At 48.8% G+C, this 1,031,860-nt stretch overlaps 2 protein-coding genes and 1 pseudogene across 6 annotated transcripts; all 3 read right to left on the bottom strand.

The window, feature by feature from the left end:
* Positions 1-63,678: 63,678 nt before the first annotated feature.
* Positions 63,679-692,086, bottom strand: LOC140426504 (CAP-Gly domain-containing linker protein 4). 2 transcript variants are annotated; one of them, XM_072511376.1, is made up of 16 exons: positions 691,958-692,086; positions 682,310-682,459; positions 662,410-662,549; positions 657,698-657,791; positions 645,629-645,790; positions 583,365-583,483; positions 531,573-531,809; positions 418,841-418,976; positions 416,076-416,213; positions 362,706-362,783; positions 342,186-342,344; positions 319,020-319,163; positions 268,735-268,858; positions 220,027-220,091; positions 169,164-169,239; positions 63,679-68,297 (listed from the first exon to the last, which is right to left on the bottom strand). In XM_072511376.1, the coding sequence occupies exons 1-16, from the start codon at positions 691,968-691,970 to the stop codon at positions 67,979-67,981; spliced, it is 2,154 nt and encodes a 717-aa protein (XP_072367477.1). In that variant the 5' UTR covers positions 691,971-692,086; the 3' UTR covers positions 63,679-67,978. The 2 variants fall into 2 exon arrangements, with proteins under 2 accessions (XP_072367477.1, XP_072367468.1); XM_072511367.1 differs by lacking the exon at positions 362,706-362,783 and having other exon boundaries at positions 691,958-692,085.
* LOC140429199 (uncharacterized) lies at positions 588,515-590,020 on the bottom strand (annotated as a pseudogene).
* A 123,388-nt stretch (positions 692,087-815,474) lies between the features above and the next one.
* On the bottom strand, positions 815,475-1,029,572 carry xpo5 (exportin 5). 4 transcript variants are annotated; one of them, XM_072511332.1, is made up of 32 exons: positions 1,029,252-1,029,572; positions 969,874-969,995; positions 967,677-967,749; positions 963,183-963,320; positions 960,459-960,641; positions 959,536-959,562; positions 958,937-959,122; positions 957,698-957,774; positions 953,715-953,814; positions 952,936-953,019; positions 939,810-939,935; positions 938,726-938,816; positions 938,281-938,430; positions 931,000-931,115; positions 929,572-929,727; positions 924,087-924,128; positions 923,903-923,992; positions 916,960-917,159; positions 903,894-903,993; positions 902,486-902,667; positions 895,361-895,461; positions 894,713-894,809; positions 889,158-889,290; positions 888,122-888,223; positions 886,141-886,187; positions 884,597-884,694; positions 879,653-879,706; positions 878,489-878,574; positions 878,162-878,269; positions 829,824-829,961; positions 826,151-826,315; positions 815,475-817,420 (listed from the first exon to the last, which is right to left on the bottom strand). In XM_072511332.1, the coding sequence occupies exons 1-32, from the start codon at positions 1,029,354-1,029,356 to the stop codon at positions 817,265-817,267; spliced, it is 3,633 nt and encodes a 1,210-aa protein (XP_072367433.1). In that variant the 5' UTR covers positions 1,029,357-1,029,572; the 3' UTR covers positions 815,475-817,264. The 4 variants fall into 4 exon arrangements, with proteins under 4 accessions (XP_072367433.1, XP_072367425.1, XP_072367454.1 ...); XM_072511324.1 differs by having other exon boundaries at positions 923,903-924,002; positions 924,088-924,128; XM_072511353.1 differs by having other exon boundaries at positions 938,302-938,430.
* Between the last annotated feature and the right edge of the window lie 2,288 nt (positions 1,029,573-1,031,860).

Below are 1,031,860 nucleotides of genomic sequence, written 5' to 3'. Positions count from 1 at the left end.
TAAATAAAGAGACCCCCTAAATAAAGAGACCCTGAGACTCCCTGAATAAAGAGAACCCCCAGAGATCGCCTCAATAAAGAAAGCCCCACAGAAACGCCCCAGAAGAGAGACCCCAGCCTGGAAGCTAGAGAGCAGTCCAGACGGAGGCAGTGAAAAAAATAATTGCTTTAAAACTCACCTGTGCGATACACCTGTCTCAGGCATAGGAAGCAGCACGGTCAATTCCTGGAAAGAGAAAAAACAGTCAGCTGGGTTTAAACCCCCTCAGACCTTTGATCTGCAAACCATTCATTAATTTCTCTGTGATATTGATTTTACTAGGTTGTGATGGACAGCTTCCACACACAGCTGTCAGCATGGTTCTATTTATCTCCCTTCATGCTTGAGTGACTTTGAAGTAGTCAGCTGTGAAACTAACCCAATGTTTCTAAACATCAAGCTATGACTGACAGCTCCTGGACCACATCATAGATAGTTTAAGTGTTTTCTGTCAGTTTCACAGCTGACTGCTCCCATGTCACTCAAGCATGAAGGAAGATGAATGGAACAATGCAGACAGCTGTGAGTGTGTGGAAGCTGTTAATCACAGCCTCCTAAAGTCAATATTACAGAGAAATGAATGAATGACTTTCAGCTCAAAGATATGAGGGGGTTTAAACCCAGCTGACTGTTTTTCTTTCCAGGAATTGACAGGTGCTGCTTTGTGTGCCTGAGGCAGCAGGTGTATTGCACAGGTGAGTTTTAAAGTGGTGATGTGTTTCACTGCCTCTGTCTGGACTGCTCTCTAGCTTCCAGACCGGGGACTCTCTTCTGGGGAGGTCTCTTTATTTAGGGGATCTCTGGGGGGATGTCTCTTTAATAAGGGGGTCCTGGAGGTCTCCTTAATTAGGGATCTTAGGTGGGGGTCAGGTCACCCCCATACTGAGGGGGAAGAAGGGCAGGATGTGATCCAGAAAATCCCAGGAGGGTGTGCTGAATTGCATTGCAGAGACGGCCCAGCCGTGGAACCTCGCTATCGGGCAGCCCAATAGCGTGATTCCCTCACAATCTTTGCCATTCAAAAATCTATATGGCTGAGGATTGAAAATCGCTTCCTGATTGTGCTCCCAGCATGTGCGTAAATCAGGTGCAATTCAGCTCTGGCGGGAGAACATAGTCTCCCAAACGGTGACCGCTGCCCATTGTGAAGTGTGAGCCTTGATTTTAACTTGCAGATGGCAAGGATATCCCACCCCCTTTCCATATGTTGAGCAGGGCCTAGATTTGCTGTTTTAACCTGAGACCTCAGTGGGGCTATAATAGTGTCTTCCCCCGATAAACAAGCAGAGCCAGTGTCAAGTTTTTAAAAAAAGTTTCTTTGTGGACCAGGAGGAGCAGCATGAGTAGCAGAGATTCCACTCCTGAGAACCTCCACTTACCTTGTGGCCAGGGCCACTCCGGCCCGTTCACTGGGACCACCTCAATCGGCCCAATTTTGATTCCTGCTAGGTTCGGGTGTGTGAGTATGTCGCCCGCCATTCCTGGAGGTGGGGAAGAGAGGGATCTTCCACACCCTGTGTTCAGAAAGGGGCACGAGGAAATTAATACTGTGGGGAAACATAAATTTTAGCAACTAGGAATGAATCCGAGGTCCCACATGCAATATATTTCCCATAGATCAATTTCACCGTTTATTATACCCCTCAATAACTTTTCTCAAGAAATGCATCAGTGTGTTGACCTTATTGTGATATCTGCTTCAGTGTCCTGATACTATTTCATAACTCTGCTGAAAAAAGTTCAATTTTAGCTCACCTATTTGTGTTTATGTCCTCATTTTTAACTTGTAATGGAAACGAGACTAGGAGATTATAAATTTGCATCCAAGCATGAACTGCCATTTGGATTTGGGGGGGTGGTGACTGCACTGAATAAGAGTGTATGTACACTGGTCATAGCTTCTTTCAGCAACTGTTCTGATTTGATGAAAATGTTTGTCTACATATCTTTGCATTCTAATCGTAGGTAATTGTGTGCAGCACTGTGAGGTATTTTGATGCTCTGTAAATGCAAATTCTCCTTTGCGAAATCAAAGGAGGATCCTGTGTAAAATCCTGTGAGACAGTACTCAGATTATTCAAAAAAATGTGGATGTTGTTCAAGGGTCTGAACTTTCAATTGCCTCAGAGAGATCCATTCGATCTGTTAATAACCCGGAAGCCAGCTTTTGACTTGCCATAAGAAAAAGAATTACAACTGACCAAGCGAGACCAACAGGCTTACAAAATTAATGTTCCACATTGGGTACAAGAACCTCAAGCTGTAGGGAGCTATCGTTCTCAAAGGAGGTACTGACATCTCTAAATAAGTATAAATGTTCATTATGTCTGTTTTCATACTGTTCAGAAGTTTTGTGCGATGGGAAACTGGCTCCTTATTGGTTGATACTGACTGCATGGTCACCAAGCCAGAATACTCAATAACCTAGAACACGGTGGTGTCAATGTGTGACCTTTCTGCATAGGGGTTACAAGCTGCAACTCCTCCCTGGTATCAGTTGGCATTGTAAAGTTACTTATTAGATGCATGGCCCTATGATTGTTTTACACCAAGCATAGTTATCAGTTACAATGAATAGGTTTTGAAGTCATGTATTTTAAAAGAGCTGGATGTTCAACATTAAAAATCAATAAAACCTAGAAATTGCAATATTATTGTAAGAATGCTCAATACATTTTGTATGACATTTATTTATCAACTATTTTAACAGAGGCATTAGCCTATTTATTGTGCATAGGATGACATCTCCGTTAAAATAGGAGATGGAAGTATCTCACAGGATGCTAACATTTCAAACAACAATTTCTCAGCTTAAAGCACTAATAATTTGCTCTTCGTATTATGACTGATGAAAACAAACATATGAATTTTTGACCAAATGTTTGGGACCGACAACTTTAAGCAGCAGTTGCATTACCTCACATTTGTCCGGATTAAACTCCATCTGCCATCTCTCCGCCCAAGTCTCCAAACAATCTAAATCCTGCTGTATCCTCTGACAGTCCTCATCGCTATCCGCAATTCCACCAACCTTTGTGTCGTCTGCAAACTTACTAATCAGACCAGTTACATTTTCCTCCAAATCATTTATATATACTACAAACAGCAAAGGTCCCAGCACTGATCCCTGTGGAACACCACTGGTCACAGCCCTCCAATTAGAAAAGCATCCTTCCATTGCTACTCTCTGCCTTCTATGACCTAGCCAGTTCTGTATCCACCTTGCCAGCTCACCCCTGATCCCGTGTGACTTCACCTTTTGTACTAGTCTACCATGAGGGACCTTGTCAAGGGCCTTACTGAAGTCCATATAGACAACATCCACTGCCCTACCTGCATCAATCATCTTAGTGACCTCCTCGAAAAACTCTATCAAGTTAGTGAGACACGACCTCCCCTTCACAAAACCATGCTGCCTCTCACTAATACATCCATTTGCTTCCAAATGGGAGTAGATCCTGTCTCGAAGAATTCTCTCCAGTCATTTCCCTACCACTGAAGTAAGGCTCACCGGCCTGTAGTTCCCTGGATTATCCTTGCTACCCTTCTTAAACAGAGGAACAACATTGGCTATTCGCCAGTCCTCCGGGACATCACCTGAAGACAGGGAGGATCCAAAGATTTCTGTCAAGGCCTCAGCAATTTCCTCTCCAGCCTCCTTCAGTATTCTGGGGTAGATCCCATCAGGCCCTGGGGACTTATCTACCTTAATATTTTTTAAGACACCCAACACCTCGTCTTTTTGGATCTCAATGTGACCCAGGCTATCTACACACCCTTCTCCAGACTCAACATCTACCAATTTCTTCTCTTTGGTGAATACTGATGCAAAGTATTCATTTAGTACCTCGCCCATTTCCTCTGGCTCCACACATAGATTCCCTTGCCTATCCTTCAGTGGGCCAACCCTTTCTCTGGCTACCCTCTTGCTTTTTATGTACGTGTAAAAAGCCTTGGGATTTTCCTTAACTCTATTTGCCAATGACTTTTCGTGACCCCTTCTAGCCCTCCTGACTCCTTGCTTAAGTTCCTTCCTACTTTCCTTATATTCCACACAGGCTTTGTCTGTTCCCAGCCTTTTAGCCCTGACAAATGCCTCCTTTTTCTTTTTGACGAGGCCTACAATATCTCTCGTTATCCAAGGTTCCCGAAAATTGCCGTATTTATCCTTCTTCCTCACAGGAACATGCCGGTCCTGAATTCCTTTCAACTGACACTTGAAAGCCTCCCACATGTCAGATGTTGATTTGCCCTCAAATATCCGCCCCCAATCTATGTTCTTCAGTTCCCGCCTAATATTGTTATAATTAGCCTTCCCCCAATTTAGCACATTCATCCTAGGACCACTCTTATCCTTGTCCACCAGCACTTTAAAACTTACTGAATTGTGGTCACTGTTCCCGAAATGCTCCCCTACTGAAACATCTACCACCTGGCCGGTCTCATTCCCCAATACCAGGTCCAGTACCGCCCCTTCCCTAGTTGGACTGTCCACATATTGTTTTAAGAAGCCCTCCTGGATGCTCCTTACAAACTAAGCACCTGGCACTAAGTGAGCCCCAGTCAATATTGGGGAAGTTGAAGTCTCCCATCACCACAACCCTGTTGTTTTTACTCTTTTCCAAAATCTGTCTACCTATCTGCTCCTCTATCTCCAGCTGGCTGTTGGGAGGCCTGTAGTAAAACCCCAACATTATGACTGCACCATTCTTATTCCTGATCTCTACCCATATAGCCTCACTGCCCTCTGAGGTGACCTCCCGCAGTACAGCTGTGATATTCTCCCTAACCAGTAGCGCAACTCCGCCACCCCTTTTACATCCCCCTCTATCCCGCCTGAAACATCTAAATCCTGGAACGTTTAGCTGCCAATCCTGCTCTTCCCTCAACCAGGTCTCTGTAATGGCAACAACATCATAGTTCCAAGTACTAATCCAAGCTCTAAGTTCATCTTCCTTACCCGTAATACTTCTTGCATTAAAACATATGCACTTCAGGCCACCAGACCCGCTGTGTTCAGCAACTTCTCCCTGTCTGCTCTGCCTCAGAGCCCCACTGTCCCTATTCCCTAGTTCTCCCTCAATGCTCTCACCTTCTGACCTATTGCTCCTGTGCCCACCCCCCTGCCATACTAGTTTAAACCCTCCCGTGTGACACTAGCAAACCTCGCGGCCAGGATATTTATGCCTCTCCAGTTTAGATGCAACCCGTCCTTATATAGGTCACACCTGCCCCGGAAGAGCTCCCAGTGGTCCAGTTAACGGAAACCCTCCCTCCTACACCAGCTGTTTAGCCACATGTTTAGCTGCTCTATCTTCCGATTTCTAGCCTCACTGGCACGTGGCACAGGGAGTAATCCTGAGATTACAACCCTAGAGGTCCTGTCTTTTAACTTTCTGCCTAGCTCCCTGAACTCCTGCTGCAGGACCTCATGCCCCTTCCTGCCTATGTCGTTAGTACCAATATGTACAACGACCTCTGCCTGTTTGCCCTCCCCCTTCAGGATGCCCTCTACCCGTTCGGAGACATCCTGGACCCTGGCACCAGGGAGGCAACATACCATCCTGGAGTCTCTTTCACGTCCACAGCAGCGCCTATCTATGCCCCTGACTATAGAGTCCCCTATTACTATTGCTCTTCTGCGCTTTGACCCTCCCTTCTGAACACCAGAGCCAGCCGTGGTGCCACTGCTCTGGCTGCTGCTGTTTTCCCCTAATAGGTTATCCCCCCCGACAGTATCCAAAGGGGTATACCTGTTCGAGAGGGGGACAACCACAGGGGATTCCTGCACTGACTGCCTACCCTTTCTGGTGGTCACCCATTTCTCTGCCTGCACCTTGGGTGTAACCACATTTATATAACTGCGATCTATGACACTTTCCACCACCTGCATGCTCCTAAGTGCATCTATTGCTGCTCCAACCGAACCATGCGGTCTGTGAGGAGCTCCAGTTGGGTGCACTTTCTGCAGATGAAGCCATCCGGGACGCTGGGAGCCTCCTGGACCTGCCACATCTCACAGTCAGAGCACTGCACCCCTCTAACTGACATTGCGTCAATTAATTAAAATTAAATGTTTTTTAAAAATTTCATTACCACTTCCTGTGGCAATGAATTCCATAGGGTTACCACTCTTTGTGTGAAGAAATGTCTCCTCATCTCTGTCCAAAATGGTTTAACCTGAATCCTCAGACTGTGACCCCTGGTTCTGGACCCACCCACCATCGGGAGCATCTTCCCTGCATCCACCCTGTCTAGTCCTGTTAGAATTTTATAAGTCTCTATGAGACCCCCCCTCATTCTTCTGAACTCCAGCAAGAACAATCCTAACCTAGTCAACCTCTCCTCATTTGACAGTCCCGCCATCCCTGGAAGTTGAATGTGTTTTAACTGATGAAAAGAGAGACATGTTGCCGATGCTTTTCATTTTGCACTCATCGGCACAAACACAAGAATGCCACCTTTCAAACGATCAGATCAATTAATACTACAGGAGAAAAGGGTGCTGATTGGTTGGCAAGTTGACTCTGATTGGCTGAGGCGTTGCCATGGAGAAAATAACAGGGAATTAATGATAGGCTCCACAAGCTCCTTGGTAATTTAAAAAATGTGCAATGCTTGAACATATTCCTTTTGCTTCCAGAGAAAGAGACCCTGCATATGAATATAGGCAGCTTCTAGGATGTGTTAATGTGTCACATTATGAGTTAGTTGTTCGTGCAGATATATAGAATATATTCAAGCAGTGTGCATTTTTGAATTTCGGCCAATTGGCGCTGGCTTGCCAATTAATGAGCACTCTTTTCTTCTGCAGTCTCAAATTTTCTGATCATTTGAAATTTGGCATTCTTATATTTTTCCTGATGAGTGCAAGATGAAAAGCTTCGGCAACGTGTCTCTCTTTTCAGCAATATTTTAACTGTATTTGAAAAAATGGGGTGCAATATTATTTCATTGTTATTAGGAGATCTTTGGTTTTGCATCAGGGTTTAATAATCACTAGTGTATGCATGCTATTTATTACTGGTTACACTTCAATGCTTTCAATTATAAAAACACATTTGTCACCATAATTTTATTTAGCATTTTCTGCAAGATACTATGGAACAATAGAGCAAACAAACAAGGTTTTCCACTTTATCCAGTGTGGTGTTTCTATTGTTTACTCTGCATTATATGTGTGCATGAAACATGTATGCCACATCAATTTACAGCAGGTTATTAAACATTCTGAACACAATTGTTGCCCAGTGACTTCTGGTGGAAAGTGCAAATGTGAACATCAGCTGAGGATTAGGATTCGGAGTCTGAGGGTACGATCTACCAAATGGGGACAGAGTGATTAGCTGGTTGTTCCCAGTAAAACATTTTTTAAAAAATATAGATATTTTATTAAAGTTTTTCGATCAACCAAGAATTTTCCATTTTTACAACTATGTAACAATATATACATTGATCGTTTTTAATATAATATATTAACTAACGGCAAGTGCCAACACAAATAAAAAAAACAAAAAACAAAAAGAAATAGTAACATTGAGAAGATAACTATGAACAACAAATATGTAACAACACATAAAAAAAACCCAAAGACCCGAATGCACCCTCCCCCCTCCCCCCCCCCTCCCCCCTGGGTTGCTGCTGTTGTCTTTCCTTTTTTCCCTTATCGCTCTGCGAGATAGTCGAGGAACGGTTGCCACCGCCTGGTGAACCCCTGAGCCGAACCTCTTAGTGCGTACTTTATCCGCTCCAATTTTATAAACCCTGCCATATCGTTTATCCAGGACTCCACGCCCGGGGGTTTAGCTTCTTTCCACATAAGTAGAATCCTTCGCCGGGCTACTAGGGACGCAAAGGCCAGAACATCGGCCTCTCTCGCCTCCTGCACTCCCGGCTCATCTGCAACCCCGAATATAGCCAACCCCCAGTTTGGTTCGACCCGAACCCCACCACCTTTGAAATCACTTTTGCCACACCCACCCAGAACCCGTGCAATACCGGACATGACCAAAACATGTGGGTGTGGTTCGCAGGGCTTCCCGCGCACCTCCCGCACCTATCCTCCACCCCAAAAAACCTGTTCAATCTTGCTCCCGTCATATGCGCCCTGTGTAGTACCTTAAATTGGATCAGGCTGAGCCTGGCACACGAGGACGAGGAATTTACCCTACTTAGGGCATCTGCCCACAGCTCTTCCTCAATCTCTTCCCCCAGCTCCTCCTCCCATTTTCCTTTCAGTTCCTCTATCATCGTCTCCCCCTCGTCTCTCATTTCCCTGTATATATCGGACACCTTACCATCACCCACCCATGCCCCCGAAATCACTCTGTCCTGGATCCCTTGCACCGGGAGTTGCGGAAATTCCCTCATCTGTTGCCTCACAAATGCCCTCACTTGCATATAACGAGATGCATTCCCAGGTGGCAACCCGTATTTTTCTGTCAGTGCCCCCAGACTCGCGAACGTCCCGTCCAAGAACAAGTCCTTCAGTTGTGCAATTCCTGCTCGCTGCCAAGATTGAAATCCCCCGTCTATCCTTCCCGGGACGAACCTGTGGTTGTTCCTTATCGGGGACCACACTGAGGCCCCCGTCACTCCCCTATGTCGTCTCCACTGCCCCCAAATCTTCAGAGTCACCACCACCACTGGGTTTGTGGTGTACCTTTTCGGGGAGAACGGCAGCGGCGCCGTTGCCAGTGCTTTTAAGCTAGTTCCCCTACAGGACGCCATCTCCAGCCTTTTCCACGCCGCTCCTTCTTCTTCCCTCATCCACTTACATATCATAGACACGTTAGCGGCCCAATAATAATCACTCAGACTCAGACAGTGCCAATCCCCCTCTATCTCTACTGCGCTGCAGGAACCCCCTCTTTACCCTTGGGGTCTTTCCGGCCCACACAAAGCTCATGATGCTCCTGTCCACCTTCTTAAAAAAGGTCTTTGTAATCAGTATGGGGAGGCACTGAAACACAAAAAGAAACCTCGGGAGGACCACCATTTTAACCTCCTGCACCCTGCCCGCCAATGACAGGGGCACCATATCCCACCTCTTAAAGTCCTCCTCCATCTGCACTACCAGTCGTGTCAAGTTAAGCTTATGCAAGGTTCCCCAGTCCCTGGCCACCTGGATCCCTAAATACCGGAAATCTCTTGTTACCCTCCTCAGCGGCAGCTCGTCTATTCCCCTGCCCTGTTCCCCAGGGTGCATCACAAACAGTTCACTCTTCCCCATATTCAGTTTGTATCCCGAAAACTCTCCAAACTCCCTGAGTGTCTGCATTATCTCAGGCATCCCTTCCACTGGGTCCGCGACATATAACAGCAGATCATCCGCGTATAATGACACCCGATGTTCTTCTCCTCCTCTAAGTACCCCTCTCCACTTCCTAGAGCCCCTCAGCGCTATGGCCAATGGCTCAATTGCCAACGCAAACAGTAACGGGGACAGGGGATACCCCTGTCTTGTGCCCCTATATAGTCAGATGTAGTCGGATCGTTGCCTGTTCGTAATCACACTTGCCACCGGGGCCCCGTATAGGAGCCAAACCCATCTAATGAATCCCTCTCCAAATCCAAATCTCTTCAATACCTCCCACAAGTAGTCCCACTCCACTCTATCAAATGCCTTCTCTGCATCCATAGCCACCACTATCTCCGCCTCCCCCTCCGGTGGGGGCATCATCATCACCCCCAACAACCTCCGTATGTTGATATTCAATTGCCTCCCTTTCACAAATCCTGTTTGATCATCATGCACCACCTCAGGGACACAGTCCTCTATCCTTGTCGCCATCACTTTGGCCAATAACTTGGCATCTACATTCAGGAGGGAGATGGGCCTGTATGACCCGCACTGCAGCGGGTCTTTGTCTCTTTTCAGGATCGGCGATATCGTCGCCTCCGACATCGTCGGGGGTAGTGTCCCCCTTTCCTTAGCCTCATTGAAGGTTCTCGTCAAGAGTGGGGCCAGCAGGTCCACATATTTCCTATAGAATTCCACCGGGAACCCATCTGGTCCTGGGGCTTTCCCTGCCTGCATGTTCCCGATTCCTTTTACCACCTCCTCTACCTCAATCTGCGCTCCCAGTCCTGTCCTCTCCTGCTTCTCAACCTTCGGGAACTCCAACTGGTCTAGGAAATGCATCATTCCCTCTTTCCCTTCCGGGGGTTGGGCCTTATACATCCTCTCGTAGAATACCTTAAATACCCCGTTCACCCTCTCCGCTCTCTGTTCCATCCTTCCCTCCTCGTCTCTAACTCCTCCGATCTCTCTCGCTGCCCCCCTCTTCCTAAGTTGTTGGGCCAGCAGCCGGCTCGCCTTCTCTCCGTATTCATACTGTACTCCCTGTGCCTTCCTCCACTGCGTCTCCGCCTGACCCGTGGTCAACAAGTCAAAGTCCGTGTGTAGTCTCCGTCTTTCCCTGTGTAGCCCTTCGTCCGGTGCCTCCGCATATTGCCTATCCACCCTCAGAATCTCCCCAATCAGTCTCTCCCTTTCTTTACCCTCTTGTTTCCCCTTATGGGCCCTTATGGAAATCAGCTCCCCTCTCACCACCGCCTTCAGCGCCTCCCAGACTACTCCCACTTGGACCTCTCCATCATCATTGACCTCTAGGTATCTTTCAATACATCCCCTCACCCTTCCACATACCCCCTCGTCCGCCAACAGTCCCATGTCCAATCTCCAAAGTGGGCGTTGCTCCTTTTCCTCCCCTAGTTCCAGATCTACCCAATGTGGGGCATGATCTGAAATGGCTATAGCCGAGTACTCCGCTCCTGCCACCTTCGGGATCAGCGCCCTTCCCAGGACAAAGAACTCTATCCGGGAGTACACTCTATGGACGTGGGAGAAGAAGGAAAACTCTTTACTCCTCGGTCTAGTAAATCTCCAGGGATCCACTCCTCCCATCTGCTCCATAAAGCCCTTAAGCACCTTGGCCGCTGCCGGCCTCCTCCCGGTCCTAAATCTGGACCGGTCCAGCCCTGGGTCCAGCACCGTGTTGAAGTCCCCCCCCCATTACCAACTTTCCCATCTCCAGTTCCGGGATGCGCCCCAACATACGCTTCATAAAGTTCGCATCATCCCAGTTCGGGGCATATACGTTCACCAGCACCACCGCTTCACCTTGCAAACTGCCACTCACCATCACGTACCTACCCCCACTGTCCGCCACTATGGTCTTCGCCTCAAACGATACCCGTTTCCCCACCAGTATTGCCACCCCTCTATTTTTCGCATCCAAGCCCGAGTGTCCCACCCATCCTTTTCTTAATCTGACCTGATCCGCCAGTTTCAGGTGCGTCTCCTGAAGCATAACCACGTCTGCCTTTAGCTTCTTTAGGTGCGCAAATACCCTTGCCCTCTTAATCGGCCCATTCAACCCTCTCACGTTCCACGTGATCAACCGGATTGGGGGGCTCTTTACCCCCCCCCCCCTGCCGACTAGCCATCCTCTTTTTTAAACCAGCTCCTCACCTGGTTCCCACGCAACCGCATGTTCCCCAGACAGCACCCGACCATCCCGACCATCCCATCCCGTAACAGCTCCCCGTTCCCCTTATCAGCAGCAACCCAGTTAATCCCCCCCCCCCCCCGCGCTAGATCCCGCTCTAGCTTGATTGCACCCCCCATATTGCTTCCCGGAGTCAGCAAACTCTGGCTGACCTCGGCTTCCCCCGTTTATCCTTAGCCTCCCTGCGTGTAAGGCCCCCTCGTTCCTACGCCCCCTTTTCCCGCCACAATTTCCATATCGCGGGAACAGAGCCCGCGCTTCCCTCTGGGCCCCGCCCCTAATGGCGCAGCTCCCTCTCTCCTTCCCCATCCCCTTCCCCACCGGCGCCCACATTTCTTCGTGTCCCCCTCCTTCGAGGGGAAAAAATTCCCCCATCTGATTTACAATTTCTTGCCACCACTGCGCAAATACCCTTGCCCTCTTAATCGGCCCATTCAACCCTCTCACGTTCCACGTGATCAACCGGGTTGGGGGGCTCTTTACCCCCCCCCCCTCGTCGACTAGCCATCCCCTTTTTTAGACCAGCTCCTCACCCGGTTCCCACGCACCCGCTTATCCCCCGGACGGTGCCCTCCCGTCCCGACCATCCCATCCCGTAACAGCTCCCCCTTCCCCTTAGCAGCAGCAACCCAGTTAACCCCCCCGCTAGATCCCTCTCTAGCTTAGTTGCTCCCCCCATATTGCTTCCGGAAGTCAGCAAACTCTGGCTGACCTCGGCTTCCCCTGTTTATCCTTAGCCTCCCATTAAGTGAGGTCCCCTCCTTCCTTCCATTGCGCGGGAACATAGCCCGCGCTTCCCTCTCGGCCCCACCCCTGATGGCGCAGCTCCCTCTCTCCTTCCCCCTCCCCTTCCCCACCGGCGCCCACATTTCTTTGTGTCCCCCCCCTTCGAGGGGAAAGAAAAGTTTCCCCCATCAGATTCACAGTCCCTTGCCACCACCTCGCTACTTCATTTCAAACACTCTTTCTCAAATCTAGTCCAACTTCTCCTCTTCAATAAATGTCCACGCCTCCTCTGCCATCTCGAAGTAGTGGTGTTTACCCTGGTGTGTAACCCACAGTCTTGCCGGCTGCAGCATTCCGAGTTTCACTTTCCTCTTGTGGAGCACCGCCTTGGCCCGATTGAAACTCGCCCTCCTTCTCGCCAGCTCCGCACTCCAACCTTGGTAGGCGCGGATCACCGCGTTCTCCCATCTGCTGCTCCGTGTTGTCTTAGCCCATCTCAGGACCATCTCCCTGTCCTTGTAGCGGTGGAATCTCACCACTATTGCTCGTGGTGTTTCCCCTGTCTTTGGTCTTCTCACGACGACCCGGTACGCTCCCTCCACTTCCAGGGGGCCCGTCGGGGCCTCAGCTCCCATTAAGGTATGGAGCACCACGCTCACGTACGCCCCAACGTCCGCTCCCTCTGCCCCTTCGGGAAGACCCAAAATCCTTAAGTTCTTCCTCCTCGAGCTATTTTCCAGGGCTTCCAATCTCTCCATACACCTCTTGTGTAGCGCCTCGTGCGTCTCCGTCTTCACCACCAAGCCCTGTATCTCGTCCTCATTTTCGGCAGCTTTTGCCTTCACTCCACGGAGCTCCATCTCTTGGGTCTTTTGCATCTCCTTCAGCCCCTCAATCGCCTGCAGCATCGGCGCCAGCACCTCCTTCTTGAGCTCCTCCACACATCGCCGGAGGAACTCCTGCTGTTCCAGGCCCCATACCAACTGGGCTCCCTCAGCCGCCATCTTGCTTCTCCCTTCCCTTCTCTGCCACTGCTCCAGAGGATCCTCCACAATCTGGCCACTACTATCACTTCTTTTCATCCACACCCGGGGGGACTCCTTCCAATGTAGCCTCACACTGGGTTTAGCCTTTGAAAATTTCCGTTGGGGCTCCCGATAAGAGCCCAAAAGTCCGTTGAAACGGGAGGTGCCGAAACATGCGACTTAGCTAGTCATCGCCGCACCCAGAAGTCCCAGTTAATTTTTAAATGGCATCCCGATCTCTGAAGCCGCTGACATGACCCCAACACCCCTCCCCCCAAAGCCCCATCTCACATATCAGGGGTCCTCGCCCATCCTTCCCCCTCGCAGGGAACTTACGCCATGTGAAAAATGGCAGCCTGGCACCTTGGCAATGCCACCTGGGCACCTTGGCAGTCTGGGTAGGTAATCCGGAGTGAATCTGTAAGCTGCTACTTGCTGCGAAGGGCTAGGTGCAAGGACTGCCTTAGGGGGCTGTGTTCAAGTCAATAAAAACTAATAGTAAAAGAATAACCCTCCAACCCTCACGTACGTAATGCCCTATCCATGCCAACCTATGCAATCTATGCCCCCACTTATCCCTATGCCAACTTAGTTACCCTCCTCCCACCCCCATGGCCCATATGGCTCCATGCCAACTTTGTGGCAACTCATGCCACCACATTCCCCACCCTTTTTCCTTTTTCCCTTCCTGCCACCTTCACCTTATATTATGGAACAGTTCCTTGACAGCTGAATGAAATGAAAATGAAAAAATGAAAATCGCTTATTGTCACAAGTAGGCTTCAAATGAAGTTACTATGAAAAGCCACTAGTCGCCACATTCCGGCGCCTGTTTGGGGAGGCTGTTACGGGAATTGAACCGTGCTGCTGGCCTGCTTTGGTCTGCTTTCAAAGCCAGCGATTTAGCCCAGTGTGCTAAACAGCCCCGACACTTTGACACTTACTGGATAGCTTTGACCGATTTAGCAGCTGGACAGCTCCTTGAAATTTCCTTAACAGCTCCTTGACAGCGGGACAACACCGCAACATTTTCTTGACAGCTGGACATTCCATGGACAACTGGATAGTTCCTGGACAGCTGTTTGACAGCTGAACAGATCATGGAGAGCTCCATGACAATCGGACTGCTCCTTAACATTTCTTTGACTGCTAGCTATTTCCTTGACTGCTTGACAGTTCCAATGGGTTTGTGCGTAAAAAGTGCATAATCATGTTCCCTTTCACTAATCCCAAATAGATGCTTTACCTCTCCCAAAAGGTACCTTACCTTTCCTAAACGGTGCCTTACCTCTCCCAAAGGGGTCCCAGGACCCTATCTATGTGGGATACTTTCGGCAGGATTCTCCGAGCCTCCGCGCTGAAATCGCGATTGGCGCGGGGGCGGAAAATGGGTGTCGTCGCCGAAATCCGGTGCAACGCCACTCCCACGATTCTCCGGCCCCTGGAGAATCGCTGCGAACCGCGCGCGCGTGGTCTACGCGGTGCGGGTAGGGGACCATTGACTGAGGCCCCTGCGGCGTTTCTCCAAGTGTAACTGACCGTGGTTCTCTCATGGTCCCACCCGTCCAGAACTCAGCGTGGTGGCTGCGGACCCAGTCCGCGGCCGCCCTGGTGGGGGGCGGGGGATCCTTCACCAGGGGGGGGGGGGGGGGGGGGGGGGGCTTCACAGACGGCCAGACTATCGATCGGGGGCCACGGATCCACAGGCGAGCGTGATCTCAGGGGGGCCTATCTTTTTGGTGCCGGTCCGTGGTGTGGGTCCGCCATGTTGCGCATGGAAGTGCATGACCCGGTATCAGCAGCCGGAGCTGCGAGGACTACTCCGGTGCCCTGCTAGCCCCCTCCAGGTATGAGAATCACTCTGGACTTTCTTCAGGAAAGTCCAGAATGGTTCACCTGCGTTCTCATGCTGGAGTGGGAACATAGCCCCATTTCGGGCGGGCAAGACTTAAACTTTTCAGCCATTTCTGGGATTTTCATAATGACGGAGGGGCTCTCTGTCAGGGAAACAATCCTGGCCTCAGTGTCCATATACTGCTCCACCATTCGCTTCACAAAAAACACATCTTGCAGACTCACTCAGCATTGAATATCGTGATGTTATAATATTTACACAGTCAATATGAACTAAACTCACCACACAAAGTTATGTCTTGTTCATTGTATAATAAATGTTGTTTACTGTCATACAGTTTTTCTGGTGCTAACGCGCAGTCTCATTCCTTCAGGATTTAATTGTTGTTGGCGATATTAAAAATGTTATACTTTAAATTTTATTTGGCTTTCAACTTTTCCTTGCTGCTTTCTTTCTTTTGCTTAATCTAATCCTTCTTTTCCACCATTTGGGCTACATTCTCACCTGGGAATTGGGATAACTCAGGGACCCTTTAAAAATGGTGGACTGGTCCCGATTCTAGGATTCCCAGGCTGTCTGATTTTCAGCCGTTCTTTTAAAGCGTGCACTTACCACTTGCAGCCTGGTTGGATCCATTGCAGCGATAGGCATGGCTTACTCCCCGCAGTTTTCATTGAATCGAGCCAGGTTTTTAAAGAGTCCTGGTCCAGGGCCTTTAGAGGAGTCGTGAACCCTAGTCTGCATGAGGAGTCATTCTAAAAGGTGAGTTCTAAACTCCATCTCATGCCCACTTTGCCAAGGTAAGGCCATGCCCCTTCACTCACTTCCTTATGGCCCCTCATACACCCATGCCAAGCTATGGCACTCCACCAACCTCTCATGACCTCTCATGCCCTATATACCAAAGTTAGGCCTCCACTCTTCATGTCCCTAATGCCAAGTTATGCCCCTCCACCCAATCCACGTGGCCCCTCATTCCCCCTATGGCACTTCCATGTCCGTTGAGTCGCAATAAACTGGACAGAACCAATGAAACCTATACTGACAGAAGAATCGTAAAAATAAACTTCTAAAAAAGTAATTGATTACTTTCCACTATCTTAAATAAAAGTAATTTTCCTACAAGGCAATAAAAGGGTCAATCATCTAAACCCTTCAAAGCATCAACAACAGAAAACACAAACCCTTGAGACCACTTAACATTGTGTAAATAAACATTGTGAAATTGACTGCAGAGAGCCAGAACTGTCAATCAAACAATGGTTTCTCTGAGGCACAGCTGTTTGAACTAGATTAAAACTGACAGCACTGTGGGAGTATCTACATCTCAGGGACTGTAGAAGTTCAAGAAGACAGCTCACCACCACCTTTCCAACGGCAACTAGGGATGGCCAATAAATGTTGGCCAGCCAGCAATGACAACATCCCATAAATGAATAAAAAAGCCCAGACATCCATTACTCCTGTTGAAACAGCTGCGTTCCAGATAGCTTCAGGATTTCCTCTTACTGTGCCTGCGGCAATATAACTTCATGCAAAAAGTATTTTAGCTATGTTATCATGGTGAGGTTTTTTCTCCTGTCCAAACAAAGTAAATAATTTGCTTATTATTTTTCCTTAAAGACATTTTCCAGTGAGCAACAAACTATCATCCCGAATATGACCCTTCTTCAAAAGAAATCAAGGGTTCCACCCAAAAAAATACTTTGCTTTTCTATTTTCATTGCTGGCTGATGGTGCTGTAGATTTCTAGGATTTGTAGCCTCATTTTATCTTAAAGTCATTCTGTAACTCTTCATTAGATTATTTATGATAACCAAGAGAGGGAGCAAAGATTCAGATATTTGCCATGTGGTCACTTATTTTTTTAAATATTAAAAGACAAAGGCCATATGAAAATTTGGAAGGCAATGGCAGATAAAGGAAAGCATTGAGAATGCAGTGTGAAGTGGAGGCAAAGCATTAGCACATTGTGGCTGTGGTGTTGGGTGTTCTGACACACAGATGAGCCAACACAGTTGCATATGGTACAACGCTTCTTTATTTGAACTCACTATTTACAGTTTGGTCTTTGCACTCTGCACGTGGGGGGCTCCCTGCTTGTGGTGTTTCAACAGCTCTTTCTTGTTCCCTTCTCCCCAGACCTACTGACCTCTAGGTGTCGTGCTCGTGCTTTTTATGTGGTTGGTGTTCTTGTCTGTGATTGGTTGTGGTGTTGTGTACTCTGATTTGCCTGTTAGTGTGTCCATCATGATGTGTGTGTGTGAATATCATGACATCCCCCCTTTTTACAAAGATATGTGCCTACGTGGTAATAAATATGATTGTGACGTGAGTGCATCTAAGAGTGTGTGTGTGTCGTGTGCAGCATGTGTCTATGACGGAACTATGTACATGGGGCGATGTCGAGTGCGTCACATGAATCCAGTTGTACCATAACATAACAGAAATGCGAATGAGAGAAGAAGAAAAAAAAAAACTTGAACAGTTGTCTAGTCAGACGACATCTGGAACGATAAACAACAACAGGTTATCATGTAAAATTGTGCAACTTGTTAAACATATGAACTGTATCATAAGTCCAGTCTAATGGGTTTGCGACGAATTCGGGTTGACCGCCTCAAGGGTGGATCAAGAACCACCGGCTGCTGTGCAGGCATGGCCATGGGTGGCGATGGAAAGGGCGTGATGTGCGGCAGCTCCACAAAGTCATCCTCGGAAGCCTGTTGAGGATCTGGCGTGCTGTGTGGCTGTGAGCGTGGAAGTCGGCGAAGGGCGCGCCGATTGCGGCGACGCACGGAACCATCCGGCATGCGAACCAGGAACGAGCGGGGAGCCACTTGTCGGAGGACTTCGGCCGGTGCTGACCAGCCACCATACGGTTGATGGACGCGTACTTTGTCTCCGGCGGACAGGGGGGGCAGGTCCGTCGCTCGTGTGTCGTACCGACCTTTCTGGCGATCACGCTGCAGTTGCATGTTCCGAAGAACCGCCTCATGGTCTGTTGTCGGTGCCAGGACGGAAGGTACCGTCGTCCTGAGGGAGCGACCCATTAGTAGCTGCGCTGGCGAGAGGCCCGTGGATAACGGGGCCGATCGATAGGCCAGCAAGGCAAGGTTAAAGTCCGATCCGGCATCAGCCGCCTTGCACAGGAGCCGCTTTGCGATGTGGACACCCTTTTCAGCCTTCCCGTTCGATTGTGGATGCAGAGGGCTGGATGTCACATGAGTGAAACCATATGCTGCGGCAAAGGACGACCATTCACGGCTGGCAAAACAAGGTCCATTGTCTGACATGACAGTCCTTGGAATGCCATGGCGAGCAAACGTTTCCTTGCAGGCCCCAATGACTGCGGACGACGTCAGATCATGGAGAGGCATGACTTCCGGGTAGTTTGAGAAGTAGTCTATAATAACAATGTAATCTCTGCCGAGCGCGTGAAATAGGTCAACACCCACCTTCGCCCAGGGGGACGTCACCATCTCGTGTGGTAGAAGTGTTTCCGGAGGTTGCGCCGGCTGAAACCTCTGACAGGTTGTGCAGTTGAGCACCATGTTGGCTATGTCTTCATTAATACCCGGCCAATATACCGCCTCCCGGGCCCTTCGTCTGCATTTTTCGACGCCCAAGTGGCCTTCGTGTAGTTGATGAAGAATCATCTGGCGCACACTGTGTGGAATAACGATCCTATGCGATTTCATAAGGACCCCGTCTATATTGGTGAGATCATCTCGCACATTATAAAACTGGGGGCACTGCCCTTTTAGCCACCCTTCCGTCATGTGGCGCATCACTCGCTGCAGCAGAGGGTCAGTCGCCGTCTCTGCGCGTATGTGGGCCAGACTAGGATCATCAGCTGGCAGATTTGCTGCTGTCAGAGTCACGTGTGCCTCAATTTGACGCACGAACCCCTCTGCATCTGGTGGTGTGCTCACTGCTCGGGAAAGAGTGTCCGCCACGATGAGTTCCTTCCCCGGAGTGTAGATCAGTTCAAAATCGTACCTCCTGAGTTTAAGTAAGATGCGCTGGAGGCGAGGAGTCATGTCGTTCAGGTCTTTGTTAATGATGTTGACCAGGGGGCGGTGGTCAGTTTCGACCGTGAATCGTGGCAGGCCATACACATAGTCGTGGAACTTGTCCAGTCCAGTTAACAAGCCCAGGCATTCTTTTTCGATTTGCGCGTAGCGCTGTTCGGTAGGGGTCATGGCTCGTGAGGCATACGCAACCGGGGCCCATGATGACGTGCTGTCTTTTTGCAGGAGTACCGCTCCAATACCAGATTGGCTGGCGTCTGTTGAGATCTTTGTAGGGCGAGTCGTGTCAAAGAAGGCCAGCACTGGTGCCGTGACCAGTTTGTGCTTGAGCTCCTCCCATTCCCGCTGATGCGATTGGTGCCAGTTGAATTCCGTCGATTTTTTTACGAGATGGCGCATATTTGTTGTATGAGAAGCCAGGTTGGGAATGAACTTCCCAAGGAAGTTGACCATGCCCAGGAATCTTAAGACAGCCTTCTTGTCAGCCGGTCGTGGCATGGCTGTGATGGCGCTAACCTTGTCTGCATCGGGACGGACCCCGGACCTTGAGATGTGGTCCCCGAGGAATTTCAGCTCCGTCTGGCCGAAGGCACACTTCACACGGTTGAGACGCAGGCCATTTTGTCGTATGCGGGTAAAGACACGTCGAAGACGATGCATGTGTTCCTGCGGAGTGGTGGACCAAATGATGATATCGTCCACATATACACGTACCCCTTCGATGCCTTCCATCATCTGCTCCATAATGCGGTGGAATACTTCAGATGCCGAAATGATGCCGAATGGCATCCGGTTGTAGCAGAATCTGCCAAAAGGGGTGTTGAATGTGCATAGTCGTCGGCTGGCCGGGTCCAGTTGGATCTGCCAGAATCCTTTGGACGCATCCAATTTAGTGAATATCTTGGCTCGCGCCATCTCGCTGGTGAGGTCTTCTCGTTTCGGGATGGGATAGTGTTCCCGCATGATGTTGTTGTTCAGATCTTTTGGATCTATACATATACGGAGCTCGCCAGAGGGCTTCTTTACACAGACCATGGAGCTGACCCATGGCGTGGGCTCCGTGACCTTGGATAGGACCCCTTGGTCCTGAAGAATCTGCAGTTGTGCCTTGAGGCGGTCTTTGAGAGGCGCAGGAACCCTGCGAGGTGCGTGAACGACAGGGATGGCGTCCGGTCTGAGTCGAATCTTGTACGTGTGTGGCAATGTCCCCATGCCTTCAAAAACCTCCTGGTTGTGAGCGAGGAGGGAATGGAGATTCGCGTGGAACTCAGCATCCGGGAAGTCGGATATCTCATCTGGAGAGAGAGACATAATGCGCTGTACCAGGTGAAGGACCTTACACGCTTGTGCGCCCAGTAACGAGTCCTTTGATGAGCCCACAACTTCGAAGGGGAGTGTGGCCGTGTACCTCTTGTGAGTCACCTGTAGCTGGCAAGATCCTATGGACGGGATAACGTTCCCGTTATAGTAAACCATCTTAAGCCGGGATGGTGTGATGGGTGGTTTGACCTTCATGGCCTGGACTGCAGAGTAAGCAATCAGGTTGGCGGATGCGCCAGTGTCCAGACGGAAGGCGACGCGCGATCGGTTGACCGTCAGGGTGGCACACCACTCATCGGCTGGATTGATGGCATTGACCTTGTTGACATCAATGACGGCAACTCGGAAGGCATCCTGGTCATCTGCATCACTTAACTGGAAGTCTTGATGCGTGGGCTGGACGGTCCTGACTCGTGTGCGAGGTTGTCGAGGATGCGCCGGATCCATGGGTTGAGCCGCACGACAGCGGGCTGCGTAGTGGCCCATCATGGCACATCTGCGGCACTGTCGGTTTTTTGCAGGACATTGCCCTTTTAAGTGTAGACCTCCACAATTGCTGCACGTCATGACGTCACGGCGTTCGTTGCGCCACTGCGCATGCGCAGTGCGATCTTGCGGTGGGCGCGCCTGCGCAGTGCGTCCCTCGTTGTGGCCGTTATTTTTGGCGCGCACCTGCGCGGGAGACCGCGAAAAGCGCGGGAAGCGGCCGCTGTCGTCCGGGCCGTGGGGCGGGAAGAAATCGACGGCCTGGATGCGTTCGACGTCGTGGGCGGCCTGGCTTGCCGATTCGACGGCTGGGGACCCCCTCCGTGCCAACTCGGACGCCTGAAATCGGGCAAAACGGCAGGTAGCATTTTCATGGAGGACACAGGCTTCCACAGCAGACGCTAAGGTGAGGCTTTTCATTTTAAGAAGCTGCTGGCGTAGGCCACTAGAGGCAACGCCAAAAACAATCTGGTCCCTGATCATGGACTTTGTAGTGGTGCCGTAACCGCAGGACTGCGCTAGAATCCGGAGGTGCGTCAAAAAGGGTTGAAAAAGCTCCTCCTTACCTTGCAGGCGTTGCTGAAAGATGTATCTTTCAAAACTTTCGTTTACTTCAACTTGAAAGTGCTGGTCCAGTTTGAGGATGACCGTGTCATATTTGGCCTGGTTTTCGCCTTCTTCGAACACCAGTGAGTTAAAGACATCGGTTGGGTGCGGGTCTGCGTAGAAGAGGAGCATTGCAATCTTCGAATCATCCGAGACATTCTGTTTTTCGGTGGCACGGATGTACAGGTCAAATCGCTGCCTGTAGAGCTTCCAGTTGGTGCCTAGGTTCCCCGTGACTTGCATCGGCTGCGGTTTGCCGGTGTGGTCCATGTCCAGAATGGCAGGTTAGTAGGCAGGTATCGATCCACTCCTGTACCATGTGGTGTTGGGTGTTCTGACACACAGATGAGCCAACACAGTTGCATATGGTACAACGCTTCTTTATTTGAACTCACTATTTACAGTTTGGTCTTTGCACTCTGCACGTGGGGGGCTCCCTGCTTGTGGTGTTTCAACAGCTCTTTCTTGTTCCCTTCTCCCCAGACCTACTGACCTCTATGTGTCGTGCTCGTGCTTTTTATGTGGTTGGTGTTCTTGTCTGTGATTGGTTGTGGTGTTGTGTACTCTGATTTGCCTGTTAGTGTGTCCATCCTGATGTGTGTGTTTGAATATCATGACAGTGGCAACATTAGGGTTTCTGTCTTGTCACAGATCCAGTCCTGCAATGCAGGAATCAGTTCTTCAAGCTGGTGTGAGAACTGTCTTGTGCTATTGATTTGTTAGAATTGAACTGTGACGGACCCTTCGATCGTTTAAGTCATGGAATAGAAGCTTTCATGCAACAACTGCAAAGTCAGTTAAATGCACTAAACTGCCCAATAATCAACATTTCATCTGGTTAAAATACATCACATTTTCCACATTATGCAATTGGAAACTAACTTCAATGGTGGACCTATGTTGGAGACAGTGAACGCCTAACTGACATTTTCTCATGTCTACCTACCAAATTATAATTCTGTTCATGAGTAAAATCTTCAAATACTTGCAGACACATTAGCTGTTACTTGATCAATAACAGTTAGAGAGAGACAGGTGCCAGTTTGTTGTTTAAAGGTCACTCTCCATTATGATATATTTGTCAGCAAAGCAATTTATAATGGGAAATGACTGCTTTAGTTGTGATAGAATGATCTCAAATGAATCTTATTCATTCAAATGCAATATGATCTTGTAGAGCAAATAGGCACCATCCTCAAAATTCAGTAATTTTTTTTTGGAACAGGTTAAATGGATTTAATCATTTGGCAAATAGTCGAGTCACACAGTTTCTGCGAATTTATATAGTGGGTGTAATTCTCACTATATATGGGTGTAATATATAGTGGGTGTAATTCTCCGGCCTCATAGCGCTCTCGCTCGAGCAAAACGAGGCCGGTGAATAGTGGGAGAGGCAGAAAATGAGAACTGTGCCAGGCGCCAAACTGTTTGCGATGCAACCGGCCCTCTCCCGTAGGCAAAATCGGGATCTCGCTGTAGCGTGGTGAGAAACCAATTATCACCACTGAAGCCCTACTTCCATACAATTAGCGAGAGCCACCCCATATCCAGCAGCCTCCCGTCATTCAGTGGCCTCTCCAGCAAGTGGTCACGCTGGTGCCAATTAGTATTCCTTTTTAAAAGCGTGAACCTGGCAGAATGACTTCTGTGGGGAGCCGAGGAGGTGAGTAGTCACCTTTGCTCACAGGCAAAGAGCCCGGCTTGCTGCCCCTGTGCTCAGCAGAGGTGAGGGTGACCCTCGGCTGGGGGTGGGGTACCTTCCGTAGGGCTGGGCCGCCATGGAAGGGTGGGGGAAAGGTGCTGGAGGGGCAACTGGGGACAACCCCTGGAAGTGCACACCCATTCTGGGGACAACTCCTGTCCCTGCCCGTCTGCCCACCGACCACCCATAACCCCCATTGACTGCCGAGGCCTCAGGCCATGCAGCTGAAAGCTATTGCTGATAGGGAATTGGCAATCATGATTAAGTGTGCACTTCCCACAACCCAAGTGGATTCCCATGGGTGGGCGGGCTATGTAATATGTGGGATTCTTTGCCTAGCATCACAATCACATTGATGCCTAGACACTGTGCCTGAGCACTGCAGGAGCCAACACCACACGTACAGCAACCAACATCCAAACACCTAGGGGATGGGACACAGCTCCGGGGACATGTCCACAGCTGGAGGGTGGGTGAATGCCACAGGGAGCGGGGTATGCCTGGAGAGATGGGCCAAGGATTTGAGGTTGGCGCACATTGTGGAAGAAAGTGACGGAGGCGTCATACTGGTTGTGCACAAATGTATTTATTGTGTTTAACAATTCCCCACTCTCCCGATGGTGCTGACCCCACCCCCCCGCCCCGGTGCCCTCAGTGATCCTCGATGTGCTTGGCCCTCCCAGCTCTATCGCTAGGTCTGTCCCCAGAATGCACACCAGAGGTGGAGGCAGCCAGCTGCTTACCTCGCCCTGTGGCCTTCATAGCCCCTGGCACGTGTCATCTGGGGGCTTCGAGGCCGGAGGGCCCCGGCTCACATGTCGGTGGCTCATGCACAGCCGTGCCGCCCCCTCCCATGTGCTGGCTGTGAGAAGCAACTTCATCAGAGGGGTGGAACCCGGGGGAGCAGGTGGCCACCATCGCCACTCCATGGGATGGGTCCGGGTTGGCACCCAGTGCCCCTCCTCCCGCTCAGTGCCTATAGGGCTCTGTGGTTCATCTTGAGCTGGAGGGGAAGCTGGTTCGAGCCCCGACTTCCACTGCATCATCTGGCTCTGCCAACCCTGGCTGTTCCCCATGGTTCACACCATCGTGTCGACGTCCTCGGTGATGCTCCTCAGTAACTGGGATATGATCTGCAGTGCCTCAGCGTTGCCCATCTGTGACTGGGACAAGCTCTGCAGTGCCTTGGCCATTCCCATCTGAGAGCAGGACATGTGCCACAGACCCTCATCAAGGTCAGCTTGGAACTGGGTAACATCCCCCAGCGAGTTGAACATTCTGCTGAGGCCCTTGCAGTGTTGGCCTTGGCACCACTCATTGCCGGCGCCATCTCCTGTGCCCATAGCCTCTGGGGCTTTTCCAAGCGGCTATGGAGCTGCTGGAGTGATGCTGATATCTCCCTCTGAATGTCCCAGCCGCACCCTAACATCTCCATCAACTCCGGGATGACATCTTCCACAGGCTCAGCATCAGGCTGGGACCCAGCAGGGTACTGGGATCCAGCAGACCTCCAACTCCTGTCTTGCCTGGGGGTTCCTGCCTCCACCTGATATGCATCATTAGCTGTGTGGTGCTCACCAGATTGTGTCTCAGATGCCTGACCACTAACATTTCCCACCGAGGTGTGTGTATCTGCGCTGGTGGAGGGTGGGGATGACAGCTGTGATGCGACTACTATGGTGGCATCCTTAGAGCTCTCCTCCGAGGTGATCTCCTGGGAGGCTGGAGAGGAGGCCACCCGGAATGGGCTGGCGCCGTCAGCTGGAGGATCTGCGGGAGAATGGACATGTGGCCAGTGGGATGGATGGATTATCAGTAAGACAATAACAATGCCCTGTGGTTGACCCTGCGGGAGTCTGGGGGGAACAGGATATCTCTCTTGGCCTCTGTCATGTTAGGTACACTGGTCTAACACTGGCTGCAACTGGATGCAGCTTAGATCAGAAAGATACTCCAGACCTTGAAGTTAGTTCAATCAGGTTTATTGAACTGATAGCACAGTTAGCACAGTTCTCCGTGAGTTCGTCTCTCTGCTAACTTAAGTGTGGTTACTCTGTCTGACTGAACCAGACTAGCTCTTAGCCACGTGGTGGAGGTGTGAGATTGTAACAACACCCTTTACTGACTCTCTAGATGTTCATCAGTGGAAAGAGGCGGAGTGTGAGTGCCTTGTGTCTTTTATAGTCAGATCCCACCCCTGAGTGTCCTGCCTGCTTATTGGTCATGTCTGTTCTCTGTGTCCATTAGCTGCTTGTCTGTATATCATTATGTGTGTGTCCGCATATCATGACATCTCTCCTTTTTTTATGTTTGGATGACATATGTGAACGTATTTACAAGAATAGGCCAATATTAACATATATACATGCAGTGGATGTGAACATATGTACATGTGAAAACAGCTGTCTAATGCGAGAACACAGAACATAGCAAACAGAACAAATGTTCATGAGTCCAGTCTCTGTGGCTTGCGTCTGATCCTGGTCGACAGCCGGAGAGGTGGTGGTGGGGACGACAGCGCCTTGATGGGCGGGATTGAAGCCTGACTGGTGGCCTTGTGAGTCGCGGTATCAGGAGGTGGCAAAACAACAGAAGGAAACGGAGAAAAATGTGGTTGCGGGCAGGCAACTTTGCGCAGTGCCCGTCTGTTTCGTCGTACAACAGAACCATCAGCCAGACGCACAACTTGCGAGCGGGGTGCAGCCTGTCGAACAACGACAGCTGGAGCTGACCAGCCTCCATCAGGGATCTTAACCCGAACAGTGTCTGACGGGGATAACACAGGCAAATCGGTGGCATGAGCATCATAGCCCTGTTTTTGCCGGTCTAGGAGTTGCTGCACCTTCTGCAGCACTGGAAGGTGATCCAGGTTGGGCACGTGTATGGCTGGAAGTGTCGTTTGCAAGTCCCTGTTCATCAGGAGTTGAGCCGGTGACATGCCAGTCGACAGTGTGATCGCCCTGTACGCAAGCAGCGCAAGGTGAATGTCAGACGCAGTATTGCGGCCTTGCAGATGAGCTGCTTCACTATGTGCACCCCTTTCTCAACTTTTCCGTTTGACTGCGGATCGTGTGGGCTGGAAGTGACGTGTTTGAACTGATACGACTGGGCAAACAGAGACCATTCATGGCCATTGTCACTCATGACAGTGAGTGGGATACCATGTCTGGAGAACGTCTCCTTACAGGCCTTGATGACGGTCCGAGATGTGAGATCTGAGAGCTTCACGACTTCAGGGTAATTGGAAAAGTAATCAATGATTAACACGTAATCACGACCATTTGCATGAAAGAGGTCGATGCCAACCTTGGACCACGGAGAGGTTTCGATTTCATGCTGCTGAAGTGTCTCCTTACTCTGCGCTGGCTGGAAGCGTAAACAGGTCGCACAGTTAAGGACCATGTTCACGATGTCCTGGCTGATCCCGGGCCAGTAGATAGCCTGCCTGACTCTGCGTCTGCACTTTTCCACATCCAGGTGGCCCTCATGGATTTGACGGAGCACCAAGCTCTGGAGACGGTGCGGAATTACAAACCGGTCCAGTTTGAGGAGGATACCATCAACCACCGTCAGGTCGTTCTGTACATTGAAAAATTGAGGGCACTGCCCTTTTTGCCAGCCATTGGCTAGGTGTTGCATAACACGCTGCAAGAGGGGGTCTTTGGCTGTCTCCTCACGGATACGAATCACCTTCTCATCAGATGCCGGGAGGGTGCTAGCACACAGCTGCACCTGTGACTCAACCTGTGACTCAATTACCCGGATGACGTTCAGTGGTTCACTAAGCAGGGTGATGGAGCAGGACAGTGTAGCGGCAATGATGTGCTCCTTGCCAGGCGTGTAGACCAGGTCAAAGTTGTACCTTCTGAGTTTGAGGAGGATGCGCTGCAACCGAGGCGTCATGTCATTAAGGTCTCTGTGGATAATGTGGACAGGAGCTTGTGATCCGTCTCAACTGTGAATGTCGGCAGGCCACATAGTCGTGAAACTTGAGAATGCCAGTGAGAAGGCCCAGGCATTCCTTCTCGATTTGTGCATACCTTTGTTCGGTGGGCGTCATTGCCCTTGATGCGTAGGCAACCGGTGCCCAGGATGAAGTGTCATCGCGTTGCAGCAGGACCGCACCGGTGCCATCCTGGCTCGCATCTATCGAGATTTTTGTGTCCCTGTCCGGGTCAAAAAATGCCAATACGGATGCAGTGGTGATCTTGGCTTTCAGCTCCAACCACTCTGCCTGATGGGCCGCCTTCCACTCGAAGGCAGTGGACTTCTTCACTCGGTTTCGTAGGGCCGTGGTGTGTGAGGCCATATTTGGGATGAACTTGCCCAGAAAATTGACCATGCCCAGGAAGCACAATACCGCCTTCTTGTCTTCCGGGACCTTCATGGCTGCGATGGCCTTGACCTTGTCTGTGTCGGGGCGCACGCCCTACTGAGAGATCTGATCTCCTCAGAACTTGAGTGTCGACATGCCAAAGCAACATTTGGCCCTGTTCAGCTTCAGGCCATTGGCGTGGACACGACGGAATACCTGCTGGAGATGATAAACATGCTCCTCAGGGGTCGTGGACCATATGATGACGTCGCCCACGTACACGAACCCCTTTGATGCCCTCCATCATCTGCTCCATGATGCGATGAAATATCTCCAATGACGGGACGATGCCGAACGGCATGCGGTTATCCTGCCAAACGGTGTGTTGAAGGTGCAGAACCTTCTGCTGGACTCATCCAGCTGGATTTTCCATAATCCATGTGACGCATCTAACTTCGTGAAAAACCGTGCATGTGCCATCTCACTGGTGAGTTCCTCCCGCTTCGGGATGGGGTAGTGTTCACGCATTATATTCTGGTTGAGATCCTTGGGATCAATGCAGATGCGCAGGTCTCCAGAGGGTTTTTTAACCACCACCATCGAGCTGACCCAGTCAGTCGGTTCGGTTACCCTGAAAATGATCCGCTGCTGTTGCAGCTCCTTGAGCTGTTCCTTCAGGTGCTCCTTCAGCGGAGCCAGGACCCGACGTGGTGCATGGACCACTGACTTGGCATCAGGTCGCAGTAGGATCTTGTACCGATATGGCAAAGGGCCCATCCCGTCAAACACATCTGGATACTGGGCGAGGATGTCGTCAATGCCAGCTTGAAGATCCACGTTGGAGGATGTTGTTGAATAAACCTGCTGCACCAGGTTTAGCTTTTTGCAGGCATGCGCACCCAGTAGGGATGCTCTGTCCGGCTTGACAATTTCAAACCTTAGCCGTGCATGGGTACTCCGGTTGGAGACGAGTAGAGGCAGGACCCCAGTGCCGTGATGGCGTTACCGTTATAGTCCAGGAGTTGGCAGGCTTCTTGATGCGTTTGAAGTCTGCCTGTGAGAGGAGGTTGGCAGAAGCACCTGTGTCCAGCTTAAACTGGATGGAGCAGCGGTTGACCTGCATCACCGCACGTCATTCGTCCTCCGAATCCACAGCGAGGACGGACTGAATTTGAGATGAGTTAGGTGTGGCATGTTCACTTGGTGGTAATGATGCCCACTCGGTAGGCGGTCTCCAGGCACCCGTCCTCTGGATCCGTTGTACTGCCAGGAACAGAATCCTTTCATCGTCGTTGCACATTCTGGACCCGCCGTCATCGGAATTGGGAGCGCTGGCCTCTGACTGGTGGTGCAGACCTGCACAAGTCTGCATAGTGTCCAGGCTTCCCGCAATTTAAACATCGCCTGCCTCTTGCAGGGCAGTGTCCCTTTAAGTGGGCGTTGCCACAGTTCGGGCACGTCATGCCGTCGGCGTCGTGACGCGTTGTACATCGTCGCACATGCGCAGTGCGGTCGGCAGACGTCTGCACCTGCGCAGTGTGGGTGTCGGCAGCTTCGTTATCCTGTTCGCATCGCGCATGCGTGGGGCGCCAGGAAAAGCGCGCGAGATGGCCGCTGTCTTCAATGCTGAGGCGCTGCATCTGGGCGATAGCCTGCACATTCACTGCCTCGTGGGAGGCAAGTTTCTCATTTTCAAACAAACAAAGAACAAAGAACAAAGAAATGTACAGCACAGGAACAGGCCCTTCGGCCCTCCAAGCCCGTGCCGACCATACTGCCCGACTAAACTACAATCTTCTACACTTCCTGGGTCCGTATCCTTCTATTCCCATCCTATTCATATATTTGTCAAGATGCCCCTTAAATGTCCCTATCGTCCCTGCTTCCACTACCTCCTCCGGTAGTGAGTTCCAGGCACCCACTACCCTCTGCGTAAAAAACTTGCCTCGTACATCTACTCTAAACTTTGCCCCTCTCACCTTAAACCTATGCCCCCTAGTAATTGACCCCTCTACCCTGGGGAAAAGCCGATTTGTATTGGGAATATCGATTTTTTTGTGTGCTCATGCACTGTACATGTTTCAGTCGCGACTGGCAGGGTCATATGCTTGATTTTTAAGAGCTGCTCTCTCAAGAGGATCAGAGTGAACTCCGAACATGATTTGGTCTCTGATCATGGAGCGGGATTCTCCGATAACCGGCGGGGCGAGCAACTCCTGCGCGAAGGAGTGGCATAAACCACTGCGGCGTCGGGCCGCCCCGAAGGTGTGGAATCCTCTGCACCTTCAGTGGCTCGGCCGGCGCCGGAGTGGTTTGCCCCGCGCCGACCGGGCTTGGTGCCACGCTAACCGGCGCCGAAGGCAGACGGCGCGAGTTGGCGCATGCGCGGGAGAGCCAGCGTCTGCTGGCGTCATCCCAGCGCAGGGCGGTTCTTCTCTGTGCCGGCCATCGTGGACCGTTACACCGGCTGGCGCGGAGGAATCGAGTGCCCCCACGGCACAGGCCCGCCCATGGATCGGTGGGCTCCGATCGCGGGCCAGGCCACTGTGAGGGCACCTCCCGGGCCAGATCCCCCCGCGCTCCCCCCGAGGTCCCCGGAGGCCGCCCGCGGAGCCAGGTCCCGCCGGTAAGTACCTGTTGTAATTTACGCCGGCGGGACCTGCCGAAAAAGGGCAGCCACTCGGCCCATCGCGGGCCAGGGAATCGCCGGGGGGGGGGTGGGGGGGCGCTAGCAGGCGGAGGCTAGTTAAGAAGGCATTGAAAGATTCATCTTTACCTTGAAGACATTGTTTGAATATGTAGCGCTCGAAGATTTCATTGGTGTCCACTTCACAGTGACTATTGAACTTGTCCAGGATGGTTTGAAACTTTGTCTTGTCCTGGCCTTCGGTGAAGTTAAACGAGTTGAAGAGTTTGATGGCTTGATCACCCGCTGTCGAGAGGAGAAGCGTGATCTTTCTTGCATCAGACGCACCCTCGAGGTCTGAGGCTTCGATGTACAGCAGAACTGTTGCTTGAATGTCCGTCAGTTGGCACTGAGATCGCCGGAGGTCCTGAGCTAGTGAGGAGCCTGAATCTTCTCCATGGTGCCGGGATACATTTTCTGGTCGTCACGGAACAGACTGAGGTAAGCCACCTTAAATTAGTAGTCTCCTGGTATCATGTCGTGTTAGGTACACTGGTCTAACACTGGCTGCATCTGGATGCAGCTTAGATCAGGAAGATACTCCAGTCCTTGAAGTTAGTTCAATCAGGTTCATTGAACTAATAGCACAGTTTTCTGTGAGTTCGACTCTCTGCTAACTTAAGTGTGGTTACTCTGTCTGACTGAACCAGACTAGCTCTTTGCCACGTGGTGGAGGTGTGAGATTGTAACAACACCCTTGATTGATTCTCTAGATGTTTAACAGTGGAAAGAGGTGGAATGTGAGTGCCTCGTGTCTTTTATAGTCAGATCCCACCCCTGAGTGTCCTGCCTGCTCATTGGTCGTGTCCTGTTCTCTGTCCAATAGCTGCTTGTCTGTGTATCATTATGTATGTGTCCGCATAGCATGACAGCCTCTACAGCGCCTGGGAGCCTCCCCAGATCAGCATCCCCAAATCTTGGGGCCAGTCTCCTGGGTGCCATTGTTGTGAGCTGGCTGTGGTTGGCTGAGCAAGTGCAGCTTAAGTGCTGCTCAATCTTCTTAGCGAGGGGCTAGCGAGAGCGGTGTCGGCGAATCGGCTGGCGAGCCTTCATTTGGGGCGTGAAGCCCTCGGGGCCTTCGTTGACTGGACCAATATGTTGAATAGCATTGCCAGCCTCGGTGCCGGGAAGTTCACGGTAGTTCCCGCTCGCTACCACACTTCGAAATGTTTCCAGAGAATTGCGCCCAGTGTCTCTTGCACCCAATGATTGTTTTTGAAATAAAGTCACCGTTGGTTCGTAGCAGTGAATTTGCACAAGACAAGGTTACACAAGCAAATTCCTATTTTGGATGGTGTTGGTTGAGGATAATGTTTTGACTAGGATACCTGTAAAACTCCCTCTTCTCGGTGTTAAGTAATGGGTTGTTTACACCCACATGAGCTACCAGATGGAGTTTTATGCCCAGTGACAGATTTACCATGAAACACAAACCTGCGGGGCCCAAAATGCTGGAGATCTGGGAGGTGTGCAGTGGGCAAGAAAATAGTGGAAAGCCCATCGGGTCGGCTCCACAGTGCATTCTCGCCTTAAGGGAACTTTTCCTTCAGTGCAGTCTGGAAATTAGATCAGGCAGCTAATTATGTTGATGAAGGCCTCAAGCGAGCATAATTTTCTAGCCTCGCAGACCTTCAATTGCTCTGTCAATGTGTTTGTTTCGAGGGCTCTGAACACCTCAAAAGCAAAGGGCTGGATTTACTCACTGAAGGTGAAGCCCAGTCACCAGGGCTGAAACTCGGAGCTGACCTAGTTTGACCAATAGTAGGATATTGTTCATTTGTGGCTGTTGGAGGCCCTGACAGAACGAATCTGAGCCTCAGTAAGCAGGTTATTGCCACTTGATGTCAAGTGCCGCTTGATAGATGTCGACAACACCTTCCATTAATTTGCTGATGATTCCAAATAGGTGATTAATGTGCCATATACAAGCAAACTCTTTATTTTTCCTGAGCCTCTGCAGGCCTATGCCTAAGGGCAGCACGTTGGCAGAGAGGATAGCACAATTGCTTCACAGCTCCAGGGTCCCATGTTCGATTCCGGCTTGGGTCACTGTCTGTGCGGAGTCTGCACATCCTCCCCGTGTGTGCGTGGGTTTCCTCCGGGTGCTCCGGTTTCCTCCCACAGTCCAAAGATGTGCAGGTTAGGTGGATTGGCCATGATAAATTGCCCTTCGTGTCCAAAATTGCCCTTAGTGTTGGGTGGGGTTACTGGGTTATGGGGATAGGGTGGAGGTGTTGACCTTGGGTAGGGTGCTCTTTCCAAGAGCCGGTGCAGACTTGATGGGCCGAATGGCCTCCTTCTGCACTGTAAATTCTGTCATAATCTATGATACACTTTAACTTTACAAAATCTATTCAGTCATCTGCATTTTGCAATTCCTTCGCTATCCGATTTCAATTTTTCAATACAACTTGAGATTGAATATTAAATATTTTAGGCTGGAATCAAACCCGATCCCTGGTGCTGTGAGACAGCAGTGCTAACCAATGTGCCACTTTGTCACCCATATTGCAAGTCTAGTTGCGTAGGCCTGTGTCTCTTGTTGAAACTGTGATTAAATTTAGTTTAATCCAAATTTAATTACAGAAATTAACATCAGAAAGAGTAGCCAGGGACAAGAATTGTTCACCCAATTCTTGCACCATCGCATAGTGGTAACTCCTAATGTAGAAGATTTGACAATTTTGGCAGGACAGCATGTGTCTGCATGTGTTGTGGACGTTATCCAATTGAACAAATGCTACCCTGAACTGAGATCTGTAGGTGGAAGTCATTGTTTAAAGTTCAAGCATGGAAACCCTGGCTAATTATCTACCCTCAATAGATGTAAGTGTAGGTGTATATCATAGTTACACATGGCTGAGCTGTCAGAAATTAACATTTCGTACACCATGAAATATGGTGAAACAATGAGATGTTCAATCTTTTAGATGTGGTCCATCATTTCCTGAGATCGTGCCTGAACGCCTTCCGAGAGTGTGGAAAAAAGCCATGACTCACTTGAAGCATAGAATTCAAGACAGGAATTCTCTACCATTTTCTGAAATGCTACACCGATCTCCAGAATGCTGTCTCGATCGCTCTCAGTTCCCAAAGCATGCAAAATCTAAGACTATCATCCTGTGTGTTTGTATCAAGATTTACATTATGCCTAACAAAAACACAAACGACTGGATTCGGTGGCCAATCACTGGACTGACGTGGGTAAGCCCTCTGAATTTTCTTGCAGGGTTTCAAATTGGCTTTCCAAATGTCATAGGAAGGTCAACACATGGGAGGGTGGGCAGGGGATATTGCTGGTGTGGGACTGTATCTAACTTAAGCCAGACTACCAATCTCAAGAAAAAAGGATATTATGAATAAAAAATGGAAAACCAAACGGTGGGATTTTAGTTTAGGGTTCTTTTGCCGTATCTTTGATCCAGGGAAATGATCGGAGCTTGAGAGCTTTGACAGCAGAAATGCTATGTGATGAATATGGCAGACCTAATTCTCTTTTACATGCCGCTAAAATCTAGGGCTGCAGTTGCAGCAGTGCAGCCTAGTCCTGGATATTGTCAGCACGGTAGCATAGTGGTTAGCACAGTTGCTTCACAACTCCAGGGTCACAGGTTCGATTCCTGGCTTGGGTCACTGTCTGTGAGGAGTCTGCACGTTCTCCCCGTGTCTGCGTGGGTTTCCTCCGGGTGCTCCGGTTTCTTCCCACTCGTCCAAAGATGTACGGGTTAGGTGGATTGGCCATGATAAATTGCCCTTAGTGTCCAAAAAGGTTAAGTGGGGTTACTGGGTTCAGGGGATAGGGTAGAGGTGTGGGCTTGGGTAGGGTGCTCTTTCCAAGGGCCGGTGCAGACTTGATGGGCCGAATGGCCTACTTCAGCACTGTAAATTCTATGATTCTATGATTAGGTGGGAAAGGGAACTTTTTACTCTTAAGAAATATTCTGTGTTTAGATCCAGGGATACCATAAGAAAGTGGAGTCTGGCGTATGCTGGCACCCATTTCTCTCCTCAGACGAGAAGAGCGGAAAAGGTCTTGCATCAAAACAAACAGAACCTAAAAGTTAGGTTGGATGCTTATTCCAAGATGTCAAACCATTCTTCCCGAGAGGCTGACTGAAGGCTGCATTCTCAGAGTCCTGCGTCCTTATGAGGGAGCTACACATTTTGTTGACTTTGTTGGATCCAGAGGGTGGGGTCACAAAAATGAAGCTGTGCACAGGGCTGCACTAATTCTAAATCCGCCACTGTTACTGTGCCTTTCAAAAGGTGTACCTTCCACCAACAATGCAGCAAACAGCTGAATAGCAGTGAAGTAGAATGTATGCTCAAGTCTGATGAGGCATAAATGTGCTTGAGTGAAAAACTGCAAATATAGCAAACAGTACATATGAACATACAAACAAGAAGCAGGAGAAGGCCATTCAACCCCTCGAGCCTGCTCCACCATTAAATTAAATCATGGCTGGTTTGATAGTAACCTCAAATCTGAATCCTGCCTATGCCGGATAACCCTGCTTATCAAGTCTATCCTCCTTTGCCTTAAAAATATTCAAAGACTCTGCTTCCACCACCTTTTCAGGAAGAGAGTTCCAAAGACTCATGGCCATCTGAGAGAAAAATAATTTGCCTCATCTCCATTTTAAATGGGCGACCCTTTATTTTTAAACAGTGACCCCTAGTTCTACATTTTTCCACGAGAGGAAACATCCTCTCCCCATCAATCCTGCCAAGACCCCTTAAGATCTTAGATGTTTCAATCACATTGTCTCTTATTCTTTTAAACTCCAGCGGATACAAATCTAGCCTCAAAAGGCAACCCATCCAATTCAGGTTTTCGTCTGGTAGACCTTCTCTGAACTGCTTCCAAAGCCAATACATCCTTCCTTAAATAGGGTGACTAATACAATAGACAGGACTCCAAATGTGAGCTCACATATGCCCTGTACATCTGAAGCATAACATCCGTGCTTTTAGAGTCAACTTCCCTCACAATAAATTATAACCTCTGTTAGCTTTCCTAATTACTTGCTGTATCTGCATACTAGCAGTTTGTGATTCGTGTACTAGAACACCTAGATCCCTCTGTACCTCAGAGCTCGGCAATCTCTCACCATTTAGACAATGGGCTTATTTTTTATTCTTCCTGCCAAAATGGACAATTTCACATTTTCCTACTTGTACCCCATTTGGCAGTTTTTTTCCCCAATCACTTAACCTATCAAAATCTTTCTGTAGCCTCCTTATGTCCTCTTCATAACTTACTTTCCTACCTATCTTTGTGTATCAGCAAACCATCCATTCAATCTCTTCATCAAGGAAATTCATATAAATTGTGAATAGTTGTGGTCCCAGCACTAATCACTGTAGTACACCACTCGTTACATCTTGCCAACCTGAAAAAGACCCATTTATGCCTTCTCTCTGCTTCCTCTTAACCTGACAATCTTTTATCCACATGGGTTAATTTGGGCCAATTTTTCAGATCCAAAGGCTCCAAAACGGCAGGTAAGAAGTGCATGCATATGACCGACTAAAGTGAGCCATCTACCATATTGGATCAAATCAAATAAGATACATCCTTTACCCATGTCTGAAGCAAGAGCTGCTTGAGTGAAAAACTACAAATATAGCAAATAGTGAAAAAAAGATTTAGCATTGGCATCATCCTAATTGCACCCAGTCCCAATCCCGAGATTCCTGTCTTTCAGGTCTGGCCACCACCTCAAATGTCCCTCCTCATAACCTATTCCTACAGAAACCCCATCTCTCTCCCCTTCCCTAGCATTCAGGTTCCATTTCAATTATAATCCCCTGATTTCTTCCTCCTTGAGGCACAAACTTGCTCCCCAAATCTTGTGACCCAACTCCTAACCCTCACGATTAAACTCCCAAATACCCGATTATTTATAGCAATCCGAGCTTGCAGCACCTACCATTCGTTGCCTGTTCGTTCAGTGCCTTCTTTACTGTAATGAGGTTAATAGAGTCAATACAACACAGGAGGAAGCCATTCATCCCAGTGAATCTATGCTGGTTCAAAACACAATATCCGGGGCCCCTCAGTCCTCAGTATCTGCGATGAGAGTAATAACCATGTCCACTCGAAATTTAACCGCCATCATCTTTTCACACAGATGAAATTCCTGCAGCTGAGCCAAGCTGATAAAATAGGAAAGGGAGATTTTCTTTTTATACGGTAAGTTTAGGATTATTCTCAAAAGTTATTGGACATACTACATCCTTATTTTTCTTAAATTGGGGCAGCTCGGTAGCACAGTGGGCAGCACCGTTGTGTCACAGCTCCAGGGTTCCAGGTTTGATTCCTGGTTGATGCGCAATCAATTACACTCTAGACGAAGTGATCTCATAACTGAAGGCTTTAATCTACTAGAACTTGTTCCCCAGTAGCTTCGGTACAGAAAGTGAAGGCTGCTGGGACAGCACCGTTTCTTATACTCCACCTGTCAGGGCGGAGCTACGCAACAACAGCCAATGGTAAACTCCTGGGTTTAACCAATGGTCATCAGCCTCTTAGGTACCGCAATACCTGGTACTACCACATTCACCCCCTGTTAAGAAAGAGTCCGGTGGGGGTGGTAGCCAGTGGTAACAGTCGCTTTGAGCATGGTATGATCAGGTATGGAGGTACCGTGCTGTCGAAGGATATTTACAAAGTGTTCGTTCACAGTTAAAGTCACAGCGAAGCAATCAGTCGATCGGGTGGCCTGGTCGTCCTTCTGGAGCATCTGGGCTTCGGTGGTGATTCTGGTGGGGGTCCCGGTGGTTGTGACTCCGGGAGCGTGGTTTCGGCCTCCCTGGCAGCTTCGTCACCCCTAGGCAGCGCTGTTGGGGCAAAAGGTTGACATGGGGGGGGCGCCTGTAGGGGGCGTCGGTGGGTGGGCGGGCCTAGGCAGGAGCGGCGGGAGTACTGACCCTCCAGTGAGGTGCTGTGCGGGGGGGGGGTTAATGTTTCGGGTGCACTTGGGGTTCCGGCGGGCGCCAGGTCCCGAAGGGAGACTGTATCTTGCCGGCCGTCAGGGAACGCCACGTTGGCGTACTGGGGGTTAGCGTGCAGCAGGTGGACCCTCTCAACCAACGGGTCCGACTTGTGCGCCCGCATGTGCTTCCGAAGAAGGATGGGTCCGGGTGTCGCTAGCCAGGTTGGGAGCAGGTCCCGGAGGAGGACTTCCTGGGGAAAACAAGGAGACGTTCATGAGGTGTCTGATTTGTGGTTGTACAGAGCAGCGACCGGATGGCGTAGAGGGCCATCGGGACGACTTCTTGCCAGCGGGAGACTGGGAGATTCCTGGACTGTAGGGCCAGTAGAACAGTCTTCCAGACCGTTCCGGTCTCCCTCTCCACCTGTCCATTTCCCCGGGGGTTGTAACTGGTCGCCCTGCTCGAGGCGATGCCCTTGCTGAGCAGGAATTGACGCAGTTCGTCGCTCATAAAGGAGGACCCCCTATCACTGTGTATGTACGCGGGGAAACCGAACAGTGTAAAGATACCCTGGAGGGCTTTGATGACGGTGGTTATGGTCCTGTCTGGGCAGGGGATGGCAAATGGGAACCGGGAGTACTCGTCAATCACGTTCAGGAAATACGTGTTGCGGTCGGTGGAGGGGAGGGGGCCTTTGAAATCCATGCTGAGGCGTTCAAAGGGACGGGAAGCCTTTATCAGGTGCGCCCTCTCTGGCCGGTAGAAGTGCGGTTTGCACTCCGCACAGATTTGGCAGTCCCTGGTGACTGTCCTGACCTCCTCGATGGAGTAGGGCAGGTTGCGGGTCTTGATGAAGTGGAAGAAACGAGTGACCCCCGGGTGGCAGAGGTCCTCGTGGAGGGCTCAGAGGCGGTCCACTTGTGCAGTGGCACAAGTGCCGCGGGACAGGGCATCAGAAGGCTCGTTTAGCTTCCCCGGACGGTACAAGATCTCGTAGTTGAAGGTGGAGAGTTCTATCCTCCACCGCAAGATCTTGTCATTTTTAATCTTGCCCCGCTGTGCATTATCGAACATGAAGGCAACCGACCGTTGGTCCGTGAGGAGAGTGAATCTCCTGCCGGCCAGGTAATGCCTCCAATGTCTCACAGCTTCTACTATGGCTTGTGCCTCTTTTTCGACCGAGGAATGATGAATTTCGGAAGCATGTAGGGTACGGGAGAAGAAAGCCACGGGCCTGCCCGCTTGGTTGAGGGTGGCCGCCAGAGCTACGTCGGACGCATCGCTCTCGATCTGGAAGGGGAGGGACTCGTCGATGGCGCGCATCGTGGCCTTTGCAATGTCTGCTTTGATGCGGCTGAAGGCCTGGCGGGCCTCCGTCGACAGGGGAAAGGTGGTGGACTGGATTAGGGGTCAGGCTTTGTCTGCGTAGTTGGGGACCCACTGTGCGTAATAGCTGAAAAACCCGAGGCAGCGCTTCAGGGCCTTGGGTCAGTGAGGAAGGGGGAACTCCATAAGGGGGCGCATGCGCTCAGGGTCGGGGCCTATAACTCCATTTCGCACTACGTAGCCTAGAATGGCTAGACGGTCGGTGCTAAACATGCATTTATCCTTATTGTATGTCAGGTTAAGGATATTCGCGGTCTGGAGAAATTTGCGGAGGTTGGTGTCGTGGTCCTGCTGGTCATGGCCGCAGATGGTGACGTTATCCAGATACGGGAACGTTGCGCGTAAGCCGTACCGGTCAACCATTCGGTCCATCTCATGCTGGAAGACCGAGACCCCATTAGTGACACCAAAGGGAAGTCTTAAAAATTGATAGAGCCACCCATCTGCTTCGAAGGCAGTGTACTTGCGGTCACTATTACGGAGGGGTAGCTGGTGGTAGGCGGACTTGAGATCCACAGTGGAGAAGACCTTGTATTGTGCGATCCTGTTTACCAGATCGGCTATACGGGGGAGAGGGTACCCGTCCAGCTGCGTAAACCTGTTGATGGTCTGGCTGTAGTCAATGACCATCCTATGTATCTCCCCGGTCTTTACCACCACTACTTGAGCTCTCCAGGGACTGTTGCTCGCTTCCATGACCCCTTCCCTCAGCAGCCTTTGGACCTCTGACCTGATGAAGGTCCGGTCCTGGGCACTGTACCGCCTGCTCCTGGTGGCGATGGGTTTGCAATCCGGGGTGAGGTTCGCAAACAGGGAAGGCGAATCGACCTTAAGGGTCGCGAGGCCGCAGACGGTAAGGGGAGGGGGGGTATAGGGCCTCCGAATTTAAAGGTCAGGCTTTGCAAATTGCATTGGAAGTCCAGTCCCAGGAGGGTAGCCGCGCAGAGGTGCGGCAGGACATACAGGCGGAAATTGTCGAATTTCCTGCCTTGGACAGTGAGGTTCGCTAGGCAGAACCCCTTTATCTCCACCGAGTGTGACCCGGAGGCCAGGGAGATCCTTTGGTTTACAGGGTGGGGTACAAGTGAACAGCGCCTTACCGTGTCGGGGTGAACAAAGCTTTCCGTGCTCCCAGAGTCAATCAGGCAAGATGTCGCGTGGCTGTTGATGAAGACCATCGTTGTAGCTGTTGCGAGTGTCCGGGGTCGACTTTGGTCCAGTGTCACCTAGGCCAGATGAAGCAGTCGCGAGTTCAGATCGGGCAGCGTGTAATCAGCCGTGCTGGGGGCCTGGGGACCCATCCAAGATGGTGTCAACCGTGGGTCGCACATGGTGTCCGGGGATGAACAAGATGGCGGCGGGGATGGACAAAATGGCGGCGCCCACCCATCCAGCTTGGTGTCCGGGGGGCAAGATGGCCACGCCCGTGGGTTGCATGTGGCCCGAGGATAGGGGGGTGGCGGTGAGCGCTGGCCGGTCAGGGCCTGAAGGGGGGGTTGCCGCGGCGGTCCGGAGTCGCTGGAGACCGCGGCCACGGCGCGGGCCTGGCAGACCCCCACAAAGTGGCCCTTCTTGCCGCACCCATTGCAGGCGGCGGTATGGGCCGGGCAGCGCGGGCGGGGATGATTCGCCTGCCCGCAGAAGAAACAGCGGGGCCCGGCGGCGTTAGCGGGCCGTCTCGTAGCACAGGCCTGCGGGGTCAGGGGGAAGGTCTATGGGGCTGCTGCTGTGGGGTGCCACGCAGCCCAGGGGGCCGCCGCGCGGTCGGGCGCATAGGACTGCGTGTTTTTGTAGGCTACGTCCATGGACCCTGCCAGGGCCCGTGCCTCTCTAAGTCCCAGGGTGTCCTTTTCTAGGAGTCTTCGGCGGATATCTGAGCAACTCATACCTGCTATGAAGGCATCCCTGATTAAAAGTTCCGTGTGCTCGCTCCCCGAAACTTGTGGGTAGCCACAGTATCGGCCCAGCTCCAGTAGCGCCCGGTAGAAATCCTCCAACGATTCCCCGGGGCTTTGCCGTCTAGTTGCAAGCAGGTGACGTGCGTAGACCTGATTTACAGGGCGGATATAATGTCCTTTTAGCAGTTCGATCGCGGCATCATAGTCCTCCGCCTCCTCGATAAGGGGGTAGATCCCAGGGCTGACCCTCGAGCGCAGGAGGTGCATTTTCTGTCCTGAGGGGGTGCCTCCGGCCGTCTCGAGGTAGCCCTTAAAGCACGCCAGCCAGTGTTTAAATATTGCAGCCGAGTTCTCCGTGTGGGGGCTGAGTTGAAGGCACTCCGGTTTGATTCAGAGATCCATCCTTCCAGCTTAAGTCTAGTCGCGCGATCAATTACACTCAAGACGAAGTGATCTCATAACTGAAGGCTTTAATCGACTAGAACTTGTTCCCCAGCAGCTTCGGTACAGAAACTGAAGGCTGCTGGGATGGCACCGTTTCTTATACTCCGCCTGTCAGGGCGGAGCTACGTAACAACAGCCAATGGTAAACTCCTGGGTTTAACCAATGGTCATCAGCCTCTTAGGTACCGCAATATCTGGTACTACCACACTGGCTTGGGTCACTGTCTGTGCGGAGTCTGCATGTTCTCCCCGTGTCTGCGTGGGTTTCCTCCGAGTGCTCCGGTTTCCTCCCACTAGTCCCGAAAGACGTGCTGTTAGGTGAATTGGACATTCTTAGTTCTCCCTCTGTGTACCGAGCAGGCGCCGGAGTGTGACTACTAGGGGCTTTTCACAGTAACTTAATTGCAGTGTTAATGTAAGCCTACTTGTGACAATAAAGATTATTATTAAAGATTATCATTATTATTAAATTACACCCTTTCCCTAGCTCTCAATATTTTGATACCGTTCTGCTATGTACCATTTATATGCTTCATCAGGCAGCCAACTGTTCGCAAGCCTCCATGAAAGTTGCTCTGCAACTGCTGCCAGTGTTAGCATGGGCAGTTTTCAACATATTTGTCTTCCTCATCAGAGGATCGCCGTCTCGCCCCATACTTAGCACCTCACTCAAAATACCAGCACCAAAATCAATAACATTCTCACCACTATAGGAAACAAGCCATCAAGTTGTATTGTACTCAGAGAGTATTCTAAAATGTTGCATACATCTTGATCAATTTTCTTCTTTTTATCATATTAGTAGTTGAAGTTCTGAAGAAAACAACATTTCTGAATCCTTGTGCTTTAAAACTGCAATAGGGCAAAGGCTTCACATCTAAAATGTCTACAAGAAAATACATTAAATTGTCTAATCAATATTGAACAATATACCAGATCTATATTGGTTATTTGAGTTCTTTAATAAGTTATAGTTATGGGCACGAACTACCGGCCGCGTCCCGCTGGAATCGGAATGCCAGGATCGCAGTGCCAGTGTGGCACAGTCAAGGGTCAGGGCCTGAAGGGGAGGCCCATAAAGAGTAGTGGGATGGCCTGAAAAGGGGGCCCTCAGGGTGTCATCACTTGGGGGATGTGCGGTAGTGCCCTTGTGTGTGGGGGGTGACATTGCCCATGGGTAGGGGGTCGGGGGGGGGGAACCCTCAAGCCCACTTAGAGATCAGGTCATGCTTTCAAAATGCTGGCCCGATCTCTGAGGAGCTGGTTTGGCCAGTGAGCTCAGCTCCCCAGTGATGAAAATAATTCTAAGTGTGGTCTAGCCCGGTGTGAAACGCCCCAGGGCCCAAAAAAGTGACCAAGGGCAGCACTGTAGCACAAGTGCATAGCACTGTGGCTTCACAGCGCCATGGTCCCAGGTTCGATTCCCCGCTGGGTCACTGTCTCTGCGGAGCCTGCACGTTCTCCCCGTGACTGCGTGGGTTTCCTCCCACAGTCCAAAGACGTGCAAGTTAGATGGATTGGTCATGCTAAATTGCCCCTTAGTGTCCAAAAAGGTTAGGAGGGGTTATTGGTTTATGGGAATAGGGTGGAAGTGAGGGCTTAAGTCGGTGCAGACTCGATGGGCTGAATGGCTTCCTTCTGCACTGTATGTTCTATGTTCTAAGTGTGGTTAGAGAGCGGTGGGGAACTCGCTGACGGAGCCGATGGGGAACTCCCAGCAACACACGTCACAAATGACACTCAGAAACATTTCCGTTCGATCATGCCCTATATTTACGGCGCATTTCAGAAATTGCTTCAATTTAAAATAGTTCTGAAGTTGATGGCAACTTTCCACTAGTTGATTCATGAATTCAAAGGGCTGAAAATTGTCCGTTAAGATGCATGCGTATGTAGACTTCCATGGAGATTCTTCTGATCGTCGGCCATAACAATGGAAGAAGAGTTTTGGAAACCCTAAACAGATAAACGTTATGCGCCCCTTTGCTCTTTAATACTGAATTCAGTTTTGAATAAAAGGATATACTGGGCTAGGTGAGAGGGAGGAACAACACAAATTTACCAGTCAGATACCAAAGCCTATATGGTTAAATCATGAAGAATGGTTGCATAAACCTGTTGTGTATTTCTCGAGTTTAGCAGGTTGATGAGTGATCAAATGATAATTGGGATTCAATAGGGATGAAAGAATAAATAAGTCGAAATCCAGAAAGAGAGGGTTTTAAAATTTAATCTTGGCCGTTTTACAATGAAATTAGTGAGCACCTATACCCACAAAACAGTGGAAATCTGGAAGTTGCTCACTCAAAATGGTGGACAAGTCGATATTTTCGAAACTGAGATCAAAGGATTTTTATTCGATGAAAGTACCACAGGAAATGGAATTGAGGTACAGATCGACCATGATCTAATTGAACGGCATAGCAGGCTCAAAGGGCTCAATGGCCTCTTCCAATGTTCCTTCTGTCAAATCCATTACTACAATCACAACAGCCTAAAATGTTTTGCAATAGTTTCTTATGGAATGATCTATGAGTGAGATGGATTGAAAACCCATTTTAACTTACAAAAGAATGTACATTTTAAGTGTGAAATAGGTCACATTTGTTATGAATGAAATGAGTAAGACTCACCACATATGGGAAGAATTGAAATCCATTATGTTGGCAATGATTTCTGCGGACATAATGAAGTGCAGTTTGCTTGCAGCCTCAACAAACATTTGTGTCAATCAAGCTTCAAGGGACATCAACAAAAACAAAGAATTCAAATGTATTTATTCTGCAGTAACGAACAAAGCAATTTATTTGAAGTTATTATTTCAATCATTGTTGAAGGAATTATACAACACAAAGCAAAATTAATAATGCATGATTCTAAACAGACTGTACTGAACAGATGATTTTTAAGTGGGTGTGCCCACTGCTGTATTGTAAATGTATTGTCCATCATCTGCAGTTGCACATTTTTTTAAATGAGGTTGAAGCCGATCTTAGCACAATATCTACCATCATTTTAAGACAAAGACATGTAACATTAAAATAGTTTTGCATCACTCATTGACATTTCTTACAATTCCATCAGTAAAATATTGCAACATCTTTTAGTTTAGCAAGTAGAAAGCAATAGCTCTCTAGAAGTGCCACAAATAGATCAAAATAACTATAGCAGTATTCAAAAATAGCACAAACTCTATTAATCCAAAGAATTTATTTAAATACTTTAGTGCAGTTATGACAATTTACTTATCTAATGTTTTGAACAGAGTGGTCTTTTAGTTATCTTACATTCAGGGTAAATATTTCTCTTGGCTTTAGTTGTCTTGGAAATATATCGCCATATATTTCCAAGAGAGGAGTTGAACACGTGGCTACAGGTCTGGTGCAGGAGGGAGGGTTTCAGATTTCTGGATAATTGGGGCTCATTCTGGGGTCAGTGGGAAATCTACAAACGGGATGGTCTACACCTGGACCAGAGGGGTACCAATATCCTGGGGGGGAAATTTGCTAATGCTCTTTGGGAGGGTTTAAACTAGTTCAGCAGGGGCTTGGGAACCTGAATTGTAGCTCCAGTATACAGGAGGTTGAGAGTAGTGAGGTCATGAGTAAGGTTTCAAAGTTGCAGGAGTGTACCGGCAGGCAGGAAGGTGGTTTAAAGTGTGTCTTCTTCAATGCCAGGAGCATCTGGAATAAGGTGGGTGAACTTGCGGCATGGGTTGGTACCTGGGACTTCGATGTTGTGGCCATTTCGGAGACATGGATAGAGCAGGGACAGGAATGGTTGTTGCAGGTGCCGGGGTTTAGATATTTCAGTAAGCTCAGGGAAGGTGGTAAAAGAGGGGGAGGGGTGGCATTGTTAGTCAAGGACAGTATTACGGTGGCAGAAAGGACGTTTGATGAGGACTCGTCTACTGAGGTGGTATGGGCTGAGGTTAGAAACAGGAAGGGAGAGGTCACCCTGTTAGGGGTTTTCTATAGGCCTCCGAAAAGTTCCAGAGATGTAGAGGAAAGGATTGCAAAGATGATTCTGGATAGGAGCGAAAGCAACAGGTAGTTGTTGTGGGGGACTTTAACTTTCCAAATATTGACTGGAAACGCCATAGTTCGAGTACTTTAGATGGGTCCGTTTTTCTCCAATGTGTGCAGGAGGGTTTCCTGACACAGTATGTAGATAGGCCAACGAGAGGCGAGGCCATATTGGATTTGGTACTGGGTAATGAACCAGGACGGGTGTTAGATTTGGAGGTAGGTGAGCACTTTGGTGATAGTGACCACAATTCGATTACGTTTACTTTAGTGATGGAAAGGGATAGGTATATATCGCAGGGCAAGAGTTATATCTGGGGGAAAGGCAATTATGATGCGATGAGGCAAGACTTAGGATGCATCGGATGGAGAGGAAAACTGCAGGGGATGGGCACAATGGAAATGTGGAGCTTGTTCAAGGAACAGCTACTGCGTGTCCTTGATAAGTATGTACCTGTCAGGCAGGGAGGAAGTGGTCAAGCAAGGGAACCGTGGTTTACTAAGGCAGTCGAAACACTTGTCAAGAGGAAGAAGGAGGCTTATGTAAAGATGAGACATGAAGGTTCAGTTAGGGGGCTCGAGAGTTACAAGTTAGCTAGGAAGGACCTAAAGAGAGAGCTATGAAGAGCCAGGAGGGGACATGAGAAGTCTTTGGCAGGTAGGATCAGGAATAAAAGAATGACTAGGGTAAGAGTAGGGCCAGTCAAGGACAGTAGTGGGAAGTTGTGCTTGGAGTCCGAGGAGATAGGAGAGGTGCTAAATGAATATTTTTCGTCAGTATTCACACAGGAAAAAGACAATATTGTCGAGGAGAATACTGAGATTCAGGCTACTAGACTAGAAGGGCTTGAGGTTCATAAGGAGGAGGTGTTAACAATTCTGGAAAGTGTGAAAATAGATAAGTCCCCTGGGCCGGATGGGATTTATCCTAGGATTCTCTGGGAAGCTAGTGGGGAGATTGTTGAGCCTTTGGCTTTGATCTTTAAGTCATCATTGTCTACAGGAATAGTGCCAGAAGACTGGAGGATAGCAAATGTTGTCCCCTTGTTCAAGAAGGGGAGTAGAGACAACCCCGGTAACTATAGACCAGTGAGCCTTACTTCTGTTGTGGGCAAAATCTTGGAAAGGTTTATAAGAGATAGGATGTATAATCATCTGGAAAGGAATAATTTGATTAGAGATAGTCAACACGGTTTTGTGAAGGGTAGGTCGTGCCTCACAAACCTTATTGAGTTCCTTGAGAAGGTGACCAAACAGGTGGATGAGGGTAAAGCAGTTGGTGTGGTGTATATGGATTTCAGTAAAGCTTTTGATAAGGTTCCCCACGGAAGGCTACTGCGGAAAATACGGAAGCATGGGATTCAGGGAGATTTAGCAGTTTGGATCAGAAATTGGCTAGCTGGAAGAAGACAAAGGGTGGTGGTTGATGGGAAGTGTTCAGACTGGAGTCCAGTTACTAGTGGTGTGCCACAAGGATCTGTTTTGGGGCCGCTGCTGTTTGTCATTTTTATAAATGACCTGGAGGAGGGCGTAGAAGGATGGGTGAGTAAATTTGCAGATGACACTAAAGTCGGTGGCGTTGTGGACAGTGCGGAAGGATGTTACAAGTTACAGAGGGACATAGATAAGATGCAGCGCTGGGCTGAGAGGTGGCAAATGGAGTTTAATGCAGAAAAGTGTGAGGTGATTCATTTTGGAAGGAATAACAGGAAGACAGAGTACTGGGATAATGGTAAGATTCTTGGCAGTGTGGATGAGCAGAGAGATCTCGGTGTCCATGTACATAGATCCCTGAAAGTTGCCACTCAGGTTGAGAGGGTTGTTAAGAAGGCGTACGGTGTGTTAGCTTTTATTGGTAGAGGGATTGAGTTTCAGAGGCATGAGGCCATGTTGCAGCTGTACAAAACTCTGGTGCGGCCGCATTTGGAGTATTGCGTGCAATTCTGGTCGCCGCATTATAGGAAGGATGTGGAAGCATTGGAAAGGGTGCAGAGGAGATTTACCAGAATGTTGCCTGGTATGGAGGGAAGATCTTATGAGGAAAGGCTGAGGGACTTGAGGCTGTTTTCATTAGAGAGAAGGTTAAGAGGTGACTTAATTGAGGCATACAAGATGATTAGAGGATTGGATAGGGTGGACAGTGAGAGCCTTTTTCCTCGGATGATGATGTCTCGCACGAGGGGACATAGCTTTAAATTGAGGGGAGATAGATATAAGACAGATGTCAGAGGTATGTTCTTTACTCAGAGAGTAGTAAGGGCGTGGAATGCCCTGCCTTGGACTCACCAACACTAAGGGCATTCAAATGGTCATTGGATAGACATATGGACGATAAGGGAATAGTGTAGATGGGCTTTAGAGTGGTTTCACAGGTCGGCGCAACATCGAGGGCCGAAGGGCCTGTACTGCGCTGTAATGTTCTATGTTCTATTCCTTCAGTGTAAATGGGTCAAAATGATTGAACTCTCTCCCTAACAGCACTGTTGGTATACCTACACCACATGGGCTGCAGCAGTTCAAGAAAGCAGCTCACCATCACCTTCTTCAGGGCAATTAGGAATGGGCAATAAACAATGGCCTTGCCAGCAATGCCCACATCCCTTCAATGGATAATAAAAAGATGCTTCTCAAGCAATAATCTAAGGGAAAAATTGACCTTCACATTTCTACCCTATCAAGAAATGTGGAAGTACACAGAGATAGCTGTTATATAGATGTTTTACCCCTTCCCGTAGGGATACATTGACTCACGGTTTATTAATAATGCTGTATACAATACAAATTAATGAAAATCTTGCCCAGTGAAATGGTCTAACTGGAAAGTGAAAGTTCGGCGCCCTCTAAATTCAAAGATAGATTTCAGCCATGATCTTATTGAATGGTGGGGCAGGCTCAAGGAGACGGTTGGCCTACTCCTGCTTCTAACTTTTATGTTTGTATGTAAATCCTACAGGTTCCTAATAAGCTGAAGTTACTCGGCCATCCTAATTCTAATATAATTATAGAAAAGTCTTGCACTTAGTTCATCAGTCGCAGCTGTTGCTTCTGCAAAGTCTTTGCTATACTGACATCAGATTTGTTCACATATATTCATAAAAGAGCAACAAATCACAACTGAACAGATAGCACTTATCCACTGGTAGTTTTTTCTCAAAAACATTTTCTTTTGAAAAACCAGGGGGCGAGATTCTCCGACCCCCCCGCCGGGTCGGAGAATCGCTGGGGGCTGGCGTGAATCCCGCCCCCGCCGGTTGCCGAAGTCTCCGGCACCGGATATTCGGCGGGGGCGGGAATCGCGCCGCGCCGGTCGTCGGGCCCCCCCGCGCGATTCTCCGGCCCGGATGGGCCGAAGTCCCGCCACTAAAATGCCTGTCCCGCCGACGTAGATGAAACCACCTACCTTACCGGCGGGACAAGGCGGCGCGGGCGGGCTCCGGGGTCCTGGGGGGGGCGGGGGGCGATCTGGCCCCGGAGGGTGCCCCCACGGTGGCCTGGCCCGCGATCGGGGCCCACCGATCCGCGGGCGGGCCTGTGCCGTGGGGGCACTCTTTCCCTTCCGCCTCCGCCACGGTCTCCGCCATGGCGGAGGCAGAAGAGACTCCCTCCAAATCGCATGCGCGGGAATGCCGTCAGCGCCCCCTAACGCTCCCGCGCATACGCCGCCCGGAGATGTCATTTCCGCGCCAGCTGGCGGGGCACCAAAGGCCTTTTCCGCCAGCTGGCGGGGCGGAAATTCGTCTGCCGCCGACCTAGCCACTTAAGGTTGGGGCCCGGCCCCCAAAGATGGGGAGCATACCACACCTTTAGGGCGGCGCGATGCCCGACTGATTTGCGCCGTTTTGGGTGCCAGTCGGCGGACATCGCGCCGCTTCCGGAGAATTTCGCCCCTGATTTTTTTCTGACCATTAATTGGAATTGGCAAGCTGCTACCAATCCATAACCCCCGCACCAAGAATAATTAGTTTCTAGTTGATTACAAGGTGTGGTAACAGTAAAAATACTTTGGGCTGGATTCTCCATGGACCATTCTCCATCCCCCATTTCGCCAGCAGCGCAGTCATGTCTGCGAATTTTCTGACGGCGTGGGGGTGCCAACAATGGAAAACCCCATTGGCCGGCTGCCGGGACGGAGAGTCCCGCTGCCGGCGGGGATGCGCCGCATCTGAAAACGATGGGCTCGGTTCTTCCAAAAAATGACTAAGGGGTGACTTCTCCACTTCCCCAGCCACGTGATTCTCAGTGGCACGCCATAGCTGGCACTCGGATTCTCCATTCCTGCGGCTGGCCAATGGGATTTCCCAATGTAGCCGCCCCAGGCCACCAGGAAACCCATGGGCACGGGTGCTCTGCCGGCGGAATGGAGAATCCCACCAGTGCAGTCTGCACCTCTACGTTTTGGGAGAGTTTGGCGGGGTGTTTCCCGCCAGCCTTTTCAGTAGTCATTTTTGGGGCTTTGGGGAGTTTCTCCCTAGTCTAGCCCACACTTAGAAATGTTTTCAGCACTGGGGAGCTGAACCCGCCGGCTCCTCAGAAATTGGATGCCCCAATCTCTAAGTGAGTTTGAGGGTCCCCACATCCCCCATGCATGGACAATGCCAGGCCCCACAGACATTGGTATCACCCCCTCTACCACCAAGTGAGCACACCCTACTATGGAGTCGCTGAAGGCCCCCCCCCCACTTTCAACCTCCCCCCAACCTTTATGGTGCTCCTTCATGCCCCCCTTCACCCGCACACCCTTTATAACCCCCCCCCCCCTTCAGCCCTTTCATGGACATGGCAACCCTCAGGCCCTGACCCTTGGCAGTACCAACCTGGCACAGCCAGCCTGGCACCTAGGCGGTGCCAACCTGGCACCTAGGCGGTGCCAACCTGGCACCTCAGCACTGCCAGGGTGCCAGGGGAGTGCCAGAGCACTGCCATGCTCTGTCCCCAACCACCAGGGGGCTCCAATGGACTCTGAGGCTCCCGGTGGTCGGGGATGCTTGGCTCCCGCTTGTGAAGACACTGGGTGGGATTCTCCATCCTGACAGCCCTGTTTTCCAGCACGATGAGCCCCCACTGGCAGCGGGATTCTCTGTTCCTGCAGCCTGCCAATTGGTTTCCCATTATGTGCCATCCCACACTGTAGGGAAACGCGCAGGCGTGGATGAGCTGCCGGCGAGGTGGAGGATCCCGCCAATGGAGAATCCCGCTGCAGTACAACCCAAGGCCCAGGCAATGCAGTCGACGCCCACAGCCAAGACTCATTGTGATTGGATCTAGCTCTGGAGCGCCACTGCAATGTTAGGTGGCCCTGGTACTTGCCTGTAACTAGGCAGCCCAGTCCTGTGCCTCAGACACCACCACACATAGTGCCCCGCGCCAGGGACATCTTAACCGCTACCTTCGCACCCAAGGCCTCCACCACGGATGCCACCCATGCGGTGTAAGCCTGGGTAGCATGCATGGTCGGCACCGCCTCCTGCCCCTGCAGGCGGTTGGACTCCTCCAACAGCACCTGCAGACGCTGGATGGTTGCTGACAACCCCTCACGTAGTCCCCGGCTATGTGTCCTGTATCTCCAGCATCGATGGGACCGCTGTTTCCAGGAATCCAAGACCATTCCGGACGGTAGCTAGTCTCTGGGGTTGGGCCTCCCTCCGACCGTCCACCCCCTTGGGGGTTCATACCTCCAACTGATGTACCGTGCATGTGTATGGTGCGCACCAGAAAGCCCCAGGAATCTCTTCACTAAAGTGCCCAACCGAGATAAGTGTCTCTGGGATGGTGGAGGGTGTTGGAGACAGCTGTGATGGAAAGTCGGTGTTGTCCTCGTCGCTGGACATGTCCTGGGTTTGTGGCCAGGGTGGGGCACACCATAACGGCCCGTCTCGCTGCCAGGTGATCCTGAAAGACACAAGACATGACGCATGGTTGGCTTGCAGGTTGGAGTAGTGGTGTGGAGGTGGTGGGGAGTTGGGGTTGGGGTGATGTGGGGGAGGTTGGGTAGTGGGGTTGTGGTGATGTGGGGGAGGTGGCAAGGTGTGCGGGTGGTAGAGTTGCGATGGTGTGGGATTTGCGGTACGCGTGCCATAGGTTCAGCACAGGCTCACTTGGTTGCCCGATGCCTACCTCCGCCTCGGCGACTGTCCTCTCCTTGGACCCACTGACTAGGTCCAGTGCCCACCGCTCCATGACAATGAGGGGCTGCAGGTTCAGTGGGCCCCCTCCAGTCTTCTCTCCCTCCCTGCGGTTGTGCGCCGTCTTCTCCTGGGAAGGGGTTACGAGTGTGTGGGATAGAGGTTGGTGCAGGGGCATGAAGCTGGATACACACCCTGGCCGCCCTGAGGAGGCTGTGCAGCTTTTTCTGGCACTTCTGGCCGGTCCTATGGGTGGGGCCCACTGCATTCACAGCCTCTGCCACCTGCGCCCAGGCCGGATATATGGTGGCGGTTGGTAGTCTCCTTTCCATCTCGGGGTGCTCCTCTCCTTCCAGCTTCCAGGAGGGTTTCGAGCTCTGCATCTGGAAACCAGGGTGCTGGTCTTCAGGATGCCATCTTGTTGGTTGGAATGCCTGTGTGTGGGGAGTGGAGTGCTTATACGTGGCTGCAGCTTGTCAGCCTTTCGAGTGCTAATCCCGACGCCTGCGAATTGGGCACCGTTTTTTAATGGAATTTCTCTAGTTCCGCGTGGCGCCAGTGCTCGCCCATTAATGAATCTGAAATTACTCTGGGACTGGTGCCGCTTCTGTGGTTGTAGTACACCACCGATTCATTCCTGGCGTTAGCAATAGTCTCTGAAATGGAGAATCCAGCCCCAGGCTTTAGACAATTCCATCTTATACACAACAGAATAATATATTTTGGCTAAATGATGACATTTCTGCCTTCTGACTTCATCTAGGTGTGGTAAATGATAAATTTAGCACTGGGAATACCCACACTGATTTGTAGATGCACCCATGCAACGTTGCATTTAAACAGCCATTTTTGGATGGTAATGGTAGCCATCAGAAATGAGCACAGGCCTCATTTCAATATCAGGATGAGGCTCCTGTACCCATTTCCAGGCCAGATCACAAAATTGGTTAATTTGGGGCTTTAATAGCTCCCAGCTTGGACTGCTTTTGCAAGCTCTGCAGCAGCTAACAAATGGACCACTGCGGCCCACGGAAGAAGTCTTCTGTTAAGTTGTTTTGCAAAAACTTTGGAGCCAGGTGGATCAGGATCATCTATGAGACTTGGCCAACATCTGATCTAGCCAAAATTAGTCAGCTTCCAACCGATGAGATCAGCCCAAATAGAGCTACTGTTTGATGGAATTATGATAAAGATGCTGAGAACCTATTTCAGACAATTTTCAGGCTGTTCTGTTCTTGCACGCCTTGACGGCACACCACGTGAAATCGCCCTGTTTCGGACAATTAACTCCAACTTGCCACCTGCAACATCATGCAAGATTCACCACTGTTCAAGATATTTTTCAAAATATATATGCCAAAATTATTAGTATGTTTGATGTACTGTAAATCAAATTGAAGGACAGGACAATGGTAGCCCTAAAGTCAACTATAAATGAAAGTATCCTGACTTTGCTAGTTGGATTATAGAAAACAGAATTTTCAGAACAATTTGAAAACTGTATGTTGAGGATAAAACATATTTGGAGAAACTGTTGTGGTGATAATGCCACTGAATGTGTAATCCAGAGGCCCAGGCTAATAGTCTGGGGACATGGATTCAAATCCCACCATGGCAGCTGGTGACATTTAAAATTAATTCAATAGGTCTGGCATTGCAAAACTAGTCTCTGCAATGCTAATCACGAAACTAATACCAATTGCCGTGATAACTAATGTCCTTTAGGGAATGAAATCAGCCATCATAACCTGGTCTGGCCTACATGTGACTCCAGATCCACACCAATATAGTTGACTCCTAGCTGTTCTCTGAAACCTAGCAAGCCTCTCAATTAAAGGAGAGTTCGGGGTGGGCAACAAATTCTGACCTTGCCGGCGATGCCAACACCCCATGAGAGGCTAAATTTTAAAAATTAACCAGTCTGAATTTAGGGATTAACGCCCTAGATCAGGTTATGATGTGATGCTATAAAATGGCAATGAGTTCTTAAAGAGGGTAGCAACTTTAGGACATCAAGAAGGTATGCATTATTTTGACAAAATCAACCCTATTTACCAACTTTGAGATCAGGCTCGTAAACTAACGCAAAATCACACATCACCACACCGTTATTCATTCTATTTATGCCGTAAGATTTAAGTGATTGTGGTAGTCACCACTGTTGTATTATATTGTATATACTGCACTGCATACGAGGGTATTACGGTAAGGCCCCTGTACTATAGGTACGGGGGTAGATCCCTGCCTGCTGGCTCCGCCCAGTGGGCGGAGTACAAATGTGATTGCTCTCCAAACTGCAGCCATTTCGGCAGCAGCTGTAGGAGGCCACACATCTCTGTGTAATAAAGCCTCGATTACTCTCTAGTCTCGTCTCGTCGTAATTGATAGTGCATCAGTGATGCAGTCAGTAATTATTGCTTAAACTAGAACAAATTTGAACAACTTATTCATCACAGCAATGGATTCCAACTCAAATAGCAGCTTCAAGGTGATTTTCAAGTCTAAAATCATGCCAGGTAACAGGCACAATTGAGGGTATAACATGCAGGAACAGGAGTAGAAATCTGTTTGTACTTGGCTTTCACTCAAAGCACATAAGTGCATTTATATTGGCTATTTTGCACAATGCAAGTAGCTCCCTTCTTAAACAGGCGTGTTTCAATATATTAACAAGAAGGAAGAGGCTACAATATTTTCCAGGCTTCCAGAAAGATCTGATAGAAGATGTGAAAACACCACTTAACAGCAGGTGGCCAGGATCGATAGGCATTGTAGGTGGTATGATTTGCTCTAAAGGTACAAGGTAAGATGGAACCCAGGTTTGAAAGGGTACTTTGCACATATTTCTATACATTTTTGTAAAAATAAAATTGATAAAAATCAATTAGATTGATAATAAAGGTTCTGCGTTCCACCAGTGTCATATTTTGATTTGGTCCTAAAACGTTATGACAATGGGTATTTCTGTGGGAATCCATTGTTTTGTTTCTGTCTTTCTTTTGTACATTATACAAAAAGAACTTTAAAAGGTTCCCTGTTTTAAAGCATATTGTGTCACTGTCAGCGGAATAAAGGCATCTGCAACAAATACTAGCGAGTTAGCCTTGACATTATTTCCTGATAGACTACAAGTAAACAATTTTGTAGCTTGTTCTATAATTGATAAAAAGCTTAAACTCATGTTGAAAGTTATTTGATCCGTTTTTTATTGTGTGCATTTGGAAACAAAATGGAATGTTTGATATCTGAATGGCTTCTGGCTTTGGAAACAGAAGCAGTTAGGCAGCAAGGATTGCAGAAGACAGGGATGCACAGGGCTAGGTGTTTTTGCCCTGGGTTGTTAGGGCAGGATGCAGAGAAGTTTGTTTAAGTTAAGCAAGAGTAGGCTAGTAGAATGTGCCCTTCATTTTCATGTTATTTCACAGGGATAAATTGTATCAATTAGGCCAGGCAAATCTAATCATCAGCATTGCAGACATTCACCTTACTGTGGAATTAGGTAGCTTAACCAAACAAGCTAATTTTCTTCATTTGCAAAATGATTGAAGAAATGCATACTCATTTTTATTTTTTTACAATGAAGGGACAATTTAGTGTTGCCAATCCACCTATCCTGCACATCTTTGTGTTGTGGGGGTGAGACCCACGCAGATACAGGGAGAATGTACAAACTCCACACAGACAGTGACCTGGGGTCAGGATTGAACCCAGGTCTTCAATGCCGTGAGGCAACAGTGCTAACCACTGCACCACCGTGCCATCTGGAAATGCATACTCATAAGACACATGTATCCCTTTCAAATCACAGTGGGATTTTGCTGTTACGCCCATGAGTCCTGCTAACATATAAGCAGATTGAAGGCAGTGTCATGAAAATAAGATGTTCAGACTGCATTTGGGAATATCTGAAAACACTGAATCAAAGATGTATTTATAGCAGACCCAAATTTATAACAATGTCTTATTTATGGTTTCTGCAACATGCGCAGGAATTGAGGGATTTCAGGAAAGGGAAACTCCAACGCAGGAAAACTGTATTCACACACATTACTCTCAAATGCCTACAAGAGACAGAAATGGACTTAGTTGATTGATTGATGGAATTGTATTTATGTTAGCTAAGATTATACAGGGATGCTGTGCTAGTGTTGTGTTACATGTTACACAAGGATACTTTCATCTGATCTGTACAATACAGTTGAAATTACACAATGTCACCAGCTCACTCAACATTTTGTTTTAATTCCTGAGATGTGAGTGGCACTGGTAAGGCCAGTATTTGTTGCCCATCCCTAAATGCCCTTCAGAAGGTGATGTTGATCTACGATGCTGTTAAAAAGGGATTTTCAGGTTTTTGGCCCAGCAATATGAGGCAACGGCAATAAATCAGGGTGGTGTGTGATTTGGAAGGGAACTTGCAGATGGTGGTGTTCCATGTGTCTGCCACCCTTGCCCTTCTAGGTGTAGAGCTCATGAGTTTGGAAAATGCTGTCAAAGGAGGCTTGGCAAATTGCTGCAGTGCATTTTGTAAATGGTACATTCTGTTGCCACTGTGTGCCGGTGAATGAAGGAATGAATATCGAAGGTGCTAATCAAGTGGGCTGCTTGTTCCTGCATGGTGAGGTGATGCTGCCTCATTTGAGACTGATATGATGATCATCAGCACTATCAGCTGGCATTATATCCACAGGTGTATTCACCGAATTAGCTCAGCAGCGAGGACAGCCAGCTATTTTATCTCTTTTCCTGCTGAGTAGCAACAGAAACGTGACACAGTTAACTAGACTGCTGCATTTCCCAAAGTACACTGAAACAGTGATTACACTTCAAAAGTACTTAATTGATTGTAAAGCACTTTGGTACATCCTGAGATTGTGAAAGGCACCATATAAATTCAAGTTTTTCCTTTCAGGGAATCCTTGATGACAACCACCAGGGTCCACTTCTCTTCTGAAACCAACATTTGCTCCTGCTCATCATTTCCCTCTTGCATAATCAGAGCCTCCTTGGGATAAATGCTTAGCTCTATTTCCGCTTGCAAAATTTGGTGAGAAGGAGATGACATTTTGTGAGGGAGTACCCTATCCTTCTCCACTGTCAGTTCTGCTGATTTACGCTTAACAATATTACAATGATACTTCCACGACACATCTCCCAAAACAATTCATATCACAAAAAAATTATATGCAAATCAGTTACAAGCAACAAGATATAAGACCTAGATGTTACTAACTAATAGCTTGCCTTCATTCTCACACCCCATCAATGTTCTGATTAAGAACCAAACCAAGGGCAGCCTGATGTGTTGGGTGTTCTGGATCCGTGGAACACATACAGGTCACCAACACTTGAAATAGTGCAACACTATTTTATTGAATCATTAACTGTTTAACATACTCAGATTGTGGGTTTACACGATACTAGCTTCTAAAGACCTTTGCCTTGTCCTAACCAGTCGATGCACTCAGCACATGGTGAATGTCTGTGTTGCAGGCTGTGAGCTCTGTCCTCCTAGCTTGCTGCAACTCGAATGAGCGGGAACTCTGATTCCCCCTGTCTTTATAGTGCGTGTGCTCTAACTGGTGATTGGCTGCGGTGTTGTGTGTGTTGATTGGTCCCACTGTGTGTCCATCAGTGTGTGTCTGCACTATGATATACTGGTGTATATTATGACATCCCCCCTTTTATAAAAAATGTACCTGCGTGGCAATAAATAGTGGATGGTGTATGTCCCTGACTGCGTGTGTGCGAAATATTGACAGGACTATGTACATGAGAACTAAGCTATTTACATGGGAAGGTGCCTGGTGCAGAAAAACAGTATGTCACAAGAATAATTAGATGAACACTATATACAAACCACGTAAACGATTAAACGGAAGAACAGAACAAATCAGAAAGTCCATAAGTCCACAAAGTTCACAAATTAAGTCTCTGAGGTGGGTGACGAATTCTGGTTGACCGCCTCAAGGGTGGGTTGGGAGCCACCGGCTGAGGAGCAGGCAGGACTGCGTCAGAGTGAGGAGGATGCAGAGTGACCGGAATCTCTGCATAGTCCAGATCAGGGTCAGCTGGAGGGCGAGGCAACAGTGGAGGATCACGTAGCGAGCACGGAACGAGATGAAGGGCACGTCGATTGCGGCACAGAATGGAGCCATCCGGTAGACGAACCAGGAACGAGCGGGGGGGGCCACCTGCTGAAGGACCACAGCGGTTGTGGACCAGCCACCGTCCGGAAGATGGATGCGGACGTTGTCATCTGGAGCCAGAGCAGGGAGATCAGCTGCACGGGAGTCATGAACCGCCTTGTGCTGTGCACGAGACAGCTCCATCCGTTGAAGGACTGGAACATGGTCGAGGTTGGGACATGAATGGACGGCACCGTCGTCCTCAGGGTGCGACCCATGAGCAGCTGGGCTAGCGACAGGCCAGTGGACAGTGGGGCGGCGCGATAGGCCAGCAAGGCGAGGTAGAAATCGGACCCAGCATCGGCAGCCTTGCAGAGGAGCCGTTTGACTATGCGGTCGCCCTTCTCCGCTTTGCCGTTGGATTGGGGGTACAGGGGACTGGATGTCACATGTGCAAAGTTGTACTGCTTGGCAAAGTTGTACCATTCCTGGCTTGCGAAGCAGGGGCCATTGTCTGACATCACCGTGAGTGGGATGCCGTGTCAAGCAAAGGTGTCCTTCCAGGCACGGATGACTGTAGACGATGTGATGTCGTGCAACCGTATCAACTCCGGGTAATTTGAAAAGTAGTCCACAATCAGGACATAATCCCTGCCCAGCGCGTGGAACAGGTCGATGCCCACCTTGGTCCAAGGGGACGTGCCCAACTCATGGGGCTGTAGGGTCTCACGTGGTTGGGCCGGCTGGAAGCGCTGACAAGTGGGCAGTTGAGCACTGTGTTGGCTATGTCGTCTTTGATGCCGGGCCAATACACTGCCTCTCGGGCCCGTCGGCGGCACTTTTCCACGCTCAGATGGCCCTTGTGTAGCTGTTCCAGGACGAGCTGGCGCATGCTATGCGGGATGACAATGCGGTCCAGTTTCAGGAGAACCCCGTCTACTACCACCAGATCATCTCTGACGTTATAGAACTGAGGGCATTGGCCCTTGAGTCACCCGTCTGTTAGGTAGCGCATGACACGCTGTAGCAAAGGGTCAGCCGCCGTCTCGGGCGAATTTGGACGAGGCGTTCATCTGTCCCAGGTAGATTGGAGGCCACGAAGGCCACATGGGCGTCAACATGGCAGACGAAACCCGCTGGGTCACACGGAGTGTTGACTGCCCTGGAGAGAGCGTCGGCAATGATGAGGTCTTTGCCTGGGCTGTATACCAGCTGGAAGTCGTATCGCCGGAGCTTGAGAAGAATACGCTGGAGGCGAGGCGTCATGTCGTTCAAGTCTTTCTGTATTATATTGACCAACGGGCAATGGTCGGTCTCGACGGTGAATTGAGGAAGTCCGTACACATAATCGTGAAACTTAACCACACCGGTCAGAAGGCCCAGGCGCTCCTTTTCTATCTGCGCGTAGCGCTGCTCCGTGGGGGTCATGGCGCGTGACACATATGCAAATGGTGCCCATGATGAAGCTTCATCACGTTGCAGGAGCAATGCCGGATTGGCTGGCATCGGTCGAAATTTTGGTCTCTTTTGCTGGATCAAAGAAAGCTAAGACCGGGGCCATGGTGAGTTTGGTTTTGAGTTCTCTCCATTCGCGCTCGTGGGCAGGGAGCCATTGGAAGTCTGTTGTCTTCCTGACCAGGTTCATGAGAGCCGTGGCATGAGAGGCGAGGTTAGGGATGAACTTCCCTAAAAAGTTGACCATGCCCAGAAATCGGAGGACCGCCTTCTTGTCGTCTGGCGTTTTCATGGCTGTGATAGCAGCCACCTTGTCCGCATCTGGCCGCACACCCAGCTGGCAGATGTGGTCCCCTAGGAACTTGAGTTCCGTCTGACCAAAAGAGTATTTGGCCCTGTTGAGGCGTAGGTCCTGCTCATGTATGCGTTTGAACACGCGCTGGAGGCAACTGACATGCTCCTGCGGGGTGGTGGACCAAATGATTATGTCATCAACATAGACGAGAACACCTTCAATGCCTTCCATCATTTGTTCCATGATCCTATGGAACACTTCGGAAGCAGATATAATCCCAAACGGCATCCTGTTGTAACAATAGCTGCCAAAGTGGGTATTGAATGTACACAGTTTCCTGCTGGATTTGTCGAACTGGATTTGTCAGAATCCTTTCGAGGCGTCGAGTTTGGTGAAGGGCTTGGGGCGAGCCATCTCGCATGTGATCTCTTCGCGCTTGGGAATTGGATAATGCTCCCTCATGATATTGCGATTCAGATCCTTGGGATCAATGCAAATTCTCAGCTCGCCGGAAGGCATTTTTACACATACCATGGAACTGACCCAGTCGGTTGGTTCCGTAACTCTGGAGATCACTCCTTGGTCCTGGAGGTCCTGCAGCTGCTGCTTGAGGCGGTCCTTAAGGGGTGCTGGGACCCTGCGAGGTGCGTGCACCACAGGCGTGGCGTTCTGTTTTAGTAGGATCTTGTAGGTATATGGGAGCGTGCCCATGCCTTCGAAGACGTCGTGGTGCTGGTCGATGATGGCGTCGAGTTGCGCCCTGAAGTCAGCGTCCTGAAAAGCAGACGTGTCATTAGGAGAGAGAGAGTGAATTCTCTGAACTTGGTTCAACAGCTTGCATGCCTGCGCGCCAAGCAGGGAGTCTTTCGAGGGGCCCACAATCTCAAAAGGAAGGATGGCCTTGCGTGACCTGTGCGTCACTTCAAGTTGGCACGAGCCGCTAGCAGGAATGACATTGCCATTATAATCCAATAGCTGGCAGGCTGATGGAAGGATGGCTGGTTTGACACGAAGGCTTTGGAAGTCAGGCCGCGCCATAAGATTGGCAGAGGCACCAGTGTCCAGGCGGAATCGTATTTGGAACCGGTTGACCGTCAGGGTGGCACACCACTCATCGTCTGGAACGATGCTGCATACCGACAGCGGTTGGTGTCTTTGCTTCGGGGACAGCCTGTTTTTTATCACGACATCGACTCAAAAAGGCGCCTTCGGGTCCTCGGTATCACTGCTGTGTGGGAGGTCCGCATCGGACTTGGTGACCGTGGGTTGAATTGCCCGGACATTCATGCGAGGCTTGCTGAAGCGATATGAATTGGCAGGCTGAGCTGCTCGGCAGAAGGCAGCATAGTGGCCAAGTCTGCCACATCGTAGGCATTGTCGAGATTTGGCAAGGCATTGCCGTTTTAAATGGGCAGAGCCACAGTTGCCGCACGTCGTAGCGTCAGCACGTTCGCTGCGCCACCGCGCATGCGCGGTGCGATCGTGCGTGGTGTGCACCTGCGCATTGCGTTCTTCGACGTCGCCGTCCCCTCGTTTGGTGCGCCCAAGCGCAGGAGTCCGCGAAAAGTGCGCGAAATTGCCGCCTTCATCCAGGTTGAGGTCGTGGAGATGCTCAATCACTTGGACCCTTTCCGCCTCGTGGGGACCTTGCCGCGCCGTTTCAGCCGCTTGGACGTGGGAATACCGACTCGTGGCGTTTTCGTGTAAGACACAGGTCTCAATTGCGGTCGCTAGGGTGAGCTGCTTTACTTTGAGGAGCTGCTGTCATAGGGGGTCCGACTGAATGCTGAAAACGATCTGGTCGAGTATCATGGAGTCGGAGGTGGGCCCGTAGCTGCAAGACTGCGCAAGGATGCGGAGGTGCATGAGAAAGGATTGGAAAGGTTCATCCTTACCATGCAAACGCTGTTGGAACACATAGCGCTCGAAACTTTCATTCACCTCTGCGCTGCAGTGAGTGTCAAACTTGAGGAGGACCGTCTTGAACTTTGTTTTATCTTCATCATCTGCAAATGTGAGAGAATTGAAAATGTGGATGGCATGGTCTCCGGCCGTGGAGAGGAGGAGAGCAGTCTTTCTGGTATCCGAGGCGCCCTCCCTGTCTGTGGCTTCGAGGAAAAGCTGGAAGCGCTGTTTGAAAATCTTCCAGTTGGCCCCGAGGTTGCCGGCGATGCGGAGCGGTGGTGGGGGGCTGATGTTGTCCATGTTGCAGAATGACGGAATGCTGGCGGAAGGCAGATCACTTGCAGGTAGGTCTAAGAAGTGCTAATATCCCTCAACTCCTGGTATCATGATGTGTTGGGTGTTCTGGATCCGTGGAACACATACAGGTCACCAACACTTGAAATAGTGCAACACTATTTTATTGAATCATTAACTGTTTAACATACTCAGATTGTGGGTTTACACGATACTAGCTTTAACTGAAGACCTTTGTCTTGTCCTAACCAGTCGATGCACTCAGCACATGGTGAATGTCTGTGTTGCAGGCTGTGAGCTCTGTCCTCTAGCTTGCTGCAACTCGAATGAGCGGGAACACTGATTCCCCCTGTCGTTTATAGTGCGTGTGCTCTAACTGGTGATTGGCTGCGGTGTTGTGTGTGTTGATTGGTCCCACTGTGTGTCCATCAGGGTGTGTCTGCACCATGATATACTGGTGTATATTATGACACAGCCTGCTTGCTATAAGGCAGCTAAAGACTTGTAATTTCTAAATCCTCCTCCAGTTCAGGTCTGTTTGTATTAGGTGTGGTTTTGTTGTGCAAGCAGCAAATTAGTCAGGACATGTTATACGTTGAAGTAACAAATGCAAATTGACAGATCTGTCAAATCTGTAACTCATCATTAAATTGTAAGTTACAGCTGCAATATGTCCCCTGTGGGTACCCATAGTCAGAAATGAATGAGGTATAATGCTGCGTACAGCCTTGCCATAGTTTGCATATCTAGCCGTGGCAGCTTATTCCATGGTCCAAGGTCTTGTCTGTAGTGCCTTCAGGATTGAGTGTGATCACCTCGTCCTCCAAAGCATGCAGGCTTACATCCTCAGGGGATGATGGTCTGGAGTGATAACCATCTACCTTATTCAATATTGTCTACATTTTGCCAGCAGCAGGGGCTAAATGACGCACTGCTCTCCTGATCTAGAGGCCACTTTTCAGCTTCCACATTTGTACGCCAGCCAATGATGACCGGCAGACTCTTTCTTCACTGAGGCTTTTAGAAAAGCATTAATATACATTAAAACAAACTCCATCTTAATTACTGGATAACGCAATCTTTTATCCACACATGTAATCACACTCCTTTAAATGTTTCTCATCATTCCTTGTCAGTAGCCCTTAAAAAAACTACTGACACAATTTCCTGCCATCTCTGCGGCTAGCTCCTAACACTAGGACCGAACAATGTTGAGAGTTTGCCAGTTTAAAAAAAAATTGGTGACCCTGCAAGTCTGGCCATGCCTGCACTCATCTAAAGGAGCAGATAATTTTCCTGCCATGATTGTCTCCTGTGGGTTTGCTCATGGTCCTTAAAATATGTCCTGCAGCCTCATGAAATTAACTAATTTGAGACTAATTTTCCCAATAATCACCCATGTCACCTGGAATGGTATATTGTTCTTATATTCTCAGCTCACCAAACCACTGTATTTACTGTTTTGTTGTGAAGTATCCTGCTGTCTTACAGCACCATATGTGTTAATCATTTATGCTTTCTGATGGTCTTTGAGGGAGGGAAATTGTTTATATTTTAATTTTACAGTACCCAATTATTTTTTTTCAATTAATGGACAATTTAACATGGCCAATCCACCTACCCTGCACATCTTTTTGGGTTGTGGGGGTGGAACACACGCAGACAAGGGGAGAATGTGCAATCTCCGCACTGACAGCGACCCGGGTAGGGATTGAATCCATGTCCTCGGCGCCGTGAGGCAGCAGTGCTAACCACTGTGCCACCGTGATGCCCTTGGCAAAGGTCTTTTAATATTAAATTTAAGAAAGGCTTGGTTTATAAGTGAATTTTCGTCCTCCTTGTAGAGCTAAAGACTTCTGTTCTTGATTTACAGAGGTCATCAGTTAATGGGAACATTTGTTCAGCATTTGGGTTTCGTCCCTATAAATTACAATGAAGGAAATGCTGGCTTATGGAGACTGTTGAGACTGTGAGTGTATGCATTACAGGCATATTTCACAGCTGATTCCATAACAACTAAATTACTGCATTAACAAGTATAGGTATTCAGAATTGAAGCATAGTCAGATTTAATTTGAATATTATTGGACCAAATTAATATTTTCATATTTATTGCTACTGATATATCCCCTTCTGATGAATGCTGTTTTTTTTTTTAGTATGCTGTGCAGATTTACACCTGTTCTATATTATCAGTGCAGCCATAGTACTATTTCTGGTTGCAATATAAACTCAAATAGTACTAAGAGCCAAAGTAGAGGAGACAAATAATAATTGCCATTTGTCAGGCTAAATTATTGAGTCCTTGGTTCATGTGTGAAGTGTTTTCACCACCACTCATCTGTACAATGTTGGAAAAAAACATAAAGTAAGATTCAGTAAAGCTTTACAGACACAAACTTCTCCTAAAAAGAAAATACTGCGGATGCTGGAAATCTGAAATTTTAAAAAGTGCTGGAAACACTCAGCAAGTCTGGCAGCATCCATGGCAAGAGAAACCGAATTAACGTTTCCAGTCCAATATGACTCCTCTTCGGAAGAAATCTTATTCTACTTGAAACACTAACAAACTTGTTCATGTTTCAGTTATTGTAAAATCTTTCCTGAAAACTAATTCAAACCTGTTCACAGTGAAAAAAGATAGCCAGCAACCGCAGTATTTATATGGCTATCACAGCATTGCTCCATATAAAAGGAAAATGATCTCTTCAGAGAATCGTATTGTTGACTTACGTACCTTGTAAAACTGTCATTAGGGCTGCTGCTAATGACAGGTAAAGTAAATGCATCACTAATGCACCTGTTTTACAATCTTTTTTCACCCAATATAGCTGGGGTAATGATGTTAGCTCTTTAGCAATTACAGAAAGTGATGCTGCTAATTTAGATCAGGTTGCAACCTCACCACAGATGCTGCCGAGCCTACTGAGTGTATCCAGCATTTTCTGTTCTAATGTTGCTTAATAAGAATAAATAGACAAAATTACCATTTTACTTATCAAAGGTACATTTCCATTAAGAAACATACTTTGTATTGTGAACTAAAGAAGCACAATGAAACAAAACATACTTTAATATCGATATTCAAAAATAATAACCATTCTCTCTGAAAAGAATTCTAAATATATTTGCATTATATATTAAAAACTTCAAAGTGCATCATATTTTGTTTTGCCATACATTGAGCTTAACCACTTCTCTTTACAATAACTTTTATAATGGTGGGTTTTGGGTGGTGGATTGTGAAAACGAATGCGGTTAGATCAGCACTGTATATAACTGCATTGTTTAGAAAGCACACTGTAACTGTGAGTCAGCAGTTAGTGTGGAAGTGTGTACCCACACGTGTCTGGACACCCACCAGATGATTCAAAGTGTTTCGGGAACAAAGTAATACCTTGTCAGAATTCACAAGGAAGTGACATTTTGTTTGTCCTTACACTCACAGTATACAGTAGATATTCTGTGGTACTTTCATATAATGATACATTATATGCTAAAAATTACTAACCTGTAATATAAATGCTTTCTATATATAAATCTGATACTGATGTCTCTTAACAGTCAGGTAAAAGCAAGAGCATTGGCTTCATTGCAGTGCAACAAACTGGATTATTTGTACATTTGTAGATAATTACTACTGTCACATTTACGCATATAATCAGCATTGTAAAACTTTTCCCTATGTTTTTATTCTGACCTTTCTCATTTTCATGCTAGATGCACAGACATGGAATTTCCTTGTGGGTGCAATCTGGAGTTTGTAACTGAAATTGGACCTGACGATGCAACTATTTTGCCAATATAAAATTACATCCAAGTAACCTCCAAATCTCATTAGAATATGGTGTAAAATGGGCATAAATCAGCATAAATTAATAAGTAATTAGGGTTCAGACAAATGTGTTTGTCTCTTAAAATTTAAGTTTCTACTCATTTAACCATTATTCATGCATATTCGGTACAGCATGTTTAAGAACTTGCAATCTCGGAGGCTTTTCACTTTTAATTTATGCCACAAAACAGCACAGGTTCACCATTCTAATACTAGGCCTTAAAGAGGGAATCCAGGGTTATGGGGATAAGGTGGGTAAGTGGAATTAAGAATTATCACATTAGATCAGTCATGATCTCAATGAATGGCAGAACAGACTTGATGTGCCGAATGGCAGACCGTTGCTTCTATGTCTTATTGTCTTACGTACTGTTCTGAGTTTAGAAGGTTCATGGATTATCTAACTGGAGCTTTACACTGTTAAAAGAAGTCAAAAGTGTAGATATATAAAAACTGAGCAAAGTTTTACAAGGCACAGTGGTCCCTGCACTCATCCCAAATAAAAAGTTGGAGTAAGTTCACCCAGAACAGCTTCCCTGCAGCCATATAGCAGCCAATTAGCTGTTAATAGGCTGGAGGTGGGATTTCTACCTTCAGGAATGAAGTACCACCTCTGCAGAGAGTGGCTGGAACATCAGAGGCCAGCAGCTCTCAAGTACTGGCAACACCACCGTGGCCATTGCCAGTACTGCACTCAGGGGTTCGAAGGGTGTTTTGTGTGTGTGTGTGTGTGTGTATGTGTGTGTGTAACGATAGACCAGAATTTCTTTAACCTTTGAGATCATGGAGACGATTCGACAATGTGGGTAGAGACTGGGATTTAAGAAGCCATTGGGGAAGGATAACATTGGTGGGAGAAGGGGGAGGTTCCTTCAGTAAACCAGGATGTCAGTTAAAGAGGGGCCCCCACCAACCTACATAGGGAGACCTGCTGGCCTGGCCGCTTGGCACCGGCCTATCCTGCTGCCGGTTTAATCCCAGAAATGGTAGAATGAGGTCCTTAAGTCTTTTTTATTTGTTCATGGGATGTGGCGTCGCAGGTTGTGCCAGCATTTATTACCCATCCCTAATTGCCCTTGAGGAGCAGTTAAGTGTCAACCACATTGCTGCAGTTCTGGAGTCACATATAGGCCAGACCAGGTAAGGATGGCAGAATTCCTTCCCGAAAGGACATTAGTGAACCAGATGGGTTTTTACAACAATTGACACTGGTTTCATGGTCATCACTTTTAATACCAGATCTTTTTTTATTGAATTCAAATTTCACCATCTGCAGTGGCGGGATTTGAACTTGAGATCCCGGAGTACTCTGGGTCCAGTGACAATACCACTTTGCCACTGCGTCCCCAAATATTAACTGCCCACTTAATGGCCTCAATCACCCCACGGGTGGGTAGGCCACCCACCCCGCCACTGGTAAAATTGTAGTGGGGGAAGGATTTGCCAGGACATGGCAGGTAAATTGCCACTGGATTTAACCTGCACATCTGCCTTCAATCTTGCCTGCGGGGAGTGTTAAATCCAGCCCACTATGTCATCTGGTGGGGAAATTCAGAACAGGATAATATAATCTTATAGTAAGGACTAGGCCCTTTTAGAAGTGAAATCAGGAAGTACTTTCTCACATCTAGGGATTGTGGAACTCAGGAACTCATATCCTAAAATAGTGGGTCACTTGAAAATGTCAATCGATTTTTATTAATTAAGGGAATCAAGGGATTTGGAATAAATGTAGTTGAGGTACACATCAGCCATGACCTCATTTAATGACAGAACAATCGTGAAAGGCTGAATGGTCAATTCTGTTTCTAGTAACAGTTTCTAGTTCCCGTAACAGCCTCCCCGAACAGGCGCCGGAATGTGGCGACTAGGGGCTTTTCACAGTAACTTCATTTGAAGCCTACTTGTGACAATAAGCGATTTTCATTTCATTTCATTTTTTCAGTGTCAAACCTCATAACTACAATTTCTAGATTGACATAGAACTTACAGGACAGAAACAGGCAATTTGGCACAACCAGCTTAGACCATGGCCATCTCCTCACGAGCCTTCTCCCACTCTGCTTCATTTAACCCCATCAACATATCCTTCTATTCCTTTCTCCCTCAACAACTCCATGTGGTAACATGTTCCACGTTCTAACCCCTCTCTGGGTAAAGAATTCCATATTGGATTTATTACGGATTATCTTATACTTATGGCCCATAGTTTTGGACTCCCCCATGGATGGAAATATTTTCTATATGTCTACCCTATAAAAACCTTTCATAATTTTAAAGACTTCTATTAGGTCACTCCTCAGCCTTCCCTTTTCTACAGAAAAGATCCCCAGCTTGTTTAGTCTTTCCTGATAGTTACAACCTCTCAGTTCTAATATAATACTTGTAAATGTATTTCCACATAGCAGTCACCTTCAAGGAAATGTAAGTGAGATTTATGGCCAAATGAGTGAGATAGATTGAAAACCCATTTCAACTTATGAAATTATATATACTTTTAGAAGTGAGATATTTGAAATAGGTAACATTTTTAGAACAAATTGAGTGAGATTTACATCAAATGGTGATGAGATGACACCCTTATGTATGTTGCCACTATATAACGAAGTGCAGCTTTTCGGAGACTTCAACACACGCATTAAAGGAAGCAGAAAATACAGAGTAGGTCTCAGCGAAAGTAAACGTTAAAAAAAAACTAAAAAGTTTGTATTTAAAAGTCAAACAAATTGACTTCTGATGGAAAGACATAAAATTTCAAGGAGATTTGTGCATATTGTAGTTACAAATGTAACTCACTCCCAAAATTACGCAACCATTTAAGTTAAGTAATTCGTTCCCAGAATATGGGTGCATTGGGTGCAAATGTGGAGGAAATTCCTGGCATGAAGTGCATGTGTTCAATTCTGTATGCCTACATTTGCCTTAATCTCAGCCAAACAAATCTTTTACCCATAAATATCATCCACTAGTTTGGTGCCATTAATCCCTCGATACGTGACCCGGCTTGGTCGTACCAGAACCCCGTAATTAGGTTTACAAGTAAAATAACGTTTCTCTCCCACAGAACCATCATTTTTTCCTTTTGGTGAGCGCAACTCCAGCCCAAGCCATATGCCAGGAGCAAAGTCAGTAGGTCCAATGTATTTAATGGTCGCCATCTCACTGGAGCTGGTCAGAAGTACCTGGGACCCTTCCTGTAACTTCACGTTTCTCTCAATGGTGCTTGTGCTGCTCCAGCTTCGTCTCATGACTGCATTCTTTGATCTGGAAGCAAGAATAGTGTTGTGAGAAATAAATCACATGATTCTGATGAAACGCTAATAACCAAAATATTCCTCTCTTGAATTTTATCAGCTGCTAATTAACCTGCTGTGCATTTCTGCGGCTGTTTTTATTTGTATAAAATCATAGGGCGTCATCTACCGGCCCAACTCGGGAGACCACAGTGGGGGTGTTGAGAGATCGGGCACCATTAGAAACGTGTCCAAGTGCAGCCCTCAGCAGGGCGTTCCTCGCCGACTCCCGAAAAAGAAGCAGAGTTTAATAGTTGTTCTTGGTGCTGCAAACGCTGGGAAACACCCACTAAATGAGCCCAAAATGGAACTCTATTTTTCATTAAATTGCACCCATACTATTTTAAGATAGGTGTTCTAAGACTTGAAGATTGGGGGAAGCTCCTGTCTCTAATGATACTAGAGGGCGGCATGGAGGCACAGTGGTTAGCACTGCTGCCTCACAGCTCAAGGGACCTGGGTGAAATTCTGCCCTTGGGTTACTGTCTGTATGGAGTTTGCACTTTCTCCCCATGTCTGCATGGGTTTCCTCCGGGTGGTCCGGTTTCCTCCCACAGTCCAAAGATGTGCAGGTTGGATGGATTGGCCATGCTGAATTGCTCCTTTGTGTCCAAGAATATGTATCTTAGGTTAAAGGATTATTGGGATAGGGGGGGAAGAGGGCAAAGGTAAGGTGCTCTTTCAGAGGGTCGTTGCACTATTGATGGACTGAATGGCCTCCTTCAGCTCTGTAGGGATTCTGTGATTCTGTTTTGTTAAAGTTCAATCAAGTCCATGCAAAACTAAAAAAACACTTTAAAAACCATTTCCAATGTTTATCGCTCAATATTTCACTTTGGAGACTTCCGGTGGTGGTGATGTGCTGAACAGTCACATATCAGGTGGCTCTCCTCCAGAATACTACCAAACAGGTACTTTTAGTCAAATTTAGCCCGAAAATTCGGACTCATTTCACCCATCAATAAGAAAGTGAGAGAAGAGGAACAACAATATGCCAGCAAATGGGAGCTTGAGAAGCCACAGAGATGGCAGGAGTGGAAGGAAAGGCCAAGAGCAGCGGGTGGATGAGATGGCGGACTCACGAGGTGAGAGCTCCCGCCCACCTCAGAGAGGGGGAGACCGACGACTCGAACAATGGCCTGACCACCCCCCCCCCCCCCCTGCCATCTGGAGATGGGTGGGAGATGGATGGAAGATGTTCCTGACCAAGGAACTATTGAGGGAGGCGGTGTGGTGAACCACTGTAATAGGAGATGTAAGGTAGGACCTGAACCACAGGTTCGCCGGTAGCGCCTGCCGGCTGGCTCCGCCCATGGAGAACTGTATAAATATGTATGACCTCCAGTGCCCTGCCAGGCTGAAGCCTTGACAGAAATCTTTGGATCCTCACTGTCTTCAGGTGATGTACCGGAGGACTGGAGAATAGCCAATGTTGTTCCTCTGTTTAAGAAGGGTAGCAAGGATAATCCAGGGAACTACAGGCCGGTGAGCTTTACTTCAGTGGTAGGGAAATTACTGGAGAGAATTCTTCGAGACAGGATCTACTCCCATTTGGAAGCAAATGGACGTATTAGTGAGAGGCAGCATGGTTTTGTGAAGGGGAGGTCGTGTCTCGCTAACTTGATAGAGTTTTTCGAGGAGGTCACTAAGATGATTGATGCAGGTAGGGCAGTGGATGTTGTCTATATGGACTTCAGTAAGGCCTTTGACAAGGTCCCTCATGGTAGACGAGTACAAAAGGTGAAGTCACACGGGATCAGGGGTGAGCTGGCAAGGTGGATACAGAACTGGCTAGGTCATAGAAGGCAGAGTAGCAATGGAAGGATGCTTTTCTAATTGGAGGGCTGTGACCAGTGGTGTTCCACAGGGATCAGTGCTGGGACCTTTGCTGTTTGTAGTATATATAAATGATTTGGAGGAAAATGTAACTGGTCTGATTAGTAAGTTTGCAGACGACACAAAGGTTGGTGGAATTGCGGATAGCGATGAGGACTGTCAGAGGATACAGCAGGATTTAGATTGTTTGGAGACTTGGAGGGAGAGATGGCAGATGGAGTTTAATCCGGACAAATGTGAGGTAATGCATTTTGGAAGGTCTAATGCAGGTAGGGAATATACAGTGAATGGTAGAACCCTCAAGAGTATTGAAAGTCAAAGAGATCTAGGAGTACAGGTGCACAGGTCACTGAAAGGGGCAACACAGGTGAAGGTAGTCAAGAAGGCATACGACATGCTTGCCTTCATTGGCCGGGGCATTGAGTATAAGAATTGGCAAGTCATGTTGCAGCTGTATAGAACCTTAGTTAGGCCACACTTGGAGTAGTGTTCAATTCTGGTCGCCACACTACCAGAAGGATGTGGAGGCTTTAGAGAGGGTGCAGAAGAGATTTACCAGAATGTTGCCTGGTATGGAGGGCATTAGCTAGGAGGAGCGGTTGAATAAACTCGGTTTGTTCTCACTGGAACGAAGGAGGTTGAGGGGCGACCTGATAGAGGTCTACAAAATTATGAGGGGTATAGACAGAGTGGATAGTCAGAGGCTTTTCCCCGGGGTAGAGGGGTCAATTACTAGGGGGCATAGGTTTAAGGTGAGAAGGGCAAGGTTTAGAGTCGATGTACGAGGCAAGTTTTTTACGCAGAGGGTAATGGGTGCCTGGAACTCGCTACCGGAGGAGGTGGTGGAAGCAGGGACGATAGTGACATTCAAGGGGCATCTTGACAAATACATGAATAGGATGGGAATAGAGGGATACGGACCCAGGAAGTGTAGAAGATTGTAGTTTAGTCGGGCAGCATGGTCGGCACGGGCTTGGAGGGCCAAAGGGCCTGTTCCTGTGCTGTACGTTTCTTTGTTCTTTGTTCTTGTTCTTTGTATTTCGCCAGCTGCAGCAGGAAGCCACACATCTGACTGTAATCAAGCCACAGTTGAAGACTTCCGGGTGCGGCTACGCAGAGCTAGGTCGCATGTTCGGTAGCTCCCGCTTGAAACGGACTTTTGGGCTCTTTACAGGGCCCCCACGGCATTCTTCCGACATTTCCCAGTGTGGGAAGAAGACTGCAATATTCCCCCGACAGTGTCCCCCAGGAATGGTATGTCTCTTGGTTACCAGAACCGGCAGAAACAGTAAAAGATTTGGCTGTAACTGCAGGATAAACAAAGCCTCTGCCAGCATGCAGGTGGGGGAAGGGCAAGCTTAAAGGCTGCAAGCTGACTTGAGGGCAGAGGGAACAACTGTGAAAAGATATTCCAAGGCCATTGAAGAAGTGGGTCGAGGCTTCCAGTGGCGGCCATGGAGGAGTAGGTCGCGCATTCGGCAGCTCCCGTCTGGAACGGACTCTCAGACGTTTTTCAGGAGTTTCCAGACTTTTGGGGGCAGATTGGTGAAGCGAACACTGCCAAAAGGATTCCCTCTCGAGACTTCCGGTTGCGGCTATGCGGAGCTAAATCGCACATTTGGCGGCTCCTGCAAAAACGGACTTTTGGGCTCTTTTCAGGGCCCCCAAGGGCACCTTTTCGACGTTTCCCGGTGTGGGAAGGAGTTAATAATAGCTCCCCGTCGGTATATGGCTTTAACTAGGAGCGGGGCGACAAAAAAGGTGGTGATAGACCCGAAGAAGGGAGGGAAGAAGGACAAAATGGCGGCGGGCGGAGACCAGGCAGCGTGGAGGCAGTGGGCGGAGGAGAAACAGGAGGGTATCCAGTGCTGCCTAAGAGAGATTAAAACGGACCTGCTAGAGCCGATGAAGGCTTCTATTGATAAGCTGCTGGAGACACAGATGGCCCAGGGGGTGGCGATCCGAGGGGCTCGACAAAAGATTTCTGACAATGAGGACGAGATCTTAGGCTTGGCGGTAAAGGTGGAGGCGCACGAGGCGCTCCACAAGAAATGGCAGGAGCGGTTCGAGGAGATGGAGAATCGGTCGAGGAGGAAGAATCTGCGGATTTTGGGCCTCCCGGAGTGGCTGGAGGGGCCGGACGTGCGGGCCTATGCGGTCACCATGTTGAACTCGCTGATGGGAGCGGGGTCCTTCCAGGGGCCCCTGGAGCTGGAAGGGGCCCATAGAGTGTTGGCGAGGAGGCCCAAGGCTAACGAGCCTCCGCGGGCGGTGCTGGTGCGGTTCCATCGGTTCGTCGATTGGGAGTGTGAGCCAAAAAGGAGAGGAGCAGCAGGTGGGAGAACGCTGAGGTTCGGATATACTAGGACTGGAGTGCGGAGATGGCGAAGGGGAGGGCCGGGTACAGTTGAGCGAAGGCAGTGCTGCACAGGAAGGGGGTGAAGTTTGGCATGTTGCAGCCGGCGCAACTGTGGGTTACCTACAAGGACCGGCACCATTACTTTGAGTCTCCGGATGAGACGTGGGCCTTTGTTCAGGCTGAGAAGCTGGACACAGACTGAGGGTCGGGATGGGCGATTGGGGACTGCGGTGGATATGTTATGCCTATTTTTGGTTTGGGGGGGGCCTTTGCATTGTTTTGGGTTTCTTTTTCTCTGTGTTTTTCTCTTTCGGGTTGGGGAGGGTGGATGGGGCGGGTTGGGCTCTGTTTTGGTTGGTGGCGGGGCCTGGTAGGTGGATAGTTCGGGCTTTTTTCCCGCGCCGAAGACTGAGGGGGGGGGCGGGGAAGCGAGGATTGTTTACTGCGCTTAGAACGGAGGGGGGAGGGGGGGTGCCTGTGGATGGGGTGCGGTAGAGGAGGGTGTGCCACACAATGGAAGGAGTCGAAGGGGAGGCGGGAGTGGCCGGGGTCAGCTGACTTGCGGAAGTGCAATGGGGGGAGTAAACCAGCTAGTATGGGTCCTAGCGGTGGGTTTGGGGGGGGTGGGAATCGAGTTGCTGCTGCTGCTCAGGTCAAGAAGGAGCTGGGGCGAGTTGGGGGGGGGGGGGGGGGGGTCGAGACGGACATATGCCGCTGTGGGGAACGGGCCGGGTGTGGGGTGTGGGCGCGTGGCTGGCCGAGGAGGGGTCACGGCTAGTCGGCGGGGAGGAGGTGGGTAGCCCCCTGATCCAGCTGATAACCTGGAATGTAAGGGGACTGAATGGGCCGGTTAAGCGGGCCCGTGTGTTCGCGCACCTGAAGGGGCTCAAGGCGGATGTGGTTATGCTCCAGGAGACACACCTGAAGGTGGCAGACCAGGTAAGACAGAGGAAAGGGTGGGTAGGTCAGGTGTTTCACTCGGGGCTAGATGCCAAAAATCGAGGGGTGACGATCTTGGTGGGAAAGAAGGTGTCATTCGAGGTGTCGAGCATTGTGGCAGATAATGGCGGCAGGTACATAATGGTAAGTGGTAAGTTGCAGGGAGAGAGGGTGGTACTGGTCAATGTGTATGCTCCGAACTGGGACAATGCGGGTTTTATGCGGCGTATGTTGGGTCGGATCCCAGACTTGGAAGTGGGGGGCCTGATAATGGGGGGAGACTTTAACACGGTGTTGGATCCGGCACTGGATCGCTCCAGGTCTAGGACGGGTAGGAAGCCAGCGGCGGCTAGACTGTTGAGGGGATTTGTGGACCAAATGGGAGGGGTGGACCCTTGGAGATTTGCAAGGCTGGGGGCTAGGGAATTTTCATTCTTCTCACATGTCCATAAGGCTTATTCTCGAATCGACTTTTTCATTTTGTGTAGGGCGCTGATAGCGAGAGTAGAGGATACCGAGTATTCGGCAATAGCCATTTTGGACCACGCCCCGCATTGGGTGGACTTGGAGATGGGGGAGGAGAGGGACCAGCGTTCGCTGTGGCACTTGGAGGTGGGGCTGTTGGCTGTCGAGGAGGTGAGCGAGCGGGTCCGAGGAAGTATAGAGAGGTACTTGGAGACCAACGACAACGGGGAGGTCCGAGTGGGGATGGTATGGGAGGCACTGAAGGCGGTGGTGAGGGGAGAGCTGATCTCCATTAGGGCCCACAAGGAGCGGAGGGAGCGGGGCGAGAGGGAGAGGTTGGTGGGGGAGATGGTGAGCTATGCGGAAGAGCCTGAGGAAGGATTGTTGAGGAAGAGGCGCAGCCTCCAGGCCGAATTCGACCTGGTGACCACCAGGAAGGCGGAGGTACAGTGGAGGAAGGCCCAGAGGGCGGTCTACGAGTATGGGGAAAAGGCAAGCCGGATGCTGGCGCATCAGCTTCGGAAGCGGGACGCAGCTAGGGAGATCGGGGGAGTTAAGGACAGGGGAGGGAGCATGGTGCGGAGTGGGGTTGGCATCAATGGGGTCTTCAGAGACTTCTACAAGGAATTGTCCCGATCCGAGCCCCCACGGGAGGAGGGAGGGATGGGCCGTTTCCTGGACCAATTGAGGTTTCCAAAGGTGGAAGAGGGACTGGTGGCGGGACTGGGGGCCCCGATTGGGCTGGAGGAGCTGATCAAAGGGATAGGAAGCATGCAGGCGGGAAAGGCACCGGGGCCGGACGCTTTCCCGGTCGAATTCTATCAAAAATATATGGACCTGTTGGGCCCACTGTTAGTTAGGACCTTTAATGAGGCAAGGGAGGGGGGGGCCTTTACCCCCGACGATGTCCCGGGCACTGATCTCCTTGATCCTGAAGCGGGACAAGGATCCCCTGCAATGTGGGTCTTACAGACCGATTTCCTTGCTAAATGTAGATGCCAGGGTGCTGGTGAAGGTCCTAGCCACGAGGATTGAGTATTGTGTACCGCACATCATCCATGAAGACCAGACGGGGTTTGTGAAGGGGAGACAGTTGAACGCGAATGTGCAGAGGCTTTTGAACGTTATCATGATGCCGGCGAGGGAGGGGGAGGCGGAGATAGTGGTGGTGATGGACGCTGAGAAAGCCTTCGATAGGGTAGAGTGGGGGTACCTGTGGGAGGTGCTGAAGAGGTTCAGGTTTGGGGAGGGGTTTGTCAGGTGGATTAGGCTGTTGTATGAGGTCCCGATGGCGAGTGTGGCCACAAACAGGAGGAGGTCCGAGTACTTTCGGTTGCACCGAGAGACGAGACAGGGGTGTCTCCTGTCCCCCCTGCTCTTCGCACTGGCGATTGAACCCCTGGCTATGGCACTGAGAGAGTCGAGGAACTGGAGGGGATTGGTGCGGGGTGGGGAGGAGCATAGGGTGTCGCTTTACGCGGACGACCTGCTGCTGTATGTGGCGGACCCGGTGGGAGGAATACCAGAGGTAATGAGGATCCTTAGGGAATTTGGGGACTTTTTGGGGTACAAGCTCAATATGGGGAAGAGCAAGCTGTTCGTAGTTCAGCTAGGGGACCAGGAGAGGGGGATTGGCGAGCTCCCACTAAAAAGGGTGGAGAGGAGCTTCAGGTATTTGGGGGTCCAGGTGGCCAGGAGCTGGGGGGCCCTGCATAGGCTTAATTTCACAAGGCTGGTGGAGCAAATGGAGGAGGAGTTCAAGAGGTGGGACGCTTTGCCGCTGTCCTTGGCGGGTAGGGTGCAGTCAATCAAAATGACACTGCTCCCAAGGTTTTTGTTCCTGTTCCAGTGCCTCCCCGTGTTTATCCCGAAGGCTTTTTTCAGGCGGGTTAACAGGAGTATAATGGGGTTTGTGTGGGCGCGAGGGACTCCGAGGGTGAGAAGGGTGATCCTGGAGCGGAGTAGAGATGGAGGGGGCTGGCGTTGCCCAACCTCTGTGGGTACTACTGGGCCGCCAATGAGGCGATGGTGCGCAAGTGGGTGATGGAGGGGGAGGGGGCTGCATGGAAGAGGCTGGAGACGGCGTCCTGTGTGGGTACGAGTCTGGGAGCACTGGCAAAGGCGCCGCTGCCGCTCCCTCCAAGGAGGTATACCACGAGCCCGGTGGTGGTGGCGGCCCTCAAATTTGGGGGCAGTGGAGGCGGCATAGGGGGGAAGTTGGGGCCTCGGCGTGGACCCCATTACGGGGGAAACCACCGGTTCGCCCCAGGAAGAACAAGTGGAGGGTTTTCGGGGTTGCACAGGGCAGGGATACGAAAGTTGGGGGACCTGTTTGTGGACGGAAAGTTCGCGAGCTTGGGTGAGCTGGAGGAGAAGTACGGGCTCCCCCCGGGGAACACCTTCAGGTACTTACAGGTAAGGGCGTTTGCCAGACGGCAGGTGGTGGAATTCCCGCGGCTACTGCCACACACAGTACAGGACAGGGTGCTCTCGGGGGGGTGGGTGGGAGTGGGGAAGATCTCGGAAACGTACCAGGTGATGCAGGAGGAGGAGGAGGCCTCGGTGGTGGAGTTGAAAGGTAAGTGGGAGGAGGAGTTGGGAGAGGAGATTGAAGAGGGAACGTGGGCCGATGCCCTAGGGAGGGTGAATTATTCCTCTTCGTGCGCGAGGCTCAGTCTCATACATTTTAAGGTGCTGCACAGGGCACACATGACCGGGACAAGGATGAGCCGGTTCTATGGGGGTGAGGACAGGTGTGTTAGGTGCCTCAGGGAGCCCAGCAAATCACACCCATATGTTCTGGGCATGCCCAGCGCTGGAGGAATTTTGGAAGGGCGTAGCGAGGACGGTGTCGAGGGTGGTAGGATCCAGGGTCAGACCGGGCTGGGGGCTCACAATATTTGGGGTGGCAGAGGAGCCGGGAGTGCAGGAGGCGAAAGAGGCCGGAATTCTGGCCTTTGCGTCCCTGGTAGCCCGGCGAAGGATTCTCCTTCAGTGGAAAGATGCGAGACCCCCAAGCGTGGGACCCTGGATATGGCAGGGTTCATTAAATTGGAGAGGGTGAAATTCGCCTTGAGAGGGTCGGTACAAGGGTTCTTTAGGCGGTGGCAACCGTTCTTAGACTTTCTGGCAGAACGATAGACATTGGTCGATAGCAGCAGCAGCTCGGGGGAAGGGGGGGGGGGGGGTTTACTTTATTTTTGTTTATGTTATTTACACTGGAGGGTCTGAGGGGGTGTATACACCTGTTGTGTTAAGACGGGGTGTTAATGTTAATTTATTATTTATGTACGGGGGGGGAGGGGTTTGGGGGGTTGCTTTTTTAGATTGTGTTTTGTACTTAGCCGTGTTGGGTTCTTTATTCTTTCTCATTTTGTTATTGATATTTTATGAAAACCTCTAATAAAAATTATATATAAAAAAAAAATAAAGCCACAGTTGTGCAATTGATCGTGCATCAGGCGGTAAAGATGAAGATCCAGGGGACGGTCAAGGTGGCTGTGACGGAGGTGTTGGTCGCCTTGCAGATGGTGATCGACGGTCTGGGGAGGAAGCTGGAATCTCAAGGGAAGACGACCCAGGAGCTTGAGAAGGCATCGACGGACCAGAGCGGCAGGATTGTTGCTTTGGAGGCCGAAATTAAAAGGTTGGTGACAACCCAGGGGAGCCAAAAGGGGAAGGTTGAGGACAAGGAGAACCGGTCCCATTGCCAAAATATATGGATCATGGGCCTGCCAGAGGAGATCGAGGGCAGGGACCCAACAGACTATGTGGCCTAGATGCTGGGGAACCCAGTCGGGAGGGACATCTCCCCCAAACCGCCGGTGATTGACAGGGCACACAGATCGCTCAGACCAAAGCCCAAAGCGGAAGAAACAGCCAAGGGCAATAATTGCCAAACTGCATCAGTATCAGGACCGGGAGAGGATCCTGTCGTGGGCAAGACAGACAAAGGTGAGCAACTGAGAAGGACACAGAATCCAGATCTACCAGGACATTGGGGCAACATGGCAAAGCGCAGGACCAAATTCAACCAGGCGAGTTAAGTTTGGGATGTGATTCCCAGTTATGCTCTGGGTCACGTTGGACGCACTGGTCACGCTGGTTTCCAAAATAAAGAACATTATTTCAACACCCCGGTGGAGGCAGACGAGTTCATGCGGAATAACGGCCTGGACAAGGAGGCAAGAAAGGCAGCGCTCAGGGCAAAACAGAGGAAGGAAAAAGGGATAAAGAAGAAGAACTATGATGGACTTTTACCATGTTTGCGCAGGACAGTACTGTCTTGCTCTGATCACTTTTTGTCAAATCGCTTTAATGTGCAGATTCCTGAGGTACCGAAGGCTTTGGGATTAATCCCTTTGTTTCGGAGACCTCGGGCGAATGCTGTTTGGTACTGTTCTCCACAAATGGGGACAAGGTGGAGTGGCACTTGTGAGGGTCTCCCAGGGAATCGGCCCCCATTGGGCAGGGGGGGTGCCCATTGGGCAGGGTGGTGCCCTGGCACTGCTGGTGCCACATGGACACCCTGGCAGTGCCAGCCTTGCTCCTTGGCAGTGCCAGCCTGGCACACTGGCAGTGCCCCTGCCAGCTGGTAGTACCACCTGGGCATCTCAGCAGTGCCAGGCTGGCACCCAGGTGACATTTTTTGCACGTGTGTGATCGGGCCAGGGGTGCCTTGTGCGGGCGTTGGGAGGGGAGGGGGCGTGCGGGGGACCTCCCATTGTGTGTTTAGCCTGGGGGGTTGCTTTAGGAGCATCGGAGATTGGGAAAGCATTTAAATGGCATCCTGATCTCTCGCTACAAAATGGGGCTATGTGCGGCATCGGATGCGCGTTCCCCACTGAGGCCTCATATACAATGCGAGTCGTTTTGTATTGTCATGAATTTCTCAGCTGCAGCTAAACGCACTTGCTGTGGGACTTTGTTCCCTATTAGTTGAATCGCTCCCATTGCCTTTTTCTCCAGGTTTCCCCAAGTTTAGCTGGCAGAGTGGGCTGAAGATTTGTTTCCGCACTGCCATAAATGCTGCAACATAGCCTACAATTCTACAGTATGTTAAGTCTAATGATGCGTGTCTCTCCCTCCTCATGGAAATTACTTGGGGTCCACCAGACCCTCTCTTAGAACATGATTAGGATTAGGAAATCGCTGTTGGATTGGATTTGTCTTATTGTCATGTGTACAGAAGTACAGTGAAAAGTATTGTTCTGCATACAGTCCAGACAGATCATTCCATACATGAAAAAAAACATTGGGCTAACATAAATATACAAAAAAACCGCAGAGCATACATAAATACACAATGTAAATACATAGACACCGGCATTAGGTAAAGCACCCTACTCAGTAGAGAAGATGTGTGAAGAGATCAGATCAGTCCATAAGAGGGCGATTCAGGAGTCTGGTAACAGCGGGAAAGAAGCTGCTTTTGAATCTGTTAGTGCGTGTTTTCAGACTTTTGTATCTCCTGCCTGATGGAAAAACTTGGAAGAGAGAATAACCCAAGTGGGAGGGGTCTTTGATTATGCTGTCTGCTTTCCCAAGGCAGCGGGAGGAGACCAGTGAGCATAAGCCTGTATTATACCAATGCAGAGCATAAACTACTGTCAGACTTAATTACAAAATGTCATTAACATTGGCATTCCGATCTTCAAAACTTTTACCAAAAATGTATATTTTTCTAATAATTTAACGAGAGGCCAGTTCAAAATAAGGAGGCGTAAATTGGATCAAGCTTCAAAACTGGTATGGGGATCACCAGGTGTGATTAACCTGCATTTGTTCATAGCAATCTAGTTAACACTGAAAATTTGTGCTGCTTGCTCATTTAAATGATACAGCAGCCAGTGTTAAGCACAGTGCTGAGTGGCTGCATGCCTAAGCAGCGGATGGGGGTTTACACAAGACCAGCACCATTTAAAAATAGTCTGCATTATGTAAAGATGAGGTGCATTCTGGCTGCATCAGGTGCTGGAGTTGGTTACAGGAGATCAGAAAGAGGAGTGTGTTGTGTTTGGTCTTCTATACCTTGCAAAGGGATCCACCAAACACCTAGACTTGTCCCAACCAGTATCTTTATTGAATCACACGTGGTAAGATAGGGATCTGTTATAGAGCAAGTTAGCATGGAGTTTCTTTGTACTCCTCTGGAACTGCACCCAGCATGACTGGAGGGAGTGGTGTAAGAGGTATTGTCGCTGGACTAGTAATCCAGAGACACAGAGTCATGCTCTGGGGAGCCAGGTTTGAATCCCATCATGGCAGATGGTGAAATTTGAATTCAATAAAAAAAAATCTTGAATTAAAAGACAAATGATGATCATGAAACCATTGTTGATTGTTGTTTCTTTTCCTCTTTGCCCCATGCCTTTGGAAGGCCTGTGTCCATGACTGCCATCCTTGTGTCAGCAGCATCTTTCTTTAGTGCTGGTTTGTTAGTGGGATTAGCTGGTTTCTTAAGCCTCTTGCTTTTTTGTTTTGGCTTAGCAGCCTCTGGTGTGGAGTTGTTTTTTACCGTGTGCTCAGAGGTCTGCAGAGCTTCAGGTGGATCCTGAGGGGCCGTCGTGCCATCTTTGGGTAGTGTGATACTGCCCACTTCTGCGGCCACACCGGCATGTTGGAGCGCCTTGATGTCTGGTGCCTGAATGAAGGTTGGAACTGAGGCTACAGGTGCCACCTGTTCTTGGTTCGCTGGAGCATTGCTCACTTGCTCTTCATCACTCAAGATTACAATGCTCTCTGGTCATGATGATTCAGGCGTTGAGTGATTTGTGGAGCTGCATATTGAGATTTTCATGAGCTCTTACTCTGGGTCAGTCTCGGAGGTGCCTACAACTGCAACATCCAAGTCGCTGTTATCAAAGTCATCATTAATGTCTTCCCATTCATCGTCAGTGTCGTCAATGGTTTGGGAATGAATTACAGGAACTGTTTCGAAGACCTGGAACGAGTCATCAGGTACCTCTAAGGCCAGTTTCTCCAATATTGGGATGATTTCTTCCATTTCTGGCTCGGTCAATGGCTGATCCTCCGCGGTATCAGCAGCTTAAATTTTTAAGTGCACCATCTCCAAGCTCCTGCTCTTCTCAGTGTCCAGTGCGGTCTGGGAGGCCCCCCATGACCACCTCGTCATTCCATCCAAATCACCCGAGTAGTGCTTCTTGAGCCTTTGTATTGAGCCCATCTTTGCTCCTGCGAAAAAGATCGACAAGCAGTTCATACTGGTCTTCGTCTGTCTCACCTTCCACACCATTGCTGTCTGCATTTTCTTCGAAATCTTCAAACATATTCATAGTATTCATCATCGGATTCAGCATTGTCTGCAATGATTTCTCCTGTAAAATATAACATTGCACGTGGAATTATGCGTTCACGCAGTAGGCTGCCAAGTTTAAAATCAGCCCCAAGTATGGCCGCCAAACTTTGGCTTAACATTCCACACTGTGGAACTTCAGGAGGACTGAAGAAATTAAAGAACGATTCATTTGGTACAGTTTTCAGAACAGTTCTGCGAGTCCTTCGACCATTGTGCTTTGGTTTTGTTTGAATTGTTTTCACCGTTACATTTTTAAAAATAAATTTAGAGAGTGTCCAAATCATTTTTTCCAATTAAGGGGCAATTTAGCGTGGCCAATCCACCTACCCTGCACATCTTTGGGTTGTGGGGGCGAAACCCACGGGAACACGAGGAGAATGTGCTACCTCCACACAGACAGTGTCCCCAGAGCCGGGATCGAACCTGGGACCTTGGCGCCGTGAGGCAGCAGGGCTAACCCACTGCGCCACCGTGCTGCTCTCACCGTTACATTTTTGCCCTCCCTCCAGGCAATCTTACAGCCTGTGCACCCCATGACTTCTGGTTCATCAAAGAATGATTTGAACAGCTGCGAATCCAACTGATATACTTTCGTGGTCACCTCATTTGTGAAATACCCATTTGGCTCGAACTTAAATGCCAGAGGGAAGCTCCACGGCTTCTCATACTCTGTCCATTTAACATTCACATTTTGCAGATGCTTTAATACGGGCTCGTCATGCTCCTGTATCATGCCACTGAGCACATGTACGTTCTTAAAGACTGTTAAGACTGTTCCGTCTCGTCATCTGATCTGTAGTCCTCCACCTGGATTTCTTCTGAATCCTGATAAACCGTGCACACTGTAATATCTTGTAGGGATCTGGAGTATTCAGGTGACCAGCCATCTTCTGACATGCATAGTTGCTTAACTAAATTCAGGGATTTACATGAATCTGCGCCTATAATAGAATCAACATTCATGTCTACAATATGGACCAGTAATGTGTACCTCATGTCATGGGGCAGCACGGTAGCATTGCGGATAGCACAATTGCTTCACAGCTCCAGGGTCCCAGGGCCGATTCCGGCTTGGGTCACTGTCTGTGCGGAGTCTGCACATTCTCCCCGTGTGTGCGTGGTTTCCTCCGGGTGCTCCGGTTTCCTCCCACAGTCCAAAGATGTGCAGGTTAGGTGGATTGGCCATGCTAAATTGCCCTTAGTGTCCAAAATTGCCCTTAGTGTTGGGTGGGGTTACTGGGCTATGGGGATAGGGTGGAGGTGTGGACCTTGGGTATGGTGCTCTTTCCAAGAGCTGGTGCCGACTCGATGGGCCGAATGGCCTCCTTCTGCACTGTAAATTCTGTAATTCTATTCTATGAGGTCTGCCACGGAGGGCTCCAGTTTGCAGACGCCGAAGGTCTCCATTGTTCTTGTTCCGAAGTCTATCAGCAGCCCTGGCCAGCGAATTTCCGCTGCATGTTCAGCTTTTGCAAAGCAGACCGACTCACGAGGTTGGCTGTTGTTTGAGGGTCAAAGTCACATCGTAACAGAGAATTGTTCAGTACCACCATTGATTTCAATAAAGTATTAAAGGTTTCCGTGGAGTTCTTACTAGCTTCAATCTTTCTTACTATTTTGTTTTCATCATTCTTGTTCGGACTCTACTGATCCCTCGCCGCGATAAGGTCGATGAAAAACTGTTCTTCGGTATTTATCTCATCGACGCATGCACTGATCGTGCATGGTCCATTGTAGGACGCGCAAAACATTGTTTTGCAAAATGCCCAATACGGCCGCACCTGGAACAGACTTTTCTAAAGGTCGGACATTGCCGGGGGTCATGTCGAGTGCCACATTTTTGGCACAAGACGTCGGCGGCAGCTCCTGCTGGCTGCTTTAAATGGCCGTCCGCACTGAGACCACATTTCTTCATTATGTGCATCACAGTACGAATGGCACTGGCTTCTTCTTCGAGTTGGCGCCAAAGTCTTTCGAGTAGTGTGCCTATTCTCTGATCAGCTATCTTGCTCGCCTGGCAAATCTTAACTGCCTGTTCCAGCATCAAATCTTCCTCCCGCAACAACCTCTCCCGGAGCTTATCATTAGCTACACCAAAGACAATTTGGTCACGGATAAGCGAAGATTTCAGGCTGCTGAAGTTGCATGACTGGGCCTTCAGCCTCAAGTCTGTGATAAAACTGTTAAATGATTCGCCAGGTTTTTGGGTATGCGTAAGGAACATGTATCGCTCAAACGCGTCATTCTTTTTAGGGGAACAATGCGAATCTAAGTGCCTCACAACTTCATCAGAATTCTTGCGATCCTCCTCATTCTCAAACAGAAATGAGTTCTACAGTTCAATCGCTTGTGGACCTGCCACCGTTAGCAGCAACGCAATTCCCCTCTCATCAGGCTGGACCGATAGGCCTATGGTCGAAACATAGAGTTTGACCTGCTGCTCAAATAGCTGTTTTTATCTACATTACCAGATATCTGGAGCTGGTGAGGGGCTCTCAGTCCGTCCATCTTGAACTTCAGCATTTTGTAGTGCATTGAGACGCCTCAGATTGGAGTTCATCAGATCGGTCTGTCTGCCGAATTCCAAACTTTGTCACTGCCGTCGTTATCTTTAAATCTTCAGCACTCTTTGCACCATGTTGTGTTTGGTCTTCTATACCTTGCAAAGAAATCCACCAAACATCTAGACTTGTCCAAACCAGGATCTTTATTGAATCACACATGGTAAGATAGCGATGTTACAGAGCAATTTTATCATGGAGTTTCTTAGCACTCCTCTGGAACTGCACCGAGCATGACTGTTCACCTGGATATCTTACTTCCATCTCCTATATTTATCTTCTGGTGATGGACGGATGTGTCTCCACTTATATGGGAGTCCCTGGTCACATGACCACGGTCTGGGGACCGCATGGTGCGTCTGTACCGCCACCTACTGATTGGAGGTCACATACCATCCATCTATGATATTGCTTACAGGCATATCACCACAGAGTGCAAATGGCGCCACAGGCCAGACATGTGCTCCAAGGTTTTCTGAGGGAGCACTGGCAACCAAGTGGTGGATTGGAGGCGAGGGGTCTCTTTTCTTCGGGGGTCAAGAGCACTAACAAGCAGACACCAAGGGAGCAATGAGAACAAGTGGCCATTACTGTCAATGTCTGCAGAGCAGGAAGAAGTTTACATGAGTGGGCAAGGTCGGTGCATGTACCTTCAAAAGACTTAGGGGTGCAATCTCCATTGCCCGACGCCGGTGGCAGAGAATGGAGCCTCGGCCGAAAAATGGGATCGATATCAGTTCCCCACCGCCAGCGGCTGCAAGTTACACGCCGGCGTCACTATGCAAAACAGCGATTTGCATGCATTTTTAAAAAATATATATTTTACTACAGTTTTTCGATCAAACAAAAATTTCCCATTTTACAACTTTGTAATAATATATACATTGATCGTTTTTTAAAATAAATAATATGCTAACTAACGGCAACTGCCAACAACAAAATAAGAAACAACAGAAATAATAACTAAAATAGTAACTTTGTGAAATCAAATATAAATAACTAATATATAAACACACACACAAAACCCCTGAAGACCCAAATGGGCCCCCCCCCCCCCCCCCCGCCCGGGTTGCTGCTGCTGCCTTTCCTATTTTCCCTTATCGCTCTGCGAGATAGTCGAGGAACGGTTGCCACCGCCCGGTGAACCCCTGAGCCGAACCTCTTAATGCATATTTTATCCGCTCCAGTTTTATAAACCCTGCCATGTCATTGATCCAGGACTCCACGCCCGGGGGTTTAGCTTCTTTCCACATAAGTAGAATCCTTCACCGGGCTACTAGGGACGCAAAGGCCAACACGTCGGCCTCTCTCGCCTCCTGCACTCCCGGCTCATCTGCAACCCCAAATATAGCCAACCCCCAGCTTGGTTTGACCCGGACCCCCACCACCTTCGAGATCACTTTTGCCACACCCACCCAGAACCCATGCAATACTGGACATGACCAAAACATGGGGGTGTGGTTCGCTGGGCTTCCCGCGCATCTCCCGCACCTATCCTCCACTCCAAAAAATCTACTCAGGTAGAACCTTGAATTGTATCAGGCTGAGTCTGGCACACGAGGACAAAGAGTTTACCCTACTTAGGGCATCTGCCCACAGCCCTGCCTCAATCTCTTCCCCCAGCTCCTCCTCCCATTTTCCCTTCAGCTCCTCTACCATCGTCTCCCCCTCGTCTCTCATTTCCCTATATATATCTGACACCCGACCATCACCCACCCATGCCCCCAAATTCACTCTGTCCTGGATCTCTTGCGCCGGGAGCTGTGGAAACTCCCTCATCTGTTGCCTCACAAATGCCCTCACTTGCATATAGCGAAATGCATTCCCAGGTGGCAACCCATATTTTTCTGTCAGTGCTCCCAGACTCACGAACGTCCCATCTAAGAACAAGTCCTTCAATTTCGCAATTCCTGCTCGCTGCCAAGATTTAAATCCCCCATCTATCCTTCCCGGGACGAACCTATGGCTGTTCCTTATCGGGGACCACACTGAGGCACCCGTCACTCCCTTATGTCGTCTCCACTGCCCCCAGATTTTCAGAGTGGCCACCACCACTGGGTCTGTGGTGTATTTTTTCAGGGAGAACGGTAACGGCGCCGTTGCCAGTGCTTTTAAGCTAGTTCCCCTACAGGACGCCATCTCCAGTCTTTTCCACGCCGCTCCTTCCCCTTCCCTCATCCATTTACATATCATTGACACGTTGGCGGCCCAATAATAATCACTTAAACTCGGCAGTGCCAGTCCCCCTCTGTCCCTACTGCGCTGCAGGAACTCCCTCTTTACTCTTGGGGTCTTTCCAGCCCACACAAAGCTCATAATACTCTTGTCCACCTTCTTAAAAAAGGCTTTTGTAATCAGTACAGGGAGGCACTGGAACACAAAAAGAAACCTCAGAAGGACCACCATTTTAACCGCCTGCACCCTGCCCGCCAATGACAGGGGCGCCATGTCCCACCTCCTAAAGTCCTCTTCCATCTGCTCTACCAGTCGTGCCAAGTTAAGCTTATGCAAGGTTCCCCAGTTCCTGTCCACCTGGATCCCTAAATACCGGAAATCTCTTCTTACCCTCCTCAGCGGTAAATCGTCTATTCCCCTGCCCTGTTCCCCGGGGTGCATCACAAACAGTTCACTCTTCCCCATATTCAATTTATATCCTGAAAATTCTCCAAACTCCCTGAGTGTCTGCATTATCTCAGGCATCCCCTCCACTGGGACCACGACATACAACAACAAATCATCCGCGTATAATGACACCCGATGCTCTTCTCCTCCTCTAAGTACCCCCCTCCACTTCCTAGAGCCCCTCAGCGCTATGGCCAATGGCTCAATTGCCAAAGCAAACAGTAACGGGGACAGGGGACATCCCTGTCCTGTACCCCTACATAGTCGGAAGTGGTCAGATCGTTGCCTGTTTGTAATCACACTTGCCACCGGGGCCCTGTACAGGAGCTGAACCCATCAAATAACCCCTCTCCAAATCCAAATCTCCTCAGTACTTCCCACAGGTAATCCCACTCCACTCTATCAAATGCTTTCTCTGCATCCATCTCCACCACTATCTCCGCCTCCCCCTCCGGTGGGGGCATCATCATCACCCCCAACAGCCTTCGTATATTAGCATTCAATTGCCTCCCTTTAACAAACCCCGTTTGATCATCATGCACCACCCCAGAGACACAGTCCTCTATCCTCGTCGCCATCACCTTGGCCAAAAGCTTGGCATCTACGTTCAAGAGGGAAATAGGACTGTATGACCCGCACTGCAGCGGGTCTTTGTCTCTTTTCAGGATCAGCGATATCGTCGCCTCCGACATCGTCGGGGGTAGTGTCCCCCTTTCCCTAGCCTCATTAAAGGTTCTCGTCAGAAGTGGGGCCAGCAGGTCCACGTATTTCCTATAGAACTCCACCGGGAACCCATCCGGTCCCAGGGCCTTCCCTGCCTGCATATTCCCAATTCCTTTTACCACCTCCTCCACCTCAATCTGCGCTCCCAGTCCTGTCATCTCCTGTTCCTCAACCTTCGGCAACTCCAGCTGTTCTAGGAAACGCATCATTCCCTCTTTCCCTTCCAGGGGTTGAGCCTTATATAGCCTCTCGTAAAATACCTTAAACACCCCGTTCATCCTCTCCGCTCCCCGTTCCATCTTTCCCTCCTCGTCTCTAACCCCTCCGATCTCTCTCGCCGCCCCCCTCTTCCTAAGTTGTTGGGCCAGCAGCCGGCTCGCCTTCTCTCCATATTCATACTGCACTCCCTGTGCCTCCCTCCATTGTGCCTCCGCCTTACCCGTGGTCAACAAGTCAAAGTCCGTGTGCAATCTCCGTCTTTCCCTGTATAGCCCTTCATCTGGAGCCTCCGCATATTGCCTATCCACTCTCACAATCTCCCCCAACAATCTCTCCCTTTCTTTACCCTCTTGTTTCCCCTTATGGGCCCTTATGGAGATCAGCTCCCCTCTAACCACCGCCTTCAGCGCCTCCCAGACCACTCCCACCTGGACCTCTCCGTCATCATTGATCTCTAGGTACCTTTCAATACATCCCCTCACCCTTACACATACCCCCTCGTCCGCCAACAGTCCCATATCTAATCTCCAGACTGGCCGCTGCTCCTTTTCCTCTCCTACTTCCAGATCTACCCAATGTGGGGCATGATCTGAAATGGCTATAGCCGAATACTCCGTTCCTGCCACCTTCGGGATCAGCGCCCTTCCCAGGACAAAGAAGTCTATCCGGGAGTACACTTTGTGGACATGGGAGAAGAAGGAAAACTCTTTACTCCTTGGTCTAGTAAATCTCCAGGGATCCACTCCTCCCATCTGCTCCATAAAGCCCTTAAGCACCTTGGCCGCTGCCGGCCTCCTCCCGGTCCTAGATCTGGACCGGTCCAGCCCTGGGTCCAGCACCGTGTTGAAGTCCCCCCCCATTACCAACTTTCCCATCTCCAGGTCCGGGATGCGCCCCAACATACGCTTCATAAAGTTTGCATCATCCCAGTTTGGGGCATATACGTTCACCAGCACCACCACCTCACATTGCAATCTGCCACTCACCATCACGTATCTACCCCCACTGTCCACCAGTGGTCTTCGCCTCAAACAATACCCGTTTCCCCACCAGTATTGCCACCCCTCTATTTTTCGCATCCAAGCCCGAGTGGAATACCTGTCCCACCCATCCTTTTCTTAATCTGACCTGATCGGCCAGTTTCAGGTGCGTCTCCTGAAGCATGACCACATCTGCCTTTAGCTTCTTTAGGTGCGCAAATACCCTTGCCCACTTAATCGGCCCATTCAACCCTCTCACGTTCCACGTGATCAACCGGGTTAGGGGGCTCTTTACCCCCCCCCACCCCCTCGTCGACTAGCCATCCCCTTTTTTAGACCAGCTCCTCACCTGGTTCCCACGCACCCGCTTATCCCCCGGACGGTGCCCTCCCGTCCCGACCATCCCATCCCGTAACAGCTCCCCCTTCCCCTTAGCAGCAGCAACCCAGTTAACCCCCCCGCTAGATCCCTCTCTAGCTTAGTTGCTCCCCCCATATTGCTTCCGGAAGTCAGCAAACTCTGGCTGACCTCGGCTTCCCCTGTTTATCCTTAGCCTCCCATTAAGTGAGGCCCCCTCCTTCCTGCGCCCCCTTTTCCCGCCACAATTTCCATTGCGCGGGAACATAGCCCGCGCTTCCCTCTCGGCCCCACCCCTGATGGCGCAGCTCCCTCTCTCCTTCCCCCTCCCCTTCCCCACCGGCGCCCACATTTCTTTGTGTCCCCCCCCCCTTCGAGGGGAAAGAAAAGTTTCCCCCATCTGATTCACAGTCCCTTGCCACCACCTCGCTACTTCATTTCAAACACTCTTTCTCAAATCTAGTCCAACTTCTCCTCTTCAATAAATGTCCACGCCTCCTCTGCCGTCTCGAAGTAGTGGTGTTTACCCTGGTGTGTAACCCACAGTCTTGTCGGCTGCAGCATTCCGAATTTCACTTTCCTCTTGTGGAGCACCGCCTTGGCCCGATTGAAACTCGCCCTCCTTCTCGCCACCTCCGCACTCCAATCCTGATACACGCGGATCACCGCGTTCTCCCACCTGCTGCTCCGTGTCTTTTTCGCCCATCTCAGGACCATCTCCCTGTCCTTGTAGCGGTGGAACCTCACCACTATTGCTCGAGGTATTTCTCCTGCCTTTGGTCTTCTCACAAGGACTCGGTACGCTCCCTCCACTTCCAGGGGGCCCGTCGGGGCCTCAGCTCCCATTAAGGTATGGAGCATCGTGCTCACATACGCCCCAACGTCCGCTCCCTCTGCCCCTTCGGGAAGACCCAAGATTCTTAAGTTCTTCCTCCTCGAGCTATTTTCCAGGGCTTTCAGTCTCTCCATACACCTCTTATGCAGTGCCTCGTGCGTCTCCGTGTTCACCACCAAGCCCTGCATCTCGTCCTCATTTTCGGCAGCTTTTGCCTTCACTCCACGGAGCTCCATCTCTTGGGTCTTCTGCGCCTCCTTTAACCCCTCAATCGCCTGCAGCATCGGCGCCAGCACCTCCTTCTTGAGCTCCTCCACACATCGCCGGAGGAACTCCTGCTGTTCCAGGCCCCATACCAACTGGCCTCCCTCCGCCGCCATCTTGCTTCTCACTTCCCTTCTTTGCCGCTGCTCCAGAGGATCCTCCGCAATCTGGCCACTATTATCTCTTCTATCCATTCACATCCGGGGGGTCTCCCTTCTATGTTGCCTCACAGTGGGTTTAGCCTTCAAAAATTGCTGTTGGGGCTCCCGATGAGAGCCCAAAAGTCCGGTAAAACAGGAGGTGCCGAAATGTGCGACTTAGCTGGTCATCGCCACACCCAGAAGTCGATTTGCATGCATTTTAATGATTAACGGGCTGGAAGCCCAAATCTACACACCCCTGTGAAGCTCCAGCTGGGAGTCACAGGCATGTGATTTGGTGCAAGTATTGACAACCGGGGTATACGGACCATGGCCATTGAGGGGGAGCAAGGAGGTAAGCAAACCTTTCGGGCTTGCTGGGGGGTGTATGCCTAGACCTCGGAGGAGGAGGAGGATACAGCAGGATTTAGATTGTTTGGAGACTTGGGCGAGAGATGGCAGATGGAGTTTAATCCGGACAAATATGAGGTAATGCATTTTGGAAGGTCAAATGCAGGTAGGGAATATACAGTGAATGGTAGAACCCTCAAGAGTATTGAAAGTCAAAGAGATCTAGGAGTACAGGTGCACAGGTCACTGAAAGGGGCAACACAGGTGGAGAAGGTAGTCAAGAAGGCATATGGTATGCTTGCCTTTATTGGCTGGGGCATTGAGTATAAAAATTGGCAAGTCATGTTGCAGCTGTATAGAACCATAGTTAGGCCACATTTGCAGTGTGGTGTTCAATTCTGGTCGCCACACTACCAGAAGGATGTGGAGGCTTTAGAGAGGGTGCAGAAGCGATTTACTAGGATGTTGCCTGGTATGGAGGGCATTAGCTATGAGGAGAGGTTGAATAAACTTGGTTTGTTCTCACTGGAACAAAGGAGGTTGAGGGGCGACCTGATAGAGGTCTACAAAATTATGAGGGGCATAGACAGAGTGGATAGTCAGATACTTTTTCCCAGGGTAGAGGGGTCAATTACTAGGAGGCATAGGTGAAAGGTGCGAGGGGCAAGGTTTAGAGGAGATGTACAAGGTAAGTTTTTTACACAGAGGGTAGTGGGTGCCTGGAACACGCTGCCAGAGGAGGTGGTGAAAGCAGGGACGATAGTGACGTTTAAGGGGCATCTTGACAAATGCATCAATAGGATGGGAATAGAGGGACATGAACCCCAGAAATGTAGAAGATTTTAGTTTCGACGGGCAGCATGGTCGGCGCAGGCTTGGAGGGCCGAAGGGCCTGTTCTTGTGCTGTACTTTTCTTTGTTCTTTTAGTGGGAACGACTTGGTAGCAAGTGCATGGACCCGGGGTGTCCCCCTCGGAATTACGGTGCCTTGGCTGAGACCCCCATTGCTGAATAAATTCATTTAAATCCACCCCTAGCTGCAATTTACAGGGTCCTGGCTGTTAAGACTGCTGACTGCTCACAGTGTCCTGCATTTGTTCTGAGCGCTTCTGGTCATGTGGAAACCCACCCAGCTCGCCCATCTGGAAACCCTCATTCCCCAAAAGTACCAGCGAGGGGATGGATGTGGCCATGTTCAATCACCAACTCACCATGTGTTAACACTCCTCAGTGCACTGCTCAGAATCGCAGCCCCACAGCAGAGGAAGCAAAGGAGTAGCAGAGCTCAACCCAAACAAAGGACACATGCACCATTGCTGCTGGAACCCTTCCTGCCACACAGTCCCTCTCAGAATAAAAGCTTCACCAGTGACTCTATCAGCCAGCCCACCCTTGAGGATCACAAGATGTCTCTAACTCTGCTTGTCCATTGTAGCCCATCCACCCACCTCCCTGGCCAGGAAAGCTGACCAGTTCCCTGTCACAACCAGTGTATAAAACCCAGACGCCACATAACATTGCAGCTAAGATGCCAACAAATGCACACATCCTTTGCTCACGCCTATCTGTACGACCTCCTACCACACCAGGCTCTTAGCATGGAGACGTATGGCTGCACAGTATGAACGTCTCCACCACACAACTAGTTGCTATCTTGGTGGGATAGCACAAGACACACCCAGTGAAGAGACCCACACTAGACCACACTGGCAGAAACAGAATAGAGGCTACAGAGCCTATCGCTAACACTGGTGGCAGAGGGAAGCACGGTGGCGCAGTGGGTTAGCCCTGCGGCCTCACGGCGCCGAGGTCCCAGGATCGATCCCAGCTCTGGGTCACTGTCCGTGTGGAGTTTGCACATTCTCCCCGTGTTTGCGTGGGTTTCGCCCCCACAACACAAAGATGTGCAGAGTAGGTGGATTGGCCATGCTAAATTGCCCCTTAATTGGAAAAAATTAATTGGGCACTCTAAATTTAAAAAACAAACACTGGTGGCAGGGATGAGTGGTTCCGTATATCACAGGCCAGGTGTCAGTCACTAATGGGGACTGGGGGAGAGTATATTGAGGGTGGCACAAAAGTACAACACAGGGTGGCCATGTAACCTGGTTGCATTGGATGGTCAAGGAATTCCTCATCGTCCTGACATTCTCTGTCTTTTTGCACTCTCCCCACAGAGACATAAATTTCTAACTACAGCCAGCTATGCTCACTTCTTCTCTTCTTCTTGGGCAGTCCCTCAGCATCGAGAATGACTTGCTTCCACTCCGGGGAGGTGGGTTCTGGGGTGGCTGCATTGTCCAATCCTAGATCCGCAGACTTTACCACAAGGTAATGTTCAAAACATTTTGGCAAGGGGAGGACCCCATTGGCGTTTGTTTTCCCCATGTCTTCCTTGCCTAACACGTTCTTCCAAAGATTTGCGTCCTTCCTGACTCCAGCATTGAAGTTGCTGAGGAGAATCAGCTTACCTCCCTTCGGGATGCGGGCCAGCGATTGGTTGAAGCTGGAGTAGAATGCCTCTTTAGTCCCGTTCATTGCATCTAGCTCGGGGTGCAGGAACTGACGGCTGTGATGTGATGTTTCTGGGCCAAGGTGAGCCATCGGGTCATGAGTCATTCGCTCACCCCGCAGGGGGGTTCATTGAGACATCTGACCAATTCATTTTTTACATTGAAGCCAATCCCCTGGAGACGATGTTCTTCTAGTTTGCTTTTCCAGAAGAAGGTGTATCCACCACCTTGTTCTTTAAGCTGGCCTTCTCCCGTCAGTCATGTCTTGCTTAGGGCAGTGATGTCAATGTTGTGGTGTTGGAGTTCCCAGGCTATGTTGGCGGTGTGACATTCAGGTCTGTCGCTGTTGGGGTTGTCCATAAAGGCCCTGATGTTCCAGGTCCCAAAGTTCACTTGGGTGGGTGGGGTGGAAGATGCGTGTGCATGGATTCTTTCAACAGGGTAGTCGTTGTACACCAATCATTACACGGTCCCAGCAGTAGCGAGGTCTTGGCCCAGTGGGAAGGAAATCGAGACGACTGGAGATCAGGCTTTGCTGTAGGACGGGGACTAACAAACACACATCATCCACCGATCATCTGCCTTCCTGTCAGTGATGTCACTTTTAAAGGATGACGTAAATTTTATTTTCCCTCCCCTCGTGCCATGCACTCTCGTCCCTCCTCTCACCCCAGTGTGGCTCCTCGCGCGCCTACTTGAACTGCTCCTCTCGCACCACTGCGGCTCCTCTCGCCCCTACTTGCACTGCTCCTCTCGTCCCACTGCGGTTTCTCTCGCCCCATTTGCACTGTTCCTCTCGCTCCACTGCGGCTCCTCTCGTCCAACTGCGGCTCCTCTCGCCCGCTGCTGCTCTTCTCACCCCTGCTAGTGCTGCTCCTCTTGCCTTGCTGGTGCTTCTCACGCTTCTGCTAACATTGCTCCTCTTGTCCCCCTGCCGCTCCTCTCACCTCTGCTTACATAAGAACTAGGAGCAGGAGTAGGCCATCTAGCCCATCGAGCCTGCTCCGCCAATCAATGAGATCATGACTGATCCTTTGTGGACTCAGCTCCACTTTCCGGCCCGAACACCATAACCCTTAATCCCTTTATTCTTCAAAAAACCATCTATCTTTATCTTTAAAACATTTAATGAAGGAGCCTCAACTGCTTCACTGGGCAAGGAATCCCATATGTTCACAACCCTTTGGGTGAAGAAGTTCCTCCTAAACTCAGTCCCAAATCTACTTCCCCTTATTTTGAGGCTATGCCCCCTAGTTCTGCTTTCACCCGCCAGTCGAAACAACCTGCATCTATCCTATCTATTCCCTTCATAATTTTATATGTTTCTATAAGATCCCCCCTCATCCTTCTAAATTCCAACGAGTACAGTCCCAGTCTACTCAACCTCTCCTCGTAATCCAACCCCTTCAGCTCTGGGATTAACCTAGTGAATCTCCTCTGCACACCCTCTAGCGCCAGTACGTCCTTTCTCAGGTAAGGAGACCAAAACTGAACACAATACTCCAGGTGTGGCCTCACTAACACCTGAAACAATTGCAGCATAACCTCCCTAGTCTTAAACTCCATCCCTCAGGCAATGAAGGACAAAATTCCATTCGCCTTCTTAATCACCTGTTGCACCTGTAAACCAACTTTTTGCGACTCATGCACTAGCACACCCAGGTCTCTCTGCACAGCAGCATGTTTTAATATTTTATCATTCAAATAATAATCCATTTTGCTGTTATTCCTACCAAAATGGATAACCTCACATTTGTCAACACTATTCCATCTGCCAGACCCTAGCCCATTCACTGAACCTATCCAAATCCCTCTGCAGACTTCCGATATCCTCTGCACTTTTTGCTTTACCACTCATCTTCGTGTCGTCTGCAAACTTGGACACATTGCCCTTGGTCCCCAACTCCAAATCATCTATGTAAATTGTGAACAATTGTGGGCCCAACACTGATCCCTGAGGGACACCACTAGCTACTGCTTGCTAACTAGAGAAACACCCAATAATCCCCACTCTTTGCTTTCTATTAATTAACCAATCCTCTATCCATGCTACTACTTTCCCCTTAATGCCATGCATCTTTATCTTATGCAGCAACCTTTTGTGTGGCACCTTGTCAAAGGCTCTCTGGAAATCCAGATATACCACATCCATTGGTTCCCCATTATCTACCGCTCTGGTAATGTCCTCAGAAAATTCCACTAAATTAGTTAGGCACGACCTGCCCTTTATGAACCCATGCTGCGATTGCCCAATGGGACAATTTCCATCCAGATGCCTCGCTATTTCTTCCTTAATGATAGATTCCAGCATCTTCCCTACTACCGAAGTTAAGCTCACTGGCCTATAATTACCCGCTTTCTGCCTACCTCCTTTTTAAAACAGTGGTGTCACGTTTGCTGATTTCCAATCCGCCGGGACCACCCGAGAGTCCAGTGAATTTTGGTAAATTATCACTAGTGCATTTGCAATTTCCCTAGTCATCTCTTTTAGCACTCTGGGATGCATTCCATCAGGGCCAGGAGACTTGTCTACCTTTAGCCCCATTAGTTTGCCCATCACTACCTCCTTAGTGATAACAATCATCTCAAGGTCCTCACCTCATTTCTATCAGTCACTGGCATGTTATTTGTGTCTTCCAATGTGAAGACCGACCCAAAAAACTTGTTCAGTTCCTCAGCCATTTCCTCATCTCCCATTATTAAATCTCTTTTCTCATCCTCTAAAGGTCCAATATTTACCTTAGCAACTTTTTTTTGTTTTATATATTTGTAGAAACTATTACTATCTGTTTTTATATTCTGTGCAAGTTTACTCTCATAATCTATCTTACTCTTCTTTATAGCTTTTTTAGCCTCTTTATAGCTTTCTGTTGCCCCCTAAAGATTTCCCAGTCCTCTAGTCTCCCACTAATCTTTGCCACTTTGTATGCTTTTTTTTCAATTTGATACTCTCCCTTATTTCCTTAGATATCCACGGTCGATTTTCCCTCTTTCTACCGTCCTTCCTTTTTGTTGGTATAAACCTTTGCTGAGCACTGTGAAAAATCGCTTGGAAGGTTCTCTGCTGTTTCTCAACTGTTTCAGCATAAAGTCTTTGCTCCCAGTCTACCTTAGCTAGTTCTTCTCTCATCCCATTGTAATCTTTATTTAAGCACAAAACCGTAGTGTTTGATTTTACCTTCTCACCCTCCATCTGTATTTTAAATTCCACCATATTGTGATCGCTCCTTCCGAGAGGATCCCTAACTATGAGACCATTAATCAATCCTGTCTCATTACACAGGGCCAGATCTAGGACCGCTTGTTCCCTCGTAGGTTCCATGACATACTTGCATTGCTCCTCTCGCCCTGTTGCTGCTCCTCTCGCCTCTGTGTTGCTCCTCTCGCCCCGCTGCTGCTCTTCTCACCCCTGCTGGTGCTGCTCCTCTTGCCTTGCTGGCACTTCTCTCGCTTCTGCTTACATTGCTCCTCTTGCCCCCTGCTGCTCCTCTCGCCTCTCCTTACATTGCTCCTCCCGCCCCATTGCTCCTCCTCTCGCCTCTGTGTTGCTCCTCTCGTCTCGCTGCTGCTCTTCTCACCCCAGCTTGTGCCACTCCTCTGCTTACGTTGCTCCTCCCACCTCGGTGCTGCTACTCCCGCCTCTGCTTACGTTGCTCCTCCCGCCTCGATGCTCCTCCTCTCGCCTCTGCTTACGTTGCTCCTCTCGCCCCGATGCTCCTCCTCTCGCCTCTGCTTACGTTGCTCCTTCTGCCCCAATGCCGATCCTCTCGCCTCTGCTTACGTTGCTCCTCCCGCCCCGATGTTCCTCCTCTCGCCTCTGCTTACGTTGCTCCCCTTGTGCTGCTCCTTTCACCTCGCTGCTGCACCTCTCGCTCCTGCTTGCAGACATCCGGCGGTGGATGTGAGGGGAGAGAATGCACCGGGAGACGCTTTGACCCGAACCCGACCGGTGTAGCGCAACAATGCTAACTATTAAAGTTTTGAAAATTGCTGGGGGAACAGTACAGCAACGGAAAATGCCAAAAAAAATAACTAAAAGGAGAGTGGGGAGCCAAGTGTGTTCCTCAGATTCGGAAGCTTCATTGGAATCGTCAGGGGACAAAATGGCGGCGGTGAGCGTCCCCTCCCCACAGTCGACCATGTGGCCATCAGCCAAGGATATCAGACTCATCAAAAATATCAATGGGAAGGGCAGCACGGTGGCGTAGTGAGTAGTACTGCTGTCCCAAGGCGCCGAGATCCCAGGTTCGATCCCGGCTCTGGGTCAGTGTTCGTGTGGAGTTTGCACATTCTCCCCGCGTTTGCGTGGGTTCCACCCCCACAACCCAAAGATGTGCAGGTTAGGTGGATTGGCCACGCTAAATTGCCCCTTAATTGGAAAAAATGAATTGGGCACTCCAAATTTTTTTTTTAATATCAATGGGATCTGGCCAGAGAAGTGAAAAGGTAAGTAGATGAATCCCTAATCCAAATATCAAATCAATTGGAAGTGAGGAACAAAAATATGGAGGCATGGGTCGACATGGTCAGAAATATGGAAGAGGCCCTCTCCGACCACAGCGAGCGGATCACAGCACTGCCTCTCTTGCCACCCAGCTGTTCCTCTCATAAGAGCAGCAGCGTCCCCTCACCAGATCCAGAGGCGAAGTTCCTGAGATGACGTCAGGATTCAGAACGTTACGCGGGCAAAAGGAAGCAGCTGATTGATCATGCCAAACTCAATTGAAGTCACTGTCTTCTCCTCAATCCCCCCCGTGAGTTAGAGGGCCCTTTTCCCAGAGGGTGTGTGGATCCGAATAATAGGGGATGGCCCTCCCTGTCCTCTGGCACTCCTGATGATTATGGGCCAATGTCGCACAGCTTCCACAATGGCTTGGGCCTCCTTTTTGACAGAGGAGTGCCGAATTTCAGAGACATGAAGGGTGCGGTAAAAGAAAGCCACGGGACTGCCCGCCTGGTTTAGGGTGGCGGCCAGGGCCACGTCCGATGCATCGCTCTCCACCTGAAAGGGGAGGGACTCGTCGGCCGCATGCATCGTGGCCTTGACGATGTCCGCCTTGATGTGGTTGAAGGCCCGGTGGGCCTCAGCCGTCAGGGGAAAAACTGAGAACTTGATGAGTGGGCGGTCCTTGTCCGCCTAATTAGGGACCCACTGGGCGTAATATGAGAAAAACCGCAGGCATCGTTTCAGGGCTTTGGGGCAGTGGGGGAGGGGGCGTTCCAGGAGGTGGCACATGCGGTCGGGGTCGGGCCCAGGACTCCATTTTCCCACAACGTAGCCAAGGATGGCTAAGCGGTTGGTGCAGAATACACATTTCTCCTTATTGTAGGTGAGGTTAAGGAGTTTGGCGGTATAGAGGAATTTTTGGAGGTTTGCGTCGTGGTCCTGCTGATCGTGGCCGCAGATGGTGACATTATCAAGGTACGGGAACGTGGCCCGCAGCCCGTACTGGTCAACCATTCGGTCCATCTCTCGCTGGAAGACCGAGACCCCATTGATGACGCCGAAGGGGACTCTAAGGAAATGATAGAGGTGGCCATCTGCTTAGAATACAGCATATTGGCGGTCCTCCGGGCGGATGGAGAGCTGGTGGTAGGCGGACTTCAAGTCAACCGTAAAGAGGACTCGATACTGCGCAACCTGATTCACCATGTCAGATATGCGTGGGAGGGGGTACGCATCGAGCTGCGTATACCGGTTGATGGTCTGACTGTGCCAACTGCCTGAAGTCAAGGTTGTACATGAGCTGCTGCAAAGGACCATATGAGGACTTTGATGAAATGCGATACAGAAAAAGACTGATAGGTGTACACGTGGAAATGATTGGTGCATTAGCAGACTTGCCAAAAAGCCTAATCTAACTGTCAAGGGGCATGGAGGAGTCCAGCTGCAACTTTGCACATGGCTTTGCATAGAGGTTGGAGCACATCCTTTCCTGCAAAGAAGTGGTCGCCAACATCATGGGAACACCTCTGGACCCAGTAATGATACAGAATCTGGTGGCCGATGTGTCAGCTTCCATTGGAGCACAAGAAGAAGCAACCCAATATCTGGGTGCTGCAGTGAAAGCTCAGACCAGGTTATGAATTATCAGCTTGATTCAATGCAAGTCCAACATGGTGCCATGCAGGCTTTGAGTGTTGACATTGTTACTGTAGATACCACTTCTCAGAGAGACACAGCAAATTGTGCTCCAGCAGATTAGTAGGCTTGCTAAGGCACTACCCCAGAACAATGGCAGGTTTTCCATCGAGCACAAATCTTTCTCAGCATCACTCACTACTATGACTCCACCAATTAGCCGCTGTTGTCTGGCAGCCATCCTGTCCAGGTGTTGCAGAGTGTTTTCTTTTGTAACTTTTGAATTCTTTATTTCCACCGCTCGACTTAAAGATATATGTCCATTAAACATCCATGGATCAAAGTGATAACAGCAAAAATAAAGAAGTGGGGGGGAAGGAATCAACAGGGGGGTCCTTACAGTTGTGGTGGTGCAGTCCAAAGGCTGCCCAAGGGCTGAAGCAAGCCCGTCGGTAATCTCCCCCACTGAAATTCAGCACCTTCCACCAGCCATGTTGCAGTCACTGAGATGGCACTGCATCGGAAAACTAAGTCAGACAAAAGCTTTTTATTGGATAAAGTTGTGGTTTGGAATGGTTGTTTTGTGATGGCTTTTATTTCAGTATTTTGGTTCTTTCTCTCCCTCTTCTTGCTCCTGAGCTGCTTGATGAACCTCTGGTGGCAAGTGTCATATACCCTTATGATGATGAGGTCATGCAGAGCAAAGCAAATCGCCACAAATTGGTACATATGCTTGGGCAAGTACTGCAGGCAGAGTATTGCTGAGTACCCCAGTGGCCTGCTCTATGATGTTTGGTGTGATAACTTGGCTCATACTGTATTGGTTGTGAAGCAGAATTTGCTAGGTGTTAAGTGGATTAGTCCTGGTCATCCAGCAGCCATCCTCTATTTTGATGTGGTAGTTCAAATACTGAAAGAAAAACAACCTGGTTCAGATTAAAAGCATTGCGGTTGCTGTCAGGATAGCAGACATGCAATAGCATGACGAGCAAGCATGGTTGCACATCAACTGTACAGTCAGCATCTGATAACCTTTGCAAGTGCAAAACATCTCAGCAGTTAGCCACTTCTGTGCAGTTGATTTCACCCTGCACCATGGGGATATAGGCTATCTAGCAAAGCCATGTGCATATTCCAACTGCTTCTCTAGTCAGAGAGAGCACAATGAACTCCCACAGCTTCTAGCAGTAAGGCAGCTGCGGAGGGCCAGGGGGGCAGTACGAGTACGGGGAGATAGCTAGTGGGATGCTGGCCCACTAAATCAGGAGGCACGAGGCGGCGAGGGAGATTGGAAGGGTGAAGGACAGGAGGGGAAGAGTGGTACTGGACCCGGTGGGGGTGAATGGGGTATTTAAGGAGTTCTACAGGAGGCTTTATGATTCGGAGCCCCCGCCGGGGGCGAGGGAATGCGACGGTTCCTGGATAGGTTGGAGTTCCTCAAGGTGAAGAAGGAACAGGTGGAAGGGCTGGGAGTCCCATTGGGCTGGTGGAGTTGATGGAGGGTATGGGGGCAAAGCAGGCAGGGAGGGCCCCAGGCCCGGATAGGTTCACTGTGAAATTTTATAAGAAGTTTGGAGGAGACCTGGGATCCCTGCTGGTGAGAGCATATAATGAGGTGAGGTAAAAGGGGTAAAATACTGAAGAAGGATAAAGATCCGGAGCAGTGTGGGTCCTACCGTCCGATATCGCTATTAAATGTGGACGCTAAGTTGCTGGCAAAGATCCTGGCCTTGACTGTTTGCTGGGGGTAATAGGGGATGATCAGACAGTGTTTGTAAAGGGGAGGCAATTGTTCGCAAATGTTAGGCAATTTCTAAACATGATAATGATGCCCCCGGAGAGACAGGACGTAGAAGTGGCAATGGCAATGGACGCAGAGAAGGCTTTTGATCGGGTGGAAGGGGAATATCTGTGTGATGGTTTGGGTTCTGGCAGGGGTTTGTGGATTGGGCACGACTGTTGTTTACGAAGGCAGTAGCGAGTGTGCGGATGAATCGGGTGAGCTTGGGGTACTTCGGGCTACACCGTGGACAAGGCAGAGGTGCCCACTCTCCCCATTGCTTTTCTTCCTTGGCAACAGAACCACTGGCAATGGAGCTTAGAGCGTCGAGATGTTGGACAGGGATTGTGCGACGGTGGGGGGGGAGACAAGTTAGCACAGGACTTTGTTGCATGCAGACGACCTGCTGTTGTATATTTCGGACCCACTGCAAGGTATTGGGGGAATAATGAGTATTCTGGACGAGTTTGGCCGGTTTTCTGGATATAAGCTGTAGCCATCTGGGATGGTCACTTACAACAAGAAACATGGACGTTCGCAAAGCCTAAAGGGAAATATGGACAATGTAAGATTCAGGCAGGCACAGAGCCTGCATGTATATTCGAGAGCAGAGAATCCAGACAGCGTCGAAACTCCCAACCGATTAGCATTTAATGGCCCATCTCCGTAAGACAAAGGATTGATACTCGGGTAACCGATACAAACCCAGACATTTCGGCGCCACTCACTTTACTCAGGAAGCATAAACAGCAAGGTCAATGACCGCTTAGGACATGCCCAGCCATCAGGGCACCCGCCCCTTTATTGGCTCAGATCGAAGGCAGTGATCGAGGACTGCCCAATTAATTGGGTCCAAACCTAAGGACCGCCCAAAAGAGCACGAAACCCCCAAGGATAAAGAGAGACACTGCCATGTGTTCGATCTCTTTTGGACCTGGCGCTCCGGCAACGTCCATCTCCAACTGCAGCACCACAACCGGAAGCAAGTTCAAGTTCAACGCTCGCTACCAGACTGATGATCCGAGCCGAACCGCAGTTACTTCTACAGATCCAGCCGATCCAGATTCGAACAAAGGCCACTGATTCCTCTGATCTAAGCCGGGTGCCAGAAGTTAAGTACAGGTTGTCATAGTTGTTAGGTGTAATTTAGCTCGTAGTGTTTATGTTGCATGTGTAAGTTAATCTTGTGTGTAAATAAAGTACCATTGATCTTGAACTAACTAACTGATTGTATGGCTCTTTGATCGATACCCGGTTGAACCTTGTGGCGGTGTCATTTGATACCTGGCGACTCTGAGAGCATATCATATCAATATCTAGATAAAAGAAGGGCAACCTTATTGATTGCCATATTTATAGCAAGCACAAAGGCAAAAAAGCTAAACATGGGTAAGAGTGAGGGGTTCCCGATCAAGGCCAAGGGGCAAGAGAGGAGGCTGGTAGAGCTGCCATTCAAGGTGGTGGAGGCGAGCTTCAGATACATGGGAATCCAGATGGCGTGGGGATGGGAGCAGTTGCATAAGTTGAATCTGGCTCGGTTGGTGGCACAAATGAAGGGGGATTTTAAGAGGTGGGATGTGCTGCCACTGCCACTGGCGGGGCAGGTGCAGACAGTGAAAATGATGGTGCTGCCAAGGCTCTTATTGTCTTTCAGAACTTCCCGATCTTCATCATAAAGTCATTCTTTAGGAAAGTCAGTACGTTGATCTCGGGTTTGTGTGGGCGGGAAAAGCCCCACAGGTTAAAAAGGTGCTGTTGGAATGGGGGCAAGGGGGCGGGCGGCGGGTTTGCCTTGCCAAATATCATGAATTATTACTGGGCAACAAACATCGCTATGGTGAGGAAGTAAGTAGTGGGGGAGGGGTCAGTGTGGGGGCAGATGGAGGCGGCTTTTTGCAGGGGTCCACGTTTAGGGGCATTGTTGATGGCACCGTACTGTTCTTGCGAGCCAGGTACTCCACGAGCCCAGTGGTGGTGGCAGCCCTGAGGGTATGGGGCAGTGGTGGCAGCGTCTGAGGTTGGAAGGTGCCTCGGTGTGGGCACCGATTTGCGACAACCACAGGTTTGCCTGGAGGGGGGGGGTGTTGTACGCGAGGTTTCGGGGGTGGCGACAGGCAGGGATCAAGCGGTTTGGGGACCTGTTTGTGGGGGGCAGCTTTGCGAGTTTAATGGACTTGGAGGAGGAATATGAGTTGCCCAGTGGGAACGTGTTTAGATACTTACAGGTTCGAGATTTTGTGAGAAAGCAGGTTCCGTCTTTTCCCAGTTTGCCGCCCTTGGGATTGCAGGATAAGGTGCTATCGAGGGAAGGAGTGGGTGAGGGTAGGGTGTCCGAGATCTATAAGGAACTAATAGACTGAGAGGAAGCCCCGATAGGGGAAGTGACATGGAAATGGGAGGAGGAACTGGGGATGGAATAGAGGCCGGGTTGTGGGAGGAGGTCCTGAGGAAGGTGAATGCGTCCTCACCCTGTGTGAGGCTCAGCCTTATCCAGTTTAAGGTAGTTCGTAGGGGGCACATGACGGTGGCTAGGATGAGCAGGTTTTTTGAAGGGGTAGAGGCAGGAAGGCGGTGTGCGTGGAGGCCCGCGAACCACATTCACATGTTCTGGAAATGTCCGAAACTGAAAGGGTTCTGCCAGGTGTTCGCGGACGTAATGTCTGAGATGTTGAGGGTGAAGGTGGTCCCGAGTACAGAAGTGGTGATATTTGGAGTGTCAGAAGACCTAGGAGTCCAGGGGGCGAGAGCGGCAGATGTCCTGGCCTTTGCCTCCCTGGTAGCCCGGAGACGGATTTTGCTGGAGTGGATGGATCTGCATCCACCAAAACTGGGGGTGTGGGTGAGCGACCTGCTGAAGTTCGTAAGGTTGGAGAAAATCAAGTTTGTTTTAAACGGGTCAGTTGATGGTTAAAGTGTGTGGAAAGCAGGACGGGAGGAGGGGAATGGCAAGGGGGTTGGGGTGTTGGGTTAGCTAGTTATTTAGATGTTCCTGTTTATTCTTGCTCTTGTTTCTATTTGTATTTACTGTTTATACAAATGCTTAATAAAATCATTTTAAAAAAAGGATAGATGATGTACACAACACTGAGGTTGAAGAGAAAGGTTCTTGGAAGATCCTAGGTGGATAAGACCTCCTGCTGAGAGCCCTTCTCCCCATTCTCCACCTCTGCTCTCTATGAGCAGCTTGTCCTCTTATTTGCAGCCTCTGCTCCATCTCCCTCTCATGTTGCAGCATTGCAACTGTAGCGTCCAGGAATGGGAGCAAGTGGTATGACCAAAACCCTTGAAGTCAGAGAATGGTTTTCAAAAGGAAATTGAACAAGCACCTAAAGGGAAAGAGTTTGCTGGGTTATGGGGGGAGGATGGGAGAGTGGGACCAGCTAAATATCATGTTCCAAGGGTTGGCACGAGCTTGGAAGGCTAAATGGCCTTCTCTGCTGCAAAACTACAACCCAGCAAGCACTTCTACAAACTCATACAGAGCCAGCAGAAATTAATCAACAACTAATCTGAGAGTGGTTGATGATCTCTTTAAGTAGTGCTGGTAGAGGGTTACATCGTACTGCTGTCCACATGTACTGTACACATCAACTGTACACATTTTGCAGAGGATATTGGATGGTGAAGCAAAGACAAAAATGACAAAGCTGGCATCAAAGCAGTGATTTATGCTGACTGATATCTCAATGTGCCAACTCTGCAGACTTCTGATGTACATTCCTAATTTTCATGCAAATACAAAAATTACCAAGATGGCATTCGCACTAGCCAGACTTTAAGGGTGTGCCTGGTGAGGATGCCATTTTCATACCAAAACAGCAGCTGTATGAAGCATACAAACCAAGGGTGCAATGGAGTCCAATTTTGCAGCCCAGGTTTTCATATATTGAGTCCATTTATCAAATGTCATTCTTTCCACCAACATAAACTTGTAAAGGATTTGCAGGAAATAGCTTCAGTAAAATATATTATTAAATGTACCCTATAACTAGATTCCTGTTGCTTCCTGTCTTTTTTTGTTTCATGGGCACACCAAAAAAAGTAAAATGTCAGGACATTAAGGCACTATTAACTGTTGTACTTTTTAATTATACTTATTAAAGTATCTTGAACACTGTTAAAATAGTGCAGGTTGAGATGACAATTTAATAGTCACTTTGTAGAGCAATTGCTGACGGAAGTTCTAAACTTTACTGGCAGTGCTATAAAGTAAATGAGTGGCTTTGATAGCATGGTCCACATGTATATGTTTCATAATGACTCAAGTGAATGCGTCCTCACCCTGTGTGAGGCTCAGCCTTATCCAGTTTAAGGTAGTTCGTAGGGCGCACATGACGGTGGCTAGGATGAGCAGGTTTTTTGAAGGGGTAGAGGCAGGAAGGCGGTGTGCGTGGAGGCCCGCGAATGGTTATGGTTAAAAAATTATGTTTTTGCGAACAGCTTTTTGTATTTCTTCATGTGGGAGCCGTTGGCTGGCTCAGCATTTGTTGCCCATCCCTAATTGCCCTTCAACTTGGCATAGTAACAACTGTGGCCTATGCAGTTCCACATGTGTGATCTTGTCACCAGCTTTGATAGACTTGGGGGGTGATTCTCCGAGCCCCGCGCTGTGCCGGAGAATCGGCAAAACCGTGCCACGACGCCCCGACGCCGGCGTGCAATTCTCCGAGGTGCGGAGAATCGGCGCTGGCCGCGGGACGCTGCAATCGGCGGGGCCACTGATTCTCTGGCCCGGATGGACCAAGCGGCCGCGCGGATACGACGGAGTCCCGCCAGCGCCGTTCACGCCTGGTCGCTGCCGGCGGGAACACTGTGCGAAGGGTCGGGGGGCGGCCTGTGGGGCGGGGAAAAGCGCTCCTTCACCGGGGGGGGGGGGGCTCCGATGGGGTCTGGCCCGCGATCGGGGCCCACCGATCGGCGGGCCGGCCTCTCCCCCCCCCCCGGGCCTACTTTGTTGCGCGGCCAGCCCCTGAATCCCCACGCCATGTTGCGTCGGGGCCGCCGTGCTGAAGAAGTCCCCCGCGCATGTGCAGGTTGGCGCGGCCCAACTGCGCATGCGCGGGTTGGCACGGCACCCATTTAGCGCCGGGAAGGGAGGCTGGAGCGGCTCCAGCGCCGTGGTGGCCCCCTGTGTGGGACAGAATCGGTCGTCCCCGTGCCCGTTTCGCGCCATCGTGAAACGCGACGGCGTTCATGACGGCGCGAACACTTCAGCTCCATTTTGGAGAATCGCCCCCATGATGTTTTCTAAAGTAGTGCTGAGTAATGAGATCGACATTTGTTCCTGAGCAACTATAATTTATAGAAATAAAGCCACTGCTTGCTTCACCATCAAAAATGTGATGCCATTTCTACAACACAGTCCTGCATGTTATTAAAAACTACTAAAACAAATCACACCCAGCTGGAAGAATTGCACCATCTAAAGGTCCTCTCTTTTTCTCCAATATTATAATCTAATAGTTTCATTATCATGTGGCTTCTTCAAAGAAATTAAATGCACACAGAATACCCCATGGTATCGATAGCATTCATCTGTTAGATGGCAGCATTACTCTCTTACCAAAAACATGCAATTACATATTTTTCATAAAAATATCAGACAGTGTAAGCCTCATTACAGACACTGCATGGAGTCCAGATTGCCAACTATTTGTCCACCATAAGGCATTCATCACTTACAATATACACTGAAGCTTCAAAGCCCTATCCCACCATTTAAACAACTTGTATTTTTAACATAGTAAAATATCCCAAAGCACTCCACAGGAGCATTATCAGACAAAATGAGACACTGAGCATAACAAAATATTACAGCAGATGACCAAAAGCTTGGTCAAGGAATTAGATTTTAAAGAGCATCTTAAAAGATCTATCTCTCGGCCCCTACTATTACTTGCCAACATTCCACATTCAATGCAACATTTTCACAAATGTTAGAGAGAGGGTGTTCGGATAGTGATAATGTTATTGGACTAGTAATACAGATGCCCAGACTAATGCTCCAAAGACATGACTAGAATCCCCCCATGGTATTTGGGGGAATTTAAATTAAATTAATTAATAAATAAAATGGAATAAAACGTGAGTCTCAGTAACCATGATCTTGGCTTGTTATAAAAATTCACCTGGTTCATGTATGGTTCAGGGAAGGAAATCTGCTATCCTTCTGTTGTCTGGCCTATGTGTGACTTCAGACCTACAACAATGTGGTTGACTCTTAACTGCCCTCTCAAATGGTCAAGCAAGTCACTCAGTTGTGTGAAAAGGCTATAGGCAAGTTAAATAAGAAATGAAACTGATCGACCACATGGCATCAACATAGGCACTGAAAATGACAAAGGCACACCCTACCCTGTTGATCCTGCAAAGTCCTCCCCAGTAATATCTGGGTATATGCCAAAATTGAGAGAACTGCCATAGGCTGCTACAGGCACGCTCACTGAATCACACCTTATAAACAATGATACAGACCCCCCCATCACCAACCTGGGCATGACCTGCCCCCCCCTACGCCCGAGGGAAAAACTACCAAGGATGGCGACACAATGGTAATAGAGTTGGGAGTAAGTGGCCCAGGGAGTCCTCCAGCATCCGAACAAACATGGGCAAGGAAACCTCTTACTGAACAACATCCAGTGCCACTAGCTCCCCCGAGTTCCACCCCTCTGATGAAGCTGCGCCTCGTGGTCAGCACCCAGAGCAGGTCAGGCACGGTGGTGTTTGTGCTGCCGACAAGTGAGCCGAGGCCCTCCGGCCCCAGAGCCCCCAGAGAACGTCGTCAGGGGCATCGAAGGCCATGGATGTGGTAAGCAGCTGGCTGCCTCCATCTCTGATGTGCATCCTGTGGTAGTATGTATTGGGGGTCATGTGGGACTGGAAGCCCTAATGTCATTGGCTGACAGATCCCGGGTCCTGGTTGGCCGTTGACCTCTAGCTCTACCCTGAAGGCGGAGTATAAGAAGCCGGAGTCTTCCCCCGCAGGCCAGTTTACTATCGGGCTGCTGGGGAACAGACACGCTTAATAAAGCCTCATCGACTTCACTCTATTCGTCTCACAGAGTCTTTGTGCGCTACAATTTATTAAGCGTGCCTAAAAAGGACTATGGAGCTCAGGATCATTCCGGAATGCCTGAGGATCAGCCCCCACGCAGTGAACGCGGCAGCAGCCTTCAAGCACTGGCAGGCTTGCTTCGAGGCCTACCTCAGAACGACCACCGGCCGGGTCACAGAAGACCAAAAACTGCAGGTCCTGCACTCGAGGGTGAGCACGGAGATTTTCTCCCTCATCGAAGACTCGGAGGATTTCCAGACGGCGTTCGCAGCACTGAAAAGTCTCTATGTCCGCCCAGTTAACCAAATCTACGCTCGCTACCAGACGGCAAGCTCCCGGAGAATCGATGGATGAATTCTACGCCGCGCTGCTGATTTTGGGACGAGCACGCAGCTGCCCGTCGGTGAACGCAAACGAACACACGGACATGTTAATGCGCGATGCTTTTGTGGCAGGTATGCAATCCTCCCAAATCCGCCAAAGACTTCTAGAAAAAGAGTCGCTAGGACTCTCAGAGGCACGGGCCCTAGCGGCCTCCCTAGACGTGGCCGCGCGTAATACCCGCGCCTACGGCCCCAACCGTGCGGCAACCCATTGGGCCCCGTACGTACCCGTCGCGGCAAACCCCCTACCTCCCCCCCGGACACCCCACAGGCTTGCGCGGTCCAAACGCCGAGTCGCACCGGGGGCGCCCGCTGTTATTTCTGCGGCCAGGCGAAATACCCCCGACAGCGCTGCCCGGCCCGCGCAGCTATCTGCAAAAGCTGCGGGAAAAAGGGCCATTATGCAGTTGTGTGCCGGTCCCGCGAGGTCCCCGCTGTCCCGGGAGCACAGGGAGCCCTGCAAGCAGTTTACGCGCCCCAACCCTCCCAGCACGCCATGTACGACCCGCAGGCGCAGCCGCTCTGGGTCCCGACCACCGCGGTCCCGGGAGAACTGGGAGCTCTGCACGCCGCTTACGCTCCCCAACCCCCCTCCCCGCAGCCCATGTATGACCCGCCGCCGGCGCTACCGCTTTGGGTCCCGGCCAACACTCTCCACGGAGAGGAGGGAGTTTTGCGCGTCCCTAACGCCACCCTAACCCCCACCCCGCGCCCCACGCCTGACCCGCAGGCGCCACCTACTTGGGCCCCGACCACCGCTGTCCCCGGTGAGGGAGCTCCGCGCGGTCCTAGCGCTCGCGGTCCTAGCGCTCGTGGTCCTAGCGCTCGCGGTCCTAGCGCTCCCCAGCCCCCCCAGCACACCATGTGCGACCCGCAGACGCCGCCATTTTGGGTCCCGGCCACCACGAGGGGAGGAGGGGCGCCGATGTGCGACCCGCAGACGCCGCCATTTTGGGTCTCGGCCACCACGAGGGGAGGAGGGGCGCCGCCATCTTGGACTGCCCCAGACCTGTACGACGCGTGGGGGCGGCCATTTTGTCCACCCCCGCCGCCATCTTGTGACCCCCCAGCCACGTGCGATGTATGGGGGCGGCCATTTTGTCCATCCCCGACGCCATCTTGGACGGCAACAACGGACCCCACTCCACTACTACAACCACGTCTCGCTTCAATTACGCTCGATCAAGCTCGGCCCCGGACACACCAGACGACGACAACGGTGCTAATAAACGGCCACGAGACGCCATGCCTAGTCGACTCCGGGAGCACGGAGAGCTTTATACACCCCGACACGGTAAGACGCTGTTCCTTGACCACCTATCCCAGCGCACAAAAGATTTCCCTAGCTGCAGGATCCCACTCCGTACAGATCCAGGGATTCTGCATAGTTACCCTAACGGTGCAGGGGAGGGAGTTCAAAAACTACAAACTAAACGTCCTTCCCCAACTCTGTGCCCCCACCTTGCTGGGATTAGATTTCCAATGCAATCTACAGAGCCTTACGTTCAAATTCGGCGGCCCAATACCCCCACTCACTATCTGCGGCCTCGCAACCCTCAAGGTGCAACCCCCGTCCTTGTTTGCGAACCTCACCCTGGATTGCAAACCCGTCGCCACTAGGAGCAGACGGTACAGCGCCCAGGACCGGACCTTCATTCGGTCCGAAGTCCAGCGGCTACTAAAGGAGGGCATAATCCAGGCCAGCAATAGTCCCTGGAGAGCGCAGGTGGTAGTAGTGAAGACGGGGGAGAAACAAAGGATGGTCATTGACTATAGCCAGACCATCAACAGGTACACACAACTAGACGCGTACCCTCTCCCCCGCATATCCGACATGGTCAACCGGATTGCCCAATATAAAGTCTTCTCCACCGTGGACCTCAAGTCCGCCTACCATCAGCTCCCCATCCGCCCAAGTGACCGCAAGTACACAGCCTTCGAGGCAGACGGGCGATTATACCATTTCCTACGGGTCCCTTTTGGCGTCACAAATGGGGTCTCGGTCTTCCAACCGGAGATGGACCGAATGGTTGATCAACATGGGTTGCGGGCCACGTTCCCGTATCTCGACAATGTAACCATCTGCGGCCACGATCAGCAGGACCACGACGCCAACCTCCAAAAATTCCTCCAGATTGCCAAAGCCTTGAACCTCACGTACAACGAGGACAAGTGCGTTTTTAGCACCGATCGGCTAGCCATTCTGGGCTACGTAGTGCGCAATGGGATAATAGGCCCCGACCCCGAACGTATGCGCGCACTCATGGAATTTCCCCTCCCGCACTGCCCAAAAGCCCTGAAACGCTGCTTGGGGTTCTTTTCATACTACGCCCAGTGGGTCCCCCAGTACGCAGACAAGGCCCGCCCCCTAATACAGACCACGACCTTCCCTCTGTCGACAGAGGCTTGCCAGGCCTTCAGCCGCATCAAAGCGGATATCGCAAAGGCCACGATGCGCGCCATCGACGAGTCCCTCCCCTTCCAGGTCGAGAGCGACGTCTCCGACGTAGCTCTAGCGGCCACCCTTAACCAAGCGGGCAGACCCGTGGCCTTTTTCTCCCGGACCCTCCACGCCTCAGAAATCCGCCACCCTTCAGTAGAAAAGGAAGCCCAAGCCATAGTGGAAGCTGTGCGACATTGGAGGCATTACCTGGCCGGCAGGAGATTCACTCTCCTCACGGACCAACGGTCGGTAGCCTTCATGTTCGATAATGCACAGCGGGGCAAAATCAAAAACGACAAGATCTTAAGTTGGAGGATCGAGCTCTCCACCTTCAACTATGAGATCTTGTATCGTCCCGGAAAGCTGAACGAGCCGTCCGATGCCCTATCCCGCGGCACATGTGCCAACGCACAAATTAACCGCCTCCAAACCCTCCACGAGGACCTCTGCCACCCGGGGGTCACTCAGTTTTACCACTTCGTCAAGTCCCGCAATCTCCCATACTCTTTAGAGGAGGTCCGTACAGTCACAAGGGACTGCCACATCTGCGCGGAATGCAAGCCGCATTTTTTCAGGCCAGATGGAGCGCACCTGATTAAGGCTTCCCGCCCCTTTGTACGCCTCAGTCTCGATTTCAAAGGGCCCCTCCCCTCCACCGACCGCAACGCATATTTTCTTAATGTGGTGGACGAATACTCCCGCTTCCCTTTTGCCATTCCCTGTTCTGACATGACCGCAGTCATTAAAGCCCTGAACAGCATCTTCACACTGTTCGGTTACCCCGCTTACGTCCACAGCGACAGGGGGTCCTCTTTCATGAGTGACGAGCTGCGCCAGTTCCTGCTCAGCAAGGGCATAGCCTCAATCAGGACGACCAGCTACAACCCCCGGGGGAACGGGCAAGTAGAGAGGGAGAACGGCACGGTCTGGAAGGCCGTCCTACTGGCCCTACGGTCCAGGGACCTCCCAGTTTCACGGTGGCAGGAGGTCCTCCCGGATGCTCTCCACTCCATCCGGTCGTTATTATGTACGAGCACTAATCAAACGCCTCATGAGCGTCTCCTTGTTTTCCCTAGGCGGTCCTCCTCTGGAACGTCGCTGCCGACCTGGCTGGCGGCCCCAGGACCCATCCTGCTCCGAAAGCATGTGCGGGCACATAAGGCGGACCCGTTGGTCGAAAGGGTTCACCTCCTCCACGCGAACCCCCAGTACGCCTACGTGGAGTACCCCGACGGCCGACAGGACACGGTCTCCCTGCGGGATCTGGCGCCCGCCGGCAACACGCACCCCCCCCCGACACCATCAACCCAACCCCCCCCCTTCCTGCCACCACCGCACCCCGCGACCGCCCCCTTCGCAGGAGGATCGGTTCCCCTCCCCTCAGCACCGACCAAGAATAAAGCCCAAGCTGAAACCGTAAGGCTCCTGGAGGCGACAACACCGGTACAAGCAACACCACCACGGGGGCCGAGGCGATCGACACGGACGACCAGACCGACTCGTGGCGTCGATCTAAAACTAAATATGGACTTTTCACAAGAACATTTTGCTTTTCTTCCCATACCCTCTGTAAATAGTTGCAACAGGACAAAATTGTACAATACTGTATTGCCTTGTGAATGTTTTTTTTCCTCCCAGGACCAGCCCTGTAAACCCTTACCACCATACGAAGCGTCACCCCGCCGGGTTCATTTTTGACAAGGGGTGAATGTGGTAGTATGTATTGGGGGTCATGTGGGACTGGAAGCCCTAATGTCATTGGCTGACAGATCCCGGGTCCTGGTTGGCCGTTGACCTCTAGCTCCGCCCTGAAGGCGGAGTATAAGAAGCCGGAGTCTTCCCCCGCAGGCCAGTTTACTATCGAGCTGCGGGGGAACAGACACGCTTAATAAAGCCTCATCGACTTCACTCTATTCGTCTCACGGAGTCTTTGTGCGCTACACATCCTGAGGACACACTCAGACATAGAGGTAGAGCTATGAAGGCAAAGCAAATCGAGGATTACTGAGGGCACTGGGGAAGGGGGGAGAGGTGGGGGGGGGGGGGGGTTAGGTGGGGGAATGGCTGCTCCATTGGGCGAGTGGGGAATTGTTAAACTGTCACTTTCCCACGCAATTCGAGCCGACCTCCGAACCTTGGCCCAGCTCTCCAGGCATTCCCCCCCATTGCAGGTGATGGGTGTGAGCAAAGACTCAGCAGACAGGCAGGGGTCAGACTGTGGCAATAGATTGAGGAGCACAGGCGCTCAGCTATCTGCAGGTTATCATCACCCTCCTGCCCTCGACAGTGACCCGCTGACGGTGCCAAAACAGTTCCAGCACCCTGGAGTGAGGTAACACAGACCCTGGGAGAGTGGGAAATGGTAGTGGGGGGGGTGACGGACCAGGCCACGTCCTAAGTGAATCGTGCGAATATGAGGGCCTCCCTGGCCCCCTGGGCTTGCCGCATCCTCGCCGCTGCCGCCTGACCTGCAGCCCGTCCGGCTGGTCCTCCGGTTCCTCCCTGACCTCCTCCAGCCCCTGCTAGTCCTCCTCCTCCTTGGAGGTGGCCACATGTCCCTCATCACCAACCACCAGCTCGTCGCCTGCTGCTGTGCGAGGTTGTGGAGGGCACAGCAGACCACCACAAAGAGGGCGAACCGCCGGGCGGTGAACTGCAAGGCACCACCGAAGCGGTCGATGCATCGGGACCACACTTGAGGAGTCCAATGCACCACTCAATGGTAGCCCGGGTGGCCACTTGGGCCTCGTTGTACCGGGTATCCACTTCGCTCTCCGGCCTCCGTATTGGCGTCATTAGCCAGGTCCCCTTATCTCCCAAGAGCCAGCTGGCCATCCTAGTCTTCGAAGAGGCCGGTGATGACCTACTGCCCCAGGATGCAGCAATCATGGACACGCCCCGGGAATCGTGCCCAGACGTGCATGATCCTCATGTGGTAGTCACACACAAGCTATATGTTCAGGGAGTAAAACCCCTTCCTGTTAATGGAGGGCACTCCCAGGTGGCCTGGTGAGTGCAGGGCAACATGCGTGCCACCTATTCCCCCTGGATCTGGGGCATCCCAGTGATGGCGGAGAAACCTGCTGCCCAGGTATCTTTCTGGACTTGGTCCATGTTAAAGTTGTAGTTTTCGGCCCATGCAAACAGGACATAGCACACTGGGCTAAATCGCTGGCTTTTAAAGCAGACCAAGGCAGGCCAGCAGCACAGTTCAATTCCCGTACCAGCCTCCCCGAACAGGTGCCAGAATGTGGCGACTAGGGGCTTTTCACAGTAACTTAATTTGAAGCCTACTTGTGACAATAAGCGATTTTCATTTCACCTGTCGGATGCACCTGTGGGCTGTGGCGTGCAAGGTGCCACACAGGTCCCCGCTGGAGCTCTGGAATGATCCCAAGGCACAAAAGTTCAGAGCTGCAGTGACTTTGACGGCAAATGGGAGCGGGTGTCCTCCTCCTCCTCCATGTATGCCAAGTCCGTGCGAACATTGCACAGGTGTCACATTTTCTTGTTGAGGCGGAGCCTCCTGCAGCATGCGCTGTCCGTCATCTAGTCAAACAACCAGCGACACCCTGGGCCGGCGGGGGACTCTCCCTATGGGTCCCTCCCTGGCCTGATGAGCAGCCGGGTCCTCAGGATGTAGCACCACTCGGGCAAGTTCTGGGTCCAACATCTCTGCCATAGCTTTCAATATCTGTAAGGCATTGGGAGACAGTCTTAGACTGACAAACAGCGGTGGTTCACACCCCGGGACCATCCATTCCCCCATTGATTCCCCCCTAGCCCCACCCGGAACGCCCTGCCCACGCACACCCGGCCGCATTGCACCCCCCCTCACCGTACCCCAGGCCCTGTACCCCGGACGCCCGGTCAAAATGTCACCTGGACCAGGCGCTGGGCCCCTGACCCACCCTCTGACCACGGACATGTCCCCGGAGCTGCGTCCATCCACTGGATGTTCGGATGTTGGCTGCTGCGTCCGTGGTGTTGCCTCCCGCAGTGTTCAGGCACAGTGTCCAGACGGTCTGATTGGGAGGCTCGGCAATGACTCCCTCATGCTACATGGCCCGCCCGCCCATAGGAATCCACTTGGGTTTTGTGAAGTGATCACTTAACCACGATTGCCAATTCCCTATTAGCAACAACCTTCAGCGGCGCTGAGGACCCGGGTTCAAATCCTGGCCCTGGGTCACTGGCCGTGTGGAGTTTGCACATTCTCCCCATGTCTGCGTGGGTTTCACACCGACAACCCAAAGATGTGCGGGTAAGGTGGATTGGCCATGCTAAATTGCCCCTTTATTGAGAAAAAATAATTGGATACTCTAAATTTACAAAAGCAATAACCTTCAGCCGCACAGCCAGAGGTTCAGCAGTCGGTGGGGGTTATGGATGGTCGGCGGTGCAGATGGACAAGGGTTGCCCCTTGAATGGGTACACATGATCCAGGGGTTGGCATGCTGGAGCCACATGCGGTTGCCTCTTGTCGCCCCCCCCCCCCCATCATCCCTCCCATGGCAGCCCACCCCTGCGGAGATCCTCCCCCACCCCGAGCATTGGGGTGGCAAGTACAGCGCTCCCGGGCCCTTTGCCTATAAGCAAAGATGGCTACTCACCTACTCGGCTCCCCACGGAAGCCCTTCGCCAGGTTCACGTTTTTAAAAAGGAATACTAATCGGTGGGAGCGTTATCACTTGCTGGGAGGCCGCTGAATGACAGGAGATTGTTGGATATGGGGTGGCTCCCATTAATTGTATGGAAATAGGGCTTAAGTGGTGATAATTGGTTTCTCGCCACATTATGGCGAGATCCCAATTTCGCCTATGGCAGGGCTGGTTGCATCGCAAACTATTGGCGCCTGGCGCGGTTCTCGTTTTTGGCCTCACTCGCTATACACCGGCCACGTTTCGCCCGAGTGAGAGCGCGACGAGGCCGGAGAATCGCGCATTTCTGATCTCTGAATTTGATGAACAGGCGTGCTGCTTCCAGAAAAAATGGGCTGGATTCTCCGGTTGCCGAAATCGCGTTCGGCGACCAGCCGGATAATCCAAGTTTCGGAGAAATCAGGGGCAGCCCGCCTTCGCGATGCTCCCTCCCCTCCAAAGCACCGTACTCTGCGAGTATGCCGCGCCACATATCGACGGCCTCAGGACATTGCCTGAAGCCCGCCCCCGATGCTCCGCCCCCAACCGGCTAAATTTCCGATGGCGTGAGTCTCTCATGGTCTCGCCCGTCAGGAACTCAGCGTGGCTGCTGTGGACTAGTCCAGCGCCGCCACAGACGAAGGAGGGGCGATCCACAGGCAGGGGGGGCCATTATTCGGGGCTGGGGGCACAATGGGGGACAGTCTAGGGCGCCCGAGCCGGCCGAAGTGGGGGACCAATTCGCGGGCCAGGTCTGCGAGTAGCTGCCGCCATGTGACACGGCGCAGCCGCTACAGGCTGCCGCCATGCGCATGCGCGGCCAAGGACCCGGCAATTCTCCGGGGCGTATCGGCAGCTAGAGCCGGGTGCTCCACGCTGCCGTCCTGCTAGCCCCAAGCAAGACGGGGAATCGTTTTTTCTGGCGTAAAACGCCACCGTTCCCACGCCGGTGTGGGGACATAGCCCCAGAATCGGAGAATCCAGCCCAATATTTATCAATCTCTTAATTGAACAATTAAGGGGGGATTTTCCATGCGTCCCTGCAGCATGTTTCTCAGTGGTGGGAGGTGGCCCGCTGTTGGCTGGCGATAAGATCTTCTGTTCCCAACACTGTCAATGGGATTTCCCATTGAATCCACCAACAAGCCCGCCATCAGGAAACCGCCAGGGGTCCACCATCGGTGGGTCCGGATGATCCTGCTGTTGAGAATGGCTGGATGATTCTCCCATCATCTAAATTAAAATGTAGCACCTCAAAGGTAATAATCTCTGGATCGTTACCTGAGCCTCACATCAGTTGGCATATAATCAAGCAGATTAGATAATTAAAAGTGTGACTCACAGAATGTTATGTGAAGAAGGTCTTTCAGATGATACGTCTGCCTGCTCCAGTTGATGTAAAAGATCCCTGGCACTATTTTGAAGAGGAGTTATCAGGTGTCCTGTTCAATATTTATTCCACAATCAACATGACAAAAACAGATTATCTGGTCACTGTTTTATGTGGGAGCTTGCTGTACGCAAATTGGTGCTGTATTTCCTACTTTCCAACAATGACTAAGACATATAACAGCCAAATGATGCACAGCAAGATCCCACAAACAGCAACGTAATGATCAGATAATCTATTTTTACTGAGGGATAAATATTGATTCTAGAAATAGCTCTCCTGCTCCACTTTGAAATACTGTCAGGGAATCCTCTCCATAGACCTGTCAGAGCAAATGAGGCCCTGGTTTAGCATCACATTCGAAAGATACCACAGAGTACTACACTGGAATATCAGCCTAGGTTTTTGTGCTCAAGTCACTGGAGATTTTCGTCATATTAGGCGATAATATAAGTGCACTTAAATGATGCAGTAGTCAAATGATTATGAGGGAGACATGCTCTGGAGAATACTGCAATGCTCCCCTGATAGGTCCAGGCATCTGAGTGCATGATAAGCAACCTAACAGTCCTCTCCACCATTGCCCTTGTGGAAGCATGATTCCTGTTGTATACATCCTCTGCTGCTGTTCTTGGGTACCGGAGTGGAGTCATGAGCCACCTTTTCAAAAACTAACCCTTGTCACCCCAGAGGCATCCATCAAATTGGGCAGAGCAACGAGCAACTTTGGTACCTGTGAGTGCTGCAAGATTTAAGCATCATGTGAGTGCTAGCATAATGGGCACAAAATCGGAGAATCTGTGTCCTGTGGTCGCAAGCAATATGCATGTTCATTGAATGGAAGCCCTTGGTTCACAAAGGTCCTGACTCACCTGCTGGCACCTTGATGGCCATGAGTTAAATATATTACATCCTGGATGCAGGGGATCCCAGCAATTGCCGCAAAGCCTCTGGCTCTCTCTGCCTGGTTGGCCTCAACTGTCCAGTACTGGATAAATGTGTGGCCATGTTTGAAGATAGTATCAATCATGAGCTTGCCACAATTGATTGCGTGCTGCTGATTGAGATACAACATACAAATCTGTCACTGAGCCCTGAAAAGAATCCGGTGAGTAGAGGTTGAGGGTCACTGTGATCTTCAAAGCCACTGGCATGGTGTCCCCCCACAAGCAGTTGGAGGCTATTTCCTGACCAATCATGCGGCTATTGCTGTCCGTTTGTCCCTAGAGAGGTGGAGCCGCCTGCAGCACTGGGTCTTTGATATCTGGACATATTTGGAGCGCTGCCTGTACACTCCGAACACTGGCTAATGGCTTCTTCGGTGGACCCTCCCACCTTCACCTCCCTGCTGGTCCTCCAACAAATAAGCCTGTGCCTCTCGTTTCAAAAGGTCTCTCCCTGGGATGCTGTCCTCACTCACCCGGCCCCCTCTCCCTCCTGCTCCTTTCTTCCTCTTCAGAGGAGGTCCCACCAGCTGAGTACACTATCTCTGGTAGATGAAATGCAGAGCACATTGCCTTGACAATCAGGGAGCACTATGCTGGAATTCTTTGGAAAATCTTTCAGGGCAGATGAGCTCCTGAAATCTAGAAATGCAAGATTGAAATGCTGCCGAAACTCTGTAGTCATAACGCAATGAGGGTTCAAGTGCTTGTGCTCCAGGGGCCTTTTGTCCGCCCTTGGATGAAGATTTTACAAAAACATGTGTTCTGCCCACCCGTTTTGCCTGTGTGTCCTGCTGAAAATTGCAGGGACAGCAGAAAATTGCTTACAATTACATCGTTAATGACTTTAGTTGGCCCTTTAATTGTTGGCAGGAATGCATCTGACTCGCGCATGCACCCACTAACCTCGAATTTGCACGCATGCGCAATAACATCGGGAATAATACCCAAAGTTATTTGACGCTATTTTATGTTTGGTAGGGTCGGCCAACCTCCAAATGTAAAATTTTGGCCATGCTTACATTGGAAAACGTATATAGAAAGGCAACAAGACTGGTTCCCAAGCATAAAGAGGTTGAGTGATGATAAAAGGTTAAAACCTGAGCCTCATAGTACTGAAAAGTGATGATTGGGGGGCTGTTGTGTTATGCGGCTTTGGATAACACAGGCTGCTGCTTGATGCAGTCTTTAGGATGCTCCAGACTTTGAAATGAGTTCAACGTGTTTATTGAACTATTAACACAGTTCTCAAATGAGTTCGACTCTCTGCTAATCTAACTGTAGTAACTCAGTCTAACTGTACCAGCTTGCTCTAAGCCACGTGCTGGGGTGTAATGCTGCTGATCAACCCTGTCTAACTCTCTAGATGTCTGTCTGTGGAAAGAGGCAGGATGTGAGTGCCTCATCCCTTTTGTAGTGTTTATGTCATGCCCCCTTGTGGTGATGCCACCTCTGAGTGTCCTGACTGGCCATTGGTTGTGCCCTATTCTGAGTGTTCATTGATTGCATGTTTGCATATCATGACATCTCCCCCCCCCTTTTGTTTTTAGATGTATATACATGTGAATGTGTCTGTCTAATGTGACTGACTGAGGAATACAGAACAGAACAAAATGCTCATAAGTCCAGTCTCTGAGGCTTGCGTCTGATCCTTGTCGACCGCCGGAGAGGTGGTGGAGGGGATGACGGTGTCTTGACAGGCGGGTGGGAGGCACGACTGGTGGCCTCGTGGTTCGAGGTGTCTGGAGGTGGCAATTCGACATGTGGAAATGGAGGGGAAAGTTGTTGTGGGCAAGCAACTTTCGCAGTGCCCTTCGATTCCTTCACACAATGGAGCCATCAGACATACGTATGACATGGGATCTGGGCGCGGCCTGTCAAACAACGACAGGCGGAGCAGACCACCCACCATCCAGTATCTTGATCCTGACCGTGTCTGCTGGGGATAGCACGTCCAGATCGGTGGCATATGCGTCATAGCCCTGCTTCTGGCTGTTGCGAAGCTGCTGCATCTTCTGCAGCACCGGGAGGTGATCAAGGTTGGGCAGGCGTATGGCTGGAAGCGGCGTCCGCAGGTCTCTGTTCATCAGGAGTTGAGCTGGCGACATGCCAGTGGACAAGGGTGTCACCCGTTAGGCAGGTAGTGCAAGGTGTATGTCGGAAGTGGAGTCCGAGGCCTTGCAGATGAGCTGCTTAACGATGTGCACTCCTTTTTCAACTTTGCCATTGGACTGCGGATAGTGCGGACTGGAGGTGACATGCCTGAAATTGTAGCTCTTGGCAAACGTGGACCATTCTCGACTGTGGAAGCACGGGCCATTGTTGCTCATGACGGTGTTCGGGATGCCATGCCGTGAGAATGTCTCTTTACCGCTTTGATGACAGTCCGTGAGGTGAGGTCTGGCAGCTTCAGCACCTCAGGATAGTTTGAAAAGTAATTGATGATTAAGATATAGTCGCGACCATTCGCGTGGACTAGGTCAATGCCAACCTTGGACCATGGAAAGGTCTCTAGGTCATGTGTTTGGAGCCTCTCCTTGTTCTGCGCTAGTTGGAACCTCTGACAGGTTTCGCAGTTTAGGACCATGTCCATGATGTTCGGGCCAGTAGACAGCTTGCCGGGCCCTGCATCTGCACTTTTCTACACCCAGGTATCCCTCGTGAATCTGCCGCAGCACCATGCTCTGGAGACGTAGCGGGATGACTATCCTGTACAGCTTGAGCAGGTTGCCATCATCAGCGTCAGGTCGTCCTTGACGTTGTAGAATTGAGGACATTGCCCTTTCTGCCAGCCATTGCTGAGGTTGTGGATGACTCGCTGCAACAGGGGGTCTTTGGCCGTCTCTTCTCGGATGAGAACGATCTTCTCATCTGTTGCCGGGAGAGTGCTTGCACACAGTTGTACCTGCAATTCAATGTGCTGGATGATCTCCAGTGGTTCACTGGGTGGGTTGACGGAGCGGGGCAATGCATCGGCGATGATGAGCTCTTTGCCAGGTGTGTACACCAAGTTGAAATCATACCTCCGGAGTTTGAGCAGAATTCTCTGCAAACGAGGCGTCATGATGTTCAGGTCCTTTTGGATGACGTGGACCAGGGGCCTATGATCCGTCGCAACAGTAAATGTTGGCAAGCCGTAGACATAATCATGAAATTTGAGGATGCCGGTGAGAAGACCTAAACACTCCTTCTCGATCTGCGCATATCTGGTCTCAGTGGGTGTCATTGCCCATGACCCGTATGCTACTGGTACCCAGGATGACGTGTCGTCTCTTTGAAGCAACACCGCCCCAATGCCATCCTGACTCGCATCTGTGGATATCTTGGTCTCTCGGTCTGGGTCAAAGAATGCAAGGGCGGGTGCAGTGGTGAGCTTGGCTTTCAGCTCCAGCCACTCTGTTCGGTGCTCCGCCTTCCACTCAAACGCGGTTGATTCTTTCACCAGGTTGCGTAGGGCCGTGGCGTGTGTGGCCAAATTCGGGATGAACTTGCCAAGGAAATTGACCATTCCCAGGAAGCGCAGTACTGCCTTCTTGTCCTCGGGGGCTTTCATTGCCTCGATGGCTTTAATTTTGTCTGTGTCCGGGCGCACACCATGTCGCGAAATCTGATCGCCCAGGAACTTCAGCGTGGATGTCCCAAAACAGCACTTGGACCTGTTTAGCTTGAGGCCATGTTCATGCATGCGTCGGAATACTTTCTTGAGTCTGTTCCTCTGGGGTTGTGGACCAGATTATGATATCGCCAACGTAGACACGAACCCCTTCTATTCCCTCCATCATCTGTTCCATGATGCGATGGGAAATCTCTGATGTCGAGATGATGCCAAATGGCATTCGGTTGTAGCAGAACCTGCCGAAAGGCGTGTTAAAAATGCAGAGCCTTCTGCTGGATTCTTCAAGTTGGATTTGCCAAAACCCTTGGGATGCGTCCATCTCACTCATGATTCCTTCCCTCTTCGGGATGGGGTAATGTTCCCGCATAATGTTTTTGTTTAGATCCTTGGGGTCAATGCAGATGCGTAGGTCCCCCGAAGGCTTCTTTACGCACACCATCGAGCTGACCCAGTCGGTTGGTTCAGTGACCTTGGAGATGATCCCTTTTTGTTGTAGAGTTGTGAGCTCTGCCTTCAGGCGCTCTCTCAGTGGAGCAGGGACTCGTCGTGGTGCGTGGACCACTGGCTTGGCATCAGGTCGCAGTAGAATCTTGTACTCATACGACAGCATGCCCATCCCACTAAATACATCTGGGTACTGGTTAGGATGTCGTCGATGCTGGCCTGAAGATCCGAATGGGACGGCGTCGTGGTGTAGACCCTTTGAATGAGGTTCAGTTGCTTGCAGGCGTGCGCACCTAGCAGGGACACCCTGTCTGGTTTAACAATCTGAAGCGTAAGCTTGCTTGTGTGTCTCTGCTGGACACCTGCAGATGGCAGGACCCCAGTGCCTTTATTGCGTTTCCATTGTAGTTCAGGAGTCTGCAGGCAGCTGGAAGGATTGTGGGGGGATGCTTGATTCTCTTGAAGTCCACCTGCGAAATCATGTTAGCGGAGGCACCTGTGTCCAGTTTGAACTGGATGCCATTCGTCCTCAGAATCCACGGGCAGGATTGATTGGACTTGCAATGTGTCCGGTGTGGCGTATTCACACATCGTAATAATGCCCACTCGATAAGTGTTGTCCAGGTATTCATCATCTAGATCCGTCGCACTGCCTGGATTAGAGTCATGCATTCGGTGTTGCACACTTCTGATGCGCCGCTGTCGGAATTGGGTTCGCTGGCTCCTAACTGGTGGTGCAGATCTGCACAGGGCTGCATAGTGGTTTGGTTTCCCACAGTTTGAACAGTGTTTGCCTCTTGCAGGGCAGTTTTTTTTTAAATGGGCAGTGCCGCAGTTCGCGCACGTCTGACGTCAGTGTCATGACACTCAGTGCGTCGTTGTGCATGCGCGGTGCAGGACGTCTGCATCTGCACAGTGCAGTTTTCGGCCGTTTTGTGTTCCCGATCGCATTGCGCTTGCGTCGGGCCCCGGGAAGAGCGTGCAAAATGGCCACTTTCATCAATGTGGAGGCGCTGCATCTGGGAGATGGCCTGAACACTCTCCACCTTGTGGGAGGCTTGTTTTTTGCTTTCTGCCATTTTGTACTGTGACTAGCGATTTTTAGAGTGCTCATGCACAGTACACGTTTCAATCGCGACTGGCAGGGTCATGTGCTTGATTTTCAACAATTGCTCTCGCAGAGGATCAGAGTGGACTCCAAAAACGATTTGGTCTCTGATCATGGAGTCAGTGATATCACCGAAGTTGCAGGATTGTGCTAGCAGTCTAAGGTTAGTTAGATAGGAGGTGAAGGATTTGTCTTTACCTTGCATCCTCGGCTTGAAGATGTAGCGCTCGAAGATTTCATTGGTGTCCACCTCGCAGTGGCTGTCGAATTTGTCCAGGATGGTTTGGTACTTCGTTTTGTCCTGCCCTTCGGAAAAGTGAAAGGAGTTGAAGATCTCTATCGCATGGTCACCCGCAGTGGTGAGTAGAAGAGCTATCTTCCACGCATCGGTCGCGCCATTGAAGTCGGATGCTTCCACGTATAGTTGAAATTTCTGCTAGAATGATCGCCAGTTGGCACTAAGATTGCCGGTGGTCCTGAGCAGATGAGGAGCCTGAATCTTGTCCATTGTGCCTGTATTCAGTAGCTGGTTGTCACGGATCTTGCTGAGTTGAAGTAAATAGATTGAGCAGTCACACCTGGTATCATGTGTTATGCGGCTTCGGATAACACAGGCTGCTACTTGATGCAGTCTTAACTAAAGAATGCTCCAGACTCTGAAATGAGTTCAACGTGTTTAGCGAACTATTAACACAGTTCTCAAATGAGTTTAACTCTCTGCTAATCTAACTGTAGTAACTCAGTCTAACTGTACCAGCTTGCTCTAAGCCACATGCTGGGGTGTGATGCTGCTGATCAACCCTGTCTAACTCTCTAGATGTCTGTCTGTGGAAAGAGGCAGGGTGTGAGTGCCTCATCCCATTTATAGTGTTTATGTCATGCCCCCTTGTGGTGATGCCACCTCCGAGTGTCCTGACTGCCCATTGGTTGTGTCCTATTCTGAGTGCTCATAGGTTGCATGTTTGCATATCATGACAGGGGCCTCATTAAAATAGAAAAAAACACTAAGTGCTCTTGAGAACTTGCTATGATCTTTACAAGTCTATTTATCTTAAAAATGTCACTCCTATCCTTACAGAGGAAGCTCAATTCAGACCGGGACATTTAGTACTGCAAAAAATTATCTGCCCAGTGGTATAGAGGTGGTTGGTTGACTGTTCTGTTCATGCTCTGTTGCTAAGTTTACCAAGGCCTTCATCTGAACACCTACCTGAATCAAGCAAGAACCTCGTTAATGTATGAAAATTGGGGACCCGTAATGTGCATAGGTCTCCAATAACATTTTAATGGCCTACTGGGAAGAACATGCGCTATTGCCACTCCACTCAGTTGAATATGGTGAAAAGCGGAAGAGGCCTGAAAAGGTTCAAATAATTTTTGTGAAGTGACTATTTTTGTTGACTCAGGTTTCCCCCTTCTGCTTTGTAGGATACAGACCAATGTGGCTTTTGAACAGCATCAATGCTCCCCCATGCCCACCAACTTAACTTATGACGAGCCAAGTCGGTCTGATAAGTTACTGTTCTCAAATAGTAGCAGAACGCCCAATTGTGGTATGCAGTTTGCTCAAGGAATCTTTCGAAGGGACAGTGCAATAATTAAAACGTACCTTTATATGGCAGCATTAGCTGATATATTGTTCCCTGCAGTTTGCTATGTAGCTATATTTTTTCTCCTTCTCATGTTGCAAATAACATTCTTAACAAGCAACCTGAAACTTAAACATGTATGAATAAAATGTCTGTCGGAATCTCCACTAGATTTATGGAGGTATTGGAAGAACCCTGAAAGAAATTTAATGACATAGTGTTTTAAACAACACAGGCATCCATTGAGGATGATTGTTTCTGAGTAAAAGACCTGAATTATCTCCATATTTTTAGTAGTTTTAACACTTTATTCAAGGATAATATTCTTTCAAAATCGGTTTTGATTTGTAAGAAACAGCCTGTGCTCAACACATGCGTGAACAGTTAAAATCCTCATCAAAGGACCAAGAACAACACTTTTTTTTCTTGGGGAACTCAGTAATACTGAGCTCTTATATACTAGACAATGAATCAAGCCCAATACCTTCCCAAATGTAGTCTGTACACTCATTATTCTAGAACTATCTTGACTGAAGAATCATTTTCCGCTAACAATATTGCATAATTACTTCATCTGTGGAACTCTTTGCCACAGAAGGCTGTGGAAGCCAAATCACTGAGTGTCTTTAAACATAGAACATACATACAGTTCAGAAGGAGGCCATTCGACCCATCGCGTCTGCACCGACCTACTTAACCCCTCACTTCCACCCTATCCCTGTAACCCAATAACCACTCCTAATCTTTTTGGTCACTAAGGGCAATTTATCATGGCCAATCCACCTAACCTGCACGTCTTTGGACTGTGGGAGGAAACCGGAGCAGACACAGGGAGAACGTGCAGAATCCGCACAGACAGTGACCCAGCGGGGAGTCGAACCTGGGACCCTGCCGCTGTGAAGCCACAGTGCTACCGTGCTTTCTTTGAGACAGAGATAGATAGATTTTTGAAAAATAAGGGGATCGGGGGGATGAGGAGAAGGCAGGAGGATGAGGATGAGAAACGTATCAGCCGTGATTGAATGGCAGAGCGGACTCAATGCACCAAATGGCCAAATTCTGCGCCTCTGTCTTATGTACGATTAATGAAAGTCATCAAATTATAAATGTTTTGGTGCTGAGAGTGGAAAACCAACCAGTTTGCATTCATATAAACAACACCATAATGAATTAACTTTACTGAAGATGAGGCAAATAACGGCCAGAATTTTCAACATTAAAAGAAGGAACAGCATCGGACATTTTCTGGGCATGTGCTTGAGCCCTGCAGATGGCATTTTTTGTTGTTATTCAAATTTGCTCTCGGTATACATTTTTGACTTCACAAGTTGAATGACTCTCATTGTACTTTCTATGTTGGTAACTAAAACCCAGCATGACAAAGATGCATCAATATGTTTCCCCTTAAAAGAAGACAATATTATTTTAAGTTTTTCTTAAATGTTGTGTGCCTCTTAATAGAGAAGAAGGTCATCACTCGTATTCTTTAGCGGATTGAAGATGGCCTCATCTCGTATGTAAACCGTTCATAGAAACGTCTCTTCAGAAGGGTCTTGCTAACAACCCCTAGAGAGATTGTTCTGCACATGTTGATATTTTTATTCAAAACAAGTTAAGATCAAAATTTGTATTAAAACCATAGTATTGTGAAATACAAAATGTACCCTATAATGCTCATATGTTGGAGATGTTCAGTAAACTACTCTCTAAACTTTCAGATGTTGATACTTGAATACAAGATTTGGAAAATGTATGGATGTGATCAAAGTGAAAATCTTCGCATGTATTAGGATGCCTACGTCAATATCAAACCATGAATTTTGACCATGGATTACACTACTAACTTTGATATCACAATCTAGGGTATTGTATTTGAAGAAACTTTTTGACTTTTGTTGTACTGAATGAAACAATACATTGGGTGTCTAATAGTTATTCTGAAAATTGTGTTGCCACAGAGCTGAAACTCTTTGTGGGTACAAAATGTTACTTTTAGTTGAACGAACCATGAGAATGAAATAATTGTTTCACAACCCCTTATTTAGCTTTATTTAGTGCTCTTCCAGGCTCCATGCCCTCATTTACTATTTTCAATTTAACGCCTCAAAGAAATGACTCTTTTATTCATTTTCCACACAAACATAAGTGCAATCTCCTGAAAAAAAATCAAATCTTTTTTTAAGGATGAGGTATTTTCACATATTAGAAAATTTATGGATGTAATATGTCCAGAACTTTGTCAAGGAGGCAACATGAAACTTTGCTTGAATGGATTATCAACCAAGAAATCCTACAAAGACTGAGAGATAATCTTTCAGGTTGGCTGATGGATTTTAGAAATTCAGCAATATGGACTTATTTGAGGAATTGATCATTTATTTACAGAAAGTTTTTCTTTTGATGATGAGGTATTTCTCAAAGTGATTTAGTTGACTGTAACAATGATACAGCAGAGCTCACATAAATCCATTATTTCTGCTGTTAATTGGACAATAAATTCAAGAACTTCATATCTTTTGACATATCCTGCACAAATCCAATTGAATTCAAAGAATAAGAACCAATGTGATTGATTTTTCTTAGTGACAAACTGCAATGTAATAAAATATTTTAAAAAGTTGTTTAAAGACATTGCAACTTGTTATTGTACTTCTGAAGCAGGGCAAGGTCATCCATCAGTTTCATTAGAATCACAATTAGTGCACAGAAGGAGTCCATTCGGCCCAACATGGCTGTATTGGCTCTTCAGATCCACTTTATCTCTTTTTCCTCAATTCCATTTATCCAATTCCCTTTTTAATATTACTATTGTATCTGCTTACAATGGCTTTTCAGGCAGTGCATTCCAGATCACAATAACTCATGTGTCCACTGGTTACCGATACCTCTGCCAATGGAAACAGCTTCTCCTTCCTTACGACGCGGAGGTGAGAATCCACTGGGCCCCACCTGGAGGATCTGTCAAACGTGAGCTATTATTGCCTTACTGACTGACCCATCCCTCCCACTGACCACATGTCCATTCTCCCACAGAACCTTCAGCTGTCGGCACCGACCCATCCGGGTGGCCCCCTCCCCTGTCTCCTGAGACCACCTTGAAGGAGAGCGCTGAGAATGCCACGATCGATGCATCACAGCTATCATCCCACCCTCCGCCAGCACAGAGACACGCACCTCTGTGGGCAATGTTCGTGGTCAGGCTTCTGGGGCACATTCTGGTGGGCACCACACTGTTGCTGATGCACATCAGGTGGAGGCAGTAATGCCCAGGCAAGACAGCAGTCAGAGGTCTGCTGGATCCCAGGACCCAGCTGCGTCCCTATCAGATGCTAAGCTTCTGCAACTCCAGGTATACCCAGAGCTGATACAGACGTTAGGGTGGAACATTAAGTGGGAGATGTTAGCGACACTCCAGCAGGTCCATAGCTGATTGGAGGAGTCCCAGAGGCTACGGGCGCAGGAGATGTCGCCGGCAATGCATGGCACTGAAGCCAACACTGCTAGGATGGCGTCCGCAGTGGAGAGCCAGGTGCAGAACGTCAGCAGCATTAGTGGATATCCAAGATGTGGCCCAGTCAGTGACGGCCATGGTTGAAGACCTCGATAGACTGTCCGACTCGCTAAGGGACCCACTACCAGGCAGACCTTGATGAGGTGCTGCGGGACATGTTCCGGTCTCAGATGGGAATGGCCGAGACGCTGCGGAGCTTGTCCTAGTCGCAGGTGGCCATTGCTGAGGCACTACAGAGCATGGCCCAATCACTGAGGAGCATCACCGAGGGCATCAACACCATGGTGCAGAAACTGGGGAGCCACCAGGGTTGGCATAAGCACAGTGGGCTGAACAGTTGACTTGTAAAGCAGAACAAGTCCAGCAGCGCGAGTTCAATTCCCATACCAGCCTCCCCGAACAGGGGCCGGAATGTGGCAACTAGGGGCTTTTCACAGTAACTTCATTTGAAGCCTACTTGTGACAATAAGCGATTTTCTTTTTTTTTTCATTTTTGCAAGACACAGGAGTAGAATTAGGCCACTCGGCCCATCGAGTCTGCTCCGCCATTCAATCATGGCTGATATTTTTCTCAGCCCCATTATCCTGCCTTCTCCCCACAACCTCTGATCCCCTTATTTATCAAGAACCTACCTATCTCTGTCTTAAAGACACTCAGTGATTTGGCCTCCATAGCCTTCTGCGGCAAAGACTTCCACAGATTCACCACCCTCTGGCTGAAGAAATTCCTCATCATCTCGGTTTTAAAGGATCGTCCCTTTAGTCTGAGATTGTGTCCTCTGCTTCTAGTTTTTCCAACAAGTGGAAACATCCTCTCCACGTCCACTCTATCCAGGCCTCGCAGTATCCTGTAAGTTTCAATAAGATCCCCCCTCATCCTTCTAAACTCCGAGTACAGACCCAGAGTCCTCAACCGTTCCTCATACGACAAGCTTTTCATTCCAGGGATCATTCTTGTGAACCTCCTCTGGACCCTTTCCAAGGCCAGCACAGATGTTTAGATGCGGGGCCCAAAACTGCTCACAATACTCCAAATGGGGTCTGACCAGAGCCTTATATAGCCTCAGGAGTATCCCTGATCTTGTATTCTAGCCCTCTCGACATAATGCTAACATTGTATTTGCCTTCCTAACTGCCGACTGAACCTGCACATTAACCTTAAGAGAATCATGACCAAAGACTCCCAAGTCCCTTTGTGCTTCTGATATCCCAAACATTTCCCCATTTAGAAAATAGTCTATGCCTCCATTTCTCCTTCCAAAATGCATAACCTCACACTTTCCCACATTGTACTCCATCTGCCACTTCTTTGCCCACTTTACTAGCCTGTCCAAGTCCTTCTGCAGCCCGCCTGCTTCCTCAATTCTACCTGTCCCTCTACAGATCTTTGTATCATCTGCAAACCTAGCAACAGTGCCTTCAGTTCCTTCTTCCAGGTCATTAATGTATACTGTGAAGAATCAGTTGATGTAGCTGGCAGAGCCACTTGACGCAGGGGCAGGTGAACCCCAGGGCCTATGGGCACCGACCTGGAGGAGGCGGCGCAGGGTGGCAACCCGGATCCATCCTATGGACTGGCAATGGTAGCCACCAGCTCTCCTGAGTTACACCTCTCTGATGAGCTTGCATTTTGCGGTCAGCACCTGGAACAGAGTGGCATGGCTGGCATGTTCCGCCAAGTGTGCCTAGGCCCTCCGGTACTTGAGCCCCCAGAGGATGCCTGCCAGAGACATCGAAGGCCACGGGACATAGTAAGCAACTAGCTGTCTCCACCTCTGATGTGCACCCTGGGGATACACCTAGGCGTAGCGGTAGAGCAAGGAAGGCCAAGCACATTGAGGATCACTTGAGAGGGTGCTGGGGGCAGGGTAGGTAGGGGGTAAGGAGGGGAGTGTGCTGGGGGGAGGGGGAGGGATATTGCGGGGTTGGGGGGACGGAGGGGATAGTGGGACGGCACAATCAGGAGAGTGCATGATAAACATTAAAATACCCTCACCACAACCAATATGAAGCCTCTGGTTCTTTATTCCGCGATGTGGCCGAACACCAATCCCATGCCCCATCCCCCCATGTATCGGGTCTTGGACTCCCCCACCCGGCATGCCCTGCCCATACACACCAGCCATTGCGGAGGGTTGGAGGGGGGGGCCTGCTCAATGGACTGCACATCCTGCACCCCAGACACCTGAAGAGAACGTCGCCAAACCCCAGCCGCGGACATGTGCCCGGGACTGGGACCCATCCCCTGGATGTTCGGAGGTTAGCTGCTGAGTCTGTGGTGTTTCCTCCTGCAGTGTTCAAGTATTGTGTCCATGCATCATAGTGTAATTGGAATGCTAGGCAATAAACCCTGGATGCTACATTGCTCGCCCATCCACAGGGATCCACTTGGGATGTGTAAAGTACCACGATTGCCTACTCCCTATTAGCAATAGCCTTCAGCTGCATGGCCAGAGGCCTCCGCGATCAGTGGGAGTTATGGGTGAGGGGGCCACTCCAACAGGCCCCCCGCCCCCAACCCCCCCCCCCCCCCCCAACCCCCCCCCCCCCCCCAAGCATAGGGACATCATGTCCAGTGCCCCTGGCTCATTAACTGTGACAAAGGTGGCCACTCACCTGCAGGAGCCCTTCCACCAGGTTCACATTTTTCAAAAGGAGTACTAATCAGTGCCAGCATGAGCACATGCTGGAAGGCGGCTGGATCATGGCAGGCCATTGGACATGGGGTGGCTCCAGTTAATTGTATGGAAATAGGGCTTAAGTGGTGATAATTGGTTTTTCGCCACGCTACGGCGGGATCCCGATTTCGCCTACGGAAGCAGGCCGGTTGCATCGCATACAGTTTGGCGCCCATCACAGTTCTCATTTTTGGCCTCTCCCGCTATTCATCGGCCTCGTCATGCTCTCACTAGAGAGCAATGAGGCCACTGAATCGCGCCCCTTATCTTTCAGATTGGACAGACCTGTTCTATACTATCCTCCTCACTGTGCAATTCTTCCAGATTGTGTATCCTCCACAAATTTTGAAATTGTGCCCTGTAGGTCTAGGCCATTAATATCCATCAGAAGAGCAGGGGTCCTAACACCAACTCTGAGGAACTTCACAATAATCCTTCCTCCAGTCCAAAACGTAACCATTGATCACTACTTTATTTCTGTCATTCAGCCAATTTTGAACGCTTATTGGTACTCTCCCATTTATTCCATGAGCTATGCACGGAATGAAGGACTTGTCATATGAGGAGCGGTGAGGATCCTTGGTCGGTACTCGATGGACTTTAGAAGAATGAGGAGGAATCTCATTGAAAGTTACAGAATACAGAGAGGCCTAGATAGAGTGAACGTGGAGAGGATGTTTCCACTAGTAGGAGAAACTGATACCCGAGGGCACAGACTCAGACTGAAGGGGTGATCTTTTAAAACAGAGATGAGAAGGAATTTCTTCAGCCAGAGGGTGGTGAATCTTTGGAACTCATTGACGCAGAGGGCTGTGGAGACCAAGTCATTGAGTGTCTTTAAGACAAAGATAGATAGGTTCTTGATTAATAGTGGGCTCAGGGGTTATATGGAGAAGGCAGAAGAATGGGGATGAGAAACATATCAGCCATAATTGAATGGCGGAGCAGATTCGATGAGCTGAATGACCTAATTCTGCTTCTATGTCTTATGGTCATATGGACTTTCGCAAGTCTGTTGTGTGGCACTTTATCAAAAGCCTTTTGAAAGTCCACGTACACCACAGCAACAGCATTACCCTCATAAACTCTATCTGGTACCTCATCAAAAACTCAAACAAGTTAGTTAAACATTATTTGCCCTTAAAAAATCTGTGCTTGCTTTCCTTTATGAACCTGCAATTGTCCAAGTGAATAATTATTCTGTTCCCAAGTTATCATTTCTAGGCCTTTAGGACTTCCCTGGTGTTTGGCACCAGTGGCGCTACAAACCCAAATTTCATAGCTACTGTCTGTACCTGTAAACAAAAATGTTTTTGTCTTAGGTCAGAATGTTATGCTCCCCTACTGGCTGGAGCGGCAAGACCTCGGCCAGGAAGCCCACCCTTACCCCAATTGAGGCTCTTAAGTGGCCAATACTTAAAGACCATTCCCCCCCCCCGCCTCAATTTTTAGGCTGGTGGGAAGATTCAACTTCTGTGGGGGAAGCCCGAAAAAGAACAGTTACATCGCAGGTGGGAAGGGAGGGACGGCACCTCCATCAGGAGCTCCCTTCTGAAGTCAGGATCCTTAAGGTCTGATGGCCTCCGGACCTTCCTCCCCACTGCCAGACCTCAATCGCTCCCGAGGGGAGCACTCTCCCAGGCCTTTCCTATCCTTCCTGATGTTTTCCCCACCAACTCTTTGGATGGCAGGAAGTGAGACCCTACCACCTGAAAAATTCAAGCTTTAGATGTTGAGAGAAGGGTACAATTCCAAAATAAAGCAGAATAACACCAGCACTGTATGTTGTAAAGAATGATGGAAAGACATCAAAGCAATTTCAGATCAACTGATAGGAAAATAATCAGCGGTCAATTGTTAACGCTGTAAGCACCTAGGTACTGTGTGTGACATATCTGTTAAAAAGCTCTCCATCTGCTACTGCCTCATACAAGGAATATTTAAGACCAGGTTCCCTTATAGTTGACCAATCTGCATTTTTAAGTACTGATTGGAATAAAAGCATACTGTAAGATTTTGATAATTCTATTATTTTTTAGAATCTGTAATACCTATGGATTTTATTCTATAATCATAGTTTAAAATTCTATAGTCGGGTGGAACTTTTGTTGGACAATTAACAGTCAAGGTAGTTGGGGAACAGGAAAGCAGTTGTTTGTGAAGAAACAAAATTGTTTCATTGTTTTTTGACGAAGCTCCTTTGAGTCTTAAGCTGAAGCTATCTTAATGGCCACAATTCAACCAGGTGTTTGCTTTTAAATCAGTTTGAAGGAATAGCTAAAATCAGCCTTAAGATGACACTATGTTTATACAAACAATGCAGTGCTTTAATTGATCTATACCAGAGAGGTGAACCTTTATTCCTGATATTATGATAGGAAGTGGTCCTAATGGTTGATTTTAATAGCTTTAGTGTGGGGCTTGGGTAATGAAATGTTGATGAGAGAATGTGACATTATGGTTTCTCTGTATCTGGAAGGAAATGTGCATTTGTTTGTGATGGAACGTAAACTTCTGGAGTTTATGACCCATAAATCAAGGGTTTCAGCAGTGGAGTGGCATGAGATGATTTGCATCCTATAGCCAATATGTTGAGGGAATTCGAACCATCTCTAAAAATGGAAGAGGGAATGGGGGGAGTCTGAAGGATAAAAGTTGGGTAATTGTAATCCTCGTTGGCACAGTGATACCATGGCTTTTGCAGTATGACTCTTCTACACACAGTTCGACTTCAAAGACAAAGGAGACATTGCCTGTGCAGAAAACACCAAGATTGCCTGGTATCATGAAAGATGAGAAACGTCTATGTTGTCTTCACTGCTTCATGTTAAGTGTAAAGATGCAGTTTCACATACTTTGTTAATGAACACAGAAGGTATTTATTAATAAGAAAACAGCAGCCTCATATCTGTAGCTAGCTCCCAAAATGTCTCCTTGCCCAAGGGCCTCTCTCATTATCGGGTGATTCCACACTGTGGGCGGGATTGTCCGACCCTCCGTGCCGGAATTGCGCCCGGCGCAGGGGCGGAGAATAGCCGGTCACAGCGTGATGGCGCTTCCGCGATTCTCCACGCTCCTGCTAGTCGAGCGCGCGGTTGACGTGCAGCCGGTCGGGGGCCGCTGAAAGAGGCCCCTGCGGCGATTCTCCACGATCGACCGGCCAAACTCCTGCCTGCATGGTTTACATCTGGTACCACCCAGCGGGAGCTCGGACCCGCTGCCGTGGTGGCGGTCCTGGTGGGGGGCAGGGGGAATCTGACTCCAGGGGGGTCCTCAGCGGTGGCCAGGCCTGCGATCGGGGGCCACCAATCGGTGGGCCATCGCGATCTGGGGGGTGGCCTACCTTCCTCCACGCGGGCCCGTTGTGTGGGTCCGCCATGTCGGCAGCGCCTGCGCCGAAGTCGGCCGCTGCGCGCATGCGCGGACCCGCTTTCAGCCGCCATGCGTATGCGCGGCTGCGTGGTCTAGACAGCAGGGCCCCGCCGGCAGCCGGAGCCCTGCTAGCCCCCTGGAAAATGGAGAATAACCCTAGACCTTCGAGGAAAAAGTCCGGAGTGATTCTCACCTGTTTTGAGGTGGGCGTGGGGACTGAGTCCCCGAAAGGGAGAATCCCGCCCATATGAGTCCCGATTGGACACACTGACCATGTGACCCTTATTCTGCCATGTTGCCCTTAAAGGGATAATCACCACATTCAGTATATGTAAAATCTTGCTTAATAAATTCTAGCTGATTCATAAATACTAGTTATTTGCACCTTGTAGGTCAAGTACAACTGAGGACCCTAGTTTTAGAAATTAAAAATTCAGACCTGAGAGTTCTTTTTAATAAAAAGGGTTTTATGCCTCGAAACCCTAAACATTAAAATACACAATAACTAGGCTTATACTGAAATGAAAAACTTTACATGATTTTAAGAGTGAAATAGGAAAGCCAATTCATCCACTTTGGATTTCTATAAAATGGTACGGGGAATTTAAAGGTATTTATCAAATAAATCCATAGGTTCTCTTTCAATTGCTGTTTGAGCAACTGAAAATTTTTGATGGTGGAATACAGTACAAAACTGTTCAACCTACACCATCTTTTCCGTATCTTGTGAGCCTCCTGTCGACAAAGATAGAACTAGCTAAAATTCATCATTGTCTCCAAGGTGGCAGCTCAGCCTACTGAGAAAAAGAGTATCCGAGGACCAGGATCTCAAACCTTAAACTGCGTCCTCTCCCAAGCTAACTTGCAGAACATCCAGGAGCTAATCAGTCAAAATGATCTCTGTTGAGCAGGTTATGTCATTCGTGTGCCTGACATACTTCTGAAGCAAGTACTCTACTCAGGAATCAGCCACAACAGGAGGTTCCCAGGGGGACAGAGGAAACAGTTTAGGGATGTTGTCAGAGCATCCCTGAACACCCCTGCCGCTTATGAGAGACTCCAGCTTATGACCAACCAAAATGACAAAGGTTCATTCGGGAAGACTTTAAATGGGAACGTGCAGAGTCGGAAAGACTTCATCGGGAACGTGCAGAGGCGAAGTCAAGGCATCAAAGGGAGCGCACAACCCTCCAAACAACCCATCTACCCAACCCCTCAAGCACCACCTGCCCCACATGTGGCAGGGTCTGCAGACCAATCAGCTCAGAATCTATCAAACCAGAGTGGACGCAAGTCATCCTCAATTACAAGGAGCTGTCTAAGAATAAGTCAAATCATTAGTTCTAAGCTACCTTACATTTGAGAGAAAATCTAAATTCAATCAAAGAAGTGGCCGGAAAGGAATCGGACAAATGATAAAACATTTTCAGAAATTTTACAATCGAAAGTTAGCAAAGGAATCAAAAGATATTAAGAATATTATGGTGGGTATGTTGACTGTTTAATAAATTGCTCAGACATAGAATTTACAGTAGAGAGATAGGCAATTTGGTCTGTGCCAGTTGTTGTGCTTATCAACATAATCAACATATCCTTCTATTCATTCTTCTCTAGATACAGAAACCTTCATGTTACAGGGAGAATAAACAAAATATTAAACATTATGATTGCCATCACAAATAAAAGGCAAGATATAAATACAACAGTCTCCAAAGAGTCCTTCAAAACAATAACTATTCTTTAGTGTATTCAAAGCAATTGTAATTGGCATTTAGGGTATGAAAATTGTTCTGAATAATTAACCTGAATAGATTTTTGTCTGTGAAGTAGATCTTGTACCATCATGATTTGTGACGTCTGATAGCCTTTTATATTCTTGCAGCCAGTAAGTCAATTATTTTTGATGAATTCCCTCTATTTCTTTACTCTTTTTGAGTCTTAATTATACTTTTGTTCCTTTTCTTGTCTTAGCTTTCTTTCCTCCTTACTGTTTCTCTTATCTATAAAATAGATCCGTTTCCTATTTTATCTCCCTTCTTTTTCACCACAATGTAGTCAATCATCATGCCTAATTTCCATAGTTACCAATATTAATGGCAACATACCTGGCATATACTAGTGGAAGGAAAGAAGAATTAACTGCCTTTTAAAACAAAGCACATATTCTTTCTGCTTAAATGTCTTCACCGAGAACACTAACCTGACTTTCCCTTCCTCAGATGCGAGCTAGCAGGCTGTATGTTGTCAGCATTTTCTACATTTTATTCATCCATTATAAAGAAAGGTCTTAGAGTGATGGCTAATTTTGGAATGCAAAATTCCTCCCGACCAAAGTCACCAACGAGTGAATCTTAATTTTTACTGTAGTGGATCAGCTGTTCGTTTTACACAGCCTGATTTCAATACTGTGGCGATGTGCATCAATGTAAATACATGTAGGCTAGCTAGACACTAGAGGGAGCACAAGAGACATCACACACACACGCACTCAACCAATAGATCAAGTAGATAGGACACGACCAATAGACATTGACGATACACAAGGAGGTGACACGACCACAGGGGGGCATTACACCAACCCATATATAAAGGACACCACACACATGATCTGCCTCTTTCCAGTGGAGACAGTCAGTGAGTAGAGACACAGGGTTGATTCAATATTACACCCACCATGTGGATTGCAGCAACTGGTTAGTCAGTTTGGGTAGCTATAGTAGGATTAGCAGTAGTGTTGAACCCGAGTAATAGAAGTATAAATAGTTTAATAAACGTGCTGAAGTTATCTCCACGTCTGTACCGTCCTTTGTCAAGTGCACCACAAGGAAGCCGCTTATGTTACACCTACAACATAACAAATCATGGTACCAGGCGTGAACTGTTTCAATCCATATAGCCATACCTCAGAGTACAGTGACAACCAGCAATATCCAGGCAAGATGTTCAAGATCCGGGTTCCGCAGCAGCTCCAGTGCCACGGCGATCTCCGCGAAAACTGGCGGGTATTCCGGCAAATGTTTGAAATCTTCCTGGTGGCAGCCGAACTAGAAGACCTGGCCGATGCTGGAAAGACAGAGCTTCTCCTCACCATCGCCGGTGCCAGAGCAGACAAAATCTTTAAAAAATTCAAGTTCTCCAAGGGGCAAAACAGGAGCGACTTACAGGCAGTCCTGGACAAATTCGGCAAATACTATGAGGAAAACACACTCCAACCAGCAAGAAACGGTAAGAGAAGCGCCAGTACTCACCACGAGGCCGAGATCCCGGAACAGAGAACAGTTTTGATCGGTGGCCATCTTTCTAAAGGTACTGCACTTGAGTAGTTGCGTGAAGCCGCGCATGCGCAAATGAGAATAAGGCCCAAAGTAAAGAAACAGCGATCTGCGCATGAGCAATCGTTTCCTACGCGCTACGTCACGCACGTCATGACGTCAGAGGCCCCCGGACCATGCCCATTTAAAGGGGAAACATCCCAAATCAAATAAAAAAATATTTTAAAGCCGTAAAACAACCTTCCTTCACCTGGAATGACAGCACAATGCCTCAAATTGTACCAGGAAATGAAATTAACCGCCGAAGAACCCTGCAACAAGCAGTTACCTACGCCCAAACCGATGATTCCAACCTTGAATACTTCGATACCGACCTTTACATTTTCTCTGCACCTCGCGAGCCCAATGCCAGCTCCGATGCAAACAGTGATGATATGGTCCGAGAAGACAGCGACTCAGACAAACCTTTCACCTTGGGAGGCTACCCCTGTACCAAATCTGAACCGCAACTAGATGTGTTGCACATTGACAGCCCCCATATTGAATCCGACGCAGACGTGGATTCGTTCTTCGGATTTGAGGATCTTCAGCCCAGCAGATATGACATCCCAATTCGTGAGTGCAGGATGATGCTGCAGCCTGAAATTAAGAGACAGAGAGCGGTACACGCCCACAGAGAGCGGCCTGCTGCCACACAGAGCATGGTCCACGCACCGCTCAGGGTTCCCGACTCTAAGAAAGAAGACACGCAAGACTCCACACCGCAGTCCTTGCACACACAAGACGTGACTCCAGTGACACAAGCCTCCACAGCGAGCTCGTGGACAGCCTCCACGATAGAAGCAACGCAAGACTCCGATGCGCAGTCCTTGCAGGAACAAGACCGTGAGGGTCTAGCAACCTCCTCTGACCAACTAGCGGCAGACAATGCGATTCAGCCATGCTCGAGTAAACAGCAAGAAGACGATGACAGTCTACCACGCTCCAGTGCACAGCAGGACGACCATGACGGTCTATCATGCTACAGTGAAGAACAAAGCGACGATGACAGTCCAAGCCCAAATGAAGGACAACAGCAAGACAATGACAGTCCACCCACATTGTTTGCACCATCAGATGAAGTCTCTGACAATTTACCCAACCCAAGTGAACAACAAGAGATCTACCCACGGTATGTGAGACGAGTGACGACAGCATCCCACTTCCCATGCAAAATCTGCAAAGTGACAGACCTCAGCTAGTGTGTACAGAGGCACTCAACGATCACTATGAGACCACTGGTGACTCCGGTAACACTATGATAATTCCACTCTCATTCGCTCGAACCTCTCCACAAGTCAATGCACGGTAGCATTGTGGATAGCACAATTGCTTCACAGCTCCAGGGTCCCAGGTTCGATTCTGGCTTGGGTCACTGTCTGTGCGGAGTCTGCACACCCTCCCCGTGTGTGCGTGGGTTTCCTCCGGGTACTCCGGTTTCCTCCCACAGTCCAAAGATGTGCAGGTTAGGTGGATTGGCCATGATAAAAATTGCCCTGAGTGTCCAAAATTGCCCTTAGTGTTGGGTGGGGTTACTGGGTTATGGGGATAGGGTGAAGGTGTTTACTTTGGGTAGGGTGCTCTTTCCAAGAGCCGGTGCAGACTCGATGGCCGAATGGCCGACTGCACTGTAAATTCTATGATTCTATGATGTTCCGACTCCAGACATGCAGCTTCAAGAAATCTCAGCTGACTCCAGTTAACCTGTTAAGACTCCGGACGGGGAGCATCAACAAACCAACACTGACTCAGTTAAAACAGACCAGACTCCAGATGGGGAGCAACCAAACGCCGACTCTGATTCATGTAAGCCGGACTTTACTCCAGACAGGGGGCAGGATTCTCCACTCCCGCGCCGAAGTGCCCACGCCGTCGTGAACGCCGTCGAGGTTCATGATGGCGCGAAACGGCCCCTATCCCGACCGATTCAGGGCCCGATAATGGGCTAGGAGCGGGGCCGCGTCATCTACATGCGCCAGGCCTTGTCGCCGCGTAAAGGCGGCGCCGCATACATGACGCGGCCGGCACCGCATAAGGAGCGTCACCCGCACATGCGCGGGTTGGCCGGTGCCAACCCGCGCATGCGTGGTTGCCGTCCTCTCCGAGTCCGCCCCGCAAGAAGATGGCAGACATATCTTGTGGTGCTGCGGAAGGAAGGAGGTCCTCCTTCAGGGAGGAGGGCCCGACGATCGGTGGGCACCGATCGCGGGCCACCCCACATTTGAGGTACCCCCCCCCCCCCCGCAGGCCGCCCCCCCAGCGTTCCTGCGCTGTTCCCGACGGCAGCAACCAGGTGTGGACGGCGCCGGGGGGAACCCGCCGTTTTGGGCTGGCCACTCGGCCAATCCGGGACTGAGAATAGCAGGGGTGCCGGAGAATCGCCATTTTGGGTGTCTCGGGCGATTCTCCGGCCTGCGGAACTCGACGGGGCCATTCCCGCCGTTTGGAAGAATTGCGGGAGGGCGTCGGACCGGCGTCGTGGGAAATTGTGGCGCCCCAGGCGATTCTCCCATCCGGCGCGGGATTGGAGAATCGCGCCCAGGGAGTGCCGCAACCTCAGTGATGGAATGCTCAGGTTAACAGCAGATGCCACAATGACAGGAGATGGATCACTTAATAATTACACTGGGTCAGTAATAACAAGCAGAGGCTACTATCCAAGAGGAATACACCAATAGTCACCACAGGTATATCCACTCATTTTTTCCACACCAGCAGTGCAGCCAATGGCAGGTCATGCTGGACAAACCCAGTATTCAGGCATGCAGCAGCCAGCAGTCTATTTCCGCATATTCTCAAACAGGCCAGCACTACGGATTGCCCACTAATGAAATCAAGACCAAAGGAGGATTACCGCAAGCGCAATCTGCACTGCAGACTGGATGCCTTAGTTACAGCCCAGGATTTGCTGCACCCCAGCCTGGCCAGACGGCATATTCCTATCAGATGCAAGGTTCTAGTTTCACACCATCACCAAGTATATATGCGAGCAGCAATTCTGTTTCCAATTCGACAAGCTTCAACGGTTCTCAGCAGGATCACGCTTCCAGCACAGCATGTGGCCAGAACTAGTATGCACAGTCTTATCCAACTTCACCATATGGCACATCCATGACCTCGAATGATACTGTTGATGGTACCTCTTCAACGTCAACGACTTATCAGCTACAAGATGCCATCCAACATCACCATCACAAACATCGAAAAAAGAAGGGGACTCCAAATCAGACAGCGAAGTGAATTGACCACTTCTTGGTTCCTGTGTTCATAACCAAGAGAGACATTTGACCATGATGATTGATGGTTTTTGGACTCACACGAATGATTTGGACTTATTGTTTAATCACTGTTCCCATGACTTGTATATACCTTAACCTATCTACCTGTTTGTTGTTCAATTTTCTCAAAGTGTGCAGAAAATATGTAACATATAAAAAAGGGGGGATGTGGTGATGTGCATCAATGTAAATACATGTAGGCTAGCTAGACACTAGAGGGAGCACAAGAGACATCACACACACACACTCAACCAATAGATCAAGTAGATAGGACACTACCAATAGACATTGACGATACACAAGGAGGTGACACGACCACAGGGGGGCATTACACCAACCCATATATAAAGGACACCACACACATGATCTGCCTCTTTCCAGTGGAGACAGTCAGTGAGTAGAGACACAGAGTTGATTCAATATTACACCCACCACGTGGACTGCAGCAACTGGTTAGTCAGTCTGGGTAGCTATAGAAGGATTAGCAGTAGTGTCGAACCCAAGTAATAGAAGTGTAAATAGTTTAATAAACGTGTTGAAGTTATCTCCACGTCTGAACCTTCCTTTGTCAAGTGCACCACAAGGAAGCCGCTCATGTTACACCTACAACATAACAAATCAAATACTTGTGCCAGGATTTTGGCGCAACATACTTTAGCCCCCAAATTTCTCCCATGTCATATAATCAAACAGTTCAACATTTGTTACGCAGACATTCATTTGTAAACAAAATGAATAGTGAAAGAAACAAGCAGATGGGAATAGACAAGTTCCGTTTAAGATATTGTGAAACATAAAAAGAGTATGAAGACACACAGAAAAGCAACAAAAAAAAAGAAAATTAGACAGTAGAAGAAACAAGACAGAGGGTGGAATTCTCCATTCCTGAGACTAGGGCAGGGCAGGATTCACAGACTTCGAGGATAGCAAAACTGGCACCGCACCTGGACTGATTCAGGTGCGTTAAGGGGCTAGCACTGCTGCCACATGGAACACAATCGATTAAATGTGAAATGGTGCCGGATTCATCGCGATTGACACTCAAGCCGCATATACACAATTAACTCCCCACACACACCATCCAAGCCAACAAGATGGCAGTGAGGAGAGTGGCACCAAGGTTCACAGGCACCGAGCTTGAGACCCTGCTGGAAGCCGTAGAGGAGAGGCAGGCGACCCTCTACCGCGGCTGGGAAGGAGGCTGTCAGCCGCCTCCATTCACCCTGCCTGGGGTCAGGTGGCAGAGGCCGAAAGTGCTACGAGCACCATCGTCCGGACCGGTCAGCAGTGCCGTAAGAAACTGCACAACCTCCTCAGGGTGGCCAGGGTGAGTAGGCAGTACTGTGCCCCTGGGCACCATTCCCCGTCGCATACACCTGTAACCACCAAACCCTCCCCACCTGGAGGGCAGCCAAACCACGGCCTGCGACCTCCTCCTCAGCACCCTGTGTGTCTGATTCAGCTCGAGGGGCTATCAAAGGACACCCTCCCCAATCAGCTTCTCCAGACGCTCGCTACATACTTCATGGCCTCCGCTCCCTCAATGCTCTCCGACATCCCGGCAATCCTTAAATACTGCCTCCTGGAGCGGTTCTCGAGGTCCTCCAATTTCTCTCTCAACTTTTTCTGGATGCTCAACAGCACCCCATCTCAGTCTCCAGCGAGGTCAGCCGCTCCTCGTGCTCCACCACCGACTCCTCCATCTTCTGGATCGGCAGGCCCTGACCCTCCTGCCTTACTCTACTCGCTCAATCGCTGCCCTAAGCGGCTCCAACACCGTGGCCAAATCATCCAAGGCCTCTTTCCTCTGCTGCTGGAATTTGTTATTTAAAAACTCCACCAGCTGCACTGTTGACCACTGGGCGGGCAGTGCTGCCCCTTGCCCTCTGCCATTTTCACCTGTGTCGCACCATGAAAACTTTACTGCTCCAACTGCTCTCTCTTTCTCGTGGCACTTCTCCTCTACTGATCCATACACCAACCTCACCAGAGGAGTATTACCTTGCCTGGGCACTCATACACCTTTTGCCCTCAAATACCACACCATTCGGCTGGGGAAAGGACGAGAAAATCCACCTTGAGCAGGAGCCACCAAATGTGTGAGCACTCACTCCATGGCCACCACTGGAAGTCCCCTTCAAGGACGAAGTTGACTGCAAATTGCAGTCTTCACATGCATCAGGTGTGTCTCGCCTGCCACAAGGGAAAGCCAGTTATCTAATCAACTCCCTGACCCTTCCTTGAAAAGTCAATTATGCCAGTTTAGTCAGCATTGCAATGCATGAGTGTGCCACTGATTGTCGCCCAATTGTTAAGTTGATCAAAATAGTTGCGATCAAGCGTCAGATCAAGCTCATGATGAGGTGCAATGCCTTTTCTTGACAGTTTGGATCTGGTCTCTCTTGTGGAGATCATGAATTGAATTCAATTTGAATTGGTTTTTAGAGCAAGCAATGAGAAGGATTACGGGCTTGTCCTGACCACCCTATGCATTGGCTTTGTAACATTAAGAATGGAAGCCTAGCCCTCAAGCATTTAACTCCAAGGCCATACTCACTAAGGATTGTGGAGGCCCTCAATTCCATTATTGAAAGACTACTGCAGGCATTTGTAGACATGAGAGAGAGAGGGGCAGAATATTCCACTGGTAAGGCCTGGCCTGGGGTTCAGCCTGAGGCTGGATTTAACAATTGCCTGCCTCCCTTTCTGCTTGCTTGATGGACTACTGCTACTGACTCTTGGAGGAAGGAGGAGTGAAGGGTGGTGGCTGGTTCAATTGAATGCCTTGGAGAGGGAGGAAGTCCGGTGCTCTGCTGCTGGTGAGGAAGGCCGGCAGCCTGGGACAGCTTCAACATGCTGGAGGTTTGGAGGATTGATTTACCATCTGATGTTGCTTTTGTTTGGACTGCTGACTGTTTATCATAGATTATCATAGAATTTACAGTGCAGGAGGAGGCCATTCGGCCCATCGAGTCCGCACCGGCTCTTGGAAAGAGCACCCTACCCAAGGTCAACACCTCCACCCTATCCCCATAACCCAGCAACCCCACCCAACACTAAGGGCAATTTTGGACACTAAGGGCAATTTATCATGGCCAATCCACCTAACCTGCACATCTTTGAACTGTGGGAGGAAATCGGAGCACCCGGAGGAAACCCACGCACACACGGGGAAGATGTGCAGACTCCGCACAGACAGTGACCCAAGCCGGAATCGAACCTGGGACCCTGGAGCTGTGAAGCAATTGTGCTAACCACAATGCTACCGTGCTGACCCTAAGTTTACACTTAGTAAGTTTACACTTACTATGTTTGGAAGCCATGTGTTGTTCCTACCGCTCCTACTTTTGTGGCCAGGACTGGAGGCTGGCTGGAGCAGGTGACCGGGCATTGGGTCTCCAGGAGGAGGGTGGTGGTGGCTCACCTCAATTGGACACCTTGGAGACCGTAATGACATGCCTTTGAAGGCTGTTGGCCGCTTCTGTGAAATAATGACTGTTTTAGTTCAAGTTTGAAAGGCCATGTTAATGCCAGGTGATTTTGTATTGTTGCATCTTGTTGTTTAATGTTTTCTCATATGCGACTTCCGGTTGCGGCGATGCGGAGCTAAGCCGCACGTTTCGGCAGCTCCCGCGAAAACGGACTTTCGGGCTCTCCAGAGGAGCCCCAACGGAGCTTTTCTTTGACTGATCCCGTGTGGGAAGGAGCAGTGAGGTCCGTCCCCCCCACAATATTTGGCAGGGAGCAGCGGTGGAGCAACGAGGAAAGAGGCCATGGAGCAGAGAACAAAACGAGGAGAAGAAGGCAAGGTGGCGGAGGGCGGAGTGCAAGCAGCGTGGGGGCCAGACCAGCAGGAGTTCTTCATGAGATGTGTGGAGGTGCTGAAAAAGGAGGTGCTGGTGCCGATGCTGTTGGCGATCGAGGGGCTGAAGGTGACCCAGACAACCCAGGCGGTGGAGCTTCGTGAGGTGAACGATAAGGTGAACACCAACGAGGACCATATCCAGGGCCTGGCGGTAAAAATGAGGCGCACGAGGCGGTGCACAGGAGGTGGGCCGAGAGAATTGAGGTCCTGCAGAACAGGTCGAGGAAGAAGAACCTCCGGATTCTGGGTCTTCCCGAAGGAGTGGAGGCAGCTGATGCTGGGGCGTACGTGAGCACGATGCTACATTCGCTGATGGGTGCGGAGGCCTCTCCGACCCCCCTGGAGCTGGAAGGGGCTCACCGGGGCCTGGCGAGGAGACCCAAGGCAGATGAGCCGCCGAGGGCAATAGTGGCAAGGTTCCATCGCTTCGTGGATAAAGAAAGTGTGCTGAGATGGGCCAAGAAGGTGCGGAGCAGCAGATGGGAGAACGCGGTGATCCGAGTATACCAGGATTGGAGCGCGGAGGTGGCAAAGAGGAGAGCTGGCTTCAACCGGGCCAAGGCGGTGCTGCATAGAAAAATAGTCAGGTTCGGCATGCTGCAGCCTGCGCGACTGTGGGTCACTTATCAGGACAGACACCATTATTTTGAAACGCCAGAAGAGGCTTGGACCTTTATACAGACGGAAAAACTGGACTCGAACTGAGGGGATGTGGTTATATGTGGGGTTGTAAATATGGGTAAAGAATATTTTGTGGGTGGGATGATGGATGGGGATGTGGCTAGAGTTCTGGTTAAAATTCCTAAAATTTCCTTTATTCCTTTCTGTAGACAATATGATGATGATGGGGAATGTGGGCGTCGGTCCTGGAGGGAGGTGAGACTCGGGAATGAGGGAACTGGGATGATGGCCCAACAGGTGCTGCGCCACAGGGGGCGGGGCTGGTTCAGGAAAGCGCGGGCTTTTTTCCCGCGCCAAAAGGGGGGGGATGGAGGAAGGTAATGAGGAGAGACTCCCACACAGGGGAGATCAACGGGAAGGCGAGGGAAGCCGGGGTCAGCAGAGGTCAGCTGACTCACAGAAGTAATATGGGGGGAGCAAAAGTGCTAGATGTGGATCTAGCGGGGGGGGGGGGGGGGGAGAGGGGGGGATTCTAGGGTTGCTGCTGCACTGTCCGAGGGGGAACTGAAAATGGAAGAGGTGGTCGGGGTGGGGGTTCCCCACCTGGGGGACTGGAGGGAGTGGGAGGCGCGAGCACGGGACTGGCCTAAGATAGGAGATGGCTAGTCGGCGGTGGCGGGGGGACCCCCCAATCCGGCTGATCACGTGGAAGTCCGGCGAACCATGTCCATATGTTTTGGTCATGCCCGGCACTGGAGGGGTTCTGGAGGGGAGTTGCGGGAACAGTATCCAAGGTGGTGAAAGTCCGGGTCAAGCCAAGCTGGGGGCTAGCACTATTTGGAGTAGTGGACGAGCCGGGAGTGCAGGAGGCGAAAGAGGCCGGCATTCTGGCCTTTGCGTCCCTAGTAGACCGGCGAAGGATCTTGCTAATGTGGAAGGAGGCGAAGCCCCCCAGCGTGGAGGCCTGGATAAATGATATGGCTGGGTTTATCTAGTTGGAAAGGATAAAGTTTGCCTTGAGAGGGTCTGCGCAGCGGTTCTACAGGCGGTGGCAACCGTTCCTAGACTATCTCGCGGTGCGTTAGATGAAGGTCGGACAGCAGCAGCAGCAGCAACCCAGGGGGGGCGGGGGGGGACATCGTTCGGGGGGGGGGGAGGGGGAGGGTAAGGGGGGTTCCTATGGGGGGCATGTGAGCAAGAAAGCACATGAATGATCCGGAAACTGACATGTACGGGAAGAATCCAATGTACAAAGCTCTGTATTTTATTGACTTGCCATGTTCATGTCTTGCCACGCGAGTTCTTTTTCTTTTCTTTGTTACGGGGGAGGGGGGGGGTTGTTTGTAAGGTGGAAAATATTGTTATTGAAAAATTCTTAATAAAAATATATATATATATTTAAAAAATGTTTTCTCATATGCTTGTTAGTGTATTTGCGCCGTTTTTTGTCTACTGTCTGGGCTGATGTCTTTGCTATGTTTCTGCTGGTTTTTTTTGTGTTTTCTTTTGGTGCACTCTACAGCTACTGATGCTGGCGGGGATATTCCCTCTCCTTCTTCCATTACCCCGTGTCAGCGAGACCTTTTCTGGTGAGTTGGGCTGCTCGGAGCACCCTTCCACCGATGTGGGTCTCTGCGGCCGGGGGGTGGGGGAGGCACTGCCTCTGCAGCTGGTGACATTGTTCCTTGTCTTTTGATATGCTCTGTACGGTTTGGTGAAAGACTCCCTCTCTCTTCTGCCATGTCCTGTATCGATGTGTCCTTTCCCCGCGGTCTGCGCTACTCGTTTGGGTGCCTTTCCACCTATGTGGGGCTGCCGTTAGGGCAGGGCGTTGGTGTGTCCTTTTCTGGTGATCTGTGCCGCTCGTTTGGGCACCTCTCTCTCTCTCTCTCTCTCTCTCTCTGTCTCTCTCTCTGTCTCACACTCTCACTCTCACTCTCTCACTGTGCCCTGTATCGGTCCTTCTACGGTGGTCTGTGCTGCTCGTTGAGCACCTTTCCGCTGATGTGGGGCTGCCATTGGGGACAGGGGGTGGTTGTGTGTGTGTGCTGATGGTTTTTGTATCTTGTAATTGCTTTTGACATGTCATGAGTTTTGTTGACTATGTTGCATGTTGCTGTATTGTTGAGTTGTCAATAAACTAAAAATATATACTCACATCTCCAGAACAGTGTGGTAACACAGATGTGGCCCCCAATGCAAGGTGTTGATGGGTGGGAGCATCACGATCCCCCGTGAGGTTAAAACGCAGGTCCAGTGAATCCACTCAACTGCCCTCACATGTCACCCTGAGAGGGGCATGTGGACTGCTGAGGCTCTCAAGAATCGGGGCGCTTTATTCAGATGGACTGGGGAGGATAAACTTTGGGGAAGTGGCTATTGTGTGGCAGAGGAGGGAGTGGAGCTCCTTAGAAAGGCGCTCCCATATGGGATGCGCATGGATGGATGTCCCAGATCTGAGAGGGTTGAGGGTCAGGGCATTGTCTGGACTCCTCATTGTTCACTTTGATGGTCTCTTCCTTTCAGTTTTTGATTTGTGGAGCCAGTCGCGCTGGCAAATCTGATTGCTATCGAGCAGTGGAAGCGACATCAACCAGATGTCAACCAGTTGCACATAGCCAGAATCAGCACCCTGCAGAGGAAGGGAAGGCAAGGCCCATTGATCTTCCCGAAGCAGGGCCACAAATGGTGGCACCTCAGAGAAGACATGACCGGCCACAGGTATACTGCCATAGAAATTCCAATCTCCAGATGTCAAAGGTCCAGTGCGGGAGAAGACTATCTATCCCGGGAGACAGCGGACCACTTTTGCCAGGTGATGCAAGAGCTGGCACCAACATGGACTGGAAGCAGACCATTGTCTATGGCCCTGAAAGTCACTGCCGCTCTGAACCTATGCCAACGGCTCATTTCAGGGCTGCACAGGTGACCTGTGCAGCATCTCACAGTAAGCCGTGCATAAGGGAGGTCACAGAAGCACTATTTGTGAGGGCCCACATGAACATCAACTTGGACCTGCACGAGGTAAGCCAGGACGTCAGGTAAGCAATGGGCTTCACCTGCAGAACAGGCATACCCAGCTGCAGGGTGTCATCAACTGCACCCACATGGTTCTGCATGGTGGCATGGGGTGCCATTTATGAACCACAACATCCAGATAGTCTGTGACCACGCGATGCGCATCATGCAAGTGTATGCCGATTCCCGGGGAGTGTCTGTGATTGTTACATCGTGCAGAGCTCGCAGATCGCAGACATTTTTGAGGGAGAGCTGGAGGGATGGCTCCTCGGGGACCAAGAGTACCCACTCAGGTGGCTGATGACACCTGTGCAAGGCCCCAAACACCCACTGAGAGTCACGACAACAAGGCTCATTAGTTAATGGGTGTGTTGGTTGAGCAGGTAACTGGACTGCTAAGGATGAGGATCTGGTGCCTGGACCGGTCAGGGGAAGCTCTCCAATATGGTACCCAGAGGGCGTCATGTATCATAGTGGTCTGCTGCATTGTGCACAACCTGGCATTGCAGAGAGGCGAGCAGCTGGACCAGGAGAAGATGGAGGAGTGCCACATCTTCTTGGATGAGGAGGATGTCGAGGAAGGCGGCGAGGGGCTACCTGCAGAGCAAGCGGAAGAAGGACCTCGGGCAATGCTCAGAGCCCGCATGGGGTGCAGGACTAGAGATGCCCTCAGTTTGGGGATGACCAGGGCTAGGGTGTGAAGACCTCTCCCGCTATGGCGTCTGACATCCTCTTGGAATTGTGGTGCCTGCGGGAGGTCATCATAATGGTGGCTATATTCAGGGCAGGCTGCTAAAGCGATTGGCTGAAAGCTGCAGGATAATGATGATCACTTATCCTCTGCGAAATGTCTGATTCCTGCCTGACCGAGACCTGCCACTGAACAGAATGATCTAGGGGCCCAGGGAGACTGAATGATGCATATCAGCTGGAACTGCTTCCTCTGAGGTCAGGGGTCCCCGGTGTGTTTACCCACATACTGACAAGATGGACAGATTTGTTATATATTTTCAGGCCTTGGCATCCTCATAACTAGAGAATGCTGGCAGACATGAGAGGCTTGAGAGTTGACGGGGGAGAGGGGGAACCTTCTGTGGATGGGGGGGTTGAGGCTGAATACTTGCTCCAGGAGTGGCGCTTATTTACAGGGTCTTCATTGTGGGCGAGACATAGTTCTGCCATTCTCTCACTGCACCAGGAGGAAGCGCCGAGTTAGCGTGGGGGTTTGTGGAATACGACATGACATTGTAGAGGAACTGTATGCATGAACAAAGTGGTGTTTAATATAAGAGCTATATTACAAGAGATATGGTGACCTATCTCTACTAGTGCCTAGGTTCACCCGTGCCCACTAGGTGCCTTTCATTTCTTACTCTTCCTCACCCTCCTACTACATATGTCTCCAGGATCCACAACTGAGGTTGAGGTGACCTGCTGACTTCCACACACTGTTGCCTGAGGTGAACTTGGCAGGCATCCCTGGGGGCCTGGACCTTGAGGGTCTGGGCCTACTTTCAAATTGTACGGGTGGTGCAATGCTGCCCTCCTCAGTGTGCGGGGCTGGAAGTGTGTCACTCACAGGGAGGAGGGTATCAGATGAGATGGACACTCTCAGAGTCTCCTGGGTGGAAGGCCGCAGGCTGCACTCCTGTTGATCCTCTTTCCTTCGGATGGCAGAGACCCTGTGCTCCTCCATGGGATAGAAAGACAGCTGGAATGAGATCCAGAAGTCCTGCTGTCCTGTGGCACTGTCACTCATGGGTTTCTACTAGTGCCTACACCATGGAGCCCATGCCATCAGCCATGGAGGTCATGAGCTGAACCATGGAGCGGACTCTCCTGCTGTGAAGTGCATGTCCTGCGTTAAGGTCTCCACTACGGACCCTCGCAGTGTTGGCCTTGTTGCGTAAGAGTGACGGCACCATCTCCTTGGACAGAAGACGATGGGACTCATCCAGTCGGCATTGCAGTCCGGGAAGGGATGTTGTCAACCCTTCCTGATGCTCATCAGTCTCCCTTTGTAGCTGCATCAGCTCTGGATAATTGGACCCACGAGCATGTCATCAGCCTGGGGCTCAGCAAAGCCCTGGGCTCCGGCATCCTTCCTGAGTGCTGTATCCCTGGGACGTTCCTTCCTCTGCCTGTTGTGGATTTTCAGTTGTGAGATGCTCACAGTGAGTGACACAGAAGCCTGCCTACTAGATAATCCCATTAAGGTTTGAGTATCTGCACTGGTGGAGGATGTGGGTGATAGTTGCGACACATCCTTGATGCATGTCTCTGAGATGTCTCCCTCGGAGCTGGAGGATGGTCCAGGCTGGTCGACTGATTGACCTACAAGGGAAGCGAGATAGCATTAGTGCACCACAGGGGCAGAGTGATGTGTGAATGTTAACTCACATGAGGCTTGCACTATAGCTACATGTGTTGAGGGTCCTCACCGTTGTCTCTTGCCTCCATTTTGCCCTCTGCACGGATGTAGTCCTGCTCTTTGCCAGCCACCTCAAGGGCTCTCTCCTCAAAGGACATTAGGGTTCTCATCTCAGGCATGCCTCCAACAAGTTATGCCCCCTCACGACAGTTGTACTTGAGTTTGTCCTACAATGAGGCAGATGGGGAGAGTGTAGGCAGGCGTCCTATTAGGTTCGATGATGATGAAGTCGAGCACGCGTGGGAGGCAAGTGGAAGCGGGGATGTGACGAGCAGATCATTCACTGGGGGGACCATGTGGAGTGGGGGGGTGGCCAGATGGGCGGAGCGGTGTGAGGAGTGCACCATGGGATCCCATGATAAAAGCAAATTATTGCAGATGCTGGAATCTGAAACAAAAGAGAAAATGCTGGAAAATCTCAGCAGGTCTGGCAGCATCTGTAACAGCTTTAACAAAGAGTCATCGGACTCGAAACGTTAGCTCTTTTCTCTCCCTACAGATGCTGCCAGACCTGCTGAGATTTTCCAGCATTTTCTCTTTCGTGTGGGATCCCATGATGTGGCTGGGAGCGAGATTACCATGGATGTGTGATGGGTGTGTTAAGAGATGCAATGGGAGACATGAGGAGGCAGACTTACCCTGGCTACACGAAGAAGGTAATTCATCTTCTTTAAGCACAGTAGCCCTTCCCCTTATGGAGTGAGCTGGCACTCACTATCATGGCCACAGCTTCCCAGGCAGGGTTAGTGGCCTTGCTTGCTGGATGACTGGCCAATCACAGGTAGAGGATATCACGCCTCTGCTGTACACCACCTCGAGGTTTGGTGAGGGCTCCCTCCATGAAAAGTAGTGCTGTCTTCCTGGCAGCCATCCCCCCACCAGACTTGGAAAGTGCTGGGAGCTGTTGAAAAGGAGTGCCTCATTGATAACAGAGATCGTGGCAAGCGAATCAGAGGCAAGTCGCCACAAGTGTGGAATGTGTCACATGGAAAAAAATTGTTAAAAAGGTGGAATATACAGAGAGTTTTCCTGCTGAGATTATCCCTGGATTTCTTGCCAGGACCGAGATTTTGAAAAAATATTGGAAAATTCACCCTACCATCACCAGCAAGCCAGGAGATCTACTCTGATTCAACGAAAAGTCCAGGAGGCAAGTCAGGCGAAGCACCAGGCATACCTAAAAATTATGTGTCAACCTGGTGAAGTTACAAAATAGGATTACTTGCATGTGAAGCAGGAGGAGGAGGAGGAGTAGTCTCTGTCAGGGAGAGAACCTGAGAACATCTAAGACACTCAGAAGGTAAGAAGGTAAGTAAGTGATTTTTACTCATTTTTACTTTTATACCTTTTTCAAATTGTGTGTGTCGGGGGGAAACTGAAGTGACATCACAGAAAAGCTTTGACCTGAGTGGCTGGTTGGGAATCTACACTAAATTAAAAAAATTAAGCATTGGTAACTAATTAAACATAATTACTTAATTATAATTTAGAGGGGTATCTAAGCCAGAGATCGGAGAGTTCTATATTTAGCTTTCGCATTTATATTAGAAATCTAGTGCTAGGAAACAGATAGTTAACAGTAGCTTAAAAAAAAAATATATATATATATATATATATTTTAAAAAAAATTTAACTTTTAATTTTAATTAATTGACGCAATGTCAGTTAGAGGGGTGCAGTGCTCTGACTGTGAGATGTGGCAGGTCCGGGAGGCTGGGGAGGCTTCATCTGCAGAAAGTGCACCCAACTGGAGCTCCTCACAGACCGCATGGTTCGGTTGGAGCAGCAATTGGATGCACTTAGGAGCATGCAGGTGGCGGAAAGCGTCATAGATCGCAGTTATATAAATGTGGTCACACCCAAGGTGCAGGCAGAGAAATGGGTGACCACAAGAAAGGGCAGGCAGTTAGTGCAGGAATCCCCTGTGATTGTCCCCCTCTCGAATAGGTATACCCCTTTGGATACTGTCAGGGGGGATAGCCTATCAGGGGAAAACAGCAGCAGCCAGAGCAGTGGCACCACGGCTGGCTCTGATGTTCAGAAGGGAGGGTCAAAGCGCAGAAGAGCAATAGTAATAGGGGACTCTATAGTCAGGGGCACAGATTGGCGCTTCTGTGGACGTGAAAGAGACTCCAGGATGGTATGTTGCCTCCCTGGTGCCAGGGTCCAGGATGTCTCCGAATGGGTAGAGGGCATCCTGAAGGGGGAGGGCAAACAGGCAGAGGTCGTTGTACATATTGGTACTAACGACATAGGCAGGAAGGGGCATGAGGTCCTGCAGCAGGAGTTCAGGGAGCTAGGCAGAAAGTTAAAAGACAGGACCTCTAGGCTTGTAATCTCGGGATTACTCCCTGTGCCACGTGCCAGTGGGGCTAGAAATAGGAAGATAGAGCAGCTAAACACATGGCTAAACAGCTGGTGTAGGAGGGAGGGTTTCCGTTATCTGGACCACTGGGAGCTCTTCCGGGGCAGGTGTGACCTATATAAGAAGGACGGGTTGCATTTAAACTGGAGAGGCATAACTATCCTGGCCGCGAGGTTTGCTAGTGTCACACGGGATGGTTTAAACTAGTATGGCAGGGGGGTGGGCACGGGAGCAATAGGTCAGAAGGTGAGAGCATTGAGGGAGAACTAGGGAATAGGGACAGTGGGGCTCTGAGGCAGAGCAGACAGGGAGAAGTTGCTGAACACAGCGGGTCTGGTGGCCTGAAGTGCATATGTTTTAATGCAAGAAGTATTACGGGTAAGGCAGATGAACTTAGAGCTTGGATTAGTACTTGGAACTATGATGTTGTTGCCATTACAGAGACCTAGTTGAGGGAAGGGCAGGATTGGCAGCTAAACGTTCCAGGATTTAGATGTTTCAGGTGGGATAGAGGGGGATGTAAAAGGGGTGGCGGAGTTGCGCTACTGGTTAGGGAGAATATCACAGCTGTACTGCGGGAGGACACCTCAGAGGGCAGTGAGGCTATATGGGTAGAGATCAGGAATAAGAAGGGTGCAGTCACAATGTTGGGGGTTTACTACAGGCCTCCCAACAGCCAGCGGGATATAGAGGAGCAGATAGGTAGACAGATTTTGGAAAAGAGTAAAAACAACAGGGTTGTGGTGATGGGAGACTTCAACTTCCCCAATATTGACTGGGACTCACTTAGTGCCAGGGGCTTAGACGGGGCGGAGTTTGTAAGGAGCATCCAGGAGGGCTTCTTAAAACAATATGTGGACAGTCCAACTAGGGAAGGGGCGGTACTGGACCTGGTATTGGGGAATGAGACCGGCCAGGTGGTAGATGTTTCAGTAGGGGAGCATTTCGGGAACAGCGACCACAATTCAGTAAGTTTTAAAGTGCTGGTGGACAAGGATAAGAGTGGTCCTAGGATGAATGTGCTTAATTGGGGGAAGGCTAATTATAACAATATTAGGCAGGAACTGAAGAACATAGATTGGGGGCGGATGTTTGAGGGCAAATCAACATCTGACATGTGGGAGGCTTTCAAGTGTCAGTTGAAAGGAATTCAGGACCGGCATGTTCCTGTCAGGAAGAAGGATAAATATGCCAATTTTCGGGAACCTTGGGTAACGAGAGATATTGTAGGCCTCGTCAAAAAGAAAAAGGAGGCATTTGTCAGGGCTAAAAGGCTGGGAACAGACAAAGCCTGTGTGGAATATAAGGAAAGTAGGAAGGAACTTAAGCAAGGAGTCAGGAGGGCTAGAAGGGGGTCACGAAAAGTCATTGGCAAATAGGGTTAAGGAAAATCCCAAGGCTTTTTACACGTACATAAAAAGCAAGAGGGTAGCCAGGGAAAGGGTTGGCCCACTGAAGGATAGGCAAGGGAATCTATGTGTGGAGCCAGAGGAAATGGGCGAGGTACTAAATGAATACTTTGCATCAGTATTCACCAAAGAGAAGAAATTGGTAGATGTTGAGTCTGGAGAAGGGTGTGTAGATAGCCTGGGTCACATTGAGATCCAAAAAGACGAGGTGTTGGGTGTCTTAAAAAATATTAAGGTAGATAAGTCCCCAGGGCCTGATGGGATCTACCCCAGAATACTGAAGGAGGCTGGAGAGGAAATTGCTGAGGCCTTGACAGAAATCTTTGGATCCTCACTGTCTTCAGGTGATGTCCCGGAGGACTGGAGAATAGCCAATGTTGTTCCTCTGTTTAAGAAGAGTAGCAAGGATAATCCAGGGAACTACAGAACGGTGAGCCTTACTTCAGGTGGTAGGGAAATTACTGGAGAGAATTCTTCGAGACAGGATCTACTCCCATTTGGAAGCAAATGGATGTATTAGTGAGAGGCAGCATGGTTTTGTGAAGGGGAGGTCGTGTCTCACTAACTTGATAGAGTTTTTCAAGGAGGTCACTAAGATGATTGATGCAGGTAGGGCAGTGGATGTTGTCTATATGGACTTCAGTAAGGCCTTTGACAAGGTCCCTCATGGTAGACTAGTACAAAAGGTGAAGTCACACGGGATCAGGGGTGAGCTGGCAAGGTGGATACAGAACTGGCTAGGTCATAGAAGGCAGAGAGTAGCAATGGAAGGATGCTTTTCTAATTGGAGGGCTGTGACCAGTGGTGTTCCACAGGGATCAGTGCTGGGACCTTTGCTGTTTGTAGTATATATAAATGATTTGGAGGAAAATGTAACTGATCTGATTAGTAAGTTTGCAGACGACACAAAGGTTGGTGGAATTGCGGATAGCGATGAGGACTGTCGGAGGATACAGCAGGATTTAGATTATTTGGAGACTTGGGCGGAGAGATGACAGATGGAGTTTAATCCGGACAAATGTGAGGTAATGCATTTTGGAAGGTCTAATGCAGGTAGGGAATATACAGTGAATGGTAGAACCCTCAAGAGTATTGAAAGTCAAAGAGATCTAGGAGTACAGGTCCACAGGTCACTGAAAGGGGCAACACAGGTGGAGAAGGTAGTCAAGAAGGCATACGGCATGCTTGCCTTCATTGGCCGGGGCATTGAGTATAAGAATTGGCCAGTCATGTTGCAGCTGTATAGAACCTTAGTTAGGCCACACTTGGAGTATAGTGTTCAATTCTGGTCGCCACACTACCAGAAGGATGTGGAGGCTTTAGAGAGGGTGCAGAAGAGATTTACCAGAATGTTGCCTGGTATGGAGGGCATTAGCTATGAGGAGCGGTTGAATAAACTCGGTTTGTTCTCACTGGAACGAAGGAGGTTGAGGGGAGACCTGATAGAGGTATACAAAATTATGAGGGGCATAGACAGAGTGGATAGTCAGAGGCTTTTCCCCAGGGTAGAGGGGTGAATTACTAGGGGGCATAGGTTTAAGGTGAGAGGGGCAAGGTTTAGAGTAGATGTACGAGGCAAGTTTTTTACGCAGAGGGCAGTGGGTGCCTGGAACTCGCTACCGGAGGAGGTGGTGGAAGCAGGGACGATAGTGACATTTAAGGGGCATCTTGACAAATACATGAATAGGATGGGAATAGAGGGATACGGACCCAGGAAGTGTAGAAGATTGTAGTTTAGTCGGGCAGCATGGTCGGCACGGGCTTGGAGGGCCGAAGGGCCTGTTCCTGTGCTGTACATTTCTTTGTTCTTTGTTCTTTGTTCTATGCAGCAAGTGATAGGAATTAGGAGCAGAAGTCATCAATTCAGCCCTTCGAGCCTGATAGTGCTAAGCAATCCCACACCAACGGATCAGATCTAAGCTCTGCAGTACAGTCACATCCAACTGTGAATGAGTGCATACTTAAGTAACTCACTCGAGGGGGAGGCTCCAGAAATATCCCATCCTCCATGATGAAGGAGCCCAGCACTTCGGTGCAAAAGGAAAGGCTGAAACGTTCACAATCTTCAACCAGTAGTGCCGGGTGGATGATCCACCACAGCCTCTTCTGGAGTTCCCCATCATCACAGGTATCAGTCTTCATCCAATTTGATTCATTCCACGTGATATCAAGAAATGGCTGAAAGCATGGATGCTGCAAAAGCTATGGGCCCTGACAATATTTCGGCAATAGTACTGAAGACTTGTGCTCCAGAACTTGATGCGCCACTAGCCTGGTTATTCCAATACAACTACAACACTGGCATCTACCCAACAGTGTGTAAAATTGCCCAGGTATGTCCTGTACACAAGAAATATGATAAATACAACCTGACCAATTGCCACCCCATCGGCCTATTCTCAATTATCAGTGAAGTGATTAAAAGAGTCATTAATCACTTCAAGTGCATCAAGCTGCACTTGCTTAGCTATAACCGGCTTACTGCTTAGGTCACTCGGCTCCAGACCTCATTACAGCCTTGGTTAAAACGTGGATAGAGGGCTGAACTCCAGAGGTGAGGTGAGAGTGGCTGTCCTTGATATTAAGGCTGCATTTGAGCAAGTGTGGCATCAAGGAGCCAGGGCAAACCTGGGATCAATGGGAATCGGGGGGGGGGGGGGAAACTCTCTGCTGGTTGGAGTCATACATAGCATAAGAAGATGGTTGTGATTGTTGGAGGTCAATTTTCTCACTCCAGGAAATCATGAGTTCCTCAGTGTAGTGTCCTAAGCCCAACATTCTTCAGCTTCTTCAGCTGCTTCATCAATGACCTCCCTTTCATTATAAGGACAGAAGTGGGGATGTTCAATGATGACCTCACAATGTTCAGCACCATTTATGACTCCTCAGATACTGAAGCAATCCACATCCAAATGCAACAAGACCTGGGCAATATCTGGTCTTGGGCTGACGAGCGGCAAGGAACATACTTACCACACAAGTGCCAGACAATGATCATCTCCAACAAGAGAGGATCTAACCATTGTCCCTTAATATTCAATGGCATTATCATCATTGAATCTGCCACTATCAACATCCTAGGAGCTACCATTGATTAGAAACTGAACTGAACTAGCCATATAAATACTGTGGCTACAAGAGCAAGTCAAAGGCTCGAGAGTAATTCACATTCTCAATCCCCAAAGCCTGTCCACAATCTACAAAGCACAAGTCACTGGACGAGCTGCGGCAGAGGTTTGAATTACAAAAGGGAAGTGAGTTTAAATATATGCAGGTGTGGAACTTTGCACGAAAGGAGTTGCTGATGTTCCCCCAACTACCAGAGTAAATGTTATTGGAGCAACTGCTGCTCCCTGACCCTGATGACTTGGGAGAGGGCAGGATTGGGGACATATAGAGGTGGTTGGGAGATCAGGACAAGACACTGGTGGTAAGGATAAAGTGTAAGTGGGGGGAGGAGTTCAGGAGGGGAAAAAATACAAATCACAAGTCAAGAGTATGATGGAATACTCTCCACTTGCCTCGATGAGTGCAGCTCCAACAACACTCAAGAAGCTTGACACTATTCAGGACAAAGCTTGATTGCTATACCCTTCCTCCGACATTAACTCTCTCCAATTCGATGCACAGTAGCAGCTGGGTGTATCATCTACAAGATGCACTGCAGGAATTCTCAAAGGATCCTCAGATAGCACCTTCCAAACCCATAACTACTAACCATGGGAATACTACTGCCTGAAAATTACCCTCCAAGTCACTCACTGTCCTGACTTGGCCATTTCTTCATTATCACTTGGTCAACATCCTGGAACTCCTTCCCTAATAGCACCGTAGGTGTACCTATGCCACATGGACTGCAGCAGTTCAAGAAGGCAGCTCGCCACCAACTTCTCAAGGTCACTTAGGCATGGACAATGAATGCTCACCGAGCCATTGAAGCCCACATACCGTTAATGATTTTTAAAAAATGACACTACCTATTTTTATGGAAGCAAGATGTGCTTCACACATCTGCGGTTTACGGAGGCAGGTGTCCATTTAAATCACCAGCTCCCTACACTGAAGTAGGATTTTGTTAGCCTTGGACTATGAAACTGGAAGTGTGCGGTTTAGGCATGGTAGCATTGCTTTCTATTTCACTCTTTTATTGACATAAACCTGAAGCTTTCCATTACTGGATTGGTGCTGCATGACTGATTTCACAATCATCCCTTATTGCAGTAGGGTGTTGTCCACTTCACTGATTGACAGCCAAAAGAGGTTAACGACTAGCATGTGGGACAATGAGTCCCAAAGATTGTTGTGATAAGGGGTTGTGATAAGGATAAATGTTTGTTGTTACGTGGCTTTATGGGTGGCATGGTAGCACAGTGGTTAGCAGTGTTGCTTCACAGCGTCAGGGTCCCAGGTTCAATTCCCGGCTTGGGTCATTCTCTGTGCAGAGTCTGCATGTTCTCCCCGTGTATGCATGGGTTTCCTCCAGGTGCTCCAGTTTTCTCCCACAAGTCCCGAAAGACGTGCTGTTAGGTAATTTGGACATTCTGAATTCTCCCTCGGTGTGCCCGAACAGGTGCCGGAATGTGGTGACTAGAGGCTTTTCACAGTAACTTTGTTGCAGTGTTAATGTAAGCCTACTTGTGACAATAAAAGATTATTTATTTATTTTATTTAGTTGGAGGAATGTAAATATAATAAATGGGTTTTGTGAATGAGAATGTTTACTTCAATAGTGAAGTTTTCAATATGCAATAGAAACTTAAAATAATAGAGTTTTATTTTATCTAATTTCTGCATGAGCCCTGAGGCCTCCCAATGGTGGATAGCGGGTGAGTTTTCAGTGTAGGTATAAGGGCAAAGGGTGGTGGATGGGGGTCATGGGTTGACATGAACTGGCACTAAGTTAGCTAACAGGCGCTATTAAGGGCCATAGGGGTTCTTTGGGGTGCATAACTTGGAATTTAGGTAATAACAGACCATGGGGCTGGTGGGGGGTGGTGACGTTGGTGGGCGACATGAAGTGGCATGGGAAATGTGATATATATATATATTGGACACCGTGCTGGATCCCAAAGGCAGTTTTGAACCCAGCCCACCTCTATACCTGGCAGCTCAGCTCTTCCCAGCTCGCTCACCTGACTAATAATCCGCCTGTTTGAAAATCTGCCAATTTTAAAGGTCACGTTGGTGAAGCCAGGAATTCTATAATCTCTGTGCACTCCACCCGGAGCGAAAATTTGGACTTATTTTTCTAAAAGGCCTTAGATTTTAAACTTCAATATCTCAACAGACCACTTCCCATTTTGCATGTATTGCCACTTGAGAGAGTTCCCCTGCACTTTACAGGATCTTGAGGGTTCCTTCGCTTTTCCTGGGACCAAACCCAAGTGTGCCACAGCTCTCAGGAATTTACTTTTATTCATCTCGGTGTTTTTTCTATCATCCGAGTATGGCGTTTTTGGGGGTCCTTACACTAGGATCTGGTTAGGTGAACCTTCTAATTCTCTTTTAAAACCTCATGTTTGTGGACAGTCCAGCTCAAGCATGGGCTTCTCTGCTTTTCTCACTCCAGAACTACAAAATCAGAAAATACACTTGGGGCAGGATTCTCCGCGATCGACGCGATGGCCCGACGCCGGCGTCAAAAACGGTGCGAACCACTCCGACGTCGGGCCGACCGGAAGTAGCGGAATTCTCCGCACTTCCGGGGCCTAGGCCGGCGTCGAAGGGGTTGGCGGTGAGCCAGCTGGCGCAGAAGGGACTGCGCGAGTTAGCACATGCACAGAATCGCCGCCACGGTTCCGCGCATACGCAAACCAGCCGGCATATTCTGGCGCATGCGCAGGGGTGTGTCCTCAGCTCCGGCCATGGCAGAGCCCTACAGGGGCCGGTGCGGAAGGAAGAAGTGCCCCCACGGCACAGGCCCGCCCGCAGATCGGTGGGCCCCGATCGCGGGCCAGGCCAACATGGGGGGCACGCCCAGAGTTGGATCTCCCCGAGGACCACACCAGCCAACTTACCTGCCAGGTCCCGCCATGTGGGACCATGTCCAATCCACGCCGGCGGGACTGGCCAAAAACGGGCGGCCACACGGCCCATCGGGGCCCGGAGAATTGCGGGGGAGGCCGCTGCCAACGGCCCCTGACCGGCGTGGCGTGAATCCCTCCCCCGCCCGAAAACCGACGGCGGAGAATACGGCAGCCGGCGTCGGGGCGGGATTCACACCACCCCCCGGGGATTCTCCGACCCGGCTGGGGGTCGGAGAATCCCACCCCTGGTGTCTGATCGACCTTTGATACTGGTCACCAGCTCCTTGTAGAATTCTCCATCTTCTTGTCTCAAAGATGTATCAAGGTGCCGGTTGCGGCGATGCCTTGCTAGCCGCACGTTTCGGCGGCTCCAGCTCCAACGGACCTTCGGGCTCTTTTAAGAGCCCCAACGGGAAATTTTTGGGTGACGCAACCCGGTGTGGGGTGAGTGAGTAGGGAGTCCCCCCCCCCCCCCAACGAAGGAGGAAAATATCGGCGGCGGCGGCTGCAGCGCGAGGAATCGTCGACGAAAGGGACAGAAAGGGAGAAGACACAAGATGGTGGCGGAGAAAGCTCAGGCGACATGGGGGCCCGAGCAAGACAAATTTTTGAGACGGTGTGTGGAGCTACTAAAGAGGGAAGTGCTGACCCCGATGCTACAGGCAATTGAGGGGCTCAAGGAGGCACAAAGGACCCAGGAGACAGAGCTCCGCGTGGTGGAGCAGAAGGTGACGGATAATGAGGACGAGATCCTGGGCCTGGCGGTCAAAACACAGACGCACGAGGCACTCCATAAAAAGTGTATTGAAAGGATCGAGGCCCTAGAAAACAGAGCGCGAAGGAAGAACCTTCGGATACTGGGTCTCCCTGAGGGAGTGGAAGGAGCGGACTGTGGAGCTTATGTAAGTACGATGCTAAGTTCATTGATGGGTGCTGAGGCCCCTGCAGGCCCCTTGGAGGTGGAGTGGGCACATCGGATCCTGGCGAGAAGACCAAAAGCGGGAGAACCACCCAGGGCGACAATCGTGCGATTTCACCGCCTTAAAGATAGAGAAGAGGTCCTGAGATGGGCTAAAAAGGTGCGGAGTAGCAGATGGAAGAATGCAGTGGTACGGGTGTACCAGGATTGGAGTGCGGAGGTGGCGAGAAGGAGGGCGAGTTTTAACCGAGCCAAGGAGGTGTTACACAAAAAGAAGGTGAAGTTCGGGATGCTGCAGCCGGCACGACTATGGGTCACGTACCAGGAGAGACACCATTATTTCGATACGGCGGAAGAAGCATGGTAATTAAAGAGGAGAAATTGGATCGGAACTGAGGGACTGATACTGCAGGGAATGTTATTGTTATTGTTATGGTTGATGTAAATAGAGAAGTAAATTGGGATGGGGGGAGGCACTAGGAAATGTGGGCGCCGGTGAGGGGGGAAAGAAGGGACATAGGCGGAGAATGAGGAATGGGAGGGGGAGAGGAAAGGGAGCTGCGCCACAAGAGGCGGGTCAGATAAAGGGATGTTCCCGCGCCAGAAAGATTATGGCGGGAAGACAGGCGCAAGGCGGATGGGAGTTCCCCACACGGGGGGGTCAAGGAGTGAGCAGGAGTAGCCGGGGTCAGTTGAAGTCAGCTGACTTGCGGAAGTAATATGGGGGGAGCAATCACGCTAGAAAGGGATCTAGCGGGGGGGGAGGGAGGGGGGGGGGGGGAACAACTGGGTTGCTGCTGCGGAAATCAAAAAGGAAATGGCTAACGAGTGGCTGGACGGGGATGGAATGCGACGCCTGGGGAGCGAGTGGGAGCGCGGAGGCGGGATATGGGACTGGCCTAGAGAAGGTGATGGCTAGTCGACACAGGAGGGGGGCAGGTAGCCCCCTAGTGAGGCTGATCACGTGGAACGTGAGAGGCCTGAACGGACCGATTAAAAGGGCCCGAGTGCTCGCGCATTTGAAAGGACTAAGGGCAGACGTGGCTATGCTCCAAGAGACGCACCTGAAGGTGGCGGACCAAGTTAGGTTAAGGAAAGGATGGGTTGGACAGGTGTTCCACTCAGGACTAGATGCAAAGAATAGAGGGGAGGGCATATTGGTGGGGAAACGGGTAGCATTTGAAGCAAAGAACATCGTAACAGATAGCGGAGGTAGATATGTAATGGTGAGTGGCAGGCTGGAGGGAATGGAGGTCGTGTTGGTTAATGTATATCGAATTGGGACGATGCGGGATTTATGAGACGGATGCTGGGTCGTATACCGGACCTGGAGGTAGGAAACTTGATATTGGGAGGGGACTTCAATACCGTGCTGGACCCAGGGCTAGATAGATCCAGCTCAAAGACCGGAAGAAGGCCGGCAGCGGCCAAGGTGCTCAAGGGGTTTATGGACCAAATGGGGGGAGTGGATCCATGGTGATTTCTTAGACCGAGGGCCAGGGAGATCTCCTTCTTCTCCCATGTCCATAAAGTGTACTCCCGGACAGATTTTTTTGTTTTGGGAAGGTCGTTGATCTCAAGGGTGGAAGAAGCTGAGTATTCAGCCATAGCGGTTTCGGACCATGCCCCACACTGGGTGGACCTGGAACTAGGAGAGGAAAGGGAGCAGAGAGCACTCTGGCGATTAGATGTGGGATTGATGGAGGATGAGGGAGTGTGTGGAAGAGTGCGGGGGTGTATTGAGAGATACCTGGAGGTCAATGGCGACGGGGAGGTCCGTGTGGGAGTGGTATGGGAAGCACTAAAAGCGGTGGTCAGAGGAGAGCTGATCTCCATTGGGGCCCACAAAGGGAAAACAGAGGCCAAGGAAAGGGAAAGATTACTGGGGGAGATTTTAAGGGTGGATAGGGAATTTGCAGCGACCCCGGAGGAGGGACAGTACAGGGAGAGGAGACGACTCCAGACGGAGTTTGACCTCCTGACCACCAGAAAGGCGGAGGTGCTGTGGAGGAAGGCACAGGGGAGGAGGTATGAATATGGGGAAAAGGCTAGTCGCCTGCTGGCTCATCAGTTGCGAAAGAGGACAGCGGCGAGGGAGATGGGGGGAATTGGAGACAAAAAGGGAGCCACGGTGCGAAGAGCAGGGAAGATAAATGAGGTGTTCAAGACCTTTTATGAGGGACTGTATAGGTCCCAACCCCCAGAGGGAGAGGAGGGGATGCGGCAGTTCCTGGATCAATTGAGGTTCCCGAGGGTGGAGGAGCAGGAGGTGGAAGGCCTGGGGGCACCGATTGGGGTGGACGAGGTTATTAAGGGGCTGGGGAACATGCAAGCAGGGAAGGCTCCGGGACCAGACGGGTTCCCGGTGGAATTTTATGGAAAATATGTGGACTTGTTGGCCCCGTTGTTGGTGAGGACGTTCAATGAGGCCAGGGAAGGAGGGACTTTACCCCCGACAATGTCGGAGGCGACGATATCGCTAATTTTGAAGAGGGATAAAGATCCGTGGCAGTGCGGGTCCTATAGACCTATTTCATTATTGAATGTGGACGCCAAATTGCTGGCAAAGGTACTGGCATCGAGGATAGAGGACTGTGTCCCGGGGTGGTGCACGAAGACCAGACAGGGTTCGTAAAAGGGAGACAACTGAATGTTAATGTGCAACGACTATTAGGGGTGATAATGATGCCCCCAGTGGAGGGGGAGGCAGAGATAGTGGCGGCAATGGATGCAGAGAAGGCATTTGATAGGGTGGAGTGGGAGTATTTATGGGAGGTGTTAAGGAGGTTTGGGTTCGGGAACGGGTTTATTAGCTGGGTCAAACTTCTTTATGGGGCCCCAACGGCAAGTGTAGTCACGGGTCGGCAAAGATCGGAGTATTTCCGATTATATAGGGGAACAAGACAGGGATGCCCGCTGTCTCCACTGTTGTTCGCGTTGGCAATTGAACCTTTGGCCATGGCGTTGAGAGACTCCAGGAAATGGAGAGGGGTGATTAGAGGAGGAGAAGAACACCGAGTCTCGCTATACGCGGATGACCTACTGTTATATGTGTCGGACCCAGCGGGGGGGATGATAGAGGTTATGCGGATGTTGAGGGAGTTCGGAGATTTCTCGGGATATAGGCTTAACATGGGGAAGAGTGAACTATTTGTGATATACCCAGGGGACCAGAGTAGAGAGATAGAAGGCTTGCCTCTAAGGAAAGTGGAAAGAAACTGGGTATTCAGATTGCTAGGAGCTGGGGAACCTTGCACAGACTTAATCTGACACGATTGGTAGAACAAATGGAGGAGGACTTCAAGAGGTGGGACATGCAGCCTCTGTCGTTGGCGGGCAGAGTGCAGGCAATTAAGATGATGGTCCTCCCGAGGTTCTTATTTGTATTTCAATGTCTCCCTATACTAATCACTAAGACCTTTTTCAAAAAAGTAGACAGGAGCATCACGAGCTTCGTGTGGGCAGGGAAAGTCCCGAGGGTAAGGAGGGGGTTTCTACAACGTAGCAGGGACAGAGAAGGATTGGCGCTACCGAATTTGGGCGACTACTATTGGGCCGCCAATGTGGCGATGATTCGTAAATGGATGATGGAGGGAGAGGGAGCGGCGTGGAAAAGACTGGAGAGAAAGTCCTGTAAAGGGACGAGCTTAGAGGCACTGGTGACGGCGCCGCTACCGTTCTCACCAAAAAAGTTTACCATGAACCCGGTGGTGGCGGCAACATTGAATATCTGGGGACAATGGAGGCGACAGAGAGTTGTGCGGGGAGCCCTGGTGGGGTCCCCAATCAGGAACAACCATAGGTTTGCCCCAGGAAGAATGGATGGAGGATTTCAGAGCTGGCACCAGTTGGGAATTAGGAGGGTGGGAGATTTATTTATAGATGGGACGTTTGCGAGCTTCGGAGCATTGGAGGAAAAGTATAAGTTGCCCCGGGGAAACTTCCTTAGATATATGCAGGTGAGGGCGTTCACGAGACAACAGGTGAGGGAATTTCCGCTGCTCCCGGTACAGGGGATTCAGGACAGAGTGTTTTCGGGGGTGTGGGTCGGAGAGGGCAAGGTGTCAGAGATATACCGAGAGATGAGGGAAGAGGGGGAGGAGTTGGTGGGCGAACTAAAAGGAAAGTGGGAAGAAGAGCTAGGGGAGGAGATAGAGGAGGGTATGTGGGCTGATGCCCTAAGCAGGGTAAACTCCTCTTCCTCATGCGCCAGGCTTAGCCTGATTCAATTCAAAGTGCTACATAGAGCACACATAACGGGAGCAAGACTGAGCAGGTTCTTTGGAGTGGAGGACAAGTGTGGGAGGTGCGGCGGAAGCCCAGCAAACCACGCACATATGTTTTGGTCGTGCCCGGCACAGGAGGGGTATTGGAAGGGAGTGACGGGAGTGATTTCTAAGGTGGTGAAGGCCCAGGTCAAACCAGGCTGGGGGCTAGCTCTATTTGGAATTGCGGATGAGCCGGGAGTGCAGGAGGCGAAAGAGGCCGACGTTGTGGCCTTTGCGTTCCTAGTAGCCCGGCGTAGGATTCTACTCATGTGGAAGGAGGCGAAACCCCCTGGACTGGAGGCCTGGGTAAACGATATGGCGGGGTTCATAAAACTGGAGCGGATAAAGTTTGCCCTGAGAGGATCGGCTCAAGGGTTCACCAGGCGGTGGCAGCCATTCCTCGACTACCTAGAGGAACGTTAGAGGGAAGACAGATGACCAGCAGCAGCACCCAGGGGGGAGGGGGGGGTGGAAGCTTTAGTCTATGTTAAATGATTAGATTACTATGTTGATTAGCCATTTGTTTATTGTTAAACTTTCTTTACTGTTATGTTTGTTCTGTAAGGGGAAAACATTTTGTTCAAAAAAATTTCAATAAAACATATTTTTTTTTTAAAAAAGATTTATCAAGGTTCCCACTAACAGCTTGCAGCTTTCTCTTTTTCTGTTTCAAAGCTGCTTTTGGGCTCCAACTGCAATAGCCTGATTCTGAGAGAAATCACAGATATAAACCCAAACCAAACTACTTCCCTACAATCCCCAACTACTGTCACCATGGCAATATGGCACACCTGAGAGGTCACAAAAAAGATCTAAACTAATTAACTTTACCATCCAAAACTTCACTTTGATTCTGGGACCCAAACGAATAACTTACAATCACAATCTCACCAGACTCACTGGCTCCATTAACCAGCTAAGAAAGTACCAACTATTGTTAATCATCTTCCCACCTTTCAATTCTGACTTTATTAAATAAACACAGGCTATTGAGTGCAATTACTTTAGATCTATTTACCAGACTCCCAAACCAAGTGCTTCTATTATTATCTTACATTTAAAGTTGAATCCCCAAACTAGAAGTTCTACTCATAAAACATATGGGGCGAAATTCTCTGCAAACGGCGCGATGTCCGCCGACTGGCGCCCAAAACGGCGCAAATCAGACGGGCATCGCGCCGCCCCAAAGGTGCGGAATGCTCCGCATCTTTGGGGGCTGAGCCCCAACCTTTAGGGGCTAGGTCGGCGCCGGACGAATTTCCGCCCCGCCAGCTGGCGGAAAAGGCCTTTGGTGCCCCGCCAGCTGGCGCGGAAATGACATCTCCGGGCAGCGCATGCGCGGGAGCGTCAGCGGCCGCTGACAGCTTCCCACGCATGCGCAGTGGAGGGAGTCTCTTCTGCCTCCGCCATGGTGGAGACCGTGGCGAAGGCGGAAGGGAAAGAGTGCCCCCACGGCACAGGCCCGCCCGCGGATCGGTGAGCCCCGATCGCGGGCCAGGCCACCGTGGGGGCACCCCCCGGGGCCAGATCGCCCCGCGCCCGCCCCAGGACCCCGGAGCCCGCCCGCGCCACCTTGTCCCGCCGGTAAGGTAGGTGATTTAATTTACGCCGGCGGGACAGGCATTTTAGCGGCTGGACTTCGGCCCATCCGGGCCGGAGAATCGAGCGGGGGGGCCCGCCAACCGGCGCGGCGCGATTCCCGCCCCCGCCGAATCTCCCGTGCCAGAGACTTCGGCAACCGGCGGGGGCGGGATTCACGCCAGCCCCCGGCGATTCTCCAACCCGGCGGGGGGTCGGAGAATTTCGCCCAAGAATCATGAAATCAGACATTTTCATAAACTACTTTAAAGACAAATATATCTCTAATATAGTTATGAAAATGGCAACAGTAAACTCACAGTTTAGCAGTAATCTACAAACTGTACTTGCAAGCCACAGGACAACACATTGTGGGCGAAATTCCCCATTTGGGAGACTGTGGGCTAGATTCTCCGATTCTGGGGCTATGTCCCCACGCCGGCGTGGGAATGGAGTTTTATACCAGAAGAAATGGCATAAAACGGCCACCGATACCCATTTTGGCTGGGGGCTAGCAGCCAAGCATGGTGGAGCACCCGGCTCTAGCTGCTGATACGCCCCAGAGAATAGCTGGGTCCGTGGCCGCTCATGCGCACAGCAGGCCGTGCTACATGACAGAGGCTGCTTGCGGACCCGGCCCTCGCGCCCCTAATAAAGTCCCCCTTCTGCCCACGGATCGGCCCGCCCCCGACTGTGGCGGAGCTGGACTGAGTCCGCAGCCGTCACGTCGAGTTCCCAACAGGATGGGACCACATGCGACCCATACCGTCGGGAACTCGGTCGGTCGGGGGCGGAGCATCGGGAGGGGGGCGGGCAGCGAGTACGCCGCTTTGGAGTGGATGGTGCACCATGAAAGCAGCGGCGCCCCCGATTTGGTCGGGAACTCTGGTTCTCTGGCCGATCGCTGAACGCGATTTCGGCGTCGCTGACTGGAGAATCCAGCCCGATGTTCTCCTGCTGGAGGAGAACTGCTACCAATTTATGTTCCCCCTGGGAGTGCAAATCAGGAAGCAATTCAATATCCCTCCTCATACAATTTATTTGAAACATTAAGCGCATTCCAGTCACTCAAGCGTGTGATTGCAATGCACTTGCCGCTCTGTGATGTGGTTAATATTTGTAAAAACTGGGGTTTCATAACTTAGAAGGGAGATGAATGAATCAAGGCTGCAGCTGTTTGTGGACGCTGTCAATCACACCCACTATTAGAAACAAATGAATGGCTTGCAGCTACAGGATCTGAGAGGTTTAAACACACGTCACAGCTGTTCTCTGTCCAGCAATGGACACGTGGTGCTTCCAGGTGAAAGTTAAAACAGTAATCTTTTCACTGTCCCTGACTGGACTGCTCTCTAGCTTCCAGACAGGGAGCGAAATTCTCCATCCCGCCGCGCCACATTTCTGCCCCGACCCGCCGGCGGGATGCTCCGTTACACCGGACAGTCAATGGGGTTTCCCATTGTGGGGCAGCCCCACGCCGTCGGGAAACCCCCGGGTGCCGGCAAAACGGAGACTCCCGCCGGTGGAGAATGACGCCCAGGGTCTTTTTTCTGGGGGTCCCTCTATTTAGGAAGTCCCCGTGGGGGGTGTCCCTCTAATTAGGGGGTCTCTGTTCGGGGGGTCCCTCTAGTTAGGAGGTCCCTGGAGGGGTCTCCCTATTAAGGGATATTCTAGGCGGTCTCTTGAGGGGGGCTCTGGGGGTATGTTAGAGGAGGGGTGAATTGGTCATGCATTGTGGGGGGGGGGGCCTCGGATGGACTTTTGGGGCAAATTCCTTAAGGAGTTACCCCCTTGGCCCACCACGAGGACCACCACGTCAGACTCATGTTTGGTGAAACCTGTAATAATCATCGCCCACGTGATTCCCGGCCCAGGGGACCAGAGAATCACAGAGGGCCGGCCTGCTAAATGGTTGCAAATGGATCATTAAGCCCCATGGGGAGGAGTGGGGAGCGTGGAGAGTGGCTGGATAGATGGGTGGAGACACGGCTACATATCATTGGTTCTTTCTCCAGCCCTCCTGCTCCATGCCCCCTTCCCACAACAGTATTAGTCTCCTCCTATTTCCAGTTCTCTCTAGTTTTGCCAAAGTCATCCAAACACAAAATGTTAGGTCTGTTCTCTCTCCACAGATGCAATCAACAATAACTCTTCAGTTGAAAAGAATGGAAATGAAAGTTTTCCTAATTGATGATGAATGTTATGTTGAGAAATTTCTAGCATTGAACGTTACCTGCTTGAAACATTCTTTCTTTTAATCTCCCTTGGTGATGGAAGAGCAGATGGTGTGCTATAACTTCGATGGAAGCCTAAACACCAGGAGAAATGAGTACAAGATTTTAAAGAGCATACCAGCATTTCTTGTTTTTTTTTTTTAAAGTTCATAAATGTAGGATGAGCAGATTTATAATTTAGTCCAATATAGAATGGAAATAAAATTTGCATAACATTGACAAATTAAACAAAGTCCTCAGAAACATGCATTTACCAGTACAAAATTATAGAATGGTTAAGTACAGGAGGTGGACATTTGATCTGTGGTGTCCATGTCAGTCTCCGAAAGAGCAATTCAGCTAGTCTCTTCCCAATGCCCTTTTCTCATACCCCTGTAAATTTCTTTTCGCACCATCCTAAAACCCCTTCCTGCACTTTAATAGCCATATTTAAAAGCAGGCTCAGATAGGTTCCTACCTAACATGGCAATCGGATGGTGCATGTAAGTAATTGCTGTGAGGTAAGCTGGATAGCCATAATGCAAGATCCCAAGTTCGAGATGGCCTTAACCGGAGCTCAGTATGGAAGCCTAATTATCAATTTGTTGCTTTAAGGGGGTGAAATGTGCTGAGGACCATGATGAGAAAGGAAGCAAGAGAGAGATTGCCTAGTGTATTACGTTGTGAGCCCTGATGATAGGTCCCGCAAGATGTGCTTGTTAGATGAACTGGACATTTTAAATTCTCCCTTCGTGTACCTGAACAGGCGCCAGTGTGGTGACAAGGGGATTTTCACAATGGCTTCATTGCAGTGTTAACATAAGCATACTTGTGACACTAATAAAGATTATTATTATTATGTCTTTGAACATTTCCCAGCACTATTCTGCAATATAATATTCTTTAGATATTTTTAAGGCAGAGATAGATAGAGTTTTGATTTTAACAAAGGGGTGAAAGGTTATTGGGGGGTAAGCAGAAATGTGAAGTTGAGGTTACAGTCAGATCAGCTATGATTTTACTGAATGGTGGGGCAGGGCTGAGTGGCCTACTCCTGCTCCAGTACATATGTTTGTATGTATGTAGTCATAGTTCTAGTGCAGCCTCTTTCCAGGTGGCACAGGTTTTCTGTCTGGTTATCTATTTGTGCCATAATTTAAAACTCTGACACTTCAATCTTTACTATCACAAATGCTAAACATCCAGGATCCAAACTTCTTCCTTCTGCAATATGCTTTTTAAAAATCTCTCTTCCACTACAATTTCCTGTCCTTGCTCTGACGTCCTTCTTCCAATTAAATGCTTTTGAGATGTTATTTTACGTGAGCAGAACCACATAAATTCAAATTGTTCTGGCACTCATTATAGATGTAAACAAAGGAAGACACTATAATTAAAGTTCAGAGCGTCCACCAAATATTGCTGAACAAATTAAAGAAAAATATCAAGTTTAATTTAAACTAAACTTTTTCAGCACAGCACATTAGGTCTAATTTAATTCAAAGAAACTCGAGGCATTTTTATCAACATTCTTCCATTATTTGGCTATGCAGTCCAGTGTTAAGAATACCTAATGCACTCTAACAGCGCAATAAATCATTGTCAATTTGGCTCAGTCACAAAACGTGCATCAAATAGAAAAATAGGCTATCCTTTCAGACATCATCCTGTGCAATGAATGTTGATAAGGAAGGCTGCGCATTTCACCCTACTGGAAAATGGCCTAAATATGGGAAGAAATCAAAGAATACATAGAAATGTCATTGATAGCCAAAAAGATAGGTCGTATTTTGCAAAGAAAATTACTTAATTGCTACTTAGTTAAATGTGCATTATTACCCATGTTAAAGATTGATTCAAAGAATGTCTCATTTAAGCTGCTGAGTCACTTATTCACCAAAGTGCACAAATTTGTCTTTTCACAGTGCGTTGTCCAATGCAGACAAAATATTTCAGACTTGTTAATGCAGGTAATCAGTGTTAATCGCTACAGACATGTCCACCCAAGGTGTAATAAGCCTGAACGACTATGCGCAGTTAGATCAATCAACCATGTTCTGGATAATTGCTTAAGAAGTGAGCACTAACATGTTACATTGTCAAACTCTTTTAGATGTAGACCATTTTAAATTCAAGAGCGAACAGGTCAACAAAAAGATTACTGTTTTTAAACTCCAATCTCTCAAGCTGTACTCTAAGCACTATTACCCTTATATTTGAGATGCACTCTCTTGTGAATGTTTTTCTATCATGTTATGCTAAATTGTAAAGCTGTTAAGCATATCCCTTCTACCGGGTGCACAGTTGTTAGCACTGTTGCCTCACAGCGCCAGGGACCCGGGTTCAATTCCAACCTTGGATGACTATCTGTGTGGAGTTTACACATTCTCTCTGTGTCTGTGTGAGTTTCCTCTGGGTTCTCTGGTTTCCTCCAACAGTCCAAAGACGTGCAGGATAGATGGCTTGGCCATCCTAAATTGCCCCTTTGTGGAGTTATGGAGATAGGGCAAGGATGTGGGCCTAGGTAGGATGCTCTTTCAGAGGGTCCTTGCAGACTCAATGGGTCAAATGGCTGTCTTCTACACTTAGGGATTGTATGAATCTATGTTTATTAAAACCAGTGCTTGTGATCTGGCTTTTTCAGCAATGAATTGGCTTATGCTGTTCAGATCGTGCGATGTACACTGGAACAAACCAACTACAAACCAATTGTGCTGGCATTTTGACCTCTAGATATAGGTCTTCAAATAGTTGTTGATACTATTCCCCAGACCATCCTTGGGCAATTTCAGGTTTAGAATTGCATTGGGTGCCAGTGTTCAAAATGCACAGGGTGGCAGGCAGATTTGCTCAGGTCCTGAGTCTGCAGGATTCAAAAGCTGGTATGGACTGGTAGCTAGGAGCGCCTATCTCGTAGCGAGCGTTGACTGGAGACTTACTTGGTTGATGCGGCAGCATAGACAGGTCACTCTCATGAGTTGATTCAAGTTGCTGAGTGTCCCTGCCATAGAAGGACGATTTGAACTTGGGGGCTTTACTTTATAGTCCCCAGGGGCTTCCCGCCCTTCGGGGCGGACCCCGTACCTGGTTCCAGGTGATTGGGCTACTTTTCGATCACTTGGATCGATTTCTCCAATGCTGGAGCGGTCCCCTGATCGCTGGGCGGTCCCTAAATATCCGTTGGCCTTCCTTTGTCTTGGCTCCTGCTGGCGCCAAGGAGTCTGGCTTGGCTTTACTCACCTTAACTGTTGCAATTGTGTCTTGGAATTGCTCATTACTATGCAGATGGCTACTGGTTTCAGTGCTGTCTGGTTTTTGCAGGTTTCAATACACATGATTTCTGTACTTGCTAGTCTTTGCCTGTGTTGGCTGAATTTCCCTTCAGCCTTTGCGGTTCTCCATTTTAAGTCGGGAAGTGGCCAACCCAGGTGGCTACACTCCCTCCTTGTGATCCCTAACGCGAAGCGTAAAGGATCACATAACTGTGTTATCTTCATTCCCTGACCCGGCGACCACTCTTCTATGCCCTCTACACTGACAATAACTATGCAAGAAAAATTTTAACTAACAATTTCTAAGTGGTGCTATGACAAAACAGGGACATGCATTACAAAATTTAAAAAACGGTACCTCTAACTGTCCTCAATACACTACACTCATTAAAACATTCAGTCATATTAACTTCCTAAACAATACAAAATAATAGCAGTATTTACATTTTTCCTGGCTTGGCAGTCAAGCACAGGGGTGTACAATATTTCCATTTCTTTATTTACAGAAGAACGCAAACAAATGTCCTTTATTATAGATCGAGAGGTTCGGGGTCCTGGGGATAACTGAACATAGGGGATCTTATTCTGTAGACCGGGGTGCGAGCACGGTAGGCTCTCCTTCTCCATTTCCTCATGCGGATAGTCTGCACGATGCTGCAGAGTATCGCCAACACTAATAGGGATTCGACTACGTAGGAAAGGGAGTACCATGTTATGAGCTTATCACACCATGATCGTGTGGTGTTGCCTGTTACTGGGCTCTGGGTGCAATGGGGAAGTGAATCATTAACGGCCGGGGGGGAGGGGCGGTTGGGGTCAGGGGGTTCGCGGTCGCACGCAACTGGGTACAAATTGCAATAACGACGAAATACACATCTGACGTCTTCATTGTTGTCTTCTTTCCTTTTTGTCTCTTCCTTTCCGTTTTGTCTCTTTTCCTGGAGCTTCTGGGGTTCTAGGGATCAAGCATAGTGTCTGTTACTATCTTGGTTAATATCTCGTGCGTTAGTATGTCTGTCCTTTTGTGCCGATTCTCCCTTTACAATTTGTCACCATGTGTGACTCCCTCATTTTTTTTAAAAACCGAATATTCAGGACAAGACACACTTAAAAATACTGGAACAGTGCGAGCCGTCTCGCAGGCTGTGCGATGTACCATCCAAATGTTTGAGGATGTAAATAGCATCGGGGTGGCAACCTAAAGATTGCCGAAAACAAAACAAAACTTTTTGAACCATGAGTGCCGAAATGAGGTGCGCATGGGCCACGACGGGTAAGAAGTGGATGGAATCCCCGGGTAGGACGGCGACCAATGCCGTGTGTGCTCTACCCGAGCGTAGCTGACCAGAGGGGGGGTCCTCAGGCAGGGCGGAGACCAATGCCGGTTCTCCACTGCCTGAGCCACCAACAAGAACGGGCAAAAATGTAGTCATCGTGGGAGGTTGCCATATTGGTTCTACCTTCGAACCAGAAGGGCAGTTATGAACGAGGGTCTGGCAGGCTCTCAGCGGTTTCTGCCGATGAGCGTGCTGGCAAGTTCTCATAGGTTTCGGCAGACAAATAAGGCGTGGGGCCGTGGAAAAAATATCCGATCTTACAAACAACACATAACAATAACAGTAACAAACAACATTAAACAACATGCTGCAGGTTCCATCAGAAAGGACACCGTTTCTCTCAAGCGGTTCCTTTTTAAAACATCATCTGGACACCTCAGTTATCAGTTGCGAACAGGGTCGCAAAGGGGTTCTCGCTATGGGAGTCAGACTCAAAGTCGTCATCTTCTCCCAGATGCCATACTCTCGAATGTATAAGGGCTGATAGGGCTGCATGGTGCGATTTGGGGTCCATCTCGTCGTTCCGGACGAGCCTGTATGAGTTATCGTGGTGCCAAAAGGTGGTGTCTAGTTCGTGTGGGGACGGAATCGTCATCGTAGGGTGGTGGTGTTTGGTGGGGTTTGTTGAGGAATGTGATGAGGAAGGGATCACTCGAATCGTGGTCAGATTTGCTGGGTGTGGGTCCTGTTGCATGGGGATAGTAGGGAGGCGTGCTGTGGCTATTGTCTGAGTCACAGTCGCTGTCGCTGCTGCTGCTGTATGTGGGCGTTCCGGGGCGGAGTCTAGGAACGCCCACAGGCCGGGGTGGAGTTGAGGGTGAGTCCGTGGATGTGGTGGGCATGTTGGGGGAGGGTAGGGATACGTTGGCTGTGGGTGGGGTGTGGTCTGCTGCGTCGAGCATGGCGTGGTGTGCGTGGTTGGACTGTGGGTCATATGCCTTAAGCTGGTTAATATGGAACCACGCAGTCTTTCCGTTGGGGTAATTAATTTTATAGACGGAGGGGCTTACTTTGTCCGCAATGGAGTACGGACCCGAATATTTCGGTGACAGGAATGTGCTGGGGTTGTAAATTGAGAGCATGACCTGCTGTCCTACCTCAAACTCAATCGCATGCACTGTCTTGTCGAAACAGGCCTTGTTCTGTTTCTTCCTTGTGCCTAATCTTACTGCGGCCGCTAGCTGAGCCGTTTTCTCATTTTCCACTATCTGTTTGACTGCATTCTCGTGTGTGAGGGCCGTCACTTCGGGGCTGGTCAAGTCCAATCCTTATACAAATTCTGTTCCTTTCATGGGGCGTCCGGTCATGAGAGTGTGTGGGGTGTAACCTGTGGAAGTTGAGACAGTATTTCTCAAAAACATCAGCGCAAAAGGGAGGACTGAATCCCAAGTGGTGTTGTTCTGTTGGACCATTTTTCTGAGGGTTGATTTTAGAGTCCGATTCATGCGCTCCACGATACCACTTGACTGGGAGTGGTATGCGATGTGGAATTTTTGGGTAATGCCAAAAATCGTGAGGACGTTCTTCATGAAACGTTCCGTAAAATGGGAACCTTGGTCGGATTCAATGCTGAGGGGGAGTCCCCATCTCGTAAAGATGTGGTGGGTTAAGATCTTTGCGGTGGTCTTTGCCGTGTTCGTTCTGGATGGGAATGCCTCTACCCATTTCATAAAAATGTCTATGACAACTAATACGTACTTGTAATCATTCCTGCAAGGAGGCAATGGTCCTATAAAATCGATCTGGAGGTTAGTCCAGGGGACGTTAACGGGATGGGTGTGACTAAGTTGAGCTTTCTTTGCGTATCTGTCCGGATTGTTCTGGGCACAGATAAGGCAATTCTCAACGTAGTGCATTACATCTTCTTTTAAACTTGGCCACCAACAGAGCTGCCTGAGGTGGGCTGTAGTGGGATCAATTCCCTGATGTCCATGACTGTCATGGAACAAACAAATAAGTTGATTCCTGTCCTGTTCAGGAACCACATAAAGTATGTCTTTTAACACCACACCGTCATGTGTGGTCAATGCATTTTTAAATCTACCGTAAGGTGCTGGAAATTGTCCTTTCAAAATCTCCCTGAGATTGCTATCCTGCTTCTGAGCCTGCACTAAATCCTCGATATTAGTCTGCGAGACCTGAACTGCATTCACTGGTGCGCTTTCGAGGGGTGTCCAAAAATATCCATGCCTGGAACCTCCTTTGGCCAGTGCGTCGGCCTTTACATTTCTGGGGGGGGAGAAGCGGTGGTGATTGCGAACTTTAACAATTCCGAATGTCCTGTTCTGTGCTTTCTCTAAAATGTGGCGGAGCAATGGTGCTGAAGGGAGGGGTTTTCCGTCTGCGGAAACAAATCCTCTTGCTTTCCACAGGGGTAGGAATTCTGTAAGGCTATTGCAGACATAGAGGCTGTCCGAGTATATGTCTGCTGGGCTGGGGAAGGAATCTGGGTGATCCACAATGTACGCAACGGCTGCTAGTTCTGCCGCCTGCGCGCCTAAGTGGCCTGGTAGCTTTAGTGATATTTCTTCTAGGGCGCGTCCCTGCATGTCCTCAACATAAATGCCGCATCCTGTAATGCGCTTCCCTTCTGATACTGTGGAAGAACCATCCACATATATCCTTAAAGGTGCGCACGTGTCTCTGTGCTGGGGGCTCTGGGGTGAACTACCTATCTTTTTGGGGGGTGTTTTCGCAATAAAGGGGCCTGTGTTGTGGTGCGGTGAGATGATTTCACATTCATGGGGGGTGCCTGGGTACTGAAGGTTATCGGCTAAGAAAGTGTGGGTCTTGCTCCTTTTAACAGTGATGTCCCGTCCCTGCAAAAGAAGGGTCCATCTAGCTGCTCTAATTTCGCTAACTGTACCGTCCTTAAGTCGTCCGTCCAGTAATAGTTGGGTGGGGGGGTGTTCTGTGAGGATTGTGATGGGGTTTAGTCCAGTAAAGTAAGAAAAATATTGAACTGCCCAGAAAACTGCGAGCAGGTGCCTTTCACAGGCCGAAAATCCCTGCTCCACAGGATCTAAAAGTCTGGAGGCATAAGCCACTGGTCTTAATTGTTTGTGCCGTTCCTGGAGGAGCACGGCCGAAAGGGTGCGGTCTGTGCTAGCTATCTCTATAGCGTAGGGGGAAAGCGGGTCTGGAACCTGTAGTGCCATGAGGGCTCTTTTCAAAGCATCCACAGCATCCGTATGCTGCGGAAGCCATTCCAAAGGGGCTCCTTTCTTTAGGAGTTCTGAGAAGGGTGCGGCCTTGCTGGCGAAACCGTCAATATGGTTTCGGCAGTAGCCAACCAGTCCTAAAAACGACCGGAGGGCTGAAACATTCTGGGGAAGGGGCAATTTGGCAATCGAGTCAATTCTTTTGTGCTCGATCTCGTGTTTACCGTGCGTGATAATTGTACCCAAATATATCACTTTGTTTTCCAAAATCTGGGCCTCTTTGGGGTTTACTTTGCAACCAATTTTCTGTAGGAGTTCCAGGAGTTCGGCCAGAAGCTCGATGTGCTCTGCCTTGGTGTCTGTCTGCTGTAATAGGTCGTCCACATACTGGACCAGACATTCGGGGCAAGAAAATTTTGACAAACCATTTGCCAGCTGTCGGTGGAAAATGGAGGGGGAGTTGTGGAATCCTTGTGGAAGGCATGTCCACGTGTACTGCTGATTTTTAAAAGGCAAATTTGTATTGGCACGCTTTTGCCAATGGAATGGACCAGAATCCACTACAGGGGCGAAATTCTCCCGAAACGGCGCGATGTCCGCCGACTGCCGCCCAAAACGGCGCCAATCAGACGGGCATCGCGCCACCCCAAAGGTGCGGAATGCTCCGCATCTTTGGGGGCCGAGCCCCAACATTGAGGGGCTAGGCCGACGCCGGAGGAACTTCCGCCCCGCCAGCTGGCGGAAACGGCCTTTGTTGCCCTGCCAGCTGGCGCGGAAATGACATCCCCGGGCGGCGCATGCGCGGGAGCGTCAGCTGACAGTTTCCCACGCATGCGCAGTGGAGGGAGTCTCTTCCGCCTCCGCCATGGTGGAGACCGTGGCGGAGGCGGAAGGGAAAGAGTGCCCCCACGGCACAGACCTGTCCACGGATCGGTGGGCCCCGATCGCGGGCCAGGCCACCGTGGGGGCACCCCCCAGGGCCAGATCGCCCCGCGCCCCCCCCCCAGGACCTCGGAGCCCGCCCACGCTGCCTTGTCCCGCCGTTCAAAAGGTGGTTTAATCCACGCCGGCGGGACAGGCAATTTATCGGCGGGACTTCGGCCCATCCGGGCCGGAGAATCGAGCGGGGGGGGGGCCCGCCAACCGGCGCAGCCCGATTCCCGCCCGCACCGAATATCCGGTACCGGAGACTTCGGCAACCTGCGGGGTCGGGATTCACGGCAGCCCCCGGCGATTCTCCAACCCGGCGGGGGGTCGGAGAATGACACCCCCGATGTCCAAAACCGTAAAATATTGTGAGTTGAGTCCCTGTTTGAGCATGGTCTCGGGACTTGTGGCTACTGTGGGGGCTGCTGCAGGGGTGACTTTGTTGAGTTCCCGGTAATCGATGGTCAATCGCCATGATCCATCGGGCTTCCTCACTGGCCAAATTGGGGCATTATCTGTGGAGGCTACTGACCTGAGTACGCCCTGCTCTAATAAGCTGTCGATCACTTTTGAGATTTCTTCCTCTGCCTCTTGGGGAAATCGTATTGCTTTTGGGGTCTAGGGTCAGGTCCTGTGATTTGAACGGAACCAGTCATCCGGCCACAGTCGTGTTTATGGGTCGCGAATGCTGTCCTGTGCTTCTGCAGAATTGCCCTAACCTGCTTGTCTGTCCTAATCGTGGTCGGATCAAACCAGAATTCGCCGACTGCGCTAATCTTGTTTGCGTATTCACCTATTGTGAACATTGCGGGGGCTCTTGCGGATTTTGCCATTCTCCAAACACATTGGTTGACTGGATCAAAGGACAGGTTGTGGGAATTCATAAAATCGATTCCCAAAATGTGTTCTGCTGTGTGGGGCAGGTCGACTAAGACTATGGGGTGCTTGGTGGTGATGTTGCCGATTTGAATGGGTACAGGGGTGGTGATGTGTCCCTGTTGTGAGTGGCCTGTGAAACCGCTGAAGGTGATGGTGGCTGTAGTGGGCCATGTGTCTTTCTGGAATATGGTGGAGGAATTGTTTGTGGTGCGGGACCCTCCTGTGTCCCAGAGATATTCGATGGGCTGTCCCCGTATCTTTGCTGCAACTACTGGTCGGCCGGACTTATCCCAAAGGGTGTCGCAGACCCAACTGGGGGAGCCCGAACACTGTCAGTCAGTTCCGTCCAGGTCCGTCTGGTCTGAACGGGTGCTCACACTATGTATGGGCTCTGTCCTATTCTTATTCAGAGTGCCTGCCTGCTGGGCTCTCTGTGGCTTTCATGGGGCATTGAATTCTCGTGCAAAGTGTCCTAACTGTCCACAGTTGTAACACTCCTGTGGCTTTTGTGGGGGGCTGTTCCTGCCTTCGTTCACCCATGTGGGGTTCTGGTGCGTTTTCATCGCTTGGATGTGTGCTTCTGCCTGCTGTTCCCCGGGTTTCCTAACTGTGGGTTTGCTTTGTACAGACTGCTCCCAGGCGCCGGACAATCTTTTTAAAACCCATTTCTCATTGTGGGCTTCCTCTGAGGGGTCATAATTTGTACAGGCTTTTTGTCCTGCCTCTGTGGCATGGGAGATAAGGGTGTGGGTCCATTTGGCCATACCGTCTTGGGACAAATGGGCATGTTCTAAATTACCAAAAACTGCTGTGAAATGAATCCACAGGCGTCCAGCAAACGCTGTGGGGTGTTCCGTCTTTTTCTGCCTGCACTTATTCAGGCCTTCTACGGGGTCACCTTTGTTGTAGCCGATCGCGTCTAGGATCGCTGCGTGCATTTCTGCAAGGGTGCCTCCTCCTACATTCTGTGGGTCGGGAAGGGCTGCTACGACCGAAGGGTCTAAACTGTGAGCTTCACGTGCTCACGCTCGTCCAGGCCGTACATGGTCGTGTGCTGCTTTACTCGAGCAAAGAAGTGGGGGGGTCTGAGGTGGGGAGGAACGGTGTGATTTTCTCGCACGCGTCCCGTAATTGGGTCACGGTTAAGGGGGTGGTATAAAGAAATTCTGTATCTCCGTCCGATGTGACTTTGCGGTGGGTGGTTACTGGATTCATTGGTGCCTGAACTATCTGCGATGTGGGGGGGTTGGGGCGCTTTTCTCTTCTGGGGCTTTCCTTGCGCACATGTTCCCTGAACATATCTATGCGCGGTCTCATTTAATTCTTCCCAATCCAGGCCGCCTTCTGTATCTAACTGGGATCCAAAGGTGCTCTGGAATCCATTCTGAACTGAAAGCAAAGACTGTAGTAATGCAATCAGCTTCCTGCACTTCGCATGATTTAGTGAACTCTGTCTGTGCTCCGTGGTGGTAGTATGGAGTGCTCTTAATGCTGCTTTCAGGTCGCTACACTGCCTTTGCAATGCCTCTACCTGTTTCTCTGTTTCATCTCTTACCAGGACTACACAGTGTGTGTCCTGATAGGCCTTTTCGTACTGTGTCTGGAAGCTGCTTAAATGCGCCAGACAAGACTGGTGTGCCCACTTGGCATCATCCACCTCTCCGTCCTTTGCTGCTAATTTCCTTCTCAAATCTGCGTTCTCTTTCTCTATCTCGCTCACATCGACCCTACTTATTCGATGTGCCTCCTCTATCTCTCTGCGGAGTGTCCGAACGACCTCCTCTGTGCCTCGCAATTGTGCCAACCAGGACACGATTGCCATCGGCTTGCGAGCTTTTCCAAGCTTTTCTTATGAATTTCTGCCAGGTTCTCCCACCAAGTATGTCCTATACTCCCGGGTCCTGTTTCCTCATTGTCACAGAATTCGCTCCAAAGGGGCCATCCTTTCCCTTTGAGGTACTTTCTGATTTCCTCTTCCCAAACGGGACACTGTCCTACTCTGCTGCTGGTCGCTGCGACTACGAATTCCTCAGGGTTCGTGACGCGTTGCATTGCCTGCATTGCCATCTTTCCTCTCTAAATACTTCTCCTAAAATTTGGAATGAGGGGTGTTAAGGCGGTGCTGTAATTACGGGTATGGCTTTCGCTATTCTCCGGAATACAAACTCCAAACAGTTTGTCGCAACAAAAATCTATCAGTGTTACCTTATAGCCCTGTTTGTTACGCATGCATTAACACACTTCTGAATTATGAGGATTGACCAGAACTGCTTGAACACTTGTGGTTTTTCTGTTCCCAATTGGATTTCTAATTCAAATTTTGGGTTCTCCCGGAGTGGTTAAGCCACTTCTAAGTCGGGTCCCGTCAGGATGTCGCCAGTAACATGTTGCTAACTTTTGGTTGGCTCTTAATTCGTAATTTGCTCTGTTCGTTTAACCTTCGCTCTAGAGTCGCCAGGTATCTTTATGATACCGCCACGAGGTTCAAGTTCAAGTATTGATCAATAACTCAACACACCAATTAGTAAGATTCAAATCAAAATACATTTATTATACACAGTAAATCACTACTCATGCATAAACTCTACTTTCTAGGCTATTTCTATCACTAAAAGGCCTATACTTAGCTTCGGAATTGGCCCACCAGATCAGGGGAACAAATGGCCTTTCTTTCAGGTCCTGAGTCTGCAGGATTCAAAAGCTGGTATGGACTGGTAGCTAGGAGCGCCTATCTCGTAGCGAGCGTTGACTGGAGACTTACTTGGTTGATGCAGCAGCTTAGACAGGTCACTCTCACGGGTTGCTTCAAGTTGCTGAGTGACCCTGCCAAAGAAGGATGATTTGAACTTGGGGGCTTTACTTTATAGTTCCCCGGGGCTTCCCGCCCTTTGGGGCGGACCCCGTACCTGGTTCCAAGTGATTGGGCTACTTTCCCGATCACTTGGGTCGATTTCTCCAATACTGAGTTGTTCCCTGATTGCTGGGCGGTCCCTAAATGTCCGTTGGCCTTCCTTTATCTTGGCTCCTGCAGGCGCCGAGGAATCTGGCTTGGCTTTATTCACCTTAACTGTTGCAATTGTGTCTTGGAATTGCTCATTACTATGCAGATGGCTGCTGGTTTCAGTGCTGTCTGGTTTTTTGCAGGTTTCAATACACATGATTTCTGTACTTGCTAGTCTTTGCCTGTGTTGGCTGAATTTCCCTTCAGCCTTTGCGGTTCTCCATTTTAAGTCGGGAAGTGGCCAACCCAGGTGGCTACAATAGCAGGAGAGTAATCCAGAATTAATTTGAGGAACAGCGAGTATGGGAGAGAGAGAGGGATGGATTTTCTGTTTCAGACACTTAGTGTTGACGCCTGGACTGAAGTGCGTGGGTGCTATGGGTGCCCCGAAAGTTACGCCTGTCCCGGAATGATTCAGGACATCCTAAAGGCACCACATGGAACTAGTGCAAATCCAATGAACACTGGCATGTGATTTGCTGGCGTAGGGATCTGCACTGGAGAGCCTGGGAAGCAGGAGATGCCTATAGATGCCGACATACAACTCCCCACACATCCTCATCCCAGCCAGGAATATGGCACTGGTTGCACTGGAGCATGCCCATCCCATTGATGGGTCGGCTGGGGCCCTGGGGGTGGCCTGAGAAGGCACCCATACGACCCGCGGTGCTATGTTCACAGTGGGAAATCAGTAGCTTGCGCAGCCACATGGCTGCCTTACAGGCTGCAGAAATGTTGGTCAGTGCCCATCCAACCCAACGCCACTGCCCACCTTTTGATTGCCCTCCCATTACTCTCCCCCCACCGCCCCCCCCCGGCCGTAGGTGGAACCCCCGGCCAGCAGTACAACTGTCGGCACACCATAGCGATTTTGGACATTTTTCGTAATTCCTCCTGGCAGAGGCGGATATGCCAATGGCGTTTACTGTATAATTTGCATGCCCAAGCTTGCATGTGGCACAGAATGCATTCATGCTGCTGTTGAGCCAACGGAGCATGGCATTCCGTCGAGTGCCCTCAATTTCTGGCTAACGCGCAATTCTCCGTCTGATCGTATTTCCTGATTCTGGCTTCGTTGGACAGAAAATCCCATCCAAAATCTGGGACGAGCTACTTCTGCTGTAATAGGCCTTTAAGGGAGAGCTACATGCCATCACTTTAAGGAAGTGCGTCACATGATCCAGCCTCGGTTTCACTTCGGCCTGGAACGTAACACAGCACACACACAGCCCTGCTCCTGATGTTCCTAAGCTTTCTATACATGTTCACATGTGCCTGTTCTTAATAAACGGACCCACAATGTGTTTCCACAATCCTTATGAGCAACTGCTACCTTTATATCATTATAACACACACATGGTATTCAGCAGTGATTCCTTCTAAACTACATCGTGCTCAGCGTGGTGAACAATCTGAGATCATGCTACATATGAACATAGAAAATAGGAGCAGAAGTAGGTTCAACCCATCAATCCTGCTCTGCCATTCAATGTGACCATGGCTGACCCTCTATCTCAACACCATACTCCTGCTGCCTCCCCATACTCCCTGGCGTCTTTAGTGTCTAGAAATTTATATATATTTTCCTATACACATTCCGTGACTTGGCCTCAACAGCCTTATGTGATAGAGAATTACATAGATTCACCACACTCTGAGTGAAGAAATTGCCGCGTTATGTACGCTGGGATAACACAGACTGCAACAGGATGCAGCTTTAACCAAAAGATATTCCAGACCTTGAAGTTAGTTCAATCTGATTTATTGAACCAGTAGCACAGTTCTCTATGAGTTCGACTCTCTGCTAACCTAAGTGTGGTTACTCTGTCTAACTGAACCAGACTAGCTCTTAGCCACGTGCTGGAGGTCTGATACTGTACATACACCCTGACTCACTCTGTAGATGTTCGTCAGTGGAAAGAGGCGGAGTGTGAGTGCCTCGTGCCTTTTATAGTGAGATACCACCCCGAGTGTCCTGCCTGCTCATTGGTCATGTCCTGTTCTCTGTGTCCATTAGCTGCATGTCTGTGCCTGTCTGTAAATCATTATCTGCATGTCTGCATATCATGACATTTCCCCTTTTTTAAAATGTTTTGTTGGCACATGGGAACGTACTTACATGTGGTGGCATATATTAACATATTTACAAGCGGTGCCATATGTGAACGTATTTACATGTGAAGACAGCTGTCTAATGTGAGAAAACAGAACATAGCAAACAAAACAAATGTTCATAAGTCCAGTCTCTGGGGCTTGCGTCTGATCCTTGTCGACCGCCGGAGAGGTGGTGGTGGGGACGACGGTGCCTTGACAGGCGGGATGGTAGCCTGATTGGTGGCCTCGTAGTTCGAGGTATCAGGAGGTGGCGAAACAACGGACGGAAACTGAGAAGAAAGCGGTTGCAGGCAGGCAACTTTGCGCAGTGCCCGTCTGTTTCGTCGCACAACAGAACCATCAGCCATACGTACAACATACGAGCGGGGCGCAGCCTGTCGAATAACGACAGCTGAAGCAGACCAGCCACCATCCGGTATCTTGATCCTGACAGTGTCTGCCGGGGATAACACGGGCAAATCGGTGGCATGAGCATCATAGCCCTGCTTTTGCTGGTTTCGGAGCTGCTACACCTTCTGCAGCACCAGGAGGTGATCCAGGTTGGGCAAGTGTATGGATGGAAGTGTCGTCCGCAGGTCCCTGCTCATCAGGAGTTGCGCCGGCGACATGCCAGTGGACAGTGGGGTCGCCCTGTACACAAGCAGCGCGAGGTAGATGTCAGAAGCAGAATCCGTGGCCTTGCAGATGAGCTGTGTCACAATATGCACCCCTTTTACAACCTTCCCATTGGACTGCGGATAGTGTGGGCTGGAAGTGACATGTTTGAAATGGTATGACTTGGCAAACATAGACCACTCGTGTCTGTTGAAGCACGGGCCATTGTCACTCATGACAGTGAGTGGGATACCATGCCTGGAGAACATCTCCTTACAGGCCTTGATGACGGTCCGAGATGCGAGGTCTGAGAGCTTCACGACTTCAGGGTAATTGGAGAAAAAGTCAATAATCAACACGTAGTCACGACCATTTGCACAAAAGAGGTTGACGGCTTGATCACCCGCTGTTGAGAGGAGAAGCGCGATCTTCCTTGCATCAGACGCACCCTTGAGGTCTGAAGCGTCGATGTACAGCAGAAACTTTTGCTTGAATGTCCGCCAGTTGGCATTGAGATTGCCGGAGGTCCTGAGCTGGTGAGGAGCCTGAATCTTCTCCATGGTGCCGGGATACATTCGCGGGTCGTCAAGGAACGGACTGAGGTAAACCACCTAGATTAAGCAGCCTCCTGGTAGCATGTCATGTTATGTACTCTGGGATAACACAGGCTGCAACTGGATGCAGCTTTAACCAAAAGATACTCCAGACCTTGAAGTTAGTTCAATCTGATTTATTGAACCAGTAGCACAGCTCTCTGAGTTCGACTCTCTGTTAACCTAAGTGTGGTTACTCTGTCTGACGGAACCAGACTAGCTCTTAGCCACGTGCTGGAGGTGTGATACTGTACATACACCCTGACTCACTCTGGAGATGTTCATAAGTGGAAAGAGCCGGAGTGTAAGTGCCTCGTGCCTTTTATAGTGAGGTACCACCCCAGAGTCTCCTGCCTGCTCATTGGTCATGCCCTGTTCTCTCTGTTCATTAGCTGCCTGTCTGTGCCTGTCTGTATATCATTATCTGCATGTCTGCATATCATGACAGAAATATCTTCTCATCTCAGTCCTAAATGGACTCCTCTACATTCTGAGACCATGACCTCTTGTTCTAGACCTCCCCAGGCAGGGGCAAACATCATCCCTTCTCATTCTTTTAAACTCCAGAGAATACAGGCCTAGTCAACTTAATTTCTCCTCATACAACAATCCTGGAATCCCAGGATTCAGTCCGGTGAAAATTCACTGCACATTCTCCATGGCAAGTATAGCTTTTCTTAGGTAAGGAAACCAAAATTACTTCAGGTGTGGTCTCACCCAGGCCCTGTACAGCTGCAGCAAGACATCCTTGCTCCGGTATTCAAATGCTCTTACAATGAAGGTCATCACACCATTTGTAGGTAACTCCCACTAATATTTTCTACCCTTGTTGCTTCTTAGCTTTCACATGGCATGAGAGACCCCTCAATATTTTGGTCAGAACACACACAGTTGAAGCATCGGAGAGAGTTGAAATTACAGCATGGTGACTGCACAGAAAAGCTTTGAAGACACTGTGCTCAAATAAAAACTAGTAAGCAGACGGATACCTCATGGTGCAGGTTACAGTGCATAGTCTGTCAGTTCAGTGAGTGTCACAGTGGATCGACAGGAACAGTATCAGGTTAGCTCAGTCAGGAAAGGTGAATGAGAAGGATGTGGGCTGGATCGATGGTGAGCGAGGGAGAGTCAACCCAAGAAAAATAGAAATAAACCATCACAAAAATCAGGCCAGAGAAGGTTGTGATTATAACAGGTGGAGCTTTGGAAAATTTGCAAAAGCAGCTACAACGACACTCATCCCAGGTACCATTGGAGAAGGAAGATCAAAGGGATAGTAAAAATGTACACAAGATTCTCCACTTTGAATCGGGTGCAGTCACCTCACATCCAAATTCAGAATGTTTAAACAGTGTACAGTGCTCTTGATTCAAGTCTGTCTGAACCAGAAAAGCCATAGAAATTTCATTAGCAATTGGGAATGAAAGTTTACACATTAGTATTAACAGAAAAAGAGCTAAAGGATCCCCAAAAGATATGGGGTGCGACCGAACAGCCACGTTGCACCCGAAAAGCAGCGTGCTGCGGCACAATGTGGCCGATAGAAGCCGTGACACCCTGCTGCCGCAATCTACCTGGCTTGCAATGTCTCCCGAGATTTAACGCAATCTCGCGACACGGTTTTGGCAGATTTGCATATTAGAACGAGACAGCTAGTCTCACTCTAATATGCAATTCCCCGAGGCATCCCAGACGTTATGAGATCTACCCCCTTCACCTCAGCGACCTCAGGTGAGTGCCATTCAGTACTGATCTCCACAAACAGGGAACAGGCGGAACGGCTCTTGTGGGGGTCTCCCAGGGGATTGGAGGCCCCCAGGTGCATACCCTTTGGGCAGGGTGGTACTTTGGCATTACTAGTGCCACCTGGGAACCTGGGTACTGCCAGCCTAGCACCCTGGTAATGCCACCTGGATGACATCCTGGTGCTGGCAGGGGCATTGCAAAGGTACCAGGTTGGCACTACCAAGGTGCCAAGCTGGCATTTTTCATGTGGCGGTGATTGAGCCATGGGTGACCTGTGCAGGTGTTTGGGGATGCGGGACTCATGGACCCCTTCATATCGAGTTGGGGGAATCGGGGGTAATGTCAAGGGCTCCAGAGATCAAGATGCCATCTCGCAACACTGAGGAGTTCCAGCAAGCAGAGCTCCTCAGTGCAGAAAATGGGGCTACCTGCGGCTTCGGTGTGTGTTCCCCACTGAGGCCCTGTATCTAATCCAAGTGATGTTTGAAAGCGTTGTGTTTCCCGGCGCTGCGAGTGTCATGTCAGTTCAACAACAGCCTACAGAATCCAGAGACTACTTTGTCAGTAGATGCAGAGAAGAGGGAATGTGTTGTGGTTTTTCAAATGCAGAGCTAGCAGACAGAATTGTTGAGTTGGTGATCACATCCACTCCGATGAAAGCACTCCAGCTAGATCTGCTGGACAAGTCCAAAATGTACAGCATCTAAGAATTACTCCACAAAGTGATCCTTGCAGGTTGATGAAGCTGGCAGGTCTTAAGCACAACTCCAATTGTTGACGCACTTACTAGAATATCCAAGCTTATCAAGACATGTGGAAGTTGTGGCAAGCTTTCCATCAATACTGCAAGGCATGTGGCAGAAAATATTATTGGCAGCAGCAGTTCACTTGAGCAAAGACTGATGGAGCTACAAAGAGCTGTGCTCCTCTCCAAACAGAACGTACACAATGACTACCATCCAGCATTATAAATTACCAACTGGTATACAATCAAAAACATATACATCAGGTGATTGACAAATGAGAAAATCGCAAAGATTTGGATGAAGAGCTGGGAACACATTTCACACTATCAATCTTGTGGAAGACATAGATTCCGTCACACCATTTGAAGTGTTTGCCAAGATTCAAATTAACTGCCCTACGAAAATTGATAAATACTCGTTATTGACTTGGGGTAAGTGCCAACATACCACTGCTGTGAATTCTTGAAAGCATGCATCCACAGATGTGGAAGGCCATGGCAAAACATACTGCTCTGAAACTCTCAATCCATGTGCACGTTCCTTGGTCCTTGAATACAAGTACAATCAATCCTCCTGGATAAAACAGATGTTTACAACATGGAGACTGAATGAAAATGAAATGAAAATCACTTATTGTCACAAGTAGGCTTCAAATGAAGTTACTGTGAAAAGCCCCTAGTCGCCACATTCTGGCACCTGTTCGGGGAGGCTGGTACAGGAATTGAACCGTGCTGCTGGCCTGCCTTGGTCTGCTTTCAAAGCCAGCGATTTAGCCCTGTGCTAAACAGCCCCTAGCAATCACAGGTCTACTGGCATGCCATGACATCACACTAGTGACAATGCATGGAATTAGTCAGGCTTCACAAGACAGATCAACCTCCCACGTACTCCCATCACCTTAGTTCATGACCTAATATCAAAATAACCAGAATGTTTTGACAAAATTGGCAGTTTCAAAGCAGCTGCAAAATTAGACTTGTACAAGAATACAAGTCTAGAAATTGATCCTCCAAGTAATTGCAGGATCCACGTTCAAGACAAACATTAGGTCAAACGAGACAAAATGGAGAAAGACAGAATCATCAGAAGAGTACAGGAGCACACAGACTGCTGCAGCTCAGTCACATGTGTCATAAAGAAGGACAGGTCATTGAGAGTATGCCTCAATCCACAATGTTTAAACACACCTTTAAACGACAACCTTACAAAATACCCACATTAGAAGAGTTATATCTGAGATTTGCAGGTGCAAAATTATTCTCAAAGCTTGATGACAAACATTGCTACTGGTCAGCACATCCCACATAAGAGCTTACAACATTTTGCACCCCATTTGGACGATATTGTTTTCAACATTATTTTGCGCTGTTAGCCAGGATCACTTTCAAGCTCACGAGGGCAGGACTATATCCATAGAATCCCTACAGTACAAAATGAGGCCATTCGGTCCATCGGGTATTCACCCACCCTCCGAAAGAGTACCCCACCTAGGCCCACTCCCCTGCCCCATCCCTGTGATCCACCTAACCTGCACATCTTTGGACTGTGGGACAAAACCGGAGCACCCAGAGTCACCCATGCACTGTGTTAAGATACATCTGTATAACCAATGACATTGCCGTTGTGGGAAGAACAAAGCAAGAACATGATTATAATCTACACTTATTGATGAGAGCAGCACATATCCGATTGGTGTTCAAGGTTCTGAAGTGTGCCATCAATATGCAGAATGAATCAAACTCATTCCAGATCCACAAATATGCAGTTCTATTGCATCTAGAACAAGATTGATAATGCAACCTGGAACAACATCCAAGAATTACAATCACGCAGATCACTGTAAGCAATCAAAGAAACTTGTAGACAAGATTTCCATTATAAGGACTGAGATAACCAGTAGATTACCTCTACGTTTTAGAGACTCACAGATTCATCAGTTCTGTACACTTATGTATGGTAACTAAACGTGAACATGTATTGTAAATAGTTAAGACTTTGTTGGAAGAGGGGGGGCAAGTATCTTTAAAAAGAAAAGGGGGTGTTGTAATATGTCTTTAAAGTATAGCCATGCAAGGGACTTCTAGCTGTGTCATTATCAATTGCATTGCAAAGAGATTCAGGAAAAGAAGCCAAAAATGAAAAAAAGAGCGAAGGAGGAAGTGGCTTGATAGCCCAGTAACGAGATCAGGAGCAGGGCTCAGGGGAGCCACGATTCAGCTTCGAACTGGCCTGGACCCAGCAGTGGTCCAGGGTTCCTGGCTGACCTTTCACTTTTTCACAGGAACAGAGCCCGGATGAGTTTGCAGGATATTTTTTTGAAAGTAGGTGAGTATCAGGTAAAGGGAGGGCAGGGACCAGATCTGGATCTGGTGCTCATAAAGGAGCACCAGTTAATAGAAGGAGATCCGCGTCCCCATGGCAGGAGCTGCCATTCGGTAAACACAAATCTAAGCTTGCTTATGCATCATGAAACTAATCACAAAAATTTTCTTTGAATATGATCAATAAAACTTTTGTAAAAAGGGAACCATTTGGTATTGGTATCTTAATATACAAATGGTAGCTTAATGATCGCTTGGAGCTATGTTCTATTTGAATTTCTCTAGTTTTTTGGGTTTTATTCAAGATGAATAAAAATCAACCAGCTCCATTTGAGAATAAAATATACATCCTTTACTTTTAATATGTGTACAAAGAACCACATTTAATGTTCCAGTGATCCATTCAATCCATGTCTCACTAAGGTCCGGATGATCATGCGAAGGAGGTGCATAAACTTGGCAATATGACTGAAATTGAAGTGTATGTGAATTAAACCATTTGTTATCTGGTGCTGCATTCATTTCTGTGTTTTCTCTTTGTCGCACATTTGGACCCTTGCAAGTCAGTATCCTTCAACACTCACTTTAAATAGAAGCATTGAGTGGAAAAAAATTTGAAATTGGCAGGACAAAATCAAAGAACGCGGAAGAATGCTAACAGCTTGCAATCAATTTTTAAAAGAGGTGAAAGACATAAACCTCATTACCAATAAATTACCTTCTGGCAAGTGGTTTGAATTTTCATTTCGGAAACAGAAGCCTGGATTCTCCACTGCCTGCCGCCAGTAGTGGGGTCCCGATGTGGTGGAGAATCGAGGCAGTATCGGCAGCGGGCGTCAGTGGGTGCTGATCTGAATGCGATGCTCCAACACCTCGCTGGAGGCAAGATCGGGTTTCGCGCCTGCATGCCAGCGGGAGAATATAAATGAATGCAAATGACCTATTTGAATCCATTTAGCGGGCCCGACATTCTATTCTCCGGCCTTCCGTGATTCTCCGGTTCCCTGGGTCAGGAATCACGGGCGTCATTCTCCGACCCCCCAGAGGGTCGGAGAATGGCCGTTGGCCGCCGTGAATCCCGCCCCCGCCGGTTGCCGAAGTCTCCGAAGGGAGAAAAGTCGGCGGGGCGTTAATGTCGCCGCTGCCGTCGGAGAATGTCACGGGTCTGCGCAAGGCAGCCGATTTTCGGCCTGCCGATATGCTCCCTTCCGGATGGGCCGAAGTCCCGTCGACGTGATGACCGTTCACGTTGACGTAAATTAAACCTCCTTTTCATCGGCGTCACCCTGTGCTCCAGGTTCACGCCGACCAGCGTGGAGGTGAGTGACGGCCTGGGGGGGTTGGCTCTGGGCAGGCGATGGCGTGGCCGCAGTCTGAATGCGTGAGGAGAGGTGTGTCTCGGGTTGTGTGTGTGTGTGTGCGGCGGGCGGGGGGGGGGGGGGGGTTAGAGTAGGCTGGGCTCCGGGGGAGTGCCGGGAGGGTGTCCGTGCCGGGGAGGGGATGGGGGGGGTCCGTGCCGGGGAGGGTGATGGGGGGGTCCGTACCGGGGAGGGGGATGGGGGGGGTCCGTGCCGGGGTGGAGGTTGGGGGGGGGTCCGTGCCGGGGTGGAGGTTGGGCGGGGGGGTCCGTGCCGGGGAGGGGGATGGGGGGTCCGTGCTGGGGTGGAGGTTGGGGGGGGGGGGGGGGTCCGTGCCGGGGAGGGGGATGGGGGGTCCGTGCCGGGGTGGAGGTTGGTGGGGGGGTCCGTGCCGGGGAGGGGGACCGTGCCGGGGTGGAGGTTGGGGGGGGGGGTCCGTGCCGGGGTGGAGGTTGCGGGGGTCCGTGCCGGGGTGGAGGTTGGGGGGCGGGTTCCGTGCCGGGGAGGGGGATGGGGGGTCCGTGCCGGGGTGGGTGGTTGGGGGGGGGTCCGTGCCGGGGTGGGGGGGGTCCGTGCCGGGGTGGAGGTTGGGGGGGGTCCGTACCGGGGTGGAGGTTGGGGGGGGGTCCGTGCCGGGGAGGGGGATGGGGGGTCCATGCCGGGGTGGAGGTTGGGGGGGGTCCATGCTGGGGTGGAGGTTGGGGGGGGTCCGTGCCGGGGTGGAGGTTGGGGGGGGGCTCCGTGCCGGGGAGGGGGATGGGAGGTCCGTGCCGGGGTGGAGGTTGGGGGGGGGTCCGTGCCGGGGAGGGGGATGGGGGGTCCGTGCCGGGGTGGAGGTTGGGGGGGTCCGTGCCGGGGAGGGGGATGGGGGGTCCGTGCCGGGGTGGAGGTTGGTGGGGGGTCCGTGCCGGGGTGGAGGTAGGGGGGGGGTCCGTGCCGGGGTGGAGGTTGGGGGGGGGTCCGTGCCGGGGTGGAGGTTGGGGGGGGTCCGTGCCGGGGAGGGGGATGGGGGGTCCGTGCCGGGGTGGAGGTTGGGGGGTGGGCCGTGCCGGGGAGGGGGATGGGGGGTCCGTGCCGGGGTGGAGTTTGGGGGGGGGGTCCGTGCCGGGGTGGAGGTTGGGGGGGGGTCCGTGCCAGGGTGGAGGTTGGGGGGGGTCCGTGCCGGGGAGTGGGATGGGGGGTCCGTGCCGGGGTGGAGGTTGGGGGGGGGGGTCCGTGCCGGGGTGGAGGTTGGGGGGGGTCCGTGCCGGGGTGGAGGTTGGGGGGGGGTCCGTGCCGGGGTGGAGGTGGGGGGGGGGTCCGTGCCGGGGAGAGGGATGGGGGGTCCGTGCCGGGGTGGAGGTTGGGGGGGGGGTCCGTGCCGGGGTGGAGGTTGGGGGGGGGTCTGTGCCGGGGTGGAGGTTGGGGGGGTGTCCGTGCCGGGGAGGGGGATGGGGGGTCCGTGCCGGGGTGGAGGTTGGGGGGGGTCCGTGCCGGGGAGGGGGATGGGGGTACCGTGCCGGGGTAGAGTTTGGGGGGGGGTCCGTGCCGGGGTGGAGGTTGGGGGGGGGGTCCGTGCCGGGGTTGAGGTTGGGGGGGTGTCCGTGCCGGGGTGGCGGTTGGGGGGGGGGTCCGTGCCGGGGAGTGGGATGCGAGGGCAAGTGAGTTGGTCCACCTGGCCAGGTGCCAGCCTCCAACAGTTGGACCCATGCGGTCCATGCCACCTGGCTATGGGGAGGAGGGGATATGGGCAATGATGACATGTCGTCGTTCCCCTCCCCCCCCCCCACCAGGCCGTCATGTTTTCCGATCATCCAGCGATGTTGGCCGCCGTGGCGGCAGCCGCTCATGTCTATGTTGCCCTGGATGAGGAGGAGGAGGAGCGTGCCAGAGCGGCGCGCAGGCAGCCGCAGAGGGACAGGCGGCAGCCGCCCAGGCTGGAGGGACACCTGACCGACAGGACAAGGAGGGGGCGGAGGACGTCACGGCCCCACGGCAACGGAGGCACCCGAGAGCGCCCCGTGTGTACCGGCCCCGGCAGTCATACCAGGACCTCACGGACCGGGAATGCCGGAGGAGACTCCGGATGAGGCGGGAAACCGTGGCACACATCTGCCACCTGCTGGCACACTTGTCACCGCGTGGCACTGGCGGGGGACACCCTCTCCCCGTGTCCGTCAAGGTTACGGTGGCCCTGAACTTTTATGCAACGGGGTCATTCCAGGCACCGAGTGGGGACCTGTCCGGCATATCGCAGACATCGGTGCATCGGTGCATCCGGGCAGTGACAGATGCCCTATATGCCATGGCGCACCGCTACATCCGCTTCCCCGTGGACCGGGCCAGCCAAGATGCCCGGGCCGTGGGCTTCTCTGCCGTGGCCGGGTTCCCCATGGTCCAGGGCGCGATCGATGGGATGCACGTCGCCGTGCGGCCACCTGCAGATAACAGGGCCGTGTTCACCAATAGGAAGGGGACCTATTCGATGAACATACAGGTGGTCTGCGACCACCGCATGATGATCCTGCACGTCTGCGCCCGTTACAGAGGCAGTGTACACGACTCACACGTGTTGTCGCGGTCATCCATCCCCGGCATGTACGAGGGACGCCATCCCCGGCTGAGGGGCTGGTTGCTGGGCAACAGGGGCTATCCATTGCGATCGTGGCTGATGATGCCTATACGGAGACCACGCAATGAGGCGGAGAACCGCTACAATGATGCCCATGTAGCGACAAGGGGAGTGATAGAGAGGTGCTTTGGCGTGCTGAAGATGCGTTTCAGGTGCCTGGACCTCTCTGGGGGCGCCCTCCAGTATCGGTCAGATAGGGTCGGCCGCATCATTGTGGTGTGCTGCGTCCTGCACAACATAGCCCAGCAGAGGGGCGATGTGCCGCAGGCAGAGGAGGGCGGACTGGAGGAGCAGCAGGAAGAGGCGCAGTCCTCCCCATATGAGGGGGATGGGGGTAATGGTCAGGGCAGACGGGGTAGACACAGGCGGGTGGCTGTCCACCGTTACCGGCTGGCCCAGCGGGCACGGGACAGACTGATAGCCGCCCGCTTCACTGACTAGATGGGCGTGGGAATCGGGTAGTATGGCCACAGACCGCACACCATGGCAACAGCCGACCACCCACACCCCCCACCCATCCACCCACCCAGCACCCTCACCCCCCTCCCCAACCCCACCCACCCCACCCGCATGCACACCACCCCCCCCCATTGCCGATCCACCTGCGGCACAACGGGCCGGGCTCACACAGTTGCGGGTGGACGCGTGTCTATTGCAGGCCATGGAGGATGATGACAACCCGTCCTGCGGTGAGCTCCTGGCTCTACATCGTTGGACTATGTCTGACCCATGGCCACAGTACCACCATCCACCCGGACCATCCCTGCATGCGGCTGTGACACTGCAGCGCACGGTCCCGTCCTCTGCCCGGGGGATGTTGATGGCGGCCCAGGGGGAAGGGGGCAGACTCACCTGGGGCTGAGGTAAGACCACCCCTCACACACACACTTGCGCTCAACGTACATGACACCCCCGCACACTTTGGACAGAGCACAAAGGCAGCTTCGGTAGGTGTAACATTGACTTTAATAACCAAAGGAGTTCATGCACGTGCCCTAGCCCCTAAAACTCATCTGTGCCCTGCACCCGTGCCAACTTACTCAGTGTCTAATTGTTTGGCATTACGGGCCCTTTGACTACGTCTACGTGGTTCCCCAGACGGTACAGCAGAACTGGAGGTGGACTCCTGTGATTCCTGCCCTCTGACACTGGATCCCTTTGGCGGCCGTTTCCTGGGGCGTCCTGGCCTAGATGGGCCAGGCTGCGGCCCGGGCGACTGGGATGGCGAGCTGCCAGCCTGTCCTGCCCGTTGCCCACCCGATGCACCTGGGACGGAAGGGGGGGAGCCCGAGGTGTCGCGGTGTACCGGGACCTCCCCTACAGGGGGAGCCGGGACAGACCACACCACCTCCTCCTCCCTTGGGGTGCCCGATGGCCCCAGGCCTCTACATGGGTGGGGGATGCAAACGGACTGGCCATCCGACGCCCCCCCGACATCTGGCGCTGCCAGTCCTGGAGGCCCGTGCTGGTATCGACAGGGATCTGCAGGTTTGCAGCCATGGAGCCCAGGGGGTTGGCAAACCCTGTCTGTGACAGTGCAACGCCGGCTCGCACATGGCCACTGGCGCCGATGCCCTCAGCGATGGCCTGCAGAGACTGGGCCATGGCCTGCTGAGACTGGGCCATGGCCTGCTGAGACTGGGCCATGGCCTGCAGAGACTGGGCTATGGCGTTGAGCGCCTCTGCCATCTGGCGCTGGCACTGGCTCATGGCCTCCTGTGAGAGGGCAGCCATTTCCTGGGCTACAGACGCCGCCTGCACGGAAAGCCCCAGGCCTCGCAAACCGTTCCCCATGTCTGACACCGTCGCACCCATTGCCTCCACCGCGGACGCCACCCGTGCGGTGTCAGCTTGGGTGGCACGCATGACCGGCACCACTCCCAGCTCCTGGACGCGGGTGGACTCCTCCACCTGCGACTGCAGCCGCCGCAAGCCGCCCGTCACCCTCTTCGCTCATCTCCGGGTCGGTGGTTGCATCGAATCTATGTGTGGGTGTGGTAACTCCAGGAACCCGGGATCCATCTGGGCGGCAGATGTTCGCTTGGGCTGGGCTGCCCTCCGACCGCCCGGCCCCTCTGCTGCTCCTACCTCCACCTGCTGTACCGGGACGGCTGTGTTGTGCGCACCAGTGAGTGTACCAGACGCCTCATCACTAAAGTGCCCAACCGAGGTGAGTGTTTCTGCGATGGTGGAGGGTGTTGGTGACAGCAGTGGCGTTGTGTCGTGCTCTTCGTCCCACTGAGTCCATGGCACTTTGGGATGGGGGTTCGTCTCCACCCATCCACTCTGAGTCACTGTCCGGTATTTCGTCTTCCTGGGTAGTGCTGTCCCGGGTAGGGGTGTCCTGGGCAGTGCTGTCACGGGTAGTGGTGGCCCGGGTAGTGGTGTCCCGGGTAGTGGTGTCCTGGGTAGTGGTGTCCTGGGTAGTGGTTCCTGGGTAGTGGTGTCCTGGTCTCTCCGTCTCCCGTGGCCTCCGAGGGGCATCCTGCGGGCGTCGCATGCTGGAGGGTGCGGGTCTCTCCGTCTCCCGTGGTGTGCGAGGGGCATCCTGCGGGCGTCGCATGCTGGAGGGTGCGGGTCTCTCCGTCTCCTGTGGTGTGCGAGGGGCATCCTGCGGGCGCCGCATGCTCGAGGGTCCGGGTCTCTCCGTCTCCCGTGGCCTCCGAGGGGCATCCTGCGGGCGTCGCATGCTGGAGGGTCCGGGTCTCTCCGTCTCCCGTGGCCTCCGAGGGGCATCCTGCGGGCGTCGCATGCTGGAGGGTTTGTGTCTCTCCGTCTCCCGTGGCCTCCGAGGGGCATCCTGCAGGCGGTCTGCATCTGCGGGGATGGGTGCCTGGACGTTTGGTCCTGCGATACACAATGAAGCATGCATGGTTAGACATCAGGCAGTGATCAGGTGATATGGGGGAGGGGGATATAGGGGAGGGGGGATATGGGGACGGGCTGTTGGTGGCTCACTTGCTACTACGCCCCCAACCTCTGCATCAGCAACCTCCCGGTCGTCAGGTCCGTCAGCCAGTTCCAGGGCCCTTGCCTCATGTTCGGTCAGTGGCCTCTCATCAGCGGGGCCTCCTCCAGTCCTCACATGCTCCCTATTGTTGTGTGCGCGCTTATCCTGTAGGGGAGGGGGGGTGGCAGGGGTAAAAGGCAACACTGTTAGGCAGGTATATGAATGCACGCCATCGGTTGCGCGTGCATTGCAGAGGTTAAGGTTAGGGCTGGATTCACTTGGGGATATGGGGGAGGGGATGATATGGGGGAGGGGAGATATGGGGGATATGGGGGAGGGGGATATGGGGGAGGGGGGGATATGGGGGAGGGGGGATATGGTGGAGGGGGGATATGGGGAGGGGGGATATGGGGGAGGGGGGGATTATGGGGGAGGGGGGATATGGGGAGGGGGATATGGGGGAGGGGGATATGGGGGAGGGGGGATATGGGGGAGGGGGATATGGGGGAGGGGGGGATTATGGGGGATATGGGGATTATGGGGGATATGGGGGAGGGGGGATATGGGGGAGGGGGGATATGGGGGAGGGGGGGATATGGGGGAGGGGGGATATGGGGAGGCTCACCCTGCCTGCTCTGACGAGGTCGTTCACCTTCTTGTGGCACTGGGTGCCTGTCCGTGGTGTCATGGCCGCAGCGGTGACGGCCTCTGCCACTTCCCTCCACAGTCGCCGGCTGTGGCGTGGGGCAACTCTGCGGCCGTGCCCGGGATACAGGGCGTCCCTCCTCTGCTCCACCGCGTCCAGGAGCGCCTCCACATCCCGTGACTCGAACCTCGGGGCTGAGCGGCGGCCAGCCATCCAGTCGGGTGTTGCGGTCGGGTGGGGGGGAGCAGCGCGGCCTTATGAGCCGTCACGTCGTGCGGCGCGTATGACGCTGCACGGCGTGAACCACTGCGCAACCGCGGATCCCGTTACGTCGCTGCTAGCCCATTTCGGGCCGGAGACTTTCGACCCATTTTTCCGACGTGACACAAGTCGGATTTACGCCGTTTTTTGCGCCGATCGGCGGACTTTCCGCCGATAACGGAGAATTTCGCCCCACGTGAGTGGGGATTACTACAGGTCTCACCAAACATGAGCCTGATGTGCTGTACCCCACGGTGGGCCAAGGGGGTAACTCCTTAATGGAGTGTAGCGCAACAATGACTTACACAAGGCGAGAAGAGATGAAGTCTATCGAGGCGTTATTAAGCAAAACTTGTTCCCCAGCAGCTCAGTTACAGAATGCGGCTGCTGGGAGAACTCGAGCTCTTATACTCTGCCTTCTGGGCGGAGCCAGCAAGCGGCAGATCCAACCAGGACCCGGGACCTGTCAGCCAATAGCCTCTCGGCTTCACAGGCACCGTATTACCCCTAATACATATCACCACATTCACCCCTTGTTAAAAAAAAACCCGGCGGGGTGGTGGTTCGCATGGTGGTAGGGGTTTACAAGGCTGGTCCTGGAACAAATTTCGTACAGTGGCTATGCATTCAGCCCAACAGTTAACTATGTACAGGTTTTGTCAGAATTATTATGTACAGGTTTTGTCAGAATTATTATGTACAGGTGTTGTCAGAATTATTTACAAGTTTTTCTGGTGTCACGTGGATTCCACGAGTCGAGCGGGTGCCCTGGTCATCCTTGTCGATCGCCTCAGCCCCGGTGGTGGTGCAGGTGCTGGCTCGGGCACTGTCGTCTCTGGGAGCGTTGCGCTGTTCGTTCCTGTTTCTTTACTCCTGGGCGGGCACGGGAGGAGGACCGATCCACCCGGTAAGGGGGCGGTCGTGCGGTGCGCCGGTGGCAGGGAGGGGGTGATCGGTGTTGGGAGTGTGTGTGTGTTTCTGGCGGGCGGCAGGTCCCGTATGGAGACCGTGTCCTGTCGGCTGTCTGGATACGCCACGTAGGCGTACTGAGGGTTTGCGTGGAGAAGGTGAACCCTCTCGACCAACGGGTCCGATTTGTGCGCCCGCACATGCTTCCGGAGCAAGATGGGTCCTGGGGCTGCCAACCAGGTCGGCAGCGACGTTCCGGAGGAGGACTTCCTAGGGAAGACAAGGAGGCGCTCGTGAGGCGTTTGGTTAGTGGTGGTACATAGCAACGACCGGATGGAGTGGAGGGCATCCGGGAGGACTTCCTGCCACCGGGAAACTGGGAGATTTCTGGACCGTAGGGCCAGTAGGACGGTCTTCCAGACCGTACCGTTCTCCCTCTTTACCTGACCGTTCCCCCGGGGGTTGTAGCTGGTCGTCCTGCTCGAGGCAATGCCCCTGCTGAGCAAGAACTGACGCAGCTCGTCGCTCAAGAAGGAGGACCCCCTGTCGCTATGGATGTACGCGGGGAAACCGAACAGTGTAAAGATGGTGCCGAGGGCTTTAATGACTGTGGCCGCTGTCATGTCGGGGCAGGGAATTGCGAAGGGGAAACGGGAGTACTCGGCCACCACGTTCAGGAAGTATGCGTTGCGGTTGGTGGAGGGGAGGGGGCCTTTGAAATCCAAACTGAGGCGTTCAAAGGGACGGGAAGCCTTTATCAGGTGCGCTCTATCTGGCCTGAAAAAGTGCGGTTTGCACTCTGCGCAGATTTGGCAGTTCCTGGTGACTGTACGGACCTCCTCCACAGAGTAGGGGAGGTTGCGGGACTTCACAAAATGGTAAAATCGAGTGACCCCCGGGTGGCAGAGGTCCTCGTGGAGGGCTTGGAGGCGGTCTACTTGTGCGTTGGCACATGCGAGGATAGGGCATTGGACGGCTTGTTCAGCTTTCCGGGACGATCCTCCACCTCAAGATCTTGTCATTCTTGATTTTGCCCCGCTGTGCATTATCGAACATAAAGGCTACCGACCGTTGGTCAGTGAGGAGAGTGAATCTCCTGCCAGCCAGGTAATGCCTCCAATGTTGCACAGCTTCCACTATGGCTTGGGCTTCCTTTTCCATTGAGGAGTGGCGGATTTCTGAGGCGTGGAGGGCCCGGGAGAAAAAGGCCACGGGTCTGCCCGCTTGGTTGAGAGTGGCCGCCAGAGCTACATCGGATGCGTCGCTCTCGACTTGGAAGGGGAGGGACTCGTCGATTGCGTGCATCGTGGCCTTTGCGACATCCGCTTTGATGCGGCTGAAGGCCTGGCGGGCCTCTGTCGACAGGGGGAAGGTAGTGGACTGGATTAACGGGCGGGCCTTGTCTGCGTACTGGGGAACCCACTGGGCGTAATACGAAAAGAAGCCCAGGCAGCGTTTCAGGGCTTTGGAGCAGTGGGGGAGGGGAAATTCCATAAGGGGGCGCATGCGTTCGGGGTCGGGACCTATCACTCCATTGCGCACTACGTATCCCAGGATGGCCAGACGGTTGGTGCTAAAAACGCATTTTTCCTCGTTATAGGTGCGGTTCAGGGCGTTAGTGGTCTGGAGGAATTTGCGGAGGTTGGCGCCATGGTCCTGCTGGTCATGGCCGCAGATGGTTACACTGTCGAGGTATGGGAACGTGGCCCGCAAACCGTGCTGGTCAACCATTCGGTCCATCTCCCGTTGGAAGACCGAGACTCCGTTCGTGACGCCAAATGGGACCCTTAAAAAATGGTAGAGCCGCCCGTCTGCCTCGAAGGCCGTGTACTTGCGGTCACTTGGGCGGATGGGGAGCTGGCGGTATGCGGACTTGAGGTCCACGGTGGAAAAGACCTTGTACTGTGCAATCCGATTGACCATGTCGGATATGCGGCGGAGAGGGTACGCATCTAGCTGCGTGTACCTATTGATGGTCTGACCATCCTCTGCTTCTCCCCGGTCTTCACACCTACCACCTGGGCTCTCCAGGGACTATTGCTGGCCTGGATTATGCCTTCCTTCAGCAGCCGCTGGACTTCGGACCGGATAAACGTTCGATCCTGGGCGCTGTACGTCTGCTCCTAGTGGCGACGGGTTTGCAATCCGGGTTGAGGTTCGCAAACAAGGAAGGCGGTTCAACCTTGAGGGTTGCGAGGCCGCAGATAGTGAGTGGGGGTATTGGGCTGCCGAATTGGAACGTTAGGCTCTGGAGGTTACACTAGAAATCTAACCCCAATAGAGTGGGAGCGCAGAGTTGGGGAAGGACGTAAAGCCTATAATTCTTAAACTCCCTCCCTTGCACAGTTAGATTCGCGATGCAGAACCCTTTGATCTCTACTGAATGGGATCCCGCTGCCAGGAAAATCTTTTGGGTGCTCGGACGAATGGAAAGAAAACAGCGTCTTACCGTATCCGGGTGGATAAAACTTTCCGTGCTCCCAGAGTCGATCAAGCATGGCGTCTCGTAACCGTTGACCAGCACCATTGTTGTTGCCGTTTGGAGCGTCCGGGGCCGCGATTGGTCCAGGGTCACCGAAGCTAGTCGTGGTTGTTGCATCGCGGCGTTTTCGTCAGACACCGTGGAGCCGTCTATGCTGGGGTCCTTGGCTATCAGCAAAGATGGTGGCGTCCATGGATCGCACGCGGTCGAGGGTGGACAAAATGGCTGCCCCCATGAATCGCACGTGGCCGGGGGGGGTCAAAAGATGGCGGCGCCCATCCTCCCTGCGTGGTGTCCGGGACCAAAATGGCGGCGCCCGCGGGTCGCACATGGATCGTTGGGGGGTGTTGAGTCTGTTGTCCCCGTTCTCCCCCGGGGATTACGGCGACCCCCCGGGACCGGCACACCGCTGCGTAATGCCCCCTTTTGCCGCAGCTTTTACAAATAGCTGAGCGGGCCGGGCAGCGCCGCCGGGGGTGTTTCGCCTGCCACCAAAAATAGCAGCGGGCCCCACCGGGATGGTCTGGTGCTCTAGCTGCGCAGGCTTGCGAGGGGTGGGGGGTGCCGGGGAGTCGGTCCCAACGGGGGTCCAGGAGACCAAGGGGCTGCCGCGCGGTCGGGGCCGCAGGCGCGGGCATTTTGTGAGGCCACATCGAGGGAGGCCGCAAGGGCCCGTGCCTCTGTGAGTCCTAGCGAGTCTCTCTCTAACAGTCTTTGGCGAATTTGAGAAGAAGTCATACCTGCCACAAACGCATCTCTGATTAGCAGCTCCGTGTGCTCGATCGCGCTCACCGACGGGCAGTTGCAGTTCCGTCCCAAAATCAGCAGTGCGCTGTAGAACTCGTTGAGCGATTCTCCGGGAATTTGCCGTCTCGTCGCGAGTTGGTGGCGTGCGTAGACCTGGTTTATGGGCCGAATGTAGACTCCTTTCAGCATGGCGATCGCCGTTGGGAAATCCTCCGCGTCTTCGATGAGCATGTAGATCTCCGGGCTCATCCTGGAATGCAGGACCTGCATTTTCTGATCTTCCGTGGTCCGGCCGGGGGCCATTCGAAGGTAACCTTCGAAGCATGCTAGCCAGTGTTTAAACACGGCCGCCGAGTTTGCTGCATGGGGGTTGATTCGCAGACACTCCGGGGCGATCCGGAGCTCCATAGTCTTTTAAGCTTGCTTAATAAATTGTAGCGCAACAATGACTTACACAAGGCGAGAAGAGATGAAGTCTATCGAGGCTTTATTAAGCAAGACTTGTTCCCCAGCAGCTCAGTTACAGAATGTGACTGCTGGGAGAACACGAGTTCTTATACTCCGCCTTCTGGGCGGAGCCAGCAGGCGGCAGATCCAACCAGGACCTGGGACCTGTCAGCCAATAGCCTCTCGGCTTCACAGGTACCGTATTACCCCTAATACATACCACCACATGGAGTTGCTCCCAAAGTCCATCCAAGGGCCACCCTCCACCTCCACAATGCACTACCTGCCCAGCACTCCTCTGCCAGATCCCTTCATGCCCCTTCCCCCAGAGACCGCTAAAGAGACCCCTTAATAGAGAGAGCCACCGTATGGCCTCTAATGAAAGGAACCCCCCACAGAGACTCCTTAGAGGGACCCCCACCGACCTCTGCCGCCCCCCCCCCCCCGCCCCGCCCCCCCCAGAAAAGAGACCCCTGTCTGGAAGCTAGAAAGCAGTCCAGACAGGGGCAGTGAAAACAATTACAGCTTTAACTCTACGTGTCCATTCCTGTAAGAACAGCTGTGATCTGTGTTTAAACCCCTGGGATCCATTCGCTGCAAGCCATTCATTCATTTCTTTTTTTTAAATTCTTCCAATTAAGGGGCAATTTAGTGTGGCCAATCCACCTACATTACACATTTTTTGAGTTGTGGGGCTGACACAAAGGGGAGAATGTGCAAATTCCCCATGGACAGTGACCCGAGGCCAGGGTCGAATCTGTGTCCTTGGCGCTGTGAGACAGCAGTGCTACCATTGTGCCATCATGCCGCCCTCATTCATTAATTTCTAGTGGGCTGTGATTGACATCTTCTACAAAACAACTGCAGCCTTGATTCATTCATCTCTCTTCATGGGTGAGTGACTCGAAGTGCTGAAACCCCAATGTTTACAAACATACGGAATTTCACAGTAACTTAATTGCAGTGTTAATGTAAGCCTACTTGTGACACTAATAAAGATTATTATTAAAGAGCGGTAAACCAGGAGTTGAAGCCATATGTTATGTATATGTTGAACTATCTGTACAGGTTGGTTGTCCCCTCTGGGGAATGAGGATGATCATTCCGCCATTGTTGAAACATGTCCTAAACCAACTTCAAGAAAGTCACTGTAGGATAGAAAGGGTGAAGGAAATAGCCAGAAGCTAATTTTGGTGGAAAGGGATCGAATGTGAAATCGAGGAGAAGGCAGGTATGTGATTGGCTTGTGCAAAAGTTCAAAACCTCAACTGCGTAGGGCAAGAGGAGTGCAATACGAGTATGGGGAGAAGGCGAGCCGCATGCTGGCGCACCAGCTGCGGAGGCAGGCTGCGTCCAGGGAAATAATGAAGATCCGGACTGGGGAAGTGGTGTCAGAGCCAGGGAAGATAAATGAGGCATTCAGAGAGTGTTACCAGGGACTTTAATGAGGCAGACTCAGGAGGAGTGGAGGGGAACATGGGGCGGTTTCTGGACGAGCTGGAATTTCCCCAGGTGGTGAAAGCAAAGAGGCAGGCATTGGAGGAGCCCCTGGGGCTGAGGGAGGTGCTCGATAGTATCAGGGGTATGAAGTCGGGGAAGGCCCCTGGGCCGGATGGGTACCCGGCAGAATTTTATAAGGAATTTGCGGCGGACCTGGCACCACATCTGTTGGGGGCGTTTAATGAAGCACTGGAGAAGGGGGAGTTGCCAGAGACGATGAAGCAGGCAGTAATTGCACTAATCCCAAAAAAGGGAAGGGTCCGGTGGAATGTGGGTAGTATAGACCCATATCACTATTGAACACGGATGTGAAAGTATTGGCTAAGTTGTTGGCGGGGAGGATGGAGGTTTGTGTCCCGGGGGTGGTTGCAGAAGATCAAACAGGCTTCGTGAAGGGCAGGCAGCTCGCGAGTAATATAAGACGGCTGTTGAATGTGGTGATGAATCCATCGAGAGCTCTGGTACCGGAGGTGGTGGTGTCCATGGACACGGAGAAAGCATTTGATCGAGTGGAGTGGCGGTACTTGTTCGAAGTTTTGGGAAGGTTTGGGTTTTTGCCGAGATTTGTGGCATGGGTGCGGTTGCTGTATGTGGCGCCAAGAGCGAGGGTGAGGACGAATGATATGAGCTCACAAAGCTTTGACTTACAAAGGGGTACGAGGCAGGGGTGCCTGCAGTCGCCACTGCTGTTTGCGCTGGCCATAGATCCATTGGCGATGGCTCTCGGGGTCGGCAGAGTGGCAGGGGATAATGAGGAGACAGAGGGAGCATCGGGTGTCGCTCTATGCCGATGATCTCTTGCTGTATGTTTTGGATCCGTTGGAAAGTATGGGAAGGATTATGGGCCTGTTGGGGAGGTTTGAAGGGTTCTCAGGATACAAGCTGAATGTAGGGAAAAGTGAGGTATTCCAGGTGAATGAGCTAGCACAGCGGGCTAATTTAGGGGGGATGCCATTTACGGTAGCGAGGGATAGGTTTAGGTACTTGGGGATTCAGGTAGCGAGGGAATGGACGGGGCTCCATAAGTGGAACTTAACGAAGCTGGTGGAGGAGGCCAGGGAGGATCTTAAGAGGTGGGATACACTGGATTTAACTTTGGCGAGAGGGTCCAAGTGGTGAAAATTAATATTCTGCCGAGGTTCTTGTTTATCTTTCAGGCTCTCCCGATCTTTATACCAAAGGCCTTTTTTCGGAAAGTGGACACAATCATCTCTGACTTTGTATGGGCGGGGAAGGTGCCGAAGGTGGGGAGGACCCTGCTAGAGGCAGAAGCAACAGGAGGGGTTGGCGTTGCCAAACTTGTTTCATTATTATTGGACGGCGAATGTGGACAAGGTGCGGCAGTGATGGGAAGGAGAAGGGGTAGAGTGGGTTACGATGGAGGAGGAATCTTGTAAGGGGTCTAGTTTGAGGGCTATGGTGACGGCAGCATTGCCAATGGCTCCTAGTAGGTATTCAGGGAGCCCAGTGGTGCAATCCACGGTGAAGATATGGAATCAGCTGAGGAGACATTTTAGGGTGGAAGGGATGACGGTGCTAACGCCGCTGTGCGGGAATCATGGGTTTGAGCAGGAGGGATGGATAGTGTATACAGGAGGTGGCGGGAAGTGGGGCTGGTCAAGGTGAGGGATTTGTATTTTGAGGAAGGGTTCGCCAGTCTGGAGGAGCTAAGGGAGAGGGTAGAGCTGCCAAGGGGTAGTGAGTTCAGGTATCTACAGGTTAGGGACTTTGCACAAAAGGTCTGGAAGGGGTTCCCTAGATTGCTGGGATACACCCTGCTGGAGCGACTGCTGCTTCCGGATGTGGAAGGGGAGGGAAGAATTTGGGATATATATAAGTGGCTGGGGAGCAGGGAGGCGAGCGGGTGGTGAAGATCAAGGAGAAATGGGAAGCGGAGTTGGGAATGGAGATCAATTGGGGAGTATGGAGTGAGGCACTGAGAAGGGTAAACGGGACCTCCTCTTGTGCAAGGATGAGCCTGATACAGTTTAAGGTGGTGCATAGGGTGCATATGACTCTGGCGAGAATGAGTGGGTTCTTTCAGGGGGTAGCAGATGAGTGTGAGAGGTGTGGACGGGGGCCAGCGAATCATGCGCACATTTTTGAGGGTTGTGAAAATGGAGAGGAGGAAGGCCGATGTCATAGCCTTCGCATCTCTGATTGCACAGCGACGAATTTTGCTGGAGTGGCGATCGGCATCGCCACCGGGGGTAGCAGCATGGTTGGGTGACCTGTATGACCTCCTCAAGAGTATTGAAAGTCAAAGAGATCTAGGAGTACAGGTCCACAGGTCATTGAAAGGGGCAACACAGGTGGAGAAGGTAGTCAAGAAGGCATACGGCATGCTTGCCTTCATTGGACGGGGCATTGAGTATAAGAATTGGCAAGTCATGTTGCAGCTGTATAGAACCTTAGTTAGGCCACACTTGGAGTATAGTGTTCAATTCTGGTCGCCACACTACCAGAAGGATGTGGAGGCTTTAGAGAGGGTGCAGAAGAGATTTACCAGAATGTTGCCTGGTATGGAGGGCATAAGCTATGAGGAGCGATTGAATAAACTCGGTTTGTTCTCTCTGGAACGAAGGAGGTTGAGGGGCGACCTGATAGAGGTCTACAAAATTATGAGGGGCATAGACAGAGTGGATAGTCAGAGGCTTTTCCCCAGGGTAGAGGGGTCAATTACTAGGGGGCATAGGTTTAAGGTGAGAGGGGCAAGGTTTAGAGTAGATGTACGAGGCAAGTTTTTTACGCAGAGGGTAGTGGGTGCCTGGAACTCGCTACCGGAGGAGGTAGTGGAAGCAGGGACGATAGGGACATTTAAGGGGCATCTTGACAAATATATGAATAGGATGGGAATAGAAGGATACGGACCCAGGAAGTGTAGAAGATTGTAGTTTAGTCGGGCAGTATGGTCGGCGCGGGCTTGGAGGGCCGAAGGGCCTGTTCCTGTGCTGTACATTTCTTTGTTCTTTGTTCTTTGTCCTGCGGTTAGAGAAGATAAAGTATGAGTTAAGGGGCTCAGCAGGGGAGTTTGAGAAAAGGTGGGGGATGTTTGTGACCGTGTATGAGGAGCTGTTCGTCGCGAGGGGGGGGGGGGGGGGGGTGGTGATGGGGAGGGGGGGTCAAAAAGGAGAAAAATCTGTACAAACCGTATAGTTGATTGTTGGGAAGAATGTTTCCCGCGGTGTTTTTTTGCTGTAACCTACTTTGATACAAATTTGAATAAAATGCGTTTATAAAAAAAAAAGTTCAAAACCTGCTGCCAGCAGTGCCGTTTCTCCCATGGGAATGACTGGAGGGCCATCGCAAAGAGTGCATGTAGATTATGCTGGACCATTTGAAGAATGAATGTTTTTCATTGTGATCGATGCATACTCAAAATGGCCTGAAACCGCCATTATAAAGACTACGTCCTCGGAAAGACCAATAGAAAGACTGGGTGAGATCTTTGCAAGATTCGGTTACCCTGAATAACCTGTTGGCGACAATGAGCCACAGGTCATTTCGCAAGAATTCACAAATTATCTGAAGGAAAACGGAATCCAACAAATCCGATCTGCTCCTTATTATCCTACCACAAATGGCCTGGCTGAAAGGTTTATTCATGAAAGGTAAGTCATGAGTAAGGATCATTGTCTAAACGACTAAGCCAATTCCTGATGACATACAGGAGTACAACACATTTAACAACTCAAAGTTCCCCGGCATTACTCATTAGGTAAAATGTCAGCATGTGATTTTCTGAAGCTGCCTAAGATAAGAGAAATTATTAAGAGAAAAAAATAATGACAGGATGTGAGAACAGGACTAAAGGTCGTGGGCGGGATTCTCTTTGCCCAGGCCGGGCCGGAGAATTGCCGGGACGGGCGCGAATCACGTGACGCCGCCGGTCCGCCAATTCTCTAGAGAGTGGAGAATCTGCGCCATTGGCACCGGCGCGGTCGGCGCGGCGCCGGTTGGGGGCCACTCTACGCGGGCCCCCGGCGATTCTCGGCCCGGGATGGGTCAAGCGGCCACGCAAAAAAACCCGAGTCCTGCCGGCGCCGTTCACACCTGGTCTTACCCGGCGGGACCTCTGCGTGGATGCATCCGGGGGCGGCCTGGTGGGGGAGGGAGGGTGGTCCGGCCGCTGAGAAACGTGACGGCGTTTATGATGGCGTCAACACTTATTCTCAGGATCAGACAGTCCCGCCCCGTGTTTTGCAGAAAGGTCAGGAAGTATTGGCAAGGAGCTCTACCACCAGTGTGACGTGGATACTTGCCATCATCTTAGCACTGACAGGACAGGTCTCCTACACCGTTCAAACTCGGGATGAGGTAGCGGGGAGGAGACACACTGATCAACCTTTAGTAACTGGAACTAGTTTGTCAGTGACAGAGTCAATCAAGCCAAGTGGAGAATTAGATATTCCTGAGAACCTAATAATACCAGAAATAACTGTGGATGACAGAACCCTAGTTTAGGACATTTCAACCCGGGTCAACCTCAGAACACTACGTCGACTCTGGTTGAGACAACTATGGATGATGTCCAACTTAATGAAAAACATCAGAGTTGCAGTTAACATGCAAAAGCAGACGCTTGAGAGGCCAATAAGCCTGTCACAGGAGGCCTGACCGAAAATACAACACATCATTTTGTAGCATTAACTACAACTATGAAATGAGTGTGAACACTGCTGTGACTGAGAGTTGTAACAAATGTTTATTGAGAGGAAATGTAATCCCTTGGGCTCAATTCAAAGGACTTAACGTCAAGTCTGGTTTGTGGGCAGGTTCCCGGGGTGTATCGCGGCGGCTGCAGCACCAAGATTCACTCAGCTATTCATCGGTACTTTGTCGGTATTTATGACCTCGGGCAGTTTCTCCCCGCTGAGGCTACATTTTAGTCGATTTCCTAAATGACTCCTCGCAGATTGGAGCGCCATTTTGACTGGCAGCCGCAATCTCTGTAACCCCCCCCCCCCTTCACCCCCCCAACTTTACAGTGGCCCCTGGAAACCTCCCACCCCTGTAATTGGAAAGACCCCTGGGGCTCAACCGCTTGCAGAGGCAACCTGGCACCTTGGCACTGCCAGTCTGCCATCATGGCACTTCCAGGTGTCGGGTGGCACAGCCATGGTTCCCAGGTGGCACTGCCAGGGTGCTCGGTGGCACTGCCAGGGAGAGTGCCAGAGTACTACCTTGCCCTGTCCTCGACCACTCGGGGATCTCTAATGGCCTGCGAGGCCCCCTGATGTGCCACCACGTCTGGTCCATATTTGTGGAAACCAGTGCTAAATGGCACCCAGCCGAGGCCTCGCACTGGGTGAATGTGGCACCTAAGTATGTAAATAAGCCATTAGATATAATTATCGGGATCAGGCCCAGAGAGGGCGAGATGCAGTTCATGCCAGTGTGACTCGCGATCAGTCCGGCGCCTGAGGCGGAGCACGATGCTGGGCTCTCGCGGGTTTCGCCCGTTGCATCCGGATCTGCGCTGGGCACAACACGGTTGCTACATCGTGCCCCTTATCCCTTAAATGAGACAATTAAACCTAAAATTATATTAAGACATATGACAGCCATTCAGACATTTTGCTAGGGAAAGGCATAACCTTTCTTCCAGAAAGCACACTAAAAACCAAAGTTTTAATAAATAGCATTGCAACGGAGAATATAACTGTAACTTTGCACCCGATGCACTTGACTGTGTCCTAATATCTGCGACAATGACGGTAGGGATTGTTCAAAAGTCAGCCGTAGATGGAGTTGACTTAATCCTCGGAAATCATTTAGCCAGTACGAAGGTTGTAGCTTCTCCCATATTATGGAAAGCTCAAGTGAAGTTAAAGAGACGTAGCAGTTATGGGAAAAGGTTCCAGAAGTGTTTCCTTTACGTGTGATGACCCGTACTATGGCTAAGCCAAGTTCATCATCAGAAGTCAAAGTGATACCACAGATATTCGGCTAGCTGAAACTTTCTTGAAAGACTCAGATAATCCAAAAGAGATATCTAATGAATCCTCTTCAGGTGAGGCTCAACAGGCCGATCCAGAGTTAAGTAAGATAACAGTATCAGCCCAAACTGAAGCCAAAGCTGAGGAAGTTCTTGAATGTTATTATATTCAAAATAGAATTCTAATGAGGAATTGGAGACTTCCTTCAGACTGGCTGATGAGGAGTGGATGATTGGACATCAGGGAGTGGTACCGTCCAAATATCATAAGTAGATATTATGGACAGCGCATTAAATTCCTCTGGCAGCACGTGTATGAATATGGCAAACTCAGGTTTGCATATACCAACATTTTTACTGGCCGGAAGTTCACAAAGATGTAGTACAGTTTTGTAAAACATGCCAAACGTGCCAGATAGTGGGAAAACCACCATCTTACTATCAAACCTGCACCCTTAATTCCCATACCAGTTTTTGAAGAGCCATTTAGTAGGGTGTTAGTAGACAGTGGGACCATTACCAAAATCGAAAGCAGGATACCAATATATCCTTACTATTAAGGATATGACAACTCGGTTTTCAGAGGCCATCACTTTAAGAACAATTACAGCTAAGGTAGTGGTAGAGAAGTTAACCAAATTTTTCACTTGTTATGGATTACCAATATAGACCCAGTCAGATCAAGGTTTTATGTCTAAGATTTTTCAAACCAAAATGAGTAGTTGGGTATAAAACAGTTTAAATCTACAGCAAACATTGCCAAATACAGGGAGCTTTACAGAGGTACCATCAAAACCTGAAAACAATGATGAAAGTGTATTGTTATGAATATCCCCAAGATTGTGACAAAGGATAATTGGACATTCTCTTGTTTTTTACCTGAGATTCACCAAATGAGTCTACTAGTTTCAGTTCCTTTGAATTAATTTATGGGCACGAGGTAAGAGGTCCACTGAAATGAGTCAAAGTAAAGGATGAATCCGCGCTATGTTAAATTGTTCATGTTCTGGAGCTACTCTTGGGAATCTGAAAAGTGGCTGAAAAACATCTTAAAGTTTCTCAAACAAAGATGAAAAAAGGGGCAGATAGCCAAGCTGTAACCCAAATATCATAACCAGGGGGTGAAGTGTTAGTGTTGTTACTTTTATTGGGGGAACCTCTGAAAGTGCATTTAGTGGCTTATACAAAGTAGTTAAAAGGGTAGGTAAAGTAAATTATTTGATAGACTCCCCAGACTTTTGAAAAAAGAATCAGCTATATTATAGAAATATGTTTAAATAATACCATTGTAGAGAGGAGGATAAGAAGAAGCAGGTATGTCAGGTAGTAAGCACTGGGGAGGACGAGAGAGACAATAAAAGTGAGCCAGAGGAGATTTGGACAGTTCACAAATTGAACCTCCTACTGTCCAGTTGGATAACACTGTAACGTTAGGATAGTTAGACAACATACTTTCATACATAGATGTAGGGCCACAAGAGGATCTAGTGAGGCTACTTACAAAATTTAAAGGAATCTGTAAGGGTAAACCAAGGGTGTACAACTTTAGCCGTGCATGATGTCAATACATCTTTGCCTATAAAGCAACATCCTCGTTGGTTAAGTCCAGAGAAACAAGTTCTAATGGTAGCAGACATTCAATATGTGTTTGAAAAGCACCTAATTGAGTCTCGTCAAAACAGTTAAGAGTTCTCCAGTTGTGTTTGTACCAAAACCTGATGGGTCAACAGGATTCTGCAGATTATCGAAAGGTAATCCATAACAAATAACAAAAACAGAATCCTACTCAATCCCTCGTTTAGAAGATTGCATTGACACGGTTGGCATCGCCACATTCCTTACGATGATAGATTTGTTGAAAGGATACTGGCAAGTGCCTTTAACTTTGTAAGCTAAGAAGGTATTGGCTTTGGGTATGCAGAGGTTGCCATGCCAGGTTGGCATGCAGATGGCACTGGCAGTGCCAGGATGTCAGGCTGGCACTGCCAGGGTACCCAGGTGGCACCTGCAGTGCCAGGACACCAGCCTGCCCAAAGGTCACGCAGCTGGGGGCTGCCAATTCCCTGGGAGACCCCCACGAATGACGCTTGGTCTGGTCCCCATTTGTGGAGGCCAATACTCAAACGGCACGCCCTTTGTTTCTGAGGCAAACGGATTAAATCCCAAAGCCTCAGGAATCTGCACATTAGAGTAAGGCTCTAATATGCAGATTTGCCAATTTGTCCAACAAAAATCTCAGTTCTGCAGTTTCCAATTAAATTAGGCGCAACAGAGGCAGCACGGTGGCACAGTCGTTAGCACTGCTGCCTCACGACGCGAGGTCCCAGATTCAATCCTGGCTCTGGGTCACTGTCCGTGTCGAGTTTGCACATTCTCCCCGTGTCTGCATGGGTTTCGCCCCCACATCCCAAAGATGTGCAGGTTAGGTGGATTGGCCACCCTAATTTGCTGCGTAATTGGAAAAGATTAATTGGGTACACTAAATTTAAAAAGAAAATTAGGCTCAACAGTTTTTTGGAGGAGAGAGTTCTCTAATTTCACATCCCTCTATATAAAAAACTGTTTTCTAACATTACCTCAAATAGCTTAGTTCTTATTTTAAAGTTATGCCTCTGACTTCCGGGTGCGGCGATGACCAGCTAAGTCGCACGTTTCGGCACCTCCCGTTGAAACGGACTTTTGGGCTCTTATTAAGAGCCCCAACGGCAATTTTTAACAGACAAAATCATTGTGCGGTGAATTAGGAGGGAATCCCCCCGGATGAATATGGATAAAGGAGAGGTTAGCGGCCGGATTGCAGTGGGTCCACTGGAGCAGCGGCAAGGAAGGGAAGCTCGAAGCAAGATGGCGTTGGAAGGTGGCTGTTCGGTATGGGGCCCGGAGCAACAGGAGTTCCTGCGGCGCTGTGTGGAAGAGCTGAAGAAGGAGGTGTTGGCCCCGATGCTACAGGCAATTGAAGGGCTAAAGGAGGCGCAGAGGAGTTGGAGCTTCGGGTCGTGAAGGCAAAGGCTGTGGAGAATGAGGATGAAATACAGGGCCTGGTGGTAAAGACAGAGACGCACGAGGCACAGCACAAAAGGTGTGTGGAGAGGTTGGAAGCCCTGGAGAATAACTCGAGGAGGAAGAATTTAAGAGTCTTGGGTCTTCCCGAAGGCACAGAGGGGGCGGACGTCGGGGCATATGTGAGCACGATGCTTCACTCGCTAATGGGATCGGAGGCCCCGATGGGCCCTTTGGAGGTGGAGGGAGCTTACCGAGCTCTGGCGCGAAGACCAAAGGGAGGAGAAATACCTCGAGCCATAGTGGTGAGGTTTCACCGCTACAATGACAGAGAGATGGTTCTAAGATGGGCGAAGAAAACTCGGAGCTGCAGGTGGGAGAACACGGTGATCCGCGTGTACCAGGATTGGAGTGCGGAGGTGGCGAGGAGGAGGGCAAGTTTCAACCGGGCCAAGGCGGTGCTCCATAAAAAGAAGGTTAAATTTGGAATGTTGCAGCCGGCGAGACTGTGGGTCACACACCAAGGGAAGCACCACTACTTTGAGACGGCAGAAGAGGCGTGGACATTCATTGTGGACGAGAAGCTGGAATAGTCTGGCGAGAGAAAAAGCTTCTGTAATAAAGTGGTGGGGTGATTATGTGGGACGAGGAAGGGGGGGGGAGAATTTTTTTCAATTTTGTAACTTTTCTCTTTTCCCCTCGTGGGGGGGGGGGGGGTGGGGGGGGGGGGGAGTATGGGAAACTGTGGGCGCCGGTGGGAAGGAAAGGGGAAGGAGAAGGGAACTGCGCCATCAGGGGCGGGGCCAAGTGGGAAACGCGGGCTTTGCTCCCGCGCTATGGTAATTGTGGCGGGAACGGGGACGCAGGAAGGAGGGGCCTCGCACAATGAGGGGCCGAGGACAAACGGGGGAAGCCGAGGTCAGCCAGAGTTTGCTGACTTCTGGGAGCAACATGGGGGGTGCAACTACGCTAGAAAGGGATCTAGCGGAGTGGGGGGGGGGAGTTAACTGGGTTGCTGCTGCTAAGGGGAAGGGGGAACTGTTATGGGGCGGGGTGGTCGGGACGGGAGAGCACCGTCGGTGGGATATACGGGTACGTGGGAACCGGGTGAGGAGCTGGGTTAGAAAAGGGGATGGCTAGTCGACATGGGGGCGGGGGGGGTGGGGGGGGGGGCGGGGTTAAGAGCCCCCCAACCCGGCTGATCACGTGGAATGTGAGAGGGCTGAATCGGCCGATTAAAAGGGCACGGGTACTCGCACACCTAAAGAACTTAAAGGCAGATGTGGTCATGTTGCAGGAGACGCACTTGAAACTGGCAGATCAGGTCAGACTACGTAAAGGATGGGTGGGGCAGGTGTTCCATTCGGGCTTAGATGCGAAGAATAGGGGGGTGGCTATCTTAGTGGGGAAACGGGTACAGTTTGAGGCAAAGACCATAGTGGCGGACAGTGGGGGTAGATACGTGATGGTGAGTGGCAGATTGCAAGGGGAGGCGGTGGTTCTGGTGAACGTATACGCCCCGAACTGGGATGATGCAAACTTCATGAAGCGCATGCTGGGGTGTATCCCGGACCTGGAGGCGGGAAAGCTGGTAATGGGGGGAGACTTCAATACGGTGCTTGATCCAGGGCTGGACCGGTCTAGGTCTAAGACCGGGAGGAGGCCGGCAGCGGCCAAGGTGCTTAAGGACTTCATGGAGCAGATGGGAGGGGTAGACCCCTGGAGATTTATTAGGCCTAGGAGTAAGGAGTTTTCATTTTTCTCCCATGTTCACAAGGTGTATTCACGGATAGACTTTTTTGTCCTGGGAAGGGCACTGATTCCGAAGGTGACAGGGACGGAGTACATGGCCATAGCCATTTCGGACCACGCTCCACATTGGGTAGATCTGGAGATAGGAGAGGAAAAGGAGCAGCACCCACTCTGGAGATTGGATATGGGGTTGCTGGCGGATGAGGGGGTATGTCTAAGGGTGAGGGGGTGTATCAAAAGGTACCTGGAGCTTAATGATAACAGAGAGGTCCAGGTGGGAGTGGTCTGGGAGGCGCTGAAGGCGGTGGTCAGAGGGGAACTGATATCCATAAGGGCCCATAAAGGGAAGCAAGAGAGCAAAGAAAGGGAGCGACTGTTGAGAGAACTTCTAAGGGTAGACAAGCAATATGCAGAGGCTCCGGAGGAGGGACTGTACAGGGAAAGACAAAGGCTACATATGGAATTTGACCTGCTGACCACGGGCAAGGCAGAAGCACAGTGGAGGAGGGCACAGGGAGTACAATATGAGTATGGAGAGAAGGCGAGCCGGTTACTGGCCCAACAACTGAGGAAGAGGGGAGCGGCGAGGGAGATAGGTGGGGTGAGGGATGAGGAAGGTGAGATGGAACGGGGAGCGGAGAGGGTGAACGGGGTGTTTAAGGCATTCTACGAGAGGCTGTATAAGGCTCAGCCCCCGGAAGGGAAGGAGGGAATGATGCATTTCCTAGATCAGCTGGAATTCCTGAAGGTGGAGGAGCAGGAGAGGGCGGGACTGGGAGCACGGATTGAGGTGGAGGAGGTGGTAAAGGGGATTGGGAGCATGCAGGCGGGGAAGGCCCCGGGACCGGATGGGTTCCCGGTGGAATTTTATAGGAAATACATGGACCTACTGGCCCCGCTTTTGACGAGAACCTTTAATGAGGCCAGGGAAAGGGGGAAGTTGCCCCCGACTATGTCGGAGGCGACGATATCGTTACTCTTAAAGAAGGAGAAAGACCCGTTGCAGTGCGGGTCTTACAGGCCTATTTCCCTCCTGAACGTGGATGCTAAGCTCCTGGTCAAGGTGATGGCGACAAGGATAGAGGATTGTGTCCCGGGGGTGGTCCATGAGGACCAAACTGGGTTCGTTAAGGGGAGACAGCTGAACACGAATATACGGAGGCTGCTAGGGGTGATGATGATGCCCCCGCTGGAGGGGGAGGCGGAGATAGTGGTGGCGATGGACGCTGAGAAAGCATTTGACAGAGTGGAGTGGGACTACCTATGGGAAGCGTTGAGGAGATTTGGTTTTGGAGAGGGGTTTATTGGATGGGTACAGCTGCTATATTGGGCCCCGGTGGCAAGTGTGATCACGAACAGGCAGAGGTCCGACTACTTCCGTCTTTATAGAGGGACAAGACAGGGGTGTCCCCTGTCCCCTTTACTGTTTGCATTGGCAATTGAGCCGCTGGCCATAGCACTGAAGGGCTCTAGGAAGTGGAGGGGAGTACTCAGGGGAGTAGAAGAACACCGGGTATCATTGTATGCAGATGATCTATTGCTGTATGTTGCGGACCCAGTGGAGGGGATGCCTGAGATAATGCGGACACTCAGGGAGTTTGGGGAATTTTCGGGGTACAAATTGAATATGGGGAAGAGTGAGTTGTTCGTGGTGCATCCGGGGGAGCAGAGCAGGGGAATAGATGATTTACCGCTGAGGAGGGTAATAAGAGATTTCCGGTACTTAGGGATCCAGATAGCCAGGAACTGGGGAACCCTACATAGGCTTAATTTAACACGATTGGTGGAACAGATGGAGAAGGATTTTAAGAGATGGGACATGGTGTCTCTGTCACTGGTGGGTAGGGTGCAGGCGGTCAAAATGGTAGTCCTCCCGAGATTTCTTTTTGTGTTCCAGTGCCTCCTGGTGATGGTTACGAGGGCTTTTTTCAAAAAAATTGAGATGAGTGTTATGAGCTTTGTGTGGGCTGGGAAGACCCCGAGAGTGAGGAGGGGTTTTTTGCAGCGTAGCAGGGATAGGGGGGGACTGGCACTGCCGAGCTTAAGTGATTATTATTGGGCCGCCAATATCTCAATGGTGTGTAAGTGGATGGGAGAAGGGGAGGGAGCGGCGTGGAAGAGACTGGAAATGGCATCCTGTAAAGGAACCAGCCTACAAGCATTGGCGACGGCGCCGTTGCCGTTCTCCCCGAAGAAATACACCACAAGTCCAGTGGTGGTGGCAACGCTGAAAATTTGGGGGCAGTGGAGACGGCATAAGTGAATGACGGGTGCCTCGGTGCGGTCCCCGATAAGGAATAATCATAGGTTTGTCCCGGGGAGAATAGATGGGGGATTTAGAACATGGCAGAGAGCAGGGATTGTGCAACTGAGGGATCTGTTCCTAGACGGGACGTTTGCGAGTCTGGGAGCGCTGACGGAAAAATACGGGTTGCCCCAGGAGAATGCATTTCGGTATATGCAATTGAGGGCTTTTGTGAGACAACAGGTGAGGGAATTTCCGCAGCTCCCGACGCAGGAGATTCAGGATAGAGTGATTTCGGGGACATGGGTGGGGGATGGTAGGGTGTCAGATATATACAGGGAAATGAGAGACGAGGGGGAGATCATGGTGGATGAGCTGAAGGGAAAATGGGAAGAAGAGCTGGGGGAAGAGATCGAAGAGGGGCTGTGGGCAGAGGCCCTACGCAGGGTAAACTCTTCGTCCTCGTGTGCCAGGCTTAGCCTGATACAATTCAAGGTCTTGCACAGGGCGCACATGACCGGAGCAAGGCTCAGTAAATTTTTCGGGGTAGAGGATAGGTGCGGGAGATGCACGAGAAACCCAGCGAACCACACCCACATGTTTTGGTCATGCTCGGCACTGCATGGGTTCTGAGTGGGGGTGGCAAATGTGCTTTCGAAGGTGGTGGGGGTCTGGGTCGAGCCAAGCTGGGGGTTGGCTATATTCGGGGAGTGCAAGAGGCGAGAGAGGCTGATGTTTTGGCCTTTGCGTCCCTAGTAGCCCGGCGAAGGATATTGGTAATGTGGAAGGAAGCTAAACCCCCGGGCGGGGAGGCCTGGATAAACGACATGGCAGGGTTTATAAAACTGGAACGGATAAAGTTCGCGCTAAGAGGTTCGGCTCAAGGGTTCACCAGGCGGTGGCAACCGTTCATTGACTATCTCGCAGAATGATAAAGGAACTGGGAAAGTAGCAGCAGCAACCCAGGGGGGGAGGGGGGAGAGGGGGAGGGGGGTCCTCAGGGGTGTTTTTGTATGGATATTTTTACTTGGATATGTATATTGGCTTGTTTGACTTTATTATTTGGGAGAGTTAATATTTTGTTATGGCAGTTGCCATTTAGTTTATATATTATTTATTTATTTGTTAAAAAACGGTCACTATTATTTATATTGTTTTATTGTTGTAAAAAGGGAAAAATCTTTGTACTGTTTTGTTTGGCCGAAAAAAATTTGAATAAAATATATATTTTTTAAAAGTTATGCCTCTCTTTCGGGACTCCTCCATCAAAGGGAATGGTTTCTCTTTATTTACCCAATCAACTCCATCTTAAATACCTCAATTAAATCATCACTTATTCAGAATTCAAGCCTACGTTATGCAGCTCTCGTCAGATTTTAATCCTTTGAGCCATGGTATCATTCTGGTGAATCTGCACTGCAGTATATTCTTTGAGATGCGCTGCCTAGAACTGAACACATACTGAGTCTTAATGAAGTCTAAAAAGAGCTTTAAGTAACTGTTATGTAACTTGCACCATTTTGTATTCCTGTCTCCTTGAGAAAAAAGTCAACATCACATTAGCCTTTTTAATTACATTTTGTAGCTTTCCACTAGCCTTTAATGATTTCTGTACTTGGATCCCTAAATCCCTGCTTCTCCACATTCCTAACTTCTCATTTAGAAAATATGATGATTTATCTTCCTTTGATTCCAAACGGATAACTCGCATTTGTCCACATTTGACTCCATCCGCATAATTTTGCCACTCAGTTAATTTCTCAATGTCCCATTGTAACATTCTGTTCTTACCTACATTATTTACTGTGCCATTTAACTTATCGTCAGCAAACTTGGATAGTTGACACTCTAGTCCTTAATTAATAATACTCAAAATGAAAGCGGCCACTTTAGCCATATGCGGTCTTTTTCCAAGAACATGTGATGCCAGGAGCCTTTGACTGTCCAGAAGGCTGGTTCAGTACTATGACTACCACTATAGCCTTTACAGACATTTTCAAATGCAGCGAAATGAATTGAAAAATAATTTGTTTAACACTTGCAATATTCTATCATACTAACCCCTTTAAGCATCTGTAGGAAGGAACTGGACTAGTTGTCTATGGGGTCAATTTTCAACTGGCAATTCAGGAAGCTTGAGTGTAGGGATCAAAATGAGGCAAAGGATTATCACCCTATTTTCTTACGCGTGACACCCAGGTTAGAAGAAAATGTACGGTATTTTCAAAAATATTGCACTTGAAATGGGAGCAAAGCCCCGAGAAGCTGGTGGTGAGCAATTTACTTGGATCATTGCAGTTCTTATGGATTATGACTCTAATGAATTAGCTAGAAAATGTTGGATTTTGAGAGTGACATGCAGATGATGCTGTTTCCATGACAATGCTGTTTGTGCTTCCCAAAGTAGAGATTCTGGAACTGGAGAGGGTGTTGAAGTAAGTTTGGAAAATTGCTGCAATGCCAGAGATGGTCATTACCAGGTGTTTACATGGCACAAACATTGCAAGATATGTGTCTGCCCCAGCCTGGATGTTCTTCAGGTCCTGGTGTACACTGGAATAGGTTGCTGCATTATTAGAGGAGTGTGAATAAGGCTGAACACTATAGAACTCCTATGTGTCAGTTATGATCATATACTGAAATATTTCTCCACTGATCCGCAATGTCCTCAGTTTTGCTATCATCGACTGGTGCTCAGCATGGAGGAGTGCTGATTTGTCAGTTAATAGGTCAGAGTTACGTGGGAACAAGTAAATGTCATGTGAAGGCATGAAACTTCATGTCATGTGTAGTCTTTGTTGAAGATTCTCAAGGCCAAGCCCACCGAACTTCGTGCCCCACCTTTGACGGGTCTTTGCTACCAGTAGACAAGAACATTTCCAGAGTTGGTGACCAGGGTCGATGGTATTGGAGGAGCCGAGGATGTTGACCTCAAGATATGACTGTCTGGCTGTTATGACTAGCCAGTGAGACTCCTAATTTGCACACCAGTCCTCAGATGTTGAACTTTGCAGGATTGACTTGTGTGCAAATCTTGTATGCAGAGATACTTGAGCCTTGGCCAGAGTCACAATTGCGTTCATTGCTTTTAATTGTCATGGTTGAATTGTTCAGTATGAACAGATCAAGAAATTATAATTATTCCCACGGTTAGATTAATATTTTAATATTTTAAAATGTTATTAACTGGTTGTGTTTTTATTACATTCCTTAAAAATCACAATGTGACGGATTAGGTCAGATGATACACCTCACTAATGTAAAATATAGCATTGTGGCAAAATTGATATACTATTCTAGAGATCGCAGTAATAATCTAATAAACAATAGAAATGAATTACCTACCTATAAATGATCGATTAAGTTTACTGGTTGGGATATCTGAGAAGGAATCCAGTGCTTCTGTCATCCTACAGATAGAAACAGATAGTTTAGATGCAAGGAGTAGAACATAAGGTTAATTGAAATGTACATTTTGTTTTAAGGTGCATCTACTGAAAGAGAAATTTAACATAAAAATGTTGACTTTCATCTTCTCACCACTCCAATTTGGATGCTAACGGAGCAGTAAAGATGAAATCACACATAATTCAGCTCTGTCAGGCTCCGACTGGTTTTAAACCCTGTAGTACCTCCATGTCAAACCTAGAGTGGATGATTGCTTCATCACAGAATTCCCAGCCTCCGACCTGCTCTTGTAGCCATGTTATTTATATGGCAGGTCCAGTTATTTATATGGCAGGTCCAGTTTAGTTTCTGGTCAATGGTAACCTGAAGGATATTAGATAGTGGGAGATTCAGTGATGGTAATGCCATTGTATGTCAAGGGGAGATGGTTTGATTCTTTCCTGCTGGATATGATCATTACCTGGCATTTGTGTGCTATAAATTGCAGTTCAAGTACCAAAGTCCTGCTGAGGGGCAGTCATTGACTGGGTTAGATTTGTCCTGCATTTTGGGTACAGCACATTTATGAGTAATTTTCCACATTGTCAGGCAGATGCCAGGGTTGTAGCTGTACTGAAACTGCTTGGTGAGGGACACAGGTAGTTCTGGAGCACAAGTCTTCAGTATTATTGTCAGAATGTTGCTGTGTCCAGTGTATTCAGCTGTTTCCTGATATAGAATCATTGAATTTACAGTGCAGAAGGAGACCATTCGGCCCATCGAGTCTGCACCGGCCCTTGGAAAGCCCACGCCTCCACCCTACCCCGTAACCCAGCAACCCCACTTAACCTTTTTGGGCAATTTAGCATGGCCAATCCATCTAACCCGCACATCTTTGGACTGTGGGAGGAAACCGGAGCACCCGGAGGAAACCCACGCAGACTCTACACAGACACTGACCCAAGCTGGGAATCGAACTTGGGAGCTGTGAAGCAACTGTGCTAACCATTGTTCTACTGTGCTGCCCATATCACGTGGAGTGAATCAAACCGTCTGATGACTGTCACCTCTGATGCTGGGGACCTCAGGAAGAGGTAAAGGTGGGTCATACATTTGCCGCTTCCGGATGAAGATTGTAGCAGCTTCCCTTTTGCATTGTTGTGCTGGGCTCCCCCATTGAGGATGGGGATATTTGTGAAGCCTCATCCTCCCATTAGTTGTTTAATTATCCACTACCATTCACAACTGGATGTCGCAGGACTGCAGAGCTTAAACCTCATCCATTGGTTGTGGGATCTCTTTGTTGTCTATTGCATGCTGCTTATGCTGTTTGGCATGCAACAAGTCCTGTTTTGTAGCTTTATCAGTCTGACACCTCATTCTTATGTATGCCTGGTGCTGCTCCTCGCATGCTTTCCTGCACTCTTCATCGATCCACAGTGAGCCTCTCGTTTGATGGTAATGGTAGAGTGGAGAATATACTGGACCCTGAAGTTACAGATTGTGACCTGCAGTTGGAAGGGCCTTCAAAAGAACTTTTAAAAAATGGCCCAAAAATTAATTGCCATTTTGTCCTACGTAGTGGGCCCTCTACCGCTTGTCATATTTGTAAAGGCTCCTGTGTACTTAGGTGTTCAGACATTGAGTTTTTTGCAGATCCTATGACCAAAGTGATGTGTTATGTACTCTGGGATAACACAGGCTGCAACTGGATGCAGCTTTAACCAAAAGATACTCCAGACCTTGAAGTTAGTTCAATCTGATTTATTGAACCAGTAGCACAGTTCTCTATGAGTTCGACTCTCTGCTAACCTAAGTGTGGTTACTCTGTCTGACTGAACCAGACTAGCTCTTAGCCACGTGCTGGAGGTGTGATACTGTACATACACCCTGACTCACTCTGTAGATATTCATCAGTGGAAAGAGGCGGAGTGTGAGTGCTTTGTGCCTTTTATAGTGAGATACCACCCCGAGTGTCCTGCCTGCTCATTGGTCATGCCCTGTTCTCTCTGTTCATTAGCTGCCTGTCTGTGCCTGTCTGTATGTCATGATTTGCATATCATGACATCTCCCTTTTTAAAAAATGTTTTGTTGGCACATGGGAACGTACTTACATGTGATGGCACATATTAACATATTTACAAGCGGTGGCATATGTGAATGTATTTACATGTGAAGACAGCTGTCTGATGTGAGAAAACAGAAAATAGCAAACTAAACAAATGTTCATAATTCCAGTCTCTGGTGCTTGCGTTTGATCCTTGTCGACCGCCGGAGAGGTGGTGGTGGGGACGACGGCGCTTTGACAGGCGGGATGGAAGCCTGACTGGTGGCCTCGTAGTTCAAGGTATCAGGAGGTGGCAAAACAACTGACGGAAACGGAGAAGAAAGCGGTTGCGGGCAGGCAACTTTGCGCAGTGCCCGCCTGTTTCGTCGCACAACCGAACCATCAGCCATACGTATCCACCTGTCGAACACGACAGCTGGAGAAGACCAGCCACCCTCCAGTATCTTGATCCTGACAGTGTCTGCCGGGGATAACACGGGCAAATCGGTGGCATGAGCATCATAGCCCTGCTTTTGCTGGTTTCGGAGCTGCTGCACCTTCTGCAGCACTGGGAGGTGATACAGGTTGGGCAAGTGTATGGCTGGAAGTGTCGTCTGCAGGTCCCTGTTCATCAGGAGTTGAGCCGGCGACATGCCAGTGGACAGTGGGGTCACCCTGTACGTAAGCAGCGCGAGGTAGATGTCAGAAGCAGAATCTGAGGCCTTGCAGATGAGCTGTTTCACAATGTGCACCCCTTTTACAACCTTCCCATTGGACTGCGGATAGTGTGAGCTGGAAGTGACCTGTTTGAAATGGTATGACTTGGCAAACATAGACCACTCGTGGCTCTTGAAGCATGGGCTATTGTCACTCAAGACAGTGAGTGGGATACCATGCCTGGAGAGCGTCTCCTTACAGGCCTTGATGACGGTCCGAGATGTGAGGTCTGAGAGCTTTAAGACTTAAGGGTAATTGGAGAAATAGTCAATAATCAACACGTAGTCACGACCATTCGCACGAAAGTGGTCGATGCCAACCTTGGACCACGGGGAGGTCTCGATTTCATACTGCTGGAGCGTCTCCTTGCTCCGCGCTGGCTGGAAACGTTGACAGGTCGCACAGTTGAGGACCATGTTTGAGATGTCCTGGCTAATTCCGGGCCAGTAGACAGCCTGCCTGGCTCTGCGTCTGCACTTCTCGACGCCCAGGTGTCCCTCATGGATTTTGCGGAGCACCAAGCTCTGGAGATTGAGTGGAATGAAAATCCGGTCCAGCTTGAGGAGGATACCATCAATCACCGTCAGGTCGCCCTTTGTAAAATTGAGGGCACTGCCCTTTCTGCCAGCCATTGGTGAGGTGGTGCATGACACGCTGCAAGAGGGGGTCTTTGGCTGTCTCCTCGCGGATATGAACCACCTTCTTCTCATCAGACGCCAGGAGGGTGCTAGCACACAGCTGCACCTGTGATTCAATCTGCCGGATGATTTCCAGCGGTTCACTACGCAATGTGATGGAGTGGGACAATGCATCAGCGATGATGAGCTCCTTGCCAGGCGTGTACACTAAGTCAAAGTTGTACCTTCTGAGTTTGAGGAGGATGCGCTGCAACCGAGGCATCATGTCGTTCAGGTCCTTGTGGATAATGTGGACCAGAGGCCTATGATCCGTCTCGACAGTGAATATCGGCAGGCCGTAGACATAGTCGTGAAACTTGAGAATGCCAGTGAGAAGACCCAGGCATTCCTGCTCTATTTGCGCATACCTTGTTTCGGTGGGCGTCATGGCTCTCGATGCGTAGGCTACCGGTGCCCAGGATGAAGTGGCATCGCATTGAAGCAGCACCGCACCGATGCCATCCTGGTTCGCATCTGTCGAGATCTTCGTCTCCCTGTCTGGGTCGAAAAATGCCAAGACGGGTGCAGTGGTGTGCTTGGCTTTTAGCTCCAACCACTCTGCCTGATGTGCTGCCTTCCACTCAAAGGCAGTGGACATTTTCACCAGGTTTCGTAGGGCCGTGGTGTGTGAGGCCAGGTTTGAGATGAACTTGCCTAGAAAGTTGACCATGCCCAGGAAGCGTAGCACCGCCTTCTTGTCTTCAGGGACCTTCATGGCTTCGATGGCCTTGACCTTGTCTGTGTCCGGGCACACGCCCTGCTGAGAGATCTGGTCACCTAGGAACTTGAGTGTCGACATGCCAAAACAACATTTGGACCTGTTCAGCTTCAGGCCATTGGCATGGACACGGCGGAATACCTGCTGGAGACGGGAAACATGTTTTTCAGGGGTCGTGGACCATATGATGACGTTGTCCATGTACACAACAAACCCCTTCAATGCCCTCCATCATCTGCTCCATGATGCGATGGAAGATCTCCGATGCCGAGACAATGCCAAACGGCATGCGATTATATCAGAATCTGCCAAACGGTGTGTTGAAGGTGCAGAGCCTTCTGCTGGACTCATCCAGTTGGATTTGCCAAAATCCATGTGACGCATCTAACTTGGTGAAAAAACATGTGTGTGCCATCTCACTGGTGAGTTCCTCCCGCTTCGGGATGGGGTAGTGTTCACGCATTATATTCTTATTGAGATCCTTCGGATCAATGAAGACGCGCAGGTCTCCCGAAGGCTTTCTAACACATACCATCGAGCTGACCCAGTCAGTCGGTTTGGTTACCTTGGAAATGATGCCCTGTTGCTGAAGACCCTTGAGCTGTGCCTTCAGGCACTCCCTCAGCGGAGCCAGGACCCGGCGTGGTGCGTGGACCAATGGCTTGGCATCAGGTCGTAGCAGAATCTTGTATCGATATGGCAGCATGTCCATCCCGTCGAACACATCCAGATACTGAGCGAGGATGTCGTCAATGCCGGCCTGAAGATCCACATTGGAGGATGCCGTTGTGTAAACCTGCTGCATGAAGTTCAGCTGCTTGCAGGCCTGCACGCCAAGTAGGGATGCCCTGTCTGGCTTTACGATTTCACGTAAATCGTGCATGGGTGCTCCGGTTGGAGACGAGTAGATGGCAGGATCCCAGTGCCGTGATGGCATTTCCGTTGTAGTCCAGGAGCCTGCATGCTGCTGGAAGGACCTTGGGGGGCATCTTGATGCGTTTGAAATCTGCCTGTGAGAGGAGGTTGGCAGAAGCACTTGTGTCCAGCTTAAACTGGATGGAGCAGTGGTTGACCTGCATCACCGCACGCCATTCATCCGCAGGATCCACAGCGAGGGTGGATTGACTTTGTGATGAGTTGGATGTGGCATACTCACATTTGGTAATGATGCCCACACAGTAGGCAGAGTCCAGGCATTCTTCCTCTGGATCCGTTGTGCTGTCAGGATGAGAATCCTGTCATCGTTGTTTCACACTCTGAATGCGCCGTCGTCGGAATTGGGAGCGCTGGCCCCTGACTGGTGGTGCAGACGTGCACAAGGCTGCATAGTGGCCAGGCTTCCCGCAGTTTAAACACTGCCTGCCTCTTGCAGGGCAGTGTTTCTTTTAAGTGGGCTTTGCCGCAGTTCGAGCACGTCATGACGTCGACGTCCTGACGCTCCGCGCGTCGTCGCAGATGCGCAGTGCGGGTGTCCGCCACTTCGTTATCCCGTTCGCATCGCGCATGCTTGGGGCCCAGGGAAAAGCGTGCAAAATGGCCGCTTTCATCAATGCTGAGGCGTTGCATCCGGGAGATGGCCTGCACACTCACTGTGCATGTTTCAATCGCGACTGGCAGGGTCATATGCTTGATTTTCAGTAGCTGCTCGCTCAGAGGATCAGAGTGAACTCCAAAAACGATTTGGTCTCTGATCATGGAGTCAGCAATATCACCAAAGTTGCAGGACAGCGCTAGCAGGCGGAGGTTAGTTAAGGAGTTGAAAGATTCATCTGTACCTTGTAGATGCTGTTTGAATATGTAGCGCTCGAAGATTTCATTGGTGTCCACTTCACAGTGACTGTCAAACTTGTCCAGGATGGTCTGAAACTTTGTCTTGTCCTGGCCTTCGGTGAAGTGAAAAGAGTTGAAGAGTTTGATGGCTTATTCACCCGCTGTTGAGAGGAGAAGCGCGATCTTCCTTGCATCAGACGCACCCACGAAGTCTGAAGCTTTGATGTACAGCAGAAACTTTTGCTTGAATGTCCGCAAGTTGGCACTGAGATTGCCGGCGGTCCAGAGCTGGTGAGGAGCCTGAATCTTCTCCATGGTGCCGGGATACATTCGCTGGTCGTCACGGAACGGACTGAGGTAAACCACCTAGATTAAGCAGTCTCCTGGTAGCATGTCGTGTTATGTACTCTGGGATAACACAGGCTGCAACTGGATGCAGCTTTAACCAAAAGATACTCCAGACCTTGAAGTTAGTTCAATCTGATTTATTGAACCAGTAGCACAGTTCTCTATGAGTTCGACTCTCTGCTAACCTAAGTGTGGTTACTCTGTCTGACTGAACCAGACTAGCTCTTAGCCACGTGCTGGAGGTGTGATACTGTACAGACACCCTGACTCACTCTGTAGATGTTCATCAGTGGAAATAGGCGGAGTGTGAGTGCCTCGTGCCTGCTCATTGGTCATGTCCTGTTCTCTGTGTTCATTAGCTGCCTGTCTGTATATCATTATCTGCATGTCTGCATATCATGACAGCCACCTAATATGCAATATGAATATATCATGCATCTGAGATGTCCTTTCCAAATTGTGTTGACCCAGAATATGGCATTCATGCTGTTGTCATTATGTTCCGGGAAATCAGCAGTTCTGGTGATGTAAGTGCAGCCTTAATGTTGGCCTAGAAGTCTATTTTTCAACTGTTGTGCAGGAGGAAAGAGTTCATACACTTTTGAGCAATAGGAAATCATCCATGACTCTTCACTTCTTATAAAAGGATTAAAAGATAATGTAAATGATTCATAATAGTCCAGCAGAATGTATAAATGCCAATTAATTAAAAAAGTATTCTTTCAGTGTTGCTGTAATTATAATCATTGCCTTAAGACAAATTTACCTTCTTAGCAATTTCCTATAACAGCGATTTGTATAAAATGGTCCCCAACATCCTGTAATGTTTAAAATGCCTAAATTTCACTCCCAGATTTTGGTGATCGAGGTGCCAATTTCTCTTGCGGCAAGATTTTTATTGTGTGCTTATCTACTCATATTCTCAAACAGCATTGCACAGCAACAAGAACAGTCCGATTCACCAACAAATCAATGTTGTCAGACCCACCATGATTAGCACCAATTTGCTGATATTAATCCAGTAATTGCAATCTACTCTGTTAATTATTTCAGAGATTTTCACAGCTTTTATAGGTTTATGAGTAGGGAACAAGGGGACATTGTACGTCATAATGTCAGACTGATGCATCAATAAAGAGCTTAATGAGAGCTCTCTGGTGGACTGATCAACGATAAATTAGCTCACAGCACTTTGGTGTGTGATGACCTGAACAGCTGAGATAAACATTCAAAGTACAAACTACACATTAACTAGTGAGATACCAGACTGGCCCTGCAGGGTAATATAGAGAATGAGGAACTACACACTTACAGAAAATGTCACCAAACAGGTACAGCATATTTATTACCTGTGAGGATGGGATAAAGACCGTTGAAAGGACAAGCAGAATGCAGACTTTGTGGCACAGGAGGCTATCGAAAGGGAAGAGGAGATGGAATGCCTAATATGGTAGATCCAGGTGCTTCAATAATTGGGGGGTCAGCTGGCATCTTTTGTAAGCAGAGTCAAGAGTCCCACATGGTTTATTGCCAATGTGTGACAGAGTGAGGGACATCTTGAACTGCCTGGAAAGGATATTGGAGAAGAAGGGCAGGAATCCAGTTGCTATGGTCAATGTTGGGACTAGGAACAGAGGGCACTGTAGGCAAGGGATCCTGCTTTGAGAGTACCAGGAACGAGGAGCTAATTAAAGGGAAAGGGCCTCAAGATTTATAATCTCTAGATTATTACCTGAGGCACATATTAAGTGACAAAGGATATGCCGATAGGGAGATGGGCACATGGCAGAAGGAGTAGTATGGAAAATAAGGGTTCCATTTTATGAATCACTGGCATCAGTACTAGGGCAGCACGGTAGCATTGTGGATAGCACAATTGCTTCACAGCTCCAGGGTCCCGGGTTCGATTCCGGCTGGGTCGCTGTCTGTGCGGAGTCTGCACGTTCTCCCCGTGTGTGCGTGGGTTTTCTCCGGGTGCTCCGGTTTCCTCCCACAGTCCAAAGATGTGCAGGTTAGGTGGATTGGCCGTGATAAATTGCCCTTAGTGTCCAAAATTGCCCTTAGTGTTGGGTGGGGTTACAGGGTTATGGGGATAGGGTGGAGGTGTTGACCTTGGGTAGGGTGCTCTTTCCAAGAGCCGGTGCAGACTCGATGGGCCGAATGGCCTCCTTCTGCACTGTAAATTCTATGAACTGTACTATTTGGACTGAATCCAACTGAATTGGGCTGAGATCAGAGGCTTAGTACATTGTGTGCAGGAAGTGTCTCCAGCTGCAGCTCCTGGAAGCCCGGGATTCGGAGCTGGAGCGGTGGCTGGGGACACTATGGAGCATCCGGAAAGCTGAGAGTGTTGTGGATAGCACGTATAGAGAGATGATCACACTGCAGACTCAGACTCCACAGGCAGGAAGGGAATGGGTGACCACCAGGCAGAACAAGAGAGCTAGGCAGGCAGTGCAGGAATCTCCTGCGGCAATTCCCTTGCAAAACAGATATACCGCTTTGGATACTGTTAGGGGGAATGACCTCTCAGGCGAAAGCAGCGGCAGCCAAATTCGTTGCACCACGGTTGGTTCTGCTGCAGAGGGGAGGAATACAAAGTGTGAGAATGTTGTAGGGGATTCAATTGTAAGGAGAATAGATAGGCGTTTCTGTGGTCGCAAACGAGACTCCAGGATGGTATATTACCTCCCTGGTGCTAGGGTCAAGGATGTTTCAGAGCGGTTGCAGGAAATTCTGGAGGGGGACGGTGAACACCCAGTGGTCGTGGTACGCATCGGTACCAACGACATAGGTAAAAAAATGGATGAGGTTCTAAAGGCAGATTATAGGGAGTTAGGAAGAAGTCGGAGCTCTAAGGTAGTGATCTCAGGATTACTAACAGTGCTACATGCTAGTTAGGGTAGAAATAGCAGGATATATTGGATAAATACATGGCTGAAGAGATGGCGTGAGGGGCAGGGTTTCAGGTTCCTGGGGCATTGGGGCTGGTTCTGGGGGAGGTGGGACCAGTACAAACTGGACGTGTTACACTTGGGCAGGACCGGTACTGATGTCCTCGGGGGAGTATTTGCTAGAGTGGTTGGGGTTTAAACTAATATGGCAGGAGGATGGGAACCTAAGCAAGGAGTCAGAGGAGGAGGAAATAAGGATAAAAACAAAAGACAGAAAGGGGAATAAGAAAAGTCATAGGCATATAAACCAAGGGCCAGATTCAAACAGGGCCACAGTGGAAAAGTATTGGGAGCGGGACTAGTAATGTTAAAAAGACCAGCTTCAAGGCTTTGTGCCTTAACGCACAGAGCATTCGCAATAAAGCGGAGGAACTAATCGCACAAATAGACGTGAACGGGTATGATATAGTCGGGATTACGGCGATATGGCTGCAGGGTGACCAGGGATGGGGACTGAATGTCCAGGGGTACTCAGTATTTGGGGAAGAGCATTTAGGAAGAATGCACGGATAAAGTGGATGAACTAATCATGCAGATAGATATAAATGGGCGGCACAGTAGCACAGTGGGTAGCACTGTTGCTTCACAGCGCCAGGGTCCCAGGTTTGATTCCCAGCATGGTAACTGTCTGTGCGGAATTTGCACATTCTCCCCGTATCTGCATGAGTTTCCTCCGAGTGCTCCGGTTTCCTCCCACAAGTCCCAAAAGACGTACTGTTAGGTCATTTCGCCTGAATGTGGCGATTAGGGGCTTTTCACAGTAACTTCATTGCAGTGTTAATGTAAGCCTACTTGTGGCAATAAAGATTATTATTATTATTTATTATCAAATGGGTACAATATAATTGGGATTAGGGAGACATGGCTGCAGAGTGACCAGGGATGGCAATTGAATGTCCCAGGGAATTCAGTATTTAGGAAGGACAGGCATAAAAGAAAAGCGTGGAACTGCTGGTTAAAGAGGAAATTAACATAATAGTGAGAAAGGATATTAGCTCTGACAATGTGGAGTCTGTATGGGTAGAGTTGAGAAATAGCAAGGGACAAAAAACATTAGTGGGTGTCATATACAGACCCCCAAATTGCAGTGGTGATGTTAGGAATGGCAGGAAACACAAAATTAGAGATGCATGCAATAAGGTGATCATGAGCAATTTTAATCTGCACATTGATTGGGCAAATGAAATTAGCCACAATACTATAGAGGAGGAATTCCTGGAATGTATACGGGATGGTTTTCTTAACCAATATGTGGAGGAACCAACTCGAGAGCAGGCCATCTTAGACTGGGTGCTGTGTAATGAGAAGGGAATCATTGCCAATCTGGGATGAGCAACCATAACATGATAGAATTTTTTATTAAGATAGAGAGTGAAGTAGTTGATTCAGAGACGAGGGTGCTGAATCTTAATAAAGGAAACTATGAAGATATGAGGCGTGAGTTGGCCTTCATAGATTGGGGAGAGTTACTTCAAGGGATGACAGTGGATAGACAATGGCAAACATTCAAGGAACGAATGGGGGAACTGCAGCAACTGTTCATTCCTGTCTGGCACAAAAGCAAAGAGGGTAAGAGGGCTAATCCATGGCTGACAAAGGAAATGAGAAATAGCATCCGATCCAAGGAAGATGCATACATATTGGCCAAGAAAATTAATAGATCTGAGGATTGGGAGCAGTTTCAAATTCAGCAAAGAAGGACGAAGGGATTAAGAAGGGGAAAATACAGTACGGAAGAAAGCTGGCAGGGAACATAAAGACTGACACTTGAGAGTTTCTACAGATATGTGAAGAGAAAGAGATTGGTAAAAACAAATGTAGGCCCACTACAGACAGAAACAGGGGAATGTACAATAAGGGACAAAGAAATGGCTGAGCAATTGAATATATACTTTGGTTCTGTCTTCACAAAGGAGGACACAAATCAGATACGAGAAATGTTGGAGGTTTAGTGAGAGGGAAGAACTGAGGGAGATCAATATTAATAGAGAAATGGTGCTGGGAAAATTGATGGGTTTGAAGGCAGACAAATCCCCAGGGACTGATGATCTGCATCCCTGCGTGCTTAAGGAGGTGGCTCTGGAAATAGTGGATGCATTGGTGGTCATCTTCCGGGATTCTAGACTCTGGAACTGTCCCTGCAGATTGGAGGGTAGTTCACGTTACTCCGATATTCAAAAAGGGAGGTAGAGAGAAAACAGGAAATTATAGACCAGTTAACCTAACGTTGGTAGTGGGAAAATTCTTGAATCCATTATCAAGGACTTTATAGCGGAACATTTAGAAAGCAGTGGCAGGATCAGTCAGAGTCAGCATGGATTTCTGAAGGGGAAATCATGCTTGACAAATCTGTTGGAATTCTTTGAAGACGTAACCAGTAAAGTTGACAAGGGGGAGCCAGTCGATGTGGTATATTTGGACTTTCAGAAGGCGTTTGACAAAGTCCCTCACAAGAGATTATTGTGCAAGATTAAAGCGCATGAGATTGGGGAAAGTATATTGAGGTGGATAGAAAACTGGTTGGCAAAGAGGAAACAAAGATTAGGAATTAATGGGTCCTTTTCAAATTGTCAGGCATTAACTAGTGGGGTGCCACAGGGACCCCAACTATTCACAATATATATTAATGATTTGGGTGAGGGAACAAAATGTAACATCTCAAAGTTTGCAGATGATACCAAATTGGGTGGGAGGGTGAACTGTGATGAGGATGCAGAGATCCTACAGCATGATCTGGACAGGTTGGGCGAGTGGGCAAATCAATGGGAGATGCAGTATAATTTGGATAAGCGTGAGGTTATTCACTTTGGAAGCAAAAACAGGAAGGCAGATTACTACCTGAATAGTTGTAAATTGGGAAAGGGGAGTGTGCAGTGGGACCTGGGTGTCCTTGTCCACCAGTCACTGAAGGTAAGCATGTAGGTGCAGCAGGCGGTAAAGAAGGGTAATGATATGTTGGCCTTCATTGCGAGAGGTTTTGAGTACAGGAGCAGGGATGTGTTGTTGCAATTATACAGGGCCTTGGTGAGGACACACCTAGAATATTGTGTGCAGTTTTGGTCTCCTTTTCTGAGGAAAGATATTCTTGCTCTCGAGGGAGGGCAGCGAAGGTTTATCAGACTGACTCCAGGGATGGCGTGACTGTTATATGAGGAGAGATTGACTAGGTAAGGATTATTCTTGCTGGAGTTCAGGTGAGAAGGGATTTCGTAGTGATTTATAAAATACTAACAGGTCTAGACAGGGCAGATGCAGGGAAGATGCTCTGATGGTGGGTGTGTCCAGAACCAGGGGTCACAGTCTGAGGATTCAGGTTAAACCATTTCGGACAGAGATCAGGAGACATTTTGTCACACAAAGAGTGGTGAGCCTGTGGAATTCATTACCACAGGAAGTTGTTGATGCTAAAACATTGAATATATTCAAGAGGCGGCTAGATATAGCACTTGAGGCGAATGGAATCAAAGGTTATGGGAGAAAGCAGGATTAGGCTATTGAGTTGGATGATCAGCTATGATCGTGATAAATGGTGGAGCAGGCTCGAAGGGCTAAAAGGTCTCCTCCTGCTCCTATCTTCTATGTATCTATGTATATCATTCCCCGACAATGCGGAATCTGTATGGGTAGAGCATAGAAACAGCAAGGGGCAAAAAACATTTGTGGGCGTCATATATAGATCCCCAAACTGCAGTGATATTGTTGGGAATGGCATTAAACAGGAAATAGAGACGCATGTGATAAAGGAACGACTGTAATTATGGCCGATTTTAATTTGCATATAGATTGGGAAAATCAAATTAGCCGCAATACCATCGAGGAGGAATTCCAGGAGTGTATGCGGGATGGTTCTTTTGGGTCAATATGCTGAGGAGTCAACTGGAGAACAGGCCATCCTAGATTGGGTACTGTGTAATGAGAACAGAATAATTGGCAATCTAGTTGTGTGCAACCCCTTGGGGATGAGCGACCGTAATATGATAGACGTTTTCATCACAATGGAGAATGAAGTAGTTAATTCTGAGACTAGGGTCCTGAATCTTAACAAAGGAAAATATGATAAAATGAGTCGGAGTTAGCTATGATCGATTGGGGAATGTTGCTTAAAGGGATGACAGTGGATAGGAAATGGCAAACATTCAAAGAGCGCATGGAGGAACTGCAACAATTGTTCATTCCTGTCTGGCACAAAAGTAAAACAGGAAAGACGGCCAATCCATGGCTTAGAAGGGAAATTAGGGATAGTATTCGATCCAAGGAAGTAGCATATAAATTGGCCAAGAAAAACAACAGGTCTGAGGATTGGGAGCTGTTTAGAATTCAGAAAAGAAGGACCAAGGGATTGAATAAGAAAGGGAAAATAGAGTACGAAAGTAAGCTTGCAGGTAACATAAAAACTGACTGTAAAAGCTTCTATAGGTAGGTGAAGAGAAAAAGATTGGTGAAGACAAATGTAGGTCCCTTACAGTCAGAAACAGGGGAATGTATTATAGGGGACAAAGAAATGGCTGGGCAACTAAATAATTCTGTCTTCACAAATGAGGATACAAATAAGATACCAGAAATGTTGGGGAATGCAGGGTTTAATGAGAAGGAGGAACTGAAGGTGATCAATATTAGTCGAGAAATGGTGTTGGGGACCTCCCCATGTCCAGATCCCGGCCCCAAACTGGGATGTCTAGGGCATTGATCTCTTTCATGGATAGAATTGGAGGGGTTGACCCATGGTATTTTCTGCATCGAAGCAGTAAAGAATTTTCTTTTTATTGCATGAGTTGATGTGCCCTACTCCCGAATTGATTGTTTTGTTGTTGACAAGTCCCTCCACCCCTCAGTGAGGACAGCTGAATACTCGGACCATGCCATTTATCTTGTTGAATTTTGCAATTTTGGCCCTCCTGAGCGCCCACCCTGGAGACTAGACACCACCTTATTGTTTGATGACAAATTTTGTGAGCGATCGTCTGCTGCTATAACAGACTTTAGCAAACTCAACAAAAGAGTCAATTTCTCCGTCGATACTATGGGAAACCCTAAAGGCCGTCATAAGAGGGGAAATTGTCTCATATTTGGGGATAGGGTGGAGGCATGGGTTTAAGTATGATGTTCTTTCAAAGGGCCGATGCAGACTCAATGTGACAAATGGCCTCCATCTGCATTGTAAGAGCCCCAGAGTCCGCAGCACTCTGCCTCAGAGAGACAGAGGATCGGGAGGCTTGACCCTTCTGAATTTCCTGTTTTATTACTGGGCTGCCAACATGCAGAAAATCCTACAATGGTTGACTGATCCAAAATCAAAACGGAGTTGATTAGAGGCACGGTGTTGTGCCACAGCCTCCTCCCTACCAGCCATGATTACCGCTCCGCTAGCCTTCTCCCCGGTAGGTCTTTCCTTGAACCTTGTGGTGATTTCATCCCTCAGGATTTGGAAGCAGTTTTGGCAGCACTTCAATCTCCTCTCACTGTCCTCACTTGCCCAGATATGTGACAACCACCTTTTTGTGCCTTTAGGTTTGGATCCATCATTCGGGTCCTGGAGAATGGGAGGTCTGGTGCACTTTTGGGATTTATTCCTAGATGGAAGCTTTGCCAGCCTTGAAAAACTCCCAGGCAGATACAATCTGTCTGGTCCCAACCTTTTTCGTTTCTTTCAAATTCAGGATTTTTCACGTAAGTTTTTTTCGTCCTTCTCACGGGGCCCTCCTTCTTCCCTGCTAGAAAAGGTACTGGCATTAGCACACCAGGGGAGAGGGTCAATTTCAAATCTGGTCAGCCTCATTCTATCTTCAGATCCTGCTCCTTTGAATAGAGTATATGAAAAATGGGTGGAGGAACCAGTCTCTGTGCTTACTGGGGGGTTTGGAGAGAAGCCCCCTACAGGGTGAATTCCACTTCATCCTGTGCCAGACTGAGTTTGATTCAGTTCAACATAGAACACTTTGGACGAAGTTAAGGATGAGTGGATTCTTTCAAGACATGGAGAACAAGTGTAACCGCTTCTCACTTACACCAGCTAACCATACACATGTGTTTTGGTCTTGACCTAAGCTTAATGGATACTGGGCCTCTTTTTTTGACACAATCACCAAGATTTTGCAGACAACCTTAGAACCGTTCCCGCTGGTTGCAATATTGGGGTTTCAGACTCCCCGGGTGGGATTCTCTAATAATGGGGCTATGTCCCCACGCCGGCGTAAAACCAACGCCAACCACTCCGTCGTCAATGGCCCCCGAAAGCGAGGAATTCTCCTCTTCCTAGGGGGCTAGGTTGGCACCGGAGTGGTCCCCGCAGCTCCATCCGGTGCGAGTTCGCACATGCGTAGAACGGCCAGCGTATTTCCACGCATGCACAGAACGGCCGGCGTATTTCAGCGCATTCGCGGAATGGCCGGCGCATTTCCGTGCATGCGCGGGGTTCCCTTCTCTGCGCCGGCCCCCGGGCAATATGGCGGAGCCCTACAGGGGCCCAGAGTAAAGTAGGCCACTACGGAACCAGCCCGCCCGCCGATCGGTAAGACCCAATCCCGGGCCGCCAGGCCACAGTGGGCCCCCCCCGGGGTCGAATCCCCCCCGCCCCCCTCTCCAGGATAGCTCTCGCACACTCACCTTCCAGGTCCCGCCGTGTGGGACCTGAGTAACCCACGCCGGCGGGACTCGGCCAAACTCGTCGACCACTCGGCCTATCGGGGCCCGGAGAATCGCCAGGGGGGGCCGCTGTCAACAGCCCCCGACCGGCGTGGCGGTGATCCCACGGGCACCCGAAAATCGGCGCCGGAGAATGGGAAAGCCGGCGGCGGGGCGTGATTCTCGCGCCCCACCGGGGATTCTCCGACCTGGCGCCGGGTTGGAGGATCCCGGCCCTCGTCTTTCTACTCTGGAGTGAGGGCTGACGTTCTTGCCTTCACCTCCTTAAATGCTAGGAGGTGTATATTGCTCAACTGGTGATCCCCCTCCCCACCCGTCTGGATGGAAAACTTGATATCTGGAAAAAGTCAAGAATACCATCAGAGGCTCTATGGGAGGTTATAAGACCATAAGACATAGGAGCAGAATTAGGCCACTTGGCCCATCGAGTCTGCTCCGCCATTCAATCATGGCTGATATTTTCTCATCCCCATTTTCCTGCCTTCTTCCCATAACCCCTGATCCTCTTATTAATCAAGAGGTTCTACCAGAGATGGCGACCATTCATTTCTTTCTTTAAGGACCTGGATTGGTTAGAGTGAGGTGTGGGTGGGTGGGGGTGGGGGTGGGGGGCGCAAGCACGAGTAGAGGGAGGTAGGTTTGAATTTGGTTGTTTATGAAAGTCATATTGTATGTAGATTTTGGGCTATATGTATATTAATTTATATTTGATAATTCAATAAAATGTTTATTATAAAAATAGAAATAACAGGGGCTCTGACACTAATTTGCAAACCCTCTCTAGCCACAGGAGAGGTGCTGGAGGCTTGGGGGACAGCAAATGTGGTACCATTACTCAAGAAGGGAAGTTGGGGTAAACCAAGTAATTAGAAGTCAGTGAATCTAACGTCAGTGGTAGGGAAATTATTTTTGAAAAAATTCTGAGGGATAGAATTAATGAGAGCCAAGGATTAATCAAGGATAGTCAGCATGGCTTTGTCAAGGGTAGATCATGTTTAACAAATTAGACTGCATTTTTGAGGAGGTAACTAGGTGTGGACTTCAACAAGGCTTTTGACAAGGTCCCGCATGGGAGACTGATCAAGAAGGTAAGAGCCCATGGGATCCAGGACAATTTGGCAAATTGGATCCAAATTGGCTTAGTGCAGGAAGCAGAGGGTGATGGTTGAAGGTTATTTTTGTAACTGGAAGCCTGTGTCCAATGATATACCGCAGGGATTGGTGCTGGACCCCCTGCTGTTGTAATTGTACAGTAATGATCTAGACGTGAATGTAGGAGGTATATATAATCAGTAACTTCGCAGATGTCATGAAAATTGGTGGTGTGGTAAATAGCGAGGAGGAAAGTCTTAGATTACAGGACAGTACAGATGGGCTAGTCAGATGGACAGAACAGTAGCAAATGGAATTTAACCCTGAAAAGTGTGTTGATGCATTTTAGGAGGACTAACAATGCAAGGACATACACAATGAATGGTAGGACACTAGGAAGTACAGGGTACCTGTCCAAAGTTCCACAAAGGCAGGAGGACAGGTAAATAAGGTGGTTAAGAAGGCATATGGGATACTTATCTTTATAAGCTGAGGCACAGAATATAAGTGCAGGGAGGTTATGATGTTATATAAAACGTTTGTTAGGCCACAACTAGAGTACTGTGTGTATTCCTGGTCACCAGGATGTGATTGCATTCAAGGGTGCAGAGGAGATTCACCAGGATGTTGGAGCATTTCAGCTATGAGGAGAGATTGGCTAGGCTGGAGTTGTTTTCCCTAAGAGCAGAATAGGTTGAAGGGGACCTGATGGAGGTTTTCAAAGTTATGAGGGACATAGATAGGGTAGATAGGAAGAAACCTTTCCCCTTAGTGTAGGGATCAATAACCAGTGGGCATAAATTTAAGGTAAAGGGCCGGAGACTTAAAGGGGATTTGAGGAAAAACATTTTCACCCAGAGGTTGGTGGGAATCTGGAACTCTACTGCCTGAAAGGCTGGCAGAAGCTGGAAACCTCCACAAAATTTAAGAAGCATTTAGTTGAGTACTTGAAATGCCATAACATACAAGGCTACGGACCAAGTGCTAGAAAATGAAATTACAATAGACCGATGCTTGATGGCTGGCATAGACACAATGGGCTGAATGGCCTCTTTCGTGTGCTGTAAAACACAGGAAAGTATAGATAATACAGGAAAATTTCATGTTATATGGAATGTTCCTAGGTTGGAAGCGGTTAGTTAATCAGATATGCCACTTAACTAAGATGTAAGTAAGTTCTTGTGTTTTCATTCAATCAGAAAGTTCCAGGGTGACCATATGGGTGTTGAGGTCACAGAGGTGCAGAAGTGCACAAATCTAATGTGTTACGCCAAGAGAACATGGTGCTGTAGAACAGTGGGCGGCTGAGCCCAGAGTGAGGACAGGCTGCCGAAAACAATTACTGATGAGTTTGACATCTCCAGTCAAAAAACAGACTCCGGAATTCCAGTTACAAGAGAATTCCAGTGGTAGAGTGCTGGCTAACAAGAATTTTACAGTAGTTTGAAAATAACAAAGAAAGAGTAGAATAACAGACGGAACTGCAGGTAAAGGAAAAACTGAGTAAACGTTAGAGCAGAAGGACAGGTTAGGATATGTGGCGCAGACAAGGGTTCTTTATATAAATGCAAGGAGTACAAGGCACAAATTGAATTAGTTCAATCTGCAAGGCATGGTGCACCAGTCATTTTGAAGATATGGCTGCAAGACGATCAAAGTTATAACATCTAGAGGAAAGTTAGGGAAAATAGTAGAAGTTATTTTGTTCTTTCTATAAAGAAAAGCCTCCATCAATAAAGCATTTTTTACATGGCACAGTTGTTAACACTGCTGGCTCACAGATCCAGGGACGCAAGTTCGATTCCGGCCTTGGGTGGACTGACTGTGGAGTTTGCACATTCTCCGCTTATCTGCTTGGGTTTCCTCCGGGTGCTCCGGTTTCCTCCCACAGTACAAAGATGTGCAGGTTAGGTGATTGGCCATGTTAAATTGTGCCTTGGTGTCCAAAGGTTAGGTGAGATTATGGGATTACTGGGATAGGGCGGGGGATTGGACCTGGGTGGGCTGGTCTTCCTGAGGGTCAGTGCAGGCTTGATGGGCCGAATAGCCTCCTTCTGCACTGCAGAGATTCTATAGGCGCAATCTACCAGCCTCACTGCGCTCAAAGGCAGTGTGGTGGGTAGATGCCGGGAGATCCCAGAGATCTAATGTGATCCAGCGAGACATCGAGGTCTGACTCCCACCTATTGTGGGCGAGATCATTATTTTGCAAATCTGCACATTAGAGTGAGACAGCTAGTCTCACTCTAATATGCTCTCCCAAAATCTACCCGAGGCTTGGGATCTAACCCTTTCACCGCGGAGACCTCGGGCAAGCACCATTCAGTGCTGGTCTCCACAAATGGGAACCAGACGGAATGGCACTTGTGGGGTTTTCCAGGGGATCGGAGGATGCTTGCCCTCTGGGTATAGTGGCATGCTGGAAACATTGGTGCCACCCAGGCAATGCCAGCCTGGCACTGCCAATGTGCCCAGGTGGCACTGTCATCTGGCAGGGGCACTGCCAGGGTGACAGATTGGCAGTGTCAAAGTGCCAGGCTGGTAGTTTTCCCGCACTGGGGATCGGCTCCAGGTGCTTGCCCTTTGGGCACGATAGCACCCTGGCACTGCTGGTGCCATGCGGACACCTTGGCACTATTGGTCTGGCACTGCCACCTGGGTGTCAGGCTGGCATTGCCCAGGTGCCACTGCTATCTGGCAGGAGCACTGCAAGGGTGACTGGCTGGCAGTACCAAAGTGCCAGGTTGGCATTTTGACTGTACCGGGGATCGGGCCCAGGGCCTTGCACGGTTGTGGTGGGGCCCGAGGACCCTTTTAGGTGAGTTGGTGGCCTGATCTTCTCCTCCACTGAGGAGTTCTGGCAAGCGGAGTTCTTCAGTGCAAGAAACGGGACTAAGTGTAGTCTTGTCGGGAGTTTCCTGCTGAGAGCCCGAATATAACTAAGTCCCAATAGATAGCCTGGTGTTTCTCAGCGCTGCGAATGCTGGGAAGCCCCTGGCTAACCATGCTCGTTATGGGACTCTGTTCCCATTTAGTTAGATCGTGCTCTATGATTCTATGATCACGAACACTTTAGTATGAAATACTTTTGATGTGCAGTCACTGTTGTAATGTAGGAAATGCAGCAGCTCATTTGCACACAGCAAACTCCTACTAGGGGCAGCACGGTAGCACAAGTGGACAGCGCCAGGGTCCCAGGTTCGATTCCCAGCTGGGTCACTGTCTGTGCGGAGTCTGCACGTTCTCCCCGTATCTGCGTGGGTTTCCTCCGGGTGCTCTGGTTTCCTCCCACAGTTCAAAGACGTGCAGGTTAGGTGGATTGACCATGATAAATTGCCCTTAGTGACCAAAAAGGTTAGGAGGGGTTATTGGGTTACGGGGATAGGGTGGAAGTGAGGGCTTAAGTGGGTCGGTGCAGACTCGATGGGCCAAATGGCCTCCTTCTGCACTGTATGTCCTATGTTAAAAGTGATGTGATAATGACCTGATAATCTATTTCTGTGTTGTTGAGGGATAAATATCAGCTAGGACACTATGGGTAACTTCTGTGCTCTACTTCAAAAATAGTGCCATGAGATCCTTTACCCTTGTTTTAACATCCAATCCAAAAAACAGCACCTCTGATGAAGCAGCACTCCCTCAGAACGCATTGGAGTGTTAACCTTGACTCTGGAGAAGGTCTTGAACTCACAACTTTGTACCTCAAAGGTGAGATATCTACCTATTGAACGGTAGAAGCTCTTCAGAAGCACCTCAATTATAGAATGTCATGCTTTGTATGGTACTGGATAACAGGTGGAATATAAGGGTGATCCCAATATACAATAATGGCTAATTGGTTGGACTTGCTAAGATAACTCTAATAATTTCTAATGTCTCTGGCCCACTTAACTTGAGTCTTTCTACGGGAATTAATGATCAACCTCTGGCAATCTGTTTACCTCTGTAAAAAAATGCTTCATGGTAATTATTAGCATTTATTCATAGGGTGCAATTTAACAGGGGGGAAAAAGTCTAGTTTTGGATGCGTTTGGCAGGTTTGACCCAGCTATTAAACAGGACTCTTTTTTTTGCAGGGTGACACTGCCAAGGTGCCCGGGTGGCAGAAGTGCCAGACTATCACCCTGCCCAGAGCCTGACCACCGAGGAGCCTCTGATGGCCTGGGAGGCCCCTCCAGGGGTATCATTACGCCTGGTCGATGTTTGTGTGGACCAGTGCTACATGACGAGTGGCCTCTCGGGAGATTTAACGGCCTTGTGTTGTCACTGAGTCGGATGCAACAAGACCCAGAATCGTAACCATTAACGATTGAAAGTTGTGAAAGAACACAATTATCTGGAGCAGTTTACCTCAGCAAAATTCAAAAGCATTAATGTTACACTTTGATATTTGCGTATCAAGTATTCGTGATAATACAAAATTACTTTATGTACATTTTAGCGAGAGTAACATGTCAAAATTAATAGGTTTATTATAACTAATAATAATTAGGCTAACAGTGCTTAAAATAACATACAAAGGAATTTAATGTGAACATGTTAACTATTTGTCCAATAATATTTCAAAAGCATAATGATGGGTGTTTGCTGTGATGTGGCAGCTTGTAATTGGGACAAGTGGTATTAGGTATGCTATTCTAGTGGGCTATTATTGGTTAATCAAATTCATTTTTTCCTAGCTATATAATTACAAAACGTAATGGATGCATCTTTGCACTTAGAAGTGGCATCTGCTAGCCTGCCTGAAAGCACAATTTGATTTGATTTGATTTTGATTTGATTTATTATTGTCACATGTATTAGTATACAGTGAAAAGTATTGTTTCTTGCATGCTGTCCAAACAATGCATACCGTACATAGGGAAGGAACGAGAGACTGCAGAATATAATGTTACAGTTATAGCAAGGTGTAGAGAAAAGGTCAACTTAATACGAGGTAGGTCCATTCAAAAGTCTGATGGTAGTAGGGAAGAAGCTGTCCTTGAATCGGTTGGTACGTGACCTCAAACTTTGGTATCTTTTTCCTGATGGAAGAAGATGGAAGAGAGTATGTCCGGGGTGCGTGGGGTCCTTAATTATGCTGGCTGCCTTTCTGAGGCAGCGGGAATTATAGATAGAGTCAATGGATGGGAGGCTGGTTTGCGTTATGGACTGGGCTACGTTCACGACCTTTTGTAGTTTCTTGCGGTCTTGGGCAGAGCAGGCTCCTTACCAAGCTGTGATACAACCAGAAATAATGCTTTCTATGGTGCATCTGTAGAGGTTGGTGAGGGTCATAGCTGACATGCCAAATTTCCTTAGTCTTCTGAGAAAGTAGAGTCTTTGGTGAGCTTTCTTAACTATAGTGTCGGCATGAGGGGACCAGGACAGACTGTTGGTGATCTGTACACCTAAAAACTTGAAGCTCTCGACCCTTTCTCCTTCATTCCCATGGATGTAGACAGGGGCATGTTCTCCACTACGCTTCCTGAAGTCGATGACAATCTCCTTCGTTTTGTTGACATTGAGGGAGAGATTATTGGCGTCACACCAGTTGACCAGATTCTCTATCTCATTCCTGTACTCTGAATCGTCATTGTTTGAAATCCGACCCACTACGGTGGTGTCATCAGCAACTTTGAAAATCGAGTTGGAGGGGAATTTGGCCACACAGTCATAGGGACACAGTCTTGTGGGGCACCGGTGTTGAGGATGATCGTGGAGGAGGTGTTGTTGCCTATCTTTACTGATTGTGGCCTGTGGGTTAGAAAGTTCAGGATCCAGTCGCAGAGGGAGGAGCCGAGGCCAAGGCTACAGAGTTTGGAGGTGAGTTTCGTAGGAATGATGGTGTTGAAAGCTGAGCTATAGTCGATAAATAGGAGTCTGACATAGGTGCAGCATGTTGAGATCAGCAGGGCAACCTACATGTTGATTGATGGATAGATCACTGCTTAATGAGGTCACAGTCAACTCTCACTGTTCATCCACACTGCTGCGGTAGCATACAAGAGTTCACAAAACAACTCAATGCCAAGCATTTGAAAAAACTCATGCATGGTTCTGAAAACATTCAGCAATATCAATAAAACAACAATTGCTGCACTCTAAATTTGAATGAAAGACTTTTAAAAATATATGACAAATAAAATTAAGTATGAATAGCACAAGGTATATACAATGTGCTACAACATTAAATGCATTCCAAATATTTTACTATGGTTGATTTAGTTGAGGATCACGCTGGAAAAGTAGTTTCTGAATTTCTTTTAAATTTAACTATTAACTTTTCTGGCTCTCCCTCTTTTTATGGCATCACTATTTACTTGACACCAAAGTTAATCAAGATTAGGTTTCATGGCCTAAGCAGATGATGGATTGAAGATGTTTCACATCATCTCAGCTGACCTCACTTTCTTTCACCTTCATCCAGAATAGGAACTCCACGATACAGGTATGTGTAGCCTAACACTTAAATCATTTATCCAGAAATGAACCACTGAAATGCTTTGCGGTTCCATTTTTCATCATTTAACTTTAATTGAAAACCCTGAATAAAAGAAAATAACTTTTTTAACCATCTCTCACTGCAGGAACTGACTGTTCACAAGCTGCTTGAACCTAAAACAGTCAAAACCCTGAGGAAAAAAATGTTGGAAGCATTTCTATCGTAAAATGGAAACAACAAAATCACGTTAACATTTGCATCTTAAAACTCATTAAAACCACTCAAATCATACTTTAATTAAGTAGCTGCTTACACTATGACATATAGGTAGAATCAATGGTTTGTAAAAGTCTTTCTTTTAGGAAGTGTAATTATGTGTACATGTTCTCTCCCTTTCTTGGGTGGGACACAAAACTAAAATTACTTTAATCCCATGAAGAGTAATGAATATGTGAAGTTAAACAAAAGCAGTTATTACTCCATCAAACATTCACCTTGAAAAAGAACAAGATAATAATCTCTTTACAAGTAGGGTTCATATTTATATGGATGAGTGGAGATGAGGATTGGATTGTCAACTCTGGTTCTGAGAGGTTTAATCATATGATACTCTGGCCACATGACATTGGATCAGGTGACATCACATCGCATGAAATCAGATCATGGAAGATCATAAGTGATTGCAACTTAAATTGCTTCAAAGCACTCATTAAGGAGGATGAATGGCATTTTGGGAGCTAGTGCTTGACCTAATGCCTCTCTTAATGCCAGCTGATTAGGAGTAAGTTAGGCATTGCAGAGGAGTGCTACTTAAAGGTATATCAACTTTATGGGAGGTGCTGAAGAGGTTCGGGTTTGGGGAGGGGTTCATCAGGTGGGTTAGGCTGTTGTACGAGGTCCCGATGGCGAGTGTAGCCACGAACAAGAGGAGGTCCGAGTACTTTCGGTTGCACCGAGGGATGAGGCAGGGGTGTCCCCTGTCCCCCCTGCTCTTCGCACTGGCGATTGAACCCCTGGCTATGGCACTGAGGGAGTCGAGGAACTGGAGGGGGCTGGTGAGGGGTGGGGAGGAGCATAGGGTGTCGCTCTATGCGGACGACTTGCTGCTATATGTGCCGGGCCCGGTGGGGGGAATGCCGGAGGTAATGAGGATCCTCAGGGAGTTCGGGGATTTCTCAGGGTACAAGCTCAACATGGGGAAGAGCGAGTTGTTCGTGGTTCACCCAGGGGACCAGGAGAGGGGGATTGGCAAGCTTCCACTAAAAAGGGCGGAGAGGAGCTTCAGGTATTTGGGGGTCCAGGTGGCCAGGAGCTGGGGGGCCCTGCATAAGCTTAACTTTACAAGGCTGGTGGAGCAAATGGAGGAGGACACGTTTAAGAGGTGGGACACGTTGCCGCTGTCCCTAGCGGGTAGGGTGCAGTCAGTCAAGATGACGCTGCTCCCAAGGCTTTTGTTCCTGTTCCAGTGCCTCCCCATTCTTATCCCGAAGGCCTTCTTTAGGTGGGTCAACAGGAGCATAACGGGGTTTGTGTGGGCGCGAGGGACTCTCAGGGTGAGAAGGGTGTTCCTGGAGCAGCGTATGGATGGGGGGGTCTGGCGTTGCCCAACCTCTGCGGGTACTACTGGGTCGCCAATGCGGCGATGGTGCGCAAGTGGGTGATGGAGGGGGAGGGACGGCATGAAAGAGGCTAGAGACGGCATCTTGTGAGGGTACGAGTCTGGAGGCGCTGACAACGGCGCCGCTGCCGCTCCCTCCAATGAGGTATACCAGGAGCCCGGTGGTGGCGGCTACCCTCAAAATTTGGTGGCAATGGAGGCGGCACAGGGGGGAAGTGGGGGCCTCGGTGTGGACCCCGATACGGGGGAACCACCGGTTTGTCCCAAGGAGAATAGATGGAGGGTTTTCGGGGTGGCACAGGGCAGGGATAAGAAGGTTGGGGGACCTGTTTGTGGATGGGATGTTCGCGAGCCTGGGTGAGCTGGAGGAGAAGTATGGGCTCCCCCCGGGAAACACCTTTAGGTATTTACAGGTAAGGGCGTTTGCCAGACGGCAAGTGGTGGAATTCCCGCTGCTGCCGCCACGCACGATACAGGACAGGGTGCTTTCGGGGGTGTGGATTGGAGAGGGGAAGATCTCAGCAACATACCAGGTGAAGCAGGAGGAGGCCTCGGTGTAGGAGCTGAAAGGTAAGTGGGAGGAGGAGTTGGGGGAGGAGAGAGAGGAGGGTACGTGGGCCGATGCCCTAGGCAGGGTGAACTCTTCCTCTTTGTGCGCGAGGCTCAGCCTCATACAGTTTAAGGTGCTGCACAGGGCACACATGACCGAGACAATGATGAGCCAGTTTTTTGGGGGTGAGGACAGGTGTGTTAGGTGCTCAGAGAGCCCAGCAAACTACACCCATATGTTCAGGACATGCCCAGCGCTGGAGGAATTTTGGAAGGGCGTAGCGAGGATGGTGTCGAGGGTGGTAGAATCCAGGGTCAAACCGGGCTGGGGGCTCGCAATATTTAGGGTTGCAGAGGAGCCGGGAGTGCAGGAGGCGAAAGAGGCCGGTATTCTGGTCTTTGCATCCCTGGTAACCCGGTGAAGGATTCTTCTTCAGTGGAAAGATGCGAGGCCCCCAAGCGTGGAATCCTGGATCAACGATATGGTGGGGTTTATTAAATTGGAGAGGGTGAAATTTGCCTTAAGGGGATCAGTGCAAGGGTTTTTCAGGCGGTGGCAACCGTTCTTAGACTTCCTGGCAGAATATGGTCAGCAGCAGCAGCAACGTGGGTGGGTGGGGGGGGGGGGGGGGTCTATTTTATTTTTGTTTGTCTATACTGGGGGATCAGATGGGGTGTATATATTTGCTATGTTTGCTGTGTGTTTTGGCGGGTGTTAATTTATTATTTATGTATAGGGGGGAGGGAGGCATTGGGTTGTTTTGTTTTGTTTGGTATTTAATTCTATTGGGTTCCTTTAACATTTTGTTGTTGATATTTTGTGAAAACCTTAATAAAAATTTTTTTTTTTAAAAAAGGTATATCAACTTTTAAGAAAATAAGAAAGGCGAGTAGTAGGCCTGTTTCGTGTTCAAGGCCAGCAGTGCACCTGAGTGTCTTTTTCAGTGTGAGGTCTTCATTGAACTAACGTAAAATTTCTGCTTACAGAGTGTGAATAATGCAGAGATCACATGACTACAGAAAGTCAGATAGGACATTCAATTCTGTTGCAATTCAAAACCCAAACATCCCTCTTAAGGGCACAAATAACCCCTTTTCCTAATGACCAAAAGACAAATTTGCATGCACAACAATGTGTAACTGTGAGTAGGGAGGCCTGAAGAGGGGGTAGGGCCCAGGGACCCCACAGTGGTGTACCATCACTTTGGGGGGGGGGGGGGGATCTACCGTCCACGCTATACCGCAAAGCAGTGCATCGCAGCTCAACGTGGCCAGTAAATGATGGGAGCCCCACTCATGGGTTCTGCCCGGCTTAACATGCCTCATGAGATTTTTAAAAAAATATATATATTTATTAAAGTTTTTTAACACAATTTTTCTCCCTTACAAACAATAACCCCCACCCCCCCCCCCCCCCCCCGTAACAAAAAAACGAGAAATCGCGCAGAGCAAGATATATACATGGCAAAATGATATATTTACGCAGCTTTGTACACTGGCCCTCCCCCGTACGTGCCAGTTGCCCCAGCCCTTCATGTTATCTCTTGCTCATCCACCCTCCCAGGCAGTCCCTCCTTCCCCCCTCAGCCCCCCCCAGGACAATCCCCCCCGCCCCCAAGGTTGCTGCTGCTGCTGACCGACCTTCCTCTAGCTCTCCGCGAGATAGTCTAGGAACGGTTGCCACCGCCTGTAGAACCCCTGCGCAGACCCTCTCAGGGCGGGCGAACTTAATCCTCTCCAACTTTATGTACCCAGCCATATCATTTATCCAGGCCTCCAGGCTGGGGGGCTTCGCCTCCTTCCACATTAGCAAGATCCTTCGCCGGGCTACTAGGGACGCAAAGGCCAGAATGCCTGCCTCTTTCGCCTCCTGCACTCCCGGTTCGTCCACTACTCCAAATATTGCTAGCCCCCAGCCTGGCTTGACCCGGACTTTCACCACCTGAGATATTGCTCCTGCCACTCCTCTCCAGAACCCCTCCAGTGCCGGGCATGACCAAAACATATGGACATGGTTCGCCGGGCTCCCTGAGCACCTTCCACATCTGTCCTCTACCCCAAAGAACCTCCTCAACCTCGCCCCCGTCAAGTGTGCTCTGTGAACCACCTTAAATTGTATCAGGCTGAGCCTGGCACACGAGGAGGAGGAATTAACCCTACCCAGGGCATCAGCCCACAGCCCTTCCTCGATCTCCTCCCCCAGCTCCTCCTCCTATTTACCCTTCAACTCTTCTACTAGCGCTTCCCCCTCTTCTTTCATCTCTTGGTGTATTTCCGACACCTTGCCCTCCCCGACCCATACCCCGAGATCACCCTATCTTGAACTTCTTGTGCCGGGAGCAACGGGAATTCCCTCACCTGTCGCCTCACAAAAGCCCTCACCTGCATACATCTAAAGGCATTTCCCGGGGGTAACTCAAACTTCTCCTCCAGTGCCCCTAGGCGCGCAAACGTCCCGTCGATGAACAGGTCCTCCATTCTTCCAATCCCCGCCCGATGCCAGCTCTGGAACCCCCCGTCCATCTTCCCCGGGACAAACCGGTGGTTACCCCTGATTGGGGACCACACCGATGCTCCCATTGCACCCCGGTGCCGTCTCCACTGGCCCCAGATCCTTAGCGTTGCCGCCACCACCGGGCTCGTGGTATACTTTGTCGGCGAGAGCAGCAGCAGTGCCGTCACCAACGCCCCCAGGCTCGTTCCTTTACAGGACGCCATCTCCATCCTCTTCCATGCCCCCTCTCCCTCCATAACCCACTTGCGGATCATCGCCACATTTGCTGCCCAGTAGCAGCTCCCCAGGTTTGGCAGCGCCAACCCTCCTCGGTCCCTACTGCGTTCCAGGAACCCTCTCCTTACTCTCAGGGTCTTATTCGCCCACACAAACCCCATAATACTCCTACCTACTCTCTTAAAAAAGGCCTTAGTGATCACGATGGGAAGGCACTGAAACACAAACAGAAACCTCGGAAGGACCACCATTTTGACCGACTGCACTCTACCCGCCAGCGAGAGCGGTAACATGTCCCATCTTTTGAAATCCTCCTCCATTTGCTCCACCAACCTCGTCAGATTCAGTTTATGTAGGGTCCCCCAACTCCTGGCTATCTGGATCCCCAGATACCGAAAGCTCCCCTCCGTCCTCCTCAGCGGTAGGTCCCTTATCCCTCTTTCTTGGTCCCCCGCCTGTAATACAAAGAGCTCACTCTTCTCTACATTGAGCTTATAGCCCGAAAACTCCCCAAACTCCCTTAGAGTCTGCATGACCTCCACCATCCCCTCCATTGGATCCGCCACGTACAGCAACAGGTCACCCGCATATAGCGACACCCGATGCTCTTCTCCCCCTCGGACCACCCCCCTCCATTTATTAGACTCCCTCAATGACATGGCCAATGGTTCGATCGCCAATGCGAACAACAGGGGGGACAGGGGGCACCCCTGCCTCGTCCCTCGGTACAGTCGAAAGTACTCCGACCTCCGCCGGTTCGTCACTACACTCGCCATCGGGGCTCTGTAAAGGAGCTTAACCCAACTGATAAACCCTCCCCCCAACCCAAACCTATGCAGCACCTCCCAGAGGTACTCCCACTCTACTCGGTCAAAGGCCTTCTCCACGTCCATAGCTGCCACTATCTCCGCCTCTCCCTCCTCCGATGGCATCATCATCACGTTTAAGAGCCGCCACACGTTCGTGTTTAATTGCCTGCCCTTTACGAATCCCGTCTGGTCTTCATGGATCACCCCCGGGACACAGTCCTCGATCCTCGTGGCCAGCACTTTTGCCAGCAACTTTGCATCCACATTGAGGAGCGAGATCGGCCTGTACGATCCACATTGCAGTGGGTCCTTGTCCCGCTTTAGGATCAAAGAAATTGTCGCTTCCGACATTGTCGGGGGCAGGGTCCCCTCCTCTCTTGCCTCATTAAAGGTCCTCACCAGTAGCGGGGCCAACAGGTCTACGTACTTCCTGTAGAACTCCACCGGGAATCCGTCCGGTCCCGGGTCCTTCCCCGCCTGCATACTCCCCAAACCCTTGCTCATCTCCTCCAACCCAATTGGTGCCCCCAAACCAGCCACCTCTTGCTCCTCCACCTTCGGGAGTCTCAGTTGATCTAGGAATCGTCTCATCCCCTCTTCCCCCGCTGGGGGCTGGGATCTGTACAGCTCTTCATAAAAGGCCTTAAATACCTTGTTTATTTTCGTCGCACTTCGAACCGTGGCTCCCATTCCATCTTTGACTCCCCCTATTTCCCTCACTGCCAACCACTTACGGAGCTGGTGTGCCAGCATCCGACTAACCTTTTCCCCATACTCGTAGGTCGCCCCCTGCCCTTTCCTCCACTGTGCCTCTGCCTTCCCTGTGGTCAACAGGTCATACTCCGTCTGGAGCCGTCGTCTTTCCCCAAGTAATCTTTCCTCCGGGGCCTCTGCGTATCTCCTGTCCACTCTCAAAATCTCTCCCACTAACCACTCCCTTTCCATACCCTCTGTCTTCTCCCTATGAGCCCTAATGGAGATTAGCTCTCCCCTGATCACCGCCTTCAACGCCTCCCATACCACCTCCACCCGCACCTCCCCGTTGTCGTTGGCCTCCAAGTACCTTTCGATACACCCCCTCACCTTCCCACACACCACCTCGTCCGCCAGCAGTCCCACATCCAGCCGCCACAACGGGCGTTGGTCCCTCTCCTTTCCCAACTCCAGTTCCACCCAGTGCGGGGCATGGTCCGAAACGGCTATGGCCGAATACTCCGTCCCCTCCACCCTCGGGATGAGCGCCCTACCCAGAACAAAGAAATCTATCCAGGAGTAGGCTTTGTGTACATGGGAGAAGAAAGAAAATTCCCTGGCCTGCGGCCTTGCAAACCGCCATGGGTCCACTCCCCCCATCTGATCCATAAACCCCCTAAGTATCTTGGCCGCCGCCGGCCTCTTTCCAGTCCTTGATTTGGAGCGGTCCAGTGCTGGATCCAACACTGTATTGAAGTCCCCTCCCATTATCAGGCCTCCTATCTCCAGGTCCGGATTGCGCCCCAACATGCGCTTCATGAATCCTGCATCATCCCAGTTCGGGGCGTATACGTTTACCAACACCACCCATGTCCCTTGCAGCCTACCGCTCACCATTACATATCGCCCTCCATTGTCCACTACAATAGTCTTGGCCTCAAATGACACCCGCTTTCCCACCAATATTGCCACCCCTATATTCTTCGCGTCCAGTCCCGAGTGGAATACCTGTCCTACCCATCCCTTTCTTAACCTGACCTGGTCCGCCACCTTCAGGTGTGTCTCTTGGAGCATGACCACGTCCGCCTTCAGTCCCTTTAAGTGCGCGAACACTCGAGCCCTCTTCACCGGCCCATTCAGGCCCCTCACGTTCCACGTTATCAGCCGGATTGCCGATTATCTCCTTTTCTGGGCCAGTCCCGTATCCACGCCTCCCTCACCCTCCAGTTCCCCCAGACGGGGGACCCCCGTCCCGACCACCTCTTCTGTGTCCCATTCCCTTTCGGACAGTGCAGCAGCAACCCTTCCCCCCCTCCCCTCCCCCCCGCTAGACCCCTGTCTAGCTTTTTTGCTCCCCCATGTCACTCCCATAAGTCAGCTGACGCCTGCTGACCCCGGCTTCCCCCGCCGTCCCATTGACCTCCCCGTGTGGGAGTCTCCCAACAATATGCATTCCTTCGTTCCCCTTCCCGCCTTTCTTCCCGCGCGCGGGAAAAAAACCCGTGCTTTCCAAAGCCCGCTCCACCCCCTCTGGCGCAGCTCCTGTCGCGGCCTTGTCTCTCTCCCCCAGCCCATGTAACATTTCCTGCGTGTGATTGACCCCCTATATACAACAACCATCACACATCAAACCTCAAACATCCCCCCCACCCTCACAAACCCTCAGTTAGAGTCCAACTTTTCGGCTTGTACAAAGGTCCACGCCTCTTCAGGCGTTTCGAAGTAATAGTGTTGGCCCTTGTATGTGACCCACAGTCGCGCTGGCTGCAGCATTCCAAATTTCACTTCTTTCCGGTACAGCGCCGCTTTGGCCTGGTTGAAACCCGCTCTCCGCTTTGCAACCTCCGTGCTCCAGTCCGGGTATAATCGGATCTCTGCATTGTCCCACTTACTGCTCCGCTCCTTCTTGGCCCATCTCAGGACCCACTCTCTGTCCGTGAACCGGTGAAACCTCACCACCATTGCCCTTGGCGGCTCATTTGCCTGGGGCTTCCTCGCCAGCACCCAATGTGCCCCGTCCAACTCCAGCGGCCTCGAAGGGGCCTTTGTGCCCATCATCGCCTCGAGCATCGTGCTCGCGTATGCCCCGGCATCGGCCCCCTCCACTCCCTCAGGGAGACCCAGGATCCGCAGATTCTTTCTCCTCGACCTGTTCTCCAGGTCTTCGAGTCTTCCCGCCCACCTCTTGTGTAGCGCCTCGTTCTGCTCCACTCTCACCGCCAGGCCCACGAGCTCGTCCTTGTTCTGACTGACTCTTTTCTGTACCTCCTGGATCTTAACTTCGTGGGCCTTCTGGGTGATCCCGAGTCCTTCAATTGCCGAAAACATAGGAGCCAACATCTCCTTGCGCATCTCCTCGCGCTGCTCCTCGAAGCAGCGCTTGATGAACTCCTGCAGCTCATCTTTGTCCCTGGCCGCCGCCATTTTGTTTTCTTTCCCTCGCTTCTCCCATTGCTCCAGTGTCGCTCCTTTGGCCTTTGCACTTCTGGTCCGTTTCACAGACGTTGGATGGGGACCTCTCTCTTCCCTTCCCCACGGGTTGCGTCAAAAAAAAGTTCCGTTGGGGCTCCTCTAGCGAGCCCGAAAGTCCGTGGTAGCGGGAGCTGCCGAATCGTGCGGCTTAGCTCCGCATAGCCGCAACCGGAAGTCATGCCTCATGAGATCTGACGCGATCTCGCGCGACGTCGCGAAGTGAAGCCCGCCCGTTCTGGGCTGGGTCACTTTTTGGCAAATCTGCATATTCGAGTGAGACAGCTAGTCTGAGGTAACCAAGATGTTGAGATCTATCCTCTTCGCCTTGGGTATCTCGGGTGAACGCTGTTCAGTACTGGTCCCCACAAACGGGGACCAGATGGAACAACACTTGTGGGGGGTCTCCCAAGAGATCAGAAGCTCCCAGGTGCTTTCCCTCTGTGCAGGGTGGTACCCTGGCGACTGGTGCCTGCCTGGCATCCTAGCAGTGACATCTTGGTGCCAGCCTGGCACTGCCAAGGTGCCCAGGTGGCACTGGCAGGTGCACTGCGATTGGGTGGGGTCCCAAAGACCCCTTTATACGTGGGCGGAACTTGGGGGGTGTTTGGGGGTCGCATCAGCTGCTCGAGAGAATGGACGGCATTTTAAAATAGTGTCCCATCTCTCCCTGCACTGAGGAGTTTCAGTGAGCAGACTCCTCAGTGCAGGAAATGGGACTAAGTGCGGCCTCGGCCGTGCATTCCCCGCTGAGGCTCCGTATCTAACCGAGTCGCGTTAGAGAGCGTTGCGTTTATCGCCGCTGCGACAGGATTAAGGAGAATCCCAAGGCATTTTATACGTATATTAGGAACAAAGAGTAGCTAGAGAAAGAGTTGATCCACTCGAGGACAAAGGAGGGAAATTATGCCTAGAACCGAAGGAAGTAGGTGAGATCCTTCATGAGTATTTTGCATTGGTGTTCACAAAGGAGAGGGACACATTGTTTGGTGGTGTCTCAGAGGGATATGTAAATACTTTAGAACGGGTTGTTATTACGAGGGAGGAAGTGTTAGGTATGTTAAAAAGCATTCCGGTAGACAAATCCCCAGATTACTGAGGGAGACAAGAGATAAAATTGCTGGGTCTCTAACAGAAATCTTTGTTTCCTTGATGGCCACAAGTGAGATCTCAGAGGTTTGGAGGATAGCCAATGTTGTCCCATTATTTAAGAAGGGTTGCAAGGAAAACCCGGGTAATTATAGGCCAGTGAGCTTGACGTCAGTGATAGTGAAATTGTTGGGAAAGATTCTCAGAGATAGGGCGCGCGATTCTTCACTCCAGTACTCTTTGAGGGAGGAATTTTCTGACATCTGGGCGTCATTCTCCGACCCACCGCCGGGTTGGAGAATCGCCGGGGGCTGCCGTGAATCCCGCCCCCGCCGGTTGCCGAAGTCTCCGGCACCGGATATTCGGCGGGGGCGGGAATCGGGCAGCGCCGGTTGGCGGGCCCCACCGGTTGGCGGGCCCCACCGCTGGATTCTCCGGCCCGGATGGGCCGATGTCCCGCCGATAAATTGCCTGTCCCACCGGCGTGGATTAAACCACCTTTTCAACGGCGGGACAAGGCGGCGTGGGCAGGCTCCGGGGTCCTGGGGGGGGCGCGGGGCGATCTGGCCCCGGGGGGTGCCCCCACGGTGGCTTGGCCTGCGATCGGGGCCCATCGATCCGCGGGCGGGCCTGTGCCGTGGGGGCACTCTTTCCCTTCCGCCTCCGCCACGGTCTCCACCATGGCGGAGGCGGAAGAGACTCCCTCCACTGTGCATGCGCAGGAAACTGTCAGTGGCCGCTGACGCTCCCGCGCATGCGCCGCCCCGAGATGTCATTTCCGCGCCAGCTGGCGGGGCAACAAAGGCCGTTTCCGCTAGCTGGCGGGGCGGAAATTCCTCCGGCGTCGGCCTAGCCCCTCAATGTTGGGGCTCGGCCCCCAAAGATGCGGAGCATTCCGCACCTTTGGGGCGGCGCGATGCCCGTCTGATTGGCACCGTTTTGGGCGCCAGTCGGCGGACATCGCGCCATTTTGAGAGAATTTCGCCCCATATCTATTATTATTTTGGTATTCAACCACAAATATTTAATTTAGCAAATTAAAATTGTGTACATCAATCTGCCAATACAAAACATTAGATATCTTTGTCCTTATTCCAACATTCTGTTGGAAGGAAATCTCCAGATCTTAAATATATTTGTTATGGGCCAGGGTTTAACAACTCCAAAGTATATTATGGAGTCCACCTGACCTACAACCTTTATTGAATTTGGCTAGGATGAGCAGAAGAACCTGGGCGCGATTCTCCACTCCCACGCCGGTTGGGAGAATCGCCTGGGCCGCCAAAATTTCCGGGGATGCCGGTCCGACGCCCTCCCACGATTCTCCCAAGCGGCGGGAACGGCCCGGTCGAGTTTCGCGGGCCGTAGGCCCGATAATCGGCGGAGACACCGAAAATGGCGATTCTCCGGCACCCCCGCTATTCTGAGGCCCGGATGGGCCGAGCGGCCAGGCCAAAACGGCGGGTTCCCCCCGGTGCCGTCCACACCTGGTCGCTGCAGTCGTGGGCGGTGCGTGAACGCTGGGGGGGGCGGCCTGTGGGGGGGGCAAGGGGGGATCCTGCACCGGGCTTCACCTGGAATGTGGGGTGGCCCGCGATCGGTGCCCACCGATCGTCGGGCCGTCCTCTCTGAAGGAGGACCTCCTTCCTTCCGCGGCCCCGCAAGATCCGTCCCCATCTTCTTGCGGGGCGGACTTAGAGAGGACGGCAACCACGCGTGCACGGGTTGGCGCTGGCCAACCCGCCCATGCGCGGATGACGCCCGTTATGCGGCGCCGGCCGCGTCATCTATGCGGCGCCGCTTTTACGCGGGCGACAAGGCCTGGCGCGTGTAGATGACGCGGCCCCGATACTGGCCCATTGTCAGGGCCTGAATCGGTCGGGACCGGGGCCGTTCCGTGCCGTCGTGAAACTCAACGGCGTTCACGGCGGCGCGGCCACTTCGGCGTGGGAGTGGAAAATCCCGCCCAGGATCTATGCACATTTGGAAGTGCATGGTCTTATCAGCGACAGACAGCATGGTTTGGTACGAGGGTGGTCATGTCTCACTGATTTAATTGAGTTTTTTGAGGAGATGACAAAAATGATTGACGAGAGAAGGGCTGTGGATGTTGTCTACATGGACTTTAGTAAAGTATTTGACAAAGTCCCTCATGGCAGGCATGGCATGGCAAAAGATTAAATCACACTGGGTCAGGGGTGAACTAGCTAGATGGATTCAGAACTGCTTGGCCATAGAAGACAGAGGGTAGCAGTGAAAGGGTGTTTTTCCAAATGGAGGTCTGTAACTAGTGGTGTTCTGCAGGGATCGGTACTGGGACCTCTGCTGTTTGTAATATATATATAAATTGACTTGGAAGAAAACGTAGCTGATCTGATTAGCAAGTTTGCGGATGATACTAAGATTGCAGGAATTGTGGATAGTGATGAAGATTGTCAGAGAATATAGCAGGATATAGGTAGACTTCAAAATTGGGCGAGAAATGGAAGATGGACAAATACGAGGTGATGCATTTTGGTAGATCCAATTCAGGTGGGAGTATAAAATAAATGACAGAACCATCGGAGCATAGACACACAGAGAGATCTGGGCGTGCAGGTCCACAGATTCTTAAAAGTCCCAGGGCCTCCTTCGACACAGTAGGGATTCTATGATTCTATGAATTTGTGTATTTTTGTGGTTTGTGCCTTTGCGTTCTATGGGCGAGGGTGGGTGGGGTTGGGACGGACGTGACGTCATGGGGTGGGGGGGGGGCAATAAATTAAGTTGAGTGCGGGGCCCACAAAGTGTAAATCTGCCTCTGCTGGTAGGTCATACATCATCAATGGCTCTCCAGCTTGTTCAGCTCGGTACTCATTATAAACATCACACTGGCAACGTGGTCTTTATTTAATTGCTCATGTTTGGCCAGCAGAGCCCTTTTCTTGCCTTTCTTTGACTCAATTCAATCCCTTGAGGGCTTGCATGAATGCGCTTCAGCATCTTGTCTTTTATCTCCTTGGGGATGATGACTTTTTCTTTATAAGATGCCATCTTGGGCTGCCAATTCAAATTCTGAATATGCTATTGTGACCGCAGGTGTGTCATTGTTGCTTTCAGGCCATCCTTTCATCACTGTTTCTTGTAGCATTTGAAGAATTGTATTTTGTTGGGTAGTTTGCTTGATTTGAGCAAGCCGCTTGTCTGCCAGATTCATGTTTCTTCTGGATTGATGAATTCTAGATTATGTTGAGGTGCTGCTTCAGGCTTCAGGCTGATTCACCTGAGGAAGGAGCAGCGCTCCGAAAGCTAGTGACATTGAAACAAACCTGTTGGACTTTAACCTGGTGTTGTAAGACTTCGTACTGTGCTCACCCCAGTCCAACGCCGGCATCTCCACATCATGGCTTCAGGCTGAAAGAGGAAGATTTCACATTCTGCTACAGCATCCTCAACTTGCTTGATGGACAGCATATCTGCCATGTACATCTGTACAATGTATATCTTGCTTGTAATGTACAGATGATATCTCTGTAAACAAAGTAACATTCTTTGCAGGCGCTTTGGACAGGTAGTAGCAGTTTGAGAAAAATGCTTTGAAGTGACTTGTGGTTAGATTCCCCTGTTACATTGTCTCTGCCAAGCAGGTATTGATGAAAATGCTCACAAGCAAAAACAACAGCCAGGCACTCTTTCTTGATCTGAGTAGAGTTGTTCCATTTGTGTTAGTGGCCTGGATGCAAATGCGACTAGATGCCTTGTTCCATTAGGATTGCCCCAAGACCAATCTCGCTAATCCCAGGTTCGATTCCCGGTTGGGTCACTGTCTGTGCGAACTCTGCATGTTCTCCCTGTGTCTGCGTGGGTTCCGGGTGCTCCGGTTTCCTCCCACAAGTCCCAAAAGACGTGCTGTTAGGTAATTTGGACATTCTGAATTCTCCCTCTGTGTACCCGAACAGGAGCCGGAATGTGGCGACTAGGGGATTTTCACAGTAACTTCATCGCAGTGTTAATGTAAGCCTACTTGTGACAATAAGGATTATTAATATTTAAGGTGACTTTATCGTTAACATTCTCAATACTTCAGCACTGGTGTTGTTGTCACTAGTTATTTGATTTTAGTGAACGCTGCTTCTCGTTTTGTTCCCCAATACCACTTTGCAGTGAGCTTATGTAATGATTCACACACTGATAACAAATTGGGCAAAAATGTTGCTCAAACCCAACAAATCATGGCACTTCTTTCACATCTTTTGGTCGCTGCATCGCTGCTACAACTCTAACCTTGTCAGGATTCAGGAAAAGGCTTTTGTTTTCAGTGCATGATCTATGTATTTGACTTCAGGCATGTTCAGTTCAGCTTCAGGTTCATCTGACAAGCTCTCTCCAGCAGTCGTATTAAATTCTGATCATGGTCAGCTATGGCTTCTTCCATTCAGTCTCCACATCCACAGACTAGCAGATTGCCCACTATGGCTTCCACTCCAGGAAGATCACTGGCTACCTCATGCTGTCTGCATTGATACTCTTCTGGAATTCTGGAAAAGCCAAATGACATGAGCAACCATCTGTATCTCCTGGGCGCACCCAGAATGTAGATAGAAAGCTGCTGTTTTGGTACAGCTTCACTTGACAACAACCATCCTTAACATCTAGGGTAGTAAAGATATTTACTGTAGCAAGTTGTGGCATGGGGTAGTGACTTTATTTAGATCCTTTGGATGTAAGCATTTTTGGAGCTTTTCAGGCTGTTTCGCTGTTGCCATGCTACAAATCTATTTTATAGGAGTTGTCACTTTCTTGATTACTCCCTTTTATTCCAGCTCTTCTATTTTGTATTTTAGCCTTGACTTGAGGGTAGACAGAACTCTTCTTGGCAGTTGCTGAATTGGTCTTATACTCTCATCTACTTCTAGCTTATATTCTCCTGGTAGGCATCCTAAACCAGTAAACACATCTAGAATCTGTTTGGCAGTCAATCGTTTTGTGCGCTGCGTAGCTTTGTTGGCATGTTCAGGGTTACCAGTCCAAGCTTTAGACTTGCTGCAGCTGAGACAAGTGGCTGTTGCATCCCATCAATGATCCAGAACTCTAGAAGTTCCTTCTTTGCCGTTGCATTGGGCTCTTAGATTTATTTGTTCTCTTGGTATGAGTAACATGCCATCTCATAGCCTTAACCTTACTCTCAAGGCCTTCACTTTTGGATTGCCTTGTTGAGCCATTTCGTACAGGTTTATGAAGGTCATGATGTTACATGCCGCACCATTGTCTGTCTGACACTTCTTGTTCACTTAATAACCTCCTTCTGTGGTCATCATTGTAACAGTCACAAACCAATTTTTTTAAGGTATTTTTATTCAAATTTTTAGCATTTTAACATTTTACAATACAAAAAAAAGGCACCTCCAAATACAATAAACCCTTCACCAACACCCCTCCAACCTCGCCCCCCCCCCCCAACAGTTGATGGTAACGAGCTCTCCGAAATGCAAAATAACCAAACCCCATCTCTTGTGAAACACCTTATTTGCCCCACTTAGGGAAAATTTCAGCTTCTCAAGATGTAAGAACTCCATTAGATCTCCCAGCCATGCTGAGGCACAAGGTGGAGAAGCTGACACCACCCTAATAGAACATGCCTGCGAGCGATCAACGAGGCAAAGGCTAAAACATTTGCCCCCCGCTCCTGTCAGCAACTCCAGTAGGTACAACCCCCCGAATATCGCCCCCAGGGGACAAGGCACCAAATCCACATGCAGGATCGGCAACATGGTGCTGTAAAACGATACCCACAATTTATCCAATTGCGGGCAGTACCAGAACATGTGCATATGATTAGCCAGGCCACTCCCACACCGTTTGCAAGTATCCTCTACCCCTTCAAACAGCCAGCTCATCCTTGACTTTGTCCTGTGCACCACCTTCAACTGTATCAACCCCAGCCTTGCACACGAGGCTGAGGCATTCACCCTCCGCAGCACCTCACACCACAGTCCCATCTCCAGCACCATCCCTAACTCCTCCTCCCACTTGGCCTTAAACCCCTCCAGAGACACCTTAACCTCCTCCAAAATCCTCCCATAGATCACCGAGATGACCCCACCTGCCAACCCCATTATCAACAGCACCTCCTCCAACCATGAGGAGGCCGATACTATCAGAAAAGTCCGAAAAATCTTTCTAGCAAAGTCCCGCATCTGCATAAACCAAAATCCTTCCTCACACGGAAACCCAAATCTTCCCCTCAGCTCCTTCAAGCTTGCGAACCGCCCTCCAAAAACAAATCCTTCATCTCCTTCACCCCTCTCTCTTCCTATCCCCGAAACCTCGCATCCATCCTCCCTGGCTCAAATCCATGATTTGCCCGGATTGGTATCAGGCTCGGCCCTGCCCCCAACCTAAGGGGCTGCCGAAATTGCCTCCAAATCTTCAACGTGGCAACCACCAAAGGACTTCCCAAATACTTCCTTGGGGCAAACGGAAGCGGTGCCATCGCCAGCGCCCGCAAACTTGACCCTCTACACCAACCCTCCTCCATCCTCACCCATAAAGCCTCCGCTTCTCTACTCTAGTCCCGCGCCTTCTCCGCGTTTGTTGCCCAATAATAATACAACAAGTTCAGAAGGCCCAACCCCCCCAACTGCTGACCCCTCTGAAGTGCCACCTTCCATATCCTGGCCACCTTCCCTGCCCAAACAAACAACAAAATCAACCTGTCCATCTCCTTAACAAACAACTTTGGCAAAAAGACCAGCAGGCACTGAAATGCAAATCAAAACTGCAGCAAAATATTCATTTTGACTGCCTGTACCCGACCTGTCAGCGACAAGGGAAGACTGCCCCACCTCAATAAACCTGCTTTCACCCTCCCAACCAGGCTCGTATAGTTCTTTACGAAGCTGCACCCAATCCCAGGCCACTTGCACGCCCAAATACCTTGAATGGGTTGATGCCTCCCCAAACGGCAATCCCCCCACCCACTCCAACCTCCACCCCTGAAGAAGACATCACAAAATACTCACTTTTTCCCAAATTCGACTTGTATCCCAAAATTCAACAGAGATGAGCCTATATGACCCATACTCCATCGGATCCTTATCCTTTTTAAGCAATAAAAAAGTGGATGCCTGACCCATTAGTTCCAGCAGGGCCCCCCTAACCATCAGGTCCTCCAACATTTCTACCAACAGCGGCGCCAACTTATCCTTAAACTTTTTATAGAATTCCACAGGAAAAACATCCGGCTCTGGTGCCTTACCCATCTGCATCTTCCCTATCGCTACCTGCACTTCTTCCTCCCCCACTAGTTCCTCCAATCCTGCCCCCTCCTCCTTTCCTACCTTCGGGCACTCTAACCACCCCCAAACCTCCCTCATATCCGACGCAACGTCCGGCAGCTCTAATCTGTACAGGTCCCTATAAAACACTTCAAAAACCTTGTTCATCTGCTCCAGGGCCACCAGCAGCTCACCTGTCCCATCTCTGACCCGAACTATCTTCTTCACCACTGCCCACCAACATGCGGCAGTCTTCTCCCCATGTTCATAAAAGACCCTCCTCGTCCTTGTCAGCTGCCGAATCACTTTCCCCATAGACAGAAGATGAAACCCGGATCCGCTGTCAAAACCATTTATAACCTATAGGCTTGATGGAACCAACCTGTTGCATCTTGTATAGTGCTTCTTCAGAATCTTCTGCTGATACCTCTCTAGTGGTAATCTCTATAAGCTTCATTTGCTTTTTTCTAGCCGAACACTTGTGTGCAAAATGATTCAGCTTCTTGCAGTAAAAACATTGCTTTCCCCACACTGGGTAATCCTCCTTTTCCTTTGTTTGATGTGTATGATGTCCTCCGCAGCATATGCATCCTGGCCTTTGTGCTTGGTCTGCTCTTTTGGTCTGTATTGTCTCTCAGCATAATGTATTTCCTGGTCTGCTCTGCCATTCTTGCGCTCCACCTAACATTGTACAACCTGTGCATTTCTACACACTTCTATCGCTTTCTTGAGTGTACGTTTCTCCTCGTTCAGTAAACCTGGCTCTCACTGAGCGGTCTCGTACGCCTAAAACAATTTTTATCTTTAATTAGATCATCTTTTAATTTTCCAAATTCATATGGTTCTGCAAGATGTTTTAGTACAGATGCATACTGATCAATGGGTTCTTTTTAATTTTGACCTCTAGTGTTGAATACATAGTGTTCATAAGTAAAGTTCACTCAGGGTTTAAAGATTTCAAGGCTCTCAAAATCTCTGCCATTTGTTTTCTTTACTTGTATAAAAATAAACTTTATTATTGTTACAAGTAGGCTTACATTAACACTGAAATGAAGTTACTGTGAAAATCCCCTAGTTGCCACACTCCGGCACAGAAGGAGAATTCAGAATGTCCAATTCACCGAACAAGCACGTCTTTCGGGACTTGTGGGAGGAAACCGGAGCACCCGGAGGAAACCCACGCAGACACAGGAAGAACGTGCAGACTCCGCACAGACAGTGACCCAAGCCCGGGATCGAACTCGGGTCCCTGCCGCTGTGAAGCAACAGTGCTAACCACTGTGCTACCGTGCCGCCTGTTGGGTAGATGTAAAGTGGTACACAATTCATCACAGTCCCTCCCCAGCAGTGTAAGAAGTGGGGCTTTGTGTATCGGTTCCGCCATGTTAATTACATCTGTTGCAAGCTCATTGTTTTAGTTTTGCAATTGGAGGTGGATATCGGCAAGCCAGGTAGAATATGCAGTACTGTCGAATTTCAAAATCAAAACAAGACCATTCAATGCTTTCAGCTTGCTCTGCAATTCAAATATGACCATGGCAAATCCACATTTGTGAATTAACCCGACTTAAACTTGTAGCTTTTTGAAAACCTGGGACATTTGACACCACAAAGAAGTGTAGCCTGGACAATAAAGGACTCTATCTGGATGAGGCTTTGAACAGAAGGTAGGCAGGAAGCAGACTACTTCCACCATCAGCAATCCATGGCAACAATAATGTTGCAGGATCATGTCAGGCCCCTGAGCTACCCTGAAACATGCTGCTGTTGTCAGCCAATCCTTTCAGTGGTTGTGTGGACACCTCAAAGACGGCTCCAAGAAAGTTGTGCCTGATTAGTGCTTGAGTACCAAATCTCAGGTGCCTGTTTTAGTATCTCTCAACAAATTCCATATATGGTAATCAGCAATTAGGACTAAAATTGCAAGTTTTCAGTCTTACAAACTATGTCTTTTAAGCACAGCACCCATTAGTACCAATTGTCACTTCTTCACCCCCAAAGAGTTCAACTGTCTAATCCCTTGCCCTCATCCCCAGTCCCAATTCTATATAATATAATAAACAGCAGGTGAAACCCATGTCCTGTTATGGCTTTGGGTCATTACATCAATGAGAATGGCAACATGGGTGCAAAATCTGGAGAGAATCAGAAAATGCGAATCTTTCTGACAAGATGACAATTTCTGATTTTCTACCCCCCCCCCCCCCCCCCCCCCCCCCCCCCCCCCCCCCTGCCAGTAGAATAATGTGAAACACACACGAGAGCCCGGGAACCTCATTTCAATACATTAGCATGTTAGTGCGCACTCACTCCAGGACTTCTCCCCTCACTTAATATTCAGCAGGTGCCGGTGTGACGTCATGCTGGCACCATTTACAATAGGTTTGCATAAATGTGAAACTGTCGGCCTCACCTCTGAGGGATATTTCGGAGGTGAGCTCTCAGTCAGCCATCACCTTTCAAGGTGATAAATGTTCAGGGTGCACCAGAGAGGATGCAGGGGACACTGCTAAATTAAACTTTGGGATGGGGTGGGGTTCAGTCTCTAAATCGTGGGGGTGAAGGGTCGCTCTCAATACTTACCTTCCCTTCATGCCCCTTGCTTTAAGGGGTCCTGGAGCCTGGCATGCAGGCATCATTTCCGCTGTCCTCCTTGATAGGCCTGTGCCCAATGCTCTGCTGAGAGAGTGCGCTTCCTTAGTGGGAGCTGGAAAGTGCATAGGTGGAGGTGAATACAGTGAGTCAGCACTAGTGAGGTACCTGGGTGGCATTCCATCAGAGGTCAGGCTGTAAGAGCAGAGTGAGGGACACAGGAATGGGTGATATTCCTGCCTCATGAAGCCTGAGGACCCTGTCACTGGGGAGAGGACAACTGCAGTGTGTTTAGAACCTCACGCTCAGGCAGCAGTGTGAGGGTAAAGGTGAAAAGCTGTCTGGAAGTTCAAATCCACTTGTCAGGGAGGTTTGAGTGTCAGGAATTAGTGTAAGGTTGGATGGCTGTGGTTGATGGAAGGCTTGCCAACTCTGCAGCCCTTGTTACCTGGGAAAATGAGGGTGCCCTCTAGGGATGTTCTTGCCACGCTAATTGCAGGCTGTGCCTCATCTACCACAAGAGATGGTCATTTTCCTGAAATGCTACCTCACCCTTCCTTGACTACTTTATTTTGCCAATGAAATCTGCAGAGCTTAACATCAATGTCACTGATTGGAGCCAAGTTCCTAACCCTTTGGAAGCATTGGCCCAGGCATTGAACTCCAATGTTCATACAAGCCTTAACATTACACAGATAACATTGACGTGTACCGATGTGCAAGGTGTGATGGTGATGTCTCACCCTGTTCAAAGTCATGAAGGGAGGCTGTCATTGAGGTCTCCCGTAAGGATACAGATACTAATCCCATGCATCCAATTCAAGTGCCCTTTCATTTAACGCCATGTGTGTGGAGGGTTGGGGTGAGGAAATGGTCAGGGGTATGGTGCCACTGAGATTCTCAAGGGTCCATGTGCCTCATCTAGGTGGAGTTGAGAAGGACAACTGTAGGGAAGTGGCTATAATGTGAGTGGGGAGGGTGTGAGACTTAGTGGCGAGGCACTCACTAAGGGGGAAGCGCATGGGTGCATGTCCCAAAGGTGTGGAGTGCTGAGGGTGAGGGCTCTGTTAGGAATCCTCAATGCTCACTTTGGTGTTCTCTTCTTTTCCATGCATGATTCTGGAGAATCATGAAGCCAGTTGAGATGGCTACTCTACTCGTAGCAATCGAACAGCAGCAGAGACATCGACGTACCATTGCATGTGGCCAGGACCAGAGCCCGAGAGAGGAGGGGGAGGCGGGCCTGCTGTTCCGGGAGCAGCACTACAGATGGTGGAGCCTCGTAGGAGACACAACCGGCAAAGGGTCTTCTGATGTCAGACATCCAACCTGCAGACGTCGGAGCTTCAGAGCCGGAGAAGATTGTGTCTGTACTGGGGGAAGGTAGGCCACCTTTGCCAAGACCTGCAAGAGCTGGCACCACATGGAATGGGAGGTTATCCACTGCCCATGGCCCTTAACGTTATCGATGCTCTGAACATCTACGCAAGCGGCTCATTTCAGGAAGTCACCGGTGACCTGTGTGGCATTACCCAGTCAGCTTCACACAAATGCATAAGGCAGGTAAAGATGCCCTTTATGCGAGGGCCCACCTGTATATAAACTTGGTCTGGGACCAGGTGAGTCAGGATGCCAGTGCTATGGGCTTCCTTTGCTTAGCAGGCATGCCCCAGGTGCAGGGTGTGATCGACTGCACCCATGTGGCTCTGTGGTCTCCATGGTATCATGCATGAACTGCAAAGGATACCATTCCCTTAATGTCCAGCTTGTCTGTGACCATGTGATGCGCACAATGCAGCTGTGTGCCGGATTCCCGGGGAGCGTTCTGGGCATTTACATCTTGAGTCGCTCCGCAGATCCCAGACACTTTTGAGGGAGAACAGCGTCTGGAGAGATGGCTCCTCAGGGACAGGGGGTACCCACTCAGGAGATGGCTGATGACGCCAGTGCGCAGACCACAAACACCTGTGGAGACTTACTACCAAGAGGTTCATGCATCAACGTGCATACTGGTCGAGCAGGCAATAGGACTGCTGAAGATGCAGTTCCGGTGCCTGGACCAGTCGTGGGGTGTCCTCCAGTACAGCCCCCAGAGGGTATCCCACATAATTGGGGTCTTCTGTGCTCACCACGACTTGGCACTGCAGAGGGGAGACCAGCTGGACCATGAGGAGATGGACAACGACACATCTCCTTGGATGAAGTTGAGGGGGGCAGCGAGGGACAACTTGCGGAGGAGAAGGAGAAGGCCATGGCCCGCATGGGCTGAAGAACTAGGGACACTCTCATTGCATCTTGGTTTGGGGATGACCAGGACTAGGGAGTGAAGAGCTATCCCACAGTGGGGTGTGACATCTCATCAGCACGGTAGCACAGTGGTTAGCACAGTTGCTTCACAGCTCCAGGGTCCTAGGTTCGATTTCTGGCTTGGGTCACTGTCTGTGTGGAGTCTGCGCGTTCTTCCTGTGTGTGCGTGGGTTTCCTCCGGGTGCTCCGGTTTCCTCCCACCGTCCAAAGATGTGCAGGTTAGGTGGATTGGCCATTCTAAATTGCCCTTCGTGTCCAAAACGGTTAGGTGGGGTTACTGGGTTACAGGGATAAAGGGGATAGGGTAGAGGCGTGCGGCTTAAGTAGGGTGCTATTTCCAATGGCCGGTGCAGACTCGATGGGCTGAATGGCCTCCTTCTGCACTGTAAATTCTATGATTCTATGAGTAATATGGTGCCAGTGGTAGGTTCTCGTGATGGTGCCCAAGTTCATGGGCAGGGTGTTAAAGCCATTGGCCGGATTCTGTGGGATAATGATGGTGATTGAGGATGGCATTGAGGACTGAGCGATGCTCCTCTCATCCTCAGAGGTATGTCTGAATCCTACTTGATAGAGAGTTGAACGTGTCCTGCCAATGAACAAGCTTACCATGGGGTTGGGAGACGCTGGATGACCTCACATCTGCTACAGCCCCTTCCAAGGTCATGAGTTCTGGTGTTTGCTTCCAACTAACATCCGAGATGGACAGCCTCTCTACATTTTCCCAGCCCTTAATCTCCTCATCACTGAAGGAGAGTTTTTAAAAATTAGAGGCTTGAGCATTGATGCTACGGGGGTGGTGGTATGTGTTTGCGTGGCCTGTGCCAGCAGAATCACATCTTTATTGAATCATTAGTGTATGAGGTGGGAGAGAGGGATAGCGCTGCCATTCTCTCACGCCACAGGGATGAAGCGGCAAGTGTGCGTGGAAATTTGCAGAGTATGACGCCATCAAATGACACGTTGGAGGAGGATTTACTGATGAACAAAGTGTTTTTGTGTACCAGAGCTATATTATAATGGTGACCTATCTCTACTATTGCCTAGGTTCACGCATGCCCACTAGGTGCCTATAGTTTCTTACTCTTCCTCACCCTTCTGCTACATTTAGGTGTATCTCCAAGATCCACAGCTGAAGTTGAGGTGCGCTGCTTCCTTCCATGACCTGTTTCCTGAGATTACCTCGGCGGATGTTCCTGGGGGGCCTGGACCCTGAGGGTTTATGCCTACTTTTGGGCAGCATGGGTATTGCAGTGCTACCCTCCTCGGTGTGCAGGGCTTGAAGTATGTCCCTCACGGGGAAGGGGGTGTGAGATGGGTTGGACACCCCTATGATCTCCTGGGTGGAAGGCTCTGAGTTGTGCTTCTGCCGATCCTCTTCTCCTCGGGTATGCACAGGCCCCTGTGCTCCTCCATAGGATAGAGGAGCAGCTGGAGTGAGATCCAGAAGCCCTGCTGTCCTCTGGTGCAGATGCTCATCGATTCCCACTAATGCCTACATTATGAGGTTGAAGCCCTGCACCATTGGATTCATGTCCTCAGCCATGGAGGTCATGAGCTGAACCATGAGCCATGGACCCAGGTGCATGTCCTCTGGGCAGCGTGGTACCCTGGCAGTGTCACCTGGGTGCTAGCCTGGTGGTGCCGGTTGGCACTGCCAGCTGGCATAAGCACATCTAAGGTGCCAAGCTGGCATTTTTTGTCAGCTGGTGATTGTCCTATGCAGGTGTTGGGGGGGCCTGGAGTCCCTCCCATTGTATATACGATGGGGCTTGCGGGGGGGGGGGGGTGCTGTCAAGGGCCTTGCCTGCATGTTCCCCGCTGAGCCCCTTTATCTAACGCGGGTGGCATTTCATAGCGAGCACTGGGAAACACATGGCTAAACGTGCTCGCTATGGGACTTTGGTCCCTTTAGTAAAATCATGCACCACATATTCAATTTTACAAACAATAGTAAATGGGCGGATTCTACTGATGTTCAAGCCACGGGAAATTCCAGTCCCATGCTGGCAAACAGATTTCCCGGCGACAAGGGGTGCTGTCACCGGGCAATCCTGTTGAAAATGACGGGGTCAGTAGATCCCGCTGGTGGGCCTCCTCCACTGCCAGAAAACACGCAGCGGGATGGTCGGTAAATCTCACTCCCAATATGTCAACGTTTTCTAAAATTGCAGTGGTACGAGTAATAATATTGTGCTGACATCTAAATACCATTATATTGGCGTGAATTTTGTAAGCAATCCCTATAATACTGAAATAAATGTATTGTATTAAATCTGGTGGCTATCTGTCAATGTGCACACCCATTATTGAGCTGAAAAATAATAAAACAGAAACGTAATGTAGGGAACAAACTGGTTCTCAAAAGAAACTTACATACTGCTTTCACATACCTCGTTGCAGCCAGTTTTAAAGTGAAATTGTGAGGGGCCTTTTTGTGCGATACAATCAGCTGTGTCATGGAGTGACTAGGTTTGCTCCCTTGCTTTCCTATTTGTTCAGTTATCAATTTTAGTTGCACTATTTGAGGGAGGTGCTGGATGGATGTCAAAGGGAAGAATAGCACATGCACAAAAAGTTGGCCCAGATTGCTGACATCGGTCAAAAGGCAATGTAACACTGATAGAGGGTTGGGAACACACCACCATTTTTCCCTCTTGATCAAGCATGGTGTGCAAGGATATCACAAAAAAGGCAAAGGGGAGAAATATAAATATGTTCAACAAAGACTTGGCTAGAAAACAATAATCAAAATACAAAACATTCTAAACGTCATGACAATGTATTAAATTTGGTGGTATAAATTCATCAATAAATAGTTGTTATCTTAAAGACAGTATATTATTTATTCCAACTTAATTTATACGGATTAATTGCCTATAAAAAATATATTAGTTATTTATTTATATGCTAAATTCAGAGAAAGCCTACTACAGATTTTGTAGCAAGACCAGGAAATATAGCACAGTATAAGAAGTTACTTGGACTTTCCCAAAAGCAATATATTCGATAAAACAATTCATAAACTTGATGATGTGAGTCAAATTCCCTAATCATCATATTTTATACAATTTTTTAACCCAGGACCAAACTTTAATTTATTATTTCACTCAAATAATATTATACTCAAAAAAAGTCCAATGCCAAGAATTAACATCTCTTACCTCTGAACTCTTGATGGGGGTGCAAACACTCCATGTCTTGGCTGACAGATGAAATACTGTACTCCCCCTACAGAGCCATCATTCTTTCCATTGGGTTTATCCAACTCAATCCCGTACCAATAACCTACAAAATGACATGTGAGTAAAACTTACAAAGTACAAAAAAAAGTTTGATTTTCATCTTCACATCTCCGGAATTACAGTGTAGATGGAGGCCATTCGGCTCACCGAGTCTGCACCGGCCCCCGGAAAGAGCACCCCACTTAAGCCCACACCTCCACCGAAACCCAGTAACCCCACTTAATCTTTTTGGGCACAAAGGGCAATTTAGCATGGCCAATCCACCTAACCTGCACATCTTTGGACTGTGGGAGGAAACCGGAGCACCGGAGGAAACCCACGCAGACACTGGGAGAACGTGCAGACTCCGCCCAGACAGTGACCCAAGCCGGGAATCGAACTTGGGACCTTGGAGCTGTGAAGCAACTGTGCTAACCACTTTGCTCCCTTGCTGCCCAGTCTAACCAGTATTTAAAGGCTTTGAACAGAGCAGCAGCCAGGCCAGCTCTGCTCAGGACTTTTCAGCTGCTTCATCCTTAGTGAACCAAAAAGTAAAAGATAGGCATGTATTTTTATAAGCGCTTTTCACAACATTGGCTGTTTCAACAGGCTTTGCAGGCAATGAAATACTTTTTAAGTGTAATAATGTTCGTAGTGCAGGAGAGGATCATGTGGACATAAAACATTTTCACTACCCACGGGATCGGCGGTAAGGGTGGAAAATCTCGCGAGAATCAGGAAACGGGATTCCCACCAAAGTGATTGCGTTTCCCGATTTTCCCCATCCCTTGCTGGTGACGTCGCATTTACACCCCAAAGGATATGAACCTTATTTTAATAAGTTTGAATTCATTTCAATATACTTAGCACCCCCCCCCCAAATAATCCCCCTCATGGAATATTGGAACCTCGCCGACTGTTTACAACAAGTTGGGCCTTGCGGGTGACGGTCGAGGGAATCGAAGGTGCAGGGGAGAGCTATCTCTGAGGTGGAGGCCGACATGCGACAACCAAGTATGCTCCTAATGCAAAATTATGTCTCTATAGCAAGTGAGTTCCTCGCCCCTCTCCCTCAGAACGCTCCTTCCCAAGATCTCAGCATGTGTCTTGTACTTGTCTTGCAGGATCACCATTAGACCAGGACGGCCTGTCTGGGGTACCTTGCCCCCAGCCATAACCCCAGCAGACCCCGGAGGACCAGTTTGGGGATGACACAAACCTCCCGGCACTGCTTTCACCTGCATCCTCCACCATCGCAGAAACTATCACCTCAATGGGGCATTTTAGTAAAGAGGCTCCTGGGTCACTGTCTGTGAGCACGTCACACATGATGCAGGAAATCAGGTAGAAGTAGGGACTCCCGAGGGAGTGTATAGTCGGAAGGCTGCCCGATCCCAGGAACCATCTGTAGTCTGGATAGGTATCACGCTTCTGGAAAGTATGAACCCGTCACTGATGGAGGTGCAGAATACAGAGCCAGGATCTACAGGAGGGCATGTCAGCAACTTTCCAGTGCCTGCAGGCGCAGTTGGAGGAGTCCAACCACCTTCAGGTGCAGGAGATCATGCCAACAATGCGTGGTACCAGACCAACACTGAACAGGTGCCATCCGCGGTGGAAGCCTTGAATCAAAAAATTGCAGCCATGGGTCAAGACATCCAAGTCTTGGGGCACAATGTGTGGTCGATGGCTGAGGCTCAGGACAAGGGAGCCGAGTCACAGGCAGTCATGTACCATGCACACATGGACATTGCTGCAGTGCACCAGAGCTTGGCCCAGTCACAAAGGGTCATGGGTGAGGGCGGCAAGAGCAATGGCCGGGTGCTGACTGACCTGCAGTGGGGCTGCATTTCTGATGGGTGCACTGAGGAGTGCCAGCACCTGGTGGGCTGCTGATTGAGCTTGGATATACACATGGCGTTGATGGGTCAGGTGGGATCTGAGGGTTTCCATATGGGTGGCCAGATGGGCTCCCAAATGCCCAGAGGCTTTGTCAGCAGAGTGAGCAGCCTGGGGCCTGTAACTTGTAGCAAATGGATATGTTTAAAACAAATGCGGCAGCAATGGCCATCTGAGCCAGGCCACAATTTTTAACATTTTTTCAAACTTTGCTTACCGTCTCTCTCACTCTCAGCAGCCATGGCATTCAGTCCCCGCTTGTAAATACCTGTAAAAACTGACTTTCACTAGAGTGGCGGAGCATCGCAGAGGGTCGGAGCATAGTGGGGCAAAGGCATAAACAAATTTAAATGAAACCAAATGCCGGTTTTGCATGCCACCGTGGGGCACGAACCTCGTGATCGCCACCAGCAAGGGACCAAAAGCATGGAGTCTGATTCTGCATTGGGTGCAGACCTTGATTTTGCCGGAAACCCAATTGCTGTTTCTGATTGCATGAGGCGGAGAATTTCACCCAGTGTGAAAACTGTGGGGTGGGATTCTCCATTCGGCTGGCAGGGCCCACATGCCCGCAGGTTTCCCAGCAACGTAGGGTGATCACAATGGGAAATCCCATTGGTAGGTGGTGGAAATGGAGATTCCCGCTGCTGGCGAGGGCACGCGACCAAGGAACAGGCGGCTGGCGGACCCATGGGGCGTGATTCTCTGGTCTCTGATGCCAAAACCGCATTCGGTGATCGGACGAGAATCCACGTTGGCGTCGAAAACGGGGCAGCGCTGCTTTTGCGATGCTCCACCCTCCAAAACCCCATTACCTGAGGCCCTCCTCCCGATGCTCCTCCCCCAAAAGGCCGAGTTCCCGACGGTGCCGGTCATGTGTGGTAATTATTTTCGGGAACTCGGCGTGGTGGCTGCGGACTAAGTCCAGCACCGCCACAGTCGGGTGGGCAGGGGGGCTTTGGCGGGGGGGCACTGGTGGGGGGTGGTCCGGGGGTGGCGAACCTGGCCAAAGGGGGACACTATTTGGCAGGCCGGGTCTGCGCGGGGCCGGCGCCATGTGGCATGGAGCGGCCGCTGCAAGCCACCGGCGTGCGCATGCACGGCCACAGACCCGGCAATTCTCTGGCCATATCCGTAGCTAGAGCTGGGGGCTCTACGCTGTGTGCCTGCTAGCCCCCCACCAGACGGGGATCAGTGGTTGCTTACCGTCATGGAGCAGAGGGTGGTGGACCTGCTCGGTGGGGTGGGAGAGCGGGCAGTCACCGAAGCAGGGCTTGGAATGGGACAACAAAGTGAACCCCCAATGCGTTGCGGTGTCCCTTTGGCACATGAGTCACCCCCCTCCCCCCAAACCACACCCACTCGTAATCTAACTGTGCATCTTGTATTTTGTTTTGCAGGGTCACCTCCAGATAAGGTGGTACTGGCTACTGCCCCACGCCCCCTGCCGCAACCCCACGACTCACCGGGTGACGAGGCCGGACAGTCCTGAATCCACCCCCCCCCCCAGCCGCAACCAGGCAACACCCTGGAGCACATGCCCAGGGAAGACACTGATCTCTTGTCACTGCTGTCACTGGCACCCTCCATCATCCCAGAGACACTCACCTCAATCAGGCATCAGATGGAGTTAGGAACCCCTGAGGGAGTGGACAGTCGGAGGGCAGACTAACCGCAGGGATCAGCTGTGGTCTAGACTGGTTCCGCGCTTCTGGAAAGGGCAGTTGCATCAATATTGCAGTTGCAGGTGCAGAGCCAGTGACCACATGAAGGGATGTCAGTAACCATCCAGCGCCTGCAGGTGCCCCTCTTGATGACGCCCCTGATTGCTGCATGGGTGTCATTGTAGTAGTTCTCCGCGCCAGTCTGAGGCCTCCGGGTTTGCGTCATCAGCCACAATGCAGTGGATAACGGATAACCCCAAGAGCCATCTCCACACCCGTGGATTCACTTTGTAGGTGTCGGGCACCGTCGAGTTCACCAGGACAAAAGCCACTTGGTTGCAGGGGGGTGGGGGCACATGTCACCGTCCGGAACCGTGCATAGTGGCATACATGCGGGCAGGGACCGTGGGCTGGGTGGTGTATTGTTCACCTCGGGGACCTTAGCTGTAGTGTGCCTTGGGTCCTCTGTGTGATGCATGGGTTGTCCCGTGCACATGACGACCCCCCCCCCCCCCCGCAGCGGGGCAGCGCCATTGTGCACTGAAGAGTGCCAATACCTTGTGGCCATGGGCTGCTTTGGGCCACGCACATCCCATTGATGGGGCAGCTGGTGTCAAGGGTTTCATGGGTGGTAGCCTGGGGGGTTAGGAGGCACCCATACAACCAGTGGTGCTCCGCATATTCACGGGACACGGTGGGCAGTCAGTTGGGTGCGCAGCCAGATGGATGCCTTTCAGGTCACGGCAATGGCGTTCCACGCCCAGCCAACCCGGTCCCGGGGAGACACCATGGGCCCACGGCCCATTTCCTGATCATTCCCCGCTACTCCCCCAGGCCCCCCCTAGTCAGTGGCACAACTGGCAGCCCACCAATGCGCCTTTGGAAACTTTTCTTGCCACCTTTCACTTCCATGGCAGCCACAGCACCTGGAGCCCATTTTTAAAAACCACAAGTGAACCTCGTTGTCGTCACTTCCGCCTGGTGGAGGCAGAGCATCGCAGGAGGCTGGGGACAACTGAATCTGGCACATTAATGAGGTGCTAACGGCTGTTACTGTACAATTTGTTGGCGCGGGGTGTGGAATGCACTCACGCCTCAACATTCTGTTGGAAGGGGCTGTTTAGCACCGGGCTAAATCGCTGGCTTTGAAAGCAGATCAAGGCAGGCCAGCAGCACGGTTCAATTCCCGTAACAGCCTCCTCGAACAGGCGCCGGAATGTGGCGACTAGAGGCTTTTCACAGTAACTTCATTTGTAGCCTGCTTGTGACAATAAGCGATTTTCATTTCATTTCATTTCATTTTCAGCTAACGCCGTATTCTCCGCCCGATTGTGGTTCGCTATTCTGGCGTCCGCCGACGGGGAATCCAGTCAAATTCGTGTAAGATTCCCCCCGTTAACTATGTATCTCTCTCTACAGATGCTGCCAGACTTGCTGGGTTTATCCAGATTTACTGTTTTTATTTTCAAAATCACTGTTGTGGAACAAGGAGACGCAGGAGTGCTTCCCTAACTCCACAGTTCTTTCCATTGCCTCCCACAGCGATTCCCTCACCTCCTCTAGGATTTAACATCAGGCTATATCAAGACAAACAACCCAGTGTCCATTGTTTATAAAATGGGCTCGCTGCCTGTGGCGGTATGACAGGTGATAATAGCTCACCCAAATAATATTAATGAAGCTTGTAACCCAATTTGGGCCAGCTTCAGGCCTCCACATTTGTAGCACTGCACATGCTACATATCAGGTCCAAAAATGGGCTTTAGGAAATTTCCACCCCAAAGTGTCATGTGGTGTGTTCAATCTGTTAGAACATACGTTCTCAATTTAACGTGGACAATTTCTTCTGTTGGCTACACCCACATATTCAACCAACCAATTATCTATCAGTTGAACATTTCAAGAACATTTAGCATTCCAAATCCATTTAACACACAAAAGTAATAAATCAAATCTCCAGAATATGTCACAGCTCTGACTAATTGTATTTAATACATGACTAACCTATGGTTTCAGTACAAATGAAGAACCTTCTGTGAAGTATTTAATCACTTAATTTATCCTCATATTGCAGTCTTCAGCAGCTATTTATACAGCTATCTTAATTGACACAACATTAACTAATTATGCTGGGACTTATTCCACATTTCGAGTACTCTTTGAGGGAGGAATTTTCTGACTTCTGGGGCGTCATTCTCCGCCGGCGGGAGTCTCCGTTTTGCCGGCGCTCGGAGGTTTCCCGACGGCGTGGGGGTGCCCCACAATGGGAAACCCCATTGACCGGTCGGTGTTACGGAGACTCCCGCCGGCCGGTCGGCGCAGAAATGTGGCGGGGCGGGTAGGAGAATTTCGCCCCTGATCTATTATTATTTTGGTATTCAACCACAAATATTTAATTTCGCAAATTAAAATTGTGTACATCAATCTGCCAGTACAAAACCGTTAGATATCTTTGTCCTTATTCCAACATTCTGTTGGAAGGAAATCTCCAGATCTTAAATATAATTGTCATGGGCCAGGGTTTAACAACTCCAAAGTATATTATGGAGTCCACCTGACCTACAACCTTTATTGAATTTGGCTAGGATGAGCAGAAGAACCTGGGCGCGATTCTCCACTCCCACACCGGTTGGGAGAATCGCCTGGGCCGCCAAAATTTCCGCGGACGCCGGTCCAACGCCCTCCCACGATTCTCCCAAGCGGTGGGAATGGCCCGGTCGAGTTTCGCGGGCCGTAGGCCGGAGAATCGCCGGAGACACCGAAAATGGCGACTCTCCGGCACCCCTGCTATTCTGAGGCCCGGATGGGCCGAGCGGCCAGGCCAAAACGGCGGGTTTCCCCGGCGCCGTCCACACCTGGTCGCTGCAGTCGTGGGCGGTGCGTGAACGCTGGGGGGGCGGCCTGTGGGGGGGCGAGGGGGGATCCTGCACCGGGCTTCACCTGGAATGTGGGGTGGCCCACGATTGGTGCCCACCGATCGTCGGGCAGATCTTTCTGAAGGAGGACCTCCTTCCTTCCACGGCCCCGCAAGATCCGTCCCCCATCTTCTTGCGCGGCGGACTTAGAGAGGACGGCAACCACGCATGCGCGGTTTGGCACCGGCCAACCCGCGCATGCGCAGATGAAGTCCGTTATGCGGCGCCGGCCGCGTCATCTATGCGGCGCCGCTTTTACGCAGGCGACGAGGCCTGGCGCGTGTAGATGACGCGACCCCGATACTGGCCCATTGTCAGGGCCTGAATCGGTCGGGACCGGGGCCGTTCCGCGCCGTCGTGAACCTCGACGCCGTTCACGACGGCGCGGCCACTTCGCCGTGGGAGTGGAGAATCCCGCCCCCTGCCTTTCAGGTGTTATTGAACAGACTTCTTAGGCGCTTTTAATCAAAAATACAAGCTTTATTCTAAGAATTTAGTTAACATTTGTATAAATTCACACAGTAAGAATTTTTACCAACTACAAACATAAGGACCCCACAAAGCTGCAGTAATCTATGTATAACCCTTAATGAATTCCCCCTTAACTGTTCCAATTCAGTAACACAATCCAAGTAAAACGAGAAACACCTTTTCAAAGGCGTGGCCCAGCACACGGCATTCTTACTGGGATAAAACTTGTTATTGATACTCTGTTCCCCTTTTCAAACAGCAGATTTGAATTCTTTCCAGAAAGCAAGTATCTCTTTTAAGTTACCAAGTAGTCTGGAAACATTAAAATGAAGATAGAGAAACAGGCCAAACACTTCTGTTCTCTGTCTGAGTCCACTGCAGCTAAAATGTGAAAGTGAAACCCAGCGCCACAGCCCAGCTCCACAGCTCAGCTCCACCCACACAATGACGTCACTGAAGCCATGTGATAAGACAAAAACCTTTCTTAAAGGGACACTCACATGACATAATGGCAATTTAAAAAGATGAAATATATTCTGTCAAACGCAAATATATTTCCTGTTGTATTTCTCTGATTATTGTAACACTGAACTAAATAAATCGTGATCAATAAACACATGGTAATTTAGAAATTAACTATAAGAATTGAATGGCACAGATCTTTTAAAACTTGTTCATGATTTTAAAAGTGTTATTTTACTTCTAAAGGCCTATAGAAATTTATTTTTACTCTAGGACTGACATGGAGGTAAATGTGATACCTCCATTGTCTTGTCTGATGCTGGCCACACATTTTTTTGTCAGAGGAAATAAGATCAGGTTGGAGGAATTCATGGAATACCAGGGCACAGATGCTAAAAGAAGGGACGTTCATTTATATAGAGCCTCAGGTTATCCCAAACCACCTATGATCTCTCTTATAGTGTAGCGAAATGTGGCAGCCAATTTGAACACACGGTCCCACAGAGAGCAATGAGATAAATGGTACATAATTTGTTTTCATGATGTTGGTTGAGTGATAAATATTGGCCAGGATATGGGAGAACTCCCCTGAACTCATTGCAATAGTGCCATTATGTTCTTTTTTATGTCAACCTGACAGGGCAGACACAGTTTCCATTTAGTATTTTATCCAAAAGACAGAACATTCATTGTTGTGCCAGCCTAAATATGTGTTCAAGGCTCTGGAGTGCAGCTTAAATCATTGTCCTTCCAACTCAGAGGCATGAGTGCCACAACTGACATTTCATAAAGGAGAACGCATTATTAATTATTTTTAGTTTAGAGAATTTTTTAATTTAAATATTTTAAGTACCAATTGGTATTGTCATTGGACTAGCAATCCAGACATCCAGGGTAATGCTCTGGGGACGTTGGTTTGAATCCCACCACAGTAGATGGTAGAATTTGAATTCAATTAATAAACCTGGTATTATAAATCTAATGATGACCATAAAACCATTGTCAATTGTTGTAAAAATCTAACAGTGCACTAATGTCCTTTAGAAACATAGAGAAAATAGGAAGGAAGACGCCATTCGGCCCTTCAAGTCCGCTCCGCCAGTCATTATGATCATGGCTGATCATCCAACTCAACAGCCTAATCCTGCTTTCCCCATGTCCTTTGATCTCCTTTGTCCTAAGTGTTATATCTAACTGCTTCTTGACACCAGACAATGTTTTGGACTCAACTACTTCCTGTGGTGACGAATTCCACAGGCTCACCACTCTCTGGGTGAAGATATTTCTCCTCATCTCTGACCTAAATGGTCTATCCCATATCCTCAGACTGTGACCCCTGGTTCTGGACAAACCCGCCATCTGGAACATCCTTCCTGCTCCTATTGTGTCAAGTCCGGTTAGACTTTTACAGGTTTCTATGAGATCTCCCCTCATTCTTCTAAACTTCAACGAATACAATCCTAACCGATTCAATCTCGTCTCGTACATCAGTCCTGCCATCCCAGGAATCAGTCTGGTAAACCTTTGCTGCACTCCCTCTATAGCTAGAACATCTTTCATCAGATTAGGAGACCAAAACTGGACACAATATACCAGGTGTGGCCTCACCAAGGCCCTATATAATTGCAGCAAGACATCCCTGTTCTTGTATTCAAATCCTCCCGCAATGAAGGCCAGCATGCCATTTGCCTTCTTTACCACCTGCTGCACCTGCATGCTTATCTTCAGTGACAGGTGTACGAGGACACCCAGGTCTCGTCGCACGTTCCCCTCTCCTAATTTATGGTCATTCAGATAATGATCTGCCTTCTTGTTTTTGCTACCAAAGTGGATGACCTCACATTTATCCAAATTATACTCCATCTGTCATTCATTTGCCCATTCACTCAACTTGTCCAAATCACACTGAAGGATCTCTGCATCCTCCTCACAGCTCACCCTCCCACCCAACTTGGAGTCTTCTGCAAATTTGGAGATAAGACACTTTGTTCCCACAGCTAAATCATTAATATATATTGTGAATAGCTGGGGTCACAGCACCGATCCCTGCGGTACCCCAATGTCATTACCTGCCAATTTGAAAAAGACTTGTTCATTCCTACTCTTTGTTTCCTGTCTGCCAACCAGTTTTCTATCCATCTCAATACAATACCCCCAATCCCATTTGCTTTAATTTTACACGCTAATCTTTTATACGGGACTTTTTCAAAACCTTCTGAAAGTCCAAATACACCACATCCACTGGCTCTCCTTCATCAATTCTACGAGTTACATCCTTGAAGAATTCCAGTAGATTTGTCAAGTATGATTTCCCCTTTATAAATCCATGCTGACTCTGTCCGCTCTGCCACTGTTTTCTAAGTGCTCTGCTACAAAATCTTTTGATAATGGATTCTAGAATTTTCCCCAATACTGACATCAGGCTTACTGGTCCATAATTCCCTCCTTTCTCTCGACCTCCCTTTTTAAATAGTGGAGTTACATTATCCACCCTCCAATCTGCAACAACAGTTCCAGATTTCTGGAAGGTGACCACCAATACATCCACTATTTCTAGAGCCACCTCCTTCAGCACCCTCAGTTGTAGATTATCAGGCCCTGGGGATTTATCAGCCTTCAATCCCATCAATTTCCCCAACACCATTTCTCTACTAATATTGATCACCTTCAGTTCCTCCTTCTCACTAAACCCTACATCCTCCAACATTTCTGATATCATTTTTGTGTCCTCATTTGTGAAGACAGAACCAAAGTATGTCCTTAGTTGCTTTTGTGAGGGCCACAAAGAATCCAGCACGAGTTTTAAGGATACAAAGTAATAACATTTATTTACAATAACATATATATATATATAACAGCAGCAGCAACTTCCCTTGCTGCACACTCCTTCCTGCTGGTTCCTAAACTGGCCAGCTTTATTTATACTAGGAGTTTACGAATGGTTTCTCCGCCCCGCTCATTGGGGAAGCTCATACTCCCACAGGATTGTGGGATTGTCATTAGTCCCCAGCCAATGGTAAGTAGGCAGGTTATAACATCCCTCCCCCCCAAAGTCCAAGGAATCCACTGAAGTCCCTGGCGAAGGAGGGTGTCGGACTCGTTTTGCCGCAGGCCGGACACCATTTGCACCCGACGCTGGATCAGGCGGCATGTAACGAGACGGAGACCGGCGCTTCCGTGATGAACGGCGCAACGGTTATACATCCACAGCCCGTGGACCCGAGGATTTCCCCCTCTGATGCATCCTGTGTCTCCATCTCGGGGTCAGAGTCTGCTGCCTCCGTCATGTCAGCGTCTCTATCTCCATTCGGTTCTGTAACAACCTGCGCAGGCTTCGAGTGAGGCACCAGTGGAAGATTGTGAGGACTACCTTCCCTTGTCTCTGGTCTCTGCGGCTGTAGAAATGAGCTCCGGGGGCGGGGAATCTTTTGAGGGGATAGTCTTCTGGACCGAACGTGGTCTACATGTTTGCGCTGGAGACGACCCTGGGCTTGCACCTGGTAAGATATAGGGCCCGTTCGGCGAAAGATTACACCAGGAACCCACTGGGCACCACCAGCAAAATTCCGAACGAACACTTGGTCACCGGGCGCAAACTGCCGAATCGGCCGATGCCGCGAAAATCCCTGTCCCTGCCGTCCTTGTGTGCGGCGTACTTTTGCGCCAATGTCCGGGAAAACCATACTAAGGCGGGTGCGAAGTCTCCAGCCCATTAGGAGTTCTGCGGGAGCTACCCCAGTCACCGCATGGGAGGGTGGTCCTATATGTAAACAAAAAGCAAGCCAGTCTCGTGTCCATTGATCCGGAAGACTGCTTCTTTAGGCCTCTTTTGAATGTCTGCACTGCGCGCTCTGCCAACCCATTTGAAGCCGGGTGGTAAGGGGCAGTGAGGATATGGCGTATGCCGTTCATCTTCGTGAACCTCGCAAACTCCTCACTCGTGAATGGAGTGCCGTTATCCGTAACCAGCACCTCGGGGAGGCCATGCGTACTAAACGACAAACGCATCTTTTCAATTGTTGCGCAGGACGTTGTCCCCTGCATTTTATGCACCTCTAGCCATTTAGACTGGCGTCAATTAATAGAAGTAACATGGATCCTTGAAAAGGGCCTGCGAAATCTGCATGCAAGCATGCCCAAGGCCGCCCTGGCCATTCCCAGTGATGTAGGGGCGCGGCCGGCGGAAGCTTCTGATGCTCCTGGCAAATGGAGCAGTTTGGACCACCTTCTCAATGTCGGTGTCGAGGCCTGGCCACCAGACATAACTCCGGGCCAACATTTTCATTTTGGTCACACCTGGATGCCCATTGTGCAAGTCTGTTAGTATCAGCTCCTGGCCTTTTTCCGGAACAATTGGAGGAAAATGCCCACAACTCGCCTGGGAGCTGTCTATGCTGCCCACCATACAGGACTATGTGCCGAACCTTTGACAGGACTGGCTCCGTCTGGGTCCACTCACGGATCTGTGATGCCGTGACAGGCAAAGTGTCCATAACATTTAGGGTTGCAACCACCTCACTGGTCGTGGGGGTCGACATGGGGCCGGTCGATAAAGGCAATCGGCTCAGTGCGTCGGCATTTGCTATCTGCGTACCTGGTTTGTGCTCCAGAGAATACTCGTATGCAGCAAGCAACAAAGCCCAGCGCTGGATCCGTGCGGAAGCAATGGGCAGTATTGGCTTATCCTCTCTGAAAAGTCCCAGCAGAGGCTTATGATCAGTCACGATAGTGAAATGGCGGCCATACACGTACTGGTGGAAGCGTTTCACCGCAAAAACCACTGCCAGGCCCTTCTTCTCGATCTGCGCGTACTTTTTCTCCGCTGCAGTCAATGTGCGGGAGGCGAAAGCTATCGGTCGCTCGGCCCCGTTCTCCATCTTGTGGGGCAGGACGGCCCCAATACCATACGGGGACGCATCACATGTGACGAGCAAAGGCTTTCCAGGATCATAGTGGGTTAGTAACCCAGACGACGACAATTGTTGCTTTACTCGCCGGAAAGTGGTTTCTTGCGGCTGACCCCAAACCCAGGTGTGATTTTTCTTTAGCAGAAGGTGCAAAGGGGCCAGCGTAGTTGCCAGATTGGGGAGGAACTTCCCGTAATAGTTTACGAGACCGAGAAAAGAACGAAGATGCGAAGTGTCAGTCGGGGCGGAGGCCTGTTGAATTGCACGCACCTTCTCTGCGACGGGGTGCAAACGTTCGCGGTCCACCCGATAACCTAGGTAGACTACTTCCTTTGCCTGAAATACGCACTTTGTGCGACGTAAACGGACTCCAGCCTCCGAAAGGCGTCTAAGGACAGCCTCCAGATTTTCCAAAGGTTCCTGCTCCGACGTCCCTGTAATCAAAACGTCATCTAAGTAGACAGCAACACGTGGTAAACCTCTCAAAATGCCCTCCATAACACGTTGAAAAATTGCGCAGGCAGAGGATACTCCAAAGGGCAACCGTGTATATTCATACAGGCCCCTGTGTGTATTAATCGTTACATATTGTCAGGAGGCAGGGTCCAGCTCCAACTGCAGGTAGGCGTGACTCATATCTAATTTTGTGAACGAGAGTCCACCTGCAAGCTTCACGTAGAGATCCTCTATGCGAGGCATTGGATATCGGTCGAGTCGGGAAGCTGTATTCACTGTAAGTTTATAGTCGCCACACAAGCGAACTGTGGCATCTGGCTTCATTACAGGTACAATTGGTGCTGCCCAGTCAGCAAAACGGACGGGCCTGATAATACCCAAACTCTCCAAACGAGTGAGCTCCCCTTCTACCTTCTCAAGCAAGACGTAAGGCATAGGGCGCGCCCGGAAATAGCGCGGCGTGGCTCCTGGTTCGACTTGGATACGGGCTACGGCCCCTTTTATTTTCCCCAAACCAGGCTGGAATACATCTGGGTATCGTCCTAGCACCTCAGTCAACCCTTCAGAAACTGTTTGGAGGATGTACTGCCATTGCAACCGCAAATGGCGCAACCAGTCCCGACCCAACAGGCTGGGCCCATGGCCGCGCACCACGATAAGTGGGAAACGCCCCTCCTGGCGTCCATAAACAACAGGGGTCATTGTAGTTCCTGCAATGTCCAGTGGTTCCCCCGTGTAGGTGGCCAACCTGGCCTGTGAGTCGGTTAATGTAAGGGTCTGTATACCCTGCTTGATGCGGTCGAATGTCCTCTGGGCGATCACGGAGACCGCTGCGCCAGTGTCCAACTCCATCTCAAGCGGGTGGCCATTGACCCGAACTGTCACCTTAATGGGGGCCACACGGGGAGCTGCCACACAATGCAACTGCAGGCAGTCGTCCTCCGTCTCCACGTCCTCGGGAGTAGTTGCCGCAGGTTCATCCACATGGAAGGTACGGCCTCTGGGCTGGTCCCAGTTACGGTCCCTGGGCTGGTCCCAGTTTCGGTCGGAACGACGGCGCCTCTGGCGCCCCCAGGACCGCCGTCCGCGACGGGGTCGGCGCCTACAAGTCTGACACGGACATGGCTCCTCATCCATTGGTTCTGGAGAAGGCTCCCTTTGGGGAGGAATGTCCGGCGTCCACTGGCGTCGGTCCGGACGTTGCCTCGCCCAAGGTACCGCAGGAGTGCGGGGGGACGTTTTCGGACGGAAGGGGTTGCGCCCCAAGGCATGCACTTCCATTCCCTGTCGCTCCTGCACTCCTCGTTCTGCGCTCTCTCGGGACAATACTATTTGAATGGCCTGTTGAAAAGTCAATGTTGGCTCAGCTAACAACTTTCTTTGGGTGGCTGCATTGTTAATACCGCAAACTAAACGGTCGCGTAACATTTCTGACAAGGTCTCACCATAGTCACAGTACTCCGCAATCCTGCGTAGCCTGGATAGAAAATCGGCAAGGGATTCTCCAGGGGTCCTCTCAGCGGTATTAAACTGGTAATGCTGGACTATCGTGGACGGGGTTGGGTTAAAATGTTGCCCCACTATATTCACAAGTTCATCAAGCGTTTTGGTGTCCGGCGCAGCTGGGTACGTAAGGCTCCTAATCACCCCAAACGTATGCGGGCTGCAGGCGGTGAGCAATATGACCACCTGGCGCTCGTTTTCGCTGATATTGTTTGCCCGGAAATAGTAACGCATCCGTTGTGTGTACTGGTTCCAGCTTTCCAGCGCAGTATCAAAAACATCCAAACATCCGTACAGAGGCATGGTATAATAGAAAACAACTTCCAACCTGTATCCAACAAAAATCCAGGGAGGTGGCTTCAGCAGTGTCGACAGCTATTCACTTTAACCTTCGTCGCCAGTTTTGTGAGGGCCACGAAGAATCCAGCACGAGTTTTAAGGATACAAAGTAATAACATTTATTTGCAATAACATATATATATAACAGCAGCAGCAACTTCCCTTGCTGCACACTACTTCCTGCTGGTTCCTAAACTGACCAGCTTTATTTATACTAGGAGTTTACTAATGGTTTCTCCGCCCCCCTCATTGGGGAAGCTCATACTCCCACAGGATTGTGGGGTTGTCATTAGTCCCCAGCCAATGGTAAGTAGGCAGGTTATAACAGTTGCTCAGCCATTTTTTGTCCCCCATGATACATCCCCCTGTTTCTGACTGTAAGGACCTACATCTGTCTTCATCAATCTTTTTTTCTTCACGTACCTACAGAAACCTTTACAGTCAGTTTTTATTTTCCCTGCGATCTTACTTTTGTACTCCTTCTTAATCAATACCTTGGACCTTTAGGAAAGGAAATCTTAGGGCAACACGGTGGCGCAGTGGTTAGCATTGCTGCCCCACGGCGCCGAGGTCCCAAGTTCGATCCCGGCTCTGGGTCGCTGGCCGTGTGGAGGTTTGCACATTCTTCCCGCGTTTGCGTGGGTTTCGTCCCCACAACCCAAAGATGTGCAAGGTAGGTGGATTGACCACGCTAAATTGCCCCTTAATTGGAAAAATGAATTGGGCACTCTTAAACCTATTTTTAAAAAAAGGAAAGGAAATCTGCTGTCCATAAGGTTTGGCTACATGTGACTCCAGGTCTGCAGCAATGCGGTTGACTTATATATGCCCTCTGAAATGACCTAGAAAGCCACACAGACGTATCAAACTGCTAAAACATCTGAAAGGAATGAAGCTGAACAGACCATCCAGCATCAACCAAGGCATTGGAAATGACAATGTCAAACTCAGCCCTGTCAGCCTAGATCTTGGGGTCTATGTTCATACATCTTTGAAAGTTGCCACTCAAGTGGATAGAGCTGTGAAGAAGGCCTATGGTGTGCTCGCATTCATTAACAGAGGGATTGAATTTAAGAGCCGTGAGGTGATGATGCAGCTGTACAAAACTTTGGTAAGGGCACATTTGGAGTATTGTGTGCAGTTTTGGTCGCCTCATTTTAGGAAGGATGTGGAAGCTTTGGAAAAGGTGCAAAGAAGATTTACCAGGATGTTGCCTGGAATGGAGAGTAGGTCTTACGAGGAAAGGTTGAGGGTGCTAGGCCTTTTCTCATTAGAACGGAGAAGGATGAGGGGCGACTTGATAGAGGTTTATAAGATGATCAGGGGAATAGATAGAGTAGACAGTCAGAGACTTTTTCCCAGGGTGGAACAAACCATTACAAGGGGACATAAATTTAAGGTGAAAGGTGGAAGATATAGGAGGGATATCCGAGGTAGGTTCTTTACCCAGAGAGTAGTGGGGGCATGGAATGCACTGCCTGTGGAAGTAGTTGAGTCGGAAACATTAGGGACCTTCAAGCAGCTATTGGATAGGTACATGGATTACGGTAAAATGATATAGTGTAGATTTATTTGTTCTCAAGGGCAGCACGGTAGCATTGTGGATAGCACAATTGCTTCACAGCTCCAGGGTCCCAGGTTCGATTCCGGCTTGGGTCACTGTCTGTGCGGAGTCCGCACGTCCTCCCCGTGTCTGCGTGGGTTTCCTCCGGGTGCTCCGGTTTCCTCCCACAGTCCAAAGATGTGCGGGTTAGGCGAATTGGCCAATGATAAATTGCCCTTAATGTCCAAATTGCCCTTGGTGTTGGGTGGAGGTGTTGAGTTTGGGTAGGGTGCTCTTTCCAAGAGCCGGTGCAGACTCAAAGGGCCGAATGGCCTCCTTCTGCACTGTAAATTCAATGATAATCTATGATTAATCTAGGACAAAGGTTCGGCACAACATCGTGGGCCGAAGGGCCTGTTCTGTGCTGTATGTTCTATGTTCAGCCTTGAAAAGACCTCCTTAATAACATCAGGGCACCTGTGCCAAAATTGGGAGAGCTGTCTCACAAACTGTGTCAGGCTGTTGCTTGACTAGTCATACTCACAGAACCATACCTTACAGATAATGTCTCAGACATCACCATCCCTGTGTATGTCCTGTCTCACCGGCTGGACAGACCCAGCAGAGGTGGAAGCACAGTAGTATATAGTCGGAATGAATTGCTTTTGGAGTCCTCAACATCAACTCTGGACCCCATGATGTCTCATGGCATCAAGTCAAACGGGGGCAAGGGGACTTCCTGCTGATTACCATGTACCACTCCACCTCAGCTGATGAAACACTACTCAGCCATGTTGAACATCGCATGGAGGAAGCACTGACTGGCAAGGTGGCAGAATGTACTCTGGGTGGGGGTCTTCACTGTCCAAGATTGGCTAGGTAATACCACTACCAACCGAGCTGGCCAAGTTCTAAAAGACATAGCTGCTAGACTGGGTGTGCGGCAGATGGTGAGGGAACCAACAAGAGTTACTTGGCCTCATCCTCACTAAATTGCTTGCCACAGATGTCCATGACAGCATCAGTGGGAGTGACAACTGCACAGTCCTTCTGGAGATAAAGACCTGTCATCACTTCAGCATACACTCCATTGTGTTGTGTGGCACTATCACCACGCTAAAAGGGATAGATTTCAAACATATCCAGCAACTCAAGACTGGGCAAGCATGAGGCACTGTGGACCTTCAGCACCAACAGAATTGTACCACAATCTGTAACCTCATGGCCTGACATATTCCCCCAATCTACTATTATCATGAAGTCTGGGGATCAACTGTGGTTCAATCCAGAGTGCAGGAGAGCATTCCAGGAGCATCACCGGGCATACCTAAAAGTCTGGTGAAGACCAGTGCTCCAGGACTTGCCACGCCCCTAGTCAAGTTGTTCCAGTACAGCTACAACACTGACATCTACCCAGCAAAGTGGAAATTGCCCATGTATGTCATATGTACAAAAAGCAGAACAAATTCAACACAGCCAATTACCACCCTATCAGTCTACTCTCATCATCAGTGAAATCATGCAAGGGGTCATCAAAAGTGCTAACAAGTCAGTGCTTGCTTAGCAATAACCTGCTCACTGATGCTTAGTTTGTATTCCGTCAGGGTCATTCAGCTCCTGACCACATTACAAACAGGTACAAAAGAACTAAACGCCAGAGGTGAAGATGACTGCACTTGACATCTTGGCAGCATTTGACCAAGTGTGGCATCAAGGAGCCCTGGCAAAACTGGAGTCAATAGGAATCAGGGGAAAACTCTCTACTGGTTGAAGTCATATTTGCCCAAAAGACGATGGTCGTGGTTGTAGAAGGTGGGTCATCTCAGTCCCTGGACATCACTGCAGGAGTTCCTCAGGGTAATATCCTGGACCCAACCATCTTCAGCTGTTTCATCAATTACCTTCCTTCCATCTTAAGATCAGAAGTGTGGATGTTCACAGATGATTGCACAATGTTCAGCACCATTTGCGACTCTTCAGATGCTAAAACAATCCATGTCCAAATGCAGCAAAACCTGGACAATATCCAGGCTTGGGCTGACAAAAAGCAAGTAACATTCGCACCACGCAAGTGCCAAGCATGACCATCTCCAACAAGAGAGAATTTAATCATCACCCATTCACAATTAATGGCATTACCAGCACTGAATCCCTCATTATGAACACCTGGGGCGTTACCTTTGGCCAGAAACTGAACTAAATTAGCCATATAAATATTATGACTACAAGGGCAGGTCAGAGGCTAGGAATCCAGTGTCGGATAACTCACCTCCTGACTCTCCAAAGCCTGTCCACCATCTATAAGGCACAAGTCAAGTGCATGATGGAATACTCTCCACTTGCTTGAATGAGTGTGGCCCCAACAACACTCAAGAGGCTTGAAACTGTCCAGGACAAAGCAACCCGCTTGATTGGCAACCCATGCACACAGATTCACTTCTTTCATCACAGATGCACAGGGGCAGAAGAATGTACCAAGATTCACTACAGGAACTCACCAAGGCTTCTTAGACAGCACCTTTCAAACCTATGACCGCGACCATGGACAAAGGCAGCAAATGCATAGGAACACCACCAGCCAGAAGTTTATCTCCAAGCCATCATCCTGACCTAGAAATATATTACCCACCCCCCACTGTTGTTCGATCACAGTCTTGGGACTCCATCCCTGTTAGGACTGTTAGGCTGTTAGCACTGTGGATGTACCTGGACCACATCGACTGCAGCAGTTCAAGGCAGCTCACCACTACATTTTCAAGGGAAATTAGAGGTGGGCAATAAATGCTGGCCGAGCCAGCGATGCCCACATCCCATGAATGAATTTTTAACATTATGTTGTTTTACTTTCTTTGCTATTGGGGGCAGAAGCCGATTAGCAAATTCTAATATTAATAACTGACCTGTGAACAAACCCCCTGTAACCTGAACCCAAGTCATGTTTCTGACTTGTAAAAGGTTCTTTACATTTGATTTGTAATAGTTAACGGTTTTGACTGATACACTACAGATATGGTTGGCAGTGTATAATTGCTCAGTAACAAATATGTAATGTTTAACATTTTCAGATAAGCAATTTGTATCTCATATTATCTGCCAAGATGTTTACTATTGGAATTGTGGACTAGAAATAAGCCAATTATATTTTTTGTGCAATTTCTAAGTAGATTTTGGCATCTGAATAACCCTTATAGTCAAGCAATAATTTTTTTATGTTCCTGGTCTTCTGCTTCTGTAGTGTAATTATTAGGCTTGCTGGCCTCCATGTTCAGTCCTTTCTGGAGATCCAGGTCATGAAGTCACATTACTGTATGTCTAATGCTATCTGGGTACTGGAAATTTCCTTTCAGTATTATTTTTAATATCGCCTTTAAGATCCTGACTTCCTGCTCAAATCTAATAGTATTTTGTGGTAGTTCTACTAACAGGCAGCAAGAGCTATAAGTGAGAGGGAGAGAGTCAGCAAGCGAGAGAAAGTCATCCAATGAGCAAGAGGCAAATGGAAAAAGTTAGCATACTGTATTACTTCTATATTTTCAAATTTCTTATATTTTGGAAATTATTTCATCTGTGAATATGGGAACTTAGGAATGTACAGTATTTCAACTTACAGGGATAATTTTGTAATGATTTTCTCTGACAGGAAAGGTTCTGCAGAATATAACTACAACTTTTACATTGATTGTAATGGGAAACTCTAATTTGCATAATGTTGTTTCGCTTAAAGTTGCACTTTTCAGGTATGCAACCCCAACTTTAAGCAAGAACTTATTGTAATTAATTGAAATCTCTTTTTGGGGCATCCCAAGTATACCATGGATATAGGTTGCTGAGAACTCTTTTGATTTGGATTGATCCATCTGCTTTCTCACAGGAACGCTGAGTCCGCTTGGAAGACTGTGAGAAAGCAGCCAGCAGCCAGAACAAGTAGAGGTCATTATAAACTGGGGTGTTTAAGATCTGAGGCGAAATTCTCCGTTATCGGCGGAAAGTCTGCCGATCGGCGCAAAAAACGGCGCAAATCCGACTTGCGTCACGTCGGAAAAATGGGTCGATAGTCTCCGGCCCAAAATGGGCCAGCAGCGACGTAACGGGATCCGCGCTTGCGCAGTGGTTCACGCCGTGCAGCGTCATACGCGCTGCACGGCGTGACGGCTCATAAGGCCGCGCTGCTCCTCCCCACCCGACCGGAACACCCGACCGCAACACCCGAATGGATGGCTGGCCGTCGCTCAGCCCCGAGGTTTGAGTCACGCGATGTGGAGGCGCTCCTGGACGCGGTGGAGCAGAGGAGGGACGCCCTGTATCCCGGGCACGGCCGCAGAGTTGCCCCACGCCACAGCCGGCGTCTGTGGAGGGAAGTGGCAGAGGCCGTCACCGCTGTGGCCCTGACACCACGGACAGGCACCCAGTGCCACAAGAAGGTGAACGACCTCGTCAGAGCAGGCAGGGTGAGCCTCCCCATATGCCCCATATCCCCCCTCCCCCATATCCCCCCCTCCCCCATATCCCCCATATACCCCCTCCCCCATATCCCCCCTCCCCATATCCCCCCTCCCCCATATCCCCCCCTCCCCCATATCCCCCCTCCCCCATATCCCCCCCTCCCCCATATCCCCCCTCCCCCATATCCCCCCTCCCCCATATCCACCCCTCCCCCATATCACCCATATCCCCCCCTCCCCCATATCCCCCCTCCCCCATATCCCCCGCTCCCCCATATCCCCCCTCCCCCATAACCCCCCTCCCCCATATCCCCCCTCCCCATATCCCCCATATCCCCCCCTCCCCCATATCCCCCCTCCCCCATATCCCCCATATCCCCCCTCCCCCATATCCCCCCTCCCCCATATCCCCCCTCCCCCATATCCCCCATATCCCCAAGTGAATCCAGCCCTAACCTTAACCTCTGCAATGCACGCGCAACCGATGGCGTGCATTCATATACCTACCTAACACTGTTGCCTTTTACCCCTGCCCCCCGCCCCCCCCCACAGGAGAAGCGCGCACACAACAATAGGGAGCATGTGAGGACTGGAGGAGGGCCCGCTGATGAGAGGCCACAGACCGTACACGAGGAAAGGGCCCTGGAACTGGCTGGCGGACATGACGACCGGGAGGTTGCTGATGCAGAGGTCGGGGGCGTACTAGCGAGTAAGCCTCCGACAGCCCGTCCCCATATCCCCCCTCCCCTATATCCCCCTCCCCCGTATCACCTGATCACTGCTTGATGTCTAACCAGTGGATAGAGCTGTGAAGAAGGCCTATGGTGTGCTCGCGTTCATTAACAGAGGGATTGAATTTAAGAGCCGTGAGGTGATGATGCAGCTGTACAAAACTTTGGTAAGGCCACATTTGGAGTACTGTGTACAGTTCTGGTCGCCTCATTTTAGGAAGGATGTGGAAGCTTTGGAAAAGGTGCAAAGAAGATTTACCAGGATGTTGCCTGGAATGGAGAGTAGGTCTTACGAGGAAAGGTTGAGGGTGCTAGGCCTTTTCTCATTAGAACGGAGAAGGATGAGGGGCGACTTGATAGAGGTTTATAAGATGATCAGGGGAATAGATAGAGTAGACAGTCAGAGACTTTTTCCCCGGGTGGAACAAACCATTACAAGGGGACATAAATTTAAGGTGAAAGGTGGAAGATATAGGAGGGATATCAGAGGTAGGTTCTTTACCCAGAGAGTAGTGGGGGCATGGAATGCACTGCCTGTGGAAGTAGTTGAGTCGGAAACATTAGGGACCTTCAAGCAGCTATTGGATAGGTACATGGATTATGGTTAAATGATATAGTGTAGATTTATTTGTTCTCAAGGGCAGCACGGTAGCATTGTGGATAGCACAATTGCTTCACAGCTCCAGGGTCCCAGGTTCGATTCCGGCTTGGGTCACTGACTGTGCGGAGTCCGCACGTCCTCCCCGTGTCTGCGTGGGTTTCCTCCGGGTGCTCCGGTTTCCTCCCACAATCCAAAGATGTGCAGGTTAGGTGAATTGGCCAATGATAAATTGCCCTTAATGTCCAAATTGACCTTGGTGTTGGGTGAAGGTGTTGAGTTTGGGTGGGGTGCTCTTTCCGGGAGCCGGTGCGGACTCGGGGGGCCGAATGGCCTCCTTCTGCACTGTAAATTCAATGATAATCTATGATTAATCTAGGACAAAGGTTCGGCACAACATCGTGGGCCGAAGGGCCTGTTCTGTGCTGTATTTTCTATGTTCTATGTTCTAACCATGCATGCTTCATTGTGTATCGCAGGACCAAACATCCAGGCACCCATCCCCACAGATGCAGACCGCCCGCAGGATGCCCCTCGGAGACCACAGGAGACGGAGAGACCCGCACCCGCCAGCATGCGACGCCCGCAGGATGCCCCTCGGAGACCACAGGAGACGGAGAGACCCGCACCCTCCAGCATGCGACGCCCGCAGGATGCCCCTCGGAGACCACAGGAGACGGAGAGACCCGCACCCTCCAGCATGCGACGCCCGCAGGATGCCCCTCGGAGACCACAGGAGACGGAGAGACCCGCACCCTCCAGCATACGACGCCCGCAGGATGCCCCTCGGAGACCACGGGAGACGGAGAGACCCGGACGCTCCAGCATGCGACGCCCGCAGGATGCCCCTCGGAGACCACGGGAGACGGAGAGACCCGGACCCTCCAGCATGCGACGCCCGCAGGATGACCCTCGCACACCACGGGAGACGGAGAGACCTGGAGCAACAGGGAGACGACACCCCCGTCACGTGCGGGAGCGACCACCCAGCGACGAGGGGGGCAGCCACAGGCCCCCGTCACATCCGAGCCAGGACACCACTACCCAGGACACCACTACCCAGGACACCACTACCCAGGACACCACTACCCAGGACACCCCTACCCGGGACAGCACTACCCAGGACACCCCTACCCGGGACAGCACTACCCAGGAAGACGAAATACCGGACAGTGACTCAGAGTGGATGGGTGGAGACGAACTCCCACCCCAAAGTGCCATGGACTCAGAGTGGGACGAAGAGCACGACACAACGCCACTGCTGTCACCAACACCCTCCACCATCGCAGAAACACTCACCACGGTTGGGCACTTTAGTGATGAGGCGTCTGGTACACTCACTGGTGCGCACAACACAGCCGTCCCGGTACAGCAGGTGGAGGTAGGAGCAGCAGAGGGACCGGGCGGTCGGAGGGCAGCCCAGGCCAAGCGAACATCAGCCGCCCAGATGGATCCCGGGTTCCTGCAGTTACCACACCCACACATAGATCCGATGCAAACACCGACCCGGAGACGAACGAAGAGGGTGACGGGCGGCTTGCGGCGGCTTCGGTCGCAGGTGGAGGAGTCCACCCGTGTCCAGGAGCTGGGAGTGGTGCCGGTCATGCGTGCCACCCAGGCTGACACCGCACGGGTGGCGTCCGCGGTGGAAGCAATGGGTGCGACGATGTCAGACATGGGGAACGGTTTGCGAGGCCTGGGGCCTTCCGTGCAGGCGGCGTCTGTGGCCCAGGAAATGGCTGCCCTCTCACAGGAGGCCATGAGCCAGTGCCAGCGCCAGATGGCAGAGGCGCTCAACGCCATAGCCCAGTCTCAGCAGGCCATGGCCCAGTCTCTGCAGGCCATCGCTGAGGGCATCGGCGCCAGTGGCCATGTGCGAGCCGGCGTCGCACTGTCACAGACAGGGTTTGCCAACCCCCTGGGCTCCATGGCTGCAAACCTGCAGACTCCTGTCGATACCAGCACGGGCCTCCAGGACTGGCAGCGCCAGATGTCGGGGGGGCGTCGGATGGCCAGTCTGTTCGCATCCCCCACCCATGTAGAGGCCTGGGGGCCATCGGGCACCCCGAGGTAGGAGGAGGTGGTGTGGTCCGTCCCGGCTCCCTCTGTAGGGGAGGTCCCGGTACACCGCGACACCTCGGACTCCCCCCCTTCCGTCCCAGGTGCATCGGGTGGGCAACGGGCAGGACAGGCTGGCAGCTCGCCATCCCAGTCGCCCGGGCCGCAGCCTGGCCCATCTAGGCCAGGACGCCCCAGGAAACGGCCGCCAAAGGGATCCAGTGTCAGAGGGCAGGAATCACAGGAGTCCACCTCCAGTTCTGCTGAACCGTCTGGGGAACCACGTAGACGTAGTCAAAGGGCCCGTAAGGCCAAACAATTAGACACTGAGTAAGTTGGCACGGTTGCAGGGCACAGATGAGTTTTAGGGGCTAGGGCACGTGCATGAACTCCTTTGGTTATTAAAGTCAATGTTACACCTACCGAAGCTGCCTTTGTGCTCTGTCCAAAGTGTGCGGGGGTGTCATGTACGTTGAGCGCAAGTGTGTGTGTGAGGGGTGGTCTTACCTCAGCCCCAGGTGAGTCTGCCCCCTTCCCCCTGGGCCGCCATCAACATCCCCCGGGCAGAGGACGGGACCGTGCGCTGCAGTGTCACAGCCGCATGCAGGGATGTTCCGGGTGGATGGTGGTACTGTGGCCATGGGTCAGACATAGTCCAACGATGTAGAGCCAGGAGCTCATCGCAGGGCGGGTTGTCATCATCCTCCATGGCCTGCGATAGACACGCGTCCACCCGCAACTGTGTGAGCCCGGCCCGTTGTGCCGCAAGTGGATCGGCAATGGGGGGGGGGGGCGTGGTGGTGTGCATGCGGGTGGGGTGGGTGGGGTTGGGGAGGGGGGTGAGGGTGCTGGGTGGGTGGATAGGTGGGGGGTGTGGGTGGTCGGCTGTTGCCATGGTGTGCGGTCTGTGGCCATACTACCCGATTCCCACGCCCATCTAGTCAGTGAAGCGGGCGTCTATCAGTCTGTCCCGTGCCCACTGGGCCAGCCGGTAACGGTGGACAGCCACCCGCCTGTGTCTACACCGTCTGCCCTGACCATTGCCCCCATCCCCCTCATCTGGGGAGGACTGGGCCTCTTCCTGCTGCTCCTCCACTCCGCCCTCCTCTGCCTGCGGCACATCGCCCCTCTGCTGGGCTATGTTGTGCAGGACGCAGCACACCACAATGATGCGGCCGACCCTATCTGACCGATACTGGAGGGCGCCCCCAGAGAGGTCCAGGCACCTGAAATGCATCTTCAGCACACCAAAGCACCTCTCGATCACTCCCCTTGTCGCTACGTGGGCATCATTGTAGCGGTTCTCCGCCTCATTGCGTGGCCTCCGTATAGGCGTCATCAGCCACGATCGCAATGGGTAGCCCCTGTCGCCCAGCAACCAGCCCCTCAGCCGGGGATGGCGTCCCTCGTACATGCCGGGGATGGATGACCGCGACAACACGAATGAGTCGTGTACACTGCCTGGGTGACGGGCGCAGACGTGCAGGATCATCATGCGGTGGTCGCAGGCCACCTGTACGTTCATCGAATAGGTCCCCTTCCTATTAGTGAACACGGCCCTGTTATCTGCAGGTGGCCGCATGGCGACGTGCATCCCATCGATCGCGCCCTGGACCATGGGGAACCCGGCAACGGCAGAGAAGCCCACGGCCCGGGCATCTTGGCTGGCCCGGTCCACGGGGAAGCGGATGTAGCGGTGCGCCATAGCATATAGGGCATCTGTCACTGCCCGGATGCACCGGTGCACCGATGTCTGCGATATGCCGGACAGGTCCCCACTCGGTGCCTGGAATGACCCCGTTGCATAAAAGTTCAGGGCCACCGTAACCTTGACGGACAGGGGGAGAGGGTGTCCCCCGCCAGTGCCACGCGGTGACAGGTGTGCCAGCAGGTGGCAGATGTGTGCCACGGTTTCCCGGCTCATCCGGAGTATCCTCCTGCATTCCCAGTCCGTGAGGTCCTGGTATGACTGCCGGGACCGGTACACACGGGGCGCCCTCGGGTGCCTCCGTTGCCGTGGGGCCGCGACGTCCTCCTCCCCCTCCTCGTCCTGTCGGTCAGGTGTCCCTCCAGCCTGGGTGGCTGCCGCCTGCCCCTCTGCGGCAGCCTGCGCCGCCTCTCTGGCACGCTCCTCCTCCTCCTCCTCCTCATCCAGGGCAACAGAGACATGAGCGGCTGCCACCACGGCGGCCAACATCGCTGGATGATCTGAAAACATGACGGCCTGGTGGGGGGGAGGGGAACGACGACATGTCATCATTGCCCATATCCCCTCCTCCCCCCAGCCAGGTGGCATGGACCGCACGGGTCCAACTGTTGGAGGCTGGCACCTGGCCAGGTGGACCAACTCACTTGCCCTCCCATCCCCCTCCTCGGCACGGACCCCCCCCCAACCTCCACCCCAGCACGGACCCCCCCCCCAACCTCCACCCCAGCACGGACCCCCCCCAACCCCCAGCCTCCACCCGGCACGGCACGGACCCCCCACCAACCTCCACCCCGGCACGGCACGGACCCCCCCCAACCTCCACCCCAGAACGGACCCCCCCCCCCAACCTCCACCCCGGCACGGCACGGAACCCCCCCCCCCAACCTCCACCCCAGCACGGACCCCCCCCCCCAACCTCTAACCTCCACCCCGGCACGGCACGGACCCCCCCCAACCTCCACCCCGGCACGGACCCCCCCCCAACCTCCACCCCGGCACGGCATGGACCCCCCCCAACCTCCACCCCGGCACGGACCCCCCAACCTCCACCCCAGCACGGACCCCCCCCCAACCTCCACCCCGGCACGGCATGGACCCCCCCCAACCTCCACCCCGGCACGGACCCCCCCCCAACCTCCACCCCGGCACGGACCCCTCCCAACCTCCACCCCAGCACGGACCCCCCCAACCTCCACCCCGGCACGGCACGGACCCCCCCCAACCTCCACCCCGGCACGGACCCCCCCCAACCTCCACCCCGGCACGGACCCCCCCCAACCTCCGCCCCAGCACGGACCCCCCCCCAACCTCCACCCCGGCACGGCACGGACCCCCCACCCAACCTCCACCCCGGCACGGCACGGACCCCCCCCAACCTCCACCCCAGCACGGACCCCCCCCAACCTCCACCCCGGCACGGCACGGACCCCCCCCCAACCTCCACCCCAGCACGGACCCCCCCCCCCCAACCTCCACCCCAGCACGGGCCCCCCCCCAACCTCCACCCCAGCATGGACCCCCCCCCCCCCAACCTCCACCCCGGCACGGTCCCCCCCAAACCTCCACCCAGCACGGACCCCCCCCCAACCTCCACCCCGGCACGGCACGGACCCCCCCCAACCTCCACCCCGGCACGGCACGGACCCCCCCCAACCTCCACCCCAGCACGGACCCCCCCACCCAACCTCCACCCCGGCACGGCACGGACCCCCCCCCAACCTCCACCCCAGCACGGACCCCCCCCAACCTCCACCCCAGCACGGACCCCCCTCCCAACCCCCAACCTCCACCCCGGCACGGACCCCCCCCCCAACCTCCACTCCGGCATGGACCCCCTCCCGGCACTCCCCCGGAGCCCAGCCTACTCTAACCACCCCCCCCCCCCCCCCGCCGCACACACACACACAACCCGAGACACACCTCTCCTCACGCAATCAGACTGCGGCCACGCCATTGCCTGCCCAGAGCCAACCCCCCAGGCCGTCACTCACCTCCACGCTGGTCGGCGTGAGCCTGGAGCACCGGGTCACGCCGATGAAAATGAGGTTTGATTCACGTCGACGTGAACGGTCATCACGTCGACGGGACTTCGGCCCATCCGGAAGGGAGAATATCGGCAGGCCGAAAGTCGACTGCCTTGCGCAGACCCGTGACATTCTCCGCGGTAGCGGCGCCATTAACGCCCCGCCGACTTTTCTCCCTTCGGAGACTTCGGCAACCGGCGGGGGCGGGATTCACGGCGGCCAACGGCCATTCTCCGACCCTCTGGGGGGGCGGAGAATGACGCCCCTGGAGTCACTAAGCAAGAATTGCAAATGGGACCTATGCTTGGAATGAAAAGTACAAATTCATGAAGTATTGGGTGGAATTAAAAACTGAATGGCAGTGGCCTGTTAAGATTTTTATGTTTAAAATATAAGCGATGAAGAAATATAGTGTTAAATTAGTAGTTGTTAAAAAAATATTGTACACATCAATCCTTGTGGCGTGATTCTTTCAATTAAAAACTGGGAGTTCAAATTTCTTTTTTAAAGTTAATGGTGTCCCTCGAGATCATAACAACACTTTATTGGTAGTGTGATGATAAGTAGATATTTTAATATTTCTGTGTTTATATAAATATTCTGGGTAGGTAACAGAAGCTGGGTCTTTCTCTGTCTAGGATTCATGAATAAAAAGGATGTTGGAGTCAGATTGTCTGTGGAATCTAAGGGATGAAAAATTAATAATTGTAATGAGGCCTTATAGTGGGTCTTAACTGTCAAGTAAACAGAGTAAATCTGAAATTTGCATTTGGGGATAAATGTTGAAATTGATGTGTAGCTGTTTCATTTGAAGGAGTCTGAAATGTGCAAAAGAAGATTTACGACTAAACAGGGGCAGGTGTTTTAATATCTGATTGATCCAAAATAGAGGTAAAATAGGAACATGAAACATTTTAATATTTGGGAATCTGAGTTTGTTTTCAAAGAGTTAAGATGAAATGGATAAATAAATATGTATGAAAACATGTTTTCAGCTGTAGTGAGTGGCTATGGGGAGGGTTGGGGGGGTGTACCACTGAAAGCCACCTCCTGTGTTTTAGAATGTGCTGAAGAGATATGAAAGCCTTTTAACTCAATGAAAACAACTGAGTGTTGGGCCAGGAGAATATTTGTCCTGAGAAACAGCACACTTTGAATCTCTCTTTGGAAAAACCACATCAGCATGGATTAGTTCTGGGAAATCGTGGATTGTACTTCTGTTTGAAGTGAAAGTAATTTCTAAATTTGAATAATGTTTCCTGGAATTTATGGTTAAGAATCTATAAGGGCTGTTGCCACAAACATAGTTTTATTGTGTATCTTTAAGAAAGAATTTTGGGGGGTTTTTGTAAGTTTTTTTCTAATTCTATATCTTGGGTTTTTTCTGTGATAAATGTAAGAAATTGTCATATTTTATATTTTTTGCAATAATGTTATTAAAACCTGGGTTAAATTGCAAAGAGACAGAATGACTGCTGGAGTAGTGATTAAGGTATCATAAAAGTGAGGTAATCATTGATTTGCAGGTGAAATGTTCTGCTAATGGATCTTGAGAACCATTTAATTGGTTAAAGATAGCTAATGGAATATTGTTTAGGTTTGAAGGACCCCAGGGGCATAGATGATTTCTAAGGGGTACTGTGTTTTGTCCTGGCTAAACAAGCCAAAGGGCATATTGTAAGAAGAGACAAAATAATGCCTTATGATTTGGGTACAGATGATGTAGTTAATGGGAGAAGCCAGGTCTGTCTGAAGAGTCAGTAGGTCCTTGAATCTGAACTAGTGTTTCTGTTTAGTCCTGACAGGTTCTCTCTCCAAATATTCTGCACAGAGAAAAGGAAGTAAAACCCTGGTTGTTAACTTTATTCATGAGTGGTATTTAATATATATTGGTTTGCTTAATTGGAATTTCGTGGCAGGTTTAAGAAGTAAGTTAAGGTTTCTTCTTTCACTTAAGAACTGTTGTAACTGTTAACTGTAATGGTATTTATGTGTTGCTAATATGATTAATTCTGTGGTTAAATTATTATTTTAACATTGGTCAGTGTTATTACTTCTATTGTGCAGTAACGTTTCCTCACAGTATTATAAATTGAAAATAGTTGGGTTCTCATTTGGGATTCTAAAACTTATAATGAACATTTTAATTCTTGACATTTTAAAAGTTATCACTGGAGTCCTGTGCTTTTGTGTTCAGTAGCTGTCCTTCATTTCGACAATACTGAAAAAAAAAGGACAATGGTAAGACGAGACAGATTTCAACTTGAGATCTGGCTTGTTGAGCAGCACGGTGGCACAGTGGTTAGCATTGCTGCCTCACAGCGCCAGGGACCCGAGTTCGATTCTGACCTCGGGTGACTGTCTGTGTGGAGTTTCTCCCCATGTTTGCGTGGGTCTCCTCTGGGTGTTCTGGTTTCCTCCCACAGTGCAAAGAGCAGGTTAGGTGGATTGGCCATGCTAAATTGCCCCTTAGGTTGGGGTTGCAGGAATAGGGAGGAGGATTGGGCCTGGGTAGGGTGGTCTTTCGAAGGGTCAGTGCAGACTCGATGGGCCGAATGGCCTCCTTCTGCACTGTAGGGATTTTATGATTCTATGGTCATCAGCTGTGGTCATAACAGTTGATTTGACAAAAGTCCTCAGTGGCTCCCGTAATGAGTCTGTACCTTAAAAGTACAGAGCTGAGGTCACTTTGTCTGCTACAGTTAAACCTCGCTGTGCTGTGAACTTTGAATCTATAGCTGTCGCACCTAACAGATTTTTCTGAAGCTCATAATTTAAGCATTGCCTCCTGAAAAACAGCTCATGAGAAGATCATGAAATGTTCATCTCAGTTCGCACATCCTACTGTAGCCACCTGGGTTGGCCAATTCACGACGTAAAATGGAGAACAGCAAAGGCTGAAGGGAAATTCAGCCAACACAGGCAAAAACTAGCAGGTGCAAGTTACTGTGTATTAGACTCTGCAAAAGCCCAGACAGCATCGATACAAGCAGCCATCTGCATAATAATATAGCGGACATCTACATACTAATGAGCGATCCCCAGGAACAATCGAAACTTTTGAGATAAACAAGGCCAAGCCAGACTCCTCGGCGCCAGCAGGAGCCAACACAAAAGAGGTTAGCGGACACCTACAGACCGCCCATCGATCAGGGAACCGCTCTAGTATTGGACAAATTGAACCAAGCGATTGGAACAAAGTCCAATCACTTGAAACCAGGTACGGGGTCCGCCCCGAAAGGCGGGAAGCCCCTGGGGACTATACAGTAAAGCCCTGAAGTTCAAATCGTCCTTCTTGACAGGGTCACTCAGCAACGCGAACCAACCCTTGACAGTGACCTGTCCAGCTGCCGCCAAACAACGTAAGTCTCATAAAGATACCTGTCGACTCTAGAGCAAAGGTTATAAAACAGAGCCAATTGAACCAACCAAAAGTTAGCAACATATTACTGGCGACATCCTGACGGGACCCGATATAGAAGTGGCTTAACCACTCCGGGAGAACCCAAAATTTGAATTAGAAATCCAACTGGGAACAGAAAAACCACAAGTGTTCAAGCTGTTCTGATCAATTCTCATAATTCGGAAGTGTGTTAAATGCATGCGTAACTAACAGGCCTATAAGGTAATACTGATAGATTTTTGTTGCGACAAAACTGTCGGGAGTTTGTATTCCGGAAAATAGCGAAAGCCGTACCCGTAATTACAGCACCGCCTTAATACCCTTTGTTCCAAATTTTACGAGAAGTATTTAGAGAGGAAAGATGGCAATGCAGGCAATGCAACGCCTCGTGAACCCCGAAGAATTTGTGGTCGCAGCGACCAGCAGCAGTAGAGTAGGACAGTGTCCCGTTTGGGAAGAGGAAATCAGAAAGTACCTCAAAGGGAAAGGATGGCCCCTTTGGGGCGAATTCTGTGACAATGAGGAAACAGGTCCAGGGAGTATAGGACATACTTGGTGGGAGAACCTGAGCGAGATTCACCAGACTCCTAAATGACCCTCTTATGGACTGACCTCATTAACACTACACCCTGTATGCTTCATCCGATGTCAGTGCTTATGTAGTTACATTGTATATGTTGTGTTGCCCTATTATGGATTTTCTTTTATTCTCTTGTCTTCTCATGTACTTAATGATCAGTTGGGCTGCTCGCAGAAAAATATTTTTCACTGTACCTCGGTAAATGTGACAATAAACAAATCCAATCCAATCCAATCCAAGATTCACAAGAAGAGCTTAGGAAAAGCTCGCAGCCGATGGCAATCGTGTCCTGTTTGGCACAATTGCAAGGCACAGAGGAGGTTGTTAGGGCGCTCCGGAAAGAGATAGAAGGCATACATCAAATGAGCAAGGTCGATGTCAGTGAGGTAGAGAAAGAGAACGTAGAGTTAAGGAGGAAGTTGGCAGCAAAGGACGGAGAGGTGGATGATGCCAAGTGGGCACACCAGTCTTGTCTGGCGCACTTAAGCAGCTTCCAATCTCAGTACGAAAAGGCCTATCAGGACACGCAACGTGCAGTCCTGGTACGAGAGGAAACCAAGAAGCAGGAAGAGGCATTGCAAAGGCAGCGTAGTGACTTGAAGGCAGCATTAAGAGCACTCCATGCTGCCACCACGGAGCAAAGACAAAGCTCATTAGACCACGCAAAGTGCCGGAAGCAGATTGCAGAACTGCAATCTCTGCTTTCAGTTCAAAAAGGATTCCAGGAAACCTTTGGATCACAGTTAGACGAGGAAGATGGCCTTGATTGGGAAGAATTGAGTGAGACAGCGCAGAGATATGTTCAGGGAACATGTGCGCAGGGAAAGCCCCAGAAGAGAAAAGCGCCCCAACCCCACACAGAGCAGATAGTTCAGGCTCCGATGAACCCAGTCACCTCCCACTGCACAGCCACATCGGACGACACAGAATTTCTGTACACCACCCCCTTAACAGTGATCCAATTACGGGACGCGTGCAATAAAATCAAACCGTTCATCCCCACCTCAGACCCCCACCACTTCTTTGCCAGAGTAAAATAGCAGGCGACCATGTACGGCCTGGACGAGTAAGAGCACGTCAAGCTCACAGTTTTGAGTGTAGAACCTTCGGTCGTAGCAGCCCTTCCCGACCCACAGAATGTAGGAGGAGGCACCCTTGCAGAAATGCATACCGCGATCCTAGGCGCGTTCGGGTATAACGGGGTGACCCCGTAGATGGCCTCAATAAATGCAGGCAAAAGAAAACCGAGCACCCCACAGCGTTTGCTGGACGCCTGTGGATCCATTTCGCAGCAGTTTTCGGAGACTTAGACCGCGCCCATTTGTCCCCAGACAACATGGCCAAATGGACCCGCACCCTTATCTCCCATGCCACAGAAACAGGACAAAAAGCTTGTGCCAATTATGATCCCTCAGAGGAGGCTCATAATGAGAAATGGGTTGTAAAAAGATTGTCCCGCACCTGGGAGCAATCTGTTCAAAACAAACCCACGAATAAAAATCCCGAGGAAGAGCAGGCAGAAGCAGACATACACGCAGTTAAGGCACACCAGAACCCCGCATGGGTAAATGAAGGCAAGAACAGCCCCCCACAAAAGTCACAGGAGTGTTACAACTGTGGACAGTTGGGACACTTTGCAAGAGAATGCAATGCCCCACAAAAGCAACAGAGAGGCCAGCAGACAGGCACTCTAAATAAGAACAGGACACAGCCGATACATAGCGTTAGCACCTGTTCAGATCAGACAGACCTGACCGGAATGGACTGACGGTGTTCGGGCTCCCCCAGTTGGGTCTGCGACACCCTTTGGGATAGGTCCGGCCGACCGGTAGTTGCACCACAATCAATTCCTCCACCATGTTTCAAAAGGACACGTGGCCCACTACAGCCACTATCACCCTCAGCGGCTTTACAGGCCACTCACAGCAGGGACACATCACAGCCCCTGTACCCATTCAAATCGGCAACATCACCACCAAGCACCCCATAGTTTTAGTCGATCTACCCCACACAGCAGAACACATTTTAGGCATAGACTTTATGAATTCCCACAACCTATCCTTTGATTCCGTCAACCAATGTGTCTGGAGAATGGCAAAATCCTCAAGAGCCTCCGCAACGCTCACCATAGGAGAATATGCAAACAAGATTAGCGCAGTAGGCGAATTTTGGTTTGACCCAACTACGATTAGCATGGACAAGCAGGTTAGGGCAGTTTTACAATAGAACAGGACAGCATTCGCGACCCACAAACACAACTGTGGCTGGATGACTGGTTCAGTTCAAATCACAGGACCTGACCCTAGATCCCAAAAGCAATATGGATTGCCCCAAGAGGCAGAGGGAGAAATCGCAAAAGTTTTCGACAGCTTATTAGAGCAGGGCGTACTCAGATCAGTAGCCTCTACTAATAATGCCCCAATTTGGCCAGTGAGAAAGCCCGATGGATCATGGTGACTGACCATCGATTACCGGGAATTCAACAAAGTCACCCCCGCAGCAGCCCCCACGGTAGCCACATGTCCCGAGACCATGCTCAAGCAGGGACTCAATTCCCGATACTTTACAGTTTTGGATATCAGTAATGGATTCTGGTCCATTCCATTGGCAAAAGTGTGCCAATACAAATTTGCCTTCAGGTTTAAAAACCAGCAGTACACGTGGACATGCCTTCCACAAGGATTCCACAACTCCCCCTCCATTTTCCACCGACAGCTGGCAAATGGTTTAGCCAAATTTTCTCGCCCCGAATGTCTGGTCCAGTACGTAGACGACCTACTACTGCAGACAGACACCAAGGAAGAGCGCATCGAGCTTCTGTCCGACCTCCTGGAATTCTTACACTCAATCGGTTGTAAAGTCAACCCCAAAAAGGCCCAGATTTTGGAAAACAAAGTGATATATTTGGGTACAATTATCACGCACGGTAAACGCGAGATCGAGCACAAAAGGATTGACTCGATTGCCAAATTGCCCCTTCCCCAGAACGTTTCAGCCCTCCGGTTGTTTTTAGGACTGGTTGGCTACTGCCGAAACCACATTGACGGTATCGCCAGCAAGGCAGCACCCCTCTCAGAACTCCTAAAGAAAGGAGCCCCTTGGGAATGGCTTCCGCAGCATACGGATGCTGTGGACTCATTGAAAAGAGCACGCATTGCAGCCCCCGCACTACAAGTTCCAGACCCGCTTTCCCCCTATGCGATAGAGGTAGCAAGCACAGACCACACCCTTTCGGCCGTGCTCCTCCAGGAACGGCTCGAACAGTTAAGGCCAGTGGCTTACGCCTCCAGAGTTTTAGATACTGTGGAGCAGGGGTTTTCAGCCTGTGAAAGGCACCTGCTAGCAGTTTTTTGGGCAGTACAGTATTTTTCTTACATAACCGGACTAAACCCCATCACAATCCTCACAGAACACATCCCCACCCAACTTTTACTGGACGGACGACTCAAGGACGGTACAGTTAGTCAGATTAGAGCAGCCAGATGGACCCTTCTTTTGCAGGGACGGGACATCACTGTTAAAAGGACCAAGACCCACACTTTTTTAGCCGATAATCTACAGTACCGCGGAACCCCCCATGAATGTGAAATTATCTCACCACACCACAACACAGGCCCCTTTATTGCGAAAACACGCCCCAGAACGATAGGTAGTTCAACCCAGAGCCCCAGGCACACAGACACATGCAAACCCATTAGATATATATGGATGGTTCTTCCACAGTATTAGAAGGGAAGCGCATAACAGGATGTGGCATTTACGTCAAGGACGCGCAGGGACGCGCCTTAGAAGAAATAGCAATAAAACTTCCAGGACACTGAGGCGCGCAGACAGCAGAACTTGCGGCCATCGCATACATAGTAGAACACCCAGACTTCTTCCCCAGCCCAGCAGACATATATTCGGACAGCCTCTATGTTTGCAAAAGCCTTACGGAATTCCTACCCCTGTGGAAAGCAAGAGGATTTGTTTCCGCAGACGGAAAACCCCTCCCTTCAGCCCCATTGCTCCGTCACATTCTAGAACAAGCACAGGGCAGGACCTTTGGAATAGTTAAAGTTCGTAGTCACCATCGTTCCTCCCCCCCTGGAAATGTAAAAGCCAACGCACTGGCAAAAGCAGGTTCCAGGCACGGATATTTTTGGACACCCCCGAAAGAGCACCAGTGAATGCAGTTCAGGTCTCGCAGACTCATATCGAGGATTTAGTACAGGCCCAGAAGCAGGATAGCAATCTCAGGGAGATTTTAAAAGGAAAATTTACGGCACCTGACTGTCATGGACTTCAGGGAATTGATCCCACTACAGCCCACCTCAGGCAGCTCTGTTGGTGGCCGAGTTTAAAAGATGATGTAACTCACTACGTTGAGAATTGCCTTATTTGTGCCCAGAACAATCCTGACAGATATGCCAAGAAAGCTCAACTTAGTCACACCCGCCCCGTTAATGGCCCCTGGACTAACCTCCAGATTGATTATATTGGACCATTGCCCCCTTGCAGGAATGGTTATAAATATGTACTCGTGGTGATAGACACGTTTGCAAAATGGGTGGAAGCATTCCCATCCAGAACGAACACGGCAAAGACCACAGCCAAGGTTTTAACCCATCACATCTTTACGAGATGGGGACTCGCCCGCAGCATTGAATCCGACCAAGGTTCCCATTTTACGTGACGTGTCATGAAGAACGTCCTGACGATATTTGGCATTACCCAAAAATTCCACATTGCATACCACCCCAAGTCGAGTGGTATCGTGAAGCGCATGAATAAACCCTAAAATCAACCCTCAGAAAAATGGTCCAGCAAAACAACACCACTTGGGATTCAGTCCTCCCTTTTGCACTGATGTTTTTGCGAAATACAGTTTCAACCTCCACAGGTTACACCACACACACCCTCATGACCGGACGCCCCATGAAAGGCACAGAATTTTTATTGGGATTAGATTTGACCAGCCCCGAAGTGATGGCTCTCACACACGAGAACGCCGTCAAACAATTAGTGGAAAATGTAAAAAGGGCTCAGCGAGCAGCCGCAGTGAGATTGGGCACAAGAAAGAAACAGAGCAAGGCCTGTTTCGATAAGACAGTGCATGCGACTGAGTTCAGTGTAGGTCAGCAAGTCATGCTCTCCGTATACAACCCCAGCACATTCCTGTCACCTAAGTATTCGGGTCCGTACTCCATTGCGGACAAAGTCAGCCCTTCCATCTACAAAATAAAGTATCCCAACGGAAAGACTGCGTGGTTCCATATCAACCAGCTTAAGGCATATGGAACACAGTCGAACCACACACACATCGTGCTCGACGCAGCATATCATGCCCCGCCCACAGCCAATGTAACCCTACCCTCCCCAACACATCCAGCCCAGCCACGGACTCAACCCCGACTCCACCCCCGAACTCGGGACTCCGCCCCGGAACGCCCACAGACTGCAGCAGCAGCGACAGCGACTGTGACTCGGACAATAGCCACAGCATGCCTCCCTACTATCCCCATGCAACAGGACCCACGCCCAGCGAATCTGACCACGATTCGAGTGATCCCTTCATGATCACTTTCCTACACAGATACACAGACCCCCGTTCGTAACTGCCCTTCTGGTTCGAAGGAAGAACTAATACGGCAACCCCCCACAATGACTACATCTCTTGCCCATTCTTGTCGGTTGCTCAGGCAGTCGAGAAACGGCATTGGGACCCGCCCTGCCTGGTAACCCCCCCTCTGGTCAGCTACGCTCGGGTAGAGCACACACGGCATTGGTCGCTGTCCTACCCAGGGATTCCATCCAAATCTTACCCGTCGCGGCCCACACGCACCTCATTTCGGCAATTTTTGTTCAAAAAGTTTTGTTTTGGTTTCAGGTAACCCTTAGGTTGCCAACCCTATGCTATTTACATCCTCAAACATTTGGATGGTAAATCGCAAAGTCTGAGAGACGGCTTGCACTGTTTCAGTATTTTTAAGTGTGTCTTGTCCTGAATATTCGTTTTTTGTTTTTTTTAAATGAGGGAGTCACACATAGTGACCAATTATAAAGGGAGTAATTGGCACTAAAGGTCAGACAGGCTATCATACGAGATATTAAACCAAGATAGTAACAGACACTATGCTTGATCCCACAGAACTTCAGAAGCTCCAGAGAAGAGAAGAGAAAAGAGAGAAGAAGAACCATGAGGACATCCTCCGTGTTGCTCATCACCATAATGGACATTTGGTTGCGCGCGAACGCAAACCCCCTGACCCCAACCCCCCCCTCAGCCGTTAATGATTCACTTCCCCATAGTACCCAGAGCCCAGTCACAAACGACACCACACCATCTTGGTGTGACAGGTTTATAACCTGGTACTCCCTGTCCTACTGGATAGAATCCCTATTAGTATTGGCGATACTCTGCTGCATCGTGCAGACTATTCGTCTGAGGAAATGGCGAAGGAGAGCCTACCGCGCTCGCACCCCGGTATATAGGGTAAGATCCCCTATTTTCGGATATGACCAGACCCCTGACCCCCGCAATCTATAATAAAGAATTTTTGTGAATAAAGAAATGTTTCATGAGCGATTGTACAATCCTGAGCTTGACTGCCAAACCAGGAAAAATGTGAATAATGCTTCTATGATTTTGTTTGTATTGTTTAGGAAGTTAGTATGATTGAATGTTTGAGTGAGTGTAGTTTATTAAGGGCAGTTAGAGGTACCGTTTTTCTTATTTTGTAATGCATGTCCCTGTTTTGACATAGCGCCACTTAGAATTGTCAGTTAAACATTTCTTGCATAGTTATGGTCAATGTAGAGGCCATAGAAGAGTGCTCGCCGGGTCAGGGAATGAAGAACAACGCAGTTATGTGATCCTTCACGCTTCGCGTTAGGATCACAAGGAGGGCGTGTAGCCACCTGGGTTGGCCAATTCCCGACGTAAAATGGAGAACGGCAATGTTCGTAAAGAGGCAGGCGCTCCTAGCTACCAGTCCATACCCGCTTTTGAATCCCGCAGACTCAGAACACGAACGAAAGGCCATTTGTTCCCCTAACCTGGTGGGCCAGTCCGAAGCTAAGTATTGGCCTGTTAGTGATAGAAATAGCTTAGAAAGTAGAGTTTATGCATGAGTAGCGATTTACTGTGTATAATAAATGTGCTTTGATTTGAATCTTACTAATTGGTGTATTGAGTTATTGATCATTACTTGAACTTGAACCTCGTGGTGGTATCATAAAGATACCTGGCGACTCTAGAGCAAAGGTTATAAAACAGAGCCAATTGAACCAACCAAAAGTTAGCAACACTACCAAATGGGTGCTGCCCGAATTATCTTTTTATGCCTCTTTCTTTAATGGGATTCCTGTTTTGCAAACTTTAAATACTCCAGTATGGATGGCATTTTCCAAGCTTACTTCCTGATTTACAAATATCTGGCACTGAGAGAGTGAGCACTTTTCAGCTTGGCATGATAGCAGACAGAATTTCTGACATAGCACATTTGAGGTGAAATCTGGGTATACCTTAAATTCCTACACAGGCAAAACTACGGACTTTGTACCTGTTAGAAACAAAAATGCTGGGTGTAATTTAACTAAATGGGAACTGAAGGGGGGGGGGGTCCAGCGGTGAGACCTCTTAAAATTGAATAGCTAGGATGCCACTAGAGTAGTTTTACATAAGTTAGTTTATTAAGGATTGAGATTAATCATAGAAAGTATGCCCAGTAATCATTATTAACCATTAAACATGTATTTTTAGGACATAGCAGTAATAAGTAATCAAACTCTGGCACAAGCAGTGGCCACAATGCATTATGGGATTTAGGCTAGCTAACTTGCCCATGTTTTTGAGACACACGAGATGTGTGATCAGCAAATTACATAGTAAGCAAGTTTTTATCTTGCCCCCAATATCCTCTGGAAGCGAAAAGGAAGTCACTTCTGATATTCAGTCATTCTGAAACAATCCATGGAATAAAGAGGATGCCAGTTCTGCCATCCTGTGTCCCACGTGAACAATGGGTGTGCAGGATGCTAAGCTGGGGAAAAACAATTTAGGTTTATTAGGACTGACGTCAAGCCTTGTGAACACAGCTAACAGAATGAGGTTCAATCATGGGTTGATCGCAATTTTGGGGGATAAAGTTTAAACATGACAGCTTCAGGGATTGGATCGAATCCAACTGGGGTGGGCTATTGATTTTTGGAAATTGTATAATTGATGTGTTTTTAATCAGTGTTTAGTAGATAGATCTTGGCAAGCATCCAGGTCTCATCTCTCATGTACATGAATTCAAGCTTGGGAAAATAAACCGTCTTATCCAGATTGTTGATGTGTTTGTTGCTCTCTGTACTGAGTTGAGCCACAGGGAAGGACCCCACGTGGAAGCTGATTCAATACACAGGTCTTGAAACCTCTCCTACAATTTTTGGCGCAGTGTGCATTGTCGTCCACGGGATTCTGACAGAATGATCCGCCTCCTATACGGGTAAGTACATTTTAATTTACCACCCAGGAGATAGAGGAGTTGCGTATCAGACGGTCGGATCTATAAGTTGTGCGACCCGAACAAGGGGTGAAAGTTGCGAGTAGGTGGTGGCAGACACAAGCAACACTGAGAACGCGCTAATATTGGGTGGGCAAAGACGGACATTTGCACCACGCCATGGAGCAGTGCAGGATAAACTGCCGTGCGTTGAAAAAGACAGGAAAGGGTAGGGCCCCAGGACGATTCGATGGAGCCCAAAACAGGGAGCCCTCAGTGGGGACCTGATGGCAGCATGATACAAAGCAGTTATTGAACATAGGAAGTTGATCAAAAAGATGGTTGAAAAAGGATATGATTCAGAAGTGCCCAAAGCTGAGCAAAAGGTTTGGTGGTTAGGGCAGACTAAAAATAAGTCAGAGATGGCAGCTGTTATACTCGCTGCTCTGATAAAAAATCACCTCAAAACTGAGGTGGAGCAGAAAAAAGGAGCCTCTATAACAAAAGCGCAGGAGGAGGGACTAAACAACCAAAGGGAAGGATGAAGGCTGAGCCACTATATCCCTCCCTCCTTGAGGAGGAAGGAGAACAGGGGAAAATAGAAAGGGGAAGTTTAGCTGACGAAGTAGCCCAGTATAATGACTATCCATCCCCGTATAATTCAAAAATCCCATCCGCTCCCATGGCACCAATTCGAACTACATTAAAAATCGCCACGGGTGGGAGAAGGGTCACACGGATCAAGCAATGCCGCTGACTGCAGCGGAGAAACAAATGTTCATGGACAAACTTGGCCCATTGCGCCGAAACCATACTAATTCGGCCTTTTGGGAAACCATGGACGAATTAAGGGAAACCCGCGATCTAACCCTGGATGATGTGAGGCTTTTACTAAAGGGGAAATTACCTGGTTCTGGCTGGCAGATGTTACCCAACAATGTACAGAGCAGGGGCTGGATAACAGCACCGGGCAGAACAGACCAGCAGAAATATGACAATTTTAAACGGGACCTGGGGCGAGCTTTAGGACATGATAGTGCTAATTGGACAAAGGTGACACAAGGTCCCAAAGAAACAGCAGACGAATATGGGGAATGGAAGTTCTGAAGTTATGCAGATGAGGGGGGTATAGTCAACCCCTAAAAAGATGATGAAATATTTTTTAATATATTAAAGGACGGGTTCAGAATGTCCAAATTAACTATCAGCATGTCTTTCGGCACTTGTGGGAGGAAACCGGAGCACCCGGAGAAACCCACGCAGAGACAGGGAGAAAGTGCAGACTCCGCACAGACAGTGATCCAAACCGGGAATCGAACCTGGGACCCTGGTGCTGTGAAGCTACAGTGCTAACCACTGTACTATCGTGCCGCCATATTCACGATATGCTCAAAGATACCCTGAATCGTCACTAAAATTTTGCAAAGAGATGCCAACAAAGTAAAGCGTTGGAGCTAAGTAAATATTCCATATCATTCCCAAATAGTATTTTTAAATAGAATAAAACCCACACAAAAAACATTAATTATCTAATTAATAAATGGCTTCAAAGGAGCTTAGGATTTACCCTCAAGATTTATAACATTATCTAAACTAATCTATTTGATTACTACCTTGATATTTCTTCCAGGTCTCCTCAATTTTAATAACCTCTAGTTCTAAATCTGAAATCGGATATAAAATACCTGATTTAAAGACAGCCTTTATTGGCTGGGTGATTATAGACATTTTTAATGTTCAGAATATCCTGATTATTTTCGGGCCTACCATTGTCTTTTTTAATTTTTCTCTTTATTAAATGAGGTTAATGTTTCATTCTCATCTGAATTATGTAAATCAGGCCACATAAAATGTATTTACATAGTTTCTTTAACCAAGTAAAAGTCCCAACGCTCTTCACAGGAGAAGTATCAAATAAAATTTACACTGAGCCACTTAAGGAGTTATTAGGGAAACTGACAAAAAGCTTGAACAAAAAAACGGTTTAAAAAGCATGTTAAAAGAGGAAAATGAGGTAGAGAGATTTAGGGAAAATATTCCAGAGCTTGCGCCTTGGCAGCTGGAGGCACAGCTGGCAGCATTGGTGCAATTCAAATCAGGGATGCTCAGGAGGCCAGAATTGGATAAGTGAAATATCCAATACAGAGGGTTGTAAGGTTGGAGGAGATTACAGACATAGGAAGGGAAAAATGATTTTGAACTTTGAAAACAAGGATGAGAATTTAAAGATTGAGGCATGACTCAACCAGGAGCCAATGTAGAGATTAGGATACGGATAGCAAAGCTTTGGATGAATTTATGTTTGTGGAAGATGGAACATAGGAGTTTGATCAGAAATGCACAGGAATAGTCAAGTTTGTCATAGAGTCATAGAGACAGAGAGGTCTACAGCACAGAAAAGCTCTTCGGGCCATCGCGTCTGCACCAGTCAAAAACAACCACTTAAGTAGTCTAATCCCATTTTTCAGCACTTGGCCCATAGCCTTGGCATCACTAGTGCACATCTAACTACTTCTTAAATGCTATGAGGGTCTCTGCCTCCCTCCACATTCCCACCACCTTCTGGGTGAAAAAGTGTTTCTTCACATCCTCTCCCAACCTCCTATACCCTCTGGTCATTGATCCCTCCACACAGGGGAAAAGTTTATTCTTGTCTACTGTATCTATGCCCCTCAGTCTATCCAATCTCTCTTCATAGCTAAAACTCTCCAGCCTAGGCAACATCCTGGCAAATCTCCTCTGCACTCTTTCCAGTGCTATCACATCCTTCCTATAATGTGGATTCCAGAACTGCACACAATACTCCAGCTGTGGCCTAACTAATGTTTTATACAGTTCCCTACTCTTAAACTGTATGCCTCGGCTAATAAAGGCACGCAATAAAGGGTGGAGATGTGGGCTTAAGTGGGGTGTTCTTTCCAAGGGCCGGTGTAGACTTGATGGGCCAAATGGCCTCCTTCTGCACTGTAAATTCTATGATACCATATGTCTTATTAATCATTGTATCCACCTGCCCTGCTACCTTAAGGGTCCAGTGTACATGCACATCAAGGTCCCTCTGATCCTCGGTGCATCCCAGAGCCCTACTGTTTATCATGTACTCCCTTGCCTTGTTTGTCCTACACAAGTGCATCGTCTCACACTTATCCGGATTGAATTCCATTTGCCATTGATCAGCCCATCTATATCCTCTTGTAATCTAAGAATATCCTCCTCACTTTTTACCATCTCACCAATGTTTGTATCATCCGCAAACTTATTGATCAATGCTCCTCCATTCATGTCTAAATCATTTATATAAGCAGCAAGAGCCCCAATACTGATCCCTGTGGGACCCCACTGGACACAAGCTTCCAGTCAGATAAACACCCCTCGACATTCACCCTCTGCTTCCTGCCACTCAGCCAATTGTGATGAATGGAGGATATTAGAATATTGTCTTCTAACTATTTGGACAGTTTACAGGTTAAGAGCCAAGCGATATAGTGTGTTTAACTGCAGTTGATATATTTTTTAAGGATTTTGTTTTGTAAAGGCCTGGGTGCTTCTAGGAGCCAGAAGGTGAAATTGATCAAAGGAATGCAGTTTTCAGTCTGAGCTATTGTACTGTGGTTTGACTGGGAAAAGTCTCTGGGGAATTAATGTGCTTTCAGCCTGGAGAGTTAATTTGTTTTTCAACTTGGGGAGATGATGTCATTGTTGGGTGGAGCCAGTGAACGCAGAGTCAGTTTTGGAGAAGGCTTTGGAGAGAGAAGAGGTGAAGTCTGATCTGTCTGACACTGAGTCCACAATTCAATCACAGTAGGATAGTTATAAAAGAGTAATAATATTTAAAGCAGAGCAGTCTCATCAGGGGACAAGAAAGAGGCTGAAACTCATCAGGTGAACCAGTGTTTTGAAGACATTCAGTCTGAAGGGTTTCTAACAGGGGCCAAATCTGTTTTATAAAGCAAGTATTAAACTATGCCATGCTGATTTTAAGATAGATTAAGAGTTGTATGTTTATTTTCTTGTTATTTAATGGGAAATTGAGTAGTATTTTTTACGGGGTAATTGTAAGCTGTTCTTTTCAGGTTTGAAGTTAAAGAGTTCAAGATTGTATTCATAATAAAGTTTTTTTTAAAATACCAAATCCCTATTCCCTATTTCTTCATATAATCACTCTGGAGTGAATCATTCCCTCTGCACAGTCTTACAAATGAACTAAAATATTGAGGTTTCAGACCAGTGTCCAATTTAATGGAAAATTGAGTAGTTTTAAAAGTTTTGTTTTAAAAAAACACATATCCTTATTTCTTCATGCAATCACTCTGGAGTGAATCATTCCTTCCGCAGTCTTACAAATAATCTAAAATATTGGGGTTTCGGTCCAGTATCCTATCCACTGTTGGGGTCTGATTTGGACGTAACGCGTTTCCCAATGTTCAATGTCAGCAACCTCAATTCCATACATCAACATATCGTTATCAGGCCTTTATGCCTGAATTATTTCTCCCCCCCCCCATAAAAATGGCCATTCAGGTCAGAGGGAGTGCAGGCCAGCAGGAAACCCGATTGTTCTCCCAAGATGTCCACCTGGCGAGCAGATTGTCCGAAGGAGTTCAGGTGAGTGCATCGCTAAGGAGGGAGAGAGTCATGCCCGGGCACTGCCAGGGGCAGTGCTGGGGGGATTTGCATGGTGGGGTGGGGTGTGGGAGAAGGAGTTCCAAGAGAATTTTTGTGCACTGTGGCGGCCTTTAAAAATGATAACATGATCTTGAAAAGACTCAATCAGAGCCCATTCCACCACCAGCGCGATGTCGTGGAATCCACCCCTTGCCTTTTCTTTCTTCATGTCCCGCATAATACGACAGAGAAAGCCACCATTGGTGATGGCTGCTTAAACACTGCTTTTCCCACCCACTACTCCGCCAATGACTTTGGTCTTCCCCATATTCTGCTTCTGCTCATTCACTACAGGATCAGTCTGACAATTTAGAAACAATGGAGGAGTAGCGAGAGGTGGTAAAGGGAGTTCACACTTAAAGTGGTGATTACGTCCTGGAAATTGTCTATTTAGATGAAACTTCTTTAAATGAAGCATGGTTACTCATAGGGATAAATGTTAAAGCCAGAGTTAGTTCCTGAGGACAATGTTTGCCTGGAAAAATCAATGTAAAAATTAAATAGCTGGCCAATCAGAGGCCAGCAGCTATTTCAAATGACTGCTGGAATGGTACCCACCCGAGGCCCAGGCCCAGTTGGGTGATGGCAGGAATCATGAGGTGGGAGTCACTGGGGAAGGAAGGCGAAGGGGAGCTGGCAGCACGGGCAGGGAGAGTGGCTATCAGCAGGCTGAATTCCCCATTCTTCTGGATGCTCCATCAGGCACTAGGTGCCAATTTTAAAGAGGCCCCTTCACTGTGAGCTGGCAAGCAAACTTGCCAGGATTTGCTTGCCAAGCACATCACATGGTGAGTACCACTCACACACTGCTGGGTTAAGGACCAAGGGCGGGATTCTCCTCTACCCGGCGGGACGGAGTGATGTGAACCACTCCGGCGTCAGGCCGCCCCAAAGGTGTGGAATCATCCGCACCTTTAGGGGCTAGGCCCACACCTTTAGGGGCCAGGCCCGACCCGGAGTGGTTGGCGCCACACCGGCTGGCGTGAAAGGCCTTTGGCGCCACGCCAGCCGGGGCCAAAGGGACTCCGCCGGCCGGCGTGAGTCCGCGCATGAGCAGGAGTGTCAGCCACTGCAGACGTCATCCCCGTGCATGCGCAGGGGGAGGGGTTCACCTACGCGACGGCCATGGCGGAGGCTGATGGTCGGTGCGTAGGAAAAGAGTGCCCCCACGGCACAGGCCCGCCCACGGATCGGTGGGCCCCGATCGCGGGCCAGGCCACTGTGGGGGCACCCCCCGGGGCCAGATCGTCCCGCGCCCCCCCCAGGACCCCGGAGCCCACCCGCGCCGGCAGGTCCTGCCGGTAAGGGACCTGGTTCAATATATGCCGGCAGGAGTGGCATAGAAGCAGCGGGACTTTGGCCCATCACGGGCCGGAGAATCGCCGGGGGGGGCCCGCCGACCGGCGCAGCGCGATTCCCGTCCTCGCCTAATCTCCTGTGCCGAAGAATTTGGCGGCCGGCGGGATTCACGCCGCCCCCCCCGACGATTCTCCGAACCGACGGGGGGTCGGAGAATCCTGTCCCAAGTCCCTAAGTGGGTATTAATTGACACTTAATGGCCTCTATTGGCAGCAGAGTGGGAAGGCCGTCCATGGGCCTTCATACTGATGCGACCATCAATTCACACGAAATCAGGAGTAGAAGTAAACTGTGGCTTTAATCAACTAGAACAGTGCCTGCCTGCGACTGATCTGTTAGTGGGAGCCGCCTACAGGGCGACTGGTCTTTATACCTCCCCTCAAGGGGTGGAGCCAGGGGCGGAGCCCATCCAGGCCCGAACATGCTACATCATAGGTAATACCTTACAATGGTCCATAGGTGGAGCCCACATGGGCAACAGCGTAATACAGATATGCACATGGTGAATTGTTACAGCAATACATTCTCCACATTCACCCTCTGTTAAAAAAATGAAGTCCGGCGGGGGCGAAGGGTTCATAAGTTCAGCCTGTCCAGCGCACGGATTGTGCGCTGTGATCGCTGAAGCTCTGGTATCGCAGCTGGCCCAGGCGTCGAACTCAGCCGTGCTGGCATCGGTAGTGAGGTCGCCGGTGCGGGCACAGACATGGACTCCGGGAGCGTGTCTTCTGGGTGGTGAAGGAGGAATGGCGGGCGGGCTTTATTCCCTTTATTAACAGCCTTACATCATCCAGGGTTAGATCGTGCGTTTCCCTTCATTCGTCCATGGTTTCCCAAAAGGCCGAATTAGTATGGTTTTGGCGCAATGGGCCAAGTTTGTCCATGAACATTTGTTTCTCCGCTGCAGTCGATACTGAGGCGCTCAAAGGGCCGGGATGCCTTTACCAGGTGGGCCTTATCCGGTCAATAGAAGTGCGGCTTACACTCCGCACAGATTTGGCAGTCCCTGGTCATGTCTCTGACTTCCTCAGTGGAGTGGGGCAGGTTGCGGGCCTTGATGTAGTGGAGAAGCCGGGTGATCCCATGGTGGCAGAGGTCACCGTGGATAACATGTATTCGGTCATCATGCGCGCTGGCGCATGTGCCGCGGACAGGACATCTGGGGGCTATATCGTAATTATAGGTGGAGAGTTCGATCCTCCACTTCAAGATCTTATCATTCTTGATCTTGTCCCGCAGGGTATTATCGAACATGAAGGCTACCAATCATTGGTCGGTGACAAGGGTAAACCTCCTACCAGCGAGGTAGTGCCTCCAGTGTCGCACGGCTTCCACGATGGCTTGGGATTCCTTTTCGACTGAGGAGTGTTGAATTTTGGAGGTGGTGAGGGTTCGTGAAAAAACACTACTGGCCTGCCTGCCTGATTGAGGGTAGATGCGTCGCTCTCCACCTGGAAGGGGACGAACTCGTCCACCGCGCACATCGCGGCTTTGGCGATATCCGCCTTGATACAGCTCAAGGCCTGGGGGGTGTCAGCCGCCAGTGTGAAGTTGGTGGCCTTGATTAGTGGGCGGGCTTTGTCTGCAAAGTTGGGGACCCACTGGGCGTAATATGAAAAGAACCCGAGGCACTTTTCAGGGCCTTGGGGCAGTGCGGAAGGGGGAGTTGCAGGAGGGGGCGCATACGGTCGGGGTCGGGTCCTAGAACCCCGTTTTCCACGACGTAGCCAAGGATGGCTAGTCTGGTTGTGCGGAAAATGCATTTCTCCTTGTTGTGAGTGAGGTTAAGGATTCGGGTGGTTTGGAGAAATCTCTGGAGGTTGGCATTGTGGTCCTGCTGATCATGGCCACAGATGGTGACCTTGTCCAAGTACAGAAATGTGGCCCGCAGCCCGTACTGGTCCACCATTCGGTCCATCGTTCTTTGGAAGACCGAGACCCCGTTCGTGATGCCAAAGGGGATCCGGAGGAAGTGGAAGAGGCGGCCGTCTGCCTCAAAAGCCGTGTAGTGGCGGTCCCCCGGGCGGATTGGCAGCTGGTGGTATGCAGGCTTCAGATCCACTGTGGAGAAACCCGGTAGTGCGCGATCTGATTAACCATGTCTGCGATCCGGGGAAGCGGGTACGCATCGAGGTGCGTGTACCGGTTTATGGTTTGGCTGTAATCTACAACCATCTGGTTCTTTTCCCCGGTCCTGCGACCACCACCTGGGCTCTCCAGGGGCTATTACTGGCCTCGATGATTCCCTCTCGCAAAAGTCGCTGGACTTGGGACCTGAAAGAAGTCCTATCCTGGATGCTGTACTGCCTGCTTGTGGTTTGCAGTCGGCGTTGAGATTTGCGAAGAGCGTGGGAGGGTCGACCTTTAGGGTCGCGAGGCTACATACCGTGAGTGGGGGTAGGGGCCCGCCGAACTTCAGGGTTAGGCTCCTGAGGTTACAACGGAAATCCAGTCCCAATAGAAGAGGAGCGCAGACGTCGGGGAGCACATATAATTTAAAATTGGCGTACTCGGCGCTCTGTATTGCGAGGATTGCGGTAGTGCACCCCCAGACCTGCACCGAGTGCGACCCGGAGGCGAGGGAGATGGTTTGATGCGCCGGGAAGATTGGGAGCGAGCAGCGTCTTACAATGTCTAGATGAATGAAGCTCTCTGTGCTCCCGGAGTCGAAGATCGCGGGCCAGGCCAATGTGGAGGCACCCCCCGGGGCCAGATTGCCCCGCACCCCACCCCCCACCAGGACCCTGGAGCCCGCCCGCGCCGCGAGGTCCCGCCGGTAAGGGACCTGGTTCAATTTACGCCGGTGGGACTGGCATCGAAGCAGCGGGACTTCAGCCCATCGCGGGCTGGAGAATCACCGGGGGGGGGGGGGGGGGGGCCGACGACCAGCGCGGCGCGATTCCCGCCCCCTGCCGAATCTCTGGTGCCGGAGAATTCGACGGCCGGCGGGGGCGGGATTCACTTCGCCGCCGGCGATTCTCCGACCCGGCGGGGGGTCGGAGAATCCCGCCCCAGGTCCCTAAGTGGGTATTAATTGCCACTTAATGGCCTCTATTGGCAGCAGAGTGGGAAGGCTGTCCATGGGCCTTCTTACCATGAACATAATTGGGGTGGAAGAGGAAAGGTGGTGGGGTCTCTACCTTTTGTTCTAAAACCTTCGTAAATGTCCCTTCCCGCCATCATTCTGTCCATAACTTTGTCTCACTTAAGGAGGAGCTAGGTAGTTTAATGACCATCCGCTGAGGCAAGTTTTTCACTGGATGTGGAAATTCTGTGATGGAATTTGAACTTGTGTTCCTGGAGCCTGATGCATTACTCTGGGCTCGGCTCAGTTCAGTAATGTAACCACCACAGTACTGCCTTCCACGACCACCCCCATCGTTTTGTGATTTGGTGTCAAACTTTGTTTAATATTCTCCTGTGAAATGCCTTGAGACCTTTTGCTAAGTTCAAGTTTTATACAAATGCAGTTATTATTATTTTGGAAATGGTGAGGTAGGAGGAAAAGCAACAGGAGAGCAGAGAGATATTTGCAGAATGGCAGAGCTGGCAAAGATCAGAGACAAGGCTAGGAGAAGCATGGAAAGTGAGCAAGAAAGAGGTTAGGCAACATATCCTTAAAGATCTCCAAATGCTTTAAAGAAAGCAGATGCACACTTTCACTTCTTGTAACAAGTATAGATGTATTTATGGGAAGCACAGTAGCACAGTGAGTAGCACTTTTGCTTCACAGCTCCAGGGTCCCAGGTTCAATTCCCGGCTTGGCTCACTGTCTGTGTGGAGTCTGCATGTTCTCCGTGTCTGCGTGGGTTTCCTCCGGGCGCTCCGATTTCCTCCCATAAGTCCTGAAAGATGTGCTGTTAGGTAATTTGGACATTCTGAATTCTCCCTCTGTGTACCCGACCAGGCACCAGAATGTGGCAACTAGGGACTTTTCACAGTAACTTCATTGCAGTGTTAATGTAAGCCTACTTGTGCCAATAAAGATTATTATTATTATTTTGCTTATTAAATCCAATTAACCTACCTGGTGCAAAGCTCGTCTTCCCATAGAATTGTATTATTCCACTCCTCTGTCCAACCACAACCACACGATCTCCAATTTGCATTTCAGTCTTATCGGTCTCTACACAGCCTAGGCTGCCAACAGATGGAGCTCGCTTCCGCAAACCTACTTTAAAAAATCAAAATGTGAAAAGTTAAATTAAACTGCGTTTTAACATGATTACTCTGTATTAGTTCTTCTCCTACTCTTTCCTCTTAGCAATATTCTCTCCCTCCATGCTGTGCACAGCATATATTTTTGTTGAGATTCATTCAGTTTGTTGGAGGCTATTCCCACAAAATGGATGACGTTAAATAGCGAGCTAGATTTAACAGGGTGCGGCCCCGTCCCACTTGGTGAAAATGTCAGGGAAAAGCCCTGCAGACATTTAATGCTCAGAGGTCTGTTGATTATTTTAAAGTGGGACTTTCATTCCTATTTGGGCAAGCAGTCCAGCCTATGAGATTTGCTAGACAAACAAATGACTTGCAGTTCTGTTTCCAGCAGCGCCACTGGGAGCAATGGCCACTGCTGCGACTATAACATGAGCTTCTCCTCATCTGCAAACAAATGCCGAGGAGCCAGAACTGGAGTGAAAGGGAAATTTTAGGGGGATTGGTATTGCTGGAGACAGGCTAGAATGGCGCTGTGATAGGGGTCGGAGGGCCAGAATAGACAGGCTGGAGGTGTGGAGCAGAGACAACCTGAGGGGGGACCTCAGATGACCCCAAGGAGCCCATTGAGGAGGTATGGAGGTACTCACCCCACTCCCCAAACCCCACTTTATCGTGCACCTATCCGCAGAGTGAGAATTGCCATGTGGTTGGTGTGGGCTTTTCCTTCCACTGGATAAATCATCAATGGCAGCACGGTAAGGCAAATATGTGGGCATTAATTGGCCACTTAAGGGCTTCAGTTGGTTCACAGATAGTTGGAGTGCCCGACACTCCCCTACCATTGGTAAAATTGCAGTCAGAGCAGGGCACCAATGGCATTTCATGTGTCTTCCATGAAATCAACTTGGTGCTTACTGATTATTTTCTTTTTTTTTATTAAATATTTTATTGAAAATTTTTGGTCAACCAACACAGTACATTGTGCATCCTTTACACAATATTATAACAACACAAATAACAATGACCTATTTTATAAACAAAAAATGAATAAATAATAAATAACAAAAATGAAAACTAGCCCTAATTGGCAACTGCCTTGTCACAAGTAACATTCTCCAAAAATATAATTTAACAGTCCAATATATAATTATCTGTAGCAACGACCTATACATACTATACAGTATATATTAACAACCCTGAGAGTCCTTCTGGTTCCTCCTCCCCCCCCCTCCCCCCCCCCCCCCCCCCCCCCCGCCGATCCTGGGCTGCTGCTGCTGCCTTCTTTTTCCCATTCCGTCTATCTTTCTGCGAGGTATTCGACGAACGGTTGCCACCGCCTGGTGAACCCTTGAGCCGACCTCCTTAGGATGAACTTAATCCGCTCTAGCTTTATAAACCCCGCCATGTCATTTATCCAGGTCTCCACCCCTGGGGGCTTGGCTTCTTTCCACATTAGCAATATCCTGCGCCGGGCTACTAGGGACGCAAAGGCCAAAACATCGGCCTCTCTCGCCTCCTGCACTCCCGGCTCTTGTGCAACCCCAAATATAGCCAACCCCCAGCTTGGTTCGACCCGGACTCCTACTACTTTTGAAAGCACCTTTGTCACCCCCATCCAAAACCCCTGTAGTGCCGAGCATGACCAAAACATATGGGTATGATTCGCTGGGCTTCTCGAGCACCTCGCACACCTATCCTCCACCCCAAAAAATTTACTGAGCCGTGCTCCAGTCATATGTGCCCTGTGTAATACCTTAAACTGAATCAGGTTTAGCCTGGCACACGAGGACGACGAGTTTACCCTGCTTAGGGCATCTGCCCACAGCCCCTCCTCGATCTCCTCCCCCAGCTCTTCTTCCCATTTCCCTTTTAGTTCATCTACCATAGTCTCCCCGTCGTCCCTCATTTCCCTATATATATCTGACACCTTACCATCCCCCACCCATGTCTTTGAGATCACTCTGTCCTGCACCTCTTGTGTCGGGAGCTGCGGGAATTCCCTCACCTGTTGCCTCGCAAAAGCCCTCAGTTGCATATACCTGAATGCATTCCCTTGGGGCAACCCATATTTCTCGGTCAGCGCTCCCAGACTCGCGAACTTCCCATCCACAAACAGATCTTTCAGTTGCGTTATTCCTGCTCTTTGCCACATTCCATATCCCCCATCCATTCCCCCCGGGGCAAACCTATGATTGTTTCTTATCGGGGACCCCCCCAAGGCTCCAGTCTTTCCCCTATGCCGTCTCCACTGTCCCCAAATCTTCAGTGTAGCCACCACCACCGGGCTTGTGGTGTAGTTCCTCGGTGAGAACGGCAATGGGGCTGTCACCATAGCCTGTAGGCTAGTCCCCCTACAGGACGCCCTCTCTAATCTCTTCCACGCCGCTCCTTCCTCCTCTCCCATCCACTTACTCACCATTGAAATATTAGCGGCCCAATAATACTCACTTAGGCTCGGTAGTGCCAGCCCCCCCCTATCCCTGCTACGCTGTAAGAATCCCTTCCTCACTCTCGGGGTCTTCCCGGCCCACACAAAACCCATGATGTTCTTTTCAATCCTTTTAAAAAAAGCCTTCGTGATCACCACCGGGAGGCACTGAAACACAAAGAGGAATCTCGGGAGGACCACCATCTTAACCGCCTGCACCCTCCCTGCTAGTGACAGGGATACCATATCCCATCTCTTGAAATCCTCCTCCATCTGTTCCACCAACCGCGTTAAATTTAACCTATGCAATGTGCCCCAATTCTTAGCTATCTGGATCCCCAGGTAACAAAAGTCCCTTGTTACCTTCCTCAACGGTAGGTCCTCTATTTCTCTACTCTGCTCCCCTGGATGCACCACAAACAACTCACTTTTCCCCATGTTCAATTTATACCCTGAAAACTCCCCAAACTTCCCAAGTATCCGCATTATTTCTGGCATCCCCTCCGCCGGGTCCGCCACGTATAGTAGCAAATCGTCCGCATACAAAGATACCCGGTGTTCTTCTCCTCCCCTAAGTACTCCCCTCCACTTCTTGGAACCCCTCAACGCTATCGCCAGGGGCTCAATCGCCAGTGCAAACAATAATGGGGACAGAGGGCATCCCTGCCTTGTCCCTCTATGGAGCCGAAAATATGCAGATCCCCGTCCATTCGTGACCACGCTCGCCACTGGGGCCCTATACAACAGCTGCACCCATCTAACATACCCCTCTCCAAAACCAAATCTCCTCAACACCTCCCACAAATAATCCCACTCCATTCTATCAAATGCTTTCTCGGCATCCATCGCCACTACTATCTCCGTTTCTCCCTCTGGTGGGGCCATCATCATTACCCCTAACAATCTCCATATATTCGTGTTCAGCTGTCTCCCCTTCACAAACCCAGTTTGGTCCTCGTGGACCACCCCCGGGACACATTCCTCTATTCTCATTGCCATTACCTTGGCCAGGACCTTGGCATCTACATTTAGGAGGGAAATAGGTCTATAGGACCCGCATTGTAGCGGGTCCTTTTCCTTCTTTAAGAGAAGCGATATCGTTACTTCAGACATAGTCGGGGGCAGTTGTCCCCTTTCCTTTGCCTCATTAAAGGTCCTCGTCAGTACCGGGGCGAGCAAGTCCACATATTTTCTATAGAATTCGACTGGGAATCCATCCGGTCCCGGGGCCTTTCCCGCCTGCATGCTCCTAATTCCTTTCACCACTTCTTCTACCTCGATCTGTGCTCCCAGTCCCACCCTTTCCTGCTCTTCCACCTTGGGAAATTCCAGCCGATCCAAGAAGCCCATCATTCTCTCCCTCCCATCCGGGGGTTGAGCTTCATATAATTTTTTATAAAATGTCTTGAACACTCCATTCACTCTCTCCGCTCCCCGCTCCATCTCTCCTTCCTCATCCCTCACTCCCCCTATTTCCCTCGCTGCTCCCCTTTTCCTCAATTGGTGTGCCAGCAACCTGCTCGCCTTCTCCCCATATTCGTACTGTACACCCTGTGCCTTCCTCCATTGTGCCTCTGCAGTGCCCGTAGTCAGCAAGTCAAATTCTACATGTAGCCTTTGCCTTTCCCTGTACAGTCCCTCCTCCGGTGCTTCCACATATTGTCTGTCCACCCTCAAAAGTTCTTGCAGCAACCGCTCCCGTTCCTTACTCTCCTGCTTCCCTTTATGTGCCCTTATTGATATCAGCTCCCCTCTAACCACCGCCTTCAACGCCTCCCAGACCACTCCCATCTGGACCTCCCCATTATCATTGAGTTCCAAGTACTTTTCAATGCACCCCCTCACCCTTAGACACACACCCTCATCTGCCATTAGTCCCATGTCCATTCTCCAGGGTGGGCGCCCTCCTGTTTCCTCCCCTATCTCCAAGTCCACCCAGTGTGGAGCGTGATCCGAAATGGCTATAGCCGTATACTCCGTTCCCCTCACCTTCGGGATCAATGCCTTACCCAGCACAAAAAAGTCTATTCGCGAGTAGACTTTATGGACATAGGAGAAAAACGAGAACTCCTTACACCTAGGTCTGCTAAATCTCCACGGGTCTACACCTCCCATCTGCTCCATAAAATCTTTAAGTACCTTGGCTGCTGCCGGCCTCCTTCCAGTCCTTGACTTCGCCCTATCCAGCCCTGGTTCCAACACCGTATTAAAATCTCCCCCCATTATCAGCTTTCTCATCTCTAGGTCCGGAATGCGTCCTAGCATCCGCCTCATAAAATTGGCATCATCCCAGTTCGGGGCATATACGTTTACCAAAACCACCGTCTCCCCCTGTAGTTTGCCACTCACCATCACGTATCTGCCCCCGTTATCCGCCACTATAGTCTTTGCCTCGAACATTACCCGCTTCCCCACTAATATAGCCACCCCCCTGTTTTTCGCATCTAGCCCCGAATGGAACACCTGCCCCACCTATCCTTTGCGTAGCCTAACCTGGTCTATCAGTTTCAGGTGCGTTTCCTGTAACATAACCACATCTGCCTTAAGTTTCTTAAGGTGTGCGAGTACCCGTGCCCTCTTTATCGGCCCGTTCAGCCCTCTCACGTTCCACGTGATCAGCCGAGTTGGGGGGCTTCCTACCCCCCCCCCTTGTCGATTAGCCATCACCTTTTTCCAGCTCCTCACCTGGTTCCCACGCAGCTGTATCTCCCCCAGGCGGTGCCCCCACGCCCATCCTCTCCCATACCAGCTCCCCCCTCTCCCCAGCAGCAGCAACCCAGTAATTCCCCCCTCCCACCCCCCCCCCCCCCGCTAGATCCCCCGCTAGCGTAATTACTCCCCCCATGTTGCTCCCAGAAGTCAGCAAACTCTGGCTGACCTCGGCTTCCCCCCGTGACCTCGGCTCGCACCGTGCGACGCCCCCTCCTTCCTGCTTCTCTATTCCCGCCATGATTATCATAGCGCGGGAACCAAGCCCGCGCTTCTCCCTTGGCCCCGCCCCCAATGGCGAACGCCCCATCTCCTCCACCTCCCCTCCTCCCCCCATCACCACCTGTGGGAGAGAGAAAAGTTACCACATCGCAGGATTAGTACATAAAACCCCTCTTTGCCCCCCACATTCGCTCCACCACTTTGTTCGAATGTTCTTTTTAACAACCCGCTCATTCCAGTTTTTATTCCACAATAAAAGTCCACGCTTCATCCGCCGTCTCAAAGTAGTGGTGCCTCCCTCGATATGTGACCCACAGTCTTGCCGGTTGCAGAATTCCAAATTTTATCTTCTTTTTATGAAGCACCGCCTTGGCCCGATTAAAGCTCGCCCTCCTTCTTGCCACCTCCGCACTCCAGTCTTGATAAACACGGATCACCGCGTTCTCCCATTTACTGCTCCGAGTTTTCTTCGCCCATCTAAGGACCATTTCTCTATCCTTAAAACGGAGGAATCTCACCACTATGGCTCTGGGAATTTCTCCTGCTCTCGGTCCTCGCGCCATCACTCGGTATGCTCCCTCCACCTCCAACGGACCCGCCGGGGCCTCCGCTCCCATTAACGAGTGCAACATCGTGCTCACATATGCCCCGACGTCCGCTCCCTCCACACCTTCAGGAAGACCAAGAATCCTCAGGTTGTTCCTCCTTGCGTTGTTTTCCAGTGCCTCCAACCTTTCCACACATCGTTTCTGATGTGCCTCCTGCGTCTCCGTCTTCACCACCAGGCCCTGTATGTCGTCCTCATTCTCGGCTGCCTTTGCCTTCACGACCCGAAGCTCCCGCTCCTGGGTCTTTTGTTCCTCCTTTAGCCCTTCGATCGCCTGTAGTATCGGGGTCAACAGCTCTTTCTTCATTTCCTTTTTGATCTCTTCCACACAGCATTTCAAGAACTCTTGTTGTTCAGGGCCCCATGTTAAACTGCCACCTTCCGACGCCATCTTGGTTTTTGCTTGCCTTCCTTGCCGCTGTTCTAAAGGATCCACTGCAATCTGGCCACTTTCTCCTCCTTTTTCCATCCGTATCCAGGGGGGATTCCCTTCTGGTTTACCGCACAGTGTTTTTAGCCGTCACAATTGCCGTTGGGGCTCCTATCAAGAGCCCAAAAGTCCGTTTCACAGGGAGCTGCCGAAACGTGCGACTCAGCTGGTCATCGCCGCACCCGGAAGTCCCCTTACTGATTATTTTCATCGGGCAACCTTCTTTGAAGCTCTAGCATCAAAGACATTTCTAGCCAATTTAATTTGATCTTATGGAGCCAGTCATGCCCCAATTAGCTTTGTTTCTGAACAGCCACCATGACTAAAGGCAGCTGAGTGGATTGCTGTCAATAGCTCACGAGGATCATTGTTGTGCCTATTATCGTTATGGCTTCCCCCCTATGTATCATCACCCTGGCCCCAGTGTTGTTCAACCGCAGGGATGGACTTTCTTGAAGGTGCCGGTTTGCTTCCCCACCACAGTGGCTGAATCCCCAATGTCCACTTCCATCGGTAACACCAAGTGTACTCGCACACCTTAAGAAACTTAAGGCAGATGTGGTTCTGTTACAGGAAACGCACCTGAAACTGATAGACCAGGTTAGATATAACTTTGCGCTTCGCCTCTGGACCATCTTCCATACGGAATACAAGTGCTTTACTGTTCAATCTACTCGTGCTCGGCAGGCTCTGCTTATACTTGCACTCAAGTATCAAATGGCCTTTTCTCCCACACCTGAAGCATTCAGCCTCCCTAAATCTGCACATGTCTGGAGTTGGCTTCCCGCACATCTGTAACACTCTGCGCACTCTTGAGTCCATCCTAAGCGGTGGATTTAATCTTCTATACCTGCTGACTCTTCCAGTTCCCATTTTCATTTCCTTGCTTGGACCAGCGCCTTCACCCCTGGCACAAATGCTGCTTGAGATTTCCCACCCTAACTGGTGGACTGTGCTGCTCAGAGCACTTTGTAACTCCTGGGCGTCCTTCTCCATGTTCTCCATGGCTGAAGCAATCTCTGTGATAGTGGCCACTTTGCCCGCTTTTACATTGACAGATATAACTTTCTGCTCCGCTTCAGGACCATCTTCCATACAGAATATACTTCCGATTCTGCCAAAAGGTTTTTTTGTATTGCTTCATCATTAATGCCACATATTAAATGATCTCTTAGTGGTTAGCACTGCTGCCTACGGCGCTGAAGACCTGGGTTCAATCCGGCGCCGGGTCACTGTCTGTGTGGAATGTGCACATTCTCCCCATGTCTGCATGGGTTTCACTCCCACAATCCAAAGATGTGCAGGTTAGCCATGATCGTGAAAAATGGCGGAGCAGACTCGAAGGGCAAAAGGCCTCCTTCTGCTCCTATAGAACATACAGTGCTGAAGGAGGCTATTTGGCCCATCGAGTCTGCACCGACCCACTTAAGCCCTCACTTCCACCCTATCCCCGTAATCCAATAACCCTTCTATGTATGTAACTATTTACAGAATGCTTTAAAACAATCTCTCCATCCTCCTCCCTAGGGTCCAACTGCTGGGACAAATCCCAACACATCCCAGTGAATTCCCAATTCCTGTCCCCGATTGGACTAGGGGATAGTACGTTAAAGGCGTTAGCTGCTGCACACTGCATTGAGGAGGCAGCGACGACCGAGGAATACCCAGCCATGATACGGAACACGCCCTCTCTGAAGGAGCCTGCTCAGGCTCCACCAACCAGAGGACAACTGTTATTGGGGCCAACATGACAGCGCAGTTAGCACGCTGCCTCTAATGCCACTACGACTGGGTAGCACAGTGGTTAGCACTGTTGCTTCACAGCGCCAGGGTCCCAAGTTCGATTCCTGGCTTGGTTCACTGTCTGTGCGGAGTCTGCACGTTCCCCCTGTCTGTGTGGGTTTCCTCCGGGTGCTCCGGTTTCCTCCCATAAGTCCCGAAAGACATGCTGTTAGATGAATTGGACATTCTGAATTCTCCCTCCGTGTCCTGAAGAGGCGCCGGAGTGTGGCGACTAGGGGACTTTCACAGTAACTTCACTGCAGTGTTAATGTAAGCCTACTTGTGACAATAATAAAGATTATTATTATTAAATTGGGGGTGTGGCACCAAGGCACAGCACTCACATATGTCTAAGGCACCATGAACACAAAGAGGATTTTCATGGTTGTTATTATGTATTTTCGCCGTTGTAATGTTTGATTCCTGTGTGACATTTAACACATTATGTTATGTTCATTTGTGTTACTGTGTGCAATGTGATGATAGATTTTTACTATATTTTTGGGATTGTGGTGTTGTTTTGTGAAGAAAGCTGTGTGCGGTGTTGAGAATTACTTAAACTGGGGATGGTTACTACAGCCAGCTTGTCTATGAGGACTGAGAGATAAAAACGTAAAGGTAAGGTTCATGCATTTGTAATGAGAGATTATGGTAATGTTGGATTTACAAGTAAATAGGTTGGATTTAAAATTTGCATTATGAGATAAGTAGGAAATTGGCTTATCAGCTGTTGAATTTCAAAGGGAAGTTTAGAGGTAAGAAGGAACTTTTTACAACTTACAAAGGTTTTATATATAAACAGGAGAAGGTCTATTAAATTTTACGCACTGAAAGTAGAGACAGAAAAGGGAAACATGAAAGATTTTCATTTTGGAAAAGTTGAGTTCAAAGAGGTGTTTGGGAACAATGGAAGCTGAGGTGAAAGGGGGAAAAGATATTCAAGGAACGATGATTAGCTGAGTTGTGCTGGCTGTGTGGTGGAGATGTCCTGGAAACAAGATCTGTTTGAGAGGCGTGAAAGTTGTGAATTTAAAGCAGCCATCCAGGAAAGTCTTTGGGCGGAATTCTCTAATCCAGAACTATGTCCCGTGGCAGGGGCGGGGACGGGAAATGTTACCCACTGCAGAGGCCAACGGGAAACCCCGCCATAACTTCTGGCTGTGGAACATTCCTAGGCTTATGCACTATTTTTCAAGGCGGGGTGGGTTTGATGGCATTCCCATCACTATATCTAGGTGCCATAGTTTTTTAACAAACAATTTTATTGAGGTATTTTTTGGCATTGTAAACAGTTACAGATACCAGAAATGTGCAAACATCAATATAAAACCAATACTTCAATCAAACCATACTGCACATGCCCGCTCCTCTCCCCTAGCTAGGTGCCATAGTTAAAAGACGTGTGATGGCTCTGATCCACTGTTGAAGAAAGAGGATGGACTTCCAGAAGAAAAATGATAAAATGATGGACCTCCAGGAACACTCTGAAGCTGGAAGATGGGCCTCCTGAAAGACACTAAAGTTGGAAGATCCACTTGATAGATGTTCTTCCTCCCCCCCCCCCCCCCCGTCCCGTCCCGCCCTTTCCACCCACTGCTGTGTTGCTCCAGGGTCGAGGGTCACTGGCGGCCTCCACCCCAAACCTCAGAGGCACTCCCAGGCCTTCTTCAGGTAAGTCCTGACTTTTGCACACCATGTTGGTCCAGACTGGAATCACAGGAAATCGGGGGAAAATTCCAATTAGGCCTTCATCTGAATCCCATTACAGGGATGCAAATCAATTCCCCGATAGCCTCCTGTGGAATTTCTGGTCCACCGTGGCGGGCAGCACTGGAAGAACCCGCTATTATTTCACGTCAGCATGAAACTGATTTTTGGGCCTTCTGCCAAATTCTACCACCCCCTCACCCACCAGCAGTTTGTTTTTGAACCTTCATCTTGGATTTTCACATCAAAATGGAAATGTTTGTCGAGTAGTGGCATACGTTTTTGACAGTAACAGTAATTCTTTGCCTTAAGTATTATTACTGCATTTTTATAGTTAAAACTTTATAAGGGACTTGTTGCCAAGAATGTAGTTCAGTTGTGTGTTTTGACCAAGTGGGATTTTGGGGGTTCGTTCTATAAGACTGTTTTAAAGGTGTAACTTTAATCTTTTGTGCTTAAGTTTGTCTTTCTTGTTAATAAATCTTTAAATTTTCAAAAACCTAAAGGTGTTATTGGAGTTCTGTGCTCTTGGGTTGGTAGCTCTTCTTCATCGTTTTCAAAATACACAATAAAGGTTTATGAGTAGTATGATAAGTTTCTCTCTGGAATCTAGCTTGCTCAGTAAATAACGTCTGCTGTGGTCATAATAATTGATTTTCCTTTAGTAGCCCCTGTATCATTCATGTTTTCCAGAGGTGCATAGCACAGTTATGAGAGATAGCAGGGACTGCAACTTTCAGTACAGAGGTTGTGATTTGACTTTGGGGTGATAGGATTTCCTCCTCAGATACATTTTGTTAAAGAGGTGGCACCCTGGCATGAGGTTAAAGCCATGCCATGGCACCTAGCTGAAGATGCATTGAATTAAGCCATCCCTGGTGTCCCTGCCTCCCTGAAGGTTCCTGACATTTACCGCAAAGTCCACACCCGGTGCCTCCCCAGCCTCCTCACCAGATCCATCTTTAGATTCATCCTCTGCAGCTGGTGGTGCTACCTTGCAATCATCACTGTCTAATGGCTAACCTCTTGCCAGAGCTAGATTATGCAGAGCACAGCAAACCACGAATATAAGCAACAGTTCTTCCCCTGATCGGTTCAGGCATCTGAACCTCTTGTTCAGCAGCCAATGGTAGTCCCTTCTGCACAGTAAATTCTGTGTTATCTGTGTAACTAACGCCCTTTTGGAGGCATGACTCCTATTGTACCGCCCTTTTTCAGTGCCTCCAAGGCAATATGGGCAGCACGGTAGCACAAGTGGCTAGCACTGTGGCTTCACAATAGGAATCATGGCTTCACAGCGCCAGGGTCCAGGTTCAATTCCCCGCTGGGACACTGTATGTGCGGAGTCTGCGCCTTCTCCCCGTGTCTGCGTTGATTTCCTCCGGGTGCTCCGGTTTCCTCCCACAGTCCTAAGACGTGCAGGTTAGGTGGATTGGCCATTCTAAATTGCCCTTAGTGTCCAAAATGGTTAGGAGGCGTTATTGGGTTACGGGGGTAGCATGGAAGTGAGGGCTTAAGTGGGTCAGCGCAGACACGATGGGCCGAATGGCCTCCTTCTGCACTGTATGTTCTATGTTCTAATATATGGGCCCAATACTCTAGGCCTCAAATTGGTGCGCAGAAAGGACAAAACACTCTTGAGAGACAAGAAATGCCCCAGCTCCCCATGAAAGATGATCTTGGACTCCCACCAAGCATGGAAAAAGTTGAAGTTGCCATAAAACACATGAAGAATGGAAAAGACGCAGGAATGGATGGGATATCAACATAGATTTTCAAACTTGGAGAAGAGATCGGTGTTACTGAAAATCTGGGAGCGAGAAGAATTTCCCGCTGATCTCAAGGATGCCACCATCTTCAAGAATCATAGAATCCCTAGTGCAGAGGGAGGGCATTCAGCCCATCGAGTATGCACTGACCCTTCAAATGAGCACTCTGCCCATACCCACTTCCCCCCAATTTCCGTAACCTCATAACCCAAGCTACACATCCCTGGACACTAAGGGACAAATTATCATGGCCAATCCACCTAACCTGCACATCTTTGTGGGAGGAAACTGGAGCACCTGGAGGCAACCCACGCAGACATGAGGAGAATGTATGAGCTACACACGGACAGTAATACATGTTGGATTGAACCTGGGTTCCTGGCGCTGTGAGGCAGCAGTTCTAACCACTGTGCCACCGTGCCGCTCAAGAAGGGAAACAAAGCGGACTGTAGGAAGTACCGAGGAATCTCAGTACTCTCCATCCCTCGGACGATTATCACTAGGAAGATCATCGTCCAAATTCTTGCTAGCCGCCTTCTCCCAGTCCTCTGAACAAATCCTTCCACAAAGCCAATGTGGTTTTTGCCCAAACCATGGAACAGCATATATGATTTTCACTACTTGGCAATTTCAGGAGAAGTGCCAGAAGCAACATCAACCACCCTACATGGCCTTCATCGATCTGATCAAGGCTTTTGACAGTCAATCAGGAAGTGCTTTGAAGACCCTGTCAAAGGACGGCTGTCCGGAGAAATTCATCAGCATTTCCCAATTCCTCCATGACAAGATGTCGGCTACAGTCCTCATTGACCTTCGAGGTCAATACTGGAGTCAAGCAGGGATGTGTCATCGCTCCCACCCTTTTCCCCATCTTCATCACTACCATCCTTCACCTTTCAAGAGCAGCTTCCCAATAGGGTGGACATCGTCAGCAAGATGGAGAGAAAACCTCTCAACCGGTTCAAATCCAAGAAGAAAGCAACACTGACATTGCTCATGGAGCTTCAGTATATGGATGAAATCACCATTTGAACTCAATGGATTCTACGCTCGGTTCGAGCAGGTAAACAACAATCCGCTGTTGAGTGGCCCAGCAGCCCATAATTCACCCATACCCACCATCACAGCTTCCGAAGTCAGATTGGCCTTCCTGAAAGTGAACCCTCGGAAGGCGACGGGCCCGGACGGGATCCCTGGTCATGCACTCAGAGCCTGCGCGGACCAGCTGGCAGAGGTATTCGCGGACATCTTTAACCTGTCCCTACTCCACTCCGAGGTACCCACCTGCTTTAAGAAGACCACCATCATACTGGTACCAAAGAAGAACCAGGCAACGTGCCTCAATGACTACCGACCAGTGGCCCTGATTTCAGTCATAATGAAGTGCTTCGAGAGGTTGATCATGAAGCGCATCACCTCCATACTCCCAGAACGCCTTGATCCACTGCAATTCGCATACCGCTGCAACCGGTCCACATCAGACACCATTTCCCTGGCCCTACACTCATCCCTAGAGCATCTCAAAAACAAGGACTCCTACATTAGACTCCTATTTATTGACTACAGCTCCGCCTTCAACACCATAATCCCAGCCAAGCTCATATCAAATCTCCAAACCTAGGACTTGGCTCCCCACTCTGCAACTGGATCCTCGATTTTCTGACCAACAGACTACAATCAGTAAGAATGAACAACAACACCTCCTCCACAATAGTCCTCAACACCGGCGCCCCGCAAGGTACTTAGGCCCCTACTCTACTCCCTGTACACATATGACTGCGTGGCAAAATTTGGTTCCAACTCCATCTACAAGTTTGCTGACGATACAGCCATAGTGGGCCGGATCTCGAATAACGACGAGTCCGAATACAGGAGGGAGATAGAGAATCTAGTGGAGTGGTGTAGCGACAACAATCTCTCCCTCAATACCAGCAAAACTAAAGAGCTGGTAATTGACTTCAGGAAGCAAAGTACTGTACACATCCCTGTCAGCATCAACGGGGCCGAGGTGGAGATGGTTAGCAGTTTCAAATTTCTAGGGGTGCACATCTCCAAAAATCTGTCCTGGTCCAGCCACGTCGACGCTACCACCAAGAAAGCACAACAGTGCCTATACTTCCTCAGGAAACTAAGGCTATTCGGCATGTCCACATTAACCCTTACCAACTTTTACAGATGCACTATAGAAAGCATCCTTTCGGGCTGCATCACAGCCTGGTATGGCAACTGCTCGGCCCAGGACCGCAAGAAACTTCAGAGAGTCGTGAACGCCGCCCAGTCCATCACACGAACCTGCCTCCCATCCATTGACTCCATCTACACCTCCCGCTCCCTGGGGAAAGCGGGCAGCATAATCAAAGATCCCTCCCACCCGGCTTACTCACTCTTCCAACTTCTTCCATCGGGCAGGAGATACAGAAGTCTGAGAACACGCACGAACAGACTCAAAAACAGCTTCTTCCCCACTGTCACCAGACTCCTAAATGACCCTCTTATGGACTGACCTAATTAACACAACACCCTGGATGCTTCATCCGATGCCAGTGCTTATGTAGTTACATTGTATATGTTGTGTTGCCCTATTATGTATTTTCTTTTATTCCCTTTTCTTCTCATGTACTTAATGATCTGTTGAGCTGCTCGCAGAAAAATACTTTTCACTGTACCTGGGTACACGTGACAATAAACAAATCCAATCCAATCCATTTCCACTGCCTCAGAAGACAATCTCCAAAGTGTTTTTCTGAGGGCTGGATCGGTTTATAACAGGTTTATATGGGCGGGGTAAATGCCTCAGATTCAGAGGTCTTGGGGAGAGGCAGGCAGGGGGGGGTGGCGCTCTGTACCTGTTAAACCATAAGACATAGGAACAGAATTAGGCCACTCGGCCCATCGGGTCTGCTCCGCGATTCAATCATGGCTGATACTTTTCTCATCCCCATTTTCCTGCCTTCACCCCATAACCCTTGATCCCCTTCTTAATCAAGAACCTATCTATCTCTGTCTTAAAGACGCTCAGCGGTTTGGCCTCCATAGCCTTCTGCGGCAAAGTGTTCCACAGATTCACCACCCTCTGGCTGAAGAAATTCCTCCTCATCTCTGTTTTAAAGGATCGTCCGTTTAGTCTGAGATGGTGTCCTCAGGTTCTAGTTTTCCCTACAAGTGGAAACATCCTCTCCACGTCCACTCTATCCAGGCCTCGCAGTATCCTGTAAGTTTCAATAAGGTCCCCCCTCATCCTTCTAAACTCCAACGAGTACAGACCCAGAGTCCTGAAACGTTCCTCATACGACAAGCTGTTCATTACAGGGATCATTCTTGTGAACCTCCTCTGGACCCTCTCCAAGCCCGGCACATCCTTCCTTTGATACGGGGCCCAAAACTGCTCACAATACTCCAAATGGGGTCTGTCCAGAGCCTTATACAGTCTCAGAAGTACATCCCTGGTCTTCTTTTCTAGCCCTCTTGACATGAATGCTAACATTGCATTTGCTTTCTTAACTACCGACTGAACCTGTACGTTAACCTTAAATGAATCGTGAGCAAGGACTCCCAAGTCCCTTTGTGCTTCTGATTTCCTAAGCATTTCCTCATTTAGAAAATAGTCTATGTTTAAATTCCTCCTTCCAACGTGCATAACCTCACGCTTTTCCACATGATATTTCATTTGCCACTTCATTGCCCACTCTCCTAATCTGTCTAAATCCTTCTGCAGCCCCCTTGCTTCCTCAATACTACCTGTCCCTCTACAGATCTTTGTATCATCTGCAAACTTAGCAACAGTGCCTTCAGTTCCTTCCTCCAGAGCATTAATGTATATCGTGAAAAGTTATGGTCCCAGCACAGACCCCTGAGGCAAACCACTAGTCACCGGCTGCCATCCTGAAAAAAAAACTTTATCCCCACTCTCTGCCTTTTGCCAGTCAGCCAATCCTCTATCCATGCCAGGATCTTACCCTTAACACCATGGACTCTTAACTTATTTAACAATCTCCTATGCGGCATTTAATGGGCCAGGGTTTAGAGAACACCAAAGTATATCATGGAGTTCACCTAACCTACAACGTTTAATAGATTTTGGTTATGGGGAGCACAAGGGTCCACTCTCCAGGTGTTATGCAACAGAGACCTTAAGTATTTTTAGAACAAAACAATGTTTATCCTATGAATTCAGTGAACACTTTATAAACACACAGTAAACAGTTTATTAACTACCATCATTGATAATCCCCACAGATGCAATACTCTATAGGTAACCCTTAATAACTTTCCTAACAACATCCATAAGTCAAAACACCTTTTTTTCCACAAAACAGTAGGTTTGAATTCCTTACAGAAAACAGTTATTACTTTGAAGTCATCAAGTGATCTGGAGACACCTTTTTAACCTGCATAGAGCGACACACACACACAAGACTTCTCTGTCTTTATCCAGCTTCCAAAGGTCTAAACCGAAAGTAAAACACAGAGCCAAAAACAGCTCCCAGCTCAAAACAAAAGTAAAAGACAGAATCACATTCCAGCTCCACCCACACAATGACATCACTGCAGCCATTTGATAAAATACACTTTTCTTAAAGGGACTCTCACATGACAGGCACCTTGTTAAAGGCCTTCTGGAAATCTAAATAAATCACGTCCACTGGTCTCCTTTGTCTAACTTCCTTGTTATCTCCTCAAAGAACTCCAACAGATGTGTCAGTCATGACCTCCCTTTGACAAAGCCTGCTGACTCAGTCCTTTTTTAACCATGCACTTCCAAGTACTCTGCGATCTCATCTTTAATAACGAACTCTAAAATCTTACCTATGACCGAAGTCAGGCTACAATTTTCCGTCTTCTGCCTCCCTCCCTTCTTAAACAGTGGTGTTACATGAGCCACTTTCCTGTCCTCTGGGACCCTTCCTGCCTCCAATGATTTCTGAAAGATCATCACCAATGCCTCCACAAACTCCTCAGCTATCTCTTTTAGGATCCTGGGGTGTAGTCCATCCAGTCCAGGTGACTTATCCACTTTTAGACCTTTCAGTTTCCCGTCTCGTGTTGGCATACTTCTGAGGGACTGACCGGTCGTGGTCAAGTCTGCACCTTCAGTAGCTGGCTATAGAATCTTGCACTCTGGTGTCTGGGTAGGAGCCACATCTCCAACATTGGGTTCTGTTCCTGCAACCTGTGCTTGAACCCAAAGTGATGGCTCCTCATCAACCAAAATGATAATGCATAGGTCATCTTCTCCTGAAGAACCAAGTATTGGCTCATCTCATCTGGTAGTATGATGTAAGTATCATCTGTGGTTGTGGAGCTGCATACAGATACAGCCATCTGCTCCTCTAACTCATCTTTCGGTGGAATGGCCTTGAGTATCGGGGAGTCCACTGCCGGAACCATTTCGTAGGCCTGAGATGACTCACCATTTGCCTCTGGATCCAGTTTCTCCAGAATGGGTATTATATCTTCCGTTATTAGTTTGTTTGCAGCTGAGTTGTTCTCCTCCAAAGTCGGCTACTGCAATATCGCTTTCAGTCTCTGTGTGCGCCATCTTAAAGCTTTCACACTTCTTGGTGTCCTGAGCGGACTGGGCATCTCTCGTAATCACCTCTTCACTCCCGCTAAACCACTGCAATGGCGTTTCCTGTCGTCCCCTTCTGACTCATCATCCGAGTAGTCACTTTCCTCATTGTAATCATGGTTGGCGTAGTTTCCATCGTCATAATAGTCGTCATCATAGTCAGCATCATCATCGTCATCCATGAAGTACAACACTGCTCGTGGAATTATGTGTTCATGCAGGAACTGACATATTTTCAAGTCAACAGCTCGTCTTGCTGCAGAGCTTCCATCTAGCATTCCATACCCTGGAACCGCAGGATGAGTGAAGAAATTGAAGAAGGAGTCATTTAGTACAGTTTTCGTTTATGTGTACCCCGCCACTTATGTGACTGCTTCATTTTAATGGTTTCCAGTGTGTCATTTTTGCCTTTCTTTCAGTCGATGTTGAACCCTGTGATGGCAAATATAAAGAAGCCTGACCCTCAGGCCACGACTCCACCACCTGGCATGTTTTTACGAGTACCTCATTTGTGAAGTACTCATTCAGTTCAAACCTAAACTCCAAAGTGAAGCCCATTGGCTGTCCCGAATCTGAGAACTTTACGGCAACATCTTGTAGGTGCTGCAGTGTAGGTTCATTCTGTTCCTGTACCATGTGATTGCGCAAATCCTCATTTTTGAAGACCGCTAACCAGAACTCTGAAGTCCCGTTGAATCCCCCATCTCTGTATCTGGTTGATCTTCCTCCACTTTCACTAAAACTTGCATGTATTTGGATAATTTTGCCATTGTACCCGCATTGCGAGTGGCAGTAATCTTCTGTCGGCTCGCTGTCTGGGACGTATAGCCGCTCAACTAGGTTCAGGGCCTCACATGCATCCGCATGCATGGTGGACTTGCGTTTCATGTCCACAATGGAAAATGGCACAATGTGATGTCTGTTGTGTACCCATGCTTCGAGTTCACATACCCCCAGTGTCTCAATATCATTCCCACTGTAATCTATCAGCAGGCTCGGTTGATTGATGACTTTCGATTATACTCGCAGTGCGTGCAAATTGGACAGGCTGAGGAGGTTTGCCCTCATACCCATATCAAGCTTGCACTTTATCAATGTGTCATTCATCATCACTAGAATTGTCCATCTGTTTTTGATTGTATCAGGCGGAACATCACTCGTATAACTGGCGAATAAGACTTTTTCATTGTGTATATTCGTACTCATCATGTCCTTGGTTGAAATCAGATCAATGAAAAATAATTCTTCAAGGGCCATCTCATCAACTGCGTTGACTGATCTTAACTGGTCCATTGTAGGACGCGAAAAGCATTGTTTCGTAAAATGATTTGTGCGGCCACACCTGGAACACACTTTTCCATATGCTGGACATTGCTGTGGACAATGTTGATTGCCACATTTCAGGCATAAAATGGCGGACCCGGTCTGCCGCTTAAAATGGCCATCTGCATTGAGACCATGTTTTTTATTGAACTACGTCACACTGCTGATGGCGCTGGTGTCTTCTTCCATATTGGCGACAAAATGTTTCAAACTGAGTGTACTGATTAGCTGTGCAGCCAGCTCACTCGCATGACAGATTTTTCCAATTTCTCACGAAGCTTGTCATTCGATACCCCAAACACTATTTGGTCACGAATCATCGATGACTTCAGATTACTGAAATTGCAGGACTGGGCCTTCAGCCTCAAGTCCATTACAAAGCTATCAAAAAATTCTCTTGGTTTCTGGGTACGCGTACAAAATATGTATCTTTCAAATGTCTCATTTTTTTCTTGGAGAGCAATTCCGATCGAAGTACTTTATCACCTCATCATAGCTCTTGCTTTCTTCTTTGCTATCAAAAGCTAAGGTATTGTAGATTTTGATTGCTTGAGGACCTGCTACCGTGAGCAGCAACGCAGTGCGCCTCTCATCAGGCTGTGCCTGCAGGGCAAGGGCAGAAACATAGAGTTTAAACTGATGTTTGAAAACGCGCCAGTTTTCATTTATGTCAAGTGAGACTTGAAGCTGGTGGGATGCCTTTAAACCTTCCATCTCAAACTTCACCGTCATTTGTTGCGTTGAGTTGCAAATAGCCATGGTTCACCAGATCAACAGAAGAATCTTCTCTTTTTCGTTCTTCGGCCTGTTTTGCCCCATCTTTTCTGTGGCTATCTATAGATGTTCCTCACCCCTGGTACCATGTTGTGTTCTGTGGTCTTGCCGTTACAATGATGCACACAGAACATCTAGTTGTTTAACTAGAACTATGAATTATTGATGAAGACGTGGAAAGATAACAAACAGATTACTATACAGATAAAGTTACTAAATGAGTTCAGTGAACTCTCCTGGAGCTACTCTATGTGCAACTATCCTGTTGTACGCCTTACTACTAACTGGCGAGTCTTTTGCATCACGTGATCGATGTCTGATGCCACCAGCTGGTTGGAGGTCGCATTACTAACTATGTACAAAACTATTCACAGGCATATCATCACAGGCGAGTTACTGCAGTGCATTGTGGAGATGTACAATGGCTGCCAATGTTGGTTGGTGGTGGACACAATTGAAGGGACACAGTTCTTTGAGGTCACCCAAAGGCAAGAAAAGGCCCGAAAAGGAGCCTGAAAAAGGGATAGCAGCGATCCAGAGTCCAAGGGCCAGTCCCACCTCCCGGAAACACCTGCCAAGTATGCGGTCGAAGATGTGGCTGTAGGATCAGGTTTATCGGCCACTAAAGAACCCACAGAACATGTCTTAGGTGGACAAGTGTACTTGTTAGCAAGCAGTCGCGGAAGAAGACTGAATGAATGTGAAAACCCATCTGAACAGAGCGGCAGTGAAGAGCTTGACGCAACTGTGGACACTGATTGGGACACTCCACAAATCCCCCACTGACCACTAGAAAGATTGGATGCAAAAAAAGTGAGGACCACATCGACCTTCAGAGCCACTGGCATTGGGTGTCCACCTACACAGTTGGAGGGATGGCCGAACCAATCATCTAGCATATTGATGTCACGGTGGCCTAGAGAGGCGGAGCCTCCTCTAACATGTTTAGATATTTGCATTATTGCCTGTACACTCTGGCATAGGATATTGGTACCTTCTGTGCTCCCTTAGCTTTGCTCTCCCTGCTTACCCTGCATCCCCTGTGTTCATGCCTCACCTCCAACTGGTTTCTGTGATACTATCTGGCCGCCTCTCCCTTCTGCCCCTCTTTTTCTCCTCAAAACAGGTTGCCCCCCTTAGTACAGTACACAAACTCCATCCGTTGAAATGTAGGTGGCAATGTACTGTGCACAGGGGCTGGTTTAGCACAGGGTTAAATAGCTGGCTTTTAAAGCAGACCAAGGCAGGCCAACAGCGTGGGTTCAATTCCCGTACCAGCCTCCCCGAACAGGTGCCGGAATTTGGCGACTAGGGGCTTTTCACAGTAACTTCATTTGAAGCCTACTTGTGACAATAAACAATTTTAATTTCATTTCATTTCATTTCACTGAAGGCTGCACTCGGCAGAAATGGTCCAAGAGAGTTAACAAAACAAAAGAGTCCTCAAAACAAAGCCAACAAAGCAAAACCCACAAGGAAAGGTGTGAAATCTCAATAATGAAGAAAACTTTCATTTGAATTCCTAACAACTCATAGGCCAATGCACCTGTCCCCTTTCTTTATCCTGCCCTTGGATGAGTAATGTGAAAAAATGGATTAGCCGCCTGCCCGTGTTGCCCATGTAATGAGTGCTGAAATGCACAGGCAACCTTAGGTTGTTCGTGATCTTAATTGCCCTCCAGTAGCACAGTGGTTAGCACTGTGCTTCACAGCGCGGCAGGGACCTGTGTTCGATTCCCAGCTTGGGTCACTGTCTGTGCAGAGTCTGCAAGTTCGCCCCATGTCTGCGTGGGTTTGCTCCGCGCGCTCCGGTTTACCCCCACAAGTCCCAAAAGACATGCATTAGATAAATGGGACATTCAGTGCACCCGAACAGTAACTTCATTGCAGTGTTAATGTAAGCGTACTTTTGACACTAATAAAAATTATTATTATTATTATATAAAAGCAAATGACTGCGGATGCTGGAATCTGAAACGAAAGAGAAAATGCTGGAAAATCTTAGCAGGTCTGGCAGCAACTGTAGGGAGAGAAAAGAGCTAACGTTTCGATTCCGACGACTTGGTCAAAGCTAACAGACAGAGAAAGTGGGAAATATTTCTACTGTGGAGTGAGAATGAAAGATGAGTCATAGCCACAGAAACCCAGGGAAATCGAGTGCTAATGGCCACAGAAACCAAGGGGAAAGAATGCTAATGCCAGTCCCCAGAGAGAACAAAAGATGTGAAAGGCCAAACAGCAGAGAAACTAACATCAGAGGGTGAACAAGGGGGAGCGGAAGGGGGAAGCAAAAAGGAGAAAGGGTAAGGAAAGGTGGATAAGATGGGGGGGGGGTTAAGATATATTAAGAAAAACAAGAAAGAAAGAAATGGTAAAAGACAGTTAAAATGAAATGGGATGAAAACAAATGGGTTGAGGTTGGGTAGAGCTAATCATCTGAAGTTGTTGAATTTCATATTGAGAGTCAGTACGTGTGCCCGTGTCTTCTCACATGATTTTTAAAAATAAATTTAAAGTCCCCAATTCTTTTTTTCCAAATTAAGGGGCAATTTAGCGTAGCCAATCCATCTGCCTTGCATATCTTTGGGTTGTGGGGGTGAGACCCACGCAGACACAGGGAGAATGTGCGAACTCCACACGGGTGGTGACCCGGGGCCAGGATCATACCTTGGCGCCGTGAGGCAGCAGTGCTAACCACTGTGCCACCTTGCAGTCTTTCTCACTTGATTTTGAGTTTGGCTCGTGCCCACTTGAACAATGTATAATTCTGACCAATAATTCAATTATTTCCCTGCATGCACTCTCTTAATCTTTTGCAATTAAGAATTAATATCTTCAATTTATCAAAATGAAATGTGCTTTAAATACTGTATTACAGGTTTAATTTACAAAATTGTATAGCTGGATGTTAGCCACATTATTCCATTATAATATGAAATTACACAATGTCACAATTGAAGATTGAAAAGATTGTCGTAACCACCGAAATGCATAAGTATTTAGATGCAGAGTTGATTTTGTGATTGAAGACAGAGGGGTGAATTTTTGCTCCCTCGTGCTTGGAGAATATCGAATGGGAGGGCAATTAAAATTGAGTGGAGAGCCAAGATCAGGGTTAGAATAAGGTTTTGAAAAAATAATTTTGTTTCCTTGTGTGCCACAAGAGTTTCTCTAACCATGGCACCCCAACCCTCAAAAGGGATTCCCCACCAGGAGCATGTATCTTTTGCTGGGGCCATTCCACTGGATTCCAGGTACACTGCTATTTTGGTCGGGAAGCAAATATTATGCAAATGAGATATTCCATGAAAATCGGTTGGACCTCTCAGCTATTGCTTCTGGAAAGGCCAGTTGTTTGCTTGGTCATATTTCTGCCCAGGAATTGATTTGAAGTTCATAAATTCTGCCTCACTTATTTACATAATGACCAGTATCATTGTGCATTGACTAGGCAGTATCATTCCCACAGCTGCTCTTCCCACACCAATTAAACAATACAAAGGTGCACAAAGAAAGTACCAAGGTGATGCACATAATCACCTATTAATTCACTTTGCATGCATCACACTTCCATATCAGACATCCATTGAACTTGACATATTATGGTCCTGGTTTAGTCGGCTTTAACAATTTAATTGACTGTAAAATGTTATTTTAATAGTCTAATGATTAAATGGTTACATGGTTTACTTTAATGAATATGAACAAATACCCATGGTGGTCCTCATGATGGCAGGTACTGGTTTCGTTGCCATCTTCTTTGAGTTGGCCAAATTCCATTGCCGTGTGGGTGGCTGCCTTTGTCTGGATTGTCTGCCCTCTATTGAAGAGGTAGAGGAGGATGAGGAGCTGAATGATCCAGGCAGAGAAGCTGGATAGACAGCATATGTTGAATAGAGAGAAAGGAAGAATGTGAGACAAGAGAACAAGGTAAATTAAAGTCACAGAAATACTGAAATCAAAGTTAAGCACAATAGGTGTGAAATCATTCTTCAGCATACAAATTACATAAAATCCAATAATTAATTTTCATTAATTGAAGAGCATTTTTCTGTAGAGAAGGAATGTGCAAATAGAATTTTGTTCTTGAGCTTTTCCATCTTTTATTTTTCTGTTTTGGGCATTTTTTTCCTCTGTGGTACCTTGGCATTTTTGCTTCCCTCATTTTGATTTCATTTTTCAATGAATTTTCATTTAGAAATGTTTTATGACAGAGGAATTACTTTTTTTTTTCTTTTTTTAATTATAAACAAAACAATGTTTATTCTATGACCTTTTTAAAACAAACAGTGAATACCTTAGCAACCAGTAAATCAAATACACCCCCCAAAGAATACAACACTAAATAATCTGTATGCTGTTCTTTTAACATCCAAAAACCTAACAAACCTCTAAATAAAAGCACATTAGGGTTCACATTCAATACTGAAATCATTTATAATTCTGAATTCACCAAATGATTAAGATAGTCTTTGGATGGCAGACTTCAGCTGCAGCTCCCTGAAAAACTAAGACACACCCAAGCTCTTTCTCAAACTGAAACTAAAAAGCAGAAGTGGAGCTCAGCTCCACCCACACTCTGACATCACTCCAGTAACATGAGCAGCTCCATTTCTTAAAGTTACATATCTTTTTTTTTTAAATATATTTTATTCAACTTTTTCGGCCATACAAAACAGTACAAAGGTTTTTCCCCTTTATACAACAGCAAAACAATATAAATAACCGTGACCGTATTTTAACAAATAAATAAATAGTATATAAACTAAATGGCAACTGCCATAACAAAAATAATAGCTCTCCCAAATAATAAAATCAGCAATTCAATATACATAACCAAGTACCAATATCTTTACAAAAACACCCCTGAGGACCCACCTGAGCCCTCCCCCCCCCCCTTCTCCCCCTCCCCCCTGGGTTGCTGCTGTTACCTTCCCATTTCCTTTATCATTCTGCGAGGTAGTTAATGAACGGTTGCCACCGCCTGGTGAACCCCTGAGCCGAACCCCTTAGTGCAAACTTTATCTGTTCCAGTTTTATAAACCATGCCATGTTGTTTATCCCGGTCTCCACGCCCGGTGGCTTGGCTTCCTTCCACATAAGCAGTATCCTTCGCCGGGCTACTAGGGACGCAAAGGCCAAAACATCAGCCTCTCTCGCCTCCTGCACTCCCGGCTCTTCTGCAACCCCGAATATAGCCAGCCCCCAGCCTGGCTCGACCCGGACCCCCACCACCTTTGAAAGCACCTTCGCCACCCCCACCCAGAACCCCTGCAGTGCCAGGCATGACCAAAACATGTGGGTGTGGTTTGCTGGTCTTCTCGAGCATCTCCCACACCTATCCTCTACCCCGAAAAATTTACTGAGCCTTGCTCCGGTCATATGTGCCCTGTGCAAAACCTTAAATTGTATCAGGCTAAGCCTGGCGCACGAGGACGAAGAGTTTACCCTACGTAGGGCATCTGCCCACAGCCCCTCTTCAATCTCTTCCCCCAGCTCTTCCTCCCATTTTCCCTTCAGCTCATCCACCATGTTCTCCCCCTCGTCTCTCATTTCCCTGTATATATCTGACACCCTACCAACCCCCACCCATGTCCCTGAGATCACTCTATCTTGAATCTCCTGCGTCGGGAGCTGCGGGAATTCCCTCACCTGTTGCCTCGCCAAACCCCTCAGTTGCATGTATCGAAATTCATTCCCTTGGGGCAACCCATATTTTTCTGTCAGCGCTCCCAGACTCGCAAACGTCCCGTCCAAGAACAGATCCCTCAGTTGCACAATCCCAGTTCTCTGCCATGCTCCAAATCCCCCATCTATCCTCCCCGGGACAAACCTATGATTATTTCTTATCGGGGACCGCACCGAGGCTCCCGTCATTCCCCTATGCCGTCTCCACTGCCCCCAAATTTTCAGTGTTGCCACCACCACTGGACTTGTGGTGTATTTCTTCGGGGAGAACGGCAGCGGTGCCGTCACCAGTGCTTGTAGGCTGATTCCTTTGCAGGACGCCATCTCCAATCTCTTCCACGCCGCTCCCTCCCCTTCGCCCATCCACTTACACACCATTGAAATATTGGCGGCCCAATAGTACTCACTTAAGCTCGGTAGTGCCAGTCCCCCCCTCTCCCTGCTACGCTGCAAGAACCCCCTCCTCACTCTCGGGGTCTTCCCAGCCCACACAAAACTCATAACGCTTTTCTCGATCTTCTTGAAAAAAGCCTTCGTGACCACCACCGGGAGGCACTGAAACACAAAAAGGAATCTCGGTAGGACTACCATTTTGACCGCCTGCACCCTCCCCACCAGTGACAGGGGCACCATGTCCCATCTCTTAAAATCCTCCTCCATCTGTTCCACCAATCGTGTTAAATTAAGCCTATGTAAGGTTCCCCAACTCCTGGCTATCTGGATCCCCAAGTACCGGAAATCCCTTGTTACCCTCCTCAGCGGTATATCCTCTATTCCCCTGCTATGCTCCCCCGGATGTACCACAAATAACTCACTCTTCCCCATGTTCAATTTGTACCCCGAGAATTCCCCAAACTCCCCAAGCGTCTGCATTATCTCAGGCATCCCCTCCACCGGGTCCGCAACATACAGCAGTAAATCATCTGCATACAATGATACCCGGTGTTCTTCTCCTCCCCTGAGTACTCCCCTCCACTTCCTGGAGCCCCTCAGTGCTATGGCCAGGGGCTCAATTACAAATGCAAACAGTAACGGAGACAGGGGACACCCCTGCCTCGTCCCTCTATAAAGACAGAAGTAGTCAGACCTCTGCCTGTTCGTGATCACACTTGCCACCGGGGCCCTATATAGCAGCTGTACCCATCCAATGAACCCTTCACCGAAACCAAATCTCCTCAACACTTCCCACAGGTAGTCCCACTCGACCCTGTCAAATGCTTTCTCGGCATCCATCGCCACCACTATCTCCGCCTCCCCCTCTGGTGGGGGCATCATCATCACCCCTAGCAGCCTCCGTATGTTCGTGTTCAGCTGTCTCCCCTTAACGAACCCAGTTTGATCCTCATGGACCACCCCCGGGACACAATCCTCTATCCTCGTCGCCATTACCTTGGCCAGGAGCTTAGCATCTACATTCAAAAGGGAAATGGGCCTGTAGGACCCACACTGCAGCGGGTCTTTATCCTTCTTCAAAAGTAACAATATTGACGCCTCCAACATAGTCGGGGGCAACTTCCCCCTTTCCCTGGCCTCATTAAAGGTTCTCGTCAAAAGCGGGGCCAGTAGGTCTATATATTTCCTATAGAATTCCACCGGGAAACCATCCGGTCCCGGGGCCTTTCCCGCCTGCATGCTCCCAATCCCCTTTACCACCTCCTCTACATCAATCTGTGCTCCCAGTCCCGCCCTCTCCTGCCCCTCCACCTTCGGGAATTCCAGCTGGTCCAGGAAATGCATCATTCCCTCCTTCCCTTCCGGGTGCTGAGCCTTATACAACCTCTCTTAAACACCCCATTCACTCTCTCCGCTCCCCGTTCCATCTCTCCCTCCTCATCCCTCACCCCACCTATCTCCCTCGCCGCTCCCCTCTTCCTCAATTGTTGGGCCAGTAACCGACTCGCCTTCTCTCCATACTCATACTGCACTCCCTGTGCCCTCCTCCACTGTGCCTCTGCCTTACCCGTGGTCAGCAGGTCAAATTCCACATGTAACCTTTGTCTTTCCCTGTACAGTCCCTCCTCCGGTGCCTCTGCATACTTCTGTCCACCCTCAGAAGTTCTCTCAGCAATCGCTCCCTTTCTTTACTCTCTTGCTTCCCTTTATGTGCCCTTATGGATATCAGTTCCCCTCTGACCACCGCCTTCAACGCCTCCCAGACCACTCCCACCTGAACCTCTCCATTGTCATTAAGCTCCAAGTACCTTTCGATACACCACTTGACCCTTAGACATATCCCCTCATCCGCCAACAGGCCCATATCCATTCTCCAGAGTGGGTGCTGTTCCTTTTCCTCTCCTACCTCCAGATCTACCAAGTGTGGAGCGTGGTCCGAGATGGCTATGGCCGTGTACTCAGTCCCTGTCACCTTCGGAATCAGTGCCCTTCCCAGGACAAAAAAGTCTATCCGTGAATATACCTTGTGAACATGGGAGAAGAATGAGAATTCCTTACTCCTAGGTCTGATAAATCTCCAAGGGTCTACTCCTCCCATCTGCTCCATGAAGTCCTTAAGCACCTTGGCCGCTGCCGGCCTCCTCCCGGTCCTGGACCTCGACCGGTCCAGCCCTGGATCAAGCACTGTATTGAAATCTCCCCCCATTACCAACTTTCCCGCCTCCAGGTCCGGGATACGCCCCAACATACGCCTCATGAAGTTTGCATCATCCCAGTTCGGGGCGTACACGTTCACTAGAACCACCGCCTCCCCTTGCAGTCTGCCACTCACCATCACGTATCTACCCCCACTGTCCGCCACTATGGTCTTTGCCTCAAACAGTACCCGTTTCCCCACTAAAATAGCCACCCCCCTATTCTTCGCATCCAAACCCGAATGAAACACCTGTCCCACCCATCCTTTACGTAGTCTGACCTGATCTGTCAATTTCAGGTGCGTCTCCTGCAACATAACCACATCTGCCTTTAATTTTTTTAGGTGTGCGAGTACCCGCGTCCTTTTAATCGGCCATTTCAGCCCTCGCACGTTCCACGTGATCAACCGGGTTGGGGGGCTCTTTACCCCCCACCTTGTCGACTAGCCATCCCCTTTTTTACCCCAGCTCCTCACCCGGTTCCCACGTACCAGTATATCCCACCGACGGTGCCCTCCCGCCTCGACCACCCCGCCCCATAACAGCTCCCCCTTCCCCTTAGCAGCAGCAAACCAGTTAGCTCCCTCCCCCCCCCCCTCCGCTAGATCCCCCTCTAGCGTAATTACACCCCCCATGTTGCTCCCAGAAGTCAGCGAACTCTGGCTGACCTCGGCTTCCCCGTTTGCCCTCGGCCTCTCACTGTACGAGGCCCCCACCTTCCTGCGTCCCTGTTCCCGCCATAATCATCATAGCGCGGGAACGAGGCCCGTGTTTCCCACTCAGCCCCGCTTTCCTACCCACCGGCGCCCACAGTTCCTCATACTCCCCCCCCCACCCCAAACGAGGGGAAGAGAGAAAATTTACAGGATTAAAGAGTTAACAATTGAAAAATCATCCCCCCCCCTTCCTCGTCCCACATAGTCACCCCACCACTTTGTCCCAGAAGCTCTTTCTCTTGCCAGACTATTCCAGCTTCTCGTCCACTATGAATGTCCACGCCTCTTCTGCCGTCTCAAAGTAGTGGTGCTTCCCTTGGTATGTGACCCACAGTCTCGCCGGTTGCAGCATTCCAAATTTCACCTTCTTTTTGTGAAGCACCGCCTTAGCCCGATTGAAAGTATTGCCCTCCTTCTCGCCACCTCCACACTCCAATCCTGGTATACGCGGATCACCGCGTTCTCCCACCTGCAGCTCCGGGTTTTCTTCGCCCATCTTAGGACCATCTCTCTGTCATTATAGCGGTGAAACCTCACCACTATGGCTCGAGGTATTTCTCCTGCCCTTGGTCTTCGCGCCATAACTCGATAAGCTCCCTCCACCTCGAAAGGGCCCGTCGGGGCCTCCGATCCCATTAGCGAGTGAAGCATCGTGCTCACATATGCCCCGACGTCCGCCCCCTCTGCGCCCTTGGGAAAACCCAAGACTCTTAGATTCTTCCTCCTCAAATTATTCACCAGGGCTTCCAACCTCTCCATACACCTCTTGTGCTGCGCCTCGTGCGTCTCTGTTTTCACCACCAGGCCCTGAATTTCATCTTCATTTTCAGCAGCCTTTGCCTTCACGACCCGAAGCTCCAGCTCCTAGGTCCTCTGCGCCTCCTTTAGCCCTTCAATCGCCTGTAGCATCGGGGCCAACACGTCCTTCTTCAGCTCTTCCACACAGCGCCGCAGGAACTCTTGTTGCTCCGGGCCCCATATCGAACGGCCACCTTCCGACGCCATCTTGCTTCGAGCTTCCCTTCCTTGCCGCTGCTCCGAAGGATCCACTGCAATCCTGCCGCTATCCTCTCCTTTTTCCATCAATATCTGGGGGGATTCCCATCTATTTCACCGCACAGTGATTTTGGCCATTTAAAAATGCCGTTGGGGCTCTTATCAAGAGCCCAAAAGTCCGTTCCAACGGGAGCTGCCGAAACGTGCGACTTAGCTGGTCATCGCCGCACCCGGAAGTCCTTCGACATAGGAATTACTGAGTGCAAAAGACCAAGATCACCCTAGTTCACCTTTGACCTTCCTGGAAGTCAAGTTGAAGAACGATAATAGAGAAATTGACTAATCAAAACTAGCAATCTCTGTCAGTGTACAATAAGCCAAGGCATTTAAACATAGAAAATAGGTGCAGGAGCAGGCCATTTGGCCCTTTGAGCTTGCACCACCATTCAACATGATCATGGCTGATCATGCAAATTTAGTGTCCCACTCTCACTCCCACTTTCTCTCCATACCCCTTGATCCCTTTAGCCGCAAGGGCCACGTCCAGTTCCCATTTGATTATATCCAATGAACTGGCTCCAACAGCTTTCTGTGGTATAGAATTCCACAAGTTCACAACTCAGTTCTTCCTCATCTCAGTCCTGAATGGCTTACCCCTTATTCTTAGACTGTGACCCCTAGTTCTAGATATTCTTCCCACATCTAACCTGTCCAGTCCCATCAGGATTTTATATGTTTCTGTGAGATCCCCTCTCATTCTACTAAACTCCAGTGAGTACAAGCCCAGTCTATCCAGTCTTTCGTCATATGTCAGTCCTGCCATCCCGGGAATTAGGCTGGTGAACCTTTGCTGGACACCCTCAATAGCAAGAATGTACTTCCTCAAACTAGGAGACCAAAAATGCACATAATACTCAAGGTGTGGCCTCACCAAGGACCTGTATAACTGTAGCAAGCCGTCTCTACATCTATACTCAAATCCTCTCTCTATGAAGGCCAGCATGCCATTAGCTTTCCTCACTGCCTGCTATACCTGCATGCCAACCTTCAGCGACTGTTCCACCATGACACTCAGGTCTCATAGTACTTCCCCTTTTCCTAAACTGCCACCATTCAGATAATAATCTGCCTTCCTGTTTTTGCCCACATTTACCCACGTTATATTACATTTGCCCAGTATTTGCCAACTCAGCCAGCCTGTCCAAGCCAACCTGCAGCCTCTTTGCATCCTCCTCACAGCACACACAGTCAGCCCGCTTCGTGTCGTCTGAAAATTTGGAGATACTGCATGCAATTCCTTCATGCAAATCATTAATGTATATTGTGAACAGCTGAGGTTCCAACACTGAACCGTGCAGTACCCCACTAGTCAGTGCCTGCCACTCTGAAAAGGACCTATTTATTCACGCTCTCTGCTTCCTGTCTGGCAACTGGTTCTCTATCCACATCAATGAATTACTCCCAATACTATGAGCTTTAATTTTGCTCACTAATCTCTTGTGTGGAATCTTGTCAAAAGCCTTTTGAAAGACCAGGGGTGAAATTCTCCAGTATCGGCACGATGTCCGCTGACCGATGCCAAAAACGGCACAAATCAGTAGGGCATCGCGCCGCCCCAAAGGTGCGGAATCCTCCGCATCTTGGGGGGCCGAGCCACAACCTTGAGGGGCTAGGCCCGCGCCAGACTAATTTCCGCCCTGCCAGCTGGCGGAAAGGCCTTTGGTGCCCCGCCAGCTGGCGAGGAAATGACATCTCCGGGCGGCACATGCGCGGGAGCGTTAGCGGCCGCTCACGGCATCCACGCACATACGCTGTGGAGGGAGTCTCTTCCGCCTCCGCCATGGTGGAGACTGTGGCAAAGGCATAAGGAAAAGAGTGCCCCCACGGCACAGGCCCGCCCGCGGATCGGTGCGCCCCGATCGCGGGCCAGGCCACCGTGGGGCACCCCCCCGGCGCCAGATCGCCCCGCGCTCCCCCCCAGCACCCCGGAGCCCGCCGCCTTGTCCCGCCGGTAAGGTAGGTGTTTCAATCCACGCCGGCGGGACAGGCATTCTAGCAGCGGGACTTCGGCCCATCCGGGCCGGAGAATCGCGGGGGGGTGGCCCGCCAACCGGCGCGGCGGGATTCCCGCCCCCACCGAATCTCCGGTGCCAGATTCACGCCAGCCCCCGGCGATTCTCGCCCCAGATACACAACATCCACTGGTTCACCCCTGTCCACTCTACTGGTCACATCCTCAAAAAATTCCAGAAGGTTTGTCAAGCATGATTTTCCTTAAGTAAATCCATGCTGACTTGGGCCGATTCTGTCCCGCTTTCCAAATGCTCAGATATTTCATCCTTAATAATTGATTCCAGCATTTTTCCCACCACCTATATCAGGCTAACTGATCTATAATTCTCTGTTTTCTCTCTCCCTTCTGTTTTAATAAGTGGGGTTACATTGGCTATCCTCCAATGCATGACATGAGGAAAACCACAATGGTGGGGCGCTTTGGGAACCATAGGTCTAAAGTTACCTGGTATTTCCAAGTCAGTAACACTTTCCGTGTCAGCTGCAAAATTTGGTTCTGGGGCCCTGCTAGTCAGAAAATGGCACACGCAGAGCTTCAAGCCACTTTTAGCCATGTGTTAGCATTGGCATGTCCAGTATGCACCAGGGGCTGTTCTAGCTAATTTGACACATGTTTTTGAAATTTGAATTGCATAAGTCCAGTGTACCCTTGTGCTAATCACTTATAGCTGAACAAACACATGAGATCCTTGCTTCTATGTACATAGATACATAGAAGATAGGAGCAGGAGGAGGACTTTTGGCCCTTCGAGCCTGCTCCGCCATTTATCACGATCATGGCTGATCATCCAACTCAATAGTCTAATCCTGCTTTCTCCACATAACCAGACAATGCTTGGAATGCGAGCATTAGCAGGTGATTAAATCTTTACAGATCCAGAGATGGGATAACCACAGGTTAAAGAGGTGTGAATTGTGTCAAGCCAGGACAGTTGGTAGGATTTCGCAGGCCAGATGGTGGGGGATGAATGTAATGCGACATGAATCCCAGGTCCCGGTTGAGTCCCTTCCAGTCAGGGAACACTTCAGCAGTCAAGGGCATTCAGCCTCTGATCTCCGGGTAAGCATTCTCCAAGGCGGCCTTCAGGACTCTTCAGGACGCACGACAACGCAGAATCGCCGAGCAGAAGCTTATAGCCAAGTTCCGCACACATGAGTGCGGACTCAACCGGGACCTGGGATTCATGTCGCATCACATTCATCCCCCACCATCTGGCCTGCGAAATCCTACCAACTGTCCTGGCTTGACACAATTCACACCTCTTTAACCTGGGGTTATCCCATCTCTGGATTTGTAAAGATTTAATCACCTGCTAATGCTCGCATTCCAAGCATTGTCTGGCATCTTTGAATCTGTCTATATATATGTTTCTGGAACATACCTCTTCATTCACCTGAGGGAGGAGCAGCGCTCCGAAAGCTAGTGACATCAAAACAAACCTGTTGCACTTTAGCCTGGTGTTGTAAGACTTCCTACTGTGCGCACCCTTTCACTGCTAGCAGTCCACAGGGTTATCCTGTCAAGAAACATGTTGGTCGTAGACCTCTCCTGTCACCTGTAAAATCTGAGTGGCAATAGGATTTTGGCAGTATGAGCGGCATGGTGGCATAGTTGGTTAGCACTGCTGCTTCACAGCGCCTCGGGTTTGATTCCAACATCGGGTGACTGTGTGAAGTTTGCACATTCTCGTCGTGTCTACGTGGGCTTCGTCCGTGTGCTCCAGTTTCCTCCCACAGTCCAAATATGTGCGCAGGTTAGGTTGATTGGCCATGCTAAATTGGCCCTTAGTGTCCAAAGATTGGGTAGGGTTACAGGGATAGGGCACCTTTCAGTACATCTACAGGCATCATTTTATTGTAATCACTAACCATAAGCCCCTGTTCGGCCTAGTCAAGGAGGATAAATTGATACCGTTGATAGTCTCGGACAGGATTCAACAGTGGGCTTTTGATGTTGGTGGCATACGAATACACATTTAACTATCATCCAGGCACGCAAATTGCACACGCAGATGCCCTTAGCCTACTCCCACTGCCTGTAAGTCCCCCGTCCCCACCAGTAGCGGATGAGGTTGTGCTAGCATTAGATGTTATGCACACATTACCCATCAAAGGCACTCAAATCCGCGCATGGACCCAAAAGGAGCCTATTACATGCTCCTCCTGTAGGATGTGGGTGGTGAGTGATACCACCGGTGTCCCCGCTGACTATACCTGCGGGAAGTGCACCCAACGCCAGCTCCTCAGAGACCATGTTAGGGAACTGGAGCTGGAGCTGGATGAATCATCCGGGAGGCAGAGGGGGTTATAGAGGAGAGTTACAGGGAGGTAACCAAGAGTAGCTGGGTTACAGTCAGGGGAAAGAAAACAAACAGGCCGACAGTGCAGGGATCCCTCATGGCCGTTCCCTTTCAAAACAAGTATACCATTTTGGATGCTGTTGGGGGGGATGACCTACCAGGGGAAGGCCCTAGCGGCCAGGTCTCTGGCACTGAGTCTGGCTCTGGGGCTCAGAAGGGAAGAGGGGAGAATAGAAAAGCAATAGTAATAGGAGATTCAATGGTTAGGGGAATAGATAGGAGATTCTGTGGTCGCGAGCGAGACTCTCGGAAGGTATGTTGTCTCCCGGGTGCCAGGGCCAGGGATGTCTCGGATCGTGTCTTTAGGAACCTTAAGGGAGAGGGGGAGCAGCCAGAAGTCGTGGTGCACATTGGTACCAACGACGTAGGTAGGAAAAGGGGTGTTGGGGTAATAAACGAGTTTAGGGAGTTAGGCTGGAGGTTAAAAGCCAGGACAGACAGAGTTGTCATTTCGGGTTTGTTGCCGGTGCCACGTGATAGCGAGGCTAGGAATAGGGAGAGAGTGCAGTTGAACTCGTGGCTGCAGGAATGGTGTAGGAGGGAGGGTTTCAGGTATTTGGATAGTTGGAGCGCAAACTGGGGAAGGTGGGACCTGTACAAGCAGGACGGGTTGCATCTGAACCAGAGGGGCACCAATATCCTGTGAGGGAGGTTTTCTAGTACTCTTTGGGAGGGTTTAAACTAATTTGGCAGCGGAATGGGAACCGGATTTGTAGTCCAGCAATTAAGGTAGCCGATATTCAGGACGCCAAAGCGTGTAGTGAGGCAGTGGGGAAGGGAACACTGACAAAGGAGAGTACTTGCTTGCATGGAGATGGGTTGAAGTATGTATACTTCAACGCAAGAAGCATCAGGAATAAGGTGGGTGAACTTAAGGCATGGTCAGTACTTGGCACTACGATGTGATGGCCATCACAGAAACTTGGACAGAAGAAGGGCAGAAATGGTTGTTAGAGGTCCCTGGTTATAGATGTTTCAATAAGATTAGGGAGGGTGGTAAAAGAGGTGGGGAGGTGGCATTGTTAATTAGACATAGTATAACAGCTGCAGAAAGGCAGTTCGAGGAGGATCTGCATACTGAGGTAGTATGGGTTGAAGTCAGAAATAGGAAAGGAGCAGTTACCGTGTTGGGAGTTTTCTATAAGCCCCCCAATAGTAGCAGAGATGTGGAGGAACAGATTGGGAAACAGATTTTGGAAAGGTGCAGAAATCACAGGGTAGTAGTCATGGGTGACTTCAACTTCCCAAACATTGAGTGGAAACTCTTTAGATCAAATAGTTTGGATGGGGTGGTGTTTGTGCAGTGTCCAGGAAGCTTTTCTAACACAGTATGTAGATTGCCCGACCAGAGGGGAGGCCATATTGGATTTGGTACTTGGTAATGAACCAGGGCAAGTGATAGATTTGTTAGTGGGGGAGCATTTTGGAGATAGTGACCACAATTCCGTGACTTTCACTTTAGTAATGGAGAGGGATAGGTGTGTGCAACAGGGCAAGGTTTACAATTGGGGGAAGGACAAATACGATGTTGTCAAACAAGAATTGAAGTGCATAAGTTGGCAACATAAGCTGTCAGGGACGGACACAAGTGAAATGTGGAACTTGTTCAAGGAACAGGTACTACGTGTCCTTGATATGTATGTCCCTGTCAGGCAGGGAAGAGATGGTTGAGTGAGGGAACCATGGTTGACAAGAGAGATTGAATGTCTTGTTAAGAGGAAGAAGGAGACTTATGTAAGGCTGAGGAAACAAGGTTCAGATAGGGCGCTGGAGGGATACAAGATAGCCAGGAGGGAACTGAAGGGATTAGGAGAGCTAAGAGAGGGCATGAAAAATCTTTGGCGGGTAGGATCAAGGAAAACCCCAAGGCCTTTTACACATATGTGAGAAATATGAGAATGACTAGAGCGAGGGTAGGTCCGATCAAGGACAGTAGAAGGAGATTGTGTATTGAGTCTGAATTGATAGGAGAGGTCTTGAACGAGTATTTTTCTTCAGGATTTACAAATGAGAGGGGCCGTATTGTTGGAGAGGACAGTGTGAAACAGACTGGTAAGCTCGAGGAAATACTTGTTAAGAAGGAAGATGTGTTGGGCATTTTGAAAAACTTGAGGATAGACAAGTCCCCCAGGCCTGACGGGAAATATCCAAGGATTCTATGGGAAGCAAGAGATGAAATTGCAGAGCCGTTGGCAATGATCTTTTCGTCCTCACTGTCAACAGGAGATTGGAGAGTGGCAAATGTCATGCCCCTGTTCAAAAAAGGGAACAGGGATAACCCTGGGAATTACAGGCCAGTTAGTCTTACGTCGGTGGTAGGCAAAGTAATGGAAAGGGTACTGAGGGATAGGATTTCTCAGCATCTGGAAAGACACTGCTTGATTAGGGATAGTCAGCACGGATTTGTGAGGGGTAGGTCTTGCCTTACAAGTCTTATTGAATTCTTTGAGGAGGTGACCAAGCATGTGGATGAAGGTAAAGCAGTGGATGTAGTGCACATGGATTTTAGTAAGGCATTTGATAAGGTTCCCCATGGTAGGCTTATGCAGAAAGTAAGGAGGCATGGGATAGTGAGAAATCTGGCCAGTTGGATAACGAACTGGCTAACCGATAGAAGTCAGAGAGTGGTGGTGGACGGCAAATATTCAGCCTGGATCCCAGTTACCAGTGGCGTACCGCAGGGATCAGTTCTGGGTCCTCTGCTGTTTGTGATTTTCATTAATGACTTGGATGAGCGAGTTGAAGGGTGGGTCAGTAAATTTGCAGACGATACGAAGATTGGTGGAATTGTGGATAGTGAGGAGGGTTGTTGTCGGCTGCAAAAAGACATAGATAGGATGCAGAGCTGGGCTGAGAAGTGGCAGATGGAATTTAACCCTGAAAAGTGTGAGGTTGTCCATTTTGGAAGGACAAATATGAATGCGGAATACAGGGTTAACGGTAGGGTTCTTGGCAATGTGGAGGGGCAGAGAGATTTTGGGGTCTATGTTCATAGATCTTTGAAAGTTGCCACTCAAGTGGATAGAGCTGTGAAGAAGGCCTATGTTGTGCTAGCGTTCATTAACAGAGGGATTGAATTTAAGAGCCGTGAGGTGATGATGCAACTGTACAAAACCTTGGTAAGGCCACATTTGGAGTACTGTGTGCAGTTCTGGTCGCCTCATTTTAGGAAGGATGTGGAAGTTTTGGAAAAGGTGCAAAGGAGATTTACCAGGATGTTGCCTGGAATGGAGAGTAGGACTTACGAGGAAATGTTGAGGGTGCTAGGCCTTTTCTCATTAGAAAGGAGAAGGATGAGGGGCGATTTGATAGAAGTTTATAAGATGATCAGGGGAATAGATAGAGTAGACAGTCAGAGACTTTTCCCCAGGGTGGAACAAACCATTACAAGGGGCCATAAATTTAAGGTGAATGGTGGAAGATATAGGGGGGATGTCAGAGGTAGGTTCTTTACCCAGAGAGCAGTGGGGGCATGGAATACACTGCCTGTGGAAGTAGTTGAGTCGGAAACATTAGGGACCTTCAAGCGGCTATTGGATAGGCACATGGATTACGGTAGAATGATATAGTGTAGATTAATTTGTTCTTAAGGGCAGCACGGTAGCATTGTGGATAGCACAATTGCTTCACAGCTCCAGGGTCCCAGGTTTGATTCTTGCTTGGGTCACTGACTGTGCGGAGTCTGCACATCCTCCCCATGTGTGCGTGGGTTTCCTCCGGTAGCTCCGGTTTTCTCCCACAGTCCAAAGATGTGCAGGTTAGGTGGATTGGCCATGATAAATTGCCCTTAGTGTTGGGTGGGGTTACTGGGTTATGGGGATAGGGTGGCGGTGTTGACCTTGGGTAGGGTGCTCTTTCCAGGAGCCGGTGCAGACTCAATGGGCCGAATGGCCTCCTTCTGCACTGTAAATTCTATGATAATCTATGATTAATCTAGGACAAAGGTTCGGCACACCATCGTGGGCTGAAGGGCCTGTTCTGTGCTGTATTTTTCTATGTTCTATGTTGGCCAAACTGCGACATATCATCCTACATTGTGGATTGCAGGGGAGGCTTCCGGTGGAATAGTGGAGTAATACGACAAAGCAGCAGGAGCTTTGCATGGAGGGGACGGCATCATCCTGTGGGGAGCCCGAGTGGTTGCCCCGCAGCCAGGTCAGCGAACCATCTTGCAGGACTTGCATAGTGGACATCCGGGGATTTCTAAAATGAAGATGTTCGCTAGCGGCATGTGATGGTCAGAACTTGATGGCGACATTGAGCGACTAATGCAGCAATCCGCAGCTTCCCAAGAGCACCAGTAAGTCCCTTTATCAGCATCGCTCTACCTGTGGGAGTGGCCGGGACTCCCCTGGGTGCAGTTGCATCCCATCTTCGCTGGGCTTGGGATCCCATCTACTTGGGATCAATATTTCTGCTGCTAACTGACGTCTGCTCAAAGTGCACAAAATGCTTTCCACCACTTCTCATGCCATCATAGAGAAGTTGTATCAGTCTTTCAGCACCTACGGGATTCTAGAGGTGCTTGTCACTGATAATGGATCCTCCTTTACCAGTGAGGAATTTCAAGGATTTAAGCGCATTAATGGGATGAAGCATATCCGAACTGCCCCATATCACCATCTTCCAACGGTCTGGCAGAACGGGAAGTCCAGACATTTAAATGGGGCATGAAAACAGACAATAGACCCCGTTGATGCAAAGCTGGCATGAGTCCTGATTACCTACCAGACCACACCACACGCTACAACCGGGTTAGCACCGGCAGTTACTGATGGGATGATGCCTCAGGACCTGCCTAAGTTTGACGTTAGCGGGAAGGTAGAAAAGGAGCAGGCCTTCAGAAGAAGTAAACCTGGCGACGCGGCCCACGTTCGGAATTTCGGGGACGGTGCCCAGCGGATCCCAGGGACCATAGTGAGGAATACAGAACCAGACTCATACTCGGTCAGGACTGGAGATTGAACAATGCAAATGCATTTAGACAATCTCAAGGCAGGGAGCCTGCCCCGGAGCAAACATCGGATGAATCTGTCCCTCAGCACAGCCCCCCACCCCATCTGCCATCTGCAAACCAAGGTGCATTCCCCACTAGGTACCTGTGCCCAGGTCGGCAGGATACAGATGACTCGGCGTCTGATATGGACATGGTACCCTCAGTACTTTCAGATGACATTATCACTCCGCTGGACCCTGTCGACGTTAGATGTGAAAAAGGCACTCCCTGACACAATACACCCCCCCCCCCCCCCGAACCCAGCCCCAGAGTTGCAGGAAGCACAGCCATGGGCAAACCGGCGAAGGAGACCCCCTCTACAACTGGCTACCAAGGGATCTTCGAACTTTTGGGGGGGGGGGGGGGTGAGGATATAATAATTCTCATGAGATCTGCGGGGACACCCCAATTCATCTCCCCGTGGGCCTCATGGAATGCAAGTTCCCCCCGCTAGTGGGCGGAAGCCCATTAGCTGGGGCCGGTGGCAATCAACCTGTAAAAGCCGGTCCAAACTGGATCAGACTTGGACCGACTAGAACGGTAGCCCTGTTTGGGACCTTGGCCTTTTGCTGTCTGTGGTAGTCTGTGGAGCGGTATTACGGTCCCTAGTAATGCTGGAACACCATTGGTAGATATTGTATGTTTCCCATTGGTCAAGCTGTATGGTAGCTCTGCCCTGCAAGGTGGGGTATAAGAGCCCGTGCCACCCCAGCAGCCTTCTTTCTGTACCTGAGCTGCTGGGGGAAACATCTAGCTTTAGTAGTCATTGATCGTGCATCACTGTCGAATTAAACTTCTTTTGGTTTTACCTTTGCAGGCCTCCTGAGCTTTTATAGCCCTGAGGCGGATTTTAATGCAAGAATTTCAAATTTGTTTGTGGTGGGTTTGGCAGGGAGTTTCTACCCACTCTGCTGGCGAGTTTCCCACCGCTATCAAACGACACTTAGTAGGTGGGATTCTCCATCCTGCCGCAACAGTTTTCTGGCGTGGCGCTCCTCCGCCGGCAGCAGGATTCTCTGTCCTGCCAGCTGGCCAATGGGATTTCTTATTTTGGGCAGCCCCACGCTATTGGGAAATCACTGGGCGTGGGTGCGTTGCCAGCACAACGGAGAATCCTGACAGCAGAGAATCCAGTTTAGCACACACATAGAATTATTTTCAGCACTGGAGAGCTGAACTCTGAGATCGGACCACCATTTTGTAAGGGGCCCCTATTCTCTAAGTGAGCTTGTGGGTCTCTCACACAACCACCCAGGGGCAATGTCACCCCCCACTGACATGGGCATTACTCCATACCTCCACAAGGACTCTCCGCTATGGGGTCCCTCCTCTTCAGGCCCCCCTACACTCCCTTACAGACCCACGCTCCAGGACCCCCCCCCCCACCCCGTCACACCCCCCCCCCCCCAACCTCCCAGAGGCCCCTACTTACCTGCCCTGCAACCCCCAACCCTTCATAGCCACCCTCCACCCTCCTTTCATGGGCATGGTCCTCTTCAGGCCCTGTCCCTTGGCAGTGCCACACTGGCAGCCTTGCACTACCCCCTAGAAGTGGTCCTGCCAGCTTGGCAATGCCATCTGAGAACCTTGGTAGTGCCAGGCGGCAATGTCAAGGTGCCAGCTGGGCAGTGCCAGGGTGCTCACGTTACAAGGGAAGGGCCAGGGAACCAGCCTGCACTACCCCTGGCCACACAGGGGCCTCAAATGGACTGGGAGACCCTCCGGGTGCCGTTCCATCTGCTCCATATTTGTGTGGAACAGTACTGAACAGCACCAGGCTGCATCCTCGTTGGGGTGGCTGGTAGATCCCAGGTAAGCCTGCCTACATAGGTTTAAAACATACGTAGGCGTGTGCTGTTTCGTCATGCCCCTTTTGGGCGGGATTCTGATTCCGACGCCTCGTAGGACTTGGGTATATCCCGCGAGGCTGAAAAGGCTGCTGTGAAGCCCGCGGGAGGCCTCTCCCAGGACATACCGGCCAGGTTGCACTCTCACTAGAGCGTAAGGCGGCCAGTAGACCGAGTCCCTGGAGTTTATCTGTAGGTTTTCTGCCCACAGCCAGACTGATTGATGGGCTAGAGGCCTGATAAATGAGAATTTCTGTAGTTCACGGCTGTAGCCAAACAGGCCCAAGAGCAGGTAGGTCCAATGGGGGAATTGGGGGAGATCTTATTTCTGGCAAGGGTATAATCCATTCCCTGGGGGAAAAGTCAGCTGCTGATTGGGGAGCTGGTGGTGGATGGGGTGAGGTCCGATTGCGACGGGGACAGTAGAGAGATCATCGATTATCATAGAATTTACAGTGCAGGAGGAGGCCATTCGGCCCATCGAGTCTGCACCGGCTCTTGGAAAGAGCACCCTACCCAAGGTCCACACCTCCACCCTATCCCCATAACCCAGTAACCCCACCCTACACTAAGGGCAATTTTGGACACTATGGGCAATTTAGCATGGCCAATCCACCTAACCCGCACATCTTTGGACTGTGGGAGGAAACCGGAGCAACCGGAGGAAACCCACGCACACACGGGGAGGATGTGCAGACTCCGCACAGACAGTGACCCAAGCCGGAATCGAACCTGGGACCCTGGAGCTGTGAAGCATTTGTGCTATCCACAATGCTACCGTGCTGCCCTATCATGGGGAGTGGTTGGGCCTGGAGGAAACACTACTGCTCAGACCGACTCACAGGCAGCACTGTAAGGGTACTTGAGGCATGCATTCAACCCTTCTCACATCTTCTCACTTGTCAGGTTTCCCAACGCTTGGGAAATCTAAATGACAAAAGTTGAAAATAGAATCACTGTTGTGATGAGACTGTGTATCTTCACTGTAATATTTAAATGACAAGCCCACCTCTTGTGAACGCATTGGTCACCCATCATTCATCCTTCCTCCTTTGAAACAGAGGAGGGCGGATTGGAGACGGATTGGAGACGGGTTGGGATCATGTTTCAATTTCTTTTAATATCTGACCCACCCTTTTTTGTGAGTTAGGATTCAGCCCCTGTCTTTGATAACTTTGGCACTTCTATCTACTGATGGCTAATGTTGCTTTTTCTTCTCTTCCTCTTCTTTATGCTACTTCTACTCATTGGGACAGACCAGTATCAGAAAAACATGCCAGACCCTAAGTCAAATATTTTATCCATCATTTTAAATAATTCTGGTCTGCTATAGACACCAAAGGGGTAGTCTGTAAATGTGGTAGGTGCAGCACATCAAGCCATATTAGATACTTAGATGTTCATTTTGTGCCTGAAAGTGTGTGCAGTGCCATAGCATTTCTATGTCGATGTTTCTTGTAGCAGCTGGTTGCGAACTAATATTGCTGGAGAAGTGCCCATTTTTGCTCTGCTCAATAATCATTGACTGTGCCTCCTTGCACTGGTCCTTATCAGCTTTCCAACAGCACAATTTCCATTTATGCCAACTAGCAGGTGGCCAAGCTGTGTTGCTACTTATGTAGATACCCATTCAATCCATTTAAATTGACAGAATCCAAAATCGCAGTTTTGGAAATAGGCAGGAGAGAAAATGTCTGCAGCTGTTGGAGGGAAGGTGGTGGTGTAGGGGTATTGTCACTGGACTAGTAATCCAGAGACCCAAGGGTAATGCTGTGGAGGCCTGGATTCAAATCCCACCAGGGCAGATGGTAAAATTTGAGTTCAATAAAAGTCTAATGATGATCATGTTGCGATTGTCATAAATACTCATCTGGTTCACTAATGTCCTTTAAGGAAGGAAACCGACCATCCTTACCTGGTCTGGCCTACAGATGACTTTAGACCTATAGCGATGCCCTCTGAAATGGTCTATCAGGCAACTCAATTCAAGGGCAGTTAGGGGTCACCAATAAATGCTGGCACAAGCAGTGACACCCATATCCCATGAAAGAATATTTAAAATTATTACAGGAGCTGTGAGATGGATTCACTGATTAAACCATTGTCCCAGACAGTCAGGTCAGTTCAAAGCAACATGTGGCCAGAGCTATTTCCTCTTTTCTGCCTCTGCTTATTTGAAAGACTCCGTCTCACTTTTTTTTGTATTGTGTTTCTTGGTAAATGTCTTGAAGCACCACTCCATAGCTGACTGACAGCCCTGGCCAACAACCTCATCTTAGCAGTGCTGCTCTTCTGTGACAGGCTGTAGAAAATGATATTGTTGAAGAGAAAAATAGAAATGTAGGAAAAGGGGGATGGAGAGAAAAAAGTGAAGAAAGAGAATAAAGTAAGGGAGAGAAATTAAAATGAATTCAGAGAGAATAAGCAAAATGAATTGTGAAACACACAATAAAGAGAGAGATGAAAGTGAGGAGTGAAAAACTTAAGTATAGAAAATAGACACTAAAAAGTGGAGAAAAAGGTGGAGAAATTAAAGTGAATGAAAGAGTTTCACAAGGAAAAGTGACCAGCCAGTTCAGCTCCAGCAGAGTGCAGAATATGTTAAATGAAAATTTAAGATTATTTCACATTAAAGCATATGAAACATTTCTTATACTTTATCCTAATAACAATAAATAGGCCCAGTGACAATATTGGTAGGACAAGTAATCTAGGATGTAAGCAGTTAAAAATGTTAAGCAATTTTAATATATTACCTTAATCTTAATATTGGCAAACTGATTAAGAAGCACAACAAGGCAAAGGAACAGCAGAAAACATGCCATTGCTGTCACAATCTTTGCAAAAAGGCAAGAATGTCAGAGTTAGCACCACACATGCAACAATTGATTTTAACGACTTTTTTAAAAAGTTAGCAGGTTATTTTGACATTAAAAATCTAATTCCAATTGCACTTTACACTGTATACCTTCTGTTCCAGCCTGTGGTTTGGTAATGTCCTGAACTGGTATGGGGTGTTTGGGATACTTTTTGGAAGGAGGTAGACCTTTTGATGTAAAAATTATTTCATGGTCAGATAGAAAAGTGAAAAAAACAAGTACATGTTTAAATGGATTAACATGCCAAATGTTTAAATCCGAACTATTTAATTCATGCTGCCGACAACCAATACACTGCCAGGAAGTCAGCCTTTAATAAAATATAAAAATATATAGTTTGGACACCAACTATCTCTTCCCCCACTCTAGCTGCAGCCTACCTGTGTCTGGTGACTCACCACATGCTGATCTCAACTCTATTTTACCCTTTAATGTACACAGTGCACAGTACTGTTCCTGGTCGCCAAGAAAGTGAGACCCATTGCAATGGCCCCCACCCCGCGAGACACCACTGAGCTTCACTCTTTTCTTGGACTAGTAAATTATTAAGAACAATTTATTCTGAATCTAGCAATCATCCTGGCCCCCCTTCACTTGCTCCTCAAGAAGTACCAGTCTTGGGAATGCAGCAAGGCCTAGGATGAGGCGTTTAAGAAGGTGAAACAGCGGTTGACCTCGTGGGGGTGTTGGCGCATTTCGATGCTTCTAAACCATTATATGTCACATGTGATGCTTTGCCGATTGGGATTGAGGCAGTCCTATATCATCGGATGAGCGATGGCCGTGAACATCTGTTCGCCTTTGCCTCTGGATGCTGACTACAGCTGAGATAATATATGCCCAAATAGAAAAAGGTCTGGCAGTCATATTCGTTGTAAAACAGTTCCATCAGTACGTCTATGGCTGCCATTTCTTTAGCGTTGCAGACCACAAGCCATTGCCGGGTCTCTTCTGTGAAGACAAGATGATCCCGCCAATTTTGTCTGTGAGGATTCAGCGTTGGGCCTTGTTATTTGATGCTTACGAATACTCTTTCGAGCATCCAGCTGTAGATAAGCATAACTCATGTCCAGTTTCATAAATGTCCAGTCACTGGCTAATGTTCATCCTCGATGCACAGTAAAGGATAACGGTCCAACCTCAAAGTCGTGTTCACTGTCACTCAGGGATCCAGATTGTGCATGCCGTCTTCCCCTGCAGGCTGATAGCTTTAAGTTCCTGGGGGTCACCATCACTAACAGTCTGTCCTGGTCCACTCACGTTGATGCAACAGTCAAGAAAGCCCAACAACAACTCTACTTCCTATGGAAGCTAAAGAAATTTGGCATGTCTGCATCGACTCTCACAAACTTCTACTGATGTGCGATAGAGAACATCCTAACCGGCTGCATCACAGCCTGGTTTGGCAACTGCTCGGTCCAAGATCGCAAGAAACTGCAGAGTGTGGTGAACTCAGCCTGACGCATCACACAAGCTTGCCACCCCCACATTGATTCTGTATACACCTCCCGCTGCCTCAGGAAGGCAGATAGCATTATCAGAGACCGCTCCCACCCAGGCATTGCCTTCTTCCAGACCCTTCCATCAGGCAGAAGATACAGAAGTTTGAAGACCCGCACATCCAGACATAGGAACAGCTTCTTCCCCACAGCTATAAGACTCCTCAACCACTCCCCCTTGGACTGATTTGTTCCCTGGAAGAACACTATTCACGACGCCCTATGCTTCTCTTGCTCATGTATTTGCTTTGTTTTGGCCCCTTGTTCCGCACTGTAACAAATCACTGTTTGTCGATGTACCATTTGTCAATGTTTTCTATTGATTATTCTTTTGTCTACTATGTACGTACTGTGTACGTTCCTTCGGCCGCAGAAAAATACTTTTCACTGTACTTCAGTACATGTGACAATAAATCAAATCAATCAATCGATCAATCAGACCGAATCCGCAAACTCAGCAATGGAGTCGCTGTCCTGAATTTTGTGGACTTCTTGCCCGTCACTGCATTGAGTATTCATGATTGGATGCAAACTGACACCGTACTTGCCAAGGTGAGGCACCCGGTGCTATACGGTAGCCAGCATCGACAGCTACCAGGGGAGTTGAAGGCTTTCTCCTCCAGGTTGTCGGAGCTAACCGTGGAAGATGGTAGCCTCCTGTGGATCACAAAGGTTGTTGTTGCAGTAAAGGGCCAGGCAATTGTGTTGAAGGACCCTCATAAAGATACCCCGGATGTCCCAAGTGAAGGTGCTGGCGAGAAGCTACGTCTGGTGGCCAAGTTTGGACACGTATATTGAGATTTTAGCCCAACAGTTCTCCATCTATCATCTATCTTTCTATCTCAAAGAGCATCAGAAGCTCTCCGCAGCGGCACACCTGTGGTAGTGGCATGAACGCCCCAGGGCTCGCGTACATGCCGATTCCGCAGGTCCATTCCTGGGTTCAATGTTTCTCGTCCTTTTGGATGACTGCTCAAAATGGCTGGAGGTCCACAAAATGGTAATGATCACTTCCCGGGCGATCTTTGAGCGATTGCGCATTTCCTTAACCAATCACCGAATCCCAGAAATGCTCGTAGCAGATAACGGGGCCTCTTTCACATGTGAAGAGTTTGCCACTTTTGTGAAAAGTAACGGGATTCGCCATGTCCGCACTCCCCATACCATCCGGCACCGAATGGCTTGGCAGAGAGGGCCGTGTAGACGGTTAAAAGAGGGCTAACAAAACAGACTTCGGGCTCAATGGACACAAGACTGGCAAGACTTTTAATCTCGTACAGGACCGCGCCACATGCATTAACTGGGGCAGCCCCCGCTGAGATGGTAAAGGGTCGTAGGCTTTGTACACGACAGAGTTTGATTATCACGGACATCGTCGTGAAGGTGCGCCATATCCAGGATATGCAATTGCCTGGTTCTACATCGACCTCTTCGACACTTCGCACCTGACGACACGGGTGTTGATTCGTAACTTCAACGACGGTGCTTGCTGGCTCTCTGAGATTGTCATCCGCCAAACAGGACCAGTCTCTTACCAAGTTTGGGTCCGGGGGCAACTGATGAGATGGCATTTGGATCACATTCGCTCACGGAGATTGATCCCTCGTGAGGTCCCTCAAAAGAAACCTGTCCTGGATCTCCATTGCCGAAACAACCTGCTGTGATGCCTCCAATTCCTCTCAATGCCGAAATGACCGACATTGTATCTTCCAACTCTGAAATGGGGACGCAGATTTTTCCCTCCCCCTCCCACCCCCAACACAGAAAACCCAACCAACCTAAACTCATTACCTCACCCAACAAACAAAACAGAAACCACTCCCACCCCAAGTATCTAGCCACAGCCCAACCCCCACTTTGCTTCCGTTAGCTAGCAAAACCACTAGCCAGGGGCCCTAGCCAGCAAGTCAGTGAGAGAGAAAAAAAAGGAATATCCCAACCAGAAAGGGCCAGATACCCACTTACCCCAGTCCCTCACCCAAACCAAAAATACATATTAGGCAAAACAATAAATAGTCGACTTCCGGGTGCGGCGATGACCAGCTAAGTCGCACGTTTCGGCAGCTCCCGGTGGAACGGACTTTTGGGCACTTTTTAAAAAAATATATTTTATTGAAAATTTTTGGTCAACCATCACAGTACATTGTGTATCCTTTACACAATAATATAACAGTATAAATAACAATGACCTGTTTTATAAACAAAGAATAAATAATATATAACAAAAACGAAAACTAAAACTAAATGGCAACTGCCTTGTCTCAGATAAACACTCTCCAAAAATATGATTTAACAGTCCAATATACAATTATTTATAGCAACGACCTATACATATTATACATGTATATTAACAACCCTGAGAGTCCTTCTGGTTCCCCCCCCCCCCCCCCCCCCCCACCCGCCCCCCCCCCCACCCCTCCCGGGCTGCTGCTGCTGCCTTCTTCTTTTCCATTCCCTCTATCTTTCTGTGAGGTATTCGACGAACGGTTGCCACCACCTGGTGAACCCTTGAGTCGATCCCCTTAGGACGAACTTAATCCGTTCCAGCTTTATAAACCCTGCCATGTCATTTATCCAGGTCTCCACCCCCGGGGGCTTGGCTTCCTTCCACATCAACAGTATCCTGCGCCGGGCTACTAGGGACGCAAAGGCCAAAACATCGGCCTCTCTCGCCTCCTGCACTCCCGGCTCTTGCGCAACCCCAAATATAGCCAACCCCCAGCTTGGTTCGACCTGGACCCCCACTACTTTCGAAAGCACCTTTGTCACCCCCACCCAGAACCCCTGTAGTGCCGGACAGGACCAAAACATGTGGGTGTGATTCGCTGGGCTTCTCGAGCATCTCGCACACCTATCCTCTACCCCAAAAAATTTACTGAGCCGTGCTCCAGTCATATGCGCCCTGTGTAACACCTTAAATTGAATCAGGCTTAGCCTGGCACACGAGGACGATGAGTTTCCCCTACTCAGGGCATCCACCCACAGCCCCTCCTCAATCTCCTCCCCCAGCTCTTCTTCCCATTTCTCTTTCAGCTCATCTACCATAATCTCCCCCTCGTCCCTCATTTCCCTATATATATCTGACACCTTACCGTCCCCCACCCATGTCTTTGAGATCACTCTGTCCTGCACCTCATGCGTCGGGAGCTGCGGGAATTCCCTCACCTGTTGCCTCGCAAAAGCCCTCAGTTGCATATACCGGAATGCATTCCCTTGGGGCAACCCATATTTCTCGGTCAGCGCTCCCAGACTTGCGAACTTCCCATCCACAAACAGATCTTTCAGTTGCGTTACTCCTGCTCTTTGCCATATTCCAAATCCCCCATCCATTCTCCCCGGGGCAAACCTATGGTTATTTCTTATCAGGGACCCCACCAAGGCTCCCGTCTTTCCCCTATGCCTTCACCACTGTCCCCAAATTTTCAAAGTCGCCACCACCACCGGGCTTGTGGTGTATTTCTTCGGTGAGAACGGCAATGGGGCCGTCACCATAGCTTGTAGGCTAGTCCCCCTACAGGACGCCCTCTCCAATCTCTTCCACGCCGCTCCCTCCTCTTCTCCCATCCACTTACTCGCCATTGAGATATTGGCGGCCCAGTAGTACTCACTTAGGCTCGGTAGTGCCAGCCCCCCCCTATCCCTACTACGCTGTAAGAATCCCTTCCTCACTCTCGGGGTCTTCCCGGCCCACACAAAACTCATGATACTCTTTTCAATCCTTTTGAAAAAAGCCTTCGTGATCACCACCGGGAGGCACTGAAACACAAAGAGGAATCTCGGGAGGACTACCATTTTAACCGCCTGCACCCTCCCTGCCAGTGACAGGGATACCATGTCCCATCTCTTGAAGTCATCCTCCATTTGTTCCACCAATCGCGTTAAATTTAACCTATGCAATGTACCCCAATTCTTGACTATCTGGATCCCCAAGTAACGAAAGTCCCTTGTTACCTTGCTCAGCGGAAAGTCCTCTATTTCTCTGCTCTGCTCCCCTGGATGCACCACAAACAACTCACTTTTCCCCATGTTCAGTTTATATCCTGAGAATTCTCCAAACTCCCGAAGTGTCCGCATTATCTCTGGCATCCCCTCCGCCGGGTCTGCTACATATAACCACAAATCATCCGCATACAGAGATACCCGGTGTTCTTCTCCTCCTCTAAGTACTCCCCTCCACTTCTTGGAACCCCTCAATGCTATTGCCAGGGGCTCAATCGCCAGTGCAAACAATAATGGGGACAGAGGGCATCCCTGCCTTGTCCCTCTATGGAGCCGAAAGTATGCAGATCCCCGTGCATTCGTGACCACACTCGCCACTGGGGCCCTATACAACAGCTGCACCCATCCAACATACTCATCTCCAAAACCAAATCTCCTCAGCACCTCCCACAGATAATCCCACTCCACTCTATCAAATGCTTTCTCGGCATCCATCGCCACCACTATCTCCGATTCCCCCTCTGGTGAGGGCATCATCATTACCCCTAGCAGCCTCCGTATATTCGTATTCAGCTGTCTTCCCTTCACAAACCCAGTTTGGTCCTCATGGACCACCCTCGGGACACAATCCTTTATCCTCATTGCCATTACCTTGGCCAGAATCTTAGCGTCTACATTTAGGAGGGAAATAGGTCTATAGGACCCGCATTGCAGCGGGTCCTTTTCCTTCTTTAGGAGAAGCGATATCGTTGCCTCAGACATAGTCGGGGGCAGCTGTCCCCTTTCCTTTGCCTCATTAAAGGTCCTCATCAGTAGCGGGGCGAGCAAGTCCACATATTTCCTGTAAAATTCAACTGGGAATCCATCCGGTCCCGGAGCCTTCCCCGCCTGCATGCTCCTAATTCCTTTCACGACTTCCTCTATTTCAATCTCCCAGTCTCACCCTTTCCTGCTCCTCCACCTTGGGAAATTACAGCCGGTCCAGAAAGCCCATCATTCTCTCCCTCCCATCCGGGGGTTGAGCTTCGTATAATTTTTTATAAAATGACTTGAACACTCCATTCAATCTCTCCGCTCCCCGCTCCATCTCTCCTTCCTCATCCCTCACTCCCCCTATTTCCCTCGCTGCTCCCCTTTTCCTCAATTGGTGGGCCAGCAACCTGCTCGCCTTCTCCCCATATTCGTACTGTACACCCTGTGCCTTCCTCCACTGTGCCTCTGCAGTACCCGTTGTCAGCAAGTCAACTTCTACGTATATCCTTTGCCTTTCCCTGTACAGTCCCTCCTCCGGTGCCTCCGCATATTGCCTGTCCACCCTCAGAAGTTCTTGCAGCAACCGCTCCCGTTCCCTACTCTCCTGCTTTCCTTTATGTGCCCTTATTGATATCAGCTCCCCTCTAACCACTGCCTTCAGTGCCTCCCAGACCACTCCCACCTGGACCTCCCCATTTTCATTGAGTTCCAAGTACTTTTCAATGCACCATCTCACCCTTAGACACACCCCCTCATCTGCCATTAGTCCCATGTCCATTCTCCAGGGTGGGCGCCCTTCTGTTTCCTCCCCTATCTCCAAGTCCACCCAATGTGGAGTGTGATCCGAAATGGCTATAGCCGTATACTCCGTTCCCCTCACCTTCGGGATCAACGCCCTTCCCAAAACAAAAAAGTCTATTCGCGAATAGACTTTGTGGACATAGGAGAAAAACGAAAACTCCTTACTCCGAGGTCTGCTAAATCTCCACGGGTCTACTCCTCCCATCTGCTCCATAAAATCTTTAAGCACCTTGGCTGCTGCCGGCCTCCTTCCAGTCCTGGACCTCGACCTGTCCAGCCCTGGTTCCAACACCGTATTGAAATCTCCCCCCATTACCAACTTTCCCACCTCTAGGTCCGGGATGCGTCCTAGCATACGCCTCATAAAATTGGCATCATCCCAGTTCGGGGCATATACGTTTACCAAAACCACCGTCTCCCCCTGTAGTTTGCCACTCACCATCACGTATCTGCCCCCGCTATCCGCCACTATAGTCTTTGCCTCAAACATTACCCGCTTCCCCACTAATATAGCCACCCCCCTGTTTTTCGCATCTAGCCCCGAATGGAACACCTGCCCCACCCAACCTTTGCGTAGTCTCACCTGGTCTATCAGTTTCAAGTGCGTTTCCTGTAACATAACCACGTCTGCCTTAAGTTTCTTAAGGTGTGCGAGTACCCGTGCCCTCTTTATCAGCCCGTTCAGCCCTCTCACGTTCCACGTGATCAGCCGGGTTGGGGGGCTTTTTACCCCTCACCCCTTGTCGATTAGCCATCCCCTTTTTCCAGCTCCTCACCCGGTTCCCATCCAGCTGTGTCCCCCCCAGGCGGTGCTCCCCCGCCCATCCCACCCCATGCCAGCTCCCCCCTCTCCCCAGCAGCAGCAGCCCAATAATTACCCCCCCCCCGCTAGTTCCCCCACTAGCGTAGTTACACCCCCCATGTTGCTCCCAGAAGTCAGCAAACTCTGGCCGACCTCGGCTTCCCCCCGTGACCTCGGCTCGCACCGTGCGACGCCCCCTCCTTCCTACTTCCCTATTCCGCCATGATTATCATAGCGCGGGAACCGAGCCCGCGCTTCCTCCTTGGCCCCGCCCCCAATGGCCAACGCCCCATCTCCTCCAGCTCCTTTCCTCCCCCCACCACCTCCTGTGGAAGAGAGAAAAGTTACCACATCGCAGGATTAATAACATAAAACTCCTCTTTCCCCCCTTTTTACCCCCCTCTTCGTCCCCCATACTCGCCCCACCACTTTGTTTCAAACGTTCTTTTTTTTTTAAAATAACCCGCTCATTCCAATTTTTCTTCCACGATAAAAGCCCACGCCTCATCCGCCGTCTCAAAGTGCCTCCCTTGATATGTGACCCACAGTCTTGCCGGTTGCAGCATTCCGAATTTTATCTTCTTTCTGTGAAGCACCGCCTTGGCCCGATTAAAGCTCGCCCTCCTTCTCGCCACCTCCGCACTCCAATCTTGGTATACGCGGATCACCACGTTCTCCCACTTACTGCTCCGAGTTTTCTTTGCCCATCTAAGGACCGTCTCTTTGTCCTTAAAAAGGAGGAATCTCACCACTATGGCTCTTGGAATTTCTCCTGCTCTCGGTCCTCGCGCCATCACTCGGTGTGCTCCCTCCACCTCCAGCGGACCCGCCGGGGCCTCCGCTCCCATTAACGAGTGCAGCATCGTGCTCACATATGCCCCGACGTCCGCTCCCTCCGCACCTTCAGGCAGACCAAGAATCCTTAGGTTGTTCCTCCTCGCGTTGTTCTCCAGCACCTCCAGCCTTTCCACACATCGTTTATGGTGTGCCTCGTGCATCTCCGTCTTCACCACCAGGCCCTGTATGTCGTCCTCATTCTCGGCAGCCTTTGCCTTCACGACCCGAAGCTCCCGCTCCTGGGTCTTTTGCTCCTCCTTTAGCCCTTCGATCGCCTGTAATATCGGGGCCATCAGCTCCTTCTTCATTTCCTTTTTGAGTTCTTCCACGCAGCGTTTCAAAAACTCGTGTTGTTCAGGGCCCCATATTAAACTGCCACCTTCCAACGCCATCTTGGTTTTTGCTTGCCTTCCTTGCCGCTGCTCTAAAGGATCCACCGCAATCCGGCCACCTTCCTCTCCTTTTTTCATCCGTATCCAGGGGGGATTCCCTTCTGGTTCACCGCACAGTACTTTTAGCCGTTAAAATTGCCGTTGGGGCTTTTATTAAGAGCCCAAAAGTCCGTTCCACCGGGAGCTGCCGAAATTGCGACTCAGCTGGTCATCGCCGCACCCGGAAGTCGACTTTTGGGCTCTTAATGAGAGCCCCAACGGCAATTTTAACAGCTAAAAGCACTGTGCGGTAAACCAGAAGGGAATCCCCCCTGGACATGGATGGAAAAAGGAGAGGAAAGTGGCCGGATTGCGGTGGATCCTTTAGAGCAGCGGCAAGGAAGGCAAGCAAAAACCAAGATGGCGTCGGAAGGTGGCAGTTTAATATGGGGCCCTGAACAACACGAGTTCTTGAAGCGCTGCGTGGAAGAACTTAAAAAGGAGATGAAGAAGGAGCTGTTGGCCCCGATATTACAGGCGATTGAAGGGCTAAAGGATGAGCAAAAGACCCAGGAGCAGGAGCTTAGGGTCGTGAAGGCAAAGGCTGCCGAGAACGAGGACGATATACAGGGCCTGGTGGTGAAGACGGAGATGCACGAGGCACACCATAAAAGGTGTGTGGAAAGGCTGGAGGTGCTGGAGAATAATGCGAGGAGGAAGAATTTAAGGATTCTTGGTCTTCCCGAGGGTGCAGAGGGGGCGGACGTCGGGGCATATGTGAGCACGATGCTGCACTCGTTAATGGGATCGGAGGCCACGACGGGTCCGTTGGAGGTGGAGGGAGCCTATCGAGTTATGGCGCGAAGACCGAGGGCTGGAGAAATTCCCCGAGCCATAGTGGTGAGATTTCTCCGATATAAGGACAGAGAGATGGTCCTCAGATGGGCAAAGAAAACTCGGAGCAGTAGGTGGGAGAACGCGGTGATCCGCGTATATCAGGATTGGAGTGCGGAGGTGGCGAGAAGGAGGGCGAGCTTTAATCGGGCCAAGGCGGTGCTTCATAAAAGGAAGGTCAAATTTGGAATGCTGCAGCCGGCAAGACTGTGGGTCACACATCAAGGGAAACACCACTACTTTGAAACGGCGGATGAGGCATGGACATTTATTGTCGAAGAGAAATTGGAATAAGTGGGTTATATAAAAAAAAGAACGTTTGAGACAAAGTGGTGGGGCGAATATGGGGGGCGAAGAGGGGGGAAAAAGGGGGGAGAGGAGAGATGATTTTTAAGTTGTTAATCCTGCGACCCGGTAACTTTTCTCTCTTCCACTTGTTGTGGGGGAGGGAGGGAGGGAGGTGGAGGAGCTGGGGGCGTCGGCCATTGGGGGCGGGGCCAAAAGGGAAGCGCGGGCTTTGTTCCCGCGCTATGATAATTATGGCGGGAACAGGGAAGCAGGAAGGAGGGGGCGTCGCACAGTGCGTGCCGAGGTCACGGGGGAAGCCGAGGTCGGCCAGAGTTTTCTGACTTCTGGGAGCAACATGGGGGGTGCAATTACGCTAGTGGGGGATCTAGCGGGTGGGGTGGGGGGGGGGGTAAATGGGTTGCTGCTGCTGGGGAGAAGGGGGAGCTGGTATGGGGTGGGGTGGGCGGGGCGGGGTGGCGCCACCTGGGGGGGGGGACAGCTACGTGGGAACCGGGTGAGGAGCTGGTTAAAAAAAGGGGATGGCTAGTCGACAAGGGGGGGGGGGTAAAGAGCCCCCCAACCCGGCTGATCACGTGGAATGTGAGAGGGCTGAACGGGCCGATAAAGAGGGCACGGGTACTCGCACACCTAAAGAAACTTAAGGCAGATGTGGTTATGCTACAGGAGACGCATTTGAAACTGATTGACCAGGTCAGACTACGCAAAGGATGGGTGGGGCAGGTGTTTCATTCGGGGCTAGATGCGAAAAACAGGGGGGTGGCTATACTAGTGGGGAAGCGGGTAATGTTTGAGGCAAAGACCATAGTGGCGGATAGTGGGGGCAGATACGTGATGGTGAGTGGCAAATTACAGGGGGAGGCGGTGGTCTTAGTGAACGTATATGCCCCGAACTGGGATGGTGCCAACTTTATGAGGCGCATGCTAGGACGTATCCCGGACCTAGAGGCGGGGAAGCTGGTAATGGGTGGAGATTTTAACACGGTGCTGGAACCAGAGCTGGACAGATCGAGGTCCAGGAATGGAAGGAGGCCGGCAGCAGCTAGGGTGCGTAAGGACTTTATGGAGCAGATGGGAGGAGTAGACCCCTGGAGATTTAGTAGACCTAGGAGTAAGGAGTTTTCATTTTTCTCCTATGTCCACAAAGTTTATTCACGGATAGACTTTTTTGTTTTGGGAAGGGCGCTGATCCCGAAGGTGACGGGGACGGAGTATACGGCTATAGCTGTTTCGGATCACGCTCCACATTGGGTGGACTTGGAGATAGGGGAGGAAAAAGAACAGCGTCCACACTGGAGAATGAACATGGGACTATTGGCGGACGAGGGAGTGTGCTTAAGGATGAAGGGGTGTATTGAAAGGTACTTGGAACTCAATGATAATGGGGAGGTCCAGATGGGAGTGGTCTGGGAGGCGCTGAAGGCAGTGGTTAGAGGGGAGCTGATATCAATCAGGGCACATAAAGGAAAGCAGGAGAGTAGGGAACGGGAGCGGTTGCTGAAAGAACTTCTGAGGGTGGACAGGCAATATGCGGAGGCACCGGAGGAGGGACTATACAGGGAAAGGCAAGGGCTACATGTAGAATTTGATTTGCTGACTACGGGTAATGCAGAAGCACAGTGGAGGAAGGCACAGGGTGTACAGTACGAATATGGGGAGAAGGCGAGCAGGTTGCTGGCCCACCAACTGAGGAAAAGGGGAGCAGCGAGGGAGATAGGGGGAGTGAGAGATGAGGAGGGAGAGATGGAGCGGGGAGCGGAGAGAGTGAATGGAGTGTTCAAGGAATTCTATGAAAGATTATATGAAGCTCAGCCCCCAGATGGGAAGGAGAGAATGATGTGTTTTCTGGACCAGCTGGAATTTCCTAAGGTGGAGGAGCAGGAGAGGGTGGGACTGGGAGCACAGATTGAAACGGAGGAAGTAGTGAAAGGAATTAGGAGCATGCAGGCGGGGAAGGCCCCGGGACCAGGCAGATTCCCAGTTGAACTTTATAGGAAATATTTGGACTTGCTGGCCCCGCCACTGATGAGAACCTTTAATGAGGCAAGGGAAAGGGGGCAGCTGCCCCCGACTATGTCAGAGGCAACGATATCGCTCCTCCTAAAGAAGGAAAAAGACCCGCTGCAATGCGGGTCCTATAGGCCTATTTCCCTCCTGAACATGGACGCTAAGATTCTGGCCAAAGTAATGGCAATGAGGATAGAGGATTGTGTCCCGGGTGTGGTCCATGACGACCAAACTGGGTTTGTGAAGGGGAGACAGCTGAATACGAATATACGGAGGCTGCTAGGGGTAATGATGATGCCCCCACCAGAGGGGGAAGCGGAGATAGTGGTGGCGATGGATGCCGAGAAAGCATTTGATAGAGTGGAGTGGGATTATTTGTGGGAGGTGCTGAGGAGATTCGGCTTTGGAGATGGGTATATTAGATGGGTACAGCTGCTGTATAGGGCCCCGATGGCGAGCGTAGTCACGAATGGACGGGGGTCTGAATATTTTCGGCTCCATAGAGGGACGAGGCAGGGATGTCCTCTGTCCCCATTATTGTTTGCACTGGCGATTGAGCCCCTGGCAATAGCATTGAGGGGTTCCAGGAAGTGGAGGGGGGTACTCAGGGGAGGAGAAGAACACCGGGTAACTCTGTATGCGGACGATTTGTTGTTATATGTGGCGGACCCGGCGGAGGGGATGCCAGAGATAATGCGGATACTTGGGGAGTTTGGAGTTTTTTCAGGGTATAAATTGAACATGGGGAAAAGTGAGTTGTTCGTGGTGCATCCAGGGGAGCAGAGCAGAGAAATAGAGGACTTACCGTTGAGGAAGGTAACAAGGGACTTTCGGTACTTGGGGATCCAGATAGCCAAGAATTGGGGTACATTGCATCGGCTAAATTTAACGCGGTTGGTGGAGCAGATGGAGGAGGACTTTAAGAGATGGGACATGGTGTCCCTGTCACTGGCAGGGAGGGTGCAGGCGGTTAAAATGGTGGTCCTCCCGAGATTCCTTTTTGTGTTTCAGTGCCTCCCAGTGGTGGTCACGAAGGCTTTTTTAAAAAGAATTGAGAAGAGTATTATGAGTTTTGTGTGGGCCGGGAAGACCCCGAGAGTGAGGAGGGGATTTTTGCAGCGTAGTAGGGATAGGGGGGGGCTGGCACTACCGAGCCTAAGTGAGTACTACTGGGCCGCCAATATCTCAATGGTGTGTAAGTGGATGGGAGAAGAGGAGGGAGCGGCGTGGAAGAGATTGGAGAGGGCGTCCTGCAGGGGGACTAGCCTACAAGCTATGGTGACGGCGCCGTTGCCGTTCTCACCGAAGAAATACACCACAAGCCCGGTGGTGGTGGCTACACTGAAAATTTGGGGGCAGTGGAGACGGCATAGGGGAAAGACGGGAGCCTCGGTGCGGTCCCCGATAAGAAATAACCATAGGTTTGTTCCGGGGAGAATGGATGGGGGATTTGGAGCATGGCAAAGAGTAGGGGTAACACAATTGAGAGATCTGTTCGTAGATGGGACGTCTGCGAGTCTGGGAGCACTGACGGAAAAATATGGGTTTCCCCAAGGGAATGCATTTCGGTATATGCAACTGAGGGCTTTTGCGAGGTAACAGGTGAGGGAATTCCCGCAGCTCCCGATGCAGGAGGTGCAGGATAGAGTGATCTCAGAGTACGGTAAACTCATCGTCCTCGTGTGCCAGGCTAAGCCTGATACAATTTAAGGTGTTACACAGGGCGCATATGACTGGAGCACGGCTCAGTAAATTTTTTGGAGTAGAGGATAGGTGTGCGAGATGCTCGAGAAGCCCAGCGAATCATACCCACATGTTCTGGTCATGCCCGGCACTACAGGGGTTTTGGGTTGGGGTGGCAAAGGTGCTTTCGAAGGTGGTGGGGGTCCAGGTCGAACCAAGCTGGGGGCTGGCTATATTTGGGGTTGCAGAAGAGCCGGGAGTGCAGGAGGCGAAAGAGGCTGATGTTTTGGCCTTTGCGTCCCTAGTAGCCCGGCACAGGATATTGTTCATGTGGAAGGAAGCCAAGCCCCCGGGTGTGGAGACCTGGATAAATGACATGGCAGGGTTTATAAAGTTGGAACGGATTAAGTTCGTTCTAAGGGGGTCGGCTCAAGGGTTCACCAGGCGGTGGCAACCGTTCGTCGAATACCTCACAGAAAGATAGAGGGAATGGAAAAGAAGAAGACAGCAGCAGCAACCCAGGGGGGGGGGGAGGAATCAGGAGGACTCTCAGGGATGTTATTGTATATGCATAGGTATTTGGTATATGTAATTGTATATTGGATTGTTGGATTGTATTTTTGGAGAGTATTTATCGTGGACAAGGCAGTTGCCATTTAGTTTTGTTTTTGATTTTGTTCATATATTATTTATTGATTTGTTTAAAACTGACCATTGTTATTTATATTGTTTTAATGATGTATAAAGGAAACACTATGTACTGTTATGTTTGGCCAAAAAATCTTGAATAAAATATATCTTAAAAAAAAAATAGTCCACACCTCTAATTGACCAATCAAACTACTCCATGCTATCACGTGCGAGAAGAAGTGGAACACAGGACCCCAAATAGCAAAAGCACGAACAGTGACAGGAACTATATACATGAACGTGCAAAATTCGAAAAACTCCAAAAAACATCCTATAACCACAATCAAATCTCTCCTCGTCCGATCCTCCTCACAAAGTCATTCGCCTCCTCCAGCATATTAAAGTAATGGTCCTTGTTTTTAAGCGTGACCCACAGTCAAGCTGCGTACACCATTCCAAATCGCTCCACTTTTTTGTAAAGAACTGCCTTGGCCTTGTTGAACCCAGTTCGTCACTTTGCCAGTTCAGCCTCAATGTCCTGGTAAATTTGAACACTGTCTTTCCCAATAGCTTTCCTTCGTGACCTTCGCCCATTTCAAGATCCGCTCATAATCGAGAAATCTATGAAGGGAGACTATGACTGCCCGTGGTGGATCGCCGGATTTCGGTTTCTGTCGTAGTGATCGGTGGGACAGGTCCACCTCGTGAGGGTTAGCAAAGACCCCCTCCCCCACCAATTTCACAAGCACCTTCGCACAGCGGTTCTTTATTTTACTCAGTGTGGACCTCCTATGCCCTTATTAAATGGCGTGGCCTTAATTGGAAAAAAGTGACCCCGGTTCTAGATTCTTCCATAAGACTAAATATCCTTTCCACAACCAACCCGTCAAGACCTTTCAAGATCTTGGGCGGGATTCTGCCATAATCGGCGGGGCGAGCAACTCCGGCAGGAAGGAGTGGCGTGAACCACTCCGGCGTCGGGCCGCCTCAAAGGTGCAGAATCCTCCGCATCTTCAGGGGCTAGGCTGGCCCCGGAGTGGTTTGCGCCGCACCGGCCGGCAGGGAAGGGGCTTGGCGCCACGCCAACTGGCGCCGAAGGGCCTCCGCCGGCTGGCGCGAGTTGGTGCATGCGCGGGAGCGCCAGCGTGTGCTGGTGTCATCCCAGTGCATGCGCAGAGGGCTTCATCTCCGCACCGGCCATGGCGGACCGCTACAGGTGCCAGTGCTGAAGAATAGAGTGCCCCCACGGCACAGGCCCGCCGACGGATCAATGGGCCCCGATCGCGGGCCAGGCCACAATGGGGGCAACTCCCGGGGCCAGATCCCCCCGCGCCACCCCGGAGGCCGCCTGTGCCGCCAGGTCCCGCCGGTAAGGACCTACTCTAATTTACATCGGCGGGACCGGCAAAAAACGTGCAGCCACTCGGCCCATCGTGGGCCGGATAATCGCCGGGGGGGGGCCAGCGGCCACCGACCCCGCCCTCGCCAAATCTCCGGAGCCAGAGAATTCGGCAGCCGGCGAGGGCGGGATTCACGCCGCCCCCCGGCGATTCTCCGACCTGGCGGGGGGTCGGAGAAACCCGCCCATGATGTCTCAATCAAGTTTCCTCTTACTCTTCTAAACTCCAGTGGGTACAAGCTACATTCTACATCCAAAGAGATGTTGCAACTCCCATGAGTGAAGCAGGTTTTCTCCTGATAAATCTTCCAACTCCTCTGACCTCCCTCATAAGGTCCAGCACCATTTCCTTGTAAAAACAAAAGGTTTGTAAAACTTCCAATGATACTGAACACAGTACTTCATATAACTGCACGAACAAAAGAAAGTCAAAATAACTCACCTGCAAGTTGAATGGTTATCCCCTTTAAATAGCACTGTGGGAGGTGGTATAGCGGCTTTAGGGTGGTGGGGGAGTTGGCCTTATGCAGCTGACTCCATATTCAGCTGGGAGTGATTAAGAGAGGGTGGTCCAAAATGGCAGATCATGCATCCAGTCAGCAATAGAGGTTATCTCACAATGAGATCCAATCACTTTAATGTTTCCAGTGCAAACACAGCACTCCGATCTGGCACATCCGCCGTTTTCGCCAATGCTAGAGTGATGCCACCACCAAACACATTGTGGTAAACCACGTTATTGTGTTCATTGTATTATATTCACTGTGCTGTGTTGTACATGCCTGAGGTTGTCCAGGCTGGCTCCGCCTGTGGCTCCTCCCCTCGTGGCTTCTGTATAAAAGTGGCAAGTCTCCGCCTCAAGACCCAGTTCGGGTCCAGAGGCAGGAGGCTTTCTGTTTAGTGTATTAAAGACTCAGTTACGTTTATCACTCATCGTCTATTATTGATGGTGTATCAATTTAATACACTAAACTTCTAAAGGTGGACTCTTCACTCAAGATGAACTCCTCACTCAAGCCTGATCGCTTGCACCTGGACCCACAAGCAGCTGACGCTACAGAGACTTTTGAACACTGGCTAAGCTGCTTCGAGGCCTACCTCGCATCTTTCAACGAAGACTTCACGGACCTCCAGAAGAAGCAGGTCTTCCACGCACAGATGAGCCCAAGAGTCTTTAACCTCATCAGGGACGCCCCCTCGTACGCGGAGGCGATAACGCTGCTAAAAGGACATTATGGGAAATCCGTTAACCAGGTATATGCTAGGCACCTCCTCACCATGAGATGCCAACGCCCTGGGGAATCACTTGCGGAATTCCTGTGCATCTTGCGCATCCTCTGTCGAAACTGTGACTGCCGGGCGATATCGGCTACCCAGCACACGGAGCTGCTGATCAGGGGCGCCTATGACGCGGGCATGCACTCGAACTATATCCGCCAGCGTTTATTAAAAGGGGGGACACTCGGCCTCCCAGAGACAGTCCAGCTCTCCAACTCACTGGAGGTGGCCTCCCAGAACATGGGGGCCTACACCTCCGACCGCGCGGCACCCTCGTGGGCCTCGAGGGTGCAGCCATCAACCGACCCGGGCGCGACGCAAGCCTGCGCCACGCAGCGGCCCACCAACGCCGGAGGCCTGAAGTGCTACTTCTGCTGCCAGAGTACTCACCCCCACAACACTGCCCAGCACGGAACATTACTTGTAATGGCTGTGGGAAGAAGGGCCACTTCGCAAAACCCTGCCAGGCCCGACCCCCCCCCTAAATCTTCTAGGCCCAGCAGTGCTGCCTGCTGCCGGTTGGGGCCACCCCCAGCTGCCGCGCCACCCACCATGTGCGCCGCCATCTTTAATCTCAGCCGACACGTACGACCCACAGGGGCTGCCGTCTTGGACGCCATCTTGCACCTCGCCCGCCACGTGCGACCCACGGGGGCCGGCATCTTGCACCTCGCCTGCCACATGCGACTCAAGGGTGCCGCCACCTTGGGACCCCTCCGCTGCCTCCCGGGAACCCAGCTCGCCCGACCGTACGCTGGCCGCCACTACCGCCGACCGGTCCACCGACCGTCTTCCAACACTCGCCTCCATCACACTGGACCAGTCCCGGCCGCACCACCTCACGAAGTCTACAATGACCGTCCGGATCAACGGGCTCGAGACGGCCTGCCTTTTCGACTCGGGGAGCACGGACAGCTTCATACACCCAGATACGGTAAGGCACTGCTCCCTCCCCATCCTACCCGCGACCCAGAAAATCTCCCTGGCTTCCGGATGCAACGCGGTGGAGATCCGGGAATACTGTGTCGTGACCCTCACTGTGCAAGGCGTAGAGTACACCAACTTTAGGCTCTACGTCCTCCCCCATCTCTGTGCTGCCCTATCACTGGGGCTCAACTTCTAGTGCCACTTCCAGAGCCTTACCCTAAAGTTCAACTCAACCTGCCCCCCCTCACCGTCTGTAGCCTCGCGACCCTTAAGGTCGCCACACCCTCCCTCTTCGCAAACCTCAGCCCGGACTGTAATCCCGTCGCTACCAGAAGCAGATGCTACAATGCCCAGGATAGGGCCTTCATCAGGTCAGAGGTCCAGCGACTCCTGTGAGAGGGGAACATTGAGGCTAGTAACAGCCCCTGGAGAGCCCAAGTGGTGGTCGTCAAGACTGGGGAGAGGCACCGGATGGCCATTGATTATAGCCAGACCATCAACCGGTACACGCAGCTCGATGCGTACACCCTCCCCAACATATCTGACATGGTCAATCAGATTGCGCAGTATCGAGTCTTCTCTACAGTCGACTTGAAGTCTGAGTACCACCAGCTCCCTATCTGCCCGGAGGACCGCCAATACACTGCCTTCGAGGCAGACGGCCGCCTCTATCACTTCCTCAGGGTTCCCTTCGGCATCACCAACGAGGTCTCGGTCTTCCAAAGGGAAATGGACCGAATGGTTGACATGTACGGGCTGCGGGCCATATGTCTCTCGCACAACCCGCCTGGCCATCCTCGGCTACGTCGTGGAACACGGAGTCCTAGGGCCCGACCCCGACCGCATGCGCCCCCTCCTGGAACTCCCCCTTCCCCACTGCCCCAAGGCCCTGAAGAGATGCCTGGGGTTCTTCTCTTACTATGCCCAGTGGGTCCCCAACTACGCGGACAAGGCCCGTCCACTGATCAAGTCCAATTCCCCCTGGTGACTGAGGCCCGACTGGCCTTCGATTGCATCAAAGCAGACATCGCCAAAGCCGCGATGCACGCTGTGGACGAGTCCATCCCTTTCCAAGTGGAGAGCGATGCGTCGGACTTTGCTCTGGCCGCTACACTCAACCAGGCGGGCAGGCCCGTGGCTTTCTTCTCCCGTACCCTCCATGCCTCCGAAATTCCACACTCCTCCATCAAAACAGAGTCCCAAACCATAGTAGAAGCTGTGAGACATTGGAGGCATTACCTGGCCGGCAGGCGATTCACTCTCCTCACTGACCAACAGTCGGTTGCCTTCATGTTTAAAAATACACAGCGGGGCAAAATCAAGAACGACAAGATCCTGAGGTGGAGGATCGAGCTCTCCACCTACAGCTATGACATCTTGGGCGGGATTCTCCGCAATCGGCGCGATGTCCGCCGACCGGCACCAAAAACGGCGCGAATCACTCCGGCATCGCGCCGCCCCAAAGGTGCGGTATTCTACGCATCTTGAGGGGCCGAGCCCTCACCTTGAGAGGCTAGGCCCGCGCCGGATTGATTTCAGCCCCGCCAGCTGGCGGGAAAGGCCTTTGGTGCCCCGCCAGCTGGCGCGGAAATGACTTTGCCGTGCGGCGCATGCGCAGGAGCGTCAGCGGCTGCTCACGGCATCCCTGCGCATGCGCAGTGGAGGGGGTCTCTTCCGCCTCCGCCATAGTGGAGACCATGGCGAAGGCGGAAGGAAAAGAGTGCTCCCACGGCACAGGCCCGCCCGCGGATCGGTGGGCCCCGATCGCGGGCCAGGCCACCGTGGGGGCACCCCCCGGGGCCAGATCGCCCCGTGCCCCCCCCCAGGATCCCGGAGCCTGCCCGCGCCACCTTGTCCCGCCATTCGAAAGGTAGTTCAATCCACGCCTGCTGGCGTGGGTTGACAGCGGCGGGACTTCGGCCCATCACGGACCGGAGAATCGCTGGGGGATTTCCGCCGATCGGCGCTGCGCGATTCCCGCCCCCTCCGAATCTCTGGTGGCGGAGAATTCGGGACACGGCGGGGGCGGGATTCACGCCGCCCCCCGGCGATTCTCCGACCCGGTGGGGGGTCGGAGAATCACGCCCCTGGTATCGGCCCGGGAAGCTCAATGAGCCCCCAGATGCCCTCTCCCACGGTACATGTGCCAGTGCACAAGTAGACCGACTCAGGGCCCTCCACAACGACCTCTGTCACCCGGGGGTCACCCGCTTTTTCTACTCTATCAAAGCTCGCAACCTGCCTTACTCCATCGAGGAGGTCCGGTCCGTGACCAGAGACTACCAAGTCTGCGCGGAGTGCAAACCGCACTTCTATCGACCAGACAGAGCACATCTGGTAAAGGCCTCCCGCCCTTTGGAGCACCTCAGCATGGACTTCAAAGGGCCCCTCCCCTCCACTGACCGTAATGTGTACTTCCTCAACATCGTTGATGAGTACTCCAGATTCCCCTTGCCATCCCCTGCTCTGACATGACCTCTGCCTCCATTATCAAGGCCCTCCACAGCCTTTTCACCCTGTTCGGGATCCCCGCCGATATCTACAGTGATCGGGGCTCCTCCTTTATGAGCGACGAGTTGCGCTAGTTCCTGCTCAGCAAAGGCATCGCCTCCAGCAGGACGACCAGCTATAACCCCCGGGGAGACGGACAGGTGGAGAGGGAGAACGCAATGGTCTGGAAGGCCGTCCTGCTGGCACTAAGGTCGAAAAGTCTCAATATCTGGGTGAAGAAGATGACAGCGCGCACCCTGACGCGCAGGCCCCCGATAGACTTGACCTTTAAAACCACTTCACCCCCGCCGGACTTTTTTTAAACAGGGGGTGAATGTGGTAAACCACGTTATTGTCTTCATTGTATTATATTCACTGTGCTGTGTTGTACATGCCTGGGCTTGGCCAGGCTGGCTCCGCCTGTGGCTCCTCCCCTCGGGGCTTCTGTATAAAAGTGCCAAGTCTCCGCCTCCGGACCCAGTTCGGGTCCAGAGGCAGGAGGCTTGCTGTTTAATGTATTAAAGCCTCAGTTACGTTCATCACTCGTTGTCTATTATTGATGGTGTATCACACATCTTCCCTTCCCTCCCTCTGTCAGCATTCCGCAGAGACCATTCCCTCCGAAATAATCTAGTCCACTCCTCCACTATACCCAACGCCTCTCCCATCACCCATGGCACCTTCCCATGCAATCGCAGAAGGTGTAAAACCTGCCCCTTTACCTCTTCCATGCTTAACATCCCAGGCCCAAAACACTCATTCCAGGTTACACAGCGTTTCACTTGCACCTCTTTCAATTTGGTCTATTGCATTCGCTAATCCCAATGTGGTCTCCTCTATATCGGAGAGACCAAACGCAGACTGGGCGATCGCTTTGCTGAGCACCTTCAGTCTGTGCGCATTCAGGACCCTGACCTTCCCCTTGCTTGCCATTTTAATACAAGACCCTCCTCCCATGCCCACATGTCTGTCCTTGGCCTGCCGCATTGTTCCAGTGAAGCTCAATGCAAACTGGAGGAACAACATCTCATCTTCCGGTTAGGCATGCTTCACCTTCTGGTCTCAACATCGAATTCAACAAGTTCAGATGATTAGCTCTACCCCACCTCCACCCCTTTGTTTTCATCCCATTTCATTTTAACTGTCTTTTACCATTTCTTTCTTTCTAGTCTTTTTTTATATATATTCCCCCCCTTTCTTATTCCCCCTTTCCTTACCTTTTCTCCCCTTTGCTTCCCCCTTCCCCTCCCCCCACATCTATATCTGGCACTGTTTACCCTCTGATGTTAGTTTCTCTGCTGTTTGGCCTTTCACACCTTTTGTTCTCTCTGGGAACTGTCATTAGCACTCTTTCCCTTGGTTTCTGTGGCTATTAGCATTCTGTTCCCTTGGTTTCTGTGACTATGACTCATCTTTCATTCTCTCACCCCACAGTGTAAATATTTCCAACTTTCTATGTCTTTTAGCTTTGACAAAGGATCATCTGGACTCAAAACGTTAGCTCTTTTCTCTCCCTACAGATGCTGCCAGACCTGCTGAGATTTTCCAACATTTTCTCTTTGGCACATCTTTACAGTTAGGGCATGCAACCTGAGCCATGTTAAGTGGCTAAAAACATTCTATAGTTACCATTTTTGCGTTTCAGACTTTCATATTGCCAGGAACACTACAATATTGAATTTTGCAACCTCTATTTTTAATCCAGATTTTCAAAATTTGCAGATCAAAACATGTTTCAACATCTTGATATTCATGGAAAAGAAAATCAAGCGTAGTAAAATGGTCTACCAATGCACATTCCCCATTTTTTAACCCAGAGATAAAAGTTAAAGGTATCCTCAATATTTCATGATATAAACTAAGCAAAAAATGTTGCAATACAATAGGTCTGTCAGCACTTCAAAGAGCAAGATAGATTAATGCTTCAGATTGGATTCAATTTCAGGGCCAAGATATTCCGGCAATTCACGCCGGTGAGATCTTCCTGGCCGCCGACGGCACACCCCTGCCACAGATTTGACCGGAGGCATGGGATGGATGCAATGGGAAATCCCAATGACAGCAGTGGGGCCAGAATATCCCGCCGTCAGCCAACGGCAGGCCGCCTCCCACCGCTGAGAAACACGCTGCGTGCAGGGAGGCCCCAGAATAGTGATGAGGTCATTTTTAGAACTGAGTGAAACACTTTTGGAGAGGAGGACAAATGGTGGACGTCAAAAATCTATTATATTAACTGTTGTAAGTTGTTCAGCTGGATTCTCTGAAAATGGGGCTAAGTGTTAACGCAGTCGTGTAAACCGTGGAGTTTCACGACAGCGTCATCGGGCCCCCACATGCAGCTATTCAGCGGCCCACAAGGGACTAGCACAGGCACAACTTGAAGCGCCCGAGGGAGCGGGCACCGATCGGCCGCCAATTAGCTGGTTGCGTCTTTGACACGATGCCGCGGCTGCTGAAAATAATTCTCCCCCCACACACAGCCGTCGTGGGCAAGATGGCCACCAGACGAGCAGCCCCACGATTCAGGGATGGCGAGTTGGACACCCTCCTGGACGCCGTGGAGATGAGGCTGGTGTTGTACACCGGCCCAGGCAGCAGGACAGCAGGCGTTCACCGTGCCTGGGCGGAGGTGGCCGAGTCCAGCAGCGCCGTCGGGCCGGTGGCCAGGACCGCGGACCAGTGCCAGAGGAAGATGCACGACCTCCTCAGGGCAGCCAGAGTGAGTACCCAGCATTGTGACCCTGGCACCAATCACCCTACTCCCCACACACGTGTGACCCGCACCCACCCTCCCCGGGGGACGGTCACACCCCCACCCTGATCCACATGGCTGCCCCCCACCCATGCCAGCCGCAATGGCTGGGTGCCCTGTGCACTGATGCCATCAGAGACCCAACCCCTGGGCTGCATGCGTCGGACCGTCTAACAATGTTGCTGTTTGTGTTGGGCCCCCCCCCCCCAGGTGAAGTACGTGCATAACCGCCGGGAGCGGGAGAAGACCGGAGGGGGACCACCCGAACTGCGTCCCTTCCCCGTGCCCGAGCAGAGGGCACTGGACATCGTTGGCGGACCGGAGGAGCAGGAGGTTGCCGATGAGGAGGTTGGAGGAGAGCCACGAAGTGAGAACACCCTTCTTGTATGCGACCCCTCACAACACATGTGTGCACACCCCCACCCCCTCACCCCGCCCCTCACGCCACGCCATCACCTCTCCTCACCCCATCCCCCCCCCCCCCCATCCCCTCACCCCTCAGCAAATCACACCTCACCCCCAGGACACCGCGACCCAGGGGATGGAAACACAGGGGACAGAAACACAGGAAACCAACACATTGGGGACAGAAACACATGAAACCAACACACAAGGGACAGACACACAGCGCAACACGACACAGGGGACCAACACACAGGGGACAGACACACAGCACACCATGACACAGGGGACCAACACACAGGGGACAGACACACAGCGCAACATGACACAGGGGACCAACACACAGGGGACAGACACACAGCACACCATGACACAGGCGACCAACACACAGGGGACAGACACACAGCACATCACGACACAGGGGACCAACACACAGGGGACAGACACACAGCACCCCATGACACAGGGGACCAATACACAGGGGACAGACACACAGCACGCCACGACAGAGGGGACCAACACACAGGGGTCAGACACGCAGGAAACCAACACACAGGGGACAGACACACAGCACAACACGACACAGGAGAACCCGGACTTTGGGTCCGATGATGACATAAACCTTCCGTCACTGCTGTCTCCTACACCCTCCACCAACTCTAAGACTATCACCTCGGCTGGGCTCTTTAGTGAGGAGACTTCTGGGACACTTACTGGTATACACTGTGGTAGTCGGTATTAGAGGTATTACGGTACCCTGTAAAGCTGTAAAACCATTGGTGTAGGAGGTACTGTTTTCATTGGTTCAGCCTGCCTGCTGGTAAGGCGGAGTATAAGAGCCCGTGTCTCCCCAGCAGCTGCCTTCTGAACCTGCGCTGCTGGGGGAAACATCTAGTGTAATAAAGCCTTCAATTGTCTCCAATCTCGCTTCTGGAGTTATTGATCGAGCATCAATTTATTACACTAGATTTTAAAGAATGGAGCACCGAATCTGCAACTCACCCTCCACGCGGCAAACTCAGTGGCAACCTTCAAGCACTGGCTGGCGTGTTTCAATGGATATCTCAGGACGGCCACAATTACACCCACAGAGGACCAGAAAATGCAAATTCTGCACTCGAGGGTGAGCCCAGAGATCTACACTCTTATCGAGGGCGCGGACGATTTAGAGGCCGTAATGAATCTGCTGAAAGGACACTATATTCGCCCTGTAAACCAGCTCTACGCCCGACATCTACTAGCGACGAGGCGACAAATCCCTGGGGAAATCGCTGGAGGAGTTCTACCATGCGCTCCTGGTGTTGGGGAGGAACTGTAACTGCCCGTAAGTTTCGGCCAGCGACCACACAGAACTTTTGATCCGGGACACATTTGTTGCAGGTATGCTGTCCTCCAAAATCTGCCAGCGATTGCTGGAGGAAGAGACACTAGACCTAAAGGAGGCACGGGCCCTTGCTAGCTCCCTGGATGTGGCCTCCCGAAACGCCCGCGCTTACGTCCCCGACCGCGCGGCAGCCCCTTGGGCAGCGTGGAACCCCCTCGCGACCGACTCCGATGCATCCCCCATCCCCCCACAAGCTTGTGCTGCGCGACTGCCAGGCAACCCCGGGGGACCCCGCTGCTATTTTTGCAGGCAAGCCAAGCACCCCCGACAGCGCTGTCCAGCCCGCTCGTCCCTCTGCAAAGGATGCGGCAAAAAGGGCCATTTCATGGCGGTATGCCAGGCCCGGGCGGTCGCTGCTGTCTCCGGAGGCGAATCGGAACCGCCACCACAACCCGCTCCATGGGCCACTTGCGCCCAGCAGGCGCCGCCATCTTCCTCCTTCAGGGCCACGTGTGGCCTCCATCTTGTCTCTCGGACACCACGTGTGATGGATGGGCGCCACCATCTTGTGCACTCCCAGCCATGTGCGACCAGTGGGCGCCGTCTTCTTGGCTGGACTCTCAGGACCCCGACTCGGATGACCATACACCGCCCGAGGAGAACATCCAACTTCTGCCACGACTAGCCTCGGTGACCCTGGACCAGTCTCGGCCCCGAACACTCTCGACTGCAACGACAACCGTGCTCATCAATGGGCATGAAACATCCTGTCTGATCGACTCTGGGAGCACGGAGAGCTTCATATACTCCATCACGGTAAGGCGCTGTTCTCTCCCCGTTCACCCAGTTAACAAAAAATCCCCCTGGCCTCCGGGTCTCATTCAGTGGAGATCAAGGGGTTCTGCACAGCGAACCTCATGGTTCAGGGAAGGGAGTTTAAAAGTTACCGGCTCTACGTCCTTCCCCACCTCTGCGCTGCCACACTCCGAGGGTTAGATTTTGAATGCAGCTTCCAAAGCTTAACATTTAAATTCGGCCTCCCTTTTCCCCCCCCCTCACTGTCTGCAGCCTCGCGACCCTCAAGGTCGATCCGCCTTCCCTGTTTGCGAACCTCACCTCGGATTGCAAACCCGTCGCCACCAGGAGCAGATGGTACAGTGCCCAGGACCGGACCTTTATTAGGTCGGAGGTCCAGCGATTACTGAGGGAAGGTGTCATTGAGGCTGTTGTGTTGGGCGCTCTGGATCCGTGGAACACATACAGGTCACCAACACTTGAAATAGTGCAACACTATTTTATTGAGTCATTAACAGTTTAACATACTCTCACTGTGGGTTAACACGATACTAGCTTTAACTAAAGACCTTTGCCTTGTCCTAACCAGTCTATGCACTCAGCACATGGTGAATGTCTGTGCTGCAGGCTGTGAGCTCTGTCCTACTAGGAAGCTGCAGCTCGAATGAGCGGGAACTCTGATGCCCCCTGTCTTTATAGTGCGTGTGCTCTAACTGGTGAGTGGCTGCGGTGATGTGTGTGTTGATTGGTCCCACTGTGTGTCAATCAGAGTGTGTGTCTGCACCATGATATAATGGTGTATATTATGACAGAGGCTAGCAACAGTCCCTGGAGAGCTCAAGTGGTGGTTGTAAAGACCGGGGAGAAGCATAGGATGGTCATCGATTATAGCCAGACCATCAACAGGTATACGCAGTTTGACGCGTACCCTCTCCCCCGAATATCCGATCTGGTCAACAGGATCGCACAATACAAGGTCTTTTCCACAGTGGATCTAAAGTCCACCTACCACCAGCTCCCCATCCGCCCTAGCGACCGCAATACACTGCTTTCGAAGCAGATGGGTGGCTCTACCACTTCCTAAGGGTTCCCTTCAGTGTCACTAATGGAGTCTCGGTCTTCCAACAAGAGATGGACCGAATGGTTGACCGGTACGGTTTGCGGGCCACGTTTCCGTACCTCGATAATGTCACCATCTGCGGCCACGACCAGCAGGACCACGACATCAACCTCCGAAAATTCCTCCATACCACAAAAATCCTTAATCTCACATAGAACAAGGATAAATGCATGTTCAGCACCAATCGTCTAGCCATCCTCGGCTACGTAGTGCATGATGGAGTTATAGGCCCAGACCCTGAACGCATGCGCCCCCTTATGGAGTTCCCCCTTCCTCACTGCTCCAAGGCCCTGAAATGCTGCCGAGGGTTTTTCTATTATTATGCCCAGTGGGTCCCCAACTATGCGGACAGGGCCCGCCCGCTAATCCAATACACGGTTTTTCCCGTCGACAGAGGCCCACCAGGCCTTCAGCCACATCAAAGCGGACATCGCAAAGGCCACGATGCACGCCATCGATGAATCCCTCCCCTTCCAAGTCGAGAGCAACGCGTCCGACATCGCCCTGGCGGCCACCCTCAACCAAGCGGGCAGACCCATGGCCTTCTTCTCACACACCCTCCACGTTTCAGAAATCCGCCATTCCTCAGTTGAAAAGGAGGCCCAGGTAATAGTAGAAGCTGGGCGGCATTGGAGGCATTACCTGGCCGGCAGGAGATTCACTCTCCTCACTGACCAACGGTCGGTGGCCTTCATGTTCGATAATGCACAGCGGGGCAAGATAAAGAACGACAAGATCTTACGGTGGAGGATCGAACTCTCCACCTACAACTATGAGATCTTATATCGTCCCAGGAAGCTAAACGAGCCTCCTGATACCCTATCCCGCGGTACATGTGCCAACGCACAAGTGGACCGCCTCCGCGACCTCCACGAGGACCTCTGCCACCTGGGGATCACTCGATTCTTCCATTTCACTAAAAACCTGCAACATGCCCTACTCCATCGAGGAGGTCAGGACAGCCACCAGGAACTGCCAAATCTGCGCGGAGTGCAAGCCGCACTTCTACAGGCCAGAGAAAGCGCACCTGATAAAGGCTTCCCATCCCTTTGAACGCCTCAGTATGGACTTCAAAGGGCCCCTCCCCTCCACCGACCGCAACACGTACTTCCTGAACGTGATTAACGAGTACTCCCGGTTCCCATTCGCCATTCCTTGCCTGGACATGGCCGTAGCCACCGTCATAAAAGCCCTCCACAGTATCTTTACGCCGTTCGGTTTCCCCGCCTACATCACAGCAATAGGGGGTCCCCCTTTATGAGCGACGAACTGCGTCAATTCCTGCTCAGCAAGGGCATTACCTCGAGCAGGATGACCAGTTACAACCCCCGGGGAAACGGACAGGTAGAGAGGGAGAACGGAACGGTCTGGAAGACTGTCCTACTGGCCCTACGGTACAGGAATCTCCCAGTCTCCCGCTGGCAGGAGGTCCTCCCGGATGCCCTCCACTCCATCCGGTCACTGCTGTGTACCAAGACCCAGGAAGTCCTCCTCCGGGACCTCGCTCCCAACCTGGCTGGCAGCTCCTGGACCCATCCTGCTCCGCAAACACGTGCGGGCGCACAAGTCGGACCCATTGGTCGAGAGGGTCCATCTCCTCCACGCTAACCCTCAGTACGCCTACGTGGCGTACCCCGACGGCCGACAGGATACGGTCTCCCTACGGGACCTGGCGCCCGCTGGATCCCCACACACACCCCCACCACCAATCCCACCCTCCCTCCCACCGGCACACCCCACAGCCGCCCCCTTCCCAGGTGGATCGGTCATCCCACCGGTCCCATCTAGGGGTGATGAAGCTGCCGAAGAAGCCAAAGCCATACTCCCGGAGCCACATATACCCGAGCCGGCGCCTGCATCACCACCGAAGCAACGACGATTGCAGAGGACGACCAGGGCCCCCGATCGACTAATTACTTCATTCTGAACTGTAAATAAATTTTGTAAATAGTTGCGCTGTAACAAGGCAAAACCACTGTACTGATGTATACCGGGTATCTCCATAACCTTAACCTCTACCACTGTGTAATGCGAGGCCACCACCCCCGCCAAATTCTTTTTTTAACAGGGGATGAATGTGGTAGTCGGTATTAGAGGTATTACGGTACCCTGTAATGCTGTAAGACCATTGGTGTAGGAGGTACTGTTTTCATTGGTTAAGCCTGCCTGCTGGTTCCGCCCAGTAAGGCGGAGTATAAGAGCCCGTGTCTCCCCAGCAGCTGCCTTTTATACCTGCGCTATTGGGGGAAACATCTAGTGTAATAAAGCCTTCAATTGTCTCCAATCTCGCTTCTGGAGTTATTGATCGAGCATCATGCACCACACAGTCGTTCTGGTATAGTAGGTGGAGGTAGGAGCAGCCGAGGGGCTGGACGGTCGGAGGGAAGATCGGCCCCAGCAAACAGCTGCTGCCCAGATGGGTCCCGGATTCCTGGAATATCCACTCCCACCCATAGATCAGGTGCAGTCAGCGACTCAGGGACCAGAGAAGGGGATGACGTCCGGCATCCAGCACCTGCAGACGCAGGTGGAGGAGTCCAATCCCCTGCAGGAGCAGGGAGTGGTGCCGTCATGCGTGCCACCCAGTCCGAAAACGCACGCGTGGCATCCGCGGTGGAGGCAATGGGGGCAAAGGTGTCGGATATGGGTCAGGTTATGCAAGACCTGAGGCATTCTGTGCAGGCAGGGGCTGTGGCCCAGGACATGGCTGCCCGCTCACAGGCAACCATGTGCCAGAGCCAGCTGCAGATTGCAGTGGCGCTCCTCAGCGTCGCCCAATCACAGCAGGCCATGGCTGAGAGCATCGGCACCACTGCCCAGGTGAAGGCCCAGTCCCAGCGGTCCATGGCTGTGAGCATCAACATCATTGCCCAGGTGCTGGCCGGCGTCGCACAGACAAGACAGGGTTGGCCCACTCCCTGAGCTCCATGGCCGCTAACGTCCAGACCCTGGTCGATACCAGAGCAGGCCTCCAGGACTGGCGGCGGTGGCCTCGGGTGGGGGGGGGGGGGGGGGCTCCGCTCGCACCCCCATCCCACGGAGAAGCCCGGGGGCGATCGGACACCCTGAGGGAGGAGGAGGTGCTGGAGCCTGTGCCGGTGACTCCTACAGGGAGGTCCCAGAACACCGCACCACCTCGGACTCCCCCCCCCCAACCATCCCTGGTGCATTTGGTGGGCAGAGCAGGATGGCACCACGCCAGCCGGGATGCCCAAGGAGCAGCCTGGCCCATCCAGGCCGAGCCGCCCCACGAAACGTGCGCCAATGGGGATCCTAGCCACAGGGCCGGGGTCACACCTGCGTCCTGCACAATATAGTTCAGAAGAGGGGCGATGTGCTGGAGGAGGATGAGGAGCAATGGCAGGCCTCGTCGGAGGAGGGGGAGAGGGACAATGGGTGGGACATGGGGCTGGACATGAACGGGAGTCCACCTCCACTCCTGCTGTACCATCTGCGGAACCACTTAGGCGTAGTGATAGGGCCCGTAAGGCCAGAAAGATAGACAGCAATTAAATTGGCACGGGCCCCTCCCCTCCCCCGACCCTGGCAGGACCCCCCCCCCACCCATTGTCCCTCTCCCCCTCCTCCGACGAGGCCTGCCATTGCTCCTCATCCTCCTCCAGCACAACGCCCCTCTTCTGAACTATATTGTGGAGGACACAGCAGACCACAGCGATGCGGCCGACCCTCCTTGACTCGTACTGGAGGGCCCCTCCAGAGCGGTCCAGGCACCTGAAGCGCATCTTCAGCAGCCCGAAGCACCTCTCCACCACACCCCTGCTCGCACAATGGGCATAATTGTAGCGGTTCTCCACGTCGCTCTGTGGCCTCCATCTAGGTGATCAGCCACGACTGCAACGGGTAACCCCTGTCGCCCAGCAACCAGCACAGCAGCCGGGGGCAGGGGTCCCTCGAACATGCCAGGGATGAATGATAGTGCCAAGATAAACAACTCATGTACACTGCCGGGGTACCTGCCGCAGACGTGCAGGATCTTCATCTGGTCACACACCACCTGAAGGTTCATAGAGTGGTACTCCTTCCTGCTCATGGAGATCAGTCTGTTGTCCGCCGGTCCCGGCACCCCATCGATCGCACCCTGGACCATGGGCATCCCGGTGACGGCAGCAAACCCCGCTGCCCGGGCTTCCTTGTGGGCGCGGTCCACAGGGAACTGAATGTACCGGTCCACCAGGGATTACAGGGCATCAGTGACGGCACAGAAGCACCTGTGCACGGATGCCTGCGAGATGCCGGACAGGTGCCCACTCGGCGACTGGAACGACCCCGTGGCATAAAGGTTCAGGGTGACCGTCACCTTGATGGCCACCGATAGCGGGTGTCCCCCTGCAGTCCCACGCGGTGCCAGGTGTGCCATCATGTGGCAGATGTGAGCGACGGCTTCCCGGCTCATCCGCAGTCTCCTCCTGCATGCCCGGTCCGTGAGGTCATTGAGGGACATGCGGCACCGGTACACGCAGGATCGCATCAGGAACCTCCTTGGCACCACCACCATCTCCTCCCCCTCCTCCTAGTCCTGTTCCTCTTCCTCCTTCCCCTCGTCCCGCTCCTCCTCCACCTCCTCCTCAGCCTGTTGGGCGGGCGGCCCTCCAGCCTGAGCAGCTGCCACCTGCCCCTCTGCGGCCCGCTCCTCTGCTGTGGCCTCCGCCACCTCTTTGAGCCGCATATGCTCACGCTGCCACAGGGCTGCATGCGGGGCAGCGGCCCCTGCCACGGCAGCCAGCATCGCTGGGTGGTTACCAAACATTATGCTCTGCAGGGGGTGAGAGCGGACATGTTAACATGGCGCGCACACCCCTGCACAACCGGGTGCCATCGGCTACATGGTGGCCCCGGTTGTCACCGCACCCTAGCCACACATGCCCCCCACCCTGTCCCGTCGGTGCCTCCTCTCCTGGCACCCGTCCCCGCTGCCATGGCCACTGTTTGATGGCACTGCCCTCACTGGGGTCTGCAGTGGGTGTGGGCCTGGGTGATCCCCCGGTGGGTGTTGCCGGTTGGGTGGCATGGCTCTGGAGGGGGGGTGGCATCCACCCATACGGCCATTATCCCGACGTTCACCCAGCGCACGGGGTGGGTGGCCAACAAGATGGCCACCATAATGGCCCCCATTGCGTGAGCACCGCCCTGTCATGTTGGAGGCTCCCCGGCTGCTCGGCATGTTCCCCCCCACTTCCCCTCCCCTCCCCCGACCCTGGCAGGACCCCCCCCCCCCCCTCCAGCAGAAGGCATGGCTGGTGTCCGTTACGGGAGCCCGCAGTCCCCCCACACCAACCCCTACTTCCTCCCGCCGCCGCATCAGCCAGCACACCGGCTTCACGATTTTGAGTAGGTGGTTAAAACCACACCATCAGGACTTCGGCCCATCCGGGCCGCAGAATCGCTGAAGCCCTGGAGAATCGTTTGTCGAGGCACCTAATGCGATTCTCCGGGCCACGCGGCGGGAGCCACGATTCCATCGTGGAGTGGGTCCGGAGAATCGGAAATCGGTGTGAGACCGGCGTCAAAGCCGATTTCGGTGCTGGAGCCGATTCTCCGGCCGATCCGTTTTGCGATTTCGGTGGGGAGCTGTGGAGAATCCAGCCCGTTGTGTGTAGTTCAATAGGTCTCACAAAGAGGTTCTGAGTCTTGTATAGTTTAACAATAAGTGTTTATTACGTACTTTTAACTCTAAACATACATACAGTATGTGCTCTAAGCATGGAGCTGTCTCCATGCTTGCCACTACACACAACCTTGGTCCAGCACCAGACTTCCCTCTAGACCCAGGTTGTGTGTTCAATTACAGCACAGTATGCTCAGTACTGTACTCAGACACAGAATCACAGAATTTCTATAGCACAGAAGGAGGCTATTTGGCCCATCGTGTTTGCCCTCATACATTAGCTCTTTCTATGCCAGACCATTATCATAGTATACTACATTAACCACTTTGGCACAACACAAATCTATTTTGCTTAACCTGCTAAATATATATAATTCTTTTATAAAAACAAAACTTCAAAAATAACATCTATCTTATTTATGCATCATCTTAGAAGCTGAAAAAAAACGTTTCAAATTTAGAAGGAATAGTTTATAACCTAATCCAGGAAATATATAAGAAGTGCAAAAGCTTTATCTAAAGTGGATGCTTAGCAGGTGAAGAGAGGAGAATAAAGGTTGAGGAGTTCCAGAGAGTAGGGCAAAGGTGGCTTAAGACTCTGCCATCAGAAATGAACCAAGAGAGGGGAGCACATCCAGAAGACCAGAGCTGCTTAACCAAAAGGAAGAGGAAGGGAAAGAAGGTAAGAGGATGTCCTAAAGATAACATGCAGCCAAGTCTTGGAAGGACTGGAACTTTGGATGAGCATTTCAACGTCAGCCCAATGAGGGCAGACAGCTGATGCAGTCAGTCAAGATATGAATGATTTGATGAAAGATAGAATGTGAATGCCTCGGATTTTAATGGGTTGAAGTTGCAGAAGTGAGGACAATGGGAGGCCAGCAAGGAATACAAAGAACAAAGAAAAGTACAGCACAGGAACAGGCCCTTCGGCTCTCCAAGCCCGTGCCGACCATGCTGCCCGTCTAAACTAAAATCTTCTGCACTTCCTGGGTCCGTATCTCTCTATTCCCATCCTATTCATGTATTTGTCAAGATGCTCCTTAAATATCACTATTGTCCCTGCTTCCACCACCTCCTCCGGCAGCGAGTTCCAGGTACCCACTACCCTCTGTGTAAAAAACTTGCCTCATACATCTCCTCTAAACTTTGCCCCTCACACCTTAAACCTATGCCCCCTAGTAATTGACCCCTCTATCCTGGGGAAAAGCCTCTGACTATTCACTCTGTCTATACCCCTCATAATTTTGTAGACCTCTATCAGGTCGCCCCTCAACCTCCGTCGTTCCAGTGAGAACAAACCGAGTTTATTCAACCGCTCCTCATAGCTAATGCCCTCCATACCAGGCAACATCCTGGTAAATCTCTTCTGCACCCTCTCTAAAGCCTCCACATCCTTCTGGTAGTGTGGCGACTAGGATTGAACACTATACTCCAAGTGTGGCCTAACTAAGGTTCTATACAGCTGCAACATGACTTGCCAATTCTTATACTCAATGCCCCGGCCAATGAAGGCACGCATGCCGTATGCCTTCTTGACTACCTTATGATACAATATTTGAGTCCGTTTGTGACAAAACCGAGTATGTGGATTTTAGCAGCAGTTGGGGTAAGGGTCTGGTAATTGGGGATTTTGCATAGATAACAATAAGCAGAATTACATGAATAGGATGAGAGGGTTGAACTTACCTTTAAGTTAAACAGTTTGTCAAGGAATTGCATGAACCAATTTGTCTTGAGAGTATGGACAGAACAGGAAATTGAATTGTTGGCAATGGAACAGGGAGGGGGAATGAGGATTTTAGTTTTCTTTTATATTTTTTAAAACTCATTTACAAACTACCTCATTCAGGCAGTAGAGAAGTGGATGCTGCGGTTGAGAGAGGTAATGGAGAGATAGAGCAAAATGGAAGCTCAGGAATGTTCTATAGCTTTCAGTAATATAAAAACACATGTAAAAACAGAATGCTGTTTCACTTATATATATGATGCTACAATTTTACATTCTATTCACTCCCATTATAACAATTGTACACGAGCTTTACCTACGGACATTGGAAGAGAGCTGTGGAATTTGTTTGCTTTGTCCAATTCTGGCATAAAAATCTTTTGCCTCTTTCAGATATGAAAATGATGCTATCTTCTTGGAGATATTATGGCAATATGTTCCAATTTACAGTATTTTATTATATGAATACAATTCCTTTTAAGTGACACTGTAGTCACTAGGCCATCATTAATATCAGTAATACTAGAATTATGTCTGTCACATGTAATGCATATTGTCTGTCAAAAGCTGTTTGGGTAACTGTAAAACTACTCTACTTACATTACCTGCAGTTTCAACTAGACACACTCAAGATCCTCGGCTACTGGAATAATAAAGACAGGAGAGTTTTAATATAGACAGATGCTGTAAATGAGAATAATTTCTTTTGAGGGTTACGGGAATAACAAATTCATTGGGAACAGAACAAAACTCTGATAAACCCCCCAAAAAGTGCCTGTGTCGCCACACTTGCCTCTTTTTTAAGTTTCTTAAAGATTTGCGTGAATTTCCTGTGGCCTTGCTCAAGGAGAATGTGGTGCTTTGTGGCATAAACTCCCTAACGTCCAACACCAATTATCCTCCCCTGTCTCAAAAGAGCCAGATATTCTTCACACTCTCTTCTTGCATTCTGCTCCCCCTGCTTAACAACATATAGTTCTCTCCCTACAGCAGTTCATCGCTACACTTTTGTTCACAATTCCTAGTAAAACTAGTAGATTTGCAATGAACATATTGTGAGAAATACCTGAAACGTTATCCTCAGCTACTCACCCTCATGAATCCAGCAGGCTTACCTTGGTGTTTCTACCAATCACAGGTAACTCATCTGTCAAGAGCCAGTGGCACTATTATAGATGTTTATTCAATATAAAAGCAGATGTTCTCTCCTCTATGTGAATAGGGTCTCTCTTTCCCTCTCCAACTGTTTGTTTCTCTCTGGTCATTCTTCAGCCAGATCTTCTTCATCTTGTTTCATCCTTTGTTGCGTTTATCTATTTCTCCTCTCATACATTTCTTGGGCGGGAGGGGGTCGGAGAATCGCCGGCGGGCGGCGCGAATCGCGCCACGCCACCCCGATACCGGGACGCGATTCTCCACACAGTGGAGAATCGCCGCCATTGGGGCCGGCGTGGTCGGCACGGCGCCGGTCGGGGTATGCGACGACTCTCCGGCCCGGGCCGGCGCACCGATTCTCCGGCCCTGTTGAAAAAAGCCAAGTCCCACCGACGCCGTTCTAACATCCTCTGAGCCGGCGGGACCTCGGCAATGAAGGGTCCGGAGGCGGCCTGTGGGGGGGGAGGGAGGCCGACCCCGGGGGGGGCCGACCCCAGGGGGGGTCCTCCGTAGTGGCCTGGCCCCCGATCGGGGCCAACCGATCAGCGTGCCGGCCTCTCTATTCCCCGGCCTCCTTTCATCTGCGCCGGCTCTTGTAGCCCTGCGCCATTTGGAGTCGGGGCCGGCACGGGGAAGAAGGCCACTGCGCATGTGCTAGTTGGCGCCGGACCAACTGCGCATGCATGGACCCCGCGGCGCCGGGTTCGGGCCGTGATCGGCAGCACAGCGCCGTGCTAGCCCCCTGTGGGCTGCAGAATGGGGTCCCGGAATGGGCGCCGACGCCGTAGTAAAACACTCACGTTTTTATGCCGGCGTCGGCACTTAGCCGCCCAATGGGAGAATCCCGCTTTTCTCTCACGTTTCTCTTGGCGCAGTATTGCTGAATAAAGTGAGGAGTCTGTTCATTAATGGTGCACTCCGATGCATACATATGTTGTATTCCCTTTTCCTTTCATTCTTCAACTCTTCTCTCTCTAATTTCCTTTTATTTCCTGGTTCTTTTTGCGCTTCTTTGTACAAGTTGTATATTAAATTGAAACAATACACAATTACCAATATATTAGTAAGCTTGCTTGCACATTAAAGTGAATGGTTTGGGTGGTGGTTCTTTTCAGAAATTGTTAAAACATTAAACATGTTGAAACTATTTTTAATGCTGTGTTCTTGACTTGATATAATTCTTTCTTTAATTATGCAGCTGTTGCAAAAGGCCAAGTGGGAAATGAGTCAATTTGTTTGCAAGTTCATTATCAAAATATCAGTTTCAGTCAAAATGTCAGCAATAATTATATACCTTACACGGTAAGACCCACAGCCAGAATTTGTGTCACTGTTCGTTCACCTGTCAGCTTTATTGAACCAAATGTGAATGCGGTGTTTGTAAATACTATTTTGAGTTAAAAGGGTAGAATTTCCAAGGAATTTTCAAAAACATCCTCTTTAGCAATGACAGAAAATCCATGGTGACGCTGAATAAACATTTTTGTGGGTGGTCCATCAATGTTACGGTGGACAAATACAAGAATTCCCCCAGAAATTCAACACAAAAGACATTTGAAGATGCCTCATGGCACTGCAGCAGAGATGATCGGAGAAGAAACACACATGGAAGACAAGTTAATAAGAAAGGTCTCATAAACTATTTATAGTACTCAGTAGCTCACCAAAATTTATCAACTATCTATATCCACTTTATACCAATGAAGTCCAAAATAATCAATCAGATAGCTGATTGTGAAGAGTGACTTTTCCTATTAGCTGATGTATGTAACAAACCCCAAACCTTTGCAACATTAAACAGAAACAACAACCTGCATTTAAATAAAATAATTAATTTAGAAAAACATCCCAAGGTGCTTCGCAGAAACCTAATGAGAGAGTGTTCAACATCAAACCAAAGATGGCAAAAAATCTAGGTCAAAGAGGTAGGTTTTAAGGAAGGAGGAGAGATGGGGTTGCAGATAAATTTAGGAAAGAAATTCCAGGGTTTAAGGCTTAATGACCCAGGTCCAGATTTTCAATCCCGGGTTGGGTTTGCTAAATTGGGTAATATTCTGACTCAGTGAACAAGACTTTTAAAAACATCCATTCACAGGCCGGATATTTATTTTTTGGTTGGGGTGGAGAGAAGTGGATGCTGAAGCAGAAGCTGAGGCAGACAACCTCAGAACAAGTATACAGGCTGTTAGGTGCAGAGGCAGGGTGGGTGCAAGGCCTGCCACTGTGCTCTGGCCCTGTGTCCAAATAACACAGGACCTCCAGCCCTCACCCCCACAGAATCCCTATTCCCCAGCCATGCTAACTTATGCCAACCCAAGTCCTCCACTCACCATCTTTTGCCCTTACCCCTTCCGTGCTAACTCACCTAGAATACTTGGACATTTGAAAAATGAAAAAATGAAAATCGCTTATTGTCACAAGTAGGCTTCAATGAAGTTACTGTGAAAAGCCTCTAGTCGCCACATTCTGGCACCTATTCGGGGAGGCTGGTACGGGAATTGAACCGTGCTGCTGGCCTGCCTTGGTCTGCTTTAAAAGCCAGCGATTTAGCCCAGTGTGCTAAACCATTTCCTCACAGGTTTGAAACTTCCTGGATAGCTTTGACAGGTTTGACATTTTCCAGATAGCATTGATAGGTTTGACAGCTTTAACATTTTCTGGATGGTTTTAACAGTTCTGACGGTTCCAGGATAGCTTTGACACCTCTTTAACAGTTCCTTGAGCGCTGGACAGTTCCTTGACAGCTGGACAACTCTTTAAAAGTTCCACAATAAATTATGTAATTTTCTGTGTAAGTATTGCCTATTATTGATTTCTTTACAATTCATATTTATGGACTACAGTATCATACATATTTGCTTATTTAGAAATGCCATGATTTTTGAATAGATAGTGCTTGTTGTTTGGATATTATGGATGTCATTGGTGTATCCTCAATCTTAATTCTCCATTCACCGACAGTCCTATACCTTCCGTACCTCTATCACTGGTGAACATAGAAAATGCTTCTCCATGTTGTGAACAGAAAACCCACTAGAAAATAAGAATTCCAAACAAAATTTATAAATCAAATCATTCCAGAGAACATAGAACACAGAACATTACAGCGCAGTACAGGCCCTTCGGCCCTCGATGTTGCGCCGACCTATTAAGCAACTCTGAAGCCCATCTACACTATTCCCTTATCGTCCATATGTCTATCCAATGACCATTTGAATGCCCTTAGTGTTGGCGAGTCCACTACTGTTGCAGGCAGGGCATTCCACGCCCTTACTACTCTCTGAGTAAAGAACCTACCTCTGACATCTGTCCTATATCTATCTCCCCTCAATTTAAAGTTATGTCCCCTCGTGCTAGACATCACCATCTGAGGAAAAAGGCTCTCACTGTCCACCCTATCTAATCCTCTGATCATCTTGTATGCCTCAATTAAGTCACCTCTTAACCTTCTTCTCTCTAACGAAAACAGCCTCAGTCCCTCAGCCTTCCCTCATAAGATCTTCCCTCCATACCAGGCAACATTCTGGTAAATCTCTTCTGCACCCTTTCCAATGCTTCCCTATCCTTCCTATAATGCGGCGACCAGAATTGCACGCAATACTCCAAATGCGGCTGCACCAGAGTTTTGTACAGCTGCAACATGACCTCATGGCTCCGAAACTCAATCCCTCTACCAATAAAAGCTAACACACCGTACGCCTTCTTAACAACACTCTCAACCTGGGTGGCAACTTTCAAGGATATATGTACATGGACACCGAGATCTCTCTGCTCATCCACACTACCAAGAATCTTACCATTAGCCCAGTACTCTGTCTTCCTGTTATTCCTTCCAAAATGAATCACCTCACACTTTTCTGCATAAAACTCCATTTGTCACCTCTCAGCCCAGCGCTGCAGATTATCTATGTCCCTCTGTAACTTGTAACATCCTTCCGCACTGTCCACAACTCCACCGACTTTAGTGCCATCTGCAAATTTACTCACCCATCCTTCTACGCCCTCCTCCAGGTCATTTATAAAAATGACAAACAGCAGTGGCCCCAAAACAGATCCTTGTGGTACACCACTAGTAACTGGACTCCAGTCTGAACATTTCCCATCAACCACTACCCTTTGTCTTCTTCCAGCTAGCCAATTTCTGATCCAAACTGCTAAATCACCCTGAATCCCATGCCTCTGTATTTTCTGCAGTAGCCTACCGTGGGGAACCTTATAAAACGCTTTACTGAAATTCATACACACCACATCAACTGCTTTACCCTCATCCACCTGTTTGGTCACCTTCTCAAAGAACTCAATAAGGTTTGTGAGGCACAACCTACCCTTCACAAAACCGTGTTGACTATCTCTAATCAAATTATTCCTTTCCAGATGATTATACATCCTATCTCTTACAAACCTTTCCAAGACTTTGCCCACAACAGAAGTAAGGGTCACTGGTCTATCGTTACCAGGGTTGTCTATACTCCCCTTCTTGAACAAGGGGACAACATTTGCTATCCTCCAGTCTTCTGGCACTATTCCTGTAGACAAAGATGACTTAAAGATCAAATGCAAACAAAATTCAATTCATCAACTTTTTCCATGCTATCTTTCTGCCACATAGAACATACCGTGCAGAAGGAGGCCATTTGGCCCATCGAGTCTGCACCGACCCACTTCCACCCTATCTCCATAACCCAATAACCCCTCCTAACCTTTTTGGACACTAAGGGCAATTTGTCATGGCCAAACCACCTAACCTGCAAGTCGTTGGACTGTGGGAGGAAACCGGAGCACCCGGAGGACACCCATGCAGACGTGGGGAGAACGTGCTGGCTACACACAGATAGTGACCCAGCAGGGAATCAAACCTGGGATCCTGGCGCTGTGAAGCCACAGTGCTAGCCATGTGTGCTACCGTGCATGCCTTTGTCTTTTCTCGTGATCCAACAGTGTTACTCGAGTGGCTGCAGTATGGCTGGTAGAAGGCTGCTGATGTTCAATGCACGTAATCTTGGAGGACAAAGCAACAGCTCTGGTTCTAGGAGGCCTGGTTGTGGGTGGCACTATCTTAGCTTTCGTAGTAACAATTTGGACTTCCAGTGGTGGCCATGGAGTGAGCGGTCGCATATTTGGCAGCGGTCTTTTTGTGGCCTTTACGCCGGTTTGTCGCAGGAATTTTGTAAGAAAAAGGTGCAGACGTAACAGCAGAAGAGAGTGATCTCTAATTTATGAGCTGCGGTCCAGAAGTGCCTGGGGAAAAAAAGCGAACCTATTGGTTGAGGCGAGAAGCTGACAGCGCATGCGGAGATGGTGGATGTGCAGGGTCTGGGCCCGTCGGCTTAATGGTCGATGGACCTGTTGGTGAGCTTCCTGAATGAGAAGTTCACCCAACTGCGGAAAGAAAGTGCAGAGGACCTGGCCCGGTCAGTGGACTCGATCAAGGCGGTGGTTGACCGTGTGGAGACGAAACTGGAGATCCAGGGACAGGCAATCCAGAGGCTGGAGGAGCAGGCGGGAGAGCAGGAGGACCAGTCCACCTTGATGGCAGCAGAGATTGGGCTGATGCATGACCAGCAGAAGCGACTGATGGAGAAGGTGGAGGACCTGGAGAATCGTTTACGAAGGCAGAACATTCGGGTTGTGGGTCTGCCGGAGGGAATTGAAGGAAGATGCTGGAGAAGCTGCTTGGGGAAGGTGCGTTTGACCGCCCTTTGGAAATGGATCGGGCCCACACCACGCTGAGGCACAAACCCCAGGGGGGCGAGCCACCGGGGCGATGGTGGTGCGATTGTATCAGTTTCTGGACAAGGAACGCATCATGAGGTGGGCTCGGCAAACGAGGCAATGCACTTGGAAGACATCGAGATTAGGGTGTACCAGGACCTGGGGGCAGAATTGGTGAAGAGGAGGGCGAGCTTTAATAAGGTCAAGTCGGCCCTGTACAAGAAGGGCGTAAAGTTCAGACGACTTTAGGGGCGGGAGTTCCATTTTGGCTCGGCGGAGGAGGCAGTGAACTTTATGAAGGAGAATGGTCTGGCAGGAGAAGGATGATCTTGAATTTTGATTGAGGAGTTCTGAGCTTTATTGTGAAAAACTTTGGGTTTATATTGTTTGGATTTTTTTGTTTGTTTTTTTTCTCCGTTTTTCGGTTCTGTTTGGGGTGCGGCCGGTATACTGTGCTTTGTTAAGGGATGACGGGTAGGCCTTTGTGTTCGGACCGTGGGGGATTTTTTGTTTTGTTTCTACTTCTTGCCTTTGTTTTGACTGTTTGCACTAAGAGCAGGGGGAGGGGAATCAGTGGGGGGTAGGATGGCAGGCGCCATAGGCTAGCTGGGCGGGCTAGTTCATGGAAGCAAAGTGGGGGGTGAGTTGAAGGTCGATGTGGGGGGGAGGGGGAGTGGGAGTGGGGGGGTTGGGCGGGGGGGGGGATTATACTGCTGACGGGGAGGGGACTTTCAAAGTGGGGGAAGGGACTTTCAAAGTGGAGGAGGAGGAGGGTTGATGACGGTAGTTGCCCGAGGGCGGGCCAGGGGAGCGCGGGACATGGGCCGCAAACTGGCCTAGGAGAGGTTATGGTTGATCAACAGGGGACGGGGTGGGGTGTCCCCCGCCAGGCTGGTCATGTGGCACGTTCGGGGACTGAATGGATCAGTCAAAAGGGCCCATGAGTTTGTGCACTTGAGGCAACTGAAGGCGGACGTGGCCATGTTGCCATCTGAAGGTGGGGGACCAGGGGCGTCATTCTCCGCCGGCGGGAGTCTCCGTTCTGCCGGCGCCCGGGGGTTTCCCGACGGCGTGGGGGTGCCCCACAATGGGAAACCCCATTGACCGGCCGGTGTTACGGAGACTCCCGCCGGCCGGTCGGCGCAGAAATGTGGCGGGGCGGGTAGGAGAATTTCGCCCCAGGTTAGGTTAAGCAAGGGATGGATTGGACAGGTGTTTCATTCGGGATTAGACTTTAAAATGAGGAGGGTGGCGATCTTGGTTAATAAGCTGGTGGCATTCACGGTGGGGAATATAGAAGCGAACCCAGGGAGTAGATATGTTATGGTTAGTGGGAAACTGGAGGGAATGGCCATGGTATTGGTAAATATATATGCCCCGAACTGGGATGACGTTGAGTTTATTAGATGAGTACTGGGGAAGATCCCAGACCTAGATTCACATCGACTGATTATGGGGGGGAATTTCAATACGGTCCTGGATCCAAGGTTGGACCGGTCGAGTTCTAGGTCTGGGAAGGTATCAGCTATGGTAAGGAAGCTTTGGGGGTTCATGGAGCGCATTGGGGGGGGTGGGGGGCTGAATGTGGGGCTGCTAGCGGAGGAGGAAGTATGTGAGCGGGTGAGGGAGGCCATTCGGGGATCTATAGGGATCAATGACACGGGTGAGGTTTCAGCAGGGGTGGTTTGGGAGGCACTGAAAGCGGTTATTAGGGGGGGAATTCATCTCAATTCGGGCCCATAAGAAGAAGGCTGAGCGGGCGGAGTTGGACATGCTGGAAGGCAACATTTTAAAGGTGGACAGCAGGTATGCGGAGCGTCCGGATGACGGGCTTTTGAAGGAACATCAGAGACTGCAGCTGGAATTTGGGCTCCTGTTCACAGGTTAAGGCGGAGGGGGCAGCTGAGGTGGGTAAAGGGGGTGGTGTATGAGTATGGGGGAGAAAGGCACCAGGATGCTGGCGCACCAGCTGAGGAAACAGGAGGCGGCGAGAGAAATTGGGAAAGTGAGAGATACCGGGGGAGGGGGGAGGTGGTTTTGGATCCGACATGGGGTAAATGATGTGTTTAGGCAGTTTTATAGTAAATTGTATAAATCGGAACCTCCAGCCGGGGAGGAGGGCATGAAGTGATTTCTGGGAGGGCTGGAGTTCCCGAGGATAGATGAGGAGTTGGTGGAGGGTTTGGGAGACCCAATTGGGCTTGGGTAGGTTTATTACGGGCCAGGGTTTAGAGAACCCCAAAGTGTATCATGGAGTTCACCTGACCCATAACTTTAAATAGACTTTGGTTATGGGGAGCACAAGGGCCCACTTTACAGGTGTGGTGCAACAGAGAGCTAAAGTGTGTTTAAACAAAAACAATGTTTATTCTATGAATCCAGTTAACATTTTTAAACACACACAGCAAACAACTTAGCAACTATCAACTCAAATACTGCCCCAAAGAATACAGTACTCTATAAGTAACCCTTAATCTTTCCTTACAACATTCATAAGACAAAAGACCTTTTTTACAGAAAGACAACAGGTTTAAATTCTCTACTGAGAGCAGTTATCACTGTTAAATTAGCAAGTGATCTGAAGGCATTCTTTTCATACAGAGAGAGATCAGAATTACACCTTGTTTCTCTGGATGCAGCTCCCAATCTGCAAAACGAAACCAAACACACCCTGCAGCTGACAACCCAAAGCAAAAGTAAAACAGACAGACAGCCCAGCTCCACCCACACTCTGACATCGCTGCAGGTATTTGACAAACACCCATTTCTTAAAGGTACACCCACTACAGCTATTTGATAAATACCCATTTTTTAAAGGTACTCTCACACGACAGGTTATAGACGGATTGGGGCGATGCAATCAGATAAAGCCCCGGGACCTAACGGACACCCGGTGGAAAGCTTTATAAAAAGTTTTCCGGGCTGTTGGGGCCACTCTTGGTAAAGGCTTTTAATGATCAAAGGAGCTGGGAGTGCTCTCCCCAACGTTATTGCAGGCATCGATTTCCCTTATTTTGAAGCGGGATAAGGGTCGGGAGAAGCAGTGGCTCGTATAGGCCTATCTCCCTGTTAAATGTAGATGCAAAATTACAGGCAAAGATCTTGGCCACACGCATAAAGGATTGTGTTCCGAGGGTAATAGGGGAGGACCTGATGGGATTTGTGAAGGGATGACACCTGACCTCCAACATTAGGCGACTTCTAAATGTAATAATGATGCCTGCGGAGGGGCGCGAGATCAAGGTGGTGGTGGCCATGGATGCAGAAAAGGCCTTTGATCAGGTGGAGTGGAGGTACTTGTGGGATGTTCTGAGAAGGTGTGGGTTTGGGCAGGGATTTGTGGAGTAGGTCCGGTTGCAAGATCAGGCACAGGTGGCGAATGTAAGGACAAACCGGGTTCGGTCAGAATATTTTAGTCTGTGTCGGGGCTGTCAACTCTCCCCACTACTATTTGTCCTGGCCATAGAGCCTTTAGCAATGGCACTGAGAGAATCAGACATTTGGCGGGGGATAGTGAAGGGGGGGTAGAACATAGGGTCTCGCTCGATGCGGACGATTTGCTCCTTTATATAACAGACCCGTTGGGGGGAATTGCAGGAGTTATGGGGATACTGGAGGAATTTGGTCGGTTCTCAGCTTAAAAACTGAATATGGGCAAGAGTGAGGTTTTTGCGATCCAGGCAAGGGGGCAGGAGAGGAGACTGAGGGAGATGCCGTTAAAAGTGGTGGGTGGGAGTTTTAGGTACCTGGGGATTCAAGTGGCAAGGGACTGGTACATAAGTCCAAGGGTCAGCTACATAAAATAAATTTGGGCAGGTGATTGAGCAAATGAAAGGGGACTTTCATTTGAATGGGCCGGGAGAGCCACGAAGGTGAAGAAGGTCCTTGAATGTGGACGCGGGGAGGGGGGCTTGGCCCTTCTGAACTTTATTAATTACTACTGGTCGGCTAATATATCGATGGTTAGGAAATGGGTAGTGGGAGAGGGGTCGGTGTGGGAGCGCGTGGAGGCGGCATCCTGCAAGGGCACGAGTCTGAAGGCTTTGTTAACGCCACCTCTGACATTCTCGCCGGCGCGGTACTCCACAAGCCCAGTGGTAGTTGAGGAGAGTTTCCCAAGCTTGGAGGAGCTAGAGGAGGAGTTTGAGTTGCCGGGAAGGAACGGCTTCCAGTACCTGCAGGTACGGGATTTTGTTCGGAGGCAGGTCCCGAGCTTCCCTCGCCTCCCACTAAGGGTGGAATTGGGTGTGCTATCGTGGGCTTTTTGCGTGTGTTGGATCTCTCTGTTTAGAATGTTAAAAATGTTAAAACTATAAATGCCTCAATAAAATATTTTCTAAAAAAAACGTAGTAACAATTTGAATAGCAGGGACGCTCGATGGTCTGGCGGGAGCAGGAGGATGAATGCTGTTTTCCTGAGAGGGTAATAGATATCACTCCCCACTTGAGATGGTGTCATAATCCTAGTAATCTATTGGAGGACATATTGGGGTGGATTGCCCAATCCTTTATTAAGTTTCCCAATCAGGCAGAAAATATAGTGTCAGCCAAAAAATAGGATTGGTGCAGAGCACCAACCCCGTTCTGATGCTCCAGACCCACTGAAGGAAACAGCAAGCTACACGCCCCGTACCCCTTCAGAAGAGATGCTCATCAGAGATTCCTATCAGAGACTCCCACAGGTCACACCTGCTTGAAAGCTGAAGTGCAGTCCAGGTGGTAGAGTGAAAAATCACTGCATTTTCACTTACCCTTTCCCAACATCTGCTGCCTCAGACAAAAGTGTTTAAAGCAGTAGCTGTTCCAAGTGTCAGAGCTACATACACTTCAAAGGGTTTCAAATCCCTTGACAGCCTTTGAAATGCACATCTTCCATTCAATTTCACACAGCAATAAATTGCATTAGCCAGTGATTGGCAGTTTTGTTACTCTGGAGACAGGTGCTTGCTGGATTGTTGATCTATATCTTTCCCTTCATGCTTTACTGCATCTCAAGTACCCTGCTTTGATGCGAGCCACAATGTTTATAAACACTCTTGCTATGATTGACAGCTCATCACTGCAACAAAAGCAGCTAAGTGCTTTCACTTCCAATTTTTCACAGCAGAAAGCTGTGGCTTTCAATATGACAGCCCGATACCAGGATTCCGATGGAATCCGGTGAATTCTCTTCCATACATAAATTAGCATGGTAAAGGAGAGGGAATCGCACCTGGGTGCCGCTCCTAACACCAGCACTTAATCTCCAGGTTAGAGAATCCAGCCGCTTATTGCACTGCTGTGACATCTTGCAAGCTCCTTTTCACTCTAAACCAAAATCATGATGGCAACAGATATGGAAGAAAGCTGACTTTGCATGGCAGCAGATGATGTTGCATGGGATGGATTGGGGGAGTGGACCTGGGTAGGATGCTCTTTCAGAGGGGCGGCACAGACTCGATGGGCCAAATGGCCTTCTTCTGCACTGTAGGAATTTTATGATTTCTGATTTTATGATATAAGGCTGAGTTCTCACTGCAGCATCCAGGCTTCTGGTAAAAGCTACTTGTACTGCAATGGAAGCTGGCACATTGGGCATTGGATTCTGCATCATGGTTTAGTCTGCAAGTGTGCTGATGGCTTTCACTTGCACCCTGGAAACAATTATCTCCATGTTTGCAAAGCCCTGTTACAAGTTGACACTGGACTCGCTCATGTTCCTTGACATTGACTGCAGGCTTTCTGGCAGGCTTCCCTAAGCATCAGGTTGAAGCAGATACAGAGACCAGACCATATTGCTTTGCTTTTTGAAAATTTGCTTGATAATATTTGGAATCAAAAATTTACATAATATTATGCAGTAGGAACAAGTGAAACATGCAAAGGATATTCAAGTATTCAACTGGATTAACCAGGCAGAAATTTGCTTTTGACAAGTATGATGAGACTATCAAGCTACCTTATACTCATGTAAATACTTTCTTTCATAATGCATGTAAATACATGCAACATTTGAAGGTCAGAAAGTTGCTCAAGGACGTTTTAACATGCATAGCAATTTACTTAATTGTCCATGTAGCATAACAACCACCAATTATTCATTACAGTCATATTTTCTTCTCTCTGATGTTGTGATGCTTTATATTACATCAAATTTTGTCACCAATTAAAAATAACATGTAAGCTGCGGTAACAGAACTTTACTCCTTTACTATTTTCTTAGAGAAATTATAAAAATCGAACATCTAAGTGAAATTACTTTTGTATCACTTTTCTTCTTTTGTACTTAAGTTTGAATTACGTTCCAACAGAAGAAAAATGACTGATACATCTTTTCAAAAAATGTGATAACCAAGTGGTGGTGTATAAGTTTGTTGGTCCGTTTTCAAAAAGCAAACTATAACTGAAACTAAAGTAGTAAGCAAATTTAAAATAACAAATATGGAATTTATAATATACTTTTGGAATAACCAATGACAGGGAGCAAAGTAAATACGTTGCACATTATTTGCCCCTCCACTGTATTTGAGACAAACGTTTTGAAATGGAAGGGACAATTAAACATAGATCAGCTGATTCAAAAATGGGTAGTCAATAAATTTTCCACATTATTCATGCTCAATAATCTAGTGCTTCAATCTGAGTCTGAGGCTGGGATTTTCCAACTGGTCGAAGTCAATGGATTTTTGGCTAGTCTGTCAAATTTTCCATCCCGGCAATGCTGATTCCCGCCACAGACAGGATTGGAAAATCCCGACCTGCTGGGACATACTGCCAATGAAATTAAATTTTGCAATTTTTACTGCTAGTCAACTTTGTGATCAAGAACAGGTACCCTCCATAAACATGAGCCTACCAACTCCTTAACTCACACATAGTCCAGTTCACGCATTGCCCTTGTGCTCGCTGGCCTAAATTGGCTCCTAGTCCAGAATCACTTCACTTGCAAATGTCCATGGCTTTGTCCCTCCTATCTCTGAAATCTCATCCAGTCTTGCAACCCCACCTAGATATCTAGGTTTGGGCTTATGTGGCTGACTGTTAGAGTTTGTTTGAAATGCTCCTGTGATGCAATGGAACATTTTACTATGGTAATGGTATTTTATAAATGCATGTTGTACTGTTGGAGCACTTATTTGCATACACAAAGGGCCTAATGCTTGCTTCAAGCATATGCAGCATGTGCCAATATGTTGGCCTTTACAAATGCAATTGCTGCCTCATAATAAATTTTTTTTTAAAATAAATTCAAGGAATTGGGACGTCGTTGTTTGGCCAGCATTAATTGCCCATCCCAACTTGCCCTTAAGAAGGGGTGGTGAGTGTTGAATATAAAATTGGATAGGAGATTGGCTAGCTAACAGGAAACAGAGGGGAGCTATAAATGGGTCATTTTTTGGTTAGCAAGATGTAAGAGTCGTGTGCCATAAGGATCAATATTGGGGCAAAAACAGAAAATACTGGACAATCTCAGCAGGTCTGACAGCATCTGTGGGGAGAGAGGGGAGCTAATGTTTCGAGTCACTGGTGGTGGCCACGTTGAAGATCTTCAGGCAGTTTAGGCAGCGTCTTAGGTTGGGAGCTGGGTCAGGGTAGATGCTGATTAGGGGGAATTATGGGTTCGAGCCAGGGAGGATGGACGCAAGGTTCCGGTGATGGGAAGAGAGGGGGATCAAAGAAATGAAGGATCTGATTTTGGGAGGGCTATTTGTGAGTTTGGAGGAGCTGGGCGAGAAGTTTGGGCTGGCGCAGGACGAAGTTTCAGGTCTACGCAGGTGCAGGACTTTGCCAGTCTTGACAATGATGCCCACACTCAATGACAAAAGTTTTTTTAAAAGAGTGAGGCAATACAGGCTAGCCAGTTGCTCATCTCAAACCACTATTACCAGATGGAAAAATTAACAATCAAAATCTAGATTTAAGTACAGCATTCCGAAATGAGAAGCATCCAGTGCAAGATTGAAATATTTCAAAGTGGCTTACATTCTTATCAATTTTCCTTAATTTTTGCATGATAGCAAATTTTTAAAAATGTGGACTGTTTATGCCTCACTTTAATAAAAGTTTCTTCAAGATAATAGCCTCAAAATTTGAACAAGATACTAAATTACTGAAAATGTTTCAGCTGCTTTATAACAGGATTGAACATCATGTAAATGTACTGTTCTTTATTAAACTTGCCAGTTTTAATGAAGTTGAAGATTTCCACAGAAGGTTACTATTTCCACATTTGTACATTGTTCCAAAAGTATATGGGGCTGGATTCTCCATTCTTTAAGTGCTCCCACCAGAGAAGAATCGTTACTGGACTCTGCTGGCACTGGGAGTGGTGCCCAGGTACAATTCCCTCTCCTTGGCCTTGCTAATTTATGCAACCTTTTGCTAACATCGATCCCTCCCCTCCCAGATACCCCATCTACTTCCTCTTGCAAACATCTCACCCAGCATCTATCCCCTCCTCCCACCATTCACACCTCCCAGGTTCATCGAAACCTGCTCGACCAAGCTCCAACGACTGGAACCCCTCCCACCACACACTCATTCACTAGCCAAACTACGTAGGCTAGTGCGGTGACCCATGCCAGAGCCTCCACTCCTCCCTTCCCACTCCTCAGTCACCCGGACCCACATGCCCAATACCCACCTCTCTTAAACCAAGAAACAATACAGAACTGCACCCAGAACACATGCAAAAGAAAACACATCTAAAAGACAGAAACAAAGCCCCAATCCAATATGAAACCTCAGTAAGAAAAAACAATCCACATCCCCATCAACCAAGTCCAAATCCCAACTCTCATCTCAGTCCCATTGCTTCAGCATCTCAAAATAAAAGTCCTTCTAATTGTGAGTCACTCTCAGCTTCGCTGGGTAAACCTCTCCAAATCTCAGTCCGCTGCCATACAATGCCACCTTCACCCGTCCAAAGACCGCCCTCCTTCTCGCCATCTCCGCCGTCAGATCTTGGTATTTGCACCAACACCTTCCCACTTCACATCCCATCTCTGCTTTGCCCAGCTCAAAACCTTCTCCTTCACGTGGTAGCTGTGAAAGCAGACTAACCGCTTTTGGTGACTCATTTACTTTAGGCTTCGGCCTGAGTGACCGATGTGCCCTGACCAACTCGTAGCGGGAGGGTTCTTCCCCCTCCCCCATCAACTCAGCAAGCATCTTCGCAAAGTGCTCAGTCGGCCTCGAGCTTTTCACCCCCTCATAATTCTCAAGTTTTGCCTCCTCGACCTGTTCTCCAGTTCCTCCACCTTAGCTCTGAGCCCTTTGATGACCTCTGCCACCCTCCGCAGCACCTCCCCATTGAGGTGAACTGGTCGCTGTGTTGTGACAGTGCCTCCTCCACACCCTTCAACTTCTCTCCTTGCTCCCGCACCTCGACTGACGTCTTCATCACTGCCGCCTTTACCGGAGCAATCGCCTCCTCCACCCACTCTTTCAGCGAAGCCATCATCTCCCTCCGAAGCACCTCCCTCGGACGAGCAAACAGCCTTTCAAGCTCCGCCGACCCAGCCCCCACCATATTTCTTCCCACAGGACTCACAGCTGCACTTGCCAGAGGACTTTTGCTCGCCCTCTTTTTTCCAGCACTTTTCTTTTGGGGCTCCAACATTCTTCGACTTCCTTATCAAATCAGCCATAAAAGTCCAAAACCAGAGACTCTAGCTGGTACCCCTAACATGTGATCTCCACCTACAGGTCGCCACTGGAAGTCCTACTTACAGGCTCCTGACTGTTTAAACTGTTGAGTGCTGCCAGTATCCTGGAAATGCTCTGGGTGTCTTGATCATGTAGATATCCATCTATCCCGCCCTCTTCTGGGAATCCTCATGTATCTGCGGTATAATCAAGGGGAAAGGCCTGGCCATGCTTAATGGCTGGACCGCCAGGTGTTGGGACTCCTCATTGCACTCCTTAGATGCACAGCTCCACAGCAGAGGAAGCAGAGGATTAACAGAACTGACCCCACACAAAGGACATGTACCGACGGCCGCTGAAACCATCCCTCGCACAGCGCCTCTCAGGATAACAGCCTCACTAGTGACACAATCAGCCAACTCATTCCTAAGGATCAGGCAATTTCTCCAGGCCCTGCAGGTCAACCGTGCCCCATTTGTATCAAACAGTATGAGTATGTAGATCCAGGACCATCCAGGAAACCTGAACAGCTCCCTGTCAAAACCTCTGTGATAAATCCAGGTTCCACATCACACTGTAGCCAATCTCACTGCAAAGGCACACATCCCACAGTGTCCTCTGTAGGACACACCAGTCTCGTAGCACAGCACCACAACTTACACAGTGTGAATGTCTCCGGCACACAACCAGCTGCCACCATTCTGATGGGAAGGCACAAGGTTCACTCAGTAAGGACACCCACAGTAGATCCCACTGGGAAAATCAGGTCAGGGCCACAGAGCCCATTGCTAACACCTGTTGTGGCAGCCATCGGTACCCCATTAGCAGGGACTGGTGGTGAGGATGGACACTTCCCACATCAACAGCTATGTACAAGTCACTGATGGGGAAAGGCTGCAGTGTCAAGTACATTATCTAGAAGAGGCTGTGGGGGAAATGGTGAGGGTAGCTTAGCAGTCAAACTCAGTATCCCTATGTAATTTGGGGGGGTTTGGCTGGTCAAGGAAACATCACCTTGCTGACAGTCCCATCACTCTCCCCCCCTCCCCCAATACAGAAATGGAATTGGAACTCAGCCTACCATGCAATCTACCTAGCCGCTGCTGCCGTCGCTGATACATGGTGGAGAGAGCGGCAGGGCCAGCCATGGAAGACCCTGCGCGACAAGAGTCTTCCCCAGAACAGCACGGGCCAGCCGGTGAGGCTCAAGTGTCTGCCATCAATCAGGCTGAGGAGGAGGAGGTACGAAGGCGACACCACATCAGGACTGTCCTCAACTTTTAAGCCTTTGGCTAATTCCAGGGTACGAGCGGAGACATGTGCGGATTTCGCAATTGACTGTGCAAAGATATACCCAAGATGTGACAGATGCCCTACGCACCTGGGCAGCTACCTATATCCACTTTAACTTGGACCAGGCCCACCAGGCTGTCTGGACTGCTGAATTTGCAGCCATGGCTGGCATGCCGCAGATCCATTGGATTATTGCTGGCACTCATGTCGCCTGCAGAGACTGGTCCGGTATCCTAACACAGGGGGCGGAATTCTCCGTTCCAGTGGCTATCTATCGGGGCCAACGGAGAATCCACGGGTCGTTCAGGAAAATCGGCGTGAACCCCTCACCGATTATGGTACCGGTGAGGGGCTAGTACTGGCGCCGCGTGAACACCCGTGGATTGCGTGCGAAACAGCCGGAGAATGGCAGGGTCCCAGGCTGTGCATGCGCAGGGCTGACGGCCTGCACCGGTCGCGCTGAAAAACATGGCGCCGGCCGTGCTGAACCCCTAACCCGCCCACCCGACTCCACAGCCCACCCCCCACCATACGTGGCCTGCGCTATCGGGAACTCAGCCCATCGGAGGTGGAGCATTGCGGGTGGGCAGCCGATGACGCGCAAAGGGCCTTGCGACTGCACGTGGTGCTAATTCCGATGACGCCAGTTTGGAGGGGGTGGAGATCGCGAACCGGTATCAAACCGGCACCTGCCCCGATTCCACCGTCAGAATCCATTCTCTGCCCGATCGCCGCTCCCGATTTCAGCGTTGGGCTACGGAGAATGCAGCCCAAAGACTTTTACTGTGCAGGCTCACACCTATGCAGAGATCACTTGGCCAAAGTACTAGCCTGTGAACTATGTTCCAGTTGATCCGAGGATGAGACAAATGTGGTGAGAAAAAACAAAGCAAGAGATATTCGGGGCAGGGGGGTGGGGGGGGACTAAAACACACCCATTCAAAAGAAAATAACTTAATCATCAAGACAGTCGTGCCGTGTCTATTGATACTGCAAAAATAATTGATTAGTTGGATTGATTTTTCTGCAGATATCACCAGTTAGCAATCCTCACCCTAGCGATTTTTGTCAGAAATCTGATACCATCTTTTGACAAAAGCAATATAAGGCACAATCATAACAGGATAAGAACAAAGAAAAATAAATCATAAAAGGAAGGGTTTAACTTAATAATTGATGTTTTTGATATGCTCTTGTCTGACATTTATCAAGTAATGACCCAATAAATTATAATATCATGAAAGAAAATAATCTTCGGCAACACTAAAGATAACGCTTATTCATGTTATGAGTAAGATTTCTACCTACCTGTATTGACTTTTGATGTAACATGCGACAAGTCTATTTTTTGTGATCGAATAGGAATTGATTTACTTGATGATTTCCTTGTCAAACTCTTTTTTTCCATGGGTACTTTGCCAATCTTGGAGAGCGGAGCAAAAATACCTTGAAAGAAACAAAAAACTTATAAAACAACTTCTATTGCAGAACACTTCCGGTACAGCACTACCTCAACAAGACTCTATTATTTGCAACTTCCAATTAACCTTTACACAGGTTTTATTTTAATCTCTATTTCAAGATAGGCTTTTCTCCCCTAAAGGCAGCGCAGAGGGCTTTAGGGTGAAATTTTCCCCCAAAGTGAGCGTGCCTTTTCGGGTGTAAAAATAGGTACAAATCATGCCAACTGTTCCGGCACGATCATTGCAATCTTCCCCCACTTAGTCATCTTTTTGAGCTTGGGTGATTTGCGCCATGAATGAGATGTGCGGGACCCAAAGGCGCCTGCAAGACCGGATCCTCAAGAGATCGAAAAACGCTATGACCCCCCACATTCTTGTTGGCAAAGACAAACTCCCTTCTTGCCGGAAAAGAACCCCCTTGTCGCTGGAATCAGGACCTGCCAAAATTTCCAGTGTCAGCCCCCCCCCCCCCCCCCCCCCCCCCAATAGGCAGCATCAGGCCTCCTCCAACTGTAGGTACCTGCCCCCATCCCGCAGGTGAGTAACACCCTGCTATGGGGTCACCAAAGGCCCTGTCTCTTCATGCCCTGCCCCTTCAAGCCCTGTCCATTGGTGCTGCCCCCGGCACTGCCTCTGGCACCCTTGCAATGTCAACCTGCCACTTTCAACCAGGGTGCCAGCTATGTCCCCAACCACCTGGGTATCTGGTCTCCGTTTATGGAGACCAACAATGATTTGGGCCGGCTTCATATTGCGACGGCGAGTGGGAGAAATGCAGGAACCTGGAGAATTCGGCTCAAAGCCGATTCTGCATATTTAAAAAAGATTTTTAATATGCTAATCTGGTTCACGCCCAGGGAGGGAACATCATGCACTGTTTGGCGCGGAGCACAAATCCTGTTTCAGGGCTCTCCCAGTATTTTCCTGATATAGCAGGAAATGCACTTGGTGCAATGTGGCCAGAAAATCATCCCCATAGCATTCAAATACATGACATACACCCAGGCCAAGGGGGCGATTCTCCGCGGCGCGGACCAAGTGCCCGTGCCGTCGTGAACGCCATCGCGTTTCACGACGGCACGAACAGGGCCTGGGCACGACCTATTCTGGCCCCCATTGGAGGCCAGCACGGCGCTGGAGCGGTTCAGCACAGTTGGCCGCGTCATCCTGCGCATGCGCGGGGAACTTCTTACCAACATGGCACCAGTGTTCTGGGGTTCTGGGGCCACGCGCGGAAGGAGGCAGGCCCGGGGGGCGGGGGGGGGGGGGGAGAGGCCGGCCCGCCAATCGGTGGGCCCCGATCGCGGGCCAGACCCCATCGGACCCCCCCCCCCCCGATGAATGAGCCCCCCCTCCCCCTCACAGGCCGCCCCCCCCCAGCGTTCCCGCAGAGATCCCGCCGGCAGCGACCAGGGGTGGACAGCGCCGGCGGGTACCTGTCGTGTCGTAGCGGCTGCTCGGCCCATCTGGGCCGGAGAATCGCCGCTCGCCGTTTGCGGCGATTCTCCGAGCTGCCCGGTGCGAATCGCGCGGCGCTGGTTTCCAGGGGGTGGGAGAATCGCGTGCGGGGGTCAGGGCGGCGTGGCGCGATTCGCACGGCGCCCCGGCGATTCTCCCACATGGCATGGGGGGGGAGGAGACTCGCGCCCCAAATGTTAGCAGTTGAACTGGGGTGTTCCCAGGTACTCGTCATCCAATGTTTCCATCCTATGGGAAAAAGCCTGCCACTTTTCCTGATTGCACAACTGATGTAATTTGCAATATGAGGAATGGTACCACTCTGTCACACTACTTTGAAAGGCAAAGTGCACAAATCATCACATCATTTTAAGTTTAGTTGATGGGGAATCAGGTGGTGAGTTATTCGCCACAGAATTCCCAGTCTCTCACCTGTTCTTTTCGGCACTGTATTTATATGGCGAGTCCAGTTAAATTTTGGGTTAATGGTTACCCTCAGGATCATGATGGGTGGGAGATTTATCTATGGTAATGTCATTGACCATTGACCATCAAGAAACGGATAGATTATCTCTTGTTGGAAAGAGTTATTGCCTCATACTTGTCTTGTGCAAATGGTACTTGTCACTTATCAGTTCAAGCAAGTACACCTCCATCCTAAAACCTTCATCATTTATTAATCTAGTATTAATGGAAAATATCCACTTAATATATTTTCCATACTGTTATTCTCTAAAATGAGATCCTTCTTGACTCCTGAATGATCATATATTATCTTGAACAAATATTTTATTTTTAGTATGCTTAGAAAACCCTTGCTTTTAAGAGGATGTTTTTCATGTTCCCTTTTTATCTCTTTAATCTTCCTGCTTCCCTTTCTACTACATTTTTTATATAGTTTATGATTTGCTTTAGTATTGTTAGCTCTAGGGTTATACCTTTATGTTTTAGTATTTTTCTAATACCTTAATTTATCCACCAAATTCTATATCCTATGTGCAACCACATGTTTTTCTTAGAAGAATTTATTCTACCTAATCTTCTACTTTTATAGTCAGCAGATAACCTATCGGAGCTGAATACATAAAGAGCTGAGGAGAAAACTATTAGCCAACCTCATTTGAAGAACATAAACAAGAAATGATTATATACCGTATTTAATGGGACAGCTAAAATACTGAATGCCACAAATACTTCCATCATTCTTCCCCTCTGGTTCATCCAGCTCAATCCCTGCCCACTGGCCACTGGCAAATTCAGTGGTGCCACAAAATCGTAATGTTCCAACCTAAGAAAAGTACAAAAAGTATGAAGAAGACTAAAACACACGATAGGCATAAACATGGTTATTTTATTTTCATCATTACAATATAAATTTTTACTAATTCCCAAAAAATTAACAAAGTTGCATTTTTACTTCAATTTTCAGACTCTACCATCATGGCGACAGAAAAACACAAGTCACATCTTGTTCAAGTGGCAAATTATATACACAAGTGTGTGTGTTTGTGTTTCTAATACATGTTTTCCAATTACATTTTTCCTCGTATAATGTTGCATCCTACTTGAACCTGATTGGCTATCATTCTTAATTCAGGAAATTAGGATATGTCAGTGCTGAACAGTAGAGAACATGGTAATCAGAAGCAGCCAATAAAGGTGCATCATGAAAACCTGCTAAGGACATCTGGACATAATCAATCATAATAAACAGTCAGCAACACCCGTCAATAAAATAGAAAAACCATTAAGTTACTTTACATAATTTTCCTTTAAATACTTTCAGCCACAATCTTAGAATTTTACTAACCTAAGAAATGTAATACTGGAAAGAAGCATTTGAATATAATAAATTGCTAAAAACTACAACCATGCCAATGAAATGTCTGTAAAATCACCTGAACGAAAGCATTTTCTGGGTCTACAAAATGCCTTATAGATTTATATTGTCAGATTTCTCCACTGAAAGGGTTTAGAAATTATGTACATTGACGCTGGTTTAAACAGCTTAGAATTCTGATCATAGCCATATGTTGCAGTTGCTGAGATGGTTGTTGTATTCTAATGAGACAGGAATGTTATACAATAACTGAGGATGATAGTCCATTTCTTACTTTGTCTCAGGCTTTCTGCAAACATTTATACGTATTATCACTTAAATTGAACATATGCCAAAAAGCCACTCTTATTGGAGTAGGAGAGAGGCAGCTGATTCTATTATAAATCTGACAAGCTGTCACTAAATGGAGAACAGGTTGGAAGGTCAGCCATCCAACTCTTGTAGTCAAAGTAAGAAAAAGGAGGATAGTGAGTTAGTTGATTCTGAGACCAGAGACCTGAATCTCAATAAAGGTATAAGACATGAGTTGGCTATGATGGACTGGGAAACCTTACTGGAAGGGAGAACAGTGGACAGGCAATGGCAGGCATTCAAGGAACGAATAGGTGAACTCCAAAAGTTGTTTATTTCTATTTGGCACAAGAGTAGAAAGGAAACTATGGCTAACAAGGGAAATTAGAGATAGTATTAGTTTCAAGGAAGAGGCATACAAATTAGCAAGAAAAAACAATAGATCCGAGGATTGGGAACAGTTTAAAATTCAGCAAAAGCGGACCAAGGGTTTGATTAAGATGGGGAAAATACAATTTGAAAGTAAGCTAGCGGGGAACATAAAACTGACTGTAAAGGTTTCTATAGGTATGGAAAGAGAAAATGATTGATAAAAACAAATGTAGGTCCCTTATAGTCCAAAACAGGGGAATTCATAACGAGGAACAAAGAAGAGGCTGAGGAACTAAATTTGTACTTTGCTTCTGTCTTCACATAGGAAGACATGAATAATGTACTGGATGTTATGAGAAACTCAAATTTTAGTGAGGATCTGAATTAGTAGAGAAATGGTTTGCGGAAATTAATGGGATTAAAGGTGGATAAATCTCCAGGGCCTGAAAATCTTCATTCCAGAGTACTTAAGGAAGTGGCCCTTGAAATAGTAGATCAATTGAGGTCATTTTCCAAAATTCTTTGAACTCTATAATGGTTCCTACAGATTGGAGGGTAGCGACTGTAACCCCGCTATTCAAAAAGAGAGGAGAAAAAACAGTGAACGCTGGACCAGTAAGCTTAACGTCGGTAGTAGGGAAGTAGCTAGAGTCTATTTTCAAGCATTTCATCACACAGCATTTGGAAAGCAGTGGTATAATCAGACAAAGTCAGCATGGATTTATGAAAGGGAAATCATGCTTGACAAATCTAGTGGAATTCTTTGAAGATGTATGTAGTTGAGTTGACCAGAGAGAACCGGTGGATGTGGCTTATTTAGACTTTCAGAAGGCTTTCGACAAGGTCTCACATAACAGATTATTATGTGCATGGTATTGCGGGTAGTGTCTTCCAACTGGCAGGCAGTGACTAGTGCGGTACCGCAGAGATCTGTGCTAGGACCCCAACTGTTCACATTATATATTTATGATTTAAAGAGGAAACTAAATGTGTTATCTCCAAGTTTGCAGATCATACAAAGTTGGTTGGGAGGCGTCATGATATGCAGACACACACTCATAATGATGTACAGACAAGAAGCTAATGGACACAGAAAACAGGACATGACCAATAAGCAGGCAGGACACTCAGGGGTGGGATCTGACTGTAAAAGATACCAGGCATGCACACTCCACCTCTTTCCACTGATGAACATCGAGAGAGTCAGTCAAGGGTGTTGTTACAATCTCACACCTCCACCACGTGGCTAAGAGCTAGTCTGGTTCAGTCAGACAGAGTAACCACACTTAAGTTAGCAGAGAGTTGAACTCACAGAGAACTGTGCTAACTATGCTATTAGTTCAATAAACCTGATTGAACTAACTTCAAGGTCTGGAGTATCTTTCTGATCTAAGCTGCATCCAGTTGCAGCCAGTGTTAGACCAGTGTACCTAACACAACAGCAGGGTGAGTTGTGAGGAGGATGCAGAGAATTGGACAGGCTGAGTGTGTGGGCATATGCATGACAGATGCAATATAATGTAGATAAATGTGAGGTTATCCGCTTCGGTAACAAAAATGGGAAGGCAGAATATTACTTGAATGGGTACAAATTGAGAGGTGGATACTAAGCAAAACCTTGGTGTCTTTGTGCATCAGTCGCTGAAAGTAAGCGTGCAGGTACAGCAGTCAATAAAGAAAGCAAATGGTATGGTTGGCCTTCATAGCGAGAGGATTTGAGTAAAGGAATAAAGATGTTTTACTGCAATTGTATAGGGCATTAGTGAGGCCACGCCTGGAGTATTGTGTGCAGTTTTGGTGTCCTTATCTGAGGATATTCTTGCTATGGAGGGAGTGCAGCAAAGGTTTAGCAGGTTGATTCCTGGGATGGCGGGACTGTCATATGAGGAGAGTCTAAGTCGGTTAGGATTATATTCATTGGAGTTTAGAAGAGTGAGGGGGGATCTCATAGAAACTTATAAAATTCTAACAGGATTAAACAGGGTAGATTCAGAAAGAATATTCCTGATGGTGGGGGAGTCCAGAACTAGGGGTCATAGTTTGAGGATAAGGGGAAAACCTTTTAAGACTGAGGTGAAGAGAAGTTTATTCCCCTAGAGAGTGGTGAATCTGTAGAATTCACTATCACAAAAAGTAGTTGAAGCTAAAATGTTGTGTAATTTCAAGAAGGAATTAGATATAGCTCTTGGGTTAAAGGGATCAAGGAACATTGGGTGGCGGAGGCTGGATCAGGGATTGAACTTGATGATGAGCCATGATCATAATAAATTGCGGAGCAGGCTCAAAGGGCCAATGACCTCTTTCTGCTTCTATTTTCTGTGTATGTTTCTATGTATGAGAGTATCACTTTATAATACAGAAGCTGAATATTGCTGACGAGAGACATGTTGCTGAAGTTTTTCATCTTGCACTTATCAAGATAAATACAAGAATGCCTCATTTTAAACAATCACAACAATTAATACAACAGGAGAAAAGGGCACTGCTGGGTTGAAATGTTGACTGATTGGCTCAGGTATTGCCATGGAGCAAGCAACGGAAAACTATAGGTTCCCCAACTTCCAGGAGAGAGTTTGAATTAATCTGGGGACACATTGGCACTGATATTCGTGGAAGGATTTGGAAGATTGCAGTAGTATGGAAAACTAGAAAGTCTCGGGACGTGACTGGCCTGCACACCTTGAAGAATCTGCTGGAGCTCTTGCCCATCCTGATGACTTCAACAGACTTAATTGGTATGTTTAAAATACAACTTTGTTTCTTTCCTGTGGTTGTCCTACTCACCTGCTCAAAAGAGCATGGTAACATTAGGACACAGTAGAAAGGAAGTGGAATTATAAGGGTTAAATTTCCCCCATGTTCAATTTCTGCCTGGTGGGGCCAGTCAAAAGATGGGCCATTATTTCAGTGAGCAACTGATAAATCTAGGGAATAGGTTCCTTTGGAAGATAATGGAAACAAATAGTATTGATTCATTCAAATAAATTAGATATATTTCTTCAGAAAATAGCATTTGGGATACAATATATGAGTAATTTGAAGCATGGCATATAAAAAGTACAGCATGCTTAAGAGGAGCAGGTGGTTTTGACTCATTGGTCCCAAAGCTTTCCACTACAGAAGGCTTCCTGAACTCAAGACTGAGTCAGTTGTAGAATAATTGTTCAAAATTGATTGCCATAATTAGCCAATAAGCTTATTCTTGTTGTATCATGTCACTACCAAGAGAGTAGAGGGCGAACTAGATGCACCTTAGTTGAGCATTCACTATGTTCTTGTAGAAGAAAAACCATGTTCAGAGTTAGCCAGTCAAGATGATCTGAGAGGCAAAAAAGGCATAGACAATTTATAAGTGCCAACAAAGCCTGATTAAGCCCTGGTCAGAGTAAATACTAGATACACCTCGTAATATGTGTGAGCACACTACTTCAGAGCAAACCATTCATTATTTTTATTATTCACAAGAATGGGTTTTGGAGGAAATATTTTTTGATTATAAATGTTACACTACTTATTTACATTCTCTCTGTAAAATAAAGTACTTATCAATTTGTATCTGGCCCTATTTCATTAAAGTGTTTTCAGTCTGTCTATTGAAAAAAGACACAATAACCAGTTTACATCACAAGGGAACTCAATTGTTATGCCCTGGGTTGTGCAACTTGACTTTGTACAGTACATGTAATTTCCCAGGGTGCACCAGTATTGTTTAGTCAGCTTTACTGATGATATGTTTTTCTTTACTTTCTAATTGTAGCTTCTCTCAAAATTGTTTGAAAAACAATGAAGAAATGTCAAGAGATTTAATGAGATAAAGATCATATTGGCTGTCTTTGCTTTAAGAAAAAAAACTAGGCTACGTGTCTTTGTGTGAAAGAGTTTGAGAAAATTGATAAACTGTTCTGTGTTTTATGGGAGAGAAATTGTTGTCAGAGACAAAGAGAGAAGTGGAGGACTAGATGAGTGAAATTAGACCTCATTGTCTCTATTTTGTAGATGTTCGAGTTAATACTGGGTCGGGCACTTTTTCAGAGATCCCGGCACCTACCTAAAACAGGCATTTGGCCCTATTCATGTGTAAATCAGGAACGCAACATGTCTTTTAGAGACCCCTGACAGAAATTTCTTTAGGATGCACTAAGCAGGAACCAGGCCAGCTCACTCATGGTTCTTCAACAGACTCTGCAGCCACCAACAAAATCTTAGACTTTTAACAAAAGACTATTCCTCGGGAGCGAGGAGTACTGTAATCGCTCCCCACCCCCCCCCCCCCCACCCCCCCCCCCCCCCAACCCTTCCCCTTGCTGTTTCGACCCCATATCTAGGATTCACCTTAAGACCACTGTTGTTGAAGAAAGCAGTTGAAATTCAAAAAGTTGAAATGGCCAAATTTCCAGTGGTCGTGTAATAGGCCACTAATCAAACTTACTGAAGGGAGATTCAGGGCCCAATTTCAGGCCTATCTTGATCAGGTTGAGAGACGATTCGTACGTAATATGCAATTCTGCACTCAAAAAAAATTCTTAGTCCAGAGCGATCATTAGAGGCCAGAGTTTTCTTCCGGTTCTGCTGACAACGACGATGGCGTGCTTAGAATGGGAAACCATGTTGACAGAGGAATGGCAGGCTGCTTCTGCCGCAGTGAAACACACCACAGGGGTGGCAGAAAATCCCGCCCAGAGTGTGAGAACCACACCTTTAATCATGATTTGATTTCAGAAAACAAGTTGCATTTTGCAAACAACCTATGCCGCTGTGAGGATGGATGGAGAGGAAAGAGGAGGGAAACAGACTGGAGTGAAGATGACCTCTTGTCACCTACTTTTGAGATGTAAATTTGCAAGAATGGGTTGAGCATTACGAGGGGGCGAATGTCAGCAGAGCAGGAGGGAGGAGAGGAACAGTGTTTCAGAAAATAGTAAAAGATTTAAGATTAGTGAGAGAGGTGGGTTGTACGAAGATGGTAGAATAATGAGAAGATGAAATTTTAGAAGATGCGATGGGAGAGGATGGGGGAAGCACAAGTAACCAAGAGAGGGAATGGGAAGGAAAACTAATAGGGGAAGTAGAACTTCATTGTCTTGCTAAAATGTAGCACAACAGATGGTAAACAAAAGGGTCATTGTTTAAAATAAATATCTAATTACATTTAAGTGTAAAGATTAAATCCAGAATTTTGGTTATTGCTTATATTTTGCATGCATGTGTGAAAATCAACCTACGGATAGAGACTTACCGGAGTCTAACGCAGCTAAAGGTGGTGCACAGAATGCATCTAACCAGAACACAAATGAGTTGGTTCTTCCCGGACGTGGTGGACAAACGTGAACGGTGTCAGGGAGACCCAGCCAACCACATCCACATGTTCTGGGCATGCCCCACACTTGTCAGGTACTGGACGACCTTCTTTGAGGCCATGTTCAGGGTTGTGGGAATGAGGGTGGAGCCATGCCCAAAAGTGCCGATCTTCAGGGTATCAGATCAGCCAGAACTCTTCATATGGAGGGGAGCCAACGCTCTAGCCTTTGCCTCCCTGATCGCCTGTCGGAGAATCTCACTCAGCTGGCGATCAGTAGCACCACCCAAGGCTGCAGACTGGCTGTCCAACCTGGCGGAATTTCTCAGGCTGGAGAAAATAAAATTCACCATCCATGGGTCAGAGAAGGCTTCCATAGGATGTAGAAGCCATTCAGCAACTTGTTTCAAGACCTGTTTGTAGCCAGCAACCTGCAGAATAAGGTGGGGGGCTGCGGGCAAGATAAGGCCAAACCAAATTGTAAATAAATGGCAGTAAAATATTTTTTTGGGCCATTTGAGGAATATAAAATAAGCATGCCGACTAAATTGTGGTCATGGCCACAGATGTTGTGAAGATACTCGCTTGTGAATATGTGTGTTGGTTTTTGGCACGGTTTTGTAATTTATAAATTGTTGGATATAAAATATGAAAACTCAATAAAAACATTTTTTTTTAAAGGATAAAGAATTACTTTGGATAGTTCAACAGATTGACAGAGTGAGTAACTAGTAAGTTCTAGGTTTGATCGCATCCATATCAAGCAAACTATTCTTAACAAGGTTCAATTGGCAAAGGTAAACTTGGTCTCAGTGTCCCCGGGTGAGGTTTAGGTGAGGGGAAAGTAATCAACCATAGTTCCCACATCTAATCACTATGTAGATACTAATTGTAATAATTCCCACAAGGCCCAACTATCCAGTCACCTTGCCAGAACTTTTGCCAGGACTTTTGTGTCAGTGTTCATGACTGAGATGGATCTGTATAACCCACAATCCGCAGGGTCTTTGTCTTTCTTCGGAATCAGTGAGATCGAGGCCTGTACCAGAATGGGCAGCAGGGCCCCCCTCGACAGCGAGTCATTAAAGAGCAAGTGCGGGGCCAGTGCTGCCGCAAATTTTTGTACAAGTCCACTGGAAATCAATCAGATTCCTGTGCCTTCCCAGATTGCATGGAGTTGATGCACTCCATGAGCTCCTCTAGACTCAACAGCACTTCCAGTCCATGTCGCTTTGTCCGCCTCACAACTGGGAAGACCAGCCCGTCCAGGAACTGCTTCATCTTCAAGTCCCCCTTCGGGGGCTCAGATGTGTATAGTCCCCAGTAGAAGGTTGCAACGGGTCCATTGTTCACTTCTGGTGTCATGACTACCCGCCCCTTCTTGTCCCTGATCTGCGCTCTCTTTCGTGTGGCCACCTGTTTCCTCAACTGGTGGGCCAGCTGGGGGCTGGCCTTGTCCCCATGTTCGTAGAAGGTCCCCTATGTCCAGTGGAGCTGGCTCGCTGCTTTTCCAGTGGAGACCAGGCCGAATTCCATTTGTAATATTTTCCTCTCTGCTAGCAGTTCCACAGTCGGGGCTGTAGAGTACCGCGATCCACTTCCTGTATGGAGTCGATCAACCGCTGTCTGGCTGCCTTCTCTCCCCTGTTCCTATGAGCCCTGTATGCTATTATCTCCCCCTTCCCCCCTCAATCACTGCCTTCAGTGCCTCCCAGAATGTGGAGGGAGAGACCTCCTCGTTCTGGTTGCAGCTCACGTACCTGTCGATGGCTAGAGTCATCCTTTCACAAAAAGCCTTGTCGGCGAGAAGGGCCATGTCCAGCCTCCATTACGGGCGCTGAGCACGACGTGTCTCCAAAGTAATGTGGTGCATGGTCCGGGATAACTATTGTGGAGCATTGTGCCCCTACTACCCCTGGAAGCACTGATTTCCCCACCACAATGGCGTCTATGCGAGAATAGGCCTTGTGGATGTGGGAGAAGGAGAACTCCCTCTGATGGTTGAACCTCCAAGTGTCCATTCCCCTCCCGCCAATCTGCTCCATGAAGACAGTCAGTTCCCCAGCCATTCCTAAGTGTGCCCCATGATTTGGGGCTTGACCTATCTGTCCTAGGGTACAGGACACAATTAAAGTATTCCCCCATGATCAGTTAGTGGGAGTCGAGGTCGGGAATCTCTGCCATTGTCTTTTTAATGAATTCAGCATCATCCCAGTTTGGGGAGTACACATTTACCAATACCACCAGGCCCCTACCTGAACCCCACTCACCATTAAGTACCGTCCTCCTGAGTCCGTCACCGTGTTGGTCGTTGTGAAGACTATCCTCTTGCCAAATAGAATTTCTCCCCCCCCCACTCATTGTCCTTGTGTTGAAGCTCACTTGATATGCCTGTCCTACCCAGCTCTTCCTTACCCTCATCTGGTCTTTAACTCTCCTGGAGAAAGAGTACGTTGACCCTCAGGCTTTTCAGGTGGGCAAAGACTCGGAATCTTTTGGCTACGTCGTTAAGTCACCTATTCCAAGTGACTATCCTGACAGGGCCTCCCCCCCCCTCTTTTGGGGTCATCAATTCCTGCCTCGTGGACATGTCCCTGCATGCCCAGGTTTGCGTTGGTTCTTGGTCCGTCCAATATGGCCACCGCCACCTTCCTCTTCCACCCATAATCTCTCATGTGACTTGCATGACCAGCGTTCTACCCCCTCCCTGCTTGAGCTCCCTAGTCGTCGTCCCCCCGATCCCCTGCGATCGAGCGATCTATCCTCTCTTCTACTACACAGCCCCCATTCCCCACCTCCCTCCCCCTCGAACCTTTGCACAAAATCATTTGCCTCCTCCGGCATATTGAAGAAGTGGTCCCTGTCCTTGTATGTGACCTAGAGTTTCGCTGGGTAAAGCATGCCAAGTCGCACTTTGTTTTTGAAAATTATCGCTTTGGTCACATTGAACTCCTCTCAGCATTTGACCAGGTCGGCCCTAATGTCCTGATAGACACAGATGGCGTGTGCCCTCTTGTAGCCCGACAACCTGGAGGTTTTGGCACCGAGACCTGTTCTCCTGGTCATCTATCTTGGCCTTCAGTGTCTTTTGTATCACTGTCAACCTCGTTATTTCGGCCTGAGGCGAGACAATTCATTCGTCTTGCTCAGTAACCGCCTTCTCCATTTCCTGGGTCGTCGCTTCTTGGGTTTCCAGCTGTCGCTCCACCCTGTCCATCAACCCACCTATGGGGGCTAACACGGCCTCGATTGCTGTCTTCATCATCGACAGTAGGTCCTCCTTTATTGCCTCCCTATGTTTTTGGAGTTCTATTGAGATTATCTCCATCAGTGGGCAGCACGGTAGCATTGTGGATAGCAGAACTGCTTCACAGCTCCAGGATCCCAGGTTCGATTCCGGCTTGGGTCACTGTCTGTGCGGAGTCTGCACATCCCCCCCATGTGTGCGTGGGTTTCCTCCGGGTGCTCCGGTTTCCTCCCACAGTCCAAAGATGTGCAGGTTAGGCGGATTGGCCATGATAAATTGCCCTTAGTGTCCAAAATTGCCCTTAGTGTTGGGTGGGGTTACTGGGTTATGGAGATAGGGTGGAGGTGTTGACCTTGGGTAGGGTGCTCTTTCCAAGAGCCGGTGCAGGGCTGAATGGGCTGAATGGCCTCCTTCTGCACTGTAAATTCTATGATAATCAGCCTCTCCATCAATGACAGTGACGGCGTTGGCGACTGTTGGGTGCGCCATGTTTGGATTCTCATTGCCACATGGGTCCCCAGGCCCCGATGTTGCGTGTTTTCGCTCCCTGATTTTGCTCCCTTTGCAATCTGACTGGTGGTTCGCCAGCATCCCAAATCTGTCGGGTTGTTTGTTGATGGGGGTCTGATTGGTTTGGCTTTTTACAGGTTTGGTGTCCGGTTCTTGGGTCAAAAAGGTCCATGAAGAAATTTCCAAGAGGGAACCATCTTTCGTGCGACTGCTCAGCTCATGGCTGCCACCAGAAGTCCGTGGTTGACCAACATGACCCAGACCCGCCGCCGGCAGAAGCTCAGCCTCAGGCAAAGCGGCGCAGAAGGTTCCCGCTGATGACTGGGGAGTGGGATGGGGCTTTCGATCTCTTTGTGGGGCTTGTGGAAAATGAGCTTCCCAGATAGGGGGTGGTGGCCCATGCAGATGGGGCTCGTTAGAACCAAGCATAAAAGCCGGCCCAAACAGGGACCGGCGTTTTGGTTGTCCCAATTGGGACTGTGATTGCCGATAGTTACTGCTGCGGGCAGATTATTGTTTAAAAGTAAATAAATCTTTTTCTTCTTACTGCTCGCTTCCTTGGTCATTAAACCTATGTTATAAATACAAGTGTGGAGGTTGGTGAAGACAAGACTGAACCTTCCTCTCCGTAGTCATGTACTTATCAAAGCATCCCCATGGATAATATCCAGCAAGTTACTGGACACTGACTGGCACCTATAAAATTGTAGGCCTGCAAAGCATCATTGGGATATGGGATAGAAAAAGAAAAAAAGGGAAACATTTGGCAAGAAAGAAAACTAATGTAAGGTTATGAGTATGTGAATAGTCTACTGAAATGGAACTGCTTTTCTATCTCCCAGAATTGTTCTCAATTCAATAATCTCACTATAAGGGACAAGAAGCAAAGGAAGTATGGATGTAGTATCATTGCCCTGGAGTCATTGATCTTAGCTGGGGTTTAAACACATTATTCAGCTTAGCTCTTCTATGCAGCTGTTCCAAAATATATTTGACGTGGGAATTTTCAACATTAACACAATGTCCAAATACCCTTGACACTGCCATTCTTATTGCAGCAATTGAGATGGATTTGAGAATATTGCAATGAGCTTTTCTCAACTGGGAACAGAAACTAGATTTTCCAAACTAATCATGGACTTCAATTCCCAGAGCTAAAATATTCTGTGTTCGAACCCACTGGAACTTGCCATTTTGACATCTCTTTAATGAATTATATTTCACACAGAAAATAAACAAAATCAGAAACACTGCAGTCAACTTACCACATCTGCTTAATGCCATCAAAATTCTAACAATGTTGATGCAGAATAATTTTTATTTAACAGGCCGACTGGATATTTAATAAATTCACCCTTACACATCATTAGTAACAATCACTGAGCAAATGTAACTGATTTGTTACATAATTAATATTCTGTTCTTCTAAGTTACTATAAATATTTTATGAAATGCAGAAGCTCTGTATTAAACATCAATTTTAATAGAATAAAAGTGTTCTATCTTTTGTGTGTCGTGTGATAGTGCAGCAGCCTCATTACTTCCTGAAAATGAAAACAAAAATCGCTATATTGTCACAAGTAGGCGTCAATGAAGTTACTGTGAAAAGCCCCTAGTCGCCACATTCCGACACCTGTTGGTATGGGAATTGAACGTGCGCTGCTGGCCTTGTTCTGCTTTACAAGCCAGCTATTTAGCCCACTGTGCTAAACCAGCCTCCTATTTCTTGGTCCACAGCTGTTTTAAATGATTCAGGCACAATAACAAAAAGCAGCAGCATAATTCAGGATAATAAAAGCAAAATACTGAGGTTGATGGAAATCTGAAGTAAATGCAGTACCGAAGAACAGTCATCCCTGACTCGGAATATTAACTCTTTCTATCTCCACAAATGCTGCCAGACCTGCTAAACATTTCCAGCAGAATTCAGGAATTGTTTTCTTTTTAAGCGCTTCTCATCAATATTGAAGTCATTAAACAAAATCAATAAATGGTATAAGTTACATAGATTTTACTCAAATACTAATGTTGATCTAATGGCAGGCAAGATCAGTACGGGCCAGATGATGCAGATGACATACCCTGATATCAGAGTCAAAACGAGGTTCCAAACAGGCCATCTTGCTTGCATCTGGCAACATACAGGGGGTGTCCCAGGCAACAACTTAAAAAGAGCACATCTTTTAAAGGATGGTTGCAGTCAATTAATTGAATTTTAATACTGCTTTTAATTTGATTTATTATTGAGTGCAGAAAGGGGGGTTCGACTACCCACAGTGGCTCCCTGGAGGTACTGCTGGCAACAAATAGAGATTTTCCCATAAAGCGACAAGTGGATTTCCAAAAGTGAACAAGAAAGTCTAATTGGAAATTGCAGAGGGCATTTTGTAGGAGCATGACCCCGAGGACCAAGATCCACTGCTGCAAGAAATTCAATTACATTAATGATACTAATAATCGCTTATTGTCACAAGTAGGCTTCAATGAAGTTACTGTGAAAAGCCCCTAGTCGCCACATTCCGGCGCCTGTTTGGGGAGGCCGGTACGGGAATTGAACCCGCGCTGCTGGCATTGTTCTGCATTACAAGCCAGCTGTTTAGCCCAATCCAACCCCCCTTTCTGCACTCAATAATAAATCAAACTAAAAGCAGAATTAAAATTGTGCTAAACGAGCCCCTATTTGCCCGATCAAGACAGGTGGGTATATCTCCTCCTATACCTATACCGGCCTCCCCGATCAGGCGCCGGAATGTGGCGACTAGGGGCTATTCACAGTAACTTCATTGAAGCCTACTTGTGACAATAAGTGATTATTATTATTATCTTGTCATGCACCAGCTCACAGTCCGTCTTCTCCCTCCTGCACCATTCATGCCAATCACAGCAGTTGTAACACATTTCTCCCACAAATCGCAAGGGTGCCCCACACTAACTCTCATTTACTTACTTATCCTCTTTGTCCCTTGAGGAACGTAAGCAGCACCACCTCTCAAGCTCACTCCTAACACAGTCATCTTTTGCCTGCTCCCTTCATTGCTTCCATGACCGGCATGCTAAACTAACCTGTTCTAAATGGCTAAACATGCACACCCTCAATTCAAACTCAAACTGATCACCTCCCACTTAGGACATCCCTATTCTCCCAGTATCTTGTTTCTTTCTCTTCTCTTATGCATTACATGGTATTAACCACACACATTCCCACTTGACCCGTTAGTAGCAACTTATAGCTTGCTCCTCCTCCTCTACAGGAAGGGAGAGTGCACAAAGCACCAGAAAGAACAAAAGCTGGTGATTCTACTCGAGGCGAAGGATAAAATACTGACAATATAAGTGAGAGCCTGAGAACACTGAACATCTGAAATGGTGAGATTGGTATCTCTGCAGCACACAGAAAAAGCTTATTGTATGTCTTCAAGGAGCACAAATAATTGCATCTGCAGACAACTTGAAGTCCTTAACCAGTATTTTGTTTATTGCTTTCATAAGTCTTTGTTTATTGCTTTCCTCTTTCTTCCATATGCCTTGTCAACAGCAAGAAATCCCTCAGGACACCTTAGGGGAGATCAGACCTCCTGGGGACTAACAATCACATGCTACATCAATGCACCAGTGTAGAGATTAGCAGACCTAAGGGAATAGTTAGCTAGTTAGAGGAGGGGTTTGCACCTCGTGAAACAAATAGCATAAATAAGCGACAGGAGGTATTGGTGGCAGAGACAACCCAGGATTTATCGATGTCAACATATTCTTCTAGCTCTACTGATAAAGTCAGATGGGCCCTCCAGCCATGAAAAGGAAATGGCTTGATGCACAAAAGTGAAATGGAAAGTCTACCAATATTTTGAATCTGTTCTGGCATCCTTCCATCTACAAAAGATGATGCATATGGAATAAATAAATCCATTTCAGATGGTGTGTCTTTATATGGTAAATCCTTGAGAGGCAGCTTCTGCCAGAAGGCGGCACGGTAACACAGTGGTTAGCTTTGTTGCTTCACAGCGCCAGGGTTCCAGGTTCGATTCCCGCTTGGGTCACAGTCTGTGAGGAGTCTGCACGTTCTCCCAATGTCTGCATGGGTTTCCTCCGGGTGCTCCGATTTCCTCCCACAAGTCCCGATAGACGTGCTGTTAGACGAATTGGACATACTGAATTCTCCCTCTGTGTACCCGAACAGGCGCTGACTGTGGCGACTAGGGGATTTTCGCAGTAACTTCATTGCGGTGTTAATGTAAGCCTACTTGTGACAATAATAAAGATTATTATTCTTAAGTTCTGCACATGAAGCTACCAAGTGTCATTGTGAGTTGTTTTCAGCATTGGCGTCCTTTCCCAAGACATTGTACCCACTGATCAATACGGTGGTGCACGCAGGAGGTGTTGCCATTTTCTTCTGTCATCAGCTAGAAACCTGCAGGTGTGATAATTGATGTCAAGGGCCTGCATGTCACGCTTGCTGACATACCTGAACTGGAGTTTTGGGCATCCTACTGGTTGTGTGGCTCCAGCTACCTCACCATATGGAAAGGCTTTGAATATGTGCCCAACTTTCAATCTGCTGATGTATCTAAGCTGTCTAATGAGAGATAACAAACTTGGGCGCTCTGCCTTTGAGAGGACTGCTGCATTTGTCATTTTTTCTTACCAGAATATACACATAATGCAGACTTGGATCACTTTGACAGAAGCTCAGATAGCTCCATGGAGACTTTTGGTTCCAAAGTATTTTCCAACCTGGAGAAACTAGTGCACTAGATGGATACACTAACAGACCATATCACCAGGATTTATAGGGGTCATGCACCTCCAGTGTGTAGTCTTGTCCTCACTAGGCCCAGTTCCCAAAGGGCACCAGCCATATATATCAAGATCTCAGCATGATTCACAATTGCTTACTTCTAGCTCTGCTGAAACTACTGTGGGCGCGATTCAGCAAAAATAATGCTAAGTCCGCTTAGGGCGCGTTTGGCAGGGTGATTCTCGTGGCTGCAGTGTCGAGATTCACCCTGCTATTTACTGGCACTTTACCGGTTATTTGGGCCTCGGGGAGGTTCTGCCTGCAGAGGCCACATTTCAATTGATTTCTCAGCTCGCCCATAGGAACGGCTACTCGCCGATCGGGCCGCCATTTTGACCTGCAGCCCCAATCACTGCCACCCCACCCCCCCCCCCCCCCCCACCCCCCCTCTCCCATCTTCAATTTCACAACCTTTCGGAGCTCCTGGAACTCGCTCTCTAAGGGGCAAGGCCTCCTCCCGTGCCTGACCCCTGGGTGCGAAGGTGCCCGGGTGCCAGCGGAGTGCCCCTTTTGTGGAAACCAGTGCTAATGTCGTCCGGTCAAGGTCTCGCAGGCGCACCTGTTGACTCCCGGTCACTGTGTGAAAGTAGCATCCAGGAGTTTAAATTAGCCTATTGGCTCATTAAAATTTAAAATATGCAGATCTAGATCACGTCCAGTGAGGGCAAGATTCAGATCGCGCCGGATGAAGCGAGACGGCTGACTCACAATCGGCTCGGCATCCAGCGCCGAGTCCGTTTTTTTCAAAACTAATTCACAAGATGTGGACGTCGCTGCCTAAGAAAGCATTTATTGCCCATCCCTAGTTGCATTTCAGAAGGTGGTGGTGAACCACATTATTGAATCACTGCAGTCCCTGAAGTGTAGGTACACCCACTGTGTTGTTCCGGAGGGAGTTCGAGGATTTTGACCCAGCAACAGTGAAAGCGACATATTTCCAAGTCGGGTTGGTGAGTGACTTGGAGGGCAACCTCCAAGTGGTGGGGTTCCCAGATATCTGCTGCTCTTGTCCTTCCAGGTCGTAGTAGTCGTGGGTTTGGAAGGTGCTGCCTAAGGAATCTTGGCAAATTAATACAGTGCATCTTGTAGATGGTTCACATGACTACCACTGTTCGTTGGTGGCGGAGAGATTGAATGCTTGTAGAAGGGGTAGCAAATCAAGCGGGCTGCTTTGTCCTGGATGGTGTCGAGCATCTTGAGTGCTGTTGGAGCCGCACTCATCCAGGTAAATGGAGAGTATGCTATTACACACCTGACTTGTGCCTTGTAGATGATGGACATGCTTTGGGGGGGGGGGGGGTGTGCAGGAGGTGAGTTACCACAGTGTTAATATGGCTAGTCCAGTTCAGTGTCTGATCAATGGCAGCACCCAGGATGTTGATTGTGTGGGATTCAGCGATGTTGATGTCACTGAATGTGAAGGAGAGATGGTTAGATCCTTACTGATAGGAGATGGTCATTGCCTGGCACTTGTGTGGCATGCCCAAGCCTGGATATTGTCCATGTCTTGCCACTTTTGGTCATGGACTGTTTCATTTTCTGAGGAATCGCGAATAGTGCTGAACATTGTGAAGTCATCTGTGAACATCCCCACTTCTGACCTTATGATGGAACGGAGGTAATTGATGAAGCTGCTGAAGATGGTTGGATCTGGGACACTACCCTGAGGAACTCCTGCAATGATGTCCTGGAGCTGAGATAATTGGCCTCCAACCACCACAACCATCTTCCTTTCTGCCAGGTATGACTCCAACCAGCGGAGAGCCAAGACACCATGAGGTCAGGAGCTGAGTGATCCTGGCGGATCCAAACTGAACGTCCGTGAGCAGGTTATTGCTGAGTAAATACTGCACGATAACATTGTTGATGACTCCTTCCATCACTTTGCTGTTGAGCAAAGAGTAGTTGGAGAGTAGTCTGATTGGGCAGTAATTGGCTGGGTTGGATTTGTCCTGTTTTTGTGTACAAGACACACAAGCAATTTTCCACATTGCCGGGCAGATCCCAGTGTTGTAGCTGTGCTGGAACAGCTTGGCTAGGGGTGCGGCAAGTTCTGAAGCACAAGTCTTCAGTACTATTGCTGGAATATTGTCAGGTCCCGTAGCCTGTGCAGTATCCAGTGCCTTCAACCATTTCTTGATATCACATGGAGTGAATGGTATGGGCTGAAAACTCTCATGGGATTCACCCATGGTGCCTGGCCCCGCACTGGGCGCAGTGCGGTGGCTGAATTGCGCTGTTTGTCTTTGCTTTTAAAAGTAAGAAAATGAGTAAAACTTTTTATTTTAATGCACAGTGGGTTGACACTTGTGAGTTTGATGATTGTATTACCCTGCAAATTCAAATCTTTAACACTTTTGGCAGGATGAACTACTGAATGTTTGTAGAGTAGTAAGCAGATTATGAGTCTACCTTTTCAGTAAGTCATTGATATGGAAGTTGGCTAACTGGATTCAAATATCTCATTTTGCTGATGGACCGAGCTGATCAATGGAACCATTGAGGAATCAATGCATCCCTTGTAAATGTAACCAAAAGTGGTTGTATTGGCTTTCTTTCTAATCTTTAGTCCTTTCGGGGTCTTGTCTGCTTTCTTGTATCTTTGTAGAAACTTGATGTCAATGTCTATATTGGATTGGATTTGTTTGTTGTCACTTGTACCGAGGTACAGTGAAAAGTATTTTTCTGCGAGCAGCAAACAGATCATTTAGTACATTAAAATGAGATAAAATAAAAAGAAAATACATAATAGGACAACACAATGTAAATAGACACCGGCATTGGGTGAAGCAAACAAGAGTGTACTATTAATCAGGTCAGTCCATAAGAGGGCCGTTTAGGAGTCTGGTAACAGCGGGGAATAAGCTGTTTTTGAGTCTGTTCGTGCGTGTTCTCAGACCTTTGTATCTCCTGCCCGATGGAAGAAGTTGGAAGAGTGAGCAAGCCGGGTGGGAGGGTTCTTTGATTATGTTGCCCGCTTTCCCCAGGCAGCGGGAGGACTAGATAGAGTCAATGGATGGGAGGCAGATTTGTGTGATGGACTGGGCTGTGTTCACGATTCTGAAGTTTCTTGCAGTCTTGGGCCAAGCAGTTGCCATACCAGGCTGTGATGCAGCCAGCTAGGATGCATCTATTAGAGTTGGTAAGAGTCAGTGTGGACATGCCAAAATTCCTTAGTTTTCTGAGGAAGTATAGGCGCTGTTGTGCTTTCTTGGTTGTAGCGTCGTGTGGGCGGACCAGGACATATTTTTGGTGATGTGCACCCCTCGGAATTTGAAGCTGTTAACCATCTCCACCTCGGCCCTGTTAATGCAGACGGGGTGTGTACAGTACTTTGCTTCCTGAAGTCAATGACCAGCTTTTAGTTTTACTGGCATTGAGGGATAGACTGCTGTCATTGCACCACTCCACTAGGTTCTCTATCTCCCTTCTGTATTCTGACTTGTCGATATTCGAGATCCGGCCCACTATGGTCGTATCGTCAGCAAATCTGTAGATGGAGTTGGAACCAAATTTTGCCACGCAGCTGTGTCTTTACAGGGCGTACAGTAAGGGGCTAAGTACACAGCCTCGCAGGGCCCCGGTATTGAGGACTATTGTGGAGGAGGTTGTTGTTTATTTTTACTGATTGTGGTCTGTGGGTCAGAAAGTAGAGGATCTAGTTGCAGAGTGAGGAACCAAGTCCTAGGTTTTGGAGCTTTGATATGAGCTTGGCTGGGAATATGGTGTTGAAGGCGGAGCTGTAGTCAATAAATAGGAGTCTGGTGTAGGAGTCTTGTTGTCAAGATGCTCTAGGGATGAGTGTAGAGTGTCATGTGAGAGTACTTTTAAGACATGGATGTTTAAACAATGTACCTTTCAGAAAACAGTGATATCAGAGAGTGGGTGGGACTGAGGTCAGGTCAGCCATTTTGCAGTTTAGTTTTGCAGGTTTTTAGTTTCAGTTTTGAAAAGAGCTGGGTGCGTGTCTGTGTTTTGCAGGGAACTGGATATCTGCCATGAAAGATTATTTCTGGATCATTTGGGTGATTTAAAGTAAAGCCTTTAATTTAGAGGTGTTAAGTCTCTTGGAAATTTGAAGGAACATTTTAAGGAATTATTTACTGTTGCAATATTTTCTGAGTTATCTTTGAAGTAAGGGGTGTTAAGAGATCCAATGTTTATTAAGATGTTAAGTTGAGTTCATGGAATAAACAGTGTTTTGTGTTTAAAAACCCACGTGTCCATAATTGTAATCCCACACCCAGGGAAAATGCCGTGTGCTAGGAAAAGCAACATATCCATTAAATGGAGATGTTGGTTGAACTCCATGATACATTGTGGGGTTCTGAAAAGGCCTCGGCCAGAACAATTGGGGGCTTAAGGGGGATAAAAGTCTATCTATTGGATTGGCTTTTGTGAACTTAAAGACAGTGAAGGATTGACGACTTCCGGTTGCGGCAGGGATGAGCTAGCCGCACGTTTCGGCGGCTCCAGCTCCGACGGAACTTCGGGCTCTTTTAAGAGCCCCAACGGGGACTTTGCCGGCCGAAAAACCCGGTGCGAGGTGCGTGGGAAGGGAGTCCCCCCCAAACGACGGAGGGAAAAACCGGCGGCGGCGGCTGCAGCCTGAAGAATCTTCAACCACAAGGTCAGAGGGAGTGGAGAACAAAATAGCGGCAGAGAAATCGCAGGCGACATGGGGGCCTGAGCAGGACGAGGTTGTGAGACGGTGCGTGGATCTGCTGAAGAAGGAGGTAATGACCCCGATGTTACAGGCAATTGAGGGGCTTAAGGAGACTTTAAAGACCCAGGAGACTGAGCTTCGCGTGGTGGAGCAGAAGGTGTCAGGTATTGAGGACGAGGTCCTGGGCCTGGCGGTTAAGACTCAGACGCACGAGGCACTTCATAAAAAGTGTGCTGACAGGATTGAGGCCCTTGAAAATGGAGCGGCGAAGGAAGAACCTTAGGATACTAGGTCTCCCGGAGGGTGTGGAAGGAGTGGACTGTGGAGCGTACGCAAGTAAGATGCTGAGCTCACTGATGGGTGCTGAGGCCCCTGCGGGCCCCATGGAGGTGGAGTGGGCAAATCGGATCCCGGCGAGAAGACCAAAAGCGGAAGAACCACCGAGGGCGATAATCGTGCGATTCTACCGCCTTAAGGACAGAGAAGAGGTCCTGAGATGGGCTAAAAAGGTGCGGAGTAGCAGATGGGAGAATGCTGTGGTAAGGATCTACCAGGATTGGAGTGCGGAGGTGGCGAGAAGAAGGGCGAGCTTCAACCGAGCCAAAGAGGTTTTGCACAAAAGGAAGGTGAAGTTTGGGATGCTGCAGCAGGCAAGACTATGGGTCACGCATCAGGAGAGACACTATTATTTTGAGACGGCGGAGGAAGCATGGTCCTTCATCAATGAAGAGAAACTGGACCGGAACTGAGGGACTGATGCTGCAGGGAACTGTTATTGTTGTTATTATTATTATTGTTAATGTGATGCGTGAAAGTTAATCGAGAAGTAAACAGGGAAGGGGGGGGACACTGGGGGAAATGTGGGCGCCGGTGAGGGGGGAAAGGCGGGACATAGTCGGAGAATGGGGAAGGAGAGGGGGAGGGGAAAGGGAGCTGCGCCATAAGAGGCGGGTCAGGGTAAAGGGATGTTCCCGCGCCAGAAAGAATAAGGCGGGAAAACAGGCGCAAGGCGGATGGGAGTTCCCTCACACCGGGGGGGGGTCGAGGAGCGAGCAGGAGTAGCCGGGGTCAGTTGAAGTCAGCTGACTTACGGAAGTGATATGGGGGGAGCAATCAAGCTAGATAGGGATCTAGCGGGGGGGGGGGGGGTGGGGGGGGAGGGGGGGGGACAACTGGGTTGCTGCTGCGGAAATCCAAAAGGAAATGGCTTAAGAGTGGGTGGTCGGGGGCGGAATGCGACGCTGGGGGAGCGAGCGGGAGCGCGGAGGCGGGATATGGGACTGGCCTAGAGAAGGTAATGGCTTAGTCGACACGGGAGAGGGGCAGGTAGCCCCCCAGTGAGGCTGATCACGTGGAACGTGAGAGGCCTGAATGGACCAATAAAAAGGGCCCGAGCGCTCGTGCATTTGAAAGGACTAAGGGCAGACGTGGTTATGCTCCAAGAGACGCACCTAAAGGTGGCGGACCAAGTTAGGCTAAGGAAAGGATGGTCAGGTGTTCCACTCAGGACTGGACGCAAAGAACAGAGGGGTGGCCATTTTGGTGGGGAAACGGGTAGCATTTGAAGCAAAGGCACATCGTAGCAGATAGTGGAGGTAGATATGTAATGGTGAGTGGTAGGCTGGAGGGAATGGAGGTCGTGTTGGTTAATGTGTATGCCCCAAATTGGGACGATGCGGGGTTCATGAGACGGATGCTGGGGCGTATTCCGGACCTGGAGGCAGGAAATTTGATTTTAGGAGGGGACTTCAATACGGTGCTGGACCCGGGGCTAGATAGATCCAGCTCAAGGACTGGAAGAAAGCCGGCAGCGGCCAAGGTCTTAAGGGGTTTATGGACCAAATGGGGGGAGTGGATCCATGGCGATTTCTTAGACCCAGGGCTAGGGAGTATTCCTTCTTCTCCCACGTCCACAAAGTGTACTCCCGGATAGATTTTTTTGTTTTAGGAAGGTCGTTGATCTCTAGGGTGGAAGAAGCTGAATACTCAGCCATAGCGGTTTCGGACCATGCCCCACATTGGGTGGACCTGGAAGTAGGAGAGGACAGGGAGCAGAGAACACTCTGGCGATTAGATGTGGGACTGATGACAGATGAGGGAGTGTGTGCAAGAGTGAGGGGGTGTATTGAGAGATACCTGGAGGTCAATGACGACGGCGAGGTCCCTGTGGGAGTGGTCTGGGAAGCACTAAAAGAGGTGGTCAGAGGAGAGCTGATTTCTATTGGGGCCCACAAAAGGAAAACAGAGGCCAAGGAAAGGGATAGATTACTGGGGGAGATTTTAAGGGTGGACAGGGAATTTGCAGAGACCCCAGAGGAGAAGCTGTACAGGGAGAGGAGACGACTCCAGACCGAGTTTGACCTTCTGACCACCAGAAAGGCGGAGGTACTGTGGAGGAAGGCACAGGGGAGGAGGTATGAATATGGGGAAAAGGCTAGTCGCCTGTTGGCGCACCAACTGCGAAAGAGGGCAGCAGCGAGGGAGATAGGAGGAATTAGGGATGAAAGGGGAGACACTGTGCGAAGGGCAGGAAAGATAAATGAGGTGTTTAAGACCTTTTATGAGGAACTGTATAGGTCTCAGCCCCCAGAGGGAGAGGAGGGGATGCGGCAGTTCCTGGACCAATTGAGGTTCCCGAAAGTGGAGGAGCAGGCGGTGGCAGGCCTGGGGGCGCCGATTGAGGTGGACGAGGTTATTAAGGGACTGGGAAGCATGCAAGCAGGGAAGGCCCCGGGGCCGGACGGGTTCCCGGTGGAATTCTACAGAAAATATGTGGACTTGTTGGCCCCGTTGTTGGCGAGGACGTTCAATGAGGCCAGGGAAGGGGGGACTCTACCCCCGATGATGTCGGAGGCGACGATATCACTAATTTTGAAGAGGGACAAAGATCCGATGCAGTGTGGGTCCTATAGACCTATTTCACTATTGAACGTGGACGCCAAATTGCTAGCAAAGGTGCTGGCATCGAGGATAGAGGACTGTGTCCCGGGGGTGGTGCACGAAGACCAGACAGGGTTCGTAAAAGGGAGACAATTGAATGTTAACGTGCGACGACTATTAGGGGTGATAATGATGCCCTCAGTGGAAGGGGAGGCAGAGATAGTGGCGGCAATGGACGCAGAGAAGGCATTTGATAGGGTGGAGTGGGAGTATTTATGGGAAGTGTTAAGGAGGTTTAGGTTTGGGAACGGGTTTATTCGCTGGGTTAGACTACTTTATGGGGCACCAACGGCAAGCGTAGTTACAGGTCGACATAGATCGGAGTATTTCTGATTATATAGGGGAACAAGACAGGGATGCCCGCTGCCTCCATTGTTGTTTGCATTGGCAATTGAACCTCTGGCCATGGCGTTGAGAGACTCCAGGAAATGAAGAGGGGTGACTAGAGGGGGAGAAGAACACCGAGTCTCGTTATACGCGGATGACCTATTGTTATACGTGTTGGACCCAGCGGGGGGGATGATAGAGGTTATGCAAATTTTGAGGAGGTTCGGGGAATTTTCGGCGTATAGGTTAAACATGCGGAAGAGTGAATTATATGTGATACATCCAGGGGACCAGAGTAGAGAGATAGAAGGCTTACCGCTAAGGAAAGTGGAAAGAAACTTCCGATACTTGGGGATTCAGATCGCTAGGAGCTGGGGAGCCTTGCACAGACTTAATCTGACACGGCTGGTAGAACAAATGGAGGAGGACTTTAAGAGGTGGGACATGCAGCCTTTATCGCTGGCGGGCAGGGTTCAAGCAATTAAGATGATGGTCCTCCCGAGGTTCTTATTTGTATTTCAATGTCTCCCTATTTTAATCACCAGGACCTTTTTTAATAAAATAGATAGGAGCATTACGAGCTTTGTGTGGGCAGGGAAAGTTCCGAGAGTAAGGAGGGGGTTCCTTCAGCGCATTAGGGACAGAGGAGGACTGGCACTACCGAACTTGGGAGATTATTATTGGGCCGCCAATGTGGCAATGATACGTAGATGGATGATGGAGGGTGAGGGAGCGGCGTGGAAAAGGCTGGAGAGAAGGTCCTGTAAAGGGACGAGTCTAGAGGCGCTGGTGACGGCACCGCTACCGCTCTCACCGAAAAAGTACACCACGAACCCGGTGGTGGCGGCAACACTGAACATATGGGGACAGTGGAGGCGACAGAGAGGGGTGCGGGGAGCCCTGGTGGGGTCCCCTATCAGGAACAACCATAGGTTCGCCCCAGGAAGAATGGATGGAGGATTTCAGAGCTGGTACCAGTTGGGAATTAGGAAGGTGGGAGATTTATTCATAGATGGGACTTTTGCGAGCTTGGGAGCACTGGAGGAAAAGTATAAGTTACCCCGGGGGAATTTCTTGAGATATATGCAGGTGAGGGCGTTTACTAGACAACAGGTGAGGGAATTTCCACGGCTCCCGACACAGGGGATACAGGACAGGGTGCTTTCAGGGGTGTGGGTCGGAGAGGGCAAGGTGTCAGAGATTTATAGAGAGTTGAGGGAAGAGGGGGAGGAGTCGGTGGGCAAACTAAAAAGAAAGTGGGAAGAAGAATTAGGGGAGGAGATAGAGGAGGGTATGTGGGCTGATGCCCTAAGCAGGGTAAATTCCTCTTCCTCATGCGCCAGGCTTAGCCTGATTCAATTTAAGGTGCTATATAGAGCACACATAACGGGGGCAAGATTGAGTAGGTTCTTTGGAGTGGAGGACAAATGTGGGAGGTGTGGCGGGAGCCCGGCAAACCACGCACATATGTTTTGGGCGTGCCCGGCACTGGAAGGGTATTGGAAGGGAGTGACGGGAGTGATTTCGCAGGTGGTGAAGGCCCGGGTCAAACCAGGCTGGGGGTTAGCTCTACTTGGAGTTGCGGAAGAGCCGGGAGTGCAGGAGGCGAAAGAGGCCGATGTCGTGGCCTTTGCGTCCCTCGTAGCCCGGCGCAGGATCCTACTCATGTGGAAGGAGGCGAAACCCCCTGGACTGGAGGCCTGGGTAAACGATATGGCGGGGTTTATTAAACTGGAGCAGATAAAGTTTGCCCTGAGAGGATCGGCTCAAGGGTTCACCAGGCGGTGGCAGCCATTTCTCGACTACCTAGGGGAACGTTAGAGGGAAGACAGGTGACCAGCAGCAGCAACCCAGGGGAGAGGGGGGGAGGGGGGGAGGAGGTTTAGTTGAGTATAGGTCAATAGAGTATGAGGTTCTGTTACTTGTGTATTATTATTATTATTAGTGTTAAAAAGTTAAAAATTTCTGTTTTGTTATTGTTATTGTTTCGTTTGTTTTGTAAGCGGGAAAAATGTTGCTCAGGGAAAAAAAATTTCAATAAAATATATATATTTTTTAAAAAGACAGTGAAGGATTGTTGGTTTTCCAGTGTGGTATTTTAGTTTAAGTGGGGAGAGTGTTGTGAACAATGGCTCTTTCAGAGGCTCAGAAGTTTTTGGGGGTGTAGAATGTTACACGTAGTACCTTACGGACAGAAACGAAAAGCAGACTGTTAGATTTGGCAAGAACATTACAGTTACCATGACCTGACAAAAAGCGAAAAGATGAGGTAATTATGGCGGTAGTTAAGCATTTAACGTTGCCTGAGATAGAGTTTGACTCATTGGAAATGGCAAAAATTCAGTTGCAAATTAAACAAATGGAACATGAGAAAGAATTAAAGCGGCTGGCATACGAGAGTGAGAGAGAGGAAAAAGAAAGAGAAAGAGAAAGAGAGGAAAAAGAAAAGGAGAGAGAAGAAAGGAGAAAAGAAAGAATAGCCCTAGCAGAACAAAAAGAAAAAGAAAGGGAGTTTGAACTTCAGAAAATGGCCATGAAACATGACAATCAGTTAAAATTGGCAGACGTAAAGGGAAACGTACAGTTGGATGATAGTGATGAGGATAGTGAGAAAGAGCGTCATAGTCGAAGGCTTGGTGGGAGTCTATTTAAATATGTCCAAGCATTGCCAAGGTTTGACAAGAAGGAAGTGGAAGCCTTTTTCATTTCATTTGAGAAGGTAGCTAAACAAATGAAATGGCCACAGGACATGTGGGTGTTACTGATTCAAACAAAGCTGGTGGGTAGAGCTAGTGAAGTGTTTGCATCACTACCGGAACGTATGAGGAGGTGAAGAAATCCATCTTAAGTGCATATGAGCTAGTGCCTGAAGCTTACAAACAAAGGTTTAGAAATATAAGGAAAGAATTTGGTCAAACATACATGGAGTTTGAAAGGCTCAAACAGAGTAATTTTGATAGGTTGATGAGGGCTTTGAAAATAGACCAAACGTATGAAGCTCTCAGAGAAATTATACTTTTGGAGGAGTTTAAAAATTCAATTCCTGATGTAGTGAGAACTCATGTGGAAGAACAGAGGGTTAAAACTGCGAGATTAGCAGCGGAAATGGCAGATGATTATGAATTAGTTCATAAATCAAAGATTGGTTTCCGACATCAGTTTCAGCCGGTGAGGGATAGAAACTGGGGACATGAGAAATACTCAAGTGGTAAAGGTAAAGGTGATCTGAGGGGAGACAATAAAGAGAGTGTACCTCAGATTAAAAAAGAAATCCAGGAGGGTGGAAAACAGATGAAAAATTCAAATGTTTTCACTGTAATAAACTTGGCCATGTAAAGTCACAGTGTTGGTGGTTGAAGAAAAGCACTGGAAAGGCTGATGTGGTAAAACAGGATAAGACAGTGGGGTTTGTTAGAGTGGTAAAGGAAAGCCCAAGGGAAGCGAAGGAGGTGCAAACGATTGTACAGCCTGTTCAAGAAGTAATTGTTAAGAAGCTGCCAGATGTCTTTAAAGAATTTACTTGTGTGGGTAAAGTTTACTTATGTGTATCAGGAGGAGCAGGTAAAGAAATCACAATTTTAAGAGCTACAGGGGCTAGTCAATCTTTAATGGTAAGAGATGAGGAATTATGTATTTTGGGAAGAATGTTGCCAGAAAAGGTGGTGATATGTGGAATTCAGGGTGAGAGGAGTAGCGTTCCATTATATAAGGTAAGGTTGGAAAGTCCAGTGAAGAGTGGTGAAGTGATAGGAGGAGTAATAGATAAACTATCTTGTCCAGGAATACAGTTTATCTTGGGTAATGATATAGCTGGATCGCAGGTGGGAGTGATGCCTACTGTGGTTAATAAGCCAGTGGAAAATCAGTCAACTGAAGGGTTGAAGGACGAATATCCTGGGATTTTTCTGGATTGTGTAGTAACAAGGTCGCAAAGTCACAGGTTAAGACAAGAGGAGAAATCAAAGAGTGAAGATGAAGTTGAAGTGCAATTATCAGAAACGATTTTTGACCAGATGGTTGAAAAAGAACAAGAACAGGTGGAGGATGAGGCGGATATTTTTAGTTCAGGAAGATTGGCGGAGTTACAACAGAAAGATGTAGAAATAAAACGGATATATCAGAAAGCATATACGGAAGAGGAATCTGAGAGTATACCAGAGTGTAATTACCGTAAAAATGATGTCTTGATGAGAAAATGGAGAACTGTACACATGCAGGCGGATGAAAAGTGGGCAGAAGTTCATCAAGTAGTATTGCCGGTAGAGTATAGAAAGGAGGTGTTGCGAGTTGCACGTGAGGTTCCAGTGGGAGGTCATTTGGGAATAAGGAAAACTCAAGCTAAAATCCAGAAACATTTTTATTGGCCTGGACTACATAAAGATGTAGTTAAATTTTGTCAATCATGTCAAGTGTTAGGGAAACCTCAAGCAGTGATAAAACCAGCGCCCTTAATACCCATTCCAGCATTTGAGGAACCTTTTACAAGGGTCCTAATCAATTGTGTAGGACCGCTTCCTAAAATAAAAAGTGGGAATCAATATCTTTTGACTGTAATGGATGTGTCTACTAGGTTTCCAGAGGCCATTCCAGTACGTAATATTACAGCTAAAAGGATTGTGGAGGAGTTACTTAAATTCTTTACTAGATATGGACTACCCACAGAAATTCAATCGGATCAAGGATCAAATTTTACTTCAAAGTTATTCAAAGACGTTATGGATAGCTTAGGAATAAAACAATTTAAATCAACTGCGTACCATCCAGAATCGCAGGGAGCGTTAGAAAGGTGGCATCAGACATTGAAGACAATGTTGAGGGCATATTGTCAAGATTATCCAGAGGATTGGGATAAAGGAATCCCATTCGTATTGTTTGCAATTAGGGATGCACCTAATGAGTCTACCAAAGTTAGTCCTTTTGAACTAATTTTTGGTCATGAGGTAATAGGCCCACTTAAATTGATTAAGGAAAAATTGGTGGGTGAGAAATCGGAAATTACACTATTGGATTACGTGTCAAATTTTAGGGAACGATTAAATAGAGCAGGTGAATTGGCTAGACAACATTTGAAAGTTGCACAAAATGTGATGAAACGGGTAGCGGACAAGAAATCCAAAGTTCGTAGTTTTGCCAGTGGGGATAAAGTTTTAGTGTTGTTACCAGTGGTAGGGGAGCCTTTAAAAGCTAGGTTTTGTGGACCGTATCGGATTGAAAGGAAATTAAGTGAGGTGAATTATGTGGTTAAAAACACCAGATAGAAGGAAGACTCACCGAGTGTGTCATGTGAATATGCTTAAAAAGTATTTTGAAAGGGAAGGAGAGAAAAAGGAGGTTTTAATGATTCTAACTCAAAGTGACGAACCAAATCCAGATGACTGTGAATTTGACGTAGCTCAAATTAAATTGTAAAATGAGGATGTTCCTAAAAATTGGGATGAATTGTTAAGTTACCTTCCAGAGGAAAAACAAACTGACCTGAAAGAGTTATTGATATCACATGGGCAAGTTTGTAGAGATAAATTGGGAAGTACTAAAATGGCTATACATGATGTAGATGTGGGAAATGCTGTTCCTATCAAACAACATCCATATAGACTTAATCCTTTAAAATTGGCACAGGTTAACAGAGAGATTGCAAGTATGCTGAAGAATGGCATAATTGAAATGGGTTGCAGCCAATGGAGCTCACCCATAGTGATGGTACCTAAACCAGACGGTACCCAACGGTTGTGTGTGGACTATCGAAAGGTGAATGCACCTATCCCACATTTGAAGGATTGCATTGAGATAGTGGGACAATCTGCTTTTATTTACAACTTCCAGACATGGAAAGAACATTTAAAGCATCGTATGGAGTTCTTCGATCGACTTCAGGAGGCGGGTTTCGTAATGAACCTAGCCGAAAGTGAATTTGGAGAAGCCCAAATCACTTTCCTTACAGAGTTTCCGATATCCTTAAGACGAAGGGAAATAATGCGATTTCTTAGCATGAATGGCTTTGATCGAACAGTTGTGCAAAAGTTTTGTGGCGTGATTACTCCACTGATGGAATTGCTGAAGAAACGTAAAGAAATTCAATGGACAGCGGACTTTCAACAGGCATTTGACTGCCTGAAAGTTGTGATCACCAATGCTCCTGTATTGGAGAATTGTAAGGGACTCTGTGGTCAGATTGAACTAAATTATCTGATTCTGAAGAGAAATGCCGAGGAGCAGAGGAATGGATGGATCGTGCAGAGATTTTGTTCAAAGAGACTGTCAATCGAGAAGAATTTCGGTTGGAGGAAGAAGAACAAAGAAAAATGGACTATATTATTATACCCGTTTGCGTGTGTTGTTTTTTTTTAAACAAAAAGGCATATTTACTGTGTACATTTCTTAGTGGATGGTGCAAAAGTGAAAAATGAAACCATCTTGAAGTTGATGGTTTTTTTTTTCCTGGGGAGAGGTGTCATGTGAGAGTACTTTCAAGACATGGATGTTTAAGCAATGTACCTTTAAGAAAACAGTGATGTCAGAGAGTGGGTGGGGCTGAGGTCAGGTCAGCCATTTTGCAGTTTAGTTTTGCAGGTTTTTAGTTTCAGTTTTGAAAAGAGCTGGGTGTGTGTCTGTGTTTTGCAGGGAACTGGATATCTGCCATGAAAGACTACCTCTGGATCATTAGGGTGATTTAAAGTAAAGCCTTTAACCTGATGTGGTTTTGTTTAAAGGTGTTAAGTCTCTTGGAAGTTTGAAGGAACATTTTAAGGAATTATTTACTGTTGCAATATTTTCTGAGTTATCTTTGAAGTAAGGGGTGTTAAGAGATCCAATGTTTATTTAAGATGTTAAGTTGAGTTCATGGAATAAACAGTGTTTTGTGTTTAAAAACCCACGTGTCCATAATTGTAATCCCAGACCTCGGGAAAACGCCGTGTGCTAGGAAAAGCAACAAATCCATTAAAGGGAGAGGTTGGTTGAACTCCATGATACATTGTGGGGTTCTGAAAAGGCCTCGCCCATAACAAGAGCCAGAGAGATGGTGTCTGATGTGGATAGGTTGTGGCGTTATGCGAATTGCAGTGGATCAAGGCGTTCTGGGAGTATGGAGTTGATGCGCTTCATGACCAACCTCTCGAAGGACTTCATTAAAACTGATTTCAAGGCCACAGGACGGTACTCATTGAGGCACGTTGCCTGGTTCTTCTTTGGCACCGGTATGATGATGGTCTTCTTGAAGCAGGTGAGGACCTCAAAGCGGAGTAGGGACAGGTTAAAGATGTCCGTGAACACATCTGCCAGCTGGTCCGCGCAGGATCTGAGTGCATGACCAGGGATCCCGCCGAACCCGTCGCCTTCCGAGGGTTCACTTTCAGGAAGGCCGATCTGACTTTGGAAGCTGTTACAGTGGGTATGGGTGTGTTTTGGGCTGCTGGGGCACTCGACAGCGGATTGATGGTTTCTGCTTGAACCGAGCATAGAATTCATTGAGTTCATCGGGAAGGGGTGCGCTGCTGCCGGAGATACTGCTCGACTTCGCTTTGTAGCCCGTTATGTCGTTTAGGCCTTCCAACAACCTAGAGTCTGTAATGCTAGCTTGGTCGTATATTCTCCCTTGGCATCCCGGATGACTTTGTTGAGGTCGTACCTGGATTTCCTGCATAGGTCAAGGTCGCCTGACTTGAACACCTCAGAACTGTCCTTCAGTAAGGAGTCAATCTCCCGATTAAGCCATGGTTTCCGGTTGGGGAATGTACGTATTGCTTCCTTTGGCACGCAGTCGTCCACACATTTGCTGATGAACTCTGTGGCGGTGGTGGCATACTCATTTAGGTTGGTCGCTGAGTTTTTTTTTAACGCATTTTATTCAAACATGTACGCTACAGCAAATAAAGACCCCGGGAAACATTCTTCCCAACAATCAACTGTACAGTTTGTACAGATTTTTCTCCTTTTTGACCCCCCCTCCCCATGAGCCCCCCCCCCCCCCCCCCCCCCCCCCCCCACGCCCCCCACACCCTCCTGCGACGAGCAGCTCCTCAAACACGGTCACAAACATCCCCACCTTTTCTCAAGCTCCCCTGCTGAGCCCCTTAACTCATATTTAATCTTCTCTAACCGCAGGAAGTCATACAGGCCACCCAACCATGCTGCTACCCCCGGTGGCGATGCCGACCACCACTCCAGCAAAATTTGTCGCCATGCAATCAGAGAGGCGAAGGCCAAGACATCGGCCTTCCTCCTCTCCATCAGCTCCGGCTTCTCTGAAACCCCAAATATCGCCACCAAAGGGTCTGGGTCCACTCCCACCTCCACAATCCTGGCTAAGACCTCGAACACATCTGCCCAGAATCTTCCCAATTTTTCACAACCCCAAAACATGTGCGCATGATTCGCTGGCCCCCGCCCACACCTTTCACACTCATCTGCTACCCCCTGAAAGAACCCATTCATTCTCGCCCGAGTCATATGCACCCTGTGCACCACATTAAACTGTATCAGGCTCATCCTTGCACAAGAGGAGGTCCCGTTTACCCTTCGCAGTGCCTCACTCCATACTCCCCAATTGATCTCCATTCCGAACTCCGCTTCCCATTTCTCCTTGATCTTCACCACCCGCTCTCCTCCCTGCTCCCCCAGCCACTTATATCTATCCCCAATTCTTCCCGCCCCATCCACATCTGGAAGCAGCAATCGCTCCAACAGAGTGTATCCCGGCAATCTAGGGAACCCCTTCCAGATCTTTCGTGCAAAGTCCCTAACCTGTAGATACCTGAACTCACTACCCCTCGGCAGCTCTACCCTCTCCCTTAGCTCCTCCAGACTGGCGAACCCTTCCTCCAAATACAAATCCCTCACCTTGACCAGCCCCACTTCCCGCCACCTCCTGTATACACTATCCATCCCTCCTGCTCAAACCCATGATTCCCGCACAGCGGCGTTAGCACCGACATCCCTTCCACCCTAAAATGCCTCCTTAGCTGATTCCATATCTTCACCGTAGACTGCACCACTGGGCTCCCTGAATACCTACTCGGAGCCATTGGCAATGCTGCCGTCACCATAGCCCTCAAACTAGACCCCTTACAAGATTCCTCCTCCATCCTAACCCACTCTACCCTTTCTCCTTCCCACCACCGCCGCACCTTGTCCATATTCGCCACCCAATAATAATGAAGCAAGTTTCGCAACGCCAACCCCCCCTGCTGCCTCTGACTCTGTAGCAGGGTCCTCCCCACCCTCAGCACCTTCCCCGCCCATACAAAGTCAGAGATGATTGTGTCCACTTTCCGAAAAAAGGCCTTTTGGCATAAAGAGTGGGAGAGCCTGAAAGATAAACAAGAACCTCGGCAGAATATTCATTTTCACCACTTGGACCCTCACCGCCAACGTTAAGTGCAGTGTATCCCACCTCTTAAGATCCTCCCTGGCCTCCTCCACCAGCTTCGTTACGTTCCACTTATGGAGCCCCGTCCATTCAATCGCTACCTGAATCCCCAAGTACCTAAACCTCTCTCTCACTGCCGTAAATGGCATCCCCCCTAAATTAGCCCACTGTGCCAGCTCATTCACCGGGAATACCTCGCTTTTCCCTACATTCAGCTTGTATCCCGAGAACCCTCCAAACCTCCCCAACAGGCCCATAATCCTTCCCATACACTACAACGGATCCGAAACATACAGCAAGAGATCATCGGCATAGAGCGACACCCGAAGCTCCCTCTGTCCCTTCATTCTCCCCTGCCACTCTGCTGACCCCCTGAGAGCCATCGCCAATGGCTCTATGGCCAGCGCAAACAGCAGCGGCGACAGCGGGCAACCCTGCCTTGTACCCTGCGTAAGTCAAAGCTTCGTGAGCTCATATCATTCGTCCTCACCCTCGCTCTTGGCGCCACATACAGCAACCGCACCCATGCCATAAATCTCGGCTCAAACCCGAACCTTCGAACAAGTACCGCCACTCCACCCGATCAAATGCTTTCTCCGCGTCCATGGACACCACTACCTCCGGTACCAGAGCTCTCGATGGATTCATCACCACGTTCAACAGCCGTCTTATATTACTCGCGAGTTGCCTGCCCTTCACAAAGCCTGTTTGATCTTCTGCAACCACCCCCGGGACACAATCCTCCATTCTCCCCGCCAACAACTTAGCCAATACTTTCACATCTGTGTTCAATAGTGATATGGGTCTATATGACCTACATTCCACCAGATCCTTCCCTTTTTGGGGGATTAGTGTGATTACTGCCTGCTTCATCGTCTCTGGCAACTCCCCCTTCTCCAGTGCTTCATTAAACGCCCCCAACAGATGTGGTGCCAGGTCCGCCGCAAATTCCTTATAAAATTCTGCCGGGTACCCATCCGGCCCAGGGGCCTTCCCCGACTTCATACCCCTGATACTATCCAGCCCCTCCCTCAGCGCCAGGGGCTCCTCCAATGCCTGCCTCTTTGATTCCTCCACCTGGGGAAATTTCAGCTCGTCCAGAAACCACCCCATGTCCCCCTCCTCTCGTCCTGGGTCTGCCTCTTAAAGTCCCTGGTAATACTCTCTAAATGCCTCATTTATCTTCCCTGGCTCTGACACCACAGCCCCAGTCCGGATCTTCAATATTTCCCTGGACGCAGCTTGCCTCCGCAGCTGGTGCGCCAGCATGCGGCTCGCCTTCTCCCCATACTCGTATTACACCCCTCTTGCCCTACGCAGTTGCCCTACACCCTCCCCATTGTTAGCCTGTCAAATTGCCCCTGCAACTTTTTCCTCCTCGACAATCCCTCCACGGTGGGCACCCTCGAATATTCCCTGTTCACCTCCACTGTCTCGCTCACTAGAAGGTCATATTCCACCCTCCTTTCTTTATTCCCACGAAGTGTAAATGAGATAATTTCTCCGCGGACCACTGCCTTCAGTGCTTCCCAAAAAATGCCCGCCGACACCGCCCCATTCTGAATGAACTCCACATAATCCCTAATCGGCAACCGCACCTTATCACAAAAACCTCCATCCGCCAACAACCCCGAGTCAAACCTCCACCCCAGCCTCTTCTCTGGTCCTGTACTGAACCGAATATCCAGCCAGTAGGGTGCATGGTCCGAGATAACTATCCCCGCCTACTCTGTCCCCCTCCATCCCAACCAAAATCTCCCGGCTCACTACAAAGTAATCAATCCTCGAATACAGCTTATAGACGTGTGAAAAGAAGGAATACTCCCTTCCCCCTGGGTTCTGAAAGCGCCATGGATCCACCATACCCATCCTCTCCATAAGCCCCCCCAGCTCCCTTGCCATTCGTACCCTACCCATCGACCTGGGGCTCAATCTATCCACCCTTGACTCCAGGACACAGTTGAAATCTCCTCCCATGATCAACTGGTACGTGGCCAAATCCGGGATTGCTGCCAGCAACCCTCTCATAAAACCCACATCATCCCAATTTGGGGCATACACATTTACCAACACTACCGGTGCCCCTTCCAATACCCCACTCACAATCACATATCTCCCACCTGGATGCTTCACCTCCTTCACACTCACGAATCCCATTTTTTTGCTCATTAAAATCGCCCTCGATTTCAAATCAAACGCCGAGTGAAAAAATTGCCCGACCCACCCCTTCCGTAATCTAACCTGGTCCTTCACACGGAGGTGTGTCTCCTGCAAAAAGACAACCCCCGCTTCCAAGCTCCTGAGGTGCGCGAACACCTGCAACCTTTTAACCGGCCCATTCAGTCCCCGGACGTTCCACGTTACCAATCTTACGGAGGCTTGCGCCTCCAATCCCCTCTACCGTCCGTCATCTTCCCCACTTAACTCCTGCCCCTTTAATTCTCCTCTGTACCTAGCCCATCCCAGATGGCCCCTTTCTTCGCCCTTGACCATGTCATCTCTCACCCCCTGCCGCGTCGCAGAAACACCCCCCCCCCTGCTTTTAACCTTCCCCTTCTTCCCCCCAACTTCCCCTTTCCCCCCTCCCCCAGGCCACCCCTCTTGGCCTTCTCCCCCACCAGCTCACTTCCGTTCACCAGTATAACCTGCTAGCGCGGCTGCCCCTGCACAAAGGCACACCCTAATGACCTCCCCCTCTCCCCCCCCCCCCCCCCCCCCCACTCCTCAGCTCAAAGAAGAAGGCCTCCTGCTGGCCTTACCCTGCCCACCCAAACAAGGACTTCTCCTGAGCTCTAGGTAGCCTTCTCCAAAAGCAAACAAACAGATGTTAAACACAAACAGTCCCATAAAACAGGAGGGGGGATGGGAACATCCATCCCCACATAAACTTTTCACCCCTACAACTCCTTACAATCTCAACATTGAACAAAACCCCGCCCCCCCCCACAAAAAAAGGCGGAATCCCCCAATCCCTACACCCACTTCAAACATGCTCCCGACCATTACATAGTGCCAGCACCCTGGTTCCCAACCATTGTCCACTCAGTTCTCCCCCAGTTTATGCTCCTTAATGAAGTCTTCGGCTGCTTCTGGGGTCTTGAAATAATACTCCCAGCCTCTGAACGTCACCCATAATTTCGCCGGGTAGAGCACCCCAAACCTGATCTGCCGCCGGTACAGCACCGTCTTGGCCTTGTTGAAACCTGCCTGCTGTATTGCCAACTCTGCTCTGATGTCCTGATAAATCCAGAAGTTATTTCACTCCCAGTCGCAGCTACGCTTCTACCTGGCCCATCGTCGAATTTTCTCTTTCTCCACAAATTTATGGAGTCTCACGATCACCGCCCGCGGCGGCTCCCCAGCTCTAGGCTTTTGCCTCAGAGACCTATGCGCTAGGTCCACTTCAGGTGCCCTATCTAGCACCCCTTCTGCCACCAGTCCCGCCAGCATCCTCGAAACGAACCTCGTGGCACTCACACCTTCCACTCCTTCAGGCACGCCCACTATTCGCAGGTTCTGTCTTCTCAAGGTATTCTCCTGCTCCTCAACCTTTGCCCTCGACGTTTTACAAAGGTCTCCTAGGAGCCCCACCTCCGCCTCCAGAGCCACCAGACAATCGCTGTGGTCCGCGATCACCCCTTCAATCTCCCGAATCTGTGACCCCTGCACCTCCAAACACCTCTCCATCTTCTCCAAAGTACTCTTCAGGGGGGCCACAGCTTCTGCAATGGCCTTTGCATGATCCTCATGCATTTCTTTCCACTGTTTATGGAATTCCTCCTTGATAAAAGTCATCAGTTCCTGTATCTGGGGCCTTACAGCTTGTCCCTCCCCTGCCTGCATGCTGGAAGAGACTGTCTGGGAAGCACAAGACGGTTTCAACTTTCCAGCCAAACCTCTCACTGTTTTCTGCCGGGTCCAGTGATCTGAAGACACACCATTCCAGGGGTAAACTACTCCTCTAACATTCACCTACGCCTTTTCATCAAAATTCCACCTGGATCTGGGTAAAAAGAGCCCTTTTCTGTGACTTTGAACAGGAACAGCCCTTTTTGTGACCAATCACTCCATGGTCACAAGCGGAAGTCCCGCTGAGTTCTTCAATATCCACCGGTCTTCTTGCGCGATCTTCTTGGAGATGCTCTTCATTTTGAGCTGGCAGTTTGCGGTGTCGATGGTAGCCATGATGTGGAGATGCCGGCGTTGGACTGGGGAGGGCACAGTCAGAACACCAGGTTAATGTCCAACAGGTTTATTTGGAATCACTAGCTTTCGGTGCACAGCTCCTTCATCAGGTGAGTGAAGAGTCCAACGCCAGCATCTCCACATCTTTTCTAATCTTTGCCCACTTGTTCCTCAATAGAAAATTAGCTTTCTTTCCCAACTGTCTCCTGCAGCTAAACTCCTCCTTGAAGGGTAGCATTGTGCAGATATAAAAAGCCATTATTATGCATGAGACCTTGGTTGAAACGTATTGACAGAACCCCAAAAACTATCAAGGGAACTGCAGCATTACCGCAGGAGTCCAATGGTGATCTTGATAATTCTCCTTGTGGTTACTTGCCTGTGGTTATACCTGACCAGCTTAAGTGTGGTGCGTGTACGTTAAGAGTCCCCCGAGCCATGATTGAAGGGGATAGCCCTGGCCTGCAGGATGCCATGCTAGAACATCCTTGTTAAGTTATAAAGTGAATGGGGGAATGAGGGATGGTGGTATTTGACTGACATAAATGCACTGATAACTGCCTGACAACTGGACATAAAATTGCATGATATATTTTGTGTAATCAAATATAAGTTGCACAGTGAAGGAATGGGCAATTAATGACAACTTAAGAGCCTCATTCCACCACCGCTGGTACTAACTCGACAGTGGTTCAGCTTGTTGCCACTCGAGGACAAGTAATTCTATGTGGGTTGCTTGTGGTGTTCCATGGAAGGGCAGGGGCCTCTTTCAAAGGCACACAATGCCTGATCAAGGATCCAGGACAATGTAAGGGGCACACACTGAGAGCCGCCACCTGCCCTGGTTCGCTGGCAATGCTGGTATGCAAAAAAGCAGCTGGCCTTTGGTTGGCTAGCACTCTCAATGGGCAGGATTTCTACCCCCGGGGTCCTTGATCTCAAAAAAGGCCCACCAGTGGGCACTTCAGTGCCTGATCAAACTTAATGCCGACAGGCCTTGCTAGAGAAGGCAATGCGTGTCTCCAACTGGCAGGCAAGACCCCTGAAGTCTTCATGACGTCTCCCCTGTTAATTCTGTTTCTCTCTCCATAGATGCCAGCTGAGTGTTTCCAGCATTTTCTGTTTTTATTTCAGATTTCCAGCATCCACATCTGCTGTTCTGATTGATTAAAATTCTCATCCTTATTTTCAAATCCCTCTGTGGCTTTGACCTTCCCCATAAACTTCTCCTGTCCTGAAACTTGCCACGATATCTGCGCTCCTGTAATTCTGGTCTCTTGCACACACCCACAATTGGCAGCCATGCTTTCAGCTGCTTAGGTCCTAATCTCTGGGATATTTTCCCCAATCTTGTCTTCTCCCTTCTCCTTTAAGACGCTTCTTAAAATCCATGGGTGGATTAAGAGAATGGACATGCGGGAAAGTCAGTTTGATTCTCACAGGGTGGGGGGCAGAGTTTCATGCCCAATTTTCTGCTTTCCACATCATTAATTATGCATCAGCAACAAGCTCGTTGAGTCTTGTGGAGAGGCACGCAGTGATTCACCCACCCTGCTGTTACCTCCTGTTATCGATGGTCCTATCGCCATATTGAAATAGCAGCCTCACACATATTCGCTCACTGCAGGCCAAGTGTGTTATTTCACAATAGTGCAAACAAAAATCAAACCATTGCACAATGGTTCAGTGAAGCCTCCCTGGACATTCTCCACCAGGCCATCCAGGACTTGTGGGAGGTCCTCCTTCCGAGGGATGGGAGCGAGGTGCACGTACCTGTCCACGACAGCCTGCAAGGAAGTTGCCAGGGAGGTCAGTGCCCATTGCACTCAAAAAATGGCCCTGCAGCGCAGTAAAAGAATGAATGATCTGATGTGTTCCGCTCGGGTAAGTGAACCTTCCCCTCATTTTAAACTCATACCCTCATAAATGTTAAAGTCCACAGGGATGTCACCAACTACTAGCAGATAGAACATCACCACTGAATCTGTGCCAGCCACTTTAAGATCCCCATCCAATGTAAGATCCTGCACAAATGGTGCCTAAATCCCTTACTGGGAGGGCTCAGCACACACAGTAGACATGGATGCTTCTGAACTGCTTATATCATGGTGCTCACAATCAATCTATTTCTTTTTATGCAGGACAAACATGCCCATAGTCAACAGGAGAGCAGAGACTAGGGGTGGTGGAAGTGGGGAGGTGGGGGTGGGGGAGGATCCCCAGAGCTGAGGATACATTCCTCCCATGATGAGCAGGCAGCCATTTCTGGAGACTGCTCCTAAGTTGAGGGAAAGATCAAACTCCCCATCAAACCTGCGAGGTTCCATGCAGTATACAACAGCCACATGTGGCAATGATTGTGAGTGACCAAAAGTGTAGGAGCCTGCCTAGTCAATCACTAATTATCTCTTCTCTTTCTTCCAGTCACTAGTAAGAAAAGATGGAGGAAGAGCTTCAACAAGTGGCCCTGTCCACCTCCAATGAGGAAGCTGAGGAACCATCTGATGAAGGCCTGCCACTGTATTCATCTGCACCCTCCACCAGTGAAAATACACGAACCTCTATAATTCTGCTTATTAGATTTTTATAGTGTAAGGGAGATAACCAAAAGATATAAACATGTTACACAGCCTTTGTATTAGGCACACTCCCTGTAGGAGCAGGTTGTGACTCCCAAGCATGTTTGTAAATAAAGTCTTTGTTACTGTAACTTACAGACTTGAGTGGTTTCAATATTTTCCCACAACAGCTTCTGTTCACAATATGGTGATCACCTCATGGGCACATGTCCGTAATGGTAATGGCAGTCAAGGTCTCTGGCACTCAGAGGACTGTCGGAGACCAGGCCCCTGAGAGTCCAAGTCTGATGACGAGCCTCTGGATTTTACATTGAGAGAAAAGTTGGAGATCAAAAGATAGACAAGTAACATCATGCAGGGTTCTCAAGAGGCCTTCACCAGACCAAAGCAAAGGATGGAGAAGTCTGTCCATGTTCTGTCTGATGTTATGGCTCCAGTATGCAAGCACACTGAAATCACTATGGGAATAATGGTGGATGCATCGGACATCCAGTTTCAGAAGCTCCTGCTGGATTTATGTTTGGACCACATTCCATTCCTCCAGCCATGGTGTGTTCCAGAAGTGGTTCGGTGAAAAGGTGAAGAGGTACCTCACTTCCCTCCAGGTGCCCAGTCTCCTTAAGAAGTCATAAAGAGGACCCAATGGGAAGAAAAGCACTAGCCAGATACTGAGGGGGCATCCCCAAGGGTGTCCTCCCGTTCCGTATCCCCTCTTTCTGTGACCCCATCAACTCCTGCAGGTCAGGTTGTTGGGAATACCTGAGCAGAATAGGAGACTATTAGCAGGCTTAGGCCTCTTAGTTCTCTTAGAGGACTCCCATCAAGTCATCTCAGATAACTGGGTATTGCAGTTAGCAAGCTGCCTCCACCTCTGCTGCAGATGTCAGACTACACCTAAAGAGTTCGGAAAAATAAGAAGATTTGAATGCACAATGGTTCTCTGGTGTTCGTTCACCGTACATAATCTGCACTATTGTAAATATATTTTGTATTTGTCCCTCTCCATGTCTCAGTTATTGAATGGCTAATCGACGTGATACAAGGTATTGAGTTCAAATGACCTACCTCCAATTAACTCCTACCTGTTCATCTGTTCCATTCAGTCTCAGTCAATCTCATCACAGTGAATCACCTTCAGGTGTGCATTAATGACATGAATAAAGGCACTACCTGTATGAACATGATGGCTGGACAATATGCACATTTAACCCTTGCATCTCAGGCACACATAAGACGCAATTCAGCCAAATAATGACTAAGGGTGTGATTCAGCGGACTGTAGTGAAAGCCCGCTGAATGGCGTGTTTAGCGGATGTTTCTTGTTGCTGCAGCGCTGAGAAACACCACACTATCCAACAGTACTTTGCCGTATATTTGGTCTTGAGGAGTTTCTCCCCGCCAAGGCCACACTAAAAGGGATTTTTCACAGATCGGGGCATCATTTAGTCCAGCAGCCCCGATTTCCACCCCTCCCGCCGTCAGGTCCCCCACTCCGCATTTTCCACCTGCCCTCACCCCCCGCCCCCCAACCTTGGGGAGGCCCGCAGGAACACCCCTGAACCTGGCAAGCCATCCCTGCCCTGGGCCTGATCCCTGGCAGTGCCATTCTGGCATCCGGGCACCCTGTCACTGCCAGCCTGGCACCCGGAAGAGGATTGGGTTCATGTCAGCTTGTCTTCATTGTATTCCTCCTGTAATCTCATAGCTATGAGGTTGTCAAGTGTGTATTTTCCACGTTGTGTCCATGAAAAGGCATCCTCATGCAGTTCATCTGAATTCTTGCCCTCACAGATTCATCCCCTTCAATGTCCTCCTTGTCAGGACTACTCCACATCTCGTTGTGACAAAACATCCGCTATTTGGAGCATTAGGGCACAGGAAACAACGATGATGTGGGACACCCTCTATGGTGAGTATTGGCATGCCCTGTCTGACACCAGTCCAAACATCTGAAATGCATCTTTAAGAAGCCAATGGTTTGCTATATGATAGATTATTGATTTTTTGATTCATTGATTTATTTGGTGCCTTTAAGGATTGATTGAGTATATAACTAGAGAACAGAATTATTCAAAAACACTCTGTCTGCAAAAGGATAGTCAATGTTTCAGATAATGAATAAACTGTTGAACTTTGGTGCCATATCTGCAGAAATTCAGACATTGTTTCATCAAATGTTTCATAAATGTTTCATGTAATGAATAGACCATTGTATTCCAGTGCATTTAGTAATGAAAATACTTAGCAACAGCAAGGTTAATGGCTAGTCATGATGTAAACACCTTGGGCGAAATTCTCCCCCAACAGCGCGATGTCCGCCGACTGGCGCCCAAAACGGCGCCAATCAGACGGGCATCGCGCCGCCCCAAAGGTGCGGAATGCTCCGCATCTTTGGCGGCCGAGCCCCGACATTGAGGGGCTAGGCCGACGCCGGAGGGATTTCTGCCCCGCGAGCTGGCGGAAATGGCGTTTGTTGCCCCGCCAGCTGGCGCGGAAATGACATTCGGGGCGGCGCATGCGCGGGAGCGTCAGCGGCCGCTGACAGTTTCCCGCGCATGCGCAGTGGGGTGAGTCACTTCCGCCTCCGCCATGGTGGAGACTGTGGCGGAGACGGAAGGGAAAGAGTGCCCCCACGGCACAGGCCCGCCTGCGGATCAGTGGGCCCCAATCGCGGGCCAGACCACCGTGGGGGCACCCCCCGGGGTCAGATCGCCCCGCGCCCCCCCCCCCCCCCCCCAGGACCCCGGAGCCCGCCCACGCCGCCTGGTCCCGCCGGTAAATACCAACTTTAATTTACGCCGACGGGACAGGCAATTTCTGGGCGGGACTTCGGCCCATCCGGGCCGGAGAACTGAGCGGGGTGTCCCGCCAACCGGCGCGGCCCGATTCCCTCCCCCGCCCAATCTCCGGTACCGGAGACTTCAGCAACCAGCGGGGGCGGGATTCACGGTGGCCAACGGCCATTCTCCGACCCGCTGGGGGGTCGGAGAATGACGCCCCTTATGCTCGTAAGGTAGCGCATACTTGGATGGAAATTAGTAAATCTTAAGTGATGACCAATGTTTGATTAACAAATCACATTCGAGGGCAGCACGGTGACACAGTGGTTAGCATTGCTGCCTACGGCTAAGGACCCGGGTTCGAATCCCGGCCCTGGGTCACTGTCCGTGTGGAATTTGCACGTTCTCCCCATATCTACGTGGGTTTCACCTCCACAACCCAAAGATGTGCAGGAAAGGTGGATTGGCCACACTAAATTGCCCCTTAATTGAGAAAAATAATTGAGTGCTCTAAATTTTTTAAAAAACAAATCATATTCTAAGTGACAGACATTTATTTGAAACAATCAGGAGGTCTCAGCTGAGAATTAGAAACCAATGAGTAAATAAGGGATTAGACCATCGATAAGCATTTACTTAAGAGTAAGACCTCGTAGTTAAGGGATGTTCCGAATATATGCTTTCATGAATTTTTGAACCGTCTATCGCTTTACTTTTTTGAAGTAATTTTCTTTATACTTTTCTTATGCTTTTTGTTTTATGCTTTTCGCTATGTTCGAACCAGTTTATGAATTATTTTTGATCAATGTTTTGATTCAGTTTTATCCAAGTGTATTAAGGTGAATAATTAGCAAATAAAAGTTGTATTTTGGACTTTTGACTCTTCTTAGAAGATAGAATAAAAGACCTTATACGATATTAGGGATCTTGTAGCTAAATGTCCAGCATTGTACCTCAGATGCACTCTGTGGACAACGAAAAGGTGTCATTAGCCACATACTTAAGGGTGTTCCTTATCACCAAGGAGCAAGTCCTCTAAGCGCTGATCTCCCTCAAATATCTCTGGCACCTGGGAGTGACTCAAAATGTACAAGTCATGTGAGCTCCCTTGAATACCATAACCAATGCACAGGAATATGGAGGTTTGTAGAGCCCATGCTGCCCGACGTGGCCATTGGTTCTTGGAGCCTGCATCCATTTTGCATACATCTGTAAGGATCAGATGCCAAGTAAGACCATATGCATGCAGCATCTAAACTTTACGGATTCTTGCCCGAATGCGCACCGTTAGTAAAGGAACCGAGCTCATTCATTGCGCATGAGACCCTCGGATTCAGCACTTAGCTGCACCATGCTTTTCATGCTTTGAGCTATAGGGTTGTTCAGTTATAGGGTGCCCCTTCAATCAGCCAGGATTTGCTGTGCTGTGCTGAACTGTGCAGCACGGTAGCACAAATGGATAGCACTGTGGCTTCACAGCACCAGGGTCCCAGGTTCGATTCCCCGCTGGGTCACTGTCTGTGCGGAGTTTCCACGTTCTCCACGTGTCTGCGTGGGTTTCTTCCGGGTGCTCCAGTTTCCTCCCACAGTCCAAAAGATGTGCAGGTTAGGTGGATTGGCCATGATAAATTACCTTAGTGACCAAAAAAAAGGTTAGGGGGGGTTATTGGGTTACGGGGATAGGGTGGAAGTGAGGTCTTAAGTGGGTCGGTGCAGACTCGATGGGCCGAATGGCATCCTTCTGTACTGTATGTTCTATGTTCATACACTCAGAGACCTTTCCCCAACCGACTTTATTCTAGTTTTATTTTCAAGCTTCATCATTACAAGGCAAACTAGAAACCGGTGCTGCTAACCTTTTGTGTGGGAGACCAGCTTCCAACCTCCCCCAGTAACCAACCAAATCCCTCCCATCCTTCTCCAAACTCACCATCTCCTAATTCCTCTTCCTCGTATCCTCATCCTGCCTCTGTCTTTTACCCTTGAACCCATCATTATTCATATTGATATTCCTGTCCTACCCTGAACCATTTACTGCTGATGTCCACATTCCCTTTGTTGATATGACTTCTCTCCTAATTGAGGCTACATGCACCTCGACTACTTAAGGCTACATGCACCTCGACTTTCCGGAACCCCTCCAATGAGATCATCCAATATCACCCCCTCAATAACTTTTTGACTACCAATCTACAGGACTCATGTGCCTCTCCTGACTGTGAATGTACCATCTGTCTCAGAGTACCATGATGGGCTTTAGAGTGGTTTCACAGGTCGGCGCAACATCGAGGGCCGAAGGGCCTGTACTGCGCTGTAACCTGCAGGATCAAATTCCTTAGTTTACTGACTACTTTCAGCACACCATGCTGTGCACAATGGTCAATGCCCAGAGGGGCCTCCTACACCCAGGAGCAGGCTATGTGAGCCATGCAGAGCCCTCTAACATGGCCTGCACAACTCCAGGGCAGTCTCTTCAACCTGCCCCCAACAGTGTGGCCTCAGCCTCAGGACAGACTCTTCAATATGGCCTTGACAGTATGGTTTCAGCGCGAGGACAGTCGCTTCAATATGGCCTCGACAGCATGATCTCAGCCTCAGAACAGTCGCTTCAAAAAGGCCTCGACAGCATGGTCTCAGTCCCAGGATAGTCGCTTCAATATGGCCTCGACATCATGGTCTCATTCCAGGATAGTCGTTTCAATATGGCCTCGACAGCATGGTCTCACAGTCGCTTCAATATGGCCTTGACAGCATGGTCTCATTCCAGGATAGTCGCTTCAATATGGCCTCGACAGCATGGTCTCACAGTCGCTTCAATATGGCCTTGACAGCATGGTCTCACAGTCGCTTCAATATGGCCTTGACAGCATGGTCTCAGTCCCAGGATAGTCGCTTCAATATGGCCTCGACAGCATGGTCTCAGTCCCAGGATAGTCACTTCAATATGGCCTCGACAGCAAGGTCTCAGCCCCAGGATAGTCGTTTCAATATGGCCTCGACAGCATGGTGTCAGCCCCAGGATAGTCACTTCATTATGGCCTCGACAGCAAGGTCTCAGTCCCAGGATAGTCACTTCAATATGGCCTCGACAGCATGGTCTCAGTCCCAGGATAGTCGCTTCAATATGGCCTCGACAGCATGGTCTCAGTCCCAGGATAGTCGCTTCTTTATGGCCTTGACAGCATGGTCTCAGTCCCAGGATAGTCACTTCAATATGGCCTCGACAGCATGGTCTCAGTCCCAGAATAGTCGCTTCAATATGGCCTCGACAGCATGGTCTCAGTCCCAGGATAGTCGCTTCTTTATGGCCTTGACAGCATGGTCTCAGTCCCAGAATAGTCGCTTCAATATGGTCTCGACAGCATGGTGTCAGCCCCAGAATAGTCGCTTCAATATGGCCTCGACAACATGGTGTCAGCCCCAGGATAGTCACTTCAATATGGTCTCGACAGCATGGTGTCAGTCCCAGGATAGTCGCTTCAATATGGCCTCGACAGCAAGGTCTCAGCCCCAGGATAGTCGTTTCAATATGGCCTCGACAGCATGGTGTCAGCCCCAGGATAGTCACTTCAATATGGCCTCGACAGCAAGGTCTCAGCCCCAGGATAGTCGTTTCAATATGGCCTCGACAGCATGGTGTCAGCCCCAGGATAGTCACTTCAATATGGCCTCGACAGCAAGGTCTCAGTCCCAGGATAGTCACTTCAATATGGCCTCGACAGCAAGGTCTCAGCCCCAGGATAGTCGTTTCAATATGGCCTCGACAGCATGGTGTCAGCCCCAGGATAGTCACTTCAATATGGCCTCGACAGCAAGGTCTCAGTCCCAGGATAGTCACTTCAATATGGCCTTGACAGCATGGTCTCAGTCCCAGAATAGTCGCTTCAATATGGCCTCGACAGCATGGTCTCAGTCCCAGGATATTCACTTCAATATGGCCTCGACAGCATGGTCTCAGTCCCAGGATAGTCGCTTCTTTATGGCCTCGACAGCATGGTCTCAGTCCCAGGATAGTCGCTTCTTTATGGCCTCGACAGCATGGTCTCACAGTCGCTTCAATATGGCCTTGACAGCATAGTCTCAATCCCAGGATAGTCATTTCAATATGGCCTCGACATCATGGTCTCAGTCCCAGGATAGTCACTTCAATATGGCCTCGACACAATGGTCGCACAGTCGCTTCAATATGGCCTCGACAGCATGGTCTCAGTCCCAGGATAGTCATTTCAATATGGCCTCGACAGCATGGTCTCACAGTCGCTTCAATATGGCCTCGACAGCACGGTCTCAGTCCCAGGATATTCGTTTCAATATGGCCTCAACTGCATGGTCTCAGTCCCAGGATAGTCACTTCAATATGGCCTCGACTGCATGGTCTCAGTCCCAGGATATTCGTTTCAATATGGCCTCAACTGCATGGTCTCAGTCCCAGGGTAGTCACTTCAATATGGCCTCGACAGCAAGGTCTCAGTCCCAGGATAGTCGCTTCAATATGGCCTCGACAGCATGGTCTCAGCCCCAGAATAGTCGCTTCAATATGGCCTTGACAGCATGGTCTCAATCCTGGAGTCGCTTCAATATGGCCTCGACAGCATGGTCTCAGTCCCAGGATAGTCACTTCAATATGGCCTCGACATCATGGTCTCATTCCAGGATAGTCGTTTCAATATGGCCTCGACAGCATGGTCTCACAGTCGCTTCAATATGGCCTTGACAGCATGGTCTCATTCCAGGATAGTCGCTTCAATATGGCCTCGACAGCATGGTCTCACAGTCGCTTCAATATGGCCTCGACAGCATGGTCTCACAGTCGCTTCAATATGGCCTTGACAGCATGGTCTCAGTCCCAGGATAGTCGCTTCAATATGGCCTCGACAGCATGGTCTCAGCCCCAGGACAGTCGCTTCAATATGGCCTCAACAGCATGGTCTCAGCCCCAGGACAGTCGCTTCAATATGGCCTTGGCAGGGTGATCTCAGCCCCAGAATAGTCGCTTCAATATGGCCTCGACAGCATGGTCTCAGTCCCAGGATAGTCGCTTCAATATGGCCTCGACAGCATGGTCTCAGCCCCAGAATAGTCGCTGCAATATGGCCTCAACATCATGGTCTCAATCCTGGAGTCGCTTCAATATGGCCTCGACAGCAAGGTCTCAGTCCCAGGATAGTCACTTCAATATGGCCTCGACAGCAAGGTCTCAGCCCCAGGATAGTCGTTTCAATATGGCCTCGACAGCATGGTGTCAGCCCCAGGATAGTCACTTCAATATGGCCTCGACAGCAAGGTCTCAGTCCCAGGATAGTCACTTCAATATGGCCTCGACAGCAAGGTCTCAGCCCCAGGATAGTCGTTTCAATATGGCCTCGACAGCATGGTGTCAGCCCCAGGATAGTCACTTCAATATGGCCTCGACAGCAAGGTCTCAGTCCCAGGATAGTCACTTCAATATGGCCTTGACAGCATGGTCTCAGTCCCAGAATAGTCGCTTCAATATGGCCTCGACAGCATGGTCTCAGTCCCAGGATATTCACTTCAATATGGCCTCGACAGCATGGTCTCAGTCCCAGGATAGTCGCTTCTTTATGGCCTCGACAGCATGGTCTCAGTCCCAGGATAGTCGCTTCTTTATGGCCTCGACAGCATGGTCTCACAGTCGCTTCAATATGGCCTTGACAGCATAGTCTCAATCCCAGGATAGTCATTTCAATATGGCCTCGACATCATGGTCTCAGTCCCAGGATAGTCACTTCAATATGGCCTCGACACAATGGTCGCACAGTCGCTTCAATATGGCCTCGACAGCATGGTCTCAGTCCCAGGATAGTCATTTCAATATGGCCTCGACAGCATGGTCTCACAGTCGCTTCAATATGGCCTCGACAGCACGGTCTCAGTCCCAGGATATTCGTTTCAATATGGCCTCAACTGCATGGTCTCAGTCCCAGGATAGTCACTTCAATATGGCCTCGACTGCATGGTCTCAGTCCCAGGATATTCGTTTCAATATGGCCTCAACTGCATGGTCTCAGTCCCAGGATAGTCACTTCAATATGGCCTCGACAGCAAGGTCTCAGTCCCAGGATAGTCGCTTCAATATGGCCTCGACAGCATGGTCTCAGCCCCAGAATAGTCGCTTCAATATGGCCTTGACAGCATGGTCTCAATCCTGGAGTCGCTTCAATATGGCCTCGACAGCATGGTCTCAGTCCCAGGATAGTCACTTCAATATGGCCTCGACATCATGGTCTCATTCCAGGATAGTCGTTTCAATATGGCCTCGACAGCATGGTCTCACAGTCGCTTCAATATGGCCTTGACAGCATGGTCTCATTCCAGGATAGTCGCTTCAATATGGCCTCGACAGCATGGTCTCACAGTCGCTTCAATATGGCCTCGACAGCATGGTCTCACAGTCGCTTCAATATGGCCTTGACAGCATGGTCTCAGTCCCAGGATAGTCGCTTCAATATGGCCTCGACAGCATGGTCTCAGCCCCAGGACAGTCGCTTCAATATGGCCTCAACAGCATGGTCTCAGCCCCAGGACAGTCGCTTCAATATGGCCTTGGCAGGGTGATCTCAGCCCCAGAATAGTCGCTTCAATATGGCCTCGACAGCATGGTCTCAGTCCCAGGATAGTCGCTTCAATATGGCCTCGACAGCATGGTCTCAGCCCCAGAATAGTCGCTGCAATATGGCCTCAACATCATGGTCTCAATCCTGGAGTCGCTTCAATATGGCCTCGACAGCAAGGTCTCAGTCCCAGGATAGTCACTTCAATATGGCCTCAACAGCATGGTCTCAGTCCCAGGATAGTCACTTCAATATGGCCTCGACAGCATGGTCTCAGCCCCAGGACAGTCGCTTCAATATGGCCTCGACAGCATGGTCTCACAGTCGCTTCAATATGGCCTCGACAGCACGGTCTCAGTCCCAGGATATTCGTTTCAATATGGCCTCAACTGCATGGTCTCAGTCCCAGGATAGTCGCTTCAATATGGCCTCGACAGCAAGGTCTCAGTCCCAGGATATTCGTTTCAATATGGCCTCAACTGCATGGTCTCAGTCCCAGGATAGTCACTTCAATATGGCCTCGACAGCATGGTCTCAGCCCAGGACAGTCACTTCAGTATGGCCTTGGCAGTGTGATCTCAGCTCCAGGACAGTCGCTTCAATATGGCCTTGGCAGGGTGATCTCAGTCCCAGGATAGTCGCTTCAATATGGCCTCGACAGCATGGTCTCAGCCCCAGGATAGTCGCTGCAATATGGCCTTGACAGCACGGTCTCAGCCCCAGGATAGTCGCTGCAATATGGCCTCGACAGCATGGTCTCAATCCTGGAGTCGCTTCAATATGGCATCAACAGCATGGTCTCAGTCCCAGGATAGTCGCTTCAATATGGCCTCAACAGCATGGTCTCAGTCCTGGAGTCGCTTCAATATGGCCTCAACAGCATGGTCTCGGTCCCAGGATAGTCGCTTCAATAAGGCCTCGATAGCATGGTCTCACAGTCGCTTCAATATGGCCTCGACAGCATGGTCTCAGCCCCAGGATATTCGCTTCAATAAGGCCTCGATAGCATGGTCTCACAGTCGCTTCAATATAGCCTCGACAGCATGGTCTCAGCCCCAGGATATTCGCTTCAATATGGCCTCGACAGCAAGGTCTCAGTCCCAGGATAGTCGCTTCAATATGGTCTCGACAGTATGGTGTCAGCCCCAGAATAGTCGCTTTAATATGGCCTCGACAGCATGTTGTCGGCCCCAGGACAGTCGCTTCAATATTGCCTTGGTAGGGTGGTCTCAGCCCCAGGATAGTCGCTTCAATATGGCCTCGACAGCAAGGTCTCAGTCCCAGGATAGTCACTCAATATGGCCTCGACAACATGGTGTCAGCCCCAGAATAGTCGCTTCAATATGGCCTCGACAGCATGGTGTCAGCCCCAGGATAGTGACTTCAATATGGCCTCGACAGCATGGTCGCACAATCGCTTCAATATGGCCTCGACATCATGGTCTCATTCCAGGATAGTCTCTTCAATATGGCCTCGACAACATGGTCGCACAGTCGCTTCAATGGCCTCGACAGCATGGTCTCAGCCCAGGACAGTCGCTTCAATATGGCTTCGACAGCATGGTCTCAGCCCCAGGACAGTCGCTTCAATATGGCCTTGGCAGGGTGATCTCCGCCCCAGAATAGTCGCTTCAAAATGGCCTCGACAGCCTGGTCTCAGTCCCAGGATAGTCGCTTCAATAAGGCCTCCTTCAATATGGCCTCGACAGCATGGTCTCAGCCCCAGGGTAGTCGCTTCATTATGGCCTTGACAGCATGGTCTCAGTCCTGGAGTCGCTTCAATATGGCCTCAACAGCATGGTCTCAGTCCCAGGATAGTCGCTTCAATAAGGCCTCGATAGCATGGTCTCACAGTTGCTTCAATATGGCCTCGACAGCAAGGTCTCAGTCCCAGGATAGTCGTTTCAATATGGTCTCGACAGCATGGTGTCAGCCCCAGAATAGTCGCTTCAATATGGCCTCGACAGCATGTTGTCAGCCCCAGGACAGTCGCCTCAATATGGCCTTGGTAGGGTGATCTCAGCCCCAGGATAGTCGCTTCAATATGGCCTCGACAGCAAGGTCTCAGTCCCAGGATAGTCACTTCAATATGGCCTCGACAACATGGTGTCAGCCCCAGAATAGTCGCTTCAATATGGCCTCGACAGCATGGTGTCAGCCCCAGGACAGTCACTTCAATATGGCCTTGGCAGTGTGATCTCAGCCCCAGGATAGTCGCTTTAATATGGCCTCGACAGCATGGTGTCAGCCCCAGGACAGTCGCTTCAATATGGCCTTGGCAGGGTGATCTCAGCTCCAGGACAGTCGCTTCAATATGGCACCAACAGCGTGGTCTCAATGGAGTAAAAAAATAAAATCATGTCTGCAGTCATATTACTACCCACAGTGGTGTAGCTATTCTGACAGCAATACTGATGCATCCACTTATTTTGACCACCTCAATGATGTTATTAAACTGCCAACTGGGATCAACACTGCTGGAGGAGTCCTGTCCACATCAGAAACATGGCATCTTTCTTGACCTTCACCGATATGGCCAAAGCCTGCAATTGCATAGGGCCTTTATGAGACCACAACTGGAGTACTGTGTATAGTTCTGGTCTCCTTACCCAGGGTTGGATATACATGCCTTAGAGGGATGGCAATGAAGAATTACTAGACTTAATTCTGGAATGATAGTACTGTCCTGTGTCCCAGGAACTTTTGGCGAGGCATTAAATGCTAGCAGAAATCTCTTGCACAATCATTTCTAGGAACTTTTGTCACAGAAGGGCACAGTAGATGTCCCATTACCATAGCACAAATTCTGAATCAAATATATTTGAATCAATGTCCTCCACTGTCAAATCATTCATTGATAAGCAAATAATAATAGAAAGTGCTGGAAAAGCTCAAATGATCTGGCAGCATCTGCAGAGATGGAGAGTTTTTGAATTGAGTTCCGAAGAAGAGACATATTGACTCAAAACGTTAACCCTGTTTCTCTCTCCAGGGTTGCTGGCAGATAGGTTCAGTTTTTCGAGCACTTTTTTTAAAATTTCAGATGTTCATAGAGTCATAGAATTTACAGTGCAGAAGATCATTCGGCCCATCGAGTTGCACCGGCCATTGGAAAGAGCACCCTACCCAAGCCCACACCTCCACCCTATCTCCGTAACCCCACAATGTTCAGCACCCACAGCATTTTGCTTTTATTCATTAGTAAGCAGCTTGGCATGGGGGGTGACGGGCGGGATTCTTCATCGGCTGACGCCAAAATTGGGAAACGCGATTGGGCGGAGAATCGGTTCCTACACTGAAATCACTGCAGACGCCGATTTCACACCAAATTGCAATTTTCCGTCGCCTCGACAATGGTGCCAATGCATTCCAGAACACATGTAGAGTAAACACCGTTGGCATATCATTAGCAGACCTGACCCGGTATTCTCCAGGGCCTCCGCTATTCTCAATGGGCCGACGGCAAGGTTCACTTGTGCTTTTAAAATCGTGAAACCAGCGTCGTGGCTGATGATGGAGCAAGAGGAGGTAGGACACAGACAGGCGCGATTGTGGACTGCCGGGCTGCTCACTGCACGGGCTGCCTGGGGTGGGCCGGGGGAGGGGAGTAATGGGGAATGTGAACGGGGTGACCACCCACAGGACTGGGGTGGTATCCAGACATGGACCGCCATTGCCTTGGCCTGCAAGGCAGCCATCTTCCTGCGCACCCCACAGACCATCTACCTTGGTCTTGGTTCTGCAGAGTGACACTGGCCGTATGGGTGCCATCTCCCTCCGGTACTGGGCCACCTTCCTCTGTGTCTGCACCACACCTGGGCAATGTCACAGATGTTATCAGCCATGGCCTGCTGTGACTGGGCCACGTTCAGGTGCACCGCTGCAATGTCCAAGTGGCTCTGGCACATGGCTTCCTGTGAGACGGCAGCCCTGTCCTGGGCCTCGGCCAGTGCCTGCACAGAATGCCCCAGGCCTTAGACATGCTGATCCATAGCCCAAACCCTCGCAACCGCCTCCCCCCGCCCACGCCTCCACCTTGGCCACCACCTGTGTGGCACGCATAGTCGGCACTACCACCTTCTGCTCTTGCACGCGGTTGGACTCCTCAGGTACGGGATGCTCGCCGACAACCCCTCATGTAGTCCCTGCCTCTGTGACTGCATCTCCACTATAGATGGGACTGTCCTTTCCAGAAGCCCGAAACGTGACTGGCGGTAGCAAGTTTCTGGGATCGGCCCACCCTCCGACCGTCCACCCCCTCGGGTTCCTATCTCCACCTGGTGTACCGGACCATCTGTGTGGTGCGCACCAGAGGGTATGCCTCCTCATTAAAGTGCCCAACCGAGGTGAGTGTCCCTGGGAAGGTGGAGGGTGTTGGAGACAGCAGTAACAGGAAGTCTATGACATCCCCGGACTTGACCTATGGGGTGTCTTGGTTCTCGCGTCAAGGGCTTCCATCTGCTTGGCACATGGGGAGCTCAGGCTGTGGCACTGGCTGGGGGCAGGGGACATCAGATTGACCCACCCCATCACCAGCAGGTCCTGCAAGACACAAGGCAAGAAGCATTACTGGACTGCAGGCCAGGGGGGGAGTGGGGGTAAGAGTGATTTGGGGTGAGGGTGGAAGTGGGGGTATGGGTAAGTGGGGGTATGGGTGCCGGCATGTGGTGCATGGTGGGGGTTCTGTCGCCCTCCAGGTTGGGGGGGGGGGTGGTTACAAGTGTGTAGATTGGGGTGGCACAGTTCTGCCTACTCACCTATGGGCGGGATTCAGACTCCGACACCTCACGGGACTTGGGTGACTCCCGCGAGGCATGAAGACTGTCAGGAAGCCCGCGAGAGGGCTCTCCGGCATTCACCGGCGCTGCACTCAAGGGATAGTGCAAACTGGCTGGTGGATCACACCCTGTGTCTCAGGAATGGAGAATCCAGCAGGAGGTCTACGACTCCAGTGGTACATCATTTCCTGTGCCCATGTTCGTGATAATTGCAATAATGATCCCTCAAGAGGCATCAGTTACAGTTGTTGGATTTGGAATGTGTAATGATCTACTTTGATCTATAAAGAGAGAAAATGAAGTCCCAGTGAATAATCCAATAAATATCTGTGTACAGCTACAGAATCTGTCATTTGCGATCACAGGTAATCACCATATTGGCAAAGCTTTCATTACAAACGCTGACGAGGGAGTTTCATTATAAAAACACCTTCTGAAAACAAATGATTAGATTAACATTAATGGCCTTATGCACCATTTGCTACAGTTAATTTTAGGATGCATTTTGTTTAAACAGTGATTGTTGATACCACTGGGGCTACTATCTTCAGAGAATTACAGAGCTTGAATGCAAGGATGATTAAAATTAGCATGAAAAGGTAAGAAAATTTCATATCCATTTTCTTGCACTACCCGGCTAAGAAACCTTTACAAGCCAGTACCCACGATATTGAAATATTTTTAAAATAATCAAAATCATTATTATAATCCTTCTGCATACCATTTTTTAAATGCATAATGGTGAAATTCTTTTGAAAAATAAATCAACATGCTCTACATGTTGTATTTTCTAAACTATGTCATTCATTCAACATGCTTTGTTATTTATTTAAGTATAGAGGCATTTGAACACTTCAGTTTTAGAAAACCCAGCATTTCTATGTGATATTTTCTGCGTGTCACCTTGGAATTATTCAATTTCCTCCTCACCTCCTGAACTTTTGGCATTTCTCCCCTCCTCCCACCTTCCAAAGATTTTTTTTTTTAATTACAAGAGATTTCAATCAACGTTGCTGCTCACGGTAGCAGGTCCTCAAGCAATAGAAATTTACAATACCTTCATGTTCGACAGCGAAGAGGAAAGCAAGAGCTTCGATTAAGTCATAAAGTACTTTGATCGCCATTGCTCTCCAAAGAAAAATGAAACCTTTGAACGTTATATAATTTGTACGCGTACCCAAAAACCAGGCAAATCTTTTGATAGTTTTTTAACCGACTTGCGTTGAAGGCGCAGTTATGTAATTTTATTACTTTAAAGTCGTTGATAATCCGTGATCAGATAGTGTTCCGGATATCGAATGATAAGCTACGTGAGAGGCTATTGAGTGAAGAAGAGCTTCAATTAGAAAACGCTATCAAGATTTGTCATGCAAGTGAGTTGGCTGCACAGCAAATTAGTACGCTCAACCTGAAACATTTTGGCACCAATCTGGAAGAAGACCCCAACGCTATCAGCACTGTGATGCAGTTGAATAAAAAACGTGGTCTCAGTACGGGTGGCCATTTTAAGCGGCCGACCGGATCTGTCATTTTATGCCAGCGATGTGGCAATCAACATGGGCACAGCAATGTCCAGCATTTGGGAAGGTGTGTTCCAAGTGTGGCCGAACAAATTACTTTGCGAAGCAATGTTTTTCGCGTCCAGCAATGGACCAAACAGGATCAGTTAACGCGATTGATGAGATGTCCTTGAAGACCTGTTTTTCGTTGATCTGATTTTGACTAAGGACATGATGAGTCCGAATATGCAGAGTAAAGAATTCTTACTGACCTGCTGTGGCAATAGTGATAGTGATGATGATACCATCGAAGACAGGTGGACGTTCCAGTGATGCTGAATGCCACATTGATCAAATGCAAGCTTGACATGGGAACAAGGGCTAACCTTCTTAGTTTGTCCGATCCGAACAGGCTGGAGTTAAACCGAAACTCGTCGATGAAACAAGACTACTGAAAGACTACAATGGGAATGAGATTGCAACGCCGGGAGCATGTGAACTCGAAGCATAGGTATACAGCAGAAGTCACATCATACCATTTTCCACTTTGGACACGGAACGCGAGTCCATCATAGGAGCGGACACGTGTGAAGCCCTGAACCTAGTTGAGCGGCTGTACATTCCAGACAGCACCGCGAAAGAGGATCATTGCGACTTGCAACAGGATATCATAGCGGAGTTATCCAATGAGAAACAAGCAAAAGTCAAAGTGGCGGAAGATAAACCAGATGAAGAGATGGAGGATCCAAGGGGAATTCCAGAATTCTGGTTAACAGTCTTCAAACATGTGAATTTGCTCAGTGACATGATACAGGAGCATCATGAGTCTATCTTAAAGTATCTACCTACAAGATGTAAATGTAAAATGTTCAGAGCCTGGACAGCCAATGAGGTTTTATCTGGAGTTTAAGTTTAAACCAAATGAGTATTTCACAAATGAGGTACATGCAAAAACATACCAGATGGAGTTGCAAGACTTTTTATTCTTTGATGAACCAAAAATCATGGGATGCATAGGGTACCACATCAAAGGAAAACACGTTACTCTGAAAACCATTAAAACAAAGCAGAAGCATAAAGGTCAGGGCACTGGTAGAACAGTTACGAAAACTGTTCCTTTCTTCAATTTCTTCAGTCTTCCTGAAGTTCCAGAGCATGGAGAGTTGAATGAAAGTCCTGCAGCAAAACTCGCTGCTGACTTTGAAATTGGTCACTTCTTGCATGAACATATGATTCTACGTGCAATGTCATACTTTACAGGAAAAGCCATTGAAGATGATGATGACTCCGATGATGGTTACAATGATGATAATTACAACAACCATGATTACGATGAGGAAAGTAGAGACTCAAATGATGAGCCAGAAGAGGATGCTATTCTGGTCACCACACTACCAGAAGGATGTGGATGCTTTGGAGAGGGTACAGAAGCAGTTTACTAGGATGTTGCCTGGTATGGAGGGTATTAGCTACGAGAAGAGGTTAGATAAACTCAGTCTGTTCACATTGGAACAACGGAGGTTGAGAGGCGACCTGATAGAGGTCTACAAGATTATGAGTAGCATGGACGGGGTGGATAGTCAGATGCTCTTTCTTAGGGTAGGAGAGTCAAGTACTAAGGGACATAGGTTTAAAGTGCGTGGGGGAAACTTTAGAACAGATGTGTGAGGCAAGTTTTTTTTACACAGAAGGTGGTAAATATATGGAACGCGCTGCCTGGGGAGGTAGTGGGCGCAGGTACGATAGCGGCATTTAAGGGACATCTAGACAAATACATGAATAGGGTGGGAATGGAAGGATACGGACTCCGTAAGTGCAGACGGTTTTAGTTTAGGCAGGCACCATGGTCGGCGCAGGCTTGGAGGGCCGAAGGGCCTGTTCCTGTGCTGTATTGTTATTTGTTTTTTGAGGTAATCACAAGGGGCACCCAGTCTGCGCAGGACAATGATAAGTGTGAAAGCTCTAAGGTGGCACGTGCAGAAGCTGAAAGTTGAATTGCAGCAGCAGACACATCAGCTGAGAGCAGATCAATTGCGAACAACCAACTGGTAACTGAAGAAATAATCCCCATTCTGGAGAAATTAGCTCCAGAGCAATACAATGAATCATCTTAAGTCCAAGGAATGGTTCCCGCAGTGGATTCCCCAATACTCGAGGCCACTCCACCAAAAGACTTGCAGTAAGAACAGATGGATACATCTTCGTCCAGTTCTCCAAAGAAAGATTAACATAGAACATAGATTAACATAGAATTTACAGTGCAGAAGGAGGCCATTCGGCCCATCGAGACTGCACCGGCTCTTGGAAAGAGCACCCTTCCCAAGGTCAACACCTCCACCCGATCCCCATAACCCAGTAACCCCACCCAACACTAAGGGCAATTTTGGACACTAAGGGCAATTTTGGACACTAAGGGCAATTTATCATGGCCAATCCACCTAACCTGCACATCTTTGGACTGTGGGAGGAAACCGGAGCACCCGGCGGAAACCCACGCACACACGGGGAGGATGTGCAGACTCCGCACAGACAGTGACCCAAGCCAGAATCGAACTTGGGACCCTGGAGCTGTGAAGCAATTGTGCTATCCACAATGCTACCGTGAAGCATGTATCATCACATCAGATGAAAACGAGACAGCAATCAGTTCTCCATCAAAAGATGAAGCATATATCATCATATCAGATGATGTTGAACCGCTAATTGAGGCCAAAATATGCAAAACAAATTCCAGAAGCAACACTTAATATTGAGGACATTGATCCAGCTAAGACACTGAAAAGAGAAGGTTTGTAGATCATTCCTGAAGTCGCAGACTTGACTACAACTACAAAAGCGTCCAAAGGTATGCCGGCAGTGGATGCCTCACCAGTTGAGGGGCATTCAGCACAGTGTTCGAAAGCAAGCACTATGGATCAATCAAAACTCTTCAATCCAGCAAAGGCCTCAGAATCAGCTATTATGACAAAAGAGCCAGAGTCAGCTTTCACAGCAAAAGATCAAGAAGCAGCCATTACAGCAAGGGATCCAGAACCGGTTAATCCCATGGCAGAGTCCAGCAGCAACAAGGATGTCACTAGAGTTAAAAAAAAAAGGAGACGTAATCAGCGGATCATTCAAATGAGATGGGGAAGAGAAGAAGAGTTGAGGACACAGTTGGTCGACCGGGTAGCACCTGTGACAATGAAGACCCAATCATCGGCAATACGGCCGATATGCAAGAAAACACACCGAGACGGAGTAGGAAGCATCACATCAAAAGGTTGAAAAAGTTGGTAATGCTAAAAAGACAGCCAGAAAACCGGTCTTCCGAAAGCTAAAGTGAGATGGAGGATCTGGTCAAGGTTCAGAAGACCAATCAGACAATGTTGTTCTGAACATGTAATGAACTGTGCACATGGGACACGTTTAAAATTATCAGGCATATCAAGTTTTGTAAAACACAGTTACACTTGTATATGTGACCTGTTTAAAATTAGTATGCAGATCATGTTTTGTAAGCATAGTTACATTTATAGATGTTAACACCTCCAAAGGAAGGGGGATGTGGTGATATGCCTGTGCATTTTGTGTATAGTTATCTATCAATGTATACAGTAGGGTGGCATGTGGCGCAGTGGTTAGCACTGGGACTGCGGCGCTGAGAACCCGGGTCCGAAACCCGGCACTGGGTCACTGTCCGTGTGGAGTTTGCACATTCTCCCCATGTCTGCATGGGTTTCACCCCACAACCCAAAAAGATGTGCTGGTTAGGTAGATTGGCCACTCTAAATTGCCCCTTAATTGGAGAAAAAATAATTGGGTACTCTAAATTTATTTTAAAAATCAATGTATATAGTTATTGATTCGACCTCCAACCAGCAGGTGGCAATTGAGATCTACCATGTGACTCAAGATAATCGGCAGTTGGTAGTAGGTCGTACTAGAGGATAGTCGCACTGAAGGATATTCACTGAATTCATTTATTTTGTTACCGTTTGTAAGAGATTTTCATTTCCATTAGTGAGCAGCACAGTAGCATAGTGGTTAGCACAATTGCTTCACAGCTCCAGGGTCCCAGGTTCGATTCCCGGCTGGGTCACTGGCTGTGCGGAGTCTGCACGTCTCCCCGTGTGTGCGTGGGTTTCCTCCCACAGTCCAAAGATGTGCAGGTTAGGTGGATTGGCCATGCTAAATTACCCTTAGTGTCCAAAATTGCCCTTAGTGTTGGTTGAGTGGGGTTATTGGGTTATGGGGATAGGGTGGTGTGGGCTTGGGTAGAGTGCTCTTTCCAAGAGCCGGTGAAGTCTCGATGGGCCGAATGGCCTCCTTTTGCACTGTAAATTCTATGAAATTTCATTTCATTTCATTATTAGTCAGTTAACTTTCCACGTATTGATCTTGTTGATAAATTACATTACCATGAAAGAACTAGATGTTCTGTGTTGATCTTTACTACGGCCATTACACAGAACATACAAATGTGGACTCAAAACATAGATGCCTTCTCCCACAATACATCATCTATAGGGTGGAATGTTCAGAAAATATGATTAGGCGTTCGATACTTCCAGTGTCAATTTGGGCAAGTTTGGCAGGATGTTCCCACCGGCCTTTTGGGTGAGATCCAGACTTAGAAACATTTTCTTTTTTTTAAAATATATTTTATTCAAGATTTTTTGGCCAAACATAACAGTACGTAGTGTTTCTTTTAAACAACAATAAAGCAATATAAATAACAGTGGCCAGATTTAAACAAAGAAATAAATAATATATGAACAGAAACATACTCTCCAAAGATACAATCCAACAGTCCAATATACATTACCTAAAACAAGTGCCTATACATATACAATAACATCCCTGAGAGTCCGTCCGATTCCTCCCACCCCCACCCCCCCCCCCACCCCAGCTCCCCCCCGCCCCCCCCCCTCCCCCCTGGGTTGCTGCTGTTGTCTTCTTCTTTTCCATTCCCTCTATCTTTCTGTGAGGTAGTCGACGAACGGTTGCCACCGCCTGGTGAACCCTTGAGCCGAACCCCTTAGTACGAACTTAATCCGTTCTACCTTTATAAACACTGCCATGTCGTTTATCCAGGTCTCCACACCCGGGGGTTTGGCTTCCTTCCACATTAACAATATCCTGCGCTGGGCTACTAGGGACGCAAAGGCCAAAACATCAGCCTCTCTCGCCTCCTGCACTCCCGGCTCTTCTGCAACCCCAAATATAGCCAACCCCCAGCTTGGTTCGACCTGGACCCCCACCACCTTCGAAAGCACCTTTGCCACCCCCACCCAAAACCCCTGTAGTGCCGGGCATGACCAGAACATGTGGGTGTGATTCGCTGGGCTTCTCGAGCATCTCGCACACCTATCCTCTACCCCAAAAAATGTACTGAGCCGTGCTCCAGTCATATGCGCCCTGTGTAACACCTTAAATTGTATCAAGCTTAGCCTGGCACACGAGGACGATGAGTTTACCCTACGTAGGGCATCAGCCCACAGCCCCTCCTCAATCTCCTCCCCCAGCTCTTCTTCCCATTTCCCTTTCAGCTTATCTACCATGATCTCCCCCTTGTCCCTAATTTCCCTATATATGTCCGACACCTTACCATCCCCCACCCATGTCTCTGAGATCACTCTATCCTGCACCTCCTGCGCCGGGAGCTGCGGGAATTCCCTCACCTGTTGCCTCGCAAAAGCCCTCAGTTGCATATACCGAAATGCATTCCCTTGGGGCAACCCATATTTTTCCGCCAGCGCTCCCAGACTCGCAAACGTCCCATCTACGAACAGATCTCTCAATTGTGTTACCCTGCTCTTTGCCATGCTCCAAATCCCCCATCCATTCTCCCCGGAACAAACCTATGGTTATTTCTTATCGGGGACCACACCGAGGCTCCCGTCTTTCCCCTATGCCGTCTCCACTGCCCCCAAATTTTCAATGTAGCCACCACCACCGGGCTTGTGGTGTATTTCTTCGGTGAGAACGGCAACGGTGCCGTCACCATAGCTTGTAGGCTAGTCCCCCTGCAGGACGCCCTCTCCAATCTCTTCCACGCCGCTCCCTCCTCTTCTCCCATCCACTTACACACCATTGAAATATTGGCGGCCCAGTAGTACTCACTTAGGCTCGGTAGTGCCAGCCCCCCCCTGTCCCTACTACACTGCAAAAATCCCCTCCTCACTCTCGGGGTCTTCCCGGCCCACACAAAACTCATAATACTCTTCTCGGTTCTTTTGAAAAAAGCCTTCGTGACCACCACCGGGAGGCACTGAAACACAAAAAGGAATCTCGGGAGGACCACCATTTTAACCGCCTGCACCCTACCTGCCAGTGACAGGGACACCATGTCCCATCTCTTAAAGTCCTCCTCCATCTGTTCCACCAACCGCGTTAAATTAAGCCTATGTAATGTACCCCAATTCTTGGCTATCTGGATCCCCAAGTACCGAAAGTCCCTTGTTACCTTCCTCAACGGTAAATCCTCTATTTCTCTGCTCTGCTCCCCTGGATGCACCACAAACAACTCACTTTTCCCCATGTTCAATTTATACCCTGAAAAATCCCCAAACTCCCCAAGTATCCGCATTATCTCTGGCATCCCCTCCGCCGGGTCCGCCACATATAGCAACAAATCATCCACATACAGAGATACCCGGTGTTCTTCTCCTCCCCTGAGTACTCCCCTCCACTTCCTGGAACCCCTCAATGCTATGGCCAGGGGCTCAATCGCCAGTGCAAACAATAACGGGGACAGAGGACATCCCTGCCTCGTCCCTCTATGGAGCCGAAAATAATCAGACCCCCGTCCATTCGTGACCACGCTCGCCATCGGGGCCCTATACAGCAACTGTACCCATCTGATATACCCATCTCCAAAGCCAAATCTCCTCAACACCTCCCACAAATAATCCCACTCCACTCTATCAAATGCTTTCTCGGCATCCATCGCCACCACTATCTCCGCTTCCCCCTCTGGTGGGGGCATCATCATTACCCCTAGCAGCCTCCGTATATTTGTATTCATCTGTCTCCCCTTCACAAACCCAGTTTGGTCCTCATGAACCACCCCCGGGACACAATCCTCTATCCTCGTTGCCATTACCTTGGCCAGAATCTTAGCGTCCACATTCAGGAGGGAAATAAGCCTGTAGGACCCGCATTGCAGCGGGTCTTTTTCCTTCTTTAGGAGGAGCGATATCGTTGCCTCTGACATAGTCAGGGGCAGCTGCCCCCTTTCCCTCGCCTCATTAAAGGTTCTCATCAGTAACTGGGCCAGCAAGTCCATATATTTCCTATAGAATTCAACTGGGAATCCGTCTGGTCTCAGGGCCTTCCCCGCCTGCATGCTCCCAATCCCTTTCACTACTTCCTCCGTCTCAATCTGTGCTCCCAGTCCCACCCTCTCCTGCTCCTCCACCTTAGGAAATTCCAGCTGATCCAGAAAGCACATCATTCTCTTCTTCCCATCCGGGGGCTGAGCTTCATATAATCTTTCATAAAATGCCTTGAACACTCCATTCACTCTCTCCGCTCCATCTCTCCCTCCTCATCTCTCACCCCCCCTATCTCCCTCGCTGCTCCCCTTTTCCTCAGTTGGTGGGCCAGCAACCTGCTCGCCTTCTCCCCATATTCGTACTGTACACCCTGTGCCTTCCTCCATTGTGCCTCTGCATTACCCGTAGTCAACAAGTCAAATTCTACATGTAGCCTTTGCCTTTCCCTGTACAGTCCCTCCTCCGGTGCCTCCGCATATTGTCTGTCCACCCTCAGAAGTTCTTTTAACAACCGCTCCCTTTCCCTACCTTCCTGCTTTCCTTTATGTGCCCTAATAGATATCAGCTCCCCTCTAACCACTGCCTTCAGCGCCTCCCAGACCACTCCCACCTGAACCTCCCCATTATCATTGAGTTCCAAGTACCTTTCAATACACCCCCTCACCCTTAAACACCCCCCCTCATCTGCCAATAATCCCATGTCCATTCTCCAGGGTGGACGCTGTTCTTTTTCCTCCCCTATCTCCAGGTCCACCCAATGTGGAGCGTGATCCGAAATAGCTATAGCCGTGTACTCCGTCCCCGTCACCTTCGGGATCAGTGCCCTTCCCAAAACAAAAAAGTCTATCCGTGAATAAACTTTGTGGACATAGGAGAAAAACGAAAACTCCTTACTCCTAGGTCTACTAAATCTCCAGGGGTCTACTCCTCCCATCTGCTCCATAAAGTCCTTAAGCACCCTAGCTGCAGCCGGCCTCCTTCCGGTCCTGGACCTCGATCTGTCCAGCACCGTATTAAAATCTCCACCCATTACCAACTTCCCCACCTCTAGGTCTGGGATACGTCCTAACATACGCCTCATAAAGTTGGCATCATCCCAGTTCGGGGCATATACGTTCACTAAGACCACCGCCTCCCCTTGCAATTTGACACTCACCATCACGTATCTGCCCCCACTATCCGCCACTATGGTCTTTGCCTCAAACATTACCCGCTTCCCCATTAGTATAGCTACCCCCCTGCTTTTTGCGTCTAGCCCCGAATGAAACACCTGCCCCACCCATCCTTTGCGTAGTCTGACCTGGTCTATCAGTTTCAGATGCGTCTCCTGCAGCATAACCACATCTGCCTTAAGTTTCTTTAGGTGTGCGAGTACCCGTGCCCTCTTTATCGGCCCGTTCAGCCCTCTCACATTCCACGTGATCAGCCGGGTTGGGGGGCTCTTTACCCCGCCCCCCCTTGTCGACTAGCCATCTCCTTTTTCCATCCAGCTCCTCACCCAGTTCCCACGTAGCCGTATCTCCCCCCAACGGCGCCCTCCCGCCCCGACCACCCCACCCCATACCAGCTCCCGCTTCTCCCCAGCAGCAGCAACCCAGTTAACCCCCCCCCCAGATCCCTCACTAGCGTAATTGCACCCCCCATGTTGCTCCCAGAAGTCAGCAAACTCTGGCCGACCTCGGTTTCCCCCCGTGACCTCGGCTCCCACTGTGCGAGGCCCCCACCTTCCTGCTTCCCTGTTCCCGCCATGATTACCATAGCGCGGGAACAAAGCCCGCGCTTCCCATTTGGCCCCGCCCCCAATGGCCGGCGCCCCCAGCTCCTCATCCTCCCTCCCCCCGTCCCCCACGACATGGGGAAGAGAGAAAAGTTACAGGGTCGCAGGATTAACAACTTGGGAAATCATCTCTTCCCCCTTTTCCCCCTCTTCACCCCACATATTCGCCCCACCACTTTGTCCCAAACGTTCTTTTTCTAGCCCGCTTATTCCAGTTTCTCCTCGACAATAAATGTCCACGCCTCTTCTGCCGTTTCAAAGTAGTGGTGTTTCCCTTGATGTGTGACCCACAGTCTTGCCGGCTGCAGCATTCCAAATTTAACCTTCCTTTTGTGCAGCACCGCCTTGGCCCGATTAAAGCTTGCCCTCCTTTTCGCCACCTCCGCACTCCAATCTTGATATACGCGGATCACCGCGTTCTCCCACCTACTGCTCCGAGTTTTCTTTGCCCATCTGAGGACCATCTCTCTGTCCTTATATCGGAGAAATCTCACCACTATGGCTCGAGGAATTTCTCCAGCCCTCGGTCTTCGCGCCATAACTCGATAGGCTCCCTCCACCTCCAACGGGCCCGTCGGGGCCTCCGATCCCATTAACGAGTGCAGCATCGTGCTCACATATGCCCCGACGTCCGCCCCTTCTGCACCCTCGGGTAGACCAAGAATCCTTAAATTCTTCCTCCTCGCATTATTCTCCAGCACCTCCAGCCTTTCCACACACCTTTTGTGTTGTGCCTCGTGCATCTCTGTCTTCACCACCAGGCCCTGTATGTCGTCCTCATTCTCAGCAGCCTTTGCCTTCACGACCCGAAGCTCCTGCTCCTGGGTCTTTTGCTCCTCCTTTCGCCCTTCGATCGCCTGTAATATCGGGGCCAACAGCTCCTTCTTCATCTCCTTTTTAAGTTCTTCCACGCAACGCCGCAGGAACTCTTGTTGGTCAGGGCCCCATATTAAACTGCCTCCTTCCGACGCCATCTTGCTTTGTGCCTGCCTTCCTGGCCGCTGCTCTAGAGGATCCACCGCAATCCGGCCACTTTCCTCTCCTTTTTCCATCCGTGTCCAGGGGGGATTCCCTTCTGGTTTACCGCACAGTGTTTTTAGCCGTTAAAATTGCCATTGGGGCTCCTATTAAGAGCCCAAAAGTCCTTTCCACCGGGAGCTGCCGAAACGTGCGACTTAGCTGGTCATCGCCGCACCCGGAAGTCCACTTAGAAACATTTTCAGCGGTGCGAAGCTGAACTCGTCAGTCAGACCAGTTCTTCAAAGGCCTTTTTGAAAGGGTGCCATAATCTCTAAGTGAGCTTGAGGATCCAGGTTCACACTGCCAGGGTGCCCGGGTGCCAGAGGAGTTCCAGGGCACTTCCCTGTCGTGCTCCGACCACCGGGGGGGGGTTTCAAATGTTCTAATGGCCTCAGACACCCCCAGAGTGACCATCTTGTGGAGATCAGTACTAATCGGTGCTCGGGTAAGGCCTCGCCTGTGCGGCCAGTGACTCTCGGAAGCCGAGAGACTGTGGCCTCACTCACGCCTTGCACAAGGGTCACTGCACGTTCTCCTAGTGTTTGTGGGGGTTTCCTCCGAGAGCTCTGTTTTTTTCCCTACAGTCCAAAGACATGCATGTTCGGTGGATTGGCCATGCTAAATTGCCCTTCGTGTCCAAAGGGGTTGCATGGGGTTGCTGGATTACGGGTATGGGGCGGAGGTGTGGGCTTAAGTGGAGTGCTCATTCCAAGGGCCGGTGCAGACTCGATGGGCTGAATGGCCTCCTTCTGCACTGTAAATTCCATGTCTATGTCTAAATGAGCCGAGTCGATCATTTAAATATGATTATCTGGGGCGGCACGGTGGCGCAGTAGCTAGCACTGCTGCCTCATGGCGCCGAGGACCTGGGTTCAATCTTGGCCTCGGGTCACTGTCCATGTGGAGTTAGCACAATCTCCCCGTGTCTGCGAGGGTCTCACCCCCACAAACCAAAAATAAAAGATCTGCAGGGTAGGTAGTTTGGCGGCGCTAAATTGCCCCTTAATTGAAAATAAGAATTGGGCACTCTAAATTTTAAAAACAATATGATTATCTGGATCATGCCCAGCGAATCTATGTTCTATGTTCTATGAAGGCGTGATCCAGATCACTCTGGGTGCCGCAGGTCGAATGATTCGGCATGGTTTTGCACCTGGTGCAAAATCTGATTTTGGCATCTCCCCCGGTGCACCCGGATCAGCCGACCCTAATCAAATTGTTTTTTTAAATAAATTTAGAGTACCCAATTAATTTTTTCCAATTAGGGGGCAATTTAGCATGACCAATCCACCTAGCCTGCACATCTTTGGGTTGTGGGGGCGGTACCCACGCAAACACGGGGAGATTGTGCAAACTCCACACAGACAGTGACCCAGAGCCGGGGTCGAACCTGGGAACTCGGCACCGTGAGGCAACAGGGTTAGCCCACTACTCCACCATGCTGCCACTCTAATCAAATTGTGATTTTCCCACACTTTGTGCATTAAATGAATCCCCACGTGATTCACGCTGAGTTGGAATCCCCAGGCATCTAATTCATCCAAACTGTAGCTCAGCTGTGCATTGTTAACAAGGGGGAGCTGCACGATCCCTTTACACTCACTTTCAGTCAAACCAGAAGGATAGCAGCTACCGTGCCATTGGCGGCACGGTAGCACAGTGGTTAGCACTGTTGCTTCACAGCACCAGGGTCCCAGGTTCGATTCCCGGCATGGGTCCCTGTTTGTGCGGAATCTGCACATTCTCCCCATATCTGCGTGGGTTTCCTCCGGGTGCTCCGGTTTCCTCCCACAAGTCCCGAAAGACGTGCTGTTAGGCAATTTGGACATTCTGAATTTTCCCTGTGTACCCGAACGGGCGCCGGAGTGTGGCGACTAGGAGCTTTTCATAATAACTTCATTGCAGTGTTAATATAAGCTTACTTGTGATAATAAAAACTTTTTTTTTTTTAAAAAGACCAGCTTCATGTTTCCTGGAGTCAGATCTCAACATGCTGTCGGACACAGTGGAGCTAACGCAGACCACCCTTTACCCCCAAATCGGTGGAAGACCCAGAGCTAGCCAAGCTAATCCTGCCTGGGATGTGCTGGCAGCTGCAGTCAGTGTCCAATGTCAGAAAAAAAATTAATGACCTAATACGAGCTACAAGGGTGAGTGACCACCTGTCTCCTGCTGGCATCAGTCCTGTCTGTCATTCCTAGAATGTCATTATCAATCCACTCCCTGCCACCTCTCGGTCTCCCAACACCTGAACCCCCCCCCAGAATATTCTTCAGTATCCCCCAGCACTACCCATCACCACTATGCCACTTGCTGTAGACCCCAGACGTCCAGCTCACATGTCGTCTTTGTGCCCCCGCAGAAGAAGGTAGCCCATAATAAAAGTGAGAGGGAGAAGGCAGGTGGGGGAACGCCCAAGTTGAGAGTTCTCATCCTCTATGAGGAAAGAGGACTGGTAATTGCGAGGGAAGGTGCAGAGCGAGCCTTGATGGACAGTGAGAGTGGCTTGCACCAGAGAAGTGAGGATCCACTGCAACTTAACCTAGATAACCGGTCTCAAGTGAATTGTCTATTGCCCAAACTCTTGACCCTCCCATTTTATGAACGCATTACCATTATTTTCAGGACCACAATTCGATAAGGTTGGGCCAACTGGAGTCACTGATCCCCCACCCGACCCCCCCCTCCCTTGAAGGACCCCCTTTGGAATCCTTAGTATAGAGAGCGTATTGACTCCCTTGCTCCCTCTCCATGGTGCCTGCACCACGCTTGTCAGGACCAGTAGTACTTGCTGCCCAACTGACATTCGCTGGCTGGCGAGAAAATTGCGTATGGCCAGAAGATCTGACTTTAAAGTTGCTAATGATATTGGAATGTATTCAAATACATGCTAATCATTTCTCACTCTTTCTGGCCACAATCTGGTTTGTGCCAACAGGAAGGGACCAAGATGATCGCAAACTGGAAATCCCACTTTTGGGATCGCACAAAATGTTTCCCATCTAGCGGGATTTTGTGCCGCGTGCACATGGCTAGAAAATCGCCTCCAGAATTAATTTAACTTTCCTCCCTGTAAATGAGTTCTTGAAGTCAGCATTGCAGAATGGTAATCCAGGGAAGTCATCTGTCTAAGTTAGCTAGTTAAGCATCTTAAAATAGTTACTGAAAATGTGTTTTTACTGAATAAGAACAAAATAATATTTATCATATGCTGCATTATCACGATGAAATATCTCAAAGTGATTCACACAATAAATTACTTTTGAAATTTAATAATGTGCTATCCATGCAAATTATGAGAATTGGCAAAATACGTTGAAAGATTCGGAACAATTGAGCGGAGAAATTTTACTGCCTGTCGAAATCTGTGTAAAAGCTGTTTTGGAACTCCTTCTCAATTCTCCACCCCCTCTGCCATTCCAGCTCGCTGGAAACAGACATGGAAAATTCACCCCAATATTTTGCCGTATGCACATGTACATACCATAGAATCCCTACAGTGCAGAAGGAGGCCATTCGGCCCATTGAGTCTGCACCAAACCTCCGAATGAGATCTCTACCAAGGTCCACTCCCCTGCCCTATCTCCTCAACCCCGCTCATTAATCATAGACAATCCACCTAATCTGCACATCCCTGGACACTAAGGAGTAATTTACCATGGCCAATCCACCAAACCTGTATATCTTTGGACACGAAGGGGCAATTTAGTATGGCCAGTCCACTTAAGATACTGGCCATAAAGAGGACTGGGGGAGGAAAACGGAGCATATGGAGGAAACCCACGCAGACATGGGACAAAGTGCACACTCCACACAGTCATGCAAGGTGGGAATCAAATGTGGGTCCCTGGCACTGAGGCTTTATTAAAAATATTTTATTCCAAACATAAACAATAACACCATATTCCAACAGGACAGAGTTAAGTTTGTACATTTTTCCCCTTTTAGTGCCCCCCCTCCCCATCCACCCGCCACCTTCCTGCGATGAACAGCTCCTCAAATATCATCATGAATGGCCTCCACCGTACTTCAAATCCGTCTTCTGACCCCCTTAACGCAAACTTAATATTTTCCAACCGGAGAAATTGATACTGATCCCCCAGTCGAGCCGCAACCCCCGGTGGCGTATCCGACCTCCAATTCAAACGAGTCCTTCGCTGGGCAATCAGAGAGGCAAAGGCAATGACATCGGCCCCCTTCCATTCCAGCAGGCATGTGAACATAATTCACCGGCCCCCACCCTACTTCTCCCACCCATTGTTAACCCCGGGAAGAACCCACTCATCCAAGTCCAAGTCATGTGTGCCCTATGCACCACTTTAAACTGAAGCAAGCTCATTCTAGCACAGGAGGTTGAGTTCACTCGCCGCAACGCCTCACACAGAGCCCCCATCCCATCTCCCTCCCCAACTTCCCCTCCCATTTCCACTTGATTCTTTCCACCCGCACCTTGCCCTGCTCTCCCAGTCACCCGTATATGTCCCCGACCCTGCCCTCCCCCATCTCATCTCAGAGCAGCAACTTCCCCAGCAGCGCATACTCCGGGAATTGGGGAACGTTAGTAGCTCCTTATGCGCAAAGCCCCGCACTTGCCAGTACCTAAACTTACTCCCCCTATGTAACTCAAACTTCTCCCGCAGCTCATCCAACCCAGTAAATTTCCCCTCCAAGAACATATCCCTGACCCACATCAACCCCTCCTCCTTCCACTGCCTGTACATACCATCCACCCCCCCTCCCACCCCCGTCAGAACCGACATATGGCCCAGCTTAAAGTGCCTCCTCAACTGATTTCAGATCTTAATAGTCGACTCCGCCACCGGACTCCCCGTATACGTCCATGGAGCCAGTGGCAACTTGGCCGTCAGCAGAGACCTCAAACCCGAGCACCTACAAGACTCCTCCTCCACTGATCCACTCCACCCCCTACCCCCCCAAAACCAACACCTCATCTTCTCCACAATCACTGCCCAGTAGTAGTGCATCAGGTTCGGGAGCACCAAACCCCCTCCCTGCCTCTGCCTTTGCAGCAGGGTCATCTTCACCCTCAGCACCTTCCCTGCCCACACAAGATCCGAGACCAGCACCTCCACCTTCCGGAAAAAGGCCTTCGGAAAGAAAATCGGGAGGGTCTGAAAGACAAACAGGATCCTTGGCAGCACATTCATCTTTACCACCTGCACCCTCCCTTTTAGAGTCCCACCTAACCTCTTCCACTAACCCTGTCAGGTTCCACCTATACATTGTGGCCTACACATGCGTTATATGGATCCCCAAATACCTAAACCACTCCCTTGCCACCTCAAATGGTAGCGCTCGAGGTTGGCCCCCATCCTACTGCGTCCACCAGAAACACCTCTCTTCCCTACATTCAACTTGTAGCCGGAAAACGACCCCAATCTCTCCAACAAGCCTGTAATTCTGCCCATACTTTCCAATGATCCGACACAAAGAACAACAGGTCGTCCGCATACCCAGTGCTCCCTACACCCCCTCACAATCCCTTGCCACTCAGCCGATGCCCGAAGGGCCATCGCCAGGGGCTCCAAAGCAAACATAAACGACAGCAGGCACCCCTGCTTTGTTCCGTTATGCAACCCAAAATACCCCAAACTCATCTCAGTTGAACACTAGCCATGGGGACGCATACAACAATCGCACACAAGCCACAAACTTCGGTCCAAACCCAAACCTTCCCAAAACTTCAAACCTCCACTGTACCCAGTCAAATGCCTTCTCCACTTCCACGGACACGATCTGATGGAATCGTGATTACATACAGCAACCTCCTAATGTTACAGGAGAGCTGCCTCCCACTCACAAAACATGTTTGGTCCTCAGAAACCACTTCCGGGATGCACCCCTCCAAACTCCACGCCAACACCTTCGCCAGGACTTTCACATCCGGGTTTAGCAGCGAAATTGGCCTGTGGGACCCACACTCCAGTGGGTCATTCCTCTTTTTCGGAATCAAAGAAATTGACACCTGTGCTAACGTAGCCAGCAACTCCCCCTTCTCCACCGCCTCACCAAATAATCCCGCCAGATGAGGGGCCAACTCCGTTGTAAAATGCTTGTAAAACTCCGCCGGAAAGCCATCCGGCCCCGGGGCTTTCCCTGACTCCATCCTACTAATGCACTCCATCAACTCCATTAACCCCAAAGGCTCCTCCAATGCCTGCCTCTTCCCATCCTCCAACTCTGGGAACTCCAACCCATCCAGAAACCACCCTATATCCTCCGCTTAAACACCTCATTTATTCTTTCTGGGTCCAACACCACCTCCATCTTCTCCACTGTCACCTGCAAAATCTCAGTGGCTGCTGCCTGATTCTGCAACTGGTGAGCCAACATATGACTTGCCTTCTCCCAATACTCATACTGCACGCCTCTCACCCTCCGCAGCAGCCCCACCACCTTGCCCTTTGTCAACTGATCAAATTGCCACTGCAACCTCTTCCTCTCTGCCAACAGCTTCTTTGTGGGGGCCACCTAGTATCTCCTGTCCACCTCAACTATCACGTCCAATAACCGCCAGTGCTCCTCCCTCCTCATCCTATCCCATGGGCCTTGAACAAAATAATTTTGCCTCAGACCACCACCTTCAAGACCTCCCAAAACATAGCCACTGATACCTCACCATTCTGGTTGAGCTCCACATAGTTTTTAATTACCACTCTCACCCACCCACAAAACACCTTATCAGCCAAAAGTCCCAGATCCAGCTTCCACCCTGGCCTCTGCACCTGTCCCGAACCAAACCTCACATCTAACCAGTGTGGCGCATGGTTTGAGATCACAATCCCTGCACACTTCGCCCCTACCACCCCCATCAGCAGTGCCCGGCTCACCAAAAAATAATCAATCCTAGAGTACACCATATACACGTGCGAGAAGAAGTACTCCCTTCGCCCCCGGGATCCCAATCCTCCACGGATCCACCATTCCCATCCTTTCCATGAACCCTCCCAGCTCTTTCGCTATCTTCAACCTTCCCATTGACTTAGGGTTCGACCTATCCACCCTCGGCTCCATTACACAATTAAAATACCCCCCATGATCAACTGGTGAGAGTCTAGCTCCAGAATCGCTCCCAGTAACCTCTTTACAAAACCAACATCAGCCCAATTAGGTACATACACTTTTATCAACACGACTGGCATCCCCTCTAACACCCCCCCTCCACCCTCTTCCTGCCCGGGTCCCGCACCTCCCTGACCCCCATTCTCTTGCTCACCAAAATGACCACCCTCCCTTGACTTCGAATCAGATCCCGAGTGAAACGCTTGTCCCACCCATCCCTTTCTCAGCCTCATCTGATCTTTCACGCGGAGAGGTGTCTTGTGTAAGAAAATCACCTCCGCCCTCAAGCTCTTCAGGTGCGTGAACACCCAAAACCTCTTGACCGGCTCATTCAGCCTCGGCTCATTCAGCCTCGACGCCGGCCCAAAGGCCCCCTCCCACAAAACGCCTGAAAGCAGCAACAATACCAAAAATAATCTATCAATAAACAAAAAAGACCTCCTGGAAGAAGTAGGAGGTGGGGGGGTGAAGGGGGGGGGGCTTAAAAATATCCAACTTAACTTCCCCACTGTAGCCACCTAAAAATGGCTGATTCCCTATTAATTTGGCCAAAACCCGATTTAAAATGGCTAACCGAAAAGGCTGATGGGAAAAGCATCCAACAGGACACAAACGGACAGCTGCAGACAGAATAGTGTATTCGGCTCTGGGGAAGTCGGCCCAGATCGATACTCAAGACTATTAGCAGCACATCAACCCAGACATCTGCAGTTTAATCGGCTATCCCCGGGAACAATTGCAACATATTAGCAATTGAATGCCGGGCCAGACCTGTCGGCGCCTGCAGTGGCCGAAACAAAGACAGGTGAACGACCACCCCCCGATCGAGGAATCGCCCCGTTATTGGACGTATCGAACCCAGTGATTGGGAACAAGTCCAATCACTTGGGACTCAGGGTCAAGGGCCGCCCCGAGAGGCGGGAAGCCCCTGGGCCCTATAAAGTGAGGGGCCAAGTTCAGATCTCTCTCTCTCTCCCTTCTTCACCTGCTTGCAGCCTTCGCAAGAACCTTCAGCAAAGAACCGTAAGTTTGACTCCAGCGATCGCTACCCGATAGAGATTCCTAGCCATCGACCCGTATCAGCCTTTTTGAATCCCGCAGGCCAGATCCAATTCGATAAGCCATTCGTTTCCCTGACCTGGTGGGCCCTTCCTAAAGTTAAGTATTGGCCAGTAGTGGTAGGTTTCGATATAGATAGTAGGATTATTGTGTAAGCATTAATTGTCGTATATAATAAATGATCGTTGATTTCAATCTTACTAAGCGGTGTGCTGACTTATTAATCATAACTCGAGTTTGAGCCACGTGGCGGTATCAGAAAGATACCTGGCGACTCGTGAGCAAAGGTGACATAATCAGAGCTAATAAACTAAGGCTAAAAAGAGCAACACCCCACATTAGCAAACAAGAACAATAAGAAAAACCCAACTTTCGCAGAAAACTCCACCCTCCCAAGTCACCATTCAGCTCTCCCTCAACTTAATAATAACCTTTATTGTCACAAATAGGCTTACATTAACACTGCAATGAAGTTACTGTGAAAAGCCCCTAGTCACCACATTCCGGCACCTGTTCGGGTACACAGAGGGAGAATTCAGAATGTCCAATTCGCCAATGACTCCTGATAAAGTCATTCGCCTCCTCCAGCGTCCCTAAGTAATATTTCCGGCCATCATAGGTCACCCAAAGCCTGGCCGGGTACAACACCCCAAATTGAATCTGTCGCCGGTACAGCACGGCTTTGGTCTTATTGAACCCCACTCACATACTAGTCAACTCCGCTCCAATGTCCTAATAAATATGGGCTTGATTTCCCTCTCATTCACAGACCTGTTTTGACTTGGCCCACCTCAGAATCTTCTTCTTGTCTAGAACTCTGTGCATCCACGCAATCACTGCCCGCGGTGGCTCCCCTGCTCTCAGTTTCTGCCTCAACGACCTATGAACCCGGTCCACCTCTGGGGCCTTGTTAACATCTTCTCCTCCGCCAACCTGGCCAACATCCTCATGACAGTTTGTGGCGCTCGTTCCCTCCATTCCCTCCTGAAGGCCCATAATCCGCAGATTTTGTCACCTCGACCTATTCTCCTGATCCTCCAGCTTCATCCGCAGCGACTTGCACACATCCTCCAGGATCGTCACCTCCACCTCCAAAGACACAATGCGGTCACTCTGGTCACACACTACCTTCTCCACCTGCAGGACTGTCACAACTTGTGTGTCAAGGCACTTTTCTGGGTTACGGGGATAGGGTGGAGGTGTGGGCTTAGGTAAGGTGCTCTTTCAGGGGTCGGTGTAGACTCGATGGGCCGAATGATCTCCTTCTGCACTGTAAATTCTATGACTCTATGAATCTGAAGGCATGTGTTTCACGTTCACTGCAGAGTTAATTGCAAAGGTACAATTTCATCTGCCAAATTGGTGTTTTAATGAGTATACATGACATGTTAATATATTAAAAATAGGATCCCACCACTTGCCATTATGAAGTTTGATCTAGTTTCAATCCGGCAGAACCTTAATTCCAGACTTTTAACCCACCATCAAGAAGTTGACATTTCACCTCCTGCACAATTAAATGTGCTCACCCCTGCTACCTCATTTCCAGCTGTCAGTAGCAGCTCAAGATTCCTCCTAATGTCTCTCTCTCAAAGCAGATACTTTTATTCTCAGAGCAGTACAACCTTCAGTCAGTATTTTCATTAGATTCCAGACAGTTAATCTCCAGCTACTCAAAAATAAATTATATTTTTCCAGGATAGTTTGCCCATCTTCAGATTTCCCTCGAGGTGCTGAATTCCCTAATCAACCTCTCATTCCATATTCTAAACATTATTAAAAATCCTGTCTAGGCAAATAGTCAGAAATAGTAGACGGGTTGAGAATTGGGGGAAGTCAGGGTTCGATACCAGTCGGGGAACCCAGAAGTAAGTTCAGAATGCCTGCCAATGACCTTTCAGCTCAGCCAGCCCACCTGCACTTTATGTGATTGTTTGCTGTCCAATGCATGGTAACAACTGCCATGAAAGAGGGCGAGAGTGCCTTAATGCATGGAGCATTTGGAAATAGTGGATCCATTGGTGGTCATCTGCCGGGATTCCATAGACTCTGGAATAGTCCCTGCAGATTGGAGGGTAGCTAATGTCACTCCAATATTCAAAAAGGGAGTTAGAGAGAAAGCAGAGAATTATAGACCAGTAAGCCTAACATCAGTCGTGGGGAAAATGCTTGAATCCATTATCAAGGACTTTATAGCGGAACATTTAAAAGCGGTAGCAGGATCAGTCAGAGTCAGCATGGATTTATGAAGGGGAAATCATGCTTGACAAATCTGTTGGAATTCTTTGAAGATGTAACTAGTACAGTTGACATGGGGGAGCCAGTCGATGTGTAATATTTGGACTTTCAGAAGGCGTTTGACAAAGTCCTGCATTAGAGATTATTGTGAAAGATTAAAGCTCATGGGATTGGGGGAAGTGTATTGAGGTGGATAGAAAACTGGTTGGCAGAGAGGAAATAAAGAGTAGGGATTAGTGGGTCCTTTTCAAATTGGCAGGCAGTAACTAGTGGGGTGCCACAGGGATTGGTACTGGTACCCCAGCTATTCACACTATATATTAATGATTTGGATGAGGGAACAAAATATAACATCACAACGTTTGCAGATGATACCAAGTTGGGTGGGAGGGTGAACTGTGTCAAGGATGCAGAGATCCTACAGCATGATCTGGACAGGTTGGGCGAGTGGGCAAATCAATGGCAGATGCTGTATAATTTGGATAAGTGTGAGGTTATTCACTTTGAAAGCAAAAACAGGATGACAGATTATTATCCGAACAGTTGTAAATTGGGAGAGGGGACTGTGTAGTGGGATCTGTGTGTCCTTGTGCAGCAGGCGCTGAAGGGAAGCATGCAAGTGCAGCAGGCGGTAAAGAAGGCTAATGGTATGTTGGCCTTCATTGCGAGAAGTTTTGAGTAAAGGAGCAGGGATGTGTTGTTGCAATTACACAGGGCCTTGGTAAGGCCATACCTCGAATATTGTGTGCAGTTTGGTCTTCTTTTCTGAGGAAGGATGTTCTTGCTCTTGAGGGAATGCAGCGAAGGTTTACCAGACCGATCCCAGGGATGGTGGGACTGTCATATGAGGAGAGATTGACTAGGTTAGGATTGTTCTCGATGGAGTTCAGAAGAATAAGGGGAGATCTCATAGAGACTTATAAAATCCAACAGGACTAGGCAGGGTAGATGCAGGGAAGATGTTCCCAATGGTGGGTGGGTCCAGATCCAGGGGTCACATTCTGAGGATTCAGGGTAAACCATTTCGAACAGAGATGAGGAAAAGTTTCTTCACCCAAAGAGTGTTGAGCCTGTGGAATTCATTACCACAGGAAGTAGTTGATGCTATAATATTGAATATATTCAAGAGGCGGCTAGATATAGCTCTTGGGGCGAATGGGATCAAAGATTATGGGGAGAAAGCAGGATTAAGCTCTTCAGCCATGATCGTGATAAATGGCAGAGCAGGACCGAAGGGCCAAAAAGCCTCCTCCTACTCCTATCTTCTATGTATCTATGAAAGTGGAGTTGAGGCATGTCGTGAACACAGCCCAGTCCATCATGCAAAACCGCCAACCATCCATTGACTCTGTCTACACCTCCCACTGCTTTGGGAAAGCGGGCAGCATAATCAAAGACCCCTCCCACACGGGTTATTCTCTCTTCCAACCTCATCCATCAGGAAGGAGATACAAAAATCTGAGAACATGCACTAACAGGTTTAAATAGGGACTTTTCATAGTAACGTCAATGAAGCCTACTCGTGACAATAAGCGATTATTATTATTAAAAACAGCATCTTCCCCGCTTTTATCATTTGATTTGATTTGGACTTGATTTGATTTGATTTATTGTCACATGTACCGAAGTAGTGAAAAGTATTTTTCTACGGCCAAGGGAACATACACAGTACGTACATAGTAGACAAAAAAAGAATAATCAACAGAGTACATTGACAAATGGTACATTGCCAAACAGTGATTGGTTACAGTGCGGAACAAGAGGCCAAACAAAGCAAATACAAGAGCAAGAGCAGCATAGGACGTTGTGAAAAGTGTTCTTACAGGGAACAGATCAGTCCGAGGGAGAGTCGTTGAGGAGTCTAGTAGCTGTGGGGAAGAAGCTGTTCCTATGTCTGGATGTACCCTCGGAAGGCGACGGGCCGGACCAGCTGGCAGAGGTGTTCGAGGACATCTTTAATCTGTCCCTACTCCACTCCGAGGTCCCCACGTGCTTCAAGAAGACCACCATCATACCGGTGCCAAAGAAGAACCAGGCAACGTGCCTCAATGACTACCGTCCGGTGGCCCTGACTTCAGTCGTAATGAAGTGCTTCGAGAGGTTGGTCATGAAGCACATCACCTCTATATTTCCAGAACGCCTTGATCCACTGCAATTCACATACCGCCGCAACCGGTCCACAGCAGATGCCATTTCCCTGGCCCTACACTCATCCCTAGAGCATCTCGACAACAAGGACTCCTACGTCAGACTCCTATTTATTGACTACAGCTCAGCCTTCAACACCATAATCCCAGCCAAGCTCATATCAAAGCTCCAAAACCTAGGACTTGGCTCCCCACTCTGCAACTGGATCCTCGATTTTCTGACCCACAGACCACAATCAGTAAGAATGACCAACAACACCTCCTCCACAATAGTCCTTAATACCGGGGTCCTGCAAGGCTGCGTACTTAGCCCCCTACTCTACTCCCTGTACACACATGACTGCGTGGCAAAATTTGGTTCCAACTCCATCTACAAGTTTGCTGACGATACGACCATAGTGGGCCGGATCTCGAATAACGACGAGTCAGAATAGAGGAGGGAGATAGAGAACCTAGTGGAGCGACAACAATCTCTCCCTCAATGCCAGCAAAACTAAAGAGCTGGTCATTGACTTCAGGAAGCAAAGTACTGTACACACCCCTGTCAGCATCAACGGGGCCGAGGTGGAGATGGTTAGCAGTTTCAAATTCCTAGGGGTGCACATCTCCAAAAATATATCCTGGTCCACCCCAAGAAAGCACAACAGCGCCTATACTTCCTCCGGAAATTAAGGAAATTCGGCATGTCCACATTAACTCTTACCAACTTTTACAGATGCACCATAGAAAGCATCCTATCTGGCTGCATCACAGCCTGGTATGGCAACTGCTCGGCCCAAGACCGCAAGAAACTTCAGAGAGTCGTGAACATAGCCCAGTCCATCACACAAACCTGCCTCCCATTCATTAACTCCATCTACACCTCCCGCTGCCTGGGGAATGCGAGCAGCATAATCAAAGACCCCTCCCACCCGGCTTACTCACTCTTACAACTTCTTCCATCAGACAGGAGATACAGAAGTCTGAAAACTCGCGCGAACAGACTGAATAACAGCTTCTTCCCCGCTGTTACCAGACTCCTAAATGACCGTCTTATGGACTGACCTCATTAACACTACACCCCTGTATGCTTCATCCGATGCCGGTGCTTATGTAGTTACATTGTATACCTTGTGTTGCCCTATTATGTATTTTCTTTTCTTCCCTTTCTTCCCATGTACTTAATGATCTGTTGAGCTGCTCGCAGAAAAATACTTTTCACTGTACCTCGGTACACCTGACAATAAACAGATCAAATCCAATCCAGATTTCTGTATCTTCTGCCTGATGAAAGGGTCTGGAAGAAGGCTAAGCCTGGGTGGGAGGGGTCTCTGATAATGCTGTCTGCATTACTGAGGCAGCGGGAAGTGTAGACAGAATCAATGTGGGGGGTGGCAAGCTTGTGTGGTGCTTTGGGCTGAGTTCACCACACTCTGCAGTCTATCAGACTCCTGAATGACCCTCATCCGGACTCATCTTCACACATCTCTACTGAGTAGCACTATACACCGTATGCTTCACTCGATGCTTGTGTCTATGTATTTACATTTATGTATTTAGGTATGTCATACTTTTTTTTCATATATGGAACGATCTGTCTGGGCCGTATGCAGAACAATATTTTTCACTGTACCTCGATAAACGTAACAATAAATCAAATCAATCAATCAATCGTCCATGATTATATCGAAGGCAGAGCAGATTCAACAGGCCATATGGTCTACTCCTGCTTCTAATTCTTATGTACTTATAAGGACCTGCATGACTTAATTTCAACTCAAGTATTAAGAGGCCTAAATCAAATTGAAATTTGGAGATTTGGAGTTGGAAACAAGAGAATATAAAGCATGACAATCGATTTCAGAATGGCAAAGTTGGCATTATCGTTGAATGACACCTCATTTGATGTGCTACTCGGTCAGTAAGGTGAAAAGAAAAAAAGATTTGCATTTACATCGCGCTTTTCATAACCACTGGGTGTCTAAAAGCACTTCACAGCAAACTAAATAATTTTGAAATGTAAGAAACGTGGCAGCCAAAATGTGCACAGCAATATCCCACATTCAGCAATGTGATGATAATCAGATAATCTGTTTTTCGTGATGTTGATTGAAGGAGAAATATTGGCCAGGACACCAGGGATAGCTCCGCTGATCTTTTTTGAACTGGTGCCATGGGTTCTTTTACATCCATCCATGCAGGCTGTTGGCCTCATCTGAAAGAGGACAGACCCTGTGCAGCTCCCCTCAGCGCTCTACAAGTGTTGCCATGATTTTTATGTTCAAGAACTAAAGTGGGACTTGACCAGAACCTTGTGACCCAGAGTCAAGAGTTCTACCAACTGAGCTATAGCTGACACGTCTAGGGCGAGATTCTCTCAGCCCACGCTGAGAGAATCCTCCGGTGAGCGGAGAATCGGCGCCGCGTGGCGCCAGTCGGGGGCCGCTCTATACGGCCCCCTGGCGATTCTCCGTCTGGGATGGGCCGAGTGGCCGCCCAAATAAAGCCCGAGTCCCGCCGGCGCCGTTCACATTTGGTCTTACCCGGCGACAACTTGGCATCCATCCTGTCTGGGGCGGCCTGGTGGGGGGGTAGGGAGGTCTGAACCGGGGGGGGGGGCATCCACCATGGTCTGGCCCGCGATCAGGGCCTACCGATCGGCAGGCCGGCCTCTCGTAGTGGGGGCCTCTTTTGCTCCGCACCGGCCCCTGTAGCCCTACGCCATGTTGCGTCGGGGCCGGTGCGGAGAAGGAGGCTACCGCGCATGCGCACATTCACGCCGGTCGCAGTACACATGCGCGCATTCGCGCCAGTCGCCCATTCGTGGGTCGCTCCAGTGCGTGCTGGCCTCCCGTAGAGCAGAGGATCGCTACACATAGCGGTCCGATGACGCCGTCGTTAAACTCTCCAGTTTTTACGATGGCGTCAACACTCTGCCTTCAGATGGAAGAGTCTCGCCCTAGGTGCGTGGCTGGAGGTACCAAGGAAGTCAGCAGTAGGGGCATACTACCATGCACATGGATTCAACACAGGAGCCGTTTTAGTGCCCTAGCCAAGTCAGCAAAAGACAGCTGCATATACACTTACAGCCTGCTGTGTGCACTACCCACTCCGCCTTCTGAAACCCACTAAACCACATCACTCCCCAAACTTACCTTGTATGCACACACATCTTTCACTTTCTATGCACTTCCTCACATACTTATTAAGTTGCATTTGCAATGCACCGGTATGTCTATGTCCTCCTGAAGTCTCCTGCGATCTTGCTCATTACTATCTTTTCACTTTATGGGCATTGCTGGCAAGACCATCCTTTGTTGTCCATCCCTAATTGCCCATAAACTGAGTGGCTAGCTCGGCCAATGCAGAGGGCAGTTCAGAATCAACCACATTGCTGTATGTCTAGACTTGCATGTAGGCCAGATCAGGTAAGGATGGCAGATTTGAAGTCATTGATGAACCAAATGGCAATTTCCTTCAGACAGTATATATAGTTTCATGGTCACCAGTTGCCATGGTGGGATTTGAACCCATGACCCCAGTGACATTACCACTACGTTGCCGTCCACCTACAAATTTATTATAATAATGTTATATATCATCTGCAAATGTTGAAATTGACCTCTCTATACCCAAATTGAGGTGACTTATATATAAGAAAGCCATGAGTGTTAATTGCAACACCAGGGGGACCTCCATTGCCTAGTGATAAGGATACTACACTCCAGTCATAAAAACATCTATTCATCACTACTATCTTCCTATTACCACTTAGCCAATTATCTACAAGTAGTTACCACCATCCTTTTAAGCCTTTGCTTCTATATTCCTAACAAATCTGTCGTATGGTACTGTAGCCATCTGGGATGGCCACTTCCCGATTACAAAATGGACACTTTGCAAAGATTGCAGGGAAAATGGACAATACTGAGAAAACAAGCAGGTTCAGGGCTTGTCTGCATATTGGAGCCGCAACTCCCAGACAAGACCAAAACTGCAAACCCATTAGCATACTAATGGCCCATCTCCGGGGACAAAAGAGTAACATTTGAGTAACCGATACTAAGGCAGATGCCCCGGTGCCAGAGACCAGAACAAAGCAGGCCAACGGCCACCTAGGACACGCCCAGCCATCAGGGCACCCACCGCTTTATTGGAGGAAATTGATAGGAACAATCGAGAAACGGCCCAATTGATTGAGGCCAAGTTCAAGGCCTGCCCAAAAGCGCACAAAGCCCCTTTGGGAATGATGCATGATCAATGGCCACTAAAGCGAGGTTGTAGTCCAACTGAAGGCTTTAATAAGCAAGATGTTTCCCCCAGCAGCTCAGGTACAGAATGAAGGCTGCTGGGGCAGCACGGGCTCTTATACCCCACCTAGCAGGGCAGAGCTACCATACAGCTTGACCAAGAGGAAGCATACAATTTCTACCAATGGTGTTCCAGCATTACCAGGTACCGTAATACCTCTACTACCACATTCACCCCCTGTTAAAAAAGAGTCCGGCGGGGGGGGTGGCCTGATACTACAAACATGGCAACGTGGTAGAATTAGTTGTGGAGGTACCGTAATACCTCCGTACAGCATTTTGTAACTATTTACAATTCTAGTAACTATTTACAATTTATGATTTAAATTTACAATTTAAAATGAAGCAATCAGTCGATCGGGGGCCCTGGTCGTCCTCTGTGATCGTCGGAGCTTCGGTGGTGACACCGGTGGAGGCTCGGCGTCTGTGACTCCGGGAGCATGGCCTCGATCTCTGTGGCAGCTTCGACACCCCTAGACGGCACTGGTGGGGACAACGGTTGACCTGGGAAGGGAGCGCCTGAGGGGTGCGTCGGTGGGTGGGTGGGGGCCTAGACAGGGCTGGCAGAAGGACTGAATTTCACATTCAGTTTGAGGGCGTCCAAGTATTTTAAACTTAAATCACAACAATCATTAAAGCGGAACTAGCTAAAGTGAACTGCCATAAATGCATTGACTGACAGACATTTAAAAGGATATTTCAGAATAGGGGCAGCATGGTGGCACAGAGGTTAGCACTGCTGCCTCACAGCACCAGGGACCTGGGTTCAATTCCAGGTGACTGTACGAAGTATGCATTTTCTCCCAGTGTCTGCGTGGGTTTCCTCCATGTGCTCCAGTTTCTTCCCACAGTCCAAAGATGTGCAGGTTAGGTGGATTTGCCATGCTAAAATTGCCCCTTAGTGTACAGAAATGTGCAGGTTGGGTGGAGTTATGGGGTTACCAGGATAGGGCGTGGGAGTGGGCTTAGGTGAGGTGCTCTTTCAGAGGGACGGTGCAGACTCAATGGGCAGAATGGCTTCCTCTGCACAGTTGTGATTCTATGATTCTATGAATACACAGAATAGGCACATTCCAATGAACAAGGAAACTTCAAAGGGGAAGGCCCCATCATCTGTGTTTAATTTAAACTTAAATGAAAAGCATATATTTGCACAAAGACGAGTGGCAGGTCAGAAGATTGGAAAAGAGTATAAAGAACGTCTGTAGTACGGAAGATGGAGCCTCAAGAGGCACACTTGGGGCAGCAGGGATAAACCTGCCTGGAAAGGGTTAAACTGACATTCTTCAAGCACCTAATCAAATTAGCTTAGTACAAGCCACAGGTAACACATTTTCTACTTTAGCAACAGGAACTAATAGGAAAGCGATCAGCCTGGCTCTGGCCTATCTAGGAAAGACATTGTACAGCTAGCTGTGTGCAAATATCAAGGACATGGAGTAGTTACCACCCCATCATGGACCGATTGTTTAAACACGGTCTTTTGTATTATAAAGCAGGTGGACAAGATGTATATCCGAAACAATTAGGAACAATGTATGTAAAACAGTGTATCCGCGACATCTAATCGAGAATGATTGTAATCCCATCACGCTTCCGGTACCGATAATCGATTGCATTGTACTATTTGAATCACTCGTATCACGTTGAATCATTTTGAATTACTCTGTAACGAGCTGAAACGGTATAAAGAATTGCGTGGGGGCTTTGTTCAAGCAGAGCGACTTGGACCAAGCTGCAGTTACAGCAGCCGAGTTTAGTTCTCCCGTGTGCATGTGGCATTAAAAGACGTTTTGTTAAAAGTTTCATATGATCTAAGAACTTGACTCATTAAACTGCACTAACGACATCAAAGAATGGCAAAAAGATTGATAAGAACAGGAAAAACTAGAGTACGACGGAAAGCTAGACAGTAATGTAAAGATGGACAGTAAGAATTTTATCGGAATTTAAGTGAGAAAATAATTAACTAAGTGAGCATTGGTCCTATAGAAAGTGCATCTGGGGAAATTGGTAATGGAAAGTAGGGATATGGCAAACAAAATAAACATATACTTTGCATCTGTCTTCATCATAGAGAACACAAGTAACATCACAGAAATGATTGTAAATCAGGAAATAGAAGGGAGAGAGGAACTCCAGAAAATTATAATCACCAGAGAAGTGGTATTGAGCAAACTATTCAGTCTGCAAGCTGACAATTCACCTGGTCCGGATGGACTTCACCTTAAGGTTTTGAAAGAAGTGGCAAATGAGATAGTTGATGCATTGGTATAATTTTCCAAAATTCCTTTGATTCAGGGAAAGGTTCCATTGGATTGGAAGATAGCAAATGTAACTCCTTTATTCAAAAAGGGAGACAGAAAACAGGAAACCATAGGCCAGTTAGCCTAACATCCGTCAAAGGTAAATGTTAGAAACCATTATTAAAGATGATGTGGAGATGCCGGCGTTGGACTGGGGTGAGCACAGTACGAAGTCTTACAACACCAGGTTAAAGTCCAACAGGTTTGTTTCGATGTCACTAGCTTTCGGAGCGCTGCTCCTTCCTCAGGCGAATGAAGAGGTATGTTCCAGAAACACATATATAGACAAATTCAAAGATGCAAGACAATGCTTGGAATGCGACCATTAGCAGGTGATTAAATCTTTACAGATCCAGAGATGGGGTAACCCCAGGTTAAAGAGGTGTGAATTGTGTCAAGCCAGGACAGTTGGTAGGATTTCGCAGGCCAGATGGTGGGGGGTGAATGTAATGTGACATGAATCCCAGGTCCCGGTTGAGGCCGCACTCATGTGTGCGGAACTTGGCTATAAGTTTCTGCTCGGCGATTCTGCATTGTTGCGCGTCCTGAAGGCCGTCTTGGAGAACGCTTACCCGGAGATCAGAGGCTGAATGACCTTGACTGCTGAAGTGTTCTCCGACTGGAAGGGAACATTCCTGCCTGGTGATGGTTGCGCGATGTCCGTTCATTCGTTGTCGCAGCGTCTGCATGGTCTCGCCAGTGTACCACGCTTCGGGACATCCTTTCCTGCAGCGTATGAGGTAGACAACGTTGGCCGAGTCGCACGAGTACGTACCGCGTACCTGGTGGGTGGTGTTCTCGCGTGTAATAGTGGTATCCATGTCAATGATCTGGCACGTCTTGCAGAGATTGCCATGGCAGGGTTGTGTGCTGTCGTGGTCACTGTTCTGAAGACTGGGTAGTTTGCTGCAAACAATGGTTCGTTTGAGGTTGCGCGGTTGTTTGAAGGCAAGTAGTGGGGGTGTGGGGATGACCTTGGCAAGATGTTCATCGTCATCAATGACGTGTTGAAGGCTGTGAAGAAGATGACGTAGTTTCTCCGCTCCGGGGAAGTACTGGACGACGAAGGGTATTCTGTCGGTTGTGTCCCATGTTTGTCTTCTGAGGAGGTCGGTGCGGTTTTACGCTGTGGCGCGTTGGAACTGTCGATCGATGAGTCGACAGTGGAAGAATTCCCGGATGGCTCCGGGAATTCTTCCACAGACCCCAAGAGGCCAACAGCGAACCCAAGCAGACTATCAATGAACCGGAACAGCAGACCGAGAGATCTGCGGTGTGGCAACCGAAGAGGAAAGAGTCGAATTGGACCCCTCCGGAAGGCCGCTGCCTTAGACTCGACATGTATGCTCAAGCCGTCAGGAGTCGCGTCAATGCCAGATTCATCAGTCGCATTCACAAGACAGCCCCGAACGTCACCCAAGCACAACGCAATGCCATCCACGCTCTCAAGACCAACCGCAGCACTGTCATCAAACCAGCAGACAAAGGAGGGGCCACTGTCGTACTGAACAGAACGGACTACTGCAAAGAAGTATACCGACAACTGAACAACCAAGAACACTACAGACAGTTACCCGCAGATCCGACCAAGGAACACATCCGCCAACTTAACAGACTGATCAAGACCTTGGATCCAGATCTTCAGAGCACCCTACGTGCTCTCATCCCACGTACTCCCCGCATTGGAGATCTCTATTGCCTCCCAAAAATACATAAGGCCAACACACCAGGCAGCCCTATCGTTTCAGGCAATGGGACCTTGTGTGAGAACCTCTCTGGCTACATCGAGGGCATCTTGAAACCCATCGTACAAGGTACGCCCAGCTTCTGTCGCGACACGACGGACTTCCTACAGAAACTCAGCACCCATGGACCAGTTGAACCAGGAACATTCCTCGTCACAATGGACGTCTCGGCACTCTACACCAGCATCCCCCATGACGACGGCATTGCTGCAACAGCCTCAGTACTCAACACCAACAACTGCCAATCTCCAGACGCAATTCTGCAACTGATCCGCTTCATTCTGGATCACAACGCCTTCACCTTCAACAACAAGTTCTTCATCCAGACGCACGGAACAGCCATGGGGACCAAATTCGCACCCCAATACACCAACATCTTCATGCACAAGTTTGAACAGGACCTACTCACTGCACAGGACCTTCAACCAACGTTATACACCAGATACATTGATGACATTTTTTTCCTTTGGACCCACGGCGAAGAATCACTGAAACGACTACACGATGACATTAATAAGTTCCATCCAACCATCAGACTCACCATGGACTACTCTCCAAAATCAGTTGCATTCTTGGACACACTCGTCTCCATCAAGGATGGTCACCTCAGCACTTCGCTTTACCGCAAACCCACGGATAACCTCATGATGCTCCACTTCTCCAGCTTCCACCCTAAACACATTAAAGAAGCCATCCCCTATGGACAAGCGCTCCGTATACACAGGATCTGCTCAGACGAGGAGGAGCGTAACAGACATCTACAGACGTTGAAAGATGCCCTCATACGAACGGGATATGGCACTCGACTCATCGATCGACAGTTCCAAAGCGCCACAGCGAAAAACCGCACCGACCTCCTCAGAAGACAAACATGGGACACAACCGACAGAATACCCTTCGTCGTCCAGTACTTCCCCAGAGCGGAGAAACTACGTCATCTTCTTCACAGCCTTCAACACGTCATTGATGACGATGAACATCTTGCCAAGGTCATCCCCACACCCCCATTACTTGCCTTCAAACAACCGCGCAACCTCAAACGAACCATTGTTTGCAGCAAACTACCCAGTCTTCAGAACAGTGACCACGACAGCACACAACCCTGCCATGGCAATCTCTGCAAGACGTGCCAGATCATTGACATGGATACCACTATTACACGCGAGAACACCACCCACCAGGTACGCGGTACGTACTCGTGCGACTCGGCCAACGTTGTCTACCTCATACGCTGCAGGAAAGGATGTCCCGAAGCGTGGTACATTGGCGAGACCATGCAGACGCTGCAACAACGAATGAACGGACATCGCGCAACCATCACCAGGCAAGAATGTTCCCTTCCAGTCGGAGAACACTTCAGCAGTCAAGGGCATTCAGCCTCTGATCTCCGGGTAAGCGTTCTCCAAGGCGGCTTTCAGGACGCGCAACAACGCAGAATCGCCGAGCAGAAACTTATAGCCAAGTTCCGCACACATGAGTGCGGCCTCAACCGGGACCGGGGATTCATGTCACATTACATTCATCCCCCACCATCTGGCCTGCGAAATCCTACCAACTGTCCTGGCTTGACACAATTCACACCTCTTTAACCTGGGGTTACCCCATCTCTGGATCTGTAAAGATTTAATCACCTGTTAATGGTCGCATTCCAAGCATTGTCTTGCATCTTTGAATTTGTCTATATATGTGTTTCTGGAACATACCTCTTCATTCACCTGAGGAAGGAGCAGCGCTCCGAAAGCTAGTGACATCGAAACAAACCTGTTGGACTTTAACCTGGTGTTGTAAGACTTCATATTATTAAAGATGTAATAGCAGGGCACTTGGAAAAATTCAAGGCAACCAGGCAGTGTCAACATGGTTTTATGAAAGGGAAATCATTTTTAACCAATTTATTGGAGTGATTTGAAGGAGTCACAGGTGTTGTGGATAAAAGGAGAACCAATGAATGTACTGAACTTAGATTTCCAAAAGGCATTTGATAAGGTGTCACATCATAGAATCCCTACTGTGCAGAAGGAGGCCATTCAGCTCATCGAGTCTGCACCGACCCTCTGAAAGAGCGCCCGCATAGGCCCACTCCCCCGCCCTATACCCATAGCCCTACCTAACCTGCACATCTTTGGATACTAAAGGGCAATTTAGCGTGGCCAATCCACCTAACCTGCGCATCTTTGGACTGTGGGAGGAAACCGGAGGAAACCCACACAGACACGGGGAGAATGTGCAAACTTCACACAGACAGTCACCCAAGGTCAGAATCGAACTGGATCCCTGGCACTGTGAGGCAGTAGTGCTAATCACTGTGCCGGTGGTTATTGTGTAAAGTGAAAGCTCATGGTGTAGGGGGGTAACATATCAGCATAGATTAAAGATTGGTTAGCTAACTGGAAACAGAGAGTGGGCGAAAATGGGTCTTTTTCCAGTTGGCAGGATGCGGCAAGTGGTGTACCACAGGGATTATTGAAAATATGGAAAGATATGTCATTTGAAACATGGAAGTCTGACAATATCTGGTCTGAGAGAAATGAGAGGCTACAGGGAAAGATCCCACAAAGGGTTAACAGCAGCTGCCAGGAGAGGATTGTAAAATGCAGATAGCCTTGGTCAAGCAGGATTTTGAATGAAGCCAAAAATAATGGCTCACACCTTCACTGAAAGTAACTATCTTAGTGAGCAGCTGGAAAAGAATCGATGAGGTTCAGTTGAATTTGGGACAATTCTAGGTGTGAAATTTTGCTAATACCAGGTAAATTAAAGAAAACTGGAGACTATCAGTCTACGAGAAACATAATTTAAAGCCAAAATCAAAGTCAAAATTATGAGCTGAGGACACAATTGGAAAGTAAAACTATAGAAATGACAGGAATTAAAAGTAACACCTCTTGAAGTCAAAGCATTTTGAACATCACAAAGGACACAAGGTAATCAGAACAATGAGAGGTGAGGGCATGTCAAAATGAGTACTTAGTTGGATTAGAAGGTTTAGATCAAAGATACTTTTTACAATCAAAGTGAAATAAGTTATTTTACAATAAAGTCATAAAGACTAGATAACTGTTAGAAAAATATATAAACCTAGAGACCAGAGCAGGAACTACCAGGCCCAGAACCAGAACTCAGAGAGAGGCGGAGAAGCAGTTCAGAGTCAGATTACAGTCAGCTTGGCCATGGGAAATAGACAGGGCAAAGCAGCCGAGCTAAAACAGCTAATACATCTAAGGAAGACTAGAATTTAAAGAGTAGGCAGAGTCAGCTCACAGTCAGCTCAGAGACAGCCGGCAGCGGCAGCTCTCACAGCTCTGTACATGGGAAAGATAGGACATAGCAACCGAGCTCATCAGCGAATACATCTAAAGAAGACCAGATTTTTAAAAGATTGCTTGTCAAGGTGGGCCTGAAGGTCCCTTCAACCAACCAGAAGGATCCAGAAGCAAGATCTTTTTACCTTCATGTAAAGACAGTAATTGCAGCTTTTCAAAGAAAAAATATAATAATAAAATAACTTAATTTAACCTGAAATAGTGGTTATTCCAAAGTCTACTTTACTTACTTAGCAATGCGGGACCCAGGATCGATGCTACTAAGTGGTAAGTGGATGAAATCTTCGGTGAGGGTATGGGTTATACCGGGGGATAACTTGAAAACATAGTTTGACCTGAATAGCACCCACTGAAGCCTGCATCGGAGTCGGGGAGTGAGAATCCCTGTTCACCATTTAGAATGTCGGCCCTTTTTGGTATAGGGGGACATCTAAGAATAGTGGTGAGTTTTCAAAAATAGGCCTCAACTTTTTACAATTCATACGAATTACATGGTTGAAGGCTCCGGAGGTATGGTTGCTATATTTGCTGATGAAACAAAGATCGATAGGAAAGCAAATTGTAAAGAGGAAATAAAGTCAACAAAGGGACACTGATAGATTAAGTGAGTGGGCAGAATTCTGGCAAATAGAGTATAATGTGGGCAAATGTGCATTTAGTGGTCACAGAGGAGTAAAGTACAAGAGTATAACGAAAACGATTTGTTAAAGCAAATTATTTACAGGTCTCTGCTTCGGCCTCTATCTGGGTTGGCTTTTATGTTCGTAATAAATTACCCCGCTTTGCACGGCCAATGTCCTGGATGTAAATGCAATCGACTGCTCTCTACCATCGTCCATGCAGTGTGATAATATGGCACCAATGCTGTATGGCGAAGCATCGCATGTGACCAACAACAAGTCGGCGGGGTTATAATGCATTTAAAGGCTGGATGACGTCAACTGTCTTTTACCCAGGCAAAAGCGTCCTCCTGCGTTGCTCTCCAAGCCCACTCCTGGTGCTTTTACAGCAAAGCATGAGCGGGAAGGGGGGTGAGTATGGTCACCATGCCAGGAATAAACTTCCCGTAATACAGTAATATTAGTAAAAAGGAACGCAGTTCAGTCACATTTTCCAGAGTGGGAGCTCGTCGAATCGCTCACACCTTCTCCTCTAATGAGTGCAGTCTATCCTGGTCCATGCAGTATCCCAAGTAGATAGCCTCCTTGGCGTAGAAAACACACTTCTCCCTCTTGAAGCGGATGCCCATTTTAGAGAATTGGTGGAGGACCTCGTCTGGGTTGTTCAGGTTGCTAGGTCGCTCCGTGGCTCCGGCGATCAATACGTAGTCCAAATAAACCGCCACAGGCCACAGCCCTCGCAGGAGGTTCTCCATGACACGTTGAAAAATGACACAAGCGGTCGACACTTCAAATGACAACCTTGTATACTCGTAAAGGCCCCTGTGCGTATTAATAGTCACATAACATCTGGACTCTGGGACCACCTCCAGCTGGAAATATGTGTGGCTCACGTTCAGCTGAGTAAACGAATGACCCCAGCCAATTCTGAATACAAACCTTCAATTCGTGGTATCGGGTACCTGTCCAAATGGGAGGCCTTATTCATGGTTAACTTATAGTTGCCGCACAGTCAAACTGTTTTGTCTGGCTTAAGTACATGGGCTACCGGCACTGCCCAATTGGCGAACTGTACCATCTGGATGATCCTGGCCAGTGGTTCCCCTGTATAGGTCACAAGTCTTGTTTCTGTGTCCCGCAGACGCAACCGTTGCACCCCGGTCCTTAATTTCTCTAACGTTTGTCTCCCGATGACCAAAACTGCAGCTCCCATGTCCAATTTCATCTCTAGGGAGTGCCTGTTCACTTGAATTGCAATCCAAATGGGCATAACACTTGGCGCCGCGTGCGGTTCAATTGTGTGCAGTCTTCATCCTTGGGTTGGTCCGCGTGGAAGGTCCGGGCTCTGGGCTGGCATCTGCCTCGGGAGGGCGGTGTGTCAGCCGGTTGCGCTGGGGTTTCTTTCCCTGTGGCTGCTCCGGCCACAAGTGCCGCAACATTTGGGGTCGCCCTCTATTGAGTCAGGGGAGGAATTCTGCCTGGTTTTCGCAACCCTAAACGTACAGACCTGGCCTTGGCAGAGCTTGGGCCAGGATGGATTCCCAAGAGAAGCCAAACCGCTGGGATGGTGCACGTCCCATACTGTTTACCTCCATCTTCGAGGTCCCCTGGAGTTCCTGGACCACCTTCACCTCACTTTCCCGTGAAAGGGAAATGTCCACGGCTTTTTTAAGGTACAATAAGGGCTCGTCCAGCAACCGCCGCTGGGTCGCCATGTTGTTCACTTCACATATCAGTCGGTGCCGCGGCATCCCGGGAAGGGATGGGCCATGTCACAGAATTCAGCTAATTTTCATACGTATGTCAAGAACTCAATAATATTGATTAGTTTTGGAAGTGTTACAGTGAGTTGGTACACCCATTCCTACAGGGAAGGCAGAGAATTTGTTCACCTGTCCACACCAAAGCTGCAATAAAAACACAAAATGCTGGGGAAACTCAGCAGATCTGGCGGCATCTGCAAAGAAAGAAAAAGTTAACATTCCAAGTCCAATATGACTCTTATGGTACCTATAGTTCCTCTAGGTCTGTAACATGACAGACAAACAGAGCAGACGTTGCCAACAGTGGAAGATTTGTACAGAGTGTGTGTGTGTGTGTGTGTGTGTTGGGGGGGGGGGGGTCACCTGCCATAGATTCTCAGGGAGCGTGTCACCTATCTTCACCCTAGGAACAATGTAGCAGGATTCAAGGTGACCCTAGAACTGTGCTACCTTCTTCAACAAGAACTGTAATTTCACACCAGGGCCAGGGCATTGCTGCCACTAGTTATCAAAGTCAGTCACTTTAAATGTTTATAGGACCAATTATACCAGGTGGGAGTACACAACATAATGACTATGGCTTAGTTAGCTGTCCATAAGAAGATTCTGTATGCAAAGAATGGTGATTTCATCATTTTCTAGCAAGAGAAGCAGGACGAGTGGACACGTGGATGTGCCAGGATAATGGGCTTCCCAGAACCGCAGGAAGCCATCAACTAGATGCATGTGGCTCTGTGGGCTACCCTTGCCACTGGGAAAGGTACAGGAACTGCAAAGGCGAGCATTCCGTTAACATGCAGTTGATGTGCAACCATGCATAAATCACTCTGAAAGTGAATGCCCGCTATCCTGGCAGCAGCAATGATGCCTTCACCCAGGGGTGGTCTGTTGTTATTGTCATTTCAGCCCAAGAAGAAACAGCCCAAGAAAGAGTTAGCCATGACTCTTCCACTCATGGCTAATGACCTTCCTCTGCCACTTGACCACATTAGGACAATGGTTGCCACAAGAAACATCACAGGATACACATCAATGTGCTGAAGCATTGGCTATGATGTCTGGGCAGCTCTGATTGGGTCCTACTGTGTGGAGTGTGTATAAATAACATAAGAACATAAGAACTAGGAGCAGGAGTAGGCCATCTGGCCCCTCGAGCCTGCTCCACCATTCAATAAAATTATCGCTGATCTTTTTGTGGACTCAGCTTCACTTATCCGCCCGCTCGCCATAACCTTTTATTTCTTTATTGTTCAAAGATCTATCCACCTTTGCATTAAAAACATTTAACAAGGTAGCCTCAACTGCTTCACTGGGCAGGGAATTCCACAGATTCACAATCATTTGGTTGAAGAAGTTCCGCCTCAACTCAGTCCTAAATCTGCTCCCCCTTATTTTGAGACTATGCCCCCTAGTTCTAGATTCACCCGCCAGTGGAAACAACCTTCCTGCTTCTATCCTATCTATTCCCTTCATAATTTCATGTTTCTATAAGATCCCCCCTCATTCTTGGGAATTCCAATGAGTATAATCCCAGTTTCCTTAGTCTCTCCTCATAAACTAATCCTTTCAACTCTGGAATCAACCTAGTGAATTTCCTCTGCACACTCTTCAGTGCCAGTACCTCCTTTCTCAAGAAATGAGACCAAAACTGTACACAGTATTTCATGTGTGGCCTCACCAGTACCCTATACAGGTGCAACATAGCCTCCCTGCTTTTAAACTCCATCCCTCTAGCAATGAAGGACAAAATTCCATTTGCCTTCTTAATTACTTGCTGCACCTGCAAACCAACTTTTTTGCGATTCATGCACCAGGTCCCTCTGCACAGCAGCATGCTGCAATTTTTTACTATTTAAATAATTGTCCATTTTGCTGGCATTCCTACCAAAATGGATCAAAGTTTGTGATGGTCTGTTGTTTCCTCCACAACACTATCATTGACATCAAGCTTCTGGAGGTCACATCGGAAGGGGGAAGAGGGGGAAGAAGAGAGTAGGCAGATAGGAAGCATCTTTCAGTCCTATGGACTGTCCGGAAGTGCCTATTCAGATTTTGCTTCCCTTAGAAGATCATCTCTTCACCACCATACCTGCACCATTCCCCACATTCCAAACCAGCTGGGACATCACATCACAATGTTCTTTTGGCCAAATTGTGCAATAAAAGGCACAAACCAAAACCTTTCCATAATATCTTGATCCACCAGTTCATCCAAATAGACAAACAATGATGAACTATTCACCCTTCGAGTGATGACTTGTGGATGCCTTTGTCTGGCCGAGTGCTCATACACTGTACTACCCATTAGCCCAGTGGCTGCAGCTTGCCTAATGGAAGGCTGATGACTTCGCTCGTGGAGACCGCAGATGGTCTTTCAGGACCACCTTGAGTATCTCCTGGTTTTGAGGGTCCAGCTTTGGACTGCACCACTTCGGCATCAGAGGCAGCAGTCTGCCGGTCGCTCCAGTCCTTGGAACTGGGCTGTGGTGTTCTCTTCAGGGTCAGAGCATTCTTGCAATCAGTTGGAAGCCCACAGACATACAGAAAATCTAGGAAGTCAAAAGTAATCACTCCAGTCCTGGAAAATACTGCAGTAAGCAACTTAGCAACTACATTACCAAGAACTATGAAAATAAATGATCCATCACTGGAAACCAGGATATTTTACGTAGTGCAGCAAAGAAGATAATAACCGAGCGCAAAAGAGCTGCAAGAGTGCCGAGAAGTTATGCTTATTTTTTTTCCTATGTTTTCTTCTGGGCCTGGAGGAGCATAAGTGTGCTTCTGAGTCCCTAAAGGAAATCTTGGTATGCTCCTAAAATGGGTTCCTCTCACCTTTGTTCTCCCTCCATCCACACAACCCAATTCGATAACATGAGCACTGGGGAACCATGTCTTAGCTTCTAGTTGTCCTAGCATGTTTACTCACCAGTTTCACATCATTGACAATGAGTTCAGTTATGAGTCGAGTCTGTTATAACAAAACCACTTGAGTTCAAATGGTGCACGGCCACATTAATGAACTGGGGTAAGCCTTATCTTAAAATCAGGAAAATTGCCCTTAACTGACTTCACACACCGTCAACACAAATCAACTGCATTTGGAGGAGGTTTTCATAAAGAAAAGCATTACCCTATTATTATTCAGCAAGAAACAAGTACTGATTTGTTGATCTAAATTCAACCCAATTTTTTGTTTCAAAACACCTTCTCCGCCTTCCTACCATTGTTAAGAAACATAAAGCCTTCTAGTTTTTAAATTCTAAATATTGCATCATGTGCTCCATTGACACACTACGTAAACTATTGAAAGTGAGCACAAGTTAATATATCCCTAGAAAACAATCCCTTGGATATATCAGCAAACTACAAAATACCTCTCTCTGCCTTTATGGGTCACTGACCCAATAAATTGCATTGTTAAAAAACATAAATACTATTCACCACTATTAAGTACTAAATATTTTATTGAAAAATCTATTAACTTAAGGTTCTTTTTAAATTTAATGTAGTTAAGTAGCAGAATTAATATAGACTCAGCCTAATAGCTACTAAGTGTAGCGCACAAAGACTCCGAGAGACGAATAGAGTGAAGTCGATGAGGCTTTGTTAAGCGTGACTGTTCCCTCGCAGTTCAGTAGTAGACTGCCTGCGGGGGAGGATTCCTGGTTCTTATACTCCGCCTTCAGGGCGGAGCGAGAGGTCAACGGCCAACCAGGACCCGGGATCTGTCAGCCAATGACATCACGGCTTCACAGTCCCACATGACCCCTAATGCATACTACCACATTCACCCCTTGTTAAAAATGAACCCGGCGGGGTGGTGCTTCGCATGGTGGTAAGGGTTTACAAGGCTGGTCCTGGGAGGAAAATTTTCGCATGTTATTACAGTATATACAAGGTTTTTTTTTGTTTCGAACTATTTACAGTAATCGTCAGGAGAAAAAGACAAAATGTTCTCGTTAAAAGTCCACATATTGTAGTGTTAGATCGACGCCACGAGTCGGTCGGGCGGTCTGGTCGTCCGTGTCGATCGCCTCGGCCCCGGTGGTGGTGGTGGTGCTTGTTCCGGTGTTGTCGTCTCCGGGAGCCTTACGGTTTCAGCTTGGGCTTCACTCCTGGTCGGGCCTGGGAGGAGGACCGATCCTCCTGGGAAGGGGGCGGTCGCGGGGTGCGGCGGTGGCAGGAAGGGGCTGATTGGTGTCGGGGGGGTGTGTGTGTTGCCGGCGGGCACCAGATCTCGCAGGGACACCGTGTCCTGTCGGCCGTCGGGGTACTCCACGTAAGCGTACTGCGGGTTCGCGTGAAGGAGGTGAACCCTTTCGACCAACGAGTCCGACTTGTGCGCCCGCACATGTTTTCGGAGCAAGATGGGTCCTGGGGCCGCCAGCCAGGTCGGCAGCGTCGTTCCAAAGGAGGCGCTCATGAGGCGTTTGGTTAGTGCTAGTACACAGTAGTGACCGGATGGAGTGGAGGGCGTCCGGGAGGACCTCCTGCCACCGTGAAACCGGGAGGTCCCTGGACCGTAGGGCCAGTAGGACGGTCTTCCAGACCGTGCCGTTCTCCCTCTCTACTTGCCCGTTCCCCCGGGGGTTGTAGCTGGTCGTCCTGCTCGAGGCTATACCGTTGCTGAGCAGGAACTGGCGCAGCTCGTCACTCATGAAGGAGGACCCCCTGTCGCTGTGGACGTATGCGGGGCAACCGAACAGTGTGAATATGGTGTTCAGGGCTTTAATGACTGTGGCCGCGGTCATGTCAGGGCAGGGGATGGCGAATGGGAAGCGGGAGTACTCGTCCACCACATTAAGGAAGTATGTGTTGCGGTCGGTGGAGGGAGGGGTCCTTTGAAATCCAGACTAAGGCGTTCAAAGGGGCGGGAAGCCCCTTTAATCAGGTGCGCACCATCCGGCTTGAAAAAATGCGGTTTGCACTCTGCGCAGATGTGGCAGTTCCTTGTGACTGTACGGACCTCCTCCAAAGAGTATGGGAGGTTGCGGGACTTAATAAAGTGGTAGAACCGAGTGACCCCCGGGTGGCAGAGGTCCTCGTGGAGGGTTTGGAGGCGGTTAATTTGTGCGTTGGCACATGTGCCGCGGGATAGGGCATTGGATGGCTCGTTCAGCTTTCCGGGACGATACAAGATCTCGTAGTTGAAGGTGGAGAGCTCGATCCTCCACCTTAAGATCTTGTCGTTTTTGATTTTGCCCCGCTGTGCATTATCGAACATGAAGGCTACCGACCGTTGGTCCGTGAGGAGAGTGAATCTCCTGCCGGCCAGGTAATGCCTCCAATGTCGCACCGCTTCCACTATGGCTTGGGCTTCCTTTTCCACTGAGGAGTGGCGGATTTCTGAAGCGTGGAGGGTGCGGGAGAAAAAGGCCACGGGTCTGCCCGCTTGGTTAAGGGTGGCCACTAGAGCTACGTAGGAGGCGTCGCTCTCAACCTGGAAGGGGAGGGACTCGTCGATGGCGCGCATCGTGGCCTTTGCAATATCCGCTTTGATGCGGCTGAAGGCCTGGCAAGCCTCTGTCGACAGAGGGAAGGTTGTAGTCTGTATTGGGGGCGGGCCTTGTCTGCATACTGGGGGACCCACTGGGCGTAGTATGAAAAGAACCCCAGGCAGCGTTTTAGGGCTTTTGAGCAGTGCGGGAGGGGAAATTCCATGAGGGAGCGCATACGTTCGGGGTCGGGGCCTATTATCCCATTGCGCACTACGTAGCCCAGGATGGCTAGCCGGTTGGTGCTAAAAACGCACTTGTCCTCGTTGTACGTGAGGTTCAAGGCTTTAGCGGTCTGGAGGAATTTCTGGAGGTTGGCGTCGTGGTCCTGCTGATCGTGGCCGCAGATGGTTACATTGTCGAGATACGGGAACGTGGCCCGCAACCCGTGTTGATCAACCATTCGGTCCATCTCTCGTTGGACGACCGAGACCCCGTTTGTGACGCCAAATGGGACCCTTAGGAAATGGTATAATCGCCCGTCTGCCTCGAAGGCTGTGTACTTGCGGTCACTTGGGCGGATGGGGAGCTGATGGTAGGCGGATTTGAGGTCCACGGTGGAGAAGACCTTATATTGGGCAATCCGATTGACCATGTCGGATATGCGGGGGAGAGGGTACGCGTCTAGTTGTGTGTACCTGTTGATGGTCTGGCTATAGTCTATGACCATCCTTTGCTTCTCCCCTGTCTTTACTACTACCACCTGTGCTCTCCAGGGACTATTGCTGGCCTGGATTATGCCTTCCTTCAGTAGCCGCTGGACTTCGGACCGAATGAAGGTCCGGTCCTGGGCGCTGTACCGTCTGCTCCTAGTGGCGACGGGTTTGCAATCCGGGGTGAGGTTTGCAAACAAGGATGGGGGCTGAACCTTGAGGGTTGCGAGGCTGCAGATAGTGAGTGGGGGTATTGGGCCACCGAATTTGAAGGTTAGGCTCTGTAGATTGCACTGGAAGTCTAATCCCAGTAATGTGGGGGCGCAGAGTTGGGGAAGGACGTAGAGCCTGTAGTTTTTGAACTCCCTCCCTTGCACCGTTAGGGTAACTATTCAGAAGCCTTTGATCTGTACGGGGTGGGATCCTGCAGCTAGGGAAATCTTTTGTGCGCTGGGACGGATGGTCAAAGAACAGCGTCTTACCGTGTCGGGGTGGATAAAGCTCTCCGTGCTCCCGGAGTCGACCAGGCATGGTGTCTCGTGCCCGTTTATCAGCACCGTTGTCGTCGTCGTCTGGAGCGACCGGGGCCGTGCTTGGTCCAGCGTCATTGAAGCCAGCCGTGGTTGTAGTGGTTGAGCGTCTTCTTCGAACCCCGTGGAGCCGTCGACGCTGGGGTCCGTTGTTGCCGTCCAAGATGGCGTCGGGGGTGAACAAGATGGCTGCCCCCATGCATCGCACATGGCTGGGGGGTCACAAGATGGCGGCGGGGGTGGACAAAATGGCCACCCCCATGCGTCGTACAGGTCTGGGGTGGTCCAAGATGGCGGCGCCCCTCCTCCCCTCGTGGTGGCCGGGACCCAAAATGGCGGCGCCTGCGGGTCGCACATGGGGTGCTGGGGGGGGGGGTTGGGGAGCGTAAAAGGCGTGCAGGGCTCCCTGTTCTCCTGGGACCGCGGCGACCTCCCGGGACCGGCACACAGCCGCGAAATGGCCCTTTTTCCCGCAGCTCTTACAGATCGCTGCGCGGGCCGGGCAGCGCTGCCGGGGGTGTTTCGCCTGGCCGCAGAAATAGCAGCGGGCTCCCCCAGTGCGACTTGGCGTTTGAACCGCACAAGCCTGTGGGGTGTCCGGGGGGGGGTGGGTTTGTCGCGACGGGTGCTTACGGAGCCCAACGGGCTGCCGCGCGGTCGGGGCCGTAGGCGCGGGTGTTTTGCGCGGCCACGTCTAGGGAGGCTGCTAGGGCCCGTGCCTCTGAGAGTCCTAGCGACTCTTTTTCTAAAAGTCTTTGGCGGATTTGGGAGTTCATACCTGCCACAAAAGCATCGCGCATTAACATGTCCGTGTGTTCATTTGCGTTCACCGGCGGGCAGCTGCAGGCCCGTCCCAAAATTAGTAGCGCGGCGTAGAATTCATCTATCGATTCTCCGGGACTTTGCCGTCTCGTTGCGAGTTGATCGCGAGCGTAGATCTGGTTTACTGGGCGAACATAGAGACTTTTTAGTGCTGCGAACGCCGTCTGGAAATCTTCTGCGTCTTCGATGAGATAGAAAATCTCCGTGCTTAACCTCGAGTGCAGGACCTGTAGTTTTTGGTCTTCTGTGACCCAGCCGGGGACCGTTCTGAGGTAGGCCTCGAAACAAGTCTGCCAGTGCTTGAAAGCTGCTGCTGCGTTCACTGCGTGGGGGCTGATTCTCAGGCATTCCGGGATGATCCTGAGCTCCATAGTCCTTTAGTCACGCTTAATAAATTGTAGCGCACAAAGACTCAGAGAGACGAATAGAGTGAAGTCGATGAGGCTTTATTAACCGTGGCTGTTCCCCCGCAGTTCAGTAGTAGACTGCCTGCAGGGGAAGACTCCTGGTTCTTATACTCCGCCTTCAGGGCGGAGCTAGAGGTCAACGGCCAACCAGGACCCGGGATCTTTCAGCCAATGACATCACAGCTTCACAGTCCCACATGACCCCTAATGCATACTACCACACTAAGTGAATTAACTCACACAGCACATAGACTTAGGCCAGGATTTTCCCACCTGTTGAGGTCTGGGAATTCCCACCCGAAGTCAATGGACCTTAGGCTGGTCTGTCATATTTTCTGTCCTATCCGCGACAATTCCCGCCTCTGGCGACAGTCAAAAATTCCGGCTGACTTTGTGTGAGTTTTTTGGCAAAACAGTTATCTTAATTTCAAAAGTTACAAAGATTGTTCCAAGTGTAGCATCCAAACAGAGATTATGCAGAACAAATGATATAATGCAAAATAAAGGATTATTTAAGGTGCACACAAAGTGTACACTCCACTCCCCGAAGGGTTTCCCACCCTGACTTACACTCAGACCGGAGTTTTTATACTATGTCGGCTCCCTTCGTTAAAGGATTAAAGGACAAGCAATGCCCCATTACCGGGGAAGTTCGTATTCAGTAGAGATCACGAGGAACCGGATGGTCCACCCCCCCACCCCCTCCGTGGTGGTTGTAACACTCATCCCCCAACCCCCCGCCCCAAATCCGGCACAAAGTGCCCTTGTCCTCTTTGCCTGGGGTTGGCGCTCAGATGTCATTTGTGCGGGTTCCGTAGAGATGTACCAGACAAGAGAGCGACGTTTCCGAGTGGAACAACTAGGTGTGGCCGGCAAGGTGTCGGGAACGGGGTCATCGATCACTGTCGGCGGCTGAATCTCCATGTCGGACTCAGAGTGATCCGGGTCCACGATCTCAGCGTCCAGGGGTTCGATGGCCAATGGAGTCGGTGGCGGCAATGGAGCAGGCAGAGTGCATGGAATCAAGACCTCTGTGGGCCTGGCAGATCAGGGACCCTATTGCGGAGGTGATCTATGTGCCTGTTCAATTCGTGGCCTTCTGCCTGCACTTTGCACGAGACCAGTTCGGTCTGTGATAGCAACACGCTCGGGATCCACATGACGACATCGCCAAAGTTGCGTTCATGTACCGAGTCACCCACTGCGAAGCTGCGTAGGAATGCCCTCATGGCCGGATATGCATCGGACCTATCTTGGCCACGGGGGACCTTGCCACCGATGTCCAGGATTACCAGTTTCAAGCGAGTGCAGAGGCAGTGTCCCATCAGTAGCTCAAATGGTGCAAACCCATCATGGTATGTGGCGTGGTCCGATAACAATAAAGGAACCTAGCAAGTCACGTGTCCAAGGATCCAGAGGTCTGCTTTTTCATGCCATGCTTAAAGGTTTGGACTGCCCTCGTGGATAGCCCATTCAGGGCCATATGCACTTGGCAAACTCCATTCGATTGCATAAATGCGACAAGCTCTGTGCTGTGAAAAGCTGTGCCGATGTCTGAAACTAACACCTCAGGAATGCCATGGGCACTGAAGGTCTGCTGGAGCTGTTCAACTGTGGTCTTCATAAGAACATAAGAACATAAGAACTAGGAGCAGGAGTAGGCCATCTGGCCCCTCGAGCCTGCTCCGCCATTCAATGAGATCATGGCTGATCTTTTGTGGACTCAGCTCCACTTTCCGGCCCGAACACCATAACCCTTAATCCCTTTATTCTTCAAAAAACTATCTATCTTTATCTTAAAAACATTTAATGAAGGAGCCTCCACTGTTTCACTGGGCAAGGAATTCCATAGATTCACAACCCTTTGGGTGAAGAAGTTCCTCCTAAACTCAGTCCTAAATCTACTTCCCCTTATTTTGAGGCTATGCCCCCTAGTTCTGCTTTCACCCGCCAGTGGAAACAACCTGCCCGCATCTATCCTATCTATTCCCTTCATAATCTTATATGTTTCTATAAGATCCCCCCTCATCCTTCTAAATTCCAACGAGTACAGTCCCAGTCTACTCAACCTCTCCTCGTAATCCAACCCCTTCAGCTCTGGGATTAACCTAGTGAATCTCCTCTGCACACCCTCCAGTGCCAGTACGTCCTTTCTCAAGTAAGGAGACCTAAACTGAACACAATACTCCAGGTGTGGCCTCACTAACACCTGAAACAATTGCAGCATAACCTCCCTAGTCTTAAACTCCATCCCTCTAGCAATGAAGGACAAAATTCCATTTGCCTTCTTAATCACCTGTTGCACCTGAAAACCAACTTTCTGCGACTCATGCACTAACACACCCAGATCTCTCTGCACAGCAGCATGTTTTAATTTTTTATCATTTAAATAATAATCCCTTTTGCCGTTATTCTTACCAAAATGGATAACCTCACATTTGTCAACATTGTATTCCATCTGCCAGACCCTAGCCCATTCACTTAGCCTGTCCAAATCCCTCTGCAGACTTCCAGTATCCTCTGCACTTTTTGCTTTACCACTTATCTTAGTGGCGTCTGCAAACCTGGACACATTGCCCTTGGTCCCCAACTCCAAATCATCTATGTAAATTGTGAACAGTTGTGGGCCCAACACTGATCCCTGAGGGACACCACTAGCTACTGATTGCCAACCAGAGAAACACCTTTAATCCCCACTCTTTGCTTTCTATTAATTAACCAATCCTCTATCCATGCTCCTACTTTCCCCTTAATGCCATGCATCTTTATCTTATGCAACAACCTTTTGTGTGGCACCTTGTCAAAGGCTTTCTGGAAATCCAGATATACCACATCCATTGGCTCCCCGTTATCTACCGCACTGTTAATGTCCTCAAAAAATTCCACTAAATTAGTTAGGCACGACCTGCCCTTTATGAACCCATGCTGCGTCTGTCCAATGGGACAATTTCCATCCAGGTGCCTCGCTAATTCTTCCTTGATGATAGATTCCAGCATCTTCCCTACTACCGAAGTTAAGCTCACTGGCCTATAATTACCCACTTTCTGCCTACCTCCTTTTTTAAAGTGGTGTCACGTTTGCTAATTTCCAATCCGCCGGGACCACCCCAGAGTCTAGTGAATTTTGGTAAATTATCACTAGTGCATTTGCAATTTCCCTAGCCATCTCTTTTAGCACTCTGGGATGCATTCCATCAGGGCCAGGAGACTTGTCTACCTTTAGCCCCATTAGCTTGCCCATCACTACCTCCTTGGTGATATCAATCCTCTCAAGGTCCTCACCTGTCATAGCCTCATTTCCATCAGTCACTGGCATGTTATTTGTGTCTTCCACTGTGAAGACCGACCCAAAAAACCTGTTCAGTTCCTCAGCCATTTCCTCATCTCCCATTATTAAATCTCCCTTCTCATCCTCTAAAGGACCAATATTTACCTTAGCCACTCTTTTTTGTTTTATGTATTTGTAGAAAATTCATGATAGTCGCTTGCATTCGATGCACTTCCATCCACTTCGAGTGGGCATCTACTATGAGTAGCACAGAGCCCTGGAATGGTCCCGCAAAGTCAATGTGGAGGCGAGACCAGGGCCGACCTGGCAACTCCCACGGTTGGAGGGGTGCCACCAATGGCAACCTTTGATGCTCCTTGCACTGCACACATCTCTGGGCCAACTTCTCGATGTTGGCATCTATTCCGGGCCACCAGACGTGACTGTGGGTTGAAATCTTCATTTTGGATACTGCCAGGTATACGTCGTGAAGTTCCTGGTGGAGGGGGCCACACTCACAATTCGGAAGCGCAACTTGTGTCCCCCAAAGGATGACGCCATCCTTGACGCTCAGCTCCGGGAATTTGGATGTATAGGCCTTTAGATTGTCCGGCAAAGCCCGGTGTTGGGCCCTGTAGTGGATTATGTGTTTCACCCGGGATAGTAGTGGGTCCATCTGGGCCCAAACCCGAATGCGAGACGCTGTCACAGGCAAAGAGTCCATAAAATGTAAAGTGGCTATGATTTCACCGGCAGATGCGGACGTCGATGGCATGGTGGGTAGGGGGAGGCAGCTCAACGAATCTGCGTGGGGAATCTTCGCCTCGGAGCAGTACTTCAGTACATTTTTGTACGCGGCCAGTAACAGAGCCCAGCACTGGATTCTTGCGGAAACAATGGGGGGATCACTCTGTCCTCATTAAAGAGCCCCATCAAAGGCTTGTGGTCTCTGAAAACAATGAATGCATCTCCATATACATATTGGTGAAACTTCTTCACCCCAAATACGACAGCTGGGCCCTCCTTCTCGATTTGTGCAGTTCCTTTCTGCATCCGCGAGCTTCCTGGACGTGAAAGTGATGGGATGCTCTGACCCATCGGCCATGCGGTGGGCCAGGATGGCCCCGATGCCATAAGCGCAGGTGTTGTATGTCAGTATGAGAGGCTTTGCAGGGTCGAAGTGGGTTAAGAGCCGCAACAACGAGAAGTGGTTCTTGACCTCGACGAAAGCCATACGCTGCGGCTGAGCCCATTCCCACAGCTGGCCTTTCTTTAATAATTGATTTCCATAGTAACTTATCAGTCTCAGGAAGGAACAAAGCTCATTGGTCCCTCCAGGACGGGGCTCTGCCTGTGCCATGGACCTTATCCTCGACTGGGTGCAGGTCGTGGCAGTCCACACGGTATCCTAAATAGGTTATCTCCAAAGCGTGGAAAACACATTTCTCCCGCGGAGGGTGAACTCCGGCTGCTTCAAAACGTCAGAGAATCTCGGTCAGGTTCAGCAAGTGCTCCTGGTTTGAGGACCGTGTAATTAATACGTCATCCAGGTAAACTTATGCATGGCAAACCTCGTAGATATTCTCCATTACCCATTGGAAAGTTGCTCAAGTGGAGGAAACCCCAAAAGGTAAACGGATGTATTCGTACAGCCCCCTGTGCATATTCATCATCATGAATTTTTGGGACCCTGCGGCCTGAACCAGCTGGAGATCTGTGTGGCTCATGTCAAGTTTTGTAAAGGTTCGACTGTCACTGAGCTTCGTCAATAAGTCCACTATGCGGGGAACAGGGTAGCAATCCAACCGAGATACACAGTTTACCGTCATCTTATAATCGTTGCAAAGGCGCATGGAACCATCAGGTTTCATCATGGGCACAACCGGCGCTGCCCAGTCGGAGAACTGCACCAGGCAAAGAAAGCCCAAGCAGTCCAAGCGATCCAGTTCCACATTTACCTTTGGCCACAAGGCGTATGGGACTGGGTGGACCCAAAAATAGCATGGCCGCGCCGATGGATTGATGCTGATCTTGGCCACTGCCCCTTTGATGGTGCCCAGACTTGTCTTGCATATGCCTGGGAATTTCACCAGGACCCCCTCTGGTCCATGCGGGTACATGCGGCAGACTCGCTGCCAGTTGAGGCGCAGTTGCTGCAGCTGGTCATGGCCCAGGAAGCTCGGTGCGCCTCTGCGCACCACTAGCAATGGTAGATTTGTCAACTGTTGCCCATAGGTGATCAGGAAATCCGAGATACCGCCGATGGCCAATGGCTCCCTGGTGTACGTCACCAGCTATGTGTCTTTGTCCCTGGATCCCCAACCGATTGTGTTGAATGTTCGCCGACTGACTGAGACTGCCGCTCCATTTTCCAACTCCATTCGTATGGGGTGCCCGTTTTACCTGAAAGCTGACATGGATCGGCGCCACATATGGTACTGCTATGCAAGGCAGCTGTTGGTACTTGTTGTTTTCCTCACCCAAGTACTAAGTCCGATCACGGAGAGGGCAAGTCCGATCTTGGAGAGGGCGGTCGTGCCTAGCGGGATGGTAGGGAGGGTCCCCCTCATGTGGCCATCTGTCGCCTCGGTCTCGGCAGTCTGTCGTGGGCCTCGACCACAGTCTGGGTCTTCCCGGTGCGGAGAAACCGCACCCAGATTTTGCTGTGTCTCTGCGGTGGCAGCCTGCCTTCCTGCAATAACAGCCCAAAGGTTGGGAGGCTGCCTCATCAGGCCTTGGAAAGGCTGCCTGCCGCTTGTTCTGGCGCACTAAGTTCAGGACTGCCATTCCCTGGGGCTTCTGCACTCCCTGCTCTCCGCTTTCACGGGAGATGGCTATCTCCACAGTTCACTGCAAATCCAAACCAGGAGCTTCTGTTGTGTTGCTGCGTCCCAGATTCCACAAACCAAACGGTCTCTTAAGGCGTCATTGAGCATCGTTTCGAACTCGCAGAATTCGGCGGGTTTTTGCAGGCAGATCAAAACATCAATGGTGGACTCTCCTTCACTTCGGGCGGCTTTGAGTTAAAATGTTCCCCGATTAAAGCCACTAAGGCCGTGAAAGACCACATATCCAGGGCATCCGGGTAACTCAAACTTTTAATTATACTCTACGTGGCGCCTTCACAAGCCATGAGTAAGATTACCCAGTCCCTTTCATCGGCGAGTATCAGATTGGTTCTGAAAAAGTACTGCATTTGTTCTACGTATTGTCCCCAATCATTGGTGCCTGTGTCAATGGTTCCAATCTCCCGATGTGAGGCATCTCTGCTGGTTGAAGATCTCAGCACTTGGCGCTGGCTGCAGCTCCACTTGATCCCAGTTGCCAGTGTAAAATCGAACTGAGAGATCATGCTGAACAAACGGTAGGGTGCAAAATAAATGTTTATTTAAGGTGCACACAAAGACTAACTCCACTTCCCGAAGGGTCTCCGGCCCCAACCTACACTCAGGTAGCGTTTTTTATACTATGTGGTCTCCCCTCGTTAAAGGGGAAGCCCCTCCCTATTACCAGGGAAGTTTGTATTCAGTAGAGGTCGCGGGATACTGGATGGTCCACACACCGTGACCTCGGTGGGGGTTGTAACACCAAGAAACTGTAAATAAATCTATGATTTTCTCTTCGGCTGACAGTAGTATAACTGTTGGCTATAAAGGTTATATTCAAACCAGTCCTGGCAATTTTGTTTCATTTTCTGAATGCAGGCATATCATGTGTGAATCATGTGTGAAATTTCAGCAGTGCATTTGATTTTGTTATAAGCAAGAACTAGCAAAAGGCAACATTTAAAACAGATAATTAGAATCGTTTTCTGAATTTGAGTATTTCTTGCCTGTGGTAGTGGATCTAGGGAATAGTCGCTAGTATCTGAACATGAGAGAAGCCCCAGCCCAATCCGTCCCCTTCAGAAATCTTAGCTTGATCACATAGTTTGTTGAAATTTGAATTTAAATTTATTGAGGGTACATTTTTTTTAAAGTATGCTCAGGATGTGGGTACTGTTGCCATCTCGTGTTATTCTGAGAAGGTGGTGGTGAGCCTTCTTCTCGAACTGCTGCAGTTTGTATTCTGAGGGTGCTCCTGCACAGCTGTTAACTGGGGAGTCCCAGGAATTCTTTGCAGAAGATACAACTGACTAATTTTCAAGTTAATTGTAAAGGGCACTTAAGAGTCAATCATGTTAGTGTGGGACTGAAGTCCTGCATAGAAACATAAGGGCCTGTACCATAATTCAGTAGGATCATGGTTGATCTGTATCATAACTTAACTTATCTGCTTTTGTTCTCCATCCCTTGATACCCTTCCAAACAAAAATCTATCAAATTCAGTCTTAAATATTTCAATTGACTTAGCATGTACAGCCTTTTCGAAGGAAGCATTCCAGATTCCCATTAACCTTTGTTCGAAAAAGCTTTTCTTGATTTCACTCCTGAAAGGTCGAGCTGAAATTTTAAGTTCTGCGACTCCCAGGAAACAGTTCCCTGCTTCTAAGTTGTTTAAGGTATTTTATAGGGTGAACACCTTGGTCAGTCATGCTCGATGTTCTAAACTCAAGTAGAGTTCTGAAGGTGCTAACAACATCAAGAAAATGTCCACCAAAACATAGACCCACATAGATTTTGCTTAGTGTCAAATGGAAATTCCACCACTGTAGGGGTTTTATCAGTTTGTCCCCTCTGTTACAGTGGATGCCATGTCCATTTTATCCTTTATTTCCATCTTTATGCAGAAAAAAAAAGATATTTTTCGGAGTAGACTGATATAACTTGCTGCTGCTGTTCTAGATGTTGAAGCCCAATACAAAGTACCACCAGAATGAACAAAAGTAACAGCCCTGCCAGATTTTCTCACTTAAGAAAAAAAACTAACCAGCAGCACAGAGAATCATTAAGTACTGCACCATCTTTATATTACGAATGTATGCATAAAGCTTTTACAGCTCGTCAAGCCATCAGAAATGCAATGCGGCAGTAGAACAATAGTTCTAAATTCAGATTGCTCGCATCAACCAGAATTTACAAAACTCAACAAATCCAAAGCTCTGCATCTTCCACATTAGATCCTGCACTCCAAAAAACGTATTTTGTCTTGTTCCTCCCTAATTAAGCAAGCTTCACCCATCATTAGTTACTGCTACATCTTCATTCTTATGATTTGAATTGTTTATCTCCTGCACATTTTACTCCATTTCTGTAGAACATGGTGCCCTGCCTTCAAGAATTCTCACATGTATAATCTAGACTGTCTTGTTACTTTTCTCCCTGATGTCAGCCACTTACTAAAAATTCAACGATTACAATTATGAAGTTGAGAGTTGTGTCAAATTAAACAGACAGTCCCAAAATGGAAGGTAAAATACAGTAGTGAAGAGGGTCCTGTGACGTGCCCAGAATCATCCTGGACAACAAGCATGAGTGGCTTGGTAGCTACGGGGACGATGATACACTGGAGCAAAAGTACAAGATGTTCACACCTATAGACAATGGCAAGGGAATCTGTAATGACTCCTGGTAAACTGTTAGTCTCAAAGTCTCACAGGGAGACGTTAGGCATGTCAGGTTTTGTAAACAATTATACTGTCCATTTAATTTCCAGATAGAATGAAGTTAGGGGTCTAATTAGCATCTCTACTTGAATAGCAGGCCCATGTGATTCACGTTTCCAAGAAGGTAGGCTTTGAGATCGGAAACATCTGGAGCAAACTAATGTAGTGAGAGAAGGGGAGATAGAGAATGAGAGAGAGAGAGAGATGTTGCTTTTAGTTAATTTCTGACAGTAAAAGTCTTAAAACTTAAATCTGGATGTGTGATCCTTCCAATCAGTCACCGGAAATTCAAGTACCTTGTTAAAAATTATCATCTCTATGGGGATCATAACAAATTGAAGGTTCTTGAGGGATTTTAAATCCACAGGCTAAGACAAGTACACTGGAATTGGCTAGAGTTTGAATGAACAAGATTTCACAGTGACTTTGCTGTATTCGCTGAAAAGTTAAAATGGCTATTCAGTGAGAAAGAAGTTAAAATATATTTTGTACAATTTGAGAAAATTGCTGTGAAGTTACAATGGCCAAGATAAATTTGGACAATTTTATTACAAAGTACTTTAGCTTGGAAAGTATTGGGGAGATTTTTTTGTTGTTGATTTTTTAAAAATAAATTTAGAGTACCCAATTCATTTTTTCTAATTAAGGGGCAATTTAGCATGGCCAATCCACCTAACCTGCACATCTTTGGGTTGTGGGGGCGAAACCCACGCAGACACGGGGAGAATGTGCAAACTCCACACAGACAGTGACCCAGGGCCGGGATCGAACCTGGGACCTCGGCGCCATGAGGCAGCAGTGCTAACCACTGCACCACCGTGCTGCCCTAAGTATTGGGCAGATTTATTTGACCCTTTTCCGATGAACAATCGGCAGATTATGATACAGTTAAGTACTTAATGCTTATGAATTAGTTTCAGGAGCTTACAGACAAAAGTTTAGAAATCTTAGGAAGTGACAGAATCAGACTTTTGTGGAATTTGCTAGAGAAAAATAAATGGTATTTGATAGATGGTATCGTGCTAGAAGCTTTTGCAATAATTTGAAAACCTTACAGAAGTGTCATCAATGGAAGAATTTAAAAACGGTATCCCTTTAGGAATAAGGTCCTACCTAGTAGAACATAAAGTTTATAAAATAAGAGAAGCTACTGATATGGGTGATAATTACAAACTATCCCACAAACATAAGTGGCAGTAAACCCTTGCTTGCAAACCCACAGAAAAGCTGCAGGGAGCAGTAATGGTGAACAAAATGCTAATTACAATGAGGGGTTAGGAGAAATGTGAAGACAAATGCTCCTCAGAATATAAAAAAGGGCAATGTGGGAGATAGGCATAATTCAAGGGGACCAACATGTTATTTTGCCAAAGGAGCAAACATGTAAAAGCATGATTCTATTATTCTACGGTGTCATATTATATTGTATAATGCTCCTGAGATGTGCCTTGGGACATTTTGTTACAAAGCTATCATTGTTGAGATAAGAGGATAGTTCAATAAATGCAGGTTGCTTGCGATGAAATACTGAAGAACTGCAACAACAAATCCTGATTCGAGTTAGCTGAACTCAGATTGAGCACAGTTGTATCCTGACAAAGGGAAAAATCAGAATTTCCAGTTCTGATCACTGAACAGTGGTACAAACTGAGAAGTGCACGTGAAGAAAGAATAAAGCTTGGTTGTCTTATTCCCATAATTGAACACTTTTCAAAAACTTACTGGGTGCACGCACATGTAGGCAATATTTATCTTGACTAAAGTAGTCAAGAGCAGCCAACATTTGTGGTACTGTATCCCAATCTAAGTGAACAGTCTTCAAAAGTGGATGGGACACATTTTAAGTGCAACATTTATTCTTTATCTTCTGCAACTCCAAAATGCTTCCTTTTCACTGATTATGTTTTTGTTATGACGTTTAGGTCACTCTTCCTCTTTCCAGAGAGTGCCACTAATCTCTATATTTATACCGATATCAGTCATAATTTACAGCTAGAAATCTGTTTCTGCTTTATTTCTTCAATTCACAAAACTGTCAAAAGAATGATTGCAATCAGAAGATTGCTTTTAAAAAATTGAACTGCATTTAAAATCAACAATTTTCTTTAAAAAAAAACATATGCCATAAATAGAAGTGAGTCTCTGCACTGTTGGAAGAAACCTATACAAACCCATATGAGAAATGGCATAGTACCCGTTTTACATGCAATATGGGCATTATGATTGCACAAACTTTCTGGCCATGTGCTGCTAAACACCTAATTATTCTTAGATCTTTAAAGTAGTAATGATACACAACAAAAATAACCTGCCTCGACATCGCACCTTTAGCAAAGAAATCGCTCTACTGTGCTTCAAAGAGGTATAAGTAAAAATGGATGTCGAGTTACAGTGACCAAAAGCTAAGTCAAAGAAATTAGTTTTAAGTAGTGTCTTAAAAAGAGAAGTGTGAGTTGAAGTGAGAGAAAAAAACTTCAGGGGTCCCTGAGTAACTGAGACAGAGATGGAAAAAGAATCCATCAGTGAAGATGCTCTAGTTACAATCAAATAGGTAAGAAACAGGTGAAGACACAGGATACAACATTCTGGTAATAGTACTGAAGACTTGGGCTCCAGAATGAGCCATGCATCTAGCCAAACTGCTATTCCATACAGCTACAATATTGGCATCTACTTGGCAAGGTGGGAAATTGCCCAGCATGTCCTGCCCACAAAATGGACTGATCTAATCCAGTCAATTATCACCCCATCAGTCGACTCTCGATTATCAGCAAAGTGATGGCAGATGTCATTGACAGTGCTATCAAGTGACACTCAGCAATAACCTGCTCACTGACGCACAGTTTGGTTTCTGCCTTGGTCACTCAGTTCCTGACCTCATTACAGCCTTGGTTCAAGCATGGACAAAAGAGCTGAACTCAAGAGGTGAGGTGAAAGTGACTGCCCCTGACATCAAGGCAGCTTTTGACCAAGTGTGTCAACAGGGAGCCCGAGCAAAACTGCATTCTGGGGGGAAATATCACTGGTTGGGGTCATCTCTAGCACAAAGGAAAATGGTTGTAGCTGTTGCATATCAATCATCTCAATACTAGAGGAGGGAAATTATGGCAGTTTTGAAAGGGAGGGGGTCTACCTTAGGAGATGGAACTATAAATTGTGTCAGATAGTGTGGAGGTCAAAAATGGAAGTTCGGTTGTCAGCAATTCAGTGGGAATGTGTTCAAGGAATCAAAATATAGGTCTCATCAATAAGATAATTTGATAGGTTTGAGAGGGGTAGAAATAGAGGAGTTGTGTGAAAAACTAGAAGGCACTTCAGAGGGGAAAAGAACCATGTTGTGCCTTGGTGTTAGAGACAAACGGAGAACAGGCATGCAATTGTGAAATCGAGTAGTATCTTCCCCTTTGTCAGGTGTCCGCATTCAATGACCAAATGAAAACGTATTCAGCATAATATATTGACTTAAGATAAAAAGTTTGAAATATTTGCGTAATTGTGAGTGGGCATCACTTGTCTTATACCAAACTGACCTACTTGCTGTCAAGACGGAGCTGGACTAATAACCCAGAGATCCAGGGTAATGCTCTGGGAACCAAGACCATCATAGGCAGTGGTATTTTAATTCAACAAAAATATCTGGAATTAAATTATCATGAAACAATTGTCATAAAAACCCATCTGGTTCACTAATTTCCTTAAAGAAAACTGACTTTCTTTAAATGGCCTACATGTGGCTCCAGGCCCACATCAAAATGGTTGACTCTTAACTGCACTTTGAAATTGTCCAGCAAGTCATTAAAATGGCTACAAAGCCTAAAAGGAATGAAGCCAGATGGGCCATTATGGGTGCACCTACACCACCCTTCTCAAGAGCATTTAGGGATGGGCAATAAATGCTGGTCAAACCAGTAATACCCACATCCAATTAATTTTTAAAAAGTAAAAACTATGGATATACTTACATACTTACACATTTTATAATTCTTGAAAACTTCTAAGATCAGGGAACTGGAACAATGGCTTAGAAACAATTACATAATATTGCAACAATGATGATAGAGTTAGTTACTGGCTGGAATAAAACATTTTGCTACAGAAAGATTTGTTTTGATCACAATTTTTATTTATTATTCGAATTTGGATATTATGATATTCTCAAGACTTGCATTTTAATTTGCATTTTAGGATACAAATTGCTTATTTCTTTTAACAGTATTGTCCAAAATTCATGCCTGACTTTTATGTCTATTTACTTAATACTTTTATTCAGGTACTGATGTTACAGTGATAATCAAGTTCACAGACAAACACAGACTGACAGACAAGATTGATATGATAGAGAATCCTTACAGGTCTTACTACAATGACAAATGTTATACAAAAGCACACATATAGCAGCGAAAACTACTGTTATGCTAAAGCAGTCAGTAAACACAATGGGTTCATAAATACATTAATCTATCCTCATACTTATTCACTATTTACCTTTTGCCCTGCAATCATCACTCTGTCTCCCAGCTTCAGGCCCAGTGACATCAGTAGTGCCTTGCCTGAGATGTGATCATAGTTTGTCAACATGGCCTTTGATATGTCGCATGTCAGCGGTAATGCATCCAGCAGCATCTGTTTCAGTTCTTTGGCAACGGCTGCTGCCTCTGCCATCTCCAGGGGCATATCCAAGGGGTCAGGAACAATATCGGATGGCATCTGCCCTTTATCATTCTGTTCAGAAAGATAAAGGGATTATTGATAACTACCATTCAAAGTCGCACAGAGATGTCGATCTGAAATGCTGAATTTTGCTTACAAAAGATAAAAACACATGTATAATCTAAAGTTCAGTCATTTTATTCAAATATAAAACTGGCAAAATATTCTAATGGTATTCCATTTGTGGATGGTTGAATCAAACTCACTGTACTGATTATGAACAGTACTCCAAAGTAAAGATTTGTGCAATAATAGGTTACGGTTGTTTAAGCAGCTCCAAAAGAACACCTCAGTTGTCTAATGCATTTACAGAACTGTTCTTGAGGTAGAATGGGAATTTCAAGAATTCATGTTAAAATCAGCTAAAAAGCATGAGTGTTCATTAAATGAAACATTCTGCCTACTTTGCTGCCAGTTTTAGCACTGCTCATGTGGCACATTTTGCACTAGATGCCTCTAAAACCCGAATCCTGCTAAAATTGTCAGAAAATATTCAAATCAGTGATAACTGGAATTGTGAGAACTATGTCAAAAGATAATGTAGTAAGCACATTACAGAAATCAATGATTCCAAAAACAAATGTTTGATAAGAAACACACAATTATTGGGAAAGCAGCAATTTTTCAGCTTGAGGAAGGTACCAAGATATCTAACTCTGTGAACAATAACCATACCATCGCAAACTAACCAACATCAAAAGTCATGATAGCCCCTTCATCCCAATGAGGGCCAGAATATCTGGAGAAGACAACGCCCTCCTTTAAAGTAGCAAAACATATCAAGGTTCTTTGCTGAAGTGCTGTCAGACAAAATCTGACACCGAGCTACTAAGATGATAAATTTGGTCACAATGGTAGGTTTTAGGGAATGGCTCAAAGGTAATGTAAAAGGTAGACTCGTGGAGATATCTATCCATGGAATTCCTTGCATTCGGATGCTGATTCCCAACGCATTACAATTAAGTGAAATCTTGTGGAGGTGATGAGCACTAGCTGGAGAGCCAGCAAGACCCCCATTTAATCTCTTTCTTGGAAAGTCCGCTATATCTCATGCCTTTCAGATATTTAACAGGTCAGTGGACAGCCTTCTAGCAGGAACCCTGGCCACCTAGAGCTGCCAGACAATCAGCGGCCACAGCTGTTCTGTACTCAGCAGTCCCACTGATGGCTGCTGTGAGTACTACACTCACCCATGGACTAGGATTGTGGAGTGACCCAGTATCATATGACAGCAGGTAGGTGGTCACGGGTCAGCAGCAAGGGCAAGAGGACGGCTCTCATTGGGGTTACCCCTTCCTCATGCTGGGTTTCTCGATCAGGCATTCATTGCGTTTAAACAAGGAACCCCCCCCCCCACTTTCCAGGAACCTGTAACACACTAGCATTTGCTTATCATGATCTCTGCATGGTGATCCCCCATCAATCGTTGAGTTAATATTAGTGGCAGCAGGACGAGGCCTTTAAATGCACTTTAATGCACTACTCACTTAAAATCCTCAGTTGATGGTGGGTCAAGAACATAAGAACATAAGAACTAGGAGCAGGAGTAGGCCATCTGGCCCCTCGAGCCTGCTCCACCATTCAATGAGATCATGGCTGATCTTTTGTGGACTCAGCTCCACTTTCCGGCCCGAACACCATAACCCTTAATCCCTTTATTCTTCAAAAAACTATCTATCTTTATCTAAAAAACATTTAATGAAGGAGCCTCTACTGCTTCACTGAGCAAGGAATTCCATAGATTCACAACCCTTTGGGTGAAGAAGTTCCTCCTAAACTCAGTCCTAAATCCACTTCCCCTTATTTTGAGGCTATGCCCCCTAGTTCTGCTTTCACCCGCCAGTGGAAACAACCTGCCCGCATCTATCCTATCTATTCCCTTCATAATCTTATATGTTTCTATAAGATCCCCGCTCATCCTTCTAAATTCCAACGAGTACAGTCCCAGTCTACTCAACCTCCCCTCGTAATCCAACCCCTTCAGCTCTGGGATTAACCTAGTGAATCTCCTCTGCACACCCTCCAGTGCCAGTACGTCCTTTCTCAAGTAAGGAGACCAAAACTGAACACAATATTCCAGGTGTGGCCTCACTAACACCTTATACAATTGCAGCAGAACCTCCCTAGTCTTAAACTCCATCCCTCTAGCAATGAAGGACACAATTCCATTTGCCTTCTTAATCACCTGTTGCACCTGTAAACCAACGTTTTGCGACTCATGCACTAGCACACCCAGGTCTCTCTGCACAGCAGCATGTTTTAATATTTTATCATTTAAATAATAATCCCTTTTGCTGTTATTCCTACCAAAATGGATAACCTCACATTTGTCAACATTGTATTCCATCTGCCAGACCCTAGCCCATTCACTTAGCCTATCCAAATCCCTCTGCAGGCTTCCAGTATCCTCTGCACTTTTTGCTTTACCACTTATCTTAGTGTCGTCTGCAAACTTGGACACATTGCCCTTGGTCCCCAAATCCAAATCATCTATGTAAATTGTGAACAGTTGTGGGCCCAACACTGATCCCTGAGGGACACCACTAGCTACTGATTGCCAACCAGAGAAACACCCATTAATCCCCACTCTTTGCTTTCTATTAATTAACCAATCCTCTATGCATGCTACTACTTTACCCTTAATGCCATGCATCTTTATCTTATGCAACAACCTTTTGTGTGGCACCTTGTCAAAGGCTTTCTGGAAATCCAGATATACCACATCCATTGGCTCCCCGTTATCTACCGCACTGTTAATGTCCTCAAAACATTCCACTAAATTAGTTAGGCACGCCCTGCCCTTTATGAACCCATGCTGCGTCTGCCCAATGGGACAATTTCCATCCAGATGCCTCGCTATTTCTTCCTTGATGATAGATTCCAGCATCTTCCCTACTACCGAAGTTAAGCTCACTGGCCTATAATTACCCGCTTTCTGCCTACCTCCTTTTTTAAACAGTGGTGTCACGTTTGCTAATTTCCAATCCACCGGGACCACCCCAGAGTCTAGTGAATTTTGGTAAATTATCACTAGTGCATTTGCAATTTCCCTAGCCATCTCTTTTAGCACTCTGGGATGCATTCCATCAGGTCCAGGAGACTTGTCTACCTTTAGCCCCATTAGTTTGCCCATCACTACCTCCTTGGTGATAACAATCCTCTCAAGGTCCTCACCTGTCATAGCCTCATTTCCATCACCCAAGACCACCCATAGACCTTCGCATCACAGACTTAATTGAGGGTGGATTAAATGTTCTCTGCCATCGAAGAAGATTCTCTCCAAGGTATACACAGTTATTATGTTTTGGGAATGTGTCTTTAAATTTAGGGTAAACGAGGAGGATCATGTGACCTGTGCTGAAGTCTGTCGATCTGGAAGATGAGGTGGCTATAAATTAAAATAAGGCTTTGATTGTTTTACTGGGAAAAGAGTGCAAGGTGTTCACGCTTGCAACCAAGGATGAGGCAGCTGTGATGCTGTTTGACAGGCTGCGAGTCTCCAAGTCTCAGAGAAGTTTGGAAAATGTCAGGTTGTAAACAGCTGTGCTTTAATTGTCCATTTAGTTTCAAGATGAATGAGAGTTGTACTCTCAAGGGTACCTAATCAGCATCTCTTCCTAGATACAAAGCTCATGTGATTCATATTTTCATGGCTATGGACTTTGAGATGGGAAGGGTAACAAAGGAAGCCATGATCATATCAGGTCACAGGCTTTCCTAAAATAGCACTAAATATTACACTGATTAATCTGCAAGAATCTAGGAGAGAAAGCAGCCAGAGGTCAAAAGTTTCTGTGATTCACCATGCTGGAAGTTCACGGTTGGCTTGAAAAGACCAAATTCATGAGCTGTTAAAACAAAGCTGGAAAACTTCCTTGGATTGTACTAGAGAGAGGATCTCCAGCAATACTCTAGCTGTGAAGGACAATTCTGAGGTTAGAAGTTACCAGGCTGAGAAAGAAATAGAACAGAAATAAATCCTCAAGAGCTAAAAAGAATGTCTACTTAAAGGACAGTGTAACGTACACCTATAAAGTGTGTATTTTCTGTTTCGCTAAAAATCAGGAGGTTATTCCATTCCGTGGTTTAAAGTATACGTTGCCTACTAAAGTAGTGTTTAGTCAATAGCATTTTTAATCTTTTGTTAAAGTAAACAACTTAAGATGTAAAATCTTAATCATCCTTTCAGCTATTAAGTGAACTTGTAAATTCTTTGTTAAAAGTGAACAATTTCTCCAAAGAAGCAAAGGCAAGAGATCAATATAGAACAATCAAAAAAATGATAATCTAGGAGGCAGACAACTTATTAACATTACAACAAGAGGTCTACTGTCATAGTATTTTTTAAATGAATTACTTTAGGAAGTTATCAACAACTTAATAACTAATTATGCTCACTGTAAGTGAGCGACACGGTAGCACAATGGTTAGCACTGTTGCTTCACAGCTCCAGGGTCCCAGGTTCGATTCCCGGCTTGGGTCACTGTCTGTGTGGAGTCTGCACGTTCTCCCTCTGTCTGCATGGATTTCCCCCGGGTGCTCCGGTTTCCTCCCAAATTCCAAAATTGTGCATATTAGGTGCATTGGCCATACTAAATTGCCCTTTGTGTCCAAAAAGGTGAGGTGGGGTTACGGGGATAAGGTGGAGAAGTGGGCTTAGGTAGGGTGCTCTTTCCAAGGGCTGGTGCAGACTCAATGGGCCGAATGGCCTCCTTCTGCACTGTAAATTCTATGATTCTATGTAAGGATTAGTTAACAGTGACATAACGTTACTAAAAGTGCAAAAGTGTTCCACTGAAAAACCAGCAGTCATATCTTCAAAGTGGCCTGAATATATCCATGCCAAGAAATGGCATTGGTTCAGTGAATGATACCAGTGAACATTATCTATTTTAAGCAGGCAATGATTGCATCACATTACAGATTAATTGCTCAGTAAGCACCCATTGCTCTACACCAAGAAATGACACTGCATACTTCAACGACTATAACGGCAATATTCCGACAATAGTACTGAATCCAAGCTGTTCCAGTACAGATACAATAATGGGATCCATTGGCAACGTTGAAAATTGCCACTGCATGTCCTGTACACAAGAAACAGGACAAATCCAACCTGGCCAATTATCACCCCGTCAGTCTACTCTCGATCATCAGCAAAGTGATGGAAGGGGTCATAAACAGCACTATCAAGTGGCACTTGCACTGCAATAATTTGCTCACGAATGCTCAGCTTGGGTACTGTTGGGGTCACTCAACCTCTGTACTCATTACAGCCTTGGTTCAGACATGGACAAAGGAGTTGAATGCCAGAGATGAGGTGAGAATGACTGCCCTTGACATCAAGGCAGCATTTGACTGAGTATGACATCAAGGAGCCCTAGCTAAACTGGAGTCAATGGGAATCAGGGGGGAAACTCGTTGCTGGTTGGAGGCATACCTGGCACAAAGGAAGATGGTTGTGATGATTGGAGGTCAATCATCACAGCTCCAGGCCATCACTCCAGGGGTTCCTCAGGGTAGTGTCCTAGACCCAATGATCTTCAGCTGCTTCATCAATTGCCTTTCTTCCATCATAAGATCAGAAGTATGGATGTTCGCTGATTATTGCACAATGGTCAGTATCATTCGCAACTCCTCAGATACTGAAGCAGTTCATGTCCAATACGCAAATACCTGGACAATATCCAGGCTTGGGCTGACAAGTGGCAAGTAACATTTGCGCCATACAAGTGCCAGGCGATGACTATTTCCAATAAGAGAGCATCTAATCATCGCTCTTGATATTCAATGGTATTACCATTGCTGAATCCCCCACTATAAACATCCTTGGGAGATACCATTGAAACTGAACTGGACCAGCCACATAAATACTGTGGCTACCAGAGGAGGCCAAAGGCTAGGATTCCTGCAGCGAGTAACTCACCTCCTGACTCCCCAAAGCCTGCCCGCAATCTACAAGGCACAAGTCAGGAGTGTGAAGGAATACGCTCTACTTGCTCAACACCATCCAGGACAAAGCAACCTACTTGATTGCTATGCCTTCCACAAACATTCAAACCCTCCACCAATGAAGAACACTGCAAGAATTCACCAAGGTTCCTTAGGTAGCACCTTTCAAACCCAAGACCATCTAGGACAAGAGAAGCAGATATCTGGGAATGTCACCACCTGGAAGTTCCCCAACCTGGAAGTTTCCCTCCTAGCCACTCACCATTCTGACTTGGAAATATATAACTGTTCCATCACTGTCGCTGTGTCAAAATCCTGGAACTCCCTGCCTAACAGCACTGTGGGCGTACCTCCACCTCAGGGACTACAGCGATTCAAGAAGGTAGCTCATCGGTACCTTCTCAAAGGCAACTGGTGATGAACAATAAATGCTTGCCTAGCCAGCGACATCCACATACCGCAAATGAGTAAAGGAAACTTCTCTGCTGGGCCTTCCAATGCACCAAATATTTCTGTATACATGCACATCAGCCTTTTCCTGCATGTTGCCACATCAAAGTCCTCATCTGAGTCTTCGGCAGCAGAATTTGCATGTGATATCATCCTCTTGTTAGCTGGCACAAGTGCTAGCCTTCACCCCTGGTGGGTCACATGCAGACCCACCTCTATACTTCTAAGGTACCCATAGGGCCTGTATTGGAGCTTGATACAGTCAAGTTTTGTAATCCAAATATTAATACAAAAGGGGAGGGTTGGAGTGAGGGGAAGCTTGGGGTAAGGGAGGATGCTTGAGTGGAAAGCGAGGTTTATGGATAAACCATATGCACTTATACTCTATATCAGACTGCAGTATGACAATAAATTAGAGTTTGAGCAGGTGCATAAGGCATATACCGTCTTCCTGAATAGCTTCTGAAATACTGCTCGGCACAACCTCAGTGATAGCACTTCCAACTATCCTGCATTGGAGTTAGCACATGCAGCTGTGCTTGTCCCCCTGCCTGTTTGCTGTTGCTGACATTTATTGTAGGCCACTTTGCGCTGCAAAAGAAAGGGCAGCTTGCCAGTAAGTATGCTGCAACATGGTTGGGTGATGTACCCATCATTACTGAATAGCTGGCAGTATGTGGAAGCTGTGAGAGATGGGTGTGATGCGTCCAACGGTGGCAATTGTGTGAGAATGAGATGGAGCGTATGAATGTTAAGCACAAATCCTGATTGCTAGAGATTGTTAACAGGTGAGCGATGAGGTGCATTGAAGAGTGCATGGAGGTTGGTTGTGCAGTTGTTGGGAAATGCCATTTGAAGAAGCATTCAGTGAATTTGGACACTTGCGTGAGGGCATTGAACTTCTTACGGCACTATTTTTGGTAACAGACTCTGGCACTGACCTCAGTGGTTAGCTGTTTTCACTGCATTCATTGTGTGTGTTTGGAGGGCATCCTAGCAATCTGTGGATGGATCAGTTCCCATTTCCTTTCAATCTCCTGCACTAAGGCCTCAAGCACTGCTTCCAAGAGCTAAAAGCCGTCCCACTAGCCTTTTCTGGCATTATGATACTCTCTTTTAAAAAGTGCAGGTAAGCTTTACTTGATGATAGTCTCTAGCTTTACTTGATGCCAACCTCACATGAAGTTTGGAACCCCGCAGGCCATGAAGTCACTAAGCAGTTGTACATTGCTATCATGAAAAAGGGCCAGCAGCATGAAGTTTGTGTGCTGCTTCCATTATCCCTAGAGGCCCTGGTTGATTACATCACGATCACTGTGGTCGTTATCAGACTTTATTGAATTTTTAGCTCATGTTGCAATTTTATAATTCATATCAATAAGGCACACCAACCTTGCGTTTTAAATTGCTCTGCAGATTTGAGCACCGCAAAATCGTTTAACTGAACCCAAAAGAGATAAGAGAGACAGAGAGACGGATGTATGACTGAGGTTTTTTTCTTTTCTTACACCTCCAATGTGCTGTTGTGAATAGATTACATCCCATGTGAAAGAATGATGAGAAAATATGATCTAACCAGTTTTTCTCCACAGCCACTGCATAAATATGACTGAGCATGAAACAGCATTAACATTTAATTTGGGCAGCAATTGGAACAGGTCTTGTATAAATAATAGAGTGATTGACTGCAATCTCGCTTCATTTTAGAAAACTTCCCTTCTGTCAGTTTTGCTTCAAGAGTGAAAGAACACAAAGAATGAAATTTCAATCGTACAAATAAAAATGGGAACCGATGTACATTTAAATTAAAGCTGTGCATCCACCATTAGGCAGATTTGTTAACATGATCTTAAAGATTATTATTTATTTAACGCTGATTCCACTCCTCGCAGCCATCAATCAGCATTCCTTATAAAAGCTACCGGGTTTTGTCCCCTCTGAGGTGTTAAGAGGCTCTTGACAATGCATTATACCTCTGGGGTGGGTAGGGTCCTTTTGGTAAGAGGAGGAGAGACAGCAACAACAGAAGAATTCACAAACAGAACTCAGCTGTAGCAGAAGTATATTGAATTAGGAAATCTCTCTGGAACTCTAATCCAACACAATGTATATGATCAGGTCAAAATACCCACAGTTCCTTGAGAAGGAAGGCCTAAGCAAGTTTCACTTCTCTAACAAGGATATCACAAAATTATTTTCATAACATGATGAATGTGCTCTCCAAAATGGGGTATGGTGAGGGAATCCGCAATTGGACCCACCTTCTCTACGGCGCAGTTTCAATCAACAAGAGGGAATTAGAACATTTCCAATCAAAACTAGAGTCAGGCAGGACTGTCCTGTCCTTGGGTTGCATAGAACCCTTTGCTGAGTCCATCAGGAAGGATTTGGGCCTAGGAGCTGTGATAATCCCAGCCAGTGGAGGTCATTGCCTCCCTGTACATAGACAACGTCACCATCTTCTGCTTGGATCTGCTGTCGGTGCGTAGGCTGATCAACATCTGCGACCAGCTAAAAATGACCTCGGGTGCCAAAGTAAATTGTGGGAAGAGCGAGGCAATTTTGGGGGGAACTAGGTTGACCAACCCCTTGTCCTCTTCACCGTCAGGTCAGTCTGCTTGTAGCTGCTGGGATATGGTTCGGAGGCATCAAGGCATGCGTTAGAAACTGGAAGGGGCAAGTAGCTATAGTGAAACAAAAACTGGGTATGTAGGAGCGACACTCCCTTTCCATTGTGGGTAAAAACCTGATCATCAAGTCTGAGGTACTCTCAGTATAGCTGTACGAGGCACAGATGTGGCCCATTCCTCCCTCTTGCGCGTGGCGATCACTTTCCGCTTTATCTGGAGGTAAACAATGGACCTCATTCACAGGGACACAATGTACAAACCTCAAGATAAAGGTGGAAAAAAAGTGCCAACATCACCCTAATCATGATGGCCACCCTTGTGTGTGGCTGCATCAAGCTGTGCTTTGATCCACAGTATGCTAGGTCTTGGTGTATCACTATGTGCTAAGTTTCTACCTGTCCCCACTGTTGAGAAGGATGAGTTTGTGATAGATATCTAGTTTTAATATATAAGTTTAAAAGAAAGAAATGCTTCAAAATCAAAATGGCTTCTTAAAGTGATTTAGGATCAAGATAGTTCACTAAGGTCACACAGTTCAAACAGATAGGCAGTGAAAACTGCTGAATAGCATGAGAATGGTCAAATTAAAACTCCAGACAGACTCATTCGTTACACATTTGTTAGTATATGAATCTGGGCAAAGTTCCTAGTTCAGTGGTCATGAGAACTATAAAGTGTGGTGGGAATGAGATGTTGCAGTCACCCCATACCAATAATTTGATGGACAGCCATTTCTATTGAATAAAATGAACTATAATTATTATGACCCAATCACAGACAGAAAGGGGACAGAACATTAGCAATAGCAATTACCTTAAAAATAGGTGCCGATTTTGAGCAAATTATTCCGGAATCATCTTTACTTCCTGTCTTTAACTATTTCCTGCGCTTTGCTCTGGAAGCTGCCATTTTGTCTATTTTCAACTTCTCTGTAACGTGTATTTTAATTTGAAGAAATCATCAAGAACTGTAATTTGTATTGAATTTGACTCAGTCATCTGTATTTGCTTGGACAAAACAAACTTTTAAAAACTCTGTTATTTGCAAGCAAACTGACTTGATCAAGAGACATCTGAAAACTGACTGAATAAAGCTTGAATTTACTTCATGCATGAAGCTCAATTTTAAAGTTCTGTCGAGTAATATATTGTACGGCGACACATAAGATATATTGACCAAAGTACAGATCTATCAGCCTGGCAATGCTCCAAGTTGTTCGACTGTACCATACCACTTGTCCCTCGTGAAAACATTTATGCAGAGAAACGCCTTTGATCGCAAGTCCATCAGGCAGTGGGCTGCACGCAACATCCTAGAGGCCCTGCAGGTAAAGCAGATGGTGGATTCTGGCAGATGATTTCCTGAGCAGACTTTCAAAGTCATTTGGCACAATGCCTCATCACCAGAACTTTCCAACAAACACCAAGACCGAGCTTGGCTGGTGGTGAGAAAGGCTCTCCCTGTCAGATCCTTCCTACACACCCAGTCTTACCCCACCTGCACGTTGCCCGCAAGGTGGTTGTTGTGGGGAAGAGATCATTGTCCACCTGATTGTGAAATGTACCTTTGCAAAGAAGGTCTGGAAAAGGATGAGGTGATTTTTATCGAGGTTCATCCTGAACAACACTGTGACACAGGACTCTGTGCTCGACAGATTGTTCCAGGGACTCACTCCGAGACAAGCCAGCTTCTGCTGGAGGATCATCAACTCGGTTAAAGTGTTCTTTGGTATGCCTGAAACTTGTTGGTCTTCCAATGCAAAAAGTTGTCCCCAACCAAGGGACAACTACCAAGTCCAAATCCCAGGACTACATGCTGAGAGATGCACTAAAGCTTGGGGTAGCTGCCGTAGAGGCGTATTGGGGAAATGTCGCTGTCTAAGCCCTTTCAGCCATATTGCACCGAGTGGAGGGGAATTGTATAGAACTGTATGTTTCACATTGAATACAGTCAGTGAAGATTACATGCAGCCCAATTGTATTGAAGCACCTCAGAGTGCAATTTGATCTATATAGGCTAAAATTCATTGCCTTTTTTGTAATGACCGTTATGAAATGGCTGTAGTGTTCCTTTGATTGTCTTGAAGCACCTCAGAGAGCAATATGATCTATGTCGAAAACTTGAATTTCGTTGCACTTTCTGCGGTGGCAGTTTTGAAATGTTTCCAATGTTCTTTCAGATATTTTAAGAATGAAGTATATTTTTGCAACAATAAAATCAAGTTACATTGATTCCTGCAACTAGACTTGCAATGATTTTCTCCAGCTATTACAGCACTACCTAATGCAGTCAAAACCAATAAAGCCTTGAAGCTCTGGCTCCTTCAAAGTTCCTACAAAGGTTATCAGTGACATTAACCAGTTTGTAGTTCATAATTTCATTAAACAGCTGACTGAAGCCAAGTTGTTATTTCAAACACTTACACTACTTTTCCCAGACTTTTTGTAAGCAGCAAGATAAGGTTTGAGATTTAAAGAGAGTGCAGCCTTCCCCTAGCTTAGGACCTCAGGACTTCCGGTGACGACGATGTGCTGAGCAGTCCCGTAGACCCGAAAAACAGCCACTTTTCAACACAGTTCACCAAAAAGACACAGCAATCCATTCCCCAAACTTAATAGGACAGAGGAAGGAAGAAAGTGAGGGATTATAAGCAAAAGTGCCTGAAGGAAGCCAAACTAGACACAGGACACCAGGAGTAGAAGGGGCCAGGGGGCGACCACATTCAGAATTGGCGCACGAGGCGGCGGAGCGCAAGCTTCGCCGAAACAAAAGAGCAGGACAGACAGAAATAAATCCCACCTGCATCAGGGGGGAACTGGAAGACATCCAGCACCAAGGCACTGAGGGAGCACCAGCAGGAGATAAAGGCAGCGGGAAAAGCAGACACTGAGGCCGCGATGAAGGCAGCGGTGGCCGAGACCCTGGCAACCACCAAAGAGTTGGAAAAGGCCGCAACTGACCAGAGCGATCGGATCGTGACACTGGAGAAGGAGGTGGCGAGGTTGGTCACGACGCAGGGCAGTCTGAAGGGCAAAGTATAAGATCAAGAGAACCGCTCGAGAAGGCAACATTTGCGGATTGTGGGCCTACCAGAGGGGATCGAAGGCAGGGATCCCAAGGTATATGTGGTCGTGATGCTGGGCAACTTAGTGGGGAGGAAAACTCTCCCCAATCCACCAGAAATGGACAGGGTACACCGGTCGCTGCGACCAAAACCCAAAGCAGGGGGGCAACCGAGGGCAGTAATAGCCAAATTGCACCAGTACCAGGACCGAGAATGAATCCTGCGCTGGGCCAGGCAGACCAAGAACTGCCGCTGGGAAAGACACAATATTAGGATATACCAGGACATAGGGGCTGACCTGGTCAGGAAACGGGCTGAGTTCAATCGGGCAAAAGCAGCCCTGTACAAGAACGGCGTACACTTCGGTATGCTGTACACAGCGAAGCTCTGGGTCACACACCAAGGCAAAGAACATTTCTTCACAGCCCCCGCCGAGGCAAACAAGTTTGTCGTGGAATGCGGGCTGGAACAGCGACAGCAGGGGAAACAATAAGGGGCCCCTGGCAAGGAGCAACAGCACACATAGAACATACAGTGCAGAAGGAGGCCATTTGACCCATCGAGTTTGCACCAACCCACTTAAACCCTCACTTCCACCTTATCCCCGTAACTCAATAACTCCTCCTGACCTTTTTTGGTCAGTAAGGGCAATTTATCATGGCCAATCCACCTAACCTGCACGTCTTTGGACTGTGGGAGGAAACCGGAGCACCCGGAGGAAACCCACGCAGACACAGGAAGTGCAGACTCTGCACAGACAGTGATCCAGCAGGGAATCGAACCTGGGACCCTGGCGCTGTGAAGCCACAGTGCTAATCACTTTGCTACCGTTCCGACGAAGGGGGCTGAGAAAGCACCTCGCTCCCCCTCCCAACAAAACACACCCTGAACGACAAAAGGCAAACCACTACCCGAAGGACCGCTTCACGTGGGAAATCGTGACCTTGTACAAAAGAATGAACTCAACGGAGAAGGGAGAGCGAAGTGGCAAACAAGAGGAGTGCAGGGTAAGATGGGTAAAGAATGGGCAGGAACTACAGAGAGTGGGCGAGGGAGAAGAGAGACAGTAACTCCCAGGAGGGGGATCACCGCACTAGCAGGAAAGCTAGCGCCGGGGGTATGGAGCAGAGCAGGGCCACGGCGCACCTCCAACGGGGGGACGGGCCAGGCCGCGGGGGGGGGACACACGACACAACACAAAACAAGGACGGGGGAGTAAACGGGGATAGGAGCTGGGGGAATTGGGGACAAAAGAGGGGAACACAGGAGGATGTGATAAGGGGGGGGAAGGGAGGGATCGGACTAGAATGAGAGCAGCAATAAGGGGCCACAACCAGGGGCCCGGAGAAAAGAAGCACTGCCAGCAACCACACAGTACAGTCTGGGCGAAGGAAGACCCCGGAGTGCAGGGACAGATCCACGTGGCGGATGCACTGTGGGTGGCCATGTTGGGTGCCCCCTGGACAAAGAAAAACCCCGGAGTGCAGGGACCCGACTGTGGTAGTCACCACTGTTGTATTATATTGTATATATGGGTGCTACGGTAAGGTGCCTGTGTGGTATTATCAGGTATTGCAGTACCCGAGAGGCTGAAGACCATTGGTTAAACCTAGGAGTTTACCATTGGCTGTTTGGTATGTAGCTCCGCCCTGAATATAAGAATCGGTGCCGCCCCAGCAGCCCTCATTCTGTACCGAAGCTGCTGGGGAACAGTTCTAGTCTATTAAAGCCTTCAGTTATGTTACTACCTCGTCTTCAATTGTAATTGATCGTGCATCAATTTAATAGACTAGACTTAAGCTGAAAGGATGGATCTCCGAAACAAGCCAGAGTGTCTACAACTCAGACCCCACGCGGAGAACTCGGCGGCGATATTTAAGCACTGGCTGGTGTGCTTTAAAGGCTACCTCGAGGCGGCCGGAGGCACACCCTCAGGAGAACAGAAATTGCATCTCCTGCACTCAAGGGTAAGCCCTGGAATCTACACCCTCATCGAGGCGGCGGAGGACTTCGATGCTGCGTTCGAACTGTTAAAAGGACATTATATCCGTCCTGTAAATCAGGCCTACCCACGCCACCTGCTTGCAACTAGACGGCAAAGCCCCGGGGAATCGTTGGAGGAGTTCTACCGTGCGCTACACACGGCAGAAACTGTGGCTGCCCGCAAGTTTCGGGGAGCGAGCACACGGAACTCCTAATCCGGGATGCCTTCATAGCAGGTATGAGCTCCTCAGAGATCCGCCAAAGGCTCTTAGAAAAAGACACCCTGGGACTTAGAGAGGCACGGGCCCTGGCAGGGTCCATGGACGTTGCCTCCAGAAACGCGCAATCCTATGCGCCCGACCGCGTGGCGGCCCCCTGAACTGCGTGGCATCTCGCAGCGGCAGCCCCACAGACCTTCCTTGTGTCCCCGCAGGCCTGCGCTGTAAGACGACCCGCTAACTCCGTCGGGCCCCGCTGTTTCTTCTGCGGGCAGGTGAAGCACCCCTGCCAGCGCTGCCTGGCCGGCACCTCCACCTGCAAAGGGTGCGGCAAGAAGGGCCATTTTGTGGGGGTCTGCCAGGCACGAGCCGTGGCCGCGGTCTCCAGCAACTCCGGACCGCCGCGGCAACCTTCCCTTCGGGCCTCAGGCAGCCAGCACTCACCGCCACCCCCCTACCCTGGGGCCACGTGCGACCCGCGGGCGCAGCCATCTTGCCCCTCGGACACCACGCTGGACGGATGGGCGCCGCCATTTTGTCTATCCCCGTTGCCATTTTGTCCATCCCCAACCACCATGTGCGACCCATGGGAGACGCCATCTTGGATGGGGCCCCAGGCCCCCACGGCCGACTACACGCTGCCCGATCAAAACCCGCAACTACTTCATCTGGCCTCGGTGACTCTGGACCAAAATCGACCTCGGACACTCGCAACAGCTACGGCGACGGTTTTACAACAACGGCCACGAGGCGTCCTGCCTGATTGACTCTGCGAGCACGGAAAGCTTTATACACCCAGACACGGTAAGGCGTTGTTCACTTGTTACCCACCCTGTTAACCAAAGAATCTCCCTGGCCCCCGGGTCACACTCGGTGGAGATAAAGGGGTTCTGCCTAGCAAACCTCACTGTCCAAGGCAGGAAATTCAACAAGTTCCGCCTGCATGTCCTGCCGCACCTCTGCGCGGCTACACTCCTGGGGTTGGACTTCCAATGTAACTTGCAAACCCTGACCTTCAAATTCGGCGGCCCTATACCCCCCCTTACTGTCTGCGGCCTCACGACCCTTAAGGTCGACCCGCCTTCCTTGTTTGCGAACCTCATCCCAGATTGCAAACCCGTCGCCACCAGGAGCAGACGGTACAGTGCCCAGGACCGGACCTTCATCAGGTCAAAGGTCCAAAGGCTACTGAGGGAAGGGGTCATTGAAGCTAGCAACAGTCCCTGGAGAGCTCAAGTCGTGGTGGTAAAGACCGGGGAGAAACATAGGATGGTCATTGACTACAGTCAGACCATCAACAGGTTTACGCAGCTGGATGCGTACCCTCTCCCCCGCATATCTGACCTGGTAAACAGGATCGCGCAATATAAGGTATTCTCCACGGTGGATCTCAAGTCCGCCAACATCAGCTACCCCTCCGTACTAGTGACCGCAAATACACTGCCTTCGAAGCAGATGGGCGGCTCTATCATTTTTTAAGGGTTCCCTTTGGTGTCACTAACGGGGTCTCGGTCTTCCAACACGAGATGGACCGAATGGTTGACCGGTACGGCTTACGCGCAACGTTCCCGTATCTTGATAACGTCACCATTTGCGGCCATGACCAGCAGGACCACGACACCAACCTCCAAAAATTTCTCCGGACCGCGAAAATCCTTAACTTAACGTATAATAAGGATAAATGCATATTTAGCACCGACCGTCTAGCCATTCTAGGCTACGTAGTGCGAAATGGGGTTATAGGCCCCGACCCTGAACGCATGCGCCCCCTTATCGAGTTCCCCCTCCCTCACTGCCCCAAGGCCCTGAGGCGCTGCCTCGGGTTTTTCAGCTATTGCGCCCAGTGGGTCCCCAACTACGCAGACAAAGCCCGACCCCATATCCAGTCCACAACCTTCCCCCTGTCGATGGAGGCACCATCAGGCCTTCAGCCGCATCAAAGCAGACATTGCAAAAGCCACGATGCGCGCCATCAACGAGTCCCTCCCCTTCCAGGTCGAGAGCGATGCGTCCGACGTAGCTCTGGCCGCCACCCTCAACCAAGCAGGCAGACCCGTGGCCTTCTCCTTCCATACCCTCCATGCTTCCGAAATTCGCCATTCCTCGGTCGAAAAAGAGGCACAAGCCATAATAGAAGCTGTGCGACATTGGAGGCATTACCTGGCCGGCAGGAGATTCACTCTCCTCACTGACCAACAGTCGGTGGTGTTCATGTTCGATAATGCACAGCGGGGCAAGATAAAAAAACGACAAGATCTTGCGGTGGAGGATAGAACTCTCCACCTACAACTACGAGATCTTGTATCGTCCCGGGAAGCTAAACGAGCCTCCTGATGCCCTGTCCCGCGGCACATGTGCCACCGCACAAGTGGACCGCCTCCGAGCCCTCCACGAGGACCTCTGCCACCCGGGGGTCACTCGTTTTTCCACTTCATTAAGACCCGCAACCTGCCCTACTCCATCGAGGAGGTCAGGACAGCCACCAGGGACTGCCAAATCTGCGCGGAGTGCAAACTGCACTTCTACCGGCCAGAGAGGGCGCACCTGATAAAGGCTTCCCGTCCCTTTGAACGCCTCAGCATGGACTTCAAAGGCCCCCTCCCCTCCACCGACCGCAACACGCACTTCCTGAACGTGATTGACGAGTACTCCCGGTTCCCCTTCGCCATCCCCTGTCCCGACATGACCGCAACCACGGTCATCAAGGCCCTCCAGGGTATCTTTACACTGTTCGGTTTCCCCGCGTACATACACAGTGATAGTGACGAATGTGATATAAAATAGTTACTTTAGAGATATTAATTAATGTAATGTAGAGATAGGCCAGTTTAATTCTGGTTAGTTCACAGACAAAGGATTTCAGACCGCATGGAAAAGCAGGAAGAGGTGTGTCCACCAAAGTGATGCTGAGTAATAGGGGCCAGAGGAAGGGATTGAAAGTGAGCCAATCAGAATAGATCAAACAGGTCAGGAGGGACATAGGATGACCTATGGGCGTCGACTATGTGAAACTTGATGCCATTTGAATGTATCAGTACAGAGCTCTTTGTCTTATACCCTCACTTGATTCCGGAGGTACAGAGAGCAAGAGGCGTTCTGTACTGCTGTGAACTGAGAAAGACTTGCAAGTCTAATAAAATAACTAATGCTGTACCTGCAAATCCATCTCGACTTTTATTGAGGCCAGACTGACGGGTAAAGTAACTGAGGATTTAACAATAGGGGGTCCTCCTTTATGAGCGACGAACTGCGTCAATTCCTGCTCAACAGGGGCATTGCCTCAAGTAGGACGACCAGTTACAACCCCCGGGGAAATGGGCAGGTAGAGAGGGAGAACGGAACGGTCTGGAAGACCGTTCTACTGGCCCTACGATCCAGGAATCTCCCAGTCTCCCGCTGGCAAGAAGTCATCCTGGAGGCCCTCCACGCCATCCGGTCACTGCTCTGTACAACTACGAACCAGACACCTCATGAACGTCTCCTTGTCTGCCCCAGGAAGTCCTCCTCCGGGACCTCGCTCCCAACCTGGCTCGCAACACCCGGACCCATCCTGCTCCGGAAGCACGTGCGGGCGCACAAGTCGGACCCGTTGGTCGAGAGGGTCCACCTGCTGCACGCTAACCCCCAGTACGCCTATGTGGCGTTCCCTGACGGCCGGCAAGATACAGTCTCCCTTCGGGACCTAGCACCTGCCGGAACCCCACACGCATCCGAACCATTACCCCCCCCTCCACAGCACCTCACAGGAGGGTCAGCCCTCCCGCCGCTCCTGCCTAGGCCCTCCCACCCACCGACGCCCCCTACAGGCGCTTCCCTCTCGTATCAACCGTTTGCCCCACCAGTGCCGTCTAGGGGTGACGAAGCTGCCATGGAGGCCGAAGCCACGCTCCCGGAGTCGCAGACGCCCGGACCCCCACCAGAATCACCACCGAAGCTCAGACGAGGAGGACGACCAGGCCACCCGACTGACTGATTGCTTCAGTGTAACTGTAACTGTAAATGAACACTGAATGTATATATCTTCCATGCTTGTAAATATTCTCGACAACCCTGCAAGGAGGTATCACGGTACCTCCATATCTGATCATACCTTGTTAGATGCAATTGTAGCCACTGGCCACCACCCCCGCCAGACTCTTTTTTAACAGGGGGTGAACGTGGTATTATCAGGTATTGCAGTACCCGAGAGGCTGAAGACCATTGATTAAACCTAAGAGTTTACCATTGGCTGTTTGGTATGTAGCTCCGCCCTGACAGGCGGGGTATAAGAACCGGTGCCGCCCCAGCAGCCCACATTATGTACCGAAGCTGCTGAGGAACAGTTCTAGTCTATTAAAGCCTTCAGTTATGTTACTACCTCATCTTTAATTGTAATTGATCGTGCATCAATGCCTGTGCTACAGGTACAGGGGTAGATCCCTGCCTGCTGGCTCCGCCCAGTACGGGGAATATAAATGTGTGTGCTCTCCGAACAGCAGTCATTTCGTAAGCTGCTGTAGGGGGCCACACATCTCTGTGTAATAAAGCCTCGATTACATTCTATTCTCATCTCGTCGTAATTGATAGTGCATCAATTTATTACACAGATTTTTCAGAGGTGGAAGTCCGCATTAAGCCGGATCGCCTGCAGCTGCATCCTCAAGCAGACAACGCCAAAAAGGACTTCCAACATTGGCTAGTTTGCTTTGAAGCATACATCGGGTCTGCGCCAGAAGCTCCATATTCTGTACACGCGGCTGAGCTCCAACGTTTTGCCCCTTGTCCAGGACACGCCTACCTACGCAGAGGCCATGGCGCTACTGAAGGAGAATTACGCTCAGCAGACCAACAAGATCTACACCAGGCACCTCCTATCCATGCGGCACCAACTTCCCGGTTGGTCTGTGGAAGATTTCTGGCAGGCCCTGCTCGCCCTGGTGAGAGACTGTGACTGCCAGTCCGTTTCGGCCACCGAGCATTCGAACCTGCTAATGAGACGCCTTCGTTACGGGCATAGGGTCTGACTTCATCCGCCAGCACCTCTTAGAAGGGGCCACGCTTGACCTCGCGGCGACCAAGAAGCTAGCGCTCTCGCTCACGGTCGCCTCATGCAACGTACAGGCTTATGCCCCAGACTGCACGGCCCACCCCCCCCTGTGCATCGTGGACCCCGCCAGCGGCCACCCCATCGTGGACCCCATCAGCGACCGCCCTCAGCCAAGCCCACGCCTGCACCGCGCGGCAGCCAACCAACCCCGGGGGACCCAAGTGCTACTTCTGCAGGCAGACAAAACACCCCCGGCAGCGCTGCCGGCGTGGAGCGCGCTCTGCAAGGCCTGTGGCAAGAAGGGACATTTCGCTGCAGTGTGCCAGGCCCGCTCAATCGCCGTTATTGTCCCGGCACTCCCCACGTGCGGCCAGTGGGCGCCGCCATCTTCCTCTCCTCAGACAACGTGTGGCCCATGGGCGCCGCCATCTTGCTCCACTCACAACACGTGCGGCTCGTGGGCGCCGCCATCTTGTCTGACTCAGAACCAATGGGCACCGTCATCTTGCCTGCCCCAGGACACATGCGGCCCGTGGGCGCCACCATCTTGCCTGCCCCAGGACACATGCGGCCCGTGGGCGCTGCCATCTTACCCGCCCCAGGACCCCTGCCCGTCGGGCACCTTATCGGGCCGTTCATCGCCTGCAACCGCCGACGACCAGCCGCGTCTCGCCTCAGTCACAATCGACCAGTCTCGACCGCACAACCTTGCGACCGCTTCGACAAATTGAAGGTCGACGGGCACGAGAAATCCTTCCTTCTGAACTCCGGGTGCATTGAGAACTTCATCCACCCCGATAGGGTAAGGCGCTGCTCCCTCGCGGTACACCCCGCTAACCAAAGAATCTCCCTGGCCTTGTTGCTCTTTTTAACCTTAGTCTATTTGCTCTGTTTACGTCACCTTTGCTCATGAGTCGCCAGGTATCTTTATGATACCGCCACGTGGTTCAAGTTCAGGTTATGATTAATAATACATCACACCGCTTAAAACGGTCATTTATTATATACAACAAGCAATATTAATACCCTAATACTACTATTTATATAATAAACCTATCACTACTGGCCAATACTTAACTTAGGAAGAGTCCACCAGGTCAGGGAAACGAATGGCTTGTCCAATCAAATCTGGCCCGCGGGATTCAAAAGGCTGCTACAGGTCGGTGGCTAGATGTCTCTACCGGATAGCGATCGCTGGATTCAAACTTACTGTTGCCGGTGGCTGGTCTTGCGAAGGTCTCGAGCAGGCGAAGAGGAGAGAGAGAGAGATCTGAACTTGGACCCTCACTTTTATAGGGCCCAGGGGCTTCCCGCCTCCCGGGGCGGCCCTTGACCCTGAGTCCCAAGTGATTGGATCTGTCCCCAATCTCTGGGATCGATGTGTCCAATGGTGAGGCGATTTCTCGATCGGGGGGTGGTCGCTCACCTGTCTTTGTTTCGGCCACTGCAGGCGCCGACAGGTCTGGCCCGGTATTCAATTGCTAATATGTTGCAATTGTTCCCGGGGATAGCCGATTTAACTGTGGATGTCTGAATAGATGGGCTGCAAACAGTCCTGAATGCAACTGCGAATACCTGGGTTGATGGGCTGTTGATAGCCCTGAGTATCGATCTGGGCTACCTTCCCAGAGCCGAATATGCAAAACTGTCTGCAGCTGCCTGCTTGTGTCTTCTTGGCTGCTTTTCCCAGCAGTCTTTCGGGTTAGCCGTTTTAAACTGGGTTTTGGCCAGATTAATCGGAACGCAGCCATTTTACATGGCTACAGCCTCCAGATCCCACTCCGTGGCGATCCAGGGGTACTGCATCGCCACCCTCACCATCCAGGGCGTAGAGTTCAGCGGCTTCCGGTTCTACGTCCTCCCCAACCTCTGCGTGCCTTGCTACTCGGCCTGGACTTCCAGTGCAACCTCCAGAGCCTAACCCTGAAATTTGGCGGGCCCCTACCACCCCTTATTGTTTGCGGCCTCGCGACCCTTAAGGACGACCCGACTTCCCTGTTTGCAAACCAAGCCCCGGATTGCAAACCCGTCGCCACCAGGAGCAGACGGTACAGCGCCCAGGACAGGACCTTCATCAGGTCTGAGGTCCAGCGGCTGCTGCGGGAAGGTATCATCGAGGCCAGCAACAGCCCCTGGAGAGCCTACGTGGTAGAGGTGAAAACTGGGGAGAAAAACAGGATGGTCGTTAACTACAGTCAGACCATCAATCGGTACACGCAGCTCGACGCATACCCCCTCCCATGCATATCTGATATGGTCAATCAGATTTCACAGTACCTGGGTCTTCTCGACAGTGGACCTGAAATCTGCCTACCACCAGTTCCCCATCCATAAGGCCGCCCACCCATACAGTGCGTTTGAAGCTGACGGCCGCCTTTACCATTTCCTTAGGGTTCCCTTCGGCGTCACCAATGGGGGTCTCGGTCTTCCACGGGAGATGGATCGAATGGTTGACCGGTACGGGCTGCGGGCCACTTTTCCGTACCTGGACAACGTCACCATCTGTGGCCACAACCAGCAGGACCACGACGCTCACCTTTCCAAATTTCTCCACACCGCTACACTCCTCAACCTAACTTGCAACAAGAAGAAGTGTGTGTTCAGCACAAACCGATTAGCCATCCTCGGCTATGTGGTTCAGAAGGGAGTTCTAGGGCTGATCCCGATCGCATGCGCCCCATCATGGAACTCCCCCTCTCCCAAGGCCCTCAAACGATGCCTGGGGTTCCTTTTCGCATTACGCCCAGTGGGTCCCAAACTATGCGGACAAGGCCCGACCACTCATTCAATCCACCGCTTTCCCACAGACGGCCGAGGCTCACCAGGCCTTCAACCGTATCAACGCCGACATCGCAAAGGCCGCGATGCACGCGGTCGACGAGACGCTCCACTTCCAAGTCGAGAGCGATGCATCAGATGTCGCTCTGGCCGCCACCCTCAACCAAGCAGGCAGGCCCGTGGCATTCTTTTCCCACACACTCCATGCCTCCGAAATTCGGCACTCCTCCATCGAAAAGGAGGCCCAAGCGATCGTTGAAGCTGTGCGGCATTGAAGGCATTACCTGGCCAGCAGGAGATTCACTCTCCTCACTGACCAACGGTCGGTTGCCTTCATGTTTAACAACACACAGCGGGGTAAGGTCAAAAATGAGAAAATCTTGAGGTGGAGGATCGAGCTTTCCACCTACAATTACGAGATTTTGTATCGCCCCGGTAAGCTCAACGAGCCCCCCGATGCCCTGTCCCGAGGTACATGTGCCAGCGCACAAGTGGACCGACTCCGGACCCTGTACGACGATCTCTGTCACCTGGGAGTCACCCGCTTTTACCACTTCATTAAGGCCCGCAATCTGCCCTACTCCATCGAGGAAGTCAGAGCTATCACCAGAGACTGCCAGGTCTGCGCGGAGTGTAAACCGCACTTCTACCGGCCAGACCATGCGCGCCTGGTGAAGGCTTCCCGCCCCTTTGAACGCCTCAGCGTGGGCTTCAAAGGGACCCTCCCCTCCACTGACCACAACACGTACTTTCTTAATGTGGTCGATGAGTATTCCCGATTCCTCTTCGCCGTCCCATGCCGCGATATGACGTCTGCCACCGTCATCAAAGCACTCAACACTATCTTCGCTCTGTTCGGTTTCCCCGCCTACGTCCACAGCGACCCGGGATCCTCATTTATGAGCGAGGAGCTGCGCCAGTACCTGCTCAACAGGGGCATTGCCTCGAGCAGGACGACCAGCTACAACCCCCGGGGAAACGGGCAGGTGGAGCGGTAGAATGGGACGGTCTGGAGGGCCGTCCAGCTGGCCCTACGGTCCAGAAATCTCCCGGCCTCCCGCTGGCACGAGGTCCTCCCCGACGCACTTCACTCCATTCGGTTGCTCCTGTGCACCACGACCAACGAAACGTCTCTTTACCTTCCCCAGGAAGTCCACCTCCAGGGTTTCGCTCCCAACATGGCTGGCAGCTCCAGGGCCCGTTCTCCTCTGCAAGCACGTGCGGCTCCACAAGGCGGACCCGTTGGTTGAGAGAGTACAGCTACTCCATGCAAACCCGCAGTACGCCTACGTAGCGTACCCCGACGGCCGGCAAGACAGTCTCCCTCAGGGATCTGACACCAGCTGGGTCCCCACACAGCTCCCCCCCTGCCCCAGCGCCACCCTCCCCCCTGCCCCAGCGCCACCCTCCCCTCCCCCGGTGCACCCCACCGCAGTCCCCGCTCCAGGACAATCCGCCCTCCCCTTGCTCCCACCCGGGGATGAAGAGGATTTCGACAAGCTCCCGGAGTCACCGAAGACCAAGCCGACGCCTGAGTCGCCACCAGCACTGCGGCACTCTCAACAACAGATCAAGGCGCCCGATCGTCTAAATTTGTAACCTTCTCTGTAATTTTAAAACCAATCTGTATGTATATAGTTTTCCACCACCACCGCTAGACTCATTTTTAACAGGGGGTGAATGTGGTAGTCACCACTGTTGTATTATATTGTAAAAATGGGTATTACAGTAAGGCCCCTGTACTACAGTAAGGCCCCTGTACTACAGGTACGGGGGTAGATCCCTGCCTGCTGGCTCCGTCCAGTATAATGGAGTATAAATGTGTGTGCTCACCGAACAGCAGCCATTTCGGCAGCAGCTGTAGGAGGCCACACATCTCTGTGTAATAAAGCCTCGATTACATTCTACTCTCGTCTCGTCGTAATTGATAGTGCATCACCGACCGCATGGGGAGAGCAGTGACAGCGACCATTTACAAAGGGTGAAGAACCCCCCTGCGCATGCCCTGGGATGACACCAGCACACGCTGGCGCTCCTGCGCATGCGCCAACTCGCGCTGGCTGGCAGAGGCCCTTCGGCGCCGGTTGGCACGGCGCCAAACCCTTCGGCGCCGGCTGCCGCAGCGCCAACCCCGCCGCCGCCGGCCTAGCCCCTGAAGGTGCAGAGGATTCTGCACCTTCCGGGCGGCCTGACGCCGGAGTGGTTCACGCCACTCCTCGGCGCCAGTACGGCCCGCCCCCTAGTTAGGGGAGAATCCTGCCCCCAGAGTCTTGACCCACCTAAGAAACATGAAAGCCGACATAGTCTTCTTCCAAGAGTCACACCTGAGAGAGCAGGACCGACTGCGGATAAGAAAGGGCTGGGTGGGACAGATCTACCATTCCTGCTATGGGACGCTGGCCAGGGGGGATGGCAATACTGATCAACAAGAGGACGATATTTAAGGTGATGAAGATGGTTACGGACCAAGGGAGGGCGGTACGTCATGGTCAGCGGGGCTCTGCACGGGGCACCGGTAGCACTCGTTAATGTGACCGCTCCCAACTGGGACGATACGAAGTTCATGAAAAAGACCATGGCGGAATTCCCCGACATAGCGACACACCGACTGATCATGGGGGGGAACGGGGACTTTACTGTGTACAGAACCCAAGGACAGACAGGTCAAACCCCAAAACAGGGAAAACCTCAAACATGGCAAAGGAACTTGGGCGTTTTATGGAGCAGATGGGGCGGTGGACCCTTGGGGGTTCACCCACCCAGGGGAGAAGGAATTCCCCTTCCTCTCCCCAGTACACAGCGTATATACCAGGATTGACTTCTTTGTGGAGGGGAAAGTGGTGCTTCCAGGGCTGTTCAAAATGGAATACTCCGCAATCGTAATCTCCGACCATGCTTCACACTATATGAATGTGAGGTTGGAGAGGGCAGGGCCCAATGCCCCACTTGGAGGTTGGACACTGCCCGACTAGCCGACAATGCTTTCAGTGGAAGGGGCCATAGCGGAGTATACGGAGAACAACCAAAACGGGGAGGTCTCACCTTCCACGTTCAGGGAGGCGCTAAAGGCTGTGATTAGAGGGGAAATTATCGCCTTCAAAGCGTGAGAGACAGGGAGGAAAGGACGGCTAGGCAGCAGCTGGTCGACCCCATACTGGAGGTAGACCATAAATACTCGAAGGCCCCGACCGTAGAGCTCCTGGCGGAGAGGAAAAAGCTACAAATGGACTTTGACCTGCTCTCCACGAGGAAGGCAGTGCACCAACTCCGCCAGGCACGGGGGACCCTATACAAACACAAAGACAAAGCCAGCCGCCTGCAGGCACACCAGCTGAGAAACAGGCAGCCACTCGAGAGATCGTACAAATCAGAGACAACAGAGGCACATTAGAAACAGACCCAGAAACGGTTCCTCGATGGACTGGTCATGCCAGTTGTGGGGGAGGACAGAAAAGAGAAGGAAAGAGGGAAAGACCCCGGGGGGGTGGGGCAATGCAAGAGTGGGTAGCTAAACACAATAGAAAAGAAAAGTGAGGGAGAGGGAGAGGGGGGAAGAAGGAAGGACAGGGAGCAAAGAACAATAGAGGGGAACCAGAGGCGGGGGGTTGGGGAAGACGAGGGAATACAAACTGGAAGGAAAGCACAGGAAATGACAACGACCATGATGAACACAGCAACAGAGAGTAAGAAAGTACAGGAGGAAGAAACGACAAACGGCCGAAGCAGAGGGAAATGCGCAACAACAGTGAAAACAGGCTGGGAGAAGCAAGCAACATCAGGGGTGCCAACAGGCGCCATCAAGGCCCCCCCCCCTCCCCACCCAGATCTATTTTGTATTACTGATGTTATATGCACTCTCTTTGTTAAAAAAAAAACAGAAGAATACACAAGACATGTATACAGGTATACTGCAATTGTCTCTCCAGTACCTCGATGTATATACACTTCCACAGTTGTTACCTCCCCACACTTAGGGTTTTTACTTTTTGTTTACGCGATTTTGCTAATTATATAGCGTTGATGTTTTTATCTTGTTTGTATTATCTTCTCTTTTTTTTCTCTCTTCTTTGTGTACACCTATAAATATACTATGTTTGAAAAACCCAATAAAAAACATTTATAAATAAAAAGCTTAGGACCTCAGTGGCTACACCCATGCTTCCCTGCTGGCTTCTTAAAATCATAGCATCATAGAATCCCTACAGTGCAAAAGGAGGCCCATCGAGTCTGCGCCGACCCTCTGAAAGAGCACCCTAACTGAGTCCCAATCCCCCACCTTATCCCTGTAATACCACCTAGGGACAATTTATCATGTCTGATCCACCTAACCTGCACATCTTTGGACTCAATACCTTAATGAATCGCATAAGCTTCCATTTCTGTCATTCTTCTTTGGCAGTCCCTCGGAGTTCAGGATGACTAAGGGCTGGATTCTTCGGCCGCGCCTGCCGCAAGTTCGCCATGGGCGGGACGCAAACCATGTAAAGGTCCATTGACCTTGGCCGGGAATATCCAGTTGCCGCGCAGGCGCGGCCGGAGAATCCGGTCCTAAAACTAATAATAATAATAATCTTTATTAGTGTCACAAGTAAACTTACATTAACACTGCAATGAAGAAAATTATAAATTGCCCTGAAGTTCCAGATCCCGAACTTCAATTTAAGGGATGGAAGATGCCTGTGCATGAGTTCTTTTAATGTGGGGTGGCCGTTGCACACCAGCTACCACATGGGCTTGACAGAGCAAGGTCATGATCCAGTGACAAGGGGGTCCAAGACGACTGAAGACCAGGCTCCGCTGTATGGGCCTAGGACATACAAACACACTACGATCCTTCTTTCTCCTTCCCACATAACCTCTCTCCCCTGGATTCATAAAGTGCAGTGGCGCTTGTTCTCCTTGCTGAAGTCCCGCTCTTTATACCCGCTCTCCTCACAGAAGTCTTGTTCTGCTGCCCTCCTCAATGAAGTCTCGCTCTTTATACCCTGTTCTCCATGCTCAAGTCTCAATCTTTATATACTGCTCTCTTTGCTGAGGTCTTGCTCTTTTTACACCACTTTCCTCACTGAAGTCTCGCTCTTCATAGCCCTGTTCTCCTCGTTTAAGTCTCGCTCTTAATTCACAACTGATGTGTGACCACTAACGCAGCATCTTGAAGATATATGTCCTCTTGCCCATCTCTTTCTCAAGGCAAAGCAATTGAGAGGCTGGTTTCTTGGGGATAAGGGCTATTTCCACTGCCTACCTGGCCTATGACTCCCCGCAGGAACTCATGCTCAATGGCCAAATTGCTACTGGATCCATGGGAAAAGTAGAGCTTTCATCAGGCTGGCCATGGTATCCTGAAGCAACAATTCTACTGCTTGGACAGGTCTGGTACTTCCTGCAATACAGCCTATATAGTGCATTCTTTCTCATAATGGTTTGTTGCACAGGCGGCATGGTGGCACAGTGGTTCGCACTGCTGCCTACGGCACTGAGGACCAAGGTCCGATCCCGGCTCCGGATCACTGTCTGTGTGGAGTTTGCACACTCTCCCCATGTCTGCGTGAGTTTCACCCCCACAACCCAAAGATGTGCAGGTTAAGTGGATCGGCCATGCTAAATTGCCCCTTAATTGGAAAAGAAAATGGGTACTCTAAATTTATTTTTAAAAATAAAATAATGGTTTGGTGTGTGCTGCGCAACTTTACTCTACAACAGGAACTACACATCAAATCACCATTTAATGAGGGCTGTCAGCCTCATGATGAGGGAGAGGATGCTAATGAACTCCAATTTTTGTCTGTAGCCAGAACTGTATAGCAATAGCTTATTCAAAAATGCTGCATCTCATCAATTCCCTGCTTCCTCGGGTTAAGAGTCTTATCCAACATCTCTCCCAGACCTTCCAGCCTACCTGCACAAAGATTTCAAAAGGAATTTTATTTTAGACATACAAATACCCAATATTAATTATTACTTTGGTTTGAGCCATTTGGACCCGTCTGAAATTCCCACCTACCTATTTCAATGGTCCTATGGGTTTTATACCTGTGGCTTGAGCATTGGAAATGGAACGATGATGCAGCTCCATTAAATTCTTAGAATCATACAATCCCTACAGTGCAGAAGGAGGCCATCCGACACTTGGAAAGAGCAAGTTATCGAGGCCCAAGCCACCACCTTAACCCCGTAATCAGGCCAAACCTTTGGACACTGAGGGGCAATTTAGCATAGCAAATCCACATAACCTGCACACCTTTGGACTGTGGGAGGAAACCGGAGCACCCGGAGGAAACCTACGCAAACTCGGGGAGAAAGTGCAAACTCCACACAGTCATCCGAGGCCGGAGTTGAACCCGGGTCCCTGGCGCTGTGAGGCAGCTGTGCCACCATGCCTCCCCAATTCACTTGACATGTTCATGGTTGGTGACTTATAGGAGCTTATCTAAGATAGAGAAGTTGGTTAAGCCATGGTCTGTGCTACCTTAATATCAGAATCTCTGACATATACTACTAGTTGTACAGACCCTTGCAGGAAGGAGTCAATTGTAGTGCCCATTGAGCTAATTGTGTGCTCTTTACTTGACTGCAATATTTCAATTATGTGTGTCAGAACCCTAACCCACGCATGCTGCAACAATGAACTATCCATGGCTAACTAAGAAGTTAAGGATGGCAGAATTGTATTCAACCACAATCTGTAACCTCATTGTCCTGCATATCCCTGACTCCATCATCATCATCAAGCCGGGGGATCAACCTTGTTTCACGAAAGAGTCCAGGACAACCTGCCAGGAGCAGCACCAGGCTTTCCTAAAAATAATATATCAACCTGGCGAAGCTACAGTACAGAACTACTTGCATGCCAAACAGTGGAAGCAGAATGCAATAGAAAGTGTCATGTGAGTGTTCCTTTAAGTAAGGTTTGGTCTTTCCACATGACCTGTAGCACAGCTTCAGTGATGTCATTTGTGGGTGGAGCTGGGCTGTGGTTGTCAGGTGAGAGAGGGTTTAGTATTTGGGTTTCAGTTGTTGCTTTGGACTGCAGAAGAGCAGCAGTGTTTCCCTATTTTCATTTTAAAGCTGTTCCAGGGAACTGAAAGCACGTTGGGTGTGGCAAACTGCCTTGGTAACTTTAAAGATAGTGTTGCTTTCTGGAAGGAGTTTTGAATCTGCTGGTTGAAGGCTGGACCAGAATCTCAGGGAAAGGACCAGTCCCATTCACGTGCAATTACAGTGTGCTGGGCCACACCCTTGAAAGGGGTTTTGGTGTGTTTGATTTTGTATTGAATTGGAACATGTACTAAGGGGGAATTCATTAAGAGTTATATACATAAATTACTGTAGTTGTTGTGTTTTCTTTATGTGTGTAATTGCTAACAAATTCTTGCTGTGTTTTATATATGTTAACTACGTTCTTATAATAAACTTTGTTTTGATAAAAGCGCCAGGACTGAAGTGAAGACTCTTGTGCTCATCCTAACCAAATTCTTCATAAAAGGTATAGGTCAGGTGAACTTCATAATACACTTTGGAGTTTCTAAGCCCTGGCCCATAACAAAAGTACTGAACAATCCCATAACCAATAATCAGATTTAAGCTCTGCAGTCATGCCACATCCAGTTGTGAATATGGTGAACAATTAAACAACTCAAAGCAAAAAGGAGGCGCGACAAATATCCCTATCTTCGATGATGGGGGAGCTCAGCTCATCAGTGCAAAAGTCAAGGCTGAAGCAATCGGAACCATTTTCAGCCAGAAGTGCCAAGTGGATGATCCATTTTGTCTTCCTCCTGTCATCCCCAGTATCATAGATGCCAGCCTTCAGTTAACTCAATTCATTCCACATGATATCAAGAAATGGCTGAAGACACTCGATACTGCATAGGCTCTGGGACCCAACAATATTCCGGCAGTACTATTGAAGACTTGTGCTCCAGAACTGGCCGCATCCCTAGCCAAGTTGTTCCAATACAGTTACAAGACTGGCAGTACCCCGGTATGTCCTGCCTGCAAAAAACAGGACTAATCCAACCTAGCCCATTACTGTCCCATCAGTCTACTCTGGATCATAAAGCAAAGCGAAAGTAGGTGATGTCAAAGGTGCTATCAAACGACACATACTCAGCAATAACTTACTCACTTGCCACTCACCACCTGATCTCATAACAGCATTGTCCAAACACAGATAAAATAAATCAACTAGTCTGGTGAGCAGGATGAGGACCGACTTGCAAAAGTGAGATAATCTCCCTTTGTCCTTTGCGGGCAGGATCCAAACTATAAAAATGAATATTGTCCCAAGGTTTTTATTTCTTTTTCAGTGCCTCCTGATCTTTCTCCCCAAATCCTTTTTTTCTGAAGATTAACAAGTTTGTGGCCACTTTTATTTTGGCAGGTAAGACCCCAAGAATCTGTCAAGCTTTCCTTCAGAAGGACCGGCAATTGGGAGGGGAAGGGTCTGGCATTACCCAACTTACTTGTTTATTATTGGGCGGCCAACATAGAGAAGGTATTGGGATGGTTTGGGGAGCCTGGCCCCATGTGAGGAGAGATGGATGCAAGCTCCTGTAGGGGCGTTAATCTAAGGGCTTTGGTTACGGCTTTGCTTCCCTTCACTTCGATGAGATTCTCCTTGAACCCGTGGTGTCCACTCTTAAAATATGGTGGCAACTTAGGCAATGTTACAAATTGGGATCCATGTCATTGCTGGCCCCAATCTGTGGCAACGACCTATTTGTTCCGTCGGGTTTAGACGTGGCTTACGGTCATGGGAAGGGAAGGGCCGTGGGAGTTTTAGGGATCTATTTGTGGAGGGGCAGTTTGCTAGTTTGGAGATATTCTCAATAAGGTTTCAACTTCTGGGGACGAATGTTCCGTTACTTCCAGGAGTGTGATTTTGTTTGAAAGGCTTTTCCCACATTCCTCTCGGCTTTGCAACCCTCCTTGTTGAGTAGGATCAAATCGCTTGCAGGATCTTGTAGGGGGAGCGTTTCTAATATCTATGGGAAAATCTTATCAGCAGAGGTGGCTCTGCTAGAAAAGGTACGAGCAAAATGGGAGGAAGAACTGGGACCTATTTTAGACAAAGACATGTGGTATGAGGGCCTTCATAGCTTCATAGGGTGAATTCCACCTCCTCTTGTGCACAACTTAGATTAATTCAGCTCAGGGTAGTGCATAAGGCTCACCTAACTAAAGCTAGGTTGAGCAGTTTCTTTTTTGGGAGTGTGTAAATTAATGTTTATTAAAAGAGAAAACTAAGCTGGCAAACTGCATTTAAATTAAGTCCATCCAGAAAAATGACAGACCCATGACAATTTCTCCAAGCAGATAGAATTGGAACTTCAGTCATTGCTCATTCCCTGCACCCTGCTGCATACAAGAATTGACCCCACGCAACTTTACCCAAATATGACTCAAGTAATCAAAAGAAACTGAAGGGCTTTGATTATCATGGTAATACTCCATGCTGGGATCTACTTTTTCTTGCAAAGGAGCTGGTATGAAAAAGGAAGGATCTACAGAAAACATCTTGGTACATGGAGTGCAAAGAAACTGAAATCCTACACATTTTCTGTTACTATCAAGTGATTTGATGTTTCCCCACAGCTTATTGATGACCTCTTGTGACAAAAATCTAGTATTACAGTATTAGAATACTCTGCGCCGTGAACTGGCCTAAATAAATTTTTCAGCGATAAATATGAAAATTTCTGCAGTTTTATTTTGCCACGCATACCTCAAAATTGTAACAAGATCAGATACTATACATCGCCCTATGGGCCTGGTTGAGCACAGGGGTACGCACCATGCTAACATGTCGGCCTTTCACCTCCTGCAAAAATGGATGTTGGAATTCAACCAGCAATGGTTGCATTCCTCCTAGTCACCGCAGCCCTGGGGGATGCACTGCGGCTGGACAGGCTGGAGCTGCACAAGGAGGAGGAAGCTGCAGCAGTGGAGCGTGCAGCAGCGGAGCGTGCCCCAGAGGAACAGGAGGCTGTTGCTGAGGATGGAGAGCCGGCCGCCCAAACGGCCGAGGATGAGAAGGAGGAGGTGCAAAGGAAGTGCCCCCTGAGGCCTCATGTATACCGGCAGCGGCTGTCATTTGAGGACCTGCCGGACCGGGCCTGACGTCAAAACTGCGGCCGAGCAGGGGGACAGTGCCAGATCGTGACGCAATTGGCACTGTGGAGGAATGGGGGAGGGCACCCGCTCCAGTTGGCCGTCAAGGTGATGGTCACCCTGAAGCTTTATACCACGGGTTCCTTCCGGGTGCCAAGTGGGGGCCTGTCCGGGATCTCACAAACCTTGGTGCACAGGTGCATTTGTGCCGTCACAGAGGTCCTATTTGGCCAGGTGGCACAATACATCCACTTCAATGTGGATCGAGCCGACCAAGATGCCAGGCAGTGGGGTTCGCCGCCATCACTGAGATGCCCTGGGTCGAGGGAGTGATCGACGGGGTACATGTCACCCTAAGAGCGATGACAGTGCGCTTTACACAAACCGGAAGGGGTTCCACTTGATGAACGTGCAGCTGGTGTGTGACCATCAGCTGTGCATCATGCACATCTGCGCCCAATGCCTGGACAGTGTGCACGTCGCATCCATCCTGGCACACTCGACGGTTCCTGGCCTCTTCAAGGTGCATCCCCAGCTGGGGGGTTGGTTCCTGGGAGATAGTGGTTATCCACTGTGGTCGTGGCTGATGACACCTATCGGGAGGTCACAGACTGACGCGGAGATCCGTTACAACAATGTCCATTGTTTAATGATTAAGCGGTGTGTGGTAGTCGGTATTATGGGGTATTACGGTACCTAGGTTGGAGGTACCTGATGCGTAAGGTCATTGGTGTTGGAGGTACCTGATACTGTAAGATCATTGGTGAAGCCTGCCTGCTGGTTCCGCCCAGTAAGGCGGAGTATAAGAGTCTGTGTTTCTCTAACTGCTGCATTCTGTATCTGCACTGCTGGGGGAAACATTTAGTTCAATAAAGCCTTCAATTGTCCTACAATCTTGCTTCGGGAGTTATTGATCGTGCATCAATTTATTGAAATAGATTTGAAGAATGGAGCTCCGCATCAAGCCGGAGCGTCTGCAACTTAGCCCCCACGCGGCAAAGTCAGCGGCGACCTTTAAACACTGGCCGTCGTGTTTCAACGGATACATCAGGACGGCCACAACTACACCCACGGAGGACCAGAAACTGCAAGTTCTCCACTCAAGGGTGAGCCCAGAAATCTACACGCTCATCGAGGACGCGGACGGTTTCGAGGCCGCGATGACCTTGTTGAAAGGACACTACATTCGCCCAGTAAATCAGGTTTACGCGCGACATCTTCTAGCTACCAGACGACAAATTCCGTGGGAATCGCTAGACGAATTGTACCATGCACTGCTGGTACTAGGTAGGAACTGTGAATGTCCGCAAATTTCAGCCTACGACCACACCAAACTTTTAATCCGGGTCGCCTTCGTTGCAGGTATGCTGTCCTCTCAGATCCGCCAGCGGCTGCCGGAAAAGGAGATGCTAGGTCTCAAGGAGGCACGGGCCCTCACAAGCTCCTTATACGTAGCCTCCCGCAACGCCCGAGCGTACGTCCCCGACCGCGCGGCAGCCCCATGGACAGCGTGGACCCCACACGCAGCCGATTCCGATGCATCCCCCAACAAGCTTGTGCCGCTTCTGGCAGGCAACCCCGGAGGGCCCTGATGTTATTTTTGCGGGCAAGCCAAGCACCCCCGGCAATGCTGCCCGGCCCGCTCCGCAACTTGCAAGGACTGTGGAAAAAGGGGCATTTCGTGGCGGTATGCCAGGCCCGGGCGGTCGCCGCTGTCTCCGGGGGCGAACCGGGGCCCTGCCATTACCCTCATCGCAAGCCACGTGCGGCCCGTGGGCGCCGCCATCTTCGATCCCGCGAGCCACGTGCGGACCCCGGGCGCTGCCATCTTGTTCCCCAGAGACCACATGCGATTCGTGGGCGCCGCCATCTTGCCCACCCCCGGCCATGTGCGACCCGTGGGCGGCGCCATCTTGGCTGGAGTCTCAAGACCCCGATTCGGATGACTGCACACCGCCCGAGGTAATCCATCAGCTTCTGCCACGACTCGCCTCGGTGACTCTGAACCAGTCTCGGCCCCGAACTCTTTTGACCGCTACGACGACTGTACTCATCAATGGACACAAGCCATCCTGCCTGATCGACTCCAGGAGACCAGAGAGCTTAATACACCCCAACACGGTAAGGCGCTGCTCCCTCCCTATACACCCAGTTAACCAGAAAATCTCCCTGGCCTCCGGGTCTCACTCTGTAGAGATCAAGGGGTACTGCATAGCTAACCTCACAGTCCAGGGAAGAGAGTTTGACAATTTCCGACTCTACGTCCTCCCTCACCTCTGCGCTGCCACACTCCTGGGATTGGACTTCCAATGTAACCTCCAGAGCTTAACCTTTAAATTCGGCAGTCCTATACCCCCTCTCACTGTCTGCAGTCTCGCGACCCTCAAGGTCGACCCGCCTTCCCTGTTTGCAAACCTCACCCCCGATTGCAAACCCGTCGCCACCAGGAGCAGATGGTACAGTGCCCGGGACCGGACCTTCATCCGGTCCAGGTTACTGAAGGAAGGTATTATCGAGGCTAGCAACAGCCCCTGGAGAGCTCAAGTAGTGGTTGCGAAGACCGGGGAGAAGCACAGGATGGTCATCGATTATAGTCAGACCATCAACAGGTATACGCAGCTCGACGTGTACCCTCTCCCCCACAAATCTGACTTGGTCAATCAGATTGCACAATACAAGGTCTTTGCCACAGTGGACCTCAAATCCGCCTACCACCAGCTCCCCATTCGCCCGGACGACTGCAAGTACACTGCATTCGAAGCAGATGGGCGGCTCTACCACTTCCTAAGGGTTCCCTTCGGTGTCACAAATGGGGTCTCGGTCTTCCAACGGGAGATGCACCGAATGGTTGACCGGTACGGTTTGCGGGCCACGTTTCCGTATCTCGACAACGTCACCATCTGCGGTCACGACCAGCAGGACCACGACACCAACCTCCCCAAATTTCTCCATACCGCCAGTCTCCTTAACCTGACCTATAACAAGGAGAAATGTGTATTCAGCACCGATCGTCTAGCCATCCTCGGCTACATGGTGCACGATGAAGTCATAGAGCCCGACCCCGAACGCATGCGCCCCCTCATGGAGTTTCCCCTCCCACACTGCTCCAAGGCCCTGAAACGTTGCCTGGTTTTTTTTTCATATTACGCCCAGTGGGTTCCCAATTATGCGGACAAGGTATGCCCACTAATCCAATCCACGGTTTTCCCCCTGTCGACAGAGGCCCGCCAGGCCTTCAGTCGCATAAAGGCAGACATCGCAAAGGCCATGATGCACGCAATCGATGAGTCCCTTCCTTTCCAAGTCGAGAGCGACGCATCCGACGTAGCTCTGGTGGCCACCCTCAACCAAGCGGGCAGGCCCATGGCCTTCTTCTCACGCACCCTCCATGCCTCTGAAATCCGCCATTCCTCCATTGAAAAGGAGGCCCAAGCCACAGAAGCTGTGCGGAATTGGAGGGATTACCTGGCTGGCAGGAGATTCACGCTCCTCACTGACCAACAGTCGGTAGCTTTCATGTTCGATAATGCACAGCGGGGCAAGATAAAGAACGATAAGATCTTATGGTGGAGGATCGAGCTCTCCACCTACAACTACGAGATCTTGTATCGTCCCGGGAAGTTAAACGAGCCTCCTGATGCCCTATCCCGCGGCACATGTGCCAACGCACAAGTGGACTGACTCCGGACCCTTCACGATGACCTCTGCCACCCGGGGGTCACTCGTTTCTTCCATTTTATCAAAACCCGCAACCTGCCCTACTCCACTGAGATCAGGACCATCACCAGGAACTGCCAAATCTGCACAGAGTGCAAGCCGCACTTCTACCGGCCACAGAAAGCGCACCTGGTGAAGGCTTCCCGCCCCTTTGAACGCCTCAGCATGGACTTCAAAGGGCCCCTCCCCTCCACCGACCGCAACACTTACTTCCTGAACGTGATTGATGAATACTCCCGGTTCCCGTTTGCCATCCCGTCCTGACATGACCGCTGCCACCGTCATTAAAGCCCTCCACAGCATCTTTACCTTGTTCGGTTTCCCCGCCTACGTCCACAGCGATAGGGGGTCCTCCTTCATGAGCGACGAACTGCGTCAATTCCTGCTCAGCAAGGGCATTGCCTCAAGAAGGACGACCAGTTACAACCCCCGGGGAAACGGGCAGGTGGAGAGGGAGAACGGAATGGTCTGGCAGACCGTCCTACTGGCCCTACGGTCCAGGAATCTCCCAGTCTCCCGCTGGCAGGAGGTCCTCCCCGATGCACTCCACTCCATTCGATCACTACTGTGTACCACGACCAACGAAACACCTCATGAACGTCTCCTTGTCATCCCTAGGAAGTCCTCCTCCGGGACCTCACTCCCAACCTGCCTGGCAGCTCCTGGACACATTCTGGTCCGCAAACACGTGCGGGCGCACAAGTCAGACCCATTGGTCGAGAGGGTACACCTCCTTCCTGCTAACCCTCAGTACGCCTATGTGGCGTACCCCGACGGCCGGCAGGATACGGTCTCCCTCCGGGACCTGGGGCCCGCTGGATCCCCACCCACACCCTCCTCACCAACCCCACCCACCCTCCCACCGGTGCACCCCACAGCTGCCTCCTTCCCAGGGGGATCGGTCCTTCCACTGGTCCCACCCAGGGGTGATGAAGCTGAAGACGCCACGCTCCCGGAGTCACGGATGTCCGAGCCAGCGCCTGCATCACCGCCGAGACTGCGACGATCACAGAGGACAACCAGGGCCCCATATCAACTAATAGCTTCATTATGAAATGTACCTGTAAATAAATACCTGTAAATAATTTGTGTGGCATGTAAAAAGGCAAAACACTGTACCAGTGTACCTGATACTGTAAGATCATTGGTGAAGCCTGCCTGCTGGTTCCGCCCAGTAAGGCGGAGTATAAGAGTCTGTGTTTCTCTAGCTGCTGCATTCTGTTCCTGCGCTGCTAGGGGATACATCTAATTCAATAAAGCCTTCAACTGTCCTACAATCTCGCTTCGGGAGTTATTGATCATGCATCACGGTGCTTCGACATCCTGAAGATGCGGTTCAGGTGCCAATATAGCGATGGACCCAGGGCGACCCCTCCCCTGCCTACAACCCCACCCATGATACATACCTGTCGCACTACGGGTTATGGACCCTGGGTTGGCAGTACAGCGAGTGGAGGATGATGACAACCCGCTCGGCGATGAGCCCTGGTGCTCCACATCGTTTAACAACATCTGAATCCTGCCCACTGTAGCACTTTCCACCGTCCACCTGGGTGAAATCTGCATGCGAGCTGGCCATTCCATCTCACAGTCCCACCAAATCGCACGTTCGGCAGCTCCCACTTGGAACGGACTTTTGGGCTCTTTTCAGGGCCCCCAGCGGCATTTCTTTGACATTTCCCGGTGTGGGAAGAAGACTGCAACATTCCCCCGACAGTGTATGGCTTGGACCAGGAGCGGGGCAACTAAAAAAGTGGTGGTGAACCCAAAGAAAGTGCGAGGGAAGACGGCGGCGGGCGGGGACCAGGCAGCGTGGATGCAGTGGGCGCAGGAGCAGCAGGAGGTTATCCAGCGTTGCTTCAGGGAGCTCAAAGCGGACCTGCTGGAGTCGATGAAGGCTTCCATCGATAAGCTGGTGGAGACCCAGACGGCCCAGGGGGTGGCGATCCGCGAGGTCCGACAAAAGATCTCCGATAACAAGGACGAGATCTAGGACTTAGCGGTAAAGGTGGAGGCGCACGAGGCACTCCACAAGAAATGGTAGGAACGGTTCGAGGAGATGGAGAATCGGTCGAGGCGGAAGAATCTGCGGATCCTGGGCCTCCCGGAGGGGCTGGAGGGGTCGGACGTGGGGGCCTATGTGGTCACCATGTTAAAGTCGCTGATGGGAGCGGGGTCCTTCCAGGGAGCCCCGGGGCTGGAAGGGGCCAATAGAGTGCTAGCGAGGAGGCCCAAGACTAACGTGCCGCCACGGGCGTTGCTGGTGCGCAGGTTTCATCGGTTCGCTGATCGGGAGTGCATGCTCAGATGGGCCAAGAAAGAGAGGAGCAGCAGGTTGGAGAATGCGGAGGTTCGAATATATCAGGACTGGAGCGCGGAGGTGGCGAAGAAGAGGGTCGGGTACAACCGGGCGAAGGCGGTGCTGCACAGGAAGGGGGTGAAGTTTGGCATGCTGCAGCCGGCGCGACTGTGGGTCACCTACAAGGACCGGCACCATCATTTTGAGTCCCCGGAGGAGGCGTGGGCCGTTGTTCAGGCCGAGAAGCTGGACACAAACTGAGGGCAAGGATGGGTGGTCGGGGTTTGCTGTTGGTGTGTTACATTTTGAGGGGGGGTTCTTTGCTCTTGTTTCTTTTTGATTCGGTGTGGGTGGTTAGGGTGGGTTGGGCACTGGTACTGTTTTGGTTGGGTCTGTCGGGTGGGCTCTTGGAGGGGGGCAAGTAAATGGAGTAGGGGTGGATGACCGGTAGGGGGGATGGGGCCCCGCGGGGGAGGCGGAGGCCCGAGTCGGGGGTGAGGGGACTGGACCTGTAAAAGGAGCTGCGTCAGAGGTGGCGGGGCCGGGCAGGTGGAAAGCGCGGGCTTTTTACCGCGCTGAACGCTGGAGGGGGCGGGGAACCGCGAGTTGTTTCCCACACTTGGGATGGAAGGGGGAGGCGGAGAACCTGCTGATGGGTAATGGAGGAGGAGGGGAAGTCCCACAATGGGAGGAGTCGAAGGAGAGGCGGGAGTGGCTGGGGTCAGCAGGAGTCAGCTGACTTGCGGGAGTGCAATGGGGGGAGCAAAGCAGCTAGGAGGGGTCCTAGCTGGGGGTTGGGGGGGTGGGTGGGGGGGAACCGGGTTGCTGCTGGTATGGTCAAGGGAGGGCTGGAGCGAGTAGAGGGGGTTGGGACGGGGGTCTGCCGCCGTGGGGAACGGGCCGGGCGTGGGGTGCGGGCGCGTGGCTGGCCGAGGAGGGGTTATGGCTAGTCGGCGGGGGAGGGGGGGGCAGGTAGCCCCCTGATCCGGCTGATAGCCTGGAATGTAAGGGGACTGAACGGACCAGTCAAGTGGGCCCGGGTGTTCGCGCACCTGAAGGGGCTAAAGGCAGATATGGTCATGCTCCAGGAGACACACCTGAAGGTGGCAGACCAGGTAAGATTGAGGAAAGGTTGGGTAGGTCAGGTGATTCATTCGGGACTGGATGCCAAAAATCGGGGGGTGACGATCTTGGTGGGAAAGAGGGTGTCGTTCGAGGCGTCGAGCATTGTGACAGACAATGGCGGCAGGTATGTAATGGTAAGTGGTAAGCTGCAAGGGGAAAGGGTGGTGCTGGTCAACGTGTACACCCTGAAATGGGATGATGCGGGTTTTATGCGGCGCATGTTGGGTCGGATCCCGGACTTGGAAGTGGGGGGGCCTGATAATGGGCGGGGGGACTTTAACACGGTGTTGGATCCGGCACTGGACCGCTCCTGGTCAAGGACGAGTAGGAAGCCGGCGGCGGCTAAAGCGCTGAGAGGGTTTATGGACCAGATGGGAGGGGCGGACCTTCGGAGATTTGCAAGGCTGGGGGCTAGGGAATTTTCATTCTTCTTGCATGTTTATAAGGTCTATTCCCGGATTGAGTTTTTTATTATGAGCAGGGCGCTGATAGCGAGAGTAGAGGATACCGAGTACTCGGCGATAGCCATTTCGGATCACGCCCCACATTGAGTAGACCTAGAGCTGGGGGAGGAGATGTACCAGCGCCCGTTGTAGCGCTTGGAGGTGGGGCTGTTGGCGGACGAGGAGGTGAGTGAGCGGGTCCGAGGAAGCATAGAGAGATACCTGCAGGCCAACAATAACGGGGAGGTCCGAGTGGGGATGGTCTGGGAGGCGCTGAAGGCGGTGGTTAGGGGAGAGCTGATCTCCATTTGAGCCTACCAGGAGAGGAGAGAGCAGAGGGAGAGGCTGGTGGGGGAGATGGTGAGGGTAGACAGGAAGTATGCGGAGGTGCCCGAGGAGGGACTGTTGAGGGAGAGGCGTAGCCTCCAGGCCGAATTCGACCTGTTGACCACCAGGAAGGCGGAGGCGCAGTGAAGGAAGGCCCAGGGGGCGATTTATGAATATGGGGAAAAGGCAAGTCAGATGCTGGCGCCTCAGCTTCGGAAGCGGGACGCAGCTAGGGAGATCGAGGGAGTTAAGGATATGGGAGGGAGTGTGGTGCGGAGTGGGGTTGGCATCAATGGGGTCTTCAGGGACTTTTATGAGGAACTGTATCGGTCCGAGCCCCCACTGGAGGAGGGAGGGATGGGCCGCTTTCTGGACCAATTGAGGTTCTCGAAGGTGGAGGAGGGACTGGTGGTGGGATTAGGGGCCCCGATTGGGCTGGAGGAACTGGCCAAAGGGATAGGGAGCATGCAGGCGGGTAAGGCACCGGGGCCCAACGGTTTCCCGGTCGAATTCTACAAAAAATATGTGGACCTGTTGAGCCCGTAGCTGGTTAGGACCTTCAATGAGGCAAGGGAGGGGGGACTTTGCCCCCGACGATGTCCCGGGCACTGATCTCCTTGATCCTGAAGCGGGACAAGGATCCCCTGCAGTGCGGGTCCTACAGGCCGATTTTGTTGTTAAACGTAGATGCCAAGGTGCTGGCGAAGTTCTTAGCCACGAGAATTGAGGACTGGGTGCCGCAGGTGTTCCATGAAGACCAGACGGGGTTCGTGAAGGGGAGGCAGTTGAACGCGAATGTGCAGAGGCTCCTGAACGTTATTATGATGCCGCGAGGGAGGGGGAGGCGGAGATAGTGGTGGCGATGGACGCTGAGAAGGCCTTCGATAGGGCAGAGTGGGGGTACTTGTGGGAGGTGCTGAAGAGGTTCGGGTTTGGGGAGGGGTTCGTCAGGTGGGTTAGGCTGTTGTCCGAGGTCCCGATGGCGAGTGTGGCCACGAACAAGAGGAGGTCTGAGTCCTTTCGGTTGCATCGAGGGACGAGGCAGGGGTGTCCCCTGTCCCCCCTGCTCTTTGCACTGGCGATTGAACCCCTTGCTATGGCACTGAGGGTGTCAAGGAACTGGAAGGGGTTGGTGCGGGGTGGGGAGGAGCATAAGGTGTCGCTCTATGCGGACGACTTGCTGGGATACGTGGCGGACCCGGTGGGGGGAATGCCGGAGGTAATGAGGATCCTCTGGGAGTTCGGGGATTTCTCAGGGTACAAGATCAACATGGGGAAGAGCGAGTTGTTCGTGGTTCACCCAGGGGACCAGGAGAGGGGGATTGGCGAGGTCCCACTAAAAAGGGCGGAGAGGAGCTTCAGGTATTTGGGGGTCCAGGTAGCCAGGCGCTGGGGGGCCCTGCATAAACTTAATTTCACGAGGCTAGTGGAGCAAATGGAGGAGGAGTTTAAGAGGTGGGACGCGTTGCCGCTGTTCCTGGCGGGTAGGGTGCAGTCAGTTAAGATGACGGTGCTGCCAAGATTTTACCTGTTCCAGTGCCTCCCCATTCTTATCCCGAAGGTCTTCTTTAGGCGGGTCAACAGGAGCATAACGGGGTTTATGTGAGCGCGAGGGACTCCGAGGGTGAGAAGGGTGTTCCTGGAGCAGGGTAGGGATGGGGGGGGGGGGGGCTGGCACTGCCCAACCTCTGTGGGTACTACTGGGCCGCCAATGTGGCGATGGTGCGCAAGTGGGTGGTGGAGAGGGAGGGGGCTGCATTGAAGAGGCTGAAGACGGCGTCTTGTGAGGGTACAAGTCTGGAGGCGCTGGCAACGGCGCCGCTGCCGCTCCCTCCAATGAGGTATACCACGAGCCCGGTGGTGGCGGCTACCCTCAAAATCTGGGGGTGGTGGAGGCGGCACAGGGGGGAAGTGGGGGCCTCGGTGTAGACCCCAATACGGGTGAACCACCAGTTTGTCCCAGGGAAAATAGATGGAGGGTTTTCGGTGTGGCACAGGGCAGGGATAAGAAGGTTGGGGGACCTGTTTGTGGATGGGAAGTTCGCGAGCCTGGGTGAGCTGGAGGAGAAGTATGGGCTCCCCCCAGGGAACACCTTTAGGTATCTACAGGTAAGGGCGTTTGCCAGGCGGCAAGCGGTGGAATTCCCGCTGCTGCTGCCACGCACGGTACAGGACAGGGTGCTCTCGGTGAGCGGGGAGGTGTTGGAGAAGGGAAGATCTCGGAAACTTACCAGGTGATGCAGGAGGAGGAGGAGGCCTCGGTGGTGGAGTTGAAAGGTAAGTGGGAGGAGGAGTTGGGGGAGGAGATCGAGGAGGGACATGGGCAGATGCCCTTGGGAGGGTGAACTCTTCCTCTTCGTGCGCAACGCTCAGCCTCATACAGTTTAAGGTGCTGCACAGGGCACACATGACCGGAACAAGGATGAGCCAGTTTTTTTGGGGGGGAGGACAGGTGTTAGGTGCTCAGGGAGCCCAGCAAACCACACCCATATGTTCTGGGCATGCCCAGCGCTGGAGGAATTTTGGAAGGATGCAGCGAGGACGGTGTCGAGGGTGGTAGGATCCAGGGTCAAATCGGGTTGGGGGCTCGCAATATTTGGGGTGGCAGAGGAGCCGGGAGTGCAGGAGGCGAAAGATGCCGGTATTCTGGCCTTTGCGTCCCTGGTAGCCCGGCGAAGGATTCTTCTTCAGTGGAAGGATGGGAGGCCCCCAAGCGTGGAATCCTGGATCAGCGATATGGCGGGGTTCATTAAATTGGAGAGGGTGAAATTCGCCTTGAGAGGGTCGGTACAAGGGTTCTTCAGGCGGTGGTAACCGTTCTTGGACTTCCTGGCAGAACGGTAGACAATGGTCAGCAGCAGCAACCCGGCGGGGGGTGCGGGGGGTCTATTTTATTTTTGTTTGTCTACACTGGGGGATCTGAGGGGGTGTATATATTTGCTAAGTTTGCTGTGTGTTAATTCGGGGTGGAAATTTATTATTTATGTATAGGGGGGAGGGGGCCACAGGGGTTGTTTTATTTTGTTTTGTATTTAATTCTATTGGGTTCCTTTTTCATTTTGTTGTTGATATTTTGTGAAAACTTCAATAAAAATTATTTTCTTTTAAAAATAAATCTCTGGGGTGGCATAGGTGGCAATGTTGGGTTGGTGGGGGGTGGTGGTGGCCTGGGGGGACACCGGAGCAGTGAGTGCTGGCTCAACCACGGTCCCTCAGCCAGGCCCACCCCCAACGTCCGGCAATCCCCTTCCCGGGCCCCCTCTGCAGGTAGCCCACCCATTACACTCATCTGACAGAGTACCGAGGCAGATTGTAACATTGTGCACAGGTGTTTAATGTGAAACCATATGTGCAGATATGTGCCCTAGCCCCTATCACTAAACTGTGCCCTGCACCCGTGCAACTTAACTGGTATCTACTTTTCTGGCATTACAGGCCCTAAGGCTACATCTAGGTGGATCTTTAGACGGTACATCAGGAGTGGAGGCGGCCTGCTGTGATGTCCGCCCTACAACCTGGGTCCCCTTTGACGGGCATCTTTGAGGCCGACCAGACTGAAATGGGCCCGGCTGCTGTTCGGGTGTCCCAAGTGGCGTGGTGCCAGCCTGTTCTGCCCATTGCCCACTAGATGTACCAGGGTCGGGGGGTTGGGGTGCAGTGGGCTGCAGTGTTCTGGCACCTCCCCTGAAGGAGACACCGTGGACGCCACCCGTGCGCTGTTAGCCTGCGTGGCAGTACCTCCTGCTCCTGCACGCGGTTGGACTCCTCCACCTGCGCCTGAAGGTGCTGAATGTTCACCGACACCCCCTCATGCAGTCCCTGGCTCTGCGACTGCATCTCCACGATCGATGGGATTGTCCATTCCAGCCCGAAACCCGTCTGGACAACAGCTAGTCCCTGAGGTTGGCCCGCCCTCCAACTGTCCGCTCCCTTGGGTGCTCCAACCTCCACCTATTGTACCAGAGCACGCATGTGGTGCGCACCAGATAGTGTCCCATGAGCCTCTTCACTAAAGTGCCCAATCAAGGCAAGTGTCTCTGGGATGGTGGAGGATGTTGGATACCGCTGTGACCAGAAATCCGTGTCATCTTCAGACACGAGCTCCGAGGTGTCTTGGGTCTCGGGGTTATGGCTCGCGTCCGCGTCGGTGTCTTCGTCACTGGTCGGCACTTGGGTCTCTGGCTGTGGCTGGGGTGGGGGACACCAGAAGGGCCCGCCACATCACCAGAAGCTCCTGCAAGACACAAGACAAGACGCTTAATTAGACCGTGGGCCGGGGGTACGTTGGTGTCGTGGAGCGGGGGCTTGGGTGTCGTGTGGGTGTGAGGGTGGTGCGGGGGAACGGGTGGTGTGGTGTGGAGGTGGTGTTGGGGGTTTGACACACAAATGTCATGGGAAAGCGCAACTTAGCAGGGTCTCACTTCCTCATCCCGCGCCTAACTTCCACCCTGGTGACTGCCCTTTCCTCGGGCCCGCCAACCACGTCCAGGGTGCTCTGCTCTGCTGCGGTAAGGGGCCAGATGTCCGGTGGTCCCCATCCAGTCTTTTCCCTCTCCCGGCGGTTACAGGCGGCTGGCAGGGGAGGGGGGGGGGGGAAAGAGACAGAGAACGCACAGTGTTAGACATCCAGCGCATGCAGCCCAAGGGGTGGATAGCTGGTGGCTTCAGTGGCCAAGGCATCGGGCCATGGCAGCCGATATGTGATGCAGGGTGGGGTTCGGACACGCTCCCTGTGGGAGGGGGTGTAGGGTTATAGATGTGTGGGATGGGGATTGGTGCCAACGGCACAGTGTTGCCTACTCACCCTGGCCGCCCCGAACAGGTTGTGCAGTTTCTTACAGCACTGCTGGCCGGTCCGGATGGTGTTGCTTACAGCCTCTGCCACCTGCGACCAGGCATGGTGAACGGCGGCGCAGGCAGCCTCCTTCCCTGCCTCTCCTCCATGGCGTCCAGCAGGGTCTCGAGCTCAGCGTCAGTAAAACAGGTGCCGGTCTCCTTGCTGTCATCTTGTTGGTGGGATGGTGTATGTGTGGAGTGAAGTGTGTATATGCGGCTGCAACTTGTCGCAAATCCCACATTGTTTCTTATTGGAATGGTGCCTGTGCTCGCCCCTTAATGGTCGTTGAATCGGTCCAGGTGGGGCGCCAGTTTTGCTGTTGTAGAAGTTTAGAAACATTGACCACATTAAAGAGAGGTAAGTGCATTCCAAGTACTAAGTGCATTCTAATCACTCAACTGTGTGATTGCAATGCATTTACCTTTCTTTGTTGTGGTCAATGTTTGTAAACATTGGGGTTGCACCACTTAGAGTCACTGATCAATGAAGGGAGGTGAATAGATCAAGTTGCGCTGGTTTGTGGAAGCTATCAAACACAGCCCGCTACTAGAAAGTTACGGGGCTGGATTCTCCGCAGCCCCGTGTCAAAATCGTGTTTGGCGCGGGGAGGTGAATACGATTTCACGGCAAAATTGGGCTCGGCGCCGGTCTGGCGATATTCCGGGCCATTGCCAGAGGCCTGCCCAGCGACCTTCTGCTACCGACCGGCAAAGTTCCAGACGGCGTGGTTCTCACCACCTATCGCCGCTCTGGAAACTCGTGTGACAGGTGGGGACTCAGTCCCCGGCCGCCTTGGTGGGGGTTGGGGGTATCGGACACCAAGGGCGACCTTATAGGTGGCCGGGGGACAGACCGGGGCAGTCGGATCTTCGGGCGCGCAGCCGATCTGGAGGGCCTACATTCTTCATCTGCCTCCGCGGTCCAAGTCCGCCATAGAGCTCGGCGCGGCTGCTGGAGGCCGCTGCCATGTGCAGATTCAAAACTGTGCGGGGTCCCGTATCCGCAGCTAAAGCTGCGTGAACTGCTCCGGGGCCCTGATAGCCCCCTGCAGCTCAGTGAGTCAGCTCATCTTTTTCCAAGGAATCTTGAGAGTGAAACACCAGTGTTTATACGCCTCTGTGGGGGGTCCCTTTAGTTAGGAGGTCTCTGCGGGGGTTCCATTTATCCAGGGGGTTCCTCTTGGGGGGGTGGGGCTTGAGTCAGCAAGCCCCTAGGGGGTCCCTTTAGTTAAGGAGTCCCTGGGGGGTCTCCCGATTTCAGGTGCCCCAGGGAGGGGTCTCGCTATTACAGGGTCACTGAGGTGGGGGTCTCCCTATTGCAGGTGTACATGGCGTGGTCTCCCTATTATGTGGGTCCCTCTGGGGGAGGGGGGGTTCCCTGTTTATGGGGTCCAGTGGGGTGGGGTCTGGTGGAGGAGGGGTGGGTACATATTGCATTGTTGGTGGGGGGGGCGGGTGGCCATCAGATGGACCCTGGGGGCAAGTCGCCTCAGTTGCTACCCCCTTAGCCCACCACAAGGTCCAATACATCAGGGCCATGCACGTAGAGACCACAAGTGACTTGTGCCCACGTGATTCCCAGGCCCAGGGACTGGTGAATCACAGAGAGCTGGAGCATAGGGGACCGGGCCCGTTAAGTGGATGCGAATACATCCATTTACAAGCCTCCTGCTGGTGCACGGACGTGACCTCGATTCCCAGGGTCGGAGCGTCGCGTCAGAACGACGTCTGCCGAAGACCGCCACCGATTCCAATTTTGAGATTCCCCGCCGCATTGACGGCCCCAATACCGGCTTCGGCCGACGGAGAATCCAGCTCAGTGTACTCCCGCTATGAGACCAAAAGTAGGAACAAGTAATATATGTTTGATGAAAAAATCAGGATGCTAAAGCATGCCCTGGGAGCAAAATAGTCATAAAAGAGTTTCCTATGCTTGATGTAAACAGTTCTCTGGAGCATTGCTTAGAGATTTGTAACCTCCATATATTGCTTTTTTGTTGATGTTTAATGACGCTACATTCCTCCAAAAATGTCAACACTAAAAGTTCCGAAGAAAAGACCGAAAAAGTTCCACTATTGTATCTCCAGATGACTCTAAGTATACACTAGAGTGCCAGCTCGGCAGAAGACCCATGCATCTGCTATCGCCATCATTCTGTCAACATTTAAATATCTTTTCAAGTATACTGGATGATTGACAGTGGTGCAAAGTCTTTCTATCACACAAATGCAGCAGTCCAGGTCTCTGCCAGAAATACCTGGTACCCAGTGTATCCAAACACCTGCTACTATGTAATGTGCTTCCAAAGCTGGAAAGCAACCTGTCCCAGGGTAGATAGAAACTGAATAATACAGACCAGAACAAATCAATAGCACAAAACAGTTCCATACTAATGTATGTGGTTTGGCAGTTCCTGTTCATTATATCTTAAGGGTTAGCTATTACCGTACATTGGGACATTATTTGAATCAACGCAGATAGAGCAAATTATGGTGTCCTCAATCTGATTGCCATTAATAATTTCTAAGTGAAATAGATTAGGGGTGCGATTCTTCCGTTTGATTCTAAGTGCTCCCTCCAGCATGGAATAACAAGTGTTTCCCGGTGCCGCTGGGAGCACTGCTCAGCAGCCATCCAAAGGCACTTATAAACTTTTATTGAATGGGTTGGGGTTTTCGCTGGACTTAGAGGGACACTGCCTAATTTCTCTGACAGATCCCAGCCCTCCGAGATCATGGCACTGTTTTTTATGGGCACCCCAATCTCAGAATAATATTGCAGCACCCCCCACCCCCAATCGCTGGCAAGCCCCCCCCCCCCCTCCCCACCTCACAATCGCTGGTAAGACACCCCATCTCCACCGAATCACTGGCAAAGCCCACCCCCCAAATCAGCAACACACCATTATTGCCTCGCCAGATGCCACCCTAACCCCCTTTTAGGGCCCCATTCAGGTGCAGAGCAGACAGAGCTCCTCCTAGGAAGCTCTTAAGTACAAAGAGAAAGCCTCTTTAAAAGAACTGTGGTTGGAAAGAACACTGCTCACAAGAGAGAGCACTTCAGAGTTAATAAATCCCTACAGAGCCATAAACAAACCAAAGTTAGTTCTCCTTTGAAATTTCCTGTACCTGTCAATCAAAACGTTTGTAAAAGGCAACGGGCCATGAGACTGAATGTAAACAATGCAGTTCAACGCTGTTAGGCTTCTAAGCTTGCCCAGAGGTTTGTAAAGTTAAAGGGAAGTGAGATTTACGTGAAACAGATGGGTTTTTATGACAATCAACAGTGGTTTCATGCTCATCTTTAGACTTTTAATTCCAAATTTTCTTATTGAATTCCAATTTCACCATCTGTCCTGTTGGGATTCAAACCCGGGTCCACAGAGAATAACTCTGGGTCTCTGGATTACTAGTCCAGCGACAATACCACTATGCTACTGCCTCCCCTTCAAAGGTGTTCAACATATATAGGGAAGACTTTCATCTTCTTCTGACAGACACTTGAATTTGACATATTGGGAGAGACACCAAAGGGTTCCAACACATCAGAGGGAAGATTTTAAACGAAAGACATGCTGAAATACAGTTTAATGATTTTCAATGCTAGAGGGAAAACCTGCCATATGACCCCTATTCCGGGAAAGATGCCCCGTCCTGAGCCCCTCCAGCCCAGCTCAAGCCCACAGACCCCCACCTCCCCTCAAGGAACCCCTCAGAGTGCAAGATGCCAAGTCCACACTTGTCAGGATTTGTACAATTCACGCCAGCAGATTCCCGGTTGGGGGGTGTTGGTGCGTCCCAGGAGGCCGGTGAATCAGGCTTCCTGCTCGATAATGAGATTGAAAAGAAGTTAATTTAGGAATTTGGATGTTCTCGCGCGGTTTGGGCGAGAACCTCATTGGGGCCGGCGGAAACCCGTTCTGGTCCTCATGCCCAATTCAGCGGTCCATTGCAATTCCTGCCTGGAGCTAGCAGCCCCAGAGAGTCGTCCCCTATATATATGCATCAGCAACAAAATGTTACTTTCAATTTAATTTAGACTAATTTTGCAATATTGAATAAACTCGCAGGCCTGAATTTTACATTTGGGGCATGCCGAAAGTCGGCACTGGCATGAACGGATGTGAAACCTGCTCCTGGCCTGGATCATGTTGTTAATGCAGCATTATGCTCGCTGCCAATTAATGGCAATCCAGCGTGAAACACGTTGTGTGAAAGGCTGCACACTGTTGGGAAGGGCAGGAGGAGTGCTGGCACTGAGAAAAGAGAGTGTGTGAGCAAGTACTTGCGATGTTTTCCCTTCAGTGGTCAGCCAATGCAGAGATAACTGAGGGAGCTGCTGACTTATAAATAATAACTAGCACTGGGAAAACTATGAGTGTCTGAGCAGCACAATCATACACAGACATCAGTCCCTCGACACATTAGTTAATTCTATTAGAGCACTGACTTTCATCTTGCCCTAGATTGAGGTTGCAACTAAAACGTAGAGGCTGTCTTGCCAATTGGCCCACTCGAAGACAGGTGGGCAACATAAAATTCCAGTCAATTGCTGTTTAATGAATTTAAATTGATTGTCGGCAGGCTTGCTTCCGATTTGCACCCATAGACTGAAATAGCGTCTGAGGCCGCGGTGACGTCAGGACACGCTCCCGACGTCTTCTTGCGCAATAGTACACGCTTCCCGATGCCCGCCTGAGCAATGTAAAATTCTGCCCACAGATGAACAGTGAGAAGCATGGTTAGAATTGTTCAGGCTATTCAGGAAGTAACTGTAAAAAATGATTTCCAAAGTTCTCAGGTTTCTACAAATATTAATCAAGATTATTTTCATAAAATCACTGCCATTTTTATTCATAAATAATAGCATAGTTACCTTAGATATGGATAACTTCACACAACATAGGACTACATAGAGCCAGAGTTTTGTGATCAAAGTTCTCAACTGCTCAAGTGTATAATTTATTTTTCAACACTTAAAAAATACAAATTCTAATAATCGCATTTTGCATGATTATCTTATATTAAAAAGTAGCATGTGGAAAGAGAAGAATACATGAATCAGAAAACTAAAACTTAAATTGAATAAGAGTAAATGCAAATGTTGCCACAGTCCCAGAGGGCCATAGGCTGCTTTCTGCTTTGAGAGCTAAATGGTGGTGATTTAGCCTGAGGGTCACCACACCTCAGGCGAGGGGTAAAGTTGAGAAGGCGGGGTCTTCATGAATAACATCAGCCGGTACGGGAATTGAACTCTTCCCTGTTGGCGTCGCTCTGCATCACGAACCAGTCGTCCAGCCAACTGACTAACTGACGCCACCCCCAGAGAAAGAGTTGTCATCTTTGAATAGACATATTTGAATCGTGAAATCAAATTAATTTACTAAAATAACCTATTAGTGGGCTGCAACAAGTATTTTTTCTGAAACTTTCTACTTTCTCAATTGGTTGAATTGCATTCAATATTTGAAGGAAGAATAATGATGGAATAATGTTAATAGAGGGGCATCTAGCCCAACAGTAAAATATGTGCCAGAAATAAATGATTTTCCCAGTTTCCATAATTTGACATAACTGCCCCACAGAGAACATTTAAATAACAGGATGTTTCCCTTACTTCCCCACCCACAAGATTCTCACTTCTCTACTATCACCAGTTTTATTAGTATCACAGCTCTTGTCCTTTTCCTAAGCATGAGGATTATATAGTACATTACAGTGAAATGTGCTACCAAATGCATTCCAGTTCCATTTAATTTTTTAAAAAATATATACTTCACGAACAGCTATTCTCTAAGTCCACCAATTCATTTATTTCTAAATCTAAATATTTGTATGTCAGTTTTCTTACTTCATTACAAATTATTTTAGGTATTTTTTTTGTAAAACATTTTATTAAAGTATTTATAATTTTATAATAATAACAATAAACAGTACAGATACAATGTAAACATAGTGCATAAAAACATCTCCATCCCTCGCTAATCCCACCTACCCTGAACTGAAAATAGCCTAACTCCCCCCCTTTTATTGCCTCTGCTGACAGTTTAGTTTTCCCCAAAGAAGTCGACAAATGGTTGCCGCCTCCGGACAAACCCTAGCGTTGACTCTCTTAAGGTGAACTTAATTTTCTCAAGTCTGAGAAACCCAACCATGTCGCTAACCCAGATCTCTGATCTCGGGGGCTTCGAGTCCCTTCACGCTAGCAATATCCATCTCAGGGCTACCAAGGAGGCAAAGGCCAAGACGTCAGCCTCTCTCGCCCCCTGGACTCCGGGATCTTCCGACATTCCAAAAATCACCACTTCTGGACTCGGCACCACCCTTGTTTTTTGCACCGTGGACTTGACATCTGCAAAACCCTGCCAGAATCCCCTAAGTTTTGGACATGCCCAAAACATGGATATGGTTTGCTGGCCCTCCCAAACACCTCGCATACCTGTCCACCGTCCCAAAGAACTTGCTCATTTGGGCCACCGTCATGTATGCCTGGTGAACCACCTTGAATTGTATCAGGCTAAGCCTAGCACATGATGAATTATTTTAGGTATTAGTGCTATTTCTATAGACAGCTTCTGTTAATTTTAAGATGCTATAGTTTCTTACCCTAAAGACAGGATTGGCCCCATGTTCCAATAAACATTTCACAGCTGACAAGCAGAGGTTTGATGCTGAAATGTGTAGAGATGTTCCAAAGTTGAAATCGCTGCAAGTGGCATCCACTTCTGTCAACAGGTACAGAATAAATACACACATTTACTGACAACGAACTAAGTCATTAGGCTAATTTTTGTCTTCAGATTAGGTATCACTACTAGAAGAATGTTTTTACCACTGCACCATCTGGGGTTAGCATCATGAGGTCAGATGTTACATATCACACAGTAGAACAACATACAACTTCAATTCCAGAATGTCACATCCTACTGGAGCATTGTGACCGTTATCTCCTACACCAGCCATTCTGTGAATTGAGTGAGATTTCCAATTTTGTGGTAAATTACAAATAGTTTTGTACTCTAGACCCACATACATAAAGTTGAGATGGATGAAGTACATATTATGTGAGACAATTGTTATGATCAAAAAGAAAATACTTTCATCCCATATTAGGCTATGATTTACAAGGTTAATGGATTCTGCACATTTATCAGAGCAGGGAAATTTCCCTGGTGTCCTGATCAATATTTATCTCTTAATAAACATCACAAAAGACAGATTATCTGGTCATTATCACAGTTGTGTTTGTGGAAGTTTGCTGTGTTCAAATTTGATTTCTACGCATCTTACATTACAAGGGCCTACACTTCAAGATGTACTTCATTGTGGATGGCATGACTGGGAAATTTGCAGATGTCGCAGAAATTGGGCACGTAGTTGATAATGAAGAGGATAGATGAAGACTCCAGTTTTGTTTAGTGGGCGGAGAAGTGGCAAATGGAGTTCAATCTGGAAAAATGTGAGATAGTGCATTTGTGGGGGGGGGCAAACAAAGCAAAGGAATACTCAATAAATGGAAGATATTGAGAAAGGTTGAGGAAGTATGAGACCCTGGAGTGCATGACCACAGGTGGACAAGGTGATAAAGAAAGCATGTGGAATGCTTTCCTTTATTGGGCAAGATATTGAATACAAAAGAAGGGATGTAATGATGCAACTGTATAAAATGCTGGTTAGGCTGCTGCTGGAACCTTGAGTACAGTTCTGGTCATATTACAAGAAAGTCATAATTGCTCTGGATGGGGTAAAGAGGAGATATACAAGAATATTGCCAGGGCTTGAAAAGTGCATCTAAGAGGAGAGATTGGATAGGTTATGGTTGTTTTCCTTAAAACAGAGGAGGCTCAGGGGTAACTTAATTGAGGCGTACAAAATTATGAGGGTTCAAGACAGAATAGATAGGAAAAAAGGTGATTGGTAGAGAGATTAGAGGGGACATGAGGAAAAGCCTTTTCATCCAGAGGGTGGTGGATTCCTGAAATTCACTGCCTAAATTGACAATTGAGGCTGAAACGTTCAACCCGTTTAAAAGATACCTGGATCTGTATGTGAAGTGCTGTAACCTGCAAAGCTATGGTCCAGGGGGATTAAAAGGAGCGGCTAGTGGTTTTTTTTTTCCCTTTTTTGGTCAGTGCTGACATGATGGACTGAAAGGCCTCTTTCTACACTTTGTTCTACGGCTGTAAAGTGCTTTCAGACATCCAGCGGTCATGAAACGCACTATATAAATGCAAACTTTTCTTTATTTTTAGTCCACCTTTAGCAGGAGAAAAGGAAAATAAGTTAGGACTAATTACTGATCATAGCATGGAACATCTGGTCAATGTGAGTCAGTTATTAATCAGACCAAGTGGTACAAGGGTGCATGGGAAGGGCATCGGACTACAAGTCAGAACATGTTATAATGACATATAATGATCAATGATGCATGGTTAGAATATCACGACAGCTTAGGTCACAATGTCAAGCAAAACAGATAGACACATTAAAAAGAGTTCAGAGAAGAGTGTTTATGATAACTCTCGTAGAAAGTTTCACAATTGTGTGGAAGCACCTCAGAGTGCAACTTGATCTATGTAGACAACTTAAATACTAAAATTCTACTACTCTATTTGTAATGACTATTTTGAAATGTCTGCAATGTTTCTTTGACTATATTGAAGCACCTCAGAGTGCAGCATAATCTATGTGGAAAACATGAATATTATTGCACTTTGCCTGATAGCCATTATGAAATGTTTGTAATCTTCTTTCAGATATTTTATGAATAAAGTTGTTAAGTCAGGGCAGTACGGTAGCATAGTGGTTAGCACTATAGCTTCACAGTGCCAGGGTCCCAGGTTCAATTAATGGCTTGGGTCACTGTCTGTGCGGAGTCTGCACGTTCTCCCCGTGTCTGCGTGGGTTTCCTCCCCTCCGGGTGCTCCGGTTTCCTCCCACAAGTCCCGAAAGACATGCTTGTTAGGTCATTTGGACATTCTGAATTCTCTCTGTGTGTACCCATTGCATGTGTTAATGTAAGCCCACTTGTGACAATAAAGAATATTATTACTATAAGATTATTATAGTTACAGAACCAGAGGAGAGGGGGCAAGAGGGACAGGGGGGAACACAGAACAGACAGGAGAAAGAACAGGGGAAAAGAGTTGGCAGCAAGAATGGCTTTGAACATAGAACATAGAACATACAGTGCAGAAGGAGGCCATTCGACCCATCGAGTCTGCACCGACCCACTTAAGCCCTCACTTCCACCCTATCCCCGTAACCCAATAACCCCTCCTAACCTTTTTTGGTCACTAAGGGCAATATATCATCACCTAACCTGCAATTCCTTAGACTGTGGGAGGAAACCGGAGCACCCGGAGGAAACCGACGCAGAAACGAGGCGAACGTGCAGACTCCGCACAGACAGTGGCCCAGTGGGGAATCGAACCTGGGACCCTGGCGCTGTGAAGCCACAGTGCTATCCACTTGTGCTACCGTGCTGCCAGGGAGGCTGATGGCAGGCCGAGGACTCAAGATGGTGCTGCAAGCAGCCACTTTGAGGGTCCCTAAATAAAGAGAAACCCCGGAGTGCAGGGGCGCACCCATGTGGTGTACACACAATTAACCGCCATATTGGGTGCCTCCTGGACAAAGGGAAACCCCGGAGCACAGGTGCATCTCCACCAGGTAAGTATGGGTGATCCAGCAGGAACGGGGGACAGAGGCCCCCATCAGGATAGTCACCTGGAATGTAAAGGGGCATGTGAAAGATCCAGAGTTTACGCCCACTTAAAGAGCCTGAAGGACACCATAAACTACTTGCAGGAGACACATCTGAAGGAAAAGGACAGACTGCTGGTAAGAAAGGGCTGGGTGAGATAGACATACCATTCATGCTACTGGGCATAGGCTAGGGGAGTAGCCATACTGATCAGTAAGAGGACGAAGTTTACAGAGACCAGGACGGTTACGGACCCAGAGGGTCAGCAGTGTCCTAGACGGGGTACCGGTAGTACTGGTAAATGTGTACGCGCCCAACTGGGACGACAAAGACTTCATAAAAAAGATGGAAATCCCCAACATCAACACACACCGACTGATAATTGGGGGCAGCACCACCCACAACTGCAGACTGGCGAAATTCTCCACCTGGAGAATATCAAATACACCATCCGAGGGCCAGAAGAAGGCTTCCTCAAAGCATGGGCACAATTCGTCGGCCTGTTCCAAGATCTGTTTGAAGCCAACAGTGACTAGAGGAAAAAGTGAGAGATGGGAGGAGACAGACAGGAATACACAACTCTGGGGGAGGAGGGAGGAGAAAGACACGAGGTTAAAGTCCAACAGGTTTTTTTTGAATCACTAGCTTTCGGAGCACAGCTCCTTCCTCAGGTTAATGAGGATAATTGCATCAACACATCCCTGCTTCTGTACTCAAAGCCTCTCGCAATGAAGGCCAACATACCATTAGCCTTCTTTACTGTCTGCTGCACCTGCATGCTTACCTTCAGCGACTGGTGCACAAGGACACCCAGGTTCCGCTGCGCACTCCCTTCTCCCAATTTGCAACCATTCAGGTAGTAATCTGCCTTCCTGTTTTTGCTTCCAAAGTGAATAACCTCACAATTATCCAAATTATACTGCATCTGCCATTGATTTGCCCACTCGCCCAACCTGTCCAGATCATGCTGTAAGATCCCTGCATCCTTGTCACAGTTCACCCTCCCAGTCAACTTGATATCATCTGCAAACTTTGAGATGTTACATTTTGTTCCCTCATCCAAATCATTAATATATATTCTGAATAGCTGGGTCCCAGTACGGATCCCTGTGGCACCCCACTAGTTGCTGCCTGCCAATTTGAAAAGGACCCATTAATTCCTACTCGTTGTTTCCTCTCTGCCAACCAGTTTTCTATCCACCTCAATACACTTCCCCCAATCCTATGAGCTTTAATTGTGCGCAATAATCTTTTATGTGGGACTTTGTCAAACACCTTCTGAAAGTCCAAATATACCACATCGACTGGCTCCCCCTTGTCAACTGCACTAGTTACATCTTCAAAGAATTCCAACAGATTTGTCAAGCATGATTTCCCCTTCATAAATCCATGCTGACTTTGACTGATCCTGCTTTCTAAATGTTCCGCTATAAAGTCCTTGATAATGGATTCAAGAATTTTCCCCACTACCGATGTTAGGCTTATTGGTCTATAATTCCCTGCTCTCTCTCTACCTCCCTTTTTGAATATTGGAGTGACATGAGCTACCCTACAATCTGCAGGGGCTGTTCCAGAGTCTATAGAATCCCTGATGATCACCAATGCATCCACTATTTCCAGAGCTACCTCCTTAAGCGCTCTGGGATGCAGATTCTCAGGCCCTGGGGATTTATCCGCCTTCAATACCATCAATTTTCCCTGCACCATTTCTCTACTAATGTTGATCCCTCACTGGGAGGTGCGTCTCCTGCAGAAAGACAAGGCCGCCTTCAAACCCCTCAAGTGCACAAAGAGCTGAGACCTCTTCACCAGCCCATTCAGTCTCCGTTCATTCCATGTTACGAACCTTACCGGAGGTTTACGCCTCCACTCCCCTCTACCATCTGCCACCATCCCCTTCCGAATCTACCTCCCTTAATTTCGCCCTGAACCGGGCCCATCCGAGATGGCCCCCTTCTCCACCCATGACCATGCTCAGTCTCTAACACTGCCACGTCGCATCCCCCCTCCCCTCCCCCACATGGCCATCCCCATGGCCACCTCCCCCACTTCACTTCCATTTAATAGCATCTTCTCTATGTTCTTCTTCTGCGGATAGGTTCGCATCTTTGATCTTAGAACTCCCTCTAATATCTTCAAACAATGCCTTGTTTTCATGCTCTTCTTCAAAATCAAAGACAACGTGCTTCCCTTTGTCAGGTTTCTCACTGTCAAAATTGGAGTTGGCCCCCTGAATGAGTTTCTTCTGTATTTCTGTCTCTTTCTGTCTCTCGTATAATGCAGTCAGTCTTTTCTGATTGTCCAATAAATGTTTATCCGAATCTCCAAGATCTTCTGCAGCCAAAATACATGCAGTATTGTCAATGCTGAGTCAAATGCTTGGTTAATTTTTAGTCAATAAACATTTTTTAATCCTTCTAGCTTTACATTCTTTCTTTTCTTTCACATGGTTACTTTCAGTGGCAAGTAAAGCTGAGGTTTCAATCTCCACAGAGTTGGTTGGCTTTATATGCACCATCCTTTGTTATACAGCTTTTACGTCTTCATTGGAGTCTTTGTAATCACAGCTTTTATCTCCACTTAGTGATACGGACTTATACAATTTATGCTATCCAGATTTCAACTTTTCTTCTTTACTTTCAGATATACCAAGGAGTGTCCATGGTGTCTGTGTCTGGTGTCTGTGTTGATTTGAAGAGACATTATTCCTTTAAATGTTGGTGGCCTGCAACTACTTTTCACATTATTATCAGAATCAGAGGATAGCACATTGTTGGTCCCATAAACTTTGTTTTTTGTTAACAGACATGGTTGTAGAATCACTGCATGGTTCTTCATCCACCTTCCTCTTCATGTTCAAAAGAAGTTGATCACTAATTATTTCATCTCCTTTGCTATTTGCTTCTTTTACCTTGAAGAGGCACTGTGTGCCCGTAAAAGGAGGTGGATTAACCAGCTGTTTGCTTGGTGTCATTTCAGTCATTGCTGTCCTCTACCTGAATAAGTGATGCCATGCTATTATGTATATTTTTCTAGAAGACAAGCATACTCTGGGAAATATTTGCACCCTAAGTGGATGCCGATATGTTTACTGCAAGAAGCTGTAACAAGTTACTTTTAGGAAAATCCAATTCACTTTCTTCTTCTGATTTGCGGTCTTCTTCCTCAGCTTTGGAAGAACTACTTGCCAGCTACTCAGGATCAGTAAGTGACAGGTCTATTCGGTAGCGGTTGTTTAACATTTCTTCATAATCAGAATCCAAATCAGATTCAGAACTCTCATCGGAATCTTCATCGCTGTTATTATTCTTCGATTCGGACTCCCCTTTCTAAGGATCATCTTCAGTCTTGGGTGTTTTCAGAATCTGGTTTTCTCTAGATTTTATCTTTGATAATCCCCTGTGAGGAATCATTCTCGTAGAGATAATTTCATCAGTATCAGCAGAATCAGATTCACGACCATTGTCATTTAATGTGTGAATAATGTTTCTCAATATTTTTCTTTTGAGTCATTTAATGCCCAATAGGTTTTCCGAATTCCCCATTGGTATCTCATGCGGTATCCGCAGTACTTCCCTCGGACTCTGTGCAATCATGGGTGAAGCTACAACCTTCATTGTGACACATCATTCACCAAAAGCAAGTCTAATTCGTCCACTGGTAACTTCTTAACCATTCCAACAACCACTCGACCTAACAATAAATCACACTCCTATTGTACTTTATACAATGGAACTGGGATATAATCTCCACTTATCCCATTCACTAATACCTTAGCTTTCATTGAACTCCCTGGAGGGAAAATCAAATCTCTCTCCAGGAAGAAAGTTTGAGTAGCACCGGTTTGGCGCCATCAGTTGATGAAAATTGAGTGATCTTCCCTTTAGGCAAAAACCCTGCATATCTCTCATCTACCTCATTCATCAGGTCTCCTAAGTTGACATAAAACTACAGCCTGCAAAGTGGAAAATATTCTCCACTTTTGTTCCCTTTTCAGAATCCTCCTTCTGAACCCAAACAAGTCCCATGGACTTTCCTTGCAAATTCCAACATGCTAAATTAAGTGCCCCACTTCATCATTACAATTGTAACACCCAGGCCTTCGAGTCTAAACCTCACCCTCCGTACCTTCCTTCCTGGTCAGAGAAGGCGATCTCGGGGCAATCCCAGCAATTCATTCCTTACCTTGGCTACATGCCTTCCTTTCGCTCTCCAACTTCTTACCCTTTTCAAAATTATGGGGATGATGGAACAAAGGTTTAAATTTATGGATCAGCTCATAATCGTCAGCCATTATTGCTGGTTGTTTAGCGGGCTTCACCCTCTGGTCTTCAGCATGGGTTCTTATCACAGAAGGAACGGAATTCTTAAATTCTTCTCAGAGAATGACATCTTTCAGTGCCTCAATGGTAGTTTCAACTCCCGATGCTCGTACTTATCTATTAAAATTGTTCTGCTTAACCCTTTCAAATTTGAGGTTCGTCTGTCTCGGCTGTCTTCTTAAATTCCGAAACTTAAGCCTGTATGCCCCGGGAATCAATTCATATGCACCCACAGTAGCCGTTTTAACCTCGTCAAAATCCTTAGATAACCCCTCTGACATGGAAGTATAAATTTCCTGTGCCCGCCCATCTATTTACACTGCATGGATAATGTCCACTTTTCTTTTGGCCACTTCGGTGCGGTGCGCAGGGGCCTTCTTGGAGGTGAGTAGTGAATTTAAAAGCACTTACCTTTACAGGAGCAGCCCTTTGGATTTCGGCGGCAGCGGTGCGCAGGGGCCTTCTTGGAGGTGAGTAGTGAATTTAAAAGCACTTACCTTTACAGGAGCAGCCCTTTGGATTTCGGCGGCAGCGGTGCGCAGGGGCCTTCTGGGAGGTGAGTAGTTAGTTTAAAAGCACTTACCTTTACAGGAGCAGCCCTTTGGATTTCGGCGGCAGCGGTGCGCAGGGGCCTTCTTGGAGGTGAGTAGTGAATTTAAAAGCACTTACCTTTACAGGAGCAGCCCTTTGGATTTCGGCGGCAGCGGTGCGCAGGGGCCTTCTGGGAGGTGAGTAGTTAGTTTAAAAGCACTTACCTTTACAGGAGCAGCCCTTTGGATTTCGGCGGCAGCGGTGCGCAGGGGCCTTCTTGGAGGTGAGTAGTGAATTTAAAAGCACTTACCTTTACAGGAGCAGCCCTTTGGATTTCGGCGGCAGCGGTGCGCAGGGGCCTTCTGGGAGGTGAGTAGTTAGTTTAAAAGCACTTACCTTTACAGGAGCAGCCCTTTGGATTTCGGCGGCAGCGGTGCGCAGGGGCCTTCTTGGAGGTGAGTAGTGAATTTAAAAGCACTTACCTTTACAGGAGCAGCCCTTTGGATTTCGGCGGCAGCGGTGCGCAGGGGCCTTCTGGGAGGTGAGTAGTTAGTTTAAAAGCACTTACCTTTACAGGAGCAGCCCTTTGGATTTCGGCGGCAGCGGTGCGCAGGGGCCTTCTTGGAGGTGAGTAGTGAATTTAAAAGCACTTACCTTTACAGGAGCAGCCCTTTGGATTTCGGCGGTTGCGGTGCGCAGGGGCCTTCTGGGAGGTGAGTAGTTAGTTTAAAAGCACTTACCTTTACAGGAGCAGCCCTTTGGATTTCGGCGGCAGCGGTGCGCAGGGGCCTTCTTGGAGGTGAGTAGTGAATTTAAAAGCACTTACCTTTACAGGAGCAGCCCTTTGGATTTCGGCGGCAGCGGTGCGCAGGGGCCTTCTGGGAGGTGAGTAGTTAGTTTAAAAGCACTTACCTTTACAGGAGCAGCCCTTTGGATTTCGGCGGCAGCGGTGCGCAGGGGCCTTCTTGGAGGTGAGTAGTGAATTTAAAAGCACTTACCTTTACAGGAGCAGCCCTTTGGATTTCGGCGGCAGCGGTGCGCAGGGGCCTTCTTGGAGGTGAGTAGTGAATTTAAAAGCACTTACCTTTACAGGAGCAGCCCTTTGGATTTCGGCGGCAGCGGTGCGCAGGGGCCTTCTTGGAGGTGAGTAGTGAATTTAAAAGCACTTACCTTTACAGGAGCAGCCCTTTGGATTTCGGCGGCAGCGGTGCGCAGGGGCCTTCTGGGAGGTGAGTAGTTAGTTTAAAAGCACTTACCTTTACAGGAGCAGCCCTTTGGATTTCGGCGGCAGCGGTGCGCAGGGGCCTTCTTGGAGGTGAGTAGTGAATTTAAAAGCACTTACCTTTACAGGAGCAGCCCTTTGGATTTCGGCGGCAGCGGTGCGCAGGGGCCTTCTGGGAGGTGAGTAGTTAGTTTAAAAGCACTTACCTTTACAGGAGCAGCCCTTTGGATTTCGGCGGCAGCGGTGCGCAGGGGCCTTCTTGGAGGTGAGTAGTGAATTTAAAAGCACTTACCTTTATAGGAGCAGCCCTTTGGATTTCGGCGGCAGCGGTGCGCAGGGGCCTTCTGGGAGGTGAGTAGTTAGTTTAAAAGCACTTACCTTTACAGGAGCAGCCCTTTGGATTTCGGCGGCAGCGGTGCGCAGGGGCCTTCTTGGAGGTGAGTAGTGAATTTAAAAGCACTTACCTTTACAGGAGCAGCCCTTTGGATTTCGGCGGGAACCGGAAGTTCGACCTCTGGCAAGTCCCCCCCCCCCCCCCCCCCCCCAACCAATAAATTCTGGTGGAGAGGAAACCCGAGACACTACACGTGTAGTGTCTCCCACCCGCCCTCCTCCTCTAACCTAATAATAAGACCCATTGGTGTAAGGTAAGTGCCATATTATATTATTAGCATTGTGCAGGTCAAGGATTGGAGGTGGAGGAGCAGTCTCTGTCAGCGAGAGAACCTGAGAACATCTCAGAAGGTAAGCAAGTGATTTTTACTTTTATACCTGTTTTTCAAATTGTGTGTGTCGGGGGGAAACTGAAGTGACATCACAGAAAAGCTGTGACCTGAGTGGCTGGTTGGGATTCTAACCTAAATTTTTTTGAGTATTTGGGAACTAATTAAACATAATAACTTAATTATAATTTAGAGGATATCTAAGCCAGAGATCGGAGAATATTATAGTTAGCTATCGCATTTCTATTAGAAATCTAGTGCTAGGAAACAGATAGTTGACAGTAACTTTGAAATTTAAAAAAAGTATTTAAAAAAAAAAGACAAATTTTAATTTTAATTAATTGACGCAATGTCAGTTAGAGGGGTGCTGTGCTCTGACTGTGAGATGTGGCAGGTCCGGGAGGCTTCCAGCGTCCCGGATGGCTTCATCTGCAGAAAGTGCACCCAACTGCAGCTCCTCACAGACCGCATGGTTCGGTTGGAGCAGCAATTGGATGCACTTAGGAGCATGCAGGTGGCGGAAAGCGTCATAGATCGCAGTTATGTAAGTGTGGTCACACCCAAGGTGCAGGCAGAGAAATGGGTGACCACCAGAAAGGGCAGGCAGTCAGTGCAGGAATCCCCTGTGGTTGTCCCCCTCTCGAACAGATATACCCCTTTGGATACTGTCGGGGGGGATAGCCTATCAGGGGAAAACAGCAGCAGCCAGAGCAGTGGCACCACGGCTGGCTCTGATGTTCAGAAGGGAGGGTCAAAGCGCAGAAGAGTAATAGTTATAGGGGACTCTATAGTCAGGGGCACAGATAGGCGCTTCTGTGGACGTGAAAGAGACTCCAGGATGGTATGTTGCCTCCCTGGTGCCAGGGTCCAGGATGTCTCCGAACGGGTAGAGGGAATCCTGAAGGGGGAGGGCAAACAGGCAGAGGTCGTTGTACATATTGGTACTAACGACATAGGCAGGAAGGGGCATGAGGTCCTGCAGCAGGAGTTCAGGGAGCTAGGCAGAAAGTTAAAAGACAGGACCTCGAGGGTTGTAATCTCGGGATTACTCCCTGTGCCACGTGCCAGTGAGGCTAGAAATAGGAAGATAGAGCAGACAAACACGTGGCTAAACAGCTGGTGTAGGAGGGAGGGTTTCTGTTATCTGGACCACTGGGAGCTCTTCCGGGGCAGGTGTGACCTGTATAAGATGGACGGGTTGCATCTAAACCGGAGAGGCATAAATATCCTGGCCGCGAGGTTTGCTAGTGTCACACGGGAGGGTTTAAACTAGTATGGCAGGGGGGTGGGCACGGGAGCAATAGGTCAGAAGGTGAGAGCATTGAGGGAGAACTAGGGAATAGGGACAGTGTGGCTCTGAGGCAGCGCAGACGGGGAGAAGTTGCTGAACACAGCGGGTCTGGTGGCCTGAAGTGCATATGTTTTAATGCAAGGAGCATTACGGGTAAGGCAGATGAACTTAGAGCTTGGATTACTACTTGGAACTATGATGTTGTTGCCATTACAGAGACCTGGTTGAGGGAAGGGCAGGATTGGCAGCTAAACGTTCCAGGATTTAGATGTTTCAGGCGGGATAGAGGGGGATGTAAAAGGGGAGGCGGAGTTGCGCTACTTGTTCAGGAGAGTATCACAGCTATACAGCGAGAGGACACCTCAGAGGGCAGTGAGGCTATATGGGTAGAGATCAGGAATAAGAAGGGTGCAGTCACAATGTTGGGGGTATACTACAGGCCTCCCAACAGCCAGCGGGAGATAGAGGAGCAGATAGGTAGACAGATTTTGGAAAAGAGTAAAAACAACAGGGTTGTGGTGATGGGAGACTTCAACTTCCCCAATATTGACTGGGACTCACTTAGTGCCAGGGGCTTAGACGGGGCAGAGTTTGTAAGGAGCATCCAGGAGGGCTTCTTAAAACAATATGTAAACAGTCCAACTAGGGAAGGGGCGGTACTGGACCTGGTATTGGGGAATGAGCCCGGCCAGGTGGTAGATGTTTCAGTAGGGGAGCATTTCGGTAACAGTGACCACAATTCAGTAAGTTTTAAAGTACTGGTGGGCAAGGATAAGAGTGGTCCGAGGATGAATGTGCTAAATTGGGGGAAGGCTAATTATAACAATATTAGGCGGGAACTGAAGAACATAGATTGGGGGCGGATGTTTGAGGGCAAATCAACATCTGACATGTGGGAGGCTTTCAAGTGTCAGTTGAAAGGAATACAGGACAGGCATGTTCCTGTGAGGAAGAAAGATAAATACGGCAATTTTCGGGAACCTTGGATGACGAGTGATATTGTAGGCCTCGTCAAAAAGAAAAAGGAGGCATTTGTCAGGGCTAAAAGGCTGGGAACAGACGAAGCCTGTGTGGCATATAAGGAAAGTAGGAAGGAACTTAAGCAAGGAGTCAGGAGGGCTAGAAGGGGTCATGAAAAGGCATTGGCAAATAGGGTTAAGGAAAATCCCAAGGCTTTTTACACTTACATAAAAAGCAAGAGGGTAGCCAGGGAAAGGGTTGGCCCACTGAAGGATAGGCAAGGGAATCTATGTGTGGAGCCAGAGGAAATGGGCGAGGTACTAAATGAATACTTTGCATCAGTATTCACCAAAGAGAAGGAATTGGTAGATGTTGAGTCTGGAGAAGGGGGTGTAGATAGCCTGGGTCACATTGTGATCCAAAAAGACGAGGTGTTGGGTGTCTTAAAAAATATTAAGGTAGATAAGTCCCCAGGGCCGGATGGGATCTACCCCAGAATACTGAAGGAGGCTGGAGAGGAAATTGCTGAGGCCTTGACAGAAATCTTTGGATCCTCGCTGTCTTCAGGGGATGTCCCGGAGGACTGGAGAATAGCCAATGTTGTTCCTCTGTTTAAGAAGGGTGGCAGGGATAATCCCGGGAACTACAGGCCGGTGAGCCTTACTTCAGTGGTAGGGAAATTACTGGAGAGAATTCTTCGAGACAGGATCTACTCCCATTTGGAAGCAAATGGACGTATTAGTGAGAGGCAGCACGGTTTTGTGAAGGGGAGGTCGTGTCTCACTAACTTGATAGAGTTTTTCGAGGAGGTCACTAAGATGATTGATGCAGGTAGGGCAGTAGATGTTGTCTATATGGACTTCAGTAAGGCCTTTGACAAGGTCCCTCATGGTAGACTAGTACAAAAGGTGAAGTCACACGGGATCAGGGGTGAACTGGCAAGGTGGATACAGAACTGGCTAGGCCATAGAAGGCAGAGGGTAGCAATGGAGGGATGCTTTTCTAATTGGAGGGCTGTGACCAGTGGTGTTCCACAGGGATCAGTGCTGGGACCTTTGCTCTTTGTAGTATATATAAATGATTTGGAGGAAAATGTAACTGGTCTGATTAGTAAGTTTGCAGACGACACAAAGGTTGGTGGAATTGCGGATAGCGATGAGGACTGTCTGAGGATACAGCAGGATTTAGATTGTCTGGAGACTTGGGCGGAGAGATGGCAGATGGAGTTTAACCTGGACAAATGTGAGGTAATGCATTTTGGAAGGTCTAATGCAGGTAGGGAATATACAGTGAATGGTAGAACCCTCAAGAGTATTGAAAGTCAAAGAGATCTAGGAGTACAGGTCCACAGATCACTGAAAGGGGCTACACAGGTGGAGAAGGTAGTCAAGAAGGCATACGGCATGCTTGCCTTCATTGGCCGGGGCATTGAGTATAAGAATTGGCAAGTCATGTTGCAGCTGTATAGAACCTTAGTTAGGCCACACTTGGAGTATAGTGTTCAATTCTGGTCGCCACACTACCAGAAGGATGTGGAGGCTTTAGAGAGGGTGCAGAAGAGATTTACCAGAATGTTGCCTGGTATGGAGGGCATAAGCTATGAGGAGCGATTGAATAAACTCGGTTTGTTCTCACTGGAACGAAGGAGGTTGAGGGGCGACCTGATAGAGGTATACAAAATTATGAGGGGCATAGACAGAGTGGATAGTCAGAGGCTTTTCCCCAGGGTAGAGGGGTCAATTACTAGGGGGCATAGGTTTAAGGTGAGAGGGGCAAAGTTTAGAGTAGATGTACGAGGCAAGTTTTTTACGCAGAGGGTAGTGGGTGCCTGGAACTCACTACCGGAGGAGGTAGTGGAGGCAGGGACGATAGGGACATTTAAGGGGCATCTTGACAAATATATGAATAGGATGGGAATAGAAGGATACGGACCCAGGAAGTGTAGAAGATTGTAGTTTAGTCGGGCAGTATGGTCGGCACGGGCTTGGAGGGCCGAAGGGCCTGTTCCTGTGCTGTACATTTCTTTGTTCTTTGTTGTTCTTTGTTCATTTGGGTTGTTATTTTCTCAAATGCGCTTAAAAAAAGGTTTCTACTTCTTTTTCTTCAAATTTTAGAAGGACCTGTATAAACCTAAATATTTCGCCACTGGATTCCACTCCAGGATTGAGCTCATTTCAATTTACATTTGAAAAGCTCTATCTTTTTCTTTTTGCTGCATTTCAAATTGTTTCATTTGTAACTGGATTTTAACTAATTCTACTGATTGTTGCCCATGATCCAGGCTGTATTTCTGACATTTGTTTCAAATTTAAATGCTAAGCAATCGCTTCAGTTATCTCTACCTTCTTAGCTTTAGCTGGCACCTCTATTTTTAATTCACCTGCTAATTCGATTAGCTTGTATTTTTGAAGCCATTTTAAATAAACCAATGTCATGTGAAAGTACCTTAAAGAAATGGGTGTTTATAAATGGGTGTATATAGATATCTGTAGTGAGAGTACCTTTAAGAAATGGGTGTTTATTACTGCAGTGATGTCAGAGAGTGGGTAGAGCTGGGCTGTCTGTCAGTCTTTTACTTTCGCTTTAGGCTTTTTGCTGCAGGGTGTGTTTGGTTTTGTTCTAGTTTTGGAGAAGCTGAAATCACAGCAGGATGTGTATGAATCTCTGCAAGCTTATGAATGTTCATTTGGTGTTTTCAAAATGGTAACTGCTCTCAGTAGTGAATTTAAACCTGATCTCTGTGTTAAAAAGGGTCTTTTGTCTTTTGGATGTTAATAAGGAAAGATTAAGACTTAGAGAGTACTGCATTCTTTGGGGAATTTATTGGGGTGTTGATAGTTGTTAAGATGTTTACTGTGGGTTTATAAAGTGTCAACTGGTTTCATAAATAAACATTGTTTTAATTTAAAAGTATTGTAGATCTCTGTTTGCATCACGCCTGCAGAGGAAGGTCGTGTGCTCCCCATAACCACAATCTGTTAAAAGTTGTGGATCAGGTGAACTCCATGAAACACTTTGGGGTTCTCTAAACCCTTGCCCATAACAAATTGGGGGCTCGTCTGGGATAAAAGTCTATCTATTGGATTGGTTTAGTGAACTTAAAGACAGTGAGCATATTGTGGTTGCTTTTCAGGTGTGATATTTAAGTTTAAGTAGGGAATGTGTTGTGGACAATGGCTCTTTCAAAGCCTCTGAAGTTTTTGGGGGTGGTGACGGTCACACGCAGTACCTTACGGACAGAGAGTAAAAACAGGCTTTTAGAGTTGGCAAAAACATTGCAGTTAACATTACTTGAGAAAATGCGAAAAGATGAGGTAATCATGGCAGTGGCTAAGCATTTAAAATTGCCTGAGATACAGTCTGACTCATTGGAAATGGCAAAAATTCAGTTACAGATCATGCAACTTGAACATGAAAAATAATTAAAGCAGCTTGAATGTGAAAGAGAGAGAGGAAAAAGAATAAGAGAGGAAAAATAAGAGAGAGAGAAGAAAGAAAAACAGAAAGAATAGCCCTAGCAGCACAAAAAGAGAATGGGAAATACAGTTCAAGGAAAAAAGAAAGAGAGAGAGGAAAAAGAAAGAGAGAGACTTTGAACTTCGGAAAATGGCAATGAAACATGACAGTCAGTAAAAATTGACGGAGGTAAAGGGAAACATACAGTTGGAGGATAGTGATGAGGATAGTGAGAAAGAACGTCATAGTCGAAGGCTTGGTGGCGATCTATTTAAATATGTCCACGCAGTGCCATGGTTGGATGAGAAGGAGGTAGAAGCCTTTTTCATTTCATTTGAGAAGGTTGCTAAACAAATGAAATGGCCACAGGACATGTGGGTATTACTGATTCAAACAAAGCTGGTAGGTAGGACTTGTGAAGTGTTTGCATCACTATCGGAGGAGGGATATGGGACGTATGAGGAGGTGATAAAATCCATCTTAGGTGCATATGAACGAGTGCCTGAAGCCTACAGACAAAGTTTTAGAAATTTAAGGAAAGAATTTGGTCAAACATACATGGAGTTTGAAAGGATCAAACAGAGTAATTTTGATAGGTGGATAAGGGCTTTGAAAATAGACCAAACGTATGAAGCTCTCAGAGAAATTATACTTCTGGAGGAGTTTAAAAATTCAATTCCGACAAGTTGCGGCTATGCTGAGCAAAGTCGCACATTCGCCGGCTCCCGCAAAAACTGACTTTTGAGCTCTTTTCAGGGTCCCCAACAGCACTTTTTTGACTTTTCCCGGTGTGGGAAGGAGTTTATAACATCTCCCCGTCAGTATGTGGCATCTACTAGGAGCGGGGCGACATAAAAGGTGGTGGTGGACCCGAAGAAGGTGCGAGGGAAGAAGAACAAAATGGCGGCGGGCAGAGACCAGGCAGCGTAAATGCAGTGGGCGAAGGAGCAGCCGGAGGGTATCCAGCGCTGCTTCAGAGAGATTAAAGCGGACCTGCTAGAGCCGATGAAGGCTTCTATTGATAAGCTGCTGGAGACACAGGCGGCCCAGGGGGTGGCGATCCGCGAGGCTCGACAAAAGATCTCTGACAATGAGGACGAGATGTTGGGCTTGGCGGTAAAGGTGGAGGCGCACAAGGTGCTCCACAAGAAATGGCAGGAGCGGTTCGAGGAGATGGAGAATCGGTCGAGGTGGATGAATTAACGGATTCTGGGCCTCCCGGTGGGGCTGGAGGGGCCAGACGTGGGGGCCTATGTGGTCACCATGTTGAACTCGCTGATGGGAGCGGGGTCCTTTCAGGGGGCCCTGGAGCTCGAAGGGGCCCATAGTGTGCTGGCGAGGAGGCCCAAGGCTAACGGGCCTCCGCGGGCGGTGCTGGTGAGGTTCCATCGGTTCGTCGATCGGGAGTGTGTGCTCAGGTGGGCCAAGAAGGAGAGGAGCAGCAGGTGGGAGAACGCGGAGGTTCGAAGAGACCAGGACTGGAGAGCGGAGGTGGCGAAGAGGAGGGCCGGGTACAATCGAGCGAAGGTGGTGCTGCACAGGAAGGAGGTGAAGTTTGCCATGTTGCAGCCGGCGCAACTGTGGGTTACCTACAAGGACTGGCACCATTATTTTGAGTCTCTGGAGGAGGCGTGGGCCTTTGTTCAGGCCGAGAAGTTGGACACAGATTGAGGGTCGGGGTGGGCGATTGGGGACTGCGGTTGATATGTTGTGTTTATTCTTTTTTTGAGGGCCTTTGCATTGCTCCGGGTTTCTTCTTTTTCTCTGTGTTTTTCTCTTTCGGGTCGGTGAGGGTGGTTGGGGCGGGTTGGGCACTGTTTTGGTTGGGTTGGTCAGGGGGGCGGCTCTTGGAGGGGGTTGGGTAAACGGAACAGGGGTGGTGGACGGCGGTGAGATGGGGCCCCGCGGGGGAGGGGGAGGCCCGAGTCGGGGTGAGGGGACCGGGCCTGTAAAAGGAGCTGCGTCAGAGGTGGAGGGGCCTGGTAGGTGGAAAGCGCGGGCTTTTTCCCGTGCTGAAGACTGGAGGGGGCGGGGCCAGGGCGGGGAAGCGAGGGTTGTTTCCCGCTCTTAGAATGAAAGGGGAAGGGGGAGAGCCTATGGATGGGGAACGGGAGGGTGTGTCACACAATGGGAGGAGTCGAAGGAGAGGCAGGAGTCAGCTGACTTGCGGAAGTGTAATGGAGGGAGTAAATCAGCTAGGATGGGTCCTAGCCGGGGGGTGGGGGGTTGGGTGGGGGGGAATCAAGTTGCTGTTGCTATGGTCAAGGAGGAACTGGAGCGAGTGTGGGGGGTCGACACGGGGGTATGCCGCTGTGGGGAAGGGGCCGGGTGTGGGGTGCGGGCGCGTGGTTGGCCGAGGAGGGGTCATGGCTAGTCGGCGGGTAGGGGGGCGGGTAGCCCCCTGATCCGGCTGATAACCTGGAATGTAAGGGGACTGAATGATCCGATTAAGTGGGCCCGCCTGAAGGGGCTCAAGGCGGATGTGGTTATGCTCCAGGAGACTCACCTGAAGGTGGCAGACCAGGTAAGATTGAGGAAAGGCTGGGTAGGTCAGGTGTTTCACTCGGGGCTGGATGCCAAAAATCGAGGGGTGGCGATCTTGGTGGGAAAGAAGGTGTCATTCGAGGCGTCGAGCATTGTGGCAGATAATGGCGGTAGGTACGTAATGGTAAGTGGTAAGTTGCAGGGAGAGAGGGTGGTACTGGTCAATGTGTATGCCCCAAACTGGGACGATGCGGGTTTTATGCGGCGTATGTTGGGTCGGATCCCAGACTTGGAAGTGGGGGCCTGATAATGGGGGGAGACTTTAACACGGTGCTGGATGCGGCACTGGATCGCTCCAGGTCTAGGACGGGTAGGAAGCCGGCGGTGGCTAGAGTGCTGAAGGGGTTTATGGACCAGATGGGAGGGGTGGACCCTTGGAGATTTGCAAGGCCATGGGCTAGGTAATTTTCATTCTTCTCACATGTCCATAAGGCTTATTCCCGAATCGACTTTTTCATTTTGAGTAGGGCACTGATAGCGAGAGTAGAGGATACTGAGTATTCGGCAATAGCCATTTTGGACCACGCCCCGCATTGGGTGGACTTGGAGATGGGGGAGGAGAGGGACCAGCGCCCGCTGTGGCGCTTGGAGGTGGGGCTGTTGGCGGACGAGGAGGTGAGCGAGCGGGGCGAGGAAGTATAGAGAGGTACTTGGAGACCAACGGCAACGGGGAGGTCCGAGTGGGGATGGTATGGGAGGCGCTGAAGGCAGTGGTGAGGGGAGAGCTGATCTCCATTAGGGCCCACAAGGAGCTGAGGGAGCGGGGGGAAAGGGAGAGGCTGGTGGGGGAGATGGTGAGGGTAGACAGGAGGGATGCGGAGGAGCCCGAGGAAGGATTGTTGAGGAAGAGGCTTAGCCTCCAGGCCGAATTCGACCTCGTGACCACCAGGAAGGCGGAGGTGCAGTGGAGGAAGGCCCAGGGGCGATTTATGAGTATGGGGAAAAGGCAAGCCGGATGCTGGCGCATCAGCTTCGGAAGCAGGGCGCAGCTAGGGAGATCGGGGGAGTTAGGTACAGGGGAGGGAGTGTGGTGGGGAGTGGGGTTGGCATCAATGGGGTCTTCAGGGACTTCTACGAGGAATTGTACCGATCCGAGACCCCACGGGAGGAGGGAGGGATGGGACGCTTCCTAGACCAATTGAGGTTTCCAAAGGTGGAAGAGGGACTGGTGGCGGGATTGGGGGCCACGATTGGGCTGGAGGAGCTGATCAAAGGGATAGGAAGCATGCAGGCGGGGAAGGCACCGGGGCCGGACGGTTTCCCGGTCGAATTCTATAAAAAATATATGGACCTGTTGGGCCCGCTGTTAATCAGGGCCTTCAATGAGGCAAGGGAGTGGGGGGCTTTGCCCCCGACGATGTCCCGGGCACTGATCTCCTTGATCCTGAAGCGGGACAAGGATCCCCTGAAATGTGGGTCTTACAGACCGATTTCCTTGCTAAATGTAGATGCCAAGGTGCTGGCAAAGGTCTTAGCCACCGGGATTGTGTGCCGCAGATCATCCATGAAGACCAGACGGGGTTTGTGAAGGGGAGGCAGTTGAACGCGAATGTGCGGAGGCTTTTGAACGTTATCATGATGCCAGCGAGGGAGGGGGAGGCGGAGATAGTGGTGGCAATGGATGCTGAGAAAGCCTTCGATAGGGTAGAGTGGGGGTACCTGTGGGAGGTGCTGAAGAGGTTCGGGTTTGGGGAGGGGTTTGTCAGGTGGGTTAGGCTGTTGTATGTGGTCCCGATGGCGAGTGTGGCCACAAACAGGAGGAGGTCCGAGTACTTTCGGTTGCACCGAAAGTCCCCCCTGCTCTTCGCAGTGGCGATTGAACCCCTGGCTATGGCACTGAGGGAGTCAAGGAACTAGAGGGGGTTGGTGCGGGGTGGGGAGGAGCATAGGTAGTCACTTTATGTGGACGACCTGCTGCTGTATGTGGCGGACCCCGTGGGAGGAATGCCGGAGGTAATGCGGATTCTGAGGGAATTCGGGGAATTTTCGGGGTACAAGCTCAACATGGGGAAGAGCGAGCTGTTCGTAGTTATCCAGGGGACCAGGAGAGGGGGATTGGCGAGCTCCCACTAAAAAGGGCGGAGAGGAGCTTCAGGTATTTGGGGGTCCAGGTGGCCAGGAGCTGGGAGGCCCTGCATAGGCTTAATTCTACAAGGCTGGTGGAGCAAATGGAGGAGGAGTTCAAGAGGTGGGAGGTGTTGACGCTGTCCTTGGCGGGTAGGGTGCAGTCAATCAAAATGACGGTGTTCCCAAGGGTTTTGTTCCTGTTCCAGTGCCTCCACGTGTTAATCCCGAAGGCTTTTTTCAGGCGGGTTAATAGGAGTATAATGGGGTTTGTGTGGGCGCGAGGGACTCCGAGGGTGAGAAGGGTGTTCCTGGAGCGGAGTAGAGATCGGGGGGGACTGGCGCTGCCCAACCTCTGTGGGTACTACTGGGCCGCCAATGCGACGATGGTGCGCAAGTGGGTGATGGAGGGGGAGGGGGCTGCATGGAAGAGGCTGGAGACGGCGTCTTGTGTAGGTACGAGGCTGGGGGCGCTGGCAACGGCGCCGCTGCCACTCCCTCCAAGGCGGTATACCACGAGCCCGGTGGTGGCGGCTGCCCTCAAAATTTGGGGGCAGTGGAGACGGCACAGGGGGGAAGTTGGGGCCTCGGCGTGGACCCCAATACGGGGGAACCACCGGTTCGCCCCAGGAAGAACAGGTGGAGGGTTTTCGGGGTGGCACAGGGCAGGGATACGTAAGGTGGGGGACCGGTTTGTGGACGGGAAGTTCACGAGTCTGGGTGAGCTGGAGGAGTACGGGCTCCCCCCGTGGAACACCTTCAGGTACTTACAGGTAAGGGCGTTTGCCAAGCGGCAGGTGGTGGAATTCCCGCGGCTACTGCCACACACAGTACAGGACAGGGTGCTCTCGGGGGGGTGGGTGGGAGTGGGGAAGACCTCGGAAACTTACCAGGTGATGCAGGAGGAGGAGGAGGCCTCGGTGGTGGAGGTAAAAGATAAGTGGGAGGAGGAGTTGGGAGAGGAGATTGAGGAAGTGACGTGGGCAGATGCCCTGGGGAGGGTGAACTCTTCCTCATCATGCGCGAGGCTCAGCCTCATACAGTTTAAGGTGCTGCACAGGGCACACATGACCGGGACAAGGATGAGCCGGTTTTTTGGGGGTGAGGACAGGTGTGTTAGGTGCTCAGGGAGCCCAGCAAACCACACCCATATGTTCTGGGCATGCCCAGCGCTGGAGGAATTTTAGAAGGGCGCAGCGAGGACGGTGTCGAGGGTGGTAGGATCCAGGGTCAAACCGGGTTGGGGGCTCGCAATATTTGGGGTGGCAGAGGAGCCGGGAGTGCAGGAGGCGAAAGAGGCCGGTATTCTGGCCTTTGCGTCCCTGGTAGCCCGGCGAAGGATTCTTCTTCAGTGGAAGGATGCGAGGCCCCCAAGCGTGGAATCCTGGATCAGCGATATGGCGGGGTTCATTAAATTGGAGAGGGTGAAATTCGCCTTGAGAGGGTCGGTACAAGGGTTCTTTAGGCGGTAGCAACCGTTCTTCGACTTTCTGGCAGAACGATAGACATTGGTCAATGGCAGCAGCAGCTCGGGGGGGGGGGGGGGTTTACTTTATTATTGTTTTTGTTATTTACATTGAGGGTCTGAGGGGATGTATATACCTGTTGTGTTAAGTCGGGGTGTTAATGTTAATTTATTATTTATGTACAGGGGGGAGGGGGGTATGGAGGGTTGCTTTTCTGGATTGTGTTTTGTACTTAACACTGTTGGGTTCGTTTTTTTCTCATTTTGTTATTGATGTTTTATGAAAACTTTTAATTAAAATTTTTTTAATTTTTTTTAAAATTCAATTCCTGATGTAGTGAGAACTCGTGTGGAAGAGCAGAGGGTTAAAACTGCGAGGTTAGCAGCAGAAATAGCAGATGATTATGAATTAGTTCATAAATCAAAGCTTGGTTTCCGACATCAGTTTCAGCCTGTGAGGGATAGAAACTGGGGATATGAGAAATACTCAAGTGGTAGAGGTAAATGAGATTTGATGGGAGATAATAAGGAGAGTGTACCTCAGATTAAAAAAGAAATCCAGGAAAGTGGAAAAGAAATGACAAGTTTCAACTGTTTTTACTGTAATAAACTAGGCCATGTAAAGTCACAGTGTTGGTGGTTGAAGAAAAGCACTGGGAAGGCTGATGTGGTAAAACAAAGAAGAGAAATCAAAGAGTGAAAATAAAGTTGAAGTGCAATTATCAGAAACAATTTTTGATCAGATGGTTGAAAAAGAACAAGAACAGGTGGAGGATGAGGCAGATATTTTTAGTTCAGAAAAATTGGCAGAGTTACAACAGAAAGATGTAGAAATAAACCAGATGTATCAGAAAGCATACTCGGAAGAGAAATCTGAGTGTATACCCAAGTGTTATTACCGTAAAAATTATATTTTGATGAGAAAATGGAAACCTTTACATATGCAGGCGGATGAAAAGTGGGCAGAAATTCATCAAATCGTATTGCCGGTAGGGTATAGAAAGGAGTTGTTGCGAGTAGCTCATGAGGTACCAGTGGGAGGTCATTTAGGAATAAGGAAAACTCAAGCAAAAATCCAAAAGCATTTTTATTGGCCTGGACTACATAAAGATGTAGTTAAATTTTATCGATCATGTCACACATGTCAAGTGATAGGGAAACCTCAAGCAGTGATAAAACCAGCGCCCTTAATACCCTTTCCAGCATTTGAGGAACTTTTTACAAGGGTCTTAATTGATTGCGTAGGGCCGCTTCCTAAAGCGAAAAGTGGGAATCAATATCTTTTGACGATAATCGATGTGTCCACTAGGTTTCCAGAGGCCATTCCAGTAAACAATATTACAGCTAAAAAGATTGTGTTGGAGAACTACAAGGGACTCTGTGATCAGATTGAACTAAAGTATCTGACTTTAAAGTGAAATGCCGAGGCGTAGAGAAATGGATGGATCGTGCAAAGAGCTTCTTTTTCAAAGAGACTGTCAATCGAGAAGGATTCCAGTTGGAGGAAGAACAACAAAAATGGACTATATTCAATGATTGCGTGTTTTGTTTTGTTAAAAAAAAAGTATATTCATTGTCCATATTTCTTAAAGGAAAGTGAAAAAGTGAAAAATGAAACCATCTTGAAGCTTTTTTTCTTGGGGGGAGGTGTCATGTGAGAGTACCATTAAGAAATGGGTGTTTATAAATGGGTGTGTATATAAATATCTGTAGTGAGAGTACCTTTAAGAAATGGGTGTTTAATACTGCAGTGATGTCAGAGAGTGGGTGAAGCTGGGCTGTCTGTCAGCCTTTTACGTTTGCTTTAGGCTTTTTGCTGCAGGGTGTGCTTGGTTTTGTTTTAGTTTTGGAGAAGCTGAAATCACAGCAGGATGTGTATGAATCTCTGCAAGCTTATGAATGTTCATTTGGTGTTTTCAAAATGGTAATTGCTCTCAGTAGTGAATTTAAATCTGGGGCGAGATTGTCCGACCCCCCGCCGGGTCGGAGAATCGCCGGGGGCTGCCGTGAATCCCACCCCCGCCAGTTGCCGAAGTCTCCGGCACCGGATATTCGGCGGGGGCGGGAATCACGTCGCGCCGGTTGGCGGACCCCCCCATGCGATTCTCCGGCCCGGATGGGCCGAAGTCCCGCCGCTGAAATGCCTGTCCCGCCGGAGTAAATTAAACTACCTACCTTACCGGCGGGACAAGGCGGCGCGGGCGGGCTCCGGGGTCCTGGGGGTTGGGGTGCGGGGCGATCTGGCCCCGGGGGGTGCCCCCACGGTGGCCTGGCCCGCGATCGGGGCCCACCGTTCCGCGGGCGGGCCTGTGCCATGGGGGCACTCTTTCCCTTCCGCCTCCGCCACGGTCTCAACCATGACGGAGGCAGAAGAGACACCCTCCACTGCGCATGCGCGGGAATGCCGTCAGCGGCCGCTGACGCTCCCGCGCATGCGCCGCCCGGAGATGTCATTTCCGCGCCAGCCAGCGGGGCACCAAAGGCCTTTTCCACCAGCTGGCGGGGCGGAAATTCGTCCAGCGCCGACCTAGCCCCTTAAGGTTTTGGGCGCCAGTCGGCGGACATCGCGCCGTTTCCGGAGCATTTCGCCCTTGATCTCTGTGTTAAAAAGGGTATTTTGTCTTATGGATGTTAATAAGGAAATATTAAGAATGACTTAGAGAGTACTGTATTCTTTGGGGAATTTTTTGGGGTGTTGATAGTTGTTAAGATGTTTACTGTGGGTTTATAAAGTGTTAACTGGTTTCATAAATAAACATTGGGCGAAATTCTCCGGAAACGGCGTGATGTCCGCCGACTGGCGCCCAAAAAGGTGCAAATCAGACGGGCATCGCGCCGCCCCAAAGGTGAGGAATGCTCCGCGTCTTTGGGGACGAGCCCCAACATTAAGGGGCTAGATCGGCGCCGGATGAATTTCCGCCCCGCCAGCTGGCGGAAAAGGCCTTTGGTGCCCTGCCAGCTGCTGCGGAAATGACATCTCCGGGCGGCGCATGCGTGGGAGCGTCAGCGGCCACTGACAGCATTCCCGCGCATGCGCAGTGGAGGGAGTCTCTTCTGCTTCCACCATGGTGGAGGCGGAAGGGAAAGAGTGCCCCCACGGCACAGGCCCGCCCGCGGATCGGTGGGCCCCGATCGCGGGCCAGGCCACCGTGGGGGCACTGCCCGGGGCCAGATCGCCCCGCATCCCCTCCAGGACCCCGGAGCCCGCCCGCGCCGCCTTGTCCCGCCAGTAAGGTAGGTGGTTTAATTTACGCCGGCGGGACAGGCATTTTAGCGGCGGGACTTCGGCCCATCCGGGCCGGAGAATCGCGCGGGAGGGCCCGCCAACCGTCGCAACGCGATTCCCGCCCCCGCCGAATCTCTGGTGCCGGAGACTTCGGCAACCGGCGGGGGCGGGATTCACAGCAGCCCCCGGCGATTCTCCAACCCGGCGGGGGGGGTCGGAGAATGACGCCCCTGGTGTCTCTTTTTAAATTTATTCTGTAATCTAAATGGCGTCATCTACGGTTCCAAAGGTCTCGGACCCAAGTTCCCAAATTAAGTTACGACCCCCTGGGCTAATATTTTGAGTGTTCCGGCTGGGGGAAAAAAAACTGAAAAGTGACGTCACAGGAAAGCTGTGACCTGATTGGTTGGTAGGGAATCTACACTAAATTAAAAAATTAAACATTGTTAAACTAATTAAGCACTTAATCAGAAATTAGAGGGGTATCTAAGCCAGAGACTGGAGAGTACTGTATTTAGCACTTACATTTATAGTAGAAATCTAGTGCTAGGAAACATATAGTTAACAGTAACTTTTTAAAAATTTATTTTTTAATTTAATTTATTAGTTAACGCAATGTCAATTAGAGGGGTGCAGTGCTCTGAACTGTGAGATGTGGCAGGTCCGGGAGGCTTCCAGCGTCCCGGATGGCTACATCTGCAGAATGTGCACCCAACTGGGGCTCCTCACAGACCGCATGGTTCGGTTGGAGCAACAGTTGGATGCACTTAGGAGCATGCAGGTGACGGAAAGCGTCATAGATAGCAGTTATATAGATGTGGTCACACCCAAGGTGCAGCCAGAGAGATGGGTGACCACCAGAAGGGACAGGCAGTCAAGTGCAGGAATCCCCTGGGGTTGTCCCCCTCTTGAACAGGTATACCACTTTGGATACTGTTGGGGGGAATAGCCTATCAGGGGAAAACAGCAGCAGCCAGAGCAGTGGCACTACGGCTGGCTCTGATGTTCAGCAGGGAGGGTCAAAGCGCAGAATAGTCATAGGGGACTCTATAGTCAGGGGCACAGATAGGCACTTCTGTGGATGAGAAAGAGACTCCAGGATGGTATGTTACCTCCCTGATGCCAGGGTCCAGGATGTCTCTGAACGGATAGTGGGCAACCTGAAGGGGGAGGGCAAACAGGCAGAGGTCGTGGTACATATTGGTACTAACGACATAGGCAGGAAAAGGGATAAGGTCCTGCAGCAGGAGTTCAGGGCGCGAGGCAGAAAGTTAAAAGAGAGGACCTCTAGGGTTGTAATCTCGGGTTACTCCCTGTGCCACGTGCCAGTGAGGCTAGAAATAGGAAGATAGAGTAGCTAAACACGTGGCTAAACAGCTGGTGTAGGAGGGAGGGGTTAAGTTATCTGGAGCACTGGGAGCTCTTCCGGGGAAGGTGTGACCTGTATAAGACAGACGGGTTGCATCTAAATTGGAGAGGCATAAATATCCTGGCCGTGAGGTTTGCTAGTGTCACATGGGAGGGTTTAAACTAGTATGGCAGGGATGTGGGCACCGGAGCAATAGGTCAGAAGGTGAAAAAATTGAGGGAGAACTAGGGAATATGCCAGTATGGCTCTGAGGAAGAGCAGACAGGGGGATGTTGCTGAAGACAGCGGGGCTGGTGGCCTGAAGTGCATATGTTTTATTGCAAGAAGTATAACAGGTAAGGCAGATGAACTTAGAGCTTGGATTAGTACTTGGAACTATGATGCTGTTGTCATTACAGAGACCTGGTTGAGGGAAGGACAGGATTGGCAGCCAAACATTCCAGGATTTAGATGTTTCAGGCGGGATAGAGGGGGAGGTAAAAGGGGTGGAGGAGTTGCGCTACTGGGTAGGGAGAGCATCACAGCTGTACTGCGGGAGGACACCTCAGAGGGTAGCGAGGCTATATGGGTAGAGATCAGGAATAAGAAGGGTGCAGTCACACTGTTGGGTGTTTACCTGAAGCCTCCTAACAGCCAGCGGGAGTTAGAGGAGCAGATAGGTAGACAGATTTTGGAAAGGAGTAAAAGCAACAGAGTTGTTGTGATGGGAGACTTTAACTTCCCCAATATTGACTGGGACTCACTTAGTGCTAGGGGCTTAGACGGGGCAGTTTGTTAGGAGCATCCAGGAGGGCTTCTTAAAACAATATGTAGATAGTCCAACGAGGGAAGGGGCTATACTGGACCTGATATTGGGGAATGAGCCCGGCCAGGTGGTAGAAGTTTCAGTAGGGGAGCATTTCGGGAACAGTGACCAATTCAGTAAGTTTTAAAGCGCTGGTGGACAAGGATAAGAGTGGACCTAGGGTGAATGTGCTAAATTGGAGGAAGGCTAATTACAACAATATTAGGTGGGAACTGAAGGACCTAGATTGGGGGAGGATGTTTGAGGGTAAATCAACATCTGACATGTGGGAGGCTTTCAAATGTCAGTTGAAATTAATTCAGGACCGGCATGTTCCTGTGCGGAAGAAGGATAAATATGGCAAACTTCAGGAACCTTGGATAACGAAAGATATTGTAGGTCTCGTTAAAAAGAAAAAGGAGGCAATTGTCAGGGCTAGAAGGCTGGGAACAGACAACGCCTGAGTGGAAGAAAAGGAAAGTAGGAAGGAACTTAAGCAAGGAGTCAGGAGGGCTAAAAGGGGTCACGAAAAGTAATTGGCAAACAGGGTTAAGGAAAATCCCAAGGCTTTTTACACGTCCATAAAAAGCAAGAGGGTAGCCAGGGAAAGGGTTGGCCCACTGAAAGACAGGGGAGGGAATCTATGTGTGGAGCCAGAGGAAATGGACGAGGTACTAAATGAATACTTTGCATCAGTATTCACCAAAGAGAAGAAATTGGTAGATGTTGAGTCTGGAGAAGGGTGTGTAGATAGCCTGGGTCACACTGAGATCCAAAAAGACGAGGTGTTGGGCGTCTTGAAAAATATTACGGTGCATATGTCCCCAGGGCCTGATGGGATCCACCCCAGAATACTGAAGGAGGCAAGAGAGGAAATTGCTGAGGCCTTGACAGAAATCTTTGGATCCTCACCCTCTTCAGGTGATTTCCCGGAGGACTGGAGAATAGCCAATGTTGTTCCTTTGTTTAAGAAGGGTAGCAAGGATACTCCAGGGAACTACAGGCCGGTGTGCCTTACATCAGTGGTAGGGAAATTACTGGAGAGAATTCTTCGAGACAGGATCTACTCCCATTTGGAAGCAAGTGGACATATTAGCGAGAGGCAGCACGGTTTAGTGAAGGGGAGGTCGTGTCTCACTAACTTGATTTTCGAGGAGGTCACACAGATGGTTGATGCAGGTAGGGCAGTGGATGTTGTCTATATGGACTTCAGTAAGGCCTTTGACAAGGTCCCTCATGGCAGACTGGTACAAAAGGTGAAGTCACACGGGATCAGAGGTGAGCTGGCAAGATGGATACAGAACTGGCTGGGTCATAGAAGGCAGAGAGTACATAGAACATAGAACGATACAGGCCCTTCGGCCCACGATGTTGCACTGACATGGGAAGTCAAAAAACAAAAGCCACCTAACCTACACTATGCCATTATCATCCATATGCTTATCCAATAAACTTTTAAATGCCCTCAATGTTGGCGGGTTCACTACTGTTGCAGGTAGGGCATTCCACAGCCTCACCACTCTTTGCATAAAGAACCTACCTCTGACCTCTGTCCTATATCTATTACCCCTCAGTTTAAGGCTATGTCCCCTCGTGCTAGCCATTTCCATCCGCGGGAGAAGGCTCTCACTGTCCACCCTATCTAACCCTCTGATCATTTTGTATGCCTCTATTAAGTCTCCTCTTAACCTTCTTCTCTCTAACGAAAACAACCTCAAGTCCATCAGCCTTTCCTCATAAGATTTTCCCTCCATACCAGGGACATCCTGGTAAATCTCCTCTGCACCCGTTCCAAAGCTTCCACGTCCTTCCTATAATGAGGTGACCAGAACTGTACGCAATACTCCAAATGCGGCCGTACCAGAGTTTTGTACAGCTGCAACATGACCTCATGACTCCAGAACTCAATCCCTCTACCAATAAAGGCCAACACACCATAGGCCTTCTTCACAACCCTATCAACCTGGGTGGCAACTTTCAGGGATCTATGTACATGGACACCGAGATCCCTCTGCTCATCCACACTGTAGCAATGGAAGGGTGCTTTTCTGATTGGAGGGCTGTGACTAGTGGTGTTCCGCAGGCATCAGTGCTGGGACCTTTGCTGTTCGTAGTATATATAAATGATTTGGAGGAAAATGTAACTGGTCGGATTAGTAAACTTGCGGACGACACAAAGGTTGGTGGATTTGCGGATAGCGATGAGGGCTGTCAGAGGATACAGCAGGATTTAGAGACTTGGGCGGAGATTTGGCAGATGGAGTTTAATCCGGACAAATGTGAAGTAATGCACTTTGGAAGGTCTAATACAGGTAGGGAATATACAGTGAATGGTAGAGTATTGACAGTCAGAGAGATCGAGGTGTACAGGTCCACAGGTCGCTGAAAGGGGCAACACAGGTAGAGAAGATAGTCAAGAAGGCATATGGCATGCTTGCCTTCATTGGCCGGGGCATTGAGAATAAAAATTGGCAAGTCATGTTGCAGTTGTATAGAACCTTAGTTAGGCCACACTTGGAGTACAGTGTTCAATTCTGGTCGCCACGCTACCAGAAGGATGTGGAGGTTTTAGAGAGGGTGCAGAAGAGATTTACCAGGATGTTGCCTGGTATGGAGGGCATTAGCTATGAGGAGAGGTTGAATAAACTCGGTTTGTTCTCACTGGAACGACGGAGGTTGAGGGGCAACCTGATAGAGGTCTACAAAATTATGAGAGGCATAGACAGAGTGGATGGTCAGAGGCTTTTCCCCAGGGTAGAGGGGTCAATTACTAGGGGGCATAGGTTTAAGGTGTGAGGGGCAAGGTTTAGAGGAGATGTACGAGGCAAGTTTTTTTACACAGATGGAAGTCTGGCACTCGCTGTCCGGAGGAGGTGGTGGAAGTAGGGATGATAGTGACGTTTAAGGGGCATCTTGCCATATACATGAATAGGATGGGAATAGTGGGATGCGGACCCCGGAAGTGTAGAAGATTTTCGTTTGGACGGGCAGCATGGTCGGCGCAGGCTTGGAGGGCCGAAGGGCCTGTTCCTGTGCTGTACTTTTCTTTGTTCTTTGTAATGTGCAGTCAAATCCAGCCCCACTTGACCCGGATTCGCAACACAATTGAAATTAATAAATAATTCTTAGAAAACACCCAAAGTCTTTGGCCCTTAGCTGCCCAATAACTATAGTCACCAGGGGCGTCATTCTCCGACCCCCCTGCGGGTTGGAGAATGGCCGTTGGCCGCCGTGAATCCCGCCCCCGCCGGTTGCCGAAGTCTCCGGTACCGGATATTCGGCGGGGGCGGAAATCGGGCCGCGCCGGTTGGCGGCCCCCCCGCTTGATTCTCCGGCCCGGTTGGGCCGAAGTCCCGCCGATAAATTGCCTGTCCCGCCAGGATAAATTAGAGTACCTATTTACCGGCGGGACAAGGCGGCGTGGGCGGGCTCCGGGGTCCTGGGGGGGGGTGCGAGGTGATCTGACCCTGGGGGGTGCCCCCACGGTGGCCTGGCCCGCGATCGGGGCCCACCGATCCGCGGGCGGGCCTGCGCCATGGGGGCACTCTTTCCCTTCCACCTCCGCAACGGTCTCCACCATGGCGGAGGCGGAAGAGACTCTCCTCACTGCGCATGCGCGGGAAACTGTCAGCAGCTGCTGACGCTCCCGCGCATGCGCCGCCCCGACATGTCATTTCCACGCCAGCTGGCGGGGCAACAAAGGCCGTTTCCGCCAGCTGGCGGGGCGCAAATCCCTCCGGCGCCAGCCTAGCCCCTCAATGTTGGGGCTCGGCCCCCAAAGATGTGGAGCATTCCACACCTTTGGGGCGACGCGATGCCCGTCTGATTGGCGCCGTTTTGGGCGCCAGTCGGCGGACATCGCGCCGTTTGGGGAGAATTTCGCCCCAGGTTTGGAAGGTTAAACGCAATTAATTTCTTTGATAACAATAACTATAATTAAATATGCAGCAAATAAAACAGGTTAACTATTAGTTAATTCCTATCCCCCCTCTTTAATTCATCCCCAACGTCTTCACCCACACACAAGACAGACAAACAAACACAGAGGGGAAAAGAGGGGTGTAAAAATAATAATGAAAGTAAAACAATAAGAGTCTTGTTTCAGATGGTTGTCCTCTAGCACACCTTCCTTCAATCTAGGAAAAGTCATTTGGGAGTTAATTTTGGGAGGGGATTGGAATACAGTGTTGGAACCAAGGGTGAACAGGTCCTAGCTGTGCTCACTGACCCCATCAGGCGGGGGTAGGGGGTCATTGGCGGGGTTTATAAGGCAGATGGGAGGGCTGATCCGTGGAGCGTTTTGCACCCGAGGGATCGGGAGTATTCGTTTTTTCCGCCAGTGCATAAAGTGTTTTCAAGGATTAATTTCTTGGTGATGTGAAAGGTGCTGTTAGCTGGAGTTCCGAAGGCAGAGTATTCAGCAATTGTGTTTTCGGACCATGCTCCACATTGGATGGACGTGGTCCTGGAGAAGGGGTTAGATCAGAACCAGGGGTGGAGGCTGGATGTAGGATTGTTAGCGGACCAGAGTTTCTGTGTTAGAATGGGGAAGGTGAATGAGGAATATGTGGGGTTTAACTGCACTGGGGAGGTCGCACCGTCAGTGGTTTGGTCGGCTCTGAAGGCAGTGGTGAGAAGGGAGGTTATTTTGTTTAAGGCAAAGATGGATAAGGATGCGAGGGAGGAACGCCAACGATTGATGAAGAGATTCTTGAAGTAGACGGGAGGTATGCAGAGGACCTGGACCCGGGACTTTTGGTGAAGAGGAGTTGCAGGCGAAGTTTGATCTGTTGTCCATGGGAAAAGTGGTGCGTAAGCTGAGAAAGGCGAGGGGGGCTGTCTATGAGAATGGGGAGAAGACCAGCAATATTGGAAAGTCAGCTCCATAGGCAAGCTGCAGCGAGAGAGACAGTTCAGGTGAGGGGTAGGACAGGCGAGCTGGTGCTGGCACCAGAGCGGATTAATAAGGTGTTGAGGAGTTCTACAGAGACCTGTGTACGTCGGAACTGCCAGAGGACGAGCTGGAGATGAGGGAGTTTTTGGGGAAGTTAGAGTGCCTGAAGGTGGGTGAACTGGAGAGGGCGGGACCGGAGGAGCCAGTGGGGATAGAAGAGGTGAGGGAGGCAATTGGGAGGATGCAGATGGGGAAGGCAGCGGGGCCAGATGGTTTCCCGGTGGAACTCTATCAGAAATTTAAGGATAAGCTGGCGCCGTTGTTGGTGGAGATGTTCGAGAACGTGATGAAATGAAAATGAAAATGAAATGAAATGAAATGAAAATGAAATGAAATGAAAATCGCTTATTGTCACAAATAGGCTTCAATGAAGTTACTGTGAAAAGCCCCTAGTCGCCACATTCCGGCGCCTGTTCGGGGAGGCTGTTACGGGAATTGAACCGTGCTGCTGGCCTGCCTTGGTCTGCTTTCAAAGCCAGCGATTTAGCCCTGTGCTAAACAGCCCCTGGTTGGGGGGGTTGCTGAAAACAATGGGACAGGCCTCCATCTCGTTGCTGTGAAAAAAGGATAAGGACCCGGTGGAGTCTTATGCTAATTTGCCGTGGTTCAGGCGATTGAAAAAGAGCAGGAGCTGAGAGTCAGGGCGGAGATTTAGAAAGAGCGGGAACTGAGATTCAGAGCAGAGATTTAAAACGAGCAGGAGCTGAGAATCGGAGCAGAAAAATAAAAAGAGCAGGAGATGAAAGTCAGAGCAGAGATCTGGAAAGAGCGGGAGCGAAGAGTCAGAGCGGAGATTTAAAATGAGCATGAGTTGTGAGTCAGAGCGGAGATTTAAAAAGAGCGGGAGCTGAGAGTCAGAGTGGAGATTTAAAAAGAGTGGGAGCTGAGAGTCAGACCGGAGATTTATAAGAGTGGGAGCTGAGAGTCTGAGCAGAGATTTAAAAAGAGCTGGAGCTGAGATCAGAGCAGAGATTTAAAGAGAGCGGGAGCTGAGAGTCAGAGTGGAGATTTAAAATGAGCGGGAGCTGAGAGTCAGAGCAGAGATTTAAAAGAGTGGGAGCTGAGAGTCTGAGCAGAGATTCAAAAAGAGCTGGAGCTGAGATCAGAGCAGAGATTTAAAAAGAGCGGGAGCTGAGAGTCAGAGTGGAGAATTAAAACGAGTGGAAGCTGAGAGTCAGTGTGGAGATTCAAAAGAGTGGGAGCTGAGAGTCTGAGCGGAGATTTAAAAAGAGCTGGAGCTGAGATCAAAGCAGAAATTTAAAAAGAGCGGGAGCTGAGTATGAGCGGAGGCTTAAAAACAGTGGTAGCTGAGATCAGAGCGGAGATTTAAAAAGAGCAGGAGCTGAGATCAGAGCGGAGATTTGAAAAGAGCGGGAGCTGAGATCAGAGCGGAGATTTAAAACGAGCAGGAGCTGAGATCAGAGCGGAGATTTAAAAAGAGCAGGAGCTGAGATCAGAGCAGAGATTTAAAAAGAGCAGGAGCTGAGATCAGAGCGGAGATTTAAAAAGAGCAGGTGCTGAGATCAGAGCGGAGATTTAAAAAGAGCAGGAGCTGAGATCAGAGCAGAGATTTAAAAAGAGCAGGAGCTGAGATCAGAGCGGAGATTTAAAAAGAGCAGGAGCTGAGTGTCACAGCGGAGATTTAAAAACAGTGGGAGCTGAGATCAGAGTGGAGATTTAAAAAGAGCGGTAGCTCAGAATCAGAGCGGAGATTTAAAAAGAGTGCGAGCTGAGGAGGACACCTCTGGGCAGCGGGCTGAGTTTGAAAATCAATCCAGGAGTGACATCATAGGAAAACAGTCAGTTAATTGGCTGATAAATAACTACTATTATGCATGACTTATTCTAAATTGCTTTCAGATTAAAGTTAAAAAGAGAAATATTTTACAGATTAGAACAACGGAAACTAGCTGGAAATTTAAGAAAAACAATCAAATCTAATTAAATAAAAATAAGGATGCAGGGCCAGGTGATGTGTTGTCCCTGCATAATGGTGGACCTCATTGTGGTACCAGTGACAACATCTGTAGCAAGTGTTGGTTGCTTGAGGAACTCTGGCTTAGAGTTGTTGAGCTAGATTCTGAGCTTCTGACACTGCGACACATCAGGGAGGGGAAGAGGTGCCTCGACAGTGTGTTTCAGGAGGCAGTCACGCTCATTAGACTAACTTGAATACCGCCAATGGTCAGGGACAGGAGGGGTGTGGCTGTGACTGAGGCAGGTAGAGGGGTCCAGGATGCAGGGTTGCAGGAGCCTCAGCCCTTGACCTTGTCCAACAAATTTGTAATTCTTCCTCCCTGTGTGGACAGGAATGTGGACTGCGGAAGGATGAGCAAACCGACCACAGCACCGTGGTAAAGGGAGTCATTCAAGTGGGGGGAGAGAAAATAAATATTGTCGTAATGGGAGGTAGTATAGTTAGGGGAACAGGCAGGACCAGGATCGAAAATGCCAAGGTTGTGTTCCTGCCTGGTGTTCTGGTTCGGGATATCTCATCTGGGCTTCAGAGGAACTTGCAATGAGAGGGTAAAGATCCAGTTCTCGTGGTCCACGTGGGTACCTTCGACATAGGTAGGACAAGAATAGAGGTTTTGCTGAAGGAATATGAGCAGCTAGGGGCTAATTTAAAAAGCAGAACCACCGTGTGGAGTTTGCACATTCTCCTCGTGTCTGCGTGGGTTTCGCCCCCACAACCCAAAAGATGTGCAGGATAGGGGGATTGGCCACGCTAAATTGCCCCTTAATTGGAAAAAATAATTGGGTACACTAAATTTTTTTTTTAAAAGAAAAAAAAAAGCAGAACCAAAAAGGTAATAATCTCTGGATTATTACCTGGGCCAGGAGTTAATTGCACAGGATCAATAAGATTAAAAAGGTAAATGTGTGGCTCAAAGGTTGGTGCGGGAGAAATGGGTTTGAAATCATGGGACATTGGCATAAGTATTGGGCAAGGAATGAGGATTGTTAGACGTGCTGTTAGGTAATTTGGACATTTTGAATTCTCCCTCCGTGTACCCGAACAAGTGCCGGAATGTGGCGACTAGGGGCTTTTCACAGTAACTTCATTGCAGTGTTAATGTAAGCCTACTTGTGACAATAACGATTAAAATTATTATTAAATTTGCAGATGATACAAAGATATGTAAAGGGATAGGTTGTGTTGAGGAAGCAGAGAGGTTGCAGAAGGACCTGGACAGACTAGGAGAGTAGGCAAAGAAATGGCAGATGGAATACAATGCAGAAAAGTGTGAGGTTATGTACTTTGGTGGGAAGAATAGAGGCATAGACTATTTTCTAAATGAGAAGAGACTTCAGGGGCGAAATTCTCCGGTATCGGCGCGATGTCCGCCGACTGGCGCCCAAAACGGCGCAAAACAGTCGGGCATTGAGCCGCCCCAAAGATGCGGAATGCTCCTTTGTTTAGAAGGATGAGGGGGGGATCTCATTGAAACTTACAGAATACTAGAGGCCTAGATAGAGTGAACGTGGGGAGGATGTTTCCACTAGTTGGAGGAACTAGAACCCAAGGGCACATCCTCAGACTGAAGAAACGATCCTTTAAAACAGAGATGAGAAGGACTTTCTTCAACCAGCCCATGGGTTTAACTAACCCAGAGACAAGCCTAAAAACCTGCTGGATATAAACGTGGTTGCCGCAGAATGCTGTGGAGGCCAAGTCACTGAGTGTTTTTAAGATAGAGATAGATAGGTGGTCATGATCTGTTTGGATTTCCAGAAGGCCTTTGACAAGGTGTTGTACAGGATGCTGCTAAATATGTTGTTAGCAGCAAAGTACTGGCATGGATAGAGGATTGGCTGACTGGCAGAAGGCAGAGAGTTGGGATAAAGTAATCTTTTTCAGGATGGCAATCGGTGACTAGCGGTGTTCCGCAGGAGTCAGTGTTGGGACCACAACTATTCAAGATATACATTAACTATCTGTAAGAAGGAACTGAGGGCATTGTTGCTAAGTTTGCAGATGATAAAAAGATATAAAAAATCTATTGTCACAAGTAGACTTACATTAACACTGCAATGACGTTACTGTGAAAATCCCCTAATCGCCACATTCCAGCGCCTGTTCGGGTACACAGAGGGAGAATTCAGAATTCTCAGCTGGTACGGGAATTGAACCCGCACTGCTGGCCTTGTTCTGCATCACAAGCCAGCTGTCTATGTGTAGAGGGACAGGTTGTGTTGAGGAAGCAGAAAGGCTGCAGAAGGACCTGGATAGGCTGGGAGAGTGGGAAAGTGGCGGTTGGAAAACAATGTGGAAAAGTGTGAGGTTATGCCCATTGGTAGGAAGAATAGAGGCATAGACTATTTTCTAAATGGGGAAAGGCTTTGGAAATTTGAAGCAAAAAGGGACTTGGGTGTCCGAGTTCAGGATTCTCTTATGGTTAAAGAAGGTTCAGTTGGCAATTAGTAAGGCAAATGCAATGTTAGCATTCATGTCAAGAGGGCTAGAATACAAGAGCATGGATGTACTGCTGAGGCCATATCGAGCTCTGGTAAGACTCCATTTGGAATATTGTGAGCAGTTTAAGGCCCCGTATCTAAGGAAGGATATGCTGGCCTTGAGCGCTGTCCAGAGGAGGTTCACAAGAATGATGCCTGGAATGAAGGACCTGTCATATGAGGATCGGTTGAGGACCCTGGGTCTATACTCAACGGAGTTTAGAAAGATATGGGGGGCATCTCATTGAAACTTACAGAATACTGAATGTGGAGAGGATGTTTCTACAAGTAGGAGGAACCAGAACCAGAGGGCACAGCCTCAGACTGAAGGGACGATCCTTTAACACAGAGATGAGAAGGAATTTCATCAACCGAGGGTGGTGAATCTGTGGAACTCATTGCCACAGAAGGCTGTGGAGGCCAAGTCACTGAGTGTCTTTAAGACAGAGATAGTGGCTTCTTGATTAATAAGGGGATCAGGGGTTATAGGGAGAAGGCAGGAGAATGGGAATGAGAAAGATGCCATATGCCTTCTTAATAACCTTGGCCACCTGTGTTGCACTTTTAGGGAACTGTGGACCTGCAAGCCCAGATCCTTCTGTATGTTAATGTTCCTAAGGGTTCTGCCATTTACAGTATAATTCATACCTAGATTTGATCCTCCAAAATCCATCACCTCGCATTTGTCCGGATTAAACTCCATCTGCCATTTCTATGCCTAAGTCTCCAATCTATCTATATCCTGTTGTATTGTTATGGGCCAGGGTTAGCGAACCCCAAAGTGTAGCATGGAGTTCACTTTTAATAGATTGTGGTATGGGGAGCACACGGCCCACTCTACAGGTGTGGTACAGTAGAAATGGAAAAGTATTTTTTAAAGCATTTTATTCTATGAACTCAAGTTAACCTTTTTAAAACATACAGTGAACATCTTAGCAACCATTAATTCAAATACAACCCCCAAAGAATACAGCACTAAGTAATCCTTTCAGCTTTCCTTTTAACATCCATGAGACTTAAAACACCTTTCAACAGAAGCACATTAGGTTTACATTCACTACTGAGAACATTTAGAATTCTGAATTCACCAAATGATCAAGAGATAGTCCTTTGATGGCAGAGAGAACAGCATTACTCCTGCTTGGTCTGGCTTCAGCTCCAGGACACAGTTAAAATCTCCTCCCATAATCAACTGGTGCGTGGCCAAATCCAGGATTGCTGCCAGCAACCCCCTCATAAAACCCACATTATCCCAATTTGGGGCATACACATTTACCAACACTACCGGTGCCCCTTCCAATACCCCACTCACAATCACATATCTCCCACCTGGATCCCTCACCTCCTTCGCACTCACGAGTCCCATTTTTTTGCTCATTAAAATCGCCACACCCCTCGATTTTGAATCAAACCCCGGGTGAAAAACCTGCCCAACCCACCCCTTCCTTAGCCTAACCTGGTCCTTCACACGGAGATGTGTCTCCTGCAAAAAGACCACCCCCGCTTTCAAGCTCCTGAGGTGCGCGAACACCCGCGACCTTTTAACCGGCCCATTCAGTCCCCAGACGTTCCACATTACCAACCTTACCGGAGGCTTGCGCCTTCAATCCCCTCTACCGTCCGTCATCTTCCCCACTTAACTCCTGCCCCTTTAATTCCACTCTGTACCTAGCCCATCCCAGATGGCCCCTTTCTTCGCCCTTGACCATGTCATCTCTCAGCTCCTGCTGCGTCGCAGAAACCCCCCCCCCAACCGGCTTTTCCCCTTCCCCTTCTTCCCCCCCCCCCCACTTCCCCTTTCCCACCACCCCCCGGCCACCCCGCTTGGCCTTCTCCCCCACCACCTCACTTCCGTTCACCAGCATAACCTGCTAGCGCGGCTGCCCCTGCCCAAAGGCACATCCTAATGACCTCCCCCTCCCTCTCCCCCCTCACCCCTCAGCCCCAAGAAGAAGGCCTCCTGCTGGCCTTACCCTCCCCGACCCAAACAAGGACTTCTCCTGAACTCCAGGCAGCCTTCTCCAAAAGCAAACAAACAGATATTAGACACAAACAATCCCATAAAACAGGAGGGGGGGTGGGAACATCCATCCCCACATAAACTTTTCATTCCTACAACTCCTTACAAGCTCAACATTGAACAGAAACCACCCCGACACAAAAAAAATGGTGAAAACCCCCCAATGCCTATACCCACTTCAAACATGCTCCCGACCATTACATAGTGCAAGCACCCCGGTTCCCAAGCATTGTCCGCTCAGTTCTTCCCCAGTTTATGCTCCCTAATAAAGTCTTCGGCCGCTTCTGGGGTCTCGAAATAATACTCCCGGCCTCCGAACGTCACCCACAATTTCGCCGGGTAGAGCACCCAAACTTGATCTGCCGCCAGTACAGCACCGCCTTGGCCTTGTTGAAACCTGCCCGCCGTTTTGCCAACTCGGCCCCGATGTCCTGATAAATCCGGATGTTATTTCCCACCCAGTCGCAGCTACGCTTCTCCCTGGCCCACCATAGAATTTTCTCTTTCTCCACAAACTTTTGGAATCTCACGATCACCGCCCGCGGCGGCTCCCCAGCTCTAGGCTTCTGCCTCAGAGACCTCTGCGCTCGGTCCACTTCAGGTGCCTTATCCAGCACCCCTTCTGCCACCAGCCCCGCCAGCATCTTCGAGACTACCTCGTGGCACTCACACCTTCCACTCCTTCAGGCAGGCCCACTATTCGCAGGTTCTGTCTTCTCGAGGTATTCTCCTGCTCCTCAACCTTTGCCCTCAACGTTTTACAAAGGTCACCTAAGAGCCCACCTCCACCTCCAGAGCCACCACACAATCGCTGTGGTCCGAGATCACACCTTCGATCGCCCGAATCTGCGACCCCTACACCTCCAAACACCTCTCCATCCACTCCAAAGTACTCTTCAGGGGTGCCACAGCTTCTGCAATGGCCTTTGCATGATCCTCACGCATTTCTTTCCTCTGCTTATGGAATTCCTCCTTGATAAAAGTCATTAGTTCCTGTATCTGGAGCCTTAAGCTTGCCCCTCCGCCGCCTGCATGCTGGAAGAGACTGTTGCTACAGCACCAGACTGTTTCAACTTTCCAGCCAAATCTCTCACTGCTTTCTGCCGGATCTGGCGATCAAAAGACATACCATTCCGGGATAAACTGCTCCTCTAACATTCACCTACACCTTCTCATCAAAATTCCATCCGGATCTGCATGAAAAGAGCCCTTTTCTGTGACTTTAAGCAGGAACAGCCCAGTATGTGACCACTCACACCATAGTCACAACCGGAAGTTGTCCCTCCAGATCATTTATATATACTACAAACATCAGAGGTCCCAGCACTGACCCCTGCAGACCACTAAGTACAGATTTCCATTCTGAAAAACACCCTTCCACCGCTACTCTCTGTCTTCTATAACCAAGCCTGTTCTGTATCCATCCAGCCAGCACACCCTGAATCCCACGTGTTTTTAATTTTTGTACCAGTCTGCCTTGTGGGACCTCGTCAAACGCCTTACTAAAGTCCATATAACCTACATCCACAGCCTTTCCCTCATCAATTTTCTTTGTCACCTCTTCAAAAAACTCAATCAAGTTGGTGAGACATGACCTTCCTCGTACAAAACCATGCTGCCTGTTACTGACTAGTCCATTTTCCTCCAAATGAGCATATATCATATCCCTCAGTATCTTTTCCAAAAGCTTCCCCACCATTGATGTCAAGCTCACCAACCTATAATTTGCTGGATTATTCGTGCTTCCTTTCTTAAAGAAGGGAATATGGCTATCCTTCAGTCCTCTGGAACCTCACCTGTGATCAAAGAGAATATCTATTAAGGCCCCAGCTATTTCTCCCCTCCCCTCCCGCAGTAACCTGGGATATATCCCATCCGGCCTCAGGGACTTGTCTACCTTAGTGCAATTTAGGATACTCAACACTTCCTCCTTTGATATATTGATTTCTTTGGTCATTAAAGTCCAAATGCTCCTAATTCATATGTTCATATTTTTCAAAGTAGGTTTCATCGTGTAGTGTGAAGGAGTTATAGCTGTACATTCCTCTTAACAATTGCTGTTGACTCTTTATAAAAATCTGCCTGCTGCGCAATCTTGTACCACATCTTCAAATAAACCAAATCTACATACCAATCACAAATCAGACTGGTAAGTTTGCATTAAGCAAACACAAAAATACAACATGATGAGCAGCAGTTTTCTAAACTAAATGATGAAGATTTGAAGAACGCAGGAAAAGTCACAGGCAAGATTTTTTGCTGTACAAAGGCTGTAAATGCATTGAAAATGCCAGGAGGCAGAGTCCCTCTACACACAGCATATCAGAGCAGAGAGTACCTGATTTGTAGGTAGCCAGATCCGTCTAAAGGTGAACTCTATAATACATTGTTTAGAACTGATGGCTTACAGGCAACAGCCATAAGAATCAAACAATCAGTTCATCAGCAGATGCCGTGATAAGGGTAGTGATTTCTTGGAAACTGAGCTATCTGAACGAATAATGGAGCTGGTTATAGCTTCAACATCAATTGAAGCTTTCCAAAAGATCTTCTGTAGGAAAAGAAAGGTCATGATATTGACACACTGCTGAAAGAGGGCAGAAGCAATGAGGCTATTGTAACAGGATAACAACACTTGCAAACATTAGATGCAACTACCAGTATTAGCAACCCGGTAGCTAGGGTGCAGAAAGGAAGTCGAGTGGGAAGTGCAGTCTGCTGCACCCTTGTGAAGCTATCCTGTTTTCCAAGATGTTTATAAGCTATGCATGTAAAAGGGCATTATGCTTATCAATGCAGGGGATCTGGTTTCAGAGGTGTGACCAGAGGTAATATGCAACCAAACAAAAGTATGTGCAGCCTACTGGAAGTGAGCCACAGACCCACATAAGTGCAAGCACACACACACTGGGCGGGTTTCTCCTTTCCGCCAGACACATTTTCTCACGCGGCTCGCTCCCGTCGGCAGCTGGATCCTCCATCCCGGGAGACAGCCAATGGGGTTTCCCATTGTGACCACCCCCACGCTGTCGGAAAATCCGCGGCTTAAGTGCGCTGCTGGCGAAGCGGAAGACCCCGCCGACGGAGAATCCCGCCAACGGAGAATGCCGCCCAAGATCACCAGCAAGTCGGAACAAAGTGAAGATGCAGAGCGGAAAGATGTTCAGCTGGAAAATAAACAGACTTTCCACATTGTTAATGTGACACAATGCGTGGATGAAATCAAACAGTGAGAAGTTTTTGTTACTATCAACATGTGCCCACAGCCAAAGTTGACAAGGGAGCAAGTGCCAAATATCTCACCAGTCAGAATCTTGAAGGACATGCATCTATGACACAACCTATGACAGACAAATTAACTGCATTAAATGAGTCACTCATTCATTGTATCGGTACATTGACACTGAAATATAGCTGCGGCAAAGTCTGCATGGAAACCATAAGTATTCTACCTGGTGCATCTGAGTGGACCAGCAGTAACAAGGTTACTGGCAAGTAAGGAACTCAACATTATTACCATAAATGAGATCACCATGATAAAAATCGCAGCAAAAGAGGCCAAGAATAATCACAGTGAGTCAGTCCATGACCTACAACATATGTACCCAGGCAGATTTGACCCATAGGGAACTTCAGAAGGGATGCTGTATAGTACCTCACAAGATATGCAATTTAATCAATGGACCCTCCAAGAAATTGCAGTGCACACAGAGGAAAAGCTAAAGAGTGAGTTGGATGACATGGAACTGAACATTACTATCCATCCCATGTTCAATAGCACACTGACTGGTGCAGATCCATCATGTACATTCTGTACAAAGATGGCACAATCCAGGTGTGCTTAGAAATAAGGGGCTGCATTCTCCGGTCGGCGACAACAAAATCACATTCAGCGACCAACTGGAGAATCCAAGTTTCCGACGAAATCGGGGATGGCGCCGCTTTCGCGATGCTCCGCCCCCTCCAAAGCGGCGTATCGATGGCCTCAGGGCGTTGTCTGTCGCCCGCTCCCCGATGCTCCGCCCCCAACTAGCCGTGTCCCGATGGCGTGGAACACGTGCGGTCTCACCCGTCGGAATTTTGGCGTGGCAGCTGCGGACTCAGTCCAGCGCCGCCACAGTCAGGGGAGAGCCGATCCGCAGACAGAGGGGGTACATTATTCGCGGCTGGGGCCACTGTGGGGGGGTGGTCCGGGACACGCGAGCCAGCTAAAGGAGAGAACTATTTCGTGGAACGGGTCCGCGCGCGGCCACGGATCCGGCAATTCCCCGGGGCATTTCGGCAGCTAGAGCCAGGTGCTCAACGCTGCCGTCCTGCTAGCCTCCAGCAAAATGGGGAATCAGTGGCCATTTTGCGCCAGTTCTCCTGCCGTAAAACGCCACCGTTCCCACGCTGGCGTGGTTACATAGACCCAGAATCGGAGAATCCAGTCCATGGTGTCAACATCTCACTCTAAAGAGATGCCCACACAACATTAAAGGAATCTAATCCAAAATTAACAGGAGCAAGGTTTTTCTCCAAGTTGGATGCTAAACATATTGGTTGGTTCATTTGCTCGAGGGATCTCAAGAAATCTCTATTTTCAGGGCACCATTCAGAAAATACTGCTTCCAAAGATTACTCTTTGGTTTATCCATCAGTCAGGATCTGTTACAGCAGTGTGTAGACAGAATTACAAAAAATATCCCTGTGTGTGCGTGCATGTCAACAAGCATTACAAAAATTTACATCCGCTGCCAGGTGAATGTGGATCAGATTACCTTTTCAATTCTATCTATCCAAGTTCTGGCATCTGTCTTGTCCCAGGCAAACTTGAAGATGTATGATGCATGCCTACTCCCCAGAACAAAGAGGCAGAGATGCCTCGGATTTTTCAACTTCTTAGCAACATACATACCCAACTTCACTGATTGAACATCATCACTTAGAGAGCAGCTTCTAAGGATGTTCCAAATGTATGGCAGGAGGACCACAAACACATGTTTGAGTGACTAAAACAGGCATCATCAGGAGAGATCTGTGTTCTACAATACTACAACCCAAGAAAGGAGACAATGTTAGAGGGTAGCCCATTTCAAAAAAGATTAAGAATATGTACTTTGCAAATTGGAAAACCAATTGCATTTGTTTTCAAAATTCTATCACAAGCTCAATCCAATTATTTGAAGAGTGTGAGACACTCTCTGGTAGTCGGTATTACGTGGTTCCATGCGTACCTATTTGGTAAACGATTCATGGTAGAAACTGACCACAAACCAGTGGAAATAGTTTTTTGAAAGATAATTTATTGAAGACATATCCAAAGCATATAGAGAATAGAAAAACAGGACCAATCCATAACATTAAACAAGAAACACCACATAACATATTAACAATACATATAACACTATAACAATACCATATAACAGGAGTCCCTTATATATACAAATATGACGCCAACCCCCTCAATGAGAAAGAAAGTAAACATTTTTATTTCTTAATGAAACCAAATAATGAACCCCCTCCCCTTAACAGACAACAAAATTACTATTGCCCCCCCTCCCCCACTGCTGCCGGTCCAGTAGTTCTTGAAAAAGTCGATGAACAGCTTCCACCTCAAGGAGAACCCTTCATCCGCCACCTGAATCCCCAAATAGCAGAAGCTCTTTCTAGCCAGGCAAAATGGGAGCCCACTCAAACATCCCTCCCGTCCTCTAATGGCAAACTTGAACTTCTCAATGGAGGAACTCAGCAAGGTCCCGTACCCATGACCCAATTGAGCAAAATTCTCCTTCGTGACAGTAAGGAGGCGAATGCAATGACGTTGGCCCCCTTTCCCACCATGACACCAGGATCCTCAGACACCAAGGATAGCTACCCATGGAGAAGGCGTGACCATTACACCCACCACCCGAAACAGTACATCTGTAACATCCTTCCAAAACCCCACTAATTTTGGATAGGACCAGATCATGTGAACATGGCCCACAGGGGATCCAGCACATCGCGTACATTGATCAGCCACTTCTGGAAAAAAACTGCTCAGCCCAGCCAGTGTCATATGCGCTCTGTGCACAACCTTAAGCTGTATAAGACTGAGCCTAGCACAAGGTGAGGAAGATTCAACCCTCTGCAACGCTTCCTCCCAAATCCAGCCCCGCTCCTCACCTCCCAACTCCTCTTCCCATCTCTGCCACATTAACACCTCAAGACTTCCTCCCTACTGGCCAACTCAGCATAGATATTGGCGATCTTACCCTCTCCAATCTCAACAACCAAGAGGAGCCTGTCCTGTAGACCCAAGGGCGGTAACATTGGAAATGAACTCAACTCTTTGCTCAAAAAAGCCCTTATCTGAAGATACCTAAACTCATTATCGTTAGACATTTGATAGGCCTCCATCAGCTAAGTTAGGTCCCCAAACTTCCCACCCAAGAACAGGTCCTCAAAGCAGTGGATCTCCAAGCGGTTTCATTCCTTAATCCTGGCATCCAAGCTCGCTGGAATGAATCTGTGGTTGCCATTAATCGGAATCTTCCTGTACATGCTCTCCAAACCAAAATGTAATCGGCACAGGTTCAAAACCCTGAGTGGAAACCACCACTGGGTTTGATGAATACCTACCCAGCGAAAAAGGAAAGGAAACCGAAACCAATGCCCTTAAGGAAGTCTCTCTACCTGAGGCCTCTTCCATTCTACAGCATACCAGCCCGTGGTCGAACTACCATCTTCGGACCATAGCAATCGTAGCAGCCCAGTAGTAACACTGAAAATTGTGAATGGCCAGGCCACCCCCTCATGTACTCCTCTCCAGACAAACTCATTTAATACGGGGGACCCTCCCCGCCCACACAAAGCCCAACACAAGTCGATTAATCTTGCTGAAAAAGGATTTGGGCAGAAAGATTGTGAGGTTCTGAAAAACAAAGAGGAACCGTGGTAGGATCACCACCTTAATAGTCTGGACTCTTCCGGACAAGGTAGAGGCAGACTGTCCCACCTTTTGAACTCCTCTTTCACCCCTCTACTAAGCATGTCTGATTGAGTTTGTGAAGTTGAGCCCACTCCGGCGCCACCTGAATCCCCAAATAGCGGAAGCTCTTTCTAGCCAGGCAAAATGGGAGCCCACTCAAACATCCCTCCCGTCCTCCGGATCCAATCAAGAACATTTCACTCTTTACCGTAGTAAGCTTATATTCAGAGAAGGAGCTGAATTCATTCAGAATTATCAGGATCTTATCAATAGGCTCCAAGGGGTTGGAAACATACAGTAGGAGGTCATCCGCATAAAAGGAAAGCCGAAGTTCCACTCTCCCCCGCTTAATACCCCTCCACTCTCCAGACGTCCGAAGAGCCATTGCTAAAGGTTCGATAGCAAGAGCAAATAGTAACATTGAGAGCGGGCACCCCTGCCTCGTCCCACGCTACTGAGTAAAGTACTCACAAAAACCCCGCTAGTGAAGATGCTTGCCTTCGGGGCTGTAAATAACAATTTAACCCAGTCCACAAATCCCTGCCTGAACCCAAACCGCTCCAAAACACCAAAAAAGTACCCCCACTCCACTCGGTCGAATGCTTTCTCAGCATCCATTGAAAGCACAACCTCCACATCATTTCCTCCAGCGGGCATCATGATAATGTCAAGTAGCCTCTGAATATTAGGTATCAACGCTCTACCTTTTACAAAGCCAGTTTGATCCTCTCTAACCCCGTTCGGCACACAACCCTCAATCCGGGTGGGCAAGATCTTGGTCAGAAGCTTTGCATCTACATTCAGGAGGGAAATCAGACGGTAAGATCTGCATTTCTGAGGGTCCCTATCCTTTTTGTGGATAAGGGAAATGGAGACCTGTGACAGCATAGGGGGGAGTGAGCCTCTCCCCAGCACCTCATTGAACATCCGTACCATCAATGGACCCAGCAACATACTAAAACCTCCGATCCCGGGGCCTTCCCTGACTGCATCGAATTCACACATCCCTGCAGTTCCCGGAGACCTACCGGAGCCCCCAATCCTTGCGCACTATCCTGACCAACCGTCGGAAACGCCAACCCATCTAGGAATCTACTTATCAGTTCGTCCACAGATGGAGGTTCGATAAAAGGATGGAAAGATTTTATTAATCCCCACAGGGTCCATGACCACCTCTCCCCCCTCATCCCTAAGTCTACGTGTAACCCTAGCCGCCATCTGCTTCCTCAGTTGATGGGCAAGCATCCTACCAGACTTCTCTCCATGTTCGTACAAGAACCCCCGGCTCTGTGCAGCTGTCTCACTGCCTTCTCCAAGATGACCAAATTATACTCCAACTGGAGCCTCTGACGCTCCCTCAACAGTATTTCATCCTGTGATTCCAGGAATCTGCTGTCAACTGCTAAGATCGCCTCTACCAATCTCGATTGTTCTTCTCACTCAACCCTTAGCCGATGGACCCGGATCAAAATATGTTCTCCCCTCACCACCGCCTTCTGTGCCTCCCGTAGCATCCGGCGGAGACCTCACCAGTGTCGTTCTGATCTGTGTAATAACGAATGACACCTTCCAATCTCTCACATAATCCCTTAGTCGCAAGGCGATTGATGTCTAATCTCCACTGGGGTCTAGAAGTGGACAAATTCTCCACCCACAGGTCTACCCAGTGAGGGGCGTGATCAGACACCACAATAGCCGGGTACTCTGTCCCCGCAATTGTTAGGAATTACCGACTTGTCCAGAATTTAAAAAATCTATTTGTGAATAACATTTTTGGACATGTGAAAAAAATGAAAACTCCCTCGCCTTAGGCCTCCCAAAGTGCCACGGATCTACTCCCCCCCCCCCCCATGAACTGCATGAATTTCGACAGCTCCCCAGCCATCGCCAACATCTTCCCAGATCTAGGGCTTGATCGGTCTAGCTCCGGATCCAAGACTGTATTAAAATCTCCCGCCAGAATGAGTCTGTGCGAATCTAGGTCAGGGATCAGGGACAGAACCCGCCTCATAAAGTCAACATCGTCCCAATTTGGGGCATATATATTGCACAGTACCACTGGGGAGCCCTCCAACTGCCTGCTTACCAACACATATCTACCACTTGGATCCGCAATGAACCTCTTCATTGAAAAAGACACCGTCATACTTATCACTCGGTCACCCCTCTCGCCTTCATATCCAGGCCAGAGTGATACACCTGACCAACCCATTCTCTTCTCAGTTTTGTCTGGTCTGCCACCTTCAAATGAGTCTCCTGAAGAAAAATCAAGTCCGCCCGCAGGCTCTTCAGATGAGCAAATATGCATGGCGTTTTAACAGGGCAATTCAGGCCTCGAACATTCCAAGTTATTAACCGAGTGAGGGGGCTCCTGATACCGATCACCCCCCCCCGCCCCACTGCCCCCCCACCCCACCCCCCCCCACCCCCCCGACCCCCCCTACCCCCACCCCGCCCCCCGGACAATCAGCTACATTTTTGTTTGAGCCAAACTCGCCAGGCTTCCATTGCCCTTCGGTTCACAGATCGCAGCACCTTAATTAAACACAGACCGTCAGCTATCCCATACATCCCCCTCCCAAACCCCACTGTCCCCACCCTCAAGTTAAGGCAAAAGAAAGGAATATACAAAACCCTACCTTCCTTCCACCATTTTGTCCCCCACATCTCTTACGTTTACTGGTTTACACACCAGCATGGTGGCTCCCGCGTGAAGCCCACAACTACTCTGAATCCACCAAAACACCCATACCCGATCCCAGACAAAAAAACAGAAAAGTACCCGAGTACGCAGATCCATCACCCCCTCACCCCCCAATCTCCCCACCTCATGAGCACCAGTCCCGCCTCAAAAGAATAAAGAAGAAAACCAAGAGGAGAGTGATGAACAGAGAAACGTAGTAACAGTATTGGAATACGAAACAATCAAACTAATAATACAGTCCCCTACAACCCAGAACAAGAACATTTTAACAGTTTAACATATTTACAAGTTACCAATCCCTTGGTCTCAAAGGAACTTGTCCACCTCTTCCAGGGTGTCCTAGAAGTATTCCCTTTTACGGAAGGCGATCCACAAGCAGGCCGGATACAGGATACCAAATTCTTTGTGAAGAACTGCCATGACTTTATTAAAACTGGCATGGCGTTTAGCCAGTTGCGCATCATTTCGGAGTATATCCTTTTAACGCTCCCCTCCCACGTGCTTGTCTTCGCCTGCCTAGCCCAACTCAGGATTTTTTTCCTTGTCCAGGAATCAATGCAGGCATACCACCACGCCCTTGGTTGAATACCTGCCTTTGGTTTCCTTCTCAATGCCCTGTATGCGCGATCCACCTCTGGAGGACAATTAAAAACTTCCTCCCCTACTAACTTCCGCAGCATCTTTGCCACATAATCTGAAGGTTGCGAATCTTCCAGCCCCTCCGAGAGACCAACTATCCGGACATTCAGACGACGCTCACGGTTCGCTAGCTTGTCCACTCTATCCCGCACTTTTTTAAAACTGGGAAAGCTCTGCTTCCATCATGGCCAACCGGTCCTCGTGTTCGGTGACAGACTCCTCCATATTTTGGAGCGAAGCACCCTGGGATTCTAACTATTGCTCAACCCTCTCTACAGCTGCTTTTATCAGGCAATGACCAGGTCTTCGGAGGTTTCCATCCCCTGTTTCTGGAATTGTGAGGTTAAGAAGTCCATCAACTGTGCAGTAGATCATTGGGCCGGGAGCACAGGCTCCGGGCCTGCCGCCATCGCGCCTTTGACCACGCTCTCCAGAGCTCGCGGTCAGTTGTCTGCCGTTATTTTCCACCGTTACTTTTCATTGGATGCATGCTGGACCGCTTTGAGAAAAACTGTCAGCACTTTCACAGAGAAGAAGACGCACTTCGGGCCTGAAATATCAAGTCCGATCGAGGCGACAGATAAGAAAAAAAACTCCACGGGAGCCACCAAGTTCACAGCCGTCTACAGCATGGCCGCCACCGGAAGCTTTCCATTGGAAATTATTTGATGTAAACCACTGACAAGTGTGACACCAAGACTACAATTTCTAATAAAAATACAGGGCTATAACTTTGAAGTCCAATACAAACTTGGTAGCAAAATGGTTACTTCAGAAACACTGAGCAGGTTATCCAATCTGGAAAAAAAAAACTGCAGATGTCTATCTATACCTACAAGTACATGAGAATATGTACTCAACACCGATCTGTCCAAATTTGGTAAACACAAGTGAACCAACTGCAGGAGGAAACAGTAAATGATCCACGACCGGACATTATGGAGAGTCATTGTAGAACACAATGCAAGAAATGCCAGACAACCTCAGATGATTTTGGCACTACAGAGATGAACGAGGTATTTCAAGAAACATGATTTTCAATGGGAATCATGTGCTTTTTAAACAAAAATCTTTTTAAATTCATTTACGGGATGTGGGAGTGCCATTCCTAGTCGCCCTTCAGAAGGTGGTGGTGAGTTGCCTTTTTGAACTGCTGCAGTCCTTGAGATGTAGGTACACCCACTGTGCTATTAGAGAGGGAGCTCCAGGATGTTGCCCCAGAGACACTGATGGAACGTCGATATATTTTCAATTCAAGGTGGTGAGTGACTTGGAGGGGAACCTCCAGGTGGTGGGGTTCCCAGGTATCTGCTGCTCTTGTTCTTCTAGATGGTAGTGGTTGTGGGTTTGGAAGGTGCTGTCTGAGGAACCTTGGCGAGTACCTTGAGTTCTTCATCAGGACATACTTTCACAGTTACAACAGAGGCAAATGGGCATGGAGCGAACAAGGTGGTTGTCAAGGTATACGGTGTATTGGCCAGGGATAAACAAGATATCAAGGAGACAGTAAGATGTGCAAAACATGCCAGAGTCACCAGCCACATCAATGCAAAAAACCTTTACAACCTCACAAAGTTCCAATGTAACTTTGATCTACAATCGCAACATATTTATTCACTATCCATGGTGATGACTTTCTCCTAGTCACGGGCTACTTTTCCAAGTTTCGAATCATCAGACAATTGATCCACTCGGTATTGGGGTGGCCTGGCTCTGACCGCCATTGCTACAGTATGTGGATTTAAACACCCCTTTGATGCTATTACGGGCTCCTGGCTGTTTACACTGCTGACCACTCAGTGTCCTGTAAATGTTCAAACGGCCTCTGGTGATGTGGGAGCCCACCCAGGCCGGCTGTCTCGAAACCCTATTACCCTAGCGGTATCAGGAAGGGGATGGGCATGGCCAAGCTCAATCAGTGAGCTCCCTAGTTTTGGGAGCCGTTCAGAGGAGGAGGAGCAGTCTCTGTCAGGGAGAGAACCTGAGAACATCTAAGACACTCAGAAGGTAAGAAGGTAAGTAAGTGATTTTTACTCATTTTTACTTTCATACCTTTTTCAAATTGTGTGTGTCGGGGGTAAACAGAAAAGCTGTGACCTGAGTGGCTGGTTGGGAATCTACACTAAATTTAAAAAATTCAGCATTGGTAACTAATTAAACATAATTACTTATTATAATTTAGAGGGGTATCTAAGCCAGAGATCGGAGAGTACTATATTTAGCTTTCACATTTATATTAGAAATCTAGTGCTAGGAAACAGATAGTTAACAGTAACTTTTTTAAAAAACATTTTTTTTAAAATATTTTTTAAAATTTTAAACTTTTAATTTTAATTAATTGACGCAATGTCAGTTAGAGGGGTGCAGTGCTCTGACTGTGAGATGTGGCAGGTCCGGGAGGCTTCCAGCGTCCATGATGGCTTCATCTGCAGAAAGTGTACCCAACTGGAGCTCCTCACAGACCGCATGGTTCGGTTGGAGCAGCAATTGGATGCACTTAGGAGCATTCAGGTGGCGGAAAGTGTCATAGATCGCAGTTATATAAATGTGGTCACACCCAAGGTGCAGGCAGAGAAATGGGTGACCACCAGAAAGGGCAGGCAGTCAGTGCAGGAATCCCCTGTGGTTGTCCCCCTCTCGAACAGATATACCCTTTGGATACTGTCGGGGGGGATAGCCTATCAGGGGAAAACAGCAGCAGCCAGAGCAGTGGCACCACGGCTGGCTCTGATGTTCAGAAGGGAGGGTCAAAGCGCAGAAGAGCAATAGTAATAGGGGACTCTATAGTCAGGGGCACAGATTGGCGCTTCTGTGGACGTGAAAGAGACTCCAGGATGGTATGTTGCCTCCCTGGTGCCAGGGTCCAGGATGTCTCCGAACGGGTAGAGGGCATCCTGAAGGGGGAGGGCAAACAGGCAGAGGTCGTTGTACATATTGGTACTAACGACATAGGCAGGAAGGGGCATGAGGTCCTGCAGAAGGAGTTCAGGGAGCTAGGCAGAAAGTTAAAAGACAGGACCTCTAGGGTTGTAATCACGTGATTACTCCCTGTGCCACGTGCCAGTGAGGCTAGAAATAGGAAGATAGAGCAGCTAAACACGTGGCTAAACAGCTGGTGTAGGAGGGGGGGTTTCCGTTATCTGGACCACTGGGAGCTCTTCCGGGGCAGGTGTGACCTATATAAGGACGGGTTGCATCTAAACTGGAGAGGCAAAATATCCTGGCCACGAGGTTTGCTAGTGTCACACGGGAGGGTTTAAACTAGTATGGCAGGGGGGTGGGCACGGGAGCAATAGGTCAGAAGGTGAGAGCATTGAGGGAGAACTAGGGAATAGGGACAGTGGGGCTCTGAGGCAGAGCAGACAGGGAGAAGTTGCTGAACACAGCGGGTCTGGTGGCCTGAAGTGCATATGTTTTAATGCAGGAAGTATTACGGGTAAGGCAGATGAACTTAGAGCTTGGATTAGTACTTGGAAATATGATGTTGTTGACATTACAGAGACCTGGTTGAGGGAAGGGCAGGATTGGCAGCTAAACGTTCCAGGATTTAGATGTTTCAGGCGGGATAGAGGGGCATGTAAAAGGGGTGGCGGAGTTGCGCTACTGGTTAGGGAGAATATCACAGCTGTACTGCGGGAGGACACCTCAGAGGGCAGTGAGGCAATATGGGTAGAGATCAGGAATAAGAAGGGTGCAGTCACAATGTTGGGGGTTTACTACAGGCCTCCCAACAGCCAGCAGGAGATAGAGGAGCAGATAGGTAGACAGATTTTGGAAAAGAGTAAAAACAACAGGGTTGTGGTGATGGGAGACTTCAACTTCCCCAATATTGACTGGGACTCACTTAGTGCCAGGGGCTTAGACGGGGCGGAGTTTGTAAGGAGCATCCAGGAGGGCTTATTAAAACAATATGTGGACAGTCCAACTAGGGAAGAGGCGGTACTGGGCCTGGTATTGGGGAATGAGACCGGCCAGGTGGTAGATGTTTCAGTAGGGGAGCATTTCAGGAACAGTGACCACAATTCAGTAAGTTTTAAAGTGCTGGTGGACAAGGATAAGAGTGGTCCTAGGATGAATGTGCTAAATTGGGGGAAGGCTAATTATAACAATATTAGGCGGGAACTGAAGAACATAGATTGGGGGAGGATGTTTGAGGGCAAATCAACATCTGACATGTGGGAGGCTTTCAAGTGTCAGTTGAAAGGAATTCAGGACCGGCATGTTCCTGTGAGGAAGAAGGATAAATACGGCAATTTTCGGGAACCTTGGATAACGAGAGATATTGTAGGCCTCGTCAAAAAGAAAAAGGAGGCATTTGTCAGGGCTAAAAGGCCGGGAACAGACGAAGCCTGTGTGGAATATAAGGAAAGAAGGAAGGAACTTAAGCAAGGAGTCAGGAGGGCTAGAAGGGGTCACGAAAAGTCATTGGCAAATAGGGTTAAGGAAAATCCCAAGGCTTTTTACACGTACATAAAAAGCAAGAGGGTAGCCAGGGAAAGGGTTGGCCCACTGAAGGATAGGCAAGGGAATCTATGTGTGGAGCCAGAGGAAATGGGCGAGGTACTAAATGAATACTTTGCATCAGTATTCACCAAAGAGAAGAAATTGGCAGATGTTGAGTCTGGAGAAGGGTGTGTAGATAGCCTGGGTCAACATTGAGATCCAAAAAGACGAGGTGTTGGGTGTCTTAAAAAATATTACGGTAGATAAGTCCCCAGGGCCTGATGGGATCTACCCCAGAATACTGAAGGAGGCTGGAGAGGAAATTGCTGAGGCCTTGACAGAAATCTTTGGATCCTCACTGTCTTCAGGTGATGTCCCGGAGGACTGGAGAATAGCCAATGTTGTTCCTCTGTTTAAGAAGGGTAGCAAGGATAATCCAGGGAACTACAGGCCGGTGAGCCTTACTTCAGTGGTAGGGAAATTACTGGAGAGAATTCTTCGAGGCAGGATCTACTCCCATTTGGAAGCAAATGGAGGTATTAGTGAGAGGCAGCATGGTTTTGTGAAGGGGAGGTCGTGTCTCACTAACCTGATAGAGTTTTCCGAGGAGGTCACTAAGATGATTGATGCAGGTAGGGCAGTGGATGTTGTCTACATGGACTTCAGTAAGGCCTTTGACAAGGTCCCTCATGGTAGACTAGTACAAAAGATGAAGTCACACGGGATCAGGGGTGAGCTGGCAAGGTGGATACAGAACTGGCTAGGTCATAGAAGGCAGAGAGTAGCAATGGAAGGATGCTTTTCTAATTGGAGGGCTGTGACCAGTGGTGTTCCACAGGGATCAGTGCTGGGACCTTTGCTCTTTGTAGTATATATAAATGATTTGGAGGAAAATGTAACTGGTCTGATTAGTAAGTTTGCAGACGACACAAAGGTTGGTGGAATTGCGGATAGCGATGAGGACTGTCAGAGGATACAGCAGGATTTAGATTGTTTGGAGACTTGGGCGGAGAGATGGCAGATGGAGTTTAATCCGGACAAATGTGAGGTAATGCATTTTGGAAGGTCTAATGCAGGTAGGGAATATACAGTGAATGGTAGAACCCTCAAGACTATTGAAAGTCAAAGAGATCTAGGAGTACAGGTCCACAGGTCACTGAAAGGGACAACACAGGTGGAGAAGGTAGTCAAGAAGGCATACGGCATGCTTGTTTTCATTGGCCGGGGCATTGAATATAAGAATTGGCAAGTCATGTTGCAGCTGTATAGAACCTTAGTTAGGCCACACTTTGAGTATAGTGTTCAATTCTGGTTGCCACACTACCAGAAGGATGTGGAGGCTTTAGAGAGGGTGCAGAAGAGATTTACCAGAATGTTGCCTGGTATGGAGGGCATTAGCTATGAGGAGCGGTTGAATAAACTCGGTTTGTTCTCACTGGAACGAAGGAGGTTGAGGGGAAACCTGATAGAGGTCTACAAAATTATGAGGGGCATAGACAGAGTGGATAGTCAGAGGCTTTTCCCCGGGGTAGAGGGGTCAATTACTAGGGGGCATAGGTTTAAGGTGAGAGGGGCAAGGTTTAGAGTAGATGTACGAGGCAAGTTTTTTACGCAGAGGGTAGTGGGTGCCTGGAACTCGCTACCGGAGGAGGTGGTGGAAGCAGGGACGATAGTGACATTTAAGGGGCATCTTGACAAATACATGAATAGGATGGGAATAGAGGGGTACGGACCCAGGAAGTGTAGAAGATTGTAGTTTAGTCGGGCAGCATGGTCGGCACGGGCTTGGAGGGCCTGTTCCTGTGGTGTACATTTCTTTGTTATTTGTTCTTTGTTCAGTGGTCCACCAGGTGTTGGCGCTCCTCAGAAGCATTGCCCCCGAAGCCGAGGAAGCAGGGGATTAGCAGAACTCACCCCAACCAAAAGACATCTGCACCGCGGCCTTTGAAACTCTCCCTGGTACTCTGCTCCTCTCAGGTCAGGGGCCTCACTAGTGACGCCCAACCCTCAGGATGATAAGCTGTCTCCTCCTGGTGAGGTTGGCAGCACGGACTGCCTCTGCCACCATCTCACAGGTGCTGTTCAGGAGGGCAGGTTTGAGTCTGCTTCCCACTCTGGGAAAGAGGGTGTCTCTCCTCTCCTCATTGGCACTGAGCAGTGGGCACAATTCGGACTCCTGAAATTGCAGAGCTATCTTTATGGCTGCAATGAGTGTGCGGTGAGTGGAGCATTTAAAAACAGCTCCAGCTGTCAGGGCCTTCAGCACTAATTCCAGCCCAGCGGTAACACCGCCCACAGAGTGCTGGCCCATTTGCATGACCTGAATCGCAAAACAAATAACGCTCCCAACAGAAATTAAAACGTACGCTATTCAGTACCAACTGAGTCTCCCAAATGGAGAATCCAGCCCCATGTGTATCTGTAATGACTTAGGCCAGGCCTATGAGATTGTCAATTAGAATATGGAACCCCTTTCTGTGTTGACAGCAGACTGAATGGTCATGGTTGTTCAGCTGTTGGGTTTGTAAATAAAAGGAATTCTGGTGACGGGACTTCTGCCTCCGTAAACTTATTACAGTGGCGACGAGGAAAACAGAACGACCCGAAGAAACCCGCTCGTCAGCAGCTGCAGCATATTAAGGGTAAGCCACTGACAGGCAAAATGCCTTTATTCGGAAAGTTGGACTCTTTTCACCCTGCAGTGGAAGACTGGGCCCAATATGTAGAGCGGATGAAGTACTTCTTTAGAGCAAACAATATAATTCCGAATGAAAAGCAACGGGTCATTCTGCTGACTGTGAGTAGGCCGGCAGCCTTTGCCATTACGCACAGTCTCACTTTTCCGGAGGCACCGGACACGAAAACTTTCCAGGAATTGACAGACTTAGTAAAAGAGTACTATGGCCCTAAGCCACCTCTGATTCTGCGAAGGTGCTGGTTTTACTCAGCATACCGAGACACTGGGGAGTCAGTTACAAACTTTTTAACAAGATTCAGGCGATTAGCAGAGGCTTGCGAATTTGGCCTGACGCTGAATGAGATGCTCCGAGGCCGTTTGGTATGTGGAATAAATAATTTAGCAATACAGAAACGTCTGTTAGCAGAGGCCGAGCTGGATTGCAAACAAGCATTGCAGCTGGCTTTGTCCTTAGAAAAAGCGGCAAGCGGAGCACATGAGTTACAGGGTACTCCGATGGAGGTAGACGCCCATATCAGTGAAACTGAGTTAAGAGACTACCGCTGGGGGATAGGCAACTGCATAGCCACCCTCAGCAATGACTCGGATACTAAGTTAACCAGCCCACTCGCAGAAGCCCTCCCAAGCACGGGAAAATTAGGTCTAAACAGACGGCAGCCCCTGCAGCCTTTTGCCCGGCAAAATATTGTAGTTGTTGCCAGAGATCGGAGGCAGAAAGGAGAAATAGAAGCCCAAAACCATCATCTTGGAGAAGGTCACGTCGGCTGGGGTACAGGAGAATGCATACCCTAGAAGCCCCACCTACCTCCAACGAGGAACAACTAAATTGTGTAACGATGGTGAAATAAAAACAGATTAAATTATCCATAAGATTGAATGGACGTCCCACACTGATGGAAATCGACATTGGGGCAGCCGTATCAGTGATAGGGGAAACAGTACTCAATAAAATTCGCACTGGACTCCAACCCTTATTCCTAACCAGGACCTCGGCAAAACTGAGGACATACACAGGGGAACCACTGAGAGTGTTGGGCACAACGCATGTAACTGTGGCTTAAGGAGAGCAACTGGTTAGGTTGCCTTTAATGGTAGTGATCGGTGTGGGGCCAAGCTTATTGGGATGAAACTGGCTAAAAGAGATCCAGCTGGATTGGGTAAACATTTTCCAGCTGGAAAATGGCCACCTGAGCGAACTCCTGTGCAAATACCCAGAGGTTTTCTGAGAAGGGCTCGGAACAATAAAGGGAGCAAAGACGACATTGCATATAGATCCAGAGGCAATCCCAAAATTCTACAAAGCCCGACCAGTACCCTTCGCATCAAGGCAGAAAGTCGATATGGAAATAAACGATTAGAGCGTGAGGAGATAAAACCGGTCGAGTTTGCAGAGTGAGCGGCACCCGTGGTGCCTATCCTTAAGCTGGACAGCTCGGTCCGCCTTTGTGGAGATTTCAAACAAACGATTAATCGTTACTCACAACTGGACAAATACCCAATTCCCCGGATTGAGGATTTGTATGCAAAGCTGGCTGGAGGACTCCTATTCTCAAAGCTGGATATGAGCCAAGCATATCTACAGCTGAAGCTGGATGAAGAGTCCCAAAAATTCTCAACGATAAACACCCTGGAGAGCTTTTTTCAGTAGACAAGATTACCCTTCAGGGTATCGTCAGCTTGCACAATATTCCAGAGGACAATGGAGAATATATTGCAAGGGCTACCACAAGTCACCATTTACCTGGACGACGTCCTCATTACTGAAAAAACAAAGGCAGAACACCTGCAAAACCTGGAGGAAATCCTTAGCAGGTTTTCAGCAGCAGGCGTGCGCCTAAAGAGGGAGAAATGTGTTTTCCTAGCACCTCAAGTAACCTATCTGGGGTACAAAGTTGACAAATCAGGGCTACACCCTTTGGAGGATCGGGTGAGGGCGATTAAAGATGCCCCGGCCTCCACCACAATCCAGGAGTTAAGGTCTATTTTAGGACTGGTGACATATTATGGAAAGTTCATATAGAACAGAGCTTCCATCTTGGACCCCCTACACCAATCAATAAAAAAGGGGCAAGCCGAGGACTTCCGGTGACGGCGGGCGGGAGGCGGCTGCACAATGGAGAGCTCCCGCTCGGGAACGTCATTTTCGGGGCTTTAAGCCCGGTCCCAGGGTCCACGGAGGCGGCAGAAGCAGGGAGAAGGCACGGAGGAGGCACTGTGAAGACGCAGGAGGGGAAAAAAAACAAAGAAAAATGTCGAGGGTGAGCAAAAAAACGGCCGAAAAAAAACCAGCTGGAGGTCCGTCGGAGTGTAGAAAGGTCACCGCGGGGTCACCAGGAAAAATGGAGGCTGGAGCACCAGGGAAGGCCGCACTGCTTACGGCTGAAGAAATAACCAAAGTGATGGCTGCGGAATTTGAAAAGCAGTTGGCGCAGATTGCGAAATGCATGGAGACGGTGAGGAAGGAGGTGAGGGAGGTTTTGAGTGTGCTGGTGGAGGAGGCGGTTTCCCCGGTGAGGACGGAGGTGGCGAGAGCAGTGGCGGAGGTGCGAGAGCAAGGGGAGGCGCTGAAGGAAGTGAAGGAGACGTTATTGCAGCACGGTGATCAACTTGCCTCGATGGGGAAAGAGATGCGGAAGGTGATGGATACTAACAAGGATCTGCGAGGAAAAATGGAAGACCTGGAAAATAGATCCAGGCGACAGAACTTGAGGATTGTGGGGCTGCCCGAAGGAGTTGAAGGACCGAAGCCGACTGAGTATTTTGCCGCGATGCTGGCAAAACTATTGGGGGAGGGGGAGGACCCCTCCCGATATGAACTGGATCGGGCTCATCGGTCGCGGAGGCCTGTACGAAAGGCGAGTGAGCCACCAAGGGCAGTGACTCTGTGCTTCCGTAGGTACAGGGTGAAGGAGAAGGTCCTGAGCTGGGCCAAGCAGAAGCGGGTGGTGCAGTGGGCTGGAGCTGGTATACGTGTATACCAGGACTTTACGGTGGAGCTGGCAAAGAGGCAGGCTGCCTTCAACCGGGTGAAGAGGGCACTGTACATTAGCAAGGTGCGGTGCGGCATTGTATATCCAGCGAAGCTGAGGGTGACTTACAAGCTCAGGGACCTTTATTTTGGAATGGCGGAAGCAGCGGAGGAGTTTGCGAAATCAGAAGGACTGTGGCAGAACTGACAAATTGAGGAATGGCCGATGTAACCTCATGACTGTATTTTCTTCTTTTTTGTATCACTGCGCGCGGGTGTAGGGGCTAAAGGAGCCAAGGTGGTATATATTTGGACAAGGGAAGGGACGGGACTTTCACTCGAAATGAGAGTTCTTTGGGGTGTAGGTGGATATGCGGGGTTTGTGTGCTTAAAAGGGGATCTTTGAGCTTTCCTGGGGCCGGGCAAGTGGGAAAGGGACCAGGGCGGGGGCCTCCACGCTGGCCGGTTTGTGCCGGCCAGTGAACGGGAGTGAGGTGGGGGGAGGGGCTGCGGCCATCGGAGCCTGGCAGAACAGGGTCCGAGTGGTCTAGCCGGGGTGGAAAGTTGGGGGGGAAGGAACCAAGGGTGGGGGAGGAGCTTTACAAGAGGCAGTGGACGGGAGGAGCTGGAGACCTGGGGTGGGGGGGGTGGAGGGTGGGGGGGGGGTGGGAGCTGTGTAAGATTAAGGGTGACTACGGGTAATCCCTGATTCCTTTTTGTCATTTGTTTATGTAAACATGCGGGTTGAGGTTTGGGGGTTGGTGGGTAGATGGGATCGTTGTTATTATGGGGACTGACATATCTTGCTGATTATTGTTTATTGTTGATGGATGTAAATGTGGGAGAAAATGTGAAAATGGAGGAGAATAAAAAAAAATATTTTTTTTTATTAAAAAGGGGCAAGCCTGGGAGTGGTTCACCCGCCAAGACAGGGCTTTCAAGAAGATAAAAGAACAGCTTTCCTCAGAGAAAGTCTTGGCACACTACAACCCCAGGAAAGAGTTGATGCTCATGTGCGCCGCGTCTCCATATGGCGTTGGTGCAGTTTTAGCACACAAAGGGCAAATCGGACAGGAACGACCTATAGTGTTTGCTTCCAGGACGCTGGCAGCAGCAGAACGAAAGTACACCCAAATCGAAAAGGAAGGACTGGCTGTGATCTTTGCGGTGAAGAAATTTCACCAGCACTTGTACGGGTGCAAATTCACTATAATTACAGACCACATGCCATTGCTGGGTTTGTTGAAAAGACAAAGCAATACCACCAATAGCTTCGGCCCGGATCCAATGCTGGGCCCTACTACTGGCGGCGTACCAGTATCAACTGGAGCATCGGCCAGGAACCCGGGTGGCAAACGCCGATGACTAAGCAGGCCACCATTACCGGATGCCCCACCATTAGTATCCAAAATAGAGGAAACGGTAATGACGTTACATTTCCTGGACACCCTTCCAGTGGCCGCACAAAACAAAGGGATCCTGTTTTATCAAAAATAAACACATAGTGCTAACTGGGGAAATGGAAACACCGGTCCAGGCGGAATTCCACCCTTACTGGAGCAGAAGAGAGCAGATCACCATGGAAGACTGGATCCTGCTATGGGGGGCTCGAGTAATAGTTCCAAGTCAAGGCCCTCGAGCCATACTGGCTGAACTACATCTTGGGCACCCTGGAGGCTCAAAAATTAAGATGCTGGCCAGAGGCTATGTCTGGTGGCCGGGCCCGGACACAGACATAGCGGCATTGGTAGATTGGTGCCAAGAATGCCAACAAGGGCAGAAGGTGCCACCGGCAGCCCCGCTGCACCCATGGGAATGGCCATGACCATGGTCGATTTTGCAAGCCCGTTTATGGGTTCAATGTTTTTTATAATAGTAGACGCTCATTCCAAATGGCTGTACATCTACAAAATGAACTCTGCAAATTCAACATCTACCATTGAAAAAATCCGCACCTCGTTCGCAACTCATGGTGTTTCAGAGGTGTTGGTTTCAGATAATGGATCAGTTTTCACTAGCCAGGACTTCACAAAATTTATGAACTCGAATGGCATTCGGCACATAAGGACGGCACCATACCACCCGGCATCGAATGGTTTGACGGAGAGAGCCGTCCAGATCTTAAAAGTCGGGTTGAAGAAAGTCAGCAGCATCATTGGACACCAAACTGTCGCGCTGGCTATTTTTTTTTAAATTTAGAGTACCCAATTCATTTTTTCCAATCAAGGGGCAATTTAGCGTGTTCAATCCACCTACCTTGCACATCTTTGGGTTGTGGGGGCGAAACCCACGCAAGCACGGGGAGAATGTGCAAACTCCACACGGACAGTAACCCAGAGCAGGGATCGAACCTGGGACCTTGGCGCCGTGAGACTGCAGTGCTACCACTGCGCCACCGTGCTGTCCTCGCGCTGGCTATTTGACTACAGACCAACCCCACATGCCACAACGGGAATAGCAGTGGCAGAGCTACTCATGGGCAGATGACTCCGAACCCGGCTGAGTTTACTATTCCAGAATTTGGGTGGCAAAATAGAGCGACACCAAGAGGCCCAATGAAGGGGCCACGACAACACTCGCCGAGAAAGGCAGTTCAACAGGGGTGAAAATGTATGAGTCAGAAATTATGCGAATAGCCCCACATGGATAGCAGGAATAGTCAAGGCCAGGACAGGATCTGTGTCGTATGAGATACGTGTGGGAAAATATGTAATAAAGAAACACCTGAACTAGGCGCGGGCCTCAAATTTGTTTCTTCCTCCGGAGCTAACGTATATGAATTTGCATTCTTAATGTATGCAATGTTTTCTTGGGCGGGGAGAAGGGTAAATTGTGATATTGCTTTGTTAGAGTATGCTAATGAGTATGACCATCAAACATTGTTCGAAGTAGGTTTCAGGTTTGCCAGTTGCATGTGGTGTGAAGGTGTTGCAGTTCTACTTTCCTGTTAACAATAGCTGTTGAATTTGTATAGTAAATATGTCTGCTGAGCAATCCTGTAACACTGCTTCAAAAAAAATCAAACATATGTTTAGTGTGTGAGATTGTTAAGTTTGTATTAAGCAAACAGAAATGCAACAATTACTGCTTCCAAGCTTATATTCAGAGCATCATTGCAGGTGATTATATGCCAATCATATTCTCAGCTGGTTCTCCACAGCTGTTGAGAACATTTTTAAAGTCCATATACTCACCATTTTGAAAATAAAGATAATTACAAAGTCTCTTGATTTCAGTCTCTTGAGACCATAATTTACAGGTTTCATCATGCCTCCAATACAAATATTGATAAAAGTATAATTGTAAAAAAGAAAGATAAGAAAGGAAAGCCTACATTTTATCCCTCGTAAAACAAAGTATGAGATTATTTACCTCCAGCATTTGCATCCTTCAGAACTACTCTTATTAGTTCAGGAACATCAAAATAAGCTGCATAATGTAAAGCATTCATATTTGTCCAACGGCTACGAAGAGTGACATCAGCTCCCATAGCAATCAACTGTGAAGCGAATTTGGCAGCAATCTCTGCATCTCCTGAAATAAATAAAGATATATTTCAATAATAAAGCTGGTTGGCTTGCAGGATACATTGGAGGGGAAGGATAAGGCAGCATTAACTTGCATAGGGAACCATCAACCATAGAAACTCTACTGATTGAAAATACAACATAAAACAATATTTTCCCAGTACCTCTTGTGGTACCTTCTACTCAATACACCCTATTTGCGTGCACAGTTATTAGAGAATTGGACCTAACACAAGTATTTAATCCCATGAAGTGAGCACACCCTAACTGTTCTGCTTGCACTTAAAAGTGTTCTTCCTGAAATATTATCTGTAAAGATTCTTGATGACAGCACTGGAACGGATGGGGCTCTTCATGTGGTAGTTACCAATCAATTAAAATTTGATGCACAATGAGGAACTGCAAGACTGATATTGTGGTCGCTGAAGCACACTCCTGTGACTAATTATATACCATAAACAGCTTTGGAAAAGTGGCATACCGCCGCAACCGGTCCACAGCAGACACCATCTCGCTAGTCCTCCTCTCATCCCTGGAGCATCTCGACAACAAGGACTCCTACATCAGTCGTCTATTTATTGACTACAGCTCTGCCTTCAACACCATAATCCCAGCCAAGATCATATCAAAGCTCCAAAACCTAGGACTTGTCTCCTCACTCTGCAACTGGATCCTCGACTTTCTGACCCATAGACCACAATCAGTAAGAATAAACAACACCTCCTCCATGATAGTCCTCAATACTGGGGCCCCGCAAGGCTGCGTACTTAGCCCCCTGTACACACACGACTGCATGGCAAAATTTGGCTCCAACTCCATCTACAAGTTTGCTGATGACACGACCGTAGTGAGGCGGACCTCGAACAACGACGAGTCAGAATACAAGAGGGAGATAGAGAATCTAGTGGAGAGGTGTAACAACAACAATTTCTCCGTCAATGCCAGCAAAACTAAAGAGCTGGTCATTGACTTCAGGAAGCAAAGTATTGTACACAGCCCTGTCTGCATCATCAGATGGTTGACAGCTTCAAATTCCTAGGTGTGCACATCACCAAAAATTTGTCCTGGTTCACCCACGTCGACGTATGACCAAGAAAGCACAACAACGCCTACACTTCCTCAAGAAACTAAGGAAATTCGGCATGTCCACATTGACTCTTATCAACTTGTACAGGTGCACCATAGAAAGCATCCAATCTGGCTGCATCACAAATCGTATGGCAACTATTCGGCCCAATACTGCAAGAAACTTTAGAGATTCGTGAACACAGCTTAGTCCACCACATGAACCCGTCTCCCATCCATTGACTCTATCTTCACCTCCCACTGCCTTGGGAAAGCGGGCAGCATAATCAAAGACCCCTCCCACCCGTCTTACTCACTCTTTCAACTTCTTCCATTGGGCAGGAGTTACAAAAGTCTGAGAACACGCACAAACAGATTCAAAAACAGCTTCTTCCCGCTGTTACCAGACTCCTAAACGACCCTCTTATGGACTGATCTGATTAATACTACACTTCTGTATGCTTCACCCGATGGTGGTGTTTATATATTTACATTGTGTACCTTGTGTTGCCCTATTATGTATTTTCTTTTAATGTACCAAATGATCTGTTGGGCTGCTCGCAGAAAAATACTTTTCACTGTACCTTGGTACACATGAAAATAAACAAATCCAAATCCAAAATACCACAACAGGCTCTAAGACTGTAAAACAAAGCCTAAACATGGGGAATTAAGAAATGTTGATAAATCAATAATATTTAATCTTTGCCCTCAACATGTCACACATATGACTCAATTGAGCATTTTAGGTTACATTTTTTTAATACTTACCATTGGACACATTCATTTTTTATTATAAGTACCTGCAAATGTTGGCAAAATCAGGTTTAATGAAGCAGGGTGAGAGGAGGCCCTTGTGGGATGTAAATACCAACACACACCAGGTGGATCAAATAGCTTGTTTCTCTGCTTTATAATTTGATGCAATTCAATATAAATCTCAGACTTTTTTACCAGTATTGGGGTTTTGGTACCAAAAGACGTCCACGTCTTTCTGTGGACATGAAAGAGACTCCAAGATGGTATGTTGCCTCCCTGGTACCAGGGTCAAGGATGTCTCTGAACGAACACAGGACATCCTGAAGGGGGAGGGTGAACAGCCAGAGGTCGTAGTACACACAGGTACTAATGGCATAGGCAGGAAGAGTGATGAGCTCCTGCAGAAGGAGTTCAGGGAGCTGGCAGTAAGCTAAAAAGCAGGACCTCTAGGGTTGTAATCAGGATTACTCCCTGTGCCACGTGCCAGTGAGGCTAGAAATAGGAGGATAGTGCAGCTAAACACGTGGCTGAACTGGTGGTGTAGGGTTTCAGATTTTTTGACAATTGGGACCTGTCGTGGAAGGACGGGTTGCATCTAAACTGGGGGGGCACTGATATCCTGGCTTGGAGGTTTGCTAGATTCACTCGGGAGGATTTAAACTAGTATGGCAGGGGGGTGGGAACCAGAATGTGAACTTAGAAGATGTAATAACTGAAAGGGAAATAGAGAACCAAAATAAAAGAACATCACCCTCAGGCAGAGCAAAAAAGGTGACAGGTATGAAAAGGTAGGTGGTCAATGCAGGATTGAGTATGTTGTACCTAAATGCTCGCAGCATACAGAGTAAGGTAAATGAGCTTGTTGCGCACATTGAAATTGGCCGGTAAGATGTTGTGGGCATCACAGAGACGTGGCTGCAAGGGGATCAGGGTTGGGATCTAAATTTCCAAGGATATGTGTCCTATCGAAAGGACAGGCAGATGGGCAAAGGGGGCGGGGTTGCATTGTTACTAAGGAATGAAGATAAATCGATAGCAAGGAGCGATATAGGATCAGAAGGCATAGAATCTCTGTGGGTAGAGTTGAGGAATCGTAAAGTTAAAAAGACCCTGATGGGAGTTATGTATAGGCACCCCAGCGGTAGTCAAGTGGTGGGGCAGAAAATAAATCAGGAGATAGAAAAGGCATGTAAAAAAGGCAATATTAGCAATAAACTAATGTGGCAGGGGGATGGGAACCGATGCAGGAAGTTGGAAGGTAGTAAAGCAGGAACAGAAATAAAAGGCAGTAAGGGGGAAAGTGTAAGGCAGAGAAGCCATAGTCAAAAATCAAAAAGGGCGACAGTACAAGGTGACTGACAGTGACTGAGGGGAGCTCAGTGAGTAGGACCAGGAATACTAAAATAAATAAAACGGGAAGTGAAAACATTAATGGTAAGCGACGCGGCAGGTTGTTACAGGAAGATATGGGTTCGACGACAAGGAAAATTAGGAGAAAGGTTAAGAGGAAATATAACTAAGGAGAGGTTACTGATCGAGGTGTTAAGATTCAGAACAGAGGTAAAAAAGCCAACATAAGTGTACTTTACCTGAATGCTCGTAGTATTCGGAATAAGGTAAATGAGTTGATGGCGCAAATCATCGTGAATGACTATGATTTAGTGGCCATTACTGAAACATGGTTAAAGGATGGTCACGACTGGGAGTTAAATATCCGAGGGTATCAAACCTTTTGGAAGGACCGAGTGGATGGTAAGGGAGGTGGTGTAGCTCTGTTATTTAAGGATGACATCCGGGTAACAGTAAGGGATGACATCGGTGCTATGGAGGATAAGGTTGAATCCATTTGGGTGGAAATCAGGAATAGTAAGGTGAAAAAGTCACTGATAGGAGTAGTCTATAGGCCACCAAATAGTAACATTATGGTGGGGCAGGCAATAAACAAAGAAATAACAGATGCATGTAGAAATGGTACAGCAGTTATCATGGGGGATTTTAATCTACATGTCGATTGGTTGAACCAGGTCGGTCAAGGCAGCCTTGAGGAGAGATTTATAGAATGTATCCGCGATAGTTTCCTAGAACAGTATGTAATGGAACCTACGAGGGAACAAGCGGTCCTAGATCTGGTCCTGTGTAATGAGACAGGATTGATTCAGGATCTCATAGTTAGGGATCCTCTCGGAAGGAGCGATCACAATATGGTGGAATTTAAAATACAGATGGAGGGTGAGAAGGTAAAATCAAGCACTAGAGTTTTGTGCTTAAACAAAGGAGATTACAAGGGGATGAGAGAAGAACTAGCTAAGGTAGACTGGGAGCAAAGACTTTATAGTGAAACAGTTGAGAAACAGTGGAGAACCTTCCAAGTGATTTTTCACAGTGCTCAGCAAAGGTTTATACCAACAAAAAGGAAGGGCGGTAAAAAGAGGGAAAATCGACCGTGGATACCTAAGGAAATAAGGGAGAGTATCAAATTGAAGGAAAAACATACAAAGTAGCAAAGATCAGTGGGAGACGAGAGGACAGAGAAATCTTTAGGGGGCAACAGAAAGCTACTAAAAAAGCTATAAAGAAGAGTAAGATAGATTATGAGAGTAAACTTGCTCAGAATATAAAAACAGATAGTAAAAGTTTCTACAAATACATAAAACAAAAAAGAGTGGCTAAGGTAAATATTGGTCCTTTAGAGGATGAGAAGGGAGATTTAGTAATGGGAGATGAGGAAATGGCTGAGGAACTGAACAGGTTTCTTGGGTCGGTCTTCACAGTGGAAGACACAAATAACATGCCAGTGACTGATGGAAATGAGGCTATGACAGGTGAGGACCTTGAGAGGATTGTTATCACCAAGGAGGTAGTGATGGGCAAGCTAATGGGGCTAAAGGTAGACAAGTCTCCTGGACCTGATGGAATGCATCCTAGAGTGCTAAAAGAGATGGCTAGGGAAATTGCAAATGCACTAGTGATAATTTACCAAAATTCACTAGACTCTGGGGTGGACCCGGCGGATTGGAAATTAGCAAACGTGACACCACTGTTTAAAAAAGGAGGTAGGCAGAAAGCGGGTAATTATAGGCCAGTGAGCTTAACTTCGGTAGTAGGGAAGATGCTGGAATCTATCATCAAGGAAGAAATAGCGAGGCATCTGGATGGAATTTGTCCCATTGGACAGACGCAGCATGGGTTCATAAAGGGCAGGTCGTGCCTAACTAATTTAGTGGAATTTTTTGAGGACATTAACAGTGCGGTAGATAACGGGGAGCCAATGGATGTGGTATATCTGGATTTCCAGAAAGCCTTTGACAAGGTGCCACACAAAAGGTTGTTGCATAAGATAAAGATGCATGGCATTAAGGGGAAAGTAGTAGCATGGATAGAGGATTGGTTAATTAATAGAAAGCAAAGAGTGGGGATTAATGGGTGTTTCTCTGGTTGGCAATCAGTAGCTAGTGGTGTCCCTCAGGGATCAGTGTTGGGCCCACAACTGTTCACAGTTTACATAGATGATTTGGAGTTGGGGACCAAGGGCAATGTGTCCAAGTTTGCAGACGACACTAAGATAAGTGGTAAAGCAAAAAGTGCAGAGGATACTGGAAGTCTGCAGAGGGATTTGGATAGGCTAAGTGAATGGGCTAGGGTCTGGCAGATGGAATACAATGTTGACAAATGTGAGGTTATCATTTTGGTAGGAATAACAGCGAAAGGGATTATTATTTAAATGATAAAATATTAAAACATGCTGCTGTGCAGAGAGACCTGGGTGTGCTAGTGCATGAGTCGCAAAAAGTTGGTTTTCAGGTGCAACAGGTGATTAAGAAGGCAAATGGAATTTTGTCCTTCATTGCTAGAGGGATGGAGTTTAAGACTAGGGAGGTTCTGCTGCAATAGTATAAGGTGTTAGTGAGGCCACACCTGGAGTATTGTGTTCAGTTTTGGTCTCCTTACTTGAGAAAGGACGTACTGGCACTGGAGGGTGTGCAGAGGAGATTCACTAGGTTAATCCCAGAGCTGAAGGGGTTGGATTACGAGGAGAGGTTGAGTAGACTGGGACTGTACTCGTTGGAATTTAGAAGGATGAGGGGGAATCTTATAGAAACATATAAGATTATGAAGGGAATAGATAGGATAGATGCAGGTTGTTTCGACTGGCGGGTGAAAGCAGAACTAGGGGGCATAGCCTCAAAATAAGGGGAAGTAGATTTAGGACTGAGTTTAGGAGGAACTTCTTCACCCAAAGGGTTGTGAATCTATGGAATTCCTTGCCCAGTGAAGCAGTTGAGGCTCATTCATTAAATGTTTTAAAGATAAAGATAGATAGTTTTTTGAAGAATAAAGGGATTAAGGGTTATGGTGTTCGGGCCGGAAAGTGGAGCTGAGTCCATAAAAGATCAGCCATGATCTCATTGAATGGTGGAGCAGGCTCGAGGGGCCAGATGGCCTACTCCTGCTCCTAGTTCTTATGTTCTTATGTTCTTATATTACAATAATCATGGGGGACTTCAATATGCATTTGGACTGGGAAAATCAGGTTGGTAGTGGATCCCAAAAAATTGAATTTGTGGAATGTCTGAGAGATGGTTTTTTGGAGCAGCTTGTGACAGAGCCGACCAGGGAACAGGCAATTCTGGATTTGGCGATGTGTAATGAGGCAGACTTGGTTAGGGAATTTAAGGTGAAGGAGCATCAGGATAGATAGGTCCACTGGGCCTGACGGGGTATACTCAAGGTTACTATGGGAAGCGAGGGAGGAGATTGCTGCGCCATTGGCGATGATCTTTGCGTCCTCACTCTCCACTGGAGTAGTACCGGATGATTGGAGAGAGGCGAATGTTGTTCCCCTGTTCAAGAAAGGGAATAAGGAAATCCCTGGGATTTACAGACCAGTCAGTCTTACGTCTATGGTGAGCAAAATATTGGAAAGGATTCTGAGAGATAGGATTTATGATTATTTAGAAAAACATAGTTTGATTAAAGATAGTCAGCATGACTTTTTGAGGAGCAGGTCATGCCTCACAAGCTTCATTGAATTCTTTGAGGATGTGACGAGACACATTGATGAAGGTCGGAGAGTGGTTGTGGGGTATATGGATTTCAGTGAGGCATCTGATAAGATTCCCCATGGTAGGCTCATTCAGAAAGTTAGGGGGCATGGGATACAGGGAGATTTGTCTGTCTGGATACAGAATTGGCTGGCCAAACGATGACAGCGAGTGGTAGTGGATGGAAAGTATTCCGCCTGGAGGTTGATGACCAGTGGTGTCCCGCAGGAATCTGTTCTGGGACCTCTGCAATTTGTGGTTTTCATAAATGACTTGGATGAGGAAGCGGAAGGGTGGGTTAGTAAGTTTGTCGAAGACACGAAGGTTGGTGGAGTTGTAGATAGTGTCGAGGGCTGTTGCAGGTTACAACAGGACATTGACAGGATGCAGAGCTGGGCTGAGAAGTGGCAGATGGAGTTCAACCTAGATAAATGTGAAGTGATTCATTTTGGAAGGTCAAATTTGAAAGCTGAATACATTGTTAAAGGCAGGATTCTTGGAAGTGTGGAGGAACAGAGGGATCTTGGGGTCCACCTACATAGATCCCTCACATTTACCACCCAGGTGATAGGGTTGTCAAGAAGGCGTATGGTGTGTTGGCTTTCATTAACAGGGCGATTGAGTTTAAGAGCCGTGAGGGTTTGCTGCAGCTTTATAAAACCCTAGTTAGACCACACTTGGAATATTGTGTCCAGTTCTGGTCGCCACATTATAGGAAGGATGTGGATGCTTCAGAGAGGGTGCAGAGGAGATTTACCAGGATGCTACCTGGACTGGAGGCATGTCTTATGAAGAAAGGTTGAGCGAGCTAGGGCTTTTCTCACTGAAGCGAAGAAGGAGGAGAGGTGACTTGATAGAGGTGTACAAGGTGATGAGAGGCATGGATAGAGTGGATAGCCAGAGACTTTTCCACAGGGCGGAAATGGCTGTCAAGGGGGGTCATAATTTTAAGGTGATTGGAAGAAGGTATAGGGGAAATGGCAGAGGTAGGTCCTTTACACAGAGAGTGGTGGGTGCATGGAATGCACTGCCAGCAAAGGTGGTGGAGTCAGAATCATTATGGACATTTAAGCGACTCTTGAACAGACACATGGACAGCAGTAAATTGAAGGGGTGTAGGTTAGGTTGATCTTAGATTAGGATAAATGGTCGGCACAACATCATGGGCCGAAGGGTCTGTACTGTGCTGCACTGTTCTATGTTCTATGACCCTTGGTGAGCAGTGACCACAATATGATAGAATTTACCCTGCAGTTTGAGAGGGAGAAGTTGCAATCAGATGTAACGGTGTTAAATAAGGGTAACTACAAAAACATGAGGGAGGAGCTGGCCAGAGTTGATTGGAAAAGGAGCCTAGCAGGGAAGACAGTGGAACAGCAATGGCAGGAGTTTTTGCGGTTATTCAGGAGGCACAACAGAAATTCATCCCAAGGAGGAGGAAGCATGTTAAGGGGAGGACAAGGCATCCATGACTGACGAGGGAAGTCAAGTACAGCATAAAAGCTATAGAAAAAGCATACAAAGTGGCAAGGATTAGTGAGAAGCCAGAGGATTGGGAAGCCTTTAAAAGCGAGCACAGGACAACTAAAAAAGCAATAAGTGGGGAGAAGGTGAAGTATGAGTGCAAGCTAGCTGGTAATATAAAGGAAGATAGGAAGAGTTTTTTTCAGTATAAAAAAGGTAACAGAGGCAAAAATAGACATTGGACCACTGGAAAATGTGGCTGGAGAAGTAATTATAGGAAACAAAGAAATGGCAGACGAACTGAATAGTTACTTTGCATCAGTCTTTACGGTGGAAGACACCAGTGAGATGCCAAAGCTCGAGGAGAACCAGGGGGCAGAGGTGAGTGCAGTGACCATTACTAAGGAGGAGGAGCTGGGGAAAGTGAAAGGTCTGAAGGTGGATAAATTACCTGGACCGGATGGCCTGAACCCCAGGGTTCTAAAAGAGATAGCTCAGGAGATTGTGGAGGCATTGGTGATCATCTTTCAGGAATCACTGGAGGCAGGAAGGGTCCCAGAGGACTGGAAAGTGGCTATTATAACACCCCTGTTTAGGAAGGGAGAGAGGCATAAGACGGGAAATTATAGGCCCGTTAGCCTGACTTTGGTCATTGCTTAGATTTTAGAATCTATTATTAAAGATGATAAAATAGGACTGAGTCAGCACGGCTTCGTCAAGGAGAGGCCATGTCTGACATGTTCTTTGAGGAAGTAACAAGGAAGTTAGACAAAAGAGAACCAGTGGGTTGATTTATTTATATTTCCAGAAGGCCTTTTTTTTTTAGAAAATATTTTATTGAAGCATTTGTAATTTTCAGTTTAACAAATTAACATTCTAAACAACCTAGTGGCCTGACGCACGCAACCACATCACAATGAAATGAAATGAAATGAAATGAAAATCGCTTATTGTCACAAGTAGGCTTCAAATGAAGTTACTGTGAAAAGCCCCTAGCCGCCACATTCCGGCGCCTGTTCGGGGAGCCTGGTACGGGAATTGAACCGTGCTGCTGGCCTGCCTTGATCTGCTTTAAAAGCCAGCTCTTTAGCCCTGTGCTAAACCATCCCCTAGGCTTACTCCCTTGCCATCCCTCGGAGTTCAGCATGCCAGGTTGGCACTGCCAATGGTGGGGAGTAAGTACCCTCCTTACACTTGCCTTCAGGGTGCTGAGGGGAGTCACAGAACATAGAACATACAGTGCAGAAGGAGGCCATTTGGCCCATCGAGTCTGCACAGACCCACTTAAGCCCTTACTTCCACCCTATCCCAGCAACCCAACAACCCCTCCTAACCTTTTTAGACACTAAGGCCAATTTAGCATGTCCAATCCACCTAACCTGCACATCTTTGGACTTCATTGGCGGTGTGGGTAGGGGATCTTTCCTGGGATGCAGGTCGTTTGTCTGGTCTTCCCATCTGCAGCATTTAAACCCTTTAAAATGTCTGGCAGCAAGTCAAAATTAAAGGTCTCTGAGAAGAGAATGAACGTCTTCCCATAGCAGTCTTAAACACGTTAAACTGTGTCAGCATGTCAAGATCAAAGATCTGTGAGATGAAGGTAAAAGTATTCCCCTTAATGTGGTGGAAACCGTTTAAGTATTTTTTCACAGTCATTTTCATTGCCCTTTAACTCATTGAAGCCTCTCTGCAAGCTTAAAAGCTTAAAAGAAGATCTGACACTGTCAGAAGATTCGGTGTTAAACCAATTTTGAATATTAAAATATATTTAAATTAATGGTAAACAAGTTCACACCCAGTACTTACGTCATCAGAGAGAGGCAGGGAGGATCTCATTCTGAGATCTCCTCGTTGCAAATCCTGTTATGGTCCTCTCGCAAGTGTTTCTGGCCATAACGGCACTTGCACCTGCGCCGAAGGGCGGAAAATCGCCCTCCAGATTGGAAAACTGACATGCAAGCTCAAGAGAACACAATGGCAGTCTGGCAAAGATCTGTCTCCACTGAAGAAGGCAGCAGTACTCTAATTCTGGTCAACCACCCACATAATTTCTATCAATATGTAGTGATACAATATCCCCATTTGGGAAAAGTGTGGGACTAATTTATTTTGTGAGAAATACTCACATACGGTCATACCATTCTCCTTTAAATTATTATTTAAATGACAAAATATTAAAACATGCCACTGTGCAGAGAGACCTGGGTGTGCTAGTGCATGAGTCGCAAAAAGTTGGTTTACAGGTGCAACAGGTGATTAAGAAGGCAAGTGGAATTTTGTCCTTCATTGCTCAAGGGATGGAGTTTAAGACTAGGGAGGTTATGCCGCAATTGTATAAGGTGTTAGTGAGGCCACACCTGGAGTATTGTGTTCAGTTTTGGTCTCCTTACTTGAGAAAGGACATACTGGCACTGGAGGGTGTGCAGAGGAGATTCACTAGGTTAATCCCAGAGCTGAAGGGGTTGGATTTTGAGGAGAGGTTGAGTAGACTGGGACTGTACTCATTGGAATTTAGAAGGATGAGGGGGGATCTTATAGAAACATATAAAATTATGAAGGGAATAGATAGGATAGATGTGGGCAGGTTGTTTCCACTGGCGGGTGAAAGCAGAACTAGGGGGCATAGCCTCAAAATAAGGGGAAGTAGATTTAGGACTGAGTTTAGGAGGAACTTCTTCACCCAAAGGGTTGTGAATCTATGGAATTCCTTGCCCAGTGAAGCAGTTGAGGCTCCTTCATTAAATGTTTTTAAGAAGTTTTACAACACCAGGTTAAAGTCCAACAGGTTTGTTTCGATGTCACTAGCTTTCGGAACGCTGCTCCTTCCTCAGGTGAATGAAGAGGTATGCTCCAGAAACATATATATAGACAAATTCAAAGACGCCAGACAATGCTTGGAATGTGAGCATTAGCAGGCATCTCCACAAAATGTTTTTAAGATAAAGATAGATAGTTTTTTGAAGAATAAAGGGACTAAGGGTTATGGTGTTGGGCCGGAAAGTGGAGCTGAGTCCACAAAAGATCAGCCATGATCTCATTGAATGGTGGAGCAGGCTCGAGGGGCCAGATGGCCTACTCCTGCTTCTAGTTCTTATGTTCTTATGTTTAACAGCATGCAAAGGAATGACACATTCACATATTGCACACTTTTTCCGGTATCGTATTTGGTCCATTTATTCAGCAATCAATGAAAATACAGTTTCCATTTTCATACTGTTACAAATACAGCACTCTTTAATATTAGATTGAAATGACTTTGTCATACAAGTGGCTCCACATCAATTGACTTGAAGAATCGTTAATTTAATGATCTAAATGGCAGGGTTTTAAAATTTGATTAGCATTGTTTCACGAGCAGTCCATTAAAAAAAGTCCGGATTACTGGAGTGACCATAACAGAAACAAATATCAGCAATCTATTTCTCAGTATAATCACATTGGTTACTAACAGATAATAGGTAAAACTCCTGTCAAAAGATTGTGATAAGAAGCAGCACTAAAGCAACGGACAACAAGGGAAGAAGATACAAAAGAAATGTTAATATAAAATCTGCATTAAAATACATAATTGAGTTACAACTCACCAATTCCTTGAGCTCCAGCTTTGCAGGTGTAATGTAGCAGTGTCATATCTGTCAATCCATCTCGGTCATTCACATGGCATCCTCGACTCAGAATCTAAAACAGTTGTATCCGCAACAGAATGACAGATGGTTCATTTGCTTTTTTGACTTCATTTTACATGAACATTGATAATACACAAACAACTGAGAAATATGGAATTGTGCTCTCTGTTATGACAATCCTCAACCATAATCAGACATTATAAAAAAACTAAATATTTTTCATAATTATACTTGTTCTCATTGAGACTTGATACATGGATCTGCTTACAGAAACTTGTACGGAGAGAATTTTCTGGGTCTGCACCACTAACAATTTTGCCTGGATTCAGCAAATATTGGGGGCGAACACTTCGAGCAGGAAGGAATGCACATCTTCAAAGGAACTTGCTTGACTTTCTTTTAAAGAAAAATCAGGCAGCTTCCTTTCTGGCATGTGCTCCAATTCATTCAATTTTCCAACATTCACTGAGACAATGCAGCTGAACCCAGAAACATCTCCTCTACAAGTTTCAGTTCCCTTTGACATTATGATTTTGTCATTGGACTGCCCATAAACATCAAATTCCAGCTTTTATTGATTTCCTTTTCCCTCATTCTTCTCCAGAATTTAACAGTGGGTCTACTTTAGCTCAATTTATGGAATTTCTTCCTCGGGCACAACCCGGAAGGAAAATCCAAAAAAACTCACATCAAGGGCTGGATGCTCCGATTTGCAGATTAAATGCTGACATCCGGCATGGGAACAGTCGCGTTTTACGCCAGATAAAATCGCGCAATAGTTGCACTGATTCCAGGACCGTTGGGGGGCTTGCAGCCGCGCCGGGTAAAGCTCCCGACTCCCACGCCAAAAACGGCTGGAGAATGGCCGGGTCCGTGACCGCACAAGCGCACGCCGGCGGCCCACGGTGGCCGCGCCATGCAACATGACGTCGGCCGTGCGCGGACCCGGCCTGCCAAATAATGTCCCCTAGTAACTGCCCACACCACTCCCAGACCACCCCTCATCAGTCCTCCCCCGCCCTCGCTGAAGCCCCCCCCACCTCTGGCCAGCGCCACGGCTTCCTCTCCCCCCCTGCCGACTGTGGTGGCGATGGACACAGTCCACAGCCGCCACGCAGGGTCCCCAAAAACAAACACCATGAATGTTCTGCGCCATCTGGAAATCAGAGCATTGGAGGAGGGCCTCAGGTGACGTCCTGAGGCCGTCCCGACGGAGTACTCCTTGAGTATGCTGTTTTTGAGGGGGTGGCGCATCACGAAAGCAGCGCATCCCCTGATTTCGGCGTAAACGGAGCTTCTCCAGCCGATCGCGATTTCAGCGTTGCCGACCGTAGAATCCTGCCCCATATATTCAAATTCAGGGTCAGTTTCCACAAATTGCAACTTTTGTGGATCTTTGAGGAAACTTCAATATTAAACTGAAACTTTTGGGTGCAAGGGCATTCATTCGTACATTTTGAATAAAAAATGGTTTTATTTACTAAGGAACTGGTTACAGGGGCCCAATCTTACTGCAAAATGGTTTTGTATATTTTCAAAAGTTTATTTAAACAATTGAAAATTAATTTTTTTTGTGATAAACTCATTTTCAGCTGTTTCAAATCTTCTGTAAAAATGTTTTTAAAAGTGCTGCCTACCACACAGTGGTTAACACTGCTGCCTCACAGGACCAGGGACCCCGGTTCAGCTCTGGCCTTGGGTGACTGTCTGTGTGTAGTTTGTACTTTCTCCCTGTGTCTGCATGGGTTTCCTCCCGGTGCTCCTGTTTCCTCCCACAGACCAAAGATATGCAGGTTAGGTCGATTGGCCATGATAAAATTGCCCCTTAGTGCACAGGGATGTGCAGATTAGGTGGGGTTACGGGGATAGGGAGAGGGAGTGGTCTTGGCCTAGGTAGGGTGTTCTTTGAAAAGCTAGTACAGACTCGATGGGTTGAATGGCTTCCCTCTGCACTGTAGGGATTCTATGGTTGTATGGTTCATGGCAGATTTCACATTTATTGAAGTGCGAATGAGCTTGAGCAGAAACTGGGAGGGGAGAGTGGTAAAACACTTTAAAAAGTATTGATAATTGCACTCTAAATGAAACTCTTCCCCTATATATCGATCTTCAATTTCAATTGATTCAACCGTCATCATTCATGTACATCAGGCAAACATTTTTAAGAACCTGCAATCGAGGAAGCTTTTCAATTTTTTATACTCGTGCCATAAAAATGCATTTAAAGGTTAAGAAAATACAGTGCAAATCTCTGAGGATAAATTTTAATAAAATATTCCAATACAGAAAAGTAACTTTGTTACCTTCTGTGCCTGAAAATTTGTTCTAAGTTTGACAGCTTTTGAGATGCAATTGCATGGGGGCGGATGTTTGAGGGCAAATCAACATCTGACATGTGGGAGGCTTTCAAGTGTCAGTTGAAAGGAATTCAGGACCGGCATGTTCCTGTGAGGAAGAAGGATAAATACGGCAATTTTCGGGAACCTTGGATAACGAGAGATATTGTAGGCCTCGTCAAAAAGAAAAAGGAGGCATTTGTCAGGGCTAAAAGGCTGGGAACAGACGAAGCCTGCGTGGAATATAAGGAAAGTAGGAAGGAACTTAATCAAGGAGTCAGGAGGGTTAGAAGGGGTCACGAAAAGTCATTGGCAAATAGGGTTAAGGAAAATCCCAAGGCTTTTTACACGTACATAAAAAGCAAGAGGGTAGCCAGGGAAAGGGTTGGCCCACTGAAGGATAGGCAAGGGAATCTATGTGTGGAGCCAGAGGAAATGGGCGAGGTACTAAATGAATACTTTGCATCAGTATTCACCAAAGAGAAGAAATTGGTAGATGTTGAGTCTGGAGAAGGGTGTGTAGATAGCCTGGGTCACATTGAGATCCAAAAAGACGAGGTGTTGGGTGTCTTAAAAAATATTAAGGTAGATAAGTCCCCAGGGCCTGATGGGATCTACCCCAGAATACTGAAGGAGGCTGGAGAGGAAATTGCTGAGGCCTTGACAGAAATCTTTGGATCCTCACTGTCTTCAGGGGATGTCCCGGAGGACTGGAGAATAGCCAATGTTGTTCCTCTGTTTAAGAAGGGTAGCAAGGATAATCCAGGGAACTACAGGCCGGTGAGCCTTACTTCAGTGGTAGGGAAATTACTGGAGAGAATTCTTCGAGACAGGATCTACTCCCATTTGGAAGCAAATGGACGTATTAGTGAGAGGCAGCATGGTTTTGTGAAGGGGAGGTCGTGTCTCACTAACTTGATAGAGTTTTTCGAGGAGGTCACTAAGATGATTGATGCAGGTAGGGCAGTGGATGTTGTCTATATGGACTTCAGTAAGGCCTTTGACAAGGTCCCTCATGGTAGACTAGTACAAAAGGTGAAGTCACACGGGATCAGGGGTGAGCTGGCAAGGTGGATACAGAACTGGCTCGGTCATAGAAGGCAGAGAGTAGCAATGGAAGGATGATTTTCTAATTGGAGGGCTGTGACCAGTGGTGTTCCACAGGGATCAGTGCTGGGACCTTTGCTCTTTGTAGTATATATAAATGATTTGGAGGAAAATGTAACTGGTCTGATTAGTAAGTTTGCAGACGACACAAAGGTTGGTGGAATTGCGGATAGCGATGAGGACTGTCTGAGGATACAGCAGGATTTAGATTGTCTGGAGACTTGGGCGGAGAGATGGCAGATGGAGTTTAATCCGGACAAATGTGAGATAATGCATTTTGAAAGGTCTAATGCAGGTAGGGAATATACAGTGAATGGTAGAACCCTCAAGAGTATTGAAAGTCAAAGAGATCTAGGAGTACAGGTCCACAGGTCATTGAAAGGTGCAACACAGGTGGAGAAGGTAGTCAAGAAGGCATACGGCATGCTTGCCTTCATTGGCCGGGGCATTGAGTATAAGAATTGGCAAGTCATGTTGCAGCTGTATAGAACCTTAGTTAGGCCACACTTGGATTATCGTGTTCAATTCTGGTCGCCACACTACCAGAAGGATGTGGAGGCTTTAGAGAGGGTGCAGAAGAGATTTACCAGAATGTTGCCTGGTATGGAGGGCATTAGCTATGAGGAGCGGTTGAATAAACTTGGTTTGTTCTCATTGGAACGAAGGAGGTTGAGGGGAAACCTGATAGAGGTCTACAAAATTATGAGGGGCATAGACAGAGTGGATAGTCAGAGGCTTTTCCCCAGGGTAGAGGGGTCAATTACTAGGGGGCATAGGTTTAAGGTGAGAGGGGCAAGGTTTAGAGTAGATGTACGAGGCAAGTTTTTTACGCAGAGGGTAGTGGGTGCCTGGAACTCGCTACCGGAGGAGGTGGTGGAAGCAGGGACGATAGTGACATTTAAGGGGCATCTTGACAAATACATGAATAAGATGGGAATAGAGGGATACGGACCCAGGAAGTGTTGTAGTTTAGTCGGGCAGCATGGTCGGCACGGGCTTGGAGGGCCGAAGGGCCTGTTCCTGTGCTGTACATTTCTTTGTTCTTTGTTCTTTGTTGACTCTCATGAATGAAGCACCTCTATTTTGAGGCTTTTGGTAGACTGATCATTAGGCAGGATTGAAAGATTAAGGAGAAGAAGTTGCGTTCAATACACATTGCAAACCTATAAAGCTGACTGAAAAAATTCAATATAGGACAGCAATTAGAAATATGCAATTTTAATTTACCTCATTCCCAATCACGTCTATCTGTTGCTGCACTTGTGGGACCCACTGACGCAAGATAGCAAACAATTCTGAAACGGTTGTTTTAAGATCATGTAGGATTCTTTTGCATGCTGGGTCATGAGGATCAAAGAAGGAAAATTCTGCAGGTGAAAATTTTAAACAAAATCATCACTTTCCTCATTAACATCTCTGCAGCTGGATTCTCCATCCCTGAAACTAAGTGTTAACGCCGGGCAGGATTTGTGGACATTCACAACAGCAAAACTGCCGCCAAAACCTGGACCAATTCAGTGACTGTGGAGGGGCTAGTACCGGTGACACGTGGAACACAATCGATTCCAATGAAAATCAGTAAGGGATTCTCCTGGTCTGTGACTGACACTCGGGAGGCTGACAAGCTGCAGCCGCATATACACATAACAATACCTACACCCACTCATCCCAGCCTACAAGGTGGTACTGGTTGCGCTGGAGCACACCCATCCCACTGATGGATCGGCTGGGGCCAGAAGGTATCTAGGTGAGTGCCCTTGGGGGGACACGCATACGACCTGTGGCCCTATGTTCACAGTAGGCAGTCAGCAGCGTGCGCAGCTGCATGGCTGCCTGGCAGGCCGCGGCAATGGAGCTCCATGCCCATCCATCCTGACCCCACAGCCAGCCTCCTGGCCAGCGCCTGCTGCTCCCCTCCGCACTGGCAAAAGCCCCCCCACCCCCCACTACCATCGGCACAACTGTCAGCAAACTATGCCGATGTTGGACACTTTCCGTACTCCCCTCTCTCCCTCAGCAGCCACGATGCCAGCTGCACGATTTTTAAAATCCCATGTGAAACTCGCCGTCGGGAATTCGGCCCATCGGAGGTGGAGAATCGCGGAGGCCCCGGAGAATACCGGGTGAGGCCCACTAATGATATGCAAATGGTGTTTACTGGACGTGCGTTCTGGAACGCATCGATGTCGCTGTTCAGGCGACGGAAAATTGCAATTTGGCATGAAAACAGCACCTGCCACGATTTTGGGGTCGGAACCGATTCTCCGCCCAATTGCGTTTCACGATTCCGGCGTCGGCCAACAGAGAATCCCGCCCCTGGTTTCTTGATCAGAATATGACAAAAGGATAATGACAACACCAGGTAGACTGCAATGGTTCAAGGCGGAGGCTTACCATCCCTTCTCAAGGGCAATTAGGATGGGCAACAAATGCTAGCCTTACCAATAATACTCACATCCCAGGAAGGAATGAAAAGATCCACAGTCCTACTTAGCTCAAGTCCATATGTATTAATGGATCAATTATTTCAACAAAATATTTCCAATCCCTTTGCTACACATTAATGCCAATACTTACCATCAACATAAAAACTATCATGCCAAAATAGACATTTTTTTAAATTCTAGCCATATTAAAACCTTATTTTATTACTACTCACATCTACAAGGCCATAGAATGATCTCTAGAATTCAGAAGAATGAGAGGTGATCTCATTGAGATCATAATTCTTATTGGGTTCAAGAGGATAGATGTAGGGAGAGTGTTTCACCTGACTGGGGGATCGGGGTCACAGTCTCAGAATACGAGATAGGCCATTTAGGGCCAAGATGAAGAGGAAATTCTTCACTGAGAGGGTGGTGAATCTTTGGAATTCTCTAACCTAATGGGCTGCGGAGGGTCAGTTATTGAGTATGCTCAAGACAGAGACAGACAGATTTCTAACGATTAAAGACGACAGAGACAAGACAACAGGGATAGTGCGGGAAAATGACATTGAGGTAGAAGATCATCCATGATAAAGTTGAATGGCAGAACAGGCTCAAGGGGCTAGAAGATCAGGGAGAAAATTAAAATAACACTGACAAGGAGAGGCACAACAACAGAGAAGCATAATTTAGCCAACTTGCCTTGCATATGGTTTCAAACCACTTATATAAATAAAATTACAAAGATTCTCAAATAATGTTACTAATATAATTAATTAAAGTGAATAGGTTTAATGGCAAAGTATTTCTGCAGTTAGCTAGAGAACCGGAAAACTGATCTGCAGGCTTGTTCATTTCTTTGATGTTATTTGCAGAAGCTAAAGTGATAATCTCAGCAAAGGTAAATCAGAAGACATTAAGACAAATCAATTTTGTGCAGAACATAGAGGTAGAATCTGGAGAAAGCATAGAGAATCATGATAGCATGATACTTGCCATAATTTGCTTTGTTCTATATTCAGATTCTAGCAGGTGTTGACCTTTAAATTCTCATTAATCACATCAATGGTAAGGCGTGCTATCTATGCAATTTACAAGCAGTAATATTTAATTCTTTCCAGCTTTCCATCATAATACATATGCTTTTCTCTTACATTTAGACTTTTTTTTTAAGTTTACCATTCACTTTAATGGAGTACTGACTCATGCTAGTTTACTCCAAGCTAGTAAGTGTAGTTAGTGGCAGTGCTGATTTACTTATAGAATTTACAGTGCAGAAGGAGGCCATTCGGCCCATCGAGTCTGCACCAGCTCTTGGAAAGAGCACCCTACCCAAGGTCAACACCTCCACCCTATCCCCATAACCCAGTAACCAAACCCAACACTAAGGCCAATTTTGGACACTAAGGGCAATTTATCATGGCCAATCCACCTAACCTGCACATCTTTGGACTGTGGGAGGAAACCGGAGCACCCGGAGGAAATCCACGCACACACGGGGAGGATGTGCAGACTCCGCACAGACAGTGACCCAAGCTGGAATCGAACCTGGGACCCTGGAGCTGTGAAGCAATTGTGCTATCCACAATGCTACCGTGCTGCCCACTGGTTCCTCATTATAATTACATTTACTTGCCTGTGTTTTAATTGAGAAGATCATATGGCCTGAACGTCCGAGCTTCAACACCTAGGTTCACCAATGGTTTGTTCTGCAACACCTACAATTCTAACCCGACTCAGCACTTTCAGAGGCAATCCAATGAGACTGAATGACTCACTATACTGAACATCACCTCTGAGGGGAACCTTCTTGCTTGATACCAGCTGTTTTGCTTACTCCAGCAGCAGTTGACACAGGTTCTTGGGTAGAGTACCAGTAGCTGTGCACATTAAGATGGATGTGACCAAGAAGCAAATATCTCAAGGAGCAACACGAGTTACACAGCATGCGAACATGTAATTTTAAACAATTAAACAACACAAAAAAATTTACTAAGAATGACACCCACATTATGACCCCAACTTATTAGACATCTTGGCAGGGATATACCTGAGGCTGTATAAGGTTCTGGTCAGACCCCATTTGGAGACTGCGAGCAATTTTGGGCCCCGTATCTAAGGAAGGATATGCTGGCTTTGGAAAGGGTCAAGAGGAGGTTCACAAGAATGATTCCTGGAATGAAGAGCTTGTCATATGAGGAATGGCTGAGGACTCTGGGTCTGTACTCATTGGAGCTTAGGAGGATGAGGGAGGGATCTTGTTGAAATTTACAGGATACCAAGAGGCCTAGATAAAATGGACGTGGAGAGGATGTTTCCACTTGCAGGAAAAACTAGAACCTGAGGGCACAGCCTCAGGCTGAAGGGATGATCCTTTAGAACTGAGATGAGGAGGAATTTCTTCAGCCAGAGGGTGGTGAATCTGTGGAATTCTTTGCCGCTCTGAAAGCCAAATCACTGAGTGTCTTTAAGACAGATAGAAATAGGTTCTTGATTAATAACTGCCATGTCGCCTCCTCTGCCTCCCCACCCCAACACCCCTCCCCCCCACTCTGATCCCCCTCCCTCCTCCTCCCATACTGGTTAGCCACGCAGCACCCAATCCCCCCACACACTTCATTACAGTTCACTATCATTTCTTGCTAGCGTGGCCACTCCCACCTGAAGGCCAAACCCAAAAGCCCACCATCCCCGCCTCGTCTACTCATCCCAACTCGACCCCCCGATGCTTCTCTCCAGACCTCCTCCCCAGCTCTTGCCCCCATACCCTGCACCCAACCCAACATGAGAAACAACACTCCAAAATGGCCCCCATACAGAGAATTCTCGAGCTACCCCACCACCCTATCCTAACCCACAACAATCCCACATGCACTGCACGAGCATAACCAACAGAGTGTATAACAATTAAACACCAACACCAAAGGGCCCCACTCCAAAAAAAGCAGGTATTTAACTTCAATACAAAGATACAAAAATACACAAATTTCAAACGTACAAAAAAGGGGGTGCAATCATCCCAGAACAAACTTTCCCAATCTGCAATCAGAAGCAGATAACAAAATTAAACAGAGACAGAACTTCCACCCATGTTCCCACTTCAGCCCTCTCCCAGCTTATGCTCCTTAATAAAGTCATTCGTCTCCACCAGTGTCCCAAAGTAATATTGCCGGCCCTTGAAAGTGACTCACTGTCTGGCCAGGTACAACACCCCAAACTGAATCTGGTGCCGGTACAACACTGCTTTAGCCTTGTTGAATCCCACCCGTCTCTTGGCCAGCACCGCACCAATGTCCTGAAAAATCCGGATTCGGTTTCCTTCCCAATTGTAATCCCATTGTACTCTGGCCCATCTGAGAATATTTTCCTTGTCCTGGAAGTTGTGCATATGCACAATCACCACCCGCAGTGGCTCTCCTGCTCTTGGCCTCTGCCTCAGGGATCTATGGGCCCAATCCACCTCCAGGGCCTTGTCCAACATCTTCTCGTCCACCAACTTGGCCGAAATCCTCGTGACATAGCCCGTTGCACTCATTCCCTCCACTCTCTCCGGTAGGCCCACAATTCTCAGATTTTGCCACCTTGGTCTGTTTTTCTGGTCTTCCACCTTTGCTCGCAGCATCTTACACATGTACCCCAGGATCTCCATCTCCGCTTCCAGCGTCACAATCCAGTAACTCTGGTCAGATACCACCTTCGCCACCTCCTGGATTGTTGTCCCTTGCACCTCCAGGTTCTTCCCCACCCGTTCAAAAGTTCTGCCAAGATGTGCCACTGCCCCTCAATTGCTTTTGACCAGTCACTCTGCACTTCTTGACACTGTTGCCAAAATTTGTCCGCAATGAAGCGCATCAACTGCTCCATTTGCAGTTTTCCAGTAGAAAACGACTTGTCCCCTCCGCCATTTTTGCAATAGATGCTAGGCCATGAGCCTCCTCCAACTACTTAGCCAGGGCTCTCACTGTCTTCTGTTGAGTTTGGTAACCCGCAGACATGCCCATCTGGGGTAAAACGAATCCTCTTCCACTCTCCGCACAACTTCGCCGCTGAAATTCCCCGAAGTTTGGGTAAAAGGTGCTAAAACAAACACCTTCAAGCAGGAGGAATCCTGTGTGCGACCACTCACTCCATGGTCAACACCGGAAGTCACAACTCCATTTTGGGAAGTCCCAACATTTATACCTGCCCCCCCCAACACATCCCTCGTCAATCAAAAATCTGTCTCTTTCAGCCTTGAATATATTCATTGACCCAAAGATGTTAACCCTTTACTCTACATTCCGCACCTTCCCACCGAAAGTCGCAGACTTCACAAGGTTAGTCTCTGTTGTTTGGTGACCAATCTCCCTGGCTTGTTCCTCATTTAATTTTGAGATTAAGAACGAACTGCACTCTCTCCTCTCAATTCTACAAGATCTTGACTGTGGAGCTCTTTCTGTCAGTGAATCCCTACAATGCAGAAGAAGGCCACCCCCCCCATCGAGTCTGCGGCGACCCTCTGAAAGAGCACTCTACCTAGGCACACTCCCCCTACCTATTCCCGTTATCCCACCTGATCTTTGGACACTAAGGGGCAATTTAGCATGGCAAATCCACCGAGCATGCACATCTTTGGACCGTGGGAAGAAACCGGAGCACCCGGAGAAAACCCATGCAGACGCGGGAGAACGTGCAAACTCCACAGTCACCTAAGGCCAGAATGGAACTCGGGTCCCTGGCACTGTGAGGCAGCAGTGTAAACTAGCATGCCGCCCTATTACAATGCCTGTTGATCTTACAATCACATTCTCTCTTCAGGTTGTAGCTCGTGCTCTGTGCCCGAAATTGACTCTCTCTTTGTTGCTTGTCATGCTTTCTAACTTTCTGACGATCATCTGAGGTAATGTTGTATTGTAGTGTTTGTTGTAAAGCTGGAAGTTGTCTTCACAGCCATCTTCCTGTTAATAGTTTTAATGGTGAAAACCCAATATTAGCGATGGGATTTTGTAGCTAAGAAGGGATAACTTAGGGCTAGGTACAGAGTGGAATTAAAGGAGCAGGAGTTAAGTGGGGAAGCTAACGGACGGTAGAGGGGATTGGAGGCGCAAGCCTCCGGTAAGGTTGGTAACGTGGAACGTCCGGGGACTGAATGGACCGGTTAAAAGGTCGCGGGTGTTCGCGCACCTCAGGAGCTTGAAAGCGGGGGTTGTCTTTTTGCAGGAGACACACCTCCGTGTGAAGGACCAGGTTAGGTTAAGGAAGGGGTGGATCGGGTAGGTTTTTCACTCGGGGTTTTATTTGAAATCGAGGGGTGTGGCGATTTTAATGAGCAAAAAAATGGGATTCGTGAGTGCGAAGGAGGGGAGGGCTCCAGGTGGGAGATATGTGATTGTGAGTGAGGTATTGGAAGGGGCACCGGTAGTGTTGGTAAATGTGTATGCCCCAAATTGGGATGATGTGGGTTTTATGAAGGGGTTGCTGGCAGCAATCCCAGATTTGCCCCGTACCAGTTGGTCATGGGGGGAGATTTTAACTGTGTCCTGGAGCCGAGGGCGGATAGATCGAGCCCCAGGTCGATGCGTAGGGTACGAATGGCAAGGGAGCTGGGGGGGTTTATGGAAAGGATGGGTATGGTGGATCCATGGCGCTTTCAGAACCCATGGGGAAGCGAGTATTCCTTCTTTTCACACGTCTATAAGGTATATTCGAGGATTGACAACTTTGTAGTGAGTCGGAAGATTTTGGTTGGGGTGGAGAGGACAGAGTATGCGGGAATAGTTATCTCGGACCATGCACCCACTGGCTGGATATTCGGTTCAGTGCAAGACGAGAGCAGAGGCCGGGGTGGAGTTTTGACTCGGGGTTGTTGGCAGATGGAGGTTTTTGTGATAAGGTGCGGGTAGGGCAACTGCGTAGGGCAAGAGGGGTGCAATACGAGTGTGGGGAGAAGGCGAGCCGCATGCTGGCACACCAGCTGCGGAGGCAGGCTGCGTCCAGAGAAATATTGAAGATCCGGACTGGGGCTGGGGATATTGGGCGGGATTCTCCAAGCCCCGCGCCGGGCTGGAGAATCACCGCACCCGCGCCACGCCGCCACGACGCTGGCACACGATTCTCCCAGGAGCGGAGAATCAGCGTCATTTGCGCCGGCGCGTTTGGCGTGGCGCCAGTCGCGAGCCGCTGTACGCGGCCGGGCCGCCGATTCTCCAACCTTGACGGGCCGAGCAGACGCACAGAAATGGCAGAGGCCCGCCGGCGCCGTCCACACCTGCTTTAGGCCGGCAGGAACTCTGCACGCAGGGTCGGGGGGCGGCCTGTGTGGGGGGAGGGTCTCCTTCACCGGGGGGGGGGGGGGCTCCGATGGGGTCTGGCCCGCGATCGGGGCCCACCGATCGGCGGGCCGGCCTCTCCAGCCGCGGCCCTATTTTGTTATGCGACCGGCTCCTGAACCCCCGCGCCATGTTGCGTCGGACCTGGCGCATTGAGGAAGTCCCCCACGCATGTGCGGTTTGGCGCGGTGCCACTGCGTATGTGCGGGTTGGCGCGACGCCACTTCGCATGCGCGGGTTGGCGCGGCGCCCAGTTGGTGCCGGGAAGGGAGGCTGGAGCAGCGTGAACCGCTCCAGCGCCGTGCTGGCCCCATGTGGGGGCCAGAATCAGTAATGCCGGTGCCCGTTTCACGCCGTCGTAAAATGCGACGGCGTTCACGACGGCGCAGACACACTGCCTCCATTTCGGAGAATCCCACCCGTGGTGTCAGAGCCAGGGAAGATAAATGAGGCAGTTAGAGAGTATTACCAGGGATTTTATGAGGCAGACCCAGGAGGAGGACATGGGGTGGTTTCTGGACCAGATGGAATTTCCACAGGTGGAGGAAGCAGAGGCAGGCTTTGGAGGAGCCCCTGAGGCTGAGGGAGGTGCTGGATAGTATCAGGGGTATGAAGTCGGGGAAGGCCCCTGGGCCGGATGGGTACCCGGCAGAATTTTATAAGGAATTTGCGGCGGACCTGGCACCACATCTGTTGGGGGCGTTTAATGAAGCACTGGAGAAGGGGGAGTTGCCAGAGACGATGAAGCAGGCAGTAATCACACTAATCCCCAAAAAAGGGAAGGATCCGGTGGAATGTGAGTCGTATAGAACCATATCACTATTGAACACGGATGTGAAAGTATTGGCTAAGTTGTTGGTTGGGAGGATGGAGGATTGTGTCCCAGGGGTGGTGGCAGAAGATCATACAGGCTTCGTGAAGGGCAGGCAGCTCGTGAGTAATATAAGACGGCTGTTGAATGTGGTGATGAATCAGTCGAGAGCTCTGGTACCGGAGGTGGTGGTGTCCATGGACGCGGAGAAAGCATTTGATCGGGTGGAGTGGCGGTACTTGTTCTAAATTTTGGGACGGTTTGGGTTTGGGCCGAGATTTGTGGCATGGGTGTGGTTGCTGTATGTGGCATCAAGAGCGAGGGTGAGGACGAATGATATGAGCTCACAAAGCTTTGACTTACACAGGGGTACGAGGCAGGGGTGCCCGCTGTCGCTGCTGCTGTTTGTGCTGGCCATAGAGCCACTGGCGATGGCTCTCAGGGGGTCGGCAGAGTGTCAGGGGATAATGAGGGGACAGAGGGAGCATCGGGTGTCGCTCTATGCCGATGACCTCTTGCTGTATGTTTCGGATCCGTTGGAGAGTATGGGAAGGATTATGGGCCTGTTGGGGAGGTTTGGAGGATTCTCGAGATACAAGCTGAATGTAGGGAAAAGCGAGGTATTCCCGGTGAATGAGTTGGCACAGCGGCCTAATTTAGGGGGTTGCTATTTACTGTAGCGAGGGATAGGTTTAGGTACTTGGGGATTCAGGTAGCGAGGGAATGGAGGAGGCTCCATAAGTGGAACTTAACAAAGCTGGTGGAGGAGGCCAGGGAGGATCTTAAGAGGTGGGATACACTGCACTTAACGTTGGCGGGGAGGGTCCAAGTGGTGAAAATGAATATTCTGCTGAGGTTCTTGTTTATCTTTCAGGCTCTCCCGATCTTTATACCAAAGGCCTTTTTTCAGAAAGTGGACACAATCATCTTTGAATTTGTATGGGCGGGGAAGGTGCCGAGGGTGGGGAGGACCCTGCTACAGAGGCAGAGGCAGCAGGAGGGGTTGGCGTTGCCAAACTTGCTTCATTATTATTGGGTGGCGAATGTGGATAACGTGCGGCGGTGGTGGGAAGGTGAAGGGGTAGAGTGGGTTAGGATGGAAGAGGAATCTTGAAGGGGTTTAGTTTGAGGGCTATTGACAGCAGCATTGCCAATTGCTCCAATTAGGTATTCAGGTACTCCACGGTGAAGATGTGGCATCAGCTGAGGCGACATTTTAGGGTGGAAGGGATGTCGGTGCTAACACCGCTGTGCGAGAATCATGGGTTTGAGCCGGGGGGGATGGATAGTGTATACAGGAGGTGGAGGGAAGTGGGGCTGGTCAAGGTGAGGGATTTGTATTTGGAGGAAGGGTTCGCCAGTCTGGAGGAGCTAAGGGAGAGGGTAGAGCTGCCGAGGTGTAGTGAGTTCAGGTATTTACAGGTTAGGGACTTTGCACAAAAGGTCTGGAAGGGGTTCCCTAGATTGCCGGGATACACCCTGCTGGAGCGACGACTGCTTCCGGATATGGAAGGGGAGGGAAGAATTGGGGATATATATAAGTGGCTGGGGGAGCAGGGAGGCAAGGGGGTGGTAATGATCAAGGAGAAATGGGAAACGGAGTTGGGAATGGAGATCAATTGGGGAGTATGGAGTGAGGCACTGCGAAGGGTAAAGGGGACCCCCTCTTGTGCAAGGATGACCATGATACAGTTTAAGGTGGTGCACAGGGTGCATATGACTCGGGCGAGAATGAGTGGGTTCTTTCAGGGGGTAGCAGATGAGTGTGAGAGGCATGGGCGGGGGCCAGCAAATCATCCGCACATGTTTTGGGGTTGTGAAAAATTGGGAAGATTCTGGGTGGAAGTGTTCGCGGTCTTAGCCAGGATAGTGGAGGAGGGAGTGGACCCGGACCCTTTGGTGGCGATATTTAGGGTTTCAGAGAAGCCGGAGCTCATGGAGAGGAGGAAGGACGATGTCTTGGCCTTCGCCTCTCTGATTGCACGGCGACAAATTTTGCTGGAGTGGCGGTCGGCATCGCCACCGGAGGTAGCAGCATGGTTGGGTGACCTGTACAACTTCCTGCAGTTAGAGAAGATAAAGTGTGAGTTAAGAGCCTCAGCAGGGAAGTTTGAGAAAAGGTGGGGGATGTTTGTGACTGTGTTTGAGGAGCTGTTCATCGCAGGGCTGGGGGGGTGGGGGTGGGGGGGGGGGGGGGGGGGGCGGGGGGTGGTGATGGGGAGGGGGGGGGGGTGAAAAAGGAGAAAAATCTGTACAGTTGAGTGTTGGGAAGAATGTTTCCCGGGGTGTTTATTTGCTGTAACCTACTTTGATACAAGTTTGAATAAAATGCATTTTTAAAAACAGAAGGGATAACTTAACATCTTTATTCTTTTTAATCAATTCTTTAAGTGTTCAAACTCCTCTTTCCGTTTCTACATTTGACTAAGGATAGCTAGGCAAATTAGTCGCATGCATGAAACCATTTTCCAGTGCAAAGATATGAAACAACTCATTAACAATCTGAGGGCCTTTGTCTTACCACTACTTCCGGGATGCCATGTTGTGTGAAGATTTTTCTTAATGACATAACAATTGTCTCTGTCGTGGTTCTGTGCATTCTACTCATTTAAACATCTGGAATAGCATCAATGACGATGATAAAAACTTTGTCTTTAAACTCAAATAAATTTATTCTCAGCGCTGCTATTGCCTCGAAGGAAAAGTGGAGGTTGCCAGTGATTCACTCTGCTGTGGTTATTCAGTGCACACTTAAGGCAATTCATGATGAAGTCTTCAACGGAGCAGCTGCTGCCTGCCACCAGGCTGACTGCTGGGCTCTTACTCGGCATTTCGCTATTCCCAAGCAACCTCAATTAATTTTCTGGAAAATGGCATGTCAAAGTGTTTCAGGGATAATTAGGTTGTCGTTAAAAACTAACAAATCATCAATGATTGTGAGATGATTTTTCTGTTCGAAGTAGTCACAAAGTAACGGGTTATTAGGAGTATAATCAGGCTACCTGTTCTGGCAATACCATTTTATTTGGATGAATTTTTCATCCTGTTCTTATGCTTGCTTAATCTCTTGTAATTCCTTTTTCGTGCCTGGTGTTTGGTAATGAGTGAAGTATGTCCACTTCTTTAATAAAATTAGAATGTATCAGTTTGACACCTCCCAGTTAATAAGGCATTCGTTATCGTCTGGTACTTATCTTGAATGTATTCAGAAATTTAGTCATATCTCCTTTATCCTCACTACTGTTTGCTCTGGCACTCGAGCCACTGGCGATCGCCCTCAGGGCGGCGAATAGTTGGAGAGGTATCCAGAGTGGAGGCAGAGAGCATATTATCCCACTCTAAGCAGATGACCTGCTCCTCTACATCTCAAACCCCCGGGACAGCATGGGTAGGATAATGAAACTTCTAAAAAAGTTTGGAGCTTTCTCAGGTTACAAGCTTAACCTGAGTAAGAGCAAGGTCTTACTTGTGACTGCAGCGGGGGGTGAAGGACACAACTGGGTGGGGGGGTGGTTGCTGCCGTTCAAATGAAACCAGGCTAAATTCTGCTGCCTGGGGATCCGAATAGCCGACAACTGGACATGACGAGTCTGGTGGAGGAAGTCAAAAAGGACCTGCAGAGATAGGGCTCACTCCCATTCTCTCTGGCAGGGAGAGTGCAGACGATCAAAATGAATGTGCTGTCCAGGTTCCTCTTCCTGTTCAGATTCCTCCCGATCTACATCCCCTGGGCCTTTTTCAATGCAGTCGGCAGCTTAATCATGGTGTTTGTGTCGGTGGGGGGAGAGAGAACCCGAGGATCCAAAGCTCCCATAAAGGATGAGGAATATGGGAGGCCTGGCCCTGCTGAACCTTCAGTTCTACCACTGACCAAATGTGGCAGCACTTCGGTCTAACCAAAATATTCACCATGACACCCATCTGCAACAACCATAGGTTCACTCCCGCAACAATGGACGCCTCCTTCAAAAGGTGGAAACAGGACGAGGGGACTTTGACGGTTATACACGTGTACGCGGATGGAAGAGCAGGAACTGAGAGGAAACAACATGAGATATATTCTGGTCAGAATCTTCCTCCAATGACGTACCCCCAGATGCCAAGACACTCACTAGTAGAAAGACTGCTGGACGCGGGCGACCCGGGGGTGGAACTGTGCGGTCATGTATGGGAGACTGTTGGAGGAGATATGCTCACCCATGGATGAGACACGGAAAATATGCATGGAAATAGGAGGTTGACTCTGGGGCAAAGCAGTGAACAGGGAAAACGTCACCTCCAAGCACATCTTAAACTGCAGTGGTCTCATTAATACAAAAAGTCCCATTAAGCACACAAGATGACTGTGGGCAAATACACAGACTCCGCTCTGAACCCATGTTAGTGTCTGTGCATTTCTCCTCAGAATTCCCCCAGATGACGATGATCTCATTACAGTTTCCAAACGCCAATCCCAAAGCGTGCTTTAAAATATTCTCTCATAAGGTTTGCATTCCAAAATCCAGTCCAGGTGTTACAAATTACACATTTAAACAAATCTTCTGTTCCACTTTTAACCACAAATCCAGTCTAGGATTTTACACCATCCCCTTTTAGGTTTCCTTTGTCTGAACTGCTTTTACACAAATTCAATGATCTAGGCATCAATTTCCATAGTTATTTCAACTCATGTTCCACAAGCTGTAGTAAAATCTCACAAAGCTGAAAATCACTTCAGATATCTTTCTGGCCTCTCACGATCCAACCCCTTTTCAACTGAATGGCTTCACTGAACCGTTCTCTGTTCTAGTACTTTTAACCTCAGACTTCTTGGAAACTTCTATTCATTTATCTAATTTCCTTAACTAGCTGCACTTCAAATTTCTGCACTTGCTTTCTTCATCATTACTCTATGATCTGGTGTTTCTGCTAGCAAAGCTGAGAGAGCCTTCTAAATCCACTACTTCTCACTATCTATCCCCAACTGCCACAAATTAGCTAAACTAAAACTGAAAAGCTTCTCTACTTTACAAGACCCCAGTTACTAAGCAATCCCCACAGTCTTATGCAGTGCTGGGCGGCAAGGTAGCAAAGTGGTTAGCACTGTTGCTTAGCAGCACCAGGGTCCCAGGTTTGATTCCCGGCTTGGGTCACTGTCTGTGCGGAGTCTGCACATTCTCCCAGTGTGTGCGTGGGTTTCCTCCGGGTGCTCCGGTTTCCTCCCACAGTCCAAAGATGTGCAGGTTAGTTGGATTGGCCATGATAAATTGCCCTTAGTGTCCAAAATTGCCCTGAGTGTTGGGTGGGGTTACTGGGTTATGGGGATAGGGTGGAGGTGTGGGCTTGGGTAGGGTGCTCTTTCGAAGAGCTTGTGCAGACTCGATGGGATGAATGGCCTCCTTCTGCACTGTAAATTCTATGAAATACAAATATAAATCCCTTAAAACTGCCTTTGGTTTCCTAACTGTGATTTTTCTTCAATTGTCAATGTTCCCCAACAGGATTGTAACGTTACAAATGTTAAGTCAGTAGTCCTTGCTTTGTTTAATACTTGTGCATTAAAAGTTTTTGTTTAAAACATGGACGCTTGAGACTTCCGGGTGCGGCGATGACCAGCTGAGTCGCACGTTTCGGCAGCTCCCTGTGAAACGGACTTTTGGGCTCTTGATAGGAGCCCCAGCGGCAATTTTAACGGCTGAAAACACCGTGCGGTAAACCAGAAGGGTGTTCCCCCTGGACACGGATGGAAAAAGGAGAGGAAAGTGGCCGGATTACAGCGGATCCTTTGGAACAACGGCAAGGAAGGCAAGCAGAAACCAAGATGGCGTCGGAAGGTGGCAGTTTCATATGGGGCCCTGAACAACAAGAGTTTTTGAAACGCTGCGTGGAGGAGATAAAAAAGGAAATGAAGAAAGAGTTGTTGGCCCCGATATTACAGGCGATTGAAGGGCTGAAAGAGGAACAAAAGACCCAGGAGCAGGAGCTTCGGGTCGTGAAGGCGAAAGCAGCAGAGAATGAAAACGATATACAGGGCCTGGTGGTGCAGTCGGAGATACAGGAGGCACACCAGAAACGATCTGTGGAGAGGTTGGAGGCACTGGAAAATAACGCAAGGAGGAACAACTTGAGGATTCTTGGCCTTCCTGAAGGTGTGGAGGGGGCGGACGTCGGGGCATATGTGAGCACGATGCTGCACTCGTTAATGGGAGTGGAGGCCCCGACGGGTCCGTTGGAGGTGGAGGGAGCATACCGAGTTATGGTGCGAGGATCGAGAGCAGGAGAAGCTCCCAGAGCCATAGTGGTGAGATTTCTCCGTTTTAAGGATAGAGAAATGGTCCTTAGATGGGCGAAGAAAACTCGGTGTAGTAAATGGGAGAACGCGGTGATCCGCGTCTATCAAGATTGGAGTGCGGAGGTGGCGAGAAGGAGGGCGAGCTTTAATCGGGCCAAAGCGGTACTTCACAAAAAAAAGATAAAGTTTGGAATGCTGCAACCGGCAAGACTGTGGGTCACATATCAAGGGAGGCACCACTACTTTGAGACGGCGGATGAAGCGTGGACTTTTATTGTAGAAGAAAAATTGGAATGATTGGACTACGAAAATGAACGTTTGGACAAAGTGGTGGGACGAGTGGGGGGGGGGGGGGGCGAAGAGGGATTGTATGATTAATCCTGCGGTATGGTAACTTTTCTTTCTCCCACAGGTGGTGATGGGGGGAGGTGGGGAGGGAGAGGAGATGGGGCGTTGGCCATGGGAGGCGGGGCCGAGGGAGAGGCGCGGGCTTGGTTCCCGCGCTATGATAATTATGGCGGGAATAGAGAAGCAGGAAGGAGGGGGCGCCGCACGGGGCGAGCCGTGATCACGGGGGGAAGCCGAGGTCAGCCAGAGTTTGCTGACTTCTGGGAGCAACATGGGGGGAGTAATTACGCTAGCGGGGGGTCTAGCGGGGGGGGGGGGGGGGGAATTACTGGGTTGCTGCTGCTGGGGAAAGGGGGGAGTGGGTACGGGAAAGGATGGGCGGGGGGGCACCGTCTGGGAGAAATACAGCTGCGTGGGAACTGGGCGAGAAGCTGGAAAAAGATGATGGCTAACCGGCAAGGGGGGGGGGGGTGGGAAGCCCCCCAACTCGGCTGATCACGTGGAACGTGAGGGGGCTTAACGGGCCGATAAAGAGGGCACGAGTACTCGCACACCTTAAGAAACTTAAAGCAGATGTGGTCATGTTACAGGAAACGCACCTGAAACTGATAGATCAGGTTAGGTTGCGCAAAGGATGGGTAGGGCAGGTGTTCCATTCGGGGCTGGATGCGAAAAACAGGGGGGTGGCTATATTAGTGGGGAAGCGGGTAATGTTCGAGGCAAAGACTATAGTGGCGGATAACGGGGGCAGATACGTGATGGTGAGTGGCAAATTACAGGGAGAGATGGTGGTGTTGGTAAACGTGTATGCCCCGAATTGGGACGATGCCAATTTTATGAGGCGAATGCTAGGACGCATCCCAGACCTAGAGACCGGAAAGCTGATAATGGGGGGGGACTTTAACACGGTGTTGGAACCAAGGCTGGATAGGTCGAAGTCCAGGACTGGTAGGAGGCCGGCAGCAGCCAAGGTGCTTAAGGATTTTATGGAGCAGATGGGAGGGGTGGACCCGTGGAGATTCAGTAGACCTAGGAGTAAGGAGTTCTCGTTTTTCTCCTATGTCCATAAAGTCTATTCACGCATAGACTTTTTTGTGTTGGGTAGGGCATTGATCCCGAGGGTGAGGGGAACGGAATATACGGCTATAGCCATTTCGGATCATGCCCCACACTGGGTAGACTTGGAGATAGGGGAGGAAACAAGAGGGCGTCCACCCTGGAGAATGGACATGGGACTAATGGCGGATGAGGGGGTGTGCTTAAGGGTGAGGGGATGCATTGAAAAGTACTTGGAACTCAATGACAATGGGGAGGTTCAGGTGGGAATGGTCTGGGAGGCGTTGAAGGCGGTGGTTAGGGGGGAGCTGATATCAATAAGGACACATAAAGGGAAGCAGGAGAGTAAGGAACGGGAGCGGTTGTTGCAAGAACTTTTGAGGGTGGACAGACAGTATGCGGAAGCACCGGAGGAGGGACTGTATAGAGAAAGGCAAAGGCTGCATGTGGAATTTGACTTGCTGACCACAGGCACTGCAGAGGCACAATGGAGGAAGGCGCAGGGTGTACAGTATGAATATGGAGAGAAGGCGAGCAGATTGCTGGCACACCAATTGAGGAAAATGGGAGCAGCGAGGGAAATAGGGGGGGTGAGAGACGAAGATGGAGAGACGGAGCGGAGAGAGTGAATGAAGTGTTTAAGACATTTTATAAAAAATTGTATGAAGCTCAACCCCCGGATGGGAGGGAGAGAATGATGGAGTTTTTGGATCGGCTGGAAATTCCCAAGGTGGAAGAGCAGGAAAGGATGGGATTGGGAGCACAGATCACGGTAGAAGAAGTGGTGAAAGGAATTAGGAACATGCAGGCGAGAAAGGCTCCGGGACCGGACGGATTCCCAGTTGAATTTTACAGAAAATATTTGGACTTGCTCGCCCCGCTACTGACGAGGACCTTTAACGAGGCAAAGGAAAGGGGACAACTGCCCCCGACTATGTCAGAAGCAACGATATCGCTTCTTTTAAAGAAGGAAAAGGATCCGCTACAATGCGGGTCCTACAGACCAATCTCCCTCCTCAATGTAGATGCCAAGGTCTTGGCCAAGGTAATGGCAATGAGAATAGAGGAATGGGTCCCGGGGGTGGTTCATGGGGACCAAACTGGGTTTGTGAAGGGGAGACAGCTGAACACGAACATACGGAGGTTGTTAGGGGTAATGATGATGGCCCCACCAGAGGGTGAAACGGAGATAGTAGTGGCGATGGATGCCGAGAAAGCATTTGATAGAGTGGAGTGGGATTATCTGTGGGAGGTGTTGAGGAGATTTGGGTTCGGAGAGGGGTTTGTTAGATGGGTGCAGCTGTTGTATAGGGCCCCAGTGGCGAGTGTGGTCACGAATGGACGGGGATCGGCATATTTTCGGCTCCATAGAGGGACAAGGCAGGGATGTCCTCTGTCCCCATTACTGTTTGCACTGGCGATTGAGCCCCTGGCGATAGCGCTGAGAGGTTCCAAGGGATGGAGGGGAATACTGAGGGGAGGAGAAGAACACCAGGGATCTTTATATGCGGATGATCTGCTACTATATGTGGCGGATCCAGCGGAGGGGATGCCAGAAATAATGCGGATACTTGGGGAGTTTGGGGATTTTTCAGGGTATAAATTGAACATGGGGAAGAGTGAGCTGTTTGTGGTGCATCCAGGGGAGCAGAGTAGGGAAATAGAAGACCTACCGTTGAGGAAGGTAACAAGAGACTTTTGTTACCTGGGGATCCAGATAGCTAAGAATTGGGGCACATTGCACAGGCTAAATTTGACGCGGTTGGTGGAACAGATGGAGGAAGATTTCAAGAGATGGGATATGGTAGCATTGTCAATGGCAGGGAGGGTGCAGGCGGTTAAGATGGTGGTCCTCCCGAGATTCCTCTTTGTGTTTCAGTGTCTCCCGGTGGTGATCACGAAGGCTTTTTTCAAAAGGATAGAAAAGAGTATCATGGGTTTTGTTTGGGCCGGGAAGACTCCGAGAGTGAGGAAGGGATTCTTACAGCGTAGTGGGGATAGGGGGGGGCTGGCACTACCGAGCCTAAGTGAGTATTATTGGGCCGCTAATATTTCAATGGTGAGTAAGTGGATGGGAGAGGAGGAAGGAGCGGCGTGGAAGAGATTAGAGAGGGCGTCCTGTAGGGGGACCAGCCTGCAGGCTATGGTGACAGCCCCATTGCCGTTCTCACCAAGGAACTATACCACGAGTCCGGTGGTGGTAGCTACACTGAAGATTTGGGGACAGTGGAGACGACATAGGGGAAAGACCGGAGCACTGGGGGGGACCCCGATAAGAAACAACCATAGGTTTACCCCGGGGGGAATGGATGGGGGATATGGAATGTGGCAAAGAGCAGGTATAACGCAATTGAAAGATCTATTTGTGGATGGGAAGTTTGCGAGTCTGGGAGCGCTGACCGAGAAATATGGGTTGCCCCAAGGGAATGCATTCAGGTACATGCAATTGAGGGCTTTTGCGAGGCAACAGGTGAGGGAATTCCCGCAGCTCCCGACACAAGAGGTGCAGGACAGAGTCATCTCAAAGAAATGGGTGGGGGACGGTAAGGTGTCGGATATATATAGGGAAATGAGAGACGAAGGGGAGACTATGATGGACGAACTAAAAGGGAAATGGGAAGAAGAGCTAGGGGAGGAGATTGAGGAGGGGATGTGGGCAGATGCCCTAAACAAGGTAAACTCGTCGTCCTCGTGCGCCAGGCTAAGCCTGATTCAGTTCAAGGTATTACACAGGGCACATATGACTGGAACACGGCTCAGTAAATTTTTTGGGGTGGAGGATAGGTGTGCGAGGTGCTCGAGAAGCCCAGCAAATCATACCCATATGTTTTGGTCATGCCCGGCACTACAGGGGTTTTGGATGGGGGTGACAAAGGTGCTTTCGAAAGTAGTAGGAGTCCGGGTCGAACCAAGCTGGGGGTTGGCTATATTTGGGGTTGCACAAGAGCCGGGAGTGCAGGAGGCGAAAGAGGCCGATGTTTTGGCCTTTGCGTCCCTAGTAGCCCGGCGCAGAATATTGCTAATGTGGAAAGAAGCCAAGCCCCCGGGGGTGGAGACCTGGATAAATGATATGGCGGGGTTCATAAAGTTGGAGCGGATTAAGTTCGTCCTAAGGGGGTCGGCTCAAGGGTTTACTAGGCGGTGGCAACCGTTCGTCGAATATCTTGCGGAAAGATAGATAGGGGAGAACAAAGAAGGCAGCAGCAGCGGCCCAGGACTTGGGGGGGGGGGGGGGGGGTGTGGCCTGAGACAAGGCAGTTGCCAATTAGGGCTAGCTTTTATTTATTTATTTTTTTTGTTATTTAATATTTATTTATTTGTTGTTGTTTTTGTTTAAATTTAAAAAGGTCATTATTATCTGTATTGTTACAATGTTGTGTAAAAGATGCACAATGTACTGTGTTGGTTGACCAAAAATTTTCAATAAAATATTATTTAAAAAAAAAAAAACATGGACGCTTGTGGAATATCTATTTTAGTTAACAACATTGAGTTAGGGCAGCACGGTGGCGCAGTGGTAGCGCTGCTGCCTCACAACGCCGCGGTCCCAGGTTCGATCCCGGCTCTGGGTCACTGTCCATGTGGAGTTTGCACATTCTCCCCTTGTTTGCGTGGGTTTCGCACCCACAACCCAAAGATGTGCAGGATAGGTGGATTGGCCACGCTAAATTGGCCCTTAATTGGAAAAATTAATTGGATACTCTTAAAAAAAAATTTAAATAAATATAGAAAAACAACATTGGGTTTAAATTTATTTTTAAAAGTTCATTGTCTCCTCAAGGTAATAACGATGTACTAGTGAATTTATCAAATATATAATTCACCATTGAAAAAACTGAATTAGTTAATGAAGTACATGATTAATAGTTCAATGTTTCACAAAGTTGGCTGTTGAAAAATTACTTACCACAATCTGTCGGCATAGGTGCTGAAACTACTGGATGGATAACAGGCCTCTCAGAATCTGAGGATACGGTACTATAACTTCCACTCACAGAGTCCTCATCATTAGAGGGTTCAACAAAAGGGTCTTCTTTTGTCATTTCAATGTTAGCCCCTGTAGAAGGTAACACAAGTTTATACTTTCAGTGATATTATGCTCAATTATTTTAAAAAGAGATCCCATGATGACTTGTCAGTCACTCACACCATTCATTTCATGCTTTTTATTTCTGTAATTTCCCTTACATTGCAATCTTGAAAAATAATTCAGTAACAAGTCCTTGTTCATCTCACTTGCCTCCTTTAAGACACGCCTTTAAAACCTCTTTGGCCAAGCTTTGGTCATCTGTCTTAATCGCTCCATATATGGCTTAGTGTCTGTCATATAATGCTCCAACTAGCATCAATCATGTGAAGGGCTTCACATTAATACACAGAGTGTGGGAAACATGCTTCAGCTTTTTGTCCAGTGAAGTAAGTAGTAACCTGCAGAGTCTCATCAGAGATATAGAAAGATGGAATTCCACAAAGGCCCAGTGAGTTTATACAGAAACTGACAAAACTGCCCCTCTTTATACTGATTTAAAGGAGTTCTGCTTGTTCCTACCAGTACTTATAACGCAACAGGCTATAAAATGCTTATACATGAACAGAAAATGTTAAACAAGGATCCAGCACAACCAATTGAATAAAGGTTGAATTGGCCAAGTAAGTATAAAAAAACATATACTTCCAAAACATTTTCCTGCTGATAATTTTTCCCTTTCAGACTTCCCATTTTCTCAACATTTATATTCCTTCTTGTATCATACACCATTTCCCATCCATGAAGATAAAAAAATAAACATTCCCAAGAATTGCAGCATTCTTCGAGTGGTCATATGGGTGGATTTGGTTTTGAAGGTGAGGATGGAGTGTGCTCATTAAATCCAGCAGGCGTCCTGTCCACAATTATACAAGTGGTGGGGATGGCGTCAGGCAGCCTGCCCACCAATGGGCCAACTGAGGCCCTTAAATGGGCAATTGCCACAAGGGCTTCATCCTGCTGCTGCTGGGATTTAACCAGCGTCAGAAGAGATGCATGCCAAGCTGGTTTCCTAGACCGAATGCTGACACGTAAAACGCACGGCCTTCCTGATATAAATGCCTGGAGAATTGCCGGATTCGTTGCCGCGCATGTGCACGGCGACGACCTGCAGCGGTCGCGCCGTACAATATGGCGCTGGCCATGCGCAGACACGGTCTGCCAGATAGTGGCCCCCTGGATACCCCCTCGCCACCCCTGGGCCACCCCCAGCCCTCGCCGAAGCCTCCCCGGGCAGCAGCATGGCAGCGCTGGACACAGTCCTCATTAACAGGTGCCCTGGAGCCCATCAGATCCCCCTTAAAGTTTTACCCCATCCGAGTTGTCTTCACCCCCAAAGTTTAGGGGCTGGTTTAGCACAGGGCTAAATCGCTGGCTTTGAAAGCAGACCAAGGCAGGCCAGCAGCACGGTTCAATTCCCGTACCAGCCGCCCCGAACAGGCGCTGGAATGTGGCGACTAGGGGCTTTTCACAGTAACTTCATTTGAAGCCTAATCGTGACAATAAGCGATTTTCATTTCATTTCAAGAAGAGTATGATTTAGCTGCACTAGAAAAACCTGTGTTTTGGTTGTGTCTGTAGGGCGTTGGAAAAGCAAGAACAAAATGTAAAAGAACAAGCAGAAGAGGACCGAAAGAGAAAATGCTGGAAAATCTCAGCAAGTCTGGCAGCATCTGTAGGGAGAGAAAAGAGCTAATGTTTCGAGTCCGATGACTCTTTGTCAAAGCTCCACTTCACTTGCATCTCTTCCAATTTGGTCTACTGCGTTCGCTGCTCCCAATGTGGTCTCCTCTATATCGGAGAGACCAAACGCAGACTGGGTGATCGCTTTGCTGAGCATCTTCGGTCTGTGCGCATTCAGGACCCTGACCTTCCTGTTGCTTGCCATTTTAACAAAAGACCCTGCTCCCATGCCCACATGTCTGTTCTTGGCCTGCTGCAATGTTCCAGTGAAGCGCAACGTAAACTGGAGGACCAACATCTCATCTTCCGGTTAGGCACGCTACAGCTTTCCGGCCTGAACATCGAATTCAACAACTTCAGATGATCAGCTCTACCCCACCTCGACCCATTTGTTTTCATTTCATTTTAACTGTCTTTTACCATTTCTTTCTTTCTTAATATATATTTAATTTCCCCCCCCCCCCCCCCCCCGCAATCTTATCCACCAGCTTTGACAAAGAGTCATCGGACTCGAAACATTAGCTCTTTTCTCTCCCTACAGATGCTGCCAGACTTGCTGAGATTTTCCAGCATTTTCTCTTTCGTTTCAGATTCCAGCATCCGCAGTAATTTGCTTTTAAGCAGAAGGGGACATTGCAACCCAGTTGCATATTGGTCCCAGAGAAGTTATGAGTAAACAACAGGAAGGTATGTGTAATGTAAAAATATTGAGCCGTGAAGTATTGAACCAGAATGATCGTCATGATCATGACAATGGAACTCATTTTCTCGGGTTTTCTAAATGAGAAAAAAACTAAGATCAATCTAATTTGCCATCTATCATCCTGGTAGTCATATGATACAATAACAACAGAGCGGTTGACTAATGGTCGAATCTCAGGACTGGATTTTCCACCTCACTGCTGGCATATTAGAAGGGGGAGCTGATAAAATTCAGGGCATAGCCTGCCCACCGCCTCCCAGCCTCAACCCCGACTTGCCTCCCATTGTACACAGGTCAGTGAAGGCATCATGTGGCCTACTTGACCTTGGGTCTATTGAGGCCCTTAAATTGTCAATTAATGGCTCCTGATTGACATTTTGGTAAAAAGGAGGTGGGGTGCACATTCTCCCCTTGTCTGTGTGTGTCTCACCCCCACAATCCAAAGATGTGCAGTGTAGGTGGATTGACCACACTAAATTGTCACTTAATTGGAAAAGAAAATGAATTGGGTACTCTAAATTTATTTTTTTAAAAGGTGGGGAACTCAGCGCCCTGTAAAATCCAGCTGAAAGTAACTTAAAAGTTGACTATTGGGCCTGTAGTGGAGCACTGTGTCACATTTTCATAACCCTGAAAGTTCTTCATCCTCGAGTGCCTGTCGAATTCTGCTTAAAAAAAAATTATGGAATGAGTTTTCTACCATCTTTTCAGGTAGAGCATTCCAGATGTCAACATCTATGTGACTGAAAAAAATCCCCTCAAGGTTTTTTGCCAATTATTTTAAATCTATGGGGCAGGATTCTCCGTTCCCCGACACTGATTTCAAAATTGGCGATTGGGTGAAGAATCCTTTTATACAATGGAATTGGGGGCGCCGCATGTTTTCAGATGCTCCGCCCCCTCCAAAACGGCATCATCGAGGAGCACACCGCACACCGTTGGGTCAGCCTCAGGACGTTACCTGAAGGCCCTCCCCCATGCTCCGCCCCCAATGGGCTGAGTTCCCGATCGCGCGGTTGACATGTGGTCTCAGCGTTCGGGAACCCGGCGTGGCAGCTGAGGACTGTGTCCAGTGCCGCCAACAGCCGGGCGGGGGCCGTGTTGCTGGGCAGGAGGGGCTTTGGCGAGGGCTGGGGGCACTTGGGTGGGGTGGGGGGGGGGGGGTGTCCAGGGCGGCACTATTTGGCAGGTCATGTCTGCACACGGCCGGCGCCAAGTTGTACTGCACGACTGCTGCAGGTCGTCCCCATGCGCATGCTCGGCCATAAACCCGGCAATTCTCCAGCCATTTATATCGGGAAGGCCGTGTGTTTTACGTGGCGCAACTGCTAGCCCCTCACCGGCCGGAGGATCAGTGCTGGAATCTCGCCGATTTTACCCACGTAAAATGCCACGGATCCTACGGACATAGCCCCAAAATCGGAGAATCTAGCCCGTGCACTTTTATTAACCCACTTGACAATGGTCCAGCACTTTTCTATCCACTCAATTAAAACCCATCATTATGCAGCTTAAGTAGTTCGATGGGATAAGGTCCCCACATAAAAGTAATGCCCAACAAGTATAACAGGGAGCAGATGGGCAAAGAATCGTCGTCGGACTCAGAAGCTCCTCGAGCCTCATTGGTGGAGAAAATGGCAGAGGCTCGGGCTGTGACTTTGGCCTCTCCATGGACTGCCGAGATGCTGGTAAGCTTCTTGGTAGAAGAATTCAAGAAGCAGTGCAGGCGGTCTCTGGGGACGCTTGCAAGGTAATGGAAGGGGCCCTAGCATTAGATAAATATGGAAGGGTGGAGTGGCAGAGGCTGGTGGACTCCATCCTTGAGGGAGACCGGCAGTTCTCGATTGCAGAGTTGTTGGTGGGTAGGCAGAAATTGCAGACGGAATTTGAGCTGCTCTCGACAGGCAAGGCGATGAACCAGCTACGACACTCGAGGGGGACATTTTACAAATATGGGGAGAAGGCCAGTCATCTTTTGGCGCACCAGGTGAGGCAGTAGGCTGCCTCCTGGAAGATAGTTCAGATAAGGGATTCAGGTGGTGGGTTGGTTATGCTCCAGAGAAAGTTAATGTGGCATTTGAGGCCGTTTATCGACAGCTATGTAAATCAGAGACTCCAGAGGAGAGATGCCAATGATGCAGTTTTTGAATGGGTTGTCTTTCCCGGTGATGGAAAAAGGGAGGAGTTGGAGTCAATGATGGGACCGGAGGAGGTTATGAAGTGTATCAGAGTAATGCAGTCAGGTAAAGCTCTGGGTCCAGATGGGTTTCCTATCGAATTCTAGAAAAGGTTGCGGGTCAGTTGATAGTACTTTTGCTGGATATGTTCAATGATTCTGTATTCATCTGTACTCGTTGGAGTTTAGAAGGATGTATTGAACCATACAGGATACTGAGAGGCCTAGATAGAGTGAATGTGGAGAGGATATGTCCACTAGTAGGAAAACTAGAACCCAAGGCCTCAGCCTCAGACTGAAGGAACGATCCTTTAAACCTGAGATAAAGAGGAATTTCTTCAACCAGAGGGTGGTGAATCTGTGGAACTCTTTGCTGCTCGTTGATAGCCTAGAGGTGAGTTCTGCTCCAGTGGCGGTCCCCGGTGGCACCCAGTGCTTCACCCTGGCTGAGTGATCTAATAGGATTTTTGTATCTTGAGAAGGTCAAGTACACAATGAGGGGGTCAGTGGAAGGGTTCTACTCGAAGTGGTAGGCTTTCATTTCCTTTTTCAGGTATTTAGTCACCGTCAGTTGCTAGTGGGGAGGGTATGGTTTTTGTTCAGTTTTATTTGTTTATGAGGGGGTTAGATTGGGTGGGTTTACTTTGAAATTATGTTGGCTGTATGTTATTGCTTTTTTTTTACCTTGTTATAATGAAAAACCTTTCTGAATAAAAATATATATTTTTATAACTTTTCTACCCACTCCTCATAACTGCAGCATAGCTGATGGAAGGCTGTTGAATATCAGTGTCGTAGACTACAAATGGCCATAGAGGACGACATTGAGTGGCTCCAGATCTAGAAGACACAGATGCAGACTGCAACATCTCTGTATGGTCTGGCTCACTGACAGGCAACAGAAAGAGCAGTGGCGGACTGGCTGGAATGGGAGGCTGAATGTTGTCTTCATGAGACAAGACAGCAGAGTCCTACTCTATGAAGCCATTGTCACTTACATTGGCTGGAACGTCAGCAATCCTAATAATCTGATGGAGGACAGATTGAGGGACTGTTGCTTACTGTAATCCACGGGGTCTTGGTAGCAGCAGTCTGAGCATGTATGACAACAAATTGACCTTATATGATGCACGTCTGAGCTTCCACTGCAGAACTCAAAGGTGCAATTCCCTCAAAAAATAATAATTTGGATGAGTTGGGCATGGTGTTCCCAGTCAGTTTTTTGGGTGAGATCCAGACCTGTATTCAACAACACTTCGTCATTTTTTGGGGCTTGGGGAGTTTCTGCAGTGGGCAACTAAATTCACCGGCCAGACCAGCTCCACAGAGATCGGGGCGTCCTGATCTCAATGTGGGTTTGAGGGTTCTTTCCACCCACGGGCAATGCGACCCTCCACAGACATGGCCCACCATCCGCCATCAATAAAAGATAGCGCAAGTCCAATCCCCTATCCCCCAGACATGAGAGTGACCCTGCCCTGCACCCATCCATCCTTGCGGGCATCGCCCCCTCCCCCTCCCCTCCCTCCCAAGTGAGATACCCCACTCTGGGGTCTCTGAGGGGTCCCCGCATTTAGGGGCCCCTTTTAAGTCCCCCACCTTGCAGGACCTTCCTCCTTCACCCCCCAACCTTCATGATGTCCCTTCATTCCTTACCTTCACAACCCCCCCCCTTCATATCCCGCTTCAGCCCCTTTTCATGAGCATGGCCTCCCTCAGGCCCCAACCCTTGGCAGTGCCAACCTGGCACCCTGGCACTGCCATCGTGGCACCAGGGTAGTGCCCATGATGCACTAGCAGTGCCTGGTTATCTGGATCACCCCCAGCGAGGATGTTTTGGGCATCTCTCGCAATGCTCCCGGCACAACTGAATCGGCGCTGGGCGCAACACGGTGGAAAAATTGTGTCCAAGTCTTCTGATGAAAGCTGCTGGGTTGCACTAGTGGCTGAGACAGTTGCCCAGCAGATGCTGCACCATTGAAAATACTACAGATGCTGAAAATCCGAAATAAGGACAAAAGATGTTGAAAACACTCATCATGTCAGGCAGCGACTGTGGAGAGAAACAGAGTTAATGGCCGGAATTCTCTGTCCATTCATGCCAGTGGAATTCTCCAGTCCTGTTGCAGTGATTAGAGTTTTGGCTGAGTGCCAAATATTACATTCTTGCTGGTAGCAGTGGCAGAGCAAACTCAGATCGGAGAATCCCAGCCAATGTTTCAGGTTGTTTACTTTTCATCAGACTTCAACATCATGATTGATTCCACAAATTTGCAGATGGAGTTGGATACCGCTTCCATGATGGAAAGGATGAGCTTGAAGCTCTGCACAAAACCTTGTGCCACGTTGGTGCTGGATTCCTCCTTGCTCTTTGACATTGGTTGCAGATTTTCCAGCAGGCTTCCCAATGCAGCAAGCATTTTGTTTTGCATCACCATTAGCTTTTTTCTGTAGCCTGCATCATCAAACTGTTGAATCCTCTGCAGAAGAACTCATTCCAACCCTGCTCTCCAGCAAATTGGTACTATCCTTAACCACTCCATGTTTGCAGCCTATTGGTGCTGGTATCTCACCATTTGCAGATTCTGCCTCTATGCCACCATCTAAATTACAAGCAATATAAGTATCTGAGCTGATGATTGCGAGTGTGAAATTTAGCGACAGTGCATCTTTATCATCACTGCCTTCTTACTGTTCTTCCATTGCCTGGAGACGCTGTACTTCTTGGTTATCTGAAAGGTGAATGGCACAAGGGTACGGTTGTGGTGTGGAGAAATTAGGGTAAAAAGGTACACGCTGACACCATCTGAAAATCAGGAAAAACTGTGAGTTGAGAGAGAGGTGGAACGTTATGTGGAGAAATAAGTATAAGGATATTGTCACCTTCTACAGTTTCAGCCCCTCCAAATATTTTAGCAACAGGCATCCCAATAATGCCCAGCACCGACTTTTCCATTGTGGTTAGGATATGTAGGCATGCCTTAGCTCCTGCTGCCTCAAGTTGTGTGCTGCATTGTCTTGCAAGGGAGAGGGAAGTCTGACTGGTTAACATGGCTGTCTTGGTTGACTAGCTGGCTGTGTATGCTGTGGGAAATAGGTGTGAGGCTTGCAGCAGATCTTATTGTGTGAGGGTGCAGTGCAGCATATGAGTGTCATGTATTTAATACTGAATGCTAAGATGGTTGGTAGATGAAAGATGGGGTTTGTGGTGAATTGGGCAGTGTCTGGTATTAGGGGTGCATTTGGTTGAATCTGGCAATTGAAAATACATTCACTGACTTTGACTATTCCTGTGAGATCATTGAGTTTCTTAGCTTCTTGAGCTTGATTCTTGGCAATAATCTCTCCAGCAATATATTTTCACTGTCTTCTGAACATGAGTCTGGTGGGTTTTCAGAGCCCCTGTAGATTCAGGACATCTCTCCTACTTTTCACTTTCTCCACCAAGGCCTCTGGTCTCACTGGAAATCCTGGAGTCTCTCTCATTTTGTATCATTATTCAATATATTGCAGGTCAGATTCACTTCCTCCACAATGCCAGCATCCATTCCATAATTCCCCTCGCTTTTAAGAGGAGCAGACTGGTTTTAAGCAGTACAAGCTAACTTTAACTGATGCTGGCCAATCATAATGTTGGCCCCTTGCGCGGTGTCCTGCCAATCAACAGTACAGTTAGCACTGTCCAGATGCAGAAATCATTTGAAACAGTCGGCAACACACCAAGTTATGTGATACCTGCGTTACAATCAAATGGTGCAGGTTAGTCATGCTTCACAGTCACAAAGTACATTGTTAACACCTATAGAATTTAGAACCCCCCCCCCCCCCCACCCCTGGCATGTCCGTTTGCATTTCCTGTCTACCAAATCCTACTTTCTGCTGTCATTCCTTTCATCTCACTTCTCCACTATATTTTGTCTAGATTATAATTTCCTATGTCCATATTTAAAATCGAAACCACCGAGGTAAAATCATCACCCTATGGGCGAAACTCTGGCCTCCCAGCCAAGTATTTCATGGCAGCAGTAGACAGTGCGCCATTCACTGGCGGCGGAGGTTATTTGGTCCTGCCGCTGTCAATGGGAATTCCCATTGAAGCCATTGCATGCCACCACGAAACCTGCGGCAGGGATGCGCTGCTTAAATAAAAGCAAATTACTGCAGATGCTGGAATCTGAAACCAAATGTGCTGCTGACAGGCCGGAGAATTCCAGCCTATAACTCCATACTCTGTCCACTGGGTGATGCTATTTTTTTGTATCTCTATATATTGCTCAAAACGATTCCTCAAGTGCTATACCTGCCATTTTCTTCCAGGAACTAAACATTTAAATTCCCCAAATAAGGAATTAAATAAAATGAAACTGGTACTACAATAACATGATGAAATGTTATTAATTGAATCATCTTTTAATGACTTTCCCAATAGTCTGGGTTTGGACTGATATTTTTGTCCAGAACTGAAATTTTGAATAAATACTGCACTTCATTTCTTAGAATATAATTTGTCATTTTAGTTAGGATCCTTTCAGTTATGTGGCAGGGGTAGAAACTTAATTGGAAGAATTCAAACATAGAATACAAATCTGCATTATATATACACAGTCAACAGAGGAGACTAACAGAAAGAAACACAAAGAAAGGAGTTTATATCAATAGGTATATTTCTACAAATATTTGCACCGTATAAATGGTATATTAAACAAATAAATAAAATAATTTTGACCCTTGGTCTAACTATCTTTATTCACTTGACTAGGCAAAACATTTTCACTCATCGAACGCCATGTTTATCTCAATAGGTGTTAGTATTTCAAACATTTAAAAAAAGTTTTATTGGAACATTAAGTAGATTTAAGATTTCCATTCAGAATAAATTTTTTGTCAAGATTAGTACAGGTACTTGGCAGTTTCCTTCAAATTGAAGATAGCAGTCTCAAACTCAAAATAAAGACATAATACTTACCAGTTTGTATCATTTTGAAATAATTGTTTTAACTCGCAAAGTTGGAACAGTACTGTCACTTGTTGTTAACACTGGATTTTTGATAAAGGAAAGCAGTCAGGTAAATCAATGTTCTTTGACCCAATGTGAAAACTGCGAGAGACTACTGCCTGAACTAGTACAACAAACTATCACTGTGTTACCACAGAGGATTCATGAGTTGATAGTCTTTAAATAGCCTGGCAGCTATTTCAGGTGCTGAATATCCTTCCAAGTACTCAATGCATTTCCAGATCATATGCACTCTTCAACACTGCTCAGATTACTTTGATGTCCAGTTAACTGTCACTGGCCAGTAATATAACATTGTTCAACCCAAGCTTGATGGGGGCACAATTTTTGCCACTTTACAGTTAAAGCTACAAACACATCTTGTACTCACTGTGAGGTTTAAATAAGATGTGGAGATGCCGGCGTTGGACTGGGGTGAGCACAGTACGAAGTCTTACAACACCAGGTTAAAGTCCAACAGGTTTGTTTCGATGTCACTAGCTTTCGGAGCGCTGCTCCTTCCTGCGCTCCGAAAGCTAGTGACATCGAAACAAACCTGTTGGACTTTAACCTGGTGTTGTCAGGTTTAAATAAGGCAAATAAAAGTCTAAGACCTTGCCTGGCAGGGGTCGAAATTGCAATCAAATCCGTCAGTCGATATAGATTTGAATCACAGATAGTCAGGTTAAGGAGTAGACATTACATGTGAAATATTAATACTGCAAATATCTGCAACAAAGTTCAATTGCAGCTCAAATTTTGAACACATTCCTTGCTGAGTAATCAGAAACTCAGGTACTTTCTGCCAATTAAAAACAAGTTTGCTCGAATGAACAGCTCTGGTTTAGCATTTGATCATTAACAAAGGCCCGGGGAAAAATAGCCTCGGGTGCGAGGGCAAGAGGAGAGCCAGGGGGAGCAGCAACACGCTAGCGCCAGCATCAGCATCAGGAAAGGTAGTTGAGGCAGAACAACCATATAGAGCCCACAGCCACGGAAGGGGGAGAAATATGTAGTTGTAAATATGTATAATGATCTATGTTTGTTTGTATGCTCTCTCATTGTACTTTAGTCTATATTTGTCGTGTAACGTTAGTCTTTCCTTGGTTGCCTTCCCAAACACTATGTGTGGCTATGAAACGTGTAAACTAATCGTACAAACTGAAATATGGAACATAAAAGTTGTGAAAATCAATAAAAACAATTTTTTAACTTTTTATTTCATTAGTTGCATTAAACTACAATTGACAGCATTGTCACACTTACATAACAAAAGGAATATCGTTATATAATAAAATTTAAAATGATGATTTGCAATTTCAACCCTCATATTCTGTAATAACAGAGCTCGGTTTTAGAGTAATTAAGGGCGGGATTCGGCAATTGCCGACGCCGAAATTGTATTCAGCAATTGGGCGGAGAATCCCTTTTGACTCCAAAATCGGGGGCAGCGCGTGTTTTCGGATGCTCCGCCCCCTCCAAAACGGCATCATCGGTGAGTACGTCACGCGCCGTTGGGACGGTCTCAGGATGTCACCTGGAGGCCCTCCCCCGATGCTCCGCCCCCGATGGGCCGAATTCCTGATGGCGTGGATCACTTGTGGTCTGAGGTTTCGTCAACGCCGCCACAATCGGGGGGGGGGAGAGCCGTTCCACTGGCTGGGGGGGCTTCGGCGGGGGTTGGGGGAATGGCAGGGCGTGGTCTGGGGGTTACAGGGGGGCACTATCTCATTATCTGGTAGGCTAGGTCCACGGGCGGTCGGCGCCATGTTGTAGCGTCGGTGTGGGGGCGACATCGACTTTTTTTCCGTAAGACTAGACACATACTCCGGACATGGCCTCAAAATCGGAGAATCCAGCCCTAAATGTTTGCAAATCAGCGTTCAAAATACATGGGGCAGCAGGCAAATTTGCCCTCAAAATTTCATAAGTAACCCGTAAGAAATTAAAGGGGTGAAAAATTCAAGAAGGCCTCCCCCATACATATTACCTTAAATTATGTCTCCTCCGTAATCCCAACAGGACTGAACAATTGCAGGCACACTTATTTAGTTGAGATCAGGAAAATAATGCAGAGTTTGATTGGAAATGCAGCAAGCATGGGAAAGACAGAATGTGAAGAGCTGCTCCTCCAAGCATAGATTCATGTTCGCTGCTCCAACTCTTCCAATCACAGGTTCCCCCTCCCCACCCCACCCTCCTGCTCCTCAGAATCATGATTAAAGGAGCACTTTCTCTTTACAACTTTTTTTTAATACAATTTCCCAATTCTTTTCTTTAAATATCTATTTTTCCTTCTAAAATCATCCTGCTGGAACAACAATAACCATACAAAAAAGAAAAAAAAATCTTCTAATGACTCTCTCCTTTTATATTGGTCTAAATATTTTAAGCAAAGTTTAAATTCAAATTATCTGGAATCGAGTGCAAAAAGAAAACTGTGGATGAAATATAGTTTAATTTGTTTCCCTTTGGTGTTTCTTTAAATGTTTTTGCTATAGAAGTGCCTGTCTGCATACAAGCTTTTCCTGTCTGTTGTTCTCTATGAGTTTACTTCTGTCACGAAAATGGTTTTGATGTGTAGAAATAGCTGGTAGTCTATTCTTTAATGGAGGTGCAGGACAAGTTTTCAAATTCCTGCTGCTTCTCCAAGTTAGGTTTCTAACTTAAAACATGAAACCTGTTTTACATTTAAGGAGCCCCTGAAAACTAAAATGCAGCCTCCAAAATTCAAAAGATAACTCCAGAACATCTCAAAAAGAGCTCTTAGAATTAAAATTGACCTGGCAAACATATTCAGTCAGAACTGCCAAAGAGACAATCCAGTTCAAATCATGGGTTGGATTCTCTGTTCTGGAGACAAAGTGCTCCCACCAGTGGAACATCGCTACTGGTCTTCACTGGCGCTAGGAGGAACACCCAATGCGATTCCCTCGGAATTCCAATATCGGGCCGCCACTTTGAATGGCCGTCTCGATACAGAGATCAGGCAGCAGGCCCTCTCCTCCCCCCCAATCTCCAATGACAGGTAGGGGCATCCTTCCCAGCATGCACGCATGAGAATAACCGAACAGCCCAAGTCACGCCCATCAGACCCGCAGCCTCTCCCATCAGACCCCCTAAGCCTCCCAATCACACACCCAGTCCCCCATTAGACCAGCCCCAGCCCCCCTATCAGACCCCAAGTGTCAGAGACGTCCTCGAAAGCCAAGTACACTTCCAAGGGCTTCAAACAGGACAGGCTTTGAAATGCAAACCTTTGAAATGTTTTCTTACTGTGGAAAATAGGAAGTGAAAGCACTTAGCTGCTTTTGATGTGGTGAGGAACTGTCAATCATAGCAAGTGTTTATAAACATTGCATTTAGCATTAAAGCAGAGTTCTTGAGATGCATTCAAACATGAAGGGAAAGATAGATCAACAATCCACCAAGCACCAGTCTCTGGAATAATAAAACTGTCAATCACTGGTTAATACAATGTACTGCTGTGTAAAATTAATGGAAGATTTGCATTTCAAAGGCTGTCAAGGAATTTGAAGCCCTTTGAAGCTTACTTGGCATTCGAGGAAGCCTCTGACACATGTAACAGTTGTTGCTTTAAACACTTTGTCTGAGGCAGCAGATGTTAGGGAAGAGCAAGTGCAAATGAAGTAATTTTTCACTCCACTGCCTAGACTACTTTTCAGCTTTCAAGCAGTGGTCTTGGTTGGGGATCTCTGTTGGGGATTTCTTTTGGGGAGTCTCTGATGGGGGGACTGATGGGAGGGTCTGATGGGGGTCTCTGTTGGGGGGATCTGATGGGGGCCTGTGGGGTTCAGACTGGGAGGCAGGATTTGTGTTGCAGGGTGAAGGGGGCCTTCTGATGCACTTCATGGGGCACCTCAATTATGCATTGGCCCCCCTTGACCCACTGTGGGGTCCGCCACGTCAGGACCATGCTGGAGAAATCTTCCACCAAATGCCACCAGGAGGATTTCCCGCTTTGGGAGTCAATGCATAATTGGGGGGGTGGGAGGGGTGGAGACTTAGGTTTCCATCCTCCTGCCAGCTTGGGACGTGTAGCTCATTGCTGCCGGCAGCAGGGGACCGGAGCATAGGAATGGAATGGTGCCCACTACTGATCCCATTTTTCAGCCGACACTCCATTTCTCCATTGGATTGGGAAACCTGCTACCAGCGTCCAGCAATGTAGAATCCACCCCATGTCTCATTTAGCAGCATTTAAATGTACTGGACGCAGCAAAGATTATAGAACCTGACAGAATCCAGGTCATAACACTTCCCTATCACAAACTCTCATTGGTTTTCTTCTATCACTGTTTCTGTTGAGCATTATGTGTGCACAGCCGTAGAATAAAGTAATTTCCCCAACCTCTCCCTTTACGCTTATAATAAAGATCTTAAATTTATCCCCTTTTGATACTGGCTCACCAACCGCTAGAAATAGTTTTTCCTTTTTACTTTATTAAAACTACTCCAGAACAACTGAAAACATTCATCAGATTGCCTCTTAGTCTTATCTGGTCCAATGAATGCCAGTCTGGCACCTTGGCACTACCATCTCAGCACCCTAGCAGTGCCACTTTGGCCCTGCCAGTGTGCCTGGAGGCAATGCCAGACCGGCAGGGGCACTGGAGGATGTTAGGCTGGCAGGGGCACTGGCAAGATGCTAGGCTGGCAATGCCAAGGTGCCCAGGTGCCAGGTTGCCTATGGCAGGTATCAGGCTAAGGGAGGCTCGAGTACTCCCTCACAGGTACGTTGGGACGTGAGGGGGTAGGGCGGGGGTAGAGAGTCCGGAGGCCACAGTGGGGAGTCCCAGAGGGTCAAGAGATCAGGGCAGTATATAAAAATGACATCCCAATGTCTTCCTGTATTGGCGAGCTGAACTCATCAGTGCAGGAAGTGAGGTTAAGTGCAGCCTCGACTGGGCGTTTCTCACCGAAGCCAAAAGAAGAGTCCCATTTGATAGCAGGGTCATTCTTGGTGCTGCACCCTGCCAAACACGCCCAAAATGAGACTGTTTTTTTCCATTAAATCGCACCCCAAGTCTAAGTTTGACAATCAAGACACAGTATTTTATTGTTAGGTTGATTGCCTTGACTTCTATGGTAAATTTTCTTAAGCCATATTCATTCACAATGTGAACAGCCTGACCCGGGTTACCAGTCACATGCTGGGCTGCTTGTGAGATTCCACTTGTACAGCAGGTGTGATGTCCTTGCATGGAGTGTAGATCCTGTTGAATGTAGACAACTATTTTCAAGAGAAGTTAGTACCGTTGGATCACTCACCAGATTTTTGTTGATAATACTAGTGTCAGCCAAAGGTTTCACCATTTGTCCTTTAAGTCAAAATCTGCAATGCTCAAAACATTTGCAGAGCTCCAAAATGGTGAGTCGCATATTTGGTAGGTACCGAAGTCCTTCATGGGTTGGCAGTTCTGGGTTGCCTTAAATGCGGTCAATCTCTTTCAGCGGTTTTGCCTTACAGCACACATCAAGAGGTGGGATATTAAGCAGAACATGAAGAATTGTGTGGGCGTTGATTTCAGTGCAACACTGATTGGGGTGGCAGAATAACCTTTACATGTTCAATCCTGTTTTTAAACTCATGTTATCACTTTTCATATGCATCTGCTCATAACCAAAGTCACTAATCCCTGATATTTTGTATTCAGTTCCCTCTGTACCCTCTCCACTGCCCTGAGTTCTTTCCCAACCGCAAAACAGAAATTTGTATGTGTTCTAATCAATGATTTGATTAGATTGAGCATTATTTTGCTTTTATGCTTTTTGCTCCCATTTAACCAAATAAAAATTACCCTGATGATACTGCACAAAAGAGTTACATTATAAACAGTGTTGTGAGGTGGTCATCAATTTTCTCAATTGTTTCAAGGGCTACATGCCAAAGAAGTTCCTTATTATTTCAATTATCAGCTTTAATGTTAATTACAGCCCAATAAACTTTTATTCTCTATTCTCCAACAGTCACTATTCCTACGATCCGAGAAAGAAAAATAATGAATATTTCCCTTTAAAGAGAATAACTGAAGTCTGCACTTCAGTTAACCTCTACCCCATGCTATTGCCTATATCTTCTGATTGAGAGGCACAGCTGTTATTTATAGTGTTTGACGTTTACTCTGTCATTCACCAGCTAAGCTCCTTAGTCTCTACTGCAATTGTCATAATGCAATTGGTTTAACAAATTGTATTAACACACTTCTAACAGTATGGTACTATGAATGCAAAATTGGAACCTAACTGTTATGGTCATCAAAATTCTTGAAAGGCAGATACATTATTTGAGCTTATTAAAATCCGTGCTTGCCTCTTATAAATAAAACCTGTACTGAGAGCATACCTTGTCATTAATAGCTGCTTTATAATTTCAGAATCACAATGCTTAATAATAAAAACTCAGTATCAATGCTGAATATGAAATTTTCAAAATTAATTTTCTCTCAAAATGACCTGAGGAATGTTTCTGATTTCAGCTGATTTGCTCAGTCATGTGTAACATAGTTAAACAGCAATTCTTAAACTAGACTATTCAGTTCTTCTAATCGTAGCCAACCCCCCAGATTGTCCATCTCTAAAAGCCAGTTCTTGCTGTCACGTTAAAATATGTTGATATAATTTAATACAGAAGTGTACATAATAGAGGAAAAATAAAATATTGTCCTTTGTAAAGACATATTGTTCTAGTCCCTAACTCTTTAAAGACTTTTTTAACAAAGCCAATAACAGAAGTGAACTGTATCCAGAATCATATTAATTTGTTCTGTAAATTACTTGGAAAAGTCAATACAGCAGATGATAATCATATATCTAGTCAATGCAGAGCAACAATGTTTCCTGCATCACACCAGTCACTGTATTTCAAAAGTATTTAATTGGCTGTAAATCACTTTGTGATGTCCCTACGATTGTGAAAAGCATGATATAAATGAAAGTTTTCTTTCTTCACTCTCAACACAGCAATTATGCTGATAAGTTATATAATAGAGTTAAATTTAAAGCAGTCATGCTGAAGCTATAACAATATTCTGTTCAGGCAGCATCTTGGACATTGGGCCTGGTTTTGTTTACAAAGCACAGAGAAATAACTCAAGACTTGGAAATGGTGCAGGAAAGAGCTCCCGGAGGCAGAATCTGAGAATAGTTGGGATGCCAGAGGACATCGAGGGCGTGGATGCTCTTATTTGGTCAAGATGTTGGAGCAGCTAATGGGCAGGAGGGTCTTCGATCAGCCCCTGGAAGTTGACTGGGCGCATAGGGTAATGATGAGGAAGCGGCAGGCGAATGAGCCACCGAGGACGATGGTGGTGAGGCTACACCGGTTTTTGGATAAAGAGATCTTGCGGTGGGCCAGGCAGACGAGGAGATGTACCTGGGAAGGTAACGAGCTCTGGATATATCAGGACCTGGGCGCAGAATTGGCAAAGAGGAGAGCTGGATTCAACGGGGTCAAGGCTGTCCTCTTTACAAAGGGGGTGAAGTTCGGGCTGCTGTACCCGGCCCGCCTTTGGGTGACCCACAATGGCCACGAGTATTATTTTGGAACACCGGAGGAGACAACGGAATTTTTTTAGAGACAATAAACTGGCAGGAGAGGAAGGACACTGAATGTAGGAGGAAATGTGAGGTGGTGTTGGTTCTTCCTGTTCCTCTTTTTGTTGTATTGCTTTGTGTTCTTTCTTGGGTGATGGTCAGGGGAGAACCTCTCTTATTTTGGGGGCTGTTCAGCTTTTTTATAGGGTTCTTTGTGTCGTGTTGGGTGTTCCGATGCACAAATGATCCAACACGGCTGTAGATGGTACATCTCTGTTTTATTGTCCTAACAACGACAACTACTAACTGCTGGCTTGGGTACGTGCTTCACCAGCTAACCTGTGGACCCAGCCCTATCACTATCTTAGTGAGGCACTCAGCACATGGTCTATGTCTGAGTGGCACGCTGTGAGCTCTGTGCTCTGAGCTATCTCCTGGTAGAATGAGCGGGAACTGTGGTGTTCCCTGTTTTATAGTGCGTGTGCTCTCACTGGTGATTGGCGGCGATGTTATGTGTGTGCTGGTTGGTCCAACTGCCTGTCCATCAGTGTGTGTGTGATTGCACCATGATATGCTGATGTGGATATCATGACATCCCCCCTTTCACAAGGATATGTGCCTACATGCTAATAAATAGAAATGTTTACTGAGTGCATCTGAGTATGTGTGTGCAATATTTACAACATGTACATGAGGCTAAACTATATACAGAGGAAGGTGTCAGGTGCAACAGAGCAACGAGGTTGTACCAATAACAGAACAAATGCAATCAGCAAACGACGAGAGAAAACTTCTGGAACAATGAACGACAAGAAAAGAAACTCGTTAACAGTACTGTAAAACAATTCAGCGAGTTCAATGTGCTAACAGGCTCATAAGTCAAATCTCTCAGGTGGGCGATGAATTCGGGTTGACCGCCACAAGGGTGGGTCAGGATCCACCGGCTGAGGAATGGGCCTGGCCACGGGCGAGAGAGGAAGAGGCAGAGTGGCAGGAAGCTCAACAAAGTCGACATCAGGGTCAATAGGAGGGCGTGGCACCGGTGCATGATCTCGTAGCGAGCGTGGAACCAGACGAAGGGCCCGCCGATTACGGCGGCGAATGGAGCCATCAGGCATGCGAACCAGGAATGAGCGGGGAGCCACGTGTTGGAGAACCTCGGCAGTTACCGACCAGCCACCCTCTGGTAGGTGTATGCAGACGTTGTCTCCAGGCGCCAGGGCAAGATCAGTCGCCCGAGCGTCATGTGCCACTGTCAAATCCCAAATTTCTTTACCCGTCAGTCTGGCCTCAATAAAAGTCGAGATGGATTTGCAGGTACAGCATTAGTTATTTTATTTAGCTTGCAAGCTTTCCTCAATTCTCAGGAGCACAAAGCACATCCTGCTTCGTATACTTCTGGAATCAAGTGAGGCTGTAGAACAAAGGAGTCTGTACTGATACATTCAAATGGCATCAAGTTTCACATACACGATTCCCATAGGTCATCCTATATCCCTCCTGACCTGTTGATATATTCTGATTGGCTCACTTCCAATCCCTTCCTCTGGCCCAAAGAACAAACAAAGAACAAAGAAATGTACAGCACAGGAACAGGCCCTTCGGCCCTCCAAGCCCGTGCCGACCATACTGCCCGACTAAACTACAATCTTCTACACTTCCTGGGTCCGTATCCTTCTATTCCCATCCTATTCATATATTTGTCAAGATGCCCCTTAAATGTCCCTATCGTCCCTGCCTCCACTACCTCCTCCGGTAGTGAGTTCCAGGTACCCACTACCCTCTGCGTAAAAAACTTGCCTCGTACATCTACTCTAAACTTTGCCCCTCTCACCTTAAACCTATGCCCCCTAGTTATTGACCCCTCTACCCTGGGGAAAAGCCTCTGACTATCCACTCTGTCTATGCCCCTCATAATTTTGTATACCTCTATCAGGTCGCCCCTCAACCTCCTTCGTTCCAGTGAGAACAAACCGAATTTATTCAATCGCTCCTCATAGCTTATGCCCTCCATACCAGGCAACATTCTGGTAAATCTCTTCTGCACCCTCTCTAAAGCCTCCACATCCTTCTGGTAGTGTGGCGACCAGAATTGAACACTATACTCCAAGTGTGGCCTGACTAAGGTTCTATACAGCTGCAACATGACTTGCCAATTCTTATACTCAATGCCCCGGCCAATGAAGGCAAGCATGCCGTATGCCTTCTTGACTACCTTCTCCACCTGTGTAGCCCCTTTCAGTGATCTGTGGACCTGTACTCCTAGATCTCTTTGACTTTCAATACTCTTGAGGGTTCTACCATTCACTGTATATTCCCTACCTGCATTAGCCCTTCCAAAATGCATTACCTCACATTTGTCCAGGTTAAACTCCATCTGCCATCTCTCCGCCCAAGTCTCCAGACAATCTAAATCCTGCTGTATCCTCAGACAGTCCTCATCGCTATCCGCAATTCCACCAACCTTTGTGTCGTCTGCAAACTTACTAATCAGACCAGTTACATTTTCCTCCAAATCATTTATATATACTACAAAGAGCAAAGGTCCCAGCACTGATCCCTGTGGAACACCACTGGTCACAGCCCTCCAATTAGAAAAGCATCCCTCCATTGCTACCCTCTGCCTTCTATGGCCTAGCCAGTTCTGTATCCACCTTGCCAGTTCACCCCTGATCCCGTGTGACTTCACCTTTTGTACTAGTCTACCATGAGGGACCTTGTCAAAGGCCTTACTGAAGTCCATATAGACAACATCTACTGCCCTACCTGCATCAATCATCTTAGTGACCTCCTCGAAAAACTCTATCAAGTTAGTGAGACACGACCTCCCCTTCACAAAACCGTGCTGCCTCTCACTAATACGTCCATTTGCTTCCAAATGGGAGTAGATCCTGTCTCGAAGAATTCTCTCCAGTAATTTCCCTACCACTGAAGTAAGGCTCACCGGCCTGTAGTTCCCGGGATTATCCCTGCCACCCTTCTTAAACAGAGGTACAACATTGGCTATTCTCCAGTCCTCCGGGACATCCCCTGAAGACAGCGAGGATCCAAAGATTTCTGTCAAGGCCTCAGCAATTTCCTCTCCAGCCTCCTTCAGTATTCTGGGGTAGATCCCATCCGGCCCTGGGGACTTATCTACCTTAATATTTTTTAAGACACCCAACACCTCGTCTTTTTGGATCACAATGTGACCCAGGCTATCTACACCCCCTTCTCCAGACTCAACATCTACCAATTCCTTCTCTTTGGTGAATACTGATGCAAAGTATTCATTTAGTACCTCGCCCATTTCCTCTGGCTCCACACATAGATTCCCTTGCCTATCCTTCAGTGGGCCAACCCTTTCCCTGGCTACCCTCTTGCTTTTTATGTAAGTGTAAAAAGCCTTGGGATTTTCCTTAACCCTATTTGCCAATGACTTTTCATGACCCCTTCTAGCCCTCCTGACTCCCTGCTTAAGTTCCTTCCTACTTTCCTTATATGCCACACAGGCTTCGTCTGTTCCCAGCCTTTTAGCCCTGACAAATGCCTCCTTTTTCTTTTTGACGAGGCCTACAATATCATTCGTCATCCAAGGTTCCCGAAAATTGCCGTATTTGTCTTTCTTCCTCACAGGAACATGCCTGTCCTGTATACCTATCAACTGACACTTGAAAGCCTCCCACATGTCAGATGTTGATTTGCCCTCAAACATCCGCCCCCAATCTATGCTCTTCAGTTCCCGCCTAATATTGTTATAATTAGCCTTCCCCCAATTTAGCACATTCATCCTCGGACCACTCTTATCCTTGTCCACCAGTACTTTAAAACTTACTGAATTGTGGTCACTGTTACCGAAATGCTCCCCTACTGAAACATCTACCACCTGGCCGGGCTCATTCCCCAATACCAGGTCCAGTACCGCCTCTTCCCTAGTTGGACTGTTTACATATTGTTTTAAGAAGCCCTCCTGGATGCTCCTTACAAACTCTGCCCCGTCTAAGCCCCTGGCACTAAGTGAGTCCCAGTCAATATTGGGGAAGTTGAAGTCTCCCATCACCACAACCCTGTTGTTTTTACTCTTTTCCAAAATCTGTCTACCTATCTGCTCCTCTATCTCCCGCTGGCTGTTGGGAGGCCTGTAGTATACCCCCAACATTGTGACTGCACCCTTCTTATTCCTGATCTCTACCCATATAGCCTCACTGCCCTCTGAGGTGTCCTCTCGCAGTATAGCTGTGATATTCTCCCGAACAAGTAGCGCAACTCCGCCTCCCCTTTTACATCCCCCTCTATCCCGCCTGAAACATCTAAATCCTGGAACGTTTAGCTGCCAATCCTGCCCTTCCCTCAACCAGGTCTCTGTAATGGCAACAACATCATAGTTCCAAGTAGTAATCCAAGCTCTAAGTTCATCTGCCTTACCCGTAATGCTCCTTGCATTAAAACATATGCACTTCAGGCCACCAGACCCGCTGTGTTCAGCAACTTCTCCCCGTCTGCTCTGCCTCAGAGCCACACTGTCCATATTCCCTAGTTCTCCCTCAATGCTCTCACCTTCTGACCTATTGCTCCCGTGCCCACCCCCCTGCCATACTAGTTTAAACCCTCCCGTAATTACTCCCCTATTACTCAGCATCCTTTTCTCCTCCTTTGGTGGACACACCTCTTCCTTGCTTTGCCATGCGGTCTGAAATCCTTTGTCTGTGAACTCACCAGAATGAGACTGGCCTATCTCTACATTACAGTAACTAATATCTCTAAAGTAACTATTTTATATCACATTCGTCACCACCTTCTGCTGAGCACGCTGTTGTTGCATCCTTCGCAATACTGGAGCATGGTTGAGGTCAGGAGCATGAATGGATGGTACAGTGGTTCTGAGGGTGCGACCCATCAACAGCTGGGCTGGCGAGAGGCCCGTGGACAGTGGGGCCGAGCGATAGGCCAGCAGGGCTAAATAGAAGTCAGATCCGGCATCAGCAGCCTTGCAGAGGAGCCGCTTCACAATGTGGATGCCCTTTTCCGCCTTGCCATTCGACTGAGGATGCAAGGGACTGGACGTCACGTGTGTGAAGTTGTATGAAGTGGCAAAGGAAGACCATTCTTGGCTCGCAAAGCAAGGCCCGTTGTCAGACATGACGGTGAGCGGAATTCCATGGCGAGCAAAGATTTCTTTGCATGCCCGGATGACAGCTGATGACGTCATATCGTGCAGGCGTATGACCTCCGGATAACTTGAGAAGTAGTCAATCAGAATAATGTCGTCCCTGCTGAGCGCATGAAAGAGGTCCACGCCCACCTTCGCCCAGGGGGACGTGACCAACTCATGGGGCTGAAGTGTCTCAGGGGGTTGCGCCGGCTGAAACCTTTGGCAGGTGGGGCAGTTGAGCACCATGTTGGCGATGTCGTCGCTGATGCCCGGCCAGTACACAGCCTCTCGGGCCCTCCGCCTGCACTTTTCAACTCCGAGATGGCCTTTGTGCAGTTGTTCAAGGACAAGCTGGTGCATGCTGTGTGGGATCACGATCCGGTCCAACTTCAAGAGGACACCATCAATGACGGCCAAGTCGTCCCGGACATTGTAAAATTGTGGGCACTGCCCCTTGAGCCACCCTTCCGTCATGTGGCGCATTACACGCTGTAGAAGGGGGTCAGCCACCCTAAAGCGTTAGGGTGGCACACCACTCATCGCCCGGATCAATGCTGTGCACTGGCAGCGGCTGGTGGTTCCGACTTGGGGACATCCGGTTCATGTGGATTACCGCAACGCGGAAGGGCTCCCTGTCTTCGGTATCGCTGGTCTGCATGCTATCAGGATATGACTCAGTGTAGGGGGGCTGAATCGCCCGCACGTCCCTGCGAGGCTGGCGGAATTGTTGGGAGTTGGCAGGTTGAGCTGCTCGACAGCAGGCAGCGTAGTGGCCCATCCTGCCACAGCGGAGGCATTGTCGCGCTTTGGTCCGGACATTGCCGCTTTAAATGGGCGGAGCCACAGTTGCCGCACGTCGTGACGTCATGGCGTTCGTTGCGCCACCGCGCATGCGCAGTGCGGTCCTGCGCATCACGTCCCTCTGCGTCAACTTCCCCTCTTTTGGCGCGTACAAGCGCGGGAGGCCTCGTAAAGCGCGCAAAATGGCCGCCCTTGTCCGGGCCGCGGGCCGGGAGAAACTCGATCGACTGGACCCGCTCTGCCGTGCTGTTTCGGCCGTCTGGATTTGGGAGTATCGGCTGGTCGCATTTTCATGGAGGACGCAGGTCTCGATGGCAGTCGCTAGGGTGAGGCGCTTTATTTTTAGGAGCAGCTGGCGTAGGGTGTCCAAGATGACCCCAAAAACTATCTGATCCCGTATCATGGAGTCAGAGGTGGCCTCATAGCCACAGGACTGCGCGAGGATACGGAGGTGTGTCAAGTAAGATTGGAAAGGCTCATCCTTACCCTGCAGGCGCTGCTGGAAGAGGTACCTCTCGAAGCTCTCATTGACTTCCACGCTGAAGTGTTCCTTGAACTTCAGAAGCACCGTCTTATATTTTGCCTTGTCCTCGCCTTCCGCGAATGCCAGGGAGTTATAGATGTGGGTGGCGCGTTGCCCCGCCGTGGAGAGAAGGAAGGCGATCTTCCTGGTGTCCGAGGCCTTCTCCCTGTCTGTGGCTTCTAGGAAGAGCTGGAAGCGCTGTTTAAACAGCTTCCAGTTTACGCCAAGATTTCCAGCGATTCGGAGCTGCTGCGGCGGGCTGATGTTTTCCATGGAGCAGGATGGCGGATTTCTGAAAGGGTGCAGATAGGTCTCACAGTCGCTGGTTAGCTTCCACTACTGGTATCATGTCGTGTTGGGTGTTCCGATGCACAAATAATCCAACATGGCTGTAGATGGTACAACTCTGTTTTATTGTCTTAACAACGACAACTACTAACTGCTGGCTTGGGTACGTACTTCACCAGCTAACCTGTGGACCCAGCCCTATCACTATCTTAGTAAGGCACTCAGCACATGGTCTATGTCTGAGTGGCACGCTGTGAGCTCTGTGCTCTGAGCTATCTCCTGGTAGGATGAGCGGGTACTGTGGTGTTCCCTGTTTTATAGTGCGTGTGCTCTCACTGGTGATTGGCTGCGATGTTATGTGTGTGCTGGTTGGTCCAACTGCCTGTCCATCAGTGTGTGTGTGATTGCACCATGATATGCTGATGTGGATATCATGACACTTTGGTGGGAGGTTCATTGTTATTGTTGTTTGCACTATGGCAGTGTGCGGGGTGGGGGGGGGGAGGGAATTAGTGGGGGATAAGATGCTTGGCGCCATTGGCGAGGGCTGCCAGACTAGCTGGGTGAGCTAGCTCACGGGAACGCAGTGGGGGGGGGGGGGGGGGGGGGGGGGGGCGATCAGGTGGTTATGAGCTTGAGAGGGGAATGGGATTGTTATTTTGTTTAGGGGAAGGATGGACTGCTGACTAGGTTGTTGATGTGCAATAAGGAGGGAGTTGGTGACCGACATCCAAGGGCAGGCCTGGTGGGTTGCAGGAAGCAGGCAGAGAGCTGGCCCTAGAAGGGTTATGATTGATTGACAGGGGAGGGGGGTGGGTTGCCCCCCCCCCCAACCAGGCTGGTCACATGGAATGTGAGATGACTGAATGGGCCAGTCAAACGGCCGTGCGTGTTCGCATACCTGAGGAGCTTAAAGGTGGATGTGGCATTTCTACAGGAACGCATTTGAAGATTGGGGACCAGACTAGACTGTGCAAGGGGTGGGTTGAACAGGTTTTTCACTCGAGTTGGATATGAAGACGGGGGGAGTGGCGGTGCTAATAAATAAGCAAGTAGCATTTGAGGTGAGGAATACAGTGGCGGATCTGGGAGGAAGATTCGTGCTGGTGAGCAGGAAATTGGAGGGGATGCCAGTGGTTGTGGTGAACTTGTATGCCCCAAATTGGGACGATATTGAATTCATGAGGCGGGTGCTGGGGAAGATCCCAGACCTGGACTCGCACTGGTTGATTATGGGTGATGCACAATCAATTACTCTCGAGACAAGGTGAGTCATACTAATCGGCTTTAATCAGCTAAAACTGTACAGCTTCGATACAGAAAGTGAAGGCTGCTGGGATGGCATTGGTTCTTCTACCCCGCCTCTCAGGGCGGAGCTATGTACATTAGCCAATGGTAGACTCCTAAGTCTAGCCAATGGTCATCCACCTCTCAGGTACTGCAATACCTGGTCTTACCACATTCACCCCCTGATAAAAAGGAACCCAGTGGGGTGATGGCCAGTGTTACTGTCGCCTTTTGCATGGTAGGACCAGGTATGGAGGTACCATGATGTCGAGGGTAACAGAAGGAGTGTTTATGGTGCAGCAATCAGACGATCGGGTGGCCTGGTCGTCCTTCTGGAGCATCTGGGCTTTGGCGATGATTCTGGTGGGGGCCCCGGCGGTTGTGGCTCCGGGAACGTGGTGTCTTCCTCCCAGGCAGCTTCGTCACCCCTAGGGGCTGTTGGGGCGAAAAGTGGGCAGGGGGGAGGAGCGCCTGTAGGGGGTGTCAGTGCCTGTTCGGCGCTGGGTAGGGGCGGCGGCAGTACTGACCCTTCGGTCAGGTGCTGCGGGGAGGGTGGGGGTGGGGGCAATGGTGTGGGTGCACGTGGGGCTGCGTAGGCGTACTGGGGGTTGGCATGCAGCAGGTGGACCCTCTCGACCAACGGGTCCGACTTGTGCGCCCTCACATGTTTCCGCAGCAGGACGGGTCCGGGTGTCGCTAGCCAGGTTGGGAGCGAGGTCCCGGAGGAGGACTTCCTGGGGAAAACAAGGAGACGTTCGTGAGGGTGTCTGGTTTGTGGTAGTACAGAGCAGCGACCGGATGGAGTGAAGGGCCACTGGGAGGACTTCTTGCCATCGGTAGACTGGGAGATTCCTGGACCGGAAGGGCCAGCAGGATGGTCTTCCAGACCGTTCCGTTCTCCCTTTCTACCTGCCCGTTTTCCCGGGGGTTGTAACTGGTCGTCCTGCTGGAGGCGATGCCTTTGCTCAGCAGGAATTGATGCAGTTCGTCGCTCATAAAGGAGCTCATAAATCACTGTGAATGTACGCGGGGAAACCGAACAGTGTAAAAATACCCTGGAAGGCCTTGATGACGGTGGTCGTGGTCATGTCCGGGCAGGGGATGGCGAATGGGAACCGGGAGTATTCGTCAATCACGTTCAGGAAGTACGTGTTGCGGTCGGTGGAGGGGAGGGGGCCTTTGAAATCCATGCTGAGGCGTTCAAAGGGACGGGAAGCCTTTATCAGATGCGCTCTCTCTGGCCGGTAGAAGTGTGGTTTGCAGATTTGGCAGTCCCTGGTGACTGTCCTGACCTTCTCGATGGAGTAGGGCAGGTTGCGGGTCTTAATGAAATGAAAGAAATGAGTGACCCCCGGGTGGCAGAGGTCCTCGTGGAGGGCTCGGAGGCGGTCTACTTGCACGTTCCTGCTGGTCATGGCCGCAGCTGGTGACGTTATCAAGATATGGGAACATTGCACGTAAGCCGTACCGGTCAACCATTCGGTCCATCTCACGTTGGAAGCGTGGAGTCGGCCTTCTGGGGGCTTGAGGCCCCATCCAAGATGGTGTCAGCCACGGGTCGCACATGGAGTCCGGGGATGCTGAAGATGGCGGCGGCGAGGGATAAAATGGCGGCGCCCACCCTTCCAGCGTGGTGGCCGGGGGGCAAAATGGCCACGGCCGTGGGTCGCACGTTGCCTGGGGATAGAAGGAAGGCGGTGGGCCTTGGACGGCCGGGACCTGAAAAAAAGGCTGCCGATAGTCGCTGGAGACCGCTGCCACGGCGCGGGCCTGGCAGACCGCGACATAGTGGCCTTTCTTGCCGCACCCTTTGCAGGTGGCGGTGTGGGCCGGGCAGCGCACGCGGGGATGATTCGCCTGGCCGCAGAAGAAGCAGCGTTAGCCGGCGGTGGAAACGGGCCGCCTTGTCGTGCAGGCCTGCGGTGTTAGCGGGAAAGTCTGGGGGGCTGCCGCGACGGGGTGTCACGCAGCCCAGGGGGGCGCCGTGCGTCTGGGAGCAAAAGCCAGTGCGTTTTTGTACGCAATGTCCATGGACCCTGCCAGGGCCCGTGCCTCAGTGAGGCCCAGTGTGTCCATTTCAAGGAGCCTTCTGCGGATGTCGGGGGAAGTCATACCTGCCACGAAAGCATCCCGAATTAAAAGTTCCGTGTGCTCGTTCCCTGTAACTGCTGGGCAGCCACAGTTTCGGCCCAGCACTATTAGTGCCCGATAGAAGTCTTCCAGTGTTTCTTCTGGGCTCTGCCTTCTAGTTGCCAGCAGGTGACGGGCGCAGACCTGGTTCAGAGGACGGATGTAATGTCCTTCTAGCAGCTCCATAGCTGCAGCATAGTTCGCCGCCTCTTCGATCAGAGGGTAGATCGCAGGGCTGACCCGCGAGCGTAGAAGGTGCATTTTCTGCCTTTCCTTGAGGGTGTCGGCGGCCGTGTCGAGGTAGCCCTTAAAACACGCCAGCCAATGCTTGAAAATAGCAGCGGAGTTGTCTGCGTGGGGGCTGAGCTGAAGGCACATCTGGCTTGATGCGGAGATCCATCCTTTCAGAAGTAATAGCTGATGAAATTGATGCACAATGGGGGGGGGGGGGGGGGGGGAGGTTTTAATACGGTTATCGAGCGGAGATTGGATCGGTCAAGTCCACGATCAGGGAGGGTGTCAGCAGTGGCAAAGGAGCTAAAGGGGTTCATGGAACGCATTGGGGGGGGTGGATCCTTGGAGGTTTGGGATGCCGAGAGCAAAGGAATTTTCTCCGATGTGCAGAGGGTGTGCTCACGGATCGATTACTTTGTGGTGGACAAGGCTCTGCTGGCAGGGATAGTCGACTCGGGTTATTCGGTGATTGTGGACTCTGACCACACGCTGCACTGGGTGGACTTGCAAGTTGACCGGGAGGGGGGAGCCCATTGCCCGCAATGGAGATTAGACGTGAGGTTGTTAACAGGCGAGGAGGTGTGTCAGCGGGTGAGGGCTGCCATTCGGGGGTATGTGGAACTGAATGACACGGGTGAGGTTCGGCCACCACGTTATGGGAGGTGCATAAAGCAGTGGTCAGGGGGGAGTTTATATCTATCCGGGCGCATAAGGATAGGACGGAGCGGGCAGAGATGGCAATGCTAGTGGAGGAGATCCTGCGGGTAGATAGGAGGTACTCAGAGGCTCCAGAGGCAGGTTTGTTGAAGGAGCGGCAGAAGCTCCAGGTGGAGTTTGGGTTGGTGTCCACAGGGAAAACAGTGGGGCAGTTACGAAGGGCTAGGGGGGCAGTGTATGAATATGGGGAGAAGGTGAACAGGATGCTGGCCCACCAATGAAAGAAGCAGGAGGCAGCGAGAGAGATCAGAAAGGTGAAGGATGGGAGGGGAAAGGTGGTCTTGGACCCGGTGAGGATGAATGGGGCATTTGAAGAATTCTATAAAATGCTATATGAATCAGAGCCCCCAGCGGGGGGAGAGGAAATGCGACGATTTCTGCACGGGTTGGAGTTCCCTAAAGTGGAGGAGGATCTGGTAGAGGGGCTGGGGGCACCTATTAGACTGATGAAGATGATGGAGGGCATGGGGGTGATGCAGGCAGGGAAGGCCCCGGATGGGTTCCCGGTGGAATTTTCAAAAATGATTTTGGGAGATTAAGGCACCTGCTGGTAAGGGCATGCAATGAGGGGAGGGAAAAGGGGGAGCTTCCCTTGACGTTATCGCACGCTTCGATATCCTTAATTTTGAAGGATAAGTACCCGAAGCAGTATGGGTCCTACCATCCACACTTGCTGCTAACTGTGGATGCCAAGATATTGGCAAAGATCTTGGCCTCGCAGATTGAGGACTGTGTGCCGGGGATGATAGGGGAAGATCAGGCGGGGTTTGTAAAGGGGAGACATCTGTTGGCGAACATTAGGCGTTTATTGAATGTGATTATAATACCCCCGGTGGGACAGGAGGTGGAGGTGGTGGTTGCTATGGAACCTGCAGAACCTTCCAATTTTTGTCCCAAAGGTCTTTTTTAGGAAAATTAATGCACTGATTTTGGGATTTGTGTGGGCGGGGAAATCCCCAAGGCTAAAGAAAGTGCTGCTAGTTCGGGGACGTTGGGGGGGGGGGGGGGGGGGGGGGGGCTGCTGCTAGCCTTGCCAAATTTAATGAACTATTACTGGACAGCGAATACAGCCATGGTTAGGACGTGGTAGTGGGGAGGGTTAGGGGCACTGTTGACAGCGCCTCTGCCGTTCCCGTCGGCCAGGTACTCCACGAGCCCGGGGTGGTGGCGACCCTGAGGGTGTGGGGACACTGGTGGCAGTACCTGAGGTTGGAGGGTGTCTCGGTCTGAGCATCGATTTGGGGAGCCATAGATTTGCATCGGGGGAGGTTGGACGCGGGGTTCTGGGAGTGGCAGCCGGCGGGGATCGAACAGTTTGGGGACCTATTTGTGAGCGGCAGTTTCGCGAGCCAAGAGAAATTGCAAAAGGAGCATGAGCTGCCCAGCGGGAATGGGTTCCGGTACTTACAGGTACGGGATTATGTTGGGAAACAGGCAACATCCTTTCCCGACCTGCCGCCCCCAGGGCTGCAGGACAAGGTGGTGTCGAAAACAGGAATTGGCGAGGGTAGGGTGTCAGAGATTTATAAGGAATTAATGTATTGGGAGGGAGCCCCAATAGAAGAAGTTAAATGGAAGTGGGAGGGAGAGCTGGGGAGGGAGGTGGAGGCTGGGTTATGGGAGGAGTCTCTGAGGAGAGTGAACGCATCTTCTTTGTGTGCTAGGCTTAGCCTTATTCAATTCAAAGCGGTTCATAGGGCGCATATGAGTGGCCAGAACGAGGAGTTTCTTTGAGGGAGTGGAGGACAGGCGGGTCCGTGAACCACGTCCACATGTTTTGGCTTGTCCGAAGCTGGAGGAATTCTGGCGTGGGTTCGCTGGTGTTATGTCCAAGGTACTGAAGGTGACGGTTGCCGCGAAGTATGCAACCACTTGGAAGTAGCCATTTTCGGAGTGTCGGGAGACCCGGGAGTCCAGGGTCGATAGAAGCCGACGTCGTGGCCTTTGCCTCCCTGGTAGCCCGGAGACGGATTTTGCTGGAATGGAGGGACTCGGGGGCGCCAAAGCCAGGGGTGTGGGTGAGCGACGTCGCAGAATTTCCTATGCTGGAAAAAATTAAGTTTGTCTTAAGAGGGTCTGATTGGGGGGGGGGTGGCCCTGCGATGGAAGCCGCTTACTGATTTCTTCAAGGATAGTTAAGACTTAGGGAGTGTGGGTTATAGGGGGTAAAAACGGGTGAGGCGTGGTGGGTGGAGGGGAACGGCAGGGAGGGTGGGGTGTTATTTATTTGCTATGAGACTCTTTTTGGCTTTGGTCGTGTATATACATGTATAAATGCCTGAATAAAAATATATTTTAAAATATAAATTATGTTTCTTTCATGGCATTAGGATGTCTTTAAATGCTTTATAACAAATGAATTACTTCAGAAGTGTAGTCACTAACATTTTGTAGTCATACATGGCGGCCAATCAAGATCCTATAAACAGCAATGAGATGAACTGTCAATTAATCTGTTCCTGTATAGTTGATGCTCGATCAATAACTCCAGAAGCGAGATTGGAGACAATTGAAGGCTTTATTACACTAGATGTTTCCCCCAGCAGCACAGGTACAAAAGGCAGCTGCTGGGGCGACACGGGCTCTTATACCCCGCCTTGCTGGGCAGAGCCAGCAGACAGGCTTAACCGATGAGAACAGAGTACCTTCTACACCAATGATCTTCCGGCATTACAGAGTACCGTAATACCTCTAATACTGACTACCACATTCACCCCCTGTTAAAAAAAGAGTCCGGCGGGGGGGGTGGCTCTGGCGGGGGTGGTGGCCTCGCATTACAGAGCGGTAGAAGTTAAGGTTATGAAGGTACCTGGCATATCTCCGTACAGTGTTTCGCCTCGTTACATCTTAACTATTTACAAAATTTATTTACATTTCAGAATGAAGCAATTAGTTGATCGGGGGCCCTGGTCGTCCTCTGCGATCGTCGTAGCTTTGGTGGTGATACAGGTGGCGGCTCAGGTGTCTGTGGCTCCGGGAGCGTGGCTTCGGCTTCTTCGGCAGCTGCTTCATCACCCCTAGACGGGACCGGTGGGAGGGAGGGTGTGACTGGTGGTGGGGGTGTGTGTGTGGATCCAGCGGGTGCCAGGTCCCGTAGGGAGACTGTATCCTGTCGGCCGTCGGGGTACGCCACGTAGGCGTACTGACGGTTAACGTGGAGGAGATGGACCCTCTCGACCAATGGGTCCGATTTGTGCGCCTGCACGTGTTTGCGGAGCAGGATGGGTCCAGGAGCTGCCAGCCAGGTCGGGAGCGAGGTCCCAGAGGAGGACTTCCTAGGGAAGACAAGGAGACATTCGTGAGGTGTTTGGTTGGGCGTGGTACACAGCAGTGATCGGCTGGAGTGGAGGGCATCCGGGAGGACCTCCTGCCAGCGCGAGACTGGGAGATTCCTGGACCGTAGGGCCAGTAGGACGGTCTTCCAGACCATTCCGTTCTTCCTCTCTACCTGTCCGTTTCCCCGGGGTTTGTAACTGGTCGTCCTGCTTGAGGCAATGCCTTTGCTGAGCAGGAATTGACGCAGTTCGTCGCTCATAAAGGAGGACCCCCTATCGCTGTGTATGTAGGCGGGGAAACCGAACAGCATAAAGATACTGTGGAGGGCATTTATGACGGTGGCTGCGGTCATGTCGGGGCAGGGGATGGCGAATGTGAACCGGGAGTACTCATCAATCACGTTCAGGAAGTACTTGTTGCGGTCGGTGGAGGGGAGGGGGCCTTTGAAGTCCATACTGAGGCGTTCAAAGGGACGGGAAGCCTTTATCAGGTGCGCTTTCTCTGGCCTGTAAAGTGCGGCTTGCACTCAGCGCAGATTTGGCAGTTCCTGGTGGCTGTCCTGAACCCCTCGATCGAGTAGCGTAGGTTGCAGGTCTTGATGAAATTAAAGAATCCAGTGACACCCGGGTGGCAGAGGTCCTCGTGGAGGGCTCGGAGGCAGTCCACTTGTGCGTTGGCACATGTGCCGCGGGATAGGGCATCAGGAGGCTTGTTTAGCTTCCCGGGACGATACAAGACCTCACAGTTGTAGGTGGAGAGTTCGATCCTCCACCGTAAGATCTTGTAGTTTTTTATCTTGCCCCGCTGTGCATTATCGAACATGAAAGCAACCGACCGTTGGTCAGTGAGGAGAGTGAATCTCCTGCCTCCAATGCCGCACAGCTTCTACTATGGCCTGGGCCTCCTTTTCAACTGAGGAATGGCGGATTTCTGACGCGTGGAGGGTGCGTGAGAAGAAGGCCACGGGTCATAGATTATCATAGAATTTATCATAGAATTTACAGTGCAGAAGGAGGCCATTCGGCCCATCGTGTCTGCACTGGCTCTTGGAAAGAGCACCCTACCCAAGGTCAACACCTCCACCCTATCCCCATAACCCAGTAACCCCACCCAACACGAAAGGCAATTTTGGACACGAAGGGCGATTTATCATGGCCAACCCACCTAACCTGCACATCTTTGGACTGTGGGAGGAAACCGGAGCACTCGGAGGAAACCCACGCACACACGGGGAGGATGTGCAGACTCCGCACAGACAGTGACCCAAGCCGGAATCGAACCTGGGACCCTGGAGCTGTGAAGCAATTGTGCTATCCACAATGTTACCGTGCTGCCCGCTTGGTTGAGGGTGGCCGCCAGAGCTACGTCGGACGCGTCGCTCTCGACTTGGAAGGGGAGGGACTCGTCGATGGCATGCATCGTGGCCTTTGCAATGTCTGTTTTGATGCGGCTGAAGGCCTGGCGGGCCTCTATCGACAGGGGAAAAACCGTAGATTGGATCAACGGACAGGCCTTGTCCGCATAGTTGGGGACCCACTGGGCATAATAAGAGAAAACCCTAGGCAGTGTTTCAGGGCCTTGGAGCAGTGAGGAAGGGGGAACTCCATAAGGGGGCGCATGCGTTCAGGGTCTGGGCCTATAACTCCATTATGCACTACGTAGCCGAGGATGGCTAGGCGGTCGGTGCTGAACACGCATTTATCCTTGTTATATGTGAGGTTACGGATTTTTGCGGTATGGAGGAATTTCGGAGGTTGGTGTCGTGGTCCTGCTGGTCCTGGCCGCAGATAGTGACATTATCAAGGTACGGGAATGTGGCCCGCAAACCGTACCGGTCAACCATTCGGTCCATCTCTCGTTGGAAGACCGAGACTCCATTAGTGACACCGATGGGAACCCTTAGGAAGTGGTAGAACCGCCCATCTGCTTCAAAAGCGGTGTATTTGCAGTTGCTAGGGCGGATGGGGAGCTGGTGGTAGGCGGACTTTAGATCCACCGTGGAAAAGACCTTGAGCGAAATTCTCTCGAAACGGCGCGATGTCCGCCGACAGGCGCCCAAAACGGCGCCAATCAGACGGGCATCGCTCCACCCCAAAGGTGCGGAATGCTCCGCATCTTTGGGGGCCGAGCCCCAACATTGAGGGAGGAATTTCCGCCCCGCCAGCTGGCGGAAACGGCCTTTGACAGTTTCCCACGCATGCGCAGTGGAGGGAGTCTCTTCCGCCTCCGCCATGGTGGAGACAGTGGCGGAGGCGGAAGGGAAAGAGTGCCCCCACGGCACAGGCCCGCCTGCGGATCGGTGGGCCCCGATCGCGGGCCAGGCCACCGTGGGGGCACCCCCCGGGGCCAGATCGCCCCGCGCCCCCCCCCAGGACCCCGGAGCCCGCCCACGCCGCCTTGTCCCGCCGTCCCAAAGGTGGTTTAATCCACGCCGGCGGGACAGACAATTTATCGGCGGGACTTCGGCCCATCCGGGCCAGTGAATCGAGCGGGGGGGCCCGATTCCCACCCCCGCTGAATATCCGGTACCGGAGACTTTGGCATCCGGCAGGGGCGGGATTCACGGCAGCCCCCGGCGATTCTCCGACCCGGCGGGGGGTCGGAGAATGACGCCCCTTGTATTGCGCGATCCTGTTGACCAGGTCGGATATGCGGGGGAGAGGGTACGCGTCAAGCCGGGTATATCTGTTGATGGTCTGGCTAGAGTCTATGGCCATCCTATGCTTCTCCCCGGTCTTCACAACCACTACTTGAGCTCTCCAGGGGCTGTTGCTAGCCTCAATGACACCCTCCCTCAGTAATCGCTGGACCTCCGACCTGACAAAGGTCCGGTCCTGGGCACTGTACCATCTGCTCCTGGTGGCGACGGGTTTGCAATCCAGGGTGAGGTTCGCAAACAGGGAAGGCAGATCGACCTTGAGGGTCGCGAGGCCGCAGACAGTGAGGGGGGGATATAGGGCCGCCAAATTTGAAAGTTAGGCTTTGGAGGTTGCACTGAAAATCTAACCCTAGGAGTGTGGCAGCGCAGAGGTGGGGAAGGACGTAGAGCCGGTAGTTTTTAAACTCCCTTCCCTGGACCGTGAGGTTCGCTACGCAAAACTCCTTGATTTCTACTGAATGAAACCCGGAGGCCAAGGAGATTTTTTGGTTAACGGGGAGAGAACAGCGCCTTACAGTGTTGGGGTGTATGAAGCTCTCCGTGCTCCCAGAGTCGATCAGACAGGACGTTTCATGCCATTTGATGAGCACCGCCATCGTTGCAGTCGAGAGTGTTCGGGGCCGAGACTGGTCCAGGGTCACCGAGGCTAGTCGTGGCAGCAGTTGGATGTTCTCTTTGGGTGGTGTGTGGTCATCCGAATTGGGGTCCTGCGAGTCCAGCCAAGATGGCGGCGCCCACCGGTCGCACATGGCTGGGGGTGTGCAAGATGGCGGCGCCCATCCATCGCACGTGGTGTCCGAGAGACAAGATGGCGGCGCTCGGAGGCCACACGTGGCCCTGGAGGAGGAAGATGGCGGCGCCCGCTGGCTGCACGGGGCCCGTGGAAAGGGTTGTGGTGGCGGTCCGTATTCGCCTCCTGGGACTGCAGCGACCGCCCGGGCCTGGCATACCACCACGAAGTGGCCCTTTTTGCCGCATCCTTTGCAGAAGGATGAGCAGGCCAGACAGCGCTGTCGGGGGTGCTTGGCTTGCCCGCAAAAATAGCAGTGGGGCCCCCCTTGGTTGCCAGACCGTCTCGCAGCACAAGCTTGTGGGGGGATGGGAGATGCTTCGGGGTCGGCCGCGAGGGGGGGGGGGGGGGTCCACGCCGCCCAGGATGCTGCCGCGCGGTCGCGGACGTAAGCGCAGGCATTTCGGGAGGCCACATCCAGGGAGCTGGCACGGGTCCGTGCCTCCTTGATGCCTAGAGTCTCTTTCTCCAGCAATCGCTGGCGGATTTGGGAGGACGGCATACCTGCAACAAAAGCGTCCTGGATCAAAAGTCCTGTGTGGTCGCTCGCCGAAACTTGCAGGCAGCTGCAGTTTCTCCCCAACACTAGGAGCGCACGGTAGAATTCCTCCAGCGATTCCCCAGGGATTTGTCGCCTCGTCGCTAGTAGATCTCGGGCGTAGACCTGGTTTACGGGGCGAATATAATGTCCTTTCAGCAGATCCATTGCGGCCTCGAAGACGTCCGCATCCTCGATGAGGGTGTAGATCTCTGGGCTCACCTTTGAGTGCAGAATTTGTAGTTTCTGGTCTACCGTGGGTGTGTTTTCGGCCATCCCGGGATATCCATTGAAGCACGCCAGCCAGTGCTTGAAGGTTGCCGCTGAGTTTGCCGCGTGGGAGCTGAGTTGCAGACACTACGGCTTGATTCGGAGCTCCATTCTTTAAAATTTAGTGTAATAAATTGATGCTCGATCAATAGCTCCAGAAGCGAGATTGGAGACAATTGAAGGCTTTATTACACTATATGTTTCCCCCAGCAGCACAGATACAGAAGGCAGCTGCTGGGGCGACATGGGCTCTTATACCCTGCCTTGCTGGGCGGAGCCAGCAGACAGGCTTAACCAATGAGAACAGAGTACCTTCTACACCAATGGACTCCGGCATTACAGAGTACCGTAATACCTCTAATACTGACTACCACAACAGTATTATGAATGGGACATGAATGTTGGCATGGACACCTACAATATTTCACCTCAATTATTCTTGGGATATTTTCCGCTCAACTCTATTTGCCACGATACCTCTGGAGCCACCATTTTTCTCAAACATTTCCTCATTCCCACCTTATTGCTTTAGTCCGTGGCATAACCTTTACTCTCTCTCAACTTCGTTGTCCCCTTGGTATGCTCCCAGTGATGCTGTCTAGTCGAAGGGAAACAGATTTGAACGTACCTGACACATAAATAGAACATACAGTGCAAAGGAGGCCATTCGGCCCATCGAGTCTGCACCGACCCACTCCACCCTATCCCCCTAACCCAATAACCCCTCCTAACCTTTTTGGACGCTACGGGCAATTTAGCATGGTCAATCCACCTAACCTGCACGTCTTTGGACTGTGGGAGGAAACCGGAGCACTCGGAGGAAACCCACGCAGACACAGGGAGAATGTGCAGACAGTGACCCAGCGGGGAATCGAACCTGGGACCCTGGTGCTGTGCTAACCACAATGCTACCGTGCTCAATGTTTGAGTCAGATAGCATTGAACCACAACAAACACCATCAAGCCTTCATCCCACTCCTGCCAAAACCATTCCATACTGCAGGATAATCCTGAAAGGCAAAGATAATTCTCTACTTCTTTTCTTCCTTACAAAAACTCAAAACCCATTCTATCACATCCAACAGCAAATGAAGATCACAGGCTATTTTGTGTCTATGATTGACACCATCCAATCAGTGGCTCCTGTTTCCCCTTCCCCACCAAGCCTGATATCCCCCAGGATACCTGCTGCCCCATCCCTGCATCTATTACTTTCCCTAGCTTTTCTCCTATCTCTCTACTCAGCTTCACTGAGTGCATCTTGTCCACAAAGTCCACCGCTAGATTTCTTCACCATTTTTTCAGTAAACTGCTGGCTAGTTAACTTCCCTTCCTGGGCCCCAAGCTAGCTAATATCGTAAATGGTTCCCTTTCCATAGATACTCTCTCCCTCAATTTCCAAACCAGCTTTCACACTTCCCTCCACAAAAACCCTCAAATCCTCAAGCACATTACCTTCCAGAATCCATTCTTGTCTTCCCTTTAACAAGAACATGGGAAGTCCAAGCCGAGTGAAATCAGAAACAAAGTTTTATTTACACAAACGATATATACACTACCCAGTAGATCTTTACCGGGTTCCTATTCTGGTCGGTGCCTTAATGGCCAAATTTTCATACATTGGCTAATTGAGAAACCCTGCTCCTAGCGGGGGAGCTCATACTCCGCAAGGGGCATGGGAAGATATGCACTCCCACCCCATAAGTCCCGGCGGGTTATTACATTCCTCCAACCCAAAGTCTGAAAACTCCTTCAACAGGCAATGAGATGGAGGAGGAGGAGCAGGCTGAGGACGTCGGAATCTTTTCGGCTCCAGCAAGTCATCATGGAGCTGATGAGCCGGATCAGTCGGTGAATACCTCACTGGTGAACGTCGTCGGGGGCAGGAACATCGTGGCGGACAATCGCCAGGAGGCGGTTGAACTATGAAGTCGGCATTCAAGACCTCAGAGATCTGTGATTCCTGCTTGGGTCACTATCTGTGCATCTGCACGTTCTCCCCATGTCTGCGTGGGTTTCCTCCGGGTCCTCCGGCTTACTCCCACAAGTCCCAAAAGACGTGCTTGTTAGGTGAATTGGACAGTCTGAATTCTCCCCCAGTGTACCCGAACAGGCACCGGAGTGTGGCGACAAGGGATTCTCATAGTAACTTCATTGCAATGTTAACGTAAGCTTACTTGTGGCCTTAATGAAGATTATTATTCTAAACTGGTAATTTTTTTCATCAAGGTTGCTTTCTTCTGCCACAATACTGAACTGTTTCATTCCATAAAGCGGCCATGTGAACTTGCTGTTGGTTTGAAATCTTTGTTGGACTCAAGTGTTCGATCTGGCCCACTTAAGGTATACATACACATTGCATGTCTGGTGACAATGTAACGGTCCTGACGACTATGAAGACCATTCCAATAAATATTTCTCAAGATCAGGCCAGTGGCTGGTTCCTCTTTCTGATGGTTTTAGACATTTTCTTCAGAGCAGATTCCTTCTTAGAATAGAATCATAAAATCCCTCTGGTACAGAAGGAGCCATTTGGCCCATCTGGTCTGCACTGAGCCTCTAAAAGAGCACTCTACCTAGGCCCACTCCCCCAACCTATTCCTGTAACCCCTTAGCCTCACCTAACCTTTGAACACTAAGGGACAATTTAGCATGGCCAATCCACCTAACCCGCTCATCTTTGGACTGTGGGAGGAAACCGGAGCACCCGGAGAAAATCCACGTAGTCACGGGAAGAAAGTGCAAACTCCACACAGTCACACGAGTCTGGAATTGAACCCAGGTCCCTGGTGCTGTGAGGCAGCAGTGCCGCCGTGCCACCCTCTTCTTCCATTCACATATCAGTTTTGCATTAACATCGAATTTTCACACTAAATCCAGCAGTTATTTGACAAGTTAGCAAATGTTAGGACTCTTAGCTTGAAAGAAGCTTTGTGCTTTATTTGTTTTGCTTGAGTACCCATTTCTGTTTGTCACTCACCATGCCATGAACAGTATCTTCCCTGCGGAAAAGTCTTAGACCTTGCAAAGTTCTCCTCACTAACATCTTGGGGTTTGTTCCAAAAATGGGAGTTGGCTCACAGACTAGTCAAACAACAGTCTGACATCGTCATCCGGGATCATACCTGACAAGGTCCCAGACACCACCATCACAAGGTATGTCACGAACCACCGATTCAGCTGGGGAGCACAGTGATATACAGTCGGGAGAGAGTTGCTCTCAACATCGACTTTGGACCCCATGAACTCTCACAGCATCAGGCCAAATATGGGCAAGGAAACCTCTGCTGATTATCATGTACCGTACAACACCCCCCCCCCCCCCCGCCCCCCCCCCCCCCCCCCCTCGCGCACCTCCTCAGCTGATGAATCAGTGCTCCTCCATTTTGAATACAACCTGGAGGAAGCACTGAGGGTGGCACAGGTGCAGAATGTACTATGGTAGGGTACTTTTTCCAAGGGCCGGTGTCGACTTAATGGGCCGAACGGCCTCCTTCTGCACTGTAAATTCTATGATTCCATGAAATCCAACCTGGGCAATTACAGCCCCATCCATGCTTGGGTTGATACTTGATGTGACATTTCTGCCACACAAATGCCCAGCAATGACCATCTCCAACAAGAAATATTCTAACCATCGCTCCTTGCCATTCAATGGCATTACCATTGCTGAAACCCCCACTATCAATATCCTGGGAATTACCAATGAATCCTTTCACCTTCTGACTGTTCACAAATTACAAGGCACAATCCATGGGCCTGATGAATGCTCTCACCTTACCTGGATGAATTCAGCTCCAACAACACTCAATAGACTTGACACCATCCAGGCTAAAGCAGCCTGCTTGATTGGCATCTTATCTATAAAAATTCACACTCTCCACCACCAACACACAGCAGCAGCATTGTGCACCATCTACAAGGTGCACTGCAAGAATTAACCAAGGCTCCTTTGGCATCACCTTCCAAACTCAAGACCACTACCATCTAGAAGACAAAAGCAGCAGATACATGGGAACACCACCAATGGGTAATCCCCTCCAAGCCACTCACCATTCAGTTTTGGATATACACCGCCATTCCATCACTCCACTGGGTCAGAATCCTGGAAATCCCTCCCTAACAGCACTATGAATGTACCTATAATACATGGAACTGCAGCGGTTCAAGAAGGCAGCTCACCACCACTTCTAAATTAGGGATGGGCAATAAATTCTGGCCTAGCCAGCGATGCCTACATCTCCTCATGAATTTTAAATAAGGACAATGTAGCCCGCTTGATCGGCACCCCATCCATCATTTTCAACATTCACTCCCTCCACCACAACTGAGCAATGACAGCAATATGCATCTTATACAGAATGAACTGCAGCAACTCATCAAGGCCCCTGCAACAGCACCTTCCAAACCCGTGACAATTCTGTGATTCTGGCATGGCAACCCCACCAACAAAAGCTAAAAAAAAAACTGGATTATGGAAACATTCATCTGTTGTGATTATAAGGCATAGCAATTGCTGTAGTGCACTTCACCCAATGTTGATGAGAGTTCAGGTGATATTTGTGAACTGCAAGAGGTATGATTATGATGCTATTTGATCTGCTTAAGGCATTGATGGCTTGTAACACATCCCAGCGTCTGTTATCTTGTATGCAAACAAACACAGTCGCATTTTGGAATGGTTCCATTTGAATTCCACTTTACTTGCACATTTTGTACACCACATGCATCCAATACCACGTATCAATTATGCAATCAACTTTACTCAGAACATACAGAACAGAACATTACAACTTTGTAACATTATTTTGAAAGAAGACAACAAATGTAATTTTCTCTTTTTCCAACTACCTAACACTTTATGTGGTCTGTATAGCTCAGCTATTCACTGCATAAACATGCTGAGCCATCAGAGAAACATAATTATTCTTTTGCCTTACACTCTGTACCAAAATGGCCAGCATCCATTCAATACTCCTCCACGGTAGCTGATCACAAGTAACAAGTTATTGATCCCAATCAAATTAGACACATGTACTGCCCATATGGTAATGAGTGATACAGCACTATGACAAAAACATTATTATGTATGTGTTAATTTACTCATTTGAAACCTTTATCATGAGAAGTTAATATTGTAGGTTTATATAGAAAATATCCACACCATTTAATACACTTTCAAATTGGAATCCAGGTAGGTTGTCAAGATGGGAACCAAAGCGATTACAGTTCATGTATCAAAATCTATGATTGGTTTCTGACAAAAAGAAAAGGCAGCTTTACCATTAATATGGTTTTATTAGGCTAATATCAATTAAATTTTCAATTGCAATTATTTTCTACAATCTTTGACAACTGATTGAGAAAAGTATTGTTTAAGTTAAGGGCGGCCGGGTCTCGCTTTACGCAGATGACCTGCTCTTGAATATTTCAGACCCATTGGAGGAATGGGGGAAGTTATGCGGATCCTCGGGGAATTTGGTAATTTTTCGGGGTATAAATTGAACATGGGGTAAAGCGAGATGTTCACGATCCAGGCAAGGGGGCAGGAGAAGAGACTGGGAGAGCTGCCGTTTAGAATGGTAGGAAGGAGCTTTCGATATCTGGGAATCCAGGTGGCCCAGGAATGGGAGGCACTGCGCAAGTTAAACCTATCCCGGCTCATAGAACAAATGAAAGAGGACTTTAAGAGATGGGATATGCTCCCGTTATCACTGACGGGGAGGGTACAGACAGTGAAAATGACGGTCCTCCCCAGATTTCTGTTTGTCTTTCAGTGCCTCCCCATCTTCATCCCGAGGGCCTTTTTCAAGCAGGTGAATAAGGTTATTTCGGGCTTTGGGTGGGCGGGTAAAACCCCGCGAGTGAGGAAGGTGTTGCTGGAGCGCAGTCGGGGGGGAGGATGGGTTGGTGCTGCCAAACTTTTGCAATTACTACTGGGCGGCTAATATAGCCATGATTAGGAAGTGGGTAGTGGGGGAGGATTCGGTGTGGAAGCGGATGGAGGCGGCGTCATGTAAAGACACAAGTTTGGGAGCACTGATATCGGCACCTCTCCCGTTCTCGCCGACCCGATACTCCACAAGTCCAGTGGTGGTGGCGGCTCTGAGAATCTGGGGGCAGTGGAGGAGATATAAGGGAGTGGAGGGAGCATCGGTTTGGACCCCGATTTATAATAATCATCGGTTTGTACCGGGTAGGCTGGATGGCGGGTTACGGAGATGGCAAAGGGCAGGAATTAGAAGGATGGGGGATCTATTCATAGACGGGAGCTTCCCCAGCTTGAAAGCCTTAGAGGATAAATTTGAATTGCCAGCAGGGAATGGGTTTAGATATCTGCAGGTGCAAGATTTCTTGAGAATGCAGGTTCCGGCCTTTCCGCTGCTGCTGCCACGGGGGATATAGGACAGAGTAGTCTGCAGTACCTGGGTGGGAGAGGGGAAGGTATCAGATATCTATCAGGAACTTTTGGAATCAGAAGATACTCTGGTGGAGGAGCTTAAGGGCAAGTGGGAAAACAAGCTTGGAGGAGAGATAGAGGCGGGTCTGTGGGCAGATGCCCCAAGCAGGATTAACACATCCTCATCATGTGCCAGGCTTAGCCTGATATAATTCAAGGTAGTCCACCCGGCACACATGCCGGTAGCCCAGATGAGCAAGTTTTTTTGGGTAGAGGACAGGGTGCGAGGTGCGCGGGAAGCCCAGCAAATCATGTCCACATGTTTTGGGCATGCCCGAAGCTTAGAGGGTTTTGGCAGGGTTTCGCTGAGGCAATGTCTACGGTACTCAAAACACGGGTGGAGCCGAGTCTGGAGGTGGTGATCTTTGGAGTGTCGGAAGAGCTGTGAGTTCAGGGGTCGAAAGATGCCGACATCTTGGCTTTGCCTCCCTGGTAGCCCGGAGACGGATCTTATTAATGTGGAGGGACTCCAAATCCTCGAGTGCAGAGACCAGGGTTAGTAACATGGCTGGGTTTCTTAGTCTCGAGAAAATAAAGTTCACCTTATGAGGGTCAATCGTAGGGTTCACCCCAGGTGGCAGCTGTTCGTCGACTTTCTCGGGGAAAATTAAAATGTCAGCAGAAGCAGAATTCCAAAAGTGGGATGGGAAATTCTCAGTGTACCATGTTTATGTCGCTGTTATTGTTATTATTATAAAAACTTGCAAATACCCTAACAAAAATATATATTTTTTAAAGTTAAGAGCGGCACAGTGGCACAGTGGTTGGCACTGCTGCCTCACAGTGCCAGGAACCAGGATTTGATTCCGGCCTTGGATGACTGCATGGAGTTTGCGCGTTCTCCCCGTGTTTCTATGGGTTTTCTCCGGATGCTCCAGTTTCCTCCCACAATCCAAAGATGTGGTCAGATGGATTGGCCATGACCAATGCGCAGGGTTACTAGGGTAGGGCAGAAGAGTGGGCCCAGTGCTCTTTCGGAGTGTCAGTGCTGTGGTGAAGTGCAGAGTCAATAGGTTGAATGGTCTCCTTCTGCACTGCAGCGATTCTATGGATTTATCTTAATATTCATTAGCTGGCACAAAAGAAAGGCTATCTTGACAACTATATTTATATCACAGCATTAAAATAGTTTTTAAAAATCCAAGATGCTTCTTCACAGGTGCATAATCAATCACCAATCACAGAAGCACAGATTTGGTACAGAGCAGATGGAGGCCATTTGGCCCATTGTATCTGCATTGTATCAGCTCTCCAAATGAGCATTATAACTTAGTGCCATTACTGCCTTTACTTACTGCCTTTTCCCCATTCCATTGCACATTGTTTCTACTCAACTAATCATCTAATGCCCTCTTCAATGTCTTAACTGAACCTGCCTCCACCACACTTCCAGACAGTGCATTCCAGACCTAAACCACTTGCTATGTGGAAAAGTTTTTCTCACGTCACATTTGCTTCTTTTGCAAATCACTTTAAATCTGTGCCCTCTAGTTAATGATCCTTTTGCGAGCGGGTTTCTCCCTATCTACTCTATCCAGCCCCTTCATGATTTTGAACACCTCTTTCAAATCTCCTTTAGCTTATTCTCTCCAAGGAGAATAGTCCCAACCTCTCCAATCTAGACTCATAGTTGACATTTTTCCTCCCTGGAACCATTCTTGTAAGCCTCTTCTGCACTCTCTCCAATATGTTTACCTCTTATAGTGTGATGCTCAGAACTGGATGCAATGCTCTTGCTGAGGTCGAACTAGCATCTTGTATCAGGTCAGCATAATCCCCTTGCTCTTGTACTCTATGCACCTATCAATAAAGCCCAGGATACTGTGCAGGAAATGGGTGAGGTCCTAAATGAGTACTTTACATCAGTGTTCACCAAAAGAAAGGACTTTCTGGAAGATGATTCTTGGGTAGGGTATGTGGACAGTCTGAGTCATGTTGACATTGAAAAGGAGGAGGTATTGGGTGTTTTGAAAGACATTAAGGTAAATTAAGTCTCCTGGGCCAGGTAGGATTTACCTCAGATTACCGAGGGAAGCAAGGGAGGAAATTGCTGGGGCTTTAACTCACATTGTTGTATTCACATTGGATACAGGTGAGATCCCAGAGGACTAGAGAATAGCTAATGTGGTACCGCTGTTTAAGAAAGATAGCAGGGATAATCAAGGAAACTATAGGCCGGTGAGCCTCACGTCGGTAGCAGGTAAATTATTGGAGAGAATTGTCAGGGACAGGATTTATACCCATCTGGAAATAAATGGACTCTTTGGCGATACACAGCATGGTTTTGTGAAGGGGAGGTCGTGCCTCACTAACTCGATCGTGTTTTGGGACTTCTTGTGGCGGCCATGGTGTGAGTGGTCGCACATTTGGTGGCTCCCATTCGCGGTGGTATTTTTGGACCTTTTCCCCGGCTAATGGGTGGATGTGTTGAGGAAAAAAGGTGCAGGAGGGGTGGAAGGAGAGTGTGTCCCTCTCGTGGATTCGTGGACCAGGAGTCGTCTAAAAAGAAAGGAGCAGTTGGAGCGAGTTGGAGTTATACCTGTGGCACAGGAGAAGATGGCAGAGGGTCAGGGACCGGCCCTACCCTCTCAATGGTTGACGGAGCAATTGGTGGGCTTCTTGAATGAGAAGTTCACCCAGCAGAGGAAGGAGAGTCTGGAGGTCCTGGCGAGGGTGGTGTACCCGATAAAGATGGAGACCGACCGCCTGGAAACGAGACTGGAGGCCGAGAGCCAAGCGATCCAGAAGGAGGAGGAGACAGTGGGGGAGCATGAGGAGCAGCTTGCCTCGATGGCGGCGGATATGGGGGTGATGCGAGATACTCAGAGGCGGCTGCAGGAGAAGGTAGAGGACTTGGAGAACCGGTCCTGCAGGAAGAATTTGAGGATCGTGGGGTTGCTGGAGGGCAGTGAGAGAGCGGACGCTGGCTCGTACGTGGCTTGGATGTTCAATTTGCTGGGAGAGGGGGCCTTTGAATGACCCTTGGAGGTGGACCGGGCGCACAAGGCACTGATGAGGAAGCCGGAGGGGAACGAGCCTCCGAGGGCGATGGCGGTGCGCTTGCACCGGTTCCTGGATAAGCGGATCCTGAGGTGAGCCAGGCAGACGAGGCGATGTACCTGGGAGGGCAGTGAGCTTTGTGTGTATCAGGACCTGGGTGCGGAGCTGGCCAAGAGGAGAGTGGGGTTTAATAAAGTGAAAGCAGCCCTCTTCAAGAAGGGGGTGAAATTCGGCATGCTGTACCCGGCAACCCTATGGGTGACTTATAAGGGTCGTGAACTGTACCTTGGGATGTCGGAGGAAGCGATGGAATTTATCAGGGAACTGGCAGGGGAAGGAGGACATTGAACTTTGGAGGAGATGCTCGCTTTCGGTTCCTTTGGGTTTGTTTCTATATTCTTTTGGGGCCATTGCCCTGTGTTTTTCCTTTGTGGGGGATGGTGAGTGGCTCTTTTCTCTGTGTTTGGGTTGGTGTTGTTTTGTTTGCACCGGGATAATGTTTGAAACGGGGTGGGGGGTAGGATGCTAGGTGCCATGGGTGGGGGTGCCAGGCAAACTGGGCGGGCTGGTTCATGGAAGCACGATGGGGGGTGAGCAAGTGGTTAGTGTGTTGATGGGGGTTGGGGCTGTTATTCTGTGGTCGGGGAGGGGAGGGGGGAAACTGCTGACAGGGAATGGGTTTTTAAAATGTGGTCTGGAAGGGTCGATGACGGTGGTAATCCGAGGGCGGGCCTGAGGAGGTGCGGGAAGGGGGCAAGAGGCTGGCCCAGGAGCGATTATGGTTGATCGGCAGGGGGGGGCCGACCAGACTAGGCTGATCACATGGATTGTGAGAGGGTTGAATAGGCCGGTCAAGAGGGCTTGTGTGTTCACACATTTCAGGAGTTTAAAGGCGGATGTGGCTCTTTTGCAGGAAACACACGTGAAGGTTGTGGATCAGACTAGGCTCAGGGAAGGGTGGGTAGGGCAGGTATTCCATTCAGGTTCAGACTCAAAAATGAGGGGGATAGCAATATTGATTAATAAACAGGTGCCGTTTGAAGTAGGGAATATAGTGGCAGACTCTGAGGGGAGGTATGTTATGGTGAGTGGGAAATTGGAGGGGGTGCCGGTGATGGTAAATATTTATGCTCAGAACTGGGGAGATGTGGGGTTCGTAAGGGGTTGGGGAAGATCCCTGATCTGGACCTGCATCGGTTGATAATGGGGGTGAGATGGAAAGATTAGTGGAGGAGATCTTGCAGGTGGACAGGAGGTATTCGGAGGCCCCGGAGGCGGTGTTGTTGAGGGAGCGGCAGAAAATGCAGGTGGAGTTCGGGCTTTATTCACGGGGAAGGGGTGGGGCAGTTGAGAAGGGCGAGGGGGGTGGTTTACAAATATGGAGAGCAGGCAACAGGATGTTGGCACATCAATTGAGGAAACAGGAGGCAGCGAGGGAGATCGGGAGGTTAAGGACAGGGGGAGGGAAGCACGGACTTAGACTCGGTGGAGTTGAATGGAGTGTTTAGGGATTTCTACAGTAGGCTGTATAAGTTGGAATGCCCAGCCGTGGTGGAAGGAATGAGGAGTTCCCGAGGGTGGAGGAGAACCTGGTGGAGGGACTGGGAGCCCCCACTGGGCTGGTAGAGGTGATGGAGGGGCTTGAGACGATGCAGTCGGGCAAGGCCCCAGGTTCGGACGGATACCCAGTACAGTTTTATAGCAAGTTTTCAAGGGCCCTGGGCCTTTGCTGGTGAGGGTGTTAAACGAGGCAAGGGAGCGGGGCTGCTCCCCCCAACGTTATCGCAGGCTTCAATCTCCTTGATTCTAAAACGGGATAAGGATCCGAAGCAGTGTGGGTCCTATTGACCGATCTCGCTATTGAACGTGGATGCCAAGTTGTTGGGCAAGATCTTGGCCTTGAGGATTGAGGACTGTGTGCCAGGGATGATAGGTGAGGACCAAACAGGGTTTGTGAAGGGCCAACATTAGGGGATTATTAAATGTGATAATGATGCCCCCCAAGGGACAGAGGTGGTGGTGGCCATGGACGCGGCGAAGGCCTTCGATCGGGTAGAATGGGAATATTTGTGGGAGGTGCTGAGGCAGTTTGGGTTTGGGCAGGGATTTGTGGACTGGGTGGGAATGCTGTATTAAGCACTGGTCGTGAGTGTGCGGACAAACCGAGTGAGCTTGGAGTATTTCAGGCTGCATCAGGGGACGAGGCAGGATGTCCACTCTCCCCATTGCTTTTTGCCTTGCTATAGAGCTGCTGGCAATGGCATCGAGGGACTGGCAGGAGATAGTATGGGGAGGGGGTGGAGCATAGGGCTTTAGGCGGACGATTTGTTACTGTATATTTTGGACCCACTGGGAGGTATTTGGGGGATTATGGGGAACTTAGAGGAATTCGGCCGGTTTTAGGGGTATAAATTGAACATGGGGAAGGGCGAGGTCTTTCCGATCCAGGCGAGGGGGCAGGAGAATAGATTGGGGAAATGGCATTTAAGGTGGTGGGGGAGCTTTCGGTACTTGGGCATTCAGATGGCGCGGGGGTGGGAGCAGCTACATAAGCTAAATTTGGTTTGGTTAGTAGAGCAGATGAAGGGGGACTTTAGGAGGTAGGATCCGCTCCCACTGTTATTGGCGGAGAGGATTCAAACGGTAAAGGTGATGGTCCTCCGAGGATCTTGTTCATGGTTCAGAGCCCCCCAATTTTTATTCCCAAGGCGTTTTTTAGGAAGGTGAACGTGGTGATTTCAGGATTTATGTGATCAGGTAAAAAGCCACAAATGAAGAAGGTTCTGCTGGAGGGGGGCTTGGCTCTCCCGAACTTTATGAATTACTATTAGGCGACGAATGTAGCAATGGTCAGGAAATGGGTAGTGGGAGAGGGGTAGGTATGGGAGCAGATGGAGGCAGCCTCATGTAAGGACACGGGTTTGGGGGCACTGTTAACGGCGCCTCTGCCGTTCTCGCCAGTCAGGTACTCGACAAGCCTGGTAGTGGTGGTGGCCCTGAGGGTGCGGGGATGGTGGCGGCAGCACCTGGGGATGGAGGGGGTTTCGGTTTGGGCACCGATATGCGGCAACCACCGGTTTGTTCCGGGGGGGGCTGGATGGGGGGTTTCGGGAGTGGCAGCGGGCGGGGGTCGAGCAGTTTGGGGAGTTGTTTATCAATGGCGGCGTTCCGTGTTTGGAAGAGTTAGAGGAGGAATTTGAGCTGACCGGTGGGAATGGGTTCCGTTATTTGCAGGTGAGCGACTTTCCGCACCTGCCATCCCAGGGACTACAGGATAAGGTGGCGTTGAAAAAGGGAGTAGGGAGGGGAATGTATTGGATATTTATAAGGAGCTGATGGACTGGGAGGGAACCCCGAGAAGGGAGGTGAAGTGGAAGTGGGAGGAACAGTTGGGTAGAGAGCTAGAGGCTGGGTTGTGGGAGGATGCCCTGAGGCATCCTTGTCATGGGTCAGGCATAGCCTTATACAATGTAAGGTGATCCACAGGGCACATATGACTGTGGCCCGGATGAGCAGGTTTTTTGAGGGGATGGAGGATAGGTGTCAGCGGTATGCGGCTAGGCCCACGAACCATGTCCACATGTTCTGGGCGTGTCCAAAGCTTGGGGAATTCTGGCAGAATGGAGGGACTCGGACCCCCAAAGTCAGGGGTGTGGGTGAGTGACCTGGCGGGGTTTCTCAGGCTAGAGAAAATTAGGTTTGCCCTGAGGGGCTCGGTGGAAGGGTTTGCTAAGAGGTGGCAGCCGTTTATCAACTTCTTTGGGGAAAATTAAGATGTCAGCAGGGGGGGCGGGGGTTAAAAAAAGGGGAGGCAGGGGGAGTTGGACAAGCTGGTGGCAGGTTGGTGGGGAATTTTTGTTGGAGTGCTGGTTATGTTATGTAAAGCCATGTTGGCTGATTTGGGGGGGTGCTGTTGTCCATTGTGTTAAAATTTATATTATAAATGCTTCAATGAAACATTTTTCAAAAAAAAAACTTGATTGAGCTTGTTGAGGAGGTGACAAAGATGATTGATGAGGGCAAGGCGGTGGATGTTGTTTACATGGACTTCAGTAAAGCCTTTGACAAGGTGCCTCACACAGGATCAGAGGTGAGGTGGCAAGATGGTTACAGAACTGGCTGGGTCACAGAAGGCAAAGGGTAGCAGGAGAAGGGATTTTTTCTGAATGGAAGGCCGTGACTACTGGTATTCCACAGGGATCGGTGCTGGGGCTTCTCTTGTTTGTAGTATACAGAAACGATTTGGAGGAAAATTTAGCTGGTCTGATTAGTAAGTTCACGGATGACACCAAGGTTGGTGGAGTGGCAGATAGTGTTGAGGATTGTCAGAGGATCTAGCAGGACATAGATAGGTTGGAGACTTGGGCAGAGAAAGGAGGAGGAGGTGACAAGAGAGCGCCGCATGAGGCCCCGTGTGTACCGGCACCGCCTATCATTCAAGGACCTGCCGGACCAGGCATGTCGTCGAAGACTCCGGCTTAGCAGGGAGACAGTGCGACATATCTGCCAGATAATGGCACACCTGGCACCCTGGGGATATGGGGGAGGACACCCACTCCCGGTGGCTGTCAAGATGACGGTCCCCCTGACCTTTGACGCGACAGGGTGCACCTCGGTGCACAGATGCATCCGTGCCGTCAAGGAGGCCCTATATGCCGAGGTGGCTCAATACATTCACTTCAATGTGGACCGTGCCCACCAGAATGTCAGGGCAGCGGGGTTCACCGCCAGCGTTGCGGTGCCCATGTCCAGGAGGTGCTCCCTCTATGAGCACCTGCAGATGACAGGCCATTCTACACAAACTGAAAGGGGTTCCACTTGATGAATTTGCAGCTGAAATGTGACCATCAGCTGCACATCGCACATGTCTACACCCGAAACCCGGGCAGTGTGCACGACGCCTTCAGCCTGGCACCCTTGACAATTCTTGACATATTCGAGAGCCCCCGCCCAGCCGGCTGGCTGATTGGCTCCTGGCTGACAGGGGTTATCCGCTGCAGTCGTGGCTGATAACGCCTATCCAGAGGCCACAGACCGATGCAGAAATCCACTACAACGAAGACCATGCAGCGACCAGGAGTATGATTGAGCAGTGTTTTGGCTTCCAATGATGCGGTTCAGGTGCCGGACCGCTCTGGACGGGCCCTCCAGTATGATGCTGAGAGGGCCGCTCGCACTGTGACGGCCTGCTACGTCCACCACAACATCACGCAGCAGAGGGGCGATGTGTTTGAGGAGGAGGAGGAGGAACGCCAGGCCTCATCCGACGAGGAGGATGCAGGGGAGGATGAGGATGGGCAGGACATAGGGACGAGGCAGGCAGCACAACGTATGCGCCAGGGCCCATATGCACGGGACGCTCTGATCGCCCCCTGGTTCACCAACTGGGGATGGAGGAAACAGACACTGGATCCCAATCCCACACCCCTTCACTCCTCCCTCCAGCCACCCGCCACCTGCAATTCCCTCCGTGATATATGCCTGCCACACTATAGGACGGGGGCCCTGGGTTGGCAGTTACAGCAGGTCTGGTCCATGGGATGGAGATTGATGACAACCCGCTCTGTGATGAGCACCGGTGCTCCACATTGTTTGACAACGTCTGACTCCTGCCCACAGTAGCACTTTCCACTGTCCACCTGGGTAATCCCGCATGCAAGCAGGCCATTCCATCACACGGTCCCATCGGATCCCTGGAGTGGCGGTGGGGGGGTACAGTGGGGGGGGGGGGGGGGGGGGGGCGGGCTGAGCACAGGCCACCCACAGGGTCTGCCAAATCCCACCCCCCACAACATCCGCCCATCCCCCTCCCGCCCCAACCCTCCGCCCCAGCCAGCCCGGACCAGCCCACCTCTCAGAACAACGAGGCAGGTTGTAACAGTGGCAACGGTTGTTTAATGTGAACGATTATATGCAGATTTGTGCCCTAGCACCTGTAACTAAAATGTGCCCTGCACCCGTGCCAACTTAATTAGTGTCTAACTTCCTGGCCTTACGGGCCCAAACGCTAGGTCTCGGTGGTTCCTTAGGCGGTACAGCAGGAGCGGAGGCGGCCTTCTGTGACTCCTGCCCTGCGAGCTGGGTCCCCGTTGGCGGGCGTCTTCTGGGGCGACTGGGCCTGGATGGCTGCTCTGGTGTCCTGGGTGGCGTGGTGCCCACGCCATTCTGCCCGCTGCCCACCAGATGCGCCAGGGATAGGAGGGGGGGGCAGAGTCGGAGGTGCTGCGGTATTCCGGCACCTCCCCTGCGGAAGTCACCAGCATGGGCCCCATCACCTCCTTCTCCCTCAGGATGGTCCCCAAGCTACTCCATGGGCAGGAGTGCGAGGGGAGCTATCCCCTGAGGCTCCCCCACCACCTGGCGCTGCCAGTCCTGGAGGCCAGCTCTGGTCCCGACCAGGGTCTGCACGCTCGTGGCCATTGGGCACAGGGTGTGGACCATCTCCGTCTGGGATTGTGCCACATCACGCTGCAACTGTGCCACCACCTTCTAGGTTTGTGTCTCACCCGACAGTGACTGCGCCATCTCGCTCTGGGATTGTGCCATCTCCCTCTGCACCTGTGCCACCTTGGCCAGTGCCTGGGCAATGCTGCTGACGATCCCAGCCATGGCCTTTTGTAACTGGTCCACGCTGAGGAGCACCACTGCAACCTCCAGGTGACTTTGGGTCATGGTCGCCTGTGAGGCGGCAACCCTGTTCTGGGCCTCGGTTAGTGCCTGCAAAGAATGCCCCAGGCCTTGGACATGTTGATCCATAGCCGAAACCGTTGCCCCCAATGCCTCCACCGCAGACGCCTCCCGTGCGGTGTTGGCCTGGGTGGCACGCATTGTCGGCACCACCTCCTGCTGTTGCACGCTGTTGGATTTGTTGCCCTACCTTTCTCTTTTGAGGGAATATGCCTTGACTGTGCCAGAACCATTTCTTTTTTGATGGCAGCCCATTCTGCATAGTTTTTCCTGAAAAGCTTTTGTTCCAGTCAATCTGACCCAGATGAAGTCGGTGTTAACTATTCTTACACTAGATTGCCCATTGTCATTTTCTACCATTACCCTAAATAATACAATTCAACGATCCCTGTCTCCTAAATGTTCCCCCAATTACACTTGATCTACTTGGCTCACCTCATTTCCAAGAACTAGGTCCAATAGTGGACTTTCTTGTTGGACTGGACACATAATATTGTAAAAAATATTTCTGAATGCAAACTAGCAACTTTTGCATTCACCCTTTACACTATCACTGACACAGTCTACATTCAGGTAATTAAAGTCCCCATTATAATTACTCTATAATGTTTAGCATCTCTCTGTAATTTCCCTGCAGATTTGTACCTCTACGTCCTTCCCCTAGTTGGTGGTCTATAGACGACACTGAGCAATGTAATTGCACCTTTTTGTTCCTTAGCTCAAGGCAAATCGATTCTGTCCTTGGACTGTCTGGGACATCCTCTTACCCAGCACTGCTCTTCTGCCCTTCCTTGAGCCAGGTCTCTTTTATCACCACAATATTACATTTTCACATTTCAATCTGCAGTTGTAACTCCCCAATTTTATTCATTATATGCCGCGCATTCACATATATGCACAGTAATCCTGATTTAGACTTCATTACTTTCTCCCTTAATTCAACCCAACCTACTAACTTACTATTCTCTATTCTAATGCTATCAATCGCTCCCAGTATTTTGTGCATCCTGGTATTCCTCTCTAATTTTCTCTCTTGGTTCCCACACACCTGTCAAGTTAGCTTACAGCCGAGAACTTCCGGGTGCGGCGATGACCAGCTGAGTCGCACGTTTCGGCAGCTCCCTGTGAAACGGACTTTTGGGCTCTTGATAGGAGCCCCAACGGCAATTTTAACGGCTGAAAACACCGTGCGGTAAACCAGAAGGGTGTTCCCCCTGGACACGGATGGAAAAAGGAGAGGAAAGTGGCCGGATTGCAGCGGATCCTTTGGAACAACGGCAAGGAAGGCAAGCAGAAACCAAGATGGCGTCGGAAGGTGGCAGTTTCATATGGGGCCCTGAACAACAAGAGTTTTTGAAACGCTGCGTGGAGGAGATAAAAAAGGAAATGAAGAAAGAGTTGTTGGCCCCGATATTACAGGCGATTGAAGGGCTGAAAGAGGAACAAAAGACCCAGGAGCAGGAGCTTCGGGTCGTGAAGGCGAAAGCAGCAGAGAATGAAAACGACATACAGGGCCTGGTGGTGAAGTCGGAGATACAGGAGGCACACCAGAAACGATCTGTGGAGAGGTTGGAGGCACTGGAAAATAACGCAAGGAGGAACAACTTGAGGATTCTTGGCCTTCCTGAAGGTGTGGAGGGGGCGGACGTCGGGGCATATGTGAGCACGATGCTGCATTCGTTAATGGGAGTGGAGGCCCCGACGGGTCCGTTGGAGGTGGAGGGAGCATACCGAGTTATGGTGCGAGGACCGAGAGCAGGAGAAGCTCCCAGAGCCATAGTGGTGAGATTTCTCCGTTTTAAGGATAGAGAAATGGTCCTTAGATGGGCGAAGAAAACTCGGTGTAGTAAATGGGAGAACGCGGTGATCCGCGTCTATCAAGATTGGAGTGCGGAGGTGGCGAGAAGGAGGGCGAGCTTTAATCGGGCCAAAGCGGTACTTCACAAAAAAAAGATAAAGTTTGGAATGCTGCAACCGGCAAGACTGTGGGTCACATATCAAGGGAGGCACCACTACTTTGAGACGGCGGATGAAGCGTGGACTTTTATTGTAGAAGAAAAATTGGAATGATTGGACTACGAAAATGAACATTTGGACAAAGTGGTGGGACGAGTGGGGGGGGGGGCAAAGAGGGATTGTATGATTAATCCTGCGGTATGGTAACTTTTCTTTCTCCCACAGGTGGTGATGGGGGGAGGTGGGGAGGGAGAGGAGATGGGGCGTTGGCCATGGGAGGCGGGGCCGAGGGAGAGGCGCGGGCTTGGTTCCCGCGCTATGATAATTATGGCGGGAATAGAGAAGCAGGAAGGAGGGGGCGCCGCACGGGGCGAGCCGTGATCACGGGGGGAAGCCGAGGTCAGCCAGAGTTTGCTGACTTCTGGGAGCAACATGGGGGGAGTAATTACGCTAGCGGGGGGTCTAGCGGGGGGGGGAGGGGGGAATTACTGGGTTGCTGCTGCTGGGGAAAGGGGGGAGTGGGTGCGGGAAAGGATGGGCGGGGGGGCACCGTCTGGGAGAAATACAGCCGCGTGGGAACTGGGCGAGAAGCTGGAAAAAGATGATGGCTAACCGGCAAGAGGGGGGGGGTGGGAAGCCCCCCAACTCGGCTGATCACGTGGAACGTGAGGGGGCTTAACGGGCCGATAAAGAGGGCACGAGTACTCGCACACCTTAAGAAACTTAAAGCAGATGTGGTCATGTTACAGGAAACGCACCTGAAACTGATAGATCAGGTTAGGTTGCGCATAGGATGGGTAGGGCAGGTGTTCCATTCGGGGCTGGATGCGAAAAACAGGGGGGTGGCTATATTAGTGGGGAAGCGGGTAATGTTCGAGGCAAAGACTATAGTGGCGGATAACGGGGGCAGATACGTGATGGTGAGTGGCAAATTACAGGGAGAGATGGTGGTGTTGGTAAACGTGTATGCCCCGAATTGGGACGATGCCAATTTTATGAGGCGAATGCTAGGACGCATCCCAGACCTAGAGACCGGAAAGCTGATAATGGGGGGAGACTTTAACACGGTGTTGGAACCAAGGCTGGATAGGTCGAAGTCCAGGACTGGTAGGAGGCCGGCAGCAGCCAAGGTGCTTAAGGATTTTATGGAGCAGATGGGAGGGGTGGACCCGTGGAGATTCAGTAGACCTAGGAGTAAGGAGTTCTCGTTTTTCTCCTATGTCCATAAAGTCTATTCACGCATAGACTTTTTTGTGTTGGGTAGGGCATTGATCCCGAGGGTGAGGGGAACGGAATATACGGCTATAGCCATTTCGGATCATGCCCCACACTGGGTAGACTTGGAGATAGGGGAGGAAACAAGAGGGCGTCCACCCTGGAGAATGGATATGGGACTCATGGCGGATGAGGGGGTGTGCTTAAGGGTGAGGGGATGCATTGAAAAGTACTTGGAACTCAATGACAATGGGGAGGTTCAGGTGGGAGTGGTCTGGGAGGCGTTGAAGGCGGTGGTTAGGGGGGAGCTGATATCAATAAGGACACATAAAGGGAAGCAGGAGAGTAAGGAACGGGAGCGGTTGTTGCAAGAACTTTTGAGGGTGGACAGACAGTATGCGGAAGCACCGGAGGAGGGACTGTATAGGGAAAGGCAAAGGCTGCATGTGGAATTTGACTTGCTGACCACAGGCACTGCAGAGGCACAATGGAGGAAGGCGCAGGGTGTACAGTATGAATATGGAGAGAAGGCGAGCAGATTGCTGGCACACCAATTGAGGAAAAGGGGAGCAGCGAGGGAAATAGGGGGGGTGAGAGACGAAGATGGAGAGACGGAGCGGGGAGCGGAGAGAGTGAATGAAGTGTTTAAGACATTTTATAAAAAATTGTATGAAGCTCAACCCCCGGATGGGAGGGAGAGAATGATGGAGTTTTTGGATCGGCTGGAAATTCCCAAGGTGGAAGAGCAGGAAAGGATGGGATTGGGAGCACAGATCACGGTAGAAGAAGTGGTGAAAGGAATTAGGAACATGCAGACGGGAAAGGCCCCGGGACCGGACGGATTCCCAGTTGAATTTTACAGAAAATATTTGGACTTGCTCGCCCCGCTACTGACGAGGACCTTCAACGAGGCAAAGGAAAGGGGACAACTGCCCCCGACTATGTCAGAAGCAACGATATCGCTTCTTTTAAAGAAGGAAAAGGATCCGCTACAATGCGGGTCCTACAGACCAATCTCCCTCCTCAATGTAGATGCCAAGGTCTTGGCCAAGGTAATGGCAATGAGAATAGAGGAATGTGTCCCGGGGGTGGTTCATGAGGACCAAACTGGGTTTGTGAAGGGGAGACAGCTGAACACGAACATACGGAGGTTGTTAGGGGTAATGATGATGGCCCCACCACAGGGTGAAACGGAGATAGTAGTGGCGATGGATGCCGAGAAAGCATTTGATAGAGTGGAGTGGGATTATCTGTGGGAGGTGTTGAGGAGATTTGGGTTCGGAGAGGGGTATGTTAGATGGGTGCAGCTGTTGTATAGGGCCCCAGTGGCGAGTGTGGTCACGAATGGACGGGGATCGGCATATTTTCGGCTCCATAGAGGGACAAGGCAGGGATGTCCTCTGTCTCCATTACTGTTTGCACTGGCGATTGAGCCCCTGGCGATAGCGCTGAGAGGTTCCAAGGGATGGAGGGGAATACTTAGGGGAGGAGAAGAACACCGGGTATCTTTATATGCGGATGATCTGCTACTATATGTGGCGGATCCAGCGGAGGGGATGCCAGAAATAATGCGGATACTTGGGGAGTTTGGGGATTTTTCAGGGTATAAATTGAACATGGGAAAGAGTGAGCTGTTTGTGGTGCATCCAGGGGAGCAGAGTAGAGAAATAGAAGACCTACCGTTGAGGAAGGTAACAAGAGACTTTCGTTACCTGGGGATCCAGATAGCTAAGAATTGGGGCACATTGCACAGGCTAAATTTGACGCGGTTGGTGGAACAGATGGAGGAAGATTTCAAGAGATGGGACATGGTAGCATTGTCAATGGCAGGGAGGGTGCAGGCAGTTAAGATGGTGGTCCTCCCGAGATTCCTTTTTGTGTTTCAGTGTCTCCCGGTGGTGATCACGAAGGCTTTTTTCAAAAGGATAGAAAAGAGTATCATGGGTTTTGTTTGGGCCGGGAAGACTCCGAGAGTGAGGAAGGGATTCTTACAGCGTAGTAGGGATAGGGGGGGGCTGGCACTACCGAGCCTAAGTGAGTATTATTGGGCCGCTAATATTTCAATGGTGAGTAAGTGGATGGGAGAGGAGGAAGGAGCGGCGTGGAAGAGATTAGAGAGGGCGTCCTGTAGGGGGACCAGCCTGCAGGCTATGGTGACAGCCCCATTGCCGTTCTCACCAAGGAACTATACCACGAGTCCGGTGGTGGTAGCTACACTGAAGATTTGGGGACAGTGGAGACGACATAGGGGAAAGACCGGAGCACTGGGGGGGTCCCCGATAAGAAACAACCATAGGTTTGCCCCGGGGGGAATGGATGGGGGATATGGAATGTGGCAAAGAGCAGGTATAACGCAATTGAAAGATCTATTTGTGGATGGGAAGTTTGCGAGTCTGGGAGCGCTGACCGAGAAATATGGGTTGCCCCAAGGGAATGCATTCAGGTACATGCAATTGAGGGCTTTTGCGAGGCAGCAGGTGAGGGAATTCCCGCAGCTCCCGACACAAGAGGTGCAGGACAGAGTCATCTCAAAGAAATGGGTGGGGGACGGTAAGGTGTCGGATATATATAGGGAAATGAGAGACGAAGGGGAGACTATGATGGACGAACTAAAAGGGAAATGGGAAGAAGAGCTAGGGGAGGAGATTGAGGAGGGGATGTGGGCAGATGCCCTAAACAAGGTAAACTCGTCGTCCTCGTGCGCCAGGCTAAGCCTGATTCAGTTCAAGGTATTACACAGGGCACATATGACTGGAACACGGCTCAGTAAATTTTTTGGGGTGGAGGATAGGTGTGCGAGGTGCTCGAGAAGCCCAGCGAATCATACCCATATGTTTTGGTCATGCCCAGCACTACAGGGGTTTTGGATGGGGGTGACAAAGGTGCTTTCGAAAGTAGTAGGAGTCCGGGTCGAACCAAGCTGGGGGTTGGCTATATTTGGGGTTGCACAAGAGCCGGGAGTGCAGGAGGCGAAAGAGGCCGATGTTTTGGCCTTTGCGTCCCTAGTAGCCCGGCGCAGAATATTGCTAATGTGGAAAGAAGCCAAGCCCCCGGGGGTGGGGACCTGGATAAATGATATGGCGGGGTTCATAAAGTTAGAGCGGATTAAGTTCGTCCTAAGGGGGTCGGCTCAAGGGTTTACTAGGCGGTGGCAACCGTTCGTCGAATATCTTGCGGAAAGATAGATAGGGGAGAACAAAGAAGGCAGCAGCAGCGGCCCAGGACTTGGGGGGGGGGGGAGGGATGGGGGGGGGGGGGGGATGGGGGGGGGGGGGTGTGTGGCCTGAGACAAGGCAGTTGCCAATTAGGGCTAGTTTTTATTTTTTGTTATTTAATATTTATTTATTTGTTGTTGTTTTTGTTTAAATTTAAAAAAGGTCATTATTATCTGTATTGTTACAATGTTGTGTAAAGGATGCACAATGTACTGTGTTGGTTGACCAAAAATTTTCAATAAAATATTATTTTTAAAAAAAAAGTTAGCTTACAGCCCTCCCAGGAGCACTAACAAGGGCCTCAGTTGCAGATCTGCTCAGGTGCAACGCATTCAGCTTGTACAGGTGCCATCTTCCCCACAGCCAGTCCCAGTGCCTCTCCAGCACCATCTTTCCAGCCATTCTCTTATCCTCCTATTTCTGTATTCATTTGCATGTGTGACAGAGAGTAATCCAGAGATTACTACATTTGAGGTCCATTTTCTACCCAGCTTCCTAAATTGATTGCAGAACCACATCCCCCTTCCTACCCAAGTCATTGGTATCAATGAGGACCACAACCTCTGGCTGTTCACCCCCGCAGAAGAAGGTCCTGCAGGCCGCTCGGTGACATCCTTCACCCTGGCACCAGGGAGGCAATGCCTACAGCCTCAGAAACATTTTAATGATCACCCCCCCAGAGATTCCCTAACTAAAGGGACCTCCACAGAGACCGCTACAGGCAATCACACACTTTTGCGATTGCAATGCACTTACCTCGCTTTGATGTGGTTGATGTTTGTCAATATTGGGGTTTCAGCATTTAGCGTCATTCGTCCATGAAGGGAGATGAATGTCTCAAGACTGCAGCAGTTTGTAGAAGCTGGCAATCACAGCCCAGTACTAGAAATTAATGAAGGGCTTGCAGCTAATGGATCTGAGAGGTTAAAACACAGGTCACAGCTGTTCTGCTTCCAGGACTGGACAGGTGGCACATCAAGGTAAGTGTTGAAGCTGTAATTGTTTTCACAGCCCCTGTCTGGACTGCTCTCTAGCTTCCAGACAGGGGTCTCTTTTCTGAGGGATGTATGTGCGAGTGTGGTGGGGGTGGGGGGGGGGGGGGGGGGGGGTATGTGGGGGTCCGATAGTCAGAGGGTCCCAGTGGGGAGTCTCTTTATTTAGGGGGTCTCTGTGGAGGGTTATTTTAATTAGGGGGTCTCTGTGGGGGAGTTCCTTTAGTTAGAGGGTCTCTGTGGGTGGGGCTCCTTTAATTAGGGGGTCTCTGTGAGGGGTCCCTTTAGTTAGGAGGTCCCTATGAGGTGTCCCTCTATCGAGGGGATCCCTGTGGGGGTTCCTCTAACTAAGGGGTCCCTGTGGGGGCTTCCTGGAGTTAGGGAGTTTCTGTGGGGGGGGAGGGGGGTTCCTTTAGTTAGGGGGTCTCTGTGGGGGTTCCTTTAGTTAGTGGGTCTTTGGGGGGTTCCCCCTATTAAGGAGGTGCCTAGGGGTGTCTCCCTATTAAGGGGGTCCCTCTGGGGGTTCCCTCTAGTTAGGGTGTCCATGTAAGGATCTCCCTAATTAGGGAGTTCTGTGGGGGCAGGGCGGGTCACCCCTGTAAATGGGGAAGCGGGGCCCAGAAAATACTGGGGTGGGGCTGAGGTGGGGCTTCACTATCGGGCTGCCTGTTCAAAATGGCGGCCCGACAGCAGGATTTGCTTAAGAATCCCTCCTATTCCTCGCCATGCATAAATTTGCATGGTGAGGGATACTGAATTGCTTCCTGATTTGTGCTTCCAGTGGGAACGTAAATCAGTAGCAATTATCCTCCGGAGTGAGAAAGAACATCTGGCGGGAATCTCCGTCAGCAGATTCTCCGCTTCGCTGACAGTGCACTCACGCGCAGGGATTTGCCAACATTGTAGGGGTGGCCCCAATGGGAAACCCCTTTGGCTGGCAGCCGAGAGAATCCTGCTGCCGGCGGGGAAGCGCAACACCAGAAAACAGGTGCGGCGGGACGGAGAATCCCACCCATAGTCTCCCAAATTTGGGCTTTGGGAAGTTTCTCACCAGTCGAGATCACACTTAGAATCCTTTCAGCAATGCGGAGCTGAACTCGCTGGCGAGACCAGTCCTCAGAGACCAGGGCTGCCAGTTTAAAAGGATGCCCCAACATCTAAGTGAGCTTGTTGGTCCCGCACAAGGCCACCCATGGGCAATGTGAGCCCACACACACATGGGCATTTCCCCAAACCTTCCCATGTGAGGACACCCCACTATAGGGTCGCTGAGGGCCTCCCCCCTTTTCAGACTTCCCCAGCCTGCCTTTCGGACCCACCCCATTCAGGACCGCCACCCTTCACCCCGCCCCCAACCTTTATGAGGCCCTTTCATTCCCCCCTTCACTACCCCAACCTTCATACCCCCTCATTCCCCGTTCATGGGCACGGCACTCCTAAGGTGCCACCCTGCCGTGTCCCTGACCACCCAGATGTCTCCAATGGCCTGGACCCCCAGGTGCCATTACGCCAGGTCCATATTTGTGTGGACCAGTGCTAAACGGTGCCATGGCGTGATTTCCCATGCATTGCGTTAATTCCCAGGCCTCGGGAGAATCAGGCGTCGACATATTTAAATTACCCTAATGGCTCATTTAAATATGTATATCTGGATCTCGCCCAGTGAGAGCGAGATACAGATCATGGCATCTCATGGGATCTCGTTAGATCTTGCGAGGCGTTCCAAGTGTCGCAAATCCCGCAAGAGGCAAACGGCCTCGTCGTATCACCAAGTCCAGCACGACGAGGCCGTTCGATCACACCCTGCCTTTCTGAGTTTCATGTCATCTGCAAACTTTGAAATTATGCCCTACATATCTAAGTTCAAATCATTAATATATATCAAAAAAGAGCAGTGGTCCCAACACCATCCATTGAGGGTACATCACTGCATGAAACACAGCCATCCACAAATAATCTGTTTTCTGACATTTAGCAAATTTCACATCAGCGCAACGCATATAGAACATAGAACATAGAACTGTACAGCACACGATGTTGAGCCAAACTTGTCTGAAACTAAGATCAAATCAACCTACTCCCAATCATTCTAGTGCACTCCATATGCCAATCCAATAACCGCTTGAAATTTCCTAAAGTGTCCGCCTCCACTACCATAGCTGGGAGTGTGTTCCACACCCCAACCACTCTCTGAGTAAAGAACCTACCTCTGACATTCCTCCTATATCTTCCACCATGAACCTTATAGTTATGCCCCCTTGTAACAGCTACATCCACCCGAGGAAAAAGTCGCTGAACGTCCTCTCTATCTATCCCTCTGAATGAATAAATATCGCTTATTGTCACAAGTAGGCTTCAATGAAGTTACTGTGAAAAGCCCCTAGTCGCCACATTCCGGCGCCTGTTCGGGGAGGCTGATACGGGCTCTCACCATCTTATACACCTCAATTAAGTCACCTCTCACCCTCCTTCGCTCCAAAGTGAAAAGCCCTAGCTCCCTCAACCTTTCCTCATAAGACCTACCCTCCAATCCAGGCAGCTTCCTGGTAAATCTCCTTTGCACCCTTTCCAATGCTTCTACATCCTTCCTATAATGAGGTGACCAGAACTGCACACAATACTCCAAATGTGGTCTAACCAAGGTCTTGTACAGTTGCAGCATAACCCACGGCTCTTAAACTCAATCCCCCTGTTAATAAATGCTAACACACTATAGGCTTTCTTCACGGCTCTATCCACTTGGGTGGCAACTTTCAGAGATCTATGGACATGAACTCCGAGATCTCTCTGCTCCTCCACATTCTTCAGAACCCTGCCGTTACCCCTGTAATCCGCATTCAAATTTGTCCTACCAAAATGAATCACCTCACACTTATCAGGGTTAAACTCCATCTGCCACCATTCAGCCCAGCTCTGCAACCTATCAATGTCTCTTTGCTGCCTGCAACAGCCCTCCACATTATCCACTATTCCACCAATCTTGGTGTCATCAGCAAATTTACTAACACAACCTTCAACTCCATTATCCAAGTCATTGATAAAAATCACAAATAGCAGAGGACCCAGCACTGATCCCTGTGAAACACCACTGGTGACTGGGCTCCAGGATGAAAATTTACCATCCACCACCACCCTCTGTCTTCTATGTGATAGCTAGTTACTAATCCAATCGGCCAAATTTCCCTCTATGCCATGCCTCCTTACTTTCTGCATGAGCCGAACATGGGGCACCTTATCAAACGCCTTACCAAAATCCATGTATACAACATCAACAGCTCTACATTCATCTGTGTACTTAGTTACCTCCTCAAAGAATACAATCAAACTTGTGAGGCAAGGCTTACCCCTCACAAATTCGTGCTGACTATCCTGGGTTAAGCTGTATCTTTCCAAATGATCATAAATCCTATCCCTCAGGACCCTCTCCAATAGTTTACTGAGTGAGACTAATCAGCCTATAATTCCCAGGGTTGTACCTATTCCCTTTCTTGAACAAGGGGACAACATTCGCCTCTCTCCAGTCTTCTGGCACTATTCCTGTAGACAGTGAGGACATAAAGATCATGGCCAAAGGCTCTGCAATCACATCCCTCGCCTCCCAAAGAATCCTAGGATATGTCCCATCAGGAGGAGCAGAGGGAGCAAGGATAGGGGGGATTGGGCTACGGGAAGGAAAAAGGGGACAGGAGGGGGGCACGGGAGATATAAATAGACAAGGGCAGAAGGCAGTATGGCTACAGAGGGCTGCAACCCGGGGCCCGGAACAAAACAGCACTGTAGGCATCCACCTAGAACGGTACCCTGGGTGAAGGGGCATATCCACGTGGCGGACACACAGTAGCCGGCCATGTTGGATGCCCCCTGGACAAAGGGAAACCCTGGAGCACATGAGTCCGACCACATGGGGAGAACAGTGACCGTGGTCATCTTGGTCGGCCCCCTAAAAAAGGGAAACTCCAGAGTGCAGGGGCATGTACACCAGGCAAGTATGGATAATCCCACAGGAACAGGGGGACAAATAAACCCCACCAGGATAGTCATCTGGAATGTCAGGGGACTTAATGGCCCAGTGAAAAGATCCAGAGTCTTCACCCACCTGAGGAACATGAAAGCCGACATAGTCTTCCTCCAAGAGACGCACCATTCAGACCACAAGACATAGGAGCAGAATTAGGCCGCTCAGCTCCGTCATTCAATCATGGCTGATATTTTCTCATCCCCATTCTCCTGCCTTCTCCCCATAACCCCTGATCCCCTTATTAATCAAGAATCCATCTATCCCTGTCTTAAAGACACTCAATGATTTGACCTCCACAGCCTTCTGCGGCAAAGAGTTCCACAGATACAACACCCTCTGGCTGAAGAAATTCTTCCTCATCTGTGTTTTAAAGGATGATCCCTTTAGTCTTGAGATTGTTTTTAGTTTTTCCTACAAGTGGAAACATCCTCGCCACCTTCACTCTATCCAAGTCTTGCAGTAAGTTTCAATAAGATCCCCCCTCATTCTTCCAAACTCCAATGAATACAGACCCAGAGTCCTCAACGGTTCCTCATATGACAAGCTGTTCATTCCAGGGATCATTCTTGTGAACCTCCTCTGGATCCTTTGAGGGAGAAGGTCTGACTGCAGGTAAGAAAGACCTGAGTGGGACAGACCTACCATTCCTGCTATGGGACGAGGGCTAGGGGGGTAACCATACTAATTAATAAGAGGATGATGTTCACAGCGACAATGACCGTTACGGACCCTGAGGGACTGTACGTCATGGTCAGCGGTGCCCGGGCACCGCTGACCATGAGACTGGGCACTGTTCATCCTTGTTCACGTGTACACTCCCAACTGGGCCGACACGGAATTTTAAAAAAAGACCATGGCTGAGATCCCCGACATAGACACGCACCAACTGATCATGGGGGATGGGGGGGGGGGGATTTTAACTGCGTACAGGACCCATGTACAGATAGGTCGAACCCCAAAATGGGAAGGACCCTCAGCAAAGGAGCTCGGTCTCTTTATGGAGCAGATGGGGGCGGTAAACCTATGGGGATTTACCCACCTAGGGAAGAGGGAGTTTTAGTTCTTCTCCCCGTGCATAATGAAAAATGAAAATGAAAATCGCTTATTGTCACAAGTAGGATTCAAATGAAGTTACTGTGAAAAGTCCCTAGTCGCCACATTCCGGCGCCTGTTCGGGGAGGCTGGTACGAGGAGGTATACGTAATTTATACTCAAGTATCGACTTTTTTGTAGTGGGGAAATGGGTGCTTCCGGGGCTGGTCAGGGCGGAATACTCTGCAATCGTAATCTCCGGCCAGGCACCACATTATATGGATGTGAGGTTGGAGACAGGCAGTGCCCAACGCTCCTCATGGAGGTTGGACACGGCCAATAAGGCTTTCTGCGAGAAAATGTCACAGGCTGAATACATAAAGAACAACCAGAACGGGAAGGTCTCACCCTCCTCGTTCTGGGAGGCGCTATAGGCTGTGATGAGGGAGAAATTATCGCTTTTAAAGCACAGAGAGGAGAGGGCGGTTAGGCAACAGCTAGTTGACTCCATACTGGAGGTGGACTGGCAATACTCCGAGGTCCCGACCGTCGAGCTCCTGGCAGAGAGAAAAATGCTACAGATGGACTTTGACCTGCTCTCCACGAGGAGAGCGGTGCACCAACTCCACCAGCCACCTGCTGGAGCACCAGCTGAGAATGCAGGTTGCCACAGGGGAAATCGCATAAATTAGGGATAGCAGAGGCACACTGGAAACGGACCGAGACAAGGTCAACAAAGCCTTCGAGACCTTCTACCGGGGGCTATGCACTAAGGATGGCCCCAGCAGGGGATTTGGGGAAGAAGCAGTTCCTCGAAGTACTGGACATGCCCAGTTGTGGGGGAGGACAGGAAACAGGGCCTGGAAGCATTGCTAGAACTGGGAGGGGTCATGGAGAGTATTAGCTCCATTCAGGCGGGGACGGCGCAGGGACCGGGCGGATTCCTGGCGGACGTCTATAAAAGATTTGTGACAGCACTGGCCCCGCGCCTGTGGGAGATGTTCACAAACTCGCTGGCGCGGGCACACTGTCGCCTACGCTGGGACAATCCTCAATCTCATTAATAACTAAAAAAGACAAAGACCCAACAGAGTGCGGTTCCTACAGACCCATCTTGCTACTAAATGTAGACGCTAAAATATTGGCCAAGCTCCTAGCCAAGAGGCTGGAAAACTGCGTACCAGAGGTGGGCGCAGAATACCAAATGGGCTTTGTTGGACAGCTAACATCGAACATCAGGTGCCTGCTGAATGTAATCATGACCCCATCCGGCGAGAGAACACCTGAGGTGATTGTCTCCCTAGACGCAGAAAATGCCTTTGACAGAGTCGAATGGAAGTACCTCATGGAAGTACTGGAGCGGATTGGGCTCGGAACAGGATTCACCATCTGGGTGAAACTCATGTATAACGCCCCCATGGCAAGCGTACAGACAAATACCACCAGCTATAAATACTTCCAGCTGTAAAGGGACATGGGGCAGGGATGCCCGTTATCCCTGCTGCTGTTCGCCCTAGCGTTAGAACCACTAGCGATCACGCTCAGAACAGCAAAGAACTGGAAGGGGATCCGAAGAGGAGGCAGAGATTATAGAGTCTCGCTCTATGCGGATGACTTGCTCCTCAACAACTCGGACCCACAAAGCAGCATGGAAGGAGTTATCCCGGTCCTGAAAGAGTTCGGAGCATTCTGGGGCTACAAACGTAACATGAGCAAAAGCGAGATCTTCCCGGTGAACCCGCAAGGGGTAGAGGCAGAGTTGGTGGGACTGCTGTTTAAACAAGCCCAACACAAATTCCGCTACCTAGGGATCCAAATCGCCCACGACTGGACAGGGTCCACAAATGGAACCTGAGCAGCCTGACAGAGGAAGTTAAAAAGGACCTGCAGGGGGAGGTGCAAGGATCCCAAAGAAGGTCCAACAGAAAAGGAAGTCCAGGGGGGGACTAGCCCTTCCAACCCTGCAGTACTACCACTGGGCAGCGATAGCAGAAAGAATGAAGGGGGGAATAAAGGAGCCAGAAACCGAGTGGGTGCTCGCAGAGGTGGACTCCAGCAAGGGGACTTCCATCCGGGCCCTAGCCATGGCAGCACTCCCATCCCCATCCAAGAAATACTCGAACAGCCCAGTGGTGGTGACAACACTCCAGTCGTGGAACCAGCTGCGACATTTCGGCCGAACCAAAATGTCCGACAAGGCCCCCATCGTCAACAACCACAGGTTCGTGCCGGCGCACACAGACGCCTCCTTCAAAAGGTGGAGGCAGGACGGGGAAGACACTGACAGTTGGGAATCTGTACACAAACGGTAGGGTCACAACACTGGATTAACTGACGGAAAGATTTCAACCAACAGGGGGCAATCAATTAAGGTACCTGCAGCTCAAAAAGTTGCTACGGAAAGAAACAAGGACATACCCACGACCGCCACAACTAGAACTACTGGACGTAGACATTTTAGGCAGAGGAAACTGAAGGAACGTGTACGGACGACTGATAGAGGGGGCCGACGCCAAACTTGATGCGACAATGTAAAAGCGGGAGGAGGACTTGGGGTTTAAAATAGGGTGGGGACTCTCTAGCGAAGCACTGCACAGGGTCAACTCCACCTCCACATGTACAAGACTCAACCTAACGCAACTAAAAGTCGTACATAGAGCCCACATGACCAGAACCCGAATGAGTAGGTTCTTACCGGAGAGTAGGTTCTTTCCGGAGGTGGAGGATAGATGTGAACAGTGCCAAGAAGGCCTGGCCAATCACCCCCACATGATCTGGTCTTGCCCCAGACTTGCTGGGTGCTGGACAGCCTTCTTCGAGGCAATGTCCAAAGTGGCGGGGATGAGGGTGGAGCTTGTTAAGTAATGGGTTAAGAGACATTGCAATTAGTTGTCTCATTTATGTTAAGTATCCATTAATTGACACTGCTATGTTAAGGGGCTTCAGGTGGCCTCTGCCAGGTGGTGTGTTGTTAAGAGTTTTGTGCAGAGGCTGTGGAAGTAAAATAAATGGTGTTTGGTGAAAAGGAACAAGAACTTTAGACTCTTCATATCACAGCAACTAAAACGGCTAACAGTTGGTAGCAGAGGATGGTTGCTGTGTAAATGTGAAGGGTTGAAAGATACAACTTTTCCAGATCAAACCAAGGAGTGAGTGAGAAAAGAAAAAAAAGGGATATATGGCTGCACCGAGGATAAAGGTGGCTGGATATGACTATCCTCCCTTATTTTCTGAAAGGGAATTGTACGACCAATGGAGAAGTGCAGTAGTTATGCGGACTAAGGTAACTGCTTTGAGAAAGAGAAAACAAGGTATGGCATTGGCTCTTTCTCTACCAGATGGCAGTAAAATCCGAAACAAAGTGCTTTCTGAGCTGGAATTGGAAGAGTTAGACTCAGAAGAAGGTCTGGAAACTTTATTACATTATATGGATAAGATTTATAAGAAAGATGACTTGTTAAGTGCGTATGAAGCATGGTCGGATTTTGATAAGTTCCGGAAAATGGAGGATATCTCCATGGAAGACTATATAATGGAATTTGGCAGACTATATAAAAGGCTGCAGAAACACAATCTGGAATTTCCACAGTCTGTGTTGGCCTTTAAATTACTTGACTGTGCTAGAGTGAGCAACATGGATAGGCTCCTGGTTTTGACAGGAGTTCAGTTTACTGATAAGGATACCTTATTCGAACAGATGACAAAAGCTTTACAAAGGTTTCTGGGGAAACATTTGATTCCGATGGCTCTGATGACCCAAATAGGTCAGCCTGCAATAAGGCAGAATATGGAAGATACACTAGTAACAGGATGGCGAAATCGTATGGCAACGAACAGGGCTCAAGATCATAGACGGAGACCGAGACAAGGAAATTATGAAGACAGAAACCCAGTTAGAACCTACAATAGGCAGATGAACCCCAGAAATGCATGGGGCATGATAAATCGATGTTTTCGATGTGACTCTCAATACCATTATGCTTTCAACTGTCCAACTCGTTATGATAGAGTGTTTGAGGCGACACATGACACGGAAGAGTCAGAAGAGGAAAAAGATAGTGACCAGAAATAAGGCATTGTCCTATTGATAAGCAGTTTTACGCCGGTAATGAGGGTGTTGGTTGCAGAATCCTTCAACTGTGCTGTATTGGACAGTGGCTGCACATCTACTGTGTGTGGAATTGACTGGTTAAAATGTTACCTGGACTCTTTGAATGCTGAAAATCGTAACAAGGTTAAGGAATTTGAAAGTTCCACAAGTTTCAGGTTTGGGGATGATAATACTCTGAAGTTGCGGAAAAGAGTGGTGATCCCTTGCAATATTGCCGGAGTGAATCATTTCATTAGCACGGATGTTGTATCAAGTGAGATACCTTTGCTTCTGAGCAGACCGTCGATGAAGAAAGCACACATGAAACTTGATATGGAACAGGATAAGGCAACAGTTTTTGGAAAGACGGTGGACTTACAATTTACACAGTCGGGACACTATTGTATTCCATAACTGACAAATAATTTTCAAGTAGAGTGGTTAAGGATGTGTTAATGGCAGTTGATAAAAAGCTTGTGATATTAAAACTGCATAGGCAATTTGCACATCCGTCCCCTCGGAGGCTGAAAAATGTATTAAAGGATGCAGGGGTAAGGGATGACGACTATACTAGACTGATAGAACAGGTTAGTGACCGCTGTGAAGTTTGTAGGAAGTAGAGAAGGACACCAGCACGACCGATAATAACCCTACCTTTGGCCAGGGATTTTAACAACATTGTGGCCATGGACCTTAAGATCTGGGATAAAGCAAATAATATATTTATTTTGCATTTTCTAGATTTAGCAACCAGATTTAGTCAATCAACAATTTTACGTAGTAAAGAAAAGAGAGTAATTCTGGATCAAATCGTGGAAAAATGGACAGGGACAGGAATTGGTCCACCGGCAAAATTCCTTACGGACAATGGGGGAGAATTTGCTAATGATGAGTTTAGGGATATGTGTGAAAACATGAATATCAGAGTTATGAATACGGCTGCAGAAAGTCCATTTAGTAATGGTGTCTGTGAAAGAGATCATGCTGTCATCGATGACATGCTTCGGAAAATTTTGGCAGATCGACCAAATTGCAGGCTAAATTCAGCTTTAGCATGGGCAGTACATGCAAAGAATTCATTGCAGATGGTTGGGGGCTATAGTCCTTATCAATTTGTGTTTAGTAGAAACCCTAAAATTCCATCCATTTTGGATGACCAGCCTCCAGCTTGGGAGGGGACTACAATTAGCTCTGGTTTTGCTGAACATTTAAATGCATTACATAGCAGTAGAAAAGCTTTTTTGGAAGCAGAGGTCTCTGAAAGAATTCGCAGAGTTTTAAGACATAATGTACGGCCCTCAGATGACATTTTTCACCAATGAGGCATGGTATACTATAAGAGAGACAATTCTAATGAATGGAAAGGCCCAAGGAAGATCGTAGGCATAGATGGGAAAACAATTATTTTGCAACATGGTAATCAAACTGTTAGGGTACATTCATCAAGGATAATGGGTACAGATTACAAATTTTCAAATTTAGACAGAGCAGACAGACATGACGAGGAACTAGAGTCATCTGGTACGCATGTGTTACAGAACTATGAGGACCAATTAACTGATATAGACAGGGAACACAACACTTCTGGTGAATTAGAACAGGCCATTTTTCCGAAAGGGCAACTGCCAAAAGTTGGTACAAAAGTGACATACTTGCCTGAAGGGTCTAGTCAATGGAAGGATGCAACTGTTATTAGTAGAGCAGGGAAGGCCACTGGAAAGTATAAACATTGGTTGAATGTACAGCATTCAGGGGAAGGAGTCAAGACAATGGATTGGGGAAATGAAGTTCAAAAATGGAGGGCACAGAAACGCAGTGCCAGTTCAGATAGCACATCGGATAGTGAACAGGTCCGCAGGAAAAGGTCGAGAACTATTGAAAGGACATCCCACAGCAGAAGGGAAAGATCAAGCAGTAGCAGTACAGAACGCGATACCAGGCGGGAGAGGGGGCGTAGTCTGTCAAGATCTCGGAACATGAGTAATACTACGAATACTAAAAGGAGTAGAAGCCCACATGATAGGTGAGTTTTGGTGGCTTCAAATAAATTAGATGAAAAAGTTATTAAAGAAGCTGAACAGCACGAATTGCATAGTTTGGGTGAATTTGGGATATACACAGAAGTACCAGATAGGGGACAAAGAGCTCTATCCCACAGATGGATTTGCACAGAAAAAGTTCTTCCGGATGGAACTTATAAGGCAAAGGCCAGGCTTGTGGCAAGGGGATTTGAAGAAAACTTAGAAGATCAGGATTTAAGGGTAGATTCACCTACAGCAGGAAAGGTTATTTTAAAGATCTTCTTGGCTCTATTAGCCACAAAGGCATGGGAATGCAAAGCTATAGATATAAAAGCTGCCTTTTTGCAGGGGCATCAGCTCCAGAGATACATTTTTCTCTGTCCTCCTAAAGAAGCAGCTAACACAGAAGGGGTACTCTGGAAGTTGAACAAATATGTATATGGATTAAATGATGCATCTAGACTGGTATTTTTCAGTAAGGTCAGTTTTGTTAAAGTTAGGCTGTTGCCAGTTGAAAGCAGATCCTGCAATGTTTTACTGGCACTATAAAGGAAATCTTTCTGGCATTTTTATGATGCATGTCGATGATTTTTTGTGGGGTGGGACTAGTGATTTTGAAGCTATTGTAATCTCTGGTTTGAGGAAAGAATTCAGGGTTGGAAGTCAGGCTTCCTGTGCATTTAAATATATTGGACTAGAAATTGGACAGACTAAGTTAGAACATAGAACATAGAACGATACAGCGCAGTACAGGCCCTTCGGCCCACGATGTTGCACCGAAACAAAAGCCATCTAACCTACACTATGCCATTATCATCCAAATGTTTATCCAATAAACTTTTAAATGCCCTCAATGTTGGCGAGTTCACAACTGTAGCAGGTAGGGCATTCCACGGCCTCCTGTGGAAGGGGCAGCTTTACGTCAGCAATTTTATTTGGAAAGCATCACCCCAATAGCAATTAGTCGTGGCCGTGTTTCACAAATAGATGCAATGGTTTCAAAGATAGAAAAAGAGCAACTGCAAAGTTTAATTGGGCAACTGAACTGGTTAGGTAGACAGACTAGACCGGATGTGAGTTTTGATGTCTTAGAGTTGAGTACAAAAATGAATGATCCCAAAGTGGAAGACGTAATAAGAGCAAATAAAGCGTTGGCCAAACTAAAAATGCAGATGTGTGTTTTGAAGTTCCCGGTTTTAGGTGACCTTAAGCACTTGAAACTCATAGTTTATAGTGATACGTCCTACGCAAATTTATGTGATGGGGTTTCAAGCGCAGGAGGTTTTATAATTTTCCTTTTGGGGAACAATGGTAAATGTTGCCCGCTTGTGTGGGAAACAAAGAAAATAAGGAGAGTGGTAAAAAGCACTTTGGCTGCTGAGACGTTAAGCCTTGTAGAGGCGGTGGATATGACCTCTTATATAAGTATGATATTGACAAAAATTTTGGGATTAGGTGATTTGGGTAATATACCTATTGACTGTCACATTGACAATAAATCCCTGTGGGAAAAGGTGCACTCTACAAAAAGTGTCAATGAAAAGAGGTTACGGATAGACATCGCAAGTTTGAAGCAGATGTTGGACAGAGGGGAAATAACAAAAATTAAATGGGTCGACAGGAGCTATCAACTGTCAGACTGTTTTACGAAAAGAGGGGCGAGTTCACAGAAACTTTTGGATATTGTTGATGAAGGGTGCTTGTTTCTGTGACTGTTTTGTTTTCTTTCTCGTCCAAACAAAAAAAAAGGGGGGGGGGGAATCATGTGTGTGTTTTTGAGTTTCTTGAAATTTTGTTTTCACCTAATTATATATTTTTTTCTCCAAGGAAGGGGAAACTGTTAAGTAATGGGTTAAGAGACATTATGTTAAGCATCCATTAATTGACACTGATATGTAAAGGGGCTTCAGGTGGCCTCTGTCAGGTGGTGTGTTGTTAAGAGTTTCGTGCAGAGGCTGTGGAAGTGAAATAAATGGTGTTTGGTGAAAAGGAACAAGAACTTTAGACTCTTCATATCACAGCAACTAAAACTGCTAACAGAGCCATGCCCGAAGTGGCAGTCTTCGGGTATCAGATCAGCCAGATCTCTTCATGGAGAGGAGGGCCAATGCCCTTGCCTTTGCCTCCCTGATCGCCCACCGTAGAATCCTGTTCAGCTGGCAGTCAGCAGCATCACCGAAAGCTGCAGACTGGCTGTCCGACCTATCGGAATTTCTCAAAATGGAGAAAATCAAATTGGCCATCCGTGGGTCGGATAACCATTCACCCTGCTGTTCCAGGACCTGTTTGTGGCCAGCAACTAGGTAGCCACGGCTAAAGAGAAAGTAACCAAGACACAAAAAGAAAGAGGGGGAGAGGGAGGGGGAAACAAGAAAACAAAACCGAACCCAGCAGGTGAGCCGGGGGCCGCAGGGAGGGGGGGAGGCGTGAAAAACAACGGTGGGAGCCAAGAGGGAGAAAAGAGAGGGGATCACAAGTGGGAATGGCAACACAGGGGACCACAATGGCCACAGCAAAAGCGGCAAGGGGAAATAAAACAAGGGCGAAAAGAAATGATGAAATAAACTCATGCAAATAGCAAAGAACGACTGTAATGTAAATAACATTAGTGCCCTCCCTTGCCTAATTCTTATCATTCTGTGTGTATTTATATTGTGTTATGTAGGTTAGTTGGCCATGATAAATTGCCCTTAGTGACCAAAAAGGTAAGGAGGGGTTATTGGGTTACGGGGATAGGGTGGAAGCAAGGGCTTAAGTGGTTCGGTGCAGACTTGATGGGCCGAATGGCCTCCTTCTGCACTGTATGTTCTATAGTCTATAACAAAAAACCAATAAAAACATTTTTTTTTTTAAAATTCAAAATACCCTAGATTCTGGAAATGTTCCATCATAATGGAAAGTAGCAAATATAATCTCTTACGATCTCAGTTGATGTTGCTACTTTTCAGGAAGATCCCAGGATGGAACCCTGGTTCAAAAGACCATCAGCTGGATTCTTCGCTGCCGAGATTCTCTGTTTTGCCAGCAGTGCACTCACGTTTGCTGATTTCCCGATGGCATGAGGGCGCCCACAGTGGGAAACCCCATTGGCCGGCTGCTGGGACGAAGAATCCTGCTGCCGGCGGGGATGTGTTGCAGCAGAAAACGGGTGTGGCGGCATGGAGGATCCCACCTCATAGCTTACTTTTTTTAAAAGAAAATATGGAAGAACAGAGTCACAGGGCTACTAATTAGCTTTTAACAACAAAAATGTTTATTAAACATGAAAAGTTTGACAATAATACAATATTCCATCACTCACACTTCACAAATGTTCACAAATTTTAAGGATAACACAGGTTACAAAATAGGTCTCATGTTATAATGCTCTCGGTAAAGCACACAGTCACTGTAACCCAACAGGTCAACTGTGGTCGGACAACACGCTACTCTGAAAACAGTTGGCAGGTGCCTCTCAATCGATCTTCTGTGGATTTCTCCTCAAATTCCCCCGAGATGATTGTCATACAGGTGTTTCCAAATTCTACTCTCAATTTTAAAAATCTTCATTCGACCAATGCTTTCCATCAGCTGTTTCAATCAAGGATCCACCTCTGGGTTTTCCTGCTATCCTTTCAAACAAAGCTTTGGCTCCACTGTTTTAGCAAGGATCTAACTCCAGGTTTTCCAACTCTCAGTGTTCCTTTGTCTTGAATGCTTTTAAGATTTACAAACTTTCAGAGATCCAGCCACTAAATGTTTCAACCATCACTTTGCCAGCCATAGTAAAATATCACAAACCTTTAGGATTGATTTAGATATCTTTTGCATCTCACTAGCCAACTTCTTTTAAGTTAGGGCAGTGGATGTTGTCTGTATGGACTTCAGTAAGGCCTTTGACAAGGTCCCTCATGGTAGACTAGTACAAAAGGTGAAGTCACACGGGATCAGGGGTGAGCTGGCAAGATGGATACAGAACTGGCTAGGTCATAGAAGGCAGAGAGTAGCAATGGAAGGGTGCTTTTCTAATGGAGGGCTGTGACCAGTGGTGTTCCGCAGGGATCAGTGCTGGGGCCTTTGCTGTTTGTTGTATATATAAATGATTTGGAGGAAAATGTAACTGGTCTGATTAGTAAGTTTGCAGACGACACAAAGGTTAGTGGAATTGCGGATAGCGATGAGAACTGTCAGAGGATACAGCAGGATTTAGATTGTTTGGAGACTTGGGCGGAGAGATGGCAGATGGAGTTTAATCCGGACAAATGTGAGGTAATGCATTTTGGAAGGTCTAATGCAGGTCGGGAATATACAGTGAATTGGATTGGATTGGATTTGTTTATTGTCACGTGTACCGAGGTACAGTGAAAAGTATTTTTCTGCGAGCAGCTCAGCAGATCATTATGTACATGAGAAGAAAAGGGAATAAAAGAAAATATATAATAGGGCAACACAACATATACAATGTAACTACATAAGCACTGGCATCGGATGAAGCATACAGGGTGTAGTGTTAATGAGGTCAGTCCATAAGAGGGTCATTTAGGAGTCTGGTGACTGTGGGGAAGAAGCTGTTTTTGAGTCTGTTCGTGCGTGTTCTCAAACTTCTGTATCTCCTGCCCGATGGAAGAAGTTGGAAGAGTGAGTAAGCCGGGTGGGAGGGATCTTTGATTATGCTGCCCACTTTCCCCAGGCAGCGGGAGGTGTAGATGGAATCAATGGATGAGAGGCAGGTTTGTGTGATGGACTGGGCGGTGTTCACGACTCTCTGAAGTTTCTTGCGGTCCTGGGCCGAGCAGTTGCTATACCAGGCTGTGATGCAGCCCGATAGGATGCTTACTATGGTGCATCTGTAAAAGTTGGTAAGGGTTAATGTGGACATGCCGAATTTCCTTAGGTTCCTGAGGAAGTATAGGCGCTGTTGTGCTTTCTTGGTGGTAGCATCGAAGTGGGTGGACCAGGACAGATTTTTGGAGATGTGCACCCCTAGGAATTTGAAACTGCAAACCTTCTCCACCTCGGCCCCGTTGATGCTGACAGGGATGTGTACAGTACTTTGCTTCCTGAAGTCAATTACCAGCTCTTTAGTTTTTCTGGCATTGAGGGAGAGATTGTTGTCGCTACACCACTCGATCTCCCTCCTGTATTCAGACTCATCGTTATACGAGATCCGGCCCGGAATGGTAGAACCCTCAAGAACCCTCAAGAGTATTGAAAGTCAGAGAGATCGAGGTGTACAGGTCCACAGGTCACTGAAAGTGGCAACACAGGTGGAGAAGGTAGTCAAGAAGGCATACGCCATGCTTGCCTTCATTGGCCGGGGCATTGAGTATAAGAATTGGCAAGTCATGTTGCAGCTGTATAGAACCTTAGTTAGGCCACACTTGGAGTATAGTGTTCAATTCTGGTCGCCACACTACCAGAAGGATGTGGAGGCTTTAGAGAGGGTGCAGAAGAGATTTACCAGAATGTTGCCTGGCATGGAGGGCATAAGCTATGAGGAGCGGTTGAATAAACTTGGTTTGTTCTCACTGGAATGACGGAGGTTGAGGGGTGACCTGATAGAGGTCTACAAAATTATGAGGGGCATAGACAGAGTGGATAGTCAGAGGCTTTTCCCCAGGGTAGAGGGGTCAATTACTAGGGGGCATAGGTTTAAGTTGAGAGGGGCAAGGTTGAGAGATGTACGAGGCAGGTGTTTTACACAGAGGGTAGTGGGTGCCTGGAACTCGCTACCGGAGGAGGTGGTGGAAGCAGGGACGATAGTGACATTTAAGGGGCATCTTGACAAATACATGAATAGAGGGATACAGACGCAGGAAGTGTAGAAGATTGTCGGGCAGCATGGTCGGCACGGGCATGGAGGGCCGAAGGGCCTGTTCCTGTGCTGTATATTTCTTTGTTCTTGTTCTTATGCCTGCAACTTCAATGAACAGTACTGTATCATGGTTGTGTTGTAATTCTGCCTGACAGGGACATACATATCAAGGACACGCAGTATTTGCTCCTTGAACAAGCTCCATATCTCAATTGTTGTAATTCACCAACTAACCACTAGGAGTCTTGCAAGTTTATTAGTGAATGTTAAAGTCAGCTGACCTCAGACTGGCTGGAGGAAGCTGGAGAGAGGTTGCTTGTGCATTGGATTTGATTTGTTTATTGTCACGTGTACCGAGGTACAGTGAAAAGTATTTTTACTGCATAATTTTACTGTTAATAATCTATTGTTTTGTATATAGTTTACCCACAGTTATGTTAATAAATCGTTTATAGCATTAGCTACAAGTGTTCTTGTAATAAATCAGGCCATCCAACAACAACATTAAAAGTACCCTGTTCCAGTTCCAGTTTCCTCTGTTCCTTTAATTTCAGACTTCCTGGAAAATCGTTTTAATTTCTCTAGTTTCCCTAAGGAGTTGTTCCTTAGGTTTCTGGCACATGCTTGCTTGCCCATTACCCCATTGTTAGCCTTACTTTCGAGCAAAGCTGTGAGAGATGTTCAATCTTTCACTGCTAGGCTTCTTCCAATCTGCCTTTCAGTTAAAAGTAAACTATAGGGCAGCATTGTGGCTCAGTGGGTTAGCATTGTGGCCTCACGGCGCCGAGGTCTCAGGTTCGATCCCGGCTCTGGGTCACTGTCCGTGTGGAGTTTGCACATTCTCCCCGTGTTTGCGTGGGTTTCGCCCCCACAACCCAAAAATGTGCAAGCTAGGTGGATTGGCCACGCTAAATTGCCCCTTAATTGGAAAAAATGAATCGGGTACTCTAAATTTATTTTTTTTAAATGAAACTATAAGACCATAAGACATAGGAGCAGAATTAGGCCACTTGGACCATCAATCTGCTCCACCACTCATCATGGCTGATATTTTTCTCATTCCCATGCTCCTGCCTTTTCCCCATAACCACTGATACCCTCATTAATCAAGAACCTATCTCTCTCTGTCTTAAAGACACTCAGTGATTTGGCTTCTATAACCTTCTGTGGCAAAACGTTCCAGATTCACCACCCTCTGGCTGAAGGAATTCCTCCTAATCTCTGTTTTAAAGGATCGTCCCTTTAGTCTGAGATTGTGCCCTCTGGTTCTAGTTTTTCCTACTATTGGGAACATCCTCTCCACTACCACTCTATCCAGGCCTCGCAGTATAGAACATAGAACTGTACAGCAAAGTACAGGCCCTTCGGCCCACGATGTTGTGCCGAACTAGTCTGAAACTAAGATCAAATCAACCTACACCCTTTCATTCTAGTGCACTCCATATGCCTATCCAATAACCGCTTGAAAGTTCCTAAAGTGTCCGACTCCACTACCATAGTTGGGAGTGCGTACCACGCCCCAACCACTCTCTGAGTAAAGAACCTACCTCTGACATCCCTCCTTTATGGGCAGCACGGTAGCATAGTGGATAGCACAATTGCTTCACAGCTCCAGGGTCCCTGGTTCGATTCCTGGCTTGGGTCACTGTCTGTGCGGAGTCTGCACGTCCTCCCCGTGTGTGCGTGGGTTTCCTCCGGGTGCTCCGGTTTCCTCCCACAGTCCAAAGATGTGCAGGTTAGGTGGATTGGCCATGTTAAATTGTCCTTAGTGTCCAAAATTGCCCTTAGTGTTGGGTGTGGTTACTGGGTTAAGGGGTTATGGGGATAGGGTGGAGGTGTGGGCTTCGGTAGGGTGCTCTTTCCAAGAGCCGGTGCAGACTCGATGGGCCGAATGGCCTCCTTCTGCACTGTAAATTCTATGAAATATCTTCCACCATGAACCTTATAGTTATGCCCCCTTGTAACAGCTACATCCACCCGAGGAAAAAGTCGCTGAACATCCACTCTATCTATCCCTCTCATCATCTTATACAACTCAATTAAGTCACCTCTCATCCTCCTTCGCTCCAATGAGAAAAGCCCTAGCTCCCTCAACCTTTCCTCATAAGACCCACCCACCAATCCAGGCAGCTTCCTGGTAAATCTCCTTTGCACCCTTTCCAATGCTTCCACATCCTTCCTATAATGAGGTGACCAGAACTGCACACAATACTCCAAATGTGGTCTAACCAAGGTCTTGTACAGTTGCAGCATAACCCACAGCTCTTAAACTCAATCCCCCTGTTAATAAATGCTAACACACTATCGGCTTTCTTCACGGCTCTATCCACTTGGGTGGCAACTTTCAGAGATCTATGGACATGAACTCCGAGATCTCTCTGCTCCTCCACATTCTTCAGAACCCTACCGTTAACCATGTAATCCGCATTCAAATTTGTCCTACCAAAATGAATCACCTCACACTTATCAGGGTTAAACTCCATCTGCCACCATTCGGCCCAGCTCTGCAACCTATCAATGTCTCTTTGCTGCCTGCAACAGCCCTCCACATTATCCACTACTCCACCAATCTTGGTGTCATCAGCAAATTTACTAACCCAGCCTTCAACTCCATCATCCAAGTCATTGTTAAAAATCACAAGTAGCAGAGGGCCCAGCACTGATCCCTGTGGTGCACCACTGGTGACTGGGCTCCAGGATGAAAATTTACCATCTACCACCACCCTCTGGTTTCTATGTGATAGCCAGTTACTGATCCAATCGGCCAAATTTCCCTATGCCATGCCTCCTTACTTTCTGCATGAGCCGACCATGGGGCACCTTATCAAACGTCTTACTAAAATCTATGTATACAACATCAACAGCTCTACATTCATCTGTGTACTTAGTTACCTCCTCACAGAATACAATCAAACTTGTGAGGCAAGACTTACCCCTCACAAATCCATGCTGACTATCCAGGGTTAAGCTGTATCTTTCCAAATGATCATAAATCCTATCCCTCAGGACCCTCTCCAATAATTTACTGATGACCGAAGTGAGACTAATCGGCCTATAATTCCCAGGGCTATACCTATTCCCTTTCTTGAACAAGGGGACAACATTCGCCTCTCTCCAGTCTTCTGGCACTATTCCTGTAGACAGTGAGGACATAAAGATCATAGCCAAAGGCTCTGCAATCTCATCCCTCGCCTCCCAAAGAATACTAGGATATATCCCATCAGGCCCAGGGGCCTTATCTATCCTCAGGCTTCTCAAAATTTCTAACACATCTTCCTTCCGAATATCTACCTCCTCCAGCCTACCAGCCTGTATCGCACTATCCTCCTCAACAACATGGCCCCTCTCCTTTGTGAACACTGAAGAAAAGTATTCATTTAGGGCCTCTCCTATAACTTCAGACTCCATGCACACGTTCCCACTACTGTCCTTGACCGGCCCTAACTTCACCTTGGTCATTCTTTTATTCCTCACATAAGTGTAAAAAGCCTTGGGGTTTTCGTTGCTCCTACCCGCCAAGGACTTCTCATGCCCCCTCCTAGCTCTGCTAAGCACTTTCTTGAGCTCCTTCCCAGCTATCTTGTATCCCTCAAGTGCCCTAACTGAACCTTGTTTTCTCATCCTTACATAAGCCTCCTTCTTCCTCTTGACAAGATATTTAATCACTTTTGTAAACCATGGTTCCCTCACTCGACCATTTCCTCCCTGCCTGACAGGGACATACATATCAAGGACACGCAGTATTTGCTCCTTGAACAAGATCCATATCTCAATTGTGCCTATCCCTGACAGTTCCTGTTTTCAGTTCATGTTTCCATCTTGTGCTCCCCAATTCTTGCCTAATCGCATCGTAATTACCCTTCCCCCAGTTATAAACCTTGCCCTGCCGTATGTTCCTATCCCTCTCCATTGCTATAGTGAAAGTCACTGAATTGTGGTCACTATCTCCAAAGTGCTCTCCCACAACTTGGCCCGGTTCATTCCCAGTCCCAAATCGAATGTGGTCCAATCCGCAGATGGACTTCAAGGTTGCTACCAAGCCGATTACATGGTAACTCTATCAAATGCCATTCAAAAATCCAGATTTAGTGCACTAACTTCACTACCATAATTCATCATCCATTTCTTTGAAGAACTTAAGTTTGCCTTTAACAAATCCATGCTGGTTTCCACTTATTATTTTTACAGTCGGAGAAATATTCCTTTATCTTTTACTTTATGCTGACAAAATATCTTTACCCGCAGTAGGAGGGTTCACGGACTGGTTTTTTTACACAAACGATATATACACTACCGGATAGATCCCTACCGGGTTCCTCTCTCTGGTTGGTGCCTTACTGGCCAACCTTATATACATTGGGTAATTGAAATGCCCTGCCCTACCAGGGGAGCTCATACTCCACAAGGCGCACAGGGAAGACAAGCATTTTCACCCCGTAAGTCCCGTGCGGGATATTACATCGTGCTCATCATTAGACTTTTAATTACAGATCTTCATGAATTCAAATTCCACCAACTGTCATGGTGGGATTTGAACCCGGGTCCCAGGAGTATTACCCTGGGTCTCTGGATTACTAGATGTGATCCGCAAAATGTTGATAGTAGGGTTTTCAACAATGCCACTAAGTAACAAGGGAAGGTTGTTAGATTCTCTCTTGCTGGAGATAGTCATGACATGGCATTTGTGTGTCACAAAAAGTGGAGGTGGGGGAATACTGACATAGCAGTAATGTCGCTGGATTAATAATCCAGAGGCCCATTATAATGTTCTGGGGACATGAGTACAAATCCCATTATGGCAGAATTAAAATTCAATTTAAAAAATTGAAAAGTTAGTCTCACGGCAGCACGGTGGCACAGTGGTTATCACTGGGACTGCAGCGCTGAGGACCCGGGTTTGAATCCCAGCCTTGTGTCACTGTCCATGTGGAGTATGCACATTCTCCCCGCGTCTGCGTGGGTTTTACCCCCACAACCCAAAAGATGTGCAGGTTAGGTGGATTGGCCCTGCTAAATTGCCCCTTAATTGGGAAAAAAAAATCAATAATTGGGTACTCTTAAATTTTTTTTTTTTTAAAGCTAGTCTCAGTAACGGTGGGCATGAAACCATTGGGCAGCATGGTGGCACAGTGGTTAGCACTGCTCTCTCAATCCGGGGGATCAGGGAAGAGGGATAGACGACCTACCGTTGAGGAGGGCGGAAAGGAGCTTTCGATACTTGGGGATCCAGGTAGCTAGGAGCTGGGGGGCACTGCACAAACTTAATTTGACGCGGCTGGTGGAACAGATGGAGGAGGACTTTAAAAGGTGGGACATGTTGCCACTCTCACTAGCAGGCAGGGTACAGTTGATTAAAATGGTGGTCCTCCCGAGGTTTCTTTTTGTATTCCAATGCCTCCCAATTGTGATTACCAAGGCCTTTTTTAAGAGGGTAATCAGGAGCATTATGGGATTTGTGTGGGCGAGCAAGACCCCGAGGGTAAGGAGGGGATTCCTGGAGCGTAGGAGAGATAGAGGAGGGTTGATTGCCGAATCTGGGCGGATACTACTGGGCAGCCAACGTGACGATGATCAGTAAGTGGGTGATGGAGGGAGAGGGGGCAGCGTGGAAGAGGTTGGAGATGGCGTCCTGCAAAGGAACAAGCCTGGGGGCGCTGGTGGCGGCACCTCTGCCGCTCTCGCCGACAAGGTACACCACGAGTCCGGTGCTGGTGGCAATGCTAAAGATCTGGGGGCAGTGGAGACGACATAGGGGCGCGATGGGAGCCTCGGTGTGGTCCCCGATCAGAGATAACCATCGGTTTGTCCCAGGAAGGATGGACGGGGGGTTTCAGAGCTGGTATTGGGCAGGGATTAGAAGAATGGGGGACCTGTTCATCGATGGGACGTTTGCGACTTTAGGGGCGCTGGAGGAGAAATTTGGACTACCCCCGGGAAATGCCTTCAGGTACATGCAAGTGACGGCGTTTGTGAGGCGGCAGGTGAGGGAGTTCCCGCTGCTCCCGGCACAGGGGATTCAAGACAAGGTGATTTTGGGCGTATGGGTCGGAGAGGGCAAGGCGTCGGCGATATACCAGGAGATGAAAGAAGAGGGGGAGGCTTTGGTAGAGGAGCTGAAGGGTAAATGGGAGGAGGAGCTGGGGGAGGAGATTGCGGAGGATCTATGGGTTGATGTCCTAAGTAGGGTTAATTCCTCTTCCTCGTGTGCCAGGCTTAGCCTGATACAATTTAAGGTTGTTCACAGAGCGCATATGACGGGGGCGAGGCTGAGTAGGTTCTTTGGGGTGGAGGACAGATGTGGGAGGTGCTCAGGAAGCCCGGCGAACCATGTCCATATGTTTTGGTCATGCCCGGCACTGGATGGGTTCTGGAGGGGAGTTGCGAGAACAGTATCTAAGGTGGTGAAAGTCCAGGTCAAGCCAAGCTGGGGGCTATCACTATTTGGAGTAGTGAACGAGCCGGGAGTGCAGGAGGCTAAAGTGGCCGGCATTCTGGCCTTTGCGTCCCTGGTAGCCCAGCGAAGGATCTTGTTAGTGTGGAAAGATGCGAAGCTCCCCAGTGTGGAAGCCTGGATAAATGATATGGCAGGGTTTCTCAGGTTGGAAAGGATAAAGTTTGCCCTGAGAGGGTCTGTGCAGGGGTTCTCCAGGCGGTGCCAACCGTTCCTAGACTCTCTCGCGGAGCGTTACATGGAGTTCGGTCGACAGCAGCAGCAACCCGGGAGGGGGGGGGGGGTGGCGGGGCGGAGAGAGAGAGAGAGGAGGGGGGGGGGGCATCTCTTTCTGGGGGGGGGGGAGAGGGAGGGTTAGGGAAGGGGGGTTCTTCGGGGGGGCATCTGAGCAAGAAAAACATAAACGATCCGGAAAACTGATATGTACGGGAGGAATCCAATGTACAAAGTTCTGTATCATATTGATTTGCCATGTTTATGTCTTGCTATGCGAGTTTTTTCTTCTTTTTTGTTACAGGGTGGGGGGGATTGTCCCTTAGTGTCCAAAAGGTTAGGTAGGCTTACTGGGTTACAGGGATAGGGAGAAGGCGTGGAGTTAAGTGGAGTGCTCTTTCCAAGGGCTAGAGCAGACTCGATGGGCCGAATGGGCTCCTTCTGCACTGTAGGGATTCTATGAATTATTAGCTGAAGTCTAAATTTTGCAGTTTTGTTGTGTGGCCATCTAAAATGGCCGCCCGCAAAGGATAATGGGAATTGCGGTCAGGTTGGGACACAGACGATACACAGCCCCTGTGTATTGTGCAGCGGAAACCAGACCTACACCAGACCTGCACCTGCTAAAAGTCAATCACCGATTTCAAAGAACAAAGAGAACAAAGAAAAGTAAAGCACAGGAACAGGCCGTTCGGCTCTCCAAGCCTGCGCCGACCATGCTGCCCGTCTAAACTAAAATCTTCTACACTTCCGGGGTCCGTATCCTTCTATTCCCATCCTATTCATGCATTTGTCAAGATGCCCCTTAAACTTCACTATCGTCCCTGCTTTCACCACCTCCTCCGGCAGGGAGTTTCAGGCACCCACTACCCTTGGTGTAAAAAAATTGCCTCGTACATCTCCTCTAAACCTTGGCCCTCACACCTTAAACCTATGCCCTCTAGTAATTGACCCATTTACCCTGGGAAAAAGTCTCTGACTATCCACTCTGTCTATGCCTATCATAATTTTGTAGACCTCTATCAGGTCACCCCTCAACCTCCGTCGTTCCAGTGAGAACAAACCGAGTTTATTCAACCTCTCCTCATAGCTAATGCCCTCCATACCAGGCAACATCCTGCTAAATCTCTTCTGCACCCTCTCTAAAGCCTCCACATCCTTCTGGTAGTGTGGCGACCAGAATTGAACACTAACATTTCCCCAGGTTGTCGAGGAGAATACTGAGATTCAGGCTACTAGACTAGAAAGGCTTGAGGTTCATAAGGAGGAGGTGTTAGCAATTCTGGAAAGTGTGAAAATAGATAAGTCCCCTAGGCCGGATGGGATTTATCCTAGGATTCTCTGGGAAGCTAGGGAGGAGATTGCTGAACCATTGGCTTTGATCTTTAAGTCATCTTTGTCTACAGGAATAGTGCCAGAAGACTGGAGGATAGCAAATGTTGTCCCCTTGTTCAAGAAGGGGAGGAGAGACAACCCCGGTATCTAAAACCAGTGAGCCTTACTTGTTGTGGGCAAAGTCTTAGAAAGGTTTATCAGAGATAGGATGTATAATCATCTGGAAAGGAATAATTTGATTAGAGATAGTCAACATGGTTTTGTGACGGGTAGGTCGTGCCTCACAAACCTTATTGAGTTCTTTGAGAAGGTGACCAAACAGGTGGACGAGGGTAAAGCAGTTGATGTGGTGTATATGAATTTCAGTAAAGCGTTTGATAAGGTTCCCCACGGTAGGCGACTGCAGAAAATACGGAGGCATGGGATTCAGGGTGATTTAGCAGTTTGGATCCGAAATTGGCCAGCTGGAAGAAGTCAAAGGGTGGTGGTTGATGGGAAATGTTCAGACAGGAGTCCAGTTACTAGTGGTGGACCACAAGGATCTGTTTTGGGGCCACTGCTGTTTGTCATTTTTATAAATGACCTGGAGGAGAGCGTAGAAGGGTGGGTGAGTAATTTTACAGATGACACTAAAGTCAGTGGAGTTGTGGACAGTGCGTGTTAGCCGTTTTAGTTGCTGTGATATGAAGAGTCTAAAGTTCTTGTTCCTTTTCACCAAACACCATTTATTTCACTTCCACAGCCTCTGCACAAAACTCTAAACAACACTCCACCTGACAGAGGCCACCTGAAGCCCCTTTACATATCAGTGTCAATTAATGGATGCTTAACATAAATGAGACAACTAATTGCAATGTCTCTTAACCCATTACTTAACAGTCTCCCCTTCCTGGGAGAAAAAAAATAATTAGGTGAAAACAAAATTTCAAGAAACTAAAAAACGCACACATGGGGCAAGATTCTCCGACCCCCCGCCGGGTCGGAGAATCGCCGGGGGCTGGCTTGAATCCCGCTTCCGCCGGTTGCCGAATTCTCCGGCACCGGATATTTGGCAGGGGCGGGAATCGCGCCGCGCCGGTTGGCGGGCCCCCCCCCGGCGATTCTCCGGCCCGAATGGGCCGAAGTCCCGCCGCTAAAATGCCTGTCCCGCCGGCGTAGATTAAACCACCTACCTTACCGGCGGGACATGGCGGCGCGGGCGGGCTCCGGGGTGCTGGGCGGGGGTGCGGGGCGATCTGGCCCCTGGGGGTGCACCCACGGTGGCCTGGCCCGCGATCGGGGCCCACCGATCCACGGGTGGGCCGGAGCCGTGGGGGCACTCTTTCCCTTCCGCCTCCGCCACGGTCTCCACCATGGCGGAGGCGGAAGAGACTCCCTCCAATGCACATGCACGGGAATGCCGTCAGCGGCCGCTAACGCTCCCACACATGCGCCGCCCGGAGATGTCATTTCCGCGCCAGCTGGCGGGGCACCAAAGGCCTTTTCCGCCAGCTGGCGGGGCGGAAATTCGTCCGGCGCCGACCTAGCCCCTTAAGGTTGGCGCTCGGCCCCCAAAGATGCGGAGCATTCCGCACTTTTGGGGCGGCGCGATGCCCGACTGATTTGCGCCGTTTTGGGCGCCAGTCGGCGGACATCGCGCCGTTTCCGGAGAATTTCGCCCATGATTTCACCCCCCTTTTTTTTGTTTGGACGAGAAAGAAAACAAAACAGTCACAGAAACAAGCGCCCTTCATTAACAATATCCAAAAGTTTCTGTGAACTCGCCCCTCTTTTCGTAAAACAGTCTGACAGTTGATAGCTCCTGTCGACCCATTTAATTTTTGTTATTTCCCCTCTGTCCAACATCTGCTTCAAACTTGCAATGTCTATCCGTAACCTCTTTTCATTGACACTTTTTGTAGAGCGCACATTTTCCCACAGGGATTTATTGTCAATGTGACAGTCAATAGGTATATTACCCAAATCCCCTAATCCCAAAATTTCTGTCAATATCATACTTATATAAAAGGCCATATCCACCACCTCCACAAGGCTTAACGTCTCAGCAGCCAAAGTGCTTTTTACCACTCTCCTTATTTTCTTTGTTTCCCACACAAGCGGGCAACATTTACCATTGTTCCCCAAAAGGAAAATTATAAAACCTCCTGCGCTTGAAACCCCATCACATAAATTTGCGTAGGACGCATCACTATAAACTATGAGTTTCAAGTGCTTAAGGTCACCTAAAACCGGGAACTTCAAAACACACTCCTGCATTTTTAGTTTGGCCAACGCTTTATTTGCTCTTATTATGTCTTCCACTTTGGGATCATTCATTTTTGTACTCAACTCTAAGACATCAAAACTCACATCCGGTCTAGTCTGTCCACCTAACCAGTTCAGTTGCCCAATTAAACTTTGCAGTTGCTCTTTTTCTATCTTTGAAACCGTTGCGTCTTTTTGTGAAACTCGGCCACGACTAATTGCTATTGGGGTGATGCTTTCCACATAAGATTGCTGACGTAAAGATGCCCCTAACTTAGTCTGTCCAATTTCCAGTCCAATATATTTAAATGCACAGGAAGCCTGACTTCCAACCCTGAATTCTTTCCTCAAACCAGAGATTACAATAGCTTCAAAATCACTAGTCCCACCCCACAAAAAATCATCGACATGCATCATAAAAATGCCAGAAAGATTTCCTTTATAGTACCAGTAAAACATTGCAGGATCTGCTTTCAACTGGCAACAGCCTAACTTTAACAAAACTGACCTTACCGAAAAATACCAGACTCTAGATGGCATCATTTAATCCATATACACATTTGTTCAACTTCCAGAGTACCCCTTCTGTGTTAGCTGCTTCTTTAGGAGGATGGAGAAAAATGTCTCTCTGGAGCTGATGCCCCTGCAAAAAGGCAGCTTTGATATCTATAGCTTTGCATTCCCATGCCTTTGTGGCTAATAGAGCCAAGAAGATCTTTAAAGTAACCTTTCCTGCTGTAGGTGAATCTACCCTTAAATCCTGATCTTCTAAGTTTTCTTCAAAGCCCCTTGCCACAAGCCTGGCCTTTGCCTTATAAGTTCCATCCGGAAGAACCTTTTCCATGCAAATCCATCTGTGGCATAGAGCTCTTTGTCCCCTATCCGGTACTTCCGTGTATACCCCAAATTCACTTCAACAATGCAATTCTTGCTGTTCAGCTTCTTTAATAACTTTTTCATCTAATTTATTTGAAGGCACCAAAATCTCACGTGCATGTGGGCTTCTACGCCTATTAGTATTCGTAGTCTTACTCATGTTCCGAGATATTGACAAACTACGTCCCCTCTCCTGCCTGGTATCTCGTTCTGTACTGCTACTGCTTGAGCTTTCCCTTCTGCTGTGGGATGCCCTTTCAATAGTTCTTGACCTTTTCCTGCGGACCTGTTCACTATCCGATGTACTATCTGCGTTTCTGTGCACTCCATTTTTGAACTTTGTTTTCCCAATCCATTGTCTTGACTCCTTCCCCTGAATGCTGTACATTCAACCAATGTTTATACTTTCCAGTGGCCTTCCCTGCTCTACTAATAACAGTTGCATCCTTCCATTGACCAAACCCTTCAGGCAAGTATGTCACTTTTGTACCAACTTTTGGCAGTTGCCCTTTTGGAAAAATGCCTGTTCTAATTCACCAGAAGTGTTGTGTTCCTCCACAGAAACCCTGTCTATATCAGTTAATTGGTCCTCATAGTTCTGTAACGCATGCGTACCAGATGACTCTGGTTCCTCGTCATGTCTGTCTGCTCTGTCTAAATTTGAAAATGCGTAATCTGTACCCATATTCCTTGATAAATGTACCCTAACAGTTTGATTACCATGTTGCAAAATAATTGTTTTGCAAGCTATGCCTATGATCTTCCCTGGGCCTTTCCATTCATTAGAATTGTCTCTCTTATAGTATACCATGCCTCCTTGCTGAAAAACGGCATCTGATGTCCGTACGTTATGTCTTAAAGCTCTGCGAATTCTTTGAGAGACTTCTGCTTCCAAAAAAGCTTTTCTACTGCTATGTAATGCGTTTAAATGTTCAGCAAAACCAGAGCTAATTGTAGTCCCCTCCCAAGCTGGAGGCTGGTCATCCAAAATGGATGGAATTTTAGGGTTTCTACTAAACACAAATTGATAAGGACTATAGCCCCCAACCATCTGCAATGAATTCTTTGCATGCACTGCCCATGCTAAAGCTGAATTTAGCCTGCAATTTGGTCGATCTGCCAAAATTTTCCGAAGCATGTCATCGATGACAGCATGATCTCTTTCACAGACACCATTACTAAATGGACTTTCTGCAGCCGTATTCATAACTCTGATATTCATGTTTTCACACATATCCCTAAACTCATCATTAGCAAATTCTCCCCCATTGTCCGTAAGGAATTTTGCCGGTGGACCAATTCCTGTCCCTATCCATTTTTCCACGATTTGATCCAGAATTACTCTCTTTTCTTTACTACGTAAAATTGTTGATTGACTAAATCTGGTTGCTAAATCTAGAAAATGCAAAATAAATATATTATTTGCTTTATCCCAGATCTTAAGGTCCATGGCCACAATGTTGTTAAAATCCCTGGCCAAAGGTAGGGTTATTATCGGTCGTGCTGGTGTCCTTCTCTACTTCCTACAAACTTCACAGCGGTCACTAACCTGTTCTATCAGTCTAGTATAGTCGTCATCCCTTACCCCTGCATCCTTTAATACATTTTTCAGCCTCCGAGGGGACGGATGTGCAAATTGCCTATGCAGTTTTAATATCACAAGCTTTTTATCAACTGCCATTAACACATCCTTAACCACTCTACTTGAAAAATTATCTGTCAGTAGTGGAATACAATAGTGTCCCGACTGTGTAAATTGTAAGTCCACCGTCTTTCCAAAAACTGTTGCCTTATCCTGTTCCATATCCAGTTTCATGTGTGCTTTCTTCATCGACGGTCTGCTCAGAAGCAAAGGTATCTCACTTGATACAACATCCGTGCCAATGAAATGATTCACTCCGGCAATATTGCAAGGGATCACCACTCTTTTCAGCGACTTCAGAGTATTATCACCCCCAAACCTGAAACTTGTGGAACTTTCAAATTCCTTAACCTTGTTACGATTTTCAGCATTCAAAGAGTCCAGGTAACATTTTAACCAGTCAATTCCACACACAGTAGATGTGCAGCCACTGTCCAATACAGCAGTTGAAGGATTCTGCAACCAACACCCTCATTACCGGCGTAAAACTGCTTATCAATAGGACAATGCCTTATTTCTGGTCACTATCTTTTTCCTCTTCTGACTCTTCCGTGTCATGTGTCGCTTCAAACACTCTATCATAACGAGTTGGACAGTTGAAAGCATAATGGTATTGAGAGTCACATCGAAAACATCGATTTATCATGCCCTGTGCATTTCTGGGGTTCCTCTTCCTATTGTAGGTTCTAACTGGGTTTCTGTCTTCATAATTTCCTTGTCTCGGTCTCCGTCTATGATCTTGAGCCCTGTTCGTTGCCCTACGATTTCGCCATCCTGTTACTAGTGTATCTTCCATATTCTGCCTTATTGCAGGCTGACCTATTTGGGTCATCAGAGCCAGTGGAATCAAATGTTTCCCCAGAAACTTTTGTAAAGCTTTTGTCATCTATTCGAATAAGGTATCCTTATCAGTAAACTGAACTCCTGTCAAAACCAGGAGCCTATCCATGTTGCTCACTCTAGCACAGTCAAGTAATTTAAAGGCCAACACAGACTGTGGAAATTCCAGATTGTGTTTCTGCAGCCTTTTATATAGTCTGCCAAATTCCATTATATAGTCTTCCATAGAGATATCCTCCATTTTCCGGAACTTATCAAAATCCGACCATGCTTCATACGCACTTAACAAGTCATCTTTCTTATAAATCTTATCCATATAATGTAATAAAGTCTCCAGACCTTTTCCTGAGTCTAACTCTTCCAATTCCAGCTCAGAAAGCACTTTGTTTCGGATTTTACTGCCATCTGGTAGAGAAAGAGCCAATGCCATACCTTGTTTTCTCTTTCCCAAAACAGTTACCTTAGTCCACATAACTACTGCACTTCTCCATTGGTCGTACGATTCCCTTTCAGAAAATAAGGGAGGATAGTCATATCCAGCCATCTTTATCCTCTGTTCAGCCATATATCCCTTTTTTTTTTTTCTTTTCTCACTCGCTCCTTGGTTTGATCTGGAAAAGTTGTAACTTTCAACCCTTCACATTTACACAGCAACCATCCTCTGCTACCAACTGTTAGCCGTTTTAGTTGCTGTGATATGAAGAGTCTAAAGTTCTTGTTCCTTTTCACCAAACACCATTTATTTCACTTCCACAGCCTCTGCACAAAACTCTTAACACACCACCTGACAGAGGCCACCTGAAGCCCCTTTACATATCAGTGTCAATTAATGGATACTTAACATAAATGAGACAACTAATTGCAATGTCTCTTAACCCATTACTTAACAGTGCGGAAGGATGTTACAAGTTACAGAGAGACATAGATAAGCTGCAGCGCTGGGCTGAGAGGTGGCAAATGGAGTTTAATGCAGAAAAGTGTGAGGTGATTCATTTTGGAAGGAATAACAGGAAGACAGAGTACTGGGCTAATGGCAAGATTCTTGGTAGTGTGGATGAGCAGAGAGATCTCGGTGTCCATGTACATAGATCCCTGAAAGTTGCCACCCAGGTTGAGAGGGTTGTTAAGAAGGCGTACAGTGTGTTAGCTTTTATTGGTAGAGGGATTGAGTTTCGGAGCCATAAGGTCATGTTGCAGCTGTACAAAACTCTGATGCGGCCGCATTTGGAGTATTGCGTGCAATTCTGGTCGCCGCATTATAGGAAGGATGTGGAAGCATTGGAAAGGGGGCAGAGGAGATTTACCAGAGTGTTGCCTGGTATGGAGGGAAGATCTTATGAGAGAAGGCTGAGGGACTTGAGGCTGTTTTCGTTAGAGAGAAGGTTAAGAGGTGACTTAATTGTGGCATACAAGATGATCAGAGGATTAGATAGGGTGGACAGTGAGAGCCTTTTTCCTCGGATGGTGATGTCTAGCACGAGGGAATATAGCTTTAAATTGAGGGGAGATAGATATAGGACAGATGTCAGAGGTAGGTTCTTTACTCAGAGAGTAGTAAGGGCGTGGAATGCCCTGCCTGCAACAGTAGTGGACTCGCCAACACTAAGGGCATTCAAATGGTCATTGGATAGACATATGGACGATAAGGGAATAGTGTAGATGGGCTTTAGAGTGGTTTCACAGGTCGGCGCAACATCGAGGGCCGAAGGGCCTGTACTGCGCTGTAATGTTCTATGTTCTATAGGACAATGGGACACAAATTGAAACAAAGCAGCAGTAACAGACTTGGGGGTGCCTATTTACCTTATTTGGGAGTGCCTACGTGCCTTGGACAATAACAACTAGGACCCGCCCAGCTATCAAGATAACCCGCACCGAATTGGCCAGAATCGATTAGGGTGATCAAAATCCTATCAATCCATTGAATCCCGGGTTGGATCTGCCCAAAAGAGTGCGAAAGATCGGAGGATAAGAAGAACTGCGCAACCAATATTCTCTTTTGGCACCGGCCTCTGCCCCTACCAACTGCAGCACCTCGACCAGCCAAGTTCAAGGACCCGTGATCGCTACCTGAAGGACGAGCCGGAGCCTAGATGTACCTGACAACTTCCAGCTGCCACACATGGGGATTCAGACAAAGGCCTTGTCTAACCTGCACAGAGCCTGTCACTTGAAAGTTAAGTAAAGTTCATTTAAACTGTTAAGTATAGTTTAATGTGTAGCCACGTGCAGATTATTATGCATAGAACCAAGAAAATGAAAATGAAATGAAATTCGTTTATTGTCACAAGTAGGCTTCAATGAAGTTACTGTGAAAAGCCCCGAGTCGCCACATTCCGGCGCCTGTTCGGGGAGGCTGTTACGGGAATTCAACCATGCTGCTGGCCTGCCTTGGTCTGCTTTCAAAGCCAGCGATTTAGCCCTGTGCTAAACAGCCCCTTAAACAGACTGTGTTTAATAATAAACAATAATTGAACTAATCTACTGGTTGTGTGGTCATTTGCCCAATACATGGAACATACTTGCGTCTTGTGGTTATTATTAATAAAGATAAAAGAGCAACAGTTGCTAGCAGGCAAAAACTCCTTCATTATGTAAGGAATTGAAAATGAAGTTGACTCTATACCTTATGGTAGAAAGGTGATTGCTGAAGCAGTTGTATATGATCAGGCCTTGGATACTGCCCGAAGAAACTTCTGCAGCAAACCCCTAAACTGATATTACCACCTTTGTGTGTTGTATGACCCAGCCAGTTGAGTTTTCCCCTGAATCCAATTCACTTCAATTATTCTGATTTTCTTATGTCACACTTGGTTAATTGCCATCTTGACGTCAATGGCAATCAATTTCACCTTACCTGTGAAATTCAACTCTTTGATCTATGTTTGGACCAAAACTGTAACGATATCTGCAGTCTAGTGAACCTGGCGGAATTCAATGTTAGCATCGGTGAGCAGGTTGTGAGCACGTTCTTCCTAATAACACTGTTGATGACAATATCACCATCACTTATTTTTTTTAAATAAATGTAGAGTACCCAATTATTTTCTTTTCCAACCAAAGGGCAATTTAGCATGGCCAATCCACCTACCCTGCACATCATTGGGTTGTGGGGGTGAGACCCACACAGACATGGGGAGAATGTGCAAACTCCACACGGACAGTGACCCGGGGCCAGGATCGAACGCGGTTCCTTGGTGAGGCAGCAGTGCTAACCACTGCACCACCGTGTTACCCACGATGGAAAAGCAATTGGCTGGATTGAATTTGTCCTACTTTTTGTGATTGTGACACACCTGGGCAATTTTCTACTTGTCAGATGCCAGTGTCGCAGTTGTATTGGAATAACTAGCTACAGTTCTGGTGCACGTCTTCAGCATTAAAGCCAGGATACTGATGGGGCCCACAGCCTTTGCTGTACCCAGTCTGCTCAGGAATTTCATGCTATTATGTAAAGTGAATTGTTAGGAAACAGAGCTGGTTTAAACAATTCATATTTGTGTTGTAGGTATTAAAAATAAGGTTTCAGTTTAAGTTTAAGTTTAATTGTTTTGTTGTATTTGTGTGCGAAGAAAATATTAAAACTTTAGTTTAGCTTCAGGTTAAACAATAATAATAATCTTTATTATTTTCACAAGTAGGCTTACATTATCACTGCAATGAAGTTACTGTGAAAATCCCCGAGGTGCCAAAGGTGCGTGCATGTCTGTAGGTTTTAGTGTAACTTTAAACCGTCCCTGAATAGTATTTGAGGTTTTACGATGTGAAAGAAATTGCAGGGGTAAAGGAAAACCGAGCTGTTGCTTAGAAACTGGAGGCTCATTCCAGAACAGCAAAAATATTTGAGGTAGTTGTAAGCTAAAGCCAGAAGAGCTGGACACAAGGAAGGGAACTGCAGAAAGTAGATTTCCCAAAAGAAGCTAAAGAACAGTCAGAAACCAGGGAATTAAAAGATGAGTCCCAAGGAAGACTAAAGTCAAAGGGACAAAGAATAGGGTGCGGGATTCTGTGATCCTGAGGCTAAGTGTTGCCGCCGTCGGAAACGCCATTGCGTTTCTCGACAACGTCAACACGGCCTCAGGATCAGCAATTCTGGCCCCTACAAGGGGTTCACGCCGCTCCAGCTGCTGATCCCAGCGTCAAATGGGCGCTGCGGGATCCATGCATGCGCAGTGGCACCGGCGCCAATGCGCACACGCGCAGTGGCTTCCTTCAATGTGCCGGCCCCGATGCAATGGTGCAGGGCTACAGGGTCCGGGCGGAAGAAAGGAGGCACCCAGCCAGAGAAGCCGGCCCGCCGATTGGTGGGCCCCGATCGCGGGCCAGGCCACATCGGAGGCCCCCCTCCCGGGGTCAGACCCCCCCTTCCCCCCCCCCCCCCCCCCACAGGCCATCCCAACCCTTCCATGCCGAGTTCCCGCCGGCTGAGAGCAGGTGTGGACGGCGCCAGCAGGACTCGGCATTTTTACGACGACGCTCGGCCCATCCCGGGCCAAGAATCAGCGGGCCCGCCGCATAGAGCGGCCTCCGACCAGCGCTGCGCCAACCACGCCGGCACCAATGGCGCCGATTCTCCGCTCTTCTGAGAATCGCGTGCCAGCGGCGGGGTGGCAGGGCGCGATTCGCACCGGTCACGGGGATTCTCCAGCCCGGCCCCGGGCTGAGAGAATCCCGCCCAAGATTTTGAACAAGGTCCTGTTCACAAAGTTAAAAAGAGGAGCAAACAGAGGCTCCCAGCTAAAGACATAGCTGCAAGGTGCAGACCTGGAGTGGTCAGTTAGTGAGAAGCCAACATTAGTGACACCTTAAATGTAGTGGTCCAGGGCAGAGGAATACTGAAAGAAGGTGAAATCCTGGATGTGGATCCTTGGTGAAGGCATCGGAGGGAAAGTCTTATGTGGAGAAGATTTCAAAGTGTGTTTTTCGAGAGTGGAGTTTGGCAACCCTTGTGTGGAAACCAGAGTTCTAGTGAAACCTGTTGGCTCAGTGTCACAAGCATCTACGAGATTTGATGAGAAATCCACAGAAGTTGCTTTGGGTGGCATCTGCTACTTTGTTTCAATGTCTGGCCACATTTTGCCTATTCTTTTAGATGAATTGTGTACTAACTGAGAACATTAGAGCATCAGATAATCTTGTATAAAATAAACTTGAAACTTGTGTTATCCTGTAAATCTGCATACACCTGTACATGTATAGCTGGGTGAATGAGTAGGATATTATAATTAATCGATTCTTGTTTAATAAATGTTTCATTTTTTGCTAAAGTTCATTGGCAGTCCTGTGACTGTTCACCCATGTCTCTAAACAAAAAAATAAAAGTTACGATCTATTGAGCCTGGGTTCTGCTCTAGGACCTGACTGACCAGTAGTAACAACAGCTGGGATTGTAATAGAATCAAACTGATTCAAAACTGGAAAATGTGACGGTTGGAACCTCAGAATGAGCTCGAGTCAGATCATCCACTCAACACTTCTGGCTTGAGACAGTTGCAAGCACTTCAACTTTTGCACTCATGTGTTAGGCTACGCCATTACTGAGGATGGGTGTGCGGCACAGTGGCACTGCTGCCTCACGGCACTGAGGATCCTGGTTTGATCCCATCCCTGAGTCACTGTCCTGGTGGAGTTTGCACATTCTCCCCGTGTCTGCGTGGGTCTCACCCCCAAAACCCAAAGGTGGGCAAGATAGGTGAATTGGCCACACTAAATTGCCCCTTAATTGGAAAAAAAAAGAATTCTGTCATGTGAGAGTGCCTTTAAGAACTGGATGTTTAAGCAATGTACCTTTAAGAAAACAGTGATGTCATAGAGTGGGTGGGGCTCAGCTCAGTTCGGCCATTTTGCAGGTTTTTAGTTGCAGTTTAGAAAGCAGTGTGTGTGTCTGTGTGTTTCCAGAGAGCTGCAGGAAAAAAACAAGGTGCTGGAGCTGAAATCAACCAAGCTAATATATCTCTGCTATTCTACAGAAAATATATATATCCTTTAACCTGATGTGATTCTGTCTAAAGGTGTTAAGTCTCTTGGAAGTTTGAAGGAACATTTTAAGGAAGTATTTACTGTTGCAATATTTTCTGACTTATCTTTAAAGTAAGGGGTGTTAAGAGATCCAATGTTTATTTAAGATGTTAAGTTGAGTTCATGGAATAAACAGTGTTTTGTGTTTAAAAACCCACGTGTCCATAATTGTAATACCACACCGAGGGAACAAGCCGTGAGCTTGGAAAAGTAACAAATCCATTAAAGGGTGAGGTTGGTTGAACTCCATGATACATTTGTGGTTCTGGAAACGCCTCACCCATAACAATTGGGGGCTCGAGGGGGATAAAAGTCTATCTATTGGATTGGCTTTTGTGAACTTAAAGACAGTGAAGGATTGTTGCTTTTCCGGTGTGGTATTTGAGTTTAAGTGAGAGAGTGTTGTGAACAATGGCTCTTTCAGAGGCTCAGACGTTTTTGGGGGTGGAGAATGTCACACGTAGTACTTTACGGACAGAAACGAAAAGCAGACTGTTAGATTTGGCAAGAACACTGCAGTTAACATTACCTGACAAAATGCGAAAAGATGAGGAAATTATACAAAGAACAAAGAAAATTACAGCACAGGAACAGGCCCTTCGGCCCTCCCAGCCTGCGCTGATCCAGATTCTTTATCTAAACCTGTCTTCTATTTTCCAAGGATCTACTTCCCTCTGTTCCCTGCCCGTTCATATATCTGTCTAGATGCGTCTTAAATGATGATATCGTGTCCACCTCTACAACTTCCACTGGCAAGGCGTTCCAGGCACCCACCACCCTCTGCGTAAAAAACGTTCCACGCACATCTCCCTTCAACTTTCCCCCTCTCACCTTGAAATCGTGACCCCTTGTAATTGACACCCCCACTCTTGGAAAAAGCTTGTTGCTGTCCACCCTGTCCATACATCTCATAGTTTTGTAGACCTCAATCAGGACCCCCTCAACCTCCGTCTTTCCAACGAAAACAATCCTAATCTACTCAACCTTTCTTCATAGCTAGCACCCTCCATACCAGGCAACATCCTGGTGAACCTCCTCTGCACCCTCTCTAAAGCATCCACATCCTTCTGGTAATGTGGCGACCAGAACTGCACGCAGTATTCCAAATGTGGCCTAACCAATGTCCTATACAACTGTAACATGACCTGCCGACTCTTGTACTCAATACCCCGTCCGATGAAGGCATGCATGCTGTATGCTTTCTTGACCACTCTATCGACCTGCGTTGCCACCTTCAGGGTACAATGGACCTGAACTCCCAGATCTCTCTGTACATCAATTTTCCCCAGGACTCTTCTATTGACCGTATAGTCCGCTCTTGAATTAGATCTTCCAAATGCATCACCTCGCATTTGCCTGGATCGAACTCCATCTGCCATTTCTCTGCCCAACTCTCCAATCTATCTCTATTTTGCTGTATTCTCTGACAGTCCTCCTCGCTATCTGCAACTCCACCAATCTTAGTATCATCTGCAAACTTGCTAATCAGACCATCTATACCATGTCCAGATCATTTAAGTATATCACAAACAACAGTGGTCTTATCACGGATCCCTGTGGAACACCACTAGTCACCTTTCTCCATTTTGAGACACTCCCTTCCACCACTACTCTCTGTCTCCTGTTGCCCGGCCAGTTCTTGATCCATCTAGCTAGTACACCCTGAACCCCATACGACTTCACTTTTTCCATCAACCTGCCATGGGAAACTTTATCAAACGCCTTACTGAAGTCCATATATATGACATCTTACAGCTCTTCCCTCATCAATTAACTTTGTCACTTCCTCAAAGAATTCTATTCGGTTTGTAAGACATGACCTTCCCTGCACAAAACCATGCTGCCTATCACTGATAAGTCTATTTTCTTCCAAATGTGAATAGATCCTATCCCTCAGTATCTTCTCCAACAGTTTGCCTACCACTGACGTCAAGCTCACAGGTCTATAATTCCCTGGATTATCCCTGCTACCGTTCTTAAACAAAGGGACAACATTAGCAATTCTCCAGTACTCCGGGACCTCACCCGTGCTCAAGGATGCTGCAAAGATATCTGTTAAGGCCCCAGCTAATTCGTCCCTCGCTTCCCTCAGTAACCTGGGATAGATCCCACCCGGACCTGGGGATTTGTCCACCTTAATGCCTTTTAGAATACCCAAAATTTCCCCTTCCTTATGCCGACTTGACCTGGGGTATTTAAACATCCATCCCTAGCCTCAACATCTGTCGTGTCCCTCTCCTTGGTGAATACCGATGCAAAGTACTCATTAAGAATCTCACCCATTTCCTCTGACTCCACGCATAAATTCCTTCTTTTGTCTTTGAGTGGGCCAATCCTTTCTCTAGTTACCCTCTTGCTCCTTGTATACGAATAAAAGGCTTTGGGATTTTGCTTAACCCTGTTAGACAAAGATATTTCATGACCCCTTTTAGCCCTCTTTATTGCACGTTTGAGATTTGTCCTACTTTCCCAATATTCCTCCAAAGCTTCATCAGTTTTAAGTCGCCTAGATCTTATGTATGCTTCCTTTTTCATCTTAGCTAGTCTCACAATTCCACCCGTCATCCATGGTTCCCTAATCTTGCCATTTCTATCCCTCATTTTCACAGGGACATGTCTGTCCTGCACTCTAATCAACCTTTCCTTAAAAGACTCCCACATTTCAAATGTGGATTTACCCTTAAACAGTTGCTCCCAATCCACATTCCCTAGCTCCTGCCGAATTTTGTTAAACTTGGCCTTTCCCCAATTTAGCACTCTTCCTTTAGGACCACTCTCGTCTTTGTCCATGAGTATTCTAAAACTTACAGAATTGTGACCGCTATTCCCAAAGTGATCACCGACTGAAACTTCAACCACCTGGCCGGGATCTTTCCCCAATACCAGGTCCAGTATGGCCCCTTCCCAAGTTGGACTATTTACATACTGCTCTAAAAAACTCTCCTGGATGCTCCTTACAAATTCTGCTCCATCTACGCCTCCAACAGTACATGAGTCCCATTCAATGTTGGGGAAGTTAAAATCTCCCATCACGACCACCCTATTGCTCCTACATTTTTCTATAATCTGTCTACATATTTGTACCTCTACTTCACGCTCGCTTTTGGGAGGCCTGTAGTAAAGTCCCAACAATGTTACTGCCCCCTTCCTTTTTCTTAGCTCTACCCATATTGCCTCAGTGCTAGAATACTCCATCGTGCCCTCCATAATCACAGCTGTGATATTATCTCTGACCAGTAATGCAACTCCTCCACCCCTTTTACCTCCCTCTCTATCCCTCCTGAAGCATCTATACCCTGGGATATTTAGTTGCCAATAACATCATATTCCCAGGTACTAATCCAAGCCCTAAGTTCATCTGCCTTACCTGCTACACTTCTCGCATTGAAACAAATGCACCTCAGACCACCTGTCCCTTTGCGTTCATCATCTCTTCCCTGACTACTCTTCCCCTTAGTCACATTGAGTTTATTATCTAGTACCTTACTGGCTTTAGTTGCTGTCTCTTTACTGACCTCTAACTTCCTAATCTGGTTCCCATCCTCCTGCCACATTAGTTTAAAACCTCCCCAACAGTGTTAGCAAAAGCACCCCCTAGGACATTGGTTCCAGTCCTGCCCAGGTGTAGACCATCCGATTTGTAATGGTCCCACTGCCCCCAGAACCGGTTCCAATGTCCCAAAAATCTGAACCCCTCCCTCCTGCACCATCTCTCAAGCCACGTATTCATTCTGACTATTCTTGAATGTCTACTCTGACTGTCTCGTGGCACTGGTAGAAATCCTGAGATTACTACTATGGCGGTGGTTAAGCATTTAAAGTTGCCTGAGATAGAGTTTGACTCATTGGAAATGGCAAAAATTCAGTTGCAAATTAAACAAATGGCACATGAGAAAGAATTAAAGCGGCTGGAATACGAGAGTGAGAGAGAGGGGAAAAAAAGAGAAAGAGAGAGAGAGGAAGAAGAAAGGAGAAAAGAACGAATAGCCCTAGCAGAACAAAAAGAAAAAGAAAGGGAGATACAGATCAGGGAGAAAGATAAAGAGAGGGAGTTTGAACTTCAGAAAATGGCCATGAAACATGACAATCAGTTAAAATTGGCAGACGTAAAGGGACACGTACAGTTGGAGGAGATGGATGAGGATAATGAGACAGAGCGTCATAGTCGAAGATGTGGTGAGGATCTATTTAAATATGTCCAAGCATTGCCAAGGTTTGACGAGAAGGAAGTGGAAGCCTTTTTCATTTCATTTGAGAAGGTAGCTAAACAAATGAAATGGCCACAGGACATGTGGGTGTTACTGATTCAAACAAAGCTGGTAGGTAGAGCTAGTGAAGCATTTGCATCACTACCGGAGGAGGTATCTGGAACGTATGAGGAGGTGAAGAAATCCATCTTAAGTGCATATGAGCTAGTGCCTGAAGCTTACAGACAAAGGTTTAGAAATTTAAGGAAAGAATTTGGTCAAACATATATGGAGTTTGAAAGGCTCAAACAGAGTAATTTTGATAGGTGGATAAGGGCTTTGAAAATAGACCAAACGTATGAAGCTCTCAGAGAAATTATACTTTTGGAGGAGTTTAAAAATTCAATTCCTGATGTAGTGAGAACTCATGTGGAAGAACAGAGGATTAAAACTGCGAGATTAGCAGCGGAAATGGCAGACGATTATGGATTAGTTCATAAATCAAAGATTGGTTTCCGACATCAGTTTCAGCCGGTGAGGGATAGAAACTGGGAACATGAGAAATACTCAAGTGGTAAAGGTAAAGGTGATCTGATGGGAGACAGTAAAGAGAGTGTACCTCAGATTAAAAAAGAAATCCAGGAGGGTGGAAAAGAAATGAAAAGTTTCAAATGTTTTCACTGTAATAAACTAGGCCATGTAAAATCACAGTGTTGGTGGTTGAATACAGGATAAGACAGTGGGGTTTGAGTGGTAAAGGAAAGCCCAAGGGAAGCGAAGGAGGTGCAAACGATTGTACAGCCTGTTCAAGAAGTAATTGTTAAGAAGGTGCCAGATGTATTTAAAGAATTTACTTGTGTGGGTAAAGTTTGCTCATGTGTATCAGGAGGAGCAGGTAAAGAAGTCACAATTTTAAGAGATACAGGGGCTAGTCAATCTTTAATGGTAAGAGATGAGGAATTATGTAGTTTGGGAAGAATGTTGCCAGAAAAGGTGGTGATAAGTGGAATTCAGGGTGAGAGGAGTAGCGTTCCATTATATAAGGTAAGGTTGGAAAGTCCAGTGAAGAGTGGTGAAGTGGTAGTAGGAGTAATAGATAAACTATCTTGTCCAGGAATACAGTTTATCTTGGGTAATGATATAGCTGGATCGCAGGTGGGAGTGATGCCTACTGTGGTTGATAAGCCAGTGGAAAATCAGTCAACTGAAGTGTTGAAGGACGAATATCCTGGGATTTTTCCGGATTGTGTAGTAACAAGGTCGCAAAGTCACAGGTTAAGTCACAGGAGATTTCAAAAAGTAAAGATGAAGTTGAAGTGCAATTATCAGAAACAATTTTTGATCAGATGGTTGAAAAAGAACAAGAACAGGTGGAGGATGAGGCGGATATTTTTAGTTAAGGAAAATTGGCGGAGTTACAACAGAAAGATGTAGAAATAAAACGGATATATCAGAAAGCATATACGGAAGAGGAATCTGAGAGTGTTACCAGAGTGTAATTACCGTAAAAATTATGTCTTGATGAGAAAATGGAGACCTGTACATATGCAGGCGGATGAAAAGTGGGCAGATGTTCATCAAGTAGTATTGCCGGTAGGGTATAGAAAGGAGGTGTTGCAAGTTGCACATGAGGTACCAGTGGGAGGTCATTTGGGAATAAGGAAAACTCAAGCTAAAATCCAGAAACATTTTTATTGGCCTGGACTACATAAAGGTGTAGTTAAATTTTGTCAATCATGTCACACATGTCAAGTGATAGGGAAACCTCAAGCAGTGATAAAACCAGCGCCCTTAATACCCATTCCTGCATTTGAGGAACCTTTTACACGGGTCCTAATCGATTGTGTAGGACCGCTTCCTAAAACAAAAAGTGGGAATCAATATCTTTTGACTGTAATGGATGTGTCTACTAGGTTTCCAGAGGCCATTCCAGTATGCAATATTACAGCTAAAAGGATTGTGGAGGAGTTACTTAAATTCTTTACTAGATATGGACTACCCACAGAAATTCAATCGGATCAAGGTTCAAATTTTACTTCAAAGTTATTCAAAGAAGTTATGGATAGCTTAGGAATAAAACAATTTAAATCAACTCCGTACCAACCAGAATCGCAGGGAGCGTTAGAAAGGTGGCATCAGACATTAAAGACAATGTTGAGGGCGTATTGTCAAGATTATCCAGAGGATTGGGATAAAGGAATCCCATTCGTATTGTTTGCAATTAGGGATGCACCTAATGAGTCTACCAAATTTAGTCCTTTTGAACTAATTTTTGGTCATGAGGTAAGAGGACTGATTGATTAAGGAAAAATTGATGGGTGAGAAATCGGAAATTACACTATTGGATTACGTGTCAAATTTTAGGGAACGATTAAATAGAGCAGGTGAATTGGCTAGACAACATTTGAAAGTTGCACAAAATGCAATGAAACGGGTAGCGGACAAGAAATCCAAAGTTCGTAGTTTTGCCAGTGGCGATAAAGTTTTAGTGTTGTTACCAGTGGTAGGGGAGCCTTTAAAAGCTAGGTTTTGTGGACCGTATCAGATTGAAAGGAAATTAAGTGAGGTGAATTATGTGGTAAAAACACCAGATAGAAGGAAGACTCACCGAGTGTGTCATGTGAATATGCTTAAAGGGCACTTTGAAAGGGAAGGAGAGAAAAAGGAGGTTTTAATGATTCTAACTCAAAGTGACAAACCAAATCCAGATGACTGTGAATTTGACATACCTCAAATTAAATTGGAAAATGAGGATGTTCTTAAAAATTGGGATGAATTGTTAAGTTACCTTCCAGAGGAAAAACGAACTGACCTGAAAGAGTTATTGATATCACACGGGCAAGTTTGTAGTGATAAATTGGGAAGTACTAAAATGGCTATACATGATGTAGATGTGGGAAATGCTGTTCCTATCAAACAACATCCATATCGGCTTAATCCTTTAAAATTGGCACAGGTTAACAGAGAGATTGAGAGTATGCTGAAGAATGGCATAATTGAAGTGGGTTGCAGCCAATGGAGCTCACCCGTAGTGATGGTACCTAAACCAGACGGTACCAAACGGTTATGTGTGGACTATAGAAAGGTGAATGCAGTTACAAGAACGGACTCTTATCCTGTCCCACCATTGAAGGATTGCATGGAGAAAGTGGGGCAATCTGCTTTTAATTCCAACTTCCAGACATGGAAAGAACATTTAAAACATCGTATGAAGTTCTTCGATCGACTTCTGGAGGCGGGTTTGGTGATGAACCTAGCCGAAAGTGAATTTGGAGAAGCCCGAATCACTTTCCTTGCGGAGTTTCCGATACCCTCAAGACAAAGAGAAATAATGCGATTTCCTAGCATGAATGGCTTTGATTGAACAGTTGTGCAAAAGTTTTGTGGCATGATTACTCCACTGATGGAATTGCTGAAGAAACATAAAAAATTTCAATGGATAGCGGACTTTCAACAGGCATTTGACTGCCTGAAAGCTGTGATCACAAATGTTCCTGTATTGGAGAATTGCAAGCGGCTCTGTGGTCAGATTGAACTAAATTATCTGATTCTGAAGAGAAATGCCGAGGAGTAGAGGAATGGATGGATCGTGCAGAGACTTTGTTCAAAGAGACTGTCAATCGAGAAGGATTTCGGTTGGAGGAAGAAGAACAAAGAAAAATGGACTATATTATTATACATGTTTGAGTGTGTTGTTTTCTTTAAATGAAAATGTATATTTACTGTGTGCATTTCTTAGTGGATGGTGCAAAAGTGAAAAATGAAACCATCTTTAAATTGATGGTTTTTGTTTTTTTCTTGAGGGGAGGTGTCATGCGAGAGTGCCTTTAAGAACTGGATGTTTAAGCAATGTACCTTTAAGAAAACAGTGATGTCATAGAATGGGTGGGGCTCAGCTCAGTTCGGCCATTTTGCAGGTTTTTAGTTGCAGTTTAGAAAGCAGTGTGTGTGTCTGTGTGTTTCCAGAGAGCTGCAGGTTTTGCAGTTTAGTTTTGCAGTTGGAGAAAGCAGGTTGTGTGTGCCTGTGTGTGTCCAGAGAGCTGCAGGAAAAAAAACAAGGTGCTAGAGCTGAAATCAACCAAGCCAATATATCTCTGCCATTCTACAGAAAAAATATATATCCTTTAACCTGATGTGATTCTGTTCAAAGGTGTTAAGTCTCTTGGAAGTTTGAAGGAACATTTTAAGGAAGTATTTACTGTTGCAATATTTTCTGAGTTATCTTTGAAGTAAGGGGTGTTAAGAGATCCAATGTTTATTTAAGATGTTCAGTTGAGTTCATGGAATAACAGTGTTTTGTGTTTAAAAACCCACGTGTCCATAATTGTAATACCACACCTAGGGAACAAGCCGTGAGCTCGGAAAAGCAACAAATCCATTAAAGGATGAGGTTGGTTGAACTCCATGATACATTTTGGGGTTCTGGAAACGCCTCGCCCATAACAATTGGGTAGTCTAAAATTTAAAACAAATGATTGAGGATGGGGATGTTCGTGGAATGTGTCCTTAACTATTTGGTGGTGGACCACTATTCTCAACTAGATGTGGCAAAACTGCAAAGCTTTGATCTGATCCATTTGTTATGAGATCATTTAGCTTTATCTATAGCATGCTACATTCTGTTTAGCATGCATGTAGTCCCATGTTGTAGTTTCACCAGGATAGCATCTCTTTTTACAGCACCCCTGCAGGTCCTAGCTTGCAATTCTATGCTCCACATTGAACCATGAAACGGAATAATTTAATGCCCTCCCTCTTGGCGGGTTTTGGAGGTGAGATGGCATCTAATCAGCCAGCAGAATTGCAGGTGGGGAACCCAGCCCCATCCCGCCTCTGCCCCAATTAAGTCCAGGGTGGAGGCCCGCATAAGGCCCTCATCCACCACAGGTATTTAACCAGTAGTATGCACCTGACTCACCATAAAGGACACATGAATAGCCTTTGGGGTTAGGGTTTAGTGTCTTATCAAGCAATCTAACATCAGAAAGGGGAGGGGGAAGCATTGAGAGCCTCCCCCCCCCCCCCCCTGCTCTTGCTGTTAGCCCTCTACACCCGCTCCCATGAACGCCACCGCACCCTTAATCATCTGTGGCCCGGGTCTACTGCCTGGGTGCATTGCCAGCAGCAATCCTTCACTACTAATGGATACACGATACGAGTCTTCCCAAAAGGACAAAGGGCTCTCATCGGTTCTCCAGCTGGCAAGCGAGACCCTCGTCGTCATGGCTTCTCATGTGGTAGAATGAAAGATATGCCAGGCAATGTGGATAGAGATTCTGATGGAATATAATCCTGAAACCGATAGCCCACAGCACCTCTTGAATGCCCACTTTTGAGTTGCTATATCTGTTATGAATCTAATCCGTTTAGCATGGAGGTAGTTCTACACACCATGGTGGAAGCTGTCCTTACTGTGAAGACAGGACTTTGTCTGTACAAGGAGTGTTTGGTGGTCACTCAATCACGGGTGAATAGATGTATCTGTGGGAGGTAGACTTATGAGAATAAGGACAAGCAAGGTTCATGTGCATTTTCTCTATGTTTTCATATTGCTTGCCACAGACCCAATCTGGGAGCTATGTCTTTCAGGATACAGCCAATTCAGTCACTACTGATGTTACCAAGGCATTAGGGGCAGGATTCTCCGAGCCCGCGCCAGGTCGGGGAATCACCGGGGATGCGGGTAATTCCCGCCACGCCGCTCCGACGCCGGACTCGTTTCTCCGGTGACCGGAGAATCGGCATCAATCGCGCCCGCGCAGACTCTGTGACACCGGTTGGGAGCCGCTGAAAGAGGCCTCCACGGCGATTCTCCGCGGGCGACCGGCCGAACTTCGGCCAAGTCCCGCCGGCATGGTTCCAACCTGGTATCACCCGGGGGGAGCTCGGACCCCCTGGCTGTGGTGGACGTCCTGGTGGGGGGGGGTGGGAGGATCTGACTCCGGGGGGGGGGGCCTCCACGGGGTTCAGGCCCGCGATCGGCAACTACACGCATGCGCCAGCCAGAGCGGAGACGGCAACCACGCGCATGCACCGGTGCGAAGCAGGCAGCCATGCGCATGCGCCCGGGCAGAGATGGCCATCGCGCACATGCGCGGACCCGCGCCAGCTGTGCAAGGCCGCCTTTCGACGCCAGAGCAGCGCGCAGCACTCCAGCGCCATGCTGGCCCCCTAAAGACCGCTGAATTGCTGGGCCAGGAGGCCCGTTGATGCCGGCGTACCCCACTCCGGTGTTTACGCCGGCGTCAACACTTGGCCGGGATTTCGGAGAATCCCTGCCTATATATATGAATATATGAACAAGGAGCAGGAGGAGGCCATTCACCCCTTGAACCTGCTCCGTCATTTAATAAGATCATAGCTGATCTGATAATAACCTCAAATCCGCATCCCACCATCCCCAATAACCTATCACGTCCTTGTTTATTAGGAATCTAACCACCTCGGCCTTAAAAATATTCAAAGACTCTGCTTCCACAACCTTTTCAGGAAGACAATTTCAAAGACTCATGACTCTCTGAGTGAAAACAAATCCTTATAAGTGGTGTGCAATATGGCTAGCTGATAGAACAGGACATACCCAGAAATAGTGATGGCGAGATTTGGGACATTGACTCAAAGGCATGATTTTACAAGTATGACTATTTTGAAGTTGTTGCTTAACTAGTCTGTGGGACAGCTTTCCCAATTTTGACACATGTCCCCAGATATTATTGAGACAGACTTTGTTGGGTTCACTGAGTTGGGAATTCCTCTAGTGCTTCCAAAAATGGTGCTTAGTTGAATGTCTGGAGGTCTATTCGGCTTTTTAATTTTTTTCCCCACAGTAATCCTTGTGCTTTTCATAAATGTTTAGATGCAACTGAGTGACTCGCTAGAACATTTCAGTGGACAGTTAAGAGTTAATCACATTGCTGTGGGTTTGGAATTACAGATAGGTCAAACTGAGGTAAGCATGGCAGAGCGCCTTCCCTAAAGGATACCAGGGAATCAGATTAATTTTTATGACAATCCAGCAGTTTCACTGTCACTATTCCTTCTGGTACTCACTTAATTCAATATTTATTTATTTAACTGAATTGAAATTCCTTAACTGCCCTGATGGGATTTGAACTAAAGTCTCTGGAGCATTAGCCCAGGCCTCTGGACTGCCAACTAATAACATAACTATAAACTAGTAAACCCCTAAACGATCACATACCTAACACCTGGTAGTGGTCAGGGTGGACTCTCTTAACACTGATGTGGAGATGCCCGCGTTGGACTGGGTTGAGCACAGTAAGAGGTCTTACAGCACCAGGTTAAAGTCCAACAGGTTTGTTTCAAACACTAGCTTTCGGAGCGCTGCTCCTTCCTCAGGTGAATGTTAACATTCTTAACACTGTACAGCTGGATGACATTGCATTTATGGCACTGACAACGGAAGTAATTTGCTTCGAAAAGTAAACACCAGTTCACACTGACCCAAATAAAACACAAAACAAAATTCGGATCTCCCAATTAAGGCACGTCGACCGTTAAGATAAATATCGTCAGCCGGCACCTGGAGGAGAGGCGTAGCAGATAGCACTGTATATCCCACTCACCCTATGGAGAGCCGGTGGTCGGATCTTAGCGCTCGGTGCTGAGAGCGGTGACAGACTCGGCTGCGAACAACATGGTAGCAGTGTCACGTCAGTCACTGACTGGGCCCCGCGCTCTCCCACTCCACCGCACGGAGGCGCGCAAACACCTGTGCGCAGGCGCCGCTCCGAGCGGCCGTTGAGCTCGAGCGCGGGGAGGCGTTGAGCGGAGCGCGAGCTGTTTGTTGTGCTCCAGCTCGCTGTGCTGCCTTCATCTGGACAGTTAAGACCGGGCGCTCAGGGGTGTGTAATTAAGTCTTATGTCTAGAGCTTGCTAGTGGGTGCCGGTCCCATTCCAGCTGGTCTCTCTTTATCAAAGAGTAGGAAATGTTTAGGTTGGCGGTTTATTGCGATTGGAGACCTTCGCCTTTTCTTTCTCTTCGGTTCGAAAAGCGGGCAAAGTTTTCTCCGGTGCCATGGTTGGCGAATATTTAATCTCAACCAACATCAATAAAAATTGGTCGCAAAGAAGAATCACATTGGACTCGAATTGTTAACACTGTTTCTCTCTCCACAGATGCTGCCAGACCGAGTTTTTCTAGCACTGTGTCTTAGCTCTCCAACAGCCGCAGGATTTTGCTTTCATATCAGTAACATTGGGCATTTGCTGTTCACAAATCGACAGCCATGTTTTCAGTTATAGAGTGTTAGGTACCATTTGGTATCTTTTAATGGAGCCTTTGTAATCTTATGTAGGTTTGTGGTAGTAGAGGTATTACGGTACCTGATAGGCTGGAGCACCATTGGTGGAAACTATGCTTTCTATTGGTTAAGATGTATGGTAGCTCCGCCCTGCTAGGCGGGGTATAAGAGCCCGTGCTGCCCCAGCAGCCTTCATTCTGTACCTGAGCTGCTGGGGGAAACATCTAGCTTATTAAAGCCTTCAGTTGGACTACAACCTCGCTTTGCTGGTCATTGATCGTGCATCAATTTAATAAGCTAGTATTTTAAAAAAGGATGGAGCTCCGAATCCAGCCGGAGTGTCTGCAACTCAGCCCACACGCGGCGAACTCAATCTTCAACCACTGGCTGGCGTGCTTCAAAGGGTATCTCTGGACGGCCGAAAACACACCCACGGGAGAGCAGAAAATGCAAGTCCTGCACTCTATGGTGAGCCCGGAGATTTACACCCTCATCGAGGAAGCGGAAGACTTCGATGCAGCAATAGAGCTGCTAAAAGGACATTATATTCGCCCGGTAAACCAGGTCTACGCCTGGCACCTGTTAGCAACGAGGCGACAAACACCTGGGGAATCGCTGGAAGAATTCTACCGTGCATTCCTGGTGTTGGGGAGAAACTGCAGCTGCCCGCAAGTTTCGGCGAGCGAGTGCACTGAACTCTTGGTCCTGGGCGCTTTCGTGGCAGGTATGCTATCCTCACAAATCCGCCAGCGACTGCTAGAAAAAGTCACTCTAGGTCTCAAGGAGGCACGGGCCCTTGCAGGCTCCCTGGACGTGGCCTCCAGAAACACCCGCGCTTACATTCCCGACCGCGCGGCAGCCCCCTGGGCAGCGTGGAACCCCTCCATCCCCCACAGGCCTGCGCTGCAAGGCGGCCTGGCAACCCCGAGGGGCCCCACTGCTACTTTTACGGGCAGGCCAAGCACCCCCGCCAGCGTTGCCCGGCCCGCGCATCCACCTGCAAGGGATGCAGCAAAAAGGCCATTTTGTGGGGGTATGTCAGGCCCGTGCGTTGCCACGGTCTCCGGCGGCGAATGCGGACCGTCACCACAAACCTCTCCACGGACCCCGTGCTGCCAGCAGTCGCCGCCATCTTCCTACTCCAGGGCCACGTGTGGACCCCGGGCGCCGCTATCTTGTCCTGCGGACACCACATTAGAGGGATGGGCGCCGCCATTTTGAGCACACCCAGCCATGTGCAACCGATGGGAGCCGCCATCTTGGATGAACCCCCGGGACCCCAGCTCGGCTGACCATACACTGCCCGAAGAGAACACTCAACTGCTGCGATTAGCCTCGGTGACTCTGGATCAGTCCCGGCCTCGAACACTCCACTGCTGCAACGACTATTCATCAACGGGCACGAGACGTCCTGTCTAATCGACTCTGGGAGCACGGAGAGCTTCATACACCCCGACACGGTAAGGCGCTGTTCTCTCCTCATCCACCCCGTTAATCAAAAAATCTCCCTGGCCTCCGGTTCACACTCAGTGGAGATAAAGGGGTTTTGTGTCGCAAACCTCACAGTCCAGGGAAGGGAGTTCAAAAATTTCCGTCTCTGCGTCCTTCCCCCACCTCTGCGCGGCCACACTCCTAGGTTTAGACTTCCAGTGTAACCTCCAAAGTCTAACCTTCAAATTCGGCAGCCCTATATCCCCGCCTCGCTGTCTGCGGCCTCGCGACCCTTAAGGTCGACCCGCCTTCCCTGTTTGCGAACCTCACCCCGGATTGCAAACCCGCCGCCACCAGGAGCAGACAGTACAGTGCCCAGGACCGGATCTTTATTAGGTCAGAGGTCCAAAGGCTACTGAGGGAAGGAGTCATTGAAGCCAGTAACAACCCCTGGAGAGCTCACGTAGTGGTGGTAAAGACCGGGGAGAAGCATAGGATGGTCATCGACTACAGTCAGACCATCAACAGGTTTACGCAGCTGGACGTGTACCCTCTCCCCCGCATATCCGACCTGGTAAACAGGATCGCGCATTACAAGGTCTTCTCCACGGTGGACCTTAGGTCCGCCTACCACCAACTCCTCATCCGCACTAGTGACCGCAAATACACTGCCTTCGAGGTAGATGGGCGGCTCTACCATTTCTTAAGGGTTCCCTTTGCTGTCACCAACGGGGTCTCGGTCTTCCAGCGCGAGATGGACCGAATGGTTGACCGGTACGGTTTACGGGTAACATTCCCGTATCTCGATAATGTCACCATCTGCGGCCACGACCAGCAGGACCACGACATCAACCTCCGAAAATTCCTCCAGACAGCAAAGATCCTTAACCTTACATACAACAAGGATAAATGCGTGTTTAGCACCGACTGTCTCGCCATCCTCGGCTACGTATTGCGAAATGGAGTTATAGGCCCCGACCCTGAACGCATGCGCCCCCTTATGGAGTTCCCCCTCCCTCACTGCTCCAAGGCCCTGAAGCGCTGCCTAAGGTTTTTCAGTTACTACGCCCAGTGGGTCCCCAACTATGCGGACAAGGCCCGTCCCCTGATCCAATCCACAGCTTTTCCCCTGTCGATAGAGGCCCGCCAGGCCTTCAGCCGCATCAAAGCAGACATTGCAAAGGCCACGATGCACGCCATCGACGAGTCCCTCCCCTTCCAGGTCGAGAGCGACACGTCTGACGTAGCTCTGGCGGCCACCCTCAACCAAGCGGGCAGGCCCGTGGCCTTCTTCTCACGTACCCACCATGCTTCCGAAATCCGCCACTCCTCAGTCGAAAAGGAGGCCCAGGCCATAGTAGAAGCTGTGCGACATTGGAGGCATTACCTGGCCGGCAGGAGATTCACTCTCCTCACGGATCAACGGTCGGTTGCCTTCATGTTCGATAATGCACAGCAGGGCAAGATAAAAAAACGACAAGATCTTGCGGTGGAGGATCGAACTCTCCACCTACAACTATGAGATCTTGTATCGTCCCGGGAAGCTAAATGAGCCTCCTGACGCCCTGTCCCGCGGCACATGTGCCACTGCACAAGGGGACTGCCTCCGAGCCCTCCACGATGACCTCTGCCACCCGGGGGTCACTCGCTTTTTCCATTTTGTCAAACCCGCAACCTGCCCTACTCCATCGAGGAGGTCAGGACAGCCACCAGGGACTGCCAAATCTGCGCGGAGTGCAAACTGCACTTCTACCGGCCAGAGAAAGCGCACCTGATAAAGGCTTCCCGCCCCTTTGAACGCCTCAGCATGGACTTCAAAGGCCCCCTCCCCTCCACCGACCGCAACACGTACTTCCTGAACGTGATTGACGAGTACTCCCGGTTGTTATTCACCATACCCTGCACCGACATGACCGCAACCACCGTCATTAAGGCCCTCCATAGCATCTTCGCACTGTTCGGGTTCCCCGCTTACATACATAGTGATAGGGGGTCCTCCTTTACGAGCGACGAACTGCGTCAATTCCTGCTCAGCAAGGGCATCGCCTCGAGCAGGACGACTAGTTACAACCCCCGGGGTAACGGACAGGTAGAGAGGGAGAACGGAACGGTTTGGAAGACTAACCTACTGGCCCTACGATCCAGGAATCTCCCGGTCTCCCGCTGGCAGGAAGTCCTCCCGGATACCCTCCACTCCATCCGGTCGCTGCTTTGTACCACCACCAACCAGACACCTCACGAACGTCTCCTTGTCTTCCCCAGGAAGTCCTCCTCAGGGACCTTGCTCCCGACCTGGCTGGCAGCACCCGGACCCCCTGCTCCGAAAACCCGTGCAGGCGCACAAGTCGGGCCCGTTGGCCGAGAGGGTCCATCTTCACGCTAACCCCCAGTACGCCTACGTGGCGTACCCCGATGGCCGACAAGGTACGGTCTCCCTACGAGACCTGGCGCCTGCCGGAGCCCCACGCACACCCCAGCCACCAGTCCCACCCTCCCCTCCACCAGGGCACCTTACAGGAGGATCGGTCCTTCCGCCGGCCCCGTCCAGGCCCCCCCACCCATCGATGCACCCCGCAGGCGCTCCAGGTCAACCGTTTGCCCCACCAGCGCCCTCTAGAGGTGCCGAAGCTGCCATGGAGATCGAAGCCACGCTCCCGGAGTCACAGATGCCCGAGCCTCCACCGGAGTCACCACCGAAGCTCCGACGATCACAGAGGACGGCAAGGTCCCCTGATTGACTGATTGCTTCATTTTAAATTGTAAACTGTAAATTTAAATCATCAATTGTAAATAACTATCAGAATTGTAAATAGTTACAATACGCTGTACGGAGGTATTGCGGTACCTCCATAACTAATTCTACCACGTTGCCATGTTTGTAGTATCAGGCCTCCCCCCCCCCCCCGCCGGACTCTTTTTTAACAGGGGGTGAATGTGGTAATAGAGGTATTACGGTACCTGATAGGCTGGAGCACCATTGGTGGAAACTGTATGCTTTCTATTGGTTAAGATGTATGGTAGCTCCGCCCTGCTAGGCAGGGTACAAGAGCCCGTGCCGCCCCAGCAGCCTCCATTCTGTACCTGAGCTGCTGGGGGAAACATCTAGCTTATTAAAGCCTTCAGTTGGACTACAACCTCGCTTTGGTGGTCATTGATCGTGCATCAAGGTTAACTGTATTTATTAACTATAAGAACTATGTAAATATATACAGTAAAGGGCACACGCTAGGAACTTTCTCCATGCCTGCTTGGTGCACACTGCTCTGTCCAATTTTAGACTGACCACCGGGTTCAGTCATGTGTTCTCTTGCATCACTTTGTGGGCAGTACTATACTCACCCCCACATTAACCTTATATGTGCCAGACCCTTATACTACACCTCCCCCAAGCCTTTATCCAATGTATTTCAAATTATTTACCCCTTGTATGTACATTGTTATTACTACCGCATCAAACTTGTGAGTTCATGGGTTCAAGTGGTCTTGAGGCTTTATAATCCTTCCAGATCTTTTTCCCACTACTTTTTGGAGGAGTGGTAAGCACTGTCGTTACAGATAACTCTTGATTTGGAGATTATTCTGGCATCTGGGTATTATTCTCTATGTCTGCCCACTACTGGAGGCACAGGCAGTTTAAATATGAGGTAACTTCTCCTGTTCCTCCTAATTGAAACCTCTAGGATGCTGACCAGGTAGGATTGAGGTTGACCATTGTCCTTCCTAGTGATAACTTCTCTCTCGAGGTCTTAATCCAAACCTTGTCCTTCTTTTGTAGTTGTGGCAAGTGTTTAGGTGTGGCACCATTTGCTGTAGGCGGAAGCCTGTTTCTGCCTGTAGGATTGCTTGTGCACATGCTCAGTCCAACACCAAAACTGACCTCTAGGTGTGGATCATGTGATCTCTTGCATCACTCCGGACACTACTGTGCTCAGTACCATGTTAACCTGAAATGTGCCAGACCTTTATACTGCAATTCCTATATTACAATGTTAACTGGCACTTCAAAGATATTCATCGCTTTGAGATAGCGTGCTTCATGACCTTGGGACATGTGGATAAAAATTGGTTTATTGGAAACCATAATGGCAGCAAGTGCCACATTATGATGATCATACAAATAAAACAAGTAATAATACATGACATGATTATGGACAATCATAAAAATAAAGAATAAATAAAATGATTACACAATTATTACTTCAGCATACAACTAATTACAATACATTGCAAACTGCAGGTCTCACTAATTTACATAATAGAATCGAACAGTCTATTGCGATCTGCATTTTGTATTAAAGTTCATGGTTCAGGTTGGATTCATTGAGTTCTCAATTACATACCATTTATGAGTTTTATAAAGTAGGAAATTTAGAAATTCTATTGTGTATTTGCTCTATTTTATTTGTGGAATGGTACCTACATCATTCCATCAATTTACTTTGGCTGTTGGGTGGCTGTGAAAAGAGATGGTGGCAATGGGATGTGGAATTCAAGACTTTTCAGCTAAGTCCAGACAGCTTTTTCCACCTTTCAGTAAAGGAACACACATTCAGTTGTTTGATTTTGTCAGTGTAGCTTTGTACAAATTACCTAGGATATAAACTGCAGGTATCTGAATACATGAGTTAAATAAGGATTGTGTGCTGCAGTTGCAGATAGCCAAGTGGGAAAATGATATGGCAATAACAGAGACCTAGCTCAAAAAAGGCAGGATTGCATACTAAATATTCCTTGATACAAGGGGTGGGATTCGCCATGTGGGACTATGGCGGGATTCCCCGATGCCAAAATCGTGGTTGGCGATCGGGTGGAGAATGGACTCCGACGCCAAAATTGGTGCCGGTTTGATGCCGGTCAGCCATGCTCTCCACCCCCCCCTGAAATTGTGTCATCGCACCGTGCGGCGTTGCCGCATCATTGAACGGCCCTCCCACGATGCTCCGCCCCCGATGGGACGATTTCCTGATGGCGCGCTCAGCCGTGCAGGAACCTGGCATGGCGGCTATGGAGTGTGCCCAGCACCGCCACACTCGGCCAGGATCCATGCGAGGGCTAAGGGATGGCCAGGGGGTGAGCTGTGGATGGCGGATCGGGTCCATGGCCGGCACCATTTTGTATGGTGCGACCGCTGTAGCCCGTCAGCCGTGCATACGCGCAGCCCGGGACCCCCCCATTTTTCGGCACTGCAGTTTCACTCGGTGCTAGCCCCTCACCGGTCCCGGAATCAGCGAGGGTTTCAAGCCGATTTTTTTTGGTCGTAAAAGACCCCACGTGCTCCGCTGGCACCGGCAATTAGCCACTGAAACGGAGAACCCAGCCTTATGTTTTCCAACCAGAGCTGAATTGAACTAGTTTTCCGATCCCCTTGCAGTCATAAAGCAGGATGCAATTCTGTTCCATGTCATGCAAATTTATGCATGGTGTGGAATACGAGAGATTCCCATGGGCCGCCATCTTGAGTGGGCGGCCCAATAGTGAGGTCCCGTGGTCAGCATCACGCCCCCCCCGCACCGCAAATCGGCTCCAACCCACCCCCGCACTGCAAATTTGTATTGTTAAATATGAGAAATAAGGTGTAGATTTAAGTGGATTTAATTTAGTGTTTTTGTGTTTTAAAAAAAAGAGCACAATTCTAGTTAAATTCATGTTAAACAAAAGTGTTTGCACGTATGGGGGTTTTGGTTTCAGTTCAAACTTTTTCAATTGTGCTGAGAGTTTATGATGAGAAAAGTAAACACGAGCTTGGAGAAAATGAGATGTTACTGAGAAACCACGGGCCACTTTTAAGGAAGTATCTTTTTGAGGCAGAAGATGGGAAATTATAGGCCAGTTACCCTGACTTCGGTCATTGGCAAGATTTTAGAGTCCATTATTAAAGGTGAGATCGCGGAATACTTGGAAGTGCATGATAAAGTAGGACTGAGTCTGCACGGCTTCGTCAAGGGGAGGTCATGTCTGACAAAGTTCTTTCAGGAGGTAACAAGGAAGTTAGACAAAGGAGAACGAAGAAGTGGACGGGATTTATTTCGACTTCGAGAAGGCCTTTGACATGGTGCCGCATAGGAGACTGTTAAATATGTTAAGGGGCAGCACGGTGGCACAGTGGTTAGCATTGCTGCATCACGGTGCCCAGGTTCCAGGTTTGATCCCGGCTCTGGGTCACTGTCCATGTGGAGTTTGCACATTCTCCCCGTGTTTGCGTGGGTTTCGCCCCCACAACCCAAAGATGTGCAGGGTAGGACGATTGGCCACGCTAAATTGCCCCTTAATTGGAAAAAATGAATTGGGTACTCCAAATTTAAAAAGAAAGAGGAAGCAGGAGGCTGCAGAAGGACCTGGACTGGCAAGGAGAGTGGGCAAAGAAGTGGCAGATGGAATACAATGTGGAAAAGTGTGAGGTTATGAACTTTGGAAGGAGAAATGGAAGCATAGACTACTTTCTAAATGGGGAAATGCTTAGGAAATCAGAAGCACAAAGGGACTTGGGAGTCCTTATTCAAGATTCTCTTAAGGTGAACATAGGTTCAGTAGGTAGTTGGAAGGCAAATGCAATGTTAGCATTCATGTCCAGAGGGCAAGAATACAAGAGCTGGGATGTACTTCTGAGGCTGTATAAGGCTCTGGTCAGACCTCATTTGGAGTAATATGAGCAGTTTTGGGCCCCGTATCTAAGGAAGGATGTGCTGGCCTTGGGAAGGGTCCAGAGGAGGTTCACAAGAATGATCCCTGGAATGAAGAGCTTGTCGAATGAGAAATGGTTGAGGACTTTGGGTCTGTACTCGTTGGTGTTTAGAAGGATGAGGGGGGATCTTACTGAAACTTACAGGATACTTTGGTCACTTTGTTAGGAGTTTTCTATTGGCCCCCAAACAGTAACAGAGATGTGGAGGAAAAGATTGTAATGCAGATTTTGGATAGGTGCGATAGTCACAGGGTAGTTATCATGGGTGACTTTAACTTTCCAAATATTGATTGGAACCACTATAATTCAAATAGTTTGTATGGGGCTGTTTTTATCCAGTGTGTGCAGGAGGGTTTCCTCACACAATATGTGGATAAACCGACAAGAGGCCGGGCCACATTGGATTTGGCACTGGGTAATGAACCGGGCCAAGTGTTAGATTTAGTTGTGAGAGAGCACTTTGGAAATAGTGACCACAATTCGGTGACTTTCACGATAGTAATGGAGAGGGATATGAACATATGGCAGGGCAAGGTTTATAACTGGGGAAAGGGTAATTACGAGGCGATTAGGCAAGAATTGGGGAACATAAGATGGAAACAGGAACTGTCATGGATAGGCACAATTGAGATGTGGAGCGTGTTCAAGGAGCAAATACTGCGTGTCCTTGATATGTATGTTCCTGTCAGGCAGGGAGGAAATGGTCGAGTGAGGGAACCATGGTTTAGAAAAGTGGTTGAATGTCTTGTCAAGAGGAAGAAGGGGGCTTATGTAAGGATGAGAAAACAAGGTTCAGTTAGGGCACTTGAGGGATACAAGATAGCTAGGAAGGAGCTCAAGAAAGGGCTTAGCAGAGCTAGGAGGGGGCATGCGAAGTCCTTGGCGGGTAGGAGCAACGAAAACCCCAAGGCTTTTTACACTTATGTGAGGAATAAAAGAATGACCAAGGTGAAGTTAGGGCCGGTCAAGGACAGTAGTGGGAACGTGTGCATGGAGTCTGAAGATAAAGGGGCTTTGAAAGCAGGCCAGCAGCACGGTTCAATTCCCGTAACAGCCTCCCCGTACAGGCGCCGGAATGTGGCGACTCGGGGCTTTTCACAGTAACTTCATTTGAAGCCTACTTGTGACAAGCGATTTTCATTTCATTTCATAAAGGAGAGGCCCTAAATGAATCCTTTTCTTCAGTGTTCACAAAGGAGAGGGGTCATGTTGTTGAGGAGGATAGTGCGATACAGGCTGGTAGGCTGGAGGAGGTAGATATTCGGAAGGAAGATGTGTTAGAAATTTTGAGAAGCCTGAGGATAGATAAGGCCCCTGGGCCTGATGGGATATATCCTAGTATTCTTTGGGAGGCGAGGGATGAGATTGCAGAGCCTTTGGCTATGATCTTTATGTCCTCATTGTCTACAGGAACAGTGCCAGAAGACTGGAGAGAGGTGAACGTTGTCCGCTTGTTCAAGAAAGGGAATAGGTGTAAACCTGGGAATTATAGGTCGATTAGTCTCACTTCGGTCATCAGTAAATTATTGGAGAGGGTCCTGAGGGATAGGATTTATGATCATTTGGAAAGATACAACTTAACCCAGGATAGTCAGCACGGATTTGTGAGGGGTAAATCTTGCCTCACAAGTTTGATTGTATTCTTTGAGGAGGTAACTAAGTACACAGATGAATGTAGAGCTGTTGATGTATACATGGATTTTAGTAAGGCGTTTGATAAGGTGCCCCATAGTTGGCTCATGCAGAAAGTAAGGAGGCATGGCATAGAGGGAAATTTGGCCGATTTGATCAGTAACTGGCTATCACATAGAAAGCGGAGGGTGGTGGTAGATGGTAAATTTTCATCCTGGAGCCGAGTCGCCAGCGGTGTACCACAGGGATCAGTGCTGGGTCCTCTGCTATTTGTGATTTTTAACAATGACTTGGATGATGGAGTTGAATGTAGGGTTGGTAAATTTGCTGATGACACCAAGATTGGTGGAGTAGTGGATAATGTGGAGGGCTGTTGCAGGCTGCAAAGAGACATTGATAGGATGCAGAGCTGGGCTCAAAAGTGGCAGATGGAGTTTAACCCTGATAAATGTGAGGTGATTCATTTTGGTAGGACAAATTTGAATGCGGATTACATGATTAACAGTAGGGTTCTGAAGAATGTGGAGGAGCAGAGAGATCTCGGAGTTCATGTCCATAGATCTCTGAAAGTTGCCACCCAAGTGGATAGAGCCATGAAGAAAGCCTATAGTGTGTTTGCATTTATTAACAGGGGATTGAGTTTAAGAGCCGTGGGTTATGCTGCAACTGTACAAGACCTTGGTTAGACCACATTTGGAGTATTGTGTGCAGTTCTGGTCACCTCATTATAGGAAGGATGTGGAAGCATTGGAAAGGGTGCAAAGAAGATTTATCAGGACCCTGCCTGGATTGGTGGGTGGGTCTTATGAGGAAAGGTTGAGGGACCTAGGGCTTTTCTCATTGGAGCGAAGGAGGATGAGAGGTGACTTAATTGAGGTGTATAAGATGATGAAAGGGATAGATAGAGTAGACGTTCAGCGACTTTCCTCGGGTGGATGTAGCTGTTACAAGGGGGCATAACTATAAGGTTCATGGTGGAAGATATAGGAAGGATGTCAGAGGTAGTTTCTTTACTCAGAGAGTGGTTGGGGCGTGGAACGCACTCCCAACTATGGTAGTGGAGTCGGACACTTCAGGAACTTTCAAGCGGTTATTAGATAGGCATATGGAGTGTACTAGCATGATTGGGTGTAGGTTGATTTGATCTTAGTTTCAGACTAGTTCGGCACAACATCGTGGGCCGAAGGGCCTGTACTTTGCTGTACAGTTCTATGTTCTATACTGCGAGGCCTGGATAGAGTGGTAGTTGAGAGGATGTTCCCACTATTAGGAAAAACTAGAACCAGAGGGCACAATCTCAGACTAAAGGGATGATCCTTTAAAACAGAGATTAGGAGGAATTCCTTCAGCCAGGGGTGAACTGGCAAGGTGGATACAGAACTGGCTAGGCCATAGAAGGCAGAGGGTAGCAATGGAGGGATGCTTTTCTAATTGGAGGGCTGTGACCAGTGGTGTTCCACAGGGATCAGTGCTGGGACCTTTGCTCTTTGTAGTATATATAAATGATTTGGAGGAAAATGTAACTGGTCTGATTAGTAAGTTTGCAGACGACACAAAGGTTGGTGGAATTGCGGATAGCGATGAGGACTGTCTGAGGATACAGCAGGATTTAGATTGTCTGGAGACTTGGGCGGAGAGATGGCAGATGGAGTTTAATCCGGACAAATGTGAGGTAATGCATTTTGGAAGGTCTAATGCAGGTAGGGAATATACAGTGAATGGTAGAACCCTCAAGAGTATTGAAAGTCAAAGAGATCTAGGAGTACAGGTCCACAGGTCATTGAAAGGGGCAACACAGGTGGAGAAGGTAGTCAAGAAGGCATACGGCATGCTTGCCTTCATTGGCCGGGGCATTGAGTATAAGAATTGGCAAGTCATGTTGCAGCTGTATAGAACCTTAGTTAGGCCACACTTGGAGTATAGTGTTCAATTCTGGTCGCCACACTACCAGAAGGATGTGGAGGCTTTAGAGAGGGTGCAGAAGAGATTTACCAGAATGTTGCCTGGTATGGAGGGCATAAGCTATGAGGAGCGGTTGAATAAACTCGGTTTGTTCTCACTGGAACGAAGGAGGTTGAGGGGCGACCTGATAGAGGTATACAAAATTATGAGGGGCATAGACAGAGTGGATAGTCAGAGGCTTTTCCCCAGGGTGGAGGGGTCAATTACTAGGGGGCATAGGTTTAAGGTGAGAGGGGCAAGGTTTAGAGTAGATGTACGAGGCAAGTTTTTTACGCAGAGGGTAGTGGGTACCTGGAACTCGCTACCGGAGGAGGTAGTGGAAGCAGGGACGATAGGGACATTTAAGGGGCATCTTGACAAATATATGAATAGGATGGGAATAGAAGGATACGGACCCAGGAAGTGTAGAAGATTGTAGTTTAGTCGGGCAGTATGGTCGGCACGGGCTTGGAGGGCCGAAGGGCCTGTTCCTGCGCTGTACATTTCTTTGTTCTTTGTTTGTTGTTCAGAGGGTGGTGAATCTGTGGAATGTTTTGCTGCAGAAGGCTATAGAGGCCAAATCACTGAGTCTCTTTAAGACAGAGAGAGATAGGTTCTTGATTAATGAGGGTATCAGGGGTTATGGGGAAAAGGCAGGAGAATGGGAATGAGAAAAATATCAGCCATGATGAGTGGTGGAGCAGATTGATGGCCCAAATGGCCTAATTCTGCTCCTATGTCTTATGGTCTTATAGTTTAGTTTTCTTTTATAAATTTAGAGTACTCCATTCATTTTTTCCAATTAAGGGGCAATTTAGCGTGGCCAATCCACCTAGCTTGCACATTTTTGGGTTGTGGGGGTGAAACCCACGCAAACACGGGGAGACTGTGCAAACTCCACACGGACAGTGACCCAGAGCAACTATGGGTAAACTATATACAAAACAATAGATTATTAACAGTAAAATTATGCAGTAAAAATACTTTGCACTGTACCTCGGTACACGTGACAATAAAAAAATCCAATCCAATGCACAAGCAACCTCTCTCCAGCTTCCTCCAGCCAGTCTGAGGTCAGCTGACTTTAACATTCACTAATAAACGTGCGAGACTCCTAGTGGTTAGTTGGTGAATTACAACACAACCGTGATACAGTACTGTTCATTGTAGTCGCAGGCATAACTTAAAAGAAGTTGGCTAGTGAGATGCTAAAGATATCTAAAGCAATCCTAAAGGTTTGTGATATTTTACTATGGCTGGCAAAGTGACGGTTGAAACATTTAGTGGCTGGATCCCTGAACGTTTGTAAATCTTAAAAGGATTCAAGACAAAGGAATACTGGGAGTTGGAAAACCTGGAGTTAGATCCGTGCTAAAACAGTGGAGCCAAAGTTTTGTTTGAAAGGATAGCAGGAAAACCCAGAGGTGGATCCTTGATTAAAGCAGCTGATGGAAAGCATTGGTTGAATGAAGATTTTTAAAATTGAGAGTAGAATTCGGAAACACCGGTATGACAATCATCTCGGGGGAATTTGCGGAGAAATCCACGAAAGATCGATTGAGTGGCACCTGCCAACTGTTTTCAGACTAGGGTGTTATCCGACCACAGTTGACCTGTTGGGTTACAGTGACTGTGTGTTTTACATTAGCATTATAACATGAGACCTATTTTGTAACCTGTGTTATCCTTAAAATTTGTGAAGTGTGAGTGATGGAATATTGTATTATTGTAAACTTTTCATGTTTAATAAACATTTTTGTTGTTAAAAGCTAATTAGTAGCCCTGTGACTCTGTTCTTCCATATTTTCTTTTAAAAAAAGTAAGCTATGAGGTGGGATCCTCCATGCCGCCACACCCGTTTTCTGCTGCAACACATCCCCGCCGGCAGCAGGATTCTTCGTCCCGGCAGCCGGCCAATGGGGTTCTGACTGTGGGCGCCCTCATGCCATCGGGAAATCAGCAAACGTGAGTGCACTGCTGGCAAAACAGAGGATCCCGCCAGCGAAGAATCCAGCTGATGGTCTTTTGAACCAGGGTTCCATCCTGGGATCTTCCTGAAAAGTAGCAACATCAACTGAGATCGTAAGAGATTATATTTGCTACTTTCCATTATGATGGAACATTTCCAGAATCTAGGGTATTTTGAAAAAATTTTTTTTTAAATGTTTTTATTGTTTTTTTGTAATACATAACAATATAAATACACACAGAATGATAAGAATTTGGCAAGGGAGGGCACTAATGTTATTTACATTACAGTCCTTTGCTATTTGCATGAGTTTATTTCATCATTTCTTTTCGCTGTTGTTTTAATTCCCCTTGCCGCTTTTGCTGTGGCCATTGTGGTCCCCTGTGTCGTCATTCCCACTTGTGATCCCCTCTCTTTTCTCCCTCTTGGCTCCCACTGTTGTTTTTCCTGCCTCCCCCCCCTTCTGCGGCCCCCAGCTCTCCTGCTGGGTTCTGTTTTGTTTTCTTGTTTCCCCCCATCCTCTCCACCTCTTTCCTTTTGTGTCATGGTTACTTTCTCTTTATCCGTGGCTACCTAGTTGCTGGCCACAAACAGGTCCTGGAACAGCAGGGTGAATGGTTCCCATGTTCTGTGGAAGCCTTCTTCCGACCCATGATGGCAAATTTGATTTTCTCCATTTTGAGAAATTCTGATAGATTAGACAGCCAGTCTGCAGCTTAGGGTGGTGCTGCTGACCACCAGCCAAGCAGGATTCTACGGCAGTCGATCAGGGAGGCAAAGGCAAGGGCATTGGCCCTCCTCTCCATGAAGAGATCTGGCTGATCTGATACCCGAAGACTGCCACTTTCGGGCATGGCTCCACCCTCATCCCCACCACTTTGGACATTGCCTCGAAGAAGGCTGTCCAGTACCCAGTAAGTCTGGGGCAAGACCAGAGCATGTGGGGGTGATTGGCCAGGCCTTCTTGGCACAGTTCACATCTATCCTCCACCTCCGGGAAGAATCTACTCTCCGGGAAGAACCTATTCATTCGGGTTCTGGTCAAGTGGGCTCTATGTACGACTTTTAGTTGCGTTAGGTTGAGCCTTGCACCTGTGGAGGTGGAGTTGACCCTGTGCAGTGCTTCGCTAGAGAGTCCCCACCCTATTTGAAACCCCAAGTCCTCCTCCCACTTCTACCTTGTTGCATCCAGTTTGGCGTCAGCCTTCTCTTATCAGTCGTCCGTACATGTTCCTACAGTTTCCTCTGCCTAAAATGTCTGCCTCCAGTACTAGTAGTGGCGGTCGTGGGTATGTCCTTGTTTCTTTCCGTGGCAAGTTTTTGAGCTGCAGGTACCTGAATTGATTGCCTCTTGTTGGTTGAAATCTTTCCGTCAGTTAATCCAGTGTTGTGACCCTACCGTCTGTGTACAGCTTCCCAACTGTCAGTGTCTCCCCGTCCTGCCTCCACCTTTTGAAGGAGGCGTCTGTGAGCGCCGGCGCAAACCTGTGGTTGTTGCCGATGGGGGCCTTGTCGGACATTTTTGTTCGGCCAAAATGTTGTCGCAGCTGGTTCCATGACTGGAGTTTTGCCACCACCACTCGGCTGTTTGAGTATTTCTTGGATGGGGATGGGAGTGCCACCATGGCTAGGGCCCAGAGGGAAGTTCCCTTGCTGGAGTCCACCTCCGCGAGCACCCACTCGGTTTCTGGCTCCTTTATCCACCCCTTCATTCTTTCTGCTCTCGCTGCCCAGTGGTAGTACTGCAGGTTTAGGAGGGCTAGTCCCACACTGGACTTCCTTTTCTGTAGGACCTTCTTTGGGATCCTTGCACCTCCCCCCTGCAGGTCCTTTTTTACTTCCTCTGTCAGGCTGCTCAGGTTCCATTTGTGGGCCCTGTCCAGTCGTGGGCGATTTGGATCCCAAGGTAGCGGAATTTGTGTCAGGCTTGTTTAAACAGCAGTCCCACCAGCTCTGCCCCTACCCCTTGCGGGCTCACCGGGAAGATCTCGCTTTTGCTCATGTTAAGTTTGTAGCCCTAGAATGCTCCAAACTCTTTCAGGACCGGGATAACTCCTTCCATGCTGCTTTGTGGGTCCGAGTTGTTGAGGAGAAAGTCATCCGCATAGAGCGAGACTCTATAATCTCTGCCTCCTCTTCGGATCCCCTTCCAGTTCTTTGCTGTTCTGAGCGTGATCGCTAGTGGTTCTAACGCTGGGGCGAACAGCAGCAGGGATAATGGGCATCCCTGCCCCATGCCCCTGTGCAGCTGGAAGTATTTAGAGCTGGTGGTATTTGTCTGTACGCTTGCCATGGGGGCGTTATACAGGAGTTTCACCCAGATGGTGAATCCTGTTCCGAGCCCAATCCGCTCCAGTACTTCTATGAAGTACTTCCATTCTAATCTGTCAAAGGCATTTTCTGCATCTAGGGAGACAATCACCTCAGGTGTTCTCTCGCCGGATGGGGTCATGATCACATTCAGCAGGCACCTGATGTTCGATGTTAGCTGTCTAACAAAGCCCATTTGGTGTTCTGCGACCATCTCTGGTACGCAGTTTTCTAGCGTCTTGGCTAGGAGCTTGGCCAATATTTTAGCGTCTACATTTAGTAGCAAGATGGGTCTGTAGGAACCGCACTCTGTTGGGTCTTTGTCTTTTTCAGTTATTAATGAGATTGAGTATTGTCCCAGCGTAGGCGACAGTGTGCCCTGCGCCAGCGAGTTTGTGAACATCTCCCACAGGCGTGGGGCCAGTGCTGTCACAAATCTTTTGTAGACGTCCGCCAGGAATCCACCCGGTCCCTGCGCCTTCCCCACCTGAATGGAGCTAATACTCTCCATGACCCCTCCCAGTTCTAGCAATGCTTCCAGGCCCCGATTCCTGTCCTCCCTACAACTGGCATGTCCAGTACGTCGAGGAACTGCTTCATCCCCAAATCCCCTGCTGGGGGCATCCTTGGTGTATAGCCCCCGGTAGAAGGTCTCAAAGGCTTTGTTGACCTTGTTTCGGTCCGTTTCCAATGTGCTTCTGCTATCCCTAATTTGTGCAATTTCCCCTGTGGCAACCTGCTTTCTCAGCTGGTGCTCCAGCAGGTGGTTGGTGGAGTTGGTGCACCGCTCTCCTCGTGGAGAGCAGGTCAAAGTCCATCTGTAGTTTTTTTTCTCCCTGCCAAGAGCTCTACGGTCGGGACCTCGGAGTATTGCCAGTCCACCTCCAGTATGGAGTCAACTGGCTGTTGCCTAACCGCCCTCTCCTCTGTGCTTTAAAAGCAATAATTTGTCCCTCATCACAGCCTATAGCGCCTCCCAGAACGAGGAGGGTGGGACCTTCCCGTTCTGGTTGTTCTTTATGTATTCAGCCAGTGGCATTTTCTTGCTGAAGGCCTTATTGGCCGTGTCCAACCTCCATGAGGAGCGTTCGGCACTGCCCGTCTCCAACCTCACATCCATATAATGTGGTGCCTGGCCGGAGATTACGATTGCAGAGTATTCCGCCCTGACCAGCCCCGGAAGCACCCATTTCCCCACTACAAAAAAGTCGATACTTGAGTATAAATTATGTATACCTCCCCGTACCAGCCTCCCCGAACAGGCGCCGGAATGTGGCGACTAGAGGCTTTTCACAGTAACTTCATTTGAAGGCTACTTGTGACAATAAGCGATTTTCATTTTTCATTATGCACGGGGAGAAGAACTAAAACTCCCTCTTCCCTAGGTGGGTAAATCCCCATAGGTTTACTGCCCCCATCTGCTCCATAAAGAGACCGAGCTCCTTTGCTGAGGGTCCTTCCCGTCATGGGGTTCGACCTATCTGTCCATGGGTCCTGTACGCAGTTAATGTCTCCCCCCCCCATCCCCCATGATCAGTCGGTGTGTGTCTATGTCGGGGATCTCAGCCATGGTCTTTTTTATAAATTCCGTGTCGGCCCAGTTGGGAGTGTACACGTGAACAAGAATGAACAGTGCCCAGTCTCGGGCACCGCTGACCATGACGTACAGTCCCTCAGGTTCCGTAACGGTCATTGTCGCTGTGAACATCGTCCTCTTATTAATTAGTATGGTTACCCCCCCCTGGCCCTCGTCCCGTAGCAGGGATGGTAGGTCTGTCCCACTCAGGTCTTTCTTACCTGCAGTCAGACCTTCTCCCTCAAAGGATCCAGAGGTTCACAAGAATGATCCCTGGAATGAACAGCTTGTCGTATGAGGAACTGTTGAGGACGCTGGGTCTGTACTCGTTGGAGTTTAGAAGGATGAGGGGGGATCTTATTGAAACTTACTGCAAGGCTTTGATAGAGTGAAGGTGGAAAAGATGTTTCCACTTGGAGGAAAAACTAAAAGTAGAGGACACAATCTCAAGACTAAAGGGATCATCCTTTAAAACACAGAGGAGGAAGAATTTCTTCAGCCAGAGGGTGTTGAATCTGTGGAACTCTTTGCCGCAGAAGGCTGTGGAGGTCAAATCATTGAGTGTCTTTAAGACAGGGATAGATGGATTCTTGATTAATAAGGGGATCAGGGGTTATGGGGAGAAGGCAGGAGAATGGGGATGAGAAAATATCAGCCATGATTGAATGACGGAGCTGAGCGGCCTAATTCTGCTCCTATGTCTTGTGGTCTGAATGGTGCGTCTCTTGGAGGAAGACTATGTCGGCTTTCATGTTCCTCAGGTGGGTGAAGACTCTGGATCTTTTCACTGGGCCATTTGAGTCCCCTGATTCCAGATGACTATCCTGGTGGGGTTTATTTGTCCCCCTGTTCCTGTGGGATTATCCATTCTTGCCTGGTGTACATGCCCCTGCACTCTGGAGTTTCCCTTTTTTAGGGGGCCGACCAAGGTGATCACGGTCACTGTTCTCCCCATGTGGTCGGACTCCTGTGCTCCAGGGTTTCCCCTTGTCCAGGGGGCATCCAACATGGCCGGCCACTGTGCGTCCGCCACATGGATATGCCCCTTCACCCAGGGTCCGTTCTAGGTGGATGCCTACAGTGCTGTTTTGTTCCGGGCCCCGGGTTGCAGCCCTCTGTAGCCATACTGCCTTCTGCCCTTGTCTATTTCTATCTCCCATGCCCCCCTCATGTCCCCTTTCTTCCTTCCCATAGCCCACTCCCCTCTATCCTTGTTCCCTCCGCTCCTCTCCCCGCTTACCACCACCACTGGCTTGGTACAGCATACCGAATCGTACCCCGCTCTTGTACAGCGCGGCCTTTGCCTTGTTGAACTCAGGCCGGCACTTGGCCAGGTCAGCCCCAATTTCCTAGTATACCCATATCTTATGTCCTACCCAGCTGCATTTTATGGACTGCCTGGCCCACCGCAGGATTCTCTCCCTCCCAGTCTTGGTGCAATTTCACTATCACTGGTTGCTCCCCGGCTTTGGTCGTAATGACCGGTGTGCTCTGTCTATTTCTGGTGGGTTGGGGAATGTCTCCCTACCCACCAGGTTGCCTAGCATTTGGACAACATAGTTTGTGGGGTCCCTGCCTTCGATCTCCTCTGGCAGGCCCACGATCCGCAAGTTTTGCCGCCTTTACTGGTTTTCTTAAACCTCAACCTTCCCTTTTAGGCTGCCCTGTGTCGTGACCAGCCTCGCCATCTCCTTTTCTAGGGTGACGATCTGGGCACACTGGTCCGTTACTGCCCTTTAGGTCTGTGATCGTTGCTTCCTGGGCCTCCAATCTCTTTTCAGCTTTGTCCAGGGCAAGCTGCATGTGCGCCACAGCTTCGGCTACCGCACCCTTCACCACTACTTGGATGTCTGTTTTTGTTTCTTCAGTGTTCCTTTAGTGATTCTGAAAAGAATGCCATCCAGCCACCCCAGGTGAGGAAGGGCTGTGTGTGTGGCTGGGTGGCCCCTCTCGCTCCGGCGAACCTTGGGTCCCAGTTTCGATTCCGGGCTTGGGTCGGTGTCTGCAAGTTCTCCCCATGTCTGCGTGGGTTTCCTCCAGGTGCTCCGGTTTCCTCCCACAAGTCCCGAAAGACGAACTGTTAGGTAATTTGAACATTCTGAATTATCCCGAACAGACGCCAGAATGTGGCGACTAGGGGCTTTTCACAGTAACTTCATTGCAGTGTTAATATAAGCCTACTTGTGACAATAAAGATTATTATTAACTTGTACAGTTGTAAAAAGACTTCCCTACTTTTATATTCTGCCTTTTCACAATAAAGGCCAACATTCCATTTGCCGTCCCTAGTTAATTGCTTTACCTGCGTGCTAACTTTGTTTCATGTGGGAGGGCCATCCAGGTCCTCTGTGCCACAGTATTTATAAGTGTCTCTGCATTTAGATAACACTTTGCTTTACTATTCTTCCTACCAAAGTGGATGACCTCACATTTTCCAACTTTATAATCTATCTTCCAGATTTTGGCTGCTCACTTTAGTTATCTAAGTTTGTCGACGAGTTACCCTCCTAATTTGCTATCAATATACCAAGTACCATTCAAGTCATAATATAGATTGTAAATAATTGAAGTCCAGCATTGATCTGGAAGAACATAATAGTATACCATTCAGCCCCTCTGCAACTTTCCTGCCAACTCACACCCATATCCCTTGATTCAAGAGATCAAAAATCTATCATCTCAGTCTTGGATATGCTCAATCATTTGGCTCGACAATTTACTAGAGTGAAGAAATTTCTCATCTAACCCCAAACAATAGACCCCTTGATGGTAAACCGGTGTTCTACATTCTCCACCCTTGGGAAACAACCTCGATGTCTATCTTGTCAGATCCCGTCAGGACCTTCTTATGCTTCAATGAGATTACCTTGTAACAAAAAAAGCTTTTCTATTTTTTTACGAGTAAAGTGAATAAATCCACGCTTCCCCACACAAAGAGGCTTTTCACAGTAACGTCATTGCAGTGTTGTCAGCCTACTTGTGACAATAAAAAAGAAAATGTTATCTTCTATTTAGTTGCCTGCTCACTTAACCTCCAGGCTTTGTGCCCTCGCACCACATGTTCCCTGACATTATATTGTCAGCCAACTCTGAGATATTCACTCAATCTCTTCGCCCAAGTCTTAATATACATTGTGCTCTACTAGTTAAAGCCAGCCAATTTGAAAATTTATCCCCATTCTGCTTCTGTTCTATTAACCAATCCTTCATTCTTGATAATACACCATTCCTGCTCAGGGAGCCCTTACCATACAAATTAACATTTTGTGTGGCACCTTATCAAAAGCCCTTTTTAGAGATACAAGCATACAAGTTGTTTCCATTAGCAGGGGAGACTAGGATCCGGGGGCACAGCCTTAGAATAAAAGGGAATCACTTTAGAACAGAGAGGAGGAGAAATTTCTTCAGCCAGAGAGCGGTGGGTCTGTGGAATTCATTGCCACAGAGGGCGGTGGAGGCCGGGACGTTGAGTGTCTTTAAGACAGAGGTTGATAAATTCTTGATTTCTCGAGGAATTAAGGGCTATGGAGAGAGAGCGGGTAAATGGAGTTGAAATCCGCCATGATTGAATGGTGGAGTGGACTCGATGGGCCGAATGGCCTTACTTCCGCTCCTGTGTCTTATGGTCTTAACATATTGCCCTTTATCTACTCTCCTGTCTACATCCTCCAAAGATGTTGTCAACATTATTTTCCTTTTGAGATGGAGGAGAGGCTGAGTGCCGATGATGTTGAACTTTAGCTCAGTTAGCTGCAGTATGGTGCTTAATAACCGGAGTTCACTAAGCCAATCCAATAGATAGACTTTTATCCTGGACAAGCCCCCAATTTGTTATGGGCGAGGGTTTAAAGAACCCCAAAGTGTATCATGGAGTTCACTTGACCCACAACTTTTAATAGATTGTGGTATGGCGAGCACACGGCCCACTCTATAGGCGTGGTACAGCAGAAATGGAAAAGTATTTTTTAAAGCAAGACAATGTTTATTCTATGAACTCAAGTTAACCTCTTTAAAACACATTGAACATCTTAGCAACCATTAATTCAAATATAACCCCCAAAAACTACAACACTAAGTAATCCTTTAAGCTTTCCTTTTAACATCCATACGACTTTAAAAAACCTTTAACAGAAACACATCAGGTTAAAGTCACTATTGAAAACATTTATAATTCTGAATTCACCAAATGATCAAGAGAGTCTTTTGATGGCAGAGAGAACAACAGTACACCTGCTTAGTCTGGCTTCAGCTCCAACACTGAAAACAAAACTAAAACACACCCTGGAGCCTGCTCAAAAACGAAAGTAAAAAGCTGACAGACAGCCCAGCTCCACCCACTCTGACCACTTAAATCGGTTAAGAAAAAATTGGTGAGTGAGAAATCAGAAATTACATTATTGGATTACGTGTCAAATTTCAGGGAACGATTAAATAGAGCAGGTGAATTGGCTAGACATTTATAGGATAGCAACTAGGAGTGTCTATCTCGTATTATGTGGTAAAAACACCAGATAAAAGGACAACTCACCGAGTGTGTCATGTGAATATGCTTAAACGGTACTTTGAAAGGGAAGGAGAGAAAAAGGTTTTAATGATTCTAACTCAAAGTGATGAACCAAATCCAGATGACTGAATTTGACATGCTTTAAATTAAATTGGAAAACGAGGATGTTGTTAAAAATTGCGATAAATTGTTGAGTTACCTTCCGAGGAAAAACGGACTGACCTGGAAGAGTTGATATCACATGGGCATATTTGTGGAGATAAATTGGGAAGTACTAAAATGGCTGTACATGATGTAGATGTGGGAAATGCTGTTCCAATCAAACAACATCCATACAGACTTAACCCTTTAAAATTGGCCCAGGTTAACAAAGAGATTGAGAGTATGCTTAAAAATGGCATAATTGAAGTGGGTTGCAGCCAATGGAGCTCACCCATAGTGATAGTGCCTAAACCAGACGGTATCCAACGGTTGTGTGTGGACAATAGAAAGGTTCATGCAGTTACAAGAACGAATTCTTATCCTATCCCACGTTTGGAGGATTGTATTGAGAAAGTGGGACAATCAGCTTTATTTCCGAATTGGATTTACTTAAAGGTTACTGGCAGGTACCTTTATCCGAAAGGGTGAAGGAGATTTCAGCTTTTGTGACTCCAGATGGTATATACCAATTCAAAGTTATGCCATTTGGCATGAAAAACGACCCAGCCACATTTCAACGGTTAACTAACAAAGTTGTTTCAGGATTACCCAATTGGGCGGTATACATCGACGATCTGGTAATTTTCAGCTAGACATGGAAAGAAGATTTAGAACATCTGATGGAGTTATTCGATCGACTTCAGGAGACGGGTCTGGTGATAAACCTAGCCAAAAGTGAATTTGGAAAAGCCCAAGTCACTTTCCTTGGCCATATAATCGGACAGGGTCGAATGGTCACACGGGATGTGAAACCAAAAGTTGAGGAGTTTCCGATACCCTAGAGGCGGAGGGAAATGCGATTTCTTGGCATGAGTGGATTTGATCGAACATTTGTGCAAAGGTTTTGTAGCGTGATTGCTCCACTGATGGACTTGCTGCAGAAACATCAAAAATTTCAGTGGACAGCAGAATTTCAACAGGCATTTGACTGCCTGAAAGCTGTGATAACCAATGCTCCTGTATTGGAGAATTACAAGGGACTCTGTGATCAGATTAAACTGAAGTATCTGACTTTAAAGAGAAATGCCGAGGCACAGAGAAATGGATGGATCGTGTAGAGACCTTCTTGTTCAAAGAGACTGTCAATCGAGGTTTTCAGTTGGAGGAAGAACAGGGGAAAAATGGACCAATTATACCTGTTTGCGTGTGTTGTTTTTTGAAATGAAAAAGTATATTTACTTTGCATTTCTTAAAGGATAGTGAAAAGGTGAAAAATGAAACCATCTTGAAATTGATGGGGTTTTTTTTTCTTGGGGGAGGTGTCACGAGTACCTTTAAGAAATGGGTGTTTATCAGTGATGTCAGAGTGTGGGTGGAGCTGGGCTGCCTGTCAGCTTTTTACTTTCGTTTTAGGCTATTTACTGCAGGGTGTGTTTTAGTTTAGTTTTCAGTGTTGGAGCTGAAGCCAGACAAAGCAGGTGTACAGATGTTCCCTCTGCCATCAAAAGATCATCTTGATCATTTGGTGAATTCAGAATTATAAATGTTTTCAGCAGTGAATGTAAACCAGATGTGCTTCTGTTAAAAGGTGGTTCTTTTGTCTTCTGGATACTATTTGGGAAGTTATTAAGGATTACTTAAGAGTTGTATTCTTTGGGGGTTGTATTTGAATTGATGGTTGCTATGATGTTCACTATGTTTCAAAAAGGTTAACTTGAGTTCATAGAATAAACATTGTTTTGCTTTAAAAAATACTTTTCCATTTCTGCTGTACCACGCCTGTAGAGTGGGCCGTGTGTTCCCCATACCACAATCTATTAAAAGTTGTGGGTCAGGTGAACTACATGATATACTTTGGGGTTCTCTAAACCCTGGCCCACAACACCTTGTAAGCTACACATGGAACTTTCTTGGATTTATTTTAGTGGAAACATTTTTGTTGAACATTTTGCATAATTTCTTTGAATGCTTCCCAGTATATTATTATACCTTTGGACTTGCATGTAATTCTCACAAAATTAAAATGGAATTAGTCACTTTGTAATACAGAGTTTATGTATTGCTGAAAAAGAGACATACAATCAAAGCTTTTTGTCTTGCACTCATCAGGATAGGCACAAAACTCCCCCCATTCCTCCAGAGGGTGTTTTACAAAGAATGCAAAATGACCCTGTCTCATTACACACGTGTAAACGTAGAACAGCTTTATAACCTAGTTGGTTCACAACATGTTGGTCCAGGAAACTGTCACCAAAATGTTCTGCAAATTTATCCTACGCTGCTTTTGGCAATATAATTTGTCCAGTTTCAAAATGAGAATCAAGCAATTTGATAGATTTTTTTTTTTAAAAGCAAAACAGGTAGTTGTGAAAAAGAATCGAACAGGCAATGCATCAAATGAGCCGAGCTTCCTGTAAAATCCTGTAATTCTAAATTACTTTTTTATAAAGAATGCTTGTGGGCTGGGGATGGGAACACAAGTCATGACAAATGCAAGCCTTATTTTCTTTTCTGTGCATCAAATGGACTGCAAGTCATTAACAATACAAGTTAACAGCCAAGTTCTTTATTGATACGGAGGCCAGTAACAATACATTGTGTAGAATTCTGCCTTTATTGGCGAAATAAAAATCAAAGCAAATGACAGTATTTTCTTCTAATTAATATCATTCCTGTATTCAGTTTCAGAACAAAATCTTTGACGAAAGATGGCCTTTATATTTTAAAAAATTAGAAATGAATTCCTTTCATAATGCTCAATTCTATGGTCTAATGAGCATAATTCTGCCATCCAACTTTCAGTTTTACTAGATCAAAAAGTAAATACGATTAAGGAAACATGCAACACAACTACCAGTGAAGTATAAATGAAAAGTGATCAATTCAACATGCCATTCTATAGTCTTACTACTTTTAAAAATTATTCCTGTGTATCGACTGCACTGTCACCAAAGAGTTGGCAGTTCTGTTTAAATTTTAGGTAACCAGCTTTGTACTCAAAAAGGTGCTAAATGCTGGTACATTTATAAAAATGGTTTTAACAGAGTCTTATTGGGGTTAACAGTAATTTGTTTTATATCAGACAAGAATTTCTATACTGGTACACCGTAAAGTCTACACTGAGCAATATAATCTCTACTTTCATCAAGAGCAATAGGTTTTTCACAGTCACGCATTATATAAAGCTGAGAGAATGCCAAATTGACTAACCGAATATTTTTCAGATACTTTTATATGAATTACAAACTGGGGCCAGACTTTGTATTTTTGAAACGAACGTACGTTACCGTGAATTTCACACAACTCAAATATCCTAATCATGTCATTCACCCATTACTTAGCTACAAAAGATACAAAGACAACTGAGCTGTTAAAAATAAATGGGAAAAGACTCCGTATAAGCAGCAGAGAAAATAAAAATGGAAGAAACAGACTTAATTGTAGATATTTAGTCCACTTAGATATTTAGTCCACTTTAAAACTACTAGAAAAGACTCTTCCACAAGAATTCTTGGAACAAAAACAACCATCACTTTAATGTTAATTCCAGTTCATTTTCAAAATCTACATTTAAAACACAGAAAATGGAAAGTGAGGTGCTAATGCTAAATGCAGAAAAGCTTGGTAACAAATTTAAAAATGAAGTTACTAGCTCCCATTATTTTCTGCTTCTGAAACTAATTGTCTAGACTTAGAAGACTGATGTAGATTTTTAAAAAAAATCAAAACTTCTGCAGTTATGAAGGTCTGGTAGTCTTGACGTGCATCAGAAGATAAACATTCATACACAAAACTAGACAATCAAATTGAATATTAAACAATGGCATACAAAATATTTTAACAAAACCTCAAAAATGATTCTTCTGATTTTTTTTTTCATACGGAGAGCACAGACACAAACTGTCAGTATACAACACTTCGAAAAACAGATTGCTGCAAACTCAATTTATGAATTCAATTTCTGAACAGGTTAAGGCATTTCGTAACAATCTACCCCAATAGGTTTACACTTCTTGCCACCACAGAATGCATTACAAAGTTATGCAGGTTGGCTAAAAGAATTTGTGGCTGAAATAATTTTGTGGGGGTACATCAGCAGTCAACTAGATATTTAGACAAAATATCTAGCTACCAAATTGTTATAGTTTCTATCCTGGCCTCATGAAAGTATTTTCTTTAGATGAGCAGTCATTTTAAAGTAGCTATTTGATGCTAATTTCCACTATGCTAATGTTGATGAACACCGTACAACTAAAGACACAATACAAGTTAAAATCAACATAAAAGGTCCATTTTATTCCATTAAGCATGAGTGGAATTTAAACAGAGCCTGCCACTCTTCACATGTCCTGAGCTCGAGGGTCAAAGAGAGGAGTTAGGATATTGTCTTCAGTTGTTTCTTCTATTGGTGTGGTGGGCTGTGGCTTCGGTTTCTTAAAAAGGGAGGGCAAGTTTTTGATATGCACCTCTTTTTTGAACTTCTGCCCAAGTGGCTTCTGAATAAGACAGGAAAAAATATTATTTGAATAAAGAATATTTAAAGAAATGGTTGAAGATTAATTTTGTAAAATCTATTGAAAGCAATATGCAAAGTGCGGGATGCAGAATATAACTGCAATTAGGTATAGAGGTGATAAATTAACATACCCTCAAAAAGGAACTAAAAAAAAACATAATTACCCCAAACCATGAAAACAGGTTTTAGTCAAAACTATACATTAAAAACCATGGAGTGAATTCTCTATTTGGGAGACAAAGTGCTGACGCCAGGACTGAACTGCGAGTGTTCTACATAGACGAAAGCGGTGCCAGTCCCGGAGCAATTCAGATCCTGTTAATGGGCTAGCACCAGCACCATGTGGAAATCGTGCAATTCCAATGCTTGCCGACCATCATCCCAGCCAAGATATAAGAACATAAGAACTTGGAGCAGGAGTAGGCCATCTGGCCCTTCGAGCCTGCTCCGCCATTCAATGAGATCATGGCTAATCTTTTGTGGACTCAGCTCCACTTTCCGGCCCGAACACCATAACCCTTAATCCCTTTATTCTTCAAATAACTATCTATCTTTATCTTAAAAACATTTAATGAAGGAGCCTCTACTGCTTCACTGGGCAAGGAATTCCATAGATTCACAACCTTTGGGTGAAGAAGTTCCTCCTAAACTCAGTGCTAAATCTACTTCCCCTTATTTTGAGGCTATGCTCCCTAGTTCTGCTTTCACCCGCCAGCGGAAACAACCTGCCCGCAACTATCCTATCTAGTCCCTTCATAATTTTATATCGTTCTGTAAGATCCCCCCCCATCCTTCTAAATTCCAATGAGTGCAGTCTACTCAACCTCTCCTCGTAATCCAACCCCTTGAGCTCAGGGATTAACCTAGTGAATCTCCTCTGCACACCCTCCAGTGCCAGTACGTCCTTTCTCAGGTAAGACGACCAAAACTGAACACACTACTCCAGGTGTGGCCTCACTAACACCTTATACAATTGTAGCATAACCTCCCTAGTCTTAAACTGCATCCCTCGAGCATTGAAGGACAAAACTCCATTCGCCTTCTTAATCACCTGTTGCACCTGTAAACCAACTTTTTGTGACTCGTGCACTAGCACACACAGGTCTCTCTGCACAACAGCATGTTTTAATATTTTATCATTTCAATAATAATCCCTTTTGCTGTTATTCCTACCAAAATGGAAAACCTCACATTTGTCAACATTGTATTCCATCTGCCAGACCCTAGCCCATTCACTTAGCCTATCCAAATCCTCTGCAGACTTCCAGTATCCTCTGCACTTTTTGCTTTACCACTCATCTTAGTGTCGTCTGCAAACTTGGACACAGTGCCCTTGGTCCCCAACTCCAAATCATCTATGTAAATTGTGAACAGTTGTGGGCCCAACGCTGATCCCTGAGGGACACCACTAGCTACTGATTGCCAACCAGAGAAACACCCATTAATCCCCACTCTTTGCTTTCTATTAATTAACCAATCCTCTATCCATGCTACTACTTTCCCCTTCATGCCATGCACTTTTATCTTATGCAGCAACCTTTTGTGTGGCACCTTGTCAAAGGCTTTCTGGAAATCCAGATATACCACATCCATTGGCTCCCCGTTATCTACCGCACTGTTAATGTCCTCAAAAAATTCCACTAAATTAGTTAGGCACGACCTGCCCTTTATGAACCCATGCTGTGTCTGCCCAATTGGACAATTTCCATCCAGATGCCTCGCTATTTCTTCCTTGATGATAGATTCATGCATCTTCCCTACGACCGAAGTTAAGCTCACTGGCCTATAATTACCCGCTTTCTGCCTACCTCCTTTTTTAAACAGTGGTGTCACGTTTGCTAATTTCCAATCCGCCGGGCCCACCCCAGAGTCTAGTGAATGTTGGTAAATTATCACTAGTGCATTTGCAATTTCCCTAGCCATCTCTTTTAGCACTCTGGGATGCATTCCATCAGGTCCAGGAGACTTGTCTACCTTTAGCCCCATTAGCTTGCCCATCACTACCTCCTGAGGAATAACAATCATCTCCAGGTCCTCACCTGTCATAGCCTCATATCCATCAGTCACTGGCATGTTATTTGTGTCTTCCAATGTGAAGACCGACCCAAAAAACCTGTTCAGTTCCTCAGCCATTTCCTCATCTCCCATTATTAATCTATCTTACTCTTCCTTATAGCTTTTTTAGTAGCTTTCTGTTGCCCTCTAAAGATTTCCCAGTCCTCTAGTCTCCCACTGATCTTTGCTACTTTGTATGTTTTTTCCTTCAATTTGATACTCTCCCTTATTTCCTTAGATATCCACGGTCGATTTTCCCTCTTTTTACCATCTTCCTTTTTGTTGGTATAAACCTTTGCTGAGCACTGTGAAAAATCACTTGGAAGGTTCTCCACTGTTCCTCAACTGTTTCACCATAAAGTCTTTGCTCCCAGTCTACCTTTGCTAGTTCTTCTCTCATCCCATTGTAATCTCCTTTGTTTAAGCACAAAACACTAGTGCTTGATTTTACCTTCTCACCCTCCATCTGTATTTTAAATTCCACCATATTGTGATCGCTCCTTCCGAGAGGATCCCTAACTATGAGATCCTGAATCAATCCTGCCTCATTACACAGGACCAGATCTAGGACCGCTTGTTCCCTCGTAGGTTCCATTACATACTGTTCTAGGAAACTATCGTGGATACATTCTATAAACTCCTCCTCAAGACTGCCTTGACCGACCTGGTTAAACCAATCGACATGTACATTAAAATCCCCCATGATAACTGCTGTACCATTTCTACATGCATCCGTTATTTCTTTGTTTATTGCCTGCCCCACCATAATGTTACTATTTGGTGGCCTATAGACTACTCCTATCAGTGACTTTTTCGCCTTACAATTCCTGACTTCCACCCAAATGGATTCAACCTTATCTTCCATAGCACCGATGTCATCCCTTACTGTTGCCCGGATGTCATCCTTAAATAACAGAGCTACACCACCTCCCTTACCATCCACTCTGTCCTTCCGAATAGTTTGATACCCTCGGATATTTAACTCCCAGTCGTGACCATCCTTTAACCATGTTTCAGTAATGGCCATTAAATCATAGTCATTCACGATGATTTGCGCCATCAACTCATTTACCTTATTCCGAATACTACGTGCAATCAGGTAAAGTACACTTATGTTGGCTTTTTTACCTCTGTTCTGAATCTTAACAGCTCGATCAGTAAACTCCAAGTTATATTTCCTCTTAACCTTTCTCCTAATTTTCCTTGTCGTTGAACCCATATCTTCATGTAACAACCTGCCGCGTCGCTTACCATTAATGTTTTCACTTCCCGTTTTATTCCTTTTAGTATTCCTGGTCCTATTCACTGAGCGCCCCTCAGTCACTGTACCTTGTACTGTCGCCCTTTTTGATTTTTGACTATGGCTTCTCTGCCTTACACTTTCCCCCTTACTGACTATTGTTTCTGTCCCTGTTTTACTACCTTCCAACTTCCTGCATCGGTTCCCACCCCCCTGCCACATTAGTTTAAACTCTCCCCAACAGCTCTAGCAAATAACCCCCCTAGGACATCGGTTCCAGTCCTGCCCAGGTGCAGACCGTCCGGTTTGTACTGGTCCCACCTCCCCAGAACTAGTTCCAATGTCCCAGGAATTTGAATCCCTCCCTCTTGCACCATCTCTTGAGACACGCATTCATCCTCTCTATCCTGACATTCCTACTCTGACTAGCTCGTGGCACTGGTAGCAATCCTGAGATTACTACCTTTGAGGTCCTACTTTTTAGTTCAACTCCTAACTCCCTAATTCAGCTTGTAGGACCTCGTCCCGTTTTTTACCTGTATCGTTGGTGCCTATGTGCACCACGACAGCTGGCTGTTCACCCTCCTCCCCCCCGACCCCCAGAATGTCCTGCAGCCACTCCGAGACATGAACCTGGCTGCTGCTGCCTTCCCCTGATGAGCCATCTCCCTCAACAGTATCCAAAGCGGTATATCTGTTTTGCAGGGAGATGACCGCAGAGGACACCTGCACTGCCTTCCTACTCTTGCTCTGTCTTTTCGTCATCCATTTACTATCTCCCTCAGTACCTTTCACCTGCGGTGTGACCAGCTCGCTAAACGTGCTCTCCACGACGTCCTCAGCATCGCGGACGCTCCAAAGTGAGTCCATCCGCAGCTCCAGAGCCGTCAAGCGGTCTAACAGGAGCTGCAACTGGACACACTTCTTGCACGTGAAGGAGCCAAGGACAGTGGACGTGTCCCTGAGCTCCCACATCGCACACGAGGAGCATGACACGGGTCTGAGATATCCTGCCATGTCTTAAACCTTCGGTTAACTTCAACAATTACAATTTCCCCCCCCAAAATAAATAAATAAATAACGAAGAAAAAAATAAATAAATATACCAGTGAAAAGAAAAAGAAAACAGAAACACTACTTACCAGGGATAAAAAGCACACTCCCCCCCGCCCCCCCGCCAAGCTTCGAATTCCCACCTAGATTCAAATTCCCAAACTCACTCTTGGTTCTGTCTCACTCTGGCTGTCTTCTCTCTGGCTCACTGGGAGTGAGTTTACAAGATGGCGGCACTGGTTGCGCTGGAGCATGCCCATCCCGTTGATGGATCGACTGGGCCAGAGGGTAGTGAGGGGAGAACCACTCATACAACCCGTGGCGCTAAGTTCCCAGTGGGCAATGAGCAGTGTGCGCAGCAGCATGGCTGCTTTGCAGGCTGTGGCAATCCATGCCTGCTACCCCGACCCCCCCCCCCCCCCCCCCCCAAAAAACTCCTGTTGCTCTGGCAGACACCTCCAGGCAACGGCACAAATATCAGCACATGATAGCGATGTTGTACACTGTTTGTAACCCCCCCCCAGCAGCCATGGCGCCTGTTTCCGGATTTGAAATACCACAAATGAACCTCGCCTTTGGTAAATCCTCCTGCTGGAGGTGGAGCATCGCAGAAGGCCCGGAAAATGCAGTGTTGGGCACATTAATGATATGTCAATGGTCTTTGCTGTACAATTTGCATGCCCACGCCAGTGCAGAACACATTCATGCCCGGGCCGGAGAGTCGGCGCATACCCCGACCGCCGATTTTCCGCGCTGCGGAGGTGGGTGCAGGGGGGTAGTAGAGAGTTTCGGGTGGAAATTTAAGAACTTAATTGATGCATTGATAGCTGAAAACAAGGCAACCAATGGTGGAGCAATTAAAATTGGGTAGTTACAATTAGAGGAGCACATATCCAAGAGTTTGGGGATTGGAGGAGGTTACAGAGACAGGGAGACAAGACCATGGAGGGATTTAAAAATAACAGTGAGACTATTTAAAATAGAGGCATTGCTTGACTTCCGGTAGCGGCCATGTCCGAATAGGTCGCGCACACGGCAGCTCCCGCCGGGATCGGATTTTCGGGCCTTTAAACGGAACGGCAACAGCACTTTGGCGGTGATTCCCGGCGTGGTAAATGACGCTGGAGAGGATCCACCCCACTGCTGTATGGAGGGAACCAGGAGCGGGGCCGTTAAAAGAGTGATTGCGGGGAAGCGAGCGGAGCGGGGTCCGGGAGGACAAAATGGCGGCCGGTGCGGACCAAGCAGCATGGGCCCCAGTGGTCGAGAGAGCAGCAAGACTTTGAGAAGCTGCTTCGCAGAGCTGAAGACGGAGATGCTGGCCCCTATGAAGGCCTCCATGGAAAAGATGGTGGAGACTCAAAGGGTGCAGGAGAAGGCGATTAAAGAGGTGGAGAGGAAGGTATCTGACAATGAGGATGAGATCCTGGGCCTGGAGGTCAGAGTAGAGGCGCACGAGGCCCTACACAAGAGATGGCAGGGGAGACTGGATGACCTCGAATATACGTCTAGGAGTCACAACCTGCAGATTCTGGGCTTCCCTGAAGGTGCGGAGGGGGCGGAAGCGAGCACGTATGTGACTACAATGCTGGGGACGCGGAGGGGCGGGGGGGCCTTCCCGCAGTCCTTGGAACTGGAGCGGGGCGCATAGAGTCCTCGCGAGGAGCCTAGGGTGAACGAACCACCGAGTGCGATGGTGATAAGGTTCCACCGCTTCACAGACAGGGAGCGTGTCTTGCGTTGGGCAAAGAAGGAGGGAGTGGGAGAACGGCGAGATTCGCATATACCAGGACTTGGGAGCTGAACTGGCTAGGAGGCTTGCGGGATTCAACCGGGCTAAGGCGGTCCTCCACAGCAAAGGGGTGAGGTTCGGGCTCCTGCATCCGGCGAGGCTTTGGGTAACGTGCCAGGACAGGCACCATTACTTTGATACGCCGGACGAAGTGCACACATTTATTAAGCACACAAAGCTGGACTCGAACTAAGGGCAGCTGCACGTGGGTGAAATGCTCCGGCGGGGATGTGTAACCGTGTCTGGGTGGCTCTTGCCCTCTTACCCTGTGGGGAGGGGGGGGGCCCGAAGTTTGGAGCTAGAGGCGGGAGCTGCCGGGGTCAGCATGGGTCAACTGACTTACGGAAGCGTAATGGGGAGAAATCAGTGCTAAGCGGGTGCTTGGCAAGGGGGGGGGTGCTGCTTTGCTGACTGAAGGGGAGCCAACTGTTGGGGCCGGATGGAGAGTCGGGTTGGGGGGCCTCCGGCGGGAGGGCTGGAGCGAGCGGGGGGCACGGGCACGTGGCTGGCCGAAAAAGCGAGTGGGGGGGGTCGTCAATCTCCCGTCCAGGCTGATCACGTGGAATGTGAGGGGTCTGAACGGGCCGGTCAAGAGGGCCAGTGTGTTCTCGCATTTAACGGGGTTGAAGGTGGACGTGGCCATGCTACAGGAGACGCACTTAAAACTCGCTGACCAAACAAGGTTAAGGAGGAGATGGGTGGGCCAGGTGTTCCATTCGGGGCTAGACTCAAAGACCAGAGGGGTAGCAATTCTGGTTAGTAAGCGGGTGGCATTCGAGGCAGGGAGTATTATGGCGGACAAGTACATAATGGTGAATGGCAAGCTGCAGGGGGCCCGGGTGGAGTTAGTGAACGTTTATGCCCCGAACTGAGATGGTGCGGAATTCATGAGGCGCATGTTAGGTAAAATCCCAGACTTGGAGTCAAGTAACTTGGATCATGGGGGGGGGGGGACGACGACTTTAACACTGTCCTGGATCCGGCACTGGACCGGTTCTAAGTCCAGGTCGGGCAAGAGACCGGTGGCGGCCAGGGCCCTGTGGGGGTTCATGGATCAGACTGGGGGGGGGGGGGGCGTGAACCCGTGGAGATTCGCGCGGCCAAGGGCGAAGGAGTTCTCTGTTTTCTCCCATGTCCACAAAGTCTACTCGCGGATTGACTTTTTTGTGTTGAGCAGGGCGTTAATCCCGAAGGTGGAGGGGGTAGAGTATTCGGCCATTACGGTTTCGGACCATGCCCCGCACTGGGTGGACTTGCGCCTGGGAGCAGAGCGAGGGCAGCGCCCTCTCTGGAGACTGGATGTGGGGCTGCTGGCGGATGAAGAGGTGTGTGAGCGGATGAGGAGGAGCATTCAAAACTATGTGATAACAAATGACACAGGGGAGGTAACAGCAACAATGGTTTGGGAGGCTATGAAGGCGGTTATCAGAGGGGAGTTAATTTCTATTAGGTCCCTAAAAAGGGAGAGGGCGGAGAGGCTGGTGGGAGAGATACTTAGAGTGGACAGGAAGTACGCAGAGAGCCCCGAGGGGGGGCTGCTAAAGGAGCGCCAGAGATTGCGGCGGAGTTCGATTTGCTGACCACTGGGAAGGTGAAAGGGGCAGTCTACGGGTATGGGGAGAACGCAAGTAGGATGCTGGCGCACCAACTTCGCAGGAGAGAGGCGGCCAGGTAGATTGGGGGAGTGCGGGATAATCAAGGTAATACGGTGTTGGGCCCAGAGAAGATCAATGAAGTCTTCAAGGAGTTTTATTGCAAGCTGTACGAGTCAGAACCTCCGAGGGGAGGGGATGAAGCAATTTATGGATCAATTGAGGTTCCCCAGGGTGGACGAAGATCTGGTGGAGGGACCGGGGGCCCCGATTCAGTTGGAGGAGATAGTTAAGGGCCTAGCAAGTATGCAGTCGGGCAAGGCCCCGGGTCCGGATGGCTTCCCTGTAGAATTTTATAAGAAATTCTCGGAGCTACTGAGCCCACTCCTGCTAAGAACCTTTAACGAGGCAAAGGAGAGAGGGACCCTCCCCCCGACAGTGTCGCAGGCATTGGTCTTGCTCATTTTGAAGAGGGAGAAGGATCCGCTTCAATGTGGGTCCTCCAGGCCGATATCGCTCCTGAATGTGGATGCCAAACTGCTGGCAAAAATTTTGGCTACCGGAATAGAGGACTGCATCCTGGGAGTGATTGAGGAGGACCAAACGGGTTTCGTCAAGGGTAGGCAATTGAACATAAATATGAGGAGGCTCCTGAATATTATTATGATGCCCTCGGAAGGAGGGGACGCAGAAGTCGTGCCCCTAGACTGGTGCCTTTGCATGACGCCACCCCCTCCTCCATTACCCATTTCCTAATCATAGCCACATTAGCCGCCCAAAACGCTGATTGGAAAAACTTTAATAAAACATTTATTAAAAAAAAAGAAATGGTGCAAAGTTGAACAACAATTTACTTCAGCAAGGCATTGGGAGAGACGAGTAAATCTGCGGCATGTATTAGAGAGTTAATTATTTTTACTTCTTAAAATACATCATTGTGGAAGACAACTTTTTGAAAACACCATGTACTCAACTTACCCCAATGCAACCAGACAAGAGTTTCTTGAAGAGGTCCTTTCTCCTTTTGTCACCCATTTTATGAGATGATGGATTCAGAAGTTTTGTATCAAATTGATCCAAAGCATCTCCAGAGATTTGAGGAACCTGTTGCATCACCGTTTTCAAATCAGGATATCGTGGTCTCTACAAGTGTCATTCAAAACGAAAATGAGCATCTCTAGCACGCACAGATAAAGAAATCAATTCAGTACATCATGAGGATGCCCAAAATGTTCACAATACTATCAGTCTCTCCGCTCCAGTTATTATTTTACTTGCTCAATTTAGATGCACTGTGCACCATTTAGCATTATGCCCATAAAAGGACAGGCACCGATGTAAACATTCCCGAGTCTACAATTCTTACTGCTCGTCACAGCTGGGTTCGGTCCCGATGGTCCTTCTGAAGGAGCACATGGGCTGCTCATAGCCACCATGCAAGATGAACACGATGATTTAAATCTGCTGAAACAGCTTGTGTTCAAAATACCACTAATGGGAAAATAAACATACTTGAAATTCTGACTTAGAAAAGCAAGTTACTTTGACTATACACTGCAACAACTCAATTCTGCTTTGCTTTGGTAGTAAAGGTAGACTCCTGGTTTTTCAAATATGTTCAATGTTGCAAGTGATTTTGACAGTCACACAATTTACAGCTAAACCTATGCTAAGGAATTTGATTAGAATGGAGGATGGGTGCATGCAGGTACCTGCCCCCACTCTGAATTATTTTTGTATAATTCTACAGACGAAGAGGATCCAAAACCTCTGGCAAGCCGCAGTAGATGACACTCGGACATTGTGAGTTGGTTGCACCGTATTTCTAGTTTTACCCGGTACTCGATTCCCTTTCGGGAAGGAAGTTGCATAGCCCCCGTCAGACACACGCAGCACCAACCGGCGATTCCGAGCTGACGTGTCCCGAGGGTCTCAGCAGCTCGATCACCAGGGGACAAGGTGGGGAGGTAAGCCGCTAGAGGCCACTGGAGATTAAACCAGTGTTGTTTGTGTTATTCTACCACTCTTAGCCAACTGAGCTAATGGACCTTCGTGTTAAAGACCGTGTAATCAAGCACCCCCAGGATGTAAAAATAGGAAAAGATATGCATGCACAAAGACAGAACAGAATGGTGAACGCGAGAATGACTAATGATGGGCTCTGGACGAAAGGAGGCTGAAGGTTGAGTCTTCGGCGAAAATGTGGCTACAAGCATGGTCCAGTGAGAGAAGTACCAATAAGCTGCTGGAGGGGAGGGGGACACAAGATTGGAAGATAAAAATCCACCTGATCCAAGTTACAAGTGCCAGCCTCTATTCTGTGGTGGCACTCTCACCCGACTCAGATGGTCATGGCTTTAAAAGCCCAGCACCAAGGCATAGGTGCCTATCCAGGCAAGCACTTTAGTGTCTTACTGAGTAAGAGAAAATATTAAGCGCGATCTAACGTAATGTTTAAGTGTCATTTGCTGTGGGTTTTGCTGGGAGTTCCCCACTGATATCCAATGACACTTAAGTCACGTTTTTGGGCCTGGGGAGTTTCTCACCAGTTTAGCGCACACTTTTTTCCATCACTGGGGAGCTGAACTCAGAGATCAGACTGCCATTTTCAAAGGGTGCCCCAATCTCCAAGTGAGCTTGTGGGTCCCCCATACCCATGGCCGAACCCCATACCCCCCAAATGAGGACACCTCCTATAGGATCCCTGGGGCACCCCTCTTCAGGCCCCCTCCTTCCAGGACCCCACCACGTCACCCACCCCCAGCCTCCCAGAGCCCCTTCTTACCTGCCTTGTACTCCACCCCCCCCCAATCCCCCCCAAAAGGTCCCAGAGGCCCCTTCTTACCTGCCGCACCCTCCTTTCATGGGCATGGCCCTCCTCAGGACCAGACCCGTGGCAGTCCCACCTTGGCAATGCTCCTGCCAGCGCCGAGGTGTCAATTTGGCAGAGCCATGGTGCTCATGTTCCGGGGGAAGACCGGGGGCCACCCTGCCCTATCCCAGACCACCCAGGGGCCTTCGATGGCCTTGGGGACCCACCGGTTGCCATTCCGCCTGGTCCACATTGCTGTAGACCAGTACTGAATGGCACCAGACTGGGACCTCCCTGGGAGGCTGTTAGATGTTGGGAGGGCAATAGATCCTGGATTAGTACGCCATAGTAGGTTTATGGCCTACTAAAGTGAGTGCAGCTTGGTCCCGCCCATTGTAGGCAGGACTTGGGTAGATCTCGCGAGGCATAGTGGCTGAAGGGAAGCCCATGGGATGCTTCACCTGGCATCTACCGTGTGCTCCCAGTTGGGCGCGACATGGCCGGTAGATCACATCCATTACGTCAGGGATAGATCCCATGTGTGGTCAGAGGAGGAAAAGACCAATAGCAGCAAACAGAAACCTTTTATTTACAGGGGAGAGCAGACAAGCAAAAGGGACCTCACACCCTTAAAAAACATTTTTTTCAAAACTTTACTTTTAAAGATTTAAAGACTCTCGGCTCTGAAAATTTACAGAATTGCATAAACCAATGAGAAGTTCAGATTATTTTAAACTCGTTCATGGGATCGGAGTATCACTGGCAAGGATAGCATTTCTTGCCTATCCCCAATTGCCCTTGAACAGGTGGTGAGCCACCTTCTTGAACTGCTGCAGTTTGCGGTGCAGGAATGCTTACATGCTCTTTGGGAGCAAATTTCAGGATTAACCCAGTGACAGTGAAAGTACAGCAATATATTTCCAAGTCAGGGTGTCATGTGGCAGAGAAGAAAACTTGCAGGGATGCCTTTTGCACCAGCTCTACTTGTTCTTCCAGGTGGCAGAGGTTGCAACATTTGGTAGGATCTGTCAAGGAAGCCATGGCAAATTGTTGCAGTGCATCTTGTAGATGGTACACACTGCTGACACTGACCACCGAGGATGGAGGGAATGAATGCTTAAGGCGGTGGATGGAGCTCGCCAAACAAGCTGGATGCTTTGTCCTTGATGGTGTCGAGCATCAAATTTTGCTGAACCAGAACTCATCCAGGCAAGAAGAGTATTCCACCACACTCCTAATTTGTGCCTTGTAGATGGTATCTGTACTCATAATTCTGAACTCTTGAGCGTCTCCTAATTTTTAACTGCTTCACCATTGGTGGCTGTACCTTTAGCTGCCAAGGCCCAAGCTATGGAATTTCTTCTCTCCACCTCACTTTCTTTTCTTCAAGGCACTCCATGAAAACTACCTCTGACCATGCCTTTGGTCACCTGACCTAATATCTCACATGTCATGGGGCTGTTTAGCACAGGGCTAAATCGCTGGCTTTGAAAGCAGACCAAGGCAGGCCAGCAGCACGGTTCAATTCCCGTAACAGCCTCCCCGAACAGGCGCCGGAATGTGGCGACTAGGGGCTTTTCACAGTCACTTCATTTGAAGCCTACTTGTGACAATAAGCGATTTTCATTTCATTCATTTTGTTTTAAGGCTCCTGTGAAGCACCTTGGAATGTTGCAATATACTAAAGGGACTATACTAATACAAGTACTTGCTGCTTAAAACAGTAACCATTCCCATTTCACTCACCCTACATTTTTCACCATAATTAACAAAATGCAATCAGAGGATTAGAATCAACAATTTCTGCAATGCACTTTCCATTCATTAAACACTGCTTACCAGTGCCTCATAGATCATGAAAGCAAGATGGACCAATGCCGCAAGGCAGCCTTCATGTTGTCCGTGCATTTGCAGCCCTCGAAGCACACTCATGAAGAACCAACTGGCTGCGTCAGAATGCAGGGTCGCAGACAATACCTGAATACAAAGAATAATCCAATTTCACCATCAAGGTTCATAAAAAGAAAAGAAACATACAAATTTGGAGCAGAAGTAGGCCATTTAGCCCCTGGAGCCTGCTCCATCATTCAATAAGATAATGACTGATTGGACTTGTGGCCTCAACTCCACATTCCCACCTACCCCCAATTCCTTTGACTCCTCTGTTGGCCAAGACTCTATCTGCCCCTACCATAGAAATATTTAATGATCCTGCCTCCACCAGTCTCTGTGAAAGACAGTTGCAAAGACTCACGATCCACAAAAAAAGTTCTCCTTTTCAGCTTTAATGGGAGACCCTTATGTGTCTCCTAGTTCTGGTCTCTCTCAAGGTGAAACATCCTCACAGTATCCACCCTGCCAGGTTCCTTGAGGAGTACGTTGCAATAAGATCACCTCTCATTCTTCTGAACTCCAATGAATAGAGATCCAGTCTGCCCAACTTTTTCCCACATTCTCACTCCCGATCTGCCAATTTTTTGCCCACTCACTTAACCTAACTATATATCACTGCAGGCTCCTCAAGTCCTCTTCAGAAATTACTTTCCTACACATATTTGCGTCATCAGAAAATGTATCTTGCATACATTCTGCCGCTTCATCCAAGTCATTGATGTCATTGATATAAATTGTATAGTTGAAGCATCATCACTGATCCGTGCAGCACTCAACTGATCATATTTTGCCAACCGGAAAAATACCCCTTTGTGCCTGCTCTCTGCTTCCTATTAACTAGGCAATGCTAATATATTACTCGCTACACCAATAGCTTTTATTTTACATTGTAAATCTTTGATGTGGCATCTTTTCAATTGCCTTCTGCAAATCCAAGTACACTGCATCCACAGGTTCCCCTTTAGCCACGTTCCGTGTTACTTGCTTAAAGAACACCAAGAAATTAATAAAACATGATTTTCCTTTCACAAAGCTGTGATGACACACATATTTTCTAAGTGTCCTGCTATAATCTCCTTAAAGATTCCAGCATTTTCCCTTTGACTGGTTTTAAGGTAACTGGCCTGACGTTTTTGTTCCGTCTCCCTCTATGACTCGCATCACTATTTTCCAATCCATAAGACCATAAGAAATAAGAACCGTAGTAGCCCATTAAGCCCCTCAAGCCTGCTCCGCCATTCAATAGGATCATGGCTGATCCGACATTCCTCCCATCCACTTTCTTGCCCTTTCCTCATAACCCTCGATTCCGTTACTGGTCAAGAAACTGTCAATCTCAGCCTTAAATATACACTATATGGAGATGCCGACGTTGGACTGGGGTGAGCACAGTAAGAAGTCTTACAACATCAGGTTAAAGTCCAACAGGTTTGTTTCGAATCACTAGCTTTCGGAGCACTGCTCCTTGTTTCACCTGAGGAAGGAGCAGCGCTCCGAAAGCTAGTGACATCGAAACAAACCTGTTGGACTTTAACCTGGTGTTGTAAGACTTCGTACTGTGCTCACCCCAGTCCAACGCCAGCATCTCCACATCATGGCTTACATAAATATACACAAGGGCTCTGCCCCCACAGCTCTCTGTGGCAAGGAGTTCCAAAGTCTCACAACCCTTTGAGCAAAGAAACTCCTCATCTCAGTTTTAAGCTGGCACCCTTTCATTCTGAGACTATGCCCGCTCATCCTAGACTCTCCCATGAGGGTAAACATCCTTTCAGCATTTACCCTGTCAAGCCCATTAAGAATCCTATTTGTTTCAATGAAATCACCTCTCATTCTTCTAAATTCCAATGAGTAGAATCCCAACCTGTTTAACCTTTGCTCACAAGACAATCCCTCGATACTGGGGATCATCCTAGTGAACCTTCTCTAAACTGCCTGCAATGAAATAATATCTTTCCTTAAATAAGGGGACCAAAACTGCTCGCAGTACACGAGATGTGGTCTCACCAGTACCTTTTCCAGTTGCAGCAAAACATCCCTACTCTTATACTCGAAATAAAGGCCAACACTCCATCAGCCTTTGATTAACTGCTACATCCGATGCTAGCTTCCTGTATTTCGTCCACAAGTACCCCAAGTGCATTCGTGTTGCAGCATTCTGCAGTTTTTTTCCATTTAATATTGCTGTTCTTTTGTTCTCCCTTCCAAAATTAACTTCACATTTTCCCATATTATACTCCATTTTCAACTTTTTGCCCACTTACTTAACCTATCAATAAGTCTTTGCAAACTGTAGCCGGCTCACAACTTGCCTTTCCACCTATTTTAGGGTTGCCTGCAAATTTAGCTACAGTACATTTGCTTCCTTCCTCCAGGTCATGAACATGTACTGTAAATAGTTGCTGATCCCTCTGGAACCTCACTGGTTACAGGTCGCCAACCTGAAAATGAACCTCTTACTCCCCACTCAGTGTTTCCTGCCTATTAGCCAATTCTCTATCCGTGCCAATATATTACCTCCAACACCATGGTCACTTATCTTATGACGTAACGTTTTGTGAAGTACTTTGTCGAACGCCTTCTAGAAGTCTAAATACAACACATCTACTGGTTCCCCTCAAACCACCCTGGTTGAGACTTCCTCGAAAAACCAATAAATTAGTCAGACATTATTTCCTTTTCATGAAGCCACGTTGACTCTGCTCAATTAGATTATGATTTTCCAAATGTATTGCTATTACTTCCTTAATAACTGATTCCAACATTTTTCCAACAATAGATGTTGGGCTAATTGGCGCATGGTTACCTGCTTTTTGCCTCCCTCCCTTTTTGATAGGTGTGCCGCATGGCAGTTTTCCAATCCTCCTGTACTTCTCCAAAATCCAAGAATCTTTGGAAAATTACAACCAATACATCTTCTCTCGCTGTAGCTACGTCTTTTAGGATCCTGGGATGCAGGCAATCAGGGTCAGCGGGCCTCTCACCTTCGGCCCCATTAGTTTGTCTAATACTACTTCTCTAGTGATGATATTTAATTCCTCCCGATATTCTTCAGGATTAATTGGATGTTCGAAGTATCTTCCACTGTAAAGACTGATGCAATCTGCCATTTCCTTGTTCCCCATAACAATCTCCCCAGATTCATTTTCTGAGGGGCCAATGTTCACTTTGATCCCGCTCTTCCTTTTTATATATTTAAAGATGCTCTTATTGTCAGTTTTTATATTCAAAGAACAACAAAGAACAAAGAAAAGTACAGCACAGGAACAGGTCCTTTGGCCCTCCAAGCCTGCGCCGGCCATGCTGCCCGTCTAACCTAAAATCTTCTACACTTCCGGGATATGTATCCCTCTATTTCTATCCTATTTATGCATTTGTCAAAACACCCCTCAAACGTCACTATTGTACCTGCTTCCACCACCACCTCCGATAGCACGTTCCAGGCACCCACTACCCAGTGTAAAAAAACTTCCCTCACACATCTCTAAACTTTGCCCATCGCACATTAAACCTATGTCCCCTAGAAATTAACTCTTCCAGTCGAGGCAGTCATCCTTCACAGCACCTCGTTCCACAATCCCTTCTCCATTGTCACTTGTCATTGTGGGCGGCTGGACACACTGTGGAGCATCCGCGAGTCGGAGAGCATCGTGGATAGCACGTATAGAGAGGTGGTCACACCGCGGGCTCAGACTCCGTAGGCAGGAAGGGAATGGGTGACCACCAGACAGAGCAAGAGCGCGAGGCAGGTAGTGAAGGAATGTCCTGTGGCCATTCCCCTCAACAGTATCCAAAGCGGTATATCTGTTCTGCAGAGGAATGGCCTCTCAGGGGAAAACAGCAACAGCCAAACTCGTGGCACCCTGGTTGGTTCTGCTGCAGAGGGGAGGGGTGATAAGTGTGACTGTGCAATAGTTATAGGGTATTCAATTGTAAGGGGAATAGACAGGCGTTTCTGTGGCCGCAAACGAGACTCCAGGATGGTATGTTGCCTCCCTGGTGCGAGGGGCAAGGATGTCTCGGAGCGGGTACAGGACATTCTGGAGGGGAGGGTGAACAGCCTGTGGTCGTGGTACACATCGGTACAAACGACATAAAGAAAAAAATGGATGAGGTCCTAAAAGCAGAATACAGGGAGCTAGGAAGGAAGTTAAGAAATCAGACCTCGAAGGTAGTGAACTCAGGATTACTACCGGTCCCACGTGCTAGTCAGAGTAGAAACGACAGGATATATAGGATGACTACGTGGCTGAAGGGATGGTGTCAGGGCAATGGGACCGGTTCTGGGGGAGGTGGGACCTGCACAAACTGGACAGGTTACACCTGGGCAGGACTGGAACTGATGTCCTAGTGGGGCTATTTGCTACAGCGGCTGGGGAGTGTTTAAATTAATGTGGCAGGGGGATGGGAACCGATACAGGAAGTCGGAAAGGTAATAAAACAGGGACAGAAACAAAAGGCAGTAAGGGGGAAAGTGTAAGGCAGAGAAGCCACAGTCAAAAATCAAAAAGGGCAACAGTACAAGATACAGTGACTGAGGGGAGTTCAGTGAATAGGCCCAGTAATACTAAAAGGAATAAAACAGGAACTAAAAACATGAATGGAAAGCGACTCGGCAGGTGGTTACATGAAGATATGGGTTCAACGACAAGGAAAATTAGGAGAAAAGTTAAGAGGAAAAATAACTTGGTTACTGATCAAGGTGTTAAGATTCAAAACAGATGTATAAAAGCCAACAGAAGTGTACTTTACCTGAATGCTCGTAGTATTCGGAATAAGGTAAATGAGGTGATGGCGCAAATCATCGTGAATGACTATAATTTAGTGGCCATTACTGAAACATGGTAAAAGGATGGTCATGACTGGGAGTTAAATATTCGAGGGTATCACACTATTCGGAAGGACAGTGGATAGTAAGGGAGGTGGTGTAGCTCTGTTATTTAAGGATGACATCTGGGCAATAGTAAGGGGTGACATCGGTGCTATGGAGGATAAGGTTGAATCCATTTGGGTGGAAATCAGGAATAGTAAGGTGAAAAAGTCACTGATAGGAGTAGTCTATAGGCCACCAAATACTAACATTATGGTGTGGCAGGCAAGAAACAAAGAAATAACTGATGCATGTAGAAATGACACAGCAGTTATCATGGGGGATTTTAATCTACATGTCGATTGGTTGAACCAGGTCGGTCAAGGCAGCCTTGAGGAGGAGTTTATAGAATGTATTCGCGAGTTTCCTAGAACAGTATGTAATGGAACCTACGAGGGAACAAGCGGTCGTAGATCTAGTCCTGTGTAATGAGACAGGATTGATTAATGATCTCATAGTTAGGAATCCTCTCGGAAGGAGTGATCACAATATGGTGGAATTTAAAATACAGATGGAGGGTGAGAAGGTAAAATCAAACACTACGGTTTTGTGCTTAAACAAAGGAGATTACAATGGGATGAGAGAAGAGCCAGCTTAGGTAGACTGAGAGCAAAGACATTATGGTGAAACAGTTGAGGAACAGTGGAGAACCTTCCAAGTGATTTTTCACAGTGCTCAGCAAAGGTTTATACCAACAAAAAGGAAGGACAGTAAAAAGAGGGAAAATCGACCGTGGATATCTAAGGAAATAAGGGAGAGTATCAAATTGAAGGAAAAAACATACAAAGTAGCAAAGATCAGTGGGAGACTAGAGGACTGGGAAATCTTTAGAGGGCAACAGAAAGCTACTAAAAAAGCTATAAAGAAGAGTAAGATAGATTATGAGAGTAAACTTGCTCAGAATATAAAAACAGATAGTAAATGTTTCTACAAATATATAAAACAATAAAAAGAGTGGCTACGGTAAATATTGGTCCTTTAGAGGAAGAGAAGGGAGATTTAATAATGGGAGATGAGGAAATGGCTGAGGAACTGAACAGGTTTTTTGGGTCGGTCTTCACATTGGAAGACACAAATAACATGCCAGTGACTGATGGATATGAGGCTATGACAGGTGAGGACCTGGAGATGATTGTTATTACTAAGGAGGTAGTGATGGGCAAGCTAATGGGGCTAAAGGTAGACAAGTCTCCTGGCCCTGATGGAATGCATCCCAGAGTGCTAAAAGAGATGGCTAGGGAAATTGCAAATGTACTGGTGATAATTTACCAAAATTCACTAGACTCTGGGGTGGCCCGGCGGATTGGAAATTAGCAAACGTGACATCACGGTTTAAAATAGGAGGTAGGCAGAAAGCGGGTAATTATAGGCCAATTAGCTTAACTTCGGTAATAGGGAAGATGCTGGAATCTATCATCTAGGAAGAAATAGCGAGGCAACTGGATGGAAATTGTCCCATTGGGCAGACGCAGCATGGGTTCATAAAGGGTAGGTTGTGCTCAACTAATTTAGTGGACTTTTTTGAGGACATTACCAGCGCGGTAGATAACGGGGAGCCAATGGATGTGGTATATCTGGATTTCCAGAAAGCTTTTGACAAGGTGCCACACAAAAGGTTGCTGCATAAGATAAAGATTCATGGCATTAAGGGTAAAGCAGTAGCATGGATAGAGGATTGGTTTATTAATAGAAAGCAAATAGTGGGGATTAATGGGTGTTTTTCTGGTTAGCAAGCAGTAAATAGTGGTGTCCCTCAGGGATCAGTGTAGAATCCACAATTGTTCACAATTTACATAGATGATTTGGAGTTGGGGACCAAGTGCAATGTGTCCAAGTTTGCAGACGACATTAAGATGAGTGGTAAAGCAAAAAGTGCAGAGGATACCGGAAGTCTGCAGAGGGATTTGGATAGGTTAAGTGAATGGGCTAGGGTCTGGCAGATGGAATACAATATTGACAAATGTGAGGTTATCCATTTTGCTAGGAATAACAGCAAAAGGGATTATTAATGAAATGATAAAATATTAAAACATGCTGTTGTGCAGAGAGGCGTGTGTGTGCTCGTGCACGAGTCACAAAAAGTTGGTTTACAGGTGCAACAGGTGATTAAGAAGGCGAATGGAGTTTTGTCCTTCAATGCTCGAGGGATGCAGTTTAAGACTAGGGAGGTTATGCTACAATTGTATAAGGTGTTAGTGAGGCCACACCTGGAGTAGTGTGTTCAGTTTTGGTCTTCTTACCTGAGAAAGGACGTACTGGCACTGGAGGGTGTGCAGAGGAGATTCACTAGGTTAATCCCTGAGCTCAAGGGGTTGGATTACGAGGAGAGGTTGAGTAGACTGCACTCATTGGAATTTAGAAGGATGGGGGGGGATCTTACAGAACGATATAAAATTATGAAGGGACTAGATAGGATAGTTGCGGGCAGGTTGTTTCCGCTGGCGGGTGAAAGCAGAACTAGGGAGCATAGCCTCAAAATAAGGGGAAGTAGATTTAGCACTGAGTTTAGGAGGAACTTCTTCACCCAAAGGTTGTGAATCTATGGAATTCCTTGCCCAGTGAAGCAGTAGAGGCTCCTTCATTAAATGTTTTTAAGATAAAGATAGATAGTTATTTGAAGAATAAAGGGATTAAGGGTTATGGTGTTCGGGCCGGAAAGTGGAGCTGAGTCCACAAAAGATGAGCCATGATCTCATTGAATGGCGGAGCAGGCTCGAAGGGCCAGATGGCCTACTCCTGCTCCTAGTTCTTATGTTCTTATCCCCTCCATGGACACCTCATCCTCCTCCAAAATCATCCCTTAAATCGCCGAGACGACCCGCCCTCTCCAACCCCCACCGCTCTCAGCACCTCCTCCAACAACGCAGAGGCGGTCACTATCCTCACAAAGTCCCTCACCTGTGCGTCCCAGAAACTCTCCTCCCACGCCAGTCCAAACTTCTCATTCAACTCCTCCAGGCTCGCAAATCGCCCTCCCAGAAACAGACCCTTCATCTTCCTGATCCCCCTCTCCTCCCACCCCCAGAACCTCACATCTATCCTCCCCAGCTTAAACCCGTGATTGCCCCTGTTCGCAACACGCTTGACCCTGCTCCCAACCTAAAATGCTGCCGGAACATTCAACGACAGCTCTGTCCCAACGAACCCAGTCTTATATTCCTTGTAGTATATGTTCTATCTCTCTATTATCTTTTTAATCTTCCTATGGTGGATTCGTATTTACTCCAGTCTTCAGGGCTATTCTGACATTTGCTTCCTTGTATGTTTTGTCTTTCAACTTAATACTCTAGTTAGTCCAATGGGATTTTTCCAGAATCAATGCATCTACTATCTCAGCCGCCATTTCTTTGAAGATCCTAGGATGAAGTCCATAGAATTCCTACAGTGCAGAAGGAGGCCATTCGACCATCAAGTCTGCTTCTGGCCTGAAAAAGTACCCAACCCAGGCCCACTCACCCACCCTATCCCCGCAACCCCACCTAACGTGCACAGCTTTGTACTGTGGGAGGAAACCGGATCACCCTGGAGAAAAAAAACACAGACAAGGGGAGAAAGTGCAAAGTCCACACAATCACCCTAAGCCAGAATTGAACCCAAGTTTCTGGTGCTGTAAGGCAGCAGTGTTAAAAACTGTCCATCAAGACCTGGAGGCTAGTAAGCTCTTACTTCCAATAATTTTCTCAGTACCTTTTCGCTGGTGATTGTAATGGTTTTAAATTCCTGCCTCCCTTTCATCTCCTAATTCACACTTATTTCTGGTATGTTCTATATATCATCTCTGGTAAAGACAGGCATAAAATATTAAACATTAATAGTAGTGAGCCAAATGAGAAAAACATCAGGAACTTCAAATAAAATGTCAGCAAGTTGTGACCCAATCAAAAGAACTCATGTGCCTGTAAATTTAAATAAAAATCCAAAATTTCGTATCTGGGACATCCTTGGCTCAATTTTCCAAAAACAAGACGGGAGCAAAAAACTCTTCAACAGAAACAGGAAAACAGTTTTGGTATGACTGCCAATCCCCTTCAACATTTAATTCCATTATTGAATGAATCAAACATTTGATTACATTGGACAGCTTTTTAAATTAGTACTAGAGCTATACATTTTGGTGGGATAAGCACTGGCATTCAAATTGAAGGTTTCAAGGACAATGGACAGGGAAGATTACCTCCAAAATGAATTGCATTGAATGCAGCCATATGGTCAGCTGCGAGTGTTAATTGAAATACGTTGCACACATAGAATCCTTTAGTTTGCTAGCAATGAGAGCCATAGAGTTAGCAAATAAATTGACAGCAGTTTAACTAGAAATAACTGGGATAATTTTTTTAAAAATTATTTTTATTCAGATTATCAAAACAAAATATTTTACATAACCATTAACAACATTTAACAAAACAAGGTGAACGTTAACATTATATAAAGAAAAAAACAAGAAAATGCAGTGAATGAACATTCCCTCCCGGAATGCTGCTGCTGCTGACATTTTAATGCTCCCCGAGAAAGTCCAGGAACGGCTGCCACCTCCGAGAGAACCCCATCATGGAGCCTCTCAAGGCAAACTTTACTTTCTCAAGACTGAGAAACCCAGCCATGTCACCAACCCAGGTCTCCACACACAAGAGGTTTCGAGTCTCTCCACATTAAAAGGATCCGGCTCCGGGCTACCAGGGAGGCAGTGGCCAAAACCTCTGCCTCTTTCGCTTCCTGAACACCCGTATCGTCCGACACACCAAAGATCGCTATCTCTGGACTCGGCACCACCCGCGTGTTCAGGATTTTGGACATTGCCTTAGCGAATCCCTGCCAGAATCTTTTGAGCCGGACATGCCCAGAACATATGGACATGCTTCGCTGGGCTTCCCGCACATCTCTCCTCAACCCCAAAGAACTTGCTCATTCTCGCTGCCGTCATGTGTGCCCGATGGACCACCTTAAACTGAATTAAGCGAAGCCTGGCACATGATGAGGAGGAATTAACCCTGCTTAGGGCATCCGCCGACAGGCCCACATCCAGCTCCCTGCCTAGCTCCTCCTCCCACTTGCCCTTAAGTTCCACCACTGGGGCTTGCTCCGCCTCCTGTAGTTCTTGGTAGATGTCCGACACATTCCCCTCCCCTACCCAGGTGCCAGAGATCATCCTATCCTGTATCCTACGTGGGGATAGCAACCTGCTTTTTTAGAAAGGCGCGTACCTGAAGGTGTCTGAAGGCATTTCCAGGGGGCAGATTAAATTTCTCCTCCAGCGCCTTCAAGCTGGGAAAAGTCCCGTCTATGAACAGGCCCCTCATCCTTTTAATACCTGCCCTGTGCCAGCTTTGAAACCCTCCGTTTATCTTGCCCGGGACAAATCTGTGATTGTTGCGTATCGGGGTCCATACTGAGGCTCCTTTCACCACCCTGTGCCTTCTCCACTGACTCCAGATCCTTAGTGCCGCCGCCACCACTGGACTTGAGGAGTAGCACGCCGGCGAGAACGGCAGAGGTGCCGTTACGAGTGCCCCTCAGCTGGTGCCTTTGCATGAGGCCGCGTCTAACCGCTCCCACGTCGACCCCTCCCCCAATACACATTTCCTAATCATGGCTATATTAGCTGCCCAGTAGTAGCTGCAAAAATTTGGCAGCGCCAGCCCCCTTCCTCCGACTGCGCTCTAGATACAGTCTCTTTACTCGCGGGGTCTTATTTGCCCATACAAATCCTGAAATGATCTTGTTTACCAGCTTAAAGGAGGACTTAGGGATGAAGATGGGAAGGCACTGGAAAACAAACAAAAATCTGGGGAGGACCGTCATCTTAACAGTTTGCACCCTCCCCGCTAGAGGAAGCGGGAGCATGTCCTACCTTTTAAAGTCCCCCTCCATCTGCTCTACCGGCCGGGATAAGTTAAGCTTGTGGAGGGCATCCCAGTTTCGAGCCACCTGTATGCCTAGGTACCGAAAGCTCTTCTCTACCAACTTAAGCAGAAGCCCTCCCAGTCTCTTCTCCTGCCCTTTAGCTTGGATCATGAACATCTTGCTTTTCCTCTTGTTTAATTTGTACCCCGAAAAGTTACCGAAGTCCCTCAGAATCTGCATGACCTCCCCCGTCCCCTCTAGTGGGTCCGAAATATACAGGAGCAGATCATCCGCATTGAGCGAGATCCAATGCTCCTCCCCCGCCTACGTTCAAGAGCGATATCGGTCTGTAGGACCCACATTGTAGCGGATCTTTCTCCCGTTTGAGAATGAGTGAGATCGAGGGCTGTGACATTGTTGGGGTGAAGGTCCCTATCTCTTTAGCCTCGTTAAAGGTCCTTCGCAGGAGTGGAATCAACAGTTCTGAAAATTAAATTGTAGAATTCTACAGGATACCCATCCGGCCCCGGGGCCTTGCCCAATTGCATACTGTCTAGGCCCTTAACAATCTCCTCCAACTCTATCGGGGCCCCCAGTCCCTCCACCAGATCCTTTTCCACCTTTGGAAACCTCAATTGATCCATGAATTGCTTCATCCCTTCCCCTCCCGCCGGGGGTTCTGACTCGTACAGTTTACCATAAAACTCCTTAAAGACTTTGCTCACCTCCTCTGGGCCCAAGACCGTGTTACCTTCCTTATCCCTAACTCCCAATTTCCCTGGCCGCCTTTCTCCTATGAAGTTGGTGCGCCAGCATTCTACTTGCTTTCTCCCCATACTCATAGACTGTCCCTTTTACCTGCCTCAGCTGCGTTCCCGCTTTCCCTGTGGTCAGCAGATCAAACTCCGCCTGCAGTCTCCGGCACTCCTTCAGTAGCCCCGACTCGGGGGTCTCCGCATAACTCCTGTCTACTCTGAGTATCTCCTCTATTGGCCTCTCTTTCTTTCTTCTCCCTATGGGATCTGATAGAAATTAACTCCCCTCTAATAACTGCCTTCAGTGCCTCCCAAACCGTGGTCGTTGTTACCACTCCCGTATCGTTTTATCCCAAGTAGTTTTGGATGTTCCTATTTATCCGCCCACAAACAGAGTCATCCGCTAGCAGCCCCACATCTAGCCTCCAGAGTGGGCACTGCCCTCTCTCTTCAGCAAGTCGCAAGTCCACCCAGTGCGGAGCACGGTCAGAGACAGCAATGGCCGAGTATTCCGTTCCCTCCACCCTTGGGATTAACGCCCTGCTCACACAAAGAAAAAATCTATACAAGAATAAACTTTGTGAACATGGGAGAAAAAAAAAAAGAGAGAACGCCTTCACCCTCGGCCGAGCAAACCTCCATGGGTCTACGCCCTCCACCTGCTCCATGAAACCCCTCAGTTCCTTAGCCGCTGCCGGTCGCTTTCATGACCTGGACTTTGACCGGTCCAATACAGCGTCAATGACTGTGTTAAAGTCACCCCCCATGATCAAATTATGTGAGTCTAAGTCCGGGATTTTACCCAGCGTGCATCTCATGAATTCCACGTCATCCCAGTTCAGGGCGTAGACGTTCACTAACACCACCCGGGTCTCCTGCAGCTTCCCACTCACCATTACGTATCTGCCCCTTTTATCAGCCACAATACTCCCTGCCTCGAATGTCACCCGTTTACTGACCAGAATTGCTACCCCTCTGGTCTTTGAATCCAGCCCCGAATGGAACACCTGGCCCATCCACCCCTTTCCCAATCTTGTTTGATCTGCGGGTTTTAGATGAGTCTCCTGTAGCATGGCTACGTCTGCCTTTAACCCCTTTAGGTGCGAGAACACGCGAGCCATCTTGACCAGCCCATTCAGATCCCTCACATAACACGTGATCAGCCTGGACGGGGGGGGGGGGTTAACCCCTCCCCTGCCGTCTAGCCATCCGCCCTTTTTGGCCAGCCACAAGCCCGCGCCCCCCGCTTACTCGAGCCCTCCCACTGGAGGCTCCCCCTCCCCGACTCTCCATCTGTTACCCAAAGTTGGCTCCTCTGTCAGCTAAGCAGCATCCCACCGCCCACCCCCAACCCCACGATCCCAATGTCCCATGTCAAGCACCAGCTCAACACTAACTCTTCCCCCACCACGCTTCCGTGAGACAGCTGACCCCGGACACTCGCGCCTCTTGTCTCCGATCATCCTGTTGCCTCATTATTCGGGCCCCTCTCTTCCCATGGAAAGCCCAATTTAACTGCCTTTACAGCCCCCAAAGAATATCCCCCCCCCCCCACCGTGAAACAAGAAACAAACCCCGAGCGCTAACCCGGCCCCATAAAAGAAAAGGCTCCAGATGCCTGAAGAGCAGCCCTATGTATACGCCCCCCCCCCTCCCCCGGTGTCTGAACTCCGCAAAAGCAGAGAGCATGGCCAGAAAACCAGGGAACAAAAAGGGAAACAACATAACATAGCTCCCTCCAGCCAACTCCCCATCCCCCTCAAGCATTTAACATTACTCCCAATCTTATGTTAGGACAGCATCATGTTATACATCCCCACCAGAGCGTTTCATCAAAGTGTAGCTGTTCTCATGTGAGAGTACCTTTAAGACGTTGCTGTTTAAGCAATGTACCTTTAAGAAAACAGTGATGGCAGGGGGTGGGTGGAGCTGAGCTCATGCAGCCGTTTTGCAGTTTGAAAAGTGCTTGGGGAGTGTCAGTGTTTGCACTGAGCTGGAACACTGCCATGAAAGACTATCTCTGGATCATTTGAGTGATTTAAACTCATTACTGTAAAGCCTTTAACCTGATGTGATTCTGTTTAAAGGTGTTAAGTCTCTTGAAAGTTTGAAGGAACATTTTGAGGAATAATTTACTGTTGCAATATTTTCTGAGTTATCTTTGAAGTAAGGGGTGTTACGAGATCCAATGGTTATTTGAGATGTTAAGTTGAGTTCATGGAATAAACAGTGTTTTGTGTTTAAAAACCGACATGTCCATAATTGTAATCCCACACCTAGGGAACAAGCAGTGTGCTGGGAAAAGCAACAAATACAATAAAGGGAGAGGTTGGTTGAACTCCATGATACATTTTGGGGTTCTGTAAACGCCTCGCCCATAACAATTGGGGGCTCGAGGGGGATAAAAGTCTATCTATTGGATTGGCTTTTGTGAACTTAAAAGACAGTGAAGGATTGTTGCTTTTCCGGTGTGGTATTTGAGTTTAAGTGGAGAGAGTGTTGTGAACAATGGCTCTTGCAGAGGCTCAGAAGTTTTTGGGAGTGGAGAATGTCACACGTAGTACTTTACGGACAGAAACGAAAAGCAGACTGTTAGATTTGGCAAAAATATTGCAGTTAACATTACCTGACAAAATGCGAAAAGATGAGGTAATTATGGCAGTGGTTAAGCATTTAAAGTTGCCTGAAATAGAGTTTGACTCATTGGAAATGGCAAAAATTCAGTTGCAAATTAACAAAATGGAACACGAGAAAGAATTAAAGCGGCTTGAATACGAGTGTGAGAGAGAGGAAAAAGAAAAGGAGAGAGAAGAAAGGAGAAAAGAAAGAATAGCCCTAGCAGAACAAAAAGAAAAAGGGAGATACAGATCAGGGAAACAGATAAAGAGACGGAGTTTGAACTTCAGAAAATGGCCATGAAACATGACAATCAGTTAAAATTGGCAGACGTAAAGGGACACGTACAGTTGAATGATAGTGATGAGGATAGTGAGAAAGAGCGCCATAGTCAAAGGCTTGGTGGAAATCTATTTAAATATGTCCAAGCATTGCCAAGGTTTGACGGGAAGGAAGTGAAAGCCTTTTTCATTTCATTTGAGAAGGTAGCTAAACAAATGAAATGGCCACAGGACATGTGGGTGTTACTGATTCAAACAAAGCTGGTAGGTAGAGCTAGTGATGTGTTTGCATCACTACCGGAGGAGGTATCTGGAACGTATAAGGAGGTGAAGAAATCCATCTTAAGTGCATATGAGCTAGTGCCTGAAGCTTACAGACAAAGGTTTAGAAATTTAAGGAAAGAATTTGGTCAAACATATATGGAGTTTGAAAGGCTCAAACAGAGTAATTTTGATAGGTGGATAAGGGCTTTGAAAATAGACCAAACGTATGAAGCTCTCAGAGAAATTATACTTTGAGGAGTTTAAAAATTCAATTCCTGATGTAGTGAGAACTCATGTGGAAGAACAGAGGGTTAAAACTGCGAGATTAGCAGCGGAAATGGCAGATGATTATGAATTAGTTCATAAATCAAAGATTGGTTTCCGACATCAGTTTTAGCTGGTGAGGGATAGAAACTGGGGACATGTGAAATACTGAAGTGGTAAAGGTAAAGGTGATCTGATGGGAGACAGTAAAGAGAGTGTACCTCAGATTAAAAAAGAAAACCAGCAGGGTGGAAAAGAAATGAAAAGTTTCAGACGTTTTCACTGTAATAAACTAGGCCATGTAAAGTCACAGTGTTGGTGGTTGAAGAAAAGCACTGGGAAGGCTGATGTGGTAAAACTGGATAAGACAGTGGGGTTTGTTAGAGTGGTAAAGGAAAGCCCAAAGGAAGCGAAGGAGGTGCAAACGATTGTACAGCCTGTTCAAGAAGTAATTGTTAAGACGGTGCCAGATGTCTTTAAAGAATTTACTTGTGTGGGTAAAGTTTGCTCATGTGTATCAGGAGGAGCAGGTAAAAAAGTCACAATTTTAAGAGACACAGGGGCTATGGTAAGAGATGAGGAATTATGTAGTTTGGGAAGAATGTTGCCAGAAAAGGTGGTGATATGTGGAATTCAGTGCGAGAGGAGTAGCGTCCCATTATAGAAGGTACAGTTGGAAAGTCCAGTGAAGAGTGTTGAAGTGGTAGTAGGAGTAATAGATAAACTATCTTGTCCAGGAATACAGTTTATCTCGGGTAATGATATAGCTGGATCGCAGGTGGGAGTGATGCCTACTGTGGTTGATAAGCCAGTGGAAAATCAGTCAACTGAAGTGCTGAAGGACGAATATCCTGGGATTTTTCCGGATTGTGTAGTAACAAGGTCGCAAAGTCACAGGTTAAGACAAGAGGAGAAATCAAAGAGTGAAGATGAAGTTGAAGTGCAATTATCAGAAATGATTTTTGATCAGATGGTTGAAAAAGAACAAGAACAGGTGGAGGATGAGGCGGATATTTTTAGTTCAGGCAAATTGGCGGAGTTGCAACAGAACGATGTAGAAATAAAACGGATATATCAGAAAGCATATACGGAAGAGGAATCTGAGAGTATACCAGAGTGTTATTACCGTAAAAATGATGTCTTGATGAGAAAATGGAGACCTGTACATATGCAGGCAGATGAAAATTGGGCAGAAGTTCATCAAGTAGTATTGCCGGTATGGTATAGAAAGGAGGTGTTGCGAGTTGCACATGAGGTACCAGTGGGAGGTCATTTGGGAATAAGGAAAACTCAAGCTAAAATCCAGAAACATTTTTATTGGCCTGAACTACATAAAGATGTAGTTAAATTTTGTCAATCATGTCACACATGTCAAGTGATAGGGAAACCTCAAGCAGTGATAAAATCAGCACCCTTAATACCCATTCCAGCATTTGAGGAACCTTTTACAAGGGTCCTAATCGATTGTGTAGGACCGCTTCCTAAAACAAAAAATGGGAATCAATACCTTTTGACTGTAATGGATGTGTCTACTAGGTTTCCAGAGGCCATTCTAGTACGTAATATTACAGCTAAAAGGATTGTGGAGGAGTTACTTAAATTCTTTACTGGATATGGACTACCCACAGAAATTCAATCGGATCTACGAACGAATTTTACTTCCAAGTTATTCAAAGAAGTTACGGATTGCTTAGGAATAGAACAATTGAAATCAACTGCGCACCATCCAGAATCGCAGGGAGCGTTAGAAAGGTGCCATCAGATATTAAAGGCAATGTTGAGGGCGTATTGTCAAGATTATCCAGAGGATTGGGATAAACGAATCCCATTCGTAGTACTGTTTGCAATTAGGGATTGTAGCTGCCTGGGTTGGCCAACTCCCGACGTAAAATGGAGAACAGCAAAGGCTGAAGGGAAATTCAGCCAACACAGGCAGAAACTAGCAGGTGCAAGTTACTGTGTATTAAACTCTGCAAAAGCCCAGACAGCATCGATACAAGCAGCCATCTGCATAATAATGTAGCAGCCATCTACATACTAATGAGCGATCCCCGGGAACAATTGAAACATTTGGGATAAACAAGGCTAAGCCAGACTCCTCGGCGCCAGCAGGAGCCAACACAAGAGGTTAACGGACACCTCAAGACCGCCCATCGTCAGAGAACCGCTCCAGTATTGGAGAAATCGAACCAAGCGATTTGAACAAAGTCCAATCACTTGGAACCAGGTACAGGGTCCGCCACGAAAGGCGGGAAGCCCCTGGACACTATAAAGTTAAGCACCCAAGTTAAAATCGTCCTTCTTCACCGGGTCACTCAGCAACGCGAACCGACCCTTGACAGTGACCGGTTCAGCTGCCACCAAGGGCCAGTAAGTCTCAAGTCAACGCTTGCTACGAGATAGGCGCTCCTAGCTACCAGTCCATACCGACTTTGAATCCCGCAGACTCAGAACCCGAACGAAAGGCCATTTGTTCCCCTGACCTGGTGGGCCAGTCCGAAGCTAAGTGTAGGCCTGTTAGTTGTATAAGCAGCTTAGAAGTAGACTTTATGCAGGAGTAGCGATTACTGTGTATAATAAATGTGCTTTGATTTGAATCTTACTAATTGGTGTATTGAGTTATTGATCATTACTTGAACTTGAACCTCGTGGCGGTATCATAAAGATACCTGGCGACTCTAGAGCAAAGGTTATAAAACAGAGCCAATTGAACCAACCAAAAGTTAGCAACATATTACTGGCGAGTCTAGTGGGACCCGATCTAGAAGTGGCTTCACCACTCTGGGAGATCCAAAAATTTGAATTGGAGATCCAATTGGGAACAGAAAACCACAAGTGTTCAAGCAGTTCTGATCAATCCTCATAATTCATAAGTGTGTTAAATGCATGTGTAACTAACAGGACTATAAGGTAATACTGATAGATTTTTTGTTGCGACAAAACTGTCGGGAGTTTGTATTTCGGAAAATAGCGAAAGCCGTACCAGTAATTACAACACTGCCTTAGTCCCCCTCGTTCCAAATATTAAAAGAGTATTTATTTTTATTTTTTTAAATATGTTTTATTGAAAAAAATTTCGATCAAAATTTTTTCCCTTTACAGATCAAACATAACAGTAAAGAAAGTTTAACGATAAACAAATGGCTAATCAACATGGTAATCTAATCGTTTAACATAAACTAAAACTTCCACCCCCCCCGGGTTGCTGCTGCTGGTCATCTGTCTTCCCTCTAACGTTCCCCTAGGTAGTCGAGGAATGGCTGCCACCGCCTGGTGAACCCTTGAGCCGATCCTCTCAGGGCAAACTTTATCCGCTCCAGTTTTATGAACCCCGCCATATCGTTTACCCAGGCCTCCAGTCCAGGGGGTTTCGCCTCCTTCCACATGAGTAGAATCCTACGCCGGGCTACTAGGGACGCAAAGGCCACAACGTCGGCCTCTTTCGCCTCCTGCACTCCCGGCTCATCCGCAACTCCAAATAGAGCTAGCCCCCAGCCTGGTTTGACCCGGGCCTTCACCACTTTGGAAATCACTCCCGTCACTCCCTTCCAATACCCCTCCAGTGCCAGGCACGACCAAAACATATGTGCGTGGTTTGCCGGGCTTCCGCCGCACCTCCCACACTTGTCCTCCACTCCAAAGAACCTGCTCAGTCTTTCTCCCGTTATGTGTGCTCTATGTAGCACCTTGAATTGAATCAGGCTAAGCCTGGCGCACGAGGAAGAGGAATTTACCCTGCTTAGGGCATCAGCCCACATACCCTCCTCTATCTCCTCCCCTAGCTCTTCTTCCCACTTTCCTTTTAATTCGCCCACCAACTCCTCCCCCTCTTCCCTCATCTCTCGGTATATTTCTGACACCTTGCCCTCTCCGACCCACACCCCCGAAAACACTCTGTCCTGAATCCCCTGTACCGGGAGCAGCGGAAATTCCCTCACCTGTTGTCTTGTGAACGCCCTCACCTGCATATATCGAAGGAAGTTTCCCCGGGGCAACTTATACTTTTCCTCCAATGCTCCCAAGCTCGCAAACGTCCCATCTATAAATAAATCTCCCACCCTCCTAATTCCCAACTGGTGCCAGCTCTGAAATCCTCCATCCATTCTTCCTGGGGCAAACCTATGGTTGTTCCTGATTGGGGACCCCACCAGGGCTCCTCGCACACCTCTCTGTCGCCTCCATTGTCCCCAGATATTCAATGTTGCCGCCACCACCGGGTTCGTGGTAAACTTTTTTGGTGAGAGCTGTAGCGGCGCCGTCACCAGCACCTCTAAGCTCGTCCCTTTACAGGACTTTCTCTCCAGTCTTTTCCACGCCGCTCCCTCTCCCTCCATCATCCATTTACGAATCATCGCCACATTGGCGGCCCAATAGTAGTCGCCCAAATTCGGTAGCGCCAATCCTCCTCTGTCCCTGCTACGTTGTAGGAACCCCCTCCTTACCCTCGGGACTTTCCCTGCCCACACGAAGCTCGTGATGCTCCTGTCTATTTTTTTAAAAAAGGTCTTAGTGATTAGTATAGGGAGACATTGAAATACACATAAGAACCTCAGGAGGACCATCATCTTAATTGCCTGCACTCTGCCCGCCAACGACAGAGGCTGCATGTCCCACCTCTTGAAGTCCTCCTCCATTTGTTCTACCAATCATGTCAGATTAAGTCTGTGCAAGGTTCCCCAGCTCCTAGCGATCTGAATCCCCAGGTATCGGAAGTTTCTTTCCACTTTCCTTAGAGGCAGGCCTTCTATCTCTCTACTCTGGTCCCCTGGGTGTATCACGAATAGTTCACTCTTCCCCATGTTAAGCCTATATCCCGAGAAATCTCCGAACTCCCTCAACATCTGCATAACCTCTATCATCCCCCCCCGCTGGGTCCGACACATACAACAGTAGGTCATCCGCGTATAGCGAGACTCGGTGTTCTTCTCCCCCTCTAATCACCCCTCTCCATTTCCTGGAGTCTCGCAACGCCATGGCCAGAGGTTCAATTGCCAACGCGAACAACAGTGGAGATAGCGGACATCCCTGTCTTGTTCCCCTATATAATCGGAAATACTCCGATCTTTGCCGACCCGTGACTACACTTGCCGTTGGGGCCCCATAAAGAAGTTTGACCCAGCTAATAAACCCGTTCCCAAACCCAAACCTCCTTAACAACTCCCATAAATACTCCCACACCACCCTATCAAATGCCTTCTCTACATCCATTGCCGCCACTATCTCTGCCTCCCCCTCCACTGGGGGCATCATTATCACCCCTAATAGTCGTCGCACGTTGACATTCAGTTGTCTCCCCTTTACGAACCCTGTCTGGTCTTCGTGCACCACCCCCGGGACACAGTCCTCTATCCTCGATGCCAATACCTTTGCCAGCAATTTGGCGTCCACATTCAATAATGAAATAGGTCTATAGGACCTACACTGCAACGGATCTTAATCCCTCTTCAGAATTAGCGATATCGTCGCCTCCGACATTGTCGGGGGTAAAGTCCCTCCTTCCCTGGCCTCATTGAACGTCCTCACCAACAACGGGGCCAACAAGTCCACGTATTTTCTATAAAATTCCACCGGGAACCCGTCTGGTCCCGGAGCCTTCCCTGCTTGCATGTTCCCCAGCCCCTTAATAACCTCGTCCACCCCAATCGGTGCCCCCAGGCCTTCCACCTCCTGCTCCTCCACCCTCGGGAACCTCAATTGATCCAGGAACTGCCGCATCCCCTCCTCTCCCTCTGGGGGTTGGGACCTATACAGTCCCTCATAAAAGGTCTTGAACACCTCATTTATCTTCCCTGCTCTTCGCACCGTGGCTCCCTTTTCGTCTCTAATTCCCCCAATCTCCCTCACCGCTGTCCTCTTTCGCAACTGATGAGCCAGCAGGCAACTAGCCTTTTCCCCATATTCATACCTCCTCCACAGCACCTCCTCCTTTCTGGTGGTCAGGAGGTCAAACTCCGTCTGGAGTCGTCTCCTCTCCCTGTACAGTCCCTCCTCCGGGGTCTCTGCAAATTCCCTGTCCACCCTTAAAATCTCCCCCAGTAATCTTTCCCTTTCCTTGGCCTCGGTTTTCCCTTTGTGGGCCCCAAAGGAGATCAGCTCTCCTCTGACCACCGCTTTTAGTGCTTCCCATACCACTCCCACACGGACCTCCCCGTCGTCATTGACCTCCAGGTATCTCTCAATACACCCCCGCACTCTTCCACACACTCCCTCGTCCGCAATCAATCCCACATCTAATCGCCAGAGTGCTCTCTGCTCCCTTTCCTCTCCTAGTTCCAGGTCCACCCAGTGTGGGGCATGGTCCGAAACCGCTATGGCTGAATACTCAGCTTCTTCCACCCTTGAGATCAACGACCTTCCCAGAACAAAAAAATCGATCCGGGAGTACACTTTATGGACATGGGAGAAGAAGGAGAACTCCCTGGCCCTCGGTCTAAGAAATCGCCATGGATCCACTCCCCCCATTTGGTCCATAAACCCCTTGAGCACCTTGGCCGCTGCCGGCCTTCTTCCGGTCTTTGATCTGGATCTATCTAGCCCTGGGTCCAGCACGGTATTGAAGTCCCCTCCCAATATCAAGTTTCCTACCTCCAGGTCCGGTATACGACCCAGCATCCGTCTCATAAATCCCGCATCGTCCCAATTCGGGGCATATAAATTAACCAACACGACCTCCATTCCCTCCAGCCTGCCACTCACCATTACATATCTACCTCCGCTATCTGCTACGATGTTCTTTGCTTCAAATGCTACCCGTTTCCCCACCAATATGGCCACCCCTCTATTCTTTGCATCTAGTCCTGAGTGGAACACCCGTCCCACCCATCCTTTCCTTAACCTAACTTGGTCCGCCACCTTCAGGTGCGTCTCTTGGAGCATAGCCACGTCTGCCCTTAGTCCTTTCAAGTGCGCGAGCACTCGGGCCCTTTTAATCGGTCCGTTCAGGCCTCTCACGTTCCACGTGATCAGCCTCACTAGGGGGCTACCTGCCCCCCTCCCGTGTCGACTAGCCATCACCTTCTCTAGGCCAGTCCCATATCCCGCCCCCGCGCTCCCACTCGCTCCCCCGGCGTCGCATTCCATCCCCGTCCACCCACTCTTTAGCCATTTCCTTTTTGATTTCCGCAGCAGCAACCCAGTTGTCCCCCCCTCCCCGCTAGATCCCTTTCTAGTGTGATTGCTCCCCCCATATTACTTCCGCAAGTCAGCTGACTTCAACTGACCCCGGCTACTCCTGCTCACTCCTTGACCCCCCCGTGTGGGGAACTCCCATCCGCCTTGCGCCTGTCTTCCCGCCATAATCTTTCTGGCGCGGGAACATCCCTTTATCTGACCCGCCTCTTGTGGCGCAGCTCCCTTTCCTCTCCCCCTCCCATTCCTCATTCTCCGCCTATGTCCCTTCTTTCCCCCCTCACCGGCGCCCACATTTCCTAGTGCCTCCCCCCATCCCAATTTACTTCTCTATTTACATCAACCATAACAATAACATTCCCTACAGTATCAGTCCCTCAGTTCCGATCCAATTTCTCCTCTTTAATAAAGGTCCATGCTACTTCCGCCGTATCGAAATAATGGTGTCTCTCCTGGTACGTGACCCATAGTCGTGCCGGCTGCAGCATCCCGAACTTCACCTTCTTTTTGTGTAACACCTCCTTGGCTCGGTTAAAACTCGCCCTCCTTCTCGCCACCTCCGCACTCCAATCCTGGTACACCTGTACCACTGCATTCTCCCATCTGCTACTCCGCACCTTTTTAGCCCATCTCAGGACCTCTTCTCTATCTTTAAGGCGGCGAAATCGCACGATTGTCGCCCTGGGTGGTTCTCCCGCTTTTGGTCTTCTCGCCGGGATCCGATGTGCCCACTCCACCGCCAAGGGGCCCGCAGGGGCCTCAGCTCCCATCAATGAGCTTAGCATCGTACTTACATCAGCTCCACAGTCCGCTCCTTCCACTCCCTCAGGGAGACCCAGTATCGGAAAGTTCTTCCTTCGCGCTCTGTTTTCTAGGGCCTCAATCCTTTCAATACACTTTTTATGGAGTGCCTCGTGCGTCTGTGTTTTGACCGCCAGGCCCAGGATCTCGTCCTCATTATCCGTCACCTTCTGCTCCACCACGCGGAGTTCTGTCTCCTGGGTCCTTTGTGCCTCCTTGAGCCCCTAAATTGCCTGTAGCATCGGGGTCAGCACCTCCCTCTTTAGTAGCTCCACACACCGTCTCAGAAATTCGTCTTGCTCGGGCCCCCATGTCGCCTGGGATTTCTCCGGCGCCATCTTGTGTCTTCTCCCTTTCTGTCCCTTTCGTCGACGATTCCTCGCGCTGTAGCCGCCGCCGCCGATATTTTCCTCTTTCGTTGGGGGGGGGGGGGGGAGACACCTCCCTATTCACTCACCCCACACCGGGTTGCGTCGCCCAAAAATTTCCCGTTGGGGCTCTTAAAAGAGCCCGAAGGTCCGTTGGAGCTGGAGCCGCCGAAACGTGCGGCTAGCAGGGCATCGCCGCAACCGGAAGTCCTCTTAAAAGAGTATTTAGAGAGAAAAGATGGCAATGCAGGCAATGCAACACCTCATGAACCCAGAAGAATTCGTGGTCGCAGCGACCAGCAGCAGTAGAGTAGAACAGTGTCCGGTTTGGGAAGGAGAAATCAGGATGTACCTCAAAGAGAACGGATGGCCCCTTTGGAGCAAATTCTGTGAAAATGAGGAAACAGGTCCCGGGAGTATAGGACATACTTGGTGGGAGAACCGGAGTGAGATTCACAAGAGCAGCTTAGGAAAAGCTCGCAAGCCGATGGCAATCGTGTCCTGCTTGGCACAATTGCGAGGCACAGAGGAGCTTGTTAGGACGCTCCGGAAAGAGATAGAAGGCATACATCGAATGAGCAAGGTCGATGTCAGTGAGGTAGAAAGAGAGAACGTAGTGTTAAGGAGGAAGTTGGCAGCAAAAGACGGAGAGGTGGATGATGCCAAGTGGGCACACCAGTCTTGTCTGGCGCACTCAAGCAGCTTCCAATCTCAGTACGAAAAGGCCTATCAGGACACGCAACGTGCAGTCCTGGTACGAGAGGAAACCGAGAAGCAGGTAGAGGCATTGCAGAGGCAGTGTAGTGACCTGAAGGCAGCGTTAAGAGCACTCCATGCTGCCACCACGGAGCAAAGAGAAAGCTCACTAGACCACGCAAAGTGCCGGAAGCAGATTGCAGAGCTTCAATCTCTGCTTTCAGTTCAAAAAGGATTCCAGGAAACCTTTGGATCAAAGGATCACACCGTTCCTCCCCACCTCAGACCCCCACCACTTCTTTGCCAGAGTAAAGCAGCAGGCGCCCATGTACGGCCTGGACGAGCGTGAGCACGTAAAGCTCACAGTTTTGAGTTTAGATCCTTCGGTCGTAGCAGCCCTTCCCGACCCACAGAATGTAGGAGGAGGCACCCTTGCAGAAATGCATACCACGGTCCTAGACGCCATCGGGTATAACCGGGGTGACCCCGTAGATGGCCTCAATAAGTGCAGGCAAAAGAAAACCGAGCACCCCACAGCGTTTGCTGGACGCCTGGGGATCCACTTTGCAGCAGTCTTTGGAGACTTAGACCGTGCCCATTTGTCCCCAGACAACATGGCCAAATGGACCCGCACCCTTATCCCCCATGCCACAAATGCAGGGCAAAAAGCTTGTGCCAATTATGATCCCTCAGAGGAGGCTCATAATGAGAAATGGGTGGTAAAAAGATTGTCCCGCACCTGGGAGCAGTCTGTACAAAACAAACCCGCAGTTAAAATTCCCGAAGAACAGCAGGCAGAAGCAGACATACAAGCAGTTAAAACACACCAGAACCCCGCATGGGTAAATGAACAGCCCCCCACAAAAGTCACAGGAGTGTTTCAACTGTGGACAGTTGGGACACTTTGCAAGAGAATGCAATGTCCCACGAAAGCCACTGAGAGCCCAGCAGACGGGCACTCTGATTAAGAATAAGACAGAGCCGACTTCCGGGTGCTGCGACGACCAGCTGAGTCGCACATTTCGGCAGCTCCCTGTGAAACGGACTTTTGGGCTCTTGATAGGAGCCCCAACGGCAATTTTGACGGCTAAAAACACTGTGCGGTAAACCAGAAGGGAATCCCCCCTGGATACGGATGGAAAAAGGAGAGGGAAGTGGCCAGATTGCAGTGGATCCTTTAGAACAGCGGCAAGGAAGGCAAGCAAAAACCAAGATGGCGTCGGAAGGTGGCAGTTTAACATGGGGCCCTGAACAACAAGAGTTCTTGAAATGCTGTGTGGAAGAGATCAAAAAGGAAATGAAGAAAGAGCTGTTGGCCCCGATACTACAGGCGATCGAAGGGCTAAAGGAGGAACAAAAGACCCAGGAGCGGGAGCTTCGGGTCGTGAAGGCAAAGGCAGCCGACAGTGAGGACGATATACAGGGCCTGGTGGTGAAGACGGAGACGCAGGAGGCACATCAGAAACGATGTGTGGAAAGGTTGGAGGCACTGGAAAACAACGCAAGGAGGAACAACCTGAAGATTCTTGGTCTTCCTGAAGGTGTGGAGGGAGCGGACGTCGGGGCATATGTGAGCACGATGCTGCACTCGTTAATGGGAGCGGAGGCCCCGGCAGGTCCGTTGGAGGTGGAGTGAGCATACCGAGTGATGGCGCAAGGACCGAGAGCAGGAGAAATTCCCAGAGCCATAGTGGTGAGATTCCTCCGTTTTAAGGATAGAGAAATGGTCCTTAGATGGGTGAAGAAAACTCGGAGTAGTAAATGGGAGAACGCGGTGATCCGCGTTTATCAAGACTGGAGTGCGGAGGTGGCGAGAAGGAGGGCGAGCTTTAATCGGGCCAAGGCGGTGCTTCATAAAAAGAAGATAAAATTTGGAATGCTGCAACCGGCAAGACTGTGGGTCACATATCGAGAGAGGCACCACTACTTTGAGACGGCGGATGAAGCGTGGACTTTTATTGTGGAAGAAAAACTGGAATGAGCGGGTTATTAAAAAGAACGTTCGAACAAAGTGGTGGGGCGAATGTGGGGGGCAAAGAGGGGTTTTATGTACTAATCCTGCGATGCGGTAACTTTTCTCTCTCCCACAGGTGGTGATGGGGGGAGGAGGGGAGGTGGAGGAGATGGGGCGTTGGCCATTGGGGGCGGGGCCAAGGGAGAAGCGCGGGCTTGGTTCCCGCGCTATGATAATCATGGCGGGAATAGAGAAGCAGGAAGGAGGGGGCGTCGCACGGTGCGAGCCGAGGTCACGGGGGGAAGCCGAGGTCAGCCAGAGTTTGCTGACTTCTGGGAGCAACATGGGGGAAGTAATTACGCTAGCGGGGGGGGGGTGGGAGGGGGGAATTACTGGGTTGCTGCTGCTGGGGAGAGGGGGGAGCTGGTATGGGAGAGGATGGGCGGGGGGGCACCGCCTGGGGGAGATACAGCTGCGTGGGAACCGGGTGAGGAGCTGGAAAAAGGTGATGGCTAATCGACAAGGGGGGGGGGTAGGAAGCCCCCCAACTCGGCTGATCACGTGGAACGTGAGAGGGCTGAACGGGCCGATAAAGAGGGCACGGGTACTCGCACACCTTAAGAAACTTAAGGCAGATGTGGTTATGTTACAGGAAACGCACCTGAAACTGATAGACCAGGTTAGGCTACGCAAAGGATGGGTGGGGCAGGTGTTCCATTCGGGGCTAGATGCGAAAAACAGGGGGGTGGCTATATTAGTGGGGAAGCGGGTAATGTTCGAGGCAAAGACTATAGTGGCGGATAACGGGGGCAGATACGTGATGGTGAGTGGCAAACTACAGGGGGAGACGGTGGTTTTGGTAAACGTATATGCCCCGAACTGGGATGATGCCAATTTTATGAGGCGGATGCTAGGACGCATTCCGGACCTAGAGATGGGAAAGCTGATAATGGGGGGAGATTTTAATACGGTGTTGGAACCAGGGCTGGATAGGTCGAAGTCCAGGACTGGAAGGAGGCCGGCAGCAGCCAAGGTACTTAAAGATTTTATGGAGCAGATGGGAGGTGTAGACCCGTGGAGATTTAGCAGACCTAGGAGTAAGGAGTTCTCGTTTTTCTCCTATGTCCATAAAGTCTACTCGCGAATAGACTTTTTTGTGCTGGGTAGGGCATTGATCCCGAAGGTGAGGGGAACAGAGTATACGGCTATAGCAATTTCGGATCACGCTCCACACTGGGTGGACTTGGAGATAGGGGAGGAAACAGGAGGGCGCCCACCCTGGAGAATGGACATGGGACTAATGGCAGATGAGGGGGGGTGTCTAAGGGTGAGGGGGTGCATTGAAAAGTACTTGGAACTCAATGATAATGGGGAGGTCCAGGTGGGAGTGGTCTGGGAGGCGTTGAAGGCGGTGGTTAGAGGGGAGCTGATATCAATAAGGGCACATAAAGGGAAGCAGGAGAGTAAGGAACGGGAGCGGTTGCTGCAAGAACTTTTGAGGGTGGACAGACAATATGCGGAAGCACCGGAGGAGGGACTGTACAGGGAAAGGCAAAGGCTACATGTAGAATTTGACTTGCTGACTACAGGCACTGCAGAGGCACAATGGAGGAAGGCACAGGGTGTACAGTACAAATATGGGGAGAAGGCGAGCAGGTTGCTGGCACACCAATTGAGGAAAAGGGGAGCAGCGAGGGAAATAGGGGGAGTGAGGGATGAGGAAGGAGAGATGGAGCGGGGAGCGGAGAGAGTGAATGGAGTGTTCAAGACATTTTATAAAAAATTATATGAAGCTCAACCCCCGGATGGGAGGGAGAGAATGATGGGCTTCTTGGATCGGCTGGAATTTCCCAAGGTGGAAGAGCAGGAAAGGGTGGGACTGGGAGCACAGATCGAGGTAGAAGAAGTGGTGAAAGGAATAAGGAGCATGCAGGCGGGAAAGGCCCCGGGACCGGATGGATTCCCAGTCGAATTCTATAGAAAATATGTGGACTTGCTCGCCCCGGTACTGACGAGGACCTTTAATGAGGCAAAGGAAAGGGGACAACTGTCCCCGACTATGTCTGAAGCAACGATATCGCTTCTCTTAAAGAAGGAAAAGGACCCGCTACAATGCGGGTCCTATAGACCTATTTCCCTCCTAAATGTAGATGCCAAGGTCCTGGCCAAGGTAATGGCAATGAGAATAGAGGAATGTGTCCCGGGGGTGGTCCACGAGGACCAAACTGGGTTTGTGAAGGGGAGACAGCTGAACACGAATATACGGAGGTTGTTAGGGGTAATGATGATGGCCCCACCAGAGGGAGAAACGGAGATAGTAGTGGCGATGGATGCCGAGAAAGCATTTGATAGAGTGGAGTGGGGTTATTTGTGGGAGGTGTTGAGGAGATTTGGTTTTGGAGAGGGGTATGTTAGATGGGTGCAGCTGTTGTATAGGGCCCCAGTGGCGAGCGTGGTCACGAATGGACGGGGATCTGCATATTTTCGGCTCCATAGAGGGACAAGGCAGGGATGCCCTCTGTCCCCATTATTGTTTGCACTGGCGATTGAGCCCCTGGCGATAGCGTTGAGGGGTTCCAAGAAGTGGAGGGGAGTACTTAGGGGAGGAGAAGAGCACCGGGTATCTTTGTATGCGGACGATTTGCTACTATACGTGGCGGACCCGGCGGAGGGGATGCCAGAAATAATGCGGATACTTGGGGAGTTTGGGGATTTTTCGGGGTATAAATTGAACATGGGGAAAAGTGAGTTGTTTGTGGTGCATCCAGGGGAGCAGAGTAGAGAAATAGAGGACCTACCGTTGAGGAAGGTAACAAGGGACTTTCGTTACCTGGGGATCCAGATAGCTAAGAATTGGGGCACATTGCATAGGTTAAATTTAACGCGGTTGGTGGAACAGATGGAGGAGGATTTCAAGAGATGGGATATGGTATCCCTGTCAATGGCAGGGAGGGTGCAGGCGGTTAAGATGGTGGTCCTCCCGAGATTCCTCTTTGTGTTTCAGTGCCTCCCGGTGGTGATTACGAAGGCTTTTTTAAAAAGGATTGAAAAGAGCATCATGGGTTTTGTGTGGGCCGGGAAGACCCCGAGAGTGAGGAAGGGATTCTTACAGCGTAGCAGGGATAGGGGGGGGCTGGCACTACCGAGCCTAAGTGAGTATTATTGGGCCGCTAATATTTCAATGGTGAGTAAGTGGATGGGAGAGGAGGAGGGAGCGGCGTGGAAGAGATTAGAGAGGGCGTCCTGTAGGGGGACTAGCCTACAGGCTATGGTGACAGCCCCATTGCCGTTCTCACCGAGGAACTACACCACAAGCCCGGTGGTGGTGGCTACATTGAAGATTTGGGGACAGTGGAGACGGCATAGGGGAAAGACTGGAGCCTTGGGGGGGTCCCCGATAAGAAACAACCATAGGTTTGCCCCGGGGGGAATGGATGGGGGATATGGAATGTGGCAAAGAGCAGGAATAACGCAACTGAAAGATCTGTTTGTGGATGGGAAGTTCGCGAGTCTGGGAGCGCTGACCGAGAAATATGGGTTGCCCCAAGGGAATGCATTCAGGTACATGCAATTGAGGGCTTTTGCGAGGCAGCAGGTGAGGGAATTCCCGCAGCTCCCGACACAAGAGGTGCAGGACAGAGTCATCTCAAAGACATGGGTGGGGGATGGTAAGGTGTCAGATATATATAGGGAAATGAGGGACGAAGGGGAGACTATGGTAGATGAACTAAAAGGGAAATGGGAAGAAGAGCTGGAGGAGGAGATAGAGGAGGGGCTGTGGGCAGATGCCCGAAGCAGGGTAAACTCGTCGTCCTCATGTGCCAGGCTAAGTCTGATTCAGTTTAAGGTATTACACAGGGCACATATGACTGGAGCACGGCTCAGTAAATTTTTTGGGGTGGAGGATAGGTGTGCGAGGTGCTCGAGAAGCCCAGCGAATCATACCCATATGTTTTGGTCATGCCCGGCACTACAGGGGTTTTGGATGGGGGTGACAAAGGTGCTTTCGAAAGTAGTAGGAGTCCGGGTCGAACCAAGCTGGGGGTTGGCTATATTTGGGGTTGCACAAGAGCCGGGAGTGCAGGAGGCGAGAGAGGCCGATGTTTTGGCCTTTGCGTCCCTAGTAGCCCGGCACAGGATATTGCTAATGTGGAAAGAAGCCAAGCCCCGGGGGTGGAGACCTGGATAAATGACATGGCAGGGTTTATAAAGCTAGAGCGGATTAAGTTCATCCTAAGGGGGTCGGCTCAAGGGTTCACCAGGCGGTGGCAACCGTTCGTCGAATACCTCGCAGAAAGATAGACGGAATGGGAAAAAGGCAGCAGCAGCAGCCCAGGATCGGGGGGGGGGGGGGGGGGGGGGGGGAACCAGAAGGACTCTCAGGGTTGTTAATATATACTGTATAGTATGTATAGGTCGTTGCTACAGATAATTATATATTGGACTGTTAAATTATATTATTGGAGAGTGTTACTTGTGACAAGGCAGTTGCCAATTAGGGCTAGTTTTCATTTTTGTTATTTATTATTTATTCATTTTTTGTTTATAAAATAGGTCATTGTTATTTGTGTTGTTATAATATTGTGTAAAGGATGCACAATGTACTGTGTTGGTTGACCAAAAATTTTCAATAAAATATTTAATAAAAAAAAAAAAGAATAAGACAGAGCCCATACATAGTGTGAGCACCCGTTCAGATCAGACGGACCTGAACGGAACGGACTGACGGTGTTCGGGCTCCCCCAGTTGGGTCTGCGACACCCTTTGGGATAGGTCCGGACGAACGGTAGTTGCAGCAAAGATACGGGGACAGCCCATCGAGTTTCTCTGGGACACAGCAGGGTCCCGCACCACAATAAATTCCTCCACCATGTTTCAAAAGGACATGTGGCCCATGACAGCCACTATCACCCTCAGCGGCTTTACAGGCCACTCACAGCAGGGACATATCACAGCCCCTGTACCCATTCAAATCGGCAACATCACCACTAAGCACCCAGTAGTCTTAGTCGATCTACCCCGCACAGCAGAACACATTTTTGGCATAGACTTTATGAATTCCCACAACCTATCCTTCGATTCAGTCAACCAATGTGTCTGGAAAATGGCAAAATCCGCAAGGACCCCCGCAACGCTCACAATAGGTGAATACACCAACAAAATTAGCGCAGTAGGCGAATTTTGGTTTAATCAGACTACAATTAGCATGGACAAGCAGGTTAGGGCAGTGTTACAAAAGAACAGGACAGCCTTCGCGACCCACAAACACGACTGTGGCCGGATGACTGGTTCAGTACAAATCACAGGACCTGACCCTCGACCCCAAAAACAATATGGATTTCCCCAAGAGGCAGAAGGAGAAATCTCCAAGGTAATAGAAAGCTTATTAGAGCAGGGCGTACTTAGATCAGTAGCCTCCACTAATAATGCCCCGATTTGGCCAGTGAGAAAGCCCGATGGATCATGGCGACTGACCATCGATTACCGGGAACTCAACAAAATGACCCCCGCAGCAGCCCCCACAGTAGCAACAAGTCCTAAGAGCATTCTCTTTTTTTTTTAAATATATTTTATTCAAGATTTTTTGGCCAAACATAACAGTTCGTAGTGTTTCTTTTAAACAACAATAAAGCAATATAAATAACAGTGGCCAGTTTTAAACAAATAAATAAATAATATATGAATAGAAACATAAACCAAACTAAATGGCAACTGCCTGGTCAAAAATAAATACTCTCCAAAGATACAATCCAACAGTCCAATATACATTACCTAAAACAAGTGCCTATACATATACAATAAGATCCCTGAGAGTCCGTCCGATTCCTCCCCCCCCGCCTCCCCCCTGGGTTGCTGCTGTTGTCTTCTTCTTTTCCATTCCCTCTATCTTTCTGTGAGGTAGTCGACGAACGGTTGCCACCGCCTGGTGAACCCCTGAGCCGAACCCCTTAGTACTAACTTAATCTGTTCTAACTTTATAAACCCTGCCATGTCGTTTATCCAGGTCTCCACGCCCGGGGGTTTGGCTTCCTTCCACATTAACAATATCCTGCGCCGGGCTACTAGGGACGCAAAGGCCAAAACATCAGCCTCTCTCGCCTCCTGCACTCCCGGCTCTTCTGCAACCCCAAATATAGCCAACCCCCAGCTTGGTTCGACCTGGACCCCCACCACCTTCGAAAGCACCTTTGCCACCCCCACCCAAAACCCCTGTAGTGCCGGGCATGGCCAGAACATGAGGGTGTGATTCGCTGGGCTTCTCGAGCATCTCGCACACCTATCCTCTACCCCAAAAAATTTACTGAGCCGTGCTCCAGTCATATGCGCCCTGTGTAACACGTTAAATTGTATCAGGCTTAGCCTGGCACGAGGACGATGAGTTTACCCTACGTAGGGCATCAGCCCACAGCCCCTCCTCAATCTCCTCCCCCAGCTCTTCTTCCCATTTCCCTTTCAGCTCATCTACCATGATCTCCCCCTCGTCCCTCATTTCCCTATATATGTCCGACACCTTACCATCCCCCACCCATGTCTCTGAGACCACTCTATCCTGCACCTCCTGCGTCGGGAGCTGCGGGAATTCCCTCACCTGTTGCCTCGCAAAAGCCCTCAGTTGCATATACCAAAATGCATTCCCTTGGGGTAACCCATATTTTTCCATCAGCGCTCCCAGACTCGCAAACGTCCCATCTACGAACAGATCTCTCAATTGTGCTACCCCTGCTCTTTGCCATGCTCCAAATCCCCCATCCATTCTCCCCGGAACAAACCTATGGTTATTTCTTATCGGGGACCGCACCGAGGCTCCCGTCTTTCCCCCATGCCATCTCCACTGCACCCAAATTTTCAATGTAGCCACCACCACCGGGCTTGTGGTGTATTTCTTTGTTGAGAACGGCAACGGTGCCGTCACCATAGCTTGTAGGCTAGTCCCACTGCAGGACGTCCTCTCCAATCTCTTCCACGCCGCTCCCTCCTCTTCTCCCATCCACTTACACAACATTGAAATATTGGCGGCCCAGTAGTACTCACTTAGGCTCGACAGTGCCAGCCCCCCACTGTCCCTACTACGCTGCAAAAATCCCCTCCTCACTCTCGGGGTCTTCCCGGCCCACACAAAACTCAGAATACTCTTCTCGATTCTTTTGAAAAATGCCTTCGTGACCACAACCGGGAGGCACTGAAACACTAAAAGGAATCGCGGGAGGACCACCATTTTAACCGCCTGCACCCTCCCTGCCAGTGACAGGGACACCATGTCCCATCTCTTAAAGTCCTCCTCCATCTGTTCCACCAACCGCGTTAAATTAAGCCTATGTAACGTACCCCAATTCTTGGCTATCTGGATCCCCAAGTACCGAAAGTCCCTTGTTACCTTCCTCAACGGTAAATCCTCTATTTCTCTGCTCTGCTCCCCTGGATGCACCACAAACAACTCACTTTTCCCCATGTTCAATTTATACCCTGAAAAATCCCCAAACTCCCCAAGTATCCGCATTATCTCTGGCATCCCCTCCGCCGGGTCCGCCACATATAGCAACAAATCATCCGCATACAGAGATACCCGGAGTTCTTCTCCTCCCCTGAGTACCCCCCTCCACTTCCTGGAACCCCTCAATGCTATGGCCAGGGGCTCAATCGCCAGTGCAAACAATAACGGGGACAGCGGACATCCCTGCCTCGTCCCTCTATGGAGCCGAAAATAATCAGACCCCCGTCCATTCGTGACCACGCTCGCCATCGGGGCCCAATACAGCAACTGTACCCATCTGATATACCCATCTCCAAAGCCAAATCTCCTCAACACCTCCCACAAATAATCCCACTCCACTCTATCAAATGCTTTCTCGGCATCCATCGCCACCACTATCTCCACTTCCCCCTCTGGTGGGGGCATCATCATTACCCCTAGCAGCCTCCGTATATTTGTATTCAGCTGTCTCCCCATCACAAACTCAGTTTGGTCCTCATGAACCACCCCCGGGACACAATCCTCTATCCTCGTTGCCATTACCTTGGCCAGAATCTTAGCGTCCACATTCAGGAGGGAAATAGGCCTATAGGACCCGCATTGCAGCGGGTCTTTTTCCTTCTTTAGGAGGAGCGATATCGTTGCCTCTGACATAGTCGGGGGCAGCTGCCCCCTTTCCCTCGCCTCATTAAAGGTTCTCATCAGTAGCGGGGCCAGCAAGTCCATATATTTCCTATAGAATTCAACTGGGAATCCATCTGGTCCCGGGGCCTTCCCCGCCTGCATGCTCCCAATCCCTTTCACTACTTCCTCCGTCTCAATCTGTGCTCCCAATCCCGCCCTCTCCTGCTCCTCCACCTTAGGAAATTCCAGCTGATCCAGAAAGCACATCATTCTCTCCTTCCCATCCGGGGGCTGAGCTTCATATAATCTTTCATAAAATGCCTTGAACACTCCATTCACTCTCTCCGCTCCCCGCTCCATCTCTCCCTCCTCATTTCTCACCCCCCCTATCTCCCTCGCTGCTCCCCTTTTCCTCAGTTGGTGGGCCAGCAACCTGCTCACCTTCTCCCCATATTCGTACTGTACACCCTGTGCCTTCCTCCATTGTGCCTCTGCATTACCCGTAGTCAACAAGTCAAATTCTACATGTAGCCTTTGCCTTTCCCTGTACAGTCCCTCCTCCGGTGCCTCCGCATATTATCTGTCCACCCTCCGCAGTTCTTTCAACAACCACTCCCTTTCCCTACCCTCCTGCTTTCCTTTATGTGCCCTAATAGATATCAGCTCCCCTCTAACCACTGCCTTCAGCGCCTCCCAGACCACTCCCACCTGAACCTCCCCATTATCATTTGAGTTCCAAGTACCTTTCAATACACCCCCTCACCCTTAAACACACCCCCTCATCTGCCAATAATCCCATGTCCATTCTCCAGGGTGGACGCTGTTCTTTTTCCTCCCCTATCTCCAGGTCCACCCAATGTGGAGCGTGATCCGAAATAGCTATAGCCGTGTACTCCGTCCCCGTCACCTTCGGGATCAGTGCCCTGCCCAAAACAAAAAAGTCTATCCGTGAATAAACTTTGTGGACATAGGAGAAAAACGAAAACTCCTTACTCCTAGGTCTACTAAATCTCCAAGGGTCTACTCCTCCCATCTGCTCCATAAAGTCCTTAAGCACCCTAGCTGCAGCCGGCCTCCTTCCAGTCCTGGACCTCGATCTGTCCAGCCCTGGGTCCAGCATCGTATTAAAATCTCCACCCATTACCAACTTCCCCACCTCTAGGTCCGGGATACGTACTAACATACGCCTCATAAAGTTGGCATCATCCCAGTTCGGGGCATATACTATCACTAAGACCACCGCCTCCCCTTGCAATTTGCCACTCACCATCACGTATCTGCCCCCACTATGGTCTTTGCCTCAAACATTACCCGCTTCCCCACTAGTACAACCACCCCCCTGTTTTTTGCGTCTAGCCCCGAATGAAACACCTGCCCCACCCATCCTTTGCGTAGTCTGACCTGGTCTATCAGTTTCAGATGCGTCTCCTGTAGCATAACCACATCTGCCTTAAGTTTCTTTAGGTGTGCGAGTACCCGTGCCCTCTTTATCGGCCCGTTCAGCCCTCTCACATTCCACGGGATCAGCCGGGTTGGGGGGCTCTTTAACCCCCCCCATGTCGACTAGCCATCTCCTTTTTCAATCCAGCTCCTCACCCGGTTCCCACGTAGCCGTATCTCCCCCCCAACGGCGCCCTCCCGCCCCGACCACCCCACCCCATACCAGCTCCCCCTTCTCCCCAGCAGCAGCAACCCAGTTAAACCCCCCCCCCCCCCGCTAGATCCCTCACTAGCGCAATTGCACCCCCCCCCCATGTTGCTCCCAGAAGTCAGCAAACTCTGGCTGACCTCGGCTTCCCCCCGTGACCTCGGCTCCCACTGTGCGAGGCCCCCTCCTTCCTGCTTCCCTGTTCCCGCCATGATTACCATAGCGCGGGAACAAAGCCCGCGCTTCCCATTTGGCCCCGCCCCCAATGGCCGGCGCCCCCAGCTCCTCATCCTCCCTCCCCCCCTCCCCCACGACATGGGGAAGAGAGAAGTTACAGGGTCGCAGGATTAACAACTTGGGAAATCATCTCTTCCCCCTTTTCCCCCTCTTCACCCCACATATTCGCCCCACCACTTTGTCCCAAACGTTCTTTTTCTAGCCCGCTTATTCCAGTTTCTCCTCGACAATAAATGTCCACGCCTCTTCTGCCGTTTCAAAGTAGTGGTGTTTCCCTTGATGTGTGACCCACAGTCTTGCCGGCTGCAGCATTCCAAATTTAACCTTCCTTTTGTGCAGCACCGCCTTGGCCCGATTAAAGCCTGCCCTCCTTCTCGCCACCTCCGCACTCCAATCTTGATATATGCGGATCACCGCGTTCTCCCACCTACTGCTCCGAGTTTTCTTTGCCCATCTGAGGACCATCTCTCTGTCCTTATATCGGAGAAATCTCACCACTATGGCTCGAGGAATTTCTCCAGCCCTCGGTCTTCGCGCCATAACTCGATAGGCTCCCTCCACCTCCAACGGGCCCGTCGGGGCCTCCGATCCCATTAACGAGTGCAGCATCGTGCTCACATATGTCCCGGCGTCTGCCCCTTCTGGAAGACCAAGAATCCTTAAATTCTTCCTCCTCGCATTATTCTCCAGCACCTCCAGCCTTTCCACACATCTTTTGTGTTGTGCCTCGTGCTTCTGTCTTCACCACCAGGCCCTGTATGTCATCCTCATTCTCAGCAGCCTTTGCCTTCACGACCCGAAGCTCCTGCTCCTGGGTCTTTTGCTCCTCCTTTAGCCTTTCAATCGCCTGTAATATCGGGGCCAACAGCTCCTTCTTCATCTCCTTTTTAAGTTCTTCCACGCAACGTCGCAGGAACTCTTGTTGGCCAGGGCCCCATATTAAACTGCCTCCTTCCGACGCCATCTTGCTTTGTGCCTGCCTTCCTGGCCGCTGCTCTAGAGGATCCACCGCAATCCGGCCACTTTCCTCTCCTTTTTCCATCCGTGTCCAGGGGGGATTCCCTTCTGGTTTACCGCACAGTGTTTTTAGCCGTTAAAATTGCCGTTGGGGCTCCTATTAAGAGCCCAAAAGTCCTTTCCACCGGGAGCTGCCGAAACGTGCGACTTAGCTGGTCATCGCCGCACCCGGAAGTCCCCTAAGACCATTCTCAAGCAGGGACTCAATTCCCAATACTTTACGGTTTGGGATATCAGTAATGGATTCTGGTCCATTCCATTGGCAAAGGCGCGCCAGTACAAATTTGCCTTCACTTTCCGAGCACAGCGGTACACGTGGACATGCCTCCCACAAGGATTCCACAACTCCCCCTCCATTTTCCACCGACAGCTGGCAAATGGTTTAGCCAAATTCTCTCGCCCCAAATGTCTGGTCCAGTACGTAGACAACCTACTACTGCAGACAAGACACCAAGGAAGTGCACATCGAGCTTCTGCCCAAACCCCTACAAGCAATTGGATGGAAAGACAACCCCAAAAAGGCCCAGATTTTGGAAAACAGGGTGATATATTTGGGAATAATTATCACACTTGGTAAACGCGAGATCGAGGATTAAAAGATTGACTCAATTGCCAAATTGCCCCTTCCCCAGAATGTTTCAGCCCTCCGGTCGTTTTTAGGACTGGTTGGCTACTGCCGAAACCACATTGACGGTTTCGCCAGCAAGGCAGCACCCCTCCCTCTCAGACCTCCTAAAGAAAGGAGCCCCCTGGGAATGGCTTCCGCAGCATACGGATGCTGTGGACTCGTTGAAACAAGCACTCATAGCAGCCCCCGCATTACAAGTTCCAGACCCGCTTTCCCCCTATGCGATAGAGGTAGCAAGCACAGACCACACCCTTTCGGCCGTGCTCCTTCAGGAACGGCACAAACTGTTAAGGCCCGTGGCCTACGCCTCCAGAGTTTTTAGATGTTGTGGAGCGGGGATTTTCAGCCTGTGAAAGGTACCTGCTCGCAGTTTTTTGGGCAGTACAGTATTTTTCTTACATAACCGGACTAAACCTCATCACAATCCTCACGGAACACACCCCCACCCAACTTTTACTGGACGGACAACTCAAGGACGGTGCAGTCAGTCAGATAAGAGCAGCTAGATGGACCCTTCTTTTGCAGGGACGGGACATCACTGTTAAAAAGACAAAGACCCACACTTTTTTAGCCGATAATCTACAGTACCCCGAACCCCCCATGAATGTGAAATTATCTCTCCACACCACAACACAGGCCCCTTTATTGCTAAAACACCCCCCAGAAAGATCGGTCGTTCAACCCAGAGCCCCAAGCACACAGACACGTGCGAACCCATAAGGATATATGTGGATGGATCTTCCACAATATTAGAAGGGAACCGCATATCAGGGGCTGTTTAGCACAGGGCTAAATCGCTGGCTTTGAAAGCAGACCAAGGCAAGCCAGCAGCACGGTTCAATTCCCGTAACAGCCTCCCCGAACAGGCGCCGGAATGTGGCGACAAGGGGCTTTTCACAGTAACTTCATTTGAAGCCTACTTGTGACAATAAGTGATTTTCATTTCATTTTCATTTCATAACAGGATGCGGCATTTACGTCGAGGACGCGCAGGGACTTGCCCAAGAAGAAATAGAAATAAAACCTCCAGGATACTTAGGCGCGCAGGCAGCAGAACTTGCGGCCGTCGCATATGTAGTGGAACACCCAGATTCCTTCCCCAACCCAGCAGACATATATTCAGACAGCCTCTATGTCTGCAACAGCCTTACGGAATTCCTACCCCTGTGGAAAGCAAGAGGATTTGTTTCCGCAGATGGAAAACCCCTCCCTTCAGCACCATTGCTCCGTCACATTTAGAGCGAGCACAGAACAGGACTTTTGGAATCGTCAAAGTTTGTCGTCACCATCGTTCCTCCCCCCCCGGGAAATGTGAAAGCTGACGCACTGGCTAAAGCAGGTTCCAGGCACGGATATTTTTGGACACCCCCTGAAAGCGCACCAGTGAATGCAGTTCAGGTCTCGCAGACTAATATCGAGGATTTTGTGCAGGCCCAGAAGCAGGACAGCAATCTCAGGGAGATTTTGAAAGGAAACTATCCAGCCCCCTATGATAGGTTTAGAAATGCTCTGACCACACATGGTGGTGTGGTGTTAAAAGACACCCTTTATGTGGTTCCTGAACAGGCCAGGAATCAACTGATTTGTTTATTCCATGACAGTCATGGGCATCATGGAATCGATCCCACTACAGCCCACCTCAGGCAGCTCTGTTGGTGGCCGAGTTTAAAAGATGTAACTCACTACGTTGAGAATTGCCGTATCTGTGCCCAGAACAACCCGGACAGATATGCCAAAAAGGCTCAGTCAGTCACACCCGACCCGTTAATGGCCCCTGGACCAACCTCCAGATTGATTATATTGGACCATTGCCCGCTTGCAGGAATGGTTATAAGTATGTACTCGTGGTGATAGACACGTTTACAAAATGGGTGGAAGCATTCCCATCCAGAACGAACACGGCAAAGACCACAGCCAAGATTTTAACCCACCACATCTTTATGAGATGGGGATTCCCCCGCAGCATTGAATCCGACCAAGGTTCCCATTTTACGGGACGGGTCATGAAGAACGTCTTCACGATATTTGGCATTACCCAAAAAATTCCACATTGCATACCACCCCCAGTCCAGTGGTATCGTGGAATGCATGAATAAACCCTAAAATCAACCCTCAGAAAAATGGTCCAGCAAAACAACACCACTTGGGATTCAGTCCTCCCTTTTGCACTGATGTTTCTGCAAAATACGGTTTCCACATCAACAGGTTACACCCCACACACTCTCATGACCGGACGCCCCATAAAAGGCACAGAATTTTTATTAGGATTAGATTTGACCAGCCCCGAAGTGACGGCCCTCACACACGAGAAAGCAGAACAATTAGTGGCAAATGATAAAATGGCTCATCTAGCAGCCGCAGTGAAATTGGGCACAAGAAACAGAGCAAGGCCTGTTTCGATAAGACAGTGCATGTGACTGAGTTCAGTGTAGGACAGCAAGTCATGCTCTCCGTATACAACCCCAGCACATTCCTGGGGTATTCGGGTCCGTACTCCATTGCGGACAAAGTAAGCCCTTCCGTCTACAAAATAAAGTACCCCAATGGAAAGACTGCGTGGTTCCATATAAACCAGCTTAAGGCATATGGAACACAGTCCAACCACGCACATCACGTCATGCTCGACGCAGCAGACCACGCCCCGCGCACAGCCAACGTAACCCTACCCTCCCCCAATATGTCCAGCCCAGCCACGGACACAACCTTGACTCCACCCCTAAAATATACACTCCGCCCCGGAACACCCACAGACTGCAGCAGCAGCGACAGCGACTGTGACTCGGACAATAGCCACAGCACGCTTCCCTACTATCCCCATGCAACAGGACCCACACCCAGCGAATCTGACCACGATTCGAGTGATCACTTCACGATCACTTTCCTAAACAAACTCCACCACCGACCTACAATGACGACCCCGATTCAGTCCCCACAGAACTCGACACCACCGTTTGGCACCGAGATAATTAGTACAGACTGGTCCGGAATGAAGAGAGCGATCCCAGATCACACCATGCAGCCCTATCAGCCCTGATACACTCGAAGAGTTTGGCATCCGGGAGAAGATGACGACTTTGAGTCTGACTCCCAAAATGAGAACCCCTTTGCGACCCTGTTCGCAACCGATAACGGAGGTGTACAGATGTTTTAAAAAGGAACCACTTGGGAGAAACGGTGTCCTTTCTGATGGAACCTGCAGCATGTTTGATGTTGTTTGTACTTGTTCTGGTAAATGTTGTATGTCAGACCGGAATTTTTTTTTCCACGGCCCCAGGCCACCACCCTTCCGACGCCCACTGGCAGTCAGAGAAACTAGTTTGGCCAGACGCTCGTTCAGAGGAACTAGTTTGTCCGCAGAGACTTGTTAATGTCCCAGAAGCCAGTTCAGAGGAACTCGTCTGTCGACTGAAACACAGACCCCCGTTCGTAACTGCCCTTCTGGTTCGAAGGAAGAACCAATACGGCAACCCCCCACGATGACTACATCTCTTGCCCGTTCTTGTCGGTTGCTCAGGCAGTGGAGAAACGGCATTGGGACCCGCCCTGCCTGGGAACCCCCCCCCACTGGTCAGCTACACTCGGGTAGGGCACACACAGCATTGGTCACCGTCCTGCCCGGGGACTCAAACCAAATCTTACCCGTCGCGGCCCATACGCACCACATTTCGGCAAGTTTTGTTCAAAAAAAAGTTTTGTTTTGTTTTCAGGTAACCCTTAGGTTGCCAACCCTCTGCTATTTACATCCTCAAACATTTGGATGGTAAATCGCACAGTCTGCGAGACGGCTTGCACTGTTTCAGTATTTTTAAGTGTGTCTTGTCCTGAAATTCGGTTTTGGGGGGGAAAAAAAGAGGGAGTCACACATAGTGACCAAGTATAAAGGGAGTAATTGGCACTAAAGGACAGACAGGCTATCATACGAGATATTAAACCAAGATAGTAACAGACACTATGCTTGATCCCACAGAACTCCAGAAGCTCCAGGACCAGAGAAGAGAAGAGAAGTGAAATAAGAAGAACCATGAGGACATCCTCCGCGTGGCTCATCACACTAATGGACATTTGGTTGCGTGCGAACGCGAACCCACTGATCTCAACCCCGCCAGCCGTTAATGATTCACTTCCCCACAGAGCCCAGTCACAAGCGACACCACACCACCTTGGCGTGACAGGTTTATAACCTGGTACTCCCTGTCCTACTGGATAGAATCCCTATTTGTATTGGCGATACTCTGCTGCATCGTGCAGACTATTCATCTGAGGAAATGGAAAAGGAGAGCCTACCGCGCTCGCACCCCGGTATATAGGATAAGATCCGCTATTTTCGGATATGACCAGACCCCCGACCCCCGCGATCTATAGTAAAGAGCATTCGTTCGCATTTTTTTGTTGTGAATAAAGAAATGTTTCATGAGCGATTGTACAATCCTGAGCTAGACTGCCAAGCCAGAAAAATGTTTATAATGCTGCTATGATTTTGTGTGTATTATTTTGGAAGTTAGCGTGATGGAATGTTTGACTGAGTGTAGTTTATTAAGGGTAGTTCGAGGTTCCGATTTTCTTATTTTGTAATGCATGTCCCTGTTTGACATAGCGCCCCTCAGAATTGTCAGTTAAAAATTTTCTTGCATAGTTATGGACAGTCTAGAGGCCATAGAAGAGTGCTCGCCCGGTCAGGGAATGAAAAACAATGCAGTTATGTGATCCTTCACGCTTCGCGTTAGGATCACAAGGAGGGTGTGCAGCCGCCTGGGTTGGCCAACTCCCGACGTAAAATGGAGAACAGCAAAGGCTGAAGGGAAATTCAGCCAACACAGGCAGAAACTAGCAGGTGCAAGTTACTGTGTATTAAACTCTGCAAAAGCCTAGACAGCATCGATACAAGCAGCCATCTGCATAATAATGTAGCGGCCATCTACATACTAATGAGCGATCCCCGGGAACAATCGAAACATTTGGGATAAACAAGGCCAAGCCGGACTCCTCAGCGCCAGCAGGAGCCAGCACGAAAGAGGTTAACGGACACCTCAAGACTGCCCATCGTCAGGGAATCGCTCCAGTATTGGAGAAATCGAACCAAGCGATTGGAACGAAGTGCAATCACTTGGAACCAGGTACAGGGTCCGCCCCGAAAGGCTGGAAGCCCCTGGACACTATAAAGTTAAGCACCCAAGTTAAAATCATCCTTCTTCACCGGGTCACTCAGCAACGCGAACCGACCCTTAACAGTGACCGGTTCAGCTGCCACCAAGGGCCAGTAAGTCTTAAGTCAACGCTTGCTACGAGATAGACGCTCCTAGCTACCAGTCCGTACCAACTTTGAATCCCGCAGACTCAGAACCCGAACGAAAGGCCATTTGTTCCCCTGACCTGGTGGGCCAGTCCGAAGCTAAGTATTGGCCTGTTAGTGATAAAAATAGCTTAGAAAGTAGAGTTTATGCATGAGTATGTTAAATGTGCTTTGATTTGAAGCTTACTAATTGATGCATTGAGTTATTGATCATTACTTGAACTTGAACCTCGTGGCGGTATCATAGATACCTGGTGACTCTAGAGCAAAGGTTATAAAACAGAGCCAATTGAACCAACCAAAAGTTAGCAACAGTACTTTGAAAGGGAAGGAGATAAAAAGGAGGTTTTAATGATTCTAACTCAAAGTGATGAACCAAATGCAGATGACTGTGAATTTGACATACCTCAAATTAAATTGGAAAATTAAGATGTTCTTAAAAATTGGGATGAATTGTTAAGTTACCTTCCAGAGGAAAAACAAACTGACCTGAAAGAGTTATTGATATCACATGGGCAAGTTTGTAGAGATAAATTGGGAAGTACTAAAATGGCTGTATCTGATGTAGATGTGGGAAATGCTGTTCCTATCAAACAACATCCATATAGACTTAATCCTTTAAAATTGGCACAGGTTAACAGAGAGATTGAGTGTATGCTGAAGAATGGCATAATTGAAGTGGGTTGCAGCCAATGGACCTCGCCCATAGTGATGGTACCTAAACCAGACGGTACCCAACGGCTGTGTGTGGACTATAGAAAGGTGAATGCGGACTCTTATCCTATCCGACCATTGAAGGATTGCATTGAGATAGTGGGACAATCTGCCTTTATTTACAACTTCCAGACGTGGAAAGAACATTTAAAGCATCGTATGGAGTTCTTCGATCGACTTCAGGAGGCGGGTTTGGTGATGAACCTAGCCGAAAGTGAATTTGGAGAAGCCCAAATCACTTTCCTTGCGGAGTTTCCGTTATCCTCAAGACGAAGGGAAATAATGAGATTTCTTAGCATGAGTGGATTTGATCGAACAGCTGTGCAAAAGTTTTGTGACGTGATTACTCCACTGATGGAATTGGTGGAGAAACATTTAAAAATTCAATGGTCGGCAGACTTTCAACAGGCATTTGACTGCCTGAAAGCTGTGATCACCAATGCTCCTGTATTTGAGAACTGCAAGGGACTCTGTGGTCAGATTGAACTAAAGTATCTGATTCTGAAGAGAAATGCCGAGGAGTAGAGGAATGGCTGGATCGTGCAGAGACTTTGTTCAAAGAGACTGTCAATCGAGAAGGATTTTGGTTGGAGGAAGAAGAACAAAGAAAAATGGACTATATTATTATACCTGTTTGCACGTGTTGTTTATTATTTTTTTTAAACGAAAAGGTATATTTACTGTGTACATTTCTTAGTGTATGGTGGAAAAGTGAAAAATGAAACCATCTTGAAGTTGATGGTTTATTTATTTTTCTTGGAGGGAGGTGTCATGTGAGAGTACCTTCAAGACGTGGATGTTTAAGCAACGTACCTTTAAGAAAACAGTGATGACAGAGAGTGGGTGGAGCTGAGCTCAGGTCAGCCATTTTGCAGTTTAGTTTTGCAGTTTGAAAAGAGCTTGAGGAGTGTCAGTGTTTGCTGTGAGCTGGATCTCTGCCATGAAAGCTAATCTCTGGATCATTTGGGTGATTTAACTCATAATTGTAAAGCCTTTAACCTGATGTGATTCTGTTTAAAGGTGTTAAGTCTCTTGGAAGTTTGAAGGAACATTCTGAGGAATTATTTACAGTTGCAATATTTTCCGAGTTATCTTTGAAGTCAGGGGTGTTAAGAGATCCAATGGTTATTTAAGATGTTGAGTTCATGGAATAAACAGTGTTTTGTATTTAAAAACCCACGTGCCCATAATTGTAATCCCACACCGAGGGAACGGGTGTGCTAGGAAAAGCAACAAATACATTAACGGGAGAGGTTGGTTGAACTCCATGATACATTTTAGGGTTCTGAAAACGCCTCGCCCATAACATTGTCCTTTAGCTCGAATCCAACTTTTCCTGTTGGATAAATGTCCATGCCTCGTCCGGTGTATCGAAGTAGTGATGCCCGTCTTGATACGTGACCCAAAGCCCGCAGCAGCCCGAACTTCACCCCTTCGTTGCGGAGGACCATCTTAGCACGGTTGAATCCAGCGCACCTCTTGGCCAGTTCTGCTCCCAGGTCCTGGTATATGCAGATTACACTGTTCTCCCACTTGCTGGCTCCGCTGCTTTTTGGCCCACTGCAAGACATGTTCCTTGTCTGAGAAGCAGTGAAATCGTACCATCATCGCCCTCGGCGGTTCGTTAGTCTTGGGCTTCCTTGCAAGGACTCGGTGCGCCCTGTCCAGTTCCGGAGGCCGAGGGAATGCCCCCGTCCCCAGAAACGTGGTCACAAATGCACTCGCATCCGACCCCTCCACACCCTCAGGGAGGCTCAACATTACGGAAAAATAACAACTTATACTGTATGAAAACTTGCCTATCAGTTGGCAAGTAGACTGATTGGTATAGGCATTGCCATGGAGAATGCACCAGTTGGTGGTGAACTGCTAGACATTGTTTGAAATTTAAACCAGGCAGCTAGGGGATGGCCAAGGGGAATGAATCAGAGAATGACTGTAATTTTGTTTGGCTGAAACAGATGCAATGTGTGTACATGTTCCTTCTGTCTGCAACGAACATAGCCCTGTTATTAGTATATGTAGCTTCCAGTAAACATAAATGCGCCACACTGCACCAACTGAATCTTAATATTATTCGTGTCACAAGTATGCTTACATTAACACTGCAAAGAAGTTACTTTGAAAATCCCCTAGCTGTCACACTCCAGTGTCTGTTCGGGTACACGGAGGGAGAATTCATAATGTCCAATTCACCTAACAAGCACGTCTTTCGGACTTGTGGGAGGAAACCGGAGCACCCAGAGGAAACCCACACAGACATGGAAGAACGTGCAGACTCCGCACAGACAGTGACCCAAGCCGGGAATTGAACCGGGACCCTGGTGCTGTGAAACAACGGTGCTAACCACTGTGCTGCTGTGCCGCCAATTGCTAATGGGCAGCACAGTCCCGAAAGACATGCTGTTAGGTGAATCGGATACTCTGAATTCTCCGTGTACCCGAACAGACGCCGGAATGTGGCAACTAGGGCTTTTCAGAGTAACTTCATTTCAGTGTAAAGATTATCATCAGCGTAATTCGTAGCACAGAGGATTATTCAGCAAATGTTGTCCAATCATGGAATCATATCTAATGTTGGTACTGTGTTTTGAACTTTGGAAGTGCAGGTTGGTTGGATACGGTCTGCGTCTTACCCATTGTGAATAGCGGCTTGGACCATTCAGCCATACGCCTACATTGGCATGGATTTCCGTACTTCATATTGAAATGGAGCAGTCAACTGAACTCCCTTGACATACTCATTGAGAAATCTGACGCGTTCTCCACCGCGGCTTATCTTCTTTGGTTAATATATGTGTTGGGATTCTTACAGTTCCACATGCAATAGATCGATCTTGTCGGCAACCTTGCAAACAGAGTCTGAGCCATTTTCTCACCATGCAAACTTGATGCTGAAATAGGGCACATCAAATGCATCCTACGGGATAATGGCTACCCTGATCAGATCATTTTGCTCTATATATCTCGCAAACTCTTGAGCGGGCCCCAAGGCCAGCACTTATGGCCCTGAAAAGAGCCCATTCTACCTCAGATTATCCTAGAAGGTAGAGGTATCTCAAAAATTTGAGCAAGAGATGGAGCTAGACGTAGCAACACAAGTGATACTGGCCACTAACAGGGTACTGAAAGTAGTTACTTGAAAATCCCCTAGTTGTCCCTGTTGAGATACACTGAGGGAGTACCGATAACACAAATGTAGGTTCTGCCGACAATACAAATGAGTAATGTGGATTTTGAATTTCAGTGCCAGTGTGATGCTGGGTATATAGGTTGTAAGTCTCAAAGACTGGTGGATTGTATCAAACAGCATGTCCTTCCGCTATTCACAATGGACAAGGTACAAACTGTACCGAATCAACCCATGGTTGCAAAACTCAAAACACAGGGCTGGATTCTCTGGTCCCCCAGCCATGTGTTTTTCGGCAGCGTGCCATTCGCTGGTGGAGGGATTCTCAGTTCCTGTCACTGTCAACGGGATTTCCCATCGATGACACCTCACGCTGCCGGGAAACCCGCAGGTTGGGGTGCTTTGCTGGCGGGAACAGGGAATCCCAATAGCTGGAGAATTCCGGCCAGTGGCCAACATTAGATGCGATTTGGTGATTGGACAGCATTTCCTAAATAATCCTCAATGTGCTAAGAATTATACTGACAACCGATTTAAAATTGTCACTTGGGCTCGCAGTGTAGCACATTTGCATGTACTGGAAGTTACATATATTTGTACACAAGGCCCTGTTCTTTGCAGACAGAAAAAATACTGGACACACATTATACCTGTTTCAGTTAAACAAAATAAGTGACAGCATTCGCTGATTCATTCCCCATAGAAATGCTTTGATCAATCAGGGTCAAGCTGACTGGTTTAAATTGCAAACAATGTTTAACAGTTACCAGTCAGTCACCATCACCTACTAGTGCATTCTTTATGGCAATGCCTCTTGCTAATCAGCGTCCATTTGACAACCAATCAGCACCCTCTTCATATAGTATAAATTGATGTTTTCCCCTCATCGGTATTCTCGTGTCGTGACGTGGCCTGGCAAGTGCAAGGCGAAAAGCTTCAACATGTTTCTTTTCTCAGCAAATGTTCTGCACGACCAAACGACACTGGGCCGAAGTTTTTAAAATACAGCAAAACTGACGAAACTGTGCACAAAACAGACACGCCAGGCAAAAAGCAATGTACCAAAACAAATAGTAAATGGATCTAAAATTGGTAGCAATCACAAAAACATACCCATTTAAAACAACTTCAAACAGTGAATATTTCTCGTGATGATTTAACTAATAAACGCACTGTCCAGTTCAACATGTAACTCAAACCCAAAAGTCTCAGGTGCAATCTCTGGTTTATAGTATATCTTGTCCCACCAAATAAGAGTATAGCATAATGAGGAGCAAAAAGGGGGGTTAAAACAGGTTCAATTCCACTATGAATCACTACCCCAATGATCTCTGGCTGGGAAGTATGCATATGTATATGCCAAGCAATGGCAGGGCTGGAGTTGTTGTAATGTCCTCAATGGTAAATTAATCCACCAACTCATACATGTACTAGACTATATCCCAGCACAAATTAACTCCAACAGTATTGGAGGCAGAATATAAACATTCTTTTGGAGGGATTATGAACTGCTCAATTCAAAATATGGTAACCGCAGGGCAACTGAACAAAATGGATAGTAGGTTTATAGAATGAATGGCTACTTCCCGTGCTATAAAATTCTGTGAATCCATATATCATTGTTGTAACCACAAATTCATACTCTCACAAAAACGCATGTGTACTCTGGGCCCACTTGTATATTTACCTGCTTGATCAATGGCCAGCAGAGTTGGAGTGTCGCTCGCTGGCATGTTATAGTGTCACTCCAAGTGATTGCACTATACGCAGTTGCTAACAGTGCCTTACAGATATCCTAAAAATGAGTAAAGGAGATCAGTCAGAGCTATTAACATTATACAGAGTTGGTTAACAGACAAATTATGGTAGTAGTCTGATCTGCACCAAAACAAATCCTCGTGAGAACAGCACCAGTACATACCGAATATTAGAAAGCAAAACTCGTGCCTACAATTCTTCCCGCTTTCAACCAAAATTGCTTTGCCCAGTATGAAAGAAAAGCAGACCCGTTTACCTCAGACTTGAGCAGACACTTTCCAAGGTCAGTGAGTTCTTCAGATCCAACATGTGGACCATCATTTGTGTTCATCATTTCATCATCTATTTAAAAAGACAAATGTTTGATAGAATCAACTTTTCACAGTAAATGCAATGCTGTCCAAAGGAAAAGCCGATGTGTTTCTTAAGTGATTAAAGTTAAATCCAAGCATTAATTTAAAGATTCCATCTAAGCTTTCTACGGCAAAAAAAATACCATATAAAATCAAACTGTAAACCTTTGGAGCTTTCAAACCATAAAATACATCCATAGCACATTTTATACTTATATTCAACAAGGCGCAATGACAGCAGCAGGCAGGAAACCAGATTTTATTTGAACATGTTAACTAAAGGAATGCACTATAATGAGATGAGGGGGTCAGTGAAGATCACGGGCGGGATTCTCTGAACCCTGCGGGGTCAGAGAATCACTGGGGGTCGGCTTGAATCCCGCCCCCGCCGTCCTCCAAATTCTCCCGCCCCCGAAAAATCGGGCCAGCGTGAGTCGCACCGCCCGCCTCTGAGAATGCCAGGGTCTGGCGCGACTCAATGGGCCCCGGGGCTGCCCGAATTCCCACCCGTCTTTTGCCAGTCCCGCTGGCGTAAATTGGAGTAGGTCCTTACCGGCGGGACATGGCGGTGCGGGCAGCCTCCGGGGTTCTTGGGGGGATCTGGCCCTAGGAGGTGCCCCCACAGTGGCCTGGCCCGAGATCGGGGCACCCCGATCCGCGCACGGGCCTGTGCCGTGGGGGCACTCAATTGTTCCGCACCGGCGGCTGTAGCAGTCTGCCATTGCTGGTGCGGAAACAAAGCCCTCTCCGCCTGCGCGGGGATGACGCCAGCACACACTGGCACTTCCACGCATGCGCCAACTCGCGCCGGCCGGTGGAGGCTCTTCGGCGCGGCGCCAAGACCCTTTCCCGCCGGCCGGAGGGTCACTGTCTGTGTGGAGTTTCCACATTCTCCCCGGGTTTCCTCCCCACAATCCAAAGATGTGTAGGGTAGGTGGATTGGCCATGCTAAATTGCCCCTTAATTGGAAAAAATTAATTCGGTACTCTAAATTATTTTAAAAAACCACATTTCAAATAAAAGTCCAATTATTACATAAATCTGAAAAAAAATGCTAGATTACTTACCGTCCATGTCACCTGATATCGACTCGGGGCCCTTCTTAACACAACAGCACACAGCTGCAATAGAGAAATAAAGAGTGTAAATACTTACAAATAGTCTTTACGGTTCATTTACCATTTGAAAGTTACCATGCGTGCTGGCAGATAGGGGACATTAGGGGCCACAATGCTTAACTATAACAACGGGGCTGTTTAAGCACAGGGCTAAATCGCTGGCTTTGAAAGCAGACCCAGGCAGGCCAGCAGCACGGTTCAATTCCCGCCCCAGCCTCCCCGAACAGGTGCCGGAATGTGGCGACTAGGGGCTTTTCACAGTAATTTCATTTGAAGCCTACTTGTGACAATAAGCTATTTACATTTACTATATTCAAGTCTTTCATATATTCAACATTGGAAAAAGCATTTTTAACTCCTGAACCATGAAGCCATAGGGACTGCTGATATTCTCCAGTCTATCCCAAATACCCTGTGGTAGAATGCATGTGTGAAACAACATCGATGTGAGAACTGCAATAAGCAAACAGATAAAAAATACATCTGTGACCCCAATGGTATTCCAGCTGAGATCTTGAAAGCTGGTTGGCTTATGCTTAAATCAAGACTCTATGAACACCTCCTGCAGATTTGGGAGGAAAAAGAATTCGGGCGGGATTCTCCGACCCCCCCGCTGCCGGGTCGGAGAATCGCTGGGGGTCGGCGTGAATCCCGCCCCCGCCGGCCTCAGAATTCTCCCACCCCCAAAAACCGGCGTGGCGTGAGTCGCGCCGCCCGCCTCGGAGAATGGCGGGGTCCGGCGCGACTCAATGGGCCCCAGGGCCACCCGAATTCTCCGGCCCGCAATGGGCCGAAGTCCCGCCAGTATAAATTGGAGTTGGTCCCTTACCGGAGGGACCTGGTGGCATGGGCGGCCTCCAGGGTTATTGGGGGGTCGGGGGGGGGGGATCTGGCCCCGGGAGGTGCCCCCACGGTGGCCTGGCCCACGATCGGGGCCTACCGATCCGTGGGCGGGCTGTGCCGTGGGGGCACTCTATTCCTTCCGCACCGGAGGCCGTGGTCATCCGCCATTCCAGGTGCGGAAGTGACTCGTGCGCGAGGATGACGTCAGCAGATGCTGACGCTCCCACGCTTGCGCAGACCCGCACAGGCTAGTGGAGTTTCTTCGGCCCCGGCTGGCGCGGCGCCAAAGGCCTTCCACGCCGGCAATCCACTCCGGCGGCGTCCTTGCCCCTGAAGGTGCGGAGGATTCCACACCTTTGGGTCGGCCCGACGCCGGAGTGGTTCCCGCCATTCCACTGCACCGTATCTGCCCGCCAAGCCAATGCCCGGAGAATCCCGCCCCCTCCTCAGTGACAATTGTAACTATCTTCAAGAAGGGAGATAAATCATGCTGTGGAAACTGTCATGGTATTTCCCTCTTGCACATAGCAGAGACAATCGCCACATGCATTCGCTTGAATCGCCTACACCCTATGGCTGAGGAAACCCTCCTAAAGACAGGGTGGCTTTCAAACTACCAGAGTAATCTCTAACATGGTCTTGCTGGCAGACAAATCCAAGAAAAACATCAAGAACATCATGAATTCTTCATTATAGTCTTCGACCTGGCCAAGCGTTTAACTCAGTAAATTGTGAGGCTCTGTATTATCCAGGGATAGGGTGGTTTGTGGGCCTAGGTGAGGTGTTCTTTCAGAGAGGGTCAGTGCAGACTCGATGGGCCAAATTACCTCCTTCTGCACAGTAGTGATTCCATGATGATTTGACTGCATCATACAATTTACAATCTACCCGAGAGTGGCTATTCATCTCAAAAGATCAACTCCCCCCTGGTGTGTGTATTAAATACTGCCTACATTGAAAACTCTAACCTCGGTCACATCCATGACAAAACCAATTGATCTCCACACATATATGATCTACAGTTTGCAGGTAATTACAGTGTTGTTTCCCACTCTGCACATATTTGCAAGCCACTCTCAATCTCTTCTGCATTCAAGAGACCCAGCCTGTCCTTGAATGTTACGCAAGTGGTAGGGAAATTATTGGAGAGGATTCTTTGAGACAGGATTTACTCCCACTTGGAAATAAATGGACGTATTAGCGAGAGGCAACATGGTTTTGTGAAGGGGAGCTCGTGTCTCACTAACTTGATCGTGTTTTGCGAGGAAGTGACGAAGATGATTGATGAGGTTAGGGCAGTGGAGGTTGTCCACATGGACTTCCATAAGGCCTTTGACAAGGTCCCTAATGGCAGATGGATACAGAACTGGGTCGGTCATAGAAGGTATATAAAAATGATTTGGAGGAAAATGTAACTGGTTTGATTAGTAAGTTTACAGACGACACAAAGGTTGGTGGAATTGAAGATAGCGATGAGGACCATCAGAGGATACAGCAAAATATAGATCTGTTGGAGACTTGGGTGGAGAGATGGCAGATGGAATTTAATCCGGTCAAATGTGAGGTAATGTATTTTGGAACGTTTAATACAAATGGGAAATATACAGTAAATGACAGAATCCTTAAGATTATTGATAGGCAGAGGGATCTGGGTGTACAGGTACACAGGTCACCGAAAGTGGCAACACAGGTGGAGAAGGTAGTCAAGAAGGCATACGGCATGCTTGCCTTCATCGGCCGGCAGGGGCATTGTTTAAAAATGGGCAAGTTATGTTGCAGCTTTATAGAACCTTAGTTAGGCCGCACTTGGAATATAGTGTTCAATTCTGGTCGCCACACTACCAGAAGGATGTGGAGACTTTGGAGACGGTACAGAAAAGATTTACCAGGATGTTGCCTGGTATGGAGGGCATGAGCTATGAGGAGAGATAGGAGCAACGTGGTTTGTTCTCACTGGAACGGCAGAGGTTGAGGGGTGACCTGATAGAAATCTACAAGATTATGCGGAGCATGGATAGAGTGGATAGTCAGAAGCTTTTTCGCAGGGTGGAAGAGTCAATTACTAGGGGGCATAGTTTTAAGGGACAAGTTTAGAGAAGACCTATGAGGCAAGTTTTTTTTACACAAAGGGTGGTGGAAGACTGGAACTCGCTGCCGGGGGAGGTAGTGGAAGCAGATACGATAGTGACTTTTAAGGGGCATCTTGACAAATACATGAATAGGATGGGAATAGAGAGACATGTCCCTGGAAGGGTAGGGGGCTTTAGTTCAGACGGGCAGCATGGTTGGTGCAGGCTTGGAGGGCTGCAGGGCCTGTACCTGTGCTGTAATTTTCTTTTTTCTTTGTTCAAAGCAAAGTTCGTATTAACCCACACCGGGACAGATAAATATTGCACCTCCTATTTAGGTTGAAGGAGACAGTCTGGAATATGTTCAGCACTTCTCATATCTTGGCAGCCACCTCTCTCAAAAGGCCTCCGTTAATGAAGAGATCAAAAGCAGGTTCGGCTGCGGGAACTCAGCCTTCAACAAGCTACAACAGGGAGTATCTGACAACAAAGGCCTCTGAAAGTCAACAAAACCATTACATTCCTGTGCTGCAGTGTGACCTGGATTGTGTAAATGCCACCAGCAATACCTCAGACGCAACTTCTAGATTCAATGTGAAGAACACCGAACCATCACTGGTGTCCTTCTCAGCATTCAGGCAAAACTCCTGCAGAATCACTATATTGGACTGGACACGGCGTCCAGATGGTTGAAAAGCATATCCCCACTGTTTTCACAACTCTCAATGTTTTTTTTTATTACAGCATTTGGTGCCCACCCCTAGTTGCCCTTCAGAAGATGGTGATGAGCTGCCTTCTCGAAACGCTGCAGTACCAGAGGTGTATGTACACCGATAGCACTGTTAGGGAGTTTCAGGAATACTATCCTTTGACCTGCTTTGGTAGCCACAGCATTTATGTGGCTAGCCTGTTCAGTTCCTGATCATTGGTAACCCCAAGGATGTTGATAGAGGGTGATTCAGCGACAGTAATGACATTGAATGCCATGGACAATGGTTAGATCCTCTCTTGTCGGAGAGTCATTGCCTGGTACTGGTGTGCTGTGAATGTTACTTGTCAATGGTCAATGTTCCGAGGGAGGACAAAGGAAACACTTCAAATACACTCTAAAGCTACCTTGAAGCATAGCAACATTGACATTAATGACTGTCTTGCTATTCATCATTCAAAATGGCAACAACTTGTCCATCAAGCTGCATCATGTTTCGAGTCCAAATGCCTTAATGACGAGATAGCAACAAGCAGAGAAGGAAGCAAACGACAAACAAACCAAATGGAAAGGTTTGGATGGTGGAGAAAAGGAAGTTGCTTAAAAAAAGAGAAGCAGCAAAAAAAAAACACAACAGCGACTGAAAATGCTACAACAATGAAGGTTTCGGACCTCGCTCCTTGCATCTTTTTTGTACATGGACGCTATAAAGTGCCCATTAATTGCCTACTAGCAATTATATACAACTGTCACGAATGCCTTATGGCACTGAGGTCCCAGGTACAATCCTGGGTCCTGGGTCACTGTCCGTGTGGGATTTGCACATTCTCCCGGTCTCTGCATGGGTCTCACCCCTATAACCCAAAGATATGTAGGGTAGGTGGATTGGCCACGCTAAATTGCCCCTTAATTGGAAAAATGAATTGGGCACTCTAAATTTTATTTTATTTTAAATAGGGGCAACATTCTTTTTCAAAGCCAGAAAATTTTGGATTTTACTATAACTGTTGAGCACCCACGGGTAAGTTATTGATCCTCTAGCTGTCTATGCACTGTGGAATTCAAGATGTAATTACACACTCCAGCTCCCGAAAAGCCCTTTTTTTTTAATTAAAATAAATATTTGACCATTGAAGGAAATTTCACATTGGCAACACACATCACACTGATCCACATTAACTTGCCTGGAATTTATTTTGCCACATAGCTTTTATTTCTTCATAAAATGTCATTTGTTTCTATAACTGATTATACAAATAGCATATCCCTTACTCATCAGATCAATTGATTCGCGGGTGAGAAGGCGAGTCAGTTGCTCGTCCAGCATTTCTTGCGACTCTGGATTCTCCTCAGGAACACCACTTTCAGCCCTAAAAACAAATGCACCATTGTAATCCTCATTGCAAAGATCAGATGGAGCGTAATTTAGATTACTTCACGGCATCACACCATATATCCACCTTCCCAAACCAGTAAAAAGTCTTACAACATCAGGTTAAAGTCCCAACAGGTTTATTTGGAATCACAAGCTTTCGGGGCGTAGCTCCTTTATCAGGTGAGTGGACAAACACAGCATATATAGACAAAGCCAATGATGCAAAATGATACTTTGAATGGGAGTCTCTGCAGGTAATTAAGTCTTTACAGATCCAGACAGGGCGACTGGAGAGAGGGATAATCACAGGTTAAAGAGGTGTGAAAGTCCGAAAGCTCGTGGTTCCAAATAAACCTGTTGGACTTTAACCTGGTGTTGTAAGACTTCTTACTGTGCCCACCCCAGTCTAATGCCGGCATCTCCATAACATGGCTTCCACAATTAGGCCATCATTAACAGAATGGAGTTCTACAATTAATTTGGAAATTAAATTCTCCACAAGTTTAAACTATCTTTAATGTAGAAGGCACTAGGGATATAAAATGCTAATGCAACAATGCGCATGGTGGTGCAGTAGTTAGCATTGCTGCCTCACGGCGGTGAGGTCCCAGGTTCGATCCCGGCTCTGGGTCACGGTCAGTGTGGAGTTTGCACATTCACCCCGTGTTTGCGTGGGTTTCACCCCCAGAGCCCAAAGATGTGCAGGGTAGGTGGATTGGCCACGCTAAATTGCCCCTTAATTGGAAAAAATGAATTGGGTACTCTAAATTTTTTTTTTTTTTTTTTTTTTAAAGTTAAATAGAAAGCAGAAGTGACTTTCAGTACTTTGAGGGTAAAACACACTCATAACCAAAGTATAGTCACTGTTTAACAAAGGGAATCACAATTTGTGCACATCAAAGGTCTCATAAGCAGCAATCTCCTTTTGGCAATCATGGGCGGAGACAAGGGTGACCAGGAAATCCCATGGGAACTTTGAGTCTTAAAGTTTAAAATTCGCAAGACATGCAGAAGACAATGGAGCATTTCCTCAGTACTGTCCTAAATTGTCATCCTAGATTGTGTGTTTAAACCTCAAATGGATTTTTAAGGCACGATATTCTAATTCAGGGGTATGCTGTCATGGAGGAAACTGGCACCAGGAAATGCATAAATCGAAGGATAGAAGGTACACTAACACATTTGTTTGATTTGGTGTGAAGATGGAATTAAGATTTTTTTTAAGTGAAAGAAATGGGAGACAAAATGGTGTAACTTGCAATTTTGTTTAAAAAAATTAAACCATCATTGGTCCCAACATTTATATCCCTGCATATGCAAGTAAACTATAATCTCTATTTAACAGACTATCCCATTCAAATAAAATACTTGTGTTATATTTAAGCAATACTGAGCAATGGTCTCAAAATCTAAAACTATGACCAGAAAGTTTGACACTTACTCCAACAGGCCTCTCTGATTGATGACAACCCACTTGGCACTTAGTCTCTGCCAGGCAAACAATGGTGTTACATATTATACTGACAAGTGAGCAAATTCTGAAATTTGAATTCTAAACAATACTATTCATCAATAAACTAGTTTCAATATACTGACAAAAAGACAACATTTATCTGGATGTTTTTAGCACCATGTATTTAAGTGTTTTAAAGTCTGCAACTTTTGAACATTTTATTTAATCAGAACTTTTCACGATTGTTTCAGGTATATCTGGATTAATTTCAGCCAACTGGTCTATGGTATCAATTTAAGAGACAATCACAGTTCTCTGCTGCTCTTGGAGTTTCATTGCATTTTTCCTACATTGCATTGATTGCAAGAATATTAGATACTGTATTCTGAAACAACAGAAAATGTTAGAAAACATCACTTCAATCATAATCTGGAGAAAAGAGGCAGGTTAATAGTCCAATTTGCAGGGGCGGCACGGTGGCAGTGGTTAGCACTGTTGCCTCACAGCGCTGAGGTCCCAGGTTTGATCCCGGCTCTGGGTCACTGTCCGTGTTGAGTTTGCACATTCTCCCCATGTGTGCATGGGTTTCACCCACACAACATAAAGATGTGCAGGGTAGGTGGATTGGACATGCTAAATTGCCCCTTAATTGGAAAAAATAATTGGGTACTCTAAATTTTTTTTAAAACAGTCCAATTTGCCCTCCCATTTTAATATTTTCCAGTTCAACAAGTGGTTTCCCATCAACTGACACTTATTTGGATCTTTCTGGATTATTATGCTCACTTACTGTTTTCTGCATCCATTCCTTTTTTCTTCGCTCACTAGTTTTATTTTTCCTTTCCCCCCCTTCTCATGCTTCTCTCTTTAATTTGCCAATTGGTTGAAAATGTTGTTGGTGTGCTGCTAAAATGTTTTACAGAAGTATGATTGCGGTGTTTATTGGTTGAAGGTATTTGAGGGTAATGAAGGGTTATTTAGAAATGTTTAAATTAAAAACATTCTTGCCTGAAGTGAAAATGATAATGTTAAATTGTTTCTTCTCCCAAGACCCAAATTGTAACCTCAAGGTTGCCTTACTGATCTATGAATTCTATTAGCAAAATTCTCTGCAGTGAATAGGACAGATCCCTGACTTCTCCAGCAATGCTGTTGATGCATGATGCTTGTGTGTGCAAACGTATTGAAGCACTCCAGCGTGGAAAGATCCAAATCAAGTGTCAGTTGATGGGAAAATCCTTGATGAATTGGAAAATATTAAAATCGGAGGGCAAATTGGGTCTTGACTGATACTTTTGCCCAGAATTTCCAATTTCCTTCATTCCAATTGAATTTAGATCACAAGTCTCTACATAGCTTTCTGGGCAGCACGGTGGCACAGTGATTGGCACTGCTGCCTCACAGTGCCAGGGACCCGTGTTCAATTCTCAACTTAGGTGACTGTGGAGATTGCAATTTCTCTCAGTGGCTGTGGTAGTTTCCTCAGTGTGCTCCGGTTTCCTCCACAGTCCCAAGTAGTATAGGTGAGGTGGACTGGCCATGTTAAATTGTCCCTTAGTGTTCAGGGATATGCAGGTTAGGTGGGGAAAAGGGGTTGCAGGGATAGAGTGGGGAAGTGGGCCCAGGTAGGGTACTCTTTAGAAGTTCAGTGCATACTTGATGGGTCGAATGGCCTCCTTCTGCACTGTAAGAATTCGAAAATTCAATGGTTGCTTAGTCTACCTGAGCTACAATTCTCGCCAGAGTATTCCAACTTGCTACCTCCGACTTTAAAGATTATAGGAAATGACACAAAATGTACTTTTATACGTTACATTGTTGTTCTCTGACTCACCACTATCAGAAGAAGAATCCACAAAATATTTAAAACGTAACCCCATCAGAAGAGAAAACCTCCGAAATCTAGGGTAATGCAGAATAACTTCTCACTGGCTAAACAATTATCCATCAAACTTTATTTACTACTTACCTGCAGTAGGTAGGAGAACAGGGGTCCAAGGATTGGGCACAACACAGATTCATAATGTTCAGGTGGGCAAGACTGGACCAAAGGCTTCACAAATACACGTACGTACGAGTTAAGTAAATAACAAAAAAGAAGAAATCAACACGTAGGCCAGGAATAGCTCAGCATTCTCTCCCTCCAGGCCATCAAGGACATATCCACTATTCTCGTGTAAAAGAGATTTTGCTGGGGAAATGTAGTGGCTAAACTTGGATCGTAACTCAATGTCACACCATGCTACATGTTACACCACATCACGAGTTTCCATTCTCAGTCAACCATAACCATTTTTGCTGTACCTTTAGTCGTTTCACCCCAAGCTTAACCAATGTGAACAGCAAGAAAATAGAAAAGTGTCTCCTTTTCTACTCTGTCCAGATTAGTCATGATTTTGAATATATTAATAAATTAATTTTTCCGTGCAGCAAGACAAAATATATCTTACTCAAGAATAATACAAATGGATCCAATAGATTTGACCAACTAACTGAGGCTCCAAAATTCAATTATCAACTCACAACTGCACCAACACATGTACAGGCATACAATTTCAGAACATTACATCCATTCGTATCATAAAAGGAGGGAAAATATCTCGCAGAGGTTTAATATTGGATTTTGTGACAAATCAAAATATTTATTAACAAATTTGTTGCATTTATACAATTGGTAATGTAAACTGCAGAAAATTCTCACTATGCTTCCAATTATACATTTTTCACTGAGTGATAAGATACTTTGAACAGGTTAACTACCAAAAAACTTGAAATTCTGTCTCCGCCACATTTGCACCCCTCCTCCCCACAAATAAATCTATAAAATTGCAAAGATCTACGGTACAGTCCAAATGTAAATTTCAGGCACCCATGTGTCACAAATTCAAATGCTGGAGGGGAGCAGCCTTTTCACATTTGAATTCATACCAAGTGCAGACCAATTTTATACTATTTAGTTTTTCATTATAGTTTTGTTGACCATTGGAAAGTAAAAGGATATGTAGCACTGGACGGAGCCTGTAGTCAGGAATATTCTCCAGGTTCACAAAGGCTGAATTTATTACAGATTCTGCAAAATTGGCTATGTCGAAAAAATCTTGAAGCATACTTGGTCCAGCATTCCCAAGGATGTGGAAACTATTCAAAGAAGAAATTTAAAGGAATGTAATATTTTTAAATCCAAGAATTCAAGTTAAAAACATGATGAAAATCAAATAATTATAGGAAAATAGTTCACAAATGGTTTAAGCTTGTAAACATATGGTGAGTTTTTGAGCTAAACAAATGGAAAAGATAGTGATTAAATCTCATGCCAAGTTTGCAATGATTGCGTAACACTTAATTATTCATCAAAAATATGAAGGGAGAAAATACATCTGGCAAGATTGCGGTCATGTTACCCTCAATAGCCGAATAACCCAACAACTCTCACCCACCTGGTGTACACTTACAAACATACAAATTAGGATCAGGGGTAGGCCATTTGGCCTCTTGAGCCTGCTCCGCCATTCACTAAGATCATAGCTGTTCTGACTGTGACCTCAACTTCATACAGCCTACCCCAGATAATAAGCAAAGCACCAGAGGGCTGCTGGCATACAACATAAGTATACCTCATCACACACATACAAAGAAGTTGACTATTGGCAGGAGACTAAAAAGTGTCCTGACACTTCAGTTAACAAAGTTTTCTGCTTGTATTACATAGTATACAGTAATACAACTAAAGAAACTGTGCATGTAAAAACAAGCACCAGAACCACATATATGCAGGTTTATGACTTGGTATGGTGTAATCACGAAAGCAACATAATCATCAATTTCCTTAGTCCCCCAAGAGGGAGAGTCGGGGCGGGGAGCACCCGCCTTTGGGGGGGGGGGGGGGGGGGGGGGGGGGGAGGAGAAGAGAGATCACGTGGAACGTGAGGGGCCTGAATGGGCCGGTCAAGAGGGCCCGGGTGTTCGCGCACTTAAGGGGACTGAAGGCAGACGTCGCTATGTTGCAGGAGACGCACTTGAAGGTGGCGGATCAGATCAGGCGGAGGAAGGAATGGGTGGGGCAGGTCTTTCACTCTGGGCTGGATGCGAAGAATAGGGGGGTTGCAATCCTGGTGAGCAAGCGGGTGACGTTCGAGGCGATGAGTATTGTGGCGGATAATGGGGGCAGATATGTGATGGTGAGTGGTAGACTGCAGGGGACCCGGATGGTGCTGGTGAATGTGTATGCCCCGAACTGGGACGATGCAGGGTTCATGAAGTGCATTGTCTAGCGGCGGGGAGTCTGATAATGGGGGACGGACTTCAATACGGTACTGGACACGGCACTGGATCGATCTCGGTCGAGGTCGGGCAAGAGGCCAGCTGCGGCCAAGGTTCTGAGGGGGTTTATGGATCAGATTGGGGGGGGGGGGGGAATCCGTGGAGGTTTGCCAGGCCAGTGGCTAGAGAGTTCTCCTTCTTTTCCCACGTGCACACGGATAGACTTCTTTGTGGTGAGTAGGGCATTGATCCCAAGAGTGGAGGGGACGGAGGACTCAGCCATAGCGATTTCGGACCACGCCCCGCACTGGGTGGAGCTGGAGTTGGGGAGGAGAGGGGCCAGCGCCCGCTGTGGCGCATGGATGTGGGACTGTTGGCGGATGAGGTGGTCTGTGGATGGGTCCGGGGATGCATTCAAAGGTACATAGAGGCCAATGATAATGGGGAGGTACCGGTTAGTGTGGTTTGGGAGGCGCTGAAGGCGGTGGTCAGTGGAGAGCTAATCTCAATCAGGGCTCACAGGGAAAAGAGGGAGGATGGAGAGGGAGAGATTGGCGGGGGAGATACTGAGGGTAGATAGGAGATGCGCGGATTCCCCGGAAGAGGGGCTGCTAGAAGGAGCGCCGGAGCCTCCAAACGGAGTTTGATTTGCTGACTACGGGGAAAGCCGAGGCCCAGTGGAGGAAGGTGCAGGGGACAGTGTACGAGTATGGGGAGAAGGCGAGCCGGATGCTGGCGCATGAGCTACGAAGGAGGGAGGCGGCAAGGGAAATTGGAGGAATCAGGGATAGAGGGGGGAACACGGTCCGGAGTCCAGCCAAAATAAATGAGGTCTTCAGGGATTTCTACGGGAACCTGTACAAGTCAGAAACCCGCGCGGGGGGCGGGCGATCGGGATGGAGGAGCTGGTTAAGGGGTTGGGTAGTATGCAGGCGGGCAAGGCAGCGGGGCCGGATGGGTTCCCGATCGAATTCTACAGGAAGTTTGTGGAACTGTTGGGTCCGTTGTTGGTGAGACCCTTCAACGAGGCAAAGGAGGAAGGGATTCTTCCCCTGATCATGTCTCGGGCGCTGATCCCGCTTATCCTCAAGCAGGACAAGGACCCGCTGCAGTGTGGCTCGTATAGGTCGATTTCGCTCCTTAATGTGGATGCCAAGTTGTTGCCGAAGCTCCTGGCCACTAGGATTGAGGATTGTGTCCCGGGAGTGATACATGAGGATCAGACGGGGTTTGTGAAGGGCAGGCAGTTGAATGCAAACGTGCGGAGGCTCCTGAATGTGATTATGATGCCCTCGGAGGGGAGGGGAGGGGGGGGGGGGGGGGGGGGGGGGAGTGGTGGCGGCAATGGACGCGGAGAAGGCCTTGGATCAGGTGGAGTGGGAGTACCTGTGGGAAGTGCTGGGCAGGTTTGGGTTCAGGGAGGGGTTCATAGGATGGGTAAAATTGTTATACCAGGCCCCGGTGGCGAGGGTATCGACGAATCAGCTGAGGTCAGAGTACTTCAGGTTGTACCGTGGAACGAGACAGGGGTGCCCCCTGTTCCCCCCTGCTGTTTGCCCTGGCAATTGAGCCGCTGGCTATGGCACTAAGGGAGTCTAGAAACTGGGGGGGGGTTGGTCCGGGGAGGGGAGGAGCATCAGGTCTCGTTATATGCAGATGACCTGCTTTTGTATATTGCAGATCCAGTGGAGGGGATGGCAAAGGTCATGCAGACCCTGAGGGAGTTTGGAGACTTCTCAGGATACAAGCTCAATGTTGGGAAGAGTGAGCTCTTTGTGGTGCATGCGAGGGGTCAGGAGAGGAGGGTGGAGAGGAGTTTCCGGTATTTGGGTATCCAGGTGGCCAGGAGTGGGGGGTCCTGCACAAGCTCAACTTGGCATGGTTGGTAGACCAGATGGAGGAGGACTTTAGGAGATGGGACATGTTGCCACTCTCCCCAGCGGGTAGGGTGCAGTTCGTTAAGGTGACGGGGGTTGGGCTGGCGCTGCCAAATCTGTGTAGCTATTACTGGTGTAGCCACCTAAAATGGCTGATTCCCTATTAATTTGGCCAAAACACGATTTAAAATGGCTCACCGAAAAGGCTGATGGGAAAAGCAGCCAACATGACACAAACTGACAGCTGCAGACAGAATAGCATATTCGGCTCTGGGGAAGTCGGCCCAGATCGATACTCAAGACCATTAGCAGCACATGAACCCAGACATCTGCGGTTTAATCGGCTATCCCCGGGAACAATTGCAACATATTAGCAATTGAATGCCGGGCCAGACCTGTCGGCGCCTGCAGTGGCCGAAACAAAGACAGGTGAACGACCACCCCCCGATCGAGGAATCGCCCCGTTATTGGACGTATCGAACCCAGTGATTGGGAACAAGTCCAATCACTCTCTCTCTCTCTCTCCTTCTCCTGCTCGAGACCTTCGCAAGAACATCAACAAAGAAACAGTAAGTTTGACTCCAGCGATCACTACCGATAAAGACTCCTAGCCATCGACCTGTATCAGCCTTTTTGAATCCCGCGGGCCAGATCCGATTCGATAAGCCATTCGTTTCCCTGACCTGGTGGGCTCTTCCTAAAGTTAAGTATTGGCCAGTAGTGATAGGTTTCTGTATAGATAGGATTATTGTGTAAGCATTACTTGTTGTATATAATAAATGACCGTTGATTTCAATCTTACTAAGCGGTGTGCTGACTTATTAATCATAACTCGAGCTTGAACCACGTGGCGGTATCAGAAAGATACCTGGCGACTCGTGAGCAAAGGTGACATAATCAGAGCTAATAAACTAAGGCTAAAAAGAGCAACACTGGGCAGCTAATGTGGCAATGATTCAGAAACGGAGGGAGAGGAGGCGGCGTGGAAAAGACTGGAGGCGGCATCATGTGTGGGTACTAGCCTGGGGGCACTGGTGACAGCACCGTTGCAGCTACCGCCGATGCGGTACACCACGAGACCGGTGGAGACGGCACAGAGAGAAGGTGGGGGCCTCGGTTTGGTTCCCGATACGGAACAACCGTAGGTTTGCACCGGGCAGGATGGATGGCGGATTTCTAAGTTGGCATCGGGCAGGACCTATTCAATGATGGGACTTTTGCCAGTCTGAGGGCACTGGAGGAGAAATTTGGGTTACCCCCAGGAAATGCTTTCAGGTATATGCAGGTCAGGGCATTTGTGAGGAGGCAGGGGAATTTCTGCTGCTGCCGGCCCGGAGGATACAGGACAGGGTGATTTCGGGTGTGTGGGTCGGAGAGGGTAAGGTCTCGGCTATTTACCAGGAGCTGCAGGAGGTGGAGGAAGCCTCGGTGGAGGAGCTGAAGGGCAAGTGGGAGGAGGAGCTGGGTGAGGAGCTGGATGAGAGCCTGTGGGCTGACGCCCTGGGCAGGGTTAATTCCTCCTAGTCTTGTGCCAGGCTCAGCCTGATCAAGTTTTAAGTGGTGCACAGGGCGCATATGACAGGGGCGAGAATGTGTACGTTTTTTGGGGTAGAGGACAGGTGTGTGAGGTGTTCGGGGAGCCCAGCAAATCACGCCCATATGCTCTGGGTGTGTCCGGCGCTTGAGGGGCTTTGGAGGGGCTTCGCAAGGGCTATGTCCAGAGTCTTGGATACGCGGGTAAAACCGAGCTGGGGGATAGCAATATTTGGGGTGTCAGACGAGCCAGGAGTGCAGGAGCTGAAAGAGGCCGGAGTTTTGGCCTTTGCCTCTTTGGTAGCCCGGAGAAGGATATTACTAATGTGGAGGGACGCGAAGCCCCCAAGTGTGGAGGCTTGGATCAATGACATGGTGGGGTTTCTCAGGTTGGAGAAGATAAAGTTTGCCTTGAGAGGGTCTGTGCAGCGGTTCTCCAGGCGGTGGCAACCGTTCCTAGACTTTCTCGTGGAACGTTAGGTGGAGGTCAATGGCAGCAGCAACCCGGGGGGGGGGGGGGGGTGGAACGTTAGGTGGAGGTCAATGGCAGCAGCAACCCGGGGGGGGGGGGGGGGGGGGGGTTCTTGTTTTGGTTCATGTAAGGGGCGTTTGCCCCATTTTTGTTCTTAGTTTGTTAGATAGTTTAATGGTTAGAGGATTAAGTTGCTTTGTGTGTTGGCGTAATGCCCTTTGTTTTTCTCTTTTGTATATTTTCTTTTCTTTCTGGAGTGTTTTGTAAAAATTTATTGGAAAAATTTTGAATAAACATTTTCTTTAAAAAAATGTCCTTTGTCCCATGTTCTACACCATGCACAGACACCATTTTAGCTTTCAAAACATGTTAGCCATCGAATACAACTTTTTAAAGTACTGGCAAAATAACTTCCTACCAATTGTCATACAAGGTACAGAAGAAGCCTTGCATTCGTTCCAACACAGATTTGTACACTGGAGCATCAGCGTGATCAAGCAGAGGCTGTGGAATTCCTGCATGGAATGTAACAAGAAACAGTTTCTGTGGTGTACAACAGTTACAAACTCCTTAAAAATGTACAGTTATTAAATAAAAATACATTTTTGTAGTAATGTAGCAGTAATAGGTCTAAAACAACTTAAATCCAGAGACTTCAAAATCTGAGAGCAAGTGCTACTTGGTAAATAAAATATGTCCATTTCACTAAAACATTTATGAAATTGACAAAATGAGTGTTTGAATCTACACAAGTCTTCAGGCCATTTGGGTGCACAAAGTAGCAATTAAATATCAAAAAGATATGTAATGAATGGTTGAGTATTACTGAATGGCTTCAGTTTAGAATGGGGATGAAGTTGAGAAGTCGTAGTGAACTGGAAATGGTAGATGCTTAAATTAAATGAACTATTCTTACACCAAACTGAGCAGCTCGCTGAACCACCAGCAAACCACGTCAGTGTTTTGTTTTTTTGATTTCGTATGTACAGGCTAATTATACCATTAGATTAAGAGGTTAAAGTTCAAAAATTAATATAGGGCTTTCTTGAATAATTTATTTTTTTACCGAGAATAGCATTTTTTTCCACTTCCAGCATGTCATGGGCTTTTGTGAAGTGCGGGCTCAGCTGGGCCAACATCTCTGGCAGCCAAAGATTATTGTGTGTCCTACAAACAAGAAAACATGACAGCGCTAATAAGTAACAGCTCACTTAATCTTTCCAATCCCTTGTAAGTTATGCACCATAAAGGGATGTGCAGTTCTCAACACTGGAAAGAAAAGATAACTATTTAAGGAAATATTGTATCTAAAAATTAATATGCACAGGTGTAATTTTGAGGGAAATATGCCCAAATGATTAATTCCTGCAACTCTGTTCACTTTGTGGTCTCCAACTGAAGAGCTCCACTGCTAAGCCAAACATTTGTTGAAGGCAAATGGTGTGAAAGTGATTCATTCACTGGATGATAGCTGGGAGATGCCCTTAAAAGGCCTCCACTCTTAAACAAATTTGGGGACACTGTGCAAGTCTGCTGGAAGATTAATTATAAGGTCCAGTATTCAATGAGCATCAAGGCAACAGATGTCTGCTGCTCAGGAGGCTAATTGTATGGAACATAATCTGCTGTCAGAAATCTTATTACTCTGACTGGTTACAGTTCAGTTCAAACATTTGAAATCAAAAGCAAAGAAAAAAAGTTATTTTGAAAATCTGAAAAGATATTGGGCATATACAAATTATTCAGCAGGTGTCCTGACTCTTTCCACCCAAATCGTAAGCATGCTTCCATCTAGTTCTTAGACATTGAACTAGCCGTACATTCCCAGCATTTCTATCACAGATTACAAAAAATAATTTCAGGGAGTTGAGAAACTCCTAACTGCACTTGCCAAAAGCAAATTTTATTTTAAAAAGCAAAACATGAAAACAAATGCCCAGCTTGTTAGGCAATATAGAAATTTATTTTTTGGGGATCAGTTTCTGCAATCTCAATGTTGGAGAAACTACGTCATAAAATTCTAAACCAGTTCAAAAATGTTTTTTTCTGGAAATATGTTGAAGTAAAAATATCCCCATTTAAATGAAATTAAGGTCCTTACACTGCCTTAGAATAGAAGGTAAAGAACCACAGTTGCGCTTAGAGAACATGCATCCTGTTTACCCATTCAAATTTACAGATCTTATTCCACTGAGCTATGATTTTGGGAACAGGGATGTGGGTTGGTGGAAAAAGCCAGTCACTGCCACAAGGTCACTCCCCAAGGTGAGCATGACAAAAGAGAAAATTCTTAAGGAATGATATCCTCACAAAAACTTGATGCTCCTCCAATTGATCGAAGGCCCAATTTGCCCTCCAATTTTAATATTTTCCTAATTCATCAAGGATTTTCCCCATCAACTGACACTTATTTGGATCTTTCCATGCTGGAGTGCTTCAGTACGTTAGTACACAGAAGCATCATGCATCAACAGCATTGCTGGAGAAGTCAGGGCCTGTCTTATTCACTGTAGAGAATTTTGCAAATAGAATTCACAGATGATCAGCAAGGCACACCTTGAGGTAAACCTTGGGTCTTGGGAAAGAAACAATTTAACGTTTATCATTTTCACTTCAGGCAAGAATGTTTTTAATTTAAACATTTCCCTCAAGTAACTTTTCTAACAAATAAATATAGCACTCATATTTCTGTAAAATACTTTAGCAGCACACCAACAAATAATTTTTAAACAATATGCACAAGAATTAGCAAATGAAGAGAGAAGCATGAGAAAGAAGGAAAAAGAAAGACAAAACGAGTGAGAGAAGATAAAAAAGGAATGGATGGACAAAACAGCAAGTGAGCATAATAGTCAATGAACAGAAAATTTACAAGATTTCTGGGACCACATCACTTACCTGCACATCCAAAATCAAATTCCTACACTGCCATTATAGACTCCAATAATTAAATTTACGTTGAATAGTAGTTACATGAAGACGGTTTCAAAATGAGGCACAACTTTGGAATATATTTCCAGAAATTGAAGTTTTACAAACTTGGTTAGAATACAATCTGGTCAAAACAATTTGTTCTTTCAAAGCAGACACACTTTGTATTGCACTACCTCTGCATTCTGACTCATGCTAAACTGTCAACCCCAAAAAATGTGCCATATCTTTCTTAACTAATTCCCAACTTTTAAACATTAACTACACCAGTTAAAATCACAAGCGTTCAAGATACTTATTAAACAATTTCAGTTTCAGAACACCAATTCTGCAGATGTTTTCAGTTTGTAGCCAATAGGCTACTACAAACCGCAGCGGTTAAATGAGCAACTGTACCAGAAGTTTCACACTGATCTTGAATACATTATATTCCAAATAAATTTGTTTTTCCAATTTAAAAATAAGTCACATTTAAATGAATATCTAATGGTCACTTAATCATTTAAAAAATAAAAATCAAGATGCAAGTTGCCACGCTACAACAATGCTTCAATGAAGGGAATACTTCAGAAAACTAAAAATTGATGTATCATTAAGTCTAAACAATATTTAAATATAATTCCTCACCATAAAATGGAGAACTTGCATTTCTAAAGCACTTTTCATGACCTTGGGATGTACCAAAGCACCTTACAGATAATCAAGTACTTTGAAGTGTAGTCATTGTTGTAATGCAGAAAACGTGGCAGCTAATTTGCATATAGCAAACTCCCAGGAACAGTAGTTCGACTAATTTTAAGTGATGATGATTGAAGGATAAACATTGGCACATCAGGAATAACCTCTGCAAAATAGTGTCATTGGATCTTTTATGTCCATTAGTGAACAAAAGGGGATTCAATCTGACATCTCATCTGAAAAATTGTTAAACACAGCTCACAAGCACAACAATTGCAATCAGAAAATATGAGTGTGTGGGTCAACTAAAGCTTGCAATTGTCTAAACCTAATTTGGCAAGGATATATTTAGGTCACAATTGTTTCCAGAAAAGGCAATTTAGTGAACCACCAATTTGGTGGATTCTCGCTTTTGATATTTACTTACTGCTATTGCATGGAGCGTCTATATTTTAAAAAATTACATTAAACCTATAGTAGAGAAACTAGCCATTTGGCCCAACTGATCTCTGCTGGAATTTATGTTCCACATGAGCCTCCTTCCACTCTTCTTCGTACAATCCTACGATAATATGCTGTTACTTTCTCCCTGAAGTGCGTATCTAGCTTTCCTGTAAAACCATCCATGCCATTTGTCGCAACTAATCTTTATGGTAGCAATTTCACATTCCTCTCACACTTGAATTTCTTAGTACGTTCATTGGTACCTTATGTTTATGGCTCCTAATTTCCTCCCCCCACAGTGAAAGCATCTTCACTACTTTACCCCATCAAACTTCATAATTTTAAACCATGCCGCAGGTTTACTATCAGCTTGTTCAAATAAAACAGGTTACAAACCATAGTGGTAGATAATAGTACAACATAATACATAAATTGGCTACAAATGTTTCATATTTCAAAACAGCATGGCTAAATTCCCACCAGGCTTACTATATCAGGGTATCCTCTCCAATCTAAGACCCATGGCACAACTTCACACGTACAATCAAAATAGTACTGCTTGGCTACAAGCGAGGTAAAACAAAATCCAGTATGGATAATACAAAAAAGAACATTGGGACCATGACTGCAAAGCTCCAGAAGTTACAGTGGGGGACCAGTTCTCCAGACAGGGTGTTGGTTATGCAAAATTTCCCACTTTGCTGCAGACCTCTGATATCCATGCCTTCTCCACGAGCATTTCCATTTTTCCAAAACGGCAATTTCTCCAGATGTCAAATTACAAAACATGTTGGTTATTAGCCTCAGTACTTCTACATCCAAATTCTTCCACCTTGTACTTAATCCAGTACCAGCACACATCATTCAATTCAAATACCACTTGGTCGGAACTATGCTTCAGACTTCAAACTATACAGAAAAACGGTTTCCCAATGACTTAGCGAGTAGCCATATGACCCTGTATGGGGTGTAAGAGGAGCTAGAAATTGGTTCATCAATCTTAGGATAGATTATGGAATGGTACTGGTTGCCACTCATAACTGAACAAATGACCCTTATCAGAAAGGTGCATATCAACATCGGACGAGGAAGGATTAGTTAATTGCACCTTTCCTTCAACTGATGGCCACGCAGGAGCGCAAGCACCTTCTCTTCTGCTCATTTCAATAACAACTTTTGACAAGATGACAGGTTACCAGAGAGTTACACCTAACAAGGAATCACCAACTCGCTCCAACAAAAAGTAGCCTTATGCTCCGGCATCAAAATAAAACAACTTATTTTTTACTGTTTGGCTACCAGCATGAGATCCCAGTCAGCCTGAATTCTGTGGTGAGAAAAGATCACGATCCTTGAGAAAACAAAAAAATCACTTGGAAAAACAGATTAATCAATGACAACCAACACAGATTTGTTAAAGGCAAATTTGTGTCTGACAAAACGGACTACATTCTTCAATGAAATAACACAGTAGAGGGAGATAATGAAGTTGATGCACATATGGACTTCCAGATAATTATCGATAAAGTACCACAAAATAAACTTGTTAGCAAAGCTGAAGCTCGTGGGATTAAATGGGCAGTGGCAAAATACATAGGAAATAGGTATATAAAAGACAAAGATGAGTGTAATGGTCAACAGCCGTTGTTTAAATTGGAGAAAAGTAGTGGGAGCAGAGCGATTTTTGAAATATATTGACCCAACTTGGGGATAGGTAGCACAATTTCAAACTCTGGAAATGCAGTAAACAGTGTGGAAGATAGTAGCAGAATTCAGAAAGACAAACCAGTGAAAAGGGTCATCGAAATTTAAAGCAAACGTGTAAAGTGATGCATAACCAGAGACCTGGAGGTTCACATGCACAAACCTTGCCCTGCCACATTGAAAATTAAAAGAGAATAGAAGTGGAGATTGTTTGGAGCAGATAAGGCTAATGAAAGATTTAATGTTGGTGTTCAAAACTTTTTTTTCATAAATTTAGAGTACCAATTTTTTTCTCCCCCAATTAAGGGGCAATTTAGCGTGGCCAATCCACCTACCCTGCACCACTTTGGGTTGCGGGGGCGAGACCTACACAGACACATGGAGAATGTGCAAACTCCACACGGACAGTGACGCGGGGCCGGGATTGAACCTGGGATCGACGCCGTGAGGCAGCAATGCTAACCATCGCGCCACTGTGCAGCACCTGTAGGTGTTTAAAACTGAGGTGTTTTAATAGAGAAAATAAGGAGAATATGGTTACACTGGTGGAAGAGTCATTAACTGAAGGACACATTTAAAATAATTGGCAAAAAGAACACGGAGGCGATGAGCTACGATGATTTGGAACGCACTTTTTTTTTAATAAAAGATGCTGGCAGCAAATTCAATAACTTTCAAAAGGGAACTGGGTCTATACTTAAAAAAGAAAAGACGTGCATATGGCTATGCAGCAAAAATGTGATTAATTGAAGAGCTCTTTCAAATTATCTGCACAGGAAACAAAAAAAGTGTTCCATCATTTTTTTTAAAAACCTATTCAATCTCAAACCACATGTGCGCACAAGAAAAAAAACTTGATAATCTCCAGTATATCGTAGGCATTAGCTGGTGGCATCCAGTGGCAAGACGCCACTCTCTGCAAAACAGTAATCAGATTCATTAAAGTAGAAACATTCACAGATTGATTTCTGGTGGCAAAACTCCTACCATGATAGCCTCGACAAGAGGTGCAGTCCATGTTGGCGACTAGGCTTTGGTGCAACAACAGTCCAAGGTCAATGTTTTGGAGCCTGGAGAAACATTTCTGCTCCTCCTTGGCCTCACAAAAATAGAAAATTTACCAGCTGCACTTATCTTTTTCTGGACAGTCAAAATGGTTATCAGGATCCATGTGATTTATAGGACCTCAATCTTCATAATTAAAGTGCTAAACACCTGACCCAGGAAGACTGTCCAGCTACCCAATAGTCCTGATGAAGGTGCAGACTTCCACAACAGGGCCCAAGTCAGTCCTCACCATTTTTGGGCTGCTCCTGTTCCATATTCACTGGTTGGAGGCTTCACATCTCTCCCACTGTTTGTGGATGAAATGTTATTAGAAGCCTGGAATTACATTAATAGTTGGTGTCTGCAGTCTGCAATATTAAAATCCAGCTGCGATTATTCATTTGACAAGTATTTTCTTCAAGTTTTAAACAAAAAGCTAGGCGTGTCTTGGATTTCCAGTAATTTTGTAAATATGCTAAATTGGCCATCTGTGGAAAAAGATGAAATTCAGAGGCATTTAGCAAGCAAAGTTAAACTTGTTACTAATTTGATTAAAAATTCAGCAATTGCTTTCTTTAAAATTAAAAATGGAGCAATTTTTCTGGGCTTAAAATGCAAGCATGTTAAACCATCATTAGAATACCAAGTGTGCTGGAAAAAAGCACCTTTGAAACTCAGTTTCAGCAATAGAAATCTTAAAAATGCATTTCTGAGATTATCTGCTCAATGAGAAAATTCAGTGAGGCAAGTGAAATTGCACAACACATCACGCAAAATGCATGAACAGAGAATCATTTTAAAATGATCTTAAATGTGGTAAATCTTTGACTTCTGTTTTATAGAAGTGATCACTTTTGGGAATAGAGAGGGGAAAGCTCTGTGGTCAAAAAAATGTCAATTTTTAAAATTAAGTAGAAATGCAGAGCGGTGAATGCTCAAAAATCTGGAATCCAGCAATTACCTCTAGCTCCATTCTCACAATTACTAGAACCGACTTACCTGACAACCTACCTGAATTTTCTTCAAATGGATAAAAAAAATAAGGTTTTGTAGAAAAATTCAAGTTAGGCAAGATGACTAATTTTGAAGAGGAACACGTTCTAAGTTTAAAGCTATATGGTGATTTAGGCAATGCAAAACAAATCACACCGTCTAAATTATTATTCCTTATTTTCCTAAACCGTGATGCAGTACAAAGGTTTAAAGCAACAATATCCAAGCTCAAAATGAAAGACTTTGTAAAAGAGCACTATGCAGACTAGCTGATAGTGTACTTGTCTTGACATTTATTTTTCACTGGATCAAGACCATGTTTTCTTGGCCTAGATCCAGTGTTGGTATAATGGCTTTGGTTTACGTGCTGCTACTCTTGTCCAACTTGATTCACCTTATCAGGGCGAGCAGGTTGTCAAGAAGTTTGATGACATGCTCAGTGCAGGCGTTGCGGTAGATCGGAGACCCGCTGGGTGTGAATCCAACCACGAACCCTCCGGCCTTTGCCTCCTCCAGGTCATTAGGCCAGCGAGCCCGCTTCACAACTCCAAGTATGGTGTAAACACACAAGCTGATCTGTTAAAATAAGGTAAAAAGCAGAGATGAAAACTCTCGCAAAATTTCATTGACCTTTACCAGTAGTACCAGGGGATCATTATCTCCAGGTAGCTGTGGCAACAAATTCCTGACTGCAACAGTTAGGAACAGCGGGCTTCGATTAGGATCTTTTCGTGGTGGAAAGGGCTGGCAATGTGCATGAAAGTGTTAAGAATTTCAGACGGTGGTATTACACACAGGTGCTATGCAGGTTTTCAGTACTCCATGCTAAACATAGATAAGTACCTTTTGGTTTTTGAATCAAAACAGCAAGCATACAATTAAATCTAGATGCAGTCCAAATCCACTGCTTTGACTAGATATGGAACTGACAATATCAGATCAAATGGACAAAATCAGACTTGACCTATTTGATACTATACTTGGTCTAACATTTTGACCCGTATGAAAGTATATTTGCAGAACAGAGATCTTTTTATTCTCAACACTCCCCTCCCAAAAGGCACATTTGTAGCAGTTCCTGCCATTAAAGTCTGTAAACAACACATCATAAGCTACACTTCTAGGTCACATTGCTGTAATACCAAAAAATATACAAGTTATTCCACAACTTCCCAACAAAACAGACTCTGTCCACCATAAAGAAACGCTGCTACTGACAAATGAAGCTTATTTCCAATTACAAAACTATGTTGTTCATTGTCACCAGCATCTCAAGATTATACAACAGTATCGGACAAACCCAGTCTCTTCTCCAAAAGTCACCATACTGCGATCAGTTTGACATAACCTTGCAACCTTGCTTATAATTTTTTTTAATTTTTGAAAAAAAGTATTTCAGGCAGCTTCTTTAACCTTTCCCCACCCCACCTCCCCATTTAAAAAAAACTTCACGGTACTTGATTTGTTTTGTAATATTTTGTTCAAATTACAGGTAGAAGTCTTCATCATAGATAGTGATCAGCAAGCCTTGGTTATGTTCCATGACCATCCCTTAAGAGGATTCTTGCGTTACACGGTTTCTAAATTTAAGATTGAATAAAAGATCATCTTTGATAAATTTTCTGCACATTCATAGTATAGTAGCAGGACAGATGTTAGTTGAGTCACAAAAACTAAAATAGTTCTCCAGTATTTTTGAATTTAAACACCATCAGTTTGATGGCATTGAATTAGCCATCCTCTTGGAATAATCCACAAACAGCAGTTCCTTGGGCATAGTTTTGCCACAACCATGTACGTACCCGAGATCTATTGATGCCTGCTGGATCTTCTCTAATGGGATCATCTGGAGTGACATCTGCACCAATGTATGAAAGAAACATCGCTGGATCTGAAAGCACTCTGCAACACAAAATGATCTTTAAGTACATGGACTAAAATAAATGGTCAGCTTCTAAAGTTATACTGGTCATCAGTTAACTCTTGCTCTTAGGACATCTAACTTACAAGGCTGCAAAGCAATTGACTTCTAATGGAATTTCAAATATGCAAGCTCTAAATCTTTAGTACCAAATATTTGTTCTCCACAAATCTATGGGTGGAATTATGATTTCCCCCCACCACCCCCAAATTCTTGCCGTGGACTGGAATAGCCAGGAAAACGCCCACACCCCCCAATTGCAAGCCCTCCAAAAGAATGCTGGGTACTGCCTGGGCATAACCCTCTTCAACCCGCCGGGGGCTGCACTTACCTGTGCACCCCCGACTGGTTCTGTTTGCCAGGTTGGCGTGACGTCACGGCAGTAGGAGGAATTCCCTACTAGAAGCAGTTGGTTCAAAGGCCAGAGGGAACATCTCTCCTCTTTGCTAGCAGAAAGGCCATACTGTGGAGTGATGGTTAAGAAACCAATGCTGTAAATCTCAAGTCCAGCTAGTTAAGGAAACTAGGGAAATGGAGAAGTGTCCAAGTCGTCTGAAGTGAACAGAGATCAAGGTATTGTTCAGGAGAATTCAAGGAAGAGTAAACAAAGTGCTCTGAGTTAATGAGACAATTGCAGTAACCAGGTTTAAAGTGGGACTGTCTGTCCAGCCTTCAACCGGTAAATCAAATGTCTGAAGCCATTTTAATACAGTCTAGGAACTGAGTTGAAGCAATTGTGAGCAGTATGCACGGCAGTCAAGACAAAATCTTAAAACTAGTTAGTGTAAAATCTTGGTCTAGATACTTTAGTAAAGTGAAGCGGAAGCTTTGTTTGAAAGTGTCATTTGGAAAATCTGGTCTGGAATTTGAATACAAATCACCAATGGGAAGCATACATCCGAGAGAAGATTTTAAAGTATGTTTTTGGGAGTGGAGTTTGGAAACTCTGACGTAACAATCATTGGGGAGGATTCTGAGGATGCACCTGCAAACATTCACATGGGGTTCAACATGGGAGTGCGTGTTGGCCCAGTCATCTTGTGTTTAAAAGGGACTTCTTGTGTGAATGGCACCATTGCAGCTTGGTGTACTTTTTAATCCACGTTAATATTTAAATTGGTGTATTTGTTAAGCCGGGGGGGGGGGGGAGGAGACAGGGGTATTGCATAATAATCCAACTTTTCATGTTTAAAAAATGTGTTTTCCTTGTTGTTAAACGTCTGTTCTGATTCTGTTTTTCCAAGCTTTATTAAAAAAAAAGTAACAGACTTTCAAGCCAGGGTTCAATTCTGGGACCTTCCCATCCGGTTAGAACATCAACTGGGACCGTAACAAAAGGGTAGCAATCAGACTATATCCTGGATAGTGTCAAGTGTCTCGAGTGTTGTTGGAGCTGCACTCATCAAGTATTCCATTACATTCCTGACTTCTGCCTTGTAGATGGTGGACAGGCTTTGGGGGTCAGGTGGTGAGTTACTCGCCACAGGATTCCGAACATTTGACCTGCTCTTGCGGCCACGGTATTTAGATGGCTAGTCCAATTTAGTTTCTGGTCAATGGTAACCGCCAGGATATTGATGATGGAGAATTCAGTGGTGATGCCATTGAATGTCAAGGGTGATGGTTAGATTCTCTCTTGTTGGAGATGGTTTTTGCCTGGCACTTGTGTGGCATGAATGTTATTTGCCACATCAGCCCAAGCCTGGATATTGTCCAGGTCTTGCTGCATTTGGACATGAACTGCATCAGTATCTGAGCAGTTGCAAATGGTGCTGAACATGGAGAAGCTATCTGCGAACATCCCCACCTCGGACCTTACGCTGGAAGGCAGATCATTGATGAAGCGGCTGAAGATGGTTGGGCCGACGATGCTACCCTGAGGAACTCCTGGAGTGGAGATGATTGGCCACCATCTTCCTTTGGACTAGATGCACTGGCATTCATGGCTGAACTGCAGAGCTTAGATCTGATCCGTTAGTTCTGGAATTGCTCAGCTCTATTATTTGCTGCTTATGCTCTTGTGGCACTCAAGTAGTCCAGTGGGGTTTTCCCCAATTCCCATCGACTCAAGTTTTGCTAGGATTCCTTGATACCATCAAACGCTGCCCTGATGTCAAGGGCAGTCACTCTCACCACACCTCTGGCATTCAGCTCTTTTGTCCATGCTTGAACCAAGGCTGTTATGAGATCAGCAGCTGAACATGGTTGCAAATGCTTCAATCTTGCCTTTTGCACAGATGTGCTGGGCTCCTCCAACATTGATGGGGGGGTGACTTCCGGTAACGTCATGTAAGAGCAATACACATGAAAAGTCGCTCCCGGCTGAATCTTTGTTTTTGATCCCTTTTGCCCATCTTTTCAGGGGATTTTGATGACCACACACCCATTGTGGGGTTAGAGGACTGTTCCTCGATGGAGTCATGTCGAAAACACCGTCAAAGGTGCCCAACTTGAAGAAAGCTCAGGAGGGTAGCCCAAAAGAAGATGTCCACCACGCCCATTAGGTTAGACACGTTAGCTGTAGTGATGGCGCAGGAACTGGAGAAATCTGGTAAACACATGTATCGTCAGTTTGAGCAGCAGTGCAAGGAGATAAAAGAATCCTTTACGGCCAGTCAAGGAGGCTCCGGGCCTGATTCCGGAGCAGTTCGTAAACACCTCGAATGTGGTTAATGCGCAAGGGGAGACTTTGAAGGGTGTGGAGGAGGCCCTGGTGAAGCACAAGAATTGGCTTGCCTTATTGGAGGCTTAGTTGCTGACAGTGGCGGGATAACAACAAAGGCCTAAGGTAGAAGTTGGAGGGTCAGGGGAACAGGTCAAGGCGGTTCAAACTCAGGTTGGTAGGGCTGCCAGAGGGACTGGAAGGCTCAAAGTGGACCCAGTACTTTTCGGAGCACTTTTCTCGGTTCTACCAGTCATGACGCCCCGCTTGGCCAAACTCCTCAGTCCTTCCGAGTGCCATATCCCTCTATACCCATCCTATCCATGTATTTGTCAAGATGCCTTTTGATCGCCGTTAATGTATCTGCTTCCAAAACCTCCCCTGGCAGTACATCTCAGGCACTCACCACCCTCTGTGTAAAATACCTGCCTCGCACATCTCCGCTAAACTTTGCCCCACGGGGTTTAAACCTACGCCCCCTAGCGATAGACCCTTCCACCCTGAGAAAAAGTGCCTGCCCATCCACGTCCCTCATAATCCTGTACTCCTCTATCAGGTTGCTTCTCAATAGCCATCGTTCGAATGAAAACAGTCAGAGTCTATTCAGCCTCACCGCATAGCTAACCCCCTCCAGGCCAGGCAATATCCTGGTAAGCCTTCTCTGCAACCACTCCAAAGCCTCCACATCCTTATGTTATGTGGCGACTAGAATTGTGAGCAATATTCCAAGTGTGATCTTATCAAGGTTCTATATAACTGTAGCGTGACTTGCCAGTTTTTAAACTCGATGCCCCGTCCAATGAAGGCAAGCATTCCATATGCTTTCTTGACTACCTTGTTCACTGGTGTTGCCACTTTCAAAGATCGGTGGACCTGTACATCCAGATCTCTCCGACTTTCTATATTCCAAAGCGTTTTGCCATTTACTGTATATCACCCCTCTTATGTTAGACCTACCAAAATGCATTACCTTACATTTGTCTGGATTAAACTCCATTTGCCATTTCTCTGCCCAAGTCTCCAACCTATCTATGTCCTGCTGTATCGTCTGACAATCCTCAATACTATCTGCCATTCCACCAACCTTGGTGTCATCCGGAATCAGATCAGCTACATTTTCCTCCAAATCATTTATGCATACTACAAACAACAGAGGCCCCAGCACCGATCCCGGTGGAACACCACTAGTCACAACTTTCCATTCAGAAAAACAACCTTCTACTGCTACCCTTTGCCTTCTGTGACCGAGCCAGTTCGGTATCCATCTTGCCACCTCACCTCTGATCCCGTGTGACTTCACCTTTTGTACCAGTCTGCATGAGGCACCTTGTCAAAGGCTTCACTGAAGTCCATGTAAACAGCATCCAACACCACCCCCCTCATCAATCATCTTTTGTCACCTCCTAAAAAAACTTGATCAATAGTTACAGTGCTCTAGGTTCGTCTGCCTTACCTGATAGACTTCTGCCGTTGAAATAATAACATTTCAGACAACGCCTCTTGTTAATGATGGTGGGGTTTGGGCGTGTTGGTCGGGAGTTTGGGCCAGAAGGGATGGGGTGATTGTTATTTTTGATGGGTTATTGGAAGAAGGTCTAAGCTGGGGTCACTTTGACGGTGATGAGGAGAGGGGGGTAGCAAACAGGCGAGGAGTGGGGAAGAGAAAGAGGCTGCGATCGGTTGTGCCTGTTGGGTGGATTGGGGGGGGGGGGGGGGGGGGAGCGCGCGCGAGGGGGGGGGGGGAGGGGGCGCGCGCGAGGGGGGGAGGGGGCGCGAGCGAGGGGGGGAGGAGGCGCGCGCGAGAGGGGGAGGGGAGGGGGCGCGAGGGGGAGGGGAGGGGGCGCGAGGGGGAGGGGAGGGGAGGGGGCGCGAGGGGGAGGGGAGGGGAGGGGGCGCGAGGGGGAGGGGAGGGGGCGCGAGGGGGAGGGGAGGGGAGGGGGCGCGAGGGGGAGGGGAGGGGAGGGGGCGCGAGGGGGAGGGGAGGGGAGGGGGCGCGAGGGGGAGGGGAGGGGAGGGGGCGCGAGGGGGAGGGGAGGGGAGGGGGCGCGAGGGGGAGGGGAGGGGAGGGGGCGCGAGGGGGAGGGGAGGGGAGGGGGCGCGAGGGGGAGGGGAGGGGGCGCGAGGGGGAGGGGAGGGGAGGGGGCGCGAGGGGGAGGGGAGGGGAGGGGGCGCGAGGGGGAGGGGAGGGGAGGGGGCGCGAGGGGGAGGGGAGGGGGCGAGAGGGGGAGGGGAGGGGGCGCGAGGGGGAGGGGAGGGGAGGGGGCGCGAGGGGGAGGGGAGGGGGCGCGCGCGAGAGGGGGAGGGGAGGGGAGGGGGCGCGCGCGAGAGGGGGAGGGGAGGGGAGGGGGCGCGCGCGAGAGGGGGAGGGGAGGGGAGGGGGCGCGCGCGAGAGGGGGAGGGGAGGGGAGGGGGCGCGCGCGAGAGGGGGAGGGGAGGGGGCGCGCGCGAGAGGGGGAGGGGAGGGGAGGGGGCGCGCGCGAGAGGGGGAGGGGAGGGGAGGGGGCGCGCGCGAGAGGGGGAGGGGAGGGGAGGGGGCGCTCGCGAGAGGGGGAGGGGAGGGGAGGGGAGGGGGCGCGCGCGAGAGGGGGAGGGGAGGGGAGGGGGCGCGCGCGAGAGGGGGAGGGGAGGGGAGGGGGCGCGCGCGAGAGGGGGAGGGGAGGGGAGGGGGCGCGCGCGAGAGGGGGAGGGGAGGGGGCGCGCGCGAGAGGGGGAGGGGAGGGGAGGGGGGCGCGCGCGAGAGGGGGAGGGGAGGGGAGGGGGCGCGCGCGAGAGGGGGAGGGGAGGGGAGGGGGCGCGCGCGAGAGGGGGAGGGGAGGGGAGGGGGCGCGCGCGAGAGGGGGAGGGGAGGGGAGGGGGCGCGCGCGAGAGGGGGAGGGGAGGGGAGGGGGCGCGCGCGAGAGGGGGAGGGGAGGGGAGGGGGCGCGCGCGAGAGGGGGAGGGGAGGGGAGGGGGCGCGCGCGAGAGGGGGAGGGGAGGGGAGGGGGCGCGCGCGAGAGGGGGAGGGGAGGGGGCGCGCGCGAGAGGGGGAGGGGAGGGGAGGGGGCGCGCGCGAGAGGGGGAGGGGAGGGGAGGGGGCGCGCGCGAGAGGGGGAGGGGAGGGGAGGGGGCGCGCGCGAGAGGGGGAGGGGAGGGGAGGGGGCGCGCGCGAGAGGGGGAGGGGAGGGGAGGGGGCGCGCGCGAGAGGGGGAGGGGAGGGGAGGGGGCGCGCGCGAGAGGGGGAGGGGAGGGGAGGGGGCGCGCGCGAGAGGGGGAGGGGAGGGGAGGGGGCGCGCGCGAGAGGGGGAGGGGAGGGGGCGCGCGCGAGAGGGGGAGGGGAGGGGGCGGGCGCGCGAGGGGGAGGGGAGGGGGCGGGCGCCAGGGGGAGGGGGAGGAGGCCCGCGAGGGGGCGCGAGGGGGAGGGGGCGCGCGCACGAGGGGGAGGGGGCCCTTTTACCTCTTCCATGCTTTACATCCCAGGCCCAAAACACTCATTCCAGGTTAAGCAGTGTTTCACTTGCATCTCTTCCAATTTGGTCTGTTGCATTCGCTGCTCCTAATATGATCTCCTCTATATCGGAGAGACCAAACGCAGACTGGGTGATCGCTTTACTGAGCACCTCCGGTCTGTGTGCATTCAGGACCCTGACCTTCCCGTTGCTTGCCATTTTAACACATGACCCTGCTCCCATGCCCACATGTCTGTCCTTGGCGTGCTGCAATGTTCCAGTGAAGCTCAACACAAACTGGAGGAACAACAAACATCTCATATTCCGGTCTCAACATCGAATTCAACAACTTTAGATGATTTGCTCTAACCCACTTCAGCCCATTTGTTTTCATCGCATGTCATTTCAACTGTCTTTTACCATTTCTTTCTTTCTTAATATATATCTAAGCCCATCTTATCCACCTTTCCTTACACTTTCTCCTCTTTGCTTCCCCCTTCCCCTCCCCCCCACATTTCCATCTATCACAGTTCATCCTCTGATGTTAGTTTCCCTGCTGTTTGACCTTTCACATCTTTTGTTCTCTCTGGGGACTGCCATTAGCACTCTTTCCCCTTGGTTTCTGTGACCATTAGCACCCGGTTTCCCTGGGTTTCTGTGGCTATGACTCATCTTTCATTCTTACTCCGCAGTATAAATATTTCCCACTTTCTCTGTCTGTTAGCTTTGACAAAGAGTCATTGGGCTCGAAACATTGGCTCTTTTCTCTCCCTACAGATGCTGCCTGAGCTGCTGAGATATTCCAGCATTTTCTATTGTCGCAGCGTGGAGGGGAGGGGGCGGTTGGATGTGGGTTTGGTAGCTGACCTTGGTTCGGTGTTATGATTTCTTGGGCCAAGACTTCCTCTTGTGACCATGAAGTGATTGGTCACAAAGGGTTGTACCTGTTCAAAGTCACAGAAAAGGGCTCTTTTTACCCTGATCCGGGTGGAATTTTGATGAAAAGGCATAGATGAATGTGAGAGGAGTAGTAGGTCTTCAGATCACCGGACCCAGCAGAAAACAGAGGTTTGGCTGGAAAATTGACAGTCTTGTGCTTCCCAGACAGTCTCTTTCAGCATGTAAGGCAGGGGAGGGACAAGCTGTAAGGCCCCAGATACAGGAACTGATGATTTTTATCCAGGAGGAATTCTTTCAACAGAGGAAAGAAATGCCTGAGGATCATGCAGAGGCCATTGCAGAAGCTGTGGCACCCCTGAAGAGTACTTTGGAGTGGATGGTGAGGTGTTTGGAAGTGCAGGGGTCACAGATTCGGGAGATTGAAGGAGTGATCTCGCACCACAGTGATCGTGCGGTACCTCTGGAGGCGGAGGTGGGGCTTCTAGACCTTTATAAAACGCTGAGGGCAAAGGTTGAGGAGCAGGAGAATGCCTCGAGAAGACAGAACCTACGAAGAGTGGGCCTGCTTGAAGGAGTGGAAGGTGTGAGTGCCATGAGGCAAGTCTCGAGGATGCTGGCGGGACTGGTGACAGAAGGGGTGCTAGATAAGGCACCTGAAATGGACCGAGCGCATAGGTCTCTGAGGCAAAAACCTAGAGCTGGGGAGCCGCCGCGGGCGGTGATCGTGAGACTCCATAAATTTGAAGACAAAAAGAAAATTCTACGGTGGGCCAGGGAGAAGTGTAGCTGCGACTGGGAGGGAAATAACGTCTGGATTTATCAGGACATCGGAGGCGATTGGCAAAACGGCGGGCAGGTTTCAACAAGGACAAGGCGGTGCTGTACTGGCAGCAGATCAGGTTTTGGGTGCTCTACCCGGTGAAACTATGGGTGACTTTCGGAGGCCGGGAGTATTATTTCAAGGTCCCAGAAGCGGCCGAAGGCTTCATTAAGGAGCATACCCTGGGAGGGAACTGAGTGGACAATGCTTGGGAACCGGGGTGCTGGCACTGTGTAATGGTCTGGAGCATGTTTGAAGTGGGTGTAGGGATTGGGGGATTTTTGTCTTTTTTGTGGGGTTGGGGGGGTCTGTTCAATGTTGAGATTGTAAGGAGTTGTAAGGGTGAAAAGTTTATGTGGGGATGGATGTTCCCATCCCCCCTCCGGTTTTATGCGGCTGTCTGGGTTTAACATGTTTGTTTGCTTTTGGAGAAGGCTACCTGGAGTTCAGGAGAAGTCCTTGTTTGGGTGGGGGAGGGTAAGGCCAGCAGGAGGCCTCCTTCTGTGAGCTGTTGGGGGGGGGGGGGGGGGGTCATTAGGATATGCCTTTGGGCAGGACAGCCACGCCAGCAAGTTATGCTGGTGAACGGAAGTGAGGTGGTGGGGGAGAAGGCCAAGAGGGGTGGCTGGGGGAGAGGGGGGGGGGGGGGTCTGCGACGTGGCAGGGGGTGAGAGATGACATGGTCAAGGGCAAAGAAAGGGGCCATCTGGGATGGGCTAGGGAATTAAAGGGGTGGAATTAAAGGGGCAGGAGTTAAGTGGGGAAAATGACGGACGGTATAGGGGATTGGAGGCGCAAGCCTCCGCTAAGGTTGGTAACGTGGAACATCCGGTGACCGAATGGGTCGGTTAAAAGGTCGCGGGTGTTCACGCACCTCAGGAGCTTGAAAGCGGGGGTTGTCTTTTTGCAGGAGACACACCTTCGTGTGAAGGACCAGGTTAGGTTAAGGAAGGGGTGGGTCGGGCAGGTTTTTCACTCGGGATTTGATTTGAAATAGAGGGGTGTGGCGATTTTAATAAGCAAATAAATGGGATTCGTGAGTGCGAAGGAGGTGAGGGGTCCAGGTGGGGGATATGTGATTGTGAGTGGGGTATTCGAAGGGGCACCGGTAGTGTTGGTAAATGTGTATGCCCCAAATTGGGATGATGTGGGTTTTATGAGGGGGTTGCTGGCAGCAGTCCTGGATTTGGCCACGTACCAGTTGATCATGGGAGGAGATTTTAACTGTGTTCTGGAGTCGAGGGTGGATAGATCAAGCCCCAGGTCGATGGGTAGGGTACGAATGGCAAGGGAGCTGGGGGGGGGGGGTTTATGGAGAGGATGGGTATGGTGGATCCATGGCGCTTTCAGAACCTTGGGGGAAGGGAGTATTCCTTCTTTTCACACGTCTATAAGGTGCATTCGAGGATTGATTACTTTGTAGTGAGTCGGGAGATTTTGGTTGGGGTGGAGGGGGTAGAGTATGCGGGGATAGTTATCTCGGACCATGCACCCCACTGGCTGGATATTCGGTTCAGTATGGGACGAGAGCAGAGGCCAGGATGGAGGTTTGACTCGGGGTTGTTGGCGGATGGAGGTTTTTGTGGTACGGTGCGGTTGGCGATTAGGGATTATGTGGAGTCCAATCAGAATGCAGAGGTGTCGGCAGGCATTTTTTGGGAAGCACTGAAGGCAGTGGTCCGGGGAAAAATTCTCATATTTACGGTCCGTGCGAAAAGGAAAGGAGGGCGGAACATGACCGTCTAGTGAGCGAGATAGTGGAGGTGGACAGGGAATATTCGAGGGTGCCCACCGGGGAGGGATTGGCGAGGAGGAAAAAGTTGCAGGGGTAATTTGACAGGCGGGCAACAGGGAGGGCGATAGGCAACTGCGTAGGGCAAGAGGGGTGCAAAAAGAGTATGGGGAGAAGGCGAGCCGCATGCTGGCGCACCAGCTGCGGAGGCAGTCTGCGTCCAGGGAAATATTGAAGATCCGGACTGGGGCTGGGGATATGGTGTCAGAGCCAGGGAGGATAAATGAGGCATTTAGAGAGTATTACCAGGGACTTTATGAGGCAGACCCAGGAGGAGAGGAGGGGGGCATGGGGTGGTAAGAGACAGGCGTTGGAGGAGCCCCTGGAGCCGAGGGAGGTGCTGGATAGTATCAGGGGTATGAAGTCGGGGAAGACCCCTGGGCCGGATGGGTACCCGGCAGAATTTTATAAGGAATTTGCGGCGGACCTGGCACACCTGTTGGGGGCGTTTAATGAAGCACTGGAGAAGGGGGAGTTGCCGGAGACGATGAAGCAGGCAGTAATCACACTGATCCCAAAAAACGGGAAGGATCCGGTGGAATGTGGGTCGTATAGATCCAGATCACTTTTGAACACGGATGTGAAAGCATTGGCTAAGTTGTTGGCGGGGAGGATGGAGGATTGTGTCCCGGGGGTGGTTGCAGAAGATCAAACAGGCTTCGTGAAGGGCAGGCAGCTCGCGAGTAATATAAGACGGCTGTTGAATGGGGTGATGAATCCATCAAGGGCTCTGGTACCGGAGGTGGTGGTGTCCATGGGCGCGGACAAAGCATTTGATCAGGTGGAGTGGCAGTACTTGATCGAAGTTTTGGGAGGGTTTGGGCCGAGATTTGTGGCATGGGTGCGGTTGCTGTATGTGGCGCCAAGAGCGAGGGTGAGGACGAATGATATGAGCTCACAAAGCTTTGACTTACACAGGGGTACGAGGCAGGGGTGCCCACTGTCGCCCTTGCTGTTTGCACTGGCCATAGAGCCATTGGCGATGGCTCTCAGGGGGTCGGCAGAGTGGCAGGGGATAATGAGGGGACAGAGGGAGCATCGGGTGTCGCTCTATGCCGATGACCTCTTGCTGTATGTTTCGGATCCGTTGGAGAGTATGGGAAGGATTATGGGCCTGTTGGGGAGGTTTGGAGGGTTCTTGGGATACAAGCTGAATGTAGGGAAAAGCGAGAAATTCCCGGTGAATGAGCTGGCACCTCGGGCTAATTTAGGGGGGATGCCATTTACGGTAGCGAGGAATAGGTTTAGGTACTTGGGGATTCAGATTGCGAGGGAATGGACGGGGCTCCATAAGTGGAACTTAACAAAGCTGATGGAGGAGGCCAGGGAGGATCTTAAGAGGTGGGATACACTGCACTTAACGTTGGCGCGTTGGCGGGGAGGGTTCAAGTGGTGAAAATGAATATTCTGCCGAGGTTCTTGTTTATCTTTCAGGCTCTCCCGATCTTTATACCAAATGCCTTTTTTTGGAAAGTGGACACAATCATCTTTGACTTTGTATGGGCGGGAAAGGTGCCGAGGGTGGGGAGGACCATGCTACAGAGGCAGAGGCAGCAGGGGGGGTTGGCGTTGCCAAACTTGTTTCATTATTATTGGGCAGCGAATGTGGACAAGGTGCGGCGGTGGTGGGAAGGAGAAGGGGTAGAGTGGGTTAGGATGGAGGAGGAATCTTGTAAGGGGTCTAGTTTGAGGGCTGTGGTGACGGCAGCATTGCCAATGGCTCCGAGTAGGTATTCAGGGAGCCCAGTGGTGCAGTCCACGGTGAAGATATGGAATCAGCTGAGGGGGCATTTTAGGGTGGAAAGGATGTTGGTGCTAACGCCGCTGTGCGAGAATCATGGGTTTGAGCCGGGGGGGATGGATAGTGTATACAGGAGGTGGAGGGAAGAGGGGCTGGTCAAGGTGAGGGATTTGTATTTGGAGGAAGGGTTCGCCAGTCTGGAGGAGCTAAGGGAGGGGGTAGAGCTGCCGAGGGGTAGTGAGTTCAGGTATCTACAGGTACCTTGCACAAAAGGTCTGGAAGGGGTTCCATAGGTTGCCGGGATACACCCTGCTGGCGCGACTGCTGCTTCTGGATGTGGAAGGGCAGGGAAGAATTGGGGATATAAATAAGTGGCTGGGGGAGCAGGGAGGCGAGCGGGTGGTGAAGATCAAGGAGAAAGGGGAAGCGGAGTTGGGATTGGAGATCTATTGGGGTGTATGGAGTGAGGCACTGCGAAGGGTAAACGGGACCTCCTCTGGTGCACAAAATCATGCGCACATGTTTTGCTGTTATGAAAAAATGGGAAGATTCTAGGCGGGAGTGTTCGCGGACTTGGCCAGTATAGTGGAGAAGGGAGTGGACCCGGACCCTCTGGTGGCGATATTTGGGGCTTCAGAGAAGCCGGAGCTCATGGAGAGGAGGAAGGCTGATGTCTTGGCCTTCACCTCTCTGATTGAACGGCGACAAATTTTGCTGGAATGGCGGTCGGCACCGACACCGGGGGGGTAGCAGCATGGTTGGGTGACCTGTATGACTTCCTGCGGTTAGAGAAGATAAAGTAAGGGGCTCAGCAGGGGAGTTTGAGAAAAGGTGGGGGATGTTTGTAACCGTGTTTGAGGAGCTGTTCGTTGCAGGGGGGTGGGTGATATTATGGGGGGGGGGGGGGGTGAAAAAGGAGAAAAATCTGTACAAACTGTATAGTTGATTATTGGGAAGAATGTTTCCCGGGGTGTTTATCTGCTGTAACCTACTTTGACACAAGTTTGAATAAAATGCGTTTTTTTTTTTTTTTAAATAGATTTCTTGGGCCAAATGGGACTATGTGGCATGGAATGTCTCACCCTCTACGTTGTGGGAGGTGTTAAAGGTGGTCATTTCACTCAAGAAGCCTGATGAAGGAGCAACGCTCCAAAAGCTCGTGATTCCAAATAAACCTATTGGACTTTAACCTGGTGTTTTAAGACTGTGGGAGGAATCTCCGCACCTGGAGGAAACCCATGCAGACACCGAGAAAAAGTGCACTCCACGTAGACAGGCACCCAAAGTCGGAATTGAACCCGGGTCCCTGGAGCTGTGAGGCAGCAATGCTAACCACTGTTCCACCATACCGCACATTGTATGCTACCTTCTTGAATACTTCCTTCAGCAAGGTCTCAATTTTTGAAACATTAACTTACTTAAAACAAATTATACTACTTGCTGGCTTTTAAAATCAACTCAGCAACATCTATATCTCAAATTCAGAAAGGCATAGCTTTTGTATTAAGTCACAAAAAGGACATATTAATTTCAACACCAATTCAATATGCAGTGCGTATAAACATGTGTGGTGTACATCAACTACACAAAGCTCTTCAAAAATATACCTTTGCATCTCCTCAGACAACCAAAGGTTAGTAACAGGGGCCATGAGTTCCCCCAGGAAGGCTTTTTGTCGTTCATAATTCTTGAACTGATTGCTCAGGAGAACAAGAGATTCCATTAAGGCACACTTCTCCAACTGTGTAAGTTGCCTTTCGTCCTGTTGCAGGCGCTTGACATGCGCGTAGAACATTTCAAACACCGGCTAAAAATAGAAGAACCATTTTGATAAAGACTTTTGCACAATCTTGTAGAAAAGGATAACTCTACTGCAAAGGATAAGAATGGTACTGCAACTAAGCAACCACCTACTTTTGTTGCTAAATGCCAGGCCAAATTTGCCAATGTAATCATATTTCCATAAGTCAAAAAACTGGATTAACAAAAGTAATACTTGAAAATCAGAACACTGCTAACTTCCCCTTCCTACCCACCCAATATTATAATGCCTACATAAGTGATCAATTCTACTGGAAAAGTGAAGGACAGCCAAATCAGGACCAACTTTATGCACTCATTGAATCACATTGGCTTATTAAGATATTACTAGTACAAAATAATGGACATTCTGATCTGCATTTCACTCTTAAAATCAATTTAAAAAGCCAACGATCAGAAGCCCTCTTACCTGCCCCAATTATTTGCTTTCCTAGAGGTGCTAGCATTTGCTCGAGTATAGTCCATGGGCACCCCAAATTGTCACTAAATATCTATTGACCTTTCAGCCCCATCAGTCTACCCTCAATCATCAGTGAAGTGATTGAAGGGGTCATTCAGCTCCTGAACTAATTACAGCCTTGGTTCAAACACGGACAAAAGAGCTGGCACCAGAGGCGAGGTGAGAGTGACTGCCCTCAACATCAAGGAGCCCCAGCAAAATTGGAGTCAATGGGAATCAGGGGGAAACCCTCCCTTGGTTTGAGTCATACCCACCAAAAAGGAAGATGGTTGTGGTGGTTGGAGGTCAATCATCTCTGTCCCAGGACGTCACTGCAGGAGTTCCTCGGTGTAGTGTCCTAGGCCCAACCATCTTCAGCTGCTTCATCAATAACCTCCCTTCCATCATAAGGTCAGAAGTGGGGATGTTTGCGGATGACTGCACAAAGTTCAGCACCATTCATGACTCCTCAGAAAATGAAGCAGTCCATGTCCAAATGCAGCAAGACCTGGACCATATCCATGCTTGGGTCGACAAGAGGCACATAGCATTTATGCCACACAAGTGTCAGGCAATGACCATCTCCAATAAGAGAGGATCTATTCCATCGCCCCTTGGCATTCAATGGCATTACCACAGCTGAATCCCCCACTATCAACATCTTGGAGGGTTACCATTGATCAGAAACTGAACTGGACCAGCCATATAAATAATGTGGCAGCAAGTGCAGGTCAAAAAACTAGGAATCCTGTGACAAGTAGCTCACCTGCTGATTCCCCAAAGCCTATCCACCATCTACGAGGCACAAATTAAGAGTGTAATGGAATACTCTCCACTTGTCTGGGTGAGTGCAGCTCCAACACTCAAGAAGCTCGACACCATCTTGGACAAAGTAGCCCACTTGATTGCTACCCCTTCCACAAACATTCACTCCCTCCACCACCGACGATCAGTGGCAGCCATGTGTACTGTCTACAAGATGCAGTGCAGGAACTCAAAAGTTCCTTAGGCAACATCTTTCAAACCCACAACCACTATCATCTAAAAGGACAAAAGCAGCAGGTAGCTGGGAACACTACTACCTGGAGGTTCCCCTCCAAGGCACTCATCATCCTGACTTGGAAGTATATTTTCACTGGGTCAGATCCTGGAATTCCCTCCTTCACAGCACTATGGGTGTACCTACACCTCAGGGACTGCAGCGGTTCAAGAAGGCAGCTCACCACCACCTTTTGAAAGGAGAGTAGGGATGGCCAATGAATGCCAACCTAGCTAGCAACTCCGAAATCCAGTAAAATCATTTTCAAAACCTACTGTTACAAATTATTTGTCTATGAAGTTGCAGTCATTGTCAGGTGCCCACAAATATTCCTTTCAGCAGAGACCACAGGGCAGCCACAAAAAGGACAGAATCCTAGCTGATTTGTGCCCCAGACGTCGGCCTTTTGGCTAAGATGAGCGTGAGGTTAGGTCTCATGCCTGGATCTGGTATGCCTCTCTTGTGGGAACCATGAATTGGATTTAATTTGAACCGGTTTTTGGAGCAGGCAAGGAGCTGGATTAGGGGTTTGCCCCTGGCCACACTCTGAGCTCTTGCTTTGTAACTCTGATAAAGTAATTTAAAACAAAAGTACATAGGAAAACTGTAAACATGAAATACCATTCCAGATTAGATTAGTAAATTTCCGAGAATCTCTACAGTGCAGGAGGCTATTCAGCCCATCGGGTCTGCACCAACTCTCTGAAAGAGTGCCCTACCTAGGGCCTTCCCCCGCCCTATGCCGTAACACCACCTAACCGTGGGACACTAAGGCGCAATTTAACATGGCCAATCCACCTAACCTGCACATCTTTGGATGTTGGAGAAAACTGGAGGACCCAGAGGAAACCCACGCAGAGGCGGGAGAAAGTGCAAACTCCAGTCACCCAAGGCCGAATTGAATCAGGGTCCCTGGCGCTGTGATGCAGCAGTGCTAACCACTGTGCCACCGTGCTGCCCCTTCAACCCGATTCAAAAATATTCTTATCCATTTGGACATAAGTTTGAAAACAGTGTACCAATTAGGAGTTGGCCATTTCACCGATCAGATTGTGGCCTCAATACCATTACCCCGCCTCGCCCCTATACTCTGATTGCCAAAACTCTATCTCCGCCTTAAAAATATTAGTAAGCTTGCCTCTACCAAAGAGTTCCACAGGCTCAATCCTCAGAATAAAATTCTTCTCATCTTGGTCTTAAATGGGAGACCCCTGGGCCTGGATTTTCCCACACACACACTTATCGAAGCCAAAAATATGGGACAGGTTGTGCTGGATCGCCGATACAACTGATGGGTCGGCTGGGGCCAGAGGGCACCGGTGGGTCACCTAAACGACACAGGGCACTTGGTTTAGTCAGCGGGATGCAAAGCTGCATGGCTGCCTTGCTGGCTGGAGTAATGGTTTTGCATACCCATCCACCCCAACCCCACAGCTCACCTCCTGACCACCCTCCACTACTCCCCCCTGGCCAGCGGCACGACTGTCAGCGAAATATGGCGGTGTTGGACATTGTCCGTACATTCTCTCTCGCTCTCTCAGCAGCCACCAGGCCAGGTTCACTTTTTGAGAGCACACTTGGACCGCACCATCGAGTACTCAGCCATCGTAGGCAGAGAATCGCAGGTGGGCCCACTAAAGATATGCAAACGGTGTTTAAAGTCCGCGCGGCGTCCATCGCATTGACGCCATTCAAGGTGATGGAGCATCTCGAGTTGGTGTCAAATTGGCGCCTGCCACGATTTTGGCGTCGGAAGCTATTCTCTGCCCGGTCGCATGCCCCAATTTCAGCGTTGAGAATTGTAACCATGTAAAATGGCTGCGTTCCGATTAATCTGGCCAAAACCCAGTTTCAAATGGCTAACCCGAAAGACTGCTGGGAAAAGCAGCCATGAAGACACAGGTAGGCAACTGCAGACAGGTTTGCATATTCAGCTCTGGGGACGTAGCCCAGATCGATACTCAGGGCTATCAACAGCCCTTCAACCCAGGTATCCGCAGTTTCATTCAGGACTGTTTACACCTAATCTACTCAGACATCCACAGTTAAATCGGCTATCCCTGGGAACAATTGCAACATATTAGCCGGGCCAGACCTGTCAGCGCCTGCAGTGGCCGAAACAAAGACAGGTGAGCGACCACCCCCCGATCGAGGAATCGCCTCACCATTGGACACATCGACCCCAGAGACTGGGGACAGAATCCAATCATTTGGGACTCAGGGTCAAGGGCCGCCCCGGGAGGCGGGAAGCCCCTGGGCCCTATAAAAGTAAAGGTCCAAGTTCAGATCTCTCTCTCTCTCATCTTCGCCTGCTCGAGACCTTCCGAAGACCAGCCACCGGTAGCAGTAAGTGTGAATCCAACGATCGCTATCCGGTAGAGACACCTAGCCACCGACCTGTAGCAGCCTTTTGAATCCCGCGGGCCAGATTTGATTGGACAAGCCATTCGTTTCCCTGACCTGGTGGGCTCTTCCTAAGTTAAGTATTGGCCAGTAGTGATAGGTTTATTGTATAAAAAGTAGTATTAGGGTATTAATATTGCTTGTTGTATATAATAAATGACCGTTGTTTTAATCCTTACTAAGCGGTGTGCTGGGTTATTAATCATAACCTAAACTTGAACCACGTGGCGGTATCATAAAGATACCTGGCGACTCATGAGCAAAGGTGACCTAAACAGAGCAAATAGACTAAAGCTAGAAAGAGCAACAGAATCCTGCCCCTTCTTTTTTGAATATTTATCCTAGTTTGGGCGTTTTCCACCATGGGAAACATCTTTTACAGCATTCATTCTGTCATGTCTCCTCAGGGCCATATGTTTCAATAAGATCACCTCTCATTCCTCTAAACTTCAATGCATACAGATCCATACAGTCCAACTTTTCCTCATAAGATAAACCCCACCACACATAAAATCAGTCAAGTGAACCTTCTCTGAACTGCTTCAAATGCAGTTGCCCTTTCTTAAATAAAGAAAGCAAAACCGTCCACATACTTCCAGGTGTAGTCTCACTAATGCCCTTTACTACTGTCGCAAAACATCCCATTCCCCTTACATTAAATGACCTAATCCCATTTGTCTCCCTGATCACTTGCTGTACCTGTAAACTAACCTTTTGTGATTCATGTACCAGGACACCCAGATCGCCCATACTTTAGTGTTTTGCAATGCCTCTCCATTGAGATAGTGTGCTACTTTTCTATTCTTCCTGACAACGTGGATAGGCTCCCATTTTCCCACATTATACACCACCTGACAATTGTAGCATTTCCCCATGACTGGTGTTAAGCTAACTGGTCTTAGTTTCCTCCTTTCTTGAATAAATGAGTTATATTAGCTATTTTCCATTCTGATGGGACCTTTCCAGAAACTAGAGAAGCAATCTAGCATAGCTGAAAAAGTATTTAAATCAATAAAAAGACAAAATAGCCTGTCACATAGCAGGTCTAGATTCATAAAGAGTAGCAAAGTGGGAGGTGGTATTAGAGGAAGCCCCAAACCATGATGTTTACCCCAGCAAAGAGTCAACACTGTTTGGAGAAGAGGAAGGAGCGAAAGAGACAAAAAACTGACCAATAAAACATCTGCTTCCAAAGTAGCAAGTGATTTAGTCTGGTCAACTTGGACTGGACTCGGATTTCCAGTGGAGACTGGCAGGAGAAGGTCACACATAAGGTTACTCCCACCATGGTCTTGTGATTTTTGGACTTTGTAAATCTGGTTCCCAGGACTTTTGGTTACCAAAACCGGACTATTTTATGTGACAAGGAATTTGTCACCGGAAATGTGTGAAATCTAAGAAGAAGGTTGGTGGTAAGAAGATTACAACAGGTAACCCTTAAAGCCGAAGGAAGGCGGCGGACCCGGCCTTGGGGGTGGCTATTCATACCACGGTGGAAACGTTGACCGAGGTAATGGCGCAGGAATTTGAAAAACAGTTTGCAAAGTATTTTCAGGAGCAGGACAGGGTGATGATGGAAGCCATTAACGGTGAATTGAGGGGGCACTTGGCCTGATCTGGGATAAGCTGGAAAAGGCTTCGGAGGCGGTGAAGGAAGCATGAAGGGTGTGGAGGCAGCCTGGACACAGCATGGGGGTCAAATCACCTCGTTGGATGCTGAGATTTTGCTTGTGGGGGAGAGGAACAAGACCCTGAGGGCAGAGGTGGATGACTTGGAGAACAGGTCGAGACAGAACCTCAGTATCGTGGGTTAGCTGGAGGGGATGAAGGGCACGAAGCCGACTGAGTACTTTTGCAGATGTTTGCCAGGGACTCGAGGTGGGAAGGAAGCATCATTAGGATACACCAAGATGTCAGAGTAGAGTTGGCGAAGCAGCTTGCGGTTTTTAATAAGGCAAAGGCAGCACTATTCAGGAGTGGAGTCTGGTTTGGAATGGAATGGTGCACCCGGCGTGGCGGAGACACTTTTTGGTCGAAGGATATTTTTTCAATACATCTAGAGGACGCCTTTTGTCAAGGCCATGCACTTGGACTGGATTGAATGGATTAGATGGGGACTTTAATGAGGACGGTTGGTTTGAGGTGTGTTGCAGTTTGTATCTGATGTATGTTTGAGATTAAGATTAAGGCTATGGTTGTGGGGGGGGGGGGGGGGGGGGGGGGAGAGAAAGAGTGGTCAGGGTAATGGTATGGGAATATATGGTTTTAAGTACTGTAAAGGTGTTGGGCTTTGGCTTCCGTAACTGGGACGTGTTGTTCTTCTTTGAAACGCACCTGGGTGGGGGTTGCCTTAGCTAGCTGTAAAGTTTCAGCTAGTCAATGGGACTAAGGTGGTGGGTGTGTGTGTGGGGTGGGGGGAGGGAGGGAGGGAGGGAGGGAGGGAGGGAGGGAGAGAGAGAGAGAGAGAGAGGGGAGCTCCGGCTTGTTGTACCTGTTTGAGCAAGCTTCAATGAGCCTCTTTTATTTGGTGCGGTGTGTGGGGTGTGTCCTGGGTCCAGGCCCACTGGAGGTGATGACCTTTGTATTCTATCGTTAGGAATTGGTCACAGTCAGTGGATCGGGACGGGGAATGTATTGGCTTGTATTTTGCAAAATGAAAACTTTAATAAAAATATTTAAGCAAAAAAAAACTTGGACTGGTCTTGCCACGTAACATTGACATTATTTATAATTTTGCTTTTGTGTTGGCTTCGGTACATCATATTTTTAAAATATCACCAAAGAAATAGCAAATTCAACCTCAACTTGTCAGCAATTCTTGGGAATAAGATGGCATTTTGGCACTCACCATGATCAGTTCCGGGTGATCTCTGCACATCTTGAGAATGGATGAACAAGCATGCCTGCGAACATTCTTCACTGCTCTAGTTCTTGGAGCCTGCAACCCCAATAGATGCACATTTTAAGTATAGATCTGCTACTAATGTTTTCAGACCATTTTGTTTTGCTTTTAGCGAAGAAAATTGTCCTACCTGGCTCTCCTCAACCACTTCGAAAGTAGCAGATGCAAAGAGCTAAAAGAAAAAGAATTGAACAAATTAATACACTTTTAATCAGCTGACAGTCAAAAACCTCTGAATCTTTGGAACGGTCTACTCCAGAGGGCAGTGCATGCTCCATCATTGCTCATATTCAAGGCAGGGATAGATAGATTTTTTAATCTCTCCGTGAATCAAGAAATATGGGAAGTCTATGAGAAAGTGGAAGCGAGGTAGAATCAGCCACGATTGTATCAAATGGCAGAGCAGGTTTGAGGAGCTATTCTTGTTCCTTCTCCTTGTTCTTAAAACCAGTATATCAATTGATACAAAAGGGGAAGTTGTACATTCAGGAGCATCATTTTGTGATCCAGCAATAGCAGCTGTTACCAGAGTACTGGGTGTGTTTCAATGTGCTGGGGCCATTCTTCTCAAACACTTATTTCCCACTTGATCATTATCCAGAATTTGCTGCCTGCTTCAAAATGCGTCACAATAATTGTAAAAAGGTTAAAAATATTGAGGCATACTGGAGCATGGTGTGACAAGCATGGCGATACACTAATAGTAGACACCACACACACCCACCCACCCACATATGCGCACATACAGTACTGTGGGTGTACCCACACCGTGGGGACTGCAGCGTTGAGAAGACAGCTCACCACCACCTTCTCAGGGACAACGAAGGAGGGACAATAAATCCTGGCCTAACCAGCAATGCCCATGCCCTGTAAATAGATTTTTAAAAAGCACACACACTAAACAAAACAAATACTGAAATCTGCACACACTTCCAAATGCTGATAAGTTGCAGATCAAATAACAAAATTTCCTTTTTGGGAGAGGAGTGAAAAAAGGGTGATGACACTTTCAGACCTCCACAACAGCTCTATGAAAAATGATTCGATCAGCAGAGTTCACTTTCCCTCTTCACTTTCTAAATCTATCACCGCAAATAATTGTACTCTGTCCATCAGGTACCCCACAATGCATTATACATTTAATGGAATATTTTGGGTATAGCAGAAGCTCAAGTAATGAAAAGTTCATGCCCCACTGCAGTCTTATTGTAGCTATCTATTTTTCTACGTTATATGCGAGAGCAGAGTTTCAGGATTCATCCAAACGTTTTGTGGCTAGATATAGCACTTGGGGAGAATAGGATCAAAGGCTATGGGTAGAAAACAGGATTAAGCTATTGAGTTGAATGATCAGCCATGATCGTGGTGAATGGCGGAGAAGGCTCGAAGGGCCAAAAGGCCTCCTCCTGCTCCTATCTTCTATGTATCTATGTATTCAGTTATCTTGAAAATGTGGACTTGGAACAAATGACAGAAGAACATTAGTAAAGTAGGAATCAATATGGGTGGAAATTAGGAGTAGCAGGAGTTATAAAACACGGGTGAGAGTAGTTTAAAGGCCCCGCTAATGGTAATTATACCCTTAGACATAGCACTAAACAAGAAATTATTAGAGCTTAGAACAAAGGAAATGTAATAATTGTGGGGGGGTTTAATCTTCCTGTAGACTTCTGTTGGATTGATATGGTTATGTTTTGTTCTGTTCCTTCTTCTTACGGGGAGGGGGGGGGGGGTTTAATTGGTTGAAAATTTTTGTTGAAAAACTTGGAATAAACATATTTAAAAAAACAATGAAATTGGCAGGAGCGAACCCGAAGAGAATTTACAAAATATTTTTGTCCCAGTTTCCTGTAGCAATATGTAGTGGAACCAACCAGTGATAAAGCCATCTTGGATCTAGTATCGTATAATGAAGCAGGGTAAATTGGAAATGTCATTCTAAGTGACATACTCTAATCAGAAACAAGAATCTTAAACTTAAACAAATCTTAAACCTAAACAGGGTATGAGAGGAGCAGTGGTTACGGTTAATTGGGTAGGTAGTCTAATAGGTATGGAGATAAACGAACAGCGGGCAGCATTTAAATAAACAACTCAAAATGATCAACAAAAGACATTCCACTGAAAAACAAAAAGCAGCAGGACCGACCCAGCTGTGGATCGCTCAGGAAGTTAAGGATAATATCACATTAAAAGAAGAGGCTTACAATGTTGCAAAAAAAAAAAAAACAATAAATCTTACAACACCAGGTTAAAGCCCAATAGGTTTCTTTGGAATCTCTTGCTTTCGGAGTGTAGCTCAGCTGATGAAGGAGCTACAGTCCGAAAGCTCGTGATTCCAAATAAACTTGTTGGACTTTAACCGGGTGTTGTAAGATTTCTTACTGTGCCCACCCCAGTCCAACGCTGGCATCTCCAAAACATGGCAAACAATAGCAGATCTGAGGATTGGGAATGTTTTAGAGGACCAAAAAATTGCTTAAAAAGGAAAATAAATAGAAGAGTAAACTGGCCGGAAATATAAAAATAGACTGTAAGAGATTTAATAGGTATATATAATAAGAGGGGGGAACGCACACTGGTTACTGGATCCCAGGTTCGATTCCCGGCTGGGTCACTGTCTGTGCGGAGTCTGCACATTCTCCCCGTGTCTGCGTGGGTTCCCTCCGGGTGCTCCGGATTCCTCCCACTAGTCCCCAAAGACATTCTGTTAGGTAATTTGGGCATTTTAAATTCTCCCTCGGTGTACCCGAACAGGCGCCGGAATGTAGCAACTAGGAGCTTTTCACATTAACTTCATTGCAATGTAAGCCTACTTGTGACAATAAAGATTATTAAGACAGTCACAAGTTTCATACAAGAAATAGATAGTAACCTAATCAGGGGCGATATGATGGCACAGTGGTTTGCACTTCTGCCTCTCGTCACGGAGGACCTGTCCGTGTGGAGTTTGCACATTCTCCCAGTGTTTGCATGGGTCTTGCCCCCACAACCCAAAGATGTGCAAGTTAGGTGGATTGGCCACGCTAAATTGCCCCTCAATTGGGGAAAAAAAGAATTGGGTATTCGAAATTATAAATAAAATAGATGGTAACCTAGGGAAGAAATGAATATTAACAGAGAATAAGTACTGGAGAAACGTAAGGGACTAAAATCTGAAAAATCTCTGGGACCTGATGGCCTACACAGGGTTCTGCAGAGTGGATGTGCTGGCTGGCTATGATTTTTCAAAATTCCTTAGATTGGGGAACAGTCCATTAGATTGCTTTTCAGGAGAGGGAGAGAGAAAACATCAGATGTTAGGAAAACGCTAGAATCCATTATTAAGGAAGTCTTAACAATGCACTTACAACAAATCAACATGGCTTTACGAAAGAGAAAGCTTGTTTGATAAATTAGAGGTTATTTGAGGATGTAACTAGTACTGGTAGAGAAAGGGGAACCAGTAGATGTAATATACCTGGATTTTCAAAGTACATTCGATATAGTGCAATATTAAGGTTAATAGACAAGATAAGGGTCCCAAGAAGTTGGGGGAATATTTTAGCATGGATGGAAAGCAGAGTTTGAGCATAAACAGGGCTATTTCAAGTTGGCAGGTTGTGAATAGAGAAGTGCTACAAGGATCAGTGCTGGACCTCAGCTATTAACAATCTCAATTAATAACTTCAATGATGGCACATGATGCCAAGCTGGGTGGAAAGCTAAGCTATGGAAGAGGCTGTAAAGAGATATAGTCACATTAAATGAGTGGGCAATAAGCTGGCAAACAGAATGTTATGTAGGGAAGCATTAAGTTATTCACCGATCGCAAGAGTGAAAAAGCAAAACTTTTCGTTTAAAATGTGCAAAATGTTGATGTTCTTGGGTGTGCTTGTACAAGGAATGCAGAAAGTTAGCATGCAGCTGCAGCAAGCAATTATAACGACAAATGACATATGTTGGCCTTGGCTGCAAGATAATTGAAGTACAAGAATAAAGAAATCTTACAACAATTGTACAGGGTTTTGGCAAGACCACATTTGGAATACTAAGAAAGGACAATCTTGCGTTGGGAGACGGTATGCAAAGGTTCACTAAATTGGTCGCTGAAATGAGGGGGTTGTCCAGTGTTAATTGGTTACAGATTTTTGGTCTCTAAGGAAATTAAGGGAAATGGAACATGGGCAGAACAGTAAGAGTTGAAGCCAGAGATCAGCCACGATCGAATTGAATGGTGGAGCAAGTCAGAGAGGCTATATGGTTTTCTACTGCTCTTATTTCTTGTGATGTGGAGATGCCGGCGTTGGACTGGGGTGAGCACAGTACGAAGTCTTACAACACCAGGTTAAAGTCCAACAGGTTTGTTTCGATGTCGCTAGCTTTCGGAGCGCTGCTCCTTCCTCAGGTGAATGAAGAGGTATGTTCCAGAAACACATATATAGACAAATTCAAAGATGCCAAACAATGCTAGGAATGCGACCATTAGCAGGTGATTAAATCTTTACAGATCCAGAGATGAGGTAACCCCAGGTTAAAGAGGTGTGAATTGTATCAAGCCAGGACAGTTGGTAGGATTTTGCAGGCCAGATGGTGGGGGATGAATGTAATGCGACATGAATCCCAGGTCCCGGTTGAGGCCGCACTCATGTGTGCGGAACTTGGCTATAAGTTCCTGCTCGTCGATTCTGCGTTGTCGCGCGTCCTGAAGGCCGCCTTGGAGAACGCTTACCCGGAGATCAGAGGCTGAATGCCCTTGACTGCTGAAGTGTTCCCCGACTGGAAGGGAACATTCCTGCCTGGTGATTGTTGTGCGATGTCCGTTCATTCGTTGTCGCAGCGTCTGCATGGTCTCGCCAATGTACCACGCTTCGGGACATCCTTTCCTGCAGCGTTGCAAGAACTCGGCCAACGTTGTCTACCTCATACGCTGCAGGAAAGGATGTCCCGAAGCGTGGTACATTGGCGAGACCATGCAGATGCTGCAACAACGAATGAACGGACATCGCACAACAATCACCAGGCAGGAATGTTCCCTTCCAGTCGGGGAACAATTCAGCAGTCAAGGGCATTCAGCCTCTGATGTCCGGGTAAGCGTTCTCCAAGGCGGCCTTCAGGACCCGCGACAACGCAGAATCGCCGAGCAGAAACTTCTAGCCAAGTTCCGCACACGAGTGCGGCCTCAACCGGGACCTGGGATTCATGTCACATTACATTCATCCCCCACCATCTGGCCTGCAAAATCCTACCAACTGTCCTGGCTTGATACAATTCACACCTCTTTAACCTGGGGTTACCCAATCTCTGGATCTGTAAAGATTTAATCACCTGCCAACGGTCGCATTCCTAGCATTGTTTGGCATCTTTGAATTTGTCTATATATGTGTTTCTGGAACATACCTCTTCATTCACCTGAGGAAGGAGCAGCGCTCCGTAAGCTAGTGACATCGAAACAAACCTGTTGGACTTTAACCTGGTGTTGTAAGACTTCGTACTTATTTCTTGTGTTCTTGCAACTTGATGAATCTTTTGTTAGACTGCATTCTCAGTTGTCAGCTTTTTGGTAACTGTGCCAGCTTGTTTTGAAGTACTTCGCTCTTTCTAAAGTTTCATAAATTGACATGCAAGAATGATACCTTCTCGAGGACTTGTGGCAAGACAGTGGCATCATGGAGAAGGAAGGGAGAAAGCGTGGACACGGCTGTCAGGATGCATGACAGAATAAGTGGGTCATACGTTTGATAGCTTAAAACAGCTTTGAGTAGCTCAATCCCATCTGGCACTGGTAGTTGCTGTAAAAACAAAGAAAGAGTTAAGCATCTCGATGCCATTTTTCATATTCAATATTAAATGCTGCATATCGAGATAAAATTTCAGATGCTACAATACACTGAAATTATAATTGTGTTTTCATAAAGGAAGATATTCATCTGTTTTATTATTCTGCTACAAACATTTCCCAAATCCATGGTTTGAAAAAATAAAGCAAATTATATAACTTCTCCAATTCCCCTCCACACACACAAACAAAATGTGCATCACTTCTTAAGTGTTTAGCTTTGAAGAGATACAAGCCTGATTAAAGTGGTGTACAAAGTGAGAAAAATTACTGCATCCCCAAATCTACTGCCCCCAACTTTTCCCACAACTCTTCCAAAAACAAGAACTGTGGACCGTTTTGGTTTCTTTAGCCAAGAAATGATAAACTCGCATTAGTGTAGGTGCAACAAAGGCTCACTAGATTGACTCCGAAGATGGGGGAATGTCCTATATAGAAAAGATCAAATAGGATAGGGCTCATTCTAAATTTAGGGAATGATATGGAATTTCATTAAAACTATAAAATTCTTAAGAGGACTCAACAGGATAAATGCAGAGTTTCCCCAGCTGGAAAGTCTGGAACTGGAACTGTGCCACTTAAGACGAAGATTAAAATAATTTCTTCAGGCCGAACATAGTGAACCTTTGGAATCTTCTACCCCAGATTACGGATGGTCAGTCAATAAACCATATTTAACCATGAGATCAGCAGATTTTGGGGCACCAAGGGAATCAAGGGATATGGAGCTGGTGAAGAAGTTCAACCATAATCCATTAAATAGCAAGGGGATTGAACGGACTGCTCCCATTTCTTATGTTAACATGGTAGCACAGTGGTTAGCACTGTTGCTTCACAGCTCCAGGGTCCCAGGTTGGGTCACTGTCTGTGAGGAGTCTGCACATTCTCCCAGTGTCTGCGTGGGTTTCCTCCGGGTGCTCCGGTTCCCTCCCACAGTCTAAAGATGTGCAGGTTAGGTGGATCGGCCTTACTGTTCACCTTAGTGTTCAAAAAGGTTAGGTCAGATGACTGGGTTATTGGGATAGGGTGGAGGCGTGAGCTTAAGTAGGGTGCTTTTTCCAAGGGCTGGTGCAGGCTTGATGGGCCGAATGGTCTCCATCTGCACTGTAAATTCTATGATCAATGATTCATGCCATCTGAAAAGGAAGGCTGTCATTTGGGTACAGAGGGACAGTTAGATTATAGCCATATTAAATATCAACTTCCTTTCATTATTCACACACACCTCAGGTTCCATTGTTCTGAATAGTTGGCTCATCACACTCTCCATAAAGAAGGTTAATGCATCCCACTGCACAAAAGATGGCGAAAAGATAGAGCACAAACCTTTGCCAGTCTTAGCTGTAAAAGAAAATAACATCTAACTTACTGACAAAAGGACTTGTTTATTCATTTATCAATATGATAGAAACATCTGAACTGAACATCTGAACCACGAGCAATATGTAACCAAAAGATGTTGACCGACAAAAACTGGCTTAAAAAAAAAAAAGAATTCTCAGGAAATGTGATTTGCAATAGACCACTACAACTCCCAGAAACTTGTGCAACAAAATAATGAATTAAATTTATTCACTGTTTAAAAAAAACTATTAGGAACCTGTCTTAAATAGCAACATTTTTTTAAAATGGTTGTTTCATAGTTACCACTGTTATATTGTTAAAACACAAAAAAGTACAAATAATGTGTTACTTTCACAAAGCACAAGCTTTTGGCCCATCATTTTATTTCCTTCGGCACCACAGTTGAGATCTCAGGCACTGGGCAGTTTTGATATCAGGTCTGGAGGGCAACTGGTGCAAGTACTGGGGCCAAGGCAAACCCGAAAATAGACATGTAACGGGATTGGTAGGGCCTCAGACTGACTGAGAATCTCAAGAAAGGAGACAACAGCTAACTGCGAACATCAGGCGGCTGCTGAATGGGGGAGGAACAGAGCTAGAGGCACCTCCATTCAAACTAGCCAAAAACAAATTCCGGTACCTGGGGATCCAGATAGCCCATGACTGGACAAAGATCCACAAGTGGAATCTGACCAGTCTGGCGGAGGAAGTTAAAAAGGAACTACAGAGATGGGATGCACTTCCGCTATCCCTGGCAGGGAAAATGCAGACGATCAAAATGAATGTACTGCCAAGGTTCCTCTTCCTGTTCAGATCCATACCGCTCTTCATCCCCAAGGCCTTTTTCCATAACATAGACAAATGATCATGACGTTTGTCCCTAAATCGACACTGTAAAAGAGGAAAAATTGGACGGTCTGGCCCTGCCGAGTCATCCTGCAAGGGAATGACCATTCGGGCCCTCGCCACGGCAGCGCCCCCCCCCCCCCCCCCCCCCCCCGCCCCCCCCCCCCCCCCCCCGACAGAATACACACCCTGCCCAGCGGTGGTAGCCACACTAAACACATGGAACAAGATGAGGCAGCATTACGGTCTAACCGTGATGTCCCCCATGGCACCCACCTGCGGAAACCACAAATTCCCGCCAGCCATGGTCAACACCACCGTTAAAATATGGAGACAGGACAGGGAAATACCAACAGTCAGGGACTTCTACATAGACTAGCGACCCTGGGCCAACTTGACAGAAGGCCTGGAACTACCCACCAGACAGGAACTCAAGACACCTCCAGATGAAACACTTTCTCCACAAGGAGACGGCAAGATACCACAGGGCCCCGAGAGAGACACTATTAGAGGAACCGATAAACGCTGACAGTAAGAAGGGGCGGGAGGAAACTCTGATAAGCACAGACCAGGGCCAACTCCACCTCTCCCTGTGCAAGGCTCAGCCTCTTGCAGTTTAAAGTGGTGCACAGAGTACACCTAACCAGAACCCAAATGAACAGATTCGTCCCGGAGGTGGAGGATAAATGTGAATGGCGCCAGGGAGCACCGGCCAACCACGCCCACATGTTCTGGGACAGCCTTCTTCGAGGCGATGTCCAAGGTGGGTTGAGGGTGGAGCCATGCCCAGTCTTCGGGGTATCGGAACAGTCAGAGCTACATATGGGGAAGGGGGCCAACGCCCTTGCATCCTTAATCGCACGCCGGAGAATCCTACTCTGCTGGCAATCAGACACACCATCTGTTAAAAGTATCAATCTGTAAAATTGAAAAACACCAATAAAAACATTTTTTTTTAAAAAGATAGGAGACAAGAGGATCACGAGTAGGAAGGAACTGCCAAGCCAACATATGTTTCTAGAGGGATTAAGGGATATGGAGAGGGAGGCAGGATCAGGGTATTGAACTTGATGATCAGCCATAACCATAATGAGTGGTGGTGCAGGCTCGAAGGTATGTTTCGTTTTTATAAATTTTTTGGAAATAAAAAAAGTGCCCAATTCTTTTTTTCCCCAATTAAGGGGCAATTTAGAGTGACTAATCCACCTATCCCGCACATCTTTGGGTTGTGGGGCTGTGACCCACGCAGACACAGGGAGAATGTGCAAATTCCACAGTGACAGTGACCCAGGGCTAGGATCGAACCCTGGTCCTTGGCACCGAGAGGTAGCGGTATTAACCAATGCGCCACAGGCCGCCCCATCTATGTATGTCTACGGGCTTTGAATGACGGTCAAACTGAGCTTTGAGTATCCAGTACAGCAGTTTACTCTGATCCAGTCATCAACTCAAGTCACAATCCCAGTTACTGGCGGCATCCTTATAGAAATGTCACACCAGGCATCGTGTCAGCAATATTCCAGCACAGATAAACTGTTAAACAGAAGAGGAGGGGAAAAAACTCCTGAAACATTCAGCAGCTGTGCAACAAGTATGTGGGCAGCGTAGGGTTACATCTGAAATTATGCCACTGTTTTCCAAAAGAAGCCAGCCACTAAGCCCAATACCATGCCAGAAAGTGTTCAACAATTATACGGCTGAACTTGTTAGTACTGTTGCTTCACAGCACCAGGGTCCCAGGTTCGATTCCTGCTTGGGTCACTGCCTGTGCGGAATCTGCATTTTCTCCCTACTATATCTGCGTGCGTTTCCTCCGGGTGCTCCGATTTCCTCTCACAATTCCCAAAGACGTGCGGTTAGGTGAATTGGATATTCTGAATTCTCCCGCCTAGATTTTCAGTAACTTCATTGCAATGTTAATGTAAGCCTACTTGTGACAATAACAAAGATTATTATTATATGGTTATGTTTCAGCTGAAGGGAACATTGATTTTTCACATCACCAGCTGAGCTGCTTAAAACAAAGTCAAGGTCATCTCGGGTGGGCATAAAAGACTCAGTGGCACTCTGAAGAAAGGCAGCCGAGTTCTCCTCAGCATGCAGGAAAATATTTCTCTCTCAGCCAACAGCACAAATTATCTCACTGCTATTTGTGGGACATTGCAGTGTACAACTGGCTGCCACAATTCCCTTCATTGCAATAGTGACTACACCTCAAAAATACTTCAGAAACCAAATACTGGAACTCTAAAATAAAAACAAGAAACAACTCCTCATCTTTTGATTCGGCACTTTCCAGCTTTCCAGACACAACACCAAGTGCAACAATTTCAGACCATAATATCTGTCCCATTTTATTTTTTCTTCCCCAATTTTAAGTTAGTCTTTCTCTTTCTTTGCTTTTGGGGTCAGCCGTTCAACCTTCTGCCATTTACACCTCCTCTGGTTTATGTTTCTTTTCTTGTTCCAATGCCACTCCCTTTGGCCTTGCACCATCAACCCTGTTGTCACTGAAGCGCTCGGTCTTCCACCCCATCACAGGCCTTTCACTTTGCTCTTTTTCCAACCCTCTCCCTTTCACTTGCTCAAAGCCTAATACATTTCTAATTTTCCCAGCTCTCTCTCTACAGATGCTAACTCATCCGCTGAGCATCTCCACTTTTTACTTCACAAGTACTTCATTGCTTGTAAAGCGCTTCTGGATGCCCTAAAAGGCAATATAACAATACAATTTGTTTCTATTCTTCTAACAGTAATCCAAACTGTATTTAAGTCACATGGCATACGACAAGGTGGAACAGTGGGCAGCACTGCTGCCTCACAGTGCCAGGAACCCAGGTTAAATACCGGCCTTGGGTGACTATCTGTGTTGAGTTTGCACATTCTCCCCGTTGGTTTCCTCCCACAGTCCAAAGATGTGCACATTAGGTGGATTGGCCATGCTAAATTGCCTCTTAAGTGTCCAGAGATGTGCAGTTTAGGTTAAGGGGCTATTGGGATAGGGCAGGGAAGTGGGCTTGGTTGGAGTGCTCTTGCAGAAGGCCAGTGCAAACTCGATGGGCCGAATGGCCTCCTTCTACATTGCAGGGATTCTATGAAGCCAGAGTACATTTTTACTGTTAATGCAGCCTCGACTGTAACTACATTAGAATTGCTCAATTTAGAACAAAGAACAATACATCACAGGAACAGGCCCTTTGCCCCTCCAAGCCTGCGCCGACCAAGGTACCTCCCGAAACTAAAACCGTATGCACTAACGGAATCTGTAGCCTTCCATTCCCACCCTCTTCCTATATTTGTCTAGCTGCCCCTTCAATGGTATTATCGTACCTGCTCCCACCACCTCCCCAGGCAGCATGTTCCATATATTTACCACCCTCTTGTATAAAATCCATGCCTCGCACATCTGTTCTAAGCTTTTCCACACACACCTCAAACCTATGTCCCCTAGTACTTGACTCTCCTACCCTAGGAAAGAGCATCTGATTATCCACTCTGTCCATGCCACTCAATCTTGCAGAGCTCTATCAGGTCGCCTCTCAACCTCCGTCGTTCCAGTGAGAACAGATCGAGTTTACCTAACCTCTCCTCAAAGCACATGTCCTTCATACTAGGCAACATCCTAGTGAACCACTTCTGTACCCTCTCCAAAGCATCCACATCCTTCTGGTAGTGTGGTGACCAGAATTGTACACAATATTCCAAATGATGCCTAACTAAGGTCCTGTACAGCTGCAACATACTTGCCAATTTTTATATTCAATACCCCGACCGAAGAGGGCCAGCATACCGTATGCCTTCTTGACCACCTTATCCACATGCGTTGCCACTTTGTGATCGGTGGACATGCACAACCAGATCTCTCTGCCTGTCAGTACTCGCAAGAGTTCTACCATTTACTGTGTAATTCCTACATGCATTGGTCCTTCCTCACACTTGTCCGGATTAAACTCCACCTGCCATTTCTCCACCCAAGACTCCAACCAGTTTATATCTTGCTGTATCCTCTGACAGTCCTCTTCACTATCTGCAACTAGTGGGTAGCACGGTAGCATAGTGGTTAGCACTATGGCTTCACAGCACCAAGGTCCAGGTTTGATTCCTGGCCTAGGTCACTGTCTGTGCGGAGTCTGCACGTTTTCCCAGTGTCTGCGTGGTTTCCTCCGGGTGCTCCGGTTTCCTCCCACAAGTCCCGAAAGACGTGCTATTAGGTAATTTGGACATTCTGAATTCTCCTCGTGTACCCAAACAGGCGCCAGAATGTGGCGACTAGGGGCTTTTCACAGTAACTTCATTGCAGTGTTAATTTAAGCCAACTTGTGACAATAAAGATAATTAAAAAAAAAATTTTTTTTAAACCTCCACCAATTTTTGTGTCGTCTGTGAACTTAATCAGACCAGCTACATTTTCTTCCAAACCATTTATATACACCACGAACAACAAAGGCCCACGAACTGATCCCTGTGGAACGCCGCTAGTCACAGCCTTCTATTCAGAAAAGCACCCTTCTACTGCTACCCTCGGCTTCTGTGCCCAAGCCAGTTCTGCATCCAACTTGCCAGCTCTCCTCTGATCCCATGTGACTTCACCTTCTGTACCAGTTTACCATGGATTCACTGAAGTCCATGTATACAACATCTACCGCCTTTCCTTCATCCATCATCTTTGTCACTTCCTAAAAAAAACTCGATCAAAGTAGTGAGGCACGACCTCCCCTTCACAAAACCATGCTGTCCATCACTAATAAGTCCATTTGTTTCCAAATGTGAGTAAATCCTGTCTCTAAGAAGCTTTTCCAACAATTTCCCGACCACTGACGTAAGGCTCATCGGCCTACAATTTCCTGGATTATTCCTGCTGCCCTTCTTAAACAATGGAACAGCATTGGCTATTCTCCAGTCCTCTGGAACTTCACCTGTAGCCAATGAGGATACAAAGATTACTGTCAAAGCCCCAACAATTTCCTATCTTGCCTCCCTCAGTATTCTGGGGTAGATGCCATCAGTCCCTGGGCAACACGGTAGCATGGTGGTTAGCACTGTGGCTTCACAGCGCCAGGGTCCCAGGTTCGATTCCCTGCTGGGTCACTGTCTGTGCGGAGTCTGCACGTTCTCTCCTTATCTGCGTCGGTTTCCTCCAGTTTCCTCCCACAGTCCAAAGACGTGCGGGTTACGTGGATTCGCCACGCTAAATTGCCCTAGTGTCCAAAAAAGGTTAGGAGGGGTTATTGGATTGTGGGATTGTGTGGAAGTGAGGGTGCAGACACGATGGGCCGAATGGCCTCCTTCTGCACTGTATGTTCTATGTCTATGTCTTATCTGCATTAATGCTTAAGATGCCCAATACCTCCTCTTTATTAATATCAACATGACTAAGAACACTCTACCTTAGACTCCTCATCCACCAAGTCCTTCTTCTCTTTGGTGAACAGAGGCAAAGTATTCATTTAGTATCTCACCCATTTAGGGGCGGCAAGGTGGCACAGTGGTTAGCACTGCTATCGCACAGCACAGAGAACCCGGATTCGATCCCGGCCCCCTGTCCGTGTGGAGTTTGCATTCTCCCTGTGTCGCATGGGTCTCACCCCCACAACCCAAAGATGTGCAGGGTAGGTGGATTGGCCATGCTAAATTGCCCCTTAAATGGAGAAGAAAAATGAATTGGGTACTTAAATTTTTTTTTAAATTTTTTTTAAAATAATTGCTCAATATAGTGAAGAGTGGGAATTTTAAGACGAACATTTCTCTTTTATGGGGTGGGACATTGCTAAGTAAAGCACAAGACTTTCCTTTTGTTTCTCACAAGAGACAAATACTGAAAAAAAAAGTATACTTGCTGCACGAAGTAGCTTAAACATAAATTTATCCAAAGATCACAGCAGAAATACATAATCATGTTTAAAAGAAGAGTCTGCAATTTGCATACATAGAAATTTTACAACTCATTTAGAGTTTGGTTATTATTTTTGAGTCAGACTCAGTAACCAATAGCATACGGTATTCCGTGGTTTTGTTATATCAATTTAGAGTACCCAATTCATTTTTTCCAATTAAGGGGCAATTTTAGCAAGGCCAATCCACCTACCCTGCACATCTTTGGGTTGTGGGGGCAAAACCCACGCAAACACGGGGAGAATGTGCAAACTCCACACGGTCAGTGACCCAGGGCCGGGATCGAACCTGGGGTCTCGGCGCCGTGAGGCAGCAGTGCTCACCACTGTGCTACCCCTACCAATAGCATATGTCACATCATTCAAATGTTACAAATTCTAACTCGCCCCAGTATATAATAAAAGTAAACATCTGAATAACTTACAGACACAAACAGAATGCTTACACATAGTTGGGCCAACATCAATCACTGCAGTAAGCTGATATTGCAGTGCCTCAGAAGCCATGTTGAATCCAGTCATTGGTGATAGACGACAAGAGAGTCTAATGGTTTCTCCTTGTTGAGCTCGGAATGCTGCAAAACAAACAATAAACAAAACTTTTCACTGTAGTGCTTCAATATGCTACCCAGAGAAGTGTACAGATTATGTACATTCAATCGCAAATTCGCTATCAATAAGGTAAATAGAATTAAAATATTACGTTTATCTAGAGCAGACCACCACTTTCACATACACACAGACCAAGATGAACTGTTGGGATCTGATATAATGGTTGACTGTTCAAATGGAAAATTAGAATCGCAGTTCTTTTGTTTTAAAAAAAATGCATTTGATATGCTTTAATACGATACACTGCACAGGACTTACAATTGAAAAATGCATTGAAGTCTTCATCATTATCAAAGTCCACACGAGAATATTCACAACTTGGGCTGTCACTCTTGGAAGGAAATCCAACCTAGTCAAAAGAAAAGGTCAGTTTTAAAAAATTCATGCAATTTCTTGTAACGAGTTTCCAACTACACTAAAAAATTAAGATCCAATTTGATGAGGGGAAAAAAGTTTACACTGGAATTAATTTGAAACTATAGTTATCCATTTAGCACTGAAGGGGTTAAACACTTCTATATTGAGCTGTCACACAAGTTTTTAGCTGAAGTTGTCAATTGTAAGAAGATACCCCAAGGACACAATCAGCCAGGGTTTGTTCTCAGGGAGGAACTCCACAGGTGTAAGCTCTCAAGGGCTGTAAGAACAATGTGGGTATTCTACCATTTGCTCTGGGCCATGGTGTCTGGAGATAACAGAAAGGAGGAAAGGATGTCAGAGCAGTTTGTCTATTCTAGCATCCATACCTCGAGAGAAGCCATTAAAAGCAGTGATTCCGGCAAGGAAGGTGATTGATGAGAGCAAACCAGATAACGAACCATCGATATAAATATTAGGCGACAGCATGTACGTGTCTTTGTGCTAATTGAATATGCTAATTAAAGAGGAGTGCACATGTTGTAAGTGCTCAACTGTACTGATATATGCTTGGTGTAAATCTAATCGATAGTCATGATTGGACATAGATAACCAGTAACAAAAATGACTGGTATATGCTAATTTCTTGTAACTGAATCTGAAGTATCAGTCTGTACAATTCTTGAATCTGTACTTTTTGGTGTACCAGTTCGAACGTCATCAGCCCAATTATAGCTGTAATAAAGGGCTTGTTCATAACTCCCAAGAGTCTTGGTCTGGTCTTTCGTGAACGCGAGGGTGAATTACATGATAGTAGAACAGCTGTATAATTTCTCCTCAACACAATTAAGCTATGAAAAACCAGGAAAATTCAGACACGCCCCTTGAAAGGGAAATTATTGGGTTCGCCACACAAAATATACAGCTTAGTATGATACTGGGCCATACAATTATGCAAGGTGGCAAGAGTAAGTATGACACATACCTTCAGAAGATTAGCCATTGTTGCATGCAACAATTGTGGAATGACATCCAGCAATACAGTGTCCTTAGAGACATGCTCGTGTCTTAAAAATGAACACCAAGCTATCTGGGTTGAAGATCTTAAATACTGGACAAAAGAAAAATTGGAAATAAGTGGTTAATTCTTAAGCTGCCCTTTCTTCCCATCCCATCCAGAGTGGAGGAAAATAACTGCGTAACTCTTGGTCAGTAACACTCTTGTTAGCTTTGTTTGTTTACCAGAACATTCAGTGATAGCTCTACACTTGACCTGTGCTCATGTCTCCTTCCAATCCACCTCCCTCAAAACATGGAACAACTTGAATTTTGTAGTAACTGGACTCAGAGGACACAATCACTTTAAGACATTACAGGAGAATCACACATCAGGATGGCTATTCAGTTAGTCCTAATTGATATAGAGAAATTTAACTCGAATTGTTTCCCCATTTGACGTTTATCCAACACATGGATCTTAGGTGTGAAGCCTTCCTTGTATCTGTCATTTACTGGTTTGAGCCCATCTCACATGATAATACATTTTCAGTTTAAACGTTAGTAATATTTTGGGCAATTTATTTCTTAATCTGAGATATTGCTACAAGACGAGTCCTCACAGACACCCAAGCCAACATGAAGTATTTCCCCCTTTTCCCACTCATAGAATATGAACATCACTTATCTTTCCTGTGTGTGTGTTATACTTTGTAACTTAGTTATTGAGTTAAAAGGTTGAGACGGGTTAATAAGGAGCTGCCCCAAATATGAGTGGCAGATTTATATCAATCTCCCGAAGCCTGATTAGCAGGCAAGAGGTGTTGTTTACATAATTTGAAGCTTGACTGGTGTGAGAGTCATCTCAGACAGTCTCAGCTCCATTTAAGTTAAGAGCTTCAAAGCGCACTCATGGTGAGCTTTGCGCACGCACAGTGGGAGAGGCCACATGCAGAGTGAGCTTTAAAATTGGGAATCTGAAGAAGAGTGGGGAGGTGCTCTTTGCTATTTCTCCTTTCTTTGTAGCTTTTAAACCTTCAGAGTGTGGTCTTGCCCTGCTGCAGTCGAGGCTACAAGGGAGAGAGCCGATCGGTAAATAGTGGAAAAAGTCAGCAAGTCTTTACAACTTCCATCAATTATAGTTTGAAAATAAGTTTTGTAGTTTTTAATCTGTCAGGGCTCGAATTGGTAGTAACGAGGACAAGCAAAGGGCCATAGAGAATTGGATTTAATCTAATATCAAGCATCTTTGAAAGCTTTAATTTAAAAGATAAGTCATGGCAGGAGAACTCAAAGCCTTGGTTTGATGCTCTTGCTGCATGTAAGAGGCCGGGAACATTTCCAGTGCCCGGGGCCAGGAAGTATCTCCAGCTACAGCTCCTGGAAGCTCGCGTTTCATAGAACATAGAACATTACAGCGCAGTCCAGGCCCTTCGGCCATCGATGTTGCGCCAACCTGTGAAACCACTCTAAAGCTCATCTACACTATTCCCTTATTGTCCATATGTCTATCCCCTGCGCTGGAGCAGCAGTTGGGGACACTGTGGAGCATCCGTGAGGCCAGGTGTGTCGTGGATAGCACGTATAGAGAGGTGGTCACACTGCAGGCGAAGATTCCACAGGCAGGAAGGGAATGGATGGCCACCAGGCAGAGCAAGAGAGCTAGACTGGCAGTGCAAGAATCTCCTGTGGCCATACCCCTGCAAAACAGATGTACCGTTTTGGATACTTTGAGGAGAATGATCTCTCATGGAAAAGCAGCAAAAGCCAAATTCAATGCACTGTGGTTGGTTCTGCTGTAGTGGAGAGGAGTAAAAAGTGTAGGAATGCAATAGTTATAGGGGATTCGATTATAAGGCGAATAGCTAGGTCTTTCGGTGTCCGCAAACGAGACTTCAGGATGGTATGTTGCCTCCCTGATGCTAGGGTAAAGGATGCTCGGAGCGGTTACAGGACATTCTGCAAGGGGAGGGTTAACAGCCAGTGGTTGTGGTGCACATCGGTACCAACGACATTGGTTAAAAGAAAAGGGGGGGCAACACGGTGGCGCAGTGGGTTAGCACTGTAGTCTCACGGCGCTGAGGTCCCAGGTTCGATCCCGGCTCTGGGTCACTGTCAAAGAACAAAGAACAAAGAAATGTACAGCACAGGAACAGGCCCTTCGGCCCTCCAAGCCCGTGCCGACCATGTTGCCCGACTAAACTACAATCTTCTGCACTTGCTGGGTCCGTATCCCTCTATTCCCATCCTATTCATGTATTTGTCAAGATGCCCCTTAAATGTCACTGTCCGTGTGGAGTTTGCACATTCTCCCCATGCTTGCGTGGGTTTCGCCCCCACAACCCAAAAATGTGCAAGCTCGGTGGACTGGACACGCTAAATTGCCCTTAATTGGAAAAAGTTAATTGGGTGCTCCAAATTTATTAAACAAAAAAAAAAAGAAAAGGGGATATGGTCCTAAAAGCAGAATATAGGGAGTTAGGAAGAAAGTTGAGAAATTGGACCTCAAAAGGTAGTCATCTCAGGATTACTACCAGTGCCAAGTACTGGTCAGAGTCGAAATAGTAGGATCGGATGAGCAGGTGGCTGAAGAGATGGTGTGAGGGGAGGGCTTCAGATTCCTGGGGCATTGGGACCGGTTCTGGGGAGGTGGGACCTGTACAAACTTGACGGTTACACCCGGGCTTGATCGGGACTGGTGTTCTTGGAGGAGAGGGTACTTGCTAGAGCGGTTGGGGAGGTTTAAACTAATATAGCAGGGGATGGGAACCTATGTAAGGATTCAGAGCAGGAGGAATAAAGAACAAGAGAAAAAGACAAAGGAGAATAAGGCCCGTACCAGCCTCCCCGAACAGGCGCCGGAATGTGGCGACTAGGGGCTTTTCACAGTAACTTCATTTGAAGCCTACTTGTGACAAGAAGCGATTTTCATTTCATTTCATTTCAAATGTGATAGGCAGAGAAATCAAGGGCATGTATCAGGTAATAACACTAAAAATAGTAGGGAAGGGACAGGGTATGTTACAAGGACTAGCCTTAAGGTTTTGTACCTGCACATGCGGAGCATTCAAAATAAAATGGATAAATTAGTTGCGCAGAGAGATGTAAAGGGATATGATATAGTTGTGATTACGGAGACATGGCTCCAAGATGACCAAGGATCGGAACTAAACATTGAGGGCGATTCGGTTATTAGGAAGAACAGACAGAAAGGAAAAGGTAGCGGAGTTGCATTGTTGATTAAAGAAGATATTGATCACATCCGGTTGCGGCTATGCGGAGCTATGTCGCACATTCGACAGCTTCTGCTAAAAACGGACTTTTGGGCTCTTGTTTAGGGCCTGTAACGGCACTTGTTCGACGTTTCCCGGTGTGGGAAGGGGACAGCAACATTCCCCCGATAGTGTATGGATTGGGCCAGGAGTGGGGCGATTTAAAAAGTGGCATTGAAGCAAAGAAAGGTGTGAGGGAGGACGACCAAGATGGCGGCGGGCGGAGACCAGGCAGTGTGGAGGCGTGGGCACAAGAGCAGCAGGAGCTTCTCCAGCGCGGTTTTAAGGAACTGAAAGCAGAGCTGCTGGAGCCGATGAAGGCTTCGATCGATAAGCTGTTGGAGACCCAGGCGGCACAAGGGTCAGCGATCCGGGAGGTCCAGCAGAAGGTCTCGGAGAACGAGGACAAGATCCTGGGCCTGGTGAAGGTGGAGGCGTACCACAAGAAATGGCAAGCGAGGTTAGAGGAGATGGAGAACCGGTCGAGGCAGAAAAACCTGCGGATCCTGGGTCTCCCGGAGGGATCGGACGTGGTCACCATGCTGAATTCGCTGATGGGAGCAGGGGCCTTTCAGGGGCCCTTGGAGCTGGAGGGGGCCCACCGAGTGCTGGCGAGGAGGCCCAAGCCTAGCAAGCCGCCGCGGGCAGTGCTGATGCGGTTCCACCGGTTTGCTGATCGAGGGTGTGTGTTAAGGTGGGCCAAGAAGGAGCGGAGCAGCAGGTGGGAGAACGTGGAGGTCCGGATCTACCAGGATTGGAGCGCGGAGGTGGCGAAGAAGAGGGCCGGTTACTACCGGGTGAAGGCAGTGCTGCACAGGAAGGGGGTGAAGTTCGGTATGCTGCAGCCGGCGCATCTGTGGGTCACCTATAAGGATCAACACCATTATTTTGAGTCCCCGGAGGAGGCGTGGGCCTTTGTTCAGGCCCGAAAACTGGACTCAGACTAAGGGTCGGGGATAAGGGGTTGCGGTGGAGGGATGGTTGGGCTGTGTTTCGAGGGGGGGGGGGGGTTCTTTGTTTTTTGGGGGTTGATTGGGCATTGTTTTGATTAGTTCCGCCGGGTTGGGGGGTGGGGGGGGGGTCGTCGATGGAGCGGCGGGAGTGGCCATGGTCAGCAGGAGTCAGCTGACTTAGGTGGGTGCAATGGTTGGGAGCAATGCAGCTAGGGGGAGGACCTAGCTGGGGTGGGGGGGACCGGGTTGCTGCTGGAATGGCCAAGGGGGAGATGGAGTTGGTAGAGGAGAGGAGGTCGGGGCGGGGGCCTGCCGCTGTGGGGAACGGGTCGTGCGGGGGGCGCGGGCACGTGGCTGGCCTAGGAAGCGCTATGGCTAGTCGGCAGGGGAGGGGGGTGAGTAGCCCCCTGATCCGGCTGATAACCTGGAATGTAAGGGGACTGAATGGGCCGGTCAAGCGGGCCCGGGTGTTGGTGCACCTGACGGGGCTGAAAGCGGATGTGGCCAGGCTTCAGGAGAGCCACGAGGGTGGCGGATCAGGTAAGGTTGAAAAAGGGGTGGGTAGGGCAGGTGTTTCATTCGGGTTTGGATGCGAAAAATCGGGGAGTGGCAATCTTGGCGGGGAAGAGAGCGTCGTTCAAGGCGTCGAGCATTGTGGCAGACAATGGCGGTAGGTATGTGATGGTAAGTGGCAAGCTACAGGGGGAGCGGGTGGTGTTGGTCAATGTATATGCCCCGAATTGGGACGATGCGGGGTTCATGCGGCGTATGCTGGGCCGGATTCCGGACCTGGAGACAGGGGGCCTGATAATGGGGGGAGATTTCAACACGGTGCTGGACCCGGCATTGGATCGCTCTAGGTCTAGGACGGGCAGGAGGTCGGCGGCGGCCAAGGTGCTGAGGGGGTTCATGGACCAGATGGGAGGGGTGGATCCATGGAGGTTTGAGGGGCCGGGGGCCAGGGAATTTTCATTCTTCTCCTATGTCCACAAGACCTACTCCCGGATTGACTTTTTTTGTCATGAGCAGGGCGCTGATTCCGAGGGTGGAGGATACGGAGTACTCGGCGATAGCCATTTCTGATCATGCTCCGCACTGGGTGGACCTCGGGTTGGGGGAGGAGAAGGACCAGCGCCCGCTGTGGCGCCTAGAGGCGGGGTTGCTGGCGGACGAGGTGGTGAGCGGTTGGGTCCGGAAGTGTATAGAGAGGTACCTGGAGGCTAATGACAATGGGGAGGTACAAGTGGGGGTGGTCTGGGAGGCGCTGAAGGCGGTGGTCAGAGGAGAGCTGATCTCCATTAGGGCACACAAGGAGAGGGGGGAAAGAGGAGAGAGGAGAGGGGGGAAGAGGAGAGAGAGCGAGGGACAGGTTGGTGGGGGAGATGCTGAGGGTGGATAGGAGGTACGCGGAGGCCCTGGAGGAGGGATTGCTTAGGGACCTGCGTAGCCTCCAGGCAGAGTTCAATTTGTTGACCACCAGGAAGCGGAGGCGCAGTGGAGGAAGGTGCAGGGGGCGGTATATGAATAAGGAGAAAAGGCAAGCCAGATGCTGGCGCACCAGCTTCGGAAGTGAGAGGCAGCTAGGGAGATCGGGGGAGTTAGGGATGGAGGAGGGAGCACGGTGCGAAGTGCGGTGGGTATCAATGGGATCTTCAGGGACTTCTACGAGGAACTGTACCGGTCTGAGCCCCCACTGGAAGAGGGAGGGATGGGTCGCTTCCTGGACCAGCTGAAATTTCCGAGGGTGGAGGAGGGGCAGGTGGCGGGGTTGGGGCAGCCGGCTGGGTTGGAGGAGTTGGTCAAAGAGATAGGGAACATGCAGGCGGGGAAGGCACTGGGGCCGGATCGGTTCCCGGTTGAATTTTACAAGAAGTATGCGGACCTGCTGGGCCCGCTGTTGGTAAGGACCTTCAACGAGGCAACGGAAGGGGTGCTCTGCCCCCGACGATGTCTAGAGCGCTGATTTCCCTGATCCTGAAGCGGGACAAGGATCCCCTACAGTGTGGGTCATACAGACCGATCTCACTCTTAAATGTAGATGCAAAGTTGCTGGCAAAGATTTTGGCCATGAGAATAGAAGACTGTGTGCCGCAGGTCATACACGAAGATCAGACGGGGTTCGTGAAAGGGAGGCAGTTGAATACTAATGTACGGAGGCTCTTGAATGTTATAATGATGCCAGTGATGGCAGGGGAGGCGGAGATAGTGGCGGCGATGGATGCGGAGAAGGCCTTTGACAGGGTGGAGTGGGGGTACCTGTGGGAGGTGTTGAAAAGGTTCGGGGAGGAGTTAGTCAGATGGGTGAGGCTGTTGTATGAGGCCCCGGTGGCGAGTGTGGCCACGAACAGAAGGAGGTCAGAGTATTTCCAGCTACACCGGGGGACGAGGCAGAGGTGTCCCCTGTCCCCCCTCCTCTTTGCACTGGCGATTGAACCCCTGACCATGGCGTTGAGGGAGCCGAGGAACTGGAGGGGGCTGGTGCGTGGTGGGGAGGAGCACCGGGAGTAGTTCTATGTGGATGATTTGCTGCTGTATGTGGCGGACCCAGTGGGGGGGAATGCCGGAGGTGATGAGGATCCTGAGGGAGTTTGGAGATTTCTCCGGGTACAAGCTTAATATGGGGAAGAGCGAGTTGTTCGTAGTGCACCAAGGGGGGGGGGGGGGGAGACCAGACCAGGAGAGGGGGATTGGTGAGCTCCCGCTAAAAAGGGCGGAGAGGAGTTTCAGGTACCTGGCGTCCAGGTGGCTAGGAGCTGGGGGGCCCTACATAAGCTTAACTTCACGAGACTGGTGGAGCAAATGGAGGGGGAGTTTAAGAGGTGGGCCATGCTGCCACTCTCCCTGGCGGTTAGGGTGCAGTCAGTTAAAATGACGGTGCTCCTGAGGTTTTTGTTCCTGTTCCAGTGGGTATTATTGGGCCGCCAACGTGGCGATGGTGCGTAAGTGGGTGATGGAGGGGGATGAGGCAGCATGGAACAGGCTGGAGATGGCGTCCTGTGTGGGTACAAGCCTGGAGGCGCTGGTGACAGCGCCGCTTCCTCCAACGAGGTATATCACGAGCCCAGTGGTGGCGCCTACCCTCAAAATTTGGGGGCAATGGAGACGTCACAGGGGGGAGGTGGGGGCCTCGGTGTGGTCCCCGATTCGGGGGAACCACCGGTTTGTCCCAGGGAGGATGGACAAAAGGTTTCTGAGCTGGCACAGGGTAGGTATTAGAAGGATGGGGAACCCGTTTGTGGACGGGAAGCTCGCGAGCATGGGTGAGCTGAAGGAGAAGTTTGGGTTCCCCCAGGGGAACACCTTCAGATATATGCAGGTAAGGGCGTTTGTTCGGTGGCAGGTGGTGGAGTTCCCACTGTTGCCGCCACGCAGGGTCCAGGACTGGGTGTTGTCAAGGGTGTGGGTTGGAGAGGGGAGGATCTCGGCAACATATCAGGTGAAGCAGGAGGTGGAGGAGCTAAAGGGTAAGTGGGAGGAGTTAGCGAGGAGATTGACGAGGGGATGTGGGCGGATGCCCTGGGGAGGGTGAACTCTTCCTCCTCTTGCGCGAGGCTCAGCCTCATACAATTTAAGGTGCTGCATAGAGCTCACATGACCAGGGCATGGATAAGCAGTTTCTTTGGGCGCGAGGACAGGTGTGTTAGGTGCTCAGGGAGCCCAACAAATCACACCCACATGTTCTGGGCTTGCCCAGCACTGGAGGACTTTTCGAAGGGTGTAGCGAGGACGGTGTCGAGGGTGGTAGGTACCAGGGTCAAGCCAGGCTGGGGGCTCGCAATATTTGGGGTGGGGGAGGAGCCGGGAGTGCAGGAGGCGAAAGAGGCCGGGATTCTGGCCTTTGCATCCCTGGTAGCCCGGCGAAGGATTCTCCTTCAGTGGCAGGATGCGAGGCCCCCCAAGCGTGGAATCCTGGATCAGCAATATGGCAGGGTTTATTAAATTGGAAAGGGTGAAATTCGCCTTAAGGGGATTGGTACAAGAGTTCTTCAGGCGGTGGCAACCGTTCCTAAACATCCTGGCAGAACGTTAGAAGATGGTCAGCAGCAGCAACCGGGGGGGGGGGGGGGGGGGTTCGTTTTTCTTGCGTGGGCGTGTATTTTTGCCTTTGTGTTGATGAAGGCTGTTAATTTACTATTTATGTATATGGGGGGGGGGGGGGGGGGTTGTTCTTTTCTTTTTGTATTTTGTTGTTGACATTGCGAAAATTTGAATAAAAATTATTTTATTTTTTAAAAAAAAGATATTCATACAATATTGAGGAAAGATATTAGTACAGTTTAAAATTCAGCAAAGACAGACCAAGGGACTGATTAAGAAGGAGAAAATACAATTTGAAAGTAAACTAGTGGGGAACATAAAAATTGACTGTAAAAGTTTCTGTAGGTATGCAAAGAGAAAAAGATTAATAAAAACTCATATGGACCCCTTACAGTCAGAAACAGGGGATTTCATAACAGGTAACAAAGAAATGGCTGAGGAACTAAATTCGTACTTCGCTTCGGTCTTCACAAAGGAAGATATGAATAATGTACCAGATGTTCTGAGAAGCACAAGTTTTCGTGAGGTGCTGAAGGAAATTAATATTAGTAAAGAAATGGTTTTGAGCAAATTAATGGGATTGAAGGTGACAAATCTCCAGGGCCTGAAAATCGTCATCCCAGAGTACTTAAGGAAGTGGCCCGAGAAATAGTACATCCATTGGTGGTCATTTTCCAAAAGTTTTTGGACTCTGTAATGGTTCCTACAGATTGGAGGCTAGCGAATATAACCCTGCTAGTCAAAAAGGGAGGTGGAAAGAAAACAGGAAACTATAGATCAGTGAGCCTAACGTCAGTAGTAGGTAAGTTGCTGGAGTCCATTGTCAAGGATTTCATAACACATCAGTTGGAAAGCAGTGCTGTAATCAAAGTCATGATGTGGAGATGCCGGCGTTGGGTTGGGGTGGGCACAGTAAGAAGTCTTACAACACAAGTTATTCACCCGAGGAAGGAGCTACGCTCCGAAAGCTACTAATTCAAAACAAACCTGTTGGACTTTAGGTGGTGGCATCCATGGACGCGGAGAAGGCATTTGATCGGGTGGAGTGGCGGTACTTGTTCGAAGTTTTGGGAAGGTTTGGGCTGAGATTTGTGACATGGGTACAGTTGCTGTATGTGGCACCACGGGCGAGGACGAATGATATGAGCTCACAAAGCTTTGATTTATACAGGGATGTGAGGCAGGGGTGCCCGCTGTCACCGCTACTGTTTGCACTGGCCATAGAGCAATTGGCGATGGCTCTCAGGAGGTTGGCAGAGTGGCGGGGGATTAGGAGGGAGCATCGGGTGTCGCTCTATGTTGATGACCTCTTGCTGTATGTTTCCGATTCATTAGAGTATGGGAAGGATTATGGGCCTGCTGGGGAGGGTTGGAGGGTTCTCGGGGTACAAGCTGAATGTCGGGAAAATCAAGGTATTCCCAGTGAATGAGCTGGCACAATTTAGGGGGGGTGCCATTTACGGTAGTGAGGGAGAGGTTTAGGTACTTGGGGATTCAGGTAGCGATAGAATGGACGGGGCTCCATAAGTAGAACTTAACGAAGCTGGTGGAGGAGGCTAGGGAGGATCTTAAGAGTTGGGATGCACTGCACTTAACGCTGGCAGGGAGGGTCCAAGTGGTGAAAATAAATATTCTGCCGAGGTTATTCTTTATCTTTGAAGCTCTCCCGATCTTTATACCAAAGGCCTTTTTTCGGAAAGTGGACACGATCATTTCTGACATTGTATGGACAGGGAAGGTGCAGAGGGTGGGGAGGATCCTGCTACAGAGGCAGAGGCAGCAGGGGGGGGTTGGCGTTGCCAAACTTGCTTCATTATTATTGGGCGGAGAATGTGGACGAGGTGCGGCGTGGTGGGAAGGAGATGGGGCAGAGTGGGTTAGGATGGAGGAGTTTTGTAAGAGGTCTAGCTTGAGGGCTATGGTGGCAGCAGCATTGCCAATGGCTCCTAGTAAGTATTCAAGGAGCCCAGTGGTGCAGTCCACAGTGAAGTTATGGAATCAGTTGAGGATGCATTTTAGGGTGGAAGGGATGTCGGTGCGAATGCCGCTGTGCGAGAATCAGGAGTTTGCGCAGGGGGGATGGATAGTGTATACAGGAGGTGGAGGGAAGTGGGGCTGGTCAAGGTGAGGGATCTGTATTTGGAGGGAGGGTTCGCCAGTCTGGAGGAGCTAAGGGAGGGGGTAGAGCTGCCGAAGGAGAGTTCAGGTAACTGCAGGTTATGGGCTTTGCACGAAAGGTCTGGAGGGGGTTCCCTAGGTTGCCGGGGTACACCCTGCTGGACCGACTGCTGCTTCCGGTTGTGGAAGGGGAGGGAAGAATTGGGGATGTATACAAGTGGCTGGGGGAGCAAGGAGGTGAGCAGGTGGTGAAGATCAAGGAGAAATGGGAAGTGGAGTTGGGAGGGGAGATCAATATTGGGATCATGGTGAGGCACTGCATAGGGTAAACGGGACCTGCTCATGTGCAAGAATGAGCCTGATACAGTTTAAGGTGGTGCACAGGGTGCATATGACTCGAGCGAGAATGAGTGGGTTCTTTCAGGGGGTAGCAGATGAGTGTGAGAGGTGTGGGCGGGGGCCAGCGAATCATGCGCACATGTTTTGGGATTGCGAAAAATTGGGAAGATTTTGGGCGGGAGCGTTCGCGGTCTTAGCCAGGTAGTGGAGGAGGAGGTGGATCCGGACCCTTTGATGGCGATATTTGGGGTTTCAGAGAAGCCAGAGCTCATGGAGAGGAGAAAGGCCGATGTCTTGGCCTTCCCCTCTCTGATTGCACGGCGGCAAATTTTGCTGGAGGGACGGTCGGCATCGCCACCAGGGGTAGCGGCTTGGTTGGGTGACCTGTAGGACTTCCTGCGATTAGAGAAGATAAAGTATGAGTTGAGGGGCTCTTCAGGGGGGTTTGAGGAAAGGTGGGGGATGTTTGTGACCATGTTTGAGGGGCTGTTCGTCGCGGGGGAGTGTGTAAAAGAGGAAAAATCTGTACAGACTGTATAGCTGATTGTAGGGAAGCATGTGTCCCGGGGTGTTTGTTCACCTGTTTTGATACATGTTTGTAATAAAATACATTTTTTTTTTTTAAACCTGTTGGACTTAAACCTGGTGTTCAAAGACTTCTTACTGCAATCAAAGTCAACATGGATTTACGAAAGGAAAATCATGCTTGACAAATCTACTAGAATTCTTTGAAGATGTAACTGGTACAGGTGACCAGGGAGAACTGGTGGATGTGGTTTATTTAGACTTCAAGATGACATTCGACAAGGTGTCACATAGATTAATATGTAACGTTAAAGCGCATGGGATTACAGGTAGTGTCTTGAGATGGATAAAAAGCTGGTTAGCAGACAGGAAGCAACAGGTTGGAATAAATAGGTATTTTCCTGATTGGCAGCAGTGACGAGTGGGGTACTGAAGGGGTCCGTGCTAGGACCCCAACTGTTCACAGTACATATTACTGTGGCAGCACGGTAGCCTTGTGGATAGCACAATTGCTTCACAGCTCCAGGGTCCCAGGTTCGATTCCGGCTTGGGTCACTGTCTGTGCGGAGTCTGCACATCCTCCCCGTGTGTGCGTGGGTTTACTCCGGGTGCTCCGGTTTCCTCCCACAGTCCAAAGATGTGCGGGTTAGGTGGATTGGCCATGATAAATTGCCCTTAGTGTCCAAAATTGCCCTTAGTGTTGGGTGGGGTTGCTGGGTTATGGGGATAGGGTGGAGGTGTTGACCTTGGGTAGGGTGCTCTTTCCAAGAACCGGTGCAGACTCGATGGGCCGAATGGCCTCCTTCTGCACTGTAAATTCTATGATATTCTATGATAATGATATTAATAATTTGGACGAAGGAACTAAATGCATGATCTCCAAATTTGCAGATGATACAAAGTTGGGGGGGGGGGGGGGGGGGGAAGGAGAGAAGAGGGAGAAGAGGAGTGAACTGTGAGGAGGATGCAGAGATGCTTCCGTGGGATTTGGACAGGCTGAGTGAGCAGGCAAATGCAGTATAATGTGTATAAATGTGAGGTTATCACTTCGGTAACAAAAATAAGGCGGCAGATTATTTGCATGGATGTAAATTGAGACAGGTACATACTCAACGAGACATTGGTGTCCTCGTGCATCAGTCGGTGAAAGTAAGCGCGCAGGTACAGCAGGCAGTAAAGGCGGCAAATGGTATATTGGCAAGAGGATTTGAGTCTAGGAGTAGAGATGTTTAACTGCAATTGTATAGGGCATTGGTGAAGCCACACCTGGTGTAGTGTGTGCAGTTTTGGTGTCCTTATCTGAGGAAGGAAGCTCTTGCTATGGAGGGAGTTTTGCGAAGGTTTACCAGGCTGATTCCTGGGATAGGAGGACTGTCATATGAGGAGGGACTAAATTGGTTAAGATTATATTCATTGGAGTTTAGAAGCGCGAGAGGGGAATCTCATAGAAACGTACAAAATTCTAACAGAGTTAGACAGGGTAGATTCAGAAAGAATTTTCCCGATGGTGGGCGAGTCCAGAACCAGGGATCATAGCAAGGCTCGAAGTGCCGAATGACCACCTCCTGCTTCTATTTTCTATGTTTCTACTCTTCGCGGCGGTACTGTTCCCTCCAGCATGCCTTATCCAATATAGTCTCATTGCTGAGCTGTACTGTCTGATTTTATTTCCCTTCTAATACCATTCACAATTTATTATTTCTACACTTTGCATCGAGTTACTGAACCCAGGCCATTGATTTGGATTATCTATTCCTGCCACACACTAATTCAAGGCAACAGCATACAAATTGCACTCATGCATGTTGTACATCAAACACTCATTGCTGTCAGGAAATTGCATCATATATCAAATTTAAAAACCAATTACCTGACTAGGATGATTGGTGAAAGCCAAAAATGCTTGTAAATATTTGTTGAAATTAGGAGGTTGGCCAATATCTTTATCACTACCCTGGAGAAAGAAAAATAAATTATTGGTTCAATTTTCGCACACATGTATATCATTTGTTTTTGTTTTTAGAATGCAATAAAATTCATCTCTCCTCTCATAGAGTGGCAGATATGACAACATGGTCGACTTGTAAAATTTGCTGCGTTTTCCAATACTGACCGATTGACGATAAGAAGCACAAGCACAAAAGGCAATTTGAATTATTTCACGGCCTACAACTTGCTCGGAAGCGGATTACAACATTAAGGAGGCGTGTTTTCCCCCCCAATTTTATAGACTTTATGAGCACACTTTGAAACAAACATTGAAAAAAAAAGTTATTTCCACCAATCACAGGAACAACCTCAAGATAGTCTGATCAATTTCTGAAATATTTACAAGGTACTATTTGCAATCCTGAAACTAAAATTCAAAAGTAGCTAAGTTATATATTTTTTTTGGCTATGTTACACACACTTTTTCAATTAGGTACAAAAAGATATCGTCAGGTCCACAGAATTAACACGTATTTTATTTCAATGTAAAATCACTCCACAACCATGAGTTCAGAACATCTGAATGTGATGTTGCCTCAATTCTTATCTTTCTAAAAACACATCTCTTGACAGTAACTACATAAATGCATTGTATTGTAAACAAATATGTGACTTGATGTTACCATTAAAACAGACAGAAAGGGTTTGTGCTCAACATACCCACAATGCAGTCAGTTGTCCACCTAGGGCTGTAAGTACTTGACAAAGCCTCTTTAGAAACATGTAGTGTTGTTCCACAAGCCCTGCTCCATGGGCTGTCCTATAATAAGAAACATGGAATTTTGCATCTTTCCTGAGGTGTAACAATTAAGCAGAGCAGTTCCTACACAATTACATAGAATAGAACACCACAGCACAGGAGGCGGGCATGAAGCCTATCAGGCCTGTGCTGGATCTGAAGTCTATCAGGCCTATGCTGAAACTTGTAAAGCACTGTACAATTTAACCCCTCACCACATTTTTTCCCCTATCATTACAAGGTAGTTGGCATCAAGTACATATTGAATTATCTTTTATACCTTTAGAATCGGATTCTAAAATCTGTCAGCTGGTTCCAGAATTCAACAGCCCACTGGAGATAAAAGTTTATAATTTCCCCTCACATTCTTCTGCCTATCATTTCAAATCCAGGCCTCTGGTTATCAACCCATTGCTAGGTTTATCCCAACTTCCTCTTTTGTTTCCCTTTACATTTCTAGGCTCCGGAGAGAACAATCCCAGCTTCGCCGATCTCCCCACTTAACTCAAATCTTTCAGCCCTGGTATTACTGCGTTAAAACTGCACTGCATCCTCTCCAGGACCTAGACAACCTGCCTGAAGTCTCATGGAACATGAGGGGACTGAATGGGCTGATCAAAAGGTCCATGGTTTGTCAATTTAAAAAGTTTGAAGGCAGATGTGGTCTTTCTGCAGGAGACTCATCGAAGAGTTCAGGACTAAATGAGCTTGAGGGAAGGTGGGTGGGACAAGTGTTCCATTCAGGCTTGGATACGAAGACGAGGGGGGCTACGGTGCTTATTAACACAAGGGTGGCTTTTTTGGCGAGTAATATAGTGGGGGATCCAGGGGGATGATATATGATACATGATGGTGAGTGGAAGATTGGAGGGTCTCCTGTGGTGCTAATGAATATGTTTGCTCCTAACTGGGATGATGTGGAATTTATGAAAGTTTTGCCGAGAGTTCCAGATTTGGATACGAATCAAGGCACATAGGGGGAAGGTAGACAGGATTGAAAAACAGAGGTTGATGAAGGTCATTTTGGCAGTGTATATCAGCAGTACACAGTCACCCAGAGGAGGAGTTGAAGGAGAGGAAGAAGCTGCACATGGAGTTTGAACATTTGTCGACTGGGAAGGCAGTGGGTCAGCTGCGCCGGAGAAGTGCTGGGGCGGTTTATGAGCATGGGGAAAAGCCCAGTAGTTTTCTTGCATGCCAGTTGAGATGGCTGGCAGCAATAAGTGATCTTGGGCAGATAAAGGACTCTGGGGGCCAGGGTTTCGCTGATTCAGGGAAGGTGAATGGGGTGTTTGAGGCGTGCTATTGGGGGCTGTACAGGTCGGGGGTGGGATTTGGGGGGGTGAAGACCAGACAGGGTTTGTGAAGGGGCGACAGTTATCTTCTAATATTAGGAGGCTGTTAAATGTAGTGATGATGCCCCTAATGGATCAGAAAAATGAGGCGATAATATCCATGCACGCTGAGAAGACATTTGATCGGATTTAGTGGGAATACCTTAGAGATGCTGGGGCAGATTAGTTTTGGACCGGGGTTTATTGGTTGGATTAGGGCCCCAGAGCGAGTGTTCGCACTAATGTAACAAGTTTGGGGTATTTTTGTTTGCACCGGGGAACAAGGCAAGGATGTCCACTTTCCCCGTTGCTTTTTGCATTGGTGATGGGGCTTAGGGAACCAACGGAGTGGAAGGGAATAGAGAGAGAGAGAGAGAGAGAGAGAAGGGGGAGGGGGGGGGGGGGGGGGGGGGAGAAGAGGAGAGAGAGAGAGAGAAGAAGAAGGAGAGAGAGAGACGAGGAGGAGAGAAGAGAAGTGTGAAGCATCGAGTGTCCGATCTGGCTGCATCACAGCCTGGTATGGCAACTGCTTGGCCCAAGACCAGAAGAAACTTCAGAGCTGCGTATCACCAGTTCATCACACAAACCCGCCTCCCATCATTTACTTTGTCTGTACCTCCCGCTGCCTTGGGAAAGCGGGTAGCATAATCAAAGACCCCTCCCACCCGGCTCACTCACTCTTCCAACTTCTTCCATCGGGCAGGAGATACAAAAGTCTGAGAACACATACTAATAGATTCAAAAACAGCTTATTCCCTGCTGTTACCAGACTCCTAGATGACCCTCTTATGAACTGATGAACATATGGACTGATTTGATCTCTTCACACATCTTCTCTACTGAGTAGTACTACACAGTATGCTTCACCCGATGCCTGTGTCTATGTATTTATATTGTGTATTTTATGTTTGGCCTATTATGTATTTTCATGTACGGAATGATCTGTTTGAGCTGCACGCAGAACAATACTTTTCACTGTGCCTCTGTACACGTGACAAACCAATCCAATCCAAAAATATGCGGACGACTTGCTGTTATGTGTAATGGACTCAATTTCAAGTAGGAGTAGGATTATACAGATACTGACTAAATTTGGCTCGTTTCGGGGTACAGGTTAAATGTGGGGAAAGTAAGGTGTTCGTTCCAGTTAAGTTTCCAGGTGAAAGGAAGGGGCTGGAGAAGTTGCAGTTTCGGCTGGTCAGGTCGAACTTTCGATACCTGGGAATACGGGTGGTGCATAAATTGAATATGGCTAATTTGGTAGAGGGAGTGAAGGAGGATTTAAAGAGGTGGGATGTTTTCCCTCTATCGCTGGCAGGGTGGGTCCAAACAGTGAAAATGACGATCATCCCCATATTTTAACTTTATTTTTCAGAATCTCATGATTTTCCTGCCCAAATCTTTTTGCAGGGTGAATAGGATTTCAGCCTTCATATGGGCAGGTAAGATGTCTTGGATTCGGAGTATTTTTGCAGAGGGACAGGCGGTCGGGAGGTTGGTGTTGCCGAATTTGATGAATTATTATTGGGCAGCAAATGTGTAGAAGGTTTGGAATTGGGTTGTGAATGAAGGGTCCTTTTGGGGGTGGATGGAGAAGGCTTCATGGATGGGGTCAAGTGAGGACACTGGTGATAGCTCCACTTCCATTATCACCGGCTAAATACTCTACGAGCCCAGTGGTGGTTGATTCGGTAAGGGTTTAGGCAACATTTTAAGGTGGAAGGCATGTCACTGTGGGTGCCGTTTTGTGAAAATCAGATTTATTCCAGTAGGGTTGAATTCAACGTACTGGGTTGCAAATGGGGGAAGATAGAGAGGTTTAGGGACTTGTTCATGGAAGGTAGATTTGCAGAGTTGCGGGAGCTGGTAGAGCAGTTTCAATTGCCAAGGAGGAACTGGTTCCAGTACCTGCAGATTAGGAGTGAGGAAGGAGTTGGCAACATTTCTGCGGTTACTGCACCCTGCACGCACGCACACATTTTGGGCCTCCCTAAAATTGGTGGGGGTTTGGGCGTTCTTTTTAGGGACGGTGCCAGAGATCTTGGGAGGTGAGGTAGCCTCATACCCGTGGTTGCCAATTTTTGGGGTAACGGAAGATGCAGCAGTTCAGGAGGAGAGAGAGAGGCTGACGTGTTGGCCCTTTGCCTCTCCAATAGTCCGGAGGAGCATCTCGTTAGGGTGACAGGCTCCGAAACCGCCAAGGGCAGCAGGGTGGAATTCTTACATCGGGAGAAGATAAAGTTTACTATGGGGGGTCGGAGCAAAAGTTCTACTCGAGGTGGAGGCTGCTCATCTCCTTCTTTAAGCATTGGTAGATGTCAGCTCGGGGGTGGGGGTGGTTTGTTTTGTATTATAGTTATCAAGTGGGGCAGTATGATGGAGGGGATGTCCATAGTGAGAAATGTACAAGGATGGATGTGCTGTGTTCTGTAAAATGAAATGAAAATGTCCTGAATAAAAATATTTTGAAAAAAAAAAAGAGGGGGTCATGAATGACAGGAGTTGACTATGTCAAGTTAAGTAACTAAACTTATGAAACTAACATCCCCATATGGAAAACAAACACTTACTGTGCAGCTGACAAAATGCAGTGCATGGCTGCATCACTAAAGAGGACCAGGAGAGGCTTGCGATCCTCCAGTTTACCCTAACAAATTAAGATAACAGAGGTGATTCAGTCGAAGTTTACTAGAATTTTGTGATCATTCCAGGCCTCTAATTTTGATACAAAGTAAAGTGATAAAAAACTGTTATACAATCAACCATTTAACTTACATTATCAATTTCATGCAGGCTTCTTTGTGAAAATTACAAAGGACAATTCAAGAGGCTTCAAAGAAAATTCAACCTCTGAAATCAACTAAAACAACCATTTTAATCTTTGGATCTCGCTCACGGGTCAGAATTTTACATTTTCTCAGTCGGCATACTTGTCGGTAGGGGCTTGCTGTGAAATTCTTTGATGGCTTTTCCATTCAGTTCTTTTTTCACCCTGACCTCTTCGCAATTTTACAGTGGGACAGGCAAGGCCTAAGCCAATACCCAAATTGAGGCCCTCAAGCAGCAATTAATGACCACTTCAGGGTCATCGCCCACCCAAACTCTGGAAGGGAGAGTTCTGAGGGAAGGAGGAAACTCAAGTGACCCTACTCGGGTCTCGTACAGTAAAGTCAGCCAGCCGCCTCCTTTCAACATTGCCGCCACTCCCACCCCTGTCCTGGACTCACAGGGACTGCTTACAGTTCCAGTCCTGTCCACTGCTCCTGCTGGTACCACTAAGACTAAACAGCTACTGGTCAATCAGCTTAGCCAGCAGCTCGAATGGGACTTTCTCCCGAACGATGGGCAGAAGACACGCTTCCAGTCAGCAAACCCTCGTTAGAGCGTTAAATTGATCATTCTTGGATGGAGGAGGGGAAAGGGGGGGTGATAACTACAGTACAAAAGAGCCACTAAAATACTGAAACTACAAGATTGATTTACATATGAAAAATAATTTAACTCTCAAAGCTCCTGCTGACCCACGTTGTGCCTCATTTTAGATCTTGATTGCACATTAAATTTGATCAATAAATTTGATCAGTCTATTCATGTTAAATCATTTTACGAGATGCCAATACAACTATGAAAACATCCTGTGCAATTTTATTATTTCATTTGAATTGCTTCAAACTTTTGCCAAAAGAAAAAGCCTTAAAATCATTAGTATTGGAATATATTTATTGTTTAAACTAGGTCCCCAAGTTTCCAACCTAAAACTGAGCAACTTTTGAAAAATTAACCATTTATCTTTTGGTACAAAGTTTTACCTTTCGGCTGATGGCAATGAGTAGACATTCTGCTGCCTCAAGCTGCAATTCGGGTTCAGTTAGTAACATGCACAACACCTCAAGTAGCTTGCAGCTATCAGCTGTAATATGGTGCAACGCAACCCAATCCACATATCCAGCTAGGGTATTGAGAGTTGCTACTGCAACACGACAGTGTGCCTTAGCCTAAAAGGAAATAATTTCAGAAAATCAGCTGCGAAGTGTTCATATATTAAAACACATTTATTCAGCATGTGAAATACAGAGACATTTAAATGCTGCATACAATGTATTGTTACAGGATTATTTACACTCTTTATTACATTTTAAAGTGAACAAGTAGTAACGAGATGTCTAGCAATGCTCCTTTTAACCAACAGAGAAAAATAGCATAAAGTTGCATACAGCAACCCTCCAACCCATCAACATTCTCTGCACAACATTTCACTTGGAGAATTAATTGCATTCAACTATTTGGTAAAATTTGCAGGACTTTAAAGTTACTCTTTTTAAATAGAAGAAATAATATAAATGCAAACCCACTTGATTTTTTTGAGTACTATCTGCGCACCAATAGAAGAATATAACTGCAAACCCACCTTATTTTCTTGAGTACTATCTGCTTTCTGCAAGAAATTAAAAGGGAGATTTTAGACAACATATATTTTGCAAAACATCAACAAGAGAACATAAGTAGGCCGTTTGGCCCCAAGCCTTCCCCGCCATTCAATAATGGATATGTAAAATTCTGCACTGGCCGATATGATTGTGGCCTTAACCCCATTTTCCCACCTGCCCCCAATGACCCTTGATTCACCTTCAGATCAAAACTCAAGCAGTAGCTGCTAAACTAGGAGAAAATGATCAAGGCCACAGATTGGCCGCTCTCATGGACAAGTGGACAGAACCAGTTATCTTTAAAATGTTGATATCGCACAATCCTATGCAAGAAAAAATGAACAGGTTCCATGGTGAACTAGATCTCTACAAACGAATAATCACTCAAAAGAATTACTGACGGATAACTACTATTTTATAAATTCAGTACACAGTGTACCAAATCGGAGACATTCGTAGTGTACACAACATATATTTACTTCAGTTCTCATGCCCCAAAGGCACCGACTCCTATCACCAGAAAACTCCACACTTGTTCACCTAGTCCTTCCATGGAAATACTGGTGGTCAAAAGGCTGTCCAGCAAAGGTGCACCACAGGTAACCCAAACCTGTACTTCGTTGAAGGCATGTATTTTGCAGCGGAATTCATAGGGATCAACAGCAGCAGGCACAGCTGTCTGGTATTCCTTCCCTATCCCAACAGGCAGAGATGCACTGCTGCCTTAGGTTCACATCAGTTATCTCAGGCAAGACCAGAAAATGAACCTGGGACATTTCTGGTTTGTCAGCTAGAGCTCTATACCATGCTGTTGGTTTTGGACTTTACCAGAAGGCGGTTTTTGAAATTCAACAGTTAATGGAATTCTTCCAGAATTGGTAGTAACCAGATATACAGTAATTACCAGCTGTTTGTAGCTCTGAGTGTGCTCCTGCAAGATGTCCAAGAGGAAACTAAAAAGCTGCATCATATTTTGAGTCAGTGCATGCTGGATGTCCTTACGACGCTGTGCAGGTATGGTCTGGAAAGTCACCACATCTTCCACCAGGCGCAGAAGGATTAACATCACCAGCTCAGTTTGAGTCTCCTAAGATAAACAAAAAGTTAGATCACGTATAGGTTATAAAATATTATGAAGGGTGGCACGGTGGCACAGTGGCTAGCACTGCTGCCTCACAACGCCGAGGACCCGGATTCATCCCGGGTCACTGTCCATGTGGAGTTTGCACACACTCCCAGTGTCTGCATGGGTCTCACCCAACACCCAAAGATGTGCAGGTTAAGTGGATTGGCCACGCTAAATAATCCCTTAATTGGGAAAAAAACGAAATAAATAGTCAGCAAACCTTGACAGGCTATTAAGATAGTCAGAGGCTATTCACCCTGGGTAGAGGGGTCAATTATTCGGGAGCATAGGTTTAAGGTGCGAGAGGCAAGGTTTAGAGTAGATGTACGAGGCAAGTTTTTTTTTTTTTTTTATAAACAGAGGGTGTGGGTGTCTGGAACTCGCTACCAGAGGAGGTGATGGAAGCAAGGCCGATAGTGACATTTAAGGGGCATCTTGACAAATACATGAATAGGATGGGAATAGAGGGATACGGACACAGGAAGAGTAGAAGATTGTAGTTTAATCGGGCAGCATGGTCGGCACGGGCTTGGAGGCCGAAAGGCCTGTTCCTGTGCTGTACTTTTCCACATCCCCCCCATTACAACACCCCCATATCACAGAGCCACTATCCCTCCCCCCCCAAAAAAATTAGAAACCCAAAAATAGATGTCTGGATTGTCTATTTTAATTTCCCTTAGAATCTCTACAGTGCAGAAGGAGGCCATTCGGCTCATCATGTCTGTATAGATCCTCTGAAAGTGTACCTGACCTAAGCGCTATCCCCGTAACCCTAACCTGCATATGTTTGGGCACTAAGGGGTAATTTCTTTGCATGGCTAATCCACCAGACCCGCACATCTTTGGATTGTGGAAAGGAACTGGAGCACCCAGAGGAAACCCAAGTCGACATGGGGAGAAAGTGCAAATTCCACACAAGTCATCCAAGGCCAGAATTGAACTTGGGGCCATGGTGCTGTGAGGCAGCTGTGCTAACCACTGCGCTGCCTTCACCTTCACGGTTGAATGCATCTCAAGCAGCTGTATTGAACCTGACCGCAATGTTGGTAAACATCTAGGAGTTAAGTGCTTTCACTTCCTCTTTTTCTCAGCAGGAAGAACTTGCTTTTGGTGTGGTCCATTGATAGATGTTTACAAACATTGTGGTTAGGTTCACAGCAGGATACTTGAGATTCATTAAAGCGTGAAAGGAAGTGAAAACAAACAATCCAGACATTGGGGGGGGGGGGGGGGGAAGAGAGAGAAAAGAAGAGAGAGAATTGCGTTGCAGGGAGCCCAATAGCAGAATTCACGATGGAATCCCATGCGGTCCCCGCCATGCAGAAATTTGCAAGGCTAGGGAGAGTTAATCGCCTGTGGGCGTCGCTCCTAGCACCAGCGCGAACCACAACAGATTCAGCTCGGGCGGGGGAACATAGAATCCAAACCAAGAATCCAGCCCCAAATGTATGCTGATTCACAAATTTGCATACTAAGGCATAATACCAGAAACATTTAAATCTATTTCCGTCACTTGTTTAATGACGGGAACAACATATGAAGGGCTGCAATCCATTTTGCTTCTTAGTTATTTGCCAGCTCCCTATGGAATATAGCATGTAAAATGCCACTTAATAAATTTATTCTTTTACGGTTCCAACTGTTTTGCTGCAGAATGAAGTGCTTGGCAAAACAAAAATCAGGTTGGATCTCTTTTCTATTGGGATGAGCCAAGTTCAAGGTGACCTAATAGATGTCTTTATGATTATGAAAGGTTTTGGTAAGATTAACACATGGGCATTTCCATTTGAGAGAGAGAAAGAGGGGGAAAAAGCCCATTGATCTAAAATAGTCACCGAAAACAAAATCAAAAGGGAATTCATACATAAACTTTCATGGATCATGCAATTTACAGTGCAGGAGGCCATTCGGCCCATTGGGACTGGACCAGCCCTTGGACAGAGCAGCATACTTAAGCCCACACCTCCACCCTATCCCCGTAACCCAACCAAATGTTTTGGACATTATTGGGCAATTTAGCATGGCCAATCCACCTAACCTGCACATCTTTGGACTGTGGGAGGAAACCGGAGGAAACCCACACAGACACGGGGGGAAAGTGCGAACTCCACACAGTCACCCGAGGCCAAAATTGAACCCGGGACCCTTGAGCTGTCACCTCAAAAACTTTACTCAAAAAGTAGTGAGAATATGTCTCTGCCACAGGGAGTGTTTGACGTGAATATGGTTGCACTTACGGAGAGGTGGGAAGCACAGGAGGAATAGGGGAATACAACATTATGCTCATCAAGTTAGGTGAAGAATGGAAGAGAGTCTCAAGTGGAACATAATGCTAGCATGGGCTCACTGGCCTGTTTCTGTGCTGTACGTTCCATGTTACAGTATATAGAGAAAAAAACAGAAACAGAAGAGAAGTAAAAGTTGGGTGTGCATGGAAGCATTATCAGCACAGGACTTGCATGATGTTGCTAACAAATACATGTTTTGAAGATTTATACTTACCCCCATGGCAGTTAGTTTATCCATTTCATTTAGCATATCTGGCCACTGCTGTGGCCACTCCCGCTTGATCATTTCTACCACAATGCGGGAAAGTGCATCTTTAATATAAGCCTCTTCCACCATGATATTATGAGTACCCTGAGGACACAGAAGAAATGTTTAACAATTCCTTTCAAACCTGTATAGATTTTAGAAAACACAAACTGTAGTCATCTGTTAAATACGAAAACACCGAACAGGTGTGTCAAGGGAATGCTTAATATTTTGCACAAAATCCAAAAATCTAGTGCTCCCTTGTTCATGAAAACAGATATTACAGCTTCTCCCTACTAAAGTACATGTACTGAATGAAATGTCAATCACTGGAAAACCAGATAAATCATCTTCAAATCCACATCGCCAGTTTGATTGTGGAAATAGACTTGGAAACTAATCATTTATGTCTGAGACTAATCATTCATGTCACCCATTCATACACACCGCTAGTCGCAGAATCCAATGAAATCACAGGAGCTTACCAATAGAAACTAAACAAAAACATCAGCTTCAAATGGAACAATAATGTTCTCCATTAAAATGATCAGTCCTCAAGATCAAGGCTTTTTTGGAACAGTCATTGCCCTGGCTCCAGACATGGAAACTCTTGTCAAAGCAAAGAATTTCCAGGCAGCCTTGTATCTTTCATCTATTAGGAGCATAGAATCTACGTGGAATGCCACTTATAGGTCCCCGGAAATAAAGGCGCCATCATTCCTTTATACAACAATGAATTAGCTCCCAAATGTTCACCATTGGCTGCAGAATCTTGTAGAAAAAGTAATCCAGAAAAAGTGAATAGTCACTCTAGGCTGAACACAGTCATCACTTTCAATAACTGTATTGAAGATACATCTTTGGTGCCAAGCATTCTGCTGAGCAGATATTAAAATAAACAACCACAGAAGTTGGAATCTGGAATAAGTAAAGAACATGACATGACAGGTGGAGAAACAGCACAAGAAATCACTTTCATAAAAACCTTCATCCCAGACTTGCTGGCACCAGGCGTGTATTCGTAAAATTTTGTTTAACAGCACTCTGAAGTGCCTTGGGTCATATTACTACCTTGGAAGTGCTATGTAAATGCAGGTTTGTTATTGTTACAGTAAAGGGCAGAGAAAAGCAGAACACTACCTCCTCCAATAAAATATTATTCTTAAAGAAATAGGACGACTGAAATTAAGGGGACTTCTGGATTTGCTGGCCTGCACCCTAAATTTCAAGACGGTAACTAGGTTTAATACATTACTCATCGGTTTTGATCTTTCAGAGGTCTAGATTCTCAGGCAGTTCCCAGGGATTAGAAGGTAGCAATTGTAACCATGCTCTACAAGGGAGGGTGTAGCCACCTAAAATGGCTGATTCCCGATTAATTTGGCCAAAACCCGATGTAAAATGGCTAACCAAAAAGGCTGATGAGAAAAGCAGCCAACAGGGCACAAACGGACAGCTGCAGACAGAATAGCGTATTCGGCTCTGGGGAAGTCGGCCCAGATCGATACCTGCGACCATTAGCAGCACATCAACACAGGCATCTGCAGTTTAATCGGCTATCCCGGGAACAATTGCAACATATTAGCAATTGAATGCCGATCCAGACCTCTCAGCGCCAGCAGTGGCCGAGACAAAGAAAGGTGAACGACCACCCCCCGATCAAGGAATCGCCCCATTATTGGAGCAAGTCCAATCACTTGGGACCAGGGTCAAGGTCCGCCCCGAGAGGCGGGAAGCCCCTGGGACCTATAAAGATCAGGGCCAGGTTCAGATCGACCCCTCTCTCCCTTCTTCTCCGGCTTGCAACCTTCGCAAGAACCATCGACCAGCAACCGTAAGTTTGACTCCAGCGATCCCTACCCGATAGACTCCTAGCCATCAACCTGTGTCAGCCTTTGAATCCCACAGGCCAGACCCAATTCGATAAACCATTCGTTTCCCTGACCTGGTGGGCCATTCCTAAAAGTTAAGTATTGCCAGTAGTGGTAGGTAGTGATATAGAAAGAGGGATTATTGTGTAAGTATTTATTGCTGTACAATATAAATGACCGTTGATTTTTATCTTACTAAGCGGTGTGTTGTCTTATTAATCATAACTAGAGCTTGAACCACGTGGCGGTATCAGAAAGATACCTGGCGACTCGTGAGCAAAGGTGACATAATTGGAGCTAATAAAACTAAGGCTAATAAGAGCAACAAGGGAGAAAGAAAACAGGGAACTATAGACCTGTTGGAAAATGCTGGAATCTATTATTACAGATATGGCAACAAAATTGTTTGGCAAACGTGTTGAGAATGTTTGTGAAGTTATGGGTGCGATCCTACGGCCACGCTGCACTGGAAAAGCAGCTGGCCGCGGCGCAGTGTGGCCATTGAAAGCCGGGAGACTCCGCTCCCAGGATCTATCCAGCTCGCAACGCCTCGCGAGATCCAATGCAATCTGACAAGATGTTGCAGTGTGAATCCCGATCTCTCGCTACAATGGGGAGTTCCAGTGAGCGGAGCGTCCCACGGTAAAAAATGGTTCTACATGCGGCCTCGGGCGCGCGTTTCCCATTCAGGCCCCTTATTCCATGCATTGCGAGTGTTGGGAAACACGTGGCTACACGCGCTCGCTAGGTGACTTTGCTTTCTTTTAGAAGAATCGCGTCCTAGAAGTAACAAAGTTAAAGGGGAACCATAATAATAATCTTTATTGTCACAAGTAGGCTTACACTGCAATGTGAAAATCCCTTGTCGCCACATTCCGGCGCCTGTTCGGGTACACGGAAGGAAAATTCAGAATGTCTAAATTACCTAACAGCATGTCTTTTGGAACTTGTGGGAGGAAACCGGTGGACCCGGAGGAAACCCACGCAGCCAGAGGGAGAACGTCCACACAGACAGTGACCCAAGCCGGGAATCGAACCTGGGACCGTGGAGCTGTGAAGCAACAATGCTAACCACTGTGCTACAAATGCTGCCCAACAGAATCATTTGAAGTTTTAGTTGGGAAGAAGAATCAGAATATCTCATCTGTTTTTGAAGTAGTGGCAAGCGAGAGTTATCAAAGATAGTGTTTCTGAAAAGACTTCCAGATCTACTGTGACCAGACCGCTTACAGATCAATAGCGTTGAGATCTTTTTGTAAGTTATCCTTTTAAAAGTTTCCCTGACACTGATCTCTCCAGACACCTTGGGCTGGATGCTCCTTTTCTGCATCCGAGTGCCGGCTCGATCGGAGATTTTAAGTGAAAAACAATCAGTGCCAACTACTCACCGATTCTGGTACCGGTGAGGGGCTAGCACCGGTGCCAACCGAAACACCCGCCGCCCGCGACGAAAACGGCCGCACATGCGCACGGCTGACGACCTGCACCGGTCGCGCCGCAGGTGGCGCCGACCATGCGCAGACCCAACCCACTATCTTTGACCCCACAGTCCACCCCTGGCCATTCCCCACTAGTTCCTCCCAGCCCTCACAAAAGCTCCCCTGGCCAGCGGCACGGATCCCGGCCGAGTGTGTCGATGCTGGACACAGTCCACAGCCGGCACATCAGGTTCGCGTTTTGTGGGACCACGCGTGGTCCGCGCCATCGGGAACACGGCCCATCGGGGGCGGAGCATCAACGGTGGGCTGGCCGATTAGGCACCAACGGCATTGCGACTGCGTCTGCCACGCGTCACGATGACGCCGGTTTGGAGGGGGCAGAAAAATCGCAAACCGGCGTCGGCCCCCATTCCGGGACTTTTATAAAAGGGTAAATCGGTACACTTCCAGACTACAAATTGTATGTTAAATGGTAATGCAATTTGTTTAAAAAGTAGTTTTGTTTCATAATAAATCAATTATTCAGCACTTGTTGAAAGTCTAGATAAAGCCATTTATGTTGGGTATAGACGTTGCGACGGTAAACAATTGACCATTCTGCTAAGTGCATTTATACTATAGTTCTGACCTGTGGAGTAACAGGGCTAGAATTAACTGTGCACTCCTCCCACCTTGGTCGCAACACTGGGTTGCCTTAATTGAGAATCTTCATCTCTTGGAACTGTTCATGCCAGCAGCAGTTACAAGTAGCAGAACACCAGAGAACAGGTGACAGGGGAAAAGAAGAGCGGGTTCACTAGCAGTTCCTGCCTTATATGTAATGAGGATCACAGCCGGTATACACAGTGAAAAACCCCTCGATCCAGGCTAGAGCCATGCAAACATTCAAACCCAGAGATATCAGTTCCTGTCACCCCATATCCACCCGTGCCACCAGTGTTTCAAACAATCAGCGGACTTGGTTGAAGGGTGTCCATAATTAGCAATTTACAAAGACCACGGTTTCAAGGTGCAATTTGCATATATTACAATAAGAGTTATTTGGGTCTGCCAGTAAATGTCCATTTACTAGAGCACAGCCATTTGTACAAATTGCACTATAAATGTCATGTGGTGTGATTTCTGGATTAAAAGCTAACAAGACAACTTACACGCGAAAGGAGAGTCATCACGCTATTCTTCAGCTGGACCTTATCACGGTGCACCATACCATTCCAGCGAAACCTTTAAAAAGCCAAGAATCAGCTTTACTACATAATTTTGTAAATACCATGGAACCTTACTGTTTTTGAAGTATATTTTGCAAAGATAAAACATTTCAGTATTTTGCTGCACAAAAATTAGAACACTCAATCATTACTATTTGCAAAGAATTGCAAAACACACCAGTGAGGATGAAAAAAAAAAGAAAACTCATTAACAACTGTACACAGGAAACAAAAGCCTCTGTTTAGCCTAAACTCTACAACACGGGAGGCGGGGGAGGGGTGGAGACGATGACTGGGGGTGAGGACATTCAATCAAAATCAGAAAGAAACCGGTCAATTTCTGAATTACTATCATGCTGGAAAGTAAAGGCCCAAGTTTTGCAGATGTAATGGAAGAGGAAATGGTTCGCCACCATTACTTCACTGAAAGAGCGAGTAACTTTGGAAGTGTGTAGACATCCAGATTGACATGGAAACTCAGTACTTGCAGTCAGTGATTCTATATTCTTACAAGGAGTGCATAGTTGTGCACCTCCCCCCCCCAAAGTTAGGTGGGGTTACTGGGTTATGGGGATACGTTGGGAACGTTGGCCTAGGTAGGATGCTCTTTCAGAGGGTCAGTGCAGACTCAATGGGCCGAATGACCTCCTTCTAAGAAATCAGTGAATTAAGGAGACTTGACCTTTAACACCATTAGTCTCACTGCAAAAATCCTCTTGGAAAAAAAAAGATGCATCTTAATTAATTAGGTATTATTTGGTTTAATAATGGCAAACTTCATAATTACTCTGAATCAACCTCATTAGGAGCTGGTTTAGCACAGGGCTAAATAGCTGGCTTTTAAAGCAGACCATGGCAGGCCAGCAGCACGGGTTCAATTCCCGTACCAGCCTCCCCGAACAGATGCCGGAATGTGGCAACTAGGGGCTTTTCACAGTAAACTTCATTTGAAGCCTAGTTGTGACAATAAGCGAATTTCATTTCATTGACCCTGAAACAGTAGTTTTATTGTGCAATGTTAAAATGCTCCATTCGTTTTTTTAATGTTTGTGTATATCAGTATTCAGTTTCTATTTAAATCCAATCAATAATTCATTTCACAAATTGTGATTCTGTACTCATCTAATTAGGGGTCCCCGATTTGGTTTGTTCCACCATTGGTGGCCACGCCTTCAGCTGCCTCATCCTAAACTCTGAAGTTTTGTTCCGAAGCCTTGCTGTCACTTTCCTCCTTTAAGGCACTCTTAAAGCTACCTTTTTGACCTAGCTAAGCCTTTGATCATCTGACGTATCATCTCATGTGGCTCAGTGTCATTTTGTTTCATAATTTTCCAGTGAAGCGCTTTGGGCCTTTTTTTTGTGTTTTTAGTGGTTTTCACAATTTTTTTGTGACACATCCCCATTCGTACTTTTATATTTACAAGCTTTGGCATTGTGCATATTGTTGAGCCTAAGAGAAATTAATATTCACAAGTATGTAATAGACCACGCAAAGGAGAAAAGTCACACAAACAGAAAGAGAGAAAGAAAAACCAGCATAGTCAAAGAAGGCTCATTATAAATATTTACATGGCCCCCCTCCCTAGCAAGTGACTTGGCCTCTGGGGGTACGCCGTCATTTTCCTATAGAGGGAGTTATTGATCTGTATGCATCTTAATTCGTTCCCTCTGGGAAGTTGGAACCTCTCCGTGAGTTCCTTCAGAGTCACTAGTCTGTTGTCTGTGGACACATGTCTGGGGCCCTTTCTTACACTGAAGGGACTATCAAATAGGGTATCGTCACCATTGGCTGCTTACCTTCTTTGGCTTGGCACTAGATTTAAACTGCCTCAGGAAAGGGAATGTCTGCACCAGAGATTGCCAGATCCTTATAGGTAGCTTTCTTACAAGCACTATTGCTCTGCCACTTACTGCAAAATTTAACCCACTGCCATCACTAGGATGGCACTGAAGGTTGGGCATAGCAGAAAACTCAGTGAAATAAATGCACAATATACAAATAAAAAGTCAGAATTCACAAATGTTAGGATTTATAGCTGCACCGTGCCCCCTTAGTTGTATTTTATTTTGTAAATAACATTATGGGTTTTTTAAAGCATTGTTTTATTACAACAGTTAGGACAGATAAAATTTCACTCACTTGATAGAATGTTCCAGTATCTGAAGTCCAAAATGGCGGACAATCCCTGTATTATTTTTCTCAGCCAGGCGTAACCCACACTGCACTGTGTGTGGACACTTTTCCTTAAACTCTTCACAAAACTGTTGAAGAAATATGGTCACTCAGTTAACTTACAGAATGCCATCATTGTGAAAATTTGCTCAAGGATATTTCCCAGCGATAAAAACCATAAAAATAAAAATTCAAAGAACCCGTTAGCTTTCTCAGCAACTGTGATGTGTCCACGGCATATTGCAATCCGAAATCAAAAGCATCCATGTAGTAAAACGAATACTGGAAAGCACTGCGCCAAATCAAACTTTACATACTTGCTCAATGTTGACACAAATTAGCACCAACGAAAACCACCTATGACCAACTTGCAATCCCATACAGTTGTGTAGCTATTGGAGCCACAAGTGAAAACTTGGTTTGGAACTTTGCTCATTTTAATCATGATGGAACCACTGAGTATTAGAACCAGAGTGTTATCAGAGATTAATAAAGGTTGGAATGTATGAAAACCGTAGTGCAAATTAAAATCCTACAAGGGAAAAACAAATCTGAATGTCTGTAGTATTCGGAATAAGGTCAATGAGCTGACAGCACAAATACAAACAAATGGGTATGATTTGGTGGGGATTACTGAAACATGGTTGCAGGAGGTTTGAGACTAGGAATTGAATGTCCAAGGGTACTCAGTACTCCGAAAAGGTAGACTGGTGAGAATAGAAAGTAGAGTTGCTTTACTGGTTAAAGATGACATCAAGGCTGCATTAAGAAATTATACTGGCAGGGGCGGCACCGGTGGTGCAATGGTTAGCACTGCTGCCTACGGTGCTGAGGGCCCGGGTTCGATCCTAGCCCTGGGTCACTGTCCATGTGAAGATTGCACATTCTCCCAGTGTCTGCTAGGGTTTCACCACACTAAATTGGAAAATATTATTGGGTACTCTAAAATTTAAAAACAAAATGATATTGGCACGAAGGGCCAAAATGTTGAATCGATCCGGGTGGAAATAAAAAAAATCAAGGGAAAAAACTCCTTGGTAGGAATAATTTACAGGTCCCCACGCAATACTTCCAAAGTGGGGCATAGTATTAGTCATAATGAGGTCTTGTGAGAAGGTCACAACGGTAATCATGGGTGATTTCAAGATGCATATTGATTGGATAAACCAAATTTGCATGGGTAGCCTAAGGGGGTTTTCATAGTGAGTATGAAGCATTGTTTCTTTGAGCAATATGTTACGGAGCCAAACAGGCAGCTGCATATTTTTTTATTTATTGTGAAACAAAGGAGGATTGATAGATAGTCTTGACATTAAGAATCCTCTTGACATTAAGATTCCTCTTGGAAGGAGTGATCACATCATGCTAAATTTTCTAATTCAGACAGAGTGAGGGAAGACAGAGTGCCATAGTAGAGTTTCAGCGTTGGGCACAGGTAATTATACAGGCCTGTGGAAAGAGTTGCCCAATTGATTGGGCACAAATAATTGATGGTAGGACAGTTAAAGGAACAATGGCGGATGTTAAAGGAGATATTAAACACTTCTCAATTAACGTATATTCCTGAGGGGAAGAGGAATTGCAAAAGGGAGAAGAACCTTACATAGCTAAGAGGACACAAAGGCAAAAACTAGGGCATACCATACTGCAAAAGCTCGTGGTAAGCTGAGGATTGTGAAAATTTTATGGTCCAGCAAAAGGCTATTAAAAATAAAATCAAAAGAACGAAGATGAATTACGAAAGGAAACTAGCAGAAAACAACACCAATACCAAAAGCTTCTATAAGTATTTAATGAGGAAGAGAATAGCTGAAGTGTGACCCCTTAAGACGTCGATACTGGTGAGGGAATAATGGGGAACACAGAGATGGCAGAGGCACTGAACCAATATTTTGCCTCCATCTTCACAGTAGAGGATAATTTAAAAAATTCAAAAACTACAGTTAGTGCAGAGAAACTTGGTGCAATAACCATCACTAGGGAGACGGTATTGAATAAACTAATGGGGTTAAAGGCAGATAAATCTCTGGGACCTGATGGCCTACATCCTAGGGTATTAAAGGAGGTGGCAGCAGAGGTAGTGGTGAAGATATTTCAAAATTCCCTGGATTCTGGAATTGTCCAGGTGGATTGTAAGCATGCTAATGTGAAGCCCCTATTCAAAAAGAGAAAGAGGCAAAAAGTAGCAAACTATAGACCAGTTAGCTTGACCTCTGTGGTGAGGAATCTGCTGGTATCAATCATTAAGGAAGAGGTGACTGAACATCTGGCAAGACAAAGCTCAATCCACCATCGTCAGCATCATTTTATAAGTCAAACTTGCTTGCGTTCATTGAGGACGTAACCAGCAAGGTGGATAATGGGGAATGTGGTATATCTCTACTTTCAGAAGATGTATGACAAGGTGCCGCAGAAAAGATTGATCCATAAGGTGAGATCGCAGGAGATGGGGGTAGAGAACTAGATTGGGTTGAGGATTGGCTGACAGAAAGGTGGGGGTCAGGATAAATAGGTCCTTCTCTGGTTGACCAACTGTAACTAGCGGGGTGCCGCAGGGGTCAGTCCTTGGACCCACTGTTTCCAATCTAAATAAATGATTTGCAAGCAGGGACAGATTGTAACAGCAAAATTTGCGGATGATCCTAAAATAGGTAGATAAGCAGGCTATGAAGATAAAGAGTTTGTAGACGGATATAGATAGAACATACAGTGCAGAAGGAGGCAATTTGGCCCATCAAGTCTGCACCGACCCACTTAAGCCCTCACTTCCACCCTATCCCCTAACCCAATAACCCCTCCTAACCTTTTTGGACACGAAGGGCAATTGAGCATGACCAATCCACCTAACCTGCACGTCTTTGGACTGTGGGAGGAAACCAGAGCACCCGGAGGAAACCCACTCAGACACGGGAGAACGTGCAGACTCGGCACAGAAAGTGACCCAGTGGGGAATCGAACCTGGGACCCTGGCGCTGTGAAGTCACAGTGCTATCCACTTGTGCTACCGTGCTGCCCCTACGGCTAAGAGAACTGGCCAAAATTTAGCAGATGCAGTTTAAATGTGGATCAGTGCAAGGTTATCCATTTTGGCCGAAAACATAGAAAGGCAAATTACAATCTAAATGGAAAGCAGATTCAAAATGCTTTTGGACAGAGGGATCTGATTTAGGGCTGAGAGGCAGAGATAGATAGATTCTTGATCAGGAAGGGAATCATGGGTTACGAGGAAAGGGCAGAAAAGTGGACATGAGGAATATCAGATCAGCCATGATCCTATTGAATGGTAGAGCAGTTTCAAGGGGCTGAACAGCCTACTCTCTTGTTCCTATTTCTTATGGTCTTATATAAACCGAGAAAGGACCCATTTCCCCAACTCTCTGCTCCTTGTTAGCTAAGCGGTCCTTTCTTCATGTTCCTCTGTTGCCCCTCAGCTGCTCTCCCCCCCCCCCCCCCACCGCAAACAACCATTTTGTGCAGCAATCTTTGATACTTACCAAATTTATTTTGGAAATGCAAGGACAGCCACATCTACAGATTCTCCTTTAGCAACCACGTCCTCAAAAATTCATGATAAATTGGTTAAACATGATTCCCCTTCACTTTCACAAAGCTACGGTGACTTTGCCTGATCACGCCATGATTTGATTTGTACTCTGCTAAAATCTCTTCAATTGTAGATTTTTTTTAATTTTTTTTTTTTTTTTTAATGTATTTTATTACAAACATATATCAAAACAGGTTACAGCGAATAAACACCCCAGGAAACATATTTCCCAACAATCAACTATACAGTCTGTACAGATTTTTCCCCTTTCTCACCCCCCCCCTCCCCCGCGCGACGAACAGCCCATCAAATACGGTCACAAACACCCCCCACCTTTCCTCAAACCTCCCCTAAAAAGCTCCTTAGCTCATACTTATTTTCTCTTATCTTAGGATGTTGTACAGATCACCCAACCAAGCGCTACCCTCTGTGGCGATGCCGACCGCCATTCCAGCAAAATTTGCTGTCGTGCAATCAGAGAGAACCCAAAATATCGGCACCAAAGTTTTCCAGTCCACCTCCTCCTGGCTAAGACCGCGAACACTTCCAGCCAGAATCTTCCCAATTTTTCATAACACCAAAATATGTGCGCGTGATTCGCTGGCCCCCGCCCACACGCTACCCCCTGAAAGAATCCACTCAGTCTCGCCCAAGTCATATGCACCCTGTGCACCACCTTAAACTGTATCAGGCTCATCCTTGCACAGAGGAGGTCCCATTTACCCTATGCAGTGCCTCACTCTATATTCCCCTATTGATCTCCCCTCCCAACTCCACTTCCCATTTCTCCTTGATCTTCACCACCCGCTCGCCTCCCTGCTCCCCCAGCCACTTAGATATCCCAAATTCTTCCCTCCCCTTCCACATCCGGAAGCAGCAGTCGCTCCAGCAGGGTGTATCCCGACAACCTAGGGAACCCCATCCAGACCTTTCGAGCAAAGTCCCTAACCTGCAGATACCTGAACTAACTCCCCCTCGGCAGCCCTACCTTAGCTCCTCCAGACTGGCGAACCCTTCCTCCAAATACAGATCACTCACCTTAACCAGCCCCACTTCCCTCCACCTCTTCGATGTACTATCCATCCTCGCCCCCGGCACAAACTCATGATTCTCGCACAGCGGCGTTAGCACCGACATCCCTTTCACCCTCAAATGCCTCCTCAGCCGAATCCATATCTTCAACGTGGACTGCACCACTGGGCTCCCTGAATACCTACTCGGAGCCATTGGCAATGCTGCCGTCACCATAGCCCTCAAACTAGACTCCTTACAAGATTCCTTCTCCATCCTAACCCACTCTACCCCTTCTCCTTCCCACCACCGCTGCACCTTGTCCACATTCGCCGCCCAATAATAATGAAGCAAGTTTGGCAATGCCAACTCCCCCCTGCTGCCTCTGCGTCTGTAGCAGGGTCCCCACCCGTGGCACCTTCCCTGCCCAACCAAATCAGAAATGATAGTGTCCACTTTCCAAAAAAAGGCCTTTGGTATAAAGATCGGGAGAGCTTGAAGATAGAAGACCCTCGGCAGAAAATTCATTTTCACTACTTGGAACCTCCCTGCCAGCATTAAGTGCAGTGTATCCCACTAGCCTCCTCCACCAGCATTGTTACGTTCCATTCATGTAGCCCTGTCCATTCCCTCTCTCCCCAAATACCTAAACCTATCCCTCGTTACCATAAATGGCTTCCCCCCCCCCTAAATTAGGCCGCTGTGCCGGCTCATTCACCGGGGATACCTCGCTTTTCCCTACATTCAGCTTGTATCCGGAGAACCCTCCAAACCGCCCCAGTGGGCCCATAATCCTTCCCATACTCCCAAACAGATCAGAAACATACAGCGTCATCGGCATAGAGCGGGCACCTGATGCTCCCTCTGTCCCCTCATAATCCCCTGCCACTCTTGACGATCCCCCGAGAGCCATCGCCAATGGCTCTATGGCCAGCGCAAACAGCAGCGTCATACCCCCGTGTACATCAAAGCTTTGTGAGCTCATATCATTCGTCCTCACCCTCACCCTTGGTGCCACATACAGCAAGCGTACCCATGCCACAAATCTCGGCCCAAACCCAAACCTTCCCAAAACTTCGAACAAGTACCGCCACTCCACCCGATCAAATGCCTTCTCCGCGTCCATCGACACCACTACCTCAGGTACCAGAGTCCCCGACGGATTCATTACCACATTCAACAGCAGTCTTATATTACTCGCGAGCTGCCTGCCATTCACGAAGCCTGTTTGATCTTCTGCCACCACCCCGGGGCACACTCCTCCATCCTCCACGCCAACAACTTAGTCAATGCTTTCACATCCGTGTTCAAAAGTGATATAGGCCTATATGACCCACATTCCACCGGGTCCTTCCCCTTTTTCGGGATTAGTGTGATCACTGCCTGCGTCATAGTCTCCGGCAACTTCCCTTTCTCCAGCGCTTCATTAAACGCCCCCAACAGATGTGGTGCCAGGTCCGTCACAAATTCCTTATAAAATTCCGCCGGATACCCATCCGGCCCAGGGGCCTTCCCCGACTTCATACCCCTGATACTATCCACTGCCCAGCACTTCCCTCAGCCCCAGGGGCTCCTCCAATGCCCGCCTCTTTTCTTCCTCCACCTGGGGAACTTCCAGCTTGTCCAGAAACTGCCCCATGTCCCCCAGTGGACGTGATTTATTTAGATTTCCAGAAGGCCTTTGACAAGGTGCCGCATAAGAGACTGTTAAAATAAGTTAAAAGCCCATGGTGTTAAGAATAAGATCCTGGCATGGATAGAGGATTGGCTGACTGGCAGAAGGCTGAGAGTGGGGATAAAGGGATCTTTTTTAGGATGGCAGCCAGTGACTAGTGGTGTACCTCAGGAGTCTGTGCTGGGACCACAACTTTTCACAATATACATAAATGGTCTGGAAGGAGGAACTAAAGGCACGGTTGTTAAGTTTGCAGATGATACAAAGATCTGTAGAGGGACAGGTAGTATTGAGGAAACAAGGAGGCGGAGCAGGCTCGATGGGCCGTGTGACCTAATTCTGCTCCTATGTCTTATGGTCTTCTCTCCTCCTGGGTCTGCCTCAAAGTCCCTAGCAGTACTTCCTAAATGCCTCATTTATCTTTCCGAGCTCTGATGCCACATCCCCAGTCTCTATCAGTAATATTTCCCTGGGCGCAGCCTGCCTCCATAGCTGGTGCGCCAGCATGCGGCTCGCCTTCTCCCCATACTCGTATTGCACCTCCCTTGCCCTACGCAGTTGTCCTATCGCCCTCCCTGCTGTCAGCCTGTCAAACTGCCCCTGCAACATATTCCTCCCTCCTTGCCAATCCCTCCACAGTGGACACCCTCGAATATTCCCTGTCCACCTCCACTAGCTTGCTCACAAGAGGGCCATGTTGCTTCCTCCTTTTCCTATCCGCACGAGCCGTAAACAAAATAATTTTCCCCCGGACCACTGCCTTCAGTGCTTCCCAAAAAGGTCCCGCCGACACCTCCCCATTCTGATTTAACTCCGAGTACTCTTTAATCGCCGCCCGCACCTTATCACAAAACCCACCAACAACCCAGGGTCAAACCTCCACCCCGGCCTCTGCTCTCGTCGTGATCTAAACCGAATCTCCAGCCAGTGGGGCGCATGGGCCGAGATAACTATCCCCCCCATACTCTGCCCCCTCCACACCAACAAAAATCTCCCGACTCACTACAAAGTAATCAATCCTCGAATACACCTTATAGATGTGAAAAGAAGGAATACTCCCTTCCCCCATGGTTCTGAAAGCACCATGGATCTACCATACAGATCCTCTCCATAAACCGCACCCCCCAGCTCCCTTGCCATTCGTACCCTACCCATCGACCTGGGATCGACCAATCCACCCTCGGCTCTAGGACACAGTTGATCAACTGGTGCATGGCTTAATCCGGGATCTCTGCCAGCAACCCTTCATAAAACCCACATCATCCCAATTTGGGACATACACATTTACCAATACCACCGGTTCCACTTCCAATACCCCATTCACAATCACATATCTCTCACCCAGATGCCTCACCTCCTTCGCACTCACAAATCCCATTTTTATGCTCATTACGATCGCCACTGCCCTCGATTTCGAATCAAACAGTGAAAAACATGCCCGACCCATCCCTTCACATGGAGGTGCGTCTCCTGCAGAAAGAGCACACCTGCTTTCAAGCTCCTGAGCTGCGCAAACATCCGCAACCTTTTTTTAAATAAATTTAGAGTACCCAATTATTATTTTTTCCCAATTAAGGGGCAATTTAGCGTGGCCAATCCACCCAACCTGCACATCTTTGGGTTGTGGGGGTGAAACCCACGCAGACATGGGGAGAATGCGCAAACTCCACACGGACAGTGACCCAGGGCCGGGATTTGCACCCGGGTCCTCAGCGCCGCAGTCCCAGTGCTAACCACTGTGCCACATGCCGCCCTCAACCTTTTAACCGGCCCATTCAGTCCCCGGAAGTACCACGTTACCAGTCTTACCGGAGGCTTATGCCCCCAATCCCCACCCCCGTCTGTCATCTTCCCCATTTAACTCCCGCCCCTTTAATTCCACCCTGTACCTAGACCATCGTAGATGGCCCCATGTCATCTCACCCCCTGCCACGTTGCAAGCTCCCCCCCCCCCGTCCCCCCTAACCCTCCTCAGCCCCAGCCACCCCTCTCGGCCATCTCCCCCACCAGCTCACTTCCATTCACCAGCATAACCTGCTAGCACAGCAGCCCCTGCCCAAAGGCACTTACCAATGACCTGCCCTCCCCCCTCCACTCCTCAGCTCAAAGAGAAAGTCTCCCTGTTGATCTTGTCCTCCCCCACCCAAACAAAAACTTCTGAACTCCAAGCAGCCTTCACCAAAAGCAAGCGAACAAATGTTAAACATAACAGTCTCAGAAAACAGATGGGGGGGGGGGGGGAAAGAGAGAGAGAGAGAGAGAGAGAGAGAGAGAGAGAGAGAGAGAGAGAGAGAGAGAGAGAGAGAGAGAGAGAGAAAGAGAGAAAGAGAGAATGGGAACATCCATCCCCACATCCACCCCTTGCAATCCCAACAGCAAACCTCCCCCCAAAAAATGAACATTCCTCAACCCCTACCTCCATTTCAAACATGCTCCCAACCATGACAAAGTGGCAGCAACCCGGTTCCCAAGCATTGTCCGCTCAGTTTTCCCCCAGTTTATGCTCCTTAATGAAGTCTTCGGCTGCTTCTGGTGTCTCAAAATAATACTCCCGGCCTCCGAACGTCACCCCATAATTTCGCCGGGTAGAGCACCCAAACCTGATCTGCCGCGGTACAGCACCGCCTTGGCCTTGTTGAAGCTTGCCCGTCGCTTTGAGAACTCCGCTCCAATATCCTGATAAATCCGGACCCTTCCAGTCGCAGGTACGCTTCTCTCTGGCCCACCGCAGAATCTTCTCTTTCTCTTCAAATTTGGGGAGCCTCATGATCACCGCCCGCGGCGGCTCCCCAGCTCTCGGCTTCTGCCTCAGGGACCTATGCGCTCGGTCCACTTCAGGCACCACCAGCCCCGCCAGCATTTTCAAGACGTACATCGTGGCATTTACACCTTCCAATCCTTCAGGCAGGCCCACTATTCACAGGTTCTGCCTTCTCGAGGCATTCTCCTGTTTCTCCACCATTGCCTTCAACGTTTTACAGGTGTCCTAGGAGCCCCACCTCCGCCTCCAGAGTCACCACACGATCTCGGTGGTCCGAGATCACTCCTTCAATCTCCCGAAACAAAGAGCTCTTGCTCTTCAGGGGTGCCACTACTTCTTCTATGGCCTTTACACGATCTTTCCACATTTGTTCTCTCTGCTGCTGGAATTCAGCTTTAATAAAGGCCATCAAGTCAAGTTGAAGTCTTCCAGCTTGCATCAGCCCTTTCCCCGCCTGCATGCTTAAAGTCACTTTTGTTGTTGCTGCAGCAGCAAAAGCTTGTTCCAACATTTCAGCCAAATCTCGCACTGTTTTCTGCCGGGTCTGGTAACCAGCAGACATACCACTCCCGGTGGAAATTACTGCTCCAACATTCACCTACATCTTTTCAACAAAATTCCACCCAGTATTGGTTAAAAAGAGTTCTTTTCTGTGACTTCGAGCAGGAGCTGCTCTGTATGTGACCACTCACTCCATGGCCCACACTGGAAGTCTCCTTTAATAGTGGATTCTATCAGTTTTCCTTTGATAAATGTTAGGCTTACGGACTTCATTAATTCCAGCTTTCAGTATCCCTCCTTTCTGGATTGGTTTCTTTATTCAATTCCCCATATATTCTTTCTGGAGAACACGAGCTTTAGTTAATCTTTTCCGATTGAAATCCTTGTAGAAATTCTTATATTCCCTGTTAGCTTTCCCTCGTACTCCACTCGTCCTCAGCCCCCTACTATACTCCTTATACACCTATGACTGTTGTGGCTAAATTCCCCTCCAACTCGATTCTCAAATTTGCAGATGACACCACCAATGACGAGACAGAGTACAGGAATGAGACCGAGAATCTGGTGAACTGGTGCAATGACAATAATCTCTCCCTCAATGTCAACAAAACGAAGGAGATTGCCATTGACGTCAGGAAGTGTCGGAGAATACGCCCCTGTCTGCATCAATGGGAACGAAGTAGAAAGGGTCGAGAGCTTCAAGTTTTTAGGTGTCCAGATTACCAATAACCTTTCCTGGTCTCCCCATGCCGACAATAGTTAAGAAAACCCACCAATGACTCTACTTTCTCAGAAGACTACGGAAATTTGGCATGTCAGTCACGACTCTCACCAACATTTACAGATGCACCATGGAAAGCATTCTTTCTGGTTGATTCACATCTTGGTATGGTTCCTGCTCTGCCCAAGATCGCAGGAAACTACAAAAGGTCGTGAATGTAGTCCAGTCCATCACGCAAACCAGCCTCCCATCCATTGACTATCTATAATTCCCACTGCCTCGGAAAGGTAACCAGCATAATTAAGGACCCCATGCACCCTGGACATGATCTTCCACCTTCTTCCGTCAGGAAAAAGATACAAAAGTTTGAGGTCACGTACCAACCGACTCAGGAACAGCTTCTTCCTTGCTGCCATCAGACGTTTGAATGGACCTACCTCGTATTAAGTTGATCTTTTCTCTACATCCCAGTTATGCCTGTAACATTACATTCTGTAGTCTCGCCTTCCTTCCCCATGTACGGTATGCGTTGTCTATATATCATGCAAGAAACAACACTTTTCACTGTATACTAATACATATGGCAATAATAAATCAAATCAAAACTTTCTCCCCTTTTATAAGAAAGTCATACTTCGTTGGTTCTTAAAACCCGACTAATCATCTGGCCGACCACTACTCTTTACAGATATGTAGTGTTTCTTTCAATTGATACAATGCTTCACTTCTTTATTCAGCCACGAATGATGCATTCTTCCCAAAGAATCTTTCTTTCCCATTGTGATAAATATTTGCTGCATGTTAAAAAAAAATTCAAACATCTGCCACTACTTCTCTACTGTCCTGCCTTCTAACCTGGTTTCCCAATTCACTTTGACCAGCTCTGCCTTCATAGCTTTATAGTTATGCTTACTTATGTTTAAACACTAGTCTTTAGTACCCACTTTTCCCCTTCAAACTGAATGCAAAACCAAATGTAAAATTCTATGTAATGATCAGTCACTTGTAGTTATTGATTAATCGTTTTGCATTGCACATCACCACGTCAAGAATAGCCTGCTCTTTGGTTGACTCCCAAAACACACAGCTCTAAAAAAATTGCCCCAAATAGACTTTTATGAACTGAATTTATTATCACCCTTTAATGTTGAATCATATTTATGGTGCAGCTTGGTGAAAATTAAAACTGATCATGACTCACTGTTGTCAATGTGGAATCTGAAAACTCATACCTAATGATCCGACCGACACCTTAGTCAATGAAACAAAGAAAAAGAAAAGCAAATGATGGAGGAAAGTATATTAAAATCAAATTAGAGACAAATAAAGAATAGGTAAGGAATGAAAGACTGGATTAGGAATGGGAAAAATATATTTTCTATTTTAATTGCAGATTCCCACATCCTGTAGACCTTTGTTTTTGTAGATATTTTAAAAATGGTTTGGCCTTCGATTTTAGTTCTCTCAACCTGCTACAAACTCAGTCTGACATCCATGTCCTTCAGCTTAGGTCAGTAGTTATGCCCGTGAACCAGTTTTAACAACGAATATTCAAGTCTTCCAGCGTTAATTCTACGTCCTTGTCCCTAAATCCATAATCTCTTCCAACATCACAATACTAAAATATAGGTGATAAAAACAGAAAGTACACTGTTGCTTCTTCAATATGGAGCAGCAGTAATTCGTCAACTGAGGGGCAGCAGTTGATTGAAATCAGAGGTTTCCTTGCCGATGTTTGACCTGGTGCCATGGAGTCCAGCGTCAATATTAGGCACTGCTAGAGGCACATCCTCCTGACTGCATATCTCTGTGCTGCTACCTCTGGTGGGCCAGTCCTGCCAATGGGACAGGACAAACCTAATAATGGCAGAGGTGGTGACTGGGACTTTAGCTGCAAGGTACAAGCCCACGAGTATGTTTTTCACAACAATAACATATATTGATAGCACTTTTAACGTCATGAAACATCCAGAGATACCTCACAAGAGCATGATAAAACAAAACATGATACTATGGAGAATTAGGTAATATGGCAAAACACAAATACTTTGTCAAAAAGATACATTGTAAAGAGACATAGAGATGGACAGGTGCAGGGAGGATATTCCAGAGCTTGGAACCAAGCAACTAAAGGCACACCCACCAATGGTGGAGTGATTAAAAATCAGGAAGGCCAGAATTAGAACAGCACAGATATCACAGCTCTGAAAGAGGCATGTTCAAAATGAAGCATTAACGCTGTTTCTCTCTTCACGTATGCTACCAGGTCTGCTGAGTTTTTCTAGCACATTATTTTTATTGCATATATTTGAGGGCCATGCTGCTGGAAAAGATTACAGATTTAGAGGGGATGAAGGAGTTTTCAAAAACAAGGATGAGTTTTAAACTCAAGGTGTTGCTTGCACAGGGAGAGAGGGAAATTAGACTTGCTGAGAGTTAAGACATACACAACAGTTTTAGACGAGTTCAAGGAAGGTAGAACGTGACAACCAGCCTGAAAGGAAAGGACTGGAATAGTTGCATCTAGAGAAAACAAAGGTTTTAACAAAAGTTGTTGCTTGACTGGTGTGTGACACAACTAGCCAAATGTTAGTGAGGAGGACTTTTCAGAGTTGACTGGCTACGTTCTTCTTGGCCCAGGTCGTCTGCCTGGCTTTAATTTTAATAATCTTTGACTTCCGGTTGCGGCGATGACCAGCTAAGCCGCACGTTTCGGCACCTCCTATTTCAACTGACTTTTGGGCTCTTATCAGGAGCCCCAACGGAAATTTTTTTGCGGCCAAACCCAGTGTGAGGTGACAAAGGAAGGAGTCCCCCCGGGTGTGGCTGGAAAGGAGCGACAGTAGTGGCCAGATTGCGGAGGATCCTTTGGAGCAGCGGCAGAGAAGAGAAGGGAGAAGCAAGATGGCGGCCAAGGGAGCCCAGATGGTATGGGGCCCGGAACAGCAGGAGTTCCTCCGACGATGTGTGGAGGAGCTCAAGAAAGAGGTGCTGGCACCGATGTTACTGGCAATCGAGGGACTAAAGGAAACACAAAAGGTCCAGGCGATGGAGCTCTGTGGAGTGAAGGCAAAGGCAGCCGAGAACGAAGACGAGATACAGGGCCTGGTGGTAAAAACGGAGACACACGAGGCAATACACAAGAGGTGCATAGAAAGGCTGGAAGCCCTGGAGAACAGCTCGAGGAGGAAGAACCTACGGATTTTAGGTCTCCCCGAAGGAACAGAGGGAGCTGATGCTGGGGCGTATGCAAGTACGATGCTCCATACTCTAATGGGAGCTGAGGCGCCAACGGGCCCCCTGGAAGTGAAGGGAGCGTACCGGGTCCTCGTGAGAAGACCAAAGGCAGGGGAAATACCAAGAGCAATAGTGGTGAAGTTCCATCGCTACAGGGACAGGGAGATGGTCCTGAGCTGGGCTAAGAAGACACGGAGTAGCAAGTGGGAGAACGCGGTGATACGCGTGTATCAAGACTGGAGTGCGGAGGTGGCGAGAAGGAGGGCGAGTTTCAACTGGGCCAAGGCGGTGCTCCATAGGAAGAAAGTCAAATTTGGGATGCTGCAGCCGGCGAGATTGTGGGTCACACATCAGAGCAAACACCACTACTTCGAGACGGCGGAGGAGGCATGGACATTTATTCAGGAAGAGAAATTGGACTAGACTTGAGAAATTGCCCGGAGAGGGGTAGCGAGGTGGTGGCACAGAAATGTAAAGTGGGGAGAGGGGAGGGCTAATGTATGGGGACGGGGAATTTTTCTCACCCCGATGTGGGGGACATGAAGAAACGTGGGCGCCGGTGGAAAAGGGGACAGGGAAGGGGAATGAGGGAACTGCACCATTAGGGGCGGGGCCGAGAGGAAGGCGCGGGTATTTTCCCGTGCTATGGAAACTATGGCGGGAAAAGGGCCGCAGGAAGGAAGGGAGCCTCACACGCAGGGAGGTCAAAGGATGAACGGGGGAAGCCGAGGTCAGCCAGAGTTAGCTGACTTCCGGAAGCAATATGGGGGGAGTAATCAAGCTAGAGGGGGATCTTGGGGGGGGGGGGGGGGAAGAAAGAATTAACTGGGTTGCTGCTGCTGAGAGTAAGGGGGCGCTGATACGAGACGAGGTGGTCGGGACGGGAGGGCGCCGTCTGGGGGACAGACGGGTGCGTGAGACCTGGGTGAGGAGATGGTTTTAAAAAGGGGGGTGGCTAGTCGACGGGGGGGGGGGGGGGGGGCAGGCTGATCACGTGGAATGTGGGAGGTTTAAATGGGCCGATTAAGAGGGCAAGGGTGTTTGCGCACTTAAAAAGAGACTGAAGGTGGACGTAGTTATGCTCCAGGAGACGCACCTGATGTTGGCGGATCAGGTTAGACTAAGGAAAGGATGGGTGGGACAGGTATTCCACTCAGGGTTGGACGCGAAAAACAGGGGGGCGGCGATACTAGTGGGGAAACGGGTGTCGTTCGAGGCTAAGACCATAGTGGTGGATAGTGGGGGCAGGTATGTGATGGTGAGTGGCAGATTGCAGGGTGAGGCGGTTGTGCTGGTGAACGTATATGCCCCGAACTGGGATGACGCGGGATTCATGAAGCGAATGCTGGGACATATCCCGGACCGGGATGTGGGAAACTTGATAATGGGGGGGGGCTTTAACACAGTGCTTAACCCAGGGCTGGATCGGTCCAGATCCAGGACCGGGAGAAGGTCGGCAGCGGCCAAGGTGCTTAAGGGATTCATGGAGCAAATGGGGGGAGTAGATCCGTGGAGATTCGCCATACCGATGGGTAAAGAGTTTTCCTTTTTCTCCCACGTCCACAAGGTATATTCCCGGATAGACTTTTTTGTTTTGGGAAGGGCACTGATCCCGAAAGTGGCAGGAACGGAGTACTCGGCCATAGCCGTTTCAGATCACGCCCCGCATTGGGTGGAGCTGGAACTAGGAGAGGAAAGGGACCAGCGCCCACTCTGGCGATTAGACATGGAACTACTGGCGGACGAGGGGGTATGCGGAAGGGTGAGGAGATGTATCGAAAGATACCTGGAGGTCAATGACGATGGGGAGGTCCAGGTGGGAGTAGTATGGGAAGCGCTGAAGGCGGTGGTTAGAGGAGAGCTGATTTCCATCAGAGCCCACAAGGGGAAACAAGCGGGTAAAGAGAGAGAGAGATTAGTAGGGGAAATTTTGAGGGTGGATAGGAAGTATGCGGAGGCCCCAGACGAAGGGCTATACAGGGAAAGACGAAGATTACAAACGGAGTTTGACCTGCTGACCACGGGAAAGGCAGAGACACAGTGGAGGAAGGCACAGGGGATTCAATATGAATATGGGGAAAAGGCGAGCCGGCTGCTGGCCCAACAACTTCGGAAGGGGGGGGGGGGGGGGGGGCGGCGAGAGAGATTGGTGGAGTTAGGGACCAAACAGGAAAGATGGAGCAGAGAGCAGGGTAAGTGAACGAGGTGTTCAAGACATTCTATGAGAGGCTGTACAAGTCCCAACCCCCGGAGGGGAAAGAGGGAATGAGACACTTTTTGGACCAGCTAGAGTTCCCGAGGGTGGAGGGGCAGGAGGTGGCAGGTCTGGGGGCGCAGATTGAGGTGGATGAGGTGATCAAAGGAATTGGGAGCATGCAAGCAGGGAAGGCCCCAGGACCAGATGGGTTCCCGGTGGAATTTTATAGGAAATATATGGACCTGCTGGCCCCGCTTTTGGAGAGAACCTTTAATGAGGCTAAGGAAAGGGGGACATTACCCCCGACAATGTCGGAGGCGACGATATCCTGAAACGAGACAAAGACCCGCTGCAGTGCGGGTCATACATGCCCATCTCCCTCCTAAACGTAGACGCCAAACTGCTGGCCAAAGTGATGGCGACAAGGATAGAGGATTGTGTCCCAGGGGTGGTACGTGATGACCAGACAGGGTTTGTTAAGGGGAGACAATTGAATGCCAATGTACGAAGGTTGCTGGGGGTGATGATGATGCCCCCACCGGAGGGGGAGGCAGAGATAGTGGTGGCGATGGATGCAGAGACGGCATTCGATAGGGTGGAGTGGGACTATTTGTGGGAGGTGCTGAAGAGATTTGGGTTCGGGGAGGGGTTCATCAGATGGGTTAGACTCTTGTACGCGGCCCCGGTGGCAAGCGTCGTTACAAACAGGCAAAGATCAGGATACTTTCGATTACATAGGGGTACAAGACAAGGGTGCCCCCTGTCCCCGTTACTGTTCGCGTTGGCAATTGAACCACTGGCCATAGCGCTGAGGGACTCTAAGAAGTGGAGGGGGGTGCTTAGAGGGGGAGAGGAACATCGAGTATCACTATATGCAGACGATTTGCTGCTATATGTGGCGGACCCGGTAGAGGGGATGCCAGAGGTAATGCAGATACTCGGGAAGTTTGGAGAGTTCTCGGGATACAAATTAAACATGGGAAAGAGCGAACTTTGTGATGCACCCCGGGGACCAGGGCAGGGGGATAGATGCTCTCCACTGAGGAGAGTAGCAAGGAATTTTCGATACCTGGGGATTCAGGTGGCCAGGAACTGGGGAACTCTACATAAACTTAACCTGACGCGATTGGTAGAGCAGACGGTGGAGGACTTCAAAAGGTGGGATATGGTGCCCGCGTCATTGGCGGGCAGAGTACAGGCGGTTAAAATGGTGGTCCTCCCGAGGTTTCTTTTCGTGTTTCAGTGCCTCCCCATCCTGATTACAAAGGCCTTCTTTAAAAAAATAGACAGGAGCATTATGAGCTTTGGGTGGGCAGGGAAGACCCCGAGGATAAAGAGGGGGTTCCTGCAGCGCAGTAGGGACAGAGGGGGATTGGCACTGCCGAGTCTGAGTGACTACTATTGGGCCGCCAATGTGTCGATGATATGTAAGTGGATGAGGGAAGAAGAAGGTGCGGCGTGGAAAAGGTTGGAGACGGCGTCCTGTAAGGGAACGAGCCTAAAAGCGCTGGCGACGGCGCCACTACCGTTCTCCCCGAAAAGGTACACCACAAACCCAGTGGTGGTGGCGACCTTGAAGATCTGGGGGCAGTGGAGACGACATAGGGGAGTGACGAGTGCCTCGGTGAGGTCCCCGATAAGGAATAACCACAGGTTCGTCCCAGGGAGGATAGATGGGGGATTTCAATGTTGGCAGCGAGCAGGAATTAGGAAGCTGAAGGACCTGTTTGTGGACGGGACGTTTGCGAGTTTGGGAGCATTGGAAGAAAAATATAAGTTGCCACCAGGGAATGCTTTCCGATACATGCAAGTGAGGGCATTTACAAGGCAACAGGTGAGGGAATTTCCGCGGCTCCCGACGCAAGGGGTCCAGGATAGAGTGATTTCGGGGGCATGGGTTGGAGAAGGTAAAGTGTCCGAAATATACAGGGAGATGAGAGATGAGGGGGAGGCGATGGTAGAGGAGCTGAAGGGAAAATGGGAAGAGGAGCTGGGGGAAGAGATTGAGGGGGGGCTGTGGGCAGATGCCCCAAGTAGGGTAAATTCCTCATCCTCGTGTGCCAGGCTTAGCCTGATTCAATTTAAGGTTCTACACAGAGCGCATATGACGGGAGCAAGACTGAACAGGTTTTTTGGGGTGGAGGACAGGTGTGGGAGGTGCTCGGGAAGCTCGGCGAACCACACTCATGTTCTGGTCGTGTCCGGCACTGCATGAGTTCTGGGAGGGTGTGGCAAGAGTGATCTCAAAGGTGGTGGGGGTCCAGGTCAAACCAAGCTGGGGGTTGGCTATATTTGGGGTTGCAGAAGAGCCGGGAGTGCAGGAGGCCAAAGAGGCCGGCGTCTTGGCCTTTGCGTCCCTAGTAGCCCAGCGAAGGATTCTACTTATGTGGAAAGAAGCGAAGCCCCCGGGCGTGGAGGCCTGGATAAACGACATGGCAGGGTTCATAAGGCTGGAACGAATAAAATATGCGTTAAGAGGATCGGCTCAGGGGTTCACCAGGCGGTGGCAACCGTTCCTTGACTATCTCGCGGAACGATAATGGAAAAATAGAAAAGACAGCAGCAGCAACCCAGGGGGGAGGATTATTCCGTGTTATTGCTTTTTCTTAGTTAGTTGCTGATATTTGCTTTTTGTTTATTTCTTTTTCCATTTGTAGTTTAATATATTATTTAAATAACGTTTAATGTATATTGCTTTATTAAGTTGTAAAAACTGAAAATCTTTGTTTGAAAAACTTCAATAAAATATATTTATTAAAAAAAACATTTTAATAATCTTTATTGTCTCAAGTCAGCTTACATTGCAATGAAGTTACTGTGAAAAGCCCCTAGTCGCCACATTCCAGCGCCTGTTCGGGTACAGAGGGAGAATTTAGATTGTCCAATTATGTTGCTATGGGTCAATTATGTTGCTATGGATCTGGAGTCACATGTAGGCCAGACCAGGGAAGAATGGCAGATTGTCTTCTCAGTATTAATTAAGGAATTCAATGAAGTAATTAGGTGGCACAGTGGTTAGCACTGCTGCCTCACAGTGCCAGAGACTTGGGTTCAATTCCAGCCTTGGGTGACTATGTGGAGTTCACAATTTTTCCCCGTGTGTTCATTAGGTTCCTCCAGGTGCTCCGGTTTCCTCCCACAGTCCAAAGAAATACATGTTAGGTCGACTGGCCATGCCAAATTGCTCCTTAGTGTCCAAAGACATAATAAATAATAATCGCTTGTCACAAGTAGGCTTCAAAGAAGTTACTACGAAAAGCCCCTCGCCGCCACATTCCGCCGCCTGTTCGGGGCGGCCGGGAGGGGAATTGAACCCGCACTGCTGGCATTGTTCTGCATTACAAGCCGGCGGTTGAGCCCACTGTGCTAAATCAGCCCCATGTAGCATGTAGGTTAGGTTGAGCTGGGTCACGGAGATAGGGCAGGCAAGTGGGCCTGTTTTAATAAAAAGATATGGCCTGGGTGGAGTGCTCTTTCAGAGGGCCGGTGCTGACTCGTAGGCCGAAATTCTGCACTGCAGAAATTCTCATTCTAATTCATCCAGTTTTTTTGAAATAAAATAAATACTTGTTAAAGACTTCTGGCAACAGATCTTAGGCTAGGCAATGTGTGGAGAGAGGAACAGAGTTAATATTTTAGGCCAGATTTCTATCCACATTTTCTTGTGCTGTATTACTGATTTCCAGCACGCATTTTGTTTATGATTGGGAATTGTTGCACTGTGAGAGAGCACCAGAATAAATGTGCAAAACACACGAACAAGCACTGTCGTGAATTATTAAATCAAGATAATCAGGATAATCAGGAACAATGGAATGGCTTTCATTGGTTAATCCGCAGCAGCTAGAAGACCACTTCTCCAAAAATAAAAATAGTTTAGAATAATTTTCTTTTTTCACAGAAATTTTGTTCTTAAAAGGACAGCACGGATTATACAATAATTGTAAAGAGGAAAATCATATACGAGGAACTTGAATCCGCAATCAAAAATCTCAGGTCAGCCTATTCCAGGCTTTACATTGAGTTATGCATGAACTGGCAATTTAAAAAAAAAGACCAGGCCAAGGACATTCTGAAAGGCCACATTCATGACCATTCCTCACTGCCCCACTGTCATGATTGTACAACCGAGCAGCTTTCTGGGCCATCAGAAATTCAGACCAGATATTGGTCAATCCCTAGTTTCCCTAGGGCAAGGAGGTGGTGAGCCATTTTCGTTAAATACTGCAGACCATGTGGTCAAGGTATTCCCACTAAGCTGAAATATAGATTAGATTTATTGTCACAGGCAGCATGGTGGCGCAGTGGTTAGCACTGCTGCCTCACGTCACCAAGGTCCCGTTCGTTCCCGGCTCTGCATCACTGTCTGTGTGGAATTTGCACATTCTCCCTGTGTTTGCCTGGGTTTCGCCCCCATAACCCAAAGATGTGCAGGGTAGGTTGATTGGCCCCGCTAAAATTTCCCCTCAATTGGAAAAAATTAATTGGGTGCTCTAAATTTATTTTTTAAAAGATTTGTCACGTGTCACGAGATATAATGAAAAATACTGTTGTGCCTACAGTCCAGGCAGTTCATTCCACACATGAAAAACATAGGCCCTACGGTAATCATGGACAGCGGGTGAAGCATAGAGTGTAGTGCGCGCAGTAGAGATGATGCGCGGAGAGATCAATTCAGTCCATAAGAGGGTCATTCAGGAGTCGGCTAACAGCAGGGAAGAAGCCGTTTCTGAATTTGTTAGTGCGTCTTGTCAGACTTTTGTATCGCCTGCCCAACGGAAGAGGTCCGAAGAGAGAGAGGAGGAGTCAAGTGCTAGGTTTTAGAGTTTGGATAGGAGCTTGGCTGGGATTATAGTGTTGGAGGCAGAGCTTAGTCAATGAATGAGTCTGACGTAGGAGTCCTGGTTGTGGAGATGCTCTAGGGATGAGTGTAGGGCCAGCGAGATAGCATCTGCTGTGGACCAGTTGTGGCGGTATGCAAATTGCAGTGGATCAGGGTATTTTAGGAGTATGGAGTTGAAGTATCTCATGACCAACCTCTTAAAGCACTTCATAATGATAGATGTCATGGCCACTGGACAGTAGTCATTGAGGCATGTTGCCTGGGTCTTCTGTGGCACCGCTATGATGGTGGTCTTCTTGAAGTAGGTGGGAACCTCAGAACGGAGTAGGGAGGGTTTGAAGAGGTCCACAAACACACCCACCAGTTGGTCCACACAGGGTCGGAGTGGACGATCAGGGAGTTCACTTTTAAGAAGGCTGATCTGACTTTGAAGGCTGTGACGGCAGGTATGGGGGTGTTAGAGGCTGTTGGGGCCGTTGACAATGGTTTGATGGTTTAGTGATCAAAACGAGCATAGAATCTACAGTGCAGGAGGCCATTCGGCCCATCAAATCTGCATCGACCCTCGGAAGAGCACCCTGCTTAAGCCCACATTTCCACCCTATCCCCGTAACCCAGTAACCCCACCTAACCTCTTCGGACACTAAGGGGCAATTTAGCATGGCCAATCCACCCAACCTGCACATCTTTGGACTGCGGGAGGAAACCGGAGCACCCGGGAGAAACCCACACAGACACGGGAAGAACGTGCAGACTCCGCACAGTGACCCAAGCCAGGAATCAAACCTGGGATCCTGGAGCGGTGAAGCAACAGTGTTAACCACTGTGCTACCATGCCTCACATAGATTGCATGGAGTTCATTGGGGAGGGGTGTGCCTTTGCCGGACATTCTACTCAGCTCTGTAGCTCGGATTTTCACAGTAACTTCATTGCAGTGTTAATGTAAGCCTACTTAAGACACTAATAAAGATTATTATTGGCCCATTATGTTGCTTAAGCCTTGCCGCAACCGAAGCGAGTCTGTGTCGTTAGTCTGAGAGTCTTGTTTAGTCTGGTATTGTCGCTTGGCATCCCTGATGGCTTTGCAGGGTCGTACTTAGATTTCTTGTATTGGTCAGTGTCACCCGTTTTGTACCCCTCAGACCTGGCTTTCAGCAGGGAGTGAATCTCCAAGTTAAACCATGGTTTCCAGTGGGGAATGCACTTACTACCTTATTTGGGACCCAATCTTCCAGACATTTACTGTCTGTGACTGATGGCATACCACCTTCAGATAGAACAGCATCCCAGGACTTTGACCCAGTGACAAAAGAACGATAATACACGTTATAATCAGGATGGTGTTCTCCCACATACTCACTGCCCTTGTCAATTTACATGGTGGGATTTTGCTCATTTGTGAGGTGCTGTCAATTAAGCCCTGACAAATTATTTCAGTGCATGCTGTACCACAGCTCACTGGAAGTTGTAGGGTAATAAAGTAGGGTAATAAATTGCTGGGCTGAATTTAGCCTTCTTCTGTGGATTGGATATACTTTTTAACACTGAGGCTAGTGTTTTAGTTCTACTAGAACCGCCTGGTTTGTTCTAGAGTACAAGTCTACAGCACTTTAACCAGGATGCTTTCAGGACCTATAGTCTTCACCGTCCAGTGCATTATAATATTTTAAATATCACAGTGAATCAAATTGGCTGAAGATTACCAGCAGCAACGTTGGGGGGGGCGCCAGAAGGCAGAGAAGGATGCTAAACTTGCTACTTGTGGCTGAAGATGGTTTTAAAAACTTCAATTGTGCCTTTGACACTCGCGTGCTGAGCTTTCATATCACCAAGGATGGGGACGCTGTTACATAGTTGCCTATCGGCCACCATCATTCAAGACTGGATGCTGCAGTACTGCAAAGCATTGATCATGGGATTGCGCAGTTTTTTTAATATAATATTCTGCTTTTGCTATTCAGTATGCATGCAGACTTCTGCTATAGCTGATAACGTGCACAGGGGTGATGGATAAATGGCACTTGGTACGGTTTAATCTACATGTAAAGCTTCAGATTTGGGAATGGAAAACTGGCATTGGAATAGTCCAGCTGGAGATAAAGCATGGACAAGGGTTTTAGTAGCAGATAGGCCAAGGCAAGGTAGGAGACAGGTTGCATTACCAGAGATGGAAATAGTTGTTCTTGGTGATAGAAGATACGAGCGCAGGTCATTTAGTCTTAAATATGAACCCGAGACCAGTCAGGGGAAGGAATTCGCAGCGGAGATCAATTTGGAGTGAGAGGTTAAAGACAATGGGCAGTGTTTATGGAGGTAAGGCTTTTTTTTTGGGGGGGGGGGGTTGTTGTTGTCAGGCACACAGCTTGGTGAGCCCCTCACCCACACCACTGAGTGAATACCGGTGACAGTGAGTCGAGGCCTTTAAGTGGGCATTAACTGCCTGCTTAAGGGTCTGAATTTGTGGCAGGTTGGGCACTTGTCTAAAATCCTTCCCACAATGGACTCAGGCAGTGGCATGAAGGCAGGCGGGTCCCACACACAACCCTCTCAGCTGATCAATTGCCCCCTACCAAACTCTCTGCAGAGGAGGGACTTGCAATTCCAGCCAAAGAATTTAATCTTCCCAATGTTTATTTGGAGGAAATTACAACTTTAAAAAAAGATACAGGAGAGGGATCAAGTGAGCGGTGTTGAGTTACACAGAAACATAGAAAATAGAAGCAGGAGGCCATTCAGCGCTTCAAGCCTGTTCCGCCATTCATTATCATCATGGCTGATCATCCGAGTTCAATACCCCAATCCCACCTTTCCCCCATATGCCTTAATCCCTTTAGCCAAGAGTTATATCTAATTCCTTCTTGAAATTACGCAACATTTTGCCCTCAACTACTCTCGGTGGCAGCGAATTCCACAGATTCACCACTTTCTGGGTGAAGACATTTCTCCTCACCTCAGTCCTAAAAGGTTTACTCCTTATCCTTAAACTATGACCCGTAGTTCTGGACTTCCCCCACCATCAGGAACTTCCTTTCTGAATCTACTGTCTAATTCTGTTACAATTTTGTAAGTTACTATGAAATTCCCTCTCACTCTTCTAAACTCCAATGAATATAATGCTAACCAATTTAGTCTCTCCTCATATGACAAGTATGCGTGTGGAATTTGATGTGTTTTCAAATTATGTTACCGAGAGACAACATGCTGCTAATCCTTCCAGGAGACACCGCAATTTACTTGAATTTCATCCACTCCTCATGATGCCATTTCATCTAAACTGGGGAGATCAAAATGGAGGGAAGTTGTTGATGGACTGGTGAGCAGAAAAGGGGCAAATAGATGTCAAGCTAAAGATGTGTATGGCGATGCATTCTGGGAGGTCAAAAAAAAGCAAAAGGAATACACAATAACTGGGAGGATACATACAGGTGTGGAAGTCAGGAACTTAGGTGGAAATGTTCACAGATCTCGGGGTTAAAGCAGCATATGGAATACTTTCCTTAATAATAATAAATTATAATAGCTTGTCACAAGTAGGCTTCAATGAAGTTAGTGAAAAGCCCCGAGTCGCCACATTCTGGCACCTGTTCGGGGAGGCCGGTTCGGGGAGGCCGGTACAGGAATTGAACCTGCACTGCTGGCCTGGTTCTGCATTACAAGACAGCTGTTTAGCCCACTGTGCTAAACCAGCCCCTTATTATCTGAGCCAGAGTTTATGCTGAAGCTGTATAAAACACCAGTTAGGCGACAACTTGAGAACAATGTGCAGTTCTGTTCACCCCATTACAGAAAGGATGTTAATGCACTAGAAGGGCAGAGAAGAGATTTCCAAGGACGTTACCAAATGGAAAGAATGGACAGGCTAGGGTTGTTTCCTTGGGATAGAGGAGGTTGAGGGGAGATTTGACTGAACTGTAATAAATTGAGGGGGCCCTGGTTAGATTGGACCCATTTCCCTTAGCAGAGAGGTCAGAGACGAGGAGGCATAGATGCAAAGTGCTTGGTACAGGGATTAGTGGGGAGAGGAGGAAAAGCTTTTTCACCCAGAGAGTGGCAGAGGTCTGGGACTCACTGTCTAAAGGGAAGCAGTATATAGAGGTAGAAAGTCTCAATGCATTTAAAGTGTCTGGATATGCATCTCAAGTCCCATAGACTACAGACCAAGTGCTGGAAAATGAGATGAGGCTAAGGCACTTGTTTTTCAGCTGGCGCAAATACGATGGGCGAGTGGTCTCCCTCTTTTTGTACCATAGCCTTTTCAACATTTTCTCGATATTTGAAAAGGGGGAATGTGCAGGGATGTGGTGAGAGTGCAAGGGAGTAGCTGCATGCAAATTCCTCCTTAGGAGAACCAAGATGTGTTGAATGGCTTTCTTCTGTGCTGTAGCCATTCTATGAAACAAACCCTAAGTTGGTGGTCACTTTAAACTGTGGCTAAACAAGGTCAGAGGTTTGGTGTTCTTCAGCAACTCCTGCCAAGGCTATGTTGGACAGATGTTTGCTCTAAAGAGGATACCATGGTTGTGGAAGGCAGGCCAGAAAGTGGAGTTAAGATCACAATCCGATCGACCGTGATCTGTGTGAATGGCGGAGCAGGCTCGAGGAACTAAATGGCTCACTTCTGCACCTATTTCTTATGCTCTTGATTCAGGAGTGTGGTCGAATATTCTCCCCACCAGCCTCAAAGAATGGAGCTCCAACAAAGATAAGCTTGACAGAATCCAGGACAATCCAGAAACCCCATCTTGAACACTCACTACCTCCACCAATGGCGGCAGCAGAGACCATTTCTAAACACGCCCACAAGCGGTTTTACAATCTTACCTTTCTAGCAGTTTTTCTAAATTAATTTACGTCATGTGGAGTTCGCTAGCTGGACCAGCATTTATTGCCCATCCTTAACTGCCCTCCATTCTAAAGGACTCATCTTCGGGGAGTGGAGACCACCTGACTGTGAGGGACATCTCTACTGGGGCAGGAGACTGACAACTATCCAGGATCACAGGAAAACCGCAAATTCATTGCTTGTTGAGAAGCTGCTATTAGGAATGGCGTTTAAATAGAAAAGCAGATATTTATAAAGAAGTAGATCCTTGAATTTCATTAGCCCAGCAATAGGGAAGATAAATCAAGTCAAAGTGAAATAAGGTAAATTCATAAAAAAGTATGATACAGTTGAGAGCAGGGCCAGGGAGAGAGAAAAAAAGCACAAAGAAGAGCAAAACGGAGAGTGGAATTCTAGCTTGGATCTCAAGTGGTCAGGATTCAAAAGTGACGCAGGGCAAGTGGAAGCAGCTGACTGGCCGAGTACTCTTGGGTAAATATTTACAACTTTTATCACTTATAGTTTTTAAAGTCTTATTTTGTGGTTCATAGTTTGCGAGGGCTGTATCTGTAACATCGAGGAGCAGGGAAGAATGGCCCTGGAGTAATTGATATTATTGATACGAAGTATCTTCCAAAAGATTTAATTTAAAGGGGACAGGTCATGGCAGGAGAGTTCAAAGTGTGGTATGCTCTGCCTACACTATGTGGGAATTCGGAAACATTTCCAGTGCCCGAGGGCCAGTTTGTGTGCGGGAAGTGTCCAGCTGCAGCTCCTGGAAACCGGAGTTTCAGAGCCAGATCAGCGGCTGGGGAGACTGTGGGGTATATCGTGGATAGCACACAGAGAGGTGGTCACACCGCAGGCTAAGACATCACAGGCAGAAAAGGAATTGGTGACCACCAGGCAGATCAAGAGTGCTTGCCAGGCAGTGCAGAAATCTCCTGTGGCTATTCACCTGCAAAGCAGATATACCACTTTGGATACTGCTGAGTGGACTGGCTTCTCAGGGGAAAGCAGCAACAGTCAAATTTGTTGCACCACGGTTGGCTCTTATGCACACAGGAGTAAAAAGTGTGGGAATGCAATAGTTATTGGAGATTACATTACAAGGGGAATAGATAGGCATTTCTGTGGCTGCAAAGACTGATGGTATGTGCCTCCTTGGTGCTCGTGTCAAGGATGTCTCAAAGCGGCTACAGGGCATCTGGAGGAGGTGAACAGCAATGGTCATGGTACACATTGGTACAAACGACGCAGGCAAAAAAAGATGAGGTACTAAAAGCAGAATATAGGGAGTTAGGAAGAAAGTTGAAAAGTAGGACCACAAAAGATAGTGATTTCAAGATTACTAACAGTGCAATAAGGCCGCAGTGCGAGAATCATGCGTTTGAGCCGGGAGATGGATAGCGTATACAGGAGGTGGAGGATAGTGGGGCTGGCCAAGGTGAGGGATCTGTATTTGTAGGAAGAGTTCGCCAGTCTGGATGAGCTAAGGGAGAGGGTAGAGCTACCGAGGGAGAGGGAGTTCAGGTATCTGCAGGAAAGGGACTTAGTGCGAAAGATCTGGAGGGGGTTCCCCTAGGTTGCCAGGATACATCTGCCCAAGCGACTGGGCGAATCATGCGCACATGTTTTGGGGTTGTGAAAAATTGGGAAGATTCTGGGCAGGGGTGTTCGTGGTCTTAGCCAGGATAGTGGAGGAGGGAGTGGACCCGGACCCTTTGGTGGCGATATTTGGGGTTTCAGAGAAGCCAGAGCTCATGGAGAGGAGGAAGGCCGATGTCTTAGCCTTCGACTCTCTGATTGCACGGCGACGAAGTTTGCTGGAGTGGCGGTCGGCATTGCCACCAGGGGTAGTGGCTTGGTTGGGTGACCCATACGACTTCCTGCGGTTGGAGAAGATAAAATATGAGTTATGGGGCTCTGCAGAGGGGCTTGAGAAAAGGTGGGGGATGTTTGTGACCGTGTTTGAGGAGCTGTTCTGTGTTGTAAACTGTTGCTAATAAAATACATTTTATAAAAGAATTACTACCAGTGCCACATGCTAGTCAGAGCAGAAATTGCAGGATGTGTACATGGTGATCATTAGACTTTTAATTCCAGGTTTTTGATGGGATTTCAACCTAGGTCCCCAGATCTTGCCCTGGATCTCTGGCTTACCAGTCCAGTGACAATACCACTGTGCCACCGCTTACCCCGAAGTTAACTCTATAAGTCAACATGGCCCCACATTTTAAGTGCTACAATCTTCAAGCTGCTTTAGTTGCATTTATTCAATTTTCCAGTTAAATTTTAAACTTCCCAGAACTAAAAATATGAATGAGGTATATAACACAAGGTGCAGTGCAGTAACGGAGCAAGGTTTTTCCTCCACCATCTGAAACTTATTTTCATAAAATATGCATACCTCTTTGATGGAGCAACGTGCCAGCAGAGGGAGTCAGAAAACAAAACAGCTAGGTTTTAACAGCATGATGCAGTCCCGAGTTTTGAATATTTCTTACGAAGAAATTAACATTGAGGTAAAAGCCGTTTACAAACAGAAACTGACCACTTGCATTAAGTCATCAGCCAATGCTGCCTAGCAATAATCGCTATGTGGAGTGCTTATAGTTAAGAGTAAATTAGATTCCTGACAAGGAATCATTGCTGGGCCTTCACTGTGCTTTGGTAGGATGTTATTTTTTAAATAAATTTTGAGTACCCAATTGTTTTTTTTCCCAATTAAGGGGCAATTTAGCGTGGCCAATCCACCTACCCTGCACATCTTTGGGTTGTGGGAGTGATACACATGCATACACGGGGTGATGGTGCAAACTCCACACAAACAGTGACCCAGGGCCGGGATTCGAAACCAGGTCCTCAGCGCGGAGTCCCGGTGCGAACCACTGTGCCGTGTGCCGCCCCTGGGTGTTCTTCTTTCAGGCCAGCTTAGTGGTAGGTTAAAAATTCCCTCCAACTTCATCCTGTGCCTTATCTATATTATTTTTGTTTTTGGAATTGGGGTTGGTTTGCTGTTCAGGATGTGTTCTTCGCATTTAAAACTATAGCAGGCAGTGAGGGGAATTAAAGAACCAGAATATTCCCAAAAGGGACGAGATTTCCAGTTTTTACAGACTCCAACCTGACAAAAAGGTCTGGGAAAAAAATGCAAACTAAGATCCTTCATCACGCACTATGATCAAGATGGTGATGGCTATACCAACCTATCATACTTTGAGACAAGCACTCTTGAGCCATCATCATCCCAAGTTGGCAGAGGCAGCTGCAGCATTTAAAAGGTGCAATGGCAGGCAAATGGGGTGCTAAGATGGGAGTGGGGCAGTCGGTCGACTGAACAGGTAACCATAAAGGGCAAGATACTGCAGCACGGATTGTTTCGACTAGCTTGTGGGTTTGCGTCAGTCAGCCTATGTGTGGCAAAGTGAAAGACAAGGCATCACTCATTATCCTTTGCGGTCGCAATCCAATTGCAAACGGTTGTAGAGCAATATTATTGGCAAAGAAAGAAATGCTCTCAATCATAGGGGTGTTTTTACATTTTCCATCTCTACTTGTATGGAAGTGAGTTTGAAGTGATAACCCATCGTAGGCCACCAGTAAACCAGTTCAACAATTCACATAGCAAACCACATACTCCAAAGAGCGTTGGCTGCAACTCTAATATTGAGTATCGGTCAAACAAGCTCAACCCAGCCGACTATCTTCCACACCATGCTTGACAACAATCAGCCCTATCAGTTGCAAAGAAAAGATTGCTAAACATTTCAACTTCCAAATCGCAAATGTTGTGGCAAAGTCATACAGATTAGCAAGCTTTAAAGTGGTAACAAAGAGGTGTTGCAGCTATGTACGGCACTACGGAACGACAAAACTGGAAAATGTGAAAGGGGGACATTGAAATCACTCACACATTCAAAATCAGCCCAGAGTTGCAACCACATTTGATCCTGTTACGTAACAACTGTAGTGTAATTTGGCTGCAGCTGAGAGAATGTGTTGTAAATATGGCACCCGAAGGTCACTAGGAAATTGTCCAAACTAAGCAACTTCTTCAGGAAAAAATATGGCTCCAGGAATTGACCACATAGTGAAGCACAAAATCAGCATCTCCCATGTCAAGCAAGCAGTGTGAAATTCTCATTATCTGCTCAATACGTCCAAGCCACTGACAGGCCCATGGATTGAAGTTAGCACTGACTTTGCAGATTTGCCCACTGGTGAACTTCTGGTTGTCACTGACGACTACAGCAGATTCCAAGTCGCAGAAATAATTACTTCTACTTCAACAAAAGCAGTATTTCCAAAGCTTGACTACATATAGCTTAATTTGGAGTTCCTCAAACAGAAAAATGACAATGGACCCCCCCCCCAATTCAACAGTGATGAGTTTTAACAAATTTGCAAACTCTATGGGCTTCGCTCATTAAAAGAAATCGCACAGCAGTGGCCAAGAGCTAGCGAGACATTTGGGCGTACCTTGAAAAAGTGATCTGTACAACTGCTGCTGAGGGCAAGTCTTGGAAGGAGTTTTTAGAATAATAATCTTTATTACAAATAGGCTTACATTAACACTGCAAAGAAGTTACTGTGAAAAGCCCCTAGTCGCCACATTTTGTTGCCTGTTCGAGTACAGAGGGGGAGAATGTCCAAATTACCTAAAAAGACGTCTTTCGAGGAGGATATGTCCCACAATGTGAGGAGTCGAAGGAGAGGAGGGAGTGGCCGGGGTCAGCAGGAGTCAGCTGACTTGCGGGTCACTTGTGGGACGATGCGTGTTTTATGCGGCGCATGTTGGCTCGGATCCCGGGCTTGGAATTGGAGGGCCTGATAATGGGGGGACTTTAGCACGGTGTTGGATCCGGCACTGGATCGCTCCAGGTCTAGGACGGGTAGGAAGCCGGCAGCGGCTAAAGTGCTGAGGGGGTTTATGGACCAGATGGGAGGGGTGGACCCTTGGAGATTTGCAAGGCCGGGGGCTAGGGAATTTTCATTCTTCTCGCATGTTCATAAGGCTTATTCCCGGATCAAATTTTTTATTATGAGTAGGGCGCTGATAGTGAGAGTAGAGGATACCGAGTACTCGGCGACAGCCATTTCGGATCACGCCCCGCATTGGGTAGACCTAGAGCTGGGAGAGGAGACGGAGCAGCGCCCGTTGTGGCGCTTGGAGGTGGGGCTGTTGGCAGACGAGGAGGTGAGTGAGCGGGTCCGAGGAAGCAGAGAGAGATACCTGGAGGCCAACGATAACAGGGAGGTCGGAGTGTGGATGGTCTGGGAGACGCTGAAGGCGGTGGTTAGGGGAGAGCTGATCTGCATTAGGGCCCACAAGGAGAGGAGAGAGCAGAGGGAGAGGGAGAGGCTGGTGGGGGAGATGGTAAGGGTAGACAGGAGGTATGCGGAGGTGCCTGAGGAGGGACTGTTGAGGGAGAGGCGTAGCCTCCAGGCCGAATTCGACCTGTTGACCACCAGGAAGGCAGAGGCGCAGTGGAAGAAGGCCCAGGGGGCGATTTAAGAGTATGGGGAAAAGGCAAGCCGGATGCTGGCGCATCAGCTTCGGAAGCAGGACGCAGCTAGGGAGATCGGGGGAGTTAAGGACAGGGGAGGGAGTGTGGTGCAGAGTGGGGTTGGCATCAATGGGGTCTTCAGGGACTTTTATGAGGATCTATATCGGTCCGAGCCCCCACTGGAGGGACTGATGGCGGGATTGGGGGTCCCGATTGGGCTGGAGGAGCTGGCCAAAGGGATGGGGAGCATGCAGGTGGGGAAGGCACCGGGACCGGACAGTTTCCCGGTCGAATTCTATAAAAAATGTGGACCTGTTGGGCCAGTTGCTAGTTAGGACCTTCAATAGAGTGGGGGTACTTGTGAGAGGTGCTGAAGAGGTTCAGATTTGGGGAGGGTACGAGGTCCCGATGGTGAGTGTGGCCACGAACAAGAGGAGGTCTGAGTACTTTCGGTTGCATCGAGGGACGAGGCAGGGGTGTCCCCTGTCCCCCCTGCTCTTCGCACTGGCGATTGAACCCTTGGCTATGGCACTGAGGGAGTCGAGGAACTGGAGGGGGTTGGTGCGGGGTGGGGAGGAGCATAGGGTGTCGCTCTATGCAGACGATTTGCTGCTATATGTGGCGGACCCGGTGGGGGGAATGCCGGAGGTAATGAGGATCCTCAGGGAGTTCGGGGATTTCTCAGGGTACAAGCTCAACATTGGGAAGAGAGAGTTGTTCGTGCTTCACCCAGGGGACCATGAGAGGGGGATTGGCGAGCTCCCACTAAAAAGGGCGGAGAGGAGCTTCCGGTATTTGGGGGTCCATGCGGCCAGGACCTGGGGGGGGCCCTGCATAGACTTAATTTCACGAGACTAGTGGAGCAAATGGAGGAGGAGTTCAAGAGGTGGGACTCGTTGCCGCTGTCCCTGGCGGGTCGGATTCAGTCAGTTAAGATGACAGTGCTCCCAAGGCTTTTGTTCCTGTTCCAGTGCCTCCCCATTCTTATCCCGAAGGCCTTCTTTAGGCGGGTCAACAGGAGCATAACGGGGTTTGTGTGGGTGCGAGGGACTCAGAGGGTGAGATGGGTGTTCCTGGAGCGGAGTAGGGATGAGGGGGGGCTGGCACTGCCCAACCTCTGTGGCGCAAGTGGGTGATGGAGGAGGGAGGGGGCTGCATGGAAGAGGCTGGAGACGGCGACTTGTGAGGGTACGAATCTGGAGGCGCTGGCAACAGCGCCGCTGCCGCTCCCTCCAATGAGGTATACCACGAGCCCAGTGGTGGCGGCTACCCTCAAAATATGGGGTCAGTGGAGGCGGCACAGGGGGGGGGGAAGTGGGGGCCTCGGTGTGGACCCCAATACGGGGGAACCACCGGTTTGTCCCAGGGAGAATAGATGGAGGATTTTCAGGGTGGCACAGGGTAGGGATAAGAAGGTTGGGGGACCTGTTTGTGGATGGGAAGTTCGCGAGCCTGGGTGAGCTGGAGAAGTATGGGCTCCCCCCCCCGGGGAACACCTCCAGGTATTTACAGGTAAGGGCATTTGCCAGGCGGCAAGTGGTGGAATTCCCGCAGCTGCTACCACGGACAGTACAGGATACTCTCGGAGGGGGGGGGGTATTCTGGCCTTTGCATCCCTGGTAGGCCGGCGAAGGATTCTTCTTCAGTGGAAGGATGCGAGGCCCCCCCAAGCGTGGAATCCTGGATCAACTATATGGCGGGGTTTATTAAATTGGAGAGGGTGAAATTTGCCTTAAGGGGACCGATGCAAGGGTTTTTCAGGCGGTGGCAACCATTCTTGGACCTCGTGGCAGAACGGTAGGCAATGACCAGCAGCAGCAGCAACCTGTGACTCCTCACTTGACTACTAAGAACACCATCAGCTACACTGTTCGGTATGCCACAAAGCTAATGATCAACATGGAAAACAGAAGGACCAAAAGAGAAGTAAACACAGAGCAAAACATGAAATTCAGAGCAACTGTTAAAGCCAGGTGACAAGTGCTTCTTAAAAGTGAGGATCATGTTGGATTGGAAAGCAAACAATTATCTATGACACCTAGCCATTTGCTGGGACCAACACAAAAGGATCAATGATCACTGATAAGGGTGATTCAAAAATTACACAAAACACATCGTTCTTAAAAACACTGAAAACATTCCCAAGCGTTGAATCTGAATGAGACAGCAGCACTTCAGATGAAAAACAGGAGTTAAATGAGACAACATCTGATGGCACACATCAATATCTTAAACTCGCTGCAGGAAACATCCACCATACTTAGTGATTGTATTGCAAAAGAACAAAGTCTTTTGTTAGGTAATACAAAAGTTTGCATATGTAATGGTAAAAGTTTGCCATGAGGTCTTATTTTTTTAAAAAGGAAAGAGGTGGAAATGATTAGTGATTTAGAGGTTGTGTCACTGTGCAGTTGCCTGTTCAAGTTCATCATATGCACATGGTTGAAAGCAAACCATTTAAATACACTGGCCCAAATAGCCTGTTCTGAAAGTTTGAATATTCCACTGATTCGTGGAAATGGAGATTTGCCTCTCATTTACCAAGAACAGGAGAGATGTCAACTATTGTTCACTTGGGGCTGCCTTAGACGTCTGATGAAACATATGCAACACAACACACCAATCGAGGGAATCAGAAAACAAAACAGCCATGTTTTAGCAGCAAGATGTAGTCCTATGTTGAGTGTTGCTTTTCTCTCCCCCCCGCCCCCCCGGATATGTTCATTATCTCCAGGGTTACTCAAAGTTCTATCCCTGGTCTTCTTGTTCTTCCTCTATGGTCACCTGATATCACCCACAGGCATGAGTTCAGCTTCCATTTATAATAATGAAACCCAGCATTATCTTTCAATCACTTCTTGACCACTTCAATACTGTCAGACTGCCTGTTCGAAATTAAATGCGGATTGGTAAACTTCCTGCAGCTCAGTTACAGCCATGATCAAAGCCAAAGGTTCAGCCTTTCAAAATGCTGCACAGTACATGCCTTTATCCTACACTTGACCACTTTCTCAGGGAAACCACAGCCATTTGTAATATTAACATCCCATTTCACTCCAAGTTGTGCTTTAAACCCTACACCATCAAGCCCATTTACAACCTTTAGCTGCATCTCCCACCTGCATTCATTGCTGTGGGAACCTTTATATATAGCGTTGCCATCTCCAGTCAACTATTTCCAATCCTATCCAAAATCTGCAGCTTGCATGCTGCCATTCATCAACCATCAATTCTATATTTAGTGACTTACATTTGAAAATGATACATCAATATATTAAATTTAAAATCCTCACTTAAATCTATAAATCTCTCATCTACTTTAAAAGTCTCAAATGACAGCACCCTTCACAAACAAGCCATTCCCCCAACTCATCACTCCTGTGCATCCTCTCCACCAGCTAACAGTGCCTTGGACCATCTCTCGAGCACTCCCAGCCCTAAGTACTGTCACCTTTAAAAAATAACTTTCAGTTTTGGTCATCCTGCCCCAATCACCCCAAATTGCACAACATGCAAGTAAGCAAGTTTTGTTCTTCAATTGGTACACACACAAATTTAGCTGAAAGGATAGGAGATCTGGCAACCTGCATTTATAGAGCACCTTTAGCAGAAATGTCATCAGAAAATAATTCACTTGAGGCATTACTTTGAAGGGAACGTTGAGCTAAACCAAAGTGTTGACTAAATGTTTGCTCAAAGTTAAGTTTTGAAGGTTGTCTTAAAGCAAGATTGGCTTCCTTCATATCAACTGATAAATAAACACACTGGGGTGGCAGAGGGGATACACAAGAGGCCAGAGTCAAAGTCAGAGTGTGTTTTGGTGTAGGCAGAGGAAGTAGAAGTCAATCTTACAGGCACTTTGACTGATTGGATATGGAGTCCAAAACTCAGCCTGAGATCAAACACGATGCCAAGGAAAGTCTGGTTCCATCGAAGATGATGGCTGGGGAAGAGACGACAAGTAGAGTTTGTGGAAGGTGGTGAAGGGAGGGAGGCAGACACTGGTTGAGATTTTGTAAATATTCATCTGCTATTTTGGCAAAACTAATAAAGCTATACACATTATTCACCATTAGTTGACTGAAGATGGTCAAGGACGTTCTGGAACGCTTGCAGCCTTGAGATATCACTTCCACAATGGTGATAAGCAAAGTATTCCTGTACAATAATCCAATGATGATTTGGGAATGGTGATGCATGCTGGAGGATGGTGTCATTTGGAGAAAAACTTGCAGGTGATGTTGTTCCCATTACTTCAATTCTCTTAGTGGTAGATGTAGAGGGGAATAGAGCTGTTAAAAGTTGCACGTATCCCTCAGGTTGAATCTACAATCCAGTTACAATATGCCAGTTATGAAAAAGTAGATATTGAATTCAACTTTCTGACCTGTGTGGCACTAAACTTTTGGAATGTCATATTCCCAAATTGAGCCTTGTGGATAGTGGGTCAGGCTTTGAAGGTTCATGTCATGAGCCATTAGTCAGAGTACCCAGCCTCTGTCATGGTGTTGATATGGCTGAGCCAATTCAGCTTCCAGTCACCCAAGATGTTGGCGGTGGGGAAACTCCAATAGTGATGCTGCCGTTGAACAACCAGGAGCGATGGCTGGAATTTCTCATTCGTAAAGATTATAATCCAAAATTTATATGGTATTAAAATAATCTACTACTTATCACACAAATCTGGTCTGATGGTGGCTGGCATGAACCGTTTCACTAGAAATGGATTTATGGAAGGAGATAAATTGCTCAGTAAATAACCCCATTCCTAACTGTGCAATGAAGAGAAGTTTACTGGTGAAGCAACTAAATGTGTTGGGACCAAAGAACTTCTGTAGTGACACACCAGGACTGATACGGACATTCCATAACTACCTTCCTTTGCATCAGTTATGGTCTCAATAATCGGAAAGCTTTTCTCTGGCCCTGGACTATTTCCATTTCACTTTAGCTAGTTGGTGTAATACAGCTAAGTGCTCCTCAATGTCAAAAGCAGTGACTCTGTAGTCCTTCAGCTCTCCATTCATGTCTAAATCAAGACATGAAATGACATCTTAAGCTGAGTGGTTATGGTGGAACCCAGCTAGTCTGTTCAACAAATTCTGGCATACAGGTTTTCAGCACTACAACCTGTGACTTGACAGGGCGTGCCATGGTCAGTGCATTCAGCCACTTAATATGACAATGATTAAAACTGGTTGGATACTGGTAGAGTCTTAGCTACAAATTGTTCCCCAGCTATTGACTCCATTCCTTGCCCTTGCAACGCTCCAAGACTGGACCAGACTGTTTGCAACCTTAGTGTCATACTTAATCCTGAGGTTTTCCAACCACATAATCCGGAACCCCTCATTCAAATCTGTTACCTCCAAACTTGACTATTTACCACTGCCATACCACATTCTACCTTTGCACAAGTACCATTCACCCATCACCCATTCCTGTTCCCATTCAAGCAAGCCTTTATTTTAAATATTCTGAGATCTGTATCTTCAAATCCCTCTGCAGCCTTATAACTCTTCAAAATATATCTACTCCCCTAATTCCGGCCTCGAGCATCCCCTCAACACCTCCATTTTGACAATCTGTCCTAATATTGCCGTAGTTGGCTCAACGTCAAATTTTGCTCTATTCAGTTCCTATGAAGTGTCCTGGGACATTTTATTACATTAAACATGTGATATAAAAATGAATTGTTGTTGGGGATTTCAGAAACAGGTCAAGTAAGATCAACCATTTGCCACTTTTGGCTGCAGTCATCTTCAAATACTTATCTTCAGTGGCAGCAATTATATGCCGAGTTCCAACAGCACAAGATTAGGCATGTTCACGGAGTCATTACCCATTGTAGTTGCCTGGTTGTCCACCACCATCTTTTTCTACCACCACAGACCCACCACTCTCTGGCTGAAGAAATTTCTCCTCTTCTCTGTTCTAAAGTGACTCCCTTTTATTCTAAGGCTGTGCCCCCGGGTCCTAGTCTCCCCTGCTAATGGAAACAACTTCCCTACATCCACCCTATCTAAGCCATTCATTATCTTGTAAGTTTCTATTAGATCTCCCCTCAACCTCCTAAACTCCAATGAATACAATCCCAGGATCCTCAGACGTTCACCGTATGTTAGGCCTACCATTCCTGGGATCATCCATGTGAATCTCCGCTGGACCCGCTCCAGTGCCAGTATGTCCTTCCCGAGGTGTGGGGCCCAAAATTGCTCACAGTATTCTAAATGGGGCCTAACTAATGCTTTATAAAGCTTCAGAAGTACATCCCTGCTTTTATATTACAAGCCTCTTGAGGAGAATGACAACATTGCATTTGCTTTCTTAATTACGGACTCAACCTGCAAGTTTACCTTTAGAGAATCCTGGACTAGGACTCCCAAGTCCCTTTGCACTTCAGCATTATGAATTTTGTCACCGTTTAGAAAATAGTCCATGCCTCTATTCTTTTTTCCAAAGTGCAAGACCTCGCACTTGCCCACGTTGAATTTCATCAGCCATTTCTTGGACCACTCTCCTAAACTGTCTCAATCTTTCTGCAGCCTCCCCACCTCCTCAATACTACCTGCCCCTCCACCTATCTTTGTATCATCGGCAAACTTAGCCAGAATGCCCCCAGTCCCGTCATCTAGATCGTTAATGTATAAAGAGAACAGCTGTGGCCCCAACACTGAACCCTGCGGGACACCACTCGTCACCGGTTGCCATTCCGAAAAATAACCTTTTATCCCAACTCTCTGCCTTCTGCCTGACAGCCAATCGTCAATCCATGTTAGCACCTTGCCTCGAATACCATAGGCCCTTATTTTACTCAGCAGTCACCCCTACAACAACAACCCTGTTACTTTTGCACCTTTCCAAAATCTCTCTGCTCCTCTATCTCTCGCTGGCAGTTGAGGGGGCGTGTAATAAACGCCCAACACTGTGATTGCCTCCTTCCTGTTCCTCAGCTCTATCCAGATTGCCTTACTGTATTAGCCCTCCAAGGTCTCCTCCCGCAGTACAGCTATAATATTCTCCTTAATGAGTAATGCTACTCCCCCACCCCTTTTACATCCCCCTCTATGTCTCTTGAACCATCTATACCCTCCAACGTTCAGCTGCCAATGTTGCCCTCCTTTAACCATGTTTCTGTGATAGCCACAACATCGTAATTCCAAGTACTAACAAGTGTTCTAAGTTCATCTGCCTTACCTGCTATACTTTTGGCATTGAAACACTATGTTTGAGCGGACAGGGTGATGTTGTTCGCTTATTTTTGTGTTCTATTTCCCTTCCAGTTTTACACCTTCTAAGCTAACGCTTAGTTTCCACCCCCCTGCCATACTAGCTTAAATCCTCCCGAGTGACTCTAGCAAACCTCCCAGCCAGGATATTGGTGCCCCTCCAGTTTAGATCCAACTCGTCCTTCTTGTGCAGATCACACCTGCCCCGGAAGAGATCCCAGTGGTCAAGAAATCTGAAACCTTCCCTCCTGCATCACCAGCTCAGCCACGTATTTAGCTGCACTATCCTCCTATTTCTAGCCTCACTGGCACGTGGCACAGGGAGTAATCCTGAGATTACAACCCTAGAGGTCCTGCTGTTTAGCTTATTGCCCAACTCCCTGAACTCCTTCTGCAGGACCTCATCACTCTCCTGCCTCTGTCGTTAGTACCTATGTGTACTATGACCTCTGGCTGTTCACCCCCTCCCCTTTCGGGATGCCCTGTGTTCGTTCAGAGACATCCTTGACCCTGGCACCAGGGAGGCAACATACCATCCCGGAGTCTCCTTCCTGTCCACTTAAGCGCTTATCTGTGCCCCTTGCTACAGAGTCCCCTATAACGATCGCTCTCCTGCACTTTGCCCTCTCCTACCTGGATGGGTTGGATTTGTTTTTTGTCACAGGTACCGAAGTACAGTGAAAAGCATTGTTCTGCACACAGTCCAGACAGATCATGCCATGCATTTAAAAAATATATAGGACATCCATAAATACACAATGTAAATATATAGACAAAGGCATTGGGTGAAGCATACAGGAGTGCGGTACTACTCAGCAGAGATGTGCGCCGAGATCAGATCAGTCCATAAGAAGGTCGTTTAGGAGTCGGGCAACAGCGAGGAAGCTGTTTTTGGAATCTGTTAGTGCACGTTCTCAGACTTTTGTATCTGCTGCCCGATGGAAGAAGTTGGAAGTGGGTTAGCCGGGTGGGAGGGGTCTTTGATTATGCTGCCCGCTTTCCCAAGGCAGTGAGGTGGAGACAGAGTCAAGGGGCTGTTTAGCACAGGACTAAATCGCTGGCTTTGAAAGCAGGCCAGAAGCACGGTTCAATTCCCATAACAGCCTCCCCGAACAGGCGCCGGAATGTGGCGACTAGGGGCTTTTCACAGTAACTTCATTTGAAGCCTACTTGTGACAATAAGCGATTTTCATTTCATTTTTTCATTTCAATGGATAGGAGGGGGGTTCACGTGATGGACTTGGGCCGAGTAGCTGCCATACCAGGCTGGGATGCAGCCAGATAGGATGCTTTCTATGGTGCATCTATAAAAGTCAATGAGGACATGCAGAATTTCCTTAGTTTTCTGAGTAAGTATAGGGCACTGTTGTGCTTTCTTGGTCATAGCATTGGCGTGGTGGACCAGGAGATTGGGTTTTTTTTTAAATAAGTACTTTGAGGTATTTTTGGTATAGAAACAACAACAAAATAGACAAGATACATAAACATAGCGCAAAAAACGTTTACCTTCCGTACATGTCCCACCCTTATTACCCCCCTACCCTAAGCTAAACTAGCCCCCCCCCCCCCCCCCAATCTGCTAACGATTAATTTTCCGCAAGGAAGTCGACGAACGGTTGCCACCTCCGGGTGAACCCCTCAAGGCGAACTTAATTTTCTCCATACAGAGAAAGCTAGCCATGTCCGATATCCAGGTCTCCGACTTCGGGGGCTTTGGGTCCCTCCATGCCAATAGTATCCGTCTCCAGGCTACCAGGGAAGCAAAGGCCAAAACATCTGCCTCTTTCTCCTCCTGGATTCCCGGATCTTCCGACACCTCGAAAATCGCCACCTCTGGACTCAGCGCCACCCTTGTTTTTAACACCGTGGACATGACGTCCGCAAACCCCTGCCAAAATCCCCAAAGCTTTGGACATGTCCAAAACATGTGGACATGGTTCGCTGGTCCTCCCGCGCATTTTGTGCACCTGTCTTCCACCCCAAAGAATCTGCTCATATGGGTCACTGTCATTTGAGCCCGGTGCACAACCTTAAATTGTATCAGGCTGAGCCTGGCACATGTTGCAGACGCGTTGACTCTACTCAACGCGTCTGCCCATAAACCATCCTGTATCTCACCTCCCACTTACGCTTCAGCTCCTCAGTCTGCATTACCTCCGACCCCATAAGCTCCTTATAGATGTCCGAGACGCTCCCCTCCCCTACCCACCCTCTGGAAATTATCCGATCCTGAATCCACCTCAGCGGTAGGAGCGGGAAGGTTGCCACCTGCTTACGAAGGAAGTCCCGCACCTGCAAATATCTGAATTTGTTTCCCCTCGCCAGCCTAAACATTTCCTCCAGCGCCCTCATACTCGGAAAGCTCCCCTCTATGAACATATCCCCCATCCTCCTTACATTGGCCAGCATCTGCCTACCCTTAACAAACCCCACCTGGTCCTCCCCAATAACATCCGGAACACAGTCCTCACTCTTGGAGGACAAGATTTTGGCCAGCAACTTGGCATCCACATTCAGCAGGGAGATCGGACCGTAGGACCCACACAACTCCGGGTTCTTGTCCCGCTTAAGAGTCAGCGAAATCATTGCCTGTGACATCGTCGGGGGCAGCACCCCTCTTTCCCTTGCCTCATTGAACATCCTCATCAACACCGGCCCCAATATCCCAGAGAACTTTTTATAAAACTCCACTGGGTACCCGTCCGGACCCGGGGCCTTATCCACCTGCATGGCCTTCAAGCCCTCCACTACCTCTTCCAGCCCAATTGGGGCCCCCAGCCCTTCTACCCGCTCTCCGTCCACCATGGGAAATTCAGCTCCTCCAAGAACCACCTCATCCCCTCCGGCCCCGTAGGGGGTTCCGACCTGTACAGCCTGCTGTAAAAATCTCTAAACGCCTTATTCACCCCAACCAGGTTCCCCTCACCGTCCTTTACTTTCCCTATCTCCCTATCTGCCTCCCTCTTCCTAAGCTGCTGTGCAAGCATTCTGCTGGCCTTCTCCCAGTGTTCATAAATTGCCCCCCTCGCCTTTCTCAGCTGCTCCATCGCACTCCGTGGTCAGCAAGCTAAACTCCACCTGCAGCCTCCGTCGTTCCCTCAGGAGCCCTGCCTCGGAGGTCTCCGCATACCTCCTATCGATCTGTAATATCTCCTTTACCACTCTGTCCGTCTCTGCCCTGTCAACCTTCTCCCTATGAGCCCGGATCGAGATCAGCTCCCCCCTTACCACCACCTTCAGTGCTTCCCAAACCACCGCAGCCGAAGTTTCCCCCATGTCATTAACCTGCAGGTAGCTCTGAATGCATTTCCTCAGCCACTCCCACACCCCTTCATCCGCCAAAAGTCACACATCCAACCTCCAGTGCGGGCGCTGATTACTGAGTTTACTAAACTGCAGGTCAGCCCAGTGCGGTGCATGGTCTGAGATCGTAATCGGCGAGTACCCAGTGTCAACCACCCCTGCCAGAAAGACCCTGCTCAAAATAAAGAAATCAATCCGGGAGTACACTTGAGGCATGTGTGAGTAGGAGGAGGACTCTTTCGCCCTCGGCTGCCCAAACCTCCACGGATCCACCCAGCTCCATGAACCTCTTAGTTCCTTTGCCATTGCTGGCACCCTGCCCGTTTTAGAGCTTGACCGGTCTAAGCCCGGATCCATAACTGTATTGAAGTCCCTTCCTATGACCAACCTGTGCGAGTCCAGGTCCAGTATCTTCCCCAGCATCCTCTTTATAAACTCCACATCATCCCAATTTGGCACATACACATTTACGAATACCACCTGCACCCCATCCAATTTCCCACTGACCATTATACCGACCTCCCACGTGCGAGACTATTCTACACGGCTCAAACACCACCCGCTTATTGATCAGGATCGCGACCCCTTTAGTCTTTGAATCTAGTCCCGAATGATACACCTGGCTAACTCAGCCTTTCCTCAGTCTAACCTGGTCCGTTACCTTAAGGTGCGTCTCTTGCAACATCACCACGTCCGCCTTCAATCCCCTAAGATGCGCGAACACACGTGCCCTTTTGACCGGCCAATTTAACCCTCGAACATTCCAGGTGATCAGCCTAGTTGGGGGGCTCATTGCCCACCCCCCAGCCGATCAGTCATCCCCTTTTTTTAGGCCCGCCACCAGCCCGTGACCCGCACCTCCACCGGTCCATCCCCAGGCAGCCCCCGCCCCCAACCTCCTCTCTGTCACTCAGTCCAAGTCCCTCCCTCGCCAGCAGAACATTCAACCCCCTCCCCCCTCCAGCAACAACAGCCTGTAACCCAATCCCTTTCCTAAACCAAACATATGCACACACCCCACTGCGCTTCAGAGAGCTAGCTCACCCAGCTAGCTTGATGGCCCCCATCCCCGGTGCCAGATAGTCTCCCACCTATTGTTCCCTCCCCACCCTCTCCTGCAAACAAACACCAACATCAAACAATCCCCACACAATTGCCCAACCGAAAAACACCCAAGATCAAAACTAGCACACCTCCATCCCCCAACAGTGTAAATGAAAACCTAAACTCACTCAGCTCTACTGCTGGTTCCAAGCAAAGCGAGAAACATTTGCAAAAACAGAGAAAACAGAAACACGAACATTGCAGACAAGTTCAAAAGTTCTCAGTCCTTCGCCAGCCCTTTCTTTCTTGCAAAGTCCAACGCGACCTCAGGCGACTCAAAGTAAAAGTGCTGATCCTCATGCGTGACGCAGACGAGCTGGGTATAACAGTCCAAACGTCACCTTTTTCTTGAAAAGGATAGCCCTGATCTGATTGAAGCCTACTCTACTCCTGGCCACCTCCACGCTCACGTCTTGGTAAACCCGCAGGATGCTATTGTCCCACTTACAGCTCCGTGTCTGCTTGGCCCACTGCAGAATACGCTCCTTATCAGAGAACCTGTGGAATCTCACCACCATAGCCCTTGGGGGGGTCTCCCATTCGTGGCTTCTTCGCAGGTGCTCTGTGAGCCCTATACATCTCCAAGGGCCGGGCGAATGCCCCATCCCCCAGCAGCTTCTCAAACATGCCTGCGACGTATGCCCCAGCGTCCATTCCTTCGGACCCCGACAATTCTTCAGTTCTGCCAGCGGGACCTATTCTCTAGGTCCTCCACCTTCTCCAGAAGCTTCTTTTGCTGGTCCCTCAGCATCCCCACCTCCAGCTCCACCGCGGTCTGATGCTCCTCCTGCTCAGCCAGCGCCTTCTTCACCTTCTGGATCGCCCAATCCTGGGCGTCCAACCGCTCATTCGACGCTTTTATCGGGTCCAAGAGTCCCATTTCAGCGCAGCAAAGCCCTCCTGGATGACTTGCATCAGCTGCTCCATAGACTGCTGGTCGACAAGCCCGAGGTTCGCCCCTCCGCCATGCTGTCCCCTGTTGCAACTGCAGCCCAAGTCTTCTCTGTCTTCTTGTTTCTGCCCTTACGAACACTTCTCGTCCTTTTCTCCATGCACCGAAATGAGAATTCAGTAGAGAATTGGCACTAACATCCGTTCTACAATTCAAGTCCGTTACAAAATCAGGGGAAAAGGTCCAAAAGTCCGACCAGAGCAGGAGCCACCAAATGTGCGACTTACTCCTTTATAGCCGCCACCAGAAGTCCAGGACAGATTGTTGATGATGTGCAGACCTAGGAATTTGAAGCTGTCAACCATCTCCACCTCAGTCCCGCTGATGCAGACAGGGGAGTGTACAGTACTTATTTCCTGAAGTCAATGACCAGCTCTTTACATTTGCTGACATTGAGGGAGATTGTTGTCATTACACCACTCCACTAGGTACTCTATCTCCCTCCTGTATTCTAACTCATCATTGTTCGAGATCCAACCCACTTAGTCAAAGCAACAAACTTGTAGATGGAGCCAAATTTTGCTAGTCGTGTGTATAGGGAGTACAGTAGGGGGGCGGAGTACGCAGCCCTGCTGGGCCCCGGTATTAAGGACTATCGTGGAGGTGTTGTCGTTTATCCTTACTGACTGTGGATATGGGTCAGGAAATCGACATCCAGTTGCAGAGGGAGGAGCCAAGTCCTAGGTTTTGGAGCTTTTATATGAGTTTGGCTGGGATTATGGTGTTGGAAGGTGGAGCTGTTGTCAATGAATAGGAGTTTGGCATTGGAGCCCTTGATGTCGAAATGCTTCAGGGATGAGTGTAGGGCCCGGGAGATGGCGTCTGCTATGGACCAGTTTTGGCGGTATGCGAATTGCAGTGGATCGAGGCATTCTGGGAGTATGGAGTTGATGCGTCTCATGACCAACCTCTCCAACCACTTCATAATGACCGATGTCAAGGCCACCGGACGGTGTTGAGGCGCATTGCCTGTTTCCTCTTTGCCACCGGTATGATGGTGGTCTTCTTGAAGCAGATGGGAATCTCGGAACGGAGTAGGGAGAGGTTGAAGATGTCCGCGAACACATCCGCCAGCTGGTCCACGCAAGATCTGAGTGCACGACCAGGGACCCCGTCAGGACCTGTCGCTTTCCAAGAGTTCACTTTCAAGAAGGCCGATCTAACTTTGGAAGCTGTGATGGTTGGTATGGGTGTATCTAAGGCTGCTGGGGCAGTTGACAACGGTTTGATGGTTTCCTGCTCGAACCGGGCATAGAATGCATGGAGTTCATCAGGGAGGGGTGCGCTGCTGCCGGAGATTCTACTCTGTTTGCTTTGTACCATGATTACAGATCAGTGTTAATAATAATAATCTCTATTGTCACAAGTAGTCTTACATTGACACTGCAATGAAGTTGCTGTGAAAAGCCCCTAGTCACCACATTCTGGCCCCTGTTTGGGTACACTGAGGGAAAATTCATAACGTCCAAATTACCTAACAGAATGTCTTTCGGGACTCGTGGGAGGAAACCGGAGCACCCGGAGGAAACCCACAGAGAGATTGTGCAGGCTCCCTTGTGCAGACACAAGCCGGGAATCGAACCTGGGACCCTGGAGCTGTGAAGCAACAGTGCTACCCACTGTGCTACCATGCTGCCCATATTGTTATCCAATTGTACAATGCGCTCTGCCTCATGGATGCCCAGTTTGGACACTCTTAGCCAGTCCAACTTAAGACAGTGGTCTCTTGAGCATTGCAGTACAACTATGTCCAGCCAGTGGAAACAAATTAATCTTTACAAGGGTGGTTACTTCTACCAATGCCGCCAAGGATGGACAGGCAGTTCAGCTGTGTCAAAGTCAAGCAGGTTACTTCCTCAATTTGGTTCTATGGCCATCTCACACAAATTCACCCTGTCAGCTTTGTCCTTGAGCTATGCCTCTGCATTAAGGTCTTCTATCCAGGATACATTCTGTGCCTGCGTTGCTCAGAGCTCCCACGTAAAACTTAACAAGGAGATATACTTTTTCAGCAAGCAATATAATTGACCTTGCATGTCCTAAAGCCACAACATCTAATGCAGACCAGGAAGATGACAAGATCCCCTTCCCTGGAGCACATTAAGTCAAGAATCTGGAAGCCTTCACAAAAAAAGGGTAGCATTCATATCGCGGCATTTATGACCACAGGTATGTCAAGTATTTTACAACCAATTAAGTACTTGTGAAGCGTAGTCCCTGTTGGAATATAGGAAATGCAATGGCTAATTTCAACGCAGCAAGCCCCCAAAAACATCAATGTGATAATGACTATATAATCGTTTTTCGTGATGTTAACTGAAAGATGAATACACTGGAGACTGGGGATAACTCCACTGTTCTTCTTTAGAATAGTGCCATGGGATTTCTTTTACCCAGATTGCAGATGGGTCCTTGATTTAACAGCTCAGCCATAATATAGCACCTCTGGCAATGCAGCACTCTCTCTACTACTGTCTACAAGGCTATCGGAACTTTACCCTATAACCTTCTGACTCAGGTGGAAATACTACGAACTGAGCTACAACTGACATGTATTTTCATGGTGCCAGCTCTCAAACTATTAATTTATATTTAAAAACTAAACTAGAGTACCCAATTCTTCCCCCCCCCCCCCCCCCCCCAAAGGAACAATTTTAGCGTGGCCAATTCACCTACCAGGCACATCTTTGGATTGTGGGGGCGAGACCCCCGCAGACACTGGAAGAATGTGCAAACTCCACACGGACAGTGACCCGGGGTCGAACGTGGGTCCTCGCCGTCATGACAAATTAGAGTTTAGTTAATGTGGGTCCCACTATGCCAGATTGCTACTGCAATCTCCAATGCTATGATCACGTGGAGAGTGAAAATGTACATGTGCCAAACAACATGTAGCACCTTGGAGCTAAAGAAACGTTCCAAGATGCTTCATAGAAACATGAAAAACGTATGGCACTGAGCCACAAAAGGAGATATTAGATCAGATGATCCAGGCTTTGTCAAAGAGTTTGTTTTAAGGAGTGTCCCAAAGTATGACAACGAGGTAGAGAAGTAGTAACGGTAAAGGAAAAGTCGCCATAGTCCCAGGTGACCATAGGCTGCTTTCCTCTTTGAGGAGAGAGGTGACTGGCAGAGGTTTAACCTCAGGATCACCACACATCAGGCGAGGGGAGGGACAAGGTTGGGATGGCGGGCCTTCATGAATAACCTCAGCTGGTACAGGAATTGAACCCAAGTTGCTGGTCTTGTTCTGCATCACAAACCAGCTGTCTAGCCCACTGAGCTAAACCAGCCAAGTGGAGGGGTCCAAGGAAGTGAGTCAAGAGCTTGGCACTTAAGTAACTGAAAGCACAGTGACCAATGATGGTGCAATTACAATTGGAAATGCACAAGAGGCCACAATTAGTAAAGCACCAATATCTTGGAGGATTGTGGGGCTGGAAGAGATTACAGAGATAAAGAGGAACAAAGTAGTTTGGGGTACGAGAGGAGACAGGAGGCTATGCCCGAGTGAGACGGAGACCAAATGATAGCGAATTAGGTTCACATTGGAATTCAGTGCAAGGGGGAAAGAGGAGGTACCTTAAGTAATGTTTATTGCAACTCAAATTCAGTGCTCGTCAAATTTAATTCAGTAGTAGTCAGGTCCATATGTAGTTGTACGGTTTAAGTTAAAGGCAAGTAAAGATCATACAAGTAAACCAAAGAAACTTGAATTAAGACATGGCAGGGCAATTTAGTCCCGTGAAATGCATGTTCTGTAGTATGGGGGGGGGGGGGGCGGAGGGAGAGAGAGAGAGAGGGAGATTCATGGACGCTGTCAACAGCCATATGAGCAGGAACTGTCACCAGCTGCCGAAACCGGAGCTCCAGGTTTCAGAGGACAAGCAGCTGCTGGAGTCTCTGTGGTATATCTATAAGACTGGGAGTTATGTGGATAGCATGTCCAGAGAGATGATTACACCAGGAGCTAAGAGCATGGAGGCAGAAAAGGGAACGGGTGACCACCAGACAGTTCAAGAGAACCAGAAAGGTATTGGAGGAGTCCGCTGAGTCCCAATCGCTTTTGGGCGCTAGTGGGCATTGGTTCCTGGGAGGTGTAGTCGGAACTATATTTGTGGGCCAAAAGGCAGCTCAGCTGTACAGAAGGAGAATAAGAGGAGGGGACAGGCAGTAGTAATCGGGGATTTGTTCATTAGAGAAGCAGACAGAGACGTCCGGGTGCGGCGATGACCAGCTAAGTCGCACGTTTCGGCAGCTCCCGGTAGAACGGACTTTTGGGCTCTTAATAGGAGCCCCATCGGCAATTTTAACGGCAAATAACACTGTGCGGTAATCCAGAAGGGAATCCCCCCTGGACACGGATGGAAAAAAGAGAGGAAAGTAGCCGGATTGCGGTGGATCCTCAAGAGCAGCGGCCAGGAAGGCAGGCACAAAGCAAGATGGCGTCGGAAGAAGGCAGTTTAATATGGGGCCCTGACCAACAAGAGTTCCTGCGGCGTTGCGTAGATGAACTCAAAAAGGAGATGAAGAAGGAGCTGTTGGCCCCGATATTACAAGCGATTGAGGGGCTAAAGGAGGAGCAAAAGACCCAGGAACAGGAGCTTCGGGTCGTGAAGGCAAGGGCTGCTGAGAATGAGGACGACATACAGGGCCTGGTGGTGAAAACGGAGATCCACGAGGCACAACACAAAAGATGTGTGGAAAGGCTGGAGGTGCTGGAGAACAATGCGAGGAGGAAGAACTTAAGGATTCTTGGTCTTCCCGAAGGTGCAGACGTCGGGGCATATGTGAGCACGATGCTGCATTCGTTAATGGGATCGGAGGCCCCGACGGGTCCGCTGGAGGTGGAGGGAGCCTATCGGGTTATGGCGCGAACACAGAGGGCTGGAGAAATTCCTCGAGCAATAGTTGTGAGATTTCTCCGATACAAGGACAGAGAGATGGTCCTCAGATGGGCCAAGAAAACTCGAAACAGTAGGTGGGAGAATGCGGTGATCCGCGTGTATCAAGATTGGAGTGCGGAGGTGGCGAGAAGGAGGGCAAGCTTTAATCGGGCCAAGGCGGTGTTGCATAAAAGGTCAAATTTGGAATGTTGCAACCATCAAGACTGTGGGTCACACATCTAGGGAAATACCACTATTTCGAAACGGCAGACGAGGCGTGGACATTTATTGTCGAGGAGAAGCTGGAGTGAGCGGGCCAGAAAAAGAACGTTTGGGACAAAAGTGGGGGGGTGAATTTGTGGGATGAAGGGGGGGGGGAAACAGGGGGAAGAGAGGACTTCCCAGATTGTTAAACCTGCGACCCTGTAACTTCTCTCTTCCCCATGTCGTGGGGGAGGGGGTGAGGGAGGATGAGGAGCTGTGGGCGCCGGCCATTGGGGGCAGGGCCAAAAGGGGAAGCGTGGGCTTTGTTCCCGCGCTATGGTAATCATGGCGGGAACAGGGAAGCAGGGAGGAGGGGGCCTCGCAGTGTGAGCCGAGGTCACGGGGGGGAAGCCGAGGTCGGCCAGAGTTTGCTGACTTCTGGGAGCAACATGGGGGGTGCAATTACGCTAGCTTGGGATCTAGCGCGGGGGGGGGGGGGGGGTTAACTGGGTTGCTGCTGCTGGGTAGAAGGGGGAGCTGGTATGGGAGGGGGGGTCGGGGCGGGGGGGGGGCGCCGCCTGGGGGGGGGGGGATACAGCTACGTGGGAATCGGGTGAGGAGCTGGATTGAAAAAGGACAAGGGGGGGGGGGGGGGTAAAGAGCCCCCCAACCCGGTTGATCACGTGGAATGTGAGAGGGCTGAACGGTCCGATTAAGAGGGCACGGGTACTCGCACACCTAAAGAAACTTAAGGCAGATGTGGTTATGCTTCAGGAGACGCATCTGAAGCTGATAGACCAGGTTAGACTTCGCAAAGGAGGGGCAGGTGTTTCATTCGGGGCTAGATGCAAAAAACAGGGGGGTGGCCATACTAGTGGGGAAGCGGGTAATGTTTGAGGCAAAGACTACAGTGGCGGAGAGTGGGGGCAGATACGTGATGGTGAGTGGCAAACTGCATGGGGAGGCGGTGGTATTAGTGAACGTGTATGCCCCGAACTGGGATGATGCCAATTTTATGAGGCGTATGTTAGGACGAATCCCGGACCTAGAAGTGGGGAGCTTGGTAATGGGTGGAGACTTTAATACGGTGCTGGACCCAGGGCTGGACAGATCGAGGTCCAGGACCGGAAGGAGGCCGGCTGCAGCTAGGGTGCTTAAGGATTTTATGGTGCAGATGGGAGGAGTAGATCCCTGGAGATTTAGTAGACCTAGGAGTAAGGAGTTTTTGTTTTTCTCCTCTGTACATAAAGTATTTTCACGAATAGATTTTTTTGTTTTGGGAAGGGCACTGATCCCAAAGGTGACGGGGATGGAGTACACGGCTATAGCCATCTCGGATCATGCTCCACACTGGGTGGGCCTGGAGATAGGGGAAGAAAAACAACAGCTTCCACCCTGGAGAATGGACATGGGATTATTGGCAGATGAGGGGGTGTGCTTAAGGGTGAGGGGGTGTATTGAAAGGTACTTGGAAATTAATGATAATGGGGAGGTACAGGTGGGAGTGGTCTGGGAGGCACTGAAGGCAGTGGTTAGAGGGGAGCTGATATCTATTAGGGCACATAAAGGAAAGCAGGAGGGTAGGGAAAGGGAGCGGTTGTTGAAAGAACTGCGGAGGGTGGACAGACAATACGCGGAGGCACAGGAGGAGGGACTATACAGGGAAAGGCAAAGGCTACATGTAGAATTTGACTTGTTGACTACGGGTAAGGCAGAGGCACAATGGAGGAAGGCACAGGGTGTACAGTACGAATATGGGGAGAAGGCGAGTAGGTTGTTGGCCCACCAACTGAGGAAAAGGGGAGCAGTGAGGGAGATAGGGGGGGTGAGAGATGAGGAGGGAGAGATGGAGCGGGGAGCGGAGAGAGTGAATGGAGTGTTCAAGGCATTTTATGAAAGATTATATGAAGCGCAGCCCCCGGACGGGAAGGAGAGAATGATGTGCTTTCTGGATCAGCTGGAATTTCCTAAGGTGGAGGAACAGGAGAGAGTGGGGCTGGGAGCACAGATTGAGACGGAGGAAGTAGTGAAAGGGATTGGAAGCATGCAGGCGGGGAAGGCCCCGGGACCAGACGGATTCCCAGTTGAATTCTATAAGAAATATTTGGACTTGCTGGCCCCGCTACTGATGAGAACCTTTAATGAGGCGAGGGAAAGGGGGCAGCTGCCCCCGACTGTGTCAGAGGCAACGATATCGCTCCTCCTAAAGAAGGAAAAAGACCCGCTGCAATGTGGGTCATACAGGCCCATTTCCCTCCCGAATGTGGATGCTAAGATTCTGGCCAAGGTAATGGCAATGAGGATAGAGGATTGTGTCCCGGGGGTGGTCCATGAGGACCAAACTGGGTTTGTGAAGGGGAGACAGCTAAATACAAATATACGGAGGCTGCTAGGGGTAATGATGATGCCCCCACCAGAGGGGGAAGCGGAGATAGTGGTGGCGATGGATGCCGAGAAAGCATTTGATAGAGTGGAGTGGGATTATTTGTGGGAGGTGTTGAGGAGATTTGGCTTTGGGGACGGGTATATCAGGTGGGTACAGTTGCTGTATAGGGCCCCGATGGCGAGCTTGGTCAAGAATGGACGGGGGTCTGACTATTTTCGGCTCCATAGAGGGACGAGGCAGGGATGTCCTCTGTCCCCGTTATTGTTTGCATTGACGATTGAACCCCTGGCCATGGCACTGAGGGGTTCCAGGAAGTGGAGGGGAATACTTGGGGGGGGACACCTGGTATCTCTGTATGCGGATGATTTGTTGCTATATGTGGCGGACCCGACGGAGGGGATGCCAGAGATAATGCGGATACTTGGGGAGTTTTCAGGGTATAAATTGAACATGGGGAAAAGTGAGCTATTTGTGGTGCATCCGGGGGAGCAGAGCAGAGAGATAGAGGATTTACCGTTGAGGAAGGTAACAAGGGACTTCCGGTACCTGGGGATCCAGATAGCCAAGAATTGGGGTACATTACATAGACTTAATTTAACACGGTTGGTGGAACAGATGGAGGAGGATTTCAAGAGATGGGACATGGTGTCCCTGTCATTGGCAGGTAGGGTGCAGGCGGTTAAAATGGTGGTCCTCCCTTTGCGTCCCTAGTAGCCCAGCGCAGGATACTGTTGATGTGGAAGGAAGCCAAGCCCCCGGGGGTGGAGACCTGGATAAATGACATGGCAGGGTTTATAAAGCTGGAACGGATTAAGTTCGTCCTAAGGGGATCGGCTCAAGGGTTCACCAGGCGGTGGCAACCGTTCGTCGGATACCGGGAAGATAGAGGGAATGGAAAAGAAGAAGGTAGCAGCAGCAGCCCGGGGGGGGGGGGGGGGTGGGGGGGGAGAACCAGAAGGACTCTCAGGGTTGTTTATATATATGTATAATATGTATAGGTCGTTGCTATAAATAATTGTATATTGGACTGTTAAATCATATTTTTGGAGAGTGTTTATCTGAGACAAGGCAGTTGCCATTTAGTTTTAGTTTTTGTTATATATTATTTATTCTTTGTCTATAAAACAGGTCATTGTTATTTATATGGTTATATTGTTGTGTAAAGGATACACAATGTACTGTGATGGTTGACCAAAAATTTTCAATAAAATATTTTTTTTTTTTATAAATGGTGGTCCTCCCGAGATTTCTTTTTGTGTTCCAGTGCCTCCCGGTGATCACGAAGGCTTTTTTCAAAAGAATTGAGAAGAGCATTATGAGTTTCGTGTGGGCTGGGAAGACCCCGAGAGTGAGGCGGGGATTCTTGCAGCGTAGTCGGGACAGGGGGGGGCTGGCACACCGAGCCTAAGTGAGTACTACTGGGCCGCCAATGTTTCAATGGTGTGTAAGTGGATGGGAGAAGGGGAGGGAGCGGCGTGGAAGAGATTGGAGAGGGCGTCCTGCAGGGGGACTAGCCTGCAAGCAATGGTGACGGCGCCGTTGCCGTTCTCACCAAAGAAATACACCACAAGCCCGGTGGTGGTGGCTACATTGAAAATTTGGGGGCAGTGGAGGGGAGGGACGGGAGCTTCTGTGCGGTCCCCGATAAGAAACAATCATAGGTTCGTTCCAGGGAGAATGGATGGGGGATTTGGAGCATGGCAAAGAGCTGGGGTAGTACAATTAAGAGATCTATTTGTAGATGGGACGTTTGCTAGTCTGGGAGTGCTGACGGAGAAATATGGGTTGCCCCAAGGGAATGCATTTCGGTATATGCAATTGAGGGCTTTTGCGAGGCAACAGGTGAGGGAATTCCCGCAGCTCCCGACGCAGGAAGTGCAGGATAGAGTGATCTCAGAGACATGGGTGGGGGACGGTAAGGTGGCGGACATATACAGGGAGATGAGGGACGAGGGGGAGATCATGGTAGATGAGCTGAAAGGGAAATGGGAAGAACTGGGGGAGGAGATTGAGGGGGGGCTGTGGGCTGATGCCCGAGGTAGGGTAAACTCATCGTCCTCGTGTGCCAGGCTATGCCTGATACAATTTAAGGTGCTACACAGGGCGCATTTGACTGGAGCACGGCTTAGTACATTTTTTGGGGTAGAGAATAGGTGTGCGAGATGTTCGAGGCCCAGCGAATCACACCCACATGTTCTGGTCATGCCCGGCACTACAGGGGTTCTGGGTGGGGGTGGCAAAGGTGCTTTCGAAGGTGGTGGGGGTCCGGGTCGAACCAAGCTGGGGGTTGGCTATATTTGGGGTTGCAGAAGAGTCGGGAGTGCAGGAGGCGAGAGAGGCTGACGTGTTGGCCTTTGCGTCCCTTGTAGCCCGGCGCAGGATATTGTTAATGTGGAAGGAAGCCAAACCCCCGGGGGTGGAGACCTGGATAAACGATATGGCAGGGTTCATAAAGTTAGAACGGATTAAGTTTGTGTTAAGGGGTTCGGCTCAGGGGTTCACCAGGCGGTGGCAACCGTTCGTCTACTACCTCGCAGAAAGATAGAGGGAATGGAAAAGAAGTAGATAACAGCAGCAACCCTGGGGGGGGGGGGGGGGGGGGGAGGAATCGGACGGACTCTCAGGGATGTTATTGTATATGTATAGGTATTTGGCATATGTAATTGTTTGTTGGATTGTATTTTGGGAGAGTATTTATTTTGGACAAGGCAGTTGCCATTTAGTTTTGTTTTTGTTTATATATTACTTATTTATCTGTTTAAAACTGGCCACGGTTATTTATATTGCTTTATTGTTGTGTAAAAGAAACACCACGTATTGTTATGTTTGGCCAAAAAACTTGAATAAAATATATTTTTTTTTAAAAAGAGAAGCAGACATGCGTTTCTGTGGCCATAGACGCGACTCAAGAATAGTATGTTGCCTCCCTGGTTCCAAGGTAAAGGGCATCATGGAGTGGCTGCAGGACATTCTTCTGGGGAAGGGTGATCAGCCAACGGTCACGATCCACAAAGGTACCAATGACTTGGGTAGGGAAGAGGATGCAGTTCTTGAAAGCAGGGGAAACAAGCAGGACCTCTAAAGCAGTAATCTGAAGATTGCTCTGAGTTGCATGTGCTGGTGAGAATAGAAGTAGAAGAATTGAGTGATTGAACATGTGGCTGGAAAGCTGGTGTAGCAAGGCGGGCATCGGAACCGGTTCTGGTGAAGGTGGGACATGTACAAGCAGGACAGTTTAGACCTGAACAGGACTGGGATGAATATCCTCGTAGGGAGAGTTGCCAATACTGTTGGAAGGGTTGAAACTAGATTGGCAGGGAAATGGGAACCCAAGGGCAAATTTGGAGCATGAACAGGATGCAGAAAATTAGTAACTCTGAAAGACAGACGCAGCACAGGCATTTGGTAGTGTTATAAAGTTTAAAGTAAAATCCCAATAGTCCCAGATGTTTTCAACTTTGAGGGGGAGAGCCGAGTGGTGGTGATTTAACCCGAGGATCACCATACCTCAGGCGAGGGGCTAGGTTGTGACGGCGAGACCTTCATGAATATAAAGTTTATATGTAAATGCAAGGAGTATAGCAATTAAAGAGGATAAGCTGAGGGCAGAGATAGGCAGATGGCAGATGGCACAATATCATCACTGTATTGGAAATTTGGCTTAGAGAGGGGCAAAAATGACAGCTCAACATCCCCAGGTGGAGAGTTTTCAGGTGTTATGAAGAGGGGGTTGAAAAGGAATAGCATTACTTGATGAAGAAGGAATTACAGTTATGAGGAAGGACAAGCGACTACACAAAGCGTTAAAATGAGGCCATCTTGGGTTGAGCTCAGAAACAAAGAAAGGAACAGCCACACTGCTAGCAGTGCACTGTATATCCCCAAATAGTGGAGGGGTGTTAGAAGAGCAAATTTGTATGCAAATTTCTGGGAGTGCAAAAATAATAAGAGCAGTAATAGTTGGGACTATCCCAACATCAATTGGAATACAAACAGTGTGAAGGGCAGAGAACACAGTCTTGGAACTGCATTCAAGATAACTTAGTCAGCACATAACAAGCCCACCAGGTTTCTAGATTTCGGAAATGAAATGGATGAAGTAGCAGTGGGAGAAACATTCTGGGGATAGTGACCACAATACAGTTAGATTTAGCATAATTATGGAAAAGGACAATGATAGAACAGGAGTAAAGTTCTAATTTAGGGAGGAACAAATTTTACAAAGCTGAGACGTGAACTGGCAAAGGTTGACTGGATACAGCTAGAAGAAGGGAAAACCATGTCAAATTAGTGGGAGGTATTCAAAAGAAACTTCTACAAAGTGGAGGCATATTCCCACAAAAAAGCATAGTACAGCCAAATCTAAAGTCTCCTAGCTATCCATAAACATATAAGGCAAAAAGAAAGCTTATGACAATCACAAAAGGCTTAATACTGTAGAAAGCCACAAGGAATATCGAAAGTACAGGGGTGAGGTAAAAATAAATTAGGAAAGCAAAGAGATGATAAGAAAAAATATTGGCAGGTAAAAATCAAAGAAAATCCAAGATGTTTTACCAAACATTAAGAGCAAGAGAAGTAAGGAAAAGGTAGGGCCCATCAGAGATGTACATGGTACATGTACTGATGACAAGGTTATGGAGTGAATGACTGGTAGGGCAAGATACTGTCATGGAGGGATTTGAAATGGCACAAGGACCTGAAGTCCACTCTCCTGCAGCCTGGGGCACACAAAAGACAAATTTAAAAAACAAAATAAAGGCATTTTGCACTTTAGTCACTTATTATCCAAGCAATTTCAGATGAGGTATAGCAAGGGTCAAATTAGGCATTGCAAATGCACACTGAACTGTACACAACCAGAGGCAAGCAAGACTCAAAAGCACGTTTTCTCAACTTTGGTTCTCATCCATGCAAAATGGAGATTGGTAAGGTGCTTCAACTTTGCCACTGGAAAATCAAGCTGAAGATACCAATTATTTGGGCAACACGGTACGGTGGCCCAGTGGTTAGCAGAGACCCGGGGTCACTTTCTGTGTGGAGTTTCTACGTTCTCCCCATGACTGCGTGTGTTTCCTCTGGGTGATCCAGGTTCCTCCCACAGTCCAAATCTGTGCGGGATTGACCATGCTAAATTACCCCTTAGGGTATCCGAAAAGGTAGATGGGATTACTGGGTTATGGAGATAAGGGTGGGGGCACTTTCAGAGAGTCATTGCAGATTCAATGGGCCAAATCTATGATTCTACTTATCAAGGAAAAGTTGTAGCCAGCAGAAACAAACTGTCATCATCCTAATTGTCTGAACAATGCTGAACTAATCCAGGTGTAAAAGCAATGCAATCGTCTCCTCTCCCTCAAAATAATTACTGTAGTCACGGAATGGTGACAGGACAAAAGAAAGCCATTCAGCCCGCATCGGGCAGCACGGTAGCACAGTTGCTTCACAGCACCAGGGTCTCAGGTTCGATTCCCATGGGTCACTGAACGTGCAGAGTCTGCATGTTCTCCCTGCGTCTACGTGGGTTTCTTCCGGGTACTCCGGTTTCCTCCCACAGTCCAAGGATGTGCAAGTTAAGAGATTGGCCATTTTAAATTGCCCTTACTTTGCATCAGTCTTCACGGTGGAAGAAACCAGTGGGATGCCAGAGCTCCAGGAGAACCAGGGGGCAGAGGTGAGTGCAGTAACCATTACAAAGGAGAAGGTTCTGGGGAAATTGAAAGGTCTGAAGGTGGATAAATCACCTGGACCAGATGGACTACACCCCAGGGTTCCAAAGGTGATAGCTGAAGAGATTGTGGAGGCATTGGTGATGATCTTTCAGGAATCACTGGAGGCAGGAAGGGTCCCAAAAGACTGGAAAGTGGCTAATGTAACACCCCTGTTTAAAAAGGGAGGCAGGAAATTATAGGCCGGTTAGCCCGACTTCGGTCATTGGTAAGATTTGAGTCTGTTATTAAAGATGAGATCGCGAAGTACTTGGAAGTGCATCGTAAAATAGTACATTTATTGATGACAAGGTTATGGAGTGAATGACTGGTAGGGCAAGATACTGTCATGGAGGGATTTGAAATTGCACAAGGACCTGAAGTCCACTCTCCTGCAGCCTGGGGCACACAAAAGACAAATTTTAAAAACAAAATAAATAGTCACCGGCTGCCACTGGGTCAGCACGGATTTGTCAAAGGGAGATTGTGTCTGACAAATCTGTTAGGAGTTCTTTGTGGAGGTAACAAGAAAGTTAGACAAAGGAGAACCAGTAGACATGATTTATTTAGATTTCCAGAAGGCCTTTGACAAGGTGCCGCATAAGAGACTGTTAAAATAAGTTAAAAGCCCATGGTGTTAAGAGTAAGATCCTGGCATGGATAGAGGATTGGCTGACTGGCAGAAGGCTGAGAGTGGGGATAAAGGGATCTTTTTTAGGATGGCAGCCAGTGACTAGTGGTGTACCTCAGGAGTCTGTGCTGGGACCACAACTTTTCACAATATACATAAATGGTCTGGAAGAAGGAACTGAAGGCACTGTTGCTAAGTTTGCAGAAGATACAAAGATCTGTAGAGGGACAGGTAGTATTGAGAAAGCAAGGGGGCTGCAGAAGGATTTGGACAAGCTAGGAGAGTGGGCAATGAAGTGGCAAATGAAATACAATGTGGAAAAGTGTGAGGTTATGCACTTTGGAAGGAGGAACCTAGGCATAGACTATTTTCTAAATGGAGAAATGCTTAGGAAATCAGAAGCACAAAGGGACTTGGGAATCCTTGTTCACGATTCTCTTAAGGTTAATGTGCAGGTTCAGTCGGCAGTTAAGAAGGCAAATGCAATGTTAGCATTCATGTCAAGAGGGCTAGAATACAAGACCAGGGATGTACTTCTGAGGCTGTAGAAGGCTCTGGTCAGACCCCATTTGGAGTATTGTGAGCAGTTTTGGGCCCCGTATCGAAGGATGGATGTGCTGGCCTTGGAAAGGGTCCAGAGGGGGTTCACAAGAATGATCCCTGGAATGAAGAACTTGTTGTATGAGGAACAGTTGAGGACTCTGGGTCTGTACTCGTTGGGAGCTTAGAAGGATGAGGGGGATCTTATTGAAACTTACAGGATACTGCGAGGCCTGGATCGAGTAGACATGGAGAGGATGTTTCCACTTGTAGGGAAAACTAGAACCAGAGGACACCATCTCAGACTAAACGGACGATCCTTTAAAACAGAGATGAGGAGGAATTTCTTCAGCCAGAGGGTGGTGAATCTGTGGAACTCTTTGCTGCAGAAGGCTGTGGAGGCCAAATCACTGAGTGTCTTTAAGACAGAATTAGATAGGTTCTTGATTAATAAGGGGATTAGGGGTTATGGGGAGAAGGCAGGAGAATGGGGATGAGAAAATATCAGCCATGATTGAATGGTGTAGCAGACTCAAATGGGCCAAGTGGCCTAATTCTGCTCCTATGTCTTATGGTCTTAGTATCCAAAATGGTTAGGTGGGGTTACTGGGATAGGGTGGAGGTGTGGGCTTAAGTAGGGTGCTCATTCCAAGGGTCAGTGCAGACTCAATGGGCCGAATGGCCTCCTTCTGCACTGTAAATTCTATGTAAATCTATGTTATCCATCCAGTTCCCTGCCTTTTCAAATTAGCCCTCCACATTTTCCCTTCAGATCAAATTATTTTTTTCAAAACCTCAATTGAGCCCATCTCCACCACATTCAGGCAGTCCTCCCGGTCTGCTCTGTCCAGGCCCCCACCTCATTACTTTGAATGAGTCTATCAAGTCAATTCAGATTTATAGAGTAAGAAAAAACTCTAATCTAATGAATCCAATATGTAATGGAGATCCAATAGATTTGACCAACTGTGGCCCGAGCATTCAATTATTAACACAACTGTACCAGCACATGTAAGTAAGATTTTTTTTTAAAGAAAATGACACCAATGCATGATATTCTGCCTGCAGGAAAATTTCTAAATGCACGAGTGAAATCCAAGCACTCCACAACGTGACGTCAAGATGAAAGGAGACGCAAATAGGAAAACTGTTTCAAATTCACGGATTTCAATTATGATTAAAGGCCTTGGGACCTTTCCATGCGTTAAAACTGCTTCCACCAACGCAAACAGCTATTGCCGTTCATCGGGCAACTAACTCCACAAGAATGAATGAAAAGGCAAAGCCCGCCGCAATGGCGCTACAATTTCTTTGCAGAGGGATTGGTCTATTTGTATATTTAAAAAAACACAAAGCAGGAACACCCGGGATGAGAACGTATTTAAAACTTGCCGCTGCAACTTCCTGCTGGAATAACGATTTTGAAAATATATACCCAGCCTGTAGGAGAAAAATCGGGCTTCTTGCAAAAACTAATTCTAGAAAAAAATGGAAATGGTGGGGAGGTTGGGCGCACATGTGGGTTAATGCATTTGAGACAAAGGTGTCCCAATTGCCTCCTTGTTTAGCGAGGACTCGCCTTCAGGGCCTCCAGCCGGTAGCGCGAACTCGAGCCTCCGTCCATGATCACGTTTACCGCCTTCATCAACTGCTCGCACAGCGTCGTGATCTGTTCGGCCGACATAACTGCACCGGCAGACGGTCCCTTTGTGGTGGCTTGAAGGTGGGCGCCGACTGAGCGAGGCGTCAACGACGATAACCGGCGACTATTTTCTCTTGACGAAAAGCGAAATAACTAAGCCCCGATGACGCAACCCCTTATTGTCTGAAGGACCGGCGGCGTGGACTGGCAGCGGCGTCGCTTCGACGCAGGCCGTGTGAGCATGCGCGCCACCGCCACCCTTCGTGGGCCCCGGGGGCGGAGGTCAAAGAAGAAAAAAAAACCCGTCCGTTGTTGTCGACCCGCTCATCGCCGGCTTCCGGTTGGCAGGGAACGATGGGTAAGCGTTCGACTCGAAAGGACTACAATTCCCACAGTGCAACAAAAAGGGATTTCCGCTTTGCTTGGCGACGCGCCACCAGCCGTTATGGATTGTCCTTTGCTCTCCCCGCTTTTTTGGGGGTGCGGGGGGGGGATTATCTCACTTGCTTAGACAGCTGGTTCGTGCTGCAAGGCCAGCTGCGCACAAGCTGATCCACGAAGGCCTCACCTTCTCAATGGTGCCCGATCCTCAGGTTAAATCATTACCAGTCAGCTCTCCTTCTCAAAGGGGAAAGCAGCCTATGGTCATCTGGGACTTTACCTTACCTGCTCTCCCGCTTTGATTTCTGGTCCTAGCTGATGAGTTCGTTCCAGTTGTTAACACAAGGAGTATTTCTTGCCGCAAAACATTCAAATTTGGTACGAACAATAGAGCCACCGTTTTTTTTTTGGGGGGGGGATGTTTGTTATTCAACCTGCGTGAGTTTCCGTCTCTGTTTTTGGTTTACTGTTTGTTTTTTCGTTATGCCACCATAGTCTGGAAATGTTTCATTTTGTTTTGCGGTTATAACAAGCATGGTAGATTGCTGGGGGTGGTGGAATAAGTGCATTTGTGTGGAATTAGGGCATGTACATAGAATTTACCGTGCAGAAGGAGGCCATTTGGCCCATCGTGTCTGCACCGGCCCTTGGAAAGAGCACCCTACCTAAGCACATACCTCCACCCTATCCCTGCAACCCAGTTACCCCACCTGATGGTTTGGGCACTAAGGGCAATTTAGCATGGCCAATCCACCTAACCACATGTTTGGACTGTGGGAGGAAACCGGAGCGCCTGGAGGAAACTCCCGCAGAGACAGGTAGAATGTGCAGACTCCGCACAGACAGTGACCCAAGCTGGGAACCGAACCTGGGACCCTGCAGCTGTGAAGCAACCGTGCTAACCACTGTGCTACCGTGCCGCCCACAAATGTATAATGTTTGGGCTTTCATAAAGTGTCCCATCATTTTGCATGAAAAGAATCCAATGAGGATTTGATGAGGTGCCACATGAGAAATTACTGTACAAAATTAGGGCTCACAGGATTGGGGATAATATGTTAGCATTAAGAATGGTCAACAAACAGAAAACGGAGGAATAAACGGGATGTTTTTGGGTGGGCGGGCTATATCTCTAGCAGGTTACTGCAGGCATCAGTGTGTGAGCCCCAACTATGTACAATCTACATCCACCACTGGATGTGAGGCTGGGTATAATGTGTCCATGTTTGCTGTTGACACAAATTTAGGTGTGAAAGTTAGCTATGAGGTGGAAGCAAATAGGAATATAGAAGGTTAAGTTCGGTAGGCAGGTAAGTGGGAGATCAAACACAATGTGGAGAGTATGAAGCTATCAATTTTGGAAAGAAAAATAGATAAAATGTTTTAAATGGTGAGAAAGTGGGAAATATTGATGTTCAGAGGATCTTGGGTGACCTTGTGAGTGAATCACAATATTAACATGCAGGTACAACAAGCAATCGGGAAAGCAAAAGGTATGTTAGCCTTTACTACAAACGGATTAGAGAGTGAGTCTTGTTATAATTATTCAGTGCATTGGTGTGACTGCACCTGGAACACTCTAGCCTCCTTACCTATGGAAGGATATACTAACTACAGAAGGAATGCAGAAAAGGTTCCTGTACAGTCTCAGGCGAGCGAACAATTTGGTTTTATCCAGGTTACGATATAATCCTCGAAGGGTATTTATATCCCAGCTGTCCTTTGAACAGATAAATTAGCCCCGCCCCCTCATCTGGGTAGATCAGGTGAGGTGACAGGGACTCTGATGTTGCAGATTCCTGGGTCTCCTGTAGGGTTATAACCCCCCGCCCCCCCTGCCTTCCCCAAGTCCAAAAAGTAATCCATGTCAATGGAATCCTTTGCCATCTTTGCTCAAGACTGATTATCCGACACTCTGGGCCCGGAGGGGTAGAACAGACCGGAGTGCAACGCTTCCTGGTTGATTGCCTGGGAGGCTCTGTTGCCTGTTGTTTGCTGGTCACCCCTGGACCTGTGTCGATGTCCATCGGCAAAAACACCATTTCTGACTCCTGGTCGATCGCCCGCATTTCCGAGTCACCGGCCCAGCCGCCTCACTGGGTACCACTGGCAACTGCTCTGGAGGGAGGAACACCACCAGTCTTGGGATCCATGGTTGGTCCTCG

The sequence above is a fragment of the Scyliorhinus torazame genome, chromosome 1 (genome assembly GCF_047496885.1).
Source record: "Scyliorhinus torazame isolate Kashiwa2021f chromosome 1, sScyTor2.1, whole genome shotgun sequence".
NCBI classification, from domain to species: Eukaryota; Metazoa; Chordata; class Chondrichthyes; order Carcharhiniformes; family Scyliorhinidae; genus Scyliorhinus; species Scyliorhinus torazame.
This window is presented reverse-complemented; position numbering and strand designations above follow the sequence as displayed.

Excerpts from the sequence above, each read along its gene's own strand:
- LOC140426504 (XM_072511376.1), bottom strand. Across the intron at positions 418,977-531,572 it reads TGATGATTGCAGGGCAAAAG|GTTGGAACATTACGATTTTG; the intron begins GTAAATAGTGAA and ends TACTTTTCTTAG. Across the intron at positions 220,092-268,734 it reads CCCCCATCAAGAGTTCAGAG|GATGACAGAAGCACTGGATT; the intron begins GTAAGAGATGTT and ends TTCTATCTGTAG.
- xpo5 (XM_072511324.1), bottom strand. The coding sequence starts at position 1,029,356 with ATGTCGGCCGAACAGATCACGACGCTGTGCGAGCAGTTGATGAAGGCG. Across the intron at positions 938,431-938,725 it reads CTTCAATGCATTTTTCAATT|CATTCCGAGCTCAACAAGGA; the intron begins GTAAGTCCTGTG and ends TTTGTTTTGCAG. Across the intron at positions 931,116-938,280 it reads TAAGCATTCTGTTTGTGTCT|CTAAGACTGGCAAAGGTTTG; the intron begins GTAAGTTATTCA and ends TTTCTTTTACAG.